Below are 1153433 nucleotides of genomic sequence, written 5' to 3'. Positions count from 1 at the left end.
CCTGACAAATTTTATTCCATAGTTATATCAAAGAAAGAAGGCTATTCTTAGCAAATTACTCTTGATTCATTCACTAAACATGCTGCTTCTTCCTCAAATATGTGCTGAGAGTTGCACAACATTCAGTGTGAGATGTCTGACATGCAACCCTGAACAGGAATTTCACTTGGAGCAGGCTGTTAGCTACAGATATGAAGTCATTTTAAAATATGTTACAGATAGCACATGTATTCCTTTATAAAGATTGCAGTTAACCTTTTCAGAGCATAGAAATAAGCTGTGTGAGATAGACTACTGAAGATAAGACACATAAATTCATCTGCATCAAATTTAGCTTTCAGTGTTATTATTCCTTCCAGATATGTGCTTTTAAAAAAAGCAATTTCTTCAGAAAAGTAAAGTTCTTTTACTTACAGAGTATCATAAATTCAGTTTTGCAGTACTGAAGTCTATGTGAAAGATAACCTTCTGGGTTTTTTCTTCCAAGTATGAATACTTTTGGACAATCTCATTATTAGCCTTTATATCAAGCTGTTCAGTTCATCTTGCAAGAACTCCCCCATATATGTCCATCAGGATTAAGCAGTAAGTGCTAAATGAACTACATGTATCACGTACCTGTATGATATTTAAAGAAATTAAAAGGAATTTGGAGTTATTGTTTGTAATAAAAATGTAGGTATATTTCAAAGAGCTGCTATAAATAGCAATTTGCTCTTACTGCTGGATAATTGCTATTACTTTGCCAAATTTGAATACAGTAAATGGGAATTTACATGTTAGTATTTTATAAAGTATATTCAGAAAAAAGATATATCAAAACAAATCTCAATGAAATGTCTAAATTATTTTAATTAATTATAATTATTATTTTATTTATTAATTATATTATTTATATATATATTATATTAAATTATTATATTAAAGGCGTAAGACATGAAGAGGACAATCGGTGGACCAGATCTAGCCAGTGTGGGTTTATGAAAGGCAGACCCTGCTTGAGTAACTTGATCTCCCTCTATGACAAGTCGATCTGCTGTGTATGTAGTCTAACTGGATTTCAGTAAAGTCTCTGACATTGTTTTCACAGGATTTCTGTGGAAGAATTGTCTGCTCATGGATAGTTTGTGCACACTCTTCACTGAGTAGACCTGGCTGGATAGACAGGTCTAGAGAAGGAAACAAAGCTGCTGAAGAGTCCATAACACAAATCCTGTGAGAAGCAGCTGAGGGAGCTGGGAGTGTTTAGCCTGGAGAAAAGGAGGCTCAGGGGGGACTTTATCTCTTTCTACAACCACATGAACGGAGCCTGTTGCCAGGTGGGGTTGGCCTCTTCTCTCAGGTAACAAGAGACCTGGAATGGTTGGATGGATGAGAGGAATCCAATAATATGAAGTTTAATAATTCCAAGTGCCGAGTCCTCCATTTTGGCCACAATAACCCCCTGCAACATTATTGGCTGAGGACAGTGTGGCTGGACAGTGCCCAGGCTGGAAGAGACCGAACATGAGTCAGCACTGTGCCCTGGTGGCCAAGAAGGCCAATGGCCCCTGGCCTGGATCAGGAATAGTGTGGCCAGCAGGAGCAGGGAGGTCATTCTTCCCCTGTACTTGGCACTGGTGAGGCCTCACCAGGAGTGCTGTGTCCAGTTCTGGGCCCCTCAGTTTGGGAAGGATGTTGAGACACTTGAGCACATCCAGAGGAGGTAACGAGGCTGGTGAGGGGTTTGGAACACAAACCCTATGAGGAATGGCTGAGGGAGCTGGAGTTGTTTAGCCTGGAGAAAAGGAGATTCAGAGGTGATCTTATCACTCTCCACAGCTTCCTGAAAGGTGGTTGTAGTCAGGTGGGGTTGGTGTCCTTCTCCAGGCAACAACTGACAGAATGAGAGGACACAGTCTCAAGCTGAACCAAGGAAAATATAGGTTGGATATTAGGAAAAAGTTTTTTACAGAGGGGTGATAAAGTACTGGAATGATCTGCTTGGAGGTGGTCGAATCATCTCTGGATGTGTTTAAAAAAAGACTGAATGTGGCACTTGGTGCCATGGTTTAGTTGAGGTGTTAGGGCTAGGTTGGAGTTGATGATCTTGAAGGTCTCTTCCAACCTAGTGATTTTGTGTTATTCCATGTGAAGTGACAAGATAAGAGGAAATGTTGTACCAGTGGAGGTATAGATTGGATAACAGGAAAAATTTCTTCATGAAAGGGATTATCAAGCATTGCCACAGGCTGCCCAGGGAACTGGCTAAGTCAACATCCCTTGGGGAATTTAAAAGATGTGTAGATTTCACACTGAGGGACATGGTTTAGTGGTGGACTTGGCAGAGTTGAGTTCATGGTTGCACTGGTTGAAAAGAACTTAAAGTTCTTTTCTGACATAAATTAAACTATGAACCAGTGAGCACAGGGTGTTTTCTTAAAGATGTTACTGAGGGTGGCAAAAGGTATCACTTACCTTTCCCTGGCACACTGTGCTCTCATGCCACAGCTGTTAAAGTCATTACTACCTGCTGTTTGAAAGAACTGGGGTGGAAGCCTCTTCCATCCTTTATGAACAATACTTGGTTAAACAAAAAAATGCAAGGCAGGGAAGGTAAATACTGTGGGAGTTAAAAAAGAGAATGAGTTTTGGATTAAGGGTTATCTCATTTCTGCAGGTTTCCAGAGAATGAAAAAAGAGAAGAAAATTGGAAGCTCATTTTGCCAGAAGCAAACTTGATAATTAAATGTCCCCCTGTTTTTCTTCTTCTATTTTTTTTTTTTTTTAATTTTGCACTTTCTTTTTTTTTTTTTTACTTGAATAACAAGCTGTTCTTCCAGGTCAAGTAGAGGTTCAGAATATACAGCTTTAATAGAATGCCTGTGGCTCTTAATGTAGTAAAATTTATGTAGGATTAGCCTGTCTACTTCTCCCACTGGACTACAAGCAAATAGAAAGAATGTTATCGTTTTTAAGTTGCAGTACTGGAATGAAACACAAAAGAACACCATCATTAAAATGGAGTCACCTTGTTTATATATTAATTAGAACAGAAAAATAGAAACAAAATTGTGCATTCCTGAGATGTCTATTAAATGTCCTGCTCTCAACCACCCACTATTGCAGCCTTTCTCCCTCCAGCTTAATTATGCAGGTGCCTAGAGAAATCAGTCTCTTAACTTAAGCATATCAAATTACATCTACCTTGCACTATAAATATATTTTTTCTTTTTTGGCATGAAGTACTTGTTTACCTGACACCAAGAGCCACAACAATGTAATGGCAATATAAAAGAATGCTGTGCTTTCATTCTTTCTATAGTAATGCACCGAATATTTACTTTAATGACTCCCTGTGTCCATTGTGCTGGTAATTGATATGTTGCAAATATTTATGTAATGTCAAAATCTGTGTTCCTGTAAGAATATTTCATGTGGCATCCAATTTAAAACCCCAGCTGAACAATGTTGAGCTATGATGGAAACATGGTCAGTAACAAAAAAAGTAAAATGAGTGTAAACCTGATAACAATTCATGATGACGTTGTTTTAATAATTTTCCTGATTCTTTCATCTACAGCTTTACCTGAAAGTAGAACTGTGAGGATATTTCTCAGGCCTGAATTTTCAACAGTATATCAATATTTCTTAGTTCATACAGGGAAGCAGAGATTAAAATATAATAAAAAGCATATCCTATAATTTAAACAAATTAACACACTAGACTCTAGATGACTTCAGCAATTACGTAAGTTCATGAGTGCTGTAGTAGAAACTAATAGCCTATGAAGTTAGGACAGAAGTAGGACTACTGAGAGACAACTAAAAACAAACACAGTAAAAGATTTATCAGAACATGATACAAAATAATTTTCTCAATAAAAAAGCTCTTACAGTTTCAATTGCTTTTGATATTACATTAGAATTTTCAAGAGCAAGGACTTTAATAGCTAGGGGAAAGTAATGCTATACATTCATAGAAATGTTATCATAAGCCCACCAAAGTTACTTGGGGAGGACCACTCAAGATGTAATGTGTGAATAGGACAAGTAACTTGTAAGGAATATTTTTACTTTTAGAATGCTGTTTTGCTCTCTATATGAACAGAAATTTCATTGCAACTTTTCCTGACCATTTACCTCAGTACATAATATATGTCCTGTTAAGATATCTTCACTCAAATCCTAACAGAGCACCTAATGTTACTTCAACCAAAGCAATTATCTTGAAATACGACGGGCAAAATAATGCACATAAGACTTTAATCTGGATATGACTTGTATTTTTTTGCCCATATTTATTTTTCTTATGTATATGTGTCTTTTCATATGTTTCTATATGTTTTGTAGTCTGAAAATGGGATTTTGAAGTCTGAAATTTGGAATTCAAAGTCACCATGCTCTAAATGCCCAGAATGAAGCCCACATGTTAAGAGGGAAAAGAAATCTTGTTGGCTGTGTGCTCTTCTAGCACCATAATAATTGCTATTGTATTTCCTGCCATTACTCTTATTTAAAAATACAATAATTTTAGTATTCTAGTTGGAGTGTGTTTTCTTGCTGCCTGGCTTTTGACAAAATTACTGAAACTAGTTTCATTGGTCACTTCATGTACTTTCTGTTCTCCATATCTGCACTTTGCTTCACAGGAGAAACAGACTACCCCTTTCCCAACTATCCCAATGATATAGTCCCTTTGCCAGCACAAACTACTTTTGGCATAACTGGTTCTTCTCCAGAGTCATAGAGGGATATACTTTTGTCTTCCTGTATCAATGCTATATTTCTCTCATTTAACTTCTTAATGTGGAAGATTTTGGACTCTGAGACTGTATTTATTATGCTTACTAACAATTATTATTACAACAAAAGGCCCTTACAATATTTGCTGGCCATAATATAATGAACAATAATTTAATAAATGCACAGTTGACTTCAGGTAGGTATTTCCTATTTTGAAAACCAGATTAATGAATGAATGAATGAATGAATGAATGAATGAATGAATGAATGAATGATGGTTGTTGGTCCAGCTGTATTTTATTTTTGTGGGATGAGATGTTAAGTCTTTCTAGATGAATACGAGAAAATATATATTTTCAATATGAATGACAAAGTAATATTATAAATCAGATAAAAAAGGAATTAAAAAGTGAAACTGAAAGCTTTATATGTAGCATTTATATGTAGCATTTCAACACACAATAGATTTCTATAATAAAGTCTATTTTCACTGCTGTCAAGACACCCTTGGTTACTTCCTTTGAGATTTTTTATTCAAAGTAAAGGTCATGAAGTTTACAAAATACCCTTAAAACCAATGCTCAGGACATCTTTTTGTTACCTGCTCAGAACTCCTTCGATCAAGTACTACCTAAATAGCAAGTCAAAGGTCATGCCGCAGTTAATGGAGGTCACAGTTTTCTTTATTTGGCAACTATAGTAACTAGGAAAGCAGATGACTGAAACCTCCTTTTACTCTTTAAATGTTTTGCTTCATCTTTTTAAGACAAAGGAGAAGTGCTTCTCTTTTCCACATCACTTACCTCAATGATCACTTAAGCATAAAATTAGAGAAAAGAGAAGAAAATCAAGGTTGCTGTCAACTCCTAAGCACTATGCTAATGAAATCACTACCTTCTGCATATGCTTTTTGCATAAAATTTTTTCCAAGTCTTAAAATAGCTTTTCCAACACAGTTCTTCTGACATTATTCTTTCATTAAATCATTGCCTGATTAATTATATCCTATTGATGATAGCAATCCATTGATGCTGTATTTTCTTTTTATCAAGTAAAAGGTCACATCAACTGAAACCTGCTATTAAGCAAATAGCAAAGACATTGAAAGCAGTAATAATAGTCTCTGCCTGCATACACAAGGTTGATGATAAAATGAAGGTGGAAATATACATTTAAAACTAACACATGTAAAACATTGCAATATCTGAAGAAAATATTGTAAGTTAAAAAGCTCTGTTTATACATAAAAAGAAGCAGAGGTGAATTTATAGCAATAATGAAAACTACATACAATGTAACTGAAGAAAAAACGTATAGGATTTCTATCTATCATATTTGTATTTTGGTAAATGTTGATAAATTACCTCAAAAATTCAGTTACACTAATAAATCATTTATCTTATAATTGTCTTAAATTGGGTGCTCCTTTGAGTATTTGGCTTGGAGCAAAAATAGCATATTGCCAACTCTTATGAAAAGGGAGAACATTTTACCCTTCCTTTTTTAATTATCTGTCCTTAACTGTTGTATGCCATTGTCATAAATACATATGCTTGAAAACAGAGAAGAATAATAGACCTTTAGAGGAACAGCAAATTACACAGCTTAAGTATCAAGGTCAGCACAAGCTGACGATATCAGCTACCAAATATGATTCACTATACATTAGATATTTTGTTTCCCTAGGAGTTCTGAAAAAAACAATGGGGTTTTTTTTTGGCTGTTTGTTTGTTTTCCGATGACCTGAAACAATTACCTTTCTTGAGAAATATGGAAATTTGAGAAGTGGGGGAGAAAAGCAGCCTTGTTTCAGATGAAGAAGATTGTTTGTTACCCTTTGTTTTGGTTCAAACAGGACAAAATGTTTGGAAGATAAAAGACTAAATTTCAACTTTATAGTAAACTAAATATTCCAGTTGGATATGTCCAAATGAAAAGTCTGACTTTTTTTACATTGCATTTTTCCAAAGTACCAACTTTTCAATGACTTAATACTGATTCAGAAAGTATTTCAGTATTACCAAAGATGTGTTTATTTATTTCTATAATGTGCAAAAAGGGCAGAGAAATTATTTCTTCCAATTCTCCTCTAGATACTTGTTATATTGTGTAGCTTTTATTACTATCAGAGAAAATCCCAATCTTGTATGTATTTATACTCATAATAACTCTCTAAGACAGGAAAATAGTACTGGTACATACAAAGGGATAGCTCAAAGAGGGGTCATAGCCCAGGAATATTCATTACTGAAGGAAATTTCCATGCCTGAATTAAGAATTTATCACCTCTGTACGAAAAAGGCAACAATTACATGCCAAGTAAAATATCTTCAGCCTCCAGCATGCTGAAGAGGCAACCAACAAAGGCGGACAATTATTAATGCTGAAAATTTGAACAAAATTATCTCTAATACAGCTAAATTGTCTGTGAATCTGTCACTATGGGTCTCCCTGAAAATAGGATCCCTCCAGCCAGCCAAAGTTCTGAGGCAGAAAATATCAAGGTGAAAAGAGACAATTGGACATAGGAAACCTAGATTCCTATCTTTTTCCCTATATCTTTCTCTGTTCTTTGTTACAGCCCCTGTAAAATAAATAGATTAGGGAGATGGGATGGCCACTTGTAGTTGGTTTCGTGTTGGCTAAAATCGCCAGTGCACCTACTAGAATTATTTACACATTTCCTGCTGTGAGATACGAATTAGGAGGAGGGCAAAGCAGGCTCAAAACTTAAAAGGTATAAAGAAAACTTTATTAACAGAACTAAAAGAATAATAAGAATCAGAAAAAAACCTACAGAACATTTCTCCTACCCTTCCCACAACCTCTTTTCTTCCCCACGGACAACATAGAAACAAAACCTGAGATTTTCAAATCAGCTACTATCTCTACAATAGTCTTCCATCAGTTCTTGTAGGGAGAGGAGTTTCTCTCACCATGCCATGGAGACTTCTCCACAAGAAACAGTTCTCTTGTAGCTTTTTAATTTCCACAAATCGCAGCCATGCAGAAAATCTGCAATTGTGAAGTTTCTCCCATCTCACAACCTTCCCACAGCTGAGTTCATGGGCCATGTCAACTTATGGGGTATTATTTTAAGGATGAGCTGTTGTAGCATAAAAAACCCAAAAGTACTCTTCTTATCTCTGGGAACAGAGGCTTTTTTTCTTCTATCCCTGGGGCAAAGTTTCTCATCTCTCTCTCTGTTCAAGCTTCTCATAAGATTACAGCTTTTCAGCATCCACATGCTCCAGCACAAGTGCTCTTTTCTCATGGACTGCAGGTAAGTGCTGCATCCCCCCATGCACTTCATGAATTACAGGGAAGAACAAAATCTGATATGTCAAAAATATATCTTAACCATAGCCTTACATAGAGAATTTCAGCCCAAGACAAAGGCATCTCCTCAATCCCCTCCTAACTAGAATTTGACTCCTTTACTGACCTCAGTGTGCCATGTTGTTTACGAGCCTTTACCCTTTCCTGTTCCTGATTCAGGAGACAACTGGTGTTCGTAGGTTCATTTGTTCTCAAGTTTTATCAACTGAAACAGTTTTTATAGAGTTCTGCAGCACTGAAAGGTTGATCTCATCCAGGCTGTCCATCAGGGAGATCGCTCACCGTGCCTCTCACTGCTGCTCACGGGGTCTCTGCTGACACCGTGCGAGCCGTGCCGGCCACCAGCTCCACTCAGCATTTTTCTTCGTGAGGAGTGTCAGGAACAGGAAAAGCTTCTGCTGCTGTTTTTGTCCTTCTATCTGCAGCATGGCTGGATAAAAGTGGTCAAACAAAGTTCATGGTGAGCCAGGCTGAGGCAGGCACAGCCATGTGCTGTTGTCTGGGTCGTGCCAATTTTTTTGGCCCTGCAGTCTCAGCTACGTGGTCACTTCCAGACTGGGCCAGCAGTGGCCACTCCCGGCCTCCAAATACTCCTGCCCTTGGGGCCACTCCCAGCCCCAATAGAGCCTCCAGCTGGCACGGCCTGGCAGTGCCGCTGGAAAAAGGTCTGGCAGGTTCCGCCTGGAAGGGGCCTGACCTCGCTGGGAAGGGGCCCCAGCCGCCTGCCGGGACCGGGCCCAGTGGACTCCCCAGTGAGGGGCTCTGCAGCTCGCTCACCTCCCCTGAGGGGACAGAAAATCTCGGCCAGGCCACATGGGGCCTCTTCAAAGATGGAAGCCAAGAGAGATATTTCCTGGGCTTGCCTGTCTTTAAAATTTCGTTAATGAAATGTCCACAGAGGTGGGTCCAGTTTCTAAATGGTTTAATAGGTTCTCAATTCTCAGAGCTAGCCTGCTATTGGTTTATTTGCTAGGCACAGAGGAAGCTCTTAGCAGCTTGTCTCAGAAAAATCCTTTCCATTTCTTCTCACCAAATATCATTTAATGCAAAACCAGCACACTCTGGTTCTATTCCTTCCCTTGTTACACAAATTATTTTCTGAGGTACAATGAAGATATGAGGCTTCCAACCCCTGACCTGGCTGATTCATATAGGAATTCAACACCTATGCAGAATTTCCATCCCTGCACTTCCAGTTCATGCTTCTCTGCTCTGCCAGCATTATAAATAAATAAATAAATAAATTTAAAAATTATTTGTGATTATTTTTTTTCACAATACTGTCACTGACTGTTACTGCTCATGAGGTGTAGTGTCTGAGCAGCAACTGAAGGACAAGTAGGGCTGTAAATCAACCACACTCTTGATCCTCCTAGTTTTAGCAATTCTTAACTTTTATTTTGGTTGCAAGCAAACAGCTAAAAAGGAGTGGTAAGCTGTTTTTACCCTTTTTATTTGCAAATTCATTCCTGTGACTTTTAAGTCTGATAGGGAAGCACAACTACTGATTGAAATACATATTGCAGAGGGTGCTGTTTACCTAAATAATAATGGTTAACTAGTACATGAAACTCATTACACATAGTTATTTTGCAGCCTATTTATCACAAGAACAAGACTGATGGAACAGATGTGATTATAAGGGATGAGTTCACATTTTCAATGGGTTCCAATTATTAATTTACTAGTCGATCCACTTCTATGACTTTCTGGCATGTTGACAAACAGCTGAAATTAGAGAACCAAATTTGCTAAGGGATCATCATAGAGAATGGGGCAGAAAAAAAAAAGAAGGTGGGATATCATGGCAGTGGAAAATAACATATTCATGTCAAAACTTGAGAATTAGTGAGCATGAGCTTTCTAAGCTGAGTCCCATATAAGCACAAAGCAAACTTATAATAAAGTGATTAAAAACTAAATCAAGCAGATTTTTAAATAGTTATGTTATGTATAGGTGTCCCATGTCGGCCTTCAGGATCTGTTAAAACACTAACCACAGGACTACCAGTTTTGAGAATGACATATAATTCTCTATGGCTGCCAAAAAAAAGCTGAAAATGCACTGAATATGTTAATAGCAGCCACCAACAGGCCTGCTATTAGTCTGGCCCTTATAACAGGTGTCTGTAGTTAGCAAGGGATATTAACACACAGTTTTTCTGTACTTCACCATATGGTTCCCATTAATTTAATACACACAAAAAGGGAAAGATATTTGTCAGCAAGCAAATCTTCCTCTTTGAGCACCTCGTTCAAACTGCAGGTATCTGTGAGATAATTTTACTGAATAAAACATTATGGCCCACAAGCCTTTCCATGTAATAATCCATAACGGATATTTTAACAAATCTATGGCAGCCTCCTCAGGTTGACACAGTGATGCATGCCCTTAATGAGAAAGGGCTTCACAGTGCAGTAAATGGCAGTAATAGTTATACAATATCAAATCAAATACTACATTACAGTGCCACAGCTGATCTTTGACGGTTCACAGGACACAAAAATAGAGTCCAGCACTATGAAATTTTCTTCTGAATTACTAACCTGCACATAGTGATCTGTTTCCATGCTGTTCTATTGTGTCCAAACAAAACTATTCGAGCTAAATGAGATACTCTCTGATTTTGCAATAGCAAATACACCTGTACTGCCTGGAAAAGAACGATTGAGGGAAAAGAAGATTAAATAGCTATAAAATTGCAAACAGCGTAAAGAAGATGAAGAGCAGTTAAGCATTAATCACTGTCCACACAGTGTAGAAAGAAGGGTACATCACTTGAAGTGATAAGGCAGCAGGTTACAAATGAAGAAGAGGAGAATTTTTTCCTACTGTTTCATGTAAACTCATTGTCAAAACGTATTGTGGACACCAAAGAGTTACATGAATGTAAACAGCAGGAAAATAATTTCAGAAAAGAAGATACATTTCAAAGTGCATCCTATTGGCAGTGGGGAATCAGGAGAATCTGTTTTTCCTCTTTTGCTGGCCACTCACTTTACTCACTTTTAGTGGTAGGATTTCTTTAGCTACACAGTCCCATTCATAATGGTGTTTTCTGCCTTCAAAACTGTGCAAATAAATGCACATATAAGTCAGTTCCGTGCAGTATGCATCAGTCTCCTCCCTCGCCCACTTTAAGTGTTTGTAACGACTTTCTTTTTAGAAGGTTGTGGTTTTGTTGACAATACTGTTAAGGAAATATGTAAACTAAATTCCTTTTAGATTACCTCCATGAAGTCCAATTAAAAACAGGCTTCAGATATTGCATTAAGAAAATACTTAGGAGGCAACACACCGAGTGAATACACTGGAAATTGGATTGGGCTTAGATTGTTCATAACCATAATTAGTGCGATAGAAATCACTGCCATGATCGATTTTCAAGTTTGAGAGACTTGCCGCAGTAATATTGAGTTAACTGCACTCTGAAATTGGCACACTTAGGGTTTTCCAATAAAGATATAAACTCTAAACTTACTCATCAAAAGGTTTTATCATATATACATATGATGTGGATGAAAATCACTACCACATCAACAAGAGCTTGCATGAAAGCCATTGAAGGATTTAATATTTGCAGAAGTCTCTGCCAAGCTTTAAGGTAGCATTATTGGCTATAGGCATTCGCCTGGATGAAAACAAACCTGAACTGGTTTGCAGGCATTTCTTCCAAGTCCAAATTCCTTTACTTGACCATTTCAAAAGACATATGCAAAGAGAGGAGCCACCATTTTTACTAAAAGCCCAGCTATTTCAATGGCAGGAATCGGTCATGGAATCCATGTATCTATTGTGAAACAAAACACACCAAGGTTATAAAATCAGATTATTGATATCGCAGACATGAATAAAGAAGATATGAAAATTAAACTACAGAAGAGAAATTCAAGTTGAGAAGTGAATGCCTCAAGAAAGTAAACAGAATATTGGCTAGATAGAAATTACCTGGTTTTAGTGGGAAAACTAATCTCATTGCCACCAAAATTTGAATTATTTCTATATAATGAATATGTTGCATATTAGCAAAATAAATATTTAAACACTTCTATTTTGCACTTCAGTATCTTTCCTATACTTAGAGCATAAAGAGTTAGAACAACTCTTTGAATGGGGGTTAGAGTGCCTGTTCCAGTTTGCTGTATTTTGATTGTTCATGGTGTAGGGGAGTCTTCAGTCATCGACAGACTTTGATGACAACCGGCATGAAGCCTGTTTTGCTATTCTGTCAAAGATTTAGCATGCCAGTCAATATGAGAGGGTAAACAGTCACTTAAAATTGATCATAATTCATTAAACGTTGATCATGATTCTGAACTCCAGTAATGTGTTGCAGTGGATGCCAAGTATTTTTGGCTATACTTTCACATGCCATTATTTTGAGTATCCTGAGAACATTCATCAGAATGACAGCTTTCTGTGTTAATATATAGAATAATAGATGAGATACAGGAAAATAATTCTCTTGAAGGGTTGTGATGACATCATATTCCCCAAAAAAACGCACAGCTCATATGATTTATTACATTAAATATATCAAGATGGAGACATTTCCATGTTTTACTAAAGCCTATTCATTTATTTAAATAATATATGGAGCTGTGACTTTGAGACTTTCACAGAGGCATGGCAGAGCTCTGTGCCTTGTCTTAACATGCAACTAATCATGTATGTGAGAAAAATCCAGGGAGGTATGAGGAGGATTTTTGTAAAGACTCCATCATTATTTGTTGGCATTGCCAGTAGTAGTACATTATATGACTGGACAGTATTTTTCCCCCAATACGCCCTGATAATACATGACTCAAATCAATTCCCTCCCTGCAAAGCATTTGTCTAATGTGAGTTTGTTGGAGTTTTAAACATATTTGTGTGCTGCCTATTTTCTGCTAACCTTAATGAACAAGACAATGAATTATGAGCTGAAGGCCTGTTTGTAATGTTTCTCCATTCTCAAAACTCCCATGGTATTTAGAGGTAAAGTCCTTATGAAACAAATACAGCTGTTTCGTTCATCCTGTCACTCTCTTTCTTGGTCCCTAGACTTCCCAGTAGAAGAAAAAATTTTGTCTTTACATACCTTATTTTATCTCTGAATTCTTCCAGTGTGTTTGTCCCCTTCTTTATATACACAAGTTCATTTTATTTAAGATAATAAACTCTAAATAAAGAGAAAGTAAAGTTGTTGAGCTTTAGCATCATAAAGAACAGAAAGGCTGTCTCTAACCTCATAAAGTTGAGGCCAAATTTCTCCATTGCTAATTTGAAAAAAATTGCATGGCAGTTTCAAGATGATGTTAATCATCCATATGAAAACCATGTGAAAATCACAGTGTTCTGTAGATGCTGACATGAAATTTCATAAAAGTATATTTACCTAAATGGGGCTGAGAAAACTGCAGAAACTGCATGTTTGTGACTCCCACTGTTGGCATAATATCCCCAGAACCAATTGTCCATAAAGTCTGTAAGATCCATTCCCACAAAGATACTGAGATACTTCACAGCCATTCCACCCAGTTCTCCTATAAAAGACATTGCACCTTGAATATCCTTCACCATGTATATTACTTGTGGGGTTTTTTTCCCACTGAGTTCAAGAGAAATCATCTTTGTGGGTCTGTTTGGGTATAATCTTATTTTCAGAAAGAGTCTTGTGTATGAGAGAGCTTACTGAGTAGCTAGATTTTCAAATACATTCAGATAGCTCTACATATATCTATACAGGTGTTCTCTCTGTAATTGCTAAAGATGTTATGGAGGATGTATACCTATCTCATAATCATATTTTTGCAAACCCTTCTTTATCAGGGTTGATAGACTTGATCAGATAGACTTTTTACTTAAATTAACCATTGATCAGCTCTGGAAAAATTTATAAAACTCATCAGAGTAATTCCTGAAAAATCTGTGTCAAATAAATTTTGTTGAAATAGGCACCCCAGGCCCAGGCTGCAAGATCTGAAACAAGGCCTCACCTCAGTAATCATCTTTCCTAATTTACAGCATGGTGAATCTAGCAAAAAATAAATAAAAAAATAAAAAAAAATAATAAAAAAAAAAAAGCTAGATTAGACAAAGAGATTTATCTTAACTTTTTTAAAAAATACAAGTACATTAAAAAAAAAACAACACAGGACTGGAAAAACAATAAAATTCTGAGTTACAGAGGATGAGTTATGAACATGTGAGAATTTATGTCATACATCAAGCATCTGAACAAGCTTAAATAGTATGATGCCAAAGTTCTTTTAAAGCCAAATGTATTTGTCTTGAGTTGAATAATAATCCTTTTCTAATGATATAATTAATGCATTACACTAAAAGGAAATATTCATACATAATCATGGAGAGAAAACTGAAAAAACATGTAGATGTCATTATGAATCTGAAAGTACATTTACCTTTATTTTTATTAATGGACTTAAAAATTAGGTTCTAATTTATTACTACAAAAATAAAGAAAATTAACCCATCAATATATTCAATTAAGGTGTCATTCTTTGTTTGAGAATGAAAAAAATTAGACTAGTTCTCCTTTAGAAGGCATAAATGACTCAGTTTTTTCTCTTCCATCTTCTTAAAGTAATCTTAGTTCTCCCTGACATTTGAAATTTTTCTTTGCACTATGCTCAAACAAATCAAGTGAAAAGTAAAAATTTCACAGAAAAAATTAAAACCAAATAAAAAGATAATAAAAATGCTATTCCATTCAGACAATAAAATACTCTACAAGATGAATTGTGCCAACCCATCTAATTAAATCAAGGTACAACTTGTCTCTTTTGAAGTTTTGTCACCCACTTCAGTACAAACAGGATTTCATGAGCTAAGAACATCAACATATGCCCTTGTTTTGTAGATATCAAAAGGAAAAATCTCATAAGTCTGAAAAAGCAATCTCTTTAGCCTGCCAATCTAAAATAGTTAAATTTAACAACTGACCAGAAGGATCCGTCATCCTGTTTCAACCCACTGTATTTTAACCAATCCTGTTCCGTTTCTTAAAAACCCCTAAATTTTGTCTGATAAAGTTACATTATAACATTGAGATATCAGGTAAAGCTGTAATCTAAAACATGGCTGTTCTATTGTGGAAATGCAATACAACACATTGGGTAAAATACTATTCAGTTTCAAAGGAAAAGGGTAGTTAGGACAAAGCACTGGCTGATCTATAAGAAGTTGTTTTTGGTGCCTCCTGAGAGAGACATCTCACCACAGCTATTAAAAAAAAAGGAAAAAAAATCCAGAAGAGGATGCTATACCATCCTTCTGCAAGATGAGTTCTGGGATGACAAACCCTTGTGTTGAGCATCTCCCAAGACGTGAGAAGTGACACATCCTATAAGCAAAAGAGGATTTTAGTTTTTTGGATCTCTGGTTATAACTCTGACCTCTCTTGTACTTCTCTGATATAGCTTCTTCCTACAATTTATCAGGTTGACTGTTTCATCTACTGTTACTTGCTCATGTTATAGCCCAAGGACTTCTATATAGTCATTAACTGAGCCTGGGGTTAGCTCTCTGTAATGAAAGCATTCTTTGCAAGGATCATTCTTCCCAAGCTCATGAGTCCCACTGCTCCTCTCTCTCCTGTTTATCAAACCAGCCTGTGCACAGTTACACAATCAAAAGGCTCTCTGCTCTTTACATTCATATGGGAGGAGAGGAATGGTTTCATATCTGTTGTTAAGTTTGCCTATGCTTCTAGGCATATGATTGTTTAACTGAAAATTTAATCTTCTTGATCCTGTCCTTTGTAACAAGCCCAAAAGGAGGAACATTTTTCTTATTACAGAAGGCAATCATTGGAGGTGAAATCCCTGGCCTTGTTGAAATCAATGGTAAAATTCCATCAACTGACTTGTTCAGCCTCTTAATCCTTTTTTAATCCTCTGTAGGACCAGATCAAATGCAATCCTTTAAACTGTGCCCAGAAAAAAAGGGAAAGTTAGTGCAAATATTGGAGCATTTCAAATGATTTTCCTCTTGCTTCTTCTACCTGACAGATGAACAGCCACTGCCTAAGTGTTTTGTAGATGCAGCTTTTGACTCCTCTTTTTGTTGCCCTCCTCAAAGTACCTTACAATATTCTAAATCCCAGTCCAAAATGGTCTGGCTCATTGTCAAACTATCCTGAAAAGAAAAAAGACATTAATTTTATTAGACATTTTTTGAGAAAAATAAATTTCAACAAAGCAAAGAACAGCTTGCTTTACTACTTTAAGATCCAGCTCCATATGTGGCCTACTGAAAATTATATTCTCTGGCTTTAGTACAAAGAAATAATTTAAAATATAAGACAAAAATACCTTTCTTTACATACTTCCCTGGTGTCACTAGCTTCACTTCTCTCCTGTTTGTCAATTAATCACCCTTCAGTTAAGCACAGTTTAAGCTCTAACTGGTCACTGAGGAAAAATGAAGGTGAGCTGATTCAGCCTGAAATATGAATTAAAAACTTGTTGTTACCTGACCATTTATTTTTTTCAACCCAAGCTACACATCTGCACCTCTTCAGCCTACTCATAAAATTAAGAAGCAAGGGATGAACAAGTTTTATGGAAATCTTGTTATCAACTGAAACACAACACATATCTTCTTTGAATTGTATAGATGCTATTTAGGCTGCACACAATTTGATGTAACTCAGTTTCTCTGTTTCACTTAGTTTGGCTAAATATGCATCACAGCAGGATGATAATGCTATGAAAAATTAATTACACCCTTCTCATCTACCCTGCAACTTCTGCAGTAGCTGAAACTGACAGTTGTACATTTAAATCATAGTACAAGAAATGTGATTTTTGGCATTAGCTCAGCATAAGTGTCACCATGATTTAATGCTATGGGTTGATTCTCAAAATACAATAGCTGTCTTGATTTAGCACTTTCTTTTTAATATTTTTAAAATAGTTTTAGATTGTTCATATTTAAATAATAAATATGTCCCTTCCCACAGCCTCAAAACTATAAGCTATTCTGCTTAGACAGTGATGCTTTTCTAAAAGGGAAGAGTACAGCTAAAAAGGGCGCTGTTTTCAATAACTTTCCCCAAGCCTCCCAGAGCAGAAAGTCATTTAAAATGTACTTGTCCCTTTACTTCATCTTTATTCTGTCTGTATTATAAATATTTAATTTATTAGCTAGTATTTTCTTGTGACAATATTTGGGGTTGGAGGAATATTAAAAAAATTACCTCTCATTACATTTGGACTGTGGTTGGCTCTGCAGTCTCAAGCAACTGCAGATCAGAAGGAGAATTCACCAAGAGATAAGGTGAAAAGTCATGAGGCATCCTCCTGCACCTCACTGTTCAAACTTTAATCAACTCTCAGAGACATAAATAATAAGGCAAGAGTTGGCTGAGATTTGAATTTGACAAGGGAGATTTGAATGACAAGGTGCTGCAACTTGAGTGACACAGGGTTAGGAAAATGTCAGATTCCACGCTGATATCGCTCCATCAAACAGCCATCTGTCTTTTCCAGTTCAAGCCTTTCAAGTTAAAATAGATCTGAACTGAACTCTCACAAAGGTCAAGGCTAACCAAACTGAAGTTACTTTATTCCAGATAGCTATTAAATGTTTTGTTTCCTATTATATGGTTGTGTTGACTCTGTTGACAAAGACAAATGAACCGACTTCAGAAGAGTTTAATTCACCTGACTTTCATTAGCACTCTTTCTGAGTCACACTGGCATACTCCACTACCTATTTTCATTTCCAGCTTTTCTAAATTTGAAATTACGACTTTTGGTGTTTCAGAACAACCAGGGAAATATGTAAATAAATTTTGGTTTTTGTAAAAGAATCAATTTCTAGACATAAGACATCATCAATTTTTCATCAGCAAGGAAACAAAGAGCAAAGTTATAAACACTAAGTGAATACCGTAATTTTTGTTTCTTCTTTTCAGGGTCAAAATCCACTCACAGCAAAGTAGGAGTTCTAGGTTTCTTGTTTTCCTTAGAATTCTTTAAAGGACAATTTTTTTTAATTTTTTTTTTTTTTAAAAAAGAACAAAATAAAACACTGAGGGAAGCTGTAGCCCTTTAAAGGATTGGAAAGAGCCACCTCTGGCTTTCACCTCACCTCATTGGGATTAGCGAGTGTTTTACCACTTTCATGTTGACTTCAGGGTTTTTGTATTTTAGCAGTCTGCATGCAAGGTAGAGAAGAGCCAAGACCTTGCCTTACAAAGTACTTTACTGAGCTGCATTTCATTCTTTTCATCTGCAACTAACCAATAAAAATCAGTGGAGTTGTGTGTCTATAAAACTGGTATAAGGATTTAGAAATCTGACCCTATACATTGTGATCCCACTGTAATGGGAACAGATTGCTCAATTCTTACTTGGACCTCCTCTTCACTGAATGCTAACTACACTTGCTTTTCAAAACTTCTCAGACTTCTAAAATGAGCCTGTATTGTGCATAATTACAAGTAGCAATCATATCATGTTTAAAATAAAATAGTTCCTGCACTTTGGGATTAGCAAAACTCAGACATACTGATTTAAAATGGAACTCACACTTTTTTCCTTTTGCTCTTTCTCTTATCAGAAGTCATTGGGGGATTGGAAACGCATTTCTGGGGCCACAGGAGGAGAGAGAGTGAAGAAGAGGTGAACAGGACATGCTCACACAGTTTGAAATAATGTGGGTTTATGATGAAAGTACTGCTTTTGAATATAAAGATGTTGCTTTGTGTTCAAGTGCAAAATTTAAGCTTGACTGCAAAATCTAAAGTTACATCTAAAAGATGAGGCCTTGGAACTCTATAGGGTCAGTTTCAGATGTTCACATTGTCTACATGCTGGATGTAGAGTAAAACATACTGCCCCATCTCCTCTGTGCTCTGGCATGTGCAGGAGGGAAACCTGGATGCAGAAGACAGCTGCACTATGCACTCATATAAAACCATATCCGGAGTTACAGTGACCAGGATCTTGGGGTATGCCCAAAAGTGCCCCCACCATATCCCCTCCCCCCCACCCCATGCTGGAGTGTTTTCTTTGGTGATGTTTTTGATTTTCTGTTCCTGTTCCTATCTAGGAGCCAAGAAAACTAATCTACATTATAAGAGTGATGTTTCTGGAGGTGTAGTCCTCCCAGCTCATTGACTGACTGTCTTGACGAATGGTCATCCTTTTTTATGGTTCTAAGTATCATGGAGAAGGTGACTGCAAGAGTTTTATAGAAGTTTTACTATTTGTAAGGACAGTACTCCAAATCTGTTGAGCTATTAATGGCTTTACACTTGAAAATTATCAACTTTTATAAATTATAAATTTATATATTAACTTTTATAAACTTCAGTTTACACCTTTTCTCCACAATGTTTGGTGTGTGACTAGAAAATCATTTGAAATGTCAAAGGGCTTAATAAAGAAAAATATTTTGCTATTGTATTTAAGGTGAAATAATGTAAGATAAAAAAAATAACCTTAGTTAATAAGGAAATAATTATATAGTATGATATAATAGAATAACAGTATTATGATATGGAAACTATCCAAATGGGTTACAGCATTGACAGTAGAATGTGGAGAAGGCTTCAACTCAACAGCCTTTGTGAAATCTGTCTTTCCTCCCCTCTTCCTTTCTCTGGAAAAATTCTAAGGCTTACCTGAATCATGCAAGGGGAAAGTTGCTGTCAAGCAGAAAGACTAGCCTCTCCTTTCTTCAAGGACAGCTACATGTAGCAACTGTGACTTTTTCATAAGCATCTGGCACTGTAAGCACCCTAGCCTAGCTCCACAGTCTCTTAGGAGGCCAGTGAGTCATACCCCTACCTCAAGCCTGTAAGAAACACGAGTTGCTTCATCTTCATTCAGATCTGCTCCCCAGGCATATTAATCACCTTCAGGACAGCTAACACTTGAGATATAGGCATCATTTAAGTGTTTCTAAATTCATTCTTGCATTTCTACATTCATCCTTATAATACTGAAGTAATACTATTTTTTCAGTCCACAACAATATTGTTACATATTTATATAGTCAATTGACTTCACTCTGAAGTCAATTCAGACTTCAGAGTGAAGTCAGTTTTTCCAAAGAAAAATGTTCAGTTTCAAATATGACAGGTGGTTAAAAACAGACAAATTTAAACAAGCTGATTAGTTTTTTAGGTGTTAAATCCCTGTAATTGGAAGCTAACCATTCCAAACACAGTCCAGACAATGTCATGTCAGTTCTTAATGGTGATATAGAAAGGGAATAGAGGCATCATGTGTCTGTACACAATAATTATTGTGTATTTCTTGGATACATTTTGTCACTGGATTAACAGGGCAGTAGACAAACACATAAGAAAAAAATTAGTGAAGTCTCACAGAACTGATATAAGCTGATATTTTGCAATTTATGTAAGTTATGAAGTTACTCTGTGTTCAAAGTAGTATAAATGAAATGAAAGACTTTCTATGAAGTTTGAAAGAAATAATCTACTTGTTGATATTCCTAAACCAGCTTCCTGCTGAAGAAATATCTTTCTCTAACCACACACAGAGGCAGAGGGAGGGTATGGAATTCTCCAATTCTCATCTCTGAAGCAGTCTTATTCTTCTCACCGAAAGGGCACAAGAACCAAGTCTTCCAATCAGAAAAAGGTTGCCTTACTATCTTGCACCACCCAGAGATTTCAGGAGACAAATATCTTGGAGGAACTTTCCATTTCACCACAGGGAATGACCTCTTCCTTTATCTCAAAGGACAAGGCTCTTCACTCCACCGCAAGGACATAAGGAATCTGTATTTCATCCTTTGACTGAGACTTGAGCAAGAATTTTATAGATTTTGACAACTGATTAAATTTCATAGGAGGAAACCCATAGGAAATCTGTAGGAAGGAATTAGAGTCTTTGTCTGCTACTAAAAATCTAGATAGATGAATAAATACTCAATGTGTAATAGATATAAATGGATGTATTTTTAATAGCAACTATGCTTTATATTTCCCTCTGTGTTACTATCTGGTTTTTAAAATTGTTAGAGAGATGCCTCTGCCCAAATTAAAGTACAAACAATGTCAAAGTCAATCGTATGGACTTTATTAACATTAAATGTGAGGGAAAGAGACTGGTGGGGAGAGAGAGAGAGAGAAAAGGCAGGGAGAGAAAGAGAGTGTTGGAGAGACGGATTAATTCGAAAATAACACCACTCTGTGGGTCCCAATGGTGTCCTGTTGATCCTCTTCTGGTTTTCTTGGTGGGGAGGGCCCCACAAAACATCGAGTTCAATTAATTTATATACATTCAGACCATATGGGAATGCCCAGGCACCTCCTCTGGGAGGGGGCAAGTTTGACACCTTCTCTTGCTACAGACTCTGGATCAGTTGCATCCCTTTTTCATCACTGTGTTGGTTCGGCATGGCCTGGTTTTTGGTAGCAGGGGAGCTACAAAGATAGCTCCTGTGGGAAGCTGCTGGAAGCTTCCCACCATGATCATCAGAGTCAATCCCTGATGGCTCTGAAGATGGACATGCTTCTGGCCAAAACTGGGCCAATGAGAGAGGTTGGTAATGCCTCTTTTAGGATATATTTAAGAATAGAATCAAAACAAAGTCACAGAGTTTTTGCTTCTAGTCAGAGAAGAGGAGGAGATGAGAACATGTGAGGGAAAGCATCATGGTGACACCAAGGTCAGTGGAGAAGGGGGGCAGGAGGTGCTCCAGGCGCCAGAGCTGAGATTCCTCCGCAGGCCGTGGTGATGACCGTGGTGAAGCAGCAGTGCCCCTGCAGCCCTTGGGTTCATGGAGAAGGCAGAGATCACCCCCAGCCCATGGGGAGGTGCCCACACTGGAGCAGGTTATGCCGGGAGGAGGTTATGATCCCATGGGAGAGCCAGTGGAGAGAGGGGGTCCCTGCTTCCAGACTGGAGCAGCCTGTCCTTGGAGGACTGCACCCCCAGGAAAGAGAGACCCATGTTGCAGCAGTTTTGGGAGGACTGTCTGCCTGTGAGGGGAGGAATTAATTTTGCAGCAGGTGCGGTTTGGCTACTGCTTGTGAGAGTGATTCATGCCAAGGAAATTCATGGAGAGCTGTCTCCATGGGAGGAACCCCACGGCCTCACAGGAGAAGGACTCGTCTCCCAGAGCAGCAGAAGAAAATATCAGTGATGAACTGACCAAAATTTCCATGCCTTGTCTTCCTGCACTGTCATGGGGAAGGATGAAAGGACTGAGGAAAAAGAGATGTTTCAAGGGCTTATTTTATTTCTCATTACTTAAAGAATCCTCTGATTTTTTAAGTAATAAATTTCACTTTACAACTAAAGTTGAGCCTGTTTTGCCCTTGTTTCTCCAGGTCCTTATTCACCAAGCCTTCGTTAATTTTTTTCTCTCTCTCTCCTCTACTCAACTGTGGCAGGGGAGGGTGAGTGAACAACTCTTGTGGGTGCCTGGCATTAGGCCAGCATCAAACCATGACAAACACATACAGTCTTCTCTCAAGGCCTCAGGAATGAATCTGGGGAGCACTTTGGGATCTTTGATGGTTTATGACATTTTTCAGTTGCTCTAATGGGAATGCCCCATTGATGTAGCCTTCAAGGGATGTGGGGTTTTACAACAAGACAGCTTGTATAACAGAGGATGGATGTTCTCTTCCTCTGACAAGAGGTAACGGCACACACCCAAAACTCTCCTCCCCCCTTGGTTGGGGGTGTGTTTGTGCAAACCTGGCTTCAGCACATGGGTCTGTGGATTATGTCCTCCCCCACTCCAAACTCAGCCAGAACTGATTTTCAGGACAGCTGCTGGGTTTGGCTTTCTTGTAGATGCATTCTTCCCCTTCAGCTTTGTTTACTTCCCCTAGACCTGAGATAACTGGAAAATAGAAGGGAGGAGCAGGCTTCAGTGGTAGCAGTTTATTCATACAATTTTGCCATAATGGACAGAAAGTCCTTCATAGAAATGTTTAAGCCATTAACTGTAACATTTCAGGCTCTCACACCCTGTTCTAAATATCTGTATTTTATCTGAAAGTCCAGTTTTTAAATTTCAGGAACCTGCAGCAGTTGCTTAAATGTGATTGGCTGTCACACTATTTTTCAGGATAGGAATATATCAATTAACACCACATTTTATGCATCCTTTGGAGGTCACAGTCACTTTGTGCACTGTGTAAACTGAAAAAATTTGCATGTGAAATTGTAATTTGATCAAATAAGTTCTGATTTATTTGGGTTGAGTGCATGTGGTGTCGTCAGTGCAATTGCTCTCTAGATCACAATGATTATTACTCTAAACATTTCAACTGAAGCAATCCCAGTGTTATTTTTTAAATATGTCAGTAGCTTTGTAACTCTTATTTTTCAACCACAGAACCAATATGCTGTTCATTAGGTCTAAAAAAATTAATTTCTAGGCCAATTTAAAAATACATATAAACTCAAAACTGAATGTATTTTTTTTAATTCAGATTCATTCTGAATATGATTCTGCATACTATAAACCTTTCTAAAATATTGTATCACTGATGAGTTACTACAGAAACAAAGCTATAAGGCAGCTTAAATACTCAACAGTAGATAGGAAAACATATCCAAAATACAGCCTGAGCAATGTCAGAGCACACTGGTGGTCCTTTTCCTCTCTCTAATATACTAGAGAACAACCAACAATAATTGAGAAAGGACTAAACAGAGCAGTAAAAGAAAAAATTCAGTTTCATCCCCATTTTCTGGGACTGAAATGCTGCTGAACAGTACTATCCCTCATTAGCACTTCATATGGGGTAGAATTGCTTCAATATTTCTCAACAAGCAAACACAAAGGCTTAAAAAATATTAGTAATTGTATTCTCAACAGAAAAACTGTCCATCCTAGCTGTTTGTATTGTCATTTGCCATTCTCAGTCTGTGCTGGGCTAACCTGGGCATGAGGATGATTGGAGACACAGCAAGCCCTGCACACCAGTAGCTGAAGCCCCATTCTAGTTCCAAATATAAAACACAGCATTATGAAGGCTGCTGTGGAAAAACTTAAATCCATCCCAGCCAGACCTATTGTACAGTCCCACAAAAAAAATTGGTTAGTGGATTAGTAATGTTTTCTGCTTTTGTTACAGAAAAAATGGATGACTAGCGCAAGTAATTGCTACCTACTAATTAAAAAATAATAGGAGAGACTCATCAGAGAATAACTACAAGCACATGTCTTATATCTTATTACATAATGAACTACAGCAGCTTTCTAGTCAGTCATAACCACTGTCTCCCCTTTAATCAATATAACCATGAAACATGAACAGGTAGCTTGTTCTGTGACCTGGAGATCCAGGACAATTGAAGAAGAAAGACTTGTGGCTTTTCCCTAATAAAGTATTCAGAGCTGTAATTTGGCACAGTTTATCATTTCTCTTGCAACTCATCTTTATGTGTGCTTATTTCTGAGATCAGCAGATTGTTTTGAGAAACAAGCAGTCATTTCCATAGCTTGCTACTCTGCACTTGTTTCAAGAATTTTTGTAGAAAGTGCTAGGATAGAAATGACCAGCTAGGAAGGGAAGGATTATTGATGAAGGAGTGCTCAGCTCTTATTTTAGGACATCCCATTTCAGCTTGGACATATCTGGAACTCTAAATTCTGATCTATTTTTTGGTTGTTTGGGAGGTTGTTTTTTTCTTTTTTGTGTGTGTGGCTTTTTTTAATTGGTGACATCTCCACCTCTTGAGAGGAACTGTTATCTTCCCTGGCCACATATATGTTCAAACATATGATGTTCAAACACAGCTCTGGGACTAGTTTTTTTTGTAGTTTTCCTACTTTTTCCTTCATAAAGACACATCAAATACTAACTAATCAAAGGTCATGCAACATGAAGCAGTTTCATTCTCAGATACATTAAGACATTATCTTCCATTTTCTGTTGCTGTTTCTGACAATGTGTTCTTTAACTGGTTTGTTAGATATCTACAGGATTACTCCTTCTCCTGGCAGGTGATTTGTTTCAAGTCTTTGGGAATAATATCAGTGTCTGCAAAGTCACTAGAACAGAAAACTTCCATTTCGGGACTTCCTGGCACAACCTGTGAACTTCAGGTAAATTTCTGAAGAAATTCTCAACCTATCAGGACTACCAGCCCAATCTTTTTGTTCCCACCTCTTCAATTTATTATGCTTATAAAGTTATAAGTTATAACTTATAAGTTAATCTTATCACCATTTTCTGAGCAAGAAAGTTGCTATGTTCTATCACCTTGTTTCATGTTCTTCCCTTGTTCACTCTGTTTGACATCTGTTTTTATTTATTGTCCTTGTGCCAAAGAACATAAGCCTTCTGTTCCCTTTCCTATCACATAAAAACAAGATATATGTGCTATCTCATTAACAGAAGTAAACATAGAACTTTGATATGTAGATGGCCCCTCAAGTCAGTGACAAACCAAATCAAACATTCATGTAGCTGTCTTTAAGAATGACTGGTGAAAATCAGTGAGCTTTCAAGCCCTTTTTCTGCAAGGCCATATAGCCATTAAAACCAGTGTTCAGAGGCTTGAAACAAAAATTAACCACAAATGGGATATAAGAGGTATTTTTGTGTACAAATTACACTCACTTCCATCACCACAGAAGGAAAAGTTGACCAATTAGATTGTTATTCAGAGCACTGACCTAAGAAGATCTAAAAGAGACCTCAAATTCATAGTAAAAGAAGATACCTAAGGATTTCGTAATTGGTTATATCTTAATGTTTTGGTCCAAAATTTTACTGTTATTTTATTTTGCTGTCATTTAATGTCACCAAAAGGCAATCTCAGAAAATGTGAAATACACTCATTTCTCTGAAAACAGCACAGTAACAATGTCAAAGCATGTCAAACAGCTAGAGGATCCTCCCTGACATAATTATAAGGCTAACTTCCCTCTTTCCTGTCCTTGCCCTGCCCGCACCTCTCCCCCACAAAAAAAAGTGGCTTTTCCACTTTTTCCCTTTGCAATCAACTGTTATTATTACCAGTATCTTTGTTAGACTTCTCTTTTATAAAAGAATTTTCTCATACTTTCTGTGAAAAGAGCTGAACAAATGATTGCAGAGACCTTTCCCATACACATTGGCTTTAATGAACTTTAAATGCACTGTTTAACCAAACACTATATGAAGGGAGACTGTTCATTTTGAATGGGCATTAACAATTGAAATTTTTCTTATAATTCAGTTATAATTCATACTATAAGAAGAATCTGTGGTAGTAACATGGGACTACATTTCCCTTGGTGCTCTGACACATAACCTCATCTAAACTCTTCATAAATAACAAGAATAGTTTCTCAAATATTAAAATATTCTATCTAAATTTGTGTGTTCAGATTGGACTAACATGATATGCACTTAAACTGATATTTTGTTCGATTTTCATGTTCTGTAGAAACACAATTATCTCTCAGCCCATGGGAAGAGATAGGCAGTCATCTCAAAATATGTATACAATTGAGATCTTCAATATTACTTGCATGATCAGATTTCTATTTACTGTGATCTGTTTTGTCTCCTGAAAGACTGGGGAAATGTTTGCCTAAAAGCAGTATCATGAGATTCTTCAGGGGAAGCTGTTTGTAATTTGTAGGATATTCTATGTACTTTACATTGTGTGACTAGAGACTCACAAAAAATAAGACAAAGCCAGTAATAGCATTTTGTATTAAAGTAGGGTTTTGCACTTATTTTTCACTCCATGAGACTTAAATATAATAATTTGTCACTACAATAATTTTCTTAGATATTAGTCTAAGATAGTCTTAGATATTTATTACATGCACACACAAGAACAAAAAACCCCCAGTATGTATTGAATTTGCTTGGTCAAGTTTTGATAGCAGGAGAGCTACAGGGGTGGCTTCTGTGGGAAGCTGCCAGAAGCTTCCTCCAGGTCCAGCAGAGCCACTCCCTGACACTTCCAGAGACAGATGTGCTGCTGGCCGAGGCTGGGCCAATTAGAAATGGTGATAACACTTCTGTGATAACAAATTTAAGAAAGAAAAAAAAAAAAAAGCTGTTTCAGAGTTGTAATTGCAGCCAGAGAAGAGTGGGGTGAGAACACATGAGAGGAACAACCCTGCAGGCACCAAGGTCAGAGAAGGAAGGGGAGGAAGTGATTCAGGCACCAGAGTTGAGATTTCCCTGCTCCTATGGTGCGGCAGCTGTGCCCCTGCAGCCCATGGATGTCCATTAGGATACAGATATCCACCTGCAGCCCATAAAAGAGCCCACACCAGAGCAGGTGGATGCCTGACAGGAGGCTGTGACAGGGGGAGTCCTGGCAGGGACCTGCAGGCCTATGGAGAGAGGAGCCCCCGCTGGAACAGGCTTCCTGGTAGGATTTGTGACCCTGTGGGGGACCCGTACTGGAGCAGGTGTTGAAATACTGCGCTCCTTGGAAGTGACACACATTACAGTCTGTGAGAATTATTGCCTGTGGAATGGACTCATGTTTGAGAGGTCCATGGAGAGCTATCTCCTTTGGGAGGGACCCCACTCTGGAGCGGGGGAAGGACTCCTCTCCTTGAGCAGCAGCTGGCACAATGTGCGGTGAACTGACCATAACACCCATTTCCTGTCTCCAGGCACAGGAGGGGGAGGTAGAGATGAGGAGGGGAGGGTGGAGAGAAGATGTTTGGAGATCTGTTTTTACTTCTCACTATCCTGCTCTGATTTTGCTGGTAATAAATTCAGTTATTATCCCCAAATTTAATGTGGTTTGGCCTTGATGTTATTTGCTGAGTGATCTCTCCGGGTCCTCATGTCAACCCTTGAACCTTACTTTATATTTTCTCTCTGCTGTTCAGTTGCAGAAGGAGTGAGTAGCTTTGGTGGGTGCCTGATATCCAGCCAGCATCAAGCCTCTATAGGACAGAAAGGTAATTCCTGTGTTTTTGTGAATAAGATTGTAGTTATCACGTACAGATGACCTCAACTCCATTTGATTTTGGTTTATTGTTACTGGGGCACATTTCACTGTACAAACATTATTGTCGCAGAACTCATGTCCAGAATATAGGACCAAGTTTATAGGCCCTGTTCTCACACCAGGCTTTATCCAGTTAGTCCTAGTTTGCTCCTCATATCTTGCTTCCATCTTCTTATCCTGACAAAAATCTTCCACACTTAATTTTGGGATCGTTTTTTTTTCTTTTTTCTCCAAATTAACTTGTGTGCCATTGAAAAACATAATTTTCAAAATGGTGGACTATTTTGCCTGTCCTACTTTTTAAACCAATCTCATGCAACTATCTTTCAATGAAGATTTCAGCCAAAATGGCTAACTTCTGGTAAAAGTTATCAGCAATAAAAACCAGAACCTTCAATGAGGACCAAGAGCCAGTCTCAGAAGATTCACTTTTTATTAGCTTTTGTTTTTTAATTAATTTAGCAGTTTAAATAAACTACAATTTTTTCTTCATTTTTTCCCTTCTTTTTTCTACTCATAGAAAGACACAATATTTATAAGAAAATTACTACTTTTCTGAAGTAATTTAAGATAAAATACTGGGTTTTTTCCCTTATAGAATATTAAGCATATGGTTAAAATATACAACAGAAAGGATAGTGCTTTGTATTCAGTCCTACAGGTTAGTAAGAGTAATTTCTGTAGAACATGATAGGCTTTAGTCATGTTAAATCCTTCAGGGTTTTTCTGTAAGAGCTATTTGATTTGTTTCACCAAGCAATTTAACTTTAGAAAGGTTTCCTCTTAGTAGGCAATTGCTCCTGTATTTTCCTGTTATCCAGCTGTCCACATCTAATGCTGAGCTGAATGTGAATTTCAACAACCTATAAGACATTGATGGAGTGGTTCCAAATTCGGTAAAGTTTGGTCATCAGATGGCACAGTAAATTAAGTGAGACTCCTATTGCCTTGTACCAAACTGAATACTTAATTAATCAAAGAAACCATTTGGTAATCAAACAAAATCATTGTTAAAATTAACCTTTGTTAAAATTAACCTTTGGGATAGCAAACAAAATATTCAATTTTCACCAAAATCAAATACAATTTCCTAAGTACTTTAAACATATAGTCAAAGTTTACCCTTCTTAATAAATTGTAGCTTTGCTATAAGAAGTAACAAGTTCTTATATTTTTATCATAGGACTCCACTATTCAAATTTGTCTATGTCTGTTCTGTGAACAAGTTTTTCATCGTTTCAGATCATTCTGATAACCTAAATACAGATCCAATGGTTACTGTAAGTCAGCCTCTCTATAGCTACCTGCTGTTACATGTCCAACAGCAACATTCCATCAGTTTAGGGCACTGCAGGATCTGATAACTTGCCCTACAAAACTACACTGGTACATAACAGTGTAACTTGTAAGTTTAACCAAAATGTTTAACTAGCTGGTGTCAGAATTTGAGTCACTATTAACCTGGTTTATAAAAGATCTAGAAGATCTTTTATCTAAGATATAAAACTATAATTCATAAATTAAAAACACTTTTATAACTAGTTTTGGATAATCTGAACAGCAGTTAAAGGCTAAGACAAATACTAACATATGTATAATACTAATATGTATAAATTACTGGGTAGACACTTGGATTCTACAAGTGCTTAACTTGACCTTATTTTTTTTTTTTTTTTTAAAGTGTATTTGCCCTTTTAAGAAAAGAAAGTTATTACAAGGCATTAACTTGCTTACTTTGTGGACAGGAACCAGGATAAAAATATATGTGAAGGAGCACAGGAGTGAAAATTTGATATATATCATTATATATAAATTACTCTTACAAACTAACCAGTTCATGTCATGTGTCTCATTAATAGCTCAAAAATATCTGCTGAAATTAAATAATGATCAACTGAAAAAACTGCATTGCACAGACATATAAATGCACAAAGGTCTAGTTTTTCTGACTTGAGAAACAGCCAGTTAGTTTTGAATGTCTGAGTGGGGCTCCCTTAGAGCTGAAGCTGATGAAAATGGGACTACTTTATAGTCCAAACTATTAAAGAAGAGTTGCAAAATGTCATCTTTCTTTAAAGAGGGACAGGAACAGGTCATTCAGAGGCCAGTATCTTGACTTTTACTAGACAATGCCCTATGTAAAATATGTTATGTTTAGCTATCAGACATTTATTTTCAAAACAGAGCAGTGTTTTGAACTGTCTAGAAGAGAATAATAACAAAATATCCCACTGTTAAGTTACACTGGAAAGTTGTTGTGAAGATACAACACAGGACATGGAAGACTAGATTTTACCCTGAGTGAGGAAACAGCACTCAGCATATAGTTATCTGGTATTTAAAAGAATTGCCATTTCATAATACAAGTTCTGTAATACACAGGCTCAGAACTTTAGATATTTTTATGGAAAAAACCCACCAACTTTATTTCTTCTAGTTATTTTCCACTGAAATTATTGTAAAACAAATTCTGAAAATCCTTAATTTTGTGAATAATTCCTCTGAGTCTAACCAGGTAAGTGAAGGATAAGCATTGAGTCAGAATTTCAGAAGTAGGCCCTGATCACCCTTCCAAATGTTTAAATGAACAGTTTCTAAAAATAAAAATGCTACAGTATTCCTTAGAGCACTAATTATTCCTGACACCACCAGCTACCATTTCTTCACCATCCATATGTTAATACCACCATATCAGACACATGCCACATTAGACAATGAATCCTCACAACACACAACATGGATTACAAAACATAGGGTTTATTTATTACCCAAGATGGGCCTGTATATACTTAATAGATTAAACTGTAAAAGAGGCATTGTCCTGGTTTAGGGAAAATTTAGGAGAAAAACTCCAAATGGGGTCCCCCCCGAAAGCAAATCCAAGTGGCACCTCCTCCCAACTGGTTTGGGAAAAGAGATTTCCTTGGCGAGATGTGGGAAAAAAAGCTGTTTAACAGAAATTGAATAATATTAAACAATAAAACCTCTCACTGTTCGATGAAATGGCAAATCCAGGAAAAAGTCCTTTTCATGTGGTGTAGCTCAGCCTGCTCAGGTTCTTATCAGTCCCTCCGGTGCCAGAAAGTGCCGAGGCCCAGGCCCCGGTGGGCCACAGGCATGAGCTCCTGGGGTTTGGCTGGGATTTTTTCAATCCAGAGCAGGTTTGAACAGATCCAAGGAAAAAAAGAAAAAAGGTCCAGGGAAATCCTCTGCCTCAGCTAGCTAAAACTAACTAAAAGCCAGAGAGAAGCTCTGTCCCGCTGTCTGTCCGTGCTGCAGACAACACAGTCCAAGAGCAGGATGTGTGGGAGTGATGTTTTTCCTTAACACAAACTGCGCGCTTCTTCTTCCCCCTCTTCACTCTCAGAGCCAGTCTTAAAGGTGCAGAACTTAATATATAACATAAACCAGACAGTTTGGGATACAAGCATCATAAAGTCACCCTAGGAAAGGCATGTAAAGAATAACCTTTATGCTCTAACCCTTTTTGCCTCAAGGTCATTTAGTGACTTGGGGGAAGAATGAAATTTTCATGTCTGTTAAAGGTAAAGAGACATGACAATGCAAAGATACTGTGCTTCAAGGAGACAAACTGCACTTTACTCAAAACTCACAGTTCATACCAGCGATGGTATGACCAAAGCAACACTAAATGTAATGCAAAAGATGCATATTGGGAACAATAAAAATATGAACTATTAGGGGGAAACATTTATAGTGAGTTTTCAGGTGCAATGAGAAATAACTTCAACATTAATTTCACAGAAGGCACTACCAGGAAGAGCATGTCAGAAGTTGTTTTCTTTCCCCTCCATGCAGCTGGGAGGAGTACAGCTTGTTTTCTAGATGTACAGAGAAGATGAATTGTGCATTCTTTCTCAGTCATAATAGCTGAATCAAAACTGAAAGAACAGGTTCAGGCAAGAATTACCTTTTTTCTTTAAAGAAGAGCCACAAACCAGTTTAAAACACATCTACTTGCTTGGTAATCCCTGTTTCAGCCCAGTTATGCTACGGAAAAGCAGTCAGCTCTTGCAGCAGGATGAAGTGGGCTTCACTCTTTGCCCAGCTGGTCACAGAGGAAAGCCAACATGCTGCTGTCAAGGACCATTGCTTGCCACAGCAGAAGCTCATGGTGATGGCACCAATAGCTACATTGCCACTGCACTGAGAAGCTAAATTTCAGCCTGAGGCTCTCTCAGGCTTCTTCTTTGAGACTAAGGCTAGACAAAATTATCTTATTCCTAAGGAGAGAGGTGAATCTCCAGCAGTTCTCCCATATATTGTCAGGTCTCTGATTCCTGAAACCCCTCACCTAACCATATCAATAATGTGGTCACCCTCCCTACAGAGCAGGATTTAGGGGCCACTAAGCTCAGCATAAATAATGTGCATACTCTTTAACCACTAGTGGTATACTCAGGAATTCCACAGTGCCAGCTGTCCTAAATTAACAATTCTCTTTCATTTTTATCTATATTCCTTCTTTACCCAACTACAAATCAAGTACTTAACCTGGATGAATGGAAGTCTCCTGTAAATTATAGAATGAATGAAGGTAATTATGTTTTCTATTGCTTCTTACACAAGGTGATGGAAAGAGACAAGAAGGGCAAGAAAAATATCCTCTACCACTGTTACAGTAATTGATTCTTACAAGTATAATGCTTTAGAGAAAACAGAACAATATTTGTGGTTTAAATGATCCATTCCATTTACAAGATAGAAACTGGAACAAAATGTCTGGGTAGAATTGGACTTTTAGAAAAAGTAAGGCTGTAAGTATGTAAAATATGTAAAATAAAATGTAATTATTAATAACTATTTGGATATTGCTAAGTGTATCACAGACAGAAATCTCACCACAGTTTTAAGGCAGGTGTCTTTTTTAAAAAGTCTCCTTTCAGTCTCTTATTATTTTAACCATTTATCTAGATTATACTAAGAATCTATTAGTAATGCTTAGTGGCTGAAACAAACTGCTGGTAAAATGGAGGTAGAATGAGTTTTTCTGAACCTTCATTCTGCATGTGTGATGTCTCTTTATTGCAGCCATTTGTCATTTTTTACCTTTCAGACAGATTAGAGGATCATTACATGGTAGTTAAATTGTCAGAAATGAATGCATTTCTCCTCCAAGAAAGGTTCTTTTCTATTTTGAATCTACTATACTCTATAAAACAAACTTCTATTTGAGAAATCGGATACTGTGAAGTAGTATATGAAACAAAAGTGATTAACACCATGAACAAAGACTGAATTCATTTTCAGACAGATGTAGAAACATTTTATTATTAAATGTTAAATATTTTATCATATTGACTAATTTGAATGCCTATGGAGTTTTACTTTTTATTCCAAATTTCAGTAATTAAAATATTATTGTAATAGTCTGCCTAATATTAATTGAGCATTTCTCTTGACACAACAAGCAAAATAATTATTGCTACTGGGTTTCTATTTCACTCTTCCAGCAGTCTCTAACATAAAGATCTCTGTGCAGCAGACAAAATGCATGATAGTTTCTAAACCATGGAGTTCTGTGAGTGTTCCAGAAAGAAGAAAACAAAATAAAAAAAATATGGTAATGAATTTTGATCTTGCTTTCACTAGGTAAATTCTAAGTCAGTAACTATCATTGAAATGACTGCTAATTCTGATTTTTAAATACTTCCTCTTACACAATACTCCAGTGTTGGCATAATACAACACAATGTTCTTTAGCTTGAAGGCAAATGATCTCATTTGCAATTCTAATTGCATTGGTAAGGAGTTTTGATTCCTGATCTTGAAGATAAAATTAGTTTCCATGTCTTTTGAAAAAAATCTGTGCATTTTATAAGACTTTTCTAAGAATTTCTAAGAAAACTCTAATGCAAAGACAACATATTTTCAAGGCCTTTTGGTGTGATACCTAAGGAACTGAATCTCAAGGATGTTATGTAGAAAATATTAATAGGACATTTTGATACTGCAAAACAATGGCCATGTAGATAAAGTAATTCAGAGGAAGGAAGGTTTGAGTGTATCATGGTTGCTCCCTGTAGTAAGATGTAGTAATTTCAGCATCTAGATCCTACATGGATGGAACTGGAAGAACTAGAAAATCTTTTCATTATTATGCAACAGAAAAATGAATGACATTGTTTCCACTCAAACAGAAAAGATCTAAATGAAATCTTATTAATATATTAGTGGGTTGTAAGTAAATGTAGGGAAGTGTAATAGGGAAGTGTAATGAATATCAATTCTATTCTTGATTCTCTCCTTTAGATTTTATAGCCCTAGGCATGAAAAATTCCAGCTTTAGTTACAAAATTATCTAATACATCCACTAAAATATTTTAACAATTATATTGAGAACAAAACCCACCAATGCACTATAAAAATAATTAGAGGAATATCCAAGGACATCCCCTTTCTACTTTTAACAGAAAACCTGTTAAGAAAAATCCATCAGTGGTCATACAGAAGATGTAAGTGCTTTAATTTCTCTAGAAAGCCTTATGAAGTTGGCTTGGGTTTTTTCCCATCCTTACATATCAATACTAGTTAGTAAAACAGGAGGTAGGGTAGAGGGTAAGGTTGTGAAAATGCCTAGCAATTTAGAAGACTTTTCTACAAATTGAATCAATAAACTAGACTTTGAAGTAAACCCTTAGAGAACAATGAGAATCAATAAAGGAATACTGTGCAAATGTGAGGAAAATAACAATAAAAGGAGGACCATGACAATACCAACAGCAGTAGGGGTTTGGTTCTGGGAGACCTAGGTTTGTGTCAATTATCATCAAAGCCCTGATGTTTGAAGTTCTAAGGGAAAATATAAATTTCCCCCATTGCAAACTACACTCAGTGGACTGAATTCAATTTGTTTTACTGAAAATCTTATTTTGAAAAAAATTACTAAGGCTACTAGCAGAACTTTTGGTTCCTTAAAATACCATTTTGGAGGAGAATTCCACACATTTTTGCAAGGAAAAACTCCATAGAATTACAAAGCACACTGTCAGAAAAATTGGCACTGTCCATTGCTATGCACAAAAAAGGAGATCTCAAATATGAAGTAACAAAGGGATAGACTTGACTTTCCAGCTGAAAATTGGCACCTATTAAAAAAATATTCCAGATAGTCAGAATCAACTGGGAAAACAGAAGGCTGACAAAGCCTCATAATTCTTTATTTGTTTTCTGGTAATACAATGCAATGCTTCACTAAACATCTATATTAATCTTTGTAAATTTGCTAAAGATTTTTTTAGAATGTTTAGTAGAATGAAGACTATCAAACTAAAGAAATGCTGATTTCTAGCAAGCTATTTATGAATAAGTCCTAAATAAATAGATATTTATAAACTGTTCTTTAAAATTACTGATATTTCAAAGTTGAAAACCTCATTATGCTGTAGTATATCTATATATATGCAGCTATGATTGTATATACAGAATCATACTTAGCTAGTTTTTAAGTTGTTCTTGATATATTTTCTTGAATTTTTTTCAGTTATGAATCAACCACTGAGGAGTTAAAGGTAACTCCTAGGAAGAATTCAGTGGATGTTTTTCTGCTTCATTTCTATATTTTAGTTCTTGTGATGAGGAAAAAAGTCCAATTTTATGGGATCTTGCTCACTTTCTTATGAGCAGTTTGCTAACCTTGCAGCAAAAGTTCATTCTTCCCTATGTAGTTGAACGTAGTAGCTATTACTTTGTTTTTCAAGTTAATAGAATGTCCTAAGGTCAATACATGTTCTGATTTGTGGATATTTTTTTCACTCCAGTTCATGATAGACTTTTTTATGTTATGCACTTCCATTTCCTATCTTACAACACACTATCAGAATTTTGTGTTTCTTTAAAGACAATTAATTTGCTTACTCTTCTTTTTTGCTGTGAAGTCTGTCTATGTCTTAAAATGAACTATTCAATATTTGTGGATGCCTCGCCCTACAAGAACACTGAGGCATTCGAGCATGTCCAGAAGAGAACAACAAAACTGGTGGAGCATCTGCAGACTAAGTCTTATGAGGAGTGGCTAAGGGAGATATAATTGTTTAGCCAGGAAAAAACAAGGTTCAGGGGAGGCCCTATCACTCTAAAACTATGTAAAAGAAGGTTGTAGGAATCTGGGGGTCAGTCTCTTCTCCCAAGTTGAAGGCAATAGGACAATAGAAATTACTTCAACTTATGTCAGTGGAGATTTAGACTGGATATTAGGAAAAAATTCTCTTTGGAAAGGGTTGTTCGAGCATTAGCACAGGGAAATGGTTGAGTCACCATTCCTAGAGGTATTTAAAAAACATGTAGATGTGGCACTTGAGGATATGGTTTAGGTGTGGACTTAATAGTGTAAAGTTCATGGTTGGACTTGATGATCTTAGAGGTCTTTTCCAAACTAAATAATTCTATGATTCTATAACTAGAGGGTATTAAGGTATGTATATGTGTATTTACATATATACTCATTGACTAACATTTTTTTCCAGAGCAGAATGATGAGAGTTATGAATTTTGAACTGGAAAAATGCCAAAATTAATTAATCTTATTTTCTTCTTCACTTGCTCTTAAAAAAAAAAAGTTAAAAAACTAAAAGAAACACAAAAAAATCACATCTCTTTTTATTTTACCTTTAGAAATAGTCTAGACAGGAGATATTTTTCAAGCAAAATGTTGTAACTTTCTTCGGTGTCCAAAGCTTATTTGTTTTATCTCAACAAAACTATAAAGAACATTTTGACTCAATAGGTTTTGGAAAGATAAGCCTTTTCAATTGCTAGCAATGTCCCCTTTTAACATAGATCAATTCTCCTTCCACTTCTAAAGGTGAAGGAACTGCACCAGTGCATCAATTCTCCCCAAAGACATATTTTTATGGCTTCATATGGCAGACCACTTCCATTTTCACTGAGCAAAATAGAGTAAATGAAAACTTCCTTTTGCCCAAAATGCCTCATCTCTAACCCTTCCAGTGGGAGCAGTCCAAGCTCTGACTCAGTTCCAAGCAGATTGGGGAAGGTGAAGTAGCAGACTATGAACAAAAATATCTAAGCAGAAAGATTTGGGAATTATTTTGCGAAATTAAAACTAAATGACTGACCCAAAACTCCTGCTATTTTTTGGCTGCTTTTACCACAGTAAGTGCTCATTACTGATCAGGTTAAACTGGCCTCTATTCCTAAAATGTGGATGTACCTTGCTAAATGAAAATATAAAAGCAGCAATAGATAATGTAGGCAAGGAAAAACAACTAGGCATGAGAATGGAAGTAAAGCTCTCAGAGCTCAGCTTCAGGAGCCCCTGAGGAACCTGAATGTATATAAGTCTCTTGAACCCAATAAGATGCTTCTCAGAGTCCTGAGAAAACTGCCTGGCATAATTGTCAAGCCACTCTACATGATATTTGAAAAGTCATGGCAGTCAGGTGAAAAATGTCATGAAAAGACATTCCAGTCCCCTGGTATCAACACAGGCTGAAGGATGAACAGATCAAGAGCAGCTCTGCTAAAAAGGGCTTGGGGATGCTGCTGGATGAGAGGCTGCACATGACCCAGCCATGTGCACTCAAATCCCAGAAAGCCAAACATGTCCTGGGCTTTATCCAAAGCAATTCGGCCATCAGGCTGAGGGAGGGGATTCTAACCCTCTCCTCCACTCTGATGAGACTCCATTTGAAGTGGCTGCATCCAGCTCTGGGGTACCCAGCACAGACATAGACCTGTTTTTGAGTGAGTCACCAAGATGGTTAGAGGGATGGAGCATCTCTCCTGTGAAGAAAGGCTGAGAGAATTGTGTTTGTTTAGCCTAGAAAAGAGAAGGGTTCAGGGTGACCAAATTGCAGCCTTCCAGTACCTGAAGGGAACTTTCAAGAAAGATGAAGAGGGACTTTTTACAGGAGCATGTAGTGACAAGACAAGGGGGAGAGGTTTCAAACTGAGAGTAGATTTAGATCAGATATTAAAAAATTATTTACTGTGAGGGTGGTGAGACACTGGAACAGAGAAGCTGTGAATGCTGCGCACCAGAAGTGTTGAAAGCCAGATTGGATGGAGCTCTGAGCAACCTGTCTAGTGAAAGGTGTCCCTGCTCACGGTGCAGGTGTTGTAATGATGATTTGCAAGGTCCCTCCTGTTCCAAACCGTTCTATGAGAATGCAAAGATCAGAACTTCAAAAGAGTTAAATACAGTTAAGTATTAAAAAAATATAAAATATTTTATATCTTTATATATAATATATATTTACATGTATATATTATAACTCTTTATAAGAGTTGAAAACAGGTTAAATAATTAATTCAAAGTTCTCCCAAGCTTTATTCTGGTTGCGCCCAGTATTCAGCTCTGATTGAATTACACTACCTTGGAAATGCTGCTGTATCTTACAGAAACAGAATTATTTACCAGTGAAACAATGTAAATTGTACTGGAGCCAGACATTTCATTATACTGTTCATTTCTGTTAACACCAACTATGAATGACTTTTTTAGATTTTATATATATATATATATATATATATATATATATATATATATATCTTTTCACAGTACGTATCTGGCGGCTTTTTTCCCAATGATATAGAGAAAATTAAGCAGGAAAGTTTTATTAAAAAACAACAGAAAACACCCCAACTCCCCCCCCCCTCACAAAAAACAACCAGCCAAACAAACAAACCTCCAAAAAACCCACCAAAAACCCACCAAAAAACTCCCCAAACAAACAATGAAAAAAGCTCCAAACAGAGTAAACAAAAAAAGATATTTCTGGTATGTATGTAACATATTGCCCCAAGAAATCTTTCATAAGGTTATCTGTTTTTTTTGTCCTCTCCTTCAAAATGTAGATGATGAATCTTGGCCATGACCGAATTGCAATCAAACCATAAGTTTCTCTTCATATTTTTTCTTTGGATTCCTGTTTTATTCAGAGTAATTTAAATCAGACATTTCTGTCAGAATCTTGCAGGTTAGTTAAAATTTAATCCTATAAATCACACAAACATATCATCTGTGAGCCTTTGCTCATCTACAGTAATAGGTTGTCTTGAAATATTTTATAGATGATTAGGGTATTTATGTGTCAATCTTGGTCCTATAAGGGTCTGTTTTCTAGGCCAAGGTAGGAAGAAGAATGATAAAGAATATTCTAAATGGCACTGTTTTGGGTTAGTTGTTTTGTTTTGTTTTTATCACAAGGATCAACCCATTCATTAACTTGTTAGCTAGTTAACATTTTTTGTCTACTTTCCTAAAACAATAGACGCTTTGACTAACACTAAGTGTTAAATTCTAGGGAAAAAAAACTTATTATTGAAATGATAAGTGTGATCTTAAAAATCTTCAAATGATCTGCTTTTGTCTGCAGATGGATAATGGTACTCTTCTATGCTCCCACAACCACCTGGGCATAACCACTTTAAGTAACTAAAGAATAAAGTTGATAAAATTTATAGGACCTGTTATTAAGCCTTATCTCACAATTGTGATGTAGTATCATTAGGTCAGTCACTGCATATCTGAGTTACTTTAAAAAAATGTACTGTTCACTTTTTATCAGCATGGCTTCTTTTGCTTTGGAGAATGCAGAAAAAATTTTGGGTTTGCTTGTTTTTTGGATAAAATATTCAAATTTTTATTAAATTAAACTAAAGAATGTGTACTACTCAAGTTAAAAATAAATCTAAAACAATAGAGAAGAATGTAAAACAGTAAGAGCAGAAAAAATTGAAATAATATATTGATAGACACCAAATACATTTAACATTAGCAAAGTGTGTAGACATTTTTGCTCTCTGTCTCTGCTGTATTAGCAACATAGAACAATACATATTAGCTTCAGGTGACAGAAAATTTATGCTGCCTTTGTAAATTAGTCAATCAATTAAAATTTTCAAATCTCATTGCTCTTCATTGGGCTGTTTGATGGAAATCAGAATTTTCTCTTACTGATTTCAATTAACTTAGGTTTCCAATCAAGAGAGACAAATTTTGATGTAATTTAAAGCAGTATTTTAATAAAAGTCATGCTGTCAACTCTGATATTGTTTCAAGATGTAGTTAAGACATTTTATGAAAAATGTCACTTTCACATATGAGATTATTCTTATAAATGTAAGCATTTAAATAAAAACCATTTATTAATAAAGTTTAAATATTAAACAATATAATTTAATATAATTTATTTTGATGTAATATAATTTAATATCATTTATTATTAAGATAAGTATTAATTTCATAAATATAAGCATTTAACTTTAAATTTCTATTGAGAAATACAAGATTATTAGCAATTTTTCCAAATAAAAATTAAAAGCAATTTTATTACCAAAACATGACATGTCATATTGTTATTTATTTTCCATGCTTCCAGTCCTGTTTTTCAGTTGTTCTGAATCTATTCCTAAAATGTATTTATCACATTCTTGTTTGTAAGACATCCCCAACTAAGGTACAAATTGAGGTGCATTCAGACTTTGAGAAACAAAGCAGTAACAACAGCTCAGTAGGTTTCTGCTTTATGAGAGTGCCGTCTTTTCCATTTATGTGGAATATTACATTGACATGGCAAGCAAGAACAGAAATGCGTTAATAGAGACCGTGGTGGAATTTTTTAGGATGCTATAAGAGCTCCTGATTTTAAGGGTCTTTTTAGATGTGTGTGTGTGTATTTATAAATCCATCCTTTTGAAAAAAACAGTGCAATTGAGCTCCTAAAGTCACCACAGCTTGTAATATCTGGGCAGGGAAGCATAAGATAAAAACATTCTTATGGAAATATAAACAGGTGTTGGAAAATATTCAGTGGACATGTAAATGCAATGTTATTTGTGTCCTGGAAAGAATTAAATGAAGCATGGCCCTGCCATGCAGAGAAGGTTAAACCATTGACATTTAATGAGAGAATAGACAGGAAACCAAACAGCCTCTTCCTTCAGTAAAGTTGACATTTTGTAAAAATAAATAATTGTAGTGGTAATTGAGGTTTCATACTGTTAGAAACTGGGATGATTCTTAGTGTAATTTTATTTTAAAAGACATGACTTTCACCAGGCAAATAATTTAAACTAGAAGGTTAAGTATTGTTTTCCAAGAAATTTAGCAATAGTCAGAGTATAAAAAAACCCTATTTTAAGGTAACAATGGATGAAGACCGCAGGGAAAGGATCACTTCCCTTACCCAAAACATATATTCTTTAAAAAGAAGAACCATCTCAGTAAAATATCATGACTTGTGCTTTTGCTATTTAGTGTTTGTGTTTCTCACTCTGTTAGATGACCTACAAAAAAAACAGTGCAGAAATAAACCATAGCATTATTACATGCTTTTGATGCCTTAAGTTTTTAGCTTTTATATTTTTCAGATTCTTTACTGCATTAGTGTATAACTTTTAACTCTATATAGAATACTAGTTAGCTTTCTTCACATTTTGGTCAGACTAAACAATCCTTCTGTACCTCGGAGCCAAGGTTACACCATTTGCCTCAGGCCCCGGAAAAACCAAAGTGACTTGAGAAGAGTAGCACATCAGGGGAATGTGACTTCATTACCTAAAGCTATAACTGGACAATTAACCTATGATATGCAAATATACCAAACTTATATCTGAGAAAACTCATGACTGTTTTCTGTCTTGGATGTAGTCTCTGTGAGCTTTTGCACTGCCCAAGGTGTATCCTTTGAAGGTCTTTTAAAAAATACCTATTTTGTTATTTTAACTTTGTCTAGCCTCTGTTTTAGGAAGCCTCTCCAAGGCATCACTTTTGATTACTGTAATATCAGTTGTCATTCACAGTACAACACAAACTAGTTGCAAATCAAGAACTATTCACCTGAAAATTCACTAAAGTATGGGAACAAAGTTTAAAAATAATAAACAGTATCTTTCTTAATAGTATTGAGCACAATTTATTCAAAACACTACTTATTACAACTCTTGTTCCATATAAAATAGAACTGCTTCCCTAGGAAGAAAATCTGTAATAGTTATTTATTTGAGGGGAGGGAGTCTCTGGTTTTGTTTGGCATTGAGAGGGAGAGGTGAGAGAGAGTATGGAATCAGACTCAGTATATGAGGTGCAACAGTAAAGTTTTCATAGTTACAGAAGGAAAGTGGGAGGTAAAGTTCTGCAGTGAATAATTGCAGTTGCCTTCCACCTCTGGGAACCTATACTCAAGCAAGGTCAAACAGAAAATTAATTCTGTGATCTCTTCACAGTCCCACTCTACAGTTAGAAAATGTCATGACCAAAACAGCAAGAGGCTTGCAGTTAAAAGCTAAGCTGCAAACACAAGGTTTTCACTCACATGCTTCAACCTCTGGCACCCTAAGTTTCCTCACTGCAGTGCTTAATGCGAGGTTATTGACCTGTGTAAGGTGAAGCACACCCATCTGTTAAAAATTTGTCTTGGCCTGTACACTTACTGACTTACTTTCTCATCCCTTAGTTTCTGAAGGGTTAATGGAAAATACAATTACTTGCTACACCCTACAATCATAAAGAAACTACGTAACCTTGATTATACACTGAAAGGAAGCTATAGCACTTAAGAAATTACAAGACAGTTTTAGATCACTTATAGAAGTTTTGCACTGGGTTTGGTGAAAAAATTAGTAGAAATTAGGGCAACGTGAGTTAACAGAATTAAACAAAACATTGTGTCTAAGTGATATTTAGGTTGGATTTTGTGACCTCTCTTTGGACCTTATAGAAGACAGAGCCCAGAGCATGCTGGCTTTATCTCATTCCCTATCACCACCTTTAGTGGTATCATATGGTCTGACAAAGGAGATTAGATATTAAATTACTGATTCATATTATTGCTCTGCATACATTTTTCCTTTCTTACATTTTTATGCTTCCATAGATACAATATTTCTTTTAGAACACAATTCAAAAGCATTTTGTATTCTCCCATCTTCTGCAACGTACATCATCTAGAGTAATTTACAATAATTTCAGTGCAGATTTAAGATTTTTAAGGTCCCCATTTACTAGCCACATTTTTTAAAATGGTACTGAATATGCAAAATAAAAAACTGTTTTCAAAATTAAGCAACAAAACCTTTCATTGTGACTTGTCACTGTCATCTCCTGCCTATTTAAATGCTTCAGTGAAGTTTAGTTCCATTGTAATCGAGCAGCATTCCAACATTTTTAAACAGAAAAAAAGTTGTATTATCATCTCTCCTTTTGCTAAATACTGAGGAGAAATAGTTTGACTGGCTGGAGGTGGAATATAGGTGTGCTGTGTGGGTGGATGTGATCCATGTGTGAGAAATAACTACAGAGAAAAAAAATTATTTTCATTTTAGTTTTTATAATGGTGTAATTTGTGATTACTTTCCGGTGCTAAAGCTTCTGGAAACAGTATTTCCAAAGCCTGCATGATCCCCAGTATTAATCTACAAGTGCTTAGAAATAGGGGGCTTTTGAAACAATGATTTTCAAAATATTATCCCGTAAATGATTTAACTTTTTATATCATTGACTAGCAAGCCACAAACAATAATGTTACTTACCAACTTTTAGAAGCAATGTGTTGAAATATTTAGTATATTCTGCTGTAAATAATGCAATTCATAAAACAAATATTGTTGCCTTACTGGAAGGTCTAGCATTTGTTACTCCTACTTACTAAAACTTCTCAGTCGTGGTAGGAAAAAATCATTAGTCATAATTGTTTGAATATTTTTCTTGTCATTTAATTTTTAAAATTGTTGGCAGCGTCTACAGCAAAATTAAATTGTCCAGTAGAAATCTGCAGCTGAGCACCAGCACAGCCTTTCCAACAATCCTTCTAACCCTGTGTCTTCTCTCCAAGCACAGTTAAGAGTTCATGCCTAGGGAAAAAGTTAAAGCAAAATAATGCTTTACTCACTACTTATTCTCAGCTTTTGGCAAGAGTTATCTTGAAGACAACTGTAGTTTTAGAACCCTCAAGATACTCTTTAGGAGCGAACTTGAGGGCTACTCTCTATACCTTCCCTTGCTGACTACATTCTACTGAGTAGTGAATAGCATGTAACCTTGACAGTTTGCTCACCTATGAGATTAAATGCCAATGTGTTTCGAAAGGCTTTCTGGCTCCTCCAATGATGTTGAATTTTAGTCCATGGGTTTTGTTCAATACTTACAACATTTCCAGTTAAAATGTCAACCAGACTTAATGAAATACTCAGAAGTAACACAGAAGTTTATCTATATGTCTGCCAAATAAATCCAAGCCTTATTCAGTATATCAAAAACTGTAAATAAAGATATTTTCATCACAAAAGTGTTTCATTTGAAATTTAAGCCTATTGTCTTCAAGGTTCACTAAGTGCTTTCTTCATCTTGGTTCTAAAAGATGGCTTTGGTGAAATTAAAATTATCATCTGACCAGAAAATAACCAATTACAATCTAAATATTGAAGAAATTTTTTTTCACATGCCTTATCTTTCAATCCCTAAGATATGGAATACAATGTACTAGTTTTTAAGTATGAATAAGAGAGATTCTTTGGTTCACTCTGTCACACAGAAGTTAAGAAGGAACACAAAAGACATTTTTCTTCTCATAAAAGTGGAGTAAAAATTAATATCCTGCAAGTTCTCGTAAAATTTAATGGCCATTCTGAATGACAACAAACAGGATTTTTCCTGAATGATTTGTAAAACATAGGAGGGGTCTGCTTCCCTTTGAGCTTGTACTGTATTTCACAAGAGCTCTTAATATGCAATTTCCCTGTGAAAACAGGAAACAGCAAACATCCCAACTTTCTTCCAGTTGCTCTCCTCTGGGAAAAATAAAGGATGCCCTGTTGTCCTAGTTTCGGTCATGGACACAGTTATTTTTTTGCAGTAGCTGTGTGAGGGCATGTCACTAAAGGACATAAAATAATTCACACAAATGCCTCTCAGTGTTAGAACAAGAAAGAAGAAACTTTATTCTCTGACTCCAGTATTTATAGATTCTTGACAATGACCAGGGGTTGGATAATCAAGTTACCACATTCCCAAGCATACTGGTCATGAGAAACGTCCATCAAAAGACATTTCTTAGAAGGAATGTGATAAACAACTTATGTTTATAGAACTCTCATGGGAAAGTAACTAAAATTATGAAAACATAGTGCAACAAGGGCAGAAGCTGGAGCTGTGTGGATGTGGCCAAGACATTGTGTTGTCACCATCTTACATCATGACCATCAAAGAATGTGCCTGGTTTCCCTGGTCCTGGGAAAACATGGTGGATGTAGAGTCCCACCCACTCATTGTTCCTTGTCTCAGCTTGATGGTCATTTTGCAGGTGAATCACCCTGTCTTTTGTACAAAGTTAGTATTATTTCTGTTACTGTTCATTTACTTATGGCCTTGTTGTTTCCAGTAAATTATTATCTCAACCCAAAAACTCTGTTTTTTATGTCTCCCAGTGGAGTGGGGAGAGAAGCAAGCAGGTGGCATCTAGTTTGGGAGAGTTTTGGTGGGGTGCATCACTAAACTGGGAAATGTTTCCAAACCAGAACATCACTGTTAAGAGCAAGACGGAAGCTTGCCAGTAAAGAGCTGTAATGAGTCCTTGACTTGTGTAAGTTACACTATCTTTTTTTTAATTCCCTCTGCTAAATTTTTCAGGGACAGGGATCACAAAGCCACAATTAACAACTGTTACCCATATATTCTCACTTGTAATGAGATTTTCTTGTGTACTAACAAAGGATTCATTAAGGTTCACAGATATTCTGACAGGTCTAAACAACATGGACCCATTCACATTTGCTACCTTTCCGAGTCAGGCTTCGTAGACACCAGTAAAAGTTTGAAATGCCCACTCTGTAAATCGTTTTTCCCTACCTCTTTGTTGTTAAGGCAATTTGGTATTTTCATGATGTCTAAAGTTTTAGCTTTCATATTTTCCAGATTCTGTACTGCATTAGAATATAACTCTGAACTTCATATAAAGTGTTAACAAGTTCTCTTCACAGGGTTGTTAGACACAGCAGTCCTTTTCCAGCCTGAGAACCAAGGGTACCATTGCAGCTTTGGGCCCAAAAAGTATAAACAGCAGCAAATTGGGGAGAATAGTCTGGAAGGATGGGGCTTCATAACCTCAGGCTGTAATTGGACAATTAACCCCAATATGTAAATGGACCTAAACTTATAAAAGTGTGAAAACTCATTATTTGGAGTCCATTTGGGGTTCATCTTGGGTAGAGTCATGGCCAGGCTCTTGTACTGCCCTACGTGTATCCTTTGAAGGCCTTTTTAATAAATACCTATTTTATTCCTTTAACACTGTCTAGCCTCTGTTCCAGGTAGCCTCTGAAGGAATCAATCACAATTCTCTTTTTATTAGTAAGGTTTATTTTGGACTCTGTAGATAAAAACTAAAAATGTTACATCCTCTGCTTTCAACAGAAAGCCTCTACTGAAGAAATTAAAAGAGATAATTTTCCATTTTGTTTTGTTGTTTGTTTACTTGGGTGTTTTTTTTGGTTTTTTTTCACAATTTGCCCCATTAAAAACCCATAATTTACTTTGAAAAGAATCACAAAATAGGCAATGGCAACTAATAAGAATGAACCATGTGCTGGAAAGGAATTAAATAATAATCACTTAAAAAGGAAGAACAATATGTCTAAATTAAAATGCTGGTCAACAGAACACAAAGCTGACATTTACAAAGGTTATGTTTGACTGTAATAAAATAAATGGCAGCTCATTGTGTACACAGTTGTCAATTAGCATTGCATATGTCTCTCTTGGATACATTTATTTTTGCCAATGATTTCTTATTCAAGATGCAAATATCTATTATTAATGTTCAGTAAGTACTCCTGACTGAGGGAAATAACTAAGAATAATAGTTGCCTCTTTTTATTAGCATTTTCTTTTCATGGGAATGTCACTAAAATGAAAAAATAATGTAACCTCTAAAATCAACAGAATATTTTGGAAACAGAAGAATTAAATACAGTAGAAATAGAAGAGTTACAAGAAAATCCCTCTTACTGTAGATTCAAGTGAGACAAGAATTACTCTTTTTAAGGTTAAATTAACGTAAGTAAATCTGTTATTTATGTACTTCTCATCTAAAATAGGGCTGCTAATGGAGACATGATTTATCTTGAATAAAAGATTTTAGCAACTGAAGGCAAAAATTATTTGCAAAAACATTCTTATTTATTGCAATGCAACTGTGTGTCTCCATAAAAGCCCAAACTTTGTGAGTGATTTATCTATAACGAAAATTTTATTTCCTCTTTTGCCGTTTATCCAGATAAGAAGCTCTCCAGCTGAAACTCAGAAGGGATTGAATATATTCTTCTGGCATTGGCATGGAGTGCCACTCTGCCTCAAGTGGAAATGCAAAGGAAGCTGGCTGCATTACTCATTAAGCTGGAGCTTTGCTGGATGCTACACAGACCCTTGGGTGGCACACAAAGGGGCTCATTGCCAGAATCACATATCAGTGTCAGTTTAAGTCAGATTCTTTTCAAGAATTTGCAGCATGTAGTAAAACCCCTTACTTTCTCTCCTAAAGAAAAATATGTATAGAAATACACAGACAACTTTTCACAAGACAGAAGCAGCCATCAGTAGCCTGGTGTACACAACACCAAAAAGGGCAGCTGAGAGTATTCTGGTTCTAGTCTTTACTCAGAATAATTTGTAAATTTATTTTTAAACAGACATGGCACAACAAGAACAAACAATCCTGGCACAAATGATTTGAAACCAGGTGTGGTGGGTTAAGCTGCTCCTGCCAGCAGCTAAACCCCTGCCCAGCCTCTTGCTCACTCATCTCTCATGAGACAAGGCATTCTCTCATCAGACAAGGCAAAAACAGAAGAAAGGCAAGAAAATTTCAAGTCATGACAGCTTAATAAGGAAATCAAAAGATGCTTGCAGAAGCAAAACACTCCCCACTGGCAGGTGGATGTGCAGCTGCTTTCTGGGAAATCAAGTCCTGAACATGTGTAATAGTCGCTTGGTAAGATCAGTGTCATAGTCACAAGGATCTTCTGCTTCCTCCTCCTCTCCTCAGGATTTTACTGATAAACATGACATCATAGGGTGTGGAATATCCTTTTTGTCAATTTGTTAGCTATCCAGGCTGTGTCCTCTCCCAACCTATCACCTGCAGCCTGAGTCCGATGGGGAAAAGCCTGGTTGCTGTGGAAATGCTGCGACAGCCAAAACACTGGTGTCTTACCAACACCCCAGTTATATGTCTACCATGAGGAATATCTGTTTCCCAGACAGTTCCATTATGAAATGTAAAACATAATTGTTCTAAATACTTTGAAATTAAGGGCTTCAGGCCCTGCCCATGTGAACATTTTTGGATCCTGCGTGTACAGAGATACCGAATCTCAGTAAGTGGATATAGTTTCAGACCTATTCTACATTTCCATGTTTACTGCCAGTCAGCCGAAGTCAGCTTTTGTGGTGGATTCTGACCTATAGAGAACTCTGTCAAATGAAAATCTCTTCAGGACTTAACATGATTTCTAGTGAAACCAATGGCAACTTCTTCCTTCTATACCAGCATGATTACCTCTGCCTATTATCTTTCATATATTAACATTTATGTCTTGTTGAAAAATTTGTGCAGGCAAAAAGAAATAATCCATAATCATTTCTTCCAAGTCAGTTTCAGTTAGAAGCTTTTTTTGAGAAAAAACTTTGATATTCTGCCCATCAGTAGATTCAATACGCAAGCCAAAAGGGGATTTAAAGGTGCTCTTTTGAAATTCTCTATTTCTCTAGCAATTATTTATATAAAGTACTTTATCTAAGCAAATATGTTTCATTTTAATATGTTGAAAATGAGGCAGTTTATATGATAATTATTTATGCCTTCGGTATCTCCTATATATAATGAATATTTCATTGGTACTTATTTACATCTAGAATACTAACAAAACGCTAAAATTTATTTCCACATGAACTTGCTGACAATTTAAATGTAATAACATCTATAATAAACAAATATACTGGTACCAAGGCACAATACAAAAGTGTTCAGCAATAGTCTGATAAAGATCAAAGGCTTTGCTCATCTCAGGAAGAAGAGAGTTCAGGATTTATTCATGGAATAAACGAGAAAATCATAATTTTTATTATTTCTAGTAAATTGTAATGTAATGTTGTGTGCATCTAACATTTATCTGAGACGTCCTACTTATGACTACAGCAGAGCATTCCATTCTGAATTTTTACCTCCAATTTAAACCAAGATAAATGCAATCATTCAACAGAGTCCAGATTGAAGCCCTAGATGAGTAAAGGTATGTTCCCAAAATGTATTATATAAATAGAAATATCTTCTGCAGAAATGTAAATCTTTTAAAGGCAGTATTTTTAGAGAAGTAAATGCACAGTCAGATAAGAGATACATAAAGAGAGGTTTCATATCATTAGTTATAGCTCAGCAGGAACTGTCGATACACAGTCCTTCCTGTCAAGATTTAACACCTTCAACATTTAACTCAGAACTTAGTTTGGAAAGTAGTTCAAGTATTACTATTTAAGTATAGGTACCATCTGCCTAAGTAGCATCATCACCACTGTATTACTCAGTAAAAAGGTACTCTCCCTCAAATTGCTTCTTTTTCTTGTTGGAAGCTGCATTCTTGTAGTACTATGTCTAACTTACAAGGAGCCAGGGAACTGTATGACTGACTATTAATTAACATCTTGACCATAGAGAACTACCACTTAAAAAATATTCTTTCCAGTTTCTTCCAGCACTTCCTTATATTCCCACCAGTGAGAGATGAGGAAAACCTAAATCTCTGTGGAATTCTTCAGATGTGTGAAAATATGCCATGTTCTACACCCAGGCCTCATGCATGCTCTCACTCTACGGAGTGAATATGTACAATTTATCGGCTGATATGCTAGATAGACACAGTCCCTAGCTAACTAACTTGCTTTCCTTTTCCAGAAGGGCGATTTATTATTGGCAGACAGACAGATTACAATGGAGAAAATCCTGAAAGTACCAACCTGGTCTGGAACCCAGTTCATCTGGATAGATTTTGAATTTGTTACCATTCCCATTTCCATAACTTAAATATTTCTACTATTCATGTCATTAGTTTTAGTATGACTAGGCAGCCCTGAGTGAGGGTTGCCAAGTGATTCTGCAATTCAATTAGCTCTATATTTAACAGTATCAAAAGCAAATCTTAAAGTAGCAAAACAGGACACATTCCACTGAGATAATCTCTTACCTATACATGCATGAAGTCTGGGTCAAACCATAAACCTAGTGGTGTAAATCTCTTCCTTGCACATAGAATAATTAGGAAAGAACTTGACCTCCTGTGTTGTCTTCACCATCTTTGTTTACTTGGAAGAGGAAACTTTCATTTAGCACAAGGTTTCACTTTTGAAGCAGAAAATTTTTTTTTTGTGACTGAGAGCTTTTCTGGACATTTTCCTGGATGAATGAAGTGTCCTTAATTATTCTTTAATTTTTTTCCACCTGTTTTTTTTACACACAGTGTATTTGTCAAATCCATGCTCTCTCTGAAATGCTTTGAACTCTGTAGTGCTCACCTCTGTTCACTGGGCGCTCTGAATTGTTTTCCAGCTACAAACTACAGAGCACTGTAGTTTATCCTGAGGTATTTTTTAAAGCCAAGAACAACAGCCTGTGCTATCATATCACTATTAGGAGAAAAGTGATTCAGTGACAGTGGTTAAAGGCACCTATGGATGATAAATCTTCCCTTGTGATTTCCCTGGGTAGTGGTGGGGAGGAGTGGGATGAAACAAAAACACTCCTTGCCATTCAGAATTTACTTGTCAAGATAAAATGTTAAAAGAAACAGAAAGTACCTAGAAAATATAAGAATTAATTATTGGATAAAAAATATAACTTCATTTTTCTATTTCATAGGTTGATGGTAGTGTAGCAGAACATCAATTCCCAGGGTAAGGCAAATTAGCTAACTCATTCCAAAGTATCATACATAAATCATAAATCTAAACTGCATACTATTTATCTTTGTTTATATAACAAGTCTTCCTCTAGATAACATATGGAAAAACCACAAGGCCATGTCACTATTACTCAGGTAAATTCCCTAAGCAAAATAACAGCCAATGCTGAAATATTCCATATTATTTTCAATCCTAAATTCATGGAACAGGAGAAAATAAAGATATCAAAGAAAAATGTAATAAAGTCTTGCATATCCTTTGCCATAAGGATGGCAAAGAATTCCCTTTGTAAAATGTAAAGTCTTGCATTCCCTTGCCTTAAGGGAATAATATTGCTGTAAAAAAAACCAACTAGTTCTTCTACAAAATATGCATTAGGTCATGGGTGCTCTGGAAGATTCAACACTTAGTGCTGTAAACTCATGCTATTTCATTCCTTACTCTTATTCTTTCCAGTCCCTCAGTTAAGTCTAGCTAGTTTTCTTAACTTGGTCTCCAAGGAAATGAGCCTTAGGACCTTTGTATGTCTGTCTCTCAAAACTCTGCTTTCAATCAAAACTGATGAAAATAACTGAGGTATCAAAATCATTAAGTTTTTGAAACTTGCATGGAAAAGGCATCTAGGTAGAAGACATTAATTGCTTCATAGGAGGGAAATATTGCAGAATTAGCTCAGCTGGGTAATTAAAATAAAGCACCAGGAACTTGGGGAATTATAGGAAATCAACCATCATCATATGTGTTTTCCACAGAGAAGTGTGTTTCAGTTCCAAAACAAAAGAGGCCTTGTAGAAAAGAACATGGTTTTTTCTCCATGCACAGGACACTTCATTGGAAATCTTAATATTCAGTCCTCTGGGCTATTTCTCTCTTATTAAAATCAATAAAAAGCATTAGACTCTCACAGTGTACAAAGATGTTATGCTATATTTTCAAAAGCTTTTTTAACTCCTTTAAAGAGCATCTTAATTTCCTTTACTCTCATTGAGAACTGAATGCTTAATTCTCTCAGGCACTTTTGAAATTGCACTAGAAAGATAATACAAACTGTACATATCTACTGTGCTTATAGTTCATCTCACATTCAAAAATGGCATTGTTTAAAAGTTAAAAGCAGACTGAAACTTCTGATATATTCAGATTACAATATGGAGGAAAAAGTTACTTTATCTCTCTCAAAACAATGCAAAACCCCTACTTTCCTGCTAGTACCATTTCACAGATGAGGTTCTAGTCATTTAGAATTGCAAAATGGAAGGCTCTTTAAGAGAAAGAAGATACTTTCTGGGTGAGTAGAAAATATGAGAAAATAACCTGTATTTTTTAGCAGAACACAATTTTTTTGGGGCATGGGATATCTTTCCCCTATAATACTTTCAAATAGCATCTTAATACATGAAGAAATATAATTTTGTTACATCTCTTCAGTATTGAGAACACCAATAAATTCTATATAAAAGAATTAAAGAAAAAAACCAAATCAAATTATCAGAGAAATATTGAAGGCTTTTCTTTTCATTCCTGAAATACATTAAAGAAATTGCACACAGAGAAGATGATGTTAAATCCAAAGCTCGCAATACAGATTTATGTCCTGATGCCTAACTAGGCAGAGGCCATCCAGTGAAAGAAAGAAAGGACCTAACTTTTCTCCCCATCAATATGGGGATTCAAGCAATTGGCAAAGCCATGTCCTGACTTGAATGATGCTGCAGCACTCAGCAGTCACCTGAGACTGCAGTAATTCAGCAGCTGTGATGCAGCATGTGCCAACAGGCATCCCACATGCTGAAAGCAGCACTGAAGAAGTCTTTGTCAGCACGGAACAACCATACTGAATTTAGCGACCAGAAAAATTATTATCTATTCCTAGACACCTAATTAGATTATTTTCATATTAAGCAATCATGTGTAAATAGATGCATATACAGATGCAAATGAATCGTTATAAACAAAACCTTCAGAGTATGGTGAGGTTTCCAACCACAACTGCAAATTCTACTATAGTGAAACAGTGAAAAAATATTTAAAAATAAATTGCTCTTCCTTGCTGTTGCTTATTATTGCAGAGAACACTATGAATATGTACTGAACTTGAAACACTGAATTGCAGTGCTTGGCTAAAGTTGGGAGGACCTTATCCAACATGCATTCTTGCTAAAACAGCACATCCTTACCACAGTTTACAAAACTGACCCTTAGCTTTTATTGGAAATGCTGTAATATGTGAAATTAAAAAAAAAAAAAAAAAAAGTTTGTTACTCTTTCATTGGTAGGAAAATAACTTATTCTGTGAGCAGCAGTAGTAAACAAGCACATTTCTAAGTATTTTTCCAATGTGGATTCTCTGATAAGGATTACATCTTTTTGCTCAGAGGGGAAATCAATTTACCTGAGCATCTATTGTAATGACATTAATGGAAATAAAAGACACTGGCCATTTCCACCCCAGGTCAAATTGGTAATCGGGTTATAAAGTCATTAAGAAGGAGAGAAATAGAAAAGACGGTCATAGTCACAGAGTGCAGACTAAGAATGAGAAGCTGGGGGGACAGGACACACACACAAAAACCCCACCTCAAACTGATTCCATTAACCTGATCAATGCTAACTGTAGTTAACTTTTTTTTTTCTTTTTTTTTCTTTTTTTTTTTTTTTGTTTGGGTTTTTGTTTGTTTGGATTTGTTTGTTTGTTTGTTTGTTTTTTAATCAGAATTCCTGTGAGGACTTTTTATCTGATCATGCCTCGTGTCTCTCTTAATAGTTTTATAACTGCTTAAAACCCTAAACAGACTGAACAAAAAAAGAGACTAGAACCAAATCATATCACTCAAATTCCAGAAGTTAAAAAGACTGACTCTTCCTCTTGCAGTCTTCCACTGAGTCTTACACTCTCAACAGAAATCTTCAGATACAAGCAGAAATGTAAAAGGTATCAGAGACTCTGGAAGGCCAAAATCATTATAACTGCCACAAATGTGGAGAAAATATTAAATGGCATTTAGATCTTCTTAGGAAGCAGTTTTGCTTTATAAGAGTCAAATTTGCAAAAGGCAAGTCTACCATAGTGCTTACAGAATTGTCTGGCACAGTATTAAAACACAGCTCAAGAAACAACAGTATGGAAACTTGCAGTATCCCTCTACACACCCCTCACTTCCAACCAATCCACCCGGGATGCTTGCAGGCTTCTGCAGCAGCTTTGGAAATCCAGTTTTTAATGTCAGATTTTAAATTCTCAAGTAGTAAATTTTGAACAGCTCAGCTAAAGCAAAACAAGAGATTATCAACCACAAGAAAAAATGATGAATCAACCCATAGTAAGAGATAAAACAAGTCCTTTTATCCTGGCAATCATAACTGAAACATAGTCTGCATTTGATTATTGTCCAGTTAGAATATATTTTGCTGGCATTTTACAAGACTTAAGAAGCTATAATTTTTTTCTCATCTTTGCAGATGCAGACCACTTTAAACCTGGGCATGTTTCATAGCTGTTTAAATTTTATTTTTTTGAGCTATATCGCATGTCAGCCTTTCAGATGGTCAAAAACTCCACAGATTCCCAAATGGCCAATTAACATTCTCAGACACTCACTAAGATTTTTCTTAATTCAGTAACAACTAAGAAAACTCTTAAGGGTATGTATGGTGTCATATATCACACATCACTTTGTTCTAATTTCAGCAGCTGTTCCAGACTTTCAAAGAAAATGGATTGACTTTTTTCCTACAGCAGTGGTGGGGTGGCTGACATCACATTTATATCAGGCCCATTCCAAGTTGAGCCAATTTTGTAATAAGCTTACAGCTGACATGCTGGGTGTTAAAGGGAACCTATGTTATTCAAAAATATTTGGTAAGTCCCAAACAAAGCAATGCTGGAAAGCCCAGTCCAGTGCAGCTATTAATCATTAATTGTGTTGTTATTATTATTGCATGCACTCCTAAGGCACTCTCCACAGTCCATCTGGTATGCCCCTTGCATAATTTAATATTACAACAGCTCTTTACTGAGAAGAAGGAAAGTGAGACTTTCTCTCTCTTTTTGCCTGGAAAGGGCTCCTTTGCAAAAATGACAAACCCAAATGACAAATACACATAGTGTTCAGGATACAACATCAGCAACACTCTAGCTAGCATCCAGCGACAAGGTGACAATCATAAAGGCGTAAGTTTGACAAACTGCCATGAGAAATAACTCTTAGCTTAGCCTTGTGGTTTTCCTGATAGTAGAAAATTCTTACGGAGGCAGATATGTTGAAACAACCAACCAACCAAAAAGCACCAAAAAACCCACAACAAACAAACAAAAAACCCAAGCCTAAAAATATCTCTTCCTGTCCTACAGGGTCAAGTTACTCTTCTTCATTATAGCTCCCAGTCTAGATTTGGAAAAAGAAGAAAGCCATAAGTATCAGGGTCCCATGCAAGTAAGAATTAACAGAGGAGGATTCATGACTAATTTGGAAACCACAGAATTAAGGAAGAATACTGAAAAATATAAATAATCTATGCTACGGGAAGAATTTTGATTTTGTTTCAGAAATAAACTAATTATGAATGATAGCACAAATTATTTTCCTAACTGATGCAGTTTTAGAAACTGAAAAATAAACATTTATGGAGACTTTTTAAAATAAAACTGGAAAAAAGGTAAGATTCTTCGCAAATTTACCACTAGTGCAACATTTATATTCTTCCACTTTAGTGTCTAGTCCTTGTGATAACACTTGAATCAAGCAGAGTTTTAGGTAAAGAGAGATTAAAGTCACCAGCTGATGGAGGAAAAAGACTGTAGGCAAGGAATCAATGGATCACAGGAGGCAAGAAGATGGATGGTACTTCAAGAAAGGGCAGGACTGGGAGTAAGTTGTCATATGCAGGCAGGCACTATGTCTTGTCATTTGTTGGCACTTGGAGTCTCACAGTAAAATATTTCTTTCTTGAAGACTTTCTACATAGTTCTCTGACTCTTGTCTGACCTCCACAATTCCAGTTAATACACAGATTGTGAAGTTATAATGCATCTACACGGGAATAGGCAAGTATTATAGCATAATAATATATATAACCCATATAATAATATATAGTATAATAACAACCATAGTAAAAGGACTGGCATGAAGGCTATCCTACTCTTCATTTAGGAAACAAAGTCCAATCAGTGATATATATCTATATATATATATTCACAACATAAGCACACTTTCCTTCCTTTGTTAAAAGTATATGAACTTTCACACACTTCTCCCTCTTCTAAACCTGAGATAATGTAAATCTGTTCCAGACTCTGAAATGCAACTTAATGCAGCATAATCTTCCCCATCATTAGATGTTTTAGTTTTGGGTCAACAGATGACTTTTTCCAGGTGACTCTGGACTTCTGAAAATTACTGTTGAAGACTCTCAGACAAATAAAAAAAATTAATTACTATGCAGTACACATTAACATTAATGAACTATATACTCTGGCAACATACACATGGAAGGAATTATCAGCCCAGAGGGGTAGACATATAATTTAGAAAAATGACTTACCATGAAGATGCAATATCAGAAATTATATTAAATTAAAAGAGTTGAAAAAAAAAGCATATTTAAAACAAAAATTTATTTTATCATCACACTACACTGAAAGAAGAATAATACACATTAGAAGCAGGACTTGGATTAATTTATAACCTGTTGATTCTAAATCATCAGTGTGATGTAACCAGGAAGAAAAAAAGACATAAAATTATGAAATTAATAAATATGGGAAGACATTAATACCATCAAAAGATATAAAATATCAGATGCAAGTCAAGTCACACATTTTTTGACACATATTCAATCACACATATTCAGTTTGGCTTTTTCAAACTGAACTAGTTATTAGGAAGATCAAATAAGGGTTAATTGAAGAAGAAAGGTGATGTCTAAAAACTGAGGCCTAGAAATTGCCTAAGTTATTTGAGCCTGAAAAGAAGATTCAGAGGAGATATGATTACTTATGGATGCTAGCTTTGGAGCAGGCTGTAGGCCCATGTCCTCTCAGTCCTGCCTGAGAAGCTAGCCTGGGAAATTCGTAGGAGGATTTCAAAACAATCCTCAGAGACAGAAAACAACTGCCAGGTGCTGTTTGTCTGTCCTCTTGTTCTCCTTGCAGGAGAAAGTCAGGGGGGTGTTGTGCCCCTGACCAATGATGGTGATGTAGCACTTTGCTAACCAATAAGAGTTTCTTTTCTGTACTTTCCACGTACCAGTCTATAAAACAGGCCTGAAGTAATAAACCAGAGAATTCTCGTGTTGTAACTCCCTTGAGAGTCCATGTTGTTCTTTATCGCCGTTCCCAATCGGAACGACAATTACTGACTAGAGATATAACAAGTAGGTAAGTATGAGAAAATTGAGAAAGCAAAGTTACTTATATCTAGAGACACTATTATTATGTGAAAAAATTTACATACCTGGACTACAAATCATGAGTTAGAAAAAAGTACCTAACCACCAGAAAGTGCAGTTTCTCAGAACAGAGACATTGTAGGAGCAATGGAGATAAAAAATGGATCCTGATAAGTGAAGGTGTTAAATAATTTTAATATTTCAGCATTTAGTAATTTTTATTAGCTTAGCATGAGTTCTGTTTTTCATATGATCTTTTCCAGTTTGATAGCTTGGTTTTCTGGGAAACTTCTCTTTGATGAATGGTCTCTCCAAGAAAAATCCAGCTATGTCTATTTCAGTGAAAGAACACTTAGATCTCCATATCTTTATTCTTAGGTCTGTGCTGCCTTGTAAGAGTGAAGTTATAAGACATGGGAAGAAAGAAAAACAAAGGTGTCTCACTGAGGTCGCACAATGTGAAATGAACACAGATTTCCCACTTTCCATGCCAAGTATGTTATAATAACTGAGGTATGATTAGTCACAACAAGATCTGTATTCAAATCAACAAGTCCAGTACTGGTCACATTCTGAGTGCATAAAAACCTCCAGAGCTCTTAGACTTGTAAGAGTCTTCCTATTTTAAGCCTGCAATGCTGAGACATCACACATATCTGCTGAGACATCACACATATGGTCATCTAAAATCCACGGGATTGAATCAGTCAAGTACATCTGGATCCATGAAAAAGGGTCTATGATAGTGCAGTTAGAGAAAGACTGTGCTGCTAAAAATAACTGATATGCATTTTGCAAACACTCCATCAAATTCAGCTGTGACTGATGATTCATTTCATAAATAAAATCCCAAGGCCATCTAAACCTAACTTCTTGGGCATGCCATATTCATACCTAGCTGCACCTTCATTGTCCCATCTGTTATTAAGTCTGCAGAAAGAGATTTATTGTCCTAGTCACTTTGAAAAACAAGCCCAGTGCCATTTCTGAGTTCCAAGCTCTAAGTCAGAGGAGTTTTTTTCAGGTTCAGACAAGTTTGCTTTTAACTGCTCAGATTTACTGTGAGTTGGTGTAATAGCATCATATTGCATTGTCTCCTGACTAAATTAATGTCCCTGTTTTTGTTCACTGGTTCTGCCAAGATCTTTAAAAATCTTTTTGGATATTGCAATGTTACTAAATGAAAGGTCTGGTTAGCAGGTTCTTTGGGGCTGCATTAATATTAATACTGGCTAAAATTCTATATCAAAAGCACAGAAGTGTTCACGAGCAATGATGCTCTGAAGCTACAATGTTTTGCAACATTACCGTCAAGATCTGTAACCTTTATTTCTGTAAACTGGCCTTAATCCAAATAGACTATATGATTATCTAATGTGCTTATGCTGGGTGAAAAATAAGATGATGATTTGAAGCTCACTTTCCTTTCTCTAGGGACCTTTGCTGGACTGTGCTAGAGGCGGATTGAGGCAACAAAGAGAACTTAAAAAAGAAAATTAGGAAAAGACAGCTACATAGAGGATGATGGCTGGAGGAATGCATAAGGAGTCAACAGTAGCCAAGACAGATAATCTTTATCTCAGAAAAAATGAGTAAATGTAAAAGAAAGGATATTCAGATAGAAAAAGGGAAAATAAAGGCATTTTCTAGGTTTGTCTCTCTAGTAACTAGTGTTCTGCATATTATGAACTATTTTTTGTTACCTTTCTGATGTAAGTACAGATACAGAAATAAACACCTAAATTCACTCTTAAAGGGAAACAACAATTTCAGCAAACAATCTAAATGAAGTACAAATAGAATCATAGAAAATCATTAGAGTTTGAAATGACCTTAAAGATACTCAAGTCCAACCATGTATGTGTAGTAGGAATAGATTAAAAATAAAAAGGTCAGAAAGGAAAACTGCATCATCCATAAAGGAAAGTGAAATCTATTTATTCAGAGAAACCACAATAAGAAGATATTTCAGCTAAATTAAAGCAAAGTATTACTGAAAACAATTCTTCAGCTAACTCTAAGCTTTCAGAGAAATTGAATGCTGACTGAATTTTCATAAATTGAAGTACAGTGAAGACATACTGAACTTAAATATATTTAACCATCTCTCGGGAACAAGCTATTCAAAACCATGTGCTATTCAAAATACCTCTTGGACTCCTTCAGTCTTGATGTACAGCCTAGTGTTCTAGGTAACATTCAAAACAGCAGAATAAATAGGAGACTTCACTGATAAATTTATAAAAATCAAAGTAAATAAATGCAAAAGGGGGGAGGTGTTTCTGAAAAAATTAGAAATAACTGCATGTGAATAAATGTGATTCCCAGAGGCTTATGTATGTATTTACAAAAAGTGGATTGAAATAGTCAGGATGTTGCTTAAAGTCAGCCCATCAATTCTAACTGAAAGTAACACAGGAACATATTTTTGATGGGTCTCTAATTGCCATAAGTACTGTCTCATCATAAACCTATTTAATGTGTAAATAAAAGTGAAGAGAATCAAGGACAAGAAAATGAGTTAAACCACTCACAGTACCTAGAGGCAGAGATATCACCTGGAATGAAAAAAACAATTAGTAAGCTATAATTTTATTTATGTTCGAATATTTGCTTAGACAAGCCAAAGTGTATGGCTGCCCTTTGAAAAAAACAAAAGATGTCAATTAGATACAGAATCAAAACTCTTTTTTGAAATTTTTTATTTATGAAACCAAGCAAGCTGTCTGCAGAAAAGGAAAAGTTTAAAGGCAGAAGAAATGTTTTTTTAACTAGTGAATACTGAACATAATTATATAATAATGCATATACTTGAAATTTAAAAAAAACAGAAAAAAATTCTAATAAGAGATATTTCTCAAACTTCAGGGCTGTGCTTTGTCAGATATCTCACAGACTATTTGCCTTCTTATCTTTATGTAATCTGCCATGAATAATAGCATAATGTCTGCAATTATGTTTTATGGCATTAAGTAATTGCTTAAAAAGGTGACCAGCAGCATGATGCTATGTTCTAATTAATTTCATTACACCAGAATTCATGAAGATATGTTCAATTCACCAGCAAGGTCTTTATGAGACATACCTCAGAGACTTTCTGATTCCAAGTATCAATAATTTATTAATGAAGAGAACTGAATAGAATGAGGTAGAACTTGTCAAATGGTTACTCGGGGCCCTGATTTCCCAGATTCCCTGAATCAAATCCTACATATACCTCCATGTGCTATTGTCATCATTCTTATTTCCACTAATTACCCTATTACATGTCCTGAAAACACATAAGCAATTTTTTTGTCTAGATATGGTTCAAATATATGCTACATTTTCACAGTTGGAATTCATTTATTCCTGATGCTTATTTTAAGGAGATTCATTCCAGCAATGCATATATAAATCCTGTACCTGTTAAATCCTCAATCTGTGATACTCCGATCAAGAGAACCTACTTTTACTGTAGGCCAACTTGAAAATTAATCAATATTCTCACTTAGAAAAAGTCACTGGGCATAGGGGGACAATGGAAAACATCTATGTTGCATGTTGCTCAGACCTAAAGATTGTTATGTAAATCTATTCAGTCTCGATTTTTTGTGTGAATTTCTTCCTGAGAGAACTGGAGAGAAAGCAACTATGGCTGGGATCAGAGCAAAAGCAATTTTAAAATCCTAAGGTACATTTCTAACCAGGCCTGACACCGTTCATAGATGGCAGTTTCATTGAATACAAAACACTTAGTGAGAACTAAGTAGACACACATTGATAAGAATGTGCTACTATCTCTTGCAAGCAAAATTATGAAAAATTGCTAATTTAAATAAAATTGCTTATTTGATTACTAATTTCCTCAGAGAAGTGCAATTCAGGAAACACATAAAAAAAAAAAAAAAAAAAAACAGTCTCTTGACTCTATCTTTGAGGTGTTGAACAAAGTTGGTTTTTTTTGCCATGTCATTTCATGAGACGAATATCTCTTCAAATAATCCGTCAGCATCTTCTCTCAGGAAACAACAGAATGTGACACAGTGATTAACCACAGACATTCAGTGTTTCCAGAATCCATGGGTTCCCACACCACAACAGGTCTGAGAAAGGAACTACAAGAGATCCACATTCTTCTGGAGAGGTAGATGAAATCTGAGCAGCTATTGAAACAGTTAAAATAGCACTAGATCTTTAGTATAAGAATTGGACTAATTTTTTTCATAATCTGACATCCTAGAAACTCAAGCAAAATAAATGATAGCTGCCTCTGAAATGATCTTCCTCCCTGACTGGGATCATATACAGAAACAATATTTCATTAAAAAATTTATCCAATGTTACATACGTGGTAAATTTATCAGTAACAATAGCTTCAGACAAGCTACTCTATATTAAACACTTTACTAAGTGTTTGACATTTTTCTAAGTTTTTTTGCTATTAAGATTCCAAACATCCCTTACAAAACTATTATAAACAATGAAAAAGAAACACAAGCAACTGGCAAATCACCAAACAATCCTTAAACTAATACTTCAATTTTTCTTATGCCTGGAAAGAGGAAATGAGAACACCTTGAACCCAGCTACTAAAGAGGACCAGTTCATGTAAAGTTTCACTCTAGTGAATTCAGTACCTGACCCATTTCTAACCTTTATAATGCCTCTGATATAAATTAGCATATTCAAATTATTTGTCTGAATGGAAAGGAACTTTTTGACAATTGAGAAATCAAAGATTAAATTATCAGCATTTCATCTGAAATTCAACTCACTGCTGAGGGCCAGGTATACAGGTAGATCTATAATACCTTCTTTTGAGATTTGATTATTCTCTTGAGTCAAAAAAGTTACCTCCTTTCTTCTCTTTCTTTTGATCACTGAAAGTTAACAACCTCTGACTCCTAATGGATTTTGACTTTTTTGTGTAGTTTTTCAAGACATAGAAGCACAGCAGGGAGCCACATAAAACACTTTAGGTTTCTGAAAAAATACCTTAAGAATCACTTAGGAGTTCACAAGAATTAGCAGAAGTGAGAGAGCTTAATTCAATCAAGAGAAGTGGGCTCCTAAATTAAGTGTGAGATTCAATTTCTTCTCTTTCCCTTTGTCTCTGAAATTAATAGGAGTCTGTTGATATACATCAACAGGTTTGAAATAACTGCCTGGAATCCAAATCTAGGGAGGGCCAACCAAATATGATGATGACACAGTCATCTTTAGGTACACTATCTACATGGAGAAGACATTCTTAAAAAAATTTCAGGGAATATTTGGCCTCCTTATTTTCTGATGGACAGATTTTTACCAAAAATTACTGTTTCTTTGAAGAATCACCTCAGAGGAAAATGTGACTTTAGATTACATTTGCAGTGGAAAATTTAAAACTTTTTTTTCTCAGACATGACAAAATGTTTTATCTTCATATTAGCTGCTAGTCATTTAATCATGTTAGTTCAATTATTTTTTTTTTATATTAAGATAATTAGTGCTTCAAATAAAATTAACAGTAACTTTTTTTTTTACTCTAGCCTCAATAAAATTATAAAATTATAAAATTATGATATAATTTTATAATTGTTTGTTTTAATCTCTCAAAAGGATCTGGTAAAATTTTAAATTCTTTACATATCCACCTTCCTAAATACCATGAGAATGAAGAGGCAGGGGAAAGACTATATCCAAACTGTTGCATCTGTTGGCCAACAGTGTCAAAATTTCCAGAAGGACCAGATCCCTGACTGGAGACAGCTGATCTAATAAAACCTAAGTAAAGGGGTAAAAGAAGATTGAGGAGAAGAGTTTTGGAAGACTACAGGAAAGAGAAAGTGGCCCTGTCCAGATGTTGCCAACAGTGAAACCAGAGAAAATTTCAAACCTCCAGTGAAAATTTCAATCTTCCTCCCATAGGAATCTTGACTAATAAATCTGATTATTTTTGTAGGAGTGCACATAAGCTAGTATTTAGAAATGGAAAAAAGTATTGGGAGATACAAATAATCAACAACCCTATTGTGTAAACCCTATTAAAAATTTTTAAATCCCTTTTGATTTTAAAATCTGGGTTTTAAACCTGGTGCTAATAAGTCAGAAAGATTATTGCCAATAACATCACATAAGGGAGACAGCTGGTTTAAAATTCTCTTTCTGAATATGATCAAATTCTACTACAATCACTGAAGGAAAGGTTAATAATGAACATAAAATATTCAAGCCCTAAATAAAAGAAAACCTGGATATATGCTCACAACTCTATTTTTTTCACTTCTTTTTCTTAAATAAAAGCTCTGAAAATTCAAAAGAAATCAACCCTGCCAGAAGTGCAATTTCACCATAGTTTAGCACATATGAAATTGTGAAATTAATTTTCTAACAAATACTGGCAATATTCCAGAGTTGTGTGCCAGCTCCATGGCCTTTCTGATAACTACAAAAATCTAATAAATTATGCTGGAACAATGGTACATTTGGCTCTCAGAAGAGACGGATACAATTTTTTAATAAATAGAAGATTAATCAAGAAGTTCAGCTTCAAGAGGACTAAGCCTATTTGTGAATTCAGCTTTAAAATTCAAAGACTAAGTTTTTGAAGATAAAGAAACACTTAATTCCTACAGCTGAGAAAAACAAAATATATATAATTATTAATTTCTTTCAAACAACAGTACAGAAAACATTTGTAATTGAAGTGTTAACATTAAAGAGACAAGCTTAGCTAAACATAATTTTAAATAGCAAAAAATCCTTGTTTAAGGGAAAACCACCCCACCTTTCCTATCTCAATTTGAAGTAATTAATTCCGTTTAGGAGTCTCCTGAGCCCTAATATTTTATTGACCGGTATCTGATTACCAAAGTGAAAAATGCATTACTCAAGGAACTCTAAGGATTTTGTGAGGTATTTTGCAATCTGGTAACTGTTCCACAATTAATAAAATGTAAAAAAAAAAAAAGAAAAAAAAAAAGAAAATAAAAAGATTAAAAACTTTCAAGAGAAGTAGTGAAGTGCACCAACAGCATCACTTTTTACCTTCTTTACTCTTCCAAATATCTTTATCAAGTATGCTATCTTACAGTGATGAAAGGCATACCTTTATGGTAAAAAAATAGTAGCTATTATATTCCATTTTCAATCTCACTCCAGCTGAGTTGTTTTTCTCTAAAGTATACTTGCAACATGCATTATCTGACTTGAACCAAAGCCTGCTTTCCTTATTTTTTCACCTCTAGAGTCCATTAATTTTAAGGTCAGAAAGGAATGTGTGCCCAGGGTTACCCTCACACACAGAAAGGTCAGAGAGCTCCAAACAGCTGGTGGTAGATCCAGATTCCAATTTGCAGCTGTCATTCTGAGGCAGTAGGGAAGTGCTTTTGACATACTTCCCATTGGCAGCATTTTTAAATAAATCTCTACTGTCCAAGGCAGTGTCATGTAATAAGATCTCAATCTGCTCTTGGGAGGTGGCCAGCTGCATAAGCTTCCAAGGATGGGTATGTTCTGCCTCTCTGAACCTGAAAACACTGTGTTGTCAGCAATGTTGCCTACTACCCCTCCGCAGCTGTTGGGATGCACAGCTGTTCATATGGTATTCAAAACACATATGTATATAGTAAATATTTTCTCTAATGACTTCTAAGAATTATTTACTGAATCCTGCTCATTGTCTCCCAGAAAATATGGCCTAAAATCTACTTTGCAATGTATGCCTATGGCTGCTGTGTCCTCCTATGGGACTAAACAAGACCTTTTGTGGAGAGATGAAAGCAGAAATTTGACTCAGAAGAATAAAAAGAAGCCATCATGAAGATAAGAAAAATAAAAAAAAAAAACAAAAACCAAAAACCTCTGTCTGATTAACTAGATAATTATGTTACTTATTTTTAAGAATGGTCCTTATGCAGTATAAGTACATAATCTTCCAGGTACTTGAAAAGCAATTTGAAAAAAAATAAGCACAAATGAGAGGGCTAAAAATTTCCTTTCCTGTAGAGAGATTGTAATCTTTTTTGAGAGTGAAGTTCTTAAAGGGGATTCAGAGGAAACTAAATCTTATGTTTGCTGTAAATACTGATAGCTGCATTGAACCCAGTGGTACTAAACTCAAGCTTTAGGTTCTCAGTGGATTGTACCTGGTTCAAAACGGTGCCACAACAGTACTTCTTGTTTGTTTAGCTAATAAAATATAAAAGATACCATTGGTTCTCAGTGCTTCTGAACTGATAAATTCAAGTGACGCTAAAAGTCTGCTCACTCAAACCCAGAAAATTTGCTGTGTTCCCAAACTATAAAAATGTTTATTATAACTTGGATATTGATCTAAAAATTCAATACTGTCAAGTGTTTCACTTTTTCCTTTGTTTTGGAAAGGCTGCAGAAATACCATCTACTGGGATTATTGAAGACACCAACTTCCTACATGCCTTGTTTTGATAGACAGAATAACTATATAATTAATAGTAGAAATGCTCTGTTGCTATTGCAAGAAAAGTCCCTGTTTAGTTTGATCCCTATAGTCATATTGCATGAGAATTATGTGTTTTCATGTATGTACACCTCCATACACATGAAATCAGCAACAATTTAAAACAGAATCAGCCCTTCCCTCAAACACACTAAAATAATCAGATTTGTGTTTTTTCTTTTCCTCCTTATTTCTGAAGATTATCAATTAATTGCTATCTTACTTTAAAACTTACAAGATCTGGCAGGTTATGGTGAGTGAATTCTTCAGAGATATTGAGGAGTTTTCCAAATTGAAAGTAAATAGGTCCAAAGTATAGAAAACCAAACATGAAGTTCAAGAGACTTTCCAAAACTCCACTACAGGCACATAGGTGACTATAATGCCACAGATCATGCCACTCTGGCAGAAAAATTTATCTCTCTCAATATAATTTGTTATAGGAAGATTTCAAAGAGATTGCATTGTAGATAACAAATAATTGGAAGAATCATTAAAAAATGAAAAAGAAAAGAAAAAAAAAATCAGTTTACCATATTGGTCTTTTGTAGACAGAGAAAAGCAGGTGACCAGAGAATTATTGACTATGTAGGAGCAGTTAATGTGTCCAGATTTAACATTATATAGGGAAAAATGGTACCAATGAGACTCTTAAGTACCAAGTTCATGAAATGAAACATTCCACATTTTCTGACAAGCTCAGCAGTGCGAAACCAAACCTGCCATCTTGTTCACAGAGAAAGAGAGCTAGGTATACCAAAATAACTTCTATGCGTTACCCTCTTTTCAGGCATTGACGCTGTACTTTGCAGGATGACATGATCTGTTTTTTTCTGTAAGAGAAATGGCTTATGGAAGCAGTCTGTCATTTTAAGAGTACACCTTCTTCTGTATTTGTGATACAGTGGACTTGTGAAATGTGCTGTATAAAATGCTGTAAATGAACTAAGCCAAAAATACGACCTCAGTTTTAGCTCAAAACATAAAAATAAAAGTTATAGACATCAAGTTCTTTGTGTGACTGCAAATGTGTGTAACACTTCATTTTACCTTAAGATTTCCTTTTGCTCTTAACAATAATTAAGCTAATAGTGAGTATGTTTCCATGCTTCTAGGTGAAGTAAAATGAGATTTTAATCTGCTTTAAAACATGCCTGCTCTAAATTATTAGCAGATTTGACTTACATATCTCATAATAATTTAGATATTATCATGACAAATGATCTTGTTAAACAGTATTTCATGAAATATGAAAAGGTCAGGGGCTCTTCTCATATAGGTCAGAATAAGAATTGGCGTGAAATCTACAGCACTAATTGAAGTAGTAATAACACGTAAGATACTTTTGCTGTAACCAGATGACTTTTTAATTTTTCTGTTTTAAATCAAAATGATCTTACCAAAGAAGTGTAAACATCCTTGGAGATTTCTCTCCATTGCTCCAAAGTCAAAAATGAAATTAATGCTTGAGATGTGTGCTGTTTAACAAGTCATCCAAACTAACAGAGTCTGAGATCTATAGGCAGATCATTTTTTAAAAATTCTGAAGGTCTGGTGCTTAAAGAGGTAACTAAATAGGAGAGAGAAAATTTTAGAGAGTGTATACCAAAATAAAAATTGTTCCAGAAACAGGAAACTAGAACAGGAAAAGAAGGGGCTGACTTTGATGTAAGACAGTGTGAAGTAAGAACTATCTATTTGCCTTTCTGCCACTATGCAAGCTATTTATAAAAAAACCCCTAAAGTTTGAAAATTTCTTTTTATTCCTGGATTTGGTTCAGGTCGTTTACTTGATCAACACTGAATGAAACTTAGAGATCTGATACAGCACAACTGTCACAACATAAAGTCTACTTATAGACCCAAGAGAGAGCCTTAGCATTGAAAAACATACTAAAAAATTTTATGTGTGCACAACTTTCCTTAATCTCCTTTTTCTAGGAGACATGTCTTGAAGAGAAGTAAAAGTGGCTTAAAAATGACAGGGGACTCCTAAACCACAAAAAGCACCAAGGCCAGTAAAAATAGAACATTAGTTAATTGCCTTGTGAGTTATAAACCAAAATATTTTGTCAAAGTGAGCTACAAAGTCATCTTTAGTTAAAAAAAAAAGGTAAAAAAATATGTATTTTGGTTAAAAATTTCACTTTTGCTGTACGTATGTAACCAGAAAGCAAGGAGCAATGTCTCTTGAAATGCCTCCACTTTTTTTCTTTCCTTTCAGAATATGTAGTTGGTTTTTGCATCTAGCAGGGGTCACTTGCTGTATTGAGAGTACCAGATTTCCAGAACTACTGCATTCCCTCATGGCTGCTCCCACTGAAGAGGTCATCTACAGTTTATCAGCCTGGCCCCAAAAATTCATCTGTAATGTGCTTAGGTCTCACCAGTAATACATGGGACTATTAGCTGGAACCTATGGTACAGTGAATAGAGCAAACTATAAAAGGTCTCTGGTGATCCATGCCCAACTTTCAGCTCAGTTACACAGTAAAAATAATGCTGCAGTAATAAAGAGCGATTTAGGAGTTACATAAAAGATCAAATCAAGATTTGGAAACACTAGTTCATTTTGCTGCACCATGTTTTTCAAGACCTACATGAGTTGCAGTGCTATACTACAGCTAAACTACAATACCCTTCAGGTACTACTACTTATGATAACTAGAAACTCAAAAAGTAAAGGAACTCATTATTTGCAACTTATGATGGCTATAACAAAAACCCAAAACAAACAAATAAGCAAACAAAAAAGCACTGCATGCCTTGAATGTATTCATTACTTCCCTTCTTGCATAAACACTTAACTACTTTTGGGAGGATATCAAATATCATTCACCTTCTAGAATGTCTGAAAAGCCATGCACATATTAAAAACATACAGTCAGATAGCTTAACTGTGCTTTTCTCACAATATTTATCTCATGTTTCTGACCCTCACTGAAGTCCACAATCAAACACATATTGAAAGTTATCTCAGCTGGACAGCAAGTGCTGCTGTCACTCTAAATGTATTAACAATATTTATCAAGCAATTATCAGCAATATATATTTTTTTTTTAAATTAGTACCCTTTTCTACTCTTGTATCTCTCCCACTGATTTTGTTGGCTCTAATCACAAGGGTAAAATAAGTAGAACTCAAGTCTGCATGCTGTGTTCCCATCTGTAAATGCTTAATCTTTTTCTTGAAAAGTAGATATCAAAAAGTATACCCTCAATATCAAAGTGTTTTAAGGAAATACAGAAGTGTATAGTGTCTCCGTGGCAGAAAAAATATAATTTTGTTAAAATGTATGTTCCAAGAATGGTGTGCTGTTTTCTTAAAAACAAGCCCAGTTTGCATTTATTCAGACTACTAAATTAGCAGTCTCCACAACTAAACAGTATAGAAGATGTTTTGGTGTTCATAATTTGAAAAATTTCAAAAGGAAATTCTACATGGAAACTCCAACATGCAGCTTAACATACGTGTTTCTAAATGTAATTTAGATCTGTTATTAATTTACATTTTTTCTTTTTTTTCCCAAATGATGGTAGTACCATTAAAGATAAAACTCAGTGTTCTGCAGAAAAAAAATGTATGCAACTCCCTGCTCCTAACAGCAAAGAGACTTCATTAATTGTTTATGCCAATACAGTATATTAGCCACTGCCTCTCTCTGTGCATAGTGGTGTGTCCCAGATCATTATAGTCCTGGAAATTAGATTACAAGGGCCCTGCCCTGTGAGATGTGTGAGTTTTCTATTCTGATGAACATCAGTTTCAGCTCAAGGTGCCTAGTAACAGCTTGTGGCACCCAACAACTCACAGAATCCGACCTCAGATCAGACTTCATACATTTTTAAATGGACTCTGTTCCTGATATCAACAGAAAAGTCTTCTCAGAAACACTTCTCAGAAAGCTACAAATTTTCAGAAATTCTCAGGAGACAATTGTATTTTAACCGGTGTAAATGTCATCCTGCGCAGTAATTTCTCACCTCCATACATTATCAATTAATGGCTTTTCCTTGCAAAGAGGCTTCTCTCTCTAGTGCAAGCTGTGGAGAGACATGCAGTTTTCACAAGGTCCTTAGGTCAGATTTCTCTGACCTTGGTCAACAATGGCGTGATTTTTCATAGTAACTAAAATCTGTTTGGGTATGCACAGCATATGCTAAGTAATATCTTCTCTAGTAGCCAACTAAAAACGCGATTCCCTGTTTCAAGATCTTATATATGCAAATAAGAAAAGCCTTATCCATATTTCCCATATTACATGCAGCGTGCAAAGAGCTGCTCACTAATATTTTGATTGTGGACATGATAAATTCAGTGGTTTTTGTGCCATCATGAAAGTATATTTAATGTAATTTTGAAAATATTATTTCTTTCTACTGCATTTGTGTGATTGCTATTGAAAGCAGCCATGGCCTCATGGTACTTCCCAATGATCAGTAAATTTTTATTTATTTTTTTTTTAAATCTGGACACAGGAACAAACCTAAACTAAAACTAAGGCTCAAGGTAGATGGAAAAAGGGCTAGTAATTGGCAAAGGAAATAGGTGGTGAATAGTCTAGAGAAACACATCTCCTTCAGAAAGTGTAGCAGCATCTTTAATGCATACAGAGAATATCCTAGATCACCTAATGCACCCCACTGTCAACACTGTACAAAAGATAAGAGAGAAGTAATTCAAAAGCAACTGCAGAGACGAGCTGTAAGAATGTAGATTTCTGGATAAAGCCCCTCAAGGTTTTATGTCAAGAAAGCATTTTCTTAACCTGTGAACCTCATATTTTCTCACATCATGAAGAAATTGTAAGATTTCCATCCAATCTGATGGGTTTTGTTTATTCATATTCTCATATATGTAATAGTTTGTACACAAGCTCTCTGCTGCTGTTAGTACCAAAAAATAACTGTGTCTCATTCTTTTCAGGGGGCTCTACAAGCTCTAGTGCTGACTCACTGCCAGACAAAATTCTGATTTTTTTCTGGGTGGCTTTGTGAGAATGAATGAATTCTGTGTCCTATAAAGATTTATATATCCACTTTGGCTTTAAATCATAGCATCCAACCTCACTTGCAGCATGAAGTATTTCTACAAGATGAAATTGATCTGATTTATTTATTCATGGAATTAAATTGCTTTGATTATAATGTACATGCTTTAAAACATCAGTTGTTTCTCATCCCATTATTACACGGTTTCCTAATTACCTCTTTAATCTCACTACCTAATATTGTAAAGTGCCTTGGAGTGTGTAGAGAAGTTGCTGCACATTAAGAACCAAATTAGCAGATTTGGAGAGGAAAGAAGACTCTTCCTTGTATTTTTCCCATAGCCATGTGAAAAGAAGAGTCTGCTTTTCATTCTTTTGCTGACACGTCATCTCTGAAAGTCCAGGTGGCATAATACGATCAGACCATATGCTTCAGAGAAAAGTATTTTTCAAAATATAACTTTGACTTTACAATTCATTAAATTGTACCTTCCTACTCATGCCTTTCTAGCATCTCAGTTTTGTTAACTACTGTGAAGCAAACCAAGATAGGAGGACCTAAGGAAATAGATGACAAATCCCTAGGCTGCAGTAAAGGCCTGGCCCTAGGGCAAGAGTCTCATGAAGTCTCTATTTTTGAAATGTCTTCTAGTAACACTTCATTGTATTCATGATATAATGTAAAATAAATAAATAAATAAACATAATTATATTCTGAAGAATAGAATCTTCACATCTCCTGATTCATTTTAAGGTGTGTCTTGGTTGAGACCTTTCCTCAAACTATTGTTTTTCATAGAAAGGCTCAATGACTGTGTGCAGATGCCCCCAACAGACAATTGCCTTCCTCAATTCTTTGCTAAGAACTTGCAGGTTACTTTAAAAGGTATATAATTTCTTCACAAACATTTCATCAGGCCATCCACTCGTAAAGGACCACAGAAGTCAGTATTCAATTGGAAATTCTCAGTTTAATCTACTAACTCCCTTTGATTTCAAGATGCTCCTGACTTGCTTAATGCCGTGAAAGCATTTGTAATCTTGATATTACTTCTTTCTTGAAATCTCCAGTAGCGTAAAAAAACACCAGACAAAAAAATAAAAATCCAAAAATAGAACAAAATAAAACAAAACAAAACCAAGTAAGCCATTTTCTGTCCATTTGAAAGATGCTTCCTGGAACATTATTCATTCTTGACCAGGTGTTTTCAAGGGTGTTAATTCTGACAAAATTTTGAGTCCATTTTGATTTACTGCTTTTTCCCACATGCTTTTTTGGAAATTCTCATTTTCAATTTTTTTGGAAGGTTTACTGTGCTACGTACAGTCATCAGAGAAAGACGTTTGTCCTTGTCATTGTATTGTCTGTACTTCTTATCTTCCTCCAGTCAACAACAATGCCAGCCAGGAAAGGCATTCACAGCAAGTTCTACAAAATTGTTCAGTGGTTCATTCAGTTGATAAAATTTTATGTATCTCCAGCATTATTTTCATAACATCTTATGAAAATTCCACAATAAAAGAGGATGCTGCTAGTCAGGGTGCCTTTGAACAGTATGAAACTGCCCCTGGTATGCATATTTTCCCATCTTTATATATGTATACTACACTAAACAAGTTTTTCTACAAGGAGGGGTTACATGGAATCTTACTCTTTACAGCCATCTTTTTCCAGAAATGTGTCTTTCTAAGGAGTTTGACAAAGATTTAATTTTGATGAACATTTTTATCTCCTTCCTTGGCAAGAAATATCACATTTAGAAGAAAGTTCAAATCCACCACCAGATATCTTTAATGCATGCCAAAGTCTTCCTTTGTAAAGCAAGACTAGTCTATTACCTCTCCATTTTACTGAGCTGTGGATCTCTAGTGATTTTCTGTAACTGATTTGTTCTCCTGTTTCTCTCTGTTAAAATCTACCTCAGCTTTTTTGTTTCATTTTGGGTTCTTTATGTTTTATAAACATATAAAAAACCACAAATGAGGGATAGTTAAAAGGCTTAAATGTCTCAGATATCACTAGTCTCGGTGCTCCTGCAGCCTGCAGTGAAGAATCCAGACAAAGTAGGTTGTACTACATTGAGATCAAAACATTAAGAAAGACCAGGTAAATTGTATGGTTATATAATCCAGAATTCATCTTAAAAAATGCAGTTAGGAACTTCAGCAGGTAATCAAGCAACCTAGTCTATCAAGACACTTTGTTTTCACTTCATCATTTCTTACTGTCCTAAGAAAATAACTTAAAATAAAACAAAGACAAATAAAGGAGGAGGACAGAGCAGAGAAGCCATCTGTCTGTTCAGAGAAGCCATCAAGTAGAACTGCACAGATCAGATGGTACGGATGAAAAGATTTCCCAAACTGTCCTCACACATGATTGGACAGAAACTGAACAATTGTTAAGACCAAACAGGCTTAATAGTTTCCATAAGAGGTCTGGCTCACACCACAAGAAGATGGGGCTAACCTGTTCAGCCAAGCCAGCGAGTCTGCAGCTCCATATTCTTCCATCTTCTTTCAGGAACTTCTTTACAAGCAGCATTTTCCATACATGACTTTGCTCAATCAACCAGACAATTCTCTACAGATCACCAGTCAATACTCCACAGGCCACACATAATTTCCCACTTATTTAATTTTTCTCCCCCCTCATCCTTGCCCTTCACTACTACTACTGTCAGATAAAGCACAAGTGTAGCAAGAGACCAGACAATTAAAAGCATTTTAAATATAGACTGTTAAGTATAGGGGTCTGGCTTTAAATCCTTATGAAAAAGTCCATTATGTCTTAATACATGGAAAATAGGTTGATGCCAGTTATTCTGAAAATGCAAGTGTTTGGATGAAGTGTCACTTCAGCTCTGTCTTTGCACACATCTTCATCTCTACTTGAGATGCTGCTGGAGAGCATTTTCTGAGCTACACAAATTTTTCATCTGAACCACAACAGCCACTCTTGATTTGCAAATGAGCAAGTCCAAAATCCATATATATGTACAAAAAAATCAGTCACTACAAATTAAAATCTCTAAGGCTGTAGGATGCATTAAAACCCTTCTGAGAGTAAAAGATATTTTGATTTTAACAATCAGTTGTTATTATTCTATCTTATCAGTAAAATGATACTGACCTTCTTTTGTTTTTCAATGCATGTTCAATAGAAAATGTTTGACAACAGCCTATCAAGCAAAAAAGCCAAAGACCTATGCCACTGCAACAATGTCACAAAAAAAAAACTTCAACTGACACCAACATTAAAAAATATGTATATTTTGTAGGGCGCTTTTTAAGAGACATATGAGAGCACACTAAGATAGAAAAGAGAAGAAACAACAAAGGAACTACTGTTTCAACCATTCATGTTCCTTGCCCATGTTGTGCAGTGCCTACAAACAAGTAAGCTCATTTCAGGACATTTCATCTCCTTTTTGGCTAACCATCCGGTAAGTAAAGTGTGATGAAGAGATGGTCTCTCCCAGATGCACACAGCACTATGGGCACCTCTCTTCTGGAACATCAGCCAAAGTTTTGGTATACACAGACTTGGACATTCAAGAAATTAGAGAACTTTACATGCACAAGCGATCTGCAGCAAATCCCTCTTCAACATTTAGTATCATGCAGACATTGCAATAAAACACTGTTTTATATCATAAGACTCCAGAAGGACTACTTATCTCTCTATTAATTAGTAAAATAGTACTAGGAAACAATCAGTGCATTATCTATAAGTAGATTTGGGAGTCTGAGGAAAAAATCTCAACATGCTCTTTAACAACAAGGACACAAAGCAAATGGGTATAAACTACCCATGAAAGAAATAAAGCTGGATATTAGAGAGATTCCTAAACATCCTTGAAGTTTTAGGAAGAGATGCCCAAGAGCACCAGCAAATAAAAAAAAAAATCCCAACTAACCCAATTGCTTCATAATGAAGTTTGACTTGTTAATGAATGTAATTATGCTCTACCATTATCTGCAATACAAGAATATTGGTGTTAGCTACCCAGTCTACCTTATACTACTTTTTTGCATACTGAGCAAATGTGTTAATGTCTGATATGTTAACTAAAGTTTCTGGAAAGCATTTTTTAGTACTGAGCAATTCTCCTGGCCAAAATATTTGGAACATCTTCTCCCTCAAAGCCAGACACTGGGAGAAGAAGCCAACAGACAGATTTTCAAACTATCAGCATCTGATGGCTGAGGAGGTTGACCTAGATTGATTTTGACACTTGATAACTTTGATAACTTGACAGCTACTGAGTAGACACATTTTGAATTGGATCCAGAATCAGGGCTGCACTATGAGAACCTGCTGGTTCTCAGTGATTTTATGTATTCTTCATGGCAAGTTTAACATTGACTTTTGTTTTAGGCATAAAGAGTCCTCAGAAAACTGGCTCAATTCCAGCTTGCTGCATCTGATTTCATTAACAGAACTACACCTACCTCAGGCAAGATTTGAGATTGCTCTATTCTGACCTACAGCTGAGATGAGCTGTTCTGTGAGAGAAAAGTAGAGAAAGGAGTTTCATCTGTCTTCCACCTTTACAAAATTCTCCTTTGTCTGTTATTTACAAATTCTATAAATATTAAACAGAGATAATTTATTTAATAAGAGAAATCTGTAGTTGTTGATACACTATACATGTTTTGCTGCCCGTAGAAGTCAATAAAATACTCAATTTACTAAGATAAATTGTCTGCAGCAAAGCTAGCATTTAAAGGGTCTAAAAAAAAAGGGCAAAAGGACAAATCCCATGAAAATTGTATACTTAGATTAAATGATCACTGCAGATTGTCTTTCTCAGAAAGGCGATAGATTCAGCACAAAGGAACTGAAGTACTTGGTTACATTCAGAGGTGGACTGTCTGCCTTTATCTCAACCAAAAAATAAACATCTTCCTAATCTTAGTCTATTTAGAAGAGAAATCCATTATTATATTTTTTCTCATACTTCACAGTGCCTGTACTCAGATTCTTTTTTGCACCTTGCACTGTTGGTAAACTACATATTTGCATTCAGTCTTTTAACATGCTAGATTGTCTTGAATCCTAATTCAGGTAATAAGAACCTTCTGACCTTTTGAATTAGCTCATATTTTTCCCTACAGAAACAGATTTATATGGACATATAGCTCTCACTGTGGTATCTCATACAAATGTGATCATATAGTTAAGGTCAAGATAGCAGAAGAGAGCGGTTCCTGTGTTCTCCAGAGCCACAATTACTATCTAAACTATCCAATCTTTAATACCTTTCATGTATCTGGAAATGCTTATGAATAATATTCTATTTCATGATATACTGCCTCTACCATAGCCCCATGTAATTTTTCTAAGTGCTACAGCAAAATAAACATTTATAGCTACAAATACTTTAGCAGTATTCAGCTGCATGTATCTGCTCAGTCTTTTGAAACCAAATAATTGTGTTGTCACATTTTCCCCTTTCCATTATATTTTCAGATAATTCAGCTTTTACCTCCCAATGATGTCCTCTATTTTCCTCTTCTCTAGATTTTTAAGTTGAAAAATAGTTCTGTTCTTCAGATGAAATCCCCTGGGAGAAAACTTGTCATCTGCTTGTGTCCCACCTATTAGCAGCAGCAGAAAATGAAACTTTGCTGTTTAAATGGGGATGTGCAACAGTTTTTAGAAGACTAACTAAGAAACTTTGTGTAATTACCACCTACAGGAATGTAATTCAGGTAATTTTCCCTTGGGAATAAGTTTTTCCTTAACTCTAATTCACTGTGTTGAAGATATGTATTAACTTGTTTGTTATTTTGCTCTCTTCAGAATCTACTCTTTAAAGAATAAAGAAAAAAAAAGACGAGCAGCTCATTTGCCTTGTGTTTTACAGCCCCCATTATTCACTATTTATGAGCATTCAGGAGACTGGTAGGAATTCATGGAAATATTTGTGAATCCCAAGAGTTCAATAGATAGTTGCATGAATGATGATTCATCGGGAAGTTTGCATTGCAACTAGATTATCCTCTACTGAAGATTCACTATTTATTGCTGGCAATTCTTCATCTTAAAGATACCCATCATGGAAAATGCCGAATCAATATCATCAAATGCATGTGACCAATAATCACTTTCAGCAAAGAAATGCCATGTTTAAACACTGAGTTCTAAGATAACATTTCCTTGACTTTTATAGTCTTTTAAAAAACAAAAATGTGTTGTATATGCCCTAAATAAAGGGGCTGTTTTTTGCTTGCTTCCTTTCTTCTTTTGGCTGTACTTTTTTATTTTAATGTGAGGTGGTGTTAATTAAGGAATTTCCCTACATGTGGTAGTTGGGAGAATAGCAAAGCTGTTGATCTGACTTCATGACACTGTGGGTTTTAATGCTTTTAGGTTTCAGGTGTGTTTTTCTAATATTTCTAAAGTTATTTGGGGGCAGATTGTGTATGGAATCAACAGCCTATGATCCTGTTTAGAAGAATCAACTCCAGCATGGTTCTCTGCAATTTCCAGCACTGGTCATAATCATCAACCTTCATCTTTCTACAATGGAAAAATACCTTTGTAAATAATATTGCTTATATTTTAAATCAATATTTATCTGAGGAAAATAATTTTCTTATATTCAATACTCCCTGTTCATAGACATATCTTCAAAGATAAATGTGTCTAGACATAAAAATAGATAAGCCTTAATGTTACATGGACAACACTGTTAAACTCCCAAAGACAGGAGTTTTATTTTGTGGCATTTTGAACCAGGACAGTTAACAGCTACAATCCCTGCTGGCAACTTTTCAGTTTGGCATTTTTATTTCAAAGCCACATATGGTTCCCTAGTACAAAATAAACATTAATTATGTCTTTCTGTGCCTTTTTATTATGTACTCTAGTCTTCTCTGGGGTCTAGGGTGTGTTCATTTATTTTACTATAACCAGAGTATCAACCATTTCCATCTCTGCAAAAGTCTGTTACTGGCTCCTGTGGTGTTGGGGTTTTGTGGATGGTGTCTTGTTTGGGGTATTTTTCTGTTGTTTCAGGTGGTGGTTTGTTTTTGTTTGTTTTGTTTTTAATTTTTATTTTTCTTAGGTTTTGATTTTTTGTTTTGGACAAGCAATTATAGTCTTAATTTGTAAAGTATTTGTAGTTAAGTAAGATAACTATATGCATGCAAATATGTAAATATAGGTGTGTCTTCACATGTCCAGATTGCTTCTTTTGGGTATTAGAATAAGAATGCCATCAAACATATGGAACAACTTTAGATTTTTAAAAGTCTGCTAGTTAACACTCGTGTTAACTAATTAATGCTAATTAATACAGCAAGGAAACAATGTAGACACTTCTTATTAAAATTTAAACTGAGGTTACAGTCTTCTTGGTCTACCTCATCCCTAGTGGCAATAACACAAGCTAGACAGTAACTTTTATTGCCAAAATTCTGTAGTCTGGAATTCCATTACATTTGCATTTAGACTCCTAATATGTTTTAGGCATATTTACTCTCTTTGGACTTTGAAAGGGTTTTTGACTGCAAAGTGCATTTCAGTCTTTTTTTTATTTTTTCTGGATGCTCTTTGATATAGTGATTAAAAAGCTAAAAATACTCTCAAGAATGTGCATTATTATTCAAATGTAGTTAAGTCAAAGATATAAACAAGAATAGGATCATTAAATAGTCTGTTTTCCAATATCAATAGTCTATTTTCCAACCTATTTTTTATCATTAGAATGTTTCCATTTTTTCTGACTTGATACCTCATGGCCAAATTAAATGAGTGTAGGGGGAAAAAAAAGTAAAGATATGTGATTTTGAGGGAGAAAGTATTTTCCTGTAGAGAGAGAATATGAAATGTTACTATATACTGCAGAGTGGTGCCATTTTCATTTCACTCTTTTTACTGTTCAGCTTTTTAGAAAACACGTCTGATTTATTATTTCTGTCTCACAGGACCTGGTCAAGACAAACCTGGAATATAAATATAACCTCCATGGTCTAGACAGTGTTTCACAACCTTCTTAGCCCATAACTCAATTCTAGCAATTTGGAATTTTTCTTGGCATTTTCCCACCTCTTTTATTGCTTGTACAGCCTGGTGGGTAAAAGTGCCTTGCAGGTTGGGCAGTGCTGCTCTAGCAGGCAGACCCAGAGCACAGGGTCAGCAGACAGATTTCCCCAGATGTAACATTTCTTACTATGCAATCTCATGCAGCTTACTTCTATATTTTTCTGTCTGCAAGTGCTTTAGGCCACAGCATTTTTACAACATTGATCAGGCAGAATAGCACCCAAATCTCTGCAAAGACTAGAGCACAAAGTAAATAATATGATCAGACACCACTGCCTTAATTATTATGCATTATTAATGTCAAGTCTGGCACTCATCATTTGCTCTTGGCTTGACTCGTGATTAGCTCATTCCAATGCCAGTGCTCACTGCAAATCTTTGTTACCTTTAAAGGGTCTACAGCTTCATTTGTTTACATGAAAAAAGACACGGCACGGCAGAAAAAATAAGAGTTCTTGCTTACAAAGTACTGGAGATGACCATGCAACCCTTTCCAGGTGACAGTATCAAACACACAGGTCCTCCACACACAAAGTCTTTAAAAAGGGTCCCTGTGCAGAGATCAGCTCTCCAAAGTAGATTAAAAAGCATGGGTCTCTATATCAGCTTTCTAGTCCTAGAGCCAACAGACATGGTTCTCACCCAAAGCCCTCCATCATTCATGTATTCAGGCCAGGATATACAGAGAACTCATTATCTGAACAGATTAAGCACTAAACTCTTCTTTGTTGTGTTATAAACACACTGCTAGTTTTCTCACTTGTCACATAACTTCCACTTTGTGTTATAGCAGAGGCAACAACTCAATCTCCCAGGCTTCTCCAAAGGAATTTAAAGCATTTCAGCAAAGTAGCCCAGTGGGGACTCCCAAGATCACACTGAATGAACAAACTAAGGGATCCATAATAGCTACTTTAGGAACAGTACTCCACAGCACTGCCACCAAACCTGCAAGAATCACTGTTGGGAAAAGTAAATTATATATCCATGGTGTCGTTACATAATAGTTAAGGAGAAAAGGCAGGAGTTATAAATGACATAGGTGAGATTTCAAAATCATGATTCTTTTTTTTTCCTTTGTTTCTAATTCCCAACTTTGTACACTAAGCTTTAACATGGATCCTGGCCAGTTTAAAAACACAGTGGTTACTACAGACTTAGATAAGTCAGCAGCATTTTTTAAAACATGTGTTTATCTTCCCTTATTTATTTCTTAGTGAGAAATAAAATTAATATGCATTCATTCAGAAATATCATTAATTGAATTCCTGTGTTGGTTCATACTCTTGGACACTACAGACTTTGAGGGACTGATCAGACATGAGCAATTTCTTTAAAAATTTAAGGCTGACATTTAATGTTTTATCCTGTTGAAAACAATCTATTACCGTGTAATTGATCTAGTCTCTTATAAAGCATCTGCCATTTGACACATAAGATATATTCATATTTTGCATTAAAAGTATGTTGTCATTATAACAGTTTCTATCTGTTTCTCTGCTACAATCTTATTTCTCGTGCCTGCATTTAGAATAATTTTATCTCCAAAGATTTAAAAAGGAATAAAAAACAAAAGTAAACCATGCGGACAAAAAAAGTTGTGAAGGTAGTGGGTAAAGAGAATATACCACTGCTCAGCAATTTTATAATAAAGGATAACCTAGTAATAAAGGAACAGTTTGTGAATTTCCATACTCATACCTGGAAAGAGGATGCCAGTTACAGATGTCAGATTAAGATCACAATACTTCATGATCTCCTCCTCCATTCAGCTCAACTGCCAGACACAGGCAACTACATGCTAATATAACTGTGTCCCCAGCCCCTCTGTTACCACTGTCCACCCCACAGCAGGCAGGGAGTCTGGGGAGGTAGTTTTAGCTTGCCAGACGAGGCCCTAAAAACGAGGCTCTTTCCCTTTGCTGAGATGGCAGTTGCAGTTTTATTCCTTGGGATCCTTCGGGGTGAGATGGCAGGAGGGAAAGAGAAAGAGGTGTGAGAGGCACCTCCTTTTTCAGGACAGGGGAAGGGGGTGTGGGAGATTTACACAACCAGTAAGGGAACCTGGGGACAACAAGATAAAGGAAAGAACTTCCAAGTCTACATTTTCAGGGGTACATTCTTTTGGGTCATACCATTTTTCCTAACTGCATTACAACAACTACACACACTATTTTGAAACTCCCATTTGCTATCCCCAAAACACAGCCATCCAGAAGGCAGAAGTTGAATTACCTTGTTTCTCCTAACACAGCCAATTTCACAGGAAAGTAATGCCTTTCGCTGTTTTCGCTCCCATTAATCATTGGGGGTTTGTTCTTAACCAAAAAAAATCTGAATATCCCTACAGATATCCTTGTATGTTCCTTGGAGATATATGCTCAGCTGAGACTGAACCAGTCCAAGTTCCTATCCCAAACCAAAAAGAGCCAGACAGATCAATGGGAGCTAAAAAACCACTAAATGAGGTATGAGGTATCCCAATCAGGTGTGAATTCTTAAGCAAATTATAGTAAGCTATTCCTCCAAAAAATTAATAATAGCTGTGTTAACTCAGTCCAAAAGGTTCCTTCCTCCTGTAAATCCAGACATGTTGTAAATCCAGATTAATTCTTCAGCCTGAAGAGTGAACTACTACTCAAATACAGTGACAAAAATAGATTTAAAGAACTTTAATTAACCACTGCATTTTAAGTCTCATTGAAATGCAGGACTTAGTTTTTCTTTATACAAAAGTTCATCTGTTTCTTTCTGTTGGTTCTTTCTTCTTTCATCATGTTGTCTGGGTTGTAGCTACAAAAATCAAGTAATGAACAACATAGCTGGCATATAAAAAAAGATGCAAGTGGCTGGATTCCTCAAGAGATATGCAAAGGCTGCCTACAGTTTCAACAACAAAGGGGCTTCCTGAAATTCTAGTAAACACTTCTACAGCATTTACATATACAGAGTATTCTGGTTGATCTCCGGTAAAAATGCAATTATTTTTCTGTGTGTACTAAGTAAATTTCATGTATTCCTTAGGAAAACAATGGGGGAAGCTTTGATTGCAGCATTTGGTCGTATTTCAATCAATGCAGACCAGTACAGTACATCTGTGTGCAAGCTTAAGCAGTGCAGTGTTTCCTAGATTCATTTTTTGATGCACCCACTTTATTTTCAGTGTGCAAAGTGTACACACAGAAAAAAAATTGGACACAAAAAATTTGATCAATATTTTTCTCAAATTACATGTCACCAGAGGCACTTTAAGACATCATTACTCTGAAAGCTGAGATCTTTATTTAGCCTACCTCTCCCAATTCTGCCAACTATTGTGAAAGTTTTAATGAAATGAAATGTAAAGGTTGCTATTAATTTATTTCCTGGCTTACATACCTTCCTATATATATATATATATATATATACACACACACATACACACACACACACACACACACACACACATATATAACTTTCCTATATATACCATGTGTACTTTCCTCAAATCAGTTTATAATATGAGGTGACTTGGATACTTGTCATTTCAGGCAAACACCTGAATTTCTGTTCCTATATAACACAAATGTTCTTTTTTTTTTTTTTCCCTTTCTTTGTTCTGTTCAGCTTACTGAACTTGAAATCATTCAGTACAGATTTGTCCTTAAAGTAACTTGTTCCATAATTATGTTGCCTTTCACCACTCAGTAAAATGAAGTTTGGGATTAATGAAAAGCCGCCTCTGGATATTTACTGTTTTCCACATTTAAGAATCAATACGAGTTTGTACTCAAGAAGCACAAATCAATGATATCCACCAAAGTAGGCAAGATTATCTATGAAACTGTGAGATCAAACTTTAAAGGTACGCCCCTCTGAAAAGGAAAAAAAGGTTAATTATATATGTAGCAACCACAGGGAAGCCATCATGCAGGTAGAAAATTCTATAAATAGAATTTATTTTCTAGGTAATGTATGCAATCCTGTTTCTTCCTAGGACACATGTATTCACTTGGATTAAATACAGTCTTATGAAACATTTTCTTAATGTGGAGTAAATCAAACCAAAAGGCTCAATTCTTGACTCAGTTTACAAATCAGCAAAGCAAAGTTATATAAAACCAGAATGTGCTGGAATCTGTTTTGGTCAATGAAATAAAACAAGGTTTCTCTCTTACTGTTATAAAAATATTTATATAGGTATTTGAGTACCTAATGTTGACTGTATTATGCATTATATAAGACAATTCCAAAATCATTACATAATCTTCCATACCTTTGAGTATCCAGAAGTTCTATATGGACAGCTCTACAGAGTATTATTAAAGTAATGAAACATGGATCAATACATTTTAAGTTGCATGAAGTTCAAACAATACCCTATTCCAATAATATATTCATGATTACTATCTGAAATGCATCAGGATCAAACTATGGGAGACAAGACAAGAAGAAGGACTACAGTGTTTCCTGAACCAAAAATTTTGCTATTTTTTGCAGGTTTACACAACATACAATGCATAAATCAGAAATGGGAAGATCCCTCTGCTTGACCTGGAGAGTTTGAACCACTCCCCTAAACCCTTCAAAAAAAATAATAAAAAATGGAAGGATATACAGAACTGCTCATTATTTCATCTTTGCTGGTATTTTTACAAAGGTATATCAACGCATCTGTGTTTCATAAATAAGTCATCCTTTAAAGTTTATTTCCTGCAAACATCACATGAAAATATAGGTTTGTGCAAACAAACACAAGTTGAATCTAAGTTCCAAATTTAATTATTGATGATTTCCAGTGTCTGTCTCCCTTTGTTACAAGCATAGAGTAGATACAGTCAGAATATAGAGTTATTAGTAAGTGCTGAGACAACCAAATTTACCAACCACAAACTCCAAGTCTCATTTTAATCTTTGCAAATGTTTTTGTTCATCTAAATGAAAGCAGAATTTGGTTAACTTCCTGAGCTCCAGCCAGCTGTGAAACATAGCCCACTGTGTTAAATAGCATATGAAGCTATATTGTACAATAAAAATAGTCTGTGCTATGCTCCAAGGATTTATTTAAAAGCTCTAAATGAAAAATATTCTGAAAAAGAATTAAAACAGCAATAGAAAAAGAATATACAGATGTACACATCTTAGTTGTGAAGAACTTGCTCAAATATTTTGGGATCATGTAGCTCAAAAGTCATAGAAAAGAATTTTTTTAGTACCTTCCAGTGGTGTCTCATGAAGTTTTGTCTCAACTGGGATACCCATTGATCTTTTTGCTTCCCTTAGCTCAGACATGTAAATTCAGGCACAAACTGACTCAGAAGAAAATTGAAATAAACGCTGGGGAACAGCTAAATCAGCTACAGCCATCGCTCTGGGCCCTGCTTTCTACAATCCAAGGGCTTCAACACTTGTCAGTGTATTCCAAGGACTTACTGGCAAGGAAAGGTGGATGGTTTCATAGCTACAGATGACACTGAGTTCAGCCTCACAGTGGCACATAGGTTTCCTGTACTGCTGCATCCCTATAAAATCCAGCGATGAGATCTGTAATGGATTTTACTGGCCACAGCCACTGAGGCTGGGCAGCCCTCCTGCAACTTGTAGGAAGTAACACCTCCAGGCTGCTTGAGAGACATGAGTCCATCATAACCAACAGGCTGCCCATTCCTGTGCAGGAGTTCAAACAGGGTGTGTTGGAAAACAAGCATTATTTTCAAGAAAACAAGAAGCACAACATAGCAATTTTAAGCCTTTCACCATCAGGAGGTAAAAGCTGTTGTGGGAAATCCATAGCTCGACTCTCATTTTGTGATTCAGATTACACACTCAGATTTGTTTCCTGTGATGTATCATATGCTATAATAAAAATCATATGCTATAATAATAATAATAAAAAATTGACTAGTTTAAAACTCCACTTCTAATCAAAAAAGGGCCTTAGCAATTTTTTTTGATCACTATCCTTTTAGACATTTTCACCTTGATGTAAAAACAAAATATTTTTTATGCTGTCTTTAATATTTATACTTATCACATATACGCTGGGGCAAGGTTCACATTTAAGTGCTTTTTTCCCAAAGACCACAACAGTAGTTATATCATATGCCATAGAATCTAATTTCCCACCTTCAAAATGGTGGCATTTCATCCAGATCTTCAATGCACATGGAGACTGTGGATATATTAGACTGGCTACAGGGACAGCAGCTCTCCTCCCCTTATGCACATCACCAACTATGCATGTACACGTGCAACATAGGAGAAACTTCACCTTCCTAACCTCCAGTCTGATCAGGGACATAGCTACTGCTACCTGTCCTATCACCTAGAGAGACAAGAAGTTATGTATTTGTGCCTTACCACGTAACTCAGCAAATGGTGCTCATCCTGTCACTAATGAATTGTCTCTGGTCTGCCCAAGCGTTATTTCACATATCCTCCAGCGTACTTGGAGATCTGGACATAAAGCTGAGCAATCTACTCATGCATCTGCACTGCACTCCAGAGTACTCCAAGTCTTTAAAACAATGAATTACCAACCAAGTCACTCATACTAAGAAGCACAGCAACACAACCCTAGTAATTGTTTTACAATGTTATGTAGTAATATAGGACAAGGAGTAACAGCATTAAACTGAAAGAAGATAGACTTGGATTAGGTGTTGGGAAGAAATTCTTTACTGTGAAGGTGGTGAAACACTGGAACATTGCCCAGAGAAGCTGTGGATGCTGCAATCCTGGAACTACTCAAGGCCAGGCTGGATGGGACTCTGAGCAATCTGGTCTAGTGGAAAGTATCCTTGCCCATGGCAAGGGGGTTGGAAGTAAATGCTCTTTAAGGTCCCTTCCAAGCCAAACTATTTGAGACCTCTAGAATTTAATAAAAAAAAGAAGCCAAGACAAAATAAATTTATCACACACATTCTCCACAGTCCCTCAGTACATTTAATTTCATATAGATGAAGTTATATGAGGAAGAATTGCCTTTGACATTTAAAAATAATTGTTTTCTAGTTTCTCAGTATCAACTACCAAATGTAAATTCATAGGTGAAAAGACAGCTAAGAGATGGTGCAGAAATTAGAATAAAACTAAGTTCCCAGCTACACTTTAAAGGAAAACCACTTGGGCAGGCTAAAATAATTTTGCACAACACCTGAGTTATCAAATTTCATCAAGTATTCATAGTGTGTTTTTAATGAGCAATACTACTCAATTTCTATACATCAAGATAAGAAACAAAGGTAATCTTTTCTTCATTCACTTCTTTAAATTTTCTAAGTGATAACGAAAAGTCTTCTGTACTTGAAACTGATATGCAAGTAAAACAGCTCCATCATCTGAAGCATGGTTTAAAACAACAGTGTGGTTTCAACTCGTTGTTTCAGACCACACACAGGCAGCTTTGATAAACAGAAATTCCAATGAGCTGTGCAGGTCAGGCACGTTTCAATTTTTATTTTTTCTTCAAAATGTCTTTCAGCAAATAATTTTGATAGTGTCTAAGAAATAGTGTTTTGTATTCTGAAATAGTTCAACACTAAAATTTCTCTAAAAGAAGGTTAGAAAAGACTGACAGAAAAGCAATAAAATCCCTAAAGGAGGGATTAACTTTTTGGGAGGGACAAGGGTACAAAACCTATTATCATTATTTAACATAATTAACACTGCTGCTTAGTTGGACATTTTCTAACCTTGTCATGTTTTAGGAATAATTTGTCCCTGACTTCTCCAACAGCTTCAGCAAGTCCGAAATTATCATCAGAAAGCCGGTAGCTAATCTCAATAGCATTTTCCTTATGGTTGCCCCCTCTTATCTAATTGGCATGAGTAGGACTGCTAGCATTCCTCACAGCCCCAAGGAGAAATTGAATTTCACAGCATCCAATTTCAACCTCTTTTTTCTCCTCATACACAGGATGAAGAGGCTTCCTTTGATTTGCTCAGGGAAACACTTTACTAGAAACATGATGCATGGCAAGAAGCAAAACACCCACAAAACAAATGTGAGATACTGGAGCACACGGAGAGATTTTGTTCCTTTTTTCCAATGGCTCCAAGAGAATCAAAGTGAGACAAAGTACTTTTTTTTTCTAATTACAGAAGTGACACAGACAGAAACCTAATGAAATTACCATATCTCCAGATTTTTACATATATTCTGCACCAGTTATCATTCCAGATTTTAATCATTTCAGATGAAGCAGACTTCAGATTTTGTGGGTAGCAGGTTAAGAAGATCTATTAAGAAGATCTGAAGATCTATTTATAATTAAAATATCTAAATGATTTTATCATACTAGTTACAGCATGCATGCAAAAAAGTATTCAGCTCTACTTCAGAAAGTATATGCAAAAAATGTTCACAATGCTGTCACTTGAATGACAGAATAGAGAACTAGTTATGGATTATAATTATTTAGTTAATCCACTTGTGATCATTACGCAACATTTCCCACTACTACAGAATTATGAAAATCACTTGAGAGAATAGGAGTAGTTTGTGGCAAATCTGTTAAACTTTACACAAACTCTGTTTCTTCTATGACTAGGATGCACTAGCATTGACGTGTCCAAGCAAAAAAGGCACAGTACTGCAATTCAGCGAATCTGTACTCTGCTGGCAGGGACTGCTGCAAACCATCTTTCACACATCAGCGTGACATTGTTCCCCTTTCTACTTCTTTCATCTTAACAGTGACAGATGTTTGGGACTAGAATAGCATACCATACTGTATTTCTATTTCCCAAATGCTTCCTGGCCTGGCTTCACTTGAGGCCTTTAGGTGCTAATGAAATATGAATGATAATGCAGACACTGAGCTCTAAGTGCTTACTAAAAGCTTAGCTGAAGAATACATTTGAAATAATACAGGATTTATTTGTCCTACAGGATTTTTTAATGTTTTCCACAGAATTCACATTTTTAGATGAGTATGCTTTGAGGTCAGGGCAAGAATTTTTCCCGCATAAGCAACTCAGCTGAAAGTAATTTACTTGAGAGGCTTAATCAATTCTCCTTTTGAATGCATCCAACTTTGCAGCAAAGCAGCATTTGATGGAGTACATGTGATGGAGTACAAAAAAAATGCACTGGAAAGGTTCCTTTCAATTATTGTATTTTAATTTTACAGAACAAAGTTTGTCTTTTGCAGACTGTGGTTTGCTAGCTAGAAATACATTAACTTTTGAGAGAAGACATTTCTGTCACATCATTCTAATATGTCTGTCAACCACCTGATGTCACTACTGGGATAATATAGACTTTTCTGAATTGTCATATCTCCACTGGAATCATTGTTTATCCTATAGGCACTGAAAATACCCAGAGGACCAGTCTTTAAGAAGGATAGCAGAGTGTTTATCATGTCTGGCCCCAAGTGCTTTAGACTGCACAGCAGCAGCTGATGCAGGTTTATTCTTTCTACTTCCACAAGTTTTTTAATGCATTAGTTGGACAATCTCTGGTTAAGAGAATCCTGCATGTTAATGGTTAAGGTTAATCCTGCATAAGGTAAAATATTCTTTGCCAAAGATTAGAACCTGAACTGGATCTTGATCCTTTGGCCACAATTTTCCACATTCCACTGAAATCATTTGGATTTTGGACACAATGAAGATGGCAGAACTTGATCTGCCCTATGTGCCAGGGCCATTGAAATTTGCTACTTTGGAATGAAATGGAGACTATTGCAGAAGCCAGGAGTTGTCATATGTTCACAGTAGTGAATGTTTTTTTGTCTGCTAATGGCTACCCAAAGCTTTTGTGTATGTAGATGTTATTTGTGTGGCTTTAGGCAGGTATCTATTAATTCATACCTACATGGATAAATATATCCAGACAATAAAGCCATCAGAGAGAAGAGACTTTAACCAACACAATGTCTAGAGAGAAGTACCATGGACTGCAAATCAACTATAGTATTAAAATATATTTCATTAGAATACATCTGCAGTTAAAGAAATTACCAGATACAAATTTACAACAGACAAGATTCAAATGGGAAATATAAAAGTCAATTACCTACCTCATTGTTTCAACAAAAATGAATGAATATCATTTATTTCTACATAGACTTCATGGACTTTCACAGTGTGTCTAACAGAATTTATTAAATAAATTTAGATAAATTCCTGGACTATTAGGAAGGTGACAAAAAAATTGTTAACACAACTGTGATTATGTTAGGAAGTTAAATTTATATATACTTCAGTCAATTTCAAGAATCAGCAGAGATGCTTTACACCTAGGAAAATAAATCAACAAAAACACCCCAAACCAAAAGACTAAAAATCAACCCTCCCTTATCTGCATCCAAAATCCACCCCTTAAACATTGCATATTGATGTTCACTGATGAACAAAAAATCTGAGCAATGAGGGGAAAAATCCAAAGAAATTCGGTACTTCAGGTATCTTGGAAAGAAAAATAATGAAATGGATGCAATTATTAAGGTCAGAATAGCAATGAAAAGATTACCTTGTAATCCTGAATCCAGCTAGATAAAATCAAAACCTTTGGATACTAAAATATGAATATTCAATTAAATATAAAGACAACTTCACTATTTAGAAATTCAAACTGAGAACCTAATAAGGATCGCCAATGAGCACTTCACAAACTGCTGTTCTGAAGAAATTTTCAGTATCTGATTGCCAGGGAAAGCGTTACAAGAAAAGGCAGAAATAAAGCCATGTGGGAAGAGAAATAGCTGATCAAAAATTGCAGTATTTGGAATGCCTATGAGCAGTAATAAGACTCACCTGTGAGAAGCATATTAAATGAAGAACACTGAAGCAGAAATAATCCATTTTGAAGATTTAAAATAGAGGCTTCTTAGAAAACAATTAAGATGACAGAGATTATTATAAAAGACAAAGATAAAATGGCACAACAATCTCAACTGCACTCCAAAGTTATTCTAGAAGACTAAATGGACAAATAAACATATTCTTCTGCTGCATTTTTAGGCAGACCTTCTGGTCAGCGTTTTTAACATAATAGCAATTCCTTCCAGATCCTGCAATGGGTCTTGATGGCTGAAAAAAACCCTCAAAAACATATTTATATTGTCTGGATATCTACACAAAAAATTACTATTCTAAAACCACAATGGTGCCTCCTTGAACATGAAAAATAAAGAAATTTAAAATATGAGAAATTTAGAGGAAAATGACAAGGTGTCCTGAGGTCTACCAAAAGTAAGATATAATAATATATTTAAACATGCTACACTTCAATACATGCTTTGCCATTAGGATACACTAGATTTCCAACATATTTGCCTGTGAAGTAGCACAAGTATTTCAGCATGACTCTCAGTTATGGATGATTTGGTGGACCACAATGCATCACATTGTATTATGCTACATCTTAGGTGCAGTTGAGCCAAGATGTTTGTCTCGAAGTGGAAGCGTTTGTGTCTCCCCTGTAAGCAGCATTAATCAATGCTTCTATGTACTTCCAGGGCCTTAATGTTCTTATACTGGCAAATCCACAATTTTTTGATTATTTTGATATATTTCTCATGTTATTGGGATATACACCAAGTTCCAGAGAGTTCTTAATACAAACCAGTTGGCAATATCCATCAGAAACTCTGGAACTATAAATAAATGTTCATATTTCTTTTTTCTTTCTTCTTTTTTCTTTTTTCATAAAAGCACTCAAGAAGCACAAATCTATACAGATTGTGGAATCACAGAACACTTTGTGATGATAGAGGTCTTAAAGATCATCTAGTTCCAACCCACACCACAGGCAGGGACAATTTCCACTAGACAAGGTTGCACAAAGCCCCATCCAACCTGGACTTCAAAGTCCATATAAAGGATTCAATACCACCATTCAAAGGAATGGTATATTCACAATTTCTCTATGAAACCTGTTCCAGGCTCTCACCACCTTCATAGTAAAGAACCTCTTCCTAATATCTAGTCTAAATCTACCATCTTTCAGTTTAAAACCATTACCACTTACCCTCTCACTCCATGACCTTGTAAAAAGTCCTTCTCCAGCATTCTAGTAGGCACAACTTTATATACTGGAAGGTTCATCTAAGCTTCCCCCAGAGCCTTCTTATCCCAGCTGTCTCAGCCTACCTTCTTAGCAGAGGTGGTCCAGCCTGTCACTGCCAGACACAAAATGATTCATACGGACGCAGTTCGAAGTGGGGTGAAAAAAGAAGAGAAGTTTATTTGTTCTTTCAGTATATATAGGCTTTCAACTATGACCAGGGATTGGATAGTCAGGTTACCACCTTCCCAACCACACTGGCTGTGAGAGATGTCCATCAAAAGGCACATCTTTAATGGAATGTATAAACACTTATGTTTATAGTTACTTTCCTGGGAAAATGGCTAGAAATTATGAAAACAATATTGAAAGATTCTCAGGACGACACCAGCCCTCTGAATATCTTCATGGCCCTCCCCTCGACTCACTTCAACAGGTCCATTTCCCTCTACTTCTCATTTTTTGGGGCCCCAAGACTGGACACAGAAGTGGAGAATCATCTTTCTCAAAGTGCTCACCACAGTGCTTTTGATGCAGCCCAGGACATGGCTGGCTTTCTGGGCTGCCAGCACACTCATTGCTGGATCATGTTGAGCTTCTTATCAATCAACACATCCAAGTCCTTCTCCCCAGGGCCATTCTCAGCCCATTCTCTGCCCGGCCTGTATTTGCACTTGGGATTGTCCAGACCCAGATGCAAAACCTTGGCCTTGTTGAACTCCATGAAGTCCTCAAGGGGCCACCTCTGAAGCCTGCCCAATTCCTCCTGGATGGCACCTCTTCCCTCCAGCTTCCCTCACCAAGCACCACACAGCTTGGTGAGGTTGCACAGCTTTCTGAGGGTGTACTCAATCACTAGCTGAAGGAAAAAAATCACCTTCATTGAAACTTGGATGAAGTTATTTTCTACATAAAAATCAGCTTTAAAAATCAAAAAAGATGAATTTTGACAATAAAAGTTACAAGATTCTGTATTTAAGTACTACAAGGCAAAATTTTCATTAATCTTGAAGTCTATGGATTATTTTCAGTTTGCTTTCATTCTTACAAAATTGATAATCAGTATCCACTAAGAGCAATACAGCACAGTAATTCATGATACTTTCATTTTAGAGGACATATACCAGAGTGCTGAAGTTTGCCTTGTTTTTATAGAGGACATGCAAGGGGAGAATTTTTGCTTAGAAAACAAGACAAAAGAAACAAACAAACCCTCCAAAACCAAACACAAACAAAAATTTTACCACCACAAAATAACCCACACCCCCCTAATCTCATATGATTAGACAATTTAAAAATATGTAACATTTATCAAGTGGTAGTTGCTGCTAAGTTGATACTAAAACAAATCATTCCTTAATTAGTGAGCACGCGAATCTCAAAATTGTTTTATAATTTTTGATCCATCAGTAATAAATTGATTTTTTTAAGGCTCCAACCTTTTAAGAGACAGGAGAATTGAACCCCAACTTCCTTCACAATAGGAATAGAACCAATGGCAGAAGTGTTAATTGGAAGGGACAAAAATAACCATGGAATCATTAAGGTTGGGAATTACCTTTAAAATTATTGAGTCTAACCATTAAACCATCACCACTGTGTTCACCACTAAACCATGTCCTCTAGTACTACGTCTATGTTTTTATGAACACTTCTAGGGATGATGATTCCACCATTTCTCTGGGAAGCTACTTCTAGTGTCAACTGTCTTTGAGTGAAGAAATCTTTTCTAATATCCAATATTGCACTCCCCCTTAGCCTACCATGTTGCAAATCTTTTGTCCCCTTGGTACTGCAGGGTAGTATTTATGATCTCACATCCCATTTCCCGTCAGCGAGCCCCCAGCTGTGTCTGCACAATAAGAGAGCTGTCTTGGTACTGCAGTCAAAGGCTCTTGGAAATGTCGTTGTAATTTAAATGTCATTTTAATAACTCAAGTAACTTACATTTTGGTATCAAAAAAGGTCATAAAAAGAAGCTGATCACAATTCCAATCAGTAGCTCTCTACATTCTGGCAGTATAGATCTGAGAAATCAATCTGATGTTTTGCTTTCCAAGATCTTCCTTTGTGTAATCAGTGTCTGCATCCAGTATATTTATGATTGATTTTTTTTCTTCTGTTCTACTTCTCTAGATGTGCTGTAGACACATTTCAGTTATTCTTTCATATTTTAACAGCTTTTCTGTGTCCCTAGTTCCACTTATTTTCAAATTAAGCTCCTGCTCATTCTAGCAAAGGGTGAACTCCTGATACATAACTGTGCTTAAATTGACCATCATCAGTATCATCTTCTTGAATAGCTATTTCAGAGGAGAAGGAAGACCAGTGTGACACTGGAATGCTGTAGATCAGGATGATAACAGTACTATGTAGTACTATGCTTCTCTATAATAATTTCTTATTACTGCCAGAGATATTGATGCATGCAGAACAAAAATGAAAAGATGATCAATTAGTAAGACTGATAGAGCTCATACAAGAGCAAGCAGATTCCACCTGCTAGTCTTAACCAAATAATTCTGAGACAAAACATACGAGAAAAACACTCAGAAATTGAGTTTGCTGACATCATTAACACTCTTTTTTCAATTGTTGAAAAAGAAGAGAGAGCTAGCTAGTTTTTATCACTGCTCAAAACAATACTATTCCTTCCTTCCCCTTCTCATTTTTCAGCCACAGACTAATTTTGTCTGTACAGTGCTATCTACTTTGTTGGCATTGTCAGGAAATAATTCCCATACTGTCAAATGCATACTTGGGAAGAAGCAGAAGCCTTTTGTGTTGTTCACCCAGAAGAAGCTGCAGATGTCCATGTGTAGGGACGACTTCCTCCTTTATTTCACCAGTTTCTGCTGCTTGGACACACCAGTACCACAGGCAGTACCACCCTGGATTTCTACTTCTTTGCTAACAAATCATATCCATGGGAAAGTCAGAGGACACGTTTGCTTGACCACACTCTCTCCTGATATGCACTGATGACATGTTTGTGGTCTGAAGGCTCAGTGAGAATGACAATGGCAACCATAAAAGACCTTTCATCTGAATCAAAGAAATATTATAGAGAGAGATATTTCTCAACAGTGGAATAAATCCTAGCTTATCAAAGGTATTTCTACAGAACCACAGTAAGGAGTTTCAGGGAGATGACTTCTCAGAGAAACCTGAATGTGGGGATCCCTCTCTTCACAGCTGGTTGGAAAGTAAGCAGAGGCAGCATCAGTCTCCCAAGATGCAGACAGGATACACAATACATAAATCCAGGAAGCTTAAGCAGTGGGCATCTCAAACAAGGCCATACAGGGAGTTTGTGGTAAAAAAGCCACATTAATAACTGGCTGGCAAATACCCTATAATAACTTTCTCTAGTACTGAAGTTTAATTCTCCACTCAATCCCAAGAGAATTAAAAAAAACCTTATACTTCACTTTTTATTTTGTTTTTCTTATCTTTTTTTATACCACATCATTATGCAACTTCTTACATGCAGAGCAAAACCAAAGTCTCTTTCTGATTTCATGAATACCAAGAGGAATGTTTTCCTAAGCAATTAGTAATCATCCTAAGACACCGTTCCACTCATAGTTATAGAAAGTCAGGATAAGAAAATATTTTAAATGCAAAACATATTCTCTACTAAATTATCAAAAAGACATAATAGCAGGATAGTAAATATGTGGTATGTATATTTAGTATTTATTACAGAAATTTACTGCATATAAATTTTAAGGAAGTGCCAGATGCATCTAATAAACATGAATAAGGTTTCATACCCCCAGAGCTATATATGATGCTGTCTTATAGCTCTCTGGTTGAAAACATTGTGTGAAAATCACCTTGTTTAATTGGAATTGGATTCTCTAAGTCTTCTAGCCTGCATTAACCAACTACTCCAAAGCAAGTTTCTATGGACCTATTCTCCCTATAAGTAGAAAAATGCAGTCTTTACTAAATAACTAGTATTCCAAGGAACAAAATAAAAGTACTTTTAGCAGAAGCATATTTTCTAACTGTAGTTCTTCCACTGCAGAAACACCTCATAATGGATACATTTTGCTCTTAAGTATTATTTTTAAATTCTCCCTTTAATTTTTAATACTAAAATAAAAAGGAAAAATATGATCATTATCCTCAGACTACTAGACCTTAGAAATGTGAAAAGGAAACGTTGCCTAGCAAAAAAAAAAAAAATAGCTCCCCTAGCCATATTATATGCATGGAAGAATGAAGCAAAAATAATGTTTTCATTTCCCCCTTAATACACAAATAGGTTTTATGAAAGGATAACTTATACTATTTGACAAAGAAGGAAACAAATTTCAAGGAAAATTGCTACAGGATTAACACAGAGTTTAGTCATTGTTACTAGTGATTGAGAAACAGGGGGTAAAAACACATCGATTGCCTTGAACACTTGACAGGGAATTTTTAGGTTAATCCATGTATTTGAACCAATAAGCAGCATTGTCATTTTTTTTCACCCTTATTTCTTCTGTGATTTTTTCGTAATATTTTAAGAATTGTTTACTTTCAGTATGTTTTTCAGTGAAATAAATAGCCACCAGAAGAAATAGATATTTATGCAAGCAGTTCATACAGAAGATAACACCAGCACATCCTCTAGCTAGCTTTTATCTTCTGAAGACAATGACAGTTTAGCATTATGTTCACAGATGAGATAAAGCCAGTGCTACTCACCAATTTATGACTACTTGGAGCAATTTCAACCACTACTTTGACTGAATGCTATTTGTCACATATCAAAAGCATTTCTGACATTCATACTTACTTAAAGGGAAAATAAGTTTCCCACGCCCATTCACTTTTCAGGCTGGGTAATAGCTTAGATTGCTTGTCAAAATGTAAAGTTCCTTCTGAGTCTCTTTGTGATGTTGATGGCAAAAAGCATGAAAGAAGTAAGAAAAATGCTAAAACTGGAGTCATTGCACTAGTTTTTGTTTAGGATGCGCACAGCACTTGCACTGCTTATTTCAAGTCAGCTTCATGATGCTGATTTTAAAGTGAACAATGACTCAACATAAATGAACACATAGATGAAATTTCTGAAAACAAATATTGCCCCAAGTCTGTTTATATTTTTATGATACTATTGCAAGACCAAGCATCAATTTTTAGCTTCACCGCTTTTAATTTTCTTCATGCTGGTGAAAGGTGGAACTTAGGAAGGCTCAGGATCTCCTGGAGTCACTAAATTCTTTCAGCAATTTAAAGGAAATAAAACCAAACTGTAGAAAAATACTGCATAGCTAACTGAGCTCTTTTTTTTTCAATCTCATCTGGAAATTTTCCACTGACAACCACTTTTTTCATTTCACTGGGAAGCACTTAAAATATAGTCAGGATAGAATTTCCAGCCATGTCTTCTTCAGAGGGTGCTTTTCAGGAGTCCCCACTGCTGTAGGTGCTTAGTCCTCACCACAACTACACAGGGGACAGCCAAAGTTTTTTGAAGCCTGCTTGGGCCTACAGTTGATGCTCATTGGAACTAAAGGTGAAACCAAAAATTGTTAGCAAAAGAACTGTCTACTGATTGGATACACCATCTAAGGGCTTCTAGATGAGAACATTTTGATAGTCAAGGCGCAGGAATGCTGGTGTTTGACATTCATGATATTATGCATAGACTTTCATCAGGTATCTTATCTGCTCATTTTGAGAGAGGCAAAGGACAAATGCAAACACCACGAGAGAAACAGCAAGCCCATGCAACCAACAACGTAAGTTTTGGTACAAAACATGAATGCTATGCTAGGCTATGCTCATGAGAAACTTTAATACTTCCAGTACCTTCCCTGCCAAACTGCAAATGCCTCACATATAAATCCTAATTAAAAAGAGAACATGCTGCACATCAAAAATGCATGCATACTGCAGCTGCATCCCATTCTTCTGAGCTGACTTGAAGTTGTTATCTCTAGCTAATTAGCTCTCTGAAAGCCTGTGAAGTCCAGAGATACTCAGGTGATATTGTTGATACCATGCCAATTATGACGCAAATTACAAAGACGTGAGGTTAGAAACTGGAAAGAAATGGACTTACTTTGTCCTTATTAGAGTGGGTTATTATTGAAGAGCTGACTTAAATATGACAGATTATATTTCACTTCCTACCAACCTAAGAGTTGAGCATCTTATCTTGAGATACAATGTCAGGGATGTTAATTGCTGTGAAGTACAGAAGCACAGAAGTTCAGCTAGGAACATTGCACATTCTGATTCATGAATATGAAAGCAGAGACTGAAGCAAGTGATAAACGACCCATCTACAGCTAAATGCTGGTAATCTTCATATTGATGCAAGAATCTGCCCAGAACCTGAAATTCAGAAGATGTAGGAGCTAAAGGCTCATGCTGTGGTTTCTGACTTTCCTTGTTACAGCTGGGTTTTAAACTGTAGAAACAAAGGTCCTGAAATTATGATTCATACCCCAGCTGAAAACCACATAGCTTTCTAATACATTTTCTGGTTTTCAGTACAGATTCTGGTATCATTGTAGGTGGGCAGTATCAGATATGCATACTCTAAATGGCTGATATCAAAGCATAACAACTGACTGTGCAATGAATACTGCACTGGCTATACAAGGGCAATTGATTTGTCATTATTTCACAGTCAAATTCCTCCCTGCAAATACTTGGAAGTAGCATAGGATTGCTTTTCTGATGTTTGGGGGGGTTTTCTCTCTTTGGTAAAACTGCATCAAGAATAACATCTTCTGCAGTTTAGGAATCTGGAGAGCACAATTTGCCATACTGTTAGAATTTTAACTCCTTTCTCTCGTGCCCAAATCAGATTTTTTTTTGTCTTTAAGTTGTCATTACTGAAAAATACAACCACAAAATACTTTAAAAATGTTTTATTTTAATACCTATAGCCGCTCATATAATTGTTGCACCCAGGATCCTGCTGCAGTTACGACCCGTTGGAAGGACTCGGGTGACCCAACTTGTGGTTGGGTTCTTTTTCCCCCTTGGACTGAGATTGATGAGAGAGAGGCAGTTTTCTCTTGTTTGGACTTGGTTGTTTATTTTTCTTTCATCTACATTACATGCATACAATGTACAAGGAGCTACGTGCATTAAGATAGAAGGGTGCAAAATGGCTAACAAAGATCTTTTCAAAGCTCTTTTATATGTTCATTCATCCAATTAACAAATGCCAAGTAAGCTATTTTTCTTAGTGACCCAATGACCCAACACCTGTGTGCTGCACTGTGGCATCCTCTATCCAATCACCTACTGTTACCCAAAAACCTCTAGAAGAAGAAGATGAAGAAGAAAGAAGAAAGAAGGAAGAAGAAAGAAGAAAGAAGAAGAAAGAAGAAAGAAGAAAGAAGAAAGAAGAAAGAAGAAAGAAGAAAGAAGAAAGAAGAAAGAAGAAAGAAGAAAGAAGAAAGAAGAAAGAAGAAAGAAGAAGAAAGAAGAAAGAAGAAAGAAGAAAGAAGAAAGAAGAAAGAAGAAAGAAGAGAAGAAGAAGAAGAAGAAGAAGAAAGAAGAAAGAAGAAAGAAGAAAGAAGAAAGAAGAAAGAAGAAAGAAGAAAGAAGAAAGAAGAAAGAAGAAAGAAGAAAGAAGAAAGAAGAAAGAAGAAAGAAGAAAGAAGAAAGAAGAAAGAAAGAAGAAAGAAGAAAGAAGAAGACACAACGCCTTAATTCCTCCATCTTGTCTTTTGTTTTATAAACTAGTTTAAGCTCTAAACTTGAACTTTCTCACCCAGTGACTTAAGAAAACTCTCTAATTTACACAGTTACACTCCATTTTTTTTTTATTTAACTTTAACAGTTGTTTTCACGGTATTATGTGAAATTCACCTTTCTTGGGTGTCAGAGTTAGGCATCACAGATAAAGGTACATCTTGCATCTCTGACCCCAACACTCGGGGTGCACATCCCTGAAGAGGCAACTCCTGTCCTAATAGTTTTATCTCTCAGGAAGGTGTTGGGGGTTAGGTGTTTTTTGGTTTTTTTTTTAGTTATATCTTGACTGTGGAATTTTTACCCATTAGTTTCAGGGACAACCTAACTGCGGGTACTTGGTGGGTGCTTGGGAGAAGACAAAGAGCTCGACCGGGCCCAGAGGGGGAAGGGGGCAGGAGAAAAGGAGGGTGGGGACAGTTTTGGCGGGCTTCTTCAGCTTCGGAGAAAGACACTTTGGGCGTGCAGAGCTGTTGCGGTGGAGAGAAGGGAATTCGCCACCACCCAGATGGAGTTGCTGCTTCTTCTCCCCTCTTTGTTGGTGGCCTCGCACCCCCTGTCCTGCCGGGACGTGTGGCAGTGTCAGGCACCGCCGCGGAGCTGCTGATCGACCTCAGCCACCAGCCCAGGATCTCAGCTCATCCCTGCTGTTCCAGCTGAGTGTTCCTCAGAGCCCTGCAGGAGCACCGGGACTGCCTGCCCGAGGGGGTTTGTGAAACAAAGCCTCTCCTCCATCCCTTCCCGTCTCAGCTGAGAAAGCTGTCACAGGGTCCCTGGTTCTGTTTTGTTGTTAATGCTGTAGTTATTGTTGTTTGTGTGCCTGGTTATACTAGTAAAGAACTGTTATTCCTATCCCCAGATCTCTGCCTGAGAGCCCCTTGATTTCAGAATTATAATAATCCAGAGGGAGGGGGTCTACATTCTTTCATCCCAAGGGAAGCTCCTGCCCTCCCTAGCAGACACCTGCCTTCTAAAACCGAGACAGAAGGTAAGGTGATTAACAGATTAGAATTAGAAGTTGTGTCCTTTTGTAACATACTCAAAGCCAAGCTAGTAAGAGATTAAATCAACAGCAAAGATGACTATGTGGAGCAGAAGCAGAACTCACTTTCTTTCATTATTTCAGCAAGCATCTTATAAAAACATCATCTTTTGTTTTTAGTGTCTCACCAAGTAAGACGCTGGGTAGCAAATCCATTTTAAAAATATTTATATAGAGAAGAATTAATGGAAAAATTAGTGATTCCCAGTTCTCTGAGAAGGAATATAAGCTTTCAAAATACCCAAAAGCCCATTATCCCCTTCAGCTGAAATCACCCCCCTGTAACAGATGACACAGTAATAATGACATGGTCACATTTCTCTACTGAATTTGCAAACAGGTTACGCAAGTGGTGGATTTTGTCCAACTCAGCTATAAACAAGTTTGCCCCTATTGCCCCTATTTAATAAAACTGACTAATGCTTACATAATTTGATTTGTGCATTTCTCTCCTAATGCCAAGTAGATTTGCTATATTTCATATTCCCAGCTAAAACTAAAACCTACTGTATATTCATGAATTCAAACATGGGACCTGAAAAAAATGAATGTGGTCCCAGAAATCTGTCTGTCTCACCAGCTGCTCCAACTCTACCAGAATAGACTATACTTGAAGAGAGAATCAACCTGTCCCTCCTGTCAGAGCAATGCTATTATTTAGCAAAAAATTTAATAGTCAAAGGAAAGAATAAGCAAGATGGAATGTATGCCTATGTATTCAGTGTACCTTTGGCAAATAGAGTGATCCTGTAATCTGATCCTTGTTTAAGGCATTGCTTATGAACTTGCATTGAAGAGACATAATGCAACTAATAAAAAGTGAAATAAAACTCAGAGAAGAAACTCTTACCTATACATGCTGTTCAAAATGCTGCTAGACTTATTTTAGTGATATATTCACTACTAATTCTACTTTTTATGAAAAAGGTAATTGTTTGCATTGACTTACTACATATTATTTTAAGCAAAGATTCACATTACGACAAAAAATTTTACACTTGTAATGAAAGAAACATGACCCAGTTGAGGTAAATATGTGATTAAAAAAGCAGTATGTAATGAGCCTAGACGGTTTTTGATAATGAGCAAAACTTCACACAGCTAATTAGATTTTTGACTTGTTTTAATAAAATTTAACAGAAATGTCAAAAAACATATCTGGCTTTACTGAGAAAAAAGTGTTAAAGTGTGATTAATTCTACTTTTTTTTTTTTTCAGAGAGGGAAAATTTCTTAGATTTAAAGAAAAACTATATAGTCTTTGGAGCAGAGAATATGAATATTTTAATCTGAGGCAATGATACTCCTATCTGTCTATAATACATTTCCTTTTATCGTTTTGGATCCATGCAGGAACATTAAGTTGAGTTGATCTGCCTTCTTGTGAAATTTTATTTAGGGCTACAGCAGAAATTTTTAACCATAAACTTTTTAAACTTTCTTTGCACTGACTAATGCTCAGCATCTGTGTTCACCAAGCTCTGACCAAAGGTCAGTCGTATTAACCTGTGGTATCTCAGTGGGAAAGAGCTTAACCCATCCCTTCTCAGCAGCATTTCAGGAGTCTGATTTTTAATAGCTGAAAGAGTGGCTTTAAATCACTGTGCTCACTGTACAGACAGAACTCTTTGGTTTAAAATCAGGCTCAGTGTACAAATCAGTGTTCACATATGAGTAAATCAGTAGAGGGGGAAATATGAGAGTACTTCTACACCTGGGCACAGAAGTAGGTTGTAAGCTCATGCCTGCCATGGAGCAGCTCACAGGGGAAGGGCTACTTTCACATGGGAACTTTTCAGTCACTGAAGTCTTCTCACTACTCTTCTTCAGTATTTACTAAAATATTGTTTGTTTTTAAAAATATCACCTTTAAATAATTTTTTTCTAATGTTGATTACGTTCCAGTTAACCACACTGTTATACAAGTTTTTTTTATTCTGTTCTTTATAATGTCTTATTTTTAAGTGTATAGTGCCATTTTATTTTTCTCAGATAAAAACACATTTTTTTGTCAAATAGAGTGTTCTCACATACAACATAGCTTTTACTATCAGGGAAATACTAGCATCACCAAGACTCTAGACCTAATTATATAATATTTATAAAGGAAATTTGAGGCTCATATTGTGAAGGATATTATAGGAAGTCTCTGAGAGTGGTAAAACACTAAGATTGCTCTGGAGCACTATAACGTCTGTTATTTTAAAGCATGGTAAAGATGGGGGGAAACACAGCAGCTGTAGGCTCATATTTATAATTAACCTAGCCTGTAAAATCCTTGCAATAGTGTCAACTAAGATATTACTGTCTAATTTACTCAAATTAATTTTTCCGAACCAAATAGGCTTTATGAAAACAAGGCTATCAAAAAATAACATCAGTTTTAAATAGACTTAATAAACATTGAACAACATTAGAATAACCATTCAGTGCTATTTTATTCTGTGTATAAATGTGGCCTGGGTGAATACTCGGAATTACCATTTCAATGTAAAAAAGAAATTTTGAACTAGGGATAACTTCTATACTCAAAACATTGGTTTCTTTCAATATTTCCAGGCTATAAAAGGGTTGGTAACTGTGTTGTTGCCTTTTTCCTGTTCCATTTTGCCTCCACAGCCAAATGCATTACTTTATAAGCATTTCAAGCCACTGATTTGATTTACTTTAAAGGGATAAAATGCAGTCATCAAGCAAATAATTTGCCATGACTTTCAGTGTTTCAGTGTAAGTTCTGTCATTGGAGTACCATGTCTTTACATCTATTTAATTTCTCATGGAAGGGGAAGGCCATAACCTCTCATTTTCCTAACGATGCCACGCAAGCCCATCCTGCAGAAGAAAAGAGTAATTTCTGTCATCTTCCCCCATAATCCTTCCATAAACTAGATTTTGAGGAGTATTGGGAAGGAGGTTTAAGGACAGCAGTTTGGAAGTGCAAAGCTGTATTACAAGATGCAAACAGATACAATACATCCAACTTAAAAGTTTACAGTATTCACAGAATTCACAGAATTATGAGGTTGGAAGAGACCTTCAAGATCATTGAGTCCAACCGCTGCCCTAACGCCTCAAGTAGATCATATCACCAAGTGCTATATCCAAGCATTTTTAACACATCCAGGGATGTGTTTTAAACTTTTAAACTTTTTTCAAACACATCCAGGGATGGTGACTCCACCACCTCCCTGGGCAGACCGTTCCAGTACTTTATCACTCTTTCTGTAAAAAACCTTTTCCTAATATCCAACCTATATTTTCCTTGGTTCAGCTTGAGACTGTGTCCTCTCATTCTGTCAGTTGTTGCCTGGAGAAGGAGACCAACCCCACCTGACTGCAACCACCTTTCAGGAAGCTGTGGAGAGTGATAAGGTCACCTCTGAGTCTCCTTTTCTCCAGGCTGAACAACCCCAGCTCTTCTCAGTCGTTCCTCAAAGGGCTCGTGTTCCAAGCCCCTCACCAGCCTCGTTGCCTCCTCTGGATGTGCTCAAGTGTCTCAACATCCTTCCCAAACTGAGGGGCCAGAACTGGACACAGCACTCCTGGTGAGGCCTCACCAGTGCCGAGTACAGGGGAAGAATGACCTCCCTGCTCCTGCTGGCCACACTATTCCTGATCCAGGCCAGGGGCCATTAGCCTTCTTGGCCACCAGAACACACTTCTGGCTCATGTTCAGCCAGCTGTCACCAGTACCCCCAGGTCCCTTTCTGTCTGGACACTGTCCACCCACACTGTCCCCAGCCTGTAACATTGCAGGGGGTTTTTGTGGCCAAAATGCAGGACTCAGCACTTGGAATTATAAAACATCTTACTGGACTCTGCCCATCCATCCAACCATTCCACTTCTCTCTACAGAGCTCTCCTACCTTCCAACCAAAGTTACCACTGAGACAAGCAGGACACTGGACCAGTCAACAGCCAGAGTCTCCTCCAGACTGCCTGAATCCTTGTTTCTATGCACTGGAGTTAAAAGTGCAAACAGAAAATTCACAGGGAAAAAAGAACAAAACCAAACAAAAATAACCCCCCAAAAAACCGAAAAACAAAACCAAAAAAACAGGGTGTCTGGGAACCTATAAAGTCACAACTGTTGTGAATTTGGAAAAAAAAATAACAAACCCTGCCAACAAGCTACAGGCATGTTGGCTACAATTTTCAAAGCAAGATGATTGATTTACAGTCATATTGATATATTGTCAAGACATCTAGGTCACCTCTCCATTCAGTTGTTGGCTGCCCTGTTGCCATGTGTTTTCCGAAGTCCTGAGTAAGCTGGATGCAACCATCACATTCCCCACTGGAAGTTATGGTCTAAGAGGGGGAGAAGAGGGGACACAAAGAGACTGAGAAACCACACCCTTCTGTAAGTCCAAGACTTAGAGGGATCCATAATATCCAGACACAGGAATTAGATATTTTGGGGCAAACATTAAGAGATGCAAGGTTACAGATGGTAATAATGAATGCACATTTGACAGGGATAGACCAAGACACATTAGCCAGTAATTTGTCTGGGCTCAGAACTCTCAGCCAGGCCTGAGTGTCTACTTTTCAGAGAAGACCTTCTTCTAAGGCTTCTAAGGCTTCCTGCTTCCCACTGTCCAAAACAAACATCTGTAGTGCGCAAGCGAGCTGCTGCCCATGAGAGGTCAGCAGTAGCTCAGAAGACAAAGGCACAAAGGAGAGCAAGGGGACCATCCCCCAGCAACATGAGGATGTAGTGGGACTCCCACTGATGCCCAGTTCTTCCCGCTTTGCTGCATCTTTCCAGTGAGGAGATGCTTCCGTAGTTGCAATGCGCGGCAAAAGACTTACTGGCTTCTTACTTTATTACTGCCCACGTACTTGCGAAGAATGTGTACTTCTGTGGGGCAGAGATGGCTGCCTCTGTGCACAACTGGGGCAGGTAGTTTCATGGCAAATATCAAAAGAGAATATCCTACAGATACTAAAGAAACCATCATTTCAGTCAGCAGTATAGGAAACCTCATATTATATGCAGCATTCAAAATTTGCTTTAGCTTAGCTTGGCTGACTACACAGGCCAGATTTTCAATCACACTAGGAATCATTTATCTGTTTTCTCTCTACTAAACACCACACATGAAAGGTAAACCAAAACAATTATCTGAAGATGCAGCATTGAATTTAGTACTATAGATACCAGCCATCTCAGATTCTGATTTTCACTGGAATTGTTGAGGGGTGCTTTGCCAGCAATGACTTTGCTGCAGTGCAGGAAACTGCCAGAAGAGCTGACCAAAAGTAACTTGAAATGGAAAAGTACCCTGTACAATTCCCATACATGTTCATTTTTCCAAGAAGTAATGAGTATGTCTTCAGCCTTAACAACCAAATAGTGTAATTTACAAATTAAACATTGCAAAGTAGATTTCTATAGAAATGGAAGTTCCTTTGTGACGAAAAGCCCTCATAAATGATTATCAAGCAATACATAAACTGCTGAGATAATACATTTTCCATGCACTAAGAGTATGCATTTGACAGCTTTTATCTGTCCTCATGCATGCAGCTGATAGTCATTACAGTAGCATTAGAACTGCACCAGATTTATCGCATTTGCAATGTAAATTTATCACCATTCAAATAATCCTAGCACCTGTGCCTTACCACTAATAGACATTCCATTACATTTGCAGTTTCCCCTCATCATTCACAGTTGAATGAACCTATAAGTGAAGCTGAAATGTAAATTTAAAACTGCTCTTTCAGAAGTTTTACCCTTAAAATCTGTTCAGGAGAGTCTCTCCCACTGCAATGGAAAATAGCTCTTTTTGTAGTGTTTCTTGTACACACCAAAAATTGATTCAGGGTGGTAAAACAGTCATATGAGCAGTGTTCATTCATATTTATACAACAGATGGCACCAGGCATTCATTTTCACCTAAAATGCCAGTGAAATAAAGATATAAACTATCTCCCTTCTTTGAGTAGAGCAGAGCAGGTTAAAGGGGTAATAATGTGTAATAGAGGACTGGACTTAGTCTGGTCATACTGAAAGACTGCAAATCCTCAAGAACCCTCATGGGTCACTGCAATTTTTATGGAGGCTTCTATACAGACACCTATTTCTACAGCATCCCCTTGAGGAAGCAGCCAGAACAACCAGAGGATCCCTTCTCACACCTGCCTGTGAGACTGCAAAAAGTGGAGTTGTATTTCTCTGTCTTGTATAAACTGTAAGACTGGTCTGCTCCCCAGTGTGGAGAACTGCTGGCAAATATTCATGGCACTGTTATATCCTAAAGTTACTTTATACTGTATTCCAGATGAGATCCATGGCTATGGTAACAAGAACAGTTTAATTTAAAATACCCTGCCAAATAAATTTAATAAAAAAATTTATGGCAAAAAATAATTGCATCAGCTTAATATGAACAAGATGGATTAATTTTTAATCAAATATTTTTATGATGACTCAAGCATACTTTATGTTGCATATTCATATGTGGCTCCTGAATAAGAAACATATAGCAAATATTAAAAATAAAATTACTTTTAGAATAAATACAGTGAATATTGAAGTAAATTTTTTGGGAAGTCAGGCTACCTTAATAAAATGAAAAATAAAAAAATCATTCTGGTTTGTTTCATTTTGGCTTTTTTTTTTGACTGAAAATATAAATCATTCAACTTCAAGAAAAAAAGATAATTTAAACTGAAATAAGCCAAAACCACACCACAATTCATATTTTTTTGAAAGAAATAATGCTAATTTATATTTCTACACTTCAAACTTCTAGAAGAGAATTTATTCATTCTTCTAAATATTTTACTTTGTAAAGGTAATAACTTTATTACTCATAACAATGCAAGGAAGGGAAGAAAGAAAAAAATATGCACAACACTGAACAGCTTTTTAGCAAATAAACAGGGAGAGGGGAATGTTTTTCTTTTCTGTGTATTTTTAAAAATCTGTCTATGTTATAATGAAACCAGATAATTTTTATTGTTATAATTCTTCTTAATAGGTTCTTATTGCAGCCAAATATCTTCATCCTGAGTTCCATATAAATTCATTTTTCTTAAAAAGCTTTATTTACATAAACTTTTAATTGTGTAGTATTATAGCTAGTATAGTCTGGTATAATATTGAAGCTAGACTCTACATTTATAAAGGCAGGAGGTGAATTTTTTTCAAGTTGTACAATGAGAAATCAAGTCTAGCTGTAATACAAATTGATATAGTGTCTCAGAAACACAATGTAGTTTGCATAATAATCTCAGAACAACACATGATCCTTCTCCATTATTTTATGAAGCTTTTAAAATTATTTTAAAGTAATGTATTAGAATAAACATTAAAAGTTTCCTCTTGAAAGTTGAAACAATTTCAGGTTTACCTTTGCCTGACTTTGCTTGATGTATACACTTGTTCTTATTGTCTAAATGTCTTTGTGTCTCATAATTGATAGGTTTGATCTTAAAAGAATCCATAAAAACATAAGGGCAATTACACCTCCAGGTATCATTCTCACACCATTGAAAATAGTATGACACAATGCTTACTAGAGCAGACTCTAATTACCCATCCCACCACTGCAACACAAAAATTACTTTATAAAAGGGTTTGAAGTCAATGTTATAGATGCTGTGAACGAGTACACTAAATGATTTCCAGAAAATGTAGCTCAGTTATAATTAGATTAGCTTGGCATTAATGGAACAAAACCTTTAACAAGCCACAGCTGAAAATACCATGGAGTAGACTGCTTTTATGATTGCACTAAAGACTCAGTAACATATCTGCAAAAGATTACTTCTTCACAAACAAACTACTTGATTTCTTATCTGGGAAAATAAAGATTCTGTCATTTTTCCATTTCTCTTTGTGGGTATTAAATTCTAAAATTAATATGGCCAGAAATGGGATGCAATATTTACTCTCATGTCACAAAAGCCAGTCTGTTTAAGTGAAGACTAGTATAGCTGGAGAATGAATTATTCTCTTCTGTACATTTGATGTACAGCAGTAACATTGTGTGTAAAGCTACTTGAGGAATATATTTATTATTTGTTCGTAGTAATAAATTTTAAAATAATTTTCTAATGAAATTGGATAAAAAATGCTGGTGGGGGAAATAAATTATTTCCTTATTCTCTCCCACTCACACTTTCTGAATATCACTCTGTTATAAAGTGTGAATGTATAAGTTATCTCTAAATACTTTTATAATTCATACATTTCCTATTAAGTTTGAGAACACTGATGAACCGTAGCTTGAACTACATTAATATAATAATAAAAATAGGAAATTTTTGGAGGGAGTTTACAGTAGCAAGTGGTCACAATACTGATTTCTTTTTCCTTCTAAAAACTGTATGCAAAATCCAGCAGATGCAGCTTTGTTTCACTTTGAACTATGAATTGATGTAATGCATGCTTTCTACATATTCAAAGAGCTTTAACACAGGACACAGAGTTATTCAGACTTTACCAAACAAGAAACAAACTAAAATGTCACTGAAGCCATCTGCTTCTTATACCTATTTATTCCTAAAGACAAAATGAACCACTGAAATATTTTAAAATTTGTGAAAGCTTCTGTATGAAGCTGTAAGTGCATTTACAAAACCTGGATGTGCAGAAAATCCTCCCTAGTGGCACAAAAAACTTCAGATGAGGTACATTGACTTAAGGAGTGACTTTTCAAATTGGTAAGGGCAGCTTCAGGGATCACCTTCCTAGGCTGGTCCCCTCAGTTGTGCACAGCCTGTGGATGGAGGGCAGGAGTTTTTCTGATTGGAGTTTTTCCTATTCTTTAGTTTGAAGGAAAGAAGGAGAGCATTATTCTTCATTTTTATGCCCGGTTTCCACACAGCAGTAAGCACAGCGAGTCTGCCATCTGATATTGACTTGCATTGATGACTCCACAATTTTCTTCTCTCTTTCATTTTCCAGCTTTAGATCACCACTTCAAACTAATTTCTCTGATCATGATTTTCTAGTATGAAAGATAAGAAATACTCATCGTGGTACAAGAAAACACATTTACAGTGATTTAAGGTGGTGAATTTTAGCCTACCAAGTATGAGGATAACTTCAGTGTTAAGACTTGGGAAAATAAAGTATTTCTTTAATCGGGAGCTGAAGTGCAGCAATAGTCATAACTTCTTGCAAAAGTAAATAACCCGCTCAAGCAATTTGCCAAGCCGCTGAATACCCTAGAGTACATATGTAGCGATATATACTGCAGGATGCCACACTGCACAGAGTCATGCAGGGATGGAGAATGATTACACACAGATTTCTCTACAGGAGATCATTAATGCCATCAAAAAATTACCCTCTGGGAAACACCGAAATCTCAGACAGCTTTCCAGTATAATTCCTTAAATCTTCTCTGCATATTGTATGCCAGCTTTTAATGGATACATTTAGTGGGAAGTTTGCTGAGGGCTGCTCTCTGGAGATGTAATGCTTTCATTAATCATTTCAATCTTCAGCAAGAGAAGGGGATCCTATGCTGCATATAACTGCATCAGACTTGGACTTTTGCTACTACCATTAGCTTGTGGAAAATAACTGAGTTCAATTCCTTGATAACTCTGACCAAAAAAGAGCTATTTCATTACTATTTCTGTAGCATTGTAGGCAAAAACAAAACAAAGCAAAACAAAAATCAAACAGACTAAAAACAATGTAGTTGGTAATTCAGTATGGTTATGGTCATTATACTTACTGAGAAGCACCAAAGTAACCAAGTGTTATTCTCAGCTGTTCAAAATTTTTTGATCAATCTATTTGGATATTAAATCAAAAGCATATTTATAGGTATTTAGATCTTGCTAAATCCAGAAGATGCAGTCATTAAGATTTCAAAAATGAAGTGACTGACTGGGGTTGCATTATTTTATATATATAAAATGTAAGGTGCATATTATTTGTGCATACATAAAAATGATACATATAATTAATGCATTCACACACCCCCTAACTTTTTGACCTGTCACAATTTGCTTACCGTTGCCTCTGAAGATCAACCCTGATTTTCATCATAAATTATCGAAAACCCACTAAAGGCACCTTTATCTCTCCATTTACCCCCACAGAATACATGGGTTTTGCTTTTATGATACTAAAAATATACGTGAAGGACTTAAAAATAATTACCTAGAAAACCTGAGAATAACTTACACAGAAGTAAAGCTTTAAAACAGCATCTCATGAAATCCGAAGATGTTAAATTACAGATCTTAAATTTATAAGCCAACAGCTTATAAAACTTTTTATTTATTACATCATTCACTGAAAGCTAAAATCCCAGTTCCAGGAAAATCAGCACATGCCTTGACACAGATGTTAACAGAGTCACAACTTCAGTCTTTCTCGGTCTGCTCCAAGTATTATTAGTAGTTACTAATTTCCTAGAACATTCTTTCTGGTGCTTAGGGAAGAGAATAGCAATAGATAAGAAGGTTCATTATGGCTGTTCTGAAATGGGTCTATTTTATTACATTCAGCTATGCATATTTCTATGTAATTGAAGCTAAATGAGTAGACAGACTATCATGACATTTTATGATAAGTTTAAATTATATGCAAGTATTCAGGGCCTGGAATGAGAATCTTCTTATGCTTTAAAAATAAAAATATACTAATTAATGCAATTAATAAAAATTTTATGTAGAGAGAGAACTACATTCACTGTGCACTAAGGTGTCATTATAATAACCTCCTGCTGAATAAAACATCAAGTACATATTTTTTCTGTTGCCCTAGATGACACAGTCATCACTGATGATTTACAATTGTTATATAATAGATGCATTTCACTAATTTATAGATGCCAAATGATCTTCCTATGGGACATTCAAAGGAACATTTTACCATCTTTTAGCAGAATGAAAACAGCTAATATGCAAAGATCTGGCTGTGCTAATTACACTTCTGAGAAGGTCTATTACTCTTATTTTTTTCTGTCCCTGACACTTAGAATCACATTTGAGAGCCTGAAACACCCATAAAGAAGCAGTGGAGGATCTTCCATCGACAGAGAAGATGCAACTTTCAATACCTGTCTTTCAAATAATTTTCATTGTCATTTATTTCCCTGCCAGGAAAAAAAAAGGAGGGTGACTGCTGCTTCCCACTGTGTGAAGTCCCCTTGGAAGGGAGGGGCAGGGAGGAATCTTCTGCAGGAGGAGCCCTTGATCTTCCCTGAAAGTGTGAGTAAACCAGACTCCTACAGCCCAGCCCAATGCCACTGCCCACTGCCACCCAATGCTGTACAATGCAGCTGAGAAGAACTGTTATGACTGAACAAATTAAAGGAAAATTTTTCAAGGTTGCTGTCAGTATATCAGAACTGTGAAGTTACCAAATTTCATTCTTATACAAACAAAAACACATATTAGAAGAGGCAGCTTTCAAGATGATGGAAATTATAAGTTTATCTTCAGGCCTTATGCCTGAATAATAAAATTATATTTTTCTTTATCTGAACCAATGCCCCTGGACTTAGACACCTCTAAATAAGATTAGAAGTAGTTTTGGGTATTATACTAATTCTCTTCTTATTTATTTATAGATATTTTCATCAGCAGCCAAATATTTTCCTTTGTCCTTTTATTTCAATTCAAATCCATTGCAATCAGTGGGAGCCTTTATACAAAACACTAAGGTTTAAGACAACCCATCTCAGTGGATGTTAACCAGTCTAAGTCTCCTTAGTCTTTCATATAGTCTTTAACAGATGTTTCTCGCATAAATAAAATTTTATGAGTATTCCTTTATGAACATCTGCCAAGACTTCTAATGGAAGCTTTACATTAATTGAATAATTTTGTAAATTACATAATGCTTTAGCATATATATGAACTATTCAGAGAATACTGTTGACCTCTAAATTAGGCATGGTCCAAAACAAGTCTATAACACAACTCAAAGCTAGATAACTAACTACCTATCTTTCTCTTGCCCACTCAAGACAACATCTTTAGAGCAGGTGTTATTTTGTCTAATAATGTTCTGAAACATAGTCTCTTGTTCACTTAGAAAAGTTATTTTCACAAACCATGAACAGGAGGCCTTCATTCTTTTAATGTTTGCTTCTGCTCATATCTTTCCAGTTTTCACTCAAATCAAATAGTTTGTTTTATACTTATTAAATATTCTGGTTAGCGTGAGAGGTGAACCTTTAAAAAGCATTGTCATTGAACAGATAAATTAGGTATTTCTCAGTCTGCATGAAAGCAGAGTATGGTAAGGGTTGAAGGTTTCTTTTAGAGACAATGTATTTTGAAGGCAATTACAGCAATGCTGAAATCAAGTCCTCAGTTCCATCAGCACATTTTTTTTTTTTCCAATTCAATTGCGTATATAAAATCAGGCAAGTTATAAGGTGCATACCCAGGACATATCTTACTACTGAACTCCTGAACTCCTAAATTTTCCAGAGATCATTGTGGCTGGTTTACCTGTATTGTTCAGGAGTGATAACAGCATGCAAATATTCCTACTGGAAGAATGTACCATTATACCAGGTGTTTTGATAGATTTTTTTTTTTTTTCCCCCCATTGTAGGCTTATGCTCACTGTGTCCAGATGTCTGACAATATGTACTTTGCCTTGGAAAACAACTAGCAAAGAAAACAACAAATAACCAGCCAAATGTTAGCCACTGTGCCCAATCCATTTTGAGATTTTTTTGCTGCTCAGATGTGAGAATGATTTCCATCTGTTCCTACGTGAGATAAAGATTTAGAGCTGCTGGCAACTGGGAGACTTTAAAAAAGCCAGCCCATGCCAGGGCAGCTTGACAGTGTGCATGGATGCAAGTGATCTCAAACCTGAATAATGAGCACAGTGGAATCTGTCTGTTATAAACCAACAGGAATCTCATTTCTATCACAACTCATTTTCTGCATTGAAATTTAAGCCCTTTGAATCTTCATGACACAGTGTGATGTCCTGGGTCATGATGACATTGTCTGCCAGCTGGGGACCAGACAGCTGTGCCAGCACAAGCAATTACAGGAGTCCCCCTATGTCCAGTGTTGTTGTTTGCACATGCTTCTTATAAATGCATATTATAATATTGGCTTTTTGCAAATATTAAAATGGATGGTATATGTATAATGTTAAAGTAACTTTGCTAAAAAGTTTTTATTTCTGCTTAGACATATTAGTGAAACAGCTGATACAGTTATACTTGTGGTAATTGAGCTGCTTGCTTGGTTGGGATAGCATCCAGTGATGTAGATGAAGACCCTTGCTACTGATATGCCAACTCTCAGCACTTACCGTCTGTAGAAAGAATGGACCAAAACCCAAGCTGGAGGTCATAGTAAGAGCAGATAACACTACGACCAAGAAATGCACATGCTCTAAAAACATGGGCTCAAGGAGGAGCCATGCTAAACAGTTCTTGGAACACGTAGACTAGTTTGGGGAAAAGTTTAAATATGCATATTTTTTTATGAATATATAATAGTCTGATGCAATAGAAAAGGTATGTAAAAGGTGTCTCCAAAATAGCAGGTGTGCTCTTGGCAGAATGCCAAGCACCCAGCTGCTAAACTTTGCTTTATTATCTTTGTTTCCTATTGTCCTTTATTAAACTTTTAAATTTTACCAGGAGAGTGAATCTCGTTTCTTACATGCTGAACATGAGGTTACCTAAGATTCAGTCTTGGATCCCTGGGGTGATACAGCAACAAATCTTATAAACATAAACAAGCCTGATAAACCAGAGAAGATTTTGCCAGTGCCTCAGTGTGGAGGTATTGCATCGAGCTCCCTACAGACCAAACTTGTCCTTTGTTTTCACAGAATCATGGAACCATTTAGGTTAGATAAAACCTCTGAGATCACTGAGTCCAACCTTTGACCAATCAGCAACATGTCAACTAGACCATGGCACCAAGGGCCACATATAGTCATTTCTTGAACACTTCCAGGGATGCTGACTCCCTGGAAGTCCATTCCAATGTTTAATCACCCTTTCCATTAAGACATTCCACCTGATGTCCAACTTCAACCTCCCCATAGTTCAGGCTGTGTCCATTGCTGGCAGGGCCAATGCCCACATGCTACAATCTCCTTTCAGATGGTTGTAGAGAGCAATAAGGTGTACTAATAACAAAGTGTGCCATCCATAATAATATGTTTAATAAAGTGCCAAAACTACACTTCCAGAAGAAAATCTGAAAATTAAAACTTTGCCTCCCAAAACAACATCCAAACTTTGCCACTCTGTGCTAGCACACTGCATGGCAGATTTTGCAGTGCAAACTATTTCGTGTTGGACTTTTACAGAACCTTGCCTGCTTTCCTATTCCCAGAAATCAGGGAGGAAAATGAAGGATGAACTCAACAGAGAAGTGTCACTGAGGAAAGGTTCAGGATTATCTAACCTTTTAGTGCTCCATCAATGTCTAGAACAGCCTGTACTGCCAGCCTTACCCACCTGCTATGGGAGGATGACAAAACTGAGATTTCTGTTCTAGCTATTCATCGCCTTATGGAGTATTATATATTTACTCTGTCGTTTAGAAAAAAAGCCCCACTATCATAAAATAACATGTTCCTGAACTTCATACAGCTTCAGACACCAGTGTGTGTTCTTCACAGTCTGCCTAAGCTGTATCCAAATTGTTGTTGTTCCCCTGCTGTATTCAAAGTCATTGTCACAGCTGCAGCATTAAATAGCCTCAGGACCTGTAAAATCCCTGTAATGTTTTAGGCTGGAGCCAAAAGTTTGGGGTCAGGGAGGTTTGCTGTCAGGATGCCAGGATTCCCTTGTGTTGGGGGTTGGGTTTCTTTCTTTTGTACTTGGAATGTTTTGTACTTATGGAATTATTTTCCATAAGTTGCTAGGAAACCAACTATTGGACACTTATGGGTACTTGAGAAAAACAAGAGAAGTGGCCAAAATTCAGGGGAGAGGGGAAGGGAGACCTGGAGATTTTGACAGGCAAAAAGATGGGCCTGGGGAGCTGCAGGGAAGCTCTTGCTTTGGGTTTCAGAGGAAGACAGGCAATTTGCTGCTTAGGGCAAAGAGAATTCACCCCCAGAGCCCTGTCCTGTACTGCCTCATCCTTTCTGTGGGTGAGCCTTTGCTCGTAAGAGCAGCATTGTACTGAGACCTTATTAACATCTACCTCATTAAACAAGAGACCTATCCTTGTCTGATCGGGTGCCTGGATCTTGGGCTCACCCCTCTCTGCCCTGCTGGGAGCTGGGCTGCCACTATTCCGTCCCCATTGCTCTTTGGCGCTGCTCCAAGCTTTGGCTGCATTGCTGATAGGTGGAAAGAAAACTCTATACTCTTACCACAGAGTAAGTTATAAGAGTAGGTATGTATTTATTCAGCACTGAGGTACATGAGGGATAGCTCCTCCAAAATCATGCACACCCTGGAGAGTTGCCCTTCTCTTTTCATTCTTTATAGACTAGGGTTACACAATATGCTTAATACATATTCATTTCCTAACACTGCCTGTCCCCACTTCATATTACAATTAGCTCTACGCCTCTTTGCAACTGCGCATTGCTCCTTGTTGGTCACTCTGGTGGTCATCTGGGGGTCTTTGGGGCTGAAGTAAGCAATCTTCCTCTCAGCTGAACTTTTCACCTTGTCTCCTTGTGCATGCTCCTTTTTAGTCCTTTCACCATCTTTCGGACTTTGATACCATTTCTCCCGGCTTAGGGGTCCAAAGAATCCCCTTATCCTGTGCTGCCTTTGTCCTTACATCCTGTTTGTGTATTCTAGCTCTTTATCTTACCTTGTGGCTTTGTTCTCTTCCTGTTCTTGTGGGAGCAGTAAGTATTTCATACAGTTTTGTCAGCACCCCCTGCCCTTTTATTAAAAGTATTTCTTGATGCTTGATTCCTAATTCTTAATTTCTTTGTTTCACTGCAGCCCCACTCCTCCTGCCTCCCAGGACATCCTGCGGTTCCAGCCAAAGCTCCGAAGCTTCTGATACATCTTGCTGCTACCCTGGGATTTTTGCTCATTCCTGCCAGCCCAGCTTGCTGTTTCCATAAGTCCTGCTGGAACACCGGGATTGACTGTCCCAGGGGTGTCTGTGAAGCAAAGTCTCTCTCCCACCCCTTCCTGTCTGGGACAAAGCCACCATTACCGCGTGCTCCTCACGCCCACGCCACAGCGACCCCTGCAGCCACGGGGGAATCAACGCACCTCCTGTCCCCCGGGAGCAGCAGCGCCCCTGCTGGCCATGCCCGGAACTGCACCAACGGGGAAAGCACCTGCGGCCGAGAAGGGTCACTGGGTTCCTCTTCAGTTTGGTGTTAATGCCAGAGTTGTTGTTTGTTTGCTTTATTATACGTACTAGCAAAGAACTGTTATTCCTATCCCCATATCTCTTCCTGAGAGCCCCTTAATTTCGAAAATTGTAATCATTCAGAGGGAGGGCATTTACTTTTGCCGTTCCAAGGGAGGGTCCTGACTTCTCTAGCAGACACCTTCCAAACCAAGACACCTTCCAAACCAAGACATCTTGGGAAAATAAAAAGAAAAAAAGATATTGAAGAAAAAAAGAGGATTAAAGGAAAGGTTCCAAAAGCTTGGAGAACAAATATGAAGGCAAAAAGAGCTTATTCTGAGGAGATGGAAAAGAAGAAAATGGGAAAGGAAGGAAACCCCATAAAAATTGCAGAGTTTGTAGAACTGGACCTCACGAAAACTGTAATACAGCAGGCTTTGTGGCTGGATTCTACAGCATTATGTGAAAGGAAGTTCTTTCTTAAACCCTTTGTGTGTGATTAGTTTGTCAGCACCCCAAAAAAGCCAAGACCCTTGTGTCTGACAGTTATGGGGACCCTCCACTGAGTGGTCCTGCTGGTTTGGAGGGTGGTTCATCTGACTTGTTCGGGAGGACACACCAACAGCATGAGACACACCCTTCTGGGCCTCTACAGGTGAGTACCTGGGGGTCTGATTTCATCAGAGTCTGGCTGTGGTGTCTCCACTCCTCTCCACCCATAGTCCTCCTTAAGATGTATTGAGTGGGGAAGGTCATGCAGACTGACTGTATCCCTTCCAGGGAGCAGCAACTGCATTTCCCCCTGTAATTTCCATACTGCTTGTCTTCTTTTGGAATGGGAATATGACTTCTTAGTTCTCTCTAATTTTTCCCCCTGACATTTTCCCATGTTGCAGTAGGAAAAAGACCTGGGTCACAGCCTCCAAAGGATAAGAGGGATAAGAAAGCAAAGCATTGCAACAAGACCATGACGTTTTTACAAGTGCAACAGCAGTTGCGGGGGGAGAGAAGATTTTAAAATGTCAGAAAGGATAATTTTTCCTACGTGCTTCCCCTTTTTTCTAACACTAAAGATAGTTGTCTCCTTCCCTATCTGCACTCTGCCAAACTTCAGGATAGGTATCAGACCTGGCAGCACTTATTTATAGAAGCTTCCAATTTAAAAGGGTCAAGAGTTACTAAATAAGAAGGATAAGCACGAGATGTGTCCTTTCTAACCGCACACTTTGGAGATGGGCAAGATCATATTACAACAATATTAAGCTTTACAACAAGCTGGAAGTACTTAAATTAATGTGCAGGGTTTTTTTCTGTAAAATATTTTGTAGTTTCTACCATTATATTAAAGCCTCACCTTAAAAGAGACAAAACCCAAAATATCAGTATCTTCAGTTTTTGTTTAACTCACAGTCTCCAGGCTAGTAAAATAAATTCTGAGAAACATTAAGAGTGTTTTTCAAAACTTTCCCTTCACTAGTTCCCCACACATTTGATAGCATAAATTGAGTCATAGTTGAAGGCATTAATCAGTTTTTCTATCCTATCAGTGATCTCAAGTCTTCCACTTCTGATGTGTTCTGAAGAAAGCACAAAGCTGAAGCAGTAAGTAGGAAGGTTCATATTTAGTGAACCTTTATTCAGCTCTAAAATTTCAGGGATTCATACCCTACTCACAGCCTCCCACCTATAGCACTCCTGTCTTTAAAACCATTTTCACCTCTGCTTTTTCTGATCTGGCAGAGTTTATTAGATCTCTTATGCACAGTTTGGAAAATATTTTTCCACAGCTATTAGATAATTGCTGCTGTAGTTACTCAGAGAGCATCATCAAGGGCTGTGATAAATAAATCCTTTATACTTCATTCTTTCAAAGATTTGATGTTTTGCTTTTGTCCTTGGATGAGACAGGCTACTATTCTAAATATACCATAGTTATTTTAGAGAATATTTACTGTGAAAACTACAGCATTTTAAGTTTCCTACACTAGTAGGAGACATTTTACTTGGTATGGACATCAAGGAAAGTACTAGATATTGCACCTATGACAAGCTCAGGAATTTGCTCATTCTTCCAAATAAAGTGAATTAGTAGAAAGCTCAGGTGCTTAAAGGCATACTAACTATGGCCAAACTATGGCCATACAGCTGGTGAGGAACAGAAGAGGCAGTTCAAGGGATTTCATTGAAGAAATCCCAGATGGCTGAATTTCCCAGAGGAACCTAGAAGGCTGGAATTTTTCATTTACTGGTTCACAAGTGCCTTACGATGAATATAATGGATATTTATCAAGGTAAATGGCACATTATGAATCATACATTTAAATTGCTATTATAGTTTTATTTCTTTACTTGTGTTCAAAATACCATGATGCCAAATAAACATCCACTTATTGAACAGTGTAAAGAAAAATATATTAATCACAGAAAGAGACTATCATTGATATTATAATTATCCTTACTAAGATACACTGTGACACCTGTCACAGCAAAACAATTTCCAAACACTTAATTACAGAAAATGTTACTGTAACTTGCTACCAAACAGATTCCACAATTGAAATTTCTATGATTCACAGACTCTTAATCATGTTTCCTTTTCTACCCATGCAAGTGACTGAGATAATTTTATGGTATTAACATAGCATAAGCCAGGGGTATTCTAAATGTCACTACCCTTTATCATTCTTTTAGAAGCATCTGAATTACAGTTGCTTAACATGAACTTTGCTTTTTTCTAAATAGATTAGTCAAAAATCGCTATGGTGGTCAAAAATAACCAGTATTTTAGGTAAATATTTCCTCATCATTCTATATGCCAGCCAATGTATCAGTTTTAATGTAATGCCACAATCTTCCAATATCTTTTTTTTTTCCTTCTCACCACAGGAATCAAGAGAGCCTTTCCTAGCATATCCTTAGAGCTAGCCTAGTTCTTTGTACATCCCTGAAAAACAGATGGTTGATGCTTTTTCTAATCTTGTTTCAAAGTGGTCATAGAGTCAAAATAATAGAAACTCTGATTCACTGCCAAATGAAGGTCATGGAAGAGCTCCTGTTAGGTTCCATATGCATCAATACTATGTACTCCTAACATTTCTGAAGAAGTCTGAAATTCATAATGTACTCCTAAAGTGTTTTTTTTATCTCCCTTTCTCCCCACTTGTATTTTTGTGTCACTGAGAATAACAGTACATAATGAGATTAGTAACCAGAAATTAGGACTAGCTGGTTCAAGGCCATATGCCTTTAATTAGTAAGCATATAAAAGGCTGGTTTATGCCTGCTTTCATTAGTGCTACTAATCAGGGATAGTGCTGCTCATTGCTGCAATGAGAATTCTGGATGTAAACAATTTTTGAGCTGAGATGGAAGAGATAAGAAATTACCACAGCTCTATAATTGTGTGGATACATCCTGTCTTTTGAGGAATAAATAAATGATGCTGATTAGTTGAAATGGAGCTACTTAATGCTCTGTTTCCTAGGAACAGAAACCAGCTTAAGACATGATGATCTAATGAAGATTTTATAGCCCAAATAAGCATATACACCTCCATCAACATTTCTGTGGACTAAACAGCAGTATGTCAGGTTTGAAAAATATTTATGTGCAATGTGTTCTCAAATGAGCATTTTGCAAATGCATCAGTGTTGCCATGTCCTATCACAAAGGAAATCCTCAAATGGAAGCACTTTTATGTCTGATATTAGACCTCAATACCTGGGGATTTAATTTTATTCAGGTAAATACATAAACAAATAAAACTTCTTACCTCTTAGAAAGAACAACAAAGCTCCCAAATAGCTGACCAAAACCCAAGAAGGAAAACCTGGCCCTAGTCAGAGCAGATGCACATTCAAGGGTTCTCCAGAACTCTAAGATATTTTCTTCTTTCATTTGAAGCCACTCTAAATGAAAGATACATTTACTGTCAATGCCCCTAAAGTTCGAAAAATGCATGGATAAAAGCTCTCAGCTCAAGAGTGCTTTATATTCTGTTATCCAGTCAAGATGGTCTGTAATCCTTGCTCTTCACCAATGCCAAACACTTGGTCGAGGCTCTAAATACAGCTCTAAAATACTAAAATGGCTGTTCATTCTTCTGAAATAAAACAAACAAGCAAAAAATTTCAAAGAACATAAAACTGCTGAACATTGTTATGCATGATAAGGTTTAAAAAAAATGAAAGCAAGCAAACAAATTAAATAAATAGGAAAAGTGTTTCAGCTGTCCCAAAAATTACAATCATTGCTCCCGCCATATTTCATTATTCACTTCTCCCACCATCATAGTCAACTTCTGGTTTAAAAAAGTTCTGTGAAAAAGATGCCCTTAAGTTCAGTATCTGCTATGACGCTCATTTAGCCTTATTTTAATATAAACACAAAACTTCTGGCTTCAGTAAGCTGATTTACATCCTCAGTAAGAGGTTTCCATGTGTGTGGGTAGAGGTTATTTCCAAATTCCATGTTTCCTTGTTTGTGGTCAGAAAAAGAAATTTTGAACAGACTGCAATCTTAAGAATAGTGAAACAAAAATTGTGGCTGTTAGACCATCCTTTGAATACATGCTTGAATATTGGAGTCTTGTAACTGTTAGTGGATCAACCCCTAGCTAGTTTGAAGAGTGTGTCATAATTATAACATTAATTAGGAACTATCAAGTTAAGGAATACTGATTTTTCCTGAAAAGATGCTCAGAGGTGATTTTATCTGTTTATTCTCTAGAACCATGTCTTTGAAACAACGTAATAGCTTTTGCAGAAATTTAACAGGAGGGAACAGATACAGAGACACATTCTTATAAATTCAATTTAAATTAGCATCTGGACAACAAAAAACCCCACAGGTGTATAAGCAAGACTCCTACCCAAATGAAAGACACATGAGAAAGTAGAGCAACCTAAAATTCTGCATTAAGGCAAAAATGAAGTGATGGAAGTCATTTTTATGCCAATGAACATCTTCAGGATGTCCTTGATCAATATCATATCCTTAAATTTTGTTCAGCTTATAGTTACTCCATAAATATAATTTGTCAATTTATTTTTGTGAAATTATTGCAGAAAACTTTCACACCTTTAGCTAATGAATAAATGAAATCTTTAAAATTTTGACTCAGATACAAAATAGGAGGAAAAATCCTTAATACCCCATTAATATTACTTTGATTTCAGCATATAAATTCCATTTAATTAGTATGTTCCTCTCACTATTTTTATTGATGATAACAATTCAATATATGAGCAGCAATCAGGCATTCTTGAGCCATGGGTTTTTCTGATAAATGTCCAACAGCAGTGAACAGGATCCTCAAAGCCTCCCTTCCTAAAGCCTCCTTTATATGTAGAACTTCCAGAAGAAACATAAAATAAGTCATTATATGTGGAAAAAATCATTCTGAACACTAAACCAGTGATTTGCCACAGGTTTTTCTTCATTGCATGACTATTGGATGATCTGTCTCTTAAAAGTGTGTCTCAATGCAGAAAGCTTGTTGCTCCCCTCTTCACTGTAAGCCTCTATCTAGACTAAATGAAGGTTTTAAGTGATATCCACAGTTATCTAAAGAAGGAAGACAGAGAAAAAGATTCCCAGCAGGAGCTTTTCTGCTACACAGCAAAATTAAGAAAAGCAAACTCTCATCAAGAGCTTGGGAGCTACAGATCAAATGTGCATGGGTATTTAATTATGATTTCAGATCCCAAGGAACTTAATACTCTAAGTCAGCCCTACATGCAAGATGGTTTTGTTTCATTTGGTTATTGTTCAGTTTTGGCTGGGGTTTTTTGTTTGTTTTTTCTCCTTCTGGCCCAAATTTTTCTACCTAGGAGTCAATAACATTTGGGATGTAACTTTCTGTAAGTTGAAAGGGGAATGCATTTCCAGTAGTCCACAGATTTCTTTGCTTTCACAGACTGTTAATTAGCTCAAAGCTTGGGGGTAATATATATGATGTAAAAAATACCATCAAGTTCCCAGTAAACCAACCTCACCTGCTAAATGTCCAAAAGAATGAACCAAATTAAGTCCAAAATTGCGACACATATATAAGCTTCTGTAGTTCACTAGCAACTCAGAACTGTAGTTCACCAGTACCTCAAGGTACTAAATCATCTATTAAGTGCTAATTTATTATCAGGAGCTAGCTCTAATAAAAGTAAACAACTACATATCAGAAGAATGTTGAGACTGCAAATGAACTTGTAATTCAAATTCTACAGTAAAGCTTCCTTTTTATAGATTCAATGTGCTCCTTCTCCTGAGATTTACAAGGTTAACCTAGAAGTGGCATGTTGACAGCAGCATTTGAATCCAACATTCTCACGCTGCCATGTGGCAAATGAGGATACCCAGATGCTGCAGTCAGCCTATATGTTAAGAATGGAATTTCCCATGAGAAGATAAAGTTGTCTGGTGTTTTTTTTCCCAAAAAAGTAAGTGTGAACATTTGCACACATGCAGCCAGAAGGGAAAAGACTTATGGTCAATTTGAAAAAAAATGCAGTCCTCCATAATGGTTTGCTTACTCATTTTGGGAAAAAATTCCATGTGGAAATGGCAAATATATGATGTTGGTGACCAGCCATCAAATACAATCCCTGCAACTTGGTGATACTAGGCACCTGTATGTGTCTGCATGCATAAGTGGCCACATTACTCAGAATGAGTGTGTATTTTGTAACTGAGAGAACAGTTTCTGTTTGGTAGAAGGAGATATGAGAGCTTTTTCAAAATGAATACAGTTTGAAATTCTGCTGGTACTGTCCAACACTAACAAGCATCCAGATCTATGTAAGACTGACTCCACTGTTCCCGTAATAGCCTGGTCAGTTAGGAAGAACGTATATCCACTGTTCCCTTCCCAACACTTCTCCCTTAACTTAGTTTTGCATCAACTGCAGCCTTGAAACAAGCTCTGTCTGGACTGTCCATCCCTCTATAAGGGACAAGCGCGGACCTAAACTGTATGTCCTGTATATTTACATATATCCATCCACATCCACTCATGAACATTTTTTTGAGTACTTCTGTGATTTGGCCTTCAGTGAGAAAGAATCTCTTCTAGAAGATAGCTCTTCAATAAGCTGAATCCTATCACTGGAAATATAACTTAATGTGCTCTTAATGTGGAACTTTCTCAGAATAACAGAATCCAAAAAGTTGTACTTTTACCTATGCCAAAATGGAGTTGTGGTTTGTTCAGCAAGCTTTTTGTATGCACCTGCAAAAAAAAGTCAACAGTGTATCTTTTAGCATCTGTAAATGTTTAGTCTAAGCTGAATTAATTACGAATCCTCTTTCTTCATTGAATCCTTTTTAACAAGCAATTTGAGATTTAAAGTGTGTTTATTTTTGAAATGTCACAAACTATCTAAAATAGTTAAGAAAAACCATTTCCACACACTGGTATTTAGGATCAAATTTGAAATGACAAATAAAGTGTCATAAAATAGGCTTAAATAAAGATAAATCAGTCAACACCATAGCTACTGTCATAGGAAAAGTGCTAAAAGAGATGACATAAGCAGGAATAGCTTTCCATTAAGGGGAAATAGAAGTTAATCCTCTTCTCTTCTCTTCTCTTCTCTTCTCTTCTCTTCTCTTCTCTTCTCTTCTCTTCTCTTCTCTTCTCTTCTCTTCTCTTCTCTTCTCTTCTCTTCTCTTCTCTTCTCTCCTCTCCTCTCCTCTCCTCTCCTCTCCTCTCCTCTCCTCTCCTCTCCTCTCCTCTCCTCTCCTCTCCTCTCCTCTCCTCTCCTCTCCTCTCCTCTCCTCTCCTCTCCTCTCCTCTCCTCTCCTCTCCTCTCCTCTCCTCTCCTCTCCTCTCCTCTCCTCTCCTCTCCTCTCCTCTCCTCTCCTCTCCTCTCCTCTCCTCTCCTCTCCTCTCCTCTCCTCTCCTCTCCTCTCCTCTCCTCTCCTCTCCTCTCCTCTCCTCTCCTCTCCTCTCCTCTCCTCTCCTCTCCTCTCCTCTCCTCTCCTCTCCTCTCCTCTCCTCTCCTCTCCTCTCCTCTCCTCTCCTCTCCTCTCCTCTCCTCTCCTCTCCTCTCCTCTCCTCTCCTCTCCTCTCCTCTCCTCTCCTCTCCTCTCCTCTCCTCTCCTCTCCTCTCCTCTCCTCTCCTCTCCCCTCCCCTCCCCTCCCCTCCCCTCCCCTCCCCTCCCCTCCCCTCCCCTCCCCTCCCCTCCCCTCCCCTCCCCTCCCCTCCCCTCCCCTCCTCTCCCCTCCCCTCCCCTCCCCTCCCCTCCCCTCCCCTCTCCCTCCCCTCTCCCTCCCCTCTCCCTCCCCTCCCCTCTCCCTCCCCTCTCCCTTTCCCTTTCCCTTTCCCTTTCCCTTTCCCTTTCCCTTTCCCTTTCCCTTTCCCTTTCCCTTTCCCTTTCCCTTTCCCTTTCCCTTTCCCTTTCCCTTTCCCTTTCCCTTTCCCTTTCCCTTTCCCTTTCCCTTTCCCTTTCCCTTTCCTTTCCTTTCCTTTCCTTTCCTTTCCTTTCCCCCTCCCACTCCTCCTCCCCTTCCCCTTCCCCTTCCCCTTCCCCTTCCCCTTCCCCTTCCCCTTCCCCTTCCCCTTCCCCTTCCCCTTCCCCTTCCCCTTCCCCTTCCCCTTCCCCTTCCTCTTCCCCTTCCCCTTCCCCTTCCCCTTCCCCTTCCTTCTCTTTTTGAACCCTGCAGCCCTGGAATTCTACCATGGAAGAGAAGATGAACTGGAGAATGGGACTGACATCTTGAGAAACAAACCTAGCATAAATACTTTTTTTTTTCCCACTTAATTTTGCAAAGTGCAGCTGATCTAGTGGGATGGCAGAGGAAGCTGTAAGTTGCATTATTTAGAATCCCTCTGGTATCCCAGGCTGCACTTCTCATCTCCAAATATGGCTCAAATTCTCTGCAGAGTAGCAACATGACTCAGACAACTTCCAGAAGTTCCTAAAAAAGGGGAAAACTAAGACTGCAAATCAAAGAGAGGTAGGAGAGTAGAAAGAACAAAAAACAAAACAAAACAAAACAAACCAGAACAAAACAAAAAAAAAACAAAACAAAAAACAACCCAACAGAAACAAGACACACCACTGCACTCATTTCTCCTGTGGGGAAGGAATAAGAAAACTGCATGACAGATTACTCATGTTGCTTAACACAACACTGAGAGGAAAAAAAAAAAAAGACAAGGGTGTTATGAAAACCTAAACAAAAGAACAACGTATCAGAAGTGTACTGTAAGCTAATACTGCCATCTAACTCCCAGGAATTCAGTTTTTGATTTCATCAGCATAGCCTTTGACTTTAACTTGCTGTGCTTATCCACACGGCAAAAGAAATCATGCTCTAGATGCATTATTATTGTCTTCAAAATCACATTTTTTCTTGAATGCAGGTTGAAACCTCCGCCTCTGCTGAGCTACTGAGATTAATGAGGTATAATTAATGACAGTAAGAAACAGCTCTGAACTGGTAGATACTTCCAAGTAATGAAAAAACATAAGGTACTTCTATACAGATTCTTCCATTAGATTCTTGCATTTGTACAAATAAAAAATGCATATACAAAAAATCAGTGTCACTTAAGTTTTCTGTTCATGCATATAGTTTTAGAAAGCAAAATCTTGGCATTCAAAGTACCTTCAAAAACCTCCATTTGAGCTTTCTCAGATTTGTGGCATTCCCCTGCATCCTGTCCCTGGGTACTGGGAAGAAGATCTCAGCACCTCTCTACATCCCTTCCTCAGAAGCTGTAGAGAACAATGAGGTCACCCTTAACATAGAAGGATACCAGTGTAGTTACACAGAACTATTCCTTGGTGAACCCATGTAAATGGTGCCTGATGACTGCATTGTTCTCTAATGCCATTAGTTTCCTGCATGATCATGCTATGTCACAGTTTACTATCGTTTAAACAGATACATATCCCTGAAGAGGTAAGCAAAGATTTTTATTTTAACCAGAGACTTTCTTTTCTGCAAGTTTTTGAAGCTGTACCTGTCAATATTCACTTTCCAGGTCTTAAAAGAACTCTTTCCTCTCCTGTTAGAGGAAAATAACATCAGTAAGTTAAACCAACTGAATGCACATTTTTTTCCATCCTTAGACAAGTGAAACTAATGTTTTTCCTCTGTTTAGAAAGAATTGGAAATGCCAGTAGATTTAGGGAGAACTTTCTTTTTAACATGGCCTGCACTGGGCTACTGTGAAAATAGTATACAGATATATTTCTGGTTTCTGCCAGACTGCTTGCACATTTCATGAAAATATGCAACATTTCAGAGTAGTGTGACATTCAGGTTTACAGTGCATTCAGTCAGAACAATATATAAGCAAACAAAAGATAAAAGATACATTCATGTTCTCCCAAACTTCAGACAATCTCAGCAAATTAATCCATACACAGAAACCTCTGCTAAATTTAATTTATTATATATACCTTCTTAGTAATGATTCATCTTTTAACACAATTAATGTGTAGATTATAAAAATATGCTAATATGTTTCCTACAGTCTATCCAGACAAACAACAAAGGTGTGCTATGCTCTCTATTTTCCTGGGGACACAATTAGATCTCTCATCCTACTAGCAATACTCAATGCCCTTTTCCTCAAGTGCTGCATAGGAAACAAATATAATATTTAGCTTGGAAAGGCAAATTAATAGTTACTCTGTAGCTTTGGTATACAAAAGACAAAAGGTGAATTTGCTAACATGCAGTGAGCTGGTATTTGAATAACATTTAGAGCAATATGATTTCCATACCTGTGTAAGATCAGCCCCCACCCCCAGCTACAGAACATCACTTCCAGCTCAATGTCCACACGTTAGAGGGACATTTAGAGCTTGGTTCATGCCATAATCGACATACAAGAACAGCAAGAAAAAGGCAAAAAGCAATAAAAGAACTATAAAAACTTAAGTATGAGGATTAGTACACAGAAAACAGTTTGACAATAAGACTTCTAGTTTGGTGTAGAAGAAGAGAGGAGTGATTATGAATACAGATTCAACATGTCCCTGGCACTAAAAGAGTCCTGGTCTAAGATGGTTCATTCCAGGAACTGACAGTGACAAGAGACAATGCTAGAGAAAAATGAATATTAGAATTATAGAGTGGTTAGGACTGGAGGGAACTTTAAAAATCCCTTAGTTCCAACACACCATGGGCAGGGATATCTTCCACAAGAGCATCTTCCACTTTGCTCAAAGTGCCATACAGCCTTGAATATTTCTGGGAATGGGGTATCAACAACTATTTTGAAAATGGTGCCCAGAAGGTGTTGGATTTTTGAGCAAAAATTAAGACAATGCCAACATTATAAATCAACATTGCAAATTTAAAGAAAATTGTTAGAATCCACTAGCCATAGATAAACTGCAACTTTAAAGTCATCCAGAACACTCCTTATATTTTATAGCCATCTGCAAAAGGTTATGTCTGTGAATGTTCGCAACATCGGCCCTTCGTTCTTTTAACCTTTTCTGATAATAAATGAACATGCACTTAATAACACAAAATTGCACTCTAATTGGAAATACCCAACAAGATTTAAACTTGTCATTACTTTAAAACTTTCTTTTGAAAATAGACAGAAAAGGTAAATGCAATTAGATCATATCATCATCCATTAGATCATAAACATTCTCTTTACTGTTACTCATAGTACTTGTGTACACTCTGCAGTATTCACTGTAAATTACTATATGTAAGGCACAACATATTAAGTAGAAGACATAACCCTGGGCACCACGGTAATTTTTGTTGCTTAACAACCATCTAAAAAAAGTTTAGCTAGCAATTGTATGAAAAATTTCTTGTTTCTTTCCTTGCTTATTCCACCACACCATCCTGTGGTTGTACGGAGGGAAGAGTTATACCTTTATCTGTTTTATCTAAACCTCAAAATATTATGTATATAAAACATGGTCCATTTTATGCCAACATAGGTGACAGTATCGAAGCAGGAAAGAAACAGCTGGAATATTCTCAGAAGCCCATGTCACTGTGTTATACTGAAATACATGAATGAGCTGAGATTCTACAAAATTAATCAGAAACTGCAAAGGCAGCAGGTGCAGTGTTGGAAGAAAAGAAATCAATGGAAAAGTTGCCAGGTTTCATAAAAAATGAGAGAAGACTATTGATTCTTCAAATTATTGCCCAAAGAAGCTATTGTGACAGCACATTTAACAAACAGCTTGGACGGTGAAGCAGTCGATGGTAGAAATTACCATCCCCAACTTGTTTAGGATATATAATATTTTTATTTTACTATCAGCAGCCAAAATAAGAACAGCTGTAGCAAATTACCTTGGTATTTTGAGGCTGGCACAAAATGTTTCTGAAACTCCACAGTTCTTTTAAGAAGTAAAACAAGCTTTCCATATTTTTTCCTAAAACAAAGCAAGGCTCTATTTTGTCCATTAGGATGTAATCTAAAATATTCTTCCCTGAAATATCTATTCCTCATTATTTTGGCCTGCACCTTGGCAGTTCCTTTGATTTTTTATTGGCTGATTTAATTTTATTTTCTTATTTAGAGAAACAAACAAAAAAAAATTCTGAGTTAATAGTTTGACAACCATTTATCAAATAAAAAATCAACTTCTGAAAAAATGAAGACAGGCAGTCCCTTGAGCTGCAGCACAGGGTACCATGATGCTCAGAGCTCAAGATAAGACATGAACATCGAGAGATAAGGCTTGATGAGAATCAATGGCAGTATTCTTCAGAATGTGAAGCTCAGTAAATAATGTACAATTTCAGTTACTCAAACGTCTGCAAAAAGAAGATTCCACCAAAAAAGCAGGGTGCATTATTCAGCTCACTAAACCATAGAAACCTAAATTGTTATTAATAAAAAACTAATCCAGTCACCTAAAAACTGCATCTATAGAGCATATAACAAAAGATATTTTTTCAGAGAATATTTCATTCTTTATCTCCAAATTATCATCATAGTCTGCAGAGGCCCATTAATCTTCATTAATTGTAGAAGCCAAGTTGACTAGGTTTGGCAGGTAAGATTTCCACCATATTCCTGGAGTATTGTATGAATGCTTTTTGGTGTAGAAGTCAGGGATGGCTTTTAGCTATAATTCTGAACAAGGATGAAGTGGCTGAGCAAAATGTCACAGGAAGAAGTAACTTCAATTAAATCCATAAGTAAGCAGAAGAGTTAATAACCCTCAGAAATCAAAGGAGAAGCAACAGCATTAACATTTCCTGTCTTCAAGTAGATATTTCAAGCAAGTCATTCTCCCAAGGAAGGTCAGAAACACATCAAAAGATCAATATAGCTAATAAGGTAATAAATCTAAGAAGAAAACAAACAAGAAAGGGCAAAAGTCAGATTCTTAAGGGCACATACACAAACAGAGCATAAGCATGTAGGTACAGTTTAGGAGAGGACAAGGCAAGGAGTTGCTCTATGAGAATCAAGTTAAGAGTCATTAAAACAAACCTTCTCGTGTTTGCTCCTGAATCAACAGCATCAAAGGCTGACCATGAAATAAACCAGTAACATCTAACTAGGCTGGTTGCATCAACAGAAAGACTCGTTCTGATAAATTGACTATTCCAATTAACAAAATGGGAATGGCATAGGGAAGAAGGGAAAAACTTAGTTCCTCTCTTAGCTCTACTTGGTGAGATCCCTCAAGTATACATAAGAGTTGTTGATAGTTGCTGATGAAAATTATGGAGAAAGGGTCATAAGACCAAGAAGAGTCTCGTATTCAACTAGAATCTCTGATCCAGATTTGGGTGCTGAACTTCAATGAGAATGTGCACTAATCAGAGAAGTCGAAAAGAAAATGAATAATCAGAGGTCTACAAAATCATACCTAACTGAAATTACTGAATTAGTCTAATTTACCTGTAAGGAAGAGGGAAAAATACAAACATGGTTTTAAAAAATCCTTCTGCAAAGGAGGGATAAATCTGTTTTCCTTCCCTATAACAGATATGAAAGAATGGGTTCACATTACATCATAAAAGATGCAAGGAAAAAATTTAAAAAAACTTATGGGGTAAAGAGAGTGAAACACTAGATTAGATTGCCTGGAGAGGCCATGTTATCTGTCTACTTAAAGGTCTTTAATAAAAGACTTGATAAATATTCATCAGGAAAAGATATTCATGCTTGGAGGCAGAGAAACAGGTTACAAAAATTTAAGTTGCTCTGGGATGAAATTCTTCAAGTCTTTGTCACTATCTAAATCGTATAATAAGAATAAGGCACTGGAAATTTTCATTTATGAGAAGAAATGCATTATATAGTCAGCTTTCAAGTATCCTAAAATGAGGGCTAACAGAGGGCACTTTGCCAAAGTATGTTTTGGATAAATATAATGATGTTGGGATATTTCAGAAGCGGAACAGTTGATGAAACTTAACAAGCCAAACTCAGTTCCATCAAAGAATTGGATTTAATTCCTTGGAAGCAAAAATAGTATTAGTCAACCTGAAAATTGACCAAATAGTATACTATTCTGTGTTGTAAGTCTTTATTAAGTGAGACTATATTGATATGTCATAGCCCAAGCTCATGCCTAGGTAGACAAGTGCAGCTTTCTCATTTAAACATGTGCATAGACCTATCATATATAATGTTTCTTATAAAGTTGTAAAATTTAACTTTAGACATACAGCAAAAAAATATAGTAAAGCTATGAGGAAGAGGAGTGAGTCTGTCCTTTGAAAAGCAGACACTGAATAAGAAACCTCTGGGTCACAGTGAACAGTCTCATTTGCTGCATTTGGGAAAACAAAATCAGACATACAAAACGGGAGGAAAAGATTTTCACAAAATAGAAATTAGGTCCAAAGAGACTGAGGCAGGTGCTTCTAGATGAATAATATCTTCTCTTGACATCAGTCAGCCTTTTGCCACTATTGTACTGAGATTTCATCCTTCAGTTTTTAAAGCAGAATTTTACATATTGCTTCACAAACAAAGCCTAAGAACTTGTAAAGTGGTACTTGAATCCAAGAGCAGTTCAGTAGGACTTTGCTTTTCTAGCCTATGCTGCTGTCTGGCAACAGGCAAACATGAAAAGATTGCTAATTCTTACATTCAAGATAATTCATCTTTTTTGACAGCTTCTGCAGAAGCTTTTGGAAGTTCTAACAAAATACTGATTTAGTACTCAGATAGTGGGGGGCAGATAAGACACTGCAATCAACAATTATGTATATTTTCAGTCTGAAATATTTTGAGACTCACACAAGGATGAGCAGGTAAAGGTTTTCAGGAATAAAGATAAACCACCCATAACTAAGACAGCTAACTCATACAGTAAGTGAAAAGTATGAAGAGAAATAAATGGTGGTTCTCCAAGTCAGTGTGGATATAAATATATTCATTTGGAAATAGTATATTAATTTTTGTCATCAGTTTGTTGCCCTGGAACCCAAAATTTTAAAAGTAAATAGATCACAAAACCCCCAAAGAATTAGGATCTTTATGATACATACTTATTCTTAGATGTCACAATTAAACACTTCAGAACATCCATATGAATGAATGAATGAATTAATTAATTAATTAATTACTCCCTTCATCTTTACACAATGATTACTTTGGTCTTCTTCCATTTCACAGTAAAGAATACCTTTAAATTAAGTATGTGAATAGCAGCAACATGCACTCCTCTCTCTGGCATGCAAACACCTTTATATAGTAATATATAAGCACTGGTCAATTTTGAAAAGGAATGCTCCAGTAACTTCAAAAAACAATTTGTATCCCTTCATGTACTCCACTCCTCCTATTCAGAGGAAAAGTTATTTTCAAACTCTAGTCTAGTATCCACTAAGTTAATTCATAAGCTTGACTTTTTCTGTCACTAATTCCTTGTTCAGTGGTCTCATCTGTGCAAGGGCACTCAAACTGCAGTTGCACTGCTCAAAAGTGCTCCTGTAGTTTTCTTAATCCAGATGTCCAGCTCCTGAGTGGCATCATGAAAAAATTATTAGTTGCTGACAAGAAATATAGAGTGCTGCAGCAGAACTGAAGAATATTAGAAGTTACTGATATGGAAAGAACAAATTAATTTCCCATTAGTAGTAGATTGAAAAAGGCTTGTACTCCACCAACACTAAAGACCATAAAACTACTGCTGTGAAAATAATGTAAAATCTGAACACTTTTACCGTTCTTTAAGAATCTGTTGGAATTTTTTGGAGATGTATTTTCTTTAATGAAACCAAAAAAAAAAAATTATTAATTTAAATTTTGTTGAAGTCCATAACCAAAAAATTTTATTCCCCCTCTCCCTCTCTGCTTTGCTTTAAAACAGTCAGAAACTGAGATTCTTTCAACCTGACACCTTTGATGTTATACCTGGACAATTCAGTTTTCATCAATCTTTTATACTTCCTTCATAGTTAATTTTGAAACTTACTCTCTTTTCCCTTCAATGGGTACTGCTTGTGTATGACACTGTGCCACTAGCCTTGTTGGGTCTCATTGTAGCATAAATAGTTCTCAACCACAGCAAAAACTCCCTTGAATTTTGAACAATGGATTGTCTTATTTGCCTTTATTTTAGTTGTCTTCATGTAACTCCTTACAGAAAAAAGAGAAATAAATCTGACACAAGTTCTTAGTAAGTTTTTCTGTAAAGAAGCCTTAAAACATTTTTTTCTTAGCAGTCTTAAAATATTGAAAAATTTAAATTACCAGTTACAGCTGGAAGTTGATTTTTTTTCCCAGTTGTTAACCGGGATTAAAGGATTGCTTTATGGGATGTTTAATGCTACTGTCTCTGTGATTGCTTCTTTCCAGCCACTGCAACCCAGCCCAGTGCACCTGTATCCACAGGGACCAGTTTTTCCATTCCATGCCAATAGGTACAGCTGATTCTTTTTAATCTGCAAGTTGAGGCAACAGAGATGCTCAGTGTGAGATGAGACACACACAGGGGACAGCAAGCAATGCAATCAGGTACTGAGTGCTGCAGGCTGGGCACTCACTTTTAAGAGAACCAACATATAACACTGCCAGGACTCACATAAACACAGCACTGATGGCCACATCCACTTCATCCTTTCCAGCATGTTATGGGTGAGGTTCATCTTGGGAAAGAATGTGCTGCCACACTCCCTAGATCCACGAGCACATGATCCATGATCCTCTGAATATCAGCAGGGACAGTCTCTTCCCATTCAGCACCCAAGCCTGCACACTGACCTCTTCCAGTCTCCACCTGCCAGCTATCCCAGCTTTATATTTGCTAGCAAATAACACAAGCATTGTCATTGTCACAGGTCACCCAAGATGCACCTACCCCAAGTTAGGTCCTCCTGCTCACCAGCTAGTCAAACCTCAGATTTCCTACTAAATTACACACACAGAAACCCTGATTCACACCAAGACAGGAGAAAACCACAAACACTCCAGATATTATGGGACAAATCTTGTGGAACTCTGTAGTGTCACACTGGTGTCTGACCTGAGGCCCACACCTGCTCTAGTTGAGCCAAACAATCCCAGGTGCACACTCATCCCAGTCTGACTCTGCCTGCTGACACCAAATCCATTTGTGTCCATCCTCCCCGCCAGAGATTGCAATCAATCCCTACACTGCACCCTGATATGGTAGAGTGGTATTGTGCAGAGATCAGAAAGGATTTAATAAAACAGAACAGACTGAAGTGACCAGCACAGGTCAGACATGTGGAAACTAGCAATGGTTTATATATTATCAGCCATTTTTTTCATGTCCCCTCCTCCCTGCCCACCTCCACCCTCCTTCTTTCTCCCTGGCCCTCTTCTTCTAAGGATTTCTTAAATTTTTCACAAACCTGCATCACTCTCATCTGTCCCAAATCCTCATATTCCTTGTCTCCTAATCTATTACAATGTCCAGGCTAGACCTCTCCACAGCTGTCTCTGGGTTTCTTAATAGTTGTCATTCTCACTCCTTCTTTACTTTTCCAGGTCCCATTTCTACAACATGCTTAGGCACCCACTTGAATTTAGTGTTTATTCTAAAATTACCTGTGCTTTTGCAAATTGTTTGAGTTATTAACTTTTAACATTTCAGTATCTCAAAATAGTAACTGGTTATCAGTCTGCAATTTCCCACTTCTCCCATCAGAAGTCATTTGTCTACTTATGCCAAAGGCAACACTACCCCAAAATGACCATAGAATCATGGAATATCTCAAACTGGAAGGCACCTAAAAAGATCATTATGTCTACTTTCATTCTAAATCACCACAGAATTTACATCTTTGTATCAGAAACATCATACAGACCTCCAGAAATGCTTACTTCAGAACATAACATTTTTTAAAATTTTTAATAGAAGTCTGTATTAATAGAATCTGCTTTCTCAAACCTTCAGATTGTTATTATTAATAACCAAGAGGTCTCGATAAACACTATGTTTTGAACGAACACAGGGTAATTAGGCAGGGACAGAAAAAGCTGATGCTATTGGAAATCCATCTCTGAAATACTATCTCTATCCTAACATTTTTATGCTAGGAAAGTGAAACAGGAAGCAGAAGACAGTTCATTGGGTTTTTTGGGGGGGGGGGGTTCATTCTGTGTTTCCCCCTCCCTCTGCCCCCTGCCTCCATTAAAGAATTGAATTCTCTCATAATAGCATTTTTGAGTTAAAACTCTTAGATTCTCAATTAACCCATAAGTAAGTTCATTTCTTACTCTAAATCCACAAAATTCATTCAAAAATAAGTAGGCATTAATCTCCTTATCAATGTTTTTTTAACTGTTTTGGCTTCTATTACTTTTTTTGGGGGCAGGGGTTGGGAATAGCAAAATAATTAATTTTGCAATGCTTCACTGTCCCAATGCAGTGCCATAGTGAAAAATCACCTTTCCAAAACAGATGATATAATTTTTCTGACATTTCAGACTTTCTTGAAAGTCACAGGATTGGCAAATAAATCTAACTTTGCAAATGTTAGTCAATTGCCCAAATGTTATGCTTCTGCTTTATCTTTTTTAGAAAAGGATTTTTCAGAGAACATGTTGAGCCTCATCGCTTATGTCAATTTTACAGCACTGTTACTTTATTGATTTTCATGAAATTTAATTTTGCAAAGCTGTAAAAGCAGCATCACATCTGTGGTATTCCAGCAGAAGGGAATCTACCATAAGCTTTCATATTGAAACGTGTGAATCATGAGAAGACACAACTAAGAGGAAAACAAATACTCATCTTTGAGCAGAAAAAAAAAATAAATAATTGAGGTATGTTCTTTCAGCTTTGTTATGGTCTTTCATTGCATTAGCACTCAGTTTGTTTAGTGTCAGAAAATCCACAAGGTAAATGTTCTTACTCCATGAAGAGAAGAAAACACTGAAGTACACTGGCTGTTAAAAGGAAAAAAAAAACCAAAACAACTCCCAGCAATTGGAATATTAATAAACTGATTGACTTGAGTAGTAGCTGCAATATTTTCAATTTATCAATACAGGATTTTCAAGACTATAAATCACATAATTTAAGTGGCTGGGAAAATAGAATGCTTAAAGTGTGTATTTTTTTCCTTAATTTCAATAGCAGACTTAAGAATGCAGGGCACAATGCAGGCTGTAATGGGTTAAATGTGTTCCCACAAAAAGAAAACTAAAAGTTTAATTGATTACAGTGTGGCTTCCTTTCTTTGAAACAATTTTCAAGGGGATATGAGAATAAGTAACAAAGCTGTGAAATACTAAACTTGAACTTTCGTTATTTGTTTATCTGCTTGTCCTTATTATGCAGCCTACCGACAAGTTCCTCTAAAATATGGCACAGTAAATTAAATGAATTCACGCCATATAATTCTGCCTTTAAAAAAAAAGGATTTATCAGTAACCACAGGCATCTAACCTTGGCACCTACCTGATGTTGCACCTCTGTATGGACATAAGCATCTGTTCATACAGCATTCATTGCAAAACAAAGACTACATTGCAAGTAAGACTCCCTTATTTATAATAAATATTTTTTTTTTAGATAAGAAAATCATGTTCAAGTTTTCAATAGGTATATTTCAGGATTTTAACACTGAACATTAATGTTCTAGCAGTGTAGCTAGTAATAAAAACACTGTATTTATTCATTGAATCTTTGCCATTTTAGAGGAAGAGCAGAGCATTAAGTTCAGTATTACCTGATCTCTCACAGCAAAATAAGTGAAGCACCAGATCTTCTAATTGGCTGGATTTTAGACTAGAATAAGTTTTGGGCTGCATAAATAAGACTTAAACAAGGCCTAATTACTAAACAATATACAGCTAGGTGACTGTATTATTAGTCCCAATTTTTTATCACTTTTATATATCTCCTCATCTATTTTACTAGTGAATAGCCTAAAGTAGTATTATATTCCTCAGGTTTTTGGTATTTAGGTTCTGACACACCAAATAGCATTGACAGTTTAAAGAAATTATATTTAGCAAATACAAAACAAATGGTTTCCATTACAGGCAACAGTGTGGGTAATATAATAGAGGAAATCCCTAGCAATATATTACCTGTCTTTTGCCATCACTGAAATAGGGAGGGAGGAGTGGGGGGGCACTCGGGAATAAAGCAAATTAGTGGTTCCTTCAAGTAAATAAACCTAGAGAACAAATGAATACAAGTTTCAATTAATTTACTATCTCTTGGGCTTACATGATTGAAATATTGTTGCAACTGCCAGGATAGTATTTGATTCCCAAAGTGAACAGAATATAAATTTGTGTAAGAGGTATAGGACATATATATATATAAACGTACTGTGTTCTGTTCCAAGTTCAGTCCCTTCTACCAAGTTTCTCTGTGGTTCCACTCAAATGCTTCATTGACTTTCACATACCTCGTGTGGAAATGTGAAGGTTTTTTGTATTTGCAGAGAATCTTGGAGGCAGATGAGAAAAATAAAAATTAGGCAAGATATTTCATAGTAACCCAAACTTTAAAAATCTAGACATGAATCTGTATGCCCAATCTAACAATAGTGTCACATTTAAGTTTAGTCCTTGACAGAACATTAAGTGCAGCTCTGTATCTCCCACAATCCTCAGATGTTCAGCCTGTTAGAGTCAAGTATGTTCAATATTTGTTTACATGTACTCTCACCCCATCCTCACACACTAATATTTATGCTGTGGATTCATCCTAAAGACAGCTTGACAATGAAATTATTGTGACAAAGTATTTCTTCTCTGCTTTTTGACACTGGATATTTTGTGCTTAGATCAATTAAATATTTCTTAGTAGTTTAGGCTGATCATATTCACCCAATAAAATTACAGCTCTAGAGCAAAATTCCACTTTTTTCTCAAAACTGTAAGCACTGGACTTATCTGTCCTGATGTCTGTGTCTAAAAGACAGCAGCACACTGGCAGAGCAACACATCATAGATGCTGCTCCAGCAATTATTCTGATTTTTGGTAATATGCACACATGGTCAGACTTCCTTTCCCAATGCAGAAACACCACATCCCCATTTCAGTCGTCTTAAGTTTTACTTCTTTATGCAAACACAAAGCAGACCAAATGATCTGTGTCCATTGTTTGACTTGTAGGGAACAGAGCCCCAGTAGCTGGGGAAGGACATATTTGACAAGTAATGCGATGGAAAAATAGAAAGAGTTCAGGATGGTTGCCTTTATTGTCTATGGATCCAAACAGCCTATGTGAGCAAAGCTTCCCTGTCTCAAAAACACAAGGTTTTCCCCTAGTAAGGAAAACTACTAACTCACAGTGAGAATGAAAAATGCATATTTAACCACATCACCTCAAGGCCCTACTACTGAACTAGAATGGAACTTATGTCCATACAAAAAAACAAAGTTAGACAGCATTGAGTGAGGAATTGAGCCACTGCAATCCTGTTTACAGAAAACCTAAACTAAGCTATGTTTTCCTGAGCAGGTAAAAAAAATAAAAATAAAAAGGGGCAGTACCTGTTCAGGTTCAAAACCTAGCTTTTCTCTCAAAAGTTTTACTTCAAAGGAACTCCTCCCTTTACTTTCTTCTAGCAATTGCAAGTGATTGTTTCTGCTACATTTGCAATGCAGTCAAGAGACAGGAGCAAAGTCCGAGCATTTTCAGTGTGTATGTAGCAAAGGAAATTTCTCATGTAATGAACAGAAGCCTAACAGTGAAACTTGTCTGTACATTGAGCAGTAGTGTTCATCCTTTAACAATTACTAAGAAGCCAGGGCCCTTACTTGCTCCCTCATTCAAATATGAGCACAGAAATTTAGCACTGTTCAATAAGATCTGCAATAGTCCACAGGTTTAAAAAGCACTCCCTAGAAGATCCCAGTGCATAGCAACACAAAAAAAAACAAGAATCAACCAACTTCCTGCCCCCACCAAAAATCAAAGCAAAAAAAAATCCCTACATCTCATTTCAGCTACTATTTTCTATAATTGTAATGGTATTGACTTGAAAGGCAGGAGATTGGCAACAAAGATTTATAAATATTGATTGTTGAGCCAAAAGACTGTTTTACATGAGGCTGAAAGTTTCCATGAACAAAGATTTCTTTGATAAATCAGCATTGCAGATCTGGGCTGTGTTCAGCTCTACAATATCAATGATATAATAGGAGCTAAAATGGCAACACAATATCACCACTCAACATAAAGCATCATATGTGGCAAAAACTTACATAAATCTCTTTGATGTAGATTTAATGCAGTTCTTTGGACAATATTTCATTTATTGTAAAATTATCTCCAGAACCTTCTCACTGAGTATTACACCTTGCATTTTTTCATTATTATATTACAATTATTTCAAAGTCAAAAAGATTCTGCAGGTAACAATCCTGACATAAGGTTCTTAAGCATCTAAGATTGAGAAGGTCTTCACGTCTGTTGCCAGCTTAGTTAAGAGTTGTAAGGTTTCCAAGGCACTGAATTTCTATGGACCCCAGACACCAAGAGGACATTAAGTGTCAGCACTGCAGCAGACAGCTCTAAGTTCTAGGGTCAGCTGTTCTCCTTTCCCCACTCCCCCCAGAAGGCTACAGAGACTTCAGTCATAACAGCTAATAAACCCTTTTTTCTTTCTTCATACAACTCTTTCCACAAAACCCTAATATCCTCATCCAGCCTTATATAAACATTTCTTTATTGTACTTGCAGCTCTAAAAATACCTATCCCCACCACAGCATAATTACATGTAAGTTCTATTTGTGTTCTTATAGAAATCACCCTATAGACCTCTTGTTTTCATCTGTAGTTAAGTCTGTGGAGGCTGGTTATAAAACTTGGCTTTCTTTTGCCTTTTGAATATCACCTTGAAAATGCAAAACAAAACAAAACAAAACATCAAGATATAGTATTCGCACACAAGAGGTCTGAAAAACAACTGAAAGATATCTGATTTCTGTTGCATTTTCCTGAAAATAATTTCTTCAGCTAGAAGGAAGAACTAAGTGTCTTTTGAAATATGTAATGCTTATCACAAATGCATAATACCCAGGGTTTTAAGTAGGACAAAAGTGTTTCTTATTGCACGAGTAGCTAGCAGAAAAAGAAAAGTAATTCTAGTTAAACATTACCATATGGCTCATACTCAATGTGAGCAGAAGTACCATAAAATAATTGTTTTCCCATCATAAAAGGAAATCACACGCAATACAAAAAAATTATTCCTATGGGTAATGAAATGAACACTTTATTGCAAATCTTGCTTGCACCATTTTCACACAAAAATTTGCTTTGGAAGGCCCTCATCTTGTGTAAGTGAGCAAATTTCATTCTCCAGCTATAACTGTAGGGTCAGAACTCAACACCTACAGCACATACTACTGAACAAAGCTAAAGCACAGCTATATCTTTCTGCTGCACTACACTATCTTGAAGCCCCAGAAAACGCTCAGTTGCACAGTTGAGCTGATAACTGAGGAGGCAGAAGATCAACTGAACAGATATTCGAAGTTGTCTGTATCCAACACCTTCTTCCTGCATTCACTAGAGTAGGAAGAGTGCTCACAACCTGGTCCTTCCATTTAATCTCTTAAAGGGGAGCTGAGTGCTCAGTACATTAAAATCACAACCACAAAGACGAAAACATAGCCAGCTGTGCTTCATTGTATTTGATCCTACACTGACACGGTAATAAAATACATGAATAATGAAATACATATTTTTTTGTTTCTTTGCAACCTTTTTTCGATGGGCAGGGATGGCTTTTTTTAAACTTCACTGCAGGCTATCAATAAAGGTAAATAAAAACACATACTAAAAATGTCTCTCAAAAATTAGCAACTACATTACGAGGTTTAGAGAGGGAAGGTGGGAATCAGACACCTGTCCACTGAGGTCCATCCCATCTATACGTATTTGGGTTTAGTCTGTATTAAAACCTAAATAGACTAGAACTCTTTCCTTAAATGTAAATTAAAGAACTATGATAACATTGCCTTCCTGTAGATGCAAAACTGTAAATGTTTCAGAACCTAATTAGAAAAACATGTCCCCAAAGTTTAAATGAAGATCAACTTCTTTTCTTAAGTTAATTTCATTCTGACATTTATTTTTATTTATTTTTAAAATCATGGGATCAAGCAGTAACTTTGATCCTATACCACTGCTGTCAAAAGGGATTTTTCAACTGACCTGCAATTATGCAGGATCAAAATGTGTCAGGAAATTACTTATGCTAAGATAATCCACTACAACAGTGCCTCAAAAATTAGTACAGATAGACTTAAAGGAGAGAAGAACAAAAGATTAGAAAGTTTTTCTGTTTGGACTGGCATGGAAATTCTAATATTCTTCTACCTGATTGGTCTGCAGCTACTCTTGGTCAATGAACAAGGTGACTTAGCAACAGCTTCTCTCTGAAAAAAAGCAGAAGGCATCACAGGTATCACAATGAGGGTCAAAGATCACTAGAATATGCTTTTTAATATTGGTTCCTATGACACCCAGTGTCCTTCTCTTTGTTTTGCTGTAACTACTGCAGAACACATTAATAAGATTAACTAAAGAATCAGTGAGAAAGAAAAATCAATTCCCATTTACAGAAACATTTTTATTCACATATGCACTATGTCTCATTGAGCTGAGCCAAATTTATGAGCTTTCTTTATGAGAACCTTTAATGCTTTGGAATCCCATGTACATTCAGAAAACATTACTCAGTTCAGAAGCAGCTCTAATTCAGCTCTATTAAAAGGAAACTCTCCATGAGGTAGGTTTTTCATTATTTCTGCTGTTCACTGGGAATGATTGAGCTCTGACCTTCATTTAAATTTAAATTAAAGAGGAAAAATATTTTAATATCTTTGAGAGAGAGTAAAGAATTGTAAAGAGGTCCTTGCTTGAGAGTAGAAAACAGCTTCCAAACACAGAGAAGAAATGAAAGAACTGTGACAGGTCTAATCATCTGTCTTTATTAGAGAAATCATCTCAGGACCAAAAATCAGAATGCACTTCTTGAAAATATTAACGTTTTAGTGACATTTTGCTTTGAGATCAACCAGTGATAAACAGCAAATTAGGCAACAAATTTTCTAACGGTAATGTTTTTGTGGAGCAACTCCACTCAATTTATCCCTCAGTAATCCTGGAAGTCGGTATTGACATGCATTGAAATAAATGGGTGAGGTTGGTGAAACCTAATACTCAAATCTGAACAATCAAGAAACTGCTGTTTTCCTGCTTTTCCAACAGATTGTTCCAGCCTAATGAATTCTTCCTTATCTCCTTGAAGAAACACAAGGTCATGAGTTAGTCATACGTGAAGTACACCTCTAATGCAATAAATAGTAACTGCTGCATAATTTGCATTAGATAAAAGTCTTAATATTATTCCAGTGAAGACAAAATGATTAAGCAAGTGATAACTATAAACTTTCTTCCAGTGAGAGATGTCCTTTAATTTATTTTTTTAAGAGGATTGGAAGTGAGGGGGCAAACATAAATTTACCTTTTCCCAGCACAGAGCTCTTAGTAAGAGGTTAAAGAAGCCAATCAACAAGGATAAAAGCCAAGATAAATCCTTTCTTTCTAACTATTTTATACCTTATAAGAAAGTCCAAGCTATAAGACAGTATTCCCAATGATTGTCACTATTACATCAAAGTTTAGGACTTTCTTGCAACAAACACCAGAGCTCAGCATCGTCTTCTGGAGGTGCAGCCTAATGCTGTAAAACATGTTTTTTTCCATATCCTCTGCCTTTCTTTTCAGTGATACTCTCAGATATATTTTCTGAACAATCTTCATAGAAGGGTGAGAATAGCACAGACCCTCGTGCCACAACATGGTAGCAGGACATGCTGTGGAAGAAGAGATTTACATTTCACTCAGTCAGGTGAGGGAAATTAAATAAGAAAAGCTGCTTGTTTTCTCAGCTGTTACTTTAAGAAAAATAAATAAAAAAGCCATCATCAGCTCTTATTCCCTCTCTCTTAAACAGTAATACTTGATGCAAAAGCCTGATTCTGTCAGCACATGGTAGATATGCTCAGAGAAAATTTGTATTCTAGTTTTCAGGTCATGGTTAGATCTTGATGAAAGACACTGAGGAAGTAAGTTTATCTACATAAGATTATAAGTGTCTTGAATATCCACAGAAGTAGAATTGCAATATTTAGAATCCTCAGGTTAATTGTTTTTGTAGACATGAGAGCTACATAGTTATATAGCAAAATGACTTTTTAAAACTGCAAATTTGGAGGTAAATTCCACTTATTTCCTACTACATTGTTTATGCTCTTTTCCAGATCAGGAACTTTCTTCTAATCATTAATGGTATCTATCTAAAGAGAGAAAAATACTACTTTCAGCCATGGTCTCTCAGTTTCACTGGAGCCTTTCATACCTACTCACCCCACAGCTATCTTCTGACAATATAAAGAAACACTTAAAATCCTTGTCTCTCTTGACCTATCACACATTATTTTCTTTCCATAATAAGCAATTTTCATCAAGAATTAATTCTTAATGTAACATTAAGTGGCAAAATGGTTCATGTTCCACTTCTGAGATAGCTTCATTCAGTCCCTTTCATTTAGACCCTTGTTGGGTCATCAAATTAGTCAATTTTGTTCAGTAGCTTGGGGCAGATTTTTCAACACATACCATTCTCCTAATCAGAACATGGCCAGAATATGCCTGATAATAGGTTCATCACCTAATTGTGCTTTAAGTGAAATTTCAAGATACTTTTTTCCTATAATGAATACTTTGATTTATGGCAGGCCTGAGTACAGCAATTACAGCAATAGTTATAGTCAAACTTTAACTTCTTTGAACACTGAGTGCATTTCCACTGCTAAAGAGAAATATTCAGTCTCTCAGATTTAAAATGCTTTAGATACAAAACTTTCAACCAGTGCATGGAGAGTAAGATGTGCATGTGAATCTAAAATGTCCTGACTGCTGGATGCACAAGCAGCTATTTGGAATTGCTAATATGTGCTCTCCTTGAACAGATTTCTCTGTTAGATGAAAGGTATTTACACCAGACTCCCCCTGCATAGAATGACAGGGATAGCAATTCCACACTTCTTCTGCCCCCAAAGACTTCTAAGCTGGAAGATTTATGGTCACTATTCAGAAATCAAAAAATAAGAGCCAGAATTTTAAATGTAAACTATTCTTTAGGAAAATTAAGTTTATGTTTACATAATAATTTATGAGCACAGAAACAGTCTTAAATCTATTTTTAATTCTGTCCAAGTAGCTCAGCCTGTTCCAAATCACACTTTGTCAGGCAATCCAGATTTCAAGCTGTCTGACTAAACCTGACTATGCTGAGAAGTAAAAAAAAAACTGACACGAAGAGACTTCTATGTAACATGACACTATTGCATTTGGGGAGGGGAAGAACATAACATGCCCCTTGGCACATGCTTATGTAATAGGTATCTTTAGGAACGCTGTGCTCTGTGATATTAAGTAGCACAAAAGAAGTGATTATGCACAAAAAAGTATTTTGATGCGAGCCTAGACATATACAGTACCCCTGTACAGTCCAGTTCCATGTTAAAAAAACAAGTTATAAATTGATAAAGGATATAAATAACATATAATAGTAAGACATTAGGATAAATTTAGTGAAGAAATTGAAGAATGCACTTATCACCTGTGGTGGGTTGGCCTTGAGCATCTGCCTGCCCAGCAATGCTCTGAATCTTCCTTGCTTGATGGGAGAGGACAAGGGAGGAAATTAAGTAAAAATGCCCACAGGTCCAGATAAAAGCAGTGATATCACTCACAAATTACCTTCACAAAGGCACAGAGGCAAAATAGACTCAGCTTGAGGAAAATTTCATTTACTGAAAGCTACAATAGAGTTGGGAGTGAGTCCTGAAGCCTTCCAGTTTCAGTGACCAGGGAGGCAGACTTCTAGCACCCTTTCAGGGTTCTCAGATGCTCAAAACCCAGGGCAGAAGGTGTTCAGACTACCACATTCTGCCAAACTAAGGAACAGCACTTCCCCATATCTTGCCAATCAAATTCTCAAACCAGGAAAAAAAACCCTAAACATTATCTACTCAATTTCATAAACAAATATTATATTGAGGATACTAAGTATAATTTTTAGAAGTATATGAGCAAGGGACCACTAAAATCAGTCATTCATTATGAATGCCTCAAAGAAAGTGCATGAACAGTAAATTCAGATATGAATATCCAAACTCTTTTTAGGAAAGAGTATTTCAGTATGCAAGAGAAGTTTCTCCCTTGCAGGCAGTCTTTCTTCCTCAGTGCAGCTGTCCATTCCTGAATGATGGCTTCAAATACTCTTCTAACTCCTGCAAGTTGAGATATGTCCAAAAGGGAAGAGACAGAGAACAAGGTCTACACACTTTGTACAAAATTATACTACCCCTTATCAGACAGACAGAATAGTGAAACATACAAGACAAAAGATGCAAGAATATACCTTTAAAAAAGAAAAGGCAAGTTAAGAAATTTAAAAAAAAATATTAAAAATAGTGAATTACACAGTTTAAATACAATGATGTATTTAATTGATGTAAGTAGATACAGAGAAGCAAATCCATTTCTTACATACTTGGGTCAAATCCAAGGGAGTTACACCCACTTAACACAAGACATGATTTGATCAGTGATCTTTAATTAGCCCTGCAGAAGTAATTTGCCTCACACAACTGCCATAGGTTTTTATTCAACCCGACCTTTAAAGTCATAGGCTAAACATAAATGCTATTTAACATCCAAAGCTTCTTGGGAGGAAGTGGCATACAGCCAAGACAAAGGAACAATTGAAAGTGACGGGCAGCAGAAAAAAGTCACCAAAATTCCTCATCATAAGATTATATACGGCATTTGATGTTGTCTAAAGGAACCGATCTTACTAAGGAGAGGAAGAAATGGGGGATGTGCACTGTTGACACGTACAACAATCCCTGGAGACAGCAATAGTCTATTTGTGAATCAAGGACAGGTCATGGTCATGACTTTCCAACAGTGCAGAAGATGCTGTCAAATTATATCTGCTATTGCACACCCTCTGCAGCCTATTCAAACCATCATTCCCCGTGAGGCCCTTCATGATTTCCTCTGGTTTTTATGAGGTAAAACAAGCTTCCAGCTTCCCTTCTGGCCATAGACACTGCCTTCTGTTGTGGTTTTAAAGCAGTAACTAAAAAATTACTAGAAAACTTACTTATTTCTTGCTGTGAGATATGGATTAGAACAAGAGCAGAACAGGCTTAAAACTTAAAAGGAATAAAGAAAGTTTATTAACAAAACTACAAGAATAAGAACACCAGAATAAACCTCTAGAAAAACCCTTTATCCCCCACTACCCAACCATTCTCTTGTTCACATGACAACACAGAGACAAAAAACTTTGGAACTTTGTTGTTTAAAACAGTCCCAATTCCTGCTGGAGTCTTTTCATCAGTCTTTGTAGAGAAACAGAAGTCTTCTTCTGCTAATCTATGGAGTTTCTCACAAGAAAACTATTTCTGTTATAGCTTTCTATTTTTCTGATGCCAGCTGCCCAGAAGTCTGTCATCAAGTGTCTCCTCCCATTTCACATCATGGATTAATGAGTCTAGGGATGTCATTTTTAAGGATGAGTTATTCAAAGGCAAAAGTTCTCTTCATCTGTCTCTGTGAGCCTCCCTGGAAAGAGAAGTTTTCTCTTTGCCTCTTAAAGGCCCCAAATCTTCAACTATTACTTCTCCCCCTCTGTTCCAGCACCTCACTGGATCACAATTACTCCACTGTTTGCTCAAAATCCACACTTTGAACACTCCATTCCTCCCAATATACTCTGTAATGAATTAAAGGAGTTTTTTCAGAACACTATTGTCCATCTCCATAGCTTTAACAGAAAAATATTTTAGCTTATAAAGCATCTCCTTATTCTCTCTTCCTTATCTAAAACTTAACTCTTTTCTTCACTGTCTTTGATGGTTTTATGATGTCTTCCTCATGTTGATTGTCTCTGTCTCTCCAGGAAAAAGGAGTAATCTGTAAGTCTCATCCAAGTAGTAAAAGAGTTAAAAGAGTCTTGGAAAAGCTGCAGATGTTCATGGTGCCAGGTTTCAGTTCAGGGGCAGAAACTACAAACCAAGCCAGGCCGGCCGGCTCTGTTTCTCCCCCCCCGCCCTCTGCGGCCTTGTCCGGCCTGGAGTGGGGGAGGAGGCCGAGACAGAGCCTGTTACCTCTTCAGAAGCTGGAAACCAAAGAGAACAAGAGAGCCCTGGCTTTACATCTGAAGGTGGGGTTCACAAGTTGATCTGACTTCTGAATGGTTAAATCCACCACCAGTTCTCAGAAATGACCGGTAATTGGTCAGGAGAAAAGACTCCCATCAGCCTCCAGCAGCTTCAACTTCCTTAGCTCCCAAAGCCATCTTAAAGATAAAGTCTCCCTATGACACCTTCATACACAGACTTTCATATCACATTGCATGTCACTCACCAGGATATAAGCATGTAGGTCAAAATCAGAATTTCAGTTGTAGAAACTACTCTAACCTAATAGTTTATTGCTATTATTCATAGAATCATAGAATAGCCTGAGTTGGAACAGACCTTACTGTCTAGTTCTGACCTTTCTGCTATGAACAGTGACACCTTTCACTAGTCCAGGTGGCTCAGAGCTTTATCCAACCTGACCTTGGATTCTTCCAGGGATGGGGCATCCACAACTTCTCTGGGAAATCTGTTCCAGTGCCTTGTCACCCTCACAGTAAAAATGTTTTCTTAATATCTGATTTAAACCTACTCTCTTTCTTTGAAGCCATTCCCCCTTGTCCTGTCATTACATACCCTTGTAAATAGTCTCTCTCCATCTTGGAGGCTTCCTCCAGGCACTGGAAGTTTGCAATTGGATTACTTCAAATCTTTCTCTTTCCCAGGCTGAACATGCCAGTTCTCTTAGCCTTTCCTCATAGGAGAGGAGCTCCATGCCTCTAAACATCTTGGTCACCTCCCCTGGACTCACTCCAACAGCTGATGTCCTTCCAGTGCTGGGGAGCCCAGAACTAGATGCAACACTCCAGGTGGGGTGTCACCACAGTGAAGTAGAGGAGCAGACTCACCTCCCTTAATTTGCTGGCCACACTACTGTTAAGATCTGATTATTGAGAGATGTCTCTGCCCAAATTAGGGTGCAAATGAGACCATATGCTGAAAATAATATGGATTCTACTTAACAGTAAATTTGAGGTACAGATGAAAAGAATAAAAAAGAAGTGGGGGGAGAAAGAGAGACAGATCAAGGAGAAGGTCACCACCCATGGATCCAGAGGTATCCTGTTGGTCCCACTTCACTCTGGGCTTCTTGGTGGTAGAGGTTCCAGAGTTTTCTCCTGGAGGTACCACCAGCACCCCAAGTACTTCTCAGCAGGGCTACTCTCACTTTGTTCATCCCCCAGCCTGCGTTGATATTGGGGGTTGTCCTGACCCAGCTGCAGAACCATGAACTTGGTCTTGTTAAAGTTTACAAAATTACCATGGGTCCAATTTTTCAGCTTGTCCAGGTCCCTCTTGCATCCCATCCCTCAGGTGTGTCAACTGCACCACTCAGCTTTGCACCACTCAAATTTGCTGGTGGTGCTTTCAATCCTTTTATTGACATAATTAGGGAAGATTTTGAATAACAATGGTCCCAGTAAGGACACCTGAGGGACACCACTTATCACTGATGTTCTTCTGGACTCTAAGCCATTTATACCACTACCCTCTAGATGTGATTGTTCAACTTTCTTATCCATCTAACAATCCACTCAAAAATCCATCTCTCTCCAATTTAGAGAGAAGGAAGTTGTAGGAGACCGTACCAGATGTTTTACAGAAATCCACATAAATTACATCTGTAACCCTTCCCTTATCCACTGATGTAGTCACTCTGTCATAGAAAGCCACTGAGTTTGTCAGACAGGCCTGCTGAAGCTGGTTGTCCTGAATGATCTCTCTGTTCTCCCTCTGCCTTAGCATAGCTTCTAGGAGGATCTGTTCCAGGCACAGAGGTGAGGCAGACAAGTTGGTAGTTCTTTCTACCCCTTTTAAAGATGAGTACAATATTTCTGTTTTTCCAGTCACCTGGAACTTTACCAAACTCCCATGACTTTTGAAATATCATGGAGAGTGGCTTGGCAACTAAATCAAACAAGTATATCTGAGGACACTAATGCATCTCATCAGGTCCCAGACTTATGTGCATTCAGGTTCCTCCAGGGGTCATGAACCTTACCTTTGTTTACAGTGGGAAGCATTTTGTTTTCCCTGTCCACATCCTGCTGTCTGCCCCATTCAAGAGCTGTGTGAAGAGAGGTTGCCAACTCCCTGTTTTTACTGCCTGTACATTTGTTTCTTTCCCTTTAGTTTTATCAGCAATTTTTTATACTCAACCATGTCAGTTTCTTCCCTTCCTTGCCCAGTTTTTGTTTCTCTTATGCTTTATGGAAGATTTCTGTAGTGGTCTTCCAGCTCTGTTCACAACACTGTCCTGGCTCTCCTGTTCCCAAATGCAGTTTTCCAGGGAATGCCACTATCTCCCTGAAGAGCTGGAAGTCAGCTTTCTAAAGTTCAGGGGCCTAATTTCACTTCTTACATCACCCATATCTTTTGGGCTGCAAACTCCACCAATGCATAATCGATGCAGCCCAGGCTGCCCCCAGGCTTGACATCCCCAATTACATCACTTGCATTTAGGACCAACACATCTGGTAACACATCCTATCTGACAGGGCTGTCTATTGCAAAACAATTACCTTTATTTTGAAAATGCTGGCTCTCATATTGCCAAGAACAAAAATCAGTGTGCTGTAATAATGATATTAAAGAGAGTATTGAATATCTTTATAATACCTGAGGCTTGTATAGTGGCATTCTATCATTTAATAAAATACACTCTATAGATTTCTAGGTGAAATTAAAAAAATCAATATGAATTGAAAGATCATGTTCTCAGACAATTCTAGTCCGATATGTATTGGGTTTTTTGTAGAAAATGCTCTGATGACAAAACAGGGTATCATTTAAAAATAGAGGTTATCATAAACAATAAAATAGTTTATATATTTTAGGCCCAGCTTACAAAACTATCTTTAAAACCACATTTTCTGGGTCATTATTAAATATATAAAGTGATATAAAATCTCTAAGCAACAAATAGAGAACTTGGAAATTTTAAATTACTTTTCATTTCCAATTCATAAACCTTTTCTGTGAGAATTTTAAGACATTGAGAAGCAAACTATATGGCATGAAACCCTTTTTAAATAACAGAGGAATAAAAGGCTCATCTCATCAAAGAGCATTTAGAAGGACCAGTCCTTGGAATTCAGTGAGCACACACAAGGTTACAATCCACTTGAGAGATCCTGGAAATGTCATAAGCCAGCAGAGAGCAGCTCAAGCAGCTTATGAATGACAAAAAAGCCAAGGGAGATGATTATAACCTTGCACTCATTCAGCAATCAAGCATCATCATTATCAAATATAGAGAAGCTTAAAATACTTATGCATTTTAAGGTTGCTCAGGTCTGTCAACTCATTCAACAAAATGTCATATGGAAGTAAATCAGAGCTGTATAGCTGGTGGAGACTGGGGTTTCGTATTTCTGGGTTTTGTATTTCCCAGTTACTCACATAATAGTTAGGAGAATTCAACAGATTATTTTTGGGAAGACTGGGTCTTACAGGAAGGATAATTCAAATTTTGACTACCTCAAAAATCTATGAAAAATACCTATGTATTATCTATGTAAACTTTTAGGCCTTCTTTTACTAGTTATTGACAGACTTAATTTATTCACCTGAATAGGTCAAACTATTTTTTTGTATTTAATAGTGCATATGTGCTTACCACATGCATACCTACCCAAATGAATTATCTCTGCATGAAAAGAAAATTTTTCAGTATTAAAATGAAAAACCTCATGTCAACAGAACCATTCTAAATTGCTTACTCCTGTCTGTATCTGTAAAGAAGAAAAATTACAAAAAGCAACTTAAAAAAGAAAGCCATCTTGAGGAACATTGAACTATTAATTTAAATAACAGCTATTATTTTAGGTGGGATGTAAGACTATTTTAGTCATAGATGATTATTCAAATTTGGAATTCAACTGCACATTTTCTTGCCTCTAATAAGTGTGCATAGGGCTTCAATAACTTTGCAACAGAAAGTGATAATTACAGTGTAAAATTTTCACTGTTTTTACTTTTGGACTATTACAACTTTATTCTAATGTAATTAAAATTAATGGGACAAAAGCAAAACAGACTCCTCTGCATGAAGGCATCACTGCTTCACTGCCCATGAGAAGGGGCCTAGGTATAAATGGAACCCACACATCACATCCTTCAGCTTTTCAAGGATTACTTGGACCAGTTACAGCTTCTTAAAAAAAATCACCTCCCCATTTCCTTCACAAAGATGACAAAAGAGTCATTAAACTATGTATTTACAATGAAAACAGTAAATGAAAGAAGAAATCTTAGTTACCCTTTTAGAATAAAATTGTCAGCTTAGACAGTCAGCAAGCTTTCCATAACCTTGAAGCATACTGAGTTTATAAATTGTTTTTTGCCACAGTTATTTCCAAACCTAAATATTTAAAAGGTGTGAGTCAAGCTCCAAAGGAAAGAAGAAATAAAAAAGAAAATTAAATACTTTTTAGTAAGTTTTGGGGGCTGAATTTTAAAAACATGGGGTAGCTAAACAGAAAAACTTTGGGAAACATACTTAAAGGACAGCACTTATGCTTTCACATAAGTGATAAATTCTGAGTAATACCCACGGTCTGAAAAATATTGGTGCATTGTTTCTTAGCACTGAAGAGAGAAGAGGTCCAAGTACCGATTCTACATGAAACAATAATAAAGTGAAACATATAGAAAACTCATTTCTGTAACTTAATTCAGTTTTAAATCATTTCTCATGGGCTAAAAAACACCCCAGTTTACTGTAAAAAACAAGGAAAGCTTCATATTTTCTCTACAATCAAATATGTAACTATAGCTCATAGGCATAAAGTTAAATTTTGGAAGATTGGTTTTATAAGAAGAATAACCCATTAGATTCCTTCTAACCTGGTCAGCTTAGCTGGAACTACTACAGATCTTCATGCTTCCCCTCTATCCCCAAGCCTGTATCCCAGCTGAGTGTCCAAGCTGTGAAAAGCACCTGCTCAAAGCAGGATGCGTGCCAGCAACTGATCCATGGCACTCTCTAACCAAGACCTGGAAATCCTGTGGGATGGAAGAATCCTGGGCCACTGCTGCTCTATCTTCCCAACATAGCAGCTTAACCTAATATTTAATCCAAATCTTGAACACACTGATGGCTTTCCATCTGTAAAATTAATTTATTTGAACAAAAACAGCAGCTTTGTTTCTCATTATCTCTAGATGACATGAGTGCTTGCAAGGGAAAACTCTCATCATCTGGATAAAACAGAAAAAAAGTCTTCTGTGCCCTCTCTTCTAGAAGGATTGGTCCTCTCCTGCTGACTGTATTAATGAGAATGTGGTTCAATGGCAGCAGATGCAGAATGAAGAATCTGTTGCCACTGAAGAGCCAGGAAATGCACAGTATGCATTTCAGGAAGTTTGCACTCGCTATTGGGTCAAATTTGGTGTCATGCATTGGATATTCACTAGAAGTAGAATATCAAGTTATTTTTTAAGCAAATCTTCTGGTTTTAAGTCCTCAAAGGAATTTGGATCAAGAGTATGAGGAACCTCCGTAATCTGGGACAAATTTCAGAAAATGGGTACCATCAAGAGGTTAACTTCAAAAACGCTGGTGATCTGAACTACAACTCATTTCCAACACTCTGCCTTTCAAATCCAGACATTCACAGTAGCTCTTAGATTGGAAGTATTCTCTGCCTTCTGCTCTGGGGCAGTAGAAAACACTCCTTTCTATCACATCAACCACAGCTGCAGTGTCACAAAGGGCTTCAATTATTACCAACTGGAAGAAAAAACCCAAAGGAAATCCTGACTTCTAGCCCATCACCTGGAGTACACACAGTACATATTAAATACTTGTGCTGTGATGATGGATGCCACATAGATCCTGACATCTTGGAGGATTTCTCTTGCCCAGTTCAAAATTGTAGCATAATTAAATGTTCAATAACCAGGCTGGTTATATTGGGCCTAAACCTAAGAGATGTTTAATATTATGTTCCTGCAATAAATAAAATTATTGCAGTCTGGAGCTGCAATAATTAGGTACTAAAACCTATATGAGCTCAGGCTCATTCCTCTGAGAGGACAGATCCTGGAGGCACTCTCAGATCCTGATTGACATTAGAAAAAAATTAGTTCACTGCAGAGAATAGCAACTCTTCTCCCAGAGAGATTCTCCACACAAATGGGTTGCATTTTCAAGGTTTTCAAAAAAGAGATGCATGCAAGCCCTTTATTTTCAGGATGAAACCAATAACTAGTAGTCTAAAAAGAACATTATCCACAATATTGCAGAAGAACAAGCACTGCTCTTTTAGACAGGGGCTGCTCACCCACTGGGCAGGATTGGTGAGTGTTCAGAAAACATGCCAGCCTTGCCATTTCAAGTGCACTAGAAGCACTATTAAAACAGCCTCCTCACAGCATAAGTACCAAGATGAATTACATGTAATGGCAGGGAAATATGTGTAGAGAGTAGTGATGCTACAGCTCCTTTTAAACAGTTCTCAACAGTCAAGACATAAATATCAGACCCTTTTTATACATGTATGCTCTGACAACACATTTCTGTGTACACATGTAAAAACTGATTAAATAATTGGAAAAGCTAGAACTCAGTAAACAAGGTATTTGTACAGATATGTACAGAGTAAACACTATAAAATGCAGTTATATTTAGATTTCCTTTTCCTGTCTTCATCTTGTTTTGATCTTAGAATAAGCCTTTCTGGCTTTTAGTAATTCCTCAAGTTCTTATTTTTAATTGAAAACAAGTGACAGAAACATTTTTCAAGGGCTTTTTGCTCATCTTGTACCTATTCTCACAATGCCACTAATGCCTTAAAAGTAAATATTTTCAAAAATAAAGCTTTTTTGACAATGTTATTTAGCAATCCTTCTATGAAAGTTTGCCTTGCTAAGTGCTCATTATAACAGAAAAACAGATCCCCTCAGTCATTTTCTTCAGTTTGCAGAGAAACTATCTTTTTCTTACTCATATATATAATACAAGTGGAATGGAGAGCAAAAAGTAATGGCATTATTTAAATCAAAACCAGTGAAAATCCAAAATCTATGTAAATCAATGATTCAGCTGACCTCTGTGGATAGGTTTTGACAACAAATTTTTACAACAGATCCAAGTAAAGGAAAAATTCCTTTTGTTTTTGTTTTTCAAAGATACAAAGCCATGTTCACATGGCCAAAATTAATAAGATCTATGAACATCTGGAAAATAAAATACTTCTATTTTATTTTAATAAGTTTGATAACTTCTTTCCTTCCTAAATGAGAAAGTATTCATTTATTGTTTTTTGTGATTTTGACATCTGTGGTTACAGAGATAGCACACAGATCTCCAATATGTTTAGAAAACTGGAAGCAAACATTGTCATTGTGCCCTAGTGTTTAAGTTTGAAGAATAAAAATACTACGGACAATGGCAAAGTCCCAAATTTCCTTCTTATACTCTGATTCTATAAGGGTTATCTGGGTACAAGTATGTTCCTGCAATATGAAGTTCAAGTAAGAACAGAATATTTAAGGACTGAAGCCTTAGGTCCAGATCCACATAATTGTATACATGTAATTTAATGTATACAAGTATACAGTATATACATACTTGTATACATGTTGTCCTCAGTATCTTTGAACACCAAAGCCAAAAATTCCAAGTGCATCCTGAGGAGAGTTTGAAATAAATACTTGGAAAACTGAAGAAGCCATAGCCCTGCTGTATGAGGAATAACTGCCTATGTTCTTCTTCCAAATAATTTAATTTCTATACTTACTGTCCTTCACCCAGGACTGATGCTCAGAACTGAAGAGATAAAAACTGGACTCCTTTGTGATACAATCATGAATTGTTCTGTAGAACAGTCTTTCTGTCAAATGCCATGTAAAACAATAATATCTTTTGTTCAAGTCTCAAAATAATTACATTACTGGTTCAGTGGCATGTTTTCCTGTAACATACACTTTCAACACGTGAATGCATCACAGCAATGAAGGAAAAGGATTTGGTCTGGAATTATCTTGTTCAGATGAGGCTGTTAAGCCACAAAAGCCATAGCATATGCAAGCAGTGGTTAATTTTCATGGTCAGCTGTGACTAGCATGTTTCATAAGGGCAGTTAAAGCTGGCTTTATCACCACCAAAGTGATGACAGCAATGAGGACAAAAATATTTTCGCATTCAAGCCATTTCTCTTAAAATAAAGCACTGGATGCTTTAAGAAGGCCCATTCTTTGCTTTTATACTTAATTAAGGAATGGAACTTCCTATAATAAGGCATCATTATACAGAAAAAGGCAGGAATAATCTCTCAGGCTTTACATGCTAAAATCATTATCAGTAATCTGTGAGGTCAGGTAATCTCTGTGGAAGTTTTGAAGTCTGTCCAGGCCTCAAATTCACTAGTATTTTCTTAAATTAGTCCTACAATATGTTAGGGGTTAGGAATGAGGTCAGAGTTGTTAAATTACACAATCTTTTATTATAAACAGACCTATCCCCAGTCTATGACAATGAACACATGTACAGCTATCCTGTTTAAAAGTAACTTGAACATTAATATGGCACATCTACAGTTACCATTTCCTGCTTCTGAAATGTAGAAATCTGACCTGAAGCAGGTCAGTAAATAAAATCACAGACAAAGGACTCTCTATTTAAAGTTAGGGAGGGTATGTTTATTATGGCTGGGTGACACACCAGAGTCATCTCCCAAAGACGTGTGTGCCCCCCACTGCCCCTCATTTCCTATTTATTCCCCAAAGTATTGCATATGCATAGGATTACACAATGTGCCTGATTTATTGCCTGACTCCACCCTCTCTCGTCTCATATGGTAATGAGCTCCACTCCCCTCTGGGCATGCTCTGTTCCTCTTTTGAAATGGGTCTGGGGTCCTTTAAATGAAATGTTCTTTTTCCTAGGGCTTGAACTTTTCAACTGTGTCCTGTTGGTGGTTCTCCTGGTTCTCTTGCTTGCAGGTGTAGGCATGGTTCCTTTCTCTCCTACAATAGTCCATCCTTCTTGACTCCTTCTACAAATACAATTTAAGCAGAATGATATATATATCCTTGGACCATTCATTTCATTTTGGCAGTTGTTGACTACATTGTACTCCCTTTGCAAGCAGGACCTGTACAGGCTTTCCTTTAACTAAGCACACTCAGTCCTACATTCCTTCTACCTTAAATTCTTTTTCATTTCTTTTACTTTGAATTCTTTCATAAGGTGCTCCTATTCTAGTTAAAGTCTTAATTTTCTAATTTTCTTAACTCAGACCCACGCTGAAGTCTATCTAACACTGGTATGCTCCTGGATATGAAGTAAATTCCCATGTAGTGAAGATAAATTTTAAAGAACTTATTGCAGGTTTACCAGTGGTCCTTCAATATTTTCACAGCTTTTTCATTTTCTTGTGTGTCAAACAGGGTTTTTTTCCTGCTCCATTGAATTAGAGATGATTATTTACTTCATATCCTATGTTCTGTAATTTATCATATGATTTTTTTCTTCTCAAGAAAATACATGGGTAAATAAGATTAAGTAGTCTATCAAGCTATTTTTGGTGAAGAGGAATGTTAGAAATCAGAAAGGCAGCTTTGGATTCCTCTCCCTGTTCATCCCCACACCCTTTTTTAAAAAATAAACCAACACTAAACCAGTTGTCAACCTCTGACTGCTTTATCTCAGACAAGTCCAGCCCCAAATTTACTAATTTGGTCTTTATACCTTCTACAATCTCCAATCAACAGAGCTGACTGCTGCCATTACCCAGGTTTCTCTCAGATCAAGACTCCACACAGTAAGGCCTCTTCCTACAGCCTATCATCTTTGTTCTTTAGGAAATCCTCTTCAGTATTAGGCAAATCAAAACTAGAAGTTCTTTACTATGAGTATGAAAGAAGAATCATATTCTGAAGTACTCATGTAAAAAAAAAAACAAAAAAACCCCAACAATTTATGAAAAGATTGCCAAAACACTATGTACAACAAATAAAAAGACATCTATGGCACATTAGCAAATCCAGGCTGTAGAGTACATGAGCCATAAGCTCCTTGACATATTTTTACTCAAATAGAGAATCGTTCTTGTAGCTTAAATACACCCCACAGGAGCACACCCTTGAGGTCTATCCTCCTCTTTCTGTAAAGGTCACACATAAGGTACAGTGAACCTTCAGTGTTTTTCTAGACTAGACCAAGCTTACACACTGTGTTTCTCATTTGAGACTTAAAGTGGAAAAAAATTAGTAAACAATTCCTTAGGTTTCTTATCTCTCAATTTGTAGCTCCTCCAAATCTTATATTCAAGCAATAGGTAGAAGTAATCTGCAACACAGTAACCTTACTATTATTTGCCAACAAGTAGTAATGATATGCATTGCAGTGTGATTTTAGGCAAGCAATCCTATGAATATTATTTGACCTAGCTTCAAATTCGATGAAGCGCTTCTAATAACTTGCATGTTTAAAGACGGAGTTTAATGAATACAAGCAAAACAGAAATACAGTCAATCCAAATATCAATACAGGCCAAGTTCTGCCACACACACTGACACTGAACCTGACCACACAAGCTCTTCTAGTTTGCATTAGTGAAATAACGTTTTTTGAAGTAATTATATTTCAAGAAATGCCCATAGGAAGGGATTCTATGTTATTCACTGCAATACATAAGTAAGCAATCAAAATTACTTTTTGTGACTGTTTCTCAGTCACATCATGCTTACACAAAAGCTCTTGCATCTCACCCAATACAAGGCAGTGCAGCCCTCTACCATCACACGCTATCACTAATCCTCATCACATGGGTGCACCCTTTGTCCCTTGATTTCATATTCAACTACAAGAAACAAGTTTCCTTGTTGTTCACAGTGATGCCTTATGAAATTATGTTTCACCTTTAAGATGTTTATCCAAGCACCTCACTAGAAACAAGTCAAGTTCTGCTGCTGCAAACAAGATTAAGTAGCCACTATAAATCCCTCTTGTCAGAAGTATTATACATTTTATTCTCTTTCCATATTGCTAGTAGTTTGCAGTCATAAATGTAGTACAAGGTTACGGTACAAATATCAACAAGGTATGTGGGGATGTAGAATTTGAAGGGACAAGCAAAGGTACATTATATTGCTTCAAAATACTTGTATCTTTCTGCTTAAAATATGGAGCTTATCTGCAATATCTAAACTGTTGGGTATTGCTGTGTTAATGGTATCGTATGTAAAGCATGAAAAATTGAACAAATGCCTATTGAAATTATATCATGATAAATAATTAAATGGATGAGCTTTATAAAATGTAAACATTCTCAAATTACTTTGCTATGAATTAGTAATCAAAAGCTAAATTATTTAAATTTCTGCCGCAAAGGGGAAACCTAATGAGATCATAAAGATTCCTTGTAAGAGATTTCCAGACTAAAAATATGTTTTCCAAGAAGGTAATTTACAGTCTAATAATTTATAGCTATAAAATAGTGTTTCTGCAGTCAGGATGATTTATTTTCTGCACTTACCATGATGAATGTTTGAAGTACAATGATAACCTCCTTTTGCAACTGTGAAATATCATAAACACTGAGAAAGTCTTTTCATAAACTAGAATTATTTTCAGTCCAATTTTCTAGAAGCTATCTTCAGGTAATCAGTATCTGAGAATACAGTGATTACTTTATTTTAAAATATTTACATTGTAATCTATCTTCAAGAGTGATGCCCCTAAGAGTGTCAGCACGAAAGGAGGAAAGTTAAATATATTAAGATGCAACTAACCATCATCTTAGTCTCTATGAGAATCTTTCTTAGTGAAAAGACAATTGCCAATTTTCTGCTTCTTTTTACTCTGAAATCCTGAACTACTCATATATTTGTTTATATTCTTATGGGAAACATTCCTAATTTTCTTTCACTGATTTTAGTTTAATTTAGACTCTGAGCACAAGAACAACACACTAAAACAGATCAAACACTAAAAAAGGAATTGATAGATTCCTGTCAAATTTGCCAATGACTGAGATATCTGCAAGATGCTTCCTGTAACATAGGAAATATAATAAAAATAGATGGAAATCCTTTCTCAGTCAGGCACACAAGCAGGCAACTGGAGGGGTGGCTGCTACATTGAGACAAGCTGGGCTCATGAACAGAAGGGGAGAATCATGTCTTTGTTGTGTCCTTACAGAATCTTAGGTTTGCAAGATGGGTCAAGCAGGGATTCAAGACTGCAAGCCATTTGGCTCAAAGTCCTAGGGAACATAGGTAGTAACTGGAAAAAATTTAAACATTACTTTCTGCTTTATCACAAAGATTCAAAGTAAGAAAGTTGGAATATAGCCTTGAAGCACTGTTATGGATTATATTCTTAATTTATGGAAAAAAAATAGTTGGATACCATTTCTCTTCTGAGTAGAACTGGAAGATTTTTATTTTATTAATGACTTATGACAATCATAAAAAGCTTATAAATTACAGGAAACAAATTCATCTTTGTTATTTTGATTCTGTGTTTGGATCCAGGGCAAGAAAATTTAGAGGAGGTCTACAAGAAGAACTTTGGTGAAGTAATTGTCACAGAATAACCATGCACAAAGAGCAGTAGAGACAGATAGTATTGGGCCTCTCAATTGGGGCACAATTACTCTCTGAAAATCAGGGCTGAAAACATTGGTAGACAGTAAAAATATGGTGGGCTTGGAAGGCCATATTTTGGGAAATACGCAACAGAAATTGCTTACATGCTTCTCTAAAAGTACATTGGTGTATGCACAGGCTTCCTATCAGGAGAAACAGCAGCACTAGCTCAGACCAATTCTTCACAGAGACAACAGACAACACTGCAGATGAAGATGAATGGGCTATTAGTTTAGAAGTACACTCAATATTTATTTTTGAGTTTACAGGCTTATCAGCTCCTGTCAATTACATTACCACAGAAAAGAAATCAACAAAACAATAAAACTTGCACTGCTGATCTAATCTCTTAAACAAGTTCATGAAGTAAATATGATTCTGAAGCTGTCAAAAATACGATTTGTAATAGTACTGTGGAAAAAGTACTTAAAAAAGTTATTGGATTAAAACTAAGCCCATGTTCCATTGCTTTCGAGATGATGTAATTTTTGAAAAAGGCAAAGGCACAAAAACATCCCAAGGAGAAATTGAACAGTGGCTCTGTAAGAAGTGGAACTTCTTGACACTCTCAGAAGAAAAGCTCTGCTTGGCCAGGTTGTTTCACTGGGAAGGAAAAAAAAATAGTTACTTAATTGTCCAATCAGAGTTCTAATAGCCAGAAGGGGAAAAAAAAAAATAAGATATCTATATTTTCATACAAATACCTAAATATCCATCTTTTCTCTAAAGTGCCATTTATGTTATGCATTCAGACATCTGAGAAAATCTACAGAGGAAAAAGACAAAAGATACTAACCTATGTAAGAACTACAATCCAGTAGTATAAGAGAAAAGGAAAAAGAGAAAAAGAATGAGCACAGTGAGCTGCACTTGAAATGTTCACATACTGAATGTGGTTCAAAAGGGTCGTAATCTTTGTATCACCCTTTTCCATGATGGCATTTCACAGTCCTGAGCTTTTGAGAACATAATTTAGCTCTTTCTCTGAGAAAAAAGTAAACAAAACCAAAACCAAACCATAGAGCAGAAGGTATCTGTTAAGGATGCTGTTTCAGAGCTGAGCAAATTAAAACACAGCACTCCTCTGAGAAGAAACCATCAAATTTGAATATTGACTTTTTTATTTTTTCCAGAGAGGAAAAATGTGGTGGATTAAGGCCATATTTTGGATCTCCAATGCTCTGTGTCTCTCTTTGTTTTACAAAGAACTGAAGGCCACTCTGTATTCAAACTGATCTGCTCTGCTACTTCTAAAGGAGAAAGTAACAGAATTCTTACACAAGCATGAGAAGCTTTGGATTGAAAATAAATAAATCAGTTTCATTAACTGTAACAGCCTAAGTTAAATTTATTTTACAATTCTTGCAAATTATATTTTTTATTTCTTTTTTAACTCACACATTTTTAAATTGTAATGAAAAAGAAAACAATTTTCAGTATTTTCTTCACATCTAAGACAATTAAAGGAAATTGTGACAAGACTTAAACTGTTTAAATGAGCAACATAAGGGAGAAGCATCATTGCAGCCAGAGCAGCTGAGGTAGGTTATCAATGCACTGTAGACTGGTGAACTAGTGATAGCCTACCTGAGCTCATGAAATAGCTCTAGTGAAAGACTATTAGTGCCTCTAAGCAACCCAAGCTCCATGAGAGTGATACACAGTTATTTAGAGCAACACAGAGTGAGATAGTTGTGATACCCTTAGTCATTCCCAAACTGACAGTCTAGGAGTCAATGAAAACTGCTCAGTCAACACTGAGCACCACAGCACACTGGTTACTGCCAGCCAGTCAGAAAATACACTTTGAGTGCTTGTAGCTTACAACCCACTGGATTTCCATTGTTTGCCTCCCTTATTAATCCTTTTATATTGCTCTTATTCCTTGCCTTGTCACTTCCCTTTCTCTCTTAGACCTCTTTCAAAATATATCTTCTTCTTTCATGTTCCCACTCTCCCACAAGATTCTTATATCTTCCATCTTTGCACATTTCCTTATCTTCCCAGCCCGGAAAATCCCCTGATATCCATTCCTTGAATACCATTTCCTTTCCAATTCATCCATTATTCCTTGTAAAGCTCCCATCTCAAATTCAGCCCTTGATCCCTTACTCCTACTTTCCACTTTCTGTTTCACCTAGACAACTCTTTGTCCATTTCTTTCCCATAATATCTACATTTCCCACATTAAATCTACACTTTCTTCCCTGAAGCCACTGATCTTGCCCCCAAGCCTTTCTCCATGATTTGATACACACTATTACATCTCTCTCTTGAGCAAAATTCACCATGCTTCCTAAAAGTCACAGATACTGCAGGTACAGTAAAGGAGTACAAGATCCCCATCTTCCCTATCCTGTCTCCTACTTAATTTCAGTGTTAACACAGCCCTATCCTTTTTTTTTTTTAATTATTTTTTTTAAATAAATGTTACCCTAACATAGGGTGTCCCATAATTTTCAGACCTCTCTCCTTCCTGCTGTAGCTATCCCTAAAATTCAAGATTTTTTTTCCCCTCAGACCACATATTTTGAGTGACATACTGCCTTACATAAGTCCCCAAGCCTGGGTAAAGCTTACATCTGCTTTTGTCACATGAAGTATTATTGTCCTTTTATCCAATATAAACTATTACATTGTCTACTTTGAACATATATCAATCAACATGCTCAAAAGAGATTTTCTTTCTAAAAATTCTGAACATTAAACCATGCTTTTGTACAGCTTTATCTAAAAGCTCCTTTGCACATTTCCAATGAAAGATGAAGTAATAGGATTCTTCAGACTTCTTTTAAAACCAAATTACTAAGTTAGGCATGTATTGAAAGAGAATGAAGGTACAGGTCAAGAACAGCTGTATTCTGTTAATTTCTCACAAGGACTTTGTCAATAGTCCTGAGTTCTAAAAATGAGACTGTGAAGCGTGTGGGATAATCATTCTTTTAAGGGAAGGACACATTTTCTTTTGACATCCAAGTGTAAGAGTGGCAAATTAATATCATAAATGGAAGTGTGAGACTTTAAAATCTGTACACATACAGTGCTGCATGTAAAGCACCCTGGCACATAACCAAGAAAAGGAAATGGAGGTCTTTTGGTCAACTAACCTCATTAGGCATGGATCAGCCTGAGATGTACGAAAGCTGCCATGGAAAAAAATGACACTTGCAAAGTATCACACGTCCAAATTTGAAGGATGCTTAACATGGTGATTTCATCAGGTTTTATCTCAGTCCTGGATTTTCTGTGTATCTTGGGCTGAATAATTGTTAGCAGCAGCATAGAAGATTGGAAGAACCTACTTTGCTGGAGGAAATAAAATATGCCCACATTTGTGAAGTGGAAATTATTAGGGGATTAAGTATGAAATTCCACAGTGGCAATTTTTTACTGTAAAATGAAAGGAATGTTTAATGCTGGTAAGAGTATGGCTCTACAGAGACTTGAAATTCACTGTGTGAGGTTAAAGAATATATCCAGAAAGTACAGCAGCTTAAGGCAAAAAAAAAGGTTTCTACCAGAGAAGGAAAGGTATTCTTAAGCCAACATATTTTTTTTTTTCCTTAAATAAAAAGGAATTCTTCATTGATTCCATCATGTAATATGTAAAAGGCATGGCAGAACGTGAGTGTTCTCTTGATTAATTTCATCAGTGTTGACATTGCTCTGTCCATGTTTAGTTAACATACTGAGTTGAGTCACAGCTGTAAGCCACTCTAACTGCATTTCAGCAGTAGATATTGCAAATTCTATTTTCAAGGAAGAAAGCATCAGTTGAAAGAATAACAGGACCATGCAAATGTCTCTGTGGAGGGACCATGTGCAGAGCATGTGCAGAGTAGAATGTAGGAACTTCCAAATGGAAGAGCAGTGCTGAGGTAGCTGTAGGTGAGAAAAGGGAATTATCAGGAGTGTGCTGGATGCCCTGAAATAAACTCTAGGCAAAGCAACAGACCCTGTCAGAGAAAGGAAGTTATCATATTCATATAGATGTTTATGAAAGACAACATTCTGCCAATACCTGTGAAAAACTGATAAAGAAACCTTATAGTTTATGGAGTTTACAGTCAAAGTATCCTCACAAAGAGTATGTGAACCTACCTACATTACAAAGTAAAAGAACTATTCTAATCCAATGCTGCAGGCATGTCCAGGGGGAAAAGTTAACACAGCTAAATTAACATTTCCTCTACCATTAGCACTAAGCCTTAAAATATTTTTAGCCTATAAAGGTGCATGAGTAGGCTCCAAGGTAGTCTTCCTGACTGAGACTTCATTTACAAATTTCCAAGAATGAAGTTGTTGCCACTGTAAGCATCCTGTTCTCCAGTGAATAAGATCTAAAAAGTCATAGAAATAACTATCTAATTTTAAAGCAGGGAAAACACAGCAGTATCTCTTTCCTGTTGCAAGAATCACTGCACTGCATGACACAGCATTATCTAATAAATCTCTTAAAGCTACATGAGCTGAACCTTCCTTTATGTTTCTGCCAAAAATCAACCATTACCCAGCTGTTCCTGTGTACTAGATAATTCTTTTTTAGTATTTAGTCTCCAAAAGATGTTTGCTCCACCAGTCTGGGCTAACTATGAATACAGATAGAGTTATGTCCTACCCATATCAAAATAATTATGACAATGTGCAGGTAGATAAACATTATGTGAGAAATAGGAGAATCATACAGAAATTAAACATATGACTAGCAAATCCATTATACACAAATCTGTGAATCAAGGCAGAAGGTCAAACAATGTAATCAGGAGAAAATAGTAGAGACAAATGCAAGAATACTGGCATTTCAAGAGAGTAAAATGGAGTGAGTAAATTAAATAAGGAATTAAAAAAATAAAATAAAAAAATGGCAACTTGGGTTGATGATATACATTGTGGCATCTTTTCATTTCAGTTGATCAACTAATGTTCTTTCTGTGGGCTGGAGCTAAATAGGTCTCTGAAGTGAAACTTTTCAGTTGTCATTTTTACTTTGTGACAAAATGGAATGAAACAAATTAAAATGTAAGCATTCCCATAACTTGCTTACAACAAAGAGCTCATCTCATCAAAAATCTTTAGATTATCTCTTTTTTTAAAAAAAAATCCTATTTTGTGATGTCTGAATTTTTATAATTCTATAAAGCAAATATATATTTTTTCTCTTTTTTGTAATTTTTATTTAAGGAAAAAATATTGTTCAGCCTGGATGTTATTTCAACAGACTGAAATCTGACATTTTTAGCATGTTAAAATCATGCCACAAATCAAGTCAACATAGTTATCATTTAGTTTTCTAACAAGAATTCAAAAAACAGTAACAGCAAAAATAAAACCCACGTAAAAATCCCCAAACCCACAGATTTTCACATTTTAGGACTTTGTTTTCTAATTTTTTTCTACAATACTAAAAAATGCAATAGCACTCATGTTTCAGATAAAATAAAAAACTAAAAAAAAAAAGAAGAAAAATAAACAAAACCAAAAAAACCCCACAATCTTCTTGCACTTGTCAAATGAATGCTTCCACAGCAGCTGACTTTACCCACAACAAAAAGTGACTGATTTTGCCACGAATAGGTGAACTGAATTGACTCAGCTATTCTGTCTCTGATATGTTACTCCAAGTAGTTCAATAAGCAGCAGAACCAGTCTCCCTTTACTGTGGATTTGTGGCTCAAGACCAAGCTTCCATGAGGATTATCAGATTTCTATTAAAAGAGTTTCTCTCAGAACCACAGCATTTATAGGATATCAACATCCATGACTCCACTGCCAGTTCTGCTCAAACTAGCCAATAGGTATAAAAAGTTCCAGGTGAAAATAAACTTCTTATGATGTGTGATTTAAACATCCCCTGATTTTCATGGCGCTCACCATGAAAAATTAAGAGCTGTTAAAATGAAGCCATTCCCGATGGAGACATAACATGAATTTGATGGGAAGAAATAGCATGTCTTGAATGTTATACTCAAGAGCTGAGCAACAGTCACCACAAAAATCAACACTAATCTTACTATAGTCATGATATAATGGAATCCCTTTCTTTTATGGACAGGAAGAATCAAATAAGTATTTTCTCAAACTCAAATAATTAACCAAAGTTGTGCGCCTTTTTGTTTAGCTCAATTGGTGTTTTTCCTAATTCCCATCATTAGCAACACTTCAGATACTTCTTGCTCCAGTTAGAGCTGACAGCTTGGGACACATATCATCTTCCTTGCCCATAGCTGATAGATTCAAAGTAAGAGTGGAAAAATACAGATCTGGGAGGATAATTGGAAAACACTCCTCTTTGAACAATTTTGTGTGAATGCTTAGAAATAATTCTCTAGCAGACAAAAATGAAAGATATTTTATGGGGCAATCAAAAGAGCATGGGACCATCTTTTTTTCTGATGAAACTCCACAATTCATGTAAATCAGATACAGATATAAAATAATACAGGGACACACTAGAAATATTGATGTTCACATGAAAAACTGATAGCAGCTTGAGAATTAAGAGAATTAAATACCAAGACAAAATTTATTGTAGAATTTGCCACTTAACCATTTTGTTAGAGATATTAATTTGAGCACCCATGCAATTGTCTTGAAAAAAACCTTGATAAAATGTTTCATGACTTTTGGTTTAAGTCAGTTTGCAATGTAAAAACCTGAGGTAGAAAAAGAAAACTACTAAGTTTAATGCATTGTTATGTTTAGGAAGATGAGGGACTTACAGAAGAGTCAAGTGCATGGAAAGAACAGTGTGACTAATAAAATATATTATGAGTGTAAATGGGAATGAAGTCTCAAATTTTTAAGTCCTGAAGGTAAAAGATAAAACCTGTTAACTTAACAACATGCTGGCCAAGATGGAAGATTACTTAATATATCTTTGAAAGCTGTAATTAACACTGAAACTCACAAAATTACACCGTAGTATTAGCAGTTCTTGTAGGTTACCAAAAAATATCAAGACTAAAAATAGCTTAAACAAGCCATATATGAATTTGATAAGGGTTGTAATGTTGAGTGGGGATTTTGTTAGCAGATGGTGTTCGTGGGTGATGATTTCTGCCAAGTGAGATAGAGAAGATTGAATGACTTATCTTCATTTTCCACCTTTTTTTTTGCCTCAAAACTCAGTCTATGAAATTTGACAGTGAAAGAAGAGCCAACACCTCACATGACCATGCTCCACTAAGTAGTCCAGCAAATTATGCGTGTAGTTGTTCTGCAGCAGACCTAAAATTTTCTTTCCATCATGACTTATTTCTTTTTCTTCCTTTTCTAAGCAATTTTAAATTTTGCCTAGTTTTTTTGTGAGTGATCAAGAGTGATGGCTACAGGAACACCATGTACTTGCACAGAAAATGTCAGTCCCCTTTTTAAATGTTTTTCAATTAACAATATAACTTAGATTTGCAAAGCTTGCATTTTGAGTATGTCACCTAACAAATCAAAACAAGAAGATGAGCAAACACCTTTTATATGAAGATGTCATTCTCTACTAATTTTCACTGTTTGTACACTTCCTGTGGGCTCAGTGGGATGGTACCCCACAAGTGATACTTCTGTCTGGTACCATAGTTTAGACAGCAATGCCTTACATTATTCTGAGAACAGCCGATCCATTTTTATTCCTTGCATCCTTTGAGGCCTAATGCTGATAAAAATTTCTGGGGTCACAAAATATATCTCTTTTACCTAATCTATATTAGTTTTTCTGCTGACTCTTGAACCTGTAGTGACCCTGGAACAATTCTGGTGACACACCTTAAAATGTGGGTGACAAACCCATTGCAAAGGGCTATGGTTTGAGACTGTAAGCTGGAATGCACTGAGAAAGGAAGAGCACTCTAAAATATCATCAAATTAGCACAATAGGTTTTTATCAGGTTACAGTCCCTGTAACATTTGTTCTTCATGTTCTGAGGCTGGAAGCATCTGTCATAATCTCAATTGCTGCAGAAGAAAAGATGTGCAGTGAGAATCCTCATGATCTATATATCAACTCCAGTTTTTTCAAGAGCAGCCAGAGGACTTTGAAAGTCAGTGACTTGGAAACTTAAAATTTAGTCTAGTGATTGTGATTCATCTTTACAGTTATAATTTGGCCTTCATAATTACTGGTTAAATTCCTGGTGGCTGTCTAGAACACAAAAATTATCCTGATTTGTTTGGCTGTGCTTCCACTGACATTCACTGAGCTAATGTTTTCCATCTCAGTAATCTAACTTCAGGTAGTATCCAAATAAATTATTAAAAAAAATACTCAGGATATTTTCAAAGAATTTTTGCTGTCTGAGATTTCTTCATTCTGACTGCATCAGGTACCTCAGTTTCTGTGGCTTACACCAGAGTCAAGCCCAATTTTGATGCCTTACACTCAATTACCAATTTTCTTTTTATTATTGGTATATTCTCCCTTGCTTATGAGATCTTGCAGCTATCTGATGTGCCACAATTGGATAAAAAAGCCACTGTTCCTAGGTGAACATACATGTCCTATGTTTTGGACTAAAGTCATGTAATTCATATTAACTACAGGTATTTCTTCATCTTTTCCATCCTCCTTCTTTTTCATTCTTACCAGAATATGAGATCATTGATTTAGCATTTATGTCACTTTTGTTCTTGTTTGCGACTATCCAGATGCTTGTTCTTCTCACAGGTATTTTTCAGTATTTTCATTAGCTCCTGAGGCATGCTGTGCATTCACTCTGTTCTATTTTCCTTCTCTAGGGTCAGACCATCTACAGTTAATAGATTTTCATCTGACTCTGAGGTATGATCCCATTAAAATTCTGTTTTAACTTGTCATCTTCATCTACAAGTGCATAGTTTTATGAGCAGCAGGTGAAGTTCCAATTCATCTTTGGTGTCTAGTGAGCCTTGAGTCCTCCCATGGAAGTTTTTATTTTCAATGGGAGTGCTTTCAGATAGCTCAGACACATCAAGTAAGTTGGAGACTTATGATCATCAAGGGTTATTTATCCATTGGATTCTTATTCTCTTTCTTTTTTGTCCTATGTATATTTGAAAGTATTCAACATTTTAAGTTGCTGACCATCTGTCTCCTTCAGGTGCTGCAGACATCAACATCATGCAGCTCCTTCCATCTGGCTATGCTTTCAGAAATATTTCCATTTAAAAAATCTCTTGGAGATATTTTTCTAACAACAACTTTAGCAGTCATCTCAGTTTTCCTTTGACACTTTGCCTTCTAACCAGAAAAAATTCATTAATTTAACTTCCAGAAATTAAAATACTTTTTTAATTCTCCAATGTGTTTTCTGTCATTTAGATTGTGTACACACACAGAAGATGGTGTGTACACCACTCTTTTGAACAATATTCATTGAACAATATTCATCATAATTCATTATAATTACAGAAGTACCTCCAGCCAAAATAACTGCCTGGCTTCTTCAGGCATCGTGCAAACACAGTAGAATGACAGCCCTTGCACCCAGGTTGTTTCCATCTGCATTCTCACTTAGAGATTACAGACACAATACCTATCAATAGAAGTCATGTCACCTATCAACAGAAATCAATATAGAAACATCATAAAGAGGACCTTTATATAAGAAACCTCTTAGATTACAAAGAAGGTGACCAAGTGATAGCACATTTTGCATAGTTAATTTCCTATTTAATGGTCACATAATTAGCTGTCATTTCTAGCTGCAGTATAAACTCTTTGTTTAAGCACAAAATAGCACCATTAAACATTTGTAAAATAAATGCACTCTTCCTGTTATTCCAAGTCTAAGGTATCAGATAAACACTATGGTTGGTTTAATTACTATGAATAGATAATGTCCAGTTTTTTAATGACATCCACTGCATGTTTCTCTCATCAACAGATCAGAAAGGGGAAAAAATAACTACTCTAATTTGTATTTCCTTTTGTCCCTCAGAATGTATTACCTGCCAACATAAAATATATAGCAATGCTTTTGTGCTTCATCAAAGTTTAACGTATTCAATAAAACACTGTGAGGGCATTCAATTTCCCATTCTCCCAACTTTTCTTTCGTCTCTATTGTAAAACACTTTTTCTTGTCCTCAGAACTGCTCTCCTGTTTTAAAAACAGTGGAAATGAATCTCTTTTACTCTTTGCAGGATTGTTTCAATAAATTAAGGGGGAACAAGTGGGAGGTTGAAATGAAAAATTGCTTTTCATTTTATGATCTCAACAAAGTAATCTACTGATAGAAAGAAAAATCACACATCAACAAATCACATTGTAATACAATAAATCCTCTCTACCTTATGAGTGTCAGTGTCACATCAACAGGTTGAAAGCCAACAAATGCCATAAAGCTTAGATTAGTAGTTAAGTACGGGAGGAGGAGGAGGAAGCAAAGCAATCTCTCAGGTGTCTGAGTTTCTTTCACTCAGAGAAGCAGAAATGCTTGACACAGCAAACAGACCAGGTCAGTATACACTTGTCACTTGGGGAAAAGCTTCTAAGATGGTATCCAAATTCCAACTCTGAAAGTCCATGAGTCACACTCTTTCTTTGCCTTCTTTAGTCCACAGCTGCTTTATTCCTGGATACTTGTAAAAGCACAAACACTTCAAAAATTTAATGCTATTCTGTGTTCACATATTGTATTATATGAGTACATTTACTTGCTTTCCATACCACTCCATTCTGGTTTTTTTTCAAAAGGAATCATACTATCTCCCTGAAGGCTTAATTTTTAATGCTTTGGTGAAGAACAGAGAGAAATGAGGAGTCAGGGGAAATGAGTGGCATCTCACATACAGTATACCAGGTGACTTGTAGAGAAAAAGACCATTTAAGAATAATTGCAGCTAGTGTTATTCCGAAAATAATTTACTCTGAAAGTCCATTACCTACTTTATATCTCACATAAACCTAAGGGCAAGCGCCACTCTCAGTGCTGAAGGGCAAAGTTGCAAGAGAAGTCCTTTCACGTTAGCTAAGTGAGCATGGAAGTCTTTCAGCAGGTTCTGAGGGTCTGAATGGAAGAGGAGCTCTCCAGTCTTAAAAAAAGGAGGAGGATATTTCTTTGGAGTACAGCTGAACAGCTGTCATCTACTGGACAGTAACTGTGCAACCAAAGCACACCAAATGATGGCAGAAGTATTTTTATTGACCAAAGGAGAAGAAATTATCATTTTCTCCTTGAGACTGGGAAATACATTTCTGTTATGACATTCTCATTCCTCAGTTGTTCGCACTAAGTACTGCTAAGAGTGGGAAGAGTAAATTAATTTATGTCAACAACCAGGAAGACATGAAATTAATAATTGCTGTCAAACTGTTAACACATTGATGAGGCTGTACAATAAATATACCACAGAAGGGTGATATTTGCATTGAATAATGAGAAACAACATGTAATGAACTGAGTATCAGAGGACATTCTCAAATGTCAAACCTTGAGATACAATCTTAAAATATACTTGTGATGTTTGTCATACCATTTGATTATTTGTCAGTCGAAATGTATGAACCTCAAAACTGTTAACCACAAAGTTGTTTCTAAAAGCAGATTGTGATCTCCCTGTACAAAGTAGCTACCCAAACTTTTAACATGTGCTACTTTCTACATCTTCAGCTGAATGCACAGACCTTGGGAAAAGTTATAGCTATACTGAAAATCTTAATAGTTTCATTGATATGAAAAATGCTGAAAAACCTTCCTTATGCATATGTTTAAACATACCAGAAAATAGGGAAAGAAATTTTGTTATACAGAGACTTTCCTAGTAGGAAAAAAAAAATAAAAAAATCTGTGGTTCCTATATGTCATTTCACTTCATTTTTATTATTTCATGCATGTGTAACTCTCCCTAGTTCTTCAGATTTACTCCTGTTTCACAGTCCTCTGAGCAAGCAGATGAGGCCCATCAAGTTAATACATTCTTATTATGTACTCATGTATTTTAGTGTTCTTGCTTTTCAGACATAAGACTTTATTTATTTAAATGTGGCATTCATCCTTTAGTGCATTTATTACAAGGCTGACATTTTACTTTTTTTTTTTCATCAAAATGAACCAGGAGCATTAACTTTTATTGAGGCCTTTATCAGCATTTATCTGAGTTAAAAGTTTTAAAGGCTACTTATAATTTAGATGTTGTGTTGACTTGTATAATTTTATTTCATTCTCTTTTTAGAAGTCACACATTTTTCGAAGTGCAAAGGAAGAGTCCCAAACAACAGCACTGCTTTGTGACTCAGAAAAAGGAAAGAAAAAGAGTGCTTTAGGCAAATGGGGGATGGAGGGCTCTTGGTAGGGTGTTTTAAGTTTTCTGAGCCAGGAAAGAAAATTCTGACTTCACCCAGAGTGTCAAGAAGCCAGAAATCCTTCTTATCCCATATTAATCTGTAAAAGACCTCTCTGTTCTGCCAATCTGTGTAGTAGAATACAAGGAACTGGGTGCAGTAGTGAGACAAGGAGTTAAAAATTGATAAACTGGCTTTGTTTGTTTTTTTAACTTTTCCACCTGTGTCATTCCTTAGACAAGGTCTCAAGTGAGAAGTTATAATCCATGTGTTCCTTGTTGATGCCACTGTCTTTCCTGATACTTAGGCAGCAGCATGTTATCCCAAAAGTTTTCTCCTTTTGATCAGAGCTGTTACCTCCAATGAAATTAGTTTTGTTGTTACAAAGTCTTCAGTCCATAATACAAAGCAGAAAGATTCTGAGCCCTTGCTTCTTAGTCTTCTAAAAGGAAAAAAAATCAGAGAGTTGACATTCCATAACAAATGATCTTGTTCCATTGGACATTTTTGCATGTAACAGCCACTTTAGCAGAGATGCTTAAGATAATGTATGGCTGTCATTGGGTTTCCTGACTATGAAATCCTAAGTACTTGAGAAATTATTCGTATTTAGCAGGAAAGAGTTTAAATAACATTACAAAATTTGGAGCCATTAGGTAATTATTAATTGTGTGATGAAACAATTTGCTGGAGTTATACTGGAATTAAGAGTGCCAAAGAATACATGCTTTACTCGTTTTTCCAGTTACACAAACTCCACAACTCCCTTCTCGAAAGAACCCCAAAGTTTCCTTCACAGCACAAACTGCTGCATAATGCTCAGGTGTACTTGTCGCTACTCAAGAGGGTCAGGAACAAGCCTCAGGCTTAAAGCCCTCACTGAACAGACAAGACACAATACTCAGGAGGAGCAGAGCAGCTGCCCTTTCTGGACATGGGATAGAAGCTTGCTATCTGAATGCTAAGGAACACCTTCCCCCTGGCAATTCCCTGTGCCACTGACTCCCCCTGAAGCACAGCCTTTTCCACCAAGACAAATCCTGGGGCTCAATGGGGCTGGAGCCTGCAAGGCTCTCTTTCTTTCCCAGTCACCACAATAATTCCTGTCCTGCTCAGCTTTCACAACAAAAGTGTTAAACAACAAGCAGGATATTTTTAAGTCATCAGGGACATATCTAAAGGTCTTTCTTGTCTGTCTTCTGTTTCAGGCTTTTTTTCTTTACTACAGTTTCTATTCTATATTCTATTTCCCTATTGCTCCTTTGCTACTGTCATGTTTGTTAGTGGCTCCATCACAGCAAGTAATGTTTAATTTTAATATTGGCTTGTTCCTTTAATCATCTGATCATACAACATTTTATGAAAAGGTTAGTCTTATGTTTCCCATCTGTTAGATATGAACGGAGCATCTGAACCTAGGATTCAATTCCTTTGAAACTGTTCAATGGGAATAGTGTGCATTATTTCCCTATTTAAACATAAACAGAATTCCTTGTTTGAGTTTAACTAGACAAACCAAAATCCAAACAAAGCAGGTTTCTAGGCTTAATAAGATAATTTTCTTATGGGTTTTAAATGTCAGAGCAAAAAGCATTTGAAAATATTCCATTAAGTTATTTTTACCAGACATTTGTGGGGATTCACTGTAAGAAAGATAGTTGTCCTTTCTTCACCTCCAGAACATCCCTTCTGACCCTGGCCCTGTCAAAAATTCTCATAATTCAAACTGATCTTGGATGAAAGTAGGGAAAAAAGTATATAAAAAAAAGATCTTTGCAGCCTCCCTATTATGTCTGTGGATGTAACAAAGTATTTGAGAGAGATAAGCTGAAGGATTTCTAAATTAGTTGTAATATATTCCTGTCTGCATATAGATTTATAGCTTTTCCCTATGAAAGTGTGAGAAAGTGCTAAATTTAATTACAAAATTACTTTTACAGAGATTGCTAGTTGGAAACTAATCCCGTAACTGATATTAATCTTTTATGTTCAAGAACTACATTTTTTGGAGAGTTCAGTTTGTAGAAAAAAATAGATTCTTCATACTGTCATTGAGACTATTTTTTACAATTTGAATAGATTCTATATTAAACTCATTCCACAACTAGGAAAAAGCATTATATGAGCTTCTAATCTCAGACTAAGAGGAAGATTATACAAAAATTAAGAAACTCTGGATTTCTATGTATCAAGGAAACTTCAAAACCTTGTTTTTATTTGGTTTTTTTTTGTTTTTTTTTTTTTTTTCTCAATTTTTTTATAGGAGAGTGGACTCTTTTATTTTCCACTGAGGATCAATTCACAGTCTGCCAAAAACTATGTCTCTGCTTTAAATCTGAAGAAGTACTGTAGTGCTTCTACATTATTTCACAATTATCAGAAAATCTAAAACAAAATTTCCAGATGCTCTGTCCCCAGCTGCACAACTTGGGAAGCCTGGATAAGCTTATCAAAGCTCTTCTTTGCTTTGGAAACCCAAAGGTTTTTAGCATGGTAGGTCCTTAATGTTTAGCTTCCTAATAGAGTGTTTACAGTATAGAGATATGTTGCAATTTTCCTTTAGGGCGTGTTTACATTGGCGGCAAGGAAAAATCATGCTTAATTTTTATTTTTTTTTTTATTACTATTTTTAAAACAAGTACAGAGGATGAGCAGAAATTAAAAGGGAAAGCCAATGTCCAGTCTCTCAGCAAATGAAATTGTAAAGGTTGTAGTTAGGGCTGGACACTGACAAGATTGAAATGGGAATACATTACAAGTGGAATACCTGAAATTTTTAGTGCTATAAAAGTAGAAATGATAAACTCCCAATTAATTCATGCCACTTTATAATGACAGAATGTGGAAAAAAAAAATCTCCAGCTCAATTTAAATTAATTAAAAGAAAAATCAGGCATAATACACATACAGAAAATTCAAGTAGAACACACAACCTTTCTAAACATTAGAATGTTGGATATTTCTAGACATCCAGTGTCTAAACAGGGAATACAAGAAGGCTGGAGAAGGACTTTTTAAATGGGAATGGTGTGATAGGATAAGGAGAAATGGTCTTAAAGTGAAAGAGGCCAGCTTTAGATTATGTAATAGGAAATGATTCTCTACAGTAAAGATAATGAGACACTGGCATAGGTTGTTCAGAGAAGGTGCAAATCCCTGGAGGGGTTCAAGATCAGGTTGGATGGGGTTTGGAGCAACCTTGTCCACTGGAAGATTTCACTGTCCATGCCAGAGGGGACTCAAACTATGTTTGAGTTTTATGTTCGATTATGACTGCACTTTTCTGCCTGGCATGGGAATTGTCCTCATCCTTGTTTACTTGACAAAAAATGCCATTAAAATGAATCTGAAAATTAATCCAAAATTACATAAAAATTAAAAATTAACTGAAATTGTTACTAGTTGCCTTTACCAATTAGGATATATTTGTTAATGTCCAACATATCCTGACTGACATTATAAAACAGTAAAACCAGTACAATTCCTTACTTCAGCTAGCTCAGAGATTAATAAAGGCCTTCAGATTACTTCATCTAATTCAAAACAAATGCCTCAGATACATGTTAGGACTTTCCATGACAACTGCCTCATCTACCTGATCTATGTGTGGTCATAACAACCTGATCATGACCAGGCCACCCTGTAAGCACAAGGCATTGACAACCCTCTGTCCATGCCTACAGGTGTTTTACATGAATGCCTTGAGCTTACATTTAATGACAGAGAGGGGGCCTGGAACTTCACTCATTGGACAGGAGCAGGCAGAAGGTTTTGCATCAGCATGACTTGAGCAAAGAAGGCTCATTTTGAAAATAAATGTATTACAATAGTGTTAATCTGTCGAGAGGTCAACCAGGACACCCAAGGATGGAAAACTATGAATAATAAACTACTCATGAAGACTTTTAAATCTCACTGTCAGTCCTTCAAAGGATATTCAGCAAATCAGTGTAGATGTGTGCCATGATAAAGGGAGCAAGCTCCACAATAAAGAGCAGCTCCTCATCAGAAAATAAAGCAGATAAGGGTGGAACCCAACAAAAATAAAGTGATAATGTATTAAGCAAGTGACTCATATGCCAGTCTTCAAGGAAAAGACTAGAAAGCAACTGAAAACAAAATGTGAAAGAAAGAGACACAGGTTCTTATATCAAACAGTCCCTCAGGTGTGTCAGACACCAGGGCTGAATCCTTTACCTCTCTTCTAAGCACATTCAAACTGTTCCAGTGAAATGAGTCTCAGGACAGCATTGCACATAAAAAAAAATAATGTTTTCTTTAGTACCCAAGCACTGGAAAATGGAAATTCTCTCGTGAATATGCTGAGAGTGAGAATATCTATAGACCAAGTGTGACTAAAGATAAACTAGAGATAAGCAGTTGCAATACCAGCAGGAGACAGGAAATGGTAAAGGCTGAACACCAAGAAAACTAATGTTCTCCATCTCTCAATCTCTCATTTTAATATAAACTAATTTATAGCTCAATTAGCATTGTATGGGAATGTCAGAAACACAGGCTTAACATCCTTCAGGCTAAAATCTTATTTAAACTGAAGTACCTAATTTCCTGTTCAGTTGTTCTAGGACTTGTAGGAAAAGACCTATTAATACACTGCTTCTTTTGCTTTGTACTCATCTTATTGCTTTTCAAAGAATGTAAGCTAAAAAGGAGTGATTCTACAACTGGCTTGGAGATTCTTTGCTTCTGTCTTTTGTCTTACTACAAAACAGGCACTTGCTAGAGCCCTGCAGGAACACTTAGCTTAGACTGAATTCAGTTGCTCAGAGTAGGAGGATATTCCACCCTAGTCACCCAGGCAATTTTTGGGAACATATCATTGCTGCAATATCAGCAGGACATGAGTGCAAGATAAGTGCTGAACTGTAGTTTTGTATGACAGACTTATCAAATCCACCTACATTGTTCTTTACCATCAAAATCCTTTATTGTCTTGGTCTTTGAGTTTGGTACTTCTAGATTTTAAGATGTGGAAGGCAGTTATTGTTTCTTTTAACTGACTTTAATAGAAACATTTTAGTGTGCCACCAGTGGTTGTTAGCTACCTTATGTGTACTACTGTGATAGCTTGAGCCCAGATAACAGCTAGATATTCACTCACTGGCTCACTTCCCCACAGTGAGCTGGGATAAAGAATCAGGAGGGTAAAAGTGAAGAAAATTAAAGGTTGAAATTAAGGCTGTTCAAAGCAAAAACCAGACCCAGAAGTAAAGCAAAGCAAAAGAAGGTATTTATGCACTACTTCCCAATGTGGTAAGCATAAGCCTCTCTTTAGTCACTTCCTAGAAAGGAAGGCTTCATCACATGTAAAAGTCTCTTGGGAAGACAAATGCCGTAACTACAAGTATCCTCCCCTTCCTCCTCCTTTTCCTGAGCTTCTATGGCTGAGCACAATGTCATATGATTTGAATGTCCCTCTGGTCAGTTGACATCACTGCAGTGTACCCTCCCTACTTCTTACCCTTCATCATCCTAATTGCTCTGGGGAAAAGTGAGGAAAAGAGAAAATGTTGTGGAACTGCTGTTCAGCAATAGCTGAAACACCGAACAACTGTTTTAATCACAAATCCAAAGCACAGCACCATAGGGGCTTCTATGAACAAAGTTAACACCATACCAGCCAAATCCAGTACAGCAATTTACTTTGGATTACTGATTGAGGTTCCATACAGTTTCAATATGGAGGGAAAAAAAAAAAAAAAAAAAAAAAAAAAGGTTGTGTTAAAGAGGTATATTTGGTCAGCCCCATTCCGAAAAAATATAAGGGTAAATTCATGCTTAGAATAGGATGACAGAGGCTAAAACACTGAATGTACACAGTTCTCAAAGAAATTCTCAAATCAAGAGGAGCAAAACTTTTCTCAGTGTGGAATATAACTATACAAGTTCTTAAACACCTACACGAATGAAAAAGACAAAAAAAGGCAACTCCCCAGTTGTTTTCTTAGCTGCAAATAGATGCTTTTAGATAGATGTAAACCTCCCTGTTATGTTTTTGCTCTGTATTCCCCCTGGAACTGACCACTAGAACCTTGGCCAGGCCTTATTTCAAAGGGAGGCTAATACATGTTTCATTAAGAAAGAAAATGTATGCCTTCTTTAACCACATATGGACAATGCAAGGTTTTAGTCTTTGATCTTACAGGTACTTTCAATTTTTTACATTAGGAATACCTGCCAATTCCAATTACACTATTGAAATTATGTGCTATGTCACTGTAATTGACGAGTTCAGTATTATTCAATACATAAAAAATTGCATGAAGAAAACAGACACCAAGCATGGATTACAGGCTCAGCATAAGCACTCCCAATTCGTGGACATTTAGAATGAGTACCTATGGAGTTTCAGAGCTCCATACACATTTACATCTTATTTAAAGGAGGGGTAGGAGGAGAAGAGAGTAAGAGAATAGAGTGAAGAATACATTATGATTTATTGGCCTATTAAGAGCACTAAATTGCCCAATGCATTTTAAGGGATAGAGTAAGGATTTCCCATTATACAACACTGCAGATTATTACCACAGTCCTATGGAAAAAGTTTACACTCTAACAGGACACAAATGAGAGACACTGTAGGCTCTGAAAGACCAAGGCTGAAGTAATAGAAGGAGGAAACTGCAACATTTCTTCATTGCCTCTTTTTATCATGACCTTGAGGTCCCTACAATTCTATTCTAATAAAAAAAAAAAATTAATCTATAAACAGATGGAGTTGTTTCAACTTTTTGTCCCTTCTGGGCATACCATAATGATAACACAGGGAATGTTTATCTCAGCTAGTCTTTATCACATTGTTTTAGTGGTAAAGAAAACTTGACTTATTGGATTCAATACTTTTTGTTAAAACTTATTTTATTGTTATCTGTTTTATCTGAATCACTAGAGGTGCAAAAAGGAGAGAAGCTTATAATTAGAGGAGTCTGGATAAAATAATTAACAAACAGTAAATTTCAAGTAATAATTGTATTGCTCAAAGTATCTACAATAAAATATCTCTGCAGCTTTTGCAATGAGCAAAATACTTTCTAGAAGGGAAATAAAAAGAGAGTGAATTTTATTAATGGCTTACATTTCCATCTTGGTGACATTTTCATCTAAGTGAGTTAAATGTCCCAAAAGACAGAAGGACCAGAGCCTTGCTTCAGTAGCTCAAGAAATGGAAACCTAGACAGATCCAGGGTGATGACAAATTAATAGCAGAACTTTGTAAATATGTGAGATACTAAATCCAAACATTTTCAACATGCAGAGTTAAAACATGGTTTCTTCTTCAGGGCTATCATCCCAAACAAAATTAGAGGTCCACTGGGGCACTGTAATTGTAACTTAGATAACTGACTTTAACTCTCTATAAGATCAAAGTGTTGAACCCACTTATTTCCATGTTCCCCACATGTTTCAGTCAGCTTTCAGTCTGAGTATTTCTGGAAAGTTCCTCTGAAAAGAATGTGGGGTTTTTTTTATTCTTTTTATCTGTTTATACCATGAAGGTCACTTTTAGTGAACAGTCTTTTGAGTCACACTTAGTTAAAGAAAGTAGAAATGTAGTCCTGGGGGCAGGACATGAAAAGCTCTGTACCCGTGAGTAACAGTTTGAAACGTGTCTCTCTTGCTCTGACTCATGTGAGTATGTGTGTCAGCTCCCTTATGTGTGAGCAGCAGACCATGAACCACAACAGGGACCTCTCATTCCTCCCACAGCAACCACAACAGAGAAAACTTTACTTGCTTCTGTATGCTGTGCATGCTTCTAGGAGCATCTCTTTACTTCCTTCCTTTCACAACATCCATACGCTAACCCCAGGTATATTTATTCTTTCATATTGTTATTGTCAGCAGCTGCTGTTCTAGAAGTTGTCAGAAGAAAAACTTCAGAAGTAAGATTCCCCTAGACCTTGTATTATACATATTTGACTGTCCTCTCATTCACACACATTAAAAGATGTGCTAGTGCACTTTAATCACAGTCACAGTGTCTCAGAAGAAAATATGATGGCTGAGATCACTTAAAAGTGATCTCAGTGATCACTTTTAAAGTGATGAAAAACTACAGTAGAAGAGAACCCATGGCCTTATCTATGCATACACATATTGGGCTATTTTATGCTTACATCTCAAATGAATAGTTTTGGACATAATTTCTATTGCTTTCATATTTTATTAAGTGCTTTAATTCATATACAGAAAAATAATCACTCTAAATGGCACATCATATATCAGAAAATACTTTAGAAACACTGCCATATACTCTTAAAATAAAAGATTTACAAATATTTCCTAATAAGCAAAAATAGTGCTTTTTCAGATGCTTAATACATTAATCTGCTTCATGGACAAGTCTTTCAACTCTGTGCTTGTACACTATTCTTCTAGGTGAGATCAAGGAAACTGTGATGTTTTCAGCCCCCAATTCCAACTGTAACCTCAGATGATTCAGGCTGGCAATATAGTTAGTAATGATTATGTGTCACTCCCGCCACTAAGGTACCTCAAAGTTATTTTCGCTTTGCCACCCCAGCTTACCATGTGACTTTTTCTCCCCAGTGTCTATCAGTAATGTCTCACTTGAGTGTAATTTCATAATACAGATTCCAGAAATAAACAAGTAAGTTTGTCAATATTTTCATGTATTTTTTAAATAGGAGTTTAACCATGTGTTCTTGTTTATTTTCATATACTCCCTATCCTGGAGATTTAGGAAACAGAATTACAAGCCTGTCCTGCTTATCTGAGTACTTTTAATATACAGTAATGATTAACAATGCAGCAAATATATTTCTACCCCTAATTTGCTACATTTTATGACAATTACTTTCTGGTGCTATACAGCTATCAAGGACAATAATATTGCAAATACCACACCTGAAACCTTATGTTCATTTCACAGAGCAGAATGACAGGAGCTCACATCAGTCAAAACCTCAAAGATCAGAAGACTGAAACTTGAAAAAGAAATCCTGGTTTTATGTGAATATGAGCTAGAACACTTAACTTCTTAAACAAAGAAAGTTCAAAGTGATGGAAAGACTGAATAGATGTAAAAGATGGATGGATACATTGTTCCTTTTTCACTGCCCTTCCATTGCTCCCACTGTCAATTTTCGTGACTTCAATCATTTTCTGAGCTGCAGCAAGCCCTACTTCATCCCCCCAGTCCTCAGGCCATTCCCACTATCAGGACTTCCTTGAACTCCCAAGATCAGCACTTTACCTGTAGGTCTCTCTGCTGAGACTTTTACAGTTTCTCCCTCTGACCTCCAAGATAAAAGCAATCTCTCCTTCTGCACCGGTCCTCTACCCCCACTCCCCACTTCCCCCATTCAAACAAGAAATGAGTAACAATGAAATTGAAAATAGTTGTTGCCACCAGTAGGAAGTTACAGGTAACCAACACGTGGCTCCCAGTAAAACCATGCTAATCATCTCCGAAGAGGTGACAGTCCCAGTATTTGTCTCCCTGTGGCACCAGGGCTTTTCCCAGGTCTGCAGGTGATGGCTTCATGATCTGCACCTTTTGATACTGCACACAGATGATGAACTACAGACAGTGTTTTACTGGGGGGCCACACTGCTTTTCTTGGGTCACAATGTCATCACAAAAGGCATCTGAGCTACTCCCTCCTCCATCACCACATGGGAGCATGAATAAATGCACCTTTGTTGCATGCACAGCCACATCTCAAGTAATGAACATCTCTTAATTTAAAGGTAAATATTATGGCAATAATGGTATGGCAATTAAGTATGGCAAGCTTAACTTTGTTACATTTTCAGAAGAGTCAATTTCAGCAGGCGCATGAAGTCAACAGGTAAATCCTTTTCTTTCCAGAAGTTTCTGGAATGCAAACTTAACAAGCTGTTTTGTAGTACAACAAAGCAGCTACATGTGGGAAAAGAAGATAATGAGCAGGTCACCTCTTCAGATGTCTGCATAGGTATGTAGTATTTACCTTCTAGGCATTTCCTCTGAGGAACTTCAGTGGAAAAACAGAACTGCTTGTGACAAAGTGACAGCTGTGGGGGACACTGGAGGCAGAAGACTATGGAGACAGAATAAGGACACCTTAATTGAAGTTCCTGGAAAAGAGGCTACCATTGCACCTTTACTGATTCAAAAATATTGTCCTGCATTTTTTATAGAAATGTGCAATTTATAAGGAAAGGACTGACTCAATCCCATGGCATTCAAATGGCTGACCACATCTCAGGCCTCATTACAGGTGATCCAAGACCTTCACCTTCAGGGAATCAAGGAAACCTTTTCTTCTTGCAGGGAACGCAGCCCAGATCTGAAAGGCATCAAACTTAATACAGAACTATATATATATATATATATATATATATATATATATATATATATAAATTTATATGGATAGAAAGAGTTATTTCTTTTATCAATCCAGGAAAAACTGAAGTATTTGCTTTAGGAGTAAGCAAATCTGTTCTCATTTAGCCTTGCCTTATTAAAGAAAGGAATTAAGATATTATCAGGACTTACTAACTCATTAATTAAGAATACATTCTTTTCAAGAAGAATTACACCATGAAGTTAATTTGATAATCTGTGACCTTTCTTTTTCCTCCCTGGAAGTATTAGTATCATTACATACAGAAAAAATTTTTGCCTTTTGTTGGGATGAGCATTTTACTACAAAATAAATATTAACTTCTCAAGTGGGAAAGAAAGGTGTTTATAACTCACAATGTAGCAAGACCCAAGGCTGGAGAATCCTGTATGTTATGGTCTTGACCTATCTTGTGCTTGTAGAGTAGGATCATCCATCAAAGGAGAACACAGAGAATCACAACTGTCAAACCAATAAATCTCAGGTATTTATATGTAGCCATCGATTCACAATCTCTGTGGCACTGTTGATGCTTGAACACAATTTTCTAATTAAAAATAAACCAAGAACCAAAAGAACCAAACTGAATGACAGATATTATTATAGACATATGATATTATTAAATCAAAGCTTCAACATGTTTAGTTCCCACAAATGTGTGTCTGAGACCCTATCAAGAAAACTTTCCTGTTTCCTGAAAACTGAGTTGTCTTGCTGAAGGTTGGCTTTCTATCACAATGAAGAGCAAAAGAGCACCCAAGCAGCTCATACTCAGTGTGCTGGTATGCTCACACCCTTGGTAGCACTGTGCTAATATTATCAGCTGGGAATAGACAGGAACTTATGAGCAGTTTACGAAGAAGTGGAGCCGAGGAGCAGCCATGGCTTCTCACATGCATGGAGTTCATGAAAGCCTAAATTTTGTCACCAAATGCAAATGAAGATGCCATCAGCAAAATATTCCAAAATAGCAACAGTAAGTGTGCACAAGCCAGTTAATATAGGACTGGGAAGAGGACAAAGGAGGCTGGTCACAGATCTGAAATCTTCTTTTTACCTTACATCTTCATTTTTCACAGCAAAACCAAGGAGGTTTTTCCTTTTCTGTATTGGTCATGAAGTAACTCAAATAAATGATTTAGATATAGATGTGGTTAGACCTGATTAGAAAGTATTTCCCCACTCCCAAATTTTATTTTTTTCCAATAAAATTTTTAAAGTAATATCCTATTCTGCATATAGAACATAGCTAAACATGGTAAGTAACTTCTCTACAAGAAGGGACAGAATATAAACTACATTTTCTCCAAGGAAAACTTAAGCATAAGTATATTTAAAACATATAGAATAAGATAAATATTTTGTTGTTCTATAAGTAAAATAAAAAATAACAGGGAATATGAGCAAAGCTTGGAGTGGCATAGTTAATTATCATGAGAAAGTTTCCCATGGATGCAGCTGTTTTCAAGGATTATTACTCATAGTCAATTGAAAGCAACAGGAATATTTCTGCCTAAATATTTGAGGTTTTTCTTACACATGTAAATCAATGCTTTGCTCCTGATGGTGATGGTTGAGTGACAAAACTGAAGAGAATGAACAGAGAAAACAGATCTTAGGAATCTTTTCCACCAATATTTTGTGATTTTTAGAAACCTTCTCAAATTATTAAATAACTCGAACACTTTAATCAGCAGTAACACTCAGAGACAGTATTGAACTACTTTGAGTGTCATCTAGACACTCAGTGTCACCTATAGGTATTTTTTTGTAATAAGATCCATGATAAAATTAGATATCATAGGTTTTGCAGTTTTAGAGGGGCACTCTCTCATTTCACTCTACCTGTTCTGCTTGGCAGGCATTTTTATGTAAGTAGCTGTCCAATCCAGACAGGCTTTAAATAAAATGCAGACATCAAAATTTCCAAACTGAGGAAGATTTAAATGGCATTCAGATCTCTGCACTCTGCTTCCTGGCACTGACCAGACCCAAATCCCTGTTTGAAACACTGCATATCTAGTTCTACTTCAAGCCCAGATTTGAGTTTTTCACATGAAATCCAAGACTACAGTCTCAAAAGTTATTTAATGAGATGGTTTAATAGGACAAACTAAACAGAGAGTGCATTAGTGACATTAATGGGCTTGTTACTTCCCCATTCCTCCACAGAATACCCCTCATTTTTTCACCCAAGAATTGTCTACATATTTCCCCAGAAGCATTTGATATTTCAATGAGCATTTTTCATACTATGGGATTGTGAAAAATATGTCAAATGTTTATTCCTGTTTCCTGAAAATTAATTTCTCATGAGTACTTCCCAATGTTCAAATATACCTGAATATCAAAACAGGGAAAGAATGTCAAGTGATGGTAAGAGTTTTGTTCGATAAACAACTCCGTAATCTTTCTTTTTTGTAAATTTCTTTTTTTTTGTAATAGCTGTTGAAAAAAAAAAAAAAAAAGGGACCAGTTAGCTATTTGTTAAAGCATACATCTCACTTACTCTTTCTTATAAAATATCAGCTCTTTTCTACAATGCTAAGAATTGTTCCTGTTTACACAAAGAACTCACAAAACTCTTCTGAGCTGTAATATTTCTTTTAAGAAATAAAAGGCTTACTTAAACTGTTAACTTTTATGTTTCATCAAGAGTTACAGCAGACATCAAATTTCAAAGTACTTTACATTATCCCTAGACTTCTAATGGGGCAACTTCAGGTTCTATATAATTAAATTTAATACCGCAAAATGAAGCTTGTCAATCCACATTGCCATATTGAATTTTTTAATAGTCATTCTCCAAATAAAGAAACATACCACACCATAAAAACAAAAAATAAAAATTTCTTATGGCTATAATGGTGATAATAGCTTATGGTTTAGATCATATCATCAAAGAGGCTAGTAAAATTGGACAGCTCCTCCAATCTCGAATGACACAGCTTTTATGTTTTTTATTGATTTAAGGTTTAAATACAATAAAATGAAAGAAGTGTGCTAAAAATTAATATAAGATAATGAAAGCAGGGGCTAACACATTAATAAAAATTATACCTAAAAGACGGTTTGGACTTCTCAGAAATAATGGTGTTAAGAGCTACACTATTAGGAAAGTAAAAGGTATAAAGCTGCTATGTAAATCCTGACAGAGCAGACAGATTGTCTAAGAAACTTTTCCGAGTTTTATCTCACAGATAAAACCAATTTTTACTCATGAAATATGGTCCTGGAGCCAGCAAAGCTCTCAACAGCTAGAAACTCATAAGCTAAAGAGTTCTTATCCTATGGAAAAGAATTTCAGGTGTCCATTCTCCTTATCATTGCAGTGCATTCTCAAAAAATTTAAAAAAACATTAAAAAACTTTCCCAGCACAAGATGAAATCTCAGACCTTGAGAATAATTCAGGTAAAGACATTTTCTCTAGGCAGAGCAGGCATATACCTTCACCTCTGGGAATACAGAAAGTCTGATTTGTAGTGAACAGCTTTTCCGACATCCATGAAACAAAATAAATTCCAAACACACAGACAAAAAGTACTCAGGACATCATAGAAGTTTCACCTGCACTGAGCATGCTATTCATCTCACATAAACTTTAAAGATTATGTTTAGTCTAAGTTAATTGTCCAGGCACTTTCTGTAGGCAGTAGGAGAAAGACATCTCTACACAGTAATTCATCCTACCCTGTATAAATGTCTATCAGCAATGTAGAATTAACAGCGATTCCCTTTTTACCAGAGGGATCTATAAATTAGATGATACATCTAACTTCCTTGATAAGTAAAATGTTATGAACGAACCCTACTGTGCTGGAAATGCATGCATTGAGTGATGCAAAAATAATCCACAGCCACCATAAAAGGTAATACTGATTAAACACCTTCTAAAACAGTGGACTGAAAATCAGTGACAGAATCCATTACTTCAATGTTCCTTCTCTTCCAATGGTCATATGGAGGATGTGTTAGCCCATGTAACATATAACAGCTCTGCTACTAATTGTTTGTCCCCCCACTTTTTCTAATCAGAAAACAGGAGAAATATTTCCATCTGTATTGCATCTTAAACTGTACAGGTACACAGGGTAAATGGGTTCCACGTCCATTTTTCTGACATAATTCCCTGTAAAGTCATTTAAAATGAAACACTGAAAAATTCTACTTTCTAGCAGAGCAAGAGGTGGTCTTTCCACTCAAGAAGCTAAAAGGAAGAATAAATGTATGGTAACAACCTCACTCTGCTAATGAAAAGAGTTGTGTTACTTCCTTATTAAGCAATATAGTGCTGTTATATTATTATGCTTTGAAAAAATTTCAGAAAATCAATTAATTTGTCACCGGGAAGTAATGTCACTGTCCTGACACTGTTCCTCTTGTTCCTGATAATAACCACTATTTATTTGTAAGCCCTTATGCTATTTCCTGAAGAGGTTTAATTAATTGCCTGAGTCTCTTCAGCAGAAAAGCTCTTCTTTCTTAATTTTTTTTCCCCTTTTTAGAGAATGACTTTCAAATAACACTTTATTTCAATTGCAAATGAGTTCAAACTTACTGGACCTTTAAAGAATTCATAAATCTGAGTGTGCCTCAGCCAGGTTTAACTTGAATCTATGCACTGAATGCTTTGGTGCATTATTTCAGGACTCTTGCTGTACTGACATTTTGCAATGAACTGCACTCCTCGCAGGTATCTTTTGCAACCACATACCTTTTCTTTTGTGTGTTCTAGCATACAGCACTAACCAACTCCAGTATGCTCCACAGAGAACTAACTGAAAATTAGACCAGCAGGGCCTTAATTACAACAATGTTACACTGAACATCCTACTTCATGCATTCAAAAGAGGGATATGATCACATTTATTCAATCAGAGATGTACCAAACTGTTTACAAGTGTACAAAATGTACTGGCTTTGTATTAAAATCTTCTATTTGTTCACTGTAAGCAGATAATGTACACATGCATATATGGTTCAAGTAGTTGATTTCCCGTATCTGAAGCTCCTGAAATATTTCAAAAATGTCTTATTGTTAAAAAAGAGCCTTGAACTGATAGAAAAATTGAATGAGGAATATTACATGAATGCCCATAAATGTCCATGTGTTGGTGTGGTGCTGACAAAGCTAAAAATCACCCCAACCTTCTTTTGTTCAGAGATTATTTTTCTGTCTCTCATACCAAACACATATCCATTATGAATTCCAGTCACATCTGACAAAAAGCAGAAACCTTTCCCATCTCCTAAACCTATGTCCTAATCTACTGCAGTAGATGCTCTTAGTGGAGAAATCAGCATATCATTCAAATTCTTGAAGGGTGGTGTGGAAAAAGTGAGCGTTAAGTTAGAGAAGTTACAAGTAGACTGAAAGAGAAAGATATTTTAATATTATATTTTTATTTCCATTATTTCAGTATTCCTATCCAGTCAACACAATGGGAACACAAACAGCTCTTAAGGAGGAGAGCTGTTTAAATTTAATTTAAAACTCAGACAAGTTATTGTGGCAAATATTGCTGTGTACGCTCTTAACAGCGTAAGATGATTAAATTTAATTTAGCCAATCGTGAAAGCTACAGTACAGGAAATAAAAACTACTTAGTACATCTAATAGATTTGCTATGAATAATTGAAATGTAATTATGTTTATTTTTTGTCATTGATATATTTGGACAGGAAAGAAACATGTATAGAATTGCACCTTTGAGCATATAAACCATATAAACTCTGTCATAAACCATTTTAGTTGTATGTCACACCCTATGTTAGAAAGAGGACCGTTCTGCATAGAAAACCAATACTGTATGAAGCAGGTGTCTGTCAGGGACCTGAGTAGTTCTCTTATCATAAAATGTGGTTTTCAGGCTTCTCCAGAAAGAAGTAAGTCCTTGCTTCCATTACTTTACATACATTCCTCACAGAAACATACTAATTAGTAAAGATTTAAGTTAGCAACTTAATCCTTCAGAGACACCTGAAAGTTTGAGAACACACATATTTTAAAATCAGTACCAAGTACTGTCACCCTTTCCTGCAGAGTTCTTGGTGCTCTCCTCTCCCCACGGGGCTGACAGGGAAGGAGCTGTTACTGGCAAGTCACTCAGCAGGCTTCAGTGTCACACCACAGCACCTCCTTGCAGCTGTTAATGTCCGCATTTTCTTCCTTAGATGTTGTATGCCTGTAGATAAAAATTGATTTATTCCATGTTGAAATTTATAGCCAAATACAGAGTATACAAAACCAACTGAAATGTATAACTTTATAAATTTGGAATTTATTTGCAGTGACCAATTTTGCCAGAGTATCTTCACCAAAAATTAATCTCATTCTGAAATCCTATGGGTCGATTGTTAGGAGATATTTTTCAGCAGAACTATTTTCCAGTATGATTTAAACCAAACTGACAAACTCCTTACCTGTCCACACGCTTTTCAGACTCACAGACTCTCCCAGGTAGGGTGAAGTAACTGGGGTGGGACTTCTTGACATATTTCTTTTCATTTAATGCTGATAATTATGACAATTTAGTGATAAATTACAACATATATCACACTGAAGTCATATAGCTATCTCAAATCTCTCCTTATTTAATAGAGTACACAGAATAGAGCTGAAAATTTTGACCTGAAAATAGGAGTTTATGCTGTGGTGTTGAAGCAGTTATCACTCCAATCATAGATGAATTATGTAGTTTTTTTAGTGGGATGGCTATTTCTAGTTGAGAACCCACTGATTGCTCTCAATATTTTACTCTCTCTACCTATGCTATTTAATAGAAACTTACTTTTTGTGCTTGTTTCTTTGCAATTCTTGTCTTTTGAATTGTATAAAAATTATGAATTCTATTAATAAAATTTCTAAGCTATTTCACAGTATCAGCAGGCCAAGACTTCTCTATCATCTATTGTGCTGGTTTTGCATCAATTGACATTTGGGGAAGAAGTAAAAAACCACCCACAGAAGTGATTTCTCTGAGAAAAGCTGATGGGAGCTTCCTCTGTGCCTGGGAAAGGCCAATAGCTGGCTAGTTATGAAAACTGACATTTTGAACCATTTAGAACTGAACATTTTGAACCATTTAGAAATTAGATCTGCCTCTGTGAGATCCACATTTTGAAATCAGCAAGCCCAGGAAATCTCTCTCTTGGCCTCCAGCCTCAGAAGGTACCAGTGCTCTCTTGAGGCCAGCCCTGCTCTCCCATGGCCTGTGCAGCCTCGGGTAGCCCAGACCAGGCCCCAGCAGCTCCCAGGTGAGGGATGGAGGCTGCAGGACCCCAGCCCCAGGCTGGGCCAGGCCATGGCTGCTGACATCTCACCAACACTAAGCTTCCACCCCTGGCCCACACTGACGGCTCCAGGCTGAACAAGGATCATCTGCCTCCCCACCCCAGCCCAGCAGCTGCCAGGTGGAGGGAGGCACCCAGTGTGGCCTGAAATCCAACACCATGACTGCTGTGGTGACTGGGCTTGACCATCTTCTGCAGGCCTGGGCGAGATATTAAGCCTTTTACTACACAGATGAGACCTGCAGACCTTGATCCTCTCTCCCAGGGAGAGAAAAACAGTGATGACATGTAGAAAGACAACATGAAGACACCAAGGTCAGTAAAGTAGTCAAGCCTCAGATGGAAGGAGAATGAGGAGATTTCCAAATGTGGCTCAAAGTTCTTTTGGCAGTACCATGGAGATGGACAATGATACACTGAAATATCTCCCTTAATCCATGAGAGAGTATGGGGAGATGAAGTATTCAAAGTGTAGATGTGAGCAGATGCATTCAATGATGAAGCCAAGCAGATGTTGAAGCAGGTGTGATCCCATGAGAAGCTTGAAGAGAGAGATGAGAGAGATGAAGACACTTTTCCCCCAGGGAGAGACAAAGAAAACCTCTGTCCCCAGAGATGATCACAGAGACAGATGGAGAGAACCTTTGCCTGCAAATAACTCATCCTTAAAATAATACCCCTTGAGTTCATGGCCCATGGCCTACACCTGTATTAGGGCTGTGAAAATGGGAGGGATTTTACAATTGCAGAACTTATCCTGGGCAGCTGCTATTCATGGAAATGAAAAGCCAGGAGAGATCTGTTTCTTATGGAGAAGTCTCCATGGCATGGCAAGAGAAAGCTCCTCTCCCTACAAGAACTGATGAGAGACTATTGTATAGGTTGTAACTGATTTAACATCCCAGGTTCTGTCTCTACGTCAGCTGGGAAAAGGAAGAAGTTGGGCAGGGAGTGGAAAAATGTTCTGGAGGTTTTATTCTGATGCTTCTTATTCTTGTAGTCCTGATAATAAAGTTTCTTTATTCCTTTTAAGTTTTGAGCCTGTTTTGCCATTTTCTTGATCCATATCTCACAGAGAGAAATGAGTAAGTGTCCTGGTGATTTTAGCCAGTGCTAAACCCACCACATTATTTGGTGCATTGACCAGGAAACTCAAATTGGCAAATCTAAACCACCACATCTATCTACATTATTTGTGAATAGAGGGGGAAGGAATATCAGCGTCTCAAGAATGTAGCTGAAATGCAAAGAACTACTGGTTTGTAAAGCTTAGATGAGTCTCTACATGTGATGTATAGCCACATGTATAGAGCTGAGACAAGGTTAATTTTCATTTTCATTTTGGTTTCAGATCGTTTGCACTGGGGAGGATATAATTTACTGTCCTATAGGTCTATAATTTTCCTCTTCATTTTGTTTCCCTTTCTTGATTCACTTTCCTGGTAACTTTTGACATTTCCTTCACAGAGGTGACAGTGTAGATCTGTAGCTGTTGCAAATATTTGGTAGCAATTTATATCAGCCCAGTATCTAGTCCAGAATAGCATAAGCATTAGAATTTCAAATACTCTAAATATTTTGTGATGCAAAACAGAGCAGTTTGGGTTATTGTATTAATTTTTTTCCATTTTGTTTTGATTATAACCCACACAGTTTCTTGCGTTTTTTTTGTTTTGGTTTTTTATTTTGTTGTGGGTTTGTTTTTCATTTAATTCAAAGATTTGTTTATTTTGATTTTTTTCATTAGGAATCTGATGTTTAATTTTCTCACATTCCACTTCATGGGAGACTGCATATATGTGGGAGAGACACATGGAAAACCCATTTTGTTCATAATTTTTCACTAGGCTATGAAGATAAAATGTGCAGGTCCTTTGTGATTCTCAGTCAAAATCTACTCAGTATTCAGATTTAGGGCAGTCCCATCCCTGATAAAGGAGTAGGTTTTATTTACACCAATGCACATTCAAGCAAGATTCTTCTTAAATTCCCATCTTCTGTAATTTATTTATTCATGCTTTGCAAGCAAATTTGCTCTTCTTTCTCTCATATTTTTAAGAAACATTTAACTAATGATAAATTCTGAATTAAGTTATTCTATTAAGAATGTTTCTGTAAGCATATTCTCTCTAGAGCCATTTGTAAAATTTTATTTAGCATATGTCCCCGGCATGATAATCTATCTAAGACATAGATAATTTTGAAGTTTTTTAACTGTCCTAATTTTGGAAACCAAATGGAATAGTTCAGTGTAATTAGCACAAAGAAAAACCCCAAAACCTGATGCAAACAAGAAAAGAGGTGCAAAAATCCTTACTGCATGGTTCATTCTTATTTGTGCTTAATTTTCTTGTCACCAAATAAAAAGGAAAACATTCTTGTAAATTAATTCTTCAAATACTCCTATAAATCAAGTATGCATATAAACCTCCTAAAAAAAAAGATGTAACTTTCACTGTCACTTTATGCAGAAGTCATCTTGAGTATGTGTGCACTTACTGAAAGAACCACAGGGACAGATGTATTCTACAGGGGACAACTGGCATGTTTTTCTTTATTCCAAAGCTCATTTATTTCTTGATTTATAACTTTTAAAATGCTGCCTCTAATTTGAAACTCCTCATAATTTTTTTTTTCCTTCCAGAGAAAGAAATAATCTCAAGAATTTCACTCATTTCTTGGTGGTTTGGTTTTCAATTTGGGGTTGTTGTTCCTGTTGTTATTATTATTATTATTATTATAATTATTATAATTATTAATAATATTAATATTAATGTTAGTAATAATAATGATAATAATGATAATGATAATGATAATGATAATGATAATAATAATAATAATAATAATAATAATAATAGTAATAATGCTGGTTTTGGCATTTTCTTGCTCTTGTCTCCCAGCTCTGACTTTGAAGCACCCCTAAGTCTGCTCCACCAATACCCACACTGAAGGATCTCAGGAAAATAAATGTTACATAGCAGACAGCAAAAAGGAGGAAAGGTTTCTAAACCATCCTTTCCATAGACTTTCACCTCAATGGACTGTGCAGGTCCCTAACTCTCAAAGATATAGTGTGTCCACTTCCTTCACTTGGAGGTTACTGAATGTGCTTCCCATCATGCAACAGGCAAAAAACATTTCAGGCATTACAAAATCCTGTCTCCTACACAAAAATCAGATGTAGCAGAGATACCGAGAATTTACGCTGTTTGGGTCTGTATTTGAGATATAACTGGTTTATTTTCAACTGCATGTGCCTGTGCCATATCTGTCAGCTTTCATATCTCTAAAACCTCTCAGCCTAGCAGGCAGCTCTTCACATGCTCCTCCAAAGCCTGGCTTTCTCACTACTGCTATCTGACACAAACAAGCCTTGAGTGAAACACGTTGGAGGTGTATTTCTATAAACTAGGTATGACATATGTTCCTGCCAGAAAGACACCACTAGCATAAGCAGATCATTTATTCTCTGGCATTCACATAAAACTAGCTACTCCATCCAGTATGTGTCATTCTCCTACTAGGCAAGGCTTCATTTCAGAGACACTCACCTCAAATATTTTGGAATTCTCTGCTCACTGCTTCTCAGCTTTTTTGCAAGGTTGCAGAATTTGCATGGAAAGTGTACAGCATAAAGCAATAATTTATTGAATAAAAAAAAAATAAAAATTGATGCTCCTGTGATTCCAGAAACAGCAGAACAGCAGAAGAGAGGTAGGAATCTGGTCAATATTCATGCTGTGGTCTCCAGACTGACATCATAAGAATAAGAATGAACTTGAAATTTATTTGTGAAGTATAAATGCCAATGAAAAGGGTAAAAGGTTATGGTATTATGAAGGAAAGATGCAGAGAGCTTTAAAACTTTTTCTAAAATTTTTCTCGAAAGTTCTGACTGAATAATATTATTTTTAATCTTACCATAGAAAATTATTAAAATTGAATTTCATAAAAGTTATAATTCAGACTAAGTCAAAGGATGAACACCTTTATTTTATCTTCCTTTCTTCTCTTATTCTTCTATGAACCTCTGAGTTTGAATAAAAATGAAGACAAGGTCCTATTCATCTCTCATTTTATTTTTGCAAAACCTTACCTGAACTGGTAGGGCATACAAACCTAGACTCCTACATCAAACTATAGCAATTTCACTTCACTTAAAATGGATGGCATGTAGAACATTTGCAGCTCAGTTATTTGCAAATATCTGGATTGCAATGAGCCTTTACACCGGATGTTAATTGGGCCTATATGTGATGGAATACGCGTCCCGTTACTGAAGGAGAGGGACACTACAACACTGCAGGCATTTTGCACAAGCAGCAGCACAACACCACTTGAATTCCTCACACAAACTGAGTGTTTTGGACAGACCAGCCTGTCACAATGTGCTAGTGAAGGATGCTCTCAAGGGGGTACTTCAGGCCACTGTTGAACTTGCAGAGATAAAAAGAGCTGTGCACAGTTTAAGATTGGTACTGAGATAAATAAAGAACTCAGAATAATCTTTTTAACAAAATCTTCACACCAGAGGCCAGACTGACTTATGTCCTATCATTAACGGGCTAAATTTATTTTGAGCATTCTTATAAACTGCCATGAATATTAAATGGCAATGAACATTTACCATTAAACCTGCTGAAACTAGTGTTTGCTTTGAACCCAGGAATGTTAGCCACCATCATACTCATGTAGTCTTTTTGACCTAGTAAGTGACTTTGTATTTTCTTGGGAAACAAAATAACACATTATGCTTTGAGTCCCCTAAAGCTGACCACATCATCACATTTTTGTACTAATTAAAGACATTTTCAGTGTTAAACAAACTATTGGACTAAAACTGAACCGTTCCTGGGAGAAGTACAGAAATCAAAATTAATTGATGATAATGGATTTTTTCATTCTTTCCTAGTCCAGAAGCAATAAAAAAGAATTAATGTTGAAGGCTTCTTGCTTTCTTATTCTGCTTTATATTAACTCATTTCAACTTCATTAATGGAAGATAAAGTGTCAAGCTTTGATTGCACATGAGCAAACAGTAACGCTGAACTTCATACCGGAAAATACAATATGATTGCGAACACCACCCCCTCACAAATTGGAGCTATCAGATATTTGAGAGTGAGACACAGCCTTCTTATGGAGTAACAAACTCCTCCATCTGAAAAGAATACATTTAGGGCACTTCAAACCTAAAACATAACTATTAGCCCCAAGAAGAATAGTCATCAAGAAGTACTCGCAAAAGCATTTCATTGACCAAAATATTTAATTGTCCCTTTGCATGGTTCCATGCAATATATAGTTACATACAGAAACACACACACAGAGATTTTTTTCCAATTTTACATAAAGACATATCTATAATGCACATATACATGTGCATATATGAAGATGAAACATTTATTCAGCTTGCTGCAAAAACATCAGATTTTAAGGTCTTTGTCAATTCATACCTGCCTTGCAAGAAGTACATACAATAATCCTACCATTGAAAACAATAAATCCTTGTAGCTAAAGTTGCTTAGTATTGTATTTTGGGGACAGATTGCATTATTTACTTCCCTTGATGCTGCACTTATCTGGCTCATGCAGAGACCATGCAGGCTAAACATTAAAATCCTGGAGATCCCAAATGAGATAGCTAAGTACATTTGTGTGCCTTCAAAACCCTGGTTTAGTCATTCATTTTCCACACTTTTCCCAGTGTTTAGGTGTGCATGGTTAGCTTCTTTTCAAGTCATATTTTTGTGAACAGAAAAAGACTTCCTAAGTTGTTATCACTACCATTCCTACAACAAAAGGAGTAATTTATACTTTGTAGATCTTAAAACAAGCATCTCACAGTGTATGTCCCATGCTTAATGGTTTCACCTCATAGTGACTTCTCTACCCACACAGCTGCCTCTAAGGTAGGAACCTCTACCCACTGAACTCTTGGGTCTCCTCATTTACAATTTTGCTGTCACTGAAGTAAACCACCTTCTAAGGTAGCATCCAGGGTTCAACTGAAATTTTGTGACTGCTGCCTGTTTATGATCATGGGAGCCATATGCAGAATCCAGAAATCATCTGGAGGATGATTTCTGATGAGGAAAATTTGGGATGCTCAAACTGACCAGAAGATTTATAGTTATATTTTCTTATATGCTTCTGTTTTAAGTACATTATATGAATTTACTTCTTATTTTCTCAGAAATGCAGGGAGACAGGATTTGAGAGGCAGAATTTAGCTATGTGATAATTAAATGTCATCTGTCAACTATGTGATAATACCTCATTCCATGCAGAAGGAATTCTATTCCTTCTCATATTGTCATATTTTTAAAGCTATTTTCACACACATAAACACACACACAAACTAATTTTTTGCAAATATCACCCAATCTTGTGTAATATTCCCCATATGAAAAAAAAAAGAACAAAGGACCCAAGGAAAGAATACTGATTTAGGCCACAAAATCCAATAATAAATCCATGACAAAGACATGTGGATTTTACTAACTAATTAATACAGTGTCCTCTGTCTGTTCAAAATAGGTTTATTAAACCATCTTTGTGTGATTTCTTTAGAAAATATCACAGGAGACCATCAGTTTGACAGATATTATGAAAATAGATGTTTTCTATGTGTACTATTTTAATACTATAAATTTAAATAAAAATAAATGAAAAAGAAGAAAGGAAAAGTGCATAGTGGAAGAAAGCACACAAGAACATCTTGACATGAAAAAAATCATTTTAAGTTAAAGCACAAAGACATCCAGGGAGGCAGGTGTATCAAGACAGCAGAGCCAGAAGGTATCTCCTTCTGACCATTACCCTTTTGCTCTCCCCTCTTTCCTAGCCTTCAGTACTCCATTTACAGTGAATCAAGGAGAAGCTGAGTGTAGTAGAAAGGAAATAGAGAAAAACATTCAGTACTCGGAGAACAGAATATATGTGAGATACCTGGATGGCAGACCTCCAACTGCTAACCCCAAGAACTGCAATCCCAGTGAAATATGTCAGAAAACAGAAAAGACAGAGAAAAAAACACACTAAAATTGTTTTATTTGTAACCTTTTGTTTTCAACCATTTATCTTCATGTAAGCAAAACAATCTGTATGTTTTATTGTTCAAGCTGTCTCTTGCCAGCAGATGTAGTGAAAGCAGCAGACATTTGGATGTGCTGTCCCCTTGGCAGCAGGGGTTGAGCACAAAGCACTATGGGCAGAGACTGAGCTGTGCTCCAGGGTGACCTAAGGGTACATCCTGCTGTGCTGTAAGGGAGATGTGTCGGTTCTTGTGCCTCCTAGGAGAGCACTCAGGCATGCTTGAAAAAGTAGCTCTTGCCTAACAGGGGAAGACACCAAAGGTTTGGGTAAAAATGTGCACAAAGGTCTTAAAATGGCACTGAAAGTCAGCTGTGAGCCAATGCAGAAAACAATACTGATTTCATCAGAACACGTTGGCAGGAGTGGGCTTAGGCTTTTTCAGAAACTTGCACTGCACTTAGGTAGACATGCATTCTTAATGACTTCTAGAATTCATCTTTTGGGGACTAGTTCAATATTTGCAGTTTATCCTTCACAGTAACTTCTGATACAGTGTCAGTAAAACACTAACCTTTTAATCCATTTTCAGGAGAGAAAAAGGGAAATAAATCCTCCAAGTCTCTACAAGTCTACACATATAGAAATCTATGCACATTTTACATCTTTTCTGGGCACCAAGCTTTTTTGTTTTAACGTATTCATTAGGATCTGACTTAGTAGTTAAATGTATGTAATTACTGAATAAAAGTAACAAAGAGGTCTCTAGATTGGTCTGTGTGATTCCATTTCATGCCATCTCAAGGAGAAAATTTCACTCAGGATTTCTTGCCTGTGAGAACAATCAATTCAGCCTTTCGCAAGATACCATCAATAGCAAATTATCAGCCTGTGAAGATGCAAGTAGCTGGCTCTGACACATCAGCTTGCAATTGCATTTGGAAAATAATGCAATGAAATAATCAAATACATACATCCCTTTTTAATGACGATTTTAATGTCGTATCTTTAAGTTGTTCAGTTAACAAAGATAAGGAACAAGGCTAAGTGGCAATTTTCAAGCCTGCTAGAAAAAAAGCAGTCTTGTTCTATAGGCACCTGCACCTTGCTCAGCTGGACTTACTTCAGCTGAGGCTTTTCTCCTGTCTATACCCACCACCCATTAGAGACACATTCATTGCAAACTGCAAATGCAACCCTGGTTATTTGTTTCTTCTCATACTGAACTCACTCAAAATATCAAAGCGTAGTTTCTACATTAATGGCATTTAATTATTTTCAGTGTTTGTCTTTGATATGTAAGGCTGCACTAGAATTGTCACTGGTTGACACGGACAAGGTTAATGCTGCCTGCCATGGTCTCTGTGTCCATTTATATAATGCAGAGAGGTGCCGACTGGGGATGTCTAAGTCCTTTGCAAAGGCCACCTGCCAGCTGCAACCTTCACTTACTCATGTTGGGAGAATTATTCACAATTATATTTAATAAGACTAAAGAATTCTGTTTAGCATTAGCTCTTTATTGAGACTACACACAAAAGTAATTATAAGTAAGAATAATTATGGAAATGTCAGAAACTAATCATGCTTCCTCAGATTCAGGGGACCCCATCACATAAAGCTATTGAATTTGTCCAAAAATAGAAGACTAACTTCAGGTACTTTTCGATAGTGAAATGGAAGCATGATTACGGCTTCATGAAAGAAGAGATGGCTTTATGGATGAGATACATATATTATATAAACAATCCAAAGACATGCAAAGGCAGAAAAGAAAAACTTTTAAAATTTTATGCTAATAATACGTTACAGAATACAGTGTTTATATAGATGACATGACTGTCAGTCCACAAAGTTCATATGGTCCGAAGTACATAGACATTATTAGAGCTCCTCTTCTAGATCACCTACTAGTGCAGTACACTATACAAATCTAATGAAACTTTTACAAATTAATCAAAGGAGAACACAAGTAATTATCCTTGTAAGTCACACATTCAACTGTTTTTATAAGAATTAATCAAAAAGATAACTTCACACAATTTAAAAGTTAGATTCACGTAAATATCTAAGTGCCTGACCAAGGTTTAGTAAAGACATCAGAAACTCAGTGTGAGGTTAACTCCTAAATGCCCAGAGCTAAACTTTACCTGACATATCACTACGGTGCACAGGACCACATTCAAAGTATATGCAAATCAGTGGAATAATTCCTGTCAATTTTACTGAGCTGTAGGTTTGATACAGGTGAGGATGCCACTTTGGATATGGAGAGTTCTTATGAGAAAAAAAAACCCTTTCAGTTGGCACAAGGCCAGCACCATTGCTGGCCTCCTTCCAGTTTGGGGATCCTGCCTGGGGCCACTGAGGCAGCTCCTGATTCTGTAGTCGTCCCTCTTTAGATGGAAAAGGAGGCACATCTCCCCTCTCTCTGCTGTGCTTCTCTGCATATTTATCATAGATCTGGAGAAAAGGATGTCATCCTTGCTGCCAGGAGAATACTGAGCTGTGAACCTGCAGGAGCCTTCTATTGAGCAAAGAGAAAATGGGAAGGCGTGGAACTACCCAAACAAAGCCAGCATGAAAAATTCACATAGTAATCAATTGTAAAAGAGGTTAAGTGGAAATGTGTATACATGCACAATACTTAAGGTTTTTACCAGCTGACATTATTCAGCTCTTTCTTCCCATATCTGATTTGGTAGATGAGTCCTGGGAGGAAAGTACATCCCCCATCCCATGGCATGGTTCACCTCATTGCAAAGCTGTGTGCAGCCCTCCCTCCCAAAAAGCTTTGGCACAGATGCAGCATCTGGAACCGCTCTCAGCCAGCTCAGGGCTCCGAGCAATGCGAAGTCAGGAGCACCACCGTGTGGCACCTGGGAAATGGGAATTACAAGTGGCTGCAACTCAAACAGCAACTGCAGGGACACAGATAATGCTGGTGAGGCTAAATTTGTATGAAAAGGAACAAATTTGTTTTAAGGTAAAACACCTTAAAACACCTATTTTCCTTTTACAGTTTAAAAAATCCAAGCAATTAAATATCTAGTAATGCAGCCAGCCAGCTAGCAGGTGATACAGTGTGTAGGTGTGGAACCAAGAAGGTGTTTGTGTGGGTTTTTTGGTCTTTTTAATAACAAAGATTTTGTAATCATCTCCAGATGAAGATTTAGTTTGTTATGGCTACATTTTGTGAAGCATTTAACAGAATACTGCTAAATTTGGCTTCCAAAGCTTTCATGACAAAATACTGTTCGTCATAAGAGCACAACATGTTTTCATCTGGAGATAACTGTTTATTCCTGGGATATGCTGAATAAGGTACCACTGCCAGATGAGCCTTTTGTGTACAGGTGCTTAAGGAAAGCTATCACTTATAACACTGTTTTTCCCCTTGCCCATCCTATTAAAACAAATGACTTTTAATTTTGATTAAGAGCAAAAAGAGAAAAAAAAAAATAGAAAGGTGAGCCACAGCTAAACTTTTGTATCAGAAAGGACAGTACTGGAATGATGTATGAGATGCTGTGTTGCTGCAAAACAGCCATTTTCCATAAAGCACAGTCAAGGGAGCCTTAGGAAGGCAGGAAAAAAATTGCACAAATTAAGCTTACTTAGCCAGATACAACATAGATATGTAACAACAACTTTCCTTTGAATGTCTGCTCCTTCATCTCTACCTTCCTTCTCCGTATCTGTCCCCTCCAAAATTGTGAAGATGATACAGTGCGCTTCTCTGGCTAATTTGCTTTTGCTGTCTTTTTTTCCTATACTTCCACTTCTTCTCTGGGTAAAAGATATTCTGTATGTCCTACAGATGTTTGTTATAAAGTGACACAATTTAGACAGCATCTGGAGGCTGCAGAAGGGGAAAGCATAGCAACTGGTCCATTGATTATAAGTTTCTCCCACTCGGCGTCATCAAAAATGAAGAGGATGGCTGGGCAGCACTGAACTCCTGCCAGTTCCCATTGAACTCTCCTTCAATTTTAAAACAATCACCTCTGTGCTCCATCACATTTCCCTTTCTAGCATCTCAGAAACATCTGCAACCTGTTTTACTACTGTTTTCCAAATCTCCTTAGAGCACTGCCTTTCCCAATGCCTATATAACACAATGACAGTCACACTTCTGCTGCACTAAGGGTCCTGACTATCATCTCAACCAACACTTGCATTTCCTATCTGCCTGCATCTGCCAGCTGTACTTTACACTCAAATGCAATCTCAGAATGATGACAATTTTTTAATCTGCAGTTGGACAACTTCTCTAGCTAACAATAAGATGCATCAGAGATACAACATTTTGGTATCTGAGGTGTATCTTATCCAGCTTGTTGGGATGATGCCTTAAGATTTTAGCTTTTATACTTTTCAAATCCTATACTGCAATAGTGCATCTTTCTAAACTCCATATAAACTGCCCTCACATTTTGGTTAGACATAACAATCCCTCTGGGCCTGTGATTCACGAAACACCACAGCCTCAGGCCCTGAAAAGCATAAACAAAAATGAGTTGGGGTGGAACAAGCTGGGGGAATATGAATTCATTACCTGAAGCTGTAATTGGAGAACTAACTCTTACTATGAAAACAGACCAAACTTACATCTACCTGAAAAAGCTGTGACTGTTGTCCATCTTGGGTGTAGCCTCTGCGAGGCTTTTACAATACCCAAGGTGTATCCCTTGAAAGCCTTTAATAAATACCCACTTTATTCTCTTAACTCTGTCTAGCCTCTGCTCTAGGTAGCCATTCCAAAGCATCTGGGACAAGAAGAGATAAAGTTCTTTATAAGGCATGTAGGCAGAAATATAGTGCAAGCAATTAGTTCCAAAGATGTAGAGCTATAATAAATTATGTATCTCTAAAAAAAATGGTTTATAATAGTGGTAAGAAATATTCAGCGTCCCTACATTTTCTGAACTTAATGAAACCAAAACAATCAACACAACCCAGTGTTTTGAACAATACCAAAATCCTGTATTTCACAAACCAATTTTGTAGTATAAGACTGTGCTACTCAAATGCTGAATTCTACGCTTCATTCAGACTACTTGCAAATTTTGCTGAAAAGTTGCCCAGGTCCCAGCCATATGACATTCTCTTGTGGACCCTGTATTTCCTGTCTTTCTCCCATGTTCATGAGACATTGAGTTTCACTAAGGAGACCAGGCCCCAATGCTGGGATACAGCTATGATACATCATTATTGGTCCCAGCATTAACAGACCAGTGCATTTTCCTCCTTTGTGGTCAGCCAGACTATCAACAGTCAGACAGGGCTGACCTCCTTCTGCAGGAGACTAATGTCTCCAAGCGGGAGTCTATCTTCCAGCAAGTAGCAGAGATCTTGTTCTCTGGTGAAAATACATATCTCAGTTCGCAAAAGCAATAAAATGCCTTAGGCACCTTTTACACTGCAAATATTACAGAGTTAATGCAAAAAATTCTGATGGCTGAAAAAAAAAAATATATATATAAGAAAGCCTACAAGTAAAGCTGCAAGAAAAAAGCTTCAGTGGAAATAAAATAAATTCTCCTGCAGAACAGAACTGCTGTGTAGGTGTGCCTGTATGCATGCTTTACTACACTAGAAACTGCAAGTAAAAAGTTGACTGATTTTCAAATCATGGTCTCCAAGGACCTAGATTTTGATAAAGTTTAAGTAGGTCTATTTAGTTTTTCACATTCACAATATGCCAAATAGAAGTACTGTGTCTAAAGTACCAGAATCTGGTCTGAATATATCACAAAAAATAAAAAAAAAACCAAAACAAACAAAACAAAACAACACAAAACAAAAAAACCCAACAAAATAAAACAAAAACAAACAAACAAAAAAACAACAAAAAACACCAGACTGTGTCAGAAACTCAAAATAGGAATCATAGATTCATCTTTATGGTTATTGTTTACAATAGTTAAATATCCAAGCGATTATTTGAATTCTGTTTGAGCTGAGACATCAGTTTAGATCTTGACTACTATTTGATCTTGATCTACTACTCTCGTACACTCATAAAAATACACACTCAGAATCAGTCACTGGTCCAAGAAGAAGAAGAGAGCAGCAGTGAAGTGGTTGCTGGAGGTGCGTAGTGCCAGACACTGTGGAGCTGAGAGTCAACCGCAGGACATTTAGCCAAGGTTCTGGCTAAATGACTGCTGCTGCAGTCTGACACATGCAGCTTTCTACCACTACAACTTTATCAGTGGAAATCACAGAAAATAAGAATTTTTCAAGAGATTTCTGGCATTCCAACCAGAAATAGGATTTCATTAGTTGTTTTTGGTTTTTTCTCATCTTTCAAGTATTCATAGAATCACAGAGTGATTTGGGTTGCAAGGGGCCTTAAGGATCATTTATTTCCAACCCCTCGTTTTGATATTTTTTTCTTTCAAGACCAGCTTGCTTTTGGAAGTACAGAGGTTTGCAGCAATAACAAATAACCAGAAGAATATCAGCTAACAGAAAATTTTTGACCCTTCAGAATTATTTGATTCAGGTGTTTAATGCAAGGCACAATGGAAACTCTCCTGCCTGTACACTCATGACAAAAATTTTGATCACAGCTCAAAATGTTTTCCTGCATGGCTATATTGCCATCACTAAACTGGTCTCACCAGATTCCTGAAATCTCCTGTATTATCCAACATTTAGCTGCTGCTCTTCACCCTTTCCACAATATTGCAAAAGACAGGAAGAGAATGATTGGAGAAATATATGAATGCATAACCTACTGCATCTATTTTAATGTCTTTGGGGAAATATTTCTTCAGTATGCATATGGAAGAGGGTGGCAGGTTCTCTTTCCCACATGGAAGTTCCTTTCTACTCTACCTTTCTCCCTGGATGGTAAATCTTGGAAATATGAACAATTAAAAAGATAATAAGAACATACGGAATTTTCTAATTGCTGCTGTGCTGTAGCTTATTAAAATAATAATATACTTTATTTATGTAGCACCTGTCTATGAAAGCACCCCAGGCACTTTAAATACAAAGCAAAATTGACGATAAAAATAAGCATGCACAAGAGGAAAACAGAAATCATTAAACATAATTCAAAATACTAAATACAACAAGGGTACCTTAAAAGCTGCATTGTGATTAAAATAATCCTATGAAACCAACTCCTGAAAAAGCCTTTTTCAACCATCTTTTCAGTCCCAGGAGTAAATCTCATCCAATACACCAAAGCCACAAAAGCAAAGATACAGACACTTGTCAGCTTCTGCAGTGTTAAAGCATCACATTTTTAAGCTCTCAGAGGAAAAGACTCCTGTGATTGTTATTTACATTGCCTTAGTGCCTTGGAGGTGAGAGCAGCCAGGATTAAATATTGTGTGTGTGTAACACGTGGTGAAAGCCACAGCACAAGCCCCATCCTGTGGGGGGGAGCCATTCCTGCCACACCCCACAAGCCACAGCATCAACATATCCAGAGGTTCTTCCCCAGGGAAACCTCCTATGCCAGTCATAAATGGCCACTGCAAAGACTACAAAGCACATAAAGATGGGAGGGAAAGGAAACCAGAGAAGCTCAGTTTCATAATTTCAGTTTCCAAGGCACTGCCAAAGACAGAAATAAAACTGAGATCCCGTGTCTAAGCCTAAATTTCTATTCCTTGGACTTGAGTCATGATAACTGAGTGCAAATATGAGTTCAACCTGGGAATCAAGGTGCTACTAAACTGCTTTACCCACATGGAAGATCTAACATGATGAATAATTATACTGATATGGATGCTGGATGCGAGAAATCGGGCAGGGAGCACAGTGTCTGTGTGAAACTAAGTCACATAACTTTCTCACACTGACCTGAGAAAGTGTGGCCTGAGAAATCATAAGGAGGAGTCAGAACAGTCCTTGGAGAGGGAAAACAACCTTTGCAGGTGTTGTTTGTTGCCTTGTTGTTTTCTTGCAAGAAACGGTCATGGGGTTGTCAATTGTCCAGTGATGGTGATGTGCTGGTTTAATAACCAATTAGAGTTTTACCTTCTCGCACCTTCTCGGAACTGTCTATAAGAGCTAGAAGAACAAAACTGGCTCCTTTTGCAACTAGAGCAAAGGAGTTCGTGTCATTACTTTCACTGTTCCTGATATAGAGCGAAATACTGATAGCAAAAAAGGGAATCAAGCACTTAATCCAGAGCAGAGTCTCACATCCCCTTCTCAGGTTGCATAATTATAATACCATGATGATATGAATCCATTCTACAATCACTGTTACATTCTGGACAAGCTGGCCAAATACTCAAGGAGTTCAACAAAACCATGTTGCTAGAGTCTGGACTTAAGCAAGTAAACATGTAATGACTATATAATATGGTGAGAGGCAAGAAGTCTTCCTGAGAGCCACAGACATGGACATTAGGTTCGCTGAGATTAAATCCTGGTCCTTTTGAAAATACCATTATTTTTTTCTCTATGTTCTTCATAACATCATCTCCTACTCAAGAAATAGCCTGGATTTCTCCTGTAAGGTGGATAGTAGATGTTCTGCTGTGCAGAAAATCACTTGGAGGCCAGTGGTAGATGCAGAAGGTGTCTGCTTTGCTCAGCTCCATTGCCAAGCCAAACAGGTCTGTTACAACACAGATCGCTGAAAAACTCTTGTAAAATTCCCTTAAAAGATAACTGAGCACATTAAATAGTGATGCATTAAATAGAGATGGGCTTCCAAATGCATTTTCACATAGAAAGCCAAAATAATTTCTATTTATACCTCAGATATGGATCTTTGTGTGTTACTGCCCTATACAAAGAACCACACTAAAAATTAATTCCTTAACATTCCCTCCACAGCCTTTCTAGTGGCCAGACCTGTTACTTCTGAGTGACCTAGATTTTGACAACACAAGTGAACAGATCTGTAGCATGTCACTCCTGCTTCAGTTGCAGAGATCATGAGAGGAACATTACTGCCTCTTTTAGTGGCATCAGGGAACAAATTTTATTAAGACATCTCTAAATGGCAGGAATGAGGGGAAAAAAAAAATTAAGTGCATTGATGCGATCAGTGGCTCAAGATCTCTGCCCATAACCAGAGTGGCGGCCTATGAGAACTCCCTGATTGGTTTAGACATCTCCAACCTGCTTGAATGAGAAACACTCCAGAAGAAGCAAGCTGACAACAGAACCACCAGGAAATGACAGTGCAGGCTGGTGACTGGTGACCCACCGCACCAGAGACTATTCTTATCTGAAAATACTGACAAGGGCTCTTCTGGTCCTCTGTGATAAGAAAGTCATTACTGAGTGACAAGAAGAGTCTACAACATGACTAAAGCTGGCTGAAATTCTTGGTATAAATCAATGCTTCTCATATACAAACACAAATCCGGAAACACAGAAAGACACAACTATTTCATCAGTTTTGCAGCTTTCAAGTCACTCTCTCTGAACTGAAAAAAACTCATAAAAATTAATTGAATGATCAATATCTATGTATCACATCTCCACTGGCCTTCGATTTTTCAAAATCAAGACTTTTCAGGAATAATAACAATTTTTTAATCTTTTAGTAGCAACAGTTCCTTACTATTTATTGTACCACAGCATATATTAGGCATGAGGCAACTCAGTCCAAGAGAACTATGAAAAGATGCATTAAGATCTCAGCAAAATAGAAATAAGTATCTTTTTCACCCATGCAGGGCATAACTATCTCCAGTTATGCTCAGCAATCCTTAATAGCACACCTGCAGAGGTGGTCACATCATTGAATCTAAGGCACATAACATGCGGGGGGGCTTGCATAGAGATAGAGTTGCCCAGGGAATCACTTGCAGGACGCCTGTAGCAGAGCACCCAGATTCACCCAGACTGAGGGCTGGTGTGTAATTAGGCCAGATTCTTGAATTTTATTCATCACTTTGGTCCATCTTCTTTCAATTCAACACAAATCACTGTGCATCTGAGAGGCAAAGACTGTTCAGAGAGAAAGCAGTAACAAGATATAAACTTCATCTGCTTCATTAACTTTGTCAGCAATGCATGAGCCTGGTTCAGAATGACTTGCATTGCCATGAAGTGGGGTGGAAAGCACAAAACAGGATAGTCACAGGGAACGTGATTTTGCCCTAGAAGAACTGAATGGAGGGCTGATTATCATCCTTCAAACATTATCACTGTGGCAGAGGAGAGGGACTGTGGCTCCTGTCCCACTTACCTTGGGAACAAGACATCATAGCAGTAGTAACTTTTTAATCGATTCCTCACAAGAGGAACCCCTTTCCATCATTTGATGGTGATGGCATGCATGTACCTGCCCTGTACTGATGAGACAAAGATATGTGAAAGACTTTCTCCAAATTTAAGGGTGCAGTTGCGTGAGTCATTTGGTTTTTGCCAGGCAGAGTTAATTTCCTTCCCAGCAGCTGGTATGGGAAGATGTTTTGTTTTTGTGCCGGAAATGCTGTTGATAATTCAAAGACATTTTCCTTGCTGCTGAGCAGTGACAACTCCTTACAGAGTCAAGACCTTTCCTCTCTCTCACCCCACCCCACTGGCAAAGAGGCTGGGGTGGTACAAGAGAGTAGGAGATGACACTGATGACAGATGGGGACAGCTGACCCCTGTTATTCCAAGGGATATTCCATGCCATATGGAATCATTCTCGGCATATATAGCTAGGGAAAGAAGAAGGACATTTGGAATGATGGTGCTTGTCTTCCCAAGCCATTGTTAGAGGTAAAGAAGGTACTGCTTTCCTGGCAATGACTGAACGGCTGCCTGCCCATGGGAAATGGGAATTCTTCTTTCTGCTTTGCTTTTGTGCATGACTTTTTCTCTACCTGTTAAGCTTTTTTTACCTCAGCCCAGGAGTTTACTGATATTTATTATTCTAATTCTCTTTTTAAACCAATGAGGACAGAGTGAGCAGGTGGCTATGTGAGGCTGAGTTGCCAGCTGGAGTTAAACAACAGAAATTTCCAGAGTCCTCATCATTCCAGTTTCAGAAATCATTAATTCTGAAAGATTGTGTCCACGCTAAACAGTATACTGAAGTTTACTTCACTTTACCACCATTCATAGTTACCAAAAAGTCTATGTGCTATGGCAGTTGTGAGAGACCTATCACTCCATGAGGCAAACATTATACTGCTTACACTCAGACAAACGAAAAAGAATTGGTAAATTATTTTGATTTGATTTAGTCTGCATAATTTTCAAATTTAAGGTACAGCTAAACCTGCCACCCCCAATCAATAAAACCATTTATAAAGCATGAGAAAAAAACTAACACAAATTCAAATAAGTCAAAAGGTGCAGTTTTCAATTGGATTATCAAATCCCCAAACACTAAACCATTTCTAACAGTAAATAAGGTAAAACCAAATCCCCAAATAGTGTACATACAAGACATTTTACAAAGGCATCCATTTCCATAGGTAGGGTCCTGAACTGTCCACGCTTCAGAGTTTTTCCAAGCAGAATCTCCTCAGCTCAGAGGAACAGAGGTGTCACTCACTGACAGAGAAACACTATTTCCATACCTCATAACATCTGGAATATAAAGGGTATAAACATCACTAGGATCACAAAGTGGCTCCTGTTCCTCTTCAATGCTTCCCCTCTGCGCTGAGCAATATTTCTCTCAGCCTGGTTCTTGGTAGTCATGCATTTAAAAATGTAAAAGCCTTAGGACCCAAACCAATAACCATGCAACATTTTAAACATTTGAGTCATTCTTTTAGATTCCAGTGCAAATAGACCAATGCAGCACAGACATGGAAATTATGTTGTCACTGAGGATCAAGTTCCTGTGAAGAACAAAACCCCCTCTCTTAACACAACCAAAACTCCTTTTACAGGTAGGCTTCCAGAACAGGGGGTGACTTGTAGACCAAATTCCGTAAGGAATGCAGAGACGTCACCGCATGACAGCCTTATGATCACAAAGCAACAAAATGTGGTGTAAAAATTTAATTGTTAAAAGCAGCAGAAAAACTGGGGACACTCATTTCTATACATAATTTTTTGTTATAAACTAAAATAAAGTCCTACTGCAGAGGAAGAGTGACAGTAAAGGAAAACAGGACTCATCAAGAATACATTTGGAGTTCAACAGTCTAGGGGCTGAGATCAGTGTAAACATTTTATGCAGAGACAGGGCAAGAAGTTATAAAGAGATAAAAAATAGATATAAAAAAGAAGAAAATAAAATATTTTAGAATCAACTTATGTTTGAATTCTGCTGCAAAGCTACACAACTCAAGCTGGGACATGTTTCAGGGAATGACAAAGAGATTCCTATGCTTCCACTGCTAACACATTCTCCTTTAAATTCGTCCTCTGATGCATCCAGCCACAGGTTGAGACTTGAGGTACATCAGTCCATGGACCTCCACCATTAAAACTTTCTTCCAGAAGAAAGACCTCAGATTCCTTCAGACCCTGATGCTTTATCACATTTTTCCTCATTCCTTGTGGGTTTCATTTCTGTGTGTGCTATATTCCTATGGTAACTTGTAAAATTATTTCACAAATAATGCAGAATATGCTGATATGTCTTACTTTCTGTCACATACACTGGGAGGAAAAAAAAAAAAAGCAGTCATGAATGCTCCCTTGCTTAGCCAAAATGGCACAAAAGACTCATAGCCTGCCTGGATCTGCACATGCAGTGCATCTACCCCACCTCTTGTGCAGATAATTCTGTGTAAGAGCTGCCAGCCAATTCGCAATCTACTTTCTACCAATGAAAGTCTCAGTTACTAGTGTCCCTTTTTCAAACTCCTAAAGAAAACATTCTTTAGAAAGGCTTCCAGCTCTGCTTTTAAATTCTAATATGCCAAGTGTTGCCATGCAAGGAAGTCCTCAAAAATTAGCATTCTCCAGTTCCAGGAAATGCAGAGATGCACACCGGATGATAGAAAATATTCTGTCTCCCATTTCAAAGATTCTCACCTAAGATTTTATCTTAACTTACTCTAATTACTTCATTAGATTAATCTCCACTTGTAAAATGACTATAAAGTATCCTCTTCCTCTGGTATGGACAGTAACAAATAACACAAAGAATGGTCATATTTTACTTTCTCATCAGAGCTTGAAAGAAACTATTATAAAGTGTAAAGATCAATGGGAGAGAGGCTCTGCGGAATTAGCACAGATGCAATATGAATTCTCTTTTTAATCTTCCATTTCATGTGTAAATACAAGCACATAATCTAGGTGTGCATCTCATATTTGCAGCTCAGTGCTAATAAAAATATGCCAGAGAGCAATGTAATGATAACAAATTCCTTTCGAAAAGTGCAAAATGACACAGAAGAATCATAATGAGTTTTTTACACTGCAGAGTCTTTCTTCAATTACTCAGGAGATAAGGATGATTTGAGGACTTTGTCATTCAATTGCAAATTAAAGTATCACTTCACATGCAGCAGGATCAGGCACTGAAATCACTTGTCAAGAGTCTGACACTTTTAAGAGCTTCAGTGTCTGGAACTCATCCTATCTTTTCCTGCAGACTCGTGTGCCCAGATGAGTCTGCTCTCTACATTCAGCCATTAGTGTCTCAGTAAAGCTGTTTGTCCAGCTCAAAATGTTCTCAAATAAAATGGAGGAAGGAAGAAAAGAGGAAGCATGGGAAACAGAATTTTGCACTAAATCAAAATTACTTAAAGAACTGTTTCCTTATTGCTATCAGCTATGCTTATTAACAAAATATTTTATGTACGCACAGAGTATTTTTAACATCAAGGATACCATTTAAGAGAAGTGTCATCACTCAAGTTATACAAACCAGTTTGATTTGTGTGGGTTGTTCTTTGGAATAATGCCCTAATAGCTAAAGCAATTTCCACAGTTCTGAGTTACTTTCAAACCTTTCTCTTTCATGATGAGTTATTTCTCCAACATTCAAGCCCAGTCAGATGGCTGTAGATTGTTCTGAAGATCAATGTGTTCCTCCATCTCACCAGCTGCTTTCTCTGTTTTCTATAAAAAGATTTAAAATTACCTGAAACAGAAACCAAGGTCTCCTTCATTATTGAATAAGCATCCCACACAGCTTTACTACCAAAGAACCCATTCTATTTTCACTCTGCAAATAAACATGCATATTTGTTTTAATGTGACCTGCAGTAGTTTCAGTAACAGAGAGAGAGTAATTGAGAGAATGCCAACCACGAAATATCACATTACTTGGAATTAAGGGCACTCTAGTGAAAAACATGACCCAAACTTATGTCCCCTCAAGCATCTGTGGCATTTCATTATTTGTCCCCTGCATTCCTGGTGACTTCTCTAGCCACGGAAGAATGAACCAAGGACATTCCTGCTCTCCTTTGTTTTAGGCCTGATAGATAAAATAGGTGGGGAAATCCATAGCTACCTCATGACTCTCAGTACAAGTCCTGAGTTATTTCTAAGAGGGAAAAATACTGCTTTTTACTGTTGGGTTTTTTTACCCTTGATGAATCACTAAGACATCAGGCAGCTTTTGAAGTTTATCTTTTAAGCTCTGATATCTAATTCACTGCATGTATGTTTCACTTTTGATGGTTTCTGGAATCGAGACAAAAATTACAGAACCACATTTAAAGGCTGTGGAATATAGCCATGCATTGGGGCATAAATAGAAGCAGAAAAATTGTAGCCAATTGTATAAGAATTACAACTACAATAACATCTTTTCAATGTCAATATTAAAAGAAAGTTTTTAAGATTAGATCTGTAGGCCTTGGCAGAAAAATACATTAGACTGAAATAGTACAAACTGCTAAAAGATTAATTAGGAAGAGAGTAAATGCTACTACACCAAAGGTGTGAAGGTATCTACTTCTAATTCCACAGACCAAAGGGGCTGCCAACTACAATCATGAAATGCAAGAAGCACAGTGTTTCAGTTTAAACAAAAATACATAGTAAATTTCCTTCATGTCTGTTTGGGACCACTGACAGGTGACTCAGACCAGTCTATCATTAAACTGGCAACACTCCCCCACTGGAGGAACGGCTAGAAGAACTATCTTTCAGAAAACAATCTTTTTTTTTTGCTTCTTCTTATTTTTCTTTTTTTTTCTTTTTTTACCCACTATGCTTTATTTATTATGAGGAAGTGCTTCTTCATGGGAATTATGAAGCATTTTTCTGCATTTAACAGTCCTACATGCCCATGGCTGCTGTTGTCCAATTGCTCCACTACAGTGGACTCTGGCTCAGGCAAGCAAGGAATTACAAAGAGAGTAAAGCAACAAGGCATTGCCAACTACCTCTTCCCACCATCTCACCAAAACAAGAAGAACACATCTGTCTTTGATCAGATACCTCAGTACACTCCCTATCAAATATCTTATGACAGCCACAAGTCATTTCAAAGAAGTACGTTCTTACCGAGAAAGAAAAAATTCTGTTCAAAGAAGCATTCAGTTTCTTGACAAGTCAGTTGACTTCATCAAAATATTTTCTGGCTGGCATTTTATGAGGTTTGACATTTTACAAAAAGCTGAATTTTATCCAAAAATGTAAGAAACCTAGTCTCTTGGCACAAGTCATCATGTCTTTAAATTCTCAGAGGTCCTCGATTTACGGTACCCTTCAGGCATGGAAGCAAAGCTCAAAAATTGACTGTACCATTCACACAGGTCAGACTTTATTGTAAGTGGGAGCTTTTATCAGCAAAGACTTTTGAAACCACTGTGCCTGAAGTCTTGACAGTTGTCATAAATTATGAGAATTCTTGCTTCCAAACAAGGTTTTTTCTCCCAGAGCTACACTAACATTTAACTATCCATTGAGACTGAGTAAGGGAGAAGAAAGGGAGGAGTTGCACACTGGTGTGAGCAGTGAGGAAAAGAGAACTGAAGAACACACAGGGCAAGGAAACTCTTAATAGCAAGTGAGTAAAAATTCATGAGACAGATTCAGAATTTTGCTGGAAGGAAGGCAGGCCTTCTTTTCTTATTCCTCTTATGACTGATTGCACTTGTGAGCCCTTTTCAGAGAATCAGCCAGTAGTACTCCCAACAGTTCATCACTTTTGGGAAATACAATTACCTGCTTTAGGATGTAGTGAATCAGCCTCTGAGACATCCAGCCCAGAACTGTGAGAAAGAGGCTACAATTGCAATCCAGCAGAGTTATTTTCTTTACTGTTTATTCTTGTACTTCTTTGCCCTTACTGAACACTCTGTACCAAGAAGGATTCTACTAGAGAATGATATTTAATCACAGTAAATCTATTCACTTATCCACAGTAAAAAAAAAAAAAAAATTCCTTCAGATGATTTTGAGAGGCCTTCTGAGATGAAAGGAAACACCTGATTCACTTCACAGGTTCTCCTTGAGAATATAAGAAGAAGGGAAAGAAAAATAAGGAATTGTGTCTGTCATTCATGGGAAAAAATCAAAGCAATGAAAGAAAATGGAGGCATGATCAATAAGACTGACTCTTGTTCCTAAATCTCAGTGCCTGATTGAAGGTGTTACCTGACAAAATTGAGGTACTCTTCCCAAACACTTTTCTGCTCTGGTGCTTTACAGAAGATTCTTACCTTGTGCCCAACCAACCAGAGGAACAAATCCAGGAAAAAAAAATCAATTTGAAGGTAGTTTTGAATCTCAAGAAAGGAACCAGAAATATAAAACAAATGCAGACATCAGGTATTATCAGATTTTTTCAGAAAATAGTACTGATACTGTGCCAAAGGATCATTTCAGAAAACTCAACAACCCTTGGATGCTTAAGATGAGAAGGCTCAATCAAAAATCCAATGAGAATTTCAAATATTAGAGGCTAAAAATTGCAAATTAAGCACAGGAGAAAGTAGAAATAAGTGGTTAAGTTTCACAATAGCCTGCATCATAGAAAAAGCTGTAATCATTTTGCTTCTTAGAAAACACAAAGACGTAACTCTAAGAGCAGTGTAAGATATAAAATCAATACTATTATTATCAGTTATGAAAAAAAAACCCAACACTTTATTGTAAACTGTTTTTTTTAAAAAATTTTCCTACTCTTATGTAATAACTCTGAAATATTTGAAAGCATGAAAGCTGAATTGATGCCTTTATATATTCTATACGGGAGGTTCTTTTCATTTATGTATATTCATAGATTATCTTGTCACAACCACTGTGCAAACTTCTCTATTTGTATTGGAGCTTAGGTCTCTTTAAAAATTAACAAATTCCCTAAATATAGTGGAACTTCTGTGACATTATTAAAAGAAACTACTTTTAAATGAGAAATCCTTATCTAGGCAAAGGGCTTACAAAGGGCTAACAAAGTGAGGACTTCTGAGGAAGGCAGTTAATTGTACTCACACATTGTCAGTTGTGGCTGTGACTCTGTATTTTGCAGTCTTCCAGGGAGAACAATGGGAGGTTTGTTGGCAAAGGCAGTTTGAAGCAGAAGGCAAAGGCAGCAGCCAGAGAAGCAGGTAGGTTGCACAGAGGAGAGCAGGTACCAAAATATCTTGTTGCATTTGATACTGCACATGAAGAAAATTTTATACACAAAATATAATTAAGAATTAAGACAAAATATGTGAATTTTTACCTTTAAAACTCTTTAGCTATTCTATGAAAAATACTTTGATTGTGTAATTGATCATGCATATTCCAAGAAAGATGGATATGCATAATTCCCTCTGAATCAGTTCAGCTGAAAATAAACATGCTTCCAGACCTACACAACATTGCAGAGGTAAGTATTGGCTGGTAAACATCTTAGTGCCTACACCCTTAGTCTTGCTTTCTGATATGTTTCTTGATCAGATGACTGACTCACTGTTTTCTCCTTACCAGTAATTTAATTCAATTTTTCCTTCTTTTTTCATGCAGCATGAATAAACAGCATTTTTCTGCATTTCCTGCTTGGATATGAATGTATATGAAAGGTCACAAATATAGCGGGTATGTTTTCTATCTAGTTCTTGTCTGATTGTATTTGGCTACACTCATGCTCACAGATGTTTTCATTCAGAGCTATTTTACTAGCCTTGGTGCAAAGCAGATGTCAAAGGTGGACTATCTGCTCTTCCATTCTTTTGACCTTCACAGAAACATAGAATCGCAGAATGGTTTCATTTGGAAGGGACCTTAAAATTCAGCTGGTTCCACCACCTTCCATGGGCAGGTACAGCTTCCACCTTATATAATGGTAATTCAGAAGGAGAAAATTCACCCTTTCAGGCACCTGACAAATTCTCCCCATACACAGTAGAGTCAAGTACTCTGAAGAAACACAGAATCTAGGTCAGCACTATAGGACTAGATTTAATAAACCTTTTCAATTTTCCTTAGACATTCCTTTGATTTTACTTTTGATTTGGCATTTTGTCCATTTTGATCAAGTTGCTATTTTTCCATATACTTAAAAACAAACAAACAAACAACAAAAAAACCCACCAAAAAAAAAGCAGTTCATTTTGGATGTCTTGGGTCCTTACCACTCACTCACATGAAACTAGACTGGTTCAGAGAGAGTTCAACCACAGATACCACGTAGATATTTAGTAGCCTGGACTAATTACTTCAGTGATTATTTAGCCCCCAGAATAGTTACCTGGTTCTCACCTTTTTTTTCACAAGGGCACATTTAAAACATTATCAACAACTGATTGACATTTTTGGTTGGTACTATATAAGTTATAAAAGTTCAATCTAGTCTTTAGCCTATAAATCATTAATTATTCACTGGACACCAAATGACAGTCTGCAAAACATCTACAAAATATAAAGCAAAGCAAGAAAAATCTAAGAAACAATTATTTAAATTTACTCTTCTCTGTATTTTGTTAGGTTGTCCTTTGGCTTTTTGCTTCTATTTTCCAGAAAGGATTGAAAATCTCTCAGTTCTACACAGCTGGGAAACAGTGCCTGAGGTATATGTGCCTGTTTTTATCATCCCAAATAAATTCTGCAATAGCCCCCATTAAAAGTATTCAACACAGCATTAATTTCCACGTGATATCCTGTAACTCCCCCACAGGGCACCAAAACAAAGCCAAGGGAAGTACAAGTGATGGAAGAAGGTGCAAAGGTCTGAATAAAATGCTACTCCTGCTTTTACACTAAGAGGCATACGACAAATTTCTACAAACTTAGCAAAAAGCTTTACTAAAGTTTTGTAGCAGCTTGAATTACACAGAGTACATTCTGGCCATGAGAAGAGACTATACACATCCTGGCTTTAGTAACACTGCTGTCAAGAAAAAAAAGGAGAGAAAAAAACCGAAACGAAGTCCAAGTGAAAAATGCAATTTATCTCGCTAGTCTTCAATATGATACAGCTTTAGGAATGTACTCAAATGTATCATACTTAAAGACAAAAGGCAGTGAATTTCTGCCTCAAAAAGAGAAATCTTATCCTAGCATAAGAAGGGAATAGAAAGTCAAGTTTTTCACCAAACATTAATAACAGAAATAATTGCATTTCCTGCACACTGACTCTGTGTACCAGGTTGACTGTTGAAAATACAGACTCCTGCACGAAGAAACTAGGACCACTGAATTAAATATTCCTGATGGTATTGTAGCTAGACATTGAAAATTAGTAGATGTCTGCAGTTATTAGTGGTAAGTGATTAATTTGATTCCAGATGTCTTGAAATTGTGATTTGAAGGGAATTGCAAGCAGTCTAATCAAATTATTGAACATTTCTGAACAAGAGTTAAGATACAGGATAAGAGATACACAGGATTTTGAAGCACTTGAGAATGACTGCTGGTGAGAGACAGCTATATGTGCTAACATAGACTGCCTGAAATAAAACTAGATCTACATCTGAAATTTGTTATCATTATCAAGGAACTAATCTGGCATTAATCACCAACAACACAGACCCCTTGAAAGATGGTAAAGTCATCTGTTGGCAAAAATAGAATACCTTATTTAATTTCAAACATCATGTGAGTTGCATGCAATGCAAGCTTCATCTAATTAAAATAAATATGCTAATGAAAGTTGGAAGCAAAACCTCAAAATAGACACAATTATTTACCAATTTCTAACTGTATTTCACCACAAGAGAAATGCAGCTTCTATCTAACATATTCTGCAACAGGCTTTATGCACATTGCATTTTGCCTTTTACAGTTAGAATTTCCTTTTGCACTACAGTTACTCAAAGTCATAAATGTTTCAAATACTGGCAAATGGAAAGATTTCGTATTATTTTTTTCAGGAAAGTCCCAATACTAAATATTAACTGATTAAGTGTAGAGCTACTGCTTTTCAAAATTCAGTTGCAGCTTTTACCTGCATCTTCTCCAAACTAAAAAGAAATCTCTCATTACTATTCCTGCTCTGGTGGTTTTTTCTGCCTGCATGTATTTTTTTTGTTTGTTTTTTACATGAGAAGAAAGAAAAGGTCACAAGTATTGTAACAAGACTTTGATTTGGTTAGTTTTTTTTAAGGAAATGTGAGAACTGCAAAAATTTGCTTTCTTTTGTTTGTTTGTTTGTTTGACCAAAGTGAAACAGGTCAAGCAAACAATTTTCTTGGTTAATATTAATGTTGCATTGACAAATAGCAAAGAAAAATGCTGTATTTTTTCACAGTATTTTTTGGATGAAACATATGAACTGTAAACACATGTGTGTTCTCATGAAAACTTTGTAAAGACAAAATTGTGGCTGTCCATGGACTTCATTGCAAAATAAATTATCTGGTAACAGGATTATACTTAATAAAAATGTTCCCATTCTTAAAAAAAAACCCAAACACAAACAGCCCCAAAATTAAGGCCAAAGTAGTGAATACTGCTAGGTTAACAGTCTCCTACAGTCCTGCTCAAACCTAAGAATAACCCTTATTTGTAGATAACTGCACTTACTTTGTAAATTGATGCCATCCAGCCTCAACAACTCCAGAAGCCAGCAACATAGCTACTTCTTTTTTCAGAGTTGTTACACATCAGTCTTCTACTCAGCTGTAATTGAAGGGAAATAGCTACTGCATCCTTGGAAACAGATCCTACATTTTCATATTTCAACAGGGAAACTAAAGTTGTGTCAAACAGATAGGGCACTCTCTGCTACACTCGTGGTGATGTGTAATATCCTGAGACAGGTAAGGGAGCTTAGGCAGCCAACTCCCTAAGCCCCTTCTAAAATATTCAGGCTAAAATCTTCTGTAGCATAATTGTCTGGCTTTTTCTACTTAACAGAGCTTGCTTCCTTATTAGAATTGGGAAAATCAGTAAACAGCACTCTCAACATGGATTTACAGAAACACATGGATTTTCATTTTGCCCTGGAGCAGAACTTCCCTCAAGGTAGGAACAATCTTAAATGGCAATATGAGCTGGGACTGTATGGCATTCTGCATATGGCAAATGTGAGCAACAGCCAGACTGCCATTTATTTTATTTATTACAATTTCACAGTAGACTGTTAGAATACTTATACACAAATGGAAAACCCATATTTCTTTTGACACAACACTGGAGAGCATCCAAACAGAGAAACTGAAATGTGTGAGGCTTTTGCAGAGATAGAAGTAAATACATTTGAGCTTAGGGTATTTGGACATCTAAGAAGGACTCAACAATAAAGAAGTATTTTGGATGGAAATACTTTTAAAAACATTCTTGAAAGTTGATTTTGGTTTTGGCTTTGTTTGTTTGGGTCGTTTTTTTTTTTGCTTCTTTTTCCCAAAAAAGATAAAAACACTAAGGATGTTTGATTAAAAGAATATTTAGCCAAAATGAGAGAGGTTTTTTTCATTAAATTTGGTAGTACTTATGGTCTGCATGCACAGAAAACAATGAGGGATAAATCATTTTGAGCAAACAATGTTTTAGAAGGTGTGTCTCCTGTAAATATGAATATTTCTATCAAAGTGGAAGAGTTGATGCACAGACCAGCTTGTCTATCAAGACCCTGTTCAACAAAGCCTCTCCACAAAACTCAGTGTACTGGAATCAATAGCAGTGCCAAAAAGGGAGACACTCATTCAGGCAAGCTGTGTTCATCCTTTTCAATTAAGAGAACTGTCTGCTGAATCTAGGAGTAAAACAGGAGATATATGGTTATTTCCCAAACTTTCTCGCTTGTATGTTGTTTTATTGAGTTAAATATTATATTGTGTGAATGAATTCTCCTGTTTCAGCCAGTGCTTTTTTGAGGTTCTGAGAAAAATAGATGCACAAATGGTGAGTATATAGAAGCTTTCTATAACTCTGAAACCAACAGTTCATGCAAATACATAGGCAATCTAGGATTTCAGTAACCAAAGGCTATAGCAAACATTTACAAAGCAGATATCCTGATCCAAATGTAGTTACTATATTTAATATGTAACAAGATCAACTGACAGGACATTTCAATGATTAACTGCATTTTCTTTGTTTTATTATATCAAGCACCGTAGGTTATCAAAAATAGAATGCTTGAGTTAACAGCTAATGAATTTTTAAGATATTGAACTGCAGAATGTGAACAGTTTTCTAAATCAAGCAAGGTTACTGATGCACAACATGTTACAATATTTTGAAAATGTTTTACCCTACCATGTTGTGAATTCTGGCTCCCAGAGATAAACTGAGTAAACAGAAAGACAACCAAACCCTGGCCAAGACTGGAGATATTTTGAACATTGCACACGGCTTTTACTGAAACCTCCACATGAAAGTCTGGGTTGCTCTTTTCCTCTCCATAGGACCAAGGTTACTTTTGATTGATTCATATGCCAAAAGACAGTATGTGGGAGTAAGGGATCTAAGACATTAAATATTTAAAAAGCTAAAGTTCAGGTGTGGACTCAACTATATGGTCAATTTGAAAATGATAAACTAATACTCAGAAAACACCTAGCTTTAATGCTTCTAGTTTTAACTGAGCAAATAGAACATTTTCTCTCTCAAAAAAGCTCATGAACAAAGCATTTCAACTGCTTTTCCAGAGTTGCAAATTAAATGATAAATTATCTTAAAATATATAGTGAGTTTCTATGTACACTGATAGCTGTGGGTGTAATCGGATGTAAATAATGATTAAAAGTGTAAATTAATTTCCAAGTAAAAATAGTTACACAGTAATAATAAAGGTAGCACAATCTGGAGAAGACCAAAATCCTTACTGGTTTTACAACTTTTAAGAAAAAGATCTCTTCTCTAGAAATTTTTATTCTAGCAATATTTACAAATATATATGTTATACATACTTGATTTTAAAGCTATCTGATCAGTCTAACAAAAATACAAGACTTAATTTTCATGGCAGTGTCATCCCAGAAATAAATTTCGAAGACTCTACAGCATTAACTGCATTCTTGATACCCTTCACTTTCTTACTCAATTTCAATGGGAAAAAAAAAAAATACCCCTTTTATCATGCTTCCAATTTTTCATGAAAATCTCCCATTAGACTCCAAGACAGTTGATAAGCAATCTTGGTTGTAAGTTGTAAGGCAATCTCAGGTCAATGCACTTCACAGCTATAATGGAAAAACCAGACCACATGAGCTGCCTCTCCCAAAGGACAGTGCTGGTAGGTGCTCCACTGATGAGAACAAAGAGAGTCTGAAGAAGCTGTAGGAAGGGCAAGATGTGTCTAAAGGAGGCAAAGACCTCCTACTTTTATTTGTGCTTTTAGAGTTTCCCATTACCATTTTGAGTTCCCCAAGACTTCCTCTAGGTTTTTTAGCTTTCCTCTTACTCTTCTTTTAAGATCTCAAGGACTGATACTGACCTAAAGACAACCAAAAAATTAAACTGATTTTGATAAGCTGATTTTCAAATAAATCCTTAACTATAAAAGCTTTTCTGATCTAAACACCATACTTGGAGGATTATTCATATTCTGCAGTTGCCAAAGGTTGTGTGCAAAATCAGATCATGAATGAGACAAAACAAGCAAAACATTTTCTCTCTGTTTTTCCATGCAGAATCAGTAGATTTTTGCACACATAGCAAATACACACAATTCAGGGAACAAAGGTATGGTACCTGCCTTTATAAATGAAAAATCATTGGATTATAGATATTCCTTGTACCTATGCTGTACTGAACCGATCATGCTGCTATTCCTCAAAATGGTTCTTAGCTTACTGTAAACATCAGGAGACACAGCCCCATCCAGGGTGATGAGGAGTTTGATGAGAGGTAATGACATTAAGCAAGCTCCCCTTGAAAGTTCCCTTTTTTCTCATTCGACTTTTCCTTCCCTTTCCTGACTTCTTCTGCATTGGCAGTGTCTCACTTCTTCTGTTGTCTCTAAAATGTCACAATAAAAAATGAAAAACCCTTTTTTACAGCATTATTATTTCTTTACAGCATTATTATTTTGCCAGTTTCCTGGATGCTCTTAGCCTCTGTCCAAGCTCAATGTGCACTTGTTTAGGAGAGCTGTCAAACACTAGAAAAAATCTACCTCTTTCCTATTCCCCAATACTAGAGCCTCACCAACTTTTAAGAGATTTCTTTACTGGAGGAACCACTATAATGTGATGTAGGAGGCAGTGAGATAGCAAAGTTTCTCTTATTCTCCATCATTTATAGAGGAAGAAGAATAGACATATGAAAACTCTTATGCCCTGAGGGCAGAACCATAATGTAGGCTCTGACACAGTCTGTATTTACTGTAATTCAGGAAAAATGTGGTGGATTTATTTGTGTCAAGATCTTTTCTATTCCCTTTCTCTCAGAAAGATAATAACCATAGTAGAGAATGTGTGTTTAGCCTCCTTTTCATTTTCCTGCTCCTGCAAAGCAGCTCAGCTATTCTGAATGATACATGGAAAGATTTTCTTACATAAGGAAAAGTCTACTAGTTATTCATTACTACTGTGTTTGAACCTGAGACACTTCATGAGAGTGTGTCAGAAAATAGAATTGTTTTTCCCTTGACCCCTGTCTGTCTGGGCTTCTGCAAAGGCAGAGAGGCCCTGCAGAGAGAGAAACCTGCACTTGGCATGGGGAAAACCTGGATGTATGGACAGACTGAGCAATGAGACACTGGAAAGTAGTGCCATGAAAAGGGACCTGGTCCTGGTCAGTGACAAGCTGACCATGGGTCAGCAGTGCCCTGGCCCAGCATGTCCTGAGGGGCATCAGGTACAGCATCACCAGCCAGGCAAGGGAGGGGATTGTCCTGCTCTGCTCTGAGGTGGGGCAGCCTCACCTCCAGTGCTGGGGCAGTTTTGGGTGCCACAATACAAGAAAGACATTAGAAAGTGTCCAAAGGAGCACAACAGAAATGGTGAAGGGCCTTGAGGGGAAGCCATGCAAGGAACAGCTGAGGTCACTTGGTCTGCTCAGCCTGGAGAAGAAAAGACTGAGGAGAAACCTCATCACAGTTACAATTTGCTCATGAGGAGAAGAAGAGGGGCAGGCACTGATCTGATCTCTGTGAGGACCAGTGACAGAACCCAAAGGAATTGCCTGAAGCTGTATCAGAGCAGATTTAGGTTGGTTATTAGGAAAAAAGTTTTACACACAGTGTTGGGCACTGGAACAGGCTCCCCTGAGAATATTCTCTGGACAATAGTCTCATACACATGGTGTGACTCTTGGGGATGGTGCTGTGAAGGGCCAGGAGTTGGACTAGATCTTTGTGAGTCCCTTCCAACTCGCTATTCTGTGATTCTGTGAAAATATCCTAAACTGTCCCACATAAAATCTTTCTAAGCTGGAGATACATGGATTTGATAGACAGACAAATCACTGGATAAGGAATTGGCTGGATGGTCACACTCAAAGGGTTGAACTTGACAGTCTTAATAGAACAATCCAGCTCAATGTCTAAGTGGAGAACAACGATGGGTGTCATTCTTCAGGGATAGGTATTGGGACCGTCACTATTTAACCCCGTTTTTATGACATGGATTGTAGGACTGACCACTTTATCTGGGTGGGGCAGCCAACATGCTGGAGGGAAAGGATGCCATCCAGAGGGACTCTGAAAGGCTCAAGAGCTGAGGCTCTGTGAACCTCAGGAAGTTAAATGAGGCCAAGAGCAAGGTTCTGCACCTGGGTCTGGGCTATCCCAAGCACAAATATAGGCTGGGCAGAGAATTGATGGAGAGAAACTGTGGGGAGAAGGACTTGGGGTTGTGGATGGACAAGCAGCTCAACATGAACCAAAAATGTGCACTCACAGCACAGAAAGCCAAACGTGTCCTGGGCTGCATCAAAAGCACTGAGGTAGGCAAGGCAAGGGAGCCTCTGCTCTGCTCTGGTGAGACCCCACCTGGAGCGCTCACACAGCTCCAGAGCCCCCAGCACAAGATACGAACCTGTTGGAGTGAGGCCAGAGGGCTGGAGAAGCTGTACTATGAAGACAGGCTGAGACAGCTAGGGTTGTGCAGCCTGGAGAAGAGTAGGTTCTGGGGAGACCTTGGAGCACTTTCCAGTACCTAGAAGGGGCCTGTAAGAGTAATGGAAAGGTAGTTTTTACAAGGACACTTAGTGATAGGACAAGGCTTAATAGCTTTAAACTGAAAGAGGGTAGATTTGGATTAGGTATTAGGAAGAAATTATTTTCTATAAGGGTGATGAGACACTGAAACAGGTTGCCCAGAGAAACTGTGGATGCCCAATCCCAAAAAGTGTTCAAAGACATATTGAGGAGCCCCTGAGCAACCTGGTCTAGTGGAAAGTGTCCCTGCTCATGGCAGGGATTGCAACTAGACAGTGTTTTAATATCCCTCTCAATGCAAGCCATTCTATGATTCTATGATAATATTTGGGTTATTTTCTGTAAAACAAGTTAAAATCCTAAATTATACAGAAATAATAATTCTCTTGGAAATGCTGATTTTTAACCAATACTAAAGTTTATTATTCACAAAAATATGGCTAAGCTAAATACTTTCTGAAGACAAAACTTGTTTATTTCCTTCCTTTCTGCTGCTCATCTGCTCATTTTCTCTTGGTACCTCACAACTGAGCACCATGAGCAATTGTCTACCTAGAAGTTGTTGAGTGGCAAAGGCTTTCAGCAGAAAGGAGTGCAGAGATCTAATGACTTCTCACACAGCTGAACTCGGGCCAAGCAACAACTCTGGAAGCACTGTGAATGGGATTTTGTTTAGAACAGATTAAAAAAGAAAACACAGAAGAAAAGTGCTCTTTTTGTTCTAGAAGTTATTTAAGGGTACACTTGGTTGAATATTATACATAAACCAAAATAAAGTTGAGATCAATCAGCCCCTGAGTCTCCTGAAAGATCCCCACTTACCTGAAAGGAGCAGGGGAGCCCTTGGTCTCACCTCAGCATAAAGTGGGTGCATAAAGCAGAGGGAAAGAATATGGCTCCAGCAATGATAATACCTCTGTCAGCATGTGTGCCAATTCAACCATGATGTTTGCAGGAGCTCGGCCTGAATAGCTTCCATGCAGATTAGTTACACCCACCAGAAAACAGCAGAGGTAAATGTAGACACATTTCAGCTGTAGTCCAAATCCTGTCCTTGGATTCATCTGAATATAAACCAGGCAGAGCCACAACTTAACAATTTTTGGGGGGTTTTTTGTTTTGGTTTTTTTTAATTATGTAATTAAATAAAGATTTTGCTAGTTTATTATAATTAATTGGAAAAAGAAAAATCAAATATAACAGGAAGTTCCAATGCATGAATTCAGCAATTATTCCCTTCGCTACTTAATTTGTTTCTCTATGTTTCTCTAGTCAAAACTAACACATTTTTATGGTCTTCAATGCTAGCACTCATTATCCTAATCCCTAACACAATTGCAAAGGAAAAGACTGAAAAGTGTCACCTTTATTTTTCCCAGAGAGAGGACAGTGTGCAAGTAATTTTAAGCCTTTTCCTAGGATCTGGTAGCCATTTAAAAGTTGGTATTGATTTTAGATGCAATGCATTTTTAATATGTCAACACAGAGCAAAAAAAAATTGTACTGCAAAAAAATAGCATACGAAATACTATTTCTGACAAATTTTTCTATCAATTAAAGCTGGAGGAAAACAAATCAAAAAAGAATATGCCAAATTAACAACAAATATTGCAACACTGATGCTTCAAAATTCAGTAGAACCTTTTTACGCTTGTGAGCTTTTTGAAGGCAAATAATTTCAGGGAAAAAAAGGCAACTAATTTTGAGAGCATCTATTTAGGACTACTCTTCTCATTTTTTGAAACACAGATCTCTCAAGCAAATCTTTGCATTCATAGTTCAATTTTCTTGGTATGTTTACATGGTAGGCTTGAGCTGGGCTGAATCAGAAAGAGCTGGCTCGGGGAATGATTTCACCCCCACTGCTGTATCCAGATTAGAAAGTACAGTAAAACTGAAGTATTACAGCCAAATGGCTTGCTGAGGCAGCTGCAATTTCTTGCCTGACAGCAGCCTCGACTATGCAAAAACTACTGCCCCAGTTTGCAGGAAAACAGAGCTGGCTTTTACACAGTGATCTTAGTGAACGAATACTCGGATTCCTCTGACCACCTACGGGCACTAAGTTACCAAAGTGCAGTGTTTGTGACCTTCTAGCTGAGATTACTGATACAGTGCATTTCAGTTTCAAGCTAATCAGGCCACAGGGGACTTTAGCTGACTTGTCCTTCTAGATACTGGACATGTGGACAAGAGCTGCTTTCCCAGACACGCACAAGTTGCAGCTGTGAGGTACCAGCATCACACTTCAGACTAATGTTTTTCCTCTGTGTCTGCCTCCATCACTTGCTTGAGGGAGCTCATGATCCCAGAGAAGTCTCACACTTCTCTAAGATTCTCTTACAGTCGTGATCAGAAAACTAAAGAGAAATGGCCAGCAGCAAAGCCTTGAAAATTTCTTTTGAAAAAGAACTAACTAACAATCATCTAGTTAGTCTTTACAATCTGGTGTGAAAGGAGAACTAACAACAATAACTATTTGTATGCATGTGTGTTCACTTGTCTTGTGTGGTGGCTACCCTCATGGTGAATTTCTGGCTAATGCTATCTACTCCAGAGGGTCAGAAATCTACCTGAAATATTGCTGTGTGAATTTCAGAAAATTCAGTGTAGTCCTTGATGCAGAAATCTTACTGAATCTCAGCTAAGAAATAAGGAAACTGAACTTCTCAAAAAAATCCGATCTTTTTCTCCCTAGACCAGATATTTTTTGGAGAATTTACACACTGAGATATTACAATTACACATTCTTTTCTCAACTGCACCAGTACTAATCAGAAGAGAGTTGAGTGAAATATTCAAAATTAAATAATAGTAAGTTACAAAATTTTTACAGGGATACCACATAAGGCAAAGTGAGTGGTTAAATGCAAAGATAGCACTGTAGAGGCTCAGAGAGCTCTGTATTAGTTCCTAGATACAACACTTCTGTTGCGGCACACCTGCGTTCCTCGTGTTGTAAATATTACATTCTGTTGGTACGCTCCGTCGCCCCTCAGTTCAGCTGCTTTGCCCCAAGGCCTCAGTCACCTGCCAATCCCTGTTACAGCCCTGCCTCCTTGCCCAGAATCTTCTCTGTCCCTCCCCCCTGGGGTTTCAATCCTGAATTATGCCTTCTCCCTTGAGTGTCCATCCACCCTGATCCTACCCCTTGTTCCAGTGAGTTCCCTGTCAATCCTCCCTTGTACCAACCTCCAGCTTGGATCTCCCCTTTGGAACTGCCCTAAACCACGATGCCCCAGTGGATTGTTCACTTGCTTGTCAGTTTGTGTCCCCTCCCTGTGTTTCCCCATTTGTTGGAACCTTGTAAATCCCACCTTCTGTACCTCTCCTAGTTCCCCCTCATTTGCTGAGAGACTGTAACTGCCCCCTGTTCCTTCCAAGTACAAGAAGCCTTGCACACGCTTGTGCTTTGCTCTTTGTCCCTGACTCCTTCAGTGAATAAAACCGTTCCTGGAACCCATACAAAGAGCCTGCTACTCAATCCTTGCCTCCACACTGTGCACCAATTATCAGGACATGCCATAAAGCAATAGCTCAAAGCCACACTCCAGGTCATCCTGCTCCTGGAGTGTGTCCCACTGTCAGTGTGGTGCCGTGGTGGCGGTGAGCTAGCCTAGAACTCCGGCATCGCGTCGCACTTCTTTAATACCCATTAAATATTGCAAGGATGCTTTCAAAACTGAAACAGGACAGCTGGAAGACAGTCAGTCAGTCAGAATCATAACCTAAAAACGCAATTTAAGTAGTTCAAGATAATGAAAGAGAAAATAAAGAAGAAAAACAGAGACAAAAATAAATAAGCAGCTCAAACCAATGAAAAGCAGCAGCTATCTAGAAGAAAAAAACACACCAAGCAGCCAATGTCAGGCAGCCACAGCAGAAGTGCTGCATTTTTCATTTTCAGATTGGAGACTTCTTTTTTGTTTGCACAAACAAATACTTGGAAAACGATCGTTTCTCCTGTCACAACTCTGATTTACATGTAACAAAGCTACTTACGCACAATCAGGTGTATATGTTATTTAGAATCCACTGTGAGCCGGGCGACACTTGTCAGCTGTTGCTGCTGGAGAGGCTTCTGCCAATAAATTTATTGACATGTAAATTAGGTAACCAAGCGGAGAGTACAATTAAAAAGGAGCAAATTACCTACATAAGTCAACTCATGGGTAAACTGTACAACCAAATTTGGTCTTGATCTTTTTAGTACTCACATCTACAAAAATAATAAACCAATATAAAAGGGAACTGACTTTTTAAATATGTTATATTACAAACAAATAATTTGATTATCCTTCAATCTTCATAACCACTGCTGTAAAATCGTCTCAGAGTCCAGTCAGACTTGAAGAATCACCTACAACACTGTTTAGTTTTTACCTAAGTGGAATCTTGTGGAAGGATGCTTGCTTAAGAGCCCTGGCTCTCTGCTCTTAAAACAAGCTTCACAGCAGTGGATTCACATTTGAACTGAATTTTTTTACTTTATTGGAAAATAGCTGGCACAGGAAGGTAACATTTAAATAAGAAAATGGCTCCTTAGCGATACAGACAACAATTCTGGTATTTAAATACGTATGTTGAGTGACTAAAGCCTTCAAGAGACCAACACAGGGTTTTCAGTCACCATACAAAACTTGTGAGACCTGTACTGACACAGTTCTTCTGGAGCCTAGGCTAGTTCAGGGGAGCACACACCAGCAGCCATGCCAGGTGTGGGCAACTACCTTGGCATTATCAGCACCAAAGGCAGAACCTTTTGAGCCTTGTGCACAGCAGGCAGGATTGTCAGCTGCAGTCAAGGAGAGCATGAAGTTGGAGAAAGAAGAGAAGAAAGAGGAAGAGGCTCTCAGTGTGAGGTTCCACCCCAGAAAGACCTACTTGCTGAATTGGTCAGGGGCCAATGAGTCCCCTCAAGCATAGCAGTGATATTATACAACAACGAAGTAGGAGGAGGGGACAACTGAACAACCAATAGGGAACCCTTGAGGGTGGAGTGTGGGGAGTGGATTACAATTTCAAGACCAATAGGCATGTAGGGGAGGAGAGGACAGGTCACATGGGCCAATGGGGTCCCGAGGCTTAGGGGACTTCCAAAGGGGGTGGTACAGCGAGGGGCTGGCCTAATGCAGGAGTGACAGGGAAGGGCCTGGACCAAAGGGCAGGGTTTGCAATGATTGATAGGAAAAGGAGCAGGGTTGCTTTGACAGGCAGGGAAAATTCGGGAACAAAGGGTTGGGTTTACAAAAAAGGGCAGTTCAGGGGAGGGGATAACATTCAGGGATAAACCAACTTGGGAGGAACAGGGGTAACGCAGGAATAAACCATTAACAATAAAATGTGAACAACCTACAAACAAATAAACACATGTTGCAACACTGTACCCTTTAGACAAAAAAATATCTGTAGGTGAGGAGAGACACATCAGGCCATTTGAAGTGGTGCTGGAGGCCTATATTAAGGCATCCAAAAAAGCACTTTGACATGCTATTTTAGGGAGAGAAGGATTATTTAGGAGAGAACGTGATGAAGTATGGCATACATAGCCTGTGCACCCTTAAAAGAAAGGATTAAGAAGCTGTAAACACAGGTGAGCAAGACAGAAACTCCAGGTTTTGATCCCTGCCCCACCTCAGCTGCTCTCTGAACTCACAAGGATCGTACGCCAACACAGCATCCAGCAGGAGCACCGTGCCCTGCTGCCGGGATTCTCCTCCTGTAAAAGGCTAATTATGAAATCCCAAGACACTCCAGGGTTTTGGCATGCTTCTGAAGTCCTGCTGTGAGCCATGCCTTCCAGCAGCGCTACAGCTCTTTGAGGCAGGAGGTCTGACCAGGGCTGTTCTTCATCCCCAGCCTCCATTCCCATGGAGAACTGCAGCTTAGTGCAGGAGGTTAGGGTCATCTAGGGAATTAAGGAAGTAGGAAAGGTAGTTATATTTGCTAACTGCTCAGTCTAAATCTATCTGGAATTACCCACTGAGGATTATATCTAGGAGGTATTCTACAAGCCAAAAAATCTGGGTAGTGGCAGAAAAGCTGGGTTTCATTTCTGTTGCTGCTTCTGACTGCTGCTATTTCAGAACCAAAGAAGTCACATGGTTCCTGGTCTGTTGCTCCATTAACATGCACCCATCTAGCATAAGCTAGTTTTCCTACTCCAGCCTCTTCCTATTCTCACAGAGGTGCCTCACCACACATACAGCATAAAGTACCTGCTATGCCAGGTGGAAAAAGAGCCAACACCACAACACGGGGCATTTGTAAAGCCTATTACTATGGTCAGTCAATGCAGGTGAAGAGCAAGTAAAAACCCAAGTGCAGGGTCTTAGCTGTTTCTGAGTTTTTGACTGAAGAAAAAGAAGTACAAAGAACCAGGATCCTCAATACAATTTTGTTTCAGCCTTTGGCCTCCATGGTAACCTCCTCTTCTCTGTGCATCACTTTGGGAAAAACAACCCTTTATACAACACTGTCAGATCTATTGATAGAAGCCACCAGCCATGACTTTCTGATTCTACAGGAAAATGTTGAGAAGGTAGAATTAGAAAGAAATTATAAATATGACTTTGTAGCCAGAAAGGCTAAGGAAGAAATACAAATGATAGCACGGTTTGAATAATTCAAAGAAACCGGGCTGGTATGCCAGAACACATTCTTTCCTGCAATAAAACCAAGCTGAGACCCCTCATCCCAGCCTTATAAGGAAAGGTCTGAAGGACCCTGCGATAACTAAAAATATGCAAAAATAGCGATTTCTATAGGTTGTACACAAATGTTACTATATTAGTATACTTAGAAAGATTGGTTAGTAAAGGAATAGAATATTCAAAGGTATAGGTTATATAAGTAGTGGTATAGAAGAGCTCTCTCTCTCTTTTTCCGGCTCTCTCACTTCTGTTATGTTCTGTAACTCTCTTTCGTAGAAATCTTAAGTCTTAAACTCATGTATTCGTATCTTACCCTCTTTTGTATTGCTCTCCCTGAGCCCGCCTTGAGCTCTATCTGTTGGCTCATAGCAGGCTCTCTCTCTCTCTCTACCCCACGCCCTGAAATAAACTTCTAACACTTAACTCGATTATAGAGGTCTTTGCCGTGTCTCTGACCGTCCCCAGAAAGCGTCTCCTACAGGAAAACCTCAATTTTTTGCATTCTCACAGAAATCCAGATAGCAGAAAGTAGTTCCTGAATCAAAACTTCAGACTTTTTGAGTACATGGACCAAAACAAAGGCAGAGGAACCACCAACAGTTCCCCACACCTTCCTATTGTAAATGCAAAAATGGAGGCACATTTTTGTTGTGGTGATTGTTTAAGTTTATTTGTGGTTGTATGTTTAAGTTTGTCAGTTATATGGTTCATTCTTGTGCTCCCCTCTGTTCCTCTCAAGTTGGTTTTCCCCTAAGAGTTGTATCCTCCCCTGAACTGCCCTTCATTGTAAACCCAACCCCTTATTCCCAAACCTTCCCTGCCTATTGCCACAACCCCCTGTCCATCATTGTAAACCCTGCCCTTTGTTCTGGACCCTTCCCTGTCAATCCCCTAACCCTTGGAGCCACATTGGCCTATGTGACTGGTCCTCTCCTCCCCCTCATCCCTGTTGGTCCCTGCATTGTAACCTCCTCCCTTCGCTCCTCCCTCCTGGATTTCCCATTGGCTGTGTTTTTGTACCCTCCCATTGTGTCACTGCTGTTTAAAATCATGGGTGCAGCTGTGCTTGGGGCTCTTCTGTCTCTGATTCATTTCAGTAATGAGCTTTTCTCTGCTGGAGCCTCACACTGAGAGCTTCTTTCTCCTTCTTTACCTGCTCCTTGAATGCAGCTGACAATCCTGCCTGTTGAGCACAAGGCTCAAAGGTTCTGCCTTCAGCACCAATAAAGCCAAGGTAGCTCCCCACACGTGGCACGGCTGCTGGTGTGTTTGTCTGAGCTAGCCTGAGCTCTGGCAGAACCATGTCACATTTTTTATTGAAGGTACACTTTTGTATCAGTTTGGGGCTGTTTACTTGAAGATATGAGGCTGCTTTAATAAGATTGTTTTATTTTAAAGCTTTCACTATACTGCACTGAACTTTTCCTTTATATTCTTAAGCTGCATATACACTATTCAAATTAAAATTGTTGTTGCTCTGACATCCTCAGTGTAACTGTCTTGCAAATGACATGAATGGATTGTCATCAGGCAAAATCAGAAACCCACATTATTTTGACTAGGTGGGCTATTAATATATCTATTAATGTATATAGGAATAAATAGATGAAATTTAGTTGCATAGTTTTAATTCATTGATTCTTTTGATATACACATCACTATGAAAACAAATGCCTGGATTTTTTAAAATACACCTTCAAATTTATAGTTGGGGATGGGGCAAGGAAAAAACAACTAGCCTCTAATGAAATTTATAACACAATTAGACTGCTCTTTTATGGTTCCATTGTTTGTTTCTTTGTAATTCAGGTCTCTTTAATTGGATGTCATCCAATTTAGAAATATCTATAAAATAAAAATATTTTAAAGGTGACTTGTACTTATTTAGAACTCAATGGAAGGTGCCATCTCCTATCATTCATCTTCATAAATGTATAGAATACTCCTTTTTTAACGTGTGAAGACTTATGAGGGCATTTTCAAGACTGTTTAATTAACTACTATGCCACTAAAAGATGAAATAAATTAGGAGTTTAGTGAAAATCATGCTTCTGTAATATGTGTTCATTTCACAACTTCAGTTTGTAGAGGGTTATGTCAATATTGTCTTAAAATATTACTTATATACTTATTAAGTAGTAAAAAGTCAGAAATATATTTTTATAATTAAGGATAATTAGATTCTTAGTGTAATAGCATTTACATATTCATTACATATGTGCACCTTTTTTACATCTAAAATTCCTGCATATTTTTCCTCTCCTATATCTGTTTGCCAACAGAAAATGTGCATTAGATAATACAAGACAGCCCAGAAATTTTAGCATGTGAGTTTTCTGTCATTGCTTTATTCTCTATTGCAGTCCTCCTCATCCTTTTTTCCTAGTGTTGATTACTTCTCAGTGTAAAATTGAGAATTAGAACCCTTATTTTTCACACTGTTTTTAGCTTTCATATATGTAGCACTACAAAGCAAAGCTTCTGGTATACCTTTAACCACAGAATAGGTAGTGAGAGTCAGAGGTGCTAGGAAAAGAAGCGAGTAGGAGGAATCAATGAGAAAAACAGGAGAAGGAGATGTCCTGGCTCAGTCATATTTCCTGTGTTAGAACACCAAACAGTGATCCTTGGATGCATATTAATATGGTATGAGTTCCTCATATCTTCTCAAGGATGCTTGGAACCACAGCTATTCTGTCCATATCTGATCTCTCTACATTTTTTGTTTTCTCAACCTTTTTTGTTTTCCAGATGTACTAAGCTGTGACTCGACAAAGAGTTCTGTGAGCCAGTTTCTCATACATCACCAGAGAAAGATATTTAATTTCCTTTCAGATTTCTTCCAGCATATGAGGAAAGGAAACAGTGAAATACAAGCACACAACAAGCACCTTGCACCTACTGGGCCTTGTACCTGCTGCACTATTTTGAGAAAGATGTATGTGCTGAAATGTATTGCATGATCCACTCAGAAGTATCAGATCTGAATTTGTAGATTCGCTGAGTGACGTTTATAAAACCACTGGAGAAAAGTACTCTATATATCCTTTAGTTATGATTGGGAGAGAATGCTAGTCTTCATCAATATAACTGCACATTGACATCTAAAAATTTTTGAAGGGGGCAATATTGATACAGTAGAAGCAGAAAACACCCAGCATTACCAAGGAGATCATCCCAATTAGAAAGCTGCAAAATGAATGTATCTGTTTAGAAAAAACTGTGCATTTTCCTCTTTGTCCCTGAAATAACAGGACATGTCTTTCTAGAGGTAGAGATGATTCAAGCTGCAAATATGCCTTTAGTGTACCACTTTTTATTGATTTGAGGTGGAATGATGAGAGATCCACTCCTGCTGCATTGGGAAGTCTTGGGATGAGGTAGGACAAAAAGAAGGAAAGGGTAGAACCTAACTACCTCTGTGCTTCTTACAATATCAGGTAATACAATAAAAAAGCTTTCATTGCATTCATCGGAGAAGTTTATGACTGGGAAGCATAAGATGCAGATTGATTGAAAGAAGATTCCAAGCAAGAAAACTGGGCGTGAAAAGCACTAAATCCCTTGGAAGAAAACATGAAGAAAATTTAAGATTTTCATACCCAAACACAAAAAACAGGTCAAGAAGCTCTACTATAAAACTAAACAAAGACAGGGTGTCCCCTTCCATAATCTTTGCCCATTCACTCCAGGACTCCTTTATCTCTCTACTGCTCCCATTAAAATTTTGACCACCAGTCATATCAGCCACGCGACATAAATACCTTTTTCAGAATCAGCAATAGCACACAGCTTAGATAGGCTTTTGTTATTTAATTCTCATCTCAGCTTCTCTTCCCTAACCTTTAAAGATGGTGGGGAAGGTTTTAATAGCTATGGAGAACACATGCCGTGGCAAACTGCAGTGGAGGAACTAGTGTCTCCAAAAGAAAGCTTCTCTCATGTATTGCTTTTCTCTACTCCATGTGTCTATACATCCTGGTCATTTGAGGGGATGATGTCTGATTCTCTTGAAGGAATCTCCAAGACATATACCCAAGGAAAGAAGGATAACCAGGCTTAGAGGGGCCCTGCCTCTAGCCAGGTAGAGGCTAGGGAATATTGTGGTTTTTGGACTGTGTAGATTCGTTGGCCTGGCACATCAGAACCACAAAGATAGGAGGCCTTGGTTGACACTGGTGCGCAGTGCATGATAATCCCATCAAGACATGTGGGGGCAGAATCGGTTTCTATTGCTGGTATGACAGGGGGATCACAGGACTTTAGTGGAAGCTGATGTGAGCCTGACTGGAAATGAGTGGAAGAAACACCCCATTGTGACGGGCCCAGAGGCCCCCTGCATTTTGGGCATAGACTACCTCCGAAGTGGGTATTTTAAGGACCCAAAGGGGCTTAGGTGGGAATTTGGGATAGCAGCTGTAGAGACAGAGGGCATCAAGCAATTGAACAGCTTGCCTGGACTATCAGAGAACCCATCTGCAGTAAGACTCCCGAAAGTGGAAGAACAGTGAGTACCAATTGCCACCTCGACGGTGCACCGCCGGCAGTATAGGACAAATCGAGATGCTGTGATCCCCATCCACAAGATGATCCAAGAACTGGAGAGCCAAGGGGTGGTCAGCAAAACCCACTCACCCTTCAACAGCCCCATTTGGCCTGTGCGCAAGTCTGACAGAGAATGGAGATTGACTGTGGACTGTCATGCATTGAATGAAGTGACTCCACCTCTGAGCGCTGCTGTGCCGGACATGCTGGAGCTCCAGTATGAGCTGGAGTCCAAAGCAGCGAAGTGGTATGCCACTATTGACATTGCTACTGCATTTTTCTCCATTCCCATGGCAGCAGAATGCAGGCCTGTTTGCCTTCATGTGGAGGGGAGTGAAGTACACTCGGAACCGATTGCCCCACATTGGGCACCAAGAACTTATTTGTCCTAGTTTAGGGCAAATTTGGGAGAAAAACTCCAAATGGGGGTTTCCCCAGGGAAAAAAATTCAAATGACCCCTCTCCCCAACTGGTCCAGGGAAAAATAATTTCCTTGGAGAGAAGTGGAAAAAGCTGTTTATTTAACAGAAATTGAATAGTATTAAACAATAAAATCTCTCGCTGTTTGATGGGATGGCAAGTCTAGGAAGAAAAGTCCTTTTCATGTGGTGCAGCTCGGCTCGCTCAGGTTCTTATCAGTCCTTTCGGTGCTGGAAAGTGCCGAGGCCCAGGCCTCGGTGGGCCAAAGGTGTGAGCTCCCGGGGTTTGGCTGGGTGTTTTTCAGTCCAGAGCAGGCTTGCACAGATCCAGGAAAAAAAAATAGAAAAAAAGGTCCAGGGAACTCCTCTGTGTCAGCTAGCTAAAACTAACCAAAAAAGAAGCTCTGTCCTGCTGTCTGTCTGTGCTGCAGACACCACAGTCCAGGAGCGGGATGTGTGGGAGTGATGTTTTCTTTAACACAAACTGCGGCTTCTTCTTCCCCCCCCTTCGCTCTCAAAGCCAGTCTTAAAGGTGAAGAACTTAATATATAGCATAAACCAGACAATTAGGGATACCAGTATCATAAAGTCACCCCAAGACAACAGGGAATGGTGGTATGTAAGCAGTCCTCTGCTCTTGCTTGTTCTCTTTCCACTTTCAAATAGATTAGTAGAGCACTACAGAGGTTCCATGCCATTACACTGTGGATGTAAGTGAAGGAACTTCTTCCAAAGAGAAAACACATCAATTTTGCTACAGTAATACCAGAAATTATTGCTGATCTTTTTCAAACCTTGGACTGCAATAAAGACATTTTTACAGTTATTCCTAACTCGTGTTCACATATCAAACATCCCTAACATACATTAACATGACAAACATTTTCATTTCTGAATAGGAGACATTATAATTTTTCCTTATTCTTTAATGCCCCATGCACTCTACTGACTGCACTCTCGGCCTTATTTTTTTCACTTAAGGTAGCTCCGTATTGCAAAGAGATCTCCTGACAGCTAATAAAGCTTGTGCCACAGAAAATCTACTGTATGTTCATATCAAGAAATTATTCACATTTTCTTTACTAGCCAAATCTACTAGTTGTAGATTTGGCTAGTAAACTGTTTTTTAAAAAAATTAGTATTAACATTGGCAGACTACACAATTTAGATGCTCTGAAGACAAAAGAATCACTAGACTTCTGCTCTGGAAAGATATATGGCATTTTTTCCCAAGAATGTCTGCTTTTACAAACTTAGAGGAGCCGGAATCTTACTTGAGATGGCATTTGCAAACAATTACCTAATGATGCTTTCTAATGAAGTATTTTTTTTTTTTGATCAAAAGCAGATGGCCCAAACAAATAACTGCACTGTGTACTTTTGCCAGTAATACATTTAGCAAATTTAAAGCTCTTAATTGGCATAATTTTCCATGCATTTTCACTGCTGCCTCTCAACAGGAGAGAGGCAACTGTTATTTCTATCCAACCCTGTGCCGGGAGAGGGATGCCTGCTCTGGTTGGTACATGCAGCCCTTTTAACAGGCAGCTGTCTAATTTTGCATATCTTTCAGTATTCTATCTGCTGCTCACTGTAGCTCAGAAAGGAAGAACTCCAAGGAATACTGATTTTCCTTAGCTTTTTATTTCTGAACTATTAAGAATCCCCTTAGTCTCTTGAAATTCCTGAAGCCATTTCTGTTCTAGTTCCTTGCAGGTCCGTTACTCTTGGCTTCTCTTCTCTGGAAAAACATTTCTCTCCTTCAAGAAATAGAGTTATTCTAGGATTCTTGAAGTTAGGACACACAGCCTTCAGTTTACAAGGGCAGCCATTTACTGCTCTTAAAGAATATTTCATTAGAGGGATTAATTCAGATCTGACACTACCGAGTTATGCCACTGATAAACAGTGACTGGAATTTTGTCCAAGCTCTCACGACAGAAAATCAAAATACCTAACATTGTAAATCAAGGCCAGGCAGACCTTAAAAAGGAAAGCTGTCACCAAGTAATTTCACGAAACCACTTCTTTAGGAAACATAGGGGAAAGAAAGGAGATGAGAATGGACACAAAGCTGACAGTTGAACTGTGAAAAGCTGGACATGCTTTCAGAGTGGCAGTATATGCAGAGTCGCTGATCAAAGGTATGATTCAGTTTACAATTTTACTCTGGACTAATATTTAATAATAGATTAATATTTAAGCAAAATACCTAGGGCAACAGGTAGCATGACAAACAGAACCTTGTTGATTTAAAAAATTATCATGGAAGCAGAATCCTTTCTCTAATCTTGCAGATGAATTGCTGAGTCCCTCTACCATTTTGTGTGAGTTGCTGGAATTCAAATACAGGGAAAAGTGATAAGCAGTGTGGTAGCACTCTTGTCTGCTTGAGCTCAGTAAAAAGTTGATCATGGCCTTAGGTACTGGTGACACTTTGGAAAATTGTGTTTTTTTCTTTAGTCTATGACAAACTCAGGAACATGGAGAGATGGAATATCAGCAGGTTTCATTAAATATCTGCTGCAATTCATTATTTTGTATCATCTTTGCTTTTTTACATCTCATAGAGAGAAGGTTGTCCATTTACTCTGTGTGCATTCAGTTTTCAAATCTGACTGCCTAGACTCACTTAATTTTTAGACACTCCAAGTAGAATGTGATTTGCAAAGATAATCAATCCTTAGATGATACCCTCACTGTGCTGCTCATAAACATTGCACTGGTAAAGTATCCCATAACCAAAGCCAACACACAGGGAAGCCACAAGGCGATTTTATTTGGGAAAACAGCTTAGGCCAGTACGGTCATATGAGATCTCATGTGCTATCAGATAAGAATGGAAGCACAGGAGCAGTATTCACATCAGTAGTGATGAATACAGGAGAGTGGGAAAAGGCTCTCCTTGTCTTTTTAGTTGGACTACAACAGACATCACGGTGAGGCCATACCTCAAATCCTCAAATGTTAAGTTTTGGTCGCCTCTGTACAAGAAAGACCCTGAGGTGCTGGAGTGTGTCAAAGAGCAGGAAAGCTGGTGAAGGTTGTACAGAAAATGTCTGAGTGGTTGAGGGAACTGAGGCTCTTTAGTTTGGAGAAAAGGAGTCTTAGGGGGAGCCTTGTCACTGTCTACAACAACCTGAAAGGGTGTAGTAGTATGGTGAGGGTCAGTCTCTTTTCCAATAAATAAACAAGAGCAGTAGAACAAGAGGAAGCAGGCAGAAGAGGTTTAGATTAGATATTAGGAAAAAATTCTTCATGGAGAGGGTAGTCAGGCATTAGAAGAGCTTACCCGGGGAAGTGTTTAAACCATCACCCCTTGATGTATTTAAAAGACCTGTGGCACTGAGGGACACAATTCAGTGGTGGGCTTGGCAGTGCTAGGTTAATGGGTGTACTCAATGATCTTACAGGCATTTTCCAGCCTAGATGACTTGATAATTTTAAAGAGTTCCATGATCACTTTAAACATAATTTCCTTGTTCAGGTGTTGCAGCCTTTCATGAGGGGTGGTGTGTTGATAGCAGTGCAACAGTCTGTTGACTTCAGGAGATCACCATTGCATAATCATCTTTCCATTAGGAGTCATCTAAAAGATCTGGAACCCCCACATAAGGAACCCCTCAGAAAAAAAGCTGATTTTACATTCTCTAAGTAATCTTTTCTGTTACCAACCTCTACAGAGAAGACTGAAAATTTGACAATGAACTTCCACTGCATTTTCTTGTGGCAGTGCTTAGTAATGCTCCACTCCTCCACCTGATTGAGTCCTTAAGTGTTTCTAAGAAATAATTTTCCCCAAGACTGTTGCCTCCCTCTCTTGCAAGTGTAGGACTAGCAAAGAGCTCCCAAGGTTATCTGGGGCTGGGGTAATCAAATGACAATATGTGGTGGGTAAACAACAGGTCACAAATCAAGGGACAAGGTGGAATAATTCAAACCTTATATGTACATTTCTTTTCCTTTTTAATACTCTGAATACATTTTGATTCTCTTCTAAATGTTTTTATTTTATTCAGAAGCTACATTGCTTACCATAAATGAGCTTTACAGAATACTGGAACACAGATAAGACTGTTTCAGAAACATTCACTTAATGAGTAATTTTAAATCTAGGTTTCTGTAAGTAATATAAAATGGAATAAAATCTATTGTGCTTTAGTTCTGCCTTAAGACTAGGGAAATAGTGTGTAAAGAAAGAGTTTCTAGTGAATAGTGAAATACAGCAGAAATCAAGAAATCTGATTCTAGGGGCCTTTCGCCTAAAACTGCCTCTATTACTCCTAGCATTGATATTTTGTACGGATGCCACTTGATCTATGCCGTATCTCAATTTTCTGTAAGGGAGAAGGAAACACTTCTTGCCTCTCACGCACATTTGAGTTACCATTCATCCAGAATTGCAAGACCATCTACTATTGCAGCAGTGAGAGCAAAATAAGAAGAACTATCCAGTTATTTATTCCAGCACATTAAGACATTCAAGGACATTTAGGCAAAAAATATGTCACTATCAGGGATGGGGAAGAGAATAGCATTTCTTTTAAGCAGTTTTTAGCATTTCTGTAACTGTTGTACTATTTAGGTATCATTTTTAAAATCCTTAAATTCCCTTTTTAGAAAAACACCAAGAAGGTCTCCAACTTACAAAACTCTTGCTGTTTTATCAAAAATTCTTATAGCATGATATTTGTCCATTAAAAAATACTTTTACGTCAAAAAAATCATAAGAGAAAACGTGCACAAAAGAACTATTTTCTGTAAAACACAAGCTTATCCTACTGACCAGACAACTTCACATTATGAACAGCCTAAATCCCTCATCCCTATTTGTTCCAAGCCAGTAAAATAGCCTTACACATTCTCAAGAAAACCAACCAAAACAATCATATTAAAAAAAATACCATGGTGATATTTGTATTCCTGAACTACAATCTCATGTCTCCCTCTCAGTGGTGCAGAAAATTAAAACCACCTGTCAAGTCTTACATTACCAAATTAATTAGATAGCTGAAAGCTAGGAACAGGGAGCAGTAAAGGAGGCTATAATGTATGTGAAGGGATGATCATGAGCACATTTATGTGCTCACATTAATCTGTTGGAGGGAATTATGCTGACTCTTTCTATGAAGTACATTAAGACATTTAAGTATTGTCCTGAATCATAATTGAATATTTACCTTTTTGACAAGAGGTATAAACTACTTTATAAAACTATTTATTTAATTCACATATTTTAAAAATGAATAGGACATGAAAAAGAGGATAGGTAAATAGTTGGTATTTTTAAAAAATTATTCTGTCTTTAAACCTTTAATTGCCAAGATGGGGATTAAGTTTTTATTCATTAAAAAAAAAGAAAAAACAACCATCAAGAATGAGAAATATCAGTTGCTAGCAAAACGAGAGATAATCTACAATGATACTACCAGTTATGATGCTATAAATGTTAAATCCATTATGATTAGTTAATACAAACTTTGTTAAAAAATGGAGAAAAATGCAATCAAAATAATATTTTTGATGTGATTAATCATATTATTTGAAAAATTACACGCAGAGATGAAAACATCAGTGAAGCATAAAAATACAGAAGGAAACTTACATGAAAATTTTTGAGCTTATTTAGTACAGTAATTCTAAATTGAGCTCATTCTAATATAATTATAAACATTCCAAACAAATACAGTTTTATATCAGAAGGATATTTTGTGGCACATCTTTCTGTGTGGCCCATAAATGGTGGGATAAGGATGATTTGAAGCTTCTGAAAAGCACATTTTCGAAGGGTAACAATTACCAAATTTGAACACTGATGTAAAATGTTTAAAAAGGAAGAATGAAGAACGGCTAATCAAGTGTTCATTTCCAAAATTACTGGAAGTCCTAGAAGTGCATGTCAGGTCACTGATGGTGAATTTCCACAGTGTAGCAAACATATATAATCAAGAGAATTTTCTGAAATTATAAACTGATAATCAGAAATACTGTTTTATCTGATTTTGCAAAAATGGGATGGAAGTATCTCAACACTGCCAGTTCATTGCCATATCAGATCCTTCATTGCACTGCAACAACAAGAACAAAAAAATCAAGTTTCTTTAAGCATCTTGTTTAAGGGCTGGCTAATATTGAAGGTAAAAATATAGAATTATTTACATTTTATTTCTGCTAATTTCAAATACATGCACATTTTTCTTTTAAAATAACAGAAGTTTCTCTTGCTAACTCACATAAACTCCTACAAAATTATTATCTTCATTATCTATTTCTACATTTTATTGAACTATGTATTTTAAGGAGTATAAACATGTCTCTCTGGGGAAATAATACTAAAATGTGCAAGAACTTTCTCTTCCAGATGGAAAATAATGCAGCTCCTTACTTGTATAATCTCAATATGATATTAACCAATACAATGCCCAATGGGTATTATTTATTTGATTCAAATATTTTCTGATTCTTTTGAGGAGGGCAGGGGCACCTTCTACTAGAACAAGTCACTGAAATCCCCATCTAATCTGGCCTTGAACATTTCCAAGGAATTGTTTTAAATACAAATTTCTTCCAGTGCACATTCTGTTTTCCGGCCAAAATAGTAACTCTTATCTTTCTATATCTTTTCACAACCTTACTGAGTGAAACCAGAAAATTTTGATATATCTCATACTTTCTAGCTGATAAAACCCAAGATCCAAAGGTAACTTAGAGCAGACTGGTCAGAGTAACATCAGAAGGTACCCGAAGGAAAGACAAATGAAATTATTTTCTTCTTGCTTGATAATCAGACAAAATCCTCTCTATGAGAGTTGAAACCTCTCAAAACTCTATGGCATATATGCCCCTTCCTGAGAGCAGCTTTTTAGAGATACAGTTACAATGGCTACACTGTAAACGTGACCACTGAAAGAAAAATCCATCACATTATCAAGGACACGTATATGATTGAATTGAGATCATGTAACATCGTCTGTATTTTGGTTCTGTAGTGAGAGTTTCAGGATGTGCAATGAAGGTCTGCAAAGTTGCATTTACTTTCTTCTTTTTCCAGTATCCTTTAAAAGAAAGACATAATTCAGTTCAGCTCAAATTTGAAAATATTTAAGATAGGACCAACTTATATGATAAAAACTAATCTTTCAGGTGTCCTGCCCTATAAAACCACAAGAAAAAAAAATGCAAAATGGCTCTGACAGAGGTTAGGCTGGGTCCATTTCCAGGTTAACACTAAACCAAATTTTTTCAAAATTACTTGTTATGAGAAAAAATTCCCAAAATGCTTGTAAGGTTTCCAACTAGGTAAGAATTCCAAGCACTAAAGTTTAACTCTTTATTTCAAAATATTAGAATATTCATTGAAAAATTTGATGACCTTATCTTGGAGGATCTTTTAAAATTGGAAGGTCTTTCAAAACAGATACATTTGTCAGAAATAGTGTTTGTATATAAAAAAAAAAATACCTCAAAGAGGGAAATAGGCCAAATGAATTTTCAATGTATTTTTGTCTCCTTAGTTTTAGGGGAAAGGACATTTCAAATTAATATCAGATTTTCCTTACATTACTCCCTCCCTATTCCTACTTTAGACACAATTTAGACCCAGGTTTTTTGACTTCAGCACTTAAAATCAAGCTCTAAAATTCATGGTAAACAAAATATTTGACTCAAAGTGCTTAAGTAACCAGGACTTACACAGCACAGAATTCTTTTCATGCTCTACAAACATTCATGCAAATAAGGACAGTGCACCAACAGGTCAACTTTAAACCAGAATTCATGATCAGAATTAAATTGGGTGTCAAACAAGTTTCATTGCCTCCTTCCCTGCATTGGAAAAGCAAAGTTAAATTCTTCCAGTCACTTAACATTCCTCTGTTATGAAGTAAACAAGTGAAAGCATTTTACCAAAATCAATTCAGGCATCCACATTCACTTGTTCACAGAATTGTGAATGGAAGAATATTCCGCAATACTTCCTATTTATTGCACAGGTTCTTTATAGCAAAATAAACTTTTACCTAGGAAATTGCATTTTTAAGAGACTAACCCTGAGGCTTGTCCAGACCCTATCAATTCATCTCTACTTACTCTGTTTTACATTTTTTTTATATTACACAGTGGCCATGACCTATATACAATGATTGAACATTTCTGACCCTCAGGAGAAAGACATGCCTTCAAAAAGAATTTGAATTAAGAGATGGGAAATGTTTCAAACAGAGAAAAGAGAGAATTTTCAAACATAATAAAATTACGGAAACATTTCTTCAGCCACAGTAAAAAAAAACCAAAAACAAAACACCAAAGCCTGAAGGATCAAGACTTAAGTAGATTAACAGAGGAGATAAAGGACAAGGAAGTCAAAGTTCATGTGGTGAAAGCTGTGAATAGGAAAGATTGACTTATTTCAACAGACTATTTTTACCTATTTATTGTACTCCTTTGATACATCAACTAGATTAATTTTTCTTAAATCAGCTTTGACTTTCCTTTTACTTATAGTAATAAAATTAAGAAACAGCATGTTAAAACAAACAAACAAACAAAAGCAGTCTTAAGCAAAAGCAGGTTAAGAGTTTAAGGAAAAAAAAAATATTCCAGTTCAGCTCAGGATAATCTTTGCATAAATCTGCAACAGATTTGGACTTGCACCAAGAGCCTCAAGTTTTCTGCAGTGTAGTGCCACCCTGCCATTTGTTTAAAAAAAAATGAGTGTTGAAAGTAGCAATGAGCAAATTTCTTCAATAAAAACATTTCTAGCTAGGATGTAGTTTTCTGGAATGAATAATAAAGAAAACCAACTGCATTTAAAGAGAGTAATAATATTTGGATTTTTCTTTATATATGAGTAGTACGTATTACATAAAGATACAGAAATACACAGGAAATGCAAAGTAATTGTTTTCTATGAAACCCATCAGAGAGCAGCGTCTCCCATTTTTGTCATGGTATGAAATAAAGCACTAGGTGAAACACTTGAGAGAGATTCAAATCCCTGTTTGATGAAATAATGCAAAGAAATATTTATATGTATTCCAATAGTAGCCACAAGCCTTAGCAATTTACTTATGTGTTTTTTAGTCAAGAAGTGTGTGTCCTCTAGCAGGGTAAAATTATGTAAATAGAAAGGTATCATATGTGATGAAAACCCAACAGCTTAAAATTAAAACCTCTGAGATCCTGGGGAAAAAAATAATTAAAGAGCAAATGGTGGGACATTGGAGATTCAGGGAAGAATTAGGAATAACAAATCAGATGTTCTTATAGTGTTTATAGTCATCCCAGCAAAACTGAACACTGAGGGGTGATTTCCAGTTGACTGATGTATAATGCAATTTAGCACCAGGAAACAGCAAAGTGTGACAGCTCTTTCTGGGAAGTACAATAAAATGATCACTCGGTGACCATCACAGTAACAACTTTGTAGCTATTTTGGGCAACCATGTCTTGACAGAGGAAGAAAGTGATGAACAATCCATACCCTAGTCTTTTGGAAAAACTCTTTGAATACATGAGGACATAGACAGACACATATCTCAATAACCTCAGCTGCTCTGAAGGGTGTGTGTTTTCTGTCATCCTTTCTTTATGCAAGGAAATCCTTCCAGACTTTGTGCATGCCTGGGTGGTTAGAGACCCTGATGTGAAAATGTTCACTGACTCCTGCCTCCAGTAGTCTCACACAGACTCTTTTCACACCCTGAAGGTCTAGGAGGCACTTCTTTGAAGGGAAGGCCATTGATGAGTAAATCACAGCTGGAGTAAAATCCCAGGAAGTAGAGTTAACTAAATACCTCAAGCTAATCTGGTAATTCATGTATCCTATATTCACCCCAGACTCAAAAAAGAATGAGGTAAGAAATCATACTCAGTCTCATAATATAGCATCTTATATAGCACATACCTGTCCTCTTTCTTTTTCCCACTCCCATGAATAAAATGCACAGTCCTCCAAACAAAGCTGAGTAAGTCTTTCTGCCACTCATTCTGAGTGTGAAGTAACCTAGTAACCCAACCATCACTGCAGCCTAATTTCTTGGGGAATTTTCTTTTTTTTTCCTATTCATTTACCATCAGTATAAAAAATTGCACAGCCCTGGGGCTCGCTGCTGAAGAGTTCAAAGCTCTTTTACATATAAAAGGGAATTAAATCCTTATAACTGCTTCCCATTTTATCCTCCACTACATGGGAGAAGAAATTCATTATACTGCTTCTCTGATTTGCTGCTCAAGGATAGTGTCTCCTATGTCTGAGGTAATCTAGCCTTCTAGACTGTGAACTGCTGCTCTACAGTTGCTGTAGAGAGCACAGTCAGGAGTATTTAAAGCAGACATAGAGAAAAATTCAGGTGGAGCTTCCTGTGCATCAGTTTCTCACTGTTACCTCTTGTCCTGTTGCTCAGCACCACTGAGCAGAGCCTTCATCCATCCTCTTGATACCCTCCTTTCTGATACTGACAGACATTCATGAGGTCCCCATCTCATTCATCTCTTCTTAGCGCTGAACAAGCCAAGTTCTCTCAGCCTTTCCTCATAAGAGAGATGTTCCAGTCCATTAATCATCTTTGTTGTTCTCTGTTGGACCTGCTCTCTTGTACTGAGGAGCAGAGAACTGGACACAGCACCCCAGATGCGGCTTCACCAGTACTGAGTAGAGGGGCAGGATCACCTCCCTCCACCTGCTGGCAATGCTCTTCCTAATGCTCCTCAGGACCTTATTGGCCTTCTTGGCCAGAAGGGCACACTTGCTGGCTCATGGCTTGATGTCCACCAGGACACAAAGGGCCTTTTCCAAGGAGCTTTTCTAGCAGGTCATTCCTGTGCTGATGCATGGGGGTATTTTTCTTGTGTTTCTGGCAGACTGTGACTGGGTTGTAAAAGCACAGAAATTTACTGTGAGAAATTACAGGTGAGCCATTAGGCAAAGGGTTCCACAGGAGTTTCTCAATAAATAATTTTTTCCTTGAAAACACTGATGTTTGAGTGTTTGAGGGTTATTATTGAATGCCACTGATCAATTTCAGATTGTTTCTTGTAATGCGCATTAATTTTCTCACAAACATTTATATGAATGAAACTTGAACATATACTGAAAACTGATAAGTTGATTTAAAAATCACTAATATCCATTTTTGATCAAAATTTACACCCATTCATCTCTATTCACCACTATTCCTTTGTGTATTTCTTCACAATGATGTTTTTAGCAGAGGCACAAACCATGAGCACACCAGTAATTCCAGAGCTTATTGTGAAAATGGAGAATACTTTTTTTTACAAAATGTGGCATATAAAAATAAAACTGAAGATCCCAGTCATGTGTATGTTCTAAGCAAATTTTTGCTGGCAAGGTGAAAATGGATTTTTGGCTTTAAGCATCAGGTTAAGAAAGCACAATGATTATTTTCAGATTATTTTCATCTGCATTCAGGAAAACAGTTACTATGAGTCAAAAATTCAGTATCTTAAAAGGCTTGGAGGATATAACTTACTCTTGTCAAAGTAATACGTTCTCTCTCTACCAGGAATATTCTCCTCAACTGGAGTATCAATCTTTCATGATTAAGTTTCCTTCACATAAAAGAACTATGTTCAGTGTAGATCTTAAAAACTCCTCTAAATTAACTGGACAGTTGTGTTGTTTGCCTGTATACCTATATACCTATAGCAGGTTTTTAGTCCCTTACAGGCACACACACATAGATACATACATATATATATATATATATATATATGCACAGAGGACACAGTAGTTCTACTTGGCATGAATTACCATTTGCTTGCCCTTGCTTATGCAGAAATGATTTATGGGATGCTCTTTATCTCCTCTATCCATATGCAGAGAAGTATCTAGAGATAGAGGAAAATCCCATTCATAGGGTAGCAATGACTGCATTGCTTACAATGAAGAAATTGAATTTCCTTGTCAGTTGTTTTTCTGGGAAGACACTTTGGGAGGAAAACTGAACCATGAGATGCATGCAGTAAACAGAGCACAAATAACAAGAGAGACAATGATCTGGCATTGCTACCTATTCTCAGTGTAGCATTGAAGCACATTCACAACATTGAAACCGCAGAAATCAGGCTGTTAGTCTGGGTGCTCACAGGACAAATGCTTAATACTCTCTTTAAAATACTTTCACTCTTCTTGTCATCACTGTAATACATGTAGTACCTGTCTTGAATACAATGTGTGTCACACCCAAAAAACACTTCAACATACCCTTAATTTTAAATGTATATTACTTTAAATGTTTAAGAATAAATTAATGCATAAGCATTTTTCTTGGGATGGAGGAGTATTTTTTAACCTGTGCATACTTAAGTGCTTATAGAATAGAGAATCTGTGCTTTATAAAATCTAGTAGGTTTAAATATTTTTGAAAGCCTACATGGGTTTTAAAAACACCCACCCAACACAGCCCTGACGGCTTTGTCATATGAAAGGCTAGTTGTAAAAATTTGAGTAAGTATCTTTCCATGAATTGTTAATTTCACTAATCATTGACTTCCAAGATGATTTAGGAGCTCTATTGTAGATGTGTATGATGGAAGTCTATAAATGTTGTTCACAAAAATATTTGCCTTTTTAAGGCCCCATTTAATCCCTCATCTTCTAATGACAAGTGCTGAGCAATTCCCTCTGTGTTCTTCCAAGCTGATGTACCACAACAGGAATTTCTGCTTTCTTTATGAACAACAGGTCCTTATAGCTGTGGTGTCAGGAAGTTTTAACTGTTTTCATACAAGGACCAAATACCTTTTTCTCTCTCCTACAACAGAGTTATGGCTCTATTATTTATACTTTCTTGTAAAGACAATAGTATTTCCTGTATAAGTCAGGTTTTTCTTCGAAAACACAGAATGAAAGCATGCTCTAGGGTTCACAACAGGGTTTTTACTTAGGGATGAAAACCTCCACAATCAGCTTAAGGTAAATATTCATGTTATACCCCTTTGGTTAAAGGAATGCTGGAATATGAGTATTTTACAAACATTTTCTGATGTCTATAGCCCTCATTCTCCCTCAAAACACTCAGATTTTACCATTCATTATATTGCTTCTTTTTATCTACATAATTTTCCTCTCTGGTCAATATATGCAAGTGTTAATTCCTTGGCTTACTCCGTTAAATGAATTCCCAATAATCCACCTTCTCCAAATGACCAGCACCTTGCACAGGTGTCCTCTGGAACCCATCCTAAGTGGTGAAGTACTCAAGACAACCATCCACATATGCATGGTACACCAGCCAGTCCTCTTGTTTTTATACTACCGACTTTCTGTTTCAAGCAGTGATATTGACAACCATTAAAAGAGATAAAAATCACTTCCACAGTGGAGGAAAACATGCTGCAAAATTTGTTGCAACCATTAACAATGTTCAGTGCAATCACTGAAAGTTAGAGAAGGAAAAAAACATTGTTTTAAAAGGAAACCTGTGTTGCTCATACAACCATGCCCTCATATGCCCTGAGATGCTTACATTCAAGCAGATTGTTCAGCATACAGGCACAAGTTGTATGTACCCAGTGGTTTGGCCAGAATTTCATGCAATGACATAGGAAGGCAAGACAGATTTTATGAAACCTTCATTACAACTTGTTTTTTCTTATACAGGAGACTGTGTGCTTGTTTTGATCTAATAATGGCTAAGGAAATTTGTGCATCTGTCATTAATTTCTGTCAATTTCCTTTAGTCTCCTGATATACATCAAGTTTCCAATTGTTCTTTCTTTTTGTCATTACTTCTTAATGGCCTGAGGCTGCTCTGCTCTGGGAGCAGGCTCTCTTTTTCTTAGCTTCTTCTGTGCTTTCCCAGACTGGTTTCCCTGAGGATTGTCACATGGTATTCTGTGGATAACCTAGTGTCACCTATACCTGCCACTCTAAAAACCTTTCTCCCCTTATTTTTCTTGCGTCCATATTCAGACATTCCCCTTTCATTCACCCTTCACACCAATTTTAGTGTATCTACATTTAATGCCACTACAAATCTCAACAATAATATTTGCCCCTGCAGACTGAAAGATGTATTTCAGAGCAACATCAGTGTCAGAGAAAGCCTTGAAAGGGGCTGGTGGTTTCAGAAGGATCTGAAAGGAGAACTGGATTCAGAGTGTTCCCCAGAAGTGAAGAAATTCTGTAGGAACTAGGCAAAAAAGTATTTCTGTGCACATAGGCTTCTCTGCTGATCACTGTCATAATAGAGATTAGATTTAATGTATTTAAACTTTGCTTGTCTTGTTTCTGACCAGTAACACTAATTTGTGTTTGGTTTTTTCAGCATAGATTTAGCTAAGCAGAAATTATGAGGGAAAGCAAACATTTATTATTACTATAATCAAACAAGCATGCTTACAGAGAAAATGCTTGGTGATACCTACTATCTCTTTCACATTTGAAACTTCTTTACCTGGAATGACAAGATGATAAATGGATATTAAATTTTGTGTCCTTACATCACAGATACAATCTTACAAACATAATGACTTACAAATAAATATGGTGAAGCATAATCCTGTGGTACTTTTCTTCATTGTTTAAACATACATTTATTTCATGAATCTTCCTAGTTTATAAAAATTGTTTGAACCCCAGAGATCTCATAAATGGCATAAAATTTCAAACACTTCAAGCTTGCAAATAGTTTATATTCATCTTCCAAATAAAAAAACCTCCAAACTTAGAAACTTTATTGTTTTACCACCTAGTGTCTTAAACTGATGCCTTATTCAGCATTAAAGTCATCACAGATATAGCTCTACTCCATTTCCATTGTGTCAAATAACAAAGGGCTTGTTTAAATACAAACTGCACCTTTAAGATGCCTTTCCACCTGTTCAGCTGCAGTTCTAAGAAGCCTCAATATACCAGTAAGATAAAACTCTGGGCGAGAATCCTATGACAATATCAAAAATCAGTAGATATCCTATTTATGTATATTTACATGTAAAGAACTGACATTCAGTAATGTCTTCAAGTTTTACAGAAAGCTCAGGTCAAAAATATCCCCAAAGCATTCTGTATTGTTATAAAGCAGGGATATTTTTCTGCTTTGAATATCATCAGGTACCTTTGCAAAAAAATGCTTGCTCAAAAATCTGACAGGCATTGTGGGATTCATACTGCACAAACAATTGTGCAAGTTTGTTCTGATAGATCTGGGTTTGTTTATTATATTTTTATCAAGACCACAGAATGCATAATGGGATGATACTTGCATTTTCAAAAAAAAAAAAAAAAGCATAGATGTGTAGCAGGAGAAACACATAGGAGGTGCCATTAAAAAGGGATACAAATCAGGTGAAAGGAGTTTTGAAGCTGGATCATGCTCCATGTGAGTTAAATCCAACGTGTTACTAAAAGAAACACACAGGTAGTGTAACAGCCCAACAAAAACTGAGGTACCTTGACACAGAATGAGGTAGGGTGCCAATAAAATTTATCTATAGCATGCACTTTACATACAATTACTTCTTTATTATCTCAAGAGAGTCATTGCTTGAAAATTATGATTTATTACTAAACAGTTTTTTTATTAGTGGCAGGCATTTTCTCCTTTTTTTTGTTGTCAGGATTGCAGTCAGGAGGCATCTATAATCCTAAAATGGAGTGCTGTGGTAAAAATTGAAATAAATGAAAAATAAAAATATTAATTAATCACCTAACCACTTGGGATTCTACGAAAATCAATGATAATACAGATGTTTTCATGCTACTACTGTATATTTTATTAAGATTTTTATCAGCCAAGGAAGCATATGCCCTTCGACAGGACACAGCAGGCTAAAGCACAACTTAAAAATCATCAACTTCACAGTTAAATAATCTCTTTTAAATATTAACAGTGCAAAATACAGTGTCTGACAAGTCTGAGATATGCTTTTATAAGACATTTAAATATCCTCATAAAGCAGAAGCAGTTCTCTGAAAAACAGGTTACTATTTACAAGTTTACATCATCAACTAAATTGCTAGTTGTTACCAAATAAAACCAGGTTAAGACTCTTCTAATTAGAAGCATTTAGAGACAAACATACAACTAATGTTAAAACTAAAAAATGATGCCCTGAAATGTTTTTTGTTTTTGTTTTTGTTTTTTGTAGATATAAGAAACTCCACTAAAAACTGGAACAAGCTTATCAGTTCATAAATAAACCCACCTCCCTTGATACCATGACATCCCCATGCACTCCTCAAAGTCTCTTCAAAAAGTGCTGCTACATGTCCCTTCCAACCAGAAGCTGCATTTTGTAAGAGTAAACAGTTGGAAAAGAATTAGGATACAAACATTTTAAAGCATGGTCCAACAAATTCTATAAATGCTGCTATATGTCTTGAGTACCCCAAGATTTATTTTTCTAAGAGAAAGAAAGAATAAGCTTACACCTGGTATTCTTAGCAAGGATGTCCTACTATGAGGCCAGGCTTTAAAAATCCCTAAAAAATAGGCAAGGCAATATAAAAAGTCTATGGGTTTGGAAACAATTGTTGTAGAATAGAGTACATGTGTTTCTTTTACTCCTAGAGGTTCTTTTACTACATGAGCAACCACACAGAAACCCCTCCTCACCTCTGAAGGCCTTTTTGTAAAAAAGTCAAATCTCAAATCTCAACTATTTAGGTGCTAGTGGTTGTGAAACTTTTTAACTTATAATATTCCTAAAAACTGAAACTTACTGTCTTTTAGAAACCAGATTTTCTTCATGTGCTCACAAAAGAATAGCTTCTCAGTTACACAGGATAACCCCTTTAAGTGTTTTGCATTGAAATTGTGGTATATATTTAAATCCCTGATCTTTTTTGTTTGGATTGTTTTTTTTTTCATTTATCTTGCCTAGCAAATCTATTTTACAAGTCTTCAAGGCAAATGTTTCCAATTTAGTTCTGTATTCCAAGGTTGCATTCCAGATCTTCTGATTGAAATTTAAACATAGATGTCCATTTTTTTAATGCTGTTATTGTGCAGTAATAGTTTTCTTGTGACAAATCACATTAAACCAATTAAGAAAGTTGACAGATACAAATCTTGTTGGCCCTTGATATTTGTTATTAAAATAAAATAATTTTAATTATATCAGAGATTGCCTGTTCACACAATAGTAAGAAGTAACAGATGTCAGAGTTAAAAAAAGGATTAAGAAACATTTTTTCCCAAATACTTTCCTTATATTCTTGTGTCAAAGAACACAAGAGCATAAGTTTACACCACCTTATACTGAATTTTGCATTTGATTTGCTCAAGAATGTTGCTTTCAAATATTACAGCAATGCAATATTCAGGGAGAGCATGTACACAGTTGTTAGCTTCTACCACTATTGTAGAACTCTTATTGTACTGCCAATTCTATGTTCAATCTCTTGTTAAAATTGTGTGAACAACTTAGTTCTTATGACCAATTCCTTGAGTTTTCTCAAGATTATTAAAAATCCATGCAAAGTTCTTAAGATAAATATTAACACGTGATATTTTGCAGTATCTATATTGATATGAAATATTGTGCAGATTTAAATCTATGCAATATCAAGAAACAGAACTTTTTTTTAATCTTCAAAAGGAAACAAATTGTTGAAATAAATAAATAAATAATTTAAATTATACTCTAAGGCAAGAAGAAGATAGACTATAAAAGTTTCAGAAATAAAAATGACCCTCCATAATAATGATCTATTATTCTTGGTATTATAATAACCTCAAAGTAGGAAGGGATGGTTTAAACCTTATTCATAATTTTTGAGCTCTTGGGTTTGACAGCTGCAGTATCATATATCTTGAGTTTGAGGAGTAACTTAAATGAAGCATCCTTACAAATACTTCACTGTATTTCAAAAATGAGTTGTATGTGTGAAATTAATTAGTACTCAACCAGTTATAAACCTACAGGTGACAGTTTACAAGAAAAATAAAGCATATATCTCCTTCTGTAGACAGACTGCATATAGACAGACTGACTTGTAATCTACCCTTAAATCCGACAAGAACAATTCAGTGCTTAAGAACTATGAATTTTTCCTTTTCATGCATTTCTGCAGTGCCTTATGCTCTGGAGAAAGCAATATAGACTGGGGCAGTAGGAATCTGTTCCCTCTTAGTAAATGCACACCTGCAGATGACAAGATGTCAGCAGTGCAGTCATATATCCACACAAAGGCCCTAAGTCAGCAAAATATATTCATACCGTCTATCTTCTTGAATGAGTTTCTTTGGCTTTGGGAGGACCTGAAGTTAAACGGGTTTATACTCACAAGAAGAAGTAGTGCACTTCCACTGCCTTCCACTGGGCAAACCCAGATGCTTTCCCACTCATTTACTCCCACACTCTTTGTGCCAGTGTGCCTCAATAAGTTGGAATACATGCAAGAAGCCTTGCAATAAGAAAAATTATTCTCATTTTTATTGGATAAAAAAGTGCTTAGTGTGAATGAAACCACACTGTGAGCAATTACAGGGAGAAGGTGTCTTCTGCACATCAACATGAGTTAACACATCCTTCTGGAACACAGGCATTAACCTTCCCTGGACACTAAAGTCAGGAGGATGAACTTAGACAAATAGGATTGAGAGCCACCATAAACACTGCATCTGACAGTGAAAGGAGTATGCAGTTTGGAACAGATAAATAGTGATCTGGTAGGTAGTTACTCTGGTCATAATCAGGTTGTTGACTTCCTAGCTAGTTGTGGAGGGCTAGGCATAAGCATGTTTTGTCTCAAACGTTCCACCTGTTGCAACAGGAAGGTTGTGAATGGAAGAGAGAGTCCTGTGGAGGTGGGGTGGAGCTGTTCTGAGGCAGCTTTTCAGTTTCTAGGCTTGCAAGTCTGCCTCAACACTGCTGTTTCAGTGCACCTGTGTCAAGAGAAAGATTGAATCCCAGGTACCTCAGTAAAAGGCGCTCCAGGACTACCACAGACCCCCAACTTCTCCCAGCTTATTCCTGGGAGGGCTCCAAGGGGCTGACTGTGCAGTTTCACAAAATAGGGAACAAATGATGTGAAAAATTTATTTTACACAAGAGAAGTACATCAGATAAAATAGGAAGTAGATCAGTCTCTTGCTCTCTGTTTTTTGTCAGCCCCAGAGCCAGATCACCCACAGCAGCAGAAAGAATGCAGGATCTAAAGACTGGTGATCTTTTTCCTTCTTCTCTTTATTCCTCTTCTCCCTCATTTCATCCTGGCAAGAGCAGCAATCATATTCTACCCCTTGCTCTGCATTGGAAGTTTCTTGTAGAGTTGGGAGCATGTTAAAGTTCTTTGCAAAAGTTGGGAGCTCATTAGTCAACATTTCTAATAACTAAATAGCGGGTTAGTTGTTGGAGTTAATTTATACAAAAAAAGCATAAGAGTTCCCTGACAGAAGAACTGGTGTCTTTGTTCAGCCCAACAAGGATTTGTAGTGAACATCATGCCTGCTTCTAGGTTGTGACACTAGTTTGCCAGAGAGACGTGAAAAAGCTGGTTACTAGAGTTGAAACATATTTTGGTTTGTTTCTTTTGAAGTTAGAGATACTATGTATTAAGTCTCATTCAGAGGATTTACTGAAAACACTGTCAGGTGCCTCAATGGTACATTTGCTAAACAATTAAGGTCTAAAAGAACATTGTAAATGGTAATAATTATCTCTTTTAAGAAAAAGTGCTTTAAATCCTTGTTAATCCCTATGAGAACATGAATCTGGGCTCCCTACAGTCAGTGTTATTATATTGGCATTAACATGTCACATTAAGAAAAGTAAGTTCCCCGCTTCAGAGGATTAGTGCTACCTACAAAAGACTCAAACACCTAGAGATGAATTAGAATAGCAATAATGATAAAGTTGACATTTCCAGATGAAAAAAATCTGAGGTAAAACTAAATTTATACAGAAATAGTGTCATCTTTAAAAGCCAAATATGAATCAACACTGTACAGTAACACAACACTGCCTCATGTCTCAGGAGACATAGAAGCTTAAGTTACCTAAATATTTGTCATGGTTTTAGCACTAGCTAAAAATCACTAGAATACTTGTTCATTTCTTGCTGTGAGATATGGATTAGGAGAAGGGCAAAACAGGCTTAAAACTTAAAAGGAATAAAGGAAGTTTATTAACAGAACTACAAGAAACGAGAATAAAACCTCCAGAACCCTTTCCTCCCCACCCAACCTTTTTCCTTGCCCAACTGACAACATAGAGACGAAACTTGGTGGCTAAAGCAGTACCAACTGTACAATAGTCTTTTCATCAGTCTTTGTAGAGAAAGCAGTTCTCTCGTCATTCCATGGAGAGTTCTCCGCAAGGAAACAGTTTTCTTGTGGTTTTTCATGTCCAAGGTTGGCAGCCACCCGTAAAAAACTCTGCCATCGTGCTTTCCTCACATTTTCACACCACTCTGAAGTGTGTCCATGGGCCATGAACTCATGGGGTATTATTTTAAGGATGAGTTGTTCAAAGGCAAAGGTTCTCTTCATTTGTCTCCATGATCATCTCTGGGAACAGAGGTTTTCTCCTTCTCTTCCTGAGGGCCAAGGGTCTTCATCAACTCTCATCTCTCTCTCTCTGTTCCAGCATCTCATGGGATCACAACTACTCCACCATCTGCTCAGCTTCATCAGTGGATACCTTTGCTCAGATCTACAGTTTGAAATACTTCATTCCCCCCAAATACTCTTTTATAAACTAATGGAGTTATTCAGAACATTTTTGTCCATCTCCATGGCCTTACCAAAAGAATATTTCAGCTTATTAAAGCATCTCCTCATTCTCCTTCCATCTGAGGCTTGGCTCGTTCTTCTACTGATTTTGATTGTTTATGTTGTCTCTTTACATATGGATCACTCTCACTTTCCTCTCTCTGGAAAGGGATTAAATCTGCAGGTCTCACCTGGGTAGTAAAGGGTTAAAATCCGGCCCAAGCCGCAGCAGGTATTCATGGTGTCAGATTTCAGCTTGGTTATGCTGGAAAAAAGTGGATTGTTTTCAGCCTGGAGCTGTCTGTGCGGGCCATAGGGGTGAGATGATGGCAGCCGTGGCCTGTTCCAGCCCAGAGACGGGTGCCACAGCAGAGCCCGGCCTCACCTGGGGCTGGGGAAAACTCCTCAGTTTCCATCCCCGCCCAGGAGCCACTGGAGTCTGGCCAGGCCTGGAGCCAGGGGAAGCCACCCAGTCTCCATCCCCACCTGGGAGCCGCTGGAGTCTGGCTCAGCCCCCTCCCCCCAGTCCGGACAGGCCATGGGGGGAGCAGGGCCAGCCAGAGTTCTGTTACCTTTCCAGGCTGGAAACAAAGAGAGAGAGAAGTTCCCCAGCTTAGGTTTAAAAGGTGGTATTCACAAAGGTGATCTTACTTTTCAGTGGTCCAGGATGCTGTCAGTTCTGAGAACTTGCCAGCTATTGGCCTGATCTGAAGCAGAGAAGAAACTCCCAGCAGCCTCTCTCAAAGTCTTCACTTCCGTGGGTATTTCTTACTTTTTTTTTTTTTTTTTTTTTTTTTTCCAAATGCCAAACCATCACAATATTGCATTTACTCTTGCACCCTGTCAGATACACAGAGGCAGTAACATTTATTTAAGCAAACTTCAACACAAACTGCTGACAAGAAGCAGAAGTATGGTGACTTAGAAGCAAGTTGGAGGATATAATCTCAGTTAAATCTGACATGATTTCTAACTAAATTCTTACAAAGAATTTCCAGGATAGTCTCCCCACCCAATTGTTTGTAAAAAGACTTTAAATTGCATGTATAATAAAAATTAAACTCCATCTTAAGAACTTTGCATATATGCATTACTAAAGAATTTAAAATTGGCATGTAAGAATACAAATGTGAATATTTTTATGAGGGTTATTAAGCAAAATTATTAAATACCATACAGTAAGAAAGGACTATCACCATAATTAATATTTTCTGGTTACTAAGTAATGCAGCTGTAATAGCCTTTTCCTCCTTCAATCACAGCAAATATGCCAAATCCATATTGAAATAAATATATTTTTAACTCCACTGTTGCTTTTCAGATAAAGAAAAGGACAGTGTGTGATGCATAATGTACATTGCATGTATGGAAAACCTAATCCTGCTCTTCCTGATTTTCTGGAAAAATTAATGTTCAGTGTTGATTCTAATGCCTTGAAGACCTGATGTTCCTCTCACGTGGAGTCCAGCAGCATCAAAACGTGTTTAACTAATTTGGTAATCCATTCAGGAAAATGAGATGGATACTCTTTTAAGCCTATGTGGAAAAATTTGCTTTTATTATTTTGAATCACAATCAGTGTGAAGTATTTCACCATTTACATGACTTTCAACAGACACTTAGTCTTTCACTTGAGAAGGAAATTTAGCATCAGATTTATTTGAGACAGAAGAAACACTATTTTAAGTGTTCTCTGCAAAAGAAAGATTTTCTAAACCTGTTCTGATAATGCTTGAGTCAAATGCTCACTGAGGTGAAAGTGCACCAGGGCAATGTGCAGCTTCAAGACATGAATGTTGTCCACATAAACATGTTTTGGAACACAGTACAATTTTGTATCAACAGTTATGTCCTGTCAATGTAAGCAACAAGATCCTTAGCATATGAGCTACCTTGTGTTTGCAGAGTCGAAGTTGCTGGAGGAAACTTAATTTAGCATTTAGTAGATTTAATAGGTCTCAGAATTAATGTTCTGTGCTTAAATTGTGTAAATAAGCAAGAAGCATCTCTGTTGAAGTCAGATTTGTATCACCTTATATCCTGGGGTGACTTTACCTTTAAGATAGCTTTGGGAGCTAGGGAAGTTGAAGCTGCTGGAGGCTGATGGGAGTTTTTTCTTCTGACCAATTATTGGTTATTTCTGAGAATTGGCGGCAGATTTAACCATTGAGAAGTGAGATCAACTTGTGAACACCACCTTAAGATGTAAAGCCAGGGCTCTCTTGTTCTCTTTGTTTCCTGGCTGTGAATGGTAACAGAGCTCCAGCTGCCTCCCGTTTCCCTGCCCAGGCCACGCGGCCCAGGCAGGGGCTGGGCTGGGCCTGCCGCGGCTCCCGGCCGGGAGATGGGGCCTGCAGGGCTTGCCCCGGGCTCTGGCCGGGCCAGGCCGGTCTCTGGCTCGGCTGCAGTTTTTGTGCTGTGACTGAATTCACCAGAGACTGCCGAGTAAAGAAAGGAAAAAAAGCTCCTGACCTGTGTCAGGCTGAAACAGTGACCACACTCTGCAGAGCAGCCATGAAGAATCTTCCATCGCAGACAGCTCCAGCTGCTGCTCCAGCAGAGATCACAGAGCCATCTGCAAAGCCTGGGCAAGATTTTAACACTTTCATTACCCAGATGAGACTTGCAGATTAATCCTTTTTTTCCAGAGAGAAGGAGTAATCAACATGTGAAGAGACTTTATAAACTATCAGAGACAGTAAAGAAAGGAATTAAACTTAAGAAGAGGTAGAGAATAAGGAGATGCTTTATAAGCTGAAATATTTTTCTGTTAAAGCTATGGAGATGGACAATAGTGTTCTGAAAAAACTCCTTTAATTCATTACAGAGTATATTGGGAGGAATAGAGTATTTCAAAGTGTGGATTTTGAGTAAAAAGTAAAGTGATTGTGATACAGTGAGGTGCTGGAACAGAGAGAGAAGTAATAATTGAAGATTTGTGCTTTGTAGAGGCAAAGAGAAAACTTCTGTTTCCAGGGAGGCTCACAGAGACAGATGAACTTTTGCCTTTGAATAACTCATCCTTAAAAATTACATCCCTAGACTCATTAATCCATAACACACCTCAGAGTGATGTGAAATGGGAGGAGTAAACTGATGACAGATTTCCGGGCAGCTGGCATCAGAGAAATAGAAAGCTATAACAGAAATAGGTTTCTTGTGAAAAACTCCATAGATTAGCAGAAGAAGACTTCTGTTTCTCTAAAAAGACTGATAGAAAGACTATAGCAAGAATTGAGACTGTTGTAAACACCGAAGTTTTTTGCCTCTATGTTGTCATGTGAACAAAAGAATGGTTGGGTAGTGGGGGAAAAAAGAGTTCCCTGGAAGTTTTATTCTGGTTTTCTTAGTCTTGTAGTTTTGTTAATAAGCTTTCTTTATTCCTTTTAAGTTTTAAGCCTGTTTTTCTCTTGTTCTAATCCATATCTCACAGCAAGAAATAAGAAAGTTTTCTAGTGATTTTTTTAGTTGCTGCTTTAAAACCACAACATTTATTTGATGCATTGGCTGGGAAACAAAAATAGCAAATCTAAACCACTACACCTTAATATTGCATATGTTTTTCTGTACAGGCCAAATTATTTCATTTGTCAGTGAGAGAGAATTTGTCACTGACCACATAATAAAGCTCCCACTTTTCTATTCAATTATTTCATTGAAAATATTTTAATTCTTCCAGAAATTATTTAACATGACTTGGATGTGAAAAAGTGTGTTAGCACTGGAATTACAATCTGTTTATTGAGGGCTGTTCTTGTTCATTTTACTATTTTCCTCATATAAAGAATACAAATACTGCTTTAACCAGATAGTGTTACATAGCTCACTTTAAGTGACATAGTCTGTAGGGAAGTCTCCTTCAGTGACCTGCTAAAATACACTATATTGTAAGATGTGTTTTTGTTATGATGGAGAACTCTTAACTAGACTACTGCTTAGTGCCATCTGAAACAAAATTACAAATGTCAAATAGGCATATATATTACCTAAAAAAATTATCCAAAAAACACTGCAAAGGCAATTTCCTGGTATTAATGTATAAAACCCTCAAGCAAAGGATTCATTTGCAAACATTTGCTTTAGGGAATGCAATAAAAAAGAAAACAGGTTGCCTAAAAATCCATGCCAGTGTCAAAACTTTGCTAAGGAAAGGGAGAATGTGATACTTTCACATTTCCTTAAAATACTGATCCTCCACCCCTTCTGTTTTTCTTCTTTTTACCTTTTGCCTCCCTGCTTTGCAGTTCATTTTACATCTGAAATAGCATCAGCTAGAATGAGCAACAAAAATAAGTCTCTTTAGAATAAAATATCATAACGTTTGGGAAAGGAAGACACACAGTCACTGACCTAGTAAAGGATTTTTTGTTGCTGCTCTTGGTTAGCATTCTCATAAGCTAAATAGGGAAATATGATTCTGGTGAAACTACTACAGAGTAGCTGAAAAGCTCAGTGGTAAACACAACCAGAAGGCTGATTGCCTGTGAAAATTAAAAGATGCACTGAGCATATTTTCTGAGAGGCTTGTTTTAGGATGAGAGAAAGTGAGTAAGTACTCTTAGCTGAGAGAGGAATAATCAATCACAAAATTGTAGGTTTAGGATTACCTACTTGCATAAAAACCTTCCCCCGCCCCCCCCCCCCCAAAAAAAAATCAGCAATTGTATGAAGAAAAGATAACTATCCTATTCAGGTGTATAAACAGGCAGTTAGGAAAGAAAACCTGCAAGAATGCAGTTAGACTAAAGAAAAGACTAGGGGGGACAGTGATTACAGCTTCAAATACAAAAGGCAACTATAAAGAACAGAACAATCTTTGTGCCTGTGAACAGTGAATTATGGATTTAAAGTGCTTCAAGACAGATTCATGCTAAACATGAATGGGGGCCATCATGAACAGAACAAACTTTTCTCAGGAATCTTTTGCCTTCAGTAGGGTCTAGACATGCACACCATGACTGATCTCAATTTGAGCTTCAGACAAATTCAGCTAGGAAGGACTCTGAAAGCTTAAGCAGTGGATGAGCATATCCTACAGAAGATTTCCTAACACTAAAAGTGCCTAACAACGTATCTCCAAAATTCATGATGGCCATCTACTGAACTGCCTACAGAAAGGAGATTATTCTTCTGAGATACCAGCTCTAAAGGGAAACCAATGCTGAGAGGCTTCCTGAAAGATTAGAAGATTTTGAATGCACACAATAAGCACAAAAGTTCTCACAATTCAATCCTGTGACACCAAAGCCATAAAGGTCCCTTGACAGCTTTTGATGAAATTTCTCATTTTCCTTTAAATCACCTAAAAGACATTTGGCTGTGCTCTAAGCACTTCCACTCAGCAGAAACCCTAGATCATATATGACTAGAGCATAAAGGGATTGACAGATTTATATATCTTAAGGACAGAAAGAGACACCATTATAACCTAGTCTGATCCTCACCAACAGGAAGAAATCATAAACATTGTCAGAAAAAGCACATGCAATTAATATGACACAAAACTGAAAGGTACCTGCTACATGATGTCATTAATAAATTATTTACTGTCATGATGGAGGATCTGCAACCTCAAGACCAGGCCACCTGGGGATGATATGGAGAAATAAAAGAAGGATAGGCACAATTTAGTGACCCAAAAAGTAATAGTTTAATGATGAAAACAACAAACATATAATCCAAACAATATATAGGGGGAGCACTAAAAAGGCTAGTGTCAGTGTGATACAGTAACTTATAGGTAGAGGAAGTAACTAACTAAGGTAGAGGAAGAGTCTGAGGGTAAGGGACCAATAGGGAAGGGTGATTAGGAATATGTAAAACAATGCACCAATAGGGGAAATTAAGAACTTTCTAGTAACATTTGCATAGAACCAGATGGGGCAATGTGGGTAATTCCTTACTCTTCACAACTGGGAGAATTTTTCCCATGGCCTTCTGTCAGGGCTTTTGTTGACCCCAACATCTCTGCCTTTTTGTTTTTCTAAAAATTAGAACAGTCTTTAACACTAAACATTAATATATCAAATAACAACATGAAATACAATAGAGCGAATGTTAACAGAACTTAGACCCCTGTTTCCCATGCCCTCAGACCAAAATTGTCCTCATAGGCTGGTGGGGTGGTCTCAGCCAAACCTATCTCCTCCTCTCCTTCATTCTGGGCTAGGAACAATGCATGGAAGGAGTTCCTAAAGACTTTTGACAAGCAATTTAGCAAACACACTATCATAACAATATTTATCATAACAATTACTGACAACAGAACCAGCAAACTTGTCTTAATTAACAAAGTTACCCAGCCGAGCATACCCCAATTTTTGAAAAGTCCATTTATCCAGGCTGATCTGGTTTCCTTCTGGAGGTTCTTGACCCCCTCTGTGAGTGTTTTTATGCTGTGATGGATGGACTTGCTGTGGTCAGAAAGGTTCATGCAGTACATATGCTTGAAGTTCTCACAGTCGTGTCCATGGGTCAACAGCAGGAAGTCTGTGGCAGCCCTGTTCTGTAGGGTGGCATGCCTAACACAGTCTACGGTCTGTCAGCAGCTCACTCAGTGCTACAGAGGTAGCACTGGATTGCTTACTCAACCAACACCCAAGTCTGTCCATATCAATGCCCTTGTCACAGCACCCCAAGGTATGAATGTGGAAGCTGCTATTCTTTGTCCCAAATTCCAAAAGGTGATTTTGTCATTGCAATGGGCTTCGAATTGGGGAGTGAATCTTTTTTGTCTGGCCTTTTTATCTCAAATCATAGCGAGACTGGGTGTTAGCAGAGTAAGTCTCCCCAAGCTACATAGTCCACCCTTAATACAGAATGGGATGGCAGGCCATGCTCTGTCCCCACAAATAAGGAATGTTCTGGATGGCAACTGCAATGGGGAATCACTGGACCAAGATAAGATGCATGAGGTGTAATTACACCACATGCTTTCATTTTTATAGGCTGAACTACGTGGGGAAACATCCCACCATGTATTTTGCTCTTCCTCTACCCATTGGATGTCCATACCACTGTAAATTTTTTTGATCGCTTCTGCTTTGTTAACATAGTGGAATTTAACACAGAAATCCATTTTCACAGAACCCAAAATTCCCAATTCTTGGGGTTCTAATGATGCATGCAGTAGGCTCCAGATCCAGTAATCCCAGTTATCCACAGGGTTGCGGATCCATTTATTGTGAGGGCAGAGCTTACGGATGGCATCCTCATTTAATGGTCACTCATCCACCAGCGATCCCACTAAACAGGTAGAAAAGGGGTTGTTTGGAGTAGCCACTGATAGACACAGCATTTCCTGCTTTGTTATGTTGGCCAAGATTACCCATATGTTTCTTTTCAGCTGCGAGACTTCCCAGGTCTTCACGAGGTGTGTCATTATCCTGGTGCAGACCAGGATAATGACACACAGGAGTCCTCCTGGGGTCATGGATGGGTATCCTTTTCCTTCACCAGGTCCTCTGCTGGCTTCTAATGGTGGCGCAAACTCCCTCAGCAGCTACAAATGAGGTTTGATATTTTTGGTGGGGATCCACCTGGGTCCTGCACCTGTGGACACACACAAGCAAATACCATTCCACAGGTGATAAGAGGAAAAGGCCCTGAAACTTGCCCAGTTGCAGGGTCCTTTATTGACATTGGTGGTCTTTCCTTTAATTTTGCCTGAGTCATGTTAGAAAAACGTCTATGGATTGGTGGAACATTTTCCATAAATTAATTATTTAAAAAATTAAAAACATAAATAGCCTTACACAACCTCTCAACCATAGACAGGACCTCTGCTCCCACTTCTTGTTTTTCTAAGATATCTTTTAGAGATCTGTGGGTTCTTTTGATTATAGACTGGCCCATGGAGAAGTGAGATATCCCTGTAGTGTGTTTTATTCCCTGTAGGCTAAAAGATTCTTACGCCCTCTGAGAAATGTATCCTGGACCATTGTCTGTTTTGATTTCTTGGGCGATGCCTTGGGATGAAAAGGCTTGGAGGAAGCACTTTATTACATCCCTGGCCTTCACTCCATTATGGGCTAATGTGAAAATGGCTCCTGAAAAAGTGTCAATTGTTAGATGCATATACTTAAATTTCCCAAATGATTGATAATGATGTGTCACATCTGATTGCTAAATCTGTAGACTGTTTAATTCTTGGTGATTTAACCCTGCCTCTAAGTGACGGTATTATTTGCTTTTGGCAATCGGGGCAGGAGTGTATAATCATCTTTGCTTGATCTTTTATGATGTTGAACATTTTCATGACAGCAGGGGTGTTTTGATGGAAAAAAGGAATGACTTAGGCAGGCTTGTTCCAGGAAATTTGGCAGTGTTGTTTGTATTGCCATTGTTAGGTGGTCTGCGTGTGCATTCTGCCATGAATCCTGGGAAAGAGGTATAAGACCAAATACATGTTATAAAATAAGGAAAATAAGGTTCCCAACTTAAGGAAAGGAGGTAAATTAACTTCTTAAGTAAATTATATAACTTATCATTGGAAACTGTTAGGAGCAACAATCCTTCCACTCTCTCCACTATCCCTGCAACATAAAAAGAATCAGTAACCAAGTTAAAAGGGAATGTAAATTTGGAAAAAGCACAGACAATGGCTGGAAGTTACACAATTTGTGGTGAGCCTTCCACTTTTTCTAGGTCCAATTCCCATTGTTTTGTGCTCATACTCCACTATATGATTACTGACTTTTCAGACTTCCCTGAGCCATTTGTAAAAAAGGTAATTGCATCAAGTAGGGTATGACTTCTTGAAGGTTACAAAATTAACTTGAAGGAAGAATGTACTAACTTATGCTTGGGATAATGAGCAGAAATCTGACATAGGAAGCTTACCAAAGCAAACTGAAAATACTCAGATTGTTGCAGTAACCATTGTAAATGATTAGAAGTAGCAGATAGGAATATAATTGAAAAATCTCTCCCCAAAAGGGAAAGAACCATGATCTAGCCTTCATGGTTAGTTGGGATATAATCTCAGGATAAGTAGTTATTGCTTCACCCATTTGGTATGATAGAAAAACCCATTCCAAAATTAGCAAAGGGACTGGCATTGTTAGATCCCACTGGAAAATAAGGCCATAAAGGTAAGGATTTTCTCCTAAAATGGCAAACAAAAAGGGTAAATCAGGGTTAAAACTATGAGCTTGTGATTGGATGGCTGTTGATACTTTGTGCAGGGAATCTTGGGGCTTCTTCAGTCAATTTCCTTGGTGAATTTAGAGCCGTATCTCCTTTTTGTAAATCAGATAATGGGGCCAATTGATTTGTAATTCCCAACAAGGGTCTGATCCAGTTAATGGTGCCCAAGAGCTGCTGCATGTCATTGAGTATTTTTGGATTGTCTCAAATTGGATTACTTGAAGTGTCATAGTCTGTTCAGTAATTTTTTATCTGAGGTACTTCCATGGAGGAAGTTGTTGTATCTTTTTCTCAGCTACAAGGAATCCAGCATCCCACACAGTTGAGATGACTTTATCTGAGGTGGGTTTTAAAGAGGAGTCATCCTCCATGGCTATAAGGATGTCATCTATGTAATGTAGCATTGTGTATTGGGTGCAGGTGTTTTCAATGGACAGGGGAAAGGACTTTGGCTACATACCACTGGCAGATAATGGGTGAGTTCTTCATACCTTGCGGAATTACTGTCCAGTGGTATCTCTTTAGGGGAGCCTGACTGTTAATTGATGGTATGGAGAAGACAAATCTTGGTGTGTTGTCCAGGTATAACAGTATGTTGAAGAAATGGTCCTTTAAATCAATGATGGTTAGTTTCCAATTTTTTGGTATCATTACAGGGGAAGGTAGGCCAAGCTGTAGGGATCCCATTTCCTCAATGGCATCAGTTATTCTCCTATGATCTTGCAGGAGATGTCATTTTTCACTATGGGGCTTTTTGATTACAAAAATCGGTGTATTCCAAGGGCTAGTGGTTGGGACAAGGTCGCCTTTGTCCAACTGTTCTTGCACTAATTATTCTAGCACGACCGATTTTTCTGAAGGTAAGGGCCACTGATCAACCCACACAGGTTTGTTTGGTGTCCAAGTCAGTTTTAGGGTGTTGTGTCCATCAGTAGCCCACATTAAAAATTTGTTTCCAGCTTTGAGTCCCATTAGGATAAGATATCCCTCCCCCAAAGCATTACCTTCGCTTTCACCATGAATGGTTTGGTGGTACCAACACAAACCTCAGGTTCCTCAAAGATGACAGGGTGCAAACTTCAGAAACTGTAATTTTGACCACTGATACCAGATAAGACATCTAGGGATGGTGCAAGAGTCCATTCCAGAGGCCAGTAGGATTGGGAAATTTCCATCATGTCCACTCCAGTATTGATGAGTCCAGTGAATGTGATGTCCTTGCCAAGATGTCTCAGGGTGCAGGTGAGTTCTGGTTGTCCATGGCTGAATTTCTCACAGCTATTCCCCATCTTGGCTTTTGGCAGTATTTTGCAAAGTGTCCTTCCCTGCCACTGCTCTCCTGTTCTGCTGGCTTTTGATAGTATCCTTAAAAGCTGCTAGAGTGTTTGTCAGAAGCTGTGTTTGTACTGCAGCAACTTGCTCTTCTTGTTTTCTGTCCTCCTGGGCTGTTACAGCTTCAGTGAGGACCTGTGCCTGCAGCACAGTGGCATGCCTGGGAATGGCTAAGCGATTACATGCATCTATCATCTGAGTGATCGATGGTCAGCTCAGGCTCAGGTGGAAGCACACATAATACCTTTTTACATTGTAGATTAACATTTTCCCCTGCTAGCCTTTTTAATAATTTCTCCCATGCTTGATCCAGAACAATTTCTTTGTCTAATGCCAGTTTCAATCTATCTAAAAATTTTATATAAGGCTCATCCATGCCTTGTCTGATATCACAAAGTCCAGGTTTGGTTTACTGCCCTGTGGGACCTGGGCAAGTGCCTTGCTAGCCACGTCCTTGATGTCATTAAAGATGGGCCTAGAGAGGTTTTCCACCTGCTGGTCTGGGTCGGTGTGTGCCCCTTCTCCCGCCAGATGTTCTATAGTTAGTGTGGCCCTCACCTGGTCCCTGGCATAGTCTCTCAAGAGGTGGTTCAACAAGTGCTTCCAGGCTGGTTCCCATAGGGAATACTCCGTAGAGGACAAAAAAAGTGGTCATTAAGTAGCACATATCATGGGGTGTTAGCACATGTGCAGTGAGGGTGGTCTGTATCAAATTGCCAAAGTATGGCGAGTCTCTCCCATGTTCTCGCATGGCTTTGCACAGCTCCTTTATTTCCCCAAAAGCCAAAGGCTCCCATGGAGGCTTAGCACCCCGCCTTGCGTAGACAACAGGCATCACTCTGAGCTTGGAGACTAACTCCCACTCTCCCTCCTTCACTGCCTTCCTCATCTTTTCCCATGGATCTTAGTTGGGACTTGGTGCCCGAAGGTCTTCCTCCAATCACAAGGAGGAAGAGGAGAAGTAAAAGGAGGAATCAGTCCGCACTGCAAATATTTCCTTGTGGCCCCTTCGCTTTAGGGTAGCCCTCAGAATAGGCCTCAGTGCCAGTGACCTGCCATCTTGGAGGCAGGCCCTTGTGTAACCCAGTTGGGCAGGGTTCCAGCCTGCTCAGAAGGGGTATGGCCTGATAACCTGATGGTGTCAGGGGAGGAGTGACCCGAGATGGATGGGGTGAGCCGCAGGGTAGATAGGGCAGAATTGGAGGAGGGATCTCTCAGACAAGTTGACTGGAAGGTTTGGAGTTAGTAGATTTTTTAAATGGCTGTAGTGCTTAAAATGGTGGTAATTACTCAGACAGCAATTAGAACTCATGATGGTGGACCGCTTGGTGTTAATTAAAGAGGAGGGATGAGAAGAACATGAAGGTCTGGGCAGAATGGAACAGAAGGGATCCAGGATGGCCTGTGCATTGCCATCTTGGGCCTGAGGTGGAGGTGGACATAGGGTGACGGATCCGTCGGCCGAACCATTATTTTCTCCGAACCAACCATGGGTATATGCATTCACAACTTCGACCCTGTATCTACCTCCAGGGTAGTTAAAGAAAAGAGGGGAACGGGAAGAAGGGTTGGCAGTCTCAGGCATTTCCAAATTAGTTGATTTTTTCTCCCTGTCCTTCTCTTCCAATTTTTATATCTCCATGATAAGTTGAAAGATGGGGAGCTCTTAAGCAAATCAGTGTCTTTTGGTTGCCAAATTATACAGTTTCTTGCCTACTGAGTCCCAAAACAAAAAGTAACAGCACTGGGCACAGTAATGTCTGGAAAATTTTTGAAGGCCCATTTAATGATACTTTTTAACTCATGCTTTTCAAATTTCCTTCCCTGAGACACCAATTTCAACTTAAACTGGTGATAAATGTCCTTCCCTACAGTCAATAATTTCATGCCCATCATGAGGCTTAGGTTAGGGTATCGAATGTAGGGATGATGGGTGGACTACCCCCTCTCCTCTTACCTGCCTTCGCTTCAGATCTCCTCAGGACGATTAACTGCTCTTCCGAGAGTCATCTGAGGAATGTTGTCAGGCCCTGACTTTTTCTCCAACTTCACACTCTGGAAAGGGTTGGCCTACCAGTCAGTTTCCCCTGCTGACATGATTCTGACAAGTTCTTCAATATGAGGGTCCCTGTTTGGGCACCACTGGTTGCAGTGGAGGATCTGTGACCTTGAGACTGGACCCATCAGGGATGATGGGGCAAAATAAAAGAAGGAGGGACACGATTTAGTGACCCAAAAAGTAATAGTGTAATGATGAAAACAACAAATATAATCCAAACAACATATAGGGGGTGCACTAAAAAGGTGAGGGTCAGTAACTTATATAAACTAAGGTAGGGGCAGAATATGAGGGTAAGGGTCCAATAGGGAAGGGTGATTAGGAATATGTAAAATAATGCACCAAACATAGACCAATAACAATAGGGGAAATGAAGAACTTTCTAGTAACATTTGCATAGAACCAAACAGGGGGAAATGCCTTACTCTTCACAACTGGGAGAATTTTTCCCATGGCTTTCTGTCAGGGTTTTTATTGACACCCACATTCTATAACCTTAACTGTCGTATTTTCAATATGATTGTAGTTTATTAAGTTCGGATTGTTGTGTCTTGTGTGAGAAAAAAAAAAGGTATCCTGTTAATAGTCTTTCATTGTAGGATGCACCAAACCCTGAGTTCCATACAGATTTTCTGAGATACATAGAAAATAATCTGGTCTGCAATCTTTATTGTAAACTAAATGCTTACTGTATTGTAAACTACATGTAAAGACTAAATGTACTCAACTTGCTTTCAGAAGATTAATACTAACATCGAATGAAATCCAGTCTATGTATTCTGTTTACATAGTCTCCTCACATGTTCTTGGGTAAGCTAAAGGATGAGTTTGTAGTATTGCATAGTCAGCCACTTCTCCCCACCAACCTGCAAACATCCAAAACTCACCCAGGAAATAGACGTAGGTAGTTCAATAGAAGAAAAAACTTCAAACATAATGACAATCACTGTATTCCTTTTCTTTTTTAATAACTTTATGCAAATAAAAAATATAAATTTAATGCTTTCTCCAGCCAAGGTTACTGTATGAATCACACTTCTTCATTGAAAATTAAAATTATTGCTTTCACCTGCTGTCTGTGCAAGAATGGACTTTATATGGAATAGTGGTTAACATCTATAACAAAAATCCAAAACCAAAAAAAAAAACCTATATTTGGGAACAAAAAAGTTACAGTTCACAAAATGAGGGGCACGACAGAAACAAACACATGGACTTGTCTCCACATAAGATGGAATCCCTACTGACTCCTAAATTTCATTGAGACTAAATATTGTCGTATGCTTCATATGCATTCACAATGGTTTAAGCCTGGATCTTTTAAAAGCTTTCTTATGGTTAAAAAAAGTCTGGTTTCTTCCTGTCCTACCTGCCATTTTACTAGTCTGTTTCTCTCAGAAGGTTTTTGGATTTTTTTAATGTATTTTAATACTTTTTTTCCCCAGCCCAACAAAGTCAAACAAAACCATATTAGGACATATTAGGTTTTTTTAAGAAGGTATGGCATTTGTCAGCATTCCTGCTACCCAGCTGAAATTGCCTTTTCAACACTATTCACAGCCTTGCTTAATGGGATTTTTATATCTTTTTCCTGATTAATTTCCACATGCAAGAACAGGCAATAAGTAAAATCAAGATATTCTTTGAGATTTTTCACAGCTTAAAGAATAAAAATTAAAAAGTAATAAAACTGTTGTTTTCATTCAAGCATTCATTTTGAGTGATATCTGATTCTCTATTCCTTTTTTTAAGTGGACTACTGTCATGGAGTTACTTTACCTTTAAGGGAGTTGGAGTTGCTGGGAAGTGCTTGGAGTCTTTTCTCCTGACCAATTATCGGTCATTGCTGGGAATTGACAGCAGTTTAGGCCATTGAAAAGTGGGATCAACTTGTGAACCCTACCTTAAAATGTAAAAGCAGAGCTCTCTGGGTTCTCTTTGTTTCCTAGCTGTGAAGGGTGGCGGAGCTCCAGGCCTCCCGTTCCCTGCCCAGGCCATGCGGCCGGACGGGGATGGGGCCGGGCCTGCCCCGTCTCCCGGCCGGGAGATGGGGGGGTGGCCTGGGGAAGGTTTTCCCCGGGCCGGGCCGAGCTGATCTCTGGCTCGGCTGCAGGTTTTGCTGTAACTACATTCACTAGAAACTGCCCAGTGAAGAAACTTGCAGCGGGTTGGAGCAGCGACTACACGCTCCAGAGCAGCCATGAGGAACTTTCCATCGCAGACGGCTCCAGCTCCTGTTCGGCAGAGATCTCCGAACCATCTACAAAAGCCTGGGCAAGATGTTAACTCTTTCATTACCCAGATGAGACTTGCGGATTAATCTTTTTATCCAGAGAGAGAGAGAGAGAGAGATCAACATGAAAAGAGACTTTATAAACTACCAGTGACAGGAGAGAAAAGAAGCTTCAGGAAAGGTAGAGAATTAAGAAGATGCTTTAATTAAGCTGAAATATCTCCCTGTTAGAACTATGGAGATGGACAATGAAGTCCTGAAAAGAACTCCTTTAATTCATGATATAGGATCTAGAGAGGAATAGTGTTCAAAGTGTAAATTTGAGTAAAGAGTAATTATAGTATAGTGAAGTGCTGGGAGATTAAAAGCCTTGAGAGGCAATGAGAAAACTGTTGTGAGATTTGAAGCCCTGAGAGGCAATGAGAAAACTGTTTTCTGGTGAAGCTCACAGAAACAGATGAAGAAGACTTTTTTTGCCTTTGAATAACTTATCCTTAAAAATGCTATCTCTAGACTCATGGCCCATACATACTTCAGAGTGATGTGAAAATGGGAGGAGTGAACTCTAATAATAGCAGCTCTGAGCAGCTAACATTAGGGCAATAGAAAACTATAACAAAAATAGTTTTCTTGTGAGAAACTCCATAAATTAACAGGAAGAAGCTTCTGTTTCTCTATAAAGACTGGTGAAAAGACTAGCAAGAATTGGGACTTTTAACCATCAGAGTTCCAGAGTTTTTGTCTCTGTTGTCATGTGAACAAGGGAATAGTGGGTAGATAGGGGATGGAAAGGTTTTTCTGGAAGTTTATTCTGGTGTTCTTATTATTGTGGTTTGTCAATAAACTTTCTTTTTTTTCCCTTTTAAGTTGTATACCTGTTTTGCTCTTGTTCTAATCCATATCTCACAGCAAGAAGTAAGTAATTTTCTTAGTTATTAGTTTAAAACCACGACAACTACAAAAAAAGTTTCTATTGAAGCAACTGTATTCTTTCAGTTGGAAATGAAAATGGAGGTAGTTTCTTAAAGCAACTTAATTTTAAGAGACAGTATCTGCTAAAACTATAATGTATAAGAAATTTATAACTCAAGGCTTTCAGCAATGAAGCACCAAAATTTTCGACATAATTTTACAAAGGAAAATTACAAGGACTTGTACCTTAGGAAGTTAAACATAAAACATATAAAAGTAAATAAAGATTTCTAGTGACTTGAGTGTACTTTAGCTTAATCATCAGGTATTCAAACTGTAGGCTTCCAAAAGCAGTACTGCTGGTATATTTAAGAGTATCTATATGACCACAAGTCAAAGGTTAGAAATTATAATACCCCAGAAGCTCCATTTCATACTAATTTCAAACAATATTGTGTTTGGCTTGATGGAGAAACAACGACAGTGTCATTATATGTATATTCACATTTGAGACACTATCAAAGAGGGAAGTGATTCTCCCTCAATTAATTACAAAGTTCATGTATGGCCACTAGGTTTCTAAGCTGGACATTTCCATTGTGTTAAAAATGAGGGAAATCTAGAGACAGGTTGCTGTTTTGTTTTTCTGGGTTTTTTTTGTACTGCATCTAATATTGATTTAATGAATAGGTGGTCATATATACTGAAGGTTTTATATGTCTCTGAATTTCTTACCTATCCACCAGAAGCATCTTGAGATTTTAGGCTTTAAATCCAGATTTAAGAATAACTTACATAAGGGAAAGATAGCACCATTCAACCCCAACTGTCTCTGAAGGATCGTCACCACAAAAGAAATTGCTAGTCCATGAAACAGGCTGAAAGTTTGCAAAACTGATAGTGAAAAACTGAATAAATGCCATTGTTTCAGGTAGTAGAGATAAAGTAAATTGTGCAGCATATTGGAAAATATACATATTAATCAAAGTGCTTTGCTTAATTAGCAGTTGCCTGCCATATGCTTGGCACCTTAGCACTGCAGGACAGTTGTGGAGCTCAGTTAAGTAAACACTAGTACCAGTTGCAAGCCATTTGTTCTCATTGCATGTTAATCAGCAACAATGCATCCTACAGAGAAACAAAAAAAAAAATATTCCTGCCCTAAAAGATGAGACAGTGCTTGAGGACTGTCCAATTTTTATTATGCTTGCATTTTTATTGAGGTCTTAAATGAGCAACGGCTAATGCAATTTAAAATACTGTCATTATTTGAGTAACCTAATGCTAGTGGATCAAAAACATCTGGTTGCAAAATTTGATCATCTTTAGAAAGCATTAAATGCCCCAAGACCTTGCTCTAAGAAGTCCCTGATCTTCAACTGATAATGCATTAACATAATACATCTCTGTCACTACGCATAAATACAGCCCTCTGTTTTCTCAGGAATATCATGCACATGCACAAAGCATCCCATATAAAACAAGTCCTTTGTAATTTTGAGACTAGGACTTTAGGGCACAGTTCTGCACCAGAGTTATGGTTTTAGATGATGTAAGTTTTGCTATCCCTCAGTTATTATTTTCCATCTACAAGTAATAAGATTGGTTTTGAGCTTGTCTCATGGCAGGGCACCACACTATTAATAAATGAGAGAGCAAATTGCATCTTCTTCCATACCTAAAGACAGGTGTTTTTCAGATAAAAATCTGTTATACCTATATGTATACCAGTGTATGTAAACATATAGTATATGTATACATATAGTATATGTACACAGTGTATGTACAGCAGTATACCTAAATTTGCAAGGGGTTGTGCTAGGGACTGATGATTCAATCCTCAGCAGTGTTCTGCAACAGAGATTGTTCCAGAGATGCAGCGTTTCCAAATTGTTCAGGACACATATCCAGGTGTCCAGTAATGGATTCACAAAGTATATTCTAGGGTTATTTTCTTCAATTTTGAAGTAGGGTGTGGAGAAAACTCCGTTAAACATCATTTATAAACAATCAACAGATGCTCCATACTTGAGTTTTCATAAAATTTTAAAATGTAAGCCATTAACGATACTTTAAAATATGAGCTGTCTGGGGATAAAGGAAAGGCCTCTTTTAATTTAATCTATTTTAATAAATGATTGCAGGGTAAAATTATATAACTGCTCTCTGTGGAGGAAGAAAGGAGGTTACCAGGAGGATCATATATGCGCCTGCTCAGATCAACATTTTATATATGATCTGGGAAAAGAGATGACTTGTGAAGACAGAAGTTTTTCAGGATCATCAAAATACAGACTTAAAGCAGTACTTGTGGGGCTGAGAGATAAGACAGAGATAAAAGTAAGAGCAGATTAAATTAAATATAGAAAAGTGCATATAACACACAATAGAAAAATGATATTAACATTTACAACGACTTACTCTATTGATTAGAAAAGATATCTTGTCATCCTGAGCCCTTTGAAAATATAAAGTTCCACCAAAGAAGGACAAACAGAACATTTGCAATTGTTTTAAAAGAAATAGCAATAACAAGTGTCAATCTGATACTGCAGAAGCTATGATATGCCTAATTCTGATCAGCATATACAAAGACTATGCAAAAGAACTTGAAGAGGGATAGGGATGGTAATCAGACAAAATATAAGTGTGATCAGATGTGTGGAAAACTATATAGTTTAGTTTAAAAAAAAAAATTACAACCCCCCTCCCCACACCCCTGAAAAAAAAAAAAAAAAAAAAACACCAAAAAATGCCATTAAAAAAAAAAAAAAAGTTGGAAGTTAATAAAGCATAGAACGATGTGAAGAAACTAAGCCAGGAATGATTTTTGCTATTTCTTCTGAAACAGGAACATGTGAATGATCAATAAAATCATCACACAGCAAGTTTAAAGTAAATAAACAGCATTTGTTTTCCATCAAAAGGAAGAAAGGAAGGGTAACTGCAATGCACACTCCTGTGGAATGTGGAGACCAAACATAAAAATGAGCTTAAAAAGGGATTGGCAAATCCTCCAAAAAGAAAGTAATCAATATTTTTAAAATAAGTTGCTCCAGACACACCCTACAATTTTCATCAGGAATAATCAATAAGCACCAGTGTATCCACAAGCTGACCTACATGTATACGTACATTTATATTTTTGATGTACATACCTAAAATGCAAATAAAAACTTGCCAACATTTCTAGGATCAGAAGAGAAATGAAAAATAGCTTTGGCAAAAAGCATCAACCACACCTTAAAACTCTGCTATTCAAAAGGGAAAAAAAAAAAAAAAAAAAACAAAAAAAGAAAAAAAAAAGGAAATAGATGAGTGAGGGAAAAAAATCTGCTAGATTTGAAAAAGAAGATGCCACTGTTCTCAGTGGCAAGAAGATATGTAAGATCTTGTAGACCAAGTTATTCTTGGTCTACAAGAATAGGCAGCAGTATATTGATTGAGATGCTAACCCTGGGCTTTCCCCTGTGTCTCTACTGACTTAGAGCAAGCAACTGGTTCTGCAGCTGGGTCAGTAGAACTGCTGTTTGTCAGTACATCAACAATTTACAGCTCTTCCACTCATATACATATGTGTAACATCAGCCAGGCCTTGGCTGAACTCTGTATTAGCATGATAAAGGAGGTGGAATTGTGGATACCTAGAGAAATGGAGAGCTAGGAAAAAGTCACAGTTACTGATGATAATTGCACATGGTCAATAAAAGCCATATAGGAGTTCTAAAAGCTTTTTACCTTCCCTTTGAGGTGAAAGTCACACAATCAGGTGTATAATCTGGGCAGGTTTCATGATTCATTTTAAAAACTGATGTGTTGCTAACTTTGTTAAAAATGGTCATTCTGCCCATGACAACACAACTACGAGCTACAACTGAGGATGTGCTTTGGGCACCTGCTGATGCTCAGTAAGTCATCTGGAGAACACCATGACTTGAGAGCTATCTCATTGAATGAAAACAGGTGATACTCACAAACACCTCGGAAACCCCTCGCTAGCCATTTCATTTATTTATCTATTTATTCAGGGCTGGAGATACAGCTGCTATTTGTTCCCATTGCCTACAATTTGAATGAATTTGTCTGGCTTAGACACACATGCTGATGTTTCCAGTTAATATGTCACTTGAAATTTATTTTCATTAGTGCAATTCTCAAACAGGAAACTGCTGATTAGTGTATTCAAGCTGTGTGAAAAATATACCATTTTCTCTTTCACAGAATAATGGATAAGAACATTGGAAATGTTTGGTTTAATCCCTAAACTTCCCGATTAGAAAACTTTGTTTGTCTTATTCTCATGTCTTCCCCTGTCAGCTAGTATGAAATCTAATTGATCTTTCTCCATAGGCATATGCCAGGATTCAAGGTGGCAGGGATATAAAGTTAAGATGAAATCCTCACAGTTGTCAAAATTACTGTGCAGCTGGATTAAAATTTCATTGCCCATGAATTGCACAGTTCATGAAATACACTTCTGTAATAATTCTATCTCAATGCAATGAGGTGGTAGATTCAGCTGAAAATATTTTACTAGGAGAGTCTTTATGTTGGAACGCTGACTCTACAGTATCCGGGTGCACTACAGCACAATGCTGACTCCATAAATAGCCTTGATATAAATAAGACAAATGATTTCCAGATGCCTTACAATTCCACAACCCCTTTGACTGTGGAGCTAAGCAGCTTTGTCATTGAGCTTAATAAGCTCTCCAGTTACCAAGCTCCCATCTGGGCATATTCTGGGAAAGACAAAAATTTCCTCCCAGTTTCCTATCTGTGGACTAGAAACCCCCGTGGTGAAACTCTGGGATGATAGCAACTCAGAAGATATCAATAGTAAACTGAAAGGTTAGTGATGTTAACAGTTAACAGCAATAAAATTTGCAGTATATGAATGGACACTCGGGGAAGTGAAAGGAAGAAACAGTGTTTCTGGTAGTTAATGAGAATAGCTGGTTCAGTAAAGGAGAAGACAATAGAAAATCCTGGTTTGCTAAGACTTTTGCTATTGACCTTAAGAATGACAAGGTTTGATTGATTTCTTCTTTAAAAGAAATCTTAAAGGCATACATGTGCAGTGTATCTGCTTTGGAAATAAGTTTCCAGATATCCATAGATGGTAATCTTAGTAGAATTCAAACCTTGATTAATGATAGCTAAGGGACCAGGGAAGGAGGAAAGTTCTACAGCCTCCCCACACAACAGTTTTCAATGTGATTGGTGACTGATATTTACCTAGAGTAGCACTGGAGAAATGATTTTGGCAGGTTATCTTTTCCTCTTACAACACTGTTAGCTTTTTATAATTTTTCCTTTCATGTGTCCTTCTTTTCAAAAGGCAAGCAAAAAAGGAGAATTATATCACTTCGGAAGGATCATCTAAATGCCATGTCATTCTACAAAAGTGGCTTGGTATTAGTGGACTGGAATAAGTTACACAAAAGCATGTAAGTCACCAGATCATCACACGGAGATGTATCAGAGAGAGGAAGCCTGGATTATTTAACCTCGGGGCTCACAAGGGATCTTACCATTATGAATCAATACCTGATGGTGGATTGCAAAAAGATGAATCCAGACTCTCCCCCATGGTGCCCTTGACAGGACAAGAGCCTCTGAGCATAAATTGGAAAAAAAAAATTGAAAAAAATTGAAAAAAATTAAAACCCACCAAGAAATTACATTTAAAAGTAAGAAAAAATTTAATTAACTGTGAATACAATTGAGCAATGGAACCAGTTACCAAAGGGGTTGTGGAATGTTCATGCTTTCATGTATGCAAAACTTGACACAATCCTGTGTAACCTGGCTTTCAGCATATGGGGTGCACTAAAATATGGCCTGGAATCTTTCAACCTATTATCCTATGTTACTGAATCTGCATAATAATGCACATTTTTCTTTAAATCAACCCAAGTGAAAATTCTTATATGATCTACCCAAAAAAGCCCAAACTCCTTATAAGCAGAGAAAGAAGTTTTAGAAAACAGAGAACACTTCCTATACTCTATTGGTAGCTCAGATCAGATTTAAATTTTAGTACATTAATTCCTTGTAAACACATTTTGAGTATTTATACTACTACAGGAATGAGTGCTCCAGAAATAAATGACATCTACAATTACTTAAACTCCTTGCAGTACAGAATTTAAATAGTACATATCCCAGCCCAAGAGGTTGTATAAGAACTGAAACTGTATAGAGTAACACCTGATTTACAGCTAAATTAAAGTATGAGATTTTATCCAAATTGCACTTTGAAAGCTGTGAGAATAATGCAAGTGTTCCAATTGTAACTCACATGGGTCTATTAATTGTTTCTGTAAGTACAACATGCTTATGTAAAGTCTAGGCTGAGACATTCAGTTAGATACAGAATAAAAAGCTAAGCTGCCTTCAAGTTAATTTATTTGGTCCCTGGTAAGTTTTTCTATTAAGAAAAGTACTTTCTATTCTGATTTTTGGCACTTACTTTTTACTTACATTATGTTTTCATAATCTTCCTGCAATTCCATTGCTATATACAGTATGGGAATAAAGAGCTCCCTAAAGCACAGAACTTGCTTTATACCCCATTAACTATCTTACTTCCCCTTTACATTTTATCAAAGATTAGAAAAAAAGAAATCCAACTTTCCCAAGGAGCAACTTCTCCAAGAAACAAATCAACACACAAGTTCGCAAAATCTTTATTTAATGAAATTTCAAGCGTGAGAGCATTTTGAAAATTAGCTGTGAATTCAATTTTCACATTTTTTTCCCTTCAATCTATGACCAACATGTAGACTATGCTATATGTTCACTGTAAGTCATCACATGACATCAGCATTGAACATATGGACCAAAGAATACCAATCACTCCCAATCAAACACTGACCTGACCGAACAGCAGAGTTTAAACTCATGAGACACCTAAACCAATTTCACCTAAGTCCACTGTCTTGGAGAAGTAAGGTGGAAGTACCAAGGGCAAGTTGGAAGCCATAGAAAGCAAACAGAAGTGGGTGTCTATACAGACTTTCTACTGACCCAGGCACACACCAACAGCAAAGGAATGGTCCAGCTGCTTTCTCATTTGATGTCCAGTGCCAGACAACAGGAAAAACAAATATCATGGTTCCTCACTAAAGCGCTCCCAGTGGGACCTGCTGAAAAGGCAGATGACATCTGTGGTCCTGAGGTATGAAAGGGCCCCAAGGTATAAAAGTGACACTTATACACTTCTCCCTGATGCAGCATGTCCATACCTAACAAACAGAGCCAGCCACCAGTGTTTAATTATTATTTACTGAATGAGTAATGTCAAAATACTTGTTTGTTTAGTATCAGTGAAGATTGAAGTGTCACTTTTAAAAATATCGCTCAATAACATTATTTTGACATTTTTCTTTTGATAAGTTTGATTAATGCCACATAAGTACATCTTTCAGAAGAAGCACAGATCAATATTTTAAATAGATAAAAATTGGGATCATAAAATGCTCACTTCTTCATAACAAGAAGGCATTAAATCAAATGAGCTTTAATTTGACATAGTTTTTTATTCATGAATTCTAATATGGCTCTTCAACTTTAAAACTAAGGAGATTTTAATAGATGTTTAGATACTGATTTAAAGGATTAATTTTAGTGAGTCAGTTTTCAGCTTTTTTCACTTTTACTTGTTCTCTATAGCTTGCAATGATCATATTGAGGACATGCAATTGCACCCAATAAAGACTGAAAGCACAGCAGCACAATTACAGTCTTTGTCAGCTAATATAGTCTTTTCATGTTAATAATTCATATACAAGAGAATTATTGAGTTGTCATAGTATAATACATAACGGTTTTAAAGATGGACTTACATGAAGGTTAACCTGTAAAAGCAAAAATCTGTTTAAGAGACTACAGAAAAATAATGTGAAAGATTAAGAGAAATCCTGTAAAAAAAAAATCTTCAGACTTCACAATTATCAGGACATGAAGAAAAAAGAAGTCAGATAAATACATGGAAATATTATTATATAAAAGATTTAATACGAATCTAGGAATGTCAAGTGTAAAGTGGTAAAAGATGCCTGACTAATGAAAACAAATCAAAGAAGGCTGAAAACAGTTCAGAAACAGAAAGGAGAAAGACTTTATTTTTTTTTTTTTTAGAATGATGAGCACCACCAAAAGCTATTATTTGGAGGTTTTTTTTTTCCCTGAGGATGGCCCTGTTCAAATTCGTAAGAATAAATTCAATTGAAGGTAAAAATAAAACCCCCATTGACTCTTCAAGAATTTAATAGGGTAAATTAAAGTAAACTTCTTTTTCTTTGATTGTTGAATATGTAAAATGGTCTGCCTAGCAAATGAGTATTGCAGAAATGAACCTGCTGTTCTGAAAGTTAAAAATAACTTTTACTTTGTGTGGATTACTCTGAATTGCAAAAGAGATAAAATCCATCTAAAAGAAAACAATAACAAAAAAATTACCTCTTAGATATTTCAGGAAAATTCTTCACATGTTGATTACAAAAGACAATCATTAGAAACATTGGTGCTAAAAATACTAATGCAGAACATGAAATAGTATCTCATCATTATCAAATTGTCAGGCAGTTGCCTGGAGAGAAGCTTAAGAAAATGTAGAATTAAATCCATTCTTTTCAATGAATATATTATCTTATTTAAAGTAGTCTTGAAAACTTTCCTAAGAGCCAACTCCATGCAGATATGGAAAAATTGATTTCTTAGTAATAATTCTGCTACTCTATTTAACCCACAAGGACAGGGAGATCTAATGCAGTGTCTTGCACTCATGCATGTGTCATTTGTTCCATATCAAACCTGATATTGAAGCAATAAGGTGTATTTGCTATTCAAATGAAGAACTGAGCAGTGTTAAATGCACAGTTGGATGGTTTATATCTTTGCACTATAATCATTGACATTCCATTAATGCATGAGATTTCAAAAAAAACCCAGCAGAAATTAAATTAATAGTCTTCATCCAAAATATTTTCTTTTTGAGCATGACCTGAAGAACTGCACTTCATTCTAAGTATTCTGATTTTAGCCCAGATTTCTATTTTCTTTCATATGGCATATCTCAGTTATAATACTTTATACTTTGTACAGATTTTAGTCACTAGTCATGCAAAATATGGACCTCAGCATCTACTGTCTGAACAAAGATGATAAAAACTGTCCTAAAAGTAACATTGAGAGTCAACTGTATGATCTGTTGTTTGAGCCACAATGATTTAAGCACAGAGGAAATTTGTTTACCTACATTTATCAATCAGACCCACTGTCATCATGCTTATAGTGTCATCACAGAAATATTTACCGAATTGTAGAATTAGCATCACTTTAGAAAGAGACGTAAGAGTGTAGTGTAAACACTTGTCAGCTCAGAGAGAAAACCTTTTTCAGCCATCATACATATTTTATTTTACTGTCAGGGATTTTTTTTTTTCTGTAAGAGGTGTTATCTCATAAAAGAACTTCGCAGCTGATGCTTCTAGAAATACCTTGTCCATTCACAGACAGAACTGGCTGTACTCCAAACAGCTACACATTGCCTCAGAGATGGAAATCCATAGCCAGAAACAGATTCCATGAGCAGAAAAACAGTTGGACAGGCACTCAGAAAGTTGTCACATAAATGGGTGCCTGTGAAGAAGCAGTCAAACCCTGAAAAAGAAAAAAGTGATTTCTGGTCTGGTCTGATAACAGCTTTAATCCTAGTGAAAAAGGACAAAGAAAAGCTAAAGAAGAATTTCATCTTTACTATGAAGCATGAGAGAATCCTTCAGTCAAAAAAGGATATCACAAAAAAATGCGGCAATTTATATTTTGTCTAATTACTCATTTATAAGTTACACAATTAGCCATGAGAAGCCTAAAACAGGAAATTATGTTGAAGATACTATGAATGCAGGAAATTTTCTTAAGAATAAGCAATCCCTGGCCCCAGCAATATCATAACACCATTTTCGAACATACTAAAATCAGTTACCATTATACCATTAAGTGATATGGTCAGACTTGACATTAACATTTTGCACAGCTTTTCAGTTTTCATTTTCCCAGAGCATTAAATCTATCATCACGACGTAGAGTATCTTCCATTCATGTCAATGACAGCACCCTATTTGAGCATAATTTTCCCAAATTTCCAAGAGGACAACTAGTAATCCGGTAGAAGATAAGGTGCTCCAAGTCAAAAAATTGTTGTTATTTACATTATACAACTAATAAAAGTCGGTATACCTATACAGAAATGTATATTATAAAAAACAGGAAAAACTTTTTCACTTCTCATATTTTTATGATGACAGATAGAGTGTGAATCTTTTTAATTTTGGCCAGCTCTTCTTTAAAGCCTCCACTATAATGATCTTGACGGGTTTCATGCATCGTATAAACAACACCATATTGCTATTTTTACTGCTCAAAAGACAGTTAAAAAAATTAACAATAACATGGCGGGTGGGGACTGTTCTAATTTCCGTTGCTTTCACTCAAATTTCTTTACTGATATTCCCTTTTTTCCCCTATATCTTTTTCTGTTCATTATCCTTGGTTTTCAAAAGCTGGTAATATTTCTAAACATAATTCTCTCTTTCCCCCACTTTTTCTCAACTTTTTCTCAGTTCTTGTGCTAATTCCTTAGGTTATCACCCTTACCATCCATTAACACTCACTCCATTCCAAACTTTTTGTCACAGCCCCTCAATTTTCCCAGTTTTCATAGCTAAGTCATATTTCCCTCTGTTCACTTATCTCACCCTTCTTAATCTGTCCCTGCTCTGTCACTAGTTCTTCTTCTCCTATGTATTCAGCAATTGATCTCAAAACAGTTGATCCTCAGAAGAGTTCTCTATTTAGAACAGAAAGCACTGAGGAAACAAAGAGTCTGAAGTGACACAATGGCTGCTGAAGCTGTTGTTAAACCTGGCATTGAAAATCACCTCTTTGAGTCCTGGTCAGCTTGAACACTAAAACCATATCTTTACTGCCTTTCCCTTTCATTTCTCTCCCATTTCTTGTTTTCGTCTTTTTTCTCCACATGTTCAAGGAACAGAAATACAGAAATAGAACTCACTCTTACATGGAAACCAAGGGGTGGTTATGCAAACTATTAGCATGATTTTTTTCTCAGCTAATGGCATGCAGGACTCGAAGACCTTATTCAGTCCTGTGACTGAGAATTGCATTTCCTTTATTGCCAGTATCATGAAAACTCCTTTGGAGCCAGGTTACTGTTTTTCCCAACCATTACTTTGGGATTAAGGAGATTTTTGGTTTGAAATTGCATTGCCTAAAGTTCATAGAAACGTACCAACACGTTAAAGCTAACAACTTAAAAATAATCACTTAATAAAAGTAAGCATTCAGCTCCTGAGGGATATTGTTCAATCATGGTCTTTAACTATCTTCTAGCCCAGTTAAAGAAGTGGCCAAAGGAAAGTGTCTGTAAGGACCATACACTTCTCTCAGATCTTGCGATGACATAAAGTTACAACAGGTAAGAGTGACTGATTGCACTAATAGCAATGTTTTTTTGCTTCATTTGACTTTATTATTAAAAAAGGGAATAAATTATTCCAAATTTGCAGTTATTTGAGAAAATCAAGCTACGGATACTCCACTTGTTTTCGTACTTTGCCCACAGACAATTCATAAGTCATCCAGGAGCACATCTCTAAGTATAACTTCAGAGTAAGTAGGAACATTTCTTCAGTTGTGGCGTGTTTATAATATTATGGTAGGTCCTGGCATTAAATATTAGAAACAAAGATCAGTAAAACATATGCATGTGTTGGTGGTTGTTACTCTTTTTATTTTTAAGAACAAGCATGCCTACTTCTGCTAGTCACAGAGAGGTCTGAAATGCAGGAAAATTCAGATTTCCATTTAGTTGCTTTTTGTTCTGTTTTGCCTTTCCAGGTGGTAGTCAGCAATTAGACAGGCATACAGTACTGGAGAAAGAAAATTAAATTAATTTAATTTTAATGCTTCAACCTTAAACAGATGTAGGCAATTCAAAGAGCAATTACAACAACAAAAATACCCCAAACCCACTTAATACTTTTAAGGCCTCGAATAATAATAGATTACACATCAGGCTTAAGACTTCATCTTAAACCCATAGTCTCACAGCTTTTAAGGCAGAATCAGCTTGAATGCATCTGGCAACACAGGCAGAGCAAATTCGATTCTATCCACAAATATTCTATCCACTTGTGCAGAGGTGCCTTTGGACATCGCCATAGGAGTAATCAGGAGCACAGTTTGACCTCGTGTGTCCCAATTCATCCCTTAATCATTATCTGACTTGTCACTCAGCGGTTTCTGGCAGGTTGTTCCCAAAATCCATGGCAAAAGCCTGGCAGTAAGTGAGACAACTTTCCTAGACAGTGCTTTATTTTTCTCAACCACTGAATATACATTACTTTAGGACCAAACCCACTAGTTCCATTTATTTCTCAAAGATAATCAAATAACTTCAGACATGCCTCTGACTGAAAAAGCTGAAGCTATACTTTTCCAAATCACCTTTTGGTAGCCATACATAGCAGCTTTCATTATTATGATGTAGCCACTAAAGGAGACTTCCTCTGGAATCTTTAAAAATATTTCATTCTCAATAAAATATATGAGTTCATCTCAAGATATTAGTTTTTAAATATTAGTTAGTCTCACCCATAAAACAATACAAGCAGATACAGTAGTTATTTTTTATTTTCTTAGATTTTCTTTCTGGTATTTTTTTTCTTTTATTTTTGTGCTCTCTACTTATCTCACAAAACTCTACATCTGAATAAACACATATAAACTTCCCTTTTAGCTGGACAGAAGAATACTATGGTCACATTTTACTGCTGCACGGTTAAATTGTAGGTTTTGTGATTAACGTGCATTAATTACTTACTAAAAATATATCAACAGAGGTGAGATGCATCTTTTGTACTTATACAAATTAATTTGCTTGTGTTGTGATATTCTTCAAAAAATTACAGCTGTGATTCAGTACCTACAAAATTCAATACAAAGCCCCTCACTGATTTGGGTGGATTTTGGCTCATATCCAAATGGAAGTTGGCAAAATAGCCAGGTCTTCCTCCTCTTTAGAAAATCATGAGGGAGTAAAAGTAAGAGAGAAAGAGATTAAGAGGGAAGGATTAAAAAAAAGGAAGAGATTTGCAGATCAGTTTCCTGCAAAAGAATACCATCCCTATCTACCGAAAATTCTTGGCAAACATAATCCCTAGCAAAAAGGAATAACCAGGAAACCCACTAGAAATTTATTTTATCTCTGAAAGTCATGCCTGAGTTTTCATGCAACATTTATCTTGTGTTTATTTGTAAAATCACTGCTTTGCCATTGCTTGGGTTGTGTAACTGGCCTGCCAACTGACACAGCTGTGCAACTGCTCAGTGCATGAGATACTTTCCCAGCAGGAGAATCACTGAAAAATAAAAAATTAGTATGGAAAGTTCTGAAACAGATTCTTGAAAGTTTCTATGAACATAGTTATTTAGTTAATTAATAAGATGTATGAGTTTTTGATGATTATTTATTTTGTGTCAGTTAAAAAGGAGTAAATGTTTTCTTTTACCTCAGCTAGTTCAAACCAGAAGTAAACAATGTATCAGTAGAATAACCTATATATTTATGTTATACTTAATCAAATTTTCCATTTCCGTATCTTGCCACATTGATGAACCAAGAAAGCACTAAAATTTTCTTTTAACCTCAAGTCTCTAAGAATAAGCCCTTTCAACACTGAATTTCTGCTCAAAATGGAGCTGATGCTAAAATACTCCATGATTACTTAGGAGAAGCCATAGCATTTCAATGTTAATGTGCTCACTGAAATATATTTATACCTAGAGGCCAAATTCAGATTCTCAAAAAATTTCCATATGAAAAAAAGCAAAATGTCACCCTTCTGAATGAATACAAATAAAAATGATTGTAAAAACAGAAAAGTCGATGATCTGGTTTTATTTGCTATATTCATTCTACCTTTGCGTGAGGATTTTAGTCAGCAGTTCCTAGCTCTGATTTCATGATAGACAGTAAGAATGAATGCAGTTCTATGCATAAATGAAGTAATAAAAAGAAATCATAAAGACTACTCAGACAATTATAAGCACTCTAGAAGAACTGTAACATGTATTAAATAATATGACTCAACAAGATGAAGAATCCTTGGGATAAAAAACAGCTAACAACTTCATGCATAATGAACAGAAGGCTATAAGAATTTCTAGTTTTATTTAACTTGCTTTATTTTTTTTCATAAAGTCTAATTAAATACTATTTTATAGAAAATTTATAGGGATTTCAGTGTAATAAGTAATCAGATGGCAGCACAAACCACAGCAGGAGAGGCTCCCACACCATGCTCTCCTAAATTGATGCAGGTTACCCGGATAGATATTTTTCAGGGAATAAATTGTAAATCAGACCTTTTCTTTACCCTAGAGACTATCAACCATCCTCGTAACAGGGGAGATGCATTTTCCTCATGGTAACATAACAAAAACACACAAAATTTTCGTTTGAGTTAGATAACAAAACAGCATTTATTTTTGTGAAACCACATTGCCAAAGTTATTTTAGTGCAGAATAGAAATTGGCCAACCTCAAGTCACCTTCTTCAGCACAGAAATGAACTCATTTCGGTTGAGGAGACAGATACTATACATAAAATACACTTATACTCTACCATGACTAAGTGAAGAATTCAGTTAATAAATTAGTTAACATATTTGTTAAAAACAAAAAAATGTCTTTTCCATATTTCAAAGTATTTATCACCCTTTTAGATCTGCTTCGTTCTTTTCTTTGATTTTAATCCAGAAGCAGTTCCCTTTCCTAGAATCAGAACAACAATCAGCAGTAAGAGAAAGAAGAAAAGACTGCTATCCTAGTTTGGCCTATCCATTTGTGTCCTGTCAAGAGGAATTCTATTGATCCCATTATGTTGTTGTCATGTCACACACTATATGACAGTCTTTACTGTTATCTGAATATATCCTGACAGGCTGAGGCATTGCAAGGCAGCAGACGAATATTTTTAAATCCCAGCAGTCTGCTATTGTTTCCAAGATGCATGCCAACAAACACGGCACTGCTGTGAGCAGAACTGCCAGACAGCTCGGAAGGGGTGTTACCTGAGGATGGAGATCTGCTTCTGAGCACAAGGATGAACTGACCTGTATGCTGAACTCATCTGTTCTCCCCACAAAGTAACTACAGGGCAAGTCATGGCAGGAGGGGCTTCTGCATCCTGCTCTGCCAAAGAGACCCTGCAGAAGAAAAAAATGTGCAAATCAGAACTTCCCCTTTCCCTTGAGACTGCCAACAGTGCTAGTCTCAGTGAAGATGCATTTTCATTGTAACAGAACAAAAGCACGCACATTTTCCAAGGAAGCCATGCTGTTTCTGTCAGGTGCCTTCTCTCCCATGACACTGACCTTCAGATCCTTTGGAGCAATGTCTGAATTGTCAAGCTCTGAATCTGAGCAACAATAAAGTTACTTTGAAGATATACTACATGGGACTTTTAGCTGATAGAAACGCACATTAAGGCAGATAGGCCAGTTTTATGTTACTTGAATGTATGAATATACTTACGGTTTTGATTAAGGAAAAATTAGTTTGTATATAGTTCTTAAGCAGGATGTGCCTGCTCCCTGAGCCTATACATGACAGTTTTGAACAGTCTGTCCTGTAAGTGTTCCTATCATTGTTCTAAACATTTAAGTTAAAACATTATTATTCAAGTTAAAACATTATTATTCAACTTAAATCTCAGGAAAATCAAGACAGAGATGTACACCAGATTCTGCCTTGGATTTTCATGCAATTCATGGAGAATTTTGGTGGCTTCTCTTTTCCAAGAATACTGAAGTAACAGGAGAGCTCTTCAGTAAGCACTTTACTAAGATACTTTCCCTGAAGTAAAAATCTAAACACTGTCACATAAGAAAGTAGGCAGATGCTACAATGTCTCTCTGGCATCAATAAAGATGCAGATAATATATAAAATTGAATTAAGTCACAATAGAAAGACTAAACTAGCTGATGGGCAGGAAACATGTAAAAAACCCTCATGATGTATTTCTTGAAGAAGAATCCCTTCTTGTGTGCATTAATAAAGAAGGATTGACCAACTGAATCTCTATCCCTGACCACACACTACAGTGTTTTTCACTATTCCTCCACTATCTCCTACACTTCAGCAGCAGTAAAAAACCTCCTCCCAGAGGTAGGACAAGTACCCACATTCTGCACTAGATCTTTTACTTTCTACTGATGCAGCACTTACAGTAATAGCCACTCAGAAAAATCCACAATAATATCTTGACTGACCATGAACAAAGACTAGCACCGAAGCCTCCTCCTCTGCCTCCTTGCTCCTTACTGAACAAGGCACAAGTACTTGCTGAGTTCACTGATATCAAGCAGCAACTCTTCCTATGAGGACTCTCATGAAACACTCAGTGAGGTTTCTGCCAGGGACTTCTTTATTGTGTTGTTTTCTCAAGTACAGTGGTACTGGTGGAAGATTCTCACTCTGGCTCAGATTTTTTCCCTAAAAACCACAAAATAGGATTACTTAAATGATATCCATATCGACTACACTGACAACATTTGAATCCTCAGTGTGCCACAGCTATGTTACTTGACCTGTTAAGAAGCAGTGGGGCAGGAACTGATAAGCTGTTCCTATAGAACAGTGTAGTGATACTCTAAAATCCATAGTTCCTTTAAGATATGCATATATAATGTCTTCTGAACAAAAGATGCTGCCTCTTACTTATAGTTGTTTTAGACTATGATGTGAGTTCAACCTCCCATGTTTCCTGGCCCACCCTCCAACTGTGCCAGCAAGGCCATGTTCTCAAAGTAGCACAGAGATTTGATACTCCCAAAAAAGTAAAGGAAGAAGCTGTCTGATGTCATTATTTTAATTATAGCAGAAAGGAAACATATCTCAAGAAAGTGAAGCATATATAAAGTCTTCATTCTTGTGTCATTTTCAGGAAATATCACTGCCTTAGGCTACATGTGATCATGTTTTTCCCTCTTCAGATGTGCCTGCTAGGGATTGGAAACAAAATTATAGATCATATGTGGAATTATTTTCTGTTCTTTTGCATCATATAACAATTTAGATGCCTACTGTCTCCTTATCTAAGCTTTATGTTTCCTATAGCTCCTGTTTCCAGTGTAGGCTGCAGCAGGGGCTGATCATGCATATATGCCAGTGATTCTAGATACTATGCATGAGCACAGTACCAAACCACAAGTGACTCCATCTCCAGGAGGAATGATATTCAGGCCCTTTGAGAAGGAAAATAGGAAAGATGGCTGCCCTGATGAACATGCCAGCAGACAAGGATGATCAAACTTTCCAGACTGGCATAGGGCCCTCATCCTGCAAAACCTTCACAGCTACCTCTTTCCCATGAGAATCACAACTATTTTTCTCCCCCTCACTGAGGGAACTTGCTTCAAAGTAGCCTGCTGCCTCAGCCAGTGTCCAGTACTAGAAGTAGGGCCCATTTGCTGTGGCTTATCCTAGAGATATCATTCAGGTATTTTCTCTGACATTGTGGTTTAAGGATTCCTTTTTCATCTCACAGAACGAATGTGGAGGAGTTTCTGCAGTGAAATAAATCAATAAATAATTACTGCTTCATATAGCAGGGCACCACGAACCACTGACACAGCTGCTCGGATGAGACAGATAAGTACCAATGATGTTGGAAGGATCCTGCCTTGATAGCCCTCAGCCTTCTAAATATCTGTCATCAATGAGCAAGAAGCATTTGTCTAGTGCTTCAAGCAAGTTCACACAGAATAAGGGCACCTTGCATAGAAATAAATGTTCATCCAAAGAAAGAGATGCAGAAAAATGGCAAAACGAGAATTACATTTACATTGAAAAATACCATATCAACAAAAAAGACTAATCAACCTCAAAATGTGTCTTCAGGTTCTGACTTGTTAGTTTTCTAAACAAAAAGCTTGTAGTCAGAGACCACTGTAACCCCAAATATTTCTAAAACCTTGGGTCTGAGGCTGAACCTTTCACCTGCAGAGGACTTGGAATTCATCCATTTGCTGCAGTATATTAGAGGCTGATCAGGACAAATCCTTCAAGTTCCTATCACCAGGTATACATCCAGTATCATAAAGCATAAAGTATCAAATCTAAGCAGAGGAATTTCTAAAAGAAATAAGATTAAAACATGAAAGCACAAAGGAAACTATAACTATTCCCCAACTAAAAACATGATTAACAACATTCCTCACTGAAGACTGTAGGACCTACTCGTAAAAACCTTTGCAGACAGAACTTCAACGGCTTACTTATGCAAATCACATTTGTTTTGGCTTTGCTACCTATCAGGTAGTTTCGCCTAATATTAAAACCAAAACTGCTTTACTACAAATATTTGAATCTGAACTACAGACTATTTCCCTCCCCTTTGTGCTTCCTTTTACTAAAGTACTTTAGTAATTCTCTTTTTACCCAGACAATTAATTTCTTCACAGTTCTCACAATTGTCATTGCCTGTCTTTTTGTTTTTCCAAACATACTTGGTCACAAATTGCTGAATCTGGTGGCTCAGTTCAGGCAACCCAGGCACAGCCAGCAGTGAGGTGTCTGAATAGACATGCACACAATGCACATATAGATTCACACAACTGGCCACAGAGATACAGGAACACTGAGCACAGCACTCACACACAAAAAAAAAAAAAAAAAGAGCACAAATGGCTTGATCTTGTTCCCTTATATCAGTGAAAATATATATATATTTACAGACACACACATAGAAAATATGTGTGTCTTCAGCAACTGGCCTTAGACATTCAGTCTATCTAGTTCTGTATCCTTGATGCCTTGGCCCCTCAGCTGCCTCACTCACAGACACAGACATATGCAACCAGATCTCTCTGGCTGCTGATGCATGTTTATAACATTTCCCGAAGCTGTACCCCAGAGGCCATGCTCTCTTCAACAGCTGGCTTGGACATCCTGGTCCCTCCACTAGTCAGTTCACAGACTACTCAAGTTTCTCCAGAATCATGGCCAGTCCCATCTGTGACTCCCAAGCTTCATCTTACTCACTTGACTACCAGTTTGGTGTTAACTAGTGATTATGCACTGACACAGACATGCAGACAGTCTGGACACAGTTGGGTCTCTTCAGCTACTGGCTCCAAAACTACACAGGCCCTTCATGGTCAAATTTAACTCTCTAGCACCTTGATCTCTGTAGAGGTAAGTGCACTGAAAATAGATGGCTTTTTTTATCCTTGAAAATATTTAAAAAACAAGCCAGACAGGAAAACAGTGCAGAGTGCACTGATCATGCTCAGGACACAGCTAGGCTCAGCATCTTGCTTACATACAACAGTCTGATTTTATTATCCTCTCAATTTTCCCAAGCTTCTTCCTCCCTAAGCCTCAAAGATTCCTTCATTTTTCCTGGTTTTGGTTCTTTGCTTAAATCTCTGTTAGTAAGACATATTCAATGTTGAGATGCCTTTCTCCCTGCATCCCACAACAAGGCCCATATCTCCTAAGCAATAGCTCCCTAGAGTCTGAAAAGGTACTCAGAAGAACCTGTCCCATTGATTTGACATGATGGGTTCCACGCTGGCACAAGAGCTGATGGTTTCTTTGTGACAGACATGGGAAGAGCCAGGCAGAAACTCATGCCTCTGCCAGGGTTACTGGAGTTCCCCTGGCTAATATAATCATATTTCTGTGCTTCTTTGTGCTCATGCATAGTGATGAGTCTATAATTCAATAACCCAAGATGCTTTCCTTGCATAGCAATGCCTAAAACTGAAAGCAGTTCTGCAACTGTAGCTTAACAAACAGCAAAAGCAGGGGATGGATAGATTCACATATCTGAGAACAATAGTCTTATTTGCTCTTCCCAATACAGTTATCACCTTTTCCTTTCTCGATCTTCAACGCCTACTCACAGTTCACCTCTGATGCATCCACTTTGGCAGAGCTGCTACCTAGCTATCTTGCGTTTGCACAATCAACTGTCCTGCTGTAGCAGGAAAATTTCCAAAAAGTTACTGTTCTAGCTGATGTTCCCCATACTACAAAATTTTGTGCTTTGGATAATTGGTCCAAAATATCACCTTCTGGTCTCCCTTGCTAAGTTTTTCATAAGTAACCCTAAATACACCTTCTTTCTCATTTTCCACACCCCCTTTCCCAAAGGAAGGGAGCCTTTCCTCTTCCTGCAACTCAGAGCAATTGGCACAGAATGCAACACCTCTTCCTGCTACTTCTCTTCCCTTAAAATACTACTTTTTAAAACAAGCTCTTTTACTTTACTTGAATTCAAATCTTTATGACAATACAGATGAATTTCATAAAAATATGGATTTCAAAAAGAGTGTTAAATGTAAAACTAAAGAATATGAACTTTAACTTCACAGGAAATTTCACAGTGCTCCGAGTACTTTTGCTACATTAAAAATCAGAAAGAAAGAATCAGACAAATATGCAATCATAGAAAGTTCAAGAATTTGGCCAGTCAGCAGAAATCCTTCATTTTACATCTTTTATTACTTGGATCTTGCCTAGATATTTGACCTAAACTAAATTAGCTCATAAAATATTCTCCAGAATGTGAGCTGATTGCCTATGCATGGTAATATAATCTGTAAACATAAATGCAAAATACTTAAAATACAGAACAGGATGTGTAGTAGAGCAGTGCTAAAGTGCTCCATTTCAGGTGTTGAGCTATACAAGTCTGGGATATTTCAAATGGGGCACTCATATTCCATGCGTCAACTCAGGTGTCCCTTCTAAGAAATAGCAATTAGCCCTGACACAGAGTTTTGATCCAAAACCCTCTAACAGCAGGGAGAATTGATGGAAATTCCACTTGATGAAATAAAACCATTGCTGAAGGGGAAAAAAAGAGAAGGATTGGAAAGAGCTGAAGGTGAATATGGAATTTGCAATACTTGCATATATCATCTTGTTAATTATTTTGTATTCTACTTCTCTGCTTCTGTAATTTGACAATCCCTGCCTCTGAACAAAGACTGAACAAAAATAATTAAAAAGGGAAACTTAGTAACACGGCAATAGATAGTTCTTCAGAAACTGTCAGTTATATGATGAAAAAGGAACTGTCGGAGACATTTTTAAGTTAGCTTAGTTTATGTAGAATCAGATATTATCAGATATATTAATTAGAACATGATATTGCCATTCAGAATATTAAAAAAGAATCTACAGAATATTTCAGATACATTTCATTTAGAGACTTAACTCTTCATAAATAAAAATAAACCCTAAGACTAAAAATTCTGTATCATTCTCTTCATGTAGTAACCTAGTTGACAATGAGCACAGTCCATTCTGTCAAATAATTCTGCATGTGTATGATGATGTATAATAAGTTTAAAAATATTTATTAATGTACTTTACAAGGACTTCTAAATAGTACACCTATTATCATTCATTCTGTGTAAATCAGAGTCCACCTAACTAAGCTAACAATAGCTGAGCAAATATATAACATGCAATAGGTTTCCAGTGTAAAAAATGAGGTTTACACTGGTTTTGAAATGCACAATCTGCAAGTTTTTAGTGGTACTGGAAGATCCACATCTAATTCAGATTTATTGTCATGCACCCACCACAAAGTCTGCCTTTCTTGTTTTGTTCCTTCACTAAAATAATTGATAAAATCACAAAATCTTTATAATTAACAATTAAAAGGGTGAGCATTTAGCTCTTTGCGCATCTGAGGCTAAATATTAAATGTGAATTTCTCATTGCCTTTGTGATTGATGGATGTCTAAATGAAAATCTATCATTATAATAATAATGCCAACTATTCTTAATTTTTCTTTTGAGAAGACTGGGAACCTTTATTTTCATAAAGATAATTAATATATTTCTGTGTGGTCCAGGAATGTATTAAAGCACAACAGAAAGCATTTTCTGTAGTTGCTCAAATGTTACAACAGAAAATAAAACGAGCCACAATTCTGATTGTTTTGTGGCCAGAAAAAGCAAGCATGTGGAGAGTAAACTATGAGGAACCCATGAGACATAAATGATCCAAATATGATCAAACATTCTGGTAACCAAATTAAATATATCAGAATACAGGCAGTTCTTTCAATCTACCTGACTGCATAAACAAAGTCCCCCTGTCACAGGACTGGCAGTGAGAAATTCCCTGAGATTTAGTGAGGGAGAGGGAGAGAGACTTATTCCATACCATGTTCTAGGTAACATAGGTAAACTTATTTTTATAATACACTGTTATTAAAGTACACAGGAGAGAGGAACAGAGCACAGCGAGAGCATCTCATTATCTTAACTACTGTCTGCATCAACATTCTGTCACTGTCGTATTTTTGTATCTTTCCTTCCACACAGTAGACTCTTCTGGCAAATAAAAAAGAACAAGGACACAGGGTGGGGTGCAAAAAACCATGTTCAGAAAGGTGATGTTAAAAATGATAAAAAAGGTGTGACAGGGCAAATAGAAATCTCTCACCTCTCAAAAACAACTGAATGATGTTAGAATGAGAGTAGGGCATGATGTGCTCTCTCAGCAGACTTTCATATATCACCAGTCACAGAGTATTCACTGACCCATGAACAGAGCTTGCTAGTTTATGGCTTATGCCATCAGCAACCTAGCTAAGAAAATTCATTCCTCTACAAGTTCTGTGAATAGCTTTTTTCAATAGAAAAAAATAGATTTAAGAATCCTATATATATTTTTATAGAAAGTGGCTTTTTATATTTACAATAGAAGACAAAAGAATATTGTAGCTAACAACAAGCTTTAAAAAGTTGTTCCCTCTGAAAAATAAGAAATTAGCCACTAAACAAATTATCCTGTTATATTTACTGCTTGCACACTGGGATCTCTTAGCCAAGAGATGAGATGCAGGTAAAGATTTAAAAGTCAATTTTCAGCCAACTGCTGTTGTTAAATGAGATGAATTTTCTTTCCAGACACCCAAGTTTGATATAATACATGGCTAAAGCTCTAATGAAGGCAACAGAGCTGCTGCTGACATAATCACCTGAAGAATTTGACAAAGATGATGACAGATCTGATCTTTTCGGTCTAGATTGTGCTCAATGGATGACTGATTTTTATTATTTAATGGCAAAAGTACTGAAAATGTGTTTCAGGCACAGCCATTTGACATAATACTTTGCATTTGAAACCGTAAGTTCCTATAAGTTTAGAGAGAAATTATTTCATTATGTTTTCAAGTTTTTTGGTTTAAGTGGACTACTAGATGATACAGAGATATACCTGCATACCCAAGAGCCACATCTAAAACTTCCAGATAGGAGAGTTACAATGTTCTCTCTGGTTTATGAGCATCTGTTTAGATGATTCCTCTCAAGACCAGACTACAAATTCCCACTATGCACCTTCAGAACTTTTCCCCAAACTTTGAAATGTCAGCTCTTCTGGTGTGTATGTGTCTCCATTTTAAACAGTTTCACTTTATGTTATCCATCTAAATAATCCTTGAATAGGGTCTGGCACTCCGGTATTCCTGACCACACAAATGACCATTCCATTGCTATATCCTGAAGTATAAGAATATAATTATTAAAACAGAACAGCTTCATCAGGAAAGAACAGGAAAAATCCACTCAAAGTTCTCTTTCTTAATTTTTATCCATCTTCTTAGACCTAGAAGAATGAGTAAATTCAGTAACTACAGCAAGCTTCTGAAAAGGAACAGATAGATTCTCCAAGTGTTTTTATACATGCTGCTATGTCCCCAATGAATCCAGAGAAATAATTTGAATCTATTTCAAAAAATGTTACTGTGGAACCACTTTTTAAATTAAAGGTAAAGTATCGTAGTGTTTTAGGTTCACCAATTTGAGTTTCCCAGCCAATGCACCAAGTAATGTGGTGTGTTTAGTGTTGGCTAAAATCACCAGTGCACCTACTAGAATTATTTATTCATTTCCTGCTGTGAGATATGAATTAGGAGGAGGGAAAAGGAGGCTCAAAACTTAAAAGGTACAAAGAAAACTTTGTTAACAGAACTAAAAGAATAATAAGAATCAGAATAAAACCTTCACAACACTTCTCCTCCCCTTCCCACAACCTCTTTTCTTTACCATGGACAACATAGAAACAAAACCCGAGATTTTCAATACATTACCACTTCTACAATAGTCTTTCTTCATCAGTTCTTGTAGGGAGAAGAGTTACTCTTACCATGCCATGGAGACTTCCCAACAAGAAACAGTTCTCTTATGGTTTCAATGTCATAGTGAATCAGTGTACTAGTTTGAAATCAAACCAGTGAGAGATCGCAAGTCAGAATTATAATTTAATAGGAAAATGATAAAAAGAATAAATGCAATAATATCAAAAACACTGACAGAGTCAGAATACAGCCTGGAACCCTGTTAGGGTGATGGTAGTCGTCCAGATGAGGTGGTCTTGTTGAAGCGTGATCCTCTGGAAGAAAGGGGGTCTGGTCTTCAGCTGAAAGTCCAGCAGTAGCTCCTGTCCTCTGGAAGTCCCGTAGGTAAGGGCTGCTGTGGTGTTCGAATTCTCAGCTTATATCCAGTATGGAATGCTTGGCTCCTCCCTCGGGGAGGAGCATCTCACAATGGGATGGTGAGTCATGAGATAAGGCCTTGATGAGCCATTAACAGAAAACAGTCCAGGAGGAAGTTATCTCTGAGTCATGCAGCAAGGCAGTGGTGGGCCTATTAACAGGGGACAATACAGGGGGAAGTTATCTATGAGTCATGGGGCAGGGCATTGATGGGCCCATTAACAGAAGGTAGCCCGGGGGGGGGCGGGGGGAGGCAGGGAGCACTGCCTCACCTGGTTTCAACAGTACATGAGGATGGTGATAGAATATACTGCAACCCAGGACATAATCCACCCCTTATTCTATTACCATCTACATAATTCCAAATCAGTACCTTCCTTAAACTCCACACACACACACACACATATATATATATATATACAATGGAACCTTACACACAGTTCTCACTTAAAATGAGGTCTCCTTGTGGCACACATCGGGTTTCCCCATCTTTCCGCATTACCCACCAAGTGCAACCAGGTCCTTGAGCGAAGACAATCCCACGGATAGGTTTGCTCTTGCCTGAGGTGGGATTAATCTAAACAGTCTTTCCTAACATACCTCTCATGTGTACCACAGGGACTTTATCTCCATCCACCGTGTGCAAGGGTTCAGACTGGGCAGGACCAGCTCGATTGATGGATCCTCTGGTGTTAACCATCCAGGTGGCCTTTGCTAAGTTCACTTCCCAATTTTTGAAGGTTCCTCCACCAAGTGCTTTTAGGGTAGTCTTGAGTAGTCCATTGCACCGTTCAACTTTCCCAGCAGCTGGTGCATGATAAGGGATATGATAGATCCATTCAATTCCATGTTCTCTGGCCCAAGTACTTACGAGGCTGTTCTTGAAATGCGTCCCGTTGTCTGACTCGATTCTCTCAGGGGTGCCATGTCTCCAAAGGACTTGCTTTTCCAGGCCTAAGATGGTGTTCCGGGCAGTAGCATGAGGCACAGGGTATGTCTCTAGCTATCCAGTGGTTGCTTCCACCATGGTCAACACGTAGCGCTTGCTTTGGCGGGTTTGGGGAAGGGTGATGTAGTTAATTTGCCAGGCTTCCCCATACCTGTACTTGGACCATCTTCCACCGTACTACAGAGGCTTCACCCGCTTGGCCTGTTTGATTGCAGCGCAGGTCTCGCAGTTGTGGATAACCTGTGAGATGCTGTCCATAGTAAGGTCCACCCCTCGCTCACGAGCTCATCGGTACGTTGCATCTCGTCCCTGATGACCAGAGGCATCATGGGCCCAACGAGCTAAAAATAATTCTCCCTTGTGCTGCCAGTCCAGATCTACACCTGTGATATTTTCACCTTGGCAGCTCGATCCACCTGCTCATTGTTACGGTGCTCTTCATTAGCCCGACTTTTGGGTACATGAGCATCTACGTGTCGAACCTTCACGATCAGCTTCTCCACCCGAGCGGCGATGTCCTGCCAAATCTCAGCGGCCCAGATGGGTTTCCCTCTGCGCTGCCAGTTGGCTTTTCTCCAGCGATCCAGCCATCCCCACAGAGCATTAGCTACTATCCAGGAGTCAGTGTAGAGATAGAGCTTCGGCCACTTCTCTCTTTCAGCAATATCTAAAGCCAGCTGGACAGCTTTAAGTTCTGCGACCTGACTCGATCCACCCTCTCCCTCGGTAGCTTGTGCAACTCGTCGTGTGGGGCTCCATACAGCAGCTTTCCATTTCCGGTTAGTGCTTACAATTCGGCAGGAACTATCGGTGAAGAGGGCATATCGTCTTTCACTCTCCGGTAGCTCATTATATGGTGGGGCTTCCTCAGCACGTGTCACTTGCTCCTCTTCTTCAGAAGATAATCCAAAAGTCTCACCTTCAGGCCAGTTTGTTATAATTTCCAGAATCCCAGGGCGGTTCAGGTTTCCAATACGGGCACGCTGTGTAATGAGGGCAATCTATTTGCTCCAAGTAGCATCGGTGGCATGATGCGTGGAAGGAATCTTTCCTTTGAACATCCACCCTAGCACCGGCAGTCGGGGTGCCAGAAGCAGCTGCGCTTCAGTACTAATGACTTCTGAGGCAGCTTGGACTCCTTCATAGGCGGCCAAAATTTCCTTCTCTGTTGGGGTGTAGTTGGCCTCGGATCCTCTGTAGCTTCGGCTCCAGAATCCCAGTGGTCGACCCCGAGTCTCACCAGGCACCTTCTGCCAAAGGCTCCAGGACAGACCATTGTTCCCGGCTGCAGAGTAGAGCACGTTTTTCACTTCTGGCCCCGTTCTGACTGGACCAAGGGCTACCGCATGAGCGATTTCCTGCTTGATCTGGGCGAAAGCTTGTTGTTGTTCAGGGCCCCAATGGAAATTGTTCTTCTTGCGGGTAACCAGGTAGAGAGGGCTCACAATCTGGCTATATTCAGGAATGTGCATTCTCTAAAAGCCTATGGCACCTAGGAAAGCTTGTGTTTCCTTCTTGTTGGTCGGTGGAGACATCGCAGTGATCTTATTGATGACTTCAGTGGGAATCTGACGCCGTCCATCTTGCCACTTTACCCCCAGGAACTGGATCTCCCGGGCAGGTCCCTTGACTTTGCTCCTCTTGATGGCAAAACCAGCCTTCAGGAGAATCTGGATGATCTTCTGTCCCTTCTCAAATACTTCTGCTGCCGTGTTCCCCCACACAATGATGTCATCAATGTACTGCAGGTGTTCTGGAGCCTCACCCTTTTCTAGCACAGTCTGGATCAGTCCATGGCAGATAGTAGGACTGTGCTTCCACCCCTGGGGCAATCGGTTCCAGGTATACTGCACACCCTTCCAGGTGAAGGCAAACTGAGGCCTGCACTCTGCTGCCAGAGGAATGGAGAAAAACGCATTTGCAATATCAATGGTCGCGTACCACTTTGCTGCCTTGGATTCCAGCTCATACTGAAGCTCCAGCATGTCTGGTACGGCTGCACTCAGTGGTGGCGTGACTTCATTCAGTCCACGGTAATCCACCGTCAGTCTCCATTCTCTACTGGACTTACGCACTGGCCATATGGGGCTGTTAAAGGGTGAACGAGCCTTGCTGACCACCCCTTGGCTCTCCAGCTCACGAATCATCGTATGGATGGGGACCACAGAGTCTCTGTCGGTGCGGTATTGCCGACGGTGCACTGTTGCTCTGGCAATTGGTACCTGTTGTTCTTCAACTCTCAGTAGTCCCACAGCAGAAGGGTTGTCTGAGAGACCAGGCAAGGTACTCAGTTGTCTGATGCCTTCTGTCTCTAGAGCAGCTATCCCAAAAGCCCAGCGATAACCTTTTGGGTCTTTGAAGTACCCGTTCCTGAGGTAATCTATGCCGAGGATGCATGGGGCCTCTGGACCAGTCACGATGGGGTGTTTCTGCCACTCATTCCCAGTTAAACTCACTTCAGCTTCCAGTACCGTGAGCTCCTGGGATCCCCCTGTCACCCCAGAAATAGAAATGGGTTCCGCTCTCACATACCTTGATGGCATTAGAGTGCATTGAGCGCCGGTATCAACCAAAGCCGTATATCTTTGTGGGTCAGATGTGCCAGGCCATCGGATCCACACTGTCCAATAGATCCGGTTGTCCCTCTCCTCTACCTGGCTAGAGGCAGGGACCCTCTAATCCTGGTCATGGTGCACGTTGCTCTCCTCCGGTGAATATGCTCTTGATGTCCCTTCAAGAGGATCACTCATATCATCATTTCTATACCTTCTGATGTTCTGGCCACGAGAGACCGGAGCGGCGCTGGCTCTAGATGAGCTCCTTGTGGTAGTTGTCCCTCTTTTTAGTTCACGTACCCGGGCTGCTAAGGAGGAGGTGGGTTTTCCATCCCACTTCCTCATGTCTTCTCCATGCTCCTGGAGAAAAAACCAGAGGTTACCTCGTGGAGTGTATCCTTTCTCCCTGGCTGGGGAATGCCTACTCCTAATAGCAGAGACTCTTGTTGGTTCTGGGGAGACGTGGTAAATTTCTTCTTTAAGTTCCTTTTTTAGTTTCTGATGGCCCTCTTCAATCAAGCTCCGGACTTGCTCAGCCAGCCTTGTTTCCACAGATGAGACATGGGTGCGAAACGGGGCAGTGACAGTGTCCTCGTAGATTCTTAGTTTATTGGCCAGGACACCCACCCTGTCCTCACCTTCCCTCCATTGCAGTGTTGCCAGGTAACGGGAGTACATCTCTGGTCCAAGCCGTGCAAATCTCAGCCACATCTGTGACGTGCACTGGACACCATCTGGGCTCTTAGGAAATCTCTCATCTTCTGCAAAAATGATCTCCAGCACAGCCAACTCCCTCAGGCATCGGATACCCTGTTCCATTGTGCTCCATTTTCCCTGGTGCACCTGGAGGTCTTCTTTGCAGAGGTATCTGTCCCTTACACTTGTCAGCAGTCGCCTCCAGAGGCTGAGAGTTTCTTGGGTTCTCCCAATCCCCTGGTCAATGACCACATCCCGGGACAGCGATCCCAGTTGCCTGGCCTCACTTCCATCCAGGATGGTGTCGTTTGCTGCAGCGTCCCAGATGCGGAGCAGCCAGGTTAGGATGGACTCGTTCGTCTGGCGGGTGAATTCCCTCCGCAGGTCACGCAGCTCACCTAGGGATAGAGAGCGAGTGATAATCTCTGGTTCTGTCTCCTCCGCTGCGTGTGAAGGTCCTGCCTCACCCTCATCAGTCACTATGCGGACTGATTTGCTTCTTGATTTCTTTTTCTGAATGGGGGCAACTTCTACCGGTTTAGGCTGCTCTGGTTCGGTGACTGTTTGTGTGGAGGTGCTCATGGCCCTTTTGGTTCCTTTCTCCTCTGTGGTAGTCTGCGTAGACATGGACGCTGTTGTTTTGCTCTTGGTTCCTTTCTCCTCTGTGGCAGTCTGAGTGGACACGGATGCTGTTGCTTTGCTCTTGGTTTCTTTCTCCTCTGTGGCAGTCTGCGTAGACACGGACGCTGTGGCTTTGCTCTTGGTTCCTTTCTCCTCTGTGGCAGTCTGTGTGGTCATGGATGCTGTTGCTCTGCTCTTGGTTCTTTTCTCTTCCTCCTCAAGAAGACGCTGTACCACACCAAACAGTGCTTTGTTTCTAAGCATGGTGTACATGGTGCAGGCCATGCAGAGAAAACAAAACAGCAAGACTAGGCTGTCCTTGGCATCCAGAGAGAACTCAATATTTTTAAAAACTGCTGTGCCTGACCTGAAAGGCTGGAAGAAACCACTCTCCACTCTTCCCACCAAGGGCAGGGTGCGATTGTTGAGAAGGTCCCAGATGTAGCAGCCCAGACTAGGACAAGCAAACAAAATTGAGTATATATTCCGAATGGTATTCATTGCCTCACAGGTTATCATGCCATAAGCATAATAAACCAATAAAGCAATTCTCATACCATTCCCTGGTCTCAACAGGAGCAATACAACAGGCAAGTAGTTCCCCATGTGAGGGAAAATATAGAGAGCAAGATACAGTACCCATATAGACAAGCCAACCACCATGGTGGATAGGTTTCTGTTAATATGAAATTGCAATTCTGACTTTCTCTCAGGTTAATGCCCCACGTTGGGCGCCAAAATATGTACTAGTTTGAAATCAAACCAGTGAGAGATCGCAAGTCAGAATTATAATTTAATAGGAAAATGATAAAAAGAATAAATGCAATAATATCAAAAACACTGACAGAGTCAGAATACAGCCTGGAACCCTGTTAGGGTGATGGTAGTCGTCCAGATGAGGTGGTCTTGTTGAAGCGTGATCCTCTGGAAGAAAGGGGGTCTGGTCTTCAGCTGAAAGTCCAGCAGTAGCTCCTGTCCTCTGGAAGTCCCGTAGGTAAGGGCTGCTGTGGTGTTCGAATTCTCAGCTTATATCCAGTATGGAATGCTTGGCTCCTCCCTCGGGGAGGAGCATCTCACAATGGGATGGTGAGTCATGAGATAAGGCCTTGATGAGCCATTAACAGAAAACAGTCCAGGAGGAAGTTATCTCTGAGTCATGCAGCAAGGCAGTGGTGGGCCCATTAACAGGGGACAATACAGGGGGAAGTTATCTATGAGTCATGGGGCAGGGCATTGATGGGCCCATTAACAGAAGGTAGCCCGGGGGGGGGGGGGGGGGAGGCAGGGAGCACTGCCTCACCTGGTTTCAACAGTACATGAGGATGGTGATAGAATATACTGCAACCCAGGACAATCAGCCTCCCAGGAAAGGAAAATCTGTTCACAGTGTGAAAGTCCCTCCCATGCCTTGCAGCTTTCCCAAAGCTGCTTACATGGGTCATGTCAACTTAGGGAGTACTACTTTAAGGATAAACTGTTCTAGCATAGAAAACTAAAATTTCTCTTCTTTTATCTCTGGGAACAGTTTGTTTTTTTTTTCTTCTATCCCTGGGGCAAAGTTTCTCATCTCTCTCTGTTCAAGCTTCTCATTAGATTACAGCTTTTCAGCATCCACATGCTCCAGCACAAGTGCTCTTTTCTCATGGACTGCAGGTAAGTGCTGCATCCCCCCATGTGCATCATGAATTACAAGGAAAAAACAAAGTCTGTTATATCAAAAATAAATCTTCACCATAGCCTTACATAGAGAATTTCAGCCCAAGACAAAGGCATCTCCTCAATCCCCTCCTAACTAGAATTTGTCTCTTTCCTTACTGACTTCAGTGTCCCATGTTTTTTACTTTATGTGTCTTCACCCTTTCCTTTTCCTGATTTGGGAGACAATTGGTGTTTGTAGGTTCATTTGTTCTCTAGCTTTACCAACTGAAACAGTTTTTATTACAGAGTTCTGCAGCACTGAAAGGTTGATCTCATCCAGGCTGTCCATCAGGGAGATCGCTCACCGTGCCTCTCACTGCTGCTCACGGGGTCTCTGCTGACACCGTGCGAGCCGTGCCGGCCACCAGCTCCACTCAGCGCTTTTCTTCGTGAGGAGTGTCAGGAACAGGAAAAGCTTCTGCTGCTGTTTTTGTCCTTCTATCTGCAGCATGGCTGGCTAAAAGTGGCTGAACAAAGAAAGTTCACTGTGAGCCAGCATGAGGCAGTCATGTCCACTTGTCATTTGTCCCAGTTGCATCGATTTTTTGGCCCTGAAGTCTCCGTTATGTGGCCGCTCCCAGACTGGGCCAGCAGTGGCCACTCCCAGACCCCGGCCACTCCTTGCTTCAGGGCCACTCCCAGCCCCAATAGAGCCTCCAGCTGGCACGGCCCCGCAGGAAAAAGGTCTGGCAGGCTGTGCTGGGAAGGGGCCCCAGCCGCCTGCCGGGACCGGGCCCAGTGGACTCCCCAGTGAGGGGCTCTGCAGCTCGCTCACCTCCCCTGAGGGGACAGAAAATCTCGGCCAGGCCACATGGGGCTTGCCCAGCCTGGCCACACGGACTGTGTGGGACTGGATCAGCCAGTTACCTCTTCAAGAGCTGGAAGGAAGAGAAAGGCTTGCCTACCTTGGTTTGGAAGACAGGTGTCTGCTAGGGAGGGCAGGAGCCTCCCTCAGAATGAAAATGTAGACCCCACACACACTCTGAATTATTATAATTTTGAAATCAAGGGGCTTTTAGGCAGAGATCTGGGGACAGGAATAACAGTTCTTTACTAGTATGTATAACAAGGCCCACAAACAACAATAACTACAGCGTTAGCAACAAAACAGAACCAGGGACCCTGTGACAGCTTTCTCAGCTGAGAAGGGAAGGGATGGAGGAGAGGCTTTGTTTCACAAACCCCTCGGGCAGTCAGTCTCGGTGCTCCTGCAGGGCTCTGAGGAACACTCAGCTGGAACAGCAGGGATGAGCTGAGATCCCGGGCCGGTGGCTGAGGTGGATCAGCAGCTCCGCGGTGGTGCCTGGCACTGCCACATGTCCCGGCAGGACAGGGGGTATGAGGCCCACAAATGAAGAGGGGAGGAGAAGCAGCAGCTCCATCTGGGTGATGGCGAATTCCTCTCCCCATGCAACCACAGTATGGATGCTAAATCTGAGCCACAGTGCCTGTACAGATTGCAGGCCGCATGGCTCCTCAGGCTGCCTGAGAAAGTAGCCTGGGAAAAATATGAGAAGGAATTAAAACAATTCTCAGGGACACTAAACAGCCTTGCAGGTGTTGTTTTGCAGCCTCTTGTTTCTCCTTGCAGGAGAGAGTCAGGGGGGCAGTGTGCCCCTGACCAATGATGGTGATGTAGCACTTTGTTAACCAATAAGAGTTTCCTTTCTGTACTTTCCACGTATCTGTCTATAAGACAGGCCTGAAGCAATAAACCAGAGAATTCTCGTGTTGAAACTCCCTTGAGAGTTTGTGTCGTTCTTCCTAGCCATTCCCAATCGGAACGACAACCACAGCTCCCAGCTAGTGTCCTGTTCTGAAGCTGAAGAACCCAGCCAGCCCCCAGCTGCCCCTGCCCTTTTTTTCCTGCCCCTCCTCTCCCCCAGGCCCAGCTGAACTCTTTGTTTTTCTCAAGCACCCATTAAGTACCAGCAGTCAGGTTTCCCCACAACTAATGGGTAAAAATTCCATAGGTGAGACAGAACAGAAGGAAGGACACCTAATCCCCAATAGCCTGTTTTTAAAATGTGAATCTCACAGAAGTGGACCCAGCTTCTAAATGGTTTAATAGGTTATCAATTCTCAGAGCTAGACAGGTATTGTTTTTTTGCTAGGCGCAGAGCCTCTTAGCAGCCCCTCCCAGAAAAATAATTTCCCTGATAAAGAAAAGAGGTTGTGGGAAGGGGAGAAGTGTTGTGAAGGTTTTATTCTGATTATTATTCTTTTAGTTCTGTTAATAAAGTTTTCTTTGTACCTTTTAAGTTTTGAACCTGCTTTGCCCTCCTCCTCACAGCAGGAAATGAATAAATAATTCTAGTAGGTGCACTGGTGATTTTAGCCAACATTAAACCCACCACATTACTTGGTGCATTGGCTGGGAAACTCAAACTGGAGAACCTAAGCCACTACAAAAAATTGGTGTTTCTGCCTGGTTTTGAACTGAAACTGCCACAAGTATTCACCCAATTTTTCAACAGTCTCAAAAGTTTCATATTGACTAAAACCGTGCTTTTAACTGAATAAAGCTATTCTCTTGGAAAACAATACTCAACCTTGTTAGGATATCACAAATCAGTCCAAAAAAAAAAATAAATAGATGCTACCAGGAGATATAAAGAGTAAAAAGGAAGGGAAGCCTATAAAAAATCAAATTAAGAACAGAGTAGACAGATTTCAGAAGTATTAAATTGTGGCCATGAATAGCACACAATAAAAGATCCCAATCACTAAAACCCACCAGTCCAGGGTCAGGAGTTAAAAAATTAGAAGATAGAAGACAAAACCTAAAAGGAAGAAGAGGAATCTAAGATAACAGAAGAGTATGAAACCCAGAAGGGAATAGTTTGACTTTGAAACAAAACAATTTCTCAGCTGATCCATGGTTTCAGGCCATCTAATCTTCCAGTGTAAAGTAAATGGCTGCAATTGGTAGACTGTATCAGAATTAAGCATTTAAAAAGAAAAACCTAAATGAAAGTCACTATGAAACATGGGGGAAGACCTAGTTTTTACTTTTGGTTTTTCATGCCTTTAAGGAGGTAATGAAAGGATTTGTGACAGAAAGCATTTTGGAATACTTAACTGTTTAGTACTATATGATGTCAATATCACTGCCATGTGGTACAATAACTAGAGAGCCATATTACACTAAATGCTCAGCATGAAAAGCAGCACCTGTGTATGCAGGTGCCATCTTTCAAGTTGACAGAACTTGCTAATATTTTGAATAAGAGATGGTATTTTTCTTTACAAATTCTCAACATATTTGATTGATTTTTTTTTCTTTTTTTTTTCAGATACAATTGTTTAGGAAGTACTCACTCCTACAGCAATCAATAATCCTCACCACAGTCCCTGCTTCTGCCTTTTCCCACATGGCAAAATACACAATAATTTTTAAATTACTGGAACACTATTTTTTGAAAGAGCCCATTTTGAGTCTATGTAATTTATCTCACCTAAGACAGATTTTGTTTGCAGGAAGCCACATCAATATTCCAATAAATCCAGGCTTTAAATTTGTTGCTTTGAGAAAAAACAATTAACCACTGCCTAAGCAATTGAACAAGTCTCCTTTAAAACTTTATTTGTGGCTTCAAAATCAAAGTCTTTCACTCACCTGAAAAATTTTTGCTTATCCATTTTTTCAGCTGAATTCTCTCAATGACATTTTGCTCCTTTGTAGTGATTTTTTCATGCTATTGGTTATTTATTGCTAAATTTGTTTCTAGGTGTCATACAGAAGTTGTTACAAAGCAAGATATTGGATGCAAGCAATTCACTACTGGATTTGTGTATATCATTGGGATTGTGCTCACACTAATTTTTGCAGAGCCTCCAGAGTCCAGTATGTTATTTTTTGTATGTATTCTATATAAATGCTATATGTTCTGTATGAGTTCAGGAGAGACACAGAAGAGCTTCTCAACAAAGCTGATATTTTCACAGTCAAAATGGAAAGGCATACCAGAGAACATTCTGATGAAATTTTAGAAATCATGTCAGATGCTCATATCTAATTCATTTTTCCAGAATTATTTTTTTGTCCTACCACCCTATTTCTTCTCCAGTTTTCAGCTTAAAAATGTATTAATGTTTATGTTATATCTATGTTGTTACTTTGCCTAAGGAATCTTTCTTTCTCAGCAGTTAGTGCACTGATCAGTTCAGGATATTCAGCATACATTTTCTCCATCTTTATTCCTCTAAATGCAAGCCATATTTTTCTCACATCCTTCCAAAGCACTGCCTTTCCCTTCTCCTGCTCAGCTTAGCACCTATATCAGTTTTAAGCCATTGGTCTCAAATGTGATCAGTCAGTTTTTTACCCAGTGTTCCTCATATCTATTGGAAATGCATATATGCTACTGTTTTTCTGGCAATATAGTGGTCCAGCTAGGAAAGGTATTCAAGCAACCACAACTGCCTGATATCAAGTCTCTGAACAAGAACTTTGAGTAATAAAATGTGTGGTGTGTCATTGTGCTACAATTTGATCTCTGCAGAACCACTGTATGAAAGGTAGATATGAACCCACTCAACTGAATGCAGTTGAATTTTTTTCCTGTGATAAATCTTATCACATCAATTCAGATAAAAAAAAATAGCCATTAAGCAAAGGGGCACAGAAATGAATATATTTAATAAAATTTCTCACTAAAACATCTTCCTATTTTTCAAACTCATTGTATTACATTTAGGCATCCCTAATATTCAGCTGAAGAGAAAAAGCAATACCAAAGAAACAAATACAGCTCTTAAAACAAAATATGTGTAAACATGCACATATAACCAGTCTGTTAAGACAAAGATATTTTAGAATCAGTTTTTGAGTCAAAGACATACTTTAAAGTTGGGCTGAAAGTACCAATATTTGCTAAAACATCATGAGTGTCTGCTATCATCTCTATTCCAAACAGCTAATGTGGGGTATACTTACCATGCAATAATAGCATTTTAACATTAAAAATAATTAATATTTTTACAAAGTAAGAAGGAGTAACTAGGAGGAGGAAACCAGGAGTAGGAGGGAACTAAATAAAATCTGTTCCAGTAGAAGTCCTTGTCAGAATATGAATAAAGATGCATCACAAACAGTATATGAATGGTATGTTATGCAGCTAACTACAATCAGTTAACAGCATAAAGAGTTTCTTTTGTTAAAAAAATAATTAATTGCTAGACTTCATCATCGAACCCTTGTAACTAATTCAAGACCAATATATTTTAAGCACTGATTTGATTTTTCCTGCAAAGAGTACTGAATAATCATCATCCTCCTTTCTAGGTAGCCAAGAAAATGTGGATTAAACGAAAAGTGGACTAACACACAGCTGTAAGAACAGATATCTCAAGAAGAACAGCACACTAGTGTCATCTTCATATATATTTATCAAGTGATTTTTGGGATCAAGGATGATTCAAGTAAACAAGGAACTCCACAAGAAGTCACTGAAAATTTAACAGTGGGGTAAATACAGAGACATTTTTTGTCCTTCTTATATTCTTTTGATATTGAAAGAAAGAAAAAAAAAAAATAGCATTACCAGAAGTCTATAAACTAGAATTTAAGGAAGGAATTTAAGATGGTTTTAAGATGGTTTTAAGACCAGCTGGAGATGCAGCCACTCACTCAACCTTCCCTCTTATCAACCCCATCCTGGTAGAATGGGGAGAAGAATCAAAGTATAACTTTTATGTTGAGATAAGAACAGTTAAATAATTGAAAAAAAAAAAAAAAGGAAAAATATAATAATTATTAAAATAGTACTAATAATGATAATTTAAAGAAAAAAGGAAAAAAAAAAACCCCAGCCAAACAACAAGTGGTGCACAATGGAAGTGCTCCCCACCCAATGACTGATGCCAAACTCCTCTTCCTGAACCCAGGTTGGCCACCCTTCCAGGTTACTCCCTCTAGTTTATAGACTATCTACTTCCTGGGGTGCAGCACACTACGGTGTGGAATATCTCTTTGGTCTGTTCCGTTCACCTGTCCCAGCTATGCTCCCTCATAGTTTGCTTTTTGTTTGATAAATCCCCTCACTGGCAGAGTGTGAGACAGAAAAAAAGCCCTTGACTTAGGATAAACATAACAGGAAAAAACCAAAAACAAGTGTGTCATCAAACCCATTCTCATTCCAAATCCAAAAACCAGCACTGTCACAGCTATTGAAAATTAATTAACTTTACCCTAGCTGAAACCAGGACAGATGCTCTCAGTATTATTCCCTCAGTTGTTAAAAGCAACATTCTCACTAACTTTACTGGTGGATAAATTTTGCATGTTTTTCAAGGGAACCCTTTATCACCTGCAAGGAACAGAAGGCTCACACTGAGGAATCTGCTGACGAAACAGATGAATGAGTTCTTCCAATTGGGCTTAGGCTATGGACAATAAGTTTTATCACAGGCAACTACTGTTAAAAGCTACAAGATTAGATCTGTAGCTGAATGATGTACCATAATTTAATGCAATCACAGTTTTAGTTAGTCTATATAGACTGTAGGACACTTGGATTTTACTGAATTGTTTTATTCTACACTTCCTCAACTAGACATTAAGAGCCAAATTATTCTCTAAAGAACTTGAAAAACTGTAAGAATGTAAGAAGATAACAAGAATTGTAAGAAAACAATTTGAAAAATTACCTGCAGTTCCTTTGAAAGATTAGAAATACTGTTTGCAGCTTTTGCTGGATTAGCTAATTCTTATTCCTGTATTAGGGTTCATTAATTTGTATATTCATCCTCATCATAATAGCCACATTTGCATAAAAATAACAACTCCAGGATCATTATTCAGGTGTCTTATTCACAAACAGCCTGCATTTAATACCAATCAACTCTTTATTGAGCTCTCTAAGGAGAGAGAGAGAGTGAGAAAGAGAGAGAGAGAGGATGAAAATATCCCTAATGAATATCCCCATGAAAGTAAGTGGTCTTTTTACGAGCTGATCTTAACAGAGCCAGGGCTGTATTTCAACAGGTAGAAATCAAAAACATCACTCATTTATCCCGTGACACAGCCAAGCCAACACACATCCTGTGACTCGAATTTGCCCATGCACAGATCAGAATTGAATGTGCTTTGACCATCCGATCTGTCTGCTAGCTGGTATTATCTCTAAGGTATAAGAGCAACCATTAGAGAATTGCAATCTCTGATGGGGTCTTTGTTCTCTAACGCAGTGTCTAAGGACACAAATCTTACACAGACCTACTTTCCATATGTACACATATCTATTGTCTTGTCTGCTGTCAATAGTTCTCTAACAAGCAACAAAAAAGAACCAGGTATTGCGATGATATTAAATTCTGTCAGGGACTTTAGGACAAGTTCCTGAATCCAGAAAAACAAAAAAATGTGAAAATAGATGCTACAGCAAAAACAAGCGTACTGCCAAGTGAATTCTTACAATAAGACACCTGAAATTTCACATGTTGCAAAATCTAATTTGAAGATGCTATAAATCTAGTAGGCCAGTTATGCTACTTCCTTTAAATATCTCAAAACCAATACCTGAACTAAATAAGTCCATTTCAAAATTCCATTGAAACCCCCCTTCCATGTTTAAGATTCTGGGTACTTGTGCCCACCTCCAATTTTGCACTTTTTTTCCCTGAAGCTTAGTTCTGAGCTGGCAATGCAATTGCATTTATACACATAAAAGAAGTAGTCAGTGAAAACTCACTAGGTCTACCAACACAATACCTTTCCAAAATTAAAATGGGTGTTCAGAAGCCCAGAGAAAAAAAGCAAACAGAAATAAAATAAAAAAAATAGCCTAATGTATGTGTTGTATCTGCAGCACTGAAGGCATATTTATAGAAATTAATAGTGACAATAGCTATGGAACTGTATAATTTAAAAGACCACCACACCAAATTATATCTTCACACTCAGTAATTAGATAAAATCTATTAATCTATAAAATCTATTGACATCCATAAGAGGACAGAAATGAAAACTTGTGAAAAATTCTCAAAGCAGATTAAATTATCTTGGAATACTAAGTGCATGGCATCTCTCAGAAACTGGCAGCAATGATGGGACAATGCAATAACCACTGCCTATGCTGCCAGAACCATGAAGAAACCCTTTGTTTCAAATTCAGGCAACTTTATTGGGAAATTTATTATATTTGTTTCTAACTGTAACTCAGATCTTTGTGCTGTGCTTTGACCTTGTCACAGGCAAAACTAGAACAACTAGACATAATGTGACAATATTCCCTTACTTCTATGGTGTGAACATTTGACAAGCTGTTAAACAAGCTTTGGAACTATATTAATCTAAACCCAAATGTCAGAAGGGGAAAGATACTACTTAAACAGAACTTTAATATTTAAAATTAAGGAAGCACCTTCATGAAAATGAGTCTTGGGTATCACACCTCCAATAAGAGTTTTATAAGCTTTGATTACTTTTTTCCTAAAGATAACGCAAAAGAGGAGAAAATAAAGATTTCTCTATTTCAGATGGAGAAATTGGTTTTTTACTGTTAATCATGCTTCCACCATCTACTGAATGTCAGCAACTGGGACACATTCACTGTGAATATAAGCACTCCTGTACTAAGAGTAAGTCAACACCTTTTGTCTTCACACATATATGTGGATTGCACATAAAAAGGGCCCAGATTCTAAGATTTAAGCACAAAGCATTTGAGAACTGAAAAATCTTGGTTTAGCTCTTACACAGCTCTAAATATTTTTTTTTAGAATAATGCTTTTACTAATAGAAAATTACCACACAGTTCTATTATTATAAAGTTACTTTGATCAACTTCTAAACAGCCACTGCAAGAACTGGTAACCAAAGACTTCAGGATCTATTGTCTTTAATACTAATGTCAGACAAGATGCTGACATTCCTTATATACTTCTGCTTGTGAGATTAAATGGATCGATTTTGAAAGAATTTAGGGAAGGCTTTGTGGCAACCTTATAGCAGCCTACTAAAGAAGGCCTTCAAGAAAGCCAGAGAGGGACTTTTTACAAGGGAATGTAGTGACAGGAAAATAAGGAATGGTTTCAAACTGAAAGAGGGCAAGTATAGGTTAGATAGTATGGGTTAGATAGAGGAAGATACTCTCTACTGTGAGAGTGGTGAGGCACTAGAAGAAGGATTTCAAAAGAGAGGATGCCCCAACTTCAAAATTGTTCAGGGTCAGGTTGGATGGGGCTTTCTTTGACCAGCCTGCTTTAGTGGAAGGTATCCCATGGCAGGAGAAATTAAACTGGATGATCTTTAGGTACCTGCCAACCCCATTCACTCTATGACACTCATCCTGCACAACAAAGTGATTCTATTAGCTTTAAAAATGCACAGCTATACTCCTTTTCAACTAAATTCATTTGTAGACTTTTTAGTGTTAACCTAAAATGGAGAACATATCTATCATAATTTTAACCCACTTAATATTTACTCAATAAAGTAATTTCAAAATAATTTAAAATACATTATTTCTGAACTTTCTTTGTTTTGGTTTTGTTTGTTCTGTTTGTTGTTTTTTTTTTTTAAGTAAAGACTTGCACCAGGCCAACATAGAATCACACAATATATTATTGACTTAAGACACAATGATTTACACATTTTTGCCTTTAATGGTACTTGACTTCTAGCCTTATACTTCATAAGAATAAGTGTTTTATTTATTATCATAATTCACACTCTGTCACAACCATGGCAGATTCCAAGAATTTGAATTTAAAGACACTAGGAGAATGGGCAAAGAATGACAGCTGAACTGCAAACTTTGAAAGGTGTTAAGGAAACTGGAATCTTAGGAGTTTCCTGTGACGTTGCTAGAAGAGACAACATTGGATAAAGAGAAAGAAGCAGAAACAAGTTTGTAGGAGTAGTAAGTAAAGAAACAAAATAAAGATTTATTTGCAATAAGTATTATAATGCAGGCACTGAAAAGCAATCACAATCCTACCTAATTACAGATGGGACAACAATACAACCAAGACAAAAGAAATACCAGATTTTCTGTTTTTATTCTTTACTGATACATATTGTAAGTACAATATACAACACATGTCAAGACACTATGGTCTAATTATACTACTATCTTCATAGAACACAGGTGTGCCCTTACCTTCCCATCCTTTCACCTTTTCGAGCAAAGAAATAAATCTCTTCCTTTAAACAACAGACATAGGAGCAGTCTGACCATTTTTACTGACATGTCCATAAATTAAGAAAGCATGAACCATCACAAAGCATGAGGGCACAAAAGCACATTACCAAGTGTAAAGGAAAAATTGAATAGCAGTAGTTATCTCAACCAGAGCTTTGGAGCTCTTTTCCTGTTGATCATCAGCAGGGTTGCTCATATACCTTATTTACACATACAGTAGAATAATATCCATCAGTTGAATTTTTATATGATGGCTGGTTATTTATGAAACTTCATGAAGTCATTTCACCCCCTTTAATAATGTACAAGAGTGCATATAAGAAAGTGCCCATAACAATAAAGTAATTTATGGTAAAAACACAAAAAAACATTCTCATCAGAACTTGGAGCAGAGGGCAACACTGAATATGATCTATCCACAAAATGGTTGATAATTTATAAATCAATTACATACAGATAGATATCAAGTTCTGAAAACCCCCATCTGGGAGGGATGTTTATCTAGGATTATCTAGGATGTTCATCAAGATAATACACAGTTTTACAAAAACTTGATCAAGAACAAAATTGCTCAGAAAGAAATGGAAAAATATTACAATGAATATGTAATTCAGTTTGCAGCCAAAAGCTCAGTATGCCAGTGAAAAAATGAACCATTCATTTAGCCACCCCTCTTCTTTGAATAAAGACACTGCACACTAATTTAAGATAAAAATTCATAGCAAGTACTTTAGATTTTTTACAGTCCCATAATTCTGAATTTATCTTATAAGCATGAATGGTTTCATACAGCTACTTTCTTTATCATAGCTGAATTGGATGTCCCATGTTAAAAAATAGCCACAAACAAACAAAGAAAAAAACTGTGACACCAGAAAACTAAATAACTCCCACAGCTCTGAAAAAAAAAATGCAGTCTATATATATCTTTGCATATGAGAATACTTTCACATTGAACAACTATTTAAGGCATACAGATAATTCTACCTGCGTCACTCTTACAATGTATGCAACTGATGGATCTTTTAATCTTCAATCTTAAATTTCTACCTAAAATCATAGCAAGTTATAGGTTTTAATTTAATAACCTTCTATTTTAAAAGCCTTAACTCTTCCTCTCCTACTGTTCAAAATGTGTATCATCTTTCCGGAAGTCTCATCCGAAACTGTCAAGTCATGACAGCAAGCTGTTAAAAGCATCAAGATGCAGAATAACCACAGAAGTAGAGGCAGACAGGAGGCAGCAGAAGACAGTAGAACAGCTGAAGACAGTACCCAGCTACACATGATGAGCCCACCTTGTCCCACAGAATTTCTCTGTGTCCCTGATGCATCTGCCATGTCTGCACTCAGCAGCTGTGTCACCAGGAAAACAAAAGAGTTGTTACTTGGAAGTATTTCTCTGCTTTCCTTAATATGCAAAATAAGAAGTAGCACACCTGCACTGTGCAGGTAATTTTGCCTGTTACAAAGATAGAAATACCACTAAAAAATATGTTCCTTATTCCTATCATCTGTCCCTTCTGCAGTATGCCAGATTGAAAGAAGGCCATACTCCATTACTAAAAAGCTCAGATTGTGATGTGGATTGTCATAAATTTCTCAGCATAGATCTAAGCAAATACAACTTCTTGCACACCTGGATCTGTACATGTCAGAATCCTCATAGAGCATCCATTTAAGAAGAAGCATACAAGAAAAATTTCAAGAGATTTGGGATTTAACTTAATATACACATCAATGCTCTGTGATACATGTAGTATTGAGAGAGGCTTAAAAAAATGCTATTTTATTTTAAATGTTAAAAAAAATTACATAAATCATACATTTTGTTTCTTTTTTTCTTAACATAGAAAACAAAATAGTCTTCTGTGGGAAAGAATTTGCATATGAAAGTGCCAACATTTCCATTTCCAACTGCATTAAAAGTAAACATTGGATAAATTAAAGCATTAAATCCCATCAAGTTAGTTTTAAATGTCTATCAGATTGAATAGACCAGGAAATATAAGGCAGTTAAATGACACTGCTGGTACCAGCAATGAATAATTGGTAAAAGGATCATCTAAGTTTATGAGGCTTATACAGACTGGACTGGGCTCATCTAGCTTTTATTAAAGTAGAACAAACTTTCAGAACCAATAGATTTTTGAAATTGTACAACCAAGAAATTTATAAGAATATCAGGAGAAACCATGAAAAGAAGAACATTACTCTTTGTATAAATTTTGAACTCCTGAAGGAATCAAAAGCAATGGTACATAAATATAAAAGTCCCAAACTAAACCATTGCCCATTACTTGTGAGGTGCTCTGTGCCTGTTTATTACCATGGCATTAATGTTCGCTGGAATACCGACTGGACACACACTAAGAATATAATTCAGCCCAGAAATGAGGTATTGGGATGTTATGCAATTCAAATGTATCTTCTGCATTCATCATGCAGATCTTATTCTCTGAGAGTACAAAGTACAGGAAGCTTGAAGAGGGTTTTTAAGGACGCAGAATTCTCCATCATACAAGTCCTTATGTCAGTATATTAAATAAACCTTCCAAGTCCCTAAACATTAATTAGTTGAATTACTTTTTGCTTAAATGGAACATTATATACTACTTTCATTCAGTCATATCCCCATCACACTTTGTAATAAAATAAGTTGTAGCAGGTCTTAACAAAAATTTAAAAAAACAACAAAAAAACAAACTCACAAGAACTCCCATCTCTTAGCCATTCAAGAGATTTATTTTTTTTCTGGGTGACTATTCTGTGTATTTGATACACTTTGACTAAATAATGAAGTTCTGAGTTTACCCTTGTCTGCAAACAGTTTCTTTAGAATTAACAAGGGAAATCACGTCTATGTGAAAGCATGAGGATGAAATAAAAAAAACTTTTTGAGTTCCTTTCCAAGGAAAGGATATTAATGTGCATGATTTGTGGCATATGGCAAGTTATTTAACTTTACATAGTTTTCCAGTGGTTAACTTGAGACTCCAGGAGGCAGCCTGAAGAGAGATAGTTACACAGAACAGTACAGTCTTGCTAAACCCATTCATAATAGGTCTTTAATTTCTACTTCGTAGATGATTTCCCCAGAACTCCTTTGCCCAGCACACAAAGATATAGAAAAGGTTTAAATCACCATTTTTCCCAGTCAGATAACACCCTTATTAGGGTAAGTTACTATACCAAATAACCTGTTGCTTTCTCCTTCTGGAGAGGAAAGACAGTTTACCTAAAATATCAAAGACAATATACACATTTCCTTAAACTTATAAAACCTGTATCATTCCAAGATTGCATTTTCACTTCCATAGTCAACTCCATAGGCAGTATTTGCTGTAGATTGAATATTGCCTTCTCCAAAGAACATGTGTAAATTATATAGTTCATCCTGCAATGTAAGACCGTGAATATTTTAGAGACAGGCAAAGGACCAAGTAAATGATTATTCAGTGCTGCTGATGCTCCTCCTCTGCTGATTTCCTCTGGCACATGGGGAAGCAACCTGCAAAAGGAAGAGGTGTCAGGGGGAGGGGAGAAGTCAGGAAGGCAAGCTGAGACCCATCTAGGAAAAGGAAGAGTAGCTTGTGGTTTTAGTTCCTTCATTAAGAGAGGCTAGGACACTTTAGGTCAATTATCCAAGAAAACAGAATCTAGGCAGGAAAACTTGAAGTCAAGTGCAGGTACTTGAGAGCACTCACTGTATTTGTAGACTGACTGACTCATTTGCACTTTCCATACCTATGATGTAAATATATTGCAATAGGAATAAATTCACAAGACGACAAATTTCCATTTCTGATGATTGTTCTACAAATTGTAATCTCTAGCTGAAGATCAGTATGCATGGGTGATGATGGAAAATAATGAAAATATATAGAAACAATACTTCTTGAACATGTTCTAACAGAAAATCAAAGACATGGTATATACTCATCCTCTGTCAATGCACAGTACGTAATATCTCAGAGAGTTAGAATCTCAGAGATTCATAGCATCTCAGAGAGTTAGACATACACTCCTTTACATTTTCTTCCAATTTGTCAATGTGTGTTGAAACTAAAGTGTTGTTTTCAGCACAAGGAGTTGGCTAATTTGGGAGAATCAAAAAAATACAGGAGAAACTAGACACCTGTATAGCTTTTCACTAAGTAAAATTTTGATTATATATTTCTAAGTTATGAACAATGGTGTGTATATTTAAAAAAAAATAAAATAAAACCCCTTTTCTGCAACCTTTTGTTCATAAATAAAGAACTTTGGATTTCTTTACACAAAAGGAAACGAAGCCTCTTATGTCTGTGTATATCAAAGTATGAATTTTGTTACTGTTTAGATTTCACTTCTCAAGTCAGGTTTCCAATTTTCCATCATTTATATTTTCTAAACATGAAATGGCAGCATCCATTGTTTTCCACTGAAAAGTCTCCCAATCATTGCAATGTCAGCTTTAGTAAATCACAAACTCACAGGCTTGTCCTTTTCACAGCAAAAGGATGTGAAGCCTTTGCAGGGCAGAGGGAGACAGATGAGAGACACAAACCAGTATCAAGTTTTCCATAGTTCCACACAAAACAATATTAGCTAAATATCACTACAGGATTTCCAAAAACACAAAAGATGCATCTTTTTTAAGGCAATGCCATAAATTTGGAATTGCATCTTTATGGGTTTTTTTTCCCCACAAAGTGGGAAAAAGTGTAAGCCTCCAGTAGTTTTTAATCTTCCTTGCTTGTGGCAAATGAATTTGTTTGCTTTTCTGATTACTCTATATATTCTCTCTCTAGCCTCAACTTCATTCCTCTCCCTGTCTCATTTCTCTCCTGCTTTTCCTCCTGGCTTCTATGCAAAAGAAACAGCTTTTTCCTCTGACAGCAAATTGTGTTGTTTAGAGATAGGCATGTGTGTCTATAAGACAAAAAGAATAAATGTTTTAGAGGATGAATTCCATTAGCTGCCAAATGGTCCTTGAAAGTTAATGAGGAGTCCTCAGATTGGTTCATTCTCCTTAAACGTAAAATCATCTATAGAATTTTTATACCTGCTCAAAAATAAATTTGTTTTTATTACTTGCATTATTTTCAGTTCCTTGAATTAAGCTTATAGAAAATTTCATTTCTTCTTTGCCACTGCAGTAAATTGCAAATTTAGCCTTATAAAAATCAGAGGGTTATCTTTATTGTAGTAAACTACTGTAAGTTATTTCCTTTACATTGTTGTGCCCCACAATAATGAGAGAAGCCACGAATGTGTGCATATCTTCCTTTAGAAGAAGAAATATGAGCACAGCTCCAAATAATCAAAGCCAACTAATTCTTATTCATAGGCTCTTCTTTTTCACTGATTAAACATGCTTTACTATGACTGGGCAGACTGATGATGCAGACTCCACAAGTGTCTCCTGGGTAACCTCTGCTAGTGCTAGGTCACCCTCACAGTGTAAAAGTGGTTACTGTCCAGAGAGAAGCTCTTGTGTTTCTTTTTGTGCCCCTTGCCTCTGGTCCTGTCACTGGGCACTCACTGAAACGTGTCTGGCTCCATCTTCCTTACACTCCCTCTTCAGGTATTCCTAAAATTATTTCTCCTAAGCCTTCTTTTCTTCAGGTTGAATGGTCACAGCTCTTGCAGCCTTTCCTTCTATGAGATACTCAGTCTCTTAATCACCTTCACAGCCCTCCACAAACTCTTTCCAGCATGTCCTTGTCTCTTTCGTACTAGGAAGCTCAGACCCGGACCCAGAACTCCAGGTGTGACCTCACCAGTGCTGAACAGAGGGGTAGGATCAACACCCCCAACCTGATGGCATCACTCATGCAGACCGGAATGGTGGATGCCTTCTCTGATGCCAGGCCATGTTGCTGACTCATGTCCAGGTTGGTGTCAATCAGGAAGGACTGACAGGTCCTTTCATGCAAAGCTGCTTTTCAAGAAGTGAGCCCCAGCATTCACTGGTGCCTGAGGCTCTTCCTCCCCAGGTGCAGCATTTACCCAGAGTAGCAACTTAGTAGGATACCACATGGTGATAGAGGCTGGAAACACATTCTTCCACAAATGAACATAAACTTTTATTAGCGTGTGTGGATGTGTACAGGTACACAAAATTAATATTCTTATTTTCTTAAAACAAACCATCTGTGCATGTAAATATCTATACATTAAGTAACTTACATTATTTACAAATGCCTGCACATAAAGATATTTGTAAAAGACAGTGTAAGAATAGGCATCTCTTCCCAATGAAATTGATTTTAAATTCCTTACCTTCAATGTTATTTCATCTGACAGCAAAGAGACATGAACTCCAAAAATATTTTTAACTAAGGCCAAGAAAAAACTCCATTTTATGAATGTATGATTGGCAGTACAAATGCAGATAGTTGAACTCCACTTGACACAATGGTGCAAAGCACAGCTTGCTTTCCTTTTGGTGGCAGGCAGACTTCAGCAGCAGACTCCCCGAAGCCTTCCCACCAGTGTACCACAGTTTATTAGGAATCCAACTGAGAATAATGGAATAATGGTAATAATTTTCATACATCACGCAACATACACTTCATGTAGCCATTGATATAAGCACCCCCTCAGTATCTTGCTCGAGACTCGTCTGTATTTTTTTTTCTGTATTTGTCATTCGTGTAGCAAGACAACATAATTTGCCTGAGGCTAGACCGGAGCTAAACTCAGACTTGGCAGAAAAAGACTCCTACTTTTTTGGCCAGTTTCCAAATCACATCCTCAGGCAACGAACGTGAAATTGAATTTTAAGGATGCATTTTGCTCATGATAAGGCTGTCTACTTTTTTTGTTTGTTTGTTTTCAGGTTTCTGTCTCCTCACTACTATAGCAAAACACAGAAAGAATAAAAGAATGCCCTTCCTGGGTCATGACATGAAGCCATCTCTTTCTATGTCCTATTCCAACAACAGCTAGGACCAAAAATGGCAAGAAAAGCATAGAAAGGAATGTATACAGCACACAGTTATATATATTACTTTTATAGATAGATTGCATGTATCCTCTCAGCTTATAGCACTGTAGTTCTCATTAATCAGAGGTGACCTTGAGGTTAATGTCTACCTATTGTATTTGTGTATCTTTATTATGCTCCCTTTGCATCTTTTACATACCCTTTTAGCTTTTCATTCTTTTCTTCCTCCCTCCCCACCGTTATCATGTCATATCATTCTTTCCTAGATCACTAAATGTGCAATGCCTGCAGACAGCTCACTCCTGCCTCCTTAATTGTTTCTCTTCAGACAAGGCCTTGTCATGTAGCCCATTTTATCCCATGTTCTACAATCAAGGGGAGCAACAGCAGCTGCACTTTTTCTCACTTACTTAAAAACAGCTGTCATATTACATCAGTTCTCATTCTTCTTGACAGGCTCTAGTGGGATGGGACAGGTGATGTCAACTATTAGTTTGGAAATGTGGATGTGTGAGGGTTTTAATAGACTTGGGAGCCATTTCAAGACCTCTAGTTCAGTCAAATTGATTCCTGTATTTCTCAAATTCATCTCCTTCATGACACAGATTGCAGTATGTCCAATACAATCACTATTTTCAAAAAAAAAAATTAAAAAAAAGTGGGCAAAAAGACAGTTCTAATAACTTCTGAAAATCATTTCCCTGTCTTTTCTCTAACAGCCCTGTTCCAACATTAATTTTTCAAGTTTCTCTTGGTATTTTTCTACAAATTCTCCTCAGGCTTAGATTAAGTATGCCCTTTTTAGCAGAGAAACACAACATTTATTAGCATTAAATATTTAAAATCCATTCTTCCATTAAACAGCAGTTACGGCTTCGGTAAGGACTAGAGTTTCTGTTGTTTTCCTTTCTTTATAATTTAAGTACTGATGGAAATGAATTTAATTCCTAGCAGAACAATAAGTTGCAAAGTTGCAAAGTTTCTGTCATGCTCAGACATCCAGAAATACTTTCCCAAAATATGTGACTGCACTAAAAGCAAGGTTAATTTCAGTAACAAGCCAAAAATTACCTATTTAAACAGAAGTCTCTCGTTCTTCTCCATTACAGAGACCCACAATACTATTATGCATGAAACTTTCAGCTGATTATTGTATATTGCAAAAGGAAGAGATTACTGTAAGGTCACAGTCCATACAGAAGCACACACCAACTGCCCAGTATTTACAGGTGTTATCTTACGTCACTCAAAGGAGCATTACTGCAAAAGAGGAGCCATTCTTCCATACTTCTTAAATGAAGTAATAAACTTTTAAACGGTTATTTTTTGAAAGTTCAAATTAGCTTGAACTCATGAGTTATTCTTTTACCACTACATTAGGACAGTATTTGTACGTAAAGTACAGCTATAATCATTAGAGTGTAATAGTCTTATGTGGAAAAGCTTTTAGGAACAAGGTATTACTTAGACTGTGCCAGTGATATGTGTCAGTTTTGAGTTTAAAGAAACCCCAGAGTTATTCTAGTACTACATCCTGGATGTTGTTGCAAATTCTGCCTGTGCAGTCGAATAAAGGATAGTGATGCCTTAGGATTTTGCTTTTATATTTTTCAGATCCTGCACTGCTTTAATGTGTAACTCCAAAACTCCATAGCCTGATTGCTACTGTTCTCCCATTCTATCCAGACAAAATAATTCCTCTCTAGGCCTGAAGCTCAAGGACACCTTACTGTCTCAGGCCCCGAGAAATGTGAACAGTGAAGGGGGCGGAAAACTGGGGTTATATGACTTCATTGCCTGAAACTGTAATTGCTTCCAATTAACCCCTGATGTGTAAATGGACCAAATTTATAATTGTCTGAAAAACTCATGACTGTTGTCCATCTCGGGTGTACTCCCTTAGAGGCTTTTGACTGCCTAAGGTGTACCAAGTGAAGGCCTTTAATGAATACCCACTTTTATGCTCTTAATTTTGTCTAGCCTCTGTTTCTGGTAGCCACTCCAAGGCATCAATAGGAGGATTTACTATATAAAAATAAATGTTTTGTACCTGAAGACTCTTATTCACATCATCCAGCTGAGGGCCCTAAAACTGAAGGACATTTTATTCCCTTTAACCTGCATGTAGACCCTTTGTAAATCATGGATCAACATCCAAACACCCACCTTGATTAAATCTAAGGTCAGATCTCAGTCTTCAACCAACCATTAAAAAGGTTGTAGCACAGACTTACAGTAGGATGCATTTTCCAGAGGAAACTCAAATTTAAAGTTTACCAGACGTATCTTCAGAGGAAACTCTCAGCTCTCACTGACTTAATCAGGTGTTGAAGGTTTTCAGTCACCTTGATAATAAAGTATTTTGCAGAAAGTCTTTTGACGTGATTTGTAAGATTTATCATTTCACATGGTGAGCCCACTGTTTAATACATTACTATTTTACTATATTACAAAAAAAAAAAAACAACCCTAAAACAATCACCAGAAGTCAGAATTTGCATTGTTTGTACCCAAACAATCTAAGATGACATAAAATAAATTATAACACACTGCCAAAGATTTCAAGCAGTAGTGATGGGTCACATAGCAGTCCTTAAATATGTCCTCCTTAAATTAGCTCTGATTCTCTCAAAATTCAGAATGAAACATAACATCATTACTAAAAATAGAAAATAAGAGTAATAAAATCCCTTCTGCATATGAAATTTTTATCTGAATGGATAACATTTAATGAAATATTTACACTGGTTTTTTGAGCTGAAAATACTTATTTCTGGCTTGAATCTGATGGTGTTTATGCTTTTGTTGATGGAGGGACAACAAATGCTATGACATTATCTTTTTTTTGGATGAACAGGAAAATCATTAGCTGTTGCTTCAGTTATGTGATTTTGTGTAGAAAAAATGCAAAATGCTTTACTCCTAATAATTCCCATTATTTCAGGTAATTAGGACAGGCTTTTCTTTCCAGGTTTTAAAAACCTCAGAATGTCTGCATACGACTATTTCCATAATTAAAATTCTCAAAAACCTCCCTTCAAAAGGACAAAGATATCTCAAAATGACAAAAGATGGAAGTTACAAGGTAGATTTCTGACCCTTCATTCCCACCTCATAAGCACAATGCCATTATTTGCAGTTTGGTGAGATCCCACAGACCAGTTTCCTCAATGACTGCAGCCTTAATGACTGCAAAAATTCACCAGGAGCTGCTGGCAAAAGCAAAACATAACTGACCAGCTCCTCTCCTCAAAGAAGTGGCATCCACGTTCTTCCTCCTAATCCTAAATATTGATTATCAGTGCAATTCCCAAACCAGTCAGCCTGCTCTGCAAAGATGATGGAAATTCCAACTTCTTCTAGTTGCAGAGAAGCCAAAGGAAATTTGCTGTGGTCCCTGTCTCCCCAGAGTTCACTTTTTTCCTCCACTTCAGTGCCTCCTTAAAATCTTTCCTCTGTTACTGCCTCAGGACAGCAGTATTGTTCCACCTAAATGTAAATAAGCTTCTGCAGACCTCGTCTGCAGTGCCTATGTCACTGTTATTTCCATTATGTGACAGAAATGTAATTTTAAAATACAGGCAGAAAACATGCACATCATCATGTTGTTGAATTTGCTCTTGACTCTTCAGTGAGCTGTATCATACTGAAAACTCCTCTGTGTCACCAAGAAAAAGGACAGACTTCAGCAACATTTGATACAAATTTGCTCAGTAATATTATCCAGCGTAGCTAATTATCTTATTTCTGCAGGCATGCCTATTAAACACACACATTAATAATGCTAATTAACTAATTACTGGACTTATATGGCTGTGCCATCAGGTCAGCCCCACATACCATGTAAGAGTCATTCCAAAACAGAAGCCATTACCAGCGACAGAAATGGAAAGAAAAGTCTTTCTGCAAGAAGCTGAGACAAAGCAGATCTGGGTTACATTAATATTTTGTTTCAGAATATCAGTGTAAATTTGAAACAAATCTCTTGCTGTGCCTACTTTCTGTGCATTGGTTCAGCACACTGGATAGATTGGGTGAACACAGATTATCTCTACAGGAAATCAAACTGGAAGCTCTGTTTCAGGAGCACACAAACCATGATCGACTCCCTACTACTGAGTCAAATACATCATGGTCACAGTCATGAGGGGGATATTCAGTCCTGAAGATGAGATTAAACCTAGTTCAAAGAAAAACTGAGAAATGTATGCCGTAGATGTTCCGTGTAGTGTTCTCAGCTCCTGTCTAAAGATCCTGTCCTACTTTATGGAATTACATGCTGATGTAGACCTTGCCAAACCCTCTGTCCAACAGCCTGGTGAATCCAAGCCTTACAGATAGTACTGCTGCAAAATAGCATCCAGCCAAAGACAGGCTTATCCCAGTACTCAGTCTCCAGCAGTGGTCAGTAGAAGATGGCTAGGCAGGAGTTTGGGAACAAAGGAAAAAAGCAGGCATTGGTATTCCCTATGAATGCTTTCCAATTTGCAGCTCAGTGAAATCTTGAGCCAGGAGCAATGTATTATTCAGCATACGAAGAAAACTTGTAGATTCCTTATTTTAGGAAATTATCTGTTTTATATAAGTCCTAAGTATGAACATTAAGCAAAGGGTTGTAGAGGTTACTTAAAAGCTATGTGTAAGTTAAAGAACAACTACTATCAATTGTTATGAACATTAAACCTGCATCATCTGGTGCTCCATATTCTTTCTGTTGGAAACTATTTTACCTCTCTGTGACACTGAGCAATACCACGATAAAGAAAAAGAAAACATACAGAACTGTGAAATACCTGACCTGACACAGATGCTGCCAGCTCCCAGACACCTCCTGGGTGTGAGAATGAGTTTTCTGCCATCAGTAAAAGCTGTTAGACTGCCTGGGTTATATCAGCAATGCAGTTTTTCCTTCTTGATTTCCCAGTCACAAGAGAGATTACAGCATTTCCCAGCTTCAGGTTTAATCTATTATCATTCACAGGGTGATGTTAACCTGCCACATTGAGGTAAAACTCCCAACTGTCTCTGCCAATAGCTTTACTATTTTTTCCTGTCCTGCTATGAGTTCTAATATATTGAGTTCATTACGACTCTCAACCAGAAAGCTCTGACTTAGGGTGATTTTGAAAGGGGTTTTTCCCTCAAAGTTTGGTTTGGTTTGGTTTATTTTTGTTTTTGTTTTTTTTTTAATTTCCTTGACCTTGATTTTGAAAAAGGTCGGGATACCAGGAAAACTAGAAGTATTTCCCCATAGATCATGTTGGGATCAGATATATTGTAAAAATAACAACCATCTGTGATTAGAACTGTGTAAACCTGAAAGTCCACAATAGTTCTAAGAGCCTCGTGGACTGTGGTTTTTTTTAAAGTTTATTTAACTAGTTTCTTAGTTTTCAAGCAAGAAGGTATATTTCCACACAAAAACTGTTTCTAATGAAGATGAAATCATTGAAGAAAAATTGTTCTGGCACTTTATGCTTAAATTATGAGAAAATCATCTCTGTAGATAAAGAAAGCCAGCAACAATAGCTGAAACTAATTCAAAATTCTCAGAGAAATAAAGATTTTTGCTGAATCTAAAGAAGTCTTTGTCATTTCTAATTCTGAAAACTGCCATGTTAAGATTTTTTGATTCTGACATCCTCCTGTTTCATCAGTTTCACCTTAATCTGTAGGCAGATCTGGTAAAAAATTTTGTCTCATGACTACTATCATCTCCCTTTCCCTTCACAACACTTCAGATATTCAAATAAGGCATAAGAGGACTTTGTGAAGACATATTCTGATTTATCTAACACTTAGGTAGGTGCATGATCCTAATTCACTAACACATCTCACAGCCTGTGAGGGTAATAGAAAAGTGTGCAATCCACATGAGATAGGAGCTAAGAAACTAGGAACAAGGCAGAAGTTGGAAAGAACTCAGCCCAATTCCCACATTTTAGTTAAGCTCATAGCCAAGTAAAATAGCATACATTATAATGAAAGTAAAACATTTTAGGAAACAGTTAAGCCAAATGAAAAAGAATAAGGATAATACAGCTCAATTTATACAGTCATCTTCAGACAGCACAAGTAATGTGTGCAAGGGCACTCACTGCTCTCCAAAGCTGTGAGATGAGATTCTTGGGTAACAGGCTAAAATGAACCTTCTGAACACAAATAATTGTAATCTCATTCAGAAAAATTAATTGAGGGGAAAGTTTGGTTCTCAATGCAAGGCTGTCTAGGAATATGTGCATGCAGGCAACATTACCTTGAAGAAAACCTGTTTTTAAATATTTGCATATTTATATATTATAAATATACATATTGTGTATATATATATATATATATATAGTATATATTTATATTGTGATAAAATTCTCTTTCAAGTACCACAAAGTTCATATACAAGGCAAGAGCAAGTTCTCATAATAGCCAACAATTTATTTAGTCTGATATAATGTAGCTATTTAGTTATTTATCATCTACAATCTAGCATTTAAACAGCTTCTTTAAAAAAAAAACAAAAAAAACCTTAAAAAACTAGCTGAAGGCCTGAAAACTAGTTCTGCCTTTAAAAGATACATGCAGAGGAAAGAGTCTCCAGAGAGTGATGGGACTGAAATCAACTTCACAGATCCAGGCACAATGATAGATGTGATGCTTCTGGAAGATCATTTTTCTGCAACCACTGATCTGTCACACATTTGCACTGGTGCAGGACCTGCTGCCCTGGAGCTGAGCCAGAAGAAAAGGACACAAGCCTTTCAAGAGCTGTAACAAGAAATCTGATCAGCATATTGGACATTATGAGTGAAGTCCACTCTATTCATATTGACATTTAGCAAAGCTATCCAGGAGATGTCAAATCATACTTTGTGGATTTTTATAAATGCAGCTTACTGTCTGATTCTTACTGGCACTTATTTTACTCACTGTTATTACTAATTCAGTAAATTGTTGGACATTTTCTTCCAACTATTACCAAACTTCACTGAAAATATTCCTTCTACTTTTCGCTAGAGACAGGATGTATCTCTTGATCTGGTCACATTCAAAAGCAATACATTTGACAGTGCACTTTCAATTACCATTTATTCATGGCTTAATTCAGGAAGACAAAATTAAAACAAATACAGTATATTTGACGAAGAAGTAATAATGGATTCCCAAATGACAAGAGGGATTCAGAGACTTCAAATCTTAATGCCTTATATATTACTCATTAAAATATACAGTGCTTCTGGAAATGTACTATTTGGAGCTGTCTTCTTCTACTGGTTAGTTTTAAGCAACACAATAATCCTGCAAATAACTGCAAGGTTTTATTATCACACAGAAACACAATGGTTAAGTGTGTGATAAAATTACAAAAATATTTTGCAAGTATAACTCTGGCTTTCCATAATTGTGACCATGACAGAGGAAATGTCATGAAGCTGAGTCAGGGGAGGTTTAGGATGAATATCAGAAAATGGTTCTTCACACAGAGGGTGGTCAGGCACCAAAACAGCCTCCCCTGGGAAGTGGTCACAGCAACAACATAACAGAGTACAAGAAATGTTTGGACAATGCTCTCAGGCACATGGTGTTACTCTCAAGATATCCTGCACAGGGCCTGAAGTTGGTCTCAATGATCCTGATGGGTCTTATCCAACTCAGCATGTTCTGCGATTCTGTCATAATTACCACCATGAAGGCTGGAACAGGCCTGTGAGGTGACAGAATTAAAAAAGAATTCCTGAGAAAATAAATTCCTTATGGAGCATATTATCATCAGTCATTTACAAGAAAAATAAACCCCCACTGCTGCATCACCTATTATCTTAATCATTTTACATCATTCTTAAATCCGTGCAATTGCAAAGGCGAGCCTGTCTAATTCAACATGTGCCATATTTCACTCAGGATATTTACAATTCAGCACATAAAATACTAGCTGGATTAAGATAATTTCTGAAGAAAAAAATATACAGGGAAAATGGCATCTATTTTACACATGAGAACAGACCCAGTGGCCAACTTGGAAACCTTCGTCTAGCAAAACCTCTGGTAGCTTTCAGCAGTGTCTTGCTTCATAGAGATAAAATAGTCAAAGCCTAATGCATGCTGAGCACATCTGCTAAGGTGCTGAGCACAACCAATTACAGCTCGCCTGCCAAAGTCACTCTCACTGCTGATATAAAAAAGGTTGGCTAAGGCCATGCATATGTCAGCTTCTGATACATGAGGTCATTGGTTGGAGACAGGGACAACACAAACTCCCAGGGATCCATGTGACAACAGCAATGGTTTAATATGGAAGCCCCCTCATATAGGGGGTTTGAAACTCCTGGGTCTAAACATCTAAACAGGTCTGGTCTTAACACTGCCCCAGGTCCTTGACCAGTGATATGTCTGCAGTTTAGGATGGAACACAATTGGGTGAAGTCCCTCTTTGGGTTTGAACATATCATATCATTGTTCACCCAGGGACCTGTTTCTTGAACCAGGCTAGCCAAACTGGGCTTCTTATTATGACTGAATTAATTGCCCAGCAGCATACCAGCTGGGGAATACTTGAATATATTATTATACCACTGATACAGTAAGTTGTTTTACCATAGAAGCTATTGCTGCATTTTGTTGCATAACACACAGTTCCACATGGCAGTTGTATTTGTCCAGAAGATTAGCATTAATTCTTCACACCTTCATTTTTTATTCAATTATCACATCTTATATTTAGGATTTAGTCTCTGGATTTGTATTTTATCATGGTATAAGCTTTGAAATGACAATGATCTCATTACCACCTAAATTGCATTATCAGATTCTCCTCCTCCTAAAGGCTCTTGATGCCTTTACTAAGAGCTGTGATGTATCTTGAAACTGCACTGCTCACTGGGGCTTAAGTTTGTTGGTTGGCTTGGCTTAGTTCTTTTTTTCCTTCCTAAAGGCAGTGTTACTCTGGAAAAGCAGGACATTAAAGGCAAACAGTTTTGAATACAGTTTTAACAGTGCATGCATCCAGTTCTAGTTAAACTGCTTAGATACGAGCATTTGTGTAGTGTCTCTTCAGGAAGCACCAATACTCTGACAAATGGGAAGTATGACACAGACAGCTATGAAGGAAGAAATGAGAAGGGAGTGAACTGAAATGCAACATGTCAGCTCTGAAAGGCAAGTGATATCTTTTCCCATATCAAATTAATTGCTTTATTATTAGGAATCTCTGATGAATTGATTGCAGCTCGTACCCTAGGGTATCCATTTATATGTACATGATTTGATGCATATTATTAAAGCTACCTGCTGGCTTTTAACAGCAGTGTTTTATTTTAATACAAACAATTAAACCCTGTTGTTTAAGGTACAAAAGAAATACTTTTTTATAAACTGCACAGAAATTTTATAGACTAGTTTTGATATAAAACAGAACTTGTTTGTCTGTGTCCTCAGAGACCACAGCAAAGTTCAATGCACATTGTTGGACAACAACTGTCCCTGCTAATAATTTCTTCCTTTCTGTGTCAACAACACAGCTTCCAGATGTCTGATGTTAATCTACCATGATGTAGACAGAGACACATTAATAATATCAGTACCCACCTCCTCAGCAGAATAGCACCTTCAAAGCACTACCACCATTTAATATACCTAAGTTGCTTGGTATCACAGATAGCAAATTTAGCTTCCTCAAGAAAGAAAAGTCATCTATTTTTCTGTTGTTTAATGATACTTGTCATGCAGCAGAGAGCAAGGATTAGTGCAAATATTAGCTATGGTATATTTCTAAGGATTTAAAGAACATTTTTTTCTTTCAAATTATTTATAAATCTGATCTCATAAACTGTTTGTATGGTAGAAATGAAGAAACATTCTAGATACACAGAAAAAGTCATCGTAAGGCAAACAGATAAAATGATATTGCAGACCCTAGATTAGGACTGAGTCAATATTAGAGATTTCCTGTGTTTTACTTCTAATTTTCAGTTGATGATTTGAAGGATCTAGAGGCCTCTCTGTGAAAAAAAAATTGTGACTAATCCATGGAAGGACACAAAGAAAAGCTGGTTTATTGACATTAGTCAGAATTTTGGACACATGACTAGTCTAGAAGAGGTCTCACCTTCCTTGAAAATGGTAGAACACCAAAGACTGAAACCAAAAAGATTGATTTCATGTTATGAAACTTGTAGGAAATATGTGCTTATCTACACAATTAATTATCCTGTGTCTTTAAACATATGATATGCTCAAACCTAGCAACCTACATGTTCTGATCACTGCTTACATGAAAAACTAGTGCTTGTGCTGACATTCTAAACACACCATGAGAGTTATGCGGTACCTCACTGGGTAAAAACTGGTTGGATGGCTGGGCCCAGAGAGTGTTCATCTTCTGGAAAGCAGAAAGGCTCTGCTGAGGGATCTGGACAAACTGGAACAATGGGATGAGACCAACAGCCTCAGGTTCAACAAAGCCAAGTGCCACATCCTGCTCACATCAACTACAGCACAACAGACTGGGGGCAGAGTGGCTGGGAACATGCCTGGTTGAGAAGGACCTGAGGCTGCTGGTCAGCAGTGACTGAACATAATCCAACCTGTGCCCAGGTGGCCAAGAGTGACAATGACAGCCTCGATTGTATAGTGTGGCCAGCAGGACCAAGGCAATGATTGTCCCCCTGTACTCGGCACTGCTGAGGCCACACCTCAAGTCCTGTGTCCAGTTGTGGGCCCCTCAATGTAAGAAGGACATTGAGGTGCCTGGAGCATGTACAGAGAAGGGTAACAAAGCTGGTGAAGGGTCTGGAGCACAAGTCCAGTGAGGAGCAGCTGAGGGAGCTGGGGGTGTTTAGCCTGGAGAAAAGCAGACTAAGGGGAGACTTTATCACTCTCTACAACCATCTAAAAGGAGGTTCTAGTGAAATGGGCTGTTTCATTTCCCAGATAACAAGTCGTAGGATGAGAAGAAATGGCCTCAAGATGTTCCAGGGAAGGGTTAGATTGGATATTGATTTTCTTCACCAAAAGGGTTATCAAGTACTGGAACAGACTTCCCAGAGAAGTGGTGTATCATTTCACCACCACCATCACCTTTGAAGTGTTCAAAAAACCTGTGGATAGGACACTAATGGGCATGGTTTAATGGTGAACATGACAGTGGGGGTATGTTGATGGTTGGACTTGATCTTAAAGGTGTTTTCCAACCTAAATAACACTGTGGTTGTATGAAAAATCCTGTCATAGAACTTATGGTTAGCAATTAGCATTTATTAGTCAAATCTTGCAAGTTACTTTCAAGAGCTGGAGATTGATTTATTATTTGGGTTCTTATTTTTCTCACTTTTTCGAAGTTTAGGATCATAGAACACACCATATGTACTTTGAAGTATTCTGGCTCATATAATTAAAACTGTATATTTTATTATACAGTCAGTGGTATAAATTAATCAGTGGTATAAATTAAAACATATGTGGTTTATTGAATTGTAATTGCAAGTGTTACATTGCAGGTATGGCCAGCAAGTGATAAAGCACAATTATTAAATTATTAGATGATTGTGTGTAGATGATATTACTACTCTCTGGAGAAGATTCTACTATAACTCTGCCACTAAACTTCATTTTTCTATAAACTCCCTTTATCCAGAGAAAGGGGTTTTAGGGGTTTTTCCACCATGATTTCATTGTTGACCATAAAAAACAGTCAAACAGGAGCAATTAGAATTATTAGAACTGACCTGCATATTTTTTAAGACTCTGGTGCAAATCATATAGGATAAATGATAAGAAGAATATTTACTATGGTATTGGAAAAAGAGGTGGTCTAGAGTTGGGATTTATAGGAAACAGAAGAACAAGTGCCAGAACAATCTGATAGGAACAAGCATCCAAGATTTCCCAGGGATGGCTTAATTATACATTCAACTGGTCAAACCCAGTCAATGCAGGTGGGGGAAAATCAGCCCCTACACCCTTCATTGTTTGTAAGAAATAAAAGCACTGTAATCTAGAGGCAAATCAATACAAGTTTTCAGGGAGTCTGCTTTCCTTTTTCACATTGATTGCAGTGGTACTAATATGATACAGTCTTTGTCTAGTTCTGGTTTCTGTTATGATGCTCTGGTTGGACAAATGAAGCAAATAACAATGTACAAGTATGTTAGTTCTTCCTCTTGGTGAGCTCTTCACTATAGAACAAATCCAGAATGCAAATTAATATGCAGTAATGGTATCAGATTCTATATATCAAATCTTGTATAGTTACCAACATTCATGATTGAGACAAAACCAGTCGAAATAAACACAATTTGTATTCTCTGTACAGTAAATCTTCAGAACAAACCTAGTTTAATATAAATATACTCCTTCTCTCCTACAGCACATCAGAAGTTTGTAGTTTTTTATGCCAGATAATTAACTTCTTTGTGAGGCATCTAATTATTCTAAAAATAGATACAGCAACATGATAAATCAGTGCACATTAAATACACATAATCTCTTTATAAAGGAGTACTCTCTAATCTAGATATAATGAGTTATTAGTTACAACTACATAAAATTAATATAGCCTGAAACAATATACATTATCATTTATACAGTATGGCAATGTGCATTTAAATTCCTTTGACCTATTTAATGTGGGTAGGTGTCTTGCTTGTGCATATGTGACTCCAGTTTTACTTCTTCTCCAAAGAACAGTTGCTTTCTATAGTTTTTGTTTAAGCTTTTCTACTTCTGCAGCTAATGAAACACAGGTTCATTTTTAAAGAATCTGGAGCATGCTTGCTGTCATTGACACCAACTAGGAAGTATTAAATAAAACTTTTGCAGACCATGCCTTTCAGCCCAGACTTCTGGATTTTGGAAGACTCTTGATCTACTTTGGTACAGATGCAATATTCAATGATTCTTTAAGAGCAGTAAAATAACAAGTTTTACAGTTCACAGAGCATATTACTTCTCTTGTCTATGCTGAACCTTCCAGCTCTTTACCTAGCTTATCTATTTCAACTACCAGCTGAGGAGATAGGATGAGTTCATGACTAATATTTTTATACCAAAACCAACAATGGGGAACTAAAGAATTATCTGGATCCTATCTACTAACACAGCAAATGCAAGTAGCAAAATAACACTTCTCACATGCCTAAAAGGCCTCTATTGCTAAATAGATGGCTGTGGAGCTTCCTTTCATACATCTCCTCCTATACAGTATTGTACTGTATTGATTGTGGTTTTGTGTATAAAAACACATAGCACATATAATATGTATGATGTGAGGAAATGCATTGGACCTGAGCCTGAGATTAACAGGTTTTTACTTTTAGCTATTTCACATGCCAAAAAGGATCAGGATCTTTTTCTTAAATCAATACAACAACTACAAATAAAAATAAAAAAAATTCAAAAGGCACTACTTTGGTCACCCTCAGCATCATGTTGGTTGCCTTCATCCCAGCACAGGACTGCTTTTACATACGTTATGGATTCTAATGTTAAATAGACAGGATATTTTGATTTGACTGCTTCCCATAGTTAATTCTTCAATCCATGAGAATTATTTGTTACTTAGACTGAATATTGAATTATTTTAACTAGAAAACTTCTTTTCTTATTCTTAAATAATTATTTGCCTTCCTTGAGATTTAAGTTAATGTTTGTGTGGACATCTGATTATCTAGAATATATTTAATTAATCTAATCCTTTTTGTAAACCAGTCTTCCAGGTCTCCTTAATCTAATTATAACTAGCCAATTATTTTAATTGGGTGGATATATTGATATCATGTTCAGGGCTGAATTTTAATTTATTTTTAAAGCAAAAAGTGTGCTTATGTAAGTCATCACTGAGTCCTGCAGTCTGACAGTTTCTAACATGTCATACAAGAACTATGTATAGAACAATTTCAGATGTAAAAATATCCTTGCAAATATGGTTTAGGAATTTATTTCAGATGTGAATCTTCAAATTCACATCTGCTGTCACATACATTTCTGTTACCTATCTGTCAGCATTTGTTTCCAGACACTGGACAGACTGCCACTCAATCCAACACAAAACTGTTTCAGTCACACTTCAAAAAATTACATGGGAGTGAAAATTTTTCTAATTTTCTCTAAGACATCAAGTGTATACTGCCACAGCTTGGGGTTGTTTTTCATGAGTGAAGGAGCTCTATTTTTCTCTCTATGCATTCATTAAAAGAATACAAAAATGCATTTCCAGTACAATATTGTCAAAACTAGATGCGATGGAACAAACTGCAAGACCATGTTTTTGTTGGGGGTGTTGGTTCATGTCTGTTTATTTTCCTAAGATCCTTAACTGACAAAGAACATTTTACATTCTCATCGGTCTGGAGATAAACCTTAAGTAATATTTGTACAACATATCACACAGGCTGATACAAATTCTATTGTTCTCTGGTATCATAGCTTAATAAACTTTTATTGCTTCTAACCCGTGCAGAAAAATCCTGAAAGCCAGTGAAAAGACACCTTTTAACATTATTGCCTTTGACCTTACTGACCAGAAAGCCTTGTACTATTTAAAGGGTCAAGTGTATTTCTTTTCATTTGATGATAAAATGCTTATCATGACAAATAAACAGAAAGAAGGAATTTTAATCATATGTCATGAGTTAAAAGTCTATCACATGATTAACAGCAACAGAAGAATGTTCAACACCTGTACTTTTCATTTCAATACTGTGACACTTTCATGGTTTGGCAATGATATGTCCCAATTCAGTGCACCCACGGAAACTCTCCAAAAGCACATTCTTTTCTCTTTTTCTTGCTCTTCTGTTTTCCCCTTCCCCCTGCAATAGGCTGGTGAGGAGAATTGAAGGCTAAAAAAGTAAAGATAACAGGTTAAGATAAGAACAATTTACTGAAAACAGCAATGAAATAAAAAAAAACCAAACAGTAACAGCAACAATACTAATGACAGAGGGTATAAAAAGATTCACACAGAAAAAAACCCCAAACAACAATAGTCAATACTGGGCGGATCCCTTTGCCAAGTTTTGCCAACCGGAAGCAGCCCCTTCCTCTAGAAGAGAGTCCTTCCCCTGTCCCCAGCAAGGCGTAAGATAACTTCTTCCTCCTAGCCATTTGGCTACTGCAAAAATTTACCCTATCCTGGCCAGAAGCGGGACAGACATTAATGAATTTATTGCCATAGCAAGGTAGTTTTAGAGACAATTTATTAAAACCACAGTTTACTTCAAAGTAAAGAAAAAAATCCCGTGTTATTAAAATGGTAAGGAAGCAGATTTGCTTGTTATAGCAACCCATGTAAGTTGTGTACTAAATCTACATTTTTGGAAAAACTATTTCCTTAAATAGGACCTATGACTTTTTTCCAAATTATTACTCTCTGAGCAGTTTAAATATCCTCTGCTTAGTATCACATCCTTCTATATAATTCCATAGGAGAGAATAGGCATTTTGAAGATGTGCTTCCAAAGAAAAAGAAACTGTGAATGTTTTCTTACTAATCTAGGATTTAAAGCCACAAAGAGTCAGAGGTAACTTGTTGGCTTAGGCAAACTCCTAGGATAATATACACATAACATCTTTGATTACACAGAACCTTCTATCTTCTCTGATCCCTTCTCTTTTACTACTAAGAGTAAAGAATAATTTTGATCAAGAGCATGCACTACCACTGTGTTTTGCACAGTGATGAAATTATAACCTTGGTACACACAATTTTTTAGATGTCACCTTGAGTAGCAAACTAATGACTGACAAAAGCTACAGATGCTCCAACTATACAACAGAGTATTGTGCACACTGTGGAAATCAAAGTCACCATAAATGCCAAAGCTTGTCTCCTTATAAACCCTTGTATACAATTTCCAAATCCAGTGCTTTGGGAAGCAGAGCAAAACATAGCTTAAATTTAAAAAAAAATTTAAAAATTGCATACTTTAGAAAAAAGTGTGGTAAAAAGTCTCCATCATGCCTCATTTTCTCTTCCTTCTTTCTCCTCCTATTCTTTCTCTGCAGAAGACGTGCTACTCAGATGTCAACATAGGAGAGGCCACTGCAACTACAAGGTATTGCAAACTGGTAAACACAGGTCAAGAAGTTCTTTGGTGCACAAAAATCTTGCCTCTGAAGGAGAGCCCATCACTGATGACTAATCTATTAAGGTAACTAAGTATATGAAGTTAAATCCATAATATCATGATGTTTAGGCTGTTAGGATGGGGTTTATTTGAGGGAGAGATTTAAACATTTTCATTTAAAGATGTAGCAGATAAAGTCAAAATGGTTAACCTCTTTCAGCTGCAGGTCTAGAAACCACCTAAAGTGGATTCAGAAAGGCGGGATTTTATTCTTTAATTTAGGATTGAAAAAGGACATTCTAGCTGAGTTGAAACTATGCAGAAACATACACAGAAGCATTTATGAATCATGATAGAATCATGATAGAACTGTTAGCCTGGAAGAAATTTAAAGGATAGGTGAAAGTTGTAATGTAGGACAATTTCCATTCTAAAGTATGCAAAGTGTGTTTTAAATACTTCAGAATACACACTGAAATTCTTCACAGCTTAAGACTGGATAAGTTTCTGACCTAGAAATAATTTAGGAATTCACAATCAAACAGAATTTCAATTTTCTATAACATTTAACTCTCTAATTAGACATGTTTCATTTCTCGTATTATAGTGCAATCTCAAAACCAACATTGATGCGTTGAAAATGGTTTGTTTTATTTATGAATAAACTGACTACCACCACTAACAACAGCAATCCCACTTGATCCAAGATAAATGCTAACTAAACAACTATTTAACTCTGGATGCCAAGAGCAGAGATTCATAATATACTTTTCTTTGGGCAGACCATAAGCACTTTGATACCATAAGACTTTGATGCATAAACAATGGTTTCCTAAGTAGTGCAAGATCAGAAACAAAATAATTCAATTTTCTGTTTTCAGGCTGTTTTAAGGAAGTCCTGCAATGTAGAGAGACACAAATTTCTGGATAATTACCTCTGTTATACTAAAATTAGTAGCTGTACTGGTGAGATGAAGCTGAGCATTCCTGGACAATATACAGGCCATAATGATACCCTGTATATAGAGTTTTATACAGAGATAAAAGAAACACAACATAAATGTCATCTACCTATGTACAATGAAAAACAAAAAACACATGGAATATAATTACCAAATGAGAGCCAGCTCACTGAATTCATGCTGGTTACTCTTCTGCTTGAAAAACCATTTACAGCCAAAGAGAGAGAGGAGCTTGAGATCATAATTACTCATGAAAATTATACACAAACAAAATAAGCAGAAGCTAGTAGTTGTTCAGACACCATATAAGAAAGACATTAGCAAACGTATTAAAAATACATGAACATGAATGCACAAAGCTGAACAACAGCAGAACAATTATAATGTTGAAGTTTTATAGTGCTTTACAGAAATGTTCCCAGGGAATTAATTCTGAGGCTTAGTCTTGGTAACTTTTGTATGTGAACTGTGCACTGCTAATTAGGAGATGGCAATAACAAACAGAAGCTTTAAATTACTGGTATTCAAAACTCCAGAAAATCTCAACAAAAAGTTTGCAAAACATTCCATAAACAGTTTACTAAATAAATAGTTTTCCAATTGGACAACAGTACCAGTAAGAAAGCTTTAGTGACATCAAAGCATTTAGTGACATTCATCATATGAATTTATATAGTCTTAATAGAGCATATGTTCAGTAATGATACATATTAAAGCCTAAGGACATTCAAAGTTAAATATTACAGGATAAAACTGGCTCTTAAAATAATTGAAATTGAATTTAAGATTATACCATGAATATACTTCTCCTTACTCTTACAACTGCATGAAAGGGCATTTTGACAACCAATAAAAATTGCAAGTTCAAAATAAATAGAAACTAATTCACAAACGAGTATTTCATATTTGATGGTCACCACACGAAAAAGGATGCTCCAAAATTAAGTAAGAGAAGTTTGAGCATGGTCCAGGACTAATTTGTACCAATTGTACATCTTGAAATTGTGTGCAGACTTGAGCTTTCTTCAATAGAACAAGGGTATCTGAGCTTTAGACTCAGATAACTTGAGAAAACGAATGCAGTTAAACCTGGTAGAATAATGAAGTGGATGAACTGGAGACAGACTGAGAACAGAAAGAAAAATACATTCTGTTAAACACTTCGCTGTTTTTTGCTACCCCTAATAAAGGGGGGAAGAGAGTAATAGAAGAAATAGCAATGTTTTGTCATAAGCCAGTAAATTTACAACTGAAAGTCTACAAATTCAAAATAATACAAAAAAGAAAATTTAGAAAAACATCTACATAGACATTTATAAAATTATAAACGGCATTCTAATATTATCTAAATTAATATTTAATTCCTTTCTTCTGCATCTTTTCCTGGAAACAATATAAAAAACTGTCTTAATTTTTTTTCTTTTGAAATTAATGAAATAAAGCATAAAAAAAAAAAACCAAAAACTAGTGTTCTAGTTTCTAGGTAACTCTTAACATTCAGTTATTCAAAAGATGCCCTTTCCCACACACAGATGCAGGGGTTTATATTCAGTCACCATTCACACTGATGCAGTCCTTTTTCTGTCTTCAAATATTGTAGCAGTAAGCAGCTGCAAAAACTAGCCACTTCCTTATACGTATTATACATTATTTATGTATTTCTTCTCTATTATGTTTCATTGCTTAAACATACTGATTTTCATACATTCTTTTATGTTTTCGTTAGCCCTGTAGCCAAATAAGCTAATAAGAGAGAAATGTCCTGTGTTTATGGGGGAAAGTGAAACCAGCAAAGCCTTTTTGCAGAAGTGTACATTTTAGGAATTGTAGTCTCCAATATAGTAGTCCCACCCATAAAATACCCCTCACTGCTACTCACTTCCCCTCTCCCTCCAGCTGGAAGAACAAAAGGCAAAGATCACAGGTTGAGATAAGAATAACTTACTGGAAACAGCAATGAGATAAGTAAAGGAACAGCAACAATACTAATAATGAAAGGTGTAAGACAAAGAAATTATTTACACTGAAAGCCCACAACAAAATATCAACCAGCTCTTCCCCGCCACACCAACCTTCTTCCCAACTAGAAAGGAACCCTCCTTGTAAGCAAGACAGCCCCTTTTCCCCCATCCTTTCAATGACCTAAGATGGTATTGAACAAAATATCTTTGCCATGCCTTCCACACTGATCTGGGATGGAACCAGAACAAAAAGGCTTCTAAGTACAATCAGGACTGTAGTAGAAAGAATTGAAGAGCTGATCAGAAACAATTACTGTGGAAGACATTTGAGGCTATCAGAATACAGCAGAAGTTTGTTGTACTACCCGTTCCATTCATCAAAGCAGTAGAAAGTAACAAACCTGATTGGAATGAGAAAGTGGCATATTTATTGTCAGTGAGAGAAATATAAGAAAACAAAGTCTCCAAAACAAAGCCAGAAGATAAATTCTGGCTTTCATTTTTTGCCACAAGCATCTGAGGATTTGCTGCAGGTAACTTGCCTGATAAGGGTTAATTACCTCTCTGTATTTACATAAATGTGCTTCTGGGCAGATTTAGTAGTGCTTACACAGCACCACCAGCTGAATCTGCTTGCTCAGAAACATGAAGAAATCATGACTAATCAAACCCCTGATGTGCATGAGGCCGCCTTGCACCTACTGTTTGTTTCCTGGGTCGATTTACAATGAAACCTTATGAACTATTACTGATGCAGAAAAGAAACGATGCTCATCTTTACAGCCAACTATCGACTGTTTAAGCATGCACCAATATTCTCTCTAAACTTTCTCATTTTATGCAGGTCACGGAGTTTCAGAATGCTGTATTGTTTTTTAGGAGGTAATAGACAGCACCACTCTTAATATCTGCATGTGGGCTGCAGGTTAGATGGCTGTGTAGCACACAATAAATAATGTTCAAGCTCACAGTGTGAGATTTGTTCATGTTTCGTATTTACTCGATTATCTGAAAAAGTTGTACAGGATACTGCTGCAAAAAATGGTATCAGAACAGCTTTGGACCTCTTTATATGGTGCATGAAAATGAAAAAGGTTATGGTACAGAAACAACTTATCAAAATTAAATACTTGAATAGAAATAGATTAGCATAATGCAAACTGTAGGCTTGAGAATTGTCACTTGTATTGGTGATGATTCATTTAAAAAAAATAATCTCTAAAAGTTTCTAAGAAAGCTATCATCAAGGAGAACTAAGTGATAACCACAGTGGTTTTATGACAGCTCTACCAATGAACCCAAAAAGCAAGTGAAAGATGGTTTCCTTAGATACACCTTGAAAGATAACAGAGTGCCCTCTGGAATCCTCTTTGCTTAGCCTTAGAAAATCTACTCCAGACAAACATTTGGGACAATAATCTACTCACAAGCCTTTTCATTTTATTAATTCTAAAATTAAGGCCTTGAACAGAAAAGATACCTCTTTTATTTTTTTTTCCTAGTATTTCTTATTCTGCTACAGAAGCTACACATCTGACATGTCCGTTTCCCAAACATGGTGTAAGTTCTACAGAAACCAGAAAAAGAGGAACTGTGAAGAAAGGCTCCCTCTGGAGGCTTCCTCCCTGAGAAGGTATAGGATGTTGTCAAAACACATAGTAGATGACTGGTTGACTCTTACCAGTTTTTCAAAAAGTATCTCAAAATAAGAAAAGAGAGAAGAGAGAAATATTATTCTCCAAGGGAAGAAAACAGGAGAAGGAAGTGCAGACTTAAGTACCTAAGAGAACTGGGGCAAGCCAATGGAGGCAAATGGGAGGCTTGGACATAATTATACGGAACATGGACAAAGTCAAAAATATTTGACCAGGCTGAACAGAGAGAGGAGCACCAGCATGTGGCCTGGTTTAACATTTACTGGGACTAAGAGAGTAAGATACAGACTTCCAGGTCTTGTGCCAAAGCTCACAACTTTTGAAAGGAAATGGCTCCTTAAACTTTTATTTGGCAAAGGAATAGAAAAACAAGCAAGAGAGAGACACCAAAATACTGGTTAATTAAATGATTATGAGAAATGTACAAGTCTGGGCCAGGTGACAGAGGAGTTTTTCAACTCTCATAGAGTTCTTTAGGGTTGTTTCCTGGGTTATTTCTTTCCCATACCTCTCCAATTAAACAAAATAAAGGGTCATTTCTGAAGACTGAGCAATACATACCAAAATGTTCATGTGCTCTCAAACTTCCTGTATTTTTGATATTTGAATGAATTCCACAGTAAAACATCTTTATCTCAATCAGATTTTCAGCTGTTGAAGAAAGCATATGAAATGCAGTCTGGGTGTCTGGATTCTAAATACTGGCCTGGATATAATTATGATTATAGCTACACATTTTCACAAATAGCAAGTAAAGCTGTATTTAAAATTATTATTCTCTTCTGAAAAGGTATTTTGAGAGATAGTTTATTATTAAGATGTGGTTTAAATTTTACCGTCTAAAACTTAATCTTCAATGGAGTTATCTGAGAATTAAACTACAGTATTTAATTTACCAAGTATTTAAATTCCAGACATCCATTTATTCTATATTTTTTTTATCCAAGGATTAAACAATTTCACTACAGAGAGTCCTCTTACTTTCAGGATCCCTACTGATATATTAGGAACTCTTGATGTGTTATTAGTGTTCTTCAATGGCATATTTATGTAATATCATAATTTGTTTCATCCGAGTATTATAATAAAATTTGATTATTACACCAGTTATGGAATTCAGACAACCCCCTGCAGTTGCACCAGGAAACCACTTCTGAAAAAACTCAAATTCATCTCTTCCATTTTTCTCCAGTCTTCTCTTTTGTCTTCAAACAAGCTAGAATTGCCTTTTGAATTTCTAATCACGTTCTTGAACATTTTTATATATTTCCCAATATATGTTTTCCAGCTTCCTCCTTTCTTGTTAAAGCTTTTTATTCATCCATGTTTTTTCAGAGTCTTGTTTCTTTATAGTATCATCGTATTTCTTTATAGTATCATAGTATTCAGTCAGTCTTTACAAATTGAATCACATTTTTGTTTCATAATATAAATGGCTTAATATTCCTTTAAGTTTCTTTTGACAGTGTATTTTGCTTTGTTTTTTTTTTTTTCCCTAGCAACTCATGTGGTGGTTCCCTCAAAGTGCTCCAGCAGTACAATGTTCCAATTTACAAGCAAATAAAGTTGAGAATTCTTGTTTCATACAATTTATTGTCTGGAAAAAAGAAACAATTTGTCCTACGTTCCTGTGGCTTAATGTGGGATTTTACCAAAATGGATGAGCATTTTTCCAAATTTGTAGCAGAATAAAACTGAGTATCCTCAACTATCAGTAATTAAACAGAAAAAGAAAGTAAGTTTTAAATAATCCAAATTAGATTTAAAATAATCCCAATACTCATCTCTGCATGCAGGGATCGTTTAACCACCATTCAAATCCCGTTTTTCATTTTGTGGCAGGCTGTACTGAAAAGACACTCTGGCCTGCTTATTAATAGTTAAATTATTTTGTAGGCAGACTGCTTCTGATGCCAAGTAGAACCAGGCTACTACACCATGCAACCAAATCTGCTGGGTACAAACAGATCTTAGTCACTCTTCTTAGTTATTCTCCTATGTATAGGATAAGAAAGAGAATGTTTATCTCTAGTATCCTCTTCTCTTTTACAACTTATGCCACTAGTCAAAAATGCTGAACATTCTCCATTTACTACTACACTTTAATTTTGGGCTCTTAGTTAATTTTTACAGACATAAATCTATCTGAAATATACATAATATATAAACTTACAACATAGTCTATTATAATATTACAACATAATACATTACATCTAATATCTGTTATAATGTCTGCTGACACATATGTAATTCCATACCTAGTAATTTTCCCACCATGAAACGCAGTAAAAAGAAAAAACTTTTACATCCTTTATTGTCCTTTTCCACTTTAACCTTGCTATCATCATTCTTACCAAACACTACGATGTCTTTACAGTGTGGATCTCTCCACTACCTTTTGACTTTATTGCAAGTTACTCCCTGCTTTCTTTCTCCTCTTCTTCAAAAACTAGACTAGAACTTCTGCCATATAGCCATGGTAATTGGCAGAAATGCAAGACCTCTGAGAAATCAAGACAATCCTTCACTGGCTCAGGAATCTAAATATGAAGAATGAGATTGAACACAAGTTTCCTCTGTTTCTCAGAGATTATTTGCTTTCTTCACTGTACAAGCTCTCTAGCAAGGTCAGTTCCTAACCCTTGGAAAATTAATTTTATTTTTTCTTTTTTAACTTAATATATATTTCAGCTGCCCTTAATTGTTCTGATCTTTGGGAAATTCCTTAGACCCAAGTCAATCCAAATTTTTTTTCTCCCCCAACATGCCCAAGAAATCTTAAAAGCTGAAAAACATGTATTTTTGAAAATATTTATCAAAAAATATTGTAAAATCTCATTCTAAAATTTTTCTTTTCCAGATACCAACAGTTTTGTCCATGCATAACAGGAAGCAAGGCATGAAAAGTGCCAGGGATTATTTTTTTCCCTTACAAAGTCGTGCAGAAACATTTTCCATTCTTTCTACTGTTATTGTTCTCCTACCATGTACACAGAGATTACAGCAATTTTCCTTTCAGTTTCTTTATTGAACATGGGAAATACGTGAGTGATGCAGTTTGTATCCTTTGCTGTGCATTTCTTCTCTTCTTTTTATTATTCCAAGTGTGTCACTCATCAAATGAGTTAATCTACTTTTTTATCTATCCATCTACCTAGCCATCCACGTGATCTTGACTTAGAGTGATATGAATTTTGCCTCTAAGGGATACAGTTAAATATAGAAGTTATTGATGCACTATATGTTACAACAAGCTGTCTTTGCTACTAGCAGAAAAACACACAACATATTACCTCCAGTAACTGTTCAATTTTTTTATTAAGTCTAAAGGCTATGAATACATGCCCTGAAGTCATGATATGAATAATATAGCTTGTATCCTTACTGCTTATGGAAAACATTACATTTAAAAATTACTTACACTGACACCACTTTTAGGATTTAGAAAATATAGGCCAGACAATTCGAAGTGCCTTAAATGATCTCCAATTTTACATTTAAGAAATATTGTAGTATTGAGTTTAGATGTATTTATTCCAGGAAAAGGAGAAAAAAAAAAAAAAAAAAACCACAACAAAAAAAGAAATACAATGCAACATGTTTACTGACTGAAATAAAAAAATTCTGGACTAAGTAGGAATACATACTTCTTAATTAAGGGAAAAAACCATTTTAAAACACTCTTTAAGACTGGCAGTCTGCTTAACTCTGATCTGGACTAAAAATACAATAAAGTATGGCTATTTTCCCTGCCTGGCAGTAAAAAAAGTGCCAAGAGTATCTTTGCATTTTCATTCAGCTCTTCAGCCCTAAGAATCTCAATTCCAGCTCTTCAACTGAGTGTGGGAGTAAAAGGGATATCTCCAAGAAAGAAGGTAAGACTCAGAAACAGCTAGTCTGAACAGCAGTCACTGTACCTCCTCCAGGACATGAAGAGATGATAATCATCCTCTCCTAAACCAGTATTTCTTAAAAGTGTAATGTTGCCGCTGGTTTATTAATTTCAGTTGTATAGGTTGTTGGTTCGTTCCTGTTATCACCCCTGTGTTTATGTAATGGTTCTGCCCCACTTGTCAATTTTGTAAACCCCTCCCTTTGTTTCTGAACCCTCCCTGTCCGTCACCCTCAGCCTGCCCCTAGCCCCTGTCTGTTATAGTAAACCCCACCCTTTATTCTAGTGTGTTCCCTGCCTTTCATCCCTCACTCCAGGCCCTATTGGCATTGTAACTGCCGCCCCTCCCAAGTGTTGTCCCTATTGGTTCCCAACATTGTAAACCCTCCCCCCGACTCCTCCCCTGAAATACCCTGATTGGTTCTTAGGTTTGTACCCTCCCTCCTTTAAATTGTGTTGCACTGAGATGTTCGAGGCTCAGTCTGTCTCGCCCTCTACCTTTCCTGTCCCTTCCCCAGTCACTGTTCCCTTGTCCTGTAATAAACCTGGTTTCTGGGAAGAATCTGGGACTCTGAGCCTCCTCCATTCCTCCACCGAGCACCCACAAAGCGCTGGGACCGCAGGGCCTGAAGGCTTGAAGGCTCTGAAGGTTCGGTCTGGGACAAACAGCTCCCAGACTGTTCCCCACTCCTGACGCTGCCAGCGGTCAGTGAGACAGAGCTATCCAGGGCAAGAAAGGCCGCGGCAGGGGCAGTGTCCAGGCAAGTTGTTACTGGGTTTCCTGTTGCTCCGATTGACAAGCACAGCTCATCACGCTGCAGGGTTTTTGCTAGAGTGACCCAGACCTTCTGCTTCGGTTTGGGTACGATCCAACCACTTGCTTGGGTCACCAATATCGTCATGCACCAGATGACTGCAGTGATGTTAGGGGCTGTCGTCATCGTTATCTTAGGCTCCTCCTAAGATAAAGGAAACATATATAACACATAACTCAACGGAAAGGGTGGGTCATCAAAACATAAAGACTTAAAGGTTTTCTCCTCTTCCTCTGGGGGTCCGGAAATGGCCTATCTGGACGAGACAACATCCTTATTTTGATCTGCTTGGATGTTTTGGGACGTACAGTTTCACCCACCTTTGTGGGATCCACCGCAGTCCCTGGGGCGAGGAAACACAAGCGTACCCTCGCCCCCAGGTCACCAAATCATACGGACACATAACTTGCTGGGTCTCGGGGTCCTGTACCAGCACTGAAGGGCGCTGCTGTAATTTGTAGCTGTTGGAGGATGGAAAATGCCGGGCCACTGGAGGATTGGGATCTTGGTCTGAACAATTCAGGAAGTTCAGAGTGTAAAGGGCCTTACACAACCATTCTTGCGGTGTGCAGCCCTTCACAGTCTCCCTCTGATGGGTAAGGACATGCTTGAGCGACTGGTGGGCTCGCTCCACAATCTCTTGGCCTGTGGGGGAGTGTGGGATGCCTCTCTTGTGTGTCACTCCCCACTCTTGCAGGAATTCCTCTGGTTTCCTGGAGGTGTAAGCTGGGCCGTTTTCCGTTTTTATTTCTTTGGGGACCCCCAGTACTGAGAAAGCCTGCATAAGGTGCTTGCACACGTGCTCGGCTTTCTCCCCTGTGTGGGCAGAGGCATAGATAGCACCCAAGAAGGTGTCAATGGAAAGGTGCACATAACGAAATCTGCCAAACTCTGGGACGTGTGTGATGTCCATCTGCCACATCTCACAGCTCCCCAGGCCTCTGGGGTTGACCCCAGATCCCAGAGAGGGCATGGCGGTGGACTGGCAGTGTGGGCATGTGGCCACAATGGCTCTGGCCTGATCCCGCCTCAGGTGGAATTGGCGGACCAGTCCAGGCACATTCTGATGGAACATTTGATGACTCAGCCTGGCTTGCTGGAATACGACAGGAAGCTGAGCCATAGTAACAGGGGCAGCGAGGGAATCGGCTCTTTCATTTCCCTCGGCTACCGGACCAGGGAGCTCCATGTGCAACCTCACATGCATCACAAAGAAAGGCTGCTTTCGGTGGGAAACGGTTAAAATTAACTTAGAAAGCAGCTCGAACAGCTGCAGATTGGACACTTCTTTTAGAGCGGCATTCTCCACTCTGGCTACAACCCCTGTAACATATGCCGAATCTGTCACCAAATTAAATGGTTCTGTGAACCTCTCAAAGGCTCTGACGACGGTATCCAACTCGGCGACCTCCACATACTTAACATCCGCTTCCCACCGCTGAGTCTGAGGATCCACCCAAGTCACAACTGACTTGTGGGATGCTCCAGATGTGTCGGTGAAGACAGTCATGGCTTTGAGGGGTTTTCGGCTCCGAATTTGCCTTGGAATGATATTAAATTTGGCATTAAAAAATTGGTGTGCCGGGGTGTGGACTGAAACTTGTCCACTGTAGCTGTCTAACGCAATCTGGAGAGTCTCGTTTTCCTGCAACAGCTGTTCAAACATTTCTTTTGTCAGCCTATCTGGGGACGCCTTGTCCTGAGGCACCCGTATACACGAAAAGTCACACCCAGCCATCTCCCTAAGCCTGGCTCGGGCCTTCCTGACAAGCTGAGCCATCAGCTCCTGTGGCCGGGTGATACTCTTGGACCGTTGATGGCTCAGGAATACCCACTCTATGATCAAGAGTGGGTCCCTTGAGCCCCGGTCCCATTGGAAAATGAGCCCACACAGGTGGGGCAACCTTCCCAAGATGATGTATTCGAAAGGCAGAGTAGGCTCGTAATGATGTGCTTGTCTTTCCATTAGAGCGACTTGTACCTTCTCTAGAGCTTCTTTTGCCTCTGGGGTCAGGGTCCTAGGGGAACTAAGCTCCTTCTCCCCCTTCAAAAGCATGAAGAGGGAGGCTAGGTCCTCAGTGGTGAGACCCAGCCAAAGCCTGACCCAGTTCAAAGACCCACACAAGGAATAAAGGTCTGCCAAAGTCTTTGGATTGCTGTTAATAGCCAATTGTTGAGGAACAATGGTCCTCTCAGCAATCCTCAGACCCAGATACTTCCAGGGTGGCATCCTCTGAACTTTGTCTTCTTGGAGCTGGAAACCTGCAGATGTTAGAACTCTAACCACTAGGTCAAGTGATCGAGTAAGCATATCGGGGGCACACACCAGGACATCATCCATATAATGACAGATGATGACCTCCCCCAACTCGGCGCAGACGGGAGACAGCAATGAAGAGACATACCACTGGCAGATGGTCGGCGAGTTCTTCATTCCCTGTGGTAGCACTTGCCAGTGGTATCTCTTCATGGGGCTTCTCGGTTAAGAGTGGGCACCGAGAAAGCAAACCGTGGGGCGTCGTCAGGGTGTAGGGGAATTTGGAAAAAACAATCCTTGATATCAATGACCACTAATCTCCAATTTCGGGGGAGCATGGTAGGGGTAGGCATCCCTGGTTGAAGGGGCCCCATGTCTACAATGATCTTATTAATGCACGAAGGTCATGGAGGAAGCGCCACTTGTCCTTCCCCGGCTTACGGATGACAAAAACCGGAGAATTCCAAGGGCTAGTTGTCTCTACGATGTTACCCCTAGCCAACTGCTCCTCCACGAGTTCGCTGAGCGCCCTTAATTTATCTTTTCTGAGCGACCACTGATCAATCCAAACCTCTTCGTCAGTTATCCAATCAAGCTTTTGGAAGGGGCGCTCCACAGTGGCCACCTCTAAAAATCCCGAGGGGTTTTCGGGATTTCTATTTTAACCCCCCATTGGGACATGAGGTCTCTCCCCCACAGAGGAACCTGATAATCTGCCATGAATGGGCGTAAATTAGCCAATTGCCCATCCGGTCCCGCAATTTGTACCACGCTCTTCGAAATTCTCGCCACTTCTGTGCCCCCCTATGCCCTGTATCGTACCAGCCACGGGTTGCAACTCCCAATGTGACGGCCATCTCCTTTCGGGGATGTTCGTCACATCCGCTCCCGTGTCAAGCAGTCCTTTCATTTGAAAGGATTCTGCACCCTGCTTGACGCTGCAGTCCAGAATGGGCTTTTCCTCACCCACCACTTCTGCCCAGTAGACGCCTGGTGCATGGTCGTCTACTGGGATTTTCTCAGGCACTGGTATAAATTGGGCAATTATTTGCCCCTTTGGCAAAAAGAAGGGTGGATGAGTGCAGCGCACCAAGAGAATGAGGTTCTCCAGACCACCCAGGAAGGTGATCGGAGAAATCTCAATCTCCGGGGGTGTGTTTTTGGTGTCCCTGTTGGCGATGTACTTACTGGCACGTCCGGTGTCCATCATCTTTTCCTCCAGTGGGTCCACAACTACTACTGTCCAGTGCTGGGACCAGAAGAGGATGTCTCGTACAGTTATCAAATGTCTCGTCAGGTGAATAGGCCATGTCCGGTTCGCGTTCCCTGCCCCCTCCGCGACACCTGCCCCATTTGTTGCTTCACGCAGGGCAGGCTCGCGCCGCGCTCTTAGTTTTTTTTATTATGAACTCCCTCTCCCCTTTTTTTCCCCATGTTGCCCCTCGCAGGTCCGTGGCAGGTCCGTGGCAGGGATGAGCAGCAGGGCAATCTCTGGCCATGTGCCCCAGCTGCCCGCAACAATAGCACTGGAAAGGCCTTCCAGGTGGTGGTAGGGGTTGGCCTGGCGGGTGCTGGGTCACCGCTGCGGCTAGGGTCCTCCTCGTTGTCGGCGGTGGTGCGGCCTTGGACGTCCCCACCAAGGGCACTTTCTATGCGCACGCCTCGATGAGGACATCCAGTGACGGTGGTGGATACAATGGGAGGCTGAAAATCACCTGTTTACAAATCTCGTTGGCGTTAGCTTTGGCTGTTTCTAGGATTAACTGCTCCTGCAGCTCTTGTTTGTCCACTTGCTTTTCTATTTGAACCTGCAGGCAATCAACAAACTTAAAGGGTTCATGAGGAAGTTGTTTGATTTCAAGGAAATTAACAGGTGGTTCCTCTTCCCGTAAGGTGTTAAAGATCTTTTCTGCGGCCTCCGTGATCTTCATCAGAACAGGCTGGGGTAAAACCCTGGCCTGTTCCTCTGGCTTCCCCCAATTCCCCTCACCGCACAAGTCATCTAACGAGAGGGGTTTTCGTCCACGTCAACCGCAGACTCCTCGCTGCGCAAGAGCTCAGAAAGGATAGTCTCTAACGACCTCTTCCACCCCTGTTTCCACAGCTTGTACTCAGCTGGGGAAAGGAGGCAGGCAAATAACTCTTTCAGGTCGTGGAGGACCATCTCATTGGTGGAGAAGGTTGCCCTTAGTAGACCTGTAAAATATTCTCTTCTCCGACCAAACTCTTTTTGTGCCTTGCACAGCTCCCTCTTTGTCTGGGAGGAGAAGAGCTCCCATTCGCGGTGCCTCCCTCCCCTTCCTCTAAACATAACTGGTGCGGCAAAGGGAATAAGAACCTGTTCCGGGTTCTGGTTCCCCAACCTGTTACCTCCAGTTCCCCAGGCGTGGGAACCGGATGGGGAGGCGTGGGAACCAGATGAGGAGGCGTGGGAACTGGATGGGGAGGCGTGGGAACCGGAAGGAGGGGTGTGGGTACCGGGAGCCGGAAGAGGCGGGGCTGGAGGACCGACAGAGGAGGAGGGATTGAGGGAGGAGCAGCAGCGGCAGAAAGGAGTGGGGTTTTGGGCGGTATCACTTTGGGGACACACCCCTGAGGAAGAGGAGGAACAACCCAAGGGGAAGTGGGAGGGGTCAGGGTAGAAAGGAAAGGAGGGGCTAGGGAGAAAGGGGTTTGACATCAAAGGAAGGAAGGGATTCTGGGAAGAAGGAGCACAAGAGAGGGGTCTGACCATGCGGTCCCCGCCATCTTGTGCCCCTCGGGAGCCATTTTGAGGTTCAGGTAAGGTATGGGGAGACATAGGGTAACACTGGAATAAGGGAACATGGGAGACAAGGGTTCTGGGAGAACAACTGGGGGTCATCAGCTTTATTAAACTGGGGATTTGAAACTTGGAAAGGGTGCAACTCTGGGTTACCAACTGGGGAAGTAGGGGAACGGGAAGGGGCTCCGGCAGCTTGGCCAGGGCTACTGGGGCAAGGGTTCTGAGGGGGACCTGGGGAGCCAGGGAGACAACTGCCATTCATGGAGCCCTGCGTCAGACGGGTTGCCCCGCAGGTCTCCCCCAACTTAGGGTCAAGGGCTGAGGAACAAGGGGATGGGGAAACTGGGGAAGGTTGTACTGTCTGTCCCTGCACTTCCCGCTTCTCAATTAAAGCAGAACAGACCAGAACAAAAAGGGGAATCAACTTAGATGCGGTCTTGTCCCCCTGATTAACTAAAGAATTTAATTTAGCTCCAACAAAATTCCAAAACGACACAGAACTAATACTGTCGGGGGACACTTGGGAAAAGTGCAGAAACAACCACCGGACCAACCTTTCAACCAACCCACGAGAAAATTTTTTATTCCCACCCTCTAGGACACCCACAACCTGGAAATAAATCCCCCTCTGTGGAGCCGACAAGCGTGCACCCGTCTTCTACCCCCGGCTCCGCAGTTCCACCGCCTTCCAACAGCAAACGTGAAATTAAAGAACTAAAAATTAAGGGTTAGGACCCGCACCACCCTTCCCCCTCAGGGAAGTTCAAGCACACACAATTTTCCCCCACTGGGGAATACTCACCGGGTCCTAACTTTAGCTGTGGAAGACGTCCGATCCCCAGAAGCGGTCTCCTGCACGCCGGAGAGTGTCGCTTCTACCCCCAGGAACGCCACTGGACACAAACCGGTCTGCTGCCACTGAGCTAGCTGCCGCCCACAAGTCTTTGTAAATCCAGAACCGACTCCACCGGGGGTTTCCATGAACTGCAGAAGCCCCACGTTGGGCGCCAGCTGACGCTGCCCCTGCCGCGGCCTTTCTTGCCCTGGATAGCTCTGTCTCACTGACCGCTGGCAGCGTCAGGAGTGGGGAACGGTCTGGGAGCTGTTTGTCCCAGACCAAACCTTCAGAGCCTTCAAGCCCTCAGGCCCTGCGGTCCCAGCGCATCATGGGTGCTCGGTGGAGGAATATAGGAGGCTCAGAGTCCCAGATTCTTCCCAGAAACCAGGTTTATTACAGGACGAGGGAACAGTGACTGGGGAAGGGACTGGAAAGGTGGAAGGTGAGACAGACTGAGCCTCGAACATCTCAGTGCAACACAATTTAAAGGAGGGAGGGTACAAACCTAAGAACCAATCAGGGTATTTCAGGGGAGGAGCTGGGGGGAGGGTTTACAATGTTGGGAACCAATAGGGACAACACTTGGGAGGGGCGGCACTTACAATGCCAATAGGGCCTGGAGTGAGGGATGAAAGGCGGGGAACACACTAGAATAAAGGGTGGGGTTTACTATAACAGACAGGGGCTAGGGGCAGCTGAGGGTGACGGACAGGGAGGGTTCAGGAACAAAGGGAGGGGTTTACAAAATTGACAAGTGGAGCAGAACCATTACATAAACACAGGGGTGATAACAGGAACGAACCGACATCCTATACAACTGAAATTAATAAACCAGCGGCAACAGTGTAATATAATCATGGCAAGCACAAACTTGTTTTAAATTTTAATATTCACGATGTACATGTTATAATACCAAAGTAGTCCTTTATCATCGCTGTTACTCAACATAATGCAAAATTAAGTTTTATGGTTTTATGCAAAACCATGGTTAAATCACATAGGTAACCTACAAAGGATTTTAACTGTTCAGCTCCTATCTAAGCTTTGAATTTCTAATGACTCCAGTGGTATGAGAGTTTAAATATATTTAGGCCTCTGTATCTTAGTCTCTCAGTGCCCCCCCGCCCTTATTTTCCATAAGCAGAATAAGAATGCAGCTGAAACCAAGAAAAGTGACACAAAAATTACTAGGCATATACATTACACTTTCTTTTATAAAAGCCTTTTTCCCCCCAGATTTTCCAAACTAATGCACAGGGAGTTCCCCTTGAATAGGAGGAAAAGCTTTGTTACTGTGCAGGCAAGCACTCATTGGAACAGTGCCCAGAGAGGTTGTGGAGTCTTCCTCATTGGAGGTACTTGAGAACCATCTGGATGCAATTTTTTGCTCTGTGCTCTGGGATGACCCTGCTTGAGCATGGAGGTTGGATCAGATGTCCCACTAAGGTCCCTCCCAACCTGACCCGTTCTGTAATTCTGTGAAGCCTGTCCCTTTACAACACTCCGAGGAAAACATCTCTGTTGAGAGGTAACGTGCACTTTTCCCAGGAAGTACACTTAGGCATGGATCCAAGTACATATTTGTTAGTAAACTTGCAGCTGTTGACTGACTGTGGCTCCCTGTCTCTACAAACACACTGGAAACTGAGCCAACCATTCCTAAACTAAAAAATATCTGACAAAGGTGGCATGAGTTCTCAAGTCCATTAGCAATCCATGTGCACTACAAAATGTTGTGGATGAAGGGGTACATGCTATGTGCCCACACCCAGCAAACACTTCATACAAAAGAAAAAAATTTGAAACACAGAATGGCCTATTTCCTATTTTCAAGAAGCAAAAGGGAAGCACCAATCTGCGAGAGTGATGACAGGAGTTTCACAGCCCTGCAGGACCCAAGTTTTGTGACAGCTCCAGATCCATTATAACATGAAGTCCACCACTGTTTCCTGAGAAAAGGGAAATTATCAACTACGGCCTGTAATTCTCACATACCTGGAGATTTCAATTATATCCCTTAAAAAGAAACAAGGTAAAAAAAAGGGCATGTGCTAAGGACACTTTTGCTTAAAATCTTTATTCTGTTTACTACTGGAAGGTTTTACAAGAGGTGATGACTTTCACTGTCGCCATTTGTACTCAGTCTGATCTTTAATTCATATTGGTTTTCCTTTAGTTATTTCTTCTATTCAAAATAAATCAAGTCTTGCATCCACCCTCGTGCTCTGTTCCTGGGCAGTTACTTTGCAGTTCAGACAACTTTAAACCTTGACTGATTGTATAATCTTAGATAGGCTTTTAATCCGTGTTTGCACTTGTAACTCCTTCAAGATCATTAAAACTCAATGAATTCATTTCAAGATACAACTGACTCTGGACAGGTCTCTTGTAGCTAATTGCCAAAATTCCATACTGCTTGCAGCCATGTAGTGGAAAGCACATTGCCTTTACATTTCCCTGTTCTGTCCATAACAATGAGTATCTCACAGAAAGAATTAGATTATGTCTAAGTGGCAAGCAAGACATTCTGACCTTTTGGTACCATAAGTCACTGTGGGAAGAACTGAGGCTCAAAGCAATAGGAAAGAGAGTCTGGACAAGTGTCCTTATAAACAAAAAACAAGGAAAATATATCACTGAAGTCAGGAGTGAGATTCTGATTCTGGTGAGACAGCTCTTCAATAAACTGGTTCGAAGCATAATTTTTTGGTTTTTTTTCTTTAATATAAGTACACTGAAAGTAATTTTATTGTTAATGTTTCATTACAATTTATTCAAATGTAAAATTACTTTTTCCATTTCTCTACATGATTGCCTGAATAAAAATTGAAGATGTAATTTTAATTCTACCTATGCAGGAGCTTTCTGTTAGCAAAGCCATTAACCAAGAAACTTGGATGCTTCTTGACTTGGGACCATCTTTACTGTGAGATGATTAACTGGAAGAGAAGTCTGTTTGGAAGATCTACAAACCAATCAAGAAGTGAAGATAAAATTATTAAGGACTCATAGGACCAGAGAAGAGTAATTGTTGGTTGAATCCTAGCTCTGTGTCTGGAACAATCCTTCAGAATCCTGTAAAAAAACATCCAATACTTTAAGCAAAGGTTGATGCAACAGAGAATGAACTTTCATCTTTGCAACATATTCACAGCATTGGATCAAAGGCAAAAAGTTCTAGAAGAACTTTTGACATTTGAAAGTTTATATACAATAGCCAAAATATCATGTCACATCAGAAATGAATACTTTGACAGGTAACAATGACAAAGCCAGCTAAGGCCACTTTCTTTTCAGGATTACAGTTAGACTTTATTTCATCAGTGGATGGTATGTGTAATCCATAATTGGATTTCATCAGTGCTTTTGATATATATGACACCAAGTGGTTTAACTCCTTATGATAGATGACCATTTTTGAAGTGTTTTAAAACAACTAAAGTGCCTCTAAACCTCATGAACATAGAAAAAATTAATTGGCAAATACAAATTTACAATTAAAAATGTATAGAATATATTAATGAAATAAGGACATTTTAATCACATGATAAAATTTGCTGAAATACAAATACTAGTATAATAATATACTTTATGTTTTTATATTGTATGTTATTTTATGTGTGTTTTGAAGTTCAGAGTCTAAAAATATTTCTCATTGTCTAATCAGATTCATTAATAATTTAATTAAAATCAAGTCTCTCTCACAAAGCTAAATGTAGATTAACATGTTGGCAGACTGTAGGTCTGGAACAGCAATATATGTAAAGACAAACAAAAATGGAGGAACTTGAGATCATTTTCAAAACCCCAAAACTTAAATTCAGCCAGCCTTACTTTAGCAGGACACAAAAAGACTCATTAACTTTGCTCACTTATGCATTATCTATTTACGAAAAACTATTTAACTTAAACGTGTCAAATGTTCTCACAAAGAATCGCAATCTATCATGCATGTTCCCTTCCCTCAGTCTTTTTGATGTGTCCTCAGGAGTAATTAATTTACTCATAGACAGGAAAAGAGCTTCACACATGGAACAAAAACACTTTTCAATGTTCAGTGCACGGACTGGAATATTGCTGCATGGGAAGTGGTTTTTTTTTTGGATAGGGGGTTTTCTTAATTTGTTTGTGGGAAAGGAAGCTTTGATTTTTTTCTATAGCCACTCCTCTAAAACTATATTTCTGACAGATTGCCATATTTTATTCATAAAACATACACCAAAATAAACTAAAAAATAATATAAAAAGAATTCTTAAAAAAAATTTAAAACTGTGGATATCTAAGAGCAAAAGGGCACAGACATTACTAGGAAGTGGAAGAGGCAAACCTGATTCCTTCATTATTTTCTAATCACCTACAAAGTATTAAGAAAATGGAATAGCTTGTGTAGTCGATCCTTATCCTAGCCATCAGACATTGACAAATACGCCCCATATCAGTCAGTCTCCCAGGGGTTCTGTGAAAGGTGGTCAGCAGAAGTCCCAAAGCTGTTACATTTCACAGTGGTAATTTACTGTCATACCAGATCTGAAGCAAAAAACCTCATTGATTTAGGTGCAGTTTATGTGATTGCATTAAATATTTCACAGGTTAGTATGAAACACCAGGTTCAGCAGGTTGAGACACTAAATAAATATGCTGAATATATCCACACATTGTTTTTTTATGAAGAAAATTTTACTTTGCCCCAAGTGAAGGCACCAGCCAGTCTTCAACCAGGGATTACAACAGTTCTGTTTAAACAGCATTGGTTTCTCTAAAAAGTAAGGGCAGTCCAAAAGATAAGGTCAGAATCAGCAAGATGACCTCCTGTGAAGTTCTAAAGAAAAAGAGCTCTACTGAAGACAAGCCAGATGTGAACAGAACTCCTGGAAACTCTAAGGAAGAGTAGGCACAAAAACCACAGTCTTCACCAGGTACTTGTTCTATTGTTTTACATGCAGAGAATGCAGAGAATGCAGATGGTGACAGAACAGGTCTTTGCTCCAAACTACACTTGTCTGAGAGCTTCAGTAATAGGGGTCGTAAGAAAACATACTGTTTCCAGAAATAACTGCAGAAGTACTTGTAATGTCTGAAATGTGGCAAATACATTAACTGGCATGGAACCACATCTTTCAGGAAACACTGAGTTATTTCTATCAGAGAGATCCAGGACCCAGGGTACATTATTCAATTAGTGTTTTGTAACAGACTGGGAAGAGCAGGAAGAAAGAAGGAATGCCAACAGTTTCTAGGTTATGTTTTTCAATATAATATTAGCAGACTTGAAAAGCATTGGAATAATACACTCTAATCTTCTCCACATTCCTAGAACTCAAAGAATTCCCTTCCCTTGTTTTAAGCTTCTTTATTATGGCCTTGCAATTTAAACTGTGTTTTACAAAGTTGAATGAAATCAACAAAAAACTGGATTCCCAGACTCAGAACTCTAACAAAGCAGCATCACAGTAGAATTCTTTCAGATTTCAGTTCAGACTAGTTCACCCAAGCATGCATCTATATAATTTTAGATGATAAACATATTAAAGCTGATTTTATTCTATTATTTTACAAGTGTAAGATGAATTGAGAAAAAAATAATATGCTTTCACATTCAAAGTGCATGACAGACTAACTTGCCAAGTTGTCATCACCACTGACTTTATTTCCACTTAAGCCTCATTCATACTGACCTCTTGGATTTTATTCAGGTATAAAATTTGCATTTAGATTGGTATTCTGGACACTGAAAGGAAAAAGAAAGTTCTGTTGAACCTAATCAGCCCATTCTCTATATATATAATTACCAGAACTATGTAACAACAGTTATATTTAACTCAGGCTAAATCTGATGGTAAAACAAATCTATTCAAAGTGGGATAAAAACTGCTTTGAACATGTTCCACGTTACTTTTGGCACAGAGGCATCCAAAATGAAGCATTCTAAAAATACTTCTCCCTCTCTCAAGAAGTAAGCATTTATCAGAAGTGGCAGTCACAAACTGAAAGTTATAATGTTGTCAAGAAAATGCTAATTTAATCAAGTGTAGATTTCCATATGGTAGAAATTCACCATGATCTCAATGTGAGTGCTTTGAGAGTGTTCAGAACTAGATGCAAAATTATGCTGCAAATGAGGTGCTGATTTGCCACAGGTTCATCTTTCAAATAATGCAACACTCTTTTTATACAGTAATTTAAAAAAAAAAAAAAAAAAAAAAGAAGCCAAGAACAAATGGAGCCATGGATATCAATATAGTGCTTATGACAGCTGATGGGCGACAATGACAAGGCTGCCCAATATTCGGAAATCTGATGTGGGCAACAATATGTGTTTCTGCATACACAAATGCATATACTCATGCAATATTCATATCTAGTACACACACAATTCATAATTCTTATGTTGATCTATTTTATACTTCATTACTCTTTTCCTAATTTTCTACTACTGCTTCATTTCAGATTACTAAACATGCAGAAAAATCTCATGCACTGTAGCAAAAACCTGCAATCCATCACCTGAAATTTCTTTTTATAAATTTCTATCTCCTATTCATTTCATCTCTTAATCAAATCTGCAACTGCCTCCTCCAATTCCTGATTAAATATTCCAATTACACAAACTTTAAAAAGTGCCCCAAAGAGCAAGTAATTCTTCTAGCTGCACTTTTATTACTTTTTCTCACTTGAGTCTTGCTCTGAGCTATTAATAAAATAGTTCATCATTTAATTAACTGGACTGATTGGCTGAAAATTTTCTTGGTTAATAAGGAGAGTGTTCTAGGTGAGCTGACGTGAAATCTCTTTCAAGTACTTCAGCCAGCTCCTATGACCACATACACACTTCTGTCTCAGTACAGAATCTAAACATGCCAACCTAAGTACCACAGGGGGTGAGCTATTCCTACCTGTAAAACAGTCAGCACTAAACAATTTGCACTCCAGAATTCTATGCAGGAAATTTTCATATAACACAATTCTTGTAATTTTCCTGAATGAGAGGAGCGGGATACTGTTTCTAAGGTATTTTCAAAAATGGCATTTTGAAAATACATAGTGTTGTTGGCATTGGGTTTGCATTTTTGTTTTTTATTTGGATATCCAAATACATGTCAAATGAGGTGGAAAGCTGTGCTTAAAAACTTAAGCTTACATACAAGTTACAAAAAGCACATAAGTTTTTAGACCTAAGAGGAAACCTCCAAATTAAAATTGTGAAGTTCACCATTTTCTTAACACAATGGCAAAAATCAAGATCTACCTTATCAGATAATATAAAAAATCAGGAAAAAAAAGTACAAACAGTTAATGTAGAAAAGCCTAAGTCCACATGCTCAGATAAAAAATTTAAAAATGGAAGATCAATGGAGCCTCAGGGCTTTATGCCAAAAAATCTTTAATTCCTAATTCATCTGACATAAAATATACCTAAGTTTGCTCAAAGCAAAACCTCTTATACTTCTTGTTTAATGAAGTCGTGTTCTGAACAATTATTTCCTTCAGAGTTTGAGTCTGGTTTCCTTCTTCCTCATATTGTGAAGGAAATATTTTATTTTAAACAGAAATTTGAAGCAAGAATACAGAAGGATTGATTTGCATCTCATTATTTCTATTTTTCCTAGTGTCTAAATAATCAACCGTCTTGGAATGCTTTAAAATTCAGTGTCCTTCAAAGAATTATTTCCTAACATATCATATGGGTTAATGCTAAAAGCACAGATAGGTTATAAACAAGAAGAAATTTTATTTATTTAGAAAAATACAAGGATGAACACATGAAAAATAGTTTGCTGAAAGAAAAAATTATTAAAAGTAGCACAAAGAACATCAACTTTCATTTGAATTGGAAACAGCTTTAAATTAATCTTTTAGAAAAATTTTGTAAGACCTGCTATGTCTCAGTGTGAAATCTTCTAAATCTTGTAAATGAATGTGTTTCTTTAAAAATATATATTTATATTCATATTTACTCAGTAGTGAAATCCTGAATATCCAGAATACATGTTTCAAAAATTCTTGTATTTCCTCTTTTATATTAAAGGAAAAATATTTTAATTGGCTGTGAATTTTCACTTTGTATAAAATACTGTTATTCTGACAGAATACAGCACATGAATTACTATTAGTATGAAACAGAACAAACTCCCAAGTATGTTTTATGAATGTTTGGTTTTGATTTCTAGTCCTTATTCCCAAATACAAAATGACCTACCCTTTAGCAACTGCAAAGGCATGTGGAGCAGAATTCCTACTGACTTCAACTAGACTTAATTAAATTGTCACTTACTTACTTATGAGATAATATATTTGTGTGTAGAAGTCTCTCACGGTATAAAAAGTTTCCAAAAATCCAGAAGGTAATGGACTTAGAGGGAAATTCCTAGAGGATCTGAACTCTGCAGGTCAGAACTCCTGATATCCGGAACAGAAAACAATTTTTGAAATTTCATGTTGATGTAGGGAAATACAGTATCATTGAGGGAAAACAGCAGTAGTCCTGTGATGGGATGGAAACCAGTTAAAAGGGAAAGGACTGGAACAGCCCCTTCCAAAAAAAAAGAAAAGCTCAAGAGAAAGGATATCATTCTTTGATGCAAAATCATTCATCTATCCCAGATGAAAACTGAAAATGCAGGTTTAGTCAAGGCACATTCCTTACCTCATGTCTTTTTTTAATGTCCAGGAGAAAATGCTTAGAAAAAATATATCAGTTCTTATCTCTGTACACAAAGCCAGCTGGATTTTAAAGAAGGGTTACAGAGGATTTTTTCTCACATAACATAAAAAAAAACTTACCTTATTCTAACTTTCAGACTTTTCAAGAAATTTCTGTGTATTTTATCATTAATTCAGCTATGCACATTGAATATAAATTTGCTACTGAGTAGTTTAATCCTCTGTTGCTCAGCGTGATAGTGACAAAAAAATCCCTAAAATTATGAAAGAAAAATTGCCATTTGAAGGGGGGAGAGGGGAGAAAGGTATGATAAATACATTTCACTCATCAGAACAGAAAACCCCAGAGATTTAAAATGACCCAGGGAATATAATCCCCCCCAAAAGACAGTTTAAATAGAAGTAGAGAAAATGCAGTGCGTGGAAAACTTAATTAAACATATAGTATATTTCTCTAAGTTTTATATAAAGTTCCATTTTCTTTTTTCATCAAGATTAGTCTACTAAATTGCATGAAATCTCTGGGGATTGCAAAAGATTTCTATGGCTTCTAGTGCTTTGCTTTGAAAGAGAACCTTAGAGTCAGGCAGTATGCAACTAATCAATAAACAGTGCTTTTTTTACACTGGAAAAACTGTCATGAATAGCAGTGAGATCTTAGCTACTAAAAAATGCAAGAAGACCAGTTCTTGAATGTAGAGACAGACACTTCAGATGAACTAAGGCAAGGATGCCTAATCCTGTCAAAAGCTATGGATGCCCCCTGAGAAAGAAGCATGCTTCAGGTTATATCATAATTAGCTCTGCCTTTGGAGTTACAGTTAACTTGATCTTCTTATGGCCAGAAACATAGACACTTTTGTGTCCAGCCAATCATTAGCTGGGGAACTTGGGGAACTAAACTTGGGTTTCTGGCAATCAGAAAGCTCATTAACACTCCCTTGTCCCTGTAATTTTTTTGGCATTCTTCTACTTCTTAACCCTTCTTTAGGATGAGAAGCTTTCAGCTACAGTTGCCTACAGGCTAGGAAGTTCATGTGAGGCCACCACTTAAGACATCCTTCTTGAAAAAGAGAAAACAGTCACCCCCAAAAGAAAGGCAACTCTCTTAAGAGAGGTATTTTAAAAAATAGGATTAATTGTTCCTTAGAGTTGCACTGCACACTGAGAAAGTCCAGGCAAATTAAACTAAGCTTTATGTCCAGCATCTTGCCAGAAATCAGATCAAGACTAATCCCATCCTTATTAAATTATTCATTTCTTGCATGCTGCCTATCTGCTTTATTTTTTTTTTTTTCTCACAGCTCATTCAAAACATTGGTGCTAAAGGCCATCCTTCATTCACATCTCCTCCTGGCTCACTCATAAGCTCTTGCAAAAGCTGTAAATGCTATTTTGAACAGAGCACTCCAAAATACCTTTTCATCCTAATTTTCTGTATGTACACTGCTCACTCTTATCTCCTCCGCAAATTCTTTGTATGTCCTTCAACAATTCTCTTTCTCCGTTCTTGGCCGTGTGCCTTTCTGTGACAGTTTCTAAGTTGTTCCACTTTCCACACATACATGATTATCCTAAATACACTTAGTCAGTAGTCACAGATTCATGGAATTGTTTAGGATGGAAAAGACTTCCAAGAATCTTGACTCCAACTATTAACCTACCGCTGCCAAGTCCACCACTAAAGCATGTCCTGCAGGGCCACATCTACACGAATGATCAGAAATACTCAGTTAATAATTTATGTGACCATGGTGACTAGCTGGGCCTCAATCTAAGATCAAATCTTTAAATCTTAAAATTTGGTAGGGTGGATGATAAGCTGTTCCTTATTTTCTAACTTTGACTAGGAAAAGGGTAACTTTGGCAGAGTACCAAGTTGTCTTGAATAGTTCATTATTCCTTGGATGTATATTTGGTCTCACTTCACATCCAGTCCAGTCCATTGCAACCAGCGCAACTGCCAATTTGATAAATCAAGGTTCAGCTATTGGCAATCATGTTCAAAAATCATGAGGCTGAAACCCAGGTTGTTTCATCCTACAGTTTTTTAACGAGTGTCTTCTGTAGAAAGGACTGCCTCTCCACATACTGCAGTACTGAGTAGGCTGGCACAACTCATTTATCATTCACGCTTTCAGAACACTATTGCGAGGAAAAGTTAAATTAAATCCCAAATCCCCCTTCAACCCTTTTGAGCCTAGAAACATATCTGAATTATTCTGCAGAGTTTCCAGGGGTATAAAGGGAGTAGGAATTATGAAGGATTAAAACTGAAAACAAGAATCTCTCCTTTGGCAACAGAAAACTTTATCTCCTCTATGCCAAAAGAATGGACCTACAGACTTATCAAATGTAGCTATATAGAAGATGCTTGGAATTACAGACCAAAGCAAAAAAAAAAAAGGAAAAAGGGTGGAGGTGGGACCAACTTCAAAAACTGTCTTGAAAGTTATGGATTTCATATTTCCCTGCCCAGAACTTTTGCACTTTTCTTCTTCGATTTATTCTTCTTAACTTACAGAATTTTTTTTTTTTTTAAATATGAAACACAAACAAATATTGTGTGGTGATAAAACACTCAAGAAAATACCTCAGGAAGAAGAAATAAGATGTTAGAAATAACATTTTATAAAAAAACCAAAACATACTACCTAGTGAGGTCACTCAAAAACTCCCCAGAAAATCAGCCAATTCATATAAGTCATCTTCCTTTTTGGAATCGGTATTATTGAGCCCTTCATTTCATTCCTCCCCTTCATTGCTTTGTGAGACTCCTGCACATTTCTATTATTACAGGGTTATGGAGGGAAAGGAAAGGTCCTTTATATACCACATATCAGCAAACCAAATTACATCCTGCAGCCTCTTCAGATATGTCACCTCTTAATCCACTTCCTGATGGGTTTTGTTTTAGTTCTGGGTTGTGCCTTTTGTTGCTTTGTTGGGTTTTTGTTTGGGTTTTTTTGTTTGATTTTTTATTCAGGGAATTAGACTGTTAAAGAAAAAAAGTAAAATTATTAACAGCAAAAGAACACACTGATTAAATGGTGAAACTAATTCCAACATTATGGGGTTCTTTTAAAAGACTGAAGCAGATGTTCCAGTTTAAAAGAATATGAATAAAACAAAAAAACCTAATATTTCTCAACTGTGTTTATACAAGGACCAATCATTAACCAGTAATCATTAATACATCTTCTATTTACTCCTTATATTCCACAAAAATATTTAGGAAATGTAAGAGTTACATTTACCCATATCAAAACTAAGAATGGAAGAACACACCATAGTGTGTTAAAACAGTATTTCATTAAAATTTCATTAAGCTCTGTAGAGTTTTAATTTACTGACTTCATAAAGAAAATATCTTTGTACTTTATATAAGAACCAAGTATTGAAAGACCTGAAGTTAATTATATAGTGAAATATTTTAATACTGCATTGAATTGATTATACTGCTTTCAAAAAGACAGTAAAAAGTGCTTGAATTATAACAATAGAAAATTGAGAAACAAAAACTAAGCCATGGAAAGCAGAATAAAATAAATTTGGAAAAATAGAAGAATAGAACAAAGAAGCCCAAAAAGTGTCACTAAAAGCAATGTAGAGTTTGAAATTGTTCAATTGTTCATATTCACATTGAACTAAAGATTATTATTCAGAGGAGGGATGATTTATTAAAATGGTATCTTATATAAACATAACAGTATGACTCCAAATTGTTGTGAAAACAGTTCCATGGATTATGTATCTCTTCTTAAAGAAAAGCACTTCAGCTGGGAAGATCTGAGGTGAGCAGCATTGGGTTTTTTTTTTCTTGAAAGCAAACTGCAGTTTCAAAGAATGCACCAACTATTACTTACTGAAAGTTTCTCTGCATTTCTCCTACTACAAGAGCATATATTTTAATCAAGAAGCCCTAGACAAGTTACAGATTAGCTTCAAAGTGAAGGAAGAGTTTGTATAGTAATGACTGTTTACTGTGCATTTTCCATTAAAGTTTGGTCATGTCTCACTGTATTAAATCACTTTTTGAATGCGTGGGAATCACCAGGTATTTTGCAGCCACTCAAACTGCAAACAGCTAGAGAAATACACCGCGCTTCTAAAATGCAGTGTCAGACCCCAGACAATGGTTAAGCATGTCACTAGCTTACTTCTAAGTGAAAATCATTATTGCATTTTTATTGTTGTATTTGAATTGTGTTCCTCACACAACCTTACTTCATACTTGTCTTCTACATCCTCCTCTACACAATTATGTTGAAAGAAAGTAACCAGTTGCAGACAATGTATTGAACATCTAAAACCACTAAACACTAAATCTGTGTTTTCAAATTACAACAAGCAGACTTAAGGAACTAATACAAATATATTACAGAAAGATGTGACTTATTGGCAGTAAGCATTTAATATTTCTTTCTATGCAAGACAATAAGTCTGTGCAATATTTGTATTATAGCCCTCTCAATTCCTTCTGTCAATTAAAGCTAGCAAATGCCTACTATGGATTACTACCAAAAATTCAAATATTAGTCCAAATCAAAACTGTTCTGTTTAGTCAGACTGAACATTAATGCAAATTTGTATTTGTGAAAAGTAGTTTCTTACATGGCAGATTGGGCCTCTTTTATTAATTAGGCAGATAACTTTTTCAGTTTCAGAGATCAGCTGCTGCTTTTCCTTTATTTCAATTCTTACTTTTGGTGTTGGCAGGTGTACTTTTGTAAGGTTACCAAGTTCTTAAGGAGTGTGGCACCAAAAATTACCCAAAGACCTGGCAAGAAACTTTTAGTATACAAGAGCACACTTCATCATGATGCACAAATGAAGGTTTGTAAGGTGTTCTGTCATTCAGATTGACTTTATTGTAAAAGACTGCACTCCCCTCTATCTTTTGAATATATTGGCCACATTTAAGCATGTTTGACAAAGGGATCTGCCTTAAGTACATTCCTTAAAATCTTACAGGTTTCATTAAAAAAAAGATAGATAGCTGAGTAGATCATTAAAGAATAATTTATAACTTAGGTCTTTGTGTAACCAAGTGACAACCCCAGACATTGTCAGCACGTTGTGGTTAGTATGCTGCTGTACATGTATGCTGTGGTTTCTCCTCAGCCAAAAATATCAGGTAGAAGGGCTACAGTGGGGACAAGGAAGGTAAACTAAGGGATGAGGAACAAGTCCATAGACAACCAGGGATGTTAGTCCTGTTACTCATGAACAGCTTTGTTTGACTCTAACATCCAGCTCCAGAAGAAACACAAAATACCAAAATCTCTCTTTTGGAGTCAAGAGGATATTTGTCATTCTATGAGTTTTGTGTTGGACTCTTACCTGTGTATTTGCTGCGCTGCACAAGTCCTCAGAAATAATTTTGTCAGTGAGAAAAATGGGTTTATGATGATTCAATACATCTAGCTCTTTTTGTTAACAGTTTTGCGCAGGAGTGCACACTTGCTGTCTGCCTTGGCTTTGCTGATGCTTGGGTGTTCATTTTTTTTCAGTAACAGGAATGCTTAGCCACTCCAGTTTTGATAACAATTCAGGTATGGTATTGGATTCTTGCATCTTTGTTGAATTTAAACAAGACACAGGGCTGCTTTCTGGTTGGGTTTTTTTTTTCCTTCAAGAATGCTGTCACCCCAGAGCTCACTGGGTGTCAATGGAATTGTGTTAAGCAAGAGAGATACTGATGAGCAGGTTGAAGCTTACATTGTTTGAGTGACAAGTGACTTAGCAGCACTGATAAAAGAAAATATAAGGGTTATAACCAGCACCCTAATAGCTTCAAAGGTACATATTAAAAAATAAAAAGACATTATGCAAGTCCTAAAACAAATACATAGGAAACATTGCAGAAGTATCACTAGTTTATTCTTCCCAGTTAAAATTTGTGAATCACAATGCTGAAAGTTGTGCTGTGCCATTGCAAAGATGGCAGTTGTTAGCACCAGTAATTTTAGCAGCAATACACCAGTTTTATTGAGGTATTTCAGCCCTACTGTTTGGAGTGATGTGCTCTCTGATCCTTCCTTTGTACTAAGGGCTACTGCACAGTTTGAGGAAACCCCATTCTTAGAGCTTCTCAAGAGTTTTCAAGCCACTCGTGGTGTCTACACAATCACAGCTGTCCTGACCAAGCACTGGAAATACTCACATATTCATTTGTCAAATCATACTGAAAAAAGAAGTGTCATCACTCTAATCAGTTCTAGGTTAGTAGCAAGAAGGAAAAAAAACCAAAACCAAACCAAACCGAACACCATTTTTGACAGTTTATTCAACCAGCACTTGTTCCTTCTTAAACAACTTTCTCAAGACCATCATCTACAAGTCTGACACATTTCACTTGTAGAAGTCTTGAAGTCTCTTCTTCTTTGCACTTTCTTCAAATTTTGAAGATAACTCACAATAATGAATAACTGCATTTAATCAAGTGATAAAACACTGAATTAAGCAGAGGGCAAGGCAAGAGACGGACAAATGAAGGTAAACTTTCTGCTGGTATTCTGGGGCAGGGGGAGCTGATCCAACACATTGGCAGGAAAGGGTTCTCATGAGGTAGAGAGCAGAACAGCACTCTGGATGTCTAAGTGCCTTACTACAGTTTTGAAACTAAAGGCTGAAGAATCCAGTTGTGACAGGAAAATGCCTTCAAGAGGAATGAAAGCTTTTTGTGAAGAGGAGAGTCAGCTGAAGGACAAAAGTCCCCTTCAACCAGTTAATGGGGAAAACTAAAGAGATCCTAATGAAACAAGAAAGAGTTCCTTTTTTAACCTTAAGTGCTATATTTTCATCAAGCGCATGAGAAGTGCAAGAATAATAGCAGTGAGCTGTGCAGTAGAAGAACAGGGAGAAGACAGGTCAGTGGTAGACAAACATTGAGAGTGAAATGTAGACTCTAGAAATGCACATTCCAATGAAAATATATGTATTTTCAGAGCCAAATTAATTATTGTCAAACTCATGCAAGCATACAATGCATAGGCTCTGTCCTTTGATTTTTGAAATGCTAAGAATGCAGATAGTTGATAAAGATACTGGTTGTTACAGAACTGGCCCCAACACTGAGTCCTGGGGAAGATCACTTCTGACCAGCTGCCAGGGGATGTAACTTCATCCACTGTCTGCTCTCAGACATCCAGTCAGCATTTTACCCAGAGAATAGTGTACCTGCCCATAGGGATCAGGAAGCTGATTATAAGTAAGCACTGCATAAAATCATATTTTTTCAATTCATATCTTTAAAAAATAACTGAAAAAAATATCACCAAAATGCTGAAGGACTTAGTGTCTTTAATAATTTCTACGTGTTAAAACGTTCTGTTTAATACAAGGGTTTAGTTTATTCTAAATTTTAAGAATACAGAGAAGCTTTAGCAAAAAAGCCAAGCCAAATAGAGCAAGATAAGCACAACACTAGACAACACAGACTGTGTATTTCCACCCCTCAAATATGTCATGCTTGTTTGTGAGGAAAGGTAAACACCATGGCCAACAGCAGGAAAGAAGCCCAGGCCTGGACCTTAGAACATTTGAGAATGGCTTCACCCTTGCAAAATGCCTCTGTCACATCTGGTTTGGGACAACGGGAGAGAATGAAAATAGATGACAAATTCAGTTGCCCAAAGTTCTTCAGATTTGGCCTTCACTGTTTTAGCACAGAAGTGTGGCACACAGACTTTCTCCCATAGCTACCCCTTGTCCTTTCAAGCCTGCCTTTGCAGCACTGGTTTCAGCATAATCAGTTTTGTGGATTTCCCTTCATCTCATTCTCCATCTCTGCAGGGAACTATTTACTGCATTCACAAAACACAGCAGCAAAACATATCTGCCACTTCTTGAATATTTTACTGAATTCTTCCCCTTATTCTCTTCACAGACAATAGAAACTTTTCCAGTAGCCTACAGGGTTTTTTTAGTTACAGATGTTGTCTGAGGCACTGCAATGTTTCACTACTAAAACAGTTACCCTATAGATAAAGCCTTTGAAACATCCTGAATAAAAGAGAAGGGACTAGCTCAGGAAGTTCAGTGATTATTGTCTTCCTTTTTTACTGACTTTTTCTGGTGCTCTATCTGTGAACATAAACATTGTCCTGTAAAATATATAGTAGCTTTGTAAGGATAAAGGGACAGGCCTTCTCATCTTGTCTTTCATAGAGAGATATAATATTTTTTAGGTTTGTGTGTAAGTTTGTCCTCATTTCACAAAGAACACAATGAAAAATTAAAGATACGATGCTCTTCTGAGGTGCTGATACCAATTCCCCATTCTTGATTATTTGCCCACAGCCAACTCTTGTGCTTCTTCTATAATTAACAATAAGCAATAGAAAGCAAGTTCTACTACAAAAGAGACATGTCCATTTCTTACACGCATGGCAACAAGCTTGAATACCATATTTTAACTGGAAATTTTTGTGTTTTAGATCCACTGAAGCTGGATGAAAATGTCTATTTTTGTTTGAGTGCCTTTATTAAGAGCTCAGCAGCTTCTGGGCTCTCTCATACTGGGAATTTAGAAGCTTTGAATACGTCTGGGAAAACTTCTCCCTATTCATGCAATGACCTTCTCCTCCTGAAAAGAAGTTGTCTCTCGTGACTATTTTTCTATCAGGATTATTGTCTGGAGAGAAATAATATCACTTGTATTAAAAAGTATGAAGCTTGCCCTCTAAACTGGGTTTTTGGCATATTCTTATCCATTCCCACAGAAAGAAAGCCATGTGGGCTCAGCAAGATGGTGATAAGCAATCTCTTAGGCAGGATTGTAAGTGGTTCACTTTCACTCTAACAGCTGGAACCTCAAAATATCCTCCAGGTAATCTGGCAAAGCAGCGTTTTGTAACCTTTCCCAACTGAGCCCTACTTGCCTTTTTCTTACACAGGGAAATAAGTAGGTAAAACACACACAGCAAACAAAGCTCCATGCAGAGCTTGGATTATTTTCCCATGCTCTCCCTGATTAATTGGGTAAACAGGAAGATAGTGTATCCTGCAAATACTTCCTGAGGAGGGGTTCCCCTCAAAGACAAAATGCCAAGCCCAATCTAAAGCATGGTAACCAGCTTGAAAACCATATTTGTACTGAAAACCTTTGTGCTTAAATATCTAAAAATAAAACTTCAAATGAGAACATGAGCAAGCCTCTTTGTTAAAGTAATATGGCCAGTTCCAACTTCACTTGAAACTTTCACACCGATCACGTTCTTTTTGCTTTCTTTTCTTATCCTCTTCCAGTATTTGCAATAAAATCACACATTGCTCTGAAAGAATTCATTCTTGACCAACCATATTCTCAGGCTTTACTTCTTATGCAGTTCAATATATTTGTAGCTCTTTTGAGACCATCTGCTTATGTGTAAATACAAGACTTTCTGCTCAAGAATAAACATGTAAAAAACTGTTGGCAAAACACTAGCATGTTGCATTACATCAGATGGAGCGAAGAACAAGTGAATTATGTATTGCTTTGTAGGCTAGAATGCTGTCTAGATCTTATGCATTATCTTCAGCTAATGGGCTGCAGGTTAACACAAACCTTTGGAACCTAATAATGCTGCCCTTCATAGAAACTGGCAAAATCACTTCACCATGAACAAGAATTCATTTGGAATTCTGCACCATTTGTCCTCTGAGTGACTTCTTTTCCTTTTTGAATTTCCTAACTAGTCTTACTCTTGCTTTATTTCCTAATCTACCTGCCATACCTACTGTATTGCACCCCTTCTGGCTGTCTTGCTTCCTCAGTGCTTCTCTCCAGAGCTGCAGGTCCATCCTCAATCAGCTATCCTGACACCCTTTCACAATATGTCCACGTGGTTCACACAGTACATGTTTATATACCCCAGACCTACAGTTACATGCAGCAGTTAGGCTACAATTGTGCTGCTGATGTGCACAGATGTGTCTTCTACACCCATACATTGATGCCAACACCACAACTCCTCATTGCCCAGTAGCAAGGCAAGAGTAAATATTACAAAAATCAGTCCCTTTCATGCCTGGAACCAGTTTGGGTATTTAGGACCACAGTCCAGACTATTTGGACAGAGGAATGTGCAGCAGTATAACTAAACAGAGTATCTAACTTCAACAAAACTAAAGGTTTCCCAAGGAATATTAGTGAACATGAGAGCCACCAAGCAAAGCAGCAAGCTTAGTATCATAGAATGGTCTGGGTTAGAAGAGACCTTAAAGATCATCTTGCAATCCCTCTGCCATGGGAAGGGTTGCCACTCACTAGATCAGGTTACTCAGAGACCCATCCAACCTGGCCTTGAACACATCCAGGGATGGGACTCATTTTTCCCTGGGCAACCTTCTCAGCTTTTTCTCTCCTGTGCTCACAAACTCTCCAGGTACTCTCCACTCAGCTTGACCTTCCATACAGCCAGCTCTATTCACACTGCTAGACACAGCCCTAGAACTAAAGCTGCAGTTTCTGATAAATGGGCTTCCTCATTACTTGTCTTTAAGCATTTTTAACACCTTTTCCTACTACAAAACACATCACAGAAAAATTTAGATGAAGCCTGTGTGCCTAAAAAATGTCTTTCATTAATTTTACCATTGTCTGGTTGAAAGCAAAAGCCATGTGTTACCAGCTCTCTCCTCTTTTGAGAATGAGCCCTTCCACCCTTCCTTAAAAATAGCTTCTGTTAGAAGACAAGACAAGCTTTGTCGTGTTGTTTTTCCATTTACCTTCACCTGCTTCCCACTCAAGTATTGAGAACAAGTCTCCTAGCACAGAGTGTGTTGATTTTTCATGGTTCAAGTAAAAGCAACAGGATAAGACTCTCAGCTTTCCATAGCACAAATACAGAAATTTTATTTCCATAAAGTCAAATTTTGTCAAAACCAACAGAAATGTTGGTTTAAATCTCTTTTTTTTTCTTATTGTTGTTTGGCTTCCTCAAATCATACTTTTAGAAGTGTCAAGGGCAGAAAGTATAGAACTTGTACGAAAAACAAAGTGATCTGCAGCACTAAGTTAAGGTCGACATTGGTGAGAAAACTGACAATAAAACCTGATTGCTTATCAGGGTCTGAGATATTTTAAAATAACCTGACTCGGACCTGATCCAGCTTCCGATTTAGACATGCCAGATGCAGATATCAATTAATACATCTGATACTGCCTAATGGGGATTTAAGAAAAAACACATTCTTACGCAGATTTTTCATAACAGCAGAATTTCCAGAAGGAAACTTCATTTTTATTTCCCTTTACACACAGCTATTTAAAGCATAGACTATATTAAAACCCACTGAGCATAAATAACTTCTTCAACAAAAACACTAACCCCCCACCCCCATCATAGGAAATGTGTATTTTCTGATGTACTTCTTGGAGTAATGCATAGAAAATATAAATCCAGGACCAACTTCAAATAATGTAACCATTGCCAAAATAATAATGCACTTCTCCATGTTATACTGTGCAAATAAAATCACCATCTTTTCTTCTTTTTCTACTATGAATTATAACATTTTCAATACTGACCTAGGTCACTGTAAAATTACCCCTGGAAAAAAATACACCATAGCTAGAGACTACGCTTCCCCAATTGTATTGTTAGTTTGGTGGAAGAGCTGATCTGTTTTGTTCAAGCTGTGTTTGGAGATTTTCTTCACTGACAGCAAAGGGCCCAGACCTTGTGCCTGACACAGGAACCTGCACTAAAAGTTCAAGCTCAAATACTGTGAGTGCTCCATGGTTATGCACAAAGGGAAGAACAAGGTCATTTCCATGAACCATGGCAAACACCCAGAGCAAGAACTTTGAAAGCCAAGTCATCTACTGATGCTAGCAGCACAGTAATCATCCTGCCCACATAATTCTAGTTCTGGAGTCAACGATTTGTAGTGAAGGTACAAACCTTCCTCCTTTTCTTTCCACACTGTAAATGTTTAGACAAATTACTTCTTTATCACTTCAAACCTTGTTCTCTTGTGTGCAAGAAAGGAAGTGTAATTTATTCTTCTTTTTTAGTTTATTTTTTTTACATAGAACAAAGAATAAAATGATCCAACATCCCACAGAGACTGCCTCACTGACAAAGAAACAAAAGATAAGCATTAATTTCTTGTAAGAGCCTGACTTAACATATCCACAAGTAACAATGGTTGAAAATTTTGCATTAAGTTGCTTAGCAGACATTTTACAATAAATAGTATTTATACCACAAAAGCTGCCTACACACTACTTTTCAAAGGAAACGTGATTAAAAGAAGTATTCAAAAATACCCTGGTTGCATAGTACTTTTTTTCATTTACTCATTTGGCATACAACTGCTCTGTGGATGTTGTCTCCTATGCAGTTTAGTTTCCTTTAACAAACAGCATGTGGCATACCAACCAATTATCTTCTCATCTGTCAGTAATGTTACAGCTAGTTTGAAATTTGGTGGGGAAAGATTATTATAAGTAACTTTTTAACTTATAATTAACTTTTTAACTCTTATCAATAACTTTTTAAATTATCCCTTTCTTCAGTGTCTTTATTGCTGTAGTCAGAGCAGCATCTCCTGGTGCCAATTCCCAAACACTTCAAATGTCAAGTACAAGACAAACAGAACAAATATCAAGTACAAGAGGTCCAGGTATCCCAATGGATCACCATGGAAGTTGAGAAAAAAAGGATGGACATCAAGCACTAACCAAAATTAAGTACAGTAAAGGACTGGAAACCCAATCAATTTATATAAGTTATTGACCTGAAGGTTTATTCAGATTCCCCACCTTTAATTATTACTCTTCATCCTGAAGTGCTCTGCTAGTAATCTTCTCTTCCCAGGCATGTTTCATCAGCTTTATGTCTCTCCAGTCCTGTATCACCTGAAACTTTACTTCTTTGTTTACAAAGGAAGGCAGCTGTTTAAGTAAACCCACAGTGTGTTTTATCATGACATTACTACACCACAATACCAATGACACTGATAAAATCAGTGTGCCCACTGCATATCCCTGAACATTTACTGTCAATCAACTTGCCTTGACTGTAATGGTTTCCTGTGCTTCAAACTCAGTCCTGAGGCTCGTGCTTCCCTTCTCAGATGCTCTCAACCTAATTTTGAATCACTAGAGAGATATATAACAGTGAACAACCAATGGTTGTTGAATCAAAACAGCTCAACTTGCTGATGCTTAAGCATCCTCAGTAAATATAACTATATTAATTAGCCAGAACTGTTTTCAGTGCTGTACCAAATAAACTATCAGTACAAAAGTACAGAACTCAAGGCAAAGTTGGAAGATGCTTCTTTATTCCTAGCTTTCTTAATTTTTTTTACTTCACCAGTCAATAGTAACAAATGTTTGTAATAACTAGGCAATAATACCTTGCTAAGAAAGTGACTTTACCCAAAAAATCACCTTTACCACTAAATCATCTTAAAATTTTCCTTCCTAGGTACCAGTTTTATGATTTGAAGGATACATTGCAATATATTACCATCATGCACCTCCACACAACACTTCTGTTCCTGATTGAAGGCTGGTTTTGCAAGTCTTTCTGAAAAAGCTTCTTTTGCAGATCTCTGAGTTAGGAGAGGAAAATGAGTAAAACTTCTTTCATTACACAAAAAAAACACAAACCCCAACAAACAACAAAACCTAGCCAACAACAACCAAAATAACTTCGTCTCACACATAAAATTTCTTTCAAGTGTCCTCTTGGATAATTATATCCAACAAAAGATCATTTCTAATTAATCAAGTACACAATGTAAAAAATGAGAAGAAAACCAATAAAGAGTAGAAAAAGCATCCAACAGGGTATTTTATTTTACTTTATTTTAATAGATAAATGTAGGAAAGTTTCCCTCTTTTGCCCCAAAGCATTATCAAGATTCTGAAAAAAATTTTTACTTGAAGCCCAACAAAGATTTTTTCACTTGAACCTCCATTGGGATGAAAGATAGAACACCATTAATCTGTTCATCTTTTGAAGCTGCGCTGATCAATTACGGTTTCTGACAAACAAATCAAAACTTACACTTAATTAGTAGTTTTCCAGTATAAGTTCTGGAAGCTTCAGAAAAACTTTGAAAAAAATAGGAGAGCTTTTCAAGCTCAAAGTACGTGAGTGAAATATCTGGGTGGGAAATAAGTGGTTCAGATTCCAGTATTTTGCATAATTTTATTACATAAAACTAGACGGAATTTGGGAATTTTTCCATTGCTGGTGTGAAAAGTTTCAAAAGCTTCAAATACGTCACAACAGTGCCATTTTTCCAGCTAGCTCTGACGTTGGTTTTCACCAAGCTATACAGCACCAATATCCAGCTGACAGTGACTCTCCTGCAATTTTACTGATTTCTGCAACACAGTGGAACACAGTGTTCTCTGCAGATATGGAAAAAAAATAAATTCCTATGTTAATGAGAGGAATTCAAGTTGGCATAACCAACCAGAATCAGTGGGAATTATTCTGACATTTGTTATACATACATGTCCATAGACATTGACATTTCCCAATATATTTAATTACACAAAGCTTTCAAATCATTAATAAATAAAAAGCTTATGATAATTCAACATGATGGAAAACAGGCCTGCACTGAATTCTCTATGTGCCAAATTTTCATGACATTTAATATAGAAGATACATAAAAACAAGTGTAATCCACTATATTCAGCCTTAACTGTCATGAAATATTTAAAAGTCAGACTTTTGCACAGTTTGGAAAACAAGTCTGCATGTGAACAAAGAGAGAAGAAAACCCTTCAATTTTGGCTTTAAATATAACTTTGTTAAAAAAGAATAAATCCAGCAAAGTGGTTTTTCCTCACATATTTTGTTAGGGGGAATCACAAAAATTCAAAGGGTGTGTTCAATTATTCATGCTCATTAAAAAGAGAATGAAAAAGAAATCTCACTTCATGAATACAGTTGTAAAAGTGAAAAGGGGAATAAAGCACAAATCGAGAAAGTGTAAGTAAGGTACACATACTTGTCTGAAAAGAGCAGAATTCTAAACAGAAGGGTGAAAGACCAAACCAAATGCAGAATGAACTGCTAAGTCAGTCAGATTCTGTGGGTTTAATACCCTTAAAGAAGTAAAAGTCAGCAAAAGTATCCCTGACATAAATATCAATATTTGATTTCATCAAAGCAAGAGAAAGGGAGGGAAAGAAATTCATTGTAGAAAGATGTTTCCTAAACAAGATTCGTATCTAATAACAGTACTTTTTATCTAAAGTACACTACTATTTCAAACAACATACATATATGAGATCTTAACAATTCCTCCTCTGGGACATTCTGGAGGTCAGGAGTACATACCAGAGTATATAACCAACATGCCACATATGTAAACACTAAATTGACATTCCTGATGGCTGCAGAGATACTAAGAACTGTCAGAAGCACTTTGAATAGTGAAAATATACATACGTCCTTTATGACAGGCTTTTCAACCAACTGTTCCTTGTTTCAAACCCCCAAAACTTTATTAAGATTTTAGTTAAGCTTTAACTGTTGTTTTTATAATTTTTCAGCCAAATATCCTTCCCCAAAGCTTTCATGGAATCCCATAATACCAAAAAGCACACTGATTTTGTAATATTTGTGCGTTTAGTAAAAGAGGAGATATTTATTAATGCTCTTCTGTCACTCATCACCACCAGAAAAACTGTCCCACTCCACAGGAAAAAAGAAAAAGGATGAATTCAGCTCAGTATTCAGTATATCATGCTACTGTTTGGTATATCTGTGATTTACCAATTTAAGGTTACGGAGTAAGGCTAAGAAAATTAAAGCAATAATGAAGTAGGAAAGACAATGTACTCAATGAGTAGATTGACAATGTACTAAAATAAAATGTACTAAATGACAATGTACTAAAAATAAACAGGGATTAATATGCAAAAATCTCAGTTTTAGGAGAAATTTATTGTATCAAAGATTCTACAAAAACACACAGAAAAGTTGTGAAAATCTAATCAGGAAAGTGTTACTCATAATAGCTTATCACAGAACTGTGTGGGCATAAAACACTTGGAACAATTATACAATTCTGCACAGTGCTGCATGAAAATCCCAATGTACCCTGATGCAGCTCAGCTGGAAGTTTTCAGAGCAGAATGCCAACTAATGTTTACATGGAAAAGGGGTTAACAGGATGGTTAGCAGTGAGAGAATATAACACCACTGCTGAGAGTGAGAACATAAATTTCAAATGTCTGGTGCTGTCACAGACTTTGAAATTGGCTTGGAAAAATCCTAGTCCAGCTGAGGTCCAAAGGATTGCACAGACTTGGACTGCCAAAGGGAAACACAAGGGATCTTAACAGCTTGTGCACTAGAAGTGACTCCTAACACATCCCCAGTGAACAGGAGGAAAGACCTTTTATGCCTTCCTGTAACAGCTGCAGACATAATGGCTAACAGTGCTCTTAAATATTAAGTAACAAAAATGAAAAAAATATAAATTTCTCTTTAGCAAGGCAACCAACACACATAATCAGTATAATCAAAGCAATCTTTTTATGGAGAGCAATTTATATTAATAAGCAAAACCCAAGACTGTGATGGCTTGGAGGGAGGATAATATATTGCTGAAACAATTTTAGATAAGTAACACAATGAATGACAGGAATGCAGGAAATTGTGATTGCAGACACTAATTTTTCTTCTTACAGAAGATGTATATGGGACTGCTAATGGCAATAAGGAAGTTAGTATCAGACTCTAGGCCGATGGATGTACTTAAATCCAGCTGCTGGTTCCAAAACTGAGATAACTAAAGTTTAACAACTAGTGATCCATGAGACATTACACTGAATTATCCTTCTTCCCCAAAATATGTTGAACTCCTATATAGTCTGTGTTGCACATACACCTTATTGAATTTCCCCTCTGTACAAGTGCAAAATTTGATCAGTTTTGCATTACAGATTGCAATATCTTCCTAAAAGAACCGAAGCTTATTTTACATGTTTGTAGGAACACTTAAATATTGATGGCATCAGCAAGAGTCACTCAACAAATTATTTTCCTGTTTCAGAATCAGCATGAGTAAATGCAATTGATTCTATCATCACAGAAAACAAATTTGGGAGTAGAGAAATACATCTCTGATTCACTGTTAGCAGTTATCTGATCAAAGATAAATCCCTGAGCTGTTTCCATCAGAGACTGCTTTGCAGTCATCAAATTTACTACAGTAGGCAAATTACATAATATGGCAAAACACATAACTATAGCTTTTCAAGTTCACAAGTGACCACCCATGAAGAATCCAGGAAAAGCATAATTTTCTTCCTTTCTCTAGGGTTCCAGCTTCTCCTTCCCATGAACGCTCAACCTAGCCCTAGTTTTGAAGCTGTTTTTTTTTTTTAACTGTCTTGAAAACCAGTAACTAACATCCACTAGAGATTGTACTAAGAACCCTGCAGAAGACTTCAGGGTCCTGAACAGGCAATGCCAGCTCTACCTGTCCTTACATCTTGGGCAAAATCTGTATGTTGACATGTGTAGCTGCTGTTAGGTAACCTGTCAGGGTGCCCTGTGCCAGTCTGTGTAGCAGACTAGTGGATATCATTAAAAGATAACCTTCAATCTCTCAGAAGTAGGTTCATGAAGAAGGCACAAGAGCATTGGAAAGAAGTTCCAAATTAACATGTCCTCTGCAGCACGTTATGGGAAGGTCCATTCAGGATCCATCTGATGCTTCATGAAAACACATCTGAATGAATGTGAAATTTACTTGCTGTGTTCCTCTTCTCTATCTTATTAAACCAGCTACTTTATTACTCCATTTGCTGTCAAGTCTTTCTTACTGAGTTCCAAAGGAACCCTGCATGATTTCTCTCTCCCTCTCAACCTCCACCTCCTCACAGTGCAGAATGAGGATGCAGACATTATTCACATACAAAAATTCTACAAAAACAAACATCTTACAACTATTCATCCTCTCAAGCTTCATATAAAAAGGAGAGTGTAGCTTTTGCTTGCCTATAAAAATAAACAGAACTCTGCACAGACAGTATGATATATACATTTATATATATATATATATATATATATATGCAAGAGTTTATGATATCTCTTCCAACTGACCAGAGATGACCCCTCTGCCAGAGATGATTGCTTTGTAATAGGAGAGATGGAAGTGCTGGCTAACCTGGGGATCATAACTTCTATGACTAGAGTAGCCATCACTATTGCTGTAGTATCCCAAACTACTGTAATATTTTTGTTTTAGGGAATGTAAACCACAGCCCAGAGAGATGGAGCTACTCTAATATTTTTTATTTATGTTAAACAGTAATAGAAAACAAGGGGGGATATGCCACCCAAAAGTAAGTTTTTCAAATTCCTCATAAAGCCCCCTAAGCAATGGTACTGGTTTAGCTGACCAGGAACATGGAAAACAGAAATTGTTAGAAGTAATTGTAGCAGAGAAACATGTTTTTGGGTTTTTTTTAAACAGCCTGAGGGCTTTATCAGTCACTCAGCTTCCTTTAAAATTTGAAATTACATTAAACCAATGACAGCAATAATGTATCAGTGGTTCTAGGTTTTACATTTGTATGCTAATAATTTAATCTTAGCACCAACCATTTTTTTGTTTCCTACTGTTTGGAAAGAACCACTGAAAATATCAAGAAGAGCCTATTACATATGCAAATATTCACCAATTCCAGTTACCCATAAGTTCTTCTTTATATTTCAGGACAAAAGTTCCCCCCAAACATCTAAATTTGTGGGCTACCCATATAATTGGTGTGAGAATGCTGTAGCTAGGTTTGCACAGACTGAGCAGAGATACATGTTCCTTTGGTTAGTTTGCAAGTGTACATCATACACACAAAACAAACAAAGAAGACAAAAGAGAAACCAGATACAATATACAACAAAGGTTTTTCAAAATGTGAAAGTTCACCTCTAATATCTTTCTTTTTTTTATAACAGCTGCAGGGTTGTGCCAGCCAAGAACCAAAAACATTTTTGTTGTTACAGAGACACTTTCAAAATAGAAAACTCAGAAGGCAAAAGGTGAGTCTCTGAAATAGAAACTACAAACTATGATGAATACAAATAATGAGAACAAATACACAAGCAACATCAGCATTTTACCAGGAAAGAAAACTTAAACATTTCATCATTATTTAGTGCAAAGACAGAAAGGGAGGTGGGAGAGAGGATCTACTGCTCCAGCCTGCGTCTGTTTCAGAGCAAATATCAGGTATTTGTTTTAGTATAGCTGGCAAAATGTCCCCTGGCTCTCATCATAGAAGCTGCTCCTGAGCTACCCAGGATTCAGTGTTATTTCCAGTGGGAAGCTTTAAGACTGTAAAACTGCAGGGCAGAAACAAGGAATGAACATCTCAGACAACTGTGCCATGGGGGCAGAAGGGAAAAATGCGCCTGGATCCCCTTTTCCCCATTCCAGTCTAGGCTTTTCCCATGCACCATCCAGAGCCCCTTCTATGTCAGATTTTTCATCTTTTTTCTTAATTTTCTTAATCAATAGTGCTTAGTCTGCTTGAAGAACAGGCTTCACAATCAAGAGCATTTCTAAATTCTAAATTTCAAAAAAGCTGCTTTTTACATAAATATATTGAGTGATTTTATGTGACTCTTCAGCAATCTGTCAGTTTTCTATTTCCCCACTGACACACTGGCTTCTATGATTTGTCACAAAGATTATCTCTGTCACATTGTGTGACATAACACAAAGAAGCTCAGAAAATGTGGTGTGACATGCCAACTAATGCACTGAGCCATCAGGGAATTTTAAAAGCAGTACATGTTTTAAAACTTAGTTGACTTCTTTCTGCCCTTCTTCATCCCTCGTCTCCTCAAAGCCCAAATGGTTTCCCTGAAAATTTGTGAGTCATCTCTTCAATACCTACATTTAAGCACGAAGTTCCTAGAACAAGTGTTTCCTCATAATCCAAAGCACAGAGAAGTTATTTGTATTTAGTGCAATCCAGAGTCTGAAATCACATGCACAAAGACTCTTCTGGATGTGGGTAAAGAAAAAAGCTACCAAGAGCAAAGCCATATTTGGAGAAGATCAATAAATAAAATTGCAGTCACCAAACAAGGAGACAGGGAGACCTGCAGCATCTGTGGGCAACATAGTGTCATGAAATCAAAGATACACCCTAAGAAACAGCTCTTTCTTCTTGAAATCGCTTTTGCTTTCTGCTCCATGAACAGTTGCATAATGCAGATGCATGCATGCTGCCACATGTCCACAGAGCCAGCTGAAAATGGGCTAGTCCCCAGAAATTTCAGAGCACACTTGAAAGGCTGAAAGCCGTTTTAAGACTGAGAACTATATCTAGAGTCATAGAATATGAACATAAAACAGTAGAAAACAGTCCATAAGAAAAGGTATCACAATACTACAATGTCATGTTGTAGGGTCTCCCCTAGCAGCAGAAAGTCATTTTATTATCAGGTTTATTTTGAATTGCTGTGCTACAGTGGTATCTTTGCATCCTTCTTATATAAGCCTATTTTTATTGGCTTTGTCATGCTAAGAGGAAAAAAAGCCAAACACAACATATTTCCTGTTCTCAGGAACATTCACAGGTTTTAGAGAAACCTATTCCCCAAAAAAACTGAACTCAGAAGTTAGTTTGTTGTAACACTATGATCAGAGAGTGTATTCTTTTTCTTTTTAATTTATTATAGTAATTAATTTACTATATTATCATTTTATATTTATATATCAATATATTTTATATATGTTTATATATAAATATAATATTTATTCTATTATAGTGTCATGACACTGGCTAATGAGAATAATTCTAGAATTGAGGTTCCATTATTATTCTACAGTGAGAAAATTCTTAAGAGTAACTTCAATTAAATTCGAGGATTATGTTTAAATGTGGACAACTCCTGAATTTGCCACAAGAATTTATCAAGCTTCAGGAAGAAATTCTCAAAGCATTTAGGTGGTCAGCTGGAAAATTTAGTTATTGTACCTAAAGAACTAAAACATGGGTAATTCCTTACTCATAGTAGAAATCCTAAAAATACTAAGAAATACCATAATATCCTAAATATATACAATCCTAAAAATGCTTAGAATACAGGAATCAGTGTGCTCTCTGACCTAAATTCCATTTGCTGAGTATAATTTTATATTAAATGGATTATATAGAGGTTATATATAGGCTATCTCATAATAATGTCATCACTTTCCTGTTTTAGCTGTAAAAAGTCTGTGTACTTGGGGGACATATGCAGAACATAACATTGTAATCACTTTTTCTCTGCAGATTTTAAGAGTATAATCAAAACATCATAGTTAAAAAAAACCTCAAACCCCAAAGCATCCCAAGCTATGTCTTGATTCAAGCAATTTTAACTTCTTATATAATAAAATCAGATTTAATGGTTTATATAAAAAGAATGAGGCAGTGCAAAATATCATTTAATGTACAGTATATTTTAGGAGTGTCTACTTAGAAACATACAGTGTTTTTTTCTCTTTCTTACTGCAACCCTCGTTTAAAGAGGAGCTCCTTAATATATATGCATATATTATATTTCAGATTTTCATATGAAAATATCTGTAGAGGTAGAAAACAACATTATTGTTTTGTTGAGATAAGAGGTGGCAGACCTTGGTAGCACCACAGAAATCATATTTGAAATTCAGTACCAGCAGTCCTGTAACCCCAAGAATGTCCAGCACCATAGGGCTGGCCTCCTCCTATACACACTATGCTCACAAACAGAGCATGGTTAGCCAAGCTGGCTGCACACCCAGATCTCAGGGACTGAACAAAACCCCACAACCTGGGACCCCATTTCAGACAGAAACAGTGTGAGGGAAGTTAGGACTTCAGTTTATAAAGTCACGAAAGCAATGGATAAACTGCAGTTTAGCAAATCCTGCAGCACAAGAAGGAGGTGGCCACTTGATAAAAGCAGTGGGAGAGAGAAAACCCAAAGCAGATAAAAGTGTTTCTTTGGACAACAGAGACTGTGCTGCCACAGGAGGCTGTGAAGGCAGACAGTATTAGAAGGCTCAATGACAGATTCAGGAACTCTGCATGGCATGTACTAAAAGGACTGGGCAAGGATGCACCCTCTCACATGTCTGATAAAGCTGTGGTAAAGATAAAGATCCTGGAAAAACACAAGGACAGAGGACCAGGGAACATGTACAAGTGCACAAAGCCTTTCTTAACCCACATCTCCCAGTGTCACCATTGGAGACAGACTATGAGGACTGACAGACTGCCACTCTAGCTAGGAGGGCATTTGTTACACTTTCCTGTCATCAGCTGGGACCTCTGTCTATAGGAAGTAATTCCTTCCAATAGCATGCCCTCTGACCACTATGGTACTTGATACAGAAATATCACTGACCTTTTCACAAAGAAGAAAAATCAGCAGCATCCATGATTATTTCATATAAAAACCCTGAAGTTAACAAGAAATCTGCTTTCTCACTTGTCTTATCCTAGAGCTATTTTTAACTGGAAAAGACATTTCTGTCAGCAGAAAGGTTTGAGGTTAGAAATAAGGAGGGACCCACTGTAAAAATCACTGTAAAAATGGAGGAAAAAATAATAAATTAACCTGTAAGAGACATCTTTTCTGAAATGAAGGGTGGTCTGCATGATAACGATGGTCTTGCAGAAATTAATTTGGCACTGACCAATGAAGAACTGTACAAGTAACAGGAAAGCATCTTGCTTTCCACCCTGTGTAAAGTTGGTGTTCTGAAGACATAGTTGAAGGTTATTAAATCCAAATCCCTTCCATGGGATTTGCATTAGGTAGATAATTCTTTAGTCAGTTGTACCATGCAACCCTGTTAAACTGCACTGAGAGTGTAACTGAGGTTACATTCTATCCAAGGAGAATGTACACCATAAAAATTATACTTAAAAGACATGTTGAATCCATATTGCAAGTGGAATTAATTTTGCCATACCACAACAGCAATCTTTCTGTCAAGCTAATCAATGAAAGATGCATGTCCTATCAAATTCCCTTCATTTTTATACCCCCATTTCCCTCAAAGACAAACAAAAGGACAAGCATGACTTCACTAATTATGATTAAAAATTAGACTAGCGATTGCTTTATGTTTACACCATAAATAAAAGATAAATATAGGAGATCTGTGTCAAACTCGCCAAATGCTTCCAATTTGCAGCACTTACAAGTAAGGTTAAAGTGTGACATTTTTGTTTCAAGTAAAACATATAAAGCACACATTCTAGTACAACATTAATTGCAGTAAAAACGGTATATACAATATAACATTTGGACACAAATTTTCCCATTCTGGTTTAAACAATCTGTCTTTTGCATTGCCATGTACAGTATGTTAAAAAGGCTTAACAACTTAATTTAGAAGTTTCATACTCTTCCAATTAAAGCACATGGTACTAAATGGCAAATCTTACTGCTAAACTAAAATGTACTGAACAGCAAACTTTGCAATTAAATTGCCAATTTAATGTGAAGAAAAAGGAAAAAGAACCAAAATTTCTCCCACTTTTCTAATAATATATTATTATTTACAATCACTTCATAATTTCCTAGTTTAAAAGTAAAACACTCTCAAAGTGATGTTTTTTTCTCAGCTTATTTAATCATGTATATAACTTATTAAGAAGCTAAAGTAGTCAAGCATATTTTTTTGAAAGTGTTCCGATTCTATAAAAATGTCTAAAATTTGACAAAATTAACTGATTCTGCTGTACATTACAGCTCAACAGAGAAAAGCATCATGAATGACCTGCTAACCTCTCTCCTTTCCTACAGGTGGAGTATTCAGTAGGGATTATTCATATCTAAGGAGAAAAATGTTTCTTTGATAATGATGAAGCAGTTAGCAAGGAGACAAACGGATGTATCTGTTACAGATATATATTATATAACACCTCACGCCTGAGACATGGCTTCATATGAAACTTGAAGTTCCCCAAAGACAAGTGCAAGGTCCTCCTTGGGTTGGGGCAGTACAAAGTCCAAATACAGGCTGGGCAGAGAATGGATTGAGAATAGCCCTAAGGAGAAGGATTTGGGATTGTAGGTGTATGAGAAGTTCAACATGACCCAGCCATGGTTATTCACAGCCCAGGGAGCCAAACGTGTCCTGGGCACCATCCAAAGCAGCGTGGCCAGCAGGGCGAGGAAGGGGTTCTGGCCCTCTACTTTCCTGAGACACCACAGCAGTGCTGCATCCAGCTTAGGGACTAATGGGAAAGCATTGGCTTGTTAGAGCAAGTCCAGACATCTTTTTTAAGAAGAAGAAATTTTAACTGTTCCTTCTTCTTTTAACACTCGACACCTGCCTGTAAAGACTTTAAAGGAGTCTGCCTGAATAAGTGTCATATAAGCATTATATTTTTTTGATCAGATACATTTTCTAGCAGAAAATTTTTTCTCTTTCCTTGGTTTCATTGGTCATTGGAGGCCACCCCTGTTCTTCCTGCAATAAAAAGAGAACAGGCATTATCACAGTTATCATACTTTGCTCTATTTAACAGATTAAATTTTTCATGTTAAAAGGGAATCTACAGATAGACTATAACACAATATAAGTAAATCAAATTGGTTTTGTTTTTCTTTGTTTTTAAGAAGAAAAAACATATTAAGTTTGATTAATTGGAGGGAAAGCTTTTAAACATATGATCAGTTCAAAGCAGTTCAAAATAGCAGACTACCTCCACATATTATATATGCATACATATAGGCTACAATTGCCAGTAGGCTTTAACTGTTAAAAGAAGTGAGACCAAATTAAATTATATACTTCATATAATTAAAAATAAATAGAAAAATATAACAATTCTTCTTTAGAGCTCAAAGAACACATCAGAGAACAGAAAATTAATCTGATGACCTGTCTCAGAAAAACTGACCACATACCCAAGTCAAAGTGGGCAAAGTGGCTTAGCCTAAATGAAAGATAGAATTTTATTATATTGGCACATTTACACATTTTCAAAATATGACATTTTATTCTGAAAAGTCAAAATGCTGCATTTTTTACATTTTCTAAATAAAATACTTCAACATTTCCAAGCATATGTCAGCAGGTTAAATACTTCCCACAATATTTTCAGAAGTCAGAGTTATGTAGGCAGGAAAAACTTTACCTAGTCATTCATCCTATATTCAATACAAACCAAATGCACACTTACAGTGCAAGCATGAGGACAATATAAGCCTTAGGACACAGTTCTTACATTTTCACCAAAAGTATCAATTCAGAGCCCTGAAGCCCTCTATGGAAGTCAATTCCCACTTTACAGTGTACCTCTTACTAAAGCTACCAGTTCTGTGATGAAAATGTTCTGGCTTAGTAAGGAAGCATATAAATCTCAAATTATAGGTTGTAGAAAGGAAAGAAAGAAGCAAGTATATTTTTCTTACTGTTTTGGAAACATATATGATTAAGAGCAAAAAAAGTAAATTTTCATTTTGAAATCAAACATAGATCTTGACAATTGTTTCCCTTTGTTTCTCCAAGATGTTTGCATCCATTTTGATTCAGACAAAACCAAGCCTGAAACACACTCCATTTGGGGAAGCACAAGAAACAGTGCACTGTAAGAAAGCTGAAAACTTTAGTTCTCAGGAATTTGTAGGAAAAGTCAATGGAAACCAGAGTTTAGATTGACAAAATTGCCAGAAGCAGCAACAGAAGTGTTAATAGCTTTCTTCCTACCCTGCAAAGCCTGCTGGTTCACTCTACATGGACAAGATAAATACCACCAACAGTAAAATACTGCCTACAGAAATTGAGAGCAACACATCCTACAACACCTGTGTTGATCATACCCAAAAAGCCACACATAACATCTACCACATGCCTAAAATTATACAGTGCCACTCTGAAGGCATAGAACATCTGCTTGAAATTAAGCTTTATGGAGGAAAGGAAATATAGGACGAAACTACCCATGCATCAGATTCCTTACCAACAGGAATATAGTAATTTTCAGCCACCAACACTCCCCTAGTGGAAAAATACACAACAAAATACAAGTTACTGCTAATTGCCTGCTAAGCTGATGCTATAATTGTTTTGTGAGAAAGTGAATGAGGATGTTTGTGAGTCTCATGGAAAACACAGCTAAAAATATTTCTTCAAATAAGTTCTGTTTGGAACCAGATCATGTTATTAAAGTCTCACAAAAAAGAAATCACTTTTTCATTTAAGTGACAGGATGTAATCTGATGGAAATGACTCACAGGAGATCTCATACTGAAGCAAAGCACTCTGCAGGGAGAATAAAAGGAACAGGAAAGAGATCATGCTTAGGACTATCCCGTGAGATCATAGCACAATGAGGGGCAAAATATGCAAAATGCAGTGTGAGTGAATGCAGTGTTCCAGTACACATTTAAACATTCCAGTATCTCCAGAAAAGCAGACCAATTCCAACAAAAGATGGACACTTAGTGTTTTTATAATTTCCAGTTAAATACTGACTTCTGTAATTTACAAATGGATATGGACATAGAACACAGATGTCACAGTTAGGATTCAGAAAGCCTTAATGAATTTTCTCTTTAAAAACACAGAGCTCCTGTTAGATTGTCAAAAACAAGTAAATCAAATCCTCCTTGATTTAAGCAACTTCTACTGCTTGGTTGACATGCTGCAACTGGCACACTTCACTTTGCATGTTCACACATAGAAAATTTGAAATCACAAAATTAAAGAAATTAAAAGACCCAAACATTCCAGCAATCAGATGGAAAGAAGGCATGGATAAGGAGGCTTTTCCTGTTAATAAGTCTCAACTGCAAAAAATAAGGCATGGCCTTGAAAAATACCAAAGAACTGCAATTCTGAAATTGAATGAAACTGTATGTTCTGGCATTGCTGGAATAGTGAAAAAAGTGGCAGTAATACAGGTGTTTTAGTGTAGAGCCTTCAGAGACTTTTTTTCAGTTTCAACCAAATAAACAACCAGTTGTTTACCCTTTTTGACACCAAAACAAAAAACAAACCCAAGAGTAGAGATACAGGACTAGCAAAGAAAGGCAAACAAGTCTCCACAACTCAATAAACAATTCTAACAGCAAGCGCACACTGATTTTGCACTGCCATCTTTATTAAGAACACCAAAGGCTACATTACTACTAGGCAACAGCAAGCATGGAAAAATAACATGAACTTATCAATCCAAGTAAACTGAATACTGCAGCCCTTCCTCAAAAAAAAACCCAACAACAACAACCAAAACCACCAACAAACTATTTGTGGGAACAAAATTCTTCTTCTGAAACAAGAAACAGGCAAAGAAATCATGCTAGAATTAATCAAGTCAAATAATGTTTTTTGCTGCTGCCAGAGCTTTAACTATCACATATGTTCTGATGTATTAGGGGAACTGCTCTTTGCTCCTTGTTTTGAGATTCTGTTGGTTGTATTTCTTTTATCTAGTTATCCCCCACCAAGGAATTTGTGTTCAAACTCAATGCAACAATTTCTCTTCATGATGCCATCATGACTAGAAAAAGTGTTCTCTAGTGCACATGCTGAGATTAAAACTATTTGAATTTGAAGTCTTCAAACCAAAAGACTTCAAAACAGTAAGTCATACAGGAACAAAACACACAAAGGCATTTTGGAAAACAAATTCCCAGGAACAATGGAAATTGGTTCTTTATCAAAGACCTGTCTACATATCTCACTTTAAAAAGTCAGTGGAGAGCAGACCTACTAGAAAACCCAGCAGTTTTCTGTCAAAATTTTGCCAAAACTTTGGTTCTGTCTTACTACAATATACCTAAAAATATGGTTCTTCAAGGAAGAGGACAGGCATTTCAGTAATTACTCTTGAGAAAAGAGGAAGGAAAAATAATCATAGAAGAACTTTAGAAAAATGGATATGACTACATTGATTAAATATTTTATATATTTGGGGGTTTTAATATAGTTTTATAACTCCTAGATAGGAGGCTTTAAAGGATCTAGTAGAAGAAGCATCACAGCAAACTGAAGATACTGGAAAGCATGAGGAATCTCTAAATTGTGCAAACCTCCTTAAATTCACTGGACAAAAAGAGACAAGCTTATATGAAAATACACAGATTTTGCCTTTTCATGTTAGAAAAGATACACAGGAGAAGTAAAAATTTTCCTTCAACTTCTTCATGAATTTGCAATATAAGAAGACCACTACTATAAATCAGGATGAAATGGGTTTACCGTTCCATCTGTTCTGTACTTTATTTTGTGACAGACTATTTGAACATCATTCAACAAATCTGGAACAAGGCTATGACTTTCAAAGGCCACAGGAAGATCAAGGTTAACATAAAGCATTCTTCAGAAGTCTGTGTTAGTGCATATTTGTAACTTCATGTTGAAGTTTCATCTGAAAAAGTTAAAGCAGTTTAGTAATATTGATATTTACATTTTTGCAAAACTATGCCTCTTTCCTGTTTTTTGAATATTTTTAAATTAAAGGGGCTTGTTTTCATGTGAGAGTTTTTGTTTTCCTTAAACATGGAAGCACTAACCAGAAACAGGAAGTAAGAACTGACAGAGATCATTTGATGAAAAGACTTGAGTATTTGCCTTCTGAGGCCAAATTCACAGCATCACAAGTTCCAACAAAAGCTTTCAGGATATACGTACTTTTTTAGATAAGTAAGAAAACAAAAACTGGAAAATATTTCTTGTCAGCACAGAATATTGTAAAACTAAACCACTGAAAACTTGTTTCAGCTGCTTAAAATTTAAAATTAGTACATGAATAGTAAAGGCAAACCAAGAACATTAATTATATGTGCATATGCATAAAGTATACTATACATTTAAAAATAATTTGAGGTAGTATCTATTTCTTTTTGTTTTCCTTAGTATTCATTATGGCATTATATTCAACCTCCTTTTGTTGACTAAGTCTCCCAAATCTCTCAGGATATGTATCAAACACCATTAAGTTTTAAGGGTTAGTTTCTCTTTTTGCTTTATTGCAATGATTTTTTTATATATATTTTTATATATGTAATATATATATTAATTATAATATATATAATTAAATATATTATATATATGTATCACCAGTTTAACATCAAGGAATGAAGAAAGGAAGGGAAATGGTACAGGGTATCTACTAAACTAGAAAAAAAACACTACTACAATCCTGAGAAAGAGTGCTGCCAAACACCCAGTGTCAAACAAGGAGTAAAGTCTTGACTACATCAAGAACTGAACCTGATCCTTAAAAGCCCTCCTAATTAAGCAAAGAAAACCCTTAATAATTAGAGTCTCTGCACATTTCTCAACTGATCTCATTACCCACTTTTCTAATTCCTTGTTCTTACTCTCCCTTATGAAGCTACTGACAGAAAAATAATGCTGTTTCTCTCATCTTTCCCCAACTTCTGTATAATCAAAGTCATGGAAGAGCAGGACCTTCACCCTGGAAACCTACTGGCAGGTTCCAATTCGGAAGCTGTTTCCAGTTCTTCAAACACACAGAGAAAGTTTGTTCTCTGAACTGGTTAGGCAAGAAACATGAAAGAGTGGTGAGGTTTCTCCTTAAAACTAGAGTGGAACAAGAGCAAATCAAGGGCTGCAGAAACAGATGGCAGGAGAGAATAGAGGCAAGGGGGGGCGTGGAAGATGGGAAGGAAATCCACGTAATTGCACAGGCCTAGGGAAATCCGACTTCAAGTGACCTGGCAGCCAGGATGGTTATGGATGGCTCTCTCCTAATGCATAAAGGCCTGTCACCACAGAATTGTTTCATCCAAGGGAGACTAGAGTCCTTTTAGGTAACCATCTCCCCCTGACACCTGCAGCAATCTGATGGTGCTGCAGTCCCTGATGTCCATGCAGAGTCCCTGCACAGGCTTTGTGGCATGCAAGCTGTACACACTGTCACAGTGCTGCACAAAAATCAAGGGAATCAGTTGTGGAAATTACAGGCCACATAGCTTTCTCAGTCCAGCTTGAGAAAGTAGCCTGGGAATTCATAAGGAGGATTCAAAACAATCCTCAAAGACAGAAAACAGCCTTGCAGGTGCTGTTTCTCTGTCTCTTGTTTCCTTTGCAGGAGAAAGTCAGGGGGTAGTGTGCCCCACTGACCAATGATGGTGATGTAGCAGTTTGCTAACCAATAAGAGTTTCCTTTCTGTACTTTCCACGTATCGGTCTATAAAGAGACCTGAAGTAATAAACTAGAGAAATTCTCCTAATTGACTCCTAGAGAGTCTGTGTCGTTCATTCTCACTGTTCCTAATAGAGCAACAATAAGTCCTTCCAATATCTGGAAGGTGTCATCACAGTGGCCTCCTGATGCCATAAAAGCCACCTCACTGCTTTCTGTTCCACATCTTATAAATACAAGGGTCCCAGTATTTGCTTGCAATTTGCTGAGCTTTGAGGCCCTCTGATGGCAACTGTCATTGAAGAGAAGACGTGGAGCAGAGGGATTGCCCACCTTTGTGTGGCACACCAGAGTGATAGTTTCCAAAACCACAGCTGAAGTGATATGGGAGGAATAACATTGTCAAGAGGTTGTGAGGGGACACATCCAGGAGACCTGACTCAAATTCACCAAAGACACATTCCTTACCACATAACATCATGCTACAAAGCTGTCAGATGGCAGTTTTCCCAATGTAGCCATTGTTCAGAGACAGGCTGGGAGGTGATGAGTGACAGACTTCACATAATTTGGTTTTTTTTGGTTTTCCCTTTCTTTGATTAAACTGCCTTTATCTCAAACCACAAGTTTTTCTGCTTGCCCATCCTGCTGTGGGGGAATGAGCAGATTACTGGATAGGAGCTACAGGCCATGTTCAGTCCACATTTTCAAACAGAGAGAATGTGGGAGCTTTTCCAGAGATAAAAGTTGTAGGACTTAATGTAAATACCAGTCTAAAAAACACTAAAATATCAGACATCAGTGTTTTCTGGTGTGCATTTTCCTTTAACACTCTGGCACAGATTTGGAATAAAAATGCAAGTGTTTCTTTTAGCAGGCACCTGATCTGCACAGCTGTCTACTGTAAATGTCACAAACTACTGCTGTGACAAAGTCAGCAGAAAGACATCAAGCTTTGGAATAAGTGGGGCATAACATCACCTATAATCTTTGATGTTTCATCTCCATTAAGTAAAAAAATTTCATGAATTCTCACCTAAAGTCATGACATGTAACACTGACACTGAAAAGACTCAAGCTAGATAAAGAAACCAGTTCAAGAATACTACCTGAAGCTTTGTTATTAATAAAGTCTGGGGTAATTTTCTGTACTTTCTGCAGTATATGTCTTCACTTCAAATGTGAATATTTGAGAAACACTTGCTGTACCATTTTTAAAATGTCAAAAACAATAGGATGATTATATTAATAACAATTCCATTTTCAAGTGAGGCTACATTAGTCATATGGGCTTTATTTTAATAAAAGGATGACTACTACATGCAGTGCTTGCCTTACTTATGATGACTTCAAGAAAACATGATATCAGCATGTATTTTGATAGAAAAAGACACAAATCCCATAATTACCAGGTGAATTGTGACCTCTTTTTTCTTCATCTTTGTATTCTTAATACAAAAACATACAAGATTTTCTATCAGAAACTTAATTCTTCTGGTCAGTAAAGAATTCACCAGCTTTTCAGATTTATAGGCATATACATACAGAAGTACTCACCTGAGCAATCCCTAGTAGCTATACAGTTTTTTGGTTTTTATCTTTTAAAAAGATACTCATAAATAAAAATGTATTACAGACATCTTTTTTATTTAAATTATGTTTACAATTCTGTCATTGATTATGAGAAAGATATTTAAGTTCACTTTTCTTTATCAAACACTAAGCTTTTAGTCTGTGGCAAAATGAGAATGTTTGATGGAAGTATATGGTTTACTGAATGATATATCAATAGCATGAAAAAAGGAATTATTTGGCAGTTATAGGCATATTTACCCTGAAAAGCCAAATGCATCTTGCCAGACAATCCATCACCATTTCTACTTCTGTTCATAGTGTAGATATTGGCCTTCCTATTGCTCCTTCTCTAGGTCACTAAAAACTTCCCTTCCTGTAAAATAACAAAAATAATCATGAGGATTGAAGCCATACTTTAAAGCAGTAAATTATATTAGCTCATTGTCATCTTTTGCAAAGTAAATACTCCCATTCTGTAATAAGTGTATTAATACTGCTGAACGATGCAAAAATTATTTTGCATTTTAAAGTGTTGGTTTGAAATGGAAATACATAATGAACCATACTCCAACCTTGATTAGCTGGTATGGAACAATTTCTGGCACTGAGAATAAAGAAGCCGAACAGTACCTGCATAATTACCTGTGATCGTCTAGGGTGCACATATTTCATCTTTTATGTAAAAAACCAGCAAAAACAAAAATCCACAGATCAAATTAATTCTGGTTCATGATACACTGTCATGATACAAGTTAAATACAGAATATATGCACACACACATAAGTTGTTGTTTTGATGTTCCTCCATATATATATTTAAACACTCAGACATGGATGAAATATGAAAATGCAATATAGCTTTAAACTAGCAACTAACTCTGCTTTAATTAGCCTTTCCAGTAACTCCTAGTGGTTTAATATCACATAAATATTGTTCCATAGGGTTGTTTTTGAGAACTGGCAAAGCCTGACTGATTAAATTTCCCATAAAACCTCCCAGTATCAATTAAGTAAAGAAAAATATGCTCAAGTAATTTCAAATGAGGAAGGACTAGTCTAAGAGTGTTGTATCACCTGACCTCCAGTGACTTTAAAAACATTTGCTTCTTTCACAGCCATGACATATGGTTGCCTTATGCATGCCAATCATTTCCAACAGCTATGCAGCTTTAAATCATAAAAATTCCAGGACAGAAAAATCATACCAGAAGGTCACAAAGAGCATCTGACCCACAGCACCATAAGTCAAATTGAAGAATTTATAAAGAGGCACCTAGTCTCTCAAGAAGAAACAGTGAATAGCTTCTACAAGAATTTTTATGAAATCACAGATGGGTTGAAGCTGGGTCATGTGCTCCATACTCCTGCTCAAGCGCAGCCACCTAGAGCCAATTTCTCAAGACCACATCCAAATGGCTTTGGAATGTATCTCCAAGGACAGACTTTATAACAGCCCCAGGCAAGCTGTGGTAGTGCTCAATAATTCTTGCAGTGAAAAAGTATTTTCTGTGGTTTGGATGGAGTATTCCATGGTTCAGTTTGTGTTCATTGCCTCTGGTCCTGTCACTGAGTACTACTGAAAAGAACCTTCCTTTCATCCTCCTTTCAGGTATTTATATCTACTGACAAGATTCCCCTGAGCCTTCTCTTCTCCAAGCTGAACAGCCTGAACTCTCTCAACCTTTTCTCATATGTGAGATCCTCTATCTCCTCAAGCATCTTTGTGGACCTTTTTTGTACCTCTAATATGTCCATGTCTCTCTTGCACTGAAGCATCCAAAACTGAATTGAGTACTCCAGGAGTGGACTCACCAGTGCTGAGCAAAGTGGAGGGATCAGCTTCCTTGACCTACTTCCAGTGCTTTGCCAGTGGCAGCCCAGAATATCATCATCCACCTTTGCAGCCAAGGACACGTTGCTGGCTCATGTCCACTCAGTGTCCACTAAGGACCCCAGGGCCTTATCTGCAAAACTGGGTGCCCAGGGTTGCTCCTTCACAAGTGTGGGACTGGACACTTCTTGATGAACCTCATGGAATTCCTGTCAGCCCATTTCCTTAATCTGTCATCACCTCTCAATTATTACCCTGGCCTGGGGATTTCTTGTTCTTTGATCAAAAATGCCCATGGAACAGAACACCAGGGCAGGCCATGCATACCCATGAATTCCACTAATGCATGTGCCAGGCTACCTTTGAAGAATCACTTCTTCCAAATTTCAGTCTAAATCTTTAAATGTGTTTCCACAACTAATCATCACAGGTTTCAAGGAAGATAACCGTGCACATTCAGTGATCTGAGGCCCTAACCAGTTCTGATGTCTTTAGATAAGCTAAAGCATTATATTCAACTTCCTTCTAAAAGGTGATGGAGTTGTTTGTAGTCAGGTTATTGTATGTTTATTATAAATTTTATTATAATCTGATACCTTAGAGGTTCTCACATACATTCTCTTGTAAATGCATATCTAAAGCAAGAATATATCAAATAATAGCAATTAGAACAAGAGAAAAGAAATCTTTGACTACCAACATACTGTTATAGATCGTGCTACAGTAAAATTTAGAGCATTATAGGAAGGGGAAAGTAACATATCTGTATATGCACCTACAGAGGAGTAGAAAAATTCAAAACACGTTCTCATACAATATGGTAGAGGCACATTTAAGAATGCTCCTTAATTTGCACCCACAAGAAAAGGTTCAATTATTTGAAACTTGAGTGAATATTTTAACCTGAATGTCTGAAACAAGAACATAAAAGTCAGTCCTAAATACACATGCATATTCTAATGTCTGGTAATATTTTAAAATATAGCACTTATAATTTTCTTTATTACATTAGGTTGTTACATAACGTCACGTCAATCCATAACACTTTTTGTTTCCATGAAATATTGAAACCATCTAGTCTTTTATACTTGAGTAAGGACAAGATGTCCAGTCACTTAGTGGGATAAGCACTTGTCAGTTGCACTGACCAGATTTGGATCAGGCTCTAAAATAATCAATAATCCTGACACAGAAAATCAAATCCTAATCCTTTTAAACCATTAAGAGTATGATAGCAAATTCCTTCATAGGACATGCATCTTATGTACTTATTTTTGACTTAAATTCCTTTAATTTTATTATAGGAAATCAGGTGAGGTGTCAGACACTGAGTTGTAATGAAAGAGAAGATGAATAAGGGGAATCATAAGTATGATTTTTGTTATTTGAGGCTACTACACTTGTCATGCTAACCTGGCTCTCTTAAGCCACTTGCCAACAAACAGCACCAACAAAGCAAGATGCTCAGTAAACTGTTTAACTCCCAAGCTTCTTTTGCACAAGTATTTTCATCCTTTTCTGTCATTGTATTAGGCAAATCATGCTACACCAAATAGATCAGTACTCTATTAGCTGAGAAGACTGGGCACAGAGGGAATTTTTTTAATGGGGTAATTCTTGCTTCTAAATCTAGTAATGTTTCCTCAGGAATTTACTGTTGCTTATGCATCCAGCAAATTTACACATTTACAGTTTAAGGCGATGGCCCAATATTATCACTGTTCCCCTTGGCACAAAGCAGGAATATTTTCTAGTCTGTACAAAAATATTGGTCTAAATTTACAGCATTTTTTGCAACACATTTGCAAAACACAGACCTTTTCTAAATCACTCTTCTGAAAAGCAATATCTCATTCTTGAGTGGGCTGAAGATTTTAGTTTTAATCTCCTCTGTTAATTAAGCACTAATGAAAGTAAGTGGTAAAAAGCCAGCTTTTGAGAGCTACTCAGGAGCAATCACACTTTGAACAGTTGATTAATGAAGCATTAAAAATCTCTTTTAGTATAAAGCAGTAAGGAAAAAAACACAATAAAAAAATATCCCCAAGAAAAGTAGATGCTATTTTCTAAAACGTCAGCAGAACCAACAAATACAACTATATAGTTGCACATACATACTGAGATAAACAGTTTTGAGCACTTGGAAACCAGAAAATGCTTGAAAAGATACCTAACAACATTTAAACATCAGGCTGGAAATAAATTTCCAGTGACTCCCTACACTTTAGATTAAAAACAGCACTGGAGTGCTACGCTTGGTATAGCCATAAAGCATAAGATGTGGAATTTGGTTAGCACAGAGACTGTAAACAGACAAAGCCTTTATATATTTTTCTTGTCATGTTGTCCATTAAAGAATTAACTGCAAGTATTTATCTGCTGCTACAAGTTTCTCATCTTAAAATTGTCATGTTTCTACTGCTGATTTTATGACAGTTAAGTCAGATTAATAGTACAAACTTCTTTTTTCTGTACATTATCAGCTTATCCTAGAAGTTCACTCAGACATTTGTCCATCTTATTCACAGGAATGGATGAACCTGTCAGAGACACTGACTCAGCCATAGGAACTAAACAATAGTATTTAGCCTGGTCCAGGGATACCTATGGCCACTTTAGCAGCAGAGTGGCAATTATGTTGGGCACTCAGGGAGAAGCATATCATCTATGTAGTATCATGGTGCCTACTAACAACTTTTTAAGGAAAATTTTTGTCACTTTCTTTTCATTAATAGGTCAATAGCATTAAATTAGAAGTAGAGGAGCCTGCACTCACCTGACCAATGGAAAAAGTATGTGCTATGCATGTATAGAAAATACACAACCACTTATATTATCACCTCTCTTGTTTTTTATATCAACCAGAAATGTTTATATACAGAGTTTTGGCTCATGTTTAAAATATTAAGCACACCTACCATTTACAGCAGGACAATTGTTATTAGAACTTTCTGGCTTAAAGGGGAGGAAAACTGAAATTATACTACTAATGTAAGCTTGTTTAAAAGATACAGCCTGTTGATCAAATTACAGGGAGATGATGCATTTACAGAACCTCTCTTTTCTGTCTCACTTTCCTGGCATTAAAAAATAATTTTAAAAAGGCACTTATAAAAATACAGGCAACAAACATGCTAAGACTACAAAAATGCACTAATAGTGCACATAAATATTCAGAGATAAAGGCATTTGTAGCAAGGTAATTATCTAGTTATTATTTTTTATATTAAACTAGTCCTTCACAGTTGATACCAGCAACTTTTTTGTCTTGCTACACAAATTCATAACAGCCTAAATTTCCAAGAACCTTTCAAACTAAAGAAAGCAAGTAGGCCAATAAAAATAAAAGAAACATGAGCATCCTAGGGTGAATTGAGTAGTTTGACTTGAGAATATAAGTGCAAGCTGACCAAAGAAACTAAGTAACTCTCACCCACAGGTCCATCAACTACACAACCTTAATTGAGAATGCCACCAGATTCTCTATAGAATTGAGACCTGAAAGTTCACACACTCTAACCTATCACAAGTAAAAAACCAACCTACCAACCAACCAAAAACCCCAAAAAAACCCCCAAAAAACCCACAGAAGTTGGTAACACATATTTAAACAGTCAAGGGGGCAATTTGAAAAATCAAGTTTCAAGGGTGCTAATACACATCATAATTATGCAATAGGTCAATATTGTTATTTCCACTGATGTCAAAAGCCTCTGGATTATATCCCTTCTGGAAAGTAGCCTTTCCAATAGATGAGCTGCAGGCCAGATTTCTTTGTTCTGTTAGTTAAAAAACTGCCAACACCAATGTCCAACTTTTATCTTAACAATAGACAGGCTCCTATCAGCACAATAGTAACAGCAGAAAATAATTAGGCAGTGGACTGCATAGCTTAATTGTCATCAATAGTCTTATGTCAAATATGTTCTAGACAAGTATTGGTGATCCGTGGCAAAAAGATAAAATATTATATTAAATAACAAAATTATATTTATATTGAATATTATATGAAATATTACATTGAATATTATAAATATCCTGAGCCTCTTAGTGCTATGTCATGTGATTATAAAGCTCATCTGTACACAGAAAGAGAAGCACAGAGAAACAGCAGCAGATGCAGCAACCTGAACAATAAATAGCCTGTCCGAGCTCCTCCCAGGACCACCAGTGGCCCATCTCCACAAGTCCATATATGCAGAAAAGAACAAACACAGTCAGGAACCCAATGGATAGACTCTCCAGGGTATCCAGCCTGCCCCAGGGCTGTCTCAGTAGAGACATCAGCCCCATAATCCAGGTGTGAAACCCAAGATGAACTAACAGGAGATAGGTCTCTGGAGCATCTTTTGGTCTGAGAGGACCACTGTCTAATGGCAGAGAATACATTATAAAATATAGGTGAAGAGCATTACATGCATGTACATGGTGTCTACTTATGTTTGTGTGTCTGCAACACTTTCTCAGCCTTGCTTTTGCTCGCACCTGAGGATACAGAGCTGCCTCATCTCTATCAGGGTGATAGATTAGTCTCCCACAAAAATTTAGCATTTTTCATGTAGCAATTTAGGCTCTGTACACTCCTATCCCTTTCTGCTTCCTTGTCCAAATACATCTGTACAAACATTTTTATTTCTACAAAGTTTGTTGACAGGCTTTCATGAGGAATAATACTTCCCCAATACACTGTATACACAAAACATGTAGCATTCAGTTGTTACTCTGCAGGATTTATAGTTTTAGAAAGAAGCAAGAGTAACTCACTGAAAACCTTCAGATTTAGCTCTTACAAAAGTCAGCATTATTCAGCAAGATGCTTATGAGGATAATTATACAAGAGGCTACTCCTAGGCCCTAAAACAAAATAAACGTAAGATGACAAAGCATGAGAAAGATTACATATCACTAAGCATTTGCCTACTTTTAGAGAATAACACCTTGTCAAAATAAATTTGGTTGTCTTCAGAGAACTGCAAAGTTCATGTGCAACAGTACAACAAGGTGTTGCCCAAGATCCTGCAAATTATTAATAAAATAATGTGACAAGCTTTTTAAAAGAAAAACATCTTTTCATGGAACATTTGGTTAATCTTTATCATATGGAAGAACTTTTTTTAAAAAAATATAGCACAACACAAAACAAGCAGAGTTTTATGGAGAGTTGTACTTCTCTATAAAGGTAAAAAGCTTTCAAGGGACAAATATAACATTTCTTTTAAAATAACATGTTCTTTGTTTGCCATCCAGCACAATACATGCAAAACAAAGGCACAGGAAACAATCTACATTTAGATCAAGAACTGATGGCAGAGCATTAAATGTCATTACACTATTAAGTCACCGAGTTATTTTCCTCATTTTTTAAAAAAATATTTTTCCTCATTCATTCTTTTTATTAATAATTATCAGTTTTCAGGAAAAGAAACACAATTTATGTGCTGAATATGTAATGCAGATTTTCTCTGTTGTTTTACACCATAGTTATTTTATGCTACAAAAGCCTGTTCCAATGGATAAATAGTGTTGTGTAGAACAGCATGATTTTTCCCACTGATTCCAGTGAAGGAAATTACAGTCCATAAATGATCTAATGATCCTGGAAACTGTATTTTAAAGAGTCTCTCTCAACTGTGAATTAGTCAACACACCATAAAGAAATCTCTTTTATAAGTTAGAACATAATGAAACTGATGAAAGGATTCTCAGAAGGCTACATGCAAATAAACATCCTCTTTAGTGATTTTTGCATGATATTAAACTCCAACCTCCAGCTTCAGTTGTTTCAAGGGACTACACAATTTAAACTTCATGAGAGTGAACAAACCAGAAACAAGCCACTTTCACCCCTTAAATCATATTTTTTAAGGAAACTCAGAAAGCGCAAGAGGTGCTTCACTGAAAGACAGACTCGGTAAAATTATTCTTTTAGACAGGGTGTATTCTCTACCCTCTCTCATCTTCATGCCTATTCTCAACCCCTCCACAGCACAGGAACAGACCTGACTTTTAACCCAGCTTAATCACTTTTACTACAATGTATTTAATTAGTCTAGTTCTCACACTATTTTCCAGCCATGAAAATAATTGTAAAACTGGACTCTCTAAATTCTAGTTGTTCAGGACTCCCCAAAAAAAACCACCAGTTAATATGATTTTTAAAAGGCCTTACTGTTGCTCATTTACTCTGAGTTAGACACACAGCAGAAATGCTGACAAGGTATTCTGCAGAGGTCAAAACAACAAAAAAACATTTTACTGGCAACTTTGGAAAACCAAAGAATTTTGACAAAAGGTTTAGTGCAACATTCAATCAACATAAAACACTTCTCAAAGAATTAACTTGGCCCATCCAGCTCAGGGAACTCTAAGCCCATTTGATTTTAAGTTACTAAAAAACTCCTAGAGGTGGGAAGTAGAAAAAGAAGAAAGAGGGAGGCAGAAAATAGTTAGAAACACACACTTACAGTTACCAACTCCTGGACACCAGCAGTGTTCAGACAGAAACTCCAAGAGGAGGTAAAGTCAAGATGTGCTTGCTACATGTTTGATCTTAAATACCCCCTTGGCCTTCCTGGGCCCTTCCCACAGTTGGGAATCCTGGTCATTTGGGGACTCCAGAGCTGGTTTAGGGGCTCCAGAGGTGAGTGGGGAGTATTGCCTTGGTGTGCCAGGGATTGGCATGGATTTAAGCTTTAGGGGGGGTGTGGTGTACAGGGCAGTGCACCACCTCACCATAGGACCTGCCCCTGGCCCCACACACATGTACCCCAAAATGTCTTGAGACATCAGTCTTTCCACTCTCTCACACCAGTGTGACTCAATATTTGTCATAAAATGGAATGTCTCAGTGTGTCACACTACCTCCACAGTGGCTTAGGTATCATTCATATCATTTTTAGATGAAAAGAAGTTAACAAATCTGGGGAAAAAAATCTCCTAATCCAGTATAACATTGGTGTAGCTGTCAGCCTCCATTAGGTTCCCAGGGAATTATTTCAGCTATCAAAAAATATCTATTTCCTGTGTTTGCTTGGTCAACTGCAAGTGAAACTCCAAAATACAAAGAACAGAAACGGCCCCAAGACTTCCTCTGGAAATATCGCCTATACAAGGTACAGGAAAGAAAACATAGGATGCCACTTCTTTTTCATTATTGGACACAAGATTGCTGAGATATAAGAATCCTCTTTTTTCTTTGTCTTCAGAGATGTACTGAAATGATGATATTGCTGCAAAAGAGAAACAATGGACTCCTGCCCCACTTTTCAAAAAACTGAGTGTTCTATTACAGTCAGAGGGCAAAATCAATAATCATCTCTACTAAAACACTGTTTTACATTTTCAGAAACACCCATAAATCAGCATTACTGAACAGGAGACTAGTACATTTTCAAGGGTAAGTGATAATGTTTTGCAAACCCATAAATATTTTTATAGGTATCCACAGGTGAATAATCTTAGAACACTCCAATCTTGTAATAGCAACAACAGACTCACATCACATGTAACAGAGTAGTTTTTAAAGTGAGTTACGCTCCACTTGACAATATAAAAGAAAAACAACAGTCTAGAATTCACAGAAGTGGTAGTATTCACTTCCATGAACAAAAAGAATGACAGATCACTGGTCTTCCACATAACTATGGGGAAGCTAGCCAAGACAGATGTTACTACTAAGAAAAAATACACAACAAATCTTCACACCTACATCTGTTACCTGCCATGCTGCTTCTACTTTTTGGCCTTGGATGCTAGGCTTTCAGATTGGGTTTTCTTCAGAGATTGAAGCAAAAGCATTTAGGCACAGAGGGTGAAAGGAGAGAACAGTTCAATACCCAACCATTTTCTTACATAAAACAGGTAGATTGTAGGTTAACAAAAAAAAAAAAAAAAATCATGAACGTAAAAGAAAAAATGTTGTTTTTACATCAAATAATTTCACCTCCAGTGAAGTTCTGAAAAAGTATAAATTTATTAGGAACAAATATATGTTTTGCACGTTGCAATCAAAAAGGTATTTAGAATGGAAACCTATTCAGTTTATGAACTCACAGCTAGAGAGAAGTTATAGAAATTCTGTCATGTAACTCCATGACAACTTTATAGTTTGTCATATAGTTTGTTTGCAACTGCAAACAAAAACTCAATCTTATTTTACTAATTCAAACACAATTAGGGTTTGCAGGAGAATGTCCAAGAGCTGGAAGTTAAATATGAAAAGGAACATAAGCATATAAGTCTCCTAAATAAAAATTATTAAATAAAGAACAGAAAAATCAATTACATAAGGATTTCCCTGTTTTTCTTCCCTCTATCAACTACAAAATTAACATGTAATTTATTTACAAAAGTTGTAAACAATATCAACTTCCTGAAAGCTACTGCTATATTGACAGCATTAGTCATTTCATTGAATCCCTCCAAGTTCTCATACCAGCCTCCATGATAATCCTGGAAAAGTATATTTTTAAAAGAAAAACAGAAACTCTTCCAAACTGATTGGAATCCATAAACAAATTTCATTCTTTCTCCTCGTCTCTAGGGTCTGGTATATAACAGATTGATTCAGTCCACAGTAGAAAAAAGGCAGTGATACAAAACTTGGCTCAAAATCCAAAGATTTATTTTAGCACATTAGTCTTCATAATCCTTAGATACTAGAATGAGCTCTCATCAATCAGCTATGTGGTATTTGAATTCAACAAATAGATGCACATACAAAACCAAAACAGGTATCACTGAGAGTTTCCAGTTAAATTAAAGGGAATTCAAGTCTGGCCTTTAAAGACCTGAGGTATAGCCTCACCATCCAGTAGACAGGATTGAGTTTTATGCAGTTAATGAATTTGGACAGTGGGTACATCAAAGCATTCCCTCTTCTCTAAGCATTCCTTTCACAGGCAGCTACTGACAGTTATTTCAGAGATTAGAGCCATGCATTAATGAAGACATCATTACCTGATAACACAGTCATTAATATGTCTTACTGCTAATTATTTTTGTCATTAGAAAACAATGATCTATGGCTACAAATTTTAAAAGAAAGATATCAGCAAAAAATACTCTGATTTTGTATTAAGCACACAAAAACCTGAAGCATTTCACAGAGTTTAGACCCCACAACAGAATAATAGGAAGGATTTTATAAACTTTAGAGATGCAGAGCAAATAACCTATAGAATCTTAAAGACTAGTTAATAAAATTTCTAAAAGGAAATGCCATTGTCATAATCAAAACATTGTATTGTAAAATAAGGACTTCTGAAGTGAAATTATTTTAGTTTGTTTTGTTTTTTTTTTTCTTTGGTAGTGCATAATGCAGTGGGGCAGCTGTGCTGAATGGGACTCTTTTGGGTGACTTCTATGGATTTTGGAATCAATCCTTAACTGTTTTGCTGTTATCACTTTGATTTTTATTCCATATAACACTGCTATGGGCCAAACACATTAAGAATATATAAATGGAATTATACCACAATGTAAATGGACACAAACAATAACCCCAATTAAGGATTTAGTTCAAAGCTTGTCAAGTCAATAACAGAATCCCACCTTCTCAGAAAACTGTACTGACAAAATACTACACTCAATTTTTAGAGACAGAAATGGAAAAGCCCTTCAATTTCTGTTTCTACAACATGACCAATACTGTCTCACCAAAATTACACACTTTAGGCTTACTCTTACAGTAAGTCTGCAGACTGCTGCCAGCAGTTAAATTTGGTCAAAAAAAGTGATTGAAAAAAAAATACTGCTATACTGTATAACCTTGGGGTATATAACTATTTTTAGAGACAAACATTCAGAATGAAAATTCCTTTAACTAATCCAGCACATACTCTAAAAATGAAAGGAACATTTATTTGTAAGAAAATGTCCAATCTTCTCTTAATACATCTCCATTCATTTTTTCCCCTGATTTGTATACTCAGTTTCCAGTACCTCCCAACTGATAATTTTTTTATTTTTTTTTTATTTTATGTCAGTTCTACAGCTCCTGTTCTTTTCCCAAAAGTCATCCATATATCAATACATCCATTCCCCAAGCTGCCTCAGAAACATTCATTCTTCAAGGGAAGAGTAAAATTGGAATTCTAATAGTCAAGCATCAGTCCCATAAGACAGATTTGACATAGCTTTGCACCCAGAGCAATCGCTTCCAGGCACTATCAGCATGAAACACACTGGCATGATCTATTTGCCTGTCCCAGCCCTTTTGAAAAGCTACAAATGAACATGAGCAGACCTAATCAGTCTCTAGGATTTTAAAACAAGTCACAAATTCCTTATATCCATATCTTTAATGTAAGATACAGGCCATAATTAAGAATTTGATGGGGGAGACAGAGCAGGTGAATCTTCCAGAGGGCAGAATGTTTATGACATCAATCACAAGTCCTTGCAGCCTGAACTTTAGACTACAGGAGAGTGAAGGTAGAATCAGCTAACTCATGTTCCAGCGATGGCAAAAAGGAATATATTGTACCTTCTAGAAATACATGCAGACTTTTTTTTATTTACTTCTGAAGTGAAGCTCGGTAAAGAGAACTCTGCAAAGACAAAAAAGTAAGAAAGTAAGGGTAAAGAAAAAAAAAATAGAGCTGAGATGTCAAGTCTTACTCCTAGCCTATAAACCAGTATCAGAATTATTTCAACCAAAACCTTCCCTAACATTACAGCCCTGGTCAGAGAACCATCATAGAAAGATTTTGCCTTGTCAGTTCAACATGAAATATTCTGTTAATTTAATAAATATATCAAGTTAAAAAAACAAAAACAAAAAAAAAAACTTTCATGTTAAAACCATGTCAGTAAAAAGTCTGCTTACCTGTGAAAATAAATATCACACTGCATTTCAGATATGTTATCAAGCTGTCACGTTTTAGTAGGCAAAAGTTGTTCTCACCTACCTTTACTATCTCATATTTTCCCTTTTTCTCAAAATTAGGCTACCCACTATTTTCATAAGAATGTGGGTTTTTTTATTCTTGCATCTAATGTTTGTTCACTATACTGCCATTCATGTCATTGAAATTTAGGAAATCTTAGCGCTCTTAAATACTTAAACAACAAGAGCTATTTGTAAACAAGGTTATAGGTTCTATTTCAGGGTTCAGAAACTGGAATAACCACTGTCAGTAAAATTGTAATGCTAGAAAGAGTAGGGGAATATTTGTGTATCATCTGAAATCTTACCCGTCTTTCCTTTTCTTCCAACAAATCTTTATAACAGGCACACAAGTAATCCCTCAACCCACATAAATGTAGTCCCATATACTACAAGGGTATTTTAAGGAATTAAACAAAATGGATTCTGAGAAGAATACACTTTTTTGTCAGCATAATACAGTCAATGGACAACATCAACATACTATATAAAAGACACTGCAAAATGAAAACTTAGCACTTTAAAATACATCTGCTGCCTCTCCTTAAAAAATCATTTTCCCCAGAATAAATTGTTTTGTTTCATAGTATAACTTGTAAGTGGACTAACAGTACATTGAAGGAGCCAACATACATCTCCCTGCACAGTAGGAGCACTCAGCATACACTGCTGAGTCTATACCTGGGGGGTCCTTTTAGTTTGTCTTCCAAATACCAATGATTTATTCACATCCATTCTTCCAAGCACATAAAAAACTAATCACCATTATTCTTCTGGAGAAGAATGGATAAAGTCAGTATGGAGAAGATATTTCTTTTAACTGCAGCATTTGTACATTGATATTTGAATGTAAAAAATTATGTCACTGAAGACCCAACAAGGCAAAAACACGGTTCTTACAATAACACCCATCAGGAACAGAGATTGCTTTTTGGGTTCCTCCGATTAAAGAGTAAAAAAGAAACCAAACAGTAAAGGTCATTCAGTGAAGATGTGATACTCACATAGGTAAAAAAATCATCTGAAAACTCCCACATCATGACCCAAATTCAGTTATCTCTCCCAGTCCTCACAGAAAGAAGCAAGCTAATTATAAGAATTACTAAGAGTAGTCATTCTATAGCATAGTTGCACTGGTTTCTCTCATGAAAGGATTCAAATCTCTCCATTAAACCTGAGGGAGCTCACACACAGTGCTTGCTGGGACAGAGGTGACTCTGAAATTACTTTCTGCTAAGTAGGGAATTATAATGCGAAGGACCAGTTCAGGGGTCGATATCTGCTACCTCTATGCGCTTCACAGAAGAAAACCATGGACAAAACCAGACTGGTTACACATCCTTTTACCAAGAAGCATGGCATATTCTCGTGTTTAAACATTCATATTAGAGAAGCTATTAAAAAGAAGGAAAAAATAAAGGGGCTTTTAAATTAATTTTTTAAAAATTTTATAAAGCCGAATAAGGTGCCTAAACTGGAAGAAATTGCTTCCACTGAGATGATTAAGCAAGTAAAGGAAACAAACAACATGGATTTTTTTAACCATAAAAGTGCTATCAGTTCTCATTATTTTGAAAACTGGAAGCATTCTGTTATAAAATTTTAAGCATGTTCTTCTGTAAAATTTTATAAATTGGATATAGTACTTAGATATCTTTTTTTATATATTGGATACAGTATCTTAATATCTGGTCTTTTAAGGTTTGCCTTTTTAGTTTGCTTGCTCTTTCACAACAGTGAGTCTGCCTTAGCAGAAGATGAGTATGGAGCTCCACCTAAAGGCACAAATATAAAGCTCTCCTTGAGAAACGTGACCAGCCAACTTACCAAAGTTTCACTTAAAGGAAAAAAAAAAAAAAAAGGAAGTTTATTGATCGCAATGAAGACAAAAGCAAAGGCAGAGAAAAGCACAGTACCTGCAGAGCCAGGAGCAGGATAGCTCTACCTCTACCACACTGCACTTCATCTAATTATATCCTCAGAGTGATTATCTTGGCTTTGGTGCTAGATCAACATGGCTGCAGAGTTGTATCCGGGTAACGTGGCTTTGTGCACTAGAACCCTTAATGGGGTAAAAATTCCTTGGGTACCTCTCTGTGAAATCCCACTGCAGCCCAGCATCAGCCTCAGATGTTTACAAAAGGCAGGAGCACAAATGAGACTTATCTTCAGCTTTGCACTTGAGCTGTCTTTTGAGCTTCTAGAATCCAGAAAGCCCAAAGAGTCACATTTCAATGGCACTATTTAATCCATACTTTGAGCCTACATCTTTTCAGTCATGAGTGGAACATGTTAATCTGTGTGCTCAGCTCCAATGTTGCAAACCTCAATATTACAGTTCTCTCATTTGATGAAATACTGGCTTTGTAATTCCACAAATTACATCTATTTGTATTGGTTTAATTTACATTCTTATTATCTATGCAGAAAACTTGCTCATTTTGTCAATAGAGACAATTAAACAAAGAGGTAAGAAATAATAAGATATATAGCACTTGCCTTGTTGAAAGGAAACAATAAAACTAAGATGCATTTTTACACTATTGGACATAAATGGTGGAATGTTTCACAGCTGCGCTGCCTAAGAGCACATCTAACATCTCCTGTTATCCATTCTTTGAACTACCTGATGTTGTACTCATGGCAGGGTAATATTCCAGGTGCAAGACACTGTTCCCTCTGCATGGACTTGAGCAGTTATTACAGTTTCAGAGTTCTGAAACTCACTATGCATCATGACTGACATCATTATTAGCAAAGGTATTAACTTTGCTCACACATTTGCTAAAGAAACACAGTTAGTGAGAAAGGACATGGCAGCTAGATGTTGCCTTGGTTTATGGTATTTTAAAAAAATGGCATGACATTTTTACCTTTATACGCGTATTATATTACCAAAAACATTTGGGTCTTTGACCAAGACTGACTAAGTCCTAGCACCACTTCTAAGGTGGTAGTATCTGTATGCAGAACCTCTTGACCCTCCTAATGTTTGCTCTACTCTCCTGCACTCTTTCAAAAAGCAAGTTCACATGTACATGAAAAACACCCAGATGAAAAGCAAAGCATCTTGCTAGTTTGTCTCTCACTGAACACATTTATTGTACAATTCAGAGATGATAAATTAAAAGGGGTCATCTAGTTCTTAATGCTATGCTTACTCTTCTGTTAACATTTTATGCTTTACAGCAGGAAGTTTCTAAATTTACAGACTTGTAAAGGGAGAGAATAGTGAAAAAGTGGAGAGAAGACAAAAAGAAATCTTTAGCCAAACACTAAAATCTGTGGTTAAACACCCATGACAATCACAAACTAATGGAAAGAGGTTTCAAGTAACCACAGATTTGCTACTGTGGCTGGATAGATGTATTTTTAAAAAGCATGATTTTACAATGCAGTGGCAGGTGATGAGAGCAATGACTTCTGTTCACTGTGCTGTAAACAATGACACCAGAATCAACACTGACTTTTTCAATTCTATACACTGCTGCTCAACCGGCAAAGGAAAAGAAAAAGTTAGACACACCACATCTTTCCCAAAGGAAACACTTTTGAATGAAAAATGGGAAATAGAGAGTGACTTCTCAGACAATTCATCTCACCTCTACAGGGCTGCTTTAATTTACTCAAGCCAATTAGTTAATGAGGCATTCAAAGATATGTCACAGAGGTGCAGTATCCTAGGAACGCACCTCTGCACCCTCAATGTCAAACAACATTGACACTTGAGCACTGTTACTAAATATCACAAAAGGAATGGAGATGGAAGACAAGAACCAAAAGAAACTATGAAAACTGATGAGGGAAAGCTGGTGCAGGAAAAGTATGATTAGAGTCAGAGGACTATTCCAAATGTCAAGTCAGAATAGCAACCATCACAGAAAGACCATAGTACTTGGGATAAGGCAAAAACACTTTGGACTAGCAAAGAAAAACAGTGGTAAGAAGATCAGTGAAAATTTAATGCTGACACAACTCAGTGGCTGTTGAAGAAAATTGCACACAAATATTAAAAAGTCAGTTATGAAATTACAGTGAGGATAAAACAAATAGAAGAAAAGACAATCAAGAGTCCACTGGCAGCAGAGTAGGTGTTCAGTATGGAAGCAGGAAAAGTGGACAACTGGGATAGGGTGGACAAGCTGCAAAGCAGAACAAGGCATCAGTGGAAATAGATACTTACATAGGACTTTGATCTGCAGTTATCTTTAATTTCAACATTGTTGATTAATTACATTAAACTTTATAAAATTTTATTACATATATACAATGTGAGACAAAATTTCTGTACAGAAGCTGGTCTTTATTTTTTTAAGTGATGGGATATGAAAAGTAGAACTGGAAGCAGAATGTTGCACACTGAGGTGATTCCTCCTTTTCTGTCTTTCCCTTTCTTTCACATTTAGTATACAGCAGAGATCCTCCTAATTAAAATTAATTTAAAACTGCTTCTTAAATTCTTAAATTATTGCATTCATACTTTGCTGAAGAAAACAGTAAAGTAACTAAGATATTTAACTGATATGCAGGAAAAATCCAACAACTTACATATCCTGGAATAACAATTCTTTCTCTTGTGCTAAAAAACAAACTCTTTCCAATTTAGTACAGCAAAAGATTTGGTGTTCTGAAGACAAATGCAGGACAAGGTCCAGAGGAACTAGAACTGTAGATGACAGTCAGCTCCCATGTCAGAAAATGTCTGAAATCATAATCAAACATGTTGCCTACTACAATTATGAAACATCATTCAAATATCCTGAAGAGTCAACAAATAGACCATAATAATTCTAGAGGCAAATACTGGTGCACAGATTTTTCTAGTGCTTCATTTCAACTTACAAGCTTCTTTAAATATTATTATTATTTAGACCTTGTGGAAATTTACACATATGCCCTCTTGCTATCTGTCCTCTTCTGCAAAAGTACTATTAACTGATATCTTGTTCAACCTCTTTCAAAGTTGAATGACTTCCAAAATAGACATTTAGATGTTTTATTTATGAAAGTAATCGCATTATACAAAGCACCATTTCCTAAAAATATGCTGTATTGTACAGATGAATATTTTCTTTTGAAATCTGCAGAACCAACCTACCTGCTGTGCTTTATTACAGAATACAAAATCATCATGAAAATAAACAAAAACCTGGTTGCCTTTGAAACTGTGTAGAAGCTTTCAGCAAAAATTGCACTTTCTTTTCAGGAATATGGTTCACTCCCCTTTTCTCCCTTTTCCCTTTTGTTCAGTTTACAAAATTATCTTGAAGACTGATGCGACTCTAAAGGTGTGTATCGTGCCTGTACAGTATGAAAACTCTCCATCTTACCAATGTCAGCAGCAGGATGTAGACTGCCCAGAGAAGTTGTGGACAACTCCTGTGAGACAGTCTAATGGAATGTGTCCTTGTACACAGCATGGGGATTGGAACTGGATGATCTTTAGGACCCCTTCCTTTGGCTTTATAAAACTATGGTTTTGTGATGACACACCATACTGAATAAACACTGCAGATCATTCTGCCAAAGTTTAAGCTACTCCATCTGAGCCCAACACAGTAATCCAGCTGGGTCCACCAGATGCTCTCGGCTGGATTCACTGGAAACAGTACCATTGTTCTTCCACTGGTCAAAGCCTCATTCTTATCTTAAGCTTCTTGATATCTGACATAAATACTGAAATCATCTGAGGCACTGGCACGCAGAGGAGATATTCTGTACAAGGAAAATGTTCTCCAGACTAACAGGTCTGGAAAAACAATTTTATCCTGAGTGAGCACCAGATGCATCAAATTGGCAATCACAAAGTCACCACATCATACAGAGAAGAACCATAAACAAGGAACAACAAAGAGTAGTGGGTATCAGACTTGATGCCAGAATGCCATTTGGCAGGCTCTTTGTTCACAGACTTGTCAATGATTTCAGACATCACTCATCCCAACAGAGCTTTATTCATCACTCTGCTTCTACACATGCAGTTACTGAATGTATTACACAGAAACAGCAACATAGCCATTTTCCCCAAGAAAGACAAACCATCTCCCTGTAAGTCGTGTCTGAGAGCTGTTGCTTGAACTGATTCCCAGACTGCCTATCTCAATAATGAAAATGGATTTATTTAGATGTTTGAAGAAACAGCCTACAAGCCCAGTGGCAATGCACATGGGAAGAAAAAGAGTTTGCAGTTTCATTCATCTGTATTTCAATAGAATCACAAAGTCATTAAGGTTGGAAAATATCTCTAAGATGAAGACCAACCATCAGCTAGTATCACCACCACATTCACCTCTAAACCATGTCTTCAAATGTCATATCCACACATTTTCTGAACACTTTCAGGATGGTGATGCCACCACTGCCCTGGGAAGCCTGTTCTAAAGCTTGGTCACTGTTTCCATGAAGAAATTTTTCCTAACACCTAACTAAACCTTCCCTGACATAAACTGAGGGCACTTCCTCTTAACCTATCACTTATTAGCTGGGAAAAGTGGCTGAAATCCACCTCACTACAACTTCCTGTCAGAGCAATAAGGTTTCCCTTTCCTCCAGCCTAAACAATCCCATCTCCCTCAGCCACTTCTCATGAGACTTGTGCTCTTCACCAACTTCACTGCCCTTCTCTGGACACATTCCAGCACCTCAATGTTTTTCGTGTAGTGAGGGGCCCAAAGCTAAACAAGAGACTTGAAGGGCAGCCTCAGCAGTGCCTTGTACAGGGGGACGATAACTTCCCTGGGTCCTGCTGGCCACACTAATTTTGATACAAACCAGGATGCCATTGGCCTTCTTGGTCACGTGGACACACTGCTGGGTCATGTTCCACCTGCTTGTTGATCAGCACCACCAGGGTCCTCTTCTGCTGGTCTTTTCTCCAGCCACTCTGATCCAAATCTAGAGCACTGCAAGAGGTTGGTTCTGACTCAAGAGCAGGAGCCAATGTTTTGCCTTATACATCTTGTATAACCTCATACAGTTAGCCCAATCTTCCAGCCAGTCCAGATCCCTGTGCAGAGCCTTCCTACCCTCTAGCAGATTGACACCCCTGCACGAAAGAGAGTCACTCATGGGGCAGGCCATAGTTTATTTAAATTGAGCTCTTAACACTAGACATATGACTGGCCCTCCTCAGGGCTGCCTCTCCTTAGTAGTAAACTGAAGAACTGAGCCCACCTACATTTAGCTGGCAAGGAGAGTCTTCACTGAAAGGAGTAAGGACTAAGCACGAAGAGTTTATGGCCTTCTGAGACAATGACTGAATAATGAATATTACTGTCTTCCTTATCCCTGTTGGAAGCTTTTTTACTTCATCTTATGATATTATGTCTTGCTCTTACAGAAGGCACCTTTGAATTCCATGTGCATCTGAACAGAGTCACAGGTGATGGACCCTTGGGCAGGACCAATGTCTGACAGCATAGTTTTTTACTTTAATTTTAGTTTTCCATTCCCCTGGTTTGGTGAGGGAAAAAGGCTAGAAATCACTGTTGATGCCTCAAGTTCTCCGAGACTTGGGCACTAATGTTCTTATGCTGTGTATAAAATATTGTGATTAAATATCTCACAGATATAAGTTGTTATGCATAGTTTGATAACATGTAGGCTATTATATGTAAAATGATATCACTTGAATTCACAAAGGGAAAGTGATAAGTAATGGGACCTAGAAGGGACAAATAAAAGTCAATAAGGAGATACATATGAAGATGGGAATTTGAGTAAAATGTTTTACTGGTGATGTATACTAGCATATAATTACTTGAATTGATAATCCTATTTTACATATTTAAGTGTATACTAATCTATTTTGCTTTCAGAATGAGACAATATAGCAATGTTAGTATATATAAGCACCTGAATCACACCAAATAACACTGACAGCTTGATTGGGAACAATAACTGAATAGCAGACCTGTGGGACTGAGCTTCATGCTGTTAAAATGTGAATTTATACAATATGTTGCTGCTGGGCTTGCCTGGCATTCAGACAACTTTGCAGATGTCAATTTACCTGCGTAATCATATGATAATTTAGTAAAATTAGCATGAAATGTTTCAGTATCTCCATGTAGTTAGCTCATAATTGTAAAGTAAATATGTATTTACCAAGGTGTTTTCTTGCCCCATGGTCTCATAGTGACTTTGTTTACTGGTTTATTATGTGTATGTAGAAGGTGTTGAAGCAGACGTGTCACAGAAATGTTACTCAAAATACCGATGAAATCAAGATAATACATTGTGGAAGGAGGAAAAAAAAAAGTGTGAAGCATCAAAATGCCTTCCTGTACTGTAGTAAATGAGTTTATTCTCATTTCTCATTTTTTTCTCATTTGCCTTGGTAGAAAGGTAAGCCTCAAAAAAAACCAAAAAAAAAACCAAAAAACCCCCAAAACCATAAACAAACCACCACTTTAATTAGCTTTATTTACAATCTGTGCAAGGTTAAGTCCTCACAAAAGAAATACAACAACATCTAAGAGGAGCAGAGATGATATATTCTTGATAATTGATAAAGAGATTTAATTAAAAATCTTTTGGCAAACAGGCATTCACAATCCTCTACCCTCCCCAACTGCCATGCTAATTCTCAGTACGTAAGTTTCATCTCAGCTCCACCCTTAGATCTTCTGTTTGCCCTTGACCTGCCTTACATAAATTTTCCCAGAGATGCCCTCACTGGCTGATGGGCTCACTGTGTTCTCCAGTGAGTCCATTATTGAGAGGGCTGGAACCAGCTGTGTCCACCACAGAGCAGACCATGATACCTTCCTTCAGAGGCCATCCCTGCAGCTCCCACCTCCCCACTACCAAAACCTTTCTACCTAGAGCCAGTGCAGTAAGATATACTTCCTTCTGAAACCAGAAGTTTCAATTTCCCTGCACTTTTAATAAAACACATGTACAAACATATATACTACAAGGAAGTGCAATCTTTTAAGTTAAAATAGGATATATTTTCTTATTTTCCCCAAAGGAAAAACAAGCTTTAAACAATTTTAAATGGGGACCAAACATCATTGTTACCTCAGAATGGATAGTTTGTTTTTCAAAGCCAGACATAGCTCCTGCTGTCATTTTGCAGTGGCTACATTGTAGGAAGGTACCTCCACACCTGCCTACCAATATGAAAGACAGGAAAGTTCATTCCACTCGAGTCACTGAATTATCCTGCTAGTAAGTGAAATCACATTCATGGGCAGGGGGAGGGGGAAGGGAAGGGTTCTTCTATTCAGCTTGTCAGCATGATACCCTTTTTGCCACAGGAGACTTTCAGAGAGATGATAATTTACTTCCAGCACAGTTTAATCACCAGAGATGCATTACTCAGAACACCCCATTTCATTATAAAACTGTTACTGTTCTCAACATAGTTTACAAAAGCTGAATGTGTAGCTATGACTTAGGTTTAGATGAAAGAGTAAAGTTACACAGTAGCTACAGGAACTAATCAACCATATCTGAAGCATAAGATTAGAAAATTAGGATATCTGAGAAGAGCCGCTTTTAGTTGTAGTTCCTTCTGTAATTCCTGACTATATTGATTCAAGTAAACAACATAAAAAAATAGAAGTTATGCACTGACAGATTTTGTGCTCAAGACAGTTGGGAAGCTAGGAGTATACCCCAGGTGCTAACTCCTCATAAATAGACATTAAGAAGGACGTTTTCAGGTTAGGTATCCATCATGAAGCAGCCCAGTACTAGGACATCTAGAACACCAATGAGTTTGTATTTCCAGGCTGTGTAAGCAACTATCCCTAAATCACACCTGACTGGCCTAAATGATTGTCATGGAGTTACTTTACCTTTAAGGGAGTTGGAGTTGCTGGGAACTGCCTGGAGTCTTTTCTCCTGACCAATTATCGGTCATTGCTGGGAATTGACAGCAGTTTAGGCCATTGAAAAGTGGGATCAACTTGTGAACCCTACCTTAAAATGTAAAAGCAGAGCTCTCTGGGTTCTCTTTGTTTCTGGCTGTGGAGGGTGGCGGAGCTCCAGGCCTCCCGTCCCTGCCCAGGCCATGCGGCCGGGCGGGGACAGGGCCGGGCCTGCCCCATCTCCCGGCCGGGAGATGGGGGGGGCTGGGGAAGGTTTTCCCCGGGCCGGGCCGAGCCGATCTCTGGCTCGGCTGCAGGTTTTGCTGTAGCTGAATTCACTGGAGACTGCAGAGTGAAGAAGGAGAGAGGCTCAGGACCTGCAGCGAGCTGGAGCGGCAACTACACTCTCCAGAGCAGCTATGAAGAACTTTCCATCGCAGACGGCTCCAGCTCCTGTTCGGCAGAGATCACCGAACCATCTACAAAAGCCTGGGCAAGATGTTAACTCTTTCATTACCAAAATGAGATTTGCAGATTAATCTTTTTATCCAGAGAGAGAGAAAGGGAGTCATCAACATGAAAAGAGACTTTATAAACTACCAGTGACAGAAAAGAAGCTTCAGAAAAGGTAGAGAATTAAGAAGATGCTTTAATTAAGCTGAAATATCTTTCTGTTAAAACTATGGAAATGGACATTAAGGTCTTGAAAACACTCCTTTAATTAATGATACAGTATCTAAGGAGGAATAAAGTGTTCAAAGTGTAAATTTGAGTAAAAAGTAGAGTAATTATGGTATAGTGAAGTGCTGGGAGATTTGAAGCCTTGAGAGGCAATGAGAAAACTGTTTTCTGGTGAAGCTCACAGAAACAGATGAAGAAGACTTTCTTGCCTTTGAATAACTTATCCTTAAAAATGCTATCTCTAGACTCATGGCCCATACACACTTCAGAGTGATGTGAAAATGGGAGGAGTGAACTCTAATAATAGCAGCTCTGGGCAGCTAACATTAGGGCAATGGAAAACTATAACAAAAATAGTTTTCTTGTGAGAAACTCCATAAATTAACAAGAAGAAACTTCTGTTTTTCTACAAAGACTGGTGAAAAGACTGTAGCAAGAATTGGGACTGTTTTAACCATCAAAGTTCCAAAGTTTTTGTCTCTGTTATCATGTGAACAAGGGAATAGTGGGTAGATAGGGGATGAAAAGGTTTTTCTGGAAGTTTATTCTGGTGTTCTTATTGTTGTAGTTTGTCAATAAACTTTCTTTTTTTCCCCTTTTAAGTTGTATGCCTGTTTTGCTCTTGTTCTAATCCATATCTCACAGCAAGAAATAAGTAATTTTCTTAGTTATTGGTTTAAAACAATGACAATGACTCCATCTCTAGTTTCTTTTCTGTAAATAGATGCTGCAAATGAAACCAGTTAAGGAAGGAATAAAATGTATTTATTTTACAGTGATAATCTTAACAGAATCACCTCTGCTCATACCTAACAAAAATATTTAATTTCCCAAAAGTTGAACAGGCATTTGTTAAAATAGTTCCACAAGAGTTTAAAAGATCTAACTCTCTGTGAGGTTGTCTCTATCTCTTTATTGGCCAATGTTTGCAATAACTAAAGCAACACACACTGTGGCATTCCCAAATTGTCTTTTTGTCTCATTCTTTATATGCTTCTAATTTTTTTTTTTCCCTTCACCTTTGGCAGTACTGAGACATAAAAATACTCAACTGCTTTAATGAACATTTGGAATTTACTGCTTTATTATAGTATATGTTATTTTAACAGACCAGTCTGGCACCTAGCTCTAAAAAAACATTCTCCCTAATATCACCTTGCTCTGAGTTTATTTGACTGGGAGTTAAGTCTGAATTTCTACTTATTAGGGAGGATCATCATGGCATGTCTTCCCTTTGGTAAATGGAGACCATTTAATGTCATTTGCCTGTACAGGTGTATACAGAGAACTAGATAATGTCTTACAGCTTACACTGTACTGCAGAACTATGATAGCAGAATTCTACAGGAACACAGAGGCTGAACATGATTTTTTTTTTTTTTTACATGCCAAGCTTTATATTAGAGGTCTTTATCTCCCTGAATACATATATTCTACTGGCTGAAAATAAATTTTACTTATTCAAAACAAATGACTCAATTACATCCCCAGGAAAGGTGCCATCCTAAAAAGTAAAGAAATTGCATCAGAGCAACTGCTAAATTACAACCCAATGCATAGCAAAATTATTTATTGTCAGGATAACAAAAGATGTACAACTTATCTTGGGAATGAAAAGAAGAAAAACATTCTTGGTGTAATTTGAACAAAATTGATATTCAGCATCGATTGCTAAGCATTCAAATATCCTGTACTGATCATTAATAACAATCTAAGCCTCTGTTCAAACTCTGTCAGGGGATATTGCTTAGCCTCATATAACAGTCTAAAGAAAATCAAGACATGTACAATGGCTTTTTTCCATTTTCTGCTGCCCACCCCTGTTTAATTTTTCCTTCTTTTTTAAAGAAACATAAAGCATTAACAACTTGACCCCCTTTGCAACTTTCTGTGTCAGTAAATAGGGTCACCTACAGCTACCTCGTATCTCTGGAAAAAAACTGTCCAAAGAGGTTTCTGGGAAAAAAACTGCTGCAACATCTGTGCAGAAGAGCCAAAGAAAGCTGGTGTATTGGTTACTTTTTAATTTCTCTACACTCCCTTGCATCCCAGCAAAACTGCCCAGAAATAGTTCTCCTTTCCTCTTCATGCAACATGTCTCTTCACAGCAGTCTTAGAGAAGGAGTCTACAAAACAGTCCTTTATGCAGTGCTCTCAGACTGTAGTATTTCTTTTTTATAAGATTCAACAGCAGGAAGATAGAACTTTCAAACATTAAGGAAGAGCATTTTTATCACAGACACCAGGATGGAGAATAGTTGTGTCTTATTCTCTATTCCCTGGACAGACAAGTCATGAACTTCTTGGTGTTTACTAAACCCACAAAGCAGTAAAATCCCAACCACTTTTGACGCCAGGGGCAAAATGCTCATCAGGTTTTGAAGGCAGGCTTTCACTCATCAACAGCAATCACTACCAATCTGTTCAGCACACAGAGTAGAAATAATTGTGATTTAGATGTTTCAGTGCATTACTTGAATTTTAGAATTCCTATTGATCTAATGCTTTTAGAACACATCTTTAAGAAAGCTCATTGTTTCAAGTTAATTAATTGTTGTGATTCAGCTCTTTTAAAATAGTTTGCTTCAATCAATATTAACCTATAAACATTTATTGCACGTAATTTTTGTTTCACTCTTACAGCATTCTAAAAAGCAGTTGATCAGTGTTAGGTATGGGCAATGCACAGAGGAAACGTGCAACCTGTGTAAAGGAAAAAGTTATACAGACAGAGATAAATGCCATCCAATGTCCCCAATAGAAATACTCTCAATTCAAAACCAAAAAAATCTGAATTACTTGAGAGAAAAACCCACACTTTGAAAAAAACCCACCTAGACTTTGAAAGAACAACAGCATTGAATGATCTTGCAATAGGAAATGCTGAATATAGCCCTCTGTAGCAGTAAGAGACAAGCAAGATGTTACCATTACCATTAACAGCTGGAAAAATCCTATGTTCCAAATTGCCTCAGTGTATGTAATGTGAACTCTTGAAGAAACAGACAGGTATTATCCCCTAGTGTGTTAATAAGAAGAGACACTCTAATCACAAAATTAAATTTTAATTTTCTGACTAGACTGCAACTTAAAGGTTGGTAGTGATTGAAAAGTGAGGAAGAGGTGGAGGAAAGAAAAGAAACATGGAAGAAAAAATTAAGGAAAATGTTAATTAAGTAAACTTAATAAATAAGTATAATAAATAAGTAATAACATATATCACAGATTTTCTCAGAAGCTTTCAGTTCAAACAGAGTAGTCAGATTCATTCAAAAATTATTAATGAAAACTCAAGAAAAGAGAAACAGCTCTGAAGAGCCATTCCCATATGCAGAGGTAAAATGAGGCTAGATAGTGTTATTCATCAGTAGAACTGGTTTTAAACTGGAAACTCAGCTTGGTACTTTACTTGAAGCCTAAATTACATACTACAGCTCCACACTAATATAAAACTTCCCTACTTTTCTATATACTTGCATTTTCTATTTTTTAAAATTGTTATTTAGAAACACAGTTTACAAGGAGATAGTGAAGTTAAAAAAATAAAAAAAACATTACTTTTGGTATTAATGAAAAGATACACTGAGCAGCATGACTTGTCAGCAAAAGAAACATTCTTTGTTCAGGAAAGCCTCCTCTTCACAAGGACAGCACAATCTTAATTTTATGCTTAAACTCTTATTTAAGCATGTATATGGTACTGCCTCAACAGAAAAGGCAGCTGTAATCCTCTGTTTCGGCAGTTTCCCACATCCATGTCTAAGGCTACAATATGCCTTCCTTAAACCTTCCACAGGAATGTGAATAACTTGACATACTAATACTATGAAAACTATGTGGAATGCATTGAAAAATATACTGGTATTTACCAGCAACTTAAAAAATGTCACCGTTTTTTTCCTCCTTCCAATACCTGGCAGTATGTGTGTGGTTTTCTAGTATTAAGGTCCAGGGCAGGAGGGTGACAGAGACAGAAAGATAGTAAAAATGGGTGTCATATTTCAGGAAGTCCTTATATTTGTCACAAAAAAACCTACCACAGAAGCCATGTTGGTACCCCTAGTTTTGTTCTAGCACTTGGAAGTCATCATAAGCAGGCTAAAAGTAAAGTTTCCTATCCCAGGTTGACTCTGGTCCATAAACCTTGAAGACATGACTGAAAAACAGTGCAGCTTTAGCAGGAGACACAGATTCTTCCCCCATCTAATTTATGTTTTTCAGCATTTTATTTAGACTAAAGCCCAAGGGCTAGAGAGCACACACTACCAATTCATTTTATATGTGGACAGAAGGAAAATAAACAACCAAAGCTTAGACTCCTGCATGTTGAACTAGTGCTCCACACACTAAAGAGAGAAGGAGAGCCAGAGCCAATTGCAAACCTCTTCATCCTTCCAATAGGCTTCACAAGGCAGGGAAAAAATAGCTGCCTATCCCCAAAGGTATGACTGAGGTACTCATAAAAACCAATTTGGGGCTGTAAATAGGCGACTTCGCTGCTCACCTGCACCAAGTTCCCTTCTGCAGCATTTCTTCTGGTCTGACTTGATAACTTCCCTCTCTACATCCCCTTTTAATAATTGTCTGTTGCAAATCCTAAATTTTCTATGTTCCTTGAAAAGTGATTTAAATCCAGGACATAGGGATGTAAATTTTTTCCTTCAGTTTTGTTTGAGATGATTTGTGTTCAAACTACAGAAAACTGAACACTGTAATAAAAAGAAATAATTTATTTTCCCTATTTTTAATGATATTGTTTCCATATCAGACTTTTTAATGTGTTAGCTTTACGCTGCTACCAAGGGAGAGTAGTAAGGAGAACAGCAACATGCCTATGGAATATAGAAATGGCTGTCTGGCTTCTGTAGCATTAACTCAAGGTTAATGTGTGCTTGTTCAGTCACTGCTAAAACACTCTGTGGTCCCAAAATGTCTTTGTCCTTCATTCTTGCATAACTTGATGCTTACTATTGACTGCCCTACATATTTTCAGCATTCTACATCCTCTTACAGATGGATATGGAAGCCACTGCTGCTTGCACATGTGTTTTGGTGCATTTCTACAACGGTACATTAAACCTGAGAGGCCATTTCACACCAAACCATGACCCTCCATCCTATTTCTTCACAGGTTTTCTGAAAGCAACTAGAAAAATCCCCTAGATGGCATTTCCAGATTTTACACTGAAGTCTGCTTATAGATTGTACTTTGAGATTTGGTATCTTTAGTCTAGCATTCTCTCTTCATGAAGATCAAGTCACGCACCTCCTCTTTCTACCATTACATACCATGCCACCTCTCCACCTGACAGTCCTTTTGCAAGACAAGACACAAGAGCAAACACCTTGTCTTGAAAGCAGCAATACCAAATCTGACTTCCAGGTGTCTTAGATACTAGAATAAATTCAGCATTACTGAGGTAGGGTTAACATGGTTAGGAACGTCTTGATGCTTGGAGATTGCAAGACAAAGTCATAGGTGTTCAAATCCAATGAACTTCATGCTTCACTACATTCTCAATCAAAAAATCATCCCAATAACTAATACCAATTTCTAATGGCTAGCTGGCAAGTTTCTGAAGCTACTCTACACAGCCTCAACATTCATAAAACCTACTTCTATGAAAAAATGAATATAATGTCCTTAGGTCCATTTGCCTGTTGTTGACCCCCTTAGTAGGGATTAAAGAGATTCTACTCTATTATGGCTTAAACTAAGACACTGAAGTATGTATGCTGCCCAGATTGCACATAACACTTCTCACTACTAAACAGAGTAAGAACTACTAAGTAACAACATGAATTCAATTCATAAAAAAAGCTTGTGGAGGAACAGAGGGCAAACTATTTCTGCATTTCAGGCTCCAATTTGCAAGTTTGACACTATTAGTTTAAAAACATACTGGTGTACTGACTTTAAATTTCACTGCTATGTCAATAGTTTCATCTTTTTAAAATTTTTCAATTGAAAAACTTTCAATAAAAACTTTGTTTTAAAAATGAGGGGTTTTCTCTACTACTCCACAATTATATCTCAATTTTACCATAATGACACAGAAAGATCAAACACTGAGAACACTGGGCATATAATAATATAAGCAATATGCTAAAATACTTCTGGTTAAAAGGGGTTTTTTTGTTTTTTAAAATAAATATTTTCTTGAAATATTGAGATTCACTGGCAATGCAACCACCCAGTATGGCTTTTTTAGTCTTCTCACTAACATCTCTTCCTACCTGCATTAAACAGATAATACTGAGCTTTGTTTCTAATTATTGCAATGTCTCCAATTCAAGGGCTATGTATTGAAATGACCTTTCATTACCACTTCCTTTAATGCTTCAAAATCAGAATAAAATGCAGCCAAGTATTAATATCACCTTATTAATATCACCTTTTTAGGCATGTCTACAAAAGTTAAGGTAAATCAGGCTAAAGATGTTAAACAGCAACCATCCCAATGTATTTCTAGAAATTCTGTACCTGCACCACCACAGTAATTTTAAAGGACAAGATACAGTTTTCTTTAAGACAGCAAATCACAAGAAAAGTCAGCATCGTGTCTGAGTAGAAAGACGGAGCATTTAAGTCATCTGAGCCAATGTCATGTTTTCTCAAATGCTAAAGCTGTTTCTGAGAACAGGTTTGGAACTAGTGCTGTTCCAAACAAAGTTTACCTTATTTCAGAAAACCAGAGACTGTTATGAAAGGCAGGCTGCTCAAATATAAAAGCCTGAATTTCTGAGGGTCTAACAACAGATACTATATTTACCATACAAAATAGTATTTTTGCATATGTACAATATGTAGATGTCCATGTGCATCTGGATGGGCAGGACATTTTGCAAAAAAAGAAAGCAAAAATACAACCATTAATAAAGCTTCTTGTAATTATGTAAATGCTATCCTGAAAGATAAAACATACAGAGAATAATCATGCTGAAACAACTTTCACAATCTCTTTTAACCTGAAAGGGGCTCACCACAAGGATCATTGAGTCCAACTCTTAAGTGAATGGCCCATACAGGGATCAAACTCACAGCCTTAGTGTTATTAACACCATTCCCCAACCAACTATGGTAATCTTAAATTTATTTGCTAGACAAGACCTATACAGTCATATATTCATAAATCAACAGTAAGACATTCATTACATACTTCAATGAAAAAACAAAGTACACAACAATTATACTAATGGATTTTGGCCTATTTTATCCATACAATACAGTAAGAAAAAAAATTACCTTGTTAATGGTAAATGCATTTTACCTTGAAAACTTTTGTGAAAATTTTAGGCAGATTATCTGCTAGTGAAATATTATTTCCCTGAGGCTTTGATTTCCTATCCACTCCTGTTTTTCTTTTATTTTCTTTGGTTTTTACTTTACCTCTGAAAAGGCATAAGGTCAATGCAAAATTTATTTTTATCATTTTGCTTAAACCATGCAAATTCTGAGAAACCTATTTCCATTTAGAGAGAGCAGCCAAACACTATTGTATAATAATTCATTTTACATAGCTGGAGAGAAGGGACTTAATTTTAAACTCAATGCAGTGATTGTCCTGTTGATCAACTTACATGGCATAAAGGTGTCTACTTTGAAACCTTCAGCTAAAAACATCTTTCAAGAACTCTTTTATTCATTATAAATGCAAGTAAAATTAGACCCTGGAATAAGTGCCATACAGTTTAGCTATTAATACAATCAATTAAAACATCAATATTAACTGCAGTAACAGTAATGAGGTACCACATTCTTCATGTGTTTCTCACTAGGTGCTTATTTTTTCAGAAAAGCCTCCTGTCCCCTCAGAAATTCTCCATCACCCTGTAGCTACTTTTATTGTCAATTAATTGGTAATTGGATCCAAGAAATGCTGCTTATGACTCACATACCTAGAATATAGTGATCTAAAACTAAAACACAACTGGAAAAGTTTTAATTGCTCTATATTCATTTTAATTAGGCTAAATCTTAGAAAATAAGGTGGATGCTTGGCCAATAGGTCCTTCTTGAGACCTGAGATTAGATTTCTCAGGAAATATTCTAAATATTCTAGTTTCTTTTAGTCCTTTTAAAACAATAGTATTCCTGTGATTTATGTTTCTCCTCTAAGAACACCTGCTCTCTATTCAGCATTAAAAGTACCTGTCACCTTGAAAACTAGCATCCAGCTTTTTGAGTAATCTCCAATGAAAGGTATTTTCTTGCTGCCCCACAAGAAGTCACCTGCACAGCTTCGTGCGTGGGCTGCTAGAAATAAGGATATAAAAACGTAAGAGTCTCTGTACTCAAAAAGGGAAAATAATACTTCTATCTCTTCTTCAGTGGCAAATCTAGAAGCTGTAAACAACCGATGCTGTTCTTAAAGCTTGCACCTATAGTTTCACTACTTTGTCAGCTCCTCTTGTACATATTCCAAAGAGGCCATATCTGTTGATTTTGAATGCCATATGTAGCAAGAGAATGACACATCTTAAAGGGGTTACTGATGACATCTGCCTTCAAGGTGGCTAGTGCTGGTAACTTGGAATCATCTCTTTTGGCACAAGTCTACACAATGAATATGTGGAAGTCTCCAGGATCTTTTGAAATGCTAAATACATAAAGAGCAAAGTTATGATTAACCAAAATTTCTAAATTTTGGCTTAAATCCACTTGTCTAGCTCTCTATATAAATAAATTAAAACTATGACCTCAGAATGGAGAAAAAATAAGATCAATTCCTCATCTTTGTACAAGTGTTTTGCACTTTGCAAATGTTTTGTTTAATGTAGTTTCTTCTTAAGAAGGAATATGAGGTATTTTTATCTAATCTCTTTTTCCTTTTTTTCATGCAAGAAAGTATGAAAACCAGAAAAATGTTCAAGCTACTGCATGTACTTTTCATGGTACCCAAGTACTTTGTACTTTGCTAGGTACCCAAGCTACATTTTGACATGTATAAAATGCAACAAATTCAGAGAAGGAATGCACCTTAATTTTTCTAGATAGCTTACTCTAGCAGATGGAACATCTCTATAGAAGTCCTACAAAGGAAAGACTGTAGAAATCATTTACATTTTCAGAACTCTGCATGTAACAGAAAAAAAGAATTAGCATTTCTCTTGTGAATTGGTCTGCACATCCAGATGAGTTCTGTTTAAATGCATGTGTTAATTGAACTAATTGAAGATGCACTAGGTAAAAAATAAATAAAAATTATTCTGATGGCTATGTTCACAGATATCAAAATCACTGAATCACTAAGGTTGGAAAGTTACCTCTCAAAATTATAGTCCTAACCCTCTGCTCAATGGTAGTCAGCTGGGGCACATTGTCCAGAGCTTTGTCCAGCTGACTCCCGTATATGTCCAAGATGGAGACTCCACAACCTCTCTGCATGAGCTGTTACTCTGCTCAGCTCCCCTCACAGCAGAACAGTGCTCTCTTTTATTCAGATGAAACTTTGTATATGTGAATTTCTGCCCATTACCTCTTGTCCCTTCACTGGAATTGCCAAAAAGAGACTGCCTCCATCTTCATTCCCTCCCATGAGGGATTCATACATGATAAATTCCTGCTGAGCCTTCTCAGGCAGAAGAGATGGGAAGGATCGTCTCCTCTGGCCTGCTTCTGGCCTTCTTTGCTACAAGGGAGCATTATGGGGTCAGCTTCTTGTCCACTATGACCCAAAGACAATGCATCATGAGCTGACCACAAGCCCCATTCCCTGTCCCTCTGCATCACTGAGGGGTAGGAGGTAGAGAAAATCAAGAGTGAGGCTTAGCCCAGAATAAGGGAGGGGTGGGGTGAAGGTGTTTTAATTCTCATTACGGTACTCTATTTTGTTTGGCAATAAATTGAACTAATCTGCCCAAGTCAAGTCTGTTTTGCTCATGATGGTAACAAGTGATTGATGTCTTCTGGTCCTTGTCTCAACCCATGGGTCTTTGATTACATTTTCTCTCTCCTGTCCAGCTGAGGAAGGGAGAGAAAAAGCAGCATTGGTGGGCACCTGGCATCCAGCCAGGGACAACCCACCAAACCTACTTAAAAGTAAATGGAAATCTTAATTTATTAATGTCTATATTTTCACAAATACACTTATATTCTGCAGTACTACAGAATGGTTGCTTTAATGGGCTTCTCTCTCAAAAATATATGGCCTGAAAAAAAAATCATCAAGAATATGCCTATCTTGATCCACAAACCGATGTAACTCAGATTTCCCCATAATGCAATGAACATCCTTTTCCTAAATAATGAATATGAATATTCCCATGTATTATACATTCATGACCACTGAGAAGCAGAGTGGTCCCTCTGGAATGAGGAATATTGAAATTTTCCCACTGAATGAAGTAACATGTTCATATTGCAGCATTTCATCTCTGTCCCATGGGAACTTGGAACTTCTTAGTGGTCAGTTTGCATTGACTTGATGGAGATTAGAGGTTATGTACTGGATCCTTGCATCTAAATATTCTTAGAACCATTTAAATTAATTATTTACCCCTCTTGTGGCAGAAATTTTCTCAAGCCTATAAAAATAAAGCCTTGTTCATGTTATGAAAAGTGACATTTCTCTAAAACATATGTTCTTTATTTCTGGATCTTCTATAACCTCCTGTAACATAAGCACATAGATATGGAGTATCTTTAAAAAACTATATAGAGTTTCTAGGTAATCTGTTTTATCAATGTTGAAACTAACCTGTACTTATATACTAGAAAAAAAAAAGCACAACACAAACATTCTTCTATTCTTCTATGAATCTACAGTTTGACGTTGTATTCTACTGCTTAGAAGTAGACAGTCACAGCTACATGAAGTGAGTAGTAAGTTTTAGCATATATACTTATTTAATATTTAAAGAATGTTCATTATTGTATCAAGTACCAAACATTCCCAAGTCGACAATATTTCAAAAAAGATCAAGTGGAAGTAAAGCCTTAACAGAACTGTTGTATTTGAATTGAAGCAATTAAAATGTTGAAAACTAAAGTGCTAGAAACATATAATTAGTGTCAAAATGTGTGTGCATTTTTTTTTTACCTCATTAAGAGTGAAAGAAATATACTGATTGTTGTTCTTCTATAAATGAAGAACTTGAAAGGAAATGGCCTATGAAGGAGCTATATGTGCTAGACTGAGTAAAGTCTAACTTAAGTTCATTGACCATAGTTGCGTAAATTAATCTACCTCCAACCTCAACAAAAACTAGCTAAAGGTAGTTAAGCAGCTCTACATTAAAGCCAGCTCAGAGAAGGTTTTCACTCACCCCTCTTGGCTGCAAGATGTTTGAAACAGCATTATCGTTCTTTATCTCTCTGGTAGTTTCAGGCACTTGAGTTTAAGGAAGTAGATGACAGAGAGAGACAGAAAGCACCTGCTCCTTGAATAGGTATCTGTGGAAATGCATAGCCATACTGAAAAATAAATGCTCTTTTCAAAATCTGAGTAAGCGGTGTATTCTCCATCATGCTAAAATTTCTACATCACACATTGTTTGTGCAATATTCATGTGCCCGTGAACACATCAGTGGAGATTTTCAAGATCCAGACTTAAAAAAAAAAAAAAGAAAACTGGATCCTCAGAAACAGTTTCTGTCATATGTTGTATATACAGCTTACATGAAGATATGTAAGGCATTAAAAAGACTTCCAGAATATAAGTAACTTTTACGAATAAACTACAAAATTTCTCTAAACAAGCAAGGAAGTACAAATCTCAATAATAATTACAGGAAGATACTGAATGCCAAGCAACATCATACAATGCTACGCAATTAAGATGAAGAGCATCCTCACATCTGTTGAAAGAAATTTGCTTACTTACTAAATGTCATGTAGATTTTTCATATTTTTAGAATAAATACATCATTATGTACTATTTTTAAACAAAATTCTGATTTTTTGACTATTTACTCCAATTGTTCTCTCAATCCTCCTTCCTCAGCCTTCCCTTCACAACCAAAAGAGAAGTACCAAAAATTCCACGAGTTCCTCTGATACTAATTTTCTTAGTTTGTGTTCTGCTTAGTTGAACTTTGTGATATATGAAACAAAACAACATTAGGACCTAAATGGCACTTAGTTTAGAAGCACCTGGATTTCTCAGCATACTAAATAATTCTCCCCCCTGAAATCTAGGCTCCATAAAGCAAATCTGAAGTAACAATTTGAACACTATACAAGAAACGTGATCCAGAGAATCTATTCCAATGCTGTAAAATTCAAAATCCAGCACAGCATCACCAAGGGCAAGTCCTGCCTGACCAGTCCAGTGGCTTTCTATGACAGTGACTACATCCATGGACTAGGGAAGAGTGACAGGTGCCATTTATCTGAACTTCTGCAAAGCATTTCACATGGTCCCTCACAACATCTCTCTCCCTAAACTAAAGGGAGATTGGCTTGATGGATTGACTTTTAGATGGAGACAGAAGTGGTTGGATAGCCATGTCAATGTGTCAATGGCTCAGAGTCAATGACAACAGTGACAAATGGTGTCCCTCAGCCATCTGTACTGAGACCAATATTAGTTGATATCTTCATTAATGACATAGACAAAGGGATCAAGCACATCCCCAGAAAATCTGAAGACAGGAAGCTGAGGGGTATGGTTGTCACTCCTAGGTAGGATGGGATGCCATCCAGAGGAACTAGGACAAGCTTATAGGTATCTCATGTGATTTAAACAGACCAAGTTCAAGGTGCTGCACCTGGGTCAGTGCAACTCCCGGTATCAACACAAGTTGGGGACTGAGCAGATGGAGAGCAGCCCTTCCCAGAAGGACTCAGGAGTGCTGGTGGATGAGATGCTGGACATGACCCAGCAACGTGCACTCACAGCCCAGAGAGCCAAATGTGTCCTGGGCTGTATCCAAAGCAGCGTGGGCAGCAGGGGAGGGAGGGGATTCTGCCCCTCTGCTCTGCTGAGACCCCACCTGCAGTGCTGCATCCAGCTCTGGGGACCCCAGCATAGAAAGGACATAGACCTATTGGGGCAAGTCCAGAGGAGGCCACCTAGTTGTTTAGCAGGATGAAGCACTTTGTGAATTCCAAGCACAGAAATCTCTCAAAATCTTGTGAATGCAAGCACAAGGTTTGACCTGCAGCCTTGGAAAATACTTCCAGATTTAAAACCATAAGCAAGAATGTGGGTTGCTAGTTTAGATAGAAAAGACATTAATTAGGTTGTAGAAAGTTTCAAGGTTTTAAAGTTAAGAAATAGGAACAGTTGTAAAGGTAATAAGAAACTTAAGATATAACAAGAAGTCTTGTGTGTCATTATATGATTGGTTAAGAATGTCTGCACTGCAGCAAAGATGCATAAAACAAAATAATTAACTATTGGTGTGAAAGCAGAAACATGCTTTTGTGGCATTAGTTTATTGGCTAATTAACTTTAAAGACAGTCTTGTGATCAGTGACCAAGAACATCTGGTGAATATGGTGAGGATGATCACACTCCTTCTTGAGACTGTAGAAGAATAATAATATATCATGCTTTAAGATGTCTCCCAGTGGTCATATCTCTCGCAAAATCCCAATAAAGCACCTGTCCTACAAGGAAAGACAGAATTTGGTTCAGCCTGAAGAAGAGAAGGCTTTGAGTTGACTGAATTGCAGCCTTCCAGTGTCTAAAGGAATCTTACAAGAAAGATGAAGAGGCACCACTTACAAGAGCATGTAGTGACAGGACAAAGGGGAGTGCTTTCAAGTTTGAAGAGAGTATGTTTAGATTAGATATTGGGAAAAAATTCTTTACTCTGAATGGGGAGACACTTGAACAGGTTGCCCAGAGAAGTTGTGATGCCTCATGCCTGGAATCACAGGGTAGTGGCAAAGATGTCTACCATTGCTCATTGTCTTGGGGTCCATGGTGAGCATTTCTGCATGTGAATTATCCTCTTTCATATACTTTTTGTTATTAATATTGTGGCTATTACTGCTCCTTTCCTTATGCCACTGCTGTTTCCAGTAAAGCGTTCTTCTCTCAACCTGTAATCTTCACCTTTTGTGCCTCCAATTCTCAACTACATCCCACTGCAGTGAGGAGAAGGGGAAGGCAGGGGTGAGGTGGTGTGAGAGAGCAGGATGTGGTTCAGGACATTCTCAGTGGGAGCACTGGATTTAGGGGTGACATTCCTAAAACACAACATGTATGTAGATGCACTGAAGTGCAGATCAGATAGCTTCACATGGGAGATGTTCTTCAGCAACTGCCTGGAATTAAGTCAAAACCTTTAGTATCATACACAGAAGTGGGCACAAAAAGAAATGGAAAAAAACTTGTTAAAGTTGGAGGCAGAATACCAGTCCCTCTCTCAAGTGCTACCTCACTGAGACAATTAAGTCAGGGAACTTATTTACCTAATATGGCAAACAAGGTGACATAAGAAATTGATGGACATAAATGGATAACATCAAGCTGCTTACATGTTCCTGAAAGCACATTAAGAGATAGATGGCTTTAACAGATAGTTGAACAGGAAGTTGTACAAGGAATGCCCAAAATTCAGTTGCTAATAGAGGGGAAAGAAGGATATCTTTTGGGAGACAGCTCTTCCAAGATCAGCAGTGCCCAAATAACCCCATTAATAATGCCAGTCTTATGAGCTAAGTGAAAATACACATGTGCACATGTGCGTTCCATGAGCACACATTAAACCAAATTAGCTAAAGAGAAGAATCAGGGGAGACCAGTAGACTTGTTCATGTTTTCTGTGCATGTCCCCCAAAATGTTTTTTCCCTGTCTGTTTTAAAATCTTTACAAAAAATTGTGGAGGTATTGTGTGGGTGCACCAACATGAAGCACATTATTTGCCTTACAGGATCTGGAAACCACAGACAAAAAGGGGAGGAATACCCTCAGGTCCTGAAGCCAACGTATTTGGCTACTCTTAGCAATTTATATGGAGATTTGAGAGTGACAGAAAGAAAATTGTTTTCTGTTTGAAAGAGGAAAGAAGAATGTCAATAATAAACAGATGCCTGAAGTTCTTGGTTTATCAAATGACCTTTCCAACCAGTTATTGCTTACTCTTATGATGCCACTTTCACAAAAAGGTACTGCTCACCACTAAGTGATTTATGTCAATAAAAAGTCAAAATTATCATCTTTTATGGCACATGTTATTGGCACACATACTTGAATAAAGTTCTACTTTGTTTTCCTACAATACTTTTATGAGAAGATTCATGCTGTTACATTACTTTGGGAAAATCTAATTTGCAAAAGCATCTGCAGTCATGTTTTTACAAGTGCATGCCCAATGCCCTCCCCTTGGACAGCACAGATCTGACAAAAGGAAAAGGCAAGAATCTGATGAAATCTATTTGTCACTAAAGCAAATAACCTTCCTTATATATAATAGGAAAGATTTATTAGTATGAGCCAATAACTGCACATTGCTGGAAGCAAACCTCATGGTTTCTAAAAATAAATGCAGCATGTTGATGATACTCCTTGATAATCCATTTCTTTTATCCAAGAAAGAAAAAACTTTCATTTCCAGAGGCATTGGGTTTTTAAGTATTTAAGATCTGGGCAATCACATCTTTTGAAATCTGACACACTTCTCTTCAGAAGTCCCTCAAAGAGACTAAATTTAACAGTCAATCTTTTGCAGGGATTAGGAAATTACAGAACGGTAAGGGAAATGTCAACACACTTTGCTTTCTTGGCTCCAGACATTGTCAAGATACAAAGTATAAGCTGAGTCCTTATGCTTTCAAGAATTCAGTGAACTGAAATATCTAACAAGATCTTCTCAACTACTGGTGGAACAGTTATAAATTTCCAGAGACATTTTGGTCATATAACCACAGTGTTGTTCTGGTCGTTAAGAAACAGTGGGCTTCAGCATATTTGTATATTAGATATCCACCCCTGTGTTCTGTTCCTCTCTCTCATCATGCCTTTTCCCAGCTTCCAAAACAAATAGGCTAAAACAAACCACATTTAAATAAATATTCTGGTCTATTACAAAAGAGGAAAAAAATTCCTCCAAACTCAAAAACTGAGTTGTCCCATTAAGCAGAGAAAACTTACTCCATTCTTTTTGAGATGGCAGAGTTCCATTGGATTTGTTTAAACACTTAAGACGTAAAATAGTGAATTTAAAGACTGAATACACCTGTACTTTCTGTTTGCCTACACACAGAATACCTGCAATACAGAAAAACCATTGTTCAAACAGCCTAAATCAGCATGACACAGCCCTCAGGAGAGCTACCTGGTAGAATTATTTCCATACTCCTCAGAATAATGTCTCAGGAGAAAAAAGTGATCAAATACAGTCAGTTACAGTTATTTACAAGGCTGCCTTGAATGTTCTTTAAAGGGTTTGTAGATGCAGCTGTGGCACTGGAGAGAGTACTTAAAAAAAAATCATACAAGTAGTTACAGAATACAAGTTATGTACTTTTGAACACAGAGCTAATAAATTCAAAAATACAAAAATTAATATTACCCAAGGAGTTGTTCAGTTTAGTTCAGAAACATCACTCAAATGGCAGTACTGGTACTGAAACAGGTGTCCCAGAGAAGCCATGGAAAAAATTCAAGGAAAGCCTTCAGAGAAGGCTGTAGTTTCTGTGTTTGCCAGGCACTCATTAAACTTTAAAATTTGTAAGTTAAAATGCACCCTAAAAAGCATTCCACTTTGACAGCTAAATTTAAAATGCTCAATACAAAACATACCAAAGAGAACAAGTCCTGTTCTTGGGCTGTGCAGAATGAAAAATACTCCCAGAATTTTTGTTCACTTCTCCTGGATGACAGTAAATCATCTAGTGTGAGATTTTCTTTCTGAACTGAGCTTAAAACTGCACTTGCTGGGGTAGCAGTGATGCCCTGCAGCCCCTACTGCATATCAGGGCAAGACACTGAGGCAGCCAGTGGGACTCAGTTGAGATGGAACAGCAAATTAAACCCTTTGTAAATGTTCTGACATGAATTTTATCCTGGGTTCCCAGCTTCACCCTAATCTGGACTCTGGCCTGCTTTACAGTGGGGGGTAACACATCTGTTTGGAACAATTATATCCTGCAGAGAAAAAGAAGAAATCTTTCCTTTGTCAAATTCTCTCATGATCAGAAGAGTTCACTTACTGCCACTGACAAGGGGATACAATTTATTTGCTGTGCCTGTCACAGCTTGTGTTGGAACAGTCAATTATTACCTTGAGGAGAGATATTTTCCAACACTATACTAATACCAAAACTGCAGGGTGACAGAGAACAGTGTTTCCCACGGACAACTCTGCAACAAGCTTTCCCCAGAGAAAGGCAGAAATTTCTTCCTCTCTATTGTAATGGCCTTTGCTCTCCCTAGCATGGGCTCACTTATTCCTTATGGACCCCAGCTCTCAGATACAAACAAAATTAATAAGGGAGAAATACTCTACTCTCCGTTTCTAAGAGCAGAGTTACCAGTCCAAGTGACTTTTGATGCTTTGGAAGACTGTTCAAGATGGCAAACTGTATGATGTTAAAAAAGGATTCAGAATCATGTCTATGGGTTGAAATATTTAAGGTGAGAGGAGAACATTGTAAACAGCGAAAGAAGAAGCTTTTTGAAACCTTCAAAGTCTAACGCACTCACAGATTCCATTCTCTAAATGTATTCAATGATGAACTAGTGCAAAGATACCAAGACACTCAGATCATAGGCTGAAAAATGTTACAGCACATCTGAATAAGCCTTCTTGAAATTTCTGTGTTACACTGGAGTGTTTAACTGAGACTTTTGGCAGCTCTGGTGTATAAGCAGCTGCTGTTCTAAAAAAAAAAAATAAAAATCCATGGACACAAAAGAATAGGGAAGTGTTGGTGAATGAAAAAAAAAAATATTGCCTGGATGCATTGCCAGAAATACATTTTAGAAGTAAACAGCCACTTTCACTTAAGATCTTTCAATATGTGTCCTTGCAGAAGACCACTAAGTTACAGCTGTTTGAAAGAGTCAATGCAAACCATCCAACAAAGCTATGGACCTTGGAACAGAGTTCCAAGCAACAAAACATTGCCTGGCATTTTTATTGTGTAATTCACAGAGCTGTTTATTTGTTGTTATTTAGGAGCACTGTAGTAGCAAGCTGTGTAAAAACAACACTTGGAAATCCCAAAAGTCTTACGAATTTTCAGAATGAATGTTTGTTCATTCTCATTAGTAAGACAGTGTAGCATTCCTCTTTTCTGCAAAAGACAAAAGGACAGTATAACAAAAATAGCACAGAGAATCACAAAAAAATATCCCCAACACTAACTAAACCAAAGCCTGATAGTAAATTGTGCAGATGATGTTGGAGATACCTACCAGTAACTGTGCACACCGAAATCAAGGCATAGCCATCAGAAAGACTGTCTGTATCATGACATAGCATTATTCACTGAATAAAATGATTGAATTCACCTCGATCTGTCTTCACAAAACACAGAAACAGTGATCAGTTGTAAAATGTAATACAAGCCAGTCCTTTAAAGTACCTTCTCAGCTAAACTATAGAGAAGATAAAGAGCACACCCTGCAAACGACTTGGAAATACACACAAAAGATAATAATTTAACTGGTTTAAGGGGGTACAGCCTAGGCAGTAAACATCAAACAAACAAAACCCCCCAACTTTAAATGCAAATGCTGCATATTCAATGACAAGTACATCTCAAAGGAACAGTGACTCAAGACAGTGCTTCTAATTAACCCTCAAGTGTTTTACAGCTTTAAAGTCTTAAGTCTTTTAGATTAAAGTCCTAAGACACAAACTATGGGAACTGAATTACCTGGGATAGATCATACCCTGGACAGGGGTCCTGGCACAGAAGGAATAAACCTGAAGCCTTGGGAGGCAGGGTGCTGGGGAGATGCTGATGGAGTCATTCTATAACAGGTCATGTCCCTGATCCGCATTAGTGATTGGACCTCTGCCCTCAGATACCCCTTTACATTGTGAAGCTCACCATACCCCTGGGTCTTTGGAAGCAGCCCCTCAGACCATGCAGTCTCTGTGTACACTAAAATCTATCTTGGGCATGCCATCGTACCTGTCCCTCTATTGGCCACGCTGCCTGGCTGGACCAGTCCTGGGTCACAGCGAGCCGACTGCAACAAGTGGTGCCCTAACAGGGACCCCCAAATTGGGGGACCTCTAGGGATTGGTTAGGCTGGGTCTTCTCTTTGCTGTGGATTATATTGTCAGGCCTGACATTTTTCAGAAATAGCCAGCCATCTCGGAGAACACCTGCTAAAAACAGAGGTGAGCAGAGAGGGGGAGAGCTTCTCCCATTGCCCCTACCTCAACAGGATGCTGTACAACCCATCCAAGTTTGCTGCTTTGTAGGATGGGATTAAGACTCTTCTCATAAGAAAGGGACGTATATGGACAATTTAAAGAACTTTGAGCAGACCATGGGAAAGTGGTTAAAGAACGCAAGCTGAAAATTCTATTGAAATGGGCCTTACAAAATTTCTCAGCCACTTTAAACCCAAGTGGAGCTGCTCATTTGCTGCCCCGACCACCCAGTGCCACCCCTGCTCCCCCAGCAGCCACTGCCGAAGCGCCAGTCAGTGCCATTCCACGCCACAGGAGACCACTAAATCTGCGATATCTTTTCTATGTTTTTTTGGGACTCACTGGCGGTGAAGTTTTATGATTTAACAACTAGATTAACAACTGCAGCACCCCAAATGCTCTCTACTTTCTGAGTGATAATGGAAGCACTAAAACTCAAGAAGTACCGCTGCCACCACCATATCCCCATGTGGGCCCCCCATCCTGGGGTCAGCAGCCAGGCCAGCGTGGGACACACTCGGGGCTTCTCTCCCTGCCTCATATCGCGACCCCAGCTCAGCAACCACCTCCAGACCTGAGACTGTCTCCTACCCCTCTGAGCCTGGGAGCGAGACACAAGATTGGAGCCTGTTGGAAGCACAGGAGCATGTACAAATTCCAAGTCCTGCCATTTTGTGTCCTCCCCCTTCTCACACTTCAGACTACTCTGGAGTGCTGTATGGAGCCGGAAAGGCCTCTGCGTCCCTAGGAAACACCAGCTCACCCTGTTATTTCACCACCCCGTATTCACCTTCGCCTCCACGTGGGTCTAAAGATTGCGGTGGCCGAGATGTGACCCGCAGCCAGCCCCCCTGCCCTCTCCCAGCACGCCTGTTGGGCCATCCCCTGTATTCAGCTGAGACGAAGCCAGCAAGGGATCCTGCTCCACAGGGCACTCCAGCCACATTTCCTCACCCAGCCCCACCTCCGGCTCCCCCCATCCCGCCCTGGGTGCTGCCCCTATTATACCCCTGCCTGCCCCGTTCTTCCCGCCAGGGTGGGCTGCACAGGGCCTGCCCTGCCCCCTGTCCCGGCTCTTCGGCCTCGGGACCACCCCTCCAGGGAGGACTGGAAGTACGCCCACCACGCTCCCGGAAGCCTTGCTATCCAGCATGCTGCCCATGCAGCTGCACCGGGACCGGGGCACCCGGTGGGAGGCGGCGACCGTCTCCCGCCTTTCGGTGGCACAACTTCGCAGTCACGGGGCGGTGCCACTGCCGCTGGGGGACAGCGCAGCCCCGATCCGCACCGCTGCCATGGCCCCCGGTGCCGGGCAGTTCTCCGACAGCTACCGAAAATCCTCTTTCCCTGTCTTGCAGCAGTGGGGTGGGGAGCCCACAGCACAGGCAGGTCACTTTTAAATAGGGCCGAGCAGGGCCGCACTCCCACTGTGGTTCAGGCCTCGCACTGTCTCCGATGAGCCCCGTTGCCTGGCAACCGCCTTCGCCCACCATGGCCACTCACTAGCAGTGCAAGGGCCCGGGGTGACTGCTGCGGAATTGAAAAATATTAAAAAAAAATAACCTCTTTGCTAAAATTCTCTAACTTGGGTCGTGACAAAAGGTTCTGGCATTGGTTTCTGTTATAATTTGCAGTGCTAAAGCATTTCCTTTTCAAATGTCCATTGAATTACAGTATAATACTGCGTAATATTTAAGGATCTTGATTTAACTTGATAATTTTTCCTGTATAAAATGCACAGCAATTTTCCAGATTGTTTTTACCCTCAAAAGAAAGAGAAATATTAAGGTCTTATTATACTCTTCCACAAGTCTTACAGTTTCAGTTATGGGATTTCCAAATCTACTGATTTGGTTTAGTAGAGAAACTGTGCAGTTAAATAACAGCTTGCAAGTTTACAAGTTGGTTAATATTTATAGTTATTGTTATAATGTTAGCATTGTAACCATGTTTGTTATGTTTATTCTGTTCAGTTTCATGTAGATGATTGTTCTGTTTTAAAGAAAACAAGCAAAAGGGGATTCTTGGTTAAAATTCTCCTAGGCAGCTGATGCTGCCTTCAGCAGCAAATTAAAATTCACCTGAGGCAAGAGATGCATTGGGAAAAGTATCCCAAGCCATTCAAACTCACCAAGCACACAGAATGAATCCAAATTAATCATTCCTTTTAGCTGTTTTGGGGAAGGAACCTCAGTTCCATGCCTTAATTTTTTAATGGGACCCTGAGACATCTGATCTTTTGTTAATTCTAGAATGGGTTTTCCTGCCCCACCTTCCAGGAAAAAACATAACAACAGAGATGATTGCTCAGCTTATTATCAGAGCCAGATCATGCTTATTTTCCTTCACAGGGAAAGATTTCTCTACTGTATTTTTGCCCACAACTACTGCATATTTGGATTGGCTATTGCAGCAATCAGAATGCCTGCAAATTGCTCTTGAAAATTTTACTGGGCAGATTTCAATTCATTACCCTAAGCATGAGTTACTGCATTCTGCCCTTAACAGAACTCCAAAACCACTAAGAAGTATTCTGCCACTAGATGCACTCACTGTCTTTACAGATGGTTCAGGGAGGTCCCCTAAATCTGTTGTAACTTGACAAAACCCTATAACACATGAGTGACAATCTGACATCCAAATAATAGAAGTTTACATGTCCTTTGAATTTAGTTGCTGATTCTGCTTATGTTGCAGGCATCGAGAGAGACAAAAATTCATTTCTAAAGACAATTGCTAATGACCAGTTATATACTCCTTGCTTAAAAATCTAATTTTTATTCTTTCTCAGGGACAAGATCCCTATTTTGTCTTGCACATCCACTTTAATACCTCTTTGCCTGGAGCTCTGACAGAAGGTAGTGAGCAAGCTGATACACTAGCCATGACAACACAGGTAAGTAACACTGCCTAACATTTTTGAGAAGGCAAAACCCAGCCTCTCATTCCTTCACTAGAATGCTCTTGCATTACATCATGTGTCTAAAATCACTAGAGATCAAGCCAAGGCAATTGGTACCACATGCCCAGATTGCCAGAAATATTCACTACCTTCTATAGGAGCAGGAGTAAAACCCCAGAGGGCTTCACAGTTTACAAATATGGCAAATATGATGTAACCCACTATGTATCTTTTGGCAGATTGAAATATTTACATATATCAACTGACACTTTTTCAGGGGCAAGTTTTGCTCCTGCACATGTGGGTGAAGCAGCTAGAAAGGTCATCAAACACCACCTTCTCCAGGCATTCACAACACTAGGCATTCCACAGGAAATAAAAACAGATTACATCTCACACGAATTACAACAGTCCTTTACTTTGTGGGGAATAAAACATTCTACAGGCATTCCCTGCTCCCCCACAGGACAATCAATTGTTGAAAGAGCCCACAGGTCTCTCAAAGGAATTCTAGAACAACAGAAGGGTGGAATAGAGAACCTGTCTACTGTAGAAAGGCTCAGTAAATCTAGATATGTTTTCAATTTTCTGAACAACTCTTTCATGGAGTCTAATTATTAGACATTCTTTCAATACAAGCACAGTTAAAAGAGAGACCATCAGTTCTAATCAGAGATTTAGAAACTAGCAAAATCTTAGGGCCTTTTCCACTAATTACCTGGGGAAAAGGGATTTTGCTTGTGTCTCTACAGATAAAAGAACTTCCTAGGTTGCAGCAAAAAATACCTGCAGCCTCTACAGAAACACCAAGAAGCTCAGCAGGAGGAACCCTGAGAAGAACCTTCTGGGAGGATACCTTGAGGCTTGCAGATAGCCTTCTTTTGCCTCTTAGCCACTGCTGATTAATCATTATTAATTTTTAAGTCCTATCCGTTGGTTATTCCACCAAACATGACTTCTAAAGTCTGGCTTGCTGTACCCACCTGGTCCAGTGATTCCCCACTACAGTTACCATCTGGGACGTTTCTCATTTGTGGGGACACAGCATGGCCTGGAATTCCATCATACGTTAAAGGAGGACCATGTAGCTTGGGGAGGCTTACTGTGCTAGCATCTGAGATTGCCTTAATTAATGACTGAAAATTAGGTGTAAGACTTTTGTGCATCAATTTGGATCCAATTGCAAAGATGAGATTAACTTTAGGAGTAAAGGACAGAGAATAGCAGCCTCAATATTGGCACCTGGGGTTGCTGGAGCAAAAACTTTAAAAACTTTGGATGATTTAGGGTGCTGGCTGAGTAGTCAAACCAATGTTATATCCTGGGAGCTGACTGAGCTATTGACAGATGCTGTTAGCATCAGGAATGCCTGCAAAATAGATCAGCAATAGACTTGCTGCTATTAGCCCAAGGACATGGTCGTGAGGATTTGGGAGGCATGTGCTGCATGAAGTTTTCAAACCACAGTGAGTCCATACACAGAAGTATCCAGAAAAGATGACAGGGACTGGTTTAATTGACTATTCAGAAAATGGAACTTGTGGACTCTATTTTCAGTTTCCTGATTTTTATAGTTGTTGTTGCTCTGTTTATGTTGCTGCCCTTTTTTTTTTAAGTTAAGGGTTTTTCAGAAATCTTTACTGAAGGTCTTTTAATTTGAAGAGTAGGGGCAGATGTGGGAACTGACTTACCTGGGATAGATAATACCCTGGGCAGGGGTCCTGGCACAGAAGGAATTAACCGGAAGCCTTGGGAGGCAGGGTGCTAGGGGGATGCTGATGGAGTCATTCCATAATAGGTCATGTCCCTGATTTGCATTAGTGATTGGACCCCTGCCCTCAGATACCCCTTTACATTGTGAAGCTCACCATACCCCTGGGTCTTTGGAAGCAGCCCCTGGGACCATGCAGTCTCTGTGAACATTAAAATCTATCTTGGGCACTCCATTGTCCCTGTCCCTTTATTTTCCACACCACCCAGCCAGACCAGTCCCAGGTCACAGTGAGCCGACTGCGACAACAAACTGTTCTTTCTAGTAAGAAAACAGGACAAGATTTGTTCTTTGGAAGCAGTAGAGAAGAGTAATAAGATACTGAAGTGCTAGTCAATTATTTCATACTGCATTCAGAAGGCAAGAAACATATCCAAGCTTTTCATAGAGCCACCTTACTGAAATACTGCATTTTCCTCCTACAAAAGTCAAACAAATAATGGCACATAATAATAATGCGGCAAACAGGAAGAAGAAAAGGAAGATTTTTGTTTAAGTAATTTTGCCAATTAAGTGAAACATCTCCAGCAGTTATACCTATGAATACAACTGAGTCTGAAAAGAGGTAAAATTCACAAACACTATCTACAAATTACTTACATTATCTCTCTGGTTTACCCACATAACCTTATTCATAAGTTTTGATCCTTCCCAAAAGGGTAGTAAGATCATGACTGGAATAACAGGTAAACCACTACTGCTGCCTCAAATCTCAAAGCTGCAACACACATTGAATTAATTTTAAAGCCTCAATAATATTCTGATTTTTATCTTTCATGTTCATTTGCTTTCTCTTAAAAGCTGATCAGCCATACATTACTTGTATTTTCCTAAGACCACTGGTCATGTACTGACAGAGAACTGTAAATCACAAGCACAAGGATGTGCTTTCACAACACTCCTTCCCCCTTAAACACTTCCCAGCTTACAGCCATTTGGGGTTAATATAGAGTTATACACAAAAAAACTGTTTTCAGACTCATCAACTTGATCATCCTTGTAAAAAAAACCAAAATACATAAGGGATCACAAATTAGGAGAAGCTGAAAACCACAGTTCCACATGTTACAAAAAGCTTAGCTACAGAGGTGGCAGTTAAATATAAACTTTATTAGATTGGCTTATTATTCCCCCTCTCCTTTCTGATTCAAGCTATTATTTCAATGACAATTTTTCAAGTTGGGTTTGTTAAGTGTTCACATATCATCCTGCCAGTAAATTAGCATAAATGGAAGACATCACCAATATACTGTAGCAATAAGTAAGGGAACTTCAGATAGTCTTTTTAACTACTGAAGAATGAGCTTAGCTCTCTTTCCCCCCCCCCCAATAAAGTTACAATATGATCCACTTCAAAAGAAATACAGTAGGACATCAGAGGGTTTCTTATGCTTGATCATAATCTGACCAATAAATACAATCTACTTTAATCATTCAGGAATGGCTCTGTCCAAGCATATTCACACACTGGAAATAATCTTTTTCTTCTCAAAATCTTTCCCACCAACCTGACACTTTTAACACACCAATGATCACTACTGCTTGGATTTCATATTTGAAAAATTGATCTCTCAGCAAGACATAGGTACACTAAAAAGAGAAGAATAATGAGTTATTGATCCCATGAAACAGGACCAACAATTTGAGCAGTAACACTCAATTTGGCGAATGAGAACTCAGAAACTGAGAATGCACAGAAGCAAGTTTGAGAAAAAAATTGTTGAGATAAGTGGTATTAAATTTTTCTTGCTTTTCCTTTTATTTTAAAAAATGAACAAAAAAACTCATCAGAACTGATCAAGTATCCATTTTCTTACATTTAGACACAATAGAATGAAACAATAAAAGGATTTTTTCCTTCTGATTGGAAAACATTGTGTCCATTTTACATCTCCCATTGAAAATTTACTTCTTCCTTCACTTACAATTTTAAGTTACAAATAGTACAGAGGACCAGCTAAACTTCACCATTAGTCCATTTATTGTGAACCCCTTTGTCCAAATCTGTTCCAAGGACTGCTATTATTGATTCACTTGCAGTATTAAGGACTTCTGAAAAGTAGCAAATTACATTGCTGTTGCAATGGTGGTGCACCCAGAGTTTATATAACCACTAAAGAAGTTATAATTCTTTGTCTAAAAAATAACCTGCTAGAACTGGACAACATGGTCCATAACCTTTCCAGGACTTTCCTCTGTAAGAAGGCTGGCTAAGACTGCAAGCACTGATGCATTTTTAGTTAACCAGGAAGACTAATGGAATCAATATATCACAGATATGTGGCAAAGACAGCATAAGTACTCGTAACACAGAAAGCAATAATAATAAGAAAAGACTAGGTCACACTTAAAATTTTAGAAGATGACTGTTACTTGCTTAATTCCCTTTAAGAACAGCCGACACTACCACATGCAATCTTTAAAGAATATGTTTGCTTACAGTTTAGTTCAATTCTTTTGAAGAGTCCACCATGTTCCTAGCATATATGCAAGAAATAGTATTTATAACAAAGATTTAATATTGACAAGGGCAAGCATGACATTCAGTTCTAATATAGCAACATTTGCAGCAATTCAGGCTGCTGAGTAAGAAATTCAATTCTTTATATCACATCTATTTCATAAACATTCCTCACTTCATTTAGTCATACTATTTCTTTTCTTTACCTGGAAAAAAATGCTGAAATTTAAGTAAATGTGTTTTGCCATGCCTCAGCAGTTACCTCTGTCAGCAAGCATAAATCCTCCTACTACACACCAGAATTGGATATTCCAAAAACAAGGTTTCTCAAGCAGAAAAGTGACATTTCCAGGCTAAGCCTTCAAAACTTTTACTACACAAGTTATAAAGTTATGGAAGTAGAATTTCAACCTTTGGATTTCCTAGAGGAAAACTCACTGCATCATGAGAAGCAGATAGAATAGGAAAGGATAGGGTAAACTAGTAGCCTGGTAATGCCTATGAGTTCTGCCCATCTCTACAGCCAGCTGGACTCTGAAGATGCTGCCAAACAACTTCAAACAGAATGGGGAGTAGCAACATCACCACCTCATTTCAGCCATACCAATGTGCTTCGGGAGACAAAGCACAGGGCTCGCGTTGTTCTGAGCCAAAACTCAGTTCTGTCTCTTGTGCCAAAAACAACAGCAAGGAATGTCATCGCAATCTTCCTACAGACCTCAGATCCATCCCTCAAGCAAATGTCATGACAAGGTTTACAGTTTTCCAGGTGGCAGCCACAAATCTGAGGAACATGCACATATGTGTATGCCATATTCTTACGCCTTATTTTTCATACTCACAGTGGATGAGATTTGTCACGTTCTTTCCCTTCCCAGGTACTATCAAATACATCAAAAGTTACTTCTGCACCTTAGAATGAACCCAACCAGAAGGTGCTCACACACTTACACAAAAATCTGATTATAGCATGGGGGTTCTGTGGGATTTTTTTCCCCACACGGCTGAAATACATTCAGGCTCCCAAAAGTTGAAAGCAGGGCTTAGTACAGATGGGGAAAAAGGCAAGAAAAACAATCATCATCTGGTCTTAATAAAATGCCTGTTTTACGTTTTCAGTGCAGCTATTCTGAAGACACAAAGATTAGCAGATCAAAGATTAAGTGATTTCTAATAAAAAATTGCAGGCTGCCTACTAAGCATCTTCCAGAACTAGCAACAGCAGTAGCTGGAACACTTAATGTTTAGCCTGCTATTTATAGATGGTTAGTTACAAGCTACATTCTACAACTAACTTCATCCTACAAATTTCAGAGTTGGCCCCTCTCTAGTATGTTTTAACTACAGATTCACATGCCTCCTTTTTCAAATCATTAAAAAGGACCCATTTTCAAACAAGACCTCAAACAAGTAAGGTTAGGTACTCAGTTCCTTTGATAGAAACATGATTTAGTGCCTAAGGCCTTTCGATGAAGGTCCAAGAAAAGATCAGATGACAAAAAGGCTACCACGATAATCCTGATGGCATCCACAGAAGTCTCTTCTAAAAACATAAAATGATCTTTAAATCATTAGCTTTCTAGCCACTAGGGAATGTGTACACACTAGAAAGTAAGCTACCTAGATGTAAGTAATAGTACCACTTTCAGAAGGTAATACAATGTCATAGCATAGTTCCCACAGTCATCCAATATAACTTCCCATAAAAATGTTAGCAGAAAATACACAGCTTTCTGCTTATGAAACTGATATGAAGGACAGTAAGAAAACAGGCACAGTATTGCATGTATGCTCTAGTGTAGACACTGTTAAGTCCACACCCAAAAATTCTCCTCCATTTTCATGCATTGCTGGGGTATACTACATCAACTGCATTAGAATAAAGGCTGAAGTTAAAAAAAAAAAAGAAAACAACTTGTGCTAGACCTTATCACCTGCTCTCTTGAAAGGAATTTACATGTCAGAAAACCCTCAAGAATGCATGGCTCATGCTGGAGTCCTGGTTGGCTTTGCTGGGCAAAAGTCCATGGGAAACAGTATTTAGAGCATTGGCAGTGCAAATCAGTCACACACATTTAAAGAATTTGCTTCTGTCACAGTTCAACCCCAGCAGGCAGCAAAACACCTAATTCCTTGCTAACTCCCTCACTGTGGATGATAGAGAGAATCAGGTAGATAAAAATGCAAGAACACGTGGGTTGAGATGAAGACAGTTTAAAAGGTACAAAAGCAAAGCAAAACGGATAATTTGTTCATCACTTCCCAAGGTCAGGCAGCTGTTAGGCCATTCCCCAGAAAGCAGGGCTCCATCACATTTAACAGCAACTTGGGAATACAAACACCAAGGTCAGCCCCCCCTCCTAATTTCCCCCTCTTCCTTCTTCCCCTTGTGCCAGGTCTGCCATCCTGTTTGTGTCCTCTCTCAACTTCTGCATTCCCAGCCTCCTCCACTGCTGGTGGGATGGTTTGAAAAACAGAGAAGACTGTGTAAGCACATCCAAAACATAGCATCATATAAACTGCTCTGAAGAAAATTAACTTGATGCCAGCCACAACCAATGCAGCCACATTGCTTAAATAGTCTGAGACAACTAAGTATCAAAAAGATAGATAAGGAAAGAAATGTTTTCATACAAGAGTGAAAGATCAGTCAAGCTTAGTCAAAACATAGATCTTCCTGTCAAAACATTCAGAGAAGTGGCAAAGATACCACTCAGTTCAGCAGAGTTCACTCATTCTTTCAGAGGTAAAGGCGGATTTACCCTGTACATAGCTAACTGCTCTTAAGAAAAAGATGTCTGAAACAGATTTGCCCATGAATGCATCTCTCTAGTCACTAATTTCTACCTGGTACAACCCACAAAATATTCCTCAGAGAGTAAGCATTTATGAGCACGTCTGTGTACGCACAAACTGCACAAATTAAGAGCAGTTTATTGAAGCAGACTCTCTAAGTCTCCTTCAAAGATAAAGACATTTTGTTGAAAATGGAAAAAGTTTCCTAAGATGCTACAGGTTTTATCACTTCCATGGCATTCAGTGAGACATAATCCCATTTGTGACTATTGAACCATTGATACTGAACTGGATTACCACTTTCCAGACATGGTCTTTGTCCCTCTAACCTACAGGCCTGTGTTGCCATGTCAATCTCTTCACAAGATCATCACAGTGATGATAAAAGTAGGATACACAGGCATTGCACTACTACAATTGAAAAAGTTTCTGTAGAAAGACCTTTTTAAAATTCATTTTAGAAGTTGGCATAGCTTACTGGATCATCAAACTAAAATACCTGGACTTTAAAGGCTTTTTTTGTAAGAGGGGTTGATAGGTAGGTAGAAGACTAGGACTTGTAACAATATCGTAATAGTTGCTTGTAGGAAGGTTTTTAAATACCCCTTGGGTTATAGCAGGTGAAATTTTGTCAGGAAAAGAGAAAACTGTGTACAACACAGTGGGAGAATTGGGGGTATTATGTTTATTATGTTGGAACACTGGATCATGCCCCTCACAGGAAAAATAGAAAAAAAAAAAGAAAGCAAAGATTAAAAAGAGCATTATACCATTTCCCAACACAACACACCCACAGTGAATGTTGCAGATGCAGTAGAGCCCAGAGTTTGTGTCAGTGTGAAAAATCAATGAGGAAGGACTGCTAATTTAATTTAATGAATAAAAAACCCACACGCAGAAAAGAAATCTTCAAAGCAGTCTCCAGAAACTGAATGCCCTACTGCATGAAGAGATGAGAAGAAAAGGCTCATTGCAACCCAGGTTAATGGTTAATTAAAGAAACCACCTGCACAGTGAAGCAGAAAGTCCTTCCAGCATATTTGAAATTCCTAGCAGAAATAAGTAGACGTTACTGCTGTCTTCAAGGGAGTCAAGTAGCAAGAAACATCTTCAACCCATTTTTTAAACCCAAGCATTCTCCTGTTAAAGACAAGGCCAATTTGCTGGCTGTTACTGGTAACAGCTGGGGAAAAAGATGAAGCAACAGAGTCAGAGAGAACCAAAAGAAAAGGGAAAAAGAAGTGAGCCTAAAACCTTGATCTTCAAAAGGGGTAGGGTCAGGTGTTTCTCAGTTTACTAAACTATCAAGTCAGACTCCTCACTTGTAGTAAACCTCATGAATCAGTTCAGTTGTTTTAGTCTCACTTGCATTCTTCCCAAGATATAAGTTCATTAAATTCAGATATTCTTGTTAAAGAAATTCAAAGCATAGGGCTGCTAACTTGCTTAGAAAAAAGGAACAACTACTAACAGTGAGACTCCCTAAAACAAGAAGTAGCAAATGAAAATATGATTTTAGTTTCAAATTTGATGTAAATGGCATGGTCCAGGATTGTATAGAAATGAGTCAATACCATCTTAGTGGAGAGCAAGCAGAAGACAGTAGAGCAAAAAGAAGTTCAAAAATAGTAGCCCATGCCACTAAGTACACAAAAAATGAAATCCATTTCAATGAGTGTGTGAAAGATGCCAAAACATTATATGTAGTGTTGTTTATTTGGGTTTTGCCTGATTTTTTTTTCCAGCTTCAGTTTGAGACACTGACACTTGTTATACTTCCCAGAGCTTATTGAAAGACTCTTCTGTTATGAAGACCTTCTTCCCTGTGAAAATACTTTAGAATGATCTTAACCTTTTCACAGCAACAGTAGCAGATGATGATAGTAAAGTGCTGCAGGCAACATAACCACAGACATACAAACTCAAAACATTAAGCATTTTCAATGTAAGCAGACCTCAGGAGTGTTTAGCTGTCAGAATCCTAAGGTTATGAAATATTTCTTAACTTTAGTTTCAGATAAAAATAAAGTTTGACAGAAGTTCTTAAATCCTAAGCTATACAATCTAAACATATTTTTGTTGTGGGAATTTAGTCCACTTTCCAGTATTAAAAAATGTTATGTCATTCAGATAGATCAATGTTTCCACAAGGATAGCTGGTATGACGCAGAGCATTTTATTTTTTACTAAATAAAAAATATGATAAGAAATAAATCTTTATTTATTCTAAATAAATAGAATTTCTAAATAAAAAATTTAGAAATTCTGAATAAATTTTGTTGTCTCCAGATTAGCAGGATCAGTCTTCCACTTCCTATGCAGTGCTATATAACAAAGTATCTATCTCACTGTGTTTTTACCTGATTTGAATTTTCAATCTTCTCCATCTTAAGTATCTTTATCTTGTTCTCCCTTATGTCCCCCTTAGAGATCCCTCTATCACCTTTATTACTTCTCTGTAGAGCTTCACAATGATCATGTATTACTCAAATGCGTATTAAAAGTGTCATATTCACAGTTTCAATCTATGTTACTACTTCAGTATTCCTCAAATAAGTCTAAGAGTTCCAGATAAGCCCACTACATCTGCTTTGGAATTAAGAAAAGCTGTTGAGTTGGAAAAGGCAATTTGGTTAGGAATGTTCTTCTGGTGAAGAGGTGCTGGTGAACATCTTGCCCTTAACACTGTTATACTACCACATACAGACATGTCAGCTTCACACCCTGAACATCAGGTTACTGTTTAATTACTACCCTGTGTCTCCTTTCTCATAAAATTATGGTCTTTCATAAGAATTTTGTCCAATATCCAGAAAACTCCTGAGGAGACAGAGCAACATTCCACCTCAGAAAAACCCATGGAAATGCAGAGCGCCGTGAAACCAGAGTTTTCAGCACCAGCCTCAATTAGGTTAGTAATGCCTTTGATCACCAGAGGAACTACACTGAACAGTTAGAGTAGCTCTTTGTTCAAAGCCCTTGTTGTTCAGATCTTCTGAATTCTGAAATACTTCTAATAAATTTCCACTTACCTTGCATGTTAATTATTCACAACTGCAGCATTTTGAAGGGCTATAACTCTTAAGCACAGTAGTAATTTATGTTACCAGCTAGTGCCCCAGAGCAAAGCTAGGAATACCTGTTGGAGGATTTTAGTGCCTCCTGGAATCCTAGGGTCTTGCACTTGAGCAGGTCTTTGAATTATCTTGAAAACAAAGTGAGAGGCTCTCATATTAGAGAAATAGTAGCAACAGACTTGACAGAAAACAACACATTTTCTAGGCCAACACTCCTAAAATAATAAATGCTTTTCACGTTTTAAGAATACAATAAAACCTGAGCTCTCACAAGAGCAGCTTCAAGTGCCCATTCTGTCAGCAACAACAAACACCAAGACCCATAGTGCGGCTTGTACTTATGATCCAAACATGAAGCAATGCTGTTCACTTTTTGTGATCCAGTGCAATCTAGCTAATAATTTTACTGAACAGTATCACATGACTGTGTTTTAACATTGATGTCCATTTTCTGCCCTGGATATTTGGATTAAGCATCTAAGATTACTTGAGCTAAAATGAGAAAAGTTATTTTCTGGAATATTATCTGGAATATGCACTGTGTGATCTGACAGCTACATTGAGGAAGGGGAGGGATCTTTCTCTCTAGCATCATAACACGGGGATAGCAAGTGCAGCTCTTCAAGTGACTGCAGATCACAAGTTCATCAATTATCTGCTCATCTGGTTCTTGATGACCCTTTACAGCAGTAAGAACAAATTTCTGGAAGTGAAGAGAATTCTAAAAGCCCCATAGAAGCCAATTCCAACTTAGGAAAAGTTATTCGAAGAATCAAAAGAGAAGGAACACTTTGTTCCACTTCTTATTGTACCAAAAATACCAAGCATTGACCTTGGGACATGGGAAAAACACTTTTTCTGTCCTGGAGAAATGGCAAGAAATCTTCCCACAAATAATTTTAAAGACAGAAAGGAAAGTTTAGAAAAACAAAACTAAAGGAACAACAAAAAAGAAACAATATGTAACCATGCAGAAAACACACATTGCTGAAGCATAATATTATTCTGCTTTGAAACAGTCTCATGTATGAAAGATTCTCCATAAAGAAAAATTTTCTATCAGCTGTGCATAGAGAAGACACATACCTCAATTTAATACTCTAAATAATGGATATAAAAGCATGAACTAGGATATACATGAGGATTATTCAGTTTAAAATATATGGTTCAAATTGCATTGAAAGTGATTTATCAGTAAAACACCTTTTAAGACAACAACTGAAAACTATTAACAAGAGAGAAGAGGGTTTGTGTAAAGGAATATAGTGGTATAGCCAGCTGGGGTGGTGGTGGGATGCCGAGACTCCACACCTGTCAGCTGGCTGTAGTGATTTCAGCTATAGCCTTTAAAAAGGCTGAGTGAAGCTCAGCTCTCAGTGATGCAGAAAAAAGAGAGGCAGAGCCCCGTATCTGATCTCCTTGGAAGGCTTTTTAATTCAGTTTTCTCCTCCATGAAATCATGTACAAATGCTGCTGGGCTTACAGAGAGCTGACCTTTTATGCCCTGCAGGTCAGGGCGGGTCAAAAGGAAACAACCAATAAGAAACACAGAATTAACATGAACTGAGGAGGATGCTGGACAGGTGACTCTGCCTCACCACACCTGCAAAGGCTGCCAGCTAAGGTTTCACCTCTAAGGAGAGTGGCGACTTCCCTCCAGGGAAGGACAGGTGTACTGTTGGCTGGCTCACTGTCCCTCCCAGAGTGGGACCAGGATTTTTCCTCATTTCACACACATCCCAAGAAAGTAAAAGAACAAAAGTTTTCGTGTTTCATAAATGAATATGCTTTGGTTATTTGTTCCCAAATAAAAATATCTCATGGAAACATATAACAGTTTGAGTTGGGAGGACCTTAACATCATCTAGACCAGTGTATCACAGGTCTTGTATTGTACTTTGAGTTACCTAAAGAGAAACATGCTGAAATACCAATGGAGATCATATTATTTTTGCACTATTTGCTACCTTAGAAAGGGTACAAAAAACAACCTGGAAATTTCTGGGGGGTCATATCATCCTACACTTTTAGACTCAACTGAAGGCATTCACATTAATATGATAGCACTTCCTTAGCTCTTTATGAAGAGACCTCATAAAAAAAAATCAGAATTTCTAATATATTATACAAGACACCACATACATGCATTCACAACAGATTCACTGGGAAGAAGAAACCACCATGAAGTTACTTCAAGTCTGCAGAAAGAGTTGCAGAATTGAATGCGAATTCCTACACAATATTAAGTATTCAGTTCCAATGCATATTTCAGCATGTTTTCAAGCATTTTTTCCTAAAATAACACTCTCATAGAAGTGCTCTTGTTGAATGACACAGAACTGTTTAAAAAGGCTTTTTTAATGTTATCAGATATGTAGTACTTCCTCATTTTTAATTAACAATCTGCTTCCATTTCAGAGAAAATCTTCAGACATTTACATTTGTGTGTATTTTCAGGTATAATCAAGATTCATTACATACAAGGAAAAAAAATAAATTCCAGGACATTTCAGCTTTAAATTATGATTTTATAAACACAATAAAATACCAAATGTTTCACCAAACTAGAGAGACTACTAAAAAATCAAGGTGAATGCTCTCCTCGTAACAGGACAACAGAAGAGGCATGTTTTCCTAGTTAGTTTAGACTTCTGTCAAGCACAACTGCCTGCACTATACACAGCTTCAGCTGTGATTTCAGTGGTGTGATATGCTACTGTTGCTGCACAGAGCAAAGAAATCCAAAGCAGAGGAATTCTCATCACTATTAACTTGACAGCAGAGATATTTTTCCTCATTTAAAAATATGGGGTGAGGGTGATAAAAACCTAGGAGACTTACTTGAATTTACTTCCGCACAAATACAGAAGATAGATTCTTGTTTGTCCCTCACACTTCTGCAGATCTCTGAGCACCGGAACAAATGCAGGTTATGTAATGCCACAAGAAGTACTTTTAAGATATATGTTCACACCCGCCCTTCAGTCTCAAAAATCACTCCAGATCTGCCTTAAGTTGGTGACATGAATCACCTCTGTTAGGGAAAACCATGAACAACAAAATAGGCTATTTCTGCAAAGCAGGGAGCAGTGTCACAACCCATCGAGGGGTCAAGTGACATTCAGGTTGTACAGAGACACCAGATCACATATCAGGGAACTTGTATGTTTTATTGTACAGTTGTTAAGGATACTTCCTTTCCCATCCATCCAGGAGCCACTCTGGCTGCCACAAGCACACCACCTGAGCTGGAACCAAGGCCCCTTTGCAGTTAATACACTCCACACTCACATAATCAGACCAGGTTTCCTCACTGGCTTAGTCCCAGCTTTCCCATAGCAGAGTCTTCATCATTTCAATCCTTAAAATAATTCAATATGCAATAACTAAATAAATGTTCCCAAAGCAAACATCTCATTCCTACCCCAGCATACAACATCTCCCTCAGTAATTTCTCCCAGTGTGCAGCCACGTAGGGCACAAAGTGCAGCAGTTGGACAAGGCCCCTTTCTGTGTGCAGCAGGGTTTCCAATTTCACCCTTTCATTTTGCTTGGAACATTTCTGTAAGGAGACAACCAAATTTTGTGAATGTTTTTGTAAAAAAGTCAACCAAAATTTATGAATGTTTTTATAAAGTGGCAAACAGATTTTGTAGAAATTTGTCTCTCTCATTCTGCATTTTTTCTAAACATTTTCATAAAGGGTCATAAACCTTTTTATTCTTTCAGGCTGTATCAGCACAACACTTTAGACACACTTCACTTAGGAAGACAAGGATGAGGCAAGTATTGTCCACAAAGGGAAAGGGTTAAAGTCTTAGCATGTCCTATTCCTGCACATTCCAGACCCATCCTGTCCCCCATTCAGGGATGGAGAAAGCTGAGCTCATCCCAGATATAAACATCCTAAGGGGCTGTTCAATCCCTTTCAGCCTCCCGTCCATGACACCAATTTACAGTCACAGCTCCTGCAAGAAACTCCTCAAAGCTTCTGGCTCACAAGTCACAACACACCAATTCAAAGGTGTGATTCCTGACAGTCAGAGCCATCACACTGTTTTGCACAGGCTGACATACCCTGCATTTCAGCAGGATTAATCAATATATCCCATGTGTGTTTTATTTCCACTCTCTCACTTGTTTTCCACACTACTTAAGCCAGAATTTTAAACCAAGATGCTTAAGTGTGTCATGTAGGCACAAAATTGGACAAAAAATCTATGTCAACACCATGCAGAAGACAAATGTTTTTCCATTGAACTTTTGTGGTTTTCATGTTTTCAACAAAATGGACACTTTTAGTAATGTGAAAAAAAATTAGTAAAATGGACATCCATCTTCACAGCATCAGTCAGCTGCTTCTTAAATTTGAGACAGATTGTAGAATTCCTTGACAAAAATATAATTATATTAAAAATTTACACGAGTTCAAGAAGAGAGTGCACAGAATCACAAAAATCAATCCATTAAGGGTGACCTAATTGTGGAGAAATTACAGGTGGCTCTGAAATTCCTTGGAAATGACTAGTAAAATTGGACAAGAATTAGGAATATATATTGTAGACTACTGCCGTGCTCTTTTATTCTTAGCTTGTTTATACCTCACAGCCATTTATCAGAGATAGGGTAAGAATGCACAATGACTTGGCTTGACTGAGTACATATGCTCCTGTGGTGTTATTTTTTTAGGGCTCTTGCCATGGAAAAATCTTATTTCTCTGTAATTAGCTGGTTCAAATAACTCATACCTTTGTAACGGCTAATAATTAGACTTCTACACATCAGCATCAGCTCTTGGATAGTAAAGATACTAACCAGTAAAATTAGATTTTTAAAATAAATAGTGGCAATGTAATTCAGAGTTTTAAAAACACTGTTTACTACTGCTTTAAGAGTACAGTATATATTCTTAAGTAACCCAATAAACAAGTGCCTGAGAAAGGTTTTTCCCTAAGATAGTCCCCCAAAAAGTTCCTGCTCACTTCATCTCAAATTAATGAAATTAAACTTGCATATCCAAACATACACCTGGCGGTTTCTGTTTTCCCTTCAGCTCTGATGATCACTGAAACTGATAACATGATCAGCTGCGGTTCACATGTCTGCAGCAGTGTTTTGCTCAGTCTCAGTCCATTAGTAAGACACATCCCTAGCTTGTTTGCAAATGACAGTCACTCTGGACATATAACATTATGGCTCTCTAATCCCTTCTGGGAACATAGCCCTTCTTTGACTCTACGCCTCTGAAATACAGCACCTACAAGCAATATATTTGCACTACTGTCAGAATCATAGAGACCTTTATGAACTCACCTGTGGTAAATCTGTCCATCATTCCTCACCACCCAGTCAAGCAGGGCTGCTGGCAATACCTTCCGTTCCGAGCTCTCTGCTGTTTCTGCTAAGCCTAAAAACACTTTTGTGGGGTATATCATTCCTGTCATTGCTATGAGGCTCCAAACTATACTTGAACTACTTGTTCTTGAGGCAATATATATAAACAGATAGAGATATAAACTATAGACCTACTCCGTGTAACTCAGACTGTAAAAATATATCATTTTAAAGAAAATTACTGCTTAGGAAACAATGCTTTTCACATATATTAAAAGTTAAAATGAACAACTAGCATTATGTTCTACTTTTTTTTCTATTCTATCTTCACTGTTACCTCAAACAGCTTAAGAGAACTAGCTTGTTTGCATATCCATTTCAAAATACAGAAAAAATCAATCAGCTCATTTCAAAGCTCATTTCTGTGCATCTGTTCAGATACCTGAAACCAAATGCAAGCACTCACCACAAAGAAATTTAACAACTTTGAAGATGTCTTTATCATTATTCAGGTTACTTCCAAAACATCTTTTAAAACTCATTCCCACCAAGTCTACTCCAACACTTGTGTTTAGAATTTCGATAACCTGCAAGTTTCTCAGCCTTGGAGAAGTGGGAAGACTAAAGCAGAAGTCAGGTGTTCTGAGGTTGTTGGATGACCATGGAGGCAAAGAGCAGTTTCAGCAGGAAGATGCAGAGGGCACGGGGGCAGCAGGAGAGGAAGCCAGCTTCACAAACAGCTGTCCCATAGGATGTGGGAAGAGGAGCTGGAGACAGCCCCTGAGCCTGAGCAGTGTCCTGTGAGATAGCAGCACAGGGAGCATGGGAGCAATGGATGCAGGGGCAGCACCTCAGGCACACTCACTCAGCTGTCCCAAGAATATCCTGCTGCCAGATATTCTTGGCTGTGGCCAAGATTAGTAAATCTACAGTATCCCATAATTTAAATTAGGATAAGATCCTTTGGAAGGCATGAAGGATGAAGATACTTCCAAGGCATAAAACTTAGATGTTAGAAGCTAGCTTGCACTACAGGAGAGATGCTTCCTATAATGACATTTATACGTGAAAACCTGACTTTCAAGTTTGCTGAACTGCATTAAAATTAAACAGCATTTCTTTTTTCTGTGGTAGAACAACATCATTTCCCAGATGGTTGAATAACATAGACTTAGGAGTATTTTTGGTCCTTTGCCTACAAAACTCAGAAGTGAGAAAACCAATAAATTATTTGTTCCTCTCTATCACAGAGAGGTCAGGAAGTTTCTCTATCCACAGCAGGAAATACAAAACATGAGGTGGTTATCTACTGTGTAATTTATCAGCCACATAAAATTTATGAACCATGGCAGTCCAGAAATACACTCTCACCACTCTGCAAGGCCATTTTCAAAAGACTTGGTCTAGATTACTCAAAGTCAACACTTAGACATGTTAAAACATTAAAAAAAAACAACTTAAAAATGCAAAAATGGAGACTTTTTTTCCTGTACACCAAGGAAAAAGTAAAGAACTATGGGAAAGACATTGCTTACAGCTGCTCCATTATAACAATCCTTAAACTGTCACCAGAGCAGGAGGAATGTCCTAGAGGCAGAAATTTGGCATGTAGTTTTCAGGAAGTTTTTTTCTTCACATCTAAGCAAGGTCAATTAAAAATCTTGATACGTGGAGCTCTCCACAGCTACCTACAAAAACAGGTTTTTTTGTTAGATTCAGGCATTTTTTATTTATATGTAATATTTTACTAGTTCTTCAGAAAAATATTAATCAAGGACCTTATTGAGAAGCACCATGGAATCCTGGCTGCTGAGGAGAGTTTCAGGGAACAGAAACCAATGCAACCTTGGAATATTAATCTTGAGGCAGAACCTCCTCCTGTTTGACTAGACAAGGTGGGAATGCAGTGGAACATGGGACTTACTAAAACCAAAACCCCAAATCTGTGTCAAGATGGTTTCCTGACCATTTTTATGCTATTTTACCATTGCTGTCAAGGCCATGTTTCATGAGACCAAAACCAGATTTTATTCCTTTCACAAGGTAACTACTCTACTCTCATTTAAGCGTTCATGTTATTTCAGTTCAAGAATTGCAACAGCAAAGTAGAGCCTAAGGAAAGAAAGATAATCTGCACTTATTCTACTGCTTGAACTTGAAAAATTTTAAAAAAGACCAAAACACAGCTACTATAGAACATGAGAGAGAATGGGAGAAATTAAATCTGAGAGAAATGCAAGGACTTGTGAAGGAGTGAAGGTGCTTTATTCTGAACAAAAATAAGGGCTCACAAGATCAAGAAAAAATGCAGGACAGACACTAGATTTGTTTTACTTTGAACTCCAAAGTTAAGTCACAATGCCTTTAAAAACTGAATATTAAGCTGAAAAGCAGAACCAGATGCACTCTCTTAAAAGATGAGCACTACATGTTACTTAAATAATAAACAGATTTGATTCATCATTTATGTCCATGCTGCTGCACTCCTAACATATGTGTGGGAATTCATAGAAGCAGATGGAAAAAGGAGCTCAATTTCCTTCCTCAATATTCAGTGTTGTAACATTTATCTGTAAATTAAAATCTGTTTATAACATTGTCACCAGTGACATTTTGTACTAACTACTGATAAATTACATTATTACACAGAGATGTGAAGGATGCAGAAATTAAACTGATCACTCTTTCATATTAAACACCTGACTTATTCATTTCATCTCCAGGGTACTATTTAATAACAATAACTTCATCCCAACTCTATTTCTTCCACTATTTCTCTTTATTTGATATAAATATTTAACACAAATAAAGTAGGAAAAACCCATCTCAGAACTGAAATATAATTTAAAGTAGAGAGGATTCTGGAACTGAAGCAAAATAGAAGAAAACATATAAGTGTAAAAAGCTTGTTGGAAAGTTACCTCACATGTAAGCAGAGTCAATCCTTCTTAATAAAACTAGTCATTATAAGTCCAAATGAGTCTCAAAATAATGAATGGATCCAATGTCTTCCATAAACAACAGGGGGAAAAAAATTAAACTTCACTAGAACTTTGAAAATTACACAACTGTTTTTAAAAACCTGGAAGCTGTAGCTTTTAAAACAAGAAGGTAGAAAAATTTCCTAATATGCAGTGGCAAGTAAATAACCTTCCATGTTTTTGTTGAACTATATCTTCTAAGATTCATTCCTGTCCTCCTTCCTCTCTCCCCAGTAGACCTTTGTGAATATTTTAGCAGTTTTCTAGACATTTTCTAGACAACAGAATCAGTGGTGACCCACCAGTTACTAGCACAATGTGCAAGCAAACTGCACTAACAATTAGTCCTCTGATCTCCTGCTTTCTGAAAAGAATACATTAATGCTTTTTAGGACAAGCTGAGCAAGTCCAGAAATGCAACATTTTCTAGACACACACACCTCCCACCCTCTGTCATAGGAGAATAGCTCTAGACAGGTCACCTGCACGGTAGAAATAACCCATTCTAATAATCCTCTTTGGTGCTTAGCACCAGCATAATATTTTTCATTGGTGCAGGGAGGTGCTGGATACAGAGGAGAGGCTTGGTCTATTTGACCCTTACAATTTGTTTTGCAGGGCAAAGTAATTGTCAGAGCATAGAAAAATGGTGCACAGGTACAGATAAAGGGGATATAGGGAAAGATATCCTGGGTTTATAACTAACCCAGTGAAAAGGGACTGCCTTTACAGTGACTCAGATGGAAATTGCACAGGAAGGCTACAGAAAGATGAAACTCCAAGTAATTAATTGGTTGTCTATGGGTTTGAGTTATGCCCAAGTTACCTCTTCCTGTGAATGGAATATGCCAAGTATGACTAAAAACTACTAGAAAAAGCATTTAAGAAAAAAAAAACAACAACACTTAATACAGTATCTTCTTCTCTTGTCGTATTCATGGCAAAGGCATTTCATTGTCCAGAAATTATAATTGCATAAAGGAAATCTTATCTCAGGCCCTAACTTGCACACATATAGTTTAAATTCTAGAATTAGTAAAAAATAGTACTAGACACTTGAAGTGAAAGAAAAGACTGAAATGAGACTATAAAAATAGTGACATTAGCTGAAATGAACATGAAATGGCATTGATTGCATTTCCCTGTGCAATTCCTGTGCAACATAAGGTGCCACAGAGTAATGTCCAATATTCAATATTAAATAAGTGATTATACATTCCTTCATGTCAAACCAACATAAAAAGCACCATGTTATGCAGTCAGAGTTGGCAAAATTTTGCACCTCCACAGATCTTTTCTCAGTTCATTAGTCTTTTACTATTAATTTAAAAATTACTGTATAATCAAGAACATGTATATAGTTCTATAGAATAAATAAATCTTCATTATATAGCTTGTATTAATAAATACCTGTCATTGGGGAAAAAAGAAAATGTTAATCAAAGGATGTTACAGACTAATCAAGGTGTCCTTGGCCGACTTATATAGCAGTATTTCACATAATGAGGACCATGACAAAGTTTGTGTTCCAAAACATTTTATGTCCTTTTAACCTTCCCACCGGCACCAAGGTTAGTACTAATCACTCCAGTCAAAGCCACTCACTTTAAAAAGCTAAAACTTAAAAAAGGATGCTAATGAACTCAACAAAATACCAGCAGTTAATAAGAAGACTCTTTAGCTGAATTCATTACTCAGGCACTGCACAACACGTGTCTCAGAGTAACAGCAGCATCACAGGACAGCATTCTGCACATGACACAACTGATTCACCTCAAAGACATCCCATGTGAAGCAAACTGAGGTAAACTACAGGAAAATTTCCATTCCCCCACAACAGCAACAGTCTAGAGTGTTGTAGGACACGAAATGAGTGAAGGCAAATGATCTAATCTCTATTTAGTCTTTAAGTGTCTATTCTCTAGTTCAGCAGTTTACAATTCTTTTTCTTATATATGCCTATTGGAAAATAAATTTGAGCATGCACTCCCAATTCATGCATAGTTCTTTCTTTAAAAATTAAGTACATGTACTACTCTTTTAATACATTATGCACATTTTAAAACAAACAAAAAATATAAATTAAAGTAAGGATTAAATAATCAATATTTTAATTATAATTTTACTTATTAACTGGATAAAAAATCCTGTTAAAAAATAAAACTAATTTTTTCAATTTTTTTAGGGAGAGGTATGTGATCAAATATGGTCCATTGCTTTTGTCAGTTCGGTTCAACACATTGTGATGCAGCAACTCAAAAGTCTGGTTCAAAGTTGAGTTTATTTCTGTAACAATAATTTAATTTTTCTTTTCCAAGTTCTGGTCAGATCTGGTAAGGACATCATTGCTTTCACCTCATAATGCAGCTGACAGCTTCTAATATAACTAGGAGAAGTGTCAGCTCTGCCATTTCGTTCTTGTTCACTTGTTCTCACATTATTAGTCTTACATTTGATCAATAAGTTTCTTTGCAGGGATATTTTTAAGATACTTGTCTATTTTTTGAGGGTTAGCTTAGCTAAAAGTAGATAATATAATGTTAAATCCACTTAATCAGACACGTGTAAACTGCAACACATCACAAAATATTTCAAGGCAATGAACAACTGAAGGTGCCATTGCCAACCTCTCTACATTTTGGAGCATCCACTCTTCTCTGAGTAGACCTTGTGACATACTGTGGTCACCTGACACATTGACCAAGTGAGAACACCAGTGTCAAACTGTATATTAAGTATTAGTAAACTTATTTTTGTTTGTATTTTTATCTAGAAGGTATACATAAATGGAGGCTCCAGTATTTCCTCCCAGACCTCATCTTGCACACACCCTGGGGTGCACATGCTTCACTTTGCAGACCAGTGATGTGTCTCTCTCAAAACAAGATGCCATATTGTATTTTTTTAATAATTGAATAATAACATACCATCCAATATACCTACTTCATGCTTGATGGGGATTGTAACTGCAAATTTATCTTTTTTTCATTCCTATTTTTTTCTCACCATCATATTTGGGAAAATAATAAATCCAAGTTATTAAATAGGTAGGCTTGTCCAACTCATCTTTAGAAATACATGTTTAATCTGAGTCCAAAGGACAACACTGCAATCCCAGATACATAATCCATAGTTTTAGTCTCCAAAATGATTATGCTTTCTTTCAGTGCCTGTTATGATCTAATTAGTAAGATATGCCTCTGCCCAAATTAAGATGCAAATAAGACCATATACCAAATTCCATAGCACATATTTATTTAACATTGTGTGTGTGCGCGTGTGTGTGAGAGACAGAGGGCAGAGATCCACTTGTCCTTTTTCACCATGGGCTTCTCAGTGGTGGTGGGGTCCTGAGATTGCTCCAAATTTGCCTGTTTATATATTTTTGCAAACTAAGGAATTATGAAAAGGGTATGCATCTGGGCTGTCTGGAAGCAGGCCCAAGGGTGGAAAGCTTGAGTTAGAGGTGAAATCAGTAGCCCAGCTGAGGTGCTTGTGCACCAATGCACACAGCATGGGTAATAAACAAGAAGAGCTGGAGGCCATGGTACGACAGCAAAGCTATGATGCAGTCGCCATCACAGAAATGTGGTGGGATGACTCACATGGCTGGAACGCTGTACTGGATGGCTACAAGCTCTTCAGGAGAGGCAGGAAAGGGAGAAGAGGTGGAGGGGTGGTACTTTATATTTGGGAGGCTTTTGATGCCATGGGTATTGAAACTAGTGATGATGAAGTTGAATGTCAATGGGTAAGAATTAAGGGGAAGGCCAAGAAGGCCTATCCTAGTGGGAGTCTGCTATCATCCACCCAACCAGGAAGAAGAGGTGGACAACTTATTCCATAAGCAACTGGAGAATGTTCCAGGATCACCAGCCTTTGCTCTTGTAGGTGATTTTAACGTACCAGACATCTGCTGGGAACTTAATACAACAGAAAAGAGGCAATCCAGGAAGTTTTTTAGAGTGTGTGGAGGACAATGTTTTATCACAGCTGGTGAGTGAGCCCACCAGGGGAGGGACCATGTTAGATCTATTGTTTGCAAATAAAGATGGGCTGGTAGGAGATGTGGTGGCTGGAGGCCTCTTAGGCATAGTGACCATGAAATTATAGAGTTCTCAATACTTGATGAAATCAGGAGGAACATCAATAAGACTTCTACACTGGACTTTCAGAGGGCAGAATTTGGCCTATTTAGGAGACTTATTCAGAGAGTTCCTTGGGAAGCAGCCCTTAAATACAAAGGAGTCCAGGAAATGTGGGCATGCTTCTAAACAGAGATCACACTTGAGCATGTCTGGAGGAAGGCAACAAGGCTGGTGGGGGATTTGGAACACAAGCCCTGTGAGGAACAGCTGAAGGAGCTGGGGTTGTTTAGCCTGGAGAAAAGGAGACTCAGAGGTGACCTTATTCCACAACTTCCTGAAAGATGGCTGTGGGCAGGTGGGGTTGGTCTCTTTCTCCAGGCAACAACTGACAGAACGAGAGGACACAGTCTTGAGCTTCAGAAAGGGAAATATAGGTTGGGCATTAGGAAAAAGTTTTTTACAGAAAGGGGGATAAAGTACTGGAATGGTGTGATAGAGTGGCATGTAGGAAAAAAATGGGAAACATCTAAGGAAGTTAAGGCTGCTGGAGACTGATGAGAGTTTTTCTCCTGGCCAATAACTGGCTGTTTCTGAGAATTCACAGTAGTTTTGACCATTGAAAAGTGAGATCAACCTGTGAACACCACCCTTTAAAACCTAAGCCTGGGAGTTTTTCTCTCTCTTTGGTTTCCGGTTTTGAAAGGCAACAGAGCTCCAGCTGGCTCCTCTCCCCAGGCCACGCAGCCCAGGCAGGGGCTGGGCTGGGCCTGCTGCAGCTCCTGGGCAGGAGATGGGGCCTGCAGGGCTTCCCTCAGCCCCAGGCCGGGCTGGGCTCTGCTGCAGCTTCCCAGGAATCCTCCAGGGTGGCTAAAACTTTTCCCAGGGGGTCCCCGCCACCACTGAGCTGATACCCAGCACCGTGAATACCTGCTGCAGCTTGAGCCAGATTTTAACCCTTTCACCTCCCAGATGAGACTTGCAGATCAATCCTTTTTCCAGAGAGAGGGGAAGAGAGAGATCAACAGGTAAAGAGACAACATAAACTATCAAAGACAGTGAAGAAAGGAGTTAAGGTTCAGATGGGGAGAGAAATAAGGAGATGCTTTAATAAGCTGAAATACTCTTTTGTTAAAGCTATGGAGATGGACAATAATGTTCTGAAAAAAAGTCTTTTAATTTATGAAAGTGTATTTTGAGGGAATGGAGTATTTCAAAGAGTGGATCTGAGCAAAAGTAATTCATTGATAAAGCTGAGCAAATGGTGAAGTAGTTGTGATCCTATGAGATGCTGGAACAGAAAAGAAGTGAGTTGTTGAAGATGTGTGGCCCTTAAGAGACAAAGAGAAAACTTCTGTTTCCAGAGATGATCACAGAGACAGATGAAGAAAACCTTTGCCTTTGAATAACTCATCCTTAAAATTACACCACTTGACCTATGACCCATGAACACACCTCAGAGTGGTGTGAAATGGGAGGAGAGAACTGATGGCAGAGTTTTCCAGGTGGCTGGCATCAGAGAAATAGAAAACCACGAGAAAATGGTTTTCTTGTGAAAAACTCCATAGATTGACAAAGGAGAACTTCTTTTTTCTCTACAAAGACTGATGAAAAGACTATAGAAAAGTTGGGAGTGTTTTAACCACCAGGCTTTTTGTCTCTGTGTTGTCAATTAAACAAGGGAATGGTTGGGTGGTGGGGAAAAAGGGTTTCTGGAAGTTTTATTCTGGTTTCTTATTCTTGTAGTTTTGTTAATAAACTTTCTTTATTCCTTTTAAGTTGTAAGCCTGTTTTGCTCTTGTTCTAATCCCTATCTCACAGCAAGAAATGAGTGAGTTTTCAAGTGATTTTTTAGCTAATGCTTTAAAACCACAAAAAATGGTCTGCCCAGGGTGGTGGTAGAGTCACCATCCCCGGATACGTTAGAAAAAAGACTAGATGTGCTCTTTGGTGTCATGATTTAGTTGAGATGTAGGGGCTGGGTTGGAATCAATGATCTTAAAGGTTTCTTCCAACCTAGTGATTCTGTGTGATTGCTCATTGACTACACAGTTCTCTTATTCTGTTGGCTAAATTATTTCCTTGTTTCTCATGCTAATTAGTCCATATGCTCAGTATTTCTCTTCTTTTTAGTCAGTGGTTTTCTTGTGTCAGTGGGCCATGAGTTGGTGGTCACAGCCTTTCCCTGCTGAAATTACCTTTTACCAAGTATGAGCTGATTTCTGTGCAGCTGCTGAGCTGACTTTCCTTGTGGCCCATAAATTCAGTATTCTTTATGTCCATTATAAGTGATACGTTCTTGTTCCCCAGGTTTGTTCGCCTCTTCTAGGTCTAACATAAGATAAAGGTGGTATTATTGTTCAAGTGTTTTATCTCAGGATTCCGTCACAGTAACTTAACCTACAGTCCAAGTCCCAGATACCCACAGACACATATTTTCAGGAGAGGGTCAGGGCAGAGACAGAGTATTCTGTGGTTGCAGATGCCATCTGCCTCCTAACTTGGTGTGATCTTTCTTTGGAGTGTTGATATGACTACAGACAGCTGCTTTTTTACAGTGTGTCATAGTGGGAATTTTGGTTTGGATGCATTACCCAGAATGTGCTAACTAGATCTTGCTTCTGCCAGGCCTGGAGTTGATGCCATCCTATTTCTCCCTTCTGTGCTTATCTCATGGAAAAGTCTTTCTGTGGCCTTTAAAACTGTTTGGAACAGGCAACTGTGCTCTAAGTCCTTACAATACATCAAGTCTCTGTTCCACACAAGTGACCTGTTCCATCGAATAATGAGAGTAAGAACTCAGTGTTACAACTGCCTATATCTTCCAAACATCATTAAATAGAATACATACTAACAATCTATCAAGCCAAAGAAGTGAGTAACTTGGTTGCTCAGTTAGTAAATAGAATAATGTTTGAATGTGATCTGAAACCCTCTCATTACAAGCAATAATGGAAAATTTGACAGTCACACTCTTGAAAAACATTGACAGCACAGAATAAAAAGGAAAAAAGTCTAGACAGAAGCTTTTGATATTATCATTCATGGTCCACAGAGGCTGTCACCAAGATCCCTTTTTAGTAGTCTCTGGTATTCACTGCTTTGTTCATTAGTATCTCTTGAGGCCTTTTTATAAGTTTTGTTCAGCGACATCACAGACTTCCTGTCCCTTGTACTGCTGAACTCAAACTTTGCTCCACATAGACAATCTGCAAGCAAAGTATACTGCTTCAGTATACAAATGAGACAATTTTCTTTTAATGTTTTAAATTGTCATGTGATCACTCTGTCCTAACTTTTTATAATAGTAGAAAAAAAAATAGCAATGATCTGAGATTTATATGTCACCACTTATAATTTTTTATTTCCAACTTCCACAGAGATGTTATGAACTTGATAGAGAAGTCCTACGTGTCTGTTGAATATGCAAACTTTCTCTCTTACAAGAGAACCATCTTGGGTACAAATGTGTTCCATTTATATTACTGATAAAATGATGATATACAGGGCCATGGATTCTCAATATCAGAAAAAAGTAAACATCTATCATGTTTGGAGAAATCCACATATTTTGTATGTCATCATTCTTTCAACAGTAATTGGTACAAAATACAAGTCATAAGATACATTTGATTGTTTCAAGTGCAGCTGGTTAGCATAAATAAAGATGTATTTATCTTCAGTTTTTCTTAAAAGCAGGAGGTCTAAATTACAGCAAAGAGGCAACTTCTTAAAAAGCAGTGAACAATCAATTTGCAAATCCCATCCACATACTAAGTCTGGTTTGAGGGTAATAGCGATGTTTCTGCTGCAGCCAAAAGGCTCTAGGACTGCTCACAGAGTTATAAGAACAGGGTAAATAGTAGCTCCCAACCTGGAAGACAATCCTTCCCCTGCCTTTAACTTCCTCTTTGTCTTTAAATTCTACATTTCATGAAACGTCACTGAACCAACCACTTTCCAGAGCCAAGCAGTGCCTTGGAGAGGTACTCATAACACAGCTGCCATAGACCCATCCACAAAGTGGTCTTTGCTTGTAGAAGTCTGCTCAAAAAGGCTTTTCCGTAGTGTTTTCATAATCTCTATATAGCTAATAAATAATTTTTAGAAAGTGGCTGTTATACAAATGACCAAGAATGATTCGTGATGAAGGACTAACTAAGGATGCAATTGCAATAGAAAAGCTCTCTCCTTTAGTCTTCCTTGCATTAAGAAACAACAGGCAAAGTTCTAGGAATATCAACCAGACGTTGGGGCTGAGGTAATGGAGAGGCTACAGACAAGAAGAGATGTCTCCTTACAAAATTTAGGCTACATAATGTTATTATCCTTCAATCTTAGACATTTAACCAGATTCTTGAATGTGCAATTTGATAAACCAGGTTAGGCAGAGAGCACAGGAACAATCCTACCAAATTTCACAAAAGCAATCCACAAGTTCATGTATTCAGACATGTAAAGTACTCTTATAATCTCATAGCTAAATTGTTAGCCATATGCAGACTAGTTAATTTAAAGCTATCATGCATGTATGTACATCACACATCTATCAGAGCTTTAGTTAGGAAAAAATACATGTCAAACTCCTTTTAACTCAGGCCCAGAACATCAAAATCAGGGAATATAGTATGCAAGAGCACCATCTAAGTTAAACATTTACAACTGCTGAGGATTCACATAAAATAACTGTCACAGCTTTGCAGAATATAAACTCACATGCATTTTTTTCTGCTGTCACTAATGCATGTGATGCTGTTAAAATTAACTTCTGAATTTAACATTCTTTCATTTATTATTCATCTACACTGAACTCCACATTCTAGACATGCAGCAGGACTCTGAATTAACTAACATGAGGCATATTCACTCTGCAAGACAAATTGCCATTTAAGTTAGAATCTGAGCTTTAGTTTTCAGACTATTTGTCCCAGCCTTTCCAGAGTTTCTGTTCTCTTCCTACAATACCTGAAAACCTTCTTTGACCAGAATACAAAGGTTGCGTCAAGTTGGCATTAAAGACAGAGCAGCAAGAGCTGTAAACTGTGCAGGTACTTTGGCAACACACTGAATTAACTGCTCTGCACCTGCCTGAGCACTCTGCTGTTTCAGTGCAAAGAAAAGCAAGTGATCTTCAGCATGGACTGGGAGGGGACAGCTACACACCAATTCTTTGAAAATACACAAAAATTATCAGCAGTAGTTTAACAAAAACATGATCTAATTTACAGACATATGACTTAATAAAGCAAATCTGAAGCTTAACCACAGCAAATCTGCTTTCCTCAGCACATGCTGTAGAATTAGCCATCTCCATGTTCCTTTAATACAAGGAATAGTAAGTACAGTTCATTATCAGACCAAGAAAAGTCAATAAGCTCTACAGACTCTGATCTGTGACATTTGAACTAGGTGATCTTTCAAGCTTCTAAACACCAAGTACTCATTTTTGTTCTTCCAAGTGAATACTCCAACTATTAGGCTACCAAACCAGCCTCACTATCAGCATCTTAAAGAGCTATGCATCACAAAACATTATGATCCTTTATTTCCATTTCTAACTAGCCAAGCCTCTCTACAGAGCAGGAGGAATACCTTCCTATCCTACCATACTTTGGTTTTGATAGGAAAGGGCTTCTATCATTTATTCTTTCATCTACTGGGTTCATTCACAAAGTGATTGTTATTCCTGGTGTCAGATCTATCTGGTAACCCCCATTATCCTGCTCCCATAGTGGTTTCTCAGCCTAGGGTTTAATGTTTAACTGAGGAAAGGAAAAAAGGAATCATTACTTCAGTTATAGTGCTTCCAACATGTTTTTAAATGAACAGTATATTCACAAACAAAGTATTTGTGAAATAATTTTATTTTAAAAAAGAAAGGCAAGGAACTCTCTATTCCTATTCTATTTTTCCCTCAAAATATCACTAAGTACACTATAGAACTCACTGTTAGCAGAGCACATCCTCTCATCTCTACAGCCATCAAATATTATATCATCTCTAGCAAAGAACAGCCTTTCCCGCTGCAAAGGTTTCAAGAAATGGCAACACAGAGAGTTATAGTAAAATGAATTCTACATTAAGCCAGCTGATACAACTTTCAAAAGAGAGGTCAAACAAAGGACATTCTTGAATAAAATTCCCTTATTTGCAAACATAAAAAACCTCAACAATTACTTGATTACACATACCTTTCCAGATATGATAGTTTGGAGACTTTGTATCAGCAAGAATTGCTTTCTACATCAAACCATCTTTTAACCTTCATTTATTAATGTCTTCCTCATGGAAACAGATTGGAAACACCACCCTCCTGCCTTCTCCCAAATAAACTCACAGACAGCCCATCCAGCCAGGCTTAATTCTAAACTCACCTCAGAGCTCCATCCAAAAGAACCTCTATTTTCAACAAATTCAGCATAAATTTATTACCTGCCCTTTTGCAGTCACAACAACCAACACCACCCATACACTTTTACTCTGAACTAATCTAATTTCACATGTGCAAGCACCAAGACTAAGAAATTTAGTGTTAAGCAGACAGGAGCTCTCACCCTCTCATGGAACCAGCAGGCTGCATATTCCCATGCCTGCAGCTGCAAAACACAGCACAGGTACAAACACTGAAGCAGTCTGACAATTTTGCTGTACCTTCTCCTGCAGCAAACCCCACCCTTTGGTCTCCATGCAAGACAATTGTACTGTGCAAAGATGGCACCTGCTCACTGTGCAGACTCTCTTTCCACAAACATTTAGAGTCATCTTTGCTGAATTAACTCACTGAAGAGTTTCCTACTCCGAAACACACTGGTAGGCTAACACAGCTATAGATAAGAAATGCATAGCTTGCTTGTTTGAATATATAGTCTGACACATTAGCACATTGCCTTGGTTTCACCTGCTGAGCCAAACTGCTCTCCATAAGCCTCAGTCCCACTAAAGACAATTAAGTCCATCAGTTCAGATTCACAGTGATGATCACAGGTGTAACAGGGCACAATTTGAAAACTTATTCCAGCCTGGCAGGCTTTTTCAGGCGTGAACAGTGAACAGCTGCTCTTTACAGGGCATCTTTTACAGCAGAAGACCACTGAGGTATTTTTAAGGCCTTAGCTTAAGCTCTAGCTCAAATAAATTATATTAAAATAAAAATATTTTCTGTCTCCTCTGCTTTCTCTCTCTCCACACAGGACATAAAGTAGGTAATGGGAGCTGAAGTCATCCACCTTGGTGCCCCACAATGAAAACCATAAACCATTAACACATTTTAACAACTCCCCAACTGCATTCAAGATAGCCTTTCAGCAGTAATTTAAACCTGGTAAGTACCTGCAGCAGCTACTTAAGTAATCAGAAGCCCCAGATTAGGAATACAATGTGCATCCTCTTTGATTTCTTTCTTTGCCCGGAGCTATAGGTAGCTAATTCTTTAAAATGTGAAAGGTTAGTGCACAGAATAAATAGACATCATGGATAAAGCCACCTATACCATACAGGCTCAGTTTTCATTTGTATAGTCAGGGCTGTATAAGAGGAAGACACAGGATAGCTACATAACTTTGCCAGCAGAAATTTCTTGTTGGTAATGGTTCATAAATTAATGCATCAGTTTGACCTCTGGGTTCCAAAGGGAGTACTTGGGATAACTGATTCTTATATTTCCTTCCTCTCTGTTTTAAAACTGAGTATGCTTTGTCTAAAATCAAACACAATAAATAAGGAAAGCATAATCCTTTTTTACCACTTCCATTGTTAAGTTTCACTTCAAACCACTTTCCATTTGTTGAACTTCAGTCTAGTGCTCCATCCATTAGCTAATGATTGCTGTCTAAAAATATGACTACTCCAGCTGGTATTTATTGAAAAAGTACTTCCCTAGAACAGGCGATCCATATAAAGATGTACACAAACTCTGTACAGTAAAGGCTGCTGTGAAGGAAGGGATAGATTAAAAGAGGGTCACAAAGAAAAAGCTACACTTTATCTACAAAGCTACAAAGCCTTCTTGCCACCATCATCTGTGAATTCTGAAGCACTTCAAAACATTATAACACTCTAAAACTTAGGCTGGGGAAAACAGTGTGCTGGCCTTAAAAGAAAATCCACATTTTCTAGGGTTTATGTTAAGAAAACAATGAAGGAACTACACATTAATTGTATTAATTGTGTCATCCTATTAACAGTTCAAATTATGCAATTATGACTAAACTCCATGATGAGATGGTTGTGTCGGAAGGGTGTAATAAATTGTTTCAAAAGGAGAAAGAAATAAGGGATTACAAAATACACTAAAGGTGTCTGAGGGGAATGCTTCATGACAGATATATGGCTGCCACTAAGGTGCAATCGACCATTATCTTAATTATCCCCAGGAGTAGTCAGGTGAAAGCATATGCTTCCTTAGGAGAGAATGGTTTACCCTTCCCCAAGATGTTCCCCAAGAGCAAAACTCAAATTTCCACTAGATTATGGTTTTGTCCACACATAGCATGTTATTTAGATGAGCTGCTTTGGCTTATTGTTTTTCAACAGGCTGTGTTCTCACAAAGAGAGAGCCCTAAAGAAATGCTGAATTGACAAGGATATCCACCAGCTTGTTATGCCATCAAGGACAGCCCTTGCTAGGACAACTGCAGCTTCTAGTACAATTGACAGGAGATGCTAAATCCTCCCAAGAGAAGCTAAAGGACATCAAATCCCCTCAAAGATCCAAAACAAACAGAACTTCCTGCTATTTTAAAGTGTTTTGGTCAGACTAAAATCTCCAGGCTTCTTCAGTTAGCAAGAGAATCCCTATCCAGAATGCATGACCAAAACAGTCTGAAAACGATAGAAGATTTGAGAGAACAGAAACCCTGAAAGAAAAAAATGTCAGGCACCTATATTCACAAGACTGCTTCCAAACAGAGAACATTAGCTGGCATTCCAGTATCTTCCAAATAAAAATTAGAATCACATAGGACAGACAGAAAGTTTGTCAGGAGGCGCATTGTGTCGTTCCTGTTCCACAGATGGTGGCATAACCAAGGTCTGCCCGTCACTAAGGCAGCCTGAGCTTGTGACAGTCTGCATCATTCTCCATTATTTAATTCCTCAGGGCCTCCTCTTTTGGTTTTGTCAGGAAAATGAAAAGAGAAAATCTACCTTAAGTAGCAGTGCCACAGGTCTCTTTATCTAGGCAAAGAGCTCTTCTCTGCTGCCTCAGTCTATTTCCCAATACAGGAAAAGAGGGACTTCACTCTCTCTGTGCTCCATCTGGCAAGGTTTCCCAAATGAAGCCTACTTTTTCATAAAATGGATCATTTTGCACATCTAGTTTAAGAATCCCTGGAAGATACTTTCTTAAGAAAGGTAATTAGTTCTGAGCCCTTTCTCCCCTCCTGCAATCTGATGTTTCTACTATCATATGTCTGGGTCCAAAAACTCATGGCAATGGATCTTCCCTTTAGGCTTTTTGGAATGAAGTAGTGACTGCTATTCCTTTGAAGAAAAAAACTCTCTAAGTCACTGTAGAAGAAGAGCAAAACACACATAAATACACACACTGGACAGGAAGGTTAAAGTCTGTCTAAAGGAGCTTGCATTAAGAGATCAGAGGCCAAATGCAGCATTTATGTCATCACTTCCTTAAATAACTCCAGCAACTGATGGATTGTCTGTGGTATTACTTTGAAACAGCTTTCTAAAATTTCTCTTCACACCATTTTGCCAATATGTCCTTTTGTGAATTATTTGTGTGTGTGACAGAAGACATGACTACATTATGCTCTAAGGTACTCACTGTACTGCACTCAGGTTAGGAGCAAGCCATCTGACAAGACAGACACTCTAAACTACTAATGTTCTGCCTTTAGACAAATTTATCCATATCTCCCCTGCTAAAAGCACAAAATCCTTCTTGAATTAATATTGAAGTAGGCTTATTGTGAAAGAGGTACAAGTTCTAACCACTACTAATGAAAGAGGATTCAGAGGATCCAAATATATAATTAAGAGTAGGTGCAAAGGCAATAATGACTTAAAACAGAAAACTGATTGCCATCACCTATTGCACTACAAAAGAAATAAAAATTACATTGGGTTGTTTCCCCTGTAAAATGACAGCTTTTGTTCTGCCTGTAATTTGCTTTTCTGTGCTAGGCTGACAAAGACTTTTCTCAGGTTTATACCTCCATTATTTCTCGTTATTTTATCTTAATATCAAAACAGTGCTCCAGTATTTCATACAATAGTGCATGTAAGCTGCTACCTACTGGGGTCAGAAAGTATTCTGGGGTTTTCATCTCTGGTGATACAGCAGGAGACTGTGACTCGTATCACTACAGTCTGCAACAGTCCACAGAAAAGTCATCCCATAACATCTGTTAACATAGGATAAGCCTAAACATTTCCGTGTCTATGGAATATGGGCCTGGGCTTGTATTCTCATCCAGATCAATAGTACACTGTGACCTCAGAAAGGTGAAATTAAAATGTATTTCTCATAACCCTGAAGTAAAAGTAAGGAAAATAAAATAAACAAATAAAATTTATTGATTTTTCATGTTTTTCTCTTCCATCTTGAACTGATTGTCTCTGCCTGCTTTTCTAAAGTTGTTTCAGAGCACCAACATACAGCATCACCTTTAGCCCTCTCGTCTTCCCTGACTAATATTTCCTTCAGCCTCTGTGCTGAACTCCCTTTGTTAGCCTGGTCTCTCCTAAACATTTTGGATAGTTATACAAGAATTCTGAAAAATTTCATTTTCATTGACAGACTTGGGCATATTTACCAGCCAGACGCTGCAAGTTTGGTTTACCAGAAAGAGGTGCCTCCATTTCTTCTTTTTGTGTTTCCCTCCTTTTCTTCTTTCTACTTTTAATCTACGAAATATAGACTTGACAAACACTCTTAAAATTCTCTGCCTCTTAGGATTACAGTCCTCTTATGGGGCAGGAGAATGACAGATTTCATGAGCTTGCTCAGAAATCACAGCAGTCCCAAGAATCTTACCGCTCCCTGTTGGTCTTCACCTCGTTATTTCCTTTCTTTCTGCAAAGACATATTCTGAGTAGTCAGAATATCACTGGTTTAATTTTCTCATCAGAAGTCTTTAATAATAATAACCCACAAGAAAGCCTCCATGGAATCATTGCCATGGCTCAGCAAAGAACAGAGCTCAAAGCAACATTTGTTGTGTCAGATATCCACTTATGCAGTCGGCTGTGAAACCACTGCAGTAGCAGGCTGGCTTCTGTGGGCTGCATTCCCTGCTATCCCTTCTTTTTAATTGCTCAATTTTAATCATTTCAGCTCAGCCCCAGTAGTTATCCAGAAGATTCCGACAGCAAACAACAATCTCCAAAGATTTAAAAAACAATGCCTCAGCACCATCTGTGGCAGAAACTTGTCTGCAAGAGACACCCCAGCAAAAATTACTGATAGGAGGGGGTGTTCATGTAGCCACAAGAGCATCTAACACAGAAGGCCACGACAGTACAGATACTGGGAACTGCTGTTGCTATCTTTGCAGTAAGTATGTGGAGTGGTATCTTCAGTACCAGAAAGAACATCTGTAATGCAGTTTGAAGTCCATTTGATACCCTTTTCAAGCTTCAGTCTGCAGCTTACATGTATTAGAAGTTACATTATTTTCTAAAAGCTGCAAATCAAGCAAGCTGTTGAGAAGGGCATATTAATCCAAGTACTGCATGCATGGGGAACCCTTCAGTTAAGTGCTGATGATTCAAACTCTAAAAGGCACAAGGATGAGGAGTGTGCAGGAATGGTTTTGAACTGCATTCAAATCCTTGCCTTCAGACAGCTGCATGTGGCACTTCCTCATCTATTCAAGGATATAGTCCCCACTTTGGTTCTTGCCACAAGACTTGAAACAACTGAACTTCTCAGGAAAAAAGATAACAGGATTGAAAGTAGGAAAAACCTGCAGCAGGCCTAAAATCCATTGCATTTCCAATCCTTGGGGAGTTCCTATAAAACAGCTTATTTTCTTTTTGCTAAGCAAATCAGAATTTGACTAAGGTTGAGATCACAGCATGACCACTTCTAGACAACCTACTCAACTGAAAAAAGGAGATGCTAAAGCATGCGACTTCTATATTTACTTGGGGATTAATTCAGCATAAATGCATGAGTTTAAAACCACAGAATCATAATCATAGGATGGTTTAGGCTGAAGGGACCTTATAGCAACACCTTTTGCACTAGACCAGGTTGTGCAGCACCCTTGGCCTTGAACACTTTGAGGGATGGGGCAGCCACCACATTTGTCAGACAACATTTGCTTAGTGAAGCCATGCTAGCTGTCACCAATCACCTTCTGATATTCCATGTGCCTCAGCACAGTTCCAGGAGGATCTGCTCCATGATCTTGCCAGGCTCCAAGGTGAAACTAACTGGCCTGTAGTTCCCTTTTTAAAAATGAGGGTTGTCTTTCCTTTCCTCGTCAGCAGGAGCTTCACCAAACTGCCATGACTTCTCAAATATGGTGTATAGTGGCTCAGCCACTTTTTTCACCACTTTCCTCAGGATCCTTAATTTTTTTGATCAGATAGGTGCCCTGTGCACCTTCAGGTTCCTTAGATGGTCTCAAACCAACTATTTTCTACATCAGCTAGTTCATTTTCCTTGTCCCTGCCTTTGCCTTTGGAAAGTAGGAGGACAATGTGGTTGGAGCACTTGCCAGTGAAGACTGGTTAAAAAGTCATGGAGCACTTCAGCCTTCTTCATGTCCTGGGCAACCAGGTCTCCCATGTCCTTCCAGAGATGGCCAACATTTTCCTTCATCTTCATTTTATCACTATAAAAGCCCTTGATCTCCCTGACCAGATATAATTCTATCAGTGCCTTAGCTTAACTAACCTGATCCCTAGTTGCCAATTTCTGCGTAGGCAGCCCTTGTAGGCTTCCTTTTTGACACGGACCTGCTTCCAGAGCTCCTTGTTCCTCCTGGCATTTTTGCCTGATTTCCTTTTTGTTGGGATGCATCACTCAGGAGCTTGGAAAATATTTGATGCCTTTAAGTCACTGAACTATGTCCAATTTAATTCCACTTTCTCTCTAAGGGAACCAGTAAACTGTGCAGCTGGTATGTTATCATAAATATTCATGAATTGCTAAGAAAGCTAATAGGATCAATAAGAGTGCAGCCTAAAAGACTACATCACTCTTGGTAAGTAAGGATCCAATTTTGTTGACAGCCAAGTTAAGACAAGAGTTTGTCATTGCCTCCCAAAGAGTCAGGGCAGAGAATGAAATTGCACAGGACTACTCTGCAGCCTGTGTTGTGGTCTGCAAGGAGCACTCAGCTTGGGACTCACTTAGGAGCTACCAACAAAAAATAGGCCTAGTGAGAAAAAGTATCTTGTCATCTAAAAACTATAACTAAAATAATTTTATGAAACTGCAGAAGGAAAACACAAGCATAGATTTGATGAAAAGATCCATGTTCCCCCAATCTTTTTATTGCTGGCTGTTTCCTTTTTATTGCACCAGACCTTTGAACTGAAATGGCTGTATGGACAGTTCTCTATATTGTGCTTTACCTTCTGTACCTCAGACTGCACCACTGCTGACCAAGGGCTCCCACAGCTTCCCTTGTCATTCCTTCAGTTTCTGTCATTTCACAAGATTGTTGTCTGGACCATGGAAGAGACTCCTCCAGCTGTAGTGACACCACATTTGGCTCACCATTCCTCTAGTGATGAGTTGGCCAATGTTTGCTGCCAGTAGAAGACTGCTGCAGAACAGCCCCTTCCATGGACCACAGAATACTCTCCAGACGTTTGAGTTGGTCTCCCCCCAGTCCCAATGGGATACATTGGGGCAGGGGGTGGCTGTGTGCTGCCTTGTGCCTCTTGCAGTCAGCTGCAGGTGGTTCTTTGGCTGATCAAACCCGCTTCAAAACTCACACCAGTCAGAGTGGCCAGCTAAGGCACATGGACAGGAGCATGAGGAGAGAAAGACCATGTGCTAGGGCCAGGGCAGCCCTGACGGGTCACAGCCCACACACAGTGAGCCTGGGGCAGTCCCTTTCCCTAAAATTCAATCTAAACCTTCCCTGGCACAACTTGAGGCTGTTTTTTCTTGTCCTAATGCTTGTTAGTAGGGATAAGAGATCTACATTCCCCCTGGACGCAACTGAAGTGATGTTGCTGGGATAGAGATGGTGTTTTTAGGAAAGCATTGATCTACATAACTTGGGGGCTGTTCCCCTCATAAAAGCTAACCTGCAGAAGCAAGATGACCTTGTCATCAGTGATAGCTGAATCCTCTTGCTCCCGCAAAGGAGATATCCCCTTGCAGTGATAAAGTGTGGAATTTGTAATGCATGTGTAATGAAACTGCTATATTGTCCTTGACTGAGAGTCTTGCACAGAGAAGGCCTTAAGTTTGTAATGCAAATCTGTATTATTATGCGTAGTGTGTAGAAATAAAAGGTGGAGTTTGTAATGGATATTTATTCAAACTGTTGTGACCTCAACACTGTTTTTTAAGTAAGGTGCACGGAGTAGTGGAGGTGAAATAGAGTAAGGAGCGAGAAGCAGCTGATAGAAACTATTATGGACTGATTACAGCCTCCAGCACCACTTGTTGCCTCACAGAGGGAATTGAGAGGGAACTGAACATAACTCACAGTAAAAACAAGAGAAATTCAGACTAGAAAGGGAGGAGTAGAGGTACTGGACTGAAACAGAGCCTGGGGAAGCAAGAAGAAAGATGTTTCAGTAAATGTTTAATTGTTTATCTTCTCATCTTTTTTCAGTACCCAAATCAGTAAATTGAAGTTTGTTAATTGGCATTAAATTAAGTTAAACTCCTGACACACAGACTATCTCACCCACAGCAATGGTGCTCATCCCTCTGCACAATTCCTGTAGTTCTGGGCTACAGGAAAAAGTGGAGAGAGAACTCCCTCCCCACTCCAGATTTCAAGGAGTAAGGTCTGTTTCTCTTGTTTTCCTTTCAGCTCTCAGGATTGGAATGGTACATTTCTAAACACAATTTCAGCTTTGTTTTGTAGGATTCCATTTTTGAGTTTGAATTGAATAGTCAAAGAGAAAAACAACTATATGAACCGTTTTTTATGCAGCTCTGGTGTAGAGGGCATGTTTTCATTCCTGTAGAAACCTAGCTATATTTTGCATTTAAAAGTCATAACACTAAATTTTCTCTTTGCGCTTTCATTCAGATTGTGTCTGAATTCAGTTTTAGTACAGTTGAAGGAAGGTTGGTTTACTTCATATGTCAAAAACTCACAAGAGCAAGAACAGTTGGAAGAGAGTCATCCAAACATAAAATAAGTCTCTCTCAGAGAAGTGTTAAAACAGTGGCAGGGCAAGAATGCTGCTTATATAAAGCAAATGAGACCATAACATTGAGAGAGCACCAAAATTAAAAATACTGAAGGAATATAAGAACATAATAGGGAAGTCAGTTTCAAAAACCTGTTCCACATAGAATTTGACTGCTGTAGTTAGAGAGAATAACAAGTGATATACTGAAAAACAGTCTTTGAGTTTAGGGAGATAAATAAACCTTCTTGTGATAGCAAAACCTGGTTAAAGTGTAAGAGACTCTCCCTCTTCTATTGATTTGATGCATCAAAGATAAACCAGTAAGAGAGAGTCAAACCTCCCTTGCTTAGACTAATGAAAAGATTCTGGTCACCAGCAAGGGATTAGGCCTGAAACATTTCAGCAGGAGGTATTAGGAAGCATTTACGCAAAACCAAATTAAGTGTTACCTTATACTCTGAACTGTTCCTAGGACAGACCTTGAACAGTCTATTCCAGTACTGGAAAGATGAGCAAATGAGCATCCACTGAAAAAAAACCTATTTAACTGGATAGGGGCAGCAGCTTGAGAGGAATTCCCTGAGAGGAAGGAAATCAAAGGCTTACCTCTTTGCCAAGACCTGGTTGCCAAAACAGTTTGGTCCCTTGGCTCCATTTGCCAGCACTGACAAAGATGGTGAAATGATTTTTCTGTCCTTCCTTAGACAAGGTTCCAGTAAAACTGGTAAAGATTCATTTCTCTTAAAATCGACTCTTTTCATGTCCTTTCTTTGAAGCATATGAATATTATCTTTCTAATGGGTTTTAAATGCATCTCAGTACGATATTAAATGTGGATTTGCATGGACAACTTTATTGGTTTTGAAATGACAGTTAATCTCAAGTAACCTCTCAGAATTCAGTGTAAGGGTCTGTGTGTGTACATGGATCCCAGCAGTATCTTGGACTAGTCTCATCTGATAGTACTTTTAATTCTTTTGAGCCTTTTTCTTTTTTTTTTTTCCTTTTAAATTGTCTTGTTTTGCTTATTGAAACAGATGCTACCATTTCCCTCCTAAATTTTTTTGTTTATTGCATGTGCAGTAAAGAGGTCACTTTTCCCATTTCCTCTCCCCAGGCCCAGTACCAAAGAGATGTACCTAGACAGGAGATGGTACCTGATCTTCTAGCTCTAATACCAGTGGGAGCAGGGGGGTCTCAAGACCCTCTGGCCAACATCCAGTGATTAAGTGATTAGAGAATGAATAGTCTTCTGACTGACAAGCTGTTCCACTTGCCATAAGGTTTTTAGTGGACAGGGAGAAAGATAATTTTTGAATAACAGAGGCCAAGAGCTAAAAATTAATTATTATTTTTAGGTGATCTTATTGGTAAGAAAACAGCAGGTCTTTGAAGGGCTCAGTGCTTTTATAAGATCCCAGCTAACTCCTCAGAAGCCAATAACAGCTTCCAGATCTCCAGGCTATGTGCCCATTCCCAAGCAGAATAGGGATGTCTCTTCTCTTAGGTGGTCCTCTAATAGTGGTAGAACTGATGTCGCTCATAACTGAAGTCAGTCTGGAAAAATGTAGAAATTTCCAGCAATAGGATGCTTTGGAGTGACAACACAAAGCTCAATTCTATGACCTTCCTACAGGTAGTTTGAGAGCCAAGAAAAGAAAATAATTTTTCTTCAACTGACCTTTCACATAAGTCTGGCCATGGTTCTTCAATCTTTGTGCCCCGATAGTAGTCCATAAAAGCAGACTTACTGAAATTTGTAACAAAAAGCCCTTTCATTTAGAGAACTTTGACTGCATTTCAAGGTTCTGTATTGGATTTTGTTTGCCAAGGTCAAGTTCAGAAAATGGGTGGACGGCGTAGGTTTTGTCCTCAGTAACATCACAGATTTATACATTTTAAAATTTGGCATACTAAGATGGGCTTCATTTCATTTTTTTAAAAAACTAGGTATTGCTGAAGTATGGATATGTGTCACAGAAACTTACCACAGCAACACAAGTATAAGTTTTAATGTGGTAGGAACCTAGTTTTGTGGTGCTGGCTAAGAAGAGCAGGTGCAGGAAGGAGAGTAGACACATTCCAAAAAAACCTTGGAATGTTTGTTGGAGAGAAGTTGTATAACCGCAAATGGAGCCTACAAAAAAGGTGGAAAAAAAAAAGGAAAAAAAGAAAAGGAAAAAAGGGAAAGAAGAGGAGAGAAAGGTTGAAAACTATGGTAGACAACGTCACAACAGACAACAAATGTATCTTGATGTTCTGAAGGCAAGTCCATCAAAAATAATTTCTCAGTCTTTCTCGAGATCACAGTAGTGCAGGAGTGATTCTGATGGGGAGCCACTGTGGGTCATTGTCATAAAATATATTATTTAATCCCATTAATAAACTGATTGAAGTCTCTCTGAAGGCTGCTGTTTCTTGTTTATACTACTCTTACTAAAAAATTATTCCAGAATGAAATACCCTTTAAAAATTTCTTTCATAACTAGTTTACACCTATTGCTCTTGTGTGTCAACATCTCCTTCCTGACTACTTCACATTTACTCTTCTTACTGCTTGTTCCCCACTGAATGTATTGAGAGTATGGTCATGTCTTTTTAACCTCCTGTTAGCCAGTGATAACATCATTTTAAGTAAAATGTAAGTGCTGTAAGTAAAAGTGTCCACTAGTCTGACTAGCCTTTTATCTCCTCTTGTTTGTTTGGAATTTATATTTCCCAAGTGCAGTAACAAAATCAACATACACTACATCACAAAGGTCACAGATGTCCTGTATGTGACTAGTGGAAAAACATTTCTGGGTGCAACTTAAAATTGCATTCCAGAATCAGAATGATTCAGACAGATATAGCTTCTATTTAATAAATGCCTGCTGTATGGCAGAAATTCTTGTATGTGACCTTGTATTATATCCTCTTTTTATCACTGTTAATTCTTCTGGATCATTTTAGTTCTTCTCTGTTTTAATCTCCTCTGTACTGACAGTAACTTACAGCATCATTTCAATTCATTAAGTATATATAATGCACATGCTACTTACTTTAAATGGAGGTCTGTCACAGAATTAATCCTTAGAGGTCTTCTTTATGGCTCGGGGATAGATTATATCTTGGAAGTGTAATATGATTATTCACATAATACAAAGCACTGTCAATAATACTTGGAATGCCCTCACAGTGGGAGGGGGAAGGAGGGAAGGCTGACCTTCTGAATATTATATTTAATATGTACCACTTATAGGAAGTTAATACACAACATACTGCCCATAAACCTATGATAAAAGCTGTCTAATCTGATTAGTGCAGAGACAAGCTCACATGTCAGAAACTGTCTAACCCTACAAGCCTCATACTGCATGCTACTAGTTCAGACTACAGGGAAACAGGACACAGATAGCTATACAGCTCCCAGGTGCCTTCTGCTGGTCTGGTTTGCTTTCTAGTCTACAAGCCATGTAGCCATTTTCCCTGTCTTGTTCAAATAAATAAACTTGTAGTACAACCCCACTGAATTTCTCCATCTTTACTAAGCTGCAAAATTCAGCAACATGCTCATGCAGAGGCATACAATAGCTGCACACCTGCAGCTTTATTTAAAGTTTTGACTCCCTGCATGAAATGTTGAATGCTTTATTCAGTTTGTTTTTGTAAATTGGTGTAATCTAAATAGACTGAAAAATATATTGACTAAGGTTAAAAGGAAAAAGTAGCATATGTTCCTAACTGTGCCTTTATATTAGTCAAAGATTCTTATTTGTTAGTTGAGAAAATGCCCTTTGTTGTTGAGCTGCCACAGTAGGAAGCAGATGGCTGTTTAAATCCCAGAATTCCCACCAGAAAATGTGAACAGATGTCTGTAAGCAGAAATAGAAAAAAAAAAAAAATTCTTTCTGTAAGTCCATACACTGGGAACAGAGCTATTTATGAGATTTTACAAAAATCTGTCTGCTTCCAGAAGCCAATAAAACATTTTGTCTCCTTTTATCTTTTTCCCTTCTTCCCCCTCATTTTAAAAGGGCACACCTGTAACATGGATGGCACTTTGATAAAGCAGCCAAACTTTTATGAGTGTAGGAATAGTCCCAGTAACACACCTGGCAACTTGGTGCGTCTCTCTTCCTCAAAATGATAGCTTATTTTCCAGATTTGTTGACATTACAAGTACAAAATCTGTCATTTACACAAGAGCTCTACTACAGAGCAAGGCTCAATGAAAAATAGACACAATTTCAGAAGGCCTAGCCATGAAAAAAGAGCAGAGATGTAGGTGGACACCGTTGAATGTTCAGCAGAGGTTTTGCTAACACAGCCTAAATCCTGTATCTCTTTCAAATATTCATTTTCCTTCTTTGATTTTCAGAGTTTTGTATCCATTACACTAGAAAGGAAGACTGCTTACTCTTAATGGCACCATTTCACCTCTAAAAGTGCATAAAATTTAATGCACGAACATACAGCAAGAGATTGACAGCTGCCCATAGGCACCATTTAGTATCATGGATGGATAACAGAACTCCAGAGTTTTGAGAGAAGTTAAAAAACAAAATGTAAAGTACAGACTTTATAATATGATGCCCCTTGGAGGTTACAGAATATAAAACCAGCTTAAACTCAGTTCTTGTGCCCTTAAGGATTCCTTTCTGATTTTCTCCTACAGTTGACTTTCAGTTGTTAGAACAAAAGGAGACACATCTGAGACTTCTCATGAAGTTGCTGAGAAATAAAGCATCTTTATGACAGTTAAAGCAACATGGGGGAAACAGTCCTATATTCACATATGGAACAATGGGTTTCCAGCCATCAGAATGCACTCTTGGGATTACTATCAACTCATTGCTCAGTAATAGTAAGAAAAGCAAATCAATGATAAGAATTACTAAGAAAGGACTAAATAACAAAATGGGTGCAAACATTCTGAAATTATGCATTATTGTGGCTAAACACCATATGCAACACTGGCCTTCCTTTTCCTTCCAGAGGGAGGGAGAAGGTTTTAAAATATACAATGGCTTCTAAAAGAAAAAAACAAACAAACAAGCAAACAAATTCAAACAAATTAGGATATGGCAGATGTCTGCAAAATCTGTGTATAATGGTAGGAATAGATAGATAGGAATTGATTGCTCCTTTCTCCTGCCAATGTGAGGGCTGTGGGCCTTCAGTAAAGTTACCAGTTGCATAATTTAGACTATTCAGGGCCTGATTCTTCACATATCAGGTAGTGAAGATATAGAATGTACTACAGTATATGATAAATTAAAATTTTACACCAAATGCGAGAAAATGACTGGGCAAGTTCATGGGTAAATCCACTGAGACAATGTAAATGCATGGAACCCCTATGTCTAGTCTAGTCTAGACTAGACTAGAATAGACTGTTTCACTTGGAAGGGACCTACAGTGATCATCTAATCCAGCTGCCTAACCCGTTGAGGGCTGACCAGAAGTCAAAGCATATTATTAAGGGCATTGTCTCTTAAGCACTGACAGGCTTGGGATATCAGTCACCTCTCTAGGAAGCCTTTTCCACTGTTAGATCTCCTGAATGGTAGAGAAATGTTTCATAACATCCAATCTAAGAAAAATTCTAAGCCTTTCTTGGCACAGCTTTGAATTGTCCTCATGCATCCTCCACTGGAATCCAGGGAGAAGAGTTCAGTATCTCCCTCTCCACTTCCCTCCTCAGATTGCTGCAGAGAGCAAGGAGGTTGCCCATCAGATTCCTTTCTCCAAACCAAACAAGACCAAAGGTCACAGGTGCTCCACACAGGACATTCTTTCCAGCCCTTTCACCACTTTTTTTTGCGCTCCTCTGGATGCATTCATGGACTTTCACATCCTTCTTAAACCGTGGGGCCCAGAAAGAGACCAGCAGCAGGCTCAGTTTGAATGAGCAGTGTGTGTGCTCTGGCAGCTCGGATACCCTGGGCTGCATCAAACACAGCATGACCATCCAGTCAAAAGATGTGAACATCCTGCTATATTCAGCGTTGCTGTGCTGCTTGTAAGACCCTTGTAGGCTGAGTTTGTTCTGCTCTTGGTCTCTGGCATTTTAGCACTGTCAGAGGCAGGATGCTGGACTGAACAACCCTTTGGTCTGGCTTTGGTCTGGCTCTCTGCTGTGCTGTGCAGAGGTCCCCACAGCCTAGGCAGATATCTAATGCTATATGGATGGACTGTAAAAAAAATTATGAGTGTCTGTTCTTCCATGCAGTGAGGAACTACAGACATCTCCCAAATGCCATAGAAAAGAAAAGAGAATCAGAGCAATGGTAAACATAAAAGATGTATGTAAATCATATAATTTTTTCTGGGGAAATTCTGAAATTTATTGGAAAGTTATTGGGCTCCAAATGTATCCTATTGAGGCTAATAAATATGGCTTTATGATACACTCGTTCCGTGTAACATGCATGAGAACTTTAGACAGCAACTGCATGCTTTCAGAGATAAAAGAAGAAATAGATGTGAAAACTGAGTTTTTTTCCAAAAGCACAGCTAGAAACAGCTGCCCAATTAGATGGAATATCTTGACATTTTTTAATAAAACTGGGGGAAATAATGCAAAAAGAACAGGTATCAAGCAAAATCATGTTTCAATGCAATTTTCCAACAAAAGAACATGCACAGAAGCGCTCTCTTCTTATTAAATGCTAAGCTAACATATCAGCATGTTTGGAAAAGCTGATAATCTGAGTGGAAACCATTGTCATTGGCAAATCCTCAAAAGATTATTATTTCAAGAACTTTAGCTTTCTGCTCTTGGTATCAGTCTTAGTTTGTGATGAAAAGCTGAAGCTGTGAACCACACAGATTAAGAGGTTTCTTCTGTATGATTAAATAAAGATATTGAATTCATACATCCATGCCACTGGCAATCAAAAATCCATGATTCAGCTTAGAGCTATGAATTTCAGTGGGGTATGTTTTTTTAAACAAAGCTTTATCATATACACCCATGCTTCCAGAGTGGGTATATTCCTAAAAAACAAAAAAAAAAAAAAGCAAAAAAAAAAAAACAAACCCAAAACTCTAGAACTCTAGGAGGCACAGCCAAAATGTCCTGTTAATTCCCATTAACCCATAATCAATTTTTCAATGCAATTCAGCTGGTCTACTGGATTTTATTTAACCATAAGCACTTCTAGGTTTTGATTAAGAAGCACTTATTTAATACTTATTTCTGAAGAAACTATGTTCCTCATTTCTTTCTAGAGAAAAGAATAAAATCCCTAAAATGAAGGGGGTCTTCTGCACCTTTCTGTGTTCCATGCTTCTCCCTAATAATCTTTCAATACTTATAAACTCAAGAGTTAACTTGACATAGACCCATCATTTCTTTTACTCCACAATCAAGAGACACCAGAATAATACTTATCAGGATGCACTAATTTCAACCAAGCTTAGCATTTAATGCTTCTTCATTGTATTGAATCTGTGAGTGGGAGACCATTACCCAGGTTCTCTAATACTGAAACTGTTTGAAACAACCAACAGGATTGTTTATCAAGTTGATTCTACTTTCTAAGGAATTTCTGACAGCTATCACGGTTTTGTCAAAGGATCTAAGAGACACTTACAGGAGTATAAGTCGTTCTTTATCACTGATTAGCCATGTGGTTGGCCTTGACATATTTCAGGAAGAGCTGTTGCTCTCAGAATGTGGGTTAATGTATGGAAACCAAATCTTCAGGGTTCATTGTAAGCCAGACATTCATATTAGGAAGAGATGTCATAGTAAGAACACATGTCAAGTTGTGGAAGTCATAAAAGGAAACAGAACCAGGCAGTAATCTCAACAAATCTAGAACATGTGTTAAGTAGATTACATAATCTACATTGACATGCTACAAAACATTCAATTTTAATACTTCTGTAAAACTGAAACCAATAAAATCACAACTATGCTGGTCAATAGTCTGACCGTTGTTTCCAGGCCATGGGCAGAAGTGCTGTTTAGAACCCCAAAATTAAGATTTCTGTCTTTTCCATAAATGTTGGAACAGGTCTTCTGTAGCCACCCAATGAGCACTGGGTGAGAAAAGACAAAAAAATAAGCTGTTCACATCAATGAAATTATTTTTTAAAAAAAATCCAAAGAAACAAAAATTTAACAACATCATGCTTGAAGGAACTATCTGTTTGTTCAACAATGCAGCATTGTTCTTTATACAGCATTATGTAAAGTCCAAAATATCTGGGTATTTGCTTTCTGATGAAGCCAAAATATAAAGTTCCATTAGTCTTAGCCAGTTTTTTTACAGGGTTAGTATAAAACAGAGAATTTCCATTGAATTTGTGGTCTGAATGTCATTAGACAAAGCATCCAAGCTAGTTGAAGGCTCATACTCCTTCCAGAATTATAGAACAGAAAGACAACTTGTAACCTAAAACACCACTCCCTCAAATTTCTATTCCTTCCCTGAGAATCAAGGAAATGCAATTTACTCCTTTGCACCCTCCTCCCACTCATTTCTCCCCATCCCCAGTCTTTTATCCCCAGTCTTTTTTTTCACTTGAATGAAAACATGTTGCAGTCAGCAATCTCAGGATCTCGTCCAGGGAAGCAGCAGGATTCTGGGGACCAGCATCAAACACCAACTGAGACGGGCTCCAGTTCATGAAACCATTTATTCAGCATGGGAACAAAGTCAGGTCCAGACCAGAGAGCCCTGAACAGAGGCACAGCAGGGGTTTTTGAGGGACAAAACTCTCAAGGGTCCCCACCTTTGAGGGTGGAGTTCAGGGTCAGGGACCAGTAGAAGCACACCAAGGGAGAACCCCTCAGGGATTCAAACCCAATCAGACACCTGGGCCACCCTTCACAAGGGGTTTGGGGTGGGACAATGTAACTCTTTGTCTCCCCTGAGGCCGCTGCTACAAAAACAGAAGAGTTTTTCTCCAGAGTATACCTGACAGGAGTCATACAAGGCAGCAGTTTGTCTCACAAACACGGATACTGGGCACCAACACATGCCAAATATTACTTTGGCCTACACAGAGAAAGGACATGTACACCACGTGCACTTACAGGAATTGAGACAGTAGTGTGACCATTTTTTCTTTCTGAAGATGCAGAAATGAGGCAAAGAAGATGTTTTTGACAGGGAAAGTAATGCAAGATGGGATTCTGACTACTTAAGGCATGAGAGGCATGAGAGGAGTTTCCTTACCCTCTCCTTCTTCCTGAAAAGGGCTACACAGAAAGCAAAACAGAAGTAGTCAACAGTTTCTTTCAGGATGTGCCTATTTTCAAATGCAGTGTTTGTTGTAACAGATACCTTATCTAAAACATAGGTTCCAGGTGAGCTGGAAAGCCTGTATGAAACATTTTTTTACTCTCAGTTTATGACCCAACTGCATGCATCTCCAGACATTTTATGCTGGTAGGGGCAGGATCAAACTATTTCCCTAACCCATCATGAGGACTTCTTTACTCTAACTTCAGCCTTCCAGAAGTGAGCCCCTATGGGTCGCACATTCAGTGTTTCCCAGAAGAGCAAAGTGGCAAGCCATATTTGTGGAAAAGTTAAAAAATGGGGCAGTGGACAAAATTTTTCAATGAAAAAAATTTTCAAACTTTGGACTTGGTTAGATTTGTTTGGGTTCCTTGTTTGTTTGGGGTTTTTTGGGGGTGATCTTGTTTGTTTGTTTGTTTGTTTTTTAATTTTTTTTTTAACCACTGTGAGATATTTTACTGTAGGAAATTTAGTGCCTAGGTACCAGATTATTTTAAAAGAACAACTGTAACAAACAATATATAGTCCCATTTCTCCTTTTTTTCATAATACAGTGTCCATCACATAGAGAAATTTACATCACTTAAGAAACTGGGCCAGTGGTACTAAGTGTTTAATTTCTGCCACTGCTGTAATTTCCTGATGCCTGTCTCCCAGAACTGCTAGTTGGTTTACCATCTGCTTCCATTTGTGCAAATCTGGATCTCACTGACAATTTTACACAAGTTTGTCAAACTGCCGAGAGTTCCTTGGGTATCACCAGAACACAATATTAAACAGGCTGTCAAAAGAACATAAAAGAGATGACATAAACATAGTACAGAAGATAATTTTTAAGCAGGCTTTTATTTAGGTCCCTATTGTATAGACCAAGTCAGACTTCAAACAACAAAATTCAAGACTTCTCTTTTGCATATAAGGCTGGAGTGGACAAGAAACAATGTAAGAAAATAAATTAAAATCACATTTTAATTTTTCTTTAAATGAAATTACAGATATGATCCCAGCCTTCAGAAGCATAATGTCTGTATAAACAAAGAGCTGTTTCATAGAGGTAAAGAAAGACTTTTGCTGTGATGATATAATGCCAGAGCAAGTTTTTTATGACATAACTCTGAAGACCTGGGCAAAATAGAATTGAAACATAAAGTTGTCCCACAGATGATCATCAGAGGAGTTCTATTCATATTCTATAAGCTATTCTATATGTATTTATAGCAGCCATTAGGGTGCTGTAGAGTTTTCTCATGCCCATCTTTATTTGCATTTGAATTCAAAATTAGAGATAACAGTGCGAAGTAAAAGTAGTTCCTTGCATCCTGCATGAGTGGAAGTCAGTCACATTCACATCCCTGGGCCAAGGCTGGAGATGGTAATAATGGGTCATGTGCATGGGAAGTAACAGTCTGTCCAGAGATTGAATGTAGTTGTTTGTTCCTAGTTCAGACAGTATCTTATTTAAAGTACATTCAGGGCACACTGGGATTTAGGAAGTAATAACATACAGCTGCAGCAAGCAATTAAACAAGGTGAATCATGGCTGTCCTGGATGCATAAGAATAAATGATGCATTTCATAGTGGTTTTTCTCACTACTTCAGATCCATATGGAGAAAAATACTGAGTCATCTAAAAATGAAACTTTGTCTTTCAGTCATATGAAGTGCTTGGTGTATTCTCTTTGATGATGCTCTGCCAGGTATCTGCCACTTGCTACTTCTTTGCTGCTTTACAAGTATTTTCCATTTAGGCAATATGTTTTACATATTGAAGGAAATGCATGAATGACAGGAAAAAAATAAAGGACACTAAAAAGCCCATGATAGGTTTTGCTCATGAAGGAATAAAATGTAAAATTAATGAAGGTTAGGCAAAGAAGTGGAAAGAGAATATGGAGTGATCTGCCCATATATTCTGGCTCATGCATTATTTTCACATGTTTGTTGTTTTTTTTGCTTTGAAATCACTCCAGTAACCAGAACTGCCTAAGCATTAGATACACAATAAATATTAGAGTTGGTGCTTCTTTAGCCTTACCATTACTTTTTATCCCAATCCTGCACAACACTACAGCACATATATCGCCACCTCAAACTCCTGTGCCTGAAATCAAAGTATAAACTGGCTGTACTTTGCTGCTGTAGTGTGTTAATATTCTGGTTGCTAAGGCAATGCACTTACTGAGTTAACTCTTGACGAGTAGTTTGCCTGAATAACATGACAATATGAGTCAGTGCAGAGCAGTGTGCAGTGACAGCTAGATAACTCCTGATTTTTCAAGTGGAGTCATTTAAAATGAGCACAGACATCCCCAAACTACACTGCATTTTGCAGCACACCTTATAGATATGCCTAATTTTCTACAGTGCCACCAAAATAAAACAGCTAAAAAATTCTCCTATACTCCAGAAAACAGAATTTGTTACTGGTTTGTTTTTTTTTTTTTCCTCTCCAAAATGACAGCAATATTATAACATTGTGGACACTGCTTTAAAGGGAGAGAGAAACAAACATGGACACTTCTCTATGGTTGCTGGGTATCTATTCATGGCTGAATGACATTAAAGCCTCAGTAAAGAACCCACAAATTTTGGATGCTTGAGTTGGAATAAAGATGAAAGGACAGCCTTTTGGGGAAAACAGACTCTTTGTCTCCTCCTGCCCCCATCTATCTGCACTTGTATCTTTACTCAGCCAGCAAACATTTCAGTGAACACCCACCCTTGCAATTTGGAAAAAGCATTTACTGATGCTATCATCTTCCTACTTTGTACTTCTAGCCACCTACAAGTGACATTGTGTTTCTCTAATAGGCCATTATGCTGTCTGCTTGAAAGCGTTTGTTTGATACAACTCCTTGCAAAAGTACTAGAACTCACATTTACTCCTATCTTTCTAAAATGTATTTCAGATGTTTAATGCTTTTTCTCTTTTTTCCTTTTTCTTCTTTTTTTCTTTTAATGATGCTACTTTCAAATGAAAGCAGCTCTCTACCTGTAACTTCAGATCTGCTCTCCCATATTATGGTTGACACTTCATAGCAGTCAGGAAAGATGTCATTAAGTAATTTTGTTTTAGCACTCTCTACTCTTCCTGCATTACCACACAAAAAGCTCAGATTTAGGAAGAAAATCCATCCAGCTCTCCCTATCCCCAGAGATATCCGATTAATTCCTACTGAATGAAGGGGAAGAAGTGCTAGGGGTCTGCTTTGAGAGCTTTCAAGAACAGCTGGTAACCAGGGTCAACCATTCAGTAAGGACTAGTACAACCAGAGGCAAGCTGGAACAGAGCAGTTCAGTCCTTCCCTTAAATTGTAAGCAATTACAGTTTTTAAAAATATTTTTTCTTATTCCATTATTCATTGTCATTAAAAACCAAAAGCAAAATCAAAACTCATCTGTCTTCTGGACATAACAGTTGCATATCCTTGTTGAGAGAAGAGAGATCTTTCATTTTATAATCCTATTTCATAGGCATTCTGCTTGGAGATAGCCTGAACATCAGCCAAAGGAGCCAGGTGATGATGCAGGCTGGGAACTTCAGACCACTCCAAGCATGTGACAGAGAGCAATCATCAAGGTGAATAGTTATAGATGCAAATGAGCTCTAATACTGAAAGATGTGAACAGACAAAGTTCTGAGCTATCTGCATACACAAAAGTCACTCTGTGCCAGTACTAAGTGACATTGATGAAGATCACTGTCTATCAGTCACTAAAAAGTTGAGGGAAAATGGGATTTTTTATTACTCTTCTGCCCCTCCTCATTCTAACATTCAACTTATAAGTGATTTTTCAAGGCAGAGATATATGAAGCTCTCTTGTGTGTGTAGTGAGGAGTCTATTGAACAAAAAACTACTCCCAACTCTTCCCTGCTGGTCGAAGACCTTACAGATAGTGCACAGACAGCATCTGTATGACATACTTGCATAGCCTTTTAACTCATGTACTTAGATCAATCAACTTCTGGAAGTATGAATATGCCTTCCCTCCAGCCAGCACACTCCTGGTCTCCTGAAGGAAAAGAGAGAAGCAGAAATAGAAGGCAGATGTTCCTGGCCCCTTATAGAACTCCATAATGTGAAAACAGCCACAAGAAGTAGAATACATTTGTTCTTCCATAAGACAAGGCTTTTCTAGTCAGATTTTGATGGTAGGGTGAAGTCAACATCTTTATGCCAAGGTTGCAGGTTAAGTGATCTTTCTTTGGAAATTTTCTGTTTCTTGGCAATCACCATTTCCAAGTCAGTTTCATAATAATATCTCCTTGTGGCAGTCAGCCCACACAGTTCCCCAAAATCCACACAGACCAAGAAGCATGGAGAATGTCCATGTGCCCTGCCACTGCTGATAGTCTCCTGCCCCAGACAGACATACTTTTCCAATGCTAATGCCAGCTCCATAACTGGATTTTTTTTTTATTTATTTTTTTTTCTCCTTTAAATACTCCTTCCCTTGAATACTTCTTAGGATGGGGTTCCAGAGCTCTAAGGCCCCTTGAAAGAAAAAGAAGAAATCCAGGGTCACTTTCCCGGACTACAGTAGTGGATTTCTGTCTTTCTGTCTCTGCCCAGCACTTTGCAGTATTAATTTCATCTTCTGGCTTTCTTATGCTTTGCTCTAAAGCAATGAGAGTTCCTTGATTGGCAAGAGCACTGATCAGACCAGTAATAATCTGCTTACAGGCTTCATCAATGAAACAGAGCTAGGCTACAGCAGGCTTGTACTGCACATCATCACTATACCCACTGGGGATTAGGATGATTATAGCAGTGACCAAGGCCATGGGAAGGATTTTGTCCTGATCACACTTTTACTGCTGACACGCTATTTGTGGCAGCTAATTCCTTAGTCAGGTTAATGAAACCCTCTTTCATTTCTGTTTTCTCATTTAAGATGACAACTGCTATAAAAAAAGATAACCTCTCTGACCTCAGCCATTATCTTTCACTGTGGTTTTTCATCGATGAATCTGTTAATTGAAACTACAGAGCCAGAAGAGCAGCACTCTACATAGTTTAGTTTCTAATCATGTGAAACCTGAATCCCAGTGAGAAATTTATGTGTAACACTAATTATGACTGACATTCCCTGTTAGGGTGGGAGATAAAAACACATCACAGTGTAGCTGGAATGGTCTTGCAACCTCTCTACAGCTGGCTTAATATTTCTATACAAATACCTTGACCTTTAGAAAAGAGAGAGTGGAGGAAAAGCAGGAGATGTTTTTAGCATTAAATGATTCCCATTTGTAGTACTGTGAATGGCACATTTGGTCCAATTTCTAGTCTCTGGCATTTCTAAACTGCCATATTACAAATAGGCAGCAGGCTATAAACTTTCTCCTTAGAGGGAAGGCAGGCAATCAAGTCAGTAACCAGCCAGCAGTGATGCTGCTGTGTCAGAAACCCAGCACTCACAGACAGTGTGACGGCAGTTCCATGAGGTTTCAGCACAGGGTAAATACAGCAACAAGGAAATAGTGGGGTATCTGCATAGGTGATACCACCTGCAAAGCTGGTGGAGAATTGGGACTCATGGATTTGCTAAATTGGTGTTCTCATCAAGCTCAGATGAATTTTTTTGTTTACATCAGTTTTGCCATACTGTTTTTAATAAGACAGGAAATAACATATGCAGACTTTTCAGCATCTGATAGCGATGACTTAGAGTAAGCCTTGATAAAATTAATATCATAGCTCCTATTTGGCACCTTACAGCCCACAAAACCTACTGCAGTGCCTTTATCATAAAGTTTGTGAGGGGAAGAGATAGAAGACTGTCACACCCAGCAACCAGAAGGGTGCAAAAGAACCAGCCTGTGGATGGACAGCTCTGTTACTCTAGCAATGCTCAGCAGGTATGCACCATATAGGAATGTTTGCTTTTTGAAATGTTCACATTCATCACTGCTCCTAGCAGCATCCACTGTTCTCAAGACAACAGTGGAATATCCCCTTTTATCACCCCTGCCTTCACACTAGTCATAAGCAGGATCTGAATTCAGTCTCACATTCACAATAAATTACTTACTGGCATCTAGAGTGAAATCTGGGAAGTTCAGCAGATTTACAGTTCTCTTAGACAGCTACACAAACATTTTCAGATGTTTAACATTTACAGGAGTGGATGGTATTGTGCATTAGGTTTCTCTATCTGTGAACAGGGTTTGTAATCTTGAAATTGCAAGCTCTGTGGACATATGCTTTAATTGGATTGCCAAACATTTAATCTGAGGAATTGTGACAGCAGCAGGAGTTCAAATTTCTGCATATAACCTAAGGTATGTGCCATTCACCATCACGTGTGTCTGTCCCCAGTGCTAAGAATTCATGGCAAAGCAAAGAAGTTCAGTCTGGTATAAATGGAAACAGGTAGAGCCACAGAGAACTGGGGTGATGGGGGAACAGACACCACATGGGGGGACCCATACATGACACCTTCTCTCAAAAGCCATTGTTAGTGCAGGGGTGCCAACAATGCAGCTGAGTTGTGGGAAGATAGGTTCTGTGATGCAATGGTTTCCTGGTTTCAGCCACAACAAAGGGGAATACCTGCACATGACAAGATGTTTTACCATGCCTCTGGCAGCAGCTTGAATTTTTAGCTCTCGTTCTGTAAGGCAAAGCCACAATCTCTCTGCTATCTGATTTAAAAAACAGGTGGCAAACAGTCATGTCCAAGGGAGCAGTATGAAATGTGTATCCACAGATGACACTCAGAGGGGAAAGGAGTTATTAAATCAGTGGTCAGAGATAGAAAGAGATCTTAGATTAATGGTCTCAATTTAGTGACCTTCCTGGGAAACAGGACACTCATTTACATCCTGAAGAGCAATCAGGATTTTTTTTTGCAGAAGTTGTTATAATGGCTTCAAAATAGTTTTAATTGGGAAAACTGATTGCATTGTCTCTGCATTCAATTCTCCTAACTGAACACCCCAAGAGGCAGAAAAGTTACAGTCTCCCTCTCTGGACTGTGCGTGTACCAGCCAGCAGCACAGTGCTGCTCCCAGCTAATGCAAGCTCCAGGAGCACAGTGGGTGGCCATACACCCACTGCTGGGCACACACACCTGGCCCCACACCTGGAGGAGCTCCTGCAAGATGCCAGACAGAGAGCTTAGAACATATAACACAGGAGGGCTGGTGCAGTTGTTAACTCTCCCAGCCATGGTCAAGAGCCTGGAGTAAAATTTCAGTGGGAAAGTGGTACAGAACCTGAAGGGAAACATGGCATAAGCCGTGTGGTGTTGGTGGTCCCTGCCTTTTCTGCAGAAGGCAAGTAGCTTCCATGGCGGCCAGCAAGCCAAGTTCAATGAGAATAACCCACAGCAGTGATTTTTCAGGTGGCAGCAAGAGGCTGAAATCATTAGTCTCACAGGAGCTGAAGACCCCAGTAACAGCATATGGCCCAGTGAGGCTGCAGACGTCTGATTCCATCTGCTGCCCAGAAAACTTTCCCAGTCTATAGGCTGTAGGAAGGGCTTTAGGCAGTCACTTGAATTCCTTGCCAGATGGTGAATAAATGCCTACAACACACCACCATCCAAACATAGATACTACTGGGTGTGTCCTCAAGTGCAAACACCCAGCAGACATTTTTAAGAACAACTCACATGTTTCTCTGTTGTGCTGGGAAGGATAGCTCCATTTCTGTATTCCACTGGGCTGGGCACCACAGGCAGGAACAATGAGCTGACTGATACCTGCAAGATGCCTCTTCTGTAAGTATACTACCTTTCCCCAGCACCACACTATGTTCACATCAGTAGCAATTGGAAACTGAGCTAAAATTTGTTTGTTTCCTTTCTGACCGTAAACACGTGAAATCTGCTCCCTGTTCCTTTGAGGCTGCTGGAAGCTTCCAGGAATGAGCGATTTCTCTGACAGAGCTTGCTAGAAGGAGTCCTATTCAAATGTATATAATATCTAAAGACTAGAAAACTACTCCCAGTAAAATATCAAGTGGAAATATTTACAGGTTATAAGAAAAACGAACATTTCAGAGCCTGGGACAAGCACATTTTCCATGCACAAATCGGCACTAACACTCCCAGCTGAAATACTACAAATGTAGTATGTATCTAAAACATATATTGAAATGCACAAGAAAGTAGTATTTAAAAAAATAATCATAAGGAACAGTTGAATCATGTGTCCACTACAGAAAAGGCAGAAAACAGAAGAAGATGGCTGAAAACTGGTCTAAGCAAAAAACCCAGCAACAACTATATGAAACTTTTCAATAGCTCCCATCAGCACAGGGGCTATGTTCCTTTAAGAAAAAGGGTCATCTTTCTTTGATTGCTTTAACTCCAATGTACTCCTTGGCTGGTCAGATTTTGCTAAGGCAATTAGATTTTCTGAATTCCTTCTTCTTTCCCCATTGTGGGGGAAGTTTAAACACTGTCAAATCTTGCCTAAAGCTTTTTATATGACAAAGACAGTCTCATAAACCTGCTTGAACTTAGGCCCAGCTGAGAACTTAAATTCAATATAGAATTATTTGGAATTTGTACTAGACAAAAGGAAGCAAGGCTTTCAGAGGAAGCTTTCTTCACTGCTGAAGTTCACTTTTTAAGAAAACCAGAAGTAGTATATCTGTACATGGGAAAAATCACCCTCCATCCCACCTAGACACAGATATGTAGTAGAAATGTTTAAAGAAATGTTCAGAGTGAGCTGTTCCTGATACCTTTATCAAAAAGCAAAATAAAAATTAAGAAGTAATTCCACAGTTATTCCAATGGGGAAGGAAGAGATGGAGGGAAGAGAGGGATTGTCACTAAACAAGTGACAATCAGCAGGCATCCATCTATTTGGCTAAAGCAGCACAGTGTGCCAGAGGCACCACTAGAGCACTTTGCATGTACTGCCTCTTTTCGTCCTTTACTTCAGATTATTTTCCTTAAAAATGGTATGAAAGTGTTTCTCTCCTGGGTCTAGTGGTCCCAGAAAACTTTAAACCATCTGACTGACATGAGCCAGCTCCACAAAACAGAAAATAAAAACCTGTAAGACCCTGAAAACGCACTCCTTTGTGAGTTTCCTTCAGAACACTGTTAGTCCTGTTCACACCCTTTTCTGTAGGGAAAAGTTGGACACACTGGAATTTATGCCTGCAGGGACCATGCTCAGACCAAAGGTCTTTATGTTAGGAAGAAGTACTATGTGTACTTGGGATATGTTGGGAACAATATCCACAGCAGGTGGCAGAAAAATGCCTCCTTGGAAGACAAGACAGAAGACATTAACTGCTTTCAGTATAAAGAATAAAATACAGACATTTGCATGGTGTTACACATCACTAGTCAACTCCTCCATATCATTAGTCCTTCCACTGACTTCAAAGCAGAACAAATTCTTTTCATGGAGAGGCATACTTTCATTAGTGCCATAGTGAGAAGGTCTAATCCCTCCTCCCCCCTCCCATCCTGTCATTCCCATTGCTCACTGAACAGGAAACTAAATCCCAAATCAGCTTTTCCTTTTTCTTGCACAGGTGCTCAAGGAAGACCTCAAAGAATAGCTGTTTAGGAAACAGTGGGAGAGAGCAGACTTTGAAAACATGGAAGAACCCTACTGTGAGCATCTTTCTTGATGGATCCAGGGCTGTATTTACAGCACAGAAATTAAAATAATTCTGCAAAATAAAATGCTCCTTTCCAGTACCTCACCTCTTGGTCACACGTGGAACTTAAATTACTCTGCGTGTGCTACAGTATAATCACCAACTCTGTTACACTTAGTGCACAATTTCTGCAATTGGCTTAGAGACTTGTTTCAAGGATAAAGTCTACAGTGTTCCAAACTTGGTGACCCAAAAAGCAAGCACTGAGCAAAAGAGTAATTTGATATCTGCATGCATCCATACATGAGGCCACTTTAAATTATTTTACTAAGTTTGACAGACAGCAAGATTGGTTCTTGAATCATATTTTCCCTTTTCCTTCTCAATTTAGCCCATTAGGAAATTCATTTTTCTTCTCAGCCAATACAGGGCAGGAGGGGGAAATGAAACATGAAAAAGCATCAGTCTCGTACTTCTTCAAAAGCATTCAGAAGAGTGGGGACTGGGATGAAGTAAAATAGATAACTTGTTAAGGCTGTCCAAAGCAACAAAAAAAAAACAATCTTCCTCATCTGTACTTAAAAATACAGCATTTAACAATTGAAACAACTTCCTGGGACTTTTGGCCTGACCTGGCAATTACTAGAAGCCAGTATTACTTTCATTTAAACTTTATCTTTTAGAGGCAGGCTAGCTCAGTTCCAGTGTCACCACCTCCTGCTTCTACAGAATACTGAAGATTATTTTATAGGAAATGCTTACTGGACTGAAATTACACCCCCAAGTCATAAGCAAACAGGAGAAATTGGGACTGGAAACAGCAAGGAAAGGAAAAAGGTTGTGTTTGCAGAAGACAGGCAACACAACCTGGCTTGTACACACACTTCAGGTTTGATAGCAGTTTCTCCTGAAACTGTATTTGGATGTATTTTAGACTTGAAATTACAGCTCTAGCTATTTTGTATAACTATAACAGCCTCTAAGACACTACCTAAATATTAATGGAAGAAATAGCTATTCCAGCACTCAGGCTTCCTACCTGAATGCTCACAGCAAGGTTTCCTAGGCAGATTTCTACAGAATTTAGCCAACCTACACCTCTGATCAGTAATTGATTTGATACAGAAAGGACCATTGGTAATCAGATGCTAAGCAGAAAGTTATTTGGCATGAAATGTGTTTTCACATTAGATCAGGAACAAGGGGACATGTGGAGATATGAAAGAATCAGCATTCACACTTGAAACAGGTTCAGACCAAATATTTATCTGTGTTTTTCCTTGGACCTAAGATAAAACTTTAAAAGTCAAGGTCAGAAAAATTCATTTAGCTTGTAATAATAGTTCTCTTTTTCCTCTTCATATCTTGAAATACAAGCACCTATAAATGTATTTTACCAAATCTGCCACAAGTTTTACTCACAGAGAGATCAGTTAAAGATTTACCATCTGCTGGTATTTTTTGCTGACAATTGCCTCAATAGAATAATTGCACATAGACAGAAGTATACTGAACTTATTTTTTTCACTTTTCCCAAATACAGTAAGTTGTCATGGTATAACTTGGGGCCACAGGGATGTGAGGCCATTTGAGGGATAAGTGAGGGAAGATTACAGTTAAAGGCTTACTGCTTTAAGTACAATACTACTTTTCTTAAGAGTAAAGATTTAGGAGATTTTCAGGCTTTAGCAGCCAGCAGTATTATCTACACAAGGGAATATTTCTATCATTTACCAACATTTCTAAGTATGAGGGCAAGGAAATATTATGAATACTTTATTTAGCTCTTGAAAGACTTGATTTTAGTAATAAAACAGATAATAACACATGAATTATATGGCTTTAATACACATCATAACGTAGTCTGCTCTTGAAAGCTTGATTTTCCTTTTTCCCACTCCCCAGCTTAAAAAAACAAAAGGAGCATAGAAGAAAACCAATAATGGTGTTTGTCTGTACTGAGAAAAGTATAATAAAGTTACATTTTCCTTTATATATCAAGACTTTAGACAGGACTGGAAGTGCTCCAGGCCAGATCTGACAGATATGGTAAACACAATTTCAGACTTCATATGAAAACAGAAAGCAGAATGATATGTTCTTAAAGAAATAATGCATAAGTATGCAGACCAAATGGACTGACATGAACGTTGATGGAATAATTAATTTGCTAAGTGCTACTATCAGATAACTTTAATTATTTGGAGCAATATTTTTGAAGGCTGTGAGGTAGGACTTCTTAGCAAGTTCATTTATTTGCTGTCTTCCTCCTGTTCTTCTAAGGCAAAAATACCCTATAAAATTGTTCCTAACTGTTCTGCATCAGAAATATGTAGTACACATCCAAGTTCCCAGTGCTGGCTCAAGTATCTAACTCGTATCAATAGATGACAGTGTTTTGTAGAAGGCCCCATGTGGGAGAGCCTTCCCCTTCTCCATTTACTTTGGGCAATGCTCTACAAGAAAACAGCTCAGGAAAACAGCTTATCCTCTGCAAATAGCCTCTCCATGCTGAAACATGCTGCAGCACAAACTAAATAGCAATGGATAAGGGAATAAGAAACAGAGAACATCAGTTTTCATGGTTTATCTTCTGCTACCGCATTCCTGCTTGGAATAGGGCAAAGACTTCTCTTTCTTCTACAGCTATCTAACTTAATGGAGGTTGGTGCAAATTTGACTGTAGATTTCATATTAATTCATACCATACCATATTCATAATTCAAATGCAATTATAATAAAAGATGAATTATGGCATACAGACTAATATATTATGGGCTATATATTAACTCACAGAATAACCATATATTTTCTCTTAGTTTCATATTAATTCAAAATTGAATATTTATATCTGGGGTTTTAATTAAAAATACTATTCTGAGAACACACATACTCACATGTGTTTAGGTACTTAATTCTTCTTGAAAGTGGTGTGGGATTTAAGCATTTTCATATTTCAGGGGCTCTTGAAAACAGTCATTATGTAATGAATCTCTACAGACTTCAGGGAGGGCAGATATGGAGAAAGCAAATATTCAGGAGTCCTTCCAGTAGGAGATACAGTTTCTATAAACATCAGGCATGGCAAAAGGTTTTTAGTCTGGATAATAAACAATTACATCTAAAATACCACAGCTGCCCAAAATCTATAAGCTAACAAGTGATTATTTTCTTCTAACAGCATCCCACATTTCACTGCTGTTCAGAGTGTCTAGAATAATTCTCTTCTCCGTATTTATTATGGGTTTATTTTCCTAGGTCATCTGGCAGGGACCTAGCACACAGAAATTCCCTCCTTTGCAGCAGTGACCTACTGAAGAGTTATTTGTATAGAATCATAAAAGCATTTACCTCCATACACACTTCTTTTCTATACAGTAGATTACAACTGATTACAAAGAATCCAGAGGATGGAACCTGTGTGTGATACCAGTGTCAGCTCTCTCCACCAACGCACACCGGTTCCCTGAGCCAAGCATTTCCAAGATTAGTTGTAATCACAGCAGTAACCAGTGCACATACCTACAGCCAGAGAAAAGCTCAATTATTTTCCAGAATACATCTAACTGCATAGCAAATAAGTTTCACAGGGTGATATTTCAAAACTATTATGCCAACAGTGAGACTTAATTCCCATTGCACACCAAACAGCTTCAGGCCTCTGACAGGGAAACATATGAGAAGCCTAATTTTTAGCCACACGGATCAGCAGCTCTTCACAGCAGGAGCAGAGTGGCAGTTTACAGCTTTCAGGTCAGTCAGTGAAGCAAGACCTCTTTTACCTAAATTCACCATAGGATTCAGAGCCCAAATGTGTTCAATGTTTGCAGCTGAGCATCAGCCATCACAGCAACATCCATATGCAGGCTTTCTACACCTTCTGTGGATCCAGTACCAAGAAGGGAATACAGAACAGGTAGCCCACTGCCTCTCAGGTATATGAGAACCTCTGCTCTCAGTATTGGAGACTGCACCTTGACTCTGGCCCAAACCCAGGAGGTGCCCAGAAAAAGGATTGCAGTGGTAATATAGAGGAAGAAAAAAATCTCTGCAAAATCTGAATGCCCACATTCTCTGGGAAAGTAAAAGGGAGGTTTAACCAGTATAGCCTTCTGCAGTAAACTAGCAGGGAAAGGCAACCAAGGCTGAGTTCTTTGCCTCAGGAGAGATAACAAAGAGCAGTTTCAATCATGTCTAGGTGCTTTTGCTACCTAACCATAAGCTTATATCACTCCTTATATCAGCCTGAGCAGGTAAGACCTGTGCCACAATTCCTATTACTCATCTGAGTGATCCAAGTAGGTAAATGATGATTTAAACTCTTTTGTGCGCAAAATTAATGTGAGAAGATACCATGCCTTGTTTTTCCATAAATATCCCATTTTCTACAATTCAAAGCTCTTTCAGATAATTTGGAAACTTCAAACATTTTCTGGCAGAGGAGAAAATTTAATCTAGATTTTTCCATATTCTAGGTCAGTGGTCTAGCTGCTGGTTTCCAGTCTGGTCCTGCTCCACTGAAGCACTTCATATTAGGTGATTCCACCCATGTGCTACCTTTACTCTGCTTCTATTGCTCCCCTCAAACCTGGAAACCCTTAAGCAGATACAGCTAGTTTTATTCACATTACACAACTGAAATCTAACTCAGTATAACTCCTCTAGCAGAGGACAGTACAGTGAGAGACAAGCACTACCCTGAAGTCTGGCAAATTAAAGTGCTATCTCTATTGTACAGGCTAAGCGGCAGAGGGGGAGATTAGGCAAGTTGCCAGAGGTCACAAGAGAAAACATCTGTGATAGCATGAGGAGCTGAGATGCCTTGAACCCTGTTCAGAGCTGCAGACCATCACTCTCTTTTGCCTATAACTAAAAGGGAAAGCTTTACTTCTGTGAGCCTGGAAGGCAGGTTGTTTCTCAGGTGTTACCAACTTTGTGAATAGTTTTGTTTGTCTGCCTAGTGACATTTCCCACTGCTGCTGCATGCAGGGTCTCACGCTGCAGCAGGGGAGAAGAGACTGCTACCAGCAAAGGCAGGAAATATGAAACCTTAAGGAATCACCAGAAGAGCTGACAGGCGGGCAGAGCATCCTAAACAACTTCAACTCATCCCTTAATCAACTGAATTGCTTTCCAGCTGATTAAGCCCTGTAGGCTTTCAAATCCCAGAGTGCAGACCAAGTATTAAAAACTACCTTTTTGTCTGCATTTGTAACTGTAGGATTCAAGGTCAATTCCAAATAGATCTTCACACAAATCTTCAAGATGATGACAAAAAAAAAAAAAAAAAAAAAAAAGCGCCAGGAAGAAAATTAACCTCAGATGAAAGCCAGTAATAATCTTGACTCCTGACTTCTGATGCTCTCCACATCAGAAGAGGGTTATTATTCCCTTCCTTGCCCTTAAAAGAGCAAATCCAGGCAAAAGCAAAAATATAAAGAAATGTGTTTTTCTGAGACGACACTGCCACCTATTGTTCCTGCTGTGCTTTCTCACTTTTTAATTAAGCATTTTACAGTCCATCAAATATCTGGTTAAAACCAAACCTTTCCCATTCTGCTTCAATAATAAACTGTTTGAATTAACCCCAGCTGTCATTTTCTGCTGAAGATACATCTTCAGAAACAACTCAGAATTTTGTTACTGGCCTTCTTGGCTACAACAAACAAAACAGAGTAAGCTCATTTCTCAGTCCATGTCCTGCAACTTAGTCTACTCTTCTTTTTCATTTGGTGACTCCTTTCCTTGCCAATTTCTAGCTTGCACAGTGAAAAAAATAACAGTTTCCTCTTACAATCCAATTCCAATGTTTTTTCTAATATCCTTGTACATATTCACACACGTTTTATGTTCAGATCACAACTTTAAGGACAGGCCCAGAAAATACCCAAGGGCACCAAATGGCCCCATATACAGCCACTCTCAGTAAAACTGTACATCATTGTACTCTCAAAGACTGGCTTCCTTAGCAAAGCTGACAAGAAGGCTCATGCAGCCAACACCTTACTTACTTCTGCTCTGAAAATATTTGTGCATTAACTTAAATTTATACATGATTAATTCCAAGTTGAAGGGAAAATATTAATATTGCTATGCATAACTTATGCTATAGTTTTTGCTATGTGGAACCATTTCTTACTTTCTTCAGTTGCTTTTGGTGTCTGGGTAATACTACATGGAATGGTGCTTAGAGATGGCAAAATAATCACAAAAAAATTTAGATAAAAATGGAAGTATTTCTATATTAAAAGTGAGTTTAATATGACTGCTGCCACAACAGGAAGAAACAAGTAGCAAATCCCGCACTAAGCTAGAACTTTCCTTCTCAAAGTTACAACGTTCCTTGCCACAATACTAGAAACCTTGCAGAATTGTTTTAATCCTTGCAATATTTTACATGTAGAAAAATCTTTCTAATACACAAATGAAAAGTTTCAGCATTTGATATCAAAAAAGATAAACTGAGAAAACATGCATATTTTGAAACGAAAAAGAGGAAAACTTACTTGATTTTCTCTTTAAATTGTGGATGACTTAGGGATTCTGTGGAGATGGACATGCTATGACTAGCACCAGAAATTGTGCAAAAACAGCAAAAGGAAGCAGAACACGTTTGCCTTTTCAGGTTTTTTTCAAGTACCCCTGGGGAAGGACACCAGTGATGACCAGGGCTGTAATCTCTTTCCCCAGGCAGCCCAGTGGGTTCTTGGTGACCTTCTTCAGGCAGTCAAAGCTGTGGTCAGAGTTCACCAGATGCTTCAGAAGCTTTATCTCAAGGGGGAGAGCCCAGGTGCTTTTTCCTTCTGTTACTTGTCGTTCTGATTGGGAACGGCGGGAAAGAACGACATAGACTCTCAAGGGAGTCACAACAGGAGAATCTCTCTCGTTTATTGCTTCAGGCCTGTCTTATAGACAGATACATGGAAAAGTACAGAAAAGAAACTCTTATTGGTTAGTAAAGTGCTACATCACCATCATTGGTCAGTGGGGTTCACCACCCCACTGACTTTCTCCTGCAAGGAAAACAAGAGGACAGACAAACAGCACCTGGCAGTTGTTTTCTGTCTCTGAGGATTGTTTTGAAATCCTCCCATGAATTTCTCAGCTAGCTTCTCAGGCAGGACTGAGAGGCCATGGGGCCTGCAGTTTCTGCAGCTCTCTGCAGCCTGCTCCAAAGCTAGCATCCATAGTTACCCTTCTAGAATTAAGCTGTTTTCATTTAATTTTTTCCTGATCCATTCTTGGTTGCTTAAAACCAAGGTGATGATTACTCTGGCTGGATCCAGCCTCATCTTTTCCTTACAGGTGCTGAAAACATCTCCTCTCCCCTCTTTACTCCTCTAGGCCACAAGGTTTCTAAGTGTTATCCTTTCCCTCCCATTAAAAAACAGGTCCTGTTTGGTTTGTTCCCTTTAATTCTTTCAGAAGATTAACAATTTTCCTCACAGCAAATTTGCTAGAAGCATTATTAGAAGAGCAGTTTTGAAGGGTATGATCATTTCTTGCAAGTTTTTTCAAATGTGTTTTATGTAAAAAAAGTTCAGATCCAAAGGAAGTTCTTCACAAGAGGGAATCATTCAGGCATGAAAACTCATTTGAAAAATAATTACTTTGGGTTCAGTCAGTCCTATATATTCACCAGAAGCTGTTGAATCCTCTGGGTTAACAAAATAATATATAAACAAATAAATAAGGTGGGAGAGGGAGCAATAAAAATGGAAGTATTTTAACAAAGACCCAATAGTGAGGTGTGGTAGGGAGCTGTTTCTGCACAATTGAATATAACAATATTGTGATATGGGACCTGGGGAACGTTTTCCTCAGGTTCTGTAAGAGTAAGTAGCTTTAATTGTGCTCTAAAGAAGAAATCACCAGATCAACAAAATATACAGCACAGTGCTGCTCTGTGTATGCCTATTCTTTGGCAGGGGAAAATAATTTTGCTTCAAGTCCTTGCTTTTTCTGGATGATTTCTTTCAAGAGAAAAAGATATTGCAATTTAGAAAACTCTTGTGGCAGATCTCAGGCTGAATCTTGGTGGTTATAGGCAATATTTATTGCATGGAAAAAAAGCATTTGGTACAAGCAAAATGCACCATATTGTTGAATTGTAAAGTCTCTATAAACACAAGCCCCTTGGAGCACTTTTTCTCTGCTATAATCACTTCTGTTTATTTCTTCTCCCTATAATTCTGAATTCACACCCTTTGACATGGCTGAGCTATCAGGGCTACTACTCACATGCACAGCCCCAGCAAATAAATAGGATTGTGAGGGATGGAAGGACACAGAGACTAGGCCTAGAATGACCATATGGCTGGTGCCCAGCCACTGAACACCACCTGGAACAAGCACAGTCAAGGACACGGTCACTTCTCTGTACCTGGCAAAAACTAAAACACCAAGGACACCTATTTTCATTGTATTTTTCTCTTAACCTTTCTTCAGTATTTTTTGTCTCTTTTTGTATTGTTTGTTCAGGATTTGCCACAATCCCCTCCCAGACATCACAACCTATTTTTCCTAATTATTTCTCCTAATTATTCCTTCCATTTGGCTTGATTTTACTAGCTTTTCCTACCACAAGATCAAATTCCTAGTCGTCCTATTGAGTGTGAGTCCAACAAGTAATTATGTACCTATATCTCCAAGTAAATCCATTATCTTCTAACAGGGTAACTTGTACTAAGCACAGCCTCATGTTATTGACTAGGTAGGGGTAATTTTTTGTGGAGCATTGGCACTCAGGATCTCACATCATAATATTTTTTCCATCCCACCAGGATGATGTGAGTCAGCAATAGTACATACATAATCTGTGCTACAGATAACACGGAGGACTGGTATTTGCTGCCTCTTACTGCCTTTATGTTAGTCTTAGGAGCTTTTAATCTCAGAATTCAGGCAGCCCCATGAAAAACTGAGTGAAATAATTCACATCTGATGAATCATATTGTCACCTGCACTTCCACACACAGGCTCTGGAAAGTAATGTTCTTTTAATATTTAATAATGCCCTCTTGTGGAGATTCTAATACTAGATTTCCTTATTTTAAGGCTTAGCCAAAATCAGCTATTTGAACAGGGATGGGTCTTTTTCCCCTGGAGACCCATTCAAAATTCCCTGCAGCAGCTCTGCCTGGCTTTTGCATGCTCCAGGGAGCACCTTGTACCTCGGGTAATGTTAAAGGGAAGAGATAGGGACAGCACTGCTGGTGAGTTGTGGGTTTGGGAAGGCCACGTGCCATAAAGGTAAATTATTCCCCATCTGTGGTGCATGGACCTAGGTGGCTTAAGCTACCCAAGCCTTGCAAGGCTCTAAACTGCATTTTGGATAAAAGAAACAGAAAAGTCTGCCAGGATTGCAGCCTACCTCAGACTCATGGCCTTTCCACTGAGTAAACTGGAATTTGGGACAAGTGTACAAACCATACCACAGTCAGATATAAATGAAATATCCTTATCACAAATTTAGGTTTTTCTCTCTAAGGTCCCATGGGATAAAAGGGTCCCCCCTCCTTTTCCACCAGCAGTGTAACAGAGAGATCTATAGCACTACTACAAGCTATTTAGATTTGAATATTTTATCTTAGACTTTCACACTTTGCAGTTTCAAGTTCCCTGAATATTATCCAACATAATGCAAGAATGTATATATATAAAAAAAAAATCAGCATTGTGCTAAAATTCAAAGTACAGGAAGAGAAAATCAGTAAGTGTTTCAATCTTCCACTGCAATTCTACCTTTACTGCAAAGTGGGAATTTTCACATGTGAAAACCACTAATAAGGGGACAGAAGTGCAAGCTGCTGCAATTTTTATATGCTGAATATTTTGTATTCGCTGAAAATCCACCCTTATGGTTTCAAAGCTTTTTTTCAGAATGAGTGCTAGAGCTATTTTCCTACTCTTTTCTTTGAGAAATATGACATCACCTCTTAAGATCCTTCATTAAGAACCTAAAAGGCTTCATTCTGTCCTTTAAGTAATTGAATTTGTAAAATGTGTTTCCACATGTTAACCATGACTGGCTTATTTTGATTAAACTGGCTGTGCCTAATAAAGTTAAGAAATAGATGACATTTTTAGAAACAATCCATATGTCAGAAGTTGGTTATGCTTCCATTTTCTTTTTCTATTAGAGTTTTCAGCTTTTTTTTCTCAATTTAAAAAAAGTAAATCCCTAATGAAAAGAACACTGATGTCTTCAGTATCCTCTTGACTTATTCCCAACACTTAGCTCCAAAGGTGATTTCAATGATGGTGTGTTTCTCAGCATAGATATTGGGTTTGTTTGCTTTGTTGGTTTTTGTTTGTTTTTTTTGAGGGGAGGGTGTTTTGGTTTTTTGTTTGTTTGTTTGTTTGCTTGCTTTTGTTTTTGTTTTTTGGGTTTTTTTCATTTAGCAAAAGAAGCCAGCAGAAATATTGGCAATGAAGAGAAATATTATTTTCTTTAAAAATCCTGCTTAGGGTAGTTAATAAAAATGGAAATTTGTACAAAGTTTCTGACTAGTAGATCACAAAAGTACTTTTATAAACATCACTGAATCTCAAAGCTGCAATTTGTCTCTGAAATTGAGTACCTCTATGTGGTTTTGTATCATACCCTGCTTTCCAATTTATTTTCTTTTTCCTTTGACTACAGCAGTGAAGAGGTTGTTTTGCTACAAAAAACAACCAGGGCTGATTCCATTCAGCACTAAAAATACGGGCCAATTCCTTTATCCTTGTATACTGACAATAAAATTAGCACTGGCCTTTAGCAACATTATCTCAAACTCTGGCTGGTAGTAACTAAAACAAAATCCTTAGAGGAATACCTAAGGCCACCAGAGTTTTTCAGGGTTAGCATGGTTGTTTCCTTGTACTGTTCTGTGTAAATTCTCAGCAATATGCTCTCAGCAACCAGAAGCCATGGCTCCAGCCCAGTGCATATTTACTGTAAAAGTGCCTTTTTTTCCTTTCTTTTTCACATTCAAAGCCAGAGATATGATGGTTACAAGGCATCAGTGAAAAGATGCCAGAGCTGCCACCACCATCTGCCTTTTTCCTTTCCTTTGCAGATTTCTTGTACCCCTGAATTCTTTAAAGTTCACCTTCCATCTGCAGATTACTTAATGACTGCATGAACTACTCTGCTAAAGTGTAAGATATGTTTGACATGTTTCCAAATAAATTTGTAAATATTTTTAAAGCAATCTTTAAAGCTTGGATCTGTAATGGGCTTCAATTTCTTCAGATTTCAAGTGTGTGGAAATATGGCATAGTAGTTTGTCCACATACCGAGACAAACAACTAAGAAATCTGTTTAAAAGCTCAGATCCCATCTAGCTACTTAGGAATTAAGGAGTTTCCATCCATTTCAGTGATGAATACTAACAGTACATTTTAAAATGCACTTTTTAAATTAACAGTAATCAAAGCGTAAGTTTCCAAGTCTTAAGGAATCTAAAAGACTATTAAGGACTCCTTGAAGTAAATGCAATTGCAATATATTTTTGACATTCATTACGCCTTTTCACATATATTCTGGATATATCCCACCTAAAACTTAATATATTTGCTTACTAAGTGATATATTGACTTTATCGATTCATTTACTCATTTTGATTATTCATTAATTACTTTATGTCATTTTAAAGACACATAAAAATCACCTTTTTCAGTTTTTTCACACGTTCTTGAGTTTTAGTCCTGCAAATTTGTCCCTTACACTACACAAATAATAGTATTACATTCACTTCAGGTTTACATTCACTTCAGTTGTGACTGTCTTTATTTACTTCATTTTCAGCTCTAAACTTTGTGCTGCAGGTGGCACTCTACACCTAGTAAAGAAATCAGTCACTTCCAACACAGTAAGGCCTCACGGGTTATCTATCTTCCAAGCACAGCAGCTGCATAAAACTTATGTTTGATCCATTAGGTAGAAAATAACGATCCTTATCTAAAAAAGAAGTTACCACAGCCATCTTGCATGCACCACTACTCTGTGCATTTTACTGATCTGAAGTAACATGTATGAAAATCAGCCCTTGATGTTGTACACCTGTTTTGTCCAGGTTAAGAAAGCTGTAGCTTTCATACTTAGGAGTTAAAGCTTTGAAGGCACCTAAATCTTCATATATGTCCAGTTCTTTAATATATTCTTCCCTATGTTTGGAAGGCAGAGGCACAAACAGATTGAATAGGGCTGCTTGGGAGGTCTGGTGGGTAGACAGACAATTACATCGTACAACTGCTACCTGAGGGTGCAACAGCCACGTCGTCTTCCCATGTCTGCTGAGATCCAGAAAAAGCATATGCTTCATTTTTTTTTTCTTTTCCATTTTGTGTTTTTTTTAGCTTTCATTGTACTCATTTAATTGGAGACATTCTCATACATATCTGGAAAGAGGCTTAAATCAGGGGACTGTGTTTCCCACTGGCATCTTGGCATTATTATGAAACCAAGCATGGAAAGCTTATCAATAGCAACAAAACTGGAAAGAAGATGTTTTCATAGATCTGATTTTCTGATATTCTCAGAGATTAATATTTAATTCATAATGGAGTCCATCTGAATCTCTGAGTTACCATTCTATAGGCAAAAGGAAATCTGAGAAAATCAAGATAAGAGTTGTCATTCCTATAACCTGTGATTCAGAATACAGCTGGATTTGGAAAGGTCACACAGAAAATAAGCAGTAAGTGTATTTATATGGATTTATATGGATACAAGGCCTACAGGAAGCACAGCTACCTGATGACACAAACACAGATGCTGAATAAGAACTTTTGTTAGGAATTAAGAAGTTTATCAGCTACACCCAAAGTCATGAAGTCCCTTTTCACTTTCTAAAAGAGGCACATTTCCATGAAGCCATACAACTAACAATGCCTAACAGCCTATGTTCTAGGGAAAGGAGGTGAAGGCTTTTGCAGCTACTGATTTGGAATGATGAAAACATTATCAAACAGGTAATGTGATTTGGATAGTACAAAAAAAGTACAAGGGAGCTGATCTCTCTGAATTTACAGAAAGAGCAATGGGCTCAAAAGTAGCAGTGTGGAAGACTTTCCCAGACTAAACATACAGTCTCTGCATGACAGCCTTAAAGAATTGCATCAGGTAACATCTTTTCAGATGATTTTCAGAAAAAAAAAAAAAAATCAGCATAATTTAGCTTTCCTTCATAACCATTATTCTACTCTGGTGAAGCCCAGAATCTTACCAGTGCCCCAAAGGTCCTAATATGCAATAATTACCTCATCATTAATGACTGGTAAGGCACAAGACAAAGACAGATATTAGAAGAAACTCATGTGTTTTCTCCCAGTGTAAACTCCCCTGTCTTCATTTCAGCATCCCCAAACTGTGTTCCCCCTTGAAGATATTGAAAAGCCGCCTGGACATGAGCCAGAGGGTTTGATAAGATGACTGCCAAAGGTCCCTTTCAATCTCAGCTGTTCTGTGGGTTTGTGAAACCAGCAGTCAGGCAGACAGATTTCTACCCCATTTCTACTTCATTCACAAAGACAGTGAATGAAATCCTCTAACAGCCCTGTAATCTCCAGAATAAAATGAGCTTTCTCTAAAATGGCTGGGTTACCTTCCCTCAACAGTCAGCTTTGCCTATGACAATAATATCCACATACCCACATCACAAGATCCATCCTTTATTCAGTTCTACCATTTAGTTGAAAAATGTCTCGTTTCTACCACCAAAATATTCCAGCCCCTTTGCACATTCCTGTAGCCTGCTTGCCCAATTTCACCAGGCTCATACTCTTCTCATAAATAATACCAGAGGAATTTGTGAGGGCCAGCAGGGACACATTTCCAGACATTTGCTATCAAAGTGGCCAGGTTTAGGTTTCTGGAAAACACTTCTTCCAAAACAGGCTATTTGTATATGGAGCCTTTTCCCACTGCTGATCACATTGATCCAGTAACAAACTTCCTTGAGCACACACAGTCCTTGCAAATCTATCTAGTTTTTCCATTTTTTTCTGCTGAAGTTATATCACCCAGACCTTTTCCATCACCAGCCCAGATCACACAGAGCCCAGAACCTTAGGTATAAGCAGCCAAAGTATTAAATACAATAAGTTTTTTTACTTTAACTTATTTCAGCAGACGGTCTGTTGCCTCAGCAGCTGGCAGGGCTGAAGATTTGACTGGTACCTCATTTTACAGCACGCCTTTTTTCAACTCCTGGTCCTTCCAAATTGCTGCTGTTTTCCTGAGCTGGTCTTGGACCTGACATTTTATTTCACCTCCTAGAGCTCAGTGGGGTCCTGGTGGAGCCTGTAGCTCTTCTGTTCTCTGACTGCCCCTGCTCAAGGGCTGTATTTTATGGGTGAGACTCCTGTCAGTGTTGTGGTCATCCTCATGTCCCAGCTTGTTCTTCCTCGCAGAGTGCCCTTACTGTTACTGCTGGTTGATGCATCCTATTCTATATCAGAGCATCCCTGAATAATTTGTGTAGGAAGGAGCCTTAAAGATCATCTAGTCCCAAACCACCTGTCATGGGCAGGGACACATTCCATTAGACCAGGTTGCTCCAAGCCCCATCCAAACTGGGTTTGAACGTTTGAACTCTTCTAGGGATGAGGCATCCAGAACTTCCCTTTTATGCAAGTCCTCTTTAAGTACTGTTGTCCCTTTTTTCACCAACTGAATTATATGTGGGATTTGGGTAGGAGGATTTTCTAAGAGAGTTTGCCTCAGGTACAGGACAGAGACAGAAAGGAATTACGGAAGCTGGGATTACGGGTGGGATCTTCCATGCATGGGTTAGTCCATGGTAGGTCAGCCTAGATGTGAGGCAAGTTCTCTGATAGCCTCTTCCCCCAAACTCATCAGGACGTGTACGAGGCTCGTGGTCGGCTCCCATCCTACAAGCACTGTGTGGGATGTGTACTGTGCCCCTTCACTGTGGGTGCTGAGGGGATTCTTTGAGCCCTTTGCTCAAAGGGACTCTGAAAGGCCCACTCCCCAGAGAGAAGCATAATTCTAATTACTTCTCCTCTGTGAAACTCTGGGATTTACATGACTGTGGAAGAGCCAAAGGCCAGACATCTGCCACTGCTTTTTCACACAATACAAAGAAACTAGGAGGTTTGCCTGTGGAAAGGCAGGGGATAAAATGTTAGGTGCAAACTGCAAATGCCATGAGATATCCCACTTGGCTGGCAGCAGGGCTGTGGGAGGCTGAAACTAAGAACATAAATGTGCAGTGCATGGGGCAGGAACTGGCTTATCATTTGATCATAACACTTATTTCTGAAAGATGTCAGTCAAAGAAAATATTACAATGGGGTTTTTTTTAATATTACTTTAATTGGAAAAGGTTGAGATGTGGAGCTACTCGCTCCCACCCATGAAGAACAAAGATTTAAGAAGACAAAGCGGGGAGACTTAAAAGATGAGAAAAGCATTAGAATGTAAAACCTGAGCTTACATCAATATTTTAAAGTATGGAAAAAGGTAGTAAAGCAAATACTAGTTTTCTTCATTACATTCCTGGTGGTTTATGACTGTTAAGCTTAAGTTAATTAACATACCTAAGGAAAGATGTAATGTAAATACATTGTTAGAACTTTAGGTAACACATAGAAATTACGAACAAAAAAGTTGCTAATTATTTTGCAGCTAAGTTTATTTTACCCAAAACGTTTACATATTTATAACGTATTTACAACCTTATACTCTGAGATCAGTGAATTCTCAAATGTCTACTGACCAGCTACAAATGACATGAAAGAATTAATTTTCTGTCAGTGGCAATCTGGAACACCAAATTTATTAGGTAATTTTAGTGCCAGCATTTTTAGTACCCTCTACCCCACAGTAATTAATTGCAATGCTAACTTGACCTAATAGCACAATTGCAAATGCTAGTCTGGATATTCCACACATTTTTCTTTTAAGATTCAAATACTTGTGGTTTTTCTTCTGCATGTTCTGGAACAAACATTTGTGGCATGTCTAGACCAGCACTTAGTGTTGAATTCAGTTAACTCAAGTTAATTAGTAATAAATTAACTGGAGGTAAAATAGGACTAAAACTTCTATTCTGAGGATATTTCAATCCATCTGACAAGTCCTGCAGCCTGTTGCATGATCTTCATAATTTCAACTGAAGTGTAAGGTTCATTGAAAAATAATTGCATATGAAAGTGGGTAGCTAAGAAGTTACTTGCATAGCAGTCCAGCAGCCTTCTGTCAGTGCAAAGAGGAGCAACTTTCTGCAGCTATAATGATCTCTGGGATACGAAAACGGAGCGCGGTGGAGATGTACATGGGGCACAGCTGTATGGGAGCACATGGGATGGGATATAGTGCTCATAGCTGCTGGCAGTGATGTTTGGTTTGCTGACAGCTCCATGGCTGGAGGCTGTGCTTCCCGGCTGTGTGGTATGGGAGCATCCAGCATGCTCGGCAGAAACATCACCCACTGTCAGGTGGTTGCTGTTGGGGGCAGCTGGCCATAAACAAGGTTCAAAGATCTTGCTGGAAATAGATCTCAGTACTTGTGCTGCCAGTCTTTGTTTAATCAAGACCAGCTGAAATTGTTCTCTAGAACTTGAGGTCTCTGAGCAAGACCCCCAGCAGAGCAGCACATCCATTACCGTAACTGCACTGGCTTTTCCTTTTGTAATGCTGTATTCCTTTCTGGTGTTTTGTCACATGTTCTTCAGTGTGTCCTCTGGCATTCAAGACAGATAAACAGTATTATTTTTTTAAGTAAGAAGTGAAGTATTTTTGTTTGTGCTTACCAAATGTGCTGAGACTCCAGATTATTGTTTTCTCTCTTACTCTGAAAATGAGGTGAGCTAATCCTATTGACAAGATCTGCCTGATGATCTTGTGAAAATTGCTAATCCAAGGACTGTGTTAACTTAAAGGTTAGCGGCACTGTTTACATAATATACACAGAAATGTACAAATGTAACATCTCTGCAGAACTAGTACTATAAAACAGATATATTTTTCAAGATTTCCAGTGGTCATTTCAGCAGAAGTGGAATAACTAGGCTGGTGTGACTTCTCCTCGATAACACTACAGCTGTATACACAGACCTATCTACTTATGCTGCTGCAAATATCTTGTTTAAAAACCAAATAGTCACATGAAAGCATTCCTGTGCATCATAATTCCATCTTTAGAGCTTAGAGACTACCTGATTTATTTTAATCATGAAAATCTGTTCTCTGGTTCCTTTTTCAGCTCCCTAACCAAATCAATGTTTACCAGGACAGACAAAGAGATATATTCAGTAGGAAAATTCTATGTGTTTCCACCTTTGAGCTATGCACTGCAGTTAGATTTCTATCCTTTGGTAGCCTAAACATGACACAGCCACTAAAAGAAGTGTTTACAGCTCATTTTGCATTAGCTCTTTAGTGGCAAGCTTCAGCCAGGCATCAGCTTTAGTGTTAAGTGGTAACACGGTGGTTCCTCACGCTTCAGCTATTTGCCAAATCTCATTATATTATTTGCTAATTCATTCAGCTTTGCCTTTCTCTCCACAAGGAGAGAGCTGCGGTTGTCTTCCTGCTAATTTCCTGACCCACAGGATCCTTGAACTGCTTTTTGAATAACTGCTAGAGGTGCAATAGCAGTTTGTAATGGCCAAGGTTGTCAAGACTGAGGTTAAGCTAAGAGGACTATATTTAGGCTCTTCAACAGGTGGCTTGATGCACAGAAGTGCTGAGCCTGCAAGCTCCTGCTCAGCTACTTAAATACTGAAATCCACAGACCAGCTGAGAGAGGTCAGGACTCCTGAACATCCAGACATGCACTAAGTGCCTGACTGCGTTCACCAGAACATAATGCAGTGTTTCCTTTTAACTCGGCTTTGTCTTGTACATATTGAGCTAGTAACAGTTTTATCTAGGTAATCATTATTTTCTTCATTGTTGCAGAAAAGCTGATGCTTGACATTTGCCATCAGTTCTCTGATGCATTTAGTTTGGTGACCAGATCCTACTGGATACCAAGGGACACTAGCTTATTTCACCTTTCCTTTAGAAAATAAATGAATAGTAAAATTCAATGTTGGGTTCTTATCAGGCATTGTTCAATGGTCAAAAGATAAATGATACCTTAGTTTCTCTTTGTGCAAAATAATTACTGCCCTGTAGGGATGGCTTACAGATAGATTACTGTTCAGTTTCCTGACTAATTATTAAGGGTGAGCATCTTTTGGCTCACAGTGAGTGGAACACAAGTCTTTGGAACAATGTCACAGAATAAAATTGTCTCCAGCCACACAAATTCTGATGATCAAAACCAATACTCTTTATCTTTTCAAAACTTTCCTATAGATGTGATAAAAATACTCCATTTAAACTGCTGTTACCACTGACACCTCTGCATTAAATATTTCCTTGTAGTCAAAATGATGTTTTAATGACATAAATATTGTTCAAAATACAATAATCAAGATTCTCACAGAATTCCTGAGTGTTTGAATTAATCTGATTTTAGTTATTGTTTTTCTTGTGAATGCTTTATATAAAAATGCTTCTTGATACATAATACAGCTGTTGAAAGTTTAGTGATCCTTTGGCATGTGTCAGTTTAAGCCATTATACCTTGCAGACAGTTCTGTAACTCCTAGACAAAAGTCAAATACTACTTTATCCAAAGCTCTTAGATGTGGCCATTGCTTGGATCAGAAACTCCCTTGTTTGGTCTAGAGGCAGATCTGAATGGGGACCAATCCAGTGCAAAATGATGCTGCCCAGATTCTGAAATCAAATGAGCAACAGACCTTGCCTGTAGTGAATAATTAAACAAATGAGCCTAATGTTCCCGCCTGTGTTGATTTTGGCTTATTAATTGTGTGTGTGATCCCGTGACTCATATTTCACTGCAAAGAGTAACCCCCTCACTGGCCGTGTGCAGGGCTGCCTCCTGCTTTGTTCTCCACCACTGAGCAAACACACCATTCCTACTGTATTTAGTTTAACACCCCTATATAAGCAGGCTCAGGATTAGACCTTCTGTTTATAAGGCTAGGTTTAAAACAAGTTTGTTTTCTCTGTTTAATCCAGATTAATAAGAGATTTGCATTCTGTGTCATTCTTCATTAGCTATAAAGCCAATTAGGATATATTGCCTGCTGTATGACTGTACAATACTACAACAATACTCTCTGTTCTTGAGCTCAACTGTAAGGACATTCTTTATAATTAATTGCAATGGATCTTCCAATTGTTTTAATATTATGCCTCTGCTTTGTCATCCTTCTGAATTCAGTTGACAGATTGGTTCTTGGCTTTCAGAGTTACCAGCTGCATTTAACCTTGCTTTACTTTTAGAAACAGCAGACAGGGCAAGTGAAAAAACTTATAAATTATAAATAATACTTTACAGTTAAAGAGGAAGAAATTATATCTATATGCTATTATTATTCTTGATGTTGCATCACTTTTATGTGAATATTTAAGCTTTTTGTTTTTTGCTTTGCTTGCACTTGATAACAAGGTAGTTCTCAGCAGAATTTTAGAAGGTCCTGTTTTTCTGGTGAACTGAACTCTGCTGTCATGGCATCTGACTGCAGATCTCCTCTGAATGGAGAAGAGATTATGTCCTAAGAAAGGAAGACAAATCTTTTCAACACTACAAAATCACATTTAAGTTTGGTTCGGGTTTTTTTTTAAATAAATGTGACCACACCAAGGAAAAGTATTCCAAACTGGTTTTGACTATTAAAACCCAAAAAATGGACTACCTATTAAATTGAATACCACAGAAAAAAACCCCAAAAACAAACAGTGGCTCATGCTGCAGGTATGAAAGTCAGTCTCAAAATCAAGAAGAAAACAAACTGTGTATTATTAGGAGTTTATAACTTTTTACCCCACAGATCTTTTACAGTACTTTTCTTCATGGGTTTTGGCTGTTGTTTTCATCTTTGCTACATAGGCAGTTAAAATTAAGACGAGGACAGAAAGACAGGAAGGATATCTGTGATAGCTAAACATATTTTTTAATCAAAGAAAAACAGTATTAAGTAAACACCAATATTCAGTGCCAAGAGCAAAAAAGAATGTCACTGTCCTAAAATCCAATCATGATCAGTTACTTGGCTGAGCAAGTACTTTCCTCCAATGCAACATTCAGAATAAATGAATATTAAATCTGTGTGTTGTGCTTGTACTTCTTCATCTGGTTATATCTGAGGATGGCACAACTGCAGCAGTGTGAGGCACTGAGTGCAGATATTGGGGTGGTTGTTATGGCTAATGCACTGCTGAAAATTTGCTGCTTGATGCTGACTGACTGAGCCCAGCAACCTAATTCCTGTATCTCACTGGGAATCAGGACTCTCACCACCTTTACTGAAGTCCTGTCTGACCTTCATTGCAGCCTCCCCATCCTTCTCTCCAACAGGAAAGCTGTCTGTGATCCTCCTCAGCTATCTGTGCTCCATCCACAATCTTACATGTGACTTATTCTAGCTGCAGCCTCATTAACTTTCAGTATCCACAGTCTCACATGCACCCACTTGGGGGCTTGAAGGGAAAAGTAGGGCAAGGTCATTTTGTGAATCTTGATTACAGGGGTTTGTAGGAGGTGCCCAGGCTGCTGTGCTTGAACAGTGGCCTTGAGCAAAAATTCCATTCACTACTCCTTATCTCAGCAGAGATCTACAGGTTATTTGCACTATTCAGCAGTTACAGGGAAAAAATTCTGAACTAAAGAAAGTAAATCTCAAAGTTTTCACACAGATAACATTGAGAATTACCTTTCTAAGGCAGAAAGAATAACAAGAGGAGAGGGCAGCATGCTGATGCAAATGAGTTTCCAGAGGACATTTTTAATACTACTAATACAATATTTTGTAAAATTAGTGTTTCATGATAAAGTAAGAAAATGCTCTCTGTCCTCCTAAATCATTGTGTATCATTTCTGCTCCTTGCCTCAGATGCTGGCAGATGGCAGATATGGGGTGAGGACTAGACCACCAGAATTACACATTGTAGGTTTGGTTTGGGAGTGCTTTCTGAAGATAGAAAGGGGGAAAGGGTGTCACATTGAAATACAGGGTGTACTGCCTTCTGATTTAACAGTTCAAGTGGTAAGAAGGATATACTCTGTACCCAGAGTTTTAAGGATAGCACCAACTAAACAAAATAAAAAACTCCTACAAGGACTTCATTTCTCTTGATTAAAAAATACTGATAAAAACCAAATTATATTTTAAAAAAATGAAATATTTGTCTGTATATATGAGGTGCTCACAGGAGATTTTGCTATCACTCAGTCAGTCTTTTTAGGGGATGAATTTTTGCATCCTACAAACTTTTGGCTGATCCTACGTAGTTTGCCTCTGTGTTTTACTCAGCCTGACTAGTCCCCCAGGATAAAAAATTTCTCACATGACTAGAATAGTTCCAAGTGTTGGGCTTACAGCACATCAAGAGCTTTCTAACACCGAGTCCCTGCCCAAGCCATATGCCTAACATGCAGACTTAGGAGTGAAGAATCTGTTGGAGAAGAGCCTGGTGGGTGTGCACTGCCAGTGCCCCCAAGGAAATGGTTAGAGAGGTGTAACTGCTTTCCCTCTTAACCAAACACAGTTGAAGGTGACAGACAAGCAATATCTCTGCAGGTTGGTTGGACTTTTCCTTAGCAGAAGTCCAAACGACTGATTTGAAAAGTAATATCCAAAAAGGCAGACTCCTTAGCTGACTGGTGTCAAGTGGCACAGGTCCAAGGATCAGGCCTGCAAGCTTTAACCAGCAGAACAGGTTTCTATCCATCTGGAATACATCCTTTCATGTTTCTTCAGGGAAAGGAAAATGGACCTTTACTGAGTTACAATTCACAACCTCAGGCTACAGTCAAAGTAGAAGACATTTCCAAGTAGCAAAACAGAAGACAGCTCACTGGCACAGAGGCATCAGGATTCTTGTGCCATTCAGCCCTCAAACAGATTCTAAATAAGAGTCATACTAAGGAATTATTTTGCAAGTCTTCAAAAAGCCCATATTCAAAATGGCCACCTGCAACTCAAGAAGGATGTTTAACTGCTCCCATAAGTATGGGATGTGCAGGAGTTCTTTGTTTGCCTATGCATACAAATATTTATAATCAAATTTACAAGCAGATTGATGTACACAAGAGAGATGAGGTAAGACGAGTCATTACAACAAATTATTCAGAAAACTTAAAATATGCAATGTGTTTCTGCTGTGCATTGGAAGAAGCAGTATGTATCTGGTGCAAGTCTTGCTAGGTTCTATAGTAACTGTGCCAATTCCATGAAAATAGCATTGCTTTACTCTGAAAAGATAGATGAAACTCCTGCTCTACATACACCAGGGGCTGGAAAGCTAAAAATTTAATAAATAAAACTATTTGGATATATAAAGAATGGGATAAAATCTAATACAGAAAACATTACAATGAGTTTATGAAGATAGTTCTTTTTACTCTTATAATTCTTTGTCCAATTTTGAGTTTTACACTCCCCAAAATACAAGCCAAACATACAGCATTCTCAGAGACAGACTAAAGAATAGCACAGGAATGTAAAAATTTCATTTGAAGAGAGGAATAAAATATTAGACATGTTTATTTTACAAAGGAATTGAATTAAAAAAAAAAAGTGAAAAAACTATTTGAAACTATGAATGCTGTAAAAGGAGAAGTATTAGTATCTATGCAGCTGTCTAATAATGTAAGCTTTAAAAAAAATTGAAAATAGAGGAATTCCAAAATGATGAAGAGGAAGGACTTAAAAAAATCCATATTTAGCCTCTGGAACTTCTTAATGTAAAACTGCAATGAGGTCAAGTATATTCCTGCATTCAAGAACGGAGGGATTGGTTATAGTTATGGGAACATATGAAAAGAATATAAATGAAAGAAGAACCTTTGCAACCAAAACTCTTGTGGAATATACAAAATCGTCTGCCAAACTGTTTATCATGTTTATCGTATGTATGTACAAATTATTTTGCAATTTCTTAATATAAAGTCTCTTGCTCTTCATCCTGGGGGAGGTGATAATGGTGACTAAGACTAATATTCTCCTGTTTAAACTGTCCCCAGAAATTTGTTTTTGATCTTGTGCTTACAAAACCAGTCACAAGTAATTTTGCATTGAGGATGTTTATATCAGCATAGGACCCTTTACGTCAAAATAAATAATGCTGGGTTATTTAAAGTCACTTCACTTGTTTATAAAAGTTGATATGAACACTCCCCTATGTTTTCATCAAACCACAAATATTTATTCTTGGTCCGGTCCTGGAATACACTTGTTGTATTTGTACACACTGACTGGGGAAAATATATTTTAAGCAATATCTTAATTAGCAGCTAACTAACTTAAGGTGCAGATGTCTGACTATGAAGACAAGTCTTAAAGCTGCAGAAGCTAATTTGTTGACAAAGGGACTGATAAACTATCAAGTACACCAAGTATTTGTGCATTTGTTTGTTTTGCCATAAACACATTTCAAACAAATTTCGGATGCCCAGATTTCAAACCACAATGTACTGTTTTACTCAAGGAGATGCTATTTTTATCTCAGAGAATACTTTTAAAAATGAATTGGGTCTTGACAGTTTTTCAGTAGTGCTCAGTTATGGTCATGTGCCAGCAAATGGTCACCACATTCCTGGCTGCTGTCTGTTAAATGTCTGCACTGCTTTTGTCTGGTACTTGTTTCTATTGAGCTGAAAATGCAAAAAAGGTCACCACAGCTACAGCACGTCTGTAAGCAGGTTACTTTATCCCTGTTTCCTTCTTCTCCTTAGTCCTGTAATGATAGAGGCTTTCTTTACAAATGTGTGTGAAACATGAGTTTTCTGTTTCAGAAAAAAAAATAAAAAAATAAAAGAGCAGTAACACAAATTACACATGAAAATATAATTCGCTTGCTAAGTAGTATCATCTATGGCAGTGTCTTCCCATTTTCCAAGAAAGACTGATTAACTGAGTTTTCGTAAGATATTACACTAGCAAGACAACATCATATTTGATAAAACTAATGTCAGGTTATTTTAGAATCCATGTGTCAAAGAATAAGAAGTGCCTTAACAACCATTCTCACTGGTGTATGTGGGGTTTTTTTTCAGTTCAGGTGTTCTTTTATAATGGAGAACAATGACTGTGCTTTATTTTTTAACCCACTGAAAAGAAATAATCAACATCCATTGCTGAGCCAAAAAAACCCTTATGTTTTTAACTAGCTACTGGGCAGGAAATTACTGGAAGTTTTGGAGGTCCTTACAGAATTTGCCATACTAGGATGGACAACTGGTCCATCATAGTCTCACCTTGCTTCTGGAAATAGCTTTTGCCTCATATCCTCTCTGAAGGCAAAGCTCAGAAACCCTTGTCACCACTCTGTTGCTCTCCTTTACTGTACAGCATGCATCATGGAATGAGGAAGAGATGAAATGAGGCAAGGTCTGCCAACCCCCTCCCACAAAGTGAACTTTCCAAAGTGGATCAAGTGGCTTTTCCATTCAAGAGCCAGACTGTGTTAGAATACAGGCTAGTATATATATTTGCAGTAAACTCAAAATGAGGAGCTCAGAGCAGAAAATGCTTGTAAATTCCTTGCAATTCCTCTTGCAAAGCGCTGGCAGGGTTTAATCGGAGCTGGCTTCCAGTTTTCAGTCATTTCGCTAACTTTCTAAGTAGCAGCAAACTCTGTGGCTTCCCCTCTGCTCCCTAGCAGGTTTTATTCCCAGCTCTTCTGTGGCCCAACTGAGCAAGCTCTCTCCATCTGAGCATTATCTATAGGCTCTGAAGTCTCTCCTGGGACCCCTCACTCTACACCTTGCAGTGCTACTTCCTCCGCTTAATCTTCATTAGGCAATTCCCAGAAAGAAACAACATTAATGTCACCTGGAAGAATCTACATGCTCTGATTTTTTAAAGGATAATGGAAAATGGCCAGAAAATCTATAAAAGACATAGCTAGGTGACAAAATGAGTACTTTGATTTGAAGATTGGGTTTTTCTCTGATTTTGATGGTCAGCTCTGGAGAATCAGTCACCATTTCAAAAATCATGTGTGGTTTCAGCCCTGCAACATTACAGATGGCAAAAGATCCTACAAGCAGAAGTAGCTCTTAAGTGATGCTTGTTTTTTCTCATTGTTTCACACTTATATCCTTATACACCTTAGGCATGTTTGTGACCTTACTGATATCCATAGGGCTTGAGAGCTTGAACAACTATATTTATTTAGAATTTGATAAAGAAAGGATGGTCCTTGGCTGGACGTTTGATGTATAGTTACTAAGAGTAAACAGTAGTGAGCATTTTCCTTGGAATCTGAAGAAACGTTTCTGCACATAGATATATACAGGCTTACACAGGTGTAAAGTATCTTCAGAATAAAGTTTACTTTACAACTTCATATGATATACATGCTTTCTTTCTGAGAAAGAACCATGGCTGAGTGGCAGAGAACAATGTTTTCTGCAAGCTCACCACCTCACTTGTTGAGTCACTTAAAGTGAATGAATCCAGAGGTTTGGACTCAGGTAAGGTTAAGCCATGATTAAGCCCCGTAAATGCTGCCATCATAAAATTACAGTGCATAGTTAAAATCACTTACAGTAATTTTTTCAGAGTCTCACTGCATGTGTTTCCTCCTCGGCTGTGCATTCTCAGCTGCACTTGCAAAACATTCTGTTTCTAGAAGTTTTGAAATCTGGTTGCAGGCAGCCCAGAACTGAAGAGCCAACAGCAGTGGTTACTTTTGACTACATCTCCATTTCGTCTGGTAACACTCCAACCATCAAAGCAGGGAATAATGACCTTCTCTCTGCAGAGGAGTGCCATGAAAATAAATTAATAAATAGTTGCAAAGCAATCATCTATTTTAGTGCTGAGCACTGGAGCAAATCTCTTGAGGAAATTAGTTCTGTCATCAGAATAGGGTTTAGGTAGCGTGCAATGGATATGGCAGGAGGCCTTGAGCATCAAACAGTGAAGGTGAAGTAAAATACCTCCATGCATGAATTAAGCCCCCTGGTCATTGTGCCAAAAAAGGCAGGATCATTTAGGAGACCACAAGTGTGCTTGTGTAACCAAAGACTGTTACAAATGGCACTGAGAAGTGCGCACATCATAGAAACCTTTCAAAACTTTTCAGCCATTTCAGCAATGGTTACATCTTTAAGACCTGGCTGCCTTAAGTGAAGACCTTGCACAGAAGGTGATCTGTGGGATTACCACCAGAACATCTAACAGATTATTTCCTGGGGTGGGTATGATACATGGATCCAGAGCTTGGTTTTTACAGATCTGTGCATTATCTTTGAATATGGAGTGACTTTGGAATTTGAACCTTAAGTCTCATCACCAGACTGCAGTATTAGTCAGTGTTAATAGCATACAGTATTACTTCATACAAAGTATTAGCCAGCCACCACAGAAAAATAATTTTCAGTACGACTCAACAGAATTGGAATGTGTGATTCTGCAATTCAAGCTTGATGAAGACCACTGATGAACTTTGGGACTATTACAAGTCCTTAGCTACCAAAGAAAAAGTTTTTGTTACCATGGGCTTTTCTGTGGATGTTTTCTGTGATCCAGTCATATGACATCCAGTTCAGGTTCCACTGCAATCTGTTAAAAAAACCAACAAAAAACAAACAACAAAAACATATTATTATTGTATCCCTAATTTGTCAGTTTCCTAGTTCCCCCATCTGCAGAGTGGCAATAAGAAGGCAACATTTAATGGTAACTGAGCACTTTGAGATCCTTGGATGACAAAGGCCAAACTCCACAGTACATTTTTTGGTCCTGTGACAGACTGGATTTCACTTACACACCATTATTTTGAGAAGTGTGTCAGGTTATTTGCCTGTCCATGCTAACAATGACAATAAATCATTCTCCACACTTCACTGAGAACGAAGCGTTATTTACAGATTATAGTGTGGATAAGGCAGAAACACTGTTCCCATCACTACAGTATGGGATCTGTCAGCACTTCCATTACCATACTTTAATTCCAGTGGTTTGCAAGCCCATTTTGATTACCATTACCAAACAGACTGCTATTTTTCAGCTTTATTAATGTTAAGTGAATAAATCATGGAAGTTAAAATTGCTTTTGTTCTCCCATAACTAAAATTGGCTTAAGTTCAAACAATGAAATTTGGAAAGCAATTCAATTTGTCCAAAAGAAAGAGATAAAGTCAAAGGACTGCCCACTTCACATACTTAGAATTCGATCTCACTATCATGCATCTAAATCTGTATTGACAGGATGATATACCAGAAAAAATAGTACTCCAGTGGAGAAATTCCAATTGCTTTGATACCTAGTATCATTTTTTAAAACTGTTTAAATACACATTTACATTGTGTCTGGGTGGTCTTTGGGTTAAAGAATATGCTTTCAATAACTTTCCCTCAAATATATATTTTTTATTTTTTAATAAAAAAGAGGAAATTCAATGCAAAAAACCCTATGTTATTTTAACATTGAGGTTTCAACAATAATGAAATTCAAATTTAAGCTTGACAGACCGTATTAAATCATTCAAAAATGCATTTCTAAGAAATGCCAGTAATGGGATGAGTTAAGATGAATAAATCAGCCTTAAATGAAAACTCCTAAGTTGTGTTTCATTCCTGACAAATACAGGCATGTATTCTCCCTTTATGATTTTGTGAAAAACAAAACAAACAAACAAACAAAAACAAAAAAAAAAAACCCAAAACAACAAAACAAAACAGCAAAACAACAAAACAACAAAACAAAACAAAAAACAAACTTGGGACCTTGAAACTGAACTTTACTCAATAGTGTGCAAGATTTGTTTTCATGGAAAGGGTGTGCAAGATGCCCCTTGGAGACCCCAAGTAACACAACCCATCCCAGCTGCCCCCTCCAGGAATGGGACTGACTAGACCATGGTACCATTGAAGGCACAAGGAATACAGCCTGACCTTTGCTGACAGTTCCTCAGAGCTCCTGAGCCCTGATTTTTCCAACACGAATGAAGTAAATGCTCTCTCCCCCTCTCTCTAAGAAGGCCTTACCTTTGACAACAGGGAATGGGTTGAGGCAACCACTGATGCTGTTCTTGTCATGTCTCTGTCTTTCCAGATGCAACGCCCACAGTGCTTCATGCCACGTACTTTTAACAGGCAGTACCTGACTCTTTATTTGCATTTGGCTGTGTGTTAAGGTCTTTTAGAAGCCATCTCACATTAATTTAAAAGTCTGTAGTGGAACAATGAGAAGGAAAGCCAGGCTGCTTGCCTTGGTTTAGCTGCTGCATTGAATAAATAAAACCTGGAGAGAGAAGAGAGAGGAGAGAGGGCACTTTACTGCAATCTGCAAAAGCAGGCAGTGTGTGAGGAAATGACTTTTCAAAGGTACAGCTTTGTGCAGCAGAAGCATAAATTGGTGACTGGAAGGGGAGGGAGCAAACTATGTACAGCCTTGGCTCAGGCTGATAAAAAGAGACTGCAGATTCAGAAGGCCTCTGAAGAATATGTAGAAAGGTGGGAAAACATTCAAATGTAGAATTTAGGTGTATATCTCTCCCTCTACACTCACGCATACTGGTCTTGTAATGTTATTCTGTTTTATCCAGCAGATTTGTTTTCTCTTTCTACCTGTATAAATTGATTTAAAATTCAAGTAAAACCCAGATTTTGAAATTCATAGGTATATATTGGTTTGGGGGTGTTCACAATTAAGAAAATGACCACCTCAAAGCTCTCAGGACTAACTCAGGATGCTTTCATGATTGTACTACTCTATTTTCCCTCATTCCTGGTCATAAAACGTATCCCAACGGGCCACCTTGTATTTGGAAATCCAGTTGAAGGTCATAACATACAAGGTTTAATTCTTCCTCATGGGATTTAGAGTCTGTGGCTAGATGTTGAGCCTCAGAGTTATACAATCTCTGTTAGCTCCAAGGACTGCAGCCATCCTTTGTTTTAATTTTCCAGTACTGGAGGAAAGATAAGATGATCTGTCACATAGATTCTATACAAAATCTTTGCTTCCATGACTTATGTAAAATTGCCCTCCAAGTATTAATGCCTCTTCAAAGAGGCAAGTGCCAAATATTAATTTACAAAAAATCAGGGTTAGTCCAATGAATAGCAAGGATGGCAACATTATGCCACCTCATATTAGCCACTGATTAGCAACAAATGCAGAAATTTGCTTTGTAAAAATGGAAGTTGAATGGCAATTTAATAAATCATGATTTAGAAAACCAAAATATCCTGTTTAACCTTCACTTCACATTGTGACAAAAATATATAACATAAATAAGCAGACAGATATACAGCAGTACTGTTTTCTCTGGAAACTTACTTCCTGTTACTAAAGGAGATGTGAAAACAGATTTCTTTGCAAAATAGGAATTTTAAATTAATTAGATGCAAAAATCACAATCACATACAACTAACTTCTCTTTTCTGAAAATATGCATTACTGCTGGCAAAGCTGAACCATGACAAGTTAGTCCCAAGAATAACAGAAACAGAAGGATGTGTGGACAGAAATCCCCTTTTGTCTCAGTTCTGACAAATATTCCCAAACCAGTCATCATTCTGGGAGGAAACTCTTGCTTCATGCAAACACTATGATCTAGAGGTCATACTTTCTTGCCTAAGACACATTTCTGTGGTAAATCCCCCAGTTCTCACAGCGCTACAGGTCTGTCCCACAGCTCTGTCTGTGAAGGATGCAAGGTTATAAACCACGGCTTTAAAGTGCAGCACATCCCCTTGGGCAGATGCAATAACCTCTGCGAATGCAGCCACTCCCGCAGGTGAGACCCTTTGTTCTCTGTATTTCACCTGTGACTTATTTCATGGCTCTTCTCCTGCACCCCAAGAGTGAAGGCCAGGGTGTGCATCCTGAAGGCCCAGCGATGAGGTCGCGGGCCGGGTAACAGAGCGCACAATCGACTCACCTCGAAGAGCACAGCGCTCTGCCCTGCGCCCACCCAGGGCCTTGGCACTTTGTCCCCATTTTGCCCTGACAGAAAGAAAGAGCAGGCCTAAGGCAGGAGAGGGCCGAGATGCAAAGACAGGCAGTCTCCTGTCCGGGATGGAAAGTCTGCCATACTCTTCCCAGAGTCTGCTCTGGGCAGCCAAACGAGCCCCGTTCGTTCGCAAAACCCTAATGGGCAGAAAGAGCTTTGTACAAGTACAGATGAATGATCTCGTGTCGAATACCCACGTTTCAGGTCAGCTTCTAAAACCCTTTCGGTTTTGTTTTTGTTTTTGTTTTTTTTTAACGGGTGTTTTTTGAAGCTTCTGCTTGGAACGCGGTAAATATTACACTGAAGATTCGGGACATCTGGGACGTTTGTGACAGCGAGACGGAGCTCAGTACACGCCGGGAGCCAGGGGTGATGCAGCGGGCGGGGCTGGGGGCCCCTCTCGGCCCTCTCGGTGAGTGTGAGGGCGCGGTGAGGCGGGGGCTGTCCCGGCCGCTCTCCGTTCCCGCTGGGCCGCGGGGAGGTCTCCTCGGGTCGGGGGAGGCGGGGCGGCGGCGCGCGGCCGCGAGGGGGCGCTGCGGGCCCCGCGCGCGGCGCTGGCGGCTCGCGTGCCGGCCGCGGCATTCCCGCTGCCCGCTCGGCGCGCAGCGGCCGGGAATGGGGGAGCTGCTGCCGCCGCCACCGCCACCGCCGCCGCTGCCGCTCTGCCCGCGCCCCGAGACTCCGGCGCCGCCTCCTCCGTGCTCGGCCTGAAGCGCGCTCGCACTCGTGGATCCCGGCGGGGAAGGGGCCATGGGCCGCCTCCCCGAGGCGCGGCGGCTGTGAGGCGGCCGGCGCTCGCTCGAGGGCCGGGGGGAGAGGCTGCCGGCTGCCGGCCAGGCTGCGCCGGGGAGGGGAGTGCCGCTCGCAGCCGGCGGCGGGCGCGCAGGCAGCACCGCGGTGCCGGTGACTTGGGGGTGCCGCTCCCCGCCCGCGCCCGGCCGCGGCGGTGCATGGATGCGCCATGGCCACGCTGGTGTGCCGGGTGCAGCTGCTGGATGACACCGACCCCTTCAACAGCACCAACTTCCCCGAGCCCACCCGGCCGCCGCTCTACACCTTCCGGGAGGACATCCCGCTCGCCACCCAGCTGGCCGGGGTGCACCGCCTCCTCCGCGCCCCGCAGAAGGTACCGGGGGAGGGCAGGGGCATGTGAGTCGGGGGGCGTCGGGCGAAGGACAGCGGCCTCTCCGCGAGAGCCCGGCAGCGGGAAGCAGAGGCCGGCGGGCGGCCCCCGGCCCCTGCGGGGCGCAACCCGGGCTCCGCGCCCGGCAGCGGGGCTGCCCCGCCGGCTCCCGTGCCTCCGCTGTCCCTCACCCCGGCAGTATCGGCATCTCCCTAAGTCCTGGGGAGAGGCCCCGGGGGACGGCGGAGGGCTTCCCTCTGCTGCTCTCCTGCGTTCTCAAACGCCCTCACAGGCAGCTACCGCTTCTACTTCAGCTGTAGCTGTCTCACGCTTTCCCCAGGAGAACAAAAACCTCATCAAACCAAATCCCAAGTTGGGTATCAAGTACTCGGTGTCTGTCCTCCGGGATGGCGTTGTCTGGGTGTCTGGGGATACTGCGGGCTGAGGTGATGTGTCGAGCCGGCCGGTCGCGCCGGCAGGACTCGGGCTTCGCCGTGCTGAGGTTTAATGAGCCAGGCAGTTCCAGCCGGGGCTTTGGTAAAAATAGCAGCGTCTGCTGCCCTTGTAACAATCGGTGCTGCTAGGCTGTCTTGGCGAAGAACTGCAGCATGGCCCTTGTCAAGTCTTACCTATCCCTTCTTGCATACTTCTTCTAATGCATGTAGTGGCATCTGTAGCCTGCCCTTGAAATCAGGCACTAGAGCATTATCCTTGAACTTTTAGTTTTCAAAGCAATGCCACTGATTGACATAATAATCATATCGTTTCGTTATTACCTTGTATCTGCACATTAACTCTGCAGAGTGCACTGAAGAAGAAAGGAAAAAATGCCCACTTTTAAATTATTTTTTTTTTAATTTTTTTTTTCCCTACAAAGTAGAAGTTGTAAAACTTTTATTTGCTCTGTGATGAAGTGGGAGGAAAATATTCTCGTAACATCACTTATATTATGCTCATGGGAGCCTGTGGAAAGATGACAAAGGTCTGTGTGTCCCCTTAGATTTAAGGACATCCAAAACCCCATAAAAGTATTTCAGAGAAAAGCTCACGGAGCAGACAGAAGTTTTGCATTTGTAGGACGGTTTCCTCACATAATAGTTGCCAAGGATACAGCATCCAGTGAACAGAGCTCTGCCTAAAGCACAAAAACTTTGGAAGCTCTTGGTGCACTGGGTCAATTCTGTTTTCATGTGCTCAGTCGTCCCCAATTCAGAGAGTGGTCCCATTGTTTTCATGGGAGGCTTTTTTTTTTTTTTTTTTTTGAGTTAGAGCTAATTAAAAGAAAGGCGGGATGGATTCTGACACCTAATGAAGTAAATAAAGAGATAGTTAAAAATCTGAATTTAGAGTTAGTTCAACCTCATTTTCAGGGATATTTCACTGTGTTATGTTTTGCTTTGCTTTGAATTCTTTCCTGACAATTTTTTATAGCTTTTTATACTAACACCACCACCACCACCTTGGTTTAGTGTCTTAGGAACCAGTCAAAATCCGTGGCCAGTTGTATGTGCTTAACTCCTGCCCAGTGTTTTTGCCTGTGGCATTTCTCAAGTTTAATTAAGGTTTGGAAAATGGACTTGCAGGCTTTGGATGAGAGATGGCCTGTGTCCCTAGAGGTGCTGTAAACCTGGCCATTCCGAGATAGCTGCTCTGCTAGAGGCAAGCCCTGGCCCAGTGACTTGTTAATCTGAGGTTCTGGCTCTTCCAAATACTTTGTTTCTGTTGTGAGGGTGTAGGCAGACTTATTGAAATATGCTTACATGGTTACAGTTACCTTTGTGTCTGCAGAGCTTCTGCCCCTTTCTAGAGTGCTTTAATTACTTGTCTTGGCTATCTCTTGGCTTCCACAAGGTAAAAAAAAAAAGTGTTGGTTGATTTGACTTGTTTCCTTTATTCGTTATAATGAAAGCGTAGTTCCGTGTTCGCACTTGAAGTTAGGGCAGCATTTCTGTGTTTGGCATTACATCTTTGTTCCTGTAATTCTTTAGAATAAACTGATTTGTGTTGCTTTCTTCTCGTTTCTTTTTGGGAGGTGGGCATGTTCTTTCTGCAGCTTTTCCTCAAGACCATATTCACTGGTCAGTAGAAGATCACATTATTTGACTAAGAAGAATTTTGCTCCATTTCACCCAGAGATAAGGGCAAATTCTGATCCCAGAGGAATGCAGCTGTCAAAGCAGAGCATAGGTTGAAATTCAGGTGTCAGTTCACATTGACACATCTGAAGTTTGATTGATTAATTACTTTGAAAATTAGTGAGCTCATGGATTGATGGTCCATTTATTATCATCATGGTGACTAAAGCTAAATATATTGAAACAGACCTAGGAGTTTTTAGCTCAAATGGTGTCCCTGCTCCCGGCAGGAGAGTTGGAACTTTAAGGTCTCTTTCAACCCAAGCCTTTCTACGATGATGATGATGATGAAATGCACAGGAACACCAATGTCTAAATAATTTCTGAAGTTTTATGAACTGGTGGACTTTTTGCCAGCAGATCAGTGCTAAGTTTTTTTCAGCAAGTTTTAAGTTTCCATCTCTTGACTTAGGTGAACATTCACTTACTGTCTGAACAGAGCTGCCAACTTGTTGCCTTCACACCACTGGATGATTTGCACATGTTGTAGATGATGTGTTGCTGTGGGATGTACTTGATAGGATGAAGTAAGTGGCAGGAATCCAGCTCACTTCAGTGGGGTCAGATTTCACCATTGCTGTCTTGAAATTAGTAATGATGACAGTGTCATGATGGTGGTATTTTTGTAGTTAGTAAAACAACTTATATATTGCAAGTCATTGTAAGTTAAACATTATAAACAATTATTAAGAAAACCATTTAAAAAGTAGATTAAAAATGCTTTGACATTTGGACCTGTCATAGTATGTCATTAGTAGCTTTTTTGTAACCAACCAACAGATGTTCCGGCTTGACTCTAAAGGGCAGAATTTCTTCACTCTAGGTCTTTGAAAGTACAACTGAATTTCACATGTTGGTTTTACTGCTTCTTTTCTTTAAATTTAATATTTTACGTGAGTTTGGATGCAAGTCTAGATCTACACACTGTCTTCTGAGCAGCAGTATTTTTGGATCCTTGTGCAGGTTTGGTGGGAAGTTAAGAAACTGAGTTTGGAGAATAATGTCTGGGATGGTCTTTATACTATGCTGAATGATGTGGAGCACCTAAGCTGGTAGATAGGGAAAAGTGATAAGAAGAGTCTCTGCAATCTTTCTTTCACTTGGAATTGGGTGCCTAATTGTATCCTTCTCCCTCTTCTTTTCCTCACTTCTCTCTGTGCACATACTTTTTTCTGCATCCATATCTCTGGATACAGCAGATTGCTGTTCATTGGGTTGTGCTCAGTTCTGTTTGGCATGCACACTGAGCCTCATGGGACAGGGCACTGCCGTCAGGAATGCTTGTTTCAGCCATCCTCCATGGTTATGAATGATTTGGTCCTAGATGATAACACACCATCCTAGTTGACGATGCAATGAAGTACCACAAGTTCTGTTACAGTATTTTTAACCACATCTAAAAATTCTTGCTGAGTAACTATGCCACGTTGCAGAGTTTTTGTGGTTTTCCTTTATTGATTTGGCTGCCTAAGGTGCCATTTTGAATTTAGCTTTTATTGTTTATAAGGATTTTAAGTCACTCTTACTGTCTGTTGTATGAAGTAGAACTGGATCTAGTTTGGACTCTGACTTCAGATGTCCCTTTTGCCCATTTTTGTGAACCTTGGGAAAATTGAGAACTGGGTCTAAATTTGTGGCTCAGGCCCTGTGCCAGTAATGCTCTTTGAATCTAATTTGGTACATTGGGTTTGTTGGTTTTGAATTGCTTTGAGTTACTTGATACTTATAACTTGCTGACATAGGGTCGCTCAGGAGAGCAGCTATATATACATGACCAATGTCAAGTGGTGTGCTTTTTTTAGAGATCTTCTTCATTATAACTTATTCACATAATTACAGCATGTTGAGTGTGTTGCCATAGTCTGTTTTCACATGCCACAGTAGTGTTCAGTGTTGGGGCAGCTCTGTAAGAAATACATTTTTACAGTACTATTGGATGTCACAGTGCCTAATTTATCTAGAAATCATAATTGAAATACTTTGTGTAACAATGGAAAACAACAACAAAAAGTCTTTTCATGCGAATGGTGTACTGGTGGTGATGGTGGAAAGGAGAGTTATAGTGCCATAAGGATAATTGTTTTGACCTCCTATTCCCTCTGAGAAAACTGGAGACAACTTCTATGTTTAAATCCCTTAGAAGAATTTGTAATTAGGAACAGTGTCATTCAGAAAACAGTGGTGTAAGCAAATAAATCCAGTGAGCGCTAGAGGGATTTGGGAGTTTCATTCATAAAGAAGCCATCCACATTTCCGTCTTCAGCTGCTGTGATTTAGCCCTACATTAAAGCCAGGGCTCACTCTGAGGCATGGTGTGATGTAAACTGATAGCAGGAGTAGTTCCACTGGTTGTGTCCTGGCATGGAGCTCACCTCTGGCATTGAACTCTGTGCCAGGCTATATCCTGGCAGCAACCTCAGGTTTTCTGAGAGCAGTAAACCTCTGGCTCCTCTTCCCTATGCTTCCTTTGCGTTAAGTAATAATGACTTGGTCCATTTCTAGGCAGAAAAAGAAGAGAGTATGGTTTGAGTTCTCATCCTGATGAAGGTACTGGTAAATAGAGGAGCTGTTCTCTGAAGAGAGCATTTTTGTATTGGTCATTATGTTGTTAATGGGAGCTGAAGAATAGAAGATGGAAACTGGAATATTATCATTTTCCCAGGGAAAATGAACCCACACTTAAGGGAAGCTGGCTGATACCTTCTGTGAGTGTCACTGCCGGGGACCAGGAAATATTTTAGGTGAGGGGGCTGTCAAGACATGTAGGTCTTTCATATTCTCCCTGGGGCAGGTGGACATCACCCTTTTTCATATTTTGAGAGAAGAGGGGATTTAACACAAAGGTTGTTTCCAAAAGGTTTCAAAGGTATTCTGACTCTAGTCAGACAAATTCCTGTGCTTCAAGAGATTGACCCTATAGCAGTCTTGTGTATTCGAATTTCATAGGGAATTAATTATGAGGGCAGAGCAGCGTAGGATATTGCTGTGTCTCCTGACTTGACAGCACAAGCTGCATCAGAGTCCTGTGTGAAGCACACTTTTCTGAGGGAGTATAAACACCCACCCTAAAGCACAACTGTGACGAACTTCTCAGTCTCCAACAGCTTACTGTCTTCTTCAGTGTGGGCCTTCAAAGGAGAAGAAATATCCATAGAATAGATATGAAGTAATTGTCAAATGCCTGGCTTTACCTCTGGCAGTTTAAGGTAAGATGACTTTGAAGTTCTTGCAAGGTTCTTCTGACAAGCTATGGTTTGGGCAAGTTCAGTTCAGTTGTTTGATCTAGGCTTAAAAGCTGTGTTGTAAAAGCAGGGGCGCAGATCTATCCCAGAGATTCAATTCCCAACTTGAACACCTCTCTTGCAAATCACTGAGTTTGGCTGATCACAGCTCAAGAGCCTTCGTAGAGCTTCATGTCAAGAATGATAGGAATGAGTGTACTGGTAGTTCTCAGGATTCCACTTAATTTTTAAATCACAGATTGGTCAGATGCAGCCTCTGGAAATTCGCATCACCCTGTGTTTCCTGGAGGTTCTTAGTCAAAGAAAGCAAATTAATAGGAAGAAGTCTGACCTTGATGTTATCCCACCACAAATCTTGTAGTTGCAGTTCCAAATGTTGATGCTTTCTCTCAAAACCAGTTTGTAGATACCTCATTTAATCCAGCTTCTTCTTGTGTGAAGATTACTAGTGGATTAACTGAGCAAGAAACTAGGACGACTGCAGTTCATGTCTGTGTTGGTAAAGGAATAGTCAGAGATGTGGGACTTGGCATGTTGCAATCTCCTCTTCTTCTTCCTGTGTTACTCTAAATAAGAACAAAAGTTCTCACAATGTTTTAGAAGAGTTTTCACTTCCTAGTACATCCACAGCCATCCTTTCTTGCTAGTAATTAGGGTCTAAATGAGAATCACTTTTCTTTCTGTCTGATCTTGCTCACTGGGTTGTGACAATGAGCATTACAACCTTTGTGCAAATGTATGCAAGGCAGCTGGGCTGTAACTCACCCATCCATCACATTATCACTGATGGCAACCCTACTTGGTTTTACAGTCCATTTCTCTGTCTGGAATTCAGCCAGGACAGGTTGGTACCTCTACTTTTTCAAAAGGTGTTTTGTATTTTTGAGTGACCCAGAGTGGTCTGGGCTGGGGCTACACAGTTCCTTTGGTAAGTGCTTCTTCAGTAGGCTGCACCCATGTGCTAAGATACTACTTCATTACCAGCTCAGAGGGAAGAGTGCCAGCTACTTACACCTCTGTCATCACTTTCCACACAACCTGAATTTTGTTATTTGAATTTTGTTTTTATTGTATTATAGCTATTAATAAGACAGCAAGGAATGTTGTTACATATTTTTAGCAGTGGAGCAAGTTGGGACAATAGCAGTGTAGCAGTGAGCTCTCCAGTAGGCCCAGCTACCTAGAAACATCTGCAACTATCTGGCATATGAAACTACTGAAGTTCACTGTCCACGTCATCAGCTTAACACATATATACCACAAAAATGCATTGCAGTTTACAGTTCCAAACAATTATAAAAAAATTTGTCATTCCCAGCATTTTAAGGATGCTTTAAAATTAAAAAGAAAAAGGGCTTAGACCTGTTCCTTTACTTTCAGTACGACTACTTGACTTTAGTAGGCATACTTCTCAATTGACCCTCTATCTTTTTTGTGAGGAGGATGTTTATTTATTTTATTCCACAAAATCCTGGAAAATTGCTAATTTTCATCATGCATGCCTAGTTGCTATCATTAAATATGGACAATGTATTATGATTAATCTTTTGGTCATATGAGTCATCATTTAACAAGGTTGTTATCATTAGGCTGAGCAGAAAGGATGGGGTGACTGGAAAAGTACCTTCATCTTCTTTTAGTTGTAATTCTAGAGGGGTTTTTATGACAAAGTGTATATACTTGGAAAAATGAAACAGACAGTGTTGTTTTGTGTTTACTAGCAATTAAACTTTTAGTATGGGCATGATAAGAAGCTGCATAAATAAATTTTGTAATACAAAATAGTCAGGTATGTGTGGTTACATGCAGTAGTGCAGGGTTGTGTGTGGCTTGAAACTTTATTTTCATCAGCCACAAAAGTAGTAAGCTGTATCTTGTGCAGTTGTATTTCTTTAACTGTAGTGATACAGATAAAGCAATACACTTTTCCTCTTGTACACAACATGGATGATTATATTGGAATAAAATGCACTTACAGATAGCTTGTATTTTCCTGTTTAGGAAAGACAGTAAGTTTACTTTCACCTTGGTTTCTGCGTTGTCTTCTCTTCTAGAAGCCACAGACTATGCCAGTTAAAAAGATAATTTTAAGTAACTTTGAAATTGGTTAAAAAATAAAAATGAGGGACATTTCAGTGCTGTTCCTTGAAGCTAGTTGCTTCAGATTTACTAATGAGCCCTTCAGCCTTTGTAAGTGAAATTGAGAAAATAAGTATTTTCTTTAGAATTTTAAATATACTATTTCAGCCACAAGTAGCAGCATCAGAGGTAAAGTAGCTACTCCAGCTGCTGGTGAGATGCCTGTGGATTTTGTATTTAGTTGGTTTTTTTTTTGGAAGGTTTTGTTATGAAGTCCCTGGACTCTGTCTGGTGGGGTTTCTCTGCATGTTCACTGTGAACTACCTGGCATGACTTGAGGGTTGGCAAAGAAGGCACTTGTGGCTCTCATAGCTGTGCCAGCCAGGTTGCTTATCTGAGTGTCATATGCTAGGTAAAGCTAGTTGAAAAAGCACATTCTGTCTGCTGTCTTACTGCATTACTGCAAGGCTTGCAAGGAAAGAACTTAATAGTTCTTTCAGTATGCAATCAGGAAACCAACAGGAATCTCAGCTGTGCTAGTGAAATGCCAGATGGCGCCTTGTTTTTTCTCAGTGTGGAATAAAAGTTCTGAGTTTTCTCCAAGTGCCAGTGATGAACCCATTCTAGCTATGGGGTAGACATTAATAGACTTCTAGTACTTGGAAAGACTTGGCATTTGATGGGTAGTGAAGAAATTGAAAAAAACCACATATCTATGCTCTGTTTATTACCATACTGCAGCAGTTGGCCCGGGAGCATGACCTTTGACTCCACACATAAAGGGTTGTTATTTTCCCCTTCAGCTCTAGCATTGTGAAGGACTTGGCTTGTGAAAATCTTGAATCCTCTGTCCTCTTTATAGGAGGTCTTGGTGTCTCAGTTATGGAAGACCCTTCCAGATTTGCCAGGCAGAGAATTAAGGATACCTGTTTCAGATTCCTGAAATTATAAGATTTTTCTGTGCTGTCCTGCCTCACAGGCAGGAAGGACCTCATTGTCTGACTATAAAGAGTGAATTTGCATTTTGTGTTTTGGTTTGGGTTTACTTATTTTTGATAAAGTTGGCCACCTTCAAAAGAGTGCAAAGACTGCGAAGTTTTGTAGTGATGAGTGCCAAGGAGATGCAGATTCACATGTCTCATTATGAAACTGTTCTAATCCTAAGGCTTTCTGGATTTCAGAAGTCCCCTTCATGAGGCACATTTTATCACACTCCTTCTTTCAGGCATCTTTATAGGAAATTGGAATGTGATTTGAAATTAGACTTTTTTTTAAAAAAAATTCTGTTACTGAGGAAGAAAAGGTGCTGCTATATTACACTGTGCTTTTCAGTCTCTACTTGTGTTATTTTAGTGTTTTCATCATTCTTTTTCAAGTACTTTACCATGCTACTAGTTGATTCAAGTTGCAGTTATAAATGCAAGTGACCTGTAACTCCAGTGACTATGGGTAAGGCAGGCAGGCTTCATTCACAAGTGGAAAAGCAGTGTATTTTATTTCAGACAGACGTGACTGATTTATCCTGTATGAGCATTCTAAATGATTAATGTATTGCAATGATCGTTGCTGGTCACAGCTGAAGGACTCTCATCTTACTGTGAATTTTTTTGTTTTGGTTTGATTATAATACATGAGGTGTTTTTGTCCGTGACTACACAATGCAGAAAAAAATGCAACTCTTCTGGGTTTAGTATCCATAGTTGTGTTTGCCTGTGACCTGAGCATTCCTGTAGTGTCTTATATACAGCCTTCACTTCATACTGTAGTATTGCTCATTATTTTACTTGGTTATATTCCCTTTATTTTGCTCAAAAGTGAGCTTAAATAACTGCAAGTGATGCACTTAGATTTGTTATACTTACCTTGTAGAAAGTAATGTGTTCTTGTTTAGATGCTGTTTTCAACTGTTTCTTTTTTTTAGCCTAATTTAAAAAGTCAGTTTGTCTGCAGTATTGTTTCAGCTACTGTATGGTGAAGTTACTGGTCATTATTCTGCCTTATGTGTGCATTACTGTAGTTACGCTTCTTCTAGACAGAGCTTTGTCTGGGAAGAAAAATGAGTAATTTTTCTGACAAAGCTGTGAGTTGTGGGGGAAAGTGGTGGAAGAAAATCCTCAGCTTTTAGAAGTTAAAGAAGTATAGTTTCTGAGACTTAAGATGGGTGTCTCAGTTCAGATGTTGCTGAATTATGCTTTTAGGATTTTTGTCTTAATGTTGTTTTTTTTTTGCTTAGTTTTGAAATGTGGATGGAAACGCCACCAGTTATCAATGTGAGTTTGTTAAGCCTAGGATGCGTCCATACCTTTGAGTTACTCAGAGACTCTGAAACTGCTTTTTTTTTGGTGCCTTCTTTTCATCTTGCTGAGAAGTGATCAGCAATCAAAAATGTGCCCTTTGGAGAAATGACCACCTATAGTAGGTTTGAAATCTGGGAGCTTGTTATAATGAAGAGAATAATCTCAAAGTACAGAATTCTTTCTTTGCTAATTAGATGTGCCCATAATTTATATATGTGTTTACCTTGAAAGTCCTCAGAATATGTATGTGTTCTTTTCAGTCTTTTTCTCTCTCTCATCAAGGGGTTTAAAGGAAGTGTTTCCAAATGGTCATTTGTATAAAAGGGAAGATGATACTGTTTAGGCTACTTTTCAGGGGCTGTATCGAAAAAGATTAATGGTTCTGGGAAACTGGTAATGGAACACAGGCGTAAGTTTCATCACATCACTGGTTAGTAGTCCGCCGTAGTTTTAGTGTATGAAAGTCTTTACTGTTGGATGAATCATTTAACTATGTCCTAGAGAATAAGTCATTGCATTGTGGTGTCATCTGTTTTTGTTTTGATAGTCTCAAAGCATGAAGTCCTATAGGTCCTTAGTTTGATCCTGTCTGTTACACAGCAGAGTTCTCTTTTTCTTAATTTTTTTTTAAAATGTCTGTGTAGTTGGATGGGAAAAGCCCGAAAATGTGACTCCTGAAGATTAAAAACACAGCAAGAGTGTAACATTTTAGATTAAGAGTTAGCACTTGAATGTGTAAAAATATATTGGCTTGAAAATCTTAATTTTTTTTTTTCAGTGTTACGAAAGACAGGTATTTAAAAGCATCCTTGCAAATGTTGAAACTGCTACCTTGGCACAAGAGTTCAGGAAACCCAGAATGAGGACAAAGTTGTCTCTTCATTGGCAACATTCTCAGGCAGGATAGAAGGGGGCTGCTCAGAGTTTGTGAAGCTAAAGGCATCTGAACACCTGCCAATGAAGGTAGAAGGATATTGATTTTCAAGATTGCCAAAATGTTTTCTTGTCTTTCATTAGTGGTAAATCATATTGAAAGGAATTGGAGTAAAACTGTCATTTGTTTTAATGTTTTCCTTTGTGGTCTATTAACAAAGATGGGTGAGATGGGAGTGTGTGCTCTGCTAGTAAAGACATCGACTACATGGAGCAGCTGCCTGTCTGGTGCTGCTCCTCCCATCACTGACTCTAGTTTGCCACCAAGTTTTCTCAACATGTTTCAACATGTAATTGCATTGGCCTATATACAGCAATGTGGCTGTCTTGGACTTTAATCCTTGCCATTGTAAGGGTGCTGATTGAATTGCAGACTATAAATAGGCTGTAGTCAGACATGCCGTGTGCTATCAGTTGCATTCTGCTTTGGCAGTCTGTTGGTAACATGACATAATCAAAAGTTGAAAAAGGCCATAGGCAGAATGCTGTCCCATGATTTCTAGGATTTAATGCTTGAAGAAGGTATTTTCTTAACTTGATGAATTTGGCTCACATGGTTACAGCTCAAATAAATGACCTACTCTGTAGTATTCTTCGATAGTTCTGGTAGGCTGTTGAAAGAATGTCCTTGCCTTAAACCCATTCTCTAGATTGATGTTGCTTCTGTGGGAAAGCCACTAGAATACTAGCTGCTAGTAATAGACCATAGCATTTGGAAATCATTACAGCTAGGTGTGGTTTGAGTGACAAAAAGGAGATTAGAAATATTTTTCAGTGCAGTGTAGGTTGTAAGTTGAGCTATATTTACTTCCTTTATGTTATTACGGTTTGTCACTGATATTCCAACAAATTTTTCAGGAAGATATATGCAGCTGAGAAGAGGGAAATATCTTACTATCTTGTAAATAATCATCAGCTAGTGTTATTTTAAGAAGTTTCAAGGGAGATTGATTAAAATTATGCTTTCATGTTCATCACCAAATTAGATTTCTTGAAATAAAAACAGTAATCTAAATGTCTGAGATAATTAAGCACAAGTTAATAAAATATGGCTTGGGGAAATGCTCTAAAGGGAAAAAACAACCTTTTTCCTCAGTGAATTCCTCTGAAGGAGCTATCATGGGATGAAGGCTGACAGCTACTTAGTTTCTGTGTTTAGTTGCTAAAATCAGAGAAGGGAAAGTAACCTACAAATAATTACTGTAAAAAGATTGCTTTTGTAAGTACATTTGTGTGTATACGTATATGTAGATACAATCAAAGTAATATTAATCTTACCATTGTTTTCTCATGTTGATTATTTGCCCATTTCTTCAAAATAATTCAAGGCTGAAGTGTGTTCTGTAGGTGAGTCATAGGAGGTTATTATTGAAACCATGCTTCTGTGGTACTTTTTAACCAGCTGGATGTTTGACAGTTTAAATAAAGTCACTGATTTCATGCTGTATTTCCATGTGGCTACTAATAAGTTGTATGGTTCAAGTTATTTCTGAAGGCAGATTTTTGAGACAGCCGAAGACTGATGGAGTGGGGTGATGGTACAAGATAAGAAAGAAAATAAAATCTATAAAGCTTTTCTGGCCCAGAATCAAGAACACAATCATGAGCAGGTTGCTAGCCAAATTTAGTATCTCTTGTGGACTGCACTTTGTCACTTGTAGCTTGAATAGGTGTTATGTCAAGATACTTTGTAGGAGAATCTGTTCTAGCAAACCAAACCCCTTGTTTATTTTTGGATATCTCTATTAAATATTGATGGGATTTGTTGTGAAAAGTTCTAATTAGCTGCTTGGGCAAGTCTGAGTGATTTGGTTTGAATGTTCTTACCATAGCCTGTAAGAGCACAGTTGTGCCTGTCCTGCCAGGGAATTTGGCTCATGTTTGCTGTTGCAGTGGAACCTGTTTTGGCTTGACTGTAAAGCTGTCACCACTGGGCAATGGCCTGAGCAGCACTCATATTAGTGTCTGCCTTTATGAGCTACTAATGGAAATGGAAAAACCTATTTACTTAATCAGATGCTATTGAAGCTAATTACTGTGTTTAGTTTGTTCTCCCTGTGGAGAAGGGAGGTGAGTGCAAATTCCCAAACATAGAATGTTTATACAAACACATGGAGGTTTTTAGGCAATTGCAAAGACCTGGGTAGCAGTGCAGGCTATGTGGTTATGTCTCACTCTTCTTACCCATCCCCTCTCTGCTTTTCAGTTTTAGAGCCTGTGCTATATCAGAAGGCACAAGCTCAGCTTAAAACTGATATGGGTTTGCGAGTCACTGTGAGTCAGCCTCCTCAAGGAGACAGATTTTGGTGATTGATAACTGCTTTGTTACTCTTCATGGGTTACACCCTGGTGTATGGGACAACTGTTTTATTTATTCTGAGGAAAAATTATATCATGGTCTCATCAGTGTCAGAGCAGCAAGTGTCTAAAGTTGCTGTGAAGAAAACTGTCTTTTTACTGTATAGTGGGTGAAATGTGTTTAAGCCATGGTTTTAGTATGCTAGTCCAATATACTAAAAATGTCCAGTTAGTGCAATAAATCTGTATCTAGATGGACTATTTTGTCTCAAGTGTAAACCCCATGTATTTAAAAGTATTTAGTTGAATGCTTGTTGGAAATAGTTTTTGGGATGAAAAGTTTTACTGAATTTTTCAGGATAGTCATGTCTCTACCTACTTAGGCAGTTGATTTTTTTTAGTAGGGCTCTTATCAACATTCAGTTTCCATTGCCCAAAGGGATCTACATCCATTTCTCATCTCTAAGGAGAGGGCTGTTACTGTTAAATGTGGACCAATCCACATTTGGATTAAAAATAGAAATCCAGCATACAAGACAGTGGTGATATTTGACAATATGACCCATGGTGCAATCTGCAATCACCCTGGTTTTGGCATGTTGGATCCTATCATTCACACAGGAAAGGTGTTAATGAGACTTCCCTTTGGGATGTACTTCTTTTAATGAGCTTAACAGTCTTCTAACTGTCAAGTTTCCTATGAGAATGTTATTGATATTTGAAATTATATTAATGAGTAAGAACTGTTTAAATGGTAGTATGTGTTTTTAGTAGTTGATATATTCAGCTCAAATAATTTAAACTGAAAAAACTAAAGAAGGAACTTATAAATGGGAACCTAAATAAAATATCATAATAAATGTTTAAGACTTTGGATTTGAGAACAAGATTTTTTGAGCTACCTTCATTTTTGGGAGACACATAGAAAACGAATGGTGGGAAGATAGTTGTTTGCAAAATACTTACTGTTGAAGGAACATACCATGTTGGCATATGTGGTGATAGACTCTAGATATGTAAGGTGCTCTCTGCAAAAATATATTTTAACTAATAATTAATTTTAATCTTATTTAAAAGATTGTGGCAGATCAGTTGCCAAAGGTGGGGATATTTTCTCCATGCTCTTGATGGCACAGTGCTGGCTAAAACTTTGACTCCGATCTTACAGTAAGTACTTTCGGTATTTTCCTGTGTGTCTCCATAGCAAAGTAGTGAATGACTGGTACTTGAAAGCCATTTTCCCACTTACTTAGCTGTGTCCACCGAAGTTTTCTAGATATGGGTCAGAGGAGACATTTTTCTTGCAAGTTTCAATCATCTTGAATTGGTTATGGTGGAGTAGTGGGCCATGAGTATGGCCTTAATATGCAGCTCAGCTGGATTCTCAAATGTTATTTTTCCAAGAGCTCTTTATAGTGAAATAATGGCTTAAACAGTAAGTTTCTGTGGACCGTCCTTGTGTAAGTTACAATAATTGTTTTACTAACCAAACCCAAGGTTCTTTTTTCAAATATATTGCAGAGGTCATTTGGCTACTGAATGAACATTTAATGCCTGTATGTATGCCTTATTCTGCTTTTTCTTGTGATTAGGTATTTCTGTTGTCTGTTACCCCTTTGTTAGTGTTTTTTCATCATGCTATCATATTATTCAGTATTCATAATGTAAGGATAAGCAAATTCTGGTTTGTACTTGTTTATTGAACCTGATAATTCTGGAAAAAGTAAATACCCCTATTTGGTACTGCAATTATTGCAATTTTTGTTTTGTCACAAGCCATCATTTAGGCTTATAATAAGAGTCATCCAACAACTGCTATAGGCTTTACATGAAAATTATTGCATTTTTTATATTTTTTTAGGCTTTCAAACAAATGAAATGCTATCAAAGAATACAGAAGTATGTGAAGCTGGGTATGTTAAAGGGTAACTCAGCAGAGTGGTTTGTCAACCAAAAACCCTCCCAGCAGAAAATCAACCATAGCTAGTAATGAACGTGGATTCCTTTCTCTTCACATCCTGTTGAGATTTCAGCAACCACTATGTCTATTCAGGCGAAAGCAGGGTCAGCTTGTCATCATGACACCGTCGTTTAGCAATCAGGGCTGATCTTTCTGAAGTAGAAATTGCTGAATGACTTGATTACACTCTTTGAAAGATGATCATAGTGTATCTAAAAGGTCTATGACCAGGGAAAAGAATCTCTTGAATGTTTTATGCAAAATGTACCACTGTTCTCAAGTTGACTTGTGTCACCTGAAGCTAAATTCCAACCAAGGCTGTAGTGGGAGGGAAGCATGGATACCCGAGTTAGCCTTTGGCATGTTATGCATTTATACACTGAGGTTCTCTTACATGCATTTCTGCAGTGGGACCCCCTTGTGCTTGCTGCGTTGTTTTATGGAAGCAGTATTCTGCTTTGGCGTCTCACGAAACTAAGAGCTGTTTTTGTCACCTGTGCTTGAATGGTTGCCTTTGCTTAGCAGGGACCCCTGCTAGATCCCCACAGCTCACAGGGCCTTGAAGGTATACAAGTAGCTTCTTTGCAATTTAGTGCTGAAAAAATACTGATGAAAACATTACTGTATATGCCCAACAGATAAAATCTTTAATCCACTGTTTGTCAAAGCTAATGAGGGGAGCCTAATGCTGGGATTGAGAGATCCAACATAAGCTTAAATTGCAAAGCTTCACTTGCAGGATTTTTGTCCATCATGTATTTGCAGCATTCTTGGCTTTTGTTTTCAATTATGGACTTTGAGTTGTGGTTCCCCTCCAGCATAATGACAAAGTTACCACTTACATAATAATTGCAAAGTATAGTAGAAATTGACTGCAGATCTATACCTTATGCTGTTTACAACGCCCCACCTCGATTATTTAATAAGTGGTTTCTAAAGAAGGACTGTTTATCCACTAGTAATCAATATTTTCATATGGTCCTGGAAGGGCAGTCAGGACGAATGAATTGTGTCTATTAACTTTTCTGTTGGTTCATTGGACTTGCAGTTACTCATCCAGTTACTCATAAGTGCAATTTTGTTATAAATATAATGCAATTTAATATAATAAACCCAATGTCTAATTGGAAAAGGAGAGAGAAAAAGAGAGATCTCATAATTCTCTCAATAGAATTGTTTTGTGCCCCAATGAATGTAAAATCAAAATTTAAAATTTTTTGCTAGTTCAGCTCAAGATACAACTTTGCACATTTGGTTTTGTAAAAATATAAATTGGCTAAATATTATCTCCCTTTGTGTTCAGGGAAAAACAGCTAATTGAGACAAGGAAGACTGCCTTCAGCTGTGAAGGTACTCTAAGCAAATCCTTGTAAACTGTGTTGCCAGAGCTTTCTGCTTTGCTCTGAGAGTCAGGAGGTATTGAAGCTGATTCCATGGAGATTTATGGAAGAACTGCACTTATGGTGTGAATGGGAAGTTGGTGTATAATCATGAGTATGATAGAGATCCAACTCTTGTTCCACTGCACAGAACACTTTTTTGTTTGCTCCCAAAAAATCAGAATTTTCATCTCTTATTGCTTGATATTTCTCAATATGTCTTTGTGGCTCAATATATTTTTTCTCAATATATTTTGTGTGCAAAATCTGTCTGTTCCTACAGGTGGCCATGTAGAGTCCCAGTATCTTCTTTGTGCCTGTATATCTATGAGGAGTAGGAGGTGCTGCTGCCAGAAAAATCCAACAAAAGTACATTAAATAAACCTGCAAACCTGGTCTTGTATAGTGCTTCTCAGGATGACAGCTGACATATTTCCTGTTTAAAGAAAAGGTATTAATTTTTCTTCCCAGCATTGCTTGTTTAGAATTCTTGTGCCACTGTCTTAGGAAAAAAAGACAAAGCTGCAAAGAGAAGTAGGGTTCTTTTCTGAGATGGTGAACCTTTCCTCAGGTCTGAAATGAAGTAGGAATTTTGAGGCCTTGAATGTCAGAGCACTCTGTGATAGCTTAATTGGATCCTGTTAACATGACCATTTGAGAGGGAAGGTGGTTGATAACTGGTGTAGAGACAGTATTCACAAAGGTGGGGAGAAATGGCAGCAGTTGGTGTCTGTAAGACACCCTTATTTCAACCTACTTCATGTAATTATAAATAGGGATGATGCATTTTCCAATTAGACTTTTTCTGTCAAATTTTCCTTGCCATTGTATGCCAAACAAGGATACAAATATGCAAAACACTTCTAAGAGGCAAGGACTAGGAAGATTTAATTGCTGCTCACTCTTTCAAATAATCCCAAATCCATCTGGTGTAGTCTGCAGCTATAGTCCATGGATACATTTATAATAATCTCATAAGCAACTTGTTGGAAAGAACATATTTGTGCCTGTCACAGAGGAAAAATAAGTTTTGACTTCTAGATAGCCAGGACATCTGGAAGGGCCATGAATTTCCTGGTAGAAAACCTTCTCAGTGAAACATCTGGGGCTTATTTCTCTGTCTATAACCAAATAACCTGAAAACTGTTCGAAGCATGTATTTAAACATAATAACTAGCAGGATGTTGCTCTACCAATGAAGAGCAATGAAATGCCTCAGGAAAAAAGGACACAAAAAGCCCAATCTGAAATGCCTCTGCTGCAGAAATTAAAGTATCATTTTTGAAATAAAGGAAGAGTAGGAAGGTTGCGTGTTCACAGTTGCTTTTTGCACTGAGTGACACTTAGTGAAAATGTTTTCTCATTTTTTTTGGTTAGGCTTTTTTTTTGTTTTGTTTTTTATGGAGGGAAAAATGGTATTTTTAATTTCTTACTTTGAACCTTCTTCATGCATGACAAAAAGGTTCATTCCTCTCCTGTTTTAGGATGATTGAGTCAGCTCTTCCTTGCCTGGCCAAGCTGAGCAACCATAGCTATTGTTTTCTTTTTAATTTGGCTTCACAATGGCTTCTGGATCATCAAAAACTTCCTGCTACTTAGATTGTCAGCATTTTTCCAATCTCTGGATCTTTGTTTGTTGGCTTGTGTTTTGTTTGGGTTTTTTTTCCTTTGGACCACTGCCAGGATGGTCGTGAATGTTGCCTCTTGCCTTTTTTTTTATTTATTTTTTTTTCTTTACCTTTAATTTTTTTTTCTTTCTTTCTTTTTAAATTTATTTTTTTGCTTTGGAAGTGAAAGGTCATCCAGAGGCAGGCAGGAGAAACGTGAATATTCATGGTCACAGGAATGCTCCTGGGTGCCCAGGATTTTCGTGGCTGTGTACCAACCAATTATAACAGAAAAGCACCTGCAGAGAATTTCTAAAGTGTCTCCTCTTTCATGGACTGCCTTTTGAATGCATCCCCAATATTCAGTTCTTATTTTGCCCCTTATAAATAGAGAAGGACTACTGTTTCAAGGGACTGTGTGTGCACCAAAAAGATAATGGATAAAATGTGTGTGGCCAAGTCCAGAGAGTGGTGGTGAATGGAGTTGTGAAGCTGTCGGTGGCCAGTTAAAAGTGCAGTTCCACAGGGCTCATTATTTGGGCCAGTCCTGCTTAATATCTTTATTGATGATCTGGATGAGTGGTCTCATGTACTCTAAGTTTGAAGACAACACCAAGTTGGGCAGGATTGTTGATCTGCTAGAGGGTAGGAAGGCTCTGTAGAGGGATCTGGAATGGCTGAATTGAGGAGCCAAGGCCAGCTGCATGAGATTCAACAAGGCCAAATGCTGGGTCCTACCCCTGAGTCACAACAACCCCAGGCAGCACTACAGGTGGGGGACAGAGTGGCTGGAAAACTGTCCAGTGGAAAAGAACCTGTGGGTGCTGGTTGACAGCAGCTGAACATGAGCCAGTGTGTGTTCAGGTGGCCAAGAAGGCCAATGGCATGCTGGCCTGTATCAGCAATGGTGTGGCCAGCAGGAGCACCACAGTGATTGTCCTGCTGTAATGTGCTCTGGTGAAGCCACACTGACCTTCTGTGTCCAATTCTGGGCCCCTCACTGCAAAAAAGACGTTGAGGTGCTGGAGTTTATCCAGAGAAGGGCAATGGAGCTGGTGAAGGGTCCGGAGGCACAAGTCTGATGCGGCAGGTGAGGGAGCTGTGATTGTTTAGCCTGGAGGAAAAGAGGCTCAGAGGCTCTCTAAAACAGCCTGAAAGGAGGCTGTAGTGAGGTAGGAATCAATCTCTTCTCCCAGGTAACAGGACAAGAGGAAATAGCCACATGTTGCATCAGGGGGATTTGGATTGGATATTAGGAAAATAATTCTTTATGGAAAGGATGGTCAGACACTGGAACAGGCTGCACAGGGAAGTGGTACAGTCATGATTTCTGGAAGTATTTAAAAGATGTGTAAATGTAAAACTTGGGGACATGGCTCAGGGGTTCACTTGGCAGTGCTAGAGTTAATGGCTAGGCTTAATTATCTTAAAGTTCTTTTCCAAACTGAATGATTTTATGATTCAATGAAAGCCAAACAAAAGGATTGGGTCTTCTTGCTTGTTGAAAGTTTCTTATTTCACTTACAAGCTCTTGGAGAAGATGACATCATCCCTGCAGAGCTGATAGAGTTACACCGGTGTATACATTGTGAGTGTAGAATGGCACCAAAGGCTTTGATGCTTTGCAAACTGCAGTTGTTTATATGTTAATTTTTTTAAATTATAGGGGTTATGCCTCTTTCCTTTTACTGTGTAGTCTGAGAGGGCAGCTAAGCCAATCCGTGCTTCTCTTCCCACTGTAAAAATTGCTTTCAAATTGTTTGGCAAACAAAAGCACCATGAATAAAACAGAGCTTTGTGCTTCGTATTTCAGGGTTTTTGATTGTAGCTAGCTCCCACTAGAGAGTGTGAGCTATGTGAGACATTTGCCTGTAGTGAATGAAACTGGAAGGATGAATAGCAATAGCTCCAAGGTAAAGTTCTGCTATGTTATTGTGGTATAATAGTGGTTAAGCTCACTCTGAAAATGAATTAGTTCTTTTTGTAATTTGTAGTAAAATTAATTTTAAAGAGAAAGACTAATGGCTGCTTTTTTTCCTCTTTTTTCTTGAATGTGTTGTTTACTTGTTTTGGTGTTTTATTGCTGTGCTACTGGTTTTTTTTAAGTCAGTGAAGGGTAAGGTGATTATAGAGGGAATATGTAAAATGCGAGAGAGGTATGTCTTCATGCTAGTTGCTCAGAATGAGTGCTGTTTTCATCAGAGGGGAGAGTTTGCCATTTTACTTGAGCCAGATTCCTTGTAATGAGGTTAAAGCAGCTTTATGGAAGGGAAACCTACTTTATTAATCATTACTAGTTAACATGATGCTTTTTTTACTCTAAGGTAGAGTATAATTAATTCTCATGTCAGAAGAAAGCATATACTTTTGTTTTGAGACTTTTGGGTCTCAGAACAAGAACCAAAAGGCCATGTTTGGAAAGGGGATGAGTTTGTGATGAATGCCTTGATCTAAGGCTTGGGAGAACATTTGCTCTTTCTGAATGTGCCAGAAGCTTGCTGTGTGACTGTGGGCTAACCATCTTAGGGTTGCCTCTGCTGTGGGAAGTGTGATTCTTCCCACTGTTTTAAATTTGCTCCTAGCTTTGTTCCAAACTTCAAGTATTGGGCATGTTTCTCCATGTTGTAATGAAAACATTAAAACTCTTTTCAACTTTTAATATTAAAGGTGTCTACATGCAGCCCTTCATAAACCATATCCACATTCCCATTTAACTCAAAATCATAAATCAATGTAACCAGTGTACTTATTGAGGATTTTTTTAAATTTCTCTCTTCTTTTTTTTTTTTTTTTTTATTTTTTTCCTTTTTTTTTGTGTGTGTATTTTAAGAGAAGTCCTGCCCCACAAAGTTGCGAAGTCCCAAGTTTTATAAGGTGCAAGTATGGTGTTCCTGAACTTTCCGGGAAATTTTAGACCAGATAGTCCATGCAGCCTCAAGGCATATTCTTCATGTAATAGGGTATTCCAAGTTACTTTGTTACAGGCAGCAACAAGGAGCACCTGAACTCAACCACATGAGCATGAAAGCTTATTTGTCGTACAAAATATTACATCAGTTGATTTGGGAATGGAGAACTGTGTGTGGTTTAGGCCAGCTTGTATTAGCACACCCCTAAGGACCAGATCTGCACAATAAGCCCTGGATGTCTGTAAAATAATTTTTACAGTTTAATCTTCAAAATAATACCTTCCCCTTTCTTGTTCGTTCTTCTGGGGAAGAGGGGTCTGCAGGGAGACCTCTTAGCACCTTCCAGTACCTGTACGGGGTGTAAGAGACTTGCACAGGGACTTTCTCCAAGGTCCTGTAGTGATAGAACAAGGGAGGATGGCTTTAAACTGGGAGTAAGTTTAGATTGGTGTCCTGGGGTGACATATATCCAATTGTCTTAGTTTAGGGATATTAGGAAGAAATTCTTTACAGTGATGGTGGTGAGGCAGTGGGATAGGTTGCCCAGAGAAACTGGGGATATGCTATCCCTGGAAGTGTTTAAGGCCAGGCTGGATGGGGATTTGGGCACCCTTGTGCAGTGGAAGGTGTGCCTGCATATGACAGGGGGTTGGAACAAGATGATGTTTAAAGTCTTCTTCAGTGCAAACCATCCTATGATTCTATAACTGATACTGAGTAACACCCTAATGAACCAATTTAAATAATAGATATTGGATGTCTGATATCTTGAAACGTATATGCTTTACTTCCTCTTAAGTACAAAAAATTAATCTTATTACTAAAATTATTTAACTAGATTTGTGTCTCTAAGCTTTGCTCTAATTATGAGCTTTATTGGCTCATTATGTACAGTTTTGAATGTTCACTTTTAAACTGTTTTGCATTTCTTTCAGGCTAAAAGCATAATTAGCTTCCTTTTTGTTGGTGTTCTTGCGTACCATGATCGTCACTTGCTATTTCCCCTAACTATTTCAGTTTTTTTTTTCCTCTTAGGGTATCAGGTAGTCCTTCATGGTATCTTTTAGAGTCTGCCCACTATAAAGGAAAATAGACCAGGAATTTATTATTAAAGCCATTTGTTTGTACTTATTTTGTTGATGACCTTTGAAACAAGGCAATCAGAGTATATGCAAGGAATGAGTATTGTTGAGATACGGCTGATAGTGATGCATTTGTTCTTTCCACAAAAACTTATTCTTTTACTTGCAACTGCGTTGAAGAGTTTGGTTTTTTGTTTTAGTGTTATTCAGATGTTATCCTAATGAATTCAGAGGGGTTATTTTTGTTTGCCTATTCTAGTCCAGACAACTGTTTTAAAGCTGAGGGTTGAAACTTCTTGGCAGCTAATCAGACAAGGAAGAAATGACTGATTAAAAAAAAAAAAAAAAAGCACAAGTGCTAAATAAATTTTGCTTAAGGGTAGAAAATGTGACTTGAGATCCTTTCTGCTTTTATAAAATCTTGATGTTAGAAGAGAGTCTGCAGGGTACATATATTTCCCCCATTTTTTTTCAGTGTTCTTATATTTAGTTTCATTCTCATAAACTTTAGTCTTGCTCTTTTAATGACATCCCAATTGATGTTTGGTTTAGAAACCACAAAGCCTTTAAGAGGCAGTCTAAGTATTAGGAAGAGTTGATGACTACTCATTATAATACTGTTAGTAGAGCAGATCTTTCATTAAAACCTCTAAGGTTCAGGCTGTCTGAAAAATGATTCTGTTGACAAATGTATGATGTTCTCTTTGATAGTGCTTTAAACACTTTATTTTCTTTCGTATTTCACACAAACCCTTTGTGTGAATATGTTTAATATATTTTCTTCTATCTAAACCTATGGGTTTGTGCTAGTTTTTTAGTTTTTGTTGTTATTGTTGTTGGGTTTTTTAGCTTTCAGATGCCTGATCAGAAGCTTCTGAGTCAGAGTTTGATTATATCAAGACACTTCATCCTGGGCTTCTTATATCTTTTACTGGCTCAGTCTTTGACTCTGATTAACTCATCTCTTTTGGCCCTCAAATGTCTGTGAATTTTACTAGAACTGCTGTTGTTCCAGAACAGTTCCCTACTCCTCTTTCTCTGAAGCTGTTTTCTTTCCCCCAGGACCTTCCTGCTCTAGGTTTTCAAATTGTCTGGTATCTTGTCCCTACTTTCTCATTTTTCCTTAGTTTTTGTTGTTCATAGAGAAGTGCTCCTGGATGCAAGTAACCTCTTCTATCAAATACTGATTTTAAGTACATCTTATTGCAGGACTGACTTTTCAGCTGCACCATTTTTGAAAGAGTGCTGATGTGGGTCATATAGATGGAAATGCAATCTCCTCACTATGTTATTGCTTGGTATCTTTTTCTTGGGGTATATTGTCTAGGTAGGTGTTCAGACCCTTATGGCAATGAAACCACCACAGCCAAATATGAGTAGTTGCTTACTGTGTGTGTTCCTGCATATCTGTAAATTTTGTGGGTGGTTCTGAAGTAGTCCAGTATGTTAGTTTTGTCACAGAATAGTGAGCAACCTGTGGTGTTCCAAATGCAGTTAGAATAGCAATGGTATAATCCTTGTGTGCAAGGTGGAGGATATCAATAGAAAGCTTTTTCTCAAGGTTATGTGCTGAGAATGAAAGGCTGCAATTTATATGCTCCTTCTCCTACATGACTTCAAAAATCCTTTTTCAAATACCTCAGTTTTCAGCTTAATAAGAAGTGTACAAAAGACAGATGGAATTGTAGATGAAGTAGCTATAATTTTTGTCTTCCTGGACTGCTACTTATTTTTAAAATAACGATCTGTGAGATTTTAACTTGGTGCTTTTCCTACACGCAGATGCACACACTGAACAAAAGATTTCTCAGGTGGTAAATTTCATTGAAGCTAATCCTTTCTCTCCTCCTCCTTCTCTCACTTTTCTTGACCTATCTCCTTCTTTGAGATTATTTCCATTTCCTTGGATACCTTCACAGTAATTCCAGCCAAATGTTAATAAGAGCTTGTCAGCTGTAGGCATCCCCTGTGTATCAACCAAAAAGCTGTATATACTGTCAAATAAGGAATCGTGTTTTTATAGCCTCTCTCCCATCTGTTCAGCTGAAGATGTCCTTAATCATGAAGGTGAGGAGAGCTAGCGCTTTGTCTTCTTAGTTAGGAAAAGCTGAACACAGATGGCGAAAGGGATTTGAAAAATGTAGATGCCAAAAAGTTTGAATAGATGCAGAGGTTAGGTTATTCTCATGCTATAGGTTTGTTATGTTTTCTGTGAGAAAAATGTGGTTTTTTGAGTTAAAGAGATGGAGCTTTTTGGTCTAAATTTGACTGCTGAATTCTGTTGCCTATTTGGTTTGTGCATCATCTCAGATTTAACTGACTTAAAATGGTAGAATTAGGTGTGTTAGTTCTCCATCCCACATGCTATTTTCAGGGTTTTTTAATGCAAAAATGCAATTATTTTTAATTTTTCAGTTAGCTTTTTTTTTTTTATTAGTTAATATTAAACATTGCAGTGTCACTAAATGAATTTGGCTATCTTGTTCAATGGCTATTGACATTTTGAACAAGCATACGCTTTCTAACAATGCCTTTGTGGCTGCTCTTGGAAGTCACGGTGTCACACTTGGACGCAGATACTGTAATAAATTCTAAATTGTTCCCTGGGGAACACTGTGTTAAAGGGAATCACAAAGCAAAAGGTCTGAGAATCGGTGACAAAGCTGCCCAAAAATAGCAACAGGTAGGCATCCACTCATTACATGTTCACTGTGGCGTTGTCTGTATTTGAGACCTCTGAAATAGAAGTTTCAGAATTTTGAACTCTGAACTTCCTTTTGTTATTCTTAAGTCAAACCCATAATATTAATATAACAGCTTTCTGTGTTTGTTTTCAATGTCTTTGTTATTTCAGCAGAATATTTTTATTGGCAGTGTATTTTTCCAGTGGCTCCTGAGAATCTAATGTGGCATTTATGTTTCACTTCATGCCCTGTATTACCTGACCCCAGGAGTATTTTGTGGCGTCTACCAGACCAAAGATAAAAGCTGCTGTTTCAGACTAGGACTGCAGGCTATGTTCAAAATACCACCATTTCCATATCAGAGTAGCTGTTCCTTTTAAAGTGATTGTGCTCCTGTGTCCTGACGCCCTGTTGTGCAAACCTTTGGATTATCTTTGTAGGGAGGCATGGCTTGGTCAATGTCACTGCACATAAGTTCTGCAAAGTGAGAGTAGTTTATTAAGTATTGTATAATATTGTATAATAATGGTAATTACTGTGCTAAAAATAAATCACATGTGCATTAGTATTAATAACTATTCCTGAAGGGCAGAAAAATTCGGGAACACTGTTGTACATGGTGGATTACTTCTCATAATGGAAAGTTTAAGATCTAGGAAGTTATTAGGGGTCTTTCCATCAACCTCTAAATGAGTGTGGAAGAGCAAGTTTACTAGAGTTTGGCAACCTACTGACTTGTGAGCATGGATGACTGAATGTGGCACAGTTGCCGTCACCAAAAATTACCTTCTGTATAGCCCCTGTGCCTGACCTTACTTTTAAAACTCTGACCTCACAGATGTATTGGTTCAGTTGGAATTTTAGAGGAAAGGTTTTTTGGTTTTTCTTTTTTAGAAAATACTTTGAGTTACAAGATTATCTTTAAAAGGAAAAAGGTATGGGGGAAGGAGTATAGCTTTGTTTCAAGTAATTGCTGTGGAGCTACTTGGCACACAGGGCTCTTAGATCAAGATGGTAATCGTGTGTGGAATTGCTGTCATACTTGAAAATGACAGCATCCACTGTTAAATTTGGGCAATAACATGCAGTCAGTATACAGATTATTTGCTTTCCTTTTATCTCATGGATGTCAAGCGTTTTACGCAAGATTGTTTGTGTGGCATCAGTCCTGGTCTGGGTGTTCTTTCTCCACCATATTGCTCAAAGTGATGATTGACGTGACACAGACCAGGTAGCAGCAACTCACATGAGAAGGGAGAGACAGGAGAGGAGTTGGTTGTAACTGAAGCCAGATAAATAATTGTTACATTTTCTGTGATCTGTGCGATGCAACTAAACCGTTCCTATTTTTTCATTAGTTTGTGACAACTAACAGTGACAGCAACTGGGTTTACCTTTTAAAGTGCCATCGAAGGACACAAAGGCTGTGTACAGGTACAGAAAACCTGAGTCTGCTGATCTGCCATATAATTTGAAAAACATTAAAATATGGTGCATTCTGAAAACAATGTGGCCATTCTCATGTGGAGCTTGGCCTTGGATGACACAGTATAAAATATTAATTTCTGACAACCAGTTTGTGTTATTTTGCTTAGAAATATGGAATACTTTTGGGCTGGTAAGTAGGAAGAGCTGCTTTTTTTTTTGCTTTTTCCTGAGGAGCAATTGGTTTTATTAAAGAAGGGAGGATATGGGAATGTAAAGGGGAAACTGAGACTTGTTGGCCCTGGTAACAGGATTCCCATTGTGTTGAAAACAGCTGAACCAGAAGGGAGAGTGTTTAAGAACTGCATAGCTCAAGTGTGTGAACGTGTCAGACTCGTGATGTGTGAAGCCAAACAAGGCTTTGGATTTAGAAAGGGAAAACTGAGCATAAAGAAACTTTGCTTTTCATCAACCCTACTCTGCAGAACATGCTGTAAATGAATAAGGAGCGCACCACCACTAATAAGAACAATTTTAACCCAATCATGTTTAAAATGAAAGATGAGCTAAGACATTTGAGTAAGATAAGGATTTTTAGAGGCTGTGCCAAAGGCTAGAATTCAAGAAGGATTTTTATTTATGCAGTTTGATACTGGATTACTTTAATTTCTCCCTCTCTCATTCCCTTTCTCTGTAATTTTGGAAACAACCAAATGAACAAAATAATCTGTCCAGTGGGTCTAGCTCAAATTACTGGAAATCTGGTGAGAGCTGGCTGTTGTTCCAGTGAGTGACTGCAAAGTTGAGTGATTTTGGTGATTTGTACTAACACCAGTAAATAAGAATATCTTCCTCTCATCTCATACTGTAGGTCCTGTGAATGGAATCTTTGATCATTGTTTGAACTGCATTTTTGAAAGATGCCTATTTTTATTTAAATAGAAGGTAATATAAAAAGGATACTTGGCTATATCTTGACACATACTGGCTGCCAACTTGGTAACACTTTGTTCGCATTTATCATAGATTTGTTTGGGTTGGAAGGGATTTTAAAGATCATTTAGATACAACCTCTTGCCATAGGCAGCAATGTCACCCACTACATTAGGTTGCTTAAGGCCATCCAACCTGGCCTTGAACATTTTGATTGATGACACATATACAGCTTCTCTGGGAAACTTGTTAGAGTGCTTTACTACTCTGAGTAAGGAATTTCTTTCTAATATTTAATTTAAATCTTCCCTCATGTTTAAAACTGTTACCCCTTGTCCTTTTACTATCTAGTAATAAAAAAAAGCTTCTCTCCCTTTTATTTATGAGCACTCATTGAGTGCTGGGAGGCCTCAATGAGGTCTCCCTGAAGCCTTCTTCAGGCTGGACAACTCCAACTGTCTCAGCCTGTCCTCACAGGAGAGGTGCTCCCTCCCCCTGACCATCTTCATAGCCTTCCTCTGGAACCCTCTGATAGGTCCACATCTTTCTTAGGCTGAGTACCCCAGAACTGGATGCAGTACCCCAGCTGGGTCTCAGGCACAGGTGGAGAATCACTTTACTCCATCTACTGGTCACACCATTTAGAGAGATTTGGTCAAAATATGTTCTTCTGAATGGATTCTCAGGGCAGGGAGTTGGATGTGAGAAAAGAACATTTCTCATGATTGTTTGTTGAAAAAAATAAAACTCTATGGTCCTTGAATAAACAGGGTAAAGGAGAATGGCTTTTGGGTCTGCTGTGCCTTTTTGAAAAGATAGCAGGATACATCTGCCATTTTCCCACCTTAACTTTTGCTAAACTACTGCAGCCATGGGACAGAGCCATCAAACCCAAGGAATGTCCACTTTGGATGTACACTGGTGCATCAAAGCCTTCTGGAGGAAGAGAGAACAGATTTGTGGGAGTTTCTTTTGGCACAGTAAAATATGTACTGACTTTGCATTAAACTATGTGCCCAGTGGGCTTCTTGAGTGAGGAGACTGGTGTGTGCATGGAACCTTGCAAGGGTGCGTGAGGAGGAACACGCAGCAGTCCTCAGTCTGTGTGCGGACATAGGAATTGCTCTGTTCTTCTCTCCTCACACCCCTTGTGCTTGGTTTCTTGGTATTTCTCTTGGACTGTAAGAAGCTAAAGGCAGTAGATGAAAACAATGATTGAATGCACATTTATTTATTTTTTTTTTTATTTATTGACTTTTATTTCTGTTAATTCAACTAGTTCCTGAAAGTGGCAGCAGTCATTTATAAACACCAGCTAACTGGCTGATCAATACCTTTTCTTTCTGCTCTTCCTTTTTCCCCTGCTGCTGTTTGCTCCTTTTGTGATATACTTCAACTGTGAAATTCAAAAAAAATACAAGCTTTCCTGTTACACGGCAGTAAGGACTTCCTTATGAAGAAAAATGGGTGTTACCTCTTTCTGCAGGTCAGTGCTTAAAATGAGGGGAAAAAAAAAAATCATCACTGGTGTACTACTATTGATCTATTTTGAGTATTCTTAAGCTGGATAGTCTTGTAATATGAACTATTTTGGCCCTACAGGATGTGGGACTAACTGCTACCAGCCAGATATGGTTACCTGAGACAGAAGATGACAAACTGAGCTTCTGCCCTTTGTTCTTGATTTTCCAGTAGCCTATAAGGAACACTTTCATGAGTGGGTTGCTTAGCTTTCTCCAGCCTCTATGTGTTCACTTTGCAAACGGGTGTGTTGCTGCTGAGGGCTCTCCATGTGCTTGTGAGGTGGGGGTGAGCCTCGAATCAGGGCCAGGATCGAACTTGGCAGCTCCAACCTTGTTATGCGTGTTCCTGGTAATAATTGCTGCTAGAATACCCCTAACCTTTTGTGTAGCACAGTTACGCTCTGTAATGGGGGAAATAGCAAAAGATGGAGTAGGAAGCTCTGCTTTTAAATATTCTCATATTTAAACTTTTTAATCAAATGTTTGTTTGCTTTTGCATAACAAATTGCGCTCAATTCCTCTAAGGAAAACTTTAACCAGTGTAGGTATAAATATATAACAATCTAAATATTATTTATAATCTTGTGTTCTATTTATGTACTTCCTCTTCAACTGTTTTGGATGTGTCTGGATGTGTCTGTCAAATTTAGGCAATTGTTAACTGTTTTTAAAACTGCAGCAAAAAATATCTAAAATGCATGCATAATTTATATCCATATACAAATATATGGAACTGTTTGGATGGTGGTGTTTAGGTTTGTGTGCATGGTGCTTTCATGGTTTTCCATTTGTGCTGGTTTTGGTTGCAGCGTAGCTACTGTATTTTGTGGGTGGTGTGGATCAGTTACCACAGTGTGGACATCAGCTACAATCTGAAAAAGTTTAAACATTAAACATAAGTTCTCCTTCTACAATTTTTAGTACAGAAAGAGTGGTTTAATTTAGTAGCTCTGCTTGCATTTCAGGCTGTTGTACACAAGCTTTTGGTTGTCTCACTGTTTCTATTTCTGGTCAGTTATGGAAATCAATGAGTAGCTAGTGAGATCAGTACTGCTTAAGAAGCCTTTTCCAGATTCTCCTCTTGTCTAAAAAGGCAGCTATACATCAATGAATCAGCACCTAAACAACTACTACTTCTTGATACTGATCTTGTCATGACAGAGTACAGATCTTACCATTTCAGTATGAAACTGAAGATGATAATTAGCGCTTCAGTTACATTTTTAATGAGGAAGACCTCCATAATGGCAGTCTTAATTTCTTTGCTTCCCCACTGTAAATCCAGCGGACAAGGTGTGATTATCCACAGCTGGTGATTCTGACTAAAGCTCTTACTTTGTTGACTTTTACATGTTTTTGCTTCTTCACTTTTGTGAATGAGATTACTCATAGGGAGTCCCACTCTTCGTAGAGACAAGATATTTAAAAAATTTCCATAGGGACTCAGAGAAGTAGCATTACTTTTGTCCCATTTGGTGGTGCTTATTTCTGGAAACTATGGAAAAGTGTACAGGATAAGTTACATTTGAATGACTTGTGTTAACCTTTTGTGTCTTCTTGGCAATACAGTAAAGTGTGATGCAAAAAATGATAAACTATTTGAAATGATGGGTTAGAGGGTTTTAGAACAGTTTTGAAAGATTTTGAAAAGGTCTTGGAGAATCTCACCTTTTGACAGTAGTATAAATGAATTATGCAATTTAATAACAACAAAATACAGATCAGATTTTTAGGATTAATAAGGAATGCTGAATAGTTAAAGAAAATTATGAAGGAAAAGGTTAAATAAAATAATTTCTAAAAAGCTGAAGTCTTATTCATGATGATGTAAAACAGCTCAGTTAAATATTCTTCAAAAGATTGTTTGTATGAATTCTGTCTTTTGGTTTTCCTAAGAGAAGATGTTTTTTAGTAAGGATTTAAATCTGAATTATGATCAGTGGGAGAAGCATGTAATGAATGAACAAGATGGGGCTATTTGTGACAGTCTCCAGAGACAGGAGAAGTGATGTATAGCAGATAAATATGGGATTAATGTTGATCAGAGGGGAGAGACCAACATCCTGAATTGTTACTAATAAGCACTAATGAGAGAACAACAGCCATCCTTTGTGTTGAAAAATGCAGGCCATTTACTAATTAAAAATAATTAATGAAGTAGCTTATCTTTTTGTATTCTGCCTGTAATATTTGCATACAAGCTGAAGGCAGGGTAGCAAAGTGATCCTATGTAAGGAAGATTTCAAGAGTTTATTGCCTTAATATTTCCCTTAACTTTTAAAGTGTTGTTTTGATCACTTCCATCTTTGTGTGTACACATGAAAGAGAATAAAAAAGCCCAAACTTTTTGGCAAGTCTCAGCACTAAGCAATGGAAATAAAAGATATTGCCATTTCTCCCATTACTATAACTCCTCTTAACAAATACAGCATGCAGTGTACAGTGCCTTAAAGCTCAAATGAATACCATGTTCAGCTGAAACTATGAAAATGAGATGAACATAGGTACAATGTACTATGTCCATGAAGGACTTCCTGTTCCCATAGTGCTTTTTGTACACTGAAGTCACAAGATATTAGTAAAGCACAGCTTCTTTTCTCTAATTATGCAGTATAAATGGAAATTGTGGGCAAATGTCCTAATCTCCATAGAGACAGCACAACATTTATTTAATTAGTAGTTTGCCTTTTGGCATTACTTTGAATAAATTAGCATTTCATTACATACCCTGAACTACTTGGGAAAAGTTTCCCAGACTAGTATTTAGTCTTTTTTCTCTGAAGAGTATTTTGAATTAACATAGGTTAATAATATCCTTTGTTACTGGAAAGAGACAGCATAGCAATACTGTTGTATTTTTAATATCAGAGGGTTGCATTTGCAGATTCTTTGCTTTCTTTAATCCCTAGGAATCAGAGTAAAATCTTATGTCACCTTATTTAATGTGTTACTCCTTCACCAGGGAAAAATCAAAAAAAAAAAAAGGAACAAATTTGAAATACACCTTGACCTCCTCTCTCTACCCTTTCTCCAGAGGTTAAACTTTTTTTTCAAATTGCAAAAGTCTCACTCTATCACTAATTGTAAATGAGCTTTTTGACAGTATTTCCAACACAGCTAATCCAGAATACACTATTTGTCTTCCTTTCTTGTATATAAATGAGTGGCAGAAAACAGTGACCAAGTTTAGGTATTGACTTCCACATGAGTGGCTGCTTATAATGCTCTTCCTGAACAGGTACTGAGAATCAAAACTTGGATGGGAAATTAAAAGAGGTAATTCATCAAGGATAGATTTTAATTTATTTTCTTTCTAAGTATTAAAAAGAGCAGAAAGAAAAGTCCACAAAAGTGATAAAGGGTGGTAATTTCCTTTATTTGAGTCACGGGCAGTTTCAGACCCCTGCTTACCCCTTCAGAGAGTCACTGGCTGCCACCTGTGGCAGAAGATTGTCATGAAGTACGGTGTTAAATATTTGACTCTTTTCAAGGTGGTCTTTGAAGCAGGGATGTATGGTTACACCACCATTGCTATGGTTGCCTTTTGGTACACAGAGGCATGCAAAGAATCTGTCAGTTTGTTTTTGCTAAATCTAGAGGAATGAAACATCTCCATTTTGGCTTCTTTGATCATGACGCTGGGCCTGCTGGCAGGAGACAGGGTACATGTGTCTCAGAGGGTGAAAGGGTCTTTGCGCAGGAGTTAGCAGGTCTCATTCAGTGAGAGAGCTTTAAACAAGGTTTGAAGGAGTGAGGAGATAAAATCACAATCACTTAAGACAGACCTGGAGGCAGCAAGCCACTCTGAGAGACAGTGTGCTAATGAGGTCCTTTGGTTTGCTGTCTTGTTAGTGGTAGGGGATGGAGATCTATGCAGCAGCAAGGGTTATTGATGTGCTAGAACCTGCAGAAGCACCTGGGAATGCAGGACTTGGAGCTTCTTCCCTTGAAAAGGCAATGGGATTGATCACCCAAATGAAGTGCATCTGCTCATATGCATGCAGCATGGGCAACAAACAGAAGGAACTGGAACCCATAGTGCAGCAGGAAAACTATGACATAGGGGGTTGGAAGTAGGTGATGTTTAAGGTCCCTTCCAACCCAAACCATTCTATGATTCTGTGACAAGAGGAGATGGCCTCAAGTTGCACCTGCAGAGGTTTAGATTGGGTATTAGCAAAAAATTTCTTCACTGAAAGACTGGCCAGATGTTGGAACAGGCTCTCCAGGGAGTGGTGGAATTGCCATCCCTGCAGTGTTCGAAAGACATGTACACGTGGCATAGAGGAGCATGCTTTGGTGTTTGACATGGTGGTGCTGGGTTAGCAGTGAGACTCAGTGATCATTGGTTGGAGAGGCCTTCTCCAACCTTAATGGTTCTGTTGTGTTTGGCTGTCAGGCTGGATTTTGTATCTAGTAGTACAATACATCTGGGGCTTATGATATTTGTGAGCTTGGAAGCGGTTACAAAAGGAGCCCCAGTGCAGTGCTGCACATGAAGGTCCCAGCAGCATGTTCAGCTGGGCTCAGTGATGTCCATTTTTACGCTTCTGGTCTGAATTCTCTGAGCAGATGGTCACATGCCTCCCTAATGACAAGTCAGGACAACCCTGTATGTTCACTTACCCCTTGGTAAATGTTGTTCTCCTGCCCTGGGAAGGCTTTTTCCCTCATTATTTGTTATTTGACACTGAGCTAGGTCAAGGTGAGAGAGGAGCTCATGTTCCTTTCTAGCTTTTCTCCCAGCTTCATTAGTTTTCTCTCTCAATCAGTAATTATTTTGTATTCCTGGTCAATGAGTTAGCCAGAGTTTTGGAATGGTTCATCCTAGATTTTCTATTGTGATGAGCACCCTGCAAATAAAGCCTCAGAAAATTTATTTTCTAACTTGTGTCAAATCTGGCTCTTAACAACAGCTGGAACAATTAATGGAAAACTTGAAGATGAGGAAAGAAAAGAAATGAAGATATTAAGTTCTCCCTGCCTCTCTTCCTGCCTCTTAAGCATCATTGTGGGCAGATTTTTGCTTTCAGGTCTGGTCCTCGATTACCTCAGTACCTGTGTAGGAAGCTGGCAAAGGTTTCCAGTCCTCCCCTCACCCAGTGCCTACGAATGTTGTTCCTGTACCCTCTGAGGTTCGTTGGTGCCTGGCCCTAAAAGTAGAACGCCAGAAAATTCTGTGACTTGGTTGACTGTACTCACCCTCACTGCAGGACCCCAACCCTTGGCTGCCACATTTTGCACTGTCCCATTCCTATATCTGTGCTCATAGGGGCTATTCATAGCTCACAAAACAGCTCTTTCTTCCATTTTCATCCAGAGGCTCAGAAAATCTACTTACAACTGTAAGAACAGAGAACAGTAATTTATGTCCTTGATACACATTGCAATTAACTTCTCTTTTTTGTATTACATTTTAAAGGCGCTATGCTAAAGCCCTCTAATCTTCTTCTGTATGTTCTAATAAATTTCATTGTATTGATATTGTTGTGAGCAAGCATGGTCTAGGGAACATGGGTTTGGGATCGCATAAATTGCCAAAACATTTTTCTTACCTGCTCCCAACATATTATTTGTTTTACGGAGATCTTGTCTGGAGATCTGGAAAATGGGAAGCAGTGTTAGAGGTATGTTAGAGAGGAAGCCTCTTGTAATCTAATGGTCTGAATTTTGTTCTACAGCTTGATGACTGCACCCTGCAATTGTCTCATAATGGTACCTATCTGGATCTAGAATCCACCTTAGCAGAGCAAAGAGATGAATTAGAAGGCTTCCAGGAGGATGCTGGGTAAGTAAAGGTTTACTAAATTTTTATAAATAAATACGTGGTTAACTTCATATGTTTGTCAGCGTAGGAACAGAAAAGATAAAAATCTTTCCCTCGTATGCCTGTATGTTTGTCCCTTTGTATGATTAAGAATTTTGACTTGTCTCTCTGTGTTCACTCTTACAGTTTCTCTAAAATACGACATACTATAGAGAAATCTATGAATACAAATGTCTTGATTAGTCTAATAAGATTTTATAGTTCTTTGAAACTTGATAAATGAGGATGGTTTGTTGGGAGAACTCTGAGATCTTTCACATGATATTAGTCATGTAGAGGATTATACTGGGGTGGTGTTCCTGAAGTTATAAACTCAATTTCTTTTGCCTTGATAGTTGTCCTCCATTTATATTTTTGAAGAAAAGGCTTATATTGGTTTCTTTTTCCAATCCTGGAATTGATATGATTCAGTCCAAGGGATGGGCGTGCATGTTGTTTTTTGAGTATTCTCCTCTCTAGATTTTCTTCTTTAGTTTTTACTGGCACACATGGATTCCTATGACACAATTTTCCATAATCATTTCTTTTAGAACTGAAAGTGAAAGCAAAAGTTATCATCAGTGTGTGTTTGTGTAAATGCACATAGGAGATTTGCTTTTTTGAAGAATTTTCTTTTTGTAGATCTTTCCAGTGATTGTCTTAAGATGTAAAATGAACAGAAAGTTTAGATCTATTTTTGTCTTTCTGGTGACTATATTGGACTGGATAGGTGTGATTATTTTATGGGTATGTTTAACTGAATTTTGAGTTTGTTAGAGTTTCTTTGTAGTAGGAGATGGAGCCCTTTTGCTTATACTCCTTCTCCACTTCTAATAGCTGTCTTGCCTTTCATGAATATGCCTTAAAAATTTGAACTGTGCCTCTGAAGATTATTTTATGTGGAGAAGTATTTTAAATAATAATTTCCAGATATTCACGTGTTAGGATTTGTGTATATTTTATTCACACATACCAGTTTGGGGCATATTTTATAACCATTACAAGATAAAAACTGTTCTGTTAGAAACCAATTAGAAGAGAGTTCATCAATAGACAGAGTAGGAAATACAAGCTGAACTGAGCCTCCTTTCCTATGCAATAGGAGCACTGAGTGTAGAGTTTGTTATAGTCTTCAGTTTTGTGCATAGGTGATAAAAATTACTGCAAAGAACAGCAAGTTCATATTTCCAGCTAACTTTATAATGAGTTGAAAGCAACTAATACGAAGGATTTTGTTTTTTTTAATGGGAGCAATACAATTTGAATTTTTCACATTTTTTTTCCCTTCCATTGGTGTCTCTGTGATTAATTCTGGTAATTTTAACTTCAATACTTTTAACACCCCACAGTTGCAATTTGGCACTGCCAAGACATCTGGCAAGTGAGATCATTTGGTGCTTTTTCCATGAGATTTTGCTCTTGAAATGGCATGCTACTGCTCACCTTGTTTTATTTTTATGCTTCTTTTGGGCATGTAAAATCAATTATATGAATTGTTCCTGAAACACAATTATAATTTTCTCTGTGATGGCTATTCTGGGAAAAAAACCCAATCCAACAAAACAAAAATCATGGAACTGCTGCTTTTGAAGTTTTGTACTGGTGAGGATTCAGATGGATTTCTGTGTTTCATTTTTGTCCATGTTTTGTGAGAGAAGAAAAGATAAACAAGAACCACCAGAGATTTGGAAGGATGCAGGATAAGCTTCTCTGTAGAATTTAACATTGTTACTTGACAGTAAATGCAGCTTATGTGATGTTATTTGGAAAAACAGAGTATTCTAGACAGGTTATCAAATGCAGTCAGTAATGTCTTCTTAATGTATATAGCAAATTAAACTCCAAATTAAATTTATAGCAAATTAAACTCCATTTTTGGGCCTTGCAGTTCTGAGACCAAAACACTGAGCTGGAGTGCTCCTGAGCTGGAGCTTCTGGCTGCAGACCATGGGAGCTTAACAACAGCCTGCTGTCTGGGAGGGACTGGCTGCAGAAACCATTTAGTCTCTCTCTTTTTCTGTCTGGGTCATTTCAAGGTCCTGCTCTTAATCTTCAAAGCTTTTAATTTTCTGAGATTAGACTACCTCAGGACCTGTCTTTCTGCCATGCCAAAGCTGCTGTGCTTATCAGGGTCACTGAAGCTTGCTGAACTCTGAGTGAAGGCTTTAGTAGCTGGATATTCAAGGCATTTTTAAAATTTTAGAACCTTAGCTGTGGCAACTCCTACTCAAAGTGGTCAGAGTGTCCTGTAATCTGATACTGAAAATCTGTTTTTACCAAACGTACCTGTTAATCCAGGAAAAGTGATGAAAGTTTTCTTTTTAAACACTATTGAAATGAGACTTGTAAATACAGCAAAACAAGCAGAAAGCAAAGTCTCAAAAATTTTGATTGGTTTGAGAGGCTGTAGGTATTTGTTTTCTCTAGGAGGGATTGGATGAGCATAGTGGAAAATATGAAGGATTATCCTTCAAAAGGAGAGAAGAGAATAGTGGCAGTTGCTGGAGGTTTATAATGTGTATCTGTAAATAACCTGTATAAGAAACATATGCACTCATGCAATTAGAAATGAATGCCGTTCTGTTACTGGATATAGTGAAAAGAGGCAACAGGTAGTTGCTGTCCACTCCAGCACAATCAAATCTTCTATCTAGTGAAGGAGAAAAGCCAACACACCTGCCTTGGTACCCCGGAGAACTAACTAAAACATGGATGGGGATGGGACTGCTTTCCAATCTTTACAACTTTACCTGCTGCCATTTGCACCCTTGAGAACAGCTGTAAGATTCAGGAGAATCAGATTGTTTTTATATGGGGGCTCGTTTTGGAAGAGCCAGGACAAACATCTGGCCAAGTAATGAGGCTGGCCTTGGAGCAGGTGTTGCAACCAGCAAAAGGGTCAGTAGGAGCATGTAGGAAAACAACCTTACTTTTCAAGTCTGGATTGTGTTCATGGCTCACTTGCTTGTTGGGTTGCTTAGCTGTTTGGCTTTTTTCCTTGCTTACAAAACAGGTTACTTTGTGATGGTGTAGTTGTGTAGAGTGGTACACAATGGAGGCTGTTTAGGCAGGCTGGCTGCTTAAAGGTGTTGGTGACAGGTAAAGCTCCTTTCCTTGCCTTCCTTGATGTTTTACAGAGAAAGCAGGAATCATCAAGAAGCTGATGTGTTTAAATTACCATATAATTGCTCAAGCTCTCTTTGTGGATATGTCTTAGCAGGCCCTCATGATAGCCCACAAGGTAACACAGTCCTCAGAATGCAGAACATGAGTTTCTTCAGGCAGTATGCTATGAGCATTGACTTCAGGGAATATGTTGTCAAGACTTCTGTTCAGCAGGGATTCTTTTAAAATACTTCTGATAAATGGCTTCAGTGCTAAGGTTTTTGCATTCCTTCTAGGCACTCTTTCTCAAGCCATTTTAGCTGGATGACCTTTTCCCTCTTGATGGTGCTGTTCGTTCCGGGCTTGATTCGGAATCTGTTGGAGGGGATGGAGTCTGGCAAGGATCTCTAACATTCTTTTCCTGTTTTTGTACTGGTTGTTTTCCCGCGTAGATTTTGCAAATAATACAGTTGTGAAAATGAAAACTTATTGTCACTTGTTTACATAAAGAAGTTGGGGATGCATTTGAAAATTAATTTAGTTTTTGTCTTACAAAAATGCTATGGCTTATTTCTTGAACCAGGACTGAAATCTAGCAGATTCTATGCTGATTTTACATCACTTTAAACAGAATGTATTTGTGTTTGTTCATGGGTGAAAAACGTTACCCCCTTCTGGTAGCTTTCTCTCTGTGTTTTGTCTTGATGTCATTTCTATGTTTTGCAGTGCCAACAACAAGAAAAATAATGGAGGTACCAGGGAAAGATTGTCATTGTGTTCCTACAAACAGGAGACTGTGACTTCTTATTGACATTATTTATCCATGTTGTGAAGAATATATTTTGATTTCTATAGAAGAATATATTATATATTTTTTAATTTTATTTATAATAATATGTATTTCTATAGAAGAATATATTTTGATGTTGTGAGGAAAATATTTTGATTTCTGTGATATTTTGCTGTTGGGTCTGATGAAATGCTGAATCTGAAAAATGCAATTGATAGTCACAAAAAAAAAACCCAAAAAAGCATAAAAAAACCCAAAAAAACCAAAAAACCACAAAAACCACAACAAAAGCAGCTCCCTAGAAACATCAACTAAAAAACCTAGGATGAGAAGTCATGGTAATTTTTGGATGATGTAAGAATTTCTACAGGGTAGCAGTATGCCAGTCTAAAATGTATCAGATTGAGATGTTGCACCACATTTTGAAGTGGATGTATAGCTAAAACTATACTGTTGTAGAATAAATGGTGATACAGATTAAAATTTCACATTCCTAAAGAAATACATTTTTATGGGTGAGCAAATTGATGCTTTCTTAATTACCTCAAAAAGATTGAGGGCATTAACTATTACTGCCTATATTTTCAAAACTTTATGCAGCTTTTTAGCTTCTTATTTCTGATATAATTTTGTTGTTTATATAAAAAATAATTAAATAAAATATTGAAAATAATCTTTAGGTGGAACTGTAGTAATTAATTTTCATAGTTCTCTTGCAATAATCATTGACAGCAAAATGAAATAAAATTACTGGTCCCATATGGTTTCCCTGCACAGAAGAATTGGCAAGGCATCTCTGAGCATTCCTGCTTCCAGAGCGTGTAATCAAAATAATTACACATATGTGTATGTATTTTGTAGGCCTAACAAATGAGACATGTGACTTTGAGGGATGTGCTCTGGAAGCAGGATGGATGCAATTAAAAGCTGAAAGTTGCAGTATGAAAATTATTCACCAGTTGAGATAAGTATTTCTTTTCAGTGGATCTTCTTGACACAGTATCTTGTGAAGAAATGACTGACAAATTAAGGTTGCTACAAATAGTAAAATGTTACTGCTTTTGTAGTTAAAAAAATGAATTCTGATTTGTGTATATAAAATGTATTTAGAAAATAAGCATCTTTAAAATAATAGTAAACTTGAATAAATTTTACGGCAGGCCAAGGCTTGTTTCCTTACATAGTTTTCAAGCTGGCTTGATGGTATAGAAGTAAACCTCTTCTGCATATGTTGAGGTCAGAAATTGCAAGCCACTTTGCTCACACCAAAATACACAAAATGCAAGGTCCATATGAGCTTTTGCAAAGCACCTGTGGTGCCCTGTTTTGCTGTGTGCTGTCTAGGAGGAGTCTGGAGTGTAACAGTAAGCACAGAGATTAGAGCAATCACAGTTTAGTGTGTGTAGTAGAAGTCTGGGGATGCAGATGGGGGTGCAGTCTGTGCACATCACAGCTTCATCCCAGTCTTGATTGAGAGCCTCCAGGCAAGTAGCCTACAAAAAAACCCATCACAATACTGGATAGTGTTAACTTTCATGGATGTGCTGAACATGTCCTTCAAAGGGAAGCAGAGTTCTGCTCTTCTCCAAATGCCTCCTTCTTGGAAATTGTACCTCACTCCTTCCAATTGACAAAGAGCACTGGCTCCTGTGGCTTGGACATGGAGGCTTCATGAGCTCTTTACCCTCTGTGTGATTTTGATCTGGAGTGGGCAGGAGCCTGAGATTGGTAGACTTGGCCAGGGCAGGTCAGAGGTGCCTCTTGGAATTAACACTTACAAAATGTGAAGGGGCACAGTGCTCTTAACCCATGTGCCTGAGAGTAGTGTCAAAAACTCATGGTGGCTTTTGGGGTGTAAGGTGGCATTGCAAATACCAAGTCCTGAGGTGTTCTGTGGTCTGCTTTGGCCCTAAGAGGGGTTTTTTGTGGGGTTTTTTTTGGTTTTTTTTTTTTTTTTTGGTGACAGTGTTTAAATGCTGGCGTTTTTTTAAGAGCTTGACCCATGATTTTACAGATTTGTCAATACTGCAGCAGCTGTGTCTCTTTCTCTCCCACCTTGCCACAGAATTTACTCATTTGTAAAGGGAAAAATCTGTATCTGTACCAAGGTACCTGTGGAAGCACTTGAAGATTTGCTATTTTTGAATTTAGTGATTACTGCTGGCAAATGAATGCAGTAAGAGTGCTTTTATTAAAAAATAATTTCCACTGCAAAATGTATTGCAAAAATACTGTTGTGCTTAGCTCTCTCCCAGGCTCTTACATACCAAAAAAAAGTGCCAAACCAAAAAGTGTGTGAATAATTCTTACAGTTTTTCCTAGGACAAATTTTTTTAAGGGTAGCCAAATTTGGCATTCAGTTTTACATGTGAAAATAGCTGAGAAGTCCAGCTATTCCATTTTATGGTGGAAACTTAAATAAAAACAGCTTATGGAAACAGCTGATGCCAGATGTTCTATTTAAAACCATTTAATTTTATTAACATTGAAGCTGCTTAATAGCTGTGTTTGCACTCTGCCCTCCTCCTCAATGACGAGGCTGTTAGTTAAGTGAGAGCTCTTGAGGCTTGAAAATGTGTTTCCCTTCAATGTGTGAGGAGGAAATCCCTTCCTCTCTCCATAAACAGATCATCTGTGGGGCTTCAGGTAGGGCTGCCAGAAAGTGCTGCAGGGCTGCTCTGAACTCAATTCCTATTGTGAGTAGAACCAAGGATTTGGGAATCCAAACCTGGAACAAGACCAGCACCATGGGCGCTCACCGTCTGCTGGGGAAAACCAGTGTAGTATTGCCCAGAGTGTGTGGGCAGCCAAGGGAGTTTGTGCTGGGTAATTAATAATAGCTGTGAATTAGCTACACTTCCTATACCATGACAGCTGTTCCTGTGTGTGCTCCTACCTGGTGGTAAATGCAGAAATTTGTGTAAGCAAGCTCACACTTGCTTTTATCCCATGGGAATCTATTTGTTTATGTGCTTGGTTTGTTTGGTTTACCTCTGACTAAACTAGGGTGGTAATCTGCTTCTGATAAAAATAAGTGTCTCCAATTTAACCTCCAGTTGTGAGCTAACAGCTTAAACCACTGCAAATCTGTGACTAGCCCAGGATCTCTGGTAATGAAACCATGAAAATTAGTAAATACTGCCAGGGTTAAGACCACAGCAGTACAGCAAAACGGTAGTTTATTTCACATTTACTGCTCAGTAATTGTGCTCGCAAAGGCATTGTTGGCCCAGCAATAAATATAAAGCCCATTTCTGAAGTAGAAATAAGTGGCCTGAGAAGAGTGTTTAATATTTAAGAATTTGTATGTCAAGTTAAGAAGAAGCCCTTGCCAAATAAGATGCTAGTGGAAAAATTCCAAAAGCAGAAAGAGACACAAAGTAGTATGTTGATCCGTGCAAAGTAGACTTTATTTTTATGTACTTACATGCACTTATGCATGTTCTACTGCAAGGTAGGACAGCTTTAAAATAGTTATTGATGAGTGTGCTTAAAATGGTTTCATTCTAAAACAGATAAAGTGAAACAGACCAATTAAGTGATTAGGGCATTGCTTTCAAATGTGTTGTGCTGCTTTGGATAGTGTCTTCTTCACTTTATTATCTTTATAGTGTCATCAGTTAAATTAAAAAACATAAAAGATTAGAGTTTTTCCCTTAAGGTCGTAGAGGATGATTTCTAATAAAAGGGAGATGTTTATGAAAAGTTCTTAAGACTATTTTTTATAAACTGAGTCAATTTTTTTCTTTTTTTAATTATAAAAAAATTAGATGCCTCTTTTGGAACTGTAAGTCAGATTAAGCTCAGGTATTAGGAGCCTTTGTGAGGAAAAAAACCCCTAAATTATTCAAGTGCTGTTCATGTCTTCTCTGGAACTTCTAATGAAGCTGTTCACGAACTCCCTGAATGGGTCAAATTGGAAGGAACCAGAGTGGGGCTTCTGGTCCAAGCTCCCTGTTTGAGCAGGGTCGTCACAGAGCCCATTGCACAGGATTGTGTCCAGATGGTTCTTGAATGTCTTTGAGGAAGGAGACTCCTCACCCTCTCTGGGTGGCCCGTTCCAGTACTTGGTCACCTGCACAGTAAAAAAGTTCTTTCTTACGTTCAGGTGGAGCTTCCTGGGCATCAGTTTCTGCCCATTGCCTCTTGTCCTACTGCTTGGCACCACCGAGCCAAGCCTGGATCCACTCACTTGACACCTTCCCTTTAGAGACTTCCTGTCTCAGTTGTCTCCTCTGGAGCCTGAACAGGCCCAGCACTCTCAGCCTTTCCCCATAAGAGGGATGCTCTGATCCCTTAATGATCTTCGTAGCCCTCTGTTCTACATGCTCCAGGGGCTCTGTGTCTCTCTTGTACTGAGGAGCTGAGAACTGGACACGGCACTCCAGATGTGGCCTCACCAGGCCTGAATAGAGGGGCAGGATCACCTCCCTCCACCAGCTGGAAATGCTCTTCTTAATGCCACCTGCAGTGGTCTGGAACCAAAACTGTGGGTCCCACAGTGTGGCTGGGAGCACTGGAGGGACCCTTCCTTTGTCTGAAGATGTGGAAACATCAAGTAACTCAGCTGTTGGAGGTTAATTTATTTTACTTTCCTCCTTGACCTTGTCCCATAGGTTTCCAGTTGTTCTAACATTTTTTCCCCCAAAAATCCAGATATTTCAAGGCATCTGTTTCTTCAAGTGTGAAGAGGTTTTAAATTAAAATCCTTGTGTAATGTGAATATAAAAGTACAGGTGATAGCAAAACCATATGACCAGAAACTAGGAGGTGTAAAGATTACTGGGAGGAATGTGCAGTCAGAGCCTGACAGTTCCTGACAGCATATACATAACCTAAGAACTGGAAAGCATTGTTCAAGTGATGTGTCCTCTCTGAAGAAGAACGTGATGCAAGGTTGACAAGAGGTGTGGAAACTATGCTCTTGGTTTTGTGTTTTACCCAGAAACAATATTATTGTTAAAATAGCTCTTTGAATGCAATTCTCTTCACCATTTTCCAACTCATAAAATTTGTGTTTTCTTAATATAAAAATAAATATAAGATGGAGATTTATTTGTTCATGCTATCAATGTTTCACAAAACGACTGGATAAACATCCTGCTGAAAACAATTATATATGGGTTGAGTGGGTTGAGCTTTTGAGTTGGGAAGGGATACAGTTTTTTTCATGAATGACAACTCTTGAAGAATGGTCATTTTCTGACTGTGAAGGCAGCAGTCAACCCTCAAATATTTGAGGGGCTTTTGTAAAGTTTTTGTATTTGTTTTAATGTGTGGAAATGGAGCTATTAACAGCTGGGAAAGAGCCAGCATGCTGATAGAGAAAGTATGGGGAGAAAGTAGGGAAGGGATTCTTACTCTCCAACTTCTGAAATTTGCTTGCACATAAACTACTGACAAGGACAAATGGAACAAATGTTTCTCCCATTTTGAATTCATTGCATTTTAGAGAGCGTAAAAGTGATTCATTATCTTTTGGCAAAAATCATTGCCTTGTGGTGAGATATCCAGAAGACTCCACCTTTTGCTGATGTATACTCAGAATACATTAGTAATAAGTAATTTGGTGCTATTCATGTGGCTTATTAATGCATACTTGGTGAATCCCTTGATTGTTGCACTCAACACTTTGGAGTTTCTCATTTTCTTCCCCCTTTACTTTCTATCCCATTTTGTTTCCATTTAAAAAGAGAGGGGGAAAAAAAAGAAAAAAAATTACAACCCTGCCTAGTAAATGTACTTGTGAAGAGTTAGGGGGATGTAAAAACCCAGCACCATGTAGTGACAGTCTGTAGGTAGTCCTTATTTGCACAATTGTACAGACAACAGTGTGTCAGCCAGGATGCTATTCCACTCACTGGCATTCAGATGTAACTTTTCTGGGGTTTTTAGTGGGAATGAGGCAGTTATTTGTTAAAATCATGTTGACAAACACAGAACGCAATATTGGAATGAACTGCAGGGAGAACATACAGATCTAAGCATACTTTCTTCTTTTGCATACTGTTGCTTGCTCTAATAATTGGCAAGACTTTGCCTGCCCAGTTTTTGCTTAGGGAATATGCTGGGATTATTTCTACTTGGATTAGTAAAGTTTTAATTATTTTTATATTTTGTTTTTGAATGCAGAGTGAACAGATGTGAATAGTTGCTATCTGTTTAGTTACTTGTCCAATGATTGTTACTTTAGTAAGCGTGTCATGATCCAGGAATGCTTTGAATAAAACTTCTCTGAAAAATAATTAGGTGACTTGCAAGTGTATTACACAAACAGGATGCAGACACATTCTGACTTCACACTAATTTCTAGATGGAAAAATTGAGGTAAGAAAGAAAAGCCCACTGACTTCCTATGAGGATGAATGTGTGTTTGCCTTGTACAGCCTATCATGTGCCAGAATAGGTTGCTAGTGCTGTCATTCATTTGAGGATTATTAGCATGTAAAAGACTTTTTTAATTATTGGTATTATTTTCTGAGCTCCTCTGCTTCTATTATTCAATGGCAATAACATGAGCTTGAACATGACAGTTGGATCTTTAGATAATAATCACCTAAGAACTTCAGAAAGGTTACTTGTTTGGATAAGATTTTCGGATGAGTTTCAGAGAGATTCTTAATTCCACTCTCCTTGCACATGTGCACTCTCTCACTTTCAAAAGACTTGGCTTTTACACCACATTTTTTTGGAAGTGTCAGAATTTTTTTTTTTCTATCTCTTGAATCTGCAGTTGAATGGAGAAGCAAATCATAGTGAAATGGCAGTCAAAATGTATCTCAACAGCTTTGAAATCAAAGCCTAGGATTTATGCTGTCTGATTAATAGCAGGTTAAACAAACACTTTCCTTATTGTGTGTGTGCTGGTTTGCAGATCTTTTTCAAGGAAAACCTGATAGACTCAAGTGCTTGAACTCTGGCAAAAGTTTCATCCTTTATGCATTCAGCACCAAACTGTTTGTTTTCTATTGCTGCTGTGGAGTACCTTAAACTATGAAGCAACTGCTAGACAATACCCCATTGCAGAAGCATTTTCCACTCCCTAAAAGGTGTGTGCAAGTGAAGATGGAAATGGATGGGTTCTGAAACAGAAAAGCAAAAGCCATTTGCAAAAGTAATGCACTCTAGAACAAGTCTGTTGCATGTGTTTGCTTCTGGTGGCATACTGTACTCTAGGTTTCTTTTGTGGGAGTCAGTGGTTCTTGAGCTCAGGAGTTGGTGGATGCTCTTCTTATTAAGCTACTTCTGTTGGAAAACATGGATGTGATTATTGGAGATGGTTAATGGTCCATGAAGAAGCCTGAGTGCTATGAGAAGCTGTAACAAAGTGTGAAGTATGTGTTGTGCATGTGCATTTTGAAAGCAGCATCTGTGGTTTTCATAATGGTTAGATTGTTACATCAGGCAGAATTTGCTGCAGAATTGTTATAGGGTAAATTGTCAGATTAGGCTGATGTTAAATGCTGTCCAGGGCTGGAAATAATTTCAGTGTTACCAGGTTGAGGTTAGTTTTCATACAAACTCTTCCCCCTTTGGGATAAATAGGCAACAGCTTATGATAGTTCAGCTGGGTTCAGTAACCTGTTGTGTTTGCTTTGGTAGTGGTTCTGAAGGATGATGAAAAAATCATCTGCTTATTTCAAGAGAGGCTTGGAGTCAGGTAAATGTATGCCTGGCTCATTTGATTTCCTCTGGTTTGGAACTGGCCTTTCTGTGAGTGATTGTCTGCACTTCATAGCAGTGTGAAAAATTGAATATGGAGGGAGCTGGAGGCTGGGGGAGCAGCAAACCTTCCCATCTAATAACAACTAAATAATGAAAATACAAGGTACCTGTACTGTTTGCCAGTATATGATTTTATTTTCCTTTAATTTTCTTGATTTGGTGAAACTTAAGACAGCAAACCTTACATAAGCTGTAGGTTTTTATGTAGCTATGCAGGTTAAAAGCAGGCTGCAGCTGGGAACTGCTTGCTCTTTATAGCGCTCCTCTAAAGTAGGATGATGAAGGGCATCAGCTGTGCTGTTAGGCTGGTGCGGGGGGAAAGGTGAGGTCCATCCTCTGGACCCCAGTTATTACAATCCCTTTACTGCTATTGCCAGTTTGAATTGAAACTTCTAGTGTTCATCTACCACCACATCTAGGCTATCTTTCCAGAACCTTGGCTGGGATCTGAGGGAAAGGATACTCATTTGTTGAAATAGCCAAACTTTTATGTGCACAACAGACTACTTTGTAGTTTTAAAAGGTTTTGCATAATCATACTTTCCAGCAAAGCAAATTATTTTTCGCTCCAAATTATCCTCAAGAATTATTTCTGTCTACAAGTGACTCATAATACTAATCTTAATGGATGGAATCCCTGCTTGAAACAGAGTAAAATGAGATTCATGGGAATATGCTACTTGAAAACTACTCTGAGGGTGGGATATGATTGCCTATTATAGTATATTTATTTATTTAAAAAACTCCCCAAAAAACAGTGACCCCAACAAGATGCATCACTCTTAGTTGCTGTGTTGCCATATGAATGCGTGCAGCACTGCATGAAAGATTCAGGTCCCGGTTTGCTTTTATGAGGTAGCTTTTTCATGTACTTTATATATTTCAGAAATAGAAGAGCGTGCAGACCCTAGCTAAGAGCAGAGCTTAGACACTCTTTTACCTACATTAACTGAAAAGATTGAAATTTTTTGTGAGCTAAAATCATGGCTTCTAACAGCATTGGACTCAGCTTCTGCTTAGGACAGTCTTTTGACAATTCAGATGTCTGGGATAGATTTTATTTTTTGAGCAAACACAATGAAGAATAGTAAGTTTGCTTGTCTGTGTGGCTATAGAGTATTATTAAAACCAATGCAATTAGTCTGCTGCTGTGCTGTAAAACTGTAGCTTTTTCCATGGTTGTCAAGTACTGTGTAGAAAGCAGAACATAAGGAGCCCAGAAGGATATAGCATGGCCTTTTGTAGAATTAACACCTTTAATCTAATGAATATTGTTTATTGAGTTATTAAGCACTCACTAAAAAAGTTCGAGAAGTGATTTTCCACTTTGGTTTTAAATGATAATGTGTTTTCAGAAGCAGGAGATTATTTTAAGAGGCTAAATTTATTAAATTGATATATATAGGCCTTTGGAAGAATATTAGGAAGTCTGAATAGTTGCTGTCCTGAAAGAAAGAAAACATTGAAATAGAAAATGTATGTTAATTGATGCATTCTCCTATTTTACAAAGATGAGATTGGTCAAGGAAATGATTGTGATCTGTCTTGCTCATAACGCCAATGAATCGTAATTGGGTATTTACATAAAAATCCAATTTTTAATACCAGCAGGCCTTTAGTATAGGTATGAAAAGAGGAATGTAACGTCTTAATAAAATAGACTGTCTTAAAATTTCCTCTCAAAGTTTCCTTGAAGCATTAAGACGAAAACTGTGTATTGGTTTGTTTTAATGTGTGGTTTTGGGGTTAAATAATTATTATTTTATTAACACTTTTTCCCCTCTGTACCCCTAACAACATTCTGGGTATTTTTTTTCTGGTCAAGGGTTTGCTTGGTTCGGACAAAGGCTTTTCTTCAAAACAAGCAACTGTGTAAGACAACCAGTTGAGGAACTATTTTCAAAATGCCATTCAAGTGGCAGTTGAATTTAGTGAAACTATTTGTAATGTGGTACATAAACAATGACAAAATAAAACATTTGTGTTCTATAAGACAGGCACTCAGTGAGTTGTTGGCATATGTTTATTTACTTTAATTTACTAGGGAAGTTGAGTATAGAAAACATTTTGTGTCTTGGTAATTCCAAAGACTAGAAGTTAATCTTATAGCAATAATGGTTCTGATCTCAGAAGAGATCAAAAGAATGCTATGTCAGCACAATATGTGAAATTTGCTTACTTGTGTACTGTTAAATTGCAGCCATTAAATTAACTCTATTAAATGCTTCATGGATTTTTTAAAAAATAAATAGCAGCCAGTTGCACTCACTGAAACATATTTTTTAAAAAAAGTCATATCAGTAAAAATACAGGCCTTAGTTAAGAGTAGATTGCAAATTTTGTTACATGTCTAAGTTTTGTTTTTAATAAATGCATCTTGTTTGTTGGAAATATTTGTTTCTGCAGTGTGTTTTTTAACCTTTCTGCAGTGTATTTTTTAACCTATTAAATTTTTACTACAAATGGCCTGTCTGTCCTGTGGCACCTTTCCCTTCCCTGACCGGCTATCACAAGCTTGCCTACAGGCATGTTTTTTAATGCTGTTTGGCCAGTAGATCATGAGTCTGTGAAATCATGGGTGGATTTCAAGTTGCCCCCTTTTTTTTTTTTTTTTTTTTTTTTTTTTTGGCATTTATTATTGTAATATGCTTTCCAGGAAACTGGTATGTGTAGAATCATGGATGTAATAATTGTCATAGGTGATCATCATTTTGCAAAAGTGTTATTTATATTGCATGATAGTAAAAAGTGTTAATCAGGAAATTGCATCGTTTCTAATTTTTTACATGCAACTGATCTTATTATAATTAGCTGCTGTGGGGTAAATCTAGTATGCCTGAACCCCATGAAATGCCTCTGTAGTGATGATCATGATGTGGCCTGGGGGGAAGTGGGGGAATGCACCATTGTAAATGAGTTTTCATCTTTGTGATTTCTGGGGCTTGAATCATATTGATTTTGCTAGGCTGGAAAAATTGCCAATGCAACCAGTGGGAGATAAAAATCAATGTTTGTGTGTGTGAGAATTTTCTGTCCTGGGAGGTATTACAGTTGGAACAACAGCATAGAACAGTCTGTAGAAGAGAGCTTGCTCTGAGTTTTGCTTATAATTTTCAGGGGTCTTTGTAAGGAGGTGAGGAAGTAGCACCACTGTTGAAGCTTGGAGAGCTACCAATAAAAAAGGTCTTGTTTCTATGAAGAAACATTATGCATTAGATTTTTAGAAAAGAGGAGGAAACTATTAAATTGTAGTGGGCCTGAATCTCTACAGGCTTTAAAATGCTTCTGATTTCTCAGGTCCTTGTGTTTATTTACTCTCTGATAGCTGGGCACTACCTGTTGTCTGTTCTTTCAGCAAATCACCACAGACCTGTAGAATTCATCAGAAAGCTGGTGAAGTCATTGTACCCTATAGACTGCTAAAACACTAGAGAGTTCTATGATAGTAATGTCCATTATTTGTTAAATTAGCAGTTTCTTTTAGTTGAGTAGTTTTTCAGGATGGGAAGAATAATATGTCTGATTATATAGACTTCCTTTTCCTTTGCTAACTCTGGGCTATCCTTTTAAAATTCTGAAATAAAGAATCTGTACTCAATTCTTCCATTTTTTGATTTTTCGAGAATTTGTGTATGTCAGGTCTATCAATAAGTCCATCAAGGAAGGGAGATCAAGAGAAGCAGTTTCTGTACAGAATCAGATGTTGGGAAGGGCAGGAGTTTTGGTCAAAAATTCTTTAATGACTTGGCAAATTAAATATTCCAGATGAGTCCTGGCACTCCTGGGGTGGGGAGCAGCTGTTAAAAATCTGCAGAATATGAATGCAGGCAAAGGTTGTGTCCAGCCAGAACAACAGGAGGAGTTTAGGTGGACAGAGAAGTCAGTCTTAAACCTGGAACTGCTCCAGGGAATTTCACAGTCCAAACTACAGTCTGCTTTTGTGTGGGCAATAGCATTTTCTGGCTGGCACTTCAAGTTTTTAAGAGAATGGTCACACTTTGCCCACTTTGTCCTAATGATGTCCAAGTGGGCCCATTAAAGAGTAATTTTGATTAAAGGTTTTTGGGGTTTTTTTTGAAAAAACAAAACAACTGTGTTAAATGTTTTGGGGGTTTTTTTGATCTATAGAGAAATGTTGCATTCTGCAATGGAACTAAGTCCTCTATTAGCAAGTACACAGGTCAACATTAACCACTTTTTTTCAGGTACTTATTTTCTTTATTTTCTCTTATATTTTCCTAGGGGCAATATTTTTTCTGAAAATGCATGTCACTGCTTCCTTTTCCTTTCTTCCCCTGCAGATCTTTCAGAGAAGTAATATAAAGTTTTTTGTCTTGTTTTTTAATGAAAATAATAATAAAAAAAATTGTTCTGCAAAATAACTGTGGACAGGAAGACAATAAGGCAGGGAAGTACTTTTTTGTTACTAGAAAACTGTTTTAAGTTATAGACAGTAGAGGATTCTGCTGGGTGTCTGTATAAAGGGTTTGGCCCTGAAGACTTTCAGCAGAGTTGCAAAGTATGTTACTGAGAAAGATTATGCTGGTTTGTACTCTAACTTGTATGTAGCTATGGTTTGTATGACACAAACTAAGCTGCATCTGATTGTGTTCTAAAAACAGTGTGCCTTCATGTGTGGTTTCCCACAATAAATTCACTGAATCACAGAGTGCAAGGTAGAAAGGGACCTCTCGAGGTCATCTGGGCCACCTAGAGCCACTTGTCCAGGAATTGCATTTTTAGTTTTAGAGAAAAGAGGGAGAATGTGCTGCTATACAAGCATAAAAGATATTTGGCTTTTCTTACTCCCCACTTCCATCAGGTGAACAGGTTTGGGTGCAGAGACAAGGTGTTATTGGTGCCCTCATGCCAGTTTGCAGGTGTAGAGCCTAGAAATCAAGAACTGTGCTCTTGCCCAGGTTGAGGAAATGCAACTAATGGTAATTTGACTGAAAACCAAATGAGGTATTTAGCAGCTAATTAAAATAGCCATTCCATTTAAGCCCAATATGGAATTGAGAGTCAGAGTGAAGAAGAACATCAGTTTTGCCTCTTTGAATGAAAAAAACACAGCTACTTTTGTGCTTTAGAAACCCTTTAGGCTACATAAACAGGCAGATCTGTGAAAGTGTCAACAACCTCTTGTTTAACCTCAGATTTTCTTTTAATGCTTAATTATACTTAGCATTAAAGTATTTCTGTGAAAACTAAAATGTGCAGTCATCACTTGATACTTCCCTAATACAGTTTTCATTGTTGTGGGCTGTCCTTGGTGAGTGTCCAGATGCCAGCCCAGCTGCTCTCTTGTTCCCTGTCCCCAGCAGAAGGGAGGGGAAATAAGGTAAAAAAACTTGCTGTTTGAGATAAAGATGGAGAGATCACTTAACCATTGCTATCATAGACAAAACAGTCTTGGCAAGGAAAACTAATTTATTGCAAATTAAAATGGAAGTGGATTATGAGAAACAAAGACGAAATTTCTAGTGTCTTCCCTTCCCTCCCACCCTTTTTTCCCTAGGCTCAAGTTGACTTGTTTATTTTCCTCTTCTTCCTCACTATACCTTTACATACTTTTCTTCTCTTTTTAGGAGGGGCAAGAAGCACAGCATAATTCTGAGAACCCAGCTATCAGTGAGAGTCCATGCCTGCATTGGTAAGTTAAGTTCCACGTGCCTGAAAGAGAACAAATAAACAGAATCGATTTCCAAGAAGCAAATCTGGGGAATATGAATCAGACATGACTGTGTTTCAAATTGACGACAATGGCAAATAAATTGATTTTATTGTTTTGTTTGTTGCATGCTGAAATTAGGTTGTATTAGCTACATTACCCTTAAAGCATGTTAAACGTCACAGGGAAGTATAGTATTTGACAGTGAAGTCAGATGGTTGGGTGGTGCTTTGAAGAATCTTTAATTACCTGTCTTGTCCCAGCCTTTGTGTGCACCTGAAAAAGACTGTGCTCTGGATTGGGAATGGGAGCTGAAGAATTGTTGGCTGACAGCTAACTGCTATATTTTAATAGCATGTAAAGTTTATTACTTCACATCTTGCAGTCTTGACTGTATATTTGTCATTTTAACAGTGTCAGTGTCTTAAAAACCCTGGTTAAAACAATGTTGTAACAAGAAGGCTAATGGAAGTCATAAGGTGCATAAGGTCAAGAGCTTTAAGGTTGCCTGAACAGAGGCTGATGGTCTGGGATGGCGTTAATATGTTCTCTAGCATTCTACAGAGCACAATGTTTCACTGAGTGTCAGTGGCAAAGCTAATGCTCATGTCCTGGTGACAGTGTGACAAATTCTATGGAGGCTGGTTTTAAAAAGAATAAATTAAAGTCCTGTGTGTCTGTGCCAGAGTTGTTTTCAGCTTCTCCGTAGTAGATTCAACAGTTATAATATGTTTAATTTATCTTGCTTCAAGAGATCATAGCTGAAGCCTTGAAATATGGGTGTCTTCCTTAAAAGGAGGAGGAGAAAGTCAAAGTTTTGTGTCATTTCTACAGTGACTTTAGGAGGATTCAGGTTTTAAATACAGCTAAACTTTTTCCCATGCACCCAGAATATGTTATGAAATGGCATTTCTCAGAATTTAAACTGAGTGTAAGCAACCTACAGAATTCCACAAATACCTCTCATTGAGAATGGTCTCTAGGCTTCTTTGTGCAGGAATGGTTTCTCCTCTACTACCATTGACTTGAGGAAGAACAGTAGAGCAAGCATACGTGTTAAGTGTTAGAGAAGGAACAGAGATGATGCAAACTCTAAACTGATTTTATAAATGTGAGTGAAATTAAGAACAGCTTGGAGAAGATTGTTCTTGTTAGGTGTGGATGTATATTTGGCAAAACAGACTAGTGCAGCAAGACAAGATTTGATAAGTTTCCCGGATTGAGGTTTTATAAAAAGAATTTTCTTGTAATTTTTTTTTCTTTTCTCCAGAGTGCAGCCATCGAGGAATTGGAGTACATAAGGTTCTTAGCTTCAACATGTGGTTGCATTGTTATTATCTGTTTTCATTCAAGCTTACTGTGGGCAATTAGCCATATTACTGTGGATGCATCTTAATTGTTCCTGTGTGAAAGTGTAGTCCCTTGTCAGGTGCTGTTTCTCTCTGGCAGCAGTGATGCATTCACCAGTGAGTACAGAGGAAGCCAGGCTGCAAAACTTGAGTCCAGATTTCAAACTCCTAGAGAAGAGGTGTGTTTGGATATGGGCTTTTGGCTTGATTCATTATAGTCAGAAAAGCCAAATGCAAGTTCTGGTTCTAATTTCCATCCCCCTTGCTAAAGTTTAGGTTCTTTGGGTTAAGTTTTTGTTTCAGCTCCTGGCTTGATGTAACGTAGTCTCTTTTCTCTTATTTTCTTCTTTGTTTTTGCGTATCAAGCCTGTCTTATTTTTTGGTATGGGATAGTTTGAAAGAGTTAGGGAGCATTCTGTGTTTCTTACTACTGGCACTGTTTGCAGAGCTGTGCCTGGCAGTCAAACCTTCACAGAATAAAAGAGTTATTTCACTGGCACAGTGGGTACTGCTTGTGTGTGTGTGTGCATCAGCTTCCTGTTAACGTCTCTTTTGAAAAGCAAGCATTAGGTTTAGATGTTAAAAGATATGTTACATATTTGGAGTAGAAGCCAGGAGCTAGAGGAATCCGAGATGGTGTTACGTGGAGTAAAACTGTCATGTTTTGGGTGTTTTCTTTCAGTCTTCACCGTCTCCATGGGAAGAGTTGTGGCTAGCAATGTTACTGACTTTGGGAAGTCCCCAACAGGTAGCTAGGGCTGCTTTCTGAGAAGGTGTGGTTGGTTATCTAGTGACTTATCTGCAGAACCTCCTGTCATCTTTGTATTCAGCTTTTTACTTTGTTCTGAAGAGCTGATAGGTATAAATAAATATCTCTCCTGCTAAGTTGGACCAATATTTTTTTTCCTTCTTCCTAACTTATTGTACTTTTAAATTGTGAGAAATAACAGAAGTGTTTACATTCAGATGTCCAGATAAAGTTTTCCATCGTTAGTGACTTCAAATCTCTGGGGAATTCATTGGGCTTCAATGTCAGAGGATGTACTGACTATAGGCCAATATTTTTGAGTCCTGGGAAGACTTAGCAAGTCCCATGTCAAGTGGGGTAGGGTTTTTTTGGTTTTAAGCAAAGCAGGGAAGGAATCATACTTAATAACTTGGGTGCAGAAGTTGTGGTATATTCTACCCTGTTAAATATGAGTCCCTTCTAAGCACACATGCATTAATACTTTCTCTTTTTTTTTTTTTCTTTTAAACTCTCAGTTTTCTTTTCTTATGTATGTACTAAGGACTTTCAGTATGAAGGAACAAATTTTCTTTTAAATATTACTCTATTCTCCCATTTTGGCTTAATCCTGATAAAATTATTAGGATTAATTAATAGCTAATACTTTTAAGTTGTTTTAATACCAATTTTAATATTTAGAATGTTTCTTTATATCAAAAGAGCATTGCTGAAACCAATTCTGTTCAGAAAACATAACTAATTGAAAATTATAGATGTATTTTTTTACTTGCTGATGTCCAAAGACCTTAGTGGAGGAATCATAGAATAGAGAGGGTTGGAAGGAGCCTTAAAAATCATGTAGTTCTAACCCCCTGCCATGGGCAGTGATGCTACCCACTAGAACAGGTTGCTCAGGATCTCATCCAAGCTGGCCTTCAACACTTTCAGTGACTGGGCATCTACAACTTCTCTGGACATCCTGTTCCAGTGCCTCACCACCCTCACAGTAAAGAATTTCTTCCTAACTTTTAATTTAAATCTGCCCTTTCTCAGTTAAAAAACACTGCCACTTGTCCTATCACTAGCCACTCTTCTTTCTTAAAAGACTCTTTTGATTACCACAAGGCTGCTATAAGGTCTTCTCGAAGCCTTGTCTTCTCCAGGCTGAAGAGTCCCAGTTCTCTCAGTTTTCACAGAAGAGGTGACCAGAGCACTGGAGCATCTTTATATGCCCTCCAGTTCTGTTCTACCAGGTCCACAGCCTTCCTGTGCGGGGGACCCCAGAACTGGATACAGCGCTCCAGGTAGGGTCTCACAAGGGCAGAATAGAGGCAGAATCCCCTCATTAACCCTACTGACCACACTTTTGATGCAGCCCAGAACAGGGCTGGCCTTCTGGGCTCTGAGTGCTCCTTAAATCACATAGTGTCAACTGTAGGGCTTTTTCCCACAAGCTTTCAAATTTGACCTTTTATTCAAATCACATTTATTACGAGTTACTGCCCTTGTGGGAAAAGTCTTTTTAGTATTTTTTGGCAACCATATGACTTTGTATTTAGTTGTGTTTTAACATTATTTTAGTTTATATATATTTAACAATTACAGGGCTCAGCTGAAGTCTTGATAAAGTCTAATGTAAATGAGAATGTAACTATAGAGAGTGAACACCAACAATGTCAAAAGTTTTAGACCCTGAAACTAAATGGAAGGTTTTAGTCAGAGCAACGTTATGACAGTGAAGTTTTAAAGATCCTTATCAGCTCCCCTTTTCCTGCAGAAGGACTTGGTTTAACCATTAGGTCCTTGGTTGGCCAGCTCTGTTTGCAGCTCCTGCTTCATTTGTTTGTTCATTGCTTCGTAGTTTTTTCCTTGAAATCTGATGTGATCTCTGAGAGAAAAGGTGCCATTTGCTCTTATGTATCTGAATGGCCCCATGTCCTCTTCTAAAATGCTTATGTCTGTGATGTTAAATCAGGGGTGTTGCAGTCAATGCTGAGAATTATATTTGGACAGGGATCCATGACAATGACTTAGAATGATTCTGCCAAAGGAAGTTTGATATAAGCTTCAGTTGTTAATACAATGTAATACAAGAAGAATGCAAATAACAAAAGTTGATGTGATTCTGAGTGCGTGTATTGACCTGGGATTACTTAGAGTACTGTGGCTTGGAAGGTCAGCAAATGTTGTAAGGAATATTTTAAATTTTACTATTTTTTTTGTGTCAGTTTATTATTAAAAGACACCCCCAAACCCCAAACCAAATAAACCAACAAAACCAACCAAAACACACACCCAGGACCCCTAGTTGGTTATTTAAAATACTTTTGCACTATAAAAATACTTTTTTTTGGTATGGTTATATCCCTCTACTATATTTTTGCAAAGTTTTCTTTTATCTGACAATAGATTAAAATAATTTACATAGATATTTGTGTATAGTACATGTCATAGCTTGATCCAGTGAGGGACCTAAACAGAGTACAAGTATATTATTGGAAGAGTCTTGCAAAATACATAATACAGCTTTGGTATTGGTTATAACCATTTTATAATCCTGTTCTATTGGCTCATGCATGTGAGTAGATGCAGAATTACGCCTGCAGTGGATTATTCCCAACTCTAGGACACTAGTGCTGCAGTGCTGCACAGCAGCTCTTTCTAGGCCCTACTATCTGGGCATCTGTGTTAACCAGCAGTGTTAGCACCAATAACTCAGCCTTTCCACAGAGCTCTTGGGATTATCTTTTTGATATCCCCTTGCTCTTAATATCATTTATGAAATGTAGCCATAAATATCTTCTTGAGCCTGTATTGTTGTGGGATACCTGAGGGCAGCTGCAAGCTGGTTGTAACCAGGAGACTAGTAGAAGCCAGCTGTTTTTATTTGTCCTGTAATAGCTGAACTATGCAGCTAGTCCTTTTTTCCATGTACAGTTTTCCCTTCTGTTATCCATTATGTGGACTTGTTGTATGTGTTAGAGCAGATATGATTAGATTCTGCAACTATTTCTGCATCTATTGAACCTTCTGGTAGGACTTGTACCTGAAGCACGTGGAGGGAGCACAAGTTGGCAGTGGAACCACAGTGCTTTCACAGACAAAATCTTGTTTTGCGTCTGTAATTGTACCTGGCCCTTTTTTGCACAGAAGTTGAGATATATGGGCTGAAAAGGGGAAAATAAGTGTTTCTTTTTCTTAAGAGTATATCATTGAAGTGTTGAAAAGTCAGTGCTGTTATAGTTAAGGAAATGTGAAGCCATGTTGCATTTCATTCTCTGAGAGCAAAGTTAAGCATGTGCCTACAGCCCATGTTCTTGGTACTGTCTCACATGAGATGCTTCTCCCTGCAAATATGATTATGTCATTTCATCTTTCTGTAATTTGTGCGTTTGCTGAGTGCTGGAGTAGATTTTTCATGGCCATGGACAATGTGAAGTTCCTCTAGCTCACACTTTAAAAACTTGTTGCTTTGTTTTCTGCTTTTAAAGGAAATAATTTACGGATTTTAGAATAAACAACTTTCTTTTGATAATGGAGTTTCTGAACACACTAAGAGAAGGAGTCTTACTAAATAAATTTGCTAAAGGAAGCTTAATTGTGGGACTGTGTGCTCTTCATTTGGGCAAGTAGTGATACATTCCAAAGATAGGGAGAAACTTTGGGTTGTGTGAAGGACATTTTACAGTTTTATGTTCAGTGCTAGGCATTCCTAATAGAAGACATTTTCACTTTGAGAGAGGGAACATGTGGAGAGCATTAGCAGCTCAGTAAAACGTGCAACCAATTCGGATTTAATTTAAAGGGAACAAAAGAGGTGCCTTGAGAATTTGTCGGAAGCGCTGTGGTTTTGCCTTCTTTGCGCTGATGGTAACAGGAGAGAGAGAGAGGTGAGTTGAAATTACTTTATCGAATATCTTTTTAGCATAATTGGGACCAAAAAGACTGTGATTAATGGATTTAACGGTGCTACACAGGGATCTTGCATGCATTATGGATTTGTAATCGTGATATGCTTCCTATGGCTCTTGCTGTAATTTGGTAAAAGTCCTGACTTAAATGAAGATAATAAACAACATGCTTATTAGATGTAAACTGACATCACACAAATTGAAAAAATCTGAGAAGGAATGCCAGAACTTGGGGGGTTTTTTAAGGGTTAGACTTTTTTAAATAGAATAATTTGAGTTCTTGTTAAGGCAGTGCACACAGTACTTACTGGGGCCTGCATCCAGATGTGATTGGAGATATCTCTTCAGCTCTCTTTGAGAGAAATGTGAAATAGCTGCAAAGGCTGTGATAAAAATACCTTTTTCAGCTTTTAGGATTATTTAAATTTTCTTTCCTGAGAACGTGGAACGCAGATGCTCTAAGTAAAATCCCCCGGTTCCCAGATCAGATTACTTTGTTAAAAATCTATCCATATAAATAACTTGTGGTTTTGCTTTAAAAATGTACACCTCTTTAAATTGAAATGTTAGATTTCTGTTGTACTCCTTGTGCATGTGTTTAGTCAGCCTCCTTTGTGGGCATGAACCATGGTACTTCCCCATAACCTGTGATTTACCTTCTGTTATCTCACTGAGAAAGCTCTGGGCCAGTCCTGTAGGATCTCTGAATTTGTTTGAGACAAGGGTAGATTTCCAAGATTTGCCCTGCATATTTGATTTAAATTATAATACTTAAATAGAATTTGTAGCAAGGAGAACCAAGAGGCTATAGAGCAGATAAGGGCTCCATTAACAGTGGCATTTTCATATTAAAGTGGTAGATTCTTGCGTTAGATGGGCTTGTTCCAGATTTGAAAGGACGTCTGTGGAGCATGCTAGTGGGATGCTTTTCTTGTCTTAGGAAGCATTGTTTTAAAATGTGAAAGCTTAGCTCACTCAACTCACACTGGGAAGTCTGCAGAAATTGAGTGAAATGTATCCGAATTTAGATATCCTCTTTCTGACTTTTATTTCCTGACAGCTTTCCTCTTTTCCTTTTTTTTTTTTATTATTTTTTTCCCCAGATGTGAAAATCTGCAAGGAAAATAGGAAAATGGAATCTCTTTTTGACTCTGAATAGTGAGATTTAAAACAAGTCTTATTTTAAACAAAATTCCTCAATCATGTTCAATAGTAACATAAAGGCAACCATCTCCTCATAAAGCCAGAAAAAGAAATTAGTATGATACTCTGCTTCCCACTGGCTAGCAGAAGTCCATTTAGACTTCTTTCAGATTTTTTATCCTAAAGTAATTTTACAGTATCATATTATTGATATGAGGAATTTTTGTAAGTAGATTTTTCACCCTGCAATTTAAATATGTCTTCTTGAAGATTAAAAAAAAAAAAAATTGTACAAAATTGTACAAAAACTGTTTATAGCTGCTTATAATGGACTCCTTTGAAAATAACTGGTTACAACAGTTGTATCTACATCAATGAGGTCAGTGCTATTGATAGCACATCAATAGCTGTTGATAGTTTACCTATAGTATCCCTTTCTGGCTATTTGCACTTCCCATATACATTATAGATATTTAAATTGACAGACAAAGCAGTTCTTCCTCCTATGGTTGGTATTCAGATTGTTGAACTCATTTTTCTGTAGACTGAAGTACAGCATGTTCAAGCCCTTGATTAGGGAGAAAAAAGTTCACATTAAATATCTTCAAATAAATTAGCATTACACTTGGAAAAGAACAGAATTATTTGTTTCCTGTCTTCATGTAAACCTGCTCTATACATAAGATATAAACCAAACAAGTGAATTGAATTCAGGTTAGTTCTCTTGAAACAGTCCAGCACTCTCTCATGTTTTAAGCTTTACCCTGCAAAACAGTAAAACAAAGTTAAGGACATAAGCTATGTAATAGAAATTAGAAGCTGTTACTTAAAAGCTGCGGGTTTGGAATAGGAAATGTTGGTATTTCCATGTGTTTTCTCCCCAACTTCTGATTTAGCTTTGTTTGTAAGGAAGGCAGAGGGTTGCCAATTTTACTTAAGTGAAATTAGGCTAAATATAGTTCCATCCTCTCTAAGGTGTTCTGAGATGCATGAACTGTATGTACATGTAGTGTAATAAAAGGGAAGGAGTGTTAGTTCCTAAAACAGGGAATCATGCTACTTTGGAAAGAAATCTTCCCTTCAAAATTAAGAATTACATGTAAGCTTTTGATGCCTTATTATGAGGGTTTATTTCATATCAGCTTAAAAAAAAATAAAAATGTATGCATGTCATTGAAATGCAAGGTCAGGAGATGCATGTTTGAAAATTATCAGACTGATTATCTTTAGAAATGGTGCAAACAAAATGTGCAAACTCATGGTCAATGATGCTGCAAACAAATGTCATTTGCTACTCTTGTGAACTTGATGCAAGTCCAGGTATATGAGTGTTGTATTTCAGCCAAGGCTATATTGTTTCAGTCCTTATACTTAGTGAAAGGAAGGTTAAATTTTGTTACCATTTTAAGATCTTACTGTGGAAGATGATATAAAATGCATCTGTTTTCATAATGATGTTCAACTGATTTTTTATATGGTTTAGTAACTTTTTTTTCCCCACTATGATGTGTAATGATAAATGCCATATCTCATAATTCAGCAGTCAAGAAATAGTTGGTCTGTTGTTGATTTTCATTATGGCATTCAAGTAGTGTGTATTGTTCTTTCCTTGCCTTCAGCTATTCCATTCCTTTTTTATTTATATTCTTTTCATCTTTTTCATGTGCAGCTGCTTTTATTTCTGTAGAAATTAAGATGATTTAATTTGGAAATTGTGTGCTTCTCAATTTATTTCTTTCATGAAAGAAATACTTCAAAGACTGAGGAGCTTTAAATAAATAGGTGGCAGAGCACCCTGATGTCATATATGTTGTTTTCTGTGTCATGTGAGATACACCAAATTGACTTAGTTTCAAGAATAACTTGCTTACTGTCATGAAAAAATATTGTGACAATACCTCTGGAAGCATTCAGATGAAATTCTCATCTTGGGCTCAGAACATGCCATGGTCAGATGTGGTCATGAGAGGTGAAAGAAGCACCACTAATTTTCGTTATGGTTTTCTACATCTATGCGTTTGATGAAATTGGGGAAGTCATGGTATCTCTGTCTGGAAAAGGGGAAAAGAGACCTGGCAATATTTGATTGGGAATGTTATGTAATCCAGAATATGTGTTTTATTTCAAAACCTTTAATGTCTTCAGGTGTTTTTAAGTATGAGCTGTCTTCTGTGGGTGAGAGGTTTTTGTTTAGAGGGGATGGGAGAGTTTTTTTGGTTTTGGTGTTATCTTTTTTTGGTTGGCTTGTTGATTTGTTTTCTTGTGTTTTTTATGTGCAGTATCTGTACCTTAATACTGATAACAGTTTCTTTTCCTGCTTATGACTCAATGAGGCACATAAAAATTTAGGCTGTGAAGAGGTAAAGTTACAAACTCTTTATTTAGAACTCCAGCAGTTTCTGTGGCTGAGCAGAATTCTATTGTAAGACGTAGGATGTCATAAGCTATGTCAATTCATATTTAGAAGTTTGAGATAAGTCTGGTATGTATGAAGTAATAGATCAGGTTTCTTTAAACCTTTCAGACATTAAATATTTAGCTCTGGTCTTTCTATTAAAGCATGAAGAGGAGTATGTTGGTAAACCCTTTGCCTAAAATAGGCCCTGTTTCTGCAGGTTTATTTCTCCCTGTGGCTATCCAGAAGGTTTACACATCAGCTTTAAGGGCCAGAATGTCTAAAATGTGGCATATACAGTTAACTTGTTTCTGTCCTGGGGAGTGAAATATAGTTATATTTATATATATTATAGAAATATAGTTGGATGTCTTCCTTACTTCTTCTCATAATCCTAAATTCAGGTTCAACGGACACTTAAAAGCCTATTCAGATTCAAATGTCTGTGGAGACATTTGATTTCTCCTGAAATAGAAGAAATATAGTGAAATAGAGAAAACTGAGAGCGTGGAAAGGTTCTCCTCAGGATGGGCACAGGAGGAGACCTGGGACTGATCTCACCTGTGCCCAGGAGCTGGGGCTTACCTCAGCCCTTTCAACAGTAGAGCTTATTTTGCAATATGTAGGGGCTGCATGAGCTGTTCCAAGTGGGGAGCGTGGTGATGATGCTGGCAGGTTGGCAGCCAGCTGTGACTGCCTTTCTGCTTCTTGCTGCTTAGAGCATGCATGAGTGATTCCTTGTAACTGCATCAGAAATACATCTGGAGGCTTCCTTACCTTTTCTTTTCCCCCAGGCTGTTACGCTGAAATGCTTGGTGTTGCGCTTAGGAAGAACTTGCTGTAGAAAATGTGGGTATGTTTGCATGAAAGGTCTAGCACCATAAATAACAAACCTGAAAACCTTTATCAAATCCCTTACAAGGGAGTTCTGCCTTATTATTCTCTTCATCAACGGTATATTACAGCTTACTAATTTTTATTGATGCCAATATATTAAAATTCACACTACACCAGAAACACTTTGGAACCAGAAAGAGTGGGTGAGCAAATAAAATCCATCCCTACATATTTGCTGGGATAGCCAGGTACTACTGCAGTATTCTCAGGGGTGGTGTAACCTGGGAAAAGAGCACTACAAGGATACTCTGAACAGCTTCTTAAAGCCCTGGCTGTGAGCACATACTGTGCTTTTGACACAAGGTGAGTACAAGTGATGAATAACAAGCACTTACAGCTACCTTAGACAGCATACTCTGGGGTGTTCTGGTAACAGTGATTGAATCTCCTGGATTTTCACCCTGAGGTTAGTGGTCTGCACATTGCTGTCACCGTGGTCTTCCTGTTTTATATTGCAACCGGTACTGCAACTGGTGTGTGTGGTCTTCTCTTCTGTACAGTGCATATTTCAGGCTGACATTCAGTCATTTGCAGATCTTTAGGACTGTGGGAGGAGTTTTTCTAACCCAATAGCCGTGAGATTGAATCTTGTTGTTTTAAAGCCACTAAAATGCATATTATTTGGTACCAAGTAGCAGGACCTAAAGGCCCATCTATGAGTTGGCAGTACCTGTTTGACTAGCTGCCTGTTACCTTGGGGTTCTGGGTACTTTTTTTTTACCTGACCCCTGGAGATGCTTGTCAGGCAGGCTGGAAGTGGGAGAATTCAAACACAGAGATTCCCAGTTTCTAAATTTCTTAGCAGGAAAAGACAAAACGAAAAGCTCAACAGGAAAACCATAGGTGCTATATAGAAAAAGCATTTTTACAATTTTATCTGTTTTGTGAAGACTGAGAACCTTTATTCTTACTCTTAAAAAAAAAATAACACCACAAAAAAAATGATCACCCAGGCCTCAAGAGAGCCCTCCAATGTAACAATGTAAAAACCCCTCCACATGTAACAAGGAAACAGCATGGATTTAGTACTTCTCTCATTTCTTTGAGGCAGGAAAGCAGTAAGGCCCTTGCAAGCTTTTTTCAGCTGCCAGGTTGCTTCAAGTCATCAGGCAGAGTTATTCTTTCTCACATTGCTTAAATTGCTTTTAACTATGTAGGAAAAACCTGTTTCTAGGTGAAGGTTTACTGCTGTACTACTTCCAGGGTTTCTCTTGTCAGCCTCCCAGTGACGCCAGGCATGCTGCTCGGCCACTGCATCAACCACTGGGCCTCCTCTGCCTTGGGGAACAGAGCCAGCCCAGAGGGCACACTGCAGCATCTCACTTATGGTCCTGCCCTGAAATGCTCTTGCTCCACTGACCATAAAGGGAACAGATTTGGGAGAGGGATTGCCCGGTTGAGAGGTATGCACACAGTCCATTGCCCATTTCTGTTTTCTGTCTTCAGAGTCCTGATAGTCTTTCTCGAATTACAGCAGCTTTTTACTGAAATTTGTCTCCTTGCCAAGCTCTGAGTATAGTTGCACTGATTTATTTTTCCTAGTTCCTGTCAGGATCTAATACATAATTTGTGTATGTAAATTTGCTCTCTGGAGTAGCTCCTCTGAAGTTATAGCTGGAAAGAAGCTTTTTAAGAGTGAGTGAGTAAGATTCAGGGATTCAGGCTGTGAGTTACTTCTGTTGGCTCTAAGGGCCATCATATGCAATCAAATGGAGATGGAGTCTGCTCTGCATGTGTACTGAAAGCTTTGCTAAGACTGAAACAGAAATTATCAATGTTGGAGCACGAGACTTTCTGGGCAAACCCTTGCTCCAAAAGGTGGTTTGGTGTGAGAGTTGGTCCATTCTACCCTCATGAAAAGCCAGTACTGCACTCAAATGAGATGGTGCCTTTTGATAACTTGTACCAGCCAGTTTCCCAGGGATCAGATGTGCAGGTACATGCCTTCCCAGGAGAAGATCAGAGTTAAAGAGGTTTACTCTGGTCTTTCTGGCATGACCAATCTCAGAAGAAGCAAGGAGCTTCCTGTGTTGCAGAGCCTGCCATGTTATGTGCCAAGCTGCAAGCGCTTAAAAAGGGGTTTTCTTTTCATTTTGTGTCTCTCCTGTTGCTGCCAGAGAGTTACTTTCTGGCATTGCCTGCTCCTCTTCTGAGCCTGATGCCCTGCAGCTGGCAGTTTCTGGAGGCGGCTGCCGCCTGTCTGTGCCTCGTGCTGACAGATGGGTCAGTGTCAGGCACTCAGGCAGCCCCAGCCCTGCACACACAGCCTGCTGCCTGTCCTGCCTTTGAGGGTCAACTCAGCTGTACTTTGGCATTCAGCACCCAGCTGGAAAGATCTTTTCTGTGTTTCCAAAGAATAATAAGGAAAAGGAGGAGACAGACACTGTGTGGGCTGTAGCTGAACCTGCCTTCTCCCTACCAAAAAACAAGGGCTCTTTTTCCAAGGCAGCTGAATGTCCTGGACAACTAAATAAGATAGCATATCAGAGGTGGCTGTGGCACATGTCAGCATTCACCCCTTTTACCCTGTATCATTGGTAGATAGTGAAATTGTGACTTACACCTGTTAATTCTGCCTTCTTGATATGACAGCCAGCATTACACCAACCCCACTACATCCCGGTGTCTTCTTCAGAGCTGTCTGTACTGCTGCTGTTTACGTGCTTGCATGTGCATGACAACATTGCCTTTAAGTTTTCTTTGTTTCTTTCTTCATCGATTGTACATGAAATGTATTACAACCTCAGTACTTTTTATCAGGGTTAGCTTGTTTTCTTCAGGAAGAAAAACAGTAGCACAGTTTGGACAAAGAACCCAAATTCCTATCTGCCCACCCTTTCTTTTCATGAATACTTTGGGGTTAAGTAACATCAGAATTATGCAGGGAACCTCTTATATTTACTTTCATCAACCTCTCATTTCAGAATAAAAGTAGCTGTTGTGGATGGAGCATTTGCTTGCAGATGCATGTTTGTCATTTTGAGCACTATATCAGATTTGGAAGTTGAGTGTTTTAGTGTTACAAGGAAGTTTCTTGGCCAGTGTAAATCGGTGTGGATCCCCACCTTCAGCATTCACCCCTGCCTTTTTCTGTCCAAAGCAGTGGCCTGAGAAGCTGGGTCCATCTCTTTTTGTTGGTCTAGGGCACTTTCAGTAATCCCATGGTGCTCATGGGGCAGTGGGAAGTGTGTGTGCAACTGAGAACTTGGCATCTTCCCCTGAATCTGAGGCTCCCAAAGTTCTGCCTCATGCCTGACAAATCAGGCAGCTTGCTTGTGGCTTTCAGGGGTTTTAATCAGTCTGAACAAAACACACGCTGGGGAACAAGGTGATGTTCATGTTCTGTGGATTGCTCACATGTTCCCCAAGTGACTGGATTAGTTTTTCCCTTATGAGGTAATTAGGATTATGTTTCTCAGGCTCACTTCTTTGATGGTCTTGGTCAAATATAAGGGGTTAAATTTCTTGGAAAAATGGGTTTTCCGGGAATGGACATTTCTTTTCCGTTTTGATTTGCAAGACTTTCATTAAAGGTGTTTTAGTGAATAGCCCAGTTTTCTCAACCGTATGTTTATTGTTCCACGTTCTCTTGATTTTTGTAGCTGTGTGGTACTTTGGCTTCTCTGAACTGCATGAGTAGGAAGGCCGTATTGTGCTCCTTACGTTCACAGAAAATGAATGAACACCTCTGGACAGCTGCAAAACAAATGCTGGTTAGAGACATTTGGTTCTCTGCTTTCAGCTCTGGAAAATTCCAGCCTGGATAGGGTTTTTTTTTGAGGTACCGCCTTTCTTTAAGTGTACTTTCTCTCTGATCATCTCCCGAAACCTGAATACTGTTCCCTTTTGCAGCTGAGTCACATGTGCAGTAGAAAAAACTTCGTGTCTCTTGTCTGGGGACAACTGTGCAGGTAGAAAACAGTCCATAGGCAGGATCTTTGGGAGCATTCCCTGCTAGCATGTGAGGTAAAAGCATAAAAACTTATTCTGTTTATTTTAAAGGGAAACCACTGTGTAATCCCTAAGAACCAAATAGAAAGAATAATACTATATCCACCCCTTGCAACATGGATTTACATATTTGGAAAACTAAGCAGGTAATAATGTAGTGATAAATAACTCCAGCATGCTTAGGAAGCTGCTATTTGTAGCAAAGTTGTGAATACATGGGTCTTGGTGTTGTGCTTTGATGAAATAAAATAGACTTGCAAGCACCTACAGTGTACAGGTACAGTGCAAGTAAGTGCAGAACTGACTTATGTTATACTGAATGATTGAAAGAAACTATGAAGGTGATTGTTTTATTTTGTACATGATTATTTTACATCAATTAATTAGGTTATTTCCAGTGGATAACTTCTGATTGATTTCCATCTTCCCTCCTAAAAAGAGTGGGAAAGCATGAAGTAATTCAGAAGAATCCCTTGTAAGAAAATGGCCTTCGCTGGATCAGGTCAAAGGTTCATTTAGACCAGTTCCCCAATCCTTCTGCTTCTCTTTGCAATAGATAATTTGAGTTGTTGAAGTGAAGAATATAAAGAAGAGTGATAGTGTTTCACCAGCATGTTCTCTATTGTCTGGCAGTTTTGTGCTTCAGGGACTCAAAGGTGATGTCTTCAAGGTGGTGTCTTTGCAGTTTGTCATCCTCTATAGATTTTCCTTCTAGGAACCTGCCCAGCTACATTTGAGACCGCCTTCAAATTTTTAGTGTATAATAAAAACCACAATACCACAAGCATGAGTTCAAACAATTCAACTACATCAGGGTGAGGGAGAGGCGTTGTTTTGTTTGCTCATTTGTTTTGATTTGCTTTTTTGGAGTGTTTTTTTGTTGTTGTTGTTGTTGTTTCTTTTGTTTTTCTTATTTTATACTTGAAATTTTAATTTTATTCCCAGTAGCTATATTGGAAAAGGAGTTTGCTGTTCACCTTTAGCCTTCTGCTGAAAGCTCAGTATCTATCTCTCAGTTGCTCTCCCACACTCTCACCAGATCATCTCTTTAAGGAGTGGAAATCCCCATAAAGGATGAGAAATGCCTGTGAAGTATTTAGGAGTGGCTTGTGTGTTCTGTGCAGTAGGCTCTATTGCAAACTAGACTGTCTTTGCTGTGTTATGCTTCCTTAAAATACTTCAACAGTTACCTGCTGTGACAAAGTTGACTAATGGCAAAGCTGAAAAGAGCTGGAGCATAATGGATAATGTTCTAGACTCAGGGTCTCACTTGTAATTGTTATTGAAAATGTGGGTACACAGTTTCTTTAAGCAGTACTTTAACAATTCTTTCATCTTTGTGTTCCTTTTAAAATAATTCCAAGGATCATTTTGCTCTGGAACAGCTAAAAAGCAGTGTTGCTACAAAACTGTATCATCTGAGCAGCTTCTGAGTGATAAAATTCAGTTCAAGGCCATTACTATATGGAGGGTTTGTAGGATTTTAAACCCCCTCCAAAATACGCACAAAACCCCCAATGAAATAAACCAAAGCAAAACAAAATAAAAAACCAGAAAAACCATACCAACAAATATGTAGCACTAGTCTGCATGGAATTTCATTTGCCTCTTCTGTTACGCAGTAAATATTGGGTGTTCCTTTGTAATTTCTTCACAGCTGAAACTCTCACCTCCTTTGCTCATTCTATTCAGATGTTTCTCCATTTCCATGTAAAGTTTTTGTTCGCATTCTTTATGAACCTGGTGATCAGCACAAGGCCTGTTCATCAGATGGGTTCACTAGACCCTGTATTAAAATTTTCTAGGTATAAATTGGATATAATTTTAGCTCTGGACTTTTTGAGGAGCTAATGAAGATCTGAGCTTGCCATAATACATCTCTTCTGATGTGAAAATGAAGGTGTACCCTGATGCATGTTTATGTGCATTGAAGGAGAACCAACCCTTGTGTTCATTTTTCCACAATGGGTTTGTCTTAACATGAATGTGATTAATCACCACACATCTGTTCTTCATTCTAATCAAAATGTAACTAATACCTCCTTTTGCTTGTTCATCACTGATTTTTCATGAATTGATAACAGACTCAAGAAAAAGGCTGGCTGTGTTTGGCTGAAATTTGAGATCATTTGAGTAAAATTACTTTAATATAAACAGCAAATTTCAATTAATGTGATTTAGTAAGAAAAATTACTGTAATTTGACAGAAGACAGGTCCTTGCTTTATGAGCTCATTACCTTATCAGAGACAACACCACTCCTCTGTCACTGCAGTTTCCCCTCTACCTGTTGAATTGCCAAAGATACAGTGCTTGTAGGGGTGTTTTCCTCTTCTGCTCATGACAGTGCTTTCATAAGGCTTGAATGCAAGAATTTTCTGCAGACATTTGCTGAGGATGTTTTCCTGTTTGGAAAGGTCCAGTAGTTCATTGAACCTATTGAGGACTTTTAATCATTAGGGTTTAAGAAGGGTCAGTGTGATGTCCCAACCACTAATGTCATGCCTTGTGCATACATGGGAAGCAAAATGAAATGCAGTGATAGCTTTCTACCCCCTGATCAGCTTGGTCATCTGGGGAAGCTGGAGGACCCTGTGTGTATTCAGGATTAGCTAAATTCAGGTTGTGGTTTCCAAGGGGGACTTTTCTGCCTCCTGCCCCTCCAAATTTTTCCATCCTCTTCAGTCCCACAGGTGCCTCTGCTAGACTGTACTCCTTGCTGGATCCACCAGAATTTAGTGGGATCACTGGGAATAATCAGTCTCTGTCCTGACACAGGAGGGAGAAGGCCTCCAAGCACAGAGTGCTAAAAGATGTTTTATACATTCCTTATTTAAATTATAATTCCTTAATAACCAAAAAAGATGAGCATCCTGATTAAATAAATAAATAAATAAATGTTTTTAAAGTAGGTGCTAAATTGCAGAGAACTAAGAAGCAATCAGCATCACCTGTGCAAACTGGGAATGCCTTATCTGAACCAGTAAAAATGTTCTGTTGAGGAAACTTGTTCCTTGTCCTGCTTCATATCTGGTATGTTTTAAATATGATCTCCTTGTCCTCCTGTCATTTTCACTCTCTGAACAGATTTTGCCCATTTCAAACCAGAAACAGGTGCATTAATTGCTGCTCTGGGAGCTTAGCTTATCTTGAAATCAGTACCTCTATTTGTCAAATATTCATATTTTGAAGATTTGGGGGTTTTTTGTGGTTTTTTTTTTTACTTTTTATTTTGCAGTGTCTTAGAGCTCTGCACTTTGGTCACTGGTACTTGTTCACCAGCAGGAAATGTGCTGATGATTTCTGGTTTTTTACTTGATTGTTCAGTCATTGTGAATTCTCATTTGATACTGGTTGAAAATCCTAAAGCTTCACAGTTAGTTTGCATGTGTAAATCTGACCCACAGAGGCAAAGTATGAGGGGTCTGGGGGCACTTACTGCTGAGCAGAGAGGGCAGCTGATACACCCCGTGTACAGAGGAGATCAGTTTGCCATGGAAACTCACAAAATGTCTCTGCAAATCTGCTTCGTATATCAGAAATATAAAGTGACTCATGAGGTATTAGCATTGCTTTCCACAAAGGGAAACAAGAATCTTCTGCAGCTTTAGATTTTATGCACAAGGGTGTTTATAGATGTTAATTTGAAAATTTGTGCATGCTTTCAAAACTGTGCTCCATAAAGAATGTGCTTTGGGAAATCAGTACTATTTTGCACTGTTCTGTATTAAAGTTGGTTTACTATATCACATCTAGTAAAAATCACTTTAGACAAGTATTTATTTTCTGCTAGTCTCTATGAAAGGATTTAAGAATCGCAAGGGCATCCTCTGAGAGCAGTCCTCTGCTATCCCACATTTCATAATCTCCTCTGTAAAATTTCTACTTAATATACATAGACATTGCAGCAACCACTGTTTTTGCTTTCAGCAGCATCTACAAATTTCTAAGTTCACCCTGTAGATCTAGGATAAAATTTAATTTTTGCTAGACATGCAGCCCAAGATTTAATTACTGCTGATCTGACTTGGCATCCAAAGTTTGGGAACAGCTGAGTGTGCTGAATCAGATCTTCAGCCTGTGCAAACTAATTCTTTTGTAAGTCAGCTGAGTAGCTGGTACAGCCTGTATGTTACTTCTGTCATGTATAGATGTGAAATACTTATGCTGGTCTTTGTTGTTGCTCTGTAGATTTTGGGTTCAAAGCAGCAAGGAGCTTCCAAGGTGGAATCTGAGAGTGGAATAAAATTAAGATAAACACAGTTGGGATAGAGATCAGCAAAGATTAATTAAGGTCTCATGCTCAAATGTCAGAGTGAACATTTCTGTTCAGCAGCAGTTCTTCTTTAGGGATTCTGTAGAATTAGTTTTATGCTGAGTATATTTTCATTGCATTGATTTTAATCAACAGAGTGTTGTATGTGGCATGTGTTCATTGAATGTTCATTGAATATTGACAACTTGAAAGCACTGGACAAATGTCTAGAGTGGTGGAAAGGAAGAGACAATGAGTTTGTCCATAAGTCTTGAATTTTCAATCAAGTCTTGAAAATCCAAGCAATTTATCTTGAGCAAATTATGACAAGGATTGGTGCTGGATGCTGCTGTGTTGCATACCCTGCAGATTTCCAAAGGAGCAGCTGTGAAGGCAGTTAAATTAATTGAGGACTTTCTCTGGGATTACAGTACGTTATTTGGCACCAAAAAGGAAATTTGAGGATATGGAAATACAGTCAAGGCAACTAAGCTAACTCAAGGGGATAAACACCAACCAACTCACCTTCCCTCCCTTCCTGAGGGAATGCTGGCTTCTGAGGATGAGGAATGTCTAAGTGGTGTATATATATAGATATAGATATATACATATATATACACGCACACACACACACATATATATATATATATATATATATATATGTTACAGTGGTCTTGGTCAGCTTCATATCCAAATGGAACACTTGAATTTCCTCATTGCTTTAGGAAAAAAATTATGGTATTACTGGGGAAGCTTTCAGTGCTGCTGTGAACAGATACCTGGGTTGAAATGAAGCTGAGTTAATTCAATACTGGCTCACTCCTAGAGGACAGGACATTTGAGCAGAAGCAAAATACTGCTGCAACAGACAGACAACTGCTTGGGAGAGAGATTGAAACAGAGTAAGGTAATCAGGGCAGGAGACAAATGTATTGCATGACACTACGTACTAGGGCTAGAATCAACAGCAGCCTTCCTGGAGGTATTTGGCTATGACACCAAAAGGAAGGAGTATCTAAGTGGAAATAAAGCATTATTTCTATTATGATCTATTATGATTTCTTTTATATGCTTACATGCAAGGTACTTTCCAAATACTTGAAAAGGATAATCTCTGCTTCAAAGCATTTATTTTTTGACTAGATTAGAGAAATGTAGAAAGGTATATGTAATTTAAATGCCAGAAAATACTTAAAACAGTTAAGGTTAAAAGTTTCAAAAGATAGGAACTGTGGAATTACAGCAGACTTCAAAGCTTTTATTGTGGTATATTTCAGAACTTTTTATTTGTGTATCTTTTCTTGGCCGTGCATACTGAAGAAGAAGAAAAGGCTGAATGGGTATAATTGCTTTTGGAATTTAGCTCCTGCTACATCAGACAACTGTCTGCATTAGATGTTGGGTGAGAAGGACCTATGCAGCAAATACCATAGGTCTTGGCATACTTCTCACCATCCTGCAGGCAATTAAAGGGCAGAGTGAAGTACTGACAGGTGTAATCACAGCCTAGAAGTAATGGTGGGCAGTGCATTTCCCAGATGTGATATGTTCCTTAATTAAGCATGGCACAGAAGTCTTAGAGTTATGTTCAGCTTGCCAAAAAGGCTCTTGTCCAATTCTGCAGTGTGGTGTGCAGGACTGAATGCAGAGTTTCTGGGGAGACTTAGGTGAATCTGTGTTCTGGACTTCTTGGTGCAGCTGGAACTGCCCTAATGGATGGCGTAGGAAGGTTGAGGCTGTCTGTGGGAACTCATATTTTGGCAGTGGTTTTCTCAGTTACTTGCAGGCATCAAAAGCATGTTGACATTGACAAACTCAGATTTAACTTCAGGTGCTGGAGGGAATATGTGTTAGAAACCACCAAGTTTTGGTAGCTAGATTTTATGGCTACTGGTAGAAGAGAAAAGGAACAAAGTAAAGTTTATTTCTTCCATGACTGAACCATTTTTCCCTTTCTTATCTTTCCCTGACTGCCTGTTTGCCTCCCAGGAGGGAGAGAAGAGGGGACAGAGAGCAGACCAGATGGCTAAAATTTGGCTAAAAAAAATAAACAGTGAAGAGTAGGATCTTAAACAAGCATTTGTTGCTTGGTGATATTAACAAAAGGCAAAGCTTACCAGACTGACTTGTAGTTAACCTACTGATGATGTTGTGGGACAGAAGTGTCACTCAGAGGATGCTAAGGATGACTGATAAAACAGCTGCTTCTTCCATCAACATGTAGGACTGGGGAGAAAATCCTCATAAAATAACAATTTAACAAGTATAATTTTAACTTTCATACGTTTCTTTAACTGAAAAGACGTTTGGCACAGGGCACTGTTGAATCCTTTCTCTCCTCTTCTTTATTTTTAGGACAGTAGTTACCACAAGCTGTAAATTATCCCACTGAGTATGAAGACTGTGCAAGAAAAGCTTTAGCACGCGCATACACATTTGAGTTTTTTCTGAGTCAACGTCCAAGACCATATCCAACTCTTTGAATATCTTTCCAAGAGGAGGTTATTGCCAAAGACTTCTTGTGGAGGTAAACCAAGTGTGACTGCCAGTACCTCCAGCAGGCAGTTTATTGTAGGAAAAGTGCCATGTCAAAACCCAACTCCCTCTGTTGCCAAGCATTGGATTGTGGACTTTCTGGCTCTGTTTGCAGCTCTAGGTGCCCATTGTACAGGTTATGTGTTGTCTCAGAGGTTCAGTTCAGGTTAACCTCATTTATTTTCTTTTCCTTCTCCATTCCCCATCATTTATCCCCTGTTAGAGTCACAATCTACAGGAGTATAGAAATCTGCTGCTTCTTTGTATTGATACACAAAAAACTTGGCACTCAAAATACTCTACAGTTCAATCCAAATAAATGAATACATGAATGAGTGAATAAATGTATAAATAATAAATAAATAGTCTCTCATATAGCAAAGCAGGCAGGAGTGGAGATACAGTATATTTAAAATATAATTTGTGTGTTCATGAGCTTTTCTAGACACAGCTACAACATTGGAAAAGTGAGAGGCTTTATTATTACTTGAAATAAAAACTAGTGAAATTGTGTATGTGATCCTAGAATTAAATGTAAATGGATAATATTGCTAAGGATTTTACAATCTAAATTTTATCTAGTTGCATCACTTCAGTGTTTTTTGACACATGATGACTTAATGTATTGAGGTATGAGCAGTTAGTTCACTGAATCATTGTATCTCATTGTATCTCTTCACTATTACCCGTTTCAGGAGATGTACACAGCCCTGTGTATTCTATTTTAATTGAAATGCCTTACAGAGCCTTTCAAAGAGCTGGTTTCTGTGGAAGTCTTAAAGTCTGAGAGAAATGCAAAATAGTGTGCTGTAAACTGTTGGTTACAGCCATTACAAGAACCATTTACTTCTTCAAAACTTGATTTTCACTGTTAAGGTCAACTTTTTATGGCTGTCCGGCCAACTCTGTGTTCTGCAGCCCCCTTTAGGCTGGCTCCTTGCTTCTGCCCATGGGCTGCATTTCTGTGGAAAATGCTCTGTAAGAGCAGTCATCCTTCCAGGGCTGGGGTGAGTACAGATTTTTAAAGAGCTGCACTGGAGCTTTGAAACATTCCTGTGACCAGAGTGGCAATCTGTAGGAGGTTGCTTTTGTGTGCAGCAGGTAGTGTGTATCCTGCTGTGTGCTGAGCTGCCACTTACTCCCTCTCCTCAGAGTCTGTATCCCAGAGGCAGAGTGTATTACACCACCTTACTCAGTGTCCTCTTGGACCACCTCAACAGCACAAGTACAGTCAATCTGGCTAGCATGAAAGTTTCTGCTGTTGTTTCCCTGCCCATGTTATTTCTGTCTTAACAGCTTAAAGAAAAACAAATAAAAAAATCAAGCTCCACAGGACAGGGGATCCCCAAGCTCTATTTATAAAAGCTTCTTTCTCAACTTCACATTACTCTGCGGCAGCTGCATAGTGAAGCTGCTATGCTAAAAACACTTCAACTACAGTATTAAAAATTCAGTTCCTTTGGCTGTGGGATACAATGGTGTTGGAGATCAGATAGAAAATACAAAGTCATTGAGGTAGTGGTTTTGTTTGTCCATGTGGAAGAAGGATTGTGATACTGAAAAAGAGATCACCTGTTAAAAAGAGAGACCTGTAGGTATATGTACATACACAGTTATGTGTGCATCCATGTTCAGTATTATGAGAAGTACTGTACTTCTGTTTGCAGAAGGGGACAGCAATGAAAGAAGTTAGTAAGTGAGGATGTCAATTAAATCTAAGTATTTGAAGGAGAAAAGGTCCTTGCCGCCTTTTTTTTTTTTGTTGTTGTTGTTCCCTAAAAGCAGGTGACACTTAAGGTTTTTCTCTTGAGATGAACAGGTTCAGCTCCTTGAGAGGTTCTTCTAGAAGAAAGAGAAAGGCAGTGACATTACTGTTTGATTTTACTGCTCTGTTTGCATTGTTTATTTTTAAAAGCTTAATGCATATAAATTTAAAAAAACCCATTTTTTACTATAACAGAATCTGGTTGCTAAAACTAAGGAATAAGTAACTTCTGTGTTCTAAAATTTATGTTGCTACTTATAAACTCTGATTATCTTGTACATCATGTTTTATAAAATCTGTTGATTTATATGTTTCATTACTTTGACGAAGTTTATGATAGATCACTAGACCCTTATGCCAGGTGAAGATTTATCTTCATTTTCTGAAATAGTTTGCTGTTTTTTAAAGAGACCAAAGAGCTTGTTGCTCATTCAAAATCAATGAGTTTATGAACTTACAGTTGCTATATACTGGTGTGCTGTAGCAATGTAACAGTTCTGTAAATATTCAACAGGTAAGTTCTCTAAAGTTTTATGGAAATACTTTGTTGTTGATCCACACATCAAGCACCCTAATTACATGCTAATTATTTTACTTAGTTCAAGAAGAGTAGTAGAAGTTCAAGAGAGTCCTTTTACAACTAAATAGCTTCTCCCCTTACTAGCTCTTCAGATTTGTGAAATACATTCTGGATTAGGATGAGCAGAAATAAATAGTTAAATTATGTTTTTTCCTTTTAAACCCTTTTACTTTATAAAGTTTGTATAGCAAATGTAGGTAATCAGATTTTGTCCCTTGCTGAAGCAGTTAGATGGGTACTAATGGGCTGATGTGTCTGTCAAAGGAAATCAAATCTCTGTGTAAATAGTGCCAGGTTAAGATAGAGGAAAGTTCAATAATAGTTAACGTTGGATGCAGCAGTGATATTGTCTTCTGTCATCTTTTCTAACAGGCTTGTTCTTTGTGACCACTCACAAACCTATACATAGAACAGCTGCCATGAGGGTTAACAGATTGTACAGGTGGTCAGCATACAAAAGGAATTGTTTTCTTCCTTGGTAATAACAGTCCCTGAAACCCACCAGGTATGACTTCTTTCAAAGCTCAAAAGGATATGGAATATCTGATAAAAGAGCTTGTACTTGGCAGTCATATCTGAAAGAAATGAATAAACATAGAACAAGATTTAAAACCCAAAATCAACATTTGTCCTTGCTTTCCTGAGCTGAAGTCAGCACAGCCTTGTGGTGTCCCAGTGGTTCATTTTCAGGAGCAGAGTTCTGCCCAAATTTCAGTTTTGAATGTCACGTCATCCACTGGAGCAAAGAGACTTTCAAGTGTTGCCAGTGATAGATGAAAACAGACTGTGTGGTGGCTGAGACTGTGCATAAGTTATTGGGAGTTGTGGAGACACTCTGCATCCCTAAATCTCCATCTGTCCTGTGGGTCAGGCCACATGCAGGAAGTGCACAGGCTGAAATCTGTCTGGTGAGGGTGAAGTGAAGTCAGAAGGTCTGAAAGGCTTTTTTCAAGTAGGAAGCACGGATGATTGTTGTTTTCTGATGCAAAGTGGGGTAGTGACAGGGAAAGGGCCCGCTCCTGGTGTGCTGACAAGTCTACCAGTATCTTCTGGCTGAGCACAGGAGGGGTGCATGGGTGGCCCTCAACAACAGGAGGTTTCTTTATGGAGTTTTCCATCTTTGTCAGTATGTTGGGCTGTGTCCTTCAGTTGTTAATTCTGTACTGAAGTGTTGAGAATATTTATTTCCTGTAGTGTCAGCATTAGTTACATTGCTTATTCCATAATACATATTTTGATTTTTGTCTTTACATTGGTAAGTAAGTAATAAAATGTAGTTCAAATTTTAAGCTTTTACTGAATGCTAGAGTTTTGTCAGAGGGGTGGCATTGGCATTACAGCTTTCAGTAGTACATAGTACAAAACTGGCCATGCTGAAATGTGTTCTCTCTGTTGCAGAGACTGATCCCTCTTGGATTGGGTCTCCTCTGGCTGCGCTGCTGAAAATAGGAACAGGCATAGCATTCTGTGGTATGGGGAAACATGTAGTCCATGCTGCTTTACTTCTGAGTCCTAGAGAGGTTGGGAGAAAAAGGCATCTGTAGGCTTTCTGTAGTCTGACTTTGTAATCCTCAATTGTTTGGAGATTATTGAGCTTGCACACATTATTGAAACATTTCTGTTTAAACACTGATACTATCCCTGATCATTGTTTTCAACGACTGTTTCATCAGTTGTTAATTTTACTATATAGGAATAATATATATGAAAATGTCATATTCATAAAATGATAGCAGAGTTTGGACAGTGGATTTTTTTCTTCACACTGCAGTAGAATTACTTTTGATTTGTCATGTAACTGATGTGATAATAGGTTCTTTCATTGATTCTGATGGTACTAGTAGCTTGTTAGCTTTATTTAAAATGTAAGTTCATGATTTTTTAAACTTTGAGGCAAAGTTTGGCCTGCAATATTTTTAGATATATCAATGACTCTGGAAAGTATCTAAGCAGGAGATTTTATTTACAGTATGTAATAATACATAATACAGTACATAATACAGTACATAATACAGTATGTGGTATACCTTAAGATGTGCTTTTAAAAAGCTGGATTTTTTACTCCTGACTCTTACTTGATCATAAATGGATCTCTGAAATCAAGATTTGAGTTACGTGCAAATCAATGAGTAATTTGGTGAGGTATGATCAAATGGGGACACTGATACGATTGGTGTTGGAGGCCTCTAATTCTATACTATATATACAACTCAGTCTTCAAATTGCATTTAGTTGGCCCTAGAGTATGTGTCACTCACAGCTGTACAAAAGACCAGTCATTGATTTGGACTTTCACTTTGTCCTTAGGAGTTAGAATGTATTTGTTGTGTGTCTGGATCATGACTTCTGGTTTAATTTATGTCCAGAAGAAGGAATATGTTAGCATACAGCAAAACTGCTCTGTAAACCAAAGTAACAAATTATTAGTGGGAGCAAGCTAGGTTTTTTTTTCTTTCAAAACAACTCCAGCTGCTATCAAAGGCAAATTCAGCTGTCAAGAGAGGTTCCAGAAATTCAACTGATGGAAATTCTTTGCTGTAGTTTTCCATCTAGCCTGTCACATCTAGCAGTGTCACTTATACAACAAATTAAAAAGAAATGCTGTTCAGCAAAGTACTGCCATTGGTGTCTTTCCTCCTGAGGATATGGTAATGATTTACCATTGGCCAGAAAATGTTCTATTGCTGTTTTCAAGGTGGTACCATTGGTACAATGAAATAGAGAAGTCTTGCTCATTTACATTTCTGGCTACAGCTGTTGTCAGGCTCTGACCAATGGGAGATCCCGCTCCTTTCCATGTCAGGCTGTTATTTCTAGTGACTGTGGCATGGTTGTGTTTGCTGGTTAGGCACCACGACTGGAAATGCAAATACATGAACTGGAGTGTTATTTCAGAACTGGTGTTTCTCAAATATGTAATGCATTATGTAAAAGCAGCTTGGGTGTGTAGAAGCACTGACCCTCTACAAGCCTATTTTCAACCCCTTTTTTTTGTTAAATTTTCATGTATTCAATAGAATATATATAAAACTATGTATATTTTTCTGTATTAACATGAAAGTTGCAGCAAAAATCTCTCAAAAATGTTCCAAGTGAACTAGTTGTCATCATTTCACTATATAATTATCCAGAGAGATTGCAAGTGGTCTGTGTCGTGAGTTTAATCCCCAGGGTGCTGGTGCATATAAATAACCTGAAGCATATGAACAGACTTTAGCAGTTGTGCTCAGTGCACTCTTGTGCTGCGATTGCTGTTCTTTGGATGAGGGTCTCAGTGCAGTTGACATCAAACTGCAATAATTTGGCATCTTGCAAGAGGGAATTGTTGCTTTGTAGGATTGAAAAAATGCCTTAACCTGAATGGTGTGCAGCATATACTTCTTCATAAAGAATAATACAGTCTTCATAGTTCCCAGTTTTCTTCCTTCTTTTGGTAATAATTTGTGTGTGTTTTTTAAATATTTTCAATAAGTGCATGAGAATGCTTGCTATACTAACCATTCAACTCTTAATTATCCTGTGGCTCTTAGTCTTGAGAAACTCAGGAGAATAAAGGGTTTGTACTTGACTCCATGGAATTTCTCTTTACACAGTGTACAACAATACAAACAGAGGTTTTATTGATTTAAGCACTCCTGTAATTTCAAGTGAGTATGTGCAATGTGGAGTTAGAGTCTGTCATATAGGAAAAAAAATATACCAGCTATTTCACAACTACTGTGTCTTTTATTCTGAAAAATACCAGTATTGCAGCTCTTCAGTGTCTTAATTTTTAGGTTGTGTGGTTTGCACTGTCTATAAATGTGCAACTGTAAATTGTATTGAAATGAGTTAGACATTGTAACTAAAAGGACCACACCCCTAAATTCTGGACCTGCTTTGTTCTTGCACACTTCAATTTTAATTTTACTGGGATGGGGTGGGTGGCTTGTTTGTGTTTTTCTGGATTGTGTTTGGGCTTTTTTTGGTGACTAAAATACAGGGTGAATTCAGATTCACACTGAGTACTCCTTTCAAGAATACACACAAACTGTGATACCTTGGCAGAATGTAAGGGTCTTTGAATTTCTCATTTTTAGTAAGTTTACTTGAAGCTTAAAAATACTATTTTTAAGTATTGCCTTGATGGCGCTAATATGATGACCAAGTCCAGCAGTCTAGAAGCTTTTGGAAAGCTTGAAGCTGAAATATGATGCGAAAAAAGATAGAAAACCTTTAGCTAACCTACATTGGCTTCATTCAAACTGAATGAATGATGCACATTCCATAGTGGTCTTTTCAAAGTCTTGGCTGAGGAAACATATATAGTCCATGACCATCTTGAAATTCAGGGTGAGGGAAAAACAAACCACCTAAGTTTACGGCTAACTTCTGAATTTAAGACAGGAATCCTTTGTGCATTCTATTACAACAATACCTTCAGTTACTGTCCATAACTATCTAATCTGGATTGCGTAAATTACTTTGGGAAGATATCAAGCTGTTCACCAAATTAGTACAGATCCTTTTGTGATGTTGCAGTAAGTATTTAGAAATGCAGACATGGAGTGTGGTTTGTAAGGAGGCAAGATTAGCTGATAAGGGAGAATCCAGGCAAGCTACTTGTTAGCCCTTTTCATGAGTGTTTTAAAGATTTATTAAAAATATCAGATTTATTTCTTTGACTAATGTATTTTTTATGAGGAGATTGGAGGCCTTTGGATCAATTCAACAGTGAGGTTTTATCAATCACTTTATATCTAGTTTTGTGTATGTCTCTAATGCGCTCAGATTATCCTTAGCTCTCCATATCATTATTCTTACCGATACCATTGAGATGAAGATAGCAATTTTTCTCTCAAGATGTGCAGGAAGCAAGGAAGAAATGTGTTCTTTGAAAGCTGTTTAGTGTTTGATCCCAAGAAATTGGTCACATTTTATTTTGCCATATAATTTTGACATTAATGTTACTTAGTAGCATGTCATGTTCTGTTCAGTGACTGAAAAACAATAAAGAAGGTATGAAAATAATAAATGAACTTACACATAAGACACATTTAAAAAAGAAATAGATTTAAAGTGCAGAAAATGAGAATAGCTGAAAGCTCTTTTTCCATTTGATACTACGGTAGGCAAGACCTGTTCATGCATGCTATTTCTGCTTTCACCATTCTTTCTCTTTCATACTCATATTTTCCAAAAGTTTTTCCAACTTTCAGAGTTTAGTCAACTTAGATTCTTTCCTATGTATTCCTGTATTTCTGAAGGTGGTAGTAATTATAATATTTAATAATTATTTAACATATTGATGTCATTATATAGCAACCTAATCAGAAGAGATTTAATTTAAAAGCAAGGATCAGGTGGTGCTCTTCTCCTTAAAGTCATAGGAACACATTTCTGTATTTTGAGGGTGTCTGAAAATTACTCAGTTTTTATTTCAGTAATGGTTAAATTTTCAACCTCCAGTTTGAAAGAGTTTGGTTTAGATGGTCATATTAAACTGGAGGGGAAAAATGCATTTTGATTTTGGGTGTGTTTACAATAAAGGTGATATAATAATTGTTTGGATTGAAAATAAGGGAAGAGACTCTAAAAACCTTGTAAGCTACCTTTGGGATGACTTAAGGATCTGTTAAGTTGCAAAGCTTTGCAGAGCTTGATTTCCACTGAAACTGGTTAGAAAATACTAGCACATGAAGCTGGACTGATGCAAGAAGCAACTGGAGCCTGTAATTCAGATGTGAATTTTACCATTGGTGCTGGGTCTCTAAATAAAATGGAAATGCTGGGATTATCGAAAGTGTGCTTGTATATAAGAAGATAAAAGTGAAGTTTTTAAGATATTCTGTTGTTACGTTTGAGGAGAAGAATTGTAGCCTGAAGTACCTTTCTGTAATTCCCCTCAGTTGCTTTCTTTAAGTCCTTCACATAACCTCACGGATGATTTCTCTGTGCGCAGTAGTGCCAGCCAGCATCCTGAAGAGATGCAGGGATGCTGCTCTGGGAGCAGAGCTCCTCTGGGAAATGCTGCCTTTATCTTCTGTCCTTGAGGTGGGATTGAAAGATCCTTGATGCCATTTGCATGTCAAATGGCAGCTGGGAGTCCCAGGGCACCCCCTGAAAGGCCTTTGCCACCGCTGGCACAGGGGGCTGTGGGAAAGCAGCAAGAGCAGTCGGGGCTTTGTGCTGCTGGCTTTGTTCAAGCCCAAGCCCCATGAGCAGTCACCTAACTGCACCACGGACAAAAGGCAGCAACCTGAGAAATACTGCACTTGGATCAGCATGCAGGCTGCATTTCTCTGTGCTGAAGTTACACCATCACTGGAAACACATGAACGGAAAATCAGTTGAAAGGAGAATAGTATAAATGTTTCCTTGAAGTTCATATGGTTTATTAATGGTGGGTTTTATATCAAAATCTGTTTGCAAGTGGACTATTGCTCTTTTGTGGGCCTACCTGTGGGTGTTGTAGAGATGAGCCCATTAATGCTTCAGTTATTTTGAAATGGAGACAGAAAAACAACAAGCAATGACATAATTTCATAAGCCTTACTTGTTCATTGTTTTGGTGTTAGCACTGAACAAAACTGATAAAGAGGAACAAGTACTCATAACTCTTTCTGATAAATGACGTATTAAGAAGATGTTTCTTGGGACTACAGTTCCTGCTGGTGGTCTGTCTGATTATTTTTAACATTTTTTGCATGAAGGAAGGGGATCAATGGTGTCATATTTACAGCTTTGTGTGGTGGGATAAAGTCTAAGTGTTACATCTCTTGATTTCTTTGGATGGAGGCAAAGACCAGTTTTGCACATGCTTTTTTAAAGAGTATTTTTCTTAGCTGCAGGTGGAAAACTCCTTAAGAGGAATATTTCTGTAGGCTGCAGCAACTTATATGAGGTCTTGGCAATATTGCTGTCTTGTAATAATATATTTCTGACAGGTTGCTTTTGTACATTTGATGCTTAAGAGTTTAGTTTGTAATTCTTCAGAAAAGGTGGAAGAAATTTAACTTTGTCAGTGGTTTCAAATATTGCCCTGTCTGTGTTTTAAGACCTTACCTAGCCTTCAATTAATATGAGTTTTGGAAAGCACAGTATTGACTTCTGCATAACACACATTTAATTTAATATTTTTTTGTGGAGAGGTGGTTTGTATTTTTTGAAGAAGTAATTGTAAGAGGAGATGTTTGCCAAGGAAGAAAAGGAAAGCAGTAAAGGAAAAAAGAATATACTTTATATTTTTTGAATGTTTTAAAAGTCAAAAAAAGGATGTAACTGAGTAAGAATTTTATCTTAAGTTCTTCTTAGGTTGTGTCATTTTGATCAGTAAAGATTATATATGCTTCTTATGGCATGTGTTGTGTTTAATGAAAAACCTAATGAAGAATAGCTCTTCCAGCTGCAGAACGCAATCCACAGGCTACTGAAGTTAGCTGGAGTCTTTCCACTTGCTTCCCTGGGCATTGGATCAGACCCTTGAAAATCAGCTTTCAGAAAGACTAAATCTGAGAAAGCTTTGAAATTCAAGAAGTTGCATTTCTGAGTCCTTTAAGAAATTGTCAAGGAGACCATGCTGTCAGGGGAGAAAGCCTTTTCTGAACCCTTTGTCAATAGTGGGTCGAATTCAGCCCTGAGATGAGATCTCACGTGGGTCTGGAGTGCCCCTTGGATGCCCATTTTAAGACTTCACAGTGAATTGTGTATAAAAGGTACAGAAACCTACTCAGGCATTTTTCACAGGAGCTGGATGAGTGTTATTTTGCATGTAATCAGAAGTAGGTAATTCTTCAGTCTCCAAGCTTCATGGATTTAGGTGATTGTATTTATTTATTTATTTAATTAATTAATTTCACTTAATTTGATTGATAATGATAAAATTCATTTGCCATTCCTTGACTACTGGAACTTCAAGGAAATAATAGTCTCTCAAAAGTGAAATACTGTTTAAATGGGTTGTAATGTTGTAATGTTAGTTTTAGCTACATTACAGTCTTGCCTAAAGCCTGCAGTTGTTTGTATGGAAAGGGTTATCTATTTTTGATTCCAAATTTTTTGGTTTTAGTAAACGTGGGTTCCAAACATATTTTTTTTTAATGCCTCTATGTTATGCTAAATTTGTATGTTTATTTTATTTCATATATGCATATTTATATATATAGTCTAATATTAGCAGGATTGCCTGCAAAGCACATTACATCATTGCTAATGAGGAATCAGCCATGCCACAGCTGTGTGCACAGGGTTCACTCTCTGTGGATGCTGTGGAGCCCAGAGCTGCAATCTGCAATCTGCACAATGACTTAAAGTTTGTTGGTAACCTTGCTTTTCTTAACTGTTGTTTGTGTACCCTTTTCAAATGGTCTGTGGACCAAGGCTTGAAAATTGCCAGTAAAATGGAGGAAAAAATGATAAAGAGCATATTTATATTTATATTTATATTTATATTTATATTTATATTTATATTTATATTTATATTTATATTTATATTTATATTTATATTTATATTTATATCCACCTCAGGTCTCTTGTAGTGGGCCGTAGCTACAAGGGAGTGTAGCAGAGCTGTGCCAAGCGCAGCAAGTGCTTGCCAGAGCTGGGTGAGGTAGAGCCAGCATCGTGCAGCGTAATGTGGAGATGGAGATGCGCTGAGGATGCTGGTGGTGATGAAGTTTGGTTTCTATTTATGGCTGCCTATTGTATAGTCTGCATTCCTGCCCAAATCCCTCCGTTTCGCTGGAGTGCTGCTCTTGGGTTGAAGTCATTAGAGAGCTGCTTAAAGAGTTCACTTGTACATTCTCTATATAATTTTAGCAGCCTGCTCACAGGCTTAGTTATGCCAGGCATGATACTGAAGAGCATTTATTATCTTTGGAAACCGTTGACATGACAAAAACACATGGACTGGAAATTGTTCTGTAAGCTCATATTGTAACCAGTTGAAGTCAGATTTAGATAAAAATGCTCTCTCTGTTTTTTTAGTAGTCTTATTTCATTGATAAGTATCATGACACCACAGTACATTCAGAGGGAAAAATAGAAGAAAATTTAATCACACATCCACTTTATTTCCATTAGATAGTTAACTGGTAATTAAAAAGAAAAAAAAATAGTTGCAACAGTTTGTGGATGTTAGCCCTGGAATATTACTTGCTGCTTTTAATTCCCAGTTCTCTGTTGAGCCTCACTTTGCAAAGATTCTCCTATTTGCCCCAAAGTTCAGGACCAATGAAAAGCATTATTTGTGCTGAATGTTCTTTGAGTGCCAACCAGTAATGGTCATTTTAGTTGACTGTGGAGCTGAAGTCATGGTAATGCTAAAGGTAGGAATGTTTCGGAGTTGTATGTCTTAGTCAGAAATGAGTTAAGTGTCTTTAGTTCCCAGAAAAAATAAAATCTCCTTAGGTGATTTTCAGCTGAAATCATGACCTTTTCGGATGCCAGTGTAAAATTAGTATCAGTCAGATAAGGGTGGGGATTGAAATGTTAGGTCATGAGCATTATTTGATTGAGTAGTAGCAGGTTTGATTTCACAGTTTAAGAGATCTCTGAATTCCCAGATCAATCTGTTACTCAGTTCAGTTCATTTATTTGACAAACTTAAGTAGGATGTGCAAAGAAAGGAGGGATATGTGTATGGATGGATGTACTCATGTTTAATATGTATATAAATCTGTTAAAGACAATGAAAAAGCCAGAGTCTTGGAAAGATTAAACATGTACTTCAGTGTAGTGTTCAAAGAAGAAGCTATTAGAATTACAACACCAAATGGGATTTGAGAATGCCTTTCTTGCCAGAAACAAGAATGAATTCCATTTTTTCTGCTTTTATTTCAATAAGAAGGATTTCTCGTCATTCCTGTGGGAATGGTCATGTGTTTGAGCGGATTGGTCTCTCTTTAATTAAGGTCTTGGACATATCAGTAACCAAAGTTTCCATGTAATAAATTCTTTTTAGAAAAATGCAGATGCTGTTTATGTGTTTTTATTTTAGTGTGAGCTTGTGAGAGAAGGTTTCAGTGAAAACATAAGGCCAATAATGAAGCATAGGATATAGTTTGTGGTCATAGGATGGGAAAGGTATTGAAACAAGTAATTTTATATCTCTTTCTATATCCTGGTTTAATTTTTGTTTTCCCTTTCATAAATTCATGATGAAGTCTGTGTCTTCAGAGCCTCTAATATTGCAAGGGGTTTTATACAAAGAGGTTTTGAAGTTTCATGGATGCTTCATGAAAAAGAAAGCATCTCCTATCATGGTTCCATTAGCTGGTGGAATACAGACTGCATATTGCAGTCATTTTTCATATATGACAAGCATCATAAGGACTCAAGTGATGGTTCTGTATGCATTACCTTCATAGTGTTTTCACACAGGTCGTTTTATCTTCCTCTTATCATTTTTGCTTAAAAAAATCCAACAACATCAACAACAAAAAGTAGCAATTTTGTATAATAATATGTAATAAACATTAGTGGTAGGTATATTGCTCAAGCCTTGTGCACAAGCATGGGGTTTTGTTACTGCTGACTTGTTCCAGTAACCCATGCAGCAGTGTATAGGTTGACAAAAGTGTCTTTGCCCTACTTGTCTGCTATGACAGCCATGGTGTGCAAGTTTCAGGTTGTCTGTAATTAGCTTGTGAATATCTCATTTCATTTATTCCTGCTTTGCATAGATTGGAGCCCTTTATGGAGCACGTTTAGCTTTTGGGTTAGCATTGTGTGTGCATGTTCTCACAAAATGATGACTGGAGAGATTCCAAGCAGACTTTCTCAGGGATTAATTGTCCTTGGTAGTACTTCACATGTAAGCCACTTCCACAGTAGAATCCTGCTTCAGAGGCTGTTGTACCTCCACAGTAATACAGTGCTTGCCAGAGTGAAACTTAATATTTAAAATCTCAGTGTGACACATGACAAGCCTTTTCAAACAAACTGAGAAAAATCCATCTCCCCATTTTTCTTAGTGTTTGATGAAGTCAGACCCTGACAGAGGCCCATGGTTATATGCTTGTTACGTTTGAGTAAATACATGGCTTGTCTGTACTTTCCTTTAGCTTTGAAAATTACACATCTAGTATAACCTTCTCTGTATCCATGCCTTTAATATTTTTAAATGTAAATTTTAAGTGGATAAATGAGCATTTTGTCACACAACTTCTATTCATGTTGTTAGCAGACCTTTGGAGTCCAGCCAGCCTAATCAGTAGGGTGTCCTTATAGTGTGCTCTAGAGGTGTTATCTGTTATGCCAGGGTAGGTTCTTGCAATGCCCCATGAATTTCCATAAAGAGAAGTTCATGAGCAGAAGACTGTCTTGACTTGCAGGAGCCTGCATTGTGATGGTATCCTCGGGCAGGTGCTATTTCCCAAGTGAGAATTGTTGAGATTTTGTGCTGAACAGTGAATGTAGCTCATCTTTCTTCACCTTGAAGCTGCTTCAAAGCTCTAACTCTTTTTTAAATTCAAGGATCACAATATTGTTTCAGAGAGCATCTCTTGCCCAATTCCTGTTTATACATGTGCCTGACTTCACTTGGTCACCTTGAGAGCTGGAGCTGTAGCCAGATCGTGAATGAGAAACCTCTCTCTGTGTGATGGGTAGCTGTTCTATGAATACAACCCAACTTTGATCTAGTTTTATGTAGTCTGGGCTTTTCTGTTATTAGGATATTATGATAATATGTTAATAATACTTTTGTGCTGCTTTACATTTGTATTCCCCCTTTTGGAGGTCATAAAATACTAAGTACATTAAGAATATTTGAATATAATAGAACATTTTAGATGGAAGAGACTGCTATTTCATGAACTGATGTTGGCTATGCCTGATAATTGCATTATTCTTTAAATGCCTTTCAGAGATTTTCAAAATCTATTTTAGAACACTTGCATGAAGAAGCAGAAGTTGTGCTATCTTGAATATCCAGGAAGATAATGTGACAATCTGGGTAAAGATTTTTTTTCTCTTTGAGACACTGTTAGATGTTTACCATCTCTCTTCCCAGTTATGTTAATTGCAATTAATGCAAGGTGTTTGATGTAACAGGAGTTGTATTTGAATACTCCTCAGGTTCCTTCCAACTATCCTTAAAGGATATTCTATGATTCTACAAACACTTAAAAACTCTTCTCCAAAATGAATTTTAAAATGTTTTGCAAACTGGCAGTCTATTGTTTGCTCTGTGTGTGTGTAATTATACCATCTGCAGGATAAACAAAAAGCTGGGGCAGTGCTTGTCAAACCTTTGAATGGGCTGTGTAACCTATTAGTAAGATAGCACATGGAACATTTAAGTGGCCATTTCTTTTCTTGGTCTGTTTACAGATAGCAGAGGGTTGCTTAAAGGTCTTCTGAAATGTGGTGCTTAGGCTCACTTATGCAAAGTATTTTGTTGGAGTCTTTTGATTACTTGTCTGTTTTCAGACTTAAAATTATTTATTTATTTATTTGTTTGTTTGTTTGTTTATTTATTTATTTATTTATTGTGAATGCCAGGAACAGTTATTCTTTGGTTTGCAAGAAGATTTCTGGGAAGATAATTAGAAGTTGCTGCTTCAAGTATCCTTTTAGTTCTCCTACTTTATTTAAAGGAGAAATAACCTCTATTTTTATTGTACTCACAGTTTCCTGCCCCCTGTTAATCAGGATGCTCGTTATATTAGGCAAAATTCCAAGGTTGGTTAGAGGCAGAGACTAGTCAGTAATGTTCCTGCAGTGACTGTTGTGAACCTTCAATGGGCCTCAAGTCCAGTTTTGACTTCTCACATTTTTGGAGTGCATTTTTGGAAAAGAGGAAGGGGTTTATGTTTTAATAATAAAAAGTCAGTTTGTTCCCATGCAGTGACTTACTTAGTCAAAGCTTGGAAGTCTTTCCTCCCTTTATTTCTGTGGTGCCAGAAACTTAGAATACCCACTTTGTTAGCTGATCATAGCATCTTCCTGCCTGCAGTAATTCTGTGTGGGAACAGGAACAGTTTTAAGTGTGCTCATCCAACTGGACTTGTAAAAATTGGAGTGTCTGTTTGTCATGCAGAAAGAAAGATGCAAATCCTAACTAAGATGAAACAATAGGAACAATATGGGTGTTTTACAATTTCAAGCAGTTCTGGAAAATGAAATAGTATGTGCCAAGATTTGACACATCATAGCTCTGCCATTATTGTTCTCTCTTACTGGCAATGAGAGGAATAAAATGCGAGAATGTGATTAACCTGCTATATAGCTGATGAGAAATACTGTGAAAGCAGAGAAGAAAGGGAACTTAGGAAGAGAATTCAGCAACATTGCTGGTGTGTCTTTTCCCCTCTGCATTGCTGTATATCAAGAAGTCTGATGAGTGTTTGCACCTCTCTTTTCACTATAAAGAGAGGTGTATTGAGAAATCGTGCTTCTGTAGAATCTGCTGCTGCTTAAGGAGAGCTGATCAGAAAAAAATTGTCCTCTGAAGAACCTGATGCATATCTGGAATTTATTATCTATTGCAGATAAAACACTCCTGAAATTAGATTTTTCAAACACTATCTCTGCTATACCGTAGTGGTCTAACATTTTTCTGGAGACTAGAAGATAAAACAAAAGCACTAACTCTTCCACAGATTTTTAGTGAGTAATTCGTGTTACTCACTAAAACAAGTATGAGAGTGAGAATGAGTTCTTGTATGAGTTTAGCATCTTAAGAATAGATCAGTGTACTTAAGAAATTGGGTCATATTTTGTGCTTCTTCCTATTATTTTTCTAACAGCAGATACTTACAAAGAGAAGGAAGGAGCTGCTGTACACAAGCTGGACATTTACTCATCCCGGTTAGTGATGTGCTGGTGTGGAAGCATTTAGGTGGCAGAGCTCAGGTCTGAACTTCGTGTTTGCCTTGATTAAATGCCTTTGAAAATCAGGGGCTGGCATCAATTCAACAGTAACTTGAAGTGAAGAGAATAATTTAATGAGGAGGTCATAATGTTTTCAAGACTTTGCCTTTGGACAAGCTCATCATTCTTGCTGATGCCTTTGAAGCCACCCTTCCTAGGGAAGCATGTGAATTTTGCAAGATTCATTCTCTATGAATTTTCTTTTCCAGGATTCTTTTTTTTATTTCTTGAAAAAGTTTTTAACTATTCCACATCAGCCAACTTTACTTAAACTTTCTGTGCTTCTAATGCAGCTGGCTTTCCAGTGGTCTGCAGAAATTGCCTTGCCATCTTCTAAAAATCTTTATCTTTCATGTCTTCCTTTCTCTGGGAAGACAAATTATCATGTTGGTTTTTCGTGAGTCTATATGAGGTTGATAAAGAAACCCTTAGCCTGGCCCTTGTGTTGGTATCAAAGTGGGCCTACCAGGAGGTTTCCACTTGAGCCAGGTCCACATATCCCTGTTGGACTGCCTGTCTGTACCTCTCCTTCCAAATGTTTGCGTAGGGTCTTAAAGAAACATCTGTGCCATCCTTTGGCTCTGGTTGTGTTTATGGAAAGAGGCTCATGGCCTAACCATGTATTTTTCTCTTGTTCTTTATTTGAAACACATGACTATAATTCAGTTTAAGACTTTGTGGTAGCACTTTCCATGCCTCTTATGCTAACATAAATGTGCTGGTTTGGAACATGACTATTGGATCTATATAAAACCAGGAAAGGCAAGGGGCAAGAGGGATGGGATTGAAGGGGAGGAAATCAGGCAGCAAGAGCAGGTGGAATACATTTTTGTCTACTTTGTTAGATAACCTTAAAAATAAAAAGGGGTTTAGAGGGTTTAGTGGCTGAATGCCTGCTGTGAATAGAGATGTATTTCTATAACCTGAAGGTGAGTTATGTGCCTTGCCCCAAAGCTGTTCTTGTTCCTAGGATAAGACTAGTATTTATTTTCTCCTAATTGTTTCATCCCTTCCCCTGATGCTTGATTCAGTTGAGGTGGTCTTACAGAACCAGAACTTACTTTCATAAGGTGCTTTGTGCTTTACTATTGCTGTGATATACTGTGCCCTTTTATTTTTTTCCCTCCTTTTTTTCTATTTTTTTATATTGATGAGAGAGAGATTTGGTTTGCTGATTTATGTTGGGTTTTGGGATTTTTTTTGTTGTTTCTTTTTTTACCCTTGGGGACATTAATTTTTTCTGTCTGATTTCTCCCTCATGCAAGTTCCAAGAAATTATGGGTTACGTGTGTAAAAGCATTTCTGCTAAAATTAAACAGTAATACGATGTGGTAAAATTTGAACATTTGTGCAATTTTTTTTTTAATATCATGGATTTATAGCTTTGTCCAATTCACTGATGATTTAAATTATTTTTAAGGGCCTTAAAATGGTAAAACTGATAAGGAATTAAAGAGAAAAAACAAAACTCAGAAGAACCAAAAGAGCCCAAAGCTTTTTAAATTTTCTTATACTGTTGGAGGCACATTATGGAATATGTTCAGAGCTACTTGGCTTCAACAGCATCTTGAAATGGGAAGGTGGTGGGACTGTTTACTGAAATTAGTCTTTCTGCTTTTAACATAACGTCCTGTGTTAGAATTCTGAATGAATTTTTTCTTGGTCTTCCTTACTTTGATGTGTACTGAACTCCATCACCATTTTAATTTCTTTAATTTTCTCCTTTGTCAAAGAATTCCAAGGTTTTGCAAAAGAGCATAGCTACTCCAAAGTAAGAGTTAGGCATGTGTTCCTGGTGATTAGCTATTGCCTGAAGAACCGAGCAAAAAAATTTAAATCAAATCCCAGGCTACTGATACATGTTTTATTTTTGTATTCATGGTGTTAATTTACAACAAAAAGAAAAAGCATGTTGGTCCATAACAAAAATTTTAGAATAAAAGAATTTGCTTTTTTCTGTTTAACCTCTGTCTTTCCCTTCCTTTCAAAAAGACATTGTAACACCTTTTAAGAAACTATTACAGAAATACCTTTTGCTCTTTGTTACTTCACCCAGCAGAAACAGAACAGTGTGTGTCCCTGACTGACATTTTCTCCTGTGAGAGACGGGACAGCTTGTGCAGCTGGAACTTGACAGGATAAAGTATTTGACACAGGAGAGCAGTGTAAATCAGATGCCTGCTGTATTAACTGCCCTCACTAATGCTGCTTCTGGGTATAGGCTGCAAAAGAAATTCCTGCGCTGGTTTAGTTTCAGAGTGATAAATTCTCTCAAATCATACTTGTTGAAATTTGTGCTTTCATGGATTTTTTTTTTCATGAAGTCTGAGAGTTTTCATTGTGAGTCTGTGAGGTATTGGCAGATCATGCTGCCACTTAGAGAAAAACTAAAAAATAAATTCTAACCTTTTTATCACTATAAAACTTCAGTAATATTTCCTAGAGAAATCTTTTTAGTAAGTACTTAAACCAGATTTCTGAACATAATTGCAGAATGAGCATCTAGACCATGCTGTGATTTTGCTAAACAAACCTATCAGTTCATTTTTTTTACATCCAAACAGAAAAGGAGTATTTGGTATGGCTGGTTTCTGAGTTTTCTCTGAGCTCAGCCTAGAAAGTAAACAGGCAGTCTGTGATGTGTCTTCATCTGTAAGAATGATCTAACACCAAGAAATGTCAGTATTAGCAGAGGATCAAGTGAATGCAGAGCAACTGTATGCTAAGTGCCTCCAGTGAAACTATTTGTGAGAATTCAATGGAATGTTCAGAACATTTAAATAACGAAAACATAAAGCAAGCAGGTTGTGTCAGCACTGTGATTTTGTCTGTTTTCTACCCTGCTACTTCAAGTTTTAAGAAATCCAACTTTCTTGACTTTCAAAGTGAGATACTGTTCTGATGTGTGTTTAAGAAAACTGGGTTTGGGTGTAAACCAGTAGCCTCTGGGCAGCCCTGATATGTGCAGCAAATAGTGTGAGAAAGTGTTAAAAGGACTTTTGTTTGCTGCTTCCTGTGTGCTATTGTATTTGTTTGCTGCTCAGTGAATAGTAGTAAGGCATAAAGAAGAATAAGCTGAAGTAATGAACAGCAGAGACATCCCAAAGAAATTGATCTTAGGTTGCTGAATGGCTCAAAAAATGCAGGCTTGCTATTGTCAGTTTTAATTTTCTCTGGGTGTATTTCACATGTTACTTGCATCAGACACCATACAGAATAGAGTACTGGGTGTGCCTTAATTCTTTGTGACAGTGCTATATCTACTTCTGTTTATTCTTTGTACTTTCAGTTATTTTCTTCTGAGGTCCAGGCAACAAAGAAAGATGCCCAACCTCATCACAATTGAAATGAGATTGCCATTATTCAGATCCTTTCTTTGTACTTTGTATAAATTATGATGGACCTTTTTGCATGATCCAGATGATGGTGTACTTTGGTTTTTCTTTGGCAAAATTAGCTGTGATTAATTTCTGCATCTTTATGCCAGCCTCTTTGGGGCTGAGTTGTAGTAATTTTCGTAACTAATGATGAACATATCTTGATACAATAAAACTTTGTGCTTCTCTGTCTTGTGTCTGAGGTCTGTTTCTGGCCAAGACTGCTGAAAACCTGATGGTACATCTCAAATCTTTGTACTTGAGGTAGTTTCAGATAGTCACAAACCCCAGGAAGTTGTGGTATTTTCAGACGCAGAGAAGACGCAGTGTAAATGTTCACTCTCAATGTCAGTGCCATCAGTGGTACCACTATTGGTCTGGAATGGGGAAGGGGCTTTCCCAAGTCTTCTGCTACAGGAGTTACTATCAGGCAGCTAGTTTGAGTTGTTTGAGCTGAGCTGTTCACCTTGAAATGTTTCCTTTTAATTTGCTGAACATATGTCAAGTTTTTGTCTGGTTCAGGTGTGAAGGAAATAGAGATTCTGTAATTGATAGTCAATAGTTTAAAGTTTAACAGTATAAGCAGAATTCACCTGGGGTTAACTGAGTTTTAATGTATTGAGGAAAAAATACTGTAGAATAATGGGATTTTAAAAAGTAGGGATATAATTGTAAGAAATAAAACACATGGTAGAGGACCTTTTAGCTTATCATTAAAACACAAGTGGTTAATTTGGTTTAATACCTTTATGCTGGGGCTGATGCGTAGGCTGCAGTAATTTCTAGTGGAGAAAGTTGACTTCACGAGCATGCAGCAGTGGATACACAAAACTTGAGACTCAAAAATTCAATGTGTACAACAAATGCAGAGTTTTATTAATACATACTGCATTTTATGAAGCTCACTATTTCTGTAAAGTCATTGCCACATATTCTACTGACCACATTTTACTTATTACTGCTGAAGTGATGTGTAGGGGATCTAAGACAAAATATAGAGTGTAGTATTAGGGACTCTTGCCTTGTTTTTACTTCATCATTTAAAATGTCAAACAACAGGAAGGTTTCTCATGAGGGGCTCAGATTTTCCTTGTTTTCAGATATCTCCAGTGCCATCAAGTTGTTGAGCATTATAAAGTAATTTTGTAATGTTTATCAAATTAAACTCGAAGCAGTTACTCTCAAGCTGTTTATCTTGGAAGTTTGTTACTTCTATTTTAGGCCTGAAAAAACATTTGGCTTTCCTTTATGTTTCCTTCCATCTCCTAATTGAGTCCATTGCTGTGCTATCATTCTCTAGAAACTTTGGTTTGAACAATATACTCCACTTAAAGAAAAACTAATAGCAAAACCACTAATAATTGACTGCATCAGAAATGTCTCAAAATAATAGATATTTAATTTTAAGAAACTTTAAATATTTTGCTTTTGAAAGCTAGATTCCAGTGAGATTTGTCCCTAAAACTGAGGTGCCTAAAATTTCACTTTATCTTCCATCTCTGTGAGGTCTAGGCCTATTGAAACAAGCTTTAAAACATAAAATACTTTTGTGCAAAATGGACACCAGTCAAGCTTTAGACATCCAAGGTGATTGCCCTCACCTGCCTTCTGGATGTACCTGCCTTGTCAGTATGTATGTAGGATATATATATATAAGGACAAATATTTGAGTCAGGAATTTAAAGCCCCCTACAGTATGCCCATGTACCTAAGTGTAGTAAAAGCTTTCCAAATGTAGCCACAGTTTTATTGCACTTATGTAATCTTGTGTCAGTAATCACTCCTTATTGAAACATAATGAAGCAGAACAGCCTGAGTCTCTGTGGCACTAATGTGACTGTGCCCATGGTGTGAAAGCTGTATCAACAGAGCATTTTACTGATTTACAACAAAAACTGAAACAAACAAATAGTTTAGGTACACCATCCATTAAAAAAAAAAGTCTCGAGGAATAAATTGGATTTAAGAATTTGAATTTCAGACAAAAGTCTTCAAAAATCATTCTAATGGTTAAGCTTTAATTTTTAAGTAACAAAACCCAAAGAAGCCTGAAGAATTCCTGTGCGATATAGCTTGGATACAAATGACTGTCTTCATTGTCATCTAGCAGTTCAGTTTTCATTTCTCTGTGCTAAAGAGTCTTCAACTCAGTTTTGAGCTTTCTAATTATTTTTTTATCTTGTATTGCTGCTGAACATGCTTTTCTGCCAGTGTTCTCTCAGCACACTAATAAATCTCCTTGCAAGAATTTATTTAATAATAAAACAATTCACTCTGCAAAAAATCTGCAATTTCTAAAATTTTATCACTCTTTAGTTATTTACTGTGAGAAGAATCTGCACAATTCTTGCAGGTAGTGCTTGTTCTCCAGCTTGTTTGTGAGAAATCTATTGCAAAGAGCAGTATTTCAAATCCCAAGCTATGTTGTTGACCTCTATTATAAAGCCCATGGATTAGGTGGTACTCTGATCTGCTCCCCAAAGTAAGAGCCACAAGATTAAAGTGAATTTATAGTGTAAATATTTGTATTTGCTCTCAAAACTCTCCCTGAAGAAGCTCTCAAAATAATACTTAATGTGCATTTTTTCATAAAATCCAACCTAAATCTTCACTAGCAGCTATATTCATCACAAATGATGAAAGCTCATCTTTCGTAAAATTGAATAAACCTCCTCCACCATTATCACTTAGGATTTTAAACTCAGCATATCTGTTTTCAGTAATATTTTAAATGTTTGATGCTTAAAAAATTATTGGTTCTGGGTTTAATCATCATCTAAAGAACAGCTCATTTAAAAAAAAAAAAAAAGGGTATTTTTACTTGATGAAGTCAAATTGCAGACTTTGAAAGATGGCTGAAACGTGAGGAATTTTCCAGTGTTGTGTTCATGGAACATTTCAACAGAAGTGGTAGGAAGCATTCAGTACAACTGCCCCATAAATGACATTACTACTGTTATTTTAACTTAAGTCTTACCAAGATGTTGTCAAAGATAGCTTCGTTTACACAGGATTTACAGATGTCGCTAGAACAAGGAAATCATTTATTCAGTTTCCCTTTGACCACCTCCAGGCTAAAGATCAGGAGGAAAATAGTAGTTGACCTGCAGTCATCCTCCACCATGGATGCTGTTCACATCCAACTCTCTCCTAAGACTATCTCGAACTGTGCTTCTCTTCCCCAAACAGATGATTTCTCATTGTTAAGATAGATGAAAGCCTGAACATCAAAGAGAGGCAGATTCTTAGGGAAGAATAAGGAAACCCAGCTATCTAAGGAACCCTGTGTGGATAAGCAGCAGCAAACATAGGTGCCTGGCTGAGAGCAAGCAGGCTTTTGGTTTTGAGGAAGTGAAATGGTATCAGAGCATCACTGCCATTCATGTGTTAAGTGGAGATCATGGCAGCAAAATGTATTAAAAAGGCAGGCCAAAACTGAGGTTGTGCAGTTTCTCTGAACATCTGTGCATGGACACACATGTGCTTGCACTCAGCACTGAGGAGTGTTCAAAACCAGATGGAAGGTCTGGGTAATGTTCACATCACCTCATAGCATTTCACATGTGGCTTCTTCAAAGCAGGCAATAGTAGCAGTGCAGTGCAGGCAAGGACCTTAGCTCAGCCACAGCAATAGCTTTATTACCTGAACTGGGTGGTGCAGATGCCTTCTGTCAGTAAATACATGACAGTGACACGCTATGTAGGATTTGCCATATTTGCCACAGCAGTGTCACAAATAACTTACATCCAACAAGTCTAAAAGACAAAGCAATATGGTGTCCATTTCTGCATGTACATATAGAAATAATTTTACCTCCTACTGGAAATAAGATGATATTGTAGAGGGAGGACAGGGAATAGGGGCAACCAGCTTAAGTACCTTTCAAGAGAACCTTGATATAGAGCCTTTTGTGTGTACATTAGCAGTTTAAAGGGAGTCTAGCTTAATTAGTTGGCATACATAGCTATGCTTAAATCTGAATGGACCTCTTTTCTTCCCTGCCAGCCACTGAGACCTGAGGAACCCAAAAATAACTGTTTCATTCCCACAGTCTGGTTCCATGGTTGTGAGAAAACTCCTAGCACGGACTTGACATCAGCTGCAAGAGTATGGCACAGAGTCTGAAAGCTGATTTTTTCCTACTCTATGGGATGTACTTTTAGTGGTATCTAGGAATTTGTTTTAAAATGGAGATTCTAGAAATCCCACCTGTTTTGAACTCACTGACCTCATGCGCATGCGCACAGACACATGTAACTGAAAACGCACAACATCTGGAAGACGGCTGTAAATGCCGTTGGCTTTTCCGAATGGTAAAAAGATTGGATAATGTTTTATGTGAGCTTCTGATAATATCACTTCTAAGGAATATTTTGCACATCTGAATCATCCATTTGTTTTCATGCTGTTCTCTGTCACTACAGCTACTTCAGGACTTTCTCACATGATCTGCCAAAGATTAGTCACTGTCCTGGTGACAGTGTACAACCTCCTCTTCTCCCAAGGGCTAAAGGTTTTATTCTAGTTGCATTGTAGTAGTAGTTTGGGTCAGTGCTTTTGTTGTGGCTCTTTGGAGATGGGTCCCTGATTTTGGCTGCTGTTTGCTTTAGGAATTGTGAGGGTATGAAAAGATCTCATTGTGGTGAAACAGCAGAAACATCTGCTGAAGAGTGGGAGGAGGAGGAGACTGCTAACCAAATGCAGCAGCAGGGAGCTTGCAGTTCCTCCTCCTCTGCTCTCACCGCTAGATGTGAACCTGCTGTAATAAAAGGGCTGGCACCACAACACAGGCTCCAGGGGGAAACAGGTCTCAGGTCAGCCAGCTAGAGAAACCTCAAAAGGAAACATTAAAACTGAATAAACACTGTAAATAGTTTTGATAGATTAATTCACTCCATTCTGTCCCTAATGCCTGTCGCTTTCTTGGGAACGGCAAGAAGAACGACACATACTCTCTTGGAGTCGAACAGGAGATTTTTTCTCTGGTTTATGACTTCAGATCTTCTTTTATAGACCCATACGTGAAAGTACAGAAAGGTAAAACTCTCATTGGTTAGTAAACTAACACATCACCATCATTGGTCAGTGGGGCTCACCACCCCTCGACCTTCTCTTGCATGAAAACAAGGAACTGACAAACAGCACCTGCAAGGCTCTCTTCTGTCTCTGAGGATTTTTTTAATTCCTCCTTATGATTTCCCAGGCCACTTTCTCAGGTGAGACTGAGAAAGCTATGTGGCCTGCTGTTCCACAGGCACTATGCTGCCTGCTTCACAGTTAGCATCCATAAATGCTGTTTGGAAGTTGTGTGTAAACTCCAGGGAAAGAAAAAGCAAGGCAAACTTGTGCAGTCTGCTACTTCTGAAAGTAGTGGCCGCCTTTATACGTACACATCAAACTTTTGATTTCTTTATTGAAAAAGGAGAGAAATCGGTGGAAATCACATCACTAGAGGTAGGTTTCAAATCATACTCTGCAGTAACCACCTGAAGCATGTGTACTTCTTGTTTGCTGAGAATGGGTGTGTGCAGCCTGCCCTCTGTTTGGCTGGCTTGAACAGTGAAAACAGCTTGCAGTTCTTTTATGTGTAGTATGCAGAATGTTTCATCATTCTCTCAAAAGCAAGCTGCTGTTAAAAACTGATGTTTTCTTGCTTTTATTAGGATCAGAAGGCATAAAATTCTGGGAAGCAGTAAAGCAGATAGGGAAGTAGGTTTCTTATGAAGTAGAGACAGGATCATAATACCAGGAGTGGTGGTTGTGAGCTTCCTAAGAGAGCTAAACAAATACTACGAGTAAGTTTGTAAGCAAATATTAGATCATCTTACTGAGAAGATGTAAAAAATTAGGTGAAAGCTTTAAGGTACTGCCATTTAACTTAGCTTTACCACATACTTGCAATTTACTCAGTGTTAGTAAGTTGACAACTTTAATTTGTGTTCACACTGTCAGGACAAGGTGTGAAGAGCCAGCACAACTTGATGAAATAGCAGTCTGTGTTTGATCTCTGCTCTGAAAACCATGCTTTCCCCTAGATATGGAGAGCTCTCTGCTTCAAATTCTTTCAAATGGGATTGAAAGGTGATGATATGGGTGGGATTGAAACAGAGCAGTTGTTCTACCCATCTCACCTGGTAGTGCTCTGTGTTGGGAGCAGGGGAGTTGGTAGGTGTGGAGCAGTGTCAGGGCAGTGAGTGTCATGTGCCTCAGCTGAGAGCAGCCCCAGTCCTATGGGACTTAGGCTTAGAGATGGCAGCAGCTGCCCTTTGCCCAATTATCCCCAGACTGCAGAAGAAAGGTCAGGATTTTCAAATGGGTTTTGAAGCCATTTTTTTTTATCTCTGCTTTCTAACTGCTGCTGTTGTCCAGGGATCACAGATGATGGTATTTGGCTCTGACACTCTGCTAAGCTTAGACATACTCAAGAGAGTGCTTGCAGTGTTTATACACCAGCAGTTACAGTGAGACATCTACCAAAGACAAGTTTGTAGTCTAAATACATGCAGATAATGCTTGAGACAGCAAATGCTGGTATTCTGTTGAGGGCTACACAGAATAAACACTGGAGTGATTTCTGCCTTTATTCAGAAAATACGGTCCTTTGTGCAGTCTTGTGTAGATGCTGTCAAGCATAGATGTGGTTGTGTTTTATGGGGAAAGCTCTTGTGAGGATCAATGTCTTATGTCTATGATTTGTAGTAAGATAAACATTTGCAGTAGTGGGTAGTTACACTTTATTCTGGTCTTGTAAGGTTTTATACAGTCTGCTTATATACATTTTGGATCAAAAATGGCTTACAGTCTTTCAAAATAGCGCACCAGATTGCTACCAGATATGGATTTGGTAAGTTCTACCTTGAAGTGATGCCAATAGGGAGCTTATAATTGAGTGATACCATGTATCTTGGTAGTATTTCAGTAACTGGGCCCATGTTTGGAGCAAAGCAGAAAGCTGTAAAGCCTAAGAAGCATCCATATCTGTCATGCCTGGAGTTTTGTTGAACATTGCTATGCCAGCTTTGATGGACAGGAAGGAGAAGGGTCATCCTTCGTCTCTTGTGATTCGTTTGTGTGCCAGAGGAGGTCAATGGCAATGGGTATCTCAGCATTGCAGCCTCATGGGTTTTTAGTATATTAAAGGTAATGAGAAGAGGTTTTGTGTGTGGAACTTCTCTTATTGTCACTCTGTAGATTTCATTGTAAAATAAAGTTATTTCTTTGCTTTTTAGAGTAGAGGTAAATCCAGTCTGGATTGCAAAGGAGCTTGGAAGTCATATATTTCATCCCATGTATCAGTTGTCTTTCTTTCTCTTTGCTTTAAAAAAACCCCACTAAACATGTGCTTTAACTTCTTTTTTAAACCAGTTGAAATTACAGGTTATCTTTTGTTTATGAAGGCATTGTTCAGTTTGAAAAGGAAAGAATAGAAACAGCAATTTTTGACCCAGGTCAATCAAGCACTCTTGCAGCTTGAAAACTCAGTTCCTCTAATTTCCTGACAAGTTTGGTTGCAAATTTCCTTTATGTTTTCTGGTTTGTTTTATTTTATTTATTTATTTTTTTAACTTTAAAAGGATCCCTTCTTCTTTTTCTTGTTATTCAGTCAGAAGTGTTGAGGAACTGAAGCTTCTAAAACCTTAGCTCGTGGAATTGTGGGTTCCTATCAGAGATCTCAGCTTTGGGTGGGAGTGTAAGTTAATATATTGCTTTTTGTTTGCTTTTTTAAAAGAGCAACTTCAAGTTTTGATCTGCCTAAACTGGACAAGTATCTCAAAAAAACCCTGAATCCACAGTGCTGCTTATATAGTGTGAAAATTGTTAGTAATTTAGCTTCAGTTTTCACGTGACTTTTGTTTTTTTAGCATAAAACCTTACCAGTTTTTAAATTTTGTATGCACATGTAGGTGCTGACTCATGATATTTCCCCCAATCATTATGAAATACTTTCAAATCAGTACTTTCTGGAACATCAATCCATCCTTTTTCATCTCATATCATGAGGTAAAAGTCCATTTCTTTTTGCAGACTTCTGGCGCCTGTACCCAAACCATTGGTGATGAATGTTCATCCAAGATGAATATTCTCCTCAAAGCTTTCTAGCAATAGAAACTAAACTTCTTCAGATGACTGACTAAAAAATTCCATCTGAAGTCCAGCTGGCTTAGAAAATATTGCACTTGTGAGCTAATGCTACAGGATATTTTCACTTTGTTTCTCTTCATTTTTGGTTATGTTTTGTACTGTGTTGGCACTGCAGTGCAAGACCACTCTGTGTGGACTAGTGTGATGTGGATAATTTTTGATGGTGACCCAAAAGGAAAATGCAGCCTTTAACTGGTTCCTGGTCACTCAAGAGATAATATAAAGAATCTCACCCAGAGATAATATTATGAATACAAGAACACAGTGGTAAAACACCGAGCTTTTTATTTTGTTGTTTTCATAGTTATTCTTTTGGGATAGGCTGTAGAGGAACAAATTAATTTTCTGGAACTGAGCAACATTGGGTAAACTGGTTGTATTTAATGACTGTAAACTTACCTTGTGTTAAACAATGTTGTATTTTGGTAGCTGGTGGTCTTCTATGAACACACAGTGCTTTCAAAGTCCCAGCACCCGCCGCCAGGCCTGTCAGCACTTTCATCTGAACTGTCCTTACTCTTTCCTGCTGTGAGAAAGGATGACAGCTCATTTTATCTGCCTAGCAAGCAAACACAAAGGCTGGATTTCCAGCATGTTTTTTAATTCTCCTCCATGGGGATGAAGGTTTGTGTATGAAGCGACACTGATGAATGCCAGCTGTTTGATTTGCAGCTGAGGACAAGCCCCAGCTGAAACACTAGAGACATTTGTCACCAGGAGAACCAGAGCCCAGTTCAGAGACCTGAAACTGGATTCCTTCAATAGGCTTTTCCAAGCACCTTTGACATAGAGGTGGTAAATCTAGATCTTAATCTTGAGACTTTGTCTTCTGAATCTGTGTTATCTAATCTGTGTTCTGTACCTAATCTTTGTAAGGGTTATGAAGCCATTATTAAGCATTATAATACTCAATAGTAATCAGTTTGTTGCAGGTTTTGAAAAAAGGAAGGGCTATGCAGCTGTAGGTCTGAGAATATAGATGGTTGCTGAACAAGTGGCTGATATCAGGCTTTTGATACAAGAGTTGAATAGAAGATTTTACTCAGGAGTTTTGCACCAGGGCCATTTTCCCCCTCTGCTTCCTTTTATTTCTGCCCCTTCTAATTTTATTCCATCTCATCCTGCCACTTCCTAACAGAAGCTGTGACCAGTTTGTAAAATAGGAACAGAATCTTGGCAGTAGGACTGATTTAAAAGAAACTGTTATGAGCAGGGCATCTTTCTAGGCAAACCTGACATATTTTACATACCCTTTCCCAGAAGGGTAATGGACTCTGAGGAGCACACTAAAATTGATTTGTAAACTTGTTAGTATGTGAGGGTCAGGATAGAGGAGGCAGATTCGGGACAGGGGGGAAAAGGATTAAATGTCCAACAAATATTTATGTAACAGCAAAGCCTATCAAATCTAGATTTAATTTACTGGGATATATCTATCTATGTGCTTTTCTTTTGGGGTTTTTCATAATTTGTATTCTAGAAATCTTTGTGGCATATGTATGCTGCTTGGAGCATGAAATTCTTTCTCCAGCCTTGCTGACAGATAGTTATTGTTATGTGCATGGGTTACTGCCATGTGCTGTAGGTCAGAAGCAGGGAACCGGCTCCTTTGCAAGTGGCCAGAGAAGCCTTTTGGACGCCCTTCTGCAGGCCATGTATTAACACATATCTTTGTGTTATTTGGTGATAGTATACAGAAAATCAGCTATTGGTCATATGAAATTAAGACTGCCTTAAGAAGTCAGCACTTAAGAAGTGCTGGCTTCTGATGCCTGTCTGTTTAATTTATGTTCTATCTTAATTTGGTTCAAAAAGTTTAACTCAGTGCTGTATGACTCTTATACTAAACAGCTAAAATATACAGTGCAATGTTTATCCTTTCAGCCTGGTTCTGCACCCTAAACTGCTTTCTACAAAGAAAGGAAACTTCATCATGTTTGTATTGATTTCTGATTTGTATTTGTTTCTGATGTCATTGAGGATGCTGGTTTGGAACTAGCAGGAGAGAGAACTGTAGTTAATTTGTGCTGTATGGGTTTGGTTCTTCACCTCCAGATGACTACATTTGGGACTTTCTGAAGACCTGTTCATGCTGAAAGCAAATGGATCGTGTTCAGGTTGACATATTGTCATTGAAAATTATCCTTGTTTTGGCTGTCAGTTTGACTTAAGGCATTTTTATATGTTTCCTATATTAGAAAGAAGAATACAGTCCCCTTTCATTTTTTGCTGTTACATTTAACGTTCATGTGGCATGTATTTTGAATTCCACAAGATAATACTTCTTTTTACAATGATACTTCTAACTTATTTTCATGAGAATCCCATGCTGCTCTTTCTGCTTTCCAATAGTTACTTGGCGAACTTCACAAAGAAGTTGAGTATCGTTAAGAAAAATGTATTTTGCAATGTGGCAATTACAGCTGGCATGGAAATGGCTCAGAATTATTGGTTGTATGGATAACTTGTTTGGTCTGACATTTTTTCCTTTTAAGAGGGGCTCTGATTACTCTTTATTTTTACACAAGATGTTTACTGTGATCTGTAATTTTCTTTCATTCAGATGCTAAGCCAGCTGGATTCATGTTTCAAAACAAATTGCCGCCTCTTCTTATTTTAAAACTTTTTTAAAATCCTGCTTTTTTTAGAAATCTTATTACTTGGCAAACACTTCTAATTTAATAAAACTCTTTGTTCTTTTGGGGGTGTTGTTGCCAGGTTTTTTTTCCTCCATGCAAATAGAATACATTTCTTAAATTTTATTTTTCTGCGCCTTATTAAACTATAGATAAATTTTGCTGGGTTCATTTCCTAGACAAATGTCTCAAAGATGATCCTGTTGTGCATGCAGCTGCATATTGTGTGCAGCGATCTGTTTTTGTGTTGCTCTTGCACACTGACTTTCTCTTGCATCTTCCTCTGTGAATCTGCTCTTATTTTCCCTTTCTGTATAAGTCCCTGCAGCCAGTTCCATTGCAGATGAAGATTTTTCAGTGATGTTTTCTGCTTTCTTGTATAACATACAGCGTTGCAGTTGAGGTGGTCTATTTCTGTTTCATACAGAGCTTGTTCATGGCAGCCTCTGCAAAATGAAGATAGAGGCTGGAATGGAGGAATGTAGACTTAGTTATCAAGAGCTGTGAAAGGTGCAGTGTAAATGAGTACACAGTGGGTTTACAGTGATTTACAGAACTTGCAAATATGTTCCTCTTTGAAAGCATAGCTAAGCCATTGAATCACTGATATCAGTGTGTGCTGGTTTTAGGGACTCAAGAAAACGTTAAATCAGAGTGTAAGGGAAGGGTGGCATGAGAGCACTGAAGGTTGTATGGATGAGGATGAGTTGAAACAAGGAACAGCACAACAGCTGTAAGAGGGACCATGTGGTGGTGGGGCTGTCCATGTCAGGAAGCCAAAGCTCTGTTGCCAGTTGGCTGCGCACCTTGGCATGGCCTGGCTCTCAGTGCCTCTCAAGCACTTCCCGCAGTGCCCAGGAACTGCCAGCAGCAGAAAACTCCACAGCCACAAGAGAGGATCAGAAATAGAGAGGACAACAGACAGCAATACAGAATAGGCAAAGAAAAAAACATGAGTAAATGCTAAAGCATTGTGCTGGTGTTGCTGAGTTGTCATGCATTTACACATGTTGATGTTGGCTTTCCAACATAGTTTGTTAAAAGGATCTGATACTGTTTGTAAAAGCATTTGAAGAGGAAAAATGATTTTCCTGAGATGTATTGATGTGATCATTCCACTCAAAGCTCAAGGCAGGAGCAAATGAGGTGACTGCAACTGAGTTGCTGCTTATGTTTATATAAACCAGCATCTCTGGTGTATTTATAACTGAGAGGTCTTAAAATCATTTCACTCAAAGACCATTTTATCTGATCGTTTTTCTTTTAATCATACTCAATTGAAATAATGTGCTTATATAAGTAATGTTCCCCAATAAGAGGCCAGAGAAAAATATCTGTTATGTTCAATTTCTGTATGACCTTTGGCAAAATGTAAGGCTTAGGTTGAAAATAAAAGAGATGGATTCAGTGGACATTGGATCCAGAACTGCACGCAGTGGCAGACTTTCTGAATTGCTTATAAAATTGTAACAATATATAACTTTTCAGGTGCTATAGAATCCAAAAATACTTTTTGCTTAGTCTGGGGGAGTCTCATGCTTCTTTGAGACAAGAAACCAACATCTGGGACGTGGTGCCAGCCTGCAAAACACAGGTAGTTCAGGATTCTCTAAAGGAAAATAAGGTATCCAGCAAAATACCTGAAAAATAAAATAGCTAGATATTTAGATGAAGCTATTCCAATTAATATTATGTATCATTGATAATTGTTTTGTTCCATGAAGCAGAAATAACTATTACTGTGTTTGCAAGGTGAGGCTAGGAAGCTTGATGTACCCTCCTGATTTTAGTTTGAGGGAAAGTTTTGTAAAATATCTGATTCAAGGTTGTTTTCAGTTTCCATGAGTTATGACTGAGTGCTTGAAAAAATATATATCATGGCATAGATGTTGTTTTGGGTCCCTGTCTCTGCTCTGATCTTTGGTATCAGCTTTGGCAGTCCCTTGTGGGTGGTAGCACAGCCAGCTCCCTGGGACCCTTCCAGTCTGCTTTACAGCAGATTTATTTTGGAGAACGTATTTTAGGGCAATTGCCTCCAAAAGAAACGAATAGTCTTTGGTCTTCTCTGGTAAGTGTAAATGTTGGCCTGACTTAGGTTCCTTGAGGAAGAAGAAAGTTGAGTGCTGATCGGCACTGCAAAGTAGCATCTTTTGTGTGGGAGGCCCTTGGCGCCTCTGCAAGCGTCTTGTCTTTGGACAGGCTCTGCCCAGTCAGTCAGAGGTTGCTGCCAGCCCAAATAGCTCCAGCAAGGAGTCAATGAGTGCTCTGTTGCCCTCCCTTTGTCTGGCCACATTTTAACAAAGCACTTGTGTTGGTGGGGTGGTGGAAATGCCATGCCTTGCCACAATAACCTGAGTGAGGACTACATGAAAAGTTTCTATTTTCAGCTTTTCTTAAAATAATGAAAGGGATTGTCTGGGGCAATGTTGATATGAAAGGGAACTTTGAACTATTGAGTAAATAAAACCACTGAACATAAGTGATTTGAAATTTTGAAGAAGCCACTATGAAATGGTTGACTTGTTCTTGTGTCTAAGTGGAGTGAGAGGTGAACTTGACTTAAAAAAAAAAAGAATCTTTTAAAATCTTGTCTTTAAGATAGAAAAAAATAACATTGCATCTGACATTTAAGAACCAAAGCTTGTGGAAGGGCAGATAAAAAGCTGCAGAGTAAGTACTTGGGAAGCTTGCCCTTCCAGGTGAGCAGCAGGCTCCATGCTGCCATGGCTCACAAGCCCTTGGCCTCCAGCCCTACGTGGCAGGAGGTTCCAGTCAGCTCCTGCGGCTCCCACCTTGCTCCAGCCTACTGCTGCTGCCTTTGAGGTGAGCTCTCTGCAGCCCCTGGTTCCACTTCTGTCAAGGCATCACCTGTGCTCAGTGTGTCCTGAGGCAGAACTTCCAAAGGGATGGGAAATGAGGGATGAGAAACCTTTAGTTGGCCCCAATTACATTATTTTTTGGCAGATTTAGGCTGTTTATAGTAGCAATTTCCTGACATTACAAAATGTTGGAGCTTGGGAAATTTGCAACCTGGAGAAAGCTAATAAATATTTTACTTGATATTTCCTTGCAAAAGCTTTTTCTGTTCCTGGAATGAGCCAAGTATGCCTGTGAGAATGCCATTTGTTGAAAATCGTCAGTATTTGGGTTTGGTTTTTTTTTTTTAGGTTATGGTTTTATTTGTTTGTGTTTGTGGGGGTTTTTAGTATATGTATGTGTGTGTGTATATATATATATAAAGCTATGATAGTGTACAAAAGTGTTTTTTTTAGCAGACTAAAAAATCTAGAGACTAGATTTCTCATTTAAATTTTATAAAGCAGATATTTCTTTGACCTTTTATTTAGTTGTCTTTTGGTAGAGCTAAAGTACACTAAATTAGTATAGATACGGAGAAATAACTGTGTGTCAGGTTGACTTTTAGTGGAATACACTGACATCTCAGCCAAAGCAGATAGATCAGTGGTCACCATTGGCCTGTTTCCCACTATGGCATGGAGGTCATTAAGACAGAATGGGAACAAACACTGAAACAAACAGAGAACACAGCATATTTAAGCCTCGGCAAAACTGCTTTTTCACTGAAGTTAGATAAATTTAGAATACTTTTTCCTTGAAGACAAAACTGGTGCATTGTTTTATTTTTGCAGTTTTTGATAGAGATTACTTCTTTATGTCTTCCTGAATATTTCATTGTAAGTATGTTGCATGGTATTTATGGGCTTATTATTTTGTGGTACTTATGAGCTTCATGTCATGCAGCTCAGTGTTTGTTTCCCCCTTCAGTTGTAAAAATCATCTCTGTCTTTCAGCCTCCATTCTCTGCTGCTGTCTGACAGCCTTCTTCTCCCATTTCATTTGAGCATATGCATTGTTTTCTTGTTAGATGGAGAGATATATAAGGGGAGCTAAACTGCCACTTCTGAGCAGTGGCAGGTAGAGCCAGAAGCCCAGTGGCAGCTGTCAATCAGGCTGTAAATCCACTTGGGAAGATTTTCCTTACATACAGTAATTTTGCGGCTGCTGTGCATAAATATATTGTGGTTTCCATTCCAGGTTATCGGCTTGGGTTTGTTTTCTTTGTGTAGTGCATGTATATTCATAACATGTTTTGTGATGTGTTGGAGCTTATTTTTGGCTGAGCAGTACCTGATTTTTCACTCTCACTGTTCACTGTAGTGGGTGGCCTCTGCATCTCAACCAGCTGCTAAAGGTGGATATTTTTGTGCTGTTGTTTAAAATTCAGTTTTGCATTCAGAATTCTCTTAAGTCATTGGCTGAGTAGTCAAGACACCTAGGGCAAGATTTGTTGTTATTTCTTCTGGACTAATTAACAAGAAGTTGCACTGATTTTATTCACACCAGACTTTCAAGAGAGTGAGTGAAATGTAAATCTTATCTCATCTTTTTCAACTTTCTGATTTTTCTGGAAATCCCAGTAAACAGAATGAGTAATTCCACAGAGCTTATTGATTTAAACTCTGCAGACTGATGTCATGATTATCTGACTTGGTTTTAGGAGCTGTTCCTGAGTGGAAATGTTATTGATGGAAGCAAATCAGGATAGAGTCTTTGCCTTGGCTCAGGAGTGTTCGTGTGTAGCTGGGATTACCCCTGTTCATTTGCCATGGTCCAGGAACATGTGATAGAAGTCTTTTGCTTTGGGGAAGACAGGAAGCTGTGGTTGCGTCACCACACTGAGTGAGGATTGCCCTTCATTCCCTGGAATGCAAGTAACTTAATATAATATAGACTATATACAGCTTATAGAAAGTACTTAATGCTATAGATGATTTCTCTCTATCTCAGCAGCTTGGAAATGTGCTGAATAATACTTAGCATAATACCTGGAAAAGAAGACATTTATCAGGAACAACTAACTCACTTTTGGCACTTTTTGCCCTTCTTCTGTTTTGCATTCTTTTTTTTTTAATTATTATTTTCTCCCCTCAGGCTGTGCTCTACGGGGGAAGCTTATTGCTAAGGAACAAAAATGCTGCTGAAATAAGGAAATGCAAACTCAACACTAAAGCTGCTCGACTAGTTGTGAAGTCTCAGGAGCATTCAGTACTTCTAATTAAATAAGCTCTTTCACACTTGATTGCGATTTCCTAAGACTTGTTGCCCTTTCACTAGTGGAAGTATTTTTAATGCTCAATAAAGTAGTTAAACTCTGCACTTGAGACCCTAAATCAACCCGTTGTTCACTCAAACCAAGAAGAAGAGGTGGTAGGTAGAGTCCCAAATTTTGCACAAGTGACCCTTGCCCTCTGGAGCTGCTGCAGCTCCCAACTTGAGATAGGGTATGTGAGACCAGGCATGCCTGGGGTCTGGCCGGCACCCAAATCCTTTTTATCATTCTATAAAATCAGTCTCACAAGCAAATTGGTTGGGTGAAAATTTGGGGTAAATTTTTATTAGAAGCAAATCTTTAACTGTCAGAATCTTGTGAAAATATTTGTGCATGTCTCCTAAAATTTGAAACAAAATGAGAAGTAAAATAACATCAGATTTAATAATTTTAAGAAGATTCAATCTTTTTAAAAAAAAATAAATTAAGATTTCAAAGCAGCAGAGTTTGACAGCATTGGGCACAAGCAAGATTTGAAAATGGCAAATGCTTTCACTTCATGTATTTGCAGCCAAAACAAGAGTAAGAGGCTGCAGCCCACAGCAAGTGTCAGAGCACACAACCAGAGAGAAAGCAGGGTCTATTTATGTGGGAATGTTCTTCTGACAATTTGGTGTTGTGTGGTTGAGCCACAGCAATGCCAGATCTAGCAGCAGCTTTATTAATCTATGATAAATCTTATGTTTCCTTGAGTCTAGACAGACAGAAAGCTCTAAACTGTGCAGAGTAGGTTTTGGGGAAGCATTATTCTTCTGCTGAAGTTAATCACTCACTGCTGCAGCTGTTGGTGTTCCTCTGCATTTGATGCTCATGAAGACAAAGATGGAAAACTTGTCACTCTCAGATTTATGTTACGATTTTGTCAGATGCTTTTCTTCTGCTGTTGCAATCTAGGACCAACTTAAAGTTAATCTGGTATTTCTCATATTTCAAGGCAGAAAATTTTATTCAACTTCCAAGGGTCAAACCAATCCCTACTATTTCTTTCTAACTACATTTCAGAGTTGTCTTCCCCCCTCCGCTGCCCAAGACTGAGATCCAGCTAAGACAGTTGCTTCTTCATTCCTTCTGTTCAGCATCTTATTGAATTTTGACTGCAATAAAACTAAAATTTATCTCTGAGTTTGCCTTCAAGCCTGTTTCTTAGTTCAGTTTGTGTCCAGATATTTTCTTCTGAAACTAATATACTTAAATTGCTTAAGTGGCAGAAATACTGTTCAATGATGCATGTTTTCTCTAGGACTTGCTGCCTATCGGGATTTAATGCAGTCTTAGAAAACAAGGAAGGCAACCAAATCAAAGGCTCATACAGATGCCAGAAGGTATAAAAAAATCCCATATCTGTTTAGCATTGAAAATATTTCCAGTGCACTGGGAGCATTTTCTGATGATTTGTGTGGGATGCTTAACATTTCCACCAAGTCTCCTGATGTAAGAGCAAGTGAAGAAGTGCTGGGACTGGTGTTGCCACTTGGCTATCAAAAACCAACTGGTTCTGCAATCCAACTGCATATAAAGGAAAATGCAGTTAAGAAATCAGAAGAAAATGAACAAATAAAGCTGTGCCAAACTGCTTAATTATAAGGGTCTGATGAAGGTATAAACTAATTGCCAGTTCCCCTCAGAAATTTCATCCAACTCTACTTCTGAGTCAGAGGGATAAAAAAAAATCCAGTTCTTTTTAGTCATGGGGGTAGAAGAGAAGTATGGCTGGAATAGAAAATGGAAGGAAAAGGAGATTTTCAATTAAGGTTTAGTCTTTGAGAAGTACAGAGGCAGACCAGGTGAGCAATCCAGTAGAGTCTGAGGTTGTTGGCAATGTCCCAGAAGGCTGCCAGGCATTTTGGAAGGAGCCGGGAGAGTGACAAGAGACAGAAGGAAATATTGGAGGTCTGCGAGTTTGGTGAAACCTTAGAGGGGCCTCATATTAGTTTTCATTTTCTTTTTCTTTTTTTTTTTTTTTTTTTAAATCAGCCTAGGATTGAATCCAAGTTTCTAGTCAAGTGTCAGACCTGCAGATAAAGACCTTCACAGAAACCTGGCTTGGAGCTGCTGTTTCCATTTGAGCATGAATAGGTGACATGCTTCAGCCATTTCATTGCCCTTTTCTGGTCTAGATACGAAAAACTAATACTGCAAATCTCCTAAATGTTGCTGTGTACCTTAAAAGTGGAAAAGTCAAACCAAACACAGGTGTTGGACTGGGTGGGAAGCACTGATCCTCCAACTCCCCAGTTGCAGCCATAGAGGCTGTGAAGGATGACCTCTATCCCAGGAATCACAAGTTAATTTTTGTCTTAGTTAATGTAAGTGAAAAGAAACTTAGGTTGCAATATCAAAGAGTGTCAAATCTAGACCAGATTTTTGCTAGTGGTGTTCCAGCAGCCAAAACCATATTGATGTCTGTCTGGTTTGCAAGGCAGGAAGATTTTATGGGGCTAGCCAGACTTTCCCATGAGTCACTGCTCTCACTGATAATGTAAGATTGACCTTGACCATTGCTTTTTCTCAGACCTAGGATCCTTTACACCTCCAGTGTCAAACAAAGAAGCCAGAGAAATATTTTTTCCTTCACCTTGTGAGGGGCAAGGTGACTGAGATATTTGTCCAGTAGTGCTAACAAAAGTTTACTTAATGCAGAGTGGAATTCTGATCTGCAATTGCCTTAATCCACATTCCTCAGTTTTCTCCTGACCACAACCAACCACATACCAGCACCACAATAACACACTCTGATTATGGTAGTGCACCTGTGCTGGGTAAGTTTCCTGGCCAACTTTTTGTTAGGATTTTCCACTGATTTTATCTTTAGACTGTAATGATTTTATTCCTTGAACAGATTTTCAAGCAAGTTAACAAGTTTATTTTGGAAAATTACTTTATCTAGATTTATTCAAAACTAATCTCTTTTAAAAATAGCTTGCTGTTAGTCAGTTTCAGTCCCTCCTGAGAAGTTTGGTTAGAGAAAGTGTCTGGAAATAACAATACTTCCAATTTTCCTGGTTGTAGTATTATCATTAAGAAACAGGAAACAGAATTGCCAAACAAACGAACAAGTTATCAAAATGTGTGCTGGTGTTCTGACCACAAACTACCAGTTCTGCTGCTTGAATGCAATTTATGTCATGAGGACTTTGAAATACAAGCAGTAAAAAAAAAGCACATTTTATTGAAGAACATATGTAAGGTCTTCTAAAAATAAAGCCAAATCCTTACTGCTAGAATTGCAGTGGAGCTGGATGAAGTATCTTGTGTCTTAATAAAGTAAAAATTCTATGTTGGAAAAAAATGAATGTGAAATGATTCTTGTTCACTTTTTTTTTTTTCTTAATGCTTTATATCAATGTCTGTGTTTTAAATTATGCTTGCAGAAACTGGTGTAGGTTTCATCCATTTTGTTAATCATTACAGCTTTCCACTTCAGCTCCTTCTGAGTGAACTCAGTTCTTGAGTGTAGCCAAACTGTTCTTGTCATTGATTTTTAATGTATGGTGGCCTAAGGGTCTGGTGTCAGATGAATAAGCTTTTTAAGAGTAGTTGGAATAAATGGTCTGATACTGCACAAGAGCTTTTACTGTTTTATTTGACTTCCATTTGGTAAACAGATGTATTTAATTTTGCTGCTGCTCTGTAAATAATTATACTACAACAGAAAGCCGAACTTAGGAATTGTTAAAAAAAAAAAAAAAGCCATTAATTCCCATGTCTGTTTGAGTCCATCTAAAGTGGAGCACACACCTGGTTTTAGGCTGCAGTAGATGCTGCTTGCACAGGTCTCTCATACCTGCTGTGTTTGGCATGCAAAGACTACTTTATACTTGTAATGTTACCTGCCTTGTAGAGGGTCAAACAAACACCATCCTTTTCCATACATGGTGCAGTAGTTAATTCAGAAAATGCTGTGGTTTCTTACATCTGTCACTTATGGGCAGCCTGGTGGTATTGGTTCACTTTGTTTTGGTAAAGTTTTCTGTTTCAAATTTGATGAGGGATTTTGAGCTTAAATTCTAGATTCATGCTGTTTCATTTTTGTTGTTCTGGACTCTTGCTGTGTTTGACTCTTCTTCACACTTTCTCTGCACTTAAAAATCACGGATAATAATTTTTGTAAGTAATAGATTTCTATGTGTAGATTAAGCCTGAAGTACCACACAAATCAGAAATTCAGGCCAAACCTGAAAGAACTGACATATGTTGTACCACCACAAGCTCAAAAAAGCATCTCCACATTGAATGAGAGACATTGAATTTTATTTCCTGTGGAAATCCCCCAAAGCACAATTAGCTTGGCTAATTATTTATGTATTGATATTTTAGTGTTGTAAGCAAGTGTAGTCACGTGCTCAATCTTTACCAAAATCTGAATCCTGATTACTCCCTTAGGTATAAAAAAATAAAAATTTAAAAAACCAAAACAAACCAACCAACCAAACCCAAAACAAAACAAAAAAACCCCACCAACCCCCCCCCCCCGCCCAAAAAAAAAAACAAAACGACCCTGTGATTCATTAACTCCAATATATGGTAAAAAAAGATTTTTGAATAAAGGGCTAGAGAATAAGATGCAGCTTAGACATAGGCCACTGACTGCACAGCAAAGATTTGTTTTGCAGGAATAGCAAAATTATAAAACAATAATTATATACATATATATTACAATAATAATATTATATATTAATACCAAAATTATAAGAAGACATCAGAATGTGCTTTAAAACTATACAGATGTACAGGTTGGTGTGGAAAAGTAACATCAATTATGTCTTTAGGCCATCAAAAATTTTACTGCATTGAATGAATTTCTCAGAAAGAGATACCAAAATTGGTACCAAAATGAGATATATTACTGTAGAGGTTTAGGTTTGATAATTTGAGTTTCGCAATGCACCAAATGTAATGGGTTTAGTGCTGACTAAAATCACCAGTGCATGGACTAGAATTATTTACTCATTTCCTAGTGTGAGATATGAATTAGGAGGAGGGCAAAGCAGGCTCAGTTTTTAAAAGGTGTAAAGAAAACTTTATTAACATAACTAAAAGAATAATAGCAATCAGAATAAAACCTTCAGAACACTTTTCCTCCCTCTACCCAACTTCTTTTCTTTCCCAACTGACAACATAGAGACAAAACCTGGGATTTTCAATCAGTTACCACCTGTACAAGTCTTTCATCACTTCTTGTCTGGAGAGGAGTTTTCTCTCACCAGACCATGGAGACTTCTCCACAAGAAACTCTTCTCCTGTGGCTTTTTAATTTCCACAAATAGCAGCTGCCCAAGAAAAAATCTGCAATCGTGAAGTTCCTCTCATTTTCCCTGCCTTCCCACAGCTGAATTAATGGGCCATGTCAACTTATTATTTTAAGGATGAGTTGTTCAAAAGCAAAGGTTCTCTTCATCTATCTTTGTGATCATCATCTTCATCTCTGGGAACAGAGGTTTTCTTCTTCTTCTTCTCTCCCTGGGGCAAAGGGTCTTCAGCACTCTTACTTGTCTCTCTAGTCAAGCTTGTCATGGGATCACAGCTACTTCAACATCTGCTTTGCTTCATTATGGGTGACTCTGCTCATGTCTAGAGTTTGAGCACTCCATCTCCCCATACTTTCTCATGAATGAAAGGGGGCATTCTAGTGTATCATGGTCTATCTCCATGGCCTTATGAAAAGAACTTTCAGCCCAATACTAAGGCATCTCCTCATTCTCCTTCCATTTGGGACTTGGCTCCTTCTTTACTGACAGTGGTGTCTTCGTGTTGTTTTTCGATGTGTCTTCACTGTGTGCTTTTGTCTCACTTGAGAGTGAGGATCAATGTTTTTCAAGTTTTATTTGTGTAGTGAAAAAGATAACATCTCACCCAGCCCTGTGGATGGTCATGATGATTTCTGCCGGGCGGTGGCCAAAGCAGTCACAGTGATGGATTTCAGGTCGTGCCGGGTCCCTTTCTCTGCCCAGCAGCCGCTGGGGCTGTGGTGGAGGGGGCCTGGCCGGCCCAGAGCCACTCCAGGGGCCCAGCAGACCCTGGCTGGGCACGGGCAGCGGGGCCAGGGCTTAGTGTCAGCCAGATGTCAGCAGCTGCAGCCCGGCCCAGCCTCGGCTGGGGCCCTGTGGCCTCCTGTCCCCCCACCCTGGCCACTGCTGGGGTCCAGCCCTCCCCCGCCAGGCCATGCAGGTCACGGTGGAGCAGGGCTGGCCTGACCAGCACCCAGTTACCTTTTCAAAGCCAGAAGCCAGAGAGAGCTTTCCTGGGCTTGCCTGTCTTTAAATGTGGAATTCACAGAGGCGGACCGAGTTTCTAAATGGTTTAATAGGTTGTCAGTTCTCAGAGGTAGCCAGCTAATGGCTTTTTCCAGGCGCAGAGGAAGCTCTTAGCAGCAGAAGTGGCTTCTTCCCTTCTCACCAAATATCAATTAATACGAAACCAGCCCAATTACAAGACCTGCAAACTAAGGACTTTCTTAAAGACAATATTTGAAATATTGTGACATAATTTCATCTTTTGTTCCATGTTTTACCAGGTGATTCAGTTCTCAGAAATTCAGTATTTTTTCCTTTTGTTATAGGCTGATAAGATCATCCTTCTTGTTCACAGATTTACATAGGTCTACATAGTATTCTTACATCACCATTCTGCTGCTTAAACATCATGCTTACAGTTCAGGAAAAAAAAAAAAACAAACAGTAAAATAATGAGTAGCTGGCAAATTACAGTAGAAACAATATTTGCCTTAAAGCACTTCAGCTGACAAGAAGGGAGAGTTTATGTCCCATTAGGGAATCTCATTTTGTTTGCGTGGTTAAGTTCAGCATATATTATACAGAGTTTTTGGAGATTACTTTTTATATTGCGAAAGCATTCACTGGTGTTTTATGTGTTTTTTTTCTTGTATGAGGTATTTCATTCCTGGGTATTCTCGTCATGGTGATGTGCAATATGCTGCTATCTTATTTAAAGTTAGAAGCAACCAACCAAGTCCCTTTAAAAACATAAAACCAGCATCCCCAACAGGAACACATATTTAAATTTCTTTTACTCTAAAATACATATGATTTTTACATGATCCTAACAAACCATGTGTGCATGCACATATATGCATGAGTAGACCAGACCCTACATAATTGTATATACATGTGCAGGGAAGAACATGCATTCATAGCACATGAAGCAATTGCACTCAGGTAAATCCTGTATATAAATTATGTTTCAGTAGCCACTCAGTTTTTGTCTAATTTCTGGAGCTTGCTGTTTGTTAGGTATCACTGAAGAACCCATCACTTGGTAAGTGAAACTATCATTAATTAGAACACAAACACATACCCTTACCTTTGTGGTCTTTTGACATATGTTACTTGAAAGATTGAACTTGTGGATAGGAGGTTGCTCAAATAAAACTGATTCCATAACACCCTTAAGGCATTCTCAGAGCTTGGTGTAACGTTGAATTTATCATCTTTTTTTAATGAGTAGAAACGCAAAAATAAGGATTCATGTATTTTAGAGCACTGTTGTGTATTTTGCAATGCAAAAATCTAATGCCCCTCTGGAAGGAGTGGAGGACCATTTGACTGGAAGTAAAATGTATTTGTAAATCATGTGGCATGTAAACTATACATGACTTTTCTTTCTTCCTCCAGCCAGTCTCTCTCTTCTGAGTCCCCTACTTTAGTGTCACTGAATTATTAACTTAAAATTTTTTGTATACAGTTCTCTCATGATCCTGATGAGGATCCAGTGGAAGTAACTAAAAAACTTGCATGTCAAGTATTTATTGATACCATTTTTATGTACAGTGAATGAGTTCATAAAGGGAGCTATATTCGTACATCTGTATATTTGTATATTGGACTCTTAGGCAAGCTGACAGAAGATTTTTAGCAGTGTAAACTTCAGCTACAAGCTGAAATATCAACACATAGCACTGCAGAATAGAGATGCAAAACTGGGACACTGGGCTTGGTAGTGCTATCTATGGAGAAGACTTTAGTAGGAATGCCACCCTTAATTACTAATTCAAGGAACCATTAAGTTCTTTCATTGTTGTCCTATAACATAAATAAATGGTGGGGAGGGGGTTGATAATGATTAAGATACAATGCATAATCTCTAGAACTGTTGTCTTTTTTTAAACATATGAAACTATCTAGGATGATGATCATTACATGCATAGGAAAGGGATTTATTTTTTATCTCTGTGGACTGATATATGTAACTTATAGATAGTGTTTCAGACTTGGAGAAAGAATTACATATTGCTCATCTCCATGAGGACCAAATTCATAAAAGACAAGTAGCATGCTCTTGAGACTTCCATTTTTGTGCATCAACTGGATTGCCTTCCTGAAGTCTGGTACTGGGGCCAAAATTGGGATGTATTTGCTTCATTTTTGTATTTAGGTTGACTGAAGAGATCCTGCAGATCCTTTCAGATAAAGAAGCTCCATTCTGCAGTCGGCTTCTTTTCAATGTCTTCAGTACAAGAATTCACTTGAATTTGTCTACTTTTTGCTAGCCTGAATAAAATAACTCTGAATATGAGAATTAATTTTTGCTCTGGTGCTTGGTCCCCAACTGGGGAAACGAGGGGAGCAGGTTTGGCTTATTCCTATCCTAAGAGTCCCCAAAATAAATCTAACTAAAAGGTTAAAATTTGGACCAATAACCTGCTGAATCACTGGAGACAAAGCTTTTTTCACAGACGAATGGTACACCTGGGTTATTCACATTTCTTTATCCAGCAATAATTCTATTCCCTTAGCTGACCTAAGAATGGCCATACAGCTGTGCTTTGGAGAAGAGGGTTAGTAGTGAAATGTTTATGTGCAAAACCCACAAACCAACCAACAAAAAAATGCAACCAACAAAAACAACTTTTTCCTGTGATGTTTGAAGGCAGAGTTACAGCTGCCAAGTTTTATTTCATCAAACCAAATTTTTTTTTTTTTCCCTGTAGAACTCCTTAAAGAAGATAGTGAATTTGCAGTAAAGAAGCTCTAAATAGCTCTGATTTAGGAATTTCAGAAGGTTAATAAGCTAGTTAAATTGAAGATCTCAGAGCCATTCCAGTTAGCATATCATATGAGAAATTCCTATTTATTTTATAGTATTATGGTTTACTTTGATAGTATGTTTGTTAATTTTGACCACTAGAAAGGACTCTAATGCACTTCAGTGTTTTGAAATAAATCCCTGTACATTTGTTTGCTAAGATAATGACTAGATAGGTAGCTGGGAAAAAAAAAAAAAAATGCCTCAGCTTTCTCCAGAAATTCATAAACATTGGAAAATATTTTTTTTTAGTCATTCTGTATTTTCTAACTAATCTTCTGCTAAAAGCCCTAAAGAAGAGCCACAGATTTCTTAGAGATTTACTGATAATTATCACAAAATGGTAAAGGTCTGCTTGTATCATGACTGCCCTTTTATTTGATGTTGATGCGTATTGGCATAGACCCCAGATACTGACTGAAACTCTGCATGTGAAACCAAATAATTACCCCTGATAGGGATAATATATCAGCATTAGGACACTGATAGTGGTAATTTTCCATGTCATTTAGATAGTAGATAACAACACCGCAGTGACTGATAAATGATTAGCTTAAGTCATGAAATGAGGCACATGTGTGTTTTCCTAGTTAGGTATGTGAGAATTGCATTTAATTTTTATTTATGCAGGCATGTAATGTAGGCAATGATTTCAAATAATGGATTTAGGAAGACAGGAAGGGAAGAATGTTTTTTGCAGCTCAGTGCTGAGACACCCTTCATTTTCCTTCAGTTTTTCAGAGCGTGTGCATAGGAAAATTATGCAGGTCCTACAGATATGTCCCTGAGTAAGATAGCAATGCATACTCTCCCCTTAATCTGCAGTGAACTTCCAGACATCCTCATATGTATAGGATGCATTCTCTTCTTATGCTCCATCTAGATCTGAATTTGAGGGTAGAGGGAAAAAAATGCCTGACTTTTCTTCGTGCTTTTGCTAAGCTTTTAGACATACAAAAATACCAAAGGAATGGGATTAGAGCTCTCCCCTCTCTGTGAATCCTCCTCATTTGCCTGTAAATCTGTGTCTGGTTACTGTCCATGAAGATATAGTAAAGCATTATCTGTCATAATCCAATTTCTTATCTGTTGGAGATCAAGATGTGCCTCAGGATGCTGGCTGACTATCCCACATCTGTGTCTGTGATGGAGGTCTTTGCAGCTGTCTCTCAAGCAGCTGGGCTGTACAGCTGTCAAGCACTAGTGCCTCCACTAGCCACTCTGATTTAATATGGAAATTCTTGACTACCTCAATTTCAGTTTTTACTTCTACTGTGAATTGATTTTCACTTATTTCTGAAATGATGAACAAAATAATGTATAAAATATTCATCATGCTTTCCTTAATGCAGACAGATGTACTTAATGAAAGCAATGAGCCAGACATAATGGATTTGTTAACAAAAAAGAAAATAGGTCTTTCAGCACACAAATTACCTACTTGCTATGCACTTTGAGCATGGAAGCTGAGTATTTTGAATGCCTTTTGCTCCCTGTTAAATTGTTTTGCTGATAGTCACTGATATTTGCTGTCAATTTGAATGAGTTTATATCAAGAGAGTGGTAAAAGGCAAATGATACAAGTTGGAACTTAGCCATGAATACATGTTGTTAACAGGGGTTTTACTTTCATACCACTTTTTGATATATATTTTCTTCTATAGTTTGGCTGCTCAGGCTTCAGCAATGCAGTCTGAAAGTCTGTCCTTGTTTGATAAAAAACAGAATATCCTGCAAGATGTACAAGAATTGCAATGAGAGAAGCAATGTGGAGGAAAAAGCAGATTCAAACAATTCCTTCAGCCACCCACACTGTCACAGCAAAGCTTCTCAAGGGAAAGATGTTCTGGATTGAATGCAGTTTTGTTCAGACTGTGGAAAAAAACATATGGGTTATATTTTAAGGGCAGTCTAGATGCCTGTGAGCCCTATGGTGATGGCCTTATCTGTGCTGAGTAGTTCCTTTCTCCCCCCCTTAAGTTACTGGTACTGCTGCAACACCTGCATCACACCTGAATGCATTTATGAGTATTAAAGTTGTAATTTTGGCTGCAGAGGTGTTTTTTGGCAGACATGCCACTTTTTGAACAATTAGGGGAGAGACGTGTTGTAAAAATGGTGCTCTTAGTCCAAGCCACCCAAAAGTGTACTTAGAGCTGAAGCAGAGACAAGCAGTTAGAATAGACTGTATAATCCCTCCTTACACATCTTTTGGCGGCTGGGAATGTAATCTGTCGCCATAAATCCTGTCTTATATAAAGATAGTAAGTAAGACTCATTACAGTTTTTTGGCTGTTTATGTTTCACTGCTGACTATTGATACATGACAAGGCAGTATTAATCTTGTCTCTCTGGGAGCCAGAAGAAGCAGACTGCACATGGGCATCCAGAGGCTGCAGAGGAAGCACAGAAATACACACACTGAAAAGGTGGAGAGGTCAAGTTTAGCATTCAATCCCTGCTCATGACTAACTTAAAATATTACCCTTCAGCTGCAAAAAGACTGGATTTCAGCAGCAAATTTGACCAGACAGACCACACAATGAAGTCATCAGTGCTGAGACCCACCAGCTAGAAAAAACAACAACCCCTGGTGTTAAGACAAATGCTTTGAAGAGTGGTTGATATTAATCAGGTGGTGCTACTGGTTTGGAGTTTTTAGTCATTCTGTATGAATAAAAATGCTGATAAAAGACACAGTAACAGTGCAGAGCCAAGGCAGTTTTGTAACACAAGAAGCCACAGATCTGAAATCTACTTAGGGAGAATTGGTTAGGGTCCATTTCAGAATTCCTTAAGCCAAACTCATCTCTGGTCTAACTCCTTTGAAGTCACTGGGGTTACACAAGGAATTAATTTGGCCCTTCGGCTCTGTACGTTAGCCGTGATCCAGCTCACCGTGTTGGAGGTTTACTGTTTCTGTGTGGTTTCCTCAGAGGAACTTCTAAGACAACCCATTGTGTTCTCACTGTGGGCAGCCCTCATATTCCCCACCCTTTCTTCCCATCAGTTTCTGAATTTCTATAGCAGTTGAAAAATATTTTAAGTTTTTAATTATCATGTACTATGACAATATTTCCTTTTTTGTATTGAGTATTTGCTTACAGCTGTATTTGGTAACCTGAAACCAATTTCTAATATGCTAGAACTGGATATGGCCTTCATATCACTGAGAACTTCATGCTCATATCAGTGAACTTCATTTTCAATGAGGGAATTTAAAATTTGGTGTGCCTGGCTGTGCTTGAACTGCAGGCACAGCTGAATCCTGGTAACGTGGGGTTGGATCAAGAATTGCTTCAGTGTAATGGAAATACAGTGTCTGTCTCTGTCCTCCTCCTACCAGCAAGCAATATTTGTCCAGCCACATGGTAAGCTAGACCAGGGAACCATTTGATTGAAAATTAATCCAGAAAATCCATGTTCATCTAAACTTGTTACCTGCCCTGTAGCAGAAGATGTGAGAGCAGAAGTGGATGACTCAGAATTGTCTAGAGGGGACTGGCTAAGTCCCACTTCAGGGCTCTAATGGATGTCCAGAGTACATGTCTGTGCCCATGGATTTGTACACAGCACTGACCCCTGCCAAGGCTCTCCAGCTGCACGGATGTACCTGAGCCCATGTGCCCTCTGAAATGTTAGCAGAGCTCGAGTCTAGCACCCTTCTCCCTGGGAGATGAGTGGGATGTCTGTGATCAGCAATGTGTCTTTAATCATCTACATGATTTTTCTGTGTGTGAGGAAGAGTGATGTGAATTGGAAAGAGTATAGTACCAGTATTTAGCATTTCTATTCAAATCTCCCTAGAGATTCAAAACATGCAAAATATTAAACAGCGTAATTTTTCCACTGCTGAATGTTGCATACGGTCACAGGGAAAAAACAAAAAAAAAATATGTAGGTGTATTTTGAAAATGAGGGCAAGCATTTATGAATAGTGGATTACATAGTTTTTAATCTTTTTCTCTCTAGCCCTCTCTTTCCCTTCTCCTGTTTTGTGGAGAAGGTTGTCACTCAGTGCCCAGATCAAGGAGTCTTACATCCCTCTGCTGAGGGACTGCTTTTGTAGAACCAGACCTAAAGTCTAGCCTGTAAATTACTCCCATATTTAACATGACAGGCTGGGTGGTTAGGTTGTCTGAGAGTAAGATAATATGATACTTTGAGGAGCTGAAATATCTGATGTGTTGCAAGTTAAAAGTTGGAGGTTTGTTGTTTTGTTGTGGTTTTTTTTCCATGTAGCAGAAAATTTTAAAATATTACAGACTGCTACATGAATAGTGTTTCTCAAAATGTGTTTTGTTGTGTTACACTTGGTTCTGAAAAAGGATACTTTGCATTACAGTCGTGGTGCTATGTGAGGTTACCCCCGTGTTTTCCCTCCAAGGAAATATGACCAGGTTTTCCAGGAGATCAATCAATGTTGCTTGAAAATGTAACTTATCTGCTTAAAAAAACAAGCAGATAAACAACTGTGCATAGCATCACAGGAATTATGAGATGAAAGTCCACTCTTCAATCAAAAATTCATAGTAAATATCTTAATATCTTATTTCATTTATGAATTTGATTTCAATCAGGTTTTCACTGGGCTGTGGCAAGTGGATACCTACTTTGGATTCTTTTTTTTTTTTTTTAAGATGTATTAATGTGTATCATTCAAATAAAAGAGGTGAAAGAAATACAAAACTGGGAAAGTGAAGTCTGTCAGGCCTTTCTGGAAAAAAAAACCAAAAAAAAATACCTGCTCCAATTATTGAATCAACAAATCCCTTTTTTCCATTTCTTTTTTTTCTCCAGAAGAAATTGGTTGGGCTCAATCACTTGTTGGTGTGGATATATTGATAATAGAAAGGCATGCTTTCATTTGAATAATGTAGCACCATGGAAGTAAAAAAGACAACCTGTTTTATGAGTGTTGAAGAGACAAGGCAGCATGATTAGGAGATGGTCTGTTTTAGGTTGCTTTCACAGTGACAGTCTGCATTTTCTCACGTGAACCGGCTCCTCAAGCCCTGAGGCCTCTCATGGAAGAAGCTGCTTGCTGCCCTGCCTGACAGCAGCTGTCACACTGCAGGCCATCTCATACTGCAGGACTGCCCTGGTCCCATGCCTGGAAATGGTGACCTTCTGACTTGGTGTCCCAAATATGTGGTTTAATTAATCCATCTGCATCCTAGATTTTCTCATTCCAATCTTCCAACTTCATAGCATATGTGATATTCTTGACACAGAGCTGAGGAACATTTTCAACCACGCTGCTGCCCAGTTACTACTGCTCAGTCATTTCTTTCAGTGATTCTACCATATTGCAGAGAATAGCAGGTAGTTGACTCTTCCAAGTTTTAGAATTCAGATAATGTGTTTTTTTAAAAGCAGAGAACACTTCTAGGATGTCTAAATAGTATGGCAGATGTTACTGCAGTATTTTGAAAGTAAAGGACAGCCACTAAAAGATGAGATAAAATGCCTGCTGACCAGAGTGTCTCAGGATAATAGCTCAGTTGTCACAGCTGACAAACAGTTCCTTGCAGCGCTGGCTCTTGAAGCTCATTCTTCCAGTACTGCTCAGAGCGTGGACCACATGGATGCCCTCTCAAAGGAGCTGAGCTGGCTTGGGTTCAGTGACTGCTGCCCACTGTATTCGGAGCCCTTGAAACCACAGCCATTGTTGACTGCACCAGTACTTGCTGAAGTTTTGGTGTGTCTTGGGGTCAAACATTTAGATACATGCCAAGGCATGGGCTCTGCAGACTTTGCTTTCCAGGTAGGAGCTGGTGTCCCCCCATTCATACATAAACTATGCAGACAGCAGCATTCCTTACATTGTATCAGGCATTAGTGCACTCTGTCTTACAGCTCCAGGATAAACACATACCCCAGATTCAAGTTGCAGCAGGTATTAAAAAAATTAAGGTCCCTGAAATCTTACTTATTAAGCCCATTTACATGTGGTCTTTAAAAGAGCATATGAAAGTTAAGTTAAAGGCTCTAACCCTTAGTTTTTTTTAATAAGAAAAGGCAAAGGGGAATAAAAATTAGTCTTTCATTGCCATCTTTGATTTTAGCGTTCTTAGTGTGGTTTGTCAATTTTTGTGTGGAAATTACACTAAATTGTTTTTTTATTTTGCATCCATGTTCTGCAGAATATTTTTAATTTATATTTTATTAGACAAATGATGGAAAGGACTGGTATGCAAAATAAACATACATAAATTAGTATAACTTTCACCAGAGCAGAATAATGGTGAAGAGAAAATCATTGTTATTACCTCAGATAGACAGGCATAGAACTGTAATTTAGTGGAACTGATGTATGCAAACCTGTGGGTATTGGACTGAGACTCAGTGGATCTGGATTAACATTCATGAAATACTTCCCTCGCTGGATCTCATTTCAGACTGTACAGGAACAGTGTCTTTCCCTGGGAAGTGTTTTAATATATGCTGGTTTCCTTCCTGGGTAACAATTATTTTTCTTTTTAGTCAATCAGAATTTGTACTTGAGAAAACAGAAGCAGTCAAAACAATAACAGCTGAATTAACAAATGGTTACTTACTTTTCCACAGAAGCCAAAGTTGGAGATGCCCGGGGGATGCACCCTGTGTGTACGCCCTGCCAGGGCACCTTGTCAGTGTATGAAACTCCATTAGCAGAATCGCAAGGTGTGGTGGTTTCAGTTAAAACTGGGCAGAAACACAAATTTAGTGTACTGGTTTAGGTTTGCCAATTTGAGTCTCCCAGCCAATGCACCTAATAGTGTAGTGGGTTTAGTGCTGACTAAAATCTCTAGTGCATGGACTAGAATTATTTACTCATTTCCTAGTGTGATATATGAATTAGGAGGAGGGAAAAACAGGCTCAATTTTTAAAAGGTATATAAAAAAACTTTATTAACAGAACTAAAAGAATAAATAGAATAAAACCTTCAGAACATTTTTCCTCCCCCTGCCCAACTTCTTTTCTTTCCCAATTGACAACATAGAGACAAAACCTGGGATTTTCAATCAGTTACCACCTGTACAAGTCTTTCATCACTTCTTGTCTGGAGAGGAGTTTTCTCTCACCAGACCATGGAGACTTCTCCACAAGAAACTCTTCTCTTGTGGCTTTTTAATTTCCACAAATAGCAGCTGCCCAAGAAAAAAATCTGCAATCGTGAAGTTCTTCTCATTTTCCCGGCCTTCCCACAGCTGAGTTAATGGGCCATGTCAACTTATTATTTTAAGGATGAGTTGTTCAAAAGCAAAGGTTCTCTTCATCTATCTTTGTGATCATCATCTTCATCTCTGGGAACAGAGGTTTTCTTCTTCTTCTTCTCTCCCTGGGGGCAAAGGGTCTTCAGCACTCTTACTTGTCTCTCTAGTCAAGCTTGTCATGGGATCACAGCTACTTCAACATCTGCTTTGCTTCACTATGGGTGACTCTGCTCATGTCTAGAGTTTGAGCACTCCATCTCCCCATACTTTCTCATGAATGAAAGGGGGTATTCTAGTGTATCATGGTCTATCTCCATGGCCTTACGAAAAGAATTTTCAGCCCAATACTAAGGCATCTCCTCATTCTCCTTCCATTTGGGACTTGGCTCCTTCTTTACTGACAGTGGTGTCTTCATGTTGTTTTTCGATGTGTCTTCACTGTGTGCTTTTGTCTCACTTGAGAGTGAGGATCAATGTTTTTCAAGTTTTATTTGTGTAGTGAAAAAGATAACATCTCGCCCAGCCCTGTGGATGGTCATGATGATTTCTGCCGGGCGGTGGCCAAAGCAGTCACAGTGATGGATTTCAGGTCGTGCCGGGTCCCTTTCTCTGCCCAGCAGCCGCTGGGGCTGCAGTGGAGGGGGCCTGGCCGGCCCAGAGCCACTCCAGGGGCCCAGCAGACCCTGGCTGGGCACGGGCAGCGGGGCCAGGGCTTAGTGTCAGCCAGATGTCAGCAGCTGCAGCCCGGCCCAGCCTCGGCTGGGGCCCTGTGGCCTCCTGTCCCCCCACCCTGGCCACTGCTGGGGTCCAGCCCTCCCCCACCAGGCCATGCAGGTCACGGTGGAGCAGGGCTGGCCTGACCAGCACCCAGTTACCTTTTCAAAGCCAGAAGCCAGAGAGAGCTTTCCTGGGCTTGCCTGTCTTTAAATGTGGAATTCACAGAGGCGGACCGAGTTTCTAAATGGTTTAATAGGTTGTCAGTTCTCAGAGGTAGCCAGCTAATGGCTTTTTCCAGGCGCAGAGGAAGCTCTTAGCAGCAGAAGTGGCTTCTTCCCTTCTCACCAAATATCAATTAATGCAAAACCATCACAAAGATTAAATCCAGTTTGCAAAATCTTATTTATGTATGGTGTTTTGATGCAAACTCTTCAAGTGTAGAGTGCTCCATTTTGCTGAAGTCCTTCTTTGTTCATGAAACATTTAGAAATTAGTTTAGCAAAGCATTTTGGCCATATCCTGTTCTTGCATTAGGTGGCTCTTTTGCAACTATGTGCTAGATTGAAATCTTAGACTAAGCTTTGGTTGTAACCAAAAAGCAATAGCTTCTTATCTTTTCTGGAAATGGCATTCTGTTCTGTAGCTTATTATGTATTTTTTTGAGAAGCTGTTAATCTTCTTTCTGTGCTCTTTTTATTTTTTCTCCACTCTTGCACAATAGCTTTTCCTGGACCCAGTCTCAAATACAGGTGCTGATGCACAATTCCTGCCTTCTTCAGTGAGAGTTTTTCAAGCCCAAACAGTGCTAAACATTAAAAACTTACTGTTTCTTTCCTGTTTTTTTTTTTTTTTTAATAGTGTTTTCACCATTATTTTCTTACTGTAGAACTGAGAAACTTTTTCTTATAATTTATTTTTATGCTTTAATAAAATTTTTAACTGTCTGACATGAGCTAAAACTTAAAGAAGGATAGTAAGAAATATCTTTTAAGAGGGTAGCACTTGCAGAACTATAGAATAGCATAGTATGCTCTATAATATATTAATATATTACAGTATGCTATAGCACAGTATATTTTCTTTACTTGTGAAAACTTAATGGTAATGCAGAGTCAATGGCAGAGTAACCCTTGTAGCAGTTAAAAACAGGAGAAAACTTGTTGAAAGAATCAGCTGATTTTGCAACACTAGAATGACCAGGTTTTTGTATTCCTTAGATGATTTGATTAAATTGTCATCCTAAATAATTCTAGCTGGGTGGTTCAGGTCTTGTCTTGGTGATTTAATCACGTACTCTAAATGAGGATGCCATTTAAGATGCAGCTAAATCTTATAACATGTTTTAATATTTTTTTTTCAAGTTCCTGTTATCATTAGGCTTATCTACTGAAAGATAAAAATCTCAGAAGATTTAATTTTCCATCATTATGAGATGAAATCTTGTGCAGCTTTCAATTACCTGAAGAGGAGACACTTCCACTACAGCTGGGGTCCTAAAAAAAAGTTTACTTTTGCAAATTCTGAGTGCAGCTTGTCCCTCTTAAATAAGATTTTTTTCTTTTCCATATGACACTACTTTTTCCCCCTTTTATTTTCTGCCCCTCCCCACTAGAAATTGAAATGCCTCCTGAGGGTTGTTGCCAAATTTTGAAATAATTTCATTCAAGGTGGCTTTTGCCCCTACCAAAATCTTCTAACAAAACCCAGTGTCCTAATTTCTCTGCCTTTTGATGCCCTTATACATATTGTCAGTAGGTATCCACAGTCTTCCATGGTCTTTTTGGAGGCTGCAGCAGACCCCTGCCAAATTGGTCAAATTCGTCCTTGTACTAAAAAAATAACAAGAAAACAAACAAACAACCAAAACCTCCTTTGATGTAAAGACAAATGTTAGAAAGCAATAATTCTGATGTTCCAAGATGTTCCCATCTCAGTTGCCTTTTATCCTTTCCATATGGCAACTGATGCACGGAACACAGCCGTACGAAGCATGAGAACTAGGTGCCATACAGATGCTCCAGTGCTGCAGACTGCTCCTCAATTTCTTTGGTGATGTAAGAAATGGGTGCTGGTGCTGTTGCTCTTTCCTCACTCTTTGTCAGTTACATGCATTCCTGTTGTCAACTTGCTGAGGATCCCTGCTGGAAACTGGTGCCCATCAGTAGGAGGGAAATAAGGAAGGAGTGTTTAGGGAGCTAGGCTCAGTGGGTCAGGTTCATTCCCAGTCAGCCCTACAGTGAGATGATTCATCAGGCAGATGCTGGTGTGGTGTTAGGACCTGAGGACATGCCAGCTTCCCCTGCTCCTGCCTCTGTATCACTGCATCAACTATGGCCATTTTCATCTGGCTCTGGTTTTGTCTCAAGAGGAAAAGGAGATGCTTACAAAAAAGGCTTTCTAGGACTAGGACAGAAAACCATTCAGTTCCTTTCACATCAGTCTGAAAAATGATTTTGGCCATAACCAAAAGTGTCTTGGAGTTTTCTGAAAATGAATGTGTTTCATAGGTGTTACAGACCCCTTTCCTCCAGCAAATACTCAATCTGAGAGTTTGCAGAAGCCAACACCTTGGCCCTAATTAACTGGACCCAGTCCACAGTCTTCACGTCACTTGGCTGTATTAAATGTTTATATGCATCTGTGAAAATTCCCCATATTAATTCCTTATTCTATCCATCATCTTAAGTATTTCAGACAGAACAAATAATAAATGAAGCTGAGGAGCCAGTACTAACTAACAAGATCAGGATTAGATTGCCTTTGCTTCATGATGACTGAATTACAATTCACAGGATGGTATGGCTGGCGAGATGGCGAAAAATGAAATTACTGCTAAGAAAAAAACTTTTAAAAGAATCTTGTAAACAGTGACCAAGCAACTTTTACATGTAAAGACTTTCTCTTATTATCATGCTGCAAAATAAGGTCTATGTAAATATGTGTATTTGGCCAGAATGAGTTTAGAGAAGAAAAACTCAGTAGAGCAGAAAATAAATTCAATGAACTTTCAGATGATAGATTTTCTTTCCTGTTACCTTCCAGTGCTAACAGTTTGTCCTCTCAAAACTGAATCCCACCCCTGTCCTAGTGGCTCTCACACCCAAATGTGTGTATTTTGAGGATTCACCTCAAATTGGTTAATTACCTATGTTGCTTTCTAGTTGTTTTAGATTTAAGTGGTAATCTGTTGCATTTAAGACATGAGTACGACTCAAGCTTTGGAGCTGCATGAATTTTCTTCACTTGGCTGAATTCATACAAGGTTCTGTATTTTTTTTTTGCCAAAGTATTGAAGGTTTTTGAAGAGTGAGATAAAGGCTGAAGTTGAGTATTTTCAGCTTCACAGAAGTTCGAGGTTTCTCTTCATTTGAAAAAAATAAAAATGTATTTTTAGTGGCCACAAACAGATACTTCAATTTTTTTTTTACATTTTACTTACAAGGCCACAGAAAATTCTAGGTCATGTTCCCTTTCTGCCTCAGAGGAAAGAGCTGGCAACTCATACTTTAAAAAAGTTTACACTTTTCTATCTTGGCTACCTAAATGCCCCTCTAGCTGTGCCTCAACCATGACTATGCCAGACATCCCAATGCATTTTTTTTTTTTTTTTTAACTTTTCTTTTTTTTTCCCTGTGGGAAGAAAGGGTCAGAAGGAGGTGCTGAACGTAATGATTTCTCTTTTCAATAATAGGACTGAGGTGACTATGAGAGGAACTGAAAAAAAAATAATCACTACAGGGATCTGTCTTTGCTCACTGCATTCTGTGTAACTTTAGCTTACAAGTTCTTTTGTATCTAGACGCTTTCTTGAAAATTTCTCTATGTTGGGAAGGAGATCAGAAAGAAACAAAACTGATCTCTGGAGAAAGACTTGTTAAATCCTGAATAAAATGAGCATATAATTTTGTGGTGCCTCTGTTCACTCTTTCACAGCTCCAGGTGTGAAATTACTGGCCAGCTGAAATGATGGCTCCAGCATGGGTCTGAGCACAGCCTTCTCCAGGGTGCAGCCTGGGTGTGTCTGGTCCAGAGCACAGTGTCAGGCACCATGACATATTCTGTCTCTCCCTGTGCCTTTTAAAAATTTCTTCTCTGTAGCAAGCACTCAGAAACTTCTTGCCAGATAAATGAACTGTGATGGTGAAGGGAAGCTGAATGCTTTCCTGGATTTAAGAAGAGATATAGTATTTCAGATTTAAACAACACTTTCTGAAAGAGAAAAAAGTGTGCGTTTTGAAAGGTTTGTGACTAAAGGACTTCATGTGTGTTGGTGCTATATTGCCTAAAGTGCAGTTAAAAGGTTTTTTTGTTTAATTTGCAGAGGAAACCAGCAATGGAACTCTGCAGAGGCACAAAGTTTGCAGTATACAGCCTAGAGTGATAGGTCAACAGAGGTTATTTGAAGGATGGAAACAACCAGATAGATCAATTAAAAATGTTTGCTAACTCTATAATATTGAGTGACAGGGTGGAAAAATCCCACTGGCCCTCATTGGGTAAGCATCATTTAAAAAGTCTGCTCGCTATCTGGTTGTGGTGGTAAAACCCATGCCCTTGGAAGTGCATCCCTCAATGTCCTCAGGCTTTTCTCTGTGAGCTGTAACTGCTGCACTCCTGACTATGATGATGTCCTTCTGATGCTTTGCCAACTTGCAAAATTCTTTGCTTCCTGTGATTTACAAAGGAACCTGAGTTCTGAAATTGTGCTGATGTAGTGTTTTTTCTCAAAATTTACTGCAAGAGCCCAGCAGGCCAAACAGGACAGCATCCAGGTTACCTTGTGCTGCTTCCAAAAGCAGTGCTGCTAGAAAAGCTGAGGGAAGCAGTCTCTGTGAACTGGAAAAGGATGATGGGAATGCGTAAAAATTGATTAAACCCAAAAATAAGAATATATTGCAAAAAAAAAATTGCTTTGTTTACTTTTAGCACACATGGTAGAACAAGTTTTTTGTGCTCAAAGCAGCGGCATAGTGACCATTAAGCTGAATGATTTCTTTCTGGCTTTCTTTACCCCCTTCAAGGCAAAGCACCTGACAGAATGGGGAACCAAAACTGAGGGTTTATACCTGTTTACCAAAATTGCCATCTCCCTTTTCTCAAATCTGCTTCCTGCCGCATCCCACCTTCCTGATACCTATTTGCTTGCATTCAAGTAGATGATGCTGCATCTCATTTCTTTGTGTGAGCTACCGATGGACTCTGTGGCTGGTGCATGGGTACTGATTTAGGCAAATTAAGGATTTCTCATTGTTTTAACAGAAGCAGCTTTATTCATCTGGCTGGCTTTCATTTAGAAGTCCTTAATTCAATCATCAGGAATTTTGTTGTCCAAAAAATCAAGTCTGGCTGACTATTGCAAAGCAGAATTTTATTATTATTCTGCCAGATCTCTTTGGGAAAGCAGAAAAGAGTACAGCAAGCTCTGTTTGCCTCTGAATTACCAATTCATTAGAAGGATGAAAAGGGATGTACTGGATTCACTAAACTAATGCTGAATTAATTATTTCTCCTTTTCCTAGTATTTAAAAAAATAATATTTAAAATTATCATGTTCGTTAAAAAAGTTTGATAGTATTAGTATGTGCAGAAATATGAGACCTATAACAAACTATTTTCTGCAATATCAGGGATTTGAGAAAATGAAAGTGAAACTAGAACTTTTAGATAATGTTTATTTGAAATTTTATAATAGCATTATTTTGTTTCTACTTATCATTTTATGTCATTGAATGTTTGAGGATTTTTTTTTTTTAATTATAAGCTTCAAAAAATTGGAAGAAGCAAGCTAACAAAGACAAGAGAAGAAAATTAAAAACACCAGAACCACTGATGGCAATATGCATTGTGTGACGGAGATTCACTGATAAGCCAGAATAAGAGACTGTGAATGAAAACAGATTGTTACCACAAATAGTAATATGCAACATATGTCTGTGGTTAACAGAATGGCTTAGATGCCATGGGAGATTGTGAAACATGTTTACTGTAAAGAAGGCAGTCACTGCTAGTATGAACATAAAATTTCTGATCATATCAGAAACTTTCTAAATGCTGAACTTAGAAACCCAAGATAGTATTTGGGAGAATTCACTTTTAAATCTGGTCTAAAATGGATGAGGGTGATTTTTCATTTCCCACATGACATCCTTATCTCCAAACTGGAGAGACATAGATTTGAAGGGTGGGTTACTTAGTTCACAAGGACTTGGCTGGATGGACATAGCTGGACAGTTGTGGTCAGTGGCTCTATATTCAGGGTGAGGCCAGTGCTGGTGATCAGTGTTGTCCCTCAGGGCTCTGTCTTGAGACTGTTGCTCTTCAGTATCTTTATCAATGACACAGACAGAGGTATCAAGTGCACTGTCAGCAAGTTTGCAGGTGGCAGGAAGCTGAGAGGGGCAATTGGCACAACACAAGGATGAGATGCCATCCAGAGGGACCTGGACAAACATGAGAAGTGAACCCACAAAAGCCTCATGAAGTTCAACAAGTCCAAGGGCAAGGTGCTGCACCTGGGTCAGGGTAATCCCAGACATGAGCACGGACTGGGGGAAGAACTCATTCACCCTGTGAAGAAGGACTTGGGTGTTCTCGTGGATGAAGAGCTGGACATGACCCAGCAGTGTGCACTGGCAGCCCAGAAAGCCAAACTGCATCCAAAGCAGGGTGAGGGAGGGGATTGTGCCCCTCTGCTCTGCCCCACCTGGAGTGCTGCATCCAGCTTAGGGGTCCCAGCACAGAAAGGACATGGACCTGCTGGAGCAGGTGCAGAGGAGGGGCACCAAGACAGTCAGAGAGCTGGAGCTTCACCCTGTGAAGACAGGCTGAGAGAGCTGGGGTTCAACCTGGAGAAGAGAAGGCTCTGGGGAGACCTAACTGAAGCCTTCCAGTACCTAGAGGGAGCTTATAAAACAGAAGCAAAGTGACTTTTTGCATGGGAAGATAATGGTAAAGCAGAAGGGAATAGTTTTAAACTAATAGAGGTGAGATTTAGATGACATGTTAGGAAGAAATTCTTTAGTGGGAGGGTGGTGAGGCGCTAGAATAGGTTGCCCATGAAAGCTGTGAATGCCCCATCCCTGAAAGTGTTGAAGGGCAGGCTGGATGGCATTCTGTACAATCTAGTCTTGTGGAAGGTGTCCGTGCCCATGGTGGGAGGATTGGAACTGGATGATCTTTAAAGTCCCATTGTATGATTCCATTATTCCGTTATTCATGTAGCTGGAAGTCTTCTAACCTGATGAGCCATATCATGAAACTCTGTTTCATTATTTGACCTCTTAAGTGTAGCCATCCTTTGTTTGTTTTTGCTGTGTTTTTCAGGCAAAAGATGCTGGCACATTCTAGAACATGGTGAACTTGGTGTGTTCATGGCCATTAAAAACCATCTGTAATTCCATTCTTGACTGTTTCATGCTCCTGCTACAGAGATGGAAGCTGAATCTGTTTATTTTAAGATGTAGTCTCCATTCATTCCTTGGAAATATGAAATTATTTTAATTGTTAGAAGGTTTTGAGACTTTTTTTTTTGCAAGCAGCTGCTGAGCAGATGGTAAAATGCTAATATATTTTAGCATACAGTTATCTTCTCTGGGTTTTTGTTGTTCAGCACTTTTGAAGTACTTTTGTTTAAAGGATATTGACTTCCAGTCTGACAACTTTTATCGGGGTAGTGTTTGTTAAATGATGCACGAATTGTTTTCTTATAATCTTTTTGTTCCTATGACTTAACCTTTTTTTCAAAGAGAAATTAGACTGGGTTTAGTATTTTAGATGTAGCAAGCCTCAAAAAAACCCCTCAAAAAACCTGTAGGAAACCTCAAAAATATCTTACCAAATCAGCAGTTTGCATTGTAGCATCATAGGAAAAATATTTAAAAATCACTCCTATTATTCAACTCATTGTAAGATACAGTCCTATGTTCAGAAAATTGGATGCCTCATTGTGTCCTGCTGACAAAGGGCAGGCAGAGAAGTTTGAAGATGTGGTTTTGGATGTTTTGTGAGCGACTGTGTCACTGTTGCATATGACAGCATTCTGACAGCATTCTTACTGTGCAGCAACTTTTTTAAACAAGTTGGAAATCTTAAAAGCCATTGCATCTCCAGAAGAATAACATCTGCATTTAACCATGCCTCTCTGCGTAAGCCCAATGTTGGACAATGATGTCTACCCATGGCTCAGAAAAGCTGTGTTTTGGGATCTCCATTACTGTCTGAACTGCATTTGGTTCCAAATAGTTTGATGTTTTTGCTGGAGAATGGAGAAATCGTGGTGGAAACCACAGAGCTGGTTGGGATACAAGAAGTAGGAAGTTCCAAGTTTTGGAATTTAGTTTCCTCTGAGTCAGTCTTTTGAGGTTAATAAGCATTCATGCTGCTTTCTGTGGGATAGATTTCTAATCCTTCCTTCTGTGCTGTTTGTTGACCGCAGGGGAACATTGCCTGGAATTAAAGGGAAAAAGGAATTTTTTTATTAGCTAATTGTAGACTTAGGATACAGCTAAGGATACAGTAAGTGGTTATGTTGATACTGTTTTCATAATTGATAGGTTATTTTTTCATTATTAATTTATTTATCTAAGAATGATGCTAAGTAGTCTGGGTTTTTTTATTGCTAGACTGTGGTGTAATTTTCACAAATGTTTCAAATTCAGAGATTTGCACTTATATGGGCATAATGTGTATAAATTCATAAAGATGAGTACAGAACATTGTTATATTAGAGGAATGATTTAACCTTTTTTAAAAAAAAGCATTATTTATGTTCCTCAGAAGAGACTGTTAAAGCATTTTTCTAAGTGGTAGTCTAGGAATTGGAGAGACCTATCTCTTTTAATAAAATATGGCTTTAAAAAGCCAACATTGCAGAAAACAAATTAAAATCAAGGACAATTTTAACATCAAAACCAATTTTCATCTTTTGGTAATTTGACATTGGCAGAATAGATGGGATGGTGGCCCTTTTTGCCTTTGAAATTGCTCTCACTGAACTCTGGTTTTGGCTTCATGATAAATTTGCTGATGATTGGAATCTGTCGCAGGACAGCTGCCACACCACTTCTTTGATTAGATTTATGTTCATATATTACGTTAGGAAAAGGAGAAAACTAAAGTCATTGCGAGGTCTTTCAAAGACAAATTTGGTAAGCAAGGTGCAGTTTTGCACCTTAAATGCACATGAAGAAGTAAAGCTAGTACATATTAAGACTTCCTAAAAGAGAGGACACTTGAGAAGTTGCAGAAGGCATGGCTAAGTCTGATGTATGGGCAGTAGGATTAGATTTATAGACCACAAGGAAACGGTAATAGATGTTCATGTTTAAGTTGGAATTTGAGATTTTTCTGCTTATTTTCTTTAGGGTGCTGGCAAAATAACTATTTTACACAAATACTTGGCTCAAATTGTTTTGCTTATTCTCCTGTGGGTCTCAGAGTAGATATTTGAATTGAGCAAACTATTTGGCCCCTAAAGCTATTGTATGGCAGACTGCTAACATATCTGCTAATCTGAAATACAGTAAGCATATAACTAAAGTGTTTATTGCCATTACAAATACAGTCTTGAATCTTTTTTTGGAAAGAGTAACCCTTGAGTGATTGCAGTCTTTGTTTCTTTAAGGTTTTTACTTTCCTTTTCCCTTCTGTTCCCCCTCCCCTCAAGATACCTTACAGCAAGGCTATATATGAATTCTTTCTTTGGTAATGACTTGCCAGTGCTTCATCTTCACAGAATTGTATAGACACAGCAGAAAATAATTCAACTCCTACCAAGAAGGTTTGCAAGAAAACTTTTGATCCTGGGTTGCTTTTGAACCCCCTTAGAGGAGATGACAGCATGTTTTGAACAGGACCAGGAGTTGAACTCGATAATCCTTATGGGTCCCTTCCAACTCAGCAAGTTCTGTGATTCTGTAATCTTCTGTGTGCTGTGTGTCGTGGATGGGAGCCTCACTGTGCTGAAGCCACAGCCCAGCTTCATTGCTGCATACAGCCTTTGGGGAATTTACCTGATACAGTGTGTGAAACAGGGTTTGCAACAGAGAGAGCATTATTCTTCAACTTCCTAAGGTAACTGTTGTCTTGGCTGGTTGGGACATTGTTTTTATTCTGAGCTTTTGGTCACCTTAGGGGATGGATCCTTCACTCTTCATTAATGGACCATGGCCGTTCAGCTGCAGAGCCCTGCAGGTCTGTGTAATTGCTTCAGCAAGCTGGGCTTTGTCTCAGTGATTCCTATCCTGTATTTCTTGGTGGTTGAAATAGAATTGCCCAACAAGCATCTTTTACAGCACAAGAGGATAGTTTGTGTGCCTGGTTTTCGCAGTAAGTAGCCATTTATACAAGTTTTGTGGTGTGCTTTTAGTAAGCCTTGTTAACTCAAACTTTCAGAATTTCTCTTTACTCTGCTCATGTCTCAGCCCCGACTCACCACTTGGTCTGTCAGCCTCGCATCAGCCAGTTCTTAGCTGTAGTTCCCTTAGGCTCAATCACAGTAGTAATTTTTATACATTTTAGGTCATCTTTTTTGTTCTGTTTCAGAAAGACTGCCTTATATCCTCTTTCACATGAGAACAACAGCGGTCTATTACATTAATTTTTACATTGTAAGGGAATTATATTAACTCTTGCACTTTAGCCTGGGCCCCAGTCCAAGCTTGAGAAATGAAGTGTTGTACCAAAATATCAGTGCTTGCTTCTGTTTTCATCCATGTATTCACATCTAGGTCTTAGAATGGAATTATACTCAGTAACTGCATTTCTGGTGCTTAGTCTTCATCTGCCATTGTCTTAATTTTGGCAGGAAGGTAACCATCAATGTGTCTGGAAGGATATACATAGAATACACAGAGAAATGCAAATGATAGAATTGCATAATGGGTGAGATTGGAAGGGATCATGGTAGGTCACCTGGTCTCACCCGTTGCTTAAGCAGGTATATCTGGAACCTGTTCCATCCTAAAGGCCTTTGAGCATCCCCAGGAATGGGGACACCACAGCATCTCTGAGCAATCTGTGCCAGTGCTTGGTCACACTCAGAGGTTCCTGATGTTCAGACAGAGCCCATTTGTGCCCATTGCCTCTTATCCTGTCACTGAAAATAGCCTGGCTAATGGAGACTAATTATTTTTCATGTATTCCGTGACTCTCTTTCCATGATTCTTCCAAATGCTATGCAGCCTCTTCCTGTTATAGCTCAAAATGCTGGTTTCTGTCTTTACAGTCCTGGACAACACAAGGGTTTGTTGATTTGTTGGGTTTTTTTAGTCTTCCTGTGTGGTGTCAGTACTGAAGCCACCCTTGAATATGACAAGTATTCAGAGGTGTATCTGGAAAATGCTGATGTCAGCATAGCTACCCTCCATCAGAACCTGAGCAGCCAAGCCATGAGTATGTAATGAGAAGTGGAGAATATAAGGAGCTTCATGCCCATCTCCTTTTGGTAGCTGAAATAGATTTCAGAGAGTACATTTACCAAATGTGGCCTGCAAAAGTGCCAGCATGAGCTCTACTGCTGTAAGTCAGTTTAGTCTTGATTAAAATTTCACGTAACTTTCAGCTGAGGCATTCAATCGGCTGTTGAAATATAAAAGAAACATTGATGTTATTTTTTGTCCCACAGTAAGGTCTGTGAGTCTGTCTGTTATGTATCTCAAAGGAGCTATGACAACACTGTGCAAAAGGAAAAGAGATTTTTACCATGTTCATCTCTAAAGAGAAGTACTATTAAATTATATTTCTGTTAATGTGAAGCAACAATGGAGAAAGGAGGTGAGGAAATAAACTCCCTGTTCTCATGTAGTAGAAGAGTTTATTGAGTGCTGTGAAGAAAGAAAATGCTGAAGGTGGACAATATACCAAAATAGGACTATCCTACTAGGTTTAATTTTCTTTGCAAGTGAGAATTTCCCACTCTGTAAGGTGAAGACCTCAGTTGAGATCAAGATTACTGCTCCTGTTTGCAAGTCAGTGGGTATTCTAGTGGCACAAAGAAAAATCTGATTTGTAAGCTGAGCAGCATTCCTTGAATAAGTTCAGTTGTCCACAGTTTTCTGTAAGTATTGTTTTTCTTTAAAGATTCAAGTGCCATAAAAGTAGTTTAATAACAGCTGAAATACAATTAGAAAATACATAGACATGTTCTTCACCTCTTTACTTAATTGTATGGTCTTTTTGCAGAACATCTGTGCTCACCTTACTTGACATGGAAGTAAAATTATTTCTTTCTTTTGATACCAGCTGTAACTCAGTGAGTGGGCTTAGTCTTTCAAAAGAATATTGGAAACCAGTGTTTTTTGAGTTCCAGAGGTAGAAATTACAGATATGTCCCATACTCTCTGTTTTCTTATTGTTACTATTGATGTTTGTTTGGCAAAATACTGTTTTTCATGCAGTTTAGGTTCTCTTACTAGCCTCAAAACCTTCAGGTTCTTGTATTTACATGTATTGCAGCCCTGTCTGATTTTTTTCAGAATAAGAGTTATTTTCAAGTGTTAGTGTCAGAAAATAATGTGCTAACTGGAATTAACTACATGTGCAATCTCCTCAAATTGGCATTTCCTGTGTGAATGGAGCAGCCTGGCTCACTACATCAAGCTAAGGTCTGGGAATCTGTCTCTTAGCTGAGGGGCTGCTGCTCCATCAACCCACTATATGAGTGTGTTTCTGTGCAGAGTGAAAAAGATGAGATGTACCAACCATTCTTAAGGATTGTTATCCATATCTTGATTTTGGAAGAACATCTTTTCTTGAATTATTAGGTGCAGGAGTTTTAGGCACGTTCCTTCCTTTCTTCAGTTTTTTTGAAAATCACCTTGACTTAATCCTCTAGAGACAAACAAGAGAAAGAGAAACCTATAAACCTTGTTATTCAATAATATTTTTGTATTAATCAATAGTCTTTGAGGCTTTATGTTCACATAATTTTAGTGAAACTGGATCACAAGTGCAAAGCATAACTGAAACTATTTGTGATTATTTTAGTTAAAATTATTATCATGCCCCCAAATTAGAATGTTGTTATTGTATTTTGGGAGGTGTTTTGTTTGTCATTTCCACTTTTCACATAATAGTAACCTGTATAAACCTTGATTTTTTTTCTGCATGGTTTTTTTTCACCCCGATTGCAGTGTGCCTTTCTATCTCTACCCTGAGTCTTTTATATGAACTGTATAGCCTCTGGGTAGGGCTGTGGCTACCATATCTTCCTTTTTACTAATCTGGCATAAAGATTTGGGGTTTTTGTTTTGTGATTGTTGATTGTTTCATTTCCATCTGTGCTGCATAATCACCTGTGGAATGTAATAGATATATGTTTCAGATAAACTCCTTTAAAAACTTATTGTTTCAACTGTGTAGTGTCACTGAAGAAGCACTTTCTAAACCAGGAATGCACAAGAGCATGAGTTTAGAAAGCATACTGTCAAATCCTGGGGCCTGATAGTGTCTCTGGAGCACAACATCATTGTACTGGATGTCCCATGTTCAGCAGGAGGCAGTGTGGAAGCTTATTCCGGGGGCTGGATCCAAATTCAGGGGTGCCTAATTTGAGCAAAGGAGGTGTTGAATGTACGTGCCTTTATCTCTTGCCTTTGACAACTCAATCAAAGCATCAATGGATTTGTGATAGATTCCTGTCTGAAAGCAGTAAAGTTCTATAAATGCAAGAGTCTCCAATTCCACTTGCAGATGTGCCCAAAGCTGGTATCCACAAGCTGGGCACAGGCAGTGGTGCATGGGCAGATGTTGCGTGGCTCAGCAGGTCCAGTGCTGCCCTGGGATCAGGGGTGCGTAGCACCCGGAGACAGGTGTCAGCTTCAGGAACTGACTCAGCTTCTGCTGAGTTCCTATCAGCATGCTCTGCCACTGAGTTGGAAAAGAAAAATTACCTCTTTCATACTGCCACTTAAGCATTTATGAGCCGTATCCTAGATCACTCTTTCAGAATTTGACCCTGGCTGTTAAGTCACTTCACTGCTTTTGAAAGTTGTCCTAAAGCCTACAGACAGTTTTTATTATACCACTTGGCTTTGGTAAATCCTGGAAATTGCAGGTCCACTGTCAGTTTACTTTTATTATGTAAGAGAAACAAGTAGGAGTTTAATAAGTACACGGCTAAGATGTTTATACCTATTTGAGCTTTTTAGTCATTTGTTGACAAAAACTGGTCAGTGTACAGAAAATTTATAAAGGAAGATCTGTTTGAAAATTGGAGTCCCTTGAAATATTCATTGATTTGTTGGCTCAATTGAATGAAGTGCTTGTCCTCAGAATACTGAATGCTTCGTGTTGGGGGAATCAGGATTCCCCAGGACATCCTGGCAGCAGGATTCAGTAGCCAGCTTTCAGCTCAAGAGGCAACTGCTGGCCCTCGGTGTAGGGCTTCTCATGCTCCATGGGCACTGCAACTTCCTTCACCTGTGCTCTGTGAGGACTAACCAGGTGGTTAGTTATTTGGTTGGTACATATTAGATCTGTAAAATAGCTTGTCCCACTCAGTCCCTCACTGTCTGTGCTGGAGTTAGCACAGATAACTCTTTTACCTTGTGGCCTTCTGGATAACACAACTCCTTGTTCTTTTCCATTAAGTTTAGCTCCATGCATTGTTAATCTCAGAGCTGAAAAAAGTGTGGGAATGTTGAGTTGAAAGTATTTGTATTTTTCTAAATCCCCCCACTTTTCAGACCCTGCCTTGGCTGTCTTCTCCTTTCATGTTTTCACAACACTGGAGGAGCTGGAGGAGCAACACTTCAGCTGCCTGTTTGAAGTATTTTCCCCAGCTGTGCAAAACTTCTTTTCATAATTTATAGCCTTGAGGTAAAACTTGTCAGTGTATTCTCATATTTTAGTAAATAAGACAGATGCCTGTTTTTTATTTCCATACCTGGAGAACAAAGCAATATGATCACATAGATCATATCTTGAGATACCTAGCCACTTTACTTGTACAGTATTTGTATGTATTTGTGTGAATGTTTCAGGCTGATGGCTTTTGCTCTTTTTCAGATGTTGTGTTTTAGCGGTGGCTGGGAGATGGGTTTCTCCCAACAGCGAGCCAATTGTAGGAGCAGCTTTCCCCAGGCCCTTTTCTAGGGAAGGCAGCTGAACTGTGCATGGGTTTTGTTCTGCTGTGGGCAGTGGAGAAGACAAAAGGTTGTGTGTGAGGGCTGAAAGGAACAAGTCAGGAATAAGGGGAAGATTGATGACCTTCCAGTACAGTTTTGTGCCTGGGTAGTTTCCCAGTATTTTTCTGTCAGTCTCTTGCATCTGAGTGGGATTTCAGACCCTGTTTCAAACTTAAGGCCACTTACAGATACATGGTTTTATAGAGATACACGGGTTTTAGAGAAGACTACGTAAAAACTGGATCTGATGCAACAGATAACTCTTGCAGCTTAAAAGGTGATGAGAACAAATGTTCTGGTTAGCCCTGCTGCTGTGGAATTTCTCTAAATAAAGAATAAGCTAAGATGAAAGAAGTAACACAAAAATGTTTGCTGCAATTCATACTGAGTCTTCAGGCTGCAATTCTAGAAAAAAAAAAAAAGTTAAATTCTGTCTAGGATATTTGCCCAAAAAGATAGCGTTACACCCACAATATATTTTGCCTGTGTGGACAGAATAGTACGTGCAGAAAAGCCCGGTCTGTGATCAGAAGTGACTTTTTATGAGACATAGAATGTGCTGCCAACTGCTAAGATATTTGTGGTACCGTGTTATGGCTAGCAGAGAAGAGCAGGTTTGCATTAAGGCTCTCAACAGTCCTAAAAATATGTCATTAGGGGTATGTGCCGAATGCTGACTGGCATTAGCAGAGCTTCAGGCGTGAAAACTGCATACAGCCTTGCTCACATACACACAGAGTTACTCAGATATCAGCAGAAATGCAGGGGCAGATGCAATGGGTGCCTCAGCATTGTTGACAAGAGCTGAATCACCTGAAACTTCTTTGTGACATTCACAGCTTGCTAATGAGATGCAGTTTATCTCCCCAACTATAAGATATCCATGCTGCAGCAGTGTCTCTCTGGTTTCTAAGGGAAGAATTGGGGCAGGGGGGAAGCTTAAACATTTGTGATAACTTGGGTTTGAGGAGCTACAGTTTTCAATCTGAATCATTGTTCTAATTGCTGAGACTTTTGAAAAAACATTTTTCAAAATGGCTTCTAATTTCTCTTTATTAACTGTGCTTTTAAGCATCATTGCTGTAGAAGCTGAAAGGACAGGATGGGAGAAGTTGAAATAATTCAAATGTACTGGATAAACAGTTCAACTATAGGAAAAATCCAAAAGCTTCTGTAGTTATAGGATATGATGCAGGATTAGAAAATGTATTAAACATCTTCAACTGTTGAGTGTGCACAAGCTATTTCAGAATTAGGAAAGCTGTAATCCCAAATTGTGTTGCATTTATGGCAGTAATATGGCAATAATTATAACTTTACATTAAGAACTGGAATCAAAGTGTTGTCACGGTAAGCCATTTTACATTAATCTTGATTACTCACTTACTGGAATATTTTATTTATATGTCTGAATAAAAAAAAATCCTTTGAAGGATTTCAAATTTTCAGGAAATATGAGCATTTCATAGACAAATTTTCATTAATGGAGTTTCAATAGTGGTTGATCTGAAGCTGGTACATAACAGGCATATATCTGTTTGTCTTCATAGAAGCTTGATTATAGCTAAGTTTTGATGTGAGATGTTTATTTTATGAGATTAAATCTTAAGTGCTTAAATAGCAAAGATGTCCTAAGTGTCATATAGGGCATGATATTTACAAGGTTCTAAACTTAAATGTTTTACTTCAACATGACTTGAGTATTTTTTTAACCTTTAACATGGATCCAGACATGCCTACCCAGAGAGTTTCTCAGAGGAATCAGAAATTTTCCTCATGGATTGCTCTCAGTTAAATTACATCCTTCCTTACTGAAAAGGGGAAGTATCAGCTGCATGATGGGACTGATGGTCATTTATAAAAATCCAATTGCAGTCAGTCACATTTCTTCTCTTGTCTGTCCAAACTGCAACTTCATTGTGAGACACTTGATCTCCTCGTATGCCCTGAGGAGACCTTTTAAAAGTGGGCGTTTTAAATGCGTGACATTTTGAACAATACCTAAATAGCAGCATTCTGTTTCAGTGCTTAATTATGACTGAATGTACGCTTTCACCAAAGGTGTTGCTGAAGTATTTGTGGTTTCTCTTCATCTGTTGGTGCTGAGGTTCCAATGTGGTGTGATAACATTCATTCTCTGCAGGATCACTGGGTTATTTTTGCTGCACTGGCAGCTGTTTGATGAGGCTAAATCTGAGTGGCCAGAGGCTTATTTTCTGTAAGGAATTGCACAATTGGCATTTTGGGTTTATGTGTGAAATATCCTGCCCTTCTGGCTGGAGACCACAGGGTCCATAAGCAGAACAGGTGGACATGGGCATTTCTGTTTTGGTTCCAGCCCATGTCACCTCTGCTTAGAAGTCAGCCCCAGCCCTTCATGCCAGGATATATTCCCTGTGACAAAGCAGCCCTTAGCTGAAGATCTCTTGCTTCATTAGAGCAAACACTTGAATGGTGAGAAAGACATCAGAAAATAAGTCTAAGCTGTGGGAGAGTACAAAACTAGTGTAATTACACAGCTTAACTGAGGCATACCTTAGGAAAGCAGCTATAAGGGGAAACCACAAAGTCTGGTTGTTGTAATAAGCAAGGGATATAGATTAATTTCTTTAAAGCTGTTTTGATGTCCAAAAAGCTGTATGCTTAATGTATTTAATTGTCAGTAGTGAAACAACTACCAAGGTTCAGGCAGAACTCAAATACTCTCCGAGGACACAGGGAAGACAATGTTAAAGCAAAGAAAGTATTCTAAGCAAATCAGATAGGCAGACTAGTAAATGAACCAGATATTCATCACCACATGCCACCTCTTGGAGCAAACAGGAAGCTATCCATTGCTTTTTAGTAAAAGCAGGGTTATATCACTTGTTCTGCCATTTGCTCACACATGACATGCTTTCAGAAGGTTTTCACAGAGAACTTCAAATGGGAATTGAACAAACCTTGCAAACTGTTGGAGATACTTATTTGACATAGCAATGTGAGCAAGTCCCTGAAGTCCCTACCTTTTATATATAGTACTGAGAAGCACTGCCATTTTGAACTCATGCAGTGAGAGAGACTGAGAGATGGCATAAAAGTAATTTATCTCTTAAGCACCTCTGGATTTTAGTATTTATTCAAATGCTTTCAAAGTCTGGAAACAAGAAAATTACTATCATTAATGATATTTTGCTCTTTTTCTTCTCTCTCTCTTTTTTTTTTTTTTTCACTCAATTTGATTACTGTGTGCATTAATTCTCTCATTTGTAAAAAATTATTTCTAGTTCTTTTCTGGTCAGCTCTCTTTTTCAGCTCAAGTGTTTGTATTTTTTTATCTCTCATGTTTAAATATGGGCTCCCATTTAACCACAATGTAGAGTCTCACCCTTTGCTTCTGAGTAGCCAGACAGCTATTTCAGTGTAGGAGCCTAAGCAATTTTAACAGCTGCAGATTCTTGGGTGTAATTGATGTCTTTGGTTAGAAAAAACAGCCATTTAAATGGTATGTCCCTTGCATTTGAGAACATTCAGTAGAAGAAAGTGGATCTGACAGTTTTCTTTAGGACAAGGAAGACTTCACAGTGGAGACTGTGCTCCCACTAAAAGGAAAGCTGAAACTGGGTGTCCTGACATTTTCTGGTTTTATTGCATGCAGTGCAGCAAGTAGCTCATACCTAGGTTTTTGGAGCCCTGCTTTGTGTGGGTGGTTGGACCAGATGTCTTTGACTTCACTTACAGCCTAAATTATTTTTCACTCTGTAACTTTATACTTTTTTTTTGCTGAGTGGAGAAACATGTTTGCACCTTGATTGCTGTTAACAGGCACAGCAAACTGAAACCATGGCACTTTGTGATTAAGGTAGTTCAAGATTTCCACCCGGGCGGATGATACCATGGTGATGATGAGAGGAGCTCTTGGTTGACACAGTCATTGATCTGGTGTTATGAGAGAAAGTTTACTCCTCTCTGTGTAGCATAAATGGAGATCTGCTGCTCTCATGTTTTCCTTCACCCTTTGGCAGGACCTGCTGCTTTTGCATCTGAAGCAGCACAGGAGCAAATGCAAGAGAGACTTCTGTGAAGGACTGAGCTCTGGTTTCCTGACTCTCAGTGCAGGTAGTCAGCTAAAAGTCATCCTGTGACTTATACAAACCTATATATACATGACATAGAGACTTATGTCAGAGTTGTTTTAATTCAGTGTTCTTCCTGTTGAGTATTCATGAGCTAACATTAGAGTAGGTTCTCCAAACTAATACCTGTGAGCATCCTGCACAGCACTGTAGCTAGCCAGTGTTGTTCTTAATTAGTTTGCAGCCAAGGCTGGATGAAGGAGGGTGAGTCTTCTTTTTTTCAAGTACAGTGTTTTGCACATCTGAGTTCCACACCTCTTGTGTAGGTACTGTAAATCAAGGATCTGTTAGAATCTGTTTGGGGGACAAAGCTGCACAGTGAAGCTTTGGTAAGAGTGGGCAGATATCTTAAGTAATTTAAGAAATTGGGAAATCTGAACTGTTTCAATTCATTGATGGAAAAATTAATACCTTTACACTTTCTCCTTTCCAGTGATCGTACCCTGTAGATACAGCTGATCATTTGAGGACTTGCTTATTCTTTTTTGTATGTTAGGCTTCCTCTATTTTTGTGTGGCTGTGGAGTAGAACATTGGCTATTTTTAAGTGCATTTCACATAAACATAAGTTTACTGTTTCAAGAGTTGTAAGGTTAGTAAAAAATAAAAACTGTGTTGTTTTTGTAGGATTGACACCCTTCACTACCAAAGCGAGAAAAATAAGCTAGTGGTGAATTTAAGCTGAGGAAAAAAATTCATCAGAGAACAAGTGAATGGGTAGCACAGCAGATGCTCTCCAGAACTCACTTAGAAAGCTGTTACTTCATTTAAAAGCAGTATACTTCAACCATCTCCTTTTTATGAAGCATAGTAATCTGTTTCCACAAAACTAAGCAATGAACATTAAGCTTTAAATTGCATGGATTTTCAAACAGACCAAGAAGGAAAAAAAAAAAAAAAAAGGTTGTGAATCCTGCCAATTCAGGATTGTGTATAGCAAGCTCTGGTACTGCTCTATGCTTGCAGTACCTTTGTATTGAGCCATCTGGCACTTTCAGTTGTCAAGAAGGTAGGTCCCTCAGTATTTGGAAGTTGCTTGGAGATGCTTTGAACTTATTTAGGTATCTGAATAAGTCTAAAAAGCTGACATCTGCCAATAAATATTTATTGTGAAAAAAATCACCTTGGGTTTGTTATAAGGAAACTAACCAGATTGTATTACCATTTGGAGATCACTACATTGTCTCTGTGCAGGCTGCCATCAGTCAAGTGGGATGCAGTACCTCAGGCACCAGACACGGCTGTCCTTTCTTGTCACCCTGACACTGAACACTGTGGTGACTGCAGCATGAAGCTTGTCGGAGTTTGACTCTCTGAGATAGAACTTGGAAAGCAGTGACATTAGCCGTACTTGTTCTTTAACAAGAAAATCAGCATCTCCCTCATTCCACACTAGAACAACTAAAGGAGATTTGGCTCCAGCAAAATGTGTTAATAAAACCCAAACTCTCAACTTCTGAGGTCTAAAATCCTACCAAACGTATGTACTAATGTTCATGTTTAGTGCATGTGATTTGTAACTTTTTTTTTCTTTTTTAATGGGATCTGGAATTTCAATTTCACTTTCAATCTGAAAGGGGGGTATTTTGGGTTTAAGTTTGGGGAAAGAAACACTGTAGAATCACTGTGAAAGTGTCTGGTTTTGATGAAAGAGAGGGCTTGATAAAGAAGAGTAATTGATCAGTCATCAGTAATTTTATTATGTGTTATGGGAGACATTTATCCAAGAGTTAATGAGACATTCCAAGGTATATGATACACTGAAGACCAGACAAAAGACTTGTGCTATCCTCCTGACCATCTCTTTTTCTCTTAATGACATTCTGGTAGTGCCCACAGGAGAGCAGTGTTCTCTTCACTGGTATTTGTAACCAGTCCAGGATCAGAGTGGTTATGCTTCAAGAAGATAAATGATGGGAGAAAACTGAAAAGATTATTAAAAAATCCTTATTCAGTCAAAACATGTTGTTCAGAATGTAACCTCCAAACCTGGACAGTATTAGTGAGCTAACTATTTTAGGCACCATAGCACAGTAGGGTTTTGGTGAGAGCGTCATTCCTTAGCTAGAAATATAATATAAGTCTTTAAAGAATTTCTAGTCTAAGTAACAAAATGAGATACATTTTCGTCACAGAGGGACACAAGGTGAAAAGTTCAGGTCTGGATCCACTTTGGGTTTGGTCTATTTATATGGATAAATCTGATAAAATGCAGCTGCGAGCTTCAGATTCGTGTTTTTCTAATGTTTTGGAGAACTTGGAGTCAGTTGGGTTTTGCACCTTCTGCCGTTTCCAAGCGTCTGCTGCTAGGGAAGGAGCGGTGCCACTGAACAACAGAACTCGACTTCTCATGCTGGACTTGTGTGGGAATCATGCTGTTTCAAAAGCAGATTGAAATCCTAGATCATAGCCATCGGAGCTAAAGCATCTTGACAACTCCCCCTGCACTCCCCTTGCTACTCTAAATTTATTCTCAAGTATAAAATCTGCTGAGTAATAAAGCAAGATGCCATTCAGGTCCCTGATCAGGGTCTGAACAGCAAGCAAATTGCTGGCCATGCAGCTAAGTGAAGTTCCAAGTGTAACAAAATTCATGAAGGCATTTGGTTCCACTACCCAGCTATTTGAAAACCCAGGTGTAAGAGATGTATAGCAGCAAATCTCCTAACTCTTGGGCTGGAGATAGGCATTTCACATAGCTGTGAAGTGTGTCAGCTTTGCCTCTGCTCCCTTTAAAGTAAAACTAATCTGTTCTGAATGTAACAAATGTTTGGTTCCATCCTGCATTCATTAAGAAATCTATTTATGTTTTACTTTTCCTTACAAATAAATCTGTCATGAAACAACTTAAAGTAGCCTGCTCCAAAGCCATATCTGAATTTCTGTTAAATATGAAATACTATTCTGCCCATTTTAAATATGAGAAAATAATAAAAAAATGATAGGCAATGACTAATATTTAATCTTTGCACACAAATGGGACTTTTTGCTTTAGGGATTCACTCACAATTACAAGTGCTGAGGAACCTAGTAGTCAAGGCATAACCTACTCACAGGAAAATGATTGTTTTGGGGTTGTCCAAGTGTACCTCAGTACCTTACCTACCAGATCAATTTCTTTGAAATTAATTCTGGTCAAGGGGAAAGGATTGTGAAGATGCTTGTGGTATAAATGTAAAAGCCAGTGAGGCAGTAGCTGATGTGTAAGGAGAAATGTGTGTGTGTGTAGCCAGATGCATCTCCTACTTCTCTCACTTGAGAGCTGCAGCAAGGGCTTACCTCGATGGTATTAGATTGCAGCTATCAGTTGGAATATTTAACAGGAAGGTCCCAGTGAGACTTAACAAGCTCTTTAGTGTGAAATTAAAACTTACCCAGATTCACTGGCATGCTTGAGACTTGGCACAGCCACAGCTGCTGTCTTTCATGCAGCATTGTCATGTGAAGCACAAATTGAACCAAAATGGAGAAAAATGTTCCCAAATATAAATGCTCTATTCTCCCATCCTTCCAGCACAAGGAGTGCTGTCTAGGGAGCTGTGATTAAATTTACTACCAGTACAATGATATGAAATGCAGCATTGAATTTGGAGCCCCAACAGTTCTTTGCATGACATGAAAAGAAGGGCATACTGGAGGAGATAGACCTTTGATGCTGCTCGTCAGTCTAAGGACAGTCAGTGCCAGTGAATTCAGCCTACCAAAAAACTCAGGTTGCCCCTAAGATCATTCACCATTCACCTTCAGAAAAGCTCACATCTTCTGAGGAAGTCTGCCAGAAAAAAAGTATCCCTATACATAGTTATTTGTAAAGTTTCCTTTTCTTGTCCATTTGGGCTGGGGAGGACAGGGATGGAAGGTGGAGAGATGCCCCTCCATTTACCTCTTTCCCTGTGCCAAGGGGATTTTGAGACTTAACACGGGTGTTTGCTCTCACCAGATCCTCAGTGTGCTGCAGAACCTCCTGCAGCCCTGCCAACATGCAGATCCCAGAACATCCTAATCTTTAAGGGTGGCTGAGCAGGAACTGTCCTGTTTGTCTCACATTGCAGCTTGGATCCTGAGGCAGATGGGCAGGACACACAGCAGACTCTACATTCTTGTAGTACACTAAAATGTACTACATTGTCTAGTTTGTTACCTGGTGTTGCATAAAAAAAAAACCCAGCTTTTTTTATCTGATTTTGTAACACCTTAGTTATTTGTAGGAAATATCAGGGATTTTATCTGATAATTTTATCTACTTTTATTGTTTCTCATGAATATACTGCAGTAGGCCATGCCGAGCATGAAATCAGCCTTGTAAAGAAAACAGCTTTTTCCCGTTATGACAGTATTGTGAATGCTAAAAATGGGCTACAAAGCCCATTTTTAGTTACAACAGCTGAACCCCAGCATCCCCTGAAGTTATATTCAGATAATAATACAAGATTTCACATCTCTGCTTGGCATAGGAAATAAATGTGCAATTGGAAAGCAGCACCGCAGAGCTTGCAGTAATAGGTGATGTTTATAAAATGTATTTTCTTGGAAGTAATCTCATCAAGATTTTGCTGTAACAATGGCAGATCCCAGACAGCATCATATACCAAGCCTACTTTGTAAATTACATCACCAGAAAAGTTTCACATGTTATACCCATCCTTATCTGGTAGATGAAATCTGTGCCTCCATCAGCACAGGATAATCAGATTCTGATGTGCATGGATGTCTAATACAAGTTTATTGAGGATGTCTTGGTCTCAACTGATGAGTAATTCCATTCCATTTAATGCGCTGATGTTTGTGTGAGTTACTAAATTAAAGCCTTATTTGTAATTTCAAGGAAGTGCTTAGTCTGTAAATTGTACCCATAATTTTTTAGTGACCTAACATTTTTACTGTCACTAACAAGCCTTAGTTGCAGTAATGATTATGGATGGAACTGACAGAAGATCAGATACCCCATCACTGGGTTCAGCACAGATTAAAACAAAACTGATGGTCAGAATGCTGGAGTTTGGTGTCAGATTAAAGGCAGTCAGTGAATCATACCAATAATCTGTAATGAACCAGAGGAAAACAAACAAAACTTAAGCAGATGGCAGCAAGCAATTCACAGGTTGAATTTTGCCAGCCAGGGCCAGGAGGTAGCAGTGATCTGAATATATCAGTGAGTCATTTTCAGGATATTTGTTTCTTCTTTCAGAAGCCCTTTTCTAGATACATAAAGTAGAGAAATCTACCAAGGTTATCAGTTATGGTGAATGACAGAGATATTTGCACTGTCTCCAGAAATGCAAAATAAAAGGAAAATGCTGCTTTCTAAAATATATAAAAAATACATAAAAGTGTGAAGGCTTCATCTTAGATCCTGCAATTGCATTAAGTGCTAAGAAAGCTTCATATTTGTTTCTCAGCAAGATATATAACCATCCACACACTTTTCATTTGGGGAAACAAGAATTCTGAAAAAAAACAATGTTTTAGAGAATCATTTTTATGATCACCATATGGGGAAGGAGTCTACATTTTAATATTTGTGCACATCTAATCCCACCACTGTCAATGGGATTTAAAATGCCTACTAATCAATGTGATACATATGGTAGATGTCATGGAGTGATTAATGCAGTGTAATGCAGTAGCCACTGTATACAGGGAAGCCTCCCATGTGGCTGTAAACATATGCTTTTGTTATCAATGACTCTGGAGTCATCATTGTTGGCAAAGGGGAAAAACAAAACAAAGAGAGGATTGCAAAAGAGACTTTCAGCTTCCATCTGTGTGGGGGCCCCTGAAGTAAAGGGCCCTTTTGGGAGCAAGTGGAGCTATGGATGTCCTCTCTCTAGGCATCAAGCAGACCCCTCTGCCCCCACCAAATGGTTATTCTCAGTTGAAGGGTCCCAGCTTCTACACAGAAATCATTTTGTTGAACAGCTGGTGTTGAACAGCAATTTTTTGTACTTGTGTGTGTGTGAGAGAGGAGAGATTTACAATACAAAGGTATACTGGTTTGCTTTAAACTAATGCTTCTGCCCCTTCTGATAATATTCTTTACTGCTGGCCCAAAAAAACACGGCTCTGTTAGGCTGTTGAAAGTGGTGGGTAAGTGTGGTGTGGATCATCAAGATTCCAGCTCCAAGGGAGAGACTTCTAATGTTGTTTGATACATCGCAGAGTAACCCAGAGTACTGTCTTTTCCAAGACAGATGGTATTAGGGTATTGATTCCAGCATCACATGGGTGTGTTTCTTTACAGTTCTCACTTTTAATCTCAAATCTGCAATACTTGTGTCCTAAAGATAAACCTTACCATACCAACTTACCTCTGAGATGTGATGAAATGCCATTTTCAAGTGTGTGTACTGTGGCACTGTGGTGGCCCTTCCAAAACAGCAGGTGACATTTTCATTGTTTTTCATTTGCAAAGTGGATCTTTCAGAGGTGAGGCTGCTCTGATCAGCTGTGTTGTATTGTCCCATCTAGTCAGAGGAGGGAGGGACAGAAATGAGCCCACATCAATTAACTTCCAATAGCCTTTTTGTTGAGACAGGCATAGGAATACACTGCTGCTGTGTTTGAACACACTGCCTTCAGCAGCTGGAACAGTAAGAGGAGAGAATCTAGGCTCTGGGAACTTACAGCTCCCAGTGCCTGGAAGCCTGTCAAATGTTTTAAACTGATGCTGCAGTCAAAATACTCACCTGTAATAAACTCCATTTGCAACTCAGGCACAGGCACAATTGTGGCAATGATTTTCCCCTGTAATCTGTTTCACTTCTGTTTAAAATTAGGCCTTTTAATATTTTGATAATACATGCTGACAAGTTTTGTGGGTGTGGTATTTTAATGTTTTCTGCTTCCTGTTGCTTAAACAGCAAAATCACTCTGAATCCATTGCAATGGAGTATAGAGATGAAAAGAATGACCTAAACTTTAACCACTTCATCAACATTTTTATTCACTTACCCGATGGATCTTGTTACTCCACATTAGTTTATAGATGGATGGGATGCCACTTTTGAATACAGACCCTTTTTGAGTGTTTTGTCCCATTACTAACTCAAGTAACTCTTCTTATTTTTATGATATTGCACTGAAAGTATAATGCAGTCAGAAAGCTCTTTAAAAAAAATACTTTCCCTGGAAATGGTTACAGCTGCAAGTGGATACAACATTCTTCAGTATCTTTTTGTTGTTTGGTTTTAATTTTTTAACTGCACCATTATCCTCTTCCCCCTTGTTTCCCTGAACACGTGTGCATGCATGTCCTCTTCCTCATCTTCATTTCTGTTGGATGTAATTCTTCCTGGGTAAATCCTGTCTCTTGTGAGCTTTTTTTGATATATAGGCTCTTTGTTTTAAGACAGCTGTAGTGTCAGGCCCACCCACACTGTGCTGTCCCCATTGCTTTGAAGCCAATATTTCAAACATAAAATAGCCATCAAGTCTTTGCTTTGGTTCCGCTTGCTGGGGATGGCATGAAAACAAAAGTTTTTGTGTTTTGAGCTTTCATCTAAAGGAGCCAAATGAGTAAAAGTTTCAAGGATTTCAAAAAAGGACTTGTCATGAAAGCTCCTTTTGACTAAAACTAAGAAGTTTATCAAAAGGGAGGAAAGTGCAAACCAAATGTGTGCATACCATATCTCTGTAGCTTTTTGGTGATTTTTTTTTTGTGCTTGTCTTGTAGGTGAAAAAAGGAAGTTCATTTTTGCTGTCACTTAATCTCTTCTGATTCTGGCAGAACTGATCTGTGGATTCTGCAGCCTTGGTCTATTGGGAGGGGGAGCAGTTTGTCTCCAGACAGAACAAACTGGTGTGACATTGGTTTGTGCTGCTGGACCAGTACTGTCCTACCCCATTGGGGTGGTACAGAAATGCTGCTGTGTGAAGTTATTCCCATGCCAAAGCAAGCACATGTGCACAAATTTGTTCACAGTCTTTTGCTATGTCCTTCAGAAAGCAGTCTGAGAGAAAATGAAAACATGATCAAGGGACACACAAACATGTTTATTTAGTGGCAAAAGTCTTTGGTGGGTAGGTAATGCAGTGATGTTTTGAAGGCTGTAGCCTGCAAACTAATTTCCATCCACCTGCAAAAGATTTCTTTTAGTTAGGATTTTCATAAGATAGTATCTCAAAAAGAGAAGGAAAAACCAGCACAGGAAGTAACTGCCAGGGATAACTGGAGGCAGATACTAGCATTTAGGATTCTCAACTGATTTAACCTGTCCATGTAGCTTGGCTAGAGTGCTGCAGCTCCAGGAATGTTGATTTCTTTAGGCATATTCTGATGTAATGATAGAAAAATGATGCCTGATTTTATTTGCATGAGAAAGCCTCATTTGTTTTGGTAGTCTTTAGAGAGAGAATGTGTGCCACATTCAGGCTCATCTATGAATCCAGGGCTTAGGGAGTAATTGAATCTGAAGTTCATATCCTAGGTTGCTTGTCACAGGAACTTTGTTTTTGGGGTGTTTTTTGGGGGTTATGTTTGTTTTTTTAATTATTACTGTTTTCTAGTGTCAGAGATTTTGAGGTGAGATGGTTATCTGATTGCTTATAGTTAGCAATCTTCTTTATCCAGGGTACTTTTCTTACAATCTGTAAACTATAATCTGTCCGTTGTCACAGCTCATGATGTGGGGAAGGCCAGTATGCCAATGCAAAAGCAGTTGCAGTGGGTATTGCGTTACATCTTCCAGGGCATATAATTTTTCAGTGAAATCTTTTGGTATTCAAGTATTTGATAAATTACCAGGCATATTATTGGTAAAGGAAAATAATGGTGTTTTTTGATCAGAAGTGTGACTAAAGCAAGGTACCAAAAAAAAAAAAGCCAATGGCTCAATGTACTTTGATTACATGTATGTGTTTGTATGTGTGCATATGTTTCTTGCACATTCATCTTGTATGACTGCTTAGTATTGATGATGGATGTGATACAACACAGAGGACAAATCTGGGTAGTTTCTGGCTATCCATAGCATTTGGTGTCTTGAGGACTTCTGTAAGATGTGTTAATGTGTCGCAGTCTGGGCGGTGGTCCGGGTGCCACAACCTTCCAGAGAAGTGTCCTTGGAAGGACACTCTCGGGTGCACAGGCACTCCCTTCCCTGCCGAGAATGATCTCAGCTTTGATCCCTGGAAAGGGCTATTGAGCGATTGTGGCTCTTTGGGCAACATTTGGGTGATGTCCGGGCAATGCGGAGGGAGGCTCGCCTTGTGTGGTGTTCCACAAGAAGACTTTATTCTCAGTCCAGGAACGAGGAGAACTCCAGCCACCATGAAGGGGTCAGGGACGAAAGACTCCGGGTAGTCAGAGGGAAACAGGAGTTTCTATAGCTTCAGGACTAGTCAACTGAGGGCTCAGGGGCACAGCAAAGGGAAGGGACCAGTGGGGCACGTAAAATTTGCATGGGCTGTGCGTCATGCTGGGGGTGACTTCTTTTGTTGCTATAACAGAGGCTCTTGCCTAGGACCTTTCCCTCCAAGGGAGAGTTGCAGATTTTTTGTTAATTGGCCCACTTCCCTCCACATTAATGTTCTTGAAAGAAATTGGATATATGGAATTATTAAAAATCTGACTACCTTTGTCGATGTAAGCAGTGTAACTAATCCAGCCCCACAGCAGCAAAAAGATCTGTATAAAAGCACACTGCTGGGGTGTGGAAGTGACCTTGTAAGACTGTCATCTGTAATTCCACTTCTTGTCCTTCATAGATTTCTAAGTTCAATCTGCTCTGCTGTCATTGGAGCAGGGTTTGTTTCTGGTCTTGCTTTGTTGCATGTGTTGTCACAAGCAAGCTTTGGCACCACAAAAACCCCAGATCAGTCGCTAACAAATTCAGTAGCAGACATTTTTATGGATAGCACCTCAGAACCTAGTCCTTTTCCCTCTGAATTTCTGCCTGGATCAGTAGCAAGTCAGATGCAGTTCTCACTGGAAGAAATGTGTGTTTTGTAAATTAAGATATTACAAATGAAATTCAGTGTTTCAGTAATGATCTGCTTTTTGACTTGTTTCCAACGTGGTCATTTCTGCAAGCCATTCCAGGAGAAAGGACAAAGGAGCGCTGCAGGGTTCACTTCTAGGCTCCTCTGCTTCCTGTGCTCCATTGGCCTGGGCTGTTAGGCTGTGTCTGCAGGGGAACATGTGGATGGCAGGAGCCAGCAGTGGGTGTTTGCAGCAAGCCGTGCGTTACATCTCTGCTCCGTCGGTGCCAGCGTTGGCACCTCAGGGCAAGGCTTGTGGAGCTGGGTTTGCATGGAATGGTGAGAACTGCTCAGGGCAGACCCTGAACACAGTGTGCTGGATAGGGGCAGAGCTGCCTCTGTGTGAGCTCTGTTTTGACTCTCACAGCCCCAGCAGACACTTGGCTTCTTCCCCTCCTCTCTTGGGAGCACAAGGCGAGCAGGTCCCTGCAGCCCCCCACAGGCAGCAGGGCATATGAGGGGCAAAGGCAGGGAGAGGGCAGGTGTCCCACACAGAATTGCAGCCTCTCTAAAATATCTGCCTCTCTGTGAGAGGTGCTGAAGTGTTTGCCCATGGCTAATGTCCATGCTTTGCAAACAGAGCCAGAAAAGCAAGCAACTTTTGTGGCCCTTCATCCATCTGAACTGTTGGGGGATTGTTCCGACCAAACTTAAAACTGCTTTATCCTCACTCGTAAGATGGGGAGAGACCTGCTAAGTCTCATCTCAGTTTTTTTCTCCTGTAAAAAATTTCCTGGATGCTTTTATGCCACATGAAAAAGGCAGTTTCTCAGTATGATTTATTTATTTTGATTAGCTGTTATCTCTGAAATACTACAAGACCAGTACTTTTTGACCCTCCAAGACATGTATGACAAAGTGAAAGGAAAAATAGCTGTCCTGTACTGACTCATGGTCTCTGAAAGAATAGAGGAGAAGATGTAAATAACACAGATAGGCTTTTATAAAGACAGCAGTCAGAGTAAGCCAAAGTTGCCTCCCATATTTTTCTTTAACTGTGTTATAGGAAATGGTTATGAATTGGTTTATTTCCTAATAGTCACATCCTTATTAGCCTTGTGGTTTTCCTTCCCTTACCCCTCCTGTGGAGTGTGTTGTACGTGGGAATTTCTAGCCTGTAAAACTTAAAACCCATGGCAGAAAAAGAGTTTATGATTTACAGAATCGTTAGTCTGTGTTCTTGCCCGCTCGTCTACGTGCACATGCTGGAGTATCCCATGTTTTGCCATTGATGTGGACAACATTAGGATTCTGCAGGCTTTTTAACTGGCTATTTATGATTTTATTGGTCTTCATAAATTAAATGTTGCTTTTATTTTAGGAAGGACACGTCAAAATGCCAGATTGAAGGGATTGAGGGCGAAACTCCATTGTTCCCTTCAAATGCAAATTCTTTTCTTCCTCTTTCTCCTCTGCACTTCATGGGGTGATTGGCATAGCACAGCTTTCCTGAAGTTTGAGCTCCCTTTTGCAGGGAACCCTGTGACATTAACTTTGTACTTAAATGTGCAAATTCCTTCTTTTACTTTTTGCTGTTTTCAGAATTTTTCTCACTTGAGATTTTTCTCACTTGAACCCCAGTTTAAGTTTTGGAAAAAGACCTCTACTGCCTTTTTTTGGTTTTTTGGTTTTTTTTTTTTCTCCATAACTGTATATATTTTCAGTTAAAAGCTATCATCTGTGTGCATTCAGAGGTTATTTGTATTCGTTTTGTTTTCCCATTTTTATTGGTTTGATTCCTAAATGTTATCAGTGAGTTAGAGCTGAGCTCTTTTAATTCAAATGGCATAATGCCCAATCCTCTGAGATTAGCTGGAAAGTGATTCTGGGCATGGTGCCACCTGGCATTTCTCAGAAAGGGGCTGCTAATGAAACACCGGAAAAAAATAAGATTGTTCCAGACATGCAAAACCCTGAAGTTGCAGGGAGTGAGGAGTGACAGAGCTTTCACAAACACACCCAATATTCTGTGGCACGACTCGGAAACTACTCAGGAAATACCATCCTAATACCTCTGCAGAAAATTGATATTGAAGTGAACAAGTCTGAGTACAAAAGAATTTTTCTTTTCTGAAGTTTGTGACTGATTTTTGGCACTTACGCTCAGGATTGGGCTCTCTGGCTTGTCTGCAGTGCAGCTTGGCGTCAGAGAGCTCTCATCTTTTTAGGACCTTCAGTTTTGTTCTCCTCTGACTTGTCTCATCATGGTACATCCCCACAGTTTCCCACAGTAACAATCTAAATAGTGATGATCATATCACTCCTGGGTCCTCAGTTACAATGAATATAGGCAAATTTCTTTGGGATCCTGTCTTGAATCTGAAGAAAGTTTGTTGGTTGCAAGAGACTTTGAATGCAATGTTTCCAATTTAGTGACTGACATTTTCTGATTCTAACTTCTATTTCATCAGAAAACTTCCAATAAAGCTCAATGCCTGGATAAATAGGTCCCAAGATATTTAGGGCTTTATAGGTCTAGACTAACATCTTAAAACTAGCAGGCTGCCCAAGCATATTATGCATCATGGATTTAACATGCTCATGAACTAAAGTGCCACTTAACAAAGAAGTTGCCAAATTCTACATCAGCTAAGTTTTCTGTACACACTTGAGAGATTGTCTTATATACAACATATGACAGTAGGCTGTAGGGCACTTATTTGCATAAAAAGCCTTGCCAAGAGCAATAAAAGAGAAATCTACAGTAAGAAAGTGTTCCTCAGTCAAAAGAATAAGAATACTGTTGAGGTTTTTTCCTAAAGTCTTTTGTCCCTTCAGCTTCATTGCCTGCTTTCTGTAAGAAAGATTAGTAGTGATTGCAGACCAGGAACATCACTGAGGCAACACTGAGCAACTGGTTATTTCTACATGGTTTTCCTTCTCTAGCTGACAGTAATAACATGTCCTGCGTTTCTTCTAAGAAGCCACATTTTCCTGTTTTCTGAATGTAATAGAATATAATCAGATGTTCAAACCCTATTGTTTACTTGCTAGAGCTTCTCTACTCATCCCGTGTCATAATCCTTATTTTCCAGTGCCTCTGTATAGGCTTTAGAAATAATAATAGGGTGGGAAGTGAGGGAGACAAAGGGATCAGATCCATACTAGCCCTTGGAACACAGTGATTCTCAAAGGCAATGGCACCGTTAAGAGAAGCAGATATTTTTCATTCTTGGTTTACTGCCCCAGCTTTTACCTTGGCTTCACGCTCCCAGGACACATCTGATTCCTGAAGTGAGGAAGGACAAGGACTTACTTATTTACTCTGTGGTCTGCACTAACCAGCCTGTTCTGTTGAGTGAAAGTGTGATGATACAGATCATAACTTTTTATACAGTTTTCCAAAGGGGGAAAAAAGTAACATATGAAACAACCAATCCATGCAGCAAACAGTTGAGGGTTTGTCAGGAACAGTGAACAGATCTTGAATTCCTGCAGCAAATATGACACTTTTTTGAACCAGGAACCAGCTTCTACCTAGGAAGCTTAGGTAGAAGACCAGATTTGGTCCTTTTAATGTACTTGCAGGTCTTAGCTGTTAACTTGCATCCAGTTTCATAGTTACAGACTTGTGTCAGTGTGATTAATGAGCAATGGAAAGTATGCAGGAAAAAAAAAAGAGGAGGAACACTGAAAGATCTTCCTTCTGCAAGAGACAAGAAGTAAAAAGGCAATAAATACAGTGTTTGTGCTCAGTAATCAAAGAAAGAGCAGTTTTTACTTTCCAGTTTCAGGATCTGATTCAACACTCCATTGACTTGGTGTGCTTATACTAAGTTAATTTGTGAATTCATGGATTTTATGGTACTAAGCTTTTCCTATAATTGGAAATTGAATAAAATCACATTAAGTAGCTGAATATTTATAATGCGCTGTATTGTAATGTGTCTGCATTTTGCATGGGAGAGCACTTTGCCCAGCAGCTGGCCGTGTTTATGGTACAAATGACAATTCAATCCATGTATCAATTACACTTTTCTTATCACATGGAGCCTCCTAAAAAAACTATTATATTTATATGTGTAGAATATTTATACATATAAACATATAATTTATGTAACTAATGTGTTTTTACATTATGTGTGTTCATATATGTGGTATACATGTGTATGTAGATATTCTTCTGATTAATTAGATAAGTAGAGAGAGAGGTAGAGCTCTTCACAGCCAGTGACCAAGTCAATAACAAACAGAGAAAGATTTAGTATAGCTAAATGCTTTTGTGTGGCTTTGGTCAAATTACTTAGAGGTGGAAATAATCAGTGGTTGAGTTAAGTGAGAGGCCTGATACACACTGGAAAACTTCCATCGTTTGTCAGATGTTTTACAACTGTGATGAATGAGTTTGGATAAATAATGCAAACATGTGTTAAACAAGTTCAGGCAGGGTTCTGCATAGTATGGTAAACAGAAATTGTGCTTGAGGAATGTTTGAAAATGTAACTGTCTGGTAGGGTGGTATGGTTGGAGCACTGTGAGGATAGTCTTTCCTTTTATGCTGGAAACTTGCAAACTTGCCTGGACGCTGCCCTGATCCAGCAGAGGATGGGGACATATGGAAAGGAACCCCACAGCCTGAGTGACTTTTCATTTAAATTATTTGCTGTGAAAACTGTAGATGTGGAGATGTTGAGGGGGAAACTTAGGCAGGAAATCATTCCAAGTGAGGCTAGGAGTACTCCAAGGTCTCTCTTACCTCTGTCTCTGCAGACAGAGGGAGAGGTATAGAGCAGATACCCCAGTGGGCAGCACACCATTATTTGGAGGGGCATCAGCCAGCTTTTGTTTCAAAAGGGAAAATGTGTTGTCAGAGCAGTGGGTGGATTTATATACCAGCTTCTCTCTGGCTGCAAATGCACTTAACTGAACTCACTGATTTCCAAACAGAACTCAGAAAAGCATCTGGCACAGAGGTATATAGTTGTTGTGCTTGTTAATGAGGGTGAAATTATTGTTCTGATATTGGTTTTGTATTCCCTCTCAAAGATCCAACCATACTGTTCTGGACCCTACAAACATCATACATCTTGTTCCTAGAAAATCTAGGATATTTTTCAGCTATGAAAATGGGGGGGGGTGGGGGGGTGGGGGTAGAATTTCTAAAAGGGAGATTTCTACCTGGTGAACACAGTCTTTTATCAGTAATTTCCTGATTTTAATACATGAAACTTTGGATACCTCTCTTCACCCTAATCATGGTACTTGGAAAGTAGAGATGTACCCTACTTTTACGTAATTTTTATATGGATATGAAATACCAAAGTACTTCTGCTGTTAAAAATTTGCAGTCTGATGTACTTAAGAGAGTAAAAAGGTGTTGCCACTTCTGAAAAAGCCTTTGTATTCCCAGCAGTCTGAGTGGTAATAAAAGATAGTAACTGAAGGACAAAGAGATTGCTCTCTTTGTACAGGACAGCAGCAGTTCTCTCTTGCAAGGCTGCTGTGTGCTGCATGTGAAGCTCCAGACTGTTGGCTGCCCCAGGGTGTCACCTTCCTTCCTCCTGTGTGAAGATGCACAGGGTGCCTGTGCCACATTCCTGGGATGCCTGTTCTTGTCCCTCCTGCTGTAAGACGCGGGACAGCATCGATGTGCCAGCCACCTGCACCACCCCCCACCCCGTGTGCCAGTGTGACCCAGGAGATAGAGAAGGCACACAGGGTGCAGCAACAGTGGGAATGCTGAGAAGTGAGTCATCCAGCAGATACAGGGATCTCCAAGCCTCCCCAGCCTACTGCAGGAGGACTGGCCATGTGCTTGACCTGGCATCTGCATCATGAGAGTCATGCATTGGCATGGATTTAGCCTGAGATCTCAGTGGTTCTGTTCCAGTTTATTTGTGGGGTTTGCTATTCAGTTGCCAAAATGGTGCGTTTTTCATATGTCCCAGCAATTTTAGAATGATGGGAAACTTGCTGACCCTGAATTACTTTGACATCTGCTAAAAGTATTTGTGCTGCAGTCTTTCCTTCTGCACATCTGATATTTCTTCATTCTCCCTCTGTTGCAAATCCATCTCTGTAAATTTAATTTCTGTTAATTTAACTATATCCTTCAAGTATTCTAAAGAAGCATCCTTCCAAAAAACTCTAAAATACATCAAGACACATGGGAAAAGGCAGTTTAAGTTATTAGACTAAAGCTGGTTAACGAGCTTATTGTTTTTGACTGAGATCACGTCTGCTAGGAACTATGAGACTATTACTTAAGGGATTGTTCTTTGTTGTGTGACTGTAATGCTAAAGCAAAACCAAATCTTTGTCTGTTGAAATGCTCTTTTTCCTCTATACTCAAAAATCAGTAAAGCCTTATTGTATTGCTGTGTCTGGGTTTACACATTTAAAGATGTGAATTTATTAGTGGATATACACAGGAATGGGAAAGTATGGAAAAGATGAGCTACACGTAAAGTTCTTAACATGAGGAAGAGGATGTTATATTGAGATATTGCAAAAGTTTCAGACTGAGGAGGCCTGTATATTGAATATAAATTACAAAAAAATTGTTTTAGAAATCAATATTATCATCACTAAATGTAATAAAAATTTGAAATAAGTATCCTGAAGATGCATTTACATTAGAATTATTTGTTTATTCTCTTTTTAAATTAATTTTGGGATAAAAAAATCCTACAGATGGATTCAGGTGCCACCTCAAGAAGCTTTCCAGAAGGCATCATAGTGATTGTGTGGATGATGTTTATGGGGGTTGCTGAAGTACAATTAAATACTAATCCTTAATATTGAAAGAGTGTTGCAATCACAGGCACATCTGGTTTTTGTGTGGGAGGATTTTGTGGTGGATTCTTGGTCTTGGCCACTTCAAATGGTCAAAAAAACCCCTTGCACTGTGTTGGAACTAGTTGCCTCCAGAAGCATGGCTATGAGACTGGGAAGTCTCACATGCACATAGACAAGGTATTTAAAAATGCACTCACCAATTTAATTGCTAGAAGCAATCTGAGGAGAAGAAGCTTTATCAGGTTTTCAATGTCAACTCTGCTGCTGCTCCTCTTTTGTCTGTTGCCTTACTATCAGATGAATGGTTTCATCCTTGCTTTCCAAAATTTTGAACAAATTGATGCTTCAAAGCATGCAGTTAATTAGGAGGCTGCATCTGAAGTGAAAGGACGAGTTAAGTTCTGATTCACTTGTTGAGGCTGGACTTAGGATCACTGCAACAACTTGGTCTTGGAGATAGCATCTGACATATCTTGTCATGTATTATGCAACAGAAAAACTTGATATGAGCTTTAAGCTCAGGAGCTTATTCAGGTTGTTGGCACAAAGCTGCGATGTCTTTGTGCTCAGACGTTTTGCCTTTTGCCAAGCTGTCAGCACAGATGTGAGGATGTGCCAAAATTTTTTGTCTTTTTTTGGTGATGGGTTGCTATAATTTTCTTATTGCTCTTTATTTACTAATACTGATTGAACGGAGCAACATATTGGCACTGTGTTGAAAATAGACTAAAACCAGAAAACTCAAATCATGGCTAGCATGTTCTTATTAAATATTTCTAATCCAGGAGGCACTGACTAATGTGCTTGTTCAAGCACAAGCGCACAGGTCAGCAACTGAGAGACCGAGTTGTAAACTGAAACAAACATTAAAGGCTGGTCTCCACATAATTTTTAAAATTATGGTTTAGCCTCAGTTTTGCTACAATAATCTCTAAAGAAGCAGTAAGTTCTTCTATATTATTTTCTTTTCTAGCAATTTTCCCCAGCCCCATTCTCTTGAATTATGTAACCTATATTTTACCATAACAACTACTTTCCTGCTCTATTACTCTCTAGGGAACAATTCTGCATTCGCAGGGGGATGAATAAGATGACCTCTCAAGTCTTTTCCATCACCACTTGCTCTGATACGATGCCATAATATTTGACCTTCTTACGCAGCCTTTTCCCTTTTGTAACCCTTTGACTTTTACAGAGGAGCAGTCATAGCATTTTTTGGACATGCAGAAGTGCCCTCCTTTGAAGTTGTCAACCCAAAGTACTGTTTCCTGCACTTCAGAACTAAAGAGCATATTAGTGCCTTTTGCATTCAAGTGGAGAGGACCTATATAAATAAATCATTGTAGGGAAGTACACTATGGTGCCTGTTCCATTGCTGCAATAAGTAGGCTGGAGAGGCAGAGGCTCTTTATTTTGTTATTATGTTGGGAAGGCTGTAACTTTTGAATATGGCTTTTTATTTCAAGGAAAGAAGGAAGACTGAGATGATTGAGCAGTTTGTTCTAGGTGCATAGACCTACATAGTTGTCCCCATGGGTTCAAAACTATCAGTAGGCATCCGACTCACTGGGAGATGTAACTATGACTGTAAAGAGGAATTCTGTATTCTAGCTTACAAAATCAGGAAGGATACATGAAAGAAGTAGTTTGAACTGGAAATAGAAACTGTGGTGATAATCAGATGGGAAGTGGATTCAGAGCTGACTTGCTGTTCCAGTCACAGTTTTGGCTCATAGAGGGCAGGAAAGCTTATTGTGGCACTGGCCTGCAATATTTTCCCTAGCCAGACCCTGAAAGCCAATTCTAAAAAATATCTTTTGGCAATCAACACCCCATGCATTTTCTTTTCTCTCCAGATACAACTAATTTTAAAAGCCTGGGGGTTTTAATCATGGAAATTTGCGAACTGTTCAAGTTTCTTGGGATTGTTGCTGTTGCTTTCTGTTTAGTTGATTCCTTGTTGACACTGAGTTTTAATGTCCCACTCTGATTTTTACTTCGTACATTAGGTAGAACCTGCTGTTGTGCTTTCCTGCTGTTGGGCTTTATTACTGCTTATGTCCTTTTTTCCACAGCAGCAAAGACAACTGACACAGGTTTCAGCAGTAGAGAACTGGGAAAACAGTAGTGAGCAGAGACATATAAAACTAAGAAGAAAAGTTAGAATAAAACTAAGAAAAAGTTAGTTTTTGTTAGGCAGCTTCACCCTTGTGTCAGCCCACATCACCTTATATATCCTTTATTTTTCTTATGAGCAAGCAGGGCGTTAATACACTAATTTAGAAATGGAAACAGTAAGAGGGAGTTTTGACACCATTAGATTTTAGGATCTTAACATAATGCAGTGCAGCATACAGAGAGAACCCCATCTTCCACTTCCAGCTGTAAATGCCTGGATCCAGCAGATGAAGACTAAGGTTTCCTTTTGCACTTAACTATGTAAACACTTGCTGTGTTTTAACATCTCCCTTTACTGTAAATCATTGGCATTTGTTTGTCATAATGTGTGCCGATAGCACGACAGATGTTACTCCTATTTGCATGTGGATGGGTCTACAGAAGTAAAAGGATAGTAATTTAGAGCTCTGTAAAGGGGAAACTGGCTAATGGTTTATCCATTACATGTGGTTTGCTTGAAACCAAGCAGAGTATACAGAAGTTTGGTAGAAATGGTCGAGAAGAGATCACTATAGTCTTGTTATGCTGCCAGAGGGGTTTTGGCTGAGGCAGAGTTAATTTTCTTCATAGCACCTAGTTTGGGACAGACTTTTGGACTGTTTCGGATTTCTGCTGAGGACACTGTTGGTAGTCCAGAGATGTGTTTGTTACTGCTGAGAAGCACTTACACAGAGTCAAGGTCTTTTCTGCTTCTTGTACCAACCTATCAGCAAGGGCTGGGGATACACAAGAACTGACCCCAACATACTAAAAAGGGACATTCCATGTCATATGGTGTCATGCTCAGCATATAAAGCTGGAGAAAGGAGTAAGGGGGGAACATTGGGAATTAAGGTGTTTGTCTTCTCAAGTCACTATTAGGCATGATGGAGCCCTGCTTTCCTGGACATGGCTGAACACCTGTCTGCCCATCAGAAGTGGTAAATGAATTCATTGTTTGGCTTTGCTCATGTGGGCGGCTTTTTCTTTTACTATTAAACTGTCTTTATCTCACCCACAGGTTTTCTCACTGTTACACTTTCCATTCTCTCCCTCATCCCACTCCTGGGAGAGTGAGTGAGTGGCTGCCTAGGGCTTGGTTGCCAGCTGGGGTTAAACCATGACAGTGGAGTACAATAAAGACTGGAAAGTCCCTTGCACCAGATAGCTGCATAAAAACCTCCTTCTTTTAAATCTCATGGAATTATTTAGATGTTATTGTAGTTTATGCTGAACCTCGAACACTGACTAACACCTAGAACCAGGGGTAGGGGAATCACCAGGATGCTCAGGAATGATGTGCTCAGAATGAAAAGGACTGTGTTGCATAATCTCTGATTCCTCATCCTCAGGGTCATCATCTTTCTTCTTGATCCTCTGGACTTTTCTTACATATTACTCATTTCCCACAATTGGTTGAGTCTCATTTCATATCTCTTAGAAACACAGGAGCAAGAAGTGAGGGAGGACATTTGCACCTGCAGGAGCAGATACTTTTTTTCAGTGGATTTAAACATATAATCATTCTTGTGCTGACAGTTTTATGTTAATTCCCTTGTGATGGAAGTCAAGACATTTGGCATTTCAGAGAAATATTCAAAAAAGATTACCTCCAACCCATTTTCCAGAGCAGGGGTTTTGTCATGTGTACTCTCCCTGTGGAAATCCAGGGACTGTTTCTGCTGGGTACTTCTTGCAGTGTCAGAAAAGCAGACTTCTGCTCTCAAAGAGGCAGAAAATCCCATGCCGTGAGTGTTTAGAATTACTCTTAAGTGCTGGCCGAATTGGGTATTTTTCATTCCCAGGGGAGATCCTGTCCTGGAGTTCTCCCTGCTTGTCAGTCCAAACCCACAGGCTCCCTGGGGTTTGCAGGTGGCTCTTTGCACTCTTTACTTTGAGCCTCTGCCAGCATGGCTTTAGGGTATGGGATAGGAAACGGTGTCCAAGACTGTTTTGTCTTTCCCTCCTCCCATTCCCCACCTGCAGGTCCTTTACAGAGAAAGGGAAAAAGGATGCAGGCATGAAGCTGAGCTCTTCTCATATGCAGGCGTAATAGGATCCTTTCCCAACAAAGGATCCCCCTCTCCCAGTGGGGGCAAAGGACCCTGCTCGCTGAGGGGACCCACTGTCCCAGATAATTAGCTGAGCAGCTGCTGTGTGTCTCAATGAAAAGGAGAGTAGGGAGGTTTTTTTCTCTGCCGGGGAGCTGGGGCAGCATTCCTTGGAGGCAGCCTGCACATTCCTCCAATGCAGTCCTTGCTGACAGTGATGTGGGCTCAGCTTCCCGAAATTTGTACACAGCCACTTGCTTGGCCGAAGGTCCTTTATTGTGAGAAAGCTCCTTTCCTGTGCTAAGTGCTAATCATTTATCCCTGGATCAGTGGGAGAATATGTAGCTTGAGTTCACATGTGACATGCTCCACTAATTAATGCGTAACTGTTTATCCAGACAAAATAACATCATATTTAGAGGGCAAAAAAAGGAAATTTGTAATATGCAAACCGAAGTAATCTCACAGCAGAAGCAGCAATTGTGTTAATGTAATAGTGGGCAATATGCCTGTGAATGAATCCCTTCTTCGTGCATTTTCTAGGGGGTCTGGGAAGAAAAGGAGAGGGTGTCTGGCCAACACATTTATGACTAACTTTCGTGGACAAAAGCAAAACTAAGAAAAGAGCCTATTCTTGGCACAGGACCAGGTCTTTTCTTAGAGAACTGCTTTAATTTGTTTGACATACAGTGAAAGACTGGCACACTAGGCTAATTAGTTTTATATACAGTTGTTTTATAGATCTGCAGCACTACATGTACCCGTGGGCCTACTCAAGAGAAGCCTACCAGGCTGGTTCCTGATGCCTGTTCACAGGAGAGGACCCATTTGCCTGACTTCTTGCTGTATTGCTCAAATTTTTAATTTTACAATTGTATACATTCATTCAGATAAAATAATAAGCATTTAAAATTGCAATAGTGCAGTAATAAATTTAGAAGTATGGCATGGGCATTCATAGAAATAATGAATGCCAGAATTCCTTACCATTTTAAACACTTTTCCTTGTTCTTTCAACTTTTCTTTCTCATCAGTTCTGCTGGAAAGATAGTTCATTTAAATTTTTAAAGCGTTTTAATTTTATCACTAATACTTCTTCCTAGTAAGCATTTAAAATACTGTTTTATTCCTTGTTGCAGGGAGAGGAATTAAATTTTTTTGTTTCTAAGTTCTGGCTAATTTGCAAGTGGCCAGACAGTATTGCTGCTTCTGTCCCATGCAAGATATAAATGAATGGCAGGAAATGTTTCAAATGTCATTTAAGTGGATCTGCACCAGGTATCCTGCTAATGTAATCAAGTGTGGAGTTAATCTCCCTTTTATGTTTTTGTAAGGAAAGGAGCTTCATCTTGAAATTATAGTTTAAAGAAAAGAGGCATGGATGGGAGACATGGAGGTCATTCAGGCAGCAGCAAGTGAAGCAGAGCAACTCCCATTTCTGCTCAGCCAGATGTTCACAAGCCTTTGCCAACAGCTCAAAAGGCTGATGCTGTATAAATTACTATATCCCAGGGACTAATTCAATGGGTGTGATGGAAGAGGAAGGGAGGAGGATGGTACCCTGTCGGTCAGAGGTCAGGTGTAACACGTGGGACTGAACCAAACAATGTTCAGCCAGTTCCACTTTTTCTTTTATTGCTGTGGATTGAAAACACTCGTTATTTTTTTTTTTTTCCATAGAAGGCAGAAGAAAAGTCAGTACTTTAATTAAGACTATAAAAACAAATTATTATTTTCTTTAAAAAGTCCCTTTTCCCACGTGGTCAGAAGAGGTGAAAACCCAATGAAGTTTAGCCTCTGACAATTATCTTTGAAAAGATAAAATCTGTTTGAAAGTTGCAAGTTGTCTGATAAAATATCTTTAAAAACTTCTCTTCCTTTCTGCAAAGATGTTGATTTGAAACCAAACTGCCTTCCCTCCACTGCTACATTTGTACCAAATTCACCTAAAGGAATCCCTTTTGACTTAGCCTGAGTTGTTTTTCACAAAAGTAAAAACAAGCAAAAATACAGAGTAATAAATAGTATTTTTCATTTAGAGAATAAAGGCTTCTTTTAATCAAAGTTCTGCTGTTGCAGGAAAATAGCTACTTGCTGGTTGCTACCTGTCACACCTGTCTATCTCTACCACAAGTCTGGTTATCTATGATTCTCTGCCTTTAGAAACAAATTCTGAGCTAAGGGAATCTCTCTGTCTTTCAAGTATATATACTTCCCTGCTATCATGTGAAGAATAATTTAATAAATGTGACTCTTGATTCGTACAGAAAAATAAATAAAACTCAGGCCCATACTAGTACTTGGTTTTCTAACAGTTTCAAAAGAGTTGACTCTGATTTTGAATGTTTGAGATTGGCAGTGCCTATGCTTTTCAATTTTGTAGGCTATCTTTCAACCTACAGATTAAAAACAGGGTTTCAAGGTTAATGGAGTACCAACTGCATCCCAAACACTGTTGTTTTAGCAGTGAGGAGCTCGTGGACTGACAGTGCCTTTTCTTTCATAAAATAAGAAAATAAGCAGTGCCCTCTAGTGTTAGTTAACGTCAGGGAGAACCGCAAGGAGACTTTTCTGTCATCTGTGTATATGCTATTAAAATTGTTTCACAGCCATGGATGCAGTTCTTCATTTCTTGAAGAAAAGTAGTAAAAGTGGCTGCAAAAGCGTCACTTATCAAGCCATGGCTGTCAAAGCCACCATCATCAATAGGTAGATGAAGTCAATGTGTGAGATACCACAAACTCCCTGACCTATGAACTCACTGACCTGCTTTATTTTACCTTGAAGTACATGAGTGTAGAATGTCTCCAGCCTGCACCTGGCCTGGCAAAGGGCAGGAAATGTGTTTTATCAAAGGGCCAGAGAAGTTTCAGGGAGAGGTGTAGCAGCTCATGTTCCTGCTTGAAATTCAGAGGTTTATTTTCTGGCGTAAAGCAGTTGGTGTACGTATTCAAGCTTATCTGACACCATTTAGCAAAGCAGTGAACATGTGAGTCTTTTGGACTGTCTTTGGAGCACCTCAAGAATTTTCTGGGTTTAGTGATAGTAGCAGGCTAGACTCCTGTTTCAAAGCTGTAGCCATCATTTATTTCAGTCACAGACAACTCTCCCAGGGAGGTACTATGGGAATTAGGCGTCTCTCTGCTTTTTAACACAGAAAGTTCTTTCTCAGTCTGCTTCAGAAGGCAAGACTTTAAACTGCTTATTTAAAACAAGCAATAATAGATAGCAAATAGCATTTGCTATCTAGTTTCTGAATCATCTGCAGTGTGAAAATATTCTAAGCAAATGTGGCTTTCCTTTCTCTCTCTCTCTTTCTTATTTTTGTTTTTCTACCATAGGAAAAGAGCTCAGAACTGATTTTTGCCTTTCAGTTTCTGCTGATGCATTTTTGTAGCCTCAGTTGCAGTCTAGAGCTTTCAGGATGAGCCTGAGATCCCTGGGGTGCTAAAGTTACTGTTAAGAAGTAGGAATTCTCCAAGGCCTTGAGAGCATTTTAGCAAGTGTCCCCCAGCTATAATCTGAAAAACAGCACACACAATAGAAGTACAAGCTTTTTAAAGGCCCGTGAAGTACCTCAACTTACGCAGGCTTTCCTGCCCTGGGTGAGATTCACCCTGGACTGAGGTTTTCTAAGCCAAAACATCTTCTGATGTGGCATGGCCACCTCACTTTCCTCCTTGGGTTCTGGTCAGTGAATGTTTCTGGTGGCTGCCAGCACTGTAACACTGCAGAGAGTGTGTTGCCTGTGTGTAAGAGTAACAGGTGAAGATGCTGTGGACTTGTATCTTTGAGCTGATTGAACAAGATCAGCTCTGCATGAAGAGGTACCTGGTAGAAGATGTCAGAAATGAGATGACTTACCTGGACTGTCACTCCTCAGATGGATTTTCAACCTACCTCAAACATTTGTGACACATGTCACAGCTGTTGTCAAACTTGATACTTGTAGTAGTTGTTGATTCTTAGCTCTAGACCCCCTTTTCGAGCTGCAGTCAGTAACTTCTGTCCTCTTTGCTACAGATGAGCAGGGAGAGCATTGTTTGTGCTGACTGCCAAGGATGAGGTTATGCTCTGTGAAAAGACTGAGGAGAAAAAATGTTCAGCATTGTTCCTCTGAGATGTACCAAAAATTTTCACGCACCAATGAAACAACCAGTGTTATGGTATCATAACAATGGTTTGTCAGGACTTCACCCCAGGCTGGGATGATAATTTCTGCTTAAGACCAAGACCAACAGATGGCATTTGTTAGAACATTGATATTTATGTACAAAGTTGCCAGAACTTTAAGAAGTGGTGCCTCTCTTAATTAAGATGATAATGCACTGCCTTGTTTGGAGACATTCTGCTCATAATGATGCTGGTGAATTATGAATAGAGGGAAATTAGTAATAACAAATGCCAGATGGAGGTAACTTTCAAAAAGGAATATTTTGTGTAATGTGGCATGTAAAGTTGACAGACCGGGTCTTAGAAGATCTTTATTATTCTTTAGGCTTTCCTGACAAAATTACTCTTTATCCTGCCAAGAAATGTGGTCCCACATGCCAGTGCGTTTTTAAGTGAGAGTAATTAAAGTGTGCCTCTGAGTTTATGGCCTGAAGTGAAATCCATTCCTCCAATGTTTTGTCAAGAATCTATAAAAAGTGCAAGAAAGGAGACAACTTATAACAACAATAGTTTTGCCAGTTCTGTACATTCTGCCTTTAAAATCAGAGGCAATTAGGGATGAACAAAACTACTTTCAAAGTTAAAAAAAAATAGTTAGTTCTGCTGACATTTTGCTTCATATTTTTCCTTTGGTTGAAGATGACTGTGTGGAATAAGAAGCGTTTTTTCTAAAATTAAACCTCTCCTTCCTTGATTGAAGTAAAAAATGATCACTGAGTTATAAAGGGATTGAATTCTCAAATGCTAGTCCCTTTTTTGTAACTTCCTGGCAGAGGGAAATAAAATTTAATTTGGTTTTGTAGTGTAAATTGGTAATTGAAAGAGAAAGAGACAAAGGAAAGTAATAAATATAATGCTGGGTTTGATATTTATTTTTTTTCATAAGAATATTATTATTATTATTATTATTATTATTATTATTATTATTATTATTATTATTACATATGGGCATTCCAGCTTTGATCTCAGGACCTGCTGGCCACTGTCCATTGCAGAGAGTGTGCTTCCATGATGATTTGTGGGCGAGGCCAAGTGTGTCATCTGAGGTGACCGTGAAGATTTCATTTTCCTTTGTCATTGCCCTTAGATTGCATCTATAGGCATCAATCTATCTACAGTCTAGGATTGTAGAAGTGTTGCATAAAGTCTCTTTCTATCAGACACACTAAGCATAGTAGACCAGGAAGATTTGAAGAGCTCACCTTCTGCTCTATCCCTGCACAGTCACAAATTTGCAACAACAGACTTGAGATGAACAGTCCAAGACTTCTTTCAAAGTCACAAACATTGTCGCAGGGTCCAGAAAGATAGCAGAGTTGCTTTTGTCTTTATTTCTGTGAGAATGTGCTAGTATGGGAATAAATGAAGTAATACATTTCAGTATTGGATGATGAAACGGAGGCTTCTGCTTCATTTAGAAAAAGGCCAAGATTAGTTTTCAGGAGAATAAAACACTGTTTTGAATTATGCTAAGAACAGACTGTCCGACTATTTCTGGTATTAACGCTCACTGCTATTGGAGAAAGGATTTAACAATAGAAAGATGAGAACATGAGAAAAGAATGTCTAGAGGGAAGGCAGTCAAGGATGGGATTCAGTGGCTCTAGCTTTGATAACAAAGGCAAAGAGTGGTCTCAGCCGAGTCTTTTGAGATTAATCTGGTACTTTCAATAAACCCTAAATTTACCTTAATACAGAAAGAACAGGATTTCTAAGCATTTTCAAAAACTCCACAAAAGAATTGTTTCTCACTGTGTTGAGGCTATTGTGAATTTAGCTGGGAGATGCCATCTTAAGTTATAGGCAACTAAATCCCGGTTTACATGCACATTTAATTAATAAGTCCTATATCTATATTTTAAAAAGCTAATTTTTTAAAGAGATGTCTGCCTAATGGGAAGTGGGTGCTGTGATCCTTTCAAAAGCTGTACTATATTCTTGCTGTGTTGACAGTTTTGTTTATGCTGATGTTTTTTCTGTTGTCTTATTTTGTTTTCCCAGAAAAACTTTACAATTCCAATGGACGGGAGCTGAGACGGGCACTTTTTTCCTTGAAACAAATATTTCAGGTAAGCAAATAATAGCTGTCTATTCTGTAATTTGAACATGAATTTAATTTTTTTTTTTCCTTTTTTAAATTTAGAGAATAAGTTTCTGGCAAGAGAGACTTAACTTTAAGACTTCATTTGTAATTTGGAATTAGCCAATTCCTTCTTAGGGTCTTTTATTTTTGTGATCTGCAAACCTTCCCATGTTCCTTCAGTCTGTCAGAAGGACCAGACACAGTGTAATGGCAGACTGAGTAGTGTACACCTGCTGGGAGAGGAGACAAGAAAATTGAAACTCTTAGGTGGAAATTTAGACTGCTCTTTAGACAGTGGTATAGCTTGGTATTGGGAAGACTTGGAGGGGAGTTTGAAAAGGTGAGCCAGGGAAACCATGAGTTAGGGTGATGGCCCAGTGTTGGCTTGATAATGGACAAATAGTCTGGGTTTAAGCCACACAAAAAACTGAAAAGACTTGTGGGAGACATGCAACAGTTCTGATGAGGAACCAAAATGTACTGGGAGATCTCTGAATGTGTTTGAATTTAGGCTGAGTTTAGAGGAAAATATTTACTGATATGCCAAAAAGATTCTTCATAGAACTGAGGAGGATATGGTAGTGACTGATCATTTTAGGGAAAGGTATGGATTTGAATGTGAATGTTCATTATGGAGGAAATCTGGAATCAGGAGGATTTGGGTCATGTGGGAAAGATAAGTGGTATGGTTGATGAGAAATTGGCTTGAATTAAAATCTTGGATTTCAGATCGGTTTTACTGGATAAGGAGAAGGATTTGGAAAAACTGCAGGACTGCAAGGAAACTTGTTGGAGAGAAGAGGTCAGGAAAAGTGAAAAAAAAAACATCTGTGCTAATTAGAGCATACTCTCAATGTGATTCTAAAATGGAATTCATTTGAGACATTCCATTTTCAGTAAATATAAATGAGAACAATAAGAGAAGCACTCCTCTTCCTTTACTAATGGATCCAAATGGAGGATGACAGTCTACAATCCCTTTTTTTAGCTATAATAGGTAGGTGCAAAGATTTCAAACCCTTAGTTTAACATTTTTGCTTTGATTTAAATAGGCATTTATTCTAAGAAGAATAAAAACATTTAAGAAATCTGCAAGGCTGCAGAATTGCAAATTTTCTAAACACATTATCCTTTTTATAGGTTTCAAAATTAAGCATTTAGGATTTAGAAAATGCCAGAATTAAAATGTTCTAAACAATAGAGTGAGTGGTGAAGGGTGGACCATATAATGTTAAATCTTGTTAGTTGAAGATGTGTTCTAGGTGAGAAAAATGTCCCTGAATTTTGAAATTTTTTGGACAAAGAAGGACTTCCAGTTCAAAACAGTCTGGTCATCTCATTAGTGCAGATTGGGAAAACCATTGTGTCTTCAAGAAACGTTGTCCCCCATTCACAGAGGGAGACTGCTTGAGAGTCACAAGGATTCAAGTTGGGTTTCCCTGTGAGCTTGCCAAGCATGTGGACTGTGTGCTCACAGAACACGAGGCAGGTTTCCAAGAATCTTCTCTGGTTTCTTCTTTTTGTGCACCTCAGCTGTTTCTGGGAAATATTTGTGTTTCTCTGCATGTATGTGTTACACAGATGATCTGGGAACTTGCATGTACTTAGCAGTGAGTGCTAAGCCTCTCTTCCTACCCAACCTGCACCTCCCATGCCCTTCTGCGGCGGTGTGGCAGGAGCTGCCGAAACCACCTCCTTCCCAAGAGCTCTGTCTCCATGGAAAAGGGGCAGCTCAGCTCGTGCACCGTGGTGGCCTCTGAGGGTCGGCAAATGGCGAAAGGGGTTCTTTGTATGGTATTCCTGTGGAGTTTATTGATCTCACACGCAAGGGAACCAGGGACAAGGAACCGAGAACAAAGGAGGTCCAAGGTTTTATACAGGCAGGGAAGAGCAGCGCATTGGGTCTGAGACCAATGGGTAGAGGGCACGGGGGCTGTGCAGAGGCATGGCTAACAACCAAGCAGGGTTCAGGGGTGGAGTGACAGGAATGGGGACAAATAGGGAAAACAGGAGCAGGGAACATTCTGGAACTGGGGTGGAGAACAGGGATGACATAATTCTGGGGCAGGGACAAGGAGTGACATAACTGGGATGATGTAATTTGGATGATGTAAATAGGGTACATAAAACAACAGAGGACCGTGGGAGAATTACTCCTTAAATGGGGGTCACATCCCAGGGTGCCCCACTAACAGGATTTCCTACCAGCTCCTGGGATGCAACACCCTTCCATCATGAATTCTCCAAGTCTGGGTATTCATAAATGTCATCTTGCCTATAGGTTATTTTGAAGTCTAGTAGGTATTTCTGAGCACAAGTGCTCAGTGCTTTCAGAGAGCACACCTGTAAGATTTCTTTTCCAGCTGATCAGTTTTCTAATGAAAGTGTTGTCTAAATACTTATGCTAGTTAATTTAAGGGGTTGACTGTGTTGAAGAGTAATGTGAGAGGAGGGAAAAGGGATGCACACAACCAATATATGTGTATGAATTTAGTTTTAAGTGAAACCTGTCTGACTGTTTCAGGACTTAATTTTCTTTGAAGAATTTAACTTTCTTGTTATGTAATGTCTGTGGTATGGGAAGGAATTTAGGAATTACTACATAAAGAAGCTCTTTCCTGTGCAACTGTGGCTAATTGTCCAGCAAACATACCCTTAAAAGAATTTACATATAGTCTTAAAGTACAGGTTTGCTTTGGGGGTACTTGATAAGTGTTCCTCAGGCTGGAGAGTATTCATAGAATATGCTCATGTATTTGAGGTAGTACACTTTCAATTGGAAAACAAGCCCCTGTCAACCCAGGTTTACCAGCCAGCTTCGCTGCCCTTAGCAGCAGCATTGCTAAGGGCATCCTTAGAATATGATTTTAGTTTATCTCATAACGCAACATGAGAGAGAATGTGAGGTAATTTTTATATCAGTTTTAGAAAGGAAAGCTGTTCCACTTCTTTAATGGAGAAAAATACAAGTAAATATAATAAGGTTATATTATAAATGAAACATTATTGTTCAAAATGTCTTTTGTTTTTTGTTTTGTTTTGTATATGAAATGAAAGAATGTCAGCATTAGAAATTTATCATTATGGTAAAAGTTTTTTTAAAGTGTGTTTTTCAACATAAAAATATTTTTTTTGATTTTGTATGCCATTATAGAGAGTATTTTAAATTCCTTGAGAGTGTAACATTTTGGAAATAAGATGTTGACTTAAAAAGAGTGTTTTCATAATAACAACTTCTCAGAGTGTTATGGAGACTTCATCATGACTTTAAGTGCCAGGACAGTTCATAACACCATTTTTTTATAATTTCATCATTGCTGACTCAATTTGGCACAGTTCTATGTCAGGATCATTTTTAATTTAAAGACCTTCAAGGTAGTGTGCAGTCTCTCATTTGCATTAATTGGGAATAAGCCCAAGTTTTACATTGAATTTGAATTCCAAATAGTTGGATCTCTTGATTTTCCTTGTGAGGCCTCAGCAAAGCTTAGCAATGTTTGGCAAGAGCAGTGTCTTTGTTTCAAAATTTAGATGAAAGATTCATTTGGCAAGTCCACATTTGGAATTTCTCTTTGATTTATTCTGGTGGGCTGGTTTTGGCAAAATGATAAAGGTTATGTGGAGCACTTTTCTTTGACAGTACTGCCATTCTGTTCCAGTCACTCATTCTGAAGGAGTGAAAGAGCCACAGTCATCATCTTTTTCTGGACTGTACAGCAGAAAAATTTCTTCTGTAAATCTTCAGGGATTTCTTCCTCTGTTTATCAGTATGTCTTTTGACAAACAAACTTACAGAGTAAGATATGACTGACAACCAGTACAGTTCCTTTCCTTTTAAATGGATTTTCTGACAGACTTCTGAATTGCCTGGTTCTCGTATTTATCAAAACATCATGATTTTTGTGCAAAGTGCTAAAACTTCCAAAAGCATTGAGCAGAATCCAGCCAAACATGGCACTTAGAAATCAGGCTCAAAAAGCACTCTTCATTTCATAAGAGAATTAAAAATACACCTGCTTAAAGTATTTAATTCAATATCAATCTTAAAAGCAAAAATATTATCAAAACCAGAAAAAGAAATGTAAATAGTGCTGTGAGATTTAAGTGATATTAAAAAAGTTTATTTAAAATGGCCTGTGATACAATGGGAGGTAATATAAAGTAATCATGCTTTATAACTTATAAGCAAGTGTACCTTGTAGTTACAAAGCATAATTTCAAATCATGCAGATTAGATAATTTCAAAATAGGAAATAACTGGATAAGAATATGGTGCTGTAAGAAAAAATAAGAAAAAAGTCTTAAAGCATATTTCAGGTTTGTTGAAATCTATAACCTTGTGGAAATCTGCTTATTAAAGTTTTGGAAAATATTTTTAATCAATATCAATGTATGGATTAGGTTTTCTGAAAGGCAGACCTCAACTGTATATTTTAAAGTCTTCAGGAAGAAAAGAGCTATTTTTTAGAATTGTTTTGCCTACAAGTGTCATTTGACAGGTGCAGGAGATCTCACATTAGTTTTCTTAAGGAGCCTAGATTCCTCTTTTGTGTTGTGATCAGAGTATCAAGGGACACAGTTACAAAATTCTCTTACAGAATTTTCCTCTGTTGTTGAGAAATTCATTAATCATTGAACAATTGGGCTTTGTGTTAAAAAATGTCACAAGGAACAGCTATATGGGGGCCCTGGAAACATTAACTAGAAGGTGTTTGGAAGGCACAGTCTTATCAGTGAGTGAAATCAAATGTCACACACTTCAGCTGCTAAGGAGTCATCAATCATCCTTAGGAGTGCAGAAGGAGTATTCCGTGTTTGCCTCATTGATCTCAAGGAAGGAGGCTGCTCCTTCCCCTCCTGCAAGCATGCCTGGTGACTCTGTAGGGTTTGAAGCTGTGTGACACTTGATTTAGGAGCTGCTGTCATCACTTGTGAGAAGGCTGCCTGCCACCTCTCATCCTTAAGAGCCTCTTGGAAGTTCTTGGTTAAGTCATGAAAAAGAGAAACCTTCATTTCCTTCCCAAATCAAATTCACCAGAGTTCTATGTAGCAGTTTACAGATCTATTTAATCCTATTTTACAAAAAAATCTCATTACTATATAGAGATTATAAATAAAATAGATATGACACATTAAATGTCAAAATGAGTTTCTCAGTTTCATTAGCGAGTGCCTTCTTCATGTCTATACAATGTTACAGGCTGATATCTAAACAGTGCTTAATGAGAATAAAAAATGTGAACTTCTTACACCAATAAAGTTAACCTAAAACTTGGGAAACCACCAATATTCTTTCTTGAATCACTGTGAATGGTTGAATTGGAGCAGGAAATGTTGTTTAATATGATGCCCCTGTCTACTTTGGCTTCCTCAGGTATGTAATACAATGCTCAATGTTGTTTGATCTGTTGCTTATCTGCCATGAAGAATACTCCTGGTAGGGTCTGCTCTAGGTGACTTTCCTAGGAATTTTTAATTCTGCTATTAACTGGGAGGACAAACACAGTGTGTTGAGGTATCTGCTGTCTACAAAAGGTGCAAAAAATAAAATTATGTTCCCATCGAGTCAGTGGCGTAAAATGTCTTTTGTTTCACTGCTATTTTTATCTGGTGGTTGTGTGTATATAGGGAGATAGACTTTAGTAAACAAAGATAGGTACAGCAGGACTTTTCTTTGTTCATTTCCCTCTAAATGCCATTACAGGGGGGAGGCAACCAGTGATTTGGTTGAATAGCTTAATGTGAGACTGAGGTGTGACTTATTTTTGATTGTTTGCTTTTTGCACTCACATGGGATAAAAAAAACTTATATATGGAAAAAAAAATCTCTTCTAATTATCTGAGCCTTATTAACTGAATAATTAAATATTGAAAGCAGAAAGGTGCTTACAAATTGTTCAACATGTTAAATAGGAAAACAGCTTCTTTTTTCCAGTTTTAAGAATTGTAGCACAATTCTTAAAACAATTCAGTTTAATTCTCACACAGTTCTTAAGCACAATTCAGTTCCCTCTCAGTTTTTTGTTCTTTACAATCCAAAAAGACAGCCCAACATTTGCAACAGTAGAACTTGATGATAACTCCGGGATTTTTCTCAGGTGAGCATGGCATCATCTCATCTACAAAGTTTTCTTCAACAGGATCACCAGAAGTAAACATTATATCATCACAGTAAGATGGCTTTCTACCTGCAGCTCCCTCATCAGATGTAGGAATCAGGCAGGTTATATAAAAGTAGTGAAGTTAATGACCAAAGTCACAGAAGAAGGAAAGCACTATGTTCAGAGTAAAGGGGAAATAGGACTTTTTTTAAGAACACAGTGGTGAAGATGAGGCAGGATCACAATAATTCAATCTTTGTAATTGAAGAAAGCAAACTTAAAGAACCTAAGTGTGACATGGGAGGAATTTTGTTATGCAGGCTAAGGACCCTTTCCTCTCTAAATTTTGTCTTTAATTAACTTAAGACTCCAGTAATTTTGGGGAGTTTTCAGTTACATCCACTGAAGGAATTTTTGTTTTTGTCTTAGCTGTGCAAATTTCTATTTTTTCATTTTCTATTTTTCTTTTTTTTCATGCTTTCCCTACATGTTAGGTGCCAATACATGTGTTTTACTGGCTTGTTGTCTATCAGAAAAATGTAAACATGAAAGACTGTGGGCTGATTTTTCTCCTTGGTTGAACCTAAATTTCCCCTCTTTCAGTTTTTACCCATTACTCCTTGTCCTATCACAACAGTTCCTGATGAAGAATCCCTCTCCAGCTTCTCTGTAGGCTCTCTTCAGATACTGGGAGGTTGCTATGGGTTCTCCATGAAACCTTCTCTTTTCCAGGCTGGCCAGCCCCAACTCTCTTGGCCTGGTTTTGTAGGAAGGGTGCTTCAGTCCTCTAATCTACTTCATATCCCTCCTCTGGACTTGCTCCAACAGTTCCATGTTCTTATGTTGGGGACACCAGAACTGTGCAGTGCCAGATGCGCCTCACCAGAGCAGGGTGGTGGAATCCCCTCCCACGCCCTGCTGGCCACCTTGCTTTGGATGCAGCCCAGGATACAACTGGCATTCTGGGATGCCAGTCCACACTGCTGATTCATGTTGAGTTCTTCATCAACCCAAGTTTCTCCCACATTTTTTTCCCCCAGGTTCTGTCCACAGGGGTGCTCTCAATTATTTCTCTGCCCAACCTGTAAATGTGTCTGGAATTGCCATCACCCAGGTCACGTTGTTGAACTCCATGAAGTTTGCATTGGTCTACCTCTCAATCCTGTCAAGGTCCCTCTGGATGGCATTCCTTCCCTCCAGCAACAGAACTGGGGATCAATTTTCATTGTTGTCATCACCAGAAGCCAAACTTTACACTGCAGGCTGGCTAAGTATATTGCCTCACTGAAAGTCAGGGGGAATGGTAATTTCCATGCATGCTGTTGTAAAATGTTGCTCTATGTAAATAGATGAAAGAATAGGAAAAAAGGGAACAGTGTAAAAATACTGATGTCTTTGTGTCATGTTATTGCCATGCTCCTACACGGATGTACATGAAATGAGTTGGGAAGGTATAAAGACTGGTGAACAGAAGAAAATGAGGAGTGGAGCCACAGCATGGAGGAGTGTAGGGAAAAGTTTGGAGGGAAGAGAAATGGAAGCTTGGCAAAGCTGGTAAGGTCTGTAAAGTGGCTGAAGTGCATTTGCAATCAACAGGCAGAGCAAGGGGAAGGAGCTTCCACTGAGATACAGACCAGCTGCTTGGTCCTTGCAGACCCTTTACCACTAAAATGCTTCTACCTCATTTATTTCTAGCAGCTGAGCAGTTCTGGGACATCCCAGTCCAGGGCAAAATTGCTCTCAAGGAGCTGTTCTTCTAGGTGTGCTGGTGGGAATTTGACAGAAGGAAGATAGCAAGTGAACCTGCCAAGCACCTATCTTGTGGTATTTTCTGGGTTACCAAGTATCAGGGAGTGGAAATACACGTCCCAGAGAAATGGACTCTTTGTGACAGCAGAGGACTCTCACATCTGTGCTTGGTTCATCTTCTAAGAGTAGTGTCCTGACACAAAACAGAGGTTTCATGTTTAGTACAAGACTTGCTTACTTACACTGGCTCATCTGGTCCATACATAGAGCTGTTTTCTAGCTTTATAAATAATTCAGGTGGAAATGGCAACACAGTCTTGAGACACTCCTAGGACTTCAGTTTATGTATGGTCAGTGTATATATATATCCTGTATGTATGTGTGTGCATATGTGCATGTGTGTATGTTTTTGGAATGATTTCTTTCCAGATTTGTTTGCAATAGATGACTTGGCTTTTAAAATGGACTGAAAAAAACAATGACAATTGAATTAGGTAATATCAGGCACTTCTGGATTGGCAATCTAGTATTTTAATTATATCAATAATTTTGGAGTCCAAAGGACAGAACTATAGTTTGAAGTGTGGGAAAGTAACTATAAATTATATCTTGGCAATCTGTGCTCCTTCAATCACTTCCTGACTATGTTTACTCAGTTTTCAAGCCAGATTGAGCTTTTCTAATGGCAAACATTGCAAGCCAATCTTGATCTGAAAATGCAACCTGTCGCTTAGCCAATAAAAAAGCTGCACTATGGAAATGCTTTGGGATTTCTGTTTCTAATAGAGCACGACATAACTTTTATTGCTACATAATTTTAGTCTTGTCAGTGGGAGTAATTATTTTGCTGGTAACTTCTGCAGATGTGATGCATACTGAAGGCAGGTAGCAATAGTTAAAAATATTGTGGAGGCTTAGTTGTGATATATTTCTAATGTAGTCACTGAGGTTGCAGAGGTAGGCAGCTGAAAGGGCAGCTGAGAGGAATTGCATGTTAATTTTCCATTGCTGCTGGAATGGTGAATCATATGAGCATTTGAAATTATACAGGGAGCCTGTGGATATGAAGGCTCTCAGGTCATGGAAGTGTATTCTGGTCTGTGCTACCACTTGGCTACTGCTGCCCAGGGCAGTCAAATTAGGAGCGAAGTATGGGGTTGGAATTTTTTTTTTTTTTTTTTTTTTTTTTTAATATATATATATGTGAGGGTCTGCCAGAGGAATGCTTAGGAAAAAAGATCTGTTTCTATTCTCCTTGAACTGTTAAGTATAGGAAGGGTGGAATGAGGACCTACTCATCATTGATGCCATTGCTGATAGAAACCTGGATATTACCATTCTGCATTAATGCACTCAGTAACAGAGAAAGAATTTGAAGTATATTGGGCAGTATTCCTTTATTTTACTTTCTTTTGGTGGAGTGCCAGATACATTGTCATCTGAGATTTATGCCAGCAAAAGCCTGCAGTTGTGCATGGTTTGCTCTTTGACCTACCTCCTCCTTCCTCCCTTTCCTCACCAGTCAGCTGCTGTCCCTCTGCCACTAATTTACATCCCCAAATGAATGAAGCTTAATCCCTAAACCTTAATCCTCCTAAAACCAGCTGAACTTTGTGATCCTATCTTGACTTTGCAGGAGATTAAAAATAAAAAAGAGGGGGGTTGGGGGCTGTTTAAAAAAATGTGCTTTAACTTCTAAAGAGTGCAGCCATCTTTTATGTTTTTCAGAGGGCTAAAACATGCTGTCATTTTATTGATCACTGTATTTTTTTTCCTTGATATTTTATTTTTTAAAATTGAGCGTAATCATTTGGGATTTCTGTTTCAGTTCTGTTTCTTTGCTGTGCAGTGTGAGCTCTTGGCAGGGGAATTTGAGGAAGAAGGCTTTCCAAGGAGACCTTGCTCTGACATAATAATGGGGACTGGGGACAGTGCACTCTGCCATGATATTATTTCATAGATGAACATAGCAATGAGTCAAAATTTCACTAGCTCTCCCTCTTAAAACGTAGGGATGTTTACCTCGGGAGCCAGGCCAGGTAGTGTCTGAATGAGCTGTGTCCTTTCTGCCCATAGGATTCTTTCTGTATTGATATGCTGCCAGCATCTTGTTCCAAAAGATTTCAGGCAGCAGAGGAGGATGATCCTCCTCTTTAAACCAGGTGTATATTTCTCCTCATATGCATGGTGCCTGCCCAGTGAATTGGCAATTTTCATCTTACCTCTTGCCTAGATGAATTATCACAGTGTTGAAATGTGAATGCAGTATATCTTTGTGAAACTATAATTTTTGGTCTACAGACAAAACCAGAGCTGACTTGATGATCAGAGTTTAAATCTCTCTTAATAGCGATGTTGTAGAGTGACAGAGCAAAGAAGGAAGCTCTTCCTCTAGCAGACAGTGAAATGCATCAATCATTGGAGCTCAGTTTGAATTTGTAAACTCTTGTAAACCCATAGGCAAAGCTTAGTGAGGAGATTCTCCTGTCTGTTTCTGGTACTCTCTCTGCCTGAGCTGCTCTCATTTTTAGGCTGGATCACAGCAACTTTTGCACTTTGGAAGGTTTGGTCAGTACAGAATGTGATTGCTGGCTCTCTCAATAGTATGTCATGTGGAGACCACAGTCTGGGGAACCTGGAAACCATGGGAAACTCATGGTTTTCCTTTTTTAGAGAAATGAACATTATAAAATGTGCAGTTTTTAACTTTGTAACAGAAACAGGAGAGAATTGTACAAGATAGAATTAAATATGGGAATGCTTAAGCACACAGAAACAATGGGATAGATTATTAAAGGAAGGGGGGGTTGAAGCTCAAAACATAAAAATTTGATTCTTCTTGGTGGAAATCTTACAGACAAGTAACTTGTTTTGTTTTATGATTCCTTGGAAAGACAGTACTCTGCACAGCTGTTAGCCACGTAAGAAAGAAATACATATGTGCATATCCAAGTGTGAATATTCACTTACTAATCCAGTTTCCCCAAATACTTGGAATGAAGCTTTCAGCAGTGCTTGTTAGATTTTAAATAAAATAAAAAAAAAAAAATCCCCTTGAGAAACTTATGTTCCAAAACCTCAATTCTTATTAGGAAATGAAGCAACTTTCTTGTGGCATAAAAATAATGATGCTTTGGGTAAAATCTTTCAAACATATGGCCCACAGAAATAGCAGGCTTCAGAAAGATTTATCTTAAACAGTACATAAACAATTTATCTTTGCACGTGGAAGTTGCACATCAGATGAAGCGTGTTCTTGCAAAGTGCCATTCCTCAGAAAAATGTCTTCAGTCTCCATCTTCAGGTAAGACCCTGCAAAACTACATTAGAAAATATGTCAAATGATGCAAACATATGGGAAAGGAGACAGTACCCCCCACTATCTTCCAGTGGCACAGGAGTTTATGGTACAGACTGCGTGATCACAGGGGTTGTGGGGTCTTTTTAGTTGCTAGGCTGAGTTATGGAGGTGAAAAAGTATGGTTTGTTCATTTTGTCAACCACATAAGCAAGTTTTAAAGTCACCACTTTGAGTATATTTGGTGTCTTTTCCATTATACATTGGATGAAAATAGACATCTCTTGCACAGACATACATTATCTTGTTTTGTCTTTCTTCGAGACGCCTAAAAAAAGGAAGAGACGTGATCTAATTCAGGTTGGTGAATAAACAAGCAAAATATAGTTATCTGATGAGGCCAATGGGATCTTTTCATAAAGACTTTAAGTAGCCAGCCTTTGTGTCACTACACAATCTTTATGGTTGCAGGGGCTTAGCAGTAAGCTTAGAGAGCTTTGCCTGTTTTGCTGCTTTTCTCATCAGTGCCTTAATGCCTGCTGATTAAGGGCCCATAAATCTTTGCAATATTAGCAGAGGAGTATATTTCCATAGCAAATGGCAACATTTCCCTGTCTCCTAGCTGTTACCACACGTGTGGCATATACTTGTAGGTATCATTGTCATGCTCATGCCATATATTCTGAACAATGAATACTGTTTTCCTGGAAACCTGAACCTCTTAACCACTGCTAGAGAGTAGCCTTTACTCTTGAGGTCACCTAACTTGGCAAGTCAGTGAGCTAATGGGTCTGAAAAGATTATCCTAGACCAAAATTGATGTAAACATTCTCCTTTCAGTGTAGAACTTATAGGCTTGCATGCCTTTCATCTTTCACTGCACATTCCAGATGTTTGCTTCTTTCCTCTCATCGTATATACATGATAGGATAGATAATGTACTGAGTTGAGATTTATGTCTAATGCATGATGTGTTTGTGCTCTACTTCATTACACCTTCTTTCTCCTTTTTATTTGGGAAAAGGGGAAAAGGGGAAGTATCTTAAAAGCCTTTTTTTAAATTCAGATTTGATTTGTTTATTCAGTGTTTTCCAAAAGCAGTCGGGTTGGAGTTCCTCATCCCCTTTATTTCCTCTGCTGTTCTCCTGCAATATATCTTCTTTCAGTTTAGGGTGACTCTATGACTTGTTTGCTTTAAAAATGTTCCAGAAGAGAGATCTCAAAATTTTCTATGGAAAGGTCCATGTTAAATAAACAAACAAACAAACAACTAAATAAATACAATCAACATAAAACCAGATTTTTAGCTTGACTTATTTTTACAACCAAATGCTAATTTCTGGTTTTTTCTCCAGGTGATGCACTAATATGTATTCACTATTTAAGATTCTAACATCTGTAACACTGTAACATCCTAAAGTTACAGTGGGTGTTTCAGTTTTTATCTTTCAGTGAATGTCAGCAGCTCTTAATTGCTAAATGATATTAAAAAAATTATTTTGTTTTTATGGATTCAATCTCTGAAATTCTGTAAATCTGAACTACTGTTAACTTCTCTGCTATATGGATTTCTTATTTTTTCATCATCCAAATGTAATTTATTTTTCCCAAACAGACATTGTAGATCCATTAATAAATCAGAATCTGCAGACCACAGTTATTCCTACTTTTTTCTGTTTTCCAATGTTCTTTGTTTCACTGTGTGTCAATCCAGAATAGATTCATTTTTTCTTCAACTCAAGGAGGATGAAAACACACTTGATGCAAAATAAAAATGTGTGCTCAAGCATACAGAAGAGGCATTTAAAGAAAAAGGAACTGTTTGTGAACTAGGATAACATTACCATCTGGAAAAAAATGTGATTATTTCACTCAATAATTAGATTTGTTATTTATATATTTTCTCTTAAATTAAACTACTCATTACCATGACACATAGCCTTAGTTTACCTGAGCCTGTAATATACTCTACATTAAGCTTGGCTGGGAGATTCCATGGATATGTTTCCTCTCTTGAGTTTTAGGAAAAACAGGATTCAAAATTCTTAAAGAATAAATTATTCAGGCATCTTTGAGTTAAAAACACCCTGTAACAAGGAGATACATGGGATACCTGGTGGTGAAAATGCATAGAGGAAAGTTTGTCTTCATAAAATTGTATGCTTGTATCTGTAGTGCCTTGGTCTGACATGTGAGTTTGTAAAGTTCTTAGCTTTCCAGAAAACACTATTAAGGCTTTTATTTAGCTACTGAAAAAAAAAAATAGCACTCGTAAAAGATAAAACATTGAGACTAAGAAATAAAAAGAATTGTTAGCTTAAGAGTACATAGGCAGAGGTGAATTTTATCTTAGGCATTTTGGGCTTTTAAGATATACTTTCACCAAGATGTGGGGTATGATTGTATGCTTCCACTTTGTATACTTTTATGCTTTATTTACAGAATAAATCACATTTATCATGTGATAAATTTGTGTATCTGTACATGACTATATAATATATTTTAAAATTGTTTTAACAAATTTGACCAGCTAAAACATGAAATGGATTTTTTTTTTCCTCATAATTTCTAAACTTCTCACAAACTGTTAGATCACCTTCCAATTATTAATATCCCATTTGGTCAGACTGTAGGAATTATGTAAATTATCTCTTGTGAAGGAAGGAAATTAATAATAAATAAACTATCCAGCTGAAAGAAACTTGCACTAAGTGAAATGTCTCACTAAAAGGGGCTTGATTATTTGATTTCCCTGGCCAGTTTGCTAAGTGTTCGCATGAATTCAAAAATCACTGGATGAAGAAATGTATTGTATGGATCTTGGGTTATTGGGGCTGCGTAATTGGAAAGCTAGAATTTATGTCTGTTACACTGTTATGTATGAAAGCATAAATTAAAAAAAGGGAGTCAGCAACTGGGATTGTCTGCAGAGTAATTCTCTCCCATTAATATCTTGAATTTGTCTTGTGCCTAATTTGCACAGCTAATTCATTAAAGGCTGTTTAATCTTAATTCTTAGTAGCTTCTTGTTTGTCTGCATGAGCCTTCTATATTCTCTTGGCACAGCAGTTATTTATATAAGACCCAGGAAACCCCTCCTCACCCTGGTGTCACTTCATGGAATAATTCTGCTGCCCTGAGGGAAGAACTGATGGTGAAGAAATACTGAGCCACTTTAGCAAGTATAAACTGATGTGAAATTTTCTCTTGTATTTGCTGTTCTCCATCACATTGTGGGCATTTTGTCTTCTAGAGTTCTTATCTTTAACACTTTTCTTTCCCCTTCTAAATATAATGAATTCATATTATGTTAAGATAATAAATATAATATTACATTGCAATAAAACCAGTTTTAAAGTTTTGCTGTACACGCCTAAAATACTGAAACTGAAATTATGCTAAGGAATACAGATGGTGTTCTGTTGTTGATCCTGACATTTTAGGGCTTTAAGGATATTTGTTTATGTGATATGATGAGATTTAGTATTGTGGAGAATGTCTGCAAGCCTTCAATGAAAAAAATTGAAAGTCATATTTTGCAGATTTTAATTTTCTGTAGTTGACTGAATGGTTAAAACTTGTTTTTTCTTGCTTTTCACTGATGTGTTTCATTCTGATTTTAAAACTCAAAATCCTGCTTTTGGTCCTCTGTGTAAGAATGGTCATATCAACTTGCTTACAATGTGTGAAACATAAAATCAGTGGTGCAGGCATGCAATTGTTTTTACATTATGATATAATGTTTCTTTGTCTTTCAAAAATCTAATTCAGCTTTTCCTTTCTCCTGTGACAGGATGACAAGGACTTGGTTCATGAGTTTGTTATTGCAGAAGGTCTGACTTGCTTAATCAAAGTGGGAGCAGAAGCTGACCAGAATTATCAGAACTACATCCTGAGAGGTAAAGGAAATGTATCCAAAAGTTGTTTTTATTGCTTGGAAGCTCTTGCAGGTCTGCATCAACTTGCTGTGTAAAGCATCTTCGAACTTGCTTCTGAGTTTGGTCCTGTGATTCTTTCATGTTATGCAGGAAAGTTTAGGGAAGATTAATACTTACCATGGAGCAGAATGAATTGGAATATTTGGAATCTCGATAGTCTCCCCGATGTTCACCTTTTCTTGTAGATTACACTGCAAATGTCTAATTCTAAGAAAGAAAAGGCATTCTAAAGCCTTTACAGGATAACTGTCAGAGGGCACAGAACAAAATAACTTCTTGGAGTGTGGTCATCTTTTACAAAGGAGCTGCTGCAAACAGGTTGGATGCAGCGGCAGTAGTTTTTTGAGCTGTGTTTCTCTCCTTTCTTGCAGTGATGGGTGGCTGTGACCTCCTAAGCATTATGGAGGTTTGTTTCCATGCTGCTTAGACAGTTGAAAAGTACAAGGGAAACAGAGAGGGGCAGCACCCAGCCTGCTCTATCACCCTGTTGGAAGATGAATTTTCTTACTGCCTCTTTCTGTTGTGGTGCAGCAGAATGCAGCAGTATCATTGGTATCTCTGGGTATCATGGAATAAACCAGGAGAAAATCATACTATAAGGGGTCAATTTGCTGGAAACAAATTTTAGCTATCTGACATTTTGGAGTTAAGCAGGTAATGAGAGGTTTATGTTCTGTTCTTTGCACATAAAAGATAACTGGCAAAGATATGGTTTGGAGAAGGATTTGGAAAAGGTGTGTCATGTGATTAAAAAGCTGATTTCCTCTATTGTGGCCCAAATGGATGCATGTGTTTTTTATCTAGCCAGGAAACTTAGGCTGTAAATTTGAAGAGTTTCTTCAATGTTTTGAGGGGAGAACAGTCATTCCAAGGGATCTTTGCTGTTGGATGATCTCATACTAAATAGCGACTGCGTACGAATGCATAGTTGTGGTAGATTGCTCATTTGAGTTTTCTTAGACTGACGTATATAACTGTATTTAAAAATGTCACTTTGATGTATTTAACTGCTGAAACTCAAATAACACATTGAGGAAAAAAAAAAAAAGAAGAAAAAAAAAGGATTTTGTAAGAACCAGAAATGCTAAACTATGGAAAGCAAGGATTTAAATAGTATGTGGGGCTTCATGCAAAGGCGTTGAAGATAAGACCAGGTTTGGTGGTGTAAAAGAAACAAACCAGTACTACAGGAATTAAGTTCTATGTCAGTAGCTGTGCAGTCACATAAAAGTACTTGAATAGAAGACAGGGACACAGAAACATGCAATTAAAAGTTTCTGGGAGAAAATTGGCCATAGATGCTCTCAGAAAATTCAGACTGGAAGCAAAAGAAAGGTGATGTATGGGACAGTCTGGCCTTCAGGAGCCTTCCCATTCTCCTTCCCTTCTCATATCCTAATGCATCCAGCATTCAAAGAGATCTAATAGTCTCTTTCTTGTGGTGGCTTTCAAGTGCTTGGTTTCCATGATCTAAAATTAGAAATTCTCATGTGAATTTAATGAATGATAAAACAGAGCCTTAGTTTCAATGTCCATGGCATCATACAAATGCAACTGCAAACTCATCTTGTTGCATTGTTATTAACAAGTGATTACAGTTTGTTCAAAATTAATATAACCAAACAACATTAACAATAACAAAAATGAATTGTGTCGAAGAATGCCATAAAATAAGAACATTATTTTAGGAAGATGTTTTTAGAGATTAGTAACTTCTGAAATCAGGTCTTTTTTTTGCCCTGCATTGCTGCTGTGTGAAGCTGAAGTTTCTCTCTGGGTAGTATATCCTAGCATCCTTTACAGGATGCAATTTTTCTGCATGATGTGGGCTTCATTTCAGTTTTGCTCTTGATTGTCTTTCAGGAATTTCAAAGCTTGTTACAACTCCAAAATTATGTCAGGTGGTTTGCAGTTCCAGGAGCCAGCATGTACTTTCTGAATAGGTCTGTGTACAATGAGATAAAGATAGATTTGGAACTACAGTATAGCCAAACAATCTTATCCAAATACATTCAGGAGGGTGCTGAAAAGAAGCATTAAATATGTCATGTAAGAGTGTTTCTGGTATATTATTTTTGGAAGATCATAGTGATTGGTTAGGGATTGGGGTTTTTTTTGTGGCAATTGTGTGTACGTATTGCAGTGCTGCATTTTACTAAACCCGGAGTACTGGTAACTAGGTGAATAAATTTTACTGAAGGTACATCACAGCACGGAGGTAGTCCTGTAAGCTCTAAGATTAGTGTTAAATAGTGATGATATTAGAATTAAAAAGTAGTCTTTTTTTAGAGATTTTGTGCTTTCCTGCTGTGTTGTCCTTGTTCTGCAGATCCTTTTGGAGTGGGATATATTCTCCTTATTTTCATTGCATTTAACCTAAATCATAAATAGATGGGATTTCTTCTAAGTTCCATATTCTGGCATTTCTCTAGCACCTTTGGTGTCATTCACTCTCTTCCTCTGGCAATTCTAACTCAGCTTGCAGGGCTTGTGACAGTAAGTGGCAGCCTTAGGTACAGCATTGCCTCCTTTGCTTCGAGGAGTCACCTACATGAGGCTGTCCATCCTCTTGACTGAGCAATTTCCCAGTGTTTCATACCAACTTGTTTGCCTGCAACTCAGCAAGACATAGCTTTGTATCATGGAGAGAAAATAGGCTGGAAATACATGTATGCTTAAGGGCTGTAGGTGTTTCAGTGAGTTCCAGGTACGAGTTATTTCTTGAGGATATTATTTTCCTTTTTCCAAAAGTCCGCATTGTTTCGCTCTAATTTCTTGGTTGTGAATTTCTGCTTAGGGGTTTTGACTTTGGTTCAAGTCAGACTGAGCTGCCCAAAAATGATTAAATATGAGTCATGAAAATGTTGGTTCTTTAATGGATAAGTGGAGAGAAGGTAAGTGAGGCTTCTACATATAATGCTGAGAAATCCAGACAGTTTATTGTTGAGTGCTAAGGAATGACTGTTTATTTCTGTTCAGGTCCCCTCAGCTAGGGCTGTTTGACTGTACTTTCCCAAAGTGTTCCCTTTTGTCAGCATATAGCCTATTGACTGGAAACGAACAGTAGCCAGGGCTTCTCTCAAGTGTTAAGGACTAGCTTAGAAAACATCTTTTGATCCTCCTTATTTAATTGTTCTTAAAACTAAATTTATTCTCCAATGTTCCTTTTAATTATTATGGACATCTAAAGAAACTGTTTTGAGGGACTTCCCCCTCCCTCCCTATGGAAAAAGGCTTGTTTTCCTTTTGTTATTTCCTCCCTCTTCCTTTTTTTCCACAAGGATCCATAAGGATGAAGAACTTCACTGATAGCACTGAAGTTAAAATTTTCTGTCCCAGTTAGAAGATTGCAGTATGGTGTATGTTACCTAAATATTCAAAACCAGATAGGAATGGGTTAAAGATAATGAAAATATCCATAACTGATGAGGATTAATGTAAATCTTATTGTAATTTTGAAGATTCCTTGGATATAATTTTGAGATATCTGTTCCTTGCACAGAATGAGAAGCAACACATGAAATGCCAGGTAGCCTTCATGTTTTCTGATAATTTAGCCAGTGCTATTGGGAAGGTAAGGAAAAAAAAGCAGCTTGTGTAGACCAAAGCTTAATTCTTTTAAAGATACACTGAATAAGTAAGCTATGAGGTTCAGGGATGATTTTGCTGGCACTGTGATTTGAGGAGTTCTGCCTGGTGGGGTACTGTGCTGTCCATACCTCAGATCAAATGAGAAAGTTGTCAAAAGGTCATCCAGCCTCGTTTGTGGAGTGTAATTGTGTACTTGGGTCCCTATTAGGCTGCTTATGGATTCAGAGTATGTAGAGGTGTCCAGAATTAGATGAAAGCTAGATATTGCTCCTGTGGTCTGAGAGCACAAGCCAATTGTTCAGTCTGAGCAGACAAAGGTCTTCACCTTGCTGCGTGGTCTAAGGAACTAAGGCTGAGGAAAAAGTAGAACAGCAGTCAGTGTTCATACTAGACTATCTTTGAAACAAATTCAGCTTTTGGATGCAGCTCTCTGATTTAGTTGAAAGCGATGCTTATATGGAGAATAAAAATTTGAGTGTCAAGTCTGGATGAGAGATGGTTTCAATTTTGTTTGGCAATTTTGAATTTCTAGTGTAGGGGTTTTTTAAAGAAGAAATCAAGAGAAATAAGTGCTTGGAGAAGCCTAGGAGTTATGATTTGAGGTAGCATTTGTACTCTAGGTTAACCCCCCTCCTTTAAAACCCCAAACCATTACTATAATCTAAAATTAAAGATCAGTAGAATCCTAGAAACATTTAGGTTGAAAAAGGCCCTTAATGTCATTGAGTTGAACCATTAACCTAACAATGCCAAATCCACCATGAAACCATGGCCCTAAGCACCATGTCTGCACATCTTTTAAGTATCTCCAAGGACAGTATAGTCAAAATTTCACTAATTTATACTTAATTCAATAATCTGGGCAGAACACTAGGTTGCAGTAGAACCAGTAGACCATTTTCCTGTCACAGACCCTCTGTACTTCTGATAAAGTGTTAAAGTCTTGTGTGTTTCTACAGATATTGCTGCAAGCACAGAAGATAATGGTAATGGTCCTGGGCAAGGGATCTGACATCTTCTGAGGGGCAGTGACATATCATTTAAGAGGATTGAAAGTTGATAAGTTCATGCACAAAGTCAACAGCATCTTCAGTCTGATAGAACAGCATCTTTATTATTATGCTCTACAATTTTTTCCTTATAAATAGTAAATGTAGTTAGTTTTGGAATTGCATTTGAACAAGTATGCTTTTACCTTCATGCAGATATAATGAGTATATAATAATACTTTTCTTTTTTCTTTTTTTTTTTTTTTTTTACAATTTTTGCAAGACCTTTAAGGAATTTTAAGTAATTTTATGAGGGACTTATATCAGAAAAGTTGTATATGAGTCCTAAAATGTGAATAAAAAGAACTGAGTGTCTTAAAACACTAAAATCACATGTGAAACATAACTCCAGAGCACATTTTAATCTTTGTTACATGCTTAAATTATTAGGGATCTATTAAAACAGTTTTCTTCAAGCCTGATAGCTACAATTTGCACAGATGTGAACTATCAGTGATGGAGAAGTTCCCAAGAGGAGTAATGACTTCCCAAGGTAGAGCAATGAGAACTGAGGAGCCTGAAACTTTCAAATCCCCAATTGAGGCATAAGAATGGGGCAATATTTTGATTCCTCACCTGTCTAGCTAGTAAATGGGAGCCAACCTTTGCAAAGGGATGGGTGAACAGAAAGAGTGTAGCTGAGTCTGGGTAGTTACCTTTAAGTAACCTCAGCTCCCTGCTGCAGCAAGGTGATTCTAAATCTGTATTTTGCATGTGCTTTCAATTATACAGTACAGTGTAGCTGACAACAATAAAAAATGGAAAGAAATTACCATAAGAGCTACTAGGTTGTAAAGCAGAACGTGACTTTGCTGTTGGAATTAGGAGACACTGATCTGTTTGACAGGGTGGTTGGACATGCACAGGAGGCACCAGAGTCAGAACTGCAGATGAATGCCCAGGCAGGGGATCAGTTTTTCCAAACTAGCAGGCAAACTGTTCAAGCACTGACATGTACCAAGCCACCTACAGTTATGCCTATTTATAAAGCCAGAGGCATGCAATCCCACCTGCACGCCAAGTTTGGACCCAAGGGCTGTGCTGCGTATTCTGGGAAATCAGATTAAATTCCTGAAAGGACTCAGTGCTGGATGGTAAAAGGCCATCTGGTTACTGTCTGTCACCAGGACACCGTGTGTGCCTCAAGATGTCAAGGAGCTAGAGGAAGTCGAAGGTGAGGGTGAGGTTTTGCAAGCAAGCAGTGGAAGCTGCTGCTGATAACCCTTTCATTCTGAAAGGCAGGCATGAAGTTATCAGCAAGCTGGTCGCATTTCTGCATTGAGCCAACTGCTACTAGGAATGCTTGGGGTTTGTAAGTGTGCTCTCTATAATGGGTGGATGAGCCTCTTCCAGGAATTGGCTGGCTGTTTTTATCAAAAAGACCCCTCGTTATTTACAAGAACATGAATGTTTCCAGTGCTCTTGAACTTTCATCCCTCAGCCTGACAAATTGTGTGGCTTTGTGCTTTTGCATTAAAGGTTAGGAATTACAAAACATTTAGCATAGAGAAGAAGCACGTTCTTCTGCAGTAAATGTCTATATGGGAAGTAGGGGTTGTGTAAATAACAAAAAATAGAAATAAAGTCTGTGAGAGGCTATTTCTATCCTAAATAGACATGTCTTGCTGGTTGGTACTTCAGCAGTAAAAGAGATGGTAGTAATGTAAGTTTACTAGTGAAAAGGGAGCTAATACTGGGTACTCCATATCTTTCCAATATTCCTGTTTTAATGTCAACTGGAACATTGTTTAAAATTTTCCAGCTGTAGAAAAGTATCCCACCCACAAGTAAATAGGAATATATAACACTTGATTAGGCTTACCTGTGTATTTCTTTCTTTCCTCTTAACCTTCAGTGTGAAGGTATCTGTGTGTAACTGAAGTTCCTATATGTGTCTCAACATATTCAAGTTGTCTCCTTATGGCAGTACTTTAAAATGATGTAAACTTATCACTCCATCTCGAAGTACCTGCAGTAACAGCCTAAACTTTAAAAAGAAATTGGGTGACTGTAGCTTGATTACTTGGGAGTGTTGCTTCTGGAAGAAGTTTGCTGGCATAGTCTCCCAGTAAATTCAGTTATTTGGCCTTTCAGAAAGCTTATCAGAATTGGACACTTGTCCTGTGGACATTTCAAAATTCATATGTTTCACTTTTATGCTGGACCATAGTTCAGCATAGTTCATAGATCATAGTTCCTGTGGAACCATACCAAGAGATGGCAACTCCACCTGGAAGCTGTTATGCCCACACAGTACAGGGAAGCTCCACATGGAGATACAACCTAGGTTTCCTACCACCACGACAAAACAACCTGCGAAATAAAGCACACCAAACCTAGCCACAGCTGTGTGAGCAAGTTAGTAGCAGATCAGTGTAGCTGGGCTAAGAAGGCCTTTTAATGAGCAGCACTGCTGAGCTGAGGTACAGCCTGGCAGGGATGCAGCCGTGTGAAATTGACTACACTGCCAGTTTTCCATCAGTGAATGTTATAGGTACCATTTCTTGTAGTCCAGATCAAAAGCAGGAGTCTCAGAAAAATCAGACCTGTATCCTTGATGGATCAGTACCTCTTTCTGTTACATGAGCAGAAACCTCTTCTTGAAAAGCCATGAAATGAAAAAAATACAAATGGATTTGGCATCCTGATTCATGAACCCTTTAGATTAGAAATAATGAGGTTACAAGGTGTTGTTGTACCAGAAGAAAAAGGCACATTATACTGTCTCCATAATATAAGCACTAAACCTCCTTGTCTCAGTAAGTGAATCCTCTTTTACTTCTGCAAATATCTCTTTAAGACTAAATGTGTTTCTCTTCTCGTACAGGGGTACTTGGGAGAGCTTGATGTTAGAAATCATGCAGTTTAAAAAGAGGGAAAGCATCACCTTTCTTTTCCACTCTACAATTCTAGCATTTCCTTTCTTCATTTCTCAGCTGCATATTTTAAAATGATACTTATTAATTGTTCTTTTCATGTGTTACACTGAGTACCCTACTGAATACAACCTTAGGCATTCCCTTTTAGTTGTTGAGCAAGCACTGCTCTCTCCTTTGTCCTCCTCCTTCCTCCTTTCTCCCTGGATGTGATTGTGATGCATGATCCATCTGGAAGCAGAGCCAGATAGTCCTCACACAGACCATACAATACAACTCCTCCCAGTCTGAAATGGGAATTGGCATCAAAGCAAGTTTAAGTTCAAAAGTTTAACCACCCTATAGTAATTTACACATCTATGAAAAAAATTGTTCCTTGTGCCGTGCATTATATGAAATGGCCTTTCATGGTGGGACTGCTCACGAGGAGGATATAGGGTCTACATGGAATTCAGTAATAACACCACCATAAAATTATGGATTTCCCTTGTTTTTAAAGCTGACAGGCTGGGAGTCTTTGAGTTGATTTCTGTCTCTACGAAAATGCATCTTCAGGTTCTGAGTAATTTTTTTTATGCTTTGTGAAATTCCCATGAAATGTGATACCTCAGGCTATACAGTCTCTGTGTAAAATGAGGAACTGAACATGAAAAATGCACATCCTTAACTACTGAGCAAAGACTAAGTACTTGAGAAATACTCCCAGAGGCCTTTAAAGCCATTGTGGTTATTTTATATTTTAACTACTCAAATTTCATGAACAAGTTTTGAAAACAATGTGCTGATTCCAACTTGTTATGAGCATATTAGGGTGTTTTTGCCTTTATGTAGTAATCTTGTAGCCCAAGAGTAGAGAAGGAGAAAATGTGTAGAAAAGTAGACATTCATAAGCCAGCACAACCATGAATAATTGCATAAAGTATACAGCTGCTGGTAATTTTATTATAAATTATTTGCATTGAATATATGCACATAAAACATGTTAAAATATAATTGGGAAATAGAGTTTGATTTTTTTCATTTTCTTCCACAGCAATTTGTCATGGTAGTTGCTAGAGTGCCACACAGAGTGCTCCATCCTGATACATAATCAGGGAAAATTAAAGACTTCAAATGAAAATTGGAAGAGGTGGAGTCAAACACATAAGATAATTGAGAGGTGCTGGCTGCTATTCCATGAAGGTGATTATTGTGTGATATAAGGACGTGACAAAAATGAGGTTCTTCAAATATCTTTGGAGTTAATTTCCATATCCAGATACGCTATTTTAAGTCATATATTAGCTCTGTCCACAATCCTTGCAAATGTGTATGTGTGTGGATTTCTATCAATCATGTTCTCATAGGTGCAATCAGGAAACTGGACCAGTGAACTGTAAGCTCTTGAAATACTTTCGTTACTGTTAGGCAGTGACCTGCTTTTAAGTCTCTGACCACTACTGCATCAAATACTAAGAAACTGTAGGTGACTGAAGAACTTAAAAGCTAAGTCATAGGACTTGCATGTATTAGCACAGAATTAATTATTAACTGATCAAAAATGCCTACATATATGTCTAAGAAAAACTGTAGAATACTTTCAGGCTGATGACAGTGAAGGATAATCTTAGTGAACACATGGGAGTATTAATATTTCTATTTCTGCTGTGGAGGGTTTCTGCTTGCCTGTTTTTCTGTGCAGCCCAAAGGAGCAACAATGGAGCAGCATGTGCCCCTCAGGAAAGCAGAACTAGCAAATAGATGCCTGTGTACATGGGTTGAATGAGGAAAGAGTGAAACTCTTTTTGCTGCTTTGTAATGAAGTCGAAGGACCAGTTTACCTTCTGACAGCACAACTTCCTACCCTCCTCCACTGCCCTCTCCACCTCCTTCCATACACAGGACTGGAGACACTGATGGTGGCATTGGAGTGATGAGAGCAGAATGGGGCTGGCCTCCCCCCTCCTCGTGTGTGTGAAGGCTGTCAGTGGACGCACAGGCAGGGCTGAACTGACTGGGTAAGGCAGCAAATTCAAGGTGCTATGTAAAAGCAGACAGGATATTGTGTCTTCCCTTTGCAAGCGAGGGAGAAGAGTTGTACCTGGGGCTCCCTGCATGCAGTGGGGGGAAGCAGAGGTTTATCCCATTCCTACAGTGGGATTAGAAACAGTGGAGTTTGATACACTATCTATTAATTGTAACATGATTTCTTTCTCTCCATGTTGCCTGACAATAAGGATTTTTTTGTTCTGTTTTCAGTATGTGAGGCATTTCCTGCTTTTTCCATTTAAATTCTTGGCACTAAAGTTAATGTTGTCAGGCCAGGAGAGGAGACTATACCTACCTCCTTCATTCAAGCAATACAGAATCACTGGCCTTCACTAGCTGCTAAAAATACAGAACCTCTGTTGTCTAGGGTGTGTTTTTCAATAATTTATCACTCAGAAGTTTCTTCCCAGTCAATTTAGTGAAGAGAGTTTACTGATATAGGTGCTATGTAAAATAAGCCTTTTTTTTTTTTTTTTTCCTTTGCCTCTTTAACTTGTTTACAGTTAGAAAACAAATATTCTTCTGTCCTCTGACCTTGAAGTGCTTTGGGTTCCCTGCAGTGAAGAAACACTAAAAATACTGTTGTGCACTGTGAGGAGTGGCATCAAATGGCTCTGTTTTAGCACTTTGGCTTGAGTCACTCAAGTGCCACTCAGGATGTGCTATGTCTATTGTGTGTTTTAAGCAGGTTTATTTAAATGTCAGGTGGATCTTAAAGAACTTCTGCCAATACTGGGCAATATCCTGTTTCCTCTTACTTAACCTTCTTCCTTCTATATGTTATCACCAGCCTAGACCAGGCTCTCAACTTCCTCTTGCCTTCTCTGTCCCTTCCCCTCCCCACTGCAATTCCCTTCTTTGGAGACACCTCTGTGATTTTTAAAGTTATGCCCCAAATTGGCTTTGGGTCTTTGGGTTGCAGCAGGGTTGCACAGCACTTGTTCCAGATGAGCATCAAGTCTCTGTAGTGACAAGGGTCCCTATCTGCAGGCTTACATCCCACATGTTCCCAATCTCAGTCATTCCCTGACATGCAGGATCTAATCAACACCTGCAAAGCAGCAGTCTTGGGAGCACACACTGTTTTTCAGCCAGGCAAAATCCACTCACTGGGCAGAAATTCTGCTTTAAAAGCTGCAACTTCTAAATACCGTTTCCACGTTCCCAAAGTTTGGTAGTGGGTTGCCATAAGCTTGCTTTAGTGTTTAGGTCAATATCAATAATGGGAACATTAACTCTATTGTGTATAAACGATATATGGTGGTTGCTAAGGATATTTTTTATATATGCTTGGGATATGCTTGCTTTTTGTTGTTATTTTTTTGTTTGTTCGTTCGGTTTAGGTTTTTTTCCTAAGATGATTAGGGTCAAATGCACTAATACTGCTAATATTATTACTGTAATAATTTTGTTGATAAAGAAAAGTCTTGAAAATTAAAAATACCTGTCTGAGCTTTCTTTGCAGACATGCCTGCCCCCTTTGTGTGGCAGCTGATTCAGTCTTTGATGGCACAGTGGTACAGCTTTTTCCTCAGCTGTTCTGCTTCAGCCAGTGAGCACCATCGCACCTGTGCACTTACTGAACACCTTTTAAATAGCTGCTCTTATCAGCAGTCCTTCCCCAGGCTTTGTGATTTATTTCATGCTATGCAAACTCTGTTATAAAATGTTTGTTTTCCTCATGGATTTTTCTGTGTTTTGTCACTAGATGTTATCCAAGAGCTCAAAGGGCAGTATTATCTTTGTGTGGTAGATAAGGCAATGAGGCACTTGAAAAGACATTCTGAATTCAGAAAGATTCAGTAACTCTGAGTTCTGGTTTGGAGCTTGTCCTTGGGCTGGTTTTTCAAAGTCAATATGGTATTTTCTGTTTATTCCTTTTTTAATTGTTACCCTTAGGACATCTTTTCCTATTCAGACTCTTATCCAGTCTGTCCTAGTTTTCTTTCTCTGATCTGTTTCTATTTCGTGCTTTCCATGTCAACTTCCTTTAATCTCTATCAATCTATCAGTTTATTTACATCATCAATCCATTTAACAATATTCATAAATTCATTTACATTAATTTCTTCACCAGTTTAGGCTGTCTTAAATGCCTTTTCTTCCCATCACACCTTCCCACCTCTGCACTGTCTGTCCTGGGTTCTGACACCACAGCTGTGTTTATGTGATGTAATGAACTTGATAGAGGAGTGTGTCATATTCATCTGAAAAATGGGTATGAAAAGGTCGATGTTTTGCTATTGTTTCGGATTTTATTTTTTTTTTTTTGTACTGTTGGGTTATTCATTCCACTTCTCAATGGTGGGACACAAACACCTGTGTCAGCAAAATCCTGATTTTGATCTGAGACAAACAAATAAGGGAGAGTGTTGCAGTGCCACTATCAAGAATCTAGTCTGTTTTTTGGTATCTTATCTTCTGTACATTTCTTTCCTCAACATCACTCACATCAGCCCTAATCTGTGTGTTTCCTCCAGCCAAATAGCTGTTAGTCTTACCCATTATTTCCTTCATTTGTCCCAGTCACTTCATCTCTTTTCATAATTCTTGGACACTCATCAGGTATTCTGACAGAGTTCCTCCCCCTTTCATTTCCTTGAACATCTCTAGGTTTGTATTTTGCTTCCTTCTGCATTCAGATTAAAATTCCTCTTCTCACCGTCTGTGTAAGAAGATAGTCCTTTAAAACAAAACCAAAAAACCCCACAAGCTGCTGGTCTTACTTTGAGTGCCTTGGCACCTTGCTTGGAGGGCAGCAGCTGGGAGCATTATGGGGATATTTTGAGCTTCAAGAATGGAGTATACAGAGGTTTCAGCTGATTGCATATGTAACAGCATAGAGGCTGTTACAAGTGGCAAAAAACAGCTATTTCAAAACTTTATAGTCACATGAAGTTTGGGCACATTTTAATGTTTTCTGTATGAACTTTTTCACTGACATGAGGTTATAACTTTTCTGAGTATTCCAAAGAGTTCAAATTCCCAAAATATTCATCTTTCCAAAACATATTCTCAGCAGTATTTTCAATTCCAGTGAAAAGTTCTCTTCCTCCTTTTTCCTCCTGCCTTTCGGAAACCCACCCCAAATATTATAAGTGTTGGAAATTTTCCATTAAAAAAAGAAAGTATTCCATTTCAAACACCACAGGAAAGTTTCAGTTCAAACTTAAAGCTTGAGGAAATTATGGACAACTAAACATTGGAGTGTTTTCATGGGAACTAACAGCCTGTTTTAGAAACAAGTACACTGTCCCGTATGAAGGGTGCCTTCAGTTTCTGTGTTGTGAGGCTGATGGCTCACTTTAAATGCTGAAGAAAAATACATAGGAAACTAGTGCTTTATTGGCTAGAAGCGTGAAATTGCTTGTGTTGCTTTACTCTGGGCTTTAGCTGTAGTAATGTGATTTGATGAGGTGACTACTGAATCAGTTCCACTGAGAGAGTAATTGTTTAGATTTTACCTACAAATAATTGACTTTTTTTTAAATTTAGTGTTTTAATGTTGAGTTCTTATGTAATATCTTCATTGTGAATTAGTAGAGCAAGACCTGATGGAGAAGTAAATGTTTATCAGAAATGTGTGTTGGAATCTTGACTTTATATTAATCCTTTGGAATATATAATGAAAGTTAAAGATGTAGGAAGTATCAAATAATGCCTTTTAGTTAGATTACAGGGTAGAATTCATCTCACCTAATTCCAGTTACCCTGTCCCAGGTAGTTAGGTAGAATCCTTGAGCAGGAAGAACACAATACACCTTTGAGACTGAACTGGATTTGCTTCCGGATTAGTAGTTTCTTTCATATCTCCTGTTATCTTTTGTTTCTCATTTTTTTTCACATGAGGTCATGAGTCTGTGTCTGAACTTATTGTTTAACATGGAAAGTCTTGAGTACTTGATGCAATTTGCTTCATTTTAATTAGAACTCTTCCTCAAGGCCAGTTGAGGGAACTTGGCAGAAACCACTCTGGACCTGCAGGCTTCCTCAGTTCTGACAAGAAACTCACTGGTGATAGAGTCTCAGTCTGAATACTGGTGGTCATTTCCCTCAATGAGTGTCATCTGTCCCTCCTTTAAAAGATTGAGTAAGTTGGTATACAGTTAGCTTTAATGAAAGTATTTGTCCTTCAGTGACTTTGATTGTATTTGGTATGTATTTGGAGGTGGGATGAGATGAGGAAAGAGATACAAACCTCTTCCTTCTGCTCCTGAGCTCAAAAATCAGAGAGCATAAACTCCTGGACTCATATTCAGGCTTTGGAAATTCTGATGATGTGACATTACTATTGTGGTAGTTGATAGGCATAGTCAGTGCTATTAGTCAAAAACCGTGGCACCATTATGTGCTTAGTGACTGTAATGGTTCCCTGAATCACCCAGTAAAAGGGCAAGACCTTTGATTTTATGGGCTCAGGAAGACTGAGCTCCTGTACTTGGTGTCCAAAGTTATATACTGTGAATGTCACCTTTCCCTAGGTCTCTGTAGACAAGTAGGAGCTGGAATGTGTGAAAGAACATAAGATTAGGAGTCAGCTTTTTAATATTTTATACTAATTGGACAAACACTATAGAAGCAACCACCCCGTGTAATGTATACCTTTAGCCATTCTGAAAGAACAAGTTGAGAAGAATCTAAAAGAGCAAGTTGGGGAAGATATTTGGACCACCTGAAAAATAGGGTCTCCTGGATCTCTGATGAGTAAATGCAACTATTCTTGCATACTTGAGACTATCAGACTGGTCAGGACAAGGGTCTGCCTGCCCCATGGGGCTTGGTAAAAAAAAGTCCTGTGTTCTGTACTGTGTAACTCTGGGACTGAATGGTACCCAAAGCTGTGCATTGTCAAAGGCTGGGCTAGATTGCTTTCCATGACTGGCATTCACCAAAGGCAAAATTTCAATGGGTTTTTAGCCACATTGCTTCAGTTGAAGAGAGAACTGAGTAGGTCTTTCAGGAGAGCAATCCTATGCACCAGGCTATGCGAGCAAAGCCAGCTTTTTGCCAACAAAACTATAGTCTCTGTCTTCCAAATCTCACAAAGTGGTTAGATGTGCCACCTAAAGCCAAAGTCATTGCACACAGTGACCTGTATGGACCCAGAGCTCGTTGGTTGAGTACCATGGACAGCGGCAGCTCAGCCACAGCCTGCTCAGGACTTGGGGTTTAACAGTCTTGTTGGAAAACACCTTGGTAAGCCTCCACAGCTGATGCCAAATCAGTTATTATTGAGTGCATGTAAAACAGCTAAACTGTCCTGTGCTTTTTCTCACAGACATTCCCAATTTAGTCCTCCTATGCAATTGTGTTTGGTCTAAGCTATTCAAGGCTCTGGAATTGCTTGTAGTTGAAAAAAAACCTACCTCTGCCTGTAGATTTGTGGAAGTACTACAGGTGTTCATGGAGTCCTCTCTTGGAGTGTTTCCCAGATGGTGTTGAGAAAACAACATTTTTGAACGCCTATTTGAATGAATTTCAAGGAGTCATGGCCTGCACTCTTTATATGATACTTCATTTGACCACAGTGATCAACTGCTGATCTTAAGCGACCCCTGTCCCCAGTGGTATTAGAACTTCATGTGAGCTAACTTGTCTTGGAAGTATTAGCAGACTTCTTCCAGATGTGTGTCAGAATATATTGCTTGGTTACAATCAGACAGATGTTTGGCTCTGGTTACCTGCAGAGGGCTGTTCTTAGATGCATCCCCTTGCAAAGGTTGAGGCAGAAAAAAAAATAGTTGGGACTTTGGTTTGAGCTTTTCTCTATCCTAAAATATTTTACTACTGGCATTTGGCATCATGTGCTTGTTTCAGACAAGACCAGGTACAAGACGGATGGATGGATGGATGGATGGATGGATGGATGGATGGATGGATGGATGGGTGGACGGACGGATGGATAGATAGATAGATAGATAGATAGATAGATAGATAGATAGATAGATAGATAGATACAAACATACATATACATACATGTATGTATATTATATATTTGGGCCAGGAAAGCAGTGTGAACTTGAGAGACTGAAGCTCCTTATTCCTAATAATCTGTAAGGATAAAATATGAAGGGCTCAAGTACTGCATGACTACTTGAAGAATAACTAATTGTTACTCTCAGGAATCTGAAATTTCTTGATATGTGGTCAATGCGAAAAAGGCAACACATATTCTCTCTTTGATTTATGGATTCTTCCCCCATTCTGCACTTGCAATTTTCAGGGAAATTGGGGAGTGTTATGACTGCTCTAGCCTTTGTGCATGGCATTATGAAGAGCCATGCCCCAAATCATAGTGGATCCAGGGGAGTGATCCATATTTGAGCACAGCTTCAGCACTGTAATCAGTACCTGGGCTCTGACACAGTGCCTTAAAGTTTTATTTCTCCTGAAGCCTATGGAGGGTCATGGCAGCGATGACATTGGCCTTTGAATTAAACATATGTACAAATTAGGGTGAAAGTAAGCTCCTGGGATACTTATTTATAGCTAGGTTGCCGGTTTTCCCAGCATTTGTTTTCAGCAGCAGTTTTTGCCTGCATAACTGAAGGAGAGCATGGTGAACACCAATGCTTTAAGTTGTAAAATAAGCTTGGATAACACTGAATTATTAGAATTAAAATGTACTAGATTCTCTGCATTTTTAGAACGATTTCTGCATGGAAGAGGTATAATATTTCTAAGTTTTACTCTGCAGTCAAAAGACCAAGAAGCATGGAGGAGATTGGATGCTAATGATATCACTCCAAACCTGAGCTTGTAGTTAAAAAATAAATGGGTAGCTATGGAGTTAAAACATAAACAGGTTGCTGCTCCTTTAAGGTGATGGTGTAAGAAATGTTCTTTCTTCTGATTACAAATGCCCCTTGAAAGAGCTGCCTCAGCATACAGGCACGAGGTGTGTGCATCATGGCCAAGTCCCACAGTTGTGCCTTTAAATGTTATAAACCAGGATGTTTCTTACCAGCAGTAATTTACAGTTTTATTTCAAACTAGATTAAGATCTGATGGGCATGATTGTGCTTTTGTTTATTGTACTGACATAAATAGGAGTTAACTCTTGACATGTGTGTGAAATACAAATTTGGTCCAGAATCTTTAATAATTAAAAATAAGAGTCTTCCAAGTCTTCCATATTTATTTGCCTGTCACTTGTAATGTTCAAGCAGACGAAAACACAGCAATCTTGATAAATATGTTCATATTGAAAAAGTAATCTTTATTTTTCCTGCACTGACATTTTGTTGTATTGAAATTTACTGGCAATTTTCCTTTTCAAAAAAAACCCATTAAGCACAAGAGCTTTTTTATGTAAATGCTCTGAAGTTTGTTAAAAATAATCAGGATAATGCACTGCTGCTTTAGCTGAAGAGCTCATTTTTCAATTGTGTTCTTTCATATTTATTTATAAGTTTATAAAAAAAGTCTTTAGTTTAAAACAGCAGATTGCTGGGTTATCCTATGAGAACACAAACACATTACTGTACATAGCAAAATTCCAGTAGATGTCTTATTATATACTTCATATACAATACAGAGGACTATGATTTCTCTAAATAGAGTGATTGATTATTTTGGTTTGATATTTCTGGTTTTCCCCCAACACTTGTGTTCATGACGAGAACCACATTGTGTTTGAGGCCTTTTTTATATGTGCTAGCTAATAACTTGAAAGAATTTAAAATCTATATTCTTCTTGCTGCTAATGAAGAACATTGCATGTTATATTTTTGGAAATTCCTTCTTTTTTCTTTTTCTACTTTTTTTTTTGGTCTTTTTTTTCACAGTCAAATGAAATTCAGGGAGCTTTTAGTCAAAGAAAAGAAAATTTCAGTTTTTAATTTCCTCTTGTTGATGCTTGACGTCTTCTTTACATCACCATTACTGCCAGGAGTTAAGATCCAGGAAATCAAAATCATAGAGACAGCTTTGCTTTTAAAAAGCAGTATTTCCACTGTAATAAGTGTTAAGCTTTCCTTTGGCATCTCTTTGCAACAGTCCAGGCTATTGTATATGTCTGTCAGTGAAAAGACAGCCTCTGCTGCTTCTGCTAGAGCTGGAAGAACATAGGGAAAGCATTAGTTCACTGTTCCAAAAAAGCAGAGCAAAATGTCATTCCCTTCCTGTCCTTCTGCACTGTTGCTGTCTATTCCCATATTCCACACCATCTGCTTCACCGGTCTAGAATGTGTTAAAATCATTGGTTCCCTATTAATTTATTTGGTCTGAAATTCTTTCAGTTCTTGATCCATTTATTCATGGACATGCATAAACAGCTGCAGCAGTAGAAATTCAAATAGCTCTCTTGAGTGGGAGAGGGAAATCATCTACCAGTGATGGCACTGCCTATTTCAGAGTGCAAGTGGACTTATTGCTCCAGTGACTTGACCAACACAACTTTGGTTTCTTTCTGCTGTTATTGGCTTGGGGGTTGATTCCGGCTGTTTCAATCTGACCATCTGTAAAACCTTGTGCTGTTACATTCCCTATTTCTAATTTTTTTTTTTTTTTTAAGTTAGTAGGCAAGATTATATATTCATAGTATTCTATCAAACATGCATTGAAAACCAAAAGGCCAAAAGGTCAACAGAGATGATTCTGCCCCTCTACTCTGTGCTCATGTGACCACTCACCTGGAGTGCTGCATCCAACTCTGGAGCCCCCAACACAAGAAAGATGTCGTCCTGATGAAGTGAGTTCAAAGTAGAGCCATGAAGATGCTGGAACATTCCTCTGCAGACAGGCTGAGAGAGCTTGGGTTCAGTATGAAGAAGAGAAGGCTCTGAGGACCTTCCGGGCACCTTCCAGGGTGCTGACCTTACAGGGCCTATAAGAGAGCTGGAGAGGGATTTTTTATGGGGACATGTAATGATAGGGCAAGGGGGAGACCTGCTCCAAACTGATAGATGGTAGATTTAGATTAGATATCAGGAAGACATTCTTTAATGACAATGGTGAGGCACAGGTTACCCAGAGAAACTGTGGATGTCCCATCCCTGGAAGTGTTGATGGGCAGGTTAGATGGGGCTTTGAGTAACCTGGTTTAGTCGAAGGTGTCCCTGCCAATGCCTATGGGATTGGAAGATGATCTTTAAAGTCCTTTCCAAACCAAACTATTCAGTATTTCTAACACTTCAGGCTTCTCTCCATTGTGATCAGAACTGTTTTATGCTGCTTGAGGGCAGAAGCAGTGGGGCTTTCTGCTACTGGATGAGGAGGAGGAGACTGCTGTGGCGCAAATGGGAAGGACACCTGGAGGATTCTCTGCAGCTACTGCAAAAGAGATGGAGCAGAGCATCAGTTGGTTGCCACAGCTCAAACACTCCAGTGTTATCTCCAGGTTTAATTACCACCTTCTCAGCTTTGTTCATTTTGTTGCCACAGTCTGACCTAGCCTGTGTTTTTCAGCACAAGGAAACAACACTGTGGCTGTTCGAGCCCTCCACTAGTCTGCTGACTTAGGGAGGTGCACATATGAAGGTTGTGTGGGCTGTCACTGTGTTCCTGGAGTTATTTCTCAGAGGATGCCACAGGTTTTATTAGAGATTGGGTAGAGAAAAGGAAGAAGGTCCTAGATAATATTTTTCTTCTGTGCTTTGGAAAAAGGTATAGAGACGAAGTATTTATGCCTTTCAACACTGCACACTTAGCTAAATGAAGAAGGTAAGTTCCCTAGGGCCACTGGGTGACTGACAGACACAGACTGCACAAGAAAACTGCGAAGAGAAAAGCCCAGATTTTATTCATGTTTCAGGAGAGTAGCTGTAGAATCACTTAAGTACCTAAAGCCAGCTGATACTTCGAGAGATGACTGCTGCGAAAAAAGTGTAGAATTCATCTAAAGCAAGCCAATGAACTTGTAAATGCTTTCAAAATAGTAGCACAATGCATAATAGGCATAATATTTGCATCAGAGAGGAGGGTGATAGATATCCTCAGGAATTCATATATCTTTTTCTAAGTACTCATATGTGAAGCAGGATTAAGGTTGTTACAGGTTTGCTTTCAGTTTTCAGATTGAGTTATTTGTGTTATGAGACACAGATTACAACGAGGTTCCATTGTATTGACATCTAACTCTTCAGGAACAATGGTATCAAATAGAATCTCATTGCTCGAGGCGAGGGAAAATTGACACCCATTCTTTTGAATTAAGTTCCGCTCAGGTTTTTGAGATGCAAAATCCAAGGAGAGTGAAACTCTAGTGCATTACAGATGTTAATTAGGAAAGAAGTCAAAATTTCCCTTCTTTCCATTTTTTCATGGCTAACCCGTTCTGCCCCTTCAGGTTTGAACTGCTTTGAGCTTACCTCCTAAAATTCAGAGGTGGTGGTGTCCCGTGGGTATTCCTAACACAGTGCAGAGTCCAATGGTTCCTACCTTTTTTCAGTGTGGTTTTGTTTCATAGCATAGTGCACCTAGCACTGTACTGGCTGGAGAGTTGTGGACTACTTCTGTAGGGTTATATGTATGGTTGGTGTACTCTGTGTCAGAATTACTAAATTTTTGGTCTCAAAATAAAGCTCTTGTCTAGCAGTCTTAGGTCCCCTTAAGCAAAAAGCGACTTGTAAAAATGACAGCTGATTCTCTACCTCAGACCTTTCTATAGCACATAAAAAAAGCACTCCAGACTAAATTACCAAGGAATTAAAATTGTGTTATTAGTTCTGTGTTCATGTTACCATCTGTACAGCTGGGCTTCCTACTATGAATGAGACAGATCACATAACAAAATCCTGCTTTCCAGCACTGAGTGCTGATAAGTCATGCAGACTGCAACAAGAAACCATTACTTGGTATCTCATTTAGGCCTCTTTAAAGTGAGAAACTACAGGTGTTGCTCACACGTTTTCATATGCTTTCATTTGGTTTTAGAAACTTCTTGTGACAGTTCACTCTCTTATTTTTACTTTCTAAGAGTCACATTAGTTATGACTTTGATTGGATTGAGTTTTTGCCATTCAAAATTCAGGCTAGGAAGATACCTTGCATGGAAACTGAGAATGAAAGTGGCGGAAGCCTGTTCTTTTACTAAATACTCTGAAATTGTTGTAAGGAGTGAGTGATTTAAATTTAACGTTGATAAACATTGTCAAAGTGGGAAGACAAAAGAGGAAAATATTTCTACTTCAGTGAGAGTAGGCTAGATTTAGGAATTTTCTTAGGCTTTTTGGGTTCTTTCTTTGCAGGCACTGAAATTATATTCTAGTAGGAACTGGCAGTGAAAGTGGTGTGAAATGTCTCCTTTGCATGTGCATCATTTCCTTAAACAAGGCAATGTAATCTGTTGTTTGTAGCATGGATTTTGTCGTAAAAATAGAATTCTTAAACCACTGTGAAGGTCTGGCCTTTTTAAACATTATTTGAAAGTTTTTGTACAAATAAACAGCAATCCTTTTTAGAACCAATTATACACATATGAAAGCATTTATCATGTAGTGGTCAATTTTTTATGATACTGTAAGAATTCTGTGAGAGGTCTATGTGAATTCAGATACATACAATTCATTTTTTTATCTGCAGCTACGCATCTGTAAACATGTTGTATATTTAAAAGCAAGGGTATGTTCACAGAAAGTACCCAAACGTGTTACTGCACAATGTGGGGAGAATAAAAAGCATTGCTGGACTGTAGAAATGACCTGGAAGGAGTAGTTTACAATGCAGTAATGCATTTAATCTGCATTTGAATACTTCCTAATCTTCCAGATCTCTGAAATTTATTTATCTAATCATAACTGTAGATGCTAATATAGGTGAGTTTGTAACACTAAAGGGAAAATATTACCCTTTGGAAGGCACAATTCTTTACCTGGGCCCTGACTGGTCTTGCTGGATCTGGAGTGTTTGCGACTGGTTGTGCAAGGAAACACACAGTACAAAAGCTACATCAGTAAAGCACCATTGCAGCTCTACACTCAGTCTGTATTACATTGCTAGTTTTTGAGTTCTTCCTTCTATAAGCTCCATATCATTCACGTCAATTAGATGAGGAATGTGTACGGTGTGTGATGCATATAGAAGGCTTGTTAAAGTTGGCAGTCTAGATTTAAGAAAAAAAAGGTGGTGAAAGAAGACAGGAGGTAAATGCAGCAGTATCTGATTTCAGCTTTATAGCTCTCGAGGGCTCTGGGGGCAGGCAAGCTCAGTGTGACCTTGGAAATCCACCTGGGACTCTGGTGCCTTGCTCTGTGTCTGGTTTACATTTTACTCTCCAGTTTTATGAAATGTCATGTAATTAAACCCTCAGAGAAATGGAAGGAGACCCTTGAATTTCATGGGTTTAGAACTTTTTTTTTTCCTTTTCCTTGAATTTCACTTTTTAGTGAAAAATAATAGGTAGGTAGGAAGGAGATAGATAGATAGATAGATAGATAGATAGATAGATAGATAGATCGATTAGATAGATAGATTAGATAGATAGATAGATAGATAGATAGATAGATAGATAGATAGATGAAAAAGATCTTTTCCATGTTCATTTATAAATGAGGATTGTTAAAGAGATAGTAAACACACGTCATGGTGAACAGGTAGCTCTACAAGTACTGATTCCATGAAGTGGCCACTTTTCATGGAACATGTAAAGTGCAGGGAAGGGTTTTACTTGTTTTGTTAGTTGGATCATTTCCCTCAAGTGTGTTCTTAAAGCCCTTTGACTAATGAGAAAACTAAAAAGTGTTTCTTTTGGCAACAGATAAATAAAGTACTGTGCTGGAAATCATCCCAAGAAAAGAAGGCATTCTCAATGTTCAAGAAAATCCCATCTCTCACCTTTTGAAAATTTCTGTTCAGATGGGTGAAAATTCCTCCTTATGTTTCTTCTAGAAGGTGAGGGAAGGAAGGGAGGAGAGTAAAGCGAGAGGGAAATATCCGTGTGGTCAACCCAAAATTAATTGCTTTGCTAATGCTACCATTCCTCTGATTGACCTTTCCAAGGTGTTAACATGTTTACATTATTAGCTGTCTGAAATGGGTTGTGTGGTGGTAAATGGTGTTGCCTCCCTTTGACCCTGCTCAGGAATTCAGGAAGGGAATAAGGGAATTAATTGTGTCTTTCTCAGAGGCAGCCTCAGGAGCAGTGTGGGTACCCAGTTGCTGTAGGGTTCACTTTGGGTTTGGGGGCTTGTTTCCGTTTCATTTAATAAACACATTGCAAGGAAGGAGATTCATTCTTCTAAGGAAAGATGTGGTAGGAAAAAACTGATCAAAGATCTGGTGAGAAAAGATAGCTCTCTACAAATTTTTCCTGCTGGAAGTCATCATTAGGAATAATTGCAAGGTTTTATGGGGACAGGAACATATAGTATGGAGAGTTTGCCTAGAGATTTATGTAGCTAGGATAAATATTCTGGCTCTGAGCCTTTCTGTATGTTAAACTTGAAATAAAATTAAGGAAGGGGGGAAAGAATAGACTTTATTTTTTTAGTGCTTGTACCAGCAATGTTGATTCTTTCTCTCACCACTTTATATTTTATCTCTTTTTGTAAGGTCACTTGGACTGAATGCATTGTAGGCAACCTATTTATGTATCCAGCTTAGAAGCATTTTCCCAAGTTGATATGCAAAAATAGAGCTCTCAAAGGTTCATGCAGAGCAGTATTTTGGAGTCTGAATACTTCATTGTGAAGATGTGAAACAGTTTAGGGTCATTTATTACGTAGTGGTTGTGAAATAATTTTTTACAGGTTTATATCACCTATAGTAGTGCAGTGTTGATTCTGTAAAGCTCTGAAATTTTCTTATATAGTAGCAAGCAGCTGTTCTCATTTAGCTGATAATCACTGTTTACTTTTATTTTTTCTTCTATTCGTCTGCAAAATATGAATTACTGCCTTTCAAGCTTTTCTGTTGCTTTTACACTTTCTGCTAACATAAATTTCTGCAGATCATGCAGTGAAATGAGTATGTTTTAGTTCCACTTTATATTCTACAGCAATAAAACAAACCAGGTGTTTTATTTATTTTTTAACTTTTCCATTATTTGTACTGTATGAAAAGCGAAGAACCACCCTTTGGCCTTGAGCAGTCAGAAGGGATGAGATTAATTAAAACTAATTCCCAGTTGCAACTATGAAATAAAAGTAACAATTCTAGGGAAAATAGGCATCATTTTATGAAGACCAGGAAGGCTGAAGACAGCATACACCCATTTCATTTCCAAGCAAGTAATTTACCCAATTTTGCTTAACAATCTTTTGTTAAACAGAGGTTATTCTGGATGGTAACAGTGAGCAAATTGTTAGCAACATTCTCCCAGAGGTAAGGATACCAGCCCCAAAAGAAGGTGAGATGTATTTTGAATAGATGCTTGAAGCTAAAGATGCCCATCCAGGACAAGTGGGAGGCCACAGAGCAGCAGCCTTGAGGAACAGTGGCCTAGAGCAGGGGTCTGTTGTCTCTCCCTATCTTATAATCTGCATTTGCCAGAATCTGTCGTGTAGAACAGCAGGATGCTTATCATTCTCTTCGAGTTCAGTAGGGTAATGAAAAAGTTTCGGCATTTTGTGACATTTTATCAAGTGTTGCTGTTGAGAAACATGAATAAAGAGAGAAGGTGTTCCAAATCCAGAGGATTGGAGGATGACAAAGCTGTGCATGATGGATAGTGGGTAGTGTTTCTTGGAAGCTCAGGGATATCGAAGCCGATCTGTCAAGTACCTCTAGGTATGTCACCTGAATTACTGTCCATCTGAAATAACTCTTGCTTCTTCCTGCTCCAAGTATTGTTGCAATGATGTCCTGAACTTTTTGAATCATGTCTGGTGAAGCAACTTCTCCCAATGCAACTTCTATCATGAACCAAAGATAGGTCATAGAGTTGTCTGGTTTTTTTTTAGGGTATGTAAAAAAGTTAATAAGAGAAGTATTTGTTCTGTTAAATTAAATAGCAAAACCCAGTGTGATGAACCTAGTGGTTTCATTCCACTTACACATGATGAGGGATTCTTTTACATACAATCTTTTTTTTTTCCCCTCAAAACCAAAACAAACCAATCTAACAAAAAAAAAAAAAATCACACAGAATATTGTGAGTTGGAAGGGACCCACAAGGATCATTGAGTCCAGCTCTTAAAGGATTAGAATGTTTATAAAACCAGGTTTTCCAGACATTGGAAATAAGGCTGCCAGTCCTCAAAGTTGAAGGAGAGAAAAGCGATGGTGGTGCTACACATTTTAAATTTTCTGACATAAGGGGAGAGAGGTTTTAACTGAACCTTTGCCACAGTGTTGTGTGTATTGTACTTGCTAGGCAAGTAATTTCAGTTCAACTTGTCACAAAGTATCATTTTGTTCCCTGTCAAGGTGTGTTTCTTGTTTTCTGGGGGGGCCAATCTGTGAGACCATACTGCGCAGAGCTGAACCTAAACTTGAAGTAGCATTATACCAAAAGGTATTCTCAAATACAGATCAGATTATCAGGTGTCTCAGACATGACATCCAGAGCTAGTGGAAGTCTCAACTTCTTTGCAGAACAGAATAGTTTCTTTACCTCATCAATGTTCTATGAGGAAAGAGTATTCAGACCTGTGAAGCACTCACTGTATTGATGAACATCATCCTGCAGGAAATGAAATATTCTGTCTTCACAGCAGGTTTGCACTATAAAAATTCCTAGGACCACACAGTGTGAGAGTGCTTTCTAGACAGTACTTTCCAGCCCTTGCTTTGAATGAGGAAGTATTCCAAAGGTCAGGAATAATGTTTCTTGAAATTGATTTTGACATAGTTTGTGCACAGAGTAGGCTGAACAAAGTTTTCTGCAGGAATCTTAACTCTGGCATTTCTTGAAGTTTCAAGTGCTTGAATTTTGTGTACCTAATATTCTTTTAACTTCTTTCTAAGTACCCAGAAACAGGTAATTGCCCATGACAGACTTGTCTTGTTTGTGGACTACTTATTCCATAGACGCATAGTCTTCTATGCCAGCTATGCACAGATGGTTTGGGTTCAGTCCACATCACTTGCTGGAGAAGTGTTGTGCAGAAGTGTCCATGATACTTCCAGGACTGGTTGGGTCTGGAAGTAATTTAACTGCTTCCATGTGGAGCCTGATGTTATTGCTCAGCAACCTTGCTCCAAACTAACACAAGGATCTGTAAAACTGTCCTGCCTCCAAAAATCTCTCCACCATCTTCTTCAGTGTTGTTATCCTGGGATCCTATAATCATACAGTCCTGTGTAACTCCTGCTAAGGGGTTGCAGACCAATAATACAGTTACAGAAACATGCTTCATTCGTAGGAGGATTACCAATAATGCTGTGGTCACTTAATCCTAGAATAATCAGCAAAAGGAATAAAATCACCCAAAAATATTCTCTATTAATAAAATATGATTGTTCAACTGCATTTCTCATTTACAGGGTTGCTGATAAATAAGAAATGTAGATGGTGGAACCTGAATAAAGCCACCACCTTCATCTCCATATTCAGCCATTACATAGATGACGACTGGTAACTGATGACAGACCTTACATTCTTTGGTCAAATGAAGCTTATGCCCCCAAATATTTTTTTATTGAATCCATTTTATTCATGTTTTTATGTATTAAGGAAATAAAGTTAAAAGCAGGGATTCTCTATTCTGTCTTCCTGTCAATCAGAAATTTGAATTTAAAATATTTTTGTAAATGTCAACTGTGACTTTTGAAAAGGCAAAAAAACAGGACCTGTGTGCATTGTGTGTCCACCTATTGAGTAAGAGAGGAGAAAAGTCTGAGCACAACACTGATGATTTCATTATATTTCTCTTTAAGTATTGCTGTAATAAGGTGGGATTCAGAATTCAAAGGAGTTTTCACTATCACCGTGCTGAAGGGGGAAAAAAAAAAGAAAAGAATAGAGGGATTAGAAGAGAATTACAGTTAATTTGGAAGGAATCTTTGCTCATTATCTGAGATGAATGAGCAGAGACACAAAACAGCATTTTCAGTCAATATTTTGGAAGAGTGTGAGCTCTGTACTTAAAGGGATTTATAATTATGTCTCTTCCCTGCACCTTTCTCATGGGAAGTCCACTTCAAATGAGAGATATGAACTTGTGACTTGAGCACATTCTTTACTGTGAGATTTGAAAGGAGACTGTATAACCCTAAATTTCACATAGCAGCAGACATACTTGAAACAAAAAGAAATAAAAAGCACATTTAATGAAGTGTTGTATTGGTTTGCTTTCTAGTGCTGACTTTGGCTTTGTTTAGCCAGTACTTAAAGAATAGAGTCTTTCATTAATTTGCCCTAACAGGCATAAATTCAAGAGATGAAAGTGAATTCTTTAATGGCATGCACATTACTGCAGGGTGGAGTCTATCTGAAACATTAGAGACAGGCTGAGCATACTGAAGAGCAATAAATATCTGAAATTTAGGAATTAGGAATTAGGATTCAGGAATTTAGTTTCAGCATCTATCATGGTATAACTACAATAAAGAAAACTAGAAAGATATGCTCACTATTTGTTTTAAGACAGGTAAATGAATAAAAAGTGACAGATGCATTCTTTTTCATAAAATCATTGGATGTTGTGATCTATCCCTCAGTAGATGAAAGACAAAGATCTTGATTCAAACAGCTTTTATTTTCAGTTTGTTTGGTTTGATTAATTTTTAGCCAACACAGTATGCTGAGGAGGCTGGGATGCTGTGAGAAAGCCTTACTTCCAGCCTTGTCTTTGCTTTGAACAGACATTTTCTTCTCCCACTTTGCTTAGGAACTATTTTAATTTAGTTGCTGAATTTAAAGCATAGTGAGTTCTTACTTTTCCTACCGATTTCTGACTTTGAATCAGTCCTTCTTCACCGGGGGAGGAAACTTTTATTCAGTAATTTTGGATGGTCTGGAATACAGTTAAGAAAAATATGACTTTCTGTGCTGCTCTACAGTGTTCTTTAAATCAGTTGGTTTCAAGATAATAAAAACACTGAAGAAATTTCAAGTTTATATTAAAAAGCATAATTTTAAAAAGCAGAGCTTCTTTACCTTTTTTGACTCTAACATTTCAAACACTACTCAAGTGCCCTGGAATGATCTTACTACATTTGTGCTGTGTGTTCACTTGTTGCATTTCTGTCTTCTGAGATGATGAAAGCCAATGTATCCCTTTAGAGGAACTTTTGGACTTGTCTAAAATCATGTACCTGTTGTCACTTAAGCAACAAGAAATTATAAAAGTGATTCTATGTAAAGCATTTTGTAGTGCTTCTTAAAACAATCTTTCTTTTATTGTGCTTTTCACACGTGGTACCTCACGTTGGAAAAAGAGTGAACTGTGTTTGGAATACATCTCCAAGTGAAGGAACTATGTGAGAATTAAGAAAACAGCTTTATATTGAAGTAAACAGCTGAAGGAGTTTACTTATATTTTTATTCTCAATGCATCTCTTCTCTGGTATTCCCCAAACATATATTATGCTAATAGCTAGAATAAACAGTGTTTGAATTTAGCACAAAATTGGATGGCTTCCTGAGGGTCACTTTTGACAGCATACTTTGTTTCCTTCAAAACCCTTTGTGAGAAGTGATGTAAAACACCAGAGATAAGATTGTGGTTTTCATTCATCTTTCTTTCACTGCTTTTCTGTTCTTCAGGAATATAGTTTATATGCTTTTTAGAGGACCAGGCTTGTTGAGTGAATGCCACAATACATGAATTTTGGAGACGGGCTGTTGGCATGGCAGAGGTAAATTTACATGCCCCTGGAAATCATTGCAACTCTTTGTAAGCCTCTCTTCCAAACGCTGGTGTAAGTGTTTTTAGCCACCATACCAACTGCACCTCTGTTATCCCAGGATGCCAGACTGATCCCATGTTTACCTGCCCAGGGCTGGACCTGGGAGAACGAAGGTGAGCTTAAGAAACAAAGAACTGCTATCTAGGGGAACACTAGCTCTCATGATAGCATCAACTTGTTGCTACATGACAGCAAGAAATCACTGGTCAATGTTATACTTTACAAAGACTGTGCTGATGGAGCTGGGCAATGTTTGAAATTTCAACTGGCAGGGTTGTTTATCTTGTTTTTTATTATTCTATTCCTCTAATAACAAAAATACAATTTAATAATATATTCCTCTTACATATTCAATATATAAGAATAAATAGATATATTCAATAAGAATTGTATGGAAATATGAATATTATAAATTAGTAAATTTTAGGAACATAGTAAGATATTTCTGTAATAAGAGGAATACAATAATGCTTGGAATTGTTGATTTTCCCCCTCTTGCTTCCCTGAGAATCTTCTTCATTTTTAGAAAAAAAAAATAAAAAAATTAGGAAATGTAGCTTCCTCCCCAAGACAAACAGGGGGAAAAAGCTGTCTGTGAGAATTTATCATTTGCTCACTTCAAAACCACTGGTTTAGTTTTGGAAGGCTTACAGTTGTACTAAGAAGAAACATTGTTTGTCGATGACTGAAAATTTTCAGTATGTGAACACTTTTACCCTACCATATGTCCTTTTCTGCCCTACTGTTAGTCCATTTCTTAAACAGCCCAGCTGTGCCACACTTCTTTACTTGCCAGAGAAGGCAGGAACCCCAAAACAGTGCTCTTTTTTCCATAGTCACTGGCGAAAGAGCCTGCAGTCAGCAAAGATCCTGCTAATATATAATAGAAAAAAGAAAAAAATTTCCATGTGTTCCCTCATACTTTTCTTTGCCCCATGTGCAACAACACACAGAGTCCAACAATCAAAATAACCTGTGATTTTTTTTGAGACTGAGTCCTGGTTGTATTTTCTCCTGAACCCACTTCTGCTTTTACAGTGTTTCCCAGGCCAAAAGCTGAGTTCATTCTCAAGGCTTAGGTTTTCGGCATGTAAAGCAGATGCTGGAATTCCAAACTGATGTGCTGTATGTAATTGATAATGATTGATAAAAGACAGCTTGCACCTGCAGGACCTTTCTTTGTGCAGGGTAAATAGGTGTCTGAGGAGTTCAAGAAAGGGAGCTGCAGAAATTATCTTTTCCATTCTGCAAAGGTTGGTTTGTGTTTCCCTCTTTGTACCTTCAAAGTCAGGATTAGTATTGTTTACACAGACAGAAGGCTTATGTTCATGATGATTAATGGAGAGGGAAAGACCTCAAGATCCATCAGATCTAGCACATTGCCAGACTAAATTACTCAGTCAGCTCCCAAAAAGAACTAAGGTATTACTTCTTAACTTGGGAGGCTCCCCAAATTTCCCTAGTTTAATCCTAAATTCAAGTTAGGTTTTTTTTTTTTTTTGAGACTTCTATCTTAATGTGTAGTTTTTGTTTCTTCGGTTTAAATTCAGTTTAGTTAAATTTCAATGTTATGAAAGGGACTGAATATATGATTGGGAAAGTAGAAACAATGACAGACTTCAGAGATGCACAATAAAAGGACAAGAGGCCTGCCATGGACTTTAGCTGAAATACAGGAAATTTGATCTAAACCTACAAAATTAATAAAAAAGTCCTGTGAGGGTGTCAGAGCACTTACACTGGTTGCCCAGAGAGGTTGAGCAGCTAACTGGAGCTATATTCAACACCCAAATGTAGAATCATGAACAACCTTCTCTGGATTTCCCTAGTTTGAGCAACAGGTTGGGCTAGGCAGCCTCTAGTATGATGAATCCAGTATAAAAAGTTTAAAATACAGTTAAAGATAAGAAGATACACCTAATCCTGAAACAGATCCTAATTTCTGCCCTAAAACCAAACCATTTCTCACTGGCTACAGCATCAGTACTCAGTACAAAAGTCCATAGCTGGAGATGAGGTAAGCCCATTGGAGATAAGTCTTCAGTATTTGCATGGGCAATGTCCTGCTCTATTATGATGTTTTTGCAGAATAGCTCAGCTTCACAAGAAAATCTGGCAATCTCATCATCATGCTCCCTCAGAATTTAAGTTCTGAGGTCCAATGAGGAGGTCTTCTCAGAAAATGCTTTAAATCTCAAAAAATCTCAATTCTTAAAAAAAAAAATGTAACTTCATTTATATATTGGATGTACATTTTTCAGTGTTTCAGCCAGGATTGACTCCAGTAAGAAGCAGCTACCTTAATTCAGCTGTATATCTCCATATATGTCATCTTAATTACAGGCTACCACACATCTCTTTTTCCAAATATGTTTTGCTTCATGAAGCACTGATGAATAAGCATATTTTAAAACCATCTAGTCAACCTTTCATTTTCTTCTTTTATTTTTTTTCCCTCCTCCTATTTCCCTCCCTCCCTTTTTTTTAATTCTTCCATCTTTTAGTCAGCTTGCAAAATAGCAGTCCAATCCTCAGCTATATGTGCTCACTTATTTTAATTACATATTTCTTCTTCATGAGAAAATGTTTTTACCTGTTGCTATATAAGCTGTACCCAGTTTATTTTACATTGCTGTGTTAGTAATCTTCTAAAACGTGCTAGGACATAGTGCTTTTACAGTTTGAATGCTGTGACATGAAATAGTGATTAAAACAATTATGTCTAATCATGCAAATCTTTTATAATGCATATATGCTAGCCAAGTTTTACTTCTTATAAAAAGACTTTCAGTAATTTAACTACTGGCAGAGTTAAGTGAGAGTCCATTCTTTGCAGTCAAGTAAATTATTTTAAATAGCACAAAAGAAATCCTGGAAGAGGAGCTGCTTTGGCTCTGGTGGAGACTGTGCACCACCACAGGTGTTTCATGGTGTGTATCAGCTTTTGATGAAACATGTCAGCTGATGCTGTGTCTTATTTTAAGGCAAAAACACCAGAGGAAAAGGGTGGCAGAGGAAACATGGTGAGCTCTGTAGAGCACTCTCTGTAGAATGTGTCTGTGGTGGTGTCTCTACATATATTCTGTAAAGTAGACAGAGACAAAAATGAAGATTAAGTTTGATCTGGAAACCTACTGTCTCTGCAAAAGATTTCAACTTTGAATAATACTTTTGGTCTGAAACTAGCTTGCTGAAGTTTCCAAAGTGCACAAGACCAAAAGTTAGAGCTTAAAGTAATGTTGACCAGCATGAGAACTTCTGAAGTAGTATAGCATCTTAATGCATTGACATCTGTTCAGAAATGTATTTGAAGCTTTGGTTCATAGCATTAGTTCTGCAGTGTGATTTTTCTGAGATAGTTCAGTTCTTGTTTAATAGAAGTTCAGTCAGTGGTTAATACAGGAGTTCTGAAAATTGATTCCTTAGCATGTTTCAGCCATGTTGAATGTGTGTTATAATAGAAAAAAATGAACAGAGAGCAAAAATGCAAAATTAAGAAGAGATTTGGGATTTAAAAAAAACTTTGATGAGAAACAAAATATTGATGCATTTGTGGCCAGGAACAAGACTGTGTTTAGCTTCTAGATGGCATTACTTATAGCTTCAACAATAGTGAAGAAATGGGAATAGCTCTATAAATAGCAGATTTTTCACTGAATCTAAAACCAACCCAAAAATAGTAACATAGGAAAAAACCAAAACCAACCCCCAAACATACAAATTTTAGGTGGTTCTAGCCCTGTGGACTGAGTGTGAGTCATGGGGTTTTCCGCAGAGTTGCTTTGTAAGATCATTTTCAGAAGCAGTGGAGAGTCCAAGTCATCTTTTATATCTGATGTCACCTATTAGAAGAAGAAGCTCTGCTGTGATTTGCTTGTTTTCAAGTAGCTGGATGGTACACAAGTTGAATTTAATAATGATTTCTCATCAGGGAAATTAAATATCCTTGGATATTATAGAGACAATAAGCTGGGATCTGAGGGTGTACATGCAAGCATGGTGGGAGTGTGCTACAAGCAAAAGTGGCAGCACCTGACATCCAGCATATCGGGACTGAGCGGAGTTGGAAATTTTGTGTTTAAATGGTCCCACTTGGTAGCTGGGATCTTGCCTCTCTCTAATGAGGAAACACCAAGAAAGAAGTTTGAAGTATGGTTGCTTTCTTCAGAATTACCACCTTTGTAGTAGTATGTTAGGTAACTGTATTATGTCCTTCCTGGGATCCCTCACTAGACATGGAGTGTTTCTTCATCAGGATGTTTGCTTTGGTGGAGAATGCCTTTTTGGTGCCCAGGATAGCATACCCAAACTAGCGAGCAGTTTCCAAATGGAGTGAATGCAATCACATGACCCTTGATTTCTCGTTGATGGTAAGATTTCAGCTAGCATTGAAAAGATGAATTTTAGCAGCTGGTTCTTCTTCCCCATTAGTTTCATCACCATTCTGTCTGTTGGCAACACCCGCCTGTAGCTGTATGCAGCACATGCCATGCACCACAGCTTCTGGGTATGCACTGCCTGATGAACTTGGGCCAGAAGCTTTCTTGGGAGCTGAAACCTGTAGTGACAAGGTCCATCTTTGGCCTGCTTCACGCTATACATTTGCTTATTCTGGTGGAAACAAATGCAATCTGCATCCTTGCTGTAATTCTTGAAATGAAGAATAGGGGATTGACTCATTGGAAATTGTAAGCAAATATGTTTTCTGCTCATTCAGTGATTTTGTTTTCTCTAAGTTAGTCTTGTGGTAAAATAGAAGCAGAGCAGACTAGAGAAGCAGGTGAGCATGCAGGCAAGGAACAGCTTTGAAACTTTTTCCAGTCTGGGTGGAAAAACAGACTTTAACTTAAAGTGATGTTCATTGCGATGATGTTTTGTGCTACAGCTTTTCCTCTTTCGTCCTGTTAACTTTATATCCCAGAAGAGTATCAGTGCCAATACTGGCATGTTTTTAGAGGCTTTCTTAAACCTCTTATTTCACAGAAATCTCTGAGCTTTCTGGCTGGTCTGTCCTTTTCTAGCCTAAGCCTTTCCTAAGAAATCCAGCAATTTTCCACTTGAAAATAGCTATGGGTAAAGTCACACACTACTTTCACATAAGATTAAGGGTTTGACAAGGGTTGCGGGAACAAAGAAATTCCAAATTAGGTCTGCTTTGTATTTAAACTCCCCTCTCTCAGCCCCTTGTTGCACAATAGTAAACTTTTTTGATACAAGTAGGTTGTTGATATACTCCCAAAAATAATTCCAGTTAGCTGAGGGATGGGATTAAATGCATTAAATAGCCTCCTTGTTTTTTGGTAAAGAAAAAACAAGGTTTAGCTAAAGGCACATAGAAATGTGAATTTAAAGTATTTTGGACTAGATTCACCTTCCAAACTGCCTTGCAGATGATGCTGCCCTCCCTTGGCGGGGCCCTGGATTATTTTGGTGGTGGATGTGTGGGCATGCTGGATGAGTGGAGTTCGCACTTCAGCTGCAGCCATTTCAGCAGGGTAGAGTCATGGGCTGGGAGGTGAGATAGCAGTTGGGTAGAAAAGCTTCCAAGAATGTAAAATGTTCTCTGTCAGTCTCCATTTAGTGCCAAACTGCTGTGTCTTACTCAGCCAGACCCAAGGCCTGGGGGGGACTGGGGTCCAGTCCACCAGCCTGCTCCTACACTGGTGTTTTTGGTGGTGTCTTCCATTTTGGTGGTGTGGTTATGGTAAAGGAAACAGCTTTTCTTCCTCAGCACAGACACTTGATGGGGTATGAAAACCATCATTCTTCTTTCAGGTCTTCTTGTGGCCTTCTTTTCCTAAGAATTTATGGGGCATCAGCTTTGTACAAAATATACAGATTCTCCTTATCTTACTCTACTTCTTAATAAAAAGAGATTTCTCTTCAACCATACCCATCTTGTCTCATTTTCCTGACTCAGGAAATAGCAGTATGAAGGTCCACATCAAGGTTTGGCAGCAGCTGAGAGCTTCAAGTGCGGCAGATACTAGAGATATGACTTGGATGTGGACACAACTGTTCTCATCTTGGTTGTTTAATGGCATTGTTTGTAATTACTTGCCCTGTGAAACTTACTGGCCACTAGTTCAAGCACCAGTGGGAGTGGTTTTTTTCTTGTGTTTTCAAGAATCCCTAAAAAGTTTTTTGGCTTCTTTCGAAAGTCTACTAATTTGCCTTAACATATTGCTTTTATGAAGAGTCACATCTAAGAGGCTGAAAACAAATGCATGCCAGATCTCACTTAGGCATCGTGTCTAATTAGTCTTAAGTATAAGCAGTGGAGTAGTTTTGTATTGTGTACAGGTTTTTTAAAGCAAACTTTTTGCTGTCATTGATTTCTATAGTAATTTGGAAAACATGCTTCAAGAGTCAAATTTATTTCACATTTGTTTCAAATTCAATTTAAAGCCTTTCACCCTCAACCAAAGAATTTTCAAGGGGAAAAAAATGTATTTGTTGACTTTATCATGACCGGATCTCATACTGATCCAGTGCCAAATCTTTTAGCATTGAAAGGAAGTAAAAACAAGAATTAAGAACTTTCTCTGATTACTGCTGGGATAGTAGCATTTCCTCTACCTGCAATGAAATGCTTCAAAGCAGCATTTATTCAGGCAGTGTAATTTGTATCTTTTCTTACTGGCTGACTTACATCTTTTATTTTACCATAACACTTGGGCCTGTGTCCCTCTCACTTGATTTTATTCACCTGAGAGACATGTTTTTAGAGGGTGGTGACTGCTTTCTGGAGATGAGGAGCAGAGTGCCTGGCATACTCCAGGGGCAATGCCTGCTTAAGAGATGTGTTATCTCTGTGCCAGCGCCCTCTTGCTTGCTTTTTCTCAGTCTTCCTTGATTGTGTGGCATTCATTGAGTGTGGATTTCCTTCTAGCTTTGTGTGACAGATTAGATAAAGAATATAAGTATGTAAAAATAGTACCTCAGGTTTTTAACTGTAAATTGACCGACTAGACCAAAGGAAAAAGGAGGAGATGGTGTAAAAATGTCTGTTAGCTATTTGGCTATAGGGGTACCTAAGTGCTTGCCTAGCATTCATGTCTTCAGAAATCTGCCCTCAAGGTAAATGACTTTGCTCTGTGCACATCCTGTGCAAAAGTTAGCAAACATTCAGAATGTGTTTGTAAGATTAATAGTGTCATAATTTTCCTCACCCTATGTTTTTTTTTCCTTTTTCCCCCCCATAGAGCAGTGTACTAGGGGCTCATCAGGCTGTGCGTTAAATAATTGAGTTGTTATGCCAACAGGCTGTGCTAAAAGGTGTTACATCAGTGATTTCTTTTTCATCCCACTGTGCTTTGATCTCCTGCTATAAAGCAGAAGATCTAAGAGTGGAAACTTTTGAAGATGATAGATGAATTGTACTAATTCACTTTTTATAATCCTTACAAAAAATGTCTGTCCTTATCAGTCAGAAAAGATTTAATAGCTTTTGTCTCTTGAAAGTCTCATATTATCAGGATTGCAAACGATGGAATTACTGTTACTAAATATTTTACTAGTATATTTTGTAATGCTGTTGTAAAAGCTTTAGGATAAAGTAATAAAGATGCTTCTTTGTTATAGCCATAATTTGTTTTTTGCATTTTCCCACTAAAATGTAAAACTAGTTTTCAAGAGAGCATTGTGCAGTAGTGAATAGCTGATGTCCTTACTGATGTTAATTTCCCAGCTTTAATTTTAATATCACTGAAATTCACTGAAATTGTCAATCCAAATGTACTAATTCCAAACCTTTTATGTGGTGCTGAAACAAATGGTGAAAGTCTTGGCTCACAAAAAGTGCTGTGGCTGAAGGAACCATTGTGACAGTAAGCATCCAGATTTTGGGAGCATAAAATATGCCATCTTCTAGGAATGAAGAACTGTTTGGGCTTGTCTCTGGATAAAATTCATACTTATATTTTCACATTAAGTCGGGAAAGTTATTGCAGTTTCCCAGGATTTCATCCACCAGAGTCTTGCTCAATATACCTTTCATTAGTTCCCCACATCTCTGGTAAACTCTGCTTAGAGAAAATTGTCAACAATTGCTTAGAATTATAAAAAGTGTTCACCAGCTCTGATTATATTTTCTCTATTTTCTTTGCAATAGCTTTGGGCCAGATAATGCTTTATGTCGATGGCATGAATGGAGTGATAAATCATAATGAAACCATCCAATGGCTGTATACACTTATTGGCTCAAAGGTAAGATTCTCAAAAAATTCCATTTTATATGGTTTTGGTGTTCTTTTAGTTAATTTTATTTGTTTTATGCTTTTAGGGTATAAATAGACTGTGTGTTAGGCTCCAAAATATTCCGTAATTATTCTGCGCAGAAACCAGGTCACACTGAGCTGTTACTTCTTTTCTACTGTTTCTATACTCTTCTGTTAGCACATACCCTGCTCTTAGAAGCAAAGATGCCCTCATTACTGTCTGTGCTGCCATTGCACTTGACCATGGAGAAAATTTTTCGGTTTTGTAGTTGCAGTTCCCAAAGCATTCTTTGGAGCCACTCTAGTCACCATTCTACACTGCCCAGCTCTGCTGAGCACCAGTGAAGGACATTTCAGAGCGACCTCATTCTTAAACTAGAATACACAAGTTCAGTTGGAAGTTACCTACAACAACCATCCAGACCAAATGCCTGACAGCATCGCTTTATGAAAGTGGTTGTCCAAATGCTTCTGAAACCCCGACAGTTTGGGACTTTGCCTACCTCTCCAGTAAGCCTCTTCCAGTGTTTGTCCACCTTCTCAGCAAAGAAATGCTTCCGAATGTCAAGTCTTCATTTGCCTGGAGAGTCCTAGAAGGCGACGTCTGGTCCCTGCCTGCAGGGTATTCTTTGTTGGCCCCTCCATACTGAGACAAAAGCTGAAAGCTGGAATATATACGGCTTGGGTAGAATAATGATTCTCCAGCAGAATAATGATTTATATAGTGCACAGTTTACCTTTAGGACCTTCTTTGCTGGAATTTGAAGAGCAAGCAGAACACACATTCTAGTGACATGCCATCCTGAGGGGCCATAGGATAGGTATAGCCACAAATACACCCTTCTCCAGCCTGCTGCCTCTCTTAATAAGCTTTAGGAAGCTTATTAAGGCCTGCCAGTGGCTGCTGCTGCTCTTACCATGCAGACCTGTACCTACATAAGTATGACACAATAGCTGGAACAGAGTATGGTAGTTGTTGTTTACAATTCAAAAGTTGCTGTAATTGGTGGAGTTGAATTAATAGTTACAGTTACTAAGAAATTTCCAGGAATGTTTCAAGTGTCTGAGTCACAGAAAGTTGCTTTTGGGTACTGCAGTGGCATAGGCCGGTGCTCTCCCCTTTTCCTCTGTGATAACACAAGGAGAAAGAGCTCGATGTCTCAGGGGTCCTTTTTTAACTGTAGAATTATTTCTACAATACACAAACTTCACTGCTGCAGCAGGTTGTCAAGTCAAAGAACAGATGCTGCAGTATTGAGAGAACTGATTTTTCTTGGGTTTACATACCTCTATTGCTAGATAAGTAAAAGTAAGTTAATTATGGTTGTCAATCTTAGGTTTAAAGGGCAGGCTTCATGATTGGGAAAAGATAAGGAGAAACTTTTCCCCAGTGTATGCTGTTCCACTGCTGCCTAGGCATTACTCTGAGCCATTTGTCTTTCTGAAACAGGGGATGTTGCCACAGTTGGAAAGGCAGTGTGAAATGATAGAGAAACCGTTTGGTTCATACAGATCCTCATTTTCTATGAGCATGAACAGATAAAAGAGCAAAAAAGGAACAAAAATACTGCTGTGTCCATGACTATTTTAATTCTCTAAAGCACATCATGGAGGTGGAATGGGAGAGAAACATGACTGTATTGCTACCTTGCAGATTAAATTGTTTCTAGATTTTCTTGCTTTGAGTACTTCAGCTCTTGGGTCCTTAAGCTCCTTTCTCCCTCCCCCATTGCTAGCCTGAATGATTATCTCCATGTCCTGGCTCAGTGCCTGCAGCTGAGGAATGCAGGCAATGTGCTTTGAATAGCTTGGTTTCAGGTAGCATCAAAGTTGCTTTTTCATTATTCTTTGACTGTCTTGGAGGAGATCTAAGTCCTTGTCTGTGTGCCAGAAGTTAACTGAAGGTATGGCAGGCTTACTGTCAGTGTGGTGGGACAGCTGCTTTATTCACTTAAAGGTGGTTTTGACTTTCTGTGAAAAATGAAGCTCTGGAATTTGCAATGCACCTACAGTCTGATTTTCAGCCCTGCTATTCTGGTGCCTTTTCCACAGCAAATATGATGAAAAATATGTTAACGTTGCTGAAGAAAAAAAAGGCATAGTGAAACTGCCGATTAAGTCTTGGGACAAATCCCTCTAATAGGATGCAGGAGGAATATAGTTATTCAGCTGCCACAGCTGTGACACATGGTTTCTTGCCTTCTCAAAAGCTCTGACTGGGCTTAATATACTTAGCAGTGGAGGCTGTTGAATCTGTTCCACAGTTATTTTTTGGTTTGTTTTTATCAAAATCTGTACTGGTTTTGCCCCATCACTGTTGCTTGCTCTGCTCTGTTTGCAAAGGGCTGCTGGGTCTGTCACCCTTGCTCACTTTGAGCACTGCATTTTTGCATCACACAGGTTCATCAGACCACCTCAGGAGCTGGCATGCTCAGCACTGCAACAGCTGTGATTTTGGTACCCGGTTCCAAGATCGCTTTATGCATCCAGCAATAATTCTGTATAGAGAGAGGGGAAAGACATGGGAAATAAAAGTTTAAATTAGTGTGAAAGAAGGACTGTAAGCAATTTACTGAAAGTCTCCCCAGATTGTTGCCATTATATTCCTTACTATTGCTAATTCCGCTGCAGTTTTACCCCTCTGACCATCAATGAGTGCTTATATTGATGAATTATCAGAAATTGTTGATAATTATAGTGCTGTTAGCTAAGTTTGCTCTGAATAAAATTATTAGGGAGGCACTTGGAATTACAGTGGTGTGACTGCACTGGCACTGTTGTCATTGCAGCAGTGCAGAGGAACCAGCTGTGTCATGATGAAGAACTGAAAAGCAAGAAGAAACTTAATCTTAGATGGCTTATTTGCTACAGCACAGAAAGAGGCTTCTGTTGCAGATTGGTGTTGTATAGGCTCTAGATTGGAAGTGTGATGGTAGAAGTACAATTCTTTAGTGGTATTATGTGCAGATAAGAGCATTATTGGCACATGCCAGACTCTTAGGCCCACTGCTAGTCATTTGTAAGATGTGTTCAACCAGAAGTGACCATACCTGTGTGTGGCAGGGGGCTTTAACAAGCTGTCTGTACACTGCTTTCCAATCATCAGTGGCTGATACATCCCTGACATAAAACATTGGCAGCATAACCCCGATGTAAATGTACATTACTGCTATTTCATTATTAATTATATGGCCAGCAATTCATCAGTGGTTCCCTGTTTGACAAAACATTCAAGTAGGTACTCAATTATGAGTGTATGGTTACATGCTGTTGGCTTCCAGATAGCTTTAATATGTAACTGAGATCAGCAGTGAGCTGCTGCAGGCTTGCAAGAGGGCTGCAGCAGGGCCAAGGCTCTAACCATCTTATATAAGCTATGAATTATATAAATAGGAAATATTGGTGTCAACCATGTTTTCTCTTAGCATTTTATGCTACCATAGCACATTCATGTAAGAGAGTTTGGTTCTTAGAAGAGAAAACTAGAAGTTAATTGAATGTTACTTTAGACTGCTTTCAGAATTGCTCCTTAATTTTTCTTCTTTTATTTTTTTATTTTTAAACTAACCTGTCAAGGATGATTCCTTAACTGGCCACATGCTGTAGCACTCATGTTTCAACTTCACAGTGCCTGGGAGATGATGTTTCAACACTTTTTCAGTGTTTCTGCCGCGTATGCATTACTACTCCTGCAGTTAGAATTAAGCTTTTATGTTGTATTGCAAATATACTTAGGCGTGTTGTAAATGGACTTGAGGCATTTGTTTATGCTGGCAGCTGGCACTGGAGCTCTTTGGTGCATCTCCAGCAGGTAAATGGTGATAGCTTTTGGAAAATTTCTCTTACCCAAAAGAACGGACACCAGTTAAAGATATGTATGTATTACACCTTATTAAGTCCATGGAATGTATGAGGTTTTATATATATATATATGTATAAATATATATATATAAAAATTTTTATATGTGTTGGTAATTCCTCTGACCTAGTAAGAGAAAGTGTACAAAACTTCTAGTGTATCAGTGCTTTAAGTTCTCCAGGACTAGCTGTTGACTGTTTACAAAAAGTACATTTCTGCACCAAACATCTTGGAAAAAACATAGGCATTTATATCTAGAAAAGCAAATGTTTCTTTGCATCCACAAACCCACAAACTTTTGCCAATCCATTTTGATTTTCAAAGCCACTTCTAAGACATAAAGTGGTCCAAAATCTGAGTCTAGTTTCACCTTTTCTTTTCCCTCTGTTTCTGACTACTCCTGATAATGATTATTTTTTCCCATCTGATGATCCAGGCTGTTCTAATTTCCCCCAGGGGAGCTAAAGCCCCTTTTTGGCATTGTTTTCAGTGGAAAATAATCCATTTTCAAAGTTGTGCTGGGTAACCTCAGAAGACAGGGTGGAATGCTGGGCCCAGGCTGATACAACAAGGTTGATTAAAGATTCCTATCTCACATCTTGTTTTAATTTTTTTTTTCCTACTTTGCTTCTGTCTGAATCTTAGATTGAAAAGTTAACTACAAACTTTAACTATCAAGTTGTTCTCTGTGCCTTGTGTGAACCTTTTTCTTCCTTTGATACTGAAGAAATTACTTTCTGAATGTTTAAAAATTTAATTCTGTCAGAAAGAAGCAAAAAAAACTATTTCTAAGCAAAAGGGAAAACAAAACTCCATACATTCAGATAGAATAATGTAGCTTTAGTGGATAAACTTGTTGATTGCAAAAGGAAAGTCACAGAAGCAGAGAACTGGTTTGCATTGGGAGGGTTTGTAAAGATGATTTAGTTCCAGGTTCCCCCTGCTGTGTGCAGAGACACCTTCCACTAGACCAGGTTTCTCAGGGCCCCATCAACCTGGCTTCAAACAAGTACATTAGGGTCTGCTTTTCCTGCATGGTGCCAGGTGTGGGTTAAAGGATGCACATGGTTGGTAGTCATTTCATGAGAATTTTGAGAGAAATAATGTTATTATTTGCAAAAAACCTTTTTTTTTTTTTTTTTAAATGAATTAATCATTTAAGGTCTGTGGAGGTAAATACTCAGTCGAAAAGCTTGATTAGTCTCCATTTCACAAGTTATTTATGCCTGTGCTACACTGAAGACATAAGCTGAGAATACCATAACTTGATCTTTTCCTCAAGAAATTTCTCATCAGTCTTACGCAACTGGATTTTAAAGTGGGTCTCCAAATAAATATCAAAAATTAGTTTGTAGTAATGGAGAAGGTTACAATTCTAAATGGCTTAATATATATGAATAAAATCAAAATAGTATTAGTGGTACCAAACCCCAAAGCATGTTGAATGAAATCACTGCCAACCTGGATGGTATGTCCTATTGTTGAGAATTTTGGAAATATAAAGTATTTGTATCTCATTCAATTTTCTAGCCATATATTTTTGAAAAATAATTGTGTATATGGATGGTCTATTCAGATGTCTGATTTTTGTGAACAGGAGATTGTGTTGTAGAGCTGTCCTATGCTTTATTTTCAATATGTTTGGAAGGTGATCTAGGAACTCTAGCTAACTAAGAGAATTAAGAATCCAGGAAAAGTCACGCAGCTTGGGGACCTGCTGTGATCAATTTTACATGTTTTCTTTCCAATCTGCTGCCCTGATGGTTAACAAACCTTCCTGCAGCTTCTGACAAATTAGATGCCCTATACAACTTGAGCATAGGCTATTTAGATTGAATCACTGCTCTCTTACCTCCAGCCACAACTCTGACAAGCCTCTAGTTTTGTTCTGTTTTCAGGCCTAGACCAGGTAGAAATATTAGTTGGGTATCAGTCAAAGGCTTTCTGGCTCCTTTGTTTCCTGGAAGGGTTCATAGAAAAACTCAGATTTCTTCTCAAAGCCTGAAACTATTGCAGTCTCACCCATGGGCTGCCCTGCACTCGAGATCTTGGGCTGTGATGAACAGGTACAACTGCTTTGAGTTCGCTTAAACTCGGAACATTCATCTCAGCTTAGCAGCTTAGGTGCTCTTACAGTTAATCTGCTGTGCATTTGGCCACTGAACTGTTGTTATGAAAGTAGCAGTGGGAGGGAGAAACAAAATCCTGACTTTACAGGAACTTTCCTGTTTCCTACCTTTCAAGGTCTTGAGTCTATGCTCACCCAGGCCACCAGAGATCTTTCTTCCTCTTTCATTCAGAAACTGGATCAGCACTATTGCATGAACTGAGTTTATTTTGAATTGTGTTTAATTAGTGCTTTGAAGATAAGGATCAGGATGTTGCAATAAACTTGGAATAGGATACACTAGCCAGCACAGACTGTGTTATGCACTTGCTTTGGTCTCCAGCTCAGCAGACAGACTGCAGTGAATGCTGCTGCTCTTCATCAAACATATTTGTAGGTTGGTTTCAAAGTCCTTCCATCAAACAGAAAAGTAGAGTCCTGCAGCTCTAGCTGTTCCTGTAGCTCCATCTGTTGCATTCACTTATGAGTATTTTGAAGGGACGAATACACATTTTTCTGTGTTCAAAATGAGCTCTTGTAGATTAAGGAGATATTAGAAAGCACACAGTTCCCTCACAAGACATCAGAGATCTGATTTCAACTCGTTTGAAGTGGGAAATGAGAAAATGTAATGATTAACTGCCAACAATGTGGCAAATGTTCAGACCCAACTTTTCACTTCATCTGTTCAAAACTGTTTAAGAAAGTATTGGGTTAGAGATGAGTGAAATATGTCCAAATATTCCCAGAAAATACCATGCATCTATGCAGATAATCAAATTTCTTGTTGTGAAGGAAAGGCAGGGAAAGATTAAAAAGCAAGGGTTGCACTAGAATTACGTGGGTTAAAAACTGAAAAACAACTCTAAAGTCAGTGCTAGCTTTTAGAATTGCCTTGATCTCACTCACTACAGTAGTTCAGTGTCATGGACCTGTTATTGTTCACATTTGTGAGCAATGTGCTGTGCTTCAGGACTTCGCTATTAATATCTATATTAATTCTATAATAGATTAATATAGATAGTTAATATATATCAAATTAATATCTATACCTGCTATTAGGTCCTAGTGTTTTCTGACAAGCATTATGTCCAGCATTGCTGTGAAAGGAGCAGATGCAGTTGGAAAGCTTGTCTGTATTGAGGACTGAGACTAAAGAAAATGGAGACTACTTTTCCCAGCATGCTTGAAGATGCCAGTGGGAAATGTCTTTGACAAGAAAATCAATTGCCTGACTAAAAAAAAAAGTAGGAAATAAGTTGTCAGGTGAAACAGAATGAAGAAATATAAAAGAGTTGTTCTAATGATCAAAAGACTCTAGTTGTAGTCCAGACTTATGGTATAGTATACATGTGAGATTGTTATGCATATCTAAATGCAGAAATCAACCTGGCCAGTATAAAGCACATTGTGGTCATTATGCCAAACATTTTGGGACATCTGTGTTACCATTTTGCAGGGTAGAAATATCAATAGTCATAACCCAGGAGTTTAACAAGCTGCGTTTTCAGGAATGTTTTAAAATTAAAATAAGCAGTTGTGTCTGCACCTTTTCTGGGAACACTGTTTTGTGGGCTCTGCTGCATAAGGCTTTAGTTTCCAGGGTTGCCCATTTTCTGGTCTTGGTGCTCTTAGGTGCTATAGTGATGTATCTTTTTTGACAGTGACTGAGGTGCTTGGCAGAAGGCATGTGGGCTATTAGAAAGTTTAGCTGGAGGAGAAGGGAAGCCTCTTCTGGTGCACAGTCATTGAAATCAACACAACTGACATTTGTTAGCTCAGACCTTTAGTGAAGTGATACAGTTTTCTTAATCTATTTAATAGTTAAAATAATCATTTGCGAAACATCCTGTAATGCTGGCAAATACCCTCTGTGCTCAGTCATTCTTTCTTGTCTTCACAGGACCTTGTCAGTGGCATGTGTGGTACAGGAGACAGGTCATGTATTTCTTATATGAAATATAAGAAAATGCCCTGAGATGGGCTCAGTTGGTTACAGCAACTTATATTATATATAAGTATATAATAATATCTATTATTATATACTTATATATACAGATCTTATATTTCTTATATGAAATATAAGAAAATGCCCTGAGATGGGCTCAGTTGGTTACAGCACAGTTCTAATAACACCAAGGTTGTGGGTTCCATCTTTGAATGCGACATTCATTTAAGCAGTAGACTTCATGATCCTGGTGGGTTCCTTCCAATTCAGACTGTTCTGTGGTTCTGTGAAAATGCACTATAGTGAATGGATATGTTTCAACAAAGTACCAGTACCTTATCTGAGCTGTGTGCTGACACCAGTATAAGAAATAAACCTGGCATTCAGATCTCCTGAGACTTAATTAAGTGTCTTGAATTTCAGGCAGAGCTTTTTCTGAGGCAAACTTATTCTGCCAGTAGAAAGCAGAATATGGGGATGGAGGGTTGCAGTGCTGGTGCTGAGAAGACTCCTGCACTTCTATAGGAGAAAGGCAGTGGCCAATCTTTTGCATTTTTGAGTAGGTGTTAACATTCTGGGATTTTATGACTGTAAAAGAAAAGGCATTATGGTTAATTTTTACTTATTCTATCAGATTTGAAGAATGCAGGTATTCCATCCTTATTTTAACAGAGCTTTGGGCTCAGTTTACATATTGATCTCAATACACAATGGTATTTATTCTGTTACAAGCAGAGTTGAGTTAATTCATAGGAAGTGGGTAGGATGTTTTTGTTAATCACATAATGTCTCAAACTGTTTGTAGTAAACTTTGTAACTTTGTTACCAAGTTACTTCTTCCTCTCACTTCTATTTTGATGATTATTAAATTGTTATTAAAGATTTTTGAGAACTGCACAATTGGTGTGAATTCTTTTTACAGGTTTTTGAAGAAATGCAAGGAGAGTTTGCATGGAAGTAGCAGAAATTCCATACAAAGTCTCTTCAAATGTTTGTGCCAGGATCTCTTACTCCTCTAAAAGTATGGCTTGAATCTTCTGTGTGCTCTGCAGCCACTGCTATGAGGCATATAGGACTCATCTTTTTCTGCAGATTTGTGTTGCTGAATCTTCTCTCTCGGTTATTTTCCTGAATGTTCTCTTTTTGAACATAAACTGAATTAGTATATACTTCATTGCCTTTATTTTTCCTCTTAAATTCATCCTAATTTTCTTCTTTAATCAGTATCTGTACTCGTTCCCATATATATAGTGCAGGAGTGGAATTCTGCCTGCAGGAAGGAAGGTGGTATCCAACATTTTTTGCAGTGTCATGTAAACCAGATCCGAGACATTTCAGCCAACACAGCAGTTAATATAGCAGTGTTTTGCTTGAAGCTTAGTCTGGAAGAATGGCCCAGCTAGGGAGAGAGTTTCTGCACTGGGAGACCCAGGCTGAATGCAGCTTCCAGGCACATTCTTGAACCAGTTCTCAAACCCCTTTTTGCCTTGGTCCCTCATCTAGAAAATTGGTATTTGGATTTTAGAGCCCTGGAGGAAGAACATAAGGGAGTAAAAGGACAGATTATATGTGAAGACAGATATGCAGGTGAAAGTTGAACCTGATACTAATTGTTACCATATCTGTTCTTTTGGCATCACTCAAAAATGTTTGTCTTTTTTTTTTTTTTTTTATTTAGATATAGTTGTTCTCTAAAGAAATGACTACTAGCTGAATATACTTGGATAACAGAAAAAAATACACTGTATCAAAAATGGAAACTATCAAAACAAACATGATGGCTCTATATTCAGCATGTTAGTGCACCCCAAAGAACCTCTGAGTGGCAACCAGCTCAGGTCCCTCACCAGGTTATTGCCCAGGACTCATGGTTACCTCACAGATTTTATCTTGGTCTCCTCAGTTACGGGATTTGTCCTTAGGAAGAGTTCTGGTAAGATGTGTGGATCTCAATTGTTTTTCATAAGATCAAGATCAAAAGGAAGGTTCTTTGATAGCTTTTATTTCTTTTTTCTTTTTTTTTTTTTTTCTTCTCCAAAGTCCTCTAAGTTTATAGTTTATACCATATAAAGACTTTTCAGAATAATTTCCAGCAAACCAGCAGGTTTTCTAGCTGGCTCCCATTATACACTGAAATGAACCTCATCTGAGCATGCTGTGTACTCTCTTCCCATATTCTGACCCTCTTTGATCACAGCAATTGAACAAGGAGTTCAGATGCTTCCTGGTTTGCCCCCCTCTATCTCTCCGCTATTTCCCCTTTTTGCAGACCACATTAATAAAAAACAAGAATGTGATGTTCAATATAAAAAATAGTGTTAATACCTCAGCCAGCATGGAATTTTTGTAGATTGACCCCTTTTATTTTTGAATTTCCTCTTCTTATAAGAAGACACACAACTGTAGGAAATGTATGCTTTGTCTCTCTGATTTCCAACAGCATGTAACTGCTTCCTTCTTTAGCTCAGTAATAAAATTAAAGCAATCTCTCAGAAGCCATTTTTCTCCACTGCACTTTAAATGTCAGTGTGGTTGTCTACACATCCTTTTGCTATGATTTTGGAGGGAAATGGAACACTTCTCTAACTTACAGTTTGAAAGCTTCTGCTTCTCTAATTAAGCTTTGCATATGACACAGGCTTTCTTGTAGGAAAGAAAGAGAAAAGTGGGACAAGAGGCTCCCACAACTATTAATGCATGGAGTTGCCTCAAAACTGTTCATCCCTGGGGACTGTGTTTTCCTGAAGATACAAAATATATTAAAAATATATTAAATATATCATAGATATCATGTGTATTAAATTTAGTAAAATGTTTTGCTATATTTATTAAATAGAGAAGATAGAATTCCACTTCATAATTTTCGCTCCTCTGTGTCACTGCCACTCTGGGGTTTGCAGTGCTTTCTGTTAAGGTAATTTTTTTTTTTTTCCCCCTTTCTCACCTGCAGTCTAGCTTACACAAATACACAATCTTCTCATGTTTGATGTTTCTTGGGCCACTCTTCGAGGCACACAGGAACTGCAGAGCCTTTTGCAGTAAGGATTGTGCATGGCTGCATGGGGAAAGACATGACAGACCACCTAAAAGTAGGTTTGCTTCCAGATCTGCATTGCTCAGATGGATGTCTGTAATAGCTGTGGATGAAATAGAGGTTTGAAGCAAACTTCCTTAGAATCATGATATACTTCAACTGGCCTGCAAAATTTTCCCTTCTTGTTTCCTTGTCATTCCTTTCTGATTAAGGGATGCAATGTGATTGCCCAAGTTCAGCCGCTGGCAGTGGAAGATCATTCATAGCAGAGCATCAGACAAAATATGTTGATTCACTACACAGAAATTGAAAGCTGTATTAAAGATACATTGCCGTTTACTAGGGTGTCTCTTGTAAAGGAACAGCAAGGGCTCCGAGGCTATCCCAAGGCATTGGGCAGTGGGACAGGAACTGAAAACTGAGCACAAGATTTTCCTGATGTCATCATATGATGTAGTACTACAGTTACTCATCTTGGAGGTTGTTTTGTTTTATTTCCCTCCTGCTCAGAAGGGTGGGTTAGGATTATTCGTCATCTTTGGCTAAACTGCCATGAAGTTATGTGGAACAGATGGATCAGACTTATTTTACCTACATGTCTGAATAGTACAATCCCAGTCTGCACCATTTGTGATACTGTGGATGTTATAGCACTGATAGCATCCTACTATTTGAGTTATTGGCTAGTTACAGAAAAAAATGAAGTCTAAACCAGCATCCTTCTCATTACTACCCTTTTCAAAGGGTTGTCTTCCAAAGTTTTTGCAGTAGGTTGCCTTTCATCATAGAAGTTGCAGTCTGAGAAAGAAAAAGGAAGACATTTCACTCATTAAATCTCCAGAAAGTTTTAGTCCTTCCCTTTTCTTTGAAACCATGCTTTTGATTTGTGCATCTGATTTAATTTTAAATCCTTCTTTGCCAGTGAAAATAGTTTAAATGTCCTTTATCTTCAGAACCAAAGGGAAATTAAAATGTTGAAAATTTTAGACTAGGTATTGATACTTCCTGCCTCCATCTGAGGTTCCAGCTTTCCTGCATGGACTCATGCAGATGAAAGCTGATACACTCATTTTCTCTGACTGCTCTGGAGAAGCAGCATCCTCAGCGGTGACCACCGCGTGCTTTACAAGAGACCTGACAGGACACATTCTGTACAGCCAAGATACAGAAAACACTGCAGCTGTTCTCATGTAGAAGGAAAAAAAAATATCAGTGAGAGGAATGAAAAAACCAGCTTGCCTTTTCTGCCTTAGAAAAGCCATCCCACAGCACCACCTAGCAGGCACCGATGGATAGGAATAAACAGTGTGAGGACGGGACTGGAGCAAAAAGCTCCTGGGAGAGTACAAGGTTGAGCAGGCCTATGTGCTTTAAAACACCTATTCCATCTAATGCCTAACACAGGTGAAGATATAAACTGAGTTGTGCTGTCCTTCCCTCAGGCACCTGGTATCCTTTTGTTTTGGATATTTGTTGGTTCATACAGCTAATTGATCTCTCTGCATGGCTAATGAAATGCATCTTCAGTTTTGGGGCATTTTTTGTCATCTGGAGATTTTCTCTTTAACTCCACATATTTCCAACACACTTAGCTTAATCAGAGTGATGGCATTACTTATCATGGAATTTTATGTTTTTATCTGCAATCAGTCTGAGGTTCTGGGGAAGAATTACCCAGCTGCCTGCTAAGGAACACTGCCAGAGCACAGATTCTGAAGAGGCCAGCAAGCACATCCTCATCCTACTCCCATGGCTGGGAAAGATGTATTATAAAATAGTTAAGCAGCAGTTGCTAATGTCTCTGTTTTTAAAAGCAGTTGTTTTATATGTTTTATTTTCTAGGCGGCCCAGAACACAGAGCTTTCCTTTGAGCTACAATGTGAATTATTTATTTGTGATTCTGTAGCAGCCTATTGCATCTGCTTTGTTATTTGGTTAATTTTGTTCAATTCCATAGCTTGCACAATTGTTTAGTGTTCACCCTGCAATCCTAAACAGGCAGGAATGAAAGGCTCTGGCAATACACACTTGTGGGAAGATGTCTAGGAGATTGAAGGGAAAAGTCAGGGCTGCAATTAAAGACATGATTTCAGAGCATGAGTTGTAGTTGGTTATGCTGAGCTAGAGCAGCACTGATTCTCCTATGAATTGTACTGTGGATATATGGATTAAAAAAAACCATGACTCAGTAGTTAGGGAAGAGGAGTAGGACCTTCAGCTTGCAGAGATTTTTATTTTGGCATTATTCGTTTAGGCTGATCTGCTATACTACTCAGAGGCAGTACAGAGAGATCTCTGGCAGCAAGACTGAAATCCAGTCTTTTCCAGGTTCTGAGATCTTATTTTCCTGTTTAAAGCAGGTGACTGTCTATCAAGACTCTTAATTTGCTACGTAGTATTGGCAAAACTTTGTTGTTGTTGTTATTATGATGATGATGATGAAGAAGAAGAAGAATACTCACGAACTGTACAACTAAATCCCTATGTAGAAACCTAAAATAATTATTTCAAATATTGTGAGACATTTTGCTCTTATAAAAGGAAATGTGCTTATGTAGTAGCTTGGGGGAGAGAGTAGAAACACCACCAGAAAAACACAGATTATTTTCCAGTGTTTCCATGGTTATTGTGGCAATATCTTTCATGCCTTTCACATGGTTGTTCCATGTGAAAGCCTACCATGAAAAGACTTGTTTTCTAAAAGCAAGCAAAATTACACCAAATGTAAGATGTGTGATTTTCAGTGTGATTTTAGTACTCTCAATAAAGTCACCTCCTCAAAACTTGTACTCTGCTGCATTGAAAGGGTCAAATATCAATTACATTCACTTTTGGCTAAACCTATAGGAACTATTCCCATCAGTCATTACACAGCTACCGCAATGCATTTCAGTTGAGCTTTCTTGGATACAAAGGATCATGTTCTGGAGCAGTTTATTTTACTGCTTTTGTGAACTGCTGCCCCTCACTAGGGCATCACTGTATTTACTGATTTTGTCTGAAATTACTCTTAAGTTCAGAAGAAAGTGGGAGTAATCTGTTGCAGTTAGTTCAGTAAAAATAAAGGGTTGGGGTTTTTTGGTTGGGTTCTCCCCCACCCCGTCTCTTCTCTATCCCTCTTTCTGTCTGTACTGCTCCCAAAAAACTGAAACAGCTCAAAACTGATCTATGATGCAAGTCAAATCACTGCTGATTGTGAACTCATGCTTCTGTGGGTTCAGCTCTTTGAAAGATTCTGGCAATTACTTAGCTAAAAACTGTTCAAGTCCCAGATGCTGAATAATTCTTGAATACTGCATCTGAAATATGCTTCATTCTGATGAAACAAAACTGAAATATGTGTGAAACAATGCCACAAATTAAGGTACATCTCACTGTGCAGTGGCTTAGTCAAATGTGTTTAGTCTTTAGGACCAGAACAGTGCAGTGAGTGTCAGATGAAGAGAAACATGGACTCTGGAATCTGATCCCTTGTCCTGGTCACTGCTGCTGCAAACCTACCTACAGCTTGGTAGCTACAGCTTCTTGGGAACATACAGGTCCATACTTGACTTCAGTTCTTATTGCATTGCTGTTTGGTGTTTTTAGGCTTGCAGTTACATCTCAGATGATTTCAGAGGATGCTCTGTTGCACTACTGAGGCCCTTGTAACCTCGCTTGGGAACTAGGAACCTAGTTCAGTCTTGTCTTTGAGCTGCACATCCAGATTCCCAGAAAAGTAGGCTGCAAGGAGACTACACATGCAGACGGGTTAGTTCAGAAACCCTGCTGGACCTGTCAGTTCTGAATGTGAGTTTCTGAGCCTTGAATACTTTTCATAGCCATGTTCCCATTCTGCTGTACAGAAAACATGTTTCTATCCCTTTCTGTCTGCTGTCAGCCTAGAGTGAGCATTGCTGTTACTGTGGTGCTGCTGAGGACCTGAGACACAAAACCTGTGAGTCATTGGAGGTTTCTCAGCAAACCACTCAGTATTCTCTTAGGTGCTTGAGAAAATGTAGTTCATTTAATATACAATATCACAGATTCTGGGTAATCCCAGACCACACCTGGTGTCCAGAGAACTACTTGGATCTCATTGCATAAAAGGTCTTGTCTTCACATGATATGTGAACTGAGAACTATATTTTGGGCATATGTATGGGCATTTGAATCTTTACATATGTGAAACTGCTTTGTTATAATGAAATTAGGTAACCTCTGTGATTTAATGAAAATAGGTGTTATGGACTTTTTGTCCCTTTCAGTATATGTGTTTTTGGGGGCTGGTAAGGATATGTGAGAGAGAAGCTGAAAATAAGTCACAAGTGCTCTGAATAATAAAGGATAGTTTAAAATATATGTTTAAGAATCACCATTTTTTAATTTTTTATTATTTTTTTTTTAATGTCTGATAATTTTAAGCCACGTTTAATAAATTTGACACTGTCCTGGACAACTAAGTGTTAGGTGGCTTTGCAGAGATTTGGACAAGATGACCTCCAGAGAGATCCCTTCCAACCTCAACCCTTAAGTGGGTCACCCAAACTTCCTCCTCCTTTTTCTGCTTTTTCTGCACCACTTTTTCACAGTGGTACCCGTATATGTTTGCTTTATACTTTGAGAAAAACTGTAAAAGCCAGATCATTTTTATTAATTGTAACAAAGGAATTTGCTCTTAGTCAAACTACAGGGATCTGGACATGGAGGTTAGTGAAGCTGAAGTTAATTTCATCTAATCTGCAGACCCTTGGAACACAAGTGAACATGATTTTGATATGAGTTAAGCCTCTATTGGGAAGCCTTTGCCACATCACCAAAAGTGCTATATGGAAAGAATTCCATTTCTCTTACCCAAGCAGGAGTCTGAGGAGTCTTTTTCCAGCTCTTTCACCTTTCTGTGATTCAAAACCAACTGTGTAAATATTTTCAGTTTGTATGTTTGTTTGATTTGCTGTAAAATTTGGGGTGGATGTGATGTGTTTGGTTGATAAAAGTCAGAGGAAGGAGGTAGTTTGAGATAGAGGAATTACATTATCTCACTGAACACTGAGCTTTGTAACTCTTAAAAAATAGTTATCACTGTAATAATAAGTAAGTAATAATACGAGCACTGCTGAGAGAAGCCTACAATTATATAATATATTCTTCCAGTTGTCCAGCTGTATGCAGAAGTTAGATATTTTAATAGCATTTATGGAAACCAAAGTTGAGAATATCCCCATCCATGTCCTCTTCCGACAGAGGAGGGAGTTAGAATAATGTGCCACTGCTAGGGGTGTGCAATTAAGCAGTGCCTTAGCTGATCTGCAATAACTTGTGTTGCCATAAATCAGGTTTCTAAATGGCTTCATGAAATATTCTGCTACTCACTGCAGAAACCCCCCACACCAGAAGCTGGAAATGTGTCTGGTCTGTTACATTTTTGTTTTCATTATGAAGTTCTTGGGATTTACAAAAAAAGCATCTGGACTAGACTGATGATGAGAACTGGATTTGAGGACAGGAACCTCTTCCAGATTTGGGACAGATTAACAGATGATTGCTGGAGAAATAAGACCACTTCTGTTATGTTCACATGTCCCCCATAAAGTATCTTTATTTATTAACCTTATTTGGCAAGTTGTCCAAATGTAAATAAGTGTGTTTGGTTTTGCAGTCAAACCTCTGCTTCTGAATTACTTTTTGTGCCTGATAATACTGATAATAAGTTTAAGAATAGAGAAAAATCTTCAGTCTATACAGTGAAATAATAGTACTTATATCATTATAGTAATAAGATATATATATATCCGTTCTCTAGTTTTACTACTTCATATTATTCAATATTATGCAATATTATTTCAAGAAGAGTTTGTGGTGAGTTTGTCCCATAGTTTGATGTGCGATACTTGTTATTTCAACAGTTTTATCATTTCAGTAGTTCAAACTGCTAGCATTTTGCTTTTTAGGACACTTAAAAGAAATAGCCTGTTAAAAATGAAGAAAGATGTTGCAATAGGTAATATTTTACAATTTCGAGTCTTTGTTCACATACAATCTTCAGCCATTTCCAAACACTTTATTCATGGGTTGTTATGATTTTGTGTTTTTACTGTTGAAATGTCATCTCTAAGATTGTTCAGTGTCAGGAAAGGACTGTTAACCATATCATTAAACTTACAGTTGTTTTCAGGTGGAGTTATTTAAACACAGGCATAGTTTGGGTATTTAATATGAGTACATTTTAATGAAACTGTTGAAAGAACAAATTTCACGTGCAGAAAGCCACAGAATAATAATAGAGTAGTTTTCCACTGTACTTGCAAACTCAAATAGTTTTTTCCCCTAGGGTCCTTGAACTCAACCTTGATATTATTTAAACAGGACATTGCCAAGGCCACTAACTCTAGCTAGTCGTTTCATTAGCAGTAGAATTAATGAACCAATTTGTTATCTTTATTTTCCTTCTTCCCCACTTTTTCCTCACCATCCCACATGCTCTTGGTGGCTCAGTCCTGCTGTGTGTCCCATGCCTGTTCTTTCATGCAAATGGCAGCCTGCAGCATGGCTGGTGGAAGGCTGAGGACTGAGGACTAGTTTTCTAGCTGTGACCCTTCCAAAATGACTGGAAACTTCCTTTTCTCATATGAGATTGCTGACTTGGGGTCTTTTGTAATGCGTTTTTCAACTTGAGTAGGAACACAGCTCCATTACTGTCAAGTATGACAGTGCAGTGGGCAGATAGATCCCATAGTTACAGAAAAAGTCCAAAAGTATGGAAAGAGTCCAGAAGTAGGCAGTGGGAGGGACAGCATAGCTGCCTAAGGAAACAAGGGTGAAAATTCTGTGCTCCTCATGGCTGTCGTGTGTTTCAGTAGATTCAGTTTTGTTAAGAGGCTGCAAAAGAAGGTACTCTAATAATTTTGTTATTTCTCTGTTTTCCTCTGGCTTAATAATTCATAATTCATTCATTTTATTGGTGATGACTTTCACAGGCAGGGACAGGGTGACCTCTGAGCTCCACTTGAGCCACTCTGTGCATTGTCCAGGAGGAAAATGAACATCCTGAAGACATTAAAGTTCTGATATGCTGCTTTGTACACAGTTCCCGTATCAAACATACTGCAGGTCTGGAGCTTGTGAAGCACTCTCTGCTGCTGTCACGAGAAAATTTCTGGTCACCAGCTATATAAATCAGAGGTCTGCCTATGACTGGGAGTGAGTCTTGGAAGAAAGTAGTTTTTTGTGGAAAATTGATATGGAACTTCCTTCTACATAATTTCTAATCACTCAAGAAAATGATACAGTAGTAATTTGATCTTAAATCTAAAGACTTCATTTGGAATTTAAAATATTTCTGGAAACATAGTCAAATATTTACCTGGTGGCTTAAAAAAAAGAAATAAGCAATGCTGCATCTTCAGTTTGCCTTTTAAATGTACAGTACTTCAGCTTTTCTGTACATAAAATGTGATTGATCACAGCATGCATCACAGAACTGTTGCCCTACAATCTACAATTGATTAATTGTAGATGACTTTCAGATCCTTAAATGCTTTGCATGAGATACCTTAGTAATAGCTTATTGAATTCCTTCTCTCTTTAAAATTAATTGCTTTTTGTCTTGAGTAAGGTGACTTTGTATGTAATTAGATGTTTTCACAATCAAAGATGTCATTCAGCAGTATAACAAAAGCTAAAAGAGTGTGATATGAAAGGGATTTCAGAGCAGGGAGTGAAGATAAAGTCCTAGCTGCAATTAAGTTCATACAAAATCTTTTCCTCTCCCATTTTTTATAACACAGCTAAGGAAATATCAACTTGGCCCTGCCCAAGGAAAAGAAGTTGCTGAAACTGCCAATCTCTCAAACCTTTCCGGCTGCCAGAGGTTCAGCCCAATGACCATCTGTTGAGGACAGCCTAGTTCAAGGCTAACATCATACATCAATTTAGGGGACTGGTGGGAAAGCTTAGCATGTAACTCCTCAGTCATAAAAGAAAAAAAAGAAAAAAAAAAAAAAGAAAGACATGCCAAATGGCCTTAATCATATTTCCCTTATGTAGGCACACAAAACCCCATTCTTATGATCCATTTTAGTTTGAAAACTCATTTCTAATACAGAATTCTTATGCTGCATTACTTCAAATCTCGTTGCTTATTATCTGCTTACCTTACTGTTACCAAAACATGGAATCTCACTGTTGCATTCATTGCTGAGCAGATCATCAGAGTAGTGTTCAGGACAAAGAAGGTTATTTTTAATTTATTCTGCTGATCAGAAACTCTCATTTTATTTTATAGACATATGACTAATTCCTAAAGACCAATCATGTTTAGCTGTGACTTACAGGCTTTAGGGTCATGGATTTGCAAGAGCTACCAGAAAATGGCCTAATCAGGAAGTGTGTTGCCAGATGCTAAGTTGTATTAGAATGACATTATACATATCAGAAAATATTGTTGGTGGTGGTTTTGCATAAAGCTAGTTTAGTATGAACCCAACCAAGATTTTGTTATCTAATGAAAGGAACAGACTTTACTAGACAATATTAGTCACTGATCCATAAAAGGAAAATGGTAGAAAACTAGGGCTATACATATATAAAGTACATATTTGTAGAAGACAAAAAGAGAATAAAGAAGTCTGTTCCTTATCATGTTTGATAGCACTTTACACAGAAGCATGAGTTTAACCAGAAATTGGTTCTCATGTTACTGTGGTTTCTCTTAAGCTAAGTGTTTTATACCTTATTTAAGATAACTCAATCACAGTCTTTATCCAGACAGAGAAGACTGTTCTAGAGGTACTGATAGTGTTTATTTTCCTGGAGTCCTAAAAGATACCAGTGTTTGGGAGCAGTTAATAAAAGAATCAACAGATGATACTATGAAACTGCACTGTTTGAAGAGAGAAAGAAAATTAAATCTTTACAAGCAAAGCATAATTCCTGGTCTGGACACAGGCTGATGGCAAATTTCCAGTGAAATATTTTTGGTTTGTGTTTTGCAATGGAAAAAACTAAAACTTTAATTGAAACCAAACCCTTTTGTTTCAGCAATATCTGAAAGAGCCAAATAGAAAGGCATTTAAAACTGTGTAACATCTAATAGGCTTGGGCCTCTGACAAAGGTGCAAGGATACCAGCTCAGGAGTCACCTGAGAGTAAGGAAGTTTATTCCTTTTATGTCCTATTATCTCCAGGTCTTATCCTGTCCTCCTTTCTAGTTCAGTAATAACAGGTAATTTTTACACAATGGACAGTTCTTGTGGGAGACACTGGGGGGATTGGTCTGGTTGTAGGGGGGAAAAGAAGGAGATTGGTCTCACTTTGTGTGTTGTCCTGTGGATGGTCTTTCTTTCATCCTGTCATAAAACATAACAAAAACAAAGTAATTTCAGACTACTTCATGGGAGCAGAAAATCACTTCCCTACCTGTTCAAGATTGTCATTGATACTCCAAAAGGAGGAGAGGGGAATGCTCAAAAAAACTCTTGTGTCTTCTTCCAAGCACTACAGCCTTAGGTTTATTCAAACAATGTCTGTCTCATGAGGCACTTGCTGCAAAAGAAATGCAGCTACATCAGTAGCTCATTAGAAATGACTTAACACAGGGCTGATTGCTACCCCAAACATATTCTTTCAAAGCTTCCATTGGAGCTGCGTGTATTCATCTGAGAACTACTTTGACCTGTAGTATGCTTTGATTTGTTGTATGAGTTGCTCTACTTCCATTTACAGATTTTTATTTTGTATTTCCCCCTTCTTCTTCTTCTAGACCATGATGGATGGTGTAAATTGTAATTTCAAGGCATGAGCCTTTTTCTTCCTGTTGACCATTCACTAATCACTATTTGCTTATCCCTGTTTTTTGCTGGTAGACCAGATGAATTTCTTTTTAATGACCTTGTTTCTCTTCATATCAGAAATCTCACCACAAATAAATGACAGATACACACCAGATATGTAACAGTGCACAGAACATGTAATCATTACCTAGTACATCTGCAAAGTTCTGAGAAACTTCATTTTCAGAATACTAAATGCATGTATTTCTCTGCCATCCTTAGCATTACACATTCTGTGGAGGAAAAAACTTAAAGGAACATTCAGAGTTAAAAGACTGTTGTTTAACTGATGATTTTGGAGCGTCTTGTGTCTAAGCTTATAGGAGTTTTCATCTCAATTTAACTCATCTCACAGCTTCAGTCCTGAGCTTGCAAAGCCCGTAACAACTATTCATTTACCTTATTTAAGCATCCCTCTTTGAAGATTTGAGTAAAAATGCCTGAATATTAAAATTCAATCTCACATTGTTTTAATATAAAACTTACCAAAATCTAATTGATTTAAATATAGATATGGCATTGCATGCATTCTTATTTGTTCTGTTGGTACACCAGCCCACAGAAGCATAGATTGTTTAATAGTTACATCCCTAATGATATGAAATGCGTAGGTGTTCACAATATTCAGTACCTAGAATGGGGGTTACATACTTTGTGCATACTGTATTTAACTGTTGCCTCACAGATTTGTGATCCTCCCTGTGCCATGTACACCCTATGACTTGGGCAGATGCTGCATCTCTGAAAAGAAAATGGAGGAATTGGCATGTATTCATTGTTGTCCATCAAAGAGCTTTTAGAGCCCTAGCACATATGAACTCTTTATTCTCTCTAGTAAAGAAAGATTACACTCATTTATAAAGTTTTGTTTGGTATTACATAGGTCATTTGAATTTCTAAATTTTCCATCTTCAAAAGATGCTGTTTTAAAGTTCTGATGGAAAATAAGGCTTATTAGAAGTTCTTGGCTTAGGTGACACAGAAGGATCTCATTCTTGTGAGAATTCCTGCCTTCAGGAGCTATGAATAAAGAAGAACTGAATTAAAAAATAGACTTGTCACCTGTTTTAGGAATGAAGTAACTGACCTCAAATGTCAGTTTTGGAGAAGAGAGAGACTAGAAAGAATTTGGGTTGTTTCTATATTTTGTAAGGCACTTGCAAATTCTTTATTTGGGAGTTTGAAATGCCTTTCCCTTGCTTGTTTGACTACCCAAGCCTGGGTATGACTGGGTTACCTTTTGTCTGGGCTATGTGAGCACTGTGCAGCACATTTCCAAAGCTCTTGCTGTAGGTGTTAAGGTTCTTTACAGTGCTTAGACAGCCCTGCATGCTTCTGAGAGAGCTGATCTCTAGTCATCACATCAGAGGTGACTCTTACTGCTTGTGCATTCAGTGCTGGAGCTCTTGGCTGGCTTTCTGCACTGCAGATTTGGGAAAGATTCACTAAGATGCTGGATGCAGTGGAGACATCCTTTCCCATAAATGCAGCTGGACAGTGTGTGAAATACTGAAATGACATTGTTCTGGAGATTTCAGAAAATGAACTGTTAAATAAAGAATAGTGGGATGTCATAGAATCACACGATAGAATGGTTTAGGTTGGAAGGAACCTGAATGATCATGTAGTTCCAGCCCCTCTGCCACTGGGTTTAATTGCACTAAACCAGTTTGCTCAGATCCCCATCAAATCTGGCCCAGAAAATTTCCAGGAATGAGGCATTCACAACCTCTCTGGGCAATCTGTTTCAGTGCCTCGCCACCCTCACAGTGAAAACTTTCTTCCTAACATATAAGTCTGCTCTCTTTCAGTTTAAAGCCATTACCTCTTCTCTTAAAATCTGGGAAATTTACAGGTGTTTCCTTCAGCATCATACCATTTTATTCTGTCTACTTATTCTGAATAAGAGACTATGAACTGGAACATGAGTTAATAGTGTGCCTTTGTGTGAATGAAGGTTAAACGCATCTCAGACTGGACTGGTGGTGGGAGTGTAAGACACCAAGCTGGAGGAAGTGCCTCTCCCTGTTCAGAGCTGATAAGACTGCATCAGGAGTTCAGGAGTCCAGTGTTGGGCTCCTCAGTATGAGACAGATATTTATCTACTGGAGCAAGTCCAGCGGGGCTTACCATGGTGGTGAGATGGGGTAGAGCACATGCTATATGAGGAAGGGAGCTGGATATTTTCACCTAAGATAAGAAGGAAAATCATATTAGGGCCATTCCAACTAATATTATTACTCTGAGATTCTCTCAAGCTCAATATTTATATTTCCTCTTTCTTGATTATTATAAAAGAAAACAATATATTATGATATTATTATATAGTATTACCATATAATAATGATATTTATTTTATATATTTGTTGTTTATTATAATAAATAGTGGATTTATATAGATACACTCTTTATATATATATATGTAATGTATTTTATTTAAATGTGTACATAAAACCTCCCATTTCAGGAAGATCTTTCCTCCTTTTGTGAACAAAAGGTGATTTTACCCCCTTGCAAAACGTGAAACTGAGCTGCATTGCTGGTGCTGGTGGGCTGCCAAGGGGCTTTTCCTGCAGTACTAGGTCTGAAGTTGGGGGCATCTCTGCACCCCACAAGAAAGAAGGGCTCCATCTTCCCTGTGCGCCTCCCACCAGCAGGCTGAACACTGGTTGCACTGGGTGTTTCTTTAGCTGCAGCTCTGCCTGGCTGTATCCTACCAAGAGAATGAGTACCTACCTGACCTACAGTAAGTCCAAGTCTGCACCTGGGTTAGGTTTCAGAGGATTTGGCTGTAGTAAATCCTTATGTAAAAATTCAATGCCTATTTCTCCTTTAAATTTGAATAGTGTAAATCCAAAGTAGCTACATCTCCCCAAGTAAAATATTTTTATTCAATTTCCTTTTTACTTTCTTTCTTTTTAAAAGGAAAAATAATTGAATCCTCAGTGTTTCAATCTGAACTCTACAAATATTACTTTGGTCTTTAAGTCAATGAACTTTGTGACAGCATTCCTTGTAAAGGTTAAAGCCTTTCCAGACAAGTGATTAACAACTGCGATAAGCCCTTCCATGAGACGTGAGTTTTGCAGCCTGTTGTGTGGTATCCCTGTCTGAGTCTGTAATTGTCTAAATATAAAGAGATAAAAGGGAAAGGGACTGCCAAACTGCACTGTATAAGGTAAAGCGAGTCAGAGGGAAAAGGTTTATAATTTTTCTTCTTCCTTTTACGCTGCTGGCTTGTTCTTATCTTTAGCCAGAAGATGCTAACATCATTTCCTCTCTATAAATTGGCTTGCACATGATACAAAAACACAACATGAACTTTCTTTTCTAGCTTAATAGAGGTTTTGATGCTTCAGTGTTTGGATATTCAAGAATTCTGATTTAATTTAAGAACTGTTAGAAAGTTATTTTACCAAGCTAGTGAGTATGCATATCGCCTCAACAGGCCTTATTTTTTAACTAAGCAGCAATATTTAAGATGGAAATTTGGATTTAATTAGAATAACCAATGTTTTCAAAGTGATGATAACAGGACTTTCTTTGAGCTAGCATGTCTATCTCTTTTATTGTCTTCCTAGTTGAGTTTGAAGTGTGATTGGTCCAGGATTTTAACAAAACTGTGACTATTGAAGCAGATTCAGAAAGCAGTTGTTCCCCTCTTCAATTGTAGATGAGTACCAGAAAAAAATCCCACAAACAGTTTTAAAAACTTTTATTAAGTTTTTTAACAGGGATTCAGATTATTAGTGATTCACCTGCTCATGAATGAAGTATGAAACTTGTTTGTATTGCTCCCATTGCTGTGCCACCTGGGTAAGTCATGTGAAATAAATGATAGCGACAGGCAAAAAGCCCCATGATTTCACAAAAGGTAGCAAGAAAATCAGTGAATTGCTGCTGGATTTTCCTCTTAAGCAATCTCCCAATTTTGACATTTAGTTATTTTATTTGCAATCTAGCTATCTAGTTAATTGAAAAGGTATGTCCTGCAAACACATTTTAGAGCTCACGTAGGAAGCTGAGGATCTCCCACTTTGGCAGTCAAATAGTTAATCACAAATGGGAACTTCAGGCCCACAGGTGAACATTTAACAGATAGGACAACATACGGGAGGCCACATTAAAAAAAAAATCCCTGTGCTTCACATGGGTTCTGCCACCAGGTATCCCTGAACAGACCTTTCAGAGACTGCTTGGTGCCACAGTGGATAATTGGAGCTGATTTTAGTGTGAGCATGTCAGGCTCTGGCCTGTTTTTGTGTCTGGATGTGACAGGCTATCAGATGTCTCAGAAGGGCTTTGGCTGGCTGAAGACTTCAGTTTCTTAGGGGCAGTTCAGCTGCTCAGTGATTGCCTGTTCCTGTCAAGAAGCACTGTTAATGCAGTTTTGAAAAGCACTGCAGGATGAGCACAAAGACTGTGTGGGTCATGGATAGCTAGGTAAGCCCTCCGTGCAGACATTGTGCAGCTTAGTCTACGACTGCAGTGTCTTGCTTTTGTCCTTTTCCAAACTGTCCAAAGCAGCATGCAGGCTTAAAAGTGCCCACAGGAGTCCCAAATGTCATTTTCTATTAAGCAGGAAACAGCATTGTTTTAAACACAGGTTTTCTCAAAGCTGGTGTTTGTTCTGGAGCAAGAAGAAAGCAGCCATGGTATGCACCTTCAGTGGAAAGCACCTCCACTTCCAGGCATGATTGACTCTTTTGTGAGGAGTTGGATAAGCTCTGAAAATTTGCAGATTGATGAACTGAATTTAGTGTCCTCCTAGGACGTAAATGACACGCAAAACATAGCTTTCCTAATTGCTTCTTCTCTCTGGGGCTGTTTTTGAGTGCCATTTATTCCTTACAAAACCATCTCTTAGCTTATTAAGCACAGGAAGCTGATACCTGCAGACAGCACCTGAAATCAGCCAGCCTGAGCCTCAGTCTAGTGCAACTGCAGTGGGCTGCCTTAAGGCTTCACGGGATTTGCAGGGTGGCAGGTGCAGATGGGCCAGCTCCTTATTGCAGCAGCTGCCATGGCCAGCAGGCAACAATCTAAGCAAAGGTACTGCCAAAGGTTCTTTCTTCTTCCTGGAAGAGACATTTGCAAAAACAGACTTAAGCCTGGTGTGTCCCCCACTGATTGCTGTCAAATGGAGACGTATGGGAACTTTGCCGTACAGCACTTATGTGTACATTCATCCTGTTGTCACCACATGGCCGAGACTTGAGGTCTTAAGCACCATCAAAAGTAATAGCTAAGCTTTCCTTTCTAAGGAAAAAAAAAACCAAACTAATCAAGTTAGAAGGTAGTATGTAAATAGTTTTCTGGGAAGTATGTTAATGCTAGAATAGTTTATAGTAATATGGTATAACTCCTATTTGCAAAGTAACTTTACAAAAAAATTGGAGAGTTTTTGGAAATTCCTCCACTATGTTTGTTGAACAATTGAAATTTATTCTTAAGAGAAATGTCACTGGAGACCAGCAGCACTATGGTATTGGCCTGACAGGCAAATACACAGATGTATAGTGCAATTGCAGGGAAGTGATTTGCTGTGTTATCAGGTTTCGATTTTCTTTAATTTGACTACCCCATGTATCTGTGAAGTATCACTGCAGCAGCCCAGTTGCAAATTAGAGTAACCAAGGGTATTAAGAAACCTGGTCAGGTTTATCACTGGGATTTCATGGCTGTCAGCCCTAAAATTCAACAATTTGACAACACATCAAGCCTGAAAAACATCTAGCTTCAACAGCAGAATATTTTGCGTTGCTAGTAGTGCCATTGTTTGCATTAAGCTCAATTCTGCATGAGTGAGTAAACTCCAAGAAACTAGGGAAATAGTTGGGATCACTGTTGACACTGAACTGTGTGTTAATAGCAGCAAGCTGCATTGTAGTTCATTACTTTCAAGTGAGTTCTAGTACATCCCTGTGAGTGGCTGTGTGAACACAGTAGCTTGAGTCTATGCATGTTGCAATTACAGTCTATTTTAGAATATAGACCCAGTCACTGTCTTCTGACTGTGTAGATCTATGAAATTACTAATAATGATTTTTTTGCTTCTTAGGAGAGTTGGGTTGAGAGGACTTGAAAAAAAAAGTGGAAATGGGAATTAGCCAATATTGACAGAAATGGTATAATAATCCATTTTTTAAAAATCTAAATTTAAATTGAGAGTATAGCAAATTTGAATCAGTATCAATTCCCCTAGTAAAAGCCCTCTCTCTACAGAGCCCTGCCTATTAAAAAATCCTCCCCTCAAGTAAAGAGTTGGTTTTTCATATACCTGATCATGTCAATTAATCATACTTGACTGTCCCTAAAAATCCTTAGTCAGCCCTTTTAGCCAAATGATCCTCTCTGGTAATGGGAGCTCTGTGGTGAAATTGATAGAGTTTGGCTATCGATTTCCATTAGATCCATTTTACCAATGCTGAGTCTTTGATGAATACTCAGTCCTAAGGACATACAAAAACCTGAGTTTGAAAACTTCCAGGCAGAATGCTCAGTTCCAGTAAATCACACATTTTGTGACAGGGTGGGATAGCTGGAGATTAAACACACTTCCTCCCAAGTTGTGTTTAACAGTGAAGTTCAATCTGTTTAATAATTTAGGGATTAAATGGTAGCGTTATATGAAGAGAAGAAAACATAAGGAGGAAATCATCCCATCACACAGCATTTTGACAGGATTAAAGGCTCAGAGCAAAAAGAGGAAATAAATGTGTTGAGAAATAAAGAAATATATGCTTTGTTAGCTCAGTAGGTTCTGTGTACATCAGGCTTTGGGCAGCAGTGCTGGGGGTATGCAGAGGTGGGATGTTCACCCTTTTGTTACTTGTGGCAGTATTAAGCTTTCATTTGGATTCATTGTCTACTGGGGCTTCCCTAGGAGAGCACTGTCCAGTGAATGAAATTCTCAGCTGACTACCTTTCATTTTTCCTGTGCTGTTACAGCTTAATCTCTTCTGTTCATGAGTTACTACCAGATGTGGACTGCTGGGCTTGCCTCTTGCCCAGTGTCATTTCACACATCTGGGAATGCTGTGGTTTGGAGAATGACAAGTTGCACTTTTTTCTTCCAGTTTCGCCTGGTGGTAAAGACAGCACTGAAGCTGCTGCTGGTGTTTGTGGAGTACACGGAATCCAACGCACCGCTTTTGATCCAGGCAGTGTCTACTGTGGATGAAAAGAGAGGTGAGTAGCCTTACCAGGGGTTGCAACATCCCAGCACCACTGAAATCGAGGTAGCATTTCATCACCACTTTCAGTGGTTCTAGAGTTGCTGTCATTGATGCCTGCTTTGTCCAACATACCCTTGATTTCTTAAAAGCATTTTTTAAGTATTCATAATATCTAAGGTTGTTTGAAGAATTAATTTTAATGGGAAAGTGAAGAGTGAAAACTGAGGAACTTGATTGCCTCCTGGGGTGCCAGTCCTTGCCCTTTCCCTGCACCCACATGCTAAGTAAAGCCCCTCCGTATCTTCCGACCTCAGAGACTCCTTTGGGCAAAACCGTCTTTCCACTTCCTTCTGGGAAGCAGCAGTCTGATTTAGAAGAGAAAATGATATCTAATCAGTGTAATCCCTTTGAAGAGAAAGACGAGGTCAGTAATAGTACAGGCTTTATAGTAAAAGCAAAACCATCTGTTCTTACATTAAAATAAAGCCCTTGAGCAGATACTATACTATGAAATCTGTTACCCGTCAGGCTCATGAAAAATACTTGAATATGTATACTGTATTTTTTACAAATAAATAGAACAAAAATGGTTCTTTCTTGTTCTTCCCACAAAGCCATCACTAAGCTCCTGGGGCATTTTCTCTTGATGCAAAACATTCCTTTGCCTCCAGGAGAGTTTTTGAGGTTAGGAGATCCATTGTTGTGGTCTCAAACATGGAGGTTGAAAGCAAGGTTCCCTCTGTGGAGCAACTGCCTCCATACTGAACTTGTCTAAAAGACTTGATATGGTAAAAGTGAAACAAGAAAGTGTTGGGGGCTGGGGAGAAAGTGGTGCCAGAAATAAGAAAAATGAGCCAGATTTTGTTTTCAGTTATCAAAATGGGTTGAAAAGAAAAAAACCAAATTATCTTTAATAGCAGGGAAGCAGGCAGAGGCAATTCAAAAGAGTGAATTCTTCAGGTTGGCTTTCTGTTTTGAATTAAAACAAGTAAATCTTGTAATGCAATGATACATAATTATATAAATAAATATAATTACAATATTGATGTACTTGTGAGCACTGTGATTCATTTTTTCAGTCATTCTTAGTATTTCATCATCTTTCTGAACTCACTGGTATTCTCAATAAGTTCAAACTGCCCTTCATCTACTAGTATGCTAATAAACTCATTAAAGAAGAAGGAGAAAGGAGGACCCTAAACAAAGTATTCCCTTATCTGTAGAACAGTCTTAGGCAATCATCTACATACCCCAAAGTAATAAAACAACTTAAGTAATAACACAAGACTTGAAAAAACTAATGCATGTAATTAGATGAGGGTATGTTAAGAATATAATGAGAGTTTTTTCAGGAATTATCATACCTGTGCTTTGGTAGATTATGTCATGAACTCTTGCAAATACTTAGTCCAAATACCCAGATTTTCCTTCTTCCTATTTTTTTTATATTATTTTCATTAAGGAGTTGTACTTAGCTCCTTTAGAGATTATTTTTCTGGTTTTATATTTGGTTCTCTTTTTAGATAACCAATGTAATAGAGTCACTGAATCATTTTGGTTGGAAAAGACTTTTAAGACCATTGAGTCAAACCATTAACACAAGATTGCCAAGTTCACCACTACACCATGTCCCCTTACTGTTACATCTGCATGTCTTTTAAATACTTCTGGAGACAGTGAAGACAGAACTCCACCACTTCCCTGGGCACCCTGTTCCAAAACCTGACAACCCTTTTGGTGAAAAAAATTCTTCCTAATATCTAATCTAAACCTCCCTTGATGCAACTTGGGGAAATTTCCTCTCATCCTGTCTCTTGTTTACCGGGAAAAGAGGACAACCCCCACCTGGCTCCAGTCTCCATTCAGGAGTTGTAGAGAGGTAATGTTCCCCTGAGCCTCCTTTTTTCCAGGCTGAAAGAACTCCAGCTCCTTCAGCCACTCCTCATAAGGCTTGTTCTCCAGACCCGTCACCAGCTTCATTGCCTTTCTCTGGACACACTCCAGCACCTCAATGTCCTTCTTGCAGTGAGGGGCCCAAAACCAAACACAGAATTCAAGATGAGGCTTCACCAGTGCCAAGTACAGAGACAGTAACTTCCCTGGTGCTGCTGGCCACACTATTCCTGATACAGGCCAGGATGCCATGGGCCTTCTTGGTCACCTGGGCGCATGCTGGCTCATGTTCAGCCACTGCTGACTAGCACGCCCAGGTCCTTTTCTGACGGGCTGCTTTCCAGCTCTGCCCCCAGTTCTGCATGGAGCAGTTGTGACCCAAGTACTGGGACCCTGCTGATATTCATACAATTGGCCTCGTCCCATTGATCCTCCCTATCCAGATCCCTCTGTAGAAATTTGTTGCCTTCAGCAGATCAACTCTCCCATCTAACTTGGTGTCACCTGCAAACTGACTGAGGGTGCCCTCAGTCCCCCCATCCAGGTCATTGATAATAATATTATAAACAGGAGTGGCCCCAACACTGAGCCCTGGGAAACCCTAAAAGGGATCATCTGCCAGCTGAACTGAACTCTGGGAACTCCTGCTCTCTAGGCAAATCATCCACTCAGTTTTCTACCCAGTGAGCAGTACACCCACCCAAGCCATGAGCAGCCAGTTTCTCCAAAAGAATGCCGTGGAAGACAGTGTCAAAGCCCTTCACTTTTAGATGTGGATGTGCTGTGTTTTAATTTATAATTTTAAATTAGTGACTTATAAATGAGAAGTACCAACTTCTAATGACTGGTGAAACAAAACAGAAAAAAAGAAAAAAGCAATATGCCTTTTCTTGAACTGTTGTCATAAATCTTGCAGGTATGTAATTAAGTTCAGCACTGCTTTGATAAAAGTTCAGTGTTTCATGTACATACAAGGTGATGAGATATGACATAATTCTTCAACATGTGTACCACACATGATTAACTTAGAGAACCCCATATTAACTCAGTCTGGTTTCAAAGCGATCCCATCTGTGGTTTCTATGTGTGAATACATCCATATGCAAACTGAAATACAGAGATCCACAGAAGTACTGGCTTTACTCTGAAGTACAAGCAGACCATAAATGAATAACTGCATGGCCCTCATCATGTAGGAATTAGCTTCTACTTGCACTTCCATTTAGCTCCTCCCTTCTCCCACGCTTTCTTGTTTCAGAACTCCAGAGGAATTTGGTCTCTTTTCAGTTTAGGCATACCAAACCGCAAAGGCTCCAGGAAGTGGAGCTGGCATTGCACTCTGCTGTCTAGGGCTTCTTTATCACAATCATATTTTAGGACGGAGATTAAAGCCAAATGGCCCTCATTATCAGCTCTCTGCTTTTCCTGCAATTTCATTCATAGTTATATTCCACTAAATTAACACATGTACTGCAGGTACAATGGAAAGATGTAAGTTCATACATAAATAGCCAAAAGTACACTTCCAAAAGTAGCACTGCCTTTCCAGCCTATAGCTGCTGGTGGCAGTTCTCATGCAGAATTCTGCCCTTGTGCAAGATATTTCATGCTTTATACAAACTGTGCAGATGTTTTGTAGTTGTGGTGTCAAAGTTTTGTGTATGACATGAACAAAAGCATTAAAATAAATATGTAAAAACATTTAAAGAGCAAACTGAAAAAAGACTGGGACAATGGGCAATGTTATTCAGAAAATAGACTATATTAATTTAATAGCAGCTTGATTGTTGTATCGTTCCTTGTCTATACACCGTGCATGGTTACTTGTAATCTACAAGTAACATCAGAGCTGAGGCTACAGCCTCCTTGTCAGAATACATGTGATAAAGAGCTCTTCCTAGTGACAAGGCTCTAAAGGGCAGTGATGCAGTTCTCATTTTACCCATTAGAAGGCAGGAGAACACACAAAACTCAATCTCTGCTGTTTCACTTCACTGAGCCTTTTTCATCAATCCCATCGATTTTGCCATAAAAGTCATAACCTTATGGAAACATCCCCATCTGCTTCCAGAAAAATCACTTGGATGCTCTATCATCATTCTTCTAAATCATCATTTTTCTGCATCAGGATCTGGTGAAGGAGGGAATTTACCTATTCCCTAAATAGAATCAAGAGGAGGCTGTACTATCAATGGCTTTGGCAGAGCTACTCCAATATGTACAAGATGAAACCTTTCTTTTCAAATGCAGTTTTCCTCTTTATGATCTTAATCTGAAAAGGTCTCTTTTCATTTTAAGTGTGCTGGACTGCACAAGCTCTGGAAGGGGGAGATGAGCTGGATCTGCCCATGTCCCATGCTGTATGGATCATAAGTTGGAAACTGTAGATTCTCATTATATATATTCAAGAATATTAACCCAAGGACAGCAAAGCAGTAAGCTCATGTTGCAACTTCCACAGCAGAATTGCCTTATTCTGGTGGGTAGTACATGGCCTTTCAGCTATTTCCATGTTCACTTCTTGGCTGTTCAGATTCAGATCATAATGGGGGAAATAGCGTTTGAAAGAAAGGTTTTCTGGTACAAATTGGAATAATTCTGTCAAAGTCGTTGATAGTCTTGCCTCCTCTTGACTGTAGTTAGGGAATAGATGAAGAATTTGGAATTTAAGTCTAGATTTTGGAAGTTTAGTAGCAGAAGCATAAAGAAAGTCTTTGAAAGATAGATGAGCTGTTACAGGGCTGTCTTACTAGTAAGTGTTCCCATCAACAATTTTTTTTAAAAGTTGTATTCTGAAATAAAATAGCAGTGTTACTAGAAGAGAATTATATATCATCTTTGCATGAAAACAGCAAGGTGACAATGAAATTTTTATTTTATGATAATGAAGAATTACTGAGACACTCAGGGAAAAGAAAAAACACATGGATGCTGCCTATAAAACAAACTAGGATTGTTCCAATAAGAGGAGAACCTGCATGCAATAACAAAGGACTCTCACTGAATAATTCAGTGGATTAAATAACTATGTTTTCATGTTGTTATCAACTCACTGTTTTTCCAAATGGCATTATTGTGAGTCAGACTTGCATGGTTTCTCCATTTTGTTTCTCTTTCCTATTTCCTTCCATTTTTCATTTTTTCACTGAAAACCTCAGGAAAACATTTTTGTAGTGAGAATATCATTCCTGCTGATCATATATCATTTGCAAGCCAAGCGAATTTGTTCCACATGACTTTTGAATATATACTGCACAAAATGTCTGGCAATATAGAGAATCTGGTAAAGAGGTGCCTAGAGTATTTTCATTATAGACATGTATTTGAATTAGTATTTGATTAGTAATGCATAGAGATACATTTTGAGAGCTGAGAGTGAATCCCCCTTCTCCTTTGATTTTGCTTAGGATAAAAAAGCCCTGGCTCAGTAGTAAAGATCAGAGACAGAGGGGGAAGTAAAAAAAGAAGTATTGCTGTCTGCATATTCACTTTTAGACAGGTTTTTCCACACACTGCACTGACATTGCCTTGAAAATGCAGATCCTTGGTTAGCAGAGATTTTATGTCTGTGTAGCAGGGCACATACATGATGATATCATCTTTAACAATCAAGGGCTGTTACTGGGTTATACAGAGTTTAGACCTTGGGGTGACTGATCAGTCAGCAACAGGTAGCTGTGATGGCACATTTGCATTTTGCTGCCTGATTATACTCAAAACTCTCACCATTTGTATAGTGGTCAGGGGATATGGACTGTTGGAATACTCTGCATGTTTCTTTTTGAAATTGAAATAATGTCACAGTTATGTTTGTGCAGTTGGATTGAGTATATCTCTAGTCTAAGGGTTAGCTCTTTGCTTAGTCCTCCTCACCTTTAACTTTACTCCAAACAAAACACTGCATTGCAGTCCTTTATTATTTATTTCAGTTTTCCTAGATAAAATTTGCTAAATACTGCCATCTTGCCATTCAGTAAAATGAGATGGGACAGTTTTACGAGATTCCTTCCACACAAGAGGCTGAGTCTGGGTGGTGTGTTGCTTGCCTGATGTTTTTAGCACAACTCACAAAGCCCATGAGGGTTTAGGTATCAGAGAAATGTGCAAATTCAAAACAATATGCAAATGAAGCAAATAACTAAAAGAAAAAATTTTCACCTTTCTTAGTGGAAAATGAGAGCATCATATCTGAAATTTCTGTAGGTAGGTTTGCTATTAAAGTATTTTGAGAAAGAGCCACAGCAAAAATGCTTTCCCTTCATTGATCATTTCTCTTATCCAAGACACATAGCCTATAATTTGAGCAAACTGTTTCTCTGCCACAATGTTTTGTTAACCTGACTTACCTCAGTGCAGTACAACTCAGGAATAGTTCCAGAAATAGGAGCAGCAGGCACACTGAAAGCACAGCATGTAGGTCTCTGCTGAAGATTTATCAAAACCTAGATAAACCTATGATAGGCTGGGTAAAATTCCTATCACCTGATTTTTAGAATTTTGGTGTCAGTCACACTGTGCTAGCAAAGCTTCCTTTGTCATCAAGGGAGAGAATCTGGTACCTTTGGAGAAAGTCCACTGCTGTATTTTATATCCCTGCAATAGTCTGGACTGTAGTTTTAACTGTCGACATTAACTTCACTCTCAGGTGAGCAGGAGAGACTGTAGACAAAGCTGGATCTTTCTGCTTGAGCTTTCACCTGACCACATATTCCAAATTTGTGCTACTTCTTGGATAAGTAGAAGCTTTTTATGTAACTCTCCATTTTGATGACTGTAACCAATGGTTTCTGCTTTTCCTCTAGGAGCCAAGCCATGGTCCAACATCATGGAGATACTGGAGGAGAAGGATGGGGTTGACACAGAACTACTGGTTTATGCAATGACCTTGGTTAACAAGGTTTGTTTCCTTTGTTAGCATGACTGGTGGAGATTAATATTAGTGTTTTCTATTGTATAATGAACTTCCCTGTTGAGAGTATATGATGGAAGAGACCTGTCACAGAGGAGTTGCAGAACAAGCTGTAATCAATCAGCGCTCTCCTGTTACTTGTGGTGCAGCCACCCAGAGGCAGCAGCCGGGAGCAGAATTGTTATTTTGGTGGATGTTGTGTGGAATTGTGGTCTGATGTGGCTCCTCTCCCAGCACTGACAATGCAGTGCTAAAGGAAAAGGCGACAAACTAACTCAACAGACTATCCAAGGGGAGAAGGAAAGCAAGCACTGGTGAAAAGATCACATGCTCACAAAAGCCTATGTTGTGCAGTTTTCTAGTTCATATAGTTTTTGTGGGTTTTTTTCAGCAATATAAATATGATGAATTTAACAGGTCTGAGTGCTAGGCAGAGTGCTTCTGCTTAAAAAAGATAACATTTTTTCTTATTTCCATATATTTTCTGGTGATGGGATTCGCAAGTGATAGTTCTGCAGTAAAGTCAAATATTTTCTGAAATATTGACTTCTGCTGTTGGGAGGGAGAAAAGGGAAAGTCCTTGAAAGTTAGAAATTTTTTAGTGTAAATTCCTTAAAAACCAGCATCTAGTCATAGACAGATTGTAGCGGGGGGTACTAAAATTAAAGATAATTTTTTTTAAAAGAACACAGAAAGCCAGCATAATCTTGGCAAGCAAAATAATTGTGTGATTTATGGTTATACTTAATAAGGCAGAGTATTAGAAAATACTATTACTCATTGTATTCACTTGAAGATGCTGAATTTGTTTGTGTAGGTTACACACCAAGCTGCCAGATTATTGGGCTCTTGGCTACATGAATGGAATTGTGGGTTGCTTTTTTGTTGGGTTTTTGTTTGTATTTTTTTTATAAATGATTGCTTAATGGCAGATATCTTCCAGCAAATATGTCTGAGACAGACTAACCTCTCCTGTAGATATTACTGTTCTTACTGTACTTATGCTTAGAGTCACCCTTGCTTCTATTTCTGCAGTAGTAAGGTTCCTCTTAAGTTTAAAAGACCACCTTACCTTACTGCTGTACTCTTTCTGAAAAGCGTCATCTGTTACAGATGCTTCTGTCTGTAGCTGCTATTAAAACCAAGGTGACCAGTCATTAATGTCTCTTCTTTGCACCTTGTTTTAGGTACTGATTCCACTTTCTGAGATAGTTCTCGTCATCGTTTGCGCAGTTGTAACCTACCTGGTGTTTGACTTCCTCTAAGATTTTCCCTGCTGACACTTATTATCCCTTAAGTCTGAGTTTTTCAGTACATTTAAAGCTATTTTTAGGAGGAAGTAATTCTTTAAAAATATACAAAAAAAAAAAAGCATGTCACAGTCAAAGGAGCAAGGCAGTTATGAAGATCAAGGAAGAGTGGAATCCCACAAATCCACACTTATAATTATGATCTGGCTTATGGGCAGCTTTATGGTGTTTTTAATGGGATATTTTTCATGATTATAGGGAAAACAGTAAGCAGCATGTAACAGTTATAATTTTTTTCCCCCACAGAGAATAGAAAGACAGCTCAGAAGGTTTGAGCTTCTCTAGACAAGGAAATGTCAAAGTTTTCAGTGAGGGCAGAGTCTTCATGAAGGATTTGTCTTACGAAAGCATGCTTGTACTCTTTTTCTTTCTCCACGTATCCATTTACAGACTGTTTTCCTTCCTGCTCCAGAGCAGAAAACATATCTGCCCAGACATAAGAATTGCTCCAGTCCTTTCATCCTCTCCCTCTCTTTTATTGATGCTTAACCAATTTAGTTATGCCAATATTTTATTAAGCCTCTTTTAATTTGTCAGGGCTTAGGCATTAATGAATCTCTTAAATGAGAGTGATCCCAGTGTAGACGCTTCTGGTTATGCACAGCTCCAGTATAAATTTTGTGATCTTCCTTGGAGTAGTTAGAAATTGAATTTGGTATGCTTTAGACTCTGAAAATGGATCTGTGTAATGACAAACCATCCAAAGGAAAAATACTTTATTTCTATATTTGGGAGTTCAGTTGCCCAGTTCTGGTCAACAACATGCAGTGAAAATTGGATTTACAGTGCTGTGTGATTTTAAATTATAATAACCAATAAAAGGTTGCTGACAGCAGCAGTTGCCTGTAAATACTACCTTATGCTGCTGTTTTTCCAGTCTACATCTTGCCTTACATTGGATTTTAAAAAAGCTATACTTGAAGGTGGGTGATCTGCACATCAACATTGAGATAATTTTCTGTAATTTTTGGAAGTAAATGCTCAGGAGATCTGACTGTTCCTCCACCATCTTGCAGGTAAAATATCACATCCTACTGTGCACAAAGGCAGAATAGTTGCTGTCCATGTCATTTGGAACTGAAAGCCTCATAATTAAACACTTTTTTATTATAATATTTCAACATCCAAGTTAAAGTTCTACTGAATGCTCAGTGTGAGAACTGCATTTTGTGAATCCTTAGACTTTTACTCAATTCTAGGTGTCAGTTTATGAATGAACAAAATAAAAGTGGCATCTGTTCTCAGCACTGTTCAGGATGTTTTAGTTTCATAGTTTTCAGTGGGTTCTAAACAGAGGCTTAAATGCTGTTCTGGAGGGAGACAATATAATCAAAGCCTGAACATACAACCTTAATACTTAATTGCTCTTTGTGCTAGGAATTCCTGTTGTGGTGTATTTCACCAGTCAATAATCCTGTAATGACTGAAGAAAAAAACATTGCTGTGTTGTGTTAAGATAGGAAAAAAAAAAAAAAAAAGTATGTTGCTGATGCACATATTTCAGTGTCTTACATCACAGGAAAGAGGTGCTTTAACAAGACAGCAATGTCAGCTGCCCATTTTCCTCTCATTACTCATGTAATCCAGAGCTATTTCTCTGAATGTAAAGCTTCCTGGTGTAGGGAGGCAGCCCAGAGGGGCTGCTGTTTTCTGCAGTCTGCTGCTCAGAGCCACCTTGGAAAAGATTGTCTACAGAAAAACAGTATTCACAGAGCACAGTTCATCCCATCTGAGGCATGAGAAGATGTAACTCTCCTTGGAGAGGGCCTGGGTTTTGCATCTCTTTCCCTTGATCTTTCTCTCCTCTACTGGGAATATAGATAAATTACTTAGCTAATTGAATGGGAGAGAGGAAACTACTTCAGAGTAAACTTCTCTCTAGTGAGCTAATCCAGAAAAACTGTGTTGCTTCCAGCCTGTGCTCTCAGGTATTTTGCAGCAACAGCTCTGCATAGACTGGTAACTGTGGTGAGGGATGTGTTGCCCTGCTGGTAAGTGGCACAGTGTGTTCAGTAGTTTCTGTTCAACTTGTGCAGGATTAAACTAGTTTTTCTGCATCATGAATAAGGAGCACTAAAAAATCAGCACAAACTGACTAGAAATCAGTAGCAAGCTGGAATAGGAATTAAGGAGTCAGTGTACCTTTAGTAGGACTTCAATCTGAGTGGGAGGAGAGGATTCACTGTCTCTGTAACACAAACCAATTTGTGCTCAGGGAAGATGACTGCTGCTGCAGGTGTGGAGGACAATAGGCACATGGTGCAGAATATTTCCTGCTATCCTGACATCACATAGCTGTGCATTGGACTTTTTCTTCTTAAGGCTAAACTTAAAAGAATCAGTAGGAACTGAGCTTTACTCTTTTTTGCTAAATGTTTTGGGGTTTTTTTCTCCCTCATTGCTTTTATCCCTGATTAACATTCTCTGCTCTTTAAGTCTGTTCTTGAATGCAGCCAGAAAGAATCCAACTGTGTATTTTAAAGACCTACATTTTCCATACTTCTTGGTATAAAATAACAACATTGATTTGTTTTTCCAATTATTCATTTCTCTACACAGTGCAGAGAGTTGTTTGTTAAAAGCTGTGTCACTTGTTATTTATTTTCTGTTAGTGTCTATAATCCCACATCATGGGTTTTACTTTATTTAAATCATACATAGCACCACTTGCCACCCGCTTTTAAAATCCTTTGTTTAACTCTTTTCAAAACAAACAGATTTAAATGTTTTTTTCTTTGATTCTTAGACACTGTCAGGACTGCCAGATCAAGACTCTTTCTACGATGTGGTGGACTGTCTGGAAGAGCTAGGCATTGAAGCTATTTCACAGAGACACTTGAACAAGAAAGGAACAGACTTGGACTTAGTTGAGCAATTTAACATTTATGAGGTAACATAACATGCCCTGTTTTATGCATCTTTCAGCTTGTGCAAACTTCAAAGCTGAGAGGAGGGGGGAAATGTAACCTAGGTGAAATTTGGTTATCTCTCCTATTTTAAAAGAAAAACATCTGGTTGCTGTAAGTAGTATACACATACGTATATGTGACCTGCTATGGCACATATCTGCCTTTAATGCAAAGGCATTTTATGTTAAAGCTGGGTCATAGTCCAAGGCAAACCAGCACATTTACTAGCCTCCTTTCTGCAACTGCTAGTTGCACATGCTGAAGCAAGTAGAAGTTCTTCCCATGTGCAAAAGTATTCAGAGCGTCAAAAAGGTTCAGCTGGGCTCAACATCAAAAATACCACTTGTTCTACAACTGAATATCCAGCAAGTCCCTGTTCAAGAGTTTACACTGGACCAGATCCTATGCAGTTTGCAGCAATGGAGTAATGAGTGACTCCACATTTACCACCTAGGTATAAAATAACTACTTCTGAAGCAATTTATATGCAGCGATAGGATATCCAGTTTCTTAATAATTAGCCTTTTTTTCAGACTGTGGGAAGTGTTGGAGCTAGGAGGTTTAGGCTGAAGTTGTAATGTAAATATGAATTAGTGTTCTAATGTGAAAAAATTAGATTCCTTCATCTCTGCCTAAGTCCAGCGAAGGATTTGATAGATTTGATTCTCCATTTTCTCCATCAATTCTACTCCCATACCACTTCACTAGCTAGCAGAGTTCAGCTTTATATACAGCAATTTTTAGGAAAAACAAGAGAATGAGAGGGCTTAATAATGTTCTTTCTTTTTCTATCATCAGAGGCATCGTCTTATAAAGCCCTTTTTAAAATATAATGATTAATCTTAAAAGGATGGATTGGTTTTTGTGCATGCTGCACCTACTGAAATACTTAATTGTAGAATTGGCAGTTGACTTGGTTGGGTGCCAGCTTTTTCTTGATGACCAAATTAAATTTAAACATGTCTATGCAGGTTCTTCCTTTTTTCTGTCAATCCTGTTCTTCTACCTGAAAAATCTTTTTCCTGACAGAAACAGATTCTACACCCCAAGCAGAGATGTCTCGCTTTCCCCTTTGTTTTGTTTTTGTTAAAAAAAAAAAAAAAATCTGGTAATAATTACCAGAGTAACAAGACTAATAGAAGACAGGCATTCTTCTGATGGCATACATTGCCCTTTCTATACTTCTGCCTGTTGGAGTGGATCTTTCTCATACAATGATTATTTAAATGTTAGGCTGCATTTCAGATTCAGAGAGTGACTGGTTACTATGTTGTTTCTGCCAGGGGTGTCTCATGTACCATGACACTTTGTTTCTATTAGAGGTACCTGGTTACTATGTTGTTTCTGCCAGGGGTGTCTCATGTACCATGACACTTTGTTTCTATTAGAGGTACCTCACATTGGCCCATCAGGGGCATGCAGCAGTTTCAGATATTTGGCATTGCACCCATGCTCTTCTATTTCCAGCACACTCTAGATGGTAACTTCCACTTAATCGCTACAACTTTCATGTCTGAACATGAGGAAATGTTGAATCTGTCAATGCATGGAGTTTTTTCCTGTTGACTTAACTAGAACCAAGTCTTCACCTAAGTATTTTGGATGGATATAAAGAGAACTAGTTGTCCAAGACTGCTCAGCTTCATTGAAAATTCAGTCCCACATTAAAAAGAAAACAGATTAAGAGATATATAAATGTGTTGTTATAGTGTTGTATGCAAGGCATTAGTATATAATTCCATTGTTAGAGCTGCCACTCTGCACTAATGAGTAGACAGCAACTTTCAGGGGTAGCTGTAGAAACAGTGATGCTAATAGGATTTAATCATGTTGAGACCAGGCAATTTTTAAGCCTAGGTGTGAAGACCTGTGGCAGCTGAAGCGACCGCGTCAGCCTTCTTCCTCTCTTTCTCAGGTGACACTGAGGCATGAAGATGGAGATGAGAGTGCTGAGCCCCCTCCCAGTGGGCGCAAGGATCGGAGGAGGGCCAGCCTTGGTGCTGGCGAGCGCAGGGGGCTGGAGCGCAGGCGGAGCCGGAGGCACTCGGCACAGAACGTCAAGAGCACTTTGTCGGCCCCCGCCAGCCCCTGCGGGCAGTCGAGCTTCGTGCTGAGCCATGAGCAGCGCGTGGAAGAGCTCAGTGAGAGGTAAGGCAGGAGCTGAGGGATACTTCTTTCTTCTCCCATTACTTTCTGTCCATTGCACTTGATTAATATGAAAGGCTTTTCTTTATCTTCCTCTTTTCATTGAAATAAAAATGAAAAAAAACCAAAAGCATATTTAGAGTTGAAATACCAGCGTAAAAAAGGAAATGGATTTAGAGGTGACTTACCTACATAGCTAAATTCTTCGGCACCATCCACTAAGTAAGTGGACCCAAACCACATGAGATAAAGCATTTGGTGTGAGAACTAACTCAGCTTAATTTCATCCACTTATAGATTTTATATTCACTATGTCCACATAACAGAAAATTGTAACAAGAGCATGGTAATGTTAATTCAGAGCTATTTGTCCTGTATATGTTGCAGTTCATTCTTATTTTTTTCCTCCTCTTCATTCCAGCATAACTATTTGCCTTTGAAGCTACATCATAGTAGTGAATATATCTAATATTTTATAATTAGCAAAACAGAGGCACTAATGGCTAGCTGAGCACAGTCTGCAACAGCGGAGTTAGTTGAAGACGGTGTCTTTGCCAGTCCTATGATGGTTGTGTGTGCTTAGGTAAAAAAGGAGCTTCAGATCCTCAGCGTGTCTGACTGCTGCTCAGGAGGGCTGGAAGTAATGTCACCAAAATTAGATGTCTGATCAGGTCTCCTCTCTTTGATGTCAGTGGAGTGCAGCAAGCACTGGTGGGCCTTCAGTTATCTAATGTGCTCTACACGCCTGAAATTTCAACTGAGAAGAATCAAGCTCTGAGACTGGCTGTTTGTTGGCTCTAAGGGAATCTGGCTGCCTAGCTCAGGTGGTGAAACATAAGCTGCAGACAGCAAAAGCTGGACACTGTCATCTCAGTGCTGAAGATGCAGTTTGAAAAACTGAAGTGTGGTCTGTACAAGAGCATATCTCGTATTAATTATAACTTTTGGGAAATTCATTGAAGATTTCTTTTGGTTAACAGGGGATGTAAACTTAGAGCCTCAAAATCCTATGTTGCATATAAAGCACTCTTCTTGCAAAGAGAGCTGGGTTGACTAAAGTTTAATATGGCAGTATCAAAATGTAAGACTCCAGATAACTGAAATAGCAGTTGCATGTTGTATACCAAAAAAAAATAGCACTTTATTTTCTTTCTATTTTCTTTTTTTCTTTTTGGTATTCATCAGTACATTAATATTTATTTTCCATCACCTTCTGTAGCCTGGTCTTTAGTGGGCTGACAGCTGAGAGCCCCATGGTCTTACAGGCTGAAAACAAGGATGACAGTGCATTTGGGGATGAGTTTAAAGCATTTTCAGTGAGTGAAGCTGGGAGCTTCAGCTGCTCTGCATGGGATACCTTGTGCATGACCTTGGGCCCTGCTTCAGGACTTAACAATATGACTGGGAATCTGTAGCCATGGATGTGGAACAGATATTTATGATTATATGATTTATACAGGGGTTTTTTTGTTGAACTGATGAATTTGGATTAAAAAGGAGGAGATGCTCCAACTACAAAAATCTTTCCCTTACTATTAATTAATTAAACAAATAGAAGCCATCCAGGACAACTTCTACCAATATCTTTTCTCACTATTACTGTGTGTCCTTGCTAGGTTTATTTTGCAATCTTCAGTAACTTTTAATAAATGTGTGTGTGAGCTAATTTTTAGTGGGAATAGAATAGAGGGAATAAAAACACAACAGATTTGTTTCAGAAGCTCTTTGAAGTATTTTTAAACCAACATAACATAATTTCAATAATTGTGCTTTTCTGCAAAAAAAATTATCCAGTTCTGCTCCACGGCTCTTTGTCAGTGACATATTTAAAGCATAATTTAAGTTTAAATACAAGAAAAAGTTTTTATCTAAGAAGTCAATTTTAATTTCATTACTGTTACTGTTATCTTCTGTAGGAAAATAATTAAATTCTTTTTGATTCCATTTAGAATGTAATCTTCTCAACTTCCTCACCTGGCTCTGTAAGGAAACAGGCATTCAATTATGAATGTGTGTAATTCTGATCTTTGCATGTTAGTTAAATAAAAATACTGCCTCAGCTTCCACCCCCATTCTCCAGTCCTCTTAGCAGTTAAAGGCAGGGAATATTATTTGTAGCTGGCAAATCAGATTTTTTTCCCATGGGACATTAAAGACTACAAAGTATGTTCAGGATTTGAGGATGCAAGCTCTATGCTCAGTGAAATTGTTTAAGTTACCATAAAAAGAAGTTAATCAACTGTTGGATCTTCTATAATTCTCATTTTTTTGGTAAAGTGTTTCTGGTAAACAAGCTTTTCAAATAAGCAGATTCTGTCCTTCACATTTTTAGATTCATTATCTACCCAAATCTGTAGTTGTGGTAGGAAGAGGAAAAACAACCTCCCTGCTGTATTGTGTTCCAGTAAGTCTCAACTTTCAGTGAAATAGTCCAGATGTGTGCAACAGTATCTCTACACCTGATAGCTAAACTAAGACAAAAAAAAAAAAAAAAAAAAAAGAAAAGGCTTATGGCTTCTATTCATGAATGTTTAGGGAAAAAAATAGTGAAGTTGAGTGAGTACTTTAAGGTTTTTACACATTTATAGAATTTGAATTAGACTTAAATGGAAAGAGGTTTTCTGGAATCAAATTTTAAAATTTGAGCACATGACCTTCAATGCAAGATGTTTATTGGTTTAAAGGACTTGAATAGAGCATCGTAAGTTTAGATCTTGTGGCAATTTGTATTGAAATTTTAAAATCCTATGTTAGAATATGATGCAGGCATCACCTGATTTTGTCAAAATAAATGCTCATTATGACCCTGCTCCTTCCATTGTTAATGTTGTAGAGAGGAATCCATACAAATGGATAAAAATCACTTATTACCTTTGTAAATTGAAAACCACTTCTGTTCAGCCATGAAAGAACTAACTGTCTCCTGCTAATGACCTTCTGGTTCATAACCCTGGACCCTCTTGAGAAAGGAAAAAAATTTGGCAGTAAGTTTTTGCAGTGCTGTATTTCCCAAAAAATAATTATGAAATGAATTTCAGTCTTTATTCCTTCACTACATTTTCTTTCCCGGTAGGAATTGTAACAATATTGACAATAATCTTACTGTATTGTTCCTGCTGAAAGTTCTAAACTATGTGTGTGGTTGCAGATGTCTTATGTCTGGTTTTACAGTGGATTAGACCCAACGGGATTGCTTCTGATGGCGGTTAGAGATTGAAGTCGCACTCTTACACTGTACTAAATTTTATTTCGGGAAGTATTCTAACTTATTTTTGGACTTCTGCACCAAAATCAGTAGAAGGTTCAAGTTCTTTCCCATCATTCTCCTTCCCACAATGTTCATGTTTCTTTTGTTTCTAGCTCGTCAGCTGTTTTGGCAAGTGCTTTGCTTTTGTTTACCACATCAAACAGGTTGTCCACAGTCATCTGCTTTGTGTCAACCGATAAGTCTTCCAAAAAGAGAGAAATTCATGGTGCTGGTAAAACAACCAAAAAAAAAGACAATATTGGCCAGGTTCTGTTCTGTCTCACAATGCTCTATATCCAGAAAAGTTGTCTGAAGTCAATGGAGTTGGTCTGATCTACGCCAGGATAATTGAGAGCAGACTTTGGGTTTTGAGCTGGGAAAAGTTGACTGTAAATGTTAAGGGCGACCAAAACGAAAACTTGCAGGCCTTTTTCATCCATTTGGCAGCCTTTTTCCAAACTAAATGTATTGTTTTTTTGCCTGTGGTTCAAAGCAAATAAGGATCCAAATCTGCTTTGTGTTAAAATAGTTTTTATGGAGAGCAAAGCCCAGCCTGATGTGTCTGTAACTAAATAAATAAGTAACGAAGTTGATAATAGCTAATAACTAAGAAATACTGAAGGTTGATTTAAAGGTCTGTCCATACTGCAGCATACTTTAAGATGCCTGTCCTGACCAGCAGCAGGTCTGCTTTGCTAAAAGTTCCTTGTCTTACCAAAATGGCATAGAGTACCAATAAGCCTGGCAGGAACTTCAGTCTTGTTAACATAATGTTTTAAATAGTGTGCTGGAGGTACCTCCTAAGGTTTTCTGCCCTGGTCCAGACTGAGTGCTCTCAGTCTGTGGTCTAGCATGCTGCTTCTTATGCAGTAGACTTTTAAACACATTCTTCCATGGATTGCGTTGTTTGGTTGGTTTTTTTTTTGCTTTTTAAAGTAAAGCTAGTTTTTTCCAGCCACACCATGGAAAAAGTCAGGGGAAAAATGTAAGGAGTGGCATGGAATTTGCACTAGATTTATGCTGTTATTGTATGCAGTGATTTCTGGCTAAATAAGCATTAAAAAGCAAATTTCTGTCTCTCTGTCTTTCAGTCTCATCCTGACTGGGTTTCAGACAGTAAAAGGCAACCTGCCTCAGAAGTTCTCAGTGCTGTCTTGAGCGCTGCACAGCTTCTCTGAGAAACAAATGTACAGCTTCTCCGAGAAACAAATGCTCCTCACAGTTTTTCAAATTAATGTTTCACATTTAGCTGTACATTTCTCTTTCTTCAGTACTACGCAGAGACCATACTCATCTCTTGCCCTGGCTCTCCCATCAGAGCCGTGGCAGCCAGTCCTTAGCAGATACATTCAAGTGAGCTTCTGGAAGACTTACTCTGACATCTCTTACCAGCATTTGAGTGAATGGCTCCATCACTATGGAATTAGCTACAGTCAAAGACTGAGATTTATGAAGTTGTGAATAGCTAGGATTAGGTATTTACCTCTCTTTACTAGAGTCTCTGCTTTTTATATCCATAGGTTTGATTTGTTTTGTATTATCAAAAACCACCAAAGAATTGCTAAGATTGATCTTATAGCACTAAATATCTTCATCTAGATATAACCCGGCCTTGGTTAGAGCTTTCCTGTCAGTATTCCCATGTGTGACACCTAGAAAGTGAAAGAACTGACTGCCGTCTTAAGAACTTACTAGAGTGGAGCCTGCATTCTGCATCAGTGACCGAAGCTGGCTTTAGCAAGCTTTCTCTTAGAAAGTAGTAGACCACAGGGCTAAAAAGATATGAGGAAGATCCAGCTGCTGTTTAGGTCCACCTGAGGTTTCCAGATTTTTCAATCTGAAGAAAGCTGGCCTTCAGGAGAGCTATCTTGCTAAGGTAAAAACAACAGAGAAGCAAACAGGGAATTTTTTATCTATGAACTTTGTATTTTTTAGGGTCCTGTCTGGAAGCCTGTTGGGACTCTTCCTCTGAGCAAAGAGTGGCACAGGGAATTCCAAAGTTTCCCACACATTTCTAGGCTAGCTGGACACAGCTCCATTGCACAGTTCACCCTGGGCTCATGGTCTTTCATACCCTTTATGGTCTTAGAAAAATACAGAGAAATAGTTGTCTAAATAAAGGAAAATTGTGCTGAGAAGTCATAAGGACCTGTTTGTTAGAAAATGAATGTTTCTGATGTTTGAGGATTGCCAAGATGCAGGCAGAGATCATGATGCTATTTTGGTTTTACCAGAAAACAATGAATACAGCTGACCCTCTGATGCTAAGGATTTTTTCTGCTCAGCTTTGGATTCCTGTTGAGTTTCTAACCAACAGCACAGAACTTATTTTGCTTATTAGGCCCCATTAACTGATTGTTCAAATTGCTTCATGTAGAGCCAGGACTGCAGGGTTGTTTTGTCCAAGATACAGCTGAGATTTCATTTTTTATTATCATGATTTTCCATGTTTTCAGACATCCCAAACCATAACTAATCTTTTCTTTTTCTCTAGCATTTACTATGGAAAAATTCTAGTTTTTGTCATGATGTTTCAAGTTCTAGTGACTTTCCACAATACTGTAAGAAAATATTTGATTGTATAAATACTTAATGGCTATAAGTTAAAGATGCAGTATTGGGTGGGGTTTATTTTATTTTATTTAGAATGGTTTGTTCCACATTTCTTAGAGTTGCCGTCTGTGTCAAATTTGATGAGCAGTTTGATTAGGTATGAAACAGCAAAGTGGGGAGACCTAATGTCATCATTTGAAGACTCAGGTTGTGATATAGATTGCTAAAGATGAGAGAAGAAGTTAATTTCTCTTTTATTGCTGTAATCGAAAGAAACACATGTTGGGGTTTTTTTCCCTGATGTTTATCTCTGGTTCCTAGTTTTGGATATTTAAAACAACTGAGGCATGAAGTTAGACAAAGAAAACATTTCCAGGATAAATATGCAGGCACATATCTGTGGATGTGAATCTCTTTAACACATGTACATACACACAGAGATACACATATACATATAAGCTGCATATCTAGCATTTGGGTGTGGTTTGACATTGAATGGCATGTGATCAGTTATAAGCGAGATAATAACGCTTTTCACAGTTTGCTTGGTATGGGTGAAAATGGAAATGGGATATAAAAAATGAAGAGGTTGTGGAAAGATTTTTCTATGAAATGAAATAGCTTGGTAAGGTATCCAAGGTAGTATCCACTCATAGCATCAGATCTTTTTTAGTCTTTGACAACAATACCATACAAAAATCTAACCTGCTGTTTTAGGTTTGGAGCAGGGGAACACATTAATTTCTCCTGTGCAGGTAGGATTGAAGCATGAAGTCAAACAGATTCTAAAGGAGAACTCTAAAAGCGTGAAATTCGTAATCTTACTCTTTGTAAGAATATTTTGGAAGCTCTCGTAAGGAATGTAGAAGAGGAAGAGACATAAGATAGGTTAAGAAAAATTTTCTTTTGAATACCATAAAAAAGGACTGCATTGATGTATAGATAGGGATTGACACACTATTGACCCAATAAGTAATAATAACACAAATATCTAAAATTTACAACTTGATGAGTATCTCCGGCCCAGGCCCTATTACTTTTTCAAGTTGATATCAGCTCTTTTTATATTAATTAAAACATCTCTGTAGGTGTGTCAGGTTTTCTAGTATGGATACTCTTTTCTGACTGCAGATTTTGCTGAAAGGAAATGTTTTATGCTTGGTATACATGCAGAGTCCAGTTAACAGCAATGCACTTTGCTGTAAAGGCAATGGCAGATTTTCCTGTTTGAACTTCAGAAGGAGTGAAGAAAGCACTGAAGTTGAAATAGATTATTTAAATATATAGCTGCATGGGAAATTAAATCAAATCAACATCACAACTTACCTTAATTATTTTACTTTGTGTTTTTCCACTTGTGCTTAGCTGTCATGAATTACCTGAGGAAATACAATGCCAAACCAGGGTATGAATGCATTTCTCTGGATCTCTATGGTTGTGTCTTATACACTGGAGTGTACATGCCTTAGAAAGTTCACCTCTCCAGTGTGTCCTCAGTGCTTGTAAAAATGATCCTCTGAGAACAGGAAAGGTTTTTTACACATAGGATGAAATGTGGGAGGAAAAAAGCTAGCAGCTTGGCAGGATGTCATTTCCCTTTGAAGGGTCAATAACAGTGGCCTTCAGGTATTAACCAATATGCACTTCCAAGTTCTGAAAACAACATTTCTTGTCTCTTTCTGATTGTATTTCACTATATATTGCTCCAAAAGTCTATCTGCATCATTATTCTGTTTCTTTGCCTCTCTCCTCTTAGAAATGTGAGAACAGCAATGATACTCAATGATCAGAGAGTTGTCACTCTTGAAGTCTTGGCAAAGCCTTGCCAGTATCCTATGCAATGCTCTGCTGTCTTGCTCTGTTTTGATGTGTCCTATATAAACCAACTGCAGCAGCTAAACAAGTGTGGAGGTATTGCCTAGGTATTATTTAGGTGTGAAAAGCTGTTACTGATCATATTTGAGGGATAACAAAGTAATAGGAACCTAAAGATAAAGAACAGGTATGAAGGCATAGCGAGTGCTTGTGCTTCATATAATCTGTCATTTCCTCAACTTTTTGTTTGAACTGTTTTCTTTATTCAGGGCAGAAATATCAGGATCATTTTCCTTTTGACCTTTGTAATTATTCATCTTAGTCTTCCTGTGTGCAGAAGGTCAAATTTTGAGGTTTTTTAAGTACATTGTTATCCATATAATTTTGTGTATTTTCACCTTCACACAGTTGCACCAACTGCAGTGGAATAGAAATAGGTAGTGGGATTAATAGGTGGTTTCTTTAGTTTTATTTTTAATGGAGGAGAAAAGTGTACTGCCATATCTTTATACAGACTTATAAACATTGAATTTTAATTATTACTGCTTTTAGCTATCACCTAAAGGACTAGTTGAATCTGTTTTGGCAGCTAGGATAGAAGAAATGAAGAAGAAACACAAGTGTACCAAAGCATTTGTTTATTTTACAAGGATTTAGGAATTTGGCTATGAATTGTGCCATCTAAGCTATAAAAATGGAATCAAACTCATAAATTGAAGAAATGGCAAGCAGTAACAAGAGAAAATAAAATTACATCCTCTGAGACTTATAGATAGCTTTCCTTGGTGGAACATTTTTCAGTTTCTCTTTGTTTACTTGGAGTTCAGGGATGCAGCTGTGCAAGAAGTAAAACAGGTCAGAGGTTTGCAGGAGGGAGAGTGGAAAACAACCTTGAAAGGAAAATATGTGAGATCAGCTGATAGTATTCAATTTAAAATAATATTGTGAAATGAGTAATGGTGGTCTTGTTTCACTGAATGTGGCTAGTAGTCCTGGTCACAGAATCATAGAATGGGTTTGTGTTGGAAGACATCTAAAGATCGTCTACTAGACCTCATGAGTTAACTTCTGTGAGCACTGTATGTGCAGACCAAAGCCTTGGTGGCCTAATTATGGCAAGTTGGTATTTTTTTCTATTATTCTATATTCTGGTTCATTACTGCTTAAATTCATCCTAAATTAAAATTATTTTAAGTGTATCTTACCTTTTCAAAATTTCCTTTGATACCAAACAAAACAAAATGTGTTTCTGTGCTCATGCTTATTTTGTTGGTGTGGGTTTTTGTTCGGTTTCGTTGGGGTTGTTTGTTTGTTGGGAGATTTTTTGTTCCTTTAGCACAGCCTTTGATTTTTCTTTTAGCTCTGCCTTTGGAATTTTTTTGGAGGCGGGTAGTGAGAAACTTGTGTTTCTGGGCTACAAGCTAGAAAGAAATCCTAAGTTCTTTCAAGTTGCCTTCATCAAAACTCAGGTGACAAAGAGACTGGGGAGAGCCTTGAGAAGACAGAGACTACATAAATCCTTGTACACATTGCTCAGCTCTAGGGTCCTGTGAGACAAAGAGAAAGTTTTGGTGCTTTTAGTCTTGTGGACTAAGAGCCATTTCTTCAGAGTCGTGTCTTACTTTTAAAATCATCCAACTGGGACTAGGTTAGGTGTGTGTGAGGTGCAAGGCCTGGCATCTCACGAACTCTGCCCCTGCCTTCACCTAAACTTGTAGGAGAGTGCCTTTGTTATAATTTCCTTTCACCAGTCTGTATTTATTAGTGCTTTTCTCTTTGCAGGTTTGAATAGCTATTTATTAAATCAGCAGGACGAATTTTTCTGGCATTCTTTTTATTTTGTCTTTTTTAATTTATTCATTGTAAAAAGGATAAAAGTTAACAATTTTGTTCTAGACACTTTGTTAAGATTTTATTTTGCTGTCCTAGTGGTTCTCTCTCCATAAACTGCACTTTCATAGTCTTTTTTAACATGCATATTATTTTAAGGGGCTATAAATACTTTCATGTCAAATTTTAGTTGAAATAACTGAGCAAAACCTGCGTCTTTGAAGATGTTTGTTAGTTGCCATGACCAATAATACATTTTATGAAAATTGGGGTGGGGGGGTGGTGTTTATTTGTTTAGTTTTTTTAACCTGTAGCAGTAATCCATTCTAAGGATGAAAATAAACAGAGTGATTGTTTTGAAGTTTGTTTTCAGTGCTATAAAGCTTTTGTTTAAATATTTCTAACCTGATACTTTTATTATGGAACTGAAATAATCCAGGAACAGCCTTAAGGTTAGCTGAATATATCTGATCCTTCAGCATTAGCTGAAGGCCTTCCTCCCTGCCACTGGATAAATATTTGCCTTTTGTAAGCAGGATAGATTCCTCTGCGCTACTTAAAACCTTGCTGGTTTCTGCAACCTCATTTAATTGGAAACCTCCCTATGAGTCCTCTTTCATTATTTAATTTCATTATTTCATTGACTCCAAATTTGCATCTGTATGTGAGAGGGACAATGAGCTTTTCCACATTACTCCTTCTCCACTGCATACAAAAATGAACACATAACTCTAAACAGTAGAGATTACTTCTCAAATTACTATCTGCTGTTGTATTTGAGCATCTGACTCTAGTTGGTGTTTTCCCATTTTAATAAATATTCACACTGAAATTTTCCTCTTCTACCTTTTAGGAAATATTTAGTTAGCAGGTACTACCTGTTTCGTTGGACAGAATATCTGTACTCTAACAAGACTGAAATGACTGCCACTGTTGCTTTGGTTAAAATAAGAGTGCACATCATTCCTGCCTGTGAGCTTACCCCTCTCATTTGATCTTTATCTGAGCCCCTTTCTGGGCATACTCAAGGACTCTGAAACTGTGAGTTGCTAATACAGGATGTTCAGAGTGTTGAACACTCCCCTATTTAAGCACACACTTATTTCCTTTGGGCAAGTTTGCCTTGACCACATTGGCTCCCCCAGACTGGAGAGTGTGCCTGCCTCTGTGCACACTGATCATCTCTGCTACCAAGTCACACAGAGCCAGATCCCTCCTCTGGCTTTTCCAACTATTTGCCATGTAATTGCTGCCCTCCTACACCTAATATTAGCAAAGGAAAAGAGCTTTCCAATCAAAGCTTCCTCTAAGATTTTGACCTAGAACTCAAGGACCCTTAAGGAAGGAGTCATTGGCCTGACAGAAGAATGATCTCTCTGGAATCTCTAAATTTTTTTTCAGCTCCTTTCTCTGTGCTGTGTAAACTCTTGTTTTAGCCATGCCCTCATAAGGTCGAATAAATTCTCAAAGAACTCTTTCAAATTTATGAGATACACCATATCAGATGAGTATTTCACTAATGATTTTTGGCATTTTGAGAGAATTGAGAAATTTTGACATCACTGATGTGGAATCCTGGTAGAAGCTTTAAACACAGCAATAGTGGGACCCCTCTTGTTCATATAAGCAATAGCTGTGCTGCCAGCCTTATAGCATGCATTGTGCTCTAAACAGAGAAGTATGATTCCACAGAGTTCCATGACTTATTTCCCAAATCTGAATGCTGTAGGACAAGCAGATACAGAAGTTTCCCTTCACAGGAAGTAGAAAACCTTGAGTAAGGAGAAGGGATTATATGAATGCTCCCTGGTTCAACTCTTTCTTTTTTCCAGTAAATGAGTAAATGTGTGAAAACTGAGAGGTGTCTGTATAAGGGAGGTATATATTTGTGGGCAGGACAGGGAGATGAAGAGATGACAACTGAGATGGGTAAGTCACTAAGCCACTTTAGGAATTGTTGAAGGTGTTCACTTTGTAAATGTTTGCCAGAATATTGGAAAATATTCCAGGCTCTGTCATTTTCCCGGTTATTCTGTAACTCTATATAAATTCAACAAATTTTTGATTCACCCTTTGCATTGCACTCAATGATTTCATGATCTCAAACTCTAAATATTTATTATCCTTATAACATGGAAACTAATTCTAAATGGAAAAAATCCACCGAGCATCCCTTCAGAATCAGAGGAGAGAAAACAAGCTTTCAGGAAAATGCAAGGGATACGAGTGTCTTAAAAACTTCATCACTGATTGTATGTTTTTCTTTTTTCATGGAGCATAACCTAATGGTATATACATCATTAAATCAAGTGGAGAGCTCTATCAACTGCAAATGCATCTTGTGTGAGTCTGTTGGTTTGGGAAGGTGAAAAGCATAGATACGAGGGACAGGAGGGCTACACTGTAGTAGTGTAGCCTTTTTCATTATGTTTAATATAGTTTTCCTATTTTACTTATGTGGTTATAGGCTATGGAGGCTTTATGCATGACTTACACTTCTCTTCTGCCAGAATTACTGCTGAACTGAAGCCTGCTTTGACCATACTAATGACTCTACTGAAATAATTCATGTACTGGCATCTGATAACTTAAATATTGTTATTTGCTAATAGTCCTGAACTGATTTGGTTTCTGTTATTTCTAGCTCAGTGGTTCACCCTGTTCTGTTTTTCAGTTGAGCTATTGGTTACTTAGCAGGAATGTTTTATTTGGGTTAACTTAGAGAGTGTGATGTCCAGCGCCAGCTGACCCACGCCAGCACAGTGCGTACCGCCCTTTAGGCCAAAAAGACACAACTTAATGACTAATGAGTTGAACATAGCTGTTGTCATGAATATTTTTCATTAATGCCTCTGCAGGTAGGACAGCTGAAAATGGAAAGCAAAGCTCAAGAAAAATCAATGGCAGCTTTGAATTTTAAAATAATAGTAAAAAATGTAAATAGAGGAGAGTATAGCAGTTTTATCTCGGTAACTACCCTTGTGCAAACACATACTTAGCAGGAAGTTATAGGTGGCTTTTTGTCTAACATAGGAGGACCATAACTCCTTCTTCATCAGTATCTTCCTTCCATATTTAATTTCTTTGCATTTATTTTTTGGGGGACTCATGTTATTTTCTCTTCCACCTTCTTTCTTTCCATCCCACTGCATGCCTCTTTCCTTGGTCTGACCTCAGAGAGGACGAGTATGAAGAGGAGGAAGAAGAACAGCCAGTCACAGAGCCCAATACTGAGGATGAGGGGGAGGAAGAGGCCAATAGGCAGGTCAAAGCCAGGTACCAGGAATCGGCATTGTCCCTCCACCTTTTTTTCAGGCTCTGATGTGAACTCACCAGCACAGTGTGCAGCAGCACCCACCTTTCCACTCACATTCCTTGATCACCTGTTAAAGCCACCCCCCAAGGAAATGTTTTTGTGTTTAAAAGCTTTGGGGAGCGGGCTGGGGGCTGGCAGTGCTAATGAAAACATGTTTAATTATATAGGTTCAATGCACTATGAACTGTCCTCACTCATTCCCTTTATGTAATGCTCACATATCCTAAAAGCTTTAGTGAAAAGCATAACTTTAAGCATGGTTTGGTTTAACTTCTTAGTTAAGGCAATGATGAAATACTCCGATGCTTACCTGAGGATTAGGTTTTCATCCCTATCTTCATAATACTACTTTATTAGGAATATCTGTTGCTGTGCAGTAAATTGACATTTTTTGAATGCTGCCTAAGATTTCATAGAAGTTTTGTTCATGTTTTATTAGCAAAGAACTATTTTGAGGAAAAACTGATACATATGTAGATATATTTTATATATATATATAATTTTATAAATGCCTGCACATCTGTGTATATACAGACATGAGCAAATCACCAACCAATATTCTTCATCACCTATCAATTCTCTTGTAAAATTTTCCACTTTCTTCTGAGATACATACATATATGTCTTTGGCATTTGGCCACTTGATCCTAATAAATTGAAAACAAGAAAATACATTCTTTGTTCCAGACAGCCATTTGATTTAGGTTAAATTATTTGGCTTTAAATCTCAGCAAATGAGATTGGATTTTATTTTCTTTTTACATAAACCACATTCATGTAGACACTAGATAGAAGGAAAAAAGGAAACTGTTTAATGCGTGGATTCCAAAGAAAATACTGTGCTGTTGTTCTTATTATCTTCCAGTCTGCAAATCTTGCCAATGGCTGCCTGAAATTTCAAAATTAAGTGATAATTTCCTCAAATCTGATTCTTAAAAGTAAAAGTGAAGACACAAGTTATTGGTAAATCTCATGAGTATGCTAGAATACTGCTTTAAAAAATGAGGAAGAGCCACGTGAAGAGTATAAGGTGTTTTTAGGTCACTGGTCTTTTTAAGGTAATTATCTCTTTAAGACAACTGGGTGATATTCTCATGACTTTCCTAAGTTCCTTCTTTCACTGTCTCTGTAGCATAATCAAAATTAATTGTAACCTGGCTATTCATCTTAGATGCTGTCAGGTAGGACTGGCCTGGCTTCAGTGTCTCCTGTCAATAGGTGGAATAGATGAAGGTTTCCAGATTTTCCATTGTGAGAACAGTTACCTGGTATACACCTGATGATTAACTGCATAATATCCCAGCATATCTAATATAAATTGTGTTTATAAATTGTGTTTTTGTTGCCTATGCTGTGCCAAGCCCACAGGCCTCAGACAAGGACTGTGTCTTCCATGCTGGTTGAGGGATTGCAGAAGTGGTCTTGGGAGAATGAAATCAGCCACTTTCCAAGTGATCCAGCCCAAAGCCCATGCACAGTGTTTATGCTGGAGTTAGTAGTGAAAACAGACACCCTGGAGTGCAGATCCCATGGCTTTTCACCTGCTTTGTGCCTTCTATCACTCAGCAACATCTGCCTTCAGTAGAGCAAAGCAGATGTGTTTTCTGTTTCCTTTGATGCAAACTCTGCAAGTTTCTATGAAAGACCAGCATGGAATGCTTACACTCAGAGAAATCAGAAATTAGAGCTTTCATATCTAGACAAATATCTGGTAAGGTGTTGCTTTTGAGATCATTCTAAACTTGATTTTTAACAGAACAGGGCTAATTGAGTACTTTTTTACTTTCATCTTTGTTAGATGAACATTTTTAGCAAAAAGATCAGATTCCCAGAGAGGATTATAGTCAGATATCTGGACTTGGAGAAGCAGTCATGCAGACTGTATCTTGAAGCATCTGGTCTCCATGGAGTGTTTTCCAGTGGGCTCAGTCCGCTTTGTACTGCACTGACGATGTTTACAACCTAACTTGAAATACAGGAAAATTTTTCTGTAAATAGATGTGAAAACACTCATAAAAATTAGTTCTGAAGCCTATAGGTTAAATAACCTCTTTTCTTTTAGAATTAGTTGCTTCTTTTCCCCAGTATTTCCGACCCCAAGAAGAATCCTAGTGAAATACAAAGATGTGAGTTCTCTTTACTTAAAAAGATGCAATGATTGTGTAAATATTGGAAATTTTTGTTTGTCTAACTCTACTTAGTTTTCTTTTTTCCCTGCAAGTGTTACTATCTGTTACCTCCCTTTGCTCCATTTTTCTCTCTGCTTCCCTTTCTAATGATTTCTTCCCCCTGCAGTGAGGTTCCAGATGTGCATGAGGCTGTGAAGGAAAACTTTTCACAGTGTTCTGACTCTTCAGCTGTCTCCAGTGCCATTTCTCCAGCTGAGAGGCCTCTCGCCTGCTCTAGAGCAAAGAGCTTTTCTAGCAACTCCTCTTCTGTGCCTGACTCCTCTGTCTCTCATCATAATTCTGTCCTTTCATCACCATCTTCACCTGCAACAGCATTGCTGAGCTCTCCCCAAAATTCCTCAGCATCCATTACTCCAAAAGCATCTCCAACAGTGGAGAAATTACCTTACGTACCGCACACTCCTTTTCACCTCTTCTCGTATGACTTTGAAGAGTCTCCAGCATCTGTGAAAGAGAAGGAAGCAGAAATGATGAGGGAAAACAGGTAGATTTTATATAGCTAACAATAATTTTTAGATAAATAAATAACATTTCTCAAGAATTTTACAGTGGTAATTATTTCCAGAACGTACTGTACTAATTTAAGCCCTGTAAGCCTGTATTTTGATTTGATATTTTCTCCTTGCGTTTGCTAACATCATTACTCTTCTTCCAGGTCTGTAGTTAATAAATATCCTGGCCTCCTCTATAGAGCAGTGGATAAATAACCCATGATTTGGGAGGTCACAAAAATGAGCACCATTTTGCTCTCATTTACAACAATGTAATTTGCAGACATGTTTTCATGAAAATTAATGGGGCTCTTCTGCTATAAAACGAAAAGGGGTCAGATCAGCACTTGAAATTCAGGGGTGAAGTCCTGGCTTCAAAGGCTGAAAGCCAAATCCTAAATTTGTTGTTTGATTACAGTGCATGTCCATCTCATGTGCAATTTCAGCTCATGCTTGTAATAAAAAATTTATAAAGGTAACATTGCACTCAGTTTTATCTCCACAGCATCTATTGAATTTTCCTGTTCCTCGTGCATTTCTCTTAGTTTTTAATTTCCCCATCCTACCCATCTAAAATATATATATATTGTTTTGTCGAGTTTTTTGTTTTTCAAGTAAAAGAGATAGACAGTAAGTAGTACTAAAACCAATGATAGAGAATCACCTTGAAAAGAGGTCGATGATTTTTTTGCTCTCTCTCACAGTTTTCAGTTTTCTTTAAATTAGGTGCTGACAATGTATATTTATATTGCATGCGTATCTATTTCTTCCTCTCTCCAGCAGTCCTTCTGAATTTCTGCATGTGAACAAATGTTTTGGTTCCTTTGACCCTTTTAATTTTTGATCTTTCTCTCCTAATAGGTGGGTGTGGTTGGTCCCCTTTTCATTTTTCTGAAAAGACTGTAAATCCAAGTAGGTGTTGAAAAGGGAGTTAATTCACGTATTTTTCCTTTACCTGCAACTGGAACACTGGAATTCCTCTAAATTTACATTTTCCTTGATTGATGCATTTTTTTCCCTTAGACCTCTCACACTTATTTATTGGTCTCCCATTGCTGTTGCTGTTATACTTTGGAGAGTAAATTTCATAAATACCTGCCATTCCTGCCAGTGTTTTGGTTTTTTTTTTCCCCTCTGACCATCTTTTCTGCTTCCAGTTTGTAGAGAGATTCAAGGGTAGGGGTGAGGATGGAGATTCTTCTGGGTTTATTTGAAAGAAAAGGAGAACAAAGCTTGCACAATTAAGTCTGTAATATGCCCATAAAAGAGGAAAATGTCTTCAGAGTGAATGCTGCTGGATAAGACTATTGCATCTCCTCTGGTACATGAAATAAGAAGGGAAAATGGAAGCAATAGCCAGTACCAGAGGAAGGTTAGAAAGATGATAAACTTTGTGTACAGCATGCCGACTTACCCTGGTGTTCTGGTCTTGCCTTGCTCCTACTCTTGCAACAAAGTGTTCCTCTAAATCTGATAGGGTGTTGTGTCCAGACCAGTCCCTCTGAATTTGATTTTTTAGTTGTTGTAGGCCTGACTCCATAGGAGGTGTGTTCCCTCCATTTTCATGAGTGTTATCTTTGGACTAATTGAAAACCCTTGGTCTGAAAAAGGGTTCTGCTCTATGTCAGCTCTTTCATGGGGCAGAGAAGAAAAGCACATGTACTGGTTGACAATAAGGTCTCCTTGCAGTTGACAGAAATGGAAATGGAGGTTTTTGTGTCAGGAACATACCAAATGAGCTCTGAGTTCTTATCAGGACAATGGAGTTTTCTCATCACTCAGTAAAGGCACAGTCAGAACGTTTCCTGGGCTGAGCCTGTCAGAGAGAAGACCCAAGCCAGGTCTCTGCTACCAGTAAAGCTCCACACTGTCCAGTTACACAGCCTCCAGCAGGCCACTGTCTCCAGTTTCTAGTTAGTTTTCTTTTAGGGCAAGAAGGCCCAGACAGCAATTATTTCCTGCAAAACTCCTTTTGTGGCTCAGAAACATGCATGTTAGAATTTTTTTCTGAAAATATTTCCCCTCTTGCTGGTCAGTATAGTGTCTCAAAAACAGATTGGAGAGGGGAGATATTTTCTAAAGCATTAACCTGAAATTGCTATCCAAGAGGACATGTTCTCTAAAGCACAATCCCTTCCATTGTAAAAGCACCTAGCTGAAATCTACTCTGATTTCAATGTGGGCCTTGGCAGGCAGCAATGCTGTTGAACCCTAAGGAATGAAGCTTGAAACTTTGAATGAAATTTTGCATGGCTAGATGAGTGTGCTAAATGGAGCTGAAGGAAACCAACCAGGCTTTTCAAATAAAATTGCTGAGTGAAATTACTGAGTGCTGATGTGTGCGAAGGAAGAAGCAGCAAAGAAAAGATATGGTGACAGAGGATATAGTATCATATCTTATGAATTATTATAAGGAAAATGATGTTGCTCTATTTCTTGAAATTAATTTTTTCATTTGGATGAGTTGGCCTTGCAGACTACTGATCTTCAGAGACTCATACGCTTTCCATGTGGGAAAATGGCATTGTCTGTGAACAATATTAAAGAGAGAAATAACATTTTCCCAAATCAAGAATCTTTTCTTGACATGCTGTTTAAGTACAATGGTTAAAAGGCACAGCAAAACAACACAACTGCCTTTTCTATTCAGTACAGGAGCCAGGATGAAAACATTGATAAAAGGGACTCTGGGGAGGTGGTCGTTCCAGGAGTCCTGGAAACAATTTCTCTTTGATCAGCAAGCTCACATTGAAGTGAAGCAAGTTTATGGGGTTTTTTAATGGAGAGAAGGGCTGATAGAAATTTCTAAAGCCGTGCTTCCGGAGACATGTCTTTTTAACCATGGTGATGATTTTTTACAGACATTGTAAGAAATGGCACATAAGCTATTACTTATGTTGGGGGAGGGGAAAGAAAATACCGCTGCCTTTAATTGAAAATAATGTGGTTGCTATTCCATTTAAAATGCAAGCATTTGCAAGTCATGGATGCCCATGTTCAGATCATGTCTCAGGAGTGCTGCCGTTTTCCTTAATTGTAGTAGATATGAATACTGCTGTCTTGGGCTGGTTTGATCCCTTTTCTAATGGCTGGATATCAGCTCCCAAAATAGCAAATAATTCTGAATAACTGAGCAGTAATTCAAGTATTCCTGTTCTGAGTTGTCACTTGTGAGGACTATGCAAATTTCTCATTATTTTCCTAACCAACAGTTCACTGTTTCATCATGTATGTTCATGCCATGGTTGATATTAAGAGTACATGATTGGTTGCATATTTGGAAATAGAGCAACATTCTCAGAAGGTGAATGTTTGAAAAGTTGTGGGGTATGGGATCACTACCACCCTGTAAATAAGAGGATTCACTGTTGCATGCCTGTTTGCTGACAGATTCTTTCTGTCTCTCCCTTTCTCCTACCTTTCTTCCCATTTCTTCAGGTACAATAGCTATGGCAGCAGCTCTTATTCTTCTCCACGACCTTACACTGGTGTGAGTGCCCCAACAACACCCACTACTCGTTATGGGACAACTCTGTCACCGCCTCAGGAGACCAAATCTGACAGGTTTGTAAATTAATCAATGTTTTGACAACAGTTCCTTTGCAGACAAGGATGAAGAAGATAAATGTAAGCTGTTCTGAATGAGTATTTGAAATAGCTTCTAGCTGGATTTTTTCTAACATTGGGAAATTAAAAAAAAAAAAAAAAAAAAAAAAAGTGATCATTTTCCACTCATTCTTAAGCCTTTCTGTTTGACTTGGTGTTAAAAGCTAGGTGTATTTCCATCCTACTTCTGTTTCTTCCACTTAAATCGATAAAGCAGAGTTGCTCTACACATATGCAGTTCTAAGTATTACAAGGTGAATTGAAAAACATTTTCTTTGTTTTCATTTTTAAAAATAAATTCAGATCTATCTTCACTTTTATCATCATAAATCATCTGTAAAATCTTGGAAATCTGCTTAGCTCAGAATTTCCTAGGCCATAATATTGTTCTTTCTTGAAAATATGTGATATATCTTATTGTATTTCATCCTTTTCTTTCTGTAGCTAAAGCAAACTCCTAGTAACCTACCAGTTATCAGCTTGCTTTAAGAAAAAAATCAAAAGGGGAGAAAAACCCCAAACTGGCAAAAAAAATTATTTTGAACAATCAAAATTCTCTTTTGAATTATGTAAGGTACTAGGGGAAGAAAAATATAGAAAAATATTATGGATACATGAAAGAAATTCTTGGCAAGATGTTTGGACCACCAGGAATTAACTATCTGTTACAACCTGAGAGTAAATGACAGTTTCAAGGGATGCTATGCTGACTTTAAGAAGGAAAGGAAAAAGTTCTTAATTAATTTCATTCAATAATTTAATACAGTCATTTTTAAAATAGCCATTTATTCCAGATGGGGTTTGGATTGTTTGTTTCCAAACTGGCCTCTAATTCATAAAAACGGCATCCTCCACCCTATTTTCTGAACTTAAGGTTTTTTATAAGACCCTTTTTCTGTATTCCAGTTAATTTTTGTTAATGACTCTTTGGCATATTTCTGTATATGTATGTGTGTTCGTGTGTGTATGTGTGTTTGAACCTACCTAATGCCTCACATCCTTTCCAGACTACTGCTCAGAATGGTTCAAGTTAGGTTCTTCCAGCATACATGTATTTCTAACCCTGAGGTATTGATTTAATCCTTTTTTTCAAGTGAGTAATTACATTAAGTTTCTCTTTGGAGAAAGGCATTGATTTTCATTTGCTCATCTTCCTGGGGTACCTTGCCTCAATGTGTCTTTCCTGATTGGTGTTTCCTGATCTCAATTAAATTATTGCTGAGTGCAAATATAATAAAAAACTCTAAACCAGCATATTCACCCCCCTTTACCTCAGCAAAATTGATGCAAGATAAGCAAGAGTTAAAAGTATCCCGCTGCTTTGGAAGATTTCCAAGCCTCTGCTCTTCTAAGTTTCTGATTGCCACTGCAGCAAAGAAACCCCAAAGTGGTCAGACACTGAGATGACTAAAGATGGTTGGGCTTGTCCTGCAAGAGGCTGATGGCGCTGGCCCTGATCCAGCAAAGAAAGCCACCTTTCATTTCAGCATGTGTGTAAGTGCCTTGCTGGTTTGGAGCCAAAATGTCTTGGCCCCACAGGATAAAGCTGTGAAATTTGCAGATTCATGGAGAGTCAGGCCAGAGGGGAGCTCTGCAATCCTCTGTTGTGACCTACAATGGGTCTCACAGAAGCTAAATGAAAGACCCCTGTACTCTCATGTGTTTTCAAGTGGCAGCACATGATTTCTCCTGAAAACATTCCAATATTTATTATCACTGCTAAGAAAATATTTTATATTTTAAAGCCAGTTTTTCTAGCAGCATCTTCCAGCCAATACACCTCATCTTTCTTTTTTCTGTGAAACTATAAAGTGCTCTACCTTCAACCATCAGATCTCTCTTACGTGTTATGACTGAACACAGTGCTCAGAGTCACATCTCTGTCTTTCTATCAGGTTATGTTTGCTGCTTTCCACCTCACATGATAAAAATCTTTGTATTCTTGTTTAAATTTGCAGCTTGCTGTTCATGATAGTTCATGAACTCACCAGGGTTTCTGCGTTTTTACATTTGAGGGTTGTTACAGCCGGATGTTTCCTGTATATGTGTCTGAGAAGTGTGAAAAATGTGTGTACACCATAGCTGTGTGTTGTCTGCAGAATAGATGCAGTTATTTCTTTAAAGATAATTAGGTTTACAGTTTCAATTGCCATTTTGCATTCTCTTATTCTTTGTGACAGTGCTGCCACTGCAGATGCATAGTTCTGCAGAAGATTTCTAAAGAATTGACTGCTTTGAAGAAGGGCAGAAGCCTTCCTTAATTTCATTGTCCTGAAAGATACCCATTGAAAAATTGTCCATGTAGAGATTGACAGATGGAATTCGCTTATTGTAGAGTAGGCCATGTAGTGCATGATGCAATACTTGGCACTAATTAGTAAATGGAAAGTATTCTGGAGGTTTTCACATCTTCTATGAATGGTGTTTACTCAGATTATGTAAACACTGTGTCCTACCTCCTGATGGTAAAAATTTACATGGATTCAAACACCCAAAAAAAGTTAGAAGATGGGGAGGTGGGGAGGGGCAGAGAGGAAGACATTTGATAAGAAGCAGATGGGTATCTATGGTTAGCTCTAAGGTGTGTTTTCTGGTTTCAGCTTATGCTACAGTTATGCAAAGCTTTCACAGAAAGATTCCTGTCTTTTATCATGCAGGGAAGAGCTTCAGATGCAGGTCCTGGTACCATTTATCTGACCTCTGAGAATGAGGAGGAAGGAAGAAGCAACATTTAGAGCAGTGCCCAGTGCAATGATTCATGCTCCATTCAAATGCCCTGACAGGCCTTTCAAACCCTTGGCTGCATATTGCTTATGTAAACAAGAGCTACAATTTAGGTGGATGGAAGCAGTGTGGTTGACATTTTGACATTCATACTTTTAAAACCCTCTTTGGCTGAGATCAGTAGGGAATCATAAGAGCAGTATAAGTCTGTGCAAAAGTAGCTAGATTTTGGTCTTTGAAATCCACATCATCTATATATTTCTGATTGTACAGCAGAAGAAAAGGCTTACTTTACTGTTTCTAAATACAGCTACAGCCTTTTGGCAACTTTTTGCAATGCTGTTGTTCTCTCTCATTTCCCTGGGTCCCCTGTGGAGAGCCATGTTTCTGAAGTGCATATTGCAGCCATGGGAATCCTGCTGAAGGAGGGCAAATTGCAGGGCACTTTCTGTTCAGCCCTTCATTGGGAGAGAAGGAGCGTGTCAGTTCTCTTGTATCTTTGCTTGTGAAAGTTGCTTCTAATGCGTGAGAAGTATAATCCAGTCTGCCTGCTTTCTTATGCCAAAGAGTGCTTTGCTCCGTGAATACACTGCTCCCACTCTTCACAACTTAAATCACCAATTAACTCTTTCTCCCTAGTTAATACAAAAAAAAAAAAAAAAATAATCACTCACATAACCTCATAAATTTATAAATTTTAAGAACAAAGGGGAAGAGCAGTGCATGACAGAAACACATCAGGAAGAAAAGCATTTTCTGTCCCTCCAAGTTGGCCCTTTGGCTGGGGGCAGAAGGTGTTGTAAGACTAGTCTGTATTTCCACGCCTTATGCTCACACCTTGGATATTTCTGTCTAGCCAGACTGCTTTGTCAGACTCTAAGACAGTCACTCAAATTGAAACTGCAGCCTGAAATCTGCCACTGGCCATCAAACCTGTTACTTGCAGAGCTTCACACCCTCTCATAGTTTCTTTTTGGTGATGAAGTGTTTGCATTGTTGATCAAGGCTGTTGGTAGAGGAGATCATGGAGGAGCGTAACTTCTAAGGCCAAGAGCTCCTAAATTCAGCACCAGCTTTAATTCATTTCACTACCAGAAAAAATATCCTGCTGGTGTGTTTGCCAGGGTGGGTTTCTCCTGATGCATTTGCCAGGAGATGGTTCCCCCAGGCCTGACAGTCAAACAGTAGTACAGTCAGCCCAGCACAGAAAGCCTTCTCGGGGCACTGCTTGCCAAAGGAGCAGGAGTTCATGGTCTCACCTCTGTGTCTTAAATCAAATGCCAGAGAGTTCAGCTCACAAACCTCTATTCTTGAGGCTCTTGGCCAGTCACTGTGGACTTAGTCTCCACTTCTGGCTGGTCCCTCAGAAGTTCTTCCAAATCTCCAAGCCTGGTAAAGACTGGTGTTTGCAGATTATTCCAGTTTGAAGCATCTTCAGCTTTTCCAGAGCGTTAGAAAATAGGCTTAATAAATATTAAATATATTTCACATTCTTTGTATGAAAACATATGTTTTCCATCTCAGTTGTTTTCTAATGTACAGCAGTACATTATCTTGGGCTCCCATGATGCAGGGCCTTGAACACTGAGTGTTCATTTCCATGCTCTTCTGTATCTTTTAAAAGAAATGTATCTTCAAACATTTACTTCTAAAACAGGTCACAGACAGTGAGATTGGAATGCCTAGATTATAGGTATTCTTTTTCTCCTGACACTTAAACACCATACCTAAAGCATAAGCATAAAGTGCAGTAAAAGTCTGCAGATGCTCTTCTTTGGAGTTTTATTCCTCTTCCAGGTACCTGAAATGGTGATTTTCTGGAAATCTGGTGCTTTATTTCAAGTTTCTTTCTTTAAAACAAAACAAAACAAAAAAATTCCTTTAGACTGCCAAACAGCTTTTCAGTTACATTTGCTACTAAAAATAAAGGTCTCAGTAATTGACAACACCAGGGAGATGCTGCTTCTTGGCAGCATCTTGGGAGGTGAAGCTTCTTGGCAGATTCTTTCTTTTTACTTTTTTTTTTTTTTTTTGTTAGCCATTTATCACTAATTTGTGCTCTGCAGTTCCCTTACTCCGGCTGTTAAGCACTAAGGTAACACAGAAACCTATGAAACAAAACCTGCTATACAGCCTACAAAGCTGCTGCTCTCCCAAGAACTGCTCCTCTTTCCTTGGCTTTCTGTTCTTTCTGTATGTACTTCTGGGCTCTCAGACTAGAGATTGCGATGATTTTTGCTTGTGGCAAATGCCAAGCACATCTCTCGCTCTGAGTAACATAATGAGGAACGGATAGCTTGGTAGCTTGATGTTAGTGGCCCAGGGCAAAAGCCTCAACTTTATTGCTGAGATTTGAAGAGGAAAAATGACCTTAGGAATTATTTGATGATTTACAGTTTGGGAAGCAGTGGTGGCTTGCACTGGCCTAGCTGCTTGTCGAACTACTGTGTAAGCAATATTCTTGATTGCAGCTTTGTGGACTTCATCATAAGGCATATATTTAAACAGAAGCATGAACTGGTTATGGTTTCAGACTGCAGAGTGTTGCTGGCTGAATGTGCCATGTGCAGTGCTGATGCTCAAGGCACACCCACCTTAGACTGGATCTACAAGTCACTTCCAGCCAGGTTAAGGTGTAAGTCACATGAGGATGAGAAGCTGCAGGTTGGGGAAGGACAGAAGCACAGTGTAAAAGCTGCACAGGTCAGCTGGAAGAGGAGAGTGTATATAGAAAGTCCTTGTGCATTGCCCAGTCTCTGTGCAGCTCTGTCCTGCTGTAGCTCTAATTTGAGTTGTCCCTTCACTTGGTCATTCTCAAGTTTCTTTCTTAGAGGAAGCATTAGTCAGTAGTTTTAGCTCTCCATTTTCTGTTTATTTTTGAGAGAAGTTTTGTAAAGATTCCTTAAGTAATGTTTAGTCTGTTTGCAGAGTCTTATATCAACTTGCTTTTGAATTTGTCATGTCATGTAGGGAGACATAACACACGAGGAGTTTCTTTAACTGTGAAAAGCAATATGGCTCTTGGCAGCTTTGCCTCCCCTTTTGTCTCTTTCTTAGCTGGAAAGCGGATTTATTTTGTTAAAGCCAAGAGGCATTTAGAGTTACTTAAGGCCTGAGTAGGAGCTGCCGACAGTTGTACCCTCCCTGTAGCATTCCCATGGCTGCTGGAACAGGAGCACTTTGCAAAATTAGGTAATTAGTGCTTCCTTATTAAAGTTATTAATGACTCTGCCCCATGTTGAATTAAAGACAATCCTGAATATTAACCTTATGACCTAAAGGGATTTCCTCTCATAAGTCATCTGTTAATTTTTTTTTAGCTCCTAAAAATATACATTTGTATTTTGTATTCTTCCTGTAGATAACCATTTATATTCAGGAAATTTTTAAAAATTCAACTAAACAAAGGGAAAGGCAGCCACAGAAGAGTATCTCAAAGCTTACATCATTAAAGAATATTTGAAGTTCAGAATTTCAGTTTTGCTTTCAGTAACACAGAAATATTTTCTTCTGTTTGCAACAAGATTAGGGTAATTCAGGGCAGATAATCCCCTTCACAATGTATAGTCCATGATGGAGTATTTTCAGAAAACTGCAAGAATTTTCAAAAAAGTATGAGATATCTTGTGTCTGCCAAAATTTATGTTTATAATAATGATTACTAATTCACTGCTGTGTTAAATGCTGTAGGTCACGCTAGCTGAACTTTTATTCAGAAGAGCTTTGGCCTACTGTCAACATTTTGGCTTTGTATCCTATGCTCTGTGTATATGTTTTGCCTTCTTTTTCTTTCCCCTCCAACCCCCCCCCCCCTATTTTTTTTCCTTTTCCTACCTCGTCTTCCAGTAAGATAAGTTACTAATGACCTCTTTGGCCCTGTGTCCTGATGCTTTGGTGAGGAGCCCTATTCACAAATCCACAGATCGAGACACTTTCTTGTTGTGTATTTTCTTTCTGGGATGAGAAAGTAATAACATAGCTTGTTTAGTTTTTACTGGTTTTAACAGCAGGCATACGAAAGCTTTTCTTAACATTTTTTATATTAACAGTTCATTCTTAATAGCCTTGCATTCTCTACAAGACTAAAAATAGTAGCCAGAGTAAGCATCCTTCTGGATTGTATTTGCGGAGCTGAACAAATGGTTGATATTACCAGCTGGTAACATATGATACCAGCACTAAAATGCTGGCACATATTAGGTATAGCCCCATTTTGCAAGTGATCACTCTATTATGATTTCCTTGAGCACTCACATTCTCTTTTCTGTTAAAATCTCTTATCACCTTTGATTCAGTGCCAGAAGATTTGTTGCCTTTTACTTGCTTATCCATTTTTAAAATGCAGCCTGCAGCAATAAGACCTAGAAATTCATGAGGCCTGAAGGCACTGTCACACTTCAGACAGCATCAAAGCAACAAAATTACCCACCATCTAGTTTGGCCATTCATGCTGCCATTTGCAATTCAAGTATGTGTTCACTGAACAGAAACATTTACTTTAAGTTATTGCCAGGGAAATACAGAAACAAAAATCAAATTTTGTCGACAAACTACATAGACAAATCCCTTTCCAAATTGTTTAGAATGTTTGAGGAATACCTCTTAATGCTTGCTTTTCCTCTGGCTGCTTTACAGGCTTGTACACCTTGAAAATAACCTGCTTACCCCAGGTTTAGCTTATGCTCATGTAGAAAATTACCAACAGAGTTTACTAGATACTAAAACTGTGCATTTACAGTTGCAGTTCACATTAAAAGGACTATTGGTGCACCCAAACACCAGTTGAGCTACAGCACCGGATAGCAGCAGTGAAGCTATGAGTTTATGAGGCTTCATAAGGCAGCTGGTCTCAGCATTTGGTGTGAGGCGTGGTCCCCACCAAGGGCAGATGTGTGTGGTTTAGTGGGTGTAACCACTTAGTGAGCACTAACTCAACTACAGCAGTGCTGTTTCTTTGCCTGCCCATCTGTAAATGTGACTCAAGACCCAAAACCTTGACTATTTGGGCTTTAAGAAGCTAGTGTCACACAAAGGGTCAGCTGACTGTGTTCCTGTCTGTTTAATTATGACCTCTCTGTACAGAACCTTCTGCAAGCTTGGACTGTTGGATTTTGCCGTTCTATGCAACAAACTGTTGTACACAATATGACTGTCTTTTAGACAAAGGAGTTGAACTGGACATGTGTGTGCACACTGTCCTGCAGCTTGTAATTCGGGTGAAGTATGCACTCACTACCAGTGAGAAATAAAGAAATTCCAAGTTTTGACTAATTATTGTTGATTTGATTTGTTTTGAAGAGATGGCAATCTAGCATTTTCAGCTTTTTGGACACTGCCTTTTCTTCTGGACATATGGATATGGGTCTTCTATTTAGATTGTGATGCTGCTCTTCATTCATCTGCAAATTTTAGCCCAGTGAGCAATGCTAGCTAAACTATGCTAGATCAAACCTCCAAACAAGGTAGTTTAGTGTCTGGAGGTATTTTACTACCAGGGTTAGCTTAGAATCCTGTCTGCAGGATGAAGCTGTGCATCTCTACGTGATTTCCCTGTAATCCCCTGCATAAGAATGTGCATTTATTGTAGGGCCTCAAAAAGCTCAGTTGGAACTGAAGGTTTCCAACCTGCTAGATGATGTGCAAAACCTACAGTCACTCTTTTGGTCTCTGAGCATCACCTCATCCTTCCCCTTAATTTTTCTTCCATCTTCTTTTAAGCCATACCTTCCTTTGACTCTAAATGGAGTTTGCAGACTTCATGGCAGCTGGGCAGGATGGGATATCAAGCTGAATACACAAAACAGATAAAAACAGACTTGATAGGAACCCACTTTTGCCATCTCCCACAGTTAATTTCCATACATCTTCACATGGAGGCACTGTTCATTTTTCCCCTTCCATGAGTAATTTCTGATGTTATATCTAACCATGTAGCCATGTTTTTCCATGCTACTACAGGGATGGAGCTCTAGCTTTTGAATTTTAGTACAGTAGTGCTACTGTTTCTGCTAAAAGCTTTCTCTTGCAACATGCACTAAAAGGTCAAAAGTTAAAATAAATCTCAAACATGCTCAAGGGAAAATTCTCTACACGTACTTGACTGTCAGGGTTTGCGGATTTTTTTTCCCCATTTTCTTAGTGCTGAAGCATATTAGAGATTTTTATGGTTTTGAGTGTGATCCAGCATTGATACTGTAGCTTTGGAGGAATGCCAGCAGGGACTCTTACAGAATATCAAGTTTAATACCATCTTATGTAATGTTTATGCGGGTGGGATATGACATATTGAAATTCAATTTATCGAAATTATTGGCATTATATTCATGCTGCCCTGCTGCCAGTGGAGCTGAAATGGCTATGTTTTGTGGTGCTCCTGCTTGTACAGACATAGACACTTGGGGAAGATAGGTTTGCATTAATATTTTTGTCTTCATTTGCACCTATTTTCACTAGTGAACTGGTGCCATTATACTAAACACCTACACTGTGTAGCCATAGGCAAGCAAATAAATAAGGGAAAGGGTCTGAGTTCTTAAAAATGAGGAAAATGTATTCAGGTTTGCATTACTGGTTAAGGAACCTTCCTCTAGGCAGGCAGGGTTTAGTTTCTTTTTACACAAAAGGCAGTATCTATTTCTCTCTTTAATCCTTTCATTGCAAAACTCATGTTACAACAATGCACAGAAACCGCTCTACATGAGTTATGTCTTTTTGATTTTATCAATCTAATTCAATCAGCGCACATCTGTATAAAGCTACCCTGTACAATACAGGGGTTTTTCTCCTGTCTAAGAGACAGAAAGAAAGACACTTTTACTCTGAGGTCACTCTGTTGCCATGTGAGAGGTTGGTGGTACCAATACCACCATGCTGGGGGAAGGTTGTGTAACAGGACACAGTCTCACAGACAAAATACTACTTAGAGTAAAGCCAATAAAAAAATCTATGTCAACACCAAACTCTAAGTGAATGTAAATGTACCTTTATATATCTGAAAAGTCCTTATTGTAGAGGCCACCTTTTCTGACATTTTTCGAGAATGGTTTGAGAAGACTGTCCCTTTGTGTTTTACTGATATGTTTGGATATGAGATTCATCTTGCTTTTACAGCACATGCAGCAAGGAAATCATGATAATCAAATTTATTAATGTATAAAGGAAAAATATGCCTGGTGCTTAAGAGAACATTTGCATTCTCTAGGGCACTTCTGACATCTTCCTTTACTTTTGTTTTTCTGTACAGAGGATTCTCAGGTGTTTGTGACACATCTATTTTTAACATCATTGCATAACAGTTTATTTTCTTTAAAATTTAAAAAATCCTTTACAGGATTCAGCTTTTCTATTAACAGGATCATAAAGTTAAAAACAAGATTATAAAGTTAAAAAAAATATTTAGACAATATTCCAGTTGAAATAGACTAAAGAATTTTTACACATACTTTATTTGTGCTTCAGAAATTTAGCTATTTAGGAAGCCTACCCTAATTGGGTTTTTTTTCAGCTCATCACAGAATCTATGATCAATTTAGCAAGAAGATGCTTAACAAATGCTTTGAAAGCCATACATAAATATTGCCATGTCATTCTGTTGGTTGGGATTATGTTACTTACTGAATGATTGCTACTCAGTTTTTGCCAGTATAATCAATAAAAGTGACACTGAGAAATCTGATCTTCCTTTTCTGCAGGCCAGCTTTGGGTGGTCTCCTTACATCATCCTTTCGGCAGCACCAGGAGTCCTTGGCAGCAGAAAGAGAAAGACGGCGTCAGGAGAGAGAAGAAAGGTTGCAAAGGATAGAACGTGAAGAAAGAAACAAATTCAAGTAGGACCCAAATTTGCTCTCAGTCTCTTGCTTTAATGTGTTATAGATTGATCAATCATTGAGACATTCAATTGCAAAATAACTGACTTGATGAATAGTTTGTCTCTTTAGATACTTTTCTTGATTTAAGTATGTTAAAAACTGATACATTAAACACATAATGAATTTTTGTATGTAATAAAAAAGCTATTATTTAAAGGCATCAAATTATACTGCCTTGGTATGTACAGAGGCTCCGTTTTAGTAGCTAATATACTCACCAAATTATAATCTCAGTGAGGCATAGGACTTGAAAGTGAAACAGTGGGACAAAGGTATCAAGAAGGGAGGAAGGGACAGCACTGAAACATCTATTTGCTTTTAAATTATGCAAAGTAAAAATGTCTTGCTTGTGTCTTTCCTGTGTTTCTTAACACATGTCTCTTCCTTCTGGAATCAACAACTGACAGAAGGTAATGACCAAAATTACTGTTCAGACCTCAGCCAGACAAATGTCATAGCTGAATGCAGGACTTTGCATTTTCACATCTGAGAAAATGTGTGATGTGGGATTCCAGGGTGTGCTGCCTGAAGATAGTAAGAGACAAGCCCCCTCAACCTCTTCAGTCCATGCCTAGAAATCCCAGCAGAGACATTAACAAAGACTGCAGTGGGCCAAGGATAGATACAGAATCTATATCTGAAATTGTTTGCCTTCAGTCTGAAGAGCATACATTAAGAAATCAATTTGTTTCCTCATAGACAGAAGTGAAAATCAAACCTATTTTTAGTAGTTAGAAGATATAATGTAATAATTTAAAGAGTGGTAATATAAATGTTTGTAGTCTTAGAATTGGTAGTTATGGAAAAGATGGCACAGGGTTTCATGTTAGCTTGTTTATTAGTGTGCAGGATTGTTTTAACTGTAATCATCCCTTTAGTAAGAAGTGGAAACAGGCTGTGATTCTGTGAATTTGGAAAGAGGAGTAACTTAGGAGTGGTTGATTGATATTCTCCTGGCTCCAGAAGATAGCTAGTTTGGAAGGAAATGAGAGGCAGAGGGAAGGTAGAAGAGCACCATAATAGGATCTTTGGCAGCCAACAGCTGCCCAAGTTCTCCTGAAACAGAGACAATAAGGTTGCAGTCTTCCAGCCTCTTCCAAAAACTCTCCCTCTAAGTGGTATCATCAGGCTGCAGCAGGCTGCCATGGACAGCCAACATGATCTTTCAGAAAGGAAACTCCCAGACTGAAAAAGCCAACAGGGCATTTGGCAGATTGATCTGTTTGAATAACAGATCTGCACATTTCAGTAGAGGCTGGCTACAGTAGTTGTTCTGTCACTAAAAGAGGTTTCTTAAAGTCAGAAAAAAATTCCAAAATATACATTTTCATCCCTTTATTTCAGAATGAGAAATTGATAAACTAAATGTCATAATTGTGCTACATATTTAAGATTATTTTTCAATTCCCAGTGTTTTCATCTTTTGGATTTGAGTTTTGTTGAGTGTTACAACTTTTGTTTGAGGAGAGGGTCTCCAAAGCCACCAGACTTCACAAACAGACAGCATCCCACAGTTGATTAAACAGTCTGGCAGGAGGAAAACAAAGTCACAGCAAGCAGTCACGGACAGTTTCATAAGAGTTCCTGGGATTTCATTATCATATCATCAGTCTGGCTAGAAACCCAGTCTCTGAAGATGTATTTTTGATTAAAAATAGCACTTGCAATTCAGTCTTTAAACTCGTGAGCTGTACTGGATTTACCATCATGACTCATTTGTAATCTCATTCTTTCCAACTCTGCCTCAAGAACATTGCACTAGGTTCTGGCACCATTATTGACAAATTGAGGATAATTTAAAGGAGAGCATCACTAGTTGTGAAAGAGCTGGAGAACAGGAGAGCTGGAGGATTAGGAGAGGAGCTACAAAGCTTCATAAGTTATTTCTAACTAAAGGAATGCTGTGCAGAATGAATATTCTTCTCAGTAGAAGGACTATCGTACCCATTGCATATGTAGAACAATGTGTCCTAAAATAAAGTGGGTTTTTTCAGCTGTAGGGAAGAGTGAAAGTTGTCAGAGGGCGAAGAGTAATGTTAAAATTTGCCTGCTGAAGATTTCCTGGGATACCTTTAAAATATTCTAAAACTATAACCAGTTCAGAATTCAAAGCCTGTGGAGATGGCCTGAAACACTAATGTGTGTTCCCTGTTAAAGGACTTTTGAAGAGCACTTGCAAGCAGATGTTTGATAGCTATTGATATAATAGATGATAAGTAATTCATTTAATGACACAATATAAAGAGAAAAAAAAAAAGGTTATTAATAAAAGGAGTTCTGAAAATCTTTCTGATACTCACTGTGAAAGAATAGCAGATAAGGTGAAGGTCTCATTAGTTTTGTCTACCAAATTTAACTGAATATTAAAAATATATTTTAAGGAACCATCTTGCTATGATACTGAGACAGGGTGGACATCCACTGGGTTCTGCTGTGCTCCAAGTTAGAGTTGCATCCATATTTGTGGATGTGGCAGGCCTGTCCAAAATCACAGTATTCAAGCATCCAGCAAACTTGAATTGGCAAAAGTTAAATATATGGGTTATTTGAGGAGCTGTGGGAATGGCAGCTGACATAAAAGGAGTTTTTGTATCTAAAACTCAGGGTGAAAAATAAAGAAGTGTAAGGTTGTTATCTGTCCAGTGATGCTGCACACATCCTCTTGGAAGGGGGAATTGTCCTTCTCAGTAAAGCCAGTCTGCTGTCCTGTTTCCAGCCATGGCAACTAAAACTCGCTAAGGAAAGGTTCCTTGGAAAGAAGGCAAATGGGTTTGCACACTGCCTCGGTCTGTCCTGCCAGAGGCTGCAGTCACAGAATGCAGAATGGGGCATTCTGAGGCAGAGCAAATGAGGGATGGTTTAATAGCCACTCATGTGCCTGCTCTCTATGGATAACTGCAGTTCATTTGATCTCATTTCAGGTACCAGGTTTCATAGCATGCTTCAAGTTTTTCACTTTTTGCAAGATTTTTTATCACTTTAAATGACCTTCCAAACTATGTATTTGGTGGTGCATGCATGGATAAGTATACACTTTTCAGCAATTTTTGCAAAAGCAAACAGTTTTTTTGACAACAGCCTTCATTGTCTGCAATCAGTTTGTGTGTACCACTCTTGGTTTCCCCTACTGTACCTATGCTCCTATTACTTATCTTTTTCTTCTGGTTTCTGCTGCAATTTACTGTAATTCTCTTTCTAGCCGTGATTATTTAGACAAAAGAGAAGAATTAAGACAAGCAAGAGAAGAGAGGTTTGTATGTCATGTCATGTCATCCATCCTTCCCAATCCTTCCCTCTGGTTGTTTGCACTTCCTATATTCTTTACTGTGGCACTATTGTATGTTTACATTTCTAACTCTGCTTGCACAAAGCACTTTTATTCCAAAAGACTTCTATAAGAAAGTTGTTAAAGAGGAGATTGAAGTCCTGTAAGCACAGCAATAAATGAAGAGCAATGAGAATGCTTAAGAATGATTGATGATCTTTTATCTATTTGTGTGGGAAATAAGCTTACCCTATTTGCCTCAGAAATCTGCCCAAATTTAGTAGTTATAAATTGAATAAGCCTGTCTTCTTCACCCAGTGGGTCCCAAGCTTTCTGGAGGGTCAGAAAAGGCAACTGAGGATAAAGGAAATTGGGGTCACAAGCATTGCAAAACTGCAGTGACCGGCTGATGGAAACGATTCTGACCCACTCTCAGCATATTTTTATCTTTCAGAGCCAAGTTTTCTTTGCCAATCTCTTTAAACATCAGCAAGTAAATTACAAAGTTTAGCAGTGTGTTTATCATTGGGGCATTGTTCTAGTTTTATTTAAATAGCATAGTTAAAGGGTTTGGGTTTTATTTCTCTTTTTTTTTGTTTTAATTCAATGAACAAGTTTAGAAACTCTGGGCTAGGCTGAGAGGTATGTGCTTATAAAAGCATATTTTTCAAGGAATACTCAACTAAGGACTTTTGCCTTTCAGTAGCTTCATCTCAACCTCTGCTAGTAATTGCATCCTGGAGGGTATGCTTGTTTTTACCTAGAAAATATGCAAGTTACTGTACAATAGATGAAAAATCCAGAGTGCTTCAGTTCTGCTTTTATGGTCCTCTAGAGATTACTCTCTGGAGATACTTTTGGATTGTTAAGAATTGGAATTACATTATCAAAATAAGTGAGCAGCCATCTCAGAAATCATTGAATTGCTGTGTTTTTACTTGGGTTTTTTTTTGGTTGCTTCTGTGTTTTGGGGTTTTTTTCACAGAATCATCATACAGGAGACAGTTTGTTTCTGCAGACTGAAATTTTATCTGTTCAGACTGAAGCAGCTAATATTAAAAAATTATTTTAACATCTCTAAGAGTAAAAAAAGGGCTGTCCATTGTGCTTCCAGTCAAAACAATTGCAAATAATTTACATCATTTTCTGAAATTAAATGCATCTGAGCACATAAGCATCATACACTGATTTGAGCTGAGTAATACCTTTTTTCAATGAGCATGCTCATCTGCAAGTCTTGAAACAAATTAGGAGTTCTCCAGAACTTTAAATTGTAAGGGAAAATGCCTACTGGAGTATTTTTGGGGAAGTGTTCACCATCACTGCTGTGAAAATCTGAGACTATTTCACCGTTCATTAGTAATGTTTTGTTATCCTTAGGGCTCTTTTGAACTGAGATATCAAACTATCAGCTCTTACTCATAAAGAGGAAAGACATATTTGCTTTGACAGCACGTACATATTGGAGAAAACTTCTGCCCAATAGTCCATTACATTGGCATTCTGTAACTACTTTTTTACAAACACTTTTCCACCTTTTCCTATAGGAAGTTGTGTGTTAACTTGTTCTAGGCGAGTGCATAGACTGAAAGAAAATCCTATAGTCAAGATGCCTAAAATCCTAGTTAAATACTGATTTGTATGTTTCCTCCATATCAGTTCTTGGTGTTCAATGATTTGAGGCCTTTTCCCTTTGCTTGGTTGGGTGTTTTCCAGTGTTTTTTTATCTCGAGAAAGGTGACCTTCCAAACCCTCTCTGGTGTGAGGTACAGTTTAAATGCTCTTCACTCCTATGACTCTGTTGGTATATTAACATTTTGGGGTGACCTTAGGGCATTTCTCAGATACCTAGAGAACTCAAAATGATAATTTCATCTTCTTGAAGATGATAAATACAGTGTTATGTTCATGAGGAATGCCAAATGGATAGCCACAGACTTTTGGCTCATTATCTACAGAGAAGAGTCAGCATAGCTGAGATGATGTTTGCATGATTTAAAAGAATATGGAAGCATATGCAGGGGAAATTTGTCAATCCTGTAGTGGAGGTATGGTAGCTCATCCTTTCAAATCCTTCAGATTTTGGCCTATGTGACCTTGTGTATCTGCTGTTGGCATTCATTCATTATTAAGATATTTTTCAGAAACAAAAAATAACCTAAATAATGTAATTTATCAAGTGTGAAGCATTAATAACTGATTCTTGATTTTTTTTTTTTTTATTTCTCAGTTGTACCTATTTATTAAGCTTCCCATTTGATAACTCGTTCTGTTTATGTGCTGCCACTGGAGTTGCTGTTCTGGTTCCCTTTTATATTTCAGTATAGTAGTCAGATACATTTTGGGAAGTTGTCTCTTGATGATAGTCTCTGCTTTGCTGGTTGGTGATGAAGCACACAGCTACAGAAAATGTTAAAGCACCTGGAAGTGAGGACAATAAAACATAGTGTCTCCCCGCATTATAGAAGGGTCCATCCAGATCTCTGTTGTAGTCTGTTGGCAAACTGCAAAACCCCCTTGTCAGCAGCCAGCTGGGCTGTACCTGTTTGTGCCAAGTGATCAATTTGAGTGTCTCTTTATGAGTCTAGAGTCCCATCTGCTCTGGTTGTGAGGAGGTGCAAGGCACCGTACATAAGTGACCAATATTCAAAGAAAGAGTGGCTTCATAGACTGCAGCAAAACATCACGCTGATGCCAGAGAAAGGCTTTCCCCTCTATTGAAAAGGCAAGATTCAGTCTCAAGAATTGGCTTCATGTTAGAACTGTAAACAGTTCCTATTTTATAACCATGCAAGTATGTAGCTTGTTATATTTTCATCCAGAGTCTGTAGGGGTTCTTTCTCTTGCAGAATTTGTTCAAAGCCTGTGCATACCTCTGGAGGAATAAAAAAAAAAAAAAAGAGTTTGTTCTTCATTACTGCTGTTTGCAATAAGGCAAATTACCTCTGAAAACACAAGGACTGCTCTTCAAAGACGCATTTCTGTGCTGTATATGGATGTTTGCAAATGTGCATGTGTGTGTGGCTACCATATGTACTAAGCATGTTTGTTACCACATATGGCTGACTTCTTTACCCTGCCTGCTTTTAATGTACCCTCTTACACTAATTTGAGCTGTCAGAGATGCAGAAGAGGGGAGGAGAGGTGTTCACTGTTATGAAGTGTTTACAACAGTGTGTTATAGGGAATGACCAGAGTGTTTCAGGGACATAAGCAGTAGTCTTGATAAACCTGTTTAACAGCTCACTTAAGGCAAACAGTCTAAAGCCCGATCCAGCTGTATTCATGAATTTATTCCTTAGCAAATAATGGTGGATAAAATTAGCAGACATCTGGAACAGGCACATATTTAAAAGTTATTTTGGTCGCAATGTATAAAGCATACTATGAAGAATATGATTGGTAGCTGGTCTTAATAAACAGTTAGTGAGTTCTGCCTGCCTAAAATGCAAAACAGATGTATCTTTGTTCTTTTAAAGTGACTTTGATGAATAAACTACATGTGACGTCAGGTACAAGCTATTGGATGTCTGAGTCCGGCAGAGAAATTTTTCAGAATAAAAAAAAAGAAACTTTCCATTGTAGGCTAGAGAGAACAAAGTGAATTCCAGTGCATTGCTCTCAGAGCAAATAGAAGCAGGTTCAGAATCTTCAGATAGTCAATCAAATCATTTATTACTGGTATTATTTTCAGGAAGATCTGTTTTACTCTGCTGCATTTTCCTCTCCTTACAGCAAGGCTCAGATTTTGGCAATTTGCACCAGTATTAAGGGGCTCTGGGTTTGGAGGGGTTTTTTTCTTTTTGTGGTTTTTTTTCCCCTCCCATTTTAGTTTTGGGAGAGGGAGGGCTGAGAGGAGGAGGAGGAGGAGGAGGAGGAGGGTGAAAAGGAGGACGTACAAATGCTTCCAATAAGGAGAAGGACTGTGCAGACAAAATACTATAGCTAATGGTTCTTTAACTCTGCTGGTTTTTTGCTTTTGTATTGTAATGAGCAATTTAACATTTTTCAGGGCAATAGTCTGCTTTGGTGTGCACTTTATGGCAGATTGAGCAAGCGGGGAGTTCAGTACTGTATCCCTTGTGTCAGGAAGTCAGCTCATTCTCTACAGGTGTTTCATCCATAAACAAGCATCAGCCACATGCTTCTTTTTCTTTACGGAAACCCTCTGGAATTTAACTTTCAGATACAAATACTTGGAGAAGTTGGCAGCAGAGGAGTATGAGAAGGAGCTAAAGAGTCGGAGTGTCAGCCGAGGCAGAAGTGAGCTGTCCTTGAACCTGAGATCTCCTTCAGCTCCATCCTCACCTGTACCCAAGTGTGTCAGCCCAGCACCCATACAGTCTCAGGAAGAGCTGAAGACCCCTTCCACCCCGTGTAGAACTCCTCAGCCCTCAGAAGGTAAGTGAAAAGGAGGGCAGGGGAAACAATTGTGGGAAACAGTTTCTCTTGGGATAATGATGATTTTTGATGCATGAGTATACATCTTTGTACAATCCATGATGTATATGACCCCAGAGTAAAGGGTCCTACCTTTTTCCATCCCGTCTTCCTAAATTCCCTATTTTTTGAATTGATTTGGATATCAGGTAATTTGTTGAATAATAGGGTACACTGCTAATTGTTGCTGAGATTTATATTATCATTGTCTGTTGCTCTTCAGATGGAATAATTAGAAAGTAGAGCATATAGAGGGTCTTAGTTTTAGTGTCATGTTCCTTATATATGAGGAGTTACTGAATACTAGACAAACAGTATTCCTGCCAACAGATTTTGCATATGTGGATTCTCTGAGAGAAATGCAACAGATGAATGCCAAGATTATAATAACTTTCCAGTAGAGCACAGGCTGAATGTGACAAACTGAAAAGCTCTCGAATTAAAGGCAGGGGGAGTGTGTTGATTATTTTTAATACCAAGAAAAACTCTTAAAATTGTAGCACAAGTCATAAAGGACTTAAAAGAGACCACAGACAATTAGTAAAGAGGAAAGTATAACTAGTGTTTGCACTGTTGGTTTGCCATCATATAATTTATTGGTGTACAGAGCAATGCTTTTCATGTGTGTTTGTATGTCATTCTGCCACTTGCATCATGTACCTCTCCTTCAGTCCTTAAAACAACACATGCCATACAGATTTATATTTGCACCACATGATGTTGCATTAACATTGGGAGCTAGAATGCATGTCGAGGGCAAATTATCACCATCACTCATTTTCATTTTATTTGATTTCCTGCTACATGCTATTGGTGATTAATGCATTTGTAACTTGCACTGCTTGGTTTTATGGAGTGTTATGGCTGGTAGCATGCTATAAAGCAAGGCAATTTAAGAAAAATGTTATAAATACTGAATGCTGCATATGTTTGTCCTCACCGCACTAAGCAGGTGAAGTTTATTTTATTTATTTTCATATATTTTCCCAATTATATTCCCCAGTTTTCTTATTTGGAACCTTAAGAGTCTCAGTGGAATCATTTGAACCTAGAAACCACAGATATTCTCCTCCAATACTGATAGTCAGAAACATCCCAAGACCCATTTTATTTAGTGCTATATTGCTTTTAGAGCAAACAAGCTGGATTTTTCCACCATTAGGATTTCAGAGCTGGGTAGGTAGAAAGTATCTCTTATGATGATTATTTTACCATATTTCTCCTGGAAGCATTAAAAAAAAATTGCAGCATGAAATGGAGCAGCACAAACCATTTGGAGAATACATTTAGAGCAGGTGTACAGGGCAGCTTCAGACAGCCAGAAAATGGCAAAGCTATCAACATGTGGATAGACAGGACACCTCTACTAATAAACTCCTGGCAATATAGTAGGCATTGGAGGGCAGTATCTGGAAGCCTGGCAAATGGACCACAAGGAGAGACTATATCAATGGGGCAGAGTAGCCTTCCAGCCAAGGGCAGCTGCAGGCAGATGTCCGGGATAGAACCTGAAATCTGCATACTTCAGCAGGATCTGGGCATGGGGAATGACTGCTTTTTCAGACCTACCAAAAGTATTGGAAAGGTCATAGGAAGTCATGAGCATGTGGGCAGGACTCACCATCTGGAAGTGCCTATGTAATTGGCTATCTGCCAGTGGGTGACAGGCTTAATGTAGACACTGTGCCATGCTCTCTATACTATTACTTGACTTCCTTATGCTCCATACTGAATTAAAATATCATTTTTACTGTTTTTAGGACAGGTTACGAATCCCACTTAATAGGTAGAGAAAATGAAGTATTAACTCACTCAAGCCAGTTGAAAGAAAAGCTGAAACAGAGCCATGGACAGAACTCAGATTACTTGCACCCCAAGCTGTTGTTTTTAACAGGGGGCTCACCATCTTCCCAAGCAGGAATGAAACTGCAGAAGGAAAACAGTTCCTTGGTTCTGTGCATAGGATGCTCTAAAGACTCTGCAAGAATGGTGTTAACAGATGTGTGAGATTAATCTGCAGAATTCAGAACCTGAGGTCAAAGGCAAAGAATGTTCATCTACTAGAAAAACAATAAGTCAGATTTATTTTGTTCCTTTTGTTGGCCATCCAATATCTACTGGTATTAAGAAGGAAACAGATTCTGTCTGTGGAACTTTGCCTCACAGTGTGAAACGTGTCAGTACCATGACACAAACCTGGACTTACTGAGCTGTTTTCTTTTATAAAACAATTGATTCCACTGAAGTAATCAAGTCTTGCAGGACTTACTCTTGTAAAACTTGTGTTATGGCATTCAGAGGAAATTAAGGTAGTCTTGTAACTGCAAAAAGGAACTTAAATATTTTTCAGAGCAGCTACTTACTCTTTTGTAATTTCATTGAATATTTTGTGAAGTGCAAGTATGCAGTAAAGGAGGAGCAACAATAACTGAGACATCTCTGAAGTCAATCTACAAAGGTATTTCAGGTGAACCCTTCTCTGAAAGAAGCAGCTTTTTTAGTACTTGAGAAAGTAAACAGGCCAACCCAAACGTACACTGGACAGCAGGAGACCTTCTGAAAATAGTCATAGTTGAGCAGGGTTCAAATGTTGCCCAAAGCATGACCAATATGAGCATCTTAGCAGATGGGAAAGCACCAGAGCATGAGTGTGCAATGAGGCCATTGCAGAGCCAAAGGAACCATGATGTAGAAAGTCAGAGGAGGAACTGGGGTGGGAAGGCAAAAAAGGATTGTTTCTGGCTGCACGAAGAAAGAGCCAGTTCAGTCTGCACCTGTTGTTACCAACACAAGCAATAGGAGGAAAAGATTGGAGTGGGAATGGGGAGAGATAAGGAGTCCCTGCAGAATTCAGAGGAAGGAGAATCCTATGCTAGAGTAGCTGAAGGGAGATAACAGCCAAGAGTTTAGGTGATGCCTGAAAAATTGAACCAAGAGGTCTTGGGCAGACATAGACCTTTTCAGACTTACTGTATGCATCCTCAAGGGACACTCAGCATATGTATCTCACACCTCCAAGAGGAAAGCAGAGAAAATAGATGAGGATGTGGTTGGCTAATCAATGAACCTGACAGGGGATTAGATGTCAGCCCAGAGGGATATTCCTTCTCTCTGAGGGCTTATAGGACTGGAGGGTTGAGTTCTCACCAACAAGATACAACATCTTGTGTCTGCTTCAAAGCTGATTTATAGTTGAGTATTAAAGGAAATGTCCACATCTCTCTACTGCATTATAAGTTCTTAGGCTTGCTTTTCAGAAGGGATCGGCTTATATAGGTATCATGCTTCTTAACATCTCAAGCACACCTTCTTTGCTGTTGATGCTTTTTGATTTTACCAGGCTTGCTTTCCTGAACCTTTGCACTCTCCACCAGCAGAAGTCTGAAGATAGGGGACAGATACTGGTCTGTTATTTATTTCTCTTGCCATATGTAAGGTTGCCACTTAGAGTAGTGTTTTGTCTGGTATGAAAATCGACCCAGTAAATGTGGGACTGAAAGTCTGAGCTCGTTTCAAATAGGCCACTACCAAACATTTACTGAGAATTGTGTTTTTTAACATCTTCAGAAGTTCTCACTAATATCACCGCAGTGAATTACATGGTGGAAATGCAAGTGATGGACACAGGTCTAGCTTGCTGGCTTTGTTCTCTTGAAGGTGTTTCCTGGCAGATTTGATTTTTGTACTGCTTCTTAAGGGAAGTGCTGCTGGACTTAGCTCACCATTTTCAAGTGATTTGGGTTCTAAGTGGATTGTCTGGTATTATTGCTAAAGAGAGAGAAAGAGACTGTCAAAATGAGTGTCAACATATCCTTGTTTCCTTCTAGTACTTCAATTTTTTTATTCCTTGAACTCAAAAAAGCAGCTTATGTCAGTATACTGCTCTTTACTCTTTTTTATGTATTACATATTGCTAAGTTGCTGCATATTTCTGGTATGTGTGGAATACTTCTTGTTAGAAGAGTATCTGGAATTCTTTTGAGCATTCAAATTTTCTCAAGCATTTCTTACATCTTCCCTGACTTTATTCTTTTGAATCTTCAGTGTAGCTTCATGATGACAAAGTTGCAATAAGTGTTAAGAGTCCTGGCCATGTTTTAATCAGCTTCTCTCTCCATCTAAGCTGTTGGAGTTCACCTTTTTAGTTATTGCATGACAGTTGATTTTTTTTTCTTTTTTTTGAGAGAGAAATATCTAGAATTCATAGGAAATTATGACTATTCATGGATGAATTGGTGACATTTGTATACATGGACCATTGAACCATGGCAAGCTGAGAATCTTTCTTGTTGAAGTACTACATTAGTTCCAGGAACTCCTGAAGAATTCCTAAGCTTCCATCTCAGTCATATTCAAATGTTGGCTTGACTTTAAAATGTTCTCATTTTATACTTACACACTGACAGCTGTAGTGAGAAACACATCACTGGGATTTGCAGTGTCTGCCAACTTCTTGACAGCCCTCTGTAATTTTGATTCTCTCCTAGGCAGTGTGCAGGATACAGCCATAGGTAAGGTACATTTAGAGAAATGAGGCATGAGCAGAGGTGCTTGCATATCTAGTATTAGATTTTTAGGTTCTCTCATTGGAGAAGAATGTGATCTCCTTTATTTTGGCTTATATTTACTCAGGATAAATCTACTTGCCTGCTCACTTGAGGACTGAAATATTTGGATTGCATTCCAGTATTTCAGTGTGATTTTTTTGTTTCCTTCAAAGGTTCATGTAGTACCTGAGGATATTCTCATTGTATTTCATGTAATCCAAAAACAATGATAAGTCCAGAAGACTCTTTTGCAATATTGTAATGAGAAATGGTTAACAGAGGACAAAACAAGTATGACTTGGTCATTATAGTTCAGCCACCCAACACAAGATTTAACACAGAGGGAATTTGGGGCGTATGCAGAGCTAATGTGCATGTCCATTTTTGCCACTCTTTGCATGGCCATTTCAGGTTTCAGAGTGTGAGCTGCTTGATGTGAATATGTGTGGATGCTCTTCAGTTTCTTTGCAGCATGCAGGCAATATTTGCATGTGAAAATCTGCTGTTACTGCTAAAAGCAATAAAGGTGAATGAATTATTTTTACTGGGAAAGCAGGGAAGAAACCAAGCATACTATCAACAGTGTTTGCTGTATGCCAGCTGATAAAAAAGCTCATTGTATGCCATATGCCAACCAATTGGAAACTAAATATGTGCCATGTGCCAAGCAGTTGGAGATTTTGCTCAGTTTTGATGTGGCTATTCTGAAGTAAATGTGCATGAAACAACATATGGTTTTTGTCAGCCAAATGTGTGACAGTGCCATTTCAAGACTGTGCCATTCAAGTGTGTTATTAAAACTAATATTTGTATTTTTTTTGTTGAAGTGTTCCTCATCAGGTGAAAAAAGAACTCATCCAGACCCCAAAGAAAATTCAACCAAATGCCACAGCACCCTCGTTTTTGTTTTTGTTTTTTAAAATCTCTTCTTTCCTGGCTCTGTCTAGGCACTAAGTTGTCAATGCTCAGGTGAGATGCCCATTTTCTGCTGGTTCGTTCAAATCCTTGTGCGAGTCCAACACTGCAGCTGTGGAAGTATGTATAAAAACAGTGGGCTGGCTCCAGACAGCGAGTGAGGGGGCTTGCCAGGCCGCTCTCACGTGCAATGCTGTCATCGCACAACATCCATCAGTCTGTTGCTCCTAATGTTCCTAAGCATGCCATGGACTTGCGTTTTATTTTCTTTCCATAAGGCACTCGTACAACTCTCACGTCGCTCTCGTTTAGAAGGGTGAACCTGAGACGGCTCTGTTGTTAAGTGAATCTCTTTCTCCCATTGTTCTCTCCACCAGTGAGTGCCAGTGAACCCGAACCAGAGACAGAGACAGAACCAGAACCAGAGCAGGAGGCTGAGGCTGAGGCCAAGCAGGGAACGGAGACACCCAAGGAAATAGAGGCTACAGAGGTGGGACCAGAGAGTGAGGTGGAGCAAGGACCAGAGAGAGAGCCAGAAGAAAGTGCAATACTCAGTGAAAAGGAGAGGCAGAATGAGGAAGTGAATGAAAAAGACAACTGTTCTGCATCCAGTATATCCTCAGCAAGCAGCACTTTAGAGAGGGAAGAGAGAGAGGACAAGTTAACCAGTGACAATGAAACTGGTAAAGTGAAGCTTTTTCAATAATGAAGGGTTTCTGGTGAAAAAAAAAAATGTTAAATTACCAGCTCTGGTATTGTGTTAATTATCTAACAAACCCTTTGCACCTATCTAAGACTTTCTTCACCATGACTAAGTCTTGTATACTCTCTGCTTGGACATCCAGACTTTATTTGGACTACTATATTTGAGGGATAGTAGGGTCTTGATGAAATGAAGTTTAATTTGATTTGAGATAATTTTCTTCCCTTAAGATTAATACATTAACTGCTGAATTACCACATTGTACAGACTTGCATCTCTAGCTCCTGGAGAATTTATTTGGGTTTTCTGTACATAAGTCAGTGAGACAAAGGCCTGTGCTGACATGATTCATCATGAAGTTTCAGACACCTTTTCTCATCACTTTAGTGGAAAAGGAAAGTCTTGGTCAGGCTTCAGACAGCAGAGAGAGATACACAGGAGCTGCTGAACATAGGTCTGGGCTGTGGCCATCTTTAGCTCATTTACACACCTTGTCTGGAAAAGACCGTTTTCATGGAGGGATTCTAGTCAAATACGCCACCAGGTACCAGCATGGAAAGGCCCAGCCTGGGAAACACCTTAGGTATCAAGTTTCTGCAAGAGAGATAATGATAACCAGAGTTCGTCTTTCACCCCAGGCAGGGAGGGAATAAAAGACAGATTTTGACTTTGTTGATTATTCATTTTCCTTTTTCATAGAGGAGTAAAGGAATGTAATGTAATTAGGACATTTGATTCCCAAGTTTTCTTTGGTCTGAACCATGGAATGCATTGTCCTATATTTTCTAAATTCTAAATAAGGAAATGAGATGTGCTTCACAATATGAAATAGTCCTGCTCTGTCCTGAAAGAAGAGGGATAATTCTGAATCCCAGTGATTACCTCATAGACATAAACTGTCAGATTGAACTGTTCAAGTTTAAATCTATCACTTTCTTTTTTTTCTGGGAAGCATTAGACGAATTACATCCTAAATTTTAGAGATAATTTCTTTTCACTCAGCACCAAGATTGGGTTATTTAGAATGCTATTTGTACTCATAAAGAATATAGATGGATGTATCTATAGGAAAGGCTGGGAGGGATCACAGATGAAGGATGTTGCTACACTATGGCATAGTCAAATATAGTCCAAGTACAAATGAAGGAGAACAATTGTGAGAATTTTTTTCTCTTTGTCTGTTACCAACCTGTTACCCTCTTATTTACAGTCCCTATGTATTTTTGTTAAAAGCTAAGAAATGTGCTCTTACTACAATCAACATCTTAAAATTGTCCTACACTACCAGGAGACCAAAGATTTTTTTGGTAGCGCTGTGTAGACTCATGTAGTGAATTGTTTGCTCTCTAGTAGGTGAGGAGTTTTGGAAAGCAAACAAGAGCACTTTCTCCAGCAGTTCTGACATTCCCAACAAGCATTTTGCCATTTATGAGATGGCTCATTGGTTCTGCCCAAGTGCATTGAGGACAAAGAAATAAAACCCTTGGGGCAAGCTTCTTCATTAGCCATCCTGCCAAATTTGGCTTCCAACAAGTCTTGTTTCTCCAGTGGTATTTCAAGGCTTTAACAGTGAAGAGGAAAGCAGAAGAGGCCATCAAGGTAGCAAGAATCTTCATAGATGTGATCTTTGATTAGCTTGGACAGTTGGGAGTGGAATTGGGGAATGCAAGTTAGAGATTGTGTCTTGGCAAATTCTGATGGGTAGTTTTGCAAATGGATTAAACACTGGAGGATCCCATCTGGTGAAACTGAGAGGGGATAGATCATGTGGGGTTTGTGGGATAAATTTTCGGAACCATCTTGAACATCTTTGAAGGAAAGGCTTGGAATAGAAGGAAATCCTCTGTAAGGACACAGCTGGGTAAAATCTATGGTGTGGGGAAGGAGTTCTCTAGTGATGTTGTCTAGTGAAGCTACCTCAGAGAGAAATCTAATAGACTGCCTTAGGTGACAATTACTGGTAAGAAAGCAATCCCATGGATCAAGTCTGAGGAAAAATTAGCAGATAATGGAAGCAGTCAAGCCACCTGCAGGAAAATAGATTGCATCCATTTCTGAAAAAAAAAGTCTTTCTTTTGTCTGGGGCTAAACATCTGGACTGATTTTAAGACATGGTTCAGAGCTTGATCTAAATAGAGGCAGTGTCCATATACTTTGTGCTGCAAGGCCCTATATTTTAACACAGTGTTGTTTTAAGGGAGGAGAGGCGAGGAGTTGTGGGGCCCTGGATGTAGATCCCACCAAGAGGACACCTTTTCAGAGCACAGGACTAGGTGTTGTGGTAAGAAACACCTCCATTGACTCATGAAGTGTAAAAGATATCTAAAACTCCAAGGTATTGAAAAAGGTGGGATCATAAGTGAAGAAACCAAGATAAAGTGGGAGTGTAAGAAAAAGGGAAGCTTACAGGTATAAAATAAAATCTTTAACCACAAGGACCTGAAAAGAAAAGCAGGCTAGCAATCAAAGTAAAATGCTAAAATAATAGAAACAGAGGTTATGAAAAATGTAATAAAAAAAATGTGTAAGGACTATGAGGAATAGAAGGAATTCCATACAGGAAATACAGTAAGTGTGAATAATTATCATTGTTGCATGTTTAATCACTTTATCTGATGCCCACTGGAAAAAAGAGCACCATAATTTTTAGACACATTATCCACATTGGTTAGCAATATTAAATTCAGGGAAATGGAGTCACAGAGACGCTTACATCATATATTTTTATAATTTGACCACTATAATTTGTTATTTATGGTGCTGTCTCAAACATGGTATTTTGCATATTATTGGTGAGAAAAGTGGTAGTCAGAAAGATGAAGCTTCATTACAGTGAAATGTTAAATGAATGTGATGTGGGAAGGCCAGTAATCTTTTAACACTGACATATGGAGTTAACATAGGGAGGTTAACAGTGGTTGATGAGAAGCATGTTCAAAATTAATTTATAAAGGTTGTCATATTATAAACAGTTTTTAAAATCTTGCTTATGCTTACACTCACTGAATTGCTCTGAGAGTTGGACCCTGGGTAAGCAGCCTACTTTGGAATTCCAATAGTCTGTGTTGTGAAGATGATCCCGGTAGCCAGCCAGGGGGTTCTGAGGGTCTGAAAGCTGCCCCTCCCAAGCCAGCAGGGTGGGAGGAGGAGAAGTAAACAGCTACATGTTGACCTTGAAATCAGGCAGGGAAGATCTCTTTCATATGAAAATTTTCCTGAGGTTGTACCAGTACATGGCCAGATGAAGAGTATGATGATAACCTGTTTTGTGTCATTGTCATGATATGTAAGCCCCATTCTGAAATATGAAAGGTTGTGAAAATTTATGCACTGTATAAAATGAGCTGAGGTAGCAAGTATAAAATGAAACCTGGCAGATTTCAGGAGAAACCAGAGCATTCAAATCCTGGAAGTTATATAGACCCTCCCAAGCTACATATTATGCTCTACTCCCCTTCCTTTTTTGAGACATACTCCCAACACATCAAGATCAGGCCATGTATCAGCGCTGCATCTTATTTCAAAATTTTCACAGTAACTGCTTACCCAGTTTCAGACTAGTTGTACATGCTTATACGGAATGTTCTTTTTGGTGGGTTGAAGAGTGTTCTTGGTGCTCTGACTTCCTTCCCTTGACTCTTCCCATCTCTGTGTGTGATTACAGGTCCATGGTCACAGACCATTCAGGATGCTGGTGTGAATGAGCAGTGCAGCAACATCCTCAATAACAAGCGGTTTATGCTGGACATGTTGTATGCACATAACAAAAAGCCCAAAGATGAAGAGGAAAAGGAGCTGGAGGCGAAGGAGGAAAAGAAGGAGACGGAGGAAAGCGAGGAGTCACTCACTAGCCTAGCCAGCAGGATCTCTATTCTTCAGGCCACAAAGCAGTCCAAAGATGAAAGTGTCAAAAAGATGGAGATTGGAAATCTGGACAACCAAGGCAGTGTGAAAGCCTTTGCAGAAAAATTTAACAGTGGTGAGCTGGCTAAGGGGACAGCAGTGCCTGAAGATGAAATCAGTGAACAGGTCCCCGAGAAAACACCAGCGCAGACAAAGAAGGAATCTGATTACATCTGGGATCAGCTCATGGCTAATCCTCGAGAACTTAAAATCAAAGACATGGATTTTACAGACTTGGGGGAGGAGGATGATGTAGATGTGTTGGACATGGATATGGGTCCTGGGGACTCCCTTGTTCCCCCTCCTCCACCTCCACCTTCTTTTCTGGGTTTGCCTCCTCCACCACCTCCCCCCTTGTTTGGATGTCCGCCTCCACCTCCACCCTCTGCTAATTTATTGGCTCCTCCTCCACTGTTCAGCACTCCTCAGGGTTTAGGGTCACCCCAGGTTTCTAGGGGTCAGCCAGCATTTATAAAAAAGAAGAAAACCATTCGTCTATTTTGGAATGAGGTACGGCCATTTGAGTGGCAGTGTAAAAACAACAAACGCTGCAGAGAATTCCTGTGGTCGAAACTGGAACCCATTAAGGTGGACACTTCCAAACTGGAGCATCTCTTTGAGTCTAAATCCAAGGAACTGCCTGTCACAAAGGTACAGCTTGTATTCAGTTTGCTATTTTTCTGCTATTGTATTGGTATTCATTCTGAATTAGACCTAGGTGATTTATGTTGTTTATATCAAACCTGTGGAAATTACTGGATGTGTTTCTAGCTTGGCCTATGATGGAAGATATTCCATGGTCTGACACTAGAGATGAGCCTAGGGTGGTGTATGAGCCAAGTTGCCCTCCTGTCTCAGGTCTGCCAGTTGTGGGATATCACTCCAGGTGACAAATACCAACAAATTTTACATTAGATTGTCCATAGCTGAGTGCCAAACTAGATACTGGAATCTGAAATATTTTCTGTCACATTTATAAAAAGGTCACAGCATGGTGATTCATATCTGTGTATTTGACAGTTCTTCACTTGGTAATATTTTCCTAATCATTATGTGGAAAGAATATCAGACTGAATCTGCTACAAAGAGTCAACACGTATGCTTTGTTCTGAAGGACTGAATTATCAGCTGGAGCATGTTTACAGCTGAACTCTGCAGGAGTATTGGGGTTTTGTTTTATAGTGGTGAACAGGCCCATTTTAAATCTTTAATTTGTGAAATGTGGCAATTTTGGGATAGAAGCTGGCACAGTAAATACCTCTGTAGCTAGGATTCCCTCTTCCTTAGTATTGTTATAAAATAAACTCACAAAGGCTTGTGACATGGCTGTTTAACATTACAATCAACAACAAAAGGAAGCTTTTTATAGTTACATTTAGAAGGAATTTGAAGTAGCATTAAAAAAGTTATTAGCCTGAACATTTGTTTTTCATGGCTACATAAACTCTTTTTCTTCTAAGCAGTATAATTCCTATCAGGGAAACAATGTTTTTTCAGTTAAAATGACAATAAAAAATGTCCATCTCTGTTACAGTAAATGAATCACTTATGTGTTTTCTCTGTATACCCATATGTCTTACACTAACATAAAAAACAGCACCTTGAATACTTTACTTCTCTTTAGCTAGAGAGAGTTGTTAAATCTATTCTGTATTATAGATATTATTGTTTGCTCCTACTTTGGGCAACCTGGATGTCTCAAAGTAAAGGTTCTCTGTGTCACTTGTCCAGTTTATTAAGTCAAAATATTCTACTAGTCATTCTTGATCCTCTTGACAAGGTGGAAACATTGGAATTTCCATAATCAAGCCCCCAAGTACCTAGCAAGCAGCAGGTACGTAAAGAGATGGCTCATGTAGATCCTGCCATCACTCCTTTTAGCTGAATTTTTTTGGGGCACAGATGCGTGCAAATCTGAAACGTATGGTGTAACACCTTTAAAAACACATTCAGCTGATTGTTCATCTAGCCAATGCTGAGATTAATTTCTTTCTCTAATTCCTTTTCTGCTGAGGAAGGAATGCTGGTGACGTCGTGGCGTGCTACTCCTCATCTCTCTCCCCGTAAATACAAATCTGCCACAGATGGTTCATAGATGGAAGGAATGAGAGCATTTCTTTAGATCCATAAAATATTTAATTCCTTGAATTGAACATGGAATGATAACATATTTGCCATTTCCAAAGTTTAGCTTTGTGCTAAGTGCCAGCATTGTAATGGAGCACTTTGGCTGATTCCTAATCTTTTATTCTCACATGAAATTTTGATAAAATTTTAAGTTGTTGGAAGTATGACTTGTTTACTTTTCCAGTCAATCATTGTGCATGTTCCCAAACTACCCTTGGCCATTCTCCCTCCCTCACACTTGCTTCTCAAACCTGCCTGATGATTTGGCACAGCTTTTGGCTTCTGGCTGGAAGATGAGTGAACAGGTTTCTTTGAAATTAGTGCAAGTTTGAGGAATGATTTAGGTGCTTTTCCCTTGGCGACTAATAACTGCTCTCTGCATGAGACATTGTACATTTGGCTCTTTTTCCACCCTGTCCCATAACACAGACAAAGAAGTCTCATTGCCTCATTGCAGAGAAAACAATGGGGACCGAGGAGTACTGTAGTAGAACTCTGTGCAGGCATTTGAAACTCCTGCCTGCTTTTTGTGAACACCAGCAAATCTTCCAGAGCAGGAGATGGTCCTTAGATCAAGTGAGAGTGGGCATAATTAAGCAGACCACCGAATCCGTAAAAGACTTGAGGTTTGGTACAAAGATTGCACTCAAATTAGGATAGCTCTTGATTTTTCCAGACTGCTTGGTTTATTTCCAGAGAGCACATTCCCCGTTGTGTCTAGTTTCTCCTGTCCAATGGCTGCAATCCAACAGGTTTATTCTATAATATCGTAAAGTCTGACTCACAGCTCAGTTGGTTCAGCTGAAAAAAGAGTGCAGAGCAACAAATCAAAAGTCAAATCTCTAGATTTCATAGCAAGAGATGGAAGTAGGTGCAGGGAAAAGGAACAGTCCAGAAGGATGAGAGGAAAAGCAAAGTCAGGGTGTACAAAGTGGGGGCTTGGCTCTATCTTGTGCTTATGCTCTCTCATACAGCTGTAACCAATTTTACTCCAGTTTCTAATCCTTCACTGTGATTTCCACAACACACAGCTATAAACAGCTACTTCCTGGCTCATGAGAAGTTTTTCATTAAACACAATAGACTGCAATAAAATAAAGTGGATTTAAAATTGTAGATTTTAAATAGAAGGGGCTGGGACTGGGAGAGGAAATTCTTGATTTTAGGAAAACTTATGCCACACTGAGAAACTTGTACATTGATATTATTTAGTGGAGCACCTTTAGTTGCAGATTGTATATTTTTTAGAATAGAGCACCCTACATTATATTTGCCAATAGAAAGAGTGATCAGGTATCCCCTCCAGACCAATGTAGTATTTCCTTCCTTCTCACTCCACCGAACAAAGCAGGTATTTTGGCAAAGTACTTCAAAGTGTTTACTTTTCTGTGAAGAGAAGTGAAAACATGCAGAAACTCCTGAATCAAATGCTGTTGTTCAGCCCTTTTGCCATCCATTGGTTTTGCAAGAAAGTATTATTTTGCTGATTCATGTATAGCCTGTGGGATATAGTGATCCATCATGTGCCCACAGACATAAAAATTAGTAGGAGAGAAAAAGGAAGGAGTCTGTTTTCATGTTCACATGCTTAGACACATATTCCTTTTGAAACGATTTGTTGCAATTTCAGTAAATGCCAAGACAAGTCATAAATGTTGACCAGAATTTCTGAAAAAGATTACATACCTCAGTGGCAGCTGAGCAAATTAACCATTTTAAATCTCTCATATTAAATCCTTGCTAATTGAGATAGAAATAAAATGAAATTAAAAAAAAAAAAATTAAAAGCCATCTCACTATTAAGGTAGATTTTTCTGCACTACTGATGCAGACTTTTGTAACTTTAAAGATCTTTCTGAGCTGAAGCTCATAATATAATTATTTATATATTTGACCACTTGGAAAGTTATTTAATTTTTTCCATTTCCCATATTAATTAAAGCAAAGAAGCATATTGAAGATTATGTTCTCATCAGACTACAAATCACTTTCTGTGGTAGGATAATAGCTTTTAAATGATCCACCTGGACTACCCTGTCTTCAACATAGGGAAGAGAATGTGGCCAGTTAAGTCTTGTAATGGTCTCAATTCACTATAAGTGTTTATACATTGCAGAAATGTTTGTTTTCCACAGATTATACTACCTGGTACGTTTGTATATATATATATATTTAATTACAAATTGTATACTGTATAGTATATGTAATATTCACAAGTTCAGGGATTACACTTCATACTGACACATTAAAATATAAAGTGCACTAGTTCACTGTTCCCTCAAGCATTTTAAGTCACTTTCTGCTAATGAATTTATAAAGCATAGACTGAAGTCACCAAATATTATAGTAGAAATCAGTAGTTGTAGCTCATTTTAACGGTCAGACACTTCCACCTGTGAAATTTCATTGCAGACAAAATGCACTTCTTTTCCTAGCAGTGAGGTAGTAAAGTTCATAGTAGTAAAATCTTTCTCTTTTCTTCATCCTTTTATTTATTTGGAAAGGATTTCTTTGGAACTCAGACGTTGTCCCAAGAATGGATTTAAAGTCTCTTCAGCCCCTGTTTTTGAAAAGGGTTAATCACCTCAACATTTTATATCCCATATGCAGTTATAGCTCTGGAAAATACCTCCATGCACTCATGCCCTGTGCAGCTCATCTGTCTTTCATAACTCAGTGAGTGTGTGCACTGTAGGGATCACAATGATGCTGGCCGTGAGCGTCTTGTGCCCCCCAAATGAATATGTCTCTCTTGTCAGATTTGGGAGCCTGAAAACAGAGCTGCAGATTTGAGGCTTACTTACCCACACCACATGTGGGAAGCCTAAATTTAACTCCTTTCCCTTGGCCTTTTCCATTCTGATTAAATTCTTTGGAGCTGTGTAATTCTGTGCTCCAAAGGACAAGGTAAAATGTGGTGGTTTAAAAAAGGCTTAGTACAATACAAACTCAAGAGAAAGCAGTCTCTGGTGAGCCCTGTATGGTTTTAATGTGGTCTTGGCCACTAACTGTGGTCCTGAGAATGTGATTAGTTGCTCAGGAAGTAAAAGTTACAGCATTAAATGAGAAGCTGCATCTCACATCCTTCAGGTAACTCCCCAAGAAAAAGAGTCTATTACTCAAAGAAGGGAAAGTTCAGTAAGGCTTTGGGGATAGTTTTAAGCTGTTAAGAAGACATCAGTTCTGGCAAAACTGGTATAAAAACATTGAAAACAAATGTTATCTTTGCTAAGTGTTCACATATATGCAGGGGAAGGAAAAAACCCTGAGTATGAGCAGAGTGCTCTCACTTTTCAGCTACCCAGCACAGCATTGGTAGTTACCAAAGAGACACCTTCTAGCATGGGATGATGAGAGAGAGAAAGAGAGACATGCTGAGGTGTAAAACCAAGGACCACGTTCAACACTACATTATGCCATAGAAGTGGATTTCAAGTCACCTTGCATAGTTGGTTCACATTTTGCCACTATAAAGATGGGGAGAAAGAGAAAGAAATTCCTTGGTGTATTCTAGAACAGAATTTAAAGTATATGTTGCCAGTTCTTTGTGATTTTATTATTATTTGTACTGGAGGTAAGATCCAAGGATATGGATTGTCTCAAATTAAACTTTGAAAAAAACATGAGGGTTGAAATTTTTCTGCATCTGTGAAGGTCTTGACAGATGTATGATGAACAGAAAGGTAGAATAACTTTGCCCTGGCAGACAGAAGTCAGAAAATCATGCCAGTGCCTCCAGAGAGGTACCTGTGGCTCCTCTGCCGGTGTCTGAGGTGGATTTAGAACACAGGAAAGTGCTGGCAGGTGGGTGGGAAGTACTCTGTTTCCCAGCCAGACACACGAGAGAGAGAGAGGGTCCAGACTGGTGCATCCAACAGGGAATTGGGCCCTGGAGCCCCTTGGCTGCCCAGCTGCTGTCTCATCAGTCCTTTGCTGGCCAGTCCCGCTGCATTGCAGAGCTCTGCACTCGCAGTTTCTGGTGTTTTTCAGACTGGTTCACTCCCCAAACTCCCCTTTTGAGGACTGTGTGAGACTGGCTTTGCACAACAGCGTTCAGATCTCTGAATCCTGGCAGCTCATGTTGATAGGATGAGGATGTGGTAGAAGAATTCAGCTTGTTTCAATGCCTCCAAATAAATTATATTTGCATTCAGTGTCAGCTTTCCTGAGTGGGGAAGTCATTAGTGAAAAGAGTGACTTTTCCTTCATAAAACAGATCAAAGGAATAATGACTTTGTTCCCTTCTTTCCCAAGAAAACTGCTGCAGATGGGAAGCGACAGGAGATCATTGTGCTAGACTCGAAGCGAAGCAATGCCATTAATATTGGCTTGACTGTGTTGCCCCCGCCCCGCACCATCAAGACTGCTATTTTGAACTTTGATGAATATGCCTTAAACAAGGAAGGAATAGAGGTAAGAAAGATTTTGTCCCATGTTGTATATGATACAGGCCAGACTGGTCAGGGAGGAAGGAGAAGGTGGTGTATTATGTCATGTCTGAATATTGAAATTTGTGAAACCAGTGCAATGGGCGCAGATGCAGGAAGTATCATGAGGCTGAGCGTGCTCAGTGATCATGGATTATCTGTTTTGTTTGAGTAGCAATGGTGTTAATTCCTGTCAGTTTTCTCAGAGTATTATCTGAAGCTTGACAGAAATATTGTGAGCAGCAAAAATAGGCAGTGAGTTACCAGGGCTGAAGCAACTGCTACAGGGTTTAATAAATTTCATGCCCAGCTAGCTGTTGGAGTCAGTGTAGATTGTATAGCTAATGGAAAACAAATACAGCGACTAGTTCTGCCCAGAATAGCATTTTTGTGATACTGTTGTTTGAAGAAAAGCAGTTGGTATAAAGATTACAGATGATGTAATTTTTACCACTACATGTTTGACTTTGCAGATATTCTTACCAAGATCCAAGATGAGCTCTGTTTATTATTTTTTTTATCAAAACATTTTTCTTCTATGAAGTGTAAAAGAAGCCTGTGGCTCCACTGTTTTTTTCATTATGGTCATATTCATTTCTTTTTTCTTTTTTTTTCCCAATAAGCCTGTATCATCTAGTAAGAGTAATCTGCACATCTGTGGCTATCAGAGGTCATACATTAATTCACAGTCACCTTTTAGTGGTTTGGCGCTGTGTTTTGTGATTTCCCCCTTTCCACCTTCACCTTGCTGACTACAAAACAAAATGAGAAAAGCTTTCTGGAATGAAAATGGTGTTGCCAACAGATGCATGCAAAAGAAATGCTTAAGGCAAAAGATCCTTCTAGCTAGAAGGCAAGGCCTGATTTATCCCTACTAGAATATCATTTCTTCCCCAAGCTATATTACATTTTCCTATATGCATATTTTACTCGGATTATGAAGGTGACAGATCACTCTAAAACCGGTAATTTTTCATGACCCAGCCCATGTACCCACCACTGCAGTCTGCAGTGCTGAGCTTTAAAATGTTGAAGAGAAGTACCCCTCCAGTCAAGCCCAACTCACAGCCAGTTAGATCTCAGTGCAGTAGGCAGTGTTGCCATACAAAGTCCAACACAAAATGGCTGACAAAGGAGGACAAGCCTTCATTAACTTCTATGTATCATCTCCTTAGAATTGTGTCCTTCTCTGGCTCCAGGTGCTCTGAACAGCCCACACTTTCCACTTCCATCATTGGCAGTGGACATCATGGGCTGTCCATCTGCCAACCACCTGTTGTGGTGTCCACAGCTGTGCTTTGTGCCACCACACCCACCTTTGGGTGGCCTTTACATTAGCTGCCAGGAACCCATAATTTCATTTAAAGTATATTTGAAGGTGGATTTCAGTTTGAAGAATTCAAGAAATCAGGAAATTTTGCACTGTTAATATACTTTTCCCAGTGCTAAAGAAAATATCTATGAGGTCTGTGTCCACAGCTTGAAGCTACAGTTGCAAGTAATCCTAATGTGATCATTCAGATATTTGAAATCAAGAGAAAGGGTAGAACCCAGGTACTTTGCACTTTGAGAAATGAAGTCCTGATTGCTTGGGAAGGATGATGTCCATGGAGAAAGAAGCTTTTTTTTCCTCAATTACATATATTTATTTACTTTTTATCAAGTAAAGCCCTACACTGAATTCAGATTTTCTTTCCCAATCCCAAATTACATATTCTTCTTACAGAATGTTGTAGAGTCAGGTCTTTATAGTGACAGAGAGGGCTGGATTAAGCTATTCACATCTGGCCAGATAGCACACAGGTTGATACAAAAATGCATTGAGTCCCACTGTTTTCAGCAGATCCTTGCTTCAGTTTTCCATACTGCCCCTTTGGTCTACAATGTAGACAAGCTTTGTTTCCTGTGTCTCTTCCCTTTATCTGTCTGTTTATTGGCTTTAACCCTAAAGTTAGCATTGAGAGAAGAGAGGTTGTTCCTTCAGTCTAGATTTTTAGGAAGTTTTCTGGTTCATCTATCTAAATATAAAGAAATAATTGGTAGTCACTTTGAATGAATCAGTGTAAGAATCAGCGTCATTTATTAAAAAACCCACAGATAATACAGCAATTTGCTATAAAAGGTAATTGATAGCTTATCTGTGGGTAGATTGAGGCAGAACTGGTATGGAAAAAAAAATATGCAATTTGCCTAATTAAAAAATTGTACCACAGTGGATACTTACAAGCCTTTCTGCACAATAATTGTCTAGAAGAGATGTCACATCCAGTAAGCAGAAGATAGACATAAAGAGAGCAGGAAAAGAGATGTGTGTGATGACAATATAACATTCATTGCTAAAATTTCAGAGAAGCTATAATTTAGGATCATCTTCAGCTTTTGTCAGATCCAACAGAGAGCAGAGTACCAGCAGTGTGAAAAGTCACCTGAGCCATCCTTTGCCTTGGCAGTGAACTCTGTGCTGTGTCCTTTGCTGAGTAGCATTGTCACTGTCACGTGAGTGTGTGTGGCTGTAGTTCTGGACCTTGGTGGATTAAATGGTATCTTAAAACTGACCTTAGTGATTCCTTTAAGGACAGCGGACTAAAGCAGTGCTGGAAGTAGTGCTGGCAACAAGGCAGGGATGCAGTGAGGTACAGGCCCAAGTTCATGATAGCCCAATTCATCATCAAGTCCATCATTAGACCAGGAGGTCCAGTAGGGCCTCCACTGCTGCCCTACATCCTGCTGAATGCTGCTTTGCTTTTGACATTGAACTCTTGCTAGTAATCCATACTTTACTTTTTAACTTTAAATATATAACTACATGAAATAAATACTCCAGTAATTTTAAAGTCCTCTGTTCCTAAGTATGTTGCGTATTTTTAGGTCTTGTTAGTGGTAACAAGTGTTGTTAGTAAAGTGGTTAGGTACCTCTGAGCTGTGAAAAAAGGCAGCAAGTAGGGCCATGACACTAGAAAGGCAGATGTAGTCCACTTAATATGCAAAAGAGGCACTGTTTAAGACGTTTTTTCAGAGGAATGTACATTGTGTGTTTGCAAGCATGAGCCAATCCAGCTAAAAAAAAACTTTTGCCACCTTACATTTGCCAAAGTGTTTGTGCTTTCCTTTCTTTGAAAGCTTGGCATTCACTGTGTTCAAACAACTTGGAGCAGAATAAAGAACTGCCTCCTTAGCATGGATGAGGTCTTGCTGTGAGTTAAGCAAAAGAGGCAAGCTTAAAATCCTGAGGCAACTGCAAGAATGGAGTCAAACAAACCAGTTCTTGGTGCTTATCTGTAGCAAAGGAAATGATTGGATCCCTCTATAAAGGGCTGCTCAGTAAGGAAATGTGGACTTAAATCAAATAATACCACAGACTATGGTTAATTTAGCAGACTAAAATTAGGGTAATGCTGTGAGGAAATTAGCATGATTTGTTTTCTGCTTTACAATATGTCTTTGTGATGCTACATAATGGTGACTGCATTAGTAGGTATATCTTTTAGTAAAACATGGAAATGAAGAAATCTCTCCAGGTGTGCTGTACCTCCATACCCAGGGGTGCTACAGCCTGCATACCCATCATAAATAATTTGAAGTACTGGTATCTGGAGTGGCTCGATATCCCTGAGATGTAAAAAAGGGTAAGAAGTGAGAGCTTGATGTTAAAAAGCCATATGGTGACATGTATAAATAAAAATCAAAATTTGATTTTTTTGTAAACGAATAAGGTATTTACATTTTTATTCTGATTGTTGACATGATGCATTAACATCTGCAGTTTCCAATTTTTTTAGCTAATGCTTTGTAAGGGTGTGATGGGATGTTTCAAATGATCCTAGCTCATATGACCTGAAAGAACACCTTTTTTCACAAGTCTAGACAGAAGAGAGAATGGCCTCAGTGGTGCCTTGCTGGCCAGACACAGTCAGCATATCAGAGACCTAATCTGTTTCAGACTTTATTTAAAGAAAAAATGCCACACTTTCCTTGCAGAAAACCAAAACATCATCTGCAGTTCTGTGAGCAGCAATGACATGTTGATGTATTTCTGTGGAGCTGAAGAAAAGGAGTGGTCTGACTCAGGCAATGGTGTCAGTTCCTGATATACAGGGATGGTCATCAGCATTTTAGATGTAGTTCCTTCCCAGAACTGGATCATTTTTTGGAAGAGCTGTAATAAAATTAGTGCAGGCAGCTTCCCTTACAATGAAGTTCTCACCTTCATATGCTCTTACATTTTCTTAGAGTTTCTACACGTAAGGCAAACCAGCAACGGGTCTTGTTAACAGCTGCCTGGGTGCCTGAGAAGTTGAAATGTAAGAGAGCCTTTCAGGAGCTGGATTGTCTCCTGAGGCGTATCAGATATCTGGTGAAATACCCACTAACATGTATTTGGTCATGCAGCTTATGTATTTGTGGTCCTCAAGCCACAGAAAGCTTTGTACACAACAACAACAAACAGAAATTTGAGTTACTAATTTTTTTCAGGCTGTTGTTCACCTGGTAAGATCAGGTGAAACCAAACACAGAAGACAAGACACTCCTACAACCTCATCATCACTGAGAAGCCCCATGAAGGAAAAAAATTAAGCACCTAATTTCCTCAGAGGCGCTGAGCTAGTCACCATCACTCCTTAAGTGCTTCTTTGCATCCCACACTGAGGCCCATGACTCTCAGCCATATGTTGTTTTTGTAAGTCTTCCCTCTTAGGAATCTTTGGAGATTATACCTCAGGATGGCAGAGTCCAGGAAATAAGCAGTTTGATTCCTTTGCTGAAAGTTCAAGTGACTGAGTCCGGCAGCGGAATAATTTGGGTCCATTATCTCATGCAAAAATTGCTTATTTTCCTCCATTATTTGTGCACTGGTTTTCTCAAAACGTAAGACTCTGGCCCAAACAGTTGTGTGAGAATGCATGAAGCTGAAATACGTGTGTCATATGTACTAGAGAATATGAGCATAGTGTTTGTTAATAACCAGTTATTCTTTAATTGACATGAAGGTTGCTGACACCACCTCAGTTACTCAACCGAGGGAGCTGGGCCTGTCCAGCCTGGAGAAGAGCAAACTGAAAGTATCAATGTATTCAAGTATCTGAAGGGAGGGTGTCAAGAGAATGCATCCAGGCTCTGCTCAGTGGTTCCCAGCAATAGGACAAGAGGCAATGGGCAGAAACTGATGCCCAGGAAGTTCCACCTGAATATGAGAAAGAACTTATTGACTGTGCAGGTGACCAAGAGAGGCTGTGGGGTCTCCCTCACGGCAGATATTCACAAACTGTCTGGTTGCAGTCCTGTGCTGTCTGCTCTGGGAGGGCCTTGCTTGAGCAGGGAGGCTGGATCAGTAGTCCCACTATGATCCCTTCCAAACTAGCCTACTCTGGGATTCTGTGTACTGGGAAGAGCAGTATGAACTAATGATTGGACTCTAAGCTATTTGTGATTTAATGGTCACATCAGGTGCCAGTAACCTTCTGCCCTGCTGTGATTTTATGCTACTTTTACTGTTAGATTTTTTTCAAAAAATGATAGAAATAAAAACCAAAATAATAATAAAGTGGCAGATGGTGTACTCATCAGTTTCCAGCACTGAACAAATGGCTCAAATTAGTCATAGAGTGGAAATCAAGAAGAGGACCATCTCACTACTTGCTCAGGAGCACACCAAGGATAATGACAAGCAGGATCAGAATCTTTTGCCCAGTCAAATCGAGAGTGCTGATGTAGGTCATTGTTATGGGGGCACTTGCACCCTGGATGGTGTGAGACCTGCCAGCAGCTCTGGCCCCACCAAGGCATGGCTTTCAGCAGCAGGGCTGATCCTCAGCAGCTGGCACCACAAGCACAGGCTCTTTTGCTTGGCATCCTTTGTTTCACATAGTACAGTACGCAGCACAGCAGCCTTGCAGAGCTTGGACTTGAATGCTTTTTGTCGGCTCCATCTATCTTGTGATGTTTATATAAAGCTCAAGGAGGAGGAGAGTCCCTTTGGAAATAAAGCTTACTGTTTCTTTGCACTCTTTAAAATGCTCCAAAGCAGTGCAAAATCTGGAGTGAAGGCAGTTCCCCACCACAAAATACTTGTGGGATCCCTGGGTAGCTGCCAGAAGTCCTAGTTATTTGTAGGAGGCAATTGAGAATACTGCTGCAGGGTTAGCCTTCAAAAAATGCATCAGAAGCATTTTCATATCCATCACATGGCTACTGCTAAACTCTCCATGTATGGATGTTCAATATGATCCTATTTGCAAGCTGCCCTGTCTCAGCTGAGCACTTGTGGGCTTCCTCTTGTTGTGGAAGAGAGGAGTAGGCACTAAGATGACTGATTCCTTCAAGGGACACTGCAAAACACCTTTCTTTATGAGTTTCAGGCTCAATCTGTTGGGTTTTTTTTGCAGACTTTTTTAGATGAGTATTGGTTGTGCACTGAGACCAGGAAGCAGCTACTTATAAATCTAGTTTTATGTTAGGTATTACCCAAGTTACAGATTTCAGCATGTCTGGGTGAATGGATGGATGGATGGCAGTTACATCTCAAAATCAATACAGATGCTGTCAGTTGGAACATGTGTATATAAGAATATTTTCCAAGCAGTCCTTTTCAGGCTAAGGAAAAGCACCACAGTGTATTTAGGGATTTTTCTCTTTTTTTTTTTTTTTTTTTTACTTAAGATATTAATTTATTTAGGTAGAATCTTGAGTGTCCAAGAAAGGAGGCTTTTTTTTGTTGTCATTTTTGTTTATAACAACAAAGAGCAAGAGAGAGAGGCAACATTAACAGAAAAAATGCTTCTTTATTAATGTTTATGGAAGTTGGCAGAAGAAAATGGACAGCAATACAAATGTTGTATTGCTGAATTAAATGTCCCATTTCAACAAATTGAACATTATTTGCATGCTTAATTGTTGCTCTTTGCCTGATTGACCAGGAAATATCCCTTGTTCTCTATCCACGCGTAGCTCCAGTGATATACAAAAATCCAGGGGAACTACCAGTACTGGAAGGGGGCAGTTGTGCTGCTTTGATAAATTAGCTATGTCCAGTGTTGGAGCAAGGCTGTAGTTTGGATTGGCAGGTCTGATAGCTCTTTGGCTGTATTTTTATTATTCTCTCCTCCCCTTCAAAACAGCCTCTGTCATTATAGACAGCTACAACAAAAACAGTTCATTCCTGTGATGAATAAACATAAGTTGTGTTAAAAATCTGCTTTTATTTAAGGACACATTTATCAGTAGGGTAGAGACCTCAATTTATCTGATGCCTTTATGTTGTTTTGCTTCTCTTTTTTATTTTGAAGTGCATTTATTGTGTTAAAAACTGATTAAGAAGCAATACCTTAGAGAGCAATCCTTTCAGAAGGAAAGCTGCCACATTTAAACAGAACTGTAAAATCCATGAACTAAAGGGAAAGTTTAAGTATTTTGAGCCACACTGACAGCAGAAACTGAAAATATTGAGATCCTTTTTCATATGAAAAGAAAAAAAGGCCTTATGTTATGCAATGTATAATTCAGCTTTAAATTCAATGTGTGTTCCTTGGGAAGTTGTCAGTTAGGGTGAAATTTTTAGGAGTGACCTAGTAAGCTGCAATAGTTTCATAACAAACTGCTGCATGTTCCATAAGGAAAACAAAACAGACTGAACAAAAAGTAAGAAATTATGGGAACAGCAAGGGACAAGAGTCTTCAAATTATTCCTGTACTCTTACAAGTGTTCTAGAAGATTTGAGGATATTTGGGCTAAAAGGGGCCTTAAAATCTTGTCTGACTTGCTGTAAATCATAGGCCACAAAACTGTTCTGCTTCTACCCTTACTTCGATATGTAGTTTACAAAAAGGTATTGAGTTCTGACTTAAACATATGAAAGTCAATGACATCAATCCTAACCAATTTCCTTCCATCTCCTTCAGTGTTTCATCCCATTATTAGCCATATCTACTGAATACAGAATTCAAAAAAATAAAAAGGCATTTTAATTCAGATGCATTTTTAAACAAAAATGTTGTGTGGTGTGTGAGATAGCAGTCCTTGTTTCGCTGTCTTGTGCAGTGGATTAGTTCTTCGTTTCTTCTGTGCTGTCCTAATTTAACAGCCAAGGACTTGAGGACTTCTACTGTGGCTGTTATGGGGTCACCCATCAGCCAGGTCTTACACTCCCCTCAGCCCCACCACTGATGCTTGTCTTTTGTCTCCCTGTACAGAAAATCCTGACCATGATCCCAACCGAGGAGGAAAAGCAGAAGATCCAGGAGGCACAGCTGGCGAATCCCGATGTCCCCCTGGGCAGCGCTGAGCAGTTCCTTCTCACCCTCTCCTCCATCAGTGAACTCTCTGCCAGGCTCCAGCTCTGGGCTTTCAAGATGGACTATGAGATAGTGGAAAAGGTGAGGGAAAGCACAGGGATGGGTGGAGACTCTTCTGAGGCTTTGCTTAATCTTTCCCTGACCTTGGTGTTGTATGGACCTTTTGAGGAAATGGTAAATGGGTCGCTTTTGTTTCAGTGGCCAACCAGGAAACAGCTAAACTGATCCTTCATAATCTCTTCCTTCTATAAAAGAAAATTAAGAGATTATGTCTTCCTTCCTTTAATTAGTCAGTAATGATATTGAAACAAAGAAGAGGGCTAAATCTCTGCTACATCTTCTCCAGATGTTGTTATTCAGGAAATTCTTACTTCAGAGCAATGAGAATTTTTCTTTGGTAAAGATTGAGTGAGAACTACCATATTTAGTCTTACATCATGAGAGTATTGACATTACATCCATTTGAACTAAGGAAAACACCACCCATCAAGGTTTTCTTGTTTATAGCTCTCAGAATTCTAAACACAAGACAGTTCAGGTCAGTCACGCACAGTTGTTGCCACTTTCTCCATGGATGGCATTCATTCAAAGTGCACTATAGTTGACATATCTGTCAAGAATGATGAATCACAGGCAAAAATTTTTTAAAAAGAGGGTAAAATTTTGGTGCATAGATGAGACAGAATGAAACTGTGTAGGGGATTTCAGGTACTTGCTGTCTTTTACACGGTCTTTCAGGAATCTCTGCACAGGAGCTTCATTCTGGCTGCATTTCTGGTGCATGCCCCTGGCATTGCCATTAAAGCAGCTCTCTCCTCTCTAGTTTTGTATATGTATCTGTGCACATAGGTGTGTATTGGAAAATCATTATAACTGTCTGATATGGATTCTAAAAAGTGGGACATGCTTGTGAAAATGTGTTATGTTCTGCTAGCAATGGTTGTTTGATGAGTTGTACAACAGTGGATTGAATTGCTGGTGATACTGTCAAGATTACTCAACCTTTACTTAATTTTCTTAGATGTTAGGACATGCAGTTACATGAATACTCAGGATTTTTAATTGGAATGTTTTAGTATTAGCCATTTACTTTTCTGACTTGTATAGCAAAATACTTGTATCTGGCATGAATACTTTTTAGCCAGTTTATTTTGTTTGGTTGGTTGGGTTTTTTTCACTCTGGTATAGCTATTTATTCTGCTTTGAAGTTACCACGTGGATAAATTGTAACTTTCATGTAAACTGTGTTGGCTGTAGTTGTTAATCTCTGCCTATACCTAGAATTTCTAATGTACTCTCAATCAAAAAAGCAACATTTAAAGCACTGTAAAAAGCTAAAGAAATTCCTTTTGCCACAAAGTTAGTTAATTTATTGTCAGCTAAAACCGATGTAGAATGGATGCAGTACAAAATGTCTGAAATACTTAAATTACTCAAAGAAGCAACAGCTGTAGTGGAGAAAAAAACATTTTTATCCCTGTTTAAAGGTAGATAGGACTAAGCACAGTACTTATCATAAAATGGTAGATGACATAACATGTGCTAAGGGTGATGAAGTATGAGGAGCACACGATAAACCTAGCAGACAAGCATAGATAGGACAGACAGCTTGGGTCTTGGGTGAGGATGAAGAAACAGGATCAGACATCAGGGATGCAAGGGAGAGTGAGCACCTGGGTGTCTCCAGTAAGAAAAAGGTTAAGGTCAGAGTTTAAGTTCCAGGTAACCAGTAAACCTACACATTATTTAGACTGATATAAGATACTGCGATACTCAGTTTTAAAAAATTAAGTCATTTGCATTAGTAGTTATGAAGAGATGCTTGAGTGGCTAACAAATATTCTTCTGTTCTTGAAACTATGGTTTTACAGAAGATGTGTCTGCAAAGGGGAAAACTCTTCATGAAACTTAGGTCCCAAGTCACTTATCTCCACAGCTTTTGCCATTTTTTTTTTTTTTTTTAGTCTGGTATTTGCTTGATCTTTTCTTTTTAAATCTTATTTTGTAATAAGGAAAATTCAAGTAGTTCAGAATGCATTCATATTATTTACCAAGTCACATATATTTTATGTAAGATAGGAGTGCTGTTATTTCCATAAGGCTGGAAGTTTTAGATGGTCCCTGTTACCAACAGTGTGAAATACCTGAGTTATTGGTAAGACCAGGGTTCTCATGCATGAGACTCTTCTGCTAAATTGGCAAGAACAGAGTTCTGCCTAAGCAGGTTTTCGCTTCATCTCTGACAACCTGAAAGAACGAACATGAATTGTTCAAGAAAAGGGTCGAGTGATACGTTGTTCATGTACATGAAAAGCTTTTCAGGCATAATAAGAGAAATCATCTTTCTTAGCTTGAATTTAATTAACTAAAGCAGGTCAGGGTACATTTGTAGGGAGCATCCTCAGACTGTGAGGGCCTGAACTGGATGAATAAATACTCACTCTTTGCTCTCTATAGAAAACTTAAAAAAGAAAAACTCTTTCCAAATTATTTGCTTGTTAATGTGTATGCTCCTTTGAAATGTTAACTTATAATGCTTACTGAAGGTCATTAGCAGAACAGGAATTTCTGTCTCCTTTCTTTTGGTGTCCAAGTTTAAATGCACAGCCAGAAGAGGTTAAAAAAATTGCACTGTGTTGCTACTCATTCCTCATATGGAACTACTAATTATGCAGATATTGTCAAATTCTGCTATCTCAGAAGGAATTTAAAGGTCTTAAATATGGAATAGAAACTTTGATTTTTATTTTTATTAAGGTCAATGAGGCCAACTATATTCTTTCTGCTGACAACTTTAAAGATCACAAAATTAATATAAGCGGGTGTAGAAATGAGAAAAGTACAATGAGTTGAGTTCATGTATGCACCAAACATTTTTCAGGCATTATGAAGTGTCTTTCAGACAGAAGTTCTGGACCAATCAAATTTCATTCAAACCTAATTTTTAGCTGAAAAATAAAAATGTGGTAGCCAAGGATATGAGGTAGCTCTGCCTTGTCTATCTGCCCTCTTTAGGTAGAAGGTGAGTTTTATAGGGAGCAAGAGTGGGTAAATGTGAAAAAAAACATAAATTTGTCTCATTGTTTTGTATCTTGCACACTCTTTTTTATTATTTTTTAATCCTACAATAGAATAAGAAATAAAGAGTAATAATAAATGTGTACTATATGCAAAAAATTCTAAGCTCAGATAACTTGTCTAAATGACTAAATGAAGGGCTCAGTGTGGCCTGGTTTGGAAGCCTCTTATGACACCTTTTTATTCACCTGGAGAATGTTTTAAATTGGTCTTTTAGGAATGTTTATTTGACAGGTTGAAAATTGATCTAAATGAAATAGTTCAGAAGACCATGTTTACCACAGATTCAGAGCAGTTTGAGTTATCCCATAACGCAACAAAACAAACTAAATCAACTCTGGCTTTACAGCAACTCAAAGAATGCTGTGCAGCAGTTTCATTTTTGTTGACTGATAAAGTCTTGGATTATTTAGTGCCTCTCCTCTGATGTATAAACTACTTAGCTTACTATCTCATCTCTTAATTTGTCTTGAATTTGCCATATTCTTTTCAAGAGACAAATTGTTCTGTAGTGACTAGAAATGTGTTTCATTCATCTTTTATGGTAAAATATCACTGCAGTTGTTGAAGGAACCATTGTATGTCTCCAAGAAAGTGAAGTTCTCAGTTACTTTGCCTCTTGGTCTAAAATAGCATCTTAATTTAGCTTCTTGGCTCATAAAGAGTAAAACAGTTTGGGAAATTGGGAAAAAAAGTCTCCCTGCCCATGGCACAGGGGTTGGAACTAGATGATCTCCAGGTCTTTTCCAACACAAACCATTCTATGATTCTGTGAAAAGAATGCTGCTCATGGATGCTTAGAATGGCATTTGAAGATAGAAACAATGTGAACTGTTATTGTGCATACAAAATAAATAACCCTGGGCCTCACACAGAGACATAGAAATAAGTTCTGTCAGCTCTATTACCCTCACTGTCTTCCTTTGAACTCTCTGGTGTAGCTCATTTCCTGAGCTAATGGAACAGAATTTATGATTTCAAATCTTACCAGTATGCATGTCTCAGATAACATGTGTGGATGGAAGATGCATTAAATTAAAAGATTAAAATGAGACTATTCGTAAAGCTTGATGTTTATGGTAGGTTTGGGGTTTTTTGGGGTTTGTTTTGTTTTGTTTTGTTTTTGTTGGTTTTTTGGTTTTTATCACAAAACAATACCTAAAACAGAGAAGTGGCTATCGTTTGAAGAAAGCTGTAGGGTCAAGCTACAAATGTTAAGTCAGCAGGGTTTCTAACTTTTTTATTTGTTGCTCAAAGTTTAGAAAAAATACTTTTAAGAAGCTTTTTTATCAGTCAGGGCTTGGGTGTGTTCATGTGCATTGCCCTGTTTGGAATCACAGGATAGTTCCCAGAACAAGTAAGGCAACTGCATTCATAAAGAAACAACAGTAGGAAAATATTTTATGTACTTTTTTTGCTGTCCTTGCATGTGATTTATTAGCTGGAACATGGAAGAAAGCCAGCACACATGGCCAGTTTACACTCTGCAAGACGCCAGTTCAGGAACTTTTTACAGTAATTAATCTAAACCATAGAATTAAAAACTAACCTTCACTTTCTTGTTTCTGTTCTTATGGTAGGAAGTTGCAGAACCACTGCTAGACCTGAAGGAGGGAATGGACCAACTGGAGCACAATAAAACTTTGGGGTTTATCCTTTCTACTCTACTAGCAATTGGGAACTTTCTGAATGGAACCAACGTAAGCCTCACATCCCAGGATTTCCCCTGCAGCTTTTTCCCTCAAAAAAAAAGAAGTCAAAACCATTGTGAAAATTGCAACCCGCTATTTATTTTGTACCAGAAAAGTAATTTAGGGAATAGAACGTGCTTTTATTGCGTGTTAGGGTGCTTTGTGTTGTGTGTTGCCTCTTTCAGCATAATCTGAAGGAAATGTGGAGCTAAGCACTCTTCTAGTGTGACTCCCTTAAGTGTAGTGTTGATGCTTTGCATTCAAACTATGAGAACTGTGTCGTGGGTCATTTCACTGCAGATGGACTGATTTTAGGCTTAGTCTCCAGCGAGTTAAAAATTAATAAAAGCAATAAGTTTCCTCTCCTGCAGGATTCCTCTTCTTCTTTCCCCTCTGCCCCTTATTGGTAATCATTTTTGTCTACTAATCTGCGTGGGAAGGAGTAAGCATTTTTATTTTTAATTTCTTCTTTTTTTTTTTTTTTTTTTTTCCTTTTCAGGCCAAAGCTTTTGAGTTGAGCTACCTCGAGAAGGTTCCAGAAGTCAAGGACACAGTGCACAAACAGTCCCTCCTGCACCACGTCTGCACTATGGTGGTAGAAAAGTTCCCAGACAGCACTGATCTTTATTCAGAGATCGGGGCCATCACTAGGTCAGCCAAGGTATGTCCAGTAGGTAAATACATCTATATGTACATTTTTATAAAACCTCTTGGAAGGGAAATATTTAGGATTTTATTCTATTCTTTGATTTTTTGATCCTTCCTGGATGCAGCACTATTTATGAATGTGTATTAATTTTGTCATTTTCACTGAATTTTAAAGATGCCAGTACTCTCATTTCTGAACTTTATTTCTGTCTGTCCCAAGCTTCCCTCATCAGTGCACTCTCAGGCAGCCATTCGTTATGACAGCCATTTTAATGTTAGGTACATTATTAATGTATGTAACTATTAGGAACTATTTTCAGGTTAAAACTTTATTTGGCAATTATCTTCAAATATATTTATTGTGTCATTTGGGGGAATCTCTTTTTTAAGGCAGATGCCTGATTGTATTTTAAATCCAGTGGAAGGAATTAATTTTTTCTAATTAAATTGTTTCCAGAATTAAAAGACTTCTTTAAATACTTGGTTTAACTCTCGGAGTCACAGAAGGGCTGGGGTTGGACCTCATCACATGATTTAGTCCAACCTCCTACTAAAGCAGGTTCACCTAGAGTGAGTTGTAGAAGAAAAGTCTCTGTGGGTTTTGAGCATCTCCAGAGAAGGGGACTCCACAGCCTCTCTGGGTACCCTTTTCCAGTACTCTGTCACCATCAAAGTAAAGTTTCCTACATTACAGTACTCCTTTTCTGTCCTTCTCCTGAAAATAATGTTCATGGTTAGGAGTTAGGGAACATAAATAGAAATAAAGGAAACTTGTGGCAGCACTTCTTGTCAAAAAATGGTAATTCCCTGGTTATTGCATAGGTCTGGTCAATGGCTCAATGTGGTATAAAGATTATTTATTACTGCTGTGAGCAGGCATATTAGGAACTCTGTAAACTCACTGGATCTCTCAGAGTGTGGGATTTCATTAATAACCCTTAAAAATAGTACATTGCTTGATTAATGGAGTAAACATGGGAGATAGCAAGCATAAAAATTCTCTTCAGGGATCATGTCTGAGAGAAATGGTAATAATTACAGTAGGTAATTGTGGTGTCCATCTAGTCCAGTGTCTTGATTCAGACAGTGGCCCACACCAGCCTTGACAGAAGAGCACAAGAATTTTCTAAGGAAATGAACGATTTCTCCTTGAAAAATGTAATTTCATGAGCCATTATTCTCATTATGTGCATCAAATAGAGGAATGACTTCTTTTCCAAAAGCCACTTTATTTAAATGTTTGGAATGGAGCTGGAGAGTGTGGGGGCAAACAGAGCTTCTTTGCCCCCACAGCCCAGGACATCTCTATAATACAATATATTTTTTAAAACTGCAGAAATGAAATCTTATTTTGGCTCCTAGTGCAGTTCTTGCAACAATTAATTCATAATCTATTTTTTCCTGTTGTTCAAATTGCCAGTTTCATGATTTACTGTCTGAATATACTGAACAGTCAAAGTATTATTTCTCTCTAATTAACCGAATAACTTAGGTTGGGAAGGATCTCTGAAGGTCATAGGACCCATCACCCTCTTCAGTGCAAGACCAAATTAAACTAGGCTGTTCAGATCCTTGTCCAAGTCTTAAATGATCCTTTTATATCTTTTTTTTAGGAGACCATTTCCACACTTTTCCTCCTTCTTACTTTTTTAGAATGTGTTAAACAATAGCAAATACAGTATTCCAGCCTCTCTTATCAGTGTCACATCTTAGTGTTTGTCCCTTCTGCTGCCTTTTGTAAGATGTTCTCTGTGTTCTTTGCCTGCTGCTCCCCTTTGGACCCCCGTTGTCCCAGGGCAGTTCCCAAGGACATGCAGGCAGTCTGCTGAGCTGACAGAGCATTCAGAACTCTCAGAGGAGTCAGATACTGCTCTGTGCTGTGCACTTCATTGCGGTCAACAGCAGTGACTGTGAGCTGCTGAAGAAGATTCACTGCTTATCTCTCAAACCCCTAATAATCTTCAGTCAGGACTAATCTGAATAATTTCCTGCCATCTGTAGTTTTTACCCTCTGGATGTGCTTCCTTGTTTCCAGATAATTTTGAAATACAAAGTACAAACCATGAGATGCCTGTTGTTAGCCATTTCAACAAATGAGAATCAATGTGTATTTCTTCTTTTCTTTTGCCCTCTTAACCTCACAATTCATATGTGGCCTCCCATGAGGCTCTTGAAAAGATTTTTAAATTTAATTTTATTTGAGTATTCTTATCTCTTCCCTATTTTATAAACATTTGGAATATACTGGTTATTTTTATGTATTAAGTTTCCTGCACTTCATCCTTTCAGCCAAATTACCAGATACTGGACCTCTGCATCAACTTTGCTGCTTTCCTAGGGATAGGCAAAACTTCTGCTAGCCTCTGATTTTCTAAGTTACCAAGTACAGTTTCATAAATATTCATACTCATTTTAGCCAGTGGCTCAATTTCTTTCTTTTAATTGATATCAGAATTATTATATTCTACTTGTTTACCGCTTTGTAAGATATTATTTCTCTCCAACATGTGTTTCTGCTAGTAAGGATTAAACCTTTCTATTAATTCACATCTATTGAAAAAATAATATAGAAAAATGAAAGGAGGACCAGAATTGTTTTTCCCCCAGCATCCTCTGTGGTGAAGTTGGATGAAAAGAAGTCATCTTGCTTCCCTTCTCTAATTTTTGTCTTCTTCAGTTTCATTCATCCCCAGTGATCCAGGACCTCCTACATATTTCCTTTTTTTTTTTGATACCATAAAGGAATGTGTGTCTTTTGTTTTATATCCTTAGATATTTTATCTTTAGATTTCATCTCTTTTCTCCTGGTTTTCCTCTTGTACAGCCCATGTTTAATCTCTGATTTATTGCCTTCAGTGAGTTGGGTTTCTCATGTTTGGAAGATACTGACTTTCCCATATGTTTTTGTTTTTGTTTTTGAGTGATTCTTACTTTCTTAACATTCAGGTATATTGGTTTCTCGTTTCCTGCTTCTTCTCTTTGCTAAGAAGTTATTTCCTTTTTTTCTTAGATTGGGATCAAGTTAATCAATAAGAAGAAAAATTGCCACAAGAGGGAAGAGCCTTTATTTTCCAAAATTCTCACCACCATGTGTGGTTCTCCCAAGTGGCTCTTCTATTTTTCAGTCATAGAAAGTGGAAGAAAGCTTAACCTACTGCTGTCACCTAAAAAAAAACCAGGTTTAAGAGCGTGCAAAATTGAGCACAGTCTTTCAGTCTGTGGTTTGCTGATCCAGTGGCCCTGCCCAAAGCGGACAAAAATCTAAAAAGGCCAGACAAAATCACATTAAGAGAAATTATAGCCTTAACCTTCCCCGTGTTGCCCAAGGTCTCCCTCCTTGGGATGTTCCTGCATGTGTTAAACCACTGATGGATTACTGTAACAAGCTCAATTCCCACTTGATCGTAGCTACCACAAATCAAAGAGTTAGGATGTGGAAGCCATCCAAGCTGCCCTCTTCAAGGGAATGGTCACAGACAAGGCGAAATCTTGGTTTAGGAAAGCTGACAGGAAAGGAGAACTAATATTTCACTGTGGATTAGGCTGTATTTTGAGCTCTGTTTTGCCAACCAACATCTTTCAGAAACCACTAGGGCTAAACAATTTCCATTCTGTAGATAAACAGAGATGCCCCTTCCCCTGAAATGCACATCATGTAAGAATTTCCTGAGCATTAATTCATGAAAAAAACCCAAAAACATAAAGAAAACAGGCTGCGCCACCAAAAAGGAGCTAGAAAAAGCAGAAACAAAATGGTATAATTATTGCAAAACTTGTGGCTTTTTACTGAAGGACTGAAGTCATAAATGGCACCAAAAAAACAGACACAAGTGAAAATATTAGAGAGTAAATAGAATTCTAGATAAATAGAAACATTTATAAAGTCATGCACAGCACAGATTATTTAGTATCACATGATTAAAATCACTTGCCCTTTTTATTTTCTTGATGTTTTGTTTATTTCACTGAAGTTGTACCAGAACTGATATACCTAATACTGGAGTAGACCCTCAGATTTCTGCAGTTAAGCTCAAGTGTTGTTCTTAGAAATTTCCTTAAGAAGTGGTTGCCTCAGCCCCAGTATTTTCTCTGTTAGGGAATAAAAAAATGTGTCTTTATTAGAAATGTTCATCTTCTCTCTCTAACCCAAAGATACCTGTGCATCTAAAAGCTGGCCAGCTCCATAGAGCAAGCTATAATTGCCATTTTCTTCCCCTAATTTTAATTTACTTACAAGTAAAAATTCTGTCTGGTGTTTAACCCCTGCAGCAAGACACTTGGGCACAGGATACTTGCAGCTACTAGGCAGTGGGGAATCAGGCAGCTTTTAAAAGTAAGAAATAAAAGATGTTAGCAGCATGGGAGGGGGCGAGGATTTTTGCTGATAGGAATGAACTTCAGATGAGCCTCAGGCATACACAGGGGGGAAGGAAGAAGAAAGAAGCCTACAGCTGCCTGCCCTCCAAGGACCTTAGGAGAAAGGAGCTGGCTGGGACAGAAGTAACATTTGACATGCTATAGCTTCTGCCTGATACATTGGAAAGCAGAAAAAGGACAAAAAAAAAAAAAAAAAAAAAAAAGGAAAATCATGCTGCCTCCTGTACTCTTTCAGTGGGGTTTCTTCTCATGTCTCGCTTGACAGAAAGTATTTGCATGCAGTTATCATTCAAGTATGTTTTCCCTACATTATTTCAAACAAAAATAAATACCAAAAGTCAAATTTTATTTTCCATGGAAAAAAAGTCCAGGAATGCAAGGTTTCTTGCAGTCATTCCTTGTGATGCCAGCAGCTACCCCAGATCCTGGCATAGGCTAGCAGGAGCAGAGGTGAAAGCAGAGCAGGGAATGGCAAATCCTGCTTGCTGCAGGGCAGACTGGGGCAAGGGGGAAGGAGCTTCCATGGTAAATCAGACTTTGAGGTTGTATCTCAAAGAGAGCAGATGGATTTTAGCACATGTGCCTGATGGCAGTGTGGTAACATTCCAGGTGAAATGACTGCAGGAATTGTTGTGGGTGACATAACACCATCTGAAGGGACCTGCATCACCACTGTGTGGTATGGCTCCCCTTTGTCCCAGATTGTGGGAACTGCTATACAGCATCTGTGAAAAAGATCCCATGTACTTAGGGAGTAAAATGCAGTACAGATGTGTATATAATTGGGCAAACTCCTCTGGTCATACCTCAGTAAGCACCTCTGCCACCTCTGTCCTTTAATTTTTCAGTATTGGGTTGATTCAAGTGTTCTCATTTCCAGAATTATTTTTGCAGGATTCCACCTCTTACCCTAGAATTAGAAATGTCTGGGCAGAACCTTCTTTATATATTACTTGCTTTAGAGAGCTGGCATCTATCTCACGTAAAATGCATGCCCACAGTGTGCAAGTCAGACTAACAAGGGTCCTGGGATAATTCTTGTGACACTTGGTGAAGGAAGCCAGTCTGGAAATATTAGAGGAGACAGAGTTTTGAATATACGCCACAGAAGGTCGCTGCTCTCAGATGACAGCATGTTTGCAAGGAGAAATTCTCAGAATTTCCTTTGGCACTGAACCAACTCAGGAAAAGAGGAAGATTTCATGTTCCCTGCCAGAACGCATCCCTGTAATAATGTGAGAATGGACGGTCTGACCCTAAATTATAAACAGCTCAGACTAGACTGTGGTGTGCTGCAGAAACTATCTTGAACTTTGAAAAGAGAAAGCTTGTGTGTGGTTATGTATATCTTTCTATGAGGTACAATAAAATAGTTATCATTTTATTGTGCATTTAAGGCAACATGTCATTGTGAAAGCATCAATCTTCTCTTAAAGTGACTAAGATAAAAATGCAGAGATCCAAGTCTTCCTTAAAAAATAACTGGATTTTATACGTTCACCACTATAAGAAACAAGCTATAGCAAAAACCAAGAGAGTATCAAACAATAGAAGCCTTGTACGATTATGCTGAATCTAGGTAATAAGTTATTCACTGGCCTTCAGAACAAAACTTTGGATAGAGTGATTTTGAAAATAAGTGTTTCATCAGTTTCCATTCATTCAGTTGTTTTGGGGTTTTTTGCTTCAATCCAGTTGTGACATCTTTGACCCTGCTGAGGAGCTGAATGTCAACATAGGAGACAGGAAACGTGAGGGTATTTAGGTGCAGCATCTTTGACTTCAGGATGGTTTTGTACTTGCAGCAGTGGGGGAGCTTAGCCCAAGGACTAGAAGAGATTTAGCTGGAAGAGGAAACGTGTTTGTTAAGCACATTCCAAGGGAAATGTGAAGGGAAAGCTGAAGAAAAATGACCTCTTATCTCACAGTGGCTGCGGTTGTTTGTGGTGCACGGTTGTGCATACCTGGAGTTGTACATGCTGCCCCGGGGAATATGTAGTAGAAGGCACTTTAGGTTTGAGCTACTGCATTTAATTCCCAATGTTACCTCAAAGCAGCCATTCCTCTCTCTTCCAACAAATAATAAAGTGTGCAATTCCTGTGTGGCCATGAGGTATTCGTGGCCACACAGAGGAATAACATCCCCACCCAAAGACCAGAAAGGCTCCCTGATCCATGTCCTGCCTGAATGACTGGAGTATGGTCTAGTATTTCATGAATGAGAAAGTTCTAAACTTTTATACATGGCATGTGATATTGGATGGAGTTGAACTTGAAAAAAATAGGCCTTGTAAGGACCAATGTTCAGGGAACCAGAACGAGCAGGGAAGTAAATGCTGAGCCATTTGATGCTGGTAGCAATTTCTCAGTCAGGTGAAAAACATACACATGTGAGAACAGAAGCTGTTTGGGCAGTAGATATGTCATGAGGTACTGAATTCTCAGCCCAATTGAATGAGAAATTTGGTAGAATTCTTTTTATTTTTGTTGTTTATGGTAAAGTCATCTGCTATAGTAGCAAGCAGTAAATAGTGATATAAAGTGATTAAAGTGAGTGCTGTTGTTTCTGGGATGTGATTTGAAGGTTCTATTCTTTGGTCTGAGTGGCATGTGCAAAATGTGGTACGTTAAAGTGAAAAATAGATTTTTAATTCTAAAGTTGCCCATGAATGAGTTTAGGGCAGTGGTTTGATGGGCTGACTCTGCAGGGCGTTTGTCACATAAACTTGTCTTTACATCCTGTTTGCATATACTGTCTCTGGCTCCTCCTCTCTGATCAAACAGTGTCTACTTAAGGCACTTCTCAGAAGACTGAACAGTGGGCCTAGCAAGAGGTTTCACAGATGCCAATAGTTCTGAATATTTTTTAGCTAGTGTGATTGTGAATGGAGAGGAACCTGGCCACAGAAAGGAGGAACATATCAAATATATCCCAGAACCATTTAGAAACGTTTAGAAAGTTGTTTTTTCTAAATTGGTTTACAAATCAAAATAAACATTTCATAGTGTTTGAAAGAAAGGGCATTCCTATTTTGCATAACAGCCTAAGACCACTCATTCATTTTCCTGCAGAAAAGAACATGTATTAATTTTATAAATTTTAGCAGAAGGTAACTATGCAGGACCAGCAGGCTGCATGTATTTTGCACATATACATACTGAGGATAAAAAAGAATATATGTTTCCACCTTCCTCCAGACCCTTGGGCAAGGTACAACATCTGTACGCTACTGTCCAGCAAGAAAGCTGTAATGACTACTTCAGATTCCTGCTTCCTTTTATTCAGTGGAGCATAGATATAAAATAATGCCACAGCAGTTCTTGTCTGAGTACCTCCTATGCCAAGCTCTCCTGGAACCTCAACTCACCTGAATTCCTTCTTAGTCCCAGCACGATCATCCAGCTGCAGGCAAGAATTGGTGCCTCTTTCCTTTCAAGAAAGAAAGCACAAAAAAGGAATCATGTTTCTCTGCTATTATACATCATTAATTCCTTCAGTTAAATGTTGGAAATAATCACATAAATCAGAAGGTGTAATCAATCCATGCTCCCTTGGCCATGCTATGTGAACTGGTTAAGAGGTAGTATGGTATTACAAATGCCTTTTTATGTTTTCTTTATACATACTATATTGCATAATTGTCATTATTCCTCCACACAAGTTTTTGTTCTCCTTGTCATATGAATGAACTCATGATAGAGGATCTCTTGTAATTGGGATTTCTCATCACTCTTACCATTATATTTGTATAGAACACCCTAAGCAGAGCCACAGACCTGGAGCAGACTGAAATGTAATGCATTCTGTGTCTACACACACAACTGGCACTGACGAAATAACATTTCATAAAGTATCAGGGGTACCTGATTGAGAAAAACTGGAACTTTAATATTTCACATGAGGATTTTTTTCTGCAAGTAAAACATTTCTGTCAGTCTTTCAGTCATTTCTGCAAGTAAAGCATTTCTGTCTACAAGCAAGTGACCAAACTAGAGAGTCAGCAGACAGACAGTGCATGAAAGTTTGGCACATTCTTTCAGGCACTGAACAGTTTGCTTTTGGACAGGTACATTATCCAATATTGGAATTCCTACTTTACTCCTTCCAGGAGTTCACAACTTCTGCTTGAGCATACCTGTGCTGCACAGAGGTTTATTCCAGGAGAGTTCAGGTGGTTCTGGTCATGCAGTTCTTTTTACTGCAGTCTCCTTAGGACTTATGCAGAGGGCTGATATTTTTTTTTTTGTGCTCAAAAAACTCATAAGTGTCCCTTAGCCCAACCTGCCAGCCCCCAACCCTGTTGGAACTTCCCACTCTTGTGAATGTGCTGACTGTTGGCAGATTTCAAGGGGCCAGGAATTCACCACATTCCCCCCCAGATTTGTTGTTCTCCAAAGACAAATCTTGAACCCCTACAGGCCTGAAACTCAGAGCTTTTTGATAGATTAAAACTCATTCTGTCATAAAATGTCATGAATTTAAATTTCTCAGCTATAGAGGCTGAGAGGCTTCCTCAGACCAGGTTGGATAATTCTTACTAAGAAGACCTAAGCCTTGGATTTTTTTTTTTTTCTTCCTTTCCATCAGGAATGCTAATATTTTTCCCCATGTGCATTTTGGATACACCATCTGTGGAGAGCAGCAATGTGTTTATCATCAACAGAGAAAATACTGACCTGCAAAGGACTTTTTTTTTTTTTCAGCATATGCATTGATATGGATATAAGGAAAGCAAATACCCCACAGCTGCTCCGCCTGCAGGGCTTTTCTGAATAGCAGAGTGGATCAAAGGATGTTTTTATTTCCTTGTGAAGAGGAAAAATTCATCACTTTATAAATCACAGCAAAAACAAATCAAATCAATACCAGGAGCTTTTTAATAATAATGCATTTCCTATGGCTATTCTCAGTATAGGTCTCAGCAGTGAATGCTGCACTCAGCTAAGAAGAATGAAATAAAACCTGCCCCTGACACTGGTTTTCATTTAGCATTATGGAGTATGAGACTGTAACATCCTAAGCACTGATACAGTGAAGTGGTATTGTAAAATAATTTTTCCTTTCTTCAGAATTCCAGAACATGTTGGGTAGTTTTATTTTTCTCATCTGTTGTGGCTGGATCATTGATGCACTCTTTTGAGTTGTTAGCAACATGTCCTGAGTGTCTTCTGTAAGAGTATTGCTGTTTCAACACCTTTTTTGGTTGATGAATAAAGGAGAAGCTCTCCCTCATCTTCTGTGGAATGTGTTGGCTTCTATCCTGATGAATGTTACTGTAAGGTGTAATTGTTTGTTTAACTGTGTTGAGAGACTTTCAGAGTTGTTATATGATCTCGTTACAAGCCAGTAAATTCGTATTGTATATCAAGGGATGAAAGTTAGTGCTGAGATCACTAAATAACACATACTTTCAATAGAGCTTTAAAAAATTCTGGCCCATGAATTTTGTGATTAGAACTACATCATCTATTAACAAGTCAGTGCATGACTAGGGAATAGATCCAAGTACTTCCTAAAATGGAGAACTGTTGGCGGGGTACAACAGTGAGCAGTAAACAGGGTATAAAAAGCTTTGAGTAGTAGAGAAAAGGATTAAGAAAAAGTTTTGTATTACCTCAGAAAGAACTGAGTCATGCAGTTGCTTGGTGCAAACATGAACTTACTAGCAAGGGAAAAAACACATCACAATATTTTTTTGTTTCTACTTTAGCTGTTAGGCCTCTAAGAATAAAACCAAATATATGTATGGGTATTTCAGTTTGCCTTACTAACATTACATGCCTAGACATGCTGTGATAGAGAAAGGTATTTTTTATTGTTTAAATAATAATTAATAATGTGAATTGATATTATGCTGCCACTACCTTGACCCTTTCATACACACAGATTGCATTGTTTGGTTATCCAAGTGTACAACTGCAGTGTTTTCACTTCAAGTGTCACCTTTTCTTTTCCTTTCTGTTTTTCCAGGTTGACTTTGAACAACTCCAGGAAAACTTATGTCAGATGGAAAGACGGTGCAAAGCATCATGGGATCACCTTAAGGCTATAGCAAAGCATGAAATGAAGCCAAGTCTAAAGCAAAAAATGTCTGAGTTCCTTAAAGACTGTGCAGAAAGAATCATAATCCTGAAGATTGTTCATAGAAGAATAATTAACAGGTACAGAATTATAATGGTGACAGAAATAACTTGATAGTAAATGACTTGATAAAGTTATGACATCATAAATATGTGTTTTATTAGCGTTTAATGCTTATTCCTGAAAGGAATATTACCGAGTTGTATATGGTGCATATTTTGTTATATAATCCCCATTAAAAAAAGATCCCCACTCCAAAAAGTTCTATATTTTTCACTAAAAAAAGCAATCATCCAGCAATCATTTATCCCCAAGATGCGATGGCTATGTCTTTTGCCTCCTAGTCCTCAAAACCTAGCAGCTTTATAGTTAAGTTGATAGATTTTCTGTTTATCCCTGGATTTCTTTTAAGGAGGCTTGCCTTACTGTCTAATAAACAAGAACTGACTGTAACAAAATAAATGAAGCTTTATTGACAAATTTATTATATGCAGAAGCTGAACCCAGTCTTGTACAACGAGCTCTTTTGTAGGCAGAAACACTCCTATTTGCACGATCTTCGACTATGTGTTTTATGCTTATACCAGCTGAAGGCAGAATTAAGATTCTTCTCCTTAGGATTTGCAGTTGGGTTTAATGAAATTGTGAGAGATTTTACGACTTCTGGATAATTTCCAAATTGCTGTGGTCAAAATTAAGACATGGATTTCAAATGATCCCAAATTTGTGGGTATACACTTGAGAAGTTGATTCAGCTCTTCTTTTGGTTTTGTAATGACTTAGGGTTTATGCCGTAAGTAAGCAAAATCCCAATTGCAATGAAAGGGAAGTGAATTCATTAGTTTCCTGTTGTGTTTATCATGTGCATTGTGCGAGTAAGATGAATATCAACTTTCTCCTCTGATATCCTGCAACTGCTATGATAGTTCTTAAAAATGTTTTCATAAACTTACATCTTTCTAGGTTTGGGAAGACTTTTTATCCTCAGGCATGTAGATGCACTTAAAAGGAATTCCCATACATTTTTGCACATTCAGTGTGCTGCTGTAAATCATGCAATATAGAAGCAATAGTAAAATTTGCAAATAGTGCAAAAGCTCTGAATGCCACAGAAGAAGTAAAACTGTGAGGGTGCCCCAAACTAACATACTTGGTAGATAATATAATTTTATGATCCATTTTGTGAACCAGAAATTCTTTCCTCCTTGTGTTTGCTAGCCTGTAAATCTGCATTCTTCTTGTCTAGACTTTGCCCAACATCCTAAGAGCCTCTTTGAAGTTGCTTGATGCAAATAAATAGAATTGAAACTTAATAAGTATTTTTTCTATAACTGAAATAAAATTGGTCATTGATGTGCCAAATTAGTCATATAAAGTGATGAAGTTCCATAAACATTTTATCTCCTGCATCAGCCTGGGAAAGTAGACTAGGATGAAGTTATCATAGGCTAGACTTTCATGGTTTCAATTATAAAACATACCAATGTTATGCAAAGCATCCATGAAAATTCTGGAGCACAAAGGAAATGATTGAAGCTAGTAAAGTAATAAATGGATTCAGTGAAATATAGCTGTGTTTTGTTTTTTTTCCAAGAGACCATCAATAAAGATTTTTTCCCTTTACATTTATAAACTCATTTTTTCCAGGTTTCACTCATTTTTGTTATTTATGGGCCATCCTCCCTACGCAATACGTGAAGTCAACATCAATAAGTTCTGCAAAATTATTAGTGAATTTGCTCTGGAATACCGCACCACCAGGGAACGAGTTCTGCAGCAAAAACAGAAACGAGCTAACCACAGGGAAAGAAACAAGACCAGAGGGAAAATGATAACAGATGTAAGTGGCAAATGGCATCTCCCATAGCATGGATTTTTAAAGCTTTCACTGAATGTGGTATATGAAGAGTTGTTACTCTATTTTTATTTTTAGAGGTCCTTGTTCTGTAAGTAATGAACTCTCCCCTATTAGCAGACAAAACTTGCAAGTCCTTGGTTGTGTATGTTTTCTTCATAAAAATATTTGCTTCATAAAAATGTATAGGACAAGAACAAACCGAAATTAATTATCCAAAAAGAGCTTCTCTGTGTGCTGCACAGTGGCCAGAATATCTAGAAGATATCAGGAGCTGTGTGTATCTGATCAGCCAAGAATATGAAAGATTAAAAAAACCCTAGAAATTAGACTCCTAATTGAGAACATAATTTAGATGATGAATCATTGTGGCCATTTAAGTGATTGCAGCCAAATATTAATGGATTTTTTCCTCCATCTTTGAATATTCTAATATAGTTTTGAGTCTTTGACATTTTATCTGTTTTTATGTCTGTATATATCTATATGAACATATACATATATTTCATGTGCATGCACAGAAATTTTCTCCTTAATTTTAAAGCACAGACCAGCCAATTTTATGGTAACAGACTACTTTGGGGTTCTGAAAGGATGGACAAATTTATGTCCACAGTAGATGTTCCTCTGCAAACTTCTTGACTGTAAGATTCTGTAAGATTGCATATTCATAGACTAAATTAAAATAAGATTAATTTTCTCAGCATAATAGGTTTTAAAATCCCCTTGATTTTTTTTTTTTTTTTTTTAAGTTGATGTAGTTTGGCTCAATCCAAATAGTATTAAGAAGTTCCAGTACTTAATAAAAGTTTCCAGCTGTCTCAAAATCCAGATCTGGAGTCTCGATTAAATGCAAGTTTTTCATTGCATATGAAGCTACCCCTGCCTTTGGCATGAAAAGCCTGAAGCTGATTACAGTTTTATGGCTCAGGCAACATGATTTAATATAAATATATAAATATATATATATGTATTGGGACTGACATGAATTAAGATTGTATTTAAGTCATTGACTCACAGTCAGTTGTTGATCTTTCCTGGCGATATCCTGTTTACATTTGGAAATCTGCCCCATCTAGACAAAATGTTAAACCTGCATTATTATCAAAAACTTTTTATTTTGGTGTAGTCTCAGGTTAAGGAAGAGGCTCTGATTTTATACAAAGGGTATAATGTAATCATACATATTTTCAAAACTACCACTGGAGAAGTGAGATTACTTTTTTCAATTGCTTCTTGGTTTTCCTGATGTGGTCTAAAGGAGCCAAAAGACAGCATTAACATTAAAGAGTTTTGTAAATTAAAATTTTCATTCCCTCACATAGCTTTGACACTTTTTACTGGTTTAAGCAAGACTGAGATGTAAAGGAGTTACTCTTTTCCTTAAATGTGTTCCTACCATTTAATGTAGTGTTTATGTATTATCCATCCAGAATAACTGCTGTGGCAGGACAAAAAGCTTGTCTGTATCGTGTTCCTGCAGAAAATGCGAGAGAGAAAGGAGTTCTGGTCAGCTGGGTTCAGGAAGCAGAGAAATGGGACTCTTTCAAACCAGAAAGTCTCAGGCTTGATAGTGAGTCAGCAAGGGGCAGAACCAGGGACAATGGCCATCTTCTGAAAATGGAGAGAAGGAGGCATCAAGGCCTTTCCCAGAACAAAAGTACTACTGGAAGAAGATCTCTTGTTAATCTCAAGATGATGTTGAGATTTGGCAAGAACTAAATGCCATCTGACAGCTAGTGTTACACCAAAAAATATCTTACAGATCTTAAAAAAGGGAGCATAGTTTGCCTAACTCTAATTTATAACTATAGAAGAAGCTTAGTTACTAGCTTGAAACCAAAAAGCCTGCACGAGTGAAAAACAGCAGTCTTTAAAACTGCCCTTACAGGAATGCTCTTTAAGGGAATTATTAATGTGGCCACATAGTTATTTCAGAACTTAGCTAAATCTCTTTCACCATAGCCCAGTAATATGGCCTCATTTACCTTTTATTTGAACTGCAGTATATGGTAAAACTGAATTCAAGTTGCATCAGACTATTTGTCACAGCTTCCTCTGACAACTTCAAAGTTGTATCTACCTCAAAACAAGTTTCCAAGTCAGCAGGATGGAAGATATTTATGTGTGAAGAATGATGAAAATGTGGAATTTTATTGTAGTTTTGTTTTGGCTGTGGTTTGTATCTGGTCTTGATTTTCTTAGTGTTTTATATTTGAAGGCTTGGAAAGGGGAGATAGATCAGTAATGCATTGACAGTGGTTCACTAGTTACAAAATACTGATAGAAGAAAGTTGAGATCTTGACATTGGAAAAAATTCTTTATAGAAAGTGGTTATGATATGCAGTAGTCATACAGAATCTTACTTTCTGTTTTTGGTGACCTAAAAGTATTGTGCAGTTATTTGAAATTTACCTCCCTGTCCTTTTGAAAGTTTCCTCAGGGTCTCATTTTTATCACGTCACAGGATACTGCTTTTAGGCAGACAAAGAGTAATTTTAACAAAAGTGTGAAAGGAATAAGCCAGAACCAACCCAGTTCTTAAGGAGAAGGGCTGTATCTCTTAAACATTGTACCCCCCCTGCAGACTTGGAAGGCAGAGGGGTGCTGGCTCTTTGCATGGAGAACTTGCATCAGCTTCAACAACTTCAGCTTCAACTGCTTGCAACAGCTTCAACATGGAGTAACACTGAGGAGCACAATGGGGAATAGTTCCAGTCTTTCTTTCAGCCTTTTACCACAGATACCTTTGTGTTTATATGTTCTTTAATAGCTGAAGTGGACTGGGCACTGTCAGTTTAAATCTTGGTGAATGTTGACTGGAGGAGAGGGCTAAGGAAAAGAGGAGAGCATTGCTTTGTCACAGTTCCACAGGGAAAACTGCCTAGCCTCTGTACCCTTATATCTGGCTTTAGCCAATGATAGTAATCATTTCAGGCACTCTAAAAATAACAAGCAAGCAAAATAGGGAAGAAATGCAATTATAGATACAAGTCTGAACTTTTATATTATTTTTAATAATAGTAGGTAACACAAGCATCTGTCTCCCAGATTCATGAAGCTCTGCTTTTCATGTTTCAATTCCAAAATTACTATGTAATAGACATAATATTTTGAAACAGCAAATCCACTGCACAGAAATGCTAGCCTAAAGGAAAAATGTGAGGGCAGGAGGAAGGGAAGGAGGGAGATCTCAAACTGTCCTCTAACATCCAATTTTTGATGACAGAAGAATCAAATGGCCATTTTTCCTTCAAATTAACATCTTGTGTCTGCAAGTGGTATTCAGTATAGCAATATTCTTTCAGTGCTTTTTGATAATATCACATTAAAAAATTCATAATTTATTGCTATTTCTCAGTGTTTTTATAATGATGACACAAGGACATACAAGGTAGAATGTATACACCAGAGTAAGAGCAGATTTCCTAGTGAAATATAAGGTTGATTCCTTTATTTTGCTGCTTTTACTCCTGTTGTCAGTATTTGCTAGAGGCAAATGCCTCTTCAGACATGGAAATATGAAGAGGGTGGTGAATTATATTTCCCGTGCACTGGAGTAGCTTTGGCTTTAGGACAGTGGTTCTAGGAGTGAGTGCTCTCCATGTGGAGCAGGAGGGAGAGAAATGGTAATGCCCAAGTACTGGAGATGAGCAAAGTCAAGCAGAGAAGTGCCCTTGAAGTGAGTCAACAGCAAATTATTCCCAGCTAGATTAAATGGGCTGGAAGGCCAGCAGCTGGGAATTTACCTGTAAAAATCTAGCTTGATATAAAGTAATACTATAATACATTTTGTTTGGAGCACAGACTTTGTAATGTGTGTTCTCTACTGTTTAACCTTGCCCTGACTGCCTTTTTGTATTGTTTAGCTTGATTGGTTCTCCTGCTGCCCTTTACTTATTAGCTGGATGAACAGAACAATATAATAGATTAGATGGTAGGTAGGTAGGTAGGTAGATAGATAGATAGATAGATAGATAGATAGATAGATAGATAGATAGAAGGAAGGTATTAGAATACAAGACTTTGTACTTCTTATTCTTTCTCTTTCTTACCTGTGACAAAAAGTGGACAGTGGTCCTCTTCAGAAGAATTGCTTTATAGAGTGACTCCCTGCCCCCCAGGGGATGGAAAAAAGACAAACAGATAATTTTAATGCAAAGGGAACATACCTATCATGATCCCTGTGCAAAACACAGTGCCTGTGTTTCTGTCAGTACCACTGTGTCCAAATTAGAATAAGCATCTCACTCTTTGCATAAAACATACCCTTAAAAAGTAATGTTAATGGGCTGCTCAGCAGTCACAGCTAATCTTCTTATGGAGATTGTGCTGAAGCTAAACTGAGGGCCAAAGTAAATCAGGCTTTCATTTTTAATGATGAATGTTTCTGGAACGGAATGTATCAATCCCAGACAGAAATCAGAGCTGAGATGGAGATAAGGTCAAAAATGTGTATTAGAAACACTAGGGAGAAAAATACTATTGGCAAAATGCTTCTTCTAGAAGAAACAAAACAAAATCCACAAATTAAAAAAAAAAGCATAAAATTTTTGGACTATGTTTTCACTTTATAAACAATCAAACTGAAAATTATGGAAACAAGGAGCCCAGATACTTGAGAAGCCATGTTTTACTTTGGGAAACTTCCATGTGGGGCATCTTCTAACCCAGTGAAGAATTCCTAAGGCATTTGGGAATACAGATCTAATAGTCTGCTAATTCCCTGTAAATCCCCAAATTTAAGAATACTCCATATCCCACAATACTTTTTTATGTCTGTGCATTTAATAGTAGTGCAACCATCAAGATAGTTTTGGATGCCTGCTGTCACAGAGGGTAAAAGCCCTGAGTAACATTGGATAATTGCATCTCTCTGATTTTCAGGATCAGGTATCAGGCAGCTACTGAAGAACTTTAAGCATTTATTGAAAGGCTACCCAGCATTTGATTTGAATGCTCTGTTGAATTGTAAGTTGAAAAACCCCAGCTTAAAAATGGAATTAAAACAAACACTTAAGTGCAGAGAAAAGGAATTGCCAAGAAGTTGACCTCTGCACTGAGAGAAACAACAGCCAGGACCTCCCTGTGCTGCACAGTGCTGGAAGAAGAAGGAGTCCTACCTAGTGTTGTCAGTTTCCATGGGGCAAACAACCACATGACCCAAGGGAGAGAAAGAGGATGGGGTAGGGGTAGTTTCAGTTCACCATTTCTGTAAGAAAAATCGGGAAATTTTTGCATATCCTACTGGCAGCGACAGTCTGTTCTACATACAATCAGCTAAAAAAAAGAGAAAGCTGATTGTCTAAGGAATTAATTCCTTATATGTCTTCTATTTTTATGTCCTCCTATTGCATAAACAGTACCATGGTTACCTCTTACTCTGACATGGTTTGACGGTGCTGTCTTTCCTAAATCTTGCTGTTTGTCCTTCTCCACCTTGTCCTTTGTTTCCAGTGGCAGACCGATGAAGAGGAGGATGTTGAGGTATGGTTCTTTGAAAAAGCATGTCATCCCATGTCTCCTGTGTGCTGTGACATCTAATTTCTAACTCAGTATGGACTGCTCAACTCCATCTGCTCAACTGGAACTATGAACCATGACATATTACTCATACCTTTTTGTCTCAATCATAAGAATGCATTTTTGCAGTCAGCTTTAACCATATGCATGCCTGTCCTCTTAAATAAGGATAGCTTTATCTGAGGCCTTAATAATTTTAAGTTTCCTCATTTTCTTTCTTACTATCTGTAGTGTACTGCAAAGTATCCCCATTACCCAACACATCAGTGATCTAAATATTATGGGGATGATAAGTTACCTTGGGCTATGTATTCCCAGGATAATTTCACACTCATTAGGCTGCATAACCCCACATGGTATTATTTTGTAAAGTTTTAAAAAGCATCAGGATATAGGGAAGTTAAGCAAATATTAACTGTTTGCCTTGCTATATAAATACAGAATGAGACACTTCATTCATCATAGAGGTGAGCCATGGAGTAGTTCATGTATCTATCATAAAGTGCTCCTGAAGGTGAGCTATATTCATATTCTAGCTATATTCATAATAAAATTTTATTGATTTGAGGAGCATCATTTTTGCAATGCATTTTTTGTTCGGCATTAGAGCTTTCTTCAATTTGCTGAACTAAACAATGTGGCTTAATGCTCAGTATTTCATACTGGTGGTCATTTTCTCAGCAGGCTGGGGTTTGTGCAGCAATTTATGGCAACATCTGAAAATTAAGGAAATTAAATAAAACTTTTGGCTCTAGAGCTTCACCCCCAGAGATTGGTTTCTGTTGTATAGCTTAGGGCATGGAAAGAGAATTACATGAATTTGCCTGTTTATGCCAACATGTAACTAACCTGTGTGAGCAGGAACTAACAGTTATGTGAAGGCTTTATCCTTTGGAATTTTTTGGAGATTGTATTGATTAGCTGAACAACCAACTTTGTGTAAGAGAGTAGTCTTAATGCAAAAATGGCATGCCATTTCATGGGAGTTTTTCTCTAATATTTTTCTATCTTTTATTTTCACACGTGAAACTCTAACACTTGCATACTTTTCACATCAAAATGTTGCAAGCTAATCTTTTAACAAGAAAACAAACTTCTAACTATCAAAAATAGGTCTCTTACTGATATATTTAGTTCAGTGCCTTTTAGGGATTATTGTTTTGCTACTCAGTTAACTTGCTATCTTACCCCAAAAAGTCACAATGTTAAAACAGAATCGTCCTATCTTTAGTTTCCAGATTACACATTTTCAATTTGCAGTCATGACATGGGGACTTGATCAAAGCTCTGAAAGTAGGACCAGTCTTTTCTTTCAATTTACCATTCTCTGACAGAAGGACTTTGCAGGTTTGCAGCCCTTTAACTGACTGGCTTGAAATCACCAAGTGAATAATTAATGTTGTTTATTATGCAAAGAAAGAAGAGAATGCAGCACTTGTCCTTTCATCTGTGCGGAATTAGATCAAGAAAGATTAAAAGGAAAAACAAAACATATTTCGGTGTCTGATGTTGGACTGATAGGAGTGAGAGTACCAAAGTTTATTATTATCTGTTGATGCCTGTTTGCTGTCAACAGGGTCGGTATTTCCTGCAGTCAGGGCTGTATTTTCAATGTGCTTTGACCTTTCTGTAGATAAGAGCATAGTGGCAAATACCAGCATCCAAGCCCTTTGGAGGCCGAGTCTGAGATGGGAGAGCAGCCCAGCAATGCAAGCCCTTTTCCTTAGAAAGTACCCACTTCTGCTGCTCCCACACATTCCTAGGTGGTTGTTTGGGCCACTGGTGGGGCTGCTGCATACCCACACTGTGCTTGCCCAGCTAGTGTAGCTGCTGTTGTTCATGTACTCGTGGTGACAGGGAAGAGGAGGGCAGACTCTTCAATCTCTTGTATGGTTTTTTTGTTGTTCTGATTTCTGACTGTAATTTTTGTGTTTTGGCCATAAACAGTTTGCCTGGGTGTTTTGGGACAAGGGACCTTTTAAGCATTAATGGTAATGTGTATTGAAGTTACTTGTAGATAATTGTGTTTTAGAGCGGTTTGAGAGTTTTCTATTTAGCAAGGCAGAGAGCCAAGAGAGAAAGGTGTCTCTTCCTAGATCACTGTCCCCATTTTGCCTTGCTACCAAAAGTTGATTATATACCAAAAGCAGCAATTTCTTTTTTTCTGTTGGGTTTCATGCTATTCCTCTCAGCATTATGCCTGACCCCAGATCAGGCCCAGTCTGGATCGAAGGTTTCAAAGCAAGTCCTTGCTTTGTACATTTTACTCTCAGACATAAGGTCAAAATTGCAAAGCTTGAGCTAATGCATCTGGTTTTCCTCTGTGTCTACTCCCTGCTGTCACCCTGTTTCAGGTTTATTTCCTGTCAAAGTAAATGCTCTGGGAGAGGAGCAACTGTTACTGGGCTCTTTTGGGAATAGCTGCACTCCAAACCAAGCCTGTGAGGACACTTCTTTCCTTGCAATTCGCAGTCAAGCTCCTGGCCTATTGTTCATGCTGTTGTTGAAACAACAAATCCTTTTCCTCCCACAGTCTGGCAAGTTCTCCAGCAGCTCCCCACCCTGCCAGAGCCAGCCCCAGGGCCTGCAGTATGCCGAGGATGCTGCCGAGCACGAGAACATGAAGGCTGTGCTGAAGACCTGCTCCATGGCTGGGGACAGCACCATGGCACTGGGCGTCCGCACTCGGAGCCGGGCCAGCCGAGGTAAGCGCCAAAATTTCCTCTTGGCCACGTTTCTTGTGCTGTGGTAGCCACACAGTCGCCCAAACATGGGTCATTTCCCCCTGGCATAGCACTCACAGCTGAAAAGGTGAAAGGGAAAGGCGAACATCCCAGTGGTGTTTTCATGATAGAAGTGATGTGAGGCATGGGGTTGAAGAAGAATATAAGTTTCAACACAGCCAGAGTAGGGACATCAGGAGTCCAAGTCTGCAGAAATTTTCAGTTCTCCCTGCATATGATGATGGTGACTGCCCACTACTCACCATGAAGGCAAAATGGAGACTGCAGAATCCAGGATGTAGTTTCTTTATTTTCAATAGAAGCAAGTAGTAGCAATTCAAATTCAAGTGAAAAGATCTTTCAGTATTTTAGGAATGACTACAGAGAAATCAGGGATGAAATGGGTAGGAAGAAAGTGATGTGTCTTTTAACCACCTCCCTGCTAAACTGCAAAGGTAATGGGTACTTCCTTTTGTCTTCCCCTTACCACTCCCATACTTGCAATGCATGGAAGATAGCTTTGGAGTATCTCCTTTTGGAGCTTTGGTGCTTCTCCCTGCAGAAGCGTGCAAGGAGAAGCACCAAAATTAAAATCTTCATTTTCTTCTCTGGTATTTCTTCTCCTTCATATCTGGATGTCTTACACTTTCTTAGTACTTTTTTTTATACAATTGATACCACATCCACAGCATCCAACTCTTAAGTCTGTGTGTGTATACTTATGCTTAAAACCATGATCCTGGCTAATTCAGAAGTTTTAGAGTCCCAATGTAAGAAGCCAGTCAGCTAACTAAAGTACGAAGATTAAATAATTCAAGCTTCACTGCAACAAGCTGAACAGCTGCAGTAATCCACTGAATGCTGATTAATAGAGTGTCCTGATTGTGAGTCAGCTTGTGTTCCCCAGAAGAATAGCAGAGACAGAAGATGGGTGAGCCAGACAAGAGCTTGTCAGGGGCACTGTTGTAATAGAACTACTCCTGAAAAGCCAGGAGATGAGACAGCTGAGTCTTTACCTAATCAAAGCTGTTTATGGACTTCAGGAATGTGGTATAAAATGTCTTTGCAATTGTACCACATCCACTCTTTTGCTAAGCTCACTGTCAATGTTCACACTGCACACTAGCCTTCAAATAATTTAAAAACAAAATGCACGCAACAGTAGCCAGTAGTGGAGGAACCCAAACACGTTACACAGTGCTCTGTGGAGTAAGGAGTGCCAGAGCCTTGGATTTGGAAACATGGTTCACTTGTTTGTGGTTTTACCAAAACTGCTTTCAGCTTTTCAGCTTGCCAACAACTCTTTCACTCAGGTAGCACACACAGTCACATATCAGGACACATACAGCTCTGTGATAAGAAGGTGAATTCTTCATTGTGAAGGGGACGAGACATGTCAAACCACACTTTATGCCCTTTTCTTCTCTCCTTTGCTCCAGGTTGTGATACAGATGCTCAGAAATTTTTCTTTCTTTCAGTACAAAAGGACTTGTGTTTCCAATCTGTACCTATCTCTAAGTTGTGCCATGTCTTCTAGTGTCTTTGTAAGAGGAGCAAAGAGAAACATGGTCACACAACACTATCCATCCTTGGCTTACAGGCACCCTCTATCAGGTGTTTACCAGTTGTGTGATAAAGAGCGAGAGACTGAGTCTTAAAGGAATAGAAAGTGTGTATATAAATACATATATATTATAACTGTGTTTGAACTCTTGGCTCTCTACTGGTGCAGCAAAGAATCTAGTTTATTATTTAGAAATATTCTCCATTAGGCAGATCCTTCTTCTTTGGTTGAATTGAAGCTGGGATGACTGAGCTGCCTGCTATAATTTCCCAAAAAACCACAATTGCAAAACCAAAGTGACACAAGAGACTTCCTCTCTTCTTTTCCCCGAATTGACTTGCTGGACTTTTCCAGGCCGTATCGGTTCATGGAACGCTGGCAATGACGACTCACCGAACGCAACGGATGACGCTGCAGATGAGATCATGGATCGCATTGTCAAGTCCGCCACCCAAGTGCCAAGCCAGCGAGCGGTGCCTAGAGAGAGGAAGCGCTCACGAGCAAATAGGAAGTCATGTGAGTATAAGGCTATTAAACTGCTCAAAGTAAGGGAATGTGCAAATATTTATGTATATCGGTGTAGGAACCAGGTCTTTGGTAGGCAGACATGCATTGGGAGTGTTTTGAGTGTGTGCTTGTGATTGGCTTATCTTCCTCTTAATATTGTCTAAACAGTGTTGTATGCAGTGGGTGGCTCTGTCTTCTACAGAACTTGAAATGTCCTTAGCAGAATGAGAAGAATGGTTTATGGTGCTTCATGACAGTACTTTTGCATAACTAGAGAATTCAGATCAGGACCTCAGATGGAGACTGCTTAAAATGCTGTTACCTACTGTGAACTGGCATAAAGGTTAATAGTTGTGTCTGTAGCTGAATTTATTCATAAAGCAAAAAAAAAAAAGTAGTTTGAGCTATTTCGCCTTTTAAAATCTTTCTCTCTCGTGCTGTATGCTATCTTTCCGCAGCCCTGAAAACAAAATGTCTACTGCTGCTTGGCTGCAAAGTGGTTATAGAGGAGTTTAACTTCCACTGGGAAGAAAAGGTAGCACATTTATAAGGTGGTCTTTCAATGGTGTATTGTGGCCTTGGGGTTGAGCTGCAGCACCCAAGTTTAAGGAGTTTGGTTTCATGGTTTAGTAAATCCAGTGTTTAAGAAGTGATGAACTTTCTGGGTTTGTTTTTTTTTTCCTCATGTGCAGAAACTAGTGCAAATACTATGAGAAGGATAACTACCCAAAGAACATAAGATTTTAGTGTTTAATGTCATTTACCATATGTGGCTTTTTGACTACCTTTCCATCCATTTTTTTAGCATTTCTGGGAAGTTAGGACAAAGAGGAGACAACAACAGTGAGTGAAAAATGACACAGATTTTCTTTTTTGTGGAGTTTTTCTAACATAATGGGTGATCAAAAACACTTGGCATTTGCTATCAACTAGTATGTGCTGAAAGCATATTCACTTTCCCCAACATGCTAAGAAAGGAACTTCTGCATGTGGCAGGAGCAGAGGCAAACTGGACACTCTGGTTAGATGAGCCAGTCTCTAAACAAAGAAAATGAGCTGACACTGGATTGTCTGTCTTCCTTTCTGTCATACACTGTGCCTTACCTCTTTCTGGCATCACCTGCTGCTACCCACTTCCCCACACAGTTCTGGTGTTCTGCACACGCTGACTGTCGCAGTTGGCTTGTGCATATCTAGTAAATCCCCTGTATGTTTGCCTATTTCCATGCTTTATCCCTATTTCCATGATTTATCCCATGGTAAAGTATTTCCCACTGTGTTCATACAGACGTATACCAAAGCCTCTTATTCCTAATTTTTGCCGGATACTTTTTGTCCCAAGGAATCATTTGCTGTAGAAACAACAAAACAGGATAATGATAAGAAAAAAAACTATATTTTTTCAGTGGAACTGTCTTTTGTATTCAGTAAAAACATTATCAGGGATTAAACATTCAGTAAATGTTTAGGCTGGGACTGATTTCCATCGTAATTAATCATGATAGAATCCAGCTCTTGTGCTTGTTTGTTCTTCAAGATCTGGATGAGACTCTTAAGTGGATTAAAAGACAGTTTCAAAACAAACATAAAGTTCAGTAGTTTAATGTCCCTTTTAGCAGACATGTGCAGAAGCGTGCAAGGAGAATATCCTAACTGAAGTGTTTCACTCTGATAGATAGTCAATATACCTGGATGATGAATTAATGCAATAGTTTATCTTCAAAATACACTCAGCTGGACTGATAATATTACATCTCCAGGAACTGAAGAGAGATCAGCCCTTGCTAATGCATGATGTGAGTTAAATGAGCAGAAAATATTCCAGTTAGAAACACATAAACATATAAGAGAGTAGATTTTTAGGCATATCTCAATGATTTAGATTAGCAGACACTATGATATTTATTACCTGTAGAGCAAAGAAACCCTATTATCTGATAAGTTTGATTCATCAACTTCAATCTTCAGACTCCCATGCACATCTTCAGGCTTTTGCCATGAGTTTGGTATTCTGTCTATTCATGGACATCAAAGAGAAACTCACTTGAAAGGAATTATATTCCCTGTGTATCATGTTGCATATGTCCTATTGCTTTCAGTGCACAACTAGAAATCTTGTCAGGCTTACTTCACATTCAGCAAAGATTTTAGTGAGCATGAACTGAGATACATGGTTTTAGCAAAATCAGAAACTCAAAAGATTTATATGCAGGTGCACTATAAACATTTGCTGTGGTTCCAGCAGAAGATTCTCAAGGGCAAAGGTTTTTTTCTCATAAAAAAAGACAGTGAAATGTGAAACAAAACAAAAACCAAAAACCAAAAACAAAACAAAACAAAAACTAATTACTCAAGTCATTTATAGTTAGGGGAAAGCAGAAATAGGTTTATGGAAAATTTTATATTCAGGAAAATATTTATATTCAGGAAATCGTTGCAATGGGAAAATGAGACATCTTGACATGTTCATTTGAAGCATTTTAGCTTTTGTGGTTGTTGAGCAGTGTGACTATCTAGTATGGAGAGAGCTTGGTTAGGGCATAATGGTGTAGAAGAGTTTGAAAGCTCAGGGTAATCATCAGAACTATGAAATGGGAGGAGAAATATGGCAGGGAGTCATCCAACAAAAGACAAATGGAAACGTCTGTTGATTGAAGATAGGAAGGGTCACTGATAAATCAAGATATGACGAGTAGGAAGAAATCTGTTCAGTGGAAGCTGAAGTGAATTACAGAAATCTAATGTACCTGGAAAGTACCTAACAACTGAATTTATCTGGTGATCTTGAGAGATTCTGTGCTAGACCTTTACACAGTGGAAGATTTTCAGGATCAAAGTTGTCATTTAGAAGTACAGTAGTCAACTGGAAGTCACTCCCTTACGACAGGTGTTCAGTGACCTGCCTACCAGCTACACTAGAGTGGCATTATATCTGAGAAAATAACATTGCAGTTGTATTTGTTCATCAGAAAGCCACAGGATTGAATGAGCCACAGAAACTGAAATGCTCTGTCACCCCCTCGAGGTAATCGTTCAAAGACAGCTTCAAAGGACGTTGCCATGGGATGCGTCTGCTGTTTTGAGGTTTTTTTCTCTTATATTCTGTGTGTAAAAAAAAAAAGACCTCGGCCACTAGAGATGTTAGTTCAGCATGTTTTAAAAGCATAAAAGTTTAGGCATAAGAATTAAGTTTAAAATATACTGTTTCTTTTCTTGCAATCTGAGGGCGGCTTTCTGTGAGAAGGTTTTCTAAAACATTATAGGGAGATGTTCAACTTAGCAATGAAATAAAGATAATATAATTAGGATTGTCTGGTTCTCCTGTAAGTTTTGGAAAGCCGTCACAAATGGTGCCATAACAAACAATGAGTGCAAGGGAAAGTTGGGATAAGAAAGTTTTAAGAATCACTCTACTTGATCGTCCAAATTTCATAAAGACTAGCAGTATCATCCATAAGATAAAATTTTTCACTTACATCTATTTAGTTAAAGAGCCTGCCAAAACTCCATAATAGCAAATAGGAAGATGCTACTGTTTTCTTTCTTGTCCTGGCTGTCTATTTAAGTATAGATCCCTTAAAAGAAAAGCAGTGTTCTCAGGATTGGACTCTTGCTGAGGTGTCATCTCTGTGTTGGTCTCATTGAACTGGATGGATCTCTCTCAGGAGAATGATACAATTCCTATGAGTCAGCATCAGGAAAAAATCATAATCCAGTTTATTGAACATGAATAAGCATACAGAAGATATTTCCACTAATTCTAGCATATGCTGGGCAACACTTGTGAATGCTTAGAAATTGTGAGCAACACTTGTGAATTCCTTAGAAATAAACAGCCAAACAAGGCTATTTATTTCTAAGGAAATAGCTCTTTAAATCTGGCTTGACTGTGCAGCACTGTTTGCATCTAGGTCTTCATCTGACCCTGGATGATGAACTATAATGTAGGCCCAGCTGTGGCTGGTATGTGATGATGAGTAGCACAGTGATGGTTTTATCAGATGCTGCTGGAGACGGTGCATGGGGATGCTGCAGAGTGAGAGGCTTCCTTTCCCACGCATTGTTTTATCTCAGAGTACCTCTGTGTGTGTGCACACACTTCTGTTACTCTTAGATTTTATTAAAATTGAAAATCTGCTTTAGATTTAAGTTAGAAAAGAGCATTTGGGACACATTATAATTGAATCACAATTTAATTTAATATCTGGGTGAGATAACTTGATCAAACTGATTTGTGATGTTTAAAAAAGAGAGAGGTATGATAATGCCTTGTTCTTTTATCAGGCTTTGAAATAATTTGCTAGCCTAATAATACACCCCATGACAGACCCTTGAGGTTGGAAACATCACATAAGGATTTATTGATTTATTTGTGTAATGGCTTGCAGGGAGCAAAAAATACTTAACAAATCATGATGCAGAAATGGCTCTGTGGCTCCACTCAAGTAGGTAGAGATAGGAATTGAGTCAAGTTTACCTGAATCCTAGACAAGTAAGCTCAGGGCTGGTGGATTCAATTTAATTACAGAACATCCTAGGCCAGGTATTTCATACTGTAAAAGTGAAATAGGAATCAGCCTGGTGTCCTCAGGTGCTAAAATGTAGGAAAGAGCTCCGCCAAAGGACCAGGCATGGAGACCAGTTTTCAACAAGTTTTAGGACCACATGCAGTGCTGCTTTGGAATAAACATATTGTAAGCAAACAAAGTACTACATGAGAGACTATTTGAATCCAAAGGTGCATATTTTTTGTTAAGCATTCAGAGGGTGCATTATTTAACTTATTCTTCATATTTTCTTTGTTATTTTCATTATTTTTCAGTTTTATGTCTCTCCACTTACTTTTTCTGGCTTTGAAAATGTACAGAAGTGCCAAAATACCAGGAGGGAGACTGTTCTCCTGGTATTTATAGCCTGTCTAAAACCAGGAGTTAATGGAAATTATACTTTTAAAAAATAAAAACCCTACATGAAGAAAGACTATATAAAATGCTTCAAAGGCAAACAACTTTACTTTGAATTTGCAATTAATTATTTAGGATTTGAGTAGCTGGATCCTATCAGGAGTTAGAGTGCAGGGCAGAGTAATCTAGTTACTGATGCATATTTAGGAACCATTCTTTGCATTTAGAAAAAGTAAATGTATGGCTGATGGTATTCAGTATCAAAGTCTGTTTGTCCCTACACAAACTACTGAGCCTTCAAAAGGCCAATACATGGTTTTTTAAAAATGTAATTATTGAATGAAAACAGAATGTGAGATACAGCACTTAGAGCTCTGGCAGCTGGAAGGTTATCTCCATTAGATGCCAAGATAGCTTCAGCTTTGGATGCCTTCTAAGTAATACATTCTTCCATCCTTAGGATGGCAAGATCTTTGCAGAAGTAGGAGAATAAAACTCCATGATCTACAATAAATAAAAACAGAACCAATGAATTTAAATTATTAATAACATTAAATGAATTAATAATAAACACGTAAGCTCTAGAAATTGATGTGTCTGATCAGGATAAGGTCTCTTTAGTCCCCTGTTTTATCTGTGCCAGAAGCCAACATCAACAGCTGTAGGAGAACAAAGAGGAGAGGTAGAATCATAAAAGCACAGAATCATTCAGGTTGGAAAAGACCTCCAAGTCCAATCTTCGACTACATACCATTATACCTGCTGTTCTGTTGCATAAGCATTAGCCATTAGTTGCATAACCCATAGAACTTACCATGAATTTTGATAGTTACAAATGTATTTAAATCTCGAGGCTGAATAGCTGGTTCCATATTTTCAGTTTTGTCCATTGTAATTGATTTCATGCATAATTGTGATTGTTAATATCAATGTCATTTCTTAGTTGGCACACATTTATTTATAAGTGTTCAGTTTCTGCTTTACAGTGTGTATTACGGGGTTTTTTAATAGCTTTCTTTTAAGATATCTGATTTTGACAGATAGGGGTCAACTATTCTGTCTGCTTTTTGCATGTTTAAATGTATAGTACCTATGTATTTTGTTGGCAGTCTCCATGAGTTTCTGACTGTATCTCTCATACCCCAGGATTTGTTCAAGAGTGTTTGCCTAGCGCTAGCACTGTAGAGGGAACTTGCAATTATCCTGTACAATTCTACATCACATAGCCTTCAAAACACAAAAAAGTTTTTGAAAGGCTGGTTTAAATATCTAGCTTTAAAAATTGCTTGTTAAAGAGGCTTAAATTCATTTTCCACTCACTATTTTAGAGGAATCTGTGAGTCACTTCTAAAATGAGCATTATTCCAATAGAAATTATTTCTTTTGGGGCTCCTAGCCGCAAACTTTCTGATTGAAACAGCTTTTTTTTTTGGTTGGCTGGTTTTTGGGGTTTTTTTTAATAGAGGTCACATAACAAATTATCCTAGCCTGCACCAATATGTACAGTCCTTAACTTTATGTTGGATTCCTGTACCACTATTAGAGATTTTGTGGACTGTAGTATTTGATTAAAACTGGGCAGCATTGTTGTAATACAGCAACTGAAAAAACGGGGAGAAGTCATGGCATTGATGTGGGAAGTCAGAATAAAATATGCAGTGTTTACAAAAACTACATATCTTTCATCCCTGTTTATTTCACTTTGCAGGGAGAAGAGAGATATGAACACTACACAGATATTCACATGTACAGATGCATTACAACCCAAGCACAAAGGGCATGGTGTAGGAGCAGGGAGAAAACTGCTGCTACACTGGGTGGTCCCAGGTGGTTTTAGGGTAGCTGTCACTAGGACTAAGTGCCTGTCCAGGTGAAGCCAGTATCCCCCAGGATCTGACAGCATAGGCAGACCATCCTTGTGCTGTGTCTCCAACACTGGGAGAACCAAAGGCAACTTCCCATGGGCTTCTAGACAAGGTCTTAAAAGTGCTGTAATCTCTCTGGCAATCTCATTTTAGCCAAGTGTTGCTTCCTTAATTTCAGGAGAGGGAAAGCTGAAGGTAATGCAGGGGAAACTGGCAGGAGATGAGCAGCTGATACAGAGTGAGTGGTATCAGTATTATATGTAGGAAAAAAAGCTGCTCCTGTTCCCTGATCACAGCATATTGGCATTGACATATTCTATATAAATACCATTATAGTAGACAGTTTAGCTACCTGTTCAGCTGTAGTTCTGTAGGAAGAAGAATTAACTTTATTCCATTTGTTTGCATCTTACAGGAGATACAAATTGTTGTTTTCACTTTTGCCAGTTTGCCATTCACTGCATCAGTGAATTCATCTGTTTCCCTCTGATTTCATTGTAATTGATGTATTTTGAAAGTAAAGACTTTTGAATTCTTGTCACAGGATTCATTCCCAAAAGCAGGATAGCTAAGATAGATATCAAGTATTTTAAAAAATATGGATAGCTGAGTTGCTCACCATTAATCCAAAGTTGATAGGATATGTATTTTGTTTGCTTTCTCTTGGTATTAAAGTTACTTGCACAGTTTATCTGGTAATTTCTCAGTAATTTATTCCTTATTTGCATCATCCTTCCTTCCTGAAAGATCATGTCTTTCAGCATTGTAGTAAGAACTCAGCGGCAGTGAGTTCCTGGCTGACAAAATCACTGAGTTCTTCTGGAACAAGAGAGGGCAGAGAGGTACAACAGGGCAGCTTTTCACACTATACCTTTCAGTGCAGCAGAAGTGCAGCAAACAGACACGAACGATCTCCTCTGTGTGGCTTCCCAGAGCATGGGGCGCTGCCACAGCTGCCAAAGGGAGCCCTCTGCTGCCACCAAGCAGATTAGCAGGAGGAGCTGGGAAGGCAGGGGTTTGCTTGGACACGAGCGTCACAAGTGTTTGGAGGGAAGTCTCTCTTAGAAGATGAACAAATGTGTTTCACAAAAAGCTATTTTGCACTTACCTTGCTCCAGAACTATGGCCAAGAAATAATATATATATATATATATATATATATATATATATATATATATATATATATATGGCTTTCTCTAGACAGAATAACACCATCTGATTAGTGAATTTACAAGAATTTGATCACAGATTCACAATATTTTGATCACAGTTATTTTTCATCTGATGGGCTCATAGAGAGGATGCCTTTTACTGTTTTATTCCCCAGTGTGGATTCCTAATGGGAATAATTAATTGGCATTCCACAGAACCCGGGTGCTCAAGCTTGGTCACTCTCCTCTGCCAAGTCACTCTCCAAGAGACATCTCTGAGTTCAGAGCCTGATAAAACCCCTTAGTGGGTAATTTTAAAATTCCAAATGAAAGGTAAAGGCTGCAGGCCTTAAACACTTACATTAGATTATTTACTTTTTGGATCCCATCTCCTGTCTTTTTCTAACCTGTGCATTGTTAATGCATGGTCTGGTCTTGAAAATAGTGTAGAGTGACTCAGTCATGACTCACTATATATTCAGTCATGCAGCCTTGGCTGCTGGTGAGCTTTATACTCTTGATGCTATATCTTGATTTCTAGTGGAATCACTTCTAACTGGCAAAGTGGGAGAAATTATGAAAAAGGTGGCAGCATGATTGCTTTTAGTAGTAATTCTTCATAGTGGAATTCATGTAAATTAAGGGGATTTTGTCATAGAAGGCTTTCAAGGAAGGAGTTAAATCTTCTTTTCTGCTCTGCTGTTGGGGCTGTGTAAATGATGATCTGTGAAATACATAAAGTTGGGAACTTTAACAGTTTCAACTGCATGTTAAACATTACTTTGAAAATGCATATGCTCTTCATGCAGCCCAGGTTCTCTAAAGCAGTGTTACTTTTTGTTCCCTATAACATAAGCCACCTGGAGATGAAAAACAAATCTAGCTTTCCTTATGAAGTGCCAGTTTGTCCTTTCCCACTGCTAGACTGCTCTTTATGTCACAGCCACCATAAGTTACACCCAGAGGTGGTTGTGACCTACTAAATTTCTTGTTAGGAAAGACTTGTGCCATCTATGAAGTGTTGACAGGACTCAAAGCAAAGCTGAAGAAAAATAATACGTAGTAATGTGTTGGTTCCGAGAGCTTTCTATGTGGCTGACCCAGACAAAGACCACATTTCAGTTGTCTGTACTTCTTCAGAGAAGTGTGTGATATACTCCAAAATTTCACCTACAAATCTCTGTAAGAAATTTGCTACACATAATGTTACAGTATTTCTGTTAAGCATTTAGGCCTACTCGTATTAAGCAATGACACATGCATAATTAAACATAACTCATATAGACAGTGGCATAAAAATATGACAAATAAGAAAACATGCACAAAGCTGTCTGGATTGAGCTTCTGAGTTACAAATTGCCATTGCTGGACTCACTGTAATAAAGTCCATGACAATAGGTTAAATGTAAATATATGAGAACATAGACAAAGTGTGCAAACTGCATGTGGATAGGTAACAGAAAGAAAACCCTAAGATACATTGAATGAAATGAGATGATGGAGCTGGCCTGTATTGTCTCTTATAATCTACCCTTCCTTCTATCCTCAGTGTGTAATTTATAGCCACATGGACTTTTCTTTGTTCCAAATCAACTGCTTTACCTTTGCAGCTGGGACCAAGGGAAAGTTCTGTGGCTGCAACATCTTTTTAGCAGGAATGGCACTCATTCTGTAACTGCCTGAGCAGGAGAATGGTCACATCTGTTCTACCTTACAAGTGACTCACACAAATGCAGACACACGTGCCAAAAGCCATTGCAAATGCAAGAATAAATGGTGCTAGCCAGACTGATCTTTACTGTTTGTTGAATCTTTAAAAAAAAAAAAAAATAGGTGGGGAGAGAGGAAATCACAAGTGCTATTTGCTCTTTAAAAAGGAAACAACTAAACCCTATATAATGATATTCTCTGACAAAGCTATGCTTCACGAATTACTCTTTTTAAAAACTTTCCCAGTGTAGTGCAAGGCTGTGTATCTCTGTAGATTCTGACCCAACAGGCAGAATCAAATCCACTGAGTTCATCATAAGCACACTGCATTCTGCCAGAATATCAAATAGAATTCTAGATTTCATGATTAATGACGAATATCATACCCTCTTAACCTCAGAAAAACAACATTTAGTTTCTTGGTTATGGGATCTCAGCAGGCTTTGCTTGTGACAAGAGTAAAAGTTATTTTCTCTCTATGTTATGTTTCTTTAGCAAATGTTTTAAAAATTGTTTGAAGAACCTAAAAGGTCATTTGAAAGTCTTATTTTTATTGTCACTGCCTCCAAAATACATTCCATAACTCAGTTTAATGTGATCTGCAGCAGGCCAACAGTTTTACAAGCCAAGATATTATGTCTAGTCCAGTTAGAGACATGACAAAGTTCAGTGAAACAGGGAGAGTGAAGACCTAGGCTGAGAAATGTAATTTTGCATTGTCTATAAAACGTGGAAGGAAAATATCTCCCTGCAATCAGTTTTGATGATGGAACATGTTCAAGACCTAAGGTAGAGGAACCCTACAAAGCTTTATGATGGAACAGACTAATGACTGAGGACATCTGTGTAACAGAATGTCAAGACAAGGTTCACCCACCCCCCCACAGCAGTTTTTGCTCCTGTAGATAACTCAGCTTTGTCCTGGTTTCATCACCCACAAGACTCCATATTTAACAAGTCAGTGCAGAGAATAGTGGGGCTGGAACTTGCGTTACTATATATACTGCACCCATCCCTTGTATCTTCAGATGAGGAAATATATTATAATTTGTGCCTATTAAATACAATTTTTATATAAAAACACACTTTATTAAACTAATTTCATCTCCCTAAGTACATAACACTTCAAACACAAAGTGGCTTCATTAGTGTCATACTGGCCTATTACATTATAGGGTTAAGAGCTCCCTCATTTGAGTCTGGACCATGGTTCTGTCAGCTGTTATCCTTCAGGTTCCTATTGTTGGTGGACAGCTTTAATCTTTCCAGTAGCCACAGTATATTGCAGTATTTGGCCCTACATGCTTAGTTTATACAAGTCAGAAGCCATCAGTTTTTGTGGTAATCATTCTGTCACTGAAAATATTCTTCACATCTTTGCTTTTTATTATTTTCTTGACAAGCTCATTATGACCACCAAAGTTCTGCATTGTTTGGAGCTGTTTTTTCATCTTTTTTTTTTTTTTTTCTTTTTCTTTTTTCCTGCTGGCCTTAATATCTTAAGTCACTCTAGTATTTTAAACCCAAGTTATTATCTGTATTAAAGGAGAGCTAAGTCAGAACTGAGGGATGTTTTGTTTCATTTAGAGCTGTGTATGTCCCTGCAATTCATTGAGTATTGTCATTCCTACTTGTTTTGCAGTGGCACAAAAAATACAAGTGTGGGGTTGGTCTCCAGATTTCTTGTGTGAATCGTACAGCAAACCCAGAACCAGGCACTGATCTTTACCACCTGCTACATACAGGATTTCTTTTCTTCAGTCATCAAAGGGGACAGTTATACAAAAGGATGTCAGTATAATACTTTAGCATGTTTGACAGGTAGGCATCTGGAGATTTAGAGACTTCCCTTGTTTAACATAAAGAAGACTACTTGCTTTTCCATGGTGATGGTTTCTACCATGGTATTTTAACTCCTAATTATGGTTTCTGAATATAAACTCCTGTAGTTTTCTTCAAAGAAACCTATATGTTATTATAGATCCATTTGGCTTTTCCTAGTAAACTAGTAATTCTCTTACTCAGGCTGATGGAGGAATTTAAACTGTGTTCTGCTTAGTAGAAGTTAGAGAAGCACTCATTTTCCTTTCAGTTGTTGGATAGAATCTTAGCTCAACTATTTGTGCAGTAGCAATTGTACTGACCTAAAGAAGATTGTTCTAGATTTAACTTACCATAAATAAGAGCAGAATTTAGTTTAGTCCAATACCTAACCAGTGTTAGCAGTGTACATCAGTTCCTGTGAAGTGTTTGCAAACAGGAATAACAATTTGTTCTCTTCCTGTCTGACAAGAAAAAATAGCTTTGTTTTACAGTAGTTACTGTGCTCAGTTTGAAAAGAGTGAGTGAGGAGTGAGTGAGGAGTGAGTGAGGAGTGAGTGAGGAGTGAGTGAGTGAGTGAGTGAGTGAGTGAGTGAGTGAGTGAGTGAGTGATGTCTGAGAGAGTAAGGGAATGTGTGAGAGCAGTCCTGAATGCATCTGGTTTGACACTTCCACAGAAGTGTCTAAAACATGGAAATTTGTTCAACGTTTGGTATTTCAGTTCAGTTTTGTATCAGTGGGAAGATGTAATGTCATCTAGACAGTCACCCCGGGAAGGTTTGGTCCCCTGTGTTTTTTGCCATGACACTATTCTCTGGTGGCCAAACAAGCTACAGTCCATGTTTGGCTGCCAATGTTACAGAGGGTAAAGAAAAAAAAACATTTGGGGAGAGGCAATGGAGGCAGCTAAGCAGGTAAAATACACTGGGAAATCTTTGGGTTTAATATGACAGAAATGTTTCTACTGCAACATTCTTGGACTCTTTTCTTCCACTCCTGATACAGTTCATTTTGATACATTGCATTGGGTGATTCACTGAGACCTTAAGATCCTATTGCACAGCATATGTCTAGAAATTAACACTTGTCACCATGGACATTTTGGGTATCAAATCTGAGAAGCCAGAAAGAGTGACAGTGATGAGAATTGACTCAAAAGTCCTGTTAGGTATTCTTCACCAAGGTGACAAGAGCATTTTCTGAAGTTTATTTTTCTTCTGGTAATACTTTTTTGGTCTTTGTTAAACTTTGTCAGTTTCATTTAGCTGTGCAGTGCTTTAAGCTAACTATTGGTAAACTTGGAAGATGTTTCTGATCAGTATTGTAGGGAAAATGGGGTATCCTAAAAGGCTTTCATATATACCCCTGGTGGTGTTTAATAATACAAACAATCTAGAAGAAAAGAGTGAGCTTTGAAAAAAAGTTTTCAAGTAAGAGTTTGATTGATAATGGAGGAACTAGAAATGTGGCATTGCCAGCTCATTTGATTAACCTCTGTAACCGATGAAAGTGGTTTGACAATCAAACATAGATCCCATTCATTCAACCTGCATGGTATCAAATGTTCCTCCTTTATCTTATCCCCTTGTTTTCTATGCCGGGCCATTTCCTTCTCTCACTCCTGATCAACCCTTGAGTGTGACCACCCAGTTTCAGTTACATGGACTGAATATCTCAGTAAATGAGAGATCTTAATAGTGCTAAATGATGCAAGAACTCCTTGACCGCTCTTTGCAATTGGTTTCTCTAAGATCAGTTTCCCCTAGAGTTCGCTGTTTCAAGGCTCCAAATATATTCTGTTCAATATTAAGTCACTGTTTATGCTTTGCATGCAGCTTGAATTTCTCAGTGTGCATTTTGTACTTGAGGAACATTAAAGTGTGAACACCCCACTTGTGCCTTGAATTTAAGCCCATCTACCTGAAAATCATAGCACCAGTAAAACTAGGAGGACATTGATGCACAATGTGTGCAGTCACACAGTCACTTGTTTCTGAATAAAAAAGGCAATCAGAAATTTTAAAGTCTTGTCAGGGCTAGTGTTCAGAACATTCTATGGAAAATTAAGAAACAAGATTTTGCTCAGACTTACCATTTAAATTCAGCTAAAATGCTGCAGACTACCAATAGCAAAGATGACACAAATGGCACTAGGATGGGAGAACATTACAAAAGAAAGGGAAGCATGTGGGAAAACAGTAGTTTTAATTATTTTAATCAACTATTTTAACTTTGGGGGAGAGTTTTACACATTTGAAGCGTCTCAAAGGATTTAATAGTGATAAATTCAATAGATCCCTATAAAGATCCCAAAGAAAGAATTTTTAAAAAAAATCTTATGAAAATATAAAATAATAGGGCAGATAATGCTTTCTATGGATTGAAAATCAACTGATAAAATTTTAGAGAAAAAAAAAGTCTTAAAACGGGTGGGGTATTTTTTTCCTTGAAACTTCTTGTTGACTAAATCTCAAATGACAAATGTATTTTTGCCTGACAGTTTGGAGTTGCTGTTGATGCTCCCATGAATTTGCCATAGGGCATTACTCAGTGTTTCTGAACTTGAGACCCTAAATAGATAGCAACTTTTGATGTGATTGGGCTCGCATGTTAACAGTGGTTTTTGCAGCTGAAAGTCTTGTGTAATTACTGATTCTAATTGTTTACATTTTCTTTGTTTTTGTTTTGTTTTGTTTTCTTCTGTTTGGCTTTTTTTTTTGTTTTTCTGCTTTTGGAATTCATGACTGTGCAGTGAGAAGGACACTAAAGAGTGGGCTAACACCAGAAGAAGCCAAAGCACTGGGCCTCATAAGCACTTCTGAGATGCAGGTTTGACATCCCAGAGGTGGCAACAGGAAGAGCCGTTCATCTGAAGCACACAGGCTGACAACCCTTCAGCGTGGCATTGAACTGCCAGACTCCTCTGCTGCTCCCAACATCCTATCCTCTGTTAGTTCAATTTTAATAAGCAACAAAAATCAAAACCCCACATCCAGGGCAGAAGAAGGGTGTGCCACAGCTCAGCATGACGTCCAGATGGTAAATGAGGAAGCATTTGAGTACTCCTAAGTGAAAGCACATGGCTTCTTCTTCTCATGGTGTGTTGATGTGGGTAGGAGAGGGCTCTCTGAGTTATCTGTCATTATGTGAGCTGTGTTTACGTTGGCTTTCTTTGTGCCCTGTTTTAGTCATTGTAAATGTATGGCGTTTTGTCAATGCAAGGAACAGTCCTTAATGAGGCAAAATAACTCCTGTTACAGCAACCCAAATTTTCCTCAAGCAGATTCATTCAGACAAGATGCACAGTCTGTGCAACCCTGTGGTTTGTTGGGTTTTTTATTGTTTTGCCACCAAAGAATGTAAAAAATGTATGTGTACCTTTGTATATGTACAGAATGAATGTGTGGACATGTGTGCATGTATCTGTACATATGCAGTCATGGTGTGAAATCATGCTTTTGCTGAAGCCAGCTGGACCATGATTCTCACTGTGGGGCCTTACTGTTCCACCTGGACAGGAGGAAAAGAATGTCTTTTTTTGCAGGAACTCAGTGTTGTTCAGTGTGCCCCACCCTGTGGGGCAGCCATGGCCTGCTATACAAGTGTAGAGTTTAGGATCCTGAATTTCATGTGCATTAATGCACACTCATACTGCACATAGCAGCATGCACACAGAGGAGAGAACACAATTCCTCCTTCTTGTTGAGCTATGGTTTTACTCTGCATTTGTACAGTTTTGGAGAGATCTACATCAACAATTCTACATACTCGATAAATGGGTTTGGATGCTAAGATCAAGAAGTTTTGTTCACTTGCCTGTGCCCTTCATGCTGCTTTTCTCTGCTGCAAGATAATGTGGTGGTGATTTTATTTCAATTTAATGAATCTGAATATGAAATAGCCCTGCTAAAAAGCCTGCTGTGTTTTTGCTGTTCTTTACTGGTTTTTTGTGATTATCCTTGATACACGAGTGGAGTGGGTACCACAGTAAACAACTCCAATATATTTGCCCTTATCTCTCAGTTTTTTAACTGACTTTTATAACTGCCCTCAGCATGTTTCAAGAACCTTAGTCAACTCATCTGCCTTTAAGTGCAGGACATATACAGCAGTGAAGATGAATTGAACAGTCATCCCAGCCAGTGCTGAAGTATTTTGAAAAGAACTGCAAATAGCAATAGCATAAAAGGGAACTTCTTAAGCCAAAGTCTGTATGTATATGGCCAATAGATCCTCAAGGATGCACAAGATTGTCTCTTTCCATTGCCTTAGCCTCTAAGATTATGTCTGCACAGCAGGAACAGCTGAGACTTTCAAGCTGTTTAACTGAGGAACTGCAGCAGTTTAGTCATGGTAACAGGGTTCGATTTTGGCTGCAAAACACACTTGGAAAATAGAGTTAAGTAACAGTCTATGCTGGGGTCCTAATGCCATAGCCATAGCTATGTTAATCTGGCACCCAGGTTAGGCCAAGTACTCCAGGTTATTCTACTCTGCTCTCTTTTAAGGACAGGATAATCACTGAAGATTGTTCAAGAGAATTGAACCAAACATAATAAACCTTTGAAACTGTGGTCATGCAGCACATTGCATTGAGCACAGCATCCAAGTGATGACAGAGCCAGGTAGCTGACAACACTGCAGTGAGACCTGTGGCTGAAAATCCTACCTATGCTGAGCACCCTCTTGATTGTAACATTTCATTCTTTATCTGCCGATGCCTTGGATCTCCCATGGAATAAAAAGCCACTAAAGAGCAATGGTTCTTAAGAACAGCATTGAGTTTGATGTGGCTTTCCCCTAAATTTGTTAAAAAGCTGATTTTACAAGTAGACAGAAGACAGTAGTTGGATAACCAATACAATATGTTGTGTATATGAAGGCTATGGAAAGGAAGAAGCTGGTTAGGAAACAGAAGTGGCATATAAATAATTTCACTGTAAAATAGGCAAGACCTATAAGCATCTGGATTTTAAAGTGGATCTTTATGTGCTCCTCACTGCTATGGGCTTTTTAAATATTGCTTAAGGATGCTTAGAACAAAGAACTGAAGGTAATGGGGGTTTGTGGAGGTGTTTGAAGTCTGAAACAAGAGGAAGACACCCTGAATGTAATGGTCTTGTTGAACTGTGCTACTTGCTAAGTGATAAACAAAGCAAAAATACAACAAAGTACATTGATTCTGTCAGAGGTCCCATATTTGACTGGAAGGAGAAAATCAAACAAATCTTTAAAAATTAGTATTTTAATTAAAATATGCTGAATGTGCAAAATTGGTGACCACTTGGCTATTGGTGGCCACTTTCTAACAGAGAACAATTTTGTGTTTCATTTAAGCATAGTACAGTGTCTGTCTCTGAAACATAACATAGGTGATAAATTACTAATAGTTGGGCATACATATTTTCCAAATTGTGCAAAAATTGTGCAAAAATTTATATGCCCCTTATCAAGGAGAACATGAAATATGGGGAATAATATAGGTTGGAAGAACTTCAGTGGAAAAAAAAGGTGTTTTCTTTCAGGTTCTCTGGATGTGTCTTACATGTGAAGCAGATTCTTCCTTTTCTGTTCTTCCATGGCATTTAGCAGTTTTTCTGAAGAATAACTTGGTTTTGTTTATGCGCTAGTATGCATTCAGATAAATTCCACTGTCCTCAGCATTTATTGCAACAAGATCATCAGACACAGTGTGGCACATTAACTGCAGGAGAGATTTCCATTTTGATTCCTGATAAAAATGACCAACTAATCTGTAAGGTGGCAGTATTTCCTCCAGAGTCTGCCAGCATGTCCTGACTGTGGGAATAACATTTGTTCTCTTCATCTAACTAGTGGATTCCAGATGAAGTGGAGGAATTCATTATATCTTTATGCCTCTGCCTGTCTAATGAGGTTGTAACCTTCAGGTTTTGAGCTGCTGCCTGCCCTTCCATCATTGGAAGAGCTCACCATAAGGCTGTAACTCTTGTTTTAAGACAAGTTTTGTGTGAGATTCGGATTGGTTTCTGACAAATAAAGAAGTCTCGCGTACACAGTGTAGTAACACATGTTCCCATTTCTCACTCAGAGCTCCTTAAAGGCTGTTTTTAAACACTTGCAGCCATAATAACTACCTCTCTTCCCTTTCCAATAGATAAGAGTCAAATGCAGTGCCCAGAGCACTGTGTCTGACTGTGACCATAATGCCTTCCTGATCTGGATGCTGAGGTAAACTTTAGCACATGAAATAACCTCCAAAGGGAACCTATCCTAGTTTTCTTTCATCTCACTTGATGTTTAAAAGCAGACTGCATGCACATATTTTCTATACTCTCACTCCCAAGTGGAAATAACACTCAGTAGCAGTTGTGTGGCTGCAGTGAAGAAAGCCCCAGGGAATGCTTGTGTGTCACACTCGAGAGTAAAAGATCCCTCACAAAAGTTAAATTCATCACTCTTCACCTTTCAGTCAGGCCAGGCACCAGACTCATGGATTCCAGATGTTTTATAGCCCCTTGGCTGCTATGTATGACCTTTCTGTTTAATAGCTCCTTGTCCATAATCCAAAATCAACAAAAAAAAAATAAAAAAAAAAGCTGGTTTAATGAGGGTCTTTCATTCTCCCTTAAATACTGGAAGCAGCTTCAACATTGTTTTAAAAATGCATTTCTTTTTCTCTTTTGACACCGCTTTTTAGTGAATCTCTGCAGTGATTGATTCTGTCAGCTAAATAAGGCATCAGTTTTGTAAATAGACAAGAGTTACGGCTAAAATGTAATAGATAATCACATGTGAATATCAAGATGTAAGTTATTGTCCCAATTTAACAGAAATTTTGAGTTCAGTCTTGATGTGAGTGAACAGCAAGGTTCTCTAAAGTTCTGCAGGACAGCACCTTAAATCCCTGGTGCACTGTGCTCTAAATGTACCCTGGCCAACACTAAAAGCTATTGAGAAGCTACATTTGAGGACCTCAAAAACCATCGCATCCCCAAGGGGCAAGATGCCATTTTAGGTGCAGCAAATGGTTCCTTTTGTCAGGCAGCTGCCCTCCAGCAGCCTCCCTGGGGATGTAACCACAGCAAGTGGCTATCCAAAATGCTTTGGAAGCTGCATGGCTGACGGCAGTAGGCTGTGTTCAGGTTCACTGTGCAGTTGTGGTTATTGCAATGCTTTGATTTCACGGAGATGAAATGGGAACAAGGTGCCAGCCCACCAGTTTCACATCCTTCATCCTTCCACTGCAGCTCATGGACAGGTGCATGCACTGCCTGCCTCTGTCCAAAGGATGCACAGAGACAGGCTGGTAGGCAGAAGCAGGAGCATATTCCTCTCTCCTTTTCACTCCTGTAGCTCACTGCACGTGCTCCAATCCTCCCGTTACCTTCAAGACAGGCTGAGTGTGCAAGGTGAGCAGCCTGACCCTGGGACACAGTTGGATGGTGCCTCTGTGCTTGCAGCAGCAGTGCACAAGAAACACTTGTTTAAGCTGGAAGGGACATGACTGTTGATGTTCCTCTGGAGGAAAAACTGCCAGGTACTTACAGACTCTGAAAGAAAACAAATTGAAGTGTTTTTGAATGAGAAAATGTTTGGTTGTAGGCAACCATTGAAAACCATTCACAAACATCTGAAGAGCATGTAGGGCCCACCTTCCTTTGCTTCAACTGGGGTAACAACTGGCTCAATTGGCATTTCAGATGTAACCCCAAGAAGTTTTGGCAAGCAGTTTAACAGTTACAATAGCAAGGAGTTTCAGAGATGTATAGTTTGATGTTTATGCCAAAAAAAAAAAAATTCTAATTAGTCCATTTCACATTGAGTGGCAGGTAGAGATATATTTTGTTTAATCACTATCTAATACAGAGGCTTCTGTGAAAGAAAATGTTTATTTGTAGCATTGGATGCATTTCTCCTTTTTAAAGACTGTCTTTGCGCATATAGTGTCCTTTTTATGTGAGCTGGGAATTGTAAAAAAATGTAAAGTAGAAGAGGACGTGTTTCTTAGACGAAGGAGAAATACTGTAAAATTGTGTAAATGTCACTACTCATGTTTTTCCATGTTCTGTGTAGCATAGTGTAAAATAGGCTCTCCAGCAGTGTTATTCTGTGAATTGTAATTTAAAAAACAAGCCATGCATGGTCAGAGATATTATCTACAGGTCCTTTTGGTTGAGTTTTTGGTTTTGTTTGTTGTTTTCTTGTTTTAGTTGAATTCATTCTATGTTAAATTTAATTGTCCGTGAAAATGCATTTTTGTTTCTGTTGTATTTCATAAAGAACTTGAACTACTCTTTTAAGATTTTATTACACACAAAGCTCACCTACCCTTTGTATTGATCCTTCAGAAGCTGTGTCACATTTAGTATAAACTGAGGGGGGATTTTATTTTTAGCTGCCTATTGTCCCCCCACTCTTCCCACTTTACTGTCTGGAAAGATCCAATCACACCCTATTTTTTTTTTCTTCTGTGCCATGCAGGGTCAATATGCAAAGCTGACTGCAGACCAGTGTCCAAAAAATTCTTGATATAAGTAGTTTAAAAGCTCACCTCTACAGCGTTATGTAAACACATCTTGCAATAAAGCTTTATAAAGCACTGACTGGGCTGGTTCTGGTTTTGTTGATGAAGCCAATCGTGGGAGCTTGGGTAGAAAGTGGTTGGGAAGGGGGAATCACAAATTGTTTTTCCTCATATCCTCCATGTACCTGTCCATCATGTGGACATCAAAACAGCTGCCATCAATCCATCTGGGTGGCCTGATCATAAAAAGCTGATCTTTTACACCTAGTTCCACAGTTTGAGCTGAATTCCTAATCTTGAGTGAAGAAAGCGAAAATGTGTCTCTGGTTCTCCAGGATTTCAGTACTCCAGCCCTACAAATCCTCACTTAAACATACATGGCACTGCCGTCAGCTTGGAGTTGGTTCCTGCCTAAAAAACAAACTGTGCTCAGAGGGCACAGCATAAACGTATGAGATTTACAGAAGCAAGCATCAATAAGATGAAAGACAATCTCTGTGTGGGGAAGCTTTTCACATTGCCTCTGCATCAAGATGTGAAACACTGTCCCTGCCAGAGCTTCAGAGGTGTAAAGGTGGCCTGTAAACAAGACTGGCTTGTTTAAAACTTGGCTGAAATACATTTCATGCATGGTGGATTGTATTTTTCTGGTGGCTGCCTATGAGCATGCTTGGAGAGGCAGTGGTCTTGCAGTTTTATCTCTTTGCTGGTCTCTGATGCTTTCTTTTACTGCTCTTTCCCAGCACTAAAGAGAGACTGAGTTGACAAACATGGCATCCCTGCCTCTACAGAAGGTGAGCTGAGCTCTGCATGAGGATTCAATGACTGTGCTGACAAGGGGGTCAAAGTGATATGTAAGAACTCAAAATGCTTAGGCTTCCACTGCTAGTCCTGGGAAAAAGCTCCTCACGATTGCTCTTTTGAGTTGCACATGTAATGAGGTCAAAATACATTATTCAAAGACAGCTGCACATGTTCATAGCAGCACCCTGGAAAATAAAGTAGGTTGACAGAGAGTCTGAGAGAGAATTTTCACCTGTGGTTTCTGAGATTGTAGGAGCTGATATACAAAGCTAGGTATGTAAGCTTTCTTCCTTTTTAATTAGTTTTTAAAGTTATTTCAAATAAAAAGGGTGCTTTTTGGGATATGGCTGCATCCCTGAAAGAGCTGCTTAGCATTCCAGATGCACTGGTGTAAAGTCTAGAGGATGAAAGGCTACTAGCCAGAAATGTGGTAATGCTTTTTAAAATAAATATATAAACCAAGTTTATTGGCCAGACACTTTTCTTTTCTATCACAGCATATCCATTAGCAGTTGTAAATTCCAGATGTGCAGTGACAATGCGTACATATATTTTTCAGACCTGGTGCCCAGTCAGAACTCATATGTTGTCACAGAGAAGCCTCTGGCTGTAGTAAGGGAACATGTAAGCATGCAGATTATCCATTGCAAAGCTGCATGCCCTGGTTTATAAACCCTTCAGAACAGTTTGAGAACACACAACTAAAGAAAAAAAAAAACAAACCATCTTTTCCTATCATAATTTCTCTAAGTTTTCTGATGGGAATGCAGTTTGGAAAAGAGAGGGCTGTTCTCAAAGCTTCATCTCTAGCAAGTTTCTTTGCAGGAAATGAATGATGCCAGTATTGGCATCTGTCTGATGAGATGGACCTCTGCTGGGAAATCCCAAAAGGAGCACAGTCTATGTGAAGTGTGGTGCCAATGAGGGTTTCTCCACAGCTTTTCCTGGGTGAATTTTGAGTAGGAGCAGGACTTAACTGTCTGAGGAGGTATTTTGCTGAAAAATACTGATTCTCAGTTTCCAAGATTCCAGTTCTCTCTGACACCAGCCTCTCTCCCACTGCTCCACCAAGCTTGTTCTCTTGTTTGAACCCATTCCAGAGCCTGTAATTTGTTATGCAGCTGCAAAATGTGGAGCATGTCACTGTACAGAAGATGTGTACCAGCACTGGGGTGGGTGAGATTCTTCCAGTGTCCCAGGACACATCCCTGGGCATATCCTGCTCTATTATTGGTGTTACAATGAGCAGAAATACTTTAAGCATATGCCAAAGTCTTGCAAATAAGTTTGTAGCCCTCTCTTGACGAGTCTTCATATCCTTCTGCCTAGAAAACAGACAAAAATTTCAAGACAAAAACTCTTGACTTTTGTATGTCTTTTCCTTTTTTCCATACTTAATACAAGAACAGCAGTTAACAAGCAACAGAGGAAATTAACTGCCAGTGAAATCTGCGGCACTTAAAACTGGACAAACTCAAAGGCAAAGGTGAGTCAAAGCCACGTCATAGCCTCCAGTAAACATTCTACTCATTCCATCCAAAGGCAGCATCAGCCAAGCCTGTCTTGGAAGAGCTCTGCATTTGCTTTACAGCAGTGGTTTGAAATTTTACCCCTGGTACAGGGAGCAAAAAGCTCTGCCAGAGCCTGGTAGAGCTCGGGTGAGGGGCCAACAGGTGACCAAGGGTTTGAGTAGATCCACCTCTGGAGTATATCCACCATTGTAAAGGCATGCACCATGACTGCCTGTTGGATGTAAATATGGTTACTATGGACCTTGGAATAAGTAACCTGACATTTGTCCCAGAAATCTGAAAGCTACAGCAGGGTAAAAATTCTCCTTTTTAATAAAGCAATGAAATACTGAAGCTCTTGAACGAGATCTCAAAAAAACGAATCCTCCTTCCATCATTGTCCAGGCTTCCTATAAATATGCACTGGGAGGCTTAAATAATCTTGGCAAGATATAGCAAAGGAAAATTATTGTTAAAAAGAGGCCCTGGATATTGTTTCAACAAACTTTTTCCTCACATAAACTTATGGAAAATTATTGACCTCATAGCAAAGTCAAGAAAGAAAGAAACCTTTCTTGTAAAATGGCAAGATACCGCTTTGAATGTGGACTAGACTGCTTTCACATAGATCTGTCTGGAACACCTCCCAAATGTACTGCGTTAATTATGAAGAGCAATGGCTGCACAGGTTAATAAAAAAAGAATCTGAATAATCCCAGTATTAAGAGTTCTGATCTAAATAAAACTAGCTCTGAGTATAATGATAAAGAACGTATATTGAAAAACAGGCAGTAATGAATATTGGCTCTGTGAGCAGTGGAAAGAACCTGATGGACTTCAAGAAGCCTGAATCAAGCCCACAAAGATAACTCCTAGAATGTTAAACTAGACGGAAAATGGCATTTCTTCTCTGGCAAAAAAGGCCCTAAATCATTTTAACCTCACCAGTAACACTGGGGAATTCTCTTTCAAGAGTGGACACCACACCATAGCCTGGAAACCAAGAGTGAATCCTTGTTTCCAGAAAAATTTTCTCAAATGTGTTCAGATTACAAGCATGTGGGACAAAACACAGTTAGCATCCAAAATTATATAGTCTGGAAATTCTACATCTTTTTAGAAGCCAAAACACTGCAAAGTCTGGAAACAAAACAACCTGAAGCAGTCAGTTGCAATTTTTATTTTTTTTTACTATGGAATGTGGCAACCATTAAATTTCCTCATAGGAAAATAAAATTTCAGTAGAAACTATTACTGTTTCAAAATTTTACTATTTCTTTACAGAAAGACACTGGTAGACAGGTTAATACAAACTAACAAGTTGAAGTTTAAGGCTGTTCATAAGAACTCTAAGAAGTTTCTTGCCAACCAATTTTGCTTAATGTAAATAGTTACTTCTCCAAATCTGCATCCTCCATGCTAAGTTAACTTCCACCATCTTTAGGTTTTGTTACTTTTCTATGATAGGAATGACTCTGTTGGTACACATAATGATGAGCTAATGGCTTATTATTCCATAATAACCTTTAAATCTTTCTAGAGGTAATCAGGTTATTCATAAAGTTGTGATTACTTGATGTTAGTTAATCTGAGAGTGGACCTTACATTATGTAACAGAAAAATATCCTTATTTCCAAATACCCCCAACAGCATTATATAATTTATGCTTATGTCACACCACAAGTGAATTTTTGAATATGCAAGTGGATTCTACAATCTGGTCACTTCTTATTTTGTCTTCAGAAATTATTTTTTCAAGGTGGTAGGGAAATTAGATGATGATGTGAGTGGTTTAACTTCAGAGAATATTTATTGATAAAGGGGATTGACGCTATTTGAAAGTAGCAGGGTTTACTGCTCTTTGTATCTTTCAGAGCATGACTCTCCAAACAACAATGATCTAATACACTGGGAGATGGATTTCCTGAAGAGTGATCAGCACCTCTTTCTTACTCTCTTCTACAGTCACAACTTCTTATGTGTTTAGACATGATAAGCTCACACAGTCCCCGTAAAGGGAAACATCTAAGATACACATGAAAATTCAGACTCCATCCAAGAGCACTCCCCACTGCAGAAAGGACACTGGGAAAGAAGGCAACTTGAGTAACAGAATGGAAATCCCAAATCAGTAATATAGGGTGAAAATGAACAAAGGAAAGCCTTCATGACAAGGACAAAATTCTTACTCTGATATACAGGTGAACCCCACCCCCCCAAAAAAAAGGGGCAGACATAATTTTAGCAGCAACTCTTCAAGCATTGGACAAATTAAGCCCAAATGCAGCAGTGAGTTGGAAGGTTGGGAACGGGACATTTAGCTGAATGTGAAAGGAAGAAAGGCTTACTTTTAGAGAAGTTTTGTATTAAACTACACAAAAAGAAGAAGGAGATTGATTATAACCTCTCTCACTACAAAGAGGGAAGGACAGTGTGTATGTACAAAGAGAGATGATGAGAAAGGGGGGATCACACTGACTGTTAAATGGATTTGCCTTAAGCAGACTATCTAGTCTGTTTTAAGAATCCAACATTTCCAAAACTTCTTTTTTGAAGTGAGCAAAAATAGAAGTGCAATAAATGAGGCATGGCTCATGTAAAGGAGCTGTTCTGGGCCTTCCTGCCTTCAGACAATCACAAATTCTGTGTGTGGCAGCGAGGGCATCACCTTGTGTGGGGCTGTAATGAAATCCTGACTGGGGCATATGGGATAATCTGTGGATCTGCTGGTGTTGCACCTCTGTCTATGTCAGGAGTTTGTATTCCTCAGGCTCTGAGAGGCTGGACTCTGATGAGCATCATCAGCTTTTTGGCCTGTGACTTCACCTTCTATATTGAAGCAGCAGTGGACACAGAAATAGCCAGAAATTCTCTTCAGTTACAAATGCCCTTCTCTTTTCCTTACATCAAGTATCCTTCAGGTAACATTTTGTACCATTAGGATGGCTAAAAAAAGTTCTACTGCAATTGGTGAGAACAAGCTGGAGACTGCAGTTAAGATGCCAAAGAGCTTTCTAGCCTCAGCAAAAGGGCACAGAGAGCCTTCTTATCTCAGGCGGGGACTGAATATTTTGGGGACAGCTGCAGTGTGCTTTAAATTGGACCAGATCTTGGTGACAAGTATTTCAATACACAGCTAAGAGGATTTAGCAAATGTAGCAAATTTAGATCCCCTAATCAAGCAGAAGTTAGAGTGGGATTTATGCTAGTGGTTCTGGATGCTCAATGAAATGTGCTATTGATCACTCACCCTGTAGCCAGGGATCTCACTAACAGAACCTTCAGTCAAACCTGTGGTTGTTGTCCACATCAATCACTCTTTATAAACTCTGATGAAGTTACTCTCTCTTAGTAAAGCATTTGGGTCAGCAGATAAAGGCAAAGTTTAATACAATTCATCCCCAGCCACCAAATCTGATCAGAGGAAATAGGAAGATGACGATGCGGTGCTGGAGTCCTGGCTAGCTCCCTCACACAGCACTATGCCTGGAGTGGGGAACAGCTCCTGACCCCAGGGTTAAGAGCTGAACCTTAGAGCTGCTTATCTACAGAATTTTTGGGGTCAGTGCAAGGAGGAGGTGAAGGATTAGAGGGAGGCTCTTGGTATGGGTTCCAGGGAGACGCTTACTCCACGGACAGGTCAGGGACTGAAGAGCCCCAAACAGACAGGTAAAAGGGTTTTTATATGGGGGAAGTTCAAGGGGTGGGTACAAAACTCCAACCAATAAGGAATCTGAGAGGGAGGAGAGAAGGGAGGAGAGAAGGGAGGGAATTACAGCCAAGGGACCAATGAGGAAAAGGGGGTGATGAGGGCAAGTCACACGAGCCAATGGGGCCTCGAGTATTGGGGGATTTTGAGAGGGGAGGTACCATAAGGGGTTGGACTAACAAAGGATTGACAGGGAAGGATCCAGACGAGGGACCAGGTTTACAATGACAGATAGGGAAGGCACTGGAATGCAGGGTGGGGATTACAATGATTGAGAGGTAAAGGGGAGGGACGTAATTTGGGAATAATCCAGTTTGGGGAAATACAAAATATGGGGGGGAAATCGAAACAGACCATTTATATAATAGAATCCAAAATAACAAAACACACCACAACAGATGGCAGTGAAAAAGCTCTGTGGTCTCCCCAGTCAGACTGCTAGCAGCTTAATTTTCTCCTTGGCAGTGAAAAGGGGGCAATTGTGGAAGGAAAGCAGGCTTACTTGTAGAAAATATGTTTTCTGTATATAAGGACCACAGTTTGCAGGAAGCTCTTAAAAACTCTTTACTGAAGGTATACTGTTTCTAACAACATTGCCATCTTTACAATATTTAGGGGTAGTTTTCACACAAAGTCAAAGAGAATAAGTCCTTGAGAAGTGTTTCTAAATCCAGGTAGGAAATGGTTGCCTTTCTCTTTCATCAGCTTAAAGGTTCCAATTACTAATTGCCATATGTTACTGTTTCTGTCAATTTTTTATATTTTTTGGCATTAGGTTTCAAGAATTCATTGCAGGTGATCTATAAATTTCCTTGTCTGGTCCCTGACACCAGAATGTTGATGCAGGAGTAAGAAGGGGCTCCTCAGAGCAGAACCCTGACCACGTCCCGTTTTCCAACTAATATCATTGTGCTTCTTTTCTGTGTTTCCTTCCTGGGGTCCAGAAACAAGTAACCACAGGGTGAAATACTCATTTTCTAATGTCATCTTCATATCTAGTAGAGAAGCTACTGCTAGCAAGTGAGGGAGACAAGCTCATGCTCTCCTCTAGTTCATGCCAAAAAGTTTCTGACTTTATTCTATGATTACTTATACAGACAAATGTAGAGACTTCGAAAAGGAGAAGTTCAATGCGAAAGTTATTAGAAAACTCAGAGTGTTAAAAGGAAGGAGGTAAAATTTGTAGTGGTGGAGAGGACATGGTGACACACATATGATGACACATAGAATCCAGTCTGCAAAATCACAGTAACTGGAATGGAATTGGAATTTCTTGATGAGGAAAATAAATCCAGCAATATGTGCAAAGATGATTGAACTTGGTGAACCTCCTGAGAGGGAGAGAGGGAGAGAGGGAGGGAGGGAGGGAGGGAGGGAGGCAGGCAGGCAGGCAGGCAGGCAGGCAGGAAGGCAGGCAGGCAGGCAGGCAGGAAATCGGGCAGGCAGGCGGGAAGGAGGGAGGGAAGGAGGGAAGGAAGGAGGGAAGGAGGGAGGGAAGGAGGGAGGGAAGGAGGGAGGGAAGGAGGGAAGGAGGGAAGGAGGGAAGGAGGGAAGGAGGGAAGGAAGGAAGGAAGGAAGGAAGGAAGGAAGGAAGGAAGGAAGGAAGGAAGGAAGGAAGGAAGGAAGGAAGGAAGGAAGGAAGGAAGGAAGGAAGGAAGGAAGGAAGGAAGGAAGGAAGGAAGGAAGGAAGGAAGGAAGGAAGGAAGGAAGGAAGGAAGGAAGGAAGGAAGGAAGGAAGGAAGGAAGGAAGGAAGGAAATTTTTTTTAAGATATAGAGATAATAGATGGGAAAGCTAAGCTAGTCTTGGTATAAGGAATAGAATTTGCTTGTGTAAAGGAATAATTTCTTATTACTTACAGTTTGCTTATTGTAATATCTTCACTGGGAATTTGAGACCTAGAAAACTGAAGCTGGAATAATAAAGGTCAAATGTTTAAGTCTGTGAGCCTTACGAGAGTGGCTCGCAGTAGAGGTTGTTGATTCACTAGAAAAAAATCAAGACAATATGGAAAATTATAGAAAACACTTGTACTTCAAAAAGATTATAAAGTGCTACTGCTGATAGTAATAGTCATGGTATGAGTTCAAGAACTCTTACCATGAGTATTGGTATCAGCAAAAAAGGGAGTTTAAAACAAAACACTCTGATGTGATGCTTTTGGACTATGTAAATGGATGTATGATTTTTGAATAGGTGATGGATTAAATTTTGTAGGCAATTAAATCTACTAATCTCTGTGGACTTGGCAGATAGGCAGAAAACAGAATTTGAATTTGGTACTTCTTTATTCTGATATCATAATATTGTCTTACTTCTATGAGCTGCAGGTGAAAGTTTGACCTCACAGGATAAACTGAAGGAGAAGAGACTTTCTTCCTTCTACTTTGAACATTAGACATCTTTGCAACTTGGAGATGTAAATGCATTTCAGAGTAGACTGTAGTACCATTAGGTACAGAATTGTTTCTATAATGCTTATTCAGGGTTGCTCACCAAAAGTTTGATGTTAAACCAGACCAAAGGATGCTTGCATTTAGTATGGCTACAGGATGAAACTGTACTTTTCCACAGCAACAGGGAATAGAGATAATCTTTCCTTGTTCCCATTATAAAATGTGAATGAAACCCTGAGTGCACCAATGTCAGAAAATGTTTTATGGTTGTCAGTAAAGTCTGTGTTATTCTTAAGTGGATTTTCAACTTCAGATAATTTTTCTGAGATGCTTTGACTTTGCACACATGATAGCAAATGACCTCTTGAAAAATACATGAGCCTTAAGAGCGTTTTAAATGTTGTAACCAATGAATACAGGCCTCTTAACTAAGAGGACTGTGGTTGCATGATAACTGCCTTGCAGCAGTTTGTGTTTTCAAAGTCTTTACTTACACTTGGCAGATACTGCATTATCCACAGTTTTGGAAAGAACTTTTGGCTGAAGTTTCTGGCTGTGATAAACCTTGTGCATATAGTTATACCCAGAGAGTAATTGGCATTGACATAGACCATGAGTTCTTGAAGAGATTTTTTTTGTTTTTTAATGATGATAGTATTCTCTCTGTGTTACCTCTGAAATTTTAAAGTTGGTGTATGAGGCTACAAAATATCACTGCCATCTCAAATGTCTGTCTTTTATATTATAATGGACTGATTCATGCTGACCTGTCAGGTGGAGTAGTTGCAACTCCCACAATTTCATTGTGTGTGTAAACAAGGGGTTTAATACTTACTTATAGTCCAGTTGCATCTCGGTACAATGTGCCAATGAAAGTTTGCCCAGATGTTCATACAGTGGAACAGAAATGGAAAAAGGAAACAAAAAACAAAACAAAGAACCAACAAAACAAAATAAAAAACCCAACCCAGCCTGACCAAACCAAATAATTCTAGCAGATGGTCCTGAAAGCTTCCCCAGGGACTTTGTGTGGGGAATTTCCCACTGCAGTATGCTGCACATTTGATTACCTTCTCATCGAGGAGGCTTCTGAAATGCAGAGCTGATACCACCCCTCACACAGGTGGCAGGATGTCTAAAGTCACCCAGACATCACCCAGAGCAGCACCTGCTAGAGACATGCAAGAGCATTTAGAAGAAGTTTTATGAAGCTGAAAAGCATCTGTCACTGAGTGTGTGACACTTTCTCTGTGCTGCAGATCATATCTTAGCCAGGACAAACAGGGAACCAAATTTTGCTGTGCTTTTATGTGAGTAGCTCTCAAAAATCTGAGGAAAGCAGGGAATGTGTCTGAAGGAAATGCTTAACTAGTGCCTTTAGAGCATGAAAAGCCCAGCTCAGAACAGGTAATCGTCACTTAGCATACATGAGTATTGTTCTTTCCACCTCTTCAGCCTCTAACATACGCCAGCAGATGGTCTGCATGCATATAAACACCCTTGTAAATAGGCATCAACTATGTGGGGCTTATTTAAATGAATTTATTTCCTACAAATGAACTTAATTCTTACAGCACACATTAATTGTATCCCATGAATACCGCCAGTTGGGACAATACCATATGAATTTTTCCATTTAGTTTCTGGGAGATTGACAGAAGGCTGCTGTAGTCCAGTGGCTTAACCCCCTTACCCTCCCTGACTCCTGCACAGTTTGGATTCCTGCTAGTATTCAAAGTATTATAAAAATAGTTTTATATTATATTAAATATAATAACTATATTATAAGTATAGTTTATTCCCCTGGACTGAAGATCCCCCAGCAAAAAAAATAAGAACTTTAGCATTCAAGGTACTAAGGACTAATGACTTTTTCTAGTTTCTCTTTCACTAAATACTGCTTAGCAAAGTGGTTACAAGCTTACTTTTCTCTTATGATTATCTTGTTCTGTTCCGTTTCAAATGCAGAACAGAAATATTAGTGTCATACTTCTGCCTTTTCTCCATCAGCATTCTTACATGAACAACCTCCCTATTAAAAGAATTGATGACTAGTATATTCAAATTTCTTCTTAACATTCATTGCTCTGACAGACATGATTTCTATTTCTGCCATCTTATTTTTCATTTTACATTTGTCACCTTACAGATTTCACTTTACCACTAAAAAAATCATGAAATTTTAGCCAAAGTTGTCTTCTTTCCTCATTGGATAATCAGAAAACCAGATTATCTAATCAGTGGCTCTCACAGAACTCTTTAAGTTTTCCATCACAGTTTTTCCTCTAAATTTTCCATTTCACTTTATTCCTCTTTCACATTTTTTTAGACTTAAATACCAACAATACTCCTTCATGGAGTGTTCTCCCTGCATATATAAGCTGGTAATGATCACAGTGATTTGATATATTTTCATCTGCCATTAAAACCTTCAAAAGTTAGAAACAAAAATTAGAAAATGTTGGTGTTACAAAGGAAAACAGGGATTAAGTTACAGTGAACATTCAAAAAAATTGCAGCTGTAAATAATGAATATAGCAGTGTTCTTGAACAAATTCCATTACTTTTCCCCTATGAGACTGGGCAAAATTTATATTGTAAAAATATCAGTAATCAAAGTGCCCTTTTTCTGAATATGGCTCCACATACATAGTGTGTATCATAAACCCTTTTTTAAGTCCAGTCAATTTACAAGCCTGCCAGTTATTTTCATGTATATTGTTGCCCTATTGTTTTGGGGAGAAGATGAATTAGCTTAAAAGATGCATGGAGTATCAGTGTGTCCTCACAGAACAGTGGAATTGTCTTTACTGGCCCTTACTTGCTGACAGAAGGCATGGTTAAAATCATGCTACAAGCAAGTTTCTGGTTTTGTGTGTACCAGAGCTGCATGTGTTGGTGCAGCCAGTGAAAGCTTGATGCTCTTCCCTTCATTTGAAAATGCCACTGCAGAGGAGACCACTCATCACCAAGGTAAAACTTTTGTTTCTGTGCACTGAAGGAGAGATCTCCTTGTTTGAGTCATTTGCTGGGTATGTCCCAGGTTTGTCCATGCAAAAATGCACATGACTAGGGAAGGAGATTCTCATTCCTTTTCCCAGGGACCTCCAGACAGGCTGAAGGCCTCATGTTGGAGCTCTGTACCTACCTAATTCAAATCCCAGAGTTTAACTTTGAATTTTTCACATTTCAGCCAAAAAGCTTTTATTTTTACCACTTGTTCTTAATAGTAACTTCAACACAGTTCTTAATAGTAACTTCAACACAGCTTCTCATTAGCATTCCCATTGAAAATCCCTTTAATTTTAAATTACAAAAAGGGATTAAAAAGCCTTTTGGAAGTTTTCTTCTCATGATGTGGAGATCTAGATATTAGATATCTATATTAGATACCTATATATAATTTTAGATAGGTTAGGCATCTCAGGAGATAATGGTCCTGAAGGCTCAAGACAGGAGAAATGTCCATGCAGACTGAATTGTGTTTCCAGCCTGTGACAGAGCTCTGAGATAGTATTTGGCTGCTGCATGAATATTTCCTTAATTTCACTGAAATATTAACCAGTTAAGTAGCTCTGCCCTTAGGAAATTTAGCCATGGCTGAGGGTGAATTTTCATTCATTCTTTTACTCTGAATGAAGGTGACAAGTGAAGCAGAAAGCTGCTGTGTTTTGCCTTCCTCACTCTCTTTTTTTACTTTGTTATGTTGGAGACCTTGCAAGAACAACACACTATGACCTGAACTAAAGAGTGTCATCCTGTCTCTTCTCATTTTAGCACTTCCCAGAGCACTGTGCTCTGATAATTGTATTTTTAGGGGGTCCTTGGCCAAGGATATTCCAATCTAGTGTATGGAATGAAGCTTGAACCTTCTTGTATCTACAAACCTTGAGAATTTGAGGAAATAGCCTTTCATCTTGAAAGCTAGAGAGACTAAATAAACTTCTTTAAGCCACTTAATCAGCAGAGAGGGGATGTAGGGGATTAATGGGGCTACACAGAACCGTGTCTTATTTGGAAGGGGCAGTTTTAGGACAGGAGTGAGTAATATTAGTTCACTCAAGAATTGATGTTGAAACCAGATTCAGTGAAGATGATCTCCAGGGTATTCTTCCTGATCCTTTTTATTACTTTGTTGTTGAAATTGTTTTCTAATATTATTTATTGTCTCAAATATCACATTCTCATCTCTTGAAGAAAAAATGTTGCCCAGTCTTTCATCTTCTTCTGGTTATATTTCTTTGCCTCGTTACACATTTGTTTTTATGAAGGATTTGATCATATTTTCCAAAAATTATTTAAGCTTTGGGTGTCTCTCTAAAAGATATTTTTTTAGTTCAGCCAAGATTCTATGGGCCTAAGGCCCATCTCTACAGTGACAGAAATCTCTGAAGTTAACTATTGTGAAGAATGCTGAGTGGGCCATAAAAATGTATAAAAACTCTAATGACCTTATTACAGGGTAGTCACTGTATGAGTACATTGATTAAGTCTAAAAAGAGGTTATAAAGAAACAATGACTTAAGATAAGCCATTCCACAGGAATAGGATAATAGGAGACCAACTGGCTCCGACAGCACTGGCTGTGATTTCCTGCTGAGACTATTGGACTGGTTTTGTCTAGAAGGGCAGCAGCCCAAGAACTGACAAAAACAAAAGGAGTCCCTCTTTCCAGAGAGGTGCTGGCTATTGGAAAGGGGAATCATACTGATTACAAGACCCACAAAACCCTATATGTAGAAAGAAGTAGATGGCATGGTCAACATAAACATGGCATGAAATGTTTAAAATAAATGCACATGCAGTTGTTGCTGGTTTCAAAACAATGTCTGGGATTTCTCTTTATTCTGTCATAGCTAAGAGTTATGCAGGTCTCTAATTTGCTGTGACCTATAAGCAAATTCTCAGGGTTTACAAAATTTTTATCCCAAATATTTTTTGTAATTTTCCCCTTAAGTTCACCTGCAGGTTCAACTTGGTGGCAAAGTTGTATTTCATCAAGAAATTTCATTAAGAAATTTCATCAAGAAATTTCATCAAGAATGTAGTTTTCATGGCTGCTTTGTAAATTTGTGAACAAGAAACTTCAGCCAGGCCGATTTTGCCTGCTGTTGTCAGTCCCCCATCCTTACTTTTAAAACACAGATGTCTTGTTATAAGACATACTGACTGGGACACGTTGTCATTCATCATCCCACCAGAAGGATGAGATCTTTCTCTGAATGGTTTCTGGATATTGTTGCATTAATGTCCCTAATGTACCCCTGAACAATCTGAATTCATCACCATCCTTTGGACCTTTCTCTTAAAAGTACCTTCTGCAATCGACTGACAACTTCATTCATTGAGAGAAGATACTTCTGTCCAGTTGATGTAGTTATCCTCTGCAGATTTCTCAATTTCATTTTCTAGCATCTGCTCAACATTTTCTGTGTCTTTTTAGATGTTATTGATCTTTCCTTTTATTACAGATGTACTTTGAAATATCAGACTGACAACAAAAATCTAAAGAAAGATAAAATAAAATAAGAGAGAATATAGAATTGCAGCAAACAAATACATTTTCCTAACACACCATGATACACATAAATTGCTAAGCTTAGGTTAATCTTGACTTAGTCTGGTGAATAGTTTTTGTTTCTGAAAAATTCTCTCTCTGTTTGACTACTTCTACAAAACCCTTCTCAACTTTATATGATGCATCATTGCTCTGATTTTTTTATTTTTTGTAATTACTGATAAAACAATAATTTACTTTGAATAAGCACATGTAACAGTGGTCAGGTAACTCACACATCTTCAATATTTTTTCTATTAGGATTTGTTCAAAAATATGTTGTATTGCATGGTAAAAAAATTATATAACAAAGTTGCTTTTACAGAATTGAGAGAATTATAAAATTATAGGAACATAGAAAGGCTTGAGTAGGAAGGGACCTTATAAATCATCTAGTTCCAACCCTCTTGCCATGGGCAGGGACACACTAAACCTGGTCATTCAAAGCTCTATCTAGCCTGGCTTTGAACACTTCAAGGAATGGGACATCCACAGCTTCTCTGGGCAAACTTTTCCAGTGTCTTACCCTCCTCCCAGTGAAGAATTTATTTCTTCAGTTTAAAGCCATCCTCCCTTATTCTGTCACTATTTGACTGAAGTCACTCTTCTTTTGTATATCTTGCCTTGAGTACTGGAAGGTGCTATAAAGTCTTCCTAAAGACTTTTCTTCCCCAGCTCTCTCAGCCTGTCTTCACAGGAGAGGTGCTCCAGCTCTCTGACTGTCTTGGTGCCCCTCCTCTGCACCTGCTCCAGCAGATCCATGTCCTTTCTGTGCTGGGACCCCTAAGCTGGATGCAGCACTCCAGGTGGGGCAGAGCAGAGGGGCACAATCCCCTCCCTCACCCTGCTTTGGATGCAGTTTGGCTTTCTGGGCTGCCAGTGCACACTGCTGGGTCATGTCCAGCTCTTCATCCATGAGAACACCCAAGTCCTTCTTCACAGGGTGAATGAGTTCTTCCCCCAGTCCGTGCTCATGTCTGGGATTACCCTGACCCAGGTGCAGCACCTTGCCCTTGGACTTGTTGAACCTTATGAGGTTTTTGTGGGCCCACTTCTCATGTTTGTCCAGGTCCCTCCGGATGGCATCTCATCCTTGTGTTGTGCCAATTGCCCCTCTCAGCTTCCTTTACTGAAGGTGCACTTGATCCCTCTGTCTGTGTTGTTGATGAAAATATTGAAGAACACTGATGGCAAGCCAGAGCTGACAGACAGCACTTGTAACTGGCCTCAGCCTGGACATAGAGCCACTGACCACAACTCTAATTCCTTATCCACCGAACAGTCCACCCTTTGAACCCATGCCTCTCCCTTTTGGAGTTAAGAATGTTGTGTGGGACGATGTTGAAGGCCTTACAGAAGTCTAGGTAGATGACATTGCTTGGTTGATAGTTGTAGAATGAATGTTTCAGGCAGATATTTCTGTAATCACAGGAGAGTTTTCATGGATTAATCAGTTCCATATTGACCATAGCCAGCACATTATGAAAAGGGTCTTCATAATGTATCTAAAGTTATTAGCTTGCATACACGCTTTTATGTGGCTGCTAATGGATACTACTCTGTAAATGTTATTTTTTCTCTTTGTCTATAGAAGGCAATAGTAAGAGGACAGTTAAAGTCAGATTTCAAACATGTCAATATGTTTTTGTGGCTTAAAAATAAAGGAATATATCTACCTGTAATTTTACTGTATGGGTTGCAGAACAATCTGGTGGTTGTTCCAATTCAGCAGTCTGGTGAACAGCTGCTTTCCAAAGACAAATTTATTCAGATAATCTCACTGAGTAGCTTTAGGTTCTGTCTAGCAACAAATGGCAGAAGCCACTTTATTATGGCTCATACCCAACAACAGCCAACATGTCTCTTCTTTTTGTTGTTTTTTTTTTAAGTACTTAACACCCAAAACTATATAGTGGGCATGTTTCCTGGGCATCCTCATCACATTAGCACTTGCAGTCCTGCTGCCTCTTAAAGCTATTCTGAGATCCATTTGCAAAATGGATTGTTTCTTATTAAGGGCTTACATTCCCTTTGGTTGCTTGCCATGAAGGGAAGCAGCAGGTCACAAATTACGTGCAAAATTGGTAATAAGCCCATGCAAAGGAAATAAATACACTGCACAATGCTGTTTCTGGAATACTGCTGAGCACTTGCATGTCATGTCTTCAGAGCTTTGAAGAAAAAACATTGGCTGAGGGATGCTCAAGAACACCTTGGCACAATTGTTCTGTCCTTTGTACTGTTTCTTTAAAATGAATGAAAATCTGAAGAATGCCCTCAAAAGACCTCTCCCCCATTTAAATCTCCTGTGTGCTTTATCCTGACTTTGAAGACAGACAAGAGTTCTCTTTTCTAGAAAACTTTAGTATAGGAGACAGGAGCACTTGCCAACTTCTCACCTCATTGATGCTTTCATCACAGATATGAGAGCAGCAGTAATTCCATGAAATTGAGAGTTGAAAAGGGGGGGGTGGGGAAGATGGAGGAGTGGTTTAAATTGCACCTGAAGCACTGTTTTGTAGAAATAAGATGAGCAGTTGGTTAACAAAACAAATTTCTCAAGTTTCATCTCAGTATTTTTGTGTGTGTTTATGTGTATCCTGCTGCAGGCTGGTGGCATGAAGTAAATCAGGACATAGCAAAAGTAACTCAGATATATTTATGTTGCCATACAGAAAATTGATTAGTTTTTTTGGAATCATGAGACAAAGTCTTACAAATTAGGAAAAAGTCTCCAGAACTATCCTGTCTAGCTCTCTACCCCACAGCAGGACTAATCTTTCCTGAACCATGGCAGAACTGTATCTAGACTGTTGTCACGTCTGACAGAGTTGCAGCCTCCCAAACAAGTCTTTAGGAAGATTTGTTATCCTCACAAGTGGAGTTGTGCAGTGACCACCAGACACTTTTATATTTTTATTTACTCTAGACAGTGCATACCTCTAAATATTTGAAGACTACTCTCCTTAGACTAAGAATTCCAATTTTTTTCACTTGCCCCATGCCATCAAGGAAAAACACACAAGAAACCGCATCAGTGGAAGCCCTGGAAAGCTATACTTCACTAAATAAGACCTGCTATTTTGTGCTGTAAATCAGCCATATGCTGCACTTGATGAGGTGAAGACTTATGTAAAGTCTGTTTCACATACAATCTGGCATTGATTGGCTCTGAATGTAAACATCTCTTTAAACAGCTTTGTATCTTAATATACAGATGGTCCGTAGGTCTATTGTAGTTTTGGTTAGGATATGTTAAAAAAATGGGCAGAGTTTGTCTCATGAAGCAGGAAATAAAAAAGGTACATATGGTTCTGTATGTGCCAGACCTCCAAAGGTAGGGAAGTGCTGTAAATATTTTGTTGACTCTGTGCCAGATTCTTGTGTTGAATCTTCCCATGTGTAGCAATGTGATGACAAGGCCAAAAGAACATCAGATTCACTTGTTTTAAAACTTTTTTATTTTGAATGCTACCTTAAGAAGTTAAGGCAATTAGACATCAGAAGAAACAATCAATTAATACAAAGATTACAAAATGCACACACAAAAATCCCAGTCCGTTTTGATTAACTTCTAGACAATACTTCAGTCAAGGGGTATTGTAAGCTCCTTCATCCTGAAATATGAACTGCATGATGAAGAATGATGATCACTTCCACAGAAGGCTATTCATGCCAAATGAAAGTCAAAATTTTCCCTATTTCTTTTGATACACTTATGGCTGAATAACTGATGTAAAGTATCACCTCCATTTTTTCTCATTTCTCTTAGGACTCAGACTCCATAGTTACACAACAAATGTTTTAGATATTTTCTAATGGTTTAAATTTACTTCTACCTTTCTGGTGAAAGATTACTGAGAATTAAGATATGTCAATATATATGAGGGATACAGATAAATAAGTCTGTAGTAGAGGCTGCAGCTGAAGAGGCTTGAAGAAAAATGGCATGAGTTGTTATAAGGGAAATATTTCCTTCTTTACTCTAATTCCAAGTAGATGTAACATAAAAAATATTTTCCAAGATGGACTACATTTTTCTTTTTATTTTACTTTTGTCTAAATAAATAGGGGATATAGAGCAGAACTAGGAACAATCTTAATAGGCTACTAGACTAAAAAGAAGAAAGGTCCTCCTGACTTTCAGCTCGGCCTGAGAGATTCGTATTTAACTTAGTGTCAAAAAAGATTGCACAGTGGATAAATATTTTCACCTCTACTGAAGGGAAGTTTTTCAAGCACATTAGCATGCTTGAGGACTCAGCCATTTGTATGCATTGTCTCCTCTGCCATCCCACTAACAGCAGAGCTAGAATGACAACATTTTTAGCTCACAGCCACATATTTTTGTTGCTGTGACAAGTCCCGTTTGGAAAGTAATTTGTACAGCAAAACATAATGCAGGAAGTATTTGCAAGAAGCATTCATCCAGAAGACAGCTCATTTTAGAGCTACTTTGATCAAATTTTGGACCATAGGGCTGCTCCACTTCCTTTGCTGCATTTGGTAAAAGGCATCATGGGCCATTCTACTCTTGGCATGTAAAGAGACTGATTTTAAAAGTGCTAAAAAATCCATCTGCAAATTGTGATTTTTATGTATTAAGAATAACATGAAGAGAAAAAGAGTATTTCTTGAGTCCCATAATCAATTAAATTAGCATCAATAAAGGCTCATGTTCCTCAACTAGTCTAGACTAGGCCCTAGTCACTTCTGTCCTCATATAGATGGCCAAGATGCTCCCCACCACTCCATTGTATCATGTTATCTTTAATAAAAACATGACATGATGGAACTGTCCTACTTCTATTTTGTTGAAGTTGTCATTCTTGCAGCAGTAAAACAAATCTTCTTTAAGGTCATATTTTCTTTGGAAAAATATACGTTTTCTTCTGTCATTATTTAGTGTATTTTAAAAGACCTTATAGTCTTCGTTTGTATGTGTGAAAAAGGGATGAAAAACAGCAGCAGCTACCAACAAAACCTGACAGATATTCCCTGTGCATTTCCATTCATTCAGAATGTATGAGAAGCTCAAGTGTGCTCTGCAGTTAGACAATGATGTCCAAAGTCATCCTTTACCAGGTGTCACATTCATTAGTTTATATCACAGACTTGATAGTTTTTTCAATCATGATTTAAAAAAAAAAGTCTTTTAAATAGCAAAGCTTAAATTATCCTTGCATTATTTTTTCCTTCCTGGAAATGAAAAGAGTAGCATGACATAAAGAACTAGTCTCCATACTTAGCTGAGACAGGGATGTTTTAATAATTTTAAGTCTTCAGATTTTTGAAGTTCAGTATGTAAGCCCTGACTGTACTGAAGGAGAAGAAAGGCTTGTACAAGGCTGTTGGTAGGGCTTTCATTTTCCTCTCCCTGCCTCCCTTCCCTGGCTTTGAAGGAGCTGCTTTAACCTGATGCCAGCAGTATATTGTATTGTATCACCTTTCCTGGCAGTCTCCTCCCCATGGCCTCTCGGGTCTGTACGTGGAGGAGAATGCACAGCTGAAGAGCAGATCTAACACATGACATTCCTTTACATGATTTACATGAGCAGTTTCATTGCAACAGAGATGCAGACAGATGTCTGCAGGAGGAAGATGCCTACTCAGGTGCAATACAGATTTGGATGAAAAGAAAACTTGGGCCAAGGAAAAAGATAGATAGGCTTCATCTTGAAATGTGTTGAGGAGTCCATATCACACATATTTTAAGTTGCCCATCCCAAGGACATTTGGGTGGGGACAATAAATTTTTGACTGAAGTATTCAAGAGCAGTGCTGAATTAGAAAATGTTTAACATACTAAATGAATCATTCAGTTTAAAAAAAAAAAAATCTTTTTTTTTTTTCCCTCCTACAGCTTCAAACTGTCATTAGGCTAAGGAGGGAAATGAAAGAGCGCTGTTATGATGTAGAAGTCTTTTTATAGGTGACTTTTTTTTCAGGTGACCTTTTCTAGACACCCTCATCTTGCTTGAGTGTTAGCAAGGCCTAAAACTGGGATTCAAAAGAATGTAGTAAACAGATGTTTTAATCACATGGTCCAGTCCCTGCACTGAACATGGCATCTGTCATGAAATGGGTGTTTTCTGGGGTACCTCAACTTTATTGCCTTAAATGATATGCAGCTGAATTCATACTCTTGCTAGGAGGAGAAAATAAATATTTCATTGGGTCTGTTTAGACCCATGCTTTTTGTCCAGAGCAGACAAAATTCTGGCATTTTGCCAGTGGTTAAAACATAAAATTTTTCCCATTACATCTTTGATAACATATCAAGAAAACCCTTCTTGTTACAAGGAATTCAGAGTTGTGACTTATACAAAATAAATGAAACTCCCAAAACTACAAATCTGAAAATTATAAAGCCACAGAGAACAAAACAAAAAGTCCATGAAATAAATTTTCCCTAGGGACAGACACCCAGAGGGATAGGGATTACTCATATAGAATGTGCATATGTATATTAAAAGATGCTTATAATTTAACATGAGGAAGCAAGTGAGATATATAGTTGTTAGGTTGTTGGGGTTTTTTTTTGCATTTAGCATTAATCTGCCTCACTCGTTTTCACCATAGTAAAACTTCTGGATCAATCATCTTTATTTTGCATTACTGTTTCAGCATTTTTGAGCCCACTATATTTTTTTTCTCTGTGGGCTTTCCAAGGTAAAAATAAATGGAACTAGAAAGCTGTTGTCTTTCCTTTATTTCAAGCATTGTTTTGTTCCTCCCTGGAGGAAACAGATTCAAAACATAGGAGATGTCTGTGTTCCCTGAATCCACTGTGTAGGCATATCTTTAGCAATTCTTATTTCTCATCTGAAAGAGATGAATTTGCAAGTTGGTGGTAGGCCAGGTCCAGTGAGCTAGTCTGACCTTCCAGGCTCATAACTTCTGTCCTACATTAGCATAGGAGAGGACCCTCAGATGCACCCTGTGCCAAGGGACCTACTTCAGCACTGCAGCTGACAAGAGGGCTGCAGGTTATCTGTGTGTGCTGCCATGAAAAACCATACCAAAAACCTTTGGGTTCAGTTGGAGTTAATTTACACTTTTTCAGTCTGTTTCTCTGCTCTTTATTTTCTTGATGGGTGGTTTTATTTTTCCTGTATATCCCACCATAATGGTACAGAGAAATATTTAGCCTATTTTTCGACTCATAGTTAGAAAGTATGAAGTGAATTTGCTTCCTGTAACACATCACATTGGTGATAGAGCCAAGCTCTGAATGCAGAAATCAGGAATCCCAGGGCTGCCTTTAGTCTGTGTTTCTTTGTTGTGCTGGTAAGGAGACCACAGAGCTGATGCTGTCTCCTCTGTAGTATCACTGGGAGTTACAGGTAGCCATAACCTCTATCATAGGAAGCCATAACTTCACCCTGAGTACATGTGAAATGTGGCATAGAATAAGAAATATCACATGGAGAGTTGTTTTTTTCTGCCATAATTCTGATCTATATTGGTTCATTGAAATAGAAATAGATGAAAATTTATATTAATATTTAATGTTTCGAATATACAGGCTTATTTTTCCTGTGTTGATAAGATGTTCCCTCTCTTTACTAGAAGGTATGACTTTAACAGCTGAAAGTCAAAAATTCCAGGAGTTTATCTCTTAATATAATTTATTTTTTTTTATTACAGTAACCCTGTAACTAACTATTCAATATTACATCATGCTCATTTCATTGCTAAAGCTGAGAACAAAACTGCAATATGGCTTTCTATTCCGCCCCCCCTCCACCTTTGAGGCATTTCAGGATGATTTGAGACATACATATATATATTTCTCCTCCACAGGCATTTCATATAGTCTTTCCAATAAAATCCATAAGACTTACAAAATATTACACCAAAAGACATTTTTGGAAAAAGAAGAAGTTGAGTTATGTCCCATATTATATACTCTCATAATATTCAGCAGAGAGAAAAAAATCTTTGATCATACTTCCAGATGAAATATTTTTGTTTCTCTTTTCTTCACCATATAAAGTATTAATTGAACAATGATGCTGTAAAAATGTGCATATGGAGACAGTTAGATCCACCCATGTTATTGTAAAGCAACTTGTTTGATGTTTCGTATAGTTCAGCAGAAGAACATCATTAGAATATCCTGTCTGGCAAGAAAGGCTATCATGTTGAAAAGGAACCTTGGCCTCATATTTTTATTTTTTCATTATTATTATTTTCTCTTTATTTGCAGTCTGAATCTGAAATTCCCCAAATACACTGCTGAACTGTTCATCAGGTCGGATTCTGAAATCTCTGCAGCTTCATATGGACCAGACTGTCTACACCCAGGGGGAATTTCAGGCTTTACTGCCCCTTTTCCTTAGGGCTCCCCCCATCCTGCCCATGGCCCCAGCTCTTGCCCCAGTGATGCTGCAGTAGGGCTGGTCTCCAGCATCCCACAGCCCTGCTACTCTTCCTCAGAGCAGATCACTTTACACAGATGCTTTGGATGCCTCTCTGACAGCAAGAAACTACTATTCTGTTGACTTCTTAGCTGATTTGTCTCACACTGGGAAAAGCAATAAAATGTAATGTTTTAAAGTTTTAATTGTTCTGTTGGGGTATTTTCTCTGATTATTCGATGTAATTTAGAATCAATGTTTCACCTCAGCTACACCATACATTTATTAACCATTTTTACCTCCAATGAACTGTTTGCTGGGTGAGTGTATTATGGCAATATTTTGGCAGAAGATAAGTCTTGTGGAAGCACCCAGAGGAGGCATTAATGAACACAGCACTATGCTCCATTTGCAAATGAGCTCCCATTAGCTTGCTGGGAACCACACCCTAAATATGGAAAATATACCATGACTTGTTATTCAAGTGTGGAATCTCAAACTGAAATTTTTAAAGACAATTAATATTTTAATGTCATACTGTAATCATTTTAACAAAACAGCTTCCAAAAAAGGAAGAGGAGGGAGTAGAAGCATGGGAGGTTGAAGCCCACATTGCAGCTTTTCCAAAGAAAATTGTGGGTTTTTGTGGTTATCTACTATTATATATGTATATATGTATATATATGTATAATTACTCCACTTGGGAAAGCTATCTTGGCTGTTACTTCAATAAATCAAATCATTCAGCTTAATAAACCGAGGGCAGTTACTGAGATGGCTGAACAAGATATTCACCAATGGTGTTTGACAGACAGTATTTATCCAGTTCCTTTAAAGACCTCTTAATTTGGAGAAAGCAACACAGACTTAGTATGCCGAGATAAAATATATACAATTTTGCCTGTCAGTGGCAGAAATACCAACAGCTCACAGAATTTTTGGTTTTGATGATGAATTGAGAAGCTTGAATGTCATCTTTATCACTGGGCTTGTGCAGCTCTGTGTCTGCACCATCTTGATGGCCTCCGTGAGGCTGTTTTAGCTCTCAGCTTGAGGCCAGGCTGCGTGACAAAACAAGCAAAATGCCTGTTTGTCAAGGAAAAAGGATGGTAACTGGCACTGAATAGTTCTCCTATTACTGGGTTTGTGACAGACCTATTCCCTCTCTAAATGGGGGGTGTTGACAGGGAAGCTATATTTCATGGTTGATGGTTAGATGGTTGGTTAGAGCTTTGAGTAAGCAAATGGAAAATATCTGAATCAGAAGGAAATGAAGGGCAATAAAAAAGAAATCCCACCACACCTTTCATTTGAGTAGTTGCTCACAGTACAACTATACATGAAGGAGACTCTCTTCCAAGTAAAAATCCAATGTATTTCCTCCATAAAACCGCCAATCCTTAATAAGGCCTGATCCTGGCCTTCTTCAGTGCAGGAATAGATACGAGGGTATAAACAGCAGCTAAAACAAACCATCTGGTGAAAAGGAGGTGCTCTGCCTTGAACCACAGCAACAGCACTGTCTTTTGAAGGCAAACAAGGTTGCCAGTTTGCCAAAAACATCACATGTCCTTGACTTAAGAAGTAGCTTTTGTCCCATTCAGCCACACATGAAAGGCTGAAAGTCCTGATGTCTTTTAAGCTATAAGCAATGCTTTATAGCCTAGAAACACATTATTTTGCCCTACAAATCCCTTAGATTCCTAAGTCATCATTATTACAATGACACTGCTAGTACAGCAGGGTATCAAACTTAAAACTCCTGCTATTCTTAAACAGGAAATTAGCATCCAGCTCCTCACCCACCAGTTTAATAATTTACTATTTTTTCTTTAAGATTTTCAATATAACTGAGAATTAGAACTGGGGAGATCACTTTCTAATACATTGGTTGGTGACTGCACCACTTGAGAGACATTGGTGTTAATATGAATTACATGCCTAAATGTTTAACCTTCCATTCTGTAAACTGATCCCAGATCTTGGAATGCTTCCTCGCTGCTGCCTAGATAATGCAATGATGATGGACTTTTTCCTTTGTAAAGATAGATTTCCCAATAAAAATGGTGTTTTCTCCTCTTTTATAGTGGTCTTTAAAACATGCTTTGATGCAAAATCTGGTAGACTCTACACATCATCTCAGTAAATGGTTCTTGTTCTGAGACTTCTTTGAAGACTCTCAGTGGCCTCTTCTGATATTAAAGTATGCCACTAGGAATATTAAATTACCGTCCCACCTGTTTCCTATACTGTGTTATGTACTCTAAAAGCTCTGCCAGAAACATGAACAGAGTTATTGAACTATCAGTAAAAGGCCTTGAAATTATATTGCATTGTATACACAGATATTGTTTTGATATGTTTACAGATGCCCTTTTCTAGGTTATTATTAGAGTTTTTTTTTGTTTGGTAAGGAGGAAAGGTAATATAGCTGCATATATCTGTGTGTTACAAACAGTGAAAATATACATGGGTAAAAGTTACAGCATTTCTCTTTAGCCGTTCTTTGTTCTAGGTGAATGCCAAGCCCCCTCAGTATGGAGGGGCAGCTTCTTACAGTCATCATTGGTTTCATTTCCAACATCATTTCTGGGGCAAATTATTATCCCCTGGGTTAATCACCAAGTTCTGCCAAGCATTATCTGGTGTTCCCATTTGCTTAGTTAAACTTCCTAACACTGATGAGTTCTAATCCACAAAGCAATGAACATGATAACATCTAATCGTAATACCAAAGAGTATTTTTAATCAAATATTCAGAAACTTCCATTCTGCAATGTAGAGAGACCCAGAACAAGCTTTACTTTTACTGAGATAAACCTGTTTTCTGGAAAAATTAAAGAACTTTTTCATTTTAGCTCTCTGATGCTGCTCGTTTCAGAAAGCTTTCAAGGTAAGGGCTCATCTTCCCCAGAGATTTTCCCAATATATTTTAGACAGGCCAAGTTTTGCTACTGATCACATTATGCAATTCTTTGGCTGAGAACAAGCTTGCACCTCTCTAAACATGAACAGAATCTGTCCCAATGCTTATTTTCATAGCTATTAACAAGGCAAAATGGAGGAAAAAACCCCCAAATAACCCGTCCAAAATGCTGTCAGCTATTAAAGTCTAAATGTCAAATGGAACCAGAAAAAGTACTGCTGTTGCTATAGTAACATGTTAACTGTAAAAAAATGTCTAGCCCTCTAAAAACTTAAGTATATCCATATGCAACAGCTTACACGTATATATGTGATTTGAAGGATTCTTGGTCTTTTCCCTGGCAAAATTATATGTCTCCAATTGGAGATCTTTTAGTATCTCTTAGTTTCACTAATGAAAAGCAAACATGCTAGGAAATGGCAAATAAATTGTCTTCACCACATTATACCACTAAGAAGAGTATAACTAAGTACTGATTTAGGTCATGTAAGGCAAAAGGGAAACAGAAGTGATGTCTATTCAGCTTTCCTGCAAATATTTTGACTAGATCAAAGAGAGCCTGGGAAAATCTATGTGGTAAGCATGTAAGATATTGTAGCAGATAAAGCTTTCCAGGCTCAAGATCTTAGAGAATGGACAGTTACATCCAGAGAAAGCAGGAGAGAGGACAACTCTGAATCAGAAACCAAGGATGGGACACAGAGCAAGAGGACAAAAAGCACACAGTACTCTCTGATCTAACACGCTGGCTGCTCCCTTCAAGGGTCATCTTTCAGACAATCCAGCAAAGGAGTTAATCTACCTGGGACCTTTTTCAAAGTCAGAATGGCAGTGGCTCATATACAAACAGGCATATTTGTTATGAGGGTATCTAGTATTTGAAAAAGGAGGTTGCCAGGAGAATAAAACTTTTTCCTATAAAGTAAATACATGATGTAAAAGTCCTATTCCACAGGAAGCTCTATTCTCGGTCCAAAACAACTATTTTCTATACTTAATCTCTGGGTGAGGAGTAGATTCTCTGGACTTTTCTATAGCTTAAAATAAATGGGAATAGATGCTACTTTCTTTTTCTCATAAATGTCAAAAAGCCTGATGCTTTGTGGTTCTCCTTACACAATTCAAGTCCTTCCCACTCTGTTCAGGATGTCCTGTCTATGAGCCTGGATTCACTAAATGGTAACTACACAAGTGATTGGGGTGCTCAGTCACGACAAATAGGCAGCATGCTTGTGGCAACCTGGAGGCATGTGGCATATGGAAATGCAGACTTGGCAAACAGTGCCACAGCAGACATTCCAATGTTGTGGAGATGGATAAAAGCATCCACATCTGCAATAGGATGTGTTTATATGCCACCTGCCCACATTATCATCATGTGCTCTATTTGCTGTGTTCTGCAATATGTTTATCTCTCATCTCTGTCCCATCTGTTATTCTCTGCTTTGCTACAAAAGTTCTGCTCAGTAGGTTTCTTCTTTCCATCACTTTCATTTCTACATATGCTTCTTCTTCTTCATTCTCCATCCTTCTTCCATTCACTCCTCATCTGCTCCCTTCTGCATCATTTCCCCACTTCTCATCCTTGTACTCCACCCACTGTGGAGGGGACAAGCCCTAAGCAAGTTGAAGACAACTCAGCTGGCACCAAACCTAGGCCCAAAATGTAGGAGTCTAGAAATGCAGGGACATTTCTCTGTCTATTCAATTCTTTAAAAAATACATCAATCATCTATAATATTGACAAAAAGGCTTCCAAATATCCCTGAGCAAGCCAAATTTTGTAAGAAATTAAATAGAAAGTAGAGAAATGTTTCTTTTAACACTGAGATGAAAATATAGATTTTAAGAGGGTTTCACACATGGAGTAAAGATGGAGGAAAAAAGGTGTAGTTTTTAATCCTTCTTCTTCCTTCTTCTTCATGCTTCTGCAGTTTTTAGAAGCACAAAGAATGATTGGTTTAGAATTAGTCGTACTTTTAATTACACGAGTAGATATAGAAAACCTGTTTATTGAGATATAATAACAATACACGTGTCTGTAGTTAATAGGGTAAAAATTGGTATAAAGGTGAAAAGACTGTGTGGTTTGGGGCCATTTTGTATCATTAGAACGAAATGAGCCAGGCTGTGGTGATTTAAGCTTGTGCAGTCAGTCTGGATAGACCTGCCGAGTTTTTGTAAGGATCCTTCAATAAACATGAGAAACCAGAATCTAATGAGCCCGGGAGTTTTCTTCAAATCATAAGGACTGAGATAAGTGAGACTCCCCATGAGGGAGGATCCCAGGGGAATTCAGCCCAAAGGAGGCTAAGAGACTAGAGAAAAGTTATATCCACAGAGAATTCAGCCCAAAGGAGGCAGGGAGAGAGAAGTCACACAAAACACTATTGCTGTTCCCCCGGACCTGTGCTTCTGTAAACAGCTCCCTTCCAAACAGCACTTCCTAAAAGTATTGTTTTCCAAAGTTGCCCATATAGATTTCAAAGTCTATGTATTATATTACTATGAACTGGATGTATTGAACTTGAAAGAAAAAAGTTTATTAGCTAGTTCTTCATTTATGGGAGAGCTTTCAAAGGTACACAGACACAATATCATGCAAAATGCAGTGTATATCTTCCAAAGAGTATCTTGGCATGGGTTTACATCCTTCTTGTACTGGACAAAGACTGTGCACCTTGGCCTTTTGCCTGTCTGTGTATGATGATGCTGTGGTGTGATTGGATTCCCATTCACAGGTAAACGGCACAAGTTCACCAGAATTACAAATCTGGCACCGACTTACTGGCTGGAAATTTTTGTAGGGAGCTGCAAATTGTTCTTGATCATCCCCTTTTCCATTCTCCTGCCTAAAAGAGTGTCCACAACTATAGGATCAGAGCTTCACTCCTCTCCCTGCCATGCAGAAATGACAATGCTGGAAGGGACTGAACTAAAGAGATTAGTCAAAAGGAAATAACACCTTTAAATCTATCAGAATTCCAGATGGGATGTTGCAATTTGTAGTGACACAGTGCCTGGGATCCTCTGTAGAGAAGAGCTTGCTTTGTTACTTAATAAAGTTCCTCCTAATGGAAGGCTGATGAATCGTAACCACCTGACGGATTTGAAGCTGGTGGTGAGCAAAGTGTCTGTTGCCTCTCTCATCCCACCCAAACCCCCCCTCTTGTAGGGCCACAAAGCAGTGAGGGTAGCACAGTCCCCATACCTTTAAAGTCAAAAGAATACAATGCTTGAACCCATTTTATTCAGGTTGTTCATGTGCAACTCACTCAGCACATGGAGGGATGGAGGACACAATCCAGGCTGGTCCCAGCCTTTCCCTACCAGCATCCTCAACTTGATGCTGCAGTACCTGCTGCTTGCCCAAGAAAGCATTGCTACAGCACTCCTCTAGCTACTTTGAAAAAAAAATAGAGTTGAAATGACAATATTTGAGATGAGAAAATGTAGTCCAAGATTAGAACAGTTTTGTTCTCCTGTAAATGCTCATCAGGCCTGCATGTAAGAGAAAAAGAATTTGCAGTCATGAAATACCCTTGAGCTTTCACTTTGGAAGCAAGCCACTCTGTCCTGAGTCAGCTGTCATTGCCTGATTTGATGCTTTCCTTCAAGCTCCTTAGCCCCAAAAATGACAGTCATCACAATGGAAGAGGAGATTTGTAGAGGGTTGGTGTGTTTTAAATAGCTGCTTTAGAGGAAAGAAAAGTAAAATCCAGCCTGAAGATGATGTGATTTTATTTAATGTTTTCAGAATAGTTTTAAGACTCTTTGGTCTAGAGATTTTTTTCTTCTTCTCTTTTTTCTTTTCTTTCTAGCTGTGGAAGTGTCTTATAATTTTTGACAGATGTTCTGGGCTTCTTCTTTAGCACAAACTCTGGACAATGAGTGCAGGAGTTCAGAAGCATTTGCTCATCTTAGCTGGGATCTCTGGCTTGCACCTCATTCCAGCACTAGTTTTAGTGCCATACAGAACTTGCTGGCTAGTTGGAAATGATGACACAGAAAACACTGTGTGCTCAGAGGAGAGTCATTCCAAGTGCCCAGGCAAGAAAATTGGGCTGAAAAACTGACAAAACCAGATCTAACCTGTGGCTAAATGCTCAAGGCCAGCTCCTCAGGTAGATTAAATCATCATTAGGTCATTCATGTTAATGGAAGGATGTGCTGATTGACCTCCTCTGAAGATTTTAGCTAGCCTGTATATGTGCCTGTTGAAATTAAGAGGGCTTTCCAATGAGTGATGTGATTCTGAGTCACTTGTTTGGTACATTTTTACTTTTGCTCCATTTTACTGTCTGTCTTTCACCTACCAGGGCACAGATGCCCTCATCACTGGCCTACTCAAGGATTATAACTTTCCCCTTTCCAAGTCTTGGATAACCAATTAGTAAACAGTCACTGATACCAGGAAAGTATACATACTATTTGGAATCAAAAAGTAACCCTTTCTGGTGCAGCTCTTAGCATTGTTCTGTAAACAATGTGAAGTTTAGGTCCCTTTGCCCCAGCCAGTTTAAGATTTTAATCACACAAGGTTTCAGCTACAGAAAACAACCAAACACATTACTGCTATTCAGGATATTTGTTTTGGCTTCTCTTTGCAAAACAAGTACTGAGATAAAAGACCTCCAGTAGGTAATTCTTACAAACCACTCAGAAAATATTTAATGCTTTCTGTGCATGGGAGGCCCCCAGCTTTCTGCTTTGTCATGGAGAGAAGGTAAAAGAAGGCACTGAATGGGAAAGCAACCTTGACAAAAAACACATCTTCCTCACAATGCCTGATTAACATCTGAAAGTTAGTACCATAAGATACTACTGAGTCTTCCAGAAATAGAGTGGTTTCAGTATTATGACCAGAAAGAATGAAAATACCCTGTGGTACTCTGCACTTCAGTGGATCATTGAGCAGGCTTTTCTGCATGCTGTATTTGAAATTTATTTCTGTCTAAAGTATTTGGAAGGGGCCTTCTCAAGAAATTAGTTTCATTATATGATTCAGTCTGCCATAGAAATTTTTTATATTTCTATATTTTGATATATAATGTGCCTTTGCCAGCTAAGTAGCAGAACAGTATTCAGTCTTTATGTAAGACTTTTTATTCATATATCAAAACACTTTCCACATAAAATTTATGGATATAAAAAGTAAAACTGAAAGGAACAACTCAATTTTTTTGCTGTTACGGATCACAAATAAAATGCAAGTTTCTTAAATTAATCTAATTACATTTTAAATTTGCCGTGCTTAAAGGCTTCATAATTCATGTGTATTCTTAATTAACTTTGCTTTGAAAAATCAAACCCAATTTAAGACAGAAGAAGTCTAACTAATATTCTTACATACTGCTAATGGCAATTAATACATTATTACATAACTGGAATGTCTTTTGGAAATATGAAAGCTCCAATGCAAAGGTCTGGTGGTATAATAAGAGGTCTCTTTGAGAAAATTGTAGGGTAGACTAACAGCATTTTTCTAAGAGGTCATAGAGATATTGGAGAGTAAAACCAGGGGTTAGCAGGCTTCTGGGAGTCCACATACTATTGGTAATGAAGCCACAAACTGTAACTAAAAACAATAAGTCAGACAGCAGTAGGATTGCTTTTGCTATTAAAAAAAAAATGCTTAAGGACCTGGAAATCAAACAGGAGTGAAAGGTACTGCTCTAAGCAGATAGCATGTTCCTGCTTCACAACAGGCACAGAACTTGGGAAAGCCCTGACTTCAAAATCCAAATCCTGGTTGCCAAAGGCTCTATGAATTCAAAAATATAAGTGAAAAAAATTGTGTCAGCAGATCCCTTGAAAGGTATAGAGTAGAAAGGAAGAGGCAGCCAGCTGTAAAACAGTGGAGGCAGGGAATATGTGGTGAGAAATAGCATTGCATGGTTGTCTCATCCTTGTGTTCCTTTCTCTACACATCCCCTGGACGCCAGTGCCAGGGATGAGGTACTGGAAAAGAAAGATTTCTGGTCCGTCCTGGTACAGCTGTTCTTACATTACCTGCCTTCACAGATGGGTACCACCACAGCTGAGCCTTATTGCACAAGAAACTTGTATCACCAGTTGCAGGCTCTATGTTGGGTTCTGCTTTGCTTTTCTGTAACATCGTGTCCTGCCCCATTTATTCAAAGACTGGAGAAACAATCAGTGTTTTCTGTTTGTGGATCAGTAGCATCGTGCTGACTTTGTAAATTTCAAAGTATTGAAAAGTGGAACAGAAGCAACATTTCTGGTAAAGAGATTTCAAATGATTCTGCATGCAGTGGTCACCAGATTGGGAAAACTGGCTGCAGTTCCTCAGAGAAATTTACTTGACATTACAGTACATGAATGGCCTCTGAGAAAAAAATCCCATGACAACCGACTTTCTCATCTGAGGTAACCCCTTTTGTCACTGGAGCTGTTCCTCCACATTGGGCAATAAGTCAGAAAGCCACTTTCTTTGGACTTTTTGCTGTGCTTTAGTCTAGACTTAGAATCACAAGTCTCTGGTTTCTGTGCAGCTCTCATAAAAGTAATTTCCTAGAACAATAAATAACTAGACCAGGGTCACAGATACTTTAAAAATACATTTATAGTAAAAGATCAACAAATACTTCACATTTATAATGTAAATTACCCTATGAAGTTTTAAATGGTGTATGGGTCAATCTCACACTCCTTTTGCATTTGCTTCTTTGGAAACATGGAAGTGATGGAGTTCTAGCAGCACTTAACATTTGTGGGAACAAATTTTTGAGGTCATATATACTAACATATAAGTACTCATGAACACTAAACTTCATATGTAACTGCTCAGATCAGAAGGGCCTTTTCTTTACCTGAAGATCCCAAGTCTGTGCAATATGTGAAGAGTCCCTCCATCTAGCTTGAGATACAGGTTCTGCTTTAGGATATTCTTCTATCACGTGCCATAGCCCCCATGTTCTTTCTGGGCTTGAATCTCTGTCCTGTGTGCATCTTGAGAAGCCAAGTGCCTATGTGCATCTAACAATTGTGCAAAGTGTCTTTCTGAATCTTTAAGCACCTCATTATCTTGGAAAATAAGATTTACAATCTTGTTTGTATTTGATACCCACAAATAGATCGAAGGGATCATCTTTCTACCTCACAGAGTTCTTTAATTTTTGTCATTATTTTTACAAAGTCTGATGAGAAGAGGAGGTGAGCTGACGAATACTGGACTGAACAGATACAGAATGTGCTGCTCAAAAAAAAAAAAAATTATGCTGATCAGATACAATTTTTATAAACTATTCCTCAATTATTCCTTGTTGATAAATGCACAAGGGCATGGTCTCTCTGTAACTCCCATCTTGCTAATCGGATGCTTTAGCACAATATTAACAGAAACAAAGGATGATAAGATTACAAGCCAGTGATGAAATATCTCAAGTAAAGACTTGCATTGGCATTAATTGAGTTCTGTTTTTCCCTTCCAGACTTAAACCTTTATCTTTTTGAGGTCTTGACTTAAATACAAAATTCAAAATGCTCTGATTGAAAGGACATCAAAATGGTAAGGTATAATGGCTATGCTGTCTGCAGGGTCCCATGAAGACATTTCAAAAGCAAAGTGAATTAGGCATACATATGAACAGCAATGGGAGTAAGGAACAAAGTGCAATTTTTGTAAGGCTTTCTAAATGTGCTTCAGACATTCTTGGCTGCCTGCAAACATCAGATAAGAGCCTGCATAAGGATGGTGAAAAGAAGAATAATCGGCACATTTAGTGGATTTGCAGGCCCAGACGAATAACTCGTGGCTAGGAGTTGATCTGTAAGTGAGGAATATTTAGTATGTGTGAGAAAAAAATTCCAATCATGTCTTGAACTGGAACACAGTTCAAATCCATGAAAAGAAATCAATGACTCAATGCCATCAGCTTAGAAATGAAACACAATGAAGAACTGAAGTTCAAAGAAATGTTCAAGCCATATTGAAGAGATCAGATAGAGACAGAAATAGGAAATAAAACCTTGAAGGAACTTCATTGTAAACAGGTGAGCCACAGCTATCATCTGACATTCTGAAGATAGTACAATAAGGAAGCAGACATTCTCTCCAAAGTAAGAATAAATGTCTTTTTTTGTTCACTTTGAAGTTGCACTTGGTTCCATACACAAATAACATCAAACTCAAATAGATGCTAAAAGTACATATAGTTGGATTTACCACATATGACATTTCAGAATATCTATAGCAAAATGACTGATGACAGGAAGAAAAATCATCATTAAAGCTAAGAAAATTATCAAATGTGTCACAATAATAGAAAGATTGTACAGCTTTTGTTAACCGTGTAGGGACATCTACTACTTAAATTTGTAATAGACTTGTAAAATAAATAAATAAACATTATTATTTCCATTCAGCTGATGTATGAACTCAGGCACAGATGGGTTTTACTAGCTCCCCTCATCAGTAATGCTGTCTCCTGATACCCATGGCTTATCACAGGCTCAATGAAACAGGGTTTTTGTAGGTGCTCATTCTTAAACTATCAGGAAAACATTGATTTGATGCTGGTTATTCAATGGTTATCACAAACCATGAACAGTTCTGGGATATGCAAACTAATATTACCTTCCCTGCTCTTATTTGGACTCAGCACTAGGCACCTCAGCCAACAGCTATTGTTTTCAGTCAGAAGAGATTGATCAAGATGACAAATTGCAAATAAAGTTTACAGATTTTTCCTTTTAAACAGGACCAAACCAAGCGCTGTGGGAAGATTTCCCCTTTGATCTATTGAAATAGTCACTGGAAAGAAAAAGCACAGTACTCCAAACTGAACACATTGCTTCAAATCTCCACAACAATGGGAGAGAAATATTGGCAGAACTTGTTTGCTCCTGTAAAACAGCATTCAAAGAGTGAAATCCTGACAACATTTGTTTACATTTGTCAGTAGAAATTTGATTTGCCAAAACTGCACTGCAGAAGAAGAGGCCTTAGTAATTGAAAATTTAGGCTTGGATTCATTTAATGATTTCTCCTGCCCTCCAGAGGCCATTTTAAATGACCTCCATTCCTTATATATTTAAGTAATTGCTAGGAATATTTTACAATCCTGTTCATTTAACTGGTTGGGGTAAGGAAAAAATAAACTTACACAGGGCAATGAAACCAAGTTTGCTAACTAACTTTCTTCAAATGCATGGGTTTCCAAGCTCTTTAGTCCACATTGAAATTGGCTGACTGAATGCAAGCTAGATCAAAACCAGACTGGAAGACAACTGGCAAGAAGCAGGGGAGGGGTAGATGAGCAAAAAAGGGCACAGAGGTAGTAAGGTTACACTTGTACAAAGTGCAGTCTGGATTAAAGGCAGCCTCACCTGGGAATACTCAGGAGTATAGGAGGAGATGTCTTCATACTCACAGGGACACACCCTCTGCGTATGGACAAAAGTAGGTTTTCATAGTGCAGCACATTGGCATTCAGTTCTGGTAGCAAATGCGTAAAGCAAACTTCAGACTTCTCACGGGGCTTGCTAATCATTTGCAGGACCTCATTAAAGAGAACTTTGTTAAGCACAGAATGCTAAGAAAGCATTGCCACTAGATGAGAGAACGATAGAGCTACAGTGAGCCATTAGAATCAGGTATCACTTTTTCCATGTGCAATGCAAGATTTTCCAAGTCAGTGTCTGGAATTCAAACCCAAATACGTCTGAATCTCAGATGAGGCTTTTATCTGGAGGAAAAATACTCCCAAGAACCAAGTTTTCAGACTAAGAAGGGGGCAGACATAAAAATCAGGAATGATTTACCTTCAGTTTCATGTCCATATTGACTTTTTTGCCAGGATGGCAGAGCCTCCAGCATATCAGTGCAAGCTCTCCCAAGAAATGAAAAAAAAAAATGCCATGAAAATATTAAAGACACAAGATATTTTTAGCACCTGTGACTGTTCTTTTGCAGCTTTCTGTGGTTGAATTCCATAAAGAACTGTTGGTCCTAATCATCATAAGCCCCATAGCCTGACAGCTGACTGGCATTGTTACAGTACCTCAGTGCTTGGAAGGTGATCAGCACAACACAGAACACATGCTTGAGTTCAACCTGCTAAAACAGCCTTTAAGGGTTTGAGAGAGTTTCCCAGAGGGGACTGCAGCTTGGAAAACTCCTGCATAGTGGCCTTAGGCAATCACTCAGGAGATATTAAGGAGAAAGCACTGGATTCCCCAGTCTCCTTGTAAGTTTGATTCAAGGCTTTTCAAGGAAGCAGCGAAGACTGCAAATGTTGTGCTGAGCCTTTCCCATCATTTCCACTTTTCCACAATAAATTTGAAAGAGATTCTCCAAAATCAAAAGTATTTTTTTCTTCCCTACAAACTTGTAAAAAGACTACATGGGCAATGAAAAAGTCCAAAGTTACCAGAAGCCCTTGGTAGAATGAGCTGAAAAGCGATTCCCAAATTCCAACTGCAATGTGGAACTGTAAAACACCTCAAACTCCTGCTTTCTTGATGTTTGAAGTCTTGTAGATAAGAGTTAGTATAGCAGCTTAGTTCAGCGGGGTAACACTCCTTCATGCTCTCTGGCGTATGAAGGAAGTGGGGAGAGACTTCTCGTTGGAGCCAGTTACTGGTGCCAGAGAGCAGGGTTCATCCTCTGGCACCCATTCAGACTGTGTCAGCCAACCAGTTCAAAAAAAGGAAAATTTTAATGCTGTCTTCTAGAGGACAAAAAGCAGTTCTTAGAAACACAGCAAGGAAGAGGCCACCTGGGGCACCACAAACAGACCTAGTCCCATTAATGTTCCCCAGTCTCCAAGAGATAAATCATTCTTTGCTATAATCGCACCTCCCTGCTTCAGGGATGTTGGATACCAAAATTAGTAGTCTAGGGACTTCCTAGGTGTCTACAGGTGATGAGGAAAGAGAGGTTCCCAGAAGGCATAAAATGAGCTTCTCATCTGCTGTCTTTCTCTGGAAGACCTTTCACCTTTCTCTGTTCACCAGGAAAGGATCATACATGATAGGCTGATTGACTTCTTTTGAGCTCGGACTTGCTTCTCTTCTCCTGCTGCTCTGTGCAATGAAGACTGAAAGAAATTCCAACAGAGAGAATGAAATGAATATGCTGTTTCATAAACATTTCCACACACTTAACACCTTCTTTCTTCCCCACTCCTCAATTTCTCAAGGGAAAACTTTTTTTTTTTGTTTTAAGGAAAGCTTATAAATTTTATCTTCCTTCAGACTGTCTTGACTTAACACCTTTTCTTGCAAGCCTTGGGGTGGAAAATGCAGAGATTTCTCAAAATGTCACTTTTTCTGACTGAAGAGCTTTTGCTCACAGCTGAGCACAGCTGTTGCCCACAGAACTGCTGTTTGTGAGATTCTGTAAACAATTCCAGGTTGCAGTAAACTGTAGGGCTTATTATTTGATAAATCATTTTAAATTATAATGCATTTTAATGCATTGCTTTACTTCAATGCATAAATACAAGGGCTGGAATTAAAGCTTAATTTTCAAACTTTGTTCTGCATTTTCTGCCTGCTTAGTTTTTTGCTATGCTTTAGAGTTAAATTTGTTTAGAATAGAAAGTGCTGTATCCTGCTTTTTAGCTCCAAATTCGTAGTTAACCTCTCTTTCTCTCCAGATCACTTAAAAACTCCATCAGATTAGTTTAAAATCAAAAGACTTTAAAAAGACCCAAACCAAACACATTATCCTTTTATCTATCCTCCAAGTAATTTCCAAGCACTTAATGAGCCTTTCTCAGTTGGACAGGTTGCAAATTTCCAAGCATATTCTATGCTGGCTGTGGTCTCAGGTGTCTGGGGGGGTGGCATTCAGAAAGACCCAGCAAGCACAGGCTGATGGGTGGGAATACAGTGAGACAAAGAAAAGGGGTTTCTAGGATGCCATGGACTAAATGTTGGCTTAGAAACAGACTCTACATGTTTCATATGTCAAAATATAAATTTGAGTTTCTGAAAGCTGTTACATGCTTAGGACAACGCCAGATTTTTTTGTGATCAGTATCTGTGGGTCTTGAAAAAGTGCAAAAAGGGAAAAACGTATTTCAAAATCAAAGGGCTGCTGAGGGAAATTGATAGCAAATCTATGTGAAGCTTGATTTTTTATTTTTTTCCAGATTTCCGTGCTTGGTGAGACGAATAAGGACTAATAACATTACTGTTACCTCTTGTCATATCGTTTAGGCATCAAAGAATGTGCTCTGTGACATCCTAGAAATAGGCAAATAGTGCAGATGACATTATCTGGCATCCTTTTTGTGCACTGTGTGTCTCATTTCTGAAGATGAAACTGTTGGATGCTTGACCCAAATTCACTGGCTGTTCTTCAGCAATCTGGTACAGAACATATATGGGTAGAGAAGATCCTGGTAGGCAAGAACAGCTGCAAGTGTAAGTGAACTTCATCCCTAGATTTTAGAGACTTCTATTAATCTCTTCATTACTCAGTGTATTTGAGAACTCAGCCTCTTTGATACATACCAAGGAAAGTTGGTAGCAGCTTGTGTGTAGAGTTGAAAAGCAATCGGACATTTGGCAGTGAAATGCCCAGACCCCAGGGCATGGGTCTTTAAACCTTTACTATGAGAATGCTTTTTAGGATGAGACTGAACGGGAAGAATACAGCCCATTCTCTCCAATCTTACAACAAATGTCCACAAGGCATTTAGAAAGATTTAGAAAGACAGCCTAAAATAATATGAAAGTAAGTAAAAATGTGTTCTTTTAAGAAAGTTAGCATCCTTTTTTTCATCTTTCTCTTCAACAACTGGTACTTTCAAACTCTCAGTAATTTTGCTGTCATGGACCCGACCACATCTCCTTCCGCCTGGGGTTTGGCATCCTGGGCTCAGGGCCAGTTTTGATTACAGATATGTCCAGACTTAAACCAGTGATGTGAAAAGCTGCAGTGGGGCCCTTCCCCTCCTCCACCTGGTACTTGTAAAATGGCTCAGGTTCTTGATCTCTGCCTGAGCTACATTGCTAGTTCACCAGTGCCCACCCTTTAACTTCCCTCATTTTGGCCCTGATCCTTACACACTGGCTTGACTTTCTGGCTTGATGTTGAAGCTGTCTCATCCCTATGGACTTTCCTGGCAATTTGGTCTGTTAGCTGAAGCTGGCTGTCATTGCAGGCCTACTCTGTGAGATGAGAGAAGATGAGCTGGAGCCAAGACTCACACCAAGGCACTGACTGTACCCACACAGGTGCAGATCCAGAGCAGTGAAGCAGAAGGAACAGAGCAGGTCCAGTGTTGGCAAGATTACTACTCAACCTCTATTTCAAATATGACCATCATTGCCTTTTGGCTTCCTCTAGGACTAATGAAATACAACATATAATTGATGATGCTGATCAAAACAAGGGACTTGTCTCAAGTAAAATCTTGTCTATATCCAGCTGTGGTCTTTAGATAAGGGCACTGTACAGACTTTTGACCTTTTGGACTCCTTTAACTATCATATGAGAACATGTCCTGTGGAGAGGCAAAAATAATGGTGATAATTTACAAAAGAGCCAGACATTGCATCATCTCCTGCTGGGGTCAGAACCAACCATGATGATTCATGGTTACTATGAAGCCATAGAAATCCAGGAAGACCCACATGCTAGCTATATGAGATATGGCAGCCAACTTGGTAGCAGGACAGATAGTTTGGAAAATTTCATATTTCTGCTTTCTCCCATGTGAAGCCCCCAAATATTTAAGATGTCTGTCCTAAGCACATAAAACTTTCTATCAATTGAGATGCAGATGCTTCAGGTGCTATTTCTCTTGGTATGACTATCAGTTTCCAAGGTAGTTGTGTTCTCCTGGAATTATAAAGCCATTTGTCTTGTGACACAGAGCAGAAAGTGCTGAAAGTGCTGAAGCTACTTTCTGCAGTTTATTCCCATAAAGAAGAAAAAGGTCATCCTCTCTCTGGTTATTTGACTTCACTTGGGACAACTTGAAAACACTGGAGCACTCTTTTTACACTCTCAGTTAGGTCTGGGACCAATAACAAACACTGTTTCACTGGAATGAAGAAATTCTTCATTCTCCCAACACAAGACTTTGTACTGAATGGCCAAAATTACCCACTGTCATTAGAGGAATATGATGGGAATGTTCTGTAATACTCTACAGTGCTCCTTCTGAGCCTCAAAATAATATTGGAGAATATCTTTGAGCTAATCCTTAGAAGAACTTTAAAAAAAGATAAACCATGAGGACAGCATTTCTCTACTCCCTTTCTTTTTAAACTGAATGCTTTATGATCCACCCAGGACAAAGAATTGCATTTCCATGCTAAATACAAACACTTTTTTGGCATTATCTGGCTTCCATACACCTTTTGTTCTAGAGAGCATTTTTTTTTGGCAGAATGAAAAGAACAACCTAAAATGTCAACTTGATGAGCACACTGAAGGAGATCGTTACCTGTGTAATTTTGACATATCTATGTCTGTGCTAAGTTACCTCTGGTAGACCAAAACACAATTTTGCTATTGTAATATCACCATTTTCCTTTCTGCAGGATGTGCAGGACTGAGTCTTTTTCTAAAAAAACAGAGACAGAAAAGCTGTAACAAGTCTTTGACCATTGGTGTTATTTCATTATTAACTTGGCCCTGTCTGATCTTTACAGCCGTGGTGTTGAGCTTGATTCTTTTGTCATCCTTCTTTATTTACTTCTCCAATAGTAGTTACTCAATGCCAGAAATTACATATGCTGTGCAGATGTAGAATTCAGATATTATTGTGAGTTTTATTTCTCTGGGACTGATATCTGATTTTACCTTTTGCTCCTCTCCTTGTTTGTTTGAAAGCCCTTCTAATACCCTTTCTCTGCTTGTATTGTGGCTTTGCAACAGCAGTTTCACATGCAGTGCCAGATTCTTGGGGGAGCTGAAAAGAATCTGAATGCTGTGTCACAAGCTCATCTCTGAAAAAACAACTGAACTCTCTGGTCAGACACTTCAGGAACAGCCATTTTTGGACCTGTTCTTGTTCAGACTACAATTAAGAGAGATTTTTTCTGATAATTTTTGGGAAGTAAGAGGATCCCTGTACAGTCTTGTTTAAAAACTTGGGGTAAGAGTTTACTTTTTGATTTAAATAAAATTCAGAAGAGCCTAATTATGAAGGATGGGTATAGAAGAACTTTGTAAAAAAAATCTTAGTAATTTAATCTTAGTAATTTAGTAATCTTAGTAATTTCCAGTTCTGTTCTTTCTTTTATGGTCTCTAAAACAGCATGACACATCAATATTCTGTCACACAGCACTCATGTATGTATTGCACAGTTACCATAACTGTAAAACAAATTAACACCTCGTATTATATTCTGGATGGCATCTGAGACAATAAATCATCCTTTTTTGGATTTGTATGTGCTTGCAAACAGCTTACTTGCTATTTATTAAGCAGTACTGATTATTTATTAATTGATAATAGCTCCTCCCAAGTAACAAGTACTGGTACAACAGGCTTATACTTTGATATTATTTGTTCCATCCCTCCTCCTTTCTGACTTCCGATGACACAGCTACAAGATGCACCCATGCTTTTCCAGAGTAAGAGCAATCCTGCACTGATCCTTGAGTCCAAAAGATTCTGACAGAGCTATTTATACTTATGCTGTGAACATGCCTGAGTATTTCGCAAAATTAATACTGTAAGTCACTACATTAATCTGTTGTTTCCTCTTATTCTTGCATAAAAAAATAAATCCTCTTATATCTCAGAGCATAACTTTTAAAACACAGACATTTGGGACAGTTTCTATCACGACTGTAATGTGAAGTAATTCAGTGACTGGAGTATTATGCAATTATCCTATGCAGGTAATAGGTTAGCTCGGCACATATACCAACCTGTGCATTACTCTGTAGTAACTTCACTGCTGCTGAGTGTCATAAATCATTCATCTCTGCCATTGTCTAAATGATAAACAATCCATCTCATCTCCAGAATAATGTCCTGAAACATGAGTGAGAAGATGCAATTCCTCATTACATTCCAGCTGTATCTGGAAAAAGTAATAGCAAGGCACAACTGGAAAGAGGCTGTACAGAGAGGTGTAAGGAATGACTCAGGTAACTATTGCATTGCCTAATCCTTCTAATGCAATCTAATAAGAATGCATAAAGTATTTGAACAGGAATGCCTTGTTATTATTAATGACATATAAATAATGTTGGCCAAACAATAAAGATGTAATTTTGAATTTTACAGATTTGTTTTAGCACAGTAAAGTGCTAGGACAGGTAAGTCCTATTGAACTTGTCTTACAATGAGTGAACTCAATATACAGAGAGGTCAACTTGAACTCAAAAGTGATGTTAGTTTTTCTGATTCCCAGTACAATCACTAAATATTGAAATAGATCCTCTGTGTTTCCTAGTGGGCATCAAGGCAGAAAAATGTGCACCTAATGGCTCTCTTCCAAACAACAAGGAATCCTGGAGAGATGGTGTGGTTAGAAGTCCTCTGATTCCTAACAGGACAGCCATTTCTGGATATTTTACCTTACAGCATGTGTTAAATTTTGCCTTATTATAGTGGAAAATACCCCAAAATTACTTTATTACAATTATTTAATTATTTATTACAACTATTATTACCATTTATTTTAGTTTATGTAAATTAGTTAAGATAGCTGATGTACAGCTTTGGTTTGGGTTCTGGTAGCTCTCTCTAGTGAGACTGAGTCATCACCAACAGAATCAAGAACAAGGCTATCAAACCTTTCAATACAAAATCTTTTTTTAATCAAAAATTTGTGTCATATTTTTTCCATTTTCTTCTAATTTTCAGAGAACTAAACTTTGCTTTAATTTATCTTCTTTTCCCCTTGTTTTTTTCCCCTCTTTTTGCTCATATAAGAAATTGTTATCTACCATCTTCCATCTATTCCTTTATTTTTAGATACTCTTCTTTGTGCCAGGAATTTGTCAGCAGTTCCATACCTTTGAAAAAAATATCTGGGTGGAGATCTGATAACTACTTCAGAATTGGAGCAATTTTGAATAGTTGTAGAATAGCAAAGAAGAAAAGTAGTCAGGGGAAAAAAAGGGCAACCAAAAGTAAACCTTGAACCTTGTTCATTTTTTATACTCAAAGGAAAAAAGTAGGAACAGGAAAAAATAACAATTTGAAGAGTCTCTTCTGAAAGGTCACAAACATGTGGGTGGAAAAAAAAAGAAATCACTGCTTTTAAGCCTTCAGAATCAAAGAAGCTCCAGAATGACAATACATTTCACAAAATTATTTTTCCTTTACTTGAACCAGGACAAGACTAAATGTTCAATTTTGGACAAAACTCATGTCAACCACTGTATCAATGTTTAATGGTTAGAGAACTTGCATGAGTCATACTATGTTTTATACCTCATTATGTGTAGAGAAGTTAATAGAATGGTGGGACAACCATCAGGGGACGGGTGCAGTATCTTTTGTATCAGGATTTTAGCATTTGGATGATGTGATAAAACACTCTTACTTTAAATCACAGAGGTACAGCAGTTAGCTGGATAGTCCCTATAAAATAAAAAACTGCCCAAACAAACACAAATGAAAAATTACTATTGTTTGTATTCAGTCCCAAAATGTTTTGGGTTTTTTTATGAGTACAGGTTCATGCCTGTACTCATAAGATGGGCAATCGTTAAATCTGGGATTTAGATTTTCTCAAATTTTGCAATGTTTGAAATCCAGAATCAGATCTGAATTGCACGGTTCAAGCCTAATAAAGCAAACACAGGTGAAGTCCATGAAACCTATAGGAATTAGTGGAAGTTTTATTATGTGCTTGAGAGGAGAAAGGATTTCACTCCAAGATGCACTTGGAATTAGAGAGCTTGATTATATTTAAGTTAAGCAAAAAATATAACTGTGCATAACTGTGAATTTGTCCACAGTCAGAGAAATGGATGAAGCATGAAAAATCCTATTAACTTTGTCATTAAAATCCAAAGAATATGTGTGTAGACTACAGTTGCAACACCCAGGCTTTTCTAGATGAATAAACACTAGGATTAAATCAAGCTAAATTTCAGAAAGCTACAACTATATGCAATGGCAGGAATGCCTCTAATCATGCAATTTCATTGCCAAAACAATTTTGGAGTCCTACCATTTCAGAAGGGTCACTAGGTAGTAGCATTCCATAAGGATGGAACAAATAGGACAAACTCAAAACCCATATAAATAAATTATAATAATAAATTAGCAGTTATCTATCATTATTTCTGTTAGAAAATCACAGAAAAAAAATATTACAGTGTATAACAAAAAATCCATGGAAAAATGTGAACAAAACAGTCTGAGAAATCAAAACAAGCTGAGTCTGGCTTTTGGTGCAAATAACTTTGTCTGAAATCTTCTTTCCATCTTGTAAATAATAAACCTATTTCTATCACTTGCAGGATTTGGATTCCTGTTGACACACAGCAATAACAGCAAGCCATGTGTGACTCCAATAAGACATGATAATATTCTGTCAGATCATCGGTTGGACCTTTACACTGGAAATACCTGGCTCTGTCACTATGTGAGAAGTCCTGCCAAGGCATGAAAATAATGTGATTCTCTTAAAGAGAACAGTTGTTTAAAATATCCTATCCTGCTTTATAGGCCAACCATCCAAAAATAATTATAATACTTTGGAGCTATTCGAAGACAGATAAACTGAAAGCATGTTTATTTTTAAATTGTATACTATATAAAAAAACATTGCACGTATCAGTGACTTTGACAAATTCCTGTGTATTTTGAGTAATGCCTTCTGCAAATTGCTTTGTAAATACTAATCGATGTGATGTTTTGAAATCAGTCAGAGCCGGTGAACCTGGCAGACAGCTTCAAACTGTCTGAGTGTCCATTTAACAACATTTTGTGACAAGGCATCTTGTGCCAGAGCAGGTTTTGGGAACACAGTGATTCATCCCATTTACCTAGATCAGCATAATTGCTAACAACCCACAGTACCACCGAGCAGAGCTGCAGCTGTTGTGAGCAGCATGTGACAGAACCTGACTGGCAGATTGGAGCTGTGCCACTGCCCCAACCTGGCTCTAACCCATTAGATAATTCTGGTTTGCATAGGAAAAACAAGGTGTGAAAGACTGAAATACTAAAGACTCAAACAATTTGCCATTTGCAAAAGCAGAGGGTGCTTTCCTGAGGCAGGTTTGCACCCTCAAACCGAAGGGGAGGAGGAGAGTTTTTGGGTGGGTGGTAGGAAAATCTCTGATCTCCACAAGAACAGCCCAAGTGCAGAGGGGAGGTACGCCCTCCACCAGAGGCTGACCACAACAAAATGACTTTTGTTTGCCAACAAGTTAGTTTTTGAGCCAGAGAAAGGGAAAGGCAAATCCTTCAAAGTGGGACAATGCTTTTCAGTATGCCAATGTCCTCTGTCCTGGTAAGGCTCAGGCATAAAACTACCCTCCTGAGGGAGGTATAGGGACATACACTTGTAGGTCTGAAGGTGTTCATCCCTTCTGATGGGGCATAACTGGCTCAGCTATGCTGGCATGAGAGGCCATGGTAATGTCATTAAAATGTGTCTTAAACCATCAAAGACCCTCAAAGTGCCTCCAGACTAATTTCTGGGCCCTTCCACCAGAGGACTGTGCATAATCCACAGTGTTGCATAAGACAGTGTTAAATTCCCCCTCCAGGTGAGGTCACTGGGTGCTCCCACCTGAACCTGAGCATTTATTAACCCACTGAATTTTGTGTTTCATGGGCTTTCCCTGGCTCCCCAATGGATCAAGTCTGTGACCATTAATTCAACCATCAGACATGGAAATTGCAGCAATCAAGCCTTGCTGCTGGATCCATTCATGTGTGGTGATATCTTTCCACTATCTACTCTTATCCTTTCTTTCCCTTTCTGGCTTTTCTTTATATGTTTTCTGAAGTGACATTCTCATACTTTAAATCATTATATTTCTATGGATGATACCCAGAAGTGCTATATACCTCCTTTCCATTGCAAGCAAATTTTTCTAAAATGAATCTGCCATCAATAAATATAAATATAAATATAAATATAAATATAAATATAAATATAAATATAAATATAAATATAAATATAAATATAAATATAAATATAAATATAAATATAAATATAAATATAAATATAAATATAAATATAAATATAAATATAAATATAAATATAAACACACACACAGATATATGTATAAGAACACTGGTCATTCTCTGTATCTTTGCTCTATTCAGTCACAAGGGATTAGCAAGGGCTGTAGTTACCCCACTGCAGGGGTGGGTCAGAACACAGAGAAGCATAATTATCACCTGAGGAGACCCTACCTGAAAGCGCTGCTAAATGTGCTGGGACAATCAGATAGTGCAATATTTATTTTCTTTTCTTCCTACAATCAAAGACACACTGGCTGCAAGACATGTCTCTAAAAACTCTCTGCTCTTTCACACACATGGAAATTAATTCCTTTTCTGTTTTGGTTTCTTACGTTGAAATAAAACAAATAGGAAGTGGAAAAATAATTATTCCTTTGTGTACTAAAAACACAGTGGGCTAAATCCAGCTTTCCTTGTACAGTAACACATGAAATAAATAAGACAATTCACATAAGCAACCTTAGTAGGATCTGGCACTCAGTCTCCTATGCATGTAAAACCAAATTCATATGTGGGCAATGTGGTTCAGCAAAATACATTCTATAACTACCCTATGTACATGTCTGCCTTTGAAAAAGTTGAGATGTATTCCCTGAAATTAGAGCATACAATAGAAATTTTCCTCCATGAAAGGTGGTTCTTTTTCACTTCCATGTAGTCTCACTGAAATGAATGAAGATTGCTCATGAGCAAATTATAGAGTATTTTGACTACAACACCACAAGGAAGAATATTTTTTGATTGAGAGAGAAAGAGGATTAACTCTCGCAGTCAAAACATAGAAATTTAAAACAGCTACAATTTTTAAAGTATGTTAAAATTTTGTGGTTTTCTTCACTTGACATTTCTCCTTGCTGATTTTCTAGATAAAAAAGAGGTAAGGATATTTACAAGAACGATTACACAACATCATTACCCAGTTACAGATTTTCAGCTGAGAGCTAATGCAGAATTTGTTCCCCCAAAAAAGTAGGGAACTAGTACGGGAAGGTACTTCTGCAAAAGGTCTTTGTGTCACACTTTGATCCATTCAGGTGTATAAAGTCTTAGGATCAAGTACAAGATATATCTCTCACATTGAGAAGTCTGAAATAGCAGAAGCCATCTATTCTTCAGGTTTCAAGCTGGCAGATACATCTTGTAGTGTGCATCACACCAATCCTGAGCGCTACTAGTAGCAACAGAGGAGCAAGTGTGAGCATCTAAAATGATGCTATTATTCAGAATTGAGCTACAGGCCTCAGTAATGTTGGCATAGGTAATTTTTTAACAGAAGAGGTAATATTCTAAAGGGTTAAATAACTGCAGTTCTTAAGAGAGCGACTTATTTAAAATAACTTAGGGTCTCAAGTGTAAATGAGTGGGAATTAGTCTTCCAGGTGGTTTGTGCAATGTGATTTATTTATGTTACAGAGGTTTAGTACCATTTTAGTTTTTATGACAAAAACTGCTGTACCAGATGCATTTAGGCCAGTCTTTGCCAACCTTGAAAAGTGATGACAGAGTGGTGATAACAGAATTCAGTGAGTAACCGGAGAAAGAGAAAGAGAAAGAATGAGTAGGAAGTCTTTACATATGGTTCATTGTAATACAAAAAATAGGAGGGATTAACAAAAGTTATCAGCAACTCAAAAAGGAAGTAAGTTTTAACAGAGAAGAATTAAACTCTGGAATTCATTGTTACAGGACAAATATGAGCATCGAAGTAAAACTGGATTTGGAAAGGAATTAGAAAAATTCAAGGAGAAAATCCATTGAACACAATTATATACCTCAGACAAGAAATATTTTGTTAACGAAATGGTATTTGCACATAGTCTTTTAACAAAGAAAATATATTTTCTATTTGTGACTAGTTAATAACTGCTCCTATTTTTTTTTCACACCAGATACTAATATTATTGTATCATACATTTATAAAGATAACTATTTTTTAATATCTAATAGAAAATATTTCTTAAAATTGCCTTTTGAGGACAATTGTTTTCCTTTCTTCTTTTTTTTCATTTTTGCTACTGAATGTAAAGAGAAAAATATTTCTGCAGACTGATCTTTTCCTTTTTATTCTCTGCTTTCTTACTTTTGCTTTGGTTTAAAGTTTTTAAGGATGCCTTTTCTGGCAATTTGTTTTGTGTTTTTTTTCTAAAAAATTCCAACTGGGTAAGAGCTACCACAACCAAGGAAACAGGAGTGGGTTGGTTCTTTTTTTAGAACTGATGTCAGGGGAAAACCCTAGAGAACCATTCCTAACTTCTGTTGGAAGAGAGGTACCCAAATCATAACTCAGTCAGTTGCTGACAGAAGAGAGGAGAGACAGACACTGTCAAAAAAGAATGCCCAGAGAAGATGATAAAAGCCTGTGGCTTGTCAGGGTCCTGATCTCAGCCTCTAAACCTCTCACACTGAAGCTCTCATTAGTAAACAGATTGCTCAGAAGAGGCAGAGGAGGAACAGGACAAGAGCAGGGCTGTGGGAGCCAAAAACACCATGATTAATGATGGTCTGCAGACATGCAAAAGCAAACGTACTCTGTGTTCACGGCATTGAGCTCGGCTACAGTCTAGCAGTGATTCCTTAATTGTTCTCTTGGCATGCAGCACATGGCTCTTCTGAAAATCGTTTTGTATTAAAATTCCTGGTAAACCTTTTATCCAGACCAGAGTGAGCTAAGCAGTGAAGTTTGTGCAGGGGAAAGAAAGAAATAGCCTTGAACAAAATGGTTGGAGAAGTGGTGGAGGAGAAGGCTCTCTATAACAAAGGGCAAATACCATGCTCTAGCCCACTGCACCGCGTGAATCGCTTGGGTAGGGAAATGGAAGAGAAGTGAACTTCACGCAGCTCTATCTAAGGAGGCCATCTCCCTGCCAGGGAGATTCTGCCTCTGGCAAGAGCAAAGCTGTCTCCTGAGGCAATTGTGAAGGGTAAATCTGGAAGGGGCAGAGCAGGACCTGAGGTGCTCTCCCGATGCCCAGCCAGTAGACCTGCTCCTCTGATCCTGAAGCACAACAACCCCACTGCACTGCTAGGCAGAAGGAGGTTCTAGGTTGTTGCTTCATGGTTGGTGGAAAGAATAAAAAAGTGTTAGCTTTATATTTGCACTTAGCCCAAAACATGCATTAAAAAAAAATTAAAAAAAAACAAACACATTTTTGCTGTTCTTTTCAGCAGTCACTTGCCACCAGGTCTGCTGAGGGGAGGTGTTCATGTCAGAAAAGGAACTTCACTATTTACTGGTCATGATCTCTGCTAACATGGCTATCTCACTGCAGTTTTATGGTATCTGGGTGGTTCCTTGTGGAAGAATAAACTGATAGCCTTATCACACAGCCTTCAAATTAGGCTTTTACCTTTGAGTTTTCAAATGAAACTTTTACCTTTCATTAGCCTAGCTCTTAGAGGCTAATTGTAAGCAAAAATTACAACCTACAAGTCAATATTTGCAGAACAAAATTAAATACCAACCAGTCCTGCTATAGCCATTAACTTTTCCTCTAGCACTCCTTAATAAAAATAAAATCCAGTGGCTACATCTAACTTATCAAATGGGAGCTGCAGTCAGAAGTTCTATCTGGGTAACACTTGGTGGCACACAAAGCATTTAGCTGAGATGTATGAACAGAACATCTCATTTATCATACACACACACACACACACACACACACACACACAGAGAGAGAGAGAGAGAGAGAGAGGGAGAGTAAAAAACATTTGCTAAAAAAAATAAGAGTAGAAATAAGAAGATATATTATGGAGACTGTTGAAAGCCTAACAGGAAAGCAGATTTTATTCTTATCAGCTGGGAAAAGAATTGCAAAATAATAATCTTGTTTTGCCTGGCTTGCATTTTGCTCTCTTTATTTCAATTTTAAGATGATACCAGTTCTGTGCAATTTTTTTGTTTCACTTTCTACTTTTTCCCCAGAAATTTTTTCATTACCAGCTACCTTTATGTCACTTTGAATTTCAAAGTTGACATTTAAAATCTGTTCTGTGGCACTCATACAGTTTGTGACATGATGACTGTTGTTTCTTCTGGTTTCTTGTACTCAATCAGATAAATTTTACAGTCCAAACAGAAAATATGAAACTAAGTGGACCTTTGTGCAGCAGACTGGAAGAAATACATTGCTAGCAATTTTGCTGTGACAATATATATACTGTAATATTAAGGCTATATTTTTAACTGATATTTGTTTACTATCAAGACCAAAGATAAATGTAAAAAATTAGTGGATGTTGGTTGTATGTAATTTGAACCTCTGGAAAGGCTTTCTTAGATTATGCACAATGCAATAGCAAAATAGAAAATACAGCCACTCAAATCAGTAAGGGCCTATTTGAAAAGATAGGTGCTAGTCCCTTGGCAAGTACTGCCATCAGCAAAAGCCAAAGCAGGACCCAGAGTACCTGAATGTGTAGTTCATTGCACTGCAGTGTTCACAGCACCAGGTGCCTATCCACATCCAGATCAGAATAATAACCTTGAGTGTAGGGAAAGCTCCAGCAACACTAGTTGAATTCCACGTAACCCTAAATCCAGTGGGAAAGGATATGCATTTAAACTCAGTTTAAACCAGTGGATTCACACCAATATCAGTGAGAGAGGCCTGGGCCATGCAAACTGGAGGTGAACTCCAGACACAGCTGTAGGACTGCTTCACACTGACAGCATTTTGCCAAGGTCACTGATGTTGTACTGGTACCAGTGTAAGAAAGATGAGAATCACCTTTGCTTTAGACAAGAAACTCAGATCATGAGTTGACAAGTTATAAAAACAGAGGAAAAAGGACTAGAGACCATAGTCTGGCCTTGCCATGCTGGGAATGGATTAAAATTTCACTTACAGTGTGAATGTTTCACATTCTGACATAAGCTATTTGTGGCAATACCCCTTTCATTTTTTTACCAACCTTCAAAGCATACTAAGACTGAAATAATTTGGCTATGCATCTGAGATCTGTAAAGTTTCCAGACTTTTTTGACTGTTATCTAATTCCTGTGTGTTAGGGTGAAAACAGACCTTTAAGTTATGTTTCAGTACTTGAGTGATTCCCAGTTCAAGCAGCAAATTGGTCTTTGGCTGGTAAACTTGCTGCTCTATAAGGTCAAAGTTTGAGGATAGAGAGGGCAGGATTGATTTTCTGCTATTTTTTGGGCTGAATGGGAGATGACCCTTATGAATTTTTCGCTGGCCCTTTTAAGTCTTGAGACTTAAAGACTGGTAGAGAATGGCAAGGACTAAATGCCATGATGGCTGAAGCAAAGACAGACACATCAAAATAAACACATTTGGCAGCCATGCATTGAATCCTGGGAGGAATGCCTGCAGTGAAATGAAGTTCCTGCCATACAGGTGTAGCAGAGGTTAACTCAGGACAGCTGTCTATGGTGTGTGGTTAGCTGTGCACACAGCAAACTCAGATTAAAAACAAACAAAACACAAATTTTCAGTCTTTGGAAGGTGGGATTTTGGGCAATTTTCAGTACAAGTCATATACTAATTGGAATAAATCATTGACTGCTTGGGAGGAGCAAAATTTCTTGATGATATCATATGAAGTCTGCTGGCATAGTCCTGGTATCTTACGAGACTGATGGAACTGACAGAACTCCAGCTCCTTCCTTATAAAAGCAGCACTAAAGCACAGTTCTGGCAACCAATACCTCCCTGTCCTGCACAGTTCTTCTGATTCCTTTTCATATTCATGATGCCCAGATGACTTTCCTGAGCTTTTTGGAATACACAGGATGGGAAGACATGCTGAAAAGACAGTCTGTTGAGTACAAGCAAAACAATACCTGTACATGAATACATGAAGAAATTATTTGGTTTATGTCATTAATTTTTGTGTTTTGAAAACAATATCACTCTAAAATATTGTTTCAAGTTATTAGAATATGTATTTATTTGCAGGAAATCTCATCTACCTGTGCCATGAGGACTGTATTCAAACATACAACTGATCATCCTTCTTTCTTAAAATGCTTTGGGCAGTTCCTAGGTCACAGTTGAGTTATTTCGTAAATTTATGCATGAAACAACAATGACTTTGACCACAGCTAAATTGATCTGATTGAACATGCAAGGCAGTATCCAAGAACTATACAATGAGGAATTGCTTCTACATTATTTATATATGCTTACTGCTAAATTGCTAAATTTACATCACTGATATAAAGTTTCCCTTGGGAAAAAAAAAGGGAAACTTCCCTTTCTGCCATTTTCTGTTTCACAGTGTTTTACTATGGCTGGCTGATAGCAGAAATTGTTGTGAGGTGCAGAAGTTGTTGTGAGATACACAAGTTTACCTCAGGTATTTCATAGCAGTGGAGATCCTTTCTGCAAAGGAAAACAGCTTGTATGTATCTTTACAGTGTGAATCATGCATGTGCACCCACCCCATGATCATACAGAAGAATTCTCCAGACCATAGCATTGTTATGAACACTTTATTGGATTTGTACATTTTCTTTGAGGAGTGTTAAAATGAATTTCTACCTATACTACAAAACTTAGTGAAGGAATTCTAGTACATAATGGTTACATAACAAGTTCCTTACTTGGACTATGCAAAGACTATGCAGGTCTTGAATTTATTCCACTCTGATTTTCAAGCAATCTTTGATAATCTATCTTGAAAATAAGAATGTATTATATCACACTTTTTATTTTCAGCACGGTAGAGTACTGTTGTTGCTGGTATCCACTGTAAGGTCAACACAGCATGGTGCAAGAATTCAGGAAATTTATGGAATTCAGATGCAATTCTTTAATACAGCTGCTGGATGTATCAAGCACTGGAGGTCCCTCTGCTGGATTCCTTACTCATACATAGTAGTGGTTTAACTTGTGATATCCTATGACAATCTTGGCTATGATTACCATGAGAGGATAGAGATTAATATCCCCTCAAGACTGGTAAGAATGGGGAAACCATGCTAGTCAGCCTAACCTCAGTCTCCAGGAAGTTTAGGGAGAAAATACTCCTGGAAAATACATCCAGGAACATGAAGAACATGCATTCCACAGTATCTTTCTAGGGAGTCAGTGAGATATAGGACTAGAGAAGCTGGCTACTGGGTGGTGAAAAATGGAATTTTGTGATCAGTGGTACAAAATTCAACTGATGTTCAGTCAGTAGCTGTGCCTCACTGGAGGTACCTGAGGTCAGTTCCAGGATCAATATGGTTAATGCCTGTGAATGACCTGGGCAAGGAGAGAGCACATAACCCCAGCAAGTTTGCAGTTAACAGCACACTGGTGGCTGGACAGTGAGGTGGGGGAAAGCACTTCATGCACTGGTGGGTAGGGCAGCCATTTGGATGCCACGAATATCAGGAATCTACAGAGAGAAAAGTGCAGAGTTCTGGACTCTGCAATGCAGGTGCTGCGGACTGCTGGGGCTGTGGAGCACTGGCTGAGGAGAAAGAAGCTCTGCAGGACAGGACTTTTTGAGTCCTAGAGGCAGACATGGAACAGGCATGAACACTGACTGGAAGAGCATCTCATACTCAGCAGTATTGATGTACCATGGCCAGGCCAAGGGAAGAGCCCTCTGCTTGGCACTTGTGAGATCATGCCTGGAGAACTGGGTCCCACAGTAGCAAGAGAAAAGGAAAAAACCGTGTGAGTTTCACAGATGTACACCGGGATGATTAAGATTAGATATAGAGACAAGGGACCAGTCTTTCTTTGGCTTGATTGAGAAGAAGGCTACAGAAGGATCTAATCTCAGCCTTCAGTTACAGAGAAGGAAGCTTCATGCTCTTTTGGAGGTGCACAGGGAGAGGCTGAGAGGTTATAAATGAGTAGCAGGAAAAATATGCACATAGGAATGAAACTGTATCTGCTATTTCTAAACCACTAGTGACACCTAGTTTCCAAGAAAAATACCAGTAGCTACATTAGCACTGCAACTTGGAAAAATGCATCTGATTGCACTTACTACACTACAGGGCTTGATAATTTCAAAGCTCTGCATAGCATAACCCCAAACAAATAGACTTTGACAATAAAAATATGTGCATTAAATCTGCGCTTCAATAAAAGATACAGAGCTTGCAGGTGTGGCCTCTCAGTGAAAGGCAGTGATGCTAGAACAGACATTTTGCCAGGTCTGTGGCTGTGCTGTTTGGCTACATCATTGGCTTTCCATTGAGGACTGGTTCCCTGATTGTCTGCACACTGTAAATAGTGATGTGCACTCAGAAAATCTCTGGGGTGATACCATCTGGCTCCTCAGGTGGGAACCTTGAACTTGCGGAAGCAGCTTGCTCACATGTAAGTCCTATGGTCACAGGCAGTAGTGTTGGTGTTGAGTCAGGTCTGGTGAGACCTGCCCTGCTTACAGTACTCTGAGGACACTGGAGCACTGGGAAGGCCATGAGCCTCCTTTCCCTCACACAGTGCCCCGTTCAGTTTAAAACAAAAGCAAAGCAAATGGCCACCCTGAGTGCTGGAGGAAAAGATCAGTTTCAGCTCTCTGGGATAACAGCAAACATCTTGCAAATACGTTCATTTGAAAATTAGGCTTTTTGAGGACATAAAGTTGTAGGCATGTGACACAGGTCACAGCTGTAGGTATGTGACAGCCAAAAGAGGGGAAACATCAGACAGTGACTGTGGGCAGACACATTTTCCCAGAATTGCAGCTGTACTCTCAGCTACAGCATCATTATCCACCTTCCAAACTTTCCTGTCCTCTGCTCCCCATTTGCCAAGAGAAATAAGAATCCCACTTCCATAGGAACAAGGGGCTTTTTCTCTAATTAGGCAGCAGTGCCAGATGTGACAGGTTAGGAAAGTCACCGAGCAAAAAAGCATATGGTGGTCTTGGACCACTACCAGACAATGACAGCGCGTCTGGTCACCACTTTATACACCGCAGATGTCTGAAGAAACATGGACTTTCCATTGCATTTCCAGCTGACTCCTGCACACAGCTGCTTTTCCATCACCAGCTCTGACTTGGTTTTGAGTCAGATATGACAAGACAATGGCACAGAGACCAAGTACCATGTCATTAACAATGACTGGAAAAATTACTGTGCCTGAATCATGTTCCTGAAGGTGTTGCAAGAGCAATCTAAGAGCTCCTACTGCCTGTACAATCTTTTCTTCTTCATAAACTCACTTCATTTATTATTCTTTCCTCAGAAACCGGGCTGAAAAATATGGTTTTAGAGTGAATAAATAAACCTCCATTGGGAACAGCCACTAGCATTCTGGCAATGCTCAGGTGTCTTTCCAGTTTAAAGAAAAGAGAAAGTATGCATGAAAAAAAAGTACATGGCTTTTATATATGGATCCCCCTACATCTGAGAAAACTTTGTCTACTTAAGTAATTGATGTTTTTGACAACATAATTGATGGCTAGCATATAGAAGATACAGTTGATGGCTGTGTAGTAATAATTCTAATGGCATACCTCTCCATCCTACTGTGCCTGCTCACTAAGCAATAGGAGTTCGAGGGTAAGCACATTCCAGAAGACAACAAGCACTCTCTGTATTGAAGGGTCTCACTGACATTCAAGTTAACCTGTGCCCAGGCTCTGCATGATAGGACAGTAATGCTGTGCAGCTGCACAGCCTATTGCACTGTGTGAATCCAACTGATGGAAAAAGTCCATCAAGTCTGAATTTGAATTTGAATTTGACCTTGTACAAGTACAAACCAAGGTGTACAAGTATGTCAAAAATGTGAATAGTGTAGCATACAGAAATAATCTGGAGCATTACTCCACTGTCCTCCTGCTCAAAGCAGGTACCGCCACGTGATCAGACCACAGCAGTATCCTGTCCAGTCTTGAAAATACTCAAGGATGCAAAACTTTTCTAGGCAACCTGTTCCATTGTCTGAATGTCCCTGTGGTGAAAGAACTTTTTGCTTCTATCTAGTTGGAACTTCCATTTCAGTTCCTCACCCTTGTTTGTCAGCTTTGTGCTGACATGCATGTCCATGAATCACTCAATTTTCTCAGTTTACCTCCTTGTAAATACTGGAAAGCTGCCATTAAGTTGCACCAAAGCCTTCACTTTTCTAAGTTAAAAGAAGCCTAATTTTCACTGTCTTCCCATCTGGTTTCTGTATTCCAACCATCTGACCATCTTGGGGGCCTTCGGCTGAACTTACACAAGCTTATAAATATTTTTCAAACACTAGGGGAGACCAAAACTGAATGCACTATTCCAGATGTGGTTGAATGAGTGTGGAGTAAAGGTGAATAAGTGCTATCCTCAGCCCTCTGGCTGTGCTTACAGCAGTACAGCTCAGTATGCTGGCAGCAACCACCTCCACTACCATGAGCTGAGTACACAGTAACAAAAACACAGTGACTGCTTCCTACAGTTAAACGGCTTCTGGAACATCAGGTTCTCCAGTGGATCACAAAGGTTAAGCAGCCCATCTCCTATGATTTAAACTCAAATTTACTTTTGCACTTTTTGTAATTTCAAGCTGGTTCTACACACTCTATGTCAATACATTGCACTGTTTTCCTTTTCCTTGAAAGATAACATTATTTATTGTCAAGAATATGCTTTTTTTTTACTTTTATGCTGTGACTAAGAGCTATAGGCACTCTAGAGCACATATTAATTATCTATTAATATATTGTTCAGATGTTTAAAATTACTTATTCTAATGTTTTGTGCCTTTCTGCACACCTGAGTTAATACATACCCTGGAGTGCTTTCCTGCTTGGTTACAGCTCTCTAGTACAAAAACCTGGGACTTGATTGCATCCATATATTAATCACAGTGGATGTTTACATAGTATGACTTCACTTAATAGTGTAATGATGAAGAAGCCGGATGTACATAACTTTCTGGCTGAATGCCTGACTTAGGGAAAAAGGAAGGCTTTCCACAAACATTTTTACATTTCCACAGATTAAAGAAATCACAGAAATGCTGGACATATTTTTTTAGATTGTTCCATCTATCTTTCCCCTCAATATATGGGAATGCTTTGCTGGATCAGTTATACATATCTCAGAGAGTGGTTTTTGTAAATCTCTTAAGTAGCAAATAGTTTCTGTCTTTAATGAATTACATTAAAAGGTGAAATGCTTAGTGGAAGGAACTCATGTAAAAGCACAATTAATCACCCTGAGGTTTTTGGCTCCAATAAGCAGCTCCTTTAAGTTACTTCAGACGGCTTCCTCCTTCCATTTAAGCTTTATTTTGTTCTTCTCTTTCTGGACTTCTCAGTGTTAGTTTTTGGGTGATTCTGTTTTTGTTTTTTTGGTTTTTTGTTTGTTTGGTTTTTTGTTTTTGTTTTTTTTAAATAAATGGATGTGTTTATTTATAATTTCTGTCAGAGACATGTCCTCTTGTTATTCAGGTGAAAAAAATGGGGTTTAGTGTTTCTGAATAAATTATCCAGATGAATTACCATCTCAGTCAAGAATCACTTTACAGCCATACTTCAGGGTCCTGTTTCTTCATATCTCCATTTTTCATGTTCTTATTGAGGTAAGGAAGTAGGATCATTTATGCAGAATTGGGCTGTGAGATGCACAAACGTATCATGAAAGATGGAAAAATATTTTTAAGGATGAAACTTCAGAAACGGTTACAATTGATGAACTAGACACTTGGAAGATTAAAAAAGAACTGCTCTGCCGGTGTTGAGTTTTTGAGGTCCAGGTAGTGATTGCTGGGCTGACTAAAACAAATTCTCAGACAGGAAACATGACTATAGAAATCTCATTTTCCTTTAATATTACTGCATCTCCTGGGTGAGACTATTTGAGAAAGAGATACAAAACAAAGTTTAAAATGACAAAAGGCCGGACTCATCCAGAGAAAGATATGATCTGTTCTGGTGAAAGAGCTGGTTTTAAGTCAAATCCCACATATCTGGTGAGCAGTGTTTAGGAAACCAGTATATACACAGATTGTTTTACTTACTGCTCTATGTAGTAGTGTAAAACAAGGGTTCCTAGAAAACTCCAGTGAAGCATAGAATATTGCTAAGGATAAGAAACAAAAAACCTGCAACCTGCATATAAAGAAAGAGTGCTGTACAGCCGCTTGGTGATTGTAATTACATCTTTGAGCTACCTAGAGCGTCCCAGCACCACGTTCTACAAAAACATCAAACGATTCATTTATTTACAGTTATTTTCTTACATTTGCATGTGGCTTCTTTCTCCCAGAGCAGAAGAACACAGCAGACTGCTCAGAGAGAAGGGAAGCAGCACAGAACTTTGTTCTTAGGAATTCAGGGGGAAGATGCTATTATGGTTTGAACACAGGAATGGGTGGAAGAAAACTCACCATCTGTTGACAGCTCCGCCCCTGTGGGTGTGGGTGAAATTTTAAAGGCAGGTGAATAATGTATGACTTGTTTCTGAATGAAAGCTGAGGTTCTCCAAGCTCTGCAATAAATGAACCCTCCACTCTGTATGCTTCCTGTCTGAGAGTCACTTTGCTTTTGGGAAAGTCTCATGGCAAATTTCTATTCACTGACTGGATAAAGCTTAGCTTTTAAATTAGATTACTGATGCAAACACTTATTATTACAAATTTAAAATGTGTCATAAAAACTTATGGGAAAAGTAAAATATTGTGCAGTGTAGTTTATTATACAGTATATAACACAGAAGATAAACCTCTCATTATTCAAATATATTTATTTACAAAAAAATACCAATCTCAGAGGATTTATTAGGTTTTTGTTTTTTCTAAAATGTTCTGATAATCTGGGATGGAAGATGCAGAGGAAGGAGTAATAAACATTTTTACAAACATTACTAAAATCTCTGCCGATTTCCTTCTTTTCTTCCTTTTTTTATTGGATTTACCATGTAAATTTTACTGTTTGTTGCTGCATACTTTCTAGTCTCAGGTGTGAGAGAAATAGTTCTTTTTCCACAGTTGCTCAGAAGTTGCTCCTGTTAACATCAGAATATATAAGACTCCAAGAAATGCCATTTGGGTGTTGGTTATGAGATTACCATTCATATTTCATTTTTCTAATGGGTGAATCCATGTTTGCTAACTCTGTCTTAATTTTACTTCACTGTCAGTTCTATTTAATGCCAGAGTGTCCTCTGCTGTACACAGCAAAAACAGCAGTATGTTACAGATTCTGTAATTTATGGTCATCAAAAGGCAGTGTAATAAATGAAATTAGAATTTTGACAACTAGGTCCCTTGAGTTAATAACAGTTTAATTAAAAATGAAGACAATTTAGTGAACTGAATAGTAATTTGGTCTAAAAGAATACAATTTAGTAAAAAAAAATACAATTTATAGATATAATTTGCCCGTAATTAAGTAGGATTAAAGTATAAGCAAAACTGACCAGGGTTCAGGGAGGGCTTATCACCCCACCTCACGTCAAAAACTGACTGGGGTACGGAGGGGGTTTCTTACCCTGCCTCGTACAAAACAGAGCACTTCAAGCTAAACTTATATACTGTATGCTTATACATATTCATTAATGTTTCCCATAAGTTTCCCCCATTTCCAGTTTTTCTGACTTTACATCATTTTTCTTCACTGCGCGTGCCTCACTTGTTGTTAGGGGGTCTTCAGTCTTCTTTTGGTGGTCTTTGGCGAAGGCTTCTCCTCTTCCTCCTTGTCCTTTGGATAACTTTACAGGTTTGCGCATGCGTACTAAGTGTTGTGTTATGTAAGTCTTATATTTACTGATTTTTAGGCCCAATGCCTAAAGTCGTTCTAATTTTGTCCATCTTAAGGCTGTTTTCATCTTGAGATATCACTTATCTTCCAAACTACATCCTGTACCTCAATTTTAACATGTAACATCTGTAAAGGGGTACATCTGCCTTGTAACACTGATTCTTTTGATTGCTTCTAATAATAAATTTCCAAATAGTTACAATTTAGTTAGCACAAATCAATTCCATTTATTACAGCAGTGAATAAAAAACTCTGTAGGGATCTGTGCAACTTATTTAAATTTCTCTGTCAAAAGCCTTTTTGCAAAATCTTGTCTAGTTCTCCCCAAATCACTCATGCTATGGATGATTTTGTAAATCGAATTCACATTAAAACCTCCTAACACTCCCACCTCACCCTCTTCAAAATTTTATTTTTAAAGGGAAGATTTCACTGAGAACAAATACTAGGAAAATTGCCCAAAAACAATCCACTGGGACACCTTCTCTGAATATCAGATATGAAATAGGAATAAACCTTTATGAAGTTTTTGAAAATAAAAGCTAGGAGGAGCGGCCAATACCCCAGAGGGCTGTGCAGCCCTTCAGAGGGACCTCAGCAGGGTGGAGAGATGGGCAGAGGCACTGTCTGAAACCCAATGAAGACAAATGCAGGGTCCTGCAGCTGGGGAGGAATAACCACAGGCACCAGGACAGGCTGGGGGCTGAGCTGCTGGAAAACAGCTCTGGGGAGAAGGACCTGGGGGTTCAGGCAGACGACAAGCTGTCCATGGGCCAGAGACACCATTGTAGCCAAGAGACCAGAGGTGTCCTGGAGTGCATTAGGAAGAGCAGTGCCTTCGGGTCAAGGGACGTGATCCCGCCCCTCCACTCAGCCCTGGTGAAGCCACATCTGGGGTGCTGTGTCCAGTTCTGGGTTACTCATTATAAGAAAGACACGGAGCCCCTGGAACAGGTCCAGCAGAGGACAACAAAGGTGTTAGGGGTTAGGTGTCCTTCCTTTTGCTTTGGCTCAGCTGTGGAATTTTTACCCATCAGTAGCGGGGAAAACCTGACTGCTGGTACTTAGTGGGTGCTTGAGAAACACAAAGAGTTCAGCTGGGCCCAGGGGAGACGAGGGGCAGGAAAAAGGGAGGGCGGGGGCAGCTGGGGGCTGCTTGTTTTTTTCAGCTTCAGAGAAAACTCTCGCTGGGAGTTGTTGCAGCGGAGAGAAAGGAATTCGCCATCACCCAGACAGAGCTGCTGCTTCTTCTCCTCCTCCCCTCTTTGTTGGTGGCCTCACACCCCCTGTCCTGCCGGGACGTGTGGCAGTGCCAGGCACCGCCGCGGAGCTGCTGATACACCTCAGCCACCGGCCCGGGATCTCAGCTCATCCCTGCTGTTCCAGCTGAGTGTTCCTCAGAGCCCTGCAGGAGCACCGGGACTGACTGCCTGAGGGGTTTGTGAAACAAAGCCTCTCCTCCATCCCTTCCCTTCGGGCTCCCTGGTTCTGTTTTCTTGTTAATGCTGTAGTTATTGTTGTTTGTGTGCCTTGTTCTACATACTAGTAAAGAATTGTTATTCCTATCCCCAGATCTCTGCCTGAAAGCCCCTTGATTTCAAAATTATAATTCAGAGGGAGAGGGGGTCTACATTTTCATTCCAAGGGAGGCTCCTGCCCTCCCTAGCAGACACCTGTCTTCCAGAGACAAAAGGTGACTAAGGGACTGGAACATCTCTCTTGTGAGGAAAGGCTGAGAGCACTTGGCCTGTTCAGCCTCAAGAAGAGATGACTGAGAGGGGACCTCATGAATGTCTGTCTGTACCCGAAGGGAGGGTGCCAAGAGGGTAGATGCAGGCTGTGCCCAGTGGTGCCGAGCAACAGGATAAGAGCAAACTGGCTGAAACTGATGCCCAGGAAGTTCCACCTGGATATGAGGAAGAACTTCTTTGCTGTGCAGGTGACCAGGCACTGGAACAGGGTGCCCAGAGAGGCTGTGGGGTCTCCCTCACTGGGGACACTCAGGAACTGTCCAGACACAACCCTATGCCATGTTTCTGGGACGACCTTGTTTGAGCAGGGAGGTTGGATAAGTTGACCCACTGTGGTCCCTTCAGCCTGACCCATCCTGTGATTCTTTAAAATACTCAACAAATATTTTTGTTCATAAGTAGCATTCTGCTCTTTGATGAGGTCAAACTGGGTGTATAAAAGGTTATAGGAATGCTCCATTTTAAGGATCGATAATTAGCCATTGTCAGGATGTTCTTAGAATAACGAATATGCATATTTTTTCTAATAAATACGCATGCAATTTTATAGAAAATTTTAAAATACTGCAGTCATAATTATTAGCTACAGAAACAGGACTCAGGATAGTCCTGTAGGAGTTAAGGGAGATAGCTCTCTGAAATTGTCAGCCAGTTGGTAACATTTAAAGTAAGAAATAATGTCAAGTGTTTTTCTGAAGGACAGCAGGGAATGCTAGAAATGCTTACATCAAGACTAGGAATGCCACTTATGTTAAGCAGCACAGAGTACCTTCCTTGTTTGGAGAATCCTTGAAAAATGACTGAAGATGATAAAATAGTAAATCTAGGAAAGAATATTAAGATAACCAGACAAAAATTTTTATTCACTATTTCCAAATTAGCAGATGTAGCAAGAATGCAATAAAGCTTTAAGGGAACAGGTTTGAAACAACAAAGAGGAAGCATTTTGCACATAATCTTGTCAGTGAACTGTGGAATTCTGTCACATGATATTGTTAATGCCAAAAATTAAAAATAAAAGAGACACCTTTTAGGAAGGAGCCCAGACACTTTTGTGGAGTATGTGTCTACTTACAAATACGAAATACCATACACCCAGTGTCACAGTAAGTGCCTGGGGCAGAATAACCCCAAGTACCAGCACTGGAGAGCAGCTCTGCTGGGAAGGACCTGGGAGTCTTGGTGGGTTGACCATAAGCTGGCACCAGAGGGCAAATGGTGTCCTGGGGTGAAGGGGCATTAGGAAAAGCATTGCCAGCAGGTGGAGGGAGGTGATCCTGCCCCTCTACTTGGCCCTGGTGAGGCCACATCTGGAGTGCTGTGTCCAGTTCTGGGCTCCTCAGCACAAGGAAGATGAAGAGCTGGGGAGGGTCCAGTGGAAGCCACAAAGATGATTTGGGGTCTCGAGCATCTCTTCAGTGAGGCGGGGCTGCGGGAGCTGGGGAATGTTTAGTCTGGACACGAGAAGACTGAGAGGGGATCTCATGAATACATACAAATATCTCAAAAGCAGGTACCAAGAGGACGGTGTCAAACTCGTTTCAGTGGCACCTAGTGACAGGACAAGGCCCAATGACCATAAACTAAAAGACAAGTTTCACCCCAACCTCAGGAGGAACTGCTTTACATTGAGGGAGGCAGAGCACTGGAACAGGCTGTCCAAGGGGATTACAGAGTCTCCCTTCCTGGAGACATTCCAAACCTACCTGGACACATTCGTCTAACACGTTGCCTCGGCAGGGGGGATGGACTGGATGATCTCCAGAGATCCCTTCCAATCATAACGATTCTTTAATTCTTGACCTGCTGGGTGAAAGAACCCCTTAGGCCTGGGCTGCCCTGTGAGGGGCTCTTATTTGAACGTGAGTTTTTATGTTATTTCCCAGCACACGCTGCTGACGGACTGCTCCCGCTCCCGAGAGATCCCGCCCCAGCGCCCGCCCCGCGGCTCGCGCTCGGCCGGAAGTGAGGGCAGGGGGAAGGGGGCGGGGCCGCGCGGCTCCCCACGGGCCTCGGCCGCCGCCATTTTGTTGGCGCCGGGCGCTGCCGCCGGAGCGGGAAGGGCTGGGAGTTGCCCGTCGGCTCCTCCCTCATTGGGGCCGAGAGGCGGGGACTGAGCGCAGCTCGGCCGGGACGGGACGGAGCGTCGGGGCCCAACGCGGCGCAGCGATGTCGGCTTTCTCGGAGGCGGCGCTGGAGCGGAAGCTGTCGGAGCTGAGCAACTCGCAACAGAGCGTGCAGACCCTGAGCCTGTGGCTCATCCACCACCGCAAGCACTCGGCGCTCATCGTCAGCGTATGGGAGCGGGAGCTGCGCAAAGGTGAGCCCGAGGCCGGGCAGGGCCCGCCGGGGGCGCCCCGGGGCGGCGGGTCCTGGGAGGAGGCGGAGGCGGCCCCCGCTGCGGAGTGCGGCTGCCCAGGGGAGGGAGGGTGGCGGCGGGGATGCTGGGCCTGCGGAGCCGGGGAAGCAGGCGGGGAGAGAGGGAGGATAGGCCTGAGCGCCTGGGGAGAGCGGAGCTGTTGGGGCCAGCGTTAAACGTCGGGTCTCCGTTTCTCGACGGCCGTGGGCTGGCAGGTTCTTCTCCCTCCTTTTTCTTGCACTCCTCTTGCTCCTCTCTTTTCCTTTCTTTTCTCCCCATAATGAGATGTCTCTGAGGAGGCTGCCCCTTGTGTTTTATCTCCTTTTTTAAAGGAGACAGGAAAGTGGGAAACCGGAAGGAATCCGGCGAGCCAAGGGTTTAGGGCTTTTTGTTGTTAACATTAATTGTAGCTATTTCAAGACAGAGCATTTTTAGGTATTATTTTTCATGTGTAGTATAAAAAATAATGTATTTTTCTGTAGTGATGGTTAGCTGTAATACTGCCTGAATTCCTTGTCCACTCATGTTTTCTTGCCAGAAACTGTTCTTGAAGGGCAGATGAGGATGGGAATACGCTGAGGGAAAAACAGTGTAATGTGTGCAAAGTGGTTTTTACTTCCTGGTCTTGCCGGATGGTTAATACCAATGTTACCATAATAAAAACGTGAGTTTCTTTAGCTGCGTTCAGTGTGCAGACTTAAATGCTAATGTGGCTCTCCTTTTAACAGGAAAGAACTTGCAGCTATTAGCAGTGGTTCAGGGAGTGAAAGGGAGAAATGACATATGAAGGTTTATTTGACCTGACTGGATAATAACCTGATCTTAAGTTGGTTCACTTAAGAAAAAGAAAACTCCCCTGCTAGAACTCTGCTTTGGTCTATGAAAGGATGCTGTTTTCCAGTAGCATCCTTTGAAGCCTCACTAATATGAGGATCTTTAATGGGAAAAATAGAAGGCTTAGTCTTTCAGACTGAGGGGAAGACCAGCACTAAGCCATTACAGGACTTATGAAAGTGTAGGGCACCCAGTGAGTTTTGTGTAATACGGCTGCTGTGGTTTTGTTTAAAATACTATTTTTCTGGGATTTGTTATCTTTGGGACTTGGAGGCATGAGTTGAATTCTTTTTTTTTTTTTTTTTTTTTTGTATTGATTGAAGAAAGACTGACTTGGTGGCATATTCCATCTGAGGAAGTAAACAGATTTTCACTTTGTGTTAGTTGCAGGCTTGCTTTTTTTTTGTTCCAGGAGCAAATTAATCGATCTTCCACCTCTAGCTGAAACATTTCACATTTCTGGGCCGTCTAATCAAACAACAGGAGTGTTAGGGGTTTTGAATGATATCAGGAAGGAATCTTAAACTAATTGAAATAGACACAGAGTTTTGGTTGCTCATCTTAATTAACATGCCCAATACTAGTTCATAATAATCCGTGGTATTAACGTCTAGTCCTTAACTTTAATTTTCCTGTTGTGCTGGTTGGCTAACTGGAGAAATGAAATCTTTGAAACCTGTGCTGTGTGTCTGAAAGTGGCGTTGAGAGGCAAGGGTAATAACCTTACTTTGAGCTTTTGGTGAGAATAGCTGCCATAATTGGGTTTGTTTTGTTTGTTGAAGTTATTGTCCTGCTTTTGCCACTTCAGAGTAAGATTTTGGTGTGACCTCTCTTCGGATGCCAACTTTGAAAGGTCTGTGGAAAGCATGTGAAACTCTACCTGTGCTAGGAGTAGCTTAGTTGCTTTCAAGGTCCTGACCCTTCTGGGCTTTTAGGCCTACATGAAGTGTTTCATATTGGAAAATAGGAAGCTTCATTGGAAACTGCCACAGTTAGTATTCAGGGGATAATTTTGATTTTCCATCTCTTATAATGTCCAAGCTTCATAAATGTTAGCTTGCATTTACCTGATGCTAATTTCTGGCTAATTGTTGCACCGATTTGTAAGATGGTGCCTAATCCCCAAAACTGGAAGTAGTGATATAGGCAGACAGCATGGGAAAGATGAGAGGAAAACTGCTGTCCTGTGATAAAGCAACACCACAAAGTAGATACAGGCAATGAGGCCATAACTAGAGTAAATTTAAGACTCCTGACTTGCCTGTCATCCAAGCCACATGATTTCTCTTCTACCTGAGAGGAAAATTACCTCTATTTGGGGAACATGGACATCAAAATTATTGACATTGTCAGCTGCTATTTCTGGCCAGTAGAGGCCTGGAACTGAAAACTGAACCTTCCCTTTTTAGGTTTTATTTCCTTTGGTTGTATCCCCTTTTTTATTGTTATCCCCATCACCAGATCTTACTGCCTTTCAGGAGCATTGTGTAACTAGTTGGGTTGAACACAGTACAATGGTACTATGTGTTTTTCTCGATGCTTTCAGTTTTGGTAAAAGATATGACTTGAGTCAGATGAGTTTGCATGATCCTTTCTGAGCATCTCTAGCTATTCATAAAGACAAGTGTCCTAAGATCAGAGCTCTTTCTTTCTTTAATGCTTAGTTCTAACTCTTCTACTTGTAAAATAATCTTTTTCTTTATACCACATTGGAGTAGAGATGAAAAGACAGCTTTTCAAATCTGCATATAATTTATGAAGTGTAAAATATTAGTGTCTTTCTGTTTACTTGGATTAATTGGCAGTGGTCAGGTCCCATATTCTGGCATCCCTATGGATCATCAGTTCAGTACACCTTCATGTACAGGTTTTCTTGAAGAATGTGTACTGAGGAAAATGATCCTGCTTCAGCTAGATTTCAGAGGTATTAAATGTAACTCTCAAAGTTAAATGGTTAATTACTCCGTAGTTGTAAGCTTATTCAGTAGTTAATCATAAGTTAATTAATTAATACTTATCTCAGTAATTTTAAAAAGGCAACTGGTCGTCCCGTTAAAACCTGTGCAATTTTGTGTGTCCATGAAGGGTTTTTTTGCCTTACCGTGTTTCTTTTTAAACTTAGTAGTGACATAGCAGATACAAATTCATTGTGTAAGCTTGCAGTCACCAAGTGGCTGCTGGGAAACCCCTTAAGAAGGAGCACATTTGAATAGGTTCTTCTGAGATGGAGTCTGTTGAGAATTATTTTTTGTTATTTGCAAGTCAGGTATGTTCTCTTACATGCATGTCTTGCTCCCTGGTTTCAGGATGCTCTGCAGCTGTTTGCTACTTGATTGTTCATTTTTTGAAATGAAAAATTTCAGTTCTCTAATTCAAAGCATCTGCCTTCAAGGGTGAACAGTAACTACCTGTTCAGTAAGCTCAATGTACAGTTTGCTGTACTTGGTTAAAATGTGCTCTTTTTCAAAGGAAAACACCCAAAATTGCTAAAAGTTTGTAATATGGGACTTGTTATTTTGAGTTCCAGTTAATTGTCTATAATAATCTCTTCCTGTCATCTCATTTTCTGTTAACTTTTCCAGGTGCAGCTCTGTCACTTGTTAAGTATTTATTTCTTAGTGATATTTTGGTAGGCACAGAATATTCTGAGTTGGAAGGGACCCACAAGGATCATCATGTCCAAGTCTTGGCTCTGCACAGGCCACTGTGTTGTGTCTTTAAGCTTAATTTCAGATTCAAGTATTTGCTTCTTCAGAGACCAACATGGCATCTCAATGATAAGTCAATAACAGAAGCTGATGGTGATATCCCCCATCCTCCTTAATCACATGACCGCCTGTTTAGGCTGTCATCTGTCATCCCACCCATGTCATGATCATTGTATTCCCTGCACATCTTACATAGGTCAATAGAGCCATTGTGTATTGCCTTTATGACAGCCACAGTTGTGTAGCTATGTCTGGGCTGCTATAGGGAGATATATTTGTAACGCTTGACTCTGCCAGTTCACCTGCTGTTCCAGTTTATTATGCTTTTTTTGTTTTGATTTTTTTTTTTTGTGTTGAAATCATTCACTGGTATAAGAAGCTACTTTTTTTGCTTCTTTGTGGTTTGTCTACAGCTTCTGCTAGTGTGACATACACTGGTGCTTGGGTCCTCATCCAGTATAGCTTTTGGCACTGATGCAATATGTTTTTCTGAAGCTAGCTACTGGCTGTTGTGGCAGCTGCTGAAATTTGGAAGATAGAGGATTTTAGTAAGGAAATTGAGAATACCTAGCAACACTGTAAGCAGATTTGAAGATTGTACTGCATCTGAATTGCTCTAATACTTCGCTGCTTTGGAGCACAATTACAGCCCAAAGTGGTTGCAATATATTGCCTTGCAGATGGGAAAAATGCAGTTATGTACCATGTAGTGTAGTCTTTTTGCCAGGAGAAGGAATCTTTCTTTTCTGGTGGTTGTAAGAGTATTTTACTTAGTAGTGGTATAGTGTCATTGGAAAATGTGAAAGAATGAATAATTTTGGTTTATTTAAGAAAAAGCAAAATTACAGCTTTTGGATTTCACTGCTAATGCCCACATGAATCTTCTCGTACACACCATAACGTTTGGAGAGCAGCAAACAGGCACAACTTTGGGTGAATGGGTGTCGTTGAGTCTAGTTAGCGAAACTTACTTGGTGTGTTACATGATTACAAAATGATCTGCAGTTAGGAGCAGCAGTATAAGAGCCTTTCATTTAAAACAGTTACATTTGGGTTGTGTAATCCAAACATGTTTGTCACCTGTACCTGCCTGTCTTTCACCACTCTGGTTCCAAATCCTTAAATGTAGGGTCTTTTTCCAATCCTGAAACTGTTGGTGCTGTCGATTCATATCCATCTTGACATTTTACCAGCCAGGTGAGGCAATGAAAGGAATTGGTTTGTTTCATATATCCAGGTAATTCAGGATGCACTAAGTGCAGCGGGAAGCTTTTGCAGAGTAATTGTGTTGGAATGGTTTCCTTGGTCTGTGACCAGCTTTCTGGCATTCTCGTGGTAATTTGATACTGATGGCCTTATTCCCAGCAGTAGCTGTGCTGTGTTCCCTTTGTTACTAGTCTGCAAACTCAGTTTGGACCCTCAAACTCTAGACATATTCAGTGGGCAGTCCCATTTCCCTCTTCCAGAAGAAAACACAGCAATTACCAAACCTTGGTAAAATTCACCAGGTGACCGTGCAAGGTTGAACTTTAAATTTAGCCTTTTCTTAGCAGAAGGTTAATGAATGTTAAGTGCTTGTTTACAGCATGTCTTTTAGGGATTATGTTATCTTTGAATTGTCTTTTCTGGTGGTGGCCTCTCAAGTGGCTTTTTAGAGTCATATTACCAGAGATTCTCTGACTAATCAGCTTGCATAAAAACCCAGGTTAGCTCTCTGCAGTGTGAAGGATCAGTGATCTTGCACTCAAGTTTCAGTGCTGCTTGACTTAACAATGTTTGGTCTTGTAATAAAAAGCTTGAAAGCTTGTCAGGTATTTACAGAGATGTCATGAGTTCCTCTTGCAAAGGTGTGAAGCATGCTATGAGAAAGTGTCCCAGAGATTTTGGGAGAAGTGCTGGCACTCATAAACTCTCCTGCATGTGTGTAGACTAAAGTAATTCAAAAGCAATTTAGCCAAGTCTTTATTTGAATCCATACTAGAGAATTTAAGTATGCTAATGAAATGTTTAGGGGTGATAACTGTTGTGGGATTTTAACATATTGATGCTTATTGTCTCAAACCCTTTTGTTAGGTGATATTTTCTTTCAAGGTCTGTTGACAGAGTAGAGCTGACCTATAGAAGGTCACAAGCTGCTGTAACATTTTCAGGTCGCTCAGTCACTCTATACACTTGTAGTGGGATGTAAGTAAAATCTCTTATGCTTGTGTGTTTTTCTGTAGTTTCTTCCAGTATATCTAAGACAGCAAATATCTCTTGGCTCTAGGTTTAAAACAGCATGAAACTAATAGGCATGTTTCTAGCAATCTTCATGGGAACTCAATTTCAAATGCAGGAGGTAATTCTGGAGAAGACAAATACAGGGGATTATGTTGACTTTGATTGCCAGGGCTAACCTCGGTGAAAATGACTGGTTTATTGCCTTTCAGGGTAAAATACTGGTTCCTTGCACTAAAGTGGTGGCTTGTCAGTGTTAAGAGTTCTCCAGGTCTTATGGATTAAAACATATAATATCAAGGCATCAATACTGAACTGTTACAGAACCAGGCATACCCAGGCAAGACTTAACAAGAATGCATTCCTGAGAAGGATGGGTTGCCAAAAACTAAATCCTGATAATGTTGTCTCCACTGCAGATATCTCAGTATGCTAATTGTTGGTGAAATATCATTATTATCTGAAGAATATTCATTGGCATTTAAACATGTCAGATACATTTTTGCGACATAGTTTCATTTACAAGGTGCCAATCCCATGTAGTCTCACTGTAGATGCTTTGAGTAATATGCCTAATACGGCTCTTATACCAATCAGCACTGTTAACATCTTAAAGTATTTCAGAATCCAGTGCTTCAGGGAGCTGCTTTGGTGGCTAAATGGTGACTCTAGCTGCAGCAAACAGGAGTTACATGAACACTGCACAGAGTTTCTGAAAAGATTACTTGATCCAACACAGATGATTTTTTGGCAGTTTTGTGTTTGCTGACGGTACTGTTGGTGTATCAGAGGTGCTGTGGGTTGGCTACTTCTAATACTGTACATTCTGGCAGTGTGTGCATTTCAGATCCTTCTTCAGCCTAGGTTTTTACAGGTTCTTTCCCTTCATTTTCTTTTGACAGTAAGAATGCTTTTGCTATTAGCCTTGCCATGTGTTGAGGACCTTCAAAAATTGTCTGTTTGACCCATTTTGATGTTCTGAGGTTTATCAATGCCCAGGGCTGCAAAGTTAGCGTTACTGCTACTGAAGAGAGATGCTTTAAACATCGCTCTTTCTCCAGAACAGATTTATTTGGTCTTGAATTTAATTTGTGTTGCAGACATCACTAGTTATTTTATTGTTGTGCTAGCAATAGAATGTTTTCAGCTCAGGTGTCAGCCTCAGTTGCCAGAGGTTACATTGCACTTCAGTCTCATGTGTAAGGCAGAGTGCCAGTAGACCAGTAAGTAAGTCTTGAAGATTTGTGAAGGGAAAGGGAGCACTTCTTAAGGCTAGGCATAATTTTTACCTTTGGACTTTTGTGTGGCACATTCTTACAGCAAGAGGAATTAAATTTTACTTTGCAATTTTCCTTGTGAATAATAAGGGTAGAACATCAGTTGAATTTTCAACCAAAGGCACAGATAGCTTGATAGTGGGTTTAGGATTTTTGTTTATTCTTCACAGCTTTGTTTATGTTGAATTATAGTAGGAAGCTGCAAAGATAATACTTGGGGAAATAAACCTGAAAGTGACTTTCTGAGGTTAAGGATGCTTTTGCCAAGTATGATACATCAATCTTGTACTGTAGTGAATAGATAAAGTCTAGTCTTTGTGAGAGTCAGCATTACCTGAGTTCACGTCACTGTGTATCCATCTAATGTCTTTGCCAGCTCAATTGATTTGGTTGTTTATTAGAAAGAAGGAAGTTGGGGTCGGGGTCATTCAAAAATGGGTTACATCACTGAGGATTAAAACATGAGGGTTTTTTTTCTGGTGAAATGGATGGACAAGAGGCTATCCTGCATGCAGTTCCAGAGGATATAGGATGGGGAACAGCCTGCTTCATTATTTTTTGAGTCCTAATTCTGGGTTTATTTAAGAACTGAGAGAGGGAGCAGGGCCATCTTTGGTAAACACTAGTTACTTTTAGATTATGCCTATGAGACAGCATGTGTTTTCTGACATTCTCTCTTTGAATAATTCAAAACTTGCTAGGTGTCAGAACTCTGATTTACATGAAGCATAGGTAGGAGAGGTGTTATTTTATCATTAGTCAGGTTTTAATATAGAAATTGAGCAGCACAAGTTTATAAAACCTACATTATAGTTTTGCTGGATTTTAACTGAAATACATTCATTTCCTGGGTGCTTGCATGTAGTGACTTCACTTTTTGGAGCAGACTCTTAGTAGAGTCCACCTTGTGTCCAGCACTTCCAAGCTAATTTTTTTTCTTTCCTATCTTTAGTTTGCCTTAATTGTAAGAGAAGTGTATTTCTATATTTAACAGAAGGTTTTTTTCCCCAGTCAATCCAGAACTCCCAACTTACTAGATATGTCTGTTCAAGAGACTGGAAAGAATTCAGTACTTCAAGGAGAAATCCTTCAGAGGAGTCTTTCTGTAGTGCAAAATTTATTCTCAAAAGCATTTCCCTAGAGTGAAAGCATATTAACATTGAATTTTCTCTTTATATGTGAGGGTGGTAATTCTGCATTTTTTAGAGGATGGAGTAGAAAGTAATAAAATCAAATCATGCTTATGCAAATTATAAGAAATCCCAGATTGTCATTACCACAGTGCTGCTTTCCTTGAGAGAGTGGAAAAAATTTGTCTTTCAAGAAAAACCTTTTTTTAAAATGAGAGTGTACGTATTGGAGTTATGTGATGATGATGGTATTCTGGTGTTAACCAAGGGTAGAAATGCTACAATAAGAGTTTCAGCTCCAAGAAACTTGTAGACTTACGAAGATTAGATAAAGTGTAAGTGAAAATACCCAGGTAGGAGCCCTTAGAAAGCAAGGAATAGATTCGGAGAAGCAACTTGTAAATTGGAAGCTTGTTGTCTATTGCACATTAAGAGAGGTGGGATAAGATGTTTAAGATGCCTGGAGAAGAGATACATACAGGAGCATGAAACTGGTTTTTGAAAGTGTTTTTCTGCTATTACAGCTGCTGGCACATGACTGTTCAGTTTGTTTGAATGTGAGAATGAGGAGTGGTTAGGTAAGACTGAGTGAAATTCAGACTGGAAAGGAGGAGGAGGTTCTTCACATGAATGACTGTGAATCTGTGAAGTGCCTCATCAGAAGACTTCACAAGTGTAAGAAATTTAAGCAGGCTTAAAAGAAAGTGGAAGTACTTGGAAGAAATCTACAAAGGCCACCAAACAGGAATCATAAAAGGCTCAGGAAAACACCTGAAAATAGTTAGGGGATGAAGAACATTTTGGAATATCTGGGGATTTTTTCTGTTTGTTTTTGAGACAGCTCTAAATCAAAGTTGTGTCATACTATGCAAGAAAAAGAATTTGAACAAAGAGAGTAGAAGGGAGAGAAAACCCAATGGATGACTAAATTCTTCTTACATGAAAATATTGAAAATGTGAAATGGTGTAAGCAGTAATGAAAATGGGAAAAACACACTTGATTTCAGGGTGTGTGTGTGTGGGGGGTTGTTTATATTCAGTATGAACCTGGATTTATAGGTGTTAGTTGAAAGATTTCTAATTATTATTTATTTTTCTTTTTATTAGCAAAACCAAATAGGAAGCTGACATTCCTGTACTTGGCCAATGATGTCATACAGAACAGCAAAAGGAAAGGACCAGAATTTACAAAGGACTTTGCCCCAGTAATAGTGGAGGCTTTTAAGCATGTTTCAAGGTACAGTGAATTTGTATGTGCAATGTCCTTCATACTACATTTGAGGTGCATTTAGAGAAGTCATCAGTTGTTATCTTCTGGCCCAGCTAGTCTTCATGTACTATTTCTGTACTTGAAATCTTATTAGTTTAACTTACTCAGTGTTCTTTTGACTTCGGTTAGTCTTACTACTGTTGGATGAAATTTGATAGTAAATTTGTCAGCATTCAGTCCCTTTTTGCCTTGGGAGGCTGTTAGCTGTTCCTGAAACTAAGGCTTGCTGTCTGTGTTTATGTGCTACAACAGTTAGGCATTTTTCATTACTGGGTGTTGCATGATTTGTTTTTCCCCAGCAGCCTCAAATCTCATTGCATGAGGAAGCTAGTCTTGATACAGGATTATTTTCACAATGATGCATAGCTGTTGAAGCAACATAAATCGATTCATAGTGTTTGCAGATTTATGGTTGAAAAAAAAAAACCAAACAGAGTTGGGTATTGGCCTTTTTTTTTTTTTTTTAATCTGCTTGCTAGGACACATTGAACTGGTCTTTACTTTCTTTAAAATGTGAATTTGTTATTTTCTGAGATTATTTGACTTCTAATGCTTTAATATTGCTAAGAACTGTGAAGGTCTTTCTGTGAAAAATAATTATACAACAGTGCTGATATTTCCTTTTTTTCCTTGTAACAGTGAGTCTGATGAGAGTTGTAAGAAACACCTTGGCCGAGTGCTGTCTATCTGGGAAGAAAGGTCTGTTTATGAAAATGATGTATTAGAACAACTTAGGCAAGCTTTATGTAAGTATTTTGTGAGTATATGAAGGTTCAGTCTCCTGTTTGAAATAATACTCCCCTGACTGCTGTTTGGTTTTATTTAGATGGAGACAGAAAGGTGAGGAAGCGCACATATGAACAGATCAAAGTTGATGAAAATAACTGTTCACCTCGAAGTTCTCCCACTGATCCTCCTCAGGTAAAAGCGTATTCATAAAATTCTCTGTTTACATATGGTTTCATATGGAATTTTTCAGTTTCTCTTTGTTTTTGAATGGTCGCTGTTTTTCCGTGAAGGACTGTTTCTGGGCAATGGTGGCTACCCCTGAAACTTTTCATAGTTTTTCAGCAGGGTATGTTATGTATTTGACACTAAACCTAAATGTCTGAGCAGAATGTCCAGCTTTGTTCATATCAGGATTTCAGCAGTAGTTTCTACAATGTATTGAGTTCTCATTCAGTTTCCAGGGTAGAGTGAGTAACACATGTATTAGAGTAATATTGTTATGGATTTATCAATTAAATAGTTCCCAAAGTTTCAGTCATGATGGCTGTGGAAATTCTTGTCTACCTTGCACTGTTACAGCTTTTCTAATTCTTGTGGGGTTTTGTTGTGGTATTGCCCTATCTCAAAAGGAGTTTAGTTATAGCAAAGAATGACTGTCCTCAAGTCATAGTTTAGTGTGCTTCTCTGTAGCAGATATCTGTGTTTCTGTGAACATCAGCCCTACTTCCAGAAGTGCACTGACACAGTCTTTTGTAATAGTGAAGCAAAACAACAGGAAAAGTAATTAAAAAAAATGGATAATAAAATGAAAGATACTGTAAAATAATCTCTACTGTCAAGAAGAAAAGATTATAAGTATTCTTATAACAAGAATTTAAATGAAAAAGCTATTGAAGAGATGTGACCTTTAAAACTAGAAACTCTGCAGTGTTGTGCTGAGAATTAAAAGTTTGGTTTTGTTTTATTTCGATTCCAAAGGCGATACTGTAAATGCTGTTAAAATTGCCATCAAATCAATACTATTAGCTTGTTGTAAAATACTTTTGAATTGTTCTACGATTTGTTTATTTAAACTAGTTCTCAATCTTGCATGCTTTTTTCAGACCACAGATCTCATTAGAGCATTACAAGAACTAGAAAACGCTGCCTCTGGGGATGCAGCAGTTCACCAGAGAATAGCTTCCTTGCCTATAGAGGTCCAGGATGTGTCCCTGTTAGACAGAATAACAGGTGAGGGTTGGGGGCCTGGTAACTGAAATGCTCTTCTAACAATGTAATGGTATGTAATGAAATCACACTTTACTTGTTTTTCTCTGCTTACTTTTTAGATAAGGAATCTGGAGAGCAACTTTCCAAAATGGTAGATGATGCATGTATGTTGCTGGCGGATTACAATGGCAGGTTGGCAGCTGAAATAGATGATAGAAAACAGCTAACTCGAATGTTATCAGACTTTCTCCGATGTCAAAAAGAATTCCTTGCAGAGAAAGAACATAAACTGGAAGTGCGTAATGTTTTGTTTTAGTCCCTTCTTCACTAAAGCTTGTTCTTACAAATGGTTTTAGTTAGCCTAAACATCTTCTCTCCAAAGATAAATATTTTAGTGCCGCTGTTATGTCTTTGCTTCCAGCACATTATTAACACACTGTTTGATTCTAGTGTTCGAAACCTACTAAAGCAGCTCTTTCTGCTTTTTTAGCTGTTCAGTCTTGATTATATCTACAGACTTAGTTTTAGTAGTGCAGATAAAAAGTCTTATCCCCAGTGTTACAAATTTAATTCTTCATAGTGTCATTTTCTTTCCATGCTCTTTTCATTCATTGTTGTCAGTCTTAGTTATGTATTTGCTAAAGGATAAGAGTTTAATTCTAGGTTTCAGCACAACTTTTTAATCTGTCTCAAGCATCCATTAAACACAGTAAAATGTAGTTGTAGCTTCTATGGCCTCTAACACAGCTGGTTATCAGCACTAGCACCAGCAGGACCAGACAGATCATAACAAAAGAAGGATGCAGGGTGAGCAGCATATTAGTAGCAAATGACCCCTTAAGTTATTCTGTTCTTTGCTGTTACCAGTTATCTGTTTTCCCATGTACAACTGTAAAGCCTCCTATTGAGCATCCCACATATTTAGAATATGTCCATAATTCCATGTCTACTGCTTTCCAGTGCTAACTTGGGTATTACAATAATGGAATTGAGGCTGCATCATTTTGCAAGGGGAGATGTCTGAGCAATCAAGGTGCCCTGTAACTGCAGCATATGTATGCATATGGTCCCAAGTAATTACTCTTCAGGTTTCATCATATATGCCTTTCAAGAGTATTTTCTTTCCCTCGTGGTTTCTTTACCCTTTTATAACTTCATAACTTGGATTCAGATTTTGTTGTGCTTTTGTTCCGGAAAATGCTGTTCACAATGTATTGGAAGTAATCGTTCAGATAAGTTGTGTCATTCCTAGCCTACTCTTATTTCCTGACTTACTTCCTTTCCTCTATGCCTCACAGAAAAGCAATTGATGAAGGTTCTTCCTACCAACCTTACTGTGTTTATCCTGTGGGAAGAATATCAACCAACTTCATGTAAGATAGATGGTATGCACAGTAGTGCTGATTTCAGTAGCAGCTGATCCAACTGTATTATGGAACCTGGAAGATTAAAGAACAGGAAGCGTTAAGCTTTTCATCACATGCCCTACCTTCCCTCTGCCTGTGTAAAGGGTTTGAAAGACAAGTTCCTGCAGTTTCAGTGAAGGGCTGGTTGTCTAGAGGCACTGACTTGTTTATGTAGCTCATTACCAGCAATTACACTCTGTTTAGTTATAGTATAGTATAGTAGACTACCAGGATAGCAAGTTGCTCAAAAGAGAGGAACTTAGTCCTTCAGACAGATTTCCACTTATGTAAAACAAGAGAGCTCAGTTTAAAAGAAATTAAAAACGGTAGCGCAGCTGTGAACAGATTCCACCCTTGTTGGTGTTTTCAGCTAATATAAACTAGTGTAATTTCCCAATGTTGCTAGATAAGAGAATTCATAATTCTGAGAGAAAGCAATTGAATATCACTGGGCTGTTACGGTCCTTCACATGGTTTATTGGCTGAATTGTTTAGACTGCTGAAGAATTTAATTCTAATATAGAACAGTTTCATTTCTGGACTAGTTTGAGGTCTTTAAAAAGTAGGAGACAGTCCTCAGTATCTGTAGCAGTCTGTTTTAAACAGGTACACTGTAAGAATGTTTTTAGACTGATAAGTGTAGCATAAATATGATTTCCTAATACAGAACTACGAGCCAGGATGGTACCAACCCAGTTACTAATAAAGGCCTATGAGCCAAGACATTTCAAAACAACAAGGACTTTAAAATGAAGTTTCTAAAGTAGTGCTGAGTAAAGTGACTTCATGCTCACTACCACTAGTGCTTTTTGGTTTCGGAAGTAGAGGCTGATAAACATTCTGAAGTTTTGAAATGTAAGATTAGGATGTCTTGGTGATGTTGTCTGTATGGATTGTTGACTTAGCACATGTAGGATTTATTTTGGTGATTAAGAAATGGAGATGAAGCAAGGACTCTTCTTTTTTACAGATTTGGGAAATTCCATGGCTCAAATTGAACCTTGCTTCTTGGCTTCTCATTTGAAATAGCACTGGGAGAGGGCCTGTCACTTAATTCTTTGAGAATGTGTTTCCCTGAACTGTCTGCCCCTAGGTTTTGCTGTTCAAGTTTCATTTGTGGTGAAATTAATTTGTTCCATATAGCATTGTTTCTTCTGTTGGACTTCTGGCTATTCACGCTTTCCCGAGTATAATACAGTCTCTCAGTTGTAACAGAAAGTCTTTATTTCTTCCTGAGTTAGTATCACAAACCCGTGAGTATAATGCTGAGATCCTACCTTACTGATTCCTTGCCATACCAAAGAGGTATAGTAAGGAACAAGTGGATATATTCTTAGTTGAATCTAGAAATGTTACCTGCTGTTAACCTTGTTTAACAATTTGAATTGGAATTCCCAAATAATTGTCAGTAGCTTGCAGCATTAGATATAAGCTTTAGACCTAAATTTTCAGATCTTATATCTTCTAAAGATAATTTACAGGTAAGTAGTTCTGAATAGCCAATCTTTCCATGAGTATTTTTTTCAGAATAGGAATCTCTCTAATAGTTACTTCTGAAACAGAAGTGCATGATTCCCCTCAAAAACAAGGTAATGTATGTGCTGAATCTTGACAGGAAGTTTTGGTAACAGGTAAATAATGTCATGTCTGCATCAAAAGCTAACTGTACTGCTTGATTGGTGGCTTTCCTAAGTATGTTAGGGGTAAGTAGTGTCATCTTTAAATCTTAAATTGTTTTCTTTAACATCTGTCTAGCTTCTGTTGCAGGTGGTGGACATGGACGCATCTTCTAATGATGTCACCATCCATTAGTAAACACATCCTGCTAAAAATAAATTTAAGAATCAAAATCTTGTATTGTCTGTTGTTTTTGAAAGCTTGAAGAGGAGGAATTCTGTAACTACTCATACCAAACCTCTGCTATTTTCATCTATATTCTCACAAGCATTACTGAGTTTATGCCTGAGATGGATAAGTATTTATCCAGTATCATTTCTTGTTCTTGAAGACTAAAATTTTCACATGGTTGTTCCTAAGACTCTCACATTCTTTCAGTGAAATAATTCAGAATTCCCAATGCAGAAGTTTGGGGGTTGCTTGCATTGAAGCTGCCATTTCCAAAAGGAGAAAGTTGTGAAAACAAGACTTTTTCAGACTTTTGCTTTTTAACTTACACTGTTGGGTTTACATGATCAGAAATGAGAAATGATGAATGTAGGACTTCTTCACAATCACAATAAAAAAACTTACACTTCATTAGGTAACAGAGAAGGTGTGCTTTATAATTGCACTTAGGCCCATTGAGAACCCCCCTCTAATTTAAGATCGTGCTAAGGAGTCTTTTCCCTTCAGTTTTGGTAGTTTTAAAATAGTATAAATATTTAAGGTTCAGTGTACTCTGGCTACAGCTAGGATTTCTAGCTAGGTAGGATTCTGTCTATTAGAGAAAATGGAAGTTTTTGCAGAAACATTTTTCTGGAACACTTTTGTTTCTGAAGCCTTTGATGACTAATACCATTCCTGTTTTCTACTACTTTGATTGACTTTTCCCCCTCTTTCCTTCTGTGTTGTATCTCCCACCTATCTCCCTGCCCATCCCCTAGTTTTTGAACAAAAATACTGTTTAGTCTCTTGGTGTCACTGAAGTATAAAATGAGATTTTTTTGTTATACAGGAACAAGGAATTGGATGTACATAAATTGACACCCAGATGGCTCATGTCCTTTTGATAAAACTGTCCTGTTATTCTAGAACTAATATGGCCTTAAAAATGACGTGAACAAGAGAAGATCTCTAATGGGCTATTCTTTATGTTCTAACTCTTCCCATCCTGCTGTGTACGAATGACATGAACAAGATTTACTGTTCTCATGTTTCTTTGCATTTGCCTCTCCCTCCCACAGACTCCTGGGTTATAGACTGATTGGTCTCTTTCTAAATTTCAAATAAAGGGATTGATAGTTGGAAATCTTAAGTGACTCATGAACAGGTATGAGTAGGGGATCACAAGACACCATCTCACTTTCATTTTGACCTTATGGAAAGATGTAGTATTGCTACACTTAGCGTATAGTGGGTACGCAGTTTCTTGCTCACTCTTACTATCAGTTTACCACTTCAAATTTGGGAACATCTTGTGACTAGATCAGAAATTTTATGAGAGAAGGGCTACTCTGGGAAGCCTGTTCTGATTTAGTAGTTTACATTTAATTAAAACACTTAACGGTGCTATCTTGCATTTCTGATTTTCTACAGCTCTGTAAGCCATATTCATATTCTTACACTCGCACATCTGGTTTTAATTGTGGTTTCTTAGCATGTTGAGAGAATACAATAAGTTCAATGCACATTTTATGATTGAGCTTTCATGGCTCCATATAGTTTGACTTGTCTTTCTAAAGGTTTTCATTTTGACTTTGAATTTTACAGATAAACAGCAAGCTGTTAGTCAGCCTTGACTTTAGTTCTGTATTTGAAAGACTTTTTTTTTTTTTTCTCCTGCTCAGTTGGCACTTAATGGTTTCAAATGTAGACGAAAATACTAAGCGAACAGTTTGGGCTGGCAGTGGTATAACAGACCTCTTATCCTTAAGTTTTGTTTTGCAATACCAATCTGGTATATACCAAATACCAGTAGTCTACTGTTGCCATTCACCATGGCCTTCATGTTATCACAGGGTCTAATGCTTTCCTTGCTGGCTCTTTTTTTTTCCTTTTCTCCCTTTAAACCACTTATTCTTTCTTAGTATGTTAGTGTGTCAGCTTTTTTTGCTTAGTGACAGAGTACTTAGGGTAATATATTCCATTATGCTTTGTATTTTTAAAGTTCACTTTAGATAATTGGTATTTATTTCTTCATAATGTTGCAGCTGAGCACCCAAATTATTTTACTGAGTTTTGGTTGAAGATTGATTTGTAGGAAGAGCTCTACAGTGCCTTTCGTTATTGAGTGAAGTTTGTTATGGAGCAACATTGAAGGTGATCTACAGCTCCATAATGTGGCAGTAGTACAGTAATTCAAGTTATTCTGGAGTTGGAACTGAGCAAACAGTGAGTGCAGTGGTTACAGAACAGCTAACTGGAACATAGCAAGAAGTGGTTAGTCAGGTTCATCTAAACCCTGTAGGACTATTTTGAGTATTTAAGATCTTCTGATACATGCTTGGTAACAGAAATAGTGGTACCTAATGGTGGTACAAACAGACCATATTGTATGATCTCTTGACATGATGAACTATTGTATTCATTTTTGTTCAAGATTACAGCTTCAAAAATTGAAGCTGACTTGGTAGTGCTTCCAGTTCAGGGAATATATGACTTCTACTGAAATAAATCTTTTGAGTCAAGGCAGATATTTTTGGCTGAGGGGAGCATGACTGTGGATCTCTTTTTTTTTTTATAATAAAGTGGGGAGAACCTTTGCTAAAATCAGTGGCCCAGTTCCAAGTAACTTGCACTGCTTTTGAGAGAAATGTATGTAGGAAGGAATTTCCTTCCTCACCATCAGGAAGGAAATGTAGGGTAAAGATCTCTAATGGGTCTGTTCTTTATGTTCTAGGTCTCCCCATCCTGCCTTGCATGAAATGAAATGTAATTCAGTAACAGGCCACTATGCTTAGAAATCTGTGTAAATTGATTGGAATCCATTGCTTGTAGGTTGACCATTTGAATGGCCGTTTGAGAGGCTTTGTTTAGTGTACATGCTTTATTAGAATTGTACAGTGCAAATCTTTTACTGAATACCAGCATTGGGGTTGTGTTTAGTAAAAGCCAAAACTAAATTTCCATAGTACCTGTAGTTTGGATTATCTACCCAAAGGTGACTGGGGAGAATTAAGTGGTCACTTAAATAGTAATTTCTCCTTAATTTCTCTTTAAGGTTTATTTAGTTAGACGTTAAGGTGATGGAATGTTTAAAATAAGACACAGGTTGTATCTGTTATCTGCAAGTGGAAGTAGGCTTGCTGAGTTTTTACTAACTGTTTTTACAGGTTGCTGACCTTTTAGATGTGGTTTTCTTTCTTCGATAAGTACTTTCTTCAGTGACAGGAGATAAACTTGTAGAGTTTTGTAGAAGTAATTTTTAAGACTAGAGTGGAGAACAGTAGCACTTATGTCAAACACAACATAGCAAAGTCAAATGGTCAGTGCATAATGTAGTTACTCAGTTTATACCTGAAAGATTAGACATCACAGCTCAATGTTGACATTCAGAGCAGAAAGACTTGAAGGCTTCCACCTTTTAAACTGACTTATCAGATATTTGAATATAAATCTTGGCTTTTCTAACAGATTGAACAGGTTGTAGGTTGTACTTTACTCATCCTTGTGAAATAAAAATAACCTTTTGCTTCATTTCATCACATTTTAAAGCATTTTAAACCAAGATACTCTGGTTTTGAAACGAGTTAATAAAAATGTTACAGCTGTTATTTTTTTTTTCCATTTAACCCTTATTTGTGAAGGGTGAGTTTTTTTAGCTTTCACTCTGCAACTGACAGGTTAGTTTTTATTAAAAGGGGGGAGAAAGGTATATATGTATGAGATACGGCAAGATACCATGTACTTTAATACCCTTGAGGTGTGTTTTGAATTCCTCATTATAAAAATACTGAGAGAAGATACTGGACTTGACTAGGTAGGACTTGCTGTTTGTGAGACTTCTAGCCAGAATGTTCCTGGCTATTACCAGCCACAAACTTCATACTGTTAACCAAAATGAATGGATCTATTTGTGTCATCCTCAGAAGAAGAAGTTTTGCAGGTATGTAAAACCTTGTGCAAACACCTGAGATGATGGGGAGTTAGAAAGGGAATAATCAGTGCTCTAACTTGTGTTTCCTGAAGGACAGCTGTAGATTAGTAAGTGACTTTTCTATAGTGCATTGTGCAGTAGATGCTTCCTTTGCTTTGATCAGGAGTTTGCTGGAATAAAAAGAAAACCTGGATGTAAGAAATTTATGTAGGAAATACTGATACTGTAGTTCCTATTTATGTCAGTAGTAGCAGTTCAAGCTACCTTTTCTGCGAGCCTTCATTTCCAACAGTAATACTGATATTTTTTACTATTTTTTTTTGTTAAAAATATGATGTTTGTGTCACTGGATTTGTAGTGTTTTAAAATCTGTATTTTGAATACAAAGCAGAACTGTAAACCCTGCTTGTATTCCTCCCACAGTTAGAAGCTTTTGGAATTACTTACTGAAGTAGATTTAAGCTCTAAATAGGACCATAAGACTGCACTGAATGGTAGGTAGTCATTCTAAGCAGACTAAACATTAACCTTTCTATATGGGAGTTACTAAGTTAACATTCATAATCTAGTTTCAAAAAATCCTTAATATTATGGATGGAAAGGGAGAGGGAGGGAAGGTGTTGGAAAGCTCTGCTCCACAATTTGAGATTACTTGTATAAAAAATCTGAATCAAAATACGTTGCTTTAGCTAATGTGCTCTGGTAGTTTCATTTAATTGGAAAATAAGCCCATGTGAATATGAAGATCATTGCAGTTGACTGAAATGCTGTGCTCCTTAGAGTTCTCTGTAAATAGTGTCCATGTTAAAGCCTGCGTTGTTAGGTTTATTTTTACAGTTTTAAATTTTTAATTTATTTTAATTTTTCTGCTATCACTAAGATCTAGAAACTTTATTATGAACAAGGGATTTTTTTGTCTAATGAGCTTCTATATGAAGTTTAAAGTAAGTGTCATGCTCAAGTTACACTTTAATATGACCTATAACAGTAGTTACAGTCTTTGACTGCGTTTTGATAGTGGTTTGCCTGGTTAATTGGAATGGCTGCTGAGAACTGCTTGTAGAAATCTCTGACAGAAGGAAGAAAAGATATGGTTAGAACCAGCCTGCTTTTTCTCTGAGCCTTGCTGAAGCAACACAATACAGATTTTATTCTACAGCAGACTTCTGATGTTTTCACTCAAAACCACTCCACTGTTAGGAGAAATTTGTGTAAAATCCAATGTAGAATATAGTGGCACTCATGCTGTTGTGAACAGAGCTGATACCTTTTGGAGAATTTGAATGTGCACAGCAAGAAAAAAACAGTTTTCAGGTAGACAGCAATAGCTTTGAGATGGCATTTAAAGAAAATACACATCCAGTTACTCTAGATCTTGGGCAGAGTGCTCATATTTACCCCTGTTCTCACATCTATATAGGAAAATAATTCATCATCTTATGTAGTGGCCTGAGGCAGCAAATATTGTCATAGCCTGTTAATGAATTGTATGACATTTTATGTTGTATTTAGTGTTGGCATAGGGGAAAATAAGAAATGTTAATGTGTGCAAAGTGATTAGTAAGCATAGGTGCTATTTTTATGACAAAAACAAGTTTGCATTTTAAAAAGCATTAGTAGGGGTGAAGTATTTCTGGTTTGAATCAACATGTAGTGTGTAAGAACACTGCACTTTTCCATGTGTTTTTTTGTTTGGGTTTTTTGGTTTGTAGGGCTTTTTTTGTTTTGTTGCTTGTTTGTTTGTTTTGTTTTTTACTGTTGCTTTTTGGATTTTGTTTTGGGTTTTATTGATCTTTAAGTTCAGAGCTTTAATTTCAATTAGTCTACTACTAAGCCCATCAGTTATGGGTAAAATACCACTGGAAATAAGAGCATTCAAAAATACATATGAATCTTTCACGACAGATCAGGATTATTTTTAATTTTAGTAATTCTGTTGTCAAAATTGAGCTCTTTACTCAAAATGGAGTTAGCAGTTGAACTGCTTTAATCAGGAACCAGAGCTGTTTGTTTTCCTAGTTTAAATTCATTATGATCTTCTGTAATGGTGCTCCTAAACTAGTGACAGGGTTTATTGTGATTGCTTCAGACAGCTTCCATCTCTTCAGCTAAGGCTAAATGTAGAGAGCAGAAATACTCTTCAGTAGGACTCACAGTGAAACTGAATTTTACAAATCAAAATCACCAAACCACCACAATTACCCTAATGTCATCATATAGTAAACCTGGGGAATTTACTTCAAAATATCCATGCTTTTAAAATAAAATCAGCTAATCCTCATTCCTAAGAAGCTTGGAGAATAGTAGACCACTTCATGGTGCAGTAGGTCAAGAGCCACAGCTGCGAAAAGATGAAAACTGTTAGGTAGAATAACTCTTAGCTGGACTGTGCTGAAAAACCCAGTTCTTAAAAACTCACTATCTTTCTGTTAAAGCTCATTGATGAAATACAGAACTTTGGGTCATGTTTCCTTTCAACTAGTAGCAACTGTAGTTTAGTTAGTACTGGCCTGATTCTGAAAATTAATCTCCCAAGATTAATGATAGCCTTTTTTCCTAGAGAATCCAGTCTGGAAGGCTTGCCGCCATACTGAAACACATGATGAGGTGTGAATCAAAAGAGGGGGAGAACTCTAGGACTTTCAGACAATGGTACAGCTGCCTTTCAGATGTGTTAATTCTTGCATTGATTAGAAGCTGAGGTTTTATGATCACATGTATGTTTAGACCCATGCCCATTGGTTTGTTTTGTGGTTTTTCCTTTGTTTTGTGGGTTTTTTGGGTTTTGTTTTTGTTTTTTTTTTTGGGGGGGGGGGTTGCTTGTTTGTGGTTTTGAGGGGGTTGTTTGTTTTGGTTTCTTCCTTTTTTTCCCCTAGCACCTTATTTCAAAATGTGTTAAGAAGCTGGGTTTCTTCATACCTGGATTTCTCTCACTGATCGGGGTATGGTACATGTGTCTGCAGAGTGTGGAGAACAACTTGGAAAGTGTGACTTGAGGCTGAGGACAGTGCTGAAACACCATCTCTCTTTGACTGTCTTTCGGAGCTGTCATCAGAAGTTATTCTGGGGGGGTGTGATGTAAGAGCAGTTGATGCTCTTATAGCAGCGGTGAGGAAACAATGTATCCCACAGCTTTTGTGCTTGCTTCAAATGTTTCTTAGCCAGGAATAAATGGGAGTTGTCACAGGATACTCACTACCACCTGATAAGTGTAAAGTGGTTCTTACACTTGCCTTAAAACTTTATTCTAAACTAAAGGAATATCCAGAGTACATTTACTTTTGCATTTGACTGGAGCGGTTGTGATATTTTTCAGTTCTGCCAAAAGTAAAGAATATTGTATAAGTCTAATATGCAGATGGCTTGAAATGGTGTGGACTAAAATGGATGGAAATAAGGAGAAGCAGAAAGCAGGGAAACAACTCAGGATGATGTACAAATCCTGTAAATGAACTCTATGTTGTCTTGGAATTTAATTTTATTTATATAATATGAAGATGTGTCTCTGACATAAAAAGTGCATAAAGTGGACTTTATTAGAGAGGGCAAAACATTTTTGCGATATTTCTCAGTTGCTGCTGACAGAATTTGGCAGTAGAGGAGAGAGTGAATTGCTGTTACATAAGGTATTGTCCAATTTCCTGGGAGACTTGACTCTTGCAGTTATGCTGCCAGTCATATCAATTCTTCCCTTTGCCAGGGAAACAATCCTAATTATTTCACTCTTACAAGTTTGATAGAATTACTTATGTGAATATGTAAAGAGCAGAGAGGCCCAGAGGAATGCTTCAGTAGCTTTTCTCCCCTCAGTCTATCCTAGTCAGCCTATGGGAACATGGAACCAGCCATAACGTCACTGCTGTTTGCCACAACAATAGGTGATGGTGATGTAGAAGACATCAAGGAATATTGGGTTGGAAAGGGGATAGTTGGAGGGCACACAGTGCCTGGGAGCTGCTGTGGGATGGAGAATTGGACTAATTGGGATGGAGTTAGGACATTTGGCACTACTGTGGGTGTAAAATAATGTGTGTAATAGTAACATTGGAACGAGATTTCTCTGAGAGTAAGTAATGTAAGGAGCTAGTATTTGAGGTGCTTTCTCCAATGCCACTAGCTGTTTTATTTTCTTGCCTGATTCAATATTATTTTTTATTTTTTTTTTCACAAAAGCATCTTTATTTAATTTTCTTCATCTGTGAAATTGGCAACACAGCAGGTTCTTATATTCTGACTAGGTTGGTGATTCAGAAATATATTATGAATTCAGATTGGCTATAAAACCCCCCAACCTTATGCAGCTAACCATATTGTCTAATAGAGTATGCCCTCCTTCACATAAAGAAGAAAAATAGGCTGTTACAACTTTTTGAAATTGAATAAGATGTTCATAATTTGAAGTAAGGTAGTACATATTTAAATGAAAACAATTGAAACATTTTTTTAGTGTCAAAAATGAATTTTGGTTACTTTCCGCACTTCTACATGACCAAACTGAAAAGGATGCACTTTAAGTCATTGCAGTGAGGAGGGGTTTTTGAGGGCCATAGGTAGGAGAGGAATATATTGCAAAGTTTTAGGCAGAGACAAGTCTCTTATAATTTTGTTTGTGGAGGAATTAAGGACTCTAATGAGATAAAGTACTGTTAACATGATCTAGTCCAGGCCTTCTCTCCCTGAATCAGGCTTATTTCTCAGTGCAGTAGAGATACTTTCTCTCTGCATAGTTGTTTGTATTCCATAGCATACACATAATTTTTAAATAGGACTGAGAGAGGAAGCTGAGAAGTAGGAGAAATGCCAGATGCTTTCTGAAATAACTGTAGACATTATTGTAGCTGTGAACCAAAGGGCTGGGATATTAATCAGCATTTTGTGATTTAGCACAAATCCTGAAGTATTTAAAACTATTTTTTGAGTCTCTGATTTAAGTGTAGGCTAATGTTAACAAATAGATAGAAATCACTGTAAAATTTAACTTTTGATCTTCTCAAAAGTTAGGCATTTCCCTCTGTATTTTTGTGGAGTTTTTTTTCCTCTTCCCCATGTATCCAAACCAGATATTTATGTTGCACCTATAAAGGTGTGGAGAATTGGTTTTGTAGTCAGCACATGCAACAGTTTTAAAGCTTGGCTGCAAGCAGAATTTAGAGTAGAAAATGTGTAGTGGCTACTTAGTACATTGAAAGACAGCCAGATTTGAAGAATAGAATTGAAAGTTGGAGATAAGCATTGAGCTCTGAGTTCTGCCTTTCTAAAGACCTTTATTTTAAGGTCAGTTCTGAAAATAGAACTTGAACAACACGTCGAAAGTAGCAATAAAATGTGAAGAGGCCTGGAGAATCAAGATTTACATCTGACTGTGGTCCTACAGGTTAAGTAGATGCTTATTTCCTCAAATGTTAGGTTGTCATGACCACTTTCCATTCCTAATTATGTATTTCTTCCTTTGTTTTTCTTCAGTCAGTATCAAAAGTTCATTTTACTCCAGCCCAAGTACTTCATTGGACAGCAGAGGAGGTAGAGAGATGTCATTGTTTTTACCTCAGTTATTTATGCCTTTAAACAGTTCTCAGATTTTATGTGGAACACTGAACTCCTTATAACTTCTTTAAAGACAAGCCTCAGAACTGTCATGTTCTCAGTAAATGTGAGCCCTTTGATCCTGAAGAAGGTAGAAGGCAGGAGACAGCAGACGGTGTAACTCCCCCGAGTGTTACACTTGGCAATATTTCAAATATACAAAGTTTTGTTGTAATTTATTTCTAGGTTGCTAGTAGCTACCAGAGTAGGAGGAATGATTCTGCAAAGGCAGTAAATATGAAATCAGTAATTTTCTGCATCACATCCCTATTTGTCAGTTATGACCCACCACTTTATTTCTTCTTTTGTGTACTATCATTTATTCTGCATTCTTCTCAAACCATGGTCACCAAACCATCTAAGGAGACCACTGAGAACACTGCATTTAATAGAGAATCTCCTTTTTCCTTGTGTCTCTCCACCTTGTCTTTGCTGTCCTACACATCCAGACTCAACTGTGAGAGTTGAAGCTCCTCATTGGTCAAGATCTCAGAGTATAAAAGTGAAGCCATGTTTAAATTCTTGATGTTTTCTAGAAACATAAAATTTCCCATACTAAGTCACCTGTTTTCTGGTGGGGATAATTGACATCCTTTAGCTGTAGTGAACCACAGGTAAAAGGTGGTAGCTGTAGCTTATATGGCCAGCATATTTGATAGAATTGGTGAGCTGTGCCATCATGAACTTTATTTTGGAGTATTTGTCATCCGGATAAAATCAGAGGTTTTGTTAAACTGATACTCACCACATAGCTTCCACAGACATACCTGTTTAGTCTTACTTATCTGTGATTCCATAATAACCATTGTTAAGAGATGCCAGTAGATCATGGTTTTCTTTTTCCTCATTTTCTGTCTTCCACTGACAGAACTTCTGTTGTGGTGAATTTCTGTTGTTGCAGTTTTTTTTTGCTGCTCTTGTTTTTTAAAATTGTGGTACATTAAACAGTCTTTAGTTTTACATGAATTAAATCTAGGAGCTGTTCCACTGTAATTAGTATTTTATACACTGACTGTTTAAACAATTTAGCATGCCATTGGAAAGCCAGGCATTTCTTGTGTTTGCTGTCACATGTCATGTAGTGAATTTAGAGCGCCATTTCCAGTAGAGAAAAACGTCATTTGGCATAGGATGATACTAGATGCAACTTCTGTAGTGAGAATTCAGTTCTGTGTGTATACCTGTTGTTTGTTTTCTTGGTGATAACACAACTGCTACACTTAGCTTATCTGAAAATGTAAGAGTGGAATGTCCCTATTTATAATACTCTTATCTGTGGAAGAAATCATACATTTATCCTCAGGCTGAAAGATTGTGGAATAAAGCAGTGATGCAGGTGCAAACCCAAAGCAGAAAGTCACTACACACAGGTTTGGTTTTGAGAGCTTGCCTGAACTTTTTCAGACAACACATTGTTAAGAACCAGTAATTCTTGGTTTTCTGGATTTCTTCTTGTACGATAGTGCTGTCTTAGGACACAGCAGCAAGAAATTTAACATGACTAGGCTATCCTTCAGACAGTAGTGTTTAAAGCATCCTTTAGTTTCCTGGCTAGCTTCTCACCTATAATTTATATGGATTGCTAATGCATTCCCTTGCTGCAGTGCCTGTATGGGGAAGTCATCCTAATGCCATTGAAAATGTAATGGGCAGCCTTCTGCAGCTGCTTTGTACCCATGTTCTCAGCATTTCTAGAAGAGAGCACCTTGAAACCTTACCTTCTGGCTGATTAGTGTCTTCTGCTTTATGCAAAGAGAAGAATCCAGTTTTCTGGAACACCCAAGATCTTCCTTTTTTTCCCAACCCTGCACAACTCACAGCAGTAGAGTTGTGCTTAGTCCTTGAGTCCCGAAAGGATGTTGCTTTAATATTTGGATAATGAGTGTTATTAATATTGGATCATGCAAGTGCTTTTAAGCCAGTTTGAAATTATTACGTTGATCCATGTGTAAACCACAAAATTAGCATAACTTTTTTTCAACTCTTAACAGTTTAAGATAGAGAAGATTCCTGTCACTGCTGATTAGGAGCATCTCACTTATTCCATTAGTGTCCTCCACGCTCTGTGCGCATATACAACTCAGCAAATATCCTAGCCCCAAATCCTTGAAGCCATGCTCAGTATCAGCTGCAGTAGTCAGTGGAAAATTAATGTTCTTATGCAGCATGATCAGAAAAATTGTACATGCTCAATGGCAGCTGTAGGTTTCAACCTTGTGTTTTCTGTTAAATAGTAAGCAATAATTTGTAGGCTTCTGAGGGTAAATCCATATGTGGGCTGTAGAATAATCTTGGTCACTTGAACTTTAGGTTTGGATTTACTAGAAAGTATTCATTGTCTTCTGGCGTCTGAATAGCCAACATAGAGTTAGGTATATAACTAAAAGAGCAAAAGAGTTTACAGAAACTACTCTTAAAAAGATCAAGAGTAATAAAGACTGGGGTTCATAATGTAGGTTTTACAATGTTCAGTTATAAAATAGTGAGTACAAACTCCAGATTTGTATCTTTCAATGTAACTGATAAAGGATTACCATTTAAATATATATTTTCTAATTTAAGAAGTCATACATCTATTACATTATTTGAAATTTAGGGAATATTTATTTTCTGCATGTGAGCCAGTGCCCAAGTTTCAGTAGGAGGAGATTGCTGGAAAATACTGAATTTCATTAGAGCTTCAGTAAAAACAAAGCTAGTGGTGGAAAACATACATGCACAGACAAACTGTTGTGAGGGTCAGCAGGTGTCCTCTTAGTGGTGCAGTGGGAGGGAGGAATACTGTGCAATTCTGCAAATGCTGTGAGATCTAGAGCTCACTGAAATAATTCCTCAGGAGACATGTTCTTCATGTTCCTCAAAATGTTTAATGGCAGACAGGCTTTCTCTTATGCTGCTGCATACAGATGTACTTGTTAAAGCATATTACTCACTTTTTCATGGGGCATGTGTGATTAACAGTGCTTTTTCTTCCAGCACTGGGGTACCTAGCATGCTTTTATGTAATATCAGACAGCTTTTGCCATGTTGCACAATGAACTTTCTCCTTCAAACTTCAGTTCATTTGGAAACATAAGGAAATATGCCCTACACAGTTGCAACTTTCCACCTACACATGAATGACTGTGGGAAAGTTCTTTTGCTGTTTTTATTTGATCCTGTGGTCTTGACTTTTTGATAAGGTAGCTATGAGCAAGTCACTTTCCCTGAACAGTGGCAAGAAGATGATTCTGGGTTTTGTTTTTTTAGCTGTGGAAGTGAAGGAGAGATGTGTCCTTTCTGCTCCTTCAGCAGGTACCTGCCCTCTCAGCAGGGACTCCTCATGCTGTCCTATTGCACCATCAAAGACCAGCTAGAGATGGCTGGGAATCACTGAGGAACTCATTTGGTCTGTTGACCCCTTCTGTGATGCCTGGCTAGCCTGGGTTTGAGGGGTGTCAGTAGAGAAACTGCCTTTTACTTTACAAGGCAAGCCCTTTAGAAAAAAAAATTAAAAACTTGAAATGCATGCTGACTTGTATGGTTGCTTTTTAAGATGGTATATTTGTGTGCAAGTGTTTACATTTTATTGTAAGTCATGGCCAAATAGTAAATAATTTTGTCATGTTTCCCACCCTGTATAAGGAAATGTTGCCATTTTCCATGACATTGTACTGCAGAGTGACAGAAAAGTGGCACACCCAGGTCTCATACTCAATCCCTCTACCTCGTGGGCAGGCTGGAAGCATATACCCAGATGGCATTTGTATAGTTCTTCATAAACACGCACTCTAGCCTGCTGCAGATCATGACCAGCACACCAGAAATCTTAAACAAGTTCTGACAGGTGGGTTTTGTTGTGCCAGCCAGTCAGTCCAGCTCTTGCCTGAACATCAGCTGCAGGTTCAGACCTGTTTGTTTTGTTTTCCGTGTCATCAGGTGATGGGTATACTTTATTTTTATTTTTCTTTCAAACTTCATATTTACAAGAGATCTGGAAACACGAGTCTATGGAGAGATCTGCCTTAAAGGTTTTAAGAAAAAGTAGGGGTAGAAAATTAATGGAAAAGTTTTTAAGTTGCTATACTAGCCATGTATACTGGATTTGTATTCAATTCAGTTTGCCACCATGGTAAGCCCTTTTCTGCAGCAAGAGTGTTGTTTCCATTACTGCTTGTCTTCTTGTCTTGTTTTCTGAGAGAATTTGAAGCAACTCACCAGTGAAATGAGACAGATGTAATTATTTTGCAATTTGGACGGCAATATTTTAAAACCCTGCTTTTCTAAGACTTTGTCAGGAAAACCAACTTTTTAGAAGAGAGGTTGTACAGGTTCTTATTTTAGTCTGTACAACTGGAAGTAGAGCCTGAGGTTTTCTCTAGAACCCTTGGTGCAAATTTAAAGCAGTATCAAGTTGGTGAGAGCAGATTTAGTGTGAATAAGATTGGAGTGTGTGTTATACAAGTAACCCAGGATAATGAACTTCATGGAAATATACCTAAGTGACTTGCATTTTGATATGCAAGAAACACATGGCAAAAAAAGGGAATTTAACTGATTTTCTACTGTGTATTGACACTGTGTAAACGTGAAGTACAAAGGAATTACTTGCATCATTTGCCTTTTTCCCACCAGTAACAAGTCCACTGAATTACTCATGATTTCGTTTGCAAATATCTTAGTAGTAAATTACTGTAACAACATTTAACTTACTATGTTTGCATCATGGCCTGATCTTCCAAGGTAATTTTATCCACAACTGGGTAGGAATATACAAACATAAAAAATGGAAAACCCCACAGATACTCCTAGAGTTCTATATAAACCAGGATAATGATTTTAAAGATCATTTTAGTGAACTATAGGTGGCTTGAATGGATGAAAGATCCTTCAGAAAGCTAAGATATTTTAGAATGAAATGATGTTGTAGTACTAAGCCTGACAAGTTCAAGAAGTGTTTGGACAGTGCTCTCAGGCACAATGGTGTGACTCTGGGGGATGGTCCTGGACAGGGGCAGGAGTTGGACTCGGTGATCCCCGGTGTTCCCTCCCAACTCACCATATTCTGTAATTTTGTGATTGCTAACCTCTGATACATGTTTTTTATCAGTACCTCACAGAAAGATGTGCATTAGTAGGGTTAGTGCAATCAGTAGGCTTTTGGGAACAATACAGTTCATAATGGGAAGGAGGAGTTGCAGAAAACACTATAAATGTCATTCTATGTCCTTTTTAATGTTGTTTACTTGTTCTGTGTTCTGCACTCTCTAGAATTTTTTTTTCCTTCTGGTTGCTCATAATTTCTTCCCTGAAAACCTCTTTTTACACATTTTTATTATAAAATAAAACCAGCTATTTGAGCAATTTGGAATTTGGTAAATAATGTAAAAACACGTGACTGTGCCAGATTTACTGCCTGGAATTGGTTAATTGGTAGGGGACTTTTTCATTGTGAATTTTTCTTAGAATTGTTCTGTGCTCTCTATTGGTATCACTTTGCTAAGGCAGATTTTTCTAGTCATAATATTTTAATACTAAAGCTTGTGGGCAAGCACTTTCTTTAAAAGCCCTTTTTTCTATAGTTTTTTTAATGATAGGACTTGTATCTATGTGTGTTTTTTGAGAATTTAGATTATGATTCTTGTTGATCATAGAAGAGGTGCAGTTTGCTTGCTTCATGCATAGTAGAGATTTCACTGGGGATACTCCCACAGGGTGTATGAGGGGCAATTAAATCAGAATATCTACTGCTGCTGTGTAGTTCTTTTTTCCAGCTTTACCTTTCTTATGCTCCCATCCACATTGCTGAACACAGCTTCTGAAATACCTATTTCACACAAAATGAGAGAAAAACATAAAAATCACCATGCAGCAGATCAACAATTTGTCTTACACAATTACTCTCATTAGTTGTGCAAACTATAGTTTCAGTTATCAATCGACAATGAGCATCAACTGCCATTAAGCACATCAGGCTTGGGAATGCTTGTTTTTGAGCTGTAACTCAATGCTCCTCTTGGGAATCCATCCATCTAAAATGGATGGTTCAACCTACTTAATGAAGCTGTGAGAATAAGTTGACAAGTGTAATGTGAAACTGTCTAGCTGATAAAATTCATTAGAATGTACACATATTGGATGGCCCATGGCATTCTTTACTTCTTTTGAGAACTATTCTTTAAAAATATTGTAAGAACACATGTTGTTCAAGTAAGACTGTTCTGAAATTTTAAGGTGACCATCTTTCACAGCTCTTTGTTTGGGTTGGATAGGAATAATTTATGAACTTGGAAAAGACATACATGAATCATTAAAAAGAAAAAGTAGTTGGAAGAACTTCTTCAAAATGTCCAAAACCAGTTTTGCGCAGATAGACCGTACATTGGTGATTTAAATGAACAAGGTCACCAGTATGTGCTCACCTGTAGCTGGAATTTGGGGTCCTGTATTTGCATTGCCTTTATTTAGTTCACCCTAAGTAAAGATAACACACAGTTGCAGATCACTAGAATGCTTTCTCTTTTTCTTTCTTGCCCACAGGTTAGCACTGAGTGGTTCTATACTGCAGCTGCAACAGCTGTATATGTTATCCTGCTTTTAAGTTCTATGGATTGGACTGCTACTAGTGCTTAACCTTGCTACAATAAAACTAGGTTTTATGCTTCTACATTACGTCGATCTGTCTCTGACAAAGATCTGAGAGTTGTAACCTGGCTAGCAACAGATAAATCCCTACCTAGTGACCTTCAGTGTTAACTTTCGTTCTCAGATTCCCTTTCATCTTCAAAATAAATACATGTAGTCTTAGCTTTACAACACTTTCAAACTTTAAGATGACGTGTCTGCTAAATAATGAACTACACAATCCATGTTTTTGTGGTTCAACACAGCATTAGGTTGAGAGAGTTCCACATGTGAAATCTGAAGTTGGAACTGAGACTGTTGTAATGACCTACATGCAAGGGATGCATGAACTGGGGAACGTGCATCTGACACATCTGAATTTTTACAGTTCATATGTTAGGTTCAGTAAATATTTGAGCCTGAAGACTTTACACAGCTGTTCTTAAATGCATTGCTAAAGGCATGCTTTTCTAATAGACCAACAAAATTCTTCACTCATTTAAAATTCTTCTAAAATTAAACACTGATATCCTTTAATTTGTATTTCATGTAGATCTTCTGTGAATAGGTGAAACTTCAAGGAGTTATCTATAAACCTCCAGCCATTTAATTTTATTTTCTTATTTTCAAAACTTCTGCTTTATCCCTTCTGTGCCTGTGCAGAGTAGCAACTTGAGTATTTGAGCAAAATTGCTCAGAATTGTTCTGAAGTACTCGATTACTTATCATCAAAAGTTCTCCAATGCTTCATTCTGTCAGCCAGTGTTTGAAGCTGTGTTTGAAAAAAGAATTCAGTATAATTTAAGCATCTCTTGGAAGTGTGTAGCTTTGAGTTTATTATAATAGCTAAATAAATGCTGTATCAGATAATAAAACACAAGTAGACCAAGTGTAACCTCAGGCAGGCATCTTTAATTTCAGTTGCTGTTCATATCTGCTATCCTGAAATACTTTAAATTAAATCATAGTCCCACAGAGATTGTCTAATTAAATCAATGTTTTTATATAGTAATTTATTTTATAAATTAATATTCATCACCCTGGACCTTTTATGATTGAGGGGAGATAAATATAAACTAAGCCAGCCTAGTAATATCCCTGCAAATTAAGTTTACTCATAGAATCATAAAGATTGGAAGAGACCTTCAAGCCAATCCAGCCCAACTGTCCATCCAGTACTACCACTGTAACCCCAAAACCACATCACTCACTACCAGGTCCAGGTGCCTCTTGAATGCCTTCAGGGATGGTGACTCCACCACCTCCCTGAAGGCTTACAAATCCTGTTTTGTTTTCTTCTATATTTCCAAACTTTGAGCAACTTTTTGGCAGCACAATCTTCAACAGAAACGTTAAAGACAAGTTTATAATAAAGTAATCTGAAAAATTAGCTTTGAGATTAACTAATTTATGTGTTTTCTCAAATAATTATGAAATTGGGGAGAGCATGCATTTTGATACATTAATGAAAGTGAACCTGAATTTAATGAAATTACAAGCTGTTGGAAAAAAAATTACGTTTAATATGCTCATCAGAGATTACTTAAAACATTACTAACTTCTGTGAAGATCTCTGCCAGAGAGTTTTCCAGTGTGGGCTGAAGAAGACTTCTGCAATTAAAACCATGTACAGTTGTTCTCTAGGTTGTCCATGTGCTGCTTGGCCACTTGTTCTCTGTGAGAGCAAAGAACTTCTTCTATGGGTGGGTTGTCCATGGCTCACATGAGTCTAAATAATGGAGAGATGGGAGCTGATGGGTTTGAATGCAAACTTGGATAAGTTCATATGGAACTTGGCACCAGAGTCTGTGGAGATTAAGAAGGGATTTGAGACTAGACGTTGCAGTAAAGAATGGAATCAGAGATCAGCTGGCTGAGAAGGGACTGACCAGCCAGAAGGGTGTAATACCATGTAGGACTAAAATGAACTGGAATTCAATTGGACTAAGACAGTGGAAGCAAAAACTGATATGAGGTAATAGATCTGATATAGATATTATGTAGGTGAAGAATAGGAGCAGGCCAAGTATAGGACTGGGGAGAAACAGATGTAATTGGAACCAGAGTTATAGAGAAAATGATAAAGGGAGACCAGGATTAGAGAGGGAGCAATTTAGATCAGAATCAGAAAAGCTAGAAATGGGAAGAGGTAGGCAAAAACCAGTTGTGAGTGTATTGTATCTGAATGCAGCTGTGATAGAAGTCTGAGAGGCATTGAACGTCCTTCCTGGACAGAGGTTATTTCTAGGAGCAATGTTCCAGGAATGGAGATGGAGACAAGGAGTCAAGGCTGCAGTGAATGAGATTTGAGATACTGTTTTAGGCTGGAAGGCGCTGGACAAAAATTGCATTTTCAAGAAATAGGAAGAATAATTTGTGGCCACTAGAAGGACTTGGCATTTCTGATAGTCACACTTCAGATGGGACATGTCCAGATAAAATGCTTTGTTTCTATCTGCTAAAAGGAATTTGTGATTTGAAGGTCTGAAGTATATTCCAGTCTGTACCACAACATAACGGCTGATAGTAAACAAAATCATACAATCAAGCTTTCCCCAGATGGTCACTAATTTAGTTTGTGGTTTTCAAACTTCTGAGTTCATTGCTTCCTGTTGCTTCATTTGCACACAGGCTGAGGAGTCTCTAACACTTTAACTTAGAAAATTCTTTGAGGTGTTAATTTCTTGGAAATTCTAAGTACTAAGAAAAATGGGATACCCAGAATTAGAGGATGCATTTGATTTTCATCTGTCAGCTCAAAGAAGGTTTCTGAAGAATAAATTGTGTTTTGTAATGGTGAAACTTGCCATTAGAAAACCTCTGAGAATATTAGTAAATCTATGCACAGAATAATGTGTACAGTAAGTAATGCATGGGGTGGTGTATAGAACAAAATGGGGTAAACAAAGCAGTCACCGTGTAGTTGCTCATTGCTTCAGTGCTGTTTACTTAGTTCAAAAAGTTCATTGGCAAGACCAAATGCAAAACAGTTAGATATTAACATATTTAAAAATTGAAGCTTGCTTCCAGGAATACTTTTTCTAGGAAGCAGGCAATGTTCAATGGAGGGTTAGCCAAGTCAGTTCTTTCTTATGCTTATCCTAACTGTCCTTAGTTGTTCTACCTTATGTATGAAGCTTATAGATGTTGGTTCAGACTCCTTAAGTTATTTCAGGGTAAACACTGGTAAATAGGTTGAGCTTTTAGTCGTACTGCTGACAAATGTGAGCCATGCCAGATTTTTAAAGGCAGCACAAAATTCAACCCTGCTCATCTGTTTTCCAAGGTGATGGTGATATTGAGGCTTACCTGAGTTCTCTAAGTCTGGGTGAGGTAGAGTCTAGCAAGATAGGGACTATAAATATTGTGATTCTAAATTTCAGCATCTAGGTATCAGGCTATCACGTTACAATTGCTTTCATTGAACCTTTGAAGCGTTCTAGTTGTTTCTGCACTGTTGAACATAATACAGGAGAAGCCTGTGCTCTGTAACGCAGCTCTGACATCTGCACCTGAAATTGAAGGTTGGAATGGATCTAGAAGGTCAGAGATCTCAGTTTTAAATGCTGTGTGCATACAGGCTATGGATGCTGATGTACACACATACCCTCAATACCATAAAATCCATTTAAATGTTTGGGTTTTGTTTTCCTGTATTGAAATATTTATTTCCAACTTATCTTTCTGTAGTTAATGAGGGTGCAGATTAAATACTGCTCTTTCCTCCAAACCTTTTATTCTTGCAGTATTTAACATATATGTTCTACCACACAGTATTTTGGTGCATTCCATAGTCTCAGTAATCAGATGAAGGTTTAAATACATTGTAAAGGGAAAGCATATCCATGAAGTTTTTCATCTGTACCACGTTCCTATTGCAGAACTTCTATATAAAGATCTGTTTTATTTGGAAGGGACTATATTCTCTGCAGTGCACAGCTTTTTTGACCTGCCCACATTTTTATTATTTATGATGTCTGTAATGTCTAATCAAAAATTATTTCGCTTTTTTACCTGGTACTTTTTGATAGAGAATTGCTATTAATCTAGATTCTGAATCTATATGTTGTTAGCATTGCTTTCACAAAATATCCATCTGTCAAATAATGGAAATTGTAGTAATTAGTGGGACTCTAATGAGCAAAATAAGTTCTAATTACCTCATAAACCTGCTTTTATGACTGGAAGTACAAATAAATACTGCCTGAAAGTAGTGTTAGCTTAAGCCACTGGAGAAATTGAAGACTTTAATTCCAATCATCAGGTTGCCCATATATCCCAAGACTAAGGTTCTCTATAGGTAGGAAGAAGTGCAAAATAAGCTCAGTGTAACAAAAGGAAGCATCATACTTTTGCCTGCCCTTGACTCTGAAGAAAATATCTCAAATCTTGCCTCATTTATACAGGGGTAATTTGAAATTTATCTTAAAATCAACGCAGTGACAATCAAATTGAAATTCTCCATGAAGATTTCCAAGTTAATAATGTCCAAAATAGGATTAAATTGTTACTTGGTGTATAATATCCAGCATTTCTAATGGAGCAACAATACAAGAAATAACACCTTGATATCCCAGTTCCCAACTTCTCTGCTTTAATTGTCACGCTCAACATACACACTGAGTAAAAAGGTTGTAGGTACATGTGCATGCTATTATGATAAAACAGTAAAGGCTGTACATACAGTGAGTGTTCTTGATAATGAGTACTTAATACTTGTATTCCAGCAGTCTAAGACTACTTAGGTCATGCCAGGACTATAATAACAGCCTTAAAAATACACAAGCAAACTTTTCAGAAGAGACTAGTGGTTTTAAATAGAATCAAACTGTGAACAACAGCTGCCTTGAAAATACCTCTGAACTGCTGAGTCACTGTCCTTGAAAATAGTCCTCTTTTGGATTTACTCACCAGTTATAAAAACTGGACATCTCCAGTCATTTCTAGAATAGTTTCAGGAGTGTCATGGGAAATTAGGTGCTCTGGATAGGTGAATAATTTTTCTGCTTGTGGGGGAGGATTGCTGTGAACATCTAACCTGCAGTTTCAGATCTCACATATGCTTTGGATTACCAAAACTGGATTAAAATTTCATTTTCTACCTTATACTATATCAATAATATAATCAACTATAAAACCTTTTTTTTTTCTTTTTTTTTTTTTTTTTTTAACTAGTTTTGCAGTAAAAACTTCAAGCAAATTTTCTCAGAACAAATTTTGATTCCCAAGAGTGCATTATCCCAGAGATGTTGGTGAGAGGAAGATGACTGTGTTATGTGAGAAACAGAATTTATGAGAACATTTTCCTTAGTGAGGAAAAGGAGCCTACTCTTAGTAGTATTGATCAAGCTGATAGTCACTAGGCAGCAAGTCCCAGGCAAAATTTATGTGGAAAATGCTGGATGTCAGAAATGCAATGTTGTTATGGAAATTATTTATTATCAGCTCAAGGGAACTTTAAGGGAGTCAAACAGCTGACAGTCTAATATAAGGCACATTTCAGGTTTTGGAGTAAAGTCTAGCAAGAATATAGCTGCTGAGTCTGTTGCTAAGTGACTGTGTCTATTTGCCTAGCTTCAGGCTTCAGATTTGTGAAGGGATACCGATTTGTTGCTTTACATTCCTCATTGATAGAGAATAAACTTGGACAGGATTCAGCTCTTTACAAGAATTACCCACAGGAGGGATTTTATATTTAATATATTTTATGATTTTTAGGCCTCTTGAGTGTATTGATTCTGCTTACAGTTCTGCTCATCCTCTGTGCAGCAGTACATCTTTCATGGTGGAGGCCAGATCACCTAGCTTCCTCAAAATCCTTGTTGCCCAGTGATCAATCTCCAGGCATCCTGCTTCTGAAAATAGAGATTCTAGTTGACTAGTATTCTGTGTAGTACCAAATTGGTTGTTTATTAGTAAACAGTGGCACCTGAAGCTGATCTTGTCCTTTAGCATTAGAATCTATTCCCTATAATAATAATCATCATTAGGAGTCTCTGCATCCTGGATGAAATGCATAGTGAGAATGCCTATGATTGGCCTTTTACATGCTGGCAAATGACTATGTGTCTTGCACAGAGTCTGCTCAGTGAGGCCTGTGGATGCTGCTGTAAAATCAGATATGAAACAGTGAAGCGTTTGGGGCTTTTGGGCATTACCTGTAGGGATACAATGTCAGGATACAGACATTTCCACATTCCTTCACTTGCACCAAAGATAACATTTTGGACAAGTGTGAGCAAGTGATGGTTTTCACAGGAGCAAGGGACTCACAGTTGTAAGACTTCTTTGGCCACCTGTATCCTAAAATAAATGCTTCTTTACCCTGTGTACTGTTGCCATGTATTTACAGTTCAACTGACTGGACATTTGTAGTATTTTTACTGTGTTTAGTATCTCATAAAAATCTCCATGTAATATTTGATTCTAAAATATGATACCAAGGAATTGATGGTCCTAATTCACGGACACTTTTTCTGTCTTCTGTGTAAAGATTTGATAATTTTTTTTTTGCTTCCCATTACTATTCTCATTAAGAATTTAAGGTATCTCATGGTTCTCTCACTGCCCTTGGTAAGAAGGTCATGCTGCTGCCTTAGTAGTTGCAAACTTTTTTAACGTGTGTTGGACCTTGTTTCATAATCTTGATCACGTCCCAGTTACCTAACAGTCTTTACTACCTTTATTCTGCTGTATTGGGTTCTACTATGAAAAGGTTTTTTCATTGTTCTTCCTTATTATTCCATGTTGTTAACATTATAGTAACATACTTAAAATTACATTTAGAGCTTGTAAAGAAATTTGATTTGTTATCTTCTATAGACATTTACACAGTGTTTTCTTATTTGCTGGAACTATCAAGTGTTTATATTTGTCACTATTGCAGGGTCATGTAGAATTTACCCCCACTGTTATTTAAAAGTGGTTATAGTAATGAGATCTCGGTTATCCATGGGCTGATCATCCAAGTTGTAGATTACCTACGTGTTGTTACTCCCAGCCAGTCCCAGGCTGCAGCAAAACCTGTAGCCACACTAGAAAACATGTGCTGTAATTTGCAGCCTAATTTTTTATGAAGTACTGCTTTGTCTGCTAGTGCTTAGTTTCTTTGGCTTTCCATAGTTTTCAGTTATTCGCAGTTCAGATATTCCTGTGAATTATACATTAATCTTCTTGTATTTGGGAATGACTGTTTTCATTTTATAAAAGCTGGTATTCTTCTCCATTATGTCTTGTGTTCTTAAGAGGTGACTACTGACTATATTCTAGTGCATTAATTTACAGTGTTAAACTTTATTTATATAATGTTGTTTCAAGTGAAAAGTTCATCATCATCATTAAATATATCAATTGTGAATTGTTTGACCTGCATTCCAACATGATATGAAATCCTAAGTCCCCAGTTCAAAAAGTTTATGAAAACCCAGGGTTAAATCCATAAATGTATTAAGGAAATATGTTTCTTATTAAAAAAGTTAATAGAAAATACTTGTCATTGGTCAGATAGGTGGGGCCTACTAGGCCAAGTTAGGGGGTATTTGGTTGCTTTTTATTATTCCACCAGTATGAGACAAAAGTAGCTTCTTTGACATCAGTAAGTTTATCCTTCCATCCTCTGTTATTGATAGTAGAATATGTGTAAAAACTATCCTAAATTAAGTTTTAAAAATAATCCCGTTCTCCTGGTTACATGGAGAAAAACCTGTGGTTGTGTTAGCTGGGATTGTTTTCCTTGTTTAGCATTTATGTTCTTAGAATTCAAAGCAAAATAATCCCATGACTATGCTTTGAAGTCCATTGCTGGGAAAATACTAGAGCTGATACCTCTGCCTCCTAAATACCCAGATCTCTGTGTTCTCACCTGTTAAAGGCTGTTTACCTAACTTGCCGAAGGAATACTTAGTTTGGAAAATCACAGGTGCAGTAAGAAGTAGAGATGGTAATAGCAAAAAAACCTCATATTGAATTCTTCTTCACTACAGGAGTACAAACGCAAGTTAGCCAGAGTGTCCCAAGTACGGAAAGAACTCAGGTCACGCATCCAGAACCTGCCTGATCTCTCTCGACTTCCCAACGTCACGGGCAGCCACGTACACTTACCGTTTGCAGGAGACATCTACAGCGATGATTGATTACCAAACAACCACCCCACAACCTCTGCTTTTCCGTGATGAGGGGTAGGCCAGACCAATCGGTACTCTTGTAGTATTATTTTTGTATATTGTTGCAGAGTGTCAGTAAAAATACTTTAATAATTTATAAAAAATGGTTTAAAAAGTTGATTTGTTTACTATTTTATTGGCGAGTGAACTTAAGGGTACATTTATAAAAGTGGCATCTGTGTCTGTTACATGGAAGAATGAATTATTATCTTTTGTAAAGATTTTAGTTGGGTGCCCTGTAAAAAACATGCTAAGATTTTTCTTATGTACCCTGTATTTAATGTAGATCAACATATAATCAAAACATGATTCTAACTTGAGACATTTCCGTTGCTAGTGAGGGAGTGAAATGTGGAAACCAGAGGCTTATGTTTGCAAGAAGGCAAATGCAATTTAATGCAAAGTTAAAAGTGATCTTACTGTCCATTTCATTTAAATTACCCACTCCCAAAACAATGTGGGTTTTTTTGAAGTAAACACTACCAACCAATTTTCTATTGGAAAATATTAATCACGTTACACTGAGCAGGTCTTCAAATGACTCAAAATACTGCAATATTTTTGTATCATTTAGAAGGCAACATGTAGAAACTATAAAATCGACCGGTTTAATTATGTTTTGAAATTGTAGCTTTTTACAGCTGCTTAGTTTCTAAATCGAGGGACCATTCATTTGTAATCTAATCCCTTTCTGAAACATCTGTTTCCATCTAAAAAGGTTAATCCCAGAAATGTGAGGCCATTTTACAGTTTTAATTAAATTGAAAGGTCATTCTCTAAACTGTCTCAATTGCTAAGTGCCCTTTATTAAAACTTGATAATGTACCATCTGTATGCAACAAGATGGTGATACAGCTGTACTGTACATCCTCTTCCACTGAGAAACCCTGGAGGCCAGTATGGGCTACCATCTCCCCACCTTCACCTGCTCCAGCAAATATTTCTAAATCTCAATTGTCTTTTGCTCACACAATGGGAGGAGACTGTTCAGGCCTGTGTATAAGTCAAACAGCAGAAAACTATTGCCCAGTTAAAAAACTCTGTTGCATGGCATAAATGTGGTATTTGTCTAGGAACAGCTGAATTTGTGAAGAATCCTTGTTTCCATACTATGCCTCAGATTTTAAGTTTATTTAAAAACTTAGATACAGACAGGCATTTAGCACATTGCCAGAAAGTTCCAGCTTTTCAATCAATTGGAACGAGCCATGTAATCATTGTGAGATTTTAAAAATACCTACCTGTACCTTTGGCATTTTGATGACCTTAAAAACCTGGATTGCAAGTGTTTTGAGTTGGATATATCATAGGAGTATTTAATGATTGCATTTTGTTCATGGTTTTGCACTTGTCAGGCATTGCTTTGTACCAGTTAAGTTTACAACTTTAATACACCCCACATGAAAGCAAATTTTTTTACAAAAAGCTGTTCTTTCTTTTCAAAACCCACAACAATTCAAAATAGTCCTGGAGTGAAATTGTTCAAGGTAGTTATCTTGTCACTTGTTTTTGGCTTCTACAGGGGTAATCACTAGAATACTTGTAGGATATGAATGGAGAATAATCATTCTCTTTAAAATAGATACACTTGGACTTAAGCATATCAGTCCAGATGCCTTTTCTCATGGAAGTTGCCATGAATTGGACCTCAGTTAAGTAGGGAAGAAACCTGAAAAGATAGAAATATGAGCTGTTGACATAGCAGTCCATGGCATGCTATGTAGAATACTGATTCCTTAAAAAAATCTGGCTGACAAATAGGAGTGCTCAAAATAGTTATCAAAGCTCACTAGATGTCCAAAAATTTCAAAGTTTTGAGAGTCAATTTTCCATTCCATAGGAAAAAAAAAGCTGACTATATTGAATCCAGAAGATTTTGTTTCTTTAGTTTAGTGTAGTATGCAAAATTAAATAACACTTATTGACATCTTTTCAGTGTAGATTCTTGATAAGAAAATGTTCTGATACAATTTTAATGTTTTAAATGTTTCTGTTCTAGTACGTTAAGCTCATCACATAAATTCTTACACACATGTATGTGCATTGCAGTTGCATTAAAAGCTCAGTTTTGCTAAAGAATAGCACCAAATTTGTGGTAAATATTAAACCGTCTTAATCTGTTAAGAATTCTAAAACAAATCCTAAAACAAGAAGCATAAATAGTGAGTTCATGGTTAATTTCCATCCATAGAAAATTTAATTTGTGCCCAGAGGTGATTATAAGTGCAGTGACAAGGCTTATTAGACTGCACTGAAAGATCTATCGTGGATACTCAGAATCATAGGGAATTAGGCTTAAACAGTCTTTTGCTGCCTGAATTGAAATTAGTTATAATAATAAAGTTGACTGCTGAATCTTCTTGATCTCTCAAAGGTTTTAAAAAAGACATGACACTTATTTCACTGGATTTGTTTTTCCTATTCATAACTCCTAGTGATAACACTCCCTATCTATCAGGTAATGTAGAACTGATAAAAGAATGAGGAAAAAACCTCAACTTTTTCTTGATGTATATAAGTTTTTATTTTGAGAGAGTGTTATTTTCTGGATATATTTTTCTTTATTTTACTGTGAAATTATTTACTTCAAGGAGTTTTTCATAGCTGGAGTTTTGGAAATGATCCCTCAACGTTTGTTTGGAAAAGAGGACTTGTGAAAGGCAAAGATCCCTCTTAGAGCAAGTGTCATATATTAATGGCTGAATGGTATGCTGAGCTTTTTTTTTTTTATTTACATGGGAAAGGCATCAGGTATCAAGTAGTTAGGAGATTATATTGTAATTGTAATAGTAGGAGGAGAAGCATGGTACAGTACAGATGCAGCCCTGTAGTGTCAAAAAATACCTCCAAATTCTCAGGTTCCAAAGCTTAATGTACGTACTTCTGATATCTCAGGAAGAAAAGAGGCTGGGTGGGGAAAGGTAGGGTGCTGAGGAGACAAATGGGAGAACATGCTGGGGTGGAAAGGTGGAGCAAACAACATGGCAGCTTCCGTCAAAACAGAAATAACTGTGAGACTGGGCAGCACAATGTTTTATCTGCAGGTGGGATTGTGCCAGAGAACTGCTTTGGGGTTTTGCGATCCTGAGAAGGAAAATGTGTGGGCATACCCTGCCTACCTCTTTTAACATCGTCTGGCTCTAGGCAAACCAGAATGCCTGCCCTACAAAAGGCACAATTATAAAATATCTGAATATTTTTCATCTAATAATAAAGGCATAATAAGTAGATTATTTGCTTCACTATATTGCACTTTTATTAAGCATTCTCTGAAAAAAAGCAAAGAGATTCCTGCAGCACTTTGCTATATGAGAATGCTTACCTTGGAGGTCACTGGGACTGCTTGTATATTCTAGCATTTGCAGGCTCAAGCTGTGTTATTTGCAGAATGTTTTGAAAGATATCAGGATAACTACCCCACTTTTGTGGTTTTAAAAATAAATGTGAAGTCCTTAGTTACGAAACTGACTATTCTTAGAAATTATGTTTCATGACTTCTTTTGGAAATTAGACTGCAGCCTGCAGTAATATTAGCTCGTCTGATTCACTCTGTTAATGTTTGTATTAATATATTAAAGCGCCTCTGTTAATCCCTAGCAAAACAACCCAAACCACATGCTTATTATGTATTTTATCCGAGTAGTCTTCCAAGTGTCAAATTAAGAGCTTTCATTATGATGAAATTACATTCCTGTTTACCTGAGGTTTAAAAAAACATTGTGTTAGGACTTGCACAGGCTAGTGCTGCTCTCAAGTCAGTGGTAACTCAGTCTGGTGCTTTGATGATGACCCTAAACACTTACGTAGGATGCAGTAGCCAGCAGTGCAGATGACCATGGAGGATGTGGAAATCATACATAGGCTTGGTTGGCCCTCTGCAGAAGAGCCTTTTGAAACGTAAGGAAATAGATCTGTGGGTGTGGGGTTTTTTCAGTGGAAAATCAGCACATCTAAAATTTGATGGTTACATTTACAAATATTTAGGTCAGTTCTGCTCATTACATTTAATCACAGTGATTTTTCCTGCAAGTAAAGAAAGCAGACTCAAACATAGTGTCTGAAGTGGAATTTTTTTCTAATGAATGACCAATTTTGTCTCGGCTCCTATTTCAGTGTGTCATTTATCTTGATTAAGTAGTAAATCTCTTCCATCGTGTTATTTAGGAATCTAATTCTGATTTCATATTTACAATAGTTAAAGTATCCTACTAAGCATGATGTTTTTGTGGGAATTTGCAAAAGTTCAATAGCACTCATTACTTGTTTGCAACAGAAATAGACTTGTTAAAAGTTAACAAGAAAAGTTTGAAATGTAAAGATGTTTCATTATTGTGCTTTTCTGACAGAACCTGTAATCCTTGTGTAATTTATGTCCTCAGAGTAACACCTGTATGTACGCTCTTTCATATTTAATAAAACATTGTAAAAACATCTTTGAAAATTATTGTTCATTGCTTGCCTTGTCAGTCTCATGGTGGGAAATGGCTTTAATGTAAACTGCTCCCTCTACTCAGGAGTCAGCCAAGATCTCATCTCAGTGATGATGCTGAGGAAATGTTTGATACTAATTTCAGGTTTATTACTCCCTGTATTTTGTGTGAGTTTTCAGTGAGGATGCAGTGCATTAAAGGGTCTGAGGTCCTGTCTCTAGAACTGTCAATTTAGTTGAGCTGGTTATTTTAAGACACACTTTTGTAACATTTTCAATGTGGTATGCCACAAGTACTGCCAGCGATACGCATACCATGGCCCATGGTATAGAATTTGTGTGAGCTGCGAAATAACTCTCACTCTCTCATCAAATGCCTCTGCAGGGCTGTATGCTTAACGGAGACCTTCTTGCTCTTGCTTTACAAAGTCTGGCTGAAGTTCTGCCCTCTCTGAAATCAGTGAAGGCATTTTTCCTCTCTCAAATGGTTCTTCCAGCTCTTCAAACACAAGCCAGTAATGTGGCCTGGCAGTGGTTTGGAGGGGAGCTCAGCAAGTCTCTCACAGCCAACAGCCTTCAGTGTTCCATCAAGTACACGAAGGTAATGTGTCCTGAAGGGAAGAGTGCATGACGTACATATATGCGTGTAATATATGTCTGCATGTAAGTCTCTGATGTGTGGGTATGTATGTATATGCCTATATATATTATGTATAGATATATGTTTATACACGTGTGTCTGCCTTTCATTACACCAATTCTGTGCAAGTCCAGTTAACAGAAAAAAGACTCTCTTAAAGGCTTAGGAATAATATAAAAGCTTTGGAGATTATTTTTACCCAGCATATTGAAGCACACTTGTAAAACAAGAAAAGGCATGTACTGAATGACTTTTTTCCCTTTGTTCCTAGAATAAAGTCTTAATAGCTCACAGTAACAATCCCCTTAAACAACACACCTGGACACGTCTGACAACTCAGGTAATTCCAAAGAAAAAAAGATGTTATTTGGAGCATGACAAGGCTCTATCTCTGTTAACAGTATGCTGCAAAGGTAACACACTTGGTTTGCAGAATGCCTGTAGCTCAGTGCCTACCACACACAAAACATTTTTGGAATTGCGTAGTTTAGACAAGCTCTCTCCTGTGATGCTGTGGATAGATCATCCATTAGCTTTCTCTGCACACTGGTTGTGTTCTCCCTTTCACGTCTTTTTTCCCCAGCTTGTAGTTTTATCCAAAAGGAATGCACTCTTGACCGCAAGTTGTTGTGCAAGAAGCACTGTGAACAGGGACAATGGGGAAACGTGCTTTGATCTAACAAACACATTAATGTTGGCACCTTGAAACACAGCAGATGCTTGTGCTGGTCTCACACTTGTCTCATGGGAAGCACAGCAGTACCTAATGTGTTGACTTTTAATAAGAAAATTTATTGTGAAATTTGTATTTTCAAATACTTTTGTGCAATGCACATTTTCCGTCAACAAAATGAAGTATTTTTCCAGAGACTGGATTTTAAGTACAGCAACAGGTGAATTAATGCCAAGTTCTACACTGGAAAAGGCAACACTCCAAGGTTTGTATTTTGATTAAAGAATGGCAGTTCATTTTATCCTACACATACATAAGAGACAAAGAGCAGTGAACCCTTCAGTTATTGTGCAAGTGCACAGGAGATGTAAAAAGGTTACATGCCAATCTCTGAGACTCTTCAGTACAGTTTACAACAAACTATTCTCCCCTGGCCTGGACTGTTCCCAGCTGACAAAGTTATTTGCTGGTCCTATTTCTTAAGCAGTATTCACTGAGTCTGAAGGCACTTAAACTGTTCATTTGACTAGCAAAAGAAAAATACAGACCTTTAAATCCAAGAAAATAAATACTTTTAATTAATAGGCGCTATTTCTCAGGGGGGAAATGTGAAGCACCATGAGCAGGTCTATCACTGCAGACTCTGTGGGACCTCAGTCCTGAACAGTGACTTTATACTATCCTCTCTCAGCTCTGTGCCAAACATAAATTGAAAATCTTTAATCTTGACAATCAAATGGTCCTGGTGGGACCATCATCAGGTTCCCCAAAGGATAAATCCTGGCTTTTAATTCTTGGGGCATTAGAAACTGCAAAACATGTTTAAGATTCCCAAGCATATTAAATTGGCTATCTTCTCATCTCCCTCTGGCAGACAATCACTCCCCTTACAAACAGAGCTTCCTTCTAAAATATATGGTCTGTGCTTCCACAATGTACAGGATGTCAGCTTGAGTTTTTAAGAAATCACTTTGGTGATTTACTAAAACTGGAGCAACGTTTATTGCTGTAATCTTTATTACTTTGAAATAATATATAACTAAAGTAAAGTCAAGAAGGTTTTGAAATCCGACTTCCGGCTTTTCTCTTTTTCTTCTAGGTCAAGCATCCGTTTTAGCTTAGAAAAGTGAAATTTGGAGTTGCGGGGAGTCTTCGAAGCAGAGTTGGTTGCTGCCTGTCCAGATTCATGTGTCCTGAAAAAGAAAAGATTCAAATGTCTTGAAAAGGGGAGAAATCAGAATTAACATAAAGTAACTCTGAAAGCACACATATATAATTTGAGTGAAAAGTATCCAAGAGAAATAGTGTATTTTTACATGCAAGTGAGCAGTCAGAAGTGTTTGTCATGCAAATTTTAGGACTGACATTTTGCATTAATGACACAAATGTAACTGGGCATTCTTTGCACACAGTGTCTTTTCATGAGAATCTTTGATTTTAAAGGCTGGAAAGTTAAAATTGATCTCCTCAACCATACTAGCTGAGAAATACACTAAGTTATTGAAACTATTAAAATCAAACAAGATGTAATGCACTCTACTTGGCAAAGAGCTGCTTTAAAGAAACACGTACCTGGAAAGTGATGAGGGAGTGTTCCCTTTAGATCCCAACCTACTACAGCTTACAGGTGTCATTTTCTTTGCAGACTGAATTTTTGTATCTGGTGTCTTCAGGTTAGATTTGATACCTGGAGTGCCACAATTTTTTGTTTTGGTTGCCAGAAAATCCCTGCTTTTACCATAATGTCTTATTGTTTTGTTGCAAGATTTGCAAGTAACCAGCTATGGAGAGAAGAAAGGAAATATCAAGCTGCCTTTCAGTCTTTCCACCTTTATATTATAAAGCCATTAGAAGAATTATCCAAACTGTTCTCCAAATACCGTGACAAAAATTAAGTATTTGCTTAAGTAAAAATGAGATACTAAAAATAACACATACTTTACAACTAGTATTTTAATGTGGGTTTATTAAGCCAAACACATCCTTTGGGTTTATCTAGAAATTACTCCAATTCCCTACAAACTAATTTCAGGAGACCCATACTGCTGAATGTAATGTTGTACAGTGAAATACAAGGAACAACTCTGTCAAAACAGATGAAACAGCACCTGAACTGGGCAAATCGTATTTTGAGTGTACAAGATATTTTTAAGTATACTGAAGTACTCCTATACATTAGGTATTTGGCTAAAGTCATTAGCACATTCTAGCCCCAATGAAGTTATATTGCACACTTTTCAGAGATGGGATAAAATATTTAAACTACCAAACTCTCAAAGTCAGTCATCCATTTTACTAAAACCAGCAAGTCACAGTGAACAAAGAAAAGGCTTTGTATTAGGGCAAAAGTACTTCCTATAATAAGGAGGATGTTCTAAATGAAGGGCACTTTATCTTCTCTCTGTGTACCTCTAGGCTGCAGGGAACTTGAGCAGCACACCAAGCTGAGAGGTGCATCAGAACCAATCATGTCACCCAGTCAGAGAAACTGTCATGCATTCCCGATATCCCTTACTGCCATGGCAACTACTCATACTAAGAGATATGAGAGTAACACAGCCAGACAACTTTCTGAGGCACCAATTAGACTGACAGAAAAACAGTTATGTGAGGCTTCTGGTTAAAAATAACATACTCAAAAAACTGTCACAGAAATGTCTAAGCAGTTTTGAAAACATCTACACCAAATCATTCTTCATTTCCAAGGGTGTAGATTTAAATTCAGACTGTTTAGTAAAAATTACATTTAAGGTTGCTGAAATGGAACATTTTTAGTTGTGTTTTGGCTTTCTCTAGACATTATATTTTGTCATCCTAACAAACTAAAAAAAACCAAAACAACAGAAACAGCATTAACTATTGTAGTGCTCAGGTACTGATGTATTTTTAGTTCTTCTAAATGAAATTCAGGTGTGAAACAAATTCATCATCTCATGGTGACTTAAAACTGTGTGGAATATAAATGGAGGTGACCACTTTACAATGCAGGAATTACTGGATTAATCATAGCACTTCACAGATAATTTGCATTCCCTGAAATCAGCAGTAACCTCCAAGGTTTCTTTAAATCCCTGAAACAGTCCCTATGTTATATACCTTTTTATGGCACAAGAATTCTAAAATCAAGTTCTACTTGATAAGAAAGTTCTCATTGGTTCAACCTGTCACACTGTTGCTTGCTTTAATTTCCAACCACACTGGAATTTTCATTTGCACAAGTCTCAGGTATTAGATTACAGGGATCAACATTGCTAATTTTGAAAGCTGCCAGTTGCTGACAGCATTTTGAAGACTTAAGAAACACTTAAATCATAATCCACAGGACAAATTCAAACTGAGTGGAACACAAGTACAGCAAACTGCAATTACATACCAAGATCAAACCCAGAGTTTAAACTAGACCTATTTAAACTGAATTTTAAACTACGCATATAAATGCACAGTGTATCCCTACAAACACTCCCCAGCTACACAGTAAGTCTAAAAGCCCATCATCATCTCATAGGACACAGCTCTGTTCACCAGTTGCTTAAAGAGACAGTTCTCTAATGTACCCTCAACATTTGTGATCCCAGAAAAATGAAGCAAAGATTTCAGCTTGCAGAATCACAGAAAATCTTGAGTTGGAATGGATCCACAAGCATCAAATTCCAGTTCCTGGCCCAGCACAGGACATGCCAAGAATCACACCATATGCCTGAGTGTTGTCCCAAGGCTTGTTGATCTCTTGTCAGCCTTGGTGCTGTGATCCCTTCCCTGGGGAGCCTGTTCCAGTGCCCAACCACCCTCTCGGGAAGAACCTTTTCAGATGTCCTTTCTGAAGCTCAACTGTGAACTACGATTTGTGGAGAGCACCTTTATGAAGCATCATATTTTGCTCTGACAGCCAAGAACCTTGGTGATATTTTCAGAGTTAAAAATTTTTTTATTGACTCTTTTAATAGTTTTTGGTTTCACAAAATTTACTCCTGAAACCACAAGACTCTCATCCAAGAAAATGCCAAGTGTGCCAGCAACTCCTGGACACAATAGGGTCCTGTCTCATTTATTCTAACAACCATTCACATAATCTGTTTTAAAAATGGTACATACCTTGGCAATACTAGATTAAATGTATACTATTATTCTTCCAATACTTATTAAATGTCATATTCCTGAGTACTTTAAGAAAAAATTGCTGAAGCCCCAAGAAAAATATCATCTTGTTGGAATTCCCCCTGTGGTTTAGTTTTGAAAGACCTCCTATAAACAGTAACATTCAGACAAATGTATAAAAATTCTATTAATACTGATAGTAATAATAATCTGATGTAGCCATGAGAGGCTAGTGAAATGCATGAAGCAAAGCTTGTGTCAAAATATATTTGCGTATTTGCTTAGCAACTGATAAACAAAGGCAGTAAATGAGATGTTTGTGTAGCTTCTTTAACATGTGGGGTCACAAAGATTTTTTTTTGAGAGAAAAGCTTACTGGTCTTGTCATTCGTGTTCATGATCTAGCTATTGTGGAAGGTAGATTTAAAAAATGTTGTTTATGCACAGAAATTATCTCAAAAAGAAAGGAAGAGTCTTATGCTCGCAAAAAAGAAATGTGTGGGCTCTTCTTCTGAGAAAGGTTCTTGTACTTTCTCTTTTAGGCCACTGAAATAGGAACATGAAATATCATGTACTTAACAGTTTCAAGTAAATATCCTTACCAGAATGCTTCTTGACTCCCTGTACTTTCTCAAAAGCTTTGTCTGTTTCATGTTAAGCTTATGATTCTTTGCCTCTCGTTTTAGAACTTTCTGTATCTGTGGAGTCACTTTCATCTTTGGTTTGAGGCGCACCCGGTAGCTGTCAGGAACCAGGAACTGGAAGCAGTAAGGACATATCCTTTCTAATCCACGTTCGCTAGCTACAGAGAAATAAAGGCAAAAGGATGAGTAACTATGTTTTATAAGCAAACTTCAAAATTGCATATTTCAATTTTAACATTACCTAAGTACATGTTTTTGTGTTTAAGATAGCACTAGAACACAAGAGGAAACTGAGCACCAGAATGTGCTCAGCTGGGCACAGTTCAGACCAAGTTAATGCATCGCACAAGTTCAGACAATATGTAAGTGTAGATTTTCTTGGAAAAATGCAATTCCTTGCTAAAAACCTTTAGCAACGGAGGCTCACAATTCTGCAAAGAGCTCCATGTAAGCAAAATCTTCTAAGAGATCAGGGACACCAAAGCTTTGCAAAGCTCTTTGCCCATTTTAAGTGAGAGAAGGCGACACGACCTCAGGCTAGAAAGAAGAAACGCTTTGAGATAAATTTCAGACCCACTAAGAGGCTCGCTCCTGCCATCTGCCTCATTAGCTCCTGCTGCCGGAGCCGGACTCGGGCGCCTCTCCCTAAGTCCCCGAGGAACAGCTGGCCCTGCTTCCTGACGAGCTCGCCACTGCTGCCGGCAGCCCCGAAACACATCCCTGCGGGGGCACTGCAGGGGCACGGGGAAAACGGAGGGAGAGGGCGAGCCGCCATTCGTTCCCACGCTCCTGTCCTTCCGCGGCCTCCGCGCGCTGCTCTCCCACGGCAGGAGCCTCGGCTGGAGCACGCCGGGCTCCGGAGCCCCCTCCTCCGGCCCCGGCTCCACCGCCTGAGCCCGGGGCCCCTCACTCGCCTCGGGAGTTGCGGAGCATCCACCTGCGCGGGAGAGAGGGAAAGCGTCAGGGCGCGTCACCGCCGGGCTCTCCCACCGCCCGTCCCCTCCCCGCCGCGATCCCTTACAGCAGGAATCGCGCCTGGCCCGGGCAGGGCCCCGCCAGCCGCTCCGCCGCCGCCCGCAGCAGCCGCCGGCCCATGGCGCCGGCCGCCCGCCCCGCCGGAAAGGAAAGGAAAGGAAAGGAAGGGAAGGGAAGGCGGGCGATGTGCAGCGCTTGGCCGGGCCCCGGCGGCACCGCGGCCGCAGCACCAGGGTACCGGGTTGGGGCGGGCCCCGGGCGAGGGGCAGGGCCGGGGCTGGCGCTGGAGGGCTGCGGGCCCGGGGCTGCGAGCGAGGGCCGCGGGGCCGCGGGAGCCGAGCCCGCCCCGGGCCCGCTCGCAGAGCGACTGCCGCCTCGGGGAGCCGCTTCTGTCCCCGGCCCTGTGAAAAGTTTTCCCGTAGGAAAGGAAACTTCTGCCGTGGGGGAAAGAAAAAGGTGAGGAAGAACTGTTTTCCCTAGAGGGCGGCAGAGCACTTAGGCTGGCCCAGAGAGGTCATGGAATCTCCCCTGGTGATGTTCCAAACCCACCTGGATGCGTTCCTGTGTCACCTGCACCACGGGACCCTGGTAGGAGGGCTGGACTGAGTGATTTGCAGAGCTCCCTTTAATCACAGTATTATGATTCTGTGGAAAAAAGAAAAACTCCAAACCCCTCTGTTAGGGGTTGTCAGGTGAAAGATGTGCACCAGCAGCTCCAGAAATCTGCCTGATGCTCGGCAGTGCTGAACTTCATCTCTCACCCTCTCTATTTGAGGTGTCTTTTCAGTGGATTTTGGCGACTGTGGACTTTGCCTTATCACTCTGCAAATGTACTCCCATTAAAAAACAAAACCACCACCACCACCAAAACCCCAAACAAACAAAAAAAATTCCCAAAACCCAAATAAAAAACCCCAACCAAACAAAACAAACAAAAACCCCAAATCCAGCAGCCCCCAGCCCCCCCAAAAAAGCCCCAAAACAAAACGCTCAGCATTTCACCATTTGATGTGTGTTGTATTAATTCCCTCCACCCTGTTCATTGGCTAGACGTTTTTATCCTGTGATATACTGGTAATGGTGTTCATTTAGGAGAGGTATTCAGCTGAGCAAGCTTCAATATTCTATCGAGGAATTTGAATAAATATAATTATTTCTTTTTTTCTGACAAGGAGCAGCCAAGGGCTTTAGGGATGGAAAAGCAAGGGGAAAAAGGAATTTCAAGGCTTCCTTTAAGAGAGCTTTACTGCACAGTCAATAAATCTGGACTTGTTAATGAAATGCTCATAATAGGTACAATTAGGGCCTCTGCTGACTCTGTTTTTTAATGAAACTAATTCTTTCAATTAACCTTTCAATATTGCATTTTTGTTGCCATGTTGCTGGCTTTCTTGAGCCTGACTTTTGAGTGAACTCCTACATTTTTTGAGTTGAAGAACAGGGATGTCACAATATCTATTCAAAACACAACCAGTGTTCTCAGTCAAAAGATTTTTTTTGGCAAATGAAATTCCCATTTATTAATATTGGAGGGGGAAAATGAAAGTACTTTATGAACACAAGTAAGCAAAAATAATTCCAACACTTTTTTTTAGGGATGGGTCTGTGTTTATAATTTTTTAAACATGTTTGTTCCCTAGGGAAGTTGGTTGTGGAGGAAGAATGGCAAGGCAAGATAAAGCCACGTTCTTTCCCAGCTTCTGCCTAGATAAAGGGAAATGTTCTAGGGATTTTTTCTTTTGCCTGGAGCTGGGACCTGACTCCTCCCTGCCCCTGGAGTGGTGCAGGTGGGCCAGAGCATCTGCACCAGCACTGTGGATTAACTTATTCTTGTGAGAACAAGTGCCTGAGTGACCTGATTAACCAGCATGTGCTATACTTATTAAGCAGTGACTAACACAATGCAAAGGATTCATTTATATTCACACCCCCGCCCCCCTCCAACTTCACTCTTACACTCTTTATATCGCTGCTTTTTTTCTCCCTCAGTCTCTTCCAGTCTGCCTGAAATGCTTATACACTTTTTTTTTTTTTTCCCCCTTACTTCTGCTCCTGAGACAACACTGGGCCATTCCTTTTTTTATCTTAGTTTGCTGGATTCTCTTTGCTTTATAGATCATCTTTGTCCAAGAAGCAGGGCAAACAGCCACTCCCGGTGCCATCCGCACGCAGGGTGATGTGCCCCGTCCCGGGTCCCGTCACATGAGGCTTTCCCATGTTAGGAGTGCTGCTGAATGTGCTAAAGCACTAGAGACAAAGGGGAAATGGCCAATATCCGTGGCCTCAAATTCATGGCTCTCTACCATGAATCTCTACCTCAGCCCCTTCCTGCAGAACTCCCATCAAAAGGCAGTATTTCTGTGCATCCAGTGCTGGCAGGACAAACTCTTAAAATCAGACAGCTCTCAGATCCCCGAGACAGTATTTGTGGCATCGGTGCGATGAATTCATCCGCATTTCAAGGCAGAACGCGTTCGTCTCTACTTTTTCCTGGCTTTTGTTCACCAAAAAAAAAAAAAAAAAGCCCACGTTAGCAGAGCCATGTTACGAACTGCTTCCTGATTCTGTTGTGTAGCGTTTTGTAGCTACCACGGCTGGCCAATAGGCTGTAAATCTTGCCTGGTGTTTTGTAAGAAAGGAAAAAATAGAATGATTTGTGTTGACTTTTGGTCATCGTGTATCATTATCGATCCGGGGGAGGGCGGCGAGAAGCGCGTACCGCGGATCTGTTGCTCGCCACTTCTCCGGGAAGGCGGCGTGAGCCAGCAGTCAGTAGAGGGCAATAGAGAAATACAGTTTGTGATGCCTAAAGGATTTGAAGCCCTGATTATGTGTTTACAGAAAAGAAAAAGAAGAAAAGAAGAGCCAGGAGGATAGGTTGTTCAGTTTACTACCGGAGACCTGACTGTGACAGACCACCAAGAAAACAAAATTTATCAAGAGAGTAAAGAAGACCTTCTGCAGCATCTGCAAGTCTCTCCTTTTTTCTTCAGAGTTACGTAGGATAACTTAGCCAGAACTTATTGATGTCTGCATGTTCAGTGGACTCGGGAATGACTGGGAGATGCGGAAACATACTCTTTGGAAGAAACAGAAGAGGAGGCATTTCAAAGATCCTGCAGGTGACAAAGGTGAGCAAACTCACAGCTTCTATTTCACGTGAGATAATAAATGTTCAGTCAGCTGTATAAAAGTCATGAACAAACTGAGTGATTGAAATTATATGAGAATTTTGCTTTTTCAGGCATGCTTCTGCAAGATTCATTTTCTCACAGGAAAAAAGAGGATAGTGATGCTACAAGGATAAGCATTTCCAAGCATATATTATTTTGGAGACATGCTAAAACCAGTGACCTGTTTTATGTGTCACATTTTGTATTAGAACTGTTTGAAACGTGCTTGTCGTTTTACAAGGTTTCTATGCTATAGTTCCTAGACTCTAGTTTACAGAGAAATACATAGCAAAGATGTGACTATTGTTCTTCCTTTTAGAGGAGATTTTTGCTCCGTTTTTAGACAAATGTGGCTTGGAGGCTCGGAGAAATTTATTAAGAGATTTTTGGATGCATAGTAGGAATGCCCTCAGGTTTTTCAAAGGCTTTTAAATAAGAAAGATATTGAGAAGTGAAAACTAAGAATATAGTAATAACAAAAAGCATTAAGCCATAGAAATCAAGGGGGTGGCAGAGGGTTGGGAAAGCCAAAAAAACCACAAGAGACTAAGTTAGAAAATAAACATGTTAAACACTTTTCTATTGCCAAGATCTCAGCTGGTGTCACCATAACACTTGGAAAATATCCTCAGGATGCTGGGAACCATTAAAGCAGTACTGATTATCAGAGGATAAACTTCCACTTCTAGCTGCCACCGCTACCAGAAGTGACCAATAAGAAATGTTTGGGAAATGAAAGATGAAGAATCAAAGCATTGACATTCTGGGGATATCACAGAGCAAATGCAAGGGTACCTAGAGGTCAGTCAGACAGTACCCATTTGAAACAAGGCAGGCTGATAAATAAAAGAAATAAATCATATTCTGAAACAAACCATCAGCTTTTAAAACCTAATTAAAGGACAAGTTATCTAGTGTTCCTCCTGAACCTGGATTTATTTTGTAAGTGATATGATAGGTTAGGCTATGACACAGTGATTTATCTATGCTTTGAGTGCCAAAATATATAAAATATTAGTGTGGTTTTTTGTTAGTTTATACATTGTTTAGAACACAGCTTCCTTGCAGTTTGTACCTCAGGGAGGTGAAAAATAACATATACAAAGCATGCCACTATTTCCCGTGGGTTGGCAACATCCATCTGATATGGAATGTACCCAATGACTGTCAGAATCCACCTGATCTTGCAAACTTCAAGTTCCAGTTTCCAATTTTTCCTTCCTTTCATTAAATTTCCAGTACTCTACGTCTTCCTGTATGCTTGTAAATCCATTCTCTCAAAAGAGAATAGAAATTAAAGATGATGTACTGAACAAAAACCTCAGAGAGAAATACTCACACAGCTTAATAGTGCCAACTCTTCTTTAAAGTGGTCTCCGGTAGAAATTATTAACTCTCTATCTAAGATGTGAAGCTCTTCGGCAGTAAACATTCTCTTATAGCTGATACCTATTTTCAGTGAAATTATCAGGGTTGCTTTTTGGTGTTATGTCTCTACAAATACAGTCAATGGGATTTTTGTAGTGGGGAGCCACACAGGTCAGCAGCTAGGGCTGAGGAATGGGAGCTACTGCTCCTTGAAGTCCAGGCCTTGCTTTGTCCCTATGTGACTTTGTGGTTCATTAGGCTTGTTTATGGTCAGCTCATGAAGTGGCCAGCCTGGCCCCTTGCCCATGCCAAGGGCTGGGCTTTGCATGGCAGAGTGCAGATTGTACAAGGAGGCCCTCCCTCCATGCAAGTTATGGGACTGGCCATCACCAGGTTGCAGTGTCCTTCAGCACACAAACATACTGCTAGGCCAGTTCAACCCGTAAGTCCTACTCACCTTGAGGCATAATACACTATTCCTTAATTTTCACTCACAGAGCAGTTGTCTAAAAATGTTGAAATCTCAAGCCAAATTTTCACCTGTGAAAAAGATGCTGCTAATTAATGTGTTAATTGTCATGTAAACCCCTTTGCTTAATGAGATGTGAAATAGCCCCTGCTGTTAGGAATATCAGTGTGCACAGGAGTTTGTCCCAGGCACTTAGGGTCATTTATTGCTGCAGCACAACCCAGGGCTGCTATTTCAGCCTCTTGCCAAAATAGAAACCTTTTACTTTCTGATGAGTCATCTGGGTTTCACTGAGATCTTGTAAGGTTCCCCCACCCTATGCTTCTTTTCTGTGGAGTCCAGGCCTTGGCCCAGAGACCTTGCTTTCCCAGGAAAAGATGAGGTGGAACCCTCTACAGCAGCTGTCGGCTCAGTTCCTTAATTAGCTTGGAGCAGACTGCTAATGAATGATATGGACCATTTTCCTTTTCACTGGAGCTGAACATGCAGCATTCCCAGCCTTTTCTGGCCAGCAGTGTGGCAGAGCAGAGCTGGCAACTGAGTCGGACTTTGCCATACATTATGCTAAATGTTACCTGCATCAAGGCAGAAACAGAACTAGGTCAAACAAAGGTGGCAGCTTTAATCTATTTTGCCAGGTTGGTCATATTTACTTACAAACAACACAAAAGAACTGTATGTTTCAAGAACATATTCCCTTGCATTAGTTTTCCTTCTGGTGCAAAAGGGAATAGAGAAAGGCTTCATTTTTTTTTCCTTTCTTTTTCCTTTAAATTATTTCCTTTCCCTTTTAATTCGGAATTATCTGTTCCAAGGTGGCACTGGTTTGAGCATGAGTGAGGCCAGACTAGATGACCTCTAGAGGTTTCCAACTTTACCCTGTAATTTTCAACAATCATGCTGTTATTTTAGATTCCTCCTGACTCCAAATTACCTGGGAGAGAAAAAAAACCAAACCCACCATTATTTAAAGATAATTTTCTTTCCCCTTAAGTTATTATTTTAATTCATTTGAAAATGTACCAGGGAAAACAAAAGCCAGGTACTTCTAATAAATTACTCTGCTACGGAATAGTTCTTTGCAGTTGTTGGTTTCTGAGTTTTGTCATAAAATGCTTTAATTACCATGTACAGGCTGCTTTGCAGAATTGCTATCAGGCAGAAATGTAGTCAGCTGAGGGATAAACTCTCTGAGGGCTGTACTCCCTGCTGCAGTCGAAAAGTGGCTTTTCACACCTGTTTATAGTATCCTAAGTTGGTTTTGTGTTTGAGAAGCTGGTATCATTGCTGATTCTTCCAGTTCTATGCCTGGTGACTCAGATGGTAAGAAGGGGTGAAATATTTACTGCTTAAGTATGTGGAATAATATGAATTTGAAAAATCCATATTGCTTTCTCAGTAATCTATTTTAGCTAAATTCATTCAAAATTACACTGTTTGCCCAGCTGAGATCCTTAATTCATCACCCTGGCTGAAACCAAGATCTTCAAAGCCATTTACAACAGCTAAACAAACATGTCTTTCATTAGCTTCGATTATAATGCCGATGAAGTGCGCAGAGGATCTGAATCTTTAGCGATGACAGTGATGGATATAATTTAGACACAGGAGAGGTAACAGAATCAGGCCGATGCTTAGAGTGAGCTTTAATCCAGAGTTTCACAGTCAGATATAGGTGGGTGGTGCAGTGCTTTGTATCTGCTTCAAAACTGCTGCTGCTGCTGCTGGGGCACAGTAGTAATGCAACATATTGTAACTGCACTAGGATGTGAGCACTTGGGTTTTCATTGCTGGTAATGGGGCCTTGTCCCCAAAGCCTACTCCTCTTTTAAAGGATAAACTGGATGTAACTACCTCCTAAGTGTGAAGTAGCTACAGTAAAGGGGAAAAACTCCACGTGACACCAATTTAATTAGAATGCAGCATCATTGCCTTGATTACTGATGGAAAACAGGAAACTTCTTCAGTGAGGGTTATATTATAGCTGCACAATTCCCCAGTACAGAAAGGATTTAGCCTTTGTCAAGTTGGCCTGCATGCAAGGCCCTCAACTTTCCTGTGCCCCTCAGAGACTTTGACCAGAAAACAAAACAGCTAGGGATAGATAATTCGTCAGATTTCTTTTTCTGAAATCCAGAGGCTTCTGCTTAAGGGTCCCAACCCAAAAAATCTCACACTGGTGGTATGCACATATGTTAAACAAACATCACGAGAGTTGTGTTAATTTGTTGCTTATTTGCAGTGTGGAGAGGGGCTGATGCAATCTCTGATCTTTTTCAAGAAGGCACATAGCCATATGTTTTTATGTATTATTTTCATTACTATTAAATGAAGCTAGTGGTGTTCAAGTATGGTCTGCATCAGTCCCTTGAAAGGTAATTTCCTTAGTGAGCAAAGACTTGTTTTTCTTCTTCAGAACAGTAATTTTAAGGATTAAGTTGATAGCAGGGCAGACATAACTAAGTTTGTCAATTCATAATCAATTTATGGAAATGAAAATATTTTTTTTTTCCCTTACTGTGTGCTTAAGCAATGTTTTCCCGATGAAAATATTTGTGTATTGTTTTTTTGGGTTTGTTGGTTGGGGTTTTTTTATCTCCTCCTTTCTCCTAAGCCAGTCTGAGATCTCTGTATCCCTTAGCACTGTTTGGAAAAAAGATCTGGTTATCCTAAGAGCAGGGAAGATAGACAGAGGAAAGCCTGAAAGACTAGAAGTCTAGACAGAGATGCTGTGGCATCCATAAGGTCTGTGAAGAGCTTGTCACAGTACCTTTTGGCTCTCAGCTTCTGTTTCATTTGCTCCACTGGTTAATCATTGGCTTGAGTGCTCAGGTACCATGGTGATCGATACACTACCAGTGCCACAAACCCAGCATAATGCATATTCATTGAAACACTATTTTTGAAAGAAAACCAAAAATAAATGCAACTTTTGAAAATCCTCAGCATAGCTAACATTGCCATGTACTTTCCTCTCTAACAATATAAATTAGCATGGTAGGATATAGGCTTCTGGCTCCCATTTTAGATTTTTCCTTCTGCTGTTGATATCCACAGCTTTCTCATTAAGTGGTTTTTAAGGCTTCAGACTTCTTCCATATGTTGAGTATAGCACATTTGTGCATTGGCCTTTCTGTGCAGCTATTGAGATATTTGTTCCACTGTCATCAATATTAATATCAAGGAAAGGGCCTTGGAATAAGAGCCAAATGCATCCTTGGTCTGTTAAGCCCCAATAGTTTTCTAAGTGTGACCTTTGTGAAGCTACGGGTATAAAGTTCAACCTTGAAAATCTTGGCCAGCAACTAAATGCTGGAATGCCAATTGGCAAGCTCTTCTTCCTTCTCCAAATGCAGAGCCTTCTGCCTGAATAGCTCCAATGCAGCATCTCTTCTGCAGTGTCATGTTTGGAGGTCTGATCCTCACACAGGCCTTTTCTGCTGTTGTTAATTTTTGCAACTCTGTGCTATTTATATCTCTATTTGAATATGTAAGGTGGCCAACAATGGGAAGTCAGTACTGAGCAGTAGTTTCCCACTGAGGACGTTACTGTGCTAGCATCTCTCCAAGATAACTGCAGGAAATATAGAAAAAAATGTTACCTCTTTATCATGAGTACCCTATGAGTTTGCTCCTGGTTTTGGTATCTTGAATTGCTTCACAACGCTGCTCCCTGAGCACCGGTGCCTGGAGCAGATTGATAGCATGCTGTCAGTCGATGAGCCCCCAGCGCCTGGCATGCCCACGAGGCAAATAAACCACAGAGGAAGGAATTAGATGGAGCTAGATGCAAGGTATGCATCCACTGGAGCTGGGTAATTTTTCCTCAAACTCTGTTGATCATAAAAACTTGCTTTGACTTTCGTTTCAGCCCTCAGAAAATGGAAAAGACATCCTTTTCCTCTTACATTCCCCTCACATGAAATAAAGATGCCAAATTTTTTTTTTCGGGCGCATCTTACCATCTGCTTTGACAGCAATGAGCTTACCAATTGGTGTGAGATAAATTCCATTAATATGGTAAAAGCAAGCAAAAAAGCATCAAAACCCAAAGAGCGATGCAGGGATGCTGTTTATGTCTCCTTAGCATGAGGTAGGAAGGGCCTGTGATTCACTGCTTTGCAGGAGCTGGTGACACTTAAAAGAAGTATGTAGACAAACAAACATACTGAATCCCCCATATTACTGATTTTTTTTTGTTTAAATATAATAAAGACACTAAATATGGCAATTGTATTAATATTCCTGAGCCAAAGAGTGAGTGAGATTTATAGGACTTGTAGGTCAGGACAGTGGTCTCCTCCCTAGCCTGCTTCCTCTGTAATCTGAGCTGATGTTGTTGCAGGAGTGGTAGGAAAGAAGCCAGAACTTACGCTCTAAGGATTTAATTTGGAAGGCATTGTAGTTGGGATCTCCTCGTCTCTATCTATCCTTCTCCAGTATGGCACTTTCTAGCTTTGCTCTATCCAGTCCTTGAACTCACTATCATCCACAGGTCCTTGTAAAACATACAGGTATGGCTGCTCTGCTCTGGTTTTGCTTCAGAGGAAGAACAAACCTTGAGGAAAATGGAAAAGGAGCACTGCATGTTTCTGCTGCCTCTCCTGACTCCAGGGCCAATGAAGGTAGGAGGTGCAAGGTGGAAGATGGGCCAGACTGCAGAGGAAGTCACCAAACAGGGTGTGGACTAGTATTGTGGGATGCGGGCATAGTGCCTTAAAAATCCTGATGCCCGTAGCACAATTGCAAAACTGGGCTGTGGCATCAGAACAAGTTGTCCTGTAAAATGATTTTGTTACCATGATATTGCCAGTCCTACAGGCAACCCTTCCTGCCAAGCATTTCCTCCTTTTCATTGATTTGCAGGAAATTTTTGGTTACTTTTTTGGTTTCTATGAATACTTTGGGTCTCTTTTCTTAATTTGGATTATTTTTTGGTGTTCCTTTGCATTAATGTTGAGGGGTATTCAGGGTGTTCACAGGTAGGGTTCAATTAATTCCCTTGTACTTCTTTTCCCAAGGTTGTACCATTTTTGAGAACCACCCTAGAATACGTGCAAAATTGAGCGTGTTTAGAGGCATCTCTTGCCAACAAATCTGTGCACTTGGTTTTTTCCATGGACTGTAGTCTGGAATTTGGCAAGCCTTGGTAGTCTTTCCTGGATGAGCAGTTCTGGATTATTCACCAATTTTTTTTTTGGAGCTGGAGTGAAAATAAACATGAGCTTGGAATGCTGGGTGCCAGCTCAAACCCAGACTTCCCCAGTGTGAGCCCAGAACGGAGAGATATAATTTGGCCCCTTTTGGATTATGATCCTGTGTCAGAGTGACGTTTTGAGTCTGATTGGCGTGAAGTGTGATACTCATGTAAGTATAAATACAGCAGCTTAGTGCTTGCAATGTATTTACAATCTCCTATTCATTCTTAACTGGTGGCATTTTCCTTTTCAGCTACAGTGGGAGAAGCTGTGGGCTTTACTGTTGGAATTGGGTTTGGTACCTTCTGATGGCAACAAAACCTGCAGATACAGAAACATGATAAATGCTGAGACATGAGGATCAGAAATTAGTCCATTTCTGAGCAAACTTAACATCTGGTGGAATGGGCAGAGACAGAGTTTATGTAGGTTGCACAATTGCAGCCACTGACTGTTCATTTTCATAAAAGCAGATCCATGATTTTTCTCAAACACTTTTCTCTCAAGCACTTGATAGTTTTGGCTAAAAATAGTAGAGCTGATGCCAAATGGTGTTCAGGTTTTCAAAGTGCCTAATTAACAACAGGGATTGGTTATGCCTGGAATGAAAAGTACGTAAGGCAAGGAAAGCAGTCACCTAGTTTCGTGCTGAAAGGGTTAATGAGTAATTAAGGAGAAGGAAAAAATAAGGGCTTCTAGAGTTGTGTTTAATTTTTCAGTCTCTTTGCTGTTTGCCAGTCCTTTATGTGAATGCTAAAATTTTCATTAAAAAATTAAAAATGTATTTTAAAGGCCAATTTAAGAAACTGAACATGCAATTCTAACTTTGGAAAATTGCAGCTCTATGTTAAGACAGAATCTTGCATTTGTGACTAAGGGAAAACTTGATTATTTCAGTGGATTACTGGAGAAGTAGATGTGAATCTCACTTTATCCATTCTCACCCTGACAGATTGACTTGGAAACCTTCAGTTTCAAAGAAGGTAAAGGTATCAGATGAGTTCATATGCAACAGATGGGTTTTCTGGAAAAAGCCTCAGATTTATAAACTTTCAGAAAAATTTTGCATGGCTCGCTGGGGAAGAAGTACCTTTGTTGTGAACGTTTGCTGGCCCCGCCGAAGCTGATGCTACTTTGGGAATTCACTTCAGCTGAGATTAGGACTTTGTTTATAGACTGCTGTGGGCCTTGAAGATGAAGACATCAATCATTAAAGCTGTGTCAGTATCTCAGCAATGAATTGATGTTCTTTTTGGCTAAAGTTCAATATTCTTGAAATGAAAATCCTTGATTTACATTTCTCAACTATTCTTGTGGGGGTATTAAGCTGATGTCTTGCTACTGTTTGTGGAACCACCAAAGAAACAAGCACAAAGGAAAAAAAATGCCATCCAAGCAACAACCCACGAAAAATATTGATGTAAGTTTGGTGGCTGCTGTTGAATGTGCTTGTCCTTCCCTCATGCAGCCACAGAACATATTGGCATTGCAGGAAGGCTGTCTGACAGCTTCCTTTCAAAGCATTGCCAAACCTGCTTCGTGGATTAGTCAACAACTGCTTCCTGAACTGTGCTTGCACCTGTTTCCTCTTCTTCTGGAATGAACAGTTTTATCTGAAAAGCATTGACAAAGGCCAAAGTTGCACCCCCAGCCTGGCCCACTGATATAAAGGAAATCACATTTTCTTGGTGTTTGTAGAATGAAAGTAGCAGCTGTTACCATGGGAATAGTCAATTTATGAAAGACGTTTTGAGGAGGCTGAACATTACCATTAATCGAAGTGATTGCAGTCAAGACAAAAGGTTAATGTTCAAGTTCTGCTAATTAGGAGAGAGCTACTTTTCTGGTAATGTGAGGCTGGATACAAATGAATTCTGTTTGATAAAAAATGCTGTTGTCCTGGCTAATCCATTGAATTTATTATTTTGGATACAAGGATTAGAGTCATCCCTAGTATAGTATCTACTGATTTGTTTTCAAGCAAATGTAAACTTAATGGGTATAAGTAGACACTATTTCCTGGAATGGTTCTTTCAAATATGTTCTTACAATGTATTTTAAGGATTATAATTTCACATTCCCTTTTTGGAGACATTTTTCTGTGTTTTGTTTTGTATTTTGCAACTCCTGATGTCCTCTCTGTCCTTTTCTCTCTGCTCAACACATTTTCTAGGGTGTAGAAATTACTATGATTCTTCAGATTTCTCCCTAAATGTGCTAAAAATGTTATCAGCAAATAGAGAAAAGGCTTTTTTATTCTTCTGCACTCCCTCTATTGACTGGCTGTGCCAAGACAGAGTGAATAATATAGTAGTCATCATCTGCAAACAAGAATGTTTGGGCCAGATCATCTCTGCTCATATGAAGTGCCAAATCTTAACTCTCTTCAGGAGATATGTGTCTCTCCACAAGTTCTAAAAATACAGTTTCTGTTACATTTCTCTTTAGAGCACCCATCTGACAAACTTCTTCTAAGCAGCTAATAATTTAAGCACAATTCTGCAGTTTTCCCTAAATTATTTTATAAAATAATTATTAATTATTTCACAGAATGCTTAATTATTATTAATGTTATATTTGTGTGAGCCCTAGCTGTTCAAATCATCTTAGCTCTATATTCTTCTATTTATTTTCACTTTCAGGTAGCCTGCATTATTGCAAAAGCCTTTATCTGTGTAATTAGTTTTACATGGATTTTGTAATGAAAAGTGTACGTGAAAAAATGGAATGGTGTGTTGGATATGTCCCCCCAAATGAAAACAGTAACATCAAAGCAGTAATAGTATCAGTAGCACACTAATTATGGAAGAGCTAATGGACAGTTTGTGACCAGTGGGTCCAGGCAGTTGTAGAGGGTGTTACAGCATGTGATACTTGCAGCTGTGAATCATCCTTCAAGGCTGGAATTTTGCCCCCACTCTTCTATATGGAAGACTATTTGAGAAACTCATTGGCTTATAGCTGCTTCCCTTCTGTACAGACTAGATGAGTGTGTGGCATGTACATTGCCTGCCCTCGCCATGCTGTTGCTGCTCCTTGAATTAGATAAACTACTTCTACTTCAAGGCTTCTTCCTCAAGGCATTTCTAGGCAGCAGTTACATGCTTAGTTAGCTCTTCTCTTGCTCTGCTAAACAACTCAACTCTGTTAGTGTCTTTGGATGGGAAATCTCCTTGTCTCCCAGGTTCTACTTGAAATCCCCATTCTCATGTCCTACAGCTTTTTTCATCATGTTACCTGTTTAGTCACTCTCTCATTGACAACTATAGTCCTCATTTGTCATTACTGGGTCATCTCCCAGATGATGTTTTCATTTTCTGCCCCACACCTTGTTGCTTACCCCATTTCTTTGGCTTACATCTCCAAGCCGCTCCATTTGTAGAGTTTCACTACTCTACTGACATTGGAGTGTGCAGGTACTCTTCTACCTTGGTCACAGTGATCAAGAGCTATAGAAGGACAGCAGTAGCCCCAGAATGGATCCTGAAGACCCACTGCTAATCTTAATCAATTCAATACATCTCTTCTTAATGGCACTTACTTGCTATTACTTCTCCTTTAGCTGTTTTTTAACTATGCAAAAAAGTCTTAGTCCTTAGATTCCTTAATAGCGTATAGCACGATGTCAAATGCATTGCTGAAGTCCTGAAAGATGAGATCTATTACACTTCATTTGTTCACAAAATCTTTTACCTCATCTAAGAAAACTATATGGATGATTTGTATGGTATCTTCTTGTTAAACTGCTGTTTCACTTTATCCCATTTTTCATTTACCGCTGTGTCTTTATATACTGTCTCTTTCAAAATGTATTTTAAAACCTTTCATACTAATGAGGTCCAATGAAATAGCTTGTAATTTCCCAAGTGCCATCTCCTCTTACTTTTCTTCACAGTTTTTTTTTTTTTGTAAGTAAGGAAACCATATCTACTATTTTTGAGCTTCACTCCCAACTAGATGGTGCTATTGAAAATATTCATCTCTGGACCATCATTACATGTGAAAGAAATTTTTAGAAGTGTAAGATGCTGATTAATCAGACTTCAAGCATTTAACTTTTTGAATTGAGATTTTTCCTAGCTGTGGTAATTTCTATTTGCATATCCATATTCTTATTATTCATCCTAGCTTTGTAAATTTAAACTAAAAATTTCTGATTGAAATTTTGAAAGTTCTGAATGAACTAAAATACTTAGTTGAGGCCTTCCTTGTGTTGTCTTTAGTCTCTTTTCTGTATTTCCTCCACAGTGGTGTAGCATTTTTCCTTGTGGGTTTGTTGTTTGGTTTTCTTCTTTTTTTCTGTTTATACTATGAAAGAGCCTTTTACTATGTGCTTTCAAATTCTTTGCAGGACAGAAGTCAGTTAAATTCATGGGAGTTCAAACTTTATCTTTGTAATTCCTGACTTATGCTTGTGGACAGTACTTTTGGCATTGTGTAAACTCTGCTCATTTCCATACCTCCATTTTACAAGGTCCCGCTTAGTCTCTGGCCGCAGCTTTGTAAAAGCTACTTGTTCAATTTACTGTCCCTTTTCTGTACTACAGAATAGGCATAACTCCAGAGAGTTTAAATGCCATTTCTATTGTCATTTTACAATGCTTTACTATGTCAGTGCAATTCTTAAGTTCCCATGCCTACCTTTCTTCTCTCTTATATGAATAATCCTACTCATGTCAGAATCTAAACTATGAAGATTATTTGTGAGAGAAAAGGGTTGCAGATTAGGGTCTACATTCCTTGAAGTACTTTCACCAGGTACAGCATTTTTTCACAGTGGTGGCTTCTTTAGCTGTACTGTAAAAGCTGTTTAAGAGATACACATGCAGTATCAAAAGAAATGCAAAATGTTTTAGAAGATGAAACTGCTTGGAAACTGAAGAATGCAGGGATTTGTTCAGGTGCCCAGTATTTCTCTAATAGCCTTTTTGCCAACCGACTCGTGTTTTATTTCTGTCTTTTAAGTATTATTAGATTTTCTTTTGGCATGCTGGTGATTTGCAAATGTACAAGTACTGTTCTGAGTGCTTGGGAAAATGGTCTTTCACAGAACTAAATGATTGCGTGGAAAAATATCCTTGGTACTCGTTACTTGGATTTTTGTCTCAAGATGTGTCATGGCTGTGTTGCTCTAACAGTAAAAAAACATATTTATCATCTGACTGTGCCCCAAAGAGCTTGCAACTGAAATATGTAAAATACATTCAGCGCCAAAGGAAGCAAACATAATTTTCATGGTTACTGTGAAAGGTGGGAAAGAAGCCAGTGTCACTCATCTGGGTCACAACCAGTAGCTGCACTTAATCCCCTTGATTTCTCAATCTCTCAGCTGCAGGAAGGTTTTTTCCTATTTTCCACTACAGTTGTTAGTAGGAGTAGGAAATTTCAGTAGGATCCTGGGTATGAAAGAAGACAAAATTTCATTCATCTTCCTTTAATAATCTGTCACCATACACAGTGTAATTGATAGAAGGAGAAAGTGTGGTATGTTCTCTTCTGCAGACATTGCATTTTATAGCCAATCCAGTGGGATTATGTATTAGCCATTAATCTGTTACAGGGAGGAGGCAGTGGATGGGTCAAAACCCATTTGTCTGTTAATTTTCAAATATTGAGCAAAAGAGATGAACAGACTGAGCAAATAAGTAGATGACAATGCAGAAAATATTTTTTTGTGTTTTAAAAGCTTTCTTTTGAATTGAGTCTATCCATAAGTAATATGACACACAGTTCTGAGAAGATATCAGAAAGTCTCAGTAGATTTAGATTTTCAGATTAGCTAGTGAGCTGCACAAATGTGACCTGAATTGTGACTCTCCTGTGGTTTCTACTTATAAATCCTTTTTCCACTACAAATAAATTATGAAATATGTTTAAAATACCAAGTTAATGAAAAAAAGAATATTTGGTTTTTAATGGACACAACTACTTTGAATAGTGTAACTTTTTACTGTGAGAATTAAAAACATCTTCTTCAAATCTCTTTCAAGTACAACTACATGCATTTACTTCAGCAGCATCAGTGAATCTAATTCTGGCTGATAAAAGCCAGCTGGAATGTCACTTCTGTGTGTCAGAAAGATATGGGGGAGGTTAGTGAGGAATCCTATGTATGTAGGATTTGTATGTATTTCAGTACTTACCTGCTATGTCATCTTCACATCAGAGCAGGATCCTGGGTCATAGGAAAGAAATGGAAACAGAATTCTGTTTTGAAGCGTGTCATTTCATGTATGTACAGAGCTATTACTTCTCTCTCAGGCAGTGAAATGTACTCTATTTAGAAAGAAATAGTTCTTAGTGTAACTGTAATTATGAAGAAATTCCTTACTGTCAGGGTGGTGAGACACTGGAACAGGTTGTGCAGGGAGGTGCAAACCTGGCAGTGTTCAGGGCCTTCAGTGGCCTTCTCTAGTGAGACCTGAGCCTGTTCAGGGCAAGTGGGGTTGGGGGGTTGGGACTAGATGATCTTTAACATCCCTCCTAACACAAACCATTCTATAATTCATTCTATGATTCTATGATTTACAAAAAGAAGAACAACAGATCTCATAGAAGTCGTTAAGTGCATAATGTTATATTAAGAAATTTCAAGGAAAATCTGATCAAGCTGGTACTGAGACTATGAATAAAATTACAGGTACAGTACATTACAACAACAATTACAGTGTTGCAAAGAGTCCCATAAGAAGGTCTCCCCTGGCACCAGTGTTGCAGTTACTCACCCAACAAATCAGTAATTCATTTCAATAGCAACAAAAAATCCAAATAATTTTATCACCAATAATGTTTTTCCCTCAGTTTCTTTTCTAAAACAATTAACACAAATTTTTGTTCTCTTATTCTGATTATTTTGAGTTTTTTTTTTTTCAGGGAAGAAGGTATCATTTAAACAATTAGGAACTTTTCAATCAAGAATGTAAAGATAATAAGTTAAATAGCGTTGATAAATCATGGTAAGGGAAATCTGCTGCTTCCTGTATCTGTGCTTGTTTTCTGGGCAAGATTTTCAGAAAATAGGATCTTAGCCTAAGGATTTTTAGTCCTGCATGAACTTTTCAGGAAAACAATTCTGCTGTATCAAGAACAATCCGTTTGTTACCAGCCTATAAAATGATGGGTACTGATTTAAAATCCAGAGACACAAAAATAACTGGTTTAATTTTTGAATATGTAAAATATACAGATCACTAGTTTAAAAAAAAATATACAATTTCTTTCAATGCTTATCTGTTAAAAATAAAGCATATTTTTGACTTGGGCTTATAGGTCTATGTTGATTTTTCCTAGCTCTGGAGCAAGAGCTGCTATACAAATAGAATGGCATAGCTGTTTGCCCAGCAGTCATCCAGACAAACTGACCTGATTAAGGTGAAAATTTTTCATTGCAGCAGTTTTCTATGGGTATGCTAGGGAATTTATAGGAAAGGGCATATTTTTTTGCAAGCTTATTTTAATACCGCCTCCCCCCCCCCCCCCAGACACCAAATAGTCAACTTAAAAATTTATACATTCTTTAATTTAAATAAGGCTCCGTAATGCCTTCTGAGTATTACAATTTAGATGCTCCAGTTCTACTTAGGAGCCTGTTTTCCTGTTTGGACCTAGTGTTCCATGACATGCCACTATCTCTGCTTTATGGCTGTGGACATAGCCTATTCTGTGATGAATTGAGGGAAATACAGTCTAGTAAGGTAGCTACACAAGGGAATGAGAATATGAGTCACTCAAACTTTAATATCTGTGAGTGCCAAAGCTTGTATTTAAATCTCCCTTGGAAAATTTAATTCTTTTGTGCAAGAGGAAAAAAACTTGCAAATATTTTTAATTACCTCTAGACACCTGGTTTTTATTTACTGTTGAATACATAGGGTGACTTCCATAAAATTATTACACAGGGTATGAATTTAGAATTTTGGCTGTGCAGAAACCTAATATTGTGAGTGAAAGGCTCAGTCTGAATTTCTGTAGAAATGATTTTATCTGACAGGTGGAAGAGAAGGCTGATTTTGAGTCAGGAGCATGTTGGGCTATTGGTATTCTTCAGCCATACTCTATTTGTGCAGAGAACTTTTTGTTGATGTGTCTATTAATCCTTTCTCTCAGTTCGTAGCATTTGAGACAGAAAGCATTTTTTCACACAAGTGTTGTGCATGTGGCATGGCCCACACAACTGAAATTCATCTGTGAACTACAGTGTCAGCTTGACATCAATTACTGTCTGTGGCTCCAGGATAGGTATCTTTAAGCATCGAGCAGCAAGCAGAAGTTGTATTTCAAAGCCTTGAAACCTGGTCTAAAGCTGCTGGTCTGAAAGCTCTCATCCAATTTGGATGGAATTTTCTCAGCTTGGATTGCTTAATCAATGCTCTGTTTTCACTTCATTGGCAAAAAATAATACAAAAACAAAGCTTCTCTATTAACAAATCATTTGTCATTTCCAAGCTGGCAGCAGAGGTCTGTGCAGTCATGTCTACTGACTCGCTAAATCTTTATGCCTTCTCCTCTTTGGAGAGTCATTAAGTTTAGAAGCACTTGCCTCTACAGAGCTGATCAGGATGACTTGTTTTAAAACATGTCAAAAATGTTGGGCAGCAGCTTGTTAAAAACTTCGACATTATGGATCATTCTGATTAACTGGACCAGATTAATGCCAGTTTTGTTATTATTTTTCACATAGGTTGCGAAGATGCTTACACATCCTAATTGAAACTTTAGTCTGGGCTTGGCACAGGGATGTAGGATATCTAAGCTCTTCCAATTTTTCTGAATGTTAATCCAAAATATTTTAATTGTCTGTCTGTTAATTCAAAATCTGAGTAACTGTTGCTCAGTGCTATTACAAGACGTTGCCCGGAGAAGTTTTGAATGCCCCATCCCTGGGAATGTTCAAAGCCAGGTTAGATGGGGTTTAGAGAAACCTTGTCTAGTGGAAGATGTCTCTGCCCATGTCAGAGGGATTGGAACTTGATTTTTAAGGTCCCTTCCAACCCTAACCATTCTATGCTTCTATGACTCTGTGACTATTGAGAAACTGATTTTCAGAAAGGCTGTTTGCCCACATCTTCATTGTCTCCAGCTGAAGTTAAGTGTCACTGCTTCTAAACACCAGAGCTGCACAGTCAAGCTAAATCTCTGCAAGAAACCGTGAACTGCAGCCCAGCCCTCAACCCAACACTTCAGACCAAACCTGGTTGCCAAGGGTTTGTGTCTAAACACAGAACAAGTTATGTGTGTGCATATTCCTGTGCCCACCCTGACTTCCACCAGGTAACCTCCTGCACATCATGATTGTAATAGTGTCTCATCTGCTTTAAGACTGTGAGTGACCTTGACTTGGAGCAGGTACAGAGCAGGTTCAGGTTTCAGCTGGCAAGGGGCAGGTGGGGAAGCCTGTAGGAAACCTCTGTGCCAGAATTCATTTTAACTTATTCCTTTGGTGACTGACTGCAAGGTGGATGGGAGATGGAGGAGAGGGGAGCAACCCTCCTCCTTTACTCCCTTGCATTTCAGGGGGTTTAGTCTCTATCAGGAGAAAGAAGGGTAGTCTCTGTCCACAGGAAGAGTTTTATGGGCCTCTGCCTTTGTATGCATCATGTGAGGGTGTGAACCCTCCCCTCCCCGAAACCTCCCCTCCGAAACCTCCCTGTAGGTTTTCACAGCTCAGCACCAAAAGTGCAGACCTTGTTCTTCCAGAAAATGACATTTTGTCAGTGCCAGACAGAACTGGACTCTAGTAGCCAAAGTTTGAATTTAGATCTTTTTTTGAACACTGCACTTCAAGTTAAATAATTTTGTTTTCTTACCAATTTGTAGTGAAGAACTACATCTCTGTTTCCTGTCTTGTATGAAGTAAAAGCAATTTGATTAGATTATATTTATTGTACTTTGAGCTTCAAGTATTTCCTACAATTTCCAGGAAAAGAAAGAAAGGAAAAGTAGGATGAAAATCATGACATAAATGACTTTGGTCTAATTTGTGACTTTCAGATTTTGAACATTTCTTAATTTGATTTGCAGGTGATGATCTGCTGACAGAATAAATAAATTGTAGAAAGTGCCAAGACTGTTCAGGCATTTGCTGTAATATCACTCCCACAGGAGGAACCTTCATTACAGTCTTTCTTCAAGTATGTTCTCTCCTCTGGTAAGTTTTTCAGACATATAATCTTTTCCTGTGTCAAGAGTTTTCAGCAGAGAGAGTGAGATGAGTTCTGAAAAGTCCAGCCCTGGTCCTAGATTTTGTCATCAGAACTGCGGGCTATAGTCAGTAAACCTAGTTGTGCTCATGTAAAACACATGCAAGATTTGGTCACCCTGTGGAATATAGTAAATACCACAGGACTAAATTACAGGTGTCACTAACTTTAGTTTGTGTTTCCTTTGTCCCCATGAAGTGGACCTCATTTGCACAGTGTGTAAAATTTTTTACTTGTCTGTTTACCTGACATTAAATTTTTAATACTGGCACCTGTATTTGCAACTTATGACTTTCCAAATTATGTCAGTTCCTCTAAATAATTAAAAAAGACCCTCTTGTCCAATATTAAAAAACAAAGAAACAAAAATCCATTAATAATTCTGACAACTAACCTTTGGAATGGAGATCTAATTAGTTCTTATTGAGCTTGGTCCAAAGATCATTGAAGCAATTTGGAGTCTTTCCATTAAAGTTAATTGACTTTAGAGTAAAATCCTCAGACACGCTAGTTTAGCAACATAGGATAGCAAGCAGTCTGTCTGTCACCCATCAGCAACATCACCTCCAGACAGAGAGGCTGTTTTAGCTGTTCTATTTGACATTGTTTCTGGTAAAGATGTTGCCTAAATTGATTATGTCCCTGTGGGCAAATAGAGGACCTAGAAAAAACTTCATGCCCTGGGTACCTGTTTATGTGGCAGTCACCAAAGCCTGCAGGTTTCACACATTCCAGTGTCAATGTGGAGCTTTCGTCAGAAGTGTCAACATTAACAAGATTTTAAACTGCAGGCGAATATAGAGGATCATTTGATCCTGGCAAGGAAATGTTTGCCTCAGCACTTGTGGGATAATGTAGAGTAAGCAGCAAATCATTGATGAATCTGTAATGCAACACCAGTCCCAGGAGTGCTCAGGCAAAATTGCTGCAAAGAAGAAGGAAAGACAGCAAAAGTGATTAAATGCAGTGAAAGATTCAGACCTTGGGAGACCTTTAGGGAGACACTTCTTATTTTAAGCATAAAGGAAAAAACAGTACAGAATTATGTGCATAAGCCTTTCATTTTGGTTTAATAAAAACCGTGAGGAACCCACAGATGCTGAATGTTTACTGAACCTTAATTGGCCTGGAATCATTCTTGCAGTTACTCTAGTTTTATGCTTCTGGTAATGTTGACTTCTGGCCATTAGCCACAAGTTTCTAGTGAACCTTTCACACATTCTACAGAATTCTACAGGCCATAAATTTTCATCACCGTTAAACAGCTTACATGCTTTTACTGTCGATAGACATAATTGATAAACATAGGTAAAAATTTGCATTGATAGGGCAAGGTGCTTGATCATTCCTACATTTAAAACATGTGGAAAATTCACTAACAATATCTATCAATACTTAAATGGGGATTACAGAATCTCAGTGGAATTGCATTGTCAAAATGGTTCATCATATCTGTCAGCACAGAGAGGTCCTTAGCCTCGCATTTCAGTGGATGCCTGTTTGCTCCTTGTTGTTTGTTGGCTTCCATGACCTCAGACCTGGGCCAGCCAGGAGTAGTGTGGCAAGGAAAAGGGACAGGCACCATTGGGTGACCCAAAAAATAAAATTGTTTTAATGGCAAGATAACCAACAGCAAAAGGCAAACACACAGTACAGGGTCAACCACAAAAGGTGAAAATGGGTGGGTACAACAGTATATATCTGGAAGATCTGGGGATTGATCCGAAGGCAGAGTTCCAATCACAAACTGGGATTAGGAATATGAAAAATAATGCTGCAAATGACAACCAATCTGGAGAGAACTAAGATCATTCTGGAAGCATATTCTTGATCCTTATATGAACAGGCCTGCTGTATTCATCTTTCTGCCCACAGGCCTGATTCCCACAGTCTTAAGTTAATGTCCAAGGCCGGCCCATCATCAGCCCCAATCAATTCTATCCCCGCAGCTCCCCATCTCTGTTTTGTCTTTTTTCTGTCTGCCGTAGTTCTAATAGACATCCAGTAGGGTCCATGCAGTTTCTTCCATAGCAATGGCTGGACTTGTACTAAAGATCTTGGCACTTAAGAGATCACTGCTTGTTTTCTGTCTCTGTGGTGTATTTGCTCTGGGAACACAGTTCATTCACTCTGGCCAGTTTTAATAGGGTTGGCAGAACTATTTTCTTTGGGTAGAACTATTTTTCGTGGCACAGCTTTGTTTCCTACTGTATTGCTGTACCTGGAAGAAGGGTTCAAATTCCATTTGGTGCCCAAGGTTACGTAACATAACAAATTTAACCTCGTGAGATTCAAATAATGACATCGAGATTAAAAAAACCCTCCCTATCACAGTAATTATCCTCAGAGTAATCCACTTCCTTTGCAAAATTATTTTGGAAAATAAACAAGGTTCTACTGCCATATTAAACAGAGTCATCTGTTTGAATGAAAGAAGTTGCAAAGCTCTGGCTAATATTCTTATGAAGTTTAGATTAAAGTATGCATTCTAGCTACCGATACTAAAACTACTGAGTTAATGTACCAAAAATAAACATTGATTTAAAAAAAACAAAGAGGCTTTGAAGTGATCATTCTGAAAATTTCAATGCAATTTTGTAATAATTTGTGTTGCATGATTCGTGCTTGAAATATTGTTTTCTACTTTCTCTTAAATATGCTTCTCTATTGTTGGAAATTAAGACACCTTTTACTTTGCACCAGCTGATTTTGGAGGCAGATGAAGATGTTTGTTATTCTTTCATCAGCTGCAGCAGTGGGGATATGCTTTAGACTATACTGGCCAAAAATGCTGTAAGGATCTTTAATTTAATGGCCAGTGGACATCCAAAGAAATTTGTCTCCTAGGTATCATCAGAAAAGTGGCAAGCAATGAGCTTGGCAGTGAGGCCCTGCCTGTACCATGACCAAAATGTCCCACAAGCCTTTTTAAGTCTGTACTAAAGCACATGCTCAAGGGATCAGGGGAAGAAGAGGCTCAACTGTTTTTTTTATCTGAACTCACAAAAAGAGAAAAAAAAAAAAATAAATAAACACTTTCTCTCAGGCATAACCAAGATGGAAGACGATGTCTTACTGACAGAGGAACATATATTTAGCACCATGATTTATTGAGAGTGTTTGTGCTTGTTTCCTGAGAAATACATAGAGCCTTTTGATAGCGCTAGATGATAGCAATCTGCTCTGTGGGCAGATGTGCACATAATAGATGGTGCCTGAGGCGTATTTACCCACATTTGGTGAATTCTCTTCTTGTATATCTTACTACGTGGTTTAGTTTTATTATATTGACTGTTGGGAACAGTATCTTCTTCATGTCGGAAATCACTACCTTATTTATAAATATGCAGATTTTAATAATGCAGTAACAGTAATGATTTTTTTCTAAGTGTATGATAAAAATAGTGTCACTCTTTACCTGTGGTTGAAGATGCTTTAAAATTGATGGACTGGTCATACTGATTTTGAAAGAGTCTATTTTTGCTGTTGTTCCAGATGATGTAAATTAATGGAAAATGGTCTCAGAATCTGGCTAGACAAAGCTTTTACTTTTTTGAGAGTCTATGCACTATGTCTTTAGTGTCTTGCTCTATGCTCTTAGCTGGGATCATTTCCTTTGAAGTTTTGTTGTTAAGGTTCCAGATCAATACAAGATTTATGTTTGCATGTTTTCAAGTACACAAATAGTCCTTCTGAAATCAGTGAAAAAAGTTCTGACTTAATTGATGTCAATGCCAGAACTCCCACTCACTTCAGAAAGGCCAGACTTAATCACATTTTTCAGTCAAGTTGTTTTGGGGCAGGAAAAGGGAGGACTGTTCTATTTATTACCGGTGAATGAAGGGTAGTCATATGTTAAGATTTTATAACAGATACAGTGGAGTTAGCCATGGAGAACTGTCAGAAATAATTGTTTCAGTTCCATAAAAATCTTCTGGTTTAGTAATTCCAGTTCTTTATTTTGTCCTTTTACATTATATATTGTTAACCGCGTTACTGTGATGACGTCAAATGTAATCTAGATGTTTTAGACAGCATTTAGATACAATTGATGCAAAGCTTTTTACCATATCAAACTAAAGCCATTAATCATATAAAAATAAATTGTTTTGTCATTACCAAAGTGCTTTTGTTTTAGATTCCTGAATCTCTTTTCTTCAAGCCATTTGTTTAATGGGAAATTCTGAAGTAGTGACATTCTTTCTAGAGCATTGTCACATTTTGAAGGGTCAGAGTTTCCTGCAGAACAGAAATTCCAATTTTGGCCATCTCTCCATGTAGTGAATACTTCACTCACTGTGACTGTTTGCCAACTCAATGAAAAGGTGGGTACTAAAGTGCTGTTCAAATCTGGGGCTTGGCTGGCTAATGTTACTGCTGATCATACATGCTGAACATGAACGTATGATTATATTGTTAGACAAATATGTTATCTGTGATGCCTTGGTTTTTCAGAAGATAATAAGACTTGTTACAGTTGTTCTTCCTCTGATACTCCATTTCTGATTGACAAAATTTTTTAATAGAACCCAAGCTTTTGTAGAACATAGAATGTTTGTTCTACATTCTTTCTGCACTAAGAAAACAGCTTCATAACCTACATAATAAGCCAGAGTCACAAATAAGTCATAGTTTCACTGTTAAAAGTTTTTGCAATATATTGATGTGCAATATAGTCACTTTTATTGAGCCTTTTATTAAATTCTACTTAATTTCTTGTTAGCTATAATTTCTTGGCAGAGCTCTATATACTAACAATAACTCTTCTTCCACTTCCCTGGTAACTTTATCTACAGAACCACATGTTGTTTTTCTTTTACTGTAATTATGGTGGGCTAGGATTGAGACTGTCCTAACACTATTTTATACAAATATAGTGTCCTCTGTTTAAGGAGAATGCATCCCATTCTGTACATGTGGTTGCAAAAAGAGTACTTTTGGAACATTTCATCACATATTGAAAGTGCTGAACTCTTGGATAATATGAGTGCCTGGCTGGTGGTAGTATCCTCGAAATATTTCTGCTTGTTTCCTAAAATATCTGCACTGTCAGAAATTTTCTTCACGGAGAGTCATGGAGTGCTTTGTTCAAACAGTGCTGACTATGGTGTAATGTCCCCAGCTGTTTTATGGGAACCTTTAACATACAGGCTGAGTGACAAGTAGTCACATAAGCCTTCTTCTGCTGTTATAATGGACCTTGAAAATCTGCTAAGCCCTGGAGGGCTAGGGAGGTCAAGGAAAGACAGGATATAAAAAATAATATTAACACATCGTTAGTGTAAGCAAACATAATGAGATTTTGCATTTAAATGAAATTTTATATACTCACAGGAAGCATCATCTAGCAGTTAAAGTATAGAATTGGGAACTGAATGATGCTGCTTCTATTTTTGGCCATGATGCTGTAGGTTTTGTTCCAAATAGAGAAGAGCAGAGGTCAAAAGTATACCTGAATAAAAGAGCTTTCCATTTTTAATAATGGCATGAGATAAGGCCTTATCCCAAAGCATTACAGAGAAACAGAGCTTTGATTTCAGATAAGATTTCTATGAAAACCAGCTCAGAATTTCAAAAAAGGGACGGATCAGAGGTAAATGAAAATGGATATGAGAGGAAAGTCATACTCAATCTGAAATCATGTGAAGAGAGGTATGGAAGTTTAGTCTGAGGAGAGCAAATGTAGAAAGCAGCAAAGGTAGTAATGGCACAATAATTAGTTGAAGGGTCATGAGATGTGTCTGTCTCATACACCCATGAAATTTTGGTAGCTGTCTGGCACAGAATATTAAAAGCCTCCTTTTGTATGAAAGTAAGATTACTCACATGGAGAGATTTGTGCAAAGTCTTCACAGGGTTTGTGCCTGCAGTTGAGTGGGAACAGATACAAATTAAGTCATGCCCAGCTATGCTCAGCTGCACAGGTAATGTGAACATGTGAAACTGCTATATGAAAAAAAACCAAAACTTAACTGAGACAGCATGGAAAATTTGACCCCAGGTATGCAGAGTTTTGTCTGCATTTTCTTGGTTCTAGCACACCTTCATGCCATCATTATGTTTCTCTCTCTTTCTACAGTATCCAGGCTCTTATTGAGCAGGTCAGCTATTAATTAAAAAAGCTGGAATTATTATACCACAGATATCTCTTCTGTTCATAGTATGCTGCACTGTGATCTTGATTTGGAAGGTGGTGGTGCTTGGGCATTCCTAAAGTGTAAAGGTATTTATTTCCAAGATAAGAAAATATAGAGGTCTTGGAATCACATATGGCAGAACCACTTGTCTCTGGATATCAGATATAGTCTAAACATCTAATATTAAGATGTTCCTGATGCGCCTTGTATCCTGCTTCTTGACATGTGTACCTCAGACGTGTCAGAATTTCAAAGTTAGAAATGGATGCAAATTTCAGTGTTACAACACTGAAACACTGAGTTTTGATCTAGTGGCACTCATACTCAGCAGTTGGGAGGTCTCATTTCTTTCCACTTCAAGTACCACCTCTGCCTAAGTAGAAATGAATTTGCATTTTCTGCCTCTCTTGGGAAGCACCGTAACAGGCTCCCAGTAAGCTTTGAGAAAGGGTGATGGGACAGAGAGTGAAAATTGTCCCTCCCTTGTTTCAAGCTGTTCCAATTTCTATGAAGTGATTAAATTGGATTTCATTGACTTGGGGCATGAAAGGAAGAGAATGAATGAACTGTACCAAAAGATGGAGGAGAAGGGGCAAAACATTTTCAGATATTTAAAGTGTTTGAAGCTGGAATTTGATATTCCAGGTGAGAACCCCCTGATGTTTGGAGAGGATATTGTCTATATCTTGTGAGTATGGTATCCATCTTCAGGAGATGGAACATGATGAATTGTGGAAGTCCCAGCTCAGGATAGCGCCCGTGTTGGGGAGGTGTGGGGAGAAAGAGAAGGGCACCTCCGTCTCCAGCAGCATCACTCAACCATGTTCATCAGTTCAGCCTTTCAGATGTTCCGTGCTGAGCCACCTGACTGTCCCCACCTAATGGCACATCAGTGTCTATGTCAGGATATGGAGTGTCAAAGCACCAAGGACTATCACTGAGGATGTAGTCCACCGTACTTCATACATCAAGAATCCCAGTGATACCTGTAAACCTCTTTGTAAAGCACTTTAAAATCTCCAGTGAAAAAATGAAATAACACTATTTTTTCTAATCAGAATTGATTAAAAATCTAAGAGAGGCAAGGTTTTACAGGAGATACTATCTTTTATTAGATCAATTGCTGTACTTGAAAGAAGCAGGCCAGCTTTCAGGCATGAATCTCTTCTTTGTAATCTTGATCACCACTCATTACCACAAGGTGTTGCAAAGTCAACCTCCCAGTTTGTCTCTATCTATGAATGCCTTTCTCATTTTATTGCAGGAAGTTATATTTTCCTTTATATTGCTGGTTTAATGATTATTCTTATTAGTAATCTTGCCTGAAGTGTAGCTTACTGAAGCTGGACTGCATTACTTTTAACAGGTCCAGAGACTTCTTTGCAGCAGCAGAATACCCACCTGCCATGTTCCAGTTGCTTTCCACTTCTGGCTCTACCACCTGAATGTAGAAAGCTAATAAAGTGGGTGGGTCCAGCATTTTGCATTCTAGCAGGCACACATTCAGGAAGTATATTTAATGATGAAATATTTAATAGTTAATCAATCAATTTTTACAACTGGAATTCTAAGAGGAACAGCTGTTGCTTAATTTATTGAAGTTAAGTTACCCCAATGCACTTGGGGTTAAAAAAAAGTTAGTTCCTTGAGGATTAAAAAGAAGAAGCTGAGGGCAGAGAAGAAAATAATTACTTTTTCCCCCCTATATTTCCAAAACAACTGTCAATTTTCTGTGGAAAATCAGTCTTTGCGTCCATTCACCTGCTCCTCTCTAACTTAAAAGTATCTAGTCTGATATCTTTCTGCAAATGCTCTGCAGAGGGAATTGAACCTGTTTTGTTTGTTTTCCCTTTGATTTTCTCTTTCAAATCTTTGTTAGGCATTCACAAGTTATACATGGATATGCATTAATGAGAAAACAGAAGCTGGGCAAAATATGAAGTAGGTTTTCAATGAAATTTGTCCATAACATTTGCCCCCCAGTAAACTGAACACTCTGTTATGCTCTATTTAAAGATGTCTCCACAAACCTGTTAGGTTTTGCATCTGTCCAAATTCAAGGCATTCTGAGATGAGATTTTGTCTCAAGCTGAGCCCTCAGGCTGGAGTTCAGCTACTGAACATGTAACTGTGTATTTTTTTCATCGTAAACATTTTTCATAAAATTTTGGTTGACTTTTGTTATTTACAAATTGCTTTCAAATTAAAAGCAAGTCTTCTCCCAATCCCCAAATATTCATGAGTATATTATTTATTTCCATATGAGGCTAAACTTTGGCAAACTAACACCTGTACCATATGCTGTGAGTTCAGTGCATTATTAATGGAGCAAAGAAGTATTCATAGATATGAATAAGGATAGTGACACCCCGTCCTTTTGTTTTCCCCCTTTCTTCATGGTCCTTCTAATAAACCCGCAAAATCTAAGGAGGACTTCAGGGATCTTTACAGGGGGAGTCAAAGTTAAGGATTGTGATGAAAAAACCTGATACCTGCAGAAATAACAGGGCATAAAAAGTCAATTTCTTGCAAGGTGTTGGGAGCTTGTCAAGAAAGTATTAAAGCAATATCACATAATGTCTTCATTGTTAGACTATAGATGCTGTGCAGAGCAACATTAATGAGCTCCTCTAAAACTTTGGGGAAGGTTAATCCAGTCTAAACTCACTTGCTGCTTTGGTCTAATTGGGGAATACATTAATGTCTCTACAGTTAGATGCTGAGGAGTAGATGGAAACCTGCTACAATCCACTTAATATGCTGTTGTGTTGTGGTAACAAAACTATCAGAATTCATAAAACACTTAATTGCAAAATAAGTTAGAATGCAGTAAATCAAAATAAGACAAAATGCAAATAAGGAAATAATAAAATGAAGTATTACATTTAAGTGTAAAAGATACTGAAACATTACCATTGGTTTGCATATTAGAAATTACTAAAATGATGTTTTAGAATTGGTTGCAAAATTTATTGGCCAAGATTTTTTTCTGGAGTAAGGCAGCAGTATTTATTCTAATATTGGTGAATTCATTGCAAAGAAGCAAGAGTGTACAAAATTTTTCTCTCCACCCATTCTTCCATCTCTACTCCTTTCAAAACTGTAGATATACTTTTGCATGTCACCAGAACATATTGAAATATAGCAGATTTCTGAAAGCTATTCAGTTCCTTCTCTTTTGTGCAGGTGCATGAAAAATTCTTTTGTTGGCTCAGGCATTGATAAAGTAATAGCAATTTCTGCAAGCATAACTATTCAACTTCATTATTTATTTGGAGAAATTCCATGAAATGGAGCAAGAAGAGTGAAATTGAGGGGATTTATTGCAATTAAAAGTAAAAAAAAAATGTTAATTGCTATGAAATAAGAATGAGAAAACAAAACTTTCCTGTATTTAGTTACTGGTAAGGTTTTGGGATTTTTTTACATTAATGTAATTTCGTTCCCCTTAGCAGATGTTTCCAATGCATGATCCATACCTCTCTGTGAGTGTGAGAACCACTTTTAGGGTGTCTGTAGAATTTTGCTAATAAAATCAAGTCTATTGGGTAAATTTTAAGGAACTGCAAGCAAAACAAGGTTGAAATCTAATGCTATATGATAGTACCAGTACAGAACTAGATAATTTTCTTTTCCAGTGTTGTAATTAGGCTCTGACGATCCTATCCTAAAAAACTTGGAGTCAACAGGAATGCCATTTCTGACTTTCAGGAACTTAGAATGTCAGTTTATTGGAGTTTTGTTTGTCTTTAGTGTCTTTAGTGCACCTATGAATATGCACAAATAGCAGTGATTGGAATTGCCTAGCATGGTCATTGGCAAGTGTAGGAGGCTAGAGATAAGTGCTACTGGGTGTTGTATTTCTGCTTTTCCACTGACTGGCTGGATGACCTTTGCACACTGACTTGCCCATTCAGCCCACAGTTAATTTATTGTGAAGAGACAGAAAATAAGAAAAACCCATTTTTTTCCTTTAAGAATCCAGCAGCTGTGAAATTTAAAATAAAGCATCTTCAATGATTCTCGTACAGTGAAAGAGGCAAAATGCTTGAAGGCAGCAAAACAGAGTTTCTGTGCCTGCAGACAGATACACAGTGGCTGGTAGCCAAAAAGATTTTTCCTCATAATAATAGTTTATTCTTCTGAATATAATGGAATATAGAACAATTCCACAAAAGATGATGGTTTTACTGCAGGAACAGAGCTGAGTTTGGGCCATGAGGAGCACAACTCTTTTGCCTTTTCCCTTGTGGAAACTGGAAGAAAGAAGTATGGTGTTAAGGAAAAAGAAAATTTTAACAGTGGGAGGCTGCTGTGGTAGTGACCAATATTCCACTGCTTTAAGTCCTTATGCTTATTATATTGTGTGTTCTGTATTTAATTACAGATCTAGAGTGTAGTGCTAATAAGGCTGCACAGTTTTGTCTTCTTCCTCTCTCTGAGGCAGAGCTAATTAAAATAAGCATTAATTAATATGTGCTTTGAGGTCCCGGAACTTTAGGTGATTAAAATATTCTTAGTAATATATTATAACTTTTAGCACATGGATCACTATGAAATAGTTTAGTGTCACTGACTGTAAAATGTGACCTATCTCAAATGCTGCATATAATTGAGAAAAGAGCAGTTTGAATTGTCCAGCTCTGTGTCCCTGGAAGAGATCTGTTGAGCTGTCAGTCCCTGGACTCCCTTTTCAAGACAGCCATAGGGGGACATTAATGGCAAAAACTTTACATCTTTGAGTTCAGTATCCTTTTCTGATGCAAAGACTTTACCTTTTAGTCAGGTGCTTACAGCCTAATACTGGTTCTGTTTTTTGCTCTAGAAAAGTTACAGGTTTGAGTGAGCTCTTTTTTTAATTTCTTTGTGCCTTTATTAGCCCACAGTACCTTTGTCCTCTTCTTATGGGTAATGCATAGGAGATAATTACTTAAATATTGAAAACATATTTACTAGTTTCAAAATTTCTCTTTGCATCCATAACTGACATTTTTTGATGGTTATGATCAAGGCATGTGCACTGTCAGCAAAGAAGACAAGTAGACCTTTTGGTCTAGAATACTTATTTAGAATATGAAATCAGTGAGCAGTAAATGTGGCAGTGAATGTTAATAAATGTTAGAGTCTAGACTACCCTAGTGCTAAATAGGGTAGTTCCTGATCAAACAGGACAGCTTTTAAATGATCAGCACAGTGGTGCCACCCTTACAGCCACCTCAGGGATGACGATGCCTTCTCCCTCACACCCCTAATGAGAGGAGGATGTTCATTTCCCTGCTATGATACCCTTCAGCTCTCCTTCAGACATATCATTAAGTTAGACAGTCCTCTGCTTTCAGGAAAAGGGTTAAACATCTGCTTTTCAAAATGCAGATCATCCCCTTCATGCACACAGCAAAATCATCCTGTTAGAACTAAGACTAAACCAAAATACCCTGGCTTCTGAGAATTTTGAATTTGTATCTAGATTTCTAGACTACTTTTTGATGCTGCTTTCTTCTTATAATCACCATGGCAGCAATACTTAACTCATTTTGTTAAAAAAAGAAGCTTTTTCTACACATTTTCTGTAAAGAACTATGCCAAAAAAAAAAAAGATAATTTTTGTAATTTATTACATGACAACAAAAAATTGGAAGCCTGCAATCAGTGGGAAGTAAAAGCTTTCAAAAATAAAGCTGCAAGGTGATAAGTTAAAATTGCTGGTTGTCACATCCATCCTACTGCTTTTATCCATAACTGCTCTGTTCCTTTTATAAAAGCTGGATTTATTAGCAACCACTGGAGGCCTTCAGACACCACCAGCCCTTGTAGCTCCCAGGTTAATGACTGGTATTAATTACTACCAATGTACAAATTCCTAAGGCCCTGTACCAGTTGCAATGCTTTTGTCTCAGATGCATCTAAAAATTCAGTCTCTAGCTCAATTTAATGTCGCCGTCTTCAGCACTGGGTGTTACTCTAAGCTGAAACTATTTACAGGTCTCGTGAATAGTCATATTTGTATTTGACTATAAAAAGGGTCAGTTGATTGCAGCAAAAGGGGCCTTCACATAGGTTCCAAGGGGAAGAGGGGAGCAGGTGCTTTAGTCTAGCCTCCTTTCTGAATGCAGTCATTCCACGTGAAGAATGAAAGAACTGTATGATTGCTCACTTGTATAAAGGTTAAGGAACAAAGATACAGCTTTCTAGACTTCTTCCCAGCCTAGTGGTATCTGTCTTGTCTTGTATTTTAAGTAGACTCTATGTTGCTCTTCTGACCTCTTCTTCAATACTATATTCACAGAACCCTGCATTCTGGGAAAGTTTAAGGCTGTCATGAGTACCATCTCCCTCCAAGAAACCCCTTAGGTTGGTCCTTCCTACACCTACACCTACACCTAAACAGCCTCTTTCATGCTTTCTCCTCTAACATCTCTCATGCTGAGGGACTGCCCTGTGCAAATATCCATCAACATCTACTTTGTTGTCACACTTAAAAACTATTTTGCTCTGTAGATCAAAATTTATTTGATTTATTGATTTATTGATTTATGAGTCCCCAACAGAGTACATGACAACACTGGCAGCCAGTGGGCTGCCACTGTAACCTCCCACTGGCTAGAGCTGTCTCATTCCCTTTTTCCCATGACAGGTAGATTACTTGTGAAAGTCCTCGCCAAAGGACACGGTAGATTCTAAAAATTTACAAGGGATGACTGGAGCTCATGAAAATAAATCCACTGAGCATTGCAAAATGCTTGAATCCCATATTCAGAGAAATAAGGTCCTGAGCTAAAATCATTTAATGCAGAGAGATTAGTTTTATATGTGGTTGTCCTGTTCTTATGATGCCATAACCATCCACTTATGGCCATACTTTATGGAGTTTTTTTAATTGAAACACCAGAACAAGAGATTGTCAACAGTCCCAGGAGCAAAAACTGTGCTCAAAGATCTCTTAATGTCAATTCTGCAAAAACAGGCTGCTCTGCTGGAGTGGACAGACCTTTGGTCTAAACCCCTGTAGTCATTCTTAGATTTTGCTTTTATGTATCTAAAATGGGAATCAAAATCAGAGTATTTCACTCTTTGTTACTATTTTTATTGTTTTCTGGCAGCACAACTGAATTAGTTACACACACACACACTCACAGACAATATTAGAACAGTGTCACCTAAGGCAAAAACCCTCAAATCTTAAGCTTTAGTCCCATATCCCAGTAACAACAGAGATACTCTGATAAGATGCACACTGGAGAATGTCAGTGATGTCTTCAGCCACTATATTCTCTTGGAGAGCTGTTGTTTCAATCTGAAGCAGGTAAAGCAAGTCCTAGTGCATCTTTTACAAAGAATTTTGTGATGATTTCCCTTTGATTTATCCAGTGGCACAGTGTGAGAAGCTAAAACCCACCATGGGTTTTAGATATTTTGTTAGTGCATTTTCTACCAGTAGAAATTTAATAGAATCATTTTCTGCCTTTAAAATACCAGATGCCATATTGATCTTTCTCTTATAAATGCTGTTACTATGGATTTTGATGCTTCCTTGCTTATAACAAGGCACAGAGATTTGTTGTAGACCATGTTCTCTATATATGTTTTGTAAATGAGCATAATTTGGAATGATAGAGATTGCTTTTTGACCTAGATTTGAGCTACAAAAACAGTATTTACAAAAGGAAAAATTTTTGAACATTTGAACACCAGAAAAGGTTTTTATTCAATAGCTAATTTCTCCTTTACCTGCATTCTTTTATGCTGGACTACAAAAGTAATCTGTCTGTCTGAATACTAGAACATCTACAGGGGATAATTCTACCTGTCTGTGTCCTCTTAAGGAGAAATAAACTTCTCCTTAAGAATCCCTGGAAATTAATGTACTGAATACTAGTATTCCTTTTCTTTTTTTTTTTTTTTTTCTTTTTTTTTTTTCTTTTTTTTTTTTTTATATACAAATATATAATATATTCTTTTGCAAATTTCCCAGACCTCCACCTTCTTCCACCTCTGTTAATGAGGATTATTACCCAGTATTTCCCAAGCTGGAGATGAAGAATTCTCTGGGTGGATTGATAAATGACAGAAGTAATAACATTTGATACACAAATCCTCAAAGATAATTTAAGCACATATTCTTTTGCTGAATCTGACAGGAAGTTGGTGCTCAGTGGAATTTAGCACTGGAATGCTGGCAAAAATGAAGCCAGTGTATGTCACCACCAGCTCCATCACAACAAGGAGCAGCTCTCAGCACCACATTCCTCTCCTGTACCATTCGTACCACAACCTGCACTAGTCCTCTCATACTGCTTCCCTCACACAGAGAGTCCAGACTGCTGCAGACATCTCACTGAAATCTAGTGAGTGATTCTCACTCTCTATCATATGCCTTTAAACCTTCTCCAGCTCTTTCCTCTCATCTGACTGACTTTAGAAAACTGTTCAGAGCTCCAAGTTTATCTGTATCCTACCAAAAACTTCCCTGCTGTCCCTTGGCATTCAATTCAACTGTGTTTGCTATCACTGGATAACATCTTCTCTGAAGCTAAACCCACACTGGACCAAGTATCTTTAGCATGCTCTGGTCACCATTTACTGTATTTCAATTAATTTATAGATGATTCACTTGAATTAAAATCAGACCACAAACTCTAATCTAGATTTACTTAGACACACTTTACCCAGATGGCACATGCACTCGGTGTAAATGCATTTACAATCATCAATCAATCAATCTAAGCCATTTTAATTAAACAAAAAATTCAGCCAAAGTACTTTTTATATGATGCTTTTTATGAACAACACTGCAGAAGGGCTAATGGCATCTGGATTAACCAAAGGCTATGCTACCAAATGATTTCTGTAAGGAATGTATAGATGCTTGATTATTTTGTTTTCTGTTTTCTGCTTCCCGTTTTCACCCCCACAGCTATCTGTAGGAACCTTCTGTTCCATTATCTCTTCATTTCATTTCCAATGTTGAACATGATGCCCCTGAAGTTGCCCAAAATTTGCAGTTTTCCAAAAGCACCTTTGCCCCAGGGGAAATGGGGAAAGCATTAAATCATATTCAAGTCCAGTGTTTTAGATATATGTAGAGCCCTTTGAAGGGGTTTTCTCTAGAGTAGGTGCAAAGGTGATGTGCTTTGTCTCCTCCCTCACATTGTTGCACTGGCTGCCCGGGAGGCAGGCAGTGGAGGATGTGTGTGAGCAGGCTGTGAAAGCCGTGCACTGATATGCTGGTCTAGTGAGGGCACATGCTCTGGAGGCTGTTCCTCAGTGTACCAGCTAATGTGCTTTCAGGCTCACCCCTGTACAGCAGACATGTTTAGTTTTGAGAATATTTAAGCTTTGATCCTACCCTTGCCAGACACTGTAGCCACAGTGTGTGTGACCTCAGACTAGTTACTTACTATTTTTGGGTATCTGTCCTTTTTCTTTTGCAGTTAGCTGCAAGAATAGTCATTGAAGTATATGAAATGCTCAAAAACTGTACTTCAGTAGTCTGAACTTCAAAAAATACCTTGCATGTTATTCCTTCCTTAAGTGAAAACATTTGTTCTCTGTGGAGGCTGGGTAGCAGAAGGGCATCTGTGGACAGGATGGTAACGTAATCTTTTATGGTCTTTCATGTTTGTAAGAACTGGAATGGACGTACATATGTCCATTCCAGAGTCAGAGTCAGAAGGGCTTTGCACAAAATTTTCCCTGGATTAAAGAGTAATCGAAGACACAGAGAACACAGCAAGATGATTCCCTGGTAGCCAGTTTCATCCCACTATCTGCCTACCTCCTTTGCTACCAGGCAAATACAACAAGAGCAGGAAGTCTGTGTAGACAGACACCAGACTTGGCAAGTGCAGTTTTTTACTGACTTTGCTTTATATTTTCTTCATATTCATATTTGCAAAACATGAAATTTCTTTCATATTTTTCGGATTCTGTGCTGCCTAGGTGTGTAGCTCTGAGCTTCACATAGTAAGTGTCAATAAACTGTCTTCACAGAGTAGGTAGACAAAACAATTCCTTTTCTAGCTTGATACCAAGGACAATCTTTACAAGTTTCAGGCCCCAAAGCACAAACGAGGGTGGACTGAAGAGGGAAAATAAGAAGGATGTGACTTCATAATCTGAATCTGTAATTGGACAATTAACCCCAATGCAGATGGACCAAAACTTATAAAAATGTGAAACCTTGTGACCAGTTGTCCATTTTGTAGCCATTTTGGATCCATGGCCAGGCTCTTGTACTGCCCAAGGTGTATCCTTTAAGGCCTTTTAATAAGTACCTAATTTATTCTTTACTCCATCTAGCCTCTGTTCTGGGTCAGCCTTCTCAAGGCATCACCTTCACCAGTGTGGTACAGTGGGACCCATTCAAAAGCAAATGCTGTAGTGTAGTTGTTTTAGTAAATGTCTGTGTCAGAGTGCATGACTCAGTACAGTCACAGCTACAGCCTAAACTGCCTAAGCAGCAACTGAGCTAGTGCTAACAAGTGCCCTGGATGTAGGATTCCAGGTGCAATATTTGTATAGTGCAATAACTTAGTATGAACTTTTATAGTCCATGGTTGGTGTGTTCCCACACAATTCAGCATAGCTGGTACTAATGGAAGACAAAGGGATATGAGCTAAGGGTGTAAGAGGCTGTTGCACTGAATTCAGTAGCAGGTATCCACATGGTTTTGCAAAATTTACCAGTGGGGGTTTTGTTCTTGACTGTATTGATTGGTGCACAGCTAAGCACACAGCTACAGCCAGAGCTGTGGCTGCACTACTGCAGGGGAAGAGACTGGGAACACATCTACAGCAGACCCCCACCTGGAGGGGGGTGTTTCCACCTGATACATGCTTCAAATCCTAGTTGTACTTTCCAGAGTGGTGAATGAAGCAGAACTTAGAAAATGGAATAAGTTTTTTTTTTTTTTAAATCTCCTCTTTTCCCCTTATTTGTGAATTTCTGCAAGAAAATAATTTGCAGTCCCAGCTTTTGGATTGCATTCAGCTATCAAAGTTCAATGATGTAGTGACAACTAAGTACTTTAATTCAGTTTGAAGTTAGAGTAATTCAGTAAGAAGGGAATGTATTGCAAAGTACTATTCAATCCTACGCATACATTAGACAGCCAGTGGACTGTGCATTATTATTATTTCATTTCAAATTTCTGACAGTTGTGCTGTGGGGAAAATTTCCTCATATAGAGTGTTTAATTCGGGATGCAATAGTCAGTTCTTAGTAGTGGAAGGAAGTAGCAGTGGACAAAACCACCTACAGACTGGAAAATTTAGATCAACTCTAAATCCATCATCAGCTCCATTCTTCAGCATGTTTCAGTTACATACCTCAGATAACACTGATGGTGGCTTAACAGTAAATATGGAAATCAGTTTCTGCAAAGCTGAAGTTACAGGCTTTCCATAGGCTGGTTTGTAGGAACTACATGGCAAGTGCTGCATGTGCCTGACAGTGTCTGGGAGGCTCGTTTCTGTGTCAGTGTGACACACCAGTCATGCTATGTCCAACCCTGTTTTCTGGTGCCCTCTGGACACCAGCTCTAAATCTGCCAAGGATCAGGTATCAGCAGGCATCAGCAGATGCCTGTTTAGTTCCACCTTTAAAATCCTATTTTCACTGTTAATTCTGGCCTGCACTTTCCATATAACTGTAGATAAGCCAGGGAGTGGCAGACCTCCCAGATGTAAAATGCCTACAACAGCTGCTCAGTTCTCCAGGAAGCAATATTCAGTGGCAGAGTCTCCAGCCCATGGAGACACTGACCTGAGGGTCACTGTATCTGTGAAGGGTTCCGCAAGATGAAACTTTTACATCATGCCTTCCCCTGGTGCTATTTCATTTAATTAATTATGTCAGTTTTATTAACTGCCTAACTCTGCTTTGTAAATTGGAAGCTGAAAAACAGTGAAAAGATGATGTTAAGTGCTCACAAGCAGGACACGAATGCTGTTACACAAGCTCATTTCTATGGGGACAGGACTTAAATCACAGCTGAATAAGTGGGAAAAAATTATGGCCTGTCATAATGACAATGACAGTCTCCTTGTGCATCCCTACCCTGCAGGGACAGGGAGGCAAAGGAGCCTGAACTGTGCAAGCAGCAGCATCCCTACTGCAGGGTGCGCAGGCACGTGCCAGTGGCTATCCAGCAAGGAGAGCAAGGCTGTGCAGGTCGTGGGAGGAGAGCACTGCCTGACAAGAGAGAGCTTGTGCCAATGGCCTTTCTCCCAAGCTGATGCCAGTCCTGTGGTGAAAGTGGGTTTTCTTCTGTGCTGAGTGGAAGTGATGGGCCAGCTTCCTTGCTCTTTTTCTTGATTTAGGAAAAACACACTTTTTCTTCAGGAATTAATGCCTGACTCAGTTTTGGTTTTGTCTGTGGAGATGAGTTTTCTCTGTGCTACCCAAGGTTCTAAAGAATGAACTGCAGCCTCCTCACAGCATAAACTAGCTCTGCCTAAGGAAGAAATGCTTGCACAAGGGTGGAGTTGCTAAGAACTGATGCCAGAGAGTCATGGCACAAACATTTTCACCTTGACCCAGTTCTCCATCCTTCTGAGCTCCTGAAATAACTGTGATTTTGATTGATTCATACATTTTATGCATGTTTGCTGTGCAGCTGGAAAACAAGCAACAGAGCTTCAGACTTTCAGGCTTCCTTTGGAGATTGATGCAGAATTTGGACAGATTCTCCAGAAACACAGTGGCCAGGGTGATTGAATCTATCAAGCATAACAAGGAGGAGATATCATGGGGAGATGATATGAACTTTCTCAGTTCAGTGATGAGGACTGGCAGCAGAAGCCTTAAAATAAATGCTTGATTTGTTGAGATTGTGTGCTTTTTTGGGCCTCTTTCCAGAACTGAACATATATAATGGAAGAAGTTAAGCAACCTCTGAAACTTTGCAAAGTCATGATGGTAAAAGAAAGTGAAGGCTGACTAATAGAAGATAAATTAAAATGTTTGGGGGATTCATAGTGGATCTAGGGATAAAAAAAAATATTTCCCAAGAGAGAATATATATATAAATCAGCACAAACCAAAAAATAGCCTTTAGAATTTTGTCTGGGGGTGCAACCCCAGCTCAGTGGAGTGTGAAGCATGACAGGCCATCTCCATACTATGCTTCATATGCTCTTCTAGGAACAGGCACAGTAGCTCCAAGTAACTCTGGAGTAATCTCAGTGCTCACTGAGAGACATTGAGTATGAAGAATGAAGGGAAGCTCCTTAAAATAAAGGCCAGATGAGACACTTAGCCTTAAAGCTGCAAGAGCTATTGAAATAATTGCTAACTCCTTAACCTTTCATGAAGAAATTAGCTGAACTGTAAAAAAATGAAGGATTAAAAAGTGGGGAGGGGGGAGATGGAGAAAACTAGTCAGAGGAAGACACTTTTAATTTGCAGCCTGCTCTCTTCATCAGAATTACTTTAGGATAATCAGGCAGATGCGGATGTTTCTTGGAAGGTAATGCTTGAGTGGTGAAGGTAGAATATGATGCTTAGATAAAACATGCTTGCAAATTTGACAGGTTACATTATCTTTTATTGACATCCAAACAGAACTGCCAGACTCTGGAGGCTTTATTTTTGCATCAGCCTCTTTTTTTTATGACATCTGCCATCTTTAGAAATTAAACAAACTTTTTATTGCTGAGTTTTAGCAGATTATCTCAAGCAGTCTTGACTGCTTCTTGGTAAATTGTGTGATATGTGATGTATTTCTGACTTTAACCTGTATTTTCTTCTCCTTTTCTTCTTTTTCTCTAAAATAATTCAAAATAATTTATGAAATTCACTCTGTGTTATAATCTAGCTTTGATCTGGGGAGACAATACCAAGGCGAAATAGAAAAAGATGGATTATAGTTCCTACAATAATAGACTTGCAGAAAAAAAAAAACCCTTGTACACTTTATGAAATGAAAAAGATAAGAGCATGAATTAATAATACTTTAACAGCAGTGGCACAAAATCCTTGAACAGTAATGCTCCAAAACTACTCATATTGATTTAAAATCTATATTTAAGACAGCTAGGTTTAGAAGTCCCTCTTCAGCCACATCAGATATAGATTTTCAATTTACGGGATTATTTTAAATTTTGGTCTTTGATTCAGAAAATATCATATAAAGGTTTCCACATTTAAAAGTAAATTCCTTTCTTTTGCTCCCTCAAATTATGCTAGTTAAAGTTTAACATCATCACTGATAAATGCTTCTGTATCATCATGTCAAAGCAGAGCTGCTACATGGCCCACAGAGGCCTTGTCCCAATCTGCATGCTTGTAGACTCTGGACTCTGGAATAAGGGAAAACCCCCTGTGGATACAGATCAGAAGAAGATGAGGCTTAGGGAGTGCTTAAGATCACTGTGGGCCAAATTCTGCCTGAGGTGATGTGTACCTATTGAGTACCACAAGGGTTTGTGTTCATGCAAGGGCAGAGTTTGTCAAAATCATTTTACTACTAATAAATAGACATTGATCTACTTAGAAATAGTTAGCCAGTTCTTTGCTTTATATTGAAGTAGCAGCATAAGAGAATTGATTATTGCTTTCTTGAATTCCAAAATAGTTCTTGAGGACTTTGCTGGAAGCGTGTACTGTTCATTCAAAGGGAAATGATCACAGCCTGCAGCTGATATGTAATTAGTACAGTGTCACTTTAAACAGCAAATTAATTCACAGTGGTTAGGTAAATTGTAACACATACACACATCTATTTTTCTGCAAAATGACTGCAATTTTTAGTGTGCCCCAGCAAAACTGCCCTCTCCAAAGAAAAGGGTGAATTGGTGTGGAAGAGATGTGAAATTTAATTAGAACTAAAGGGTATTTGTCACAAACTCAAAAAATTGTTACAAAGCATGGAGGCTGGGAAAAAAAATTTATTCCAACAGTGACAAGAAATTTCTCCCTTAACTAATGATAGTAATGGGCAGAGAAGACAGTATCCAGATCCAAAGGGAAGTGCTAATTTACCTTTAATGGCTTGAAGATGAGGAAAAATCCCCCTGGCTTGAGTTCAAATTTGTATTCTGTGGCTTCAGTATTCCTGTAATGTGTTTCTGAAACTGAAAAGTAATTCTCTTCTCACTTTGGGTCCAGCCACACCACTGAATTTTATGTGTGGGCTTGGTGGTGGAAGTCAGAATTCCTCTCAGTTTAGGGGTTTGATTTGATGACCAGGTATGGAATGGCATCTCCTTATTCTGGAGAAAGAACCTTTTGGACACCTCTGAGGTCATATGAACACATTGTGTTCCTGTTCCTTATGCAAATCACAGAAGTAATGACTGTCTTGCTAATGACATCTGCCAGTGATGGCTCTTGAATGACTCAGTGTGAGGATTGCACTGGCCAGTTTAGCTGAAAGGACAGATTTCAGTGATCATTCACTGCAGCTTCCACCTTCCTCTCACACTGGGCAAGAGGGGAGTGAAACACCAGGCAAGTGATGATTTGCAAATCTCTTCCTCCATTCCATCAGTATTCATCATGACTCAAAGTTTATAGCTGCAGAGTGAAAGATGATTGCACTGTTAGACTAGGGAAATGAATCCTGAAGAATGAGCAGGTTTCCCATTTATCCATAAATCAACTTATCCTTGTTGGTGGTATAAAACAGGTAAAAGGATGCTCTGTGTACAGCAGGTTGCTTGCTAATACATCCTGCTTCCTGTCTGAGGTGTTGCACAGAGCAAACAATGAGACCCTTCCACAGAGCCTTGTGGGCTCAGACTAACTTCTCGCAGAAATGCCTTCAGTGAACAGAAAATGAGGAGACACAAAAGGAGGAAATGCAGAATAATTAAGCAGAATCTTCTCTAACTCAAAATATTTTCATGCTTTTTCTACAGGGCATCAGGAAATCTTTAAGGATGCAATATCAGCTCTAACCTTGAATTTCCTTGCTGTAGAAATGGGATGGAGTGAATCATTTAGTTTTATCTGGACATACTTTTTCTGTAAAAGCAGATTAATTCTGGGTCCCAAGTTTCTAGTACTCCGTGTTTTGATTTCCTTTTAGTGCCTATATAGGCACAGTTTAGGGAATTGGTAAGACAGATGGAGCTTGGTTAGCATGATTTTTTTTTTTTTTCACACTGAATGTAAAAGTGGTTGGGTATTTTTTTTACTATGCAGCTGAGATATGAAAGGCAGGTGGTTTGAAATAACTAATTTCTAGATAAACTATACAATTCATCGCAAAAATCCTAGAATACTTGCATGAAAAGATATGGGTATTCTTCAAGTGGCAGACTAATAGCTAAAAACTGTTGTTGCACTCATCATTAGGAGACCTTAAGAGCTATGTTACTGTCAAAAATACTGATGGCATTCCTTTTGATGCCCTCCTAGGGAAAGACCTTTTAATTCATAGCTTTGTCCTTTGCCTAATCTGAGGTCTGACCAGTTGAACTGTACTTTATTCCATGCGAGATAAATCTGGAAATGAACAAACTGATAGCTGTGACTTTTATGCGTTTATTTGAATTAGATAGGAAAGCTTAAAAAAATTTAAACTCTTTTGATCAGAAGTTTGACATTTTAGAGCAAACAGCTTATGTAATTTGCTTAATTCTTTTAATGTGAGTGCCTGAACAGGCATTCAGTCGGTCATCTTCATAAAAATAGCAGCTAAGTACTCTTCATTTCCTCACCTGCTTCTTCAAGTTCATTTGGAGAAGCAAAAGTACCAAACAAAGTAGAAACAGCATAAAAGTAATATGTGGAGAGTAAGAGACAAAAAAACAATTAATCTGGTAAAGATTTTTTGAACTGAGATAGCAATAATCTTGTCTTATGCACCTGGCTTCAAAGTGCTGATCTTTGTTATAATGCATAGCAATATATTGTACTGGAGTCACACACACATATGTATATGTATATGTATATGTATATGTATATGTATATGTATATGTATATGTATATGTATATGTATATGTATATGTATATGTATATGTATATGTATATGTATATGTATATGTATATGTATATGTATATGTATGGATTTTCAAGCTCTGCTTTTAAAACCATTTCAGTCAGGAATGAAATGTAAGTCCACAGGGAAAAGAAGACATAGAAGTAAATACTGTGCTCATAAGAAATTCAACAACAGCTCAGAATATTTTCGTTAGCATTAATTTATGACTTGAGTTGAGCAAACAGTAAAAAAACATGCTGTCCTGTGAATATCTGCTTGGATTCACAAGTGAATTTCAATTTAACTCTTTGAACGATATCAAGGGGCTGTTTTCTGTGGATATTTGGTACAGAGATTTATTAGCAGAAACTGCTCTCAGCAATGCCCCCTTTAAATTCATAAGTTTGGATGTTCACCAAAAGTGGTGTCTTGAGCTGTGTATCTGCAGTGTCAGTTAGTTAATTAGACAACTAACCTCATCAGGAATAAGTTTTACATGGCTTATATAATTAAGAAATGCAGTGTGATTTACAAATGTTCATAACTCCTTATGAGTGAACTGCAGACCTGGAATTATTAATTATGAAGGCATTCATAAGTAATTTTGCATAACAAATTTGGAAATGTTGTGATCCATGTAAGGGCAATTTGCAAACAAGAAACAAAAGGCAGCATTTGTTTTTACATCGTTAGTTGCTAATTATTTGCCTAGCTTTGTCTCCTATTGAAAGAACAGGTGCTGGCAAAGTTGCCAAAGAAATGCTTCCAGCCATCAAGATCTGGAGATCATGCTTCAAAGTCAGTAGGGCTGAATCCAACTGCTGTGAGCTGACATGTCTTTGCTGAGGTCAACTAAATGGCAGCTTTAGATTCCAAGTCAGAACTTGGCTTTTCTGCCCCAGGTTGGCAGCAACTCAGGTGCTTTTTCCATTTGCTGTGTTGACAGCACCAATAGCACACAGTGTTATCTGTGCACCTGATTTCCATTCTTCTCCACTTCTCTTTCGCAGATTGACACATAGGTTGAATTCAAAAGTGCAGGAAAAGAGCTTTGCCTGCGAAAGGAACCTGCACACCAGAGGGTTTGCTCTTAACTATTGTGAGACCTCCGGCTACAACACAGGACATGGGAGCTTTTCTGAACCCTCGTGTCTTGTGTTGCAGCCAGAGGGGCACATCTTTTCAACAGAGTCTGCAATAAGGAGAAGAAGCCAACGTGAAAGAGATGTAAAGAGAAAGTGAGAGACAGGTACAGGCGTGGGACTTGACTGAACATCTAAAGAAGCAGACTAAGGAATGTGATCCTTGGCATTAGCCTTTGAAGCTTTCTCCTAGATCCAGATTTCTGCCTGGTCTTAAATGCAGATTAAAAATTCTGAATCAGGTAGTAAAAGTTACTGTACTTACAATGATATTGTACTTGCCACTGGCATTGCTATTTGTGGTTTTGTTTCTGCAAATTTGACTCAGATCCCTGATGAAACTCTAAACAATTCGCAATTATCTCATGATCTGTCCTTTTGAAACTCAGCTGCTTTGTGTCTGTACTTCAGTAGTTGTAGGTATGAGCTTTCCATAGAAATAGAATAACTATTCTCACATGTTTTAAGCAGAGACCATGGCTATGATTAGCACTGAACTTTTTGTTTCTCACTGGGACAAATTTTTCACTTTTTTTAACAGCTGACTTCAGTGTATGCTTCATCTTGGCTAGGAGCTGCAACACAATTTCTTTGTTTTGGCTTAACTTTGCCAAAACGTTAAACTTTTTTTAAAACATTGCATGTCTTTTCATCCCATCCTTTAAAGTGTACTCAGCTGAAATCTTCCTTTTTAGTGCTGCATTGTATTGGATACACTGGGATATAATGTTTAAAATATATGGATTAAAAAATATATTGAAATACGGAAATACTCAGAAGAAGATTTATATTTTGAGTTGTTAACATAATAGGGATGATTAAAGATATTTGTGTTTCAGTCCTTCCATTTGGACATCTTTTAGGAAGCTGCAAAGCTGCAAAGACATGTCTCCTCATGTGTCAATAGACATTTAGATTTTAGTGTAAAAGCTGAATAATTTAGAATATGTTTCCAGACTGTCTCTGATCACTCAGACTTTGCCCCATTTCTCTATTGATTGATTTCAGTGTCAAGACACACAGAACAAAGCTCTGATCAAGGAGTTAAGAACTGCAGGAACTAAACCTTGGGTCATCATAAGACAGTTTTTGAAGACTGCCTTACCAGACAAATACTCTATTTTTGTACTCCATTTTGGATTACTGTTTCCCAGAGGAGGAAAAAATAAAAGGTACTTTTAAGAAATGTAAATAAATATTCTCACCTTCACTTCTCTGATCAGGCTCAGTGTTTCCTGCACGCTTTGCATAGTTTTATAATTTAAATGAGAGCGAGTGCTTTCATTAAGAAGGTGGCCTCCTGGGTCACTGGCTGGCTTTTCAATGCCATTTATACTTTTCTGTTTGATCTCTTGAGCTTTGGTGCAAGTCAGCAGAATGAATTAGCAAAATAACCCACAGGAGCCCGATAGTCCAATGCCGTCTATTATCCCATTGATTCCCACGGGGTTGAAAAGCCCAGTTGTTGCATCTCTGTGTGTGCATGTCTCTGCCTCCAGCACTTCTTTCAGTACTGAAGGATAAAACCTGATAATACTGAAAAATTTTGCTAGAGGATCTCCATCTCTCAAATACAAGCCATGTTTGGGCATCTTCTGGGGGGAAAAGGAGTGAGAAAAGCTTTCTCATCCCAGTGGAAAGCCTTGGAGGTGTCAGTGCTTCAGGAAAAAACAGGAACTCATGCACTGGGATAGAAGAACGGAATTCTGGGTATAAATTTCTGCAATTGCAAAGTTTACTACAGCCTAAGCATTTTACCTAGTGTTTTTTCCCTTTGTAAAATATCCCATATGGGCTTGCAAAAATTCCAAGAGCTTCCTAAAATACTCAAAATGAAGGGTGTGCTTCAGGGTGTTTTCAGTGATCTTTATTCAAATACTTTGCTTCCTATTGCATACATTAGGTTTTGCACTTGAATTACAAAGCAAATGGTTGGACAGAAAAATATGCCTATACTGTGGGAGAGGTGTAGCTCTGGAATCTGCCAGCTAGACTGTATCAGTTGAGTGGAGTTTTGCAAGTAGTTAGCCATCAGACTGTAGCCAAATTCCTCGTTTAAAGAAAAAAAACCCAGCAGTTAAGTATAGTTTAATTTTTTTTCCCCAGGAATTATTGTGATTATAAACTGTAATTAGTGGTTTTAACTCAGCAATATTTCATTTCTCTTACTGGAGAAAAAGCTTCCTAGCTGAGCACCTTTCTTAGAGCTGTCAGTGTCTGCATTTAGAAAAGGAAAAGAGCTGTGATCGAAAATGGCTAATTTCTTGGCAGTTTAGATGCACACCCTGCCAATCAAGAAAGCTGAGGCCTCCTAATGATATTAAAATAACAGAAAAAGAAATTTTGTCAAACATTCAGGTGTTTTTCAGAGAACCTATTTGCTCAAGTGAGTTTTATTTGTTGGCAGTGGCTGAATGGTTGATTACAGTAGCTCTGCTAAATATCACTGCTGGTGCTTGAGATATATTTAGATTCAGCTCCCTCTGTCTCAGAAAAACCAGCAATTAAAATGCAGCACTGTAACATAACGTAACTGATAATAGGTATAGGGCTGAGGAAGCTTTGAGATGTTGCCAAATCTGCTATGGAAACCATGGATGAAGCATGAAAATGGTGGGAGCTATTTCTTCCTGTACTACTCAGAGCCTGTACTCAGTTCTGTCAATGCAACATGCAGCAGTTCAGGGATTTTCCAGGGAATCTGAAGGAGTTAGGTGCCTTTGACAGTAATAATCACTACAGCATTAGTCTTACTGTCTATAGCTTATCTCCTTCACAAGATTTGCTTCAAATAATGAAGCAAAGCCTAGTCCTGAACATTCGTTTTAAAAGGCTCCTCTCCTCTCCTCTCCTCTCCTCTCCTCTCCTCTCCTCTCCTCTCCTCTCCTCTCCTCTCCTCTCCTCTCCTCTCCTCTCCTCTCCTCTCCTCTCCTCTCCTCTCCTCTCCTCTCCTCTCCTCTCCTCTCCTCTCCGCTCCTCTCCGCTCCTCTCCTCTCCGCTCCTCTCCTCTCCGCTCCTCTCCTCTCCGCTCCTCTCCTCTCCCCTCCCCTCCCCTCCCCTCCCCTCCCCTCCCCTCCCCTCCCCTCCCCTCCCCTCCCCTCCCCTCCCCTCCCCTCCCCTCCCCTCCCCTCCCCTCCCCTCCCCTCCCCTCCCCTCCCCTCCCCTCCCCTCCCCTCCCCTCCCCTCCCCTCCCCTCCCCTCCCCTCCTCTCCTCTCCTCTCCTCTCCTCTCCTCTCCTCTCCTCTCCTCTCCTCTCCTCTCCTCTCCTCTCCTCTCCTCTCCTCTCCTCTCCTCTCCTCTCCTCTCCTCTCCTCTCCTCTCCTCTCCTCTCCTCTCCTCTCCTCTCCTCTCCTCTCCTCTCCTCTCCTCTCCTCTCCTCTCCTCTCCTCTGATCTTCTTGCACAGATCAGTACAAGTCAACATGATCATCTCAGTTCTTCTGTATGGCTCTGATTTCATCTTGTGTTCTCAGGCACTGAGAGAGAAGGAGACTGAGTATGGGACATAAAACCTAGAGGTTATCCTATCCTATCCTATCCTGTCCTATCCTGTCCTATCCTGTCCTATCCTGTCCTGTCCATGCCTGAACCTTTTATGATTTCATCTGTTCTCTGCTTTCTGTTCTCTTCCTCCCCCTTTTCTGAATACTCTCAGCCCTTTCTGATTTAATGAGCACTAAAGTCACTAAGCTCTGTTAAGGCTCAGACACCCTCAGACAGTCCCAGGACAGAGGAGGTAGCAGAATGCAAGCTCTAGTACATAATTCTTGACTGTATTTTTAACTGTCATCCATGTGCAGGAAATCCAGCACAGAACATCTTGAAGGACAAAGTGGGAAGGCATCGTCTCCTTGGCACACACTGTTTGACTTTGCTGGCAGAAACTAGCTTTGCAACATACATGGAGAAGTCCTATGCTCTTACAGGCTCTGAAATTTCCAGGGGCTGCATTTACTGAGAAAAAGAGATGTGATAAAGAGCCACCCTTGTCTTCATTTGCGCTCTACTTATGCTCTGAAAGTCCCATGCAGTTCACTGAAAGAGTTTCTCCATCTGCCTTCAAAACATGGAACTTAGTGATTGTCAGAGCTCCATCTTGGCAGGGTAAGGAACTGAATTAGCCTGTTTATCTGTAAAACTGTGGCACTGCATAAGTTACTTTAGCCAGTGACTTTCCTGGAAATCAAAGGAGCTGTTTATATTTTCAGGCTGAATCAGTCTGTGATTACTATATAGAGCATGAGAACAAAAGTGACAATTCACTCAAACCACACAAAAAAACCTTATCTGTCATTTACAGTGCCATTCTTTAAAGCTCCTTTCAGTGTTTTTAAATTGAATTATCATATGTATGGTCTACATGTCTTTGATTCACTGAGTATTTAATTGACAAAAATCTCATTTTCAACTGAAAAAGGCAGTTTTGCTGGAAACATAATAACACATGCACCATTAGCTTTCGTTATAGTCAAAAAGGAACAGTAAAAATGTCACCTTCTAGCTCAGGTCAGCTTCCTGAGTGGTTCACAGGTGGTGTTTGTTCACTTTACTGACTAAAATAAATCTTATTTCTCTCAGCCATGAGAACAATGCAGCTAATGGAGATTGAGGTGGGCTTCAGGCTGCATCACATATATTCAGCAGAGATTAATTTAGTACTTTAATGAAGAATGTTTATCAGTAGTCATGATTCAGGAGAAACATCCATTAAGAGCCTTGGGTGAACTTGCAGTAGTCAGAAAAGAGATTGTCCCTGTAAATTAAGCCTCACCAAAGAGGCATGGCAATCATGTGGGTCCCCACAGGGCTCCTTGAATGGGGCCAGGCTGGGCAAAGCAGGCCACTTGTGGGTACATGCCTCTCCTTGCAGGCAAAGGAAGGGAGCAAGGTAAAATCTGCCAGAGCTATCCTGTAAATCCAACAGGGTTGACACAGAATCCCAGTAGGAGTGATGGGGTGAGTGGTTGGTGCCTGTGGCAGCAGGAAAGGGAGGAGGGTTTTTTCCCTCTTCACACTGATGTGTGAAGCCAGTTATCTGTGCGAGGAAATTTTTCAAAGTTGTCTACCTTGTTTAAAGGCAGAGTGGTTCCCAGAGTACAAGCCATGTCCCGAACCCTCGTGCATCCTGCTCCTGGCTGACACAATGACACTGCGGCATCATTGCCGCTCTACATGCACACGGTACCAGGCTGTGCCAGTCTCTGGGTGCTCTTACCTCAAGCACAGGCTCCTGTCTGGCCCCACTGCACTTCTGATGCTTTTCTCCCTTTATTCTGCTCTCCAAAGAGAAAGAAACTGCTGGTGGAGCCAGCAGCAGAAGAGAGAAGTGGGATTTTCAACACAATGCCATTTGTACGTTTTCCTCACCCATCACTGTGCTGGGATGAGCTCTGAGCTATATGAGCCCAGAGGGGGTCTGTAGGTTGTGTGGTGTAGCTGGAGCAGGATGGAATCAGGCTGGAATTAGGGTATCCCATTAGGGAAGCATGTGAGTGGGCAAAGGCCACCAGTGTCAATCATTCTGCTCTAAGGGGGATGGGAGAGAAGGAGAGTCAGGGGCTGAGAGAGGGAGAGAGGAAGATGAGGAGATCCAGACCCACATGCTGCAGGACTGCGTTGCCTCCTCTTCCAGATTTTGCAGCATGTACTTGTACTGGCCTACTATTTCAACTTTATGGATGTTTGGAATGCCACTGGCCCTCAGCATTTGACACAATGAATGACACAAAGAAATGCAGTCACAATGTCTGCTTTATTTGCAGAAGGAAGCTGGGACTGTTTTGAATTTTGAAGCCATGACAATCAAAAAGGGTTTGAAATGGAGAGTGGTGCAGAAAAGGAGACAAAAACAGAGCATGTGTGGGTGTGTGCAGGTGTACTCCCCAGATCATGGGCTGAGGAGAGAAGAGGTGCAAATGTTTTGGAGCCAATGTCAGAGACACCTGTTTCCCTTGTGCTCCTCCAGAGCAACTCCATTGGATTCAGCTGAGCCACCTGTCTTCCCCTTAAAGTAATGGGTCATGAAACTTTGCTCACTGTCTTTGCAGCAGGAGTCATTTCAGTTTTCTAGAAGAGTTGCAAACCTGCAAGCTGAGCCTGAATGTCATTCACAAAAGCTGTTCTCTTTACCTTTTCCCCCTGCGTGGGTGTATCACACCAGGTTACTCAGGCACTGCTACAGTTCAGTGTTTTCTGTTTGAATTTGATAATAAACATTGCAAAAGGCAAGCACATTTCCTTCTACTCTGTTAGCAGGGGAAAAGCAAGAGGTAGAAAAGGCACTGAGATGAATGACATAACTAAAGGTGGAACACATCCACCAGCTGACAAACAAACAATTCCCAGAATAGTGAGAAAATACTTTTAATACTGTGTCAGGGCAGGGCAGGGCAGGGCAGGGCAGGGCAGGTTTCCCTGTTCCCATGCACGGTGTGCAGTTACAACTGTGGCTGTTATGGGCATCCTAAAGAAGCACCAAATCCAGCTGTCAGGTTACAAACTTTCCATGGCATCATCCTCCCCAGAATGCTTCCACTGTGTGTTCTGGGGCTGCTCCAGGCAGGGAGCTGCAGGGTTCCCGTGGCAGCTGTCCAGCTGCAAGCATGCTGGAATTGAGCTGAGTCAGAGACTGACTCACCGCAGCACACTGAGCTGCAAGGGTGCAGATTTCAAGACCCAGTCAGTGGTAGCAATGTCCTCCCTTTTCACTCCCTGCCAGCAGAAGCCCCTGTGTGCTGGGGACTGCAGCTTAGTCAACCTGCATCCCTCGTCCTCTGCAGGACAGGGGAGAAGGGAGAAAGGATGAGAAGTTGGTATCACTACCTAAACCACTGCTCCCAGAGGGCTGCACTTCTCTGTGGGTACCTGTGCCCTCTGTGAGGAGTGGGAATCACACTGAGGCTGGTGAGGTTGAGTGGAATTAGCTGTCTTTGAAAGGTTCATGGAAAATTTAAATGCTGGTCATCTCTGCACAGCTATTTTCAAAGGCTTTTTTTACCTATAGATTACCTTTCCTCTGCCAAAAGTATGTTTGTTAAAGCAAGAAAATTAACATTAATGCAGCCATTGTTAATCTAATATCTTCCTTTTTCTTAACTTTGCCAATATTATAAAAAGATAAACAAAATTCTCCTTTTTCCTGGCCTTATATGATCCCTGTCCATAGCAGAGGCCAGTGCTGAGGAAGCATCTGGGGCACTCCAGGTCTTTTGCTCTTTTTTCAGCAGTGGACTCCAAAATAACCAAGATAATTGGCCAACACCTTTTATTAGCAGGGCACACGCTAGGTGATATAGTAAGGGCTGAATATAGTAAGGACTAAGAAAGTCCTTGCAAACTATTTAAAGGGAGAGTCAATAATTCTTATGCACTGCCTTCTTCTCTGCCATGAAACCATCCACACATATTATAAGAAGAGCTGAATCACCGCATTATAAATAGACTCACCACGTATTTTTCTTCCTGAAAATAATTTCAAATCGAACATGCCTACTCTATTCACTTTGAATTACTGCTGCTAAGAAAAGAGAAGATGATGACATTTTCTAACTCTTTCTACTTTCCCCATTAGTAGTCTGACTGTTAAAAGCTTTGACTGTTAGCCTTTGGGATGCAAACCTGCTCCCATTTAAGTCAATGTGAGTTTTATCATTGACTTAATTGGAAGTGAGATTGAGCCATTGGGCATGTGAGTGGCTTTGTATAGAACTTTGAAAAAAATAATAAAGGAGACTGAGGCAAAATGTAGTGCCAGCTTTTTCATCACAGCCATAACCCAGCTTTGCCCAGCCTGCCAAGAGTCATGCTAAGAGGAAAGCCTGGCCTCAAAGGAAGTGCTCATAATATTATTGCCTAATTAGTTTATGGGAGAAAAATGCTGAAGGGGAGAGCCGCTCCCGTTGTTAAATATTTCAGCATTGCAACGCTGACTAATGTTGTCTCCTCAACACTAAGCCAGAGTCCTTGTCCTGTTCCACTGCTGCCCGCCTAGGAATCTGTGCTCCCTCCTCAAGCCTTGGTTTTGGTTTAATGACACTCATGCTGGGTATCTCTGAAAATACAGAAAACATTGTTGTTCTGTGTATCTAATTTGCCCATTATTAATATTATCCCCGATCTTTTAAGTAGGTGATTATTAAGCAAAGAAATAGCAATGAAGCAAGGAAAGAATGTGATAGGGAGATTTACTGTGTGGGAGGCAGAGATAAAATTAGATTTCTTTAAGCTATGTAGTACAGTTATTAGGAAGTTAGGCTAATTTTTCAAGGAGCGGTCGCCTAAATAACCTCATCTTATTATTCATGCTAAGGTATTTACTACAATTCCTTCCCCCAGGTCATCATTTTTTCCAGCAGCAGAAGTTGGGAACTCAACAATTGTTTGCAGACCAGAATAAAGCAATGACATATTATGGTAATGTGAATTGTAGATTATTAAAGGACATGATTTAAAACCACTCTGCTGGTTCCAGTGGGATTTGTTTGTTTGGCCGCTTTTAGCATTTTCACCAGCTCTCTCCAAGTTTTCCATTTACGGTCTAAGTGGAGACAGCAGTAAATTTTACCCACCTGAATTTGTTCTTAATGCTGTTTCTTATTATTTGCTGACTTCTATAAAGGTGCCCCAGTATCAATCCCACTGACTGTTAATAGCACCCAGTATCTCCACCACTACAGAACTCCCAAGTGTATTTTGCCTTAATTAGCTGGTTTTTTTCCCCATCTCTATTCTGTTGCTCCCACCTAGCCTGTGTATTAATTAATCAGAATGACTTTTAGGCTAAACTATGGGCTTTTAGGAGAACATGTAGCTCTTAACACAGAATACATATTCCAAGCCCTGAAGTGGGAGGGAGTCTCAAATCATTTGAGGGTTTGGCAGTCCCACACTGCTTGGCAAATATTTTCACTTACACTTCTTTCAGAAGAATGACTCCAGCTCTGCTCCTGTTTTTTTTGGTTTTGGTTTTTTTTTTTTTTGCTTTACAAGATTGTTTACAGGACTTCCTCAGCATGTACTTCTCAGCTCCAGCTTGCTGGCACACCACCCTGAGCCACATGGGTTTATGCAGACCTCTCCTCCTGACCTTTCCAGTGAGCCAGGAGAGGCCTGCATAAATCCCTGTGGCACTTTACTGTGAAGTCAACCTCTCAAAATTCAGGGGGGAGCTTTAGCTCTTCTATAAATAAGGATAATACTGGAAGGAAGCAGGCTATAGTTTTTATACCAGGAAACATAATAAAGGGATCAAGGGGAGAAAACACATGCTCTTGTCATGCTTTCATTATTTGCTGTCTTAACTTAATCTCTTGCTGCTGGTGATTTCCCAATTAAATGGGTGCTTCTTGTTTTAGAGAGGACACTTTTGAATCATTGACCTATGCTTTGTTGTTGGTTGAATGAGACCTCACATGCCAAAGGCTCTGGTTTAGAAAAAGAGTCAGAACACTGTGCAGAGGTCTGCTACTTGTGTTAGGCTGCTCAATACACTTCATTTAATTTAAGGACAGAGGTACTGAAATGGAGATCGTCTAAAGTCTCTCAAAACTGGTTAGGATTGGAGAGCCTCCTTAGAATTGTAAATCTGTGTGTACCCAAGACCTCTCAAGGTGAGGCAGTGAAGGGACACTTCCACAATTATTGGCTGCTGATCTCCTGTGTCAGAATGCATGTAGCTGATCCTCTAGGACAAATTTGGAGAAGTTGGGACTACCACAAATTTTATTTTTTCAAAGAAATGTTTTCTTGTTTAAAATGAGGTAAATATGAGCATGACAGTGAGAGAAATGTGTCCTTAAAACATGGATTCAGTTCTAGTATGTGAAAGGGAAAGTCCTGACCAGCTCCTGAGGTTACCTCCAAAGCAGCAGCATATGGGGGAAATGAGCTTTGAAAGCAACCACTTTGATTCATGTAAATCAGTGTAAAAATTCCTGAGGAGGCTCTGAAGTAAGCTGGGAAAAGGTTAATATGACTGGTTTGGCTGGGGTGGGAGGTGGTGCATTTATGAAAGTGCTGAGGAGAAGATGAAAGTAGAGCTATTGGGAGATGCATTTGTCTCTGAAACTTCAGCAGCTGCAGTAATTAAGCAGCACCAGGGAATGTATTTTCAAGGCAGGTGGAGAACTGGTGTAATGCTAACAGAGAGAGTGTACTAGTGATGTACAAACAGCTCTTCTTACCTCTGCTGCTAACTCTTCATACTCTTCAGGTCCACATGTCCCCCCCACTTCTCCTTCCTTTCTCATTTCTCTTTCTCTTGTTTCTTTCTCTTTCTTCAAACAAGGCCAATGCACATTGTTTTTACTAGCACTGATAGGGAAGGGAACAAAGGCTGAAACTGCCTGGCAGATTTGCATGCCAAATTTATAAGACTGTCAGGCTCCTTTCATTCCCAGAAGTATTTGTCCTTAAAAACACTTGTAACAGAAGTGACATTGTAAACAAGACAAGTGTCCCCAATGAGCAAATGAAGCTTTTCAGAACTGAGATTTTAGTAATACACGTCATCATTCAGTCAATTGTTTTCTTAACCTGATTATGGCATTGCAAAAATAAACTTTACTTTTGTCTTTTATAGGAAAAGAAAAATGGAGGTAAGGAATGAGCAGGCAGTCAGAAAGACTGTAAGTGGGACATGGATTCAAGGCAGGATGCCTTGAAAACTCTCTGTCAGATTTGTTCTTCTCTTTTGGTGACCCTGTCCAGCTCTCGTTCTTTCAGGTTTCTTTTGCTGCAGTACATATGACTGTAGGACAGCAGTACAAACTCCCTTCTTCATCATGTAAGAAGAGACAATTCCCCCCAGTCTCCAGTGTTCACATCCACACATCCCTGCCCTGGGCTCCATGTTGCACCATCACCAACATATTGGCATGCAGGAGAGGCGCAGGCCTGTTGTCTCTTGGTTCCTCACTACATGCAGGTGACACGGGTTGTGTTTGCACATAGAGTTTCCATGGGGCTTTGCATTGTGACCACCCTGCCAGAGGTAACACACGCTGATGGGTGTGAGACCTCTTTTTTTTCCTAAGTGGAAACCAGGACCTTAAAATGGATCAGAAACAATATGCATTATGACAGTACCCCAGAGCCCTTAGCACCCTGGGGCCTCCCAGCTGCAGGGCAGGGTGGCTGTGCTTTTTCTGCAGTCCAACCCCAAAAGCCTTGGGAGCACACCAAAAGCTTGACACAGTGTACAAATTGGTGTTTTGTGCAAGAATTCATTTCTAGTCACCTTCTCCTTCTTAGTCCAATTCCCATAGTCCCACAGAGGCTGTGGAATTCATTCCCTGACCCAGATTTTCCTTTGGGTTCCTACACAGCTTCCAAGGCCAGAGGTTCAAAACTTTGGGTTTAACTGTTCTGTCTTTCTCTGAACCCTTCAGTGAAATGCAATTAGCACATATTTACCTAGCTGAGAGGTACATTCTAAGGCCTACTGAATGGCCTCTCAGTACCTGGTGTGCTGTTAAAGCCTAGAAGAGCCTGATAAGGAGGTGAGCTCTACTTAATTAAGTTAACCTTCAGATTAATCGAGCTGAGTGTTAAAAAAAAACAATGTGAGAGCACACAGCTCCTGCAGTTCTGTAGTCTTGTTTCTGGGGCTGCCCTCATTAGAACGAGCCAAACACAGTGTCTGTCAGAGGGTATGTACATTGCTGGGGTGCAGGCTGCTCCTCCCTGCTTATTTATGCTTTACAAAGTGTAAATTTCAGAAATAAATTGTTGATCTACTCTGCATGCAGCGAAACTCTGCCCAAGGCTGGACTGGTGTTTTTGTTTTTTTTTTCCTGTGTGTCTACTTGCTCCTTTGGATGATGCCCACATGCTGCTATTTCAGTTCCTAACCAAGCAATTATCCAGCTACATGTATGTGCAGCAAGCACACCGAGCACAGCTGCCTCCCCGGTGACTTCAAGGAAACTCAGGTGTCTCTTTCACTCCTTTTATTGCATTGACCCTTTGTACATTATTCTGTAATTCTTCTTCTTCAGCGATTTATTGCTATAAAGGTATACCCTTTTAAAGCCCTCTCTCCTCTCTTGGCAGATTGCAATTATTTTTCTTTTTTTAAAAATTTTACTTTTTAATGACTAATTACCTAGGGGCTTTGTAGATAGGCTGTTGGTTTTAGTGCCTCACTGCAGGGTCCGTTCCTGCTCAAGTGTAAAAGACAGAGAGGTCACAACAGCAGTGCTCAGAATAATTTCCCCCCTCCTCCACTGGAAATCTGTCACCCACCTCTTTAGCTCTTGATGTGAAAGAAGGAAGAAAGAAGCAATATGTGGGAGAGTCTCTGTGGTGTGTTGTCTGGCAGTCTGACATGCTAATGTTTCTTTTGCTGGGAAACAGCAAAAGAAAACGGAAAGAGCTTGCTGACTGGCTTCTCTTGCTATCCACGGTCAAGCAGTAGACACTGAGTGGGAAACCAGAGCTAGTACAGCCAGTGAGCCATGCAGAAACAGCCAGAAATCCTCTGTCCATGTGCAGATGAAACTCAGCAGAATGTTCTCACATGCCAGATAAAAGCCTAGCTGGAAGAAGACAGAGGACAAACAGTGTCACCCAGTGGAGCTGTAGCAGAGGGGAAGGGAGCCCTCAGTAATGGCAGGGGGTGCGATGCAGGGCCACAAGGGCCTCAGCACAAGCCTAGGAGATCTCCTAAACAGGGACTGTACCAACAAGGGCCTCCGCCAAACCTCTGCTAACTGTGTCTGATGGGAAATCTTTCCAACTGAGTAGCACTGTCTCTTGGAGGGAGCTGTTGGTTGTTTTGTCGTCCTGGGATGAAAAAGGTGAACAGAGCCAGTGTGACTCTAGTCAGTGGTACCTGGTGCCATCAGGAGCTGCTTCACATCTAGCGGAGTCTTAACTGTGTAAACTTTTTGGGTAATCAATACTTTAAATGTGATTGAACATAGTAGGCAAAAATTAGTGGTTTGCCTTTTTTCTTGGGAAAAAGTAGAATTCCAAGGAATGATAACGACTTGTTTGAGAGTTGATGTGAGTACATGTGGCTTTGGGTGATCTATCAAATCTCAGAAAATATTCAGTATTGCATAAAGTAAAATAGAAAAATGAATGGCTTACCTTTAATGGAAAGGTCTGTAGTCTAATCTAGCATAGGACTAATTTATAATATGCATGTATTTCTTTATGAATTTAAAGATTATATCTTCCAGTTCATACTCATCATGCATGTAAGGTATGTTTCAGGAGATAACACCTGTAAGCAAGGAAGTAAACTGAAGACATGTTGTATTTGTTGCTTTTGATCATGTCAGCTTGGAGGAAGAATCCTCAGAAAGAGATCTAACACAAATATTTACAGTGACACAGATGACAATACTCCCCATGGGCTTTGGCTCAGGCAAGTGCCACATCCAGGGAAATGACTTTTTCTTACTGCAGAAGAAAAAAAAAAGCATTAAAAAGTGTCATTTAATGCATGCCATAGTTATAGAAAGGTGTTTTTTATATGGGGAACCACTGATGTATTCCCTTACAGACAGTATACATCACTGTAAGCCAGCCTGCCTGTTTTATTTTGTGTATCTGTCTATACAGATACCTCCTATTCCAGTTTAATTCCAAGAAACTGAACTTCCATGAAGGGATTTATTATGGGCATGATGATTTCAGACTTTAAAAGTGAGCCACAGTGATTTTAAAAGATGATATGAACTTTCAAATACATCAAATGTCTCACCAGATGAACTTTTAAGATGAGCTTGTTTTTATCTGGATTATCTTTAAATGCCCAAACTAGTTTTCACATTGTCTAAAGGGATGAAGAGATCTGAGTTTGCCTTTGTGAATCTGAAGGCTGGGGCTGACTCCCACTGGTGTCTGAATGGGAAACTGGATTTTTTTGGCTTTGGATATAACCCACACTTCTCTAAGAAGTATGCTCTTTGTCCATTTGGAAATTTTTCCCAGACACGCTTTGAACACTTTTACTGTTTGTCAGGAGTTTCTGAGTGCTAAAAAAAGCTTGCCAGGGGGACAACACTCTACCTTGTAGTGTTTCACAGGTGGGGTATGGGTCTGTGTCTTGGATTTTTACTGCATGTATGCCTAGGCAGCAGTGAGTCCCAGCATAACCTCTGCTTGGAAACTGTCTCCTGAAGCCATGATAGCTGGGGCTGGACCCAGTTTCCCATTGCCTCTTCCAATCTGTGGATGGCTGAGAATGTCTGCATGGGATCTATCCATGCTACCCAATAAAAGAGAAACCATTAGTTCCCATTTCTAGTCAAGATTAAATGACAGCATCACATGCAGCTACAAAGGAAGGTATCCAGGAGGGAGTATGTGATCTGTCCTCCCACGTCAGTTCTCTGCTGCTAGATCAAAGCTACCAGGAACTTAAAGGGGCAGGTCCAGGGAAAACCTAATCCCCCACTTGTTAGTGCTTGCTGTTTAGGGGTAAAATTTGTGATAACTGATGTTTCCCCCAGTGCTCCAGTTCTTTGAGGCACACAGTTTGGTGAGAATTGTTTTCTTAAATGTTAATTTCTAGAAAAAAGGCCTGAAGACATGACCAAAGTTCTCCTTTGTCAACGAGAAGTGAAAAGAAAAAGGACCAAACTTATTGCTTTAAGCAGTACATTTTAAGCTTTTCTATGATCCAGCTTGTGAGATCTTTTAAGTGTAGCTGTGACAACATTGTGTTACAATTAGGCAGCACAATATAATAATGCTTCCTACTGCCATCAATACTGCTTCATTTTGCTAGTTCTTTCTGCTTCTGCATTTCCTTCTTCCTGGGATTCCTCCAGCCTCCATCTCCCCTCTTTACTGCCTTTCTCAGACTTTCCTCCCTTCCCACCACCTCCCTGTGCTACTCCTGGTCATGCAATTGGAGCATTGGAAGGTTTTTAATCCCTTGGTCCCATTCTCATGTCCCTTCCAGCAGTGGCACTTTTACACCCCAGGCTCCTGGTGGCTTTAAGGGACACAATCACTCAGAGCTTGCTGCCTCCTTCCACAACTGGCAGAGGACAGTTTTGGTGCTGAGGTTCATAGGGCTCCCTGGCACTTCTGTAGCAGCTGAGGTTTGCCACCACAGGAGGCATGCAGCTGCAGCAAAAGGTACCAGAGGGTCACAACTCCCAGGATTGATCTTCTCAGGGTGAAAGCACCTCATGTGACCTACCTTAGCAAGGAGAAAGATACAGGAGAAACAATTGATGGTGGTGGTTGTAGAAAAGGTACAGAAATGGGATGGGAGAAGAAGATTGGATTTCAGATTCACATTTTAGAGTGTTACATTTTAGGCTTTGTTTTTTATCCAGTTGAAGCTTAGTCTGTGGGGCTGTGATTACTGCCTGTGGAAGGGAAGGCAAGGGAGGCAGCTGCATAAGGAAACTTCTGTCCATGGTGTCCCCTGTCCCTGGTCTCCCCTGACACTCACTGGAAAAAGCCAGACTTCTCTGTGGGGCAACTCAAAGCAGAAAATTAACTCCATGCTCTCCTTTTTCTGTCCAAGGCCAAAGTTCCCTTTTCTGAAAAATGCCTTCCCTGCTTTTCTTAACACATTGCTTTGTTGAATTAAATGGGGCTGAGTGTGTGTGTTGACCTGGACAACCATTAGCAAACACATATAAAAGCTACACCTGTGAGGAACAATTGCAGGGAGGGCTGTCATGCAGCTCCACAGGCTGCTCTGGCTCAGAGCAGAGAATTGGCAGCAAAGAATGATGGCTTTATTTGTACACCAGTTTCAGGTGTAAACAACAACTGCTTCATGCAAACCCTTCTGTTCATAAAGCTTCTTGCTTGACAATGGAGTCATTTAGCAATCACTAAACCCTGTTCAAGTGCAGATGCTCGTTTTTTATCCTGAAAAGATATATATATGTGTTTCCTTTTGATAACTTAGTGTTGCTACCAACATCTATCACCAACATCTGCTTGAAATAACTCTTCTGACCCATTTCTCTCCCCTGCTATATGTATTCTCAGCCCTACTGAATTTTTGTGTAACCACAGCCAGTGTTGGCTTGCGGCACTGGACTAACTGTGAGTCAAGTGTGAAAATGTGCCCATACTTAGCAAGTGACAATCACATGTGCCACCGGGTACAGCTGTACAGGAAAACGAGCTCTGTGTGTCACCACTGTAGGAGAGTGCCTGGTAGTCGGGTGTAAGTCCCAGAGGTTGCTGAGACAAGGTGCTAATCATCTTCAATTGCAAGGAACTGCATTTCCTGGTGAGACCAGGAGGCTTCATTCCCTGTGGAGACTTTGCCCCTTGTAGTACTCTGCCCTTGCCCCTCAAGCCTCTTTGGAACTTTTGCAAATGCCCGCTGGGTGTGCAAGCGCTGCAGGACTTAATGGTGCTATTATGGTTGGCAGGAGTTTGCATTTCCTTGATGCATGCAAAAAGTGCCACCTCCATCAAGGCCCCTTAAGGTGTTCCTGTCTCCAGCTGTTGATAAATATACCATTTAGAATCCTTATGACCCTCTCAAAAATACAGCTTACCTCCTGAGCAATTTCCACAAGTATCCAGGACTCACCAGAGATAAATTCCCACAGGCAGCATGAAGCCTTGGAAGCACAGATGCAGAGTTGCTTGCAAATCTAGCTCAGAGCAAAACATAAGAAGCCCATAAAGAAGGTGCCCAAGCTCTGCAGAGGTATGTTCATGCTTACAGACATTTTCAAACAATACCAAAACCAGACATGGGCTACATGAATGATTGTGCGAGAATGAGAGTAACTTGGCTGAGTGTGGGGAACCCTGCATCCAGATACCAGTTCAGAGAGCTGAGTTCAGTTAGCTTTGGAGAAGGATCTGAACACACCTCCAGAACAAGACATCTCACCCCCCAGCCTATTTGAGAATGTCCAGCTCACATTGATTCACACCATCTTCCTCTGAGCACATGAGGAAAAGCTTGCCAGAGCATTTCTGCTTTTCTAGAGAGTGAGATGGTTATCTAATTGGCTTCTATTTTCAACTGTCCCAGAGAAACAGAGCTGGGCTCTTTTAGCTTCTAAGCAGCAGGGTTTCAAGGACCCTTCCCCATGGCACTTCACTCTCCCTTGAGTTTGAGGTCTAACCCTGAGCTTTGCTTTTCATGGGAAACCATGCACAGGCCATTAATGTAAGAATTGGACTTGATCTTTGTGGGTGCCTTCCAGCTCAGAATATTCTGTGATTCTGTGTGTCATCAGTGGCCGCTACATAGAGTGGAAGCCTGTCCAGACAGCGGTGCCAGAGACTCATTCAGAAAACCCTCACAGTGAGAGGCCATTACCAGCCTTCCCCCCGCTCCTGCTTTCTCCTCCTGGCCCTGCTCCCAAAGCCATTTGCTATTACCAGGCTGCTGTTGTCCCTGCAGCAAAATCACATACAGCATGATGCACCTGAGCACTTCTCAGGGCCAGGGTGGCTTCTTTGTAAGCTGAAGTGTTTAAGCTGTGGTGTAAGCACCAGTGTGGGCAAGGAGTGGGTGCCCCATACCCTTGTGTTGGTTCTGTGAAGGTGAAGGTAGCCACTAGCTGGGGTTGGATGGGGACAGATACCATCTTACAGGAACACAATTTTAAACTAAGTGAGCTAGAGGCAAAGCCCTACATATCTCTCAGATTTAAGCTTAAAGCACTTTACAGGCCCACGAGAAGCAAATTTCATGGTGCTGTTAGTAAGTTTTATAGATAAGTGTTTAATCTTTGTTCTGCTAATAAGGCTGCTAATGCACTATGTTTTCCTCAGTCATATAATGTACCATCAACCATGTAAAATGTCTCCAGCTCAGAATGGCAGGGTCTTGTCTGCACCTCTGGGCATGACACACACACACAGCAGGACACCTGTGAAGCCAGAGAGGTGCAAAGCCTCCAGGGATCACAGAAATTCTTGCTGATTTTGTTTGGCATGGGGTGCATTCAGGAATGATCTGCCTGGGGCCACAGCAGAATCTGTGTAACTCTGAAAGACATGGCCTGAACTCTGAGCTCTCCCTGCCTCTGCACTTGGGCTGGGCTCTGCTTCCCTTGGCACAAACAAGGGACGTCAACAGACTCCATCATTTCCCTAAGCACCAAAAAAAGTGAATGCTGGAAATGCTCTTTTTTGAAACATTAGTACTTGACAGCTCCTGCCAAGCATTAGCAGGCCAGTAAAATCTCTCTACATAAATTGTGTTGTAATTAGTGTGATTTGTTTAATGTCACCTTGTCTGGCTGTCTGAGAAACTGTCTCAAAATATAAAAACACTGCACTTCTCAGTTGAGAAAGTGGACTCTGACTTCACTAAGACATTTTTATTTCTTGCAATTTTTTTACCATGGTCTTTTCAAATCACTCAGGCTGGAGAGCCTAAGCCAAATTAGGTAAGAATTCCCAGATAAGGAAAATAAGACAAAGTAACAACAAGCATAAAACATTTCTTGATAAAAGTAATACGATAATAATTAATGTATGTTGTATTTCATTGGCAGGACAACACAGTAAAAACATTCTGATGGCCTAAAATACCTTGTCTGTGTACAAACCAGCCATTTTAGGGGAAGCAATTGAGAGGTGAGAGGAGAAAGTAATTTGTTTGCTGGAAAGGTGTGTTAGAGTCTGATCTTGATGTCCTTCAGCTCCTGTGCTGGTCTCCCTGAGCTGCACACCCAGGTCTGAAGGGCCAACACGAGTGAGTGATGGCAACTTTTCCACCAGGTGGCAACCAGGAGAGTAATAGGGAAGCAGTTGAGGGGTACTGGAAAGAGAAGAACTGGGTAGCAGCACTGTGGCTTCCTGGCAGACTCCTGTCGTTCCGATTGGGAACGGCGATAAAGAACGACACTGACTCTCAAGGGAGTTTCAACAGGAGAATTCTCTAGTTTATTGCTTCAGGCCTGTCTTATAGACAGATACGTGGAAAGTACAGAAAAGAAACTCTTATTGGCTAGCAAAGTGCTACATCACCATCATTGGTCAGGGGCACTCTACCCCCCTGACCCTCTCTTGCAAGAGGAAACAAGAGGACAGACAAACAGCACCTGGCAGTTGTTTTCTGTCTCTGAGGATTGTTTTGAAATCCTCCTTTGAATTCCCAGGCTAGCTTCTCAGGCAGGACTGAGAGGCCATGGGCCTGCATTTTCTGCAGCTCCCTGCAGCCTGTTCCAAAGCTAGCATCCATAGACTCCAAAACATTAAGAAAGCCCCCAGCTTGAATTTGGTCCCAATCCATCAGAGCCCAGAAAAATCTCATGACAGACACAACAGGAGGAAAAACCATCAGGTCTTACCCTTGTTTGTTGAAACCTGATAAAATAACTCTTATCTTCCCTATCCTCTGAGCATCACTAGCAGTCTGAGGAACAGGGAAAAAAAAAAAAAAAAGAAGATTGGGAAGCCTTTTCAAGCATGAAAAGTATCTTGGGATGAGAAAGGTGCAGAAGGAGCATTGGATACCCAGCTTAGCAACAGCATTTTTCAACTTTAATCTTTCTTCCAAATGTTTTGCTTTTATTCCAACTAATTGAACAAATGTCTTAAAATTCACAACACAAACTGAATTTGATTAAATCTAGCTTGGTTCATATGATAAAGCACTGCGGTTAGAATGCAGCTGGAAAAATACATTATGCTAGGACAAATAAGTATGGTTAACTTCAATAAGAGCTGAGGTAAATTGCTTTTTGCGTGAGATGTGCAATTTTACCTCAGTACAGCTTTAATCAAAGTAAAATATTATAGGACAAGGGAAAAAGCCAAAACAACCTTACAATGTAATGTTTTGTCTACCAGCCACTCAGTAACATTTTAGTTTAAGTTGCTAAATAAAGCCTGGGCTACACATTATCTGTCCCCAGTTGGTATGTAAACAATTAAGGCAATATTTGGCTATGAAATAATTTATATTTATAACAGATAAAAAAATCCCACAGATGTGTATAAAAATTGTCCATGAGAAGCTTGTCTGCCACCAAAAATTTCACTGAAAGGGGAAGAATGAAAAGAAATACAGGTATTTAAATAATTCACACTTATATGAGTATTTTCACAGCCACATGAAAAAGAATGTAAATTAAGCATAGCAAATAAATTGGATAAAAAGTATTAACCTTGCATTTGTGGGAAGGAATGTTGCTGTTTCTTCCTCAGCAGTCCATAGCTGATGTTATATTATCCATAATTATTATGTGGGTATTTTGTAGATATAATATGGGTGCTTCAAGCTCCCACTTGCAGCGAATCGCAGCCTAGCTTCCCTCTGGGCAGGACCTGCCCTTTTTTGAGGGGGCAGACCCTGGTGTGCTGCTGCCATTCCCTGCTTTGCCTGGATGGATATCTGCTTGTGGCGGAGCAGGATCACAGGATCACCTGCTACCCCTTTCTCACAGGGCCATGGCTGGAGTTGTACCTCCAGTTAGCACACAGCAGGAAGCTGGCACAGGCCAGATGCTGGGAAAAACTTTGATCTTTCATTCCACCTGGGACTACAATCCCTGTGGCCAGGATGGGAAGACACTGACAAGCAGCTTCCAACAGAGCCTCAAAAGGGTTTCACTCTTCTGTATTTCTGTGTGCCACAGGAATGTGCATTTGATTAGCATGCAGTATACATGGGAGACACACTCTCCAAGGGGACACCTGGTCATATTAAAAGTGGATGACACACCAGTCACAGCCTTCTCTGTTCATTGCAAGACTCCTTTGGTTCACATACCCTGTCTTTGCAGCTTTCTCCTCAGCTTGCCAGCTGGGCAGCCAGTGTAGAGCAGGAAACAGCACTGGAGGGTAGGAGTCATCAAAGCTTGTGCTGGTGAATCATCAAGCTGCAGGCTTCTGAGACCAAAAAAAACCCCACCTACACATCTGTCTGCCATGGAGAAAATGTAGGGAAGTTTTTGACAGTTCATGATCCATATTGTGCTGCCCATAAGCTTCAGTTCAGGGAGAACTGAACTCACTGCAAACCTGAACCTGTGCAAGGATGAGAGGGATCTGCTGCCTTTGTCACGGTGGTCAACCAGTCAGAGTAACCCCTTGGCCCCCATCCTGTAATCCAACTGAGGGAGGGCATGGAAGTTGTGTTTAAGCCACCAGTTCTGAGAGGATCTGCATGGAGGATGATTTCCAACCTGGAGAGCCACCAGGAATGCCTCAAGAGAACTAGTAACCTCACCCTGTCAGCTGAAGTAAGACTAGGCTAAAGTAAATGTGTAAAGCCTTGATTATAGTCAAATGTTTGGTAGAATCAAGATAAGGGTTCATTAGACAGCAGGCAATCTGGGCAGTGTAGCACTAAGGACCACATATAGTTCTTTCTCAGAGATGGAAAGGATTTGTCTCACCATCCAACATGCTTTTTTACTGAGTATCCCACCAAAATCATCTTCATTTGAATTTTATGTGAGAATCTTAGCTTCTTGGAGGCAAGAAAAAGGAGGGACATGACACCCTCAAATGTCTGCAAGTGCAAAACTGTTTTGCAGAGAAACTAATTCTGGAATGATGGAAAAGTGCTGTGTGCCCTGAGGTGTTCTTTGCACTCAGTGCAGAGCTCAAGGGGGACCTGTGCATGGCACCCTAATGTTGAGCATTGACCCTGAGGTGTAAGGCTGCTTTGGCTGTGGGACAGGGGAGCAAAGAAGAGAGATAGGCACTTCTTTCCAGGGGCATTCCACAGCAGACAGGTCACAACACAGGGTCCTGTGTTGGGACACTCGGCCAGGCAGAAATTCCAGCTTGGGAATCAGGCATTTTCCTGGTCAGGTAGAAGACATGGAGGTGTGAACAAAGCTGGTTCCTCTCAGTGCACATAGAGGTCCCCATGAGCTAATTTAAACCTGGGTTTGTACCCTTGCCAACAGACTACTGAATCTTCTTCATGGCTGGCCCTGGAAAGAAAAGGGGAAGGGAAAAGTGACCAACCAGCCCCTTTGCAGAGTGAACAGTTCCAGCTGCCTTTTACTGTCCTACAAAGCTGTGGGAACCTTGGAAGCCAAACCCACTTCAGGGGTAGCCTGAGATGAGAGCTTAGCCAATCTGAGAAGGTATGGGAGCACCAAAGAGAAATACAGATGATTTCTGCTTTGGAAGAGGCTCTCTCCCTTCTTTGGGATGGTCCTAGTGCCTCTTTGTAAGACCACATGCTTTCTGATTTCACAGGGAGCCCTGGATCAGTTCTAGGGAGGAAAATGGCTTGGTAAAGGCTAAGAGGCAACTAGTTTTTCCTGCCTTCCTTCTCCTCTTCCCTGACACATTGTCTTCATTCCTGACACATTGCAAAGCACAGCCCTTGTCTCCTCATGCCAGAAGCCCAGTACATGGGGGGATACAGCAGCTGCAGGAAAAGCAGGGTCTTCTGCTGCTCCCAGGACAGGCAGAGAACTTCTGACTGATTGTGGCCCCATGGGCATGGTCTCCACTACCCAAACCTGGCCATCCTTATCCTGAGGTAGAAATGCCTCTCATGCCAAGGGAAGTTTTTTCACACAAGAACTTGGACTCATGCTTTAATAACCCACCCTGCTTCTACTATTTTTGGAGACTGTCTAAAGGAGTGAAGCATGTGCATCTGACTTCAGCTGAAATTCAGCAAATTTCACCTCTTCAGAAAAAGTATCTTTGCAACTACAGGATAATTTTTAATCCCCCATATCCAATGACCCATATACTGCTCATGTCAAGACCAGGATGTCCTGAGGACAGACATGAGTGTTCCCTTCTGTGTAGCATTCCCTCTTTCTCCTCAGCTGCCTTCCTTCAATAAAGGATCTACTGTCTCGATCCCTTGGGTATCCACCAAACTTTCCTGCTCCATCTTTTCAGCTGTGATTTATTCACATCCTTCCTACTACAGCCAGAGATATTTTTTTCTTTTTCCAGCCCCTTGGTTTTATTAGTATTGTATAGTAGTGTATAACATTAGTTGTAAATGTGTTGGTTGTGTAGAGGCCCACACGTGATGGGATTTGACTGGAAGCATTTCACCAGCCAGATCAGAATCTACCTCCTCTTCACTGCACACATATCACTGCCTCAAAATGCAGTACTTCATGTAATTTTGATTCTGACAGTAAAGGCTGCACTGAAATCTCATCTGGGCTTGTTAGTGATATATTGACTTAAAATACCCTGCTTTAAAGAAAGCTAGGAAAGCAAAGAAAAACTCAAATCTCCCACTGAAAGCCAGTCCTTTCAAGGGAGAATGAGCAGTTTGTGGAACAGAAGCATTTTCAGTCCAAGAGAGACAGATAATGTGTATTTCAACAAAGCTAAAATATTTCTGGGTTATGTTGTCTTAATAGTTCGTGTTTTAGTAAGTGTAGCTAGTGCCACAGTCTGAAGCCACATTGGTAAAAAACTATCACTCACCTCATGCTGTCTATTACCAGGCCCTTGCTGCAGCCTCCAAACACTTTCAGCTATGCTGGCTGTAAAACAACTTAGAAAATTTCCCCAGTGCAGGCAGGCTTGAAGAAGAAACCAGTTTATTGCAATTCATGTAAGTGAAAAATACATGACATTAAGTTGCTTCCCAGAGGCATTGCTAAATGAATAATGGATAAACAATGTCAGTGACGCCCCTGTCACTGAGGCACAAAACTGAGGCTCAAAAAAAGAACAGCAGTGGCTGAAGGTTTCATTCAGCCTGGCGGGAAACTTCCCAATAGAAGGAGTCCCAGACAGAAAGAGGTATCTGCTGCTGCTTTATATGGAGATTACTTTCCCCATGACCACTCACTTCGCTATAAATTTCTTCTGCTCTGTGGATTTACACACTAAAAATATGTAATAGGGAAGGAATATAAACTCTCTCTTTGTGGTATCGCTGGCTCACATATTGCAGCTCAGCAGTCATGGACAGCATCCAGCATTAACACTCAAAGGGACCTGCCATATTTATGACTTCTCCAGCCTCACAAGAGCAAGAAAGGCTGGCAGAGAATGATTGAAGCACAGCTGAATGAAATGCATAGAATAAAGAGAGCAAATTTAAAATATTTTTAGAGTCTGAATTTCTATAGAAATGAGATCTATGCAATGCAACTTGTCTGGGCAAAAATGTGTGTGTGGTGGGTTGTTCTTTCCACAAACACCACACCATAGTTTGATTCTGCTCAGCTGCTGCCAATGACTTTTAAGAGGAGAACGTCAGCAGTCTTGGAGGCAATTCAGTTTGTCCATCATGGATGGAAACAGATGCTTATGCCTAATAAGCTTATGCTGATTAGCCTTATGGAAAAGCTAATAAACTCACCATCATTAGGCATCAGACTACAAAAAGAGGGTAAAGGTTTTTGAAACTGTATTTACCTATTCTGTAGCCCACAAAACTTCCCCTCCATGGCTTAAACTGGCTGAAAAATATCCTTGTATGTGTTTCAAATGCATTTGCCAGCCTCTCCAGGAAAAATAAAATAAAAAGTTTGATGTGCAGGTCACCTGGGAAGAGGTGGGTACAGTTGCAGAGTTTTATTCTTCTGCCACTTTCTGATTTCTCTAAAACTCTCTGCAGATGCAGATGCTCCTCTGTGGGGGCAAGGCTGCCATCACCCAGCCCAGGCTTTGCTGAGGGCACAGTGTGTGCTACTGCTTGTGAATTAGCACCTGCAATGTGGAGAGGGTCCTTGAATTTATAGTATCTGTTCAGGCTTCTGGGTAAGCAGAGAACGTGAACATCACCATATCTACAAGTTGAGCTAAGAGCATTGGGAAGGTTTTCCAAGCTGTGTTCTGCCACGCAATGAATGATTTTTTTTTTTTTTTTTTCTTCTATTTCACAAACGTAACTGACAAAATTTGGTTTGGGGAGGAGGAAGAAGTTCAAAAATATGTAGTCTGACATTGTTTTGCAAGATCAACAATTTTATACATATCCAAATGGAACTGCTTCCATTAGAGGATCCCCAAATATAATGATTTCCACAGTAGGCAAAGAAATCCTAATAATGAATGCAATTACATCAAAGACAGCCCATTACCTGTATTTATAATTAATGTGATCTTGGTGAAGGAGTGATGAGAGGCTATTTACTGCTTCTTATTGCAAACAACAGTGGTACCTAGATTTTTGCTCCCACATTTGTAACACATCAGAAGAGAGGGAAAATTGCAAAACAGTGGCTAATATCAAATGCCTCCAGAGAAAGCTGTGAGCATACTGTCTGATGTTCAGAGGTGAAAAAGCACCAAGAGTTTCCATTTCATCACTTTTAAAATCAGATCACTTGCTCAGGTGCTGCTTTGATTGATAATGCCAGTGTTTGCTTCAGAAATGTTCAGGCTCACTTCTCTGTGAAGAATATTCAGGACTAGGAAAGAAGTTTCGGCCTACACTGCTTCTGAATGAAGTGGAGCTCACACTGTGGTACTGATTATTTCAGGTCTGTGGAATTGAAGAAAGCTCTCTCTCGCCACACGCGGTATTAGCTTTCACTCAAAACCCTCCCAAACAGTAAAAACTTTTGACTTGATTGCAGCTGCTAAAGCAGGATTAAATGTATAACCAGTGTATGAACTGAGATCCCTTTGACTCTGAAGAGAGCCTCGAGCAATGATTCAAAACTACATGAACTTTCAACTTCAGTTCACTCAGGGCCGTGGGGTCTTCAGTTGTAAGCTGTGTTTTTCCAAGCATTTTTTCCTTTATTTTTCCTCTTTCTTTTGCTACAGGGTTCATTATTTTGCAGAGGATGGGTCTTTCTGCACTGCAGGGATCTATCTATCACTGCTGACTCTCTGCATCTTCTCCACATGGAAGAAGTAATTGGATTGTATTTTCTGCACACGACCAAGACAGCAGGGAAACCCAGAGCTGTAAGCCAGAGAACCAAGCTGTCTAGAGGGTAAGGAAGTACCTGATGCTCAAGAAAACGAAATGTCTAGGTCTAACAACAACATCTTTCCTTTCTTCCCATGGAAATGCTGAGACATGCTGAACTGCATTCATCAGAGTGCTCAGGAAGGTGAGCTCTTCAAGGAGAAGTGAAAACCATAAACCCCCCAAATGATCCATTCAAAAGTGCAGCCAAGGGACATTAAATCCTGTGAATATACAAAACAATAAGTAAGCTGTGGGATGCTAAATGTACAGGACATTTCTTAAAGTTACAATGCAATTACTGCAAAATCCAGTGGCTTTTTTACACTGCCAGGGTGTCCATGTGCTACCACATGGCTGATGTATATGATTATGCAGAAACAACTGCAACATCTGAGCCCAGACAAAAAGGCAAAAAAAGTTCCTTTATTTCCAGACAGCATTGTATTTATTATTATTATTATTATTATTATTATTATTATTATTATGCTGCAAAATGCTATGTTTTAGTCTTAAACATTGCGCTGTTTCTTTTTTTCTAACAACACTAACATTCTGACATAATTATATTTGGGGAAAGTGATGGGATTGCCAAGGCTTTATGCTGTTAGTCTTTAAGAGTTTAGTAGATGTATTACTTTCCTTCAAATGAATGCCTGCTTGTCATTGTCAGCCTTCTAGTGTTTGTCTTCCCCCCGCCCTCCTCCTTAGATCCGAGCCTAAAAAAAGAATCTCTTTGGAGCTTGATGTGTTGCTTGTAGCTATGTTAGAGAAGCTGTACTATTCTGGGAACATGCAGGCTCCTCCAAACAGCTCTTCCAGCAGTGACACCATGCATGGTTTTCATCTCAGCCTTAAGAACTTCCACTGGTCTCCTACCAAGCCCCAACAGCCAAATCCCAAGTGCTACAGGGAAGGAACTTCACTACACCAGACTGTCACCCCCCAAACTTGCAGTCATCATCATCATCATCCTCATCATCATCACCATCATCAGGTTTCCCATGTAGGCTGATTTGTGCATTTCTCTTCAAGAAATATTTTACCAACCTTGACTGGAATAAAGCACTGCCACAGGGGGAAGACTGTCTGCTATTATTTTCCACTTATAAAGTACACAAATCTGCATGATGGGCCAAATTCTCCTATTGCAAAGATTATTTGTTACACGAAATAGCTAAAACAGCAGAAAGAAACCATTCCTGGAATTTATGACGAAACAATTTTTCTTTAAAGCAGCAAAACACCACCATTGTCCCACTCGGCATATTAACACTCACAGTAGTGATGGCAGTCACAAAAATGTGGGGGAGTATATGATTAAATCAGTATTTCTTAAATAGTTTTGGATTGTGAAAGCTGATATTTTGGAACAATAACAGAGAACGTACGATGTTCTGAGCTGTCAGAGTTTCTGAGGGGGCAGATTCAAAGGTCTTGCGTCACTTAATGCCTCCCAATCTCCAGATCAATGGAAGAGGAGCAATGGGGACAGGGTGTTGTACTTGCAAGTTGGATGAGTTATGATCTGTTTTCTTTTTTCTTTTTTTTTTTGAAGAAAATACATAATTTAAATCTGCTGTCATGGAAATCTAAAATTACACAGTACCATACACAGATTTCTTACACAAAATATGAGCTGGTACATATATGTGTGCAGGTATTTGTGTTGTAATTTAAAACATAACATCACTGCAAGCTAAACAAGTTTAGGGAACTTCTCTGAGAGAAATTCTTTACCTCAGGAAGAGGATCTGCAATAATGAAAATCAATGTGGCAGACAGAAATAGCATTTAAGCCTTTACTAGCAAGATATGACACATCAAAGAAGTTAAATTGATCTTCCAGCCTTCTGCCCCAAATATTGCTGCTGCAAGATGAGCCTCCTTTTCTTTGTGCTGACAACTACACAATGTTACTGTCCCCATCAGTGTACGTTGCATGCTGTCTTTGCCACCACCCTCTCTCCATCACCAGACATCTGAGCTACAGTCAAAGATTTGAATTGACAGGAGCAGAGTTTTGCATGGGCAGTGACGCTGTGAAGTCAGTGAAACCCAACAAATGTGGACCCTTAGCTTGTGAGCAGCCACAGACACTGGGATTTCAGTAAGCAGCATGACTGAGGCTAAACTTGGTATCATAACAAAGCGTGGGTCTAAATAAAAGCTGCCTTAAACTCCCTGGAGGTTTGCTGCTTCTACATGAGGACTTGTCAGAGAGTAGCTCTCCTACAGAAACAGCCATACCAAATATAGTGTGCTGGAGTAAATGCAAGAGGCAATGCTGGAAGAACACTAAAATTGTTTTGCTTTCTTATTTTTCTTTTTCTTTTTCTTTTTCTTTTTCTTTTTCTTTTTTTCTTTTTCTTTTTCTTTTTCTTTTTCTTTTTCTTTTTTTCTTTTTCTTTTTCTTTTTCTTTCTCTTTTTCTTTCTCTTTTTCTTTTTCTTTTTCTTTTTCTTTCTCTTTCTCTTTCTCTTTCTCTTTCTCTTTCTCTTTCTCTTTTTCTTTTTCTTTTTCTTTTTCTTTTTCTTTTTCTTTTTCTTTTTCTTTTTCTTTTTCTTTTTCTTTTTCTTTTTCTTTTTCTTTTTCTTTTTCTTTTTTTTTTCTTTTTTTTTTTTAATGGATGCTGTATCTTAAGGCATTTGTGTGTTTGCCCTTCTAGCTCTGTGATTCCTTCAGTTAGTGAGACAACACAGCCATTTTCAGAAGCTCAGGTCTTTCTAAAGGCCATGTTTTGGGTTGAGAGACTCTGTTATGTGCCAGCCCCAGAGAAGCTGGTGAGCAAGTTACTCTCTCAGATGACTGTCAGCCACCAGGACACCCTGATTATGTCACTTTTCTGCTGTTCTGCTGTGGGTCAATTGCATAGTTAGCTTTGATTTAGCTGTGTATTCATGCAGGCAGGTGCAGCTAGGACAGGAAGCAGCCAGACACAATAGTACAGACATTTTCCCACTTTACCACAATGGTGTATTTTTATAGAATGGCAGAATGGCTTGGGTTGGGAGGGACCTTAAAGATTATCTGATTCCAACACCCAGAGACATCATCTGGTTCTATGGGTGGGACACCTTCCACTAGACCATTTCCTGGCAACTTCCTTGCTGCCCCTTCCCTCCTGCTCTGTTCAGGATGGCAGGTGTTCCTCATGCAGCTGCTGTGACCTGCAGGAAATGTGCAAGCATGTCAAGCTGCAGGACCTGTAGACAGCAAAGTAGTGATCTTACCTGGAAGCACAGGTACACCAAAGCTGAAGGCAAAGCTCCCCTGGTTCACAGAAACCTGAATTTTCACCTGTGTGTTTTAAAGCACAGCAAGCAGTAGCACTTATGGGAAGTTTCATTCTTTGGGCCTTTTTATTCCACACAGTCTTCCTCATCTGCATCTTCTTTTTCAATTTTTTTTTTTTTTAATTTGGACTTTTTTTTTTTTCTTAATTTAACTTCAGCACTCAAAGCAGAACGCAGTGAACCCCTTGTATGTCAGCACAAAACCCTTGCTAGAAATGGTTTTGATTGAAGCTGGGCCAGCTCTCACCTGCCCCAATCCAATGCCCTTTCGGCTCCCCTGAGGAGAGGCCTTGCTGGAAAACTTTGCAAGCAGTAGAGTCTGGTGCAGCTCCATGGCAAGTCAGAATAAAACACAGAAATGCTCCTAAATTCCCCTCTGGGCTGTGAGAGGGATAAGATGTCCCAGTGCTTATGTGTCCGTACAGAGCGCATTTCCACACTGCAAAGTGTGGGTGTTGCTTGCTGTGGGAGGGACAGAAACCGAGTGATACCTTCCCTAGTGACCCATGCTATAACACACCCCTGTGGGTGCTAGAGGGAGGTTAGCCTAAATAAAAGCAAGGAGATGTCCTAGGAGAGTGTGTGTGCTTCTGAATGACAGCTGAGCCATCTGTGGCCACCAGCATGGCAGAGATCACCTGATGCTTCAAGCATCACCAGCAATCTCATCTATAAGCTGGCACTTTTTTTGTTTTAAAATAGCAGTAGTTTTCTGAGTAATAGGAGTACACTCATGCTTGGAAACAGTAGAACACATAAAATCTTATCTATTTCAGTGCTAGAAAAAAGAAGAGGTCAAAGCTCCAGGAATTAGTGTTTCTTAGCTGAACTCTTGTAGACTGAGTTTTGGTCCAGAGTGGATTTTTTTTGTGACCCAGTGGTAAATTTCTGAATAAAGAACCTTATGATACAGAGACAATACCTGTAAGAAGCTTTTAACTCTAGATGTGCTGGAGGTCATTTTGGAAACTTGTAGTATCTTTTCTTCTCACAGCAGTGCTTGCAAATGGATTGAAATCTTCCTCGGGGATTTCTGTAACAAAGTGGGTAGAAATTTAAGTGCTTTGTAATCTCTGTGGGAAGAGATAGTATCAGGTAGAGTAGGTAATTTGAATTACTTAGAGAAATGATGCTTTTGAAAGCCTTACTTCACTCTTGTGAAAACCAGTTGGTAGCAAAATTACATTCCAAAAGCTTCTCTGCATACTCCCCTAATGAACTTCTGATTTACGTGCAGTTTGTAGATGAGACTTCTTTCTCCTAATGTCATTTTCTTCCTTTTATTCAAGGCAGATTTCTGGTTTAGAGGGAAATATTATGTAGCATGTATAGCCGCTGTGGAGGAATTATTGCAAATACCTCATCTGTAATCCTTTTGTTCATCCACTCTGAAACCCCACGTCTCACTTCTCCATGGAGGAGAGGATATTGTGTTTGACTTATTACAAAGCCTAAAGCATTCTTAGGATTAACTGCAGCTAATCACTAAAAATATGCCTTCTCATTTTGCAACTGTTGTGACTCTTCAACATGGGAAAAGTGTTTCCTACTTCAAAATCTATTTTACTTTTCATTTTTGTTTCCCTTCCAAAGGCTGGGCCTGGGCCTCACCAGCACACCTAATAATGTCATCAGGACTACGGACATGAGGAGGCTGAGGTATCCCGCACCCAGCAGTGAAACCATGCCAGTACAAAGATCAAAACCAAAAGTGACTGGACCTCAGACAAAGGAGGAGAAGGGAAGTGGTTGAAGTCTCCACACAGATGTCTGATTACAATTCCACCAAGGTGGATTTGAAACTGTGTCACAGCTCAGCCTCTTCTCCCCAGTGCCTGTGGAGCCGGCTTCCAGCGTGACACATCCCATCTTTGACTCACCAGGTAAGGCTGGGATATCAGTATGAAAATTGGGCAAATACTGACTTCTTTTGACGTACAATAACTTTGTTGTACCTATGATACAATATATTTATGTAATGTTTTCAGCTTATGCATGACTATGGGCTGGAATTAGTAGCTTTTGAAGGATAATGCTGAAGAAAGGAATGTCGGATACTGTGCTGGGGTTTAGAAAACTGACCACTAATCTAGTGTTTTCCAATAAGCCACCCTGATTTACAGCACAGAATAAAAGTTGTCTCAAGAAGTAAGTGAAATAAACTTGTGCTTCAAGACATAAACAAGCTTCATGAAAGGTTGGCATAGGAACAATATCCCCTTCTGACACATTACTTTACAACTGCAGAATGTGAAACTGCTTGCATCATTCTCTGAAGGATCTAGTCCTGGCAGTTTTAGATACTAGGTAAGTAATTTTTTAAATTTATAGATTCTCCAACTTCTTTCAATGGAAATATAGGTTTTCAAGGATATTTTACACAGGTCAATTGCTATGTAGAGACCAAGAGCTTCATTTCCTCAATCACATTTCATGATTGCATTAGAGGGACTTCACAGATGCCCAGGGACTGATGAACCACATGAGGAAAACCAGGAGACAACTCAGACCAGGAATCGGATTCTGTCTGACAGTTTTCTACACCTGATGTGTCTAAATCAATGCTGTTTTTTAATTATTATTTTTTTTCTTAATTGCAGAAGTCATGCTTCAATTCAGCTAGAAAATAGGAACTTAAAGAAAGAGCTTGAATGTCTGTGGCAAACCTGTAAGGATGGACATACAACATGGTTGTAAAGTTTAATTCTAGACTGAAAATCAATGAATAGACAAAGATTCATGTTTCTAAGAAAACAAAGGCATAAATCTACAGCCATTTTGAGGAATGATGTGCAGATTTCTCCTGAGGGACATACAAAGAAGGCCCACACCTACAGAAAGGCTGTCCCAAGATTATGTCACCTATATGTATCATGAAGGAATTTTCTTCTTGGCTGCTCAGAGGAGGATTTTTAACATTTGCCTCCCATTTATTCCACAACATTTCATTGCTGAGTAACTTGTCCTTCTTCACACCATTTTAATTTGATGGCAAGTACAAGTAATGCAGAGACCTTTCTTTCCTAAGGGAAATTAAGAAAATAATTCATTCTTTTGCTCAGTAACTCAACAGAATTCAATTTGGGTTCATTCTTTTAGGAAAGGTGTTTATCTAGTTCTGTCAAATTAAAATATGGAATGAAAAATGTCAAAAATACTGACCATCTTGTCATCACAATTCTTAGTTCTTTCATGCCATGCTTCCTCCACAGAGAATTTTATTTTGAAGAGAGAAAAACTAACATAAAATCTTAGAAGGTGTAAGTCACACCTGTAATTTCTGCATATTACTAAATACTAACACTATGTGCATGGCACAATGCTTCAGCAAACCACATTGATTTGGCTTTTTGAGCTCATTTATAAGATTTTAATTTTAATTTTTTTTCCTACATTTACTTCGATGTATATTTGCCAGATGAATTGTATGCACAGAAAAAGGTGTAATAAAGGGGCAGGAGTATCAGCTGCATTATGTGTCCCTGAGAGACAGAGCAAAAACATTATTTGGAAATTTCTGTGGCACAGAGCCCTGCTGGCAGCTGCTGATCTCATTCCTTTCCCTTACATGGGGTTGTTAACACGAGGACACATAAGGGAATGGCTGAGGACTGGAGAGGCCATGACTAAAGTGAATATTGATTCTCTTTTTCCTTAGCCTGTGTAGAAAACATCGATCAGTAGTGCAGCCTGAGAGAAGGCTGAATGAATTAATGGAAGACAGAACCCTCTCGGAGCTACTGAATACACAGAAAATCAGCCTGGCTCGGGATCTGTCTGGGCTGCAAGTACTTTGCAGTAGGCTGGGCTGCTTGCGATTCTCCGCTCTCACGCTCCTCGCTCCAACATCAGCTTTTGGGCGTTAGCATTAGCTGTTTTTATTTCATTATGCTTTTATTTACTGTTGGCAGGAGAGGAGGACTGGAAGCTGCCCAGAGTGCTGGCTGCAGCCACCGACAGACCTCTCTTTCCCCAGGGCTGGCTGCAGCACAGAATTGTCAGGCACTGAGTGTATTTCGTATCCAGAGCAAATTTTCCAAAGTGCCTAAATGGCTTGAAACTGCAGGTTCTGTTGGCCAAGATCAAGTAACTTGCTTGGGAAATGGCTTCCACTTAGCTTTCTTTTTATCTCTCTCCCCATGTTTGTGCATTTTCATTTATGCAGAAATCATTTAGCTCTTCTTCCCTTTATTTAAGCAGGCAAGGAAACAGCGAGCTTCAAAACTACAGAATTCCTTGAAATCTTTTAACTTCAACCATTCTGTCTCTGATAGAAAAACGTGTATTTGCTTTTTAATTCTCAGTAACTTTAACTGGTTCTGGTAACTTTGTACCCACAAGCACAGAACACTAGATGGATATACTGCAGCAAAATGAGTTACATGTTTTTATTTAGAAACAAGTACCTTTAAAATATTTACCTGTCTGCCAAGACTTGGAAAAATGAGAAAGCAAGTTCAGCTCAGTACACAGAGCAGTTCCTCACTGCCTGACTCTCCTGGCATGTCACGTAACACATGCTGAGCAAAAGCTAAAAAGCCCTTCGTTGCTTGTAAAAATGAAGAAAGCTCCTTATTGGAAAACAGCTCTTTTCAGAGGCATTACAGCTGTGGATGATACTGTAGACATACTTCTCAGCCATCAGGCAGAGTGCCCAGCAGGGACCAGATTTCAGCAGTGTCAGTAGGTAAGATGTGTAACAGCGATAAGTCCAGTTGTGTTGTGCCAGGGCATCCTACTTTTCTTTATACCTACATTGCACAAACAACACACACTAACAGCATACATTTACATGAAACAAGCAATGATTGAACATACCTATTTAATTTTTCACCTCCCCCTAAGTCAGGAGAGTCACCCTGGGTCACCCTACACTGTTCTGATGTCCCATTCTCTCCTGACACATCTGCAGCTCTGCTGTTTCATGTTAGGAGACCTTTCAGTTTTGGCTTTGCTCTGCCAGTAACATCTGGTGCTGTTCCCTTCTGCTGTGACTGCAGCTGGCTGCTCCTTCCTGAGGGAAATAGATGATTTCTTGAGGCTGTGGTGATCTGGTCTGGGAGGTGCTGTACAGTCTCAGATAGGAGGTCTTGACTATCAGTCTCCTGTCTGTTCAAGATCTTACAAGCTGAATGCCTTTGTAACCTCCTCTTGGACTTGAGGGTGGCACCAGGTGCTGGGGCTCTTTCACACCGCAGGGTTTGTAACATCTGGCTGATGCCATGGGTTATAACAATAAATGACACCACGCACAACAAACATCTCCAGGGGTTTCTCCAACTTCAGTCTCTAATCTCTCAGGCTTCCTGTGCCCTGTATGTGTCTATAATGCTTTAGAAATGACAACTGCAGTGATTTTGACATTGGGGATCCATGTGAAGCTGGTGCAGAGGCTGGTAAGAGGCTGCCCTGACCCTCTGGGCCCAGGATTGTCACATTCTTTCTGCATTTGAACTGCAAGTGGAGAGGGCACAGAAGGGTCAGACAGATATCCTTATGATCCCGCTTTCCTCTGTGTCATGGGACTTTGTGCACAACTGGCAATTATAGATGTAGCCCTGAAACTCACACCAAGCTTCTGACCTGTTCTCACACACTATTTTATGCAGCATGTCATGTCCAACATGGCTGTAATGTCTTCTGTCTTACTCACATCCAGCTCTGTCTCCTGCTTTTTTTAACTTCTCTCCCAGGAATTTCTCTTAGGCAGACTCTTCTTCCATTATTCAGACTCAAATCACTTTTCACCACTGTTTTGTTCCACATCAAAGCCTGTAACCTCACCCCTTTTCAGTTAGGGCTCCCAAAAGCCTAGAAAGCTGCTTTGAGGATGCTGGTCTCTGGAGCTGGGGCAATGAGCTGGGGTGGCTGTACACGTTCCTGTTATTGAGAGCAAACAGACTTGTCCATACTGTTTGATTTCTTTCTCCCCAGGGATTTGGCTGGGCTATTTCCCTGGCAGTTCACTGTTTTCCCTGTCTGACAGTGTTTGCTGTGGGCAGTCATGCTTGGCCAGAGGATAATGCTCCATGGCTCTGCTCAGGCAAGCCTGTCTCCCACATGTTCAGCGTATGCTGTGTAAGGAATGTCAGACCTTTGCTGGAACTACTGGGTGGCTGCTTAGGAGAAATGCTGGGAGTCAGCACAGGCACATCCCACAGTCCCCACTGTGGGCAGTAGGTTGTAGCAATTGCCAGAGCCTCCCTTCTGGGCTGTAAAGGTTTTGCAAGCAGCCCTTCTGCGTGGTAATCTGTGCAGCATACCCAGCTTGCTGTATTCTAGAGACATTGCTGGGCCCTACCCTCTCCTCACCTGAGAGCTTTGGAGGCCCAGCAACATGTGTTATACTTGTCTGAGCGCTCAGCAGTGACCTCTTTGTGATGCTGGCTGATCTCTCAAGGGCTGGATCCATTTCTCTCAATAATTTCACTTGCACTCTGGAATCCCACTAGCAGCTCTTGTTTTTAATTAAGGGCTCCATAATGTCTCCAAAGATATGCTTAGTGTCAGAGATCTTACATCTGAAACATAAGGCTCAATTGCCTCATTTTTTTATTTTTGGTTTTGAGCACAATTACTGAGTCCCTCTACAATCTTATTCTGTCCAGGTCAAGTCTACAAATAACTTTCTTGATGGTTCAATTGTTCCAAGTATTATTTTGAAAATAATAAGCGACTCTCTCAAGTCACTTCTTGTCCTTTTTGCTCAGTGAGACAATGAAAAGTTTTACTTCCATGTTTTCTCACTCTCTGTCATGGCCAAGTCCATGTATCAATTCCCTGCTCACATGAACACTTCAAACCAGCTTTTTGAGCTCTCGGTGACCTAAATGCCTTCTGGCTGTTTGCCTGCTTCGTTCCCAGGCTGTCTTTCTGTGTCCACTGCACTGGCTGATGACAAACTCTGTCCCACCTCTCAGAAAGAGACAGCTTATCTCCAGCTGCAGATGATCCCTTTGGATTAGTTAATAAGAGAGAAGTCCTGTTAGAATCTGTAGCAAACATTCCTCAGGTAGCTGCAATAAATGAGGAAATGTTTAAAGGTGAGCTATGTCCTAATATCACCTGTTGGAAAGGACTTTATGTTTCATATATTTCATATTATTGCTCTGAAAGACTAAACTCAGGAGCACATTACCAATTGAAGTGCTTGTGGAAATTAAATCCATGTTTAAATGAATTTGAAACTTTTAATGCAAAATTGAGCACTTAGAAATTTTGCATCAACTCCTACTTAATTAAAATTAATAAGGTTTCAGAGAGTTTTAGTTGGGATAGATGAGGAAAGAATTTGGCCTTAAATGTGTAATTAAAATACAATTACATTGGAAGGAAGTAATTACTGAGGTTGTACCTCAAAAGCATACCTAATGGGCTATCAGGAGAAAAGGTTTATGTGTTTGGTTCACCAGCTATACTAGATATAAAAGGATGCAGTCACTGAAAGAAAGAGATATTAGTAAGATCATTTAGGTAGATAGTAGCAGCTCTTTTATGGTCAAATCATTCTGGCTACATTTAGAAAGGGGACTACTTCATCTTAGTTTGGGGCATGCAAGCACCTCCACAGGTTTTCCTTCTGACACATTTAATTGTTTCCCAGCCCTCTCATGGGCCTGTGAGAGAAGGAAGCATTGTTAAACCAGTGTCAAACATCTCTGGATGAGGGAAAAGTTAGCACTGAACGACCTCAGTGTCAGAATCAGCTGTCTGATTTTAGGAACTATTTGACAAGGGAATACTCAAACTGAAGGGCCTAATCTGACCCTGGTTAAAACCATGGAGGGAACGCTCCTCTTGGTCCCTGCACCAGTCTGCATGAAGCCCTGAGCATAGAACCAGAATTGTGGTGTCAGTTTTGCATAAACCTAAACTTGGTTTTGTTTTTACATTATTGCCCTGGCACACCTATGAAAAATGGTTTAATAAATATGACATTCCACAACATGCACAAAACAGACAGGTTTGGGAGTTAAAGCTGAAGTGTGAGCATTAAAACTGAAGTCACTTTGTGCTCTGTGGAGACAGAACAATCCATCATGCATTTGATTTTTTTTTGTTTTGTTTTGTTTGGCTTTTTTTCTTTTTTTGGGTAATGTGATAGGTTTTGGTTTTGAAGTTAGTGGTGAAGTTTCTGTTGACTGTACTGGAGTTTGGATTAGGTTCATGGAAATAAACGGATTATATTTTATAATAAACTCTATAGGTAGTCAAAGATGCAAGGTTCACAGTCCCATTTGGATCAGATCCTTTTCAAAGGTTCAGAGTCATGGATTGCATCGAATTTCCTGGAACACCTGGGTGTAACGTTCAGCTTAAATCATATCAACATGATTTGATTGTAAGGTTTTGATTTAACCTTGTTTCTTCACATAACTTTCTGAGGTTTCTAACTGTGATTTTTACAAGTACAGTGTGTTTTGTAAAAGAAGTGTGGGAGAGGAAATATACCTGTCTCTGCTGTGCAGTGTCCCCTTTGATACAGTATCAAACATAGTGTAAGTAGCCTGATGTTTTAATCAACAGATCCATGTCCTTGGCAAGGAGGTGAATTTAGGATTTAGTGAAATGCACTCTGCTGAACTGTTGACACTCAGTTCATAGTCAAACTTGTATTGGTAAAGAGGAACACCCGCCTTGTATTGAAGATTTAGCTCAGTAAAATAAAAGTTGGTTACAGTAATTTCTCTCTACCCTTACATTCCCTGCAGCAATGCTTGTTACATGGGTAAGTAACACATGGAGAGTTTGACTTAGCATTTTTCACACCAAAACCAGATGTCTTCAGTAATACTCAACCAGGATATTTTTCAAACTTGTTTTGTTTTGTTTTTAATGCAATGCTGAAGATGTGGGATTGTCAGTGTTGTGGTACGTCATCATCTAAAATGGTTTCCAAGTTAGAGCTCCCAAAGAAGCCTGAGAAAGGGTGTTTCATGTACAACATTATCAGCACTTGTCAACAGGGCAGGGCTGAGTGAAGTCAGCCTTCTGTGGCTGTAATAGCACAAGAGCTTCCTTCCCTTCAATAGTTTCTTTCTTTTTCCCCAGGGTCGTGTAGCAACTAACACCTGAAAAAGCAGCCTTTATATCTTCCTCAAGCTAATTAAATACAGATTCAAGCCGAGGAGCAATATTGCTAAGTGTCCTTTTGTTACCTTGTTAGTCTCTGAAGATTCTCACATTTCAGTCGTGACTGACCTAAGTGGCAGCAGAGTTCTCAGCCATGGAAACCACATCTGGAGAAAATTCCACCTCTCAAAATCACAAAGCTCTTAAGGATTTACACGGAGTGACATTAACTACCAGGATCAAATAAATGTAGCGAAAACATGCTCCCAATCACAGAGGTCACTGAAGAGCCACACAGGTTTGGCTTACGCTGAGTTTTGCCTTTTTGTACCCATATGAAACATTTTTTTTAACGGTTCCAGAGTGGGGGGACAAATTTATAAGATAAACTAATGGCTTGAAGTACGCAGCTGAAACAGGCAAAGACTATTGCTTATGTCTGCACAGCATCAATAGCAGCATATTTTGAGTGTGATTTACCTCCTGTAATCTTCGGCTTCCCCCCCAGACAGGGCCACTGGTGGAGCAGATGCTGTCAAAAGGAGAACATCATGATGGCTGAGCCCTGCTGGATGTGTTCAGAGTCTGGATGGAGGCCATTCAAGCCTTTTCACCTGTATTTCATACCAAGTTTGGAACAATGTGTTTTAGTTGATACGGTGGTGTTTGGCCAAATGTTGGACTCAACGATCTTGGAGGTCATTTCCAACCGTAATGATTCTATGATTCTATAAATACAGGTACTCACTGACACACATCTGTGCCATTCAGTTTACAGGATTGTCCAGGTGCTAAGGGTTTGTATTTTGTATCCTTTACACAGATGAAAAGACTCCTTCCAGTCTTTTAATTTGTAACCTGTGTAACTACACTGTATGAGGTGTTTATGTCTGAGAATTTCAGGATTTGGCAACAGTTTTCCACAGGACATGGGATAGTGCTTACTTCCTTTTTTTTCTTATTTTCTTTTACTTATTAAAGACAAAACACAAATCTGTGCATTTTAAAGCAGCTCTCTGAAATTTCATGGCTTTATAATTGCAATCTATTGGACTGAAAACTAAATCTAAAATTAGACATAAAAATCACAATATTACCAGTCCTGGATTTAAGGCTTATATCACTGTGAATTTCTACAAAAATATTTAAGAATCAATTTAAATGCTAATGGACTTGTTTGCCATAAAACTAGGCAGTAGTCATAATAGCTGCTTCATAGCCATAGTATGGGTCTTTCCTTCACTGGACTTCACTTGTGACATTAAATTTAGAGATGTTGCTGTGTATCATAGACCTATGCAAAAGGGAGGGGGGTGGAGGGGGGAGGGGGTGGTTCTCTGAAACCCTGCAGAAAGCAATTTCTCAAAACCTGACATTGCTCATGTGGACTTTGAAAATCTGATTGTAGAGCCAGACACAAACTTGTGTAATCCTGAGGCAGAGTTAGAGGCAGAAGTACTTGTCTCTTCCTGCCCTACCTGGTGATTTGCTGTGGTCCCCAGCTTTGCCTGTGGGATGTCCTCTATATACAGACTTCAAAACTGGATCCGTCTGCCAGATTTGTGCAGTTCCTTTGGGCTGCACTTTTTGGAGACCACAGGCACTTCCCACTCTGGGTGGTGGTGGGGTTACAGCCAGAGGCTCTTTCCATTTAAATTGGGACCAGCTGCATCATTACTTCTGAAAAGCACATTCTGTGACCTCTATCACACCATCTAGGGCAGGGTCTGAGACCGTGTGATAGAGGGGATGGTGAGGTGGCTCCTTTGCCCAGCACACAACCAGTGACATTGTTAAACTTTTGATATGAGGACCTGGGAACAGCACCTTCCCACACATTTTTTGAAGCAGTCACCGGCAGTGCTGTACAAGCAAATGGCCCTGGGTCAGGCCATCCACACAGACCTGGAGCATCTCTGTTCACAGTCACTACCAACTCATTCCTGAGCTGATGAAATCAAGTCTGCTGTGAGGCTGTGTCCTGTGTCCAGGCTCTCCGATGTCAAGAGATGACTTGGTGTAGGTTGCTGGCTCTCTGCTCTCTGGCTTTCATCTCTGCTCAATTTTCAGGCACATCCATTGGATTCGTCCATGTGACAAAACTAAGATGTGGCTATGGACACACTGTCATGTATACAAGCACAAGATGGTGGTGACCCCTTACCCCATTTTGGCCTGTGGTGACCAGCACTCATCCAGCAATTCCTGGACATGAGGTAAGAGTCAAGCCCAGGACTATTCCAAATACACAGTGTTAAGAAAAAGTTGTTGAATGACATGGGCAAGAAAGAATTGTTCTGTGCCAGGGAACAACTCCAGACATATTTAATTCATTGTTGTATTTGTAGCATTTGAAGCCTCTTTCATTTGATCAAAATTGTTTGGAAACTGCCTAGCAAATCCCAAGGTCATTTGGGAGAACTGGCAGGGAAAAAAAGAGGGAGGAAAAAAGCAAATAAACACATTTGCCAGTAGCAGTTTTTACTAAATAGCTAGGCTGGGAAAAAAATAAAAAAAAAAGTGAAGAAAGCTTTCCTCCTGGTACTTGTGGATTGGGTCAAAACAGGCAATCATAGCCATCCACAAGCATGTTCATGATCCACAAAATGTGTATACAAGGAAATGAAAATCTGGGAGTGACAAGTGGAAGGAGAGTGAAAAAGTTGCTCCAGTGAAGCTGTTGATGGAGGAAGGCTGCTCCTGGTGTGTCCCCACAAAACAGAATGCACTTACTGAGACGGCTGAAACACCTTTGGACTTTCTGTCAGAAGAGGAAATGTGATTTTGCAATGCAGCTAAGCCTGAAAGAGGATGGAGGGTCAGGACAAGGAGTCAAGCCCTTGTTAACCTGGTGATAAAGCCTGTGGGACAGAGAAGATGGGGCAGTTCTGGAGAACCAGGTTCTCCAGAGAGTTCTGGAGAACTTTACTAGCCCAGGAGCTGCACAGTGGTTGTACCCAAAAGAGCTGTGGCATGAGTGTGGCTTTCCTGTACTAGGTGTCAGACACCCCAAAGCAGCAGAGAAATGTGGTCTTTGCCAGCAGACACTCACACCAGACAGCAGAGACTCCTTCACTCCCTTTCTGTAGGCAAGGGGAGGGATGGGGCATCACAGCATTCCCTCCTTCAATATCTCAGTGAGCTCAACACCCTTGATGGTTCCAAGGTATGGGGACATTTGCCTGCACCACTTCTGAACAATTGGAGACTCATTTTCATCCTGTTGATTGTTCATCACATTGATTGTCAGTGGGTTTGGAATTTAGAAATTAAAGTACAGCTTCAGAATTAGGCAGGCAGAAACCTTAGCTCTTTTTCATTAAGAAAACATCTGGAGGCTTTTTTGCCCTCCTGAATAAGGTTTGAAAAGACAAGTTATCCTCATAAAATCCTACAAACGCCCACAGGACAATTTTACTTTGAAGTATCAATGTGACAGGGCAAAAGCAGAACAATTTGATACTAATGATTTCAGTCACCATCCTAATGCTTCATGTTTTAAAGATCATTTTGCAATAAAGACATCATGATTTTTACAGTCACATTAGAATAATAAGCCATAGCACTCACTGAGTACTTTCCCTCTAAGACATGAAATAAATTGGACCAATAAATGTTTTTTCTCATTTTAGAGTTAGAGAAACTGAGACCTATGTGACCTTCCCATAGCACAGTGTGGGAGAACCTCACCTGCCTCCTTGTTCTGGGGCTGTCCTTTGGGTCATACTGTCCCTCACCTGCTAGTCCAGACGAGATGACTGATGACAACTCTCTGCAGGAGACAGCAGATGCAGATTGATGTTCTCTCTCCCTCCTTTGCAACTTCAGGCACTTCACCAAGACATCTCAGATAGGAGTATTGAAACTGTCATTAGGAAAAAAAAAAAAGCAGAAAGAAGAAGTGTCAGGATCTATTCACAATAGACAAGCTGAATACAATTCACCAGACCTGCTGATAATCTCAGGAGGGAGGTGGGGTGGCCACTGGGTCACCTTTTCCCATCATTTTTGCTGGCACAATCTCTGTCCTTTCATCTGCATGAGAGAAGCAGTAGTGTTGTCCCCAGCCTGGGTGGCTGCATCTCACCTGGTGTCACAACAGGCTCCCTCACTGGCATTACAGTCACCAAGGGGCAGGGAACACAGGGATGTGCAGCTGGTACCAAGCATCCCTTTGAGTGCAGTGAGCACAGAGGAGGGAGGCCAATGGTATGTCAGATTTCTAATTAAGATTCTCCAGTCTCCAACCTGGCACAATTCATTATTCATCTGGAAATTTTCCTCCCTAACTTCCTTCTTTTCTTTTGCTGTCACCCACTAAGCAAAGCTATTCTTTTCCCTCCAAGAAGCTCCATCCACATCTCTGCTAATATGTCGCCCTCAGATTGTGACAGAAGAGAAAGAAATGGTTGCAAACCAGATCCTGGAGCAGTCATCAATATTTACAGGAGTCTGACAATGACTTATCTTAGACCATTTACATTTAAACTACAGAAATGCAAATAGGGTGTTGTTTGCATTGTGAGCAGCAAGGATGGGGTATTCTTACACTAGTAGAGATCTGTTGCTCTTCCAGGAATATTTCTTTTTGTTGCTGCCCTGGCATCTCACTGTAACATACAGTCAAGTGTTCGGTTAGGAAAGGCAATACAAAAGACAGAGTGGGTTTCCTGGCTCAGAAACAGGTGTACATTGCTTAAAATTTTGGCAGAGAAAAGAAGGCAGGAAAAAACTTCGCAGCAGTTGTTCACCATCAGAGCCTCTGCTGCACTCTTTCATGGCAGCTGCCCAGTGAGCCAGTGAGTGATGAACTGATATAAAAGATTGATCCAGATAAAATATTTAGGGATTGACATGATTAAATATGCAGGGTTTGAAATGAACATTTCACTCTCCACCATTTTTCTCCCAAACATGATCCTATATATTGCACACTGTGGGTTAGATGGCATGAGGATAAAAGGAAAAAGAAGGAAAATCTCTTAACTGGATGCTCTCATTTTGAGCCTTTAGAGGAAGAGAGTTTGTAGTGATGTAATCCCCAAGATGAGGTTTCAGTGCAGGGTCCTGCAGAGAGGAGGAGTGCTGCCTGCCTACTGCTGCCCCAGGGAAGGGCCCGCAGGTGCTCTCGCTGTGATTTTGGTGCTCACTCACCGCAGCGTCCTGGCCCTGGGACACCGGTTGAAAGCCATCCAGAGCATCAGCTGGCATATCAGAGAGCAGAAAGCAATTTCAGCCATGGGATTGCTTCTGGTAGCAGCAGTCATTGCCAGTTCAAGGTTGTCAGCCTCCCAAACTGACTTTTATTCTCAGCTAGGGTGGTTGTTGTTTTTTTTTTCCTTAACACAGCAATTTTTATGCTAGGCATCACTTGCAGAATTGGCTAGAAAGATATAGATTATCATTCCATCAAGTTCCCTAGATCTGATTCTTCATGTTTATTTGTCTTTGCATGACTGAGAAATGCACTCGGGGCTGCTCTGGGAGTAGAGGCTACCCTCAGGAACAAGGAAAAGTCCCATGGGCATAAGAGATAATTTCACTACATCTTGGATGTGTGAGATGTGGGAAGACAACCCCCCTTTTTTTTGCTGCTTGCTTTGCTGTGTGAGTCATTTCCAAATGATGAAAGTGATTTCCAGGAGTAGACAGGTTGTTATGAATGGCATAGCTTTTGAATTCTGCTTATAATTACCCTTCTTTCCTGTACATTTTTTTCCTTTATTTATTTTTTTTTAATTTTTATTTTCAGGGCCCATATCTAGTACATTTCTTGCCTTACGCGAAATACTTAATAGTCCATTGCTTGATTTCCATGTTAATTAAGCACGTGGCTTCTCTAAATAACTACCACATCTTCACTTACTTAATATGTACTTTTATACCCTTAGCAAAGATCTGATAACATTGTTAGAGCAAAATACAGAACAAGAAACTGCAGGGATTAGATATCAAGGAGGACACTATAGGGATTGTGTTAATTGAGGCAATCAGCAAGATTAAGATAAGTCTTGCTGCTTCCTCATATTGGTCTTAATGACACAACACAGACCCCAAAGCACTTTACCTGCTGTACAATGTGGTTAAGTCACTCTCTTCCCTGGGGTGTGTAATCTAATCTGCTAGATAAAACACTTAGCAGACTCAAACCAGCTGGTGTTAAAAGCTGTATTTCTAAGATATGGCAACCTGTCTAAGGCTTTAAAGACTACTAAAAATAGTGAAGGCCAATAAAAGCTGTCATTTGATGTGTATGTGCATGCACACAGAGACAGAGTTGTGTGTTTGTGTTTGTGGTGTGTGTGTGTGTGAATGCACAGGCTGGACTGACCTGGCTTGATGCTGTCCCAGCTTCAACACTGAGGCTTGCCCAGGTGATCCCCAGGGGATCCCTAAACAGTATTTCCCTGAATTTCCAATAAAACCCATGGGTGTGGATGTGGCACAATTAAACATTAAAATTTTAGTAACTACTATTCCTGCTTCAAAAATATTGGCATTTTTCCTTCCCTCCACCGCCCCAAGGCTTCTTTCTACAATTAAAATGAAAATACCTGTTCAACAAATGATTTTGCATAAATAGGCTTTGAATAATGGAAGTGTTGACAAGTAAAAAAAAGGCACTACCCAAACCTTTTCCAAATCAATTCTTGACAGAGTTCTTCAAACAGAGATAAACATTGCTCATGTAATGATTTACCACATGACCTTGCACTTGAAGTGCCAAGCAAAGTGAAAAATAGCACATTCAAACAAGAAAAAGTGCTGATTTTGATTCCCAAAATAATGTTTTTGTAGATGGAACTATTTCTGCTATGGACTAGCATGCACATACAAAGAGAAAGTTAGGATTTTCCTGCAGCAATAGATGACATTTCCCTCTCAGCTAGATAACTGAGAGGCTATTTGGGCTCACTAAAAACACTTCTGCACATCTGGGAGCAATACAGCTCAAAACCAATTCAGGAGGAAGGATAAGCCTTGCAGTCGAGATGGAGGATGAAAAAGGAGAGTTCAGTTCAACCCTGTCCTGACCTCTGAGCCAGCCTCTTTCTCCATCCAAGCTTCCTGTTCCCATGAGTCTCTGTGGGTGAGGGGTTTCTATTTGACCAGAGACCCCTTCTATCTTCTGTGCCATCAGAGTCCTTGTTTTCCATGCATTTATAGACAACTAAGAGGAGTTTCAGAAACAAGCAGGAGAAAAGGAAAGTAATCCCTAATGGGAAGAAATCCAGTATAAGTGGCCTGCAGAAGCCACCTGGGAGTTTCTGTATGTGGCAGTGTTAAAAGTGCAGGGTAAAACCTGCCAGGGCAGGGCACAGGCTGTAAGGGGAAGGTGGCACATTCCCCACCACTGCTGGTTTGGGGATGGCAGTCACAGCACGTCAGGGACAGCAAGTCTGCTCTGCCTCTGTGTCAGGGAGTGGCTTCATAAACTGCACACACCTATGAAACCAAAACGGTGTCCTTCAGAGAGAAGAGACTCCTTGCAGCCCCAGTCCTGGCGCAGATTGGTGTCCTCCTTTAGCAAGGAAAATTTTCTGCTGAAACAGGAAGAACAGGCTGCCTTGGGACAGCTGCCATCACTGCCCTGATGAGCTGTGCAACTCAAAGTGCCACATACACTCAATAGTTAAAGACACTAGTTTCCCAAACTGGAAAAGTTACAAGTAAAACTGAGTGTAAAAAATTGTTAGGCAGAAGCACATATTAAATGGCCAAAAAGCCATTACTTCACAGTAAAGGAGCAAAATAATATTGGTGAAAAGCACATTCTCTTTCAGCGGAAGAATGAAGGCAGGAATAATGAATTAAAAAGCAATATGCAACATATGGAAAAAAGGAGGAGGTAATAAAAATCCATATAAATAAGAGTTTATGAGGTGTAGAAAATTGATAAAGGATACTAAAGACATCAGAAAAAACTTCATGGCTGGTCAGACTTTGTTTAAGAAGAAGGATTTTCTTGAAAACATATAAATATTAGCAGAAAAACTATCAATGCAATAAACTCATTACTAGCTGAAGACAGCCCAGACATTAATAACAATGAAGAAAATCCCCAAACTGTTCAACAATTATTTCTGCTATTTGGAATAATGCATTCTCTGACACATTACTAATTGAGAAAGATATTGAACAATTTTCACTAGGGTTAACCCATTTTTTAAGTTGGAAGGTCCACAAAAATGACCCACACTAGTCAGTGCAGGATATTTTTAGCTTGTGTATGTAAATGCTTAATATTAAATACTAATATTAATATATTTGATAATGGGGACATTCTCATAGTTCAATGTCAATACTGTGTAAAAATTCAGAGATAAATGAAACCATGCAGGTAAATATAGTTTACTTGATATCAATACCAGGCAGAGTATTAATGGAAAATTTAATTAATAAGGAGTGATAAGAGAGTTGTATAATTAACACAGCCATACTGAGAAGGAGTTTGTAATTTCAGCCGGACCACCTGAGGTGGGAAGAGTGTTTACTAGAGGGTAATCAGGCAGGACCAATCTTTTCAGTGCACAAGGCTCGAGTGTGCAGGAGACCCAGGACCAGCACAGCAAAAAACAATGTTCTGCTTCCTTTCATCCAAGACAGATTCTGGAATTCCCCTCTCCAGCTGTTCCCCAGCCCTGCAAGGGGTGAGTAACCCCCCCAGGCAGGGTCACACAGGGATAGGCAGAACTAAGGAAAAGCCACAGGAGACAGGAACAGAGTCTAAAATACTTCCAGAGTGGAAGGTGGAAGAGTCTGGTGGGTCCTGGTGGCAGGGGTAGCCCAGATGGCCAGGGCAGTGGATGCAAGAGGGCTGGGGCTGTAACAAAATGCAGGACACTGAGATAGGGACAGAGAGTCAGTAAGGCAGGAGTAAAGGCAGCAGAAAGGCAGTGAGATCTGAGGGGAGGAATGAAGAAAGTCTGAATTTGTCAACAAGAAAGCATTTTCTGAAAGAGCTGCATCCTGGGCAAGAGATGAGACAGGCTCCCGTGGACAGAACTGTTGAGGCTTGTGCCATGGTCCACTTCACTGCCACATGTCACATGCATGGTCTTCATAAGAAAGGCAAACTTTTAGCATTGACCAATGAATCTCAAGTGGCTTTTCTGTTTTAATTTGTTGTTCTTCAACACAGAAAAGTCATTCAGGTAAATAATTTCAGGTAAATAAATAAGGTGGTTGTGCAGAAACTTGTGAAACCAAAAATGAAACTGGAAGCAGGACAGTGTAGATGCTTCAGGAAGTGAGGGAAGCAACTGGGTTGTGGGATGTTCAGTTGGCAAAAAAATAAAAAAAGGAAAAGAAGGAAAGAGGCATGTGATATAGACTTTAGAGGCTTCATCAAATGCCCTTAACCAGCTTTCATGAAATGATGAGTGTGTGGCTGAACTACCCTTTCAAAGCAATGCTCCAGCAGATTGGAGAAGAATAAAATGAAGGGTCATTTTTCTCTTGGAGCTTTTTAATTCCTTCCTTTTATTGAACCAGTGAATTGCAGATTTTGCTTATCAAAGCTTCAGGTTCCTTTGGAGCTGTTTGATGGTGAGCCATATTCTGCCTTGACTTCCATCCCAGGCAACCCACCAAGTTCAATGGCATCTTGTGGAGAGGAAAGCAGGACAGACTTTAGCTTGATGTTCTTAACAGTGTTGTGGCTGCTAATGAAGCGTGACCTGATCTGGTACATGTTCAGACACTGCTGCCAGAGTCTGCAGTGGAATAGACTGTCTTTAATGTGAAGACGCAAGTGATTTGTCAGTACATCATGTATACAGGAAAGCAGAACAAGTTTTCTCTTCTGTTTGGTTTTGCTCCCATTGAGGAGTCACCTGGACAGAATATGCAACAAATAATTTAGGCATTTTGGCAGTGAAAAGGTTTCTTTTCTCCCTGCTCCTGCCCCATCCAAGAGTAAAGGAGCTGACTACCTTGTTAGATAACAGTGGCAAGTTTTAAGACTCCTATAAAGTAAAGGATAGGAATGTTGCTTTTATAAAGAAGAATTACAGAACTGGAAATGATCCATATTTGGGACATGAATGCAAGCTGTTATGCAGATCAAAGTATCTATTTGAAGCTGAATTACTCAACAGCATCTATCTATGCCTCTTCAACACCTGCAGATTAGCAATGTATTCATGTGGAGGTTGCTATAGCTACATCTCTAGAGCAGGTGGAGTTCTTCATCTCTTGGAGCATTATGTTCATTCTTTGCAAATAAACCGTGTAAGAGTATATTTAAAATGCCACCCTAGTGGTATCAGCTCCTGTCTCTTGCTGAAATGTCATGTCTGATCTGTCCTTACCCTATTAGTCCCAATTATTTTCTCTAGAAACAATGCCACTTTCATCTGAGCATCAAGCCTACCCTATAAATACACGTGAACAAGCACCAGGGCCTTGCCAACCCAGACCTAGTAAGGTCAAGAAAGCAAGTGCTTGAGTTCAAGCTGAGGAGAACTGCTCAAGTACAGCTAGCAAACGTGTAGGCTTGCCTTGGTGCTGATGGCATGTAAGACTGCAAGCTGGAGCTAAATACAGCACGTAGCAAAACTGCCAGCCTTCAGCAACAACACTTTCCAGGGCCTGGCAAATGCTCAAACAGCAGGAGTGCTGGTTGTTATGGTTTTCAGCTGGTTGTTTGCCTAAGTCTCTTTCAGAAGGAGGGCTCTAATCACTCTGTTTTGGGGGTTTTTGTTTGTTTTATTTTTTGCATGGAATACTTCAACCTTCTTGCTTGGGTTCCTCTACTGTTTACTATAGCAAAGGGCTGTCCAGATGACCTTTCCTTCTAGCTGTCTTCCTGCAGTGACTGGCATATGCTGTAACCCTTAACCCTCTGCCAGTCAACATCACAACATGCTAACCTGCATGAAAACTCAATAGCAATCCCTGTGCAAAAAAGCTGATAGTCTAAAAGAAGAACCCTGAAAAGAAGGAAAAAAAGTGACAAGAAGCTAAGAAGAAAAAGTATCAAAGAGTAGACAAAAAAAAATCATGGTGCTTTGACTTGTCTAATTTTGTCATTCTCCTTGTTTGTCTTTTGCTTTAGCTCTGCATCAACCGCAAGCTTTTCATTCCCCAGTGAAGGTAGAGAAGGAGAGATTTCTTACTAAAAATTGACAACAGCAACAACAACAGAGCATGTTCTCCCTCCATGGCAAATTTTAATTACTAGACTAGAAAGCTGAATATCAGAAATGCTCCAAACATAACATTACTTCAATAGCTTTTCAATAGAAAACTGGTTTTCCCCAGACAGCTGATGCTGTTGAAAGGGTATTTAGCACAATTGTAGAATTTTTTTGCCAATGCACAACTTTGTTCTCAGCACTGGTCTGTTTCCACTTACTTCTTATCTCTCCAGTTGTCACTTAAGTCATGTCTTTGATACACAGACTTTTAAAATTTTTACAAATTACTGAAATATGGATGCTCTGCAGAGCCTGCTAACTTTTGTCCGCCCCAAAAGCAGTGCTGTAAAATTTATTTCTATAAATGCAGGCAGATAAAAATATACCAAGTTGCTTTGAGAAAAACCCATCTTCAGGTCAATTGGTGCATTACATGTCATAGAATCATAGAATCGTAGAATTGTTTAGGTCAGAATGGACCTTTGTTTCTCTCTCCGTCTTCAGGCTGTTTCCTTTTTGCCAGCTTATTCTACGTGTTCTCCAGACTGCAGGTACTGATGACAATAACAAGGAGGCCACTCATTAGGAGAGAGGCTGTTTAGTGACGGCCTTTCCATTCTCTTCAGGATTGGCTGTTGAAAAAGGTGAGCCAGACAAAGGCAGCACAGAGAAAATCACATCAGCCTTGCCTTTCTTTTCTTCTGATGCTGTCGTGGTCATAACCAGCAATCAAAACATTGCCAAACGCTGCAGTGTGCATTCTGGCTTTGAAAAGGACATGGCTTTAAAACATAGGGGTGAAGCCAGCGACAGCACCTGTGCTGTGAGGAATGGCTCCTCCTATCTAGGTGCCAAATTCCCATCAAGACTGAGCCATTACAGAGAAGGAATTAAGCTCTGGTAAATATAAGACTTGGGAGAGGCATGCCCAATGGACAACTATGAAAATGGATTTGTTTGTTTTTTAAAGCTCCAAGTCCAGGATTAGGGTTATACTTTTCTCTTTTAGCTGTTTTTTCTCTAAGGTCTATTAAAATTTGTAAACTGTTAATTTTGTACTACAGCAAATTAAGAATAACATTTGTTCATGATTTAGCTGCCAGGAAATTGATTTTGCTTTTTGTGGCCTGCCTGACAAACAAAAGGCACACACAAACTTGCATGACCCAGGTTTTCAAAAGCAGCTGGCAATGTGGGCAACTGTGTTTCCCCACCCTGAGACTCCTGCAGTGAACTTCCTTCCCTGAAACTGGGCCTTCCTCAAGATACCTCCAATCAAGCAAACAAAAGGCATTCCCCATGTCACTAGTCAATTTTAACACAAGCCACCTTAACCACCAAAAATTAAGAACGTGGTCCCAGTAATTGCCATTGTGCCTCAATTGCCATGGGCACCTGCAGAACTTTTTCTGAAGGAGAAAAACTCCTGCTGGGCAGTCTCCTGGATGACTTTGTTACAGAGAAAATAAAAGAAAGTCAGTCCTTTTGAAGTGGTAGCAATCAGTACACGAGCTGAGGCAGAATTTTTTTTTCCTGAAAGAAATGCAAAGGGAAGAGAAAAGCCCACAAAGCATGGCATCTGTTTCTTTTGAGGGGGAGCAGAGTGGGAGGAGGAAGCTAAACTCCATCCCTCAGTACAGCACTGTGCTCACAGCCCCCTGACTGGCTTGGCCAGGGACACAGCCTGTGCTGTGCTGTGCCCTGCCCTGGCAGTCCCTCAGTGGCAGACAGGTCCTGTGCTAGCCTGGTGCATCCACACTGGCTGCAGGTGGGAGCCCCAGGCACACTGGCCAGCGCCCTGCTGACAGGGCAAGTCAGAGGCCAAAGAGCTGCAGTGGGTCACCACGATCTGCAGCACAGCTTCCTTTCTATTCCCATTGCTATGGAAATTGTTTCTGGAGGCAACCCTAATTTTCTTTTCATCAATCAATTAGGGGCAGACTTTGCACTGGGCTGTTTGTTTTCCCAGCACTGCTCCATTTGATATTATTTTCTCCATGACAAATTAACCACAGCTGGACCTGTCTGAAATTGCTAAGAATTCTCTTATATAAAATGAAGGAAAAAAGGGAGAAAAAGACAGAATAAGCATGAGAAGCAGGAATAAATTGATATTTCATAGGGGAAAGAGTGGGAATAGCAGGGACCTGACAGCTGCCAAGGGAAGAGGATGTCCTCTGATTGCCTGTCTGGTCAGGTCCCACCATCTCCCAGGGTCAGGCAGGCTAACAGTGTGGTGCAAAATCCATAGCTCCTGGGTGTATTAGCGGTGACACTTCTTGTTATGCTGAGCTATGTAACCAGCCAGAAGCTTTCTGGAAAAGTCCAGTTGTGAGGTGGTCCCTTATCCCTTTACCACAGACTCAGTCAAGCTAAGATTCCCATGTTCTACATAAGGACATGTCCTCTCAGGGAATAAGAAAAGGGCCTGGGTGGGGGTGGGGAAGTTCTTTATTTTTTTGCTACTATAAAAGTCTGGTACAAGGAGCTTTGAAATTCTCACATCATGTGCTCCCTTAGTTCAAACAAACTTGTTTCACGTTTTTGCTCTGCCTTCCCCCATCTTCTACGCTTCCTTGCTGCAACAGTCTCCCATAACACACTAACAGATTAAAAATAACCTTCTGCCACCCTTCATCTACTTTGGCCAATTTAAAACTAGACAAACTACCCCAGGCACTGTGGAGCAGAGGAAGCAGTGTGTGCACGTGTGTGCATATGGGCTCTGACCTAAAGGGAACAACTTTAAGAGCAAGAGGCAAGAGGTTATTTTTATTTCCAAGATGTCTGATTTTGCACCCTCCGTTTTCTGCTTTTTTTTTGGTTTTTTTTTTCTTCTTCTAAGACAATCAGTCAAAGGTCTAGAAAAGCAGTAATTACAGTTATTGTGTGACAGAAACAATGATTCATGAACAACCGGATGCAAAAAGACCCCATCAATGCATTCATCTTTGCTGAAGTGATCAGGTCCTAATGATTAGAGCCGAGTGAGCAGAGGAGAGAGAGACACATATTGAAAGGCAGAGCTGTGTTTTGAGTTGGCCAAGGGTGCAGATATTTCTCAAAGAGTTGTGTGAAAATGGCTATTAGCTGCCATCCTGCATACCCCGCCTCCGTATGAAGTATTTTGAGGGGACCTTTGGTTCAGAAATGTCAGCAGGGGAGTGAGCACCACGTGCAGAAGCAGCTACAGTCCTAAAGCAAGTGCAACCTGTGCACTGCCTGCATGTGCTTGCAAGGAAAAATGTAAGGAATCCAAGGAATCCAGGAGCTTGCAACAGCATCTTAATATCATGGGTGTTCTTGCAAAATTATAGTAACTGCAATGCCTTTATGAGCGGGATGAGGTTGGACAGGAACAAAAAAACCTGAGGGTTATGGGGGAAAGAGATGCTGTGATCTGTGTCCTCAGACCACCCAGCAGCTGAATGGTCTGGCTGTGCAGAGGGCAGCGTGGGAAACTGTACAAGAACTACCCCAGGACCTTGCCGATACACAACACCCACCTGTAGGAAGGGATAGCTGGGCCATGTAGATGGGCAATTGCCATCCCAGCTGAGGGTCACCACTAATTGTCTCCTGTGATAGAGAACAGTATTCTCTTCCACATGTCTCTTCTTCAACATCTCCATAAATCTGGACATGGGACTTGAAGGCATAACAAGTATGTTTGTTTGCTGATGAAAGTAAATTGGGAGAAGCTGTTGAGTACCTCAGAGGCAGAGAGACCCTGCAGAGAGACCTCAGCAAATCAGAGGGCTAGGTAATTCCTAACTGTATTAAGTATAACAAAAGCAAGTGCTAGATTCTGCACCTGGGATGGAGCAACCCTGCCTGTAAGGACACACAGCAGAAGGAGATGCTGGGAAGCAGTGCCATGGAAAGGGACCTGGGGGTCCCTGGTCAGTGGCAAGCTGACCATGAGTCAGCAGTGCCCTGGCAGCCAGGAGGGCCAACCCTGTCCTGAGGGGGCATCAGGTACAGCATGGCCAGCTGGGCAAGGGAGGGGACTGTCCTGCTCTGCTTTGAGCTGGGGCAGCCTCACCTCCAGTGCTGGGGGCAGTTTTGGGTGCCACAATATAAGAAATACATTAAACTAGTAGCATCCAAAGGAGGACGACAAAGATGGTGAAGGGCCTTGAGGGGAAGTTGAATGACAAGCAGCTGAGGTCACTTGGTCTGGAGGAGGTCACTCTCAGCCTGGAGGAGACTGAAAGGAGACCTCATTGCAAATGCAACTTCCTTGTGAGGGGAAGAGGGGGGCAGGCCCTGATCTCTTCTTTGTGGTGATCAGGACCTGAGGGAATGGCCTGAAGTTGTGTCAAGGGAGGTTTAGGATGGATATCAGGGAAAGGCTTTTCACTCAGGGTGGTTGGGCACTGGAACAGGCTCCCCAGGGAAGTGGCCACAGCACCAATGTTGACAGAGTTCAAGAAATGTTTGTTTGCTCTCAGGCACGTGGTGTGACTCTTGGGGTGTCCTGTGCAAGGTCAGGAGTTGGACTTCAATGATCCTTGTCCAATTAAGGATCCTTTCCAATTAGTGATATTGTATGATTCACACAAAATGTTTTGTGTAGCAACTTAAGATATACAAATCCTTTAGCAAGGATTTGGAACAGATTTTGCTAAAGTATTTAGTAATTTGCTTCAAAGATCATTTGTGATGGTTATTAAGTGGTGTTAACCAGGTTTTATAACCAATCTATAAATTGGGCTGGATCACAAAATATAGAAACTTCTGGGTAACCAGGGCTGACACAAAATCTGTTTCCCCATTGTGTTCCCTTGAGAACATGCAAAAATCAATAGCTCAGAAAGCTCTTCAATGCCTCTGTCCCCACATGAACTCTGTTTTTTCCCAGCTGCTACTCATTTACCTACCAAGGCAAACAGATGCTTCTTGAGGTTTGCTGCCAATATTGTGTCATCAAAGGTGAACTGGTGTCAAGACATAGCAGAGTATGTGCTGAGAGACTGAGCTTGTTCAGAAGCCATGGTTTGCTTCCCCCAAGCTTCACACACATCTGTACTCGTTCACAAATGCACACATAGCTAAAAGAGCACCTGCTACTGGGAGAACCATCTCTGCAAACTGGTGCATCCTGTCTGCTTCCCTCAGTCCACAACTTCAGCCTCCCTCCCTCTGTGAGGTGCATCGAATTTCAGGGAAGACCAAAAATGCTATTAATTTGGACCTATCCAAGAACTGAACCTCATCACAAAAGCATCTCTGCTCAACCTGTAAAGTGAGAAGGCTTTGGAGGATTGTTTTCTCCTCTGACTTTGTATAGAGCTGTTCATTGCAGGGGGAAAAATACAATATCTTGTTACACAAGTCCTGCAGCACTCATCTCTCTCGTATTGCTGCATGGCTGCATCTCTGGCATAAATCAAGGACTCTAAGGTCCTGGTGACCTAATGTCTGTCTTGTTAGCTGCATAAAGCTTTTAATGATATATTTAGGATTGTTATTATTTTTGTTCCTTTCATCTGAATTTGAAAATGTTTCCTGGCAATAGAGTATTGAATAAAATATTTGAGACTGATGGGCTTGGTTGCTTTTGTGGGGGGAAGTAAGGACATTTCAGCTCTGACAATTGTTCTTCAGATCTCCTAGTTAGTTAGTTAGCTGGGAATTTTCTTTCAGATTTAAATACTCTTCAGGACGAAATTAAAATTATACTTTTCAAATTTAGTGCACATTAGGACTTGTAAATTCTCCACTGGTACACTAGCTGGGGGAAGATGCTCATTAATATCTATTGTTTTCTTACTAGCAATAATTCTTAAGGTCTGTTATACAAATACTTCGTGCAAAATACTTACTGGCAATTTCCTCAGAGCACAAAGGATTATTAGGGTGATGAGAGAAAACAGTTACAGCCTTGCCTTGCCTTTTTTTGGTTTGCTCTGCCAAATCACTAGTAAAAAAAACAAAACACAGCATCAAGACAGTAGCAGTCATCTCCCATTCCCCCACTCTGCAGCCCTGAACCAATAACTCCCATCTTTCCTGTGTGTAGGGACCAATTATTCCATGCTATTATAAATTCTTTCAAAATTAGGCCTTTTCCTTTGTGCATGAAAATTTTGGCACAATATTTCTCAGCTTTCAGCGTTACTGAGCAACAACTGTAGCTCCCAGAAACACCGTTTTGGACTGCACTGCTTGTGGGGTGAAGAAGGTGGGGAAGGACTTTCCTACCTGGATAGCCTGGATGGGAGGTGAGTGCTCTGGGTGGGACAATGCAAGTGACATGCCCACCACCCCACAGCTTTCTTCAGCTTGACTGGAGTCAGAGGAAACTTCTCGTGTCTGTGCCCACACAGGGCACACTGCAGTCCTGGGGATCACTTCTCCTGGATAAACCGGAGGTTTCCTCCTGGCAGACACAGTCATGCTCTCTAGCAAACAGCCTAGATTCAGGAAACTTTTTCTGCTGGTTGGATATCAGCTGATTGGTACAGGACTCCTGGGGAACTGGAGAGTCGGATGATGAAATGCCTAACCCTTAGCTGCTCACAGTCTCATGCTGCTTCCTCTCTGCCATAATGCTCCCACACTGACATCCATTTACTTATCCAACCACGGGATAACTTTTTGTCTGTTGTTTTCCTAAGCTGTTGTGGGATTTGTTTCCAGTAGGCGTATTTCTTGATTAATGATCTTTCTGTTAACACTTGCTCATATTCCATATGGGATCTTCTTGGGTTATATAAATGCACAAAATACTTAAAACAATATTTTTTTTTCCTCAGCTCATCTCTGTTTTTAATAACACAATTTATTTCTCCCACCTCCAAAGAAAAAAAAGAGCATTCTTTAGGTTGCTCAAACACATGCTGAATGTTATTTGTGATTCATGTTATCACCTCGTGCAGTATTCTTAGAAAACAGAGCATGGACAGGCTCTGTCAAGAAGGGTTTTGTAATATATTTGTAATTTATTTTCTGTATAGATTAAGGGCTAAATATTTTGACTGTAGATGAGTTTGTAGACCCCATCTCTTTGAAATCACGGCAGCTACTCAAAAGAGAGAAGCTGCTTTTCTTTCAACCAATGATAGAAGCACTTTCCTGGATACAAGTCAAAAAATATTTACATCAGTTTAAATGAGCAATGTGTAACTATAAATAAAGAACACAGGTAATGAAGTGTTATAATTGAAGTTGAAATTAAAATTGAATCCTGCCAAAACCGAAACCCAGATCATGACAGAAAAATCCAATACTGTTTGGTTTGGGTTTTTTTGTTTGGATCTGCTATAATTATAGACTAGGTAAAGGAAAAAAGATTATACAGATTATACATTATTTGTAGCGATTTCAGTAGCATTTCTGATGCAATGCCATGAGAAGAATGATTACCTGTTCATGGCATCTTTACATGCATCTACAGCCCTCAGCAAGGTGCCATGTGCAGCACTTGCCTCTTAACCTGAGCGAAGTCTCAGACGGGTTGTGTGGCCATGGGCTGTGTGACCACAGCCCGTATGACCATGGGCCTGTTCCAAAGAGGATGCACTGGTGTCTTCTGGGTGACTCCTGCTAGGGTTGTCCCTGATCCTGGATCCCTGCAGCTTGATGCCTCTGCCCAGGGGAGCCCCATATGTAATATAAATTAAGAAACCCTAGGGCAGAAGGATGTGTTCACTATCCTGAATTCCAAGACATTAATCTCAGAGTAAGTTACTTTATTGTCAGGGCTTGGTTTGAGTGCTGTGCTCTCCACTGTCAGAGCAGGACAAGATTTGCATCCATTCGAAACACAGAACATTGTGGAAAAGTGTAGGTGGGCTCAGAAAGGCCCTCAGAGATGTTCACACCAAAATGGAAAGCATTCCCTTTTAGTTACCAAGGGTGAGCTCTCTTGTTGCCTTTCTCAAAAGCAAGGCTCCAGGCAACTTCTTGTACTTCAACAGTCGAAAATAAAGCCTCAAAAAAGAACATGTCAGGGAATTAAATGAGAACCACAAATTTAGCAGGGCTACTGATTGCCCAGGAGAATACTGAGGTGAAATGTATAGAAAAGAGGGGTTTTGAGACAGAGTTAAGTGAATTACTGGTCCCATCCATAACATCTGTTACAGTCTTGGCTGCTGGGTATTTACTTTCAAAGAAATCAGCTTCCACTGCTGTCTGCTGAGGAGCCCTAAATCAGGTGTGCAGGCACAATTACTGAAAATGAATCTGTCAGAGCAAATCTCAGGTAATCAAGAAACCCTGATTGGGTGCCCCTCCTATACCCTTCTTTGCTTTAGGGGTAACCTAAACCAGTGTTCCTCAAACCTGATGGGAATAAGCAACATGGGTACAAGGTAGACTTACTAAGAAGGCTGAAACTTTAAAACATTGGCCACAAGCTGGTAATGGCATCTAGGAGTCAGCCAGGGCATGTCAAATGGTGCTGTCTTTGTACTGCCATTAAAAGAATCAGGGTTGTTTTAGTGCCAAACGGCAGACATAACCTGATGCCATGTTCAGAACTACCAGCAGCCCCTCATGGACAACCCATGCCCAGAACTTCTTACATTGTCACAAAATAGCAGGTACTTGTTCTGGCAGGGGTTCAGGGCACAGTGCACGAGAGCTAATTTGTAAAGTGCATATTCCTGAGGAATGGGCATCAGACTCTCATTTCCTCCTTTGAGCTGAGTCCATTGACTTGGATTCCTTCCAGCTTGTCCTTTCTCCTTGGTCTATACACGTTTGTGTAGGAAGTTGCTCATGAATAAATAAAAGGCTACGGACAATGTCAAGAAATGCGTATTTAAACATTTCTGGTCTTCAGATATATTTTGTGTAGTTTTGTTTTTTGGTTATGGTGATCTTGTTTGTTTGTTTGAACAAAACTTTGCTCAAGTGACTGGTGTTGACTGAAGTTTGCAGCATGTTCTTGCTTCAGTCCCTGCTTTGCACAGCAAAGACACATGGAAGCCCATTGAGCCATGGTTCCTGATTAACTGCAGGCAAACTTTTCAGAGCTCTCCTGAAAGGGCACAAACTCTTATTCACAGCAACGATTTCTGTACTGTCCTTTCTGTGAAACAGGCAGGAAAAGAAAAGCAGGTATTGCCTTCTCACAGCCCCTGTCAGAATTACTCAGAACACCTTTGCTCCCAAATGGATGCATAACTCAAATGAAAATGTTAACATAAAAGCTCGGGTCTGGCAAATATTTTCAATGGTTTTTTTAAAGAAAATATTAGGGGGTTGATTTTGTTAGATGTTTTTTGTTTGGTTGGTTTTCTGTTTTGGTGGGAAGGGGTTGTTTCAATTATTTTTCCAAATATTTTTATTCCTTTCTGTACTCAGGTCATTTGATTTATATGAGGCAATGCTGTGTTTAACCTTACTAGCACTGAAAGCAATAAAATATGAAATGGATAGGTGCAAAGGGATAGCAAATCCCAATTGCAGAATTACCTGGCATGTTCTGAGTCATGGGAAGATGTTAACAAAATAAAATTTACTTAATACTGATGAATGTGACAGTACTGCAGCTGGAGAGAAATAACAATAATCAACACAAATATTTAGGAAACATTATTATAGGAAAATACCTTGGGGTTATAGTAGGTAATGAAAAGAGTTCACATTGTGAGGAAAGCAATCACTGTCCCAGGGGGTATAAAGAGAGATCTGCCATGTGACAAAAAGGGAGTTATAGGTGCAGAATTATGCAGTCTGGGTAAGACTGGAGCACAGCACATATTTTTAAGCCTTGCATTCTAGAAAGGAGAGTGAAAAGTGACAGAGGACCTGAGGATGGGCAACAGGAACAGTGAAGGGAACCACAGGAGGTTGCGGGGGCGGCGGGGGTGGCAGAAAGCAATTCTCAGGGCAGGAGGGAGCCCCAGCTAGCTCTGGGATGAATGCTTGCATTTGTATGCTGGCAGGATGGACTTTCCCTGCAGCAGAGATGGAAGAAGGGTATTGGATTAAAAGTGGAACAATCCCATTTAGATACAAGAGAAATGACTTCATAATAAGGGCTATTACACACGCAATAGAATAAGCTGACTGATGAGCAGCTGAACATGACTCACGATTGGTAGAAGGTTTCCAAGGTGAGACTGGAAAATGTAGCAGTGGGATTACCATAGAAGAGGCCTCTCAGCATCATCTGAGCATTGCTGATCTAAAAGCTCCTCTGCTGTCATTTTCATTTGCCATTTTGGGATCTCATGGGCTGAAAAAAAAATAGAAATGACTCCACACACAACAGAAGAGCTTTATTAATTAAATCCATCTGCCATATGTGATAAGCCTAGACTGTGATTGGGACAAAAGGTCCAGCCCTGCAAACCTCACCATTTCTATCCCATCTGCTTTACAAGCATTTGCAAGTGCAGGTCCAGAAGCTGCCAGGAGGCGCTGCGTTCGGAATCGTCCGCAGAGGTGGCTTTTACCTCACGCATTTCCAAAGAGGGCTGGCACAGCTCCTGCCTATTTTAAAATGTTTGCTTCTGGAATTCGCAATGCTTGTACCAGTTAAATACTAAATTATCATAAATGTAATTTACATGTTTCCCAAATAAGGGAATGCAAGCGGAGAAGAGCTTTTCTGAATGCTCATATTTCCAAATTAAAGGAATGTAAATGAGCCTGCTGTTCAATTCAGTGTGTAATGTGTTATTTCACGGTTGTCTCCTTGATATTACAGTCCCCCTTTTCATTAGGCAATGTCATATCCCACCCAAATCACCATGAGATAAAGATGTTCCCCTTTAATGTAATAAAGGACAGTGACAATATTCCAACAGAGAAAAGACCATGCATTCTGATTTGTACAAATGCACCATCTCCCACTGGAAATGCTCCACCTTGTCCCCTCCACCACAATGTGCAGTGTTGTGCAGCACCTTTCAACAAAAAGCCCTTTGTGGTGAGGCTCCCACTGACTCTTCATCCTTCCCTCAGCACCTCACACCTTTCTGCTTCAGCTGCTTCAGACGGACTGGTCTGGCTCCTGACAGCACAGGTGTGACGTGGTGCTCAGGAGGTACGACTGCTTCTTGCCAGAGGATTTCTGCTCTGCATGTTTTTCTCCTGTGCTTATAGCCAAGCAGAGGGAAATTATAGGGTGGCTCAACATTCATTCATTCATTAAGTGCTGGTGACAGTTGCTCCCTCCCGCTCCCGTTATCTTTAAAGGAAGAGCTGGCACTCGGTATAGCGTGGTTAAAGGGACAGTGGGAGGAGATAGATTTGTTAGACTTTAAAGGAATGATTTGTTAGACTTTAAGTCAATCATAGCTTAGTCTGGACAACCATAAAACATCTTTACTTTTACCAATAGGTGAAATTTATAGCGTTACTTACTGGAAAGTGAAATGCTCCAACAGGGTGAGGGGAAATTCTGAGAGTTTCTTATTCAAGGGGGAATATGGTGCTCCTTGCTCTTCTCTGCCCAGATATACTTCCAGCAGCCAGCCAAGTGGGTCTGTTTTGGTGACAGCCCTTTGGTGGTGTAGGGAAGCAGAGAGCACATTCCCAAGTCACAGTGGTTTAGGGATAGGGACATCTTACCCCTTGCTGTTCAGGCAGGGCTTCTTCTGCCCCTGCCATAGTCTCGAGTTTTTCCTGGGTGGCTGAGGAGAGCCCAGCCAGCTTCTCTGGCCAATTCCTCAGCTCTCTAAGCTGCTGGATCTCTTGGGGTGCACACAGCACCAGGGCATTGCAGCTGCCCCCTGCCTACCACCAGTATGCCAGGGTCACCTCTCTGCTTGGGCATGAGTAAAAGTGGAAGAGCCTCAGACAGAGATTTCTCCTGCTGGATCCACCATCCTCCTCTCAGCTGGGCAAGGATGCACATGTCCTCCTGTGCATCCTGGCTCCTTGTGCCCTCTGGAGTGCTGCCAGAGGACATGTTTTGGGAAGAAGGGTGAATTCCTCACCAAAGAGTACAAACAACATCCAAGGCATGAAAGCTTAGGGACATCCCACATTATTTCCTTCAGCTCCTGACACCATAGGTAAGCTGTAAAAGCCATTTTCTTGGAAGAAGATAGGTGGCCCACTAGAGTCTTCCAGCTGGACAATAGCCTAAGACAATTGCTGTCTCCAGGAGCTTTTAAACTGAGCTGGTGTAGGAGTGGATTGGCATGGGGGAGCTGACCCTCTCCCAGGTCTCAGCAGAAGCAGGCTCAGGACAAAGTGATCCCACTACACTGGATCCCTTTCACATTAGAGTATTTGCTTTGCCTACACAACTATTACTTTATCTAAACACAACTCCTGCATGTGATTTGGCCACAGCCTACAGAGACACAAAATTGCTCCACACAATGCTAACCAAATTCTGACTGGGTTACCCTGGCTGGTAATTGCAGCCCCCTGACCCTTAAATTCATGTAGTCATCCAGATTCACAGCACTGGATCTGAAAACACTCACTGCTGTAAATACTGCAATTGTTCTCCACAGCCAAGTCTAAGGCAAAGTGCTGAATGTGCAAAATACTGGAAGCTTATGTCTTACACCCAGCTCTGCCACAGATATCTTGTCTTTCCTCTCTGAGAAGATGACGCTATGATGCTGACTTGGAGGTTGGCATGTTGATAAAATAATTTTTTCTGTCTGTAAAACTGTGATATGAGAAAACAAGGCTTCCCTAGGAATATATCTGTCATAAGAATTTCTGTGCGGCAGGCAAGTGTCTCTGGTCCAGTGGGAGATGTCCCATATCATTAGAAAGAGTGCTCTGCCTCAGCTGGGGAGGGGTAAATGGAAAACAGCATCTTAGTGCTCCATGTAAGGCAGCAGGGAGCTGGTATGAGTTTTAATTCACAAAGGAGAAATAGGTGAAGAGCCCCTGCCCTTCACCATGTCACTGGAACAGAAGAAGGGGCAGCATATCCTCTAACAGAAGACGCCAGACTCAAACCAAACCTGCAGGAACCAAGAGAGGGATTCGGAAGTCTGGCTGTTTCCATCTTCCAGCCAACTGCTCAGCCACAAACTCATCTCATGGCTCGTCCCTGTCAGTGTGAACATCTCCCACCACAGGAGCAAAATGACTGCAAGCAACACAGTAGTAAGGGCACACTTAAATGCAAGGCCTCCTCTGGGCTTGAAGGCAAATCCCCCTCAGCTTGGATATGCTTAACATATGGTATACTAAGAGTCTCCTGGTTTTTATTAGAACTTTTGGAAGGCTGGAAATTTGCTTCTACTTCAGTATGGAAAAACCCTGAATTGTTTTTAAGAACCCATATCTGGTTAGCCCTTATTCTGATCAGCATGAAATGCCTTCAGAGTTATCGATTAAGAACACTCTATAAGAGGTATTATTTCTCAAGTGTCCTGGAAGACCTAAGATTTACTCCATGAGCTTTAAAATTGTCATGAGTTTGCAAATTTAAAACACCAAATATTTCAGACAGAACAAAGGCTGTGCTCTGCAGCAAGTACTAATTTCACAGGAAGTTTTAACTTCCGAGTTTTATCCATATTTTAGCGTAAGTCTCATTTGCAGTTATTTCATGCAGTTTTCTGCTTGAAAAAACAGTCTTAGCTTTAGGAGATAGTATATCTTGTCAGCCTTCATAATGCAAAAACTGTTAAAGCTATTACTTGGCTTAAATGCCTTGGAAGAGACTTTCTCCCCAAAGAAGTTTTGCAAAAACTTAAAAGAAAAATGGAAACTGAAGTTCGGAATGGAAATAACTTTGCAGCCTGAATTGCAGTGGAGGTGAACAGTATGGGCTAGAACATAAAATCCTTATTTCTGCTATTGCAATGCTGGAAGGCAGACGTTATTCACCAGAAAAGACGAAGATCATAAGCTCCAGCCAGTCAAAAAATAAAAGGACTGGTTTCTCAAGGTGGTTTGCTTTCATAAACAGCATTGTAATGGCCAAGTTATTCTGTAGTGCTGGCTGACTGAGACTCTCAATTGCTGCATTCCCTACGGCAGCACAAACATCCCTGGACAATCAGGTTAAAGTGAGGAATTTTCAGTCTAACCTACGAGTCACCATCCAGCAGCAGCACGTCCCAACTGCAGCAGAGCCACCTTGAAAGTTGTCCTCCTACTCCTGTGAAGTGGCTGCAGGCCAAAAGGAATTAAATCTGCTGCCCCTCATTTTTCTAACAAAATGGAAATAAAGGTATCAAAACAGAAGAACATCCCAGGATGAATGCCTCCTGCTCTGAAAATAAACATCCCAGCTTCCCTTCTGTATTTACTGCATTTACCATTTATGCAGCAGCAGGAGACCATTATTGTGTGACAGTGTTCTGCTCTACTGACATTACCTCTTAATTATATCTTCATTAAAACCAAATTAGAAAGCGGTCAGGAAAGTTAAGCCAACTGAATTGCTCATTTGGCTGAACACCCTGACACTTTTTCTAGAAAAGTGATGCTGCTTCATGCAACAAAATGTTTAATGATCTGCCTCGGTGCTAAGGGAAGTGTTGATTTTCACTTTAAATGGTGAACTTGCTGCTCAGTCACACTGCACTCATTCTGAATGGACGCTGCTCAGCTAAATGCTGGCATGGCAGCACAGCTCCTTTAGCCCTTACCTGCAAGGTGATGACGCTAGACCGGGTTTGCTGCTGCTGTCTCTGGACACCGTTTTGTCATTAAAGCTGCAGGCGGAAATAATCCGTGCCCCGACGAGTACAGAGAGAACCAGGGAATTGCATTGCCCAACAGCAGAGTTGGCAGCTCCCCTCCACCCTTCCCTGCTGTGGGGAGGGCGGTGGGGCAGGGCTGGGCTCAGGCTGGCGGCTGCTGGGCCCTGTCCCGCTCCCGCAGCACAGGGCCAGCGCCGGGCACCTCCGACAGGCCCAGCCTGGGCCTGCACACGCCTTGCCTGCACGCCGGGGCAGGCCAGGGACAGCGTGGCTCCTGTGGCAAGCTTTCAGCCTGCTCTCCCTCCTCCCTCCGTGCAGACACCCTGGCTGTGCTTCGCGTACTCTGGGAGCCGGGAGAGAGAGACCCATGCTTCATGTCTGTGTCCTGCCAAATTAGTGCCACAAACGTCAGAGCGGAGCTCAGACATCCAACCCTTCAGTTTTACAGTTCCCAAGCCTTTCTCATATCCCGAGGCTGCAGCACCTCCTAACAAAAAGTTCCTCTATAGCCTACAGCAGTCAGGTTCTTTGGGAATGAGTTGTAGCATCCATACCCATGAGCTCAGGCTTTACCTGTCGAGTATTATCCACAAGCCATCTGACAAATATCATCAGCCAGGTGAACCGGGGAGACAGAGACAACCTCCATGAAACTACAGACACAGAAAAGGTGCCACAATTGCCAGTGCTCAGCAGACACACTCCCTATTACCCAGCGTTTCTGTCATCAGAGCAGGCTGATTTCTAGGGAGCAATCAATTAATATCTAGGCATAATACAGGAGGAAATACTTAGATGGGAATGTCTAAGTAAGATTTTTGAGGAGCGATTCTACATAAATTGATGTAGGAAAGAAAAAAATGTTTCATTTTGAGCAGATAATAGAAATCAGACTCCTTATGGCACGGGTCTTCAAGCAGAGAGGGTTTGTAGAATCTCAAGTGAAGAAAGCCAGAGGCGAAGTTCACCTACAAACCTGGACAGCTCAATCTCATTCATGCTTAACAGCTTTGACAGCCAGAAGGACATGGGGACCTGGGAATACTGGAATCATGGATCCCTTGGTTCCAGTGATCTGGTACGCACTTGCAGCTGCAGTTTAAATATGGGAAAAGATATATTTTTGGTCTGAAAATTGAGAGCCAAAGAAGGAAGGATGTGTTAAACATGTCTGGCTTCTTCTTGTTCAGAGTTTAGAGGAAGGAAATTTTTTATGGTATTACATGGATGCTACAGGGCAGAGCAGGAAGAATAAAGAAACCTTGCCCTTTCAGAAACAAGTTACCAGTTCTCCATTATGCCTTTGAAAAGCAATTTAATATGAAGTTTCCAAAAAGAATCAATGCTGGCACAAATGTTGGGAGTAAGTGAGTGTGCCCCATATATTATGATGTCTGACATAAAAGAGAAACCCCTGCAGTTTGGAGCCCTCAGTCCAATCTCTCTTATTCCTCCACCTCTCAGATGTATAGATGCAAGGAAATGACTCCACCTGTCACTAAGTGTAATAGGGGAGTCATCCTTAAAAGATGATGATCTGCCCAGGATGGATGGATTGTGCTGCATCAGGGGTGGGGAAAATAATCAGAAGAAAAATGAGCACGAAGAGGAGGATACATACCTTTTAATCAAGGAGTTATAATGAATCTCTTCGGTTTGGGTACTCTAAAAGAGAGGAGAAACTGTCTGTGTTCAGCCAGACTATTGTTTTCCTAAGGGCTGTACCTTCTATTCAGTAGCTGCATTTTATAGATAATTTGCGATGCTTCATTTTCAGTACAAAACAAATGTGAATGAGAAGGAAAAAAGGCAGAGACAGAGAGCAAGAACATGTAGCAGAAAAAAATTGATGCAACCATTTCCAGTTCTAAAGCAAAGCAAGTAACATAAGGATGTGGCTGGTTTAGGGATCACTGTAATCAGCACGATTGACTGCTTACAGATGACTAATTTTCAGTTCTAGGGAGGTAAATTGAGGCTTACATAGTTCAGCTTTGTCCTAGCACTACAGGTAATGTAAGACAAATGAGCTGTGAACTCCTAATACCAAAGAAAATTGTGTATTATAAGAGCACAGAATGCAGACTTGGGGTGATGTTACAGAAATACAGATTTGCAATCAGATGAAGTTTTAAACAAACCTGGAGGTGAGTTTTCTTTCATTTTAGCTTTTATTCAGATTCATTCAGGCCCATCTGTATTTTAATCAAAAGTCATCATAACACTTTCATGGGTAAATGGAAAATGGATCTTGATAGATGGTCATTATACCTCATTTTGTTAACAGTTGAATAACCAACAAGAAGAATTAATACAGCAAGAACTGAGGTTCTGAGAAAGAGGAATGAAGACAAGATAAAATATTATTAAATTAAATGAACTAAAGCTGTGCTGGACATCCTAATCATAACATAAAGAGGAGCGATGAAACAGGGGACACGAGAATCGACAGATGTAGATAAATAGCACAGTGGAGGAAGAGAGCATGGGAAGAGCTGAAGTTATTGTAGAAGAAGAGAGGTAAGACAGCACACAAAGACAAGGTGCCTGGACAGAATATATTTCTCCTGTTCAAGAATGAGGATGCAGGGAGTAGAGAGACCTAGGGCTGGGTACAAGCTTGGGGAGTGTGACCCCAGGAGCACTCAGAATGAGGCAGGTTGGAAGTAGGATCATGCAGTGGCAGAAGCTTGCAGAGCCCTCTGACTAAAATAGAACATTTCTCCTGTTTTGCTCCTATTCCACACTGACATTATAACCCCCTGACTAGGAGGGGTCACCACATACATCCTTGTGAAAGGAGCACGTTCAGTTCTGTGCTGGATAGAAGCACTTCACAGGAAAATATACCAATGTATTTTTTTTACACTTTTCCTGGGAAAAAAACCCAGCATGAGTGCCAAACACAACTTTGCTAAAATGCAACAGGAGCATGTCCTAGAGAAACCTGAGCCTCCCTGCTGCTGGGCACTAACAGCCCCAGTAAAGCTGCATCTATACTGGTTGTCCAGGTGGCCCTTGCACCTGGTTGTGTCAAGGGAAGTCACCAATGAGTGCTGTTATTTACAGTCCCTGTTCCTCTAGGCAAAGTCTAGTCTTAACCAAAGGCACTTTTTATCAAAGCTGAGATTACAAGGAAAGGGCACCCCCTACTCCAGCCCCTCCCAGGTCCTCTCTGGCACAGGTCCTTGGCAGTGTGCTTTTGGCTAGGCTTTGCCACTGCTGAGCTGCAAAGGCACAAACACCACCGTGGTTTTGACCGCTAAAACTCCCTTCCAAACAGGGAAGGCATTGTGTGCTGTAACAATCACTGGGTGTTAGATCCCCACAACGGAGCGAGAGACAGCCTGAAAAGGAGCACCGAAACAGGGTGGAGCAGGACTGGTGCACAGAGGTCAGGAGTGGGGGACAGGGCTGGGACAGAATCAAACAGACTAGCATGCCTTTGTCATACAGCTGTTGTCTTTATCATGACATGCTCAGGGAAAATGGGCAAGAAGTTACAGAGGAAAACAAGTTGAATGAGTGACCTGAACGAGTCCATGCTGAACTTCCAGTTTTATGAGGAGCTCGTCAGGAGTACAGACAAAATCCATAGAAGAGAAAGGATGCAGAGAAGCAGAAAAGCAGTAAAAACAACACATAACAGTTACAGGTGAGACAAACTGAAACAATGAAGTGAAAAAGAAAAATAGAACCAGGTGATGTTTAATCATCTACTCTACTTTCCAAGTTGAAAGAGCAATGGAGTCTATATGCAGCTGGTAAGACAAGCTTGAATTTTTAGCACATCTTTATCATGGTATGGCTCAACAAAGTGTGGGTTTTTTTCCCTCTAGTGTCTTTCTTCAAATCTAAGCATGTTACTAAGTCATAGCCCCCGGGAAAAATAATTAAGTTGCACATGACTAAATTTTAGCTGTTGTTATGACTGAAGTTGCTAAAGTCAAAGGAGCTTTTCCTGCAAAACATCCAATTCTTCATGAAGAGCAGCTTCCTTCCTACACTGGTTCTCTTCTATTTTCACATGACGTGTTTGAAATATCACAATTTTAAATCAAAACCATTAGTATGTTAGTACCTTCACAGTGACAAATGTCTACTTTATCCTCTTTCTTGAGGAAGGCATTGCAGACACAAATTTTTCATGTCAAAGCTAATACAGTCACCCATGGAATACATTAGACTGTTGACAAAACAAACTAGATTAAAGGAAAAGTATTTTTAGCTTTTTTAAAAACAAGGTTATCTTGAAAAGCATGGTGAAGCTGAATGGTGGAGTGATGGGACACCGTCACAAGCAATTCTCCACACAGTGGGTGAACTGAGATAACCACAGTTGCCATTTATTTTTCTTATCTACACTGGGCATTTCACCTTTAAAAACTTCATGTGGAGAGCAGTGCATTCCTCACCCTAGATGGATGGCACATATCACAGCCACATCAGTGTGCCCATAGCACCTCTGCTGCTTTCAAGTCTCAGCTGAGTGGCCTGGAGACTTTGGGCAGCTGACGGCTGGGGGCAGAAAAGGGACTCTCCTTGGTATTGAACTTGTTTCAAGTGTGTGAAAAGGTCCAGTTTCACTGGGAAAGGAAACCCAGGATTTAGGGCAGGTCCACAAAGAAACTCTCTATGCCTTGCTCCATATCAGCTTTGTTTAACTCATGTGAGCAGAGTGAAGTCAACAGCAGAGCAGATCCTATGGTGACATTTTATGTGTAAGGGACAAGCAGTCCTTAATCCTTGGTTTATGATTGGAAGAGCAACCCAAGAAACAAAATCCCACAGCCTGTTCACAAATGGGAGCAGCACAAACTTCTGCTTCTTAGACATACATTATACAAAGATAGCATACCTAAAATTTGGGTAAAATTAGTACTTTTTCCTCATTATCCAACATAGATAAATTAATTAGCTACAATAATAAACTATAATTTGCCTATATGTCACTTCTAGGCCTTCCACGTCATCCTGTATTTCCAAACCACATTTCCTATGACATTCCCATCCAATGCCTCCCATTTTTCAAGTCCAGTGCACCCTGACCTCATGCCTTGACCTTTCACCACATCATGAAAATGCAAGTCCTAATGGGTTCCTCTGGGTTTATTGATAAAAGAACCTCTGCATTTGCTGGAGAAAGGACACAAAACCCCAAACAGTGGCTGCCAATTTCCTCCTTTGATGCTGCTTCACAGGGCTTGAGGGAAACCAGCAGGACCTAGGCATTCAGATATAGGCTGTATTTTTCCTCTGTGATAGGCAGAGACTTTTGGCTGTTAACATATATGCTTGAAAATTAATCCAACGTTTTACATTTGAGTAAATATGATGTATTTTTAGCCTTGCTGGAACCTAACATCACTGCTTGCAGACAGAAGGAGCTATCATATTCTTGCAAGCATGTTTATTCCTACAGAATTAATTACAGCATCAAATCGAATTTGACTCTCCTCTGGCACCTGATTTGCAGCTGTAAGCTAGCAACTAGACATGATAACCCAAGTGAAGGTACAGAAGCCCAAGTACAGCTTGAGCCGATAAACAGAAACCTATGTTTTTGGGACTGTGTATCGCAGACAGCAGCACTGTGCTCCCTTTGGCAAAGAAAATCATTCTGAGGAAGAATTTATCTAGTGACTGACAGGAAGCAGTGGGCTATGAGCCTAGAAGATAATATTTTGGCTGGCTCATTTCTTCTCCTCAGAAACTCTCTCCTGTAGAGCTCTGTGCGGCACAGCACTTACCAGGGTAACCAGTAATGAGGCTGCATTTTGATCTTGTTTATACTTTGTAGAGGCTTTCCCTGTATATAAATTTACTTTTATAGACTACAGAAGATGAGTACTCTCTGATCATTCAGCTAAAAAGGGTTTGCTTTTAATACAGGGTCTTCTTGTGCTGCTTACATCATATCTGGTTGATATCTGGCCCAAACTTTATATCTGGTTGACTCAGAACATTTACATTTTAAATATCCCCTCAGCATTGTATTTGTTACAATTACTTACAGTGTTTTGGGTTCACCCTGAAAATAGAGGTGTACATCACCTGCTCATTTCAAAATGTTTTTATTTGAGATCAGACTTTATGACCATAATTGTGCCATGATGAGCCAGGACAAAGGAACCAGATGTGGAAGTGAGCTCAGCCCAGGACTCCTGACTGCACAAAGCATGCACTTTCATTGTGCTGATTTTGCCAAACAAGGCTGGGCATTGCTCTACTGATGCAAGGCAGTACTGTCAGAGGTACATGACCTTCTCTTTGCTGATGAATGGTTGTTGACCAGAAAAAAGCAACTCTGCACAAAAAACCCCACTTTCTAAATAAAACAGAGAGGTGGAAGTAAGTAGATATTCCTTGGCTGACCCATTACCTAGACCTAGGCTGATGAGAAAGCCATTGCCAGCAGATCTGGGCATGCGTTTCCACACCAGGGTTACGCACCTGTCCAGCCATGGTTTCCTTTCCCTCCTCAAGGTGACGCACGAGCAGGTTGCTGCACTCTGTCCCATGACCAAAGAGGAATTAGGTTGGTGGTGCCTAGAGGAATTGGCTCTTTACTTTCAGTCAAAACTCTGAATTATTAGTGCTGTGGTAATACAATTCATTAAGGTTATCTGAACAGATTTTCATAAATTTTGTAACTCATTCAAGAAATATGTGAACTCATCTGTGCTGTTCCTTAGTTAAAAACACATAACAGCTGACTGATATGCCAGCAAGTAACACTGCTGGTTATTGTAGTTTAAATTCAAAGGACAAGTGGGTAAAGAAGTCATCTAAGGACCAAAATAATTAGAACAAATTATGCCCATCAGCTGTCGTGAATTTATGAGTACGTGGGAGTGGATTAAGAAAGGGATTTATCCCCTTCAGAACATCTTTCATTAGCAGAAAGTAAAGCCTTTGTGAGAGGGCACCACAGCAGCATCCAAATTGCCTGCTCTGAAAGCACTGCTTCCTGTTAGCTGTCACTGTTTCCTACAGCTTTTCCTAGGCTGCAAGCCAGCAACAAGCACGTCCCAACAGCCAGCCCCAAGCTCAGCTGTCTGTGTCTGTGGGCATTTAATCATGTGCAGTCTTCAATTTTCTCCCACTAAACTGCCATTTTGGGACAGGGAGTAGAAGAGGAGGAACATTTAACATTTAGGTTCCCAGTGGGACTACTGTTTCCCCTGCTGGGTCATGGTGTATTGTTGTTTCTTTGTGGTCATTCCAGCTGGTGCTCAAGAAGAGCTGTCCCAGTGTAAAACAATTTCACTGGTGGGCTGTGGCAGATAGTTCCTCAAGTTCTGGGTTGGGTTCAGCAGGAAGGGATTTACATAGAATTCTACTCACAGGATTCACAACAGGGAAGACCAAAGAGAGCCAAAATATCTTTGCCTGTCCCTTCACCCTCTTCATCTGCACCCCTGCCCAGCTGATAGAAAGCTCCACACTGGGGTTATGGATCACAGAAAACAGAAACATTAGATGGACAATGCCACACTGAGACATTTCTCATGCCTGATCTGGTCACCAGCCTCTCCTCACAGGTCAGAGCATTACCTCAGAGATGAACTCTTCTGTGGCAGCGTGTAAGAGAGAGTTCACTCTGTTACCCTGATAAAAGAAAAACCCTTCCATCTCAGTTCTGCCATCCAGAGCAGTGTCAAATCAAGGAGAGATGAGATGCCACTGCCTCCATGTATTCACAGGAATTGTGCAAAAGCATGTTCAGTGACTTTCCAAATCACACTCCAAGATGACGTGAATGAGCCAAGGGAGCAATGCCCAGGTACAGAAGCATAATGTGGTGTGCCCAGGGTGCAGCCAGACAGCTGATTTCCTGAGGAAGACCACTAAACTGGCTAGAATGGAGTGATGAGAAGAAAGATATCTTAGCAGCTGGCAGAGGGGGGACAGGAAGGCAGACCACATACAGCAATGCCTCAATGACAAGATGGTTCTTAGTTGGCATCAAAAAGACCAATATGCTCTGAGACAGGCTCTCCTACACCTTTCTACAGCCAAGAAACTGCCTCATAAAATTATTATTGCGCACCTGCACAGAAATGATTTGGGATATTATTAAAAGGTTGACTTAATCATCAGGATTTAGGGCATGGCTAGGACTTCTCCAGGGTGATAAGTCAGAGTGTACCAATGAGAAAGAATCGAATGCAGCACCAGCTTGATTTAAAAATCATCTTAAGTGAATCAGAAAGCAGATGTGCCTTTAGCTGATAACAGTGAGGAAATTAAGTCTCTAAGATCTCTGTCTGAGAGGTGAGGTGTAGGAGAAATAGATTTAACTAGCAGCATCACCTTGTGGCAAACCTCTAGGGCAAAATCTGTTCTTTCATAACTACATTCAGTTTTCAACTCAGGAATTGAAATAAAATCTTGGGCAAGCCCATGTGGGACCTGAGGAGAGGCTGAGAGGGAAGGCACTGTTCAGCTTGGACAAGAGATGGCCAGGGAGGTCTTGTCACTGTGTATAAGTACCTGATTGGAGTCAGCAAAGAAGAAGCAGACAAGCTCTTAGTGGTGCCTGGTGAGAAGAAGCAAGAAGCAATGATCTGTAATTGAAATTTTAAAAAAATCAATTTAAATATAAGAAGTAAAAGCATTTTTACTGTTAAGCTGGTCAAACATTGGGGCAAGTTGCCTAAAGACATTATGAAGTCTGTGTTCTTGGAGGTATTCAAAATATGACTGGACACAATTGAGCAGCCTGCCAATAGTCCTGATCCTGAGCAACCTGTCTATCTCAGCTGCACTGAGCAGGGAATGTTGGACTAGATGATCTCCAGGGGCTTCTTCCAACCTCAACCGTGCTGCTCCTGTTTCCTCAGGGCCTTGACAGTGGGAAAGCTGACAGAGCCTTCTAAAGGAGAGGGGCTTACGGGTAAAAAAGGATGCTTGTTTGCTACAGCATACTTCAAGTGGCACTCCCAGCTGAGTTTTTACACTAGTGGCCTAATTAAGGCATATCCTTTCCACCTGTTTTGTTTTTTTTTCTCTGTGGTTATCAAAGGCAATGTTCTCATCTGAGTAGTACCATTCTAGTTCTAAATCTGTTCCTACATCTCTTCCAGTCATGCCAGAGGTGGCTACATGAAAATGGGACTTTAATTAGCAGAGAACATTTCCTAGTCTCCTCACCTCCCTAGGGCTTGTCCTACATCTCTAAGGGCATCTGTCTATCCATTATTTACCACCACAAAGGCTCAGGGACTTCCAGCAAAGATCATGTTTTCAATGGAGCAGAGTGTTCCCAAAACCTTTGATGGTGTATTATAGGGCTCAGAAGAAAGAATCACACCTCAGGTGAGAGCTTTAGGTTAGGACGTGCCTTTCAAAACAGGGATGCCAACAGTGCAGAAACCAAATTCATGCTTGGAAGAGCCCCATTCCTATGAGTCTGAATCCTCACTCACTGAATGTCTGTGTGACTGCACTGAAGGCAATAGACCTGTGATGACACAAGGTGATGTGCTTGTTTGCCTGTATAATTTGTTCATTTTTAGTGACTGTACTTGCTTTTAGAGATTTCAGTTCTAACAACAAGCCGAAAGATAAGATGCAACCCCCCTGCAAAATATGGCTTTGGACTTCACCAGCTACAAAACAAGTAATAGAAAATGCACAATCTAAGCAACAATTTCTCATCTGTGTGAAGGCAGTGATACTGTGTGTCAGGTCACAGCCTTGGCCCTGGAGAAGTTATGCAGAACTTCCCTGTGGAGTTTCACAGAGGATGTTTTTTATTTTTTCTCAAATTTTTCTAGGTAGATGTGATGAGATTTCCTGCTGTACAACATTTCCTCTGAATGCATGTAAGCAGTATCCTCCTTTTCTGCTGAGCAGGGTACTTAAGTAGCATTTGCCAGCCAATGTGAAAACTCCAGGAGCCTTTTGCTTTGCAGGCATTGTTTCTTCAGTTCATTATCTATTTATAGTTCTTGCCTTTGATCGATGTTTGTATTTAACCTTGTATTTCTTAATTTGTAGGTCAGTCTGCATTTACCATGGTTAATTTATTAGGGCAGATTCTTCTTCCCAGTCAGCTCATTGGGGGAGGAAAGTGTGTTTAGGAGCTGTAAATCATTCCAAACAGATCTCATCCAGTAACCTTAGTAACCGAGTTTTCTACTAGAGCAAGTAATATTTTTATGGTGATATTTTTTCACTGTGAATAATAGAAAAGTAATGATAAAGCAACACATTTGAGGATGAACTTGCCAATAAAAATTTCTATAAAAGGAGCAGCATTGTTTCAGAGCAAAATTATGGCAAATCCCTTCCCAGAACCTCTGTAAATTGTGTCAGAGCAAAGCTTTTCTCCTGTGTACACTATAAGCTAATTCCTCTATTACGGGATCTTGTAATGCAGGCTCTTAGCATATTTTATGGAACCTCAAGTCACAAGCTTCGTTAAACAGTAATGCATGCTGCTTTGATCGAAACGATCATGTGGACTGTCACTTTCATCAAATATCGCTCTCTGTAATAAAGGCAAATGCTTCAAAAGACACCAGAAAGCTTCATATCAAGGTGATCCTGAAAGTCTGGATAAGCACCAGTTCTCTGCATGGCATTGCATCTAAAAGTGCCATTAGAAAAATACTCCTCTGAGCAGGAATGCTGATGTAAGTCAGCTCATCTGCTGACTTATAAGGTGTGATTTCTTTCTCACTTAGGTGTTTCAGATTTCTAGAGCTGAGTTCTTGCAAATACTCCTTCCCTGAGCTTAACTCTTGTTCTGTGTTCAACTGTGATCATAGAATCATAGAATGGTTTAGATTGGAAGGAACCTGAAAGTTCATCTAGTTCCAAACTCCTGTCATGAGCAGGGACACCTTCCACTAGATTAGGTTGCTCAAAGCCCCATCCAACCTTCCAGGAACACTTCCAGGGATGGAGCATCCACTGCATCTCAGGGCAACCTGTTCAAGTGCCTCATGGCTCTCACAGTAAAGAATTTTTTTTCTAATATCTAATCTAAACCTACTCTCTTTTAGTCTGAGTCCTTTTACCTTTGTCCTGTCACTAGATGCTCTTACAAATAGTCTTTCTTGGAGGCTCCCTTCAAGTACTGGAAGGCCAGAATTACGTCACCGTGAAGCCAGCTTTTCCTGTCTGAATGATCACAATTCTCTCAGCCTTTCCTCATAGGAGAGGTGCTCCATCTCTGTAATAATTTTGCTGGCCTCCTCAAATTTGCTCCAACAGGTCTATGTTCTCCCTGTGCTGGGCCCCCAGAGCTGGATGCAGCACTGCAGGTGGGGTCTCACCAGATCAGAGCAGAGGGGCAGAATCCCCTCCCTCCCCTGCTGCCCACGCTGCTTTGGATACAGCCCAGGACACATTTGGCTCTCTGGGCTGTGAGTGCACGTTGCTGGGTCATGGAAACTGGACATTTAGCTGTGACCCACAAAACAGCTGATGTGAGAGGTGGTTTCAGAACATGCTTAACTCATGTCACACCCTCAGACATTACTTTCTTTTCAAACCAAGTCACAAGAGGAAGACAGGGACTTCCTTTACAATGGCAGGTGGCCAAAGCCCATCTTCCCCTCAGCAGTGCCCTGGGAAGCAGGAGACCTCAGCTGAGAGGGAGACAGGCCCACACATACCACATCTCACCTCTAGTCTACACCTCCTAGTAAGTGTAGATTTCAAGACAAATGAGGGAATGAAATCTCATCTTCTTGCCTCTTGGGGAAACAACTCTAGCCTTTGCCTGCAGGACCTCTGCTCATTATTTTTAAGGAAAGCACAGAGAAGCAGCTTTTGGCCCAAGAACACTGACATTCCTGAAGGATGAAAGCAGCCTCCTATTGTCCCACAAGTGCATCCCTATGCCAGGTTACTCCTGTGGTTAGCATTGGCCACATGCTCAGCATGGTGGCTTGGAAGCCCCTGTCAGAAGCAGGGGACTTCCCAGGCACACAGGTGTCCAGTGCAGGGCTCCAGGTTCTGGATCACTCACTTCATCATTGTGTGTTGCAGCCTCTGACTTTCAGACATACTGGTACCTTTCCTTTCTAGCCTGATGGAGCTTTTCTCAGCATACTGTGAGGCTTTGAATACAAACCATAGCCATGGTGTCTCCTCAGAGACACAAGTACTTTGTTAAGTCAGCACTAAGTTACGTTTTGTCACAGGCCTTGTCATGCTGCTGTGTCTGAGCTGAAACCATTTGCTATTCAGTACAAGAACTGAACAATTATCTGGGCCAAGAACAGCAAAGTGCCGTGGAAACTGAAGTGGGACATTATGTGTCCACACAGGGCAAGAGTCCTTTGATTTCTCTGTGCAGAAAGTGTCATCAGCTCTTTAATAAATACAGGCAGTCAGGACTTCATCTTCTGCTTTATCAGAAAATTAGACCCTCCAGCCATGTCAGCCTCCTGGTATTGTTCTCATCCAGGAAGGCTGGAAGGCTGTCAGGACAGCACAGGGAGAGGCTTTAATCTTCTTTTGATAGCTTAGGTATTCGGTTACTTCATGGTTACTCCCTGTGTGAAGGCTGAGTCGCCTGTGACTCACATACCAAGATACTCACCTATGCCTTTTCTGGGACACCTGCTTTTCCTTTTGACCCCATTTCTGTGCCACTCACAGCAGCTGACCTGCTTCAGAAAGATACTCAACCCCACTTACCTTCTTTGACAGGACATAACAGCCTCTGTAAGTCACAACTACAGCACAAGGTCTTTTTCAGCTGAGAGGTTCAGTGGCTTGGCTGGAGGATGGAGCAAAGCTGCCTCATACTCCCATCATTATCTGGTTTGTACATCTGTCATCATCAGCATGAGAGTGTGATAATGCCCCAGGCACCATTTCCAGCAAAGGACATCATCAAACCCTTCCAGGACTTTTTTTTTTTTATGCCACTGCAGATTTATAGAATGGACTTTTAATCATTTTTTTTATTGCTAATTTCACTTTCTATCACTCTGCTCATCTACTCAAACCATCTTTTTGGCCTTCTCTGGGCATGAGATGAACATCCTATTTGAAACCTGAAGCAGAAGGAGGCTCTGTCTCTGCAAAGAGCAGGCAACTGAGGAAGGAATTTGGCAAAGAGGAAAGGCAAGAAGGAAGGGAGAGGAGTAAGAGTAGCCCTAGAGCTAACACAGCTATTCTAGTTTGAATACTTGGTGGCAGAAATACTGAGAAGCACATCTAACATTTCTTAGGTGCTGTATAATGTCAGACAGAAACAGGGCACTAAGCATCCAAAAATATTTGATCTTCTGAGATTCAAAGTCTATTATATATATATATATATATATATATATATCTTTGCACAATCCAAGTACCTTTCTCAGAGACCCAAAGGAGAAATGAGGGTGATCGGGGTAACTTTTAAATTTTGGCTATTGGCCTTGAAGCTTTCCTAAAAGATTTTCTTGTTCTGACTACTTTTTTCTTCCCTTAAATATGGGACTGAGTTGTATTTCACCATATAAATGTCAGGAAAGCCTTACATCAGACCACTTGAAGTATAGCTCTCCCCTTATATCAAAACCATGAATTAAAGTTTGCTTTTGGCAAGCTCACAGAGAACCTTGGTCCCTACCTGCTAAATACGTTGAGTTTCCAAATAATTTCACAAGCTGTTTCAGATAATCACACAGTAAGTAGGTGAGGCAAATAGATTTATGACTTCTGTTTTTTTCCCAGCCAAGTTTTTCATCTCAGACGTTACAGCACAAAATAATTTGGATATTTCTGTTACTGGTGACTTCTAGACTGTGCTGGCATAACAACAGCTAACTGAAGAAGGACATGGCAGCGCTGATATGACCACAGTTCCACAAAAGCCTGCATACCCTCACACTATATGGGACGTGGATTTGTGAATGGGACATTGGAAATGTTTGTTTTTATTGTTGCTTTCAAAGCTCTGAAAGTCAGGATGGAGTATTTGTGTTTGTTGAGTTTCAATAAGTGGGTAGTCAGGGTGGGGGGCGGGGATGGGAATGAAGGTGAGAGTCCTTCCTGCATTTGAGCTGACCACAGTTGCTGGAACTTTTGTTCAGCCTCTATCAGAGTGCAAACATCAGGGAAAGACACTGCAGCTTGGAAATTTTACTTCTTAAATTCATTCACTTGTGATTAGCCCTGAGACCACAGAGGTTGCATTTATAGTAGTTTAATATTTATGAGCCATGAAACAAGATGTTTCTGGTGAATAAAAGGTGAACTTCTATATGAGCATGTAAAACTGAACTTTAGCCTTGATAGTTTGAAGATAAAGTGTTGAACTTGAACCTAGAAAAGGAATTTGTGTAGACCCTTCTGACCAGAAAGGTGACACAAGCTTGCCCATGTGAATTAAATTGCTGTCTTTAACCTCTTAGTGCTATTACTGACACTGACATCACCACTTTGCTGCAAAGAGTCCACCCCCTTTGTCAAGAAACTCCAGCTCCTGTCATCAAGGGGTTCATTAGTTTGAAATTAGGAGCTCTGACACAGTTTGGACTTCTTCATAACCCTGACCTCCTTGTTCACTGTGAAGCAATCACATTACTTTAAGTGCTCCCCTCTTGTCAAGTTGCCTCCTCTGTTACACTGATGTTCCTGTTTTCAAAAGTGCCCTTCACGTAAGAAGCCAAATAGTTTCTGTTAAATTAAACACATACTATCACCTCGCCTTTTCTTTCATGTCTCCCAGGAAAATCCAAACCAAAGAACAAAACCTGTTCTATCTGGCACAATATCTGCTCCTCATTTCACATTGTGCCAACCCCCAGTGAGAGACACTGTGAATTTTCCTGCTGTTTGCAGGCAGAAGAAGGGGAGCACAGTTCCTCCCACCTAAACTTTCACAGCACTGGTGTAACTGAAAGCTTCAGCCACCCCGTGCAGCCCAGCAGTATTTCCAGTGTGTCTGCACTGTTTGCCTTCCTGAGAGAACCAGTGACAGAATGTACAGTATACATAAGCCAAATCTTATTAAGAATGGCTTCCTGATTGCTGCTGGGTTCTCCTGGCATCTAACCCTAAGGCTGCCATCCTCTATTCCCCTGATAACACACGCTCAGGTAGGTGTGGGTCTCCCACTAAGCACACTGTCACCAGCTGGCAGTGACTGCCTCCACCTCTGTGCCCAGCCAGTGCAGCAATTGCATACAGCATTTGCACTCAGAGCTTCACACCTAATAGTACTTCAGCACCTCTTTAAGTGCTTTGTCCATTTTTGCCCATTTTCAAGCCTCAGGCTCCTGATAAGTAGATGGTAAGTGGAGCTTGTAAATTAAAAACCTACATGCTTCAGGCTTTTAACATTAAAAGACCCCCAAGTTCTTCTAGTTCATACCATTTGCCATTAACACCAACTCCACTGTCAGCAGGTAAAACTGGTGGTAATATTTACCAATTAAAAAGTCTATCACTGGCTTCAATTCACTGGCATTATCATTTTCCAGTGTTAGAGAGCAAGTTCAGAGAGTTGCAAATACCTGAGAGTGTTCTGCCCAAGGAAGATAAATGTCCATTTTTAGATCAGTGTTTGGTGACAGAAAACTGGAAAGGACTAAAAAGAAAGAAGGAATTAAATCTGTGTGTCCTGGTATTAAGAGTTGCTCTTAATGGGCTTTTCTGATAAGACAGAAGAGGCAGTTGTGTCCAACCACAGCCCCAGGAGGTAAGAGCTGTATCCTCATCTCAACTCAGATATTGATCTGCTGGGTAGCCTGGGGCTTGCTGACTTCTCTTACTCCTCTCAGCTGATGACAGGACCAGGAACCAGAATAAACCAAGAGTGTTTGCACAGCAAGGACAGTCGTACAGGTGGCCCACCTTTAAAACATAGATCAAACCCTTTTTTTTCCTTTCAGCTTGCTTATGGCCTATGCTCTTCTCTGGGAGATTGTTTCCACTGTAAGTTTTAACCAAATAAGTTCATGACTGAACAAACTGGTGACACCGTTCTCTCTCATTCTGTCATGTGTTTGAGAAAAATGGAAAGAACACATGCAACAGCTTTGAAACAGAAAAACTGAGGTCAGCTTGAATACATGATATGAAAACATTTTGAATCTTCGTGCTTTAAATCTTCTATTTTCTGTCCGGCTCCATGGGAATACTACACATCCTACAGGAACTTTGGAGATCTCAATTACCATGTAAGAACAAAATGCTATTGAAATGTCAGATATGTGGCAAGTCTGGTAGGGTGGGCTGATTCAAAGGCACAGGGCAGAATACTTCTGGAGCACTGATGCTACATTTGGTGCTTTAGGACATATAAAAAGCACAGAATAAAAACCCAGATCAGATAAATAAGATCATCTTTCTTATGAAAGAGAAAGTGATATTTAATATTTCTCCCTCAAGGCTTATAAACAGCTGCCACTCAGGCAGAATAGATAATACAACTTTTAGAATAATCCATGAAATCAGGAATTGGAATATAAACCTTCCCAAGTGTAGTTTTTCCTTCTGGGTACCATGACTGTTCAGCGCTGCTGAAAAAGGGGGCTGTTTGTCCTCTGCAAGATGTGTTCACAAATCACAGAGGAAGAGCCTGCCTAGAATGGAAAGGCAGAAGGATATGTTAGATAGATAGAAATATGCCTGCACAAATCACTAAGGATCACTTTATGAATATGTTCTGGTGTTATGAAACTCTCCTCAGATATTAATGACATCCCACACTAAAACCAGGTAGATTTTATCTTTTTTGGCAGGGATCAAATTCAGATTCTGAGCAAATTCATAGGCTTGAAAAACCATTCAGCTCTTTGTTAACTACTGTTTATTTTCTTAGTAACTTCACAAATTCACTGGAAGTTGCCAGAGTTCTGCAGCTGTAGTAAATATGTATGCTTCATGTTCCTCCAAGCAGAGTATGGAACGCTCACATCAGACTAGTAGACCCTTCCTGTTCTCACCTGCTCTTCTGCTTATCCTGCTCCTCAGCCTTCCTGGCTGCAGCATTCCTGGAATATGGAGCAAACCCTGTGCGCACCCAGGCTGGGAGTCCAAGTGCCTCAACACGAGGCAATATCAGGGATGTGCACAGGGAGCTCTGCATTACTCCGAACTGTGGAGAACTGTTTTCCAGGGTCTTCTGCAAGTTTCAAGATCTGGGTGGGACCAAGGAGGGAATTAGACAAAGCTCATGTTTCAGTGGCCAGCCTGTTTATGTGTGGAGAAGCAGTATTGCGGGGATGGCTGGCAGCACGGTGACACTCATGTTATCACTTAGGCATCCAAATTCTGGCTGCCGATTTGTTCACTCTGTCACAGAGAAAGACATAAGCACAGAAAAGCAGAAAACAGCTAATTAACTTTCTCAGTTGGCCAGGGAACCAAACTGATATGTTTCAGAGAGAATCACAGCCTTCAGGCAGAGACCGTGGGTGAGATGGATGAAAAGTGGTGAAGTAAGGTTTTCCATAAGAAAACTAACTTGCTAGTGTGCTGTGTAAAGTTGATAATTAGTATTGTCATGGCAGCATTCAGCTGAACCACTTCCCAACAAGCTCTAGAGCAAGCAAGCAGAAAAAGACTGAGCCTCCATTTTCTCTCCTGGGTTTCTTCCTTGGCCAGAGATGGAGAACAGGGCTAGAGCACAATGAGAGTGAACTCAGGGAGTTCTTCAACTCCCTGCTGCTTTCTGTCTACTCTGCAGTAGCCCCTGAATGACTGGGCTTTGGCATATAGATGCTAAGAGAGGTTTGGGCTGTTTTTTGCAAATCTTGCATTTGTGTTGGATCCAGAATACTTGCACATGATAAATACCTTTCCTAAAGAGTTATCCTTTATCACACGATCAAAACCAGCCATTACCCATTCAGCAATCTGAGACTACACATTGAAATTTACGTGACCACTCATGGCCTGCTCAGCATGAAGAGGGGATCAATGAAGTCTGCAGAAAATCTGCTGAGTAATATTGGGTTGGGCTTCCCAGCAAGGAGAGACTGAAGATTGCTAGAGACTAAAAATTACTTTATAAACATAGGTCTGTGAACAACTTATAAGCAAGAAGAGAAGTGAATAATTCATCATTATTTGCAGGGAAACATCTAATCTTTTTTTTTGCAAGCTAAGCAAATTAAATTCAGGAATTATGGAGAGATTAGGAGAAATATTTAAGATTAGCGTTGTACTTTACATGGAAAGTTCCACAGCTTGAACATTCTTCTTTCATTTCACGTATATAAAAAATTTGGCTAGGAACTTTCCATTACCTGTAGCCAGGAAAGAATCTCTGCAGCAAACTTCCAAAATATTCCTCAGAATATGTTCCTGTAAATAAAATGAGAATTACTTATAAATGTGAATTACCAAGACCCGAGCCCTGTGGTGGTATTAAATAAAAAAAGGGAAAATTTAGTAAGAGAGAATTTATTAAATACAGTTGCAGCTTTCAGCTGACTTTAGTTAATATCCTTTATTATCCTTGAACCTCCAGATTTCAGTGGCCCCTGTTTATCTAAAGTTCTAATTGTTACAGGCAGGGAGCCTAGATCAGAGATAATAGCATGCTAACTCAATGAGGTCTTTTTTGCTGCCTTAGGCCAGATCTGGGACATTGCCATCTCTTAGTTTGCCTTTCCTATCTCATGCATGCTTTCTTCATGCTAAAGTTTTCTGGGGCATATTCCTTAGAAAAAGAGAGTTTTAGAGACAAAGAACTCTCTGCTGGGCATATCTGAAACTGCTAGGCCAAGAAATAAAATAACTGGGACTTCTTATACATTGGGTTTCTTGGCAAATGCATGCCAGAAATTGTCATGCTGTGTTTAAACAAAAAACACACAGATTGTCCCAGGCCTGGAGGACTGAGCTTCTGCAGAGGTCTACATGTTCCTGTTGTTTAAGTGGGATCCTAAACAACTGATTTTGATAAATTGGAAAATATTCAATTTCAGGCATGGGAAGTTATGTCTCTAATGTCTGGTGTTTTAAGCAGCTAAAATTACATGCTAGCAGGCCCCGTGCTCTTACTTGTTACTCTTCTGATGTGTCCAAATTCCAAGATAAAATTATAAATTCAGTAACTGGCATTTAGAAAAGCCTAAATTTCTTAACTCATTATGCAGGAAGATTATCTCAGAATGGCAGTCATCTCAAAACTGTATTTTTATACAGCTTGAAAATTAAGACTGTATTAGACTTGAATATATCACATTTGACCAGTACATTGTCACAGAACCTATCTTAAACATTCAAAGTGTCATTATCACTATTATTATTGTTCGTTACATAGACTAATTGGAGCCCCATGCTCCTGCCAAGGTTCTAGAGCCAGTACAAATGGAACTTTCCAGTTAACGTTTTCCTATATTGTTCAAAACCTGCAAAACCTTTCAAAACCACCTTTAAAAAAAGACAGACCTCTTTCTTCAAATTCTGCTCAGAGGGGCTTTTTCTTTGTTTGAAAAGAACAAAGAACCATATTTTAAATTTGCAATCAGACTGAGACTGAAAACAAATGCAGCCATATAACCTGCTGTGAAACAGAAAGTATAAGAAGTTATTTTATGAACAGTGTTGCAACTGAAAACAATTTTTGAGCAGATAAATAGGAACCTTCTCATTAAATAACAGACTAGAGCAAAGTCAGAATGACCAGGGCTTGCCTGCTTTTCTTCAATTTTATACACTTTGTCTCATCATTAGTCTTAGCAAAACACTTACATCTGGTGTGGAATTGTTACCTTTCAGGCAGCCCATAGCTACAAGATTTGAGAATGTGGGCGTGAGTGTGACAAAATTAAATATGACATACTTTTGTGTGTTATAGACTGAGAGGCAAACAGACCCAGCATCAGTGAGTAAATATTGAATGAATGCATCCCCCTGAGCTGCAGATTTGGTTGTTTGTGAAGGGACTCTCCAATGGATGGCAATGTCTAAGGGAAAACAGTCAATAACCAGCTTGGTGCTGGGCAAAATACATCCACCTCCTCCTCTGCCATGACCTACAGGAGAGTGCACATCTGCCTGTCAGGTGCAGTGTAACCAGGAGCAGTCCCCTGGGGCATTCACAGCTCTCCTGTGAGCCACCAGTCTAGCTAAGACTGGGACACAGGCTTCAACCATGCACTTCCCATGTCTGAGGAGACAGCTGAGTGTGTGTGCTGAATGTAAGAGTCCTCTGCTATCAGCCTTCTCCTCAAGTAGTTATCAAAGGAACATGTTCAAGCCACCTACTAACCTTCTCTTGGATAGCTGAGCTCTTAGAGAATTATGTCTTTTGTATTCATATTGTCCTTTTTTTGGTTCATTTCTAAAATTTCTCTGCATCTTTTCATAGTTCTTTCAACATCAAAGACACTAGAATCAGAAACAAATGCCAGGGGTCTCTTCAATAGCTCTGCACACAGGCAAACTTCAGCCTCCATGACAGTGGTATGCATCTTCCTAGATATTTACCCAAAACCAGTGTTTGCTTGTTCTCTGTTTGCTATTAGCTTTTGAGGCTCTTCCTTTCCTTTGGCCATCTTCCACTATTTCCTGTACATTGCAAGTGGGAGTGCCTAAAGAATGAGGAGTTTTCAAGCCTAACTGATGGTTGAGTGTGAGGCAAAATGACAAATATTAATTTGGACTCTATTCTTGATGCTAAAAGACAGCAGGGAATAAAGAACAAAGTCATAGTAAGCAAATTGCCTGGAAGAAAAAGATGCTGCCACTGACTACAGCAAGTCACCTACTGTGTTAACAAGCTGGACCTTCATTAGTGTTTTTAGGTTTAGTGTGAATTTTCTCCACTCAAAAAAATATTTTCAATCATGCAAGGAAGGAGAGGCCAACTTCATTCACTTTTTTTCAGGGCAACACAGATGCCGACCTAATGTGAATGGAGCCCTGCTCACAAAAGAGCTGAAGAGCAGAGACTGGGCTGTGTGACCAGGAACACTCACTGCCATCCCTTTACCAGGGTCCTGAAACATCCAGCTCCCTCTTTCAAGGAATGATGGAATGTAAGCAATCCAAAATGAAACATCTGTGAGCATGGAAAGCTGGGAACATGAACAGCCTCTGTCAGAGCAAGATGCACAACCTGCATTATGCAGAAATATGGTGGGGAAGGCATGAGGCTCCTGGAGCAGCAGGGTGATAGCGGTTATGGAGAAAAATCAAAACAGTGTACAAATTAAATGGTGAGGGGCTCTTTTTTTTTCTTTTTTCTTTTTTTTTTTTTCTTTTCTTTTAATTAACCACCTTGTTTCCAACCACACCATCTGTGGTATCATGTTTGGTCTTCATAAGTTACTCTCAAAAGAATGATAATTATGAATTTAGTAACAAGATAGTAATTTTAATATTTCCTGTAATATGCTTCTAAAGTCTTATCCATATGTTTTCAGAAGACTGTATCATAGACAATCAGTGGGAAGCCAGGAACATGATAATAAATGCCTGTGGTAGAAAAGCTAAGAAAGAAAATAATGGTGATCTCCCCCAGGCCTGTTTCCTGCACTCTCTCTAAGGCAGTAGGTGATAACATGTTTTCATGTGCAAGTATCTGGTCACTGGAGCAAAAAAGGCAGCCTCTACCATGAGGAAAATGGGAAAAATAGAGGCATATGAACATGAAACAACATCAAAGAAGAGAATAAACAATTTTCCTCCTTAAAATCATAGTTTTAGGGTAGCAGCAGCTTCAAATGAGAAACAGGCTGTGTGAGCTGTCTGACATACAACATTACATTACATTACTCTGAGTACAACATGATGACCCACTCTAAAAGCTGCAGAGATGAGTTTGAGAGCTGGTACCACAATGATAGGAAAAAAATCTGCCCTAAATCTGGGGAGAGTTTTTGACAATTATCTATTCAAAAATACTTCAAGCACAACAAGAATAGCGTCCAAAGCACAGCTTGTAAACTGCCATCATTTATTAAAGTGAGGGCATTTTGAGACCTGGGCGATCTAAAACTGAGCCTCTGGGAAAAGGAAACAACCAAGAAATGAAAGAGTCAGAGAGCACTTCTGTAAAAGGTAAACCATTTCAAAAAGTTAAAGATGGAAAAGTCTTGCTAGGTCATGTAAGTCAGTGCCCTTACAAGTGCATGAGAGAGAGTGACAACAACAAAAGCGCTCTGGGCTTGAACATCACACAGTGGCTGAGGTTGCAGTGACAAATTACAGAGAAAATGGCCAGCCACCTCCAGGGAGGGTCTCTGCTGTGACCTCAGGGGAACCAGAAACACAGGGCTTGCTTAATCTTGGCACCTGCCTATTGCATCTCTCTTGGGAAGAGAAGTATCTTGGAAAGACAATCCTAAATATCCCCCTAAAGCTATTCCTTTTCCATTGCTGATAAATAAAAGACAGTGAAAAATTCCAGGTATGAGAGGAAACCAGGTCAGTGAGGGAGAAATGGGAGAGAATTTGGTAATGGATTGGATCCTTCTGGCCCAGCTATGTTTCCAATTATTTGTAGGAATAGGTCAGTGACAGCAATGCAAGCTGCTTCGCTCAGAGGTAAAAGAACCCAGAAATGAGCAGCAGCAAATAGAAAAGAAATTGGAGAAAATAGGTGAAAAGAGAAATGACAAGGACAGGAGAAACCTAGCTGAATTTATGTTAACTCAAGCAGTACTGGGGAATAAGAATGTCTTTCATAAATGTCCTGTATGGGAAAGGAAAGCCTCCCAGAAAGTAGTTTCATTCATAAGTGAGAGGAAGATGAAAAATCCAGTATTTCTTCTAAGCCCAAATCACTTTCCCCCCCCCCCCCCCAAATAAAACGGAAATAAAAAAGGATGTAACAATTGGGAAATATTTAAAATCCTATCTGAATATCCAAATAGCTATTATTATGGTGCAGGTTGTAGGAACAGTTGGAAATTTTGAATATCCACCATACAGATCAGCTGGTCTGGTTGCACTCATCCTCAGGTGATGAGGGAATTAGCCAGTTAATTTACTGAACCATTGGCAATTATTTTTGAAAGTCATGGAGAACTATGGAAGTCCCAAAGGCTGGAAATAAAGCAAATATAGTATTGATTTACACAGAAGGAAGAATGATCTTGGCAATTACTGCCCAGCACTTTTATCTTCAATCTCCAGTAAAATAATCGACCCAGCAGTACAAAAAGAGCTATTAGAAAACTTCAAGAGGGCATTGGAAACATGAGCAACAAGTGACGTGGGATAAAGAAAGAATCCATTCTAGAGGGAGTTATTGATGTTTTCTACATAGAAGACTAGAATCAAAAGGTAAGGGATAAAAGTAATTAAATGGGAACAGAAGCCTCCCTTCAGCAACACTTAAGCTCATGCTTAAATCTTTCCAAGTCCGTTTTGAGCAACCACTGCATGAAAGGACAGGCTTGTTTGCATTCACAAAGTTCACCAACGAGCATAAACAATTTGCTTAATAAAGACCTACAGGAAGAGCAACAGCAGAAGGGAGAGTGATAAGAAGCCCTGCACAAAACTGGAGTGAAGACTGATGAGGTAGCAGGAGCAAGATGTTCACAGGGTTCCTTCCAGTTTTGACTCTGAGTAATACCTTCATTAGAAATGCAAAAGATGTTGCAAAGTGCACACTCAGGAACAGAAGAGAAAGGGCAAAAATACAGCAATACATATGTATCTAGAGAATTAAGAGTGAGAAGTAACAAAAGGGAATTCAATGTAAAACAAAACCTGCACTAACCCCTACTAACACAATACAAAGCAAAAAGAATAAGAAACCCCAAATAAATAATATCAGGCGCTCAGGAAGAACAAAACTGGACAGAAAATTGTTCACTGCTTGTAAATTATGGATAAAGCCAGTAGATCATAGTGAAGAGGGGTGATGGACTTTCTTACCTGCTCCCTGCTGGGGCAGGGGAACCCACACTGAGAGCCCTCATTAGATACCAGCAAACCTAATTAGAAAAACTGGAGAGGGTCCAAAGAAAAAAAGGCAAAAAAATGAATAAGGTGTCAAGGTACCACATTTGAGGAGAGACTATGACATTAAAGTTTCATTTTACAGCTTTGCTGTGTTACAGGACTTCAATCGTGCCATCCATTGCATGTCCTATGCAGAGAATATTGCAGAATGGGTTAGGGAGCTGCTCACACGCTATCTCTTTTTCTGATGCCTGTAGCTCCATTTCTGGCACAGAGAAAAAGAATTATGAGTTTTCTACAGCCCAAATACCTCCACACAAAATGGAAAGGTAAAGAGTGAGATTTTGTTGTGCTCCTTGCAGAGATCAGATGTCACAGCTTAGAGAAAAGGGGAGTGACACAGATTTAAGCCACGCATTCCTGCTTCTGAACCTGAATGACTCCAACATTTTATATACATAAGACAAAATTACCTTTTAGATTGCCCTATGGACTATATAATTTCTACAGCCTTACCTTAGATAGATTTTAACAGCATGTCAGATGTATCCCTAGTACCAGGGTTCAGGGTTGGGAGCCCCTAAAGAATATTAAGCGCAGCTTCTGCAATTATTTTATAACTTTACTTTTTCTTACTGATGGTAATAGAAATTTTTCACCTTAAATTATTTCTTTTATTTCTTGCCATCTCTCACTCAGATCATCCCAATTATTTATCATTACTCCTTGCTATTTTTAATGCTTAACATCTGTTTGAAGAATGCATACTTAAGCCTTGAAAAAGAGCGACATAGTAATTCTGCCAGTTTATTGAAGAAAATTATAGGTAGACAATGGTGAGAAAATAGTGTCAGAATAACATAGAAATGAAGGAACATATACAGAAAAATGGAAAAATCTGATACATTAAATACCAATCTAACTGCTTGGCAAAAGGTCATGTAGGTGGTCAGCTATCATTTCTAAACCCCTTACTTAAATCAGACACAGGCCAGAGTTGACAAAAAACTTAATAACCATTAATGACCTCGTGCTGCCAGCTCAGGTCTGATTATTAGCAGGTAGCTGTCCAAAAGAGGTGTGGGCTCACATACATGCAGAAAACAGCAGGCTGCCTGATTACCTACTGCTAAACAGGTCAAGACAGATATGAAATATCTTTTTGATGGCTAAACATCATCTCAGAATTCAGGACCGAGAGCTGTGCCCGAATGATGTTGAGAAAGAGCACTCTAGCTGCATTCACTCTCTGGCATTTCTCTTTGGGAGAGGATTTACCAGGGGTGCTACAAAAGACTCCAAAGCACCTCCTTTTGCCTGCCTGCTGCTGCATGGCTGTATCCTGACATGGAGGTGGAAAAGCAGCTGTGCTTCTTCAGGGTCCTTTGCCCTTATCACATCTCCCAGCCCCATTTCAATCTTCCAGTAATATTGTCAATCCCCCAGCTTTTCTAGATATAACTAAAACCACCATAATGATGCACAGTTATGGCTGCTGTAGGATATTGTTTCCAAGATCTTATTTTCATTTTTGCCGAAATATCTGTATCTTGAGCCAAAACTTCCCAAGACTGCTCTACGCCTGAGGGAAAATTTTGTTTTGTCTTTTTGAAGGCTTGATCAAATGCTGTACAGCCAGGGGTTTAGAACAAGGAGACAAAAGGAAAAGGATGTGGCTTTTTTTATAACAAAGATAGTTGCGAGTTTATTTGAGCTTTCTTTATAGTTTCAGCCACAAAGAGATCAACTGCAGAAATGTTTGACAGGATGGTGGCTTTTACAGAAGATATTATGAGGTTTTGAAAGTCATACTTAGTGACGCAGGGAATTTTGTGCACACGCTCTCCTCTCTCAGCTCCAGCACCTCTAATAATACAACTTCCAAACAACATTCTCTGAGAGGGCTGCTTGCTGTCTCAGTCTTTCTGACTTTGCCTTTTTTAATTTTGAAATCCTTCATTTTAGATTCAGAAAGCTGTTGTGAGTTAAAGAAATGCTTGTGTAATCTATCTGCATTCAAAACAAAGGAATGAGAATGGAAAGAAATACAAAAACTTCATCTCACAAAATATATTCAAATCCTTCAACAATATTAAGGTATCATTATCCTTGTGGGTTACCTATTTACTTTTGACACTTCTTTGGCTTAATCTCTGCCTAGATGAAACACTAACTTGTGACCAGTTATAGTTCCAGCCTCTTAGGAAAAAAAATAATCAGGCAATGGTTAATAAAAGCAAGCAATAGGTTATTTTCCATCAAGTCAGCTGCAGAATTTCTTCAACCAAAATGCCTGACACAGCAGCTATCACATTTCTGAGGACTCTCCAAAGATTTACAGCAATTTATTCTCAAAAAAAATTAAAATTAAATCTGATTTTAGGAGCAAAGAGATGGGGGAATTATTGCCTGGAGGATTGAAAGAAAAAAACCTCACTGAAATTCTGGGTAATAAAGTCAGAGTCTTTCGGCTTTGGCCGTTCACCGGTGGTGTTTTTCAAATACATATACATTAAAATATATTAATATTTCTACTGGTCTGTGAGGTATTACTGACTCTGCCACAGTCTGCCATTCCTGAGGAAGCAGTCTCAGGTGCCAGTGACATGCTTCAGCAGCTACGCAAGGCCTTCCAACTCACCAAGGTGAATTAGAAGCCTAGCAGCACTGTGTTTAATATCCCCCTTGGAAAGGTACAATTCTGTTAGCAATGTAGCACTCAGGAGCCCCTTCAGAATCCTAGTCTGGAAATCCCTAGGCCATCCTATTTCTTCATGCCTTTATGAGCTGGCTGCTCCCTTCCCTCAGACGTCCTGAGGCAAGAATGCCTGCTCCCCGAAATAGCTCAGAGCTGACATCTTTACCTGTGATGCTTGCTCAGCGCCACGGTCTCTGATGCACAAATGAAGCAGCAGTGCTGAAATGAAAGATAAGAATTTTTTAATTGCAGTCGATGAACTACTAGGATTTTGAATCCTTTTTACATCCTCAGCAATTTTTTATTAGCATCGCTTTGAGAAACAGTAAAAAAAAATAAAAAAAGTAGTTCACGGATTCTTTTGGGCTTCACTCTGATTTTGGGGTTGAGCTAAATGTTAAATCGCTAAGGACTAAAAATATTTCTTCTAGATTTTCTTTCAATTTAAAATAGTGGGCAACAATGCAATTTCACTCCTCTTTAGCTGGCACTGGTCAGGCTACATGGCAATTATTCTGTCCAGCTTTGCGTCCCCAGACACAAGCATGTTTACCAACAGAGTGAACTAAACATAGAGTCACCAAGACCCTTCTTGCTATATGAGATAAAGCTGAGGAAACAAGGCTTGTTCGTGCCAGGGGGAAAAAATAAATCTACCTACCAGCAGCCTGCCAGTACTTACAAGGAGGTTTTTGGGAAGATGGAAACAGGCTCTTCACTGAGATGTGTGATCATAGAACGACCAGAAAATGAATAAGGGAGTGTCCAGACAGGATATAAGGAGAAACTTTTCCACCATGAGAAAGTCAGACCTTGGTGCAGATTATCCAAAAAGTTTGTGTAGGCTCTATCTTTGAAGGCTTCCAGTGCCTGACTGGATAAACCCATAGAAGCTAGCTCTGACTTTCAATAGGCTCTACTTGGAGGTAAGATCTTCCTAAAGCACTTCCTTCCAGACTATGTGGTCTGGACTAATTTCTGGCTCTCTCTAGCAGTGCACACTACAAACTAATCTACATTGTGGCCTCAGCCTGTGGTGACTCTATACAGTGATTATCTTAGTGGAGCTCAAGGACTTGGGGGAGGTATTGAAGACCTTCCTCCTCTTTTGCTGAACATCTGGGGGTTTCAAGAAACACTGCCTTCAAGCTCTGGAGCATTCTTATAGCCCACAGTGTTAATGCCTAGTGTACTGACACTGCATTCAAGCCCATCCTTTAGATATCCTGGATGAGTCTGAATTATTTTGGTCCTCATATTCTGTTTTATAAAACAGAAACACCCACAGAAAGATGCAGAAAACTTTCACAGAGATTTTAATCCAGTGCCATGCTACAGAAGGCTGCTTTGTCCTGCTTTCCATTTGCACAGCTCCTAGAAGTACAGTGTGCCACAGGGATATGCAGCTAAGGCTTTAGCTGGGTCTCATAAATATGGGTGTTTCCCTAAGTATTTGTTGATGTGCTTTATCACTCTGTTTGGAGCCATTGGCCATTTAAAAATGCTATTATTAAATGCTTATGTAGTAGCAGTCATCCAGTTCTGCAAAAGGTGCTTCTCCAGCCATAACAACTCTGCATTGAAATATCTAATGATTTGCACAAAACCATTTTTGTGGTTACTGAACAAACACAGACAGCCTCACATCTGTCAGAAACAGCATGCTAAGCCAGAGATTTTGCTTTCTGAGAGTAAGGGGACACACCAGAGACTTCTCTGTCTAAACTGGGAAAGTTATTTTCAATATGACTACTCTCTGCCATACGAGGCAGTGGAGGTGGAGGTGTTCAGGGCTCAGGGATTGATCTCTTCCATGTTCCCACTGCTGGAGGGGACTTAAAATGTTTTATCATCCTGGCCTTCTTATTCAGCCAAGCAAAAGTTTCTCCACATAGCAACACACAATCCTCTGCTAGAAAGTTAATGTAAGTCCCAGAGCTGTGGTGACAGTCCTGAGGACTGCAAAAATTGCCCCAGATTGTAGCCAGATTCATGAATATACCAACATGTTTTAAACAGGCACTCTCCCCATCCAAGCTCATGCCCCTGTTATATCTGAGCATGCAGCCACAGGCTGCCTGCCCAGACAGCCGAGGACAGTGATCTGGGAAGCACACTGAACTCCTCCAACCAAACCCTTCCACAGGGAATGATGTGACAGCAAGAGAGGTTCCATTGCCAGCTCTGGCACAAATTCATGGCATGTTCTGCTGCAGCTGTCTCCCTGCCAGAACTCAATACAGGGCTTGGTTTGGATTACCTTACTGCAAAGTTTCAGAGCAGAAGGAACTATGACATTGTTTAATGGAACCTCTCATGTATCAAAATTACACCTTTTGTACAAAATAGAGAGTAGACCTGGATTTGATTAAAGACACCTGCTGGACAGGCATTTGTGGCACAGAAACCTCTGCCTGGAGTGCAGACTTTGGCATCAGGAGCTGCATTGCTGTTTGCCTGGGACAGAAAACCATCTGCAGTATCTGAAGAAGGAGGGAATAATAGCAGCCTTTTCTTTCCCTCTGCTGGCAGAAAAAAGAGGAGGATTGTAGCCTTGTGCTCATACCAAGCCTTCAGAGCTTGGTGCCTCATACTTCCTTCAGTAAGGGACATGTAACTAGAAACGATCATATGGATATTTCTCTTCCTTTTTTTCCCCCATTGTTTGAATTTACCTCCTTTATCAGTCTCTGTGCAAATATTTTAGATTAGAACAAGTGTTTGCAGCCTGGTGATATAGTCATGACAACAACGTTTTATAATGAATAGACTTGACAGCCCTCTAACTATTGACTCTCACATTAAAAAAAATGGATGGAGATTTCCAGCAGAATAATTATACACATGTAAAACCAGTGATTAATGAGATTTTTCTAGGAGAGCTAAAACCACTGAATCATAACATGCAACTTTCATATCAAGGGTAACAATCACAGTGTCAGGAACTTGTAGCCTTGCATAAAAACAAAAGCCCAAAATCTGTACTCTTTTTACAATCCACTAAAGCTATCAATTTCTCTGAAGCGGCGTGGAATATGTGTCAGGGGGAATTTATGCTGCACAGTTTCACATTAGTTATTATCCTGATATCAGCTCTGCATTGTGAGGCTTCCAGTTGATCCAGTGGCCCCCATACAAATCAGCCTGTTCACATAAAATAATTATTCACCTTTGCATACTTCACCTTCCAACCTCCAAAAACATTCTTGTAAAGCTTAAAAAGGACAAAGCTTAAGAGCTGGCTGGGACTTTTGTTGTTTGCAGACTTAGCCCTTAAATATGTTGATGCCAAGGACAGAGAATGGGGAGACATAGAGCCTGCCTCCACATACCAAAACCCATCATGTGCTTCTACCACTTCTCATTTGCCATGGACAGGAAGACAAAATATGGAAATAGTGCAGGAAAGGTCATTCTCCAGTTACTTCAAACCCAGCTGAAGCTCTGATCTGCCAGATGTCTTACATGCAAGCTGAGGTTTTTCATGAAATTCTGTATCAATTTCCACACCAAAGAAGTTCAGATAAGCTTACACCTCTGCCTGAACCTCCAAACCTTTTGAAGTTTGCCATCACTGCAGTTTTTCTCCCATACTGCTGTTTTCCCTCACTCTGACTTAGCTCTTAACAGAACTACCCAGCCCTGATAACCATGAAGAAAATGATAGGAAAGAGGACTTAAAAATAGAAGCAAAAGTAGTGTTTTCAGAAATTACAGGCTGGCACATGGAGAATTATGGCCAGTGATCCAGGGAAATCCTAACATAGGATATCTGGTAAGTATGACTTTGAGCACATGCCAGTAAACCTAATACAGGCATTTGCTTGTGTTATTTTGTACCTCTGCTCATGCTGAGCTGTTGTGCTCAACCATTTAATCTGAGATGGCAGAAGGAAGACCTACATTCAGAGAGATGTGGGCCTGGAAGTCAGGAGATAGCTTTCAATTTCCAGCCCTGTTGCCTGCTGCCCTGGGCAGGTCACCTCACCTCTTACTGTCCTGACTGCACACAGAGGAGTCAGAAGATCTCTCTCTTTCCTAGGCTATGGTGAGGCTTCACTCATCTTGCACCAAAGATGATCTTCCAGTGAATTGCTAGCATGTTTGACTAATATGAAGGTGGGCTAAATTTTGGTGCTCTTATTCATCTTGGAACATGTGAAGCCCAATTTTACCTCCTGTAAAGCTGGGATCCTTAAAGAAGTAGCATCAACACCTTCTTTGGTTTGATGGTAGAGAAAACTGAGAGGGCATAGGTGAAATTTTGAATAATGAAAATAAATTAGGAAATTGAACTGTTGCCTGCAAACCAGAGGCACAATTCCCTAGAGTGCTTTTTCCTGGGGCCAGGAGCACAATGGCTATTTGTTATCAGCAGAGGTGTAGTGCTGCCATGGTAATTGAAACAGACTGCTCCCTCCGGCATACACCAAGCAGCAGTGGTTTGCTGTGAGGGGGGGGCTAGACAAGAAGGAGAATGGGAGAAAAAACATGTAAAATATGGGTAAAAGTGCCCATGAATATCTAAAAGCGTGACCTCATTGTGTTCAGCATCACACCTAGCCCAGCAATGCCACAGGTGGCAGATCAGCAGTGCCTATTTACCTGCAGCTTTGCTTCCAGGAGAGCAGTGCTTGCCTTTCACTCACACAGCTCTCCCTCAGGCTGACAGGTTGGCAATTGCTGCTTGATCGCTGGAATATTTTATGCAATAGGAATCTCCTGCAGGGATGTGGTAATGCAGTCCTGGTGTCTCCCTTGGTTTCTCCAGCTGTTCCATGCCCAGCTGTACCTTTGAGCATTGTAAAGTGTTAGATGTTGATCATGATCAAAACATCTATGGCTGGAAGAAAAGAGAGAGATTTGCTTCACTTCTCTGTGGTCAGGACAAAGATGGACAGTATTTTGTTGGTAATAGGGTTTTCTTCTGTTTTATGTTCTTTTAATGTACTCCCTAGATTTATTCTCTGTTATCTCTCACTTTGTAGAAAAAGACCTGTGGATTTCCTTCAGCTCTCTGCCAATATCTACATAAAACTTCTGGATACATAAAAACATGTGGACAGAGCACCAAAAGAAGCACTCTTGACCCTTTATTTCATTGTTAGCAATTGGGAGCACTGTTACTGCTCAGAATAACAGAGATATTCAAAGTGTGCTGGATGCTGGTGGGCAAGACTCAATAGCATGGCTCCAGCCCTGGGTGAGCATGATGAGGGACACTGGCACACCTCAACAGGTGAAGAGACTCAGATCTGGGCTTTGATGAATGGTCCTACTCACAGGCTCCTACTCACTGAAGCCCAGAGTCAGATGTAGACCTCATGTCTCAAATTATCCCTCTTAAAAATAATATTCCTAGGATGTTTGGACCAAAGAAACAGCAGCAAATAGCTACAATTCTGCAATTATTTTTCTTAATGCACACAGTATTTCATGACATCTCAGAAAGGAACCTGGATGCTAAATTCCCATTTCCTTTACAAAGGCTGTTGCAGGAATGCATTGGTGGAGTGATAATGAAAGCCAGCAGATCATTTCATCATTTTGACTTCCAGGGTGGCAATAATAAAGCTCTGGGCTCCTGTTTCATGCTGTTTCCAAATGAACAGCACTTCTTTTGCAGCCACTGAGCTGGACATTTGCTGCATCATGCTGTCCTGGAAGCTCACCAAGAGATTGAGAACCACTCTGGATTTTTTCTCCCCCTCACATCTTTACTAGATATAAAAGTTTTACAGGCCAGATCCTGGAGTAGAAGTTTCCTTGCCACCATTCCTGACCTGTTAGTCATGAGCAAGTCCACTTCTTCCATAACAGAATCATGGGATGCGGTGCGAAGATAAACAGGAAGCAGCAAAAGCTATTTTAATTACCAAAGATGGAACATATTTGGAGGACAGATATAAAATCTACTGATCTCAGTGGAAGCCTTTTCCCACTGAACTAAGCAGGCTTTTGATCAGATCCCCAATTAAGGAAAATGGTGTTTCTGCTATTTAGCTCTTCTTCACTGTAGGCTGATCAACCTCTGCCTTTGTTGCTCATATCAGAGTTGGCCCTCTGACCAGCCTGGGCAGAAACACTGGCTCCTTGACTTGGCTGGTCATTCTGCCTTTTACTTCACCTCTCCATTTCCCTGCTGCTCTTCCTGGTTGCTCTATGCTCTTTTTGCTGACTCCCAGGAGAAGAGACAAAGTTTTACAGAGAGGCAGTGAAGCTGAAATGGCTGCTACTGAGAAAGAAATCCCTGGGTCTTCACAGCCCTGCAGAGTTGCTGAAAAGTACAATAAAGATGAGTGTGGTGAAGAATGTATAAGAATGGAGATTGCTTTAAAGGGCCCATGAGATTGATATTGCTCACAAACCATGAGACACCACCTCTCTAAGTGGCAGGGACTGTTTCTCCACTCTAAGAGATCCTTATCCTCCTCAGGACATCTGCAGGAGACCATTTCTGTAAATTGCAGTTCAAAAGTCTGTCACCTGATGCGACTCCTGGGGGCAAAAGCAGCACCACTTCAATGCTATCCCAGCATGAAAAAGTTAATAAAGTACATGTCACTGAGAAACCAATTGTACCTGCAAGGTAAGAAAAGGTCACACATGAATGCATGAAAACTGGACATGCTACATAAACTGTTGATTGAAATCTGCTTTTCACTCGTATGCGAACACATTGAGTACAAACAGGATCAGGACACAAAGAAAAATAAGACTGAAAATTTTTTACATTAATGAACTTTAGCTAGATTTTCTTTCACTTTATTTTTTCCATGGTACACTGGCTACTTAGATGTTAGGTGGGCTGGAGATACTTTCTCATTTTTCTAGTAATTAAAATACTGAGACCAATGTTATGTACAAAAGAAATAAAATAATTTGGGTTACTGGCTTCTTCTTTCCTGATGTAAAATTCTGGAAGAATTTGATGGCCTCTCCTCTGAATTTCAAAGCAGATGTTACTTGGTGCCAGCAGTTGGATCAGTCTGTGGTGTAAATGATGGTGAGCACAGTGACAGTGCTGTTGATTTCATTACGGCAGCTCCTATAACACTGTGTCATGTGCTTTATGGTCTTAAAAATAACAATTGCATAAGCACAGCCTGCAGTGCCAGAAGTCATAT

The 1153433-nt window shown here is 38.5% G+C and overlaps 4 protein-coding genes and 13 long non-coding RNA genes across 50 annotated transcripts; 7 read left to right on the top strand and 10 right to left on the bottom strand.

The window, feature by feature from the left end:
• The first annotated feature begins 27404 nt into the window (after positions 1-27404).
• On the top strand, positions 27405-51835 carry LOC147655560 (uncharacterized). Its single transcript, XR_015289098.1, has 3 exons — positions 27405-27658; positions 27866-27937; positions 47244-51835. It is a non-coding gene; the product is annotated as an uncharacterized LOC147655560 (long non-coding RNA).
• A 132602-nt stretch (positions 51836-184437) lies between these two features.
• On the bottom strand, positions 184438-189872 carry LOC147655559 (uncharacterized). Its single transcript, XR_015289095.1, has 2 exons — positions 188088-189872; positions 184438-187849 (listed from the first exon to the last, which is right to left on the bottom strand). It is a non-coding gene; the product is annotated as an uncharacterized LOC147655559 (long non-coding RNA).
• Positions 189873-202903: 13031 nt separating this feature from the next.
• On the bottom strand, positions 202904-227314 carry LOC111925365 (uncharacterized). 6 transcript variants are annotated; one of them, XR_015289094.1, is made up of 7 exons: positions 227203-227314; positions 226321-226399; positions 223141-223382; positions 222197-222327; positions 213279-213445; positions 209837-209948; positions 207134-208535 (listed from the first exon to the last, which is right to left on the bottom strand). It is a non-coding gene; the product is annotated as an uncharacterized LOC111925365 (long non-coding RNA). The 6 variants fall into 6 exon arrangements; XR_015289093.1 differs by having other exon boundaries at positions 207259-208535; positions 209837-209970; XR_015289091.1 differs by lacking the exon at positions 223141-223382 and having other exon boundaries at positions 205961-208535; positions 209837-209970.
• A 32928-nt stretch (positions 227315-260242) lies between these two features.
• On the bottom strand, positions 260243-302285 carry LOC111925420 (uncharacterized). 2 transcript variants are annotated; one of them, XR_015289096.1, is made up of 8 exons: positions 301102-302285; positions 294517-294640; positions 279806-279968; positions 277332-277450; positions 267053-267269; positions 264255-266618; positions 263099-263150; positions 260243-262167 (listed from the first exon to the last, which is right to left on the bottom strand). It is a non-coding gene; the product is annotated as an uncharacterized LOC111925420 (long non-coding RNA). The 2 variants fall into 2 exon arrangements; XR_015289097.1 differs by lacking the exons at positions 277332-277450; positions 294517-294640; positions 301102-302285.
• Positions 302286-379799: 77514 nt separating this feature from the next.
• Positions 379800-413047, bottom strand: LOC111925364 (uncharacterized). Of its 2 annotated transcripts, XR_015289074.1 has the most exons (5): positions 412701-413047; positions 410877-411886; positions 402369-402432; positions 390311-390425; positions 379800-382827 (listed from the first exon to the last, which is right to left on the bottom strand). It is a non-coding gene; the product is annotated as an uncharacterized LOC111925364 (long non-coding RNA). The 2 variants fall into 2 exon arrangements; XR_015289063.1 differs by lacking the exons at positions 410877-411886; positions 412701-413047 and having other exon boundaries at positions 402369-404735.
• Positions 413048-414569: 1522 nt separating this feature from the next.
• LOC147655558 (uncharacterized) lies at positions 414570-422903 on the bottom strand. Its single transcript, XR_015289081.1, has 2 exons — positions 422749-422903; positions 414570-421526 (listed from the first exon to the last, which is right to left on the bottom strand). It is a non-coding gene; the product is annotated as an uncharacterized LOC147655558 (long non-coding RNA).
• Positions 422904-425746: 2843 nt separating this feature from the next.
• LOC111925348 (uncharacterized) lies at positions 425747-469311 on the top strand. Its single transcript, XM_086876897.1, has 7 exons — positions 425747-425895; positions 432946-433187; positions 433594-433943; positions 435350-435454; positions 445302-445399; positions 465156-465286; positions 466498-469311. Exons 1-6 carry the CDS (start codon positions 425747-425749, stop codon positions 465160-465162), a joined length of 951 nt encoding a protein of 316 aa, XP_086733023.1. The 3' UTR covers positions 465163-465286; positions 466498-469311.
• Positions 469312-474943: 5632 nt separating this feature from the next.
• LOC111925419 (uncharacterized) lies at positions 474944-480938 on the bottom strand. Its single transcript, XR_002862242.2, has 3 exons — positions 480843-480938; positions 475251-475399; positions 474944-475012 (listed from the first exon to the last, which is right to left on the bottom strand). It is a non-coding gene; the product is annotated as an uncharacterized LOC111925419 (long non-coding RNA).
• A 2200-nt stretch (positions 480939-483138) lies between these two features.
• On the bottom strand, positions 483139-488951 carry LOC111925418 (uncharacterized). Its single transcript, XR_002862241.2, has 3 exons — positions 488537-488951; positions 486429-486517; positions 483139-483282 (listed from the first exon to the last, which is right to left on the bottom strand). It is a non-coding gene; the product is annotated as an uncharacterized LOC111925418 (long non-coding RNA).
• Positions 488952-489056: 105 nt separating this feature from the next.
• Positions 489057-492180, top strand: LOC111925417 (uncharacterized). Its single transcript, XR_002862240.2, has 3 exons — positions 489057-489120; positions 490145-490228; positions 492007-492180. It is a non-coding gene; the product is annotated as an uncharacterized LOC111925417 (long non-coding RNA).
• Positions 492181-507704: 15524 nt separating this feature from the next.
• Positions 507705-522611, bottom strand: LOC111925362 (uncharacterized). Of its 4 annotated transcripts, none has more exons than XR_015289060.1 (5): positions 522009-522594; positions 520108-520363; positions 518612-518679; positions 517661-517870; positions 507705-508769 (listed from the first exon to the last, which is right to left on the bottom strand). It is a non-coding gene; the product is annotated as an uncharacterized LOC111925362 (long non-coding RNA). The 4 variants fall into 4 exon arrangements; XR_015289054.1 differs by having other exon boundaries at positions 507705-511662; positions 522278-522567; XR_002862203.2 differs by having other exon boundaries at positions 522278-522564.
• Positions 522612-522888: 277 nt separating this feature from the next.
• FHOD3 (formin homology 2 domain containing 3) lies at positions 522889-895289 on the top strand. 16 transcript variants are annotated; one of them, XM_086896970.1, is made up of 29 exons: positions 522934-523206; positions 557371-557477; positions 574704-574768; positions 694731-694798; positions 709754-709859; positions 746288-746382; positions 774230-774341; positions 781024-781118; positions 785187-785330; positions 787265-787497; positions 800117-800215; positions 802551-802928; positions 806374-806499; positions 816957-817091; positions 820333-820383; positions 824585-824799; positions 830678-830983; positions 834668-835557; positions 841288-841446; positions 849648-849830; positions 854408-854527; positions 855018-855179; positions 865515-865705; positions 867273-867465; positions 872939-872968; positions 875538-875709; positions 877646-877807; positions 878604-878641; positions 892002-895289. In XM_086896970.1, the coding sequence occupies exons 1-28, from the start codon at positions 523042-523044 to the stop codon at positions 878618-878620; spliced, it is 4779 nt and encodes a 1592-aa protein (XP_086753096.1). In that variant the 5' UTR covers positions 522934-523041; the 3' UTR covers positions 878621-878641; positions 892002-895289. The 16 variants fall into 16 exon arrangements, with proteins under 16 accessions (XP_086753176.1, XP_086753146.1, XP_086753155.1 ...); XM_086897075.1 differs by lacking the exon at positions 878604-878641 and adding an exon at positions 788726-788819 and having other exon boundaries at positions 522935-523206; positions 800121-800215; XM_086896986.1 differs by lacking the exon at positions 872939-872968.
• A 65211-nt stretch (positions 895290-960500) lies between these two features.
• On the top strand, positions 960501-1004262 carry RPRD1A (regulation of nuclear pre-mRNA domain containing 1A). Of its 4 annotated transcripts, none has more exons than XM_023921797.2 (7): positions 960501-960909; positions 970222-970351; positions 971024-971130; positions 971211-971305; positions 972217-972343; positions 972442-972617; positions 999652-1004262. In XM_023921797.2, exons 1-7 carry the CDS (start codon positions 960759-960761, stop codon positions 999799-999801), a joined length of 936 nt encoding a protein of 311 aa, XP_023777565.2. In that variant the 5' UTR covers positions 960501-960758; the 3' UTR covers positions 999802-1004262. The 4 variants fall into 4 exon arrangements, with proteins under 4 accessions (XP_023777565.2, XP_086753013.1, XP_086753006.1 ...); XM_086896887.1 differs by lacking the exon at positions 999652-1004262 and adding an exon at positions 975496-975578 and having other exon boundaries at positions 960547-960909; XM_086896880.1 differs by lacking the exon at positions 999652-1004262 and adding an exon at positions 975484-975578 and having other exon boundaries at positions 960547-960909.
• Positions 1004263-1006572: 2310 nt separating this feature from the next.
• RMP24 (ribonuclease MRP subunit p24) lies at positions 1006573-1011441 on the bottom strand. 3 transcript variants are annotated; one of them, XM_023921803.2, is made up of 5 exons: positions 1011334-1011441; positions 1011227-1011249; positions 1010271-1010470; positions 1007146-1007354; positions 1006573-1006766 (listed from the first exon to the last, which is right to left on the bottom strand). In XM_023921803.2, exons 1-5 carry the CDS (start codon positions 1011405-1011407, stop codon positions 1006613-1006615), a joined length of 660 nt encoding a protein of 219 aa, XP_023777571.2. In that variant the 5' UTR covers positions 1011408-1011441; the 3' UTR covers positions 1006573-1006612. The 3 variants fall into 3 exon arrangements, with proteins under 3 accessions (XP_023777571.2, XP_086753025.1, XP_023777572.2); XM_086896899.1 differs by having other exon boundaries at positions 1010886-1011249; positions 1011334-1011407; XM_023921804.2 differs by lacking the exons at positions 1011227-1011249; positions 1011334-1011441 and adding an exon at positions 1010890-1011197.
• A 133-nt stretch (positions 1011442-1011574) lies between these two features.
• Positions 1011575-1110736, top strand: LOC111925355 (uncharacterized). The gene is made up of 14 exons (XR_015289016.1): positions 1011575-1011743; positions 1014129-1014418; positions 1020793-1020922; positions 1021319-1021664; positions 1022448-1023341; positions 1031516-1031642; positions 1056910-1057073; positions 1059701-1060004; positions 1081533-1081705; positions 1086569-1086858; positions 1094027-1094345; positions 1094556-1094787; positions 1096118-1096263; positions 1110053-1110736. It is a non-coding gene; the product is annotated as an uncharacterized LOC111925355 (long non-coding RNA).
• LOC111925357 (uncharacterized) lies at positions 1078726-1119985 on the bottom strand. Of its 4 annotated transcripts, XR_015289018.1 has the most exons (9): positions 1119726-1119985; positions 1115241-1115383; positions 1111396-1111671; positions 1111017-1111111; positions 1108695-1108865; positions 1097785-1097912; positions 1089397-1091991; positions 1085898-1086008; positions 1078726-1081904 (listed from the first exon to the last, which is right to left on the bottom strand). It is a non-coding gene; the product is annotated as an uncharacterized LOC111925357 (long non-coding RNA). The 4 variants fall into 4 exon arrangements; XR_002862199.2 differs by lacking the exon at positions 1108695-1108865 and having other exon boundaries at positions 1089397-1091929; XR_015289019.1 differs by lacking the exons at positions 1078726-1081904; positions 1108695-1108865; positions 1115241-1115383; positions 1119726-1119985 and adding an exon at positions 1084625-1084849 and having other exon boundaries at positions 1111396-1115032.
• Positions 1119986-1122066: 2081 nt separating this feature from the next.
• Positions 1122067-1153203, top strand: LOC147655557 (uncharacterized). The gene is made up of 4 exons (XR_015289020.1): positions 1122067-1122299; positions 1123263-1123434; positions 1140580-1140910; positions 1151295-1153203. It is a non-coding gene; the product is annotated as an uncharacterized LOC147655557 (long non-coding RNA).
• The last annotated feature ends 230 nt before the right edge of the window (positions 1153204-1153433 follow it).

The sequence above is a fragment of the Cyanistes caeruleus genome, chromosome 1 (genome assembly GCF_971803275.1).
Source record: "Cyanistes caeruleus chromosome 1, bCyaCae1.hap1.1, whole genome shotgun sequence".
NCBI lineage: Eukaryota > Metazoa > Chordata > Aves > Passeriformes > Paridae > Cyanistes > Cyanistes caeruleus.
The sequence above is the reverse complement of the archived record's forward strand: the minus strand, read 5'-3'. Positions and strand labels throughout refer to the sequence as shown.

Excerpts from the sequence above, each read along its gene's own strand:
- LOC111925348 (XM_086876897.1), top strand. The coding sequence starts at position 425,747 with ATGACAACAGTGACAAATGGTGTCCCTCAGCCATCTGTACTGAGACCA. Across the intron at positions 433,944-435,349 it reads GTGGGGAGCCCACAGCACAG|GGACAAGATCCCTATTTTGT; the intron begins GCAGGTCACTTT and ends ATTCTTTCTCAG. Across the intron at positions 435,455-445,301 it reads CACTAGCCATGACAACACAG|AAAACTCCTGAGGAGACAGA; the intron begins GTAAGTAACACT and ends TCCAATATCCAG.
- FHOD3 (XM_086897075.1), top strand. The coding sequence starts at position 523,042 with ATGGCCACGCTGGTGTGCCGGGTGCAGCTGCTGGATGACACCGACCCC. Across the intron at positions 523,207-557,370 it reads TCCTCCGCGCCCCGCAGAAG|CTTGATGACTGCACCCTGCA; the intron begins GTACCGGGGGAG and ends TTTGTTCTACAG. Across the intron at positions 746,383-774,229 it reads ATACACTTATTGGCTCAAAG|TTTCGCCTGGTGGTAAAGAC; the intron begins GTAAGATTCTCA and ends TTTTTCTTCCAG.
- RPRD1A (XM_023921797.2), top strand. The coding sequence starts at position 960,759 with ATGTCGGCTTTCTCGGAGGCGGCGCTGGAGCGGAAGCTGTCGGAGCTG. Across the intron at positions 960,910-970,221 it reads GGAGCGGGAGCTGCGCAAAG|CAAAACCAAATAGGAAGCTG; the intron begins GTGAGCCCGAGG and ends TCTTTTTATTAG. Across the intron at positions 971,131-971,210 it reads ACAACTTAGGCAAGCTTTAT|ATGGAGACAGAAAGGTGAGG; the intron begins GTAAGTATTTTG and ends GGTTTTATTTAG.
- RMP24 (XM_086896899.1), bottom strand. The coding sequence starts at position 1,011,087 with ATGGCGGCTCGCCCTCTCCCTCCGTTTTCCCCGTGCCCCTGCAGTGCC. Across the intron at positions 1,007,355-1,010,270 it reads GGGAGTCAAGAAGCATTCTG|CTGGTTACTTGCAAATCTTG; the intron begins GTAAGGATATTT and ends TTCTCTCCATAG. Across the intron at positions 1,006,767-1,007,145 it reads ACTCCCTCATCACTTTCCAG|GACACATGAATCTGGACAGG; the intron begins GTACGTGTTTCT and ends TTTCTTTTTCAG.